Source organism: Ranitomeya variabilis, chromosome 4 (genome assembly GCF_051348905.1).
Source record: "Ranitomeya variabilis isolate aRanVar5 chromosome 4, aRanVar5.hap1, whole genome shotgun sequence".
In the NCBI taxonomy this organism is placed as follows: Eukaryota; Metazoa; Chordata; class Amphibia; order Anura; family Dendrobatidae; genus Ranitomeya; species Ranitomeya variabilis.
The window spans coordinates 515334507-516459000 of record NC_135235.1 but is presented as its reverse complement, the minus strand read 5'-3'; the positions used below and the strand labels follow the sequence as shown (position 1 = coordinate 516459000).

Here is a 1124494-nt window from a genome sequence, read left to right as displayed (position 1 = left end):
ACATTTTACATAGTTGTCACCTTAAAGGGTCATCACAGAAATCATTGTAAGGGCTCTCTCCGTGTGTCATCCATATGTCATCCATATGGTGAGATTTGCTCACACACTTGCAAAATGAGCAAATAATGGCCATTTAATTTGCATCTGACGTCTTTATCATTACAGAAATTTCCCACAAAGAACAGCTAATACTTCTCCACAGCATAGGTGATAGATCATTGGGGGTCCAGTTGTTCATTTATCTCCCATAGACTTATGTTTAATGGCAGCACATGTGTTCAGTCCTCACTCCCACCTCTCATGATTGTGGATGTATTGGTCAGCTGGACCAGGAGACCCTAATACTGTGATCTAACATTTCTCCTATGGATAGGTAAGTAAATGCACCTTAAAGCTTAGTTTATGTCACATCATGGGCCAGTTTTGGAGCAGATGTCAGGGATAGTTGATGGTTATGTTCATTATACCTTGAAAATAAAAATCTGAGTTCAGCTTTGCTATTTTTTTCCAGTAATTTACTATCTCATGGTGCATCTGTACGTCCAAGAAGTAGACTGGTAACAGTCTGTTTATAAGGCATTAAAGAAGAATTGCGGTTGGAACAAGTAACCATCACCTACCCGCCCTGCGGATATTCGACCGCCAATTCATTCATTCTCAACTCTACTGGAGCTCTGTATTCATCTTTCTTCAGCATTCCCATTGGTCATGAATGGAGCAGCGGTTGAGCATGTGCACTTTGTTCGAAAGGGGTATTCCCAGAATTGAATCCCTGTCCACGGGGGTCCAACAGCTGGGACTCTACTCCTGCAATCTCACGCCAATGAATGGAGCAGAGGTTGAGCATGCGCACCTCTACTCCATCTTGATGGGACTCTATGGAACCCCAATCTCAGGATCTAGAGCCTCATTAGAATTGGTGAAGGTCTCAGCTGTCAGATGTCGAGCAATCAGTAAGTTATATCTTTCAATTCTGTTGACCCTTTAAGAGGTTCTACTGCATTAGATGAGGTCTACTGTCCATCTTAAATTATCCTCAATAAAAGTGTCTCCACTTTTGGTTAAGATTTGTTAAGAGTATACTTTACAGAAATCTTTGGATCCTCTTGTGTTCATTAAAATGCTAAATGTTGGACATTGAAAGGAGTAAAAAGCCAATGATCATGCAACCCATTTGTCCTTTCAAGGGAAGGGAGAAGAAACTTGTACAGCACTTTCCTATCAGTTTGGAGTTGTATGAAACAACAAATTTTATTTTAGCTATGGGAGTCTCCTTTATTGACGCCTTTGAGAGCAAATGTCCCTTCAGTGCCATCAATGGTGGCTGTGTCTAATGGCAGATGAGGGATATGTTCAGTAAGATCGCACAATACGATAACTGTGTTAGACAACTGTGGTCAGGAATGCAGTCTGTCTTCTCTAGCCTTACCTGGATTCTTTGTGAATCATTAGTAATAGGGGAACATACTTTTCTGCTCCACCCCATTTTACATGACAGCATTTACATGATGAACACTTTTTTCATTTTTTTTATTATGTTTTTATTATTGTGTAGTACATAGATTTACCCAATTTTCAAAACAAAGAGCGGTCATCAATACAAATATAATACTAATAACAAAATTACAATATTTTCAAGTGCAGTTTCTGCTGCTTAAAGGGAACCTGTCACCCCCAAAATCGAAGGTGAGCTAAGCCCACCAGCATCAGGGGCTTATCTACAGCATTCTGTAATGCTGTAGATAAGCCCCCAATGTAACTTGAAAGATGAGAAAAAGAGGTTAGATTATACTCACCCAGGGGTGGTCCCGGTCCGGTTCTGGCCCGATGGGCGTTGCGGTCCGGTCCGGGGTCTCCCATCTTCTTACCATGACGTCCTCTTCTTGTATTCACGCTGCGGCTCCGGGGCAGGTGTACTTTGTCTGCCCTGTTGAGGGCAGAGCAAAGTACTGCAGTGTGCAAGTGCCGGGAAAGATCAGAGAGGCCCGGCGCCTGCGCACTGCAGCCGGAGCCGCAGCGTGAATACCACAAGAGGACGTTATCGTAAGAAGATGGGAGGCCCACGACACCGATCAGACCAGAACCGGACCGGGACCGCCCCTGGGTGAGTATAATCTAACCTCTTTTTCTCATCTTTCAGGATACATCGGGGGCTTATCTACAGTGCAGCACCCCAGAGTCCTGGTCGTTGCAGTGATGTCATTCTTCCACCAGGGGGAGTGATATTACGTCTGATAGCAATAAAGGAGATCTTCTTACCAGGTATCACAAACCATACACCACACTTCACACTCCAGTCCACCAGGGGAAGCCTTGCTCCTATCTACTAGGGCACTCCTCACAGAAGGGTAAAACTGGTGGTTTGGATAGAAAGTTAGAAAGAAGCTAAAGAAGCTGACTGGGCTTTGCCCAAGCAACACCAGTCAGGCAGACGGGGGAAAGGAGGAACATCGGAGCTGCAGACAGAGGGCCCCTGACAGGGGTGGGATCCTGTCGGAGGCCTAGTGGGACAGAAAGACACGGAGCTGCGCCTTCCCCACGTGCGGCAGCATCCTAAGAAGAGAAACGGAGAAACGAAGAGAATTGTATTGTAGAGGGTGAGAAACAAAGTCATAGCACAAGGAGATAACACCAGAAGGAGTTCTGCCCTGTAATAGGCTGCCTCCTTCTGAGGCGCGTAGCCGGTGGCCGGAACACCGAGGGAGTAATTGACTCTACACATTACTTCAGAGACCGGCAGGACAGTCAATTACAAGTTGGCTGCCCGACCTTAATACCTAGGAGACACGGTGGCAACTTGTGGGGGTCGGGGCGTCTCTAGGGTCCCTGTAAAAAGCCTCAGGCCATCAGTCATAAGGGTTTGTCCTATCCATACCATCTGGGGGACACAACTACAACACACAGGCGCTAGCGGAAGGCTACTGATTTCCACCTGGATAAGGGGACTCTGGATTTGCCTTCAGATCGGCTGGACTCTGCCTACCATGTGGTCGGTACCCTGGACTGTGGGTGCTGAAGTCTTCAGTAAAGGTAAAGAGACTGCAACCTTGTGTCCTCGTTATTCACTGCGCCTCACATCATCCACCATCACCATCTACACTTCTGGGAAGCCCTGGGGACACACTTCACCTGTGGGAAGGTATACCATCTAGCTGCCATTACATCACCCCAGCAGACCCAAAAGCAGCGTCGGTCACCCTGACCGAATACCACAGGTGGCGTCACAAACTACCCCTTTAAAGACCTTTCCCAAAACCATAAAAACTCTTCCCTTTATTGGATGTCCCTCAAAGGGCCACGGACCGGGTCGGGCCACCGTGACATCCCCCCCGAACCGAAGGACCCGGTGCCGAGTACCCCATTGCCCTTACGTGGGGGCGCTCCATACAGCATTACAGAATGCTGTAGATAAGCCCCTGATGCTTGTATGCTTAGCTCACCTTCGATTTTGGGGGTGACAGGTTTCCTTTAAACATTTAGGGCAAATCAAATGGAGTGGGAAAGGTCAGATCACCAATTTGGATCATCCATCCTGATCAAACGTATGCATGTACAAGAAAAGAGTTGAGATGCAGCTCCAAGGTAAAATTCAAAAATGCAGTATTAAATAAATGCTAAATTAATTGCATGGCACTAGGCTTGTATCAAAAAGAAAAGTGAAAGAGCAACGCGTGTCAACCACAATTGCGGTCCTCATCTGAGCTGAGATTTAATAAAGCATTTTTTTATTTAATTTAATCTTGGAGCTGGAACGCAACTTTTTTCTTATTTAGGGCACGTGCTCTTATCTGACAGAAAAGGCAGATTTTTCTAATCACACTCTAATCTATCTGTGATCAGAATGTGATCATGGTGTGATCCGATTCTCTTGGATGAGGAGAAGGATGTTGCCGATCTCGGGGCACGACTCCTTCTGGTTCTATCGCCTTTGTGCTGTGATCTCGTTTCTCACTTCTCCACAATATACTTCGCTTCGTGTCCTTTCTTAAGATGCCGCCGCAATGAAGTGCAGGCGCTGCATCTCCATTCTGTGGGGCCACGGAAATTGGACTACACTCAGCTTGCGCAGTATATCATGGGGTCGCGCTTGCGCAGTGTCGGTCGGGGAGTGGTGCCATGACGAGCGACTCCCCTTGTGTGAGTACTGAAACTGTGTGTATTACCCAGCTTCACTGACTGCGGCCGGAGCCACTCTTCATGGAGCAAGATCGGGGAGTCACTCTTCACGGCGTTTGTGCTGCTCCCCGATCGACATTGCACAAGCGCAGCTCCATGATACACTGCACAAGAGCGGGATTTTCAGATCAGATTTGAGTGAATTTGCCGCAACCCCAGAAACAACATTTAAATTGCGTGGGTGGCGGCAACCGTGACTGAACCCAATGAAACACACAGCTATGACTAAATGAGCAGGTAAAATATAACTATATAAAGTTCTTTTTCCACATGATCAGACTGCCATTTTTAATGAAAAAAATGTGTTAGTGATGCACATTGCAACGGATCCGGTTTTTTTTCATAGAGTTGTATTAGCACCGGATTGCGAAGGATGGCCACATGTTTCATCCGTTTTTTGCCGGATCCATCAAAAATTATTTTCCCAGCTGACGGAGAAAACATACAGAGGAACATTCTGTCCAGCGAAAAAATGCACAGCGACAGTTTTGGCGATAAACGGATGAAACGTGAGGTGAAATGAGTGAATCCAGCTACAGATTCCGGTATTTTTACACTGAGCATGCCCCATAGCTGCATTTTCCATTCTGGAGTCTCTCTCTCTCTTTAAAAAAAAAACGGATCCGGCTCATCAGTTTTTCACAATTTGCGCCGGATCAGACTTTTTTTTTTAATTCGCCGGATTGTGACTGATGTGTGAAAGTAGCCTAAGACCCACATACTTAATACAAAAAAAATAGTGAAAATTATCCTAGGAGGCAAATTTTGTGATTTTTTTAATAGACTTTTTTAATAAACTGGAGTATGTGGAAGGGTAAATTTCCCCCTTAATTTTTGAGTTATCAAACTAAGGCTTTCGTGGTTTTTTTTGACAACAATTGCCATTGTGACCATTAACATTGTAAGTAAGTCTACTCTGGGAAACATTTTACAAGGATACATCTTTAGACGCCAACCCATTATGAAATTCTCATTTATTAAAGGTGGCGTTCTACCCTCCGCTTGCATGCCATCAATATACTGTACATTTCCCAAGAAGGAGTTATGGGGGGGAAGGGAGCTGACGTATTCTTGCTGTGTTTTCTAATTGATCCAGTCTGTTTTCCCAGTCGTGATTTCTAACCTGACAGCATCTGTTGGAAACGCTTGTTTTGATTTAGACAAATTGTGCACAGTCTCCTGAAACAGCAGAATATATGAGACATGCACGCAACTCAAGAGATAACATTGCCATTTAGTTTAGTGGACCTGTTTCTTACAAAGAAAAAAGAAAACAAGATGTGGTGTAGACCCAACACCCAGTGTCCTGGCAGAGAATTATGTAGCAAGAGATTTTCTTAATGGTTCTGCCTTAATTTATTACAGGTTATTTATACAGAGCTGACATTTAATGCAGCACAGAGGATATGCTCAATCAATGTCTGCCAAGAGACTTCACAACCTGATTGCATTTTTTATTACATGAACACCACAGGACCATTTTAAGTTGGAAAAATGATCTGTCACCATCTTGCAAACAAAAATGTATAACTATTACATCGACCCCACTGTTATTTTCCAGAGCAGTGGTCCCCAACCTCAGGAGCCATATGTGGCTTGCAGCTCTACTGTATGAAAGGTTGCATTTGACGGTTTGCAAGCTTTTTGCTTGTGGTCTTTAAATGATCTGCTTGAAATCTCAGCAGTGACCAAGAGATGTGAGGCAAGCGGAGAGCCGGGGAATCACAGACAGTGAGGAGAAGACCCAGTGGACAGTCTGGCCCCTGTGCACCGAAATCTAATTATCAGAAAACTTCTAATAGTGATTAATGAAGAACAACAAAGCGGATTTCTTCATCAAAAGTATCAATTTAATCTGTATTATAGTGCAATTACAGCCATATTTTTACTTTACATTACGAAATAGTGATGACAGGCTCTTTTTAGGGTAAGAAAGGTTGGGGACCACTGTTTAAGACTTCCCTGATTGCTATGAGCTGCCGTTGTCCCTGTTGTGGATGAAAAACTACCAGGTTAGCAAAATATTGAGCGAGCACCAATGCTAAAGGTAGCTAACAATGGGGGTGAGTAGTGGTCAGTATTAAATTGTGCCATCCTAAGGCTGAGATAGGACCACGGAGGAGCAATAACACCCCACACTGACCTGTAGTTGTGTAAGGTTTGTCCTGGGTAGAGAAAACAAGCGAATCTGCAAAATAGCGAATTGCCATAGCTGACGGGAGCAGTGATGTTTATAAACATTTGTGAGGACTGCAGTTGCCGATTAGGCAGAGAAGTTAGCCACTTAGAAGGCTTGAACCTGATGCCTAGAAACCACACATAGCCATACCTCCATTCAGTCTCTATCTAAATGTAAAGGCCTCTTTCCACCTAACCTGTTAATACACAGTTTTGGGAGCTCCCTTTATCCCATTAGGTGGTGGTCCCATGAGTAGGATATGTAGCACATGATCATTTTTCCTGAACAGTGCACTGTCATTAAGCCTTTTAGCCTGTGACTCAATTCCTCGTAGTTGAATCCCCTGATTACCCATTTGATGGAAGAAATACTTCAACAAGTCCTAGTTATTCTAAAAACTGTTGGGCGCTGCCCTTGTAAGGGCCGGAGCTAACTGGGGTCTGTAGGATGATAACAGCTTATATAGGGTTTAAAAGTGATAATAATTGATGCCCGTTTGAATCTAAACTCAGCTACACCGCATTTACCTGAGGTCTCATGGGTCCCTACCCTCTGAAGATGGGTGAGAAGGTTACTTTTTATTTGATTTTCTGGTCATATGCCATTACACAGCTGGTCATAGTGCAGCCACATTATACTGCATGACACACAGGACTGAGTTGTTGCTAGGCCAGGATCATCACTCTGATCATCTGTCGTCTAGTAATATATATGTACAAGGAGTCAGACTGGGGTGCCACATTGTTTTGGGGGCCCACATTGTTTCTGGCGGCCCACTGTTCAGCTCCGTGAAAGATTACCTGACCCTTGTTCACAAATTTGTCTATTTCTATATAATAATAAACTGGGTGCTTTGTTAAAGGAATGATTTGATGCTGCCCTTGTCTACACATGTTGCATAGAGTTTGATTTATCTATGCCACTCTGAGCCAGTCTGAGCCTGTAAATACCATCATTAATGCCTCACCCATCTGTTGCTCATTGGGAAGTCCATCTGTCCTGTGTATACAACCTATGACTGGTTACCTAGGTACTTTCCTCATTGGTGTCTCCATTAATGATTATGGTTTACTTTATTATAATTTCTATTTTTTTTATTGAACTTATTAAAAGTTGTATTTTAATCTGACAATGTGCTTGGCTCATATGTTTTAAATTTTTACGAAGGGAAAGCACTTTAAATACATGCACAGTTTTCTCCATGTAGTTTCAGGTAATTTTTTAGGCCTCTTTGGAAAACCATGCTGGATAACACTGGTCAACGCAATTTTTCTGGCAAAAGGTTTTAAAACATATTTTAAGTCAATTTTGGCTGCTGATTACGAATATGAACTCCGTTTTTGGCTATCACATCAGGATTTCGAGATATTTTCAATTTTTTATGAAAATTACTCCTAATGTTTTATGATAAAAACACATGATTTTCGGTACTACATTTTGTATATTTTTAATCAAAGAACAACAAAGATTACAAAGTCTATGTACAGCATATCAAATATACTTACAGAATTAAACTACAAAATGTAAAAACACATATATATGGCACACAGATGAATGACAAATGGCCGTTATTTGAACTTTCTTTTCTTGGCTGACCTGTGATGTACAGCTTCTGGGTTGTCTCTCATCAAGCTCCAGCAATAGTCAGCCATCATATGTGAGTCCCACCGGCCTTGATACCGTTCTTCCATTGTTTTAATGTCCTGATGAAAACGCTCCCCTTGTTCCTCGCTCACATCCCCAAGGTTCTCTGGAAAAAAGTCCAAATGGCTGTGTAAATAGTGAATCTTGATACTCATTCTACATACAAGATTTCGCAGACTCATTAGTAGCTCTTCCACAATCTTTTGATAGTTATATACCAAATTAGAACAGAGCCACATATATGTCCAAATCTGGACAGAAACAACTCCCATATAGTATATCAACATACGGAAAAAGGAGTCCAACCGCTGTCACTTGTAGTTTTGATAAAAGGTAAATGTTTATTTTGATAACAACAAGTTTTTAGGCTATCAAGCCTGGCTTAAACAAAAAATATAAAATTACAGTATAACAAAGGTACGGGTAACAAACTACCCCACACATCACCAAAATTGTACAGCTGAAGGTTGCAGGTTCACTATTTTAGTAGGAGCATTACTCGTGGTATAGTTAAATAATAGCACTCTCAACCAAGTAAAGGACTCATTCAGAGTAACCATAAACAAACAGTCAATGACTGCACCTTACCCATGTGAGCCGTGGTGTGTGTGTGGAGTATGGCAGCCCCTACACGTGTTTCGCGTAGGCTTCTTCCGGGGGCCGCCGGAAGAAGCCTACGCGAAACACGTGTAGGGGCTGCCATACTCCACACACCACGGCTCACATGGGTAAGGTGCAGTCATTGACTGTTTGTTTATGGTTACTCTGAATGAGTTCTTTACTTGGTTGAGAGTGCTATTATTTAACTATACCACGAGTAATGCTCCTACTAAAATAGTGAACCTGCAACCTTCAGCTGTACAATTTTGGTGATGTGTGGGGTAGTTTGTTACCCGTACCTTTGTTATACTGTAATTTTATATTTTTTGTTTAAGCCAGGCTTGATAGCCTAAAAACTTGTTGTTATCAAAATAAACATTTACCTTTTATCAAAACTACAAGTGACAGCGGTTGGACTCCTTTTTCCGTATGTTAATCTTTTGATAGTTGTTTGCTTTCTTATTCCCTAGAAAATTCTGCACCACATTACAAAATGCATTCCAAGCTCTTTCTTCTGTCTCATTCATTGATATTATAAAATTTGGGTCTCTCATAAGTGTTCTTATTTGAGGTCCATCAAATATTCCAGCCTTTTTCTTCTCTTCACTAAGACCAGGAAAAGTTGAACATATATACCGTATATACTCGAGTATAAGCCGACCCGAGTATAAGCCGACCCCCCTAATTTTGCCACAAAAAACTGGGAAAACTTATTGACTCGAGTATAAGCCTAGGGGGGAAAATGCAGCAGCTACCGGTAAATGTCAAAAGTAATAATAGATACCAATAAAAGTAAAATTAATTGAGACATCAGTAGGATAAGTGTCTTTGAATATCCATATTGAATCAGGAGCCCCATATAATGCTCCATACTGTTCATTATGGCCCCATAAGATGTTCCATGTTAAAATATGCCCCATATAATCCTGCATATAGGTTAATAAAGGCCCCATAAGATGCTCCATAGACACATTTGCCCAATATAATGCTGCACAAATGCTGATTATGGCCCCATAAGATGCTCTATAAAGATATTTGCCCCTTATAGTGCTGCACAAACGTTATGGCCCTATAAGATGCTCCATACAGACACTTGCCCCATATGCCGCAGTGCCCTAGAAACGTTAATTATGGCCCCATACAGACACTTGCCCCATATAGTGCTGCACAAACATTATGCCCCTATATAGTGCTGCAGAAACGTTATGGCCCCATATAGTGCTGCAGAAACGTTATGGCCCCATATAGTGCTGCAGAAACGTTATGGCCCCATATAGTGATGCAGGAATGTTATGGCCCCATATAGTGCTGCAGGAATGTTATGGCCCCATATAGTGCTGCAGGAATGTTATGGCCCCATATAGTGCTGCAGGAATGTTATGGCCCCCATATAGTGCTGCAGGAATGTTATGGCCCCATATAGTGCTGCAGGAACGTTATGGCCCCATATAGTGCTGCAGGAATGTTATGGCCCCATATAGTGCTGCAGGAATGTTATGGCCCCCATATAGTGCTGCAGGAATGTTATGGCCCCATATAGTGCTGCAGGAACGTTATGGCCCCATATAGTGCTGCAGGAACGTTATGGCCCCATATAGTGCTGCAGGAACGTTATGGCCCCATATAGTGCTGCAGGAACGTTATGGCCCCATAGATGCTCCATACAGACACTTGCCCCATTTGTTGCGATAAAAAAAAATAAATCACATACTCACCTCTCCGTCGCTCAGGCCCCCGGCACTTTCAATAGTCACCTGCTCCTCGTTCCGGCGCCGATCTGTCTCCAGCACTGACGTTCAGCAGAGGGCGCGCACTGACCACGTCACCGCGCCCTCTGACCTCAGCGTCACTGCTGGAGACAGATCGGCGCCCGGAACGAGGAGCAGGTGACTATCGCGCAGCGCTGCGCTCCCCTCCCCGTATACTCACCTGGTCCTGCCGCTGTGTAGATCCTGCTTCCCCGACGCCGCAGCGCTTCATCCTGTACTCAGCGGTCACATGGTACCGCTGATTACAGTAATGAATATGCGGCTCCACCCCTATGGGAGGTGGAGCCGAATATTCATTTACTGTAATGAGCGGGACCATGTGACCGCTGAGTACAGGAAGAAGCTGAAGCTGCTGCTGCCGGAGCCGGGGAAGCAGGGACCGCGCCTGGACTAGGTGAGTATTTTTAGACAGCCCCCGCTCCCCCTCCCCTGCCGACCCCCGGTATGACTCGAGTATAAGCCGAGAGGGGCAATTTCAGCCCAAAAAAGTGGGCTGAAAATCTCGGCTTATACTCGAGTACATACGGTAGTTAACGCTTTCTCCACTGTGATTGAGAGCTTTGACGAACTGCTTTATCAATCCAAGTTTTATGTGTAAGGGAGGAAAGACAATGTCCTTCCTATCCACTAGAGGATCATGGATGACATTCTTATCACCAGATGCCAAACTCTGTCACTGAGGCCATTCAGTTTTCACCCAATGCTCTGCTGTAGCTCTACTGTCCCAGTAGCACAGAAAACAAGGGTGTTATCATAACAAATGGGAATTGTGCATGTTCAAAGAAAACAAAGATATTCTCACATTTATTGGGAGACTAAATGAAAACTAAATTTACCTTAGTGAACCGTATAAACCGGCACTTTTCATACACTACTTATATTTATCATGGAATTCATGAAAATCGGCTATATACCTATAGCGCAAAAACGTGATGTGATAGAGAAATTATAAGATCAGATTTGAATTCAGCACCCTCAATTAGTCTAAAACTGTTCTTAAAGTCCATGCCAGAAAAAATATATTTTTTTTGTAGACCAGTGTAATCAACAAAATAAAAACCAATTTTAAAACACAGAGGCATGTCATAATAAATGGACATTTAAACACCACTCGCAAAAATTTTGGAAGCAACCACTAATAACCAGGATGTGTCCAACTCTCCAGACCAGGATAGAGAAACTATTGCTGTCATCTCCTGCAAAGCAAAGCCAGCTTAAATAGGGAAAAAGCAGACATGCCTGGTTCTCCTGCAGCATGTGACCAAAGGCAATTGACAACCTCAGCTCAGCAAAGATTATCTCTTGCTACCCTGCCTAGGAGCTACAGCATGATGTAATACACATGTAATTTAGTAGGCAATGACGGCATGACACCGCACTGCGTAGCTGTTGGCCTCTAATAGGCCTGCAGCTGTATATAAAGTGCAGGGCAGGGAGCCAGTGGTTCTCTGTTCAGCAATAGTTTTTGGATGCACATCCAGTTGAAAAGAGCCGCACCCTCCTCCATGGGCCCGGTCGCTCCCCCTGCTGCCATGATCGTTACGTCTTTGGCAACAGTTATTGGTTCAGCTATCGTGGAACAAACATCGCAGTTGTATGGGGTCCAACAGGCAGTAGGCCCTATCTCCTGGAATAAGGAGAGCAAAAGGAAGCTTTGACAAAATAGATTACACATCTCACGGATCATGAAGAAAACTGAATATGAACAGAGTGGAGCCCAAAATCATAAGCTTTTCATGTCCCACACTCATTTGCTGCTGATGGCAGGGTGGGGCTACATTACACGTTCTGCTTCAGATTGCTCAGAATTTCTTGTGACACCCTTTGCAACAGTGAAATAAAAAGAACAGAATTTATTTCCTTTAACAGTTTTCTATTTTGGAGACTGTAATTTACTGATTACTCTGCAATTGATGAGTCAGAGGCCATTTTATGATTATGTCTGTTTTTTTCTCAGTAATGATGTTGCTTTGCAAGGGCTTTTTGTACAAATGTTTCCAAATGAGTCTCTAAACAGCGTTCTTGCATGGGAGAAATATATAAGCCCTTGTCTTTTTTCTTTTAATGGGGTTGTCCACTTCTGGTACTTACATTTATTGTGAGAAAGTGACCCCATCACACTCTGTGAAATAGAAAGGTGACTGGGAATGTGAAAGAGTACTTGGCAAGTTTCAAGACTTCCATAAGAATCAATAGAGAGCACCGCACAGAGCGGCATTGAGGGCCTGTCTCTATATAGACGCGGATCCGATGAAATCGGACTATTTTAGATATTTTTAGCATGTCCAAAAAATATGCAATAACAGTTTGAGATATAAAAAATCCTCTTATCTATGGCTGGAATCATTCATGTAGTTTTTACCACAGTTTTTTTTTAGATAAGCCCAAAAGTGCATGGAAAAAAGAAGGTTTTGTGTGTTTGGTTGGCTCAACTATGTACATCAAAAAAGTGCCACAAAAATCTCACATGTGATTCCAGCCTATAGCAGTTCTGCATTGGCCATTTACACTGCAAAATTTTGCTAGCAGCAATGAATGATTCAATATGCCTAAAATCATTATGACATTTGTGAATTCAGATTTGATTGACTAGTAATGGAGTTCTATAGAAAAAGATGGACGGCAACAATTTCCTGACAAATAATAGTGAAAACTTTCATATACAATCATGGCCAAAAGTGTTGGCACCATTTAAATTGTTCCAGAAAATGAAGTATTTCTCCTAGAACATTATTGAAATTACACATTCCGTTATACACATGTTTATTTCCTTTGTGTGTATTGGAACAACATAAAAAAAGAGGAAAAAAAAGGCAAATTGAATATAATTTCACACAAAATCGCCCAAAATGGGCCGGACAACATTTTTGGCACCCTCAACTTAATATTTGGTTGCACACCATTTGGAATAAATAACTGCAATCAATTGCTTCTTATAAACATCAACAAGGTTCTTATATCTCTCACCTGGAATTTTGCACCACTCTGCTTAGCGGTTAATTTCATTCAAATCTCGACAGATAGTTCGCACTGATACTGATGCATCCTGAGCCTGCAGGATAGCTTGAATTTCTTTGGAACTCAATTGGGGCTGCTTATCCATCATCCGGACTATCCTGCGTTGGAACCTTTCAGCAATTTTTCTCTGCTGTCCACACCAGGGAGATTAGTTACAGTGACATGGGTTGTAAACTTCTTGATTATGTTGCGCACCGTGGACAAAGGAATATCAAGATCTCTGGAGATGGACTTGTACTCTTGAAATTGTTGACAATTTTCAACAGTTTTGGTTCTCAAATCCTCAGACAGTTATCTTATGTTCTTTCTGTTTTCCATGCTTAGTGTGGCACACACAGACGCATAATGCAATGATTGAGTCATCTTCGCCCCTTTTTATCTGGTTTAAGGTGTTATTTTCATATTGCCCACACTTGTTACTTGCCACAGGTGAGTTTGAATGAGCATCATTCTTGAAACAAAGTTGTTTACCCACAATTTTCAAAAGTTGCCAACAATTTTGTAAGTCCATTTTTGGAGATTTGTGTGAAATTGTGTCCAATTTGACTTTTCTTTTTTTTTTTGTCTTGTTCGAATACACACAAAGGAAATAAACATGTGTATAACAAAACATGTGTAATTGCAATAATTTTCTGGAACAATTTCAAGGGTGCCAACATTTTTTGGCGTTGACTTACATGACCAACTGTTTATCAGCGATAAATTATACTTTTAATTACTGCAAAAAAATATCCATATAATAACAAAGGTCTAGATTTTTTTTTCTTCAGGTGCTAGGGTTTTTTGAATGGATTTAGGGTATTTGAGGGTATTGAATTCAAAAATTCCATTACTTTTGCTGAATTGGTTTTAGTTTTTTTAGATAATTCATCCATGAAAAGTATGCATTCCCCCAATGCGATTTGGGTGTGATTACAAATACAATAGCTTTTGTCTGTCTTTTGACTCTTTAACAGTGTCTTAGATAATGAAATAGCCCATATAATTATTTTGTATTTCAATTTGTAGGCTTACAGTGCTAAAGAAGAGACTTTTTGAAGCCAGAATTCTACTGTAATTAATTAATTACCGTATATACTTGAGTATATGCCGACCCGAGTATAAGCCGACCCCCCTAATTTTGCCACATAAAACTGGGAGACTCGAGTATAAGCCTAGGGTGGGAAATGCAGCAGCTACCGGTAAATGTCAAAAGTAAAAATAGATACCAATAAAAGTAAAATTAATTGAGACATCAGTAGGTTAAGTGTTTTTGAATATCCATATTGAATCAGGAGCCCCATATAATGCTCCATACAGTTTATGATAGCCCCATAAGATGCTCCATATTAAAATATGCCCCATATAATCCAGCATAAAGGTTAATACTGGCCCCATAAGATGCTCCATAGACACATTTGCCCAATATAATGCTGCACAAATGTTGATTATGGCCCCATAAGATGCTCCATAAAGATATTTACCCCATATAGTGCTGCACAAACCTTGATTATGGCCCCATAAGATGCTCCATACAGACACTTGCCCCATATAATGCTCCACAAACGTTAATTATGGCCCCATAAGATGCTCCATAAAGATATTTGCCCCATATAGTGCTGCACAAACGTTATGGCCCCATAAGATACTCCATACAGACATTTGCCCCATATAATGCTGCACAAACGTTAACTATGGCCCCATAAGATGCTCCATACAGACACTTGCCCATATAGTACTGCACAAACGATGATTATGGCCCCATAAGATGCTCCATACAGACACTTGCCCCATATAGTGCTGCACAAATGTTGATTATGTCCCCATACAGACATTGCCCCATATAGTGCTGCACAAACGTTATGGCCCCATAAGATGCTCCATACAGACACTTGCCCCATATAGTGCTGCACAAATATTGATTATGGCCCCATAAGATGCTCCATACAGACACTTGCCCCATAGAGTACTGCACAAACGTTGATTATAGCCCCATAAGATGCTCCATACAGACATTTGCCCCATATAGTGCTGCACAAACGTTGATTATGGCCCCATAAGATACTCCATACAGACATTTGCCCCATATAGTGCTGCACAAACGTTAACTATGGCCCCATAAGATGCTCCATACAGACACTTGCCCATATAGTACTGCACAAACGATGATTATGGCCCCATAAGATGCTCCATACAGACACTTGCCCCATATAGTACTGCACAAACGTTGATTATGGCCCCATACAGACACTTGCCCCATATAGTGCTGCACAAATGTTGATTATGTCCCCATACAGACATTGCCCCATATAGTGCTGCACAAACGTTATGGCCCCATAAGATGCTCCATACAGACACTTGCCCCATATAGTGCTGCACAAATATTGATTATGGCCCCATAAGATGCTCCATACAGACACTTGCCCCATAGAGTACTGCACAAACGTTGATTATAGCCCCATAAGATGCTCCATACAGACATTTGCCCCATATAGTGCTGCACAAACGTTGATTATGGCCCCATAAGATGCTCCATACAGACACTTGCCCCATATAGTGCTGCACAAACGTTGATTATGGCCCCATAAGATGCTCCATACAGACACTTGCCCCATATAGTACTGCACAAACGTTGATTATGATTATAGCCCCATAAGATGCTCCATACAGACACTTGCCCTATATAGTGCTGCACAAACGTTATGACCCCATAAGATGCTCCATACAGACACTTGCCCCATTTGCTGTTGCCGCGATAAAAAAAAAAAAATCACATACTCACCTCTCCGTCGCTCAGGCCCCCGGCACTTTCAATATTCACCGATCCTCCTTCCGGCGCCGCTCCGTCTTCAGCGTCTTCTGCACTGACGTTCAGGCAGAGGGCGCACACTAACCACGTTACTGCGCCCTCTGACCTGAGCGTCATTGCAGAAGACGCTGAAGACGGAGCGGCGCCGGAACGGGGAGCAGGTGAATATCGCGCAGCGCTCCCCTCCCCGTTATACTCACCTGCTCCTGGCGCTGTGCAGTCATTGCTTCCCCGGCACCGGCAGCTTCTTCCTGTACTGAGCGGTCACCGTTACCGCTCATTACAGTAATGAATATGCAACTCCACCCCTATGGGAGGTGGAGCCGCATATTCATTACTGTAATGAGCGGTACCATGTGACCGCTCAGTACAGGAAGAAGCTGCCGGCGCCGGGGAAAAGACGTGCAGGGACCGCACCAGGAGCAGGTGAGTATAATTAGACAGCCCCCCTCCTCCTCCCCTGCCAACCCCTGGGTATGACTCGAGTGTAAGCGGAGAGGGGGACTTTCAGCCCCAAAAAATGGGCTGAAAATCTCGGCTTATACTCGAGTATATCCGGTAATTACTTAATTAACTATTAAATATCTCAGACACTAGAGTCAATCTGGCAAAACCAAAGTCATAGTCTTAATCAGCACCCTGTATTATAAAACTGATCAGACATCGTTGGCACCAAAATCACTGAGAGCAAGGATGAGGTCTCATCACTAGGGTTGAGCGAAACGGATCGTTCATTTTCATAAGTCGCCGACTTTTGGCAAAGTCGGCGTCTCATGAAACCCGACCCGATCCGTGTGTGGGGTCGGCCATGCGGTACGCGATCTTGGCGCCAAAGTCGCGTTTCGTATGACACGTTTAGCGCCATTTTTTCAGCCAATGAAGGAGTGTGGGCAGAGTGATGACATAGGGGTTACGGGCGTGCACGGCTATCATCATTTTATCGCTTGTGCGCAGTAGGGATTTGCAATGTGTAACACGAGATTTTCTGTGCTGGGACGGAGGGGAATATGGGACGGAGGGGAGAAGGGGAGAGAGAGAGAGAGAGAGAGAGAGAGAGAGAGAGGAAAAAAAAAAAAAAATCCCCATTGACGTGCATAGGGTTTCGTGTTCCGGCCGATCCTCGACTTTTCGCAGTAATTGGCCGATTTCGCCCGACTCGACTTTTCAAAAAGTCGGGTTTCGCAAAACATGACTCGACCCTAAAAAGGTCAAGGTCGCTCAACCCTACTCATCACCACATGATTAGAGATAAAGAGAAAAACATTTACAGATGGCCATACATTTCTGTGGTCCAGGGGACAACATAAACAATATGAAAGTTGTCATATTAAAAGGCAACTTTAAAACACAAAAACATCGAAGGGTTTGGGACTGCAAACTTATTACAGTCTTTGATTCCCTCCACACAGGACTAAATCTGTCAGGAGGTTATATGACTCACTACAAAGTCTGAGGAATCTGTTCCAAGGACGGTAAGGGTATGTGCACACGTTGCGGATTTCTTGCAGAAATTTCCTGAAGAAAACCGGAAATTTTCTGCAAGAAATCCGCATTTTTTTTTTGCGTTTTTTTTTCGTTTTTTTAGCATTCTGCAAGCGTAATTAGCTTGCAGAATGCTAAAGTTTTCCAAGCGATCTGTAGCATCGCTTGGAAAACTGACTGACAGGTTGGTCACACTTGTCAAACATACTGTTTGACAAGTGTGACCAACTTTTTACTATAGATGCAGCTTATGCAGCATCTATAGTAAAAGATAGAATGTTTAAAAATAATAAAAAAAATGCTTATACTCACCCAGACATCTCATCAGCGGCGTCCGTTCGTCTTCCTATAGCTGGTCTGTGCGCACAGGACCTTCCGTGACGTCACGGTCACATGACCGCTCACGACCAATCACAGGACAGTGACGTCATCGGCAGGTCTTTCGCCGCACACCAGCTACAGGAACCGAACGGCAGCATGCAGTGGAGGCGGGAAGACATCGAGGGTGAGTATAGGACTGTTTTTTATTTTAATTCTTATTTTTTGACCACTTATATGGTGCCCAGTCCGTGGAGGAGAGTCTCCTCTCCTCCACCCTGGGTACCAACCGCACATAATCTGCTTACTTCCTGCATGGTGTGCACAGCCCCGTGCGGGAAGTAAGCAGATCAATGGACCCCTAGGTGTGCGGAATCCCCTGCAATTCCGCATTTTAATGAACATGTTGCTTTTTTTTCCGCGATGCGATTTTTTCGCGGAAAAAAAGGCTACATTTGCACAAAAAATGCGGAATACACTTAAAATAATGGGAGGCATATGTAAGCGTTTTTTTTCGCGTTTTTATCACGTTTTTATAGCGAAAAAACGCAAAAAAAAACGCGAAAAATACTTAACGTGTGCACATGGCCTAAGGGCACCAGGCCTCTGATCTTACTTGGATATAGGGACGATAAAACTTTCAAAACACTAATCTAATGCAATCATGGATTAATTCTCTGAGCTCAGTTTGTTTGTTTATTTAACCCCTTTCCGACCTCGGCTGGGATAGTACGTCCGGGGTCAGATCCCCTTCTTTGATGTGGGCTCCGGCGGTGAGCCCACATCAAAGCCGCGACATATCAGCTGTTTTGAACAGCTGACATGTGCGCGCAATAGCGGCGAGTGGAATCGCAATCCACGCGCCGCTATTAACTAGTTAAATTAACTACCGCTTCTGGCCGCGTGGCTGGAAATGCGCTCATCGCCGACCCCGTCACATGATCGGGGGTCAGCGATGCATCCGGATAGTAACCATAGAGGTCCTTGAGACCTCTATGGTTACTGATGCCGGCTTGCTGTGAGCGCCACCCTGTGGTCGGCGCTCATAGCAAGCCTGTGATTAAGCTACATAGGAGCGATCTGATGATCGCTGCTATGTAGCAGAGCCGATCAGGCTATGCCAGCTTCTAGCGTCCCATAAAGGCTACTGAAGTATGGCAAAAGTAAAAAAAAAAATGTTTAAAAAAATATGAAATAAATAAAAAAAATATAAAAGTTTAAATCACCCCCTTTCACCCCATTTAAAATAAAACAATGAAAATAAAATCAAATATATACATATTTGGTATCGCCGTGTTCAGAATCGCCCGATCTATCAATACAATAAAAGGATTAACCTGATCGCTAAATGGCGTAGAGAGAAAAAAATTAGAAACGCCAAAATTACGTTTTTTTGGTCACCGCCACATTGCATTAAAATGCAATAACGGGCAATCAAAAGAACGTATCTGCACCAAAATGGTATCAATAAAAACGCCAGCTTGGTACGCAAAAAATAAGCCCTCTCCCAACCCCAGATCATGAAAAATGGAGACGCTACGGGTATCGGAAAACGGCGCATTTTTTTTTTTTTTTTAGCAAAGTTTGGAATTTTTTTTTCACCACTTAGATAAAAAATAACCTAGACATGTTTGGTGTCTATGAATTTGTAATGACCTGGAGAATCATAATGGCAGGTCTGTTTTAGCATTTAGTGAAGCTTGCAAAAAAGCCAAACAAAGAACACGCATGGGATTGCACTTTTTTTGCAATTTCACTGCACTTGGAATTTTTTTCCCATTTTCTAGTACACGACATGGTAAAACCAATAGATGTCATTTTAAAAAACTCGTCCCGCAAAAAATAAGCCCTCACATGGCCATATTGACGGAAAAATAAAAAAGTTATGGCTCTGGGAAGGAGGAGAGCGAAAAACGAACACGGAAAAACGAAAAATCCCAAGGTCATGAAGGGGTTAACCCCTTCCCGACCTTTGACGCCACGTAGGCGTCATGAAAGTCGGTGCCAATCCGACCTGTGATGCCTATGTGGCGTCATGGAATGATCGCGTCCCTGCAGATCAGGTCAAAGGGTTAACTCCAATTTCACCCAATCTGCAGGGACAGAGGGAGTGGTACTTCAGCCCAGGGGGGGTGGCTTCACTTCGCTCTGATTGGCTGTTGAAAGTGAAACAGCCAATCAGAGCGATTTGTAATATTTCACTATGAAAACTGGTGAAATATTACAATCCAGCCATGGTCGATCCTGCAATATCATCGGCCATGGCTGGAAACACTGGTCTGCACCCCCCCCACCGCCACTGATATCCTCCCCAGTCCTCCATCCTGTGCTCCGCACCCCTCCGTCGTCCTGTCCGCTCCCCCGTCCTCCTGTCCGCTCCCCCCGTGCTCCGATCCCACCCCCCCTGCTTCGATCACCCCCCGTGCTCCGATCCCCCCCCTCATACTTACCGAGCTTCCCGGTGTCCGTCCGTCTTCTCCACGGGCGCCGCCATCTTCCAAAATGGCGGGCGCATGCGTAGTGCGCCCGCCGAATCTGCCGGCCGGCAGATCCATTCCAGCTACATTTTGATCACTGTAATAAAACCTATCACAGTGATCAAAATAAAAAAAATAGTAAATGACCCCCCCCTTTATCACCCCCATAGGTAGGGACAATAATAAAATAAAGAAAATATATATATTTTTTCCACTAGGGTTAGAACTAGGGTTAGAACTAGGGGTAGGGTTAGGGGTAGGGTTAGGGGTAGGGTTAGGGGTAGGGTTAGGGTTAGAACTAGGGTTAGCTTTAGAATTAGGCTATGTGCACACGGTGCGGATTTGGCTGCGGATCCGCAGCGGATTGGCCGCTGCAGATTCGTAGCAGTGTTCCATCAGGTTTACAGTACCATCCGCTGTGCCCATGGTGCGGAAAATACAGCGCGGAAATGCTGTGTTGTATTGTCCGCAGCATGTTAATTCTTTGTGCAGATTCCGCAGCGTTTTACACCTATTCCTCAATAGGAATCCGCAGGTGAAATCCGCATAAAAAACACTGGAAATCCGCGGTAAATCCGCAGGTAAAACCGCAGTGCCTTTTACCTGCGGATTTTTCAAAAATGGTGCAGAAAAATCTCACACGAATCCACAACGTGGGCACATAGCCTTAGGGTTGGAATTGTAGTTAGGGTTGGAATTAGGGCTAGGGTTGGAAATAGGGTTAAGAACAGGCTTGTCGTTAGGGTTATGGTTAGGGGTGTGTTGGGGTTAAAGTTATGGTTAGGGTTGAGGTTAGGGTTAGGGTTGGGATTAGGGTTAGGATTAGGGTTAGGGTTGGGATTAGGGTTGTGGTTAGGAGTGTTTTGGGGTTAGGGTTGTGATTAGGGTTATGGCTAGAGTTGGGATTAGGGTTAGGGGTGTGTTGGGGTTAGTGTTGGAGTTAGAATTGAGGGGTTTCCACTGTTTAGGCACATCTGGGGTCTCCAAACACAACATGGCGCCACCATTGATTCCAGCCAATCTTGCGTTCAAAAAGTCAAATGGTGCTCCCTCTCTTCCGAGCCCTGACATGCGCCTAAACAGTGGTTTACCCCCACATATGGGGTACCAGCATACTCAGGACAAACTGGGCAACAACTATTGGGGTCCAATTTCTCCTGTTACCCTTGCGAAAATAAAAAATTGCTTGCTAATACATAATTTTTGAGGAAAGAAAAATGATTTTTTATTTTCACGGCTCTGCGTTATAAACTTCTGTGAAGCACTTGGGTGTTCAAAGTGCTCACCACACATCTAGATAAGTTCCTTTGGGGGTCTAGTTTCCAAAATGAGGTAACTTGTGGGGGGTTTCTACTGTTTAGGCACATCAGGGGCTCTGCAAACGCAATGTGGCGCCCGCAGAGCATTCCATCAAAGTCTGCATTTCAAAACGTCACTACTTCCTTTCCGAGCCCCGACGTGTGCCCAAGCAGTGGTTTACCCCCACATATGGGGTATCAGTGTACTCAGAACAAACTGGGCAACAATTATTGGGGTCCAATTTCTTCTGTTACCCTTGTGAAAATTAAAAATTGTTTGCTAAATCATCATTTTTGAGGAAAGAAAAATAATTTTTTATTTTCACGGCTCTGCGTTGTAAACTTCTGTGAAGCACTTGGGGGTTCAAAGTGCTCACCACATACCTAGATAAGTTCCTTGGGGTTCTAGTTTCCAAAATGGTGTCACTTTTGGGGGGTTTCTACTGTTTAGGCACATCAGGAGCTCCGCAAACGCAGCGTGACGCCCGCAGACCATTCCATCAAAGTCTGCATTTCAAAACGTCACTACTTCCTTTCCGAGCCCCGACGTGTGCCCAAGCAGTGGTTTACCCCTAGATATGGGGTATCAGTGTACTCAGGACAAACTGGGCAACAACTATTGGGGTCCAATTTCTCCTGTTACCCTTGAGAAAATAAAAAATTGTTTGCTAAAACATAATTTTTGAGGAAAGAAAAATGAATTTTTATTTTCACGGCTCTGCGTTGTAAACTTCTGTGAAGCACTTGGGGGTTCAAAGTGCTCACTACACATCTAGATAAGTTCCTTTGGGGGTCTGGTTTCCAAAATGGGGTCACTTGTGGGGGGTATCTACTGTTTAGGCACATCAGGGGCTCTGCAAACGTAACATGATGCCCGCAGACCAATCCATCAAAGTCTGCATTCCAAAACGTCACTACTTCCCTTCCGAGCCCCGGCATGTGTCCAAAGAGTGGTTTACCCCCACATATGGGGAATCATCGTACTCAGGAGAAACTGGACAACAAGTCTTGGGGTCAAATTTCTCCTGTTACCCTTGGGAAAATTAAAAAATTCTGGGGTAAAAAAATATTTTTGAGGAAAGAAAACACATTTATTATTTTCACGGTCTGCGTTATAAACTTCTGTAAAGCACTTGGGGGTTCAAAGTGCTCACCACACATCTAGATAAGTTCCTTTGGGGGTCTAGTTTCCAAAATGGTGTCACTTGTAGGGAGTTTCTACTGTTTAGGCACATCAGGGGCTCTGAAAATGCAATGTGACGCCCGCAGAGCATTCCATCAAAGTCTGCATTTCAAAACGTCACTACTTCTCTCCCGAACCCCGACATGTGCCCTAACAGTGGTTTACCCCCACATATGGGGTATCAGCGTACTCAGGAGAATCTGGACAACAACTTTTGGGGTCCAATTTCTCCTGTTACCCTTGGCAAAATGAAAAATTGTGGGCTAAAAAATCATTTTTGAGAAAATAAAAAATATTTTTTATTTTCATGGCTCTGCGTTATAAACTTCTGTGAAGCACCTGGGGGTTTAAAGTGCTCACTATGCATCTAGATAAGTTCCTTGGGGGGTCTAGTTTCCAAAATGGGGTCACTTGTAGGGGAGCTCCAATGTTTAGGCACACGGGCTCTCCAAATGCGACATGGTGTCCGCTAACGATTGGAGCTAATTTTCCATTCAAAAAGTCAAATGGCGCGCCTTCCCTTCCGAGCCTTGCCGTGCACCCAAACAGTGGTTTACCCCCACATATGAGGTATCGGCGTACTCAAGAGAAATTGCACAACAAATTTTATGATCCATTTTATCCTTTTGCCCATGTGAAAATGAAAAAATTGAAGCTAAAATAATTTTTGTGTAAAAAAAGTACTTTTTCATATTTACGGATCAATTTGTGAAGCACCTGAGGGTTTAACCTTTTCCCGACCCATGATGCCACATAGGCGTCATGAAAGTCGGTGCCAATCCGACCCATGACGCCTATGTGGCGTCATGAAATGATCGCGTCCCTGCAGATCGGGTGAAATGGTTAACTCCAATTTCACCCGATCTGCAGGGACAGGGGGAGTGATACTTCAGCCCAGAGGGGGTGGCTTCACCCCCCCCCCCCCCGTGGCTACGATCGCTCTGATTGGCTGTTGAAAGTGAAACAGCCAATCAGAGCGATTTGTAATATTTCACTATGAAAACTGGTGAAATATTACAATCCAGCCATGGCCGATGCTGTAATATCATCGGCCATGGCTGAAAACCCTGATCTGTCACCCCCCACCGCCACCGATCTCCTCCCCAGTCCTCCATTCTGTGCTCCGCTCCCCTCCGTCGTCCTGTCCGCTCCCCCTGTGCTCCGATCCCACCCCCCGTGCTCCGATCACCCCCCCGTGCTCCGATCCCCCCCCTCATACCTACCGACCCCCCCGGTGTCTATCCGTCTCCTCCACGAGCGCCGCCATCTTCCAAAATGGCGGGCGCATACGCAGTGCGCCCGCCGAATCTGCCAGCCGGCAGATTCGTTCCAGCTTCATTTTGATCACTGTGATAAAACCTATCACAGTGATCAAAATAAAAAATAGTAAATTAAACCCCCCCTTTATCACCCCCATAGGTAGGGACAATAATAAAATAAAGAAAATATATTTTTTTCCACTAGGGTTAGAACTAGGGGTAGGGGTAGGGGTAGGGTTAGGGGTAGGGTTAGGGTTAGGGTTAGGGGTAGGGTTAGAACTAGGGTTAGCGTTAGAATTAGGCTATGTGCACACGGTGCGGATTTGGCTGCGGATCCGCAGCGGATTGGCTGCTGCGGATTCGTAGCAGTGTTCCATCAGGTTTACAGTACCATGTAAACCTATGGAAAACCAAATCCGCTGTGCCCATGGTGCAGAAAATACCGCGCGGAAATGATCCGTTGTATTTTCTGCAGCATGTCAATTCTTTGTGCAGATTTCGCAGCGTTTTACACCTGTTCCTCAATAGGAATCCGCAGGTGAAATACGCATAAAAAACACTGGAAATTTGGGGTAAATCCGCAGGTAAAACGCAGTGCCTTTTACCTGTGCATTTTTCAAAAATGGTGCGGAAAAATCTCACACGAATCCGCAACGTGGGCACATAGCCTTAGGGTTGGAATTAGAGTTAGGGTTGGAATTAGGGATATGGTTGGAAATAGGGTTAAGAATAGGCTTGTGTTTAGGGTTATGGATAGGGTTAGGGGTGTGTTGGGGTTAAAGTTGTGGTTAGGGTTGGGGATAGGGTTGGGATTAGGGTTGGGATTAGGGTTAGGGTTGTGGTTAGGGGTGTGTTGGGGTTAGGGTTGTGATTAGGGTTATGGCTAGAGTTGGGATTAGGGTTTGGGGTGTGTTGGGGTTAGTGTTGGAGTTAGAATTGAGGGGTTTCCACTGTTTAGGCACATCAGGGGTCTCCAAACGCAACATGGCGCCACCATTGATTCCAGTCAATCTTGCGTTCAAAAAGTCAAATGGTGCTCCCTCCCTTCCGAGCCCTGACGTGCGCCCCAAACAGTGGTTTACCCCCAAATATGGGGTACCAGCATACTCAGGACAAACTGGGCAACAATTATTGGGGTCCAATTTCTCCTGTTACCCTTGCGAAAATAAAAAATTGCTTGCTAAAACATAATTTTAGAGGAATGAAAAATTATTTTTTATTTCCACGGCTCTGCGTTATAAACTTCTGTGAAGCACTTGGGGGTTCAAAGTGCTCACCACACATCTAGATAAGTTCCTTGGGGGGGTCTAGTTTCCAAAATGGGGTCACTTGTGGAGGGTTTCTACTGTTTACGCACATCAGGGGCTCTGCAAATGGAATGTGATGCCCACAGACCACTCCATCAAAGTCTGCATTTCAAAATGTCACTACTTCCCTTCCGAGCCCCGACTTGTGCACAGTGGTTTACCCCCACATATGGGGTATTAATGTACTCAGGACAAACTGGGCAACAACTATTGGGGTCCAATTTCTCCTGTTACCCTTGGGAAAATAAAAAATTGCTTGCTAAAACATAATTTTTGAGGAAAGAAAAATGATTTTTTATTTTCACAGCTCTGCGTTGTAAACTTCTGTGAAGCACTTGGGGGTTCAAAGTGCTCACCACATATCTAGATAAGTTCCTTGGGGGGTCTAGTTTCCAAAATGGGGTCACTTTTGGGGGGTGTCTACTCTTTAGGCACATCAGGGGCTCTGCAAACGTAACATGATGCCCGCAGACGATTCCAACAAAGTCTGCATTCCAAAACGTCACTACTTCCCTTCCGAGCCCCGGCATGTGCCCAAACAGTGGTTTTCCCCCACATATGGGGTATCAGCGTACTCAGGAGAAACTGGACAACAACTCTAGGGGTGAAATTTCTCCTGTTACCCTTGGGAAAATTAAAAAATTCTGGGCTAAAAAAATATTTTTGAGGAAAGAAAACACATTTATTATTTTCACGGCTCTGCGTTATAAACTTCTGTGAAGCACTTGGGGGTTCAAAGTGCTCACCACACATCTAGATAAGTTCCCTTGGGGTTCTAGTTTCCAAAATGGGGTCACTTGTGGGGAGTTTCTACTGTTTAGGCACATCAGGGGCTCTGAAAATGCAACGTGACGCCCGCAGAGCATTCCATCAAAGTCTGCATTTCAAAACGTCACTACTTCCCTTCCGAACCCCGACGTGTGCGCAAACAGTGTTTTACCCCCACATATGGGGTATCAGCATACTCAAGAGAAACTGGACAACAACTTTTGGGGTCCAATTTCTCCTGTTACCCTTGGGAAATTAAAAAAAATATATTTTTTATTTTCATGGCTCTGCGTTATAAACTTCTGTGAAGCACTTGGGGGTTCAAAGTGCTCACCACACATCTAGATTAGTTCCTTGGGAGGTCTAGTTTCCAAAATGGGGTCACTTGTGGGGGAGCTCCAATGTTTAGGCACACAGGGGCTCTCCAAACGCGACATGGTGTCCACTAATGATTTGAGCTAATTTTCCATTCAAAAAGCCAAATGGAGTGCCTTAACTTCCGAGCCCTGCCGTGTGCCCAAACAGTGGTTTACCCCAACATGTGGGGTATCATCGTACTCAGGAAAAACTGGACAACAACATTTGGGGTCCAATTTCTCCTGTTACCCTTGGCAAAATAAAAAATTCCGGGCTAAAAATCATTTTTGAGGAAAGAAAAATTATTTTTTATTTTCACGGCTCTGCATTATAAACTTCTATGAAGCACCTGGGGGTTTAAAGTGCTCACTATGCATCTAGATAAGTTCCTTGGGGGGTCTAGTTTCCAAAATGGGGTCACTTGTATAGGAGCTCCAATGTTTAGGCACACAGGGGCTCTCCAAACGCGACATGGTGTCCGCTAACGATTGGAGCTAATTTTCCATTCAAAAAGTCAAATGGCGCACCTTCCCTTCCGAGCCTTGCCGTGCACCCAAACAGTAGTTTACCCCACATATGAGGTATCGGAGTACTCAGGAGAAATTGGCCAACAAATTTTTGGATCCATATTATCCTGTTGCCCATGTGAAAATGAAAAAATTGAGGCTAAAAGAAATTTTGTGTGAAAAAAAGTACTTTTTCATTTTTATGGATCAATTTGTGAAGCACCTGAGGGTTTAAAGTGCTCACTATGCTTCTAGATAAGTTCCTTGGGGGGTCTAGTTTCCAAAATGGGGTAACTTGTGGGGGAGCTCCAATGTTTAGGCACACGGGGGCTCTCCAAACACAACATGGTGTCCGCTAAAGATTGGAGCCAATTTTTCATTCAAAAATCAAATGGCGCTCCTTCCCTTCCAAGCCGTGCCGTGCACCCAAACAGTGGTTTACCCCCACATATGAGGTATCAGCGTACTCAGGACAAATTGGACAACAACGTTCGTGGTCCAGTTTCTCCTTTTACCCTTGGGAAAATAAAAAAATTGTTGCTAAAAATCATTTTTGTGACTAAAAAGTTAAATGTTCATTTTTTCCTTCCATGTTGCTTCTCCTGCTGTGAAACACCTGAAGGGTTAATAAACTTCTTGAATGTGGTTTTGATCACCTTGAGGGGTGCAGTTTTTAGAATGGTGTCACTTTTGGGTATTTTCAGCCATATAGACCCCTCAAACTGACTTCAAATGTGAGGTGGTCCCTAAAAAAAATGGTTTTGTAAATTTTGTTGTAAAAATGAGAAATCACTGGTCAAATTTTAACCCTTATAACTTCCTAGCAAAAAAAATTTTGTTTCCAAAATTGTGCTGATGTAAAGTAGACATGTAGGAAATGTTATTTATTAACTATTTTGTGTCACATAACTCTCTGGTTTAACAGAATAAAAATTAAAAATGTGAAAATTGCGAAATTTTCAAAGTTTTTGCCAAATTTCCATTTTTTTCACAAATAAACTCAGAAATTATGGACCTAAATTTATGACTACCATGAAGCCCAATATGTCACAAAAAAACAATCTCAGAACCGCTAGGATCCGTTGAAGCGTTCCTGAGTTATTACCTCATAAAGGGACACTGGTCAGAATTGCAAAAAAAAGCCAGGTCATTAAGGTCAAAATCGGCTGGGTCATGAAGGGGTTAACTAACCCTTTCCTTTTTGCGTAGGAATCTTTATATTCCATTGTTGCCTCTCAGGCTTCAAATCCATAGCAAAAATTGCTTAAAAATATTCATGATTTGAATAGGAAATCCACATTACTGTTCATACTGCAAAATAAAATAAAAAAAATTAATACAAAAACAGTATATTAATTTGAAAGAATAACACGGCAATAATCGAAACAATATAGTGATATAGTTACCAAATAACAAATATTATCCCCATGCAGTTGGATCACCCGCCAGGGTGGTACTTGGTACCGGGTCTGGTCTTAAGGGGATGTCACGGTGGCTGCGACCCGGCCCATAGCCCTGGGCGCCCAATTAAAGGGAAAGGTCTTTAAAAGGGGATTTGTAATGTCTATTGTTCGTGACGCCATCTGTGGTTTTTCGGTCAGTTGGGACCTCTGGGGTGATGTTGTTGCAGCAAGATGGTAACGCTTCCACACAGGTGAAGCAGGGTCCCCAGAGCTCCCAAGGTGTGTGGCAAAGATGGTGTATGCCGACAAATAAGTGGAGGACACAGAGTTTGCAGTCTTTACCTGGTTTACTAATGGTAGCAGTCCTCAGTTCCAGGGTACCAGGTGTAGGGTTGCTGTAGTCCGGCCGGCTTGGAGGCAATAAGGGATCCCACTTCAGGTGAGGTCCGTAAGCCTTTCCTACTTGCACCAGATGGCAAGGTCCCTGCGGCTTAAAGCGAACCTGTCACCCCCAAAATCGATGGTGAGGTAAGCTCACCGGCATCAGGGGCTTATCTACAGCATTCTGTAATGCTGTAGATAAGCCGCTGATGTTACCTGAAAGAGGAGAAAAAGAGGTTAGATTATACTCACCCAGGGGCAGTCCCGCTCCGATGGGCGTCTCAGCTCTGCTCCGGTGCCTCCTATCTTCATTCCATGACGTCCTCTTCTGGTCTCCGCGCCACTGCTTCGGCGCAGGCATACTTTGTCTGCCCTGTTGAGGGCAGAGTAAAGTACTGCAGTGCGCAGGCGCCGGTAAGGTCAGAGAGGCCCGGCGCCTGCGCACTGCAGTACTTTGCTCTACCCTCACCAGGGCAGACAAAGTACGCCTGCGCCGAAGCCACGGCGCGGAGACCAGAAGAGGACATCATGGAATGAAGATGGGAGGCACCGGAGCAGAGCTGAGACGCCCATTTGACCACGGACCACAGCGGGACCGCCCAGGTGAGTATATTATAACCTCTTTTTCTCCTCTTTCAGGTAACATCGGGGGCTTATCTACAGCATTCCAGAATGCTGTAGATAAGCCCCTGATGCCGGTGAGCTTACCTCACCATCGATTTTGGGGGTGACAGGTTCCCTTTAAAGCTTGCTGACAGGGTCCCCTCTCTCCTGTCCTAAGACAGATGTCTGTACGATAGGCAGTTTGAGCCTGTTTATAGGATCTCTTAGGCTACTTTCACACCTCCGTCTTTTCTCGACCGTCACAATGCGTCGTTTTGTGGTAAAAACGCATCCTGCAAAGTTGCCATCAGGGTGCGTTTTTTTCACATAGACTTGTATTACCGACGCATTGCGACGTATGGACACATGTTCCATGCTTCGTGCACTGTGTTACGCCGAAGGCGACGCGTACAAAGAGTGGACCCAGTGGACCATGGAACCGAACCTCCTCCGGGCGAGCACTCCAGAGTAGACCAACCCCTATACAGGGACCGTTAGGAGGCCAACACAGGGATCTCTAGTACCACGGAAGCCAGGACCAGGGATCGGCTCAAAGAAAACAAAAGGGAGAACTGGGGAGAAAACTAAGAGGGAAGAAATGGAGAGGAGTCAGGCAAGGAAAACGGAAGCCAGAAACTGAAGGTAGCAGCTGATGAGGAGAAGAGAACCGGACTGAAGAAAGATGAAGACTGGAACCGAGGAACACAGGAGCAGGTACTGGAAAAGAGGAAGGACAACAAAGAGTTAACAAACAAACAGGGCTGGCAAAGCACGAGGCGATAAGGCGGCCTAACTATAGCAGGAAAAACACAATAATCAGGCACCTCCACTAAGGGAGGATGGCCTGAAATACCTGATGCCTGTCTCCTATTGGACAGGATACTCTGCCGGGTCAGGTCACGCAGGAGGAGAAGACTGGAGGGAGCACGCGCGGTCAGAACCTACTGCGCCTGCGCAACCCACAGGAGCGCGCGACCGACGGCAGGGAAGCGCGCCGGGACACCAGCACAGAGTCCCGGCGGGAAGTGCCGACAGGAGAACGGAGCGAGGAGGATGCAGCGGGGACAGCAGCAGACCCGGACCCAGCGGCAGCAGGCAGAGAACCCGGAAGAAGAGCCGAGGTAATAGTACCCCCTCTCTTACTCCCCCCTCCTCTACTCTTAGACAAAAACTTCTTAAGAATGTGAGATGTTCTCCCTAGGTTCCCAAGACCTCTCCTCAGGACCAAAGCCCTTCCAATCAACCAAAAAGAATGTTTTGCCCCTGACTCTTTTGGATGCTAAGATATCCTCCACCTCAAAAATGTTATCTGCACAGACTGGTGGAGGAGAAGAACTAGGAACGGGATGAAAACGATTAAGAATGACTGGCTTCAGGAGAGAGACGTGGAAGACATTAGGAATACGGAGCGAGGCAGTCAACCTGAGCTTGTAGGCTACATTGTTGATGCGCCAGAGGACTTCAAAAGGACCGATGTAACGAGGTCCTAACTTGTAAGAAGGAATCTTCAATCTAATATATTTAGAAGACAGCCAAACCCTTTCGCCTGGAAGAAAAGGTGGAGCATCCAGACGCCTCTTGTCTCTTCATGCGTTATCTTGTCTTCTCCAAGGCCTTCTTAAGGTACCTTCACAAGAAACGATATCGCTAGCGATCCGTGATGTTGCAGCGTCCTGGCTAGCGATATTGTTTCGTTTGACACGCAGCAGCGATCAGGATCCTGCTGTGATGTCGCTGGTCGCTGAATAAAGTCCAGAACTTTATTTGGTCGTCCGATCGCCGTGTATCGTTGTGTTTGAAAGCAAAAGCAACGATACCAGCGATATTTCACACTGGTAACCAGGGTAAACATCGGGTTGCTAAGCGCAGGGCCGCGCTTAGTAACCCGATGTTTACCCTGGTTACCAGCGTAAAAGAAAAAAAAACAAACAGTACATACTCACCTGCGTCCCCCAGCGTCTGCTTCCTGACACTTACTGAGCACCGGCCCTAAAGTGAAAGTGAAAGCACAGCGGTGACGTCACCTCTGTGCTGTTAGGGCCGGAGCTCAGTCAGTGTCAGGAAGCAGACGCTGGAGGACACGCAGGTGAGCATGTAATGTTTGTTTTTTTTACTTTTACGCTGGTAACCAGGGTAAACATCGGGTTACTAAGCGCGGCCCTGCGCTTAGCAACCCGATGTTTACCCTGGTTACCCGGGGACCTCGGCATTGTTGGTCGCTGGAGAGCTGTCTGTGTGACAGCTCTCCAGCGATCAAACAGCGACGCTGCAGCGATCGGCATCGTTATCGCTATCGCTGCAGCGTCGCTTCGTGTGAAGGTACCTTTAGTCTCCAGCCAGGCCTTGGAGAATTCCACGGTCACGGAGTCTGCTGCAGGAACCAACTTAACCTCCAGAATTCCGAACAGAACTGTTGTGAACTCTGTTTTCAGGCTCCCTCTTGTGGTCACAGGTGGTATTGTGTGACTTTTGTTTTGGGCTCCCCCTGGTGGCTTTGTTTGTTATCCTGCGGGTCTGTGGCTGATCAGCTGCCTCGTTATTCACTTGGGAGTTTCCTATTTAGCTCTGTTTCACTTCCACTTGTTGCCGGCTGTCAATGTACTCAGTGCTATTCTGATTACTCCTGATTATCTTCGGTTTCAGTCTCTTCAGGAGAAGCTAAGTTCTGTTTAATTATTTTTTGCTCATCAGTCTGCAATATGATTTCTGTGTATGATGAGTTTAGTCCAGCTTGCTAATATGTGATTTCTTCTGCTGGTTTGCTCTGGGGTACAGAGTTGCTTCCCCTGCACCGTTAGTTGGTGCGGGGGCTCGAGCAATCTCTGCGTGGATATTTTGAATAGGGTTTTTAATTGACCGCACAGTTCCCTTTCTATTTTCTGCTTTCTAGTGTTAGCGGGCCTCATTTGCTAAATCTAATTTTATCTCTGTGTTTGTGCTTTCCCCTTAACTCACCGTTAATATTTGTGGGGGGCTATTCTATATCTTTGGGGTCATTTCACTGAGGCAAGTGAGGACTTTCGTTCCCTCTAGGAATAGTCAGTTTCTCAGGCTGTGAAGAGACGTCTAGGATTTTCAGGTAACGTTCCACGGCTGCCTATAGTTGTTTGCGGATAGGATCAGGTTGCGGTCAATTCAGTTACCACTTCCCCAGAGTTTGTAGTCGGTTTAGTTACTTAGCTAGTCCTACTTGCGATCCTTGCCTCTAGGATCATAACAGTACAGCCGGACGGTAAAGTGTTAATTGCATGGCAGAAGCAGGAGAAAAGAAGCCTTGAGAATTTTTTTTTTTTTTTTTTGCCGTGTGTCTAGCTGCTGTGTGTCTAGCTTCTCTCCTCCTCTTAATCTTGGTGTGGCTCTGAACTCAGCTAGTGATATGGATATTCAGAGTTTGGCCTCCAGTGTAGATCATCTTGTTGCAAGGGTACAAAGTATTCCGGATTTTGTTGTTCACAGTCCTATGTCAGAGCCTAGAATACCTATTCCGGAGTTGTTTTCTGGAGATAGATCTAGGTTCCTTAATTTTAAGAACAATTGTAAATTGTTTCTTTCTTTGAAACCTCGTTCCTCTGGTGATTCCGTTCAGCAAGTTAAAATTATAATTTCTTTCTTGCGTGGTGACCCTCAAGATTGGGCCTTCGCATTGGCGCCAGGGGATCCGGCATTGCTTAGTGTTGATGCATTTTTTCTGGCCCTTGGATTGCTCTATGAGGAACCTAATCTTGAGAACCAGGCTGAAAAAGCGTTGTTGGCCCTCTCTCAGGGGCAAGATGAAGCAGAGGTGTACTGCCAGAAATTTCGGAAATGGTCGGTGCTTACTCAGTGGAATGAGTGTGCCCTGGCTGCAAATTTCAGAAAAGGTCTTTCTGAGGCCATTAAGAATGTCATGGTGGGGTTCCCTACGCCTGCAGGTCTGAATGAGTCAATGACTCTGGCCATTCAGATTGATCGGCGTTTGCGGGAGCGTAAACCTGCGCACTATTTGGCGGTGTCTTCTGAACAGACACCTGAGTCTATGCAATGTGATAGAATTCTGACCAGAAGTGAACGGCAAAATTATAGACGGCAAAATGGGTTGTGCTTTTACTGTGGTGACTCAGCTCATGTTATCTCAGCATGCTCTAAGCGCAAAAAAAAGGTTGATAAATCTGTCACCATTGGTACTTTACAGCCTAAGTTCATTTTGTCTGCTACCCTGATTTGTTCCTTGTCATCTTACCCGGTTATGGCTTTTGTAGATTCAGGTGCTGCCCTGAGTCTGATGGACTTGTCATTTGCCAGGTGCTGTGGTTTTGTTTTGGAGCCTTTAAAATTCCCTATTCCACTAAGGGGAATTGATGCTACGCCATTGGCTACGAATAAACCTCAGTACTGGACACAAGTGACCATGTGCATGACTCCTGTTCATCAGGAGGTGATTCGCTTTCTTGTACTGCATAATTTGCATGATGTTGCCGTGTTGGGTCTGCCATGGTTGCAGACTCATAATCCAGTCCTGGATTGGAAAGCAATGTCTGTGTCAAGTTGGGGTTGTCAGGGAATTCATGGCGACGCTCCTGTGGTGTCAATTGCTTCATCCACTCCTTCTGAAGTCCCTGCGTTTTTGTCAGACTACCAGGATGTATTTGATGAGCCCAAACTCAGTTCTCTACCTCCTCATAGGGATTGTGATTGTGCTATAAATTTGATTCCTGGTAGTAAGTTTCCTAAGGGACGACTTTTCAATTTGTCAGTGCCGGAGCATGCTGCTATGCGGAGTTATATAAAGGAGTCTTTGGAGAAAGGACTTATTCGCCCCTCCTCCTCCCCTCTTGGTGCGGGGTTCTTTTTTGTGGCTAAGAAGGATGGTTCTCTGAGACCTTGTATTGATTATCGCCTTCTAAATAAAATCACGGTCAAATTTCAGTATCCTTTGCCATTGTTATCTGATCTGTTTGCTCGCATTAAGGGGTCTAGTTGGTTCACCAAGATAGATCTTCGTGGTGCGTATAACCTTGTGCGTATTAAGCAGGGTGATGATGAATGGAAAACTGCATTTAATACGCCCGAAGGCCATTTTGAGTACTTGGTGATGCCTTTTGGACTTTCTAACGCTCCTTCTGTCTTTCAGTCTTTTATGCACGACATCTTCCGCGAATATCTGGATAAGTTTATGATTGTGTATCTGGATGATATTCTGTTTTTTTCTGATGATTGGGAGTCCCATGTTAAGCAGGTCAGGATGGTGTTTCAGGTCCTGCGTGCCAATGCTTTATTTGTGAAGGGCTCAAAATGTCTTTTTGGAGTCCAGAAGGTTTCTTTTTTGGGTTTCATTTTTTCTCCTTCTACTGTTGAGATGGACCCAGTCAAGGTTCAGGCTATTCATGACTGGACGCAGCCTACATCTGTTAAGAGTCTTCAGAAGTTCTTGGGTTTTGCTAATTTTTACCGTCGCTTCATCGCTAATTTTTCTGGTGTTGTTAAGCCTTTGACGGATTTGACCAAGAAAGGTTCTGATGTTACTAACTGGTCTCCTGCGGCTGTGGAGGCCTTTTGGGAGCTGAAGCGCCGGTTTTCTTCGGCTCCGGTCTTATGTCAGCCAGATGTCTCTCTTCCTTTCCAGGTCGAGGTTGATGCTTCCGAGATTGGAGCGGGGGCTGTTTTGTCGCAGAGAAGCGCCGATGGCTCTGTGATGAAGCCATGTGCTTTCTTTTCAAGAAAGTTTTCGCCTGCCGAGCGGAATTATGATGTCGGTAATCGGGAGTTGTTGGCTATGAAGTGGGCATTTGAGGAGTGGCGACATTGGCTCGAGGGAGCTAAGCATCGTGTGGTGGTCTTGACTGATCACAAGAATCTGATTTATCTCGAGTCGGCCAAGCGGCTGAATCCTAGACAGGCTCGTTGGTCGTTGTTTTTCTCTCGTTTTGATTTCGTGGTCTCGTACCTGCCTGGTTCGAAGAATGTAAAGGCTGATGCTCTTTCTAGGAGTTTTGTGCCTGACTCTCCTGGAGATTGAGAGCCGGCTGGTATTCTCAGAGAAGGGGTGATTTTGTCTGCCATCTCCCCAGATTTGCGACGAGTGCTGCAGGAGTTTCAGGCGGATAGACTTGACCGTTGTCCACCGGAGAGACTGTTTGTCCCGGATAGATGGACCAGCAGAGTTATTTCCGAGGTTCATTCTTCGGTGTTGGCGGGCCATCCTGGAATATTTGGTACCAGAGATTTGGTGGCCAGGTCCTTTTGGTGGCCTTCCTTGTCGCGGGATGTGCGTTCCTTTGTGCAGTCTTGTGGAATTTGTGCTCGGGCTAAGCCTTGCTGTTCTCGTGCCAGTGGTTTGCTGTTACCTTTGCCTGTCCCGAAGAGGCCTTGGACGCACATTTCCATGGATTTTATTTCGGATCTCCCTGTCTCTCAGAGAATGTCTGTCATCTGGGTGGTGTGTGATCGTTTTTCTAAGATGGTCCATTTGGTGCCCTTGCCTAAGTTGCCTTCCTCCTCCGAGTTGGTTCCGCTGTGTTTTCAAAATGTGGTTCGTTTGCATGGGATCCCTGAAAATATTGTTTCCGACAGAGGATCCCAGTTTGTGTCTAGATTTTGGCGGACCTTTTGCGCTAAGATGGGCATTGATTTGTCTTTTTCGTCGGCCTTCCATCCTCAGACGAATGGCCAAACCGAACGAACTAATCAGACCTTGGAAACCTATTTGAGATGTTTTGTTTCTGCTGATCAGGACGACTGGGTGACTTTTTTGCCATTGGCCGAGTTTGCCCTTAATAATCGGGCTAGTTCTGCTACTTTGGTTTCTCCTTTTTTTTGTAATTCGGGGTTTCATCCTCGTTTTTCCTCGGATCAGGTGGAGCCTTCTGACTGTCCTGGAGTGGATGTTGTGGTGGATAGGTTGCATCAGATTTGGAATCATGTTGTGGACAATTTGAAGCTGTCACAAGAGAAGGCTCAGCGCTTTGCCAACCGCCGTCGCTGTGTGGGTCCCCGACTTCGCGTTGGGGACTTGGTGTGGTTGTCTTCTCGCTTTGTTCCTATGAAGGTCTCCTCTCCTAAGTTCAAGCCTCGGTTTATCGGTCCTTATAAGATTTTGGAGGTCCTTAACCCTGTGTCATTTCGTTTGGACCTCCCAGCATCGTTTGCTATTCATAATGTGTTTCATCGGTCGTTGTTGCGGAGGTATGTGGTGCCTGTGGGTCCTCCGGTTGAGCCTCCTGCCCCTGTGCTGGTTGAGGGAGAATTGGAATACGTAATGGAGAAGATCTTGGATTCTCGTATTTCTAGACGGAGGCTTCAGTATTTGGTTAAATGGAAGGGCTATGGTCAGGAGGATAATTCCTGGGTTGTCGCCTCTGATGTTCATGCGGCCGATTTGGTTCGTGCCTTCCATGTGGCTCACCCTGATCACCCTGGGGGTTTAGATGAGGGTTCGGTGACCCCTCCTCAAGGGGGGGGGGGGTACTGTTGTGAACTCTGTTTTTAGGCTCCCTCTTGTGGTCACAGGTGGTATTGTGTGACTTTTGTTTTGGGCTCCCCTTGGTGGCTTTGTTTGTTATCCTGCGGGTCTGTGGCTGATCAGCTGCCTCGTTATTCACTTGGGAGTTTCCTATTTAGCTCTGTTTCACTTCCACTTGTTGCCGGCTGTCAATGTACTCAGTGCTATTCTGATTACTCCTGATTATCTTCGGTTTCAGTCTCTTCAGGAGAAGCTAAGTTCTGTTTAATTATTTTTTGCTCATCAGTCTGCAATATGATTTCTGTGTATGATGAGTTTAGTCCAGCTTGCAAATATGTGATTTCTTCTGCTGGTTTGCTCTGGGGTACAGAGTTGCTTCCCCCGCACCGTTAGTTGGTGCGGGGGCTCGAGCGATCTCTGCGTGGATATTTTGAATAGGGTTTTTAATTGACCGCACAGTTCCCTTTCTATTTTCTGCTTTCTAGTGTTAGCGGGCCTCATTTGCTAAATCTAATTTCATCTCTGTGTTTGTGCTTTCCCCTTAACTCACCGTTAATATTTGTGGGGGGCTATTCTATATCTTTGGGGTCATTTCACTGAGGCAAGTGAGGACTTTCGTTCCCTCTAGGAATAGTCAGTTTCTCAGGCCGTGAAGAGACGTCTAGGATTTTCAGGTAACGTTCCACGGCTGCCTATAGTTGTTTGCGGATAGGATCAGGTTGCGGTCAATTCAGTTACCACTTCCCCAGAGTTTGTAGTCGGTTTAGTTACTTAGCTAGTCCTACTTGCGATCCTTGCCTCTAGGATCATAACACAGAACCCTCCAGAATCGAGAAGTAAACTGCACTCCACGATCTGACACCATATGTAATGGGAATCCATGAAGTCAGAGGACATGCTGGACAAAGACTTTTGTCAATTCAGGAGCAGAAGGCAACCGTTGTAGCGGAACAAAGTGTGCCATCTTGGAGAACCGATCTACTACCACCAGGATGGTAGTGAAACCGGAAGAACGAGGCAGATCCGTGATGAAATCCAAGGTAATGTGTTGCCAAGGAGTAGAAGGAACAGGTAACGGGAGCAGGAGTCCAGAAGGTAATCGTCTGGGAACTTTGACCTTGGCACAGGAGGAGCATGAGGCAGAGAAGTCAACCACATATTGGCGGAGAGAGGGCCACCAGTAAAACTGAAAGATGAGATCCAAAGTCTTTTTAACCCCAACATGGCCAGAGATTTTGGAGGAGTGGCCCCACCGCAACACTTGAATCCTTTTGGTCTCAGGAACAAAGGTCTTGCCAGGCTATGGAGTAATCAACCTCACGGGAGCCACAGAGATGACTTTGACCAGATCAATGATGTGAGAGAAGTCTTCCTTCAAGTCTTAAGGCTGAAGAGACTGAGATAAGGCATCTGCTTTGGCATTCTTCTGACCAGGACAAAAATGTAATTCAAAATAGAAGCAAGCAAAGAATAAGGACCACCTGGCCTGTCGGGGATTGAGCCTCTGGGCTGACTGGATATAGGCCAGATTCTTATGGTCAGTGAAAATGATAAATGGATGAACAGCTCCCTCCAGCAAATGGCGCCACTCCTCAAGGGCCATCTTGATGGCTAGCAACTCTCGATCCCCAATAGAATAGTTGCACTCTGCAGGAGAGAAGGCCTTAGAAAAGAATCCGCAGGAAACCAATCGACCAGAAGAGGACCTCTGGGATAAGACCGCGCCAGCTCCAGTGGAAGAGGCGTCCACTTCCACGATGAACGGCTTATTAGCCTCGGGCCAATGTAATACTGGTGCGGTTGAAAAAGCCTGTTTAAGACTAATAAAAGCCTCTTCGGCCTCTGGAGACCAAGAAATAGGACTAACCCCCTCCAAGTGAGATTGGAGATAGGCTTGATGATGGACTAGACATGCGGGATAAATTGTCGGTAGTAATTAGCAAAACCGAGGAAGCGTTGGATAGCTTTTACCCCTACCGGACGAGGCCACTGGAGGATAGCAGACAACTTCTCCGGATCCATCTCCAGCCAATACTCAGAGACAATATACCCTAAAAACGGCAAAGACGACTGCTCGAAGAGACACTTCTCCATCTTCGCATTAAGACGGTTCTCCCGGAGGCGCTGCAGGACAAGACGGACACTCCTTCTGTGGGATGACAAATATGGTAAGAAGATGAGAATATCGTCAAGGTAGACCACAACGCAGGAGTAAAGCAGATCCCAAAAGATGTCGTTGACAAATTCTTGAAAAACTGCGGGAGCGTTACTCAAACCAAAGGGCATGACAAGGTACTCATAATGTCCATCCTGGGTGTTAAAGGCAGTCTTCCACTCATCCCCTGGGCGAATACGTACGAGGTTGTAGGCTCCACGTAGATCCAACTTAGAAGAAATCCGAGCCCCTCTCAGGCAATAAAAGAGTTCCGGAATTAACGGCAGAGGGTACTTATTTTTTACCATGATGTCATTCAGACCTCTGTAGTCGATGCAAGGCCGTAGAGAACCATCCTTTTTTTTCACAAAGAAAAAACCGGCACCAGCAGGCGAGGAGGATTTTCTTATAAAACCCTTAGCGAGGTTCTCTTGGATGTACTCGGACATGGCGGATGTCTCAGCAGGAGATAATGGATAGATCCGGCCTCTGGGCGGCGTGGTCCCGGGGCGTAATTCGACTGGGCAGTCATAGGGCCGATGAGGTGGAAGAGTCTCAGATTCTTTCTTATCGAAAACGTCTGAAAAAGACCAATAGGAAGGAGGCAAGCCCACATGACCAGAGGAAGATTGAGAAACAGTAACCGGAGGGACTGAAGCTAAACACCTCTCTTGGCATGGATGTCCCCACCAAAGAATCTCACCAGAACGCCAATCCAAGACAGGTTCGTGAGTCCGAAGCCCAGGAAGACTGAGCAGAAGGGGATGTGACAAGTTGGGCAGGACATAGAGAGCAATCTTCTCTTGGTGCAGAGCTCCAACTTGCAGAGTTACCTCTTCAGTAACCATAGAGATGGACTCCTGCAGAGGCTTGCCATCTACGTAAGCAATCATTCGAGGGCATCTCAGGGCGACCACCGGACTCCGACATTTCTTCACCTCCTTGAGCCGAATAAAGTTACCTGCCGCACCCGAATCCAAATAAGCTAGTTCAGAACTACGTCTCTGACCCTGGACAATCAAAACAGAAAGAGTAAGAGGTGGAAAGGGTTCACACACACCTAGGGAGGCCTCTCTTACCTGACCTAGGTGGAGGCGTTTCCCGGCCTCTCAGGACACGAGCGCAGGAAATGTGATGCACCACCGCAGTATAAGCAGAGGCCTTGTGCCAACCTCTCTCTTCTGCGTTGATCCGCCATCTTGACTCGATCTACCTGCATGGGTTCTGGTGCTGCACTGCCGGAAGGAGCCAAAGACCGAGGACTGAGAGGACTATGAACAGAAGAAGAGGAAGGGCGAATAGGCCTCCTCTCTCTGGCAGCCTCTCGAGAGCGCTCTTGGAAGTGCAAATCAATGCGTGTAGCAAGTGAAATAAGCTCCTATAAAGTTGGTTGGAGTATCCTGTCCTGCGAGCTCATCTTTAATCTTTCCCAACAATCCACGCCAAAAAGTCCCTACCAAAGCCTCGTTGTTCCACCCCAGTTCTGAGGACAGGGTACGAAAGCGTATGGCATATTGCCCCACAGAGAGGGTACCCTGATGAAGGTTAAATAGGGCCTCTGTAGTGGAAGCGAGCCTTCCTGGCTCATCAAAAACCCTTCTGAAAGTGTCCATAAAGGTGGCTATACTGGTCACAATAGGGTCGTCTCGTTCCCAGAGAGGATTCACCCAGGAACGAGCTTCCCCCTCTAAATGAGATACGATAAACGCGACCTTAGCCCTGTCGGTAGGGTACTGCTGGGGCAACAACTCAAAGTGTAAGCGGCACTGGTTGAGAAAACCCCGACACAGTTTGGTGTCGCCGCCATAGCGAGGCGGTTTACCGAAACGAGGCAAGGGTACTGGGGTAGAGTCTGAGAGCCGGGAAGATAGTTGCGAAGAAGCCGACAGCAAGGAATGCAAGCAGTCATCCATGGAAGCCATGTAAGACAGGATGTGCGCCTGGGTATCACGCTGCTGAACCAGCTCCTGCTAGAGACTGGCCAACTGGGTAGCATTCCCGGGATCTGCGGCTTGTAAGGCAGACAGCCGGTAATCCATTGTCTTCATAAAAGACATGATACGAGTCTGGTTTTCTCGCAAGAAAACCAACTCCTTCTGGGCAGAGGCCCCGGCGGGCTCCATGGCCTGATTATCCTGTTACGCCGAAGGCGACGGGTACAAAGAGTGGACCCACTGGACCATGGAACTGAACCTTCCCTGGGCGAGCACTCCAGAGTAGACCAACCCCTATACAGGGACCGTTAGGAGGCCAGCACAGGGATCTCTAGTACCATGGAAGCCAGGACCAGGGATCGGCTCAAAGAAAACAAAAGGGAGAACTGGGGAGAAAACTAAGAGGGAAGAAATGGAGAGGAGTCAGGCAAGGAAAACGGAAGCCAGAAACTGAAGGTAGCAGCTGATGAGGAGAAGAGAACCGGACTGAAGAAAGATGAAGACTGGAACCGAGGAACACGGGAGCAGGTACTGGAAGAGAGGAAGGACAACAAAGAGTTAACAAACAAACAGGGCTGGCAAAGCACGAGGCGATAAGGCGGCCTAACTATAGCAGGAAAAACACAATAATCAGGCGCCTCCACTAAGGGAGGATGGCCTGAAATACCTGACGCCTGTCTCCTATTGGACAGGATACTCTGCCGGGTCAGGTCACGCAGGAGGAGAAGACTGGATGGAGCACGCGCGGTCAGAACCTACTGCGCCTGCGCAACCCACAGGAGCGCGTGACCGACGGCAGGGAAGAAGCGCACCGGGACACCAGCACAGAGTCCCGGCGGGAAGTGCCGACAGGAGAACAGAGCGAGGAGGATGCAGCAGGGACAGCAGCAGACCCGGACCCGGCGACAGCAGGCGGAGAACCCGGAAGAGCCAAGGTAACACACTGGATGTGTCGGTATTTGGCGGACCGTCGGAGCGAAAAAACGATCAACGGAGCTTTTTTTCGTACGTCGTGTAATGTGTTGTGAACTCTGTTTTCAGGCTCCCTCTTGTGGTCACAGGTGGTATTGTGTGACTTTTGTTTTGGGCTCCCCCTGGTGGCTTTGTTTGTTATCCTGCGGGTCTGTGGCTGATCAGCTGCCTCGTTATTCACTTGGGAGTTTCCTATTTAGCTCTGTTTCACTTCCACTTGTTGCCAGCTGTCAATGTACTCAGTGCTATTCTGATTACTCCTGATTATCTTCGGTTTCAGTCTCTTCAGGAGAAGCTAAGTTCTGTTTAATTATTTTTTGCTCATCAGTCTGCAATATGATTTCTGTGTATGATGAGTTTAGTCCAGCTTGCTAATATGTGATTTCTTCTGCTGGTTTGCTCTGGGGTACAGAGTTGCTTCCCCCGCACCGTTAGTTGGTGCGGGGGCTCGAGCGATCTCTACGTGGATATTTTGAATAGGGTTTTTAATTGACCGCACAGTTCCCTTTCTATTTTCTGCTTTCTAGGGTTAGCGGGCCTCATTTGCTAAATCTAATTTCATCTCTGCGTTTGTGCTTTCCCCTTAACTCACCGTTAATATTTGTGGGGGGCTATTCTATATCTTTGGGGTCATTTCACTGAGGCAAGTGAGGACTTTCGTTCCCTCTAGGAATAGTCAGTTTCTCAGGCCGTGAAGAGACGTCTAGGATTTTCAGGTAACGTTCCACGGCTGCCTATAGTTGTTTGCGGATAGGATCAGGTTGCGGTCAATTCAGTTACCACTTCCCCAGAGTTTGTAGTCGGTTTAGTTACTTAGCTAGTCCTACTTGCGATCCTTGCCACTAGGATCATAACAGTACAGCCGGCCGGTAAAGTGTTAATTGCATGGCAGAAGCAGGAGAAAAGAAGCCTTGAGAATTTTTTTTTTTTTTGCCGTGTGTCTAGCTGCTGTGTGTCTAGCTTCTCTCCTCCTCTTAATCTTGGTGTGGCTCTGAACTCAGCTGCTGATATGGATATTCAGAGTTTGGCCTCCAGTGTAGATCATCTTGCTGCAAGGGTACAAAGTATTCAGGATTTTGTTGTTCACAGTCCTATGTCAGAGCCTAGAATACCTATTCCGGAGTTGTTTTCTGGAGATAGATCTAAGTTCCTGAATTTTAAGAACAATTGTAAATTGTTTCTTTCTTTGAAACCTCGTTCCTCTGGTGATTCCGTTCAGCAAGTTAAAATTATAATTTCTTTCTTGCGTGGTGACCCTCAAGATTGGGCCTTCGCATTGGCGCCAGGGGATCCGGCATTGCTCAGTGTTGATGCATTTTTTCTGGCCCTTGGATTGCTCTATGAGGAACCTAATCTTGAGAACCAGGCTTAAAAAGCGTTGTTGGCCCTCTCTCAGGGGCAAGATGAAGCAGAGGTGTACTGCCAGAAATTTCGGAAATGGTCGGTGCTTACTCAGTGGAATGAGTGTGCCCTGGCTGCAAATTTCAGAAAAGGGTTTTCTGAGGCCATTAAGAATGTCATGGTGGGGTTCCCTACGCCTGCAGGTCTGAATGAGTCAATGACTCTGGCCATTCAGATTGATCGGCGTTTGCGGGAGCGCAAACCTGCGCACTATTTGGCGGTGTCTTCTGAACAGACACCTGAGTCTATGTAATGTGATAGAATTCTGACCAGAAGTGAACGGCAAAATTATAGACGGCAAAATGGGTTGTGCTTTTACTGTGGTAACTCAGCTCATGTTATCTCAGCATGCTCTAAGCGCAAAAAAAAAGGTTGATAAATCTGTCACCATTGGTACTTTACAGCCTAAGTTCATTTTGTCTGTTACCCTGATTTGTTCCTTGTCATCTTACCCGGTTATGGCTTTTGTAGATTCAGGTGCTGCCCTGAGTCTGATGGACTTGTCATTTGCCAGGCGCTGTGGTTTTGTTTTGGAGCCTTTAAAATTCCCTATTCCACTAAGGGGAATTGATGCTACGCCATTGGCTACGAATAAACCTCAGTACTGGACACAAGTGACCATGTGCATGACTCCTGTTCATCAGGAGGTGATTCGCTTTCTTGTGCTGCATAATTTGCATGATGTTGTCGTGTTGGGTCTGCCATGGTTGCAAGCTCATAATCCAGTCCTGGATTGGAAAGCAATGTCTGTGTCAAGTTGGGGTTGTCAGAGAATTCATGGCGACGCTCCTGTGGTGTCAATTGCTTCATCCACTCCTTCTGAAGTCCCTGCGTTTTTGTCAGACTACCAGGATGTATTTGATGAGCCCAAACTCAGTTCTCTACCTCCTCATAGGGATTGTGATTGTGCTATAAATTTGATTCCTGGTAGTAAGTTTCCTAAGGGACGACTTTTCAATTTGTCAGTGCCGGAGCATGCTGCCATGCGGAGTTATATAAAGGAGTCTTTGGAGAAAGGACTTATTCGCCCCTCCTCCTCCCCTCTTGGTGCGGGGTTCTTTTTTGTGGCTAAGAAGGATGGTTCTCTGAGACGTATTGATTATCGCCTTCTAAATAAAATCACGGTCAAATTTCAGTATCCTTTGCCATTGTTATCTGATCTGTTTGCTCGCATTAAGGGGTCTAGTTGGTTCACCAAGATAGATCTTCGTGGTGCGTATAACCTTGTGCGTATTAAGCAGGGTGATAAATGGAAAACTGCATTTAATACGCCGAAGGCCATTTTGAGTACTTGATGATGCCTTTTGGACTTTCTAACGCTCCTTCTGTCTTTCAGTCTTTTATGCACGACATCTTCCGCGAATATCTGGATAAATTTATGATTGTGTATCTGGATGATATTGTTTTTTTCTGATGATTGGGAGTCCCATGTTAAGCAGGTCAGGATGGTGTTTCAGGTCCTGCGTGCCAATGCTTTATTTGTGAAGGGCTCAAAATGTCTTTTTGGAGTCCAGAAGGTTTCTTTTTTGGGTTTCATTTTTTCTCCTTCTACTGTTGAGATGGACCCAGTCAAGGTTCAGGCTATTCATGACTGGACGCAGCCTACATCTGTTAAGAGTCTTCAGAAGTTCTTGGGTTTTGCTAATTTTTACCGTCGCTTCATCGCTAATTTTTCTGGTGTTGTTAAGCCTTTGACGGATTTGACCAAGAAAGGTTCTGATGTTACTAACTGGTCTCCTGCGGCTGTGGAGGCCTTTCGGGAGCTGAAGCGCCGGTTTTCTTTGGCTCCGGTCTTATGTCAGCCAGATGTCTCTCTTCCTTTCCAGGTCGAGGTTGATGCTTCAGAGATTGGAGCGGGGGCTGTTTTGTCGCAGAGAAGCGCCGATAGCTCTGTGATGAAGCCATGTGCTTTCTTTTCAAGAAAGTTTTCGCCTGCCGAGCGGAATTATGATGTCGGTAATCGGGAGTTGTTGGCTATGAAGTGGGCATTTGAGGAGTGGCGACATTGGCTCGAGGGAGCTAAGCATCGTGTGGTGGTCTTGACTGATCACAAGAATCTGATTTATCTCGAGTCGGCCAAGCGGCTGAATCCTAGACAGGCTTGTTGGTCGTTGTTTTTCTCTCATTTTGATTTCGTGGTCTCGTACCTGCCTGGTTCGAAGAATGTGAAGGCTGATGCTCTTTCTAGGAGTTTTGTGCCTGACTCTCCTGGAGATTCAGAGCCGGCTGGTATTCTCAGAGAAGGGGAGATTTTGTCTGCCATCTCCCCAGATTTGCGACGAGTGCTGCAGGAGTTTCAGGCGGATAGACCTGACCGTTGTCCACCGGAGAGACTGTTTGTCCCGGATAGATGGACCAGCAGAGTTATTTCCGAGGTTCATTCTTCGGTGTTGGCGGGCCATCCTGGAATATTTGGTACCAAAGATTTGGTGGCCAGGTCCTTTTGGTGGCCTTCCTTGTCACGGGATGTGCGTTCCTTTGTGCAGTCTTGTGGAATTTGTGCTCGGGCTAAGCCTTGCTGTTCTCGTGCCAGTGGTTTGCTGTTACCTTTGCCTGTCCCGAAGAGGCCTTGGACGCACATTTCCATGGATTTTATTTCAGATCTCCCTGTCTCTCAGAATGTCTGTCATCTGGGTGGTGTGTGATCGTTTTTCTAAGATGGTCCATTTGGTGCCCTTGCCTAAGTTGCCTTCCTCCTCCGAGTTGGTTCCGCTGTTTTTTCAAAATGTGGTTCGTTTGCATGGGATCCCTGAAAATATTGTTTCCGACAGAGGATCCCAGTTTGTGTCTAGATTTTGGCGGACCTTTTGCGCTAAGATGGGCATTGATTTGTCTTTTTCGTCGGCCTTCCATCCTCAGACGAATGGCCAAACCGAACGAACTAATCAGACCTTGGAAACCTATTTGAGATGTTTTGTTTCTGCTGATCAGGACGACTGGGTGACTTTTTTGCCATTGGCCGAGTTTGCCCTTAATAATCGGGCTAGTTCTGCTACTTTGGTTTCTCCTTTTTTTTTGTAATTCGGGGTTTCATCCTCGTTTTTCCTCGGGTCAGGTGGAGCCTTCTGACTGTCCTGGAGTGGATGTTGTGGTGGATAGGTTGCATCAGATTTGGAATCATGTTGTGGACAATTTGAAGCTGTCACAAGAGAAGGCTCAGCGCTTTGCCAACCGCCGTCGCTGTGTGGGTCCCCGACTTCGCGTTGGGGACTTGGTGTGGTTGTCTTCTCGCTTTGTTCCTATGAAGGTCTCCTCTCCTAAGTTCAAGCCTCGGTTTATCGGTCCTTATAAGATTTTGGAAGTCCTTAACCCTGTGTCATTTCGTTTGGACCTCCCAGCATCGTTTGCTATTCATAATGTGTTTCATCGGTCGTTGTTGCGGAGGTATGTGGTGCCTGTGGGTCCTCCGGTTGAGCCTCCTGCCCCTGTGCTGGTTGAGGGAGAATCGGAATACGTGGTGGAGAAGATCTTGGATTCTCGTATTTCTAGACGGAGGCTTCAGTATTTGGTTAAATGGAAGGGCTATGGTCAGTAGGATAATTCCTGGGTTGTCGCCTCTGATGTTCATGCGGCCGATTTGGTTCGTGCCTTCCATGTGGCTCACCCTGATCGCCCTGGGGGTTTTGATGAGGGTTCGGTGACCCCTCCTCAAGGGGGGGGGGTACTGTTGTGAACTCTGTTTTCAGGCTCCCTCTTGTGGTCACAGGTGGTATTGTGTGACTTTTGTTTTGGGCTCCCCCTGGTGGCTTTGTTTGTTATCCTGCGGGTCTGTGGCTGATCAGCTGCCTCGTTATTCACTTGGGAGTTTCCTATTTAGCTCTGTTTCACTTCCACTTGTTGCCGGCTGTCAATGTACTCAGTGCTATTCTGATTACTCCTGATTATCTTCGGTTTCAGTCTCTTCAGGAGAAGCTAAGTTCTGTTTAATTATTTTTTGCTCATCAGTCTGCAATATGATTTCTGTGTATGATGAGTTTAGTCCAGCTTGCTAATATGTGATTTCTTCTGCTGGTTTGCTCTGGGGTACAAAGTTGCTTCCCCCGCACCGTTAGTTGGTGCGGGGGCTCGAGCGATCTCTGCGTGGATATTTTGAATAGGGTTTTTAATTGACCGCACAGTTCTCTTTCTATTTTCTGCTTTCTAGGGTTAGCGGGCCTCATTTGCTAAATCTAATTTCATCTCTGCGTTTGTGCTTTCCCCTTAACTCACCGTTAATATTTGTGGGGGGCTATTCTATATCTTTGGGGTCATTTCACTGAGGCAAGTGAGGACTTTCGTTCCCTCTAGGAATAGTCAGTTTCTCAGGCCGTGAAGAGACGTCTAGGATTTTCAGGTAGCGTTCCACAGCTGCCTATAGTTGTTTGCGGATAGGATCAGGTTGCGGTCAATTCAGTTACCACTTCCCCAGAGTTTGTAGTCGGTTTAGTTACTTAGCTAGTCCTACTTGCGATCCTTGCCACTAGGATCATAACAGTAATGCATTTTAAAATGCGCATGCCCTGCCGTAACTCCACCCCCTCCTCCCTGGGAGTTTACTATGGGCAGCGGACGCGTTGAAACACTGCGTCCGCTGCCCACGTTGTGCAAAAAATTACCAATGTCCATCGGTACGTCGCGCCGACGCTTAGCGATGGCTGCCTACCAACGGAAATGTGAAAGAAGCCTTAGATGACCCAGCTCTTAGGGTTACTGCTTCACCTCAGACTTGTTACAGACAATTGACATATATTCCTATGCCCTCCGGTTCTGTTGCACGTCCTGGAGAACAACACAACCTCGGGCTCCCAGTACCCGGCTTCTGCGCTCTGGCTCTGAGGGTGTCCTTCTGCTGTTCTCCTCCTGAGCCCTTTCTCCACTGTGCTTCTTCCCTCTAAGCTCCTTCACAATTCAACTCCTCACGAATCACGATATCTCTCTTTCCAGGGATAGCAGCTCCCTCATGGCTGCTCGGCCCCTACGTCTGCTCCTGACGTCCTTCTACTCTCCTCTCTCCAAACTGACTAGCTCCTCCTCCAGACCAGGATACATAAAGTTCAAAGAAGCTCCCCTGAATCTGGGTTCAGGGCTCCCCCTCCTGGCCTAGATTCAGATGTGTGGAATGTAAGTGCCTTACCTGATAGAAAGAATCCCCCATGCCTCCAAGCGTGACATCACCCTCCCAAAAGGGAAGGCAACATCACTGCAGCAACCGGCTGTCTGGGGTGCTGCACTATTACTTAACAAAGACCACTATTGCAAAATGCAACACACAGATGTCTATGACTGATCGCTTCCAGATCAACTTTTCAACTTTTCTACAATTCTACACAGTTGCATAGCTACTGGAGGGCAGAGGGAGCCGCGTGCTCTGGGAGGCCCACCCGCAGATACGCTACTGTTAACTGTATGGACGTTCACAGCGCACCCATACTGTTACACTCTGTGGGAGAGCAGGGACAATCGATCTCCCTGCACTGCCACACAGCCGCCATGGGATCCGTGAGCAGGAGGGAAGGGCCTGAGCACACCATAGCTATCCATGGAGTCACAAGGAGGAGTGTATAAGGCTTCCGTCACACTAGCAGTATTTGGTCAGTATTTTACATCAGTATTTGTAAGCCAAAACCTGGAGTGGAACAAAAAGAGTAAAAGTATAATAGAAACATATACACCACTTCTGCATTTATCACCCACTCCTGGCTTTGGCTTACAAATACTGATGTAAAATACTGACCAAATACTGCTAGTGTGACGGCAGCCTAAAGGTACCTTCACACTGAACGATATCGCTAGCGATCCGTGACGTTGCAGCGTCCTGGCTAGCTATATCGTTGAGTTTGACAGCCAGCAGCGATCAGGATCCTGCTGTGCCATCGTTGGTCGGAGCAGAAAGGCCAGAACTTTATTTCTTCGCTGGATCTCCCGTAGACATCGCTGAATCGGCGTGTGTGACGCCGATTCAGGGATGTCTTCACTGGTAACCAGGGTAAACATTGGGTTACTAAGCGCAGGGCCGCGCTTAGTAACCCGATGTTTACCCTGGTTACCAGCGTAAACGTAAAAAAACCAAACACTACACACTTACATTCCGGTGTCTGTCCCCCGGCGCTGTGCTTCTCTGCACTGTGTAAGCGCCGGCCGGCCGGAAAGCAGAGCGCAGCGGTGACGTCACCGCTGTGCTTTCCGGCTGGCGCTTACACAGTGCAGAGAAGCACAGCGCCGGGGGACAGACACCGGAATGTAAGTATGTAGTGTTTGGGTTTTTTTACGTTTACGCTGGTAACCAGGGTAAACATCGGGTTACTAAGCGCGGCCCTGCGCTTAGTAACCCGATGTTTACCCTGGTTGCCAGGGGACTTCGCATAGTTGGTCGCTGGAGAGCTGTCTGTGTGACAGCTCTCCAGCGACCACACAGCGACGCTGCAGCGATCGGGATCGTTGTCTAGATCGCTGCAGCGTCGCTAAATGTTACGGTACCTAAAGTCTGTGCAATCCACACATCCTGACGACGCCATGACTGTTGGTGATGAATGAGAAAATCTCCTTGTGACAATACCACCCAATGTACTTTTTTTGCAGTTGCCCTCTGTATAGCAAAGCAATGTGTGTTGTATGTTTCCTATTGAGTTGGAAAGAAAGTATACTCATGAATGCAGATTTGTAAGACTCAACAAAGTGAATTGGAGAAACCAGGCTAGATACAATAATAAGTATCCAAAATCCGGAACCTAAACCTCTGTCTACCACTATATTTCCATATGTGTACCTAATGAAGAAAAAATACAAGATAAGGTACCATGCTTACAATGCACAATAGGAGCTGGCTATCACAGCCTTAAAGGGAACCTGTCACCCCCTACCCAGGCATTTTTAACTAAAAGAGCCACTTGTGAAGCACTAATGCTGCATTCTGTCAAGGTGGCTCTTTTAGTTGGGGGTCCCTTTCAACGCTGAAATATTAGTTTTTATAATTTCCCCTCATACCTGTAGTCTGTCCGGGGGGGCGGGGCATGTCTTTTTCCCCCGGACACAAACACCTCCCAGCCATCCCTCAGCCCCTCCATGTGCCAGGCGCCACCTCCTCTGCAGTCATTAAAGGGAACCTGTCACCTGAATTTGGCAGGACCAGTTTTGGGTCATATGGGCGGGGTTTTCGGGTGTTTGATTCACCCTTTCCTTACCCGCTGGCTGCATGCTGGCCGCAATATTGGATTGAAGTTCATTCTCTGTCCTCCGGAGTGCACGCCAGCGCAAGGCAATATTGCCTTGCGCAGGCGTGTACTCCGGAGGACAGAGAATGAACTTCAATCCAATATTGCGGCCAGCATGCAGCCAGCGGGTAAGGAAAGGGTGAATCAAACACCCGAAAACCCCGCCCATATGACCCAAAACTGGTCCCGCCAAATTCAGGTGACAGATTCCCTTTAATGTCCCCGGCGCCTCCACTGTAAGTTCCCATCATGTGATGGGAGTGGAAGGGCAGTGCTAACTGCGCATGCCCAAAAAAACAACTTACAGCGCAGGCGCCGGAGACATAATGACTGCAGAGGAGGCGGCGCCCGGCACACGGAGGGGCTGAGGGATGGCTTGGAGGCGTTTGTGTCCAAGGGGAAAAGACATGAGGATTTTTTGCCACCTATGTATCTTTTACAATTTATGCATGCCCATACTCTGTATTGTTTCTTGTGCTTTGTTGCGTTCTTGCTTATCTTTGTATATTCATACCTTGCTGTTTGTGCATGCATTTATTCTGTACTTGTGACTTCTGCAGTCTTTGTATTTCTCATCTACTTGTACCAATATGTTACAGACATGTGGTATGGGAAAGACACCATATACAGTTATACACTCTCCGTGCAGGACGCTCATGCTCTATACGCCTGCAGGTAATTGATAACAGACATTATTTCTATATAAAATGAATACACCCTCTTTAGCATTACCCCTGGATGGAGTTACAGGAATTGGCGTAATGTGTAGTTTGGGGCCTTTTACCCTGTTATGCAGGCACTTTGCAGTTCTTGTATCCATTTTTGTACACTAAGGGTACTGTCACACAGTGGCACTTTTGTCGCTATGACGGTACGATCCGTGACGTTCCAGCGATATCCATACGATATCGTTGTGTCTGACACGCAGCAGCGATCAGGGACCCTGCTGAGAATCGTACGTCGTAGCAGATCGTTTGGAACTTTCTTTCGTCGCTGGATCTCCCGCTGTCATCGCTGGATCGTTGTGTGACAGCGATCCAGCGATGCGTTCGCTTGTAACCAGGGTAAACATCGGGTTACTAAGCGCAGGGCCGCGCTTAGTAACCCGATGTTTACCGTGGTTACAAGCGTAAAAGTAAAAAAAAACAAACAGTACATACTCACATTCCGGTGTCTGTCCCCCGGCGTTCTGCTTCTCTGCATTGTGAGCGCCTGCCGGCCGGAAAGCGAGCACAGCGGTAACGCGGTGACGTCACCGCTGTGCTTTCCGGCTGGCGCAGACACAGTGGAGAGAAGCAGAACGCCGGGGGACAGACACCGGAATGTAAGTATGTACTGTTTGTTTTTTTTTACTTTTACGCTGGTAACCACGGTAAACATCGGGTTACTAAGCGTGGCCCTGCGCTTAGTAACCCGATGTTTACCCTGGTTACCCGGGGACCTCGGCATCGTTGGTCGCTGGAGAGCTGACTGTGTGACAGCTCTCCAGCGACCACACAACGACTTACCAACGATCACGGCCAGGTCGTATCGCAGGTCGTGATCGTTGGTAAATCGTATAGTGTGACAGTACCCTAGGGTCTCATGTGTTATCTTATTCTTTTGATATGCATTTGTGTTCTTACCTTCATTCTTTCTAAGGCCACATTCACACGTTCAGTATTTTACCTCAGTATGTGTAAGCCAAAACCAGGAGTGGAACAATCAGATGGAAAAGTATAATAGAAACATACAGGGGCGGACTGGGCCGGGTTGCAAAGATGCAAATGCCCCCCGGGCCGCTCCCCCTGCAGCTGATCAGGGCCGGCCGCCTGGTGGTGGCTGTAGAGCTGCACATCAAATTGTGCGCGGCCGTGTGCGCTGCACTGTGAAGCGGCCGGCAGCAGTCACAGTCGGCGCACACGTCCGCGCCGGGTCCAGGAGCCGTGTGCGCGGCTGTCAGCTAGACGGCTGCAAGCTCCTGCTCCCTCCATGATATCTCTCTATGCTTCCGGGTCAGGTGTCGGGCGTGCGCGATGACGTCATCGCGCACGTGCCGACATGTCCCGGCCAGGAGGCTAGCAGAGAGGCGCTGCAGGGGAGCGAGTGATGATGTAAGTATAAGAAAAACTTTCTTTTTTTTTTAAATTAAATGGTGGGTAACTGCAAATGAAGAAGTGGGGAGGGGTGAAAGGAGGCTGCACATGATGGAATTTGGGGGGGTTAAAGGAGGCTGCACATGACGGAATTTGGGGGGGTTAAAGGAGGCTGCACATGATGGAATTTGGGGGGTTAAAGGAGGCTGCACATGATGGAATTTGGGGGGGTTAAAGGAGGCTGCACATGATGGAATTTTGGGGGTTAAAGGAGGCTGCACATGACGGAATTTGGGGGGGTTAAAGGAGGCTGCACATGATGGAATTTGGGGGGTTAAAGGAGGCTGCACATGATGGAATTTGGGGGGGTTAAAGGAGGCTGCACATGATGGAATTTGGGGGGGTTAAAGGAGGCTGCACATGATGGAATTTGGGGGGTTAAAGGAGGCTGCACATGATGGAATTTGGGGGGGTTAAAGGAGGCTGCACATGATGGAATTTGGGGGGGTTAAAGGAGGCTGCACATGATGGAACTTGGGGGGTTAAAGGAGGCTGCACATGATGGAATTTGGAGGGGTTAAAGGAGGCTGCACATGATGGAATTTGGAGGGGTTAAAGGAGGCTGCACATGATGGAATTTTGGGGGGTTAAAGGAGGCTTCACATGATGGAATTTGGGGGGGTTAAAGGAGGCTGCACATGATGGAATTTGGGGGGGTTAAAGGAGGCTGCACATGATGGAATTTGGGGGGTTAAAGGAGGCTGCACATGATGGAATTTGGGGGGGTTAAAGGAGGCTGCACATGATGGAATTTGGGGGGGTTAAAGGAGGCTGCACATGATGGAATTTGGGGGGTTAAAGGAGGCTGCACATGATGGAATTTGGGGGGGTTAAAGGAGGCTGCACATGATGGAATTTGGGGGGGTTAAAGGAGGCTGCACATGATGGAACTTGGGGGGTTAAAGGAGGCTGCACATGATGGAATTTGGAGGGGTTAAAGGAGGCTGCACATGATGGAATTTGGAGGGGTTAAAGGAGGCTGCACATGATGGAATTTGGGGGGTTAAAGGAGGCTGCACATGACGGAATTTTGGGGGGTTAAAGGAGGCTTCACATGATGGAATTTGGGGGGGTTAAAGGAGGCTGCACATGATGGAATTTGGGGGGTTAAAGGAGGCTGCACATGACGGAATTTGGGGGGTTAAAGGAGGCTGCACATGATGGAATTTGGGGGTGTTAAAGGAGGCTGCACATGATGGAATTTGGGGGTTAAAGGAGGCTGTACATGATGGAATTTGGGGGGTAAAGGAGGCTGCACATGATGGAATTTGGGGGGTTAAAGGAGGCTGCACATGACGGAATTTGGGGGGTTAAAGGAGGCTGCACATGATGGAATTTTGGGGGTTAAAGGAGGATGCACATGGTGGAATTTGGGGGGATTAAAGGAGGCTGCACATGATGGAATTTGGGGGGGTTAAAGGAGGCTGCACATGATGGAATTTGGGGGGGTTAAAGGAGGCTTCACATGATGGAATTTGGAGGGGTTAAAGGAGGCTGCACATGATGGAATTTGGGGGGTTAAAGGAGGCTGCACATGATGGAATTTGGGGGGGTTAAAGGAGGCTGTACATGACGGAATTTGGGGGGTTAAAGGAGGCTGCACATGATGGAATTAGGGGGTTAAAGGAGGCTGCACATGATGGAATTTGGGGGTTAAGGAGGACTGCACATGATGAAGGAGGAGTTGGGCTGCACATGATGAAGTGGGGGAGTTGGGCTGAACATGATGAAGTGGGGGTAAGGAGGACTGCACATGAAGTGGGAGGTAAGGGGGACTGCACATGATGGGGGACTCGTAAGCTTGCAATCTATGAGGTTGCATAATAACCAATTATATATTGATTGTGGGTGGACCTCTGTATTCAGATGTGTAGTGTAGAAGAAAGGGAAAAAGTGGGGAATGTGCTCTGAAAGCGGTGCTCTAGATAACTGTGTTTTTTTATGCAGAGGCGAGTCCTGGCTGGAAGAAGCGACGGCGGTCTGTGCTGCATGAATGAGAAAAGCAAAGATGAAGGACTTCAGCTAGAGACGTCACTGGTGAGTCAGTGTATTACCTGTGCACTGACACTATACACTGTATACTATATACAGAGCTCCTGTATATAATGTCACTGGCAGTGGTGATCCCTGTATTACCTGTACACTGACACTATATACAGAGCTCCTGTGTATAATGTCACCAGTGATCACTGTGTTACATGTACACTGACAGTAAATACAGAGTTCATGTAAATAGCACTTAGTATTGTGGTTTTTTTTAAATTAATGCATTTACAATTGTATTTATATATTTATATCCTTCAAAGGCCCATACATGTCGTTGCACAGTAGGGGCATTACTACTTTCTGTGGGATTTTGGGGGGTGGGAGTAATCCTAGCAATGACACAATTGATTAAATATTGGGGTCAGTGGTCCACACTGCAGGTGCACACAGAGTGGGGAGTTTTTGTAGGTAGGGAATAGATGGGGACGGCGCTAGAAATGTGAGAAGTCAAATGTGCCTTTATAGTAATCTGTGCAGACGAGTCCTGGCTGGAGAAGTTGTCATGTCGGTCTGGGCCAGATAGAAAAGTGAACGATCTGAATCAGAAAGAACGTCATGTGTAAGTTACTATATACTGTATATAACTGTACTGTAATCACTTGTTCTGCGGAACTGGTATCTACCAATATAAGGTTACTGTTAGGTTGTAATATTGCTCTTTTTAGGTAACTTTTTTTTTAAATTAGTAGCAGCTAAATGTGATTCAGTCATAGTAAAGGGTGTATGGTGGTATCATTGGTCTTTGTATAGAATGTAGTTTCATATAGAGGTAATGGTGATATTATAATATTATGTATTCGCTGTGTAGTGGTGATAGTAGTAGGTACTGTGTAGCCGTATTGTATGTATGTTTGTAAGTAAGCTCCGTTATGGCACCATATCTAAGCAGTAAACTTGGTTCTAGAACTGTATCAATGTAGTAATCTAGATTATGGTACCGTATGTATGCCATAATCTCGGTTCTGCTCCAGTTTCTATGTAGCAGGCTTGGTTCCATGTAGTAGACTTATTAAACTCGGTTCTGCTCCCTTATTTCTGTAGTAAGCTCGGTTCTGCTCCCATATCTCTGTAGTAAGCTCCGTTCTGCTCCCATATCTCTGCAGTAAGCTCGGTTCTGCTCCATTATCTCTGTAGTAAGCTCAGTTCTGCTCCCATATCTCTGCAGTAAGCTCCACTCTGCTCCCATATCTCTGTAGTAAGCTCGGTTCTGCTCCCATATCTCTGTAGTAAGCTCTGTTTTGCTCCCATATCTCTGTAGTAAGCTCTGTTTTGCTCCCATATCTCTGCAGTAAGCTCTGCTCTGCTCCCATATCTCTGTAGAAAGCTCCGTTCTGCTCCCATATCTCTGTAGTAAGCTCGGTTATGCTCCCATACTGCTGTAGTAAGCTCTGTTTTGCACCCATATCTCTGTAGTAAGCTCGGTTCTGCTCCTATATCTCCGGAATAAGCTCGGTTCTGCTCCCATATCTCTGGAGTAAGCTCGTTTCTGCTCCCACATCTCAGTAGTAAGCTCGGTTCTGCTCCCATATCTCTGGAGTAAGCTCGGTTCTGCTTCCATATCTCTGGAGCAAGCTTGGTTCTGCTACCATATCTATGCAGCAAGCTCCGTTCTGTTCCCATATCTATGAACCAGTCTGTTTTTAAAGCCTGTTATCTCTGCTACTTTTATGCAGTGGCCAAAGATTATTAGGGAAAAGTAGGGCCACCGCAACTGAAGGGCCACTGCCTTGTGATTGCCCCCCAGGCTGAAAAATGCCAGCCAGCCCCTGGAAACATATGCACCACTTCTGCATTTATCACCCACTCCTGGGTTTGGCTTACAAATACTGAGGTAAAATGCTGACCAAATACTGACCTTGTGAACATGGCCTAAAGGCCCCGTCTCACTAAGCGATTTACCAACGATCACGACCAGCGATATGACCTGGCCGTGATCGTTGGTAAGTCGCTGTGTGGTCGCTGGGGAGCTGTCACACAGACAGCTCTCTCCAGCGACCAACGATCAGGGGAACGACTTCGGCATCGTTGAAACTGTCTTCAACGATGCCGAAGTCCCCCTGCAGCACCCGGGTAACCAGGGTAAACATCGGGTTACTAAGCGCAGGGCCGCGCTTAGTAACCCGATGTTTACCCTGGTTACCAAAAAAAACAAACAGTACATACTCGCCTTTCGGTGTCCAGGTCCCTTGCCGTCTGCTTCCTGCTCTGACTGAGATCCGGCCGTACAGTGAGAGCAGAGCGCAGCGGTGACGTCACCGCTGCGCTCTCGCTGTACGGCTGCTCAGTCAGAGCAGGAAGCAGACGGCGAGGGACCTGGACACCGAAAGGCGAGTATGTACTGTTTGTTTTTTTTTACATTTACGCTGGTAACCAGGGTAAACATCGGGTTACTAAGCGCGGCCCTGCGCTTAGTAACCCGATGTTTACCCTGGTTACCAGTGAAGACATCGCTGGATCGGTGTCACACACACCGATTCAGCGATGTCAGCGGGGCCTCAACGACCAAAAAAAGGTCCAGGCCATTCCGACACGACCAGCGATCTCACAGCAGGGGCCTGATCGCTGGTACGTGTCACACATAGCGAGATCGCTATGGAGGTCGCTGTTGCGTCACAAAACTAGTGACTCAGCAGCGATCTCGCTAGCGATCTCGCTATGTGAGACGGGGCCTTAAGGATGTGATATCCAGCTCCTATTGTGCATTGTAAGCATGGTACCTTATCTTGTATTTGCCTTCATTATATACACATATGCTAATGCTGTGGTAGACAGGGGTTTTGGATACTTAGCATGGTAGCCACCCTGATTTACATAGTGCTTTTTGATGTGCTTTAAGTGTTTTTAACTATTTGTGTGTGCTTTTTTCCCCAATAAAAATATATACAGTGTGGGCAGCACGGTGGCTCAGTGGTTAGCTTTGCAGCGCTGGAGTCCTGGGTTCAAATCCCACCAAAGACAACATCTGCAAAGAGGTTTTCTGGGTTTCCTCTCACATTCCAAAGACATACTGATAGGGAATGTAGATTGTGGCCCCATCAGGGACAGTGATGATAATGTGTGCAAACTGTAAAGCGCTGCGGAATATGTTAGCGCTATATAAAGATTATTATCTTTTATATCATAGTCTGAATTGACTGCTTAATATGTCCTCAGCCTTAGGCCTCATTCAGACATTAGTTTTTCATGTATGAGTGCTATCCGTTTTTTTGCACAGATAGCACTCGTACCTATGACAGTCTATGGGGCTCTGCACATGTCTGAGATTTTTTGCGCACTGAGTGGTCTGTGCAAAATCGCAGAGACAGGTCTGATATTGATCAGAGTGTCGGATAAAACTCGGCAGTGATAGTCTAAGGAGCCGTGAAATAATCGTACAGCACTCAGACACCGTCAGTGTGCTGTCCATTTTTCACTGACTGATACATAGGAGAAGGTGGAGATTTTTTTCCCCATTACTGAAAAAAAAATGATGAAACTCTGACCAAACTGATGACACTGATGAAAATCACTGTTGACACTTTATCCGTTTTTCTTGTGCATGAAAAAAACTGATGGCCTTACAGTCTGAGCAGTAATTTTTACCATGTGGTCTGAGGCTACTTTCACACTAGCGTCGTGCACTGCACGTCGCTATGCGACGTTGCAGCGCACCGACGCATAGCGTGGAAGCACCGCACAACGGGGGCAGCGGATGCTGTTTTACATCGCATCCGCTGCCCCATTGTGAGGTGCGGGGAGGCGGGGGCGGAGTTCCGGCCGCGCATGCGCGATCGGAAAAGATGTTCACGATGCACAAAAAAAGTTACATGTAACTTTTTTTGTGCCGACGGTCCGACGCAACACGACGCAACCGTCGCACGACATGTGGCAATGCGTCGCTAATTAAAGTCTATGGAGAAAAAACGCATCCTGCAATTTTGCAGGATGCGTTTTTTTCTGCAAAACGACGCCTAGCGACGTGCAGTGCACGACGCTAGTGTGAAAGTAGCCTTATATGGAGGGCTCATTCACATTACAAACAATGTCTCTTTCTGTTTCTTTCTGTGCATGCAGGCGTCACATGCTGTTATCAGGTGATTAGTGGCCTTAAGATACATGTAACATATACGCCGGAAGCTTTTCCCAGCATATGTGTTACATTTATGGCTTACACAAAGTGTGTGCTGCAACTTACTGACAAGGGAAAGAGAGTAAGGTGGCTTACATTAAGCAGGATCTACTCACATCCTTTTCACTTGCTCAGGTCACAGTAAACTCTAGAAATCATATTTGCTATGTGTACAACACGCCCTTTATTGACACAGAAAGGTGGAATGGAGAAGTCATAAAAATATTCCTCTTCTGCCATGTCCTAGCACATAGAACACAGTGGTATTTCCCCCTCCAAACATTGCACCCCTGTAATAGACAATATGAAAGGTAGGATTCCAACGTGCTACTGTTAAAAGGGTTACGGAAATGTCAACCCACCAAGTTATAGGGTACACTCACACTAGTGTATAACACAGCCGAGTGCTAGACAATATTCTACCGGACAGCACTCGGACCAATGTTGTACTGTGGTGCAGTGCAGATTTGATATTGCTTTTTCATGCTGATTCAGCATGAGAAAACAATCACAGAATGCTGAAAGTGCATAAAAAAAAAATCGGATCACGCGCACCCATACAAATCTATGGATGCGTGTGAAACATTGGAGCGCACTCAGGTGTCAATACAATAGAGAAGATGGAGGAGCTAAGTTCTCCATCTTCTCCGCACCTGTGATATGATTCTCTCATGCGACATCATCATTAACATAATGGGCCCGATTCTCTAATATGAGAGAATATATGCCAGTGTGAGCGAGCTCTTACAGGAAAATGCACTGTTTTCAGCTTCCCTCAACCTGTGAGATACCATTATCACTCTGTTTTGGGGAGGGAGTGCACAGTAATAAGGCTAGCGTCACACTGGCGTTTTAAACGGCAGAGTGCAATGCGATAAAAAATTGCATTGCACTCGGACCAATGTTAAGCTATGGGGCAGCTCCCAGCAGCCGACTTTTTGTCAGCCGTTTTCTTCGGTCCGAGACAATCGCAGCATGCTGCGATTGTCTCGGACCGAGGAATACTCTGGGCTCACTCGCACCCATATAAGCCTATGGGTGCGAGTGAGACAGCGCACACCACTCGGATATCATCCGAGTGATGTGCATTATAAGCGGACCCCAGAAATGGAGGAGATGGAGAAATTCTTTTCTCCGCCTCCTCCGCAGCTGTGCTCTGATCCTCCCTGTGCGAGAGAATCGGAGCACAGACGCATGACACTCAGCTCCTGCTCTGCTGCGAGCAGGAACCAAGGGTCATTAGCATATCGCATCCGATGCAATACGCTAGTGTGACGCCGGCCTAATATTAAAAACCTTGGCTAGTGCTGTATAATTGATAACCTATCCTTAGCATCACTCATCATTGTGTGATTGGTCAGGGACTGACACCCCCTGCCCCCCGCCGATCAGCTGCTTTCGGTGTTGGCGGTGGCCGCAATGTGGAACTGCTCAATTGCAAAGTCTCTATCCATAGGACAGGAAAGAATTTGCTGATCACCTGGGTCTGACTGCTGGGGCCCTTGGTCAGATGGGAGCAGAGACTCGCTTGATTGACCTCCATTTCAATCATTGACTATGAGACTGCCAAACAAAGCCGAGGACAGTGCTCCGCATCTTCAGACAATCCCATAGATGATGAATAAAGTATGAGTATGCGAGCCTCTGCTCCTGGATCACCCCCAGGTTAGGGCAATGGGGTACTCGGTGCCGGGTCCTGCGGTTGAGGAGATGTCACGGTGGCTGACCCGGTCCGTGGCCCTCAGGGGTGTTCAGTAAAAGAGACAGGTTTGCAGTCTTTTACCTTGTTTACTGAAGCCTTCAGATGGTATCCTCAGCCCGGAGCGCCAGATGACAGGGCAGGCAGAGTCCGGTCAGTCCGAAGGCAAATCCAGAGTCCCCTTACCTTAACCAGGTGGAAATCAGTAGCCTTCCTCTAGCGCCTGTGTGTTGTAGTACCTCCCTGCTGAGCTTCTCGGTAAGGTCCTCACAACCCTTGTAGATGTTGTTTCTTCCTCTCTGTCCCCCAGATGGTATGGATAGGATGAACCCGTATGACTGATGGCCTGGGGCTTGTTTATAGGGACCCTAGAGACGCCCCGAACCCCTACAATTTGCCACTGTGTCTTCCTAGGTATTAAGGTCAGGCAGCCAACTTGGAATTGACTGTCCTGCCGGTCTCTGGAGCAAGGCTTAGAGATAGTTGTTCCCTCGGTGTTCCTGGCTACCGGCTTCTGCGCCTCAGAAAGGAGCAGCTTGTTCCTGGCTGATCTCCCTCTGATATTCCTCTCCTGTGCTCTGCTTTCCTGCACACGCTCTGCAATAGGTTCACTGGTTAGTGTCTTTTCCCAGGAGTTGCAGCACTTCGTGCCAGCAGAGCTCCTCTTCTTCTGTCTGCCTGACAGGAACTGAACCCCTTTTCCTCCAGATCAGGATGTTAAATAGGGGAGTTCACCCTACACAAGCTTAGAGCTCCCCCTTCTGGTCTGGAGTGTGAACATGTTGCATGTGTGTGATACCTGAATGTGATTGTCTTTCATTGCCTTCAGACATGACATCACTTCTCCCCTGAAAGGATAATGACATCACTGCGACGACCAGGAAACTTTGTCCAGGAAACTATGTTACCACCTGTAAAATCACTGATGTATAAAAGGGGTGTGGAGACAGATAGTCCATTACTCTCAAGACTCTGGATGGAAGCACAAGACTCTGGACAGAAGCACAAGACTCTGGACAAGACTCTGGATGTACGTATAGAAGCTTTGAAAAATGTCTGTCTCTCTCACTGCTGTCTGTACATTGTACACATTTTTTTTCGTTCCTTTTAGACTGGTTGTCTCCTGGTGCTGGCATATGTCCTGGTGCCGCTGTCTCTGGTGCTGGCGTCTGTCCTGGTGCTGAAGTCCTGGTGAGGACAACACTGGCTATGTAAGTATGAAAACCTTTGAAAATGTCTGTCTCTCTTAATTTTTTTTCTGTTCCTTTAGGGTATGTGTCCACGTTCAGGATTGCATCAGGATTTGGTCAGGATTTTCCATCAGTATTTGTAGCCAAAACCAGGAGTGGGTGATAAATGCAGAAGTGGTGCATATGTTTCTTTTATACTTTTCCTCTAATTGTTCCACTCCTGGTTTTGGCTACAAATACTGATGGAAAATCCTGACCAAATCCTGATGCAATCCTGAACGTGGAAACATACACTTAGACTGGTTGTCTCCTGGTGCTGCCATCTCTCCTGGTGCTGCTGTCTGTCCTGGTGCTGCAGTCTCTGGTGCTGCCATCTGTACTGGTGCTGCCGTCTGACCCTATCCATCACGCTCCTTAGTTCAGCATCCCTGTAGCCAGCAGCATCCACCACTACTTTCCCAAGTTCAGCACCCCTGCAGCCACCAGCATCCACCATGCTGCCCAGTCCAGCACCACACCAGAAGACTGCTAAAGAGGCCACCACTCCCACTCGGCCAAGAAAATAAAGGTCAAAAACTAAAAACATTCCCAAAAGGACGAAGACCCGGAGGCAAAAAAACTGCCAAAATTGGACACTACACCTCCACCCTCACCTACCAATGTGCCTCGTCAAATGTGTCAATACCATCCCTTGTGTCTGTCCCTTCCAGTTTGTCTATCCATTCCCATGATTCCACTGTGTTGTCTACTCCCAATGTGTCCAGTCCCATCCATGATCCAATCCTTCAATTTGTTGCCCCTTCCCCTTTAACCCCTTCCTCATCAACTATCACCCAATCCTCACAGCTTCAAACACCCCCCCAAGGTCCACCACATCTCACCCTCAGATAGACCCCGATCCTAAACCCAGTTAGTTTTTTGTTAAATAAATGTTTATTTTCTTTGCACAATATCTGTGTTTTCTTTGTCTCTTTAAGAGCCGCCGCAAACACACACATGTATAGTGTACTGTTGAGGGAACTTGTAACAGGTGTTTTACTACAGGTATTTTATTATTTAAATCAGAAAACATTACAGGTACATTTTTACGTTACAGGTACATACTTAGCGGCTTAAACAATTCTGTCTTGCCATGCCACACGTCCATTATCAGAAATAAAGTATGCAGCAAACTTATCTCTTATCTGGGAAACTTCCACTGTAGTCCTCAGAGGGTGATCTTGGTAATAATCATGCAATGTAACAGGTTCCTCAGGTTCTAAGTTGGGTCGCTCTTTTGCCAGGATGTAATTGTGCATAACAACACACGCTTTCACAACCTCATCAATTGTCTCAATTTTAAGATTTATGGCTGTTCCCAAAATGCGCCATTTAGATACCAGCAAGCCAAAGGCACACTCCACAGTTCTTCGTGCCCTTGTCAGTCGGTAGTTGAAAATCCGTTTGGTGTGATTCAAGTCCCTACTTGAGTAAGCTTTTAGGAGGTTGGAACACATTTGAAAGGCCTCATCCCCAACCACTACAAACGGCATTGGCGGGCCTTCAGTGTTGGGAAGAGGTTGTGGCTGTGGAAAATTGAAATTATTATGATACAAACGTTGGCCCATGTCAGAGTTTTTGAAAGTCTGAGAGTCATTTCCTCATCCAAATGAGCCAACTTACACAGCGACAAGTCGACATTCAGCATCTGCAATCGCCATGAGAACAATAGAAAAGCATTTTTTGTAATTAAAATACTCAGTTCCACTTCCAGCAGGTTTCATAATCCGAATGTGTTTGCCATCCACAGCCCCCACACAGTTAGGAAAATGTCCTTGAATTTTTCAGTATTTTCAAGCCAGAGTTCAGTTGTGGGTTTGGGGAGGAATTATTGATGCAGAACGTCACAAAAAGCCCTGGGGGTGTCCCCAACAATCGCAGAAAGGCTGGACACTCCAATCCGGAACTGGAAATGGAGAGATGATAAGGTCTCTCCAGCAGCCAGGAATCTGCCGAACAGAAAATGGAAATAAAAAAAATAATACATGGGTTTTCTAACAATAAGGGTATGTGTTCACGTTCAGGAAACGCTGCGTTTTTGACCCAGCGCTGAGCCGCAGCGTCAAAAATGCAGCGTCCAGATGTTACAGCATAGTGGAGGGGATTTAATGAAATCCCGTCTCCACTGTGCATTAAAAAATGCATGCGTTTTTCCCACGAAAACGCACATGCGGTGCGTTTTTTCAGAACGTAGCATGTTGCTACAATGAGCAAAACACGCAGGAACACCGCAGGTGACCTGCCAGTGACCTCAGGTGCATTTTTGGTCAGGATTTTACCTGCATAAAATCCTGGCCAAAGCCTGAAGCATTAAGAAAAGACCTTGCACTCAACTTAAATGCTCTGGTGAGATTTAATGTAGTACCAAAAACGTTTCGGTCCAACAAACAGGACCTTCATCAGTTACGTACTGTGAGGAAAATAGAAGAGACAACCGTGTCTCTGGGCACACTAAACGCAGCGTCTTAGGTTAATGTAGGACCAGGGACCTAATCCCACTGGTAAAAGGAGAGGAGGTACGTGCCGGGAAGCAGACGCGGAACCTCCTCCTTAGGGTATGTGTCCACGGTCAGTTAACGCTGCTTGTTTGACGCTGCGCAGAGCTGCAGCGTCAAACACGCAGCGTCCAGATGTTCCAGCATAGTGGAGGGGATTTTATGAAATCCCGTGTCCACTATGCGTGGAAACACGCATCCGACTTCCCTGCGACTCCGGACATGCTGCGCGTCTTTTCAGATCGCAGCATGTCCGTGCTACCTGCGGCGACGCTGCGTCGCCGCAAGTAATATCACAGGGCGCTATGCGAGGGTGCGATGATCCCGGATGTGTACAGTTAACACATCCGGCATCATCGCGTCCCAGAAAGGGGGCGGGGCTTAGCGCCGAGCGGCTTCGCCGCTCCGGCGATACCGCCGGCCATCCTGACCGTGGACACGTACCCTAAGGGTATGTGTCCACGTTCAGGAAACGCTGCGTTTTTGACGCAGCGCTGAGCTGCAGCGTCAAAAACGCAGCGTCCAGATGTTACAGCATAGTGGAGGGGATTTAATGAAATCCTGTCTCCACTGTGCATTATTTTATTATTATTATTATTATTATTATTTTTTCAGAACGCAGCATGTTGCTACAATGAGCAAAACACGCAGGAACACCGCAGGTGGCCTGCCAGTGACCTCAGGTGCATTTTTGGTCAGGATTTTACCTGCATAAAATCCTGACCAAAGCCTGAAGCAAACCTGAACGTGGACACATACCCTTAGGGTATGCTGTAACATCTGGACGCTGCGTTTTTGACACTGTGGCTCAGCGCTGCGTCAAAAACGCAGCGTTTCCTGAACGTGGACACATACCCTTAGGGTATGTGTCCACGTTCAGGATTGCTTCAGGATTTGGTCAGGATTTTATGCAGGTAAAATCCCGACCAAATCTGCACCTGAGGTCACCTGCGTTTTTTCTGCAATGTAAGGACATGCTGCGTTCTTAAAAGACGCGCCGCATGTGAGTTTTCTCGGGTGTGCCGCATGCGTCTTTTACTGCATAGTGGAGACGGGATTTCATGAAATCCCCTCCACTACGCTGTAACTTCTGGACGCTACGTTTTTTATGCATGCTGCTCAACGCTGCGTCAAAAACGCAGCGTTTCCTGAACGTGGAAACATACCCTAAGGGTATGTGTCCACATTCAGGATTGCATCAGGATTTGGTCAGGATTTTTCATCAGTATTTGTAAGCCAAAACCAGGAGTGGAACAATTAGAGGAAAAGTATAATAGAAACATATGCTCCACTTCTGTATTTATCACCCACTCCTGGTTTTGGCTTACAAATACTGATGAAAAATCCTGACCAAATCCTGATGCAATCCTGAACGTGGAAACATACCCTAAGGGTATGTGTCCACGTTCAGGATTGCTTCAGGCTTTGGTCAGGATTTTATGCAGGTAAAATCCTGACCAAAAATGCACCTGAGGTCACTGGCAGGTCACCTGCGGTGTTCCTGCATGTTTTGCTCATTGTAGCAACATGCTGCGTTCTGAAAAAACGCACCGCATGTGTGTTTTCGTGGGAAAAACGCATGCGTTTTTTAATGCACAGTGGAGACGGGATTTCTTTAAATCCCCTCCACTATGCTGTAACATCTGGACGCTGCGTTTTTGACGCTGCGGCTCAACGCTGCGTCAAAAACGCAGCGTTTCCTGAACGTGGACACATACCCTAATACTATGAACATGTGTTTTTTTTTTTACAATTACATACCTCAGGGTCATCAACAGACGTTCCTCAGCAGGAATTGCTCTACAGAATTGTGTGTCATGCCTGGTAATGGATCCTCGGACATGCTGCAGCAAGTTATCGAAACTCCGTTCAGACATCCTCGTGTAGTCAAAAAACTTCTGAGGGTTTGCACGCAGCTCAGTGCTTAACGAGTGGTAGGCTCCACAGCTCTCTCAGAGTTCAAGGATGGGGTGTTGCCAGTAGCGACGACAACGTCTTCTCAGTCTTTGTCTTCTTTCTTCTTGACAAGCAAAAGCAAAGGCAACAGACAATTTCAATTGTAAATCCAGATTAGCATAGAGGCTCTCCATGTCAAGATTCATCATGCAGCATGATACAGCATCCAAAGACGAGGATTTCCTCAGTGCAGTGTGTCTAAATATATAGAAATCCCATGAGACATGTCGATTGGGTGTCTAATGTCAATGAAAAACTACTGGAAATATCAAACGCATGCACAAAAACAACACAAACGCATGCAAAAACGCATGCAAACGCATGCACAGGCAGTGTTTTTTTGCCGTCATGCGTAAGATGATGCGGATAAAAAACGCTGCGTAAGCATGCGGATGATACGCTGTGGACTCAAACACTAATGTGAACCTAGCCTATAGACATGTTAAAAAGAAACAAACAGGTTCAGGTGCAATCCTTTTTCTTTAGATGGACAAAAAAGTTGTGATTTTTTTTGTTCTGCTAAGATAACTGATTGCTTCTTGATCCATTTCAAATGGCTGAGTACTACTAGATGTGTGAACTCAGCTAAATTATTTGTAATAAGGGAGCCTGCCTCTGATTCCTCCTGCTCATGGTATAGGCAGCATGAATCGCATCTACCTGCACATCCTGTGAAGATACTGGGGAGGTGATCACTTCTCTATAATGAGCACATAATGATGTTTGAACATGAACTTTATACAAGTGTCATTTACAAATATGGTAACGGAGTTCCATTATTAACATGTTAAAAAAATAACGCATTCACAATATTTGTCCCATGATGAAGTGATAGAGAAGACATCATGACTTTTTTTTTTACAGCTGTCCAACTCTAAATTTACTTTGAGGGAAATCATTCCATCAGACAGCGGTGGTGTCAGACATTACTTAATATTTACAGATATATGTCACAAGAGATTTTATCAGTTGGTAAGACTGTGTAACACTGAGTCATCATACTGATGTATTAACCTCTTCCAGATATGGCAATTTATTTTTTTTTTGCACTTTAAGGCCATGTACCCACGCTGCGGATTCCTCTGCGGATTTTTTTGATAAATCCGCAGTGCAAAACCGCTGCGGTTTTTACTGCGGATTTATCGCGGTTTCTAGTGCAGTTTTCTCTGCGGGTTTTCACCTGCAGATTTCTATTGGAGCAGGTGGAAACCCGCAGCGGAATCCGCACAAACAATTGACATGCTGCGGAAAATAAACCGCTGCGTTTCCGCGTGTTTTTTTCCGCAGCATGTGCACTGCGGATTTCGTTTCCTATAGGTTTACATTATACTGTAAACTCATGGGAAACCGCTGCGGATCCGCAGCTGCGGAAACGCTGCGGTTCCGCAGCGAAATCCGCAGCGTGTGCACATACCCTAACTTTTTTCTTCCCCTCTTCCAAGAGCCATACTTTTTCTATCAACATAGCAATATGAAGGCCTTTTTTTGTAGGAAAAGTTGTAGTTATGATTATGAATGATACCATAGATTTCACAATTCAATGTTCTGGAAACAGGTAAAAAAATTCAAGTGTGGTGAAATTGAGAAAAAAAAAATGCAATTCCACAATTGTTTTTTGGGTTTTGCTTTTACAGCATTCATTGTATGGTATAAACGATCTGATGTATAACTTTCTGGCTCAGTATGACTACGGTGATACAAAATTCTATAGTTTGTTTCATTAAAACAAAATTCACTTGAGTCCCTTTTCTTTCAGACTCGTAACTTTTTAATTTTTACATTGATGGAGTTGTGTGAGGGCTCTAAATTTGTGTGCCAAGCTTATTTTTATTGCAATTCTGGTGTTTCAATTTTTTTAACGTCATTTACTGACCCTGTTCATTAATTTAATATTTTTTTCAGACTTTTGCAAATGTGGAGATACCAAATATTTTTAGTTTATTTTTTAATTGGAGAAAAACAGGAGTCAGAGACACTTGGAGCATGGAACAGCACGCTTCCCAGCCTTTAAATGCTGTTGTCAGAGATTGACAACAGCATTTAAGGGGTTAGCAGAAGTGGGTGTAACTCAGCTCTGCTCTCTGCTGTTAGAGGCAGATGATGGCTGTGTAACACATCCTGTGTCTGCTACGAATGATGCAGGCTCAGCTCCTGAGCTTGCATCAAAGACTGGGAGCCGGCATTTCATGAATAAAATGTCATATGCCGGGAAGCGATTAAACTATATTTTCACTTTGGTGAAACAACATTAGGCTACGTGCACACTTTCAGGAATTTTCACATTTTTTCTCTATAAAAACCGCGAAAAAACTGCATACATTAAGCATCCTATTATTAGAATGCATTCTGCATTTTTTGCGCACATGCTGCCTTTTTTTCCGCAGCGGAATCGCATTCCGGAAAAAAACGCAGCATGTTCATTCTTTGTGCGGAATTGCGGGGATTCCGCACACATAGGAATGCATTGATCCGCTTACTTTCCGCATGTGGCTATGCCCAGGGTGGAGGAGAGGAGACTCTCCTCCAGTCCCCTGGGAACCATATAATTGTTTTAAAAAAAAGAATTAAAATAAAAAATTGTGATATTCTCACCTTCCGGCAGCCCCGGCAGTCTTCCCAGTCTTCCCACTCCTTGCGATGCTCGCGTTCCCAGTGATGCTTTGCGGCCATACCTGTGATGACGTGCGGTCTCGCGAGACCGCTACGTCATCTGGGGTCATTGCCGCTAGGCATTACTAGGAACACGAGCATCGTGAGGAGCGGGAACGCTGCGAGGGACGCCGAAAGGTGAGAATATCACGATTTTTTTTATTTTTTTTATTATTTTTAACATTAGATCTTTTTATTATTGATGCTGCATAGGCAGCATCAATAGTAAAAAGTAGGTCACACTTGTCAAACACTATGTTTGACAAGTGTGACCAACCTGTCAATGAGTTTTCCAAGCGATGCTACATATCGCGTGGAAAACGCTAGCATTCTGCAGGCTAATTACGCTTGTAAAACCCTAGTGATTAGTGGGAAAACACATGCCAATTCCGCATGCGTTTTTCTCGCGGCAGGGAGTTCCGGAATTGCCACGGAAATTTCTGCGGCAATTCCAGACGTGTGCACATAGCCTTACAGTACAAAAACAAACTGGGCTTTGTTCACATATCCAGTAGGTGTTTCCGTTTTTGAATCTATTTTGATATCATAACAACAGAAATAAAACACTCCAGAACAGGATATATTATTTGATTGGGAATGGAAGAGTTATAAAATGTCTTATAAAATCAGTTTTTTTTTTAGCTGATCAAAATATATAATCCCCAATTCATCAATATTGTAGATTGTAAGCTCTCACGAGCAGGGTTGTCTTATTTTGCTTTAATTATTGTATTGTTAACATTGTTACTTATGACTGTTGTGTTTGAAACTGTTTAGCTGTAAAGCGCTGCGGAATATGTTGGCGCTATATAAATAAAGATTATTATTATTATTATTATTATAATTATTATCATCAAGGCCAGTGATTTTCTCCCTGTTTTTGATGAGGTGATATAGTGGAGTCAGATGCTCCTGATTGATGAAGAGGTGAACATATCTTCATGAATCTGGAGAGTCTGATGAAAGTCTGGTGAAGTGTGCACTTTCATGCATTACACCAGAAATCTTACTCCAATCAGGGACTGGTGTGAAATTTCTGGAGTACAAAACACCACAGATCGTCATGAATTAGACAAACTGAGGCCCCCACCCCACTCCAGCTCATTTTAGAGAAGTTTGGAGAAACTGGCCTGAAAACACCAAAAATTGCAAAATAACTGAGTTGCATCAAAGATTTGTCCAGTAACAGATGTTGTCAGTGGTCTTTGCATAGAACGGACGGTGTTTGTTCAGCTGAGCTTTCATTCACAATAACACCTAACCCACGTACACGTCGAACACCAAGCCTATTCCCCCTTTCACCACGACCTCGCTTTTCCCCACACATATTGTAAGTAGCCTTCCCCTCTTATATCAGGCTGTGTCACAACCTTAGGCCCACAGCTGTGAGTCACCTGCTCAGAGGTAGGGAAAGCATAGGACATAGTTTAGTGACTTTAGATACAGGCTAGAGTTTAGGATCCAGAGCAGTGCCAAATAGAGCAAGATAGGTAGTGGTGGGCGGCAGGCCTTATTACTTTATATGTGGTAGGAACAGTATATGATATAGTTAAATATTTGGGACCAGCCCATGATTGGAGGGGGTAGGGTCAAGTAAAAAGGGTAAATACTTCTTGGTTGAGTTAGATAGATGTAGTGTGAGGTTCGTGTGAAGATCAAGTTCAAGGTGAAGTGGGCTGGAGGTACATAGAGTACATATCGTTCTGGCAGCATGAGGTCACACCAAATTACCTGAGGACCTTCCTGCAACGTTTGGGACTATGGCTCGAACTAGGCACTCAGGAGTGTGCCTTAATCCATTTCATGCAGAGACAGGGAACCAAGTGAGGTACACATGACGGATCTCGGAAATGCTGTGGTCCTGGATGGAGAGTCACTAGGCTAACAGGAATTGTTAAAGTAGAGACAGTCCAAGCTGAACGGGAGCAAAGGGTTGAAATGTACTGTGTTGATGTGAGTGATCTGCCCAATACTGCGTGTTAAAGACTGATGTACTTGAACTGTCCAGTAAAGTTTAATTTGTTAAAATCATCCGGGTGTCCACTGATGTGTGTGCGGGCGGCTGATCCTGGAACCAAGGACATGGATGCAGCAGAGGCCTTCAGCCTACAAGTGAGTGCAAAGCAAACTTCACAGCACACCACTGTTTGTAAAGTGCAAGGGTGTGGAGAAGCAGCATGGCTACCATTCCAGGCACCTTACAGAGCAGACAAATGGAACAGATAAATAGAGTATTTCTTAACATAAACAACAAACCAAAAGTAGATGGAGTAATCCAAGAATGAAGAAAAAAGCAGCATCACTCCGTTCGTGTCATAAAAACCTAAGTCCTTTATTTACGAATACTTTCCACGGACAAAAAGTGACAATCATTCTTACATATAACATGTCATTTTTTTATTGCATGGTTTTTATAAAAAAAAAAAAAAAAATAGATTTATTTGTATATTAATTATATGCAAATGTCGCCACACGGAGGTGCATAAAAGGAAATGACATACTAATTGTTACATCTGGACTTGTGGAAGAGTGTTATATGCGAAACGGCTGTAGTTCTGTTCTTTTGCCTGCATGCCCGCATTCGTCCTGCCTATACACTTTGTCCATGGAAAGTATTCGTAAATAAAGGACTAAGGTTTTTATGACATGATAAACGGAGTGTTGCTGCTTTTTTTTTCTTTCTTGGATTACTACATGTGTGTTTGTTCAAGCAAGCACCTTCATCACAGTGATCTCACCCAGTAAGGCCAGTCTCACAAGTCCAGATAATTCCGGTACCGGAAAAATCGGTACTGGAGTTATCCGTGTCCGTGTGTCCGTGAGCTCACGTGGCACATCAGTGTGGCACACATGCGGCAGCCATGTGCCACCCGTGTGCTGCCTGAGGACCACACGGACCGTGCAGGAGACAGCGCTAGAGTTAAGCGCTGTCCCCAGCGTGTGGTACTGAAGCCGCCATTCATTCCTTCTCCTCCGCAGCGTTCGCTGGAGAGAAGGAATGAAAAATCATATTTTTTTTTTATTTTTTTTGTTTTTAAAATAAAGTTCCTGGGTACATCCCACCTCCCACCCCCTGTGCGCCCGCCCGCTGGCATTAAAATACTCACCCAGCTCCCACGATGCTTCCTCTCAGCGCCGCAGCTTGTCCTGTATGAGGGGTCACGTGGTGCCGCTCATTACAGGGATGAATATGCGGCTCCACCCCTATGGGAGGTGGAGTTAAATGCTGCGGTCAGATATTGTTAACTTATTATCAGCTGTGGGTTAGCAAGAATAAAAATACATCCATTGTACATTGCAGTGTATTTCTATCAGTATAATCTACCTGTGATGAGAGCTGGCAGTACAGATCAAGTAAACAAAAGTCTCCCCATGGCATCACTAGAGCTTGTAGCTCAGCATCTTAAATCACCTGTGTCTACAATGTTTTAATGTTGTAGGTTTGAGACCTGTCCCCAGGTCTTAAACCCACTTGCAGAAAAAAAAATGCCATTTTCGTTATTATTTTTACTGCGTTTATAGGACAAAAAAATCTTGTTCTTCACCTCAGTATACAGGCATCATAAAAATACATTGTTATATTGTTTTTGTTATCTTATTTCTTTCCTTACAATGTATCTGTATGGACAAGTATAACTTGCTTCTGGATTCATTGCCTACAGTAGAGGTCAAGATAGCCAAATTGTCCTATCTGGGCTGTAGCTTGCAAACAATGACTTGGGAGGAGATGTAAGTCCCTGTCCCGGGGAGACCTGATCACAGGAGAAAGAAGAGGTGTGTAATACAATTTAATTTATGCAATGAACAGAGAGCAACCCTCACCAGAGGCAGCAATGAAGACTGTTGGAGAGATGAATAGTACAAGTGCTTCTCACTAAATTAGAATATCATCAAAAAGTTAATTTATTTCAGTTCTTCAATACAAAAATCGAAGCTCATATATTATATAGAGTCATTACAAACAGAGTGATCTATTTCTGTTAATGTTGATGATTATGGCTTACAGCCAATCCAAACCCAAAAGTCATTATCTCAGTAAATTGGAATCCTTTCTAACACTAGCTTGAAAAATGATTTTAAAATCCAAAATGTTGGCCTACTGAAATGTATGTTCAGTAAATGCACTCAATACTTGATCGGGGCTCCTTTTGCATCAATTAGTGCATCAATGCGGCGTGGCACGGAGGCAATCAGTCTGTGGCACTGCTGAGGTGTTATGGAAGCCCAGGTTGCTTTGACAGCAGTCTTCATCTCGTCTGCATTGTTGGGTCTGGTGTCTCTCATCTTCTTCTTGACAATACCCTATAGTGTAAAGGTCAGGGGAGTTTGCTGGCCAATCAAGCACAGTGATACTGTTGTTTTTAAACCAGGTATTGGTACTTTTGGCAGTGTGGACAGGTGCCAAGTCCTGCTGGAGAATGAAATTTCCAACTCCAAAAAGCTTGTCGGCAGAGGGAAGCATGAAGTGCTCTAAAATTTCCTGGTAGTCGGCTGCGCTTGTCTGTTTGTAATGACTCTATATAATATGAGTTTCACTTTTGTATGAAGAACTGAAATAAATTAACTTTTTGATGATATTCTAATTTAGTGAGAATCACTTGCATTAGAAGCCGGGAAAAAAGCTGTGAGGTGACGGGACGCGGGACAGTCTCGCCGATTTCGGGACGGTTGGAAGCTATGCAATGTACTTCCGAGAACTTTGTTATTTCACAACCAGATAGGTATCAGTAATGTATATTCCCTGTGTGTAGTAAAAATACCAGTGGCCATGTACTGTTTCTGGTGCATCTCCAATCTTCCTCCGCCATCTTGTTACTACAGATCTGAGTAGTCACTGCTAACAGTTAGACTGCCGTCACACTAGCAGTATTTGGTCAGTATTTTACATCAGTATTTGTAAGCCAAAACCAGGAGTGGAACAATTAGGCCGGGGTCACACTAGACCGTAATATGGACGAGTGCTATGCGATAAAAAATCGCATAGCACTCGGCCCAATGTTAATCTATGGTGCAGCTCCCATCATCCGATATTTTCTCCACCGTATTTCGGATCCGAGGGAACTCGCAGCAGGCTGCGATTGTCAGCGTATCTCGGCCGAGACTCGCCAATGAAAGTCTATGGGTGCGAGAAAAAATCGGATTACACACGGACCATGCGTGTGCATTGCGAGAAATACGCAGCGGTGTTCTATAGAAAAGCCGGTAATTCAATTGCCGGCTTTGCATTTCTCCTTCACAAACCCGACAGGATATGAGACATGGTTTACATACAGTAAACCATCTCATATCCCCATTTTTTTTGCATATTCCACACTACTAATGTTAGTAGTGTGTATGTGCAAAATTTGGCCGCTGTAGCTGCTCAAATAAATGGCTAAATGGCGGAAAAAATTGGCGTGGGCTCCCGCGCAATTTTCTCCGCCAGAATGGTAAAGCCAGTGACTGAGGGCAGATATTAATAGCCAGGAGAGGGTCCATGGTTATTGGCCCCCCCGTGGCTAAAAACATCTGCCCCCAGCCACCCCAGAAAAGGCACATCTGGAAGATGCGCCTATTCTGGCACTTGGCCACTCTCTTCCCACTCCCTGTAGCGGTGGGCTATGGGGTAATGAAGGGTTAATGCCACCTTGCTATTGGAAGGTGACATTAAGCCAGATTAATAATGGAGAGGCGTCAATTATGTCACCTATCCATTATTAATCCAATTGTTTGAAAGGGTTAAAAAACACACACACACATGATTAAAAAGTATTTTAATGAAATAAACACAGCGGTTGTTTTAATATTTTATTGCTCTCTCATTCCATTTTCAGACCCTCGCTTGGCAAAACAATAAACACACAAGATACATACCCTCTCTGATGAACTGTCACGTCCCACGAAGTAATCCATCTGAAGGGGTTAACTAATATTACAGGCAGAGCTGCGATAAACCACTTGCTCGTGCCTGTAATCCCCGGGTGCTGAAAGGAAAGCAGTGACCTATACTTACATTCAGTCGCGGTGATGCGCCCCTGCTGGATGTTCTCATGAACTGCAGCCTGGGAACTTTTTCCCACGCTCCAGGTCATATGAGGACATCCACCAGGGGGCGCATCACCGCGACTGAAGGTAACTATAGGTCATTGACATGTAACATATAACATGTGGAATATGCAAAAAAAAGGGGGATATGAGATGGTTTACTGTATGTAAACCATGTCTCATATCCTGTCGGGTTTGTGAAGGAGAAATGCAAAGCCGGCAATTGAATTACCGGCTTTTCACAGATATCGCGCTGAATGAAATATAAATACAGAATATATATATATATATGTGTCTCAATGACATATATATATATATATATATATATATATATATATATATATACTGTATATATGTTTTCCCGAACATTTGAGCACATAAATCCATTAGATGTCGGTTTTGCAAGCTTGCGAGAAAATCTCGGCATACGGATGCCATACGGATGTCACACGGATCATTTGATGCGAGGAAATCACATCCTCGCACTGCACACGGATCACTGTTTTTGAAACATTTGTGCGATTCTCGGCCGTGAAAAACGGACCGTTTTTTTATACGTTAAGTGTGTCCCCGGCCTTAGAGGAAAAGTCTAATGGAAACATATGCACCACTTCTGTATTTATCACCCACTCCTGGATTTGGCTTAAAAAATACTGATGTAAAATACTGACCAAATCCTGATAGCATGACTGCAGCCTTACTATCTCTCGCTATATAAGTATATGAGAACCTCGTAACAAGACCATGTTCACACTTTCAGTATTTGGTCAGTATTTTACCTTAGCATTTACAATTCAAAGCCAGGAGAGATTGAAAAATACAGAAGTGGTGATGCATTTCTATTATACTTCTCCTCTGACTGTTCCACTCCTGGTTTTGACTTACAAATACTGGTTTAAAATACTGACCAAATACTGAACGTCAATGTGGCCTAAGGCCTCTTTGACACGTTCAGTATTTGGTCAGTATTTTACATCTGCATTTTTCTCCCACTCCTGATTTTCGTTTACAAATACAGAAATGGTGACGTGTTTCTGTTGGATGTTTCCTCCGATTGTTCCTCTCCTGGTTTTGTCTTGCAAAATAGTGATGTATAATACTGACAAAATGCTGAATGTGTGAACATGGCGTAGATCAGATCTCTTAGCTTTCCATTGAGAAGTGACCACCAGTCCGCTCAGCAAACGATAGATCCGCAGCATGTCAATTTCTCTTGCGGAGACGCTAGTCTCCACAACAGAAATCTCCATAAGGCCACATTCACACTAGCAGTATTTGGTCAGTATTTTACCTCCGTATCGGTAAGCCAAAACCAGGAGTGGGTGATAAATGCAGAAGTGGTGCATATGTTTCTATTATACTTTTCCTCTGATTATTCCTCTCCTGGTGTTGGCTTACAAATACTGAGGTAAAATACTGACCAAATACTGAATGTGTGAACGTGCCCTAATAGTATGTATTGGATGCAGTAAAGCCGCATGGTTCAGTGAAAACATGCAGATTTACCTGCGTTCAACAGAACGCAGCTCTTTGGACGCAGTGATCATACGCTGCATCCAAAACGCTGCTACTTCTGGATCGTGGGCACGTAGCCTAAGTCTTTTACAATACACAGGGAAGTGTACACAGGGAAAGTATATTATCGACACCTATCCGGTGGTGAAATATTTTTTAAAAAATCACCTGGTGGTACTGGAAAAATAATTTCACCCACTGAATGAGCATTTTGTTGTTTATAGGCTGATTGACAGCCTGTTTACACTACAAGATTATTGTGAAATGAGTGTTCCTAGGGAGGCTTGTGTGTGAAAAACTGCTGAAGTTAACACTGTGTTTTTGCTGCTACATCAGGGGGTGCCATCAGCCTGACCAGAAACAATAGAGTAGTATTGCCTGTACAGCTGATGTAGGGATCTTTTTGGGTGTAGTTTTCCTTTAAGATCAGCTGCAGGCACAGTCCTGTACACACTTCCTGTAGCACAATGTGGGCAGCACTGTGATGTCACCAGACTCCTCCTAGACACAAGGAAGGGTATGACAGTCTTCTCTGCTGCTGTGTGACGGTAATGGAAGCGTTTATATGAGCTTTGCAGAGTGGGTCATGTACTATGATCATTGTTAGTGGGGTGCCATATTGTGAAACGGATGAATCTCAATGCTTTTGAGCCTGCGTATGTTGTAGCTGTGTTACTGCCTGTTTCCTGCAGAACTACATCCATTCTGTATTCCGGAAGCATTCTGTGATTATTGTAACGGGCCATTAGGCTCCATGTACACAGTCCATATAGTTACACTTGGAGCTTATGAACAAGTGTTATTATTATTGTCATTTATTTTTAAAGGGGTTGTCCACTACTTTCAATTAACCCCCCTATGTATCCCCCCGGGGCCCCTGATGAATTGTGTAAATACCTTCTTTAGCCGTTTTCGCCTGTGAGCGGCGCTATGATGGTGGCTGAGTCCGGGTCACGTGACCCCCAGGCTTCAGCCGCCGCTCATTTCCGCCGACGTCACGTCAATTTCCAGACTCTGGAAATTGACGTGACGTCAGTAGCAGGCGTGACCCCAGGCTCCACAGACAGCAGTCACTCATAAAGAGTGACTGGGCTGTGGGCGGGGCTGAGGCTGCCTGCGGGGCCGTGCTGGGGGCGGGCGGGGCTAGGCAGGGATGTGCGGGCGGGCGCCGGTGCTGTGCGGTCCCCGGCGCCTGTGCTGTGCGGTCGCCGATGCTGTGCGGTCCCGGGCGCCAGCGCTGTGCGGAACGGCGCCGGTATGTGCTGGGGGGTGGTCTTTGGGGTGTGTGTTGTGTGTGTGTGTCTGTGTGCAGGCATCGTCCGATGGGACTACAAGTCCCACCGGGCTATGCCTGCTACAGTGGCAGTGAGTGACACATTAGCCAATGATGGGACAGTAGTAGTCCCATCATCCGGCTAATGTGTTGAATGTAAAAAAAAACAAAACACATATACATATACAGTACATACATACATACAACACACACCATGCGACGGCATGCGACATGTACCATGCAATGACATCCGCCATGCGACGACATGCACCATGCGGCGACATGCACCATGCGGCGACATGCGCAATGCAACGACATGTGGTATGCGACGACATGCACCATGCGACTACATGCGACATGCACCATGCGACGACATGCGCCATGCGACGACATGTGGCATGCGACGACATGCACCATGCGACGGCATGCAGCATGCGACATGCACCATGCGACGACATGCGCAATGCGACAACTTGTGGCATGCGACGACATGCATCATGCGACTACATGCGACATGCAGCATGCGACGACATGCGCCATGCGACGACATGCAGCATGCTGCGACATGCGACGACATGCGGCATGCGAGACATGCAGCATGCGACGACATGCAGCATGTGACACCATGCGACATGCAGCATGCGACAACATGCACCATGCGACGACATGCAACATCATGCGACATGCCACATACAGTACATACATACATACAGACATACAGTACATATAACATAGATTACATACTCACCATCACTTGTCACTTTGATCCCCGAAGCCATTGTCATCTGTAAAAAATATTAAAATAATAAACAAACACTATACTCCCTGATCCGCAGAAATCCAATTAAAACGAGTGTCCCTCGACGATCTCCCGTGGAGAGCAGGAGCATCTGCTGATGCAACCACTCTCCAGTGGCCCCAGGAACACAATGAGGGGAGGAAGGTATCCTTCCACAATGTATTTCCCACAATGTATTCCTACGCCCCTGTGAGAAAATAGTCCCTAGTCTAACTTTATGGCATTGCTGTGTGAGGAAGTTCCCACGCAGCTTTTTGCCATAAAGTGAGACCAGTGAACTTTAGTAACCTCAGTGATGCACTGCAGGAGCCATTGTCTCCTGTCAGTGTGTCAGTGAGGGTCCTATAGAGCAGTGACATCACCTGATGTCACTGTTCTATAGGGGAGATAGTCGTGGGACACTCGTTATTAATTGGACTACGGCGGACAGGTAGTATACGGTTTATTATTTTACGTTTTTTGCAGGGGCTGAAGTATGGTAAGTATGGTGAAATGAAGAATATTAAAATACTTTTTCCTAATGTGTGCGTGTTTAACCCTTTTTTAGTATTGGATTAATAACGGATAGGCGTCTTATTGACGCCTCTCCGTTATTAACCCGGCTTAATGTCACCTTACAATAGCAAGGTGACATTAACCCCTTATTACCCCATATCCCACCGCTACACGGGAGTGAGAAGAGAGGGGCTAAGTGCCGGAATTGGCGCATCTTACAGATGCGCCATTTCTGGGGCGGCTGCGGACTGGTATTTGTAGCCGGGGGGGGACCAATATCCATGGCCCCTCTCTAGGCTATGAATATCAGCCCGCAGCTGTCTGCGTAGCCTTTCTGGCTATAAAATATGGGGGGACCCCACGTCATTTTTTTTTGGGGGGGTCCCCCTATTTTAATAGCCAGTAAAGGCTACGCAGACAGCTGCGGGCTGATATTCATAGCAGGCTACAAATATTGGCCCCCGGCCGTCGGCTTTCCCCCTCTGGTGCAGAAAATTGCGCGGGAGCCCACGCCGTGTTTTTTTCCGTTTTTTTATTAAATTAAACGCTCATTAAGGCCTGTTTCACACTTGCGTCGGTACGGGTCCATCGCTATGCGTCGGGCCTACATACTGACGCACGTTGTGGAATTTGTGCACGTCGTGGGCAGCGGAAGCAGTTTTTCAACGCATCCGCTGCCCATTCTGAAGTCTGGGGAGGAGGGGGCGGAGTTTTGGCCGCGCATGCGCGGTAGAAAATGGTGGATGCGACGAACGTGCCAACGGTCCGCCAAAACACGACGCATCCGTTGCACGACGGACGCAACGTGTGGCCATCCGTCGCGATCCGTCACTAATACAAGTCTATGGGTAAAAAACACATCCTGCGAGCACATTTTCAGGATCCGTTTTTTTACCAAAAAGACGGATTGCTAAAAACGCAAGTGTGAAAGTAGCCTTAGGCTGCTTTCACACTAGCATTGGTAAGGGGCCGTTGCGCTGCGTCGCTAATAAAAGTCTATGGAGAAAAAACGCATCCTGCAGACAACTTTGCAGGACGCGTTTTTTCTCCACAACGACGCATTGCGACATGCAGTGCACGACGCTAGTGTGAAAGAGGCCTTAGAAACATCGGCCTTTCAATTATATATCTATGGATATATCTATCCATAGATATATTTATAGATAGATACATAGATGTATCTATCCATATATTTGGCTGCTTTCACACATCAGGTTTTTGCCATGAGGCACAATCCGGTGAGTTTTGAAAAAAACGGATCCATTTTTTTCCGCAGGATACGTTTTTTTCTCATAGAGTTGTATTAGCGCCGGATTGCGCCTGATGGCCACACGTTTCATCCGTTTTTTGCCGGATCCGTCAAAAAAGCTGTTTCCGCCGGATGGAAAACACATACAGAGGAACGTTTTTTCTGTCCGGCGAAAAAACGCACAGCGACGGATCCAGCAAAAAAATGTATGAAACTGAGCTGTGAAATGATGAATCCGGGCTTGGAATCCGTTTTTTCATGCATGTTTCCATTCAAATCATGCACATTTTCCGTTTATTTACTTATTTCCAAAAACGGCATTAAAACCGCGCATAAACCGCACCAAAAAAAGCATCAAAACTGCACCAAAAACTGCATAAAAACTGCATCAAAATCTAGTGCAGTTTTGCTGTTTTGGTGCAGTTTGCAGTTTGGGTGCGGTTTTGATGCAGTTTTTGGTGCGGTTTTGATGCAGTTCTTGGTGTGGTTTTGGTGCGGTTTTGATGGAGTTTTTGGTGCGGTTTTGATGCAGTTTTTGGTGCGGTTTTGATGCAGTTTTTGGTGCGGTTTTTGTGCATTTTTTATGCAGTTTTTGGTGCGGTTTTGGTGCAGTGTTGATGCAATTATAATGAGGTTTTGATGCGTTTTTATGCAGTTTTTTGCACGGTTTTGATGCATTTTTTAAATCGCTTTCTTTGCGGTTTTTAGGCGTTTTGGTGCGTTTTTGAAAGCAAAATAAAGATGTATTATTGAACAAAAAAAAAAAAGATTTGTGATGTCATTATTGTTCAACCTCCTCTTTTACATTTGTCCAACCCACACTCCATTAAACACACAGATAGACAGATAGATGATAGATGAAATGGATAGACAGATCTACATATAGATAGATCTATAGATGCATACATCTATCTATTCATATATCTATCTGTAGATGTGTCTGGATAGATACACTCACCGGCCACTTTATTAGGTACACCATGCTAGTAACGGGTTGGACCCCCTTTTGCCTTCAGAACTGCCTCAATTCTTCGTGGCATAGATTCAACAAGGTGCTGGAAGCATTCCTCAGAGATTTTGGTCCATATTGACATGATGGCATCACACAGTTGCCGCAGATTTGTCGGCTGCACATCCCAAAGATGCTCCATACAAGGCAGCATGGATCCATGCTTTCATGTTGTTTACGCCAAATTCTGACCCTACCATCCAAATGTCGCAGCAGAAATCGAGACTCATCAGACCAAGCAACGTTTTTCCAATCTTCTACTGTCCAATTTCGATGAGCTTGTACAAATTGTAGCCTCAGTTTCCTGTTCTTAGCTGAAAGGAGTGGTACCCGGTGTGGTCTTCTGCTGCTGTAGCCCATCTGTCTCAAAGTTCGACGCACTGTGCGTTCAGAGATGCTCTTAGGCCTACCTTGGTTGTAACGGGTGGCGATTTGAGTCACTGTTGCCTTTCTATCAGCTCGAACCAGTCTGCCCATTCTCCTCTGACCTCTGGCATCAACAAGGCATTTCCGCCCACAGAGCTGCCGCTCACTGGATTTTTTTTCTTTTTCGGACCATTCTCTGTAAACCCTAGAGATGGTTGTGCGTGAAAATCCCAGTAGATCAGCAGTTTCTGAAATACTCAGACCAGCCCTTCTGGCACCAACAACCATGCCACGTTCAAAGGCACTCAAATCACCTTTCTTCCCCATACTGATGCTCGGTTTGAACTGCAGGAGATTGTCTTGACCATGTCTACATGCCTAAATGCACTGAGTTGCCGCCATGTGATTGGCTGATTAGAAATTAAGTGTTAACAAGAAGTTGGACAGGTGTACCTAATAAAGTGGCCGGTGAGTGTATATCTATTGATAGATGTATTGATAGTGCAGCGCCCCAGAGTCCTGGTCGTTGCAGTACTGTGGCTCCGCCACTAAGGGGAGCTACGGTGCGTCCGATGGCACTGAAGGAGTTCATCTGATCAGGTATCACAGACACCAATACATTTCACAGCTGGGCCTCCGGGGGGAGCTAAGGGTTCTATTCATTAGGCCACTCCCCACCATAGTGGGTAAACTGGGGGTCAGGCAGGAAGTTAGATCAGAAAGCTGACTGGATTGGACGAAGCAACACCTAGTGGCAGAGGGTGTTGTGGAGGAAGAGACAGTAGGGTCTCTGTCAGGGGTGGGATCCTGACAGAGGCTTGGCATTGGAAAGAACGTAACGGGTCCGCGCCAGCTCCGGGAAGCGGCGGGGCCCAAAAAAGGACTAGAAGCGAGATAGATTGTGCTGAGTGAGAAACGAGATCAAGCAATAGGAGAATTCCAGTAGGGGTCGTGCTGTAAGACCGGAGCAACACCCTACTGAGGCGCACTACCGGTGGCCGGAACGCCGAGGGAGTATTATAACATTCAGCTTCAAGCAATACTCTAAACAGCGGCAGGACAGTCAGTCTAAGGCGGGCTGTCTAACACATATCACCTATGAAGTCTTGGGAGGCAATTGCGGGAGAGGGGCGTCTCTAGGGTCCCGGAAGAACTCCAGGCCTACCCGACAAACGGGTGCCGTTCTAACTGTAACATCAGGAAGGGACGGACGATTAGAAGAACATCATTTAATCGAGTTGTGAGGGAACTTAAGAAACAGACACAACAGTTGTGGGGTACTTTCTGTAAGCACAGCAGGGAAGGACTACAACACATAGCGCTAAGAAGGAAGGCACCGATTTCCACCTGTGAAGTGAACTCTGGAGGTGCCATTGGACCGGCCGGACTTGCGCAGCCTGGTGAACCGTATTCTGGACTGAGGACTCAGAGATCTCCAGTAAAGAGGTAAAGAGACTGCAACCTGGTGTCCTCGTTATTTACCGCGACCTGCACCCCACAACTGCACCACCAACATCCACACCTATCATTCACTGTGCGCCCCACGGCAGGGTCACGGACCGGGGCCTAGCCGCCGTGACAACCCCCAGAAGCAGAGACTCGTAGGCCCGGTACCGGGTACCCCTCGGCCCTGCGGCGGTGGGGGTGCTACAATAGCGTAGGGTGTGTGTCCACTGTCCGGATTACATCCGAATGAGCTGCAGATTGGATGCTGCGTACTTGTAGTCCCATCGGATGATGCCTGCAGACACACCCCAAAAGACCCCCTGCACAGCCCCGCACACACCTGAACAGTCCCGCACACACACGAACAGTCCCGCACAGGGCTGTACACATCTGAACAGTCCCAAACACATCCGAACAGCCCGCAGACCCCGCACACACCTGAACAGTCCCGCACAGCGCCGCACACATCCGAACAGCCCGCAGACCCCGCACACACCTGAACAGTCCCGCACAGCGCCGCACACATCCGAACAGCCCGCAGACCCCGCCCACGCACACATACACGCACACCGTCACCGCCCACACACTTCCATCCTCCCGAGCTGCAGCGTTTCTCGGACCCACATCCGCAGCAAAACTGCAGATCTTTTTTACATCTGCGGCTTTGCTGCGGATGTGCCCCAACTCAATGAAAGTGTAAAGTTGCAGAAACGATGCAGTTCCGCACAAAAGAAGTGACATGCTGCGAGAAAAAAAAGCTGCGTTTCGGTGCGGCTTTTCCCGCAGCATGTGCACAACAAGTCTACGGCTCCCATAGACTTACATTGGTTGTGCACTACACTGCGGATTTGATGCAATTCAGTGCGGCAAAAAACCCTGCGGATCTGCAATCAAATCCGCAACGTGTGCACAGCCTTAGCATTTAGTGAACCTAGCAAAAAAGCCAAGCAAAAAGCAAGTGTGGGATTGCAGTTTTTTTGCCATTTCATTGCACTTTGAATTTATTTCACATTTTCTGTTACACGACCTGGTAAAACCAATGGTGTCGTTCAAAAGTAGAACTTGTCCCGCCAAAGATAAGCCCCCACATGGCCATATTGACGGAAAAATTATGGCTCTGGAAAGAAGGGGAGCGATAAACGAAAAAAGCTCCAGGGGTGAAGGGGTTTAGAAACATGGATATGGACATATCTATGGAAATAGACATAGATCTATCTATCTATCTATCTATCTATCTATCTATCTATCTATCTATCTATCTATCTATCTATCTATCTATCTATCTATCTATCTATCTATCTATCTATCTTTCCCTCTATCTATCTGTAATGGAGTGTGGGTTGGACAAATGTAAAAGAGGAGGTTGGACAGAAATGACATCACAAATCTTTTTGAAGATAGAGGAGGGAGAGGAGGGAGGGGTTGGGGTGTGTTTTGGAGTGGGTGTGGTAGGTTCGGGCTTAGAGGCCAGTGCAATGCATCATGGAACTTGTAGTATTAGAGCACAATATCTCAGGAGAAAGGAAGTTGTCGATTAACCCCATGAGAGCTGAATCCAGCACTAAAGATGTGCTGCTACAGCATGATAAAAGGTAATATTGCTAAAATAAAAAAAGTAGATGTTTTCAGTGGCACATAATAGCAAGATTTATGGAAAAAAAAAAAAAAGGTTATAGTAGTGGACAACTTCTTTAAAGCTGCATTAATCCCAGGGTGCTGTACATGTGAAAAGGGGTACATACATACATCAAACTGAGGGTCTGATACAGAGGGGAGATGGCCCTGCCCTCGTTTGTCTTACAATCTACACGACTATAGGCAGTATTAGGCCAGGAACACACATACGCGAGATACGGCCGACTCTCGCAGGTGAAAACCCAGCTCTGGCGCCGGCACTCCGGAGCGGAGCGTGCAGCTATATGTATTGCTGTGCAGCTGCACGCTCCGCTCCGGAGTGCCGGCGCCAGAGCTGGGTTTTCACCTGTGAGACTCGGCCGTATCTCGCGTATGTGTGATCCCGGGCTTATACGAGTATTTTCAACTTGTAGAATGCTTTGATGGAAAGTGAAGTATGGGTCCCATAGGCTTGGCAATACAGATGCATTTTAGGGTCTGTGTAAGTCGTCATTCAGATCTCAGTGTTTTTCACATATGCAAAGCAAAAAAATAGTACTGGTGTGCTTTAATCCATGTGTCGCAATCAGTATTTCTCAGTCACTTCAGTAGGGGACCTAGGAACCATGGCTTAATATGCTGCCACCTGGAGGCTGACAGTAAGAATGCATCTTAGACAAAAAGCTGGTGGACAGGTCTGGTCACTGCTCTCCCACCAGTGGCCATTGTATGGACAGAACTGCTGATCTGTGTGTGAGGAAAGCTGACAAGGGAATGTGGCCAACCTCTTTACCGGAGAATCTGACAGTTTCTGGCCAGAGTCACACAAGCATATGGCATCGGATGTGAGAGAATCTGATGTGATATGCTAATGACACTCAGCTCCTGCTCCGCTGCGAGCGTGACTGACTGTCAGTGCTCTGTGCTCCTTCTCCTCTTGCATTAGAGAATCGCAGCACAGGTGCAGAGGAGAAGGAGAATTTAATTTCTCCATTGTTGGCATCCACAGGAATCGCATTGCACTCGGGTGATAACAGAGTGCAGTGCTATGTTTCACACGCACCCATAGAGTTGTATAAGTGCGTGCGATCCAATTCTCGCAGCCATTTACAGCATGCTGCGATTGTTTTCGCATGCCAAATTGTCATGAGAAAAAAAATCGCAGATGTGACTTGCCCTATAGTTTAACATTAGGCCCAGTGCAATCCGATTTCATCGCAAGTGTGAGCGAGCCCTTAGGATAAAAGCCAAACCAGAATCCCAACTTGAAGTCACATGTTTCAGGGTGTTGCCCCTGTTCAGTGCGAAGCATGAGCTCTGATTTGACTGTATGAGAGGCCTCTGACTGGAGTCTTAGGCTGCCGTCACACTATCAGTATTTGGTCAGTATTTTACATCAGTATTTGTAGCCAAAACCAGGAGTGGAACAAATAGAGGAAAAGTATAATAGAAACATATGCTCCACTTCTGCATTTATCACCCACTCCTGGTTTTGGCTTACAAATACTGATGTAAAATACTGACCAAATACTGCTAGTGTGACGGCAGCCTAAGGGGTAGTGTGTCTCCTTGTGGAGAGCATAGCATGGCATAGAAGTCTCCTAACTCTGGTATGTCAGACATGTCACTCTTATCAAGAAGAAACGTTACCGCTTAGGCTGGAGTCACACCAGCTTATGGCATCTGATGCTTATGACCCTTGACTCCTGTTCTGCAGCGAGCAGGAGCCGAGTGTCATGCTACTGTGCTCTGATCCTCACGCACAGAGAGGATTGGAGCACAGCTGCGGAGAAAGTAATTTCTCCATCTCCTCTGCTGCTGGCGTCAGCGTATATCGCAGCGCACTCGGTTAATATCTGAGAGCTGTGCATTGTGTCACTCGCATCCATAGACTTATATGGGTGCGAGGAAGCCGAGACTCAGCCAAGTCTCGGTGTCAATCGCAGCATGCTGCGATTGTTCTCATATGCCAATTCGACATGAAAAAATAAACACATGTGAGCTGCTCCATAGAGTAACACTGGGCCAAGTGCTATGCGATGTTTTGTACTGTACTGTGACTCCGGCGCCCTTAGACACCAGTCAGAGGTCTCTCACCTAACCAAATCAGATCTCACGCTTTGCATTGAGGAGAGGAAACAACCTGAAACACATGTCTGGAAATTGAGATTCTGGTCTGGCTTTTACCCTAAGGCCATGTGCACACGTTCAGGATTTTTCGCGTTTTTTTCGCTATAAAAACGTGATAAAAACGCGAAAAAACGCTTACATATGCCTCCTATTATTTACAGGGTATTCCGCATTTTTTGTGCAAATGTTGCATTTTTTTCTGCGAAAAAATCGCATCGCGGAAAAAAAAGCAACATGTTCATTAAAAATGCGGAATTGCGGGGATTCCGCACACCTAGGAGTCCATTGATCTACTTACTTCCTGCACGGGGCTGTGCCCACCATGCGGGAAGTAAGCAGATTATGTGCGGTTGGTACCCAGGGTGGAGGAGAGGAGACTCTCCTCCACGGACTTGGCACCATATAATTGGTAAAAAAAAAAAGAATTAAAATAAAAAATAGTGATATACTCACCCTCTGATGGCCCCCGAAGTGTTCCCGCCTCTCCGGTGCATGCTCTCTCTTCCGTTCCTATAGATGGTGTGGTTCAGGACCTGTGATGACGTCGCTGTCTTGTGATTGGTCGCGTGACCGCTCATGTGACTCACGCGACCAATCACAAGCCGCGACGTCATCGAAGGTCCTGAACCACACCGGCATCTATAGGAACGGACGCCGCTGAGGAGATTGGTTGTCTGCAGAGGGTGAGTATAACCATTTTTTTTATTATTTTTAAACATTCTATCTTTTACTATAGATGCTGCATAAGCAGCATCTATAGTAAAAAGTTGGTCACACTTGTCAAACACTATGTTTGACAAGTGTGACCAACTTGTCAGTCAGTTTTCCAAGCGATGCTACAGATCGCTTGGAAAACTTTAGCATTCTGCAAGCTAATTACGCTTGCAGAATGCTAAAAAAAACTCGAAAAAAACGGAAAAAAAACGCAAAAAAAAATGTGGATTTCTTGCAGAAAATGTCCGGTTTTCTTCAGGAAATTTCTGCAGGAAATCCGGACATGTGCACATACCCTAAATCATGTGGCAAGGCTCATTAAAGGGTCAATATTAACTTTTAGGATTGCTACTGGCGCTAGAGTTCAAGTCCTTCCTCTTTGAAGACGCAATTAGCATATTTAATTTCCCAGAGGAGCATGCATGGCTTATGAGACTCCTTAGGCTACTTTCACACTTCCGTCGGTATGGGTCCGTCGCTAAGCGTCGGCGCGACGTACCGACGCACGTTGTGAAAATTATGCACGACGTGGGCAGCTGATGCAGTTTTTCAACGCATCCGCCCATTCTAAAGTCCAGGGAGGAGGGGGCGGAGTTCTGGCCGCGCATGCGCGGTAGAAAATGGCAGACGTGATGTACGAAAAAACGTTCTCTTGAATGTTTTTCCGTGCCGACGATCCGCCAAAACACGACACATCCAGTGCACGACCGACGCGACGTATAGCCATATGTCGCGATCCGTCGGCAATACAAGTCTATGGGCAAAAAACGCATCCTGCGGGCACATTTGCAGGATCTGTTTTTTGCCCAAAACGACGGATTGCGCCGGATTAAAAAAAACGCTAGTGTGAAAGTAGCCTTACCCTGGCATGTCACTCTCCACAAGGCGAAACGTTACCCTTCCTGAAATTGTGATGCATCTCTCCATGAGAAACACTGTGCTTGGTGGTTCTAATTATTTCTATATGTGGGTTTTGTACTTGCTTTACAGATAATGGAGAAAGATAAAGATTTTAATCAGACAGGGAACACCAGGTCAACTGATGAGAAAATTAAAGGTGATGCTGCAAAAACAGATGAGACCCAGATCAGTCCTGGAATAGAAGAAAAGGAGAGTGCGCCCCAAGTACAACTAGGAAACAGAAAAGTGGACGACATGAGATTTATGATCAGCTGCACCAACTGGTACTGACTAAGGATTTTTTGTGCAGCAAGTAAGGAATAATCTTCCAGCATTTATTGGTCAAACTCCCCTTTTTTCAATATATATGTTCCCATTATTGCTTTCTGTTCTGTTTAGTTCCATGTGTGTCAGTTGTCCACCCCGCCATCCCCTGCATTCATCTGTGAACACTTCTGTTTCATCAGTGGCGTAATTTGAAGTTCATGGGCCCCAATGCAAAAGCTCCAAGAGGGCCCCCAATTATTGAAAAGTCTTTAATAGTAATGGTCTTTTCATATAGAACAAAGTGACATTTTGGGCCACTTAGGCTCCAGGGCCTGGGTGAGTTGCAATCCCTGTACCTACTATAGTTATGCCCCTGTATTTCATCACTGAAGTGTGTAAAGACATATCGTATATAGGCCTGGAACCCATTCCAAACTGGCTTGGCTTTGGGGCTTGCATTACACAATGTTTTTATGCCAAGACAATCATTTCCAAACAAATTTTAGCTTTTCTCTATAATCCTATTTGGAATATCAAAGGTGAGAGACCTTCACATGACTCGCCAAGGATTACAGAGTCCTCTGGATCACTGGGTATTGCAATGGCACTGGATCACGAGGCATCATAAGGACACTGGACACACGAGACCAAGTCATGTAGTGCACTACTGTAGAAATAATAGCATGTACTGTAATTGCTCATTAAAGGTGATAACCCCCTAATTAAAGCCTCATTTTTCAAACCTTTTCTATACTTTGTCCTGCTGTTGACCATTTTTCCCACATATCACTTCATATGCATGCCCTGAGACCTCCTTGTCTCCAGGTGTTCATGGTGCTCTGTATTGGTGTCTACACTGTCTGTGCAAGTAGTAGCCAAAACATGAGGCCAGAATGAGGCTCCCATAGTCTTACAATGAGGGCTTGTGACCGTTACCTCTGACTTCCAGTCAGACTTGTGATCACAAGATGATGGCGCCGGAAGAGCTGAAGATGGCAGCTGGTGAGTATAATACTAGAGGCAAGTGCAGCGCCCCAGAGTCCTGGTCGTTGCAGTAATGTCATTCTTCTACCAGGGGGAGTGATATTACTTCTGATGGCAATAAAGGAGATCTTCCTACCAGGTATCACAAACCATACACCACACTTCTCACTCCAGACCACAAGGGGGAGCCTTGCTCCTATCTACTAGGGCACTCCTCACAATAGGGTAAAACTGGTGGGCTGGATAGAAAGTTAGTCAGAAGCTGACTGGGCTTTGCCCAGGCAACACCTGTCACGCAGACAGGGGGAAAGGAGGAACATCGGAGCTGCAGACAGAGGGTCACTGACAGGGGTGGGATCCTGTCAGAGGCCTAGATAGAAGGCTACCGAGCTGCGCCTGCCCCACGTGCGGCAGCATCCTAAGGCTTCTTTCACACTTCAGTTGTTTGGCGTCAGTCACTTCCGACATAGTGACGGATCGACGGATCCGTCACAATTGTTGAGAAAACGGTTCCAACGGATCCGGTTTTTTTGACGGATCCGTTACTTGGGGGTTGTCTGGGAAAAGTATCTACTTTTTGGAGCATGCGGAATTGAAAAAGCGGATTGGGGCGACGGATCCGCCGAAATGACGGTCCCGACGGATCCGTCGCCCATAGGCGGCCATTCTATGGAATGACGGACGCGACGGATCCGCCGTGAACCGTCATTTCGGCGTTGACAAAAAACGTTTCAATGTCCGTCTATGTCTAGACAACGTCCGCCAAATTTCGATCCGTCACAATCCGTCGCCAATGCAAGTCTATGGGAAAATAACGGATCCGCCAAAAAAAAATGACGGATCCGTTATTTGAGGAAACTGGCGGTTTTAGACTGACGCCAAACAACTGAAGTGTGAAAGAGGCCTAAGAAAGGACACGAAGAGAATTGTGTTGTAGAGGGTGAGAAACGAAGTCATAGCACAAGGAGATAAAACCAGAAGGAGTTCTGCCCTGTAAAAGGCTGCCTCCTTCTGAGGCGCAGAAGCCGGTGGCCGGACACCGAGGGAGCAACCGTCTCCAAGCCTTGCTCCAGAGACCGGCAGGACATTCAATTCCACGTTGGCTGCCCGACCTTATACCCAGGAGGCATGGTGGCAACTGTGGGGGCCGGGGCGTCTCTAGGGTCCCTGTAAAAAGCCTCAGGCCATCAGTCATACGGGTTTGTCCTATCCATACCATCTGGGGGACAGAGAGGAAGACATAACATCTAGAACATTACAACAGTTGTGAGGACCTTACCGAGAAGCTCAGCAGGGAGGTACTACAACATCCATGCGCTAAAGGAAGGCTACTGATTTCCACCTGGATAAGGGGACTCTGGATTTGCCTTCGGACCAGTTGGACTCTGCCTACCCTGTGGTCTGTACCCTGGACTGTGGATGCTGAAGTCTTCAGTAAAGGTAAAGAGACTGCAACCTTGTGTCCTCGTTATTCACTGCGCCCTACATCATCCGCCATCCATCACCTACACTCTGGGAAGCCCTGGGGCACACTTCACCTGTGGGAAGGTATACCATCTTGCTGCCATAACATCACCCCAGCGGACCCCTAAGCAGGGTCGGCCACCGTGACATCTCCTGAGCTGAAGGACCCGGTACCGAGTACCCCATTGCCCTTACGGGGGGGGGGGGGGGCGCTCCACAGGGAACTTTGATTAGCAGCACCACTCCAATGCTGAATTAAAAGAAAAAACCCACCGGAGTGGTGCTTTATAGGCTAATGACAAAGTGATGCAGTCGACAGATTTTCTTGCCGATCCTTGTAAAGCTAAGCAGAACAGTTAATGGGCTCATAGGGCTGTAATTCATTATTACATATTCACCTTTTTGTTGTCTAGTTTAGTTTTTGCCCTGTTTATTAATTTAGGCCTTATTCCTCTTTTAATTTTCACTTTTTTGTAAGTCTATTTTATGAAGATTTTTTTTTTTTTAAATAATATTCACATTTTGGACAGGGTTTAGTGTTTTCGGCTGATTCATCAATTGTTACTTTTTTAAAAAGTTGTGTAATTTTTGTACAAATGTACTCCAGTCTGCCCCTGGAGTGTTATGTACATTTGAATTTTTATTTTACAAATTTTGTGAATTTTTAATAGAACATGGAAATTTATGCTGTAAAAATGCATGAAAGACAAAAATGAAGAGTAGCTTTGATTTTGTGCAAAATCCATGAATCACGTGCAACATTTTGATGAATTTGGTGCTAAAATCCTCACTGAATTTCACAAGACAAAAAATTAAAGTGAATTAAAAAAAAAAAAAAAAAATCCCAGAAAAAGCAAATAATGAATTGGGTATATAGTCTTTCAGCGCATTTACTGCTACGGCCATGTTAACTTCATTGCAAAGGCCGCACACACCATGTACCCCAGTAAAAGTGCCCAACTGACACACTCAGGCTGCTGTCACACTAGCAGTGTTTGGTCAGTATTTTACATCAGTGTTTGTAAGCCAAAACCAGGAGTGGGTGATAAATGCAGAAGTGGTGCATATGTTTCTATTATACTCTTCCTCTAAGGCCGGAGACACACTGGTGCGAGATACGGCCGAGTCTCGCTGGTTAAAAGCAAGCTGTGGCACCGGCACAGCGGAGCGTGCAGCTCCATGTATTGCTATGCAGCTGCACGCTTCGCTCCGGAGTGCCGGTGCCACAGCTTGCTTTTAACCAGCGAGACTCGGCCGTATCTCGCACCAGTGTGTCTCCGGCCTAATTGTTCCACTCCTGGTTTTGGCTTACAAATACTGATGTAAAATACTGACCAAATACTGCTAGTGTGACGGCAGCCTGACTGTGTACACATTCCATTGGGAATTAAACATAGGTATTCTTTTCCCTCTGTCAAAAATAAAAATCGAGTAGAGTACTAGACTATTCTATTGAACAGTATGTTGTATCACCGGGGCCCTGTGGGTGATGCGTCCTATTGTATCCCTACATAGTGGAATACACTGCATGCCTGTGAAGGATGCCTTCTGAGTGTGGTCCAATTTCCACAGACTGTCAAGCAATGTGCCCACGTTGCAGATTCGTGTGCGGATTTTCCCGCACTGTTATTGAAAAATCCGCAGGTAAAACGCACTGTGTTTTACCTGCGGATTTACCACGGATTTCCTGCGTTTTTTGTGTGCGGATTTCACCTGTGTTTTTACACCTGCGGATTCCTATTGAGGAGCAGGTGTAAAATGCTGCGGAATCCGCACAAAGAATTGACATGCTGCGGAAAATACATTGCAGCGTTTCCGGGTGGTATTTTTCGCACCATGGGCACAGCTGCATTTTTTGCATTTTTTGCACTCTCTCATTGCTTTCCATGGGTTAAAAACACCAAGAGAAATGACATGCAGCAGATAGTGTTGAGCGATACTTTCCGATATCGGAAAGTATCGGTATCGGAAAGTATCGGCCGATACCGTCAAAATATCGGATCCAATCCGATACCGATACCCGATCCCAATGCAAGTCAATGGGACGAAAATATCGGAATTAAAATAAACCCTTTATAAAGTTGTAGGTTCATTCTACATGAAGGAAAACAACTAAGAATAATGTAGGATGTATTGGGGGACGTGGCGGAGACATTAAAGGCACAGAGGTTTAGCCCAATGTAATAGAATAGCAGGATTTTTTTTTTTTTTTTATGACGTTCGGCGTTAGAAAGAATTTGACTATGTTATTTTTTTTTTTTTTATGTCAGATATTGATGTTTCACTACTTCAACGCCCTTCACCTTCTTTTTTACTTCTCCCACGCTTTCTTCTTCATTATCCTCATCATCAGCTTCTTTGACATCAACTTCTTCACCTTATTCATCTTCTTCATCTTCTACCTATTATTTTTTGGGTTACATTGTTCATATTCTTTTTATTTTACTATTATCTTCATCATATTCTACTTCTTCATCATATTCTTATTTGTGACAGGCATTCCCGTAGTTATCATCTATAAAAGTTTGAAGATTACACCTTCCGTTCTGCCTGTCACAAAACAGTTACATTTGTCCGCGTTCAGTTTGGCCTGCAGCATCAGGCTTTATCCAGGGGCACCACGAGGAGGAACGGACTCACCCCCATACACTGCTTAGTCTTCTTCTGCTTATAATTTAGATAATATTTTTTGCTCTGATATTTAGTGTTATGCTTAATGTTCTTCTGCTCTTTGTTCTGCAGCCTCTTGTTCTTCTGCTTCTCGGTCTTCCAGGTCGTCGTCGTCTCCAGGGTCGTCGTCTCCGGGGTCGTCGTCATCGGGGTGGTCTTCAGGGTCGTCGTCTCCGGGGTCGTCGTCATCACGGTGGTCTTCAGGGTCATCGTCTCCAGGGTCGTCGTCATCACGGTGGTTGTCGTCTCTGGTGTCGTCGTCATCTTAGGGGTGTTCTTCCGGGTCATCGTGTTTAGTCTCTTGAACTTGGAAATGTAGCAGAAGGTACAAGAAGGCTGAGAAAATGCCGAGAACCAGCTGATGGAACTGGAACTCGGATGGCTACCCGAAGGTCCAAGAGCCAATGGAACTACCGAGGACCAGCTGACGTTACTGGAACCCGGTTATTAAGCAGGAGGTACCCGTGCCTGAAAGCACTACCAAGGACCACCTGACGTTGGTGGAACTCGGATACCCAGAGGGAGGCACCTAAGCCAAAGGCTCTGCCCGGAACCAGCTGACGGTACTGGAACCAGGATGGGGAGCAGAAGGTACAAGAGCAAAAGACAGTGCCGAGAACCAGCTGACGGTGCTGGAACCCGGATGGGTAGCCGAAGGTCCAAGAGCCAATGGAACTACCGAGGACCAGCTGACGTTACTGGAACCCGGTTATTAAGCAGGAGGTACCCATGCCTGAAAGCACTACCAAGGACCACCTGACGTTGGTGGAACTCGGATACCCAGAGGGAGGCACCTAAGCCAAAGGCTCTGCCCGGAACCAGCTGACGGTACTGGAACCAGGATGGGGAGCAGAAGGTACAAGAGCAAAAGACAGTGCCGAGAACCAGCTGACGGTGCTGGAACCCGGATGGGTAGCCGAAGGTCCAAGAGCCAATGGAACTACCGAGGACCAGCTGACGTTACTGGAACCCGGTTACTAAGCAGGAGGTACCCGTGCCTGAAAGCACTACCAAGGACCACCTGACGTTGGTGGAACTCGGATACCCAGAGGGAGGCACCTAAGCCAAAGGCTCTGCCCGGAACCAGCTGACGGTACTGGAACCAGGATGGGGAGCAGAAGGTACAAGAGCAAGTGTCTGCGTGGCTTTTGCAGGACACGATGCCGGCTGCACAGCAGGGGAACAGCTGGCGGTGCTGAACCCCACTGACACATTGGCTGGTGTTTTTCTCTGTGCAGCTAGCAGTACCGGGCCCCAACTGGCGGTGTTGGAGCCCAGGGCTCTGCAGGGGGAGCAGAGTGTAGGCCGAAGCCTAATTGAACCAATTTCAAAGGTAACCTTTAACCCCCCCTCAGGGGTTACAAAGTAGAAGAGCCACAGCTTATGCAGCAGTAGTGCTGCACAAGTCAAAGGTTGCTCTTTTAATTTCGCTCCTTGCACACGCTGAATGAAACACGTATAACATTTAGCCCTTTATACAGTCAAACTGTGTTGGAGGCGCGAGTTCCCTTTGTAATGAGACGCAGCACAGATGTCAAGAATCCCACCTTGGTGCTGGGTGCAGCCTCCTGAGCGTTGTTATTTGCTGTACAGGAGTCTGCGCTGTCGTGTTATCCCCTGGCCTAGCGCTGTTAGCGCTGCCCATGTTCTGGCATCATTTAATGTCGGCCGGTGCGGTTCGCGATGACCATGAACCCCAGCCCCGCAGTGTCTTAACATTGTTAAAACACTGCGGGGCTGGGATTCAGGGCCTGGCGCAGCACATATGTTCGCCTCTCACACTCGGGTCCTTACACCCGCTTCAGACTGTGCGGCGTCATCTGATCCCTTATCGCATGCCACGGCCATGAAGCCGCACAGTCCGCAGAAGGCGGAAGGAGATGAGGGACAGGCGAACTGATGCACTGATCATGCCCATCAATCACACCCTCGCAGTCCCAATAAATAAGACAACGAGGGGCGTTGTGTGGGTCAGGGCGGCCGCAGAGGCGCAGGCAGCCAAACAATGATGCCAGAAGACGGGCAGCGCTACCAAGGGGGTTGCAGCGTGTCATTACAAAGGAAAGTCACACCACCGGGACGGTTAAATGGTCACACAGAGGACACATTTTAGACGTGTTTTCAGTTCCACATGTGCGAGGAGAATACGTTTATGAGCCACCTTGCACAGATGCAGCATTACCGCTGTACAAGGTGGCCTTTAAAACGTACAAACGCCTGGGGGAGGGGGGACAGGTTCCCTTCAATTTCAGTTCTTGTGTCTGCGTGGCTTTTGCAGGACACGATGCCGGCTGCACAGCAGGGGAACAGCTGGCGGTGCTGAACCCCACTGACACATTGGCTGGTGTTTTTCTCTGTGCAGCTAGCAGTACCGGGCCCCAACTGGCGGTGTTGGAGCCCGGGTTCAGCAGGAGGAGGAGATGGAGCAGAGTGTAGGCCGAAGCCTGCACTGGCGGCAGCTTTTGGGTCTGTTGTGCCTGCGTGGCAGTTGCAGGACACGTTGCCGGCTGCACAGCAGGGGAACAGCTGGCGGTGCTGAACCCCACTGACACATTGGCTGGTGTTTTTCTCTGTGCAGCTAGCAGTACCGGGCCCCAACTGGCGGTGTTGGAGCCCGGGTTCAGCAGGAGGAGGAGATGGAGCAGAGTGTAGGCCGAAGCCTGCACTGGCGGCAGCTTTTGGGTCTGTTGTGCCTGCGTGGCAGTTGCAGGACACGTTGACGGCTGCACAGCAGGGGAACAGCTGGCGGTGCTGAACCCCACTGACACATTGGCTGGTGTTTTTCTCTGTGCAGCTAGCAGTACCGGGCCCCAACTGGCGGTGTTGGAGCCCGGGTTCAGCAGGAGGAGGAGATGGAGCAGAGTGTAGGCCGAAGCCTGCACTGGCGGCAGCTTTTGGGTCTGTTGTGCCTGCGTGGCAGTTGCAGGACACGTTGCCGGCTGCACAGCAGGGGAACAGCTGGCGGTGCTGAACCCCACTGACACATTGGCTGGTGTTTTTCTCTGTGCAGCTAGCAGTACCGGGCCCCAACTGGCGGTGTTGGAGCCCAGGGCTCTGCAGTGGGAGCAGAGTGTAGGCCGAAGCCTAATTGAACCAATTTCAAAGGTAACCTTTAACCCCCCCTCAGGGGTTACAAAGTAGAAGAGCCACAGCTTATGCAGCAGTAGTGCTGCACAAGTCAAAGGTTGCTCTTTTAATTTCGCTCCTTGCACACGCTGAATGAAACACGTATAACATTTAGCCCTTTATACAGTCAAACTGTGTTGGAGGCGCGAGTTCCCTTTGTAATGAGACGCAGCACAGATGTCAAGAATCCCACCTTGGTGCTGGGTGCAGCCTCCTGAGCGTTGTTATTTGCTGTACAGGAGTCTGCGCTGTCGTGTTATCCCCTGGCCTAGCGCTGTTAGCGCTGCCCATGTTCTGGCATCATTTAATGTCGGCCGGTGCGGTTCGCGATGACCATGAACCCCAGCCCCGCAGTGTCTTAACATTGTTAAAACACTGCGGGGCTGGGATTCAGGGCCTGGCGCAGCACATATGTTCGCCTCTCACACTCGGGTCCTTACACCCGCTTCAGACTGTGCGGCGTCATCTGATCCCTTATCGCATGCCACGGCCATGAAGCCGCACAGTTCGCAGAAGGCGGAAGGAGATGAGGGACAGGCGAACTGATGCACTGATCATGCCCATCAATCACACCCTCGCAGTCCCAATAAATAAGACAACGAGGGGCGTTGTGTGGGTCAGGGCGGCCGCAGAGGCGCAGGCAGCCAAACAATGATGCCAGAAGACGGGCAGCGCTACCAAGGGGGTTGCAGCGTGTCATTACAAAGGAAAGTCACACCACCGGGACGGTTAAATGGTCACACAGAGGACACATTTTAGACGTGTTTTCAGTTCCACATGTGCGAGGAGAATACGTTTATGAGCCACCTTGCACAGATGCAGCATTACCGCTGTACAAGGTGGCCTTTAAAACGTACAAACGCCTGGGGGAGGGGGGACAGGTTCCCTTCAATTTCAGTTCTTGTGTCTGCGTGGCTTTTGCAGGACACGATGCCGGCTGCACAGCAGGGGAACAGCTGGCGGTGCTGAACCCCACTGACACATTGGCTGGTGTTTTTCTCTGTGCAGCTAGCAGTACCGGGCCCCAACTGGCGGTGTTGGAGCCCGGGTTCAGCAGGAGGAGGAGATGGAGCAGAGTGTAGGCCGAAGCCTGCACTGGCGGCAGCTTTTGGGTCTGTTGTGCCTGCGTGGCAGTTGCAGGACACGTTGCCGGCTGCACAGCAGGGGAACAGCTGGCGGTGCTGAACCCCACTGACACATTGGCTGGTGTTTTTCTCTGTGCAGCTAGCAGTACCGGGCCCCAACTGGCGGTGTTGGAGCCCAGGGCTCTGCAGGGGGAGCAGAGTGTAGGCCGAAGCCTAATTGAACCAATTTCAAAGGTAACCTTTAACCCCCCCTCAGGGGTTACAAAGTAGAAGAGCCACAGCTTATGCAGCAGTAGTGCTGCACAAGTCAAAGGTTGCTCTTTTAATTTCGCTCCTTGCACACGCTGAATGAAACACGTATAACATTTAGCCCTTTATACAGTCAAACTGTGTTGGAGGCGCGAGTTCCCTTTGTAATGAGACGCAGCACAGATGTCAAGAATCCCACCTTGGTGCTGGGTGCAGCCTCCTGAGCGTTGTTATTTGCTGTACAGGAGTCTGCGCTGTCGTGTTATCCCCTGGCCTAGCGCTGTTAGCGCTGCCCATGTTCTGGCATCATTTAATGTCGGCCGGTGCGGTTCGCGATGACCATGAACCCCAGCCCCGCAGTGTCTTAACATTGTTAAAACACTGCGGGGCTGGGATTCATGGCCTGGCGCAGTACATATGTTCGCCTCTCGCTTGGGTTCTTACACCTGCTTCAGACTATGTGGCGTCAGCTGATCCCTTATCGCATGCCACGGCCATGAAGCCGCACAGTCCGAAGAAGGCGGAAGGAGATGAGGGACAGGCGAACTGATGCACTGATCATGCCCGTCAATCACACCCTCGCAGTCAAAATAAATAAGACACCGAGGGGCGTTGTGTGGGGCAAGGCGGCCGCAGAGGCGCACCCAGCCAAACAATGATGCCAGAAGACAGGCAGCGTTACCAAGGAGCTTGTTGCGTGTCAATACAAAGTAAAATCACACCTGAGGGACGTTTTAATGGTCACAGAGGACACATTTTAGACGTGTTCAGTTCCACGAGTGCAAGGAGAATAAGTTTCTGAGCCACCTTGCACACATGCAGCATTACTGCTGTACAAGGTGGCTGTAAAACATAGAAACACCTGGGGGAGGGGGGACAGGTTCCCTTCAATTTCAGTTCTTGTGTCTGTGTGGCTTTTGCAGGACACGATGCCGGCTGCACAGCAGGGGAACAGCTGGCGGTGCTGGACCCCACTGACACATTGGCTGGTGTTTTTCTCTGTGCAGCTAGCAGTACCGGGCCCCAACTGGCGGTGTTAGAGCCCGGGGTCAGCAGGAGGAGGAGCAGGAGGAGGAGCAAGGGGGAGGGGAGTGTAGGCCGAAGCCTGCAGTGGCGGCAGCTTTGGGTCTGTTGTGCCTGCGTGGCGGTCGCAGGACACGTTGCCGGCTACACAGCAGGGGAACAGCTGGCGGTGCTGAACCCCACTGACACATTGGCGAGTTGTTTTTCTCTGTGCAGCTAGCACATCTGGGCCCCAACTGGCGGTGTTAGAGCCCAGGGTCAGCAGGAGGAGCAGGGGGAGCGGAGTGTAGGCCGAAGCCTGCACTGGAGCAAGTTGAAAGGAAACCTTTAACCCCCACCCAGGCGTTTGTAGCTGGAAGAGCCATCGTGTACAGCACTAATGCTGGAAAAGGTAAACTTAGCTCTTTTAATTATGGTCCTTGCAGATGCTGAACCTAACACTTATGAAATGTGTCCCCTCACAGCGTTCAACCGTCCGGTAGGTGGAACTTTCCTTTGTCATGTGACGCAGCACAGCCGTCATTTTTACCCCCTTGGCGCCGTGCGCCGCCTCCTCAGCGTTGTTTGAATCTGTCCCGGAGCCTGCGCTGTTAGGTTACCCCTTGGCCATGCACACATTTTGCGCTGCCCGTCTTCTGACATCATTTGCTGTCAGGCTGGCTGCGCCTGTGTGGGTGCGCTGTCCGAGATTCAGCCTCGCGGTGTCGTGTAATGTAATCCCACCGCGGGCCTGGGATCCGTGGCCATGCGCAGTGCATATCCTCGCCTCTCACTCCCCTCCCTACGGCTTCTTCAGACTGTGCGGTGTCACGGCCGTGGCATGCTATTAGGGATCAGCTGACACCGAACAGTCTTTAGAAGCCGTAGGGAGGGGAGTGAGAGGCGAGGATATGCACTGCGCATGGCCACGGATCCCAGGCCCGCGGTGGGATTACATTACACGACACCGCGAGGCTGAATCTCGGACAGCGCACCCACACAGGCGCAGCCAGCCTGACAGCAAATGATGTCAGAAGACGGGCAGCGCGAAATGTGTGCATGGCCAAGGGGTAACCTAACAGCGCAGGCTCCGGGACAGATTCAAACAACGCTGAGGAGGCGGCGCACGGCGCCAAGGGGGTAAAAATGACGGCTGTGCTGCGTCACATGACAAAGGAAAGTTCCACCTACCGGACGGTTGAACTGTTGTGAATTTGGATTCTGGGCTCCCCCGGTGGCTACTGGTGGAATTGAACTTGTGACATCATCTTCCCTGTTCACCTGTTCTGATTAGATCTGGGTGTCGCTATATAACCTGGCTTCTCTGTTAGATGCTTGCCGGTCAACAATGTTATCAGAAGCCTCTCTGTGCTTGTTCCTGCTCCCAGACATCTACTAGATAAGTTGGACATTCGTCCATGTTTTGTTTTTGTATTTTGGTTCCAGTTCACAGCTGCAGTTTCGTTACTGTGTCTGGAAAGCTCTTGTTGATCAGGAATTGCCACTCTGGTATTATGAGTTAATGCCAGAGTCCTAAAGTAATTTCTGGATGTGTTTTGTTAGGGTTTTCTACTGACCATGAAAGTATGCTTTCTGTCTTCTGCTATCTAGAAAGCGGACCTCAAATTTGCTAAAACTATTTTCCTGCTGCGTTTGTTGTTTCATCTCATATCACCGCCAATATATGTGGGGGGCCTCTGTCTCCTTTTTTGGGCATTTCTCTAGAGGTGAGTCAGGTCTTATATTTCCCTCTGCTAGCATTATTTAGTTCTCCGGCCGGCGCTGGGCATATAGGGATAAAAAGTAGGACATGCTACCTGGCTACTTCTAGATGATGCGGTAGGTTTAGTTCATGGTCAGTATAGTTACATCTTCCAAGAGCTTGTTCCTATTGAGGCTTATGCTAGTTCTCTGGCCATGGAGATCATGACAGTTTGACCGGCCCACTAAAGGGTTAAAATCCTTGGCTGAGAAAGGAGAGAAATAAGAAGTCTGCTGAAAATTTTTTTTTTTTTTTTTTTTCTAGTAGTTAGTGTGCTCTTAATTGGATCACTTGCCAGTCTGTCTATGCTGCAGTCTTTCTTTTTTTTCTCTCTCCTTCTAATCTTTGAATGGCTCTATGTTCACCTGTCTATAATGGATCTACAGAGTGTAACTGCAGGTTTGAATAATCTCGCCACGAAAGTGCAAAGTTTGCAGGATTTTGTTGTTCATGCTCCGGTATCAGAGCCGAGAATTCCTTTGCCGGAATTCTTCTCAGGGAATAGATCTAGCTTTCAGAATTTTAGAAATAATTGTAAGTTATTTTTGTCCCTGAAATCTCGTTCTACTGGAGACCCTGCACAGCAGGTTGGGATTGTGATTTCCTTGCTCCGCGGCGACCCTCAAGATTGGGCTTTTGCATTGGCACCAGGGGATCCTGCGTTGCGCAATGTGGATGCGTTTTTTCTGGCCTTGGGCTTGCTGTATGAGGAACCTCATTTGGAACTTCAGGCAGAAAAAACTTTGATGTCCCTATCGCAGGGGCAAGATGAAGCTGAAATTTACTGCCAAAAATTCCGTAAATGGTCTGTGCTTACTCAGTGGAATGAGTGTGCCTTGGCGGCTACTTTCAGAGAGGGTCTTTCTGATGCCATTAAGGATGTTATGGTGGGGTTCCCTGTGCCTGCAAGTCTGAATGAGTCCATGACAATGGCCATTCAGATCGATAGGCGTCTGCGGGAGCGCAAACCAGTGCACCATCTGGCGGTGTCCACTGAGAAGACGCCAGAAAACATGCAGTGTGATAGAATTCTGTCCAGAAGCGAGCGGCAGAATTTTAGACGGAAAAATGGGTTGTGTTTCTATTGTGGGGATTCTACTCATGTTATATCAGCATGCTTTAAGCGTACTAAAAAGCTTGATAAATCCGTTCCCATTGGCACTTTACAGTCTAAATTTATTTTGTCTGTGACCCTGATTTGCTCTTTGTCATCTATTACTACGGACGCCTATATCGACTCTGGCGCCGCTTTGAGTCTTATGGATTGGTCCTTTGCCAATCGTTGTGGGTATGATTTAGAGCCTTTGGAGACTCTTATTCCTCTGAAGGGGATTGACTCCACCCCATTGGCTAATAATAAACCACAATACTGGACACAAGTGACTATGTGTATTAATCCGGATCACCAGGAGACTATTCGTTTTCTGGTGCTGTATAATCTACATGATGATTTGGTGCTGGGATTGCCATGGCTGCAGTCTCACAACCCAGTCCTTGACTGGAGAGCTATGTCTGTGTTGAGCTGGGGATGTAAGGGGACTCATGGGGACGTACCTTTGGTGTCCATTTCATCATCTATTCCCTCTGAAATCCCTGAGTTCCTGTCTGATTATCGTGACGTCTTTGAAGAACCCAAGCTGGGTTCACTACCTCCGCACCGTGAGTGCGATTGTGCTATAGATTTAATTCCGGGTAGTAAATACCCAAAGGGTCGTTTATTTAATCTGTCTGTGCCTGAACATACTGCTATGCGAGAATATATAAAGGAGTCCTTGGAAAAGGGACATATTCGTCCATCGTCATCTCCCTTAGGAGCCGGTTTTTTCTTTGTGTCAAAAAAAGACGGCTCTTTGAGACCATGTATTGATTATCGGCTTTTGAATAAAATCACGGTTAAATATCAATACCCATTGCCGTTGCTGACTGATTTGTTTGCTCGCATAAAGGGGGCCAAGTGGTTCTCTAAGATTGATCTCCGTGGGGCGTATAATTTGGTGCGGATCAGGCAGGGGGATGAGTGGAAAACCGCATTTAATACGCCCGAGGGCCACTTTGAGTATTTGGTGATGCCTTTTGGTCTTTCTAATGCCCCTTCAGTCTTCCAGTCCTTTATGCATGATATTTTCCGCGATTTTTTGGATAAATTTATGATAGTGTATCTGGATGATATTCTGATTTTTTCGGATGATTGGGACTCTCATGTCCGGCAAGTTAAGAGGGTTTTTCAGGTTTTGCGGTCTAATTCTCTGTGTGTCAAGGGTTCTAAGTGCGTTTTTGGGGTTCAGAGAATTTCCTTTTTGGGATATATTTTTTCTCCCTCTTCCATTGAGATGGATCCTGTCAAGGTTCAAGCTATTTGTGATTGGACGCAGCCCTCTTCTCTTAAAAGTCTTCAGAAATTTTTGGGCTTTGCCAACTTTTATCGTCGATTTATTTCTGGTTTTTCGGATGTCGTTAAGCCATTGACCGATTTGACTAGACAGGGTGCTGATGTTGCTAATTGGTCCCCTGATGCTGTGGAGGCCTTTCAGGAGCTTAAGCGCCGTTTTTCTTCTGCCCCTGTGTTGCGTCAGCCTGATGTGACTCTTCCTTTTCAGGTTGAGGTCGACGCTTCTGAGATCGGGGCTGGGGCAGTGTTGTCGCAGAAAAGTTCTGACTGCGCCGTGATGAGGCCTTGTGCCTTCTTTTCCCGTAAATTTTCGCCCGCTGAGCGGAATTATGATGTTGGGAATCGGGAGCTTTTGGCCATGAAGTGGGCGTTTGAGGAGTGGCGCCATTGGCTCGAGGGGGCCAGACATCAGGTGGTGGTATTGACTGACCACAAAAATTTGATCTATCTTGAGACCGCCAGGCGCCTGAATCCTAGACAGGCGCGCTGGTCATTATTTTTCTCTCGGTTTAATTTTGTGGTATCGTACCTACCGGGTTCTAAGAATGTTAAGGCGGATGCCCTTTCTAGGAGTTTTGAGCCTGATTCACCCGGCAACTCTGACCCCACAGGTATTCTTAAGGAGGGAGTTATCTTGTCAGCCGTTTCTCCAGACCTGCGGCGGGCCTTGCAGGAGTTTCAGGCGGATAGACCGGATCGTTGTCCGCCTGATAGGTTGTTTGTTCCTGATGATTGGACTAGTAGAGTCATCTCTGAGGTACATTCTTCTGCATTGGCAGGTCATCCTGGAATTTTTGGTACCAGGGATTTGGTGGCAAGATCCTTCTGGTGGCCTTCCCTGTCACGAGATGTGCGAGGCTTTGTGCAGTCTTGTGACGTTTGTGCTCGGGCCAAGCCTTGTTGTTCTCGGGCTAGTGGATTATTGTTGCCCTTGCCTATTCCTAAGAGGCCTTGGACACACATCTCGATGGATTTTATTTCAGATCTGCCTGTTTCTCAGAAGATGTCTGTCATCTGGGTGGTGTGTGACCGTTTTTCTAAGATGGTCCATTTGGTTCCCCTGCCCAAATTGCCTTCTTCTTCCGAGTTGGTGCCCCTGTTTTTTCAAAATGTTGTTCGTTTGCATGGTATTCCTGAGAATATCGTTTCTGACAGAGGAACCCAATTTGTGTCTAGATTTTGGCGGGCATTCTGTGCTAGGATGGGCATAGATTTGTCTTTTTCGTCTGCTTTTCACCCTCAGACTAATGGCCAGACCGAGCGGACTAATCAGACCCTGGAGACATATCTGAGGTGTTTTGTGTCTGCTGACCAGGATGATTGGGTTGCTTTTTTGCCATTGGCGGAGTTCGCCCTCAATAATCGGGCCAGCTCTGCCACTTTGGTGTCCCCGTTTTTCTGTAATTCGGGGTTCCACCCTCGATTTTCCTCCGGTCAGATGGAATCCTCGGATTGTCCTGGAGTGGATGCGGTGGTGGAGAGATTGCATCATATCTGGGGGCAGGTGATGGACAATTTAAAGTTGTCCCAAGAGAAGACTCAGCTTTTTGCCAACCGTCACCGTCGTGTTGGTCCTCGGCTTTGTGTTGGAGATTTGGTGTGGTTGTCTTCTCGTTTTGTCCCTATGAGGGTCTCATCTCCTAAGTTTAAGCCTCGGTTCATCGGTCCGTATAAAATATTGGAGATTCTTAACCCTGTTTCCTTCCGTTTGGACCTCCCTGCATCCTTTTCTATTCATAACGTTTTTCATCGGTCGTTATTGCGCAGGTATGAGGCACCGGTTGTGCCTTCCGTTGAGCCTCCTGCTCCGGTGTTGGTTGAGGGTGAGTTGGAGTACGTTGTGGAAAAAATCCTAGACTCCCGTGTTTCCAGACGGAGACTCCAGTATCTGGTCAAGTGGAAGGGATACGGCCAGGAGGATAATTCTTGGGTCACTGCATCTGATGTTCATGCCTCTGATCTGGTTCGTGCCTTTCATAGGGCCCATCCTGATCGCCCTGGTGGTTCTGGTGAGGGTTCGGTGCCCCCTCCTTGAGGGGGGGGTACTGTTGTGAATTTGGATTCTGGGCTCCCCCGGTGGCTACTGGTGGAATTGAACTTGTGACATCATCTTCCCTGTTCACCTGTTCTGATTAGATCTGGGTGTCGCTATATAACCTGGCTTCTCTGTTAGATGCTTGCCGGTCAACAATGTTATCAGAAGCCTCTCTGTGCTTGTTCCTGCTCCCAGACATCTACTAGATAAGTTGGACATTCGTCCATGTTTTGTTTTTGTATTTTGGTTCCAGTTCACAGCTGCAGTTTCGTTACTGTGTCTGGAAAGCTCTTGTTGATCAGGAATTGCCACTCTGGTATTATGAGTTAATGCCAGAGTCCTAAAGTAATTTCTGGATGTGTTTTGTTAGGGTTTTCTACTGACCATGAAAGTATGCTTTCTGTCTTCTGCTATCTAGAAAGCGGACCTCAAATTTGCTAAAACTATTTTCCTGCTGCGTTTGTTGTTTCATCTCATATCACCGCCAATATATGTGGGGGGCCTCTGTCTCCTTTTTTGGGCATTTCTCTAGAGGTGAGTCAGGTCTTATATTTCCCTCTGCTAGCATTATTTAGTTCTCCGGCCGGCGCTGGGCATATAGGGATAAAAAGTAGGACATGCTACCTGGCTACTTCTAGATGATGCGGTAGGTTTAGTTCATGGTCAGTATAGTTACATCTTCCAAGAGCTTGTTCCTATTGAGGCTTATGCTAGTTCTCTGGCCATGGAGATCATGACATTGAACGCTGTGAGGGGACACATTTCATAAGTGTTAGGTTCAGCATCTGCAAGGAGCACCACGAAAAGAGGCACTTTTTCCCTTTGCATCATTACTGCTGCACAAGGTGGCTCCTTCAGTAACAAACGCCTGGGGGGGGGGGGGGGACAGGTTCCCTTAAATTTAACTTGTTGTGCCTGCGTGGCGGTCGCAGTACACGTTGCCGTATACACAGCAGGGGAACAGCTGGCGGTGCTGAACCCCACTAACACATTGGCGAGGTGTTTGGCTCTGTGCGTACAGCACTTCTGGACGGCAACTGGCGGTGTTGGAGCCCAGGGACAGGTGGAGGAGGAGGAGGTTGGAGGAGGTAGGAGGGATTGCCACACACACAGCAGGGGAACAGCTGACGTTACTGAACCCCAATAACAGAGGAGGGACTGTTGACTGTGCGTACAGCACTTCTGGACGGCAACTGGCGGTGTTGGAGCCCAGGGACAGGTGGAGGAGGAGGAGGTTGGAGGAGGTAGGAGGAGGTAGGAGGGATTGCCACACACACAGCAGGGGAACAGCTGACGTTACTGAACCCCAATAACAGAGGAGGGACTGTTGACTGTGCGTACAGCACTTCTGGACGGCAACTGGCGGTGTTGGAGCCCAGGGACAGGTGGAGGAGGAGGAGGTTGGAGGAGGTAGGAGGAGGTAGGAGGGATTGCCACACACACAGCAGGGGAACAGCTGACGTTACTGAACCCCAATAACAGAGGAGCGACTGTTGACTGTGCGTACAGCACTTCTGGACGGCAACTGGCGGTGTTGGAGCCCAGGGACAGGTGGAGGAGGAGGAGGTTGGAGGAGGTAGGAGGGATTGCCACACACACAGCAGGGGAACAGCTGACGTTACTGAACCCCAATAACAGAGGAGGGACTGTTGACTGTGCGTACAGCACTTCTGGACGGCAACTGGCGGTGTTGGAGCCCAAGGACAGGTGGAGGAGGAGGAGGTTGGAGGAGGTTGGAGGAGGTAGGAGGGATTGCCACACACACAGCAGGGGAACAGCTGACGTTACTGAACCCCAATAACAGAGGAGGGACTGTTGACTGTGCGTACAGCACTTCTGGACGGCAACTGGCGGTGTTGGAGCCCAGGGTCAGGTGGAGGAGGAGGAGGTTGGAGGAGGTAGGAGGGATTGCCACACACACAGCAGGGGAACAGCTGACGTTACTGAACCCCAATAACAGAGGAGGGACTGTTGACTGTGCGTACAGCACTTCTGGACGGCAACTGGCGGTGTTGGAGCCCAGGGACAGGTGAAGGAGGAGGAGGTTGGAGGAGGTAGGAGGGATTGCCACACACACAGCAGGGGAACAGCTGACGTTACTGAACCCCAATAACAGAGGAGGGACTGTTGACTGTGCGTACAGCACTTCTGGACGGCAACTGGCGGTGTTGGAGCCCAGGGACAGGTGGAGGAGGAGGAGGTTGGAGGAGGTAGGAGGAGGTAGGAGGGATTGCCACACACACAGCAGGGGAACAGCTGACGTTACTGAACCCCAATAACAGAGGAGGGACTGTTGACTGTGCGTACAGCACTTCTGGACGGCAACTGGCGGTGTTGGAGCCCAGGGACAGGTGGAGGAGGAGGAGGTTGGAGGAGGTAGGAGGAGGTAGGAGGGATTGCCACACACACAGCAGGGGAACAGCTGACGTTACTGAACCCCAATAACAGAGGAGCGACTGTTGACTGTGCGTACAGCACTTCTGGACGGCAACTGGCGGTGTTGGAGCCCAGGGACAGGTGGAGGAGGAGGAGGTTGGGGGAGGTAGGAGGGATTGCCACACACACAGCAGGGGAACAGCTGACGTTACTGAACCCCAATAACAGAGGAGGGACTGTTGACTGTGCGTACAGCACTTCTGGACGGCAACTGGCGGTGTTGGAGCCCAGGGACAGGTGGAGGAGGAGGAGGTTGGAGGAGGTAGGAGGAGGTAGGAGGGATTGCCACACACACAGCAGGGGAACAGCTGACGTTACTGAACCCCAATAACAGAGGAGCGACTGTTGACTGTGCGTACAGCACTTCTGGACGGCAACTGGCGGTGTTGGAGCCCAGGGACAGGTGGAGGAGGAGGAGGTTGGAGGAGGTAGGAGGGATTGCCACACACACAGCAGGGGAACAGCTGACGTTACTGAACCCCAATAACAGAGGAGGGACTGTTGACTGTGCGTACAGCACTTCTGGACGGCAACTGGCGGTGTTGGAGCCCAAGGACAGGTGGAGGAGGAGGAGGTTGGAGGAGGTAGGAGGGATTGCCACACACACAGCAGGGGAACAGCTGACGTTACTGAACCCCAATAACAGAGGAGGGACTGTTGACTGTGCGTACAGCACTTCTGGACGGCAACTGGCGGTGTTGGAGCCCAGGGACAGGTGGAGGAGGAGGAGGTTGGAGGAGGTAGGAGGGATTGCCACACACACAGCAGGGGAACAGCTGACGTTACTGAACCCCAATAACAGAGGAGGGACTGTTGACTGTGCGTACAGCACTTCTGGACGGCAACTGGCGGTGTTGGAGCCCAGGGACAGGTGAAGGAGGAGGAGGTTGGAGGAGGTAGGAGGGATTGCCACACACACAGCAGGGGAACAGCTGACGTTACTGAACCCCAATAACAGAGGAGGGACTGTTGACTGTGCGTACAGCACTTCTGGACGGCAACTGGCGGTGTTGGAGCCCAGGGACAGGTGGAGGAGGAGGAGGTTGGAGGAGGTAGGAGGAGGTAGGAGGGATTGCCACACACACAGCAGGGGAACAGCTGACGTTACTGAACCCCAATAACAGAGGAGGGACTGTTGACTGTGCGTACAGCACTTCTGGACGGCAACTGGCGGTGTTGGAGCCCAGGGACAGGTGGAGGAGGAGGAGGTTGGAGGAGGTAGGAGGAGGTAGGAGGGATTGCCACACACACAGCAGGGGAACAGCTGACGTTACTGAACCCCAATAACAGAGGAGCGACTGTTGACTGTGCGTACAGCACTTCTGGACGGCAACTGGCGGTGTTGGAGCCCAGGGACAGGTGGAGGAGGAGGAGGTTGGGGGAGGTAGGAGGGATTGCCACACACACAGCAGGGGAACAGCTGACGTTACTGAACCCCAATAACAGAGGAGGGACTGTTGACTGTGCGTACAGCACTTCTGGACGGCAACTGGCGGTGTTGGAGCCCAGGGACAGGTGGAGGAGGAGGAGGTTGGAGGAGGTTGGAGGAGGTAGGAGGGATTGCCACACACACAGCAGGGGAACAGCTGACGTTACTGAACCCCAATAACAGAGGAGGGACTGTTGACTGTGCGTACAGCACTTCTGGACGGCAACTGGGGGTGTTGGAGCCCAGGGACAGGTGGAGGAGGAGGAGGTTGGAGGAGGTAGGAGGGATTGCCACACACACAGCAGGGGAACAGCTGACGTTACTGAACCCCAATAACAGAGGAGGGACTGTTGACTGTGCGTACAGCACTTCTGGACGGCAACTGGCGGTGTTGGAGCCCAGGGACAGGTGGAGGAGGAGGAGGTTGGAGGAGGTAGGAGGAGGTAGGAGGGATTGCCACACACACAGCAGGGGAACAGCTGACGTTACTGAACCCCAATAACAGAGGAGGGACTGTTGACTGTGCGTACAGCACTTCTGGACGGCAACTGGCGGTGTTGGAGCCCAGGGACAGGTGGAGGAGGAGGAGGTTGGAGGAGGTAGGAGGAGGTAGGAGGGATTGCCACACACACAGCAGGGGAACAGCTGACGTTACTGAACCCCAATAACAGAGGAGCGACTGTTGACTGTGCGTACAGCACTTCTGGACGGCAACTGGCGGTGTTGGAGCCCAGGGACAGGTGGAGGAGGTTGGAGGAGGTAGGAGGGATTGCCACACACACAGCAGGGGAACAGCTGACGTTACTGAACCCCAATAACAGAGGAGGGACTGTTGACTGTGCGTACAGCACTTCTGGACGGCAACTGGCGGTGTTGGAGCCCAGGGACAGGTGGAGGAGGAGGAGGTTGGAGGAGGTTGGAGGAGGTAGGAGGGATTGCCACACACACAGCAGGGGAACAGCTGACGTTACTGAACCCCAATAACAGAGGAGGGACTGTTGACTGTGCGTACAGCACTTCTGGACGGCAACTGGCGGTGTTGGAGCCCAGGGACAGGTGGAGGAGGAGGAGGTTGGAGGAGGTTGGAGGAGGTAGGAGGGATTGCCACACACACAGCAGGGGAACAGCTGACGTTACTGAACCCCAATAACAGAGGAGGGACTGTTGACTGTGCGTACAGCACTTCTGGACGGCAACTGGCGGTGTTGGAGCCCAGGGACAGGTGGAGGAGGAGGAGGTTGGAGGAGGTAGGAGGAGGTAGGAGGGATTTCCACACACACAGCAGGGGAACAGCTGACGTTACTGAACCCCAATAACAGAGGAGGGACTGTTGACTGTGCGTACAGCACTTCTGGACGGCAACTGGCGGTGTTGGAGCCCAGGGACAGGTGGAGGAGGAGGAGGTTGGAGGAGGTAGGAGGAGGTAGGAGGGATTGCCACACACACAGCAGGGGAACAGCTGACGTTACTGAACCCCAATAACAGAGGAGCGACTGTTGACTGTGCGTACAGCACTTCTGGACGGCAACTGGCGGTGTTGGAGCCCAGGGACAGGTGGAGGAGGAGGAGGTTGGAGGAGGTAGGAGGGATTGCCACACACACAGCAGGGGAACAGCTGACGTTACTGAACCCCAATAACAGAGGAGGGACTGTTGACTGTGCGTACAGCACTTCTGGACGGCAACTGGCGGTGTTGGAGCCCAAGGACAGGTCGAGGAGGAGGAGGTTGGAGGAGGTTGGAGGAGGTAGGAGGGATTGCCACACACACAGCAGGGGAACAGCTGACGTTACTGAACCCCAATAACAGAGGAGGGACTGTTGACTGTGCGTACAGCACTTCTGGACGGCAACTGGCGGTGTTGGAGCCCAGGGACAGGTGGAGGAGGAGGAGGTTGGAGGAGGTAGGAGGGATTGCCACACACACAGCAGGGGAACAGCTGACGTTACTGAACCCCAATAACAGAGGAGGGACTGTTGACTGTGCGTACAGCACTTCTGGACGGCAACTGGCGGTGTTGGAGCCCAGGGACAGGTGAAGGAGGAGGAGGTTGGAGGAGGTAGGAGGGATTGCCACACACACAGCAGGGGAACAGCTGACGTTACTGAACCCCAATAACAGAGGAGGGACTGTTGACTGTGCGTACAGCACTTCTGGACGGCAACTGGCGGTGTTGGAGCCCAGGGACAGGTGGAGGAGGAGGAGGTTGGAGGAGGTAGGAGGAGGTAGGAGGGATTGCCACACACACAGCAGGGGAACAGCTGACGTTACTGAACCCCAATAACAGAGGAGGGACTGTTGACTGTGCGTACAGCACTTCTGGACGGCAACTGGCGGTGTTGGAGCCCAGGGACAGGTGGAGGAGGAGGAGGTTGGAGGAGGTAGGAGGAGGTAGGAGGGATTGCCACACACACAGCAGGGGAACAGCTGACGTTACTGAACCCCAATAACAGAGGAGCGACTGTTGACTGTGCGTACAGCACTTCTGGACGGCAACTGGCGGTGTTGGAGCCCAGGGACAGGTGGAGGAGGAGGAGGTTGGGGGAGGTAGGAGGGATTGCCACACACACAGCAGGGGAACAGCTGACGTTACTGAACCCCAATAACAGAGGAGGGACTGTTGACTGTGCGTACAGCACTTCTGGACGGCAACTGGCGGTGTTGGAGCCCAGGGACAGGTGGAGGAGGAGGAGGTTGGAGGAGGTAGGAGGAGGTAGGAGGGATTGCCACACACACAGCAGGGGAACAGCTGACGTTACTGAACCCCAATAACAGAGGAGCGACTGTTGACTGTGCGTACAGCACTTCTGGACGGCAACTGGCGGTGTTGGAGCCCAGGGACAGGTGGAGGAGGAGGAGGTTGGAGGAGGTAGGAGGGATTGCCACACACACAGCAGGGGAACAGCTGACGTTACTGAACCCCAATAACAGAGGAGGGACTGTTGACTGTGCGTACAGCACTTCTGGACGGCAACTGGCGGTGTTGGAGCCCAGGGACAGGTGGAGGAGGAGGAGGTTGGAGGAGGTAGGAGGAGGTAGGAGGGATTGCCACACACACAGCAGGGGAACAGCTGACGTTACTGAACCCCAATAACAGAGGAGGGACTGTTGACTGTGCGTACAGCACTTCTGGACGGCAACTGGCGGTGTTGGAGCCCAGGGACAGGTGGAGGAGGAGGAGGTTGGAGGAGGTAGGAGGAGGTAGGAGGGATTGCCACACACACAGCAGGGGAACAGCTGACGTTACTGAACCCCAATAACAGAGGAGCGACTGTTGACTGTGCGTACAGCACTTCTGGACGGCAACTGGCGGTGTTGGAGCCCAGGGACAGGTGGAGGAGGTTGGAGGAGGTAGGAGGGATTGCCACACACACAGCAGGGGAACAGCTGACGTTACTGAACCCCAATAACAGAGGAGGGACTGTTGACTGTGCGTACAGCACTTCTGGACGGCAACTGGCGGTGTTGGAGCCCAGGGACAGGTGGAGGAGGAGGAGGTTGGAGGAGGTAGGAGGGATTGCCACACACACAGCAGGGGAACAGCTGACGTTACTGAACCCCAATAACAGAGGAGGGACTGTTGACTGTGCGTACAGCACTTCTGGACGGCAACTGGCGGTGTTGGAGCCCAGGGACAGGTGGAGGAGGAGGAGGTTGGAGGAGGTTGGAGGAGGTAGGAGGGATTGCCACACACACAGCAGGGGAACAGCTGACGTTACTGAACCCCAATAACAGAGGAGGGACTGTTGACTGTGCGTACAGCACTTCTGGACGGCAACTGGCGGTGTTGGAGCCCAGGGACAGGTGGAGGAGGAGGAGGTTGGAGGAGGTAGGAGGAGGTAGGAGGGATTTCCACACACACAGCAGGGGAACAGCTGACGTTACTGAACCCCAATAACAGAGGAGGGACTGTTGACTGTGCGTACAGCACTTCTGGACGGCAACTGGCGGTGTTGGAGCCCAGGGACAGGTGGAGGAGGAGGAGGTTGGAGGAGGTAGGAGGAGGTAGGAGGGATTGCCACACACACAGCAGGGGAACAGCTGACGTTACTGAACCCCAATAACAGAGGAGCGACTGTTGACTGTGCGTACAGCACTTCTGGACGGCAACTGGCGGTGTTGGAGCCCAGGGACAGGTGGAGGAGGAGGAGGTTGGAGGAGGTAGGAGGGATTGCCACACACACAGCAGGGGAACAGCTGACGTTACTGAACCCCAATAACAGAGGAGCGACTGTTGACTGTGCGTACAGCACTTCTGGACGGCAACTGGCGGTGTTGGAGCCCAGGGACAGGTGGAAAAGCAGAGGAACACAATGTAGGCCGAAGCCTGAGAAAGTCGAAAGGGAACCTTTAACCCCCCCCCAAGGCGTTTGTAGCTGAAAGAGCCAGCTTGTGCAGCACAAAAGATGCAAAAGGAAAAGGTGGCTCTTTTCATCATGCTCCTTGCAAACACAGAACTAAACACTTATAAAATGTGTCCCCTGCAACCGTAAAACCGTCCCGGAGGTGGGACTTTCCTTCGTAATGTGACGCAGCACAGCCGTCATTCCTACCCCCCCCGGCGCCGCGCACCGGCTCCTCAGCGTTGTTTGATTCCGTCCCGGAGCCTGCGCTGTTATGTTATCCCGTGGCCAGGCACACTTAGCGCTGCCCGTCTTCTGGCATCATTTGGTGTCAGGATGGCTGCGCCTGTGCGGCCGCGCTGGCAGAGAGCCCGCCTCGCAGTGTCTTCTGATTTAATCCCACTGGGGGCCTGGGATCCATGGACATGCGCAGTGCATATCCTCGCCTCTCACTCCCCTCCCTACGGCTTCTTAAGACTGTGCGGTGTCACGGCCGTGGCATGCTATTAGGGACCAGTGTTGTGAAATTGGATTCTGGGCTCCCCCGGTGGCCACTTGTGGAATTGAACTTGTGTGCATCATCCCCTCTGTTCACCTGCTCCTATCAGGATGTGGGAGTCGCTATATAACCTTGCTCCTCTGTCAGTTTCTTGCCGGTCAACAATGTAATCAGAAGCCTTCTGTGCTTGTTCCTGCTACTAGACAACTCCCAGCTAAGTTGGACTTTTGTCCTTGTGTGTTTTTGCATTTTGTTCCTGTTCACAGCTGCTGTTTCGTTACTGTGTCTGGAAAGCTCTTGTGATCGGAAATTGCCACTCTGGTGTTATGAGTTAATGCTAGAGTCTTAAAGGAATTTCTGGATGGTGTTTTGATAGGGTTTTCTGCTGACCATGAAAGTGTCCTTTCTGTCTTCCTGCTATCTAGAAAGCGGACCTCGATTTTGCTAAACCTATTTTCATACTACGTTTGTCATTTCATCTAAAATCACCGCCAATATATGTGGGGGCCTCTGTCTGCCTTTTGGGAAAATTTCTCTAGAGGTGAGCCAGGACTGTCTTTTCCTCTGCTAGGATTAGGTAGTTCTCCGGCTGGCGCTGGGCATCTAGGGTTAAAAAACGTAGGCATGCTACCCGGCCACTTCTAGTTGTGCGGCAGGTTTAGTTCATGGTCAGTATAGTTTCCATCTTCCAAGAGCTAGTTCTCATATATGCTGGGCTATGTTCTCTCGCCATTGAGAATCATGACAGTTTGACCGGCCCAAAAAAGGGTTAAATTACTGGCTGAGAAAGGAGAGAAAAAAGAAGTCTGCTACAATTTTTTTTTTTTTCCTCTAGTTCTGAGTGTGCTCTTAATTGAATCACTTGCTAGTCTGCCTATACTGCAGCCTTCCTCTCTTTCTCTCCTTCTAATCCTTGAATGGCTCTGTGTTCACCTGTTTCAAATGGATCTTCAGAGTGTAGCTACAGGTTTGAATAATCTCGCCACAAAGGTACAAAATTTGCAAGATTTTGTTGTTCATGCACCTATGTCTGAGCCTAGAATTCCTTTGCCTGAATTCTTCTCGGGGAATAGATCTCACTTTCAAAATTTTAAAAATAATTGCAAATTGTTTTTGTCCCTGAAGTCTCGCTCTGCCGGAGACCCTGCACAGCAGGTCAGGATTGTAATTTCCTTGCTCCGGGGCGACCCTCAAGACTGGGCTTTTGCATTGGCACCAGGGGATCCTGCGTTGCTCAATGTGGATGCGTTTTTTCTGGCCTTGGGGTTGCTTTATGAGGAACCTCATTTAGAGCTTCAGGCGGAAAAGGCCTTGATGTCCTTGTCTCAGGGGCAAGATGAAGCTGAAATATACTGCCAAAAATTCCGCAAATGGTCTGTGCTTACTCAGTGGAATGAGTGCGCCCTGGCGGCGATTTTCAGAGAAGGTCTCTCTGATGCCATTAAGGATGTTATGGTGGGGTTCCCTGTGCCTGCGAGTCTGAATGAGTCCATGGCGATGGCTATTCAGATCGATAGGCGTCTGCGGGAGCGCAAACCTGTGCACCATTTGGCGGTGTCTACTGAGAAAACGCCAGAAAATATGCAATGTGATAGAATTCTGTCCAGAAGCGAGCGGCAGAATTTTAGACGAAAAAATGGGTTGTGCTTCTATTGTGGTGATTCAACTCATGTTATATCAGCATGCTTTAAGCGTACTAAGAAGCCTGACAAGTCTGTTTCAATTAGCACTTTACAGTCTAAGTTTATTCTATCTGTGACCCTGATTTGTTCTTTGTCATCTATTACCGCGGACGCCTATGTCGACTCTGGCGCTGCTTTGAGTCTTATGGATTGGTCCTTTGCCAAACGCTGTGGGTATGATTTGGAGCCACTGGAGGCTCCGATACCTCTGAAAGGGATTGACTCCACCCCATTGGCTAGTAATAAACCACAATACTGGACACAAGTGACTATGCGTGTTAATCCGGATCACCAGGAGGTTATTCGCTTTCTGGTGCTGTATAATCTACATGATGTTTTGGTGCTGGGATTGCCATGGCTGCAATCTCATAACCCAGTCCTCGACTGGAGAGCTATGTCTGTGTTAAGCTGGGGATGTAAAGGAACTCATGGGGACGTACCTTTGGTTTCCATTTCATCATCTATTCCCTCTGAGATTCCTGAATTCTTGTCTGACTTTCGTGACGTTTTTGAAGAACCCAAGGTTGGTTCACTACCTCCGCACCGGGAGTGCGATTGTGCCATAGACTTGATTCCGGGTAGTAAATACCCTAAGGGTCGTTTATTTAATCTGTCTGTGCCTGAACACGCTGCTATGCGAGAATATATAAAGGAGTCCTTGGAAAAGGGACATATTCGTCCTTCGTCATCTCCCTTAGGAGCCGGTTTTTTCTTTGTGTCTAAGAAAGACGGCTCTTTGAGGCCGTGTATTGATTATCGACTTTTGAATAAAATCACGGTTAAATATCAATATCTGTTACCACTGCTTACTGATTTGTTTGCTCGTATAAAGGGGGCCAAGTGGTTCTCTAAGATTGATCTCCGTGGGGCGTATAATTTGGTGCGAATCAAGCAGGGGGATGAGTGGAAAACCGCATTTAATACGCCCGAGGGCCATTTTGAGTATTTGGTGATGCCTTTTGGTCTTTCAAATGCCCCTTCAGTCTTCCAGTCCTTTATGCATGACATTTTCCGCGATTATTTGGATAAATTTATGATTGTGTATCTGGATGATATTCTGATTTTTTCGGATGACTGGGACTCTCATGTCCAGCAGGTCAGGAGGGTTTTTCAGGTTTTGCGGTCTAATTCCTTGTGTGTGAAGGGTTCTAAGTGTGTTTTTGGGGTTCAAAAGATTTCTTTCTTGGGATACATTTTTTCCCCCTCTTCCATCGAGATGGATCCTGTCAAGGTTCAGGCTATTGGTGATTGGACGCAACCCTCTTCTCTTAAGAGTCTTTAGAAATTTTTGGGCTTTGCTAACTTTTATCGTCGATTTATTGCTGGTTTTTCTGATGTTGTAAAACCATTGACTGATTTGACTAAGAAGGGTGCTGATGTTGCTGATTGGTCCCCTGATGCTGTGGAGGCCTTTCGGGAGCTCAAGCGCCGCTTTTCTTCCGCCCCAGTGTTGCGTCAGCCTGATGTTGCTCTTCCTTTTCAGGTTGAGGTCGACGCTTCTGAAATCGGAGCTGGGGCGGTGTTGTCGCAGAGAAGTTCCGACTGCTCCGTGATGAGACCTTGTGCTTTTTTTTCCCGTAAATTTTCGCCCGCCGAGCGGAATTATGATATTGGGAATCGGGAGCTTTTGGCCATGAAGTGGGCTTTTGAGGAGTGGCGTCACTGGCTTGAGGGGGCCAGACATCAGGTGGTGGTATTGACTGACCACAAAAATTTAATTTACCTTGAGTCTGCCAGGCGCCTGAATCCTAGACAGGCGCGCTGGTCGTTGTTTTTCTCTCGGTTTAATTTTGTGGTGTCGTACCTACCGGGTTCTAAGAATGTTAAGGCGGATGCCCTTTCTAGGAGTTTTGAGCCTGACTCCCCTGGTAATTCTGAGCCCACAGGTATCCTTAAAGATGGAGTGATATTGTCTGCCGTTTCTCCAGACCTGCGGCGGGCCTTGCAGGAGTTTCAGGCGGATAGACCTGATCGTTGCCCACCTGGTAGACTGTTTGTTCCTGATGATTGGACCAGTAGAGTCATCTCTGAGGTTCATTCTTCTGCGTTGGCAGGTCATCCTGGAATCTTTGGTACCAGGGATTTGGTGGCAAGGTCCTTCTGGTGGCCTTTCCTGTCACGAGATGTGCGAGGCTTTGTGCAGTCTTGTGACGTTTGTGCTCGGGCCAAGCCTTGTTGTTCTCGGGCTAGTGGATTGTTGTTGCCCTTGCCTATCCCGAAGAGGCCTTGGACGCACATCTCGATGGAATTTATTTCGGATCTGCCTGTTTCTCAGAAGATGTCTGTCATCTGGGTGGTGTGTGACCGTTTCTCTAAGATGGTCCATCTGGTTCCCTTGCCTAAGTTGCCTTCTTCTTCCGAGTTGGTTCCTCTGTTTTTTCAAAATGTTGTTCGTTTGCATGGTATTCCTGAGAATATCGTTTCTGACAGAGGGACCCAATTCGTGTCTAGATTTTGGCGGGCATTCTGTGCTAGGATGGGCATAGATTTGTCTTTTTCGTCTGCTTTCCATCCTCAGACTAATGGCCAGACCGAGCGGACTAATCAGACCTTGGAGACATATTTGAGGTGTTTTGTGTCTGCGGATCAGGATGATTGGGTTGCTTTTTTGCCTTTGGCGGAGTTCGCCCTCAATAATCGGGCCAGCTCTGCCACCTTGGTGTCCCCGTTTTTCTGTAATTTGGGGTTTCATCCTCGATTTTCCTCCGGTCATGTGGAATCTTCGGATTGTCCTGGAGTGGATGCTGTGGTGGAGAGGTTGCATCAGATTTGGGGGCAGGTGGTGGACAATTTGAAGTTGTCCCAGGAGAAGACTCAGCTTTTTGCCAACCGCCGTCGTCGTGTTGGTCCTCGGCTTTGTGTTGGGGACTTGGTGTGGTTGTCTTCTCGTTTTGTCCCTATGAGGGTTTCTTCTCCTAAGTTTAAGCCTCGGTTCATCGGCCCGTACAAGATATTGGAGATTCTTAACCCTGTGTCCTTCCGTTTGGACCTCCCTGCATCCTTTTCGATTCATAATGTTTTTCATCGGTCATTGTTGCGCAGGTATGAGGTACCGGTTGTGCCTTCCGTTGAGCCTCCTGCTCCGGTGTTGGTTGAGGGTGAGTTGGAGTACGTTGTGGAAAAGATCTTAGACTCTCGTGTTTCCAGACGGAGACTCCAGTATCTGGTCAAATGGAAGGGATACGGTCAGGAGGATAATTCTTGGGTCACTGCCTCTGATGTTCATGCCTCCGATCTTGTCCGTGCCTTTCATAGGGCTCATCCTGATCGCCCTGGTGATTCTGGTGAGGGTTCGGTGCCCCCTCCTTGAGGGGGGGGTACTGTTGTGAAATTGGATTCTGGGCTCCCCCGGTGGCCACTTGTGGAATTGAACTTGTGTGCATCATCCCCTCTGTTCACCTGCTCCTATCAGGATGTGGGAGTCGCTATATAACCTTGCTCCTCTGTCAGTTTCTTGCCGGTCAACAATGTAATCAGAAGCCTTCTGTGCTTGTTCCTGCTACTAGACAACTCCCAGCTAAGTTGGACTTTTGTCCTTGTGTGTTTTTGCATTTTGTTCCTGTTCACAGCTGCTGTTTCGTTACTGTGTCTGGAAAGCTCTTGTGATCGGAAATTGCCACTCTGGTGTTATGAGTTAATGCTAGAGTCTTAAAGGAATTTCTGGATGGTGTTTTGATAGGGTTTTCTGCTGACCATGAAAGTGTCCTTTCTGTCTTCCTGCTATCTAGAAAGCGGACCTCGATTTTGCTAAACCTATTTTCATACTACGTTTGTCATTTCATCTAAAATCACCGCCAATATATGTGGGGGCCTCTGTCTGCCTTTTGGGAAAATTTCTCTAGAGGTGAGCCAGGACTGTCTTTTCCTCTGCTAGGATTAGGTAGTTCTCCGGCTGGCGCTGGGCATCTAGGGTTAAAAAACGTAGGCATGCTACCCGGCCACTTCTAGTTGTGCGGCAGGTTTAGTTCATGGTCAGTATAGTTTCCATCTTCCAAGAGCTAGTTCTCATATATGCTGGGCTATGTTCTCTCGCCATTGAGAATCATGACAGACCAGCTGAAGAAGCCATAGGGAGATGAGTGAGAGGTGGAGGTTCAGATATGCACTGCGCATGTCCATGGATCCCAGGCCCCCAGTGGGATTAAATCAGAAGACACTGCGAGGCGGGCTCTCTGCCAGCGCGGCCGCACAGGCGCAGCCATCCTGACACCAAATGATGCCAGAAGACGGGCAGCGCTAAGTATGCCTGGCCACGGGATAACATAACAGCGCAGGCTCCGGGACGGAATCAAACAACGCTGAGGAGCCGGTGCGCGGCGCCGGGGGGGTAGGAATGACGGCTGTGCTGCGTCACATTACGAAGGAAAGTCCCACCTCCGGGACGGTTTTACAGTATCAGTGGACACATTTTATAAGTGTTAAGTTCTGCGTGTGCAAGGAGCTAAACAAAAATAGCTACCTTTTCCTTGTGCAGCATTACTGCTGCACAAGGTGGCTCTTTCAGCAACAAACGCCTTGGGGGGGGGGACAGATTCCCTTACATTTCAGTTGTTGTGTCAGCGTGGCGGTCGCATGACACATTGCCGGCTACACAGCTGGGGATCAGCTGACGTTACTGAAACCCAATAACACTGGGTCGTATGTTTTGACTGTGCAGACGGCACTTCTGAGCCTCAACTGGCGGTGTTGGAGCCCAGGAATTTAAGTTCAGGTGGTAGAAAGATGAACACAACAGGAGACCTGGATAACGTATACAGTGACCTAATTATTTAATCAGGAGGAGGAGTGGCAAATTCCTGCGAGATCCAGGCCTTGTTTATTTTCAGGAAAGTAAGCCGGTCAACGTTATCGGAGGATAGTCGCATGCGACGGTCAGTTAGTACACCACCTGCAGCACTAAAGACACGTTCCGATAATACACTGGCCGCAGGGCAAGACAGCACCTCCAATGCATACTGGCTTAGCTCTGGCCATGTATCCAGCTTTGAGACCCAAAACTTGAAAGGGGAAGAGCCGTCTGGGAGTACAGCAAGAGGGCAAGACATGTAGTCTGTCACCATCTGACGGAACCGTTGCCTCCTGCTGACTGGAGCCGTCTGTGATGGTGTAGACTTTTGTGGGGGGCACAGAAAACTGTGCCACAGTTGGGCCATACTGGTCTTGCCTTGGGCAGAGGCACTGCTTCTGCTCCCTCTTTGTGCAGAGCCTCCACCACTGCCTGGACGCACTGAGCTGCTTTGGAATGCACTAGCAGCACTTCTCTCAGTTGGAATGGAGAAGATGATGGAATTCACCAGTGTGTCTTGGTACTCCCGCATTTTTCGCTCCCGGTTCAACGGTGTGATGAGGCTTTCTACGTTGTCCCGGTAGCGAGGATCGAGGAGGGTGAACACCCAATAATCAGACATGTTGAGAATGTGGGCGATGCGGCGGTTGTTTCTCAGGCACTGCAGCATGTAATCCACCATGTGCTGCAGACTGCCAACTGCCCAAGAAACGCTGTCCCCTGCTGGAGGCGTGATCTCTGCCTGCTCGTCATCACCCCACCCTCGCTGTACACACTGAGTACTGGACAATTGTGTAACTCCCTCCTCTGGACGGACGTCTTCCTCCTCCATTGACTCCTCCTCATCCTCCTCACAAACTGTCCCCTGCCTACGCGTTTGTGAGGAACCACGTGGCGCTGACTGTCCAGAAGATGATGGAAATGGTGAATCCTCATCCTCCACCTCTTCCACAACATCATCCCTTAGCGCTTGCAGTGATTTTTCAAGCAGGCAGATAAGGGGGACAGTCATGCTGACTAGTGCATCATCTGCACTCGCCATCCGCGTGGAATAATCAAAGGGACGCAAAACCTGGCAGACGTCATTCATAGTGGCCCACTCTGTGGTTGTGAAGTCTGTACGGCGCTGACTGCGACTTCTTTGCGCATGAAGCAGCTGGTACTCCATTACAGCTTGCTGCTGCTCACACAACCGCTCCAACATATGTAACGTGGAATTCCACCTGGTAGGTAGGTCACATATGATGCGATGTTCCGGCAGGCGGTGTCGGCGCTGCAGAGCCGCAATGCGCGCTTTTGCCGTGCTGGAACGCCGCAAGTGAGCACACTCTAGGCGGACCTTGTGCAGCAGTGCATCAAGATCCGGATAGTCCCTCAAAAAGCTCTGCACGACCAAATTGAGCACATGTGCCAGACATGGGATGTGAGTGAGGTTGCCGAGGCCCAGAGCTGCCACCAGATTTCGGCCATTATCACACACTACCATGCCTGGCTGGAGATTCGCTGGCACAAACCACACATCGCTCTCCTGCTTGATGGCATTCCAGAGCTCCTGCGCTGTGTGGCTACGATTCCCCAAAAAAATTAATTTCAAGACGGCCTGTTGACGTTTGGCCACGGCTGTGCTCATGTCGGTCGTAACAGGTACACGTTCATCACGGGTCCATGTGGAGGTGGACTGTGACGGCTCCTGCAGCGATGATTCTGAGGAACTGGTGTAAGAGGAGGAGTCAATGCGTACAGAATGGATTCCTGCAATCCTTGGAGTGGGCAGGACACGTCCTGCGCCACTCGCACGGTCTGTACCCGGCTCAACGACATTAACCCAATGGGCAGTGAGGGAAAGGTATCGCCCCTGTCCATGTTGACTGGTCCACGCATCGGTGGTGAGGTGGACCTTGCTACTGACGGCGTTCAGTAGCGCGTGTTTTATGTGTCCCTCCACATGCTTGTGCAGGGCAGGGACGGCTTGCCTGCTGAAGTAAAAGCGGCTGGGCACATTGTACTGTGGGACTGCCAATGACATCAAGTCACGGAAGCTGTCAGTCTCCACCAGCCTGAATGACAGCATTTCCAGTGACAGAAGTTTGGCAATGCCTGCAGTCAGAGCCTGTGCTCGTGGGTGGTTTGACGAGAAAGGCCGCCTTTTCTCCCATGCCTGTACTACCGATGGCTGTAGACTGGGCTGGGAGTGTGTGGATGACTGGGAAAGTGGTGCTGCGGGTGGAATTACAGCGGGTCTCTGGACAACAGGGCCAGAGGTTCTTCCACGGCGATCCTGGGAGGAAGCCGAACCAGCTGCGTGTGAGCTAGAGGAAGAGGCAACACGAGCTGAAGAGGTGGTAGCTGCCGCTGTTGGTTGGCCTACCTCTTCAGTGTGTTTTTCTAACTCCGCCGGGTGCCTGTTGCGCACATGTTTCCACATGTTGGAGGTATTGAGGTTGCTGACATTTCGACCTCTTTTTACTTTTTGATGACACACCTTGCATCTGACATAGCAAATGTCATCTGCAACTGTGTCAAAAAAGGACCAGGCACTGCAAGTCTTGGGAGCGCCCTTTTTGGCTTTTGGAAGAGACATGCTCCTAACGGGTGCCAAAGCGGAGGCTGCAGGATCCGCAGTCTTCCCCCTCCCTCTCCCTCTTTGGGCCATACGGGGAATCTCTTCCTCAGAGCTGCTCCCACCACCTTCCTGTCCCTCACGCCAAGATGGGTCGAGGACCTCATCATCTACACTACCCTCTGCCCCCAACTGCTCCTCCTGGGTAGTCTCAGCAGCAGAGCACGCACCAGTAAGTGGCACCTGAGTGTCATCATCAGCTGATGCGGCCTGCGATGTGGTGACCGGAGCCACTGGCCCACCCGCCTCTTCAGAGGAAGACAGAAAAAGCTGTTGGGCATCACTGCACCCTGCCTCTTCTTCCATTTCTCCAATGCTGCTTGGCTGGCCCCCTGTTTCCAAGCCAAGAGATTCAGAGAACAGAAGTAGAGACGGCTCCTGTCCTGGGCTCTCTGTCTGCCTGGGCAATTTGGCAGGTGGTGAAGAGACAGATGGCTGCTCTCCAGTGCTCTGTGTCTGAGAGGATGTGGCACTAATGGAAGTTGATGCATTAGCTGCCATCCATCCGACAACAGCTTCAATTTGTTCTTCACGCAGCAGCGGTGTACGGCGCTCTGACACAAAGCTGCGCATGAATGACTGTTGCCTGGTGAAAGTGGGTGCTGATGAGTCACCGGTGCCCGCAGCAGGCACAGAATCCCCACGTCCCCTCCCTGCTCCGCGACGGCTCCCACGCCCACGTGCCTTACTCACTGCCTTCTTCATCTTGGTTGACTGATAAAGATAAGCAGAAAAGTACTAACGGATTTGTGTGCTTATTCCTGAGCAACTCCTCCTAACAGGTATAAGAAACACTAATTTTCTAAAGTGTGGACTAGACTTTAATATGAGCTAATGTGGCCTACACAAATGTAAAGTGGTGTAACTGGTGTGTTTGGTGAACTTTATTATTTATTTCTTTTTTGGGGGCTGAACTGACAACAGATAGAGCTGTGTTGTGAAATTGGATTCTGGGCTCCCCCGGTGGCCACTTGTGGAATTTAACTTGTGTGCATCATCCCCTCTGTTCACCTGCTCCTATCAGGATGTGGGAGTCGCTATATAACCTTGCTCCTCTGTCAGTTTCATGCCGGTCTACAATGTAATCAGTAGCCTTTCTGTGCATGTTCCTGCTACTAGACAACTCCCAGCTAAGTTGGACTTTTGTCCTTGTGTGTTTTTGCATTTTGTTCCTGTTCACAGCTGCTGTTTCGTTACTGTGTCTGGAAAGCTCTTGTGAGCGGAAATTGCCACTCTGGTGTTATGAGTTAATGCTAGAGTCTTAAAGTAATTTCTGGATGGTGTTTTGATAGGGTTTTCTGCTGACCATGAAAGTGCCCTTTCTGTTTTCATGCTATCTAGTAAGCGGACCTCGATTTTGCTAAACCTATTTTCATACTACGTTTGTCATTTCATCTAAAATCACCGCCAATATATGTGGGGGCCTCTGTCTGCCTTTTGGGAAAATTTCTCTAGAGGTGAGCCAGGACTGTCTTTTCCTCTGCTAGGATTAGGTAGTTCTCCGGCTGGCGCTGGGCATCTAGGAATAAAAAAACGTAGGCATGCTACCCGGCCACTTCTAGTTGTGCGGCAGGTTTAGTTCATGGTCAGTATAGTTTCCATCTTCCAAGAGCTAGTTCTCATATATGCTGGGCTATGTTCTCTCGCCATTGAGAATCATGACAGTTTGACCGGCCCAAAAAAGGGTTAAATTACTGGCTGAGAAAGGAGAGAAAAAAGAAGTCTGCTACAATTTTTTTTTTTTTTTTCCCTCTAGTTCTGAGTGTGCTCTTAATTGAATCACTTGCTAGTCTGCCTATACTGCAGCCTTCCTCTCTTCCTCTCCTTCTAATCCTTGAATGGCTCTGTGTTCACCTGTTTCAAATGGATCTTCAGAGTGTAGCTACAGGTTTGAATAATCTCGCCACAAAGGTACAAAATTTGCAAGATTTTGTTGTTCATGCACCTATGTCTGAGCCTAGAATTCCTTTGCCTGAATTCTTCTCGGGGAATAGATCTCACTTTCAAAATTTTAAAAATAATTGCAAATTGTTTTTGTCCCTGAAGTCTCGCTCTGCCGGAGACCCTGCACAGCAGGTCAGGATTGTAATTTCCTTGCTCCGGGGCGACCCTCAAGACTGGGCTTTTGCATTGGCACCAGGGGATCCTGCGTTGCTCAATGTGGATGCGTTTTTTCTGGCCTTGGGGTTGCTTTATGAGGAACCTCATTTAGAGCTTCAGGCGGAAAAGGCCTTGATGTCCTTGTCTCAGGGGCAAGATGAAGCTGAAATATACTGCCAAAAATTCCGCAAATGGTCTGTGCTTACTCAGTGGAATGAGTGCGCCCTGGCGGCGATTTTCAGAGAAGGTCTCTCTGATGCCATTAAGGATGTTATGGTGGGGTTCCCTGTGCCTGCGAGTCTGAATGAGTCCATGACGATGGCTATTCAGATCGATAGGCGTCTGCGGGAGCGCAAACCTGTGCACCATTTGGCGGTGTCTACTGAGAAAACGCCAGAAAATATGCAATGTGATAGAATTCTGTCCAGAAGCGAGCGGCAGAATTTTAGACGAAAAAATGGGTTGTGCTTCTATTGTGGTGATTCAACTCATGTTATATCAGCATGCTTTAAGCGTACTAAGAAGCCTGACAAGTCTGTTTCAATTAGCACTTTACAGTCTAAGTTTATTCTATCTGTGACCCTGATTTGTTCTTTGTCATCTATTACCGCGGACGCCTATGTCGACTCTGGCGCTGCTTTGAGTCTTATGGATTGGTCCTTTGCCAAACGCTGTGGGTATGATTTGGAGCCATTGGAGGCTCCGATACCTCTGAAAGGGATTGACTCCACCCCATTGGCTAGTAATAAACCACAATACTGGACACAAGTGACTATGCGTGTTAATCCGGATCACCAGGAGGTTATTCGCTTTCTGGTGCTGTATAATCTACATGATGTTTTGGTGCTGGGATTGCCATGGCTGCAATCTCATAACCCAGTCCTCGACTGGAGAGCTATGTCTGTGTTAAGCTGGGGATGTAAAGGAACTCATGGGGACGTACCTTTGGTTTCCATTTCATCATCTATTCCCTCTGAGATTCCTGAATTCTTGTCTGACTTTCGTGACGTTTTTGAAGAACCCAAGGTTGGTTCACTACCTCCACACCGGGAGTGCGATTGTGCCATAGACTTGATCCCGGGTAGTAAATACCCTAAGGGTCGTTTATTTAATCTGTCTGTGCCTGAACACGCTGCTATGCGAGAATATATAAAGGAGTCCTTGGAAAAGGGACATATTCGTCCTTCGTCATCTCCCTTAGGAGCCGGTTTTTTCTTTGTGTCTAAGAAAGACGGCTCTTTGAGGCCGTGTATTGATTATCGACTTTTGAATAAAATCACGGTTAAATATCAATATCCGTTACCACTGCTTACTGATTTGTTTGCTCGTATAAAGGGGGCCAAGTGGTTCTCTAAGATTGATCTCCGTGGGGCGTATAATTTGGTGCGAATCAAGCAGGGGGATGAGTGGAAAACCGCATTTAATACGCCCGAGGGCCATTTTGAGTATTTGGTGATGCCTTTTGGTCTTTCAAATGCCCCTTCAGTCTTCCAGTCCTTTATGCATGACATTTTCCGCGATTATTTGGATAAATTTATGATTGTGTATCTGGATGATATTCTGATTTTTTCGGATGACTGGGACTCTCATGTCCAGCAGGTCAGGAGGGTTTTTCAGGTTTTGCGGTCTAATTCCTTGTGTGTGAAGGGTTCTAAGTGTGTTTTTGGGGTTCAGAAGATTTCCTTCTTGGGATACATTTTTTCCCCCTCTTCCATCGAGATGGATCCTGTCAAGGTTCAGGCTATTGGTGATTGGACGCAACCCTCTTCTCTTAAGAGTCTTCAGAAATTTTTGGGCTTTGCTAACTTTTATCGTCGATTTATTGCTGGTTTTTCTGATGTTGTAAAACCATTGACTGATTTGACTAAGAAGGGTGCTGATGTTGCTGATTGGTCCCCTGATGCTGTGGAGGCCTTTCGGGAGCTCAAGCGCCGCTTTTCTTCCGCCCCAGTGTTGCGTCAGCCTGATGTTGCTCTTCCTTTTCAGGTTGAGGTCGACGCTTCTGAAATCGGAGCTGGGGCGGTGTTGTCGCAGAGAAGTTCCGACTGCTCCGTGATGAGACCTTGTGCTTTTTTTTCCCGTAAATTTTCGCCCGCCGAGCGGAATTATGATATTGGGAATCGGGGGCTTTTGGCCATGAAGTGGGCTTTTGAGGAGTGGCGTCACTGGCTTGAGGGGGCCAGACATCAGGTGGTGGTATTGACTGACCACAAAAATTTAATTTACCTTGAGTCTGCCAGGCGCCTGAATCCTAGACAAGCGCGCTGGTCGTTGTTTTTCTCTCGGTTTAATTTTGTGGTGTCTTACCTACCGGGTTCTAAGAATGTTAAAGCGGATGCCCTTTCTAGGAGTTTTGAGCCTGACTCCCCTGGTAATTCTGAGCCCACAGGTATCCTTAAAGATGGAGTGATATTGTCTGCCGTTTCTCCAGACCTGCGGCGGGCCTTGCAGGAGTTTCAGGCGGATAGACCTGATCGTTGCCCACCTGGTAGACTGTTTGTTCCTGATGATTGGACCAGTAGAGTCATCTCTGAGGTTCATTCTTCTGCGTTGGCAGGTCATCCTGGAATCTTTGGTACCAGGGATTTGGTGGCAAGGTCCTTCTGGTGGCCTTCCCTGTCACGAGATGTGCGAGGCTTTGTGCAGTCTTGTGACGTTTGTGCTCGGGCCAAGCCTTGTTGTTCTCGGGCTAGTGGATTGTTGTTACCCTTGCCTATCCCGAAGAGGCCTTGGACGCACATCTCGATGGATTTTATTTCGGATCTGCCTGTTTCTCAGAAGATGTCTGTCATCTGGGTGGTGTGTGACCATTTCTCTAAGATGGTCCATCTGGTTCCCTTGCCTAAGTTGCCTTCTTCTTCCGAGTTGGTTCCTCTGTTTTTTCAAAATGTTGTTCGTTTGCATGGTATTCCGGAGAATATCGTTTCTGACAGAGGGACCCAATTCGTGTCTAGATTTTGGCGGGCATTCTGTGCTAGGATGGGCATAGATTTGTCTTTTTCGTCTGCTTTCCATCCTCAGACTAATGGCCAGACCGAGCGGACTAATCAGACCTTGGAGACATATTTGAGGTGTTTTGTGTCTGCGGATCAGGATGATTGGGTTGCTTTTTTGCCTTTGGCGGAGTTCGCCCTCAATAATCGGGCCAGCTCTGCCACCTTGGTGTCCCCGTTTTTCTGTAATTCGGGGTTTCATCCTCGATTTTCCTCCGGTCAAGTGGAATCTTCGGATTGTCCTGGAGTGGATGCTGTGGTGGAGAGGTTGCATCAGATTTGGGGGCAGGTGGTGGACAATTTGAAGTTGTCCCAGGAGAAGACTCAGCTTTTTGCCAACCGCCGTCGTCGTGTTGGTCCTCGGCTTTGTGTTGGGGACTTGGTGTGGTTGTCTTCTCGTTTTGTCCCTATGAGGGTTTCTTCTCCTAAGTTTAAGCCTCGGTTCATCGGCCCGTACAAGATATTGGAGATTCTTAACCCTGTGTCCTTCCGTTTGGACCTCCCTGCATCCTTTTCGATTCATAATGTTTTTCATCGGTCATTGTTGCGCAGGTATGAGGTACCAGCTGTGCCTTCCGTTGAGCCTCCTGCTCCGGTGTTGGTTGAGGGTGAGTTGGAGTACGTTGTGGAAAAGATCTTGGACTCTCGTGTTTCCAGACGGAAACTCCAGTATCTGGTCAAATGGAAGGGATACGGTCAGGAGGATAATTCTTGGGTCACTGCCTCTGATGTTCATGCCTCCGATCTTGTCCGTGCCTTTCATAGGGCTCATCCTGATCGCCCTGGTGGTTCTGGTGAGGGTTCGGTGCTCCCTCCTTGAGGGGGGGGGTACTGTTGTGAAATTGGATTCTGGGCTCCCCCGGTGGCCACTTGTGGAATTTAACTTGTGTGCATCATCCCCTCTGTTCACCTGCTCCTATCAGGATGTGGGAGTCGCTATATAACCTTGCTCCTCTGTCAGTTTCATGCCGGTCTACAATGTAATCAGTAGCCTTTCTGTGCATGTTCCTGCTACTAGACAACTCCCAGCTAAGTTGGACTTTTGTCCTTGTGTGTTTTTGCATTTTGTTCCTGTTCACAGCTGCTGTTTCGTTACTGTGTCTGGAAAGCTCTTGTGAGCGGAAATTGCCACTCTGGTGTTATGAGTTAATGCTAGAGTCTTAAAGTAATTTCTGGATGGTGTTTTGATAGGGTTTTCTGCTGACCATGAAAGTGCCCTTTCTGTTTTCATGCTATCTAGTAAGCGGACCTCGATTTTGCTAAACCTATTTTCATACTACGTTTGTCATTTCATCTAAAATCACCGCCAATATATGTGGGGGCCTCTGTCTGCCTTTTGGGAAAATTTCTCTAGAGGTGAGCCAGGACTGTCTTTTCCTCTGCTAGGATTAGGTAGTTCTCCGGCTGGCACTGGGCATCTAGGGATAAAAAAACGTAGGCATGCTACCCGGCCACTTCTAGTTGTGCGGCAGGTTTAGTTCATGGTCAGTATAGTTTCCATCTTCCAAGAGCTAGTTCTCATATATGCTGGGCTATGTTCTCTCGCCATTGAGAATCATGACAGAGCTGCAGTCACACGGAGACCGTGCAGACAGACGTAAACGGCGCTGCAAGGCCCAAAAACCCTCCTCTACGTTATCCTATGTAGTGTTTTTCCACAAGTTAGCTGGAGACGGGTGGAAAGACACTAATAGGATTTTTTTAAATAAATTAGCAGCAACCTACACTACTTGAAAAAAAAAGAAAATTGATTTGACGGTATGACGCAGTGAACAACCCTGAGCTGGAGACAACCAGGCTATGGCTGCTCACAGACTACAGAGCGAGCTGCAATCACACGGAGACCGTGCAGACAGCCGTAAACGGCGCTGCAAGGCCCAAAAACCCTCCTCTACTTTATCCTATGTAGTGTTTTTCCACAAATTAGCTGGAGACGGGTGGAAAGACACTAATAGGATTTTTTTAAATAAATTAGCAGCAGACTACACTACTTGAAAAAAAAAGAAAATTGATTTGGCGGTATGACGCAGTGAACAACCCTGAGCTGGAGACAACCAGGCTATGGCTGCTCACAGACTACAGGGCGAGCTGCAATCACACGGAGACCGTGCAGACAGCCGTAAACGGCGCTGCAAGGCCCAAAAACCCTCCTCTACTTTATCCTATGTAGTGTTTTTCCACAAATTAGCTGGAGACGGGTGGAAAGACACTAATAGGATTTTTTAAAATAAATTAGCAGCAGACTACACTACTTGAAAAAAAAAGAAAATTGATTTGGCGGTATGACGCAGTGAACAACCCTGAGCTGGAGACAACCAGGCTATGGCTGCTCACAGACTACAGGGCGAGCTGCAATCACACGGAGACCGTGCAGACAGCCGTAAACGGCGCTGCAAGGCCCAAAAACCCTCCTCTACTTTATCCTATGTAGTGTTTTTCCACAAATTAGCTGGAAACGGGTGGAAAGACACTAATAGGATTTTTTAAAATAAATTAGCAGCAGACTACACTACTTGAAAAAAAAAGAAAATTGATTTGGCGGTATGACGCAGTGAACAACCCTGAGCTGGAGACAACCAGGCTATGGCTGCTCACAGACTACAGGGCGAGCTGCAATCACACGGAGACCGTGCAGACAGCCGTAAACGGCGCTGCAAGGCCCAAAAACCCTCCTCTACTTTATCCTATGTAGTGTTTTTCCACAAATTAGCTGGAGACGGGTGGAAAGACACTAATAGGATTTTTTAAAATAAATTAGCAGCAGACTACACTACTTGAAAAAAAAAGAAAATTGATTTGGCGGTATGACGCAGTGAACAACCCTGAGCTGGAGACAACCAGGCTATGGCTGCTCACAGACTACAGGGCGAGCTGCAATCACACGGAGACCGTGCAGACAGCCGTAAACGGCGCTGCAAGGCCCAAAAACCCTCCTCTACTTTATCCTATGTAGTGTTTTTCCACAAATTAGCTGGAGACGGGTTGGAAGACACTAATAGGATTTTTTTAAATAAATTAGCAGCAGACTACACTACTTGAAAAAAAAAGAAAATTGATTTGGCGGTATGACGCAGTGAACAACCCTGAGCTGGAGACAACCAGGCTATGGCTGCTCACAGACTACAGGGCGAGCTGCAATCACACGGAGACCGTGCAGACAGCCGTAAACGGCGCTGCAAGGCCCAAAAACCCTCCTCTACTTTATCCTATGTAGTGTTTTTCCACAAATTAGCTGGAGACGGGTGGAAAGACACTAATAGGATTTTTTTAAATAAATTAGCAGCAGACTACACTACTTGAAAAAAAATGAAAATTGATTTGGCGGTATGATGCAGTGAACAACCCTGAGCTGGAGACAACCAGGCTATGGCTGCTCACAGACTACAGGGCGAGCTGCAATCACACGGAGACCGTGCAGACAGCCGTAAACGGCGCTGCAAGGCCCAAAAACCCTCCTCTACTTTATCCTATGTAGTGTTTTTCCACAAATTAGCTGGAGACGGGTGGAAAGACACTAATAGGATTTTTTTAAATAAATTAGCAGAAGACTACACTACTTGAAAAAAAATGAAAATTGATTTGGCGGTATGACGCAGTGAACAACCCTGAGCTGGAGACAACCAGGCTATGGCTGCTCACAGACTACAGGGCGAGCTGCAGTCACACGGAGACCGTGCAGACAGCCGTAAACGGCGCTGCAAGGCCCAAAAACCCTCCTCTACTTTATCCTATGTAGTGTTTTTCCACAAATTAGCTGGAGACGGGTGGAAAGACACTAATAGGATTTTTTTGAATAAATTAGCAGCAGACTACACTACTTGAAAAAAAAAAAAAAAAAAAAAAAAGAGAACAGTATGAGGCAATGAACCACCCTCCCTGAACTGAATACAACCAGCTATGGATGGCCTATGTGGCTGCACTCAGACTAGAGAGTGGGCTGCACTCACACACACACACACACACACACAGACCTTGCAGATCGCTGTGAAAACAGCGCTACAAGGCAAAAGCAAGGTGAATAGTAGGTGAACACAGCGGTTGCTAAATTAGCCTTTGGAAAGCACAAAGAAGCAAATCGCTATCTCTAAACTGTCCCTCAGTCAGCAAACAGCGTCCTGTCACTAACTGAATTCACAGCAGAGTGATCGCAAAATGGCGCCAGCGACTTTTAAACTGCAGCATGACATCATTTCAGCAGCCAATCACAGCCTTGCCAGTAGTTTCATGCCCTCCATGCTAAACAGGATGTGCCCACACTTGGAATCATTCTCATTGGCTGAATTTCTGCATTTTGAATCTTGGAACTTCCGATTCCCGTATCCGATACGCGGCAAGTATCGGAATCCCGGTATCGGAATTCCGATACCGCAAGTATCGGCCGATACCCGATACTTGCGGTATCGGAATGCTCAACACTAGCAGCAGATATAAAAAATGCTGCAGTTCTCAAATTCAGTCAGGAAAAAAAAAATCAGGCGTGTACATGAGATTTCTGAAATCACATAGCCTTTGCTAGTACTTTAAAACACAGTTTATTTTCTGCAGAAAAAAAAAGGTAGCGAAAAAAAAAAAATCAGCGTGTGAACAAAGCATAATAGAAAGTGAAAAATTATCATAGAACTTCAATAAAAAGTAAATGAAAATCCTTAGGCCTCAGACGTCTGTTTTACTTACGTTCGAGATTATTTTGATCAGAGTGAGATCCGAGTGTCATCAGTTTTAATCGTACGTGGAGAAAAAAAGTGTTTCACCACCTTCTTCAATGTGAGGCTATGTGCACACGGTGCGGATTTGCTGCTGTGGATTCGCAGCAGTTTTCCATTAGGTTTACAGTAAAATGTAAACCTATGGAAAACCAAAACCGTCGCACGAGTGTGGCAATGCGTCGCTAATGTTAGGCTACTTTCACACTAGCGTCGGGAACAACCTGTCGCTGTGCGTCGGGCCGACGTTCCCGACGCTAGCGTGGTCTCCGCCGCACAACGGGGGCAGCGGATGCATTTTTCCCACGCATCCGCTGCCCCATTGTGAGGTGCGGGGAAGTGCGGGGAGGTGGGGGCGGAGCTCCGGCCGAGCATGCGCGGTCGGAAAAAGCGGACCGTCGGGAGCAAAAAACGTTACATGTAACGTTTTTTGCTCCCGACGGTCCGCCACAGCACGGCGCAACCGTCGCAGGACGGTTGCGACGTGTGTCATTGCGTCGCAAATGCGTCGCTAATGTTAGTCAATGCAGAAAAAACGCATCCTGCAAGCACTTTTGCAGGATGCGTTTTTTCGGCAAAACGACGCATTGCGACGTATTGCAGTTAACGCTAGTGTGAAAGTAGCCTATTGCAAGTGTATGGAGAAAAAACGCATCCTGCAGGCAATTTTGCAGGATGCGTTTTTTCTCCAAAACGACGCATTGCGACGTGCGTCGTACTAGGCTAGTGTGAAAGTACCCTGTGAAACCACCCTGTGGAGGCCCAGTGCAGGTGTGTGCGGCATTTATACGTTCGCTGTGACTGACACTATTGTAACTGTTCGGGTGACGTATGAGACCCAGTGGCTCGCTATAAATGAGGCAAATCGATGTTTAGGGGTCACTGAGGGGGTAGCGCCTTATCCAGTCACCCCTACAGAACAGACTAGGAATCGGCCCATCGGGTGTATATGACGCCAGACTGCTCAGGCACGCGCACGGATGGACCGCGCATGCGCACTGTACACGGTACATCAGCGCTTTAAAAAATGTGGCGTCTTCCGTCTTCACAGACTAGGGAGTACTAACCCCGCCCCTCGTCATGAACAGCCAGTTTCCGATTGGCTACGAGTAATGCATTGCCCATGTGATACGCGTTTCCTTGTTGCTAGGTAACGTGTACGCTGCTAGCAACATGTACAAACAACAGCAGATTTCTGTGCACAGGTCCCGGTGGCATCGGCGGCAGCAGCATGGCGGAGGAGGCGGATGGCGAGCTGGGACCACCGCGCAGCAACTTCACCATCTACATGGCGGAGGGGGAGCAGCTCTACCAGAAAGGGGAGTACGACAAAGCCAAAGAAAGCTTTAGTAATGTAAGAGGGGCATAGGGAAATAAAGGAATTGTAGAGAACTGCACAAATGGTAATCCCATAAGGTTCTGATGGCACAGAATTGGAAGAAACTGGTAGAACTTAGGCACCGTAAACAGCAGCCTGTGCTCTGCAGATATTGTACGTCAGTGGCGGCCTACAGTCTGTGAATGTCGCACATCGGCGGCGGCCTGCACTTTGCGAATTTTGCACAACCGGTGGCCTGCACTCTGTGGATGTCACAGATCAGCGGCGGCCTGCACTCTGCGGATATCGCACATCAGCGGTGGCCTGCACTCTGCGGATATCGCACATCAGTGGTGGCCTGCACTCTGCGGATATCGCACATCATCGGCGGCCTGCACTCTGTGGATATCGCACATCAGTGGTGGCCTGCACTCTGTGGATGTCACAGATCAGCGGCGGCCTGCACTCTGTGGATATCGCACATCAGCGGCGGCCTGCACTCTGTGGATGTCGCACATCAGCGGCGGCCTGCACTCTGTGGATGTCACAGATCAGTGGTGGCCTGCACTCTGTGGATGTCGCACGTCAGAGGCTGCCTGCACTCTGTGGATATCGCACATCAGCGCCGGCCTGCACTCTGTGGATATCGCACATCAGCGGTGGCCTGCACTCTGTGGATATCGCACATCAGCGGTGGCCTGCACTCTGTGGATATCGCACATCAGTGGTAGCCTGCACTCTGTGGATATCGCACATCAGCGGCAGCCTGCACTCTGTGGATGTCGCACATCAGCGGCGGCCTGCACTCTGTGGATATCGCACATCAGCGGTGGCCTGCACTCTGGATATCGCACATCAGCGGTGGCCTGCACTCTGTGGATATCGCACATCAGTGGTAGCCTGCACTCTGTGGATATCGCACATCAGCGGCGGCCTGCACTCTGTGGATGTCGCACATCAGCGGCGGCCTGCACTCTGTGGATATCGCACATCAGTGGCGGCCTGCACTCTGTGGATATCGCACATCAGTGGTGGCCTGCACTCTGCGCATATCGCACATCAGCGGTGGCCTGCACTCTGTGGATATCGCACATCAGCGGTGGCCTGCACTCTGTGGATATCGCACATCAGCGGCGGCCTGCACTCTGCGGATATCGCACATCAGCGGTGGCCTGCACTCTGTGGATATCGCACATCAGCGGCGGCCTGCACTCTGTGGATATCGCACATCAGCGGCGGCCTGCACTCTGTGGATATCGCACATCAGCGGTGGCCTGCACTCTGGATATCGCACATCAGCGGTGGCCTGCACTCTGTGGATATCGCACATCAGTGGTAGCCTGCACTCTGTGGATATCGCACATCAGCGGCGGCCTGCACTCTGTGGATGTCGCACATCAGCGGCGGCCTGCACTCTGTGGATATCGCACATCAGTGGCGGCCTGCACTCTGTGGATATCGCACATCAGTGGTGGCCTGCACTCTGCGCATATCGCACATCAGCGGTGGCCTGCACTCTGTGGATATCGCACATCAGCGGTGGCCTGCACTCTGTGGATATCGCACATCAGCGGCGGCCTGCACTCTGCGGATATCGCACATCAGCGGCGGCCTGCACTCTGTGGATATCGCACATCAGCGGCGGCCTGCACTCTGTGGATATCGCACATCAGCGGCGGCCTGCACTCTGTGGATATCGCACATCAGCGGCGGCCTGCACTCTGTGGATGTCGCACATCAGCGGCGGCCTGCACTCTGTGGATATCGCACATCAGCGGCGGCCTGCACTCTGTGGATATCGCACATCAGAGGTGGCCTGCACTCTGTGGATATCGCACATCAGTGGTAGCCTGCACTCTGTGGATATCGCACATCAGCGGTGGCCTGCACTCTGTGGATATCGCACATCAGCGGCGGCCTGCACTCTGTGGATATCGCACATCAGCGGCGGCCTGCACTCTGCGGATATCGCACATCAGCGGTGGCCTGCACTCTGCGGATATCGCACATCAGCGGTGGCCTGCACTCTGCGGATATCGCACATCAGTGGTGGCCTGCACTCTGCGGATATCGCACATCATCGGCGGCCTGCACGCTGTGGATATCGCACATCAGTGGTGGCCTGCACTCTGCGGATATCGCACATCATCGGCGGCCTGCACTCTGTGGATGTTGCACATCAGCGGTGGCCTGCACTCTGTGGATATCGCACATCAGCGGCAGCCTGCACTCTGTGGATATCGCACATCAGCGGCGGCCTGCACTCTGTGGATGTTGCACATTATACAGGACACTGTACACTTTGAGGTTGTTACCATAACGTGACCCTGGATTGACGGTGGTGATTTCTGCCTTAGGCCATGTACTGTACACGCTGCCTTATAAGGCTCCATTCACAAGTAGCAAAAAATGCTGGAGATCTTTTACTATGTATTGGCTTGCAGAAAATCCATTGCCTTTTATTGTGCTCGTATAATGCATGAGAATTCTGGAAATCTCATGCTCATGATGTGAATAGTATCCGCAGCGTAAATTGATAAGAACTGTGTGTTGAAGGTCCACAGCGTGTCAACGTATACTGCGGAGGAAGGTGCGAGCTTCTTGGTTTGCTATGCGAAGTGCAATGTGTGGCTCCAGCCTTTTTTCAAATACAGTAAATATATTCCTAGGAAATGTAGCCTTAAAGGCAATCTTTGCAGCTGGCTTTGCTATGTAATCTGACAGCAGTATGATGTAGGGACAGAGACCATGATTCCAGTGATGTGTCACTTACTGGACTGCTTGGTGCAGTTTTGTTAAAATTCCTGATTTCTCTATGACTGCTGAGCAGTGTATACCCCCACTCACAGCCATGATTGGCAGCTTCCTGTGTACGCTATACATGGTCAGTAAGGCTTCCAATCAGTGGTGGGGGAGGGGTTTAATGGAGTAGCTGGACTGCTGTGCACATAACATCTAGTCCTGCAATGATAATCTCTTGCTGATAAAACACTGATTGTATTAAAACGGCATGCTGCTGAGCAGGTGACACATCCCTGCAATCAGGATCCCTGACCCTGCATTATGGTGCTTGCCAAATAGCAAGAACCTGCTGACAGATTCCCTTTAAGGTTGCATACTGTTCAGATCTATAATAAGTGCCATAATACCTAGACTTTTTCATTGTGAATACCTGCACATGTGGCAGATTTTATGTGGATTTTCTGCTGTAAAATCTGCGTGCGTCATATGTGGATTTTGTTGCAGATCTGCTGTGGATTTTAGTCTCCGAGTCGCAAATGGCGAAATCCACAATGAAAATCAGCAAGATTTTCGCAATATTTTGATGAGATTTTTTTTAAATACGGTATTTTGTGCATTTACCCTAAAACTGTGATGAAGAAAAATAGAATTCTGTGGTCCCTCTGAAATTCGGGGCTCGGAGAGGTGCAGTCTAGGCCTCCAATATGAGCAGCCCCTTTCCTACCTCACAGATCTCTAATGCCACCATGAGGCTAAAAGTTGCCATATGAGCCAATATTTTGTCCATAAGGAAAGGTTGAGGTGAAATCTGTTGGTTATCAGACGCCATTATTAACTTATTACTTACCTTATTAATCCTTTTTGTAGGCTCTGGACCTACAGCCGGCTGAGAAGCACTGCCTGGTAGCCCGGTCTAAATGTTTCCTAAAGCTTGGGGACCCGGACGCGGCTTTAAGGGATGCAGAGGCCTCTCTACAGGAAGAGAAGGATTTCTTTAGGGTAATTTTATATACCAGCTGCACTGTCATATAAGATTATATTACTGTGCCCTGTATGGGGTGTCTAGGGTGACGGTCACCATGCCCGATCTGTTTGCTCTTGCATGGTAAATTTGTCACCTGAATGGTGGCAGTGTCGTCATTTCTACCTCTGTATTTTTCAGGAAAAGGTGGTAACCAGGCCCCATATGGGGGTCTATTGATTTTAGGTTTACAGAACACATAGGCCTCAGTTCATCAACACCAGCGATGTTGACACTGGTCTTGATAAGGGGTCGGGGTGCAATCAGACGCCTCTTAATGAATCTGGTGCATCTGAAGAGTGGCGTGTGCCTCCGTGGTATGCACCTTAGATATCTTACTCTAGTCATGGACTGGAGTAAGATTTGTGGCGTAGGGAGCATCATAGCTCGTCATATATTAGACGAGATGTTGCGGCACGCCTCTGTCCCATGATACCTCCACCCATTTTAGCAGAGCTGAGAGAAGATGCTAAAAGTCTCAAAATTTGAGATGTGCAAAAATGTGGGGATTTTGCAAAGCTTTTTACTGCAGAATTCTGGTGAAATTGCTCTGATGACTTGTGACCATTCTGTCCGGTTTTCCTAAATGTTATAGGTGATCGCTCGGTCCTAGCACCTGGATGCCTCAGGATCAACTCATTTCTTCTGGAGGTTTCAAAGTAGACAGCTTTTTTAATCATTTTCTTTTAATGTTATGTTATAGGCTGCTTTCTTTCTAGCGGAGCATTATTCCTTTGTTCTCACACCTTCTACAGCAATTTAATTCTTTGGGGGCTGAGATGTCTAAACTGTATGCGCTTGAGGCTATTCAGGTTAATAGGAGCATAGCGCACAGTACACCTCACAGTGGATGTAGACAAAAATATGGTTTCCAAGTGTAAGTGTCAACTGTAGGATTGGCACACTATTACACACTGAAGGTCTGAACAACCACACGGCCGACTAGATCCCACAAGCCTACCTTGCCAGAGCCCTAGGGGATGCCTATTCGTTAGGTGGGGTAAGAACATAGGACTGGGGCACTAAAATCCTGGGATATGATTGGTGCCGGTCACACTTCTGGTATACCCCTCCTTGGAGCCTCCTCTATAGGGCGACGTATTGTGTTTTTGGCAACTCATAGGAGTATTTAATCTGGGCATAGGTTTGTGGGTTATAATTATTTATATGTGATAGTCATTGGCATTTGGGACTCATTTACTTTGATGCATTCTCATTGTAAACCGGCTGTGTAGTGTTGTATGCTCTGTTTTGGTATTTACCAGTAATCTGTATGGACCCGTCACCCCAATTTATACTGTGGGTTTTTAAATGCTTTTAATGGTTTTGTGTGTTGTTCTCTAATAAAGATGTTTTGTATACTTTTCAAATTGATGTGGTGATCCCAATTTTTATGCATACATTTTGTCTTGTTTGGCTCTACTCATATATACGGTAGTATGCAGACGGTGATCCCCTTACTTATTATATATTTAGCTATTGCCCGCTCAGCAGAGTGTTTTTGGCTGATTAAAGGGGTTGTCCACTTTCTTATTACAAATATATTGGGGATAGGATTCTGTATATATCCGTATTTCATATTCTCCTCCATTTGTGTCGTCTTCTCACAGACTGCACAGCTCTGCTGTTCTCATAATGACCGCTGGTGGAGGAGCAGCTAAGCAGATCTGTCCATCCATCTCCTCCAAATTAAAAACCTCACATGGAAAAGCTGCTTGTCCATTAGTGGAGACAATGTCCCGGTTTGGTCACATGCACCGTCTGCCATTCTGAGAACAGCAGAGCTGTGCAGTCTGTGAGGAAGGTCGTCCTAACAGGAGGGAGCAGGACATGTTATACCTATTGTAAAGCTGCAGTAGCATCGTACGCAGTGAAGAAGCAGTGACCCACAAATTCAAACACAAAAGTCTCTTTTAATGTGTTTCTTCACAGCATTAATGTCCATTTCACATAAATGCATATAACTTCAGTGGATATTATCAGTGACCAGTTTACACCAGTTCAAAGCAATACATATCACATGGCTTTAGATTTGCGGTCCCTAAACAGGCCAGACTTCTCTTGTCCAGTTTCCCTTGGCGACCGCACGCCATCTCACAGTCTCTATACATCTCCATACACACAGCCTCATATGTTGCAGACACTACACACGCCAGCCCTCCTCTGACTAGTTCTCGTGGGTGTCCTGCATCGCTGTATCACAGTCTCTTTACAGACTCTTTACTCACACAGTCGTACACAGTTCAGGATATCCTCCGGATAGCAGCCGGGCACCATATCCACCTGTTTGCAATCGTTACACATGCTAGTCCTCTTTCGGGCACAGGACATCCACCTCCGGGCACAGGACTGTCCACATCCGACTCCTTCGGGCACAGGACATCCACCTCCGGGCACAGGACTGTCCACATCCGAAACCAGTACCATGGACGACTTGCATCTCTGTGTACGCTGTGGGTGACAGGCTATTCAGCTGCCCTAGGTGCTGGCTCTGCTGGCCTGTGCTTCCATGCACTCTGCAGACCAGCACACACCAGACTGACACTGACGTGCACCTCGCACACCTGACCTGACACGACCAGACACCTGACACTCTCATACCCCTTACTGCAGGGTTTTTAAACACACGCAAACCTGTGGCCTTCAGCCACCTGGAAAACCCGGACCGGAAATCCGTGACTCTCATGCACACCTATGGACTTCATCCGTCTGCATGCAGATTCAGGGGAGAACAAACAGCACCCCCTAGCTGTATCAGAGGCCACAGCCTCACACTATACAGTATATTAGTAAGTGTCACAAAGTCAGGTCCTCAGCCCATCTGATAAAGTAAGCATTTAGTAGCCAACCTTTTTAAATACAGTTGTTAAATTCCTAACTGCTGCTTCCCATCAAGTTAGGTATAACGAGAGTTGCACTTGGGGTCACACTAGTATTATGTTACTGCTTAGGACCTGTACAGTAATCTCAGCTTTTCTTTTCTTCTCCTTACAGGGTCTTTACCAGAAAGCAGAAGCCCTCTATGCTATGGGTGACTTTGAATTTGCCCTTGTGTTCTATCATAGAGGGTACAAACTACGCCCTGAACTCCAGGAATTTCGTTTAGGAATCCAGAAGGCTCAGGAAGCTATTGAAAACTCTGTGGGAAGTGAGTATCTTGGTTTTAAGTTGTAGGTGTCTACGTGAAGTGGATTATTGTGTTGTAAGTGCCTCCAGGACACCATTAGAGGAGCACAGCTATTTAAAGGGAATCTGTCTGTAGGATCAACACTCCTAAGCCGTCTATACGGGCATGAAGGGCCTAGGAAGCTGAATAAAATGATACCTTGATTTGGATTTCTCTGGAATAAGACATCAGATCGCAGATATCAAGGTATCATTTTATTCAGCTTCCTATGACCTACATGTCCTTATAGACAATTTATCATTGTTGATCCTACTGACCGTCCCTTTAATGTGGTGACACATTTAGGTGGCCTATGGAGTCACTATAAAGCTCTACCTGTCCCCAGACTTCTTCTAAAAATATCTTGTAAATGTCCCTGTGTATTTGTGTCTATGGGATGGTGACTTTTTTTCCTGTCAAGCTATTTTTCACATATACTGTGTATGTGTGTGTGTGTGTGTACATTGATGTAGCAATATGATTAAACATATGGAAGTGATGAAGATTTGGTAGCTAATATAATAAGATCTGGACGTTTCTTATTTTAGCTCCAGCCTCTGTAAAGCTAGAGAACAAAGATGGTATGGCATTTCTTAGCAAGCAAGAAGAGGTGAGTACCTGGGGTATTAACTATATGGCCGGTATGTTGTTCATATGTCCACAAGCAATCTGCTTCTTTTTCCACTTATGAGCCACTTTTTTCCCTGCTGCCCGAACTCACAATCCACTCTGAAAAAAAATCAGCTCTTATCCCTTTTAGTCACAGCAAGCCATACTTCTCTCACTGTAAGGTGTAAGGCTATGTAGCTTATTAAATTCAATACAGGCAGGAAGACACAGGCACATCATGCTGCAGGTTTCAGCAAATATATTTCACCTCCGTGCTGGATTTACAGTCACACAGTTCAGTACTGCTGTATAATGTCTTCCATACTACTGCTTCTGTCTGTGTGCTGCAGAGAAAGAAAATCCCTTGTTTCTGGTACTGTGTATGGAAGACGACATAGCAGCTTGTCCCTTCTCACTAGCTCAGAGAGAACTGAGACTTAGGGTACTGTCACACAGTGGCACTTTGATCGCTCCGACGGCACGATCCGTGACGTTGCAGCGTCGCTTGATTATCGCTCCAGCGTCGTAGACTGCGGTCACACTTTGCAATGCACGGCGCTGGAGCGATAATTTCATGACGTAATTGCGATGTAGAAGTCATACGGGACATTGGGAATATCGTGCACACCTTTGTTAGGCTACGTTCACATTTGCGTTGTGCGCCGCAGCGTCGGCGCCGCAACGCACAACGCAAACAAAAACGCAGCAAAACGCATGCACAACGCTGCGTTTTGCGCCGCATGCGTCCTTTTTTTGATTGATTTTGGACGCAGCAAAAATGCAACTTGCTGCGTCCTCTGCTCCCGGACGCGGGCGCCGCAGGGATGCATGCGGCGCAAAACGCAAGTGCGACGCATGTCCATGCGCCCCGATGTTAAATATAGGGGCGCATGACGCATGCGGCAACGCTGCGGCGCCCGACGCTGCGGCGCAGACCGCAAATGTGAACGTAGACTTACACGCTGCGATCATGCCGCCACAGCGGGACACTTGACGACGAAATAAAGTTTCAAACGATCTGCTACGACGTACGATTCTCAGCGGGGTCCCTGATCGCAGTAGCATGTCAGACACAGCGATATCGTAACTATATCGCTGGAACGTCACGGATCGTGCCGTCGTAGCGACCAAAGTGCCACTGTGAGACAGTACCCTTAGAAATAGTCTGCAGAGGGAACACTGGTGAACAGTGTAGGATACAAATCATATAATGACCAGTCGAAGTGTTATTCCTATGTACACACACAAGACTGCTTATTCTGAATAGTTACCTGAAATGACAGGTACGCTTTAAATCTAAGGTTAAATCTTAGGTTTTACATAGATTATCCTTATTAGGGCAAAATACAGCTAATATCTTCCACCTATTTATTAAAAATTACCTCTTATTTTTAACCCCTTAACCCCCGGGAACTTTTTTCGGTTTTTACATTAATTGCACTGTTTGGGAATAAACATCGTTTGTGTGTCGCCATGTTCTGAAAGTAATACATTTAACAGCTTTATGTCAATGTGTGGTTTTTCTCAAGGCAAGATGTAGTTTTCATTGGTACCATTGTGTGCCATCTGCAATCTGAAATGGGGCTTTTGAAAGCAAACAAGCTCTATATGCTTCATTGCTAGGAGTTTATATCAAGATTTCCTAAAAATGTTTTTTAACCCCTTAACCCCCGAAGCTTTTTTCGTCTTTGCATTTTTGTTTTTTTGCTCCCCTTCTTCCCAGAGCCATAACTTTTTTTGTTTTTTCGTCAATATGGCCATGTGAGGGCTTGTTTTTTGCTGGACGAGTTGTACTTTTGAACGACACCATTGGTTTTACCATGTCGTGTGCTAGAAATTGGAAAAAAATTCCAAGTGCGGTGAAACAGCAAAAAAAATGCAATCCAACGCTTGTTTTTTGTTGGGCTTTTTTTACTAGGTCACTAAATGCTAAAACTGACCTGCCATTATGATTCTCCAGGTCATTACAAGTTCATAAATTTCAAAAAAATTGACTGTCACATCCAAACACAGACTAAGTGTGAACAGGTGCTGAACCTAGAGACACCAACTCATATACGCTCAAACAAAAAAGGCAGCACACTGTAGCACCATAGCATGCAAACATGAAATATGAAAATGGAATTGCATTACTGCATTAGAAATGTGAAAAATTGAGAAAGGTTAGCGCATAAATTGGCCAATTCATGTATACCTGGTAGCCACGATAAGGCATTTATGGTATACCAGGACCTAGCAAAGCTTTTCCTCACTTAGAATAAACTCTTCATCTGTATGGAAGCATGAATCCTCTGTTAGACTAAAATCTATATGTCTGAATGGGTAGTGGTCCTGCTGGGATTAAAAACACCTGTGGCTAGGTCGAAACACGTTGGTCGCATCATGTACTCCTTTATTTGCTGTACCACTATGAAACATTTTAATGGATTTTAATGGATTTGTCTAAATAAATTGATCTTTTATCCAAGTTTCACGCTGGGGATTTACTTCCTTTTTTCACCCATCAGAGATGATATATGTTTCCTGTTTGTCATTTTGGGGGTTTAGCCCCTGCTACAAGAGTGGAAGTAAGCTGTCATATAATTAAGGACAAATGTAGAAATCCAGCAAAGGGGTTAAATGTGGAATAGCATATGCGTTTCTGACACCACGTCCTTCATCATTGCATGATTTGGTATTAGGTATGCAATGATTAAGGACGTTGTGTCAGAAATACATATGCTATTGCATATTGGATCTTCAATGAAGATGTTATTTTAAAGGACCCCTTTGCTGGATTTCTACATTTTTGCTGCGTATCGTACTACAAAGCTTGATCTGTTCATCAGGGAACCTTGTTCTGTGAGTGTGCTGATTTAGTTTTTTCTTTTATTGCTACTGTCATGTAATTAACCCCCAGTGCTGAATCAGAACCCTTATACTATTATGCCATATGTGACATTTATGAACTCCGCAAAATCTCTTTTATGCTCAAAAGTAACGAGTCTCCTTTTGTCCACGAACGTGGATTTGATACCTTTTTTTATTTTACAAAACGTTTCACTTTGGTACAATATAAAGGCGCCAATGAGTGTAAATTGATCGGTGGCATATTCACAATGTGCCAGATGTCTACTTTCTGAAGATATGCAGTTATAGGGAAATAATATGTATTGGGTTTGTTGTTTAGTTTTATTTTATAATTCAGTGTTGGTTAGTGGTCTCTGTATCTTTTCATTTTGCTTTTGTTAATAGAGTAAAAAAGCGAAGCAAAAAGCACCAGCAAAAGTGCCTAAAAAAGATTTGAAGCAGCAGAAGAAGGTAGACCCTCTGAAAAGCCAAAAGACTGCTCGCCAGCTGCTGGGCGAGCTCTACAGTGACATGGAGTATCTGGAGACCCTGCTGAAGGATGAAGGTGCTTAGATAAGAGTTCTTGTTATTTTATTGGCATATTCTGTGCAGATTTGGAATATGTTTGGACTGACCTTTTTAGGTTTATGAGCAATGGTCAATATGACCTTTCTCTTTTAAAATAGTTGGCCACTTTACGACTAATATTAACCCCTTAACGACATGCGCCCTATATGTACAGCGCATGTCGTGTCTCAGTCACTATTCGTGGGGGGCTGCCTATCCTTTGGGGGTCTGCTCTGAGGCAAGATAGCATTCCTATTTCCATCTATAGGGGTATTTAGTCCTCCGGGTGTGTTGAGGTGTCTAGGGTTTGTTAGGCACACCCCACGGCTACTTCTAGTTGCGGTGTTAGTTCAGGATTTGCGGTCAGTACAGGTTCCACCGACTCCAGAGAAAGTTTTCATGCGGCTCCAAGGTCACCAGATCATAACAGACCAGATAAACAGTTCACAGGTCAAAAGCCTACTGAGTCCAAATATCCTTTTGCTCCAGATCTAATGAAGGATTGGCTGCAGTCCCCTCGCATCCAAGACACTCCTATCTTTGTCTGACGGTTATTCTCACTCTGTCTTCGAGGCTTCAGGAGCGGCACTCTTTCCATCCTTCGCTGCGACTTGGGTGGCTAAGGCAATGGTCGCTTGGACAGAGGTCTTAACCGCAACCTTCCACGACAGCAATCTTCCTCCGGAGGCGGCCAACCTCGCTAGCCAGATAGCTCAAGCCGGGGACTTCGTAGTTAACGCTTCGATAGATGCAACCAATTGCGCTGCACAGGCTGCAAATGCAGTCTCCATCAGAAGAGCCCTGTGGCTCCAAGATTGGTGAGCAGATTCTGCTTCCAAAAAATCGTTGACTTCTCTGCCTTACCAAGCTGGTCGCTTATTTGGAGAGAAACTGGACCAAATTATTTCTGAAGCTACCGGAGGAAAGAGTAAATTTCTTCTTCAACAAAGGCCTACCCAGCCGTTTCATAATCAACAACAGCCTCGGTTCCAGCCTTTTCGCAACAACTCCAGTTGATCCTCTACTTCCTTCTCTTCTGGATCAGGACGAGCTCCACGTGGAGACAGAGGTTCCCAGACCTCATACAGACCTAACCGTACCTGGAAATCCAGACCGAGATCGTCTGGCTCTAAGGGAACCAGATCCCTTAGATCTTCTACCCAATGACTCGTCACATCATCCGGCGGACACCGACAAAGTAGGTTCTCGGTTGTGCATGACGAGTGGGTCAGAGAGCTGTGTCCTCCGGATACAAAATAGTTTTCTTCCCCCCGACACGTTTTTTTCCAGTCTTCCCCTCCCAGAACAAAGACAATAGCATTTCTTCAGGCCATACAGGCGCTTTGAAGGGACGGAGTCATTATTCCGGTTCCTCAGGACCAAAGGTTCAAGGGTTTTTACTCGAATCTATTTGTGGTCCCAAAGAAGGACGAATCGCTGCGGCCTATACTAGACCTAAAGCTGTTAAACAAGTTCGTCAAGGTTCGACACTTCAGAAAGGAATTTCTCCGTTCTGTTGTCGCATCCATGGAAAAAGGAGAGTTTCTAGCATCCATAGACATCAAGGATGCTTACCTTCACATCCCATTTTTTCTTTTCCATCAACAGTTCCTACGCTTCGTATTCCACGAGGAACACGTCCAGTTTGTCGCCTTGCCCTTCGGCCTCGCCACCGCCCCCAGAGTCTTCACCAAGGTCATGGCAGCTGTCATGGCCATTCTTCATGCTCGGGGAGTGGTGGTACTTCCGTATCTGGATGACCTACTAATCAAAGGCCCTTCCCATCCAGCCTGCGAGGAGTCTGTCGGTATCACGGTGGATACTCCATCTCGCCTGGGCTGGAAAATAAACTTCGAACAGTCTTCTCCGGTACCGGCTCAGCAAATTTCTTTCTTGGGAACGATCCTGGACACTTCCCGCGGGTTGGTCATTCTCCCTCCAGAAAAGGCCTTGGCCTTACAACAGGGAGCATGGAGTCTTTCCCGACCAGTTCCTCACTCAATTCGTTTCAGCATGGGTATTCTCCGGGAAAATGGTAGCAGCGATGGAAGCAGTTCCGTTCGCACAGTTTCATCTCCGTCCTTTACAACATGCACTGCTGTTGGCCTGGGACAGGAACCCTTTCTTCCTTGACTGTCAATTCCGTCTGTCTCTGTGGGTCAGGCAGACCCTCAAGTGGTGGACGCTGAAGTCTTCCCTAAACCAAGGGAAGTCCTTTCTCCCGGTACGCTGGTTGGTGGTGACCACCGACGCCAGCCTTTTGGGCTGGGGTGCAGTTTTCAACCATCACATGGCACAGAGTCGTTGGTCCACTCAAGAGTCGCGTCTCCCCATCAATATCTTGGAAATTCGAGCTATCAGACTTGCCTTACTCAGGTTTCACCATCTCCTCGCAGGTCACCCCATCAGGAACCAATCCTACAACGCCACAGGGGGTGGCATATATCAACCGTCAAGGGGGAACCCGCAGCAGGACAACCATGCACGAAGTGAGTCACATCTCCGTTGGGCCAATAGCAACCATTCCCCCATATCGGCGATCCACATCCCGGGTGTGGAGAATTGGGCGGTGGACTTCCTCAGTCGCCAGGGCCTCGCCTCGGGAGAGTGGTCTCTTCATCCGGAAGTTTTTCATCAAATTTGTCATCGTTGGGGGACTCCGGATGTGGATCTGATGGCCTCCAGGCTAAACAACAAGGTTCCCCAGTTCATTGCCCGATCACTCGATCCTCGCACTGTCGTGGCATCCATTCCGGCTCCCGTACATTTTTCCCCCTCTCCCCTTGCTCCCAAGGGTTATCAAGAAAATCAGAGCAGAGGGGTACCAGTGATCCTAGTCGCGCCGGATTGTCTGCTTCGGGCATGGTACGCGGAACTAGTTCAACTGGTCGCCGACGTCCCCTGGCGACTACCAGATCGGATGGATCTACTCTCACAGGGCCCGATTTACCACCACACTCTGGGGCCCTGTCTTTGATGGCGTGGCCGTTGAATCCTGGATTTTAGCCCAAGCTGGATTCTCTTCTGAGGTGTCCTCCACCATGATTAGTGCTAGGAAGCCCGTGTCCATGTGCATTTATCATTGGACTTGGAGAATCTTCTTCTCATGGTGCAGCACCCATGGAATATCTCCTCTGATGTTCACAATTCCTTCCATATTGGAATTCCTCCAATCAGGATTAGAGTCCGGTCTCGCACTTAGTTCCCTCAAAGGGCAAGTGTCAGCATTGCCAGGTAAGACATTCATTCAGGGAGTTTCCCATGTGGCGCCTCCCTACAAGATGCCGTTGGATTCATGGGATCTTAATTGGTTCTCGGGGGTTCTTCAGGAAGCTACTTTCGAACCACTGCAGGACGTCTCTCTAACCCTTCTTTCCTGGAAATTAGTATTTCTAGTGGCAATTACGTCAATCAGACGAGTCTCGGAGTTGGCAGCTCTATCCTGCTGACCTCCGTTTCTCATCTTTTATCCAGATTTGGCAGTCCTGAGGACTTCCCCCTCTTTCCTACACAGTTGTTTCCTCTTTTCTCCTCAATGAGGAGATTGTTTTGCCTTCATTCTGTCCGGCACCAGTCCATTGTATCGAGAAAGCTCTGCACACTCTTGATGTGGTTAGGGCTCTTCGACGGTACTTCTCACAGACGGCTGCCTTCCGCAAGTCAGGTGTCCTATTTGTGCTTCCGGAGGGGCATAAGAAGGGTCTAGCTGCTTCTAACGCCACAGTAGCCAAGTGGATTCGCTCAGCTATTCAAGAATCCTACCGTGTCAGGAACACTCCTGTCCCAGCAGGGATTAAGGCGCATTCTACTCGGTCAGTGGGCGCCTCTTGGGCCATTCGGCACAAGGCGTCAGTACAACAGGTCTGCAAGGCTGCGACTTGGTCCAGCTTGCATACTTTTACAAAACACTACCACATTCATTCTCAATCTTCTGCAGAAGCTGCTCTTGGCAGGCGCATTCTGCAATCGGCAGTACCTCAGCTGTAAGCCAATGGTGCATGGGGTATTAGCAGTTGTGTTACTTCCCACCCAGGGACTGCTTTAGGATGTCCCATGGTCCTGTGTCCCCCAATGAGGCGTAGGAGAAATAGGGATTTTTGTGTACTCACCGTAAAATCCTTTTTTCCGAGCCAATCATTGGGGGACACAGCACCCACCCTGTCAGCCTATCGGCTTGTTGTTAGTTCCTTGGTTTTGACATAGTTTATTGTCTTTTCATTAATGCTCCTACTGCTTTCCTACCGAACTGGTTGAATCTCAGCCAGAGAGAGGGTGTATACTGCAGAGGAGGAGTTAATCTTTCTGTGTTCACTTAGTGTCCTCCTAGTGGCAGCAGCATAACACCCATGGTCCTGTGTCCCCCAATGATTGGCTCGGAGAAAAGGATTTTACAGTGAGTACACAAAAATCTCTATTTTTGGGGTTATCTAAAAGCTATGAAACATACAGGTGTGGGGAGCCAAACATGTCACTCAAGCTCCCGCGATACTCTGTACATTCCTGAGCACCCTAGGCAAACTCAAGTAACTTACTCATCACTAATCCTGAATGTCTCCACCAGTCTGTTTCCCCTGCTACTATAATCTCATGCCGTACATCCATGTTATGACCCCAATGGCGAGGGTCTCAGAGGAACGTGGAAGTCTGCAGAATACAAAAATCCAGCTCATAGGGCAGTGGTAACTGGGTTGACCATATATCTACTCCTAACGCCAACACTAGAAGTAGCCGGGGATCATTCCTACGTTGATTCTAGATGACACGCGCCAGCCGGAGAATCTAGCTACCCCTAGTAGAGGAAAACAAAGACCTTTCTTGCCTCCAGAGAAGGGGACCCCAAAGCTGGATAGAAGCCCCCCACAAATAATGACGGTGAGGTAAGAGGAAATGACAAACACAGAAATGAACCAGGTTTAGCACAGAGAGGCCCGCTTACTGATAGCAGAATAAAGAAAGGTAACTTATATGGTCAACAAAAACCCTATCAAAATCCACACTGGAAATTCAAGAACCCCCGAACCGTCTAACGGTCCGGGGGGGAGAACACCAGCCCCCTAGAGCTTCCAGCAAAGGTCAGGATATAGATTTGGAACAAGCTGGACAAAAATACAAAACCAAAACAAATAGCAAAAAGCAAAAGGCAGACTTAGCTGATATAACTGGAACCAGGATCAGTAGACAAGAGCACAGCAGACTAGCTCTGATAACTACGTTGCCAGGCATAGAACTGAAGGTCCAGGGAGCTTATATAGCAACACCCCTAACTAACGACCCAGGTGCGGATAAAAGGAATGACAGAAAAACCAGAGTCAAAAAACTAGTAACCACTAGAGGGAGCAAAAAGCAAATTCACAACAGTACCCCCCCCCTTAGTGAGGGGTCACCGAACCCTCACCACGACCACCAGGGCGATCAGGATGAGCGGCATGAAAGGCACGAACTAAATCGGCCGCATGAACATCAGAGGCGACCACCCAGGAATTATCCTCCTGACCATAGCCCTTCCACTTGACCAGGTACTGAAGCCTCCGCCTGGAGAGGCGAGAATCCAAGATCTTCTCCACCACGTACTCCAACTCGCCCTCAACCAACACCGGAGCAGGAGGCTCAGCAGAAGGAACTACAGGCACAATGTACCGCCGCAACAAGGACCTATGAAATACATTGTGAATAGCAAACGACACAGGAAGATCCAGACGAAAAGATACAGGATTAAGGATTTCCAATATCTTGTAAGGCCCAATAAAACGAGGTTTAAATTTGGGAGAGGAGACCTTCATAGGAACAAAGTGGGAAGAAAGCCACACCAAATCCCCAACGCGTAGTCGGGGACCCACACCGCGGCGGCGGTTGGCAAAGCGCTGAGCCTTCTCCTGTGACAACTTCAAGTTGTCCACCACATGATTCCAGATCCGCTGCAACCTATCCACCACAGAATCCACCCCAGGACAGTCAGAAGGCTCCACATGACCTGAAGAAAAGCGAGGATGGAAACCAGAGTTGCAGAAAAAAGGCGAAACCAAGGTGGCGGAACTAGCCCGATTATTAAGGGCAAACTCAGCCAACGGCAAGAATGTCACCCAATCGTCCTGATCAGCAGAGACAAAACACCTCAAATAAGCCTCCAAAGTCTGATTGGTTCGCTCCGTCTGTCCATTAGTCTGAGGATGGAAAGCAGACGAAAACGACAAATCAATGCCCATCCTACTACAAAAGGATCGCCAGAACCTGGAAACGAACTGGGATCCTCTGTCTGACACAATATTCTCAGGGATGCCGTGCAAACGAACCACGTTCTGGAAAAACACAGGAACCAGATCGGAAGAGGAAGGCAGCTTAGGCAAAGGAACCAAATGGACCATCTTGGAGAAGCGATCACATATCACCCAGATAACGGACATGCCCTGAGATAGCGGAAGATCAGAAATGAAATCCATGGAGATATGTGTCCAAGGTCTCTTCGGGACAGGCAAGGGCAAGAGCAAACCGCTGGCACGAGAACAGCAAGGCTTAGCTCGAGCACAAGTCCCACAGGACTGCACAAATGACCGCACATCCCTTGACAAGGAAGGCCACCAAAAGGACCTGGCCACCAGATCTCTGGTGCCAAAAATTCCCGGGTGACCTGCCAACACCGAGGAATGAACCTCGGAAATGACTCTGCTGGTCCACTTATCCGGGACAAACAGTCTGTCAGGTGGACAAGACTCAGGCCTATCAGCCTGAAATCTCTGCAACACACGTCGCAGATCCGGAGAAATAGCTGACAAGATAACTCCATCTTTAAGAATACCAACAGGATCAGCGACTCCAGGAGCATCAGGCACAAAGCTTCTAGAAAGAGCATCGGCCTTCACATTCTTTGAACCTGGTAAATACGAGACAACAAAATCAAAGCGGGAGAAAAACAATGACCAGCGGGCCTGTCTCGGATTAAGGCGTTTAGCAGACTCGAGATACATCAGATTTTTGTGATCAGTCAAGACCACCACACGATGCTTAGCACCCTCGAGCCAATGACGCCACTCCTCAAATGCCCATTTCATGGCCAACAACTCCCGATTGCCCACATCATAATTTCGCTCGGCAGGCGAAAACTTCCTAGAGAAAAAGGCACAAGGTTTCATAACAGAGCAACCAGGGCCTCTCTGCGACAAAACAGCCCCTGCCCCAATCTCCGAAGCATCCACCTCAACCTGAAAGGGAAGTGAGACGTCAGGCTGGCACAAAACAGGCGCCGAAGTAAACCGGCGTTTCAACTCCTGGAAAGCCTCCACGGCAGCAGGAGCCCAGTTAGCTACATCGGAGCCCTTCTTGGTCATATCCGTCAAAGGTTTCACAATGCTAGAAAAATTAGCGATAAAACGACGGTAGAAGTTAGCGAAGCCCAAGAACTTCTGAAGACTCTTAACTGACGAGGGCTGAGTCCAATCAAGAATAGCTCGGACCTTGACTGGGTCCATCTCCACAGCAGAAGGGGAAAAAATGAACCCCAAAAAGGGAACCTTCTGTACACCAAAGAGACACTTTGAGCCCTTGACAAACAAAGAATTTTCACGCAAAATTTTAAAGACCAACCTGACCTGCTCCACATGCGAATCCCAATTATCAGAAAAAACCAAAATATCATCCAGATAAACAATCAAAAATTTATCCAGATACTTCCGGAAAATGTCATGCATAAAGGACTGAAAAACTGAAGGCGCATTGGAGAGCCCAAAAGGCATCACCAAGTACTCAAAATGACCTTCGGGCGTATTGAATGCGGTTTTCCATTCATCACCTTGCTTAATGCGCACAAGGTTGTACGCACCACGAAGGTCCATCTTGGTGAACCACTTGGCACCCTTAATCCGGGCAAACAAGTCAGACAACAGCGGCAAAGGATACTGAAATTTGACAGTGATCTTATTTAAAAGCCGATAATCAATACAAGGTCTCAAAGATCCGTCCTTTTTTGCCACAAAAAAGAATCCCGCACCAAGAGGGGAAGAAGACGGACGAATATGTCCTTTTTCCAGAGACTCCTTGATATATGAACGCATAGCGGTATGTTCTGGTACCGACAGATTAAACAGTCTTCCCTTAGGAAATTTACTGCCTGGGATCAAATCTATAGCACAGTCACAGTCCCTATGAGGAGGCAGTGCACTGGACTCAGACTCACTGAAGACATCCTGATAATCAGACAAATACTCCGGAACTTCCGAAGGCGTAGAAGAAGCAATAGACACAGGCAGGGAATCCTCATGAATACCACGACAGCCCCAACTTGAGACTGACATAGCCTTCCAGTCCAGGACTGGATTATGGGTCTGTAACCATGGCAGCCCTAAAACGACCAAATCATGCATTTTATGTAAAACCAGGAAACGTATCACCTCGCGGTGTTCAGGAGTCATGCACATGGTAACCTGAGTCCAATACTGCGGTTTATTTGCTGCCAATGGTGTAGCATCAATACCCCTAAGAGGAATAGGATTTTCTAATGGTTCAAGAGTAAATCCACAGCGCTTAGCAAATGAGAGATCCATGAGACTCAGGGCAGCACCTGAATCTACAAACGCCATGACAGGATAAGATGACAGTGAGCAAATCAAAGTTACAGACAGAATAAATTTAGGTTGCAAATTACCAACGGTGACAGGACTAACAACCTTAGCTATACGTTTAGAGCATGCTGAGATAACATGTCTAGAATCACCACAGTAGTAGCACAAGCCATTCCGGCGTCTATGAATTTTCCGCTCATTTCTAGTCAGGATTCTATCACATTGCATTAAATCAGGTGTCTGTTCAGACAACACCATGAGGGAATTTGCGGTTTTTCTATCACATTGCACCGAATTAGGTGTCTGTTCAGACAACACCATGAGGGAATTTGCGGTTTTGCGCTCCCGCAACCGCCGGTCAATTTGAATAGCCAGTGCCATAGTATCATTCAGACCTGTGGGAATGGGAAAACCCACCATAACATTCTTAATGGCTTCAGAAAGGCCATTTCTAAAATTAGCGGCCAGTGCACACTCGTTCCAATGTGTCAGCACGGACCATTTCCGAAATTTTTGGCAATACACTTCAGCCTCGTCCTGCCCCTGAGACATAGACAGCAAGGCCTTTTCTGCCTGAATCTCAAGATTGGGTTCCTCATAAAGTAAACCGAGCGCCAGAAAAAACGCATCAAGATCAGCCAATGCCGGATCTCCTGGCGCCAGCGAAAAAGCCCAATCCTGAGGGTCGCCCCGTAAGAACGAAATAACAATTTTTACTTGCTGAGCAGAATCTCCTGAGGAACAGGGTCTCAGGGACAAAAACAATTTACAATTATTCACGAAATTCCTAAACTTAAACCTGTCTCCGGAAAACAGTTCAGGAATCGGTATTTTAGGTTCTGACCTAGGATTTCTGATAACATAGTCTTGTATGCCCTGCACACGAGTAGCCAGCTGGTCCACACTTGTAATCAAGGTCTGGACATTCATGTCTGCAGCAAGCATAGCCACTCTGAGGTAAAGGGGAAGGAGAAAGAAAAAAAAAAAAAAAAAAAAACTCAGAATCTTCTTTCTTATAATCCCTCTTCTGCAATGCATTAAACATTTAATACTGGCCTGGCAAACTGTTATGACCCCAATGGCGAGGGTCTCAGAGGAACGTGGAAGTCTGCAGAATACAAAAATCCAGCTCATAGGGCAGTGGTAACTGGGTTGACCATATATCTACTCCTAACGCCAACACTAGAAGTAGCCGGGGATCATTCCTACGTTGATTCTAGATGACACGCGCCAGCCGGAGAATCTAGCTACCCCTAGTAGAGGAAAACAAAGACCTTTCTTGCCTCCAGAGAAGGGGACCCCAAAGCTGGATAGAAGCCCCCCACAAATAATGACGGTGAGGTAAGAGGAAATGACAAACACAGAAATGAACCAGGTTTAGCACAGAGAGGCCCGCTTACTGATAGCAGAATAAAGAAAGGTAACTTATATGGTCAACAAAAACCCTATCAAAATCCACACTGGAAATTCAAGAACCCCCGAACCGTCTAACGGTCCGGGGGGAGAACACCAGCCCCCTAGAGCTTCCAGCAAAGGTCAGGATATAGATTTGGAACAAGCTGGACAAAAATACAAAACCAAAACAAATAGCAAAAAGCAAAAGGCAGACTTAGCTGATATAACTGGAACCAGGATCAGTAGACAAGAGCACAGCAGACTAGCTCTGATAACTACGTTGCCAGGCATAGAACTGAAGGTCCAGGGAGCTTATATAGCAACACCCCTAACTAACGACCCAGGTGCGGATAAAAGGAATGACAGAAAAACCAGAGTCAAAAAACTAGTAACCACTAGAGGGAGCAAAAAGCAAATTCACAACACATCCATATCCCACTGCAGCTAAGTGCTTGCCTATGTTTTCTCTTGCTAGACATACAGGCCATCAAAGGGGTTAACTGGAACTTTTATTATTTCCCCATTTACTAAGTTCCAGCATCTACAATTTGTCTTGCAGTTCATATAATGAATATAGATTGGTAATTTGCCTAACTTTACTTTGAAACAGGGTTAGTGAAGGGAAACACTAGAAGTGGTTTAAAGCTGCAGGACCTGATCTTGAATGCAATCACCTATCTGGACACCAGAACAGAGTTCTGGAGGCAGCAGAAACCGATCTATGCCCGGGAAAGGGACCACAGAATCATGCAACAGAAGTGGAACCGGGATCGGAGTAAACCTGATCGGAATCAGTACATCCTCAAGAGCATGGAAGAGATAGATATGTGTATGTAGTCATCTTTTTAATGGCCAAGTTATTTTCAGGATGATGGATGTGTATTGTATCTTCTTTATATTGTTTTTTTTTTTTTAAATACTTTTCATGACCAAAACATTATGGTTTAAGTAAAATAATCATCTATCTACATATAAATTGGCAGGTTAACCACTTTGTCAACTGTGTAGTTTTTTTAAAGACATCTGGTAAATAGTAGTGCCTTTCTTTCTCCTTCCAGGTGCTTTATCCCTAATTTCTGAGCTTCCATTCTTCACACCTACAGCATTCTGTCTACCCGGATTGTCCAGTGCGGTCTAGAAGTCAGTCTGATCTATCCCTCTCTATGCACTCCTCTGTGTCTCAGATACACTGGCAGAACAATATGCAGAAGTTAGGTGGATGAATAAAGGCAGACGGCTATGCTGATATGTAGAGTAATTTACGGAGAGACAGTCCAGCATCCATAAATATATTAGAAAAAAAAAATTATCTTTATTTCAATACTTTTAAAAGGAGTCTGTACATAAAATGACTGTTCAAACCAAGCACAAGAACTTGGTGCACCCTTGGAGTGGATAAACAGTTTAGTGCACCTTTCCATCTTCTTGTTTTTCATCTGTCTCCGACCTCCTATGGTTCCTTTAAAGCCAGAGCTGTCAATCAAGGAAAAGTAGGACAGCGGTAGATGGGAATACAAGTAGGTGGGAAAGTGTGCTAAACTGTTTGTCCACTTCAAGGATGCACCCAGCTCCTGTGCTTGGTTTGAACAGTCATTTTGTGGAGACAAACTCACTTTAAAATCCAAGAAGTTAGTAAAACGAACTTCCGTTCCACACAGAAGATGCTGTGCGACCCGGGTAGTCAGACTGTTGGTCTTGTGGCTGAGGACAGGAATAGCGCCTCAGAATTTAGGAATAACGCACCCAATAAAAGACGCTACTATTTACTGGATATCTGTTGCTATTTGGACAAAATAAGAAACCTTGGAGTTCTTCTTATCATCCCTTTCCCACCAAGTGACATTTTTTTTTTGTTGGTTTTGTTTTGCTTTGCAATTAGGTTTTTCCTTCAATTCCTCAAAGTCACAACAGTTTTATTTTTCCCATAGCCATATGAGGGCTTGTTTTTTTGTGTGTGGAAAGATGTCGTTTTAAATGACAACATTCATTTTACCATGTAACTTATCAAAGAACAGGGGAACAAATTCAAAATGTGGTGAAATAGTGTAAAAATGCAATTACCACATTTTTAGGACTATAAGACGCACCCCAAATTTTCAGGAGGAATATGGGGAAAATAAATTAATGCGTAACATGGGGGTCCGTCTTACATTCCTGAATTCAGCTTGGTGCTGCAGGTTCGTCGGTGGTGCAGGGGAACGGCGACATTTTGTGAAAGCCCGGAGCACCCGCAGCCCGTATCCCAGTCTGGTGCTGCAGGTTAGGCAGTGCTCAGTGTTGTGGGGGCTACGGCGACATTTTGTGAAAGCCCTGTGACCCCTGCATCGAGGCACTTCTATTGCCTTGATGCTGTGGCCTCCAGGAAAATGGCGGCCGGAGGCAGCGCATGCGCAGATTAAGATCTCGGCAATCTCAATCTGTGCATGCGCTGCTTCCGACGGCCATTTTCCCGGAGGCCAGATTGATTCCCAAGGCGCAGATTGAGATCTCAGTAATGACATCTCGTCTCGGGAGATGAGATCTTGGAGCCGACATCTCAGTCTGCGCATGCACCGGCCGCCATTTTCCCGGAGGCCACAGCATCAAGGCAATAGAAATGCAGGGGGGGCTCCGGACTTTCACAAAATGTCGCCGGAGCCCCCCCCGCACCAGGCTGGGATGGGAGCGAGATCATCGCCCTGCAGCGTCGGACCACTGGAAGAATCGCCCGATTCCTGCTGCCACCACGCTAACTGTAAGTACATTCCGACTATAAGACGCACCCCCGTTTTCCCCCAAACTTGGGGGGAAAAAAGTTTGTCTTATAGTCCGCAAAATACGGTACCTAGTAACATTATTCTTCAGATCTATGATTGCATCAATACCAAACTTGTATAATTTTTTTATACTATAATGATAGAAGAAATTTTGATAGTCTTTTTGATTGCATTTTTGTCAGGGAAGTGTGTAAAATGAAAAACTATAAGCCTGTATTTATTTGTTTTACCGTGTGTAAAGTGGAGCTGTCAGAAGTGTCGAATGTTTGCTCTTATTTCATTCCTGCTCATCCGCTGAATATATTGTTTTCGTTTTTTTATTCCCCATACGATTTTGGAGATATAGGCCTTTTTATTTATTGCTAATTTCTGTGGTCTTTACTAAGGGGGTATGGGTCCCAGAATTCTCTGGGGAGCTGTGTCTTTAGACTGATGTGCATTACCAGCCTCTAAGCAATGCCCCTCTATAAAGACTAAAAGTAGCACTAATGCTGGGTTCACATTGCATTAATGGCAATGTGCTGACGGCATCCGTTACATAGCGGCACTAACGCTATGTAACGGATGCGTTAGCGCACCCATTAGCTGCCATTATGTAGCGCATCGCTAACGCATGTCATAATCGGCATGCGTTAGCGATGTGCTGTCATTCTGTGACGGACCCTCGGACGCGGTCTGCAGCGTTTTCGGGTCCGTCACCGCTAGCACAGATGAAGCATCTGCGCTAGCGCGATCGCATAACGCGATCTTTTTCGGCACTTGCGTTAACGCAGTCCGTTTAACGCATGCGTTGAGCGGACTGCACTAACGCAATGTGAACCTAGCCTTACTAAAAAGACCCATCTCTGGAAACATATAATGAATTTAAAAAAAAAAATCATACTCAGGGAAGCAGTGGGAATAAAATAAGTGCAAAAATTGGCCACTTTTGACCTAGTGACAGGTACTCTTTGACATATGGGCTTTGTGTCTGAAAAAGTCAAGTCTATCAAAATATAAAATTGATTATCCCGTATTTTATATATTTATTTATTTAAATTTTTTAACTTTTGAATCCGGAAGAGAGGGATGATCTAATCAAATTTTATAACGTTATTAGTTTTTTGGTTTGTGTTCCTAAGGGGCTTAAACTTGCAATTGTTTGATGCTTCTAAAAAATACTGAAAATTACTGACCATTTTATAATAACACAGACTGGGCTTTATAGGTGTACTAAGGTGGTCCATTAGTAGGCCCTCAGCTGTCATCAGTATCCAAAACAATCCCATTAAGAAAATCCTAGTTTTCATTTATTCCAAATTTCAAGGTAGATTAATTGGAATAAATCTGACCATATAGGATTTTTTAAAAATGTTGTGCAACTTACCACTACTAAGGTATTTTTCAATCATTGTAGTACTCTCCAATGGAAATGCTGAAGAGAGCTACAAGAAAGGCCGCAAAGTGTTGAAGAACATCCATACTTGGAAAGATGACACCCCAAATAAACAGGAATTGATAGGTAACCTGCACAGCTGCATTGGCAATGCCCTTATGGATATGGGGCAGATGGAAGAGGCTCTGCAAAGTCACCAGAAGGACCTCAAAATTGCACATGAAAGGTTTGTCAGCTAACCTCTTATCAGTACTGATCATGTCTACCCCAAAGTATTCTGCTCCTGTACCTTATATTGTATTAGTTACCGTATATTCTCGAGTATAAGCCGAGATTTTCAGCCCATTTTTGGGGGCTGAAAGTCCCCCTCTCGGCTTATACTCGAGTCATACCAAGGGGTCGGCAGGGGAGGGGGAGCAGGGGCTGTGTAATTATACTCACCTGCTCCTGGCGCGGTCCCTGCAGGCCCCTGGCTCCCCGGCGCCCCAGCTTCTTCCTGTACTGAGCGGTCACATGGTACCGCTCATTACAGTAATGAGTATGCGGCTCCACCTCCCATAGGAGTGGAGCCGCATATTCATTACTGTAATGAGCGGTAACGGTGACCGCTCAGTACAGGAAGAAGCTGGGGCACTGGGGAAGCAGGGACTGCACCGCGCCAGGAGCAGGTGAATATTGCACAGCGCTCCCCTCCCCGTTATACTCACCTGCTCCCCGTTCCGGCGCCGCTCTGTCTTCAGCGTCTTCTGCTGTGACGCTCAGGTCAGAGGGCGCGATGACGTGGTTAGTGTGCGCCCTCTGCCTGAACGTCGGTGCAGAAGACGCTGAAGATGGAGCGGCGCCGGAACGAAGTCAGGTGAATTTTGAAAGTGCCGGGGGCCTGAGCGACTGAGAGGTGAACATGTGATTTTTTTTTATTTTTTTTTCATCGCAGCAACAGCAAATGGGGCAAGTGTCTGTATGGAGCATCTTATGGGGCCATAACATTTGTGCAGCACTATAATGGGGCAAGTGTCTGTATGGAGCATCTATGGGGCCATAACGTTTGTGCAGCACTATATGGGGCAAGTGTCTGTATGGGGCCATAATCAACGTTTGTGCAGCACTATATGGGGCAAGTGTCTATATGGAGCATCTTATGGGGCCATAATCAACGTTTGTGCAGCACTATATGGGGCAAATATCTTTATGGAGCATTATATGGGGCAAGTGTCTGTATGGAGCATCTTATGGGGCCATAATCAACATTTGTGCAGCATTATATTGGGCAAATGTGTCTATGGAGCATCTTATGGGGCCATTATTAACCTTTATGTAGCATTATATGGGGCATATTTTAATATGGAGCATCTTATGGGGCCATCATAAACTTTATGGAGCATTATATGGGGCTCCTGATTCAATATGGATATTCAAAAACACTTAACCTACTGATTTCTCAATTAATTTTACTTTTATTGGTATCTACGGTATTTTTATTTTTGACATTTACCGGTAGCTGCTGCATTTCCCACCCTAGGCTTATACTCGAGTCATTAAGTTTTCCAAGTTTTTTGTGGCAAAATTAGGGGGGTCGACTTATACTCGGGTCGGCTTATACTCGAGTATATACGGTAATTTGTATCTTACAACTCTGGTCATAAAGTCATGAAATAAATTCAAAGTTGTTTTTCAGCAATTTACCAGAAGCTAAATCCCGAGCATTGGACAATATAGGAAGGGTTTATGCACGAATTGGGAAGTTTAAAGAAGCTGTAAAAGTGTAAGTGTCTTGTTTATAGGGCTTTAAATGGAAGACTACCGATCCAAGTGTCTCAATAGGTAGCTCCAGATCCAGGACATTTTTTGTAATATTACCCCCCTTTATCTTTTTTAACTAAAGGTGGGAGGAGAAGATTCCTATGGCAGCTTCAAGCTTAGAAAAGACCTGGCTCTTCCATGAAATTGGTAGATGCTATCTGGAGCTGGAATTGTTGGAAGAAGCTAGAGACTATGGTGTGAGATCTCAACATGAAGCAGAGGAGGCTGGGGATGTTGAGTGGCAGCTCAATGCTAGTGTCCTAGTAGCACAAGCCCAAGGTAAACCACCTAATATGTAAGAACACAAAAATTAATCATGTATTTCCTCAAGTGAAACTGTACTATCAGCAAACTTTGCATAAATCAATATTATATGTGAATATAGGTGACTTTGCCATACATCTTATCAGAGAATTTTACTTCTTGAGGCACTTCTTGCCCTCTTCCAACCTCCTGAATCCACTGTGCACTCTAAAACCACAGCTCATCTTCCAAGGCACAGAAAGGTGTTAGGTTATACTTTATGTAGAGGTGCGGATTGTAGAAGAGCAGAGTGAGAAAACAATCTGAATGAGACGCAGAAATATTGTGCTCTGCTTTCTAACAAGCTGTTTACCTCACCCCAGAGCTGGATTCATAGCTACACTGCTCAGTACTGAGGTGTAATTTCCTCCATGTTTCTGTTGTTTTGTCTGTGTGCTAAATAAGGAATAAAGAGCAGGAATCCCTCTCGATGTATTGTGTATGTGAGGCATTATTGACGCCTTCCCCCTCGCATCAGTTCAGAGATAGAGCTTGCAGAGGGGAAAAATAGAAAAAATGAAGGATATAAGACAAATAGTGGCGTGATATAGTGGTATTCCTCATGTCCACTCAGGACAGGATATTCTGAAAGATTATATGAAATTACAGTTATTCCTTTAAAAAGGAATAACTAATAATAAGAATTAGGCACAGGAGGCCTAATGTCCATAGACTGTTTTGCTGGAAACAGCAACTCCTGAGGGTTAGGAATGGATTGATGGGGACAACCCCTTTGTTTTACACTGCCAAATGGCACAATAGCTCTTTGGTTAGCAGTGGTTTTGGGATTCTGTTATTGAAGCTTTAGAAGATATTTGGTTTCCATTGAAACTGAGCCTACAGTAGTGTATGTGAAAAATTAGACTGTGAGCCATATTGGGACAACCTTTGTGTGGTGCTCTGAAGTACACTATAAGGGCAAAATTATTAGCTCACCCCTCTTAATTATTGAATTCAGGTTTTTCATGCCATCCGATTGCCAAAGGTGTATAAAATCCAGCCTCTCGCCATGCCGTCTGCCTTTACTAATACTTGTAAATGAATGGGTTGCTCAAAAGAGCTCACTGACATCAGTGTGGTCCTGAAATAGGTCACCATTGTAACAAGTCAGTTCATGACATTTCTTCCCTAATGAATATTCCATATTGTTAGTGATATTATTGAAAAGTCAACGCATTTAAGAACTACATCAACTCAGATCAGAGAGCGAGGTAACCAAGTGCTGGGGGCACATAGTACATAAAGGTTTACCACTGTTTCCTGACCCAATGACAGTAGAGCTAGAAACTGCCTCTGGCATTACCAAAAGCTGTGCATCGGGGGCATCATGACCTGGGTTTATAAGGGCAAAGCAGCTAGATGTAAGCCTTACATCACCAAGCTCAATGCCAAGTGTCACCTGTAGTGGTATAAAGCTTGGCCATAGACTGTGGAATGATGAGTCGCACTTCGCTATCTAGCAGTCTGATGGACGAGTCTGGATTAGATGAAATCTGGGAGAACCTGTCTGATTGCATTGTGCCAGCAATAACATTTTGTGAAGGACGGATAATAATACTATGGGCTTGATTATTCAGGCCTAGGTCCCTTAGTTTTAGTGAAGGGAAATCCTAATGCTTCAGCATACCAAAACATTTTGGATAATTTTATACTTCCAGCTTTGTGGGTCCAGTTTGGGAAAGGCCCTTTTCTGTTCCAGCATAACTCTGTCGCAGTACACAAAGCAAGGTCATCTTCAAGACATCTTCAAAATTTGACAAGCTGATAAATTCATAAAATATCAGTTTTTTATTTTAAATTCATAAAAAATTCATGATATTAGAGGAAGATGAACGTTGACGCGTTTCGACACACAGGTTTTAACTGTAACGATACGATTAAGACCTGACTGTCGAAACACTGTCTGTAGGTTACTGTCCACAATCCTGCTGACAGGTTCCCTTTAACCCCTTTCTGCCATTAGACGTACTATTCCGTCCATGCACAATTTCTTAAAGAAATTTTACCACTATTATGAAGTACAATATGTCTCGAGAAAACAATGTCAGAATCACCGGGATCCGTTGAAGCGTTCCAGAGTTATAACCTCATAAAGGGACAGTGGTCAGAATTGTAAAAATTGGCCCGGTCATTAATGTGCAAACCACCCTTGGAGGTATAGGGGTTAAGCTGCTGTGATTGCCACAGGTCCAGGTTTTCTAATCCCCACAGACTTTAGGCATTGCGTTGTATCCACATGTCTTCTTACAGCTAAACGATATCCTGGAGGATGGGAGGGAAGGGATGGCTTCCCAGGGGTCCCTTGTATGACCCAAACTATCTGACTCAGCCAGCCTTGTATGGATATTTTTTCATTTATTTGGTGGCAATGCAATGTCACATCACTTTGACTAGGTGCGGCTTTCCCTGATTCGGATAAGTTCACACAGTGCGTTTTTTTTTCTGCAGCAAAACCTGATCATCTTGGCAGGAAAGAAGCTGCGCCAAAAACGCAGGTTTAGGTACGTTTTTGGTGCGTTTTTTTCATGCGTTTTTTTCTCTTTGTGCATGCCAATAAAGTTGAGTGCACACAGAGAAAAGAAAAACAACTTCCTGCAGATAGAATGAATAGATAGAATAGATAGATTGATAGAATAGATAGAATGAACAGATACATTGACAGAATAGATTGAATAGATAGATTGATAGAATAGATAGATAATAGAATAGATACATTACCTGCGATATCCCCTTCCCCGGCATTTTCCCACGGTGTAGAAGCTACCTCAGGTCAGTCTGTGAGTGGTCGCAGGCTCAGTGACGTCACCGCCAGTTACTGAGCCTGCACCCGCTCCATCTCATTCATTCCCCAGTAGTTTACAGCCGGGGAGCGGTCGCATTAGCAGCTCTCCCGGCTGTAAGCTTTATCTCCCCCAGATACTGTGTGGGACACTCATTATATTGGACTACATTGGATCAGGGAGTATACTTCTGCTTTTTTATTTTATTTTTATTTTAGAAGATCGAGGGCTTCTCTTTGGAATGGCAGAACAATAAAAAGATTGCAAAACTGTGTGTTGTTTTATTTCATTAAAATACTTTTTCTTCGTGTGTGTGTGTGTGTAATTAATATAGGATTAAGTAATGGATAGGTGTCTTATTGACACCTCTCCATTACTAAGCCGGCTTAATGTCACCTTACAATAGCAAGGTGACTTTAACCCCATATTACCCCGCTTGCCACTGCTACAGGGCAAGTGGGAAGAGCGGGGCAAAGCGCCAGAATTGGCACATCTAATAGACAGGCCTTTTCTGGGCAGCTGCGGGCTGCTATTTTTAGGCTGGGGGGGCCTATATCCATTGCCCCTTACCAACCTGAGAATACCAGCCCCCGGCTGTGAGCTTTAGCAAGGCTGGTTGTCAAAAATGAGGGGGACCCCACGCCTTTTTTTTTTAAAATTATTTATTTAAATTAAAATAAAACTTGAGGACCACTCTACTCTTGATAACTAGCCTTGCTCTCTGCCAGCCTCTCCCGCGGTACCACCAGCCGAACGCCGTCGCACCACACACACACGTACACACTTAATACGCCGTACGCAGCACACACACACACACACACACACCCTGTATGCACCGTACATACCACACAAACACTGTATTCGCCGTACGCAACACACACACACACTGTATACAGCGTACGCAGCCTCTTGTGCGGTACCAGTAGAGGAACATCGTCGCGAACATGCCGCTGCCGGGATCAGCCAAATGATTCACTGACTGCCACCATCTTTGTACAGGAGGAGCGCAAGCGCAGTTTTAATGTGACCGCCGCTATCTGTCTGCACAAAGATGGCGGCGGTCTGATTTACTGCGCCTGCGTAAATTCCGCGCAGGCAAAGTCAGCACTTGGGGAAAGAGAGAGTGGAGCACATGGGGGGGGGGGGAGAGATTCTCAACGCTGCAGAGCCTGCCCCCATCGTGACATTACTGCCTTCCCGATGCGATGGCATTGGGCCTCCATCTAGTTAATTATAATAATCACCAATGGCATAAAACCAATTCAAGATCATTTGCTCTGTGACACAAATAAGGTAGAGAGAAATACTGATTAACTGTAGAGTCAATAATTAATTGTAACGGAATCACACAACCATAGGAAACATTGATATTACTTTACCGAATGGTTCTGTAACCAGAAAACCCTGAACATTAGTCATGGCTGTGGTTCCTGAGACTGTGGTTCAGAGTTGACATATTGACCTTCTATGATCACAAGTCTTCTTTATTTTCTTTTAGCAAAATTAAAGGATTATGAGTCTGCTGTGATCAACTTCGAGAAAGCCTTAGAGAAAGCGAGAATGGCAGACAATAAGGATGCAGAGCAGGCCATCATTACTGTGAGTATGCTTAACCCCCTATTGCCTAGTGTAGCTCTCATGTTCCTCTTTAAATTGAAGCCAGCCTCATAGGCTAATAAGCCTAAAAGGGTAAGGTCAATCTGAGCATCCAGGGCACGGTCAGTAGCTTGTAGGGCTGTAGTCTGGTAACCCGGTCCTCATCCTTCATGTCTTTTTCAGACTTTGTGATGTAATCTTCAATTGTATTGTCCCATCTGTTTCAACTGGATCAAGTGAGACTAGCAGAGCTTAGGAGTTCAATGAAGACACCACTGCCCTGTGGCCTATTATGCCCTAATTGATGATAAATGTCACCAGGTTTATAATGCTTGGCCTGAGAGCAGCATAAAGTAGGGAGAGAGACCCTGATTCTAATGCAGGGTCACTTACTAGGCTTTTTGCTGTAGTTTTATCTGCTGCTGCTCTTCTTGTTCTAAGTGATGAGCTTCGCTCTGCAATCCTCGATATTCACAAGCTCTGTCTATTCCCCCACCATTGAATGACAGCTTTCTGCCTATGTACAGTGCTAAGCATAATGTGAATCACTGCAGCAATATAATAAACTAGCTGTTTCCAGCCAGATAACGCTCGGTATGCTCATCGCTATCTAATTAACACTGCTAGTGATTAAACTAAAGTAAATAATGACAACATTCAATAGCACTTACGCAGGTGGTAAATTAACTTAAAATGAAGTTAATAACAATAATAATAATAATAATAATACTAATACATTTTATTCACAGTGTAAAATCAAAAGCAAACTGGATTTGTGTGGTAATGTGTGGGGACAGAGCCTTGTGTGGTAATGTGTGGGGACAGAGCCTCGTATAGTAATGTGTGGGGACAGAGCCTCGTGTGGTAATGTGTGAGGACGGAGCCCCATGTGGTAATGTGTGGGGACAGAGCCTCGTATGGTAATGTGTGGGGACAGAGCCTCGTGTGGTAATGTGTGAGGACGGAGCCTCGTGTGGTAATGTGTGAGGACGGAGCCTCGTGTGGTAATGTGTGGGTACGGAGCCTCGTGTGGTAATGTGGGGGGACGGAGCCTTGTGTGGTAATGTGTGGGGACAGAGCCTCGTGTGGTAATGTGTGAGGACGGAGCCTCGTGTGGTAATGTGGGGGGACGGAGCCTCATTTGGTAATGTGTGGGGACAGAGCCTCGTGTGGTAATGTGTGAGGACGGAGCCTCGTGTGGTAATGTGTGGGTACGGAGCCTCGTGTGGTAATGTGTGAGGACGGAGCCTCGTATGGTAATGTGTGGGGACAGAGCCTCTTGTGGTAATGTGTGAGGACGGAGCCTCGTGTGGTAATGTGGGGGGACGGAGCCTCGTGTGGTAATGTGTGGGGATGGAGCCTCATGTGGTAATGTGGGGGGCGGGATTATGTGTGGTAATATGGTGGGGGGGCAGGATTATGTGTGGTAATGTGGTGGGGGCGGGATTATGTGTGGTAATGTGGTGGGGGGGCGGGATTATGTGTGGTAATGTGGGGGGGCGGGATTATGTGTGGTAATGTGGTGGGGGTGCGGGATTGTGTGGTAATGTGGTGGGGGGCGGGATTGTGTGGTAATGTGGGGGGGCGGGATTATGTGTGGTAATGTGGGGGGGCGGGATTGTGTGTGGTAATGTGGTGGGGGGCGGGATTGTGTGTGGTAATGTGGGGGCGGGATTGTGTGGTAATGTGGGGGGGCGGGATTGTGTGTGGTAATGTGGGGGGGGCGGGATTGTGTGTGGTAATGTGGTGGGGGGGGCGGGATTATGTGTGGTAATGTGGTGGGGGGCGGGATTGTGTGTGGTAATGTGGGGGGGCGGGATTGTGTGTGGTAATGTGGTGGGGGGGCGGGATTGTGTGTGGTAATGTGGTGGGGGGGCGGGATTGTGTGTGGTAATGTGGTGGGGGGGCGGGATTGTGTGGTAATGTGGTGGGGGGGCGGGATTGTGTGTGGTAATGTGGGGGGGGCGGGATTGTGTGTGGTAATGTAGTGGGGGGGCGGGATTGTGTGTGGTAATGTGGTGGGGGGGCGGGATTGTGTGTGGTAATGTGGTGGGGGGGCGGGATTGTGTGTGGTAATGTGGTGGGGGGGCGGGATTGTGTGTGGTAATGTGGTGGGGGGGCGGGATTGTGTGTGGTAATGTGGTGGGGGGGCGGGATTGTGTGTGGTAATGTGGTGGGGGGCGGGATTGTGTGTGGTGATGTGTGGGGGCGGAGCTACTGTGCAGGGGGAGGGATTAGCGAGTAATCACGATGCCTCATATATATAGATTCAAGATTTTTGTACTTTTGCCTAAGGCTCTTGAAAATGCAAAAAGTGGAACTACTGGGGAGAATAAATCAGAAGATGGAGAGAGGGAAGATGGTCCACCTGGTAGGTGATCAGAAAAAGAGTGTTATATTTAAGATTCCTAGGCCCGGGCATATTGATCCCTATCCTTCCTTTTCTTCATTGTGTATAAATCCTTTGTCTTTTGTTGATCAATTGTAAGATTGAAGATTTTGTATAGGTCTTATGATTAGAGAATGTCTTATCCTGGCTTCTTGCTCTGCCTTTCTATAAGGGCTAATTAATCCTATAATACTACAATTGGAGCTACTAAGGAGCCTTAAACTCTATACTTAGAATTCAATGCACACTGATGTTATTTTCCATATCATGTGATTGCATTGTGTTTACATTATTTGTTAAACTTAGAAAAACATTAGAGGAGCGCCATGTTTTTCCAAACGCGTGAGACAGAAAATCAAAGAACATAATGAAGCAGATTTATCAATACGCTCAGACAGTGCAGACTGACATGACAGATTTATCATAATCACCGAGGTTTCCGTGTTTCTTATGGGTTATCACTTTACCATAATACACAATAACCGCATTCATTATTTTTTGTTTTCCAGAGGAGGAATGAAGAGGAAGAATCCTGAAACATCCACTAAGAGCAAATTTAATCTGAAATGTACAGACTACAATTAGTTACATTTTACCTGCAGAACATGTTGCTACTTACCGTATATACTCGAGTATGAGCCGACCTGAGTATAAGCAGAGGCACCTAATTTTACCACAAACAAATGGGAAAACGTATTGACTCGAGTATAAGCCGTGTATTCATTGTCCCCGCATTCCTATCCTTGTATGTTTGGCCCCCATCCCCATCCTGGTATGCATGACTCCTCATCCCCACCCTGGTATGAATGGCTCAACATCACTATTCTTGCATGCATGCATGGATCTTCATCCCTATCGTTTTATGCATGTTTCTTCATCCTTATCCTTGTATACATGACCTTCTTATCCCTATTCTGGTATGCATGGCTCCTCATCCCTATCCTGGTATGCATGGCTCCCTCATCCCTATCCTGGTGTGCACTGTTCCCTTATCCCTATCTTTGTATGATTGGCCCCCATCCCCATCTTGGTATGCATGGCTTCTCATTCCTATCCTTGTATGCATGGCTCTTCGTCCCTATCCCGGTCTTCATGGCCCCTTCATCCCTGTCCTTGTATGATTGGCCCCCATCCCCATCTTGGTATGTATGGCCCTTATCAAATAATATTAAAAAAAATGCAACCATTATTCTTACCTTCCTGGGCTCCCTCTCAGCGTCTTCTTCCGGTGCCAGCAGCTGCTTTATGCTTGTAAGCAGCGCATGGCAGGGACGTCACGCGCTGCTTACAAGCAGAGCTCAGCTGCCAGAAAACTTGCAGCTCCCCACGCCGAGACTACGTGCGTGGTGGGCAGTGAGTATTCATTGCTGTTAAGTAGCGCACACAGTGTCAGCGCAGCCGCCGAGTGGTCACGTGTGCCCGCTACTTAAGAGAAACGAATATTCACCTCTCTCCAATGGGAGTGGAGAGAGGTGAATATTCATTTCTCTTAAGTAGCGGGCACACGTGATCGCCCAGCCACTGCAGGAAGCCAGCGGCTGCGGCTGACATTGTGTGCGCTAATACAGAGAAATGAATATTCACTGCCAGCGCAGTGAATATTCATTTCTCTTTAGCAGCGGGCTCAGGAGTTAGCTGCAGCAGCCGGCTCCTGCCTCTGTGACCCTCTGCTCCGTAGCTTCCGCTCCCCCTCCATGTTCTGGACCCTCACTCGAGTATAAGCCGAGGGGGGCATTTTCAGCACAAAAAAATGTGATGAAAAGCTCGGCTTATACTCGAGTATTTACAGTATTTAATTAATGGAAATAAAACAGCAATAAAACATTTCCTTCTGAATTCATATTTTTGCGCATTTGTGTCATTTCCCTTCATTTATAATTCTGTAGGTGGATAATTTATAGGTGGGGTTTACCAAAACTTGTAACTGTTGTATTAAACAGCCACACAAGAAACATAATGGCTGCAACAAAAAAATTAGGAGAGATATATGCAACCACAAAATGTATTTTTAAAAGTGAGCACATGGCAGGATAAGCATTAGGCTACATTCACACATCCGTGTGCTGTCTGTTTTTCTTAGGCCTCTTTCACACTTCAGTTGTTTGGCGTCAGTCTAAAACCGCCAGTTTCCTCAAATAACGGATCTGTCATTTTTTTTTGGCGGATCCGTTATTTTCCCATAGACTTGCATGACGGATTGTGGCGGATGGTCGTCAGTTCCATCCGTCATGCGACGGATCCGTCGAAATTTGGCGGACGTTGTCTAGACATAGACGGACATTGAAACGTTTTTTGTCAACGCCGAAATGACGGTTCGCGGCGGATCCGTCGCGTCCGTCATTCCATAGAATGGCCGCCTATGGGCGACGGATCCGTCGCGACCGTCATTTCGGCGGATCCGTCGCCCCAATCCGTTTTTTCAATTGCGCATGCTCCAAAAAGTAGATACTTTTCCCAGACAACCCCCAAGTAACGGATCCGTCAAAAAAACGGATCCGTTGGAACCGTTTTCTCAACAATTGTGACGGATCTGTCGATCCGTCACTATGTCGGAAGTGACTGACGCCAAACAACTGAAGTGTGAAAGAGGCCTAAGACAGTACACTGACCCTTAGCATTTCATTGAGCTATTCACACATTCGTTTTAAAAATGGATCCATGTGTCCGATCTGTGAGGTTTTGAGCATGTCGTATTCTTATACGTTTTGCAGATCATACTCTGACATCAAAGGTTATGGGAATCAGTTTGACAGACATGAAAACTGGAAGACATACTTTTTAATTCAGTGATTGATCCTTTCTTCACTGATCCATTGTTAAAGGGTTTCTCCAAGAATGTAATAAAATGGCCCCCACCACATAATTTAAACGTCAGCCTCTTCCTGTCACATATCAGGATATGCTGCGGTCTGAAGAAACTCAACTAACAAGACTTGTCTCTACTTATATACAAGGTTTATTGTAAATACACTTATTGGTGACTTGCCAAAGAACGACTATGACAGCAGAAGAAATAAATATTTTCGACTGACTGCAAACATACAAATGAGACTGGCGGAAAAATCCTTTGTGCTCAGTTAGCCAAAGAGAGGATTCATTATACTTCTCCTGTCATACACAGATGCAGCCTTGTCCAGATTCACACATCCATGTTTCACAGTCCAAGGATGGATGGGTCTCATATATATTATACAGTGGTGTGAAAAAGTGTTTGCCCCCTCCTGATTTCCTATGTTTATGACACTTAAATGTTTCAGATCACCAAACACATTTAAATATTATGTGGTTTATCAAATCTTTGGAAAGTGAAGTTCAAATTCCCTAGCTACATCCAGGCCTGATTACTGCCACACCTGTTCTCAATCAAGAAATAGCTTCAATAGGACCTGCCTGACAAAGTGAAGTTGATTCCTCAAAAGGTACACATCATGCCACAATTTAATGAAATTCTAGCACAAATGAGAAAAAGTACCGTATATACTCGAGTATAAGCCGACCTGAGTATAAGCCGACCCCCCTAATTTTGCCACAAAAAACTGGGAAAACTTATTGACTCGAGTATAAGCCTAGGGTGGAAAATGCAGCAGCTACCGGTAAATGTCAAAAATAAAAATAGATACCAATCAAAGTAAAATTAATTGAGACATCAGTAGGTTAAGTGTTTTTGAATATCCATATTGAATCAGGAGCCCCATATAATGCTCCATACAGTTCATGATGGGCCCCATATAATGCTCCATACAAAATACGCCCCATATAATGCTCCATACAGTTTATGATGGGCCCCATAAGATGCTCCATATTAAAATATGCCCCATATAATGCACAAATGTTGATTATGACCCCATAAAATGCTCCATAGAGACATTTGCCCCATACAATGCTGCACAAATGTTGGTTATGGCCCCATAAGATGCTCCATAGAGATATTTGCCCCATATACAGTAATGCTGCACATGGCCCCATAAGATGCTCCATAGAAATATTTGCCTCATATAATGCTGTACATGGCCCCATAAGATGCTCCATAGAAATATTTGCCCTGTATAATGCTGCACAAATGCGGATTATGGCCCCATAAGATTCTCCAGAGAGATATTTGCCTCATATAATGCTGTACATGGCCCCATAAGATGCTCCATAGAAATATTTGCCCCGTATAATACTGCACAAATGCTGATTATGGCCCCATAAGATGCTCCATAGACTATTATGCCCCATATGCTGTTGCTGCGATTAAAAAAAAAAAAAAAAATCACATACCTCTCGTCGCTCAGGCCCCCGGCACTTGCTATAGTCACCTGTCCCCCGTTCCACCACCGGGCGCCGCTGTGTCTTGCGCGTCCTCTGCTCTGACGTTCAGGCAGATGGCGGCGCGCACACTAATTGCGTCATCGCGCCCTCTAACCTGAGCGTCACTGCAGAGGACACGGAAGAGGAAGCGGCGCCGACGGTGGAATGCGGACAGGTGAATATCACGCACTGCCCCCGTCATACTCTCCTGCTCCTGGCGCGGTCCCTGCACATCCCTGGTTCTCCGGGCGCTGACAGCTTCTTCCTGTATTGAGTGGTCACATGGTACCGCTCATTACAGTATTGAATATGCGGCTCCACCCCTATGGGAGTGGAGTCGGGTCCATATTCATTACTGTAATGAGTGGTACCAGGTGACCGCTCACTACAGGAAGAAGCTGTCAGCACCCGGAGAAGCAGGGACCACGCCAGGAGCAGGTGAGTATGATTAGACAGCTGATGCTCCCCCTCCCATGCTAACCCCTGGGAATGACTCGAGTATAAGCCGAGAGGGGCAATTTCAGCCTAAAAAAATGGGCTGAAATGCTCGGCTTATACTTACGGTAATTGCGATCTATCAGTATGGAAAAGATTATAAAGCCATTTCTAAAGCTTAGAGACGCCAGATAACTACAGTAAAAGCCATTATCCACAATTGGCAAAAGCATGGAACAGTGATGAACCTGCCCAGGAGTGGCCGGCCAATCAAAATTACCCCAAGAGCACAGGGACCATTGCCAGTTATTGGAAATGCTTGATTGCAGCTGTTGCTGTTAGGGTGGACCAACCAGTTATTGGGTTTAGGGGGCAATTATTTTCTCACACAGGGCCCTGTAGGTTTCAATTTTATTTTTCTTTAATAATGAAGACTTATTTAAAAACTGTATTTTGTGTTATTTTTGTCTAATATTTACATTTGTTGGTTGATCTGAAGCATTTAAGTGTGACAAACATGCAAAAGAATAAGAAATTGGGACGGAGCAAACACTTTTTGACATCACTGTGTATGTATGTGTGTGTATGTATATATATATATATATATATATATATATATATATAAAGCATTTTATGATGTGAGCTATTAACCCCTGCCTACACCGTCATAAGTATAGCATGCAGGCACAACAACTTGGACGTTTACACAGGAAAAAAGGGCAACTGGCTGCAATGGCGAGATCAGAGAATTTTGAACCTGCCCATTTAACTCTTTTGATAAAGACTGTTAGATTTATAATGTCCTAGCTAACATCCCACAGAGGTGTATGGTGAGGATGCCTGTTGGCATAACAAATGCTGTGCTTTTTGTCTGCACATTCTGTGTATACAGACTACACATGCATAACAGGTATATAATGATGGAAAGTATAAGTTACCTAACTTAAATAGTCTCTTGTCTTCTTCTGGATGCATGCTTATTATGAGCAAAGTGGAACTTCAGTGTATCCCCAAAGTAAGCCTAAAGAGGTTATCCAGGACTATATTAATTTTTTTATGTTGGCTTAAGAACTAACAGGCATATAGTTGGTAACTACCTGTTGCACGTGGCACCGATCTTCACTGGCACAGAGCGATCACTGACTGCTCTTGCCAGCAATTCTGCTGCTTACGCTGATGTCACGTCGACAGAGCCGATGCTGATGTTGATGGGGCGTAATTGCCGAAGTGCTGATTGACCGCCGGCTCCCCTCTGCATAAGTGTCAGCATCATCAATCACCATGACATTGGCAGTGACTTTCCATCAGCAAAGCAGCCCTGAAGAAGGAGAGCTGCTCTGATGGCGTAGAGAAGCTGAATCGCCGGCAGGAGCAGTTACCGCTCTGAGCCAGGTCTGGATAAAACAGGCAGGTAGTTGCTAACTTTTTATTAGAGAGTCTATATTTTCCCCCAAGAGACCCAGTACACATCTTCTGTGCTCTGGCTCTAGTTTCGCCCCAAATACTCTTGCCACAAGACCAATACTCCCTTCCTAGGTCTATTGGATAGGGATTTTTTTAATTCAAGTATATAGAAAATAGTTTAGATTATGGCCCTAAATGATAGAGATTTAGGAGGAAAATTACTTTGGACTTCGGACCACCCCTTTAAGTATGTGTGTCAATAGTAACTTAATTAAGTTATATATTGTCTTCACACCTTTTGTAGTTTATTACCTTAAAGGTGTACTCTCTTAGCTTACTTCTATCACATATCCACAGGATAGTAGATTAGTAGATGCCAACGTGACCTGCCTCTATCTTGACAACAAGGTACCAACGCACACTGCTTTCAATGGAGAGGTGGGCGGAATTCCCATACAAATGAATGACAGAGGGCACATCAAGTCCCTGTTATTGAGATAGATTATGGACACATTGGTAAGTGCCACATATATTATATATTTATGGCGTATCCTGTGAAGTGAATAAAAATACCAAAACTTTGAATTTCTTTCTGGTGATAACACCTTTGTCCACTAGAGGGTGCCATAGTATAAAGAACAGTCCTGCTGAACTAGCTATATGTTGGCCCTTTTTTCTTCATACTATGTGAACGTACCAGAGCTGTCATCTATTCTTCTATTATTCTCAGTGAAAAAGGACTAATGAAAATCGCTGTTTAACCTAGATACGTTTTTTCTCATTTGGCAAAAATACTGACATCTGAATGAGGTGTAAGGTATTTTTCCATAATCAGTTTTTTAATGCAATTTTTGAAGGCAAAAGTTCATAATAAAAAAGGCTCGGTAATTTTGTTACAGGTATCTCACACTTATGATCCTTTTCTGGCTTTGGCTTTAAAACAAAACTTGAACATCGGCTGAAGAAATTTTGTGTGCAAATACCCAAAGGGTAACTGAGTGACAGGAGTGCGGCCAAAAACTGCAGCCCAACGTAATAAGGCTACTTTCGCACTAGCGTCGGTACGGGGCCGTCGCCATGAGTCGGCCCGACGTACCGATGCATGCTGTGAAATAAAAGTACAACGGGGGCAGCGGATGCAGTCTTACGACGCTTCCGCTGCCCCATTGTAATGTCCGGGGAGGAGGGGGCGGAGTTCCAGGCGCATGTGCGGTCGGAAATGGCAGACACGACGCACAAAAAAAAGTTACATGTAACTTTTTTTGTGCCGACGGTCCGCCAAAACACGATGCATCCGTCGCACGACTGATGCGACGTGTGGCCATACGTCGCAATGCGTCGCTAATGTAAGTCTATGGGGAAAAAAACGCATCCTGCCGACAACTTTGCAGGATGTGTTTTTTCTCCTAAATGACGGATTGCGACGTAGGCAAAACAACGCTAGTGTGAAAGTAGCCAAAGCCACATGATTTTGTCGGTGAAACACCTGTTCACCCTACGAAGTAAGAACGCATGCCAGGCCCGGATTAAGGGGGGAGCCCAAGGGGCCCGGGCCCTGGGCCACCCACCAAGCGGGGGCCTCCAACCAATATAGGGATAAATATTTCAAAACATGTAAAATACACGTTTCTAATAATAATAAACATTTAACAAAAGAGAAACTATTGAAAGTGTAGGGACCTGGCTACGGTCCTACATCTCAGTGGCTGGTGCAGAGCGGCAGAATCATGACACCTGACCTGTGTCAGCATCCACTGACCTGGCTAGCCTAGCCAGACTTCTTTAGTACCCTCCCTGTACCTAATGCTTAGCTTATGGCATGTGGCAGCCTTCTCCGATCCCAACAAGCTTCTAGACACTACCTATTCAGCTATATGATCGCTCCCTCGGATTAGATCAGATGAGAGTTTGTTCAGCTACCTTCGAGGAAGGAGCCAACACCAAATAACATGGAGTACAAAAAACACCAAAAAGGTAAAATAAAAACCAAAATAGTTTATTAAATCAAATACACATACAAAAAATGCTAGCCAAATAATAGGGCTGTAAACAGAAGAGGGGAGTAAGTATAGGGAACCTGCTGGCACAGCAGGAGGAGCGACAACTCACCCATAATAGCCAGTAACCTCTGGGATATGTGGGGTTCTTGGGGACTTGCCTTATTAGGCAGTGTCTATGCTATCTATTTACAGCACCTTTACTTTTCACCTATTAGGGTTTCATGACCCCATATTTACCCGTTTGATTACCGTTTGCTATTCTCACCCTTGGTTACTTTACCTGTATTACTCGTCGCTCCTCCTGCTGTGCCAGCAGGTTCCCTATACTTACTCCCCTCTTCTGTTTATAGCCCTATTATTTGGCTAGCATTTTTTGTATGTGTATATGATTTAATAAACTATTTTGGTTTTTATTTTACCTTTTTGGTGTTTTTTGTACTCCATGTTATTTGGTGTTGGTATATTGTAGGAGTATTACATTAGCTCATATACTTTGTTGCATATATGCATTTACGTAGGGAGCAGGGCTTTTGCCTTTCTCGGCCTTGGCATTTTTCTGTGCTTATTCTGATCTTGGCTTCGAGGAAGGAGGCGGAGCCACGATGTCGGCACGAGAAGAGGTTTATCCACTGCGGAGCACGGCAGGGCTTCACTCTGGATCTTCAGTCATTCAAGATCCAGAGGTGAAGTGGTTCAGTCTTCAGTGTCGTGGTGGGTGAGTATGATCTCTGTCTGTGTGTGTCTGTCTATCTGTGTATCTTTCTTGCAGCTCCTGTCCTACACAGTACCATACTGTATATACAGGTCCACACTATATCCTGCATTACAGTGTTTCTGTGTATACTGTATGTACAGTGCCTTGCAAAAGTATTCGGCGCCCTGGAACTTTTCAACCTTTTCTCACATATCATGCATCAAACCTAAAGATAGCAAATGTAAATTTTTGGTGAAGAATCAACAACAAGTGGAACACAATTGTGAAGATGAACGAAATTTATTGGTTGTTTTAAATTTTTGTGGAAATTCAAAAACTGAAAAGTGGGGCGTGCAATATTATTCGTCCCCTTTACTTTCAGTGCAGCAAACTCACTCCAGAAGTTCATTGTGGATCCCTGAATGATCCAATGTTGTCCTAAATGCCTAATGATGATAAATATAATCCACCTGTGTGTAATCAAGTCTCAGTATAAATGCACCTGCTCTGTAATAGTCTCAGGGTTCTGTTTGAAGCACAGAGAGCATCATGAAGACCAAGGAACACAACAGGCAGGTCCGTGATACTGTTGTGGAGTAGTTTAAATCCAGATTTGGATACAAAATGATTTCCAAAACTTTAAACATCTCAAGGAGCACTGTGCAAGCGATCATATTGAAATGGAAGGAGTATCCTACCACTGCAAATCTACCAAGACCCGACCGTCCCTCTAAACTTTCATCTCAAACAAGGAGAACACTGATCAGATATGCAGCCAAGAGGCCCATGAGCACTCTGGATGAACTGCAGAGATCTACAGCTGAGGTGGGACAGTCTGTCCATAGGACAACAATCAGTTGTACAGTGCACAAATCTGGCCTTTATGGAAGAGTGGCAAGAAGAAAGCCATTTCTCAAAGATATCCATAAAAAGCGTAGTTTAAAGATTGCAACAAGCCACCTGGGAGACACACCAAACATGTGAAAGAAGGTGCTCTGGTCAGATGAAACCAAAATCGAACTTTTTGGCAACAGTGTCAAATGATATGTTTGGCGTAAAGGCAACACAGCTCATCACCCTGAACACACCACCCCCACTGTCAAACGTGGTGGCAACATCATGGTTTAGGCCTGCTTTTCTTCAGCAGGGACAGGGAAGATGGTTAAAATTGATGGGAAGATGGATGGAGCCAAATACAGGACCATTCTTGAAGAAAACCTGTTGGAGTCTGCATAAGACCTGAGACTGGGACGGAGATTTGTCTTCCAACAAGACAATGATCCTAAACATAAAGCAAAATCTACAATGGAATGGTTCACAAATAAACATATCCAGGTGTTAGAATGACCAAGTCAAAGTCCAGACCTTAATCCAATCGCGAATCTGTGGAAAGAGCTGAAAACTGCTGTTCACAAACGATCTCCATCAAACCTCCCTGAACTCGAGCTGTTTGCCAAGGAAGAATGGGCAAGAATTTCAGTCTCTCGATGTACAAAACTGATAGAGACGTACCCCAAGCAACTTGCAGCTGTAATCGCAGCAAAAGGTGGCACAACAAAGTATTAAGTTAAAGGACCGGAATAATAATTTGATGGTAACAAACTGCAGTGGTAAGTGTTCCTTCTCAAAACTCAAATTAGTTGAAAACCGATTAAGGACATCCATGAAGCAGGAACGACTTGTACATTTGGTTATCATGAGCATCGAGTCAGATCTACTGCGTGAATTGCACTTTAGTGACATCATTAGTGATTTTGCAGCACGAAAATCAAGGAAAGTGCCTGGATTGTAAAAAATGAATGATTTTACCTGAATTACTCTGTGTAAATGATTTTTGTAAATAAACTTGCGTTAGTTTCATTTTGTGCTTTTGCATTACATATTGCAACACCTTGAAAAATGGGCCTCCCTCCAAAATGGGTCCCGGGCCACCCACCTCTTAAATCCAGCCCTGACGCACTCCTGACCCTATGTTGAGCTATGCTTCACATGTCGCATGAATCGCAGACCATGCTCGCATCGCAACACTTGGGCCGACCGCCGGTTCTACTGGCCTCAGATAACCACCTCATTGGCATACATCTGGCAGCTGCTGAAGTTCAGGTCAGGAGACCTGGCAATAAGCCTGGGCTCTGTGTTGTGAGCATGGCCCGTGTCTGCCAGACATGTGGGACCAGCCTAAGGTCTCATTCAGACATCCGTTTTTATCTCATGCGTGAAAAGTCAGTCCTATTTCATCAGTGTGGTAGATCAGATTTTCATCAGTGTGTCTGTTTTTCCCATCAGTTATTTTCTTGTATGTTAAGCAAAGCAGCAAAGTTTATCCTACTTATTACAATGTTAAAAAGAACAGCACATGGATTGCACACAGATGGCATTCGTGTCGTGTCTGATTTTCATGGACCTGTAGACTGGAATGGGAGAGTTTGATCCTTCTGCTTCAAAAACAGACATTTCTTCACTTGTTCTGCAAAATACTCGTAAACTAAACCATGCACCAGGCTTAGACTGGCCACAGAGCAGCAGGCGATTTTCCCTGTGGGCACTTGTGCAGCAGTTGGCCCCAACCCTAGGTTTTTATTATTACATAGACTCATACCTCCCAACTGTTCCGTGTGTCCCTCTACTTTATCAAAGTTGGGAGGTTTGGGATGACACATGAAATGAGCAGTAGCAGGCCGATCATTATTCACCTTCCCTAGGCCCAATCTTCTCTACAAACGGGCCTCTTCCTCATCAATCATGTTGCAACTTTTTGATATTGCTTAAAAGGGTTGTGCAAGACCTCACAGCAGGTGGGTAAAACCAGCGCAAAACTCAAAGTTTCATCCTGTCCCATTGGTTGGATTTTATTAAGGGTCCAAATTCACTTACATTCATACTGTGAAAGTGTTTTAGTTATGTTGTCCCCATGTATGCCCGTTATGATATGGTCAATACCTCTTACCCATAACTTTGTATGATCACACTAATATTTACTGTCCGTTTATATGGACCTAATTAATCATATAATGTCATGATGCATGGGGGATTGAATGATGTCTGGATGGATTGAGAAATATATACAGTATGTATATATTTTATTATATACTGCTCAAAGAAATAAAGGGAACACTTAAACAACAGAATATAACTCCATGTAAATTAAACTTCTGTGGCATCAAACTGTCCACTTAGGAAGCAACACTGTTTGACAATCAATTTCACATGCTGTTGTGCAAATGGAATAGACAGCAGATGGAAATTATTGGCAATTATCAAGACACACTCAATAAAGGAATGGTTCTGCAGGTGGGGACCACAGACCATATCTCAGTACCAATTCTTTCTGGCTGATGCTTTGGTCACTTTTGAATGTTGGTTGTGCTTTCACACTCATCGTAGCATGAGACGGACTCTACAACCCCCACAAGTGGGTCAGGTAGTGCGGCTCATCCAGGATGGTACATCAATGCGAGCTGTGGCAAGAAGGTTTGCTGTGTCTGTCAGCGTAGTGTCCAGAGGCTGGAGGCATTACCAGGAGACGTGGAGGGGGCCGTAGGAGGGCAACAACCCAGCAGCAGGACCACTACCTCAGCCTTTGTGCAAGGAGGAACAGGAGGAGCACTGCCAGAGTCCTGCAAAATGACCTCCAGCAGGCCACAAATGTGCATGTGTCTGCACAAATGGTTAGAAACTGACTCCATGAGGAAGGTCTGAGTGCCCGACATCCACAGATGGGTGTTGTGCTCACAGCCCAACACCGTGCAGGATGCTTGGCATTTGCCACAGAACACCAGGATTGGCAAATTCGCCACTGGCACCCTGTGCTCTTCACAGATGAAAGACGGTTCACACTGAGCACATATGACAGAGGTGACAGAGTCTGGAGACGCCGTGGAGAGCGATCTGCCTGCAACATCCTTCAACATGACCGGTTTGTCAGTGGGTCAGTAATGATGTGGGGTGGCATTTCTTTGGAGGGCCGCACAGCCCTCCATGTGCACGCCAGAGGTAGCCTGACTGCCATGAGGTACCGAGATGGGATCCTCAGACCCCTTGTGAGAACATATGCTGGTGCGGTTGGCCCTGGTTTCCTCCTAATGCAGGACAATGCCAGACCTCATGTGGCGGGAGTGTGTCAGCAGTTCCCGTAAGATGAAGGCATTGAAGCTATGGACTGGCCTGCCCGTTCCCCATACCTGAATCCGATTCAATACATCTGGGGCATCATGCCTTGCACCATCCACCAACGTCAAATTGCACCACAGACTGTCCTGGAGTTGGCGGATGCTTTAGTCCAGGTCTGGGAGGAGATCCCTCAGGAGACCATCCGCCGCCTCATCAGGAGCATGCCCAGGCGTTGTAGGGTGGTCATACAGGCACGTGGAGGCCACTCACACTACTGAGCATCATTTCCTTGTCTTGAGGCATTTCCACTGAAGTTGGATCAGCCTGTAACTTTATTTTCCACTTTTATTTTGAGCATCATTCCAACTCCAGACCTCCATGGACTATTATCAACACATTCCACTATGTAATGAATAAAGATTTACAACTGGAATATTTCATTCAGTGATATCTAGGATGTGGGATTTTAGTGTTCCCTTTATTTTTTTGAGCAGTGTATATGGTTTCTCACTTGAACCTCCTATCTTTCTATCACATTCACATTTAGTTTTATTCGCTATATTTCTTAATATATGGACAGGTATATAAAATGATTAACCCTTCCCGACCTGTGACACAGCCTATGCATCATGAAAGTCGGTGCCAATCCGACCCGTGACGCATATGTTGTGTCACAGAATGATCGCGTCCCTGCAGGCCAGGTGAAAGGGTTAACTCCAATTTCACCTGACCTACAGGGACAGGGGAGTGGTACTTCAGCCCAGGGGGGCTACGATCGCTCTGATTGGCTGTTGAAAGTGAAACAGCCAATCAGAGTGATTTGTAATATTTCACCCATGAAAACTGGTGAAATATTACAATACAGCCATGGCCGATGCTGTAATATCATCGGCCATGGCTGGAAACCCTGATCTGCCCACCCCCACCACCACCGATCGCCTCCCCAGTCCTCCGTCCTGTGCTTTGCTCCCCTCCGTCCGCCTGTCCGCTCCCCCGTTCTCCTGTCCGCTCCCCCGTGCTCTGATCCCACCCCCCGTGCTCCGATCCCACCCCCCTGTGCTCCGATCCCCCCCCGTGTTCCGATCCCCCCCTCTCATACTTACCGAGCCTCCCGGTGTCCATCTGTCTTCTCCATGGGCGCCGCCATCTTCCAAAATGGCCGGCAGATTCGTTCCAGATACATTTTGATCACTGTGATAAAACCTATCACAGTGATCAAAATAAAAACATTGTAAATTAATTCCCCCTTTATCACCCCCATAGGTAGGGACAATAATAAAATAAAGAAAATATTTTTTTTCTTTTTTCTCCACTAGGGTTAGGGTTAGGGCTAGGGTGAGGGTTAGGGCTAGGGTTAGGGCTACGGTTTGGGCTACGGTTAGAATTAGGGTTAGAACTAGGGTTAGAGTTAGAATTAGGCTATGTGCACACGGTGCGGATTTGGCTGCGGATCCGCAGCGGATTGGCCGCTGCGGATTCGTAGCAGTTTTCCATCAGGTTTGCAGTACCATGTAAACCTATGGAAAACCAAATCCGCTGTGCCCATGGTGCGGAAAATACCGCGCAGAAACGCTGGGTTGTATTTTCCGCAGCATGTCAATTCTTTGTGCGGATTCCGCAGCGTTTTACACCTGTTCTTCAATAGGAATCCGCAGGTGAAATCTGCACAAAAAACACTGGAAATCCGCGGTAAATCCGCAGGTAAAACGCAGTGCCTTTTACCTGCGGATTTTTCAAAAATGGTGCGGAAAAATCTCACACGAATCCGCAATGTGGGCACATAGCCTTAGGGTTAGGGTTGGAATTAGAGTTAGGGTTGGAATTAGGGCTAGCGTTGGAAATAGGGTTAAGATTAGGCTTGTGGTTAGGGTTAGGGTTAGGGGTGTGTTGGGGTTAGGATTGTGGTTAGGGTTGGGATTAGGGTAAGGGGTGTGTTGGGGTTAGGGTTGTGATAACGGTTATGACTAGAGTTGGGATTAGGGTAAGGGGTGTGTTGGGGTTAGTGTTGGAGTTAGAATTGAGGGGTTTCCACTTTTTAGGCACATCAGGGGTCTCCAAACGCAACATGGCGCCACCATTGATTCCAGCCAATCTTGTGTTCAAAAAGTCAAATGGTGCTCCCTCCCTTCCGAGCCCCGACATGCGCCCAAACAGTGGATTACCCCCACATATGGGATACCAGCATACTCATGTCAAACTGGGAAACAATTATTGGGGTCCAATTTCTCCTGTTACCCTTGCGAAAATGAAAAATTGCTTGCTAAAACATAATTTTTGAGGAATGAAAAATTATTTTTTATTTTCATGGCTCTGCGTTATAAACTTCTGTGAAGCACTTGGGGGTTCAAAGTGCTCACCACATGTCTAGATAAGTTCCCTAGGGGGTCTAGTTTCCAAAATAGGTCACTTGTGGGGGGTTTCTACTGTTTAGGCACATCAGGGGCTCTGCAAACGCAACGTGACTCCCGCAGACCATTCCATCAAAGTCTGCATTTCAAAAGTCACTACTTCCCTTCCGAGCCCCGACATGTGCCCAAACAGTGGTTTGTTTACCCCCACATATGGGGTATCAGTGTACTCAGGTAAACTGGGCAACAACTTTTGGGGGTCCAATTTCTCCTGTTACTCTTGTGAAAATAAAAAATTGCGGGCTAAAAAATAATTTTTGAGAAAAGAAAAATGATTTTTTATTTTCACAGCTCTGCGTTATAAACTTCTGTGGAGCACTTAGGGGTTTAAAGTGGTCACTGCACATCTAGATTAGTTCCATGGGATGTCTAGTTTCCAAAATGGGGTCACATGTGGGGGAGCTCCAATGTTTAGGCACACCGGGGCTCTCCAAACGCGACATGGTGTCCGCTAAAGATTGGAGCCAATTTTTCATTGAAAAAGTCAAATGGCGCTCCTTTCCTTCCGAGCCCTGTCGTGCGCCCAAACAGTGGTTCCCCCCCACATATGGGTTATCGGCGTACTCAGGACAAATTGTACAATAACTTTTGGGGTCCAGTTTATCTTTTTACCCTTGGGAAAATAAAAAAATTGTTGCTAAAAAATCATTTTTGTGACTAAAAAGTTAAATGTTCATTTTTTCCTTCCATGTTGCTTCTGCTGCTGTGAAGCACCTGAAGGGTTAATAAACTTGTTGAATGTGGTTTTGAGCACCTTGAGGGGTGCAGTTTTTTTCAAATGTGAGGTGGTCCCTAAAAAAAATGGTTTTGTAAATTTCGTTGTAAAAATTAGAAATCGCTGGTCAAATTTTAACCCTTATAACTTCCTAGCAAAAAAAAATGTTGTTTCCAAAATTGTGCTGATGTAAAGTAGACATGTGGGTAATGTTATTTATTAACTATTTTGTGTCACATAACTCTCTGGTTTAACAGAATAAAAATTCAAATTTTGAAAATTGCTAAATTTTCAAAATTTTTGCCAAATTTCCATTTTATTCACAAATAAACGCAAAAATTATAGACCTAAATATACCACTAACATGAAGCCCAATATGTCACGAAAAAAACATTCTCAGAAGCGCTAGGATCCGTTGAAGCGTTCCTGAGTTATTACCTCATAAAGGGACACTGGTCAGAATTGCAAAAAACGGCCAGGTCATTAAGGTCAAAATAGGCTGGGTCATGAAGAGGTTAATTAACCCCTTCACTCCTGGAACTTTTTTCGTTTTCGTTTTTCGCTCCCCTTATTTCCAGAGCCATAACTTTTTTATTTTTCCATCAATATGGCCATGTGAGGGCTTATTTTTTGCAGGACGAGTTGTACTTTTGAACGATACCATTGGTTTTAACATGTCGTGTAACAGAAAATGGGAAAAAAATTCCAAATGCGATGAAATTGCAAAAAAAGTGCAATCTCACACTTGTTTTTTTGTTTGGCTTTTTTGCTAGGTTCACTAAAATGCTAAAACTACCCTGCCATTATGATTCTCCAGTTCATTACGAGTTCACAGACACCAAACATGTCTAGGTTCTCATTTATCTAAGTGGTAAAAAAAAATTCCAAAGTTTGCAAAAATAAAAAAAATTGCCCCATTTTCCGATTCCCGTAGCGTCTCCATTTTTTGTGATATTGGGTTGGGTGAGGGCTTATTTTTTGTGTGCCAAGCTGACATTTTTAATGATATTATGATACATTTTGGTGCAGATACGTTCTTTTGATCGCCCGTTATTGCATTTTAATGCAATTTCACGGCGACCAAAAAAACGTAATTTGGGCGTTTTGATTTTTTTTCTCGCTGCGCCATTTAGCGATCAGGTTAATCCTTTGTTTTTATTGATAGATCGGGGGATTCTGAATGCGGCGATACCAAATATGTGTAGGTTTTTTTTTTTTTTTAATTGTTTTATTTTGATTGGGGCGAAAGGGAGGTGATTTGAACTTTTATATATTTTTTATTCTTTTTATATTTTTTTATACTTTTTTTTTTTATTTTGGCATGCTTCAATAGCCTCCATAGGAGGCTAGAAGCATGCACTACACGATCGCCTCTGCTACATATAGGTGAAGTACAGATCACCTCTATGTAGCAGAAATGCAGGTGTGCTTTGAACGCCGACCACAGGGTGGCGCTCAAAGCAATCAGCCATCAGCAACCATAGAGGTCTCAAGGAGACCTCTGGTTGTTATGGCAATGCACCGATGACCCTGGATCATGTGACGGGGGTCAGCGGTGCGAGTACTTCCGGCGGGGAGCGCTAGTTAAATGCCGCTGTCAGCGTTTAACAGCGGAATTTAACTAGTTAATAGGCGAAGGCGGATCGCGATTCCGCTTGCGCTCATTGCACGCACATGTCAGCTGTACAAAACAGCTGACATGTCGTGGCTTTGAGGTGGGCTCACCGCCGGAGCCCACCTCAAAGCAGCGGATCTGCCAGCTGACGTACTATTCCGTCAGCTGGCAGAAAGGGGTTAAACATTTAGGCTGTGTTCACACGTTGCGTTTTTGCAGCCTTTTGTTTACAGACAAAATCTGCTCTCTTGACAGTAGAGAAGCTGCTTACAAAAAGCATGTTTTTCCAATTCAGTCAGGGGAAAAAACAATGCATGTCTGAGATTCCTGAAATCTCCTAGCTTTTGCTGGCACTGTAGAACACAGCTTTTAATTTGCATATGACTGTATCACATACTTTCACACATAGTTTAATTTATAAATATACATGCTGTCACGATTCCTCTGCTCAGTGAGTGATTGTTATGCTGTCCTGTGGAAACGAGGTCTTGCTGATTTGTCGATGTTTTGATTGACAGCTCGGTTGTCCAAACCATGGTTTTATAATCGTGTCTGTGATCCTCCACATTAGATCTGCAGCGCGGAAGGATACCTAATAAGAATGTACTGATGAATTGTGCGCATGCGTCCCTCACATTGGTTACTTGTATCTTGCGCCGCGTCTCTGTCTCTGTTTTATCCTGGTCACGTGACCGGTTGCAGGCCATGTGACTTGATCACGTGATCGGGAGTTAGCTCGCGTCACCCTCCCCATCCCTGGGATGACACGGCGTGTTATGTATTCCACTACAGTGGGTGCGCCACAGTTAATCCACAGCTGTTTTTTTAACCCCTTTCTACCATCCGAAGTACTATTCCATCCATGTGACCTGGAACTTAATCCTCATGGATGGAATAGTACATCAATACCGATCGGCCGCGCACACGGGGGGTATACGGCCGATCGGGGCCGGGTGTCAGCTGATTCTCACAGCTGACACCCGGCACTAAGTGCCAGGAGCGGTCACGGACCGCTCCCTGCACTTTAACCCCCAGATATACTGCGATCAAACATGATCGCAGCATTCCAGAGCTGGCACAGGAGCTGACAGCCCCTCTGCCTTTGGATCGGAGACCCCAAGCATGACGCGGGGTAGCGATCGCTGCCATGGAGTCCCGATGTCGTCATGACAACATCCGGGTCTCCAGAGCTTAGAGACTTCCTGTCATGCGCAGTGCATGTCAGGAAGTCTCCAAGGTTAGTGCACAGAAGCTGCAACGCTGACAGCTTCTATAGCATGCAGATCTGCATGCTATAGAAGCGATCAGCCTGCACAAAATGAGTGCCCCATAGTGGTACACAGTGTAAAAATAAAAATGAATTAAAACTTTTTTTAAATAATTGTAAAAATATTTAAAAAATGATAATAAAATAAATATTATATCAATAAATAAATATTTGAGTGAAAAAAAAATCAAAATAATAACAGTACACATATTTGGTATCCCCGTGTCCGTAACGATGCGCCCTATAAAACTGTTCCACTAATTAACCCCTTTAGTGAACGCCATAAAAAAAAAACAAGGCAAAAAACAATACTTTATCATCATACCGCTGAACAAAAAGTGGAATAGCACGCGATCAAAAAGACAGATATAAATAAACATGGTAACGCTGAAAACGTCATCTTGTCCCGCAAAAAACAAGCCGCCATATAGCTCCATCACCACAAAAATAAAAAAGTTATAGCTGTCAGAATAAAGCGATACAAAAATAATTGTATTTTATGTAAAATAGTTTTTATTGTATAAAAGCGCCAAAACATAACAAAAATATAAATGAATAAAACTGCTTTATCAATTTTACCAAACGTGGAACGGTGTAAACGCCCCACCCAAAAAAAAATGAATTGCTGGTTTTTGTTCATTCTGCCTAACAAAAAACAGAAAAAAAAAGCGATCAAAAATAGTCATGTGCCTGAAAATGGTACCAATAAAAACGTCAACTTGTCCCACAAAAAAACAAGAGCTTACATGACTCTGAGGACCAAAATATGGAAAAAATTATAGCTCTCAAAATGTGGTGATGCAAAAACTATTTTTTGCAATAAAAAGCGTCTTTTAGTGTGTGACAGCTGCCAAACATAAAAACCCGCTATATAAAACAGCTATAAATAGTAAATCAAACCCCCCTTTATAACCCACTTAGCTAGGAAAAAATTATAAAATTAAAAAATTATTTATCTCCATTTTCCCGTTAGGGTTAGGGTTGTGGCTAAAGTTAGGATTACGGTTACGGTTGGGATTAGGGTTAGGGTTGGGATTAGGGTTAGGGGTGTGTTAAGGTTAGATTTGTCATTAGGGTTATGGTTAGGGTTGGAATTAGGGTTAGGGGTGTGTTGGGGTTAGGGTTGGAGTAAGAATTGAGGGGCTTCCACTGTTTAGGCACATCAGGGGCTCTCCAAACGCGACATGGCGTCTGATCTCAATTCCATCCAATTTTATGCTGAAAAAGTCAAAGGACGCTCCTTCCCTTCCGAGATCTGACATGCACCCAAACAGTGATTTACCCCCACATATGGGGTATCAGCGTACTCTGGACAAATTGTACAACAACCCTTGGGGTCCAATTTCTCCTATTACCCTTGGGAAAATAAAAAAAAATGGCGACTAAAAGATCATGTTTGTGGTAAAATATGATTTTTTTATTTTCACGCTCGGGCGCTATAAACTTTAGTGAAACACCTGGGGGTTCAAAGTTCTCACCACACATCTAGATAAGTTCCTTGGGGGGTGTAGTTTCCAAAATGGGGTCACTTGTGGGGGATTTCCACTGTTTAGGCACATCAGGGGCTCTCCAAACGCGACATGACGTCCGCAGACCATTCCATCAAAGTCTGCATTCCAAAACGTCACTACTTCCATTCCGATCCCCGACATGTGCCCAAACAATAGTTTTCTCCCACATATGGGGTATCAGCGTACTCAGGACAAACTGGACATCAACGTTTGGGGTCCATTTTCTCCTGTTACCCTTGGGAAAATAAAAAAATTGGGGACTAAAAGATCATGTTTGTGGGAAACATATGATTTTTTTTATTTTCATGCCCAGGCGTTATAAACCTTAATGAAACACCTGGGGGTTTAGAGTTCTCACCACACATCTAGATAAGTTCCTTGGGGGTCTAGTTTCCAAAATGGGGTCACTTGTCGGGGCTTTCCACTGTTTAGACACATCAGGGGCTCTCCAAACGTGACATGGCGTCCGATCTCAATTCCAGCCAATTTTGCGCTGAAAAAGTCAAATGGCGCTCCTTCCTTCCTGAGCTCTTCCGTGCACCCAAACAGTGGTTTACCCCCACATATGGGGTATCAGCGTACTCAGGACAAATTGAACAATAACTTTTGGGGTCCAATTTCTGCTGTTACCCTTGGAAAAATATACAAAATTTGGATCTGAAGCAATTTTTTTGTGAAAAAAAGTTAAATGTTCATTTTTATTTTTTTTTTAAATGTTCATTTTTTTTTAAACATTCCAAAAATTCCTGTGAAGCACCAGAAAGGTTAATAAACTTCTTGAATGTGGTTTTGCATACCTTGAGGGGTGCAGTTTTTAGAATGATGTCACTTTTGGGTATTTTCATATAGACCCCTCAAATGTGATGTGGTCCCTAAGAAAAGAAATGGTGTTATAAAAATGAGAAATCGCTGGTCAACTTTTAACCCTTATAACTCAATAACAAAAAAAAAATTGGTTCAAAAATTGTGCTGATGTAAAGTAGACATGTGGGAAATGTTACTTATTAAGTATTTTGTGTGACATATCTGTGTGATTTAAGGGCATGAAAATTCAAATTCGGAAAATTGCAAAATTTTCAACATTTTCTCCAAATTTCTTTTTTTTCACAAATAAACGCAAGTCATATCAAAGAAATTTTGCCACTGTCATGAAGCATAATATGTCATGAGAAACATTGTCAGAATCACCAGGATCCGTTGAAGTGTTCCAGAGTTATAACCTCATAAAGGGACAGTGGTCAGAATTGTAAAAATTGGCCTGGTCATTAACATGCAAATCATCCTCGGGGTAAAGGGGTTAAAACATAATTCTCTGATTGGTTCGGCGTTATTTAATGTAATGTAATAATAATGTCGAGATGCACGTCGGACTTGGCGCCATTTCAACAGGAGGAGATTAATTCAGGTACTTACCACCATACTATTTCTCTACCTCATTATCATTTAGATATATGTAAATGTATATGTTATTTCAGCATGAACTCTGTTGCTACCTTTATGTACATTTTTTACTCATTGGTGCATATTGAATGAATAGATCTTGATACTAATTTAAGATTATTTAACCCCTTCATGACCCAGCCTATTTTGGCCTTAATGACCTTGCCGTTTTTTGCAATTCTGACCAGTGTCCCTTTATGAGGTAATAACTCAGGAACGCTTCAACGGATCCTAGCGATTCTGAGATTGTTTTTTCGTGACATATTGGGCTTCATGTTAGTGGTAAATTTAGGTCGATAATTTCTGAGTTTATTTGTGAAATAAATGGAAATTTGGCGAAAATTTTGAAAATTTCGCAATTTTCACATTTTGAATTTTTATTCTGTTAAACCAGAGAGTTATGTGACACAAAATAGTTAATAAATAACGTTTCCCACATGTCTACTTTACATCAGCACAATTTTGGAAACAAATTTTTTTTTTGCTAGGAAGTTATAAGGGTTAAAATTTGACCAGTGATTTCTCATTTTTACACCAAAATTTACAAAACCATTTTTTTTAGGGACCACCTCACATTTGAAGTCATTTTGAGGGTTCTATATGGCTGAAAATACCCAAAAGTGACACCATTCTAAAAACTGCACCCCTCAAGGTGCTCAAAACCACATTCAAGAAGTTTATTAACCCTTCAGGTGTTTCACAGCAGCAGAAGCAACATGGAAGTAAAAAATGAACATTTAACTTTTTAGTCACAAAAATGATCTTTTAGCAACAATTTTTTTATTTTCCCAAGGGTAAAAGGATAAACTGGACCACGGACAATGTTGTCCAATTTGTCCTGAGTACGCTGATACCTCATATGTGGGGGTAAACCACTGTTTGGGCGCACGGCAGGGCTCAGAAGGGAAGGAGCGCCATTTGACTTTTTGAATGAAAAATTGGCTCCAATCTTTAGCGGACACCATGTCGCGTTTGGAGAGCCCCCGTGTGCCTAAACATTGGAACTCCCCCACATGTGACCCCATTTTGGAAACTAGACCCCCCAAGGAACTTATCTAGAGGCATAGTAAGCACTTTAAACCCCCAGGTGCTTCACAAATTGATCCGCAAAAATGAAAAAGTACTTTTTTTTTCACACAAAATTTATTTTAGCCTCAATTCTTTCATTTTCACATGGGCAACAGGATAAAATGGATCCTAAAATTTGTTGGGCAATTTCTCCTGAGTACGCCGATACCTCATATGTGGGGGTAAACCACTGTTTGGGTGCACGGCAAGGCTCGGAAGGGGAGGCGTGCCATTTGACTTTTTGAATGGAAAATTAGCTCCAATCGTTAGCGGACACCATGTCGCGTTTGGAGAGCCCCTGTGTGCCTAAACATTGGAGATCCCCTACAAGTGACCCCATTTTGGAAACTAGACCCCCCAAGGAACTTATCTAGATGCATAGTGAGCACTTATAACCCCCAGGTGTTTCACAGAAGTTTATAACGCAGAGCCGTGAAAATAAAAAATAATTGTTCTTTCCTCAAAAATTATGTTTTAGCAAGTAATTTTTTATTTTTGCAAGGGTAACAGGAGAAATTGGACCCCAACAGTTGTTGCCCAGTTTGTCCTGAGTACGCTGGTACCCCAAATGTGGGGGTAAACCACTGTTTGGGCGCACGTCGGGGCTTGGAAGGGAGGGAGCACCATTTGACTTTTTGAACGCAAGATTGGCTGGAATCAATGGTGGCGCCATGTTGCGTTTGGAGACCCCTGATGTGCCTAAACAGTGGAAACCCCTCAATTCTAACTTCAACACTAACCCCAACACACCCCTAATCCTAATCCCAACTGTAGCCATAACCCTAATCACAACCCTAACCCCAACACACCCCTAACCACAACCCTAACCGCAACACACCCGTAACCCTAATTCCAACCCTAATCCTAACCCTAATCCCAACCCTAACCCTAATCCCAACCCTAACCACAACTGTAACCCCAACGCACCCCTAACCCTATCCGTAACCCTAACCACAAGCCTAATCTTAACCCTATTTCCAACCCTAGCCCTAATTCCAACCCTAACTCTAATTCCAACCCTAACCCTAAGGCTATGTGCCCACGTTGCGGATTCGTGTGAGATTTTTCCGCACGATTTTTGAAAAATCTGCAGGTAAAAGGCACTGCGTTTTACCTGCGGATTTACAGCAGATTTCCAGTGTTTTTTTTGTGCGGATTTCACCTGCGGATTCCTATTGAGGAACAGGTGTAAAACGCTGCGGAATCCGCACAAAGAATTGACATGCTGCGGAAAATACAACGCAGTGTTTCTGCACGGAATTTTCCGCACCATGGGCACAGCGGATTTGGTTTTCCATAGGTGTACATGGTACTGTAAACCTGATGGAAAACTGCTACGAATTCGCAGCGGCCAATCCGCTGCGGATCCGCGGCCAATCCGCTGCGGATCCGCGGCCAATCCGCTGCGGATCCGCGGCCAATCCGCTGCGGATCCGCGGCCAATCCGCTGCGGATCCGCAGCCAAATCCGCACTGTGTGCACATGCCATAACCCTAACCCTACCCCTAACCCTAACCCTACCCGTAACCCTAACCCTACCCCTAGTTCTAACCCTAGTTCTAACCCTAACCCTAGTGGAAAAAGAAAAAAAAATATTTTCTTTATTTTATTATTGTCCCTACCTATGGGGGTGATAAAGGGGGGGGTTTATTTATTATTTCTTTTATTTTGATCGCTGTGATAGAACCTACCACAGCGATCAAAATGTACTTTGTAATGAATCTGCCAGCCGGCAGATTCGGCGGGCGCACTGAGCATGCGCCCGCCATTTTGGAAGATGATGGCGCCCATGATGGAGGCGGACGGGCACCGGGAGCCTCGGTAAGTATAAGGGGGGGGAGATCGGGGCATGGGGGGGCGTCGGAGCACGGGGGGGTGACATAGGAGCAGGGGGGGAGCGGGCAGGAGGACGGGGGAGCGGAGCACAGGACGGAGGGGACCGGACCCCATAACGGAGCACTGGGGGGGCGATCGGTGGGGTGGGGGGGGGTCACTTCAGGTTTTCCAGCCATGGCCGATGATATTGCAGCATCGGCCATGGCTGGATTGTAATATTTCACCAGTTTTTTAGGTGAAATATTACAAATCGCTCTGATTGGCAGTTTCACTTTCAACAGCCAATCAGAGCGATCGTAGCCACGGGGGGGTGAAGCCATCCCCCCTGGGCTGAAGTACCACTCCCCCTGTCCCTGCAGAACGGGTGAAATCGGAGTTAACCCTTTCACCCGCTCTGCAGCGACGCGATCATTCCATGACACCACATAGGCGTCATGGGTCGGATTGGCACGGGTTTTCATGACGCCTACGTGGCGTCATGGGTCGGGAAGGGGTTAATATTTATTTATTTATTTGCACTGTGCACTTTATATGGATCAGCCCTATATGGATTTTTTTGTTTTGCAAATGAATATTGGTTCATGTTTACATCCCCTCCTGCTGTATGTCGTCCCCTTTTGATTACACAGTATATTGTTAACCTTATATACAGTAACTTGTAAAACTTTGGACACCCCTGATCAAATTTACTATTATTTTGAACAGTTAAGCAAGTTGAAGATTAAATTATCTCTAAAAGAGCCCACTGACAATGACATGAACAGTCTATTATTTTAAGGATAGGTTAATTTTAAGATTGAGGGATAGAATATCAAAAATAAAATCCAGAAAATCACATTGTATAAATTATATACATTTATTTGCATTTTGCAGTGAGAAATAAGTATTTGATCCCTCTGGCAAATAAGACTTAATACTTTGTGGCTAACAGTCAGACGTTTTTTGTAGTTGATGATGAGGCTTGCGCACATGTCAGGAGGAATTTTGGTCCACTCCTTTTTGCAGATCATAAATCACTAAGATTTTGAGGCTGTCGCTTGGCAACTTAGAGCTTCACCTCCCTCCATAAGTTTTCTGTGGGATTAAGGTCTGGAGACTGGCTAGGCCACTCCATGACCTTAATGTGCTTCTTTTTGAGCCACTCCTTTGTTGCCTTGGCTGTATGTTTTGGGTCATTGCCTTGCTGGAAGACTCAGCCATGACCCATTTTTAATGTCCTGGTGGAGGGAAGGAGGTTGTCACTCAGGATATTACAGTACATGGCTCCATCCATTCTCCCATTGATGCGGTGAAGTAGTCCTGTGCCCTTACCAGAGAAACACTCCAAAAACTAAATGTTTCCACCTCCATGCTTGACAGTGGGGACGGTGTTCTTTGGGTCATAGGCAGCATTTCTCTTCCTACAAACACGACGAGTTGAGTTAATGCCAAAGACCTCAATTTTTCTCTCATCTGACCACAGCACCTTCTCCCAATCACTCACAGAATCATCCATGTGTTCATTGGCGAACTTCAGATGGGCCTGCCCATGTGCTTTCTTGAGCAGGGGGACCTTATGGGCACTCCAGGATTTGTGTACCAATGGTTTTCTTGGTGACTGTGGTCCCAACTGCCTTGAGATCATTACCAAGTTCCCCTCGTGTACTTTTAGACAGATCTCTCACCTTCCTCAAGATCAAGCATACCCCACTAGGTGAGATTTTGCATGGTGCCGCAGATCGATGTAAATTGACTGTCATTTTGTATTTCTTCCATTTTCTTACTATTGCACCAACAGTTGTTTCCTTCTCACCCAACATCTTACTTATGCTTTTGTAGCCCATTCCAGATTTGTGCAGGTCTATGATCTTGTCCCTGACATCCTTATAAAGCTTTTTGGTCTTGCCCATGTTGTAGAGGTTAGAGCTTGACTAGTTAATTGAGTCTGTGGACAGGAGTCTTTTATAAAGGTGACTATGTAAAACGGCTGTCTTTAATGCAGGTAACGATCTGATTAGGAGCGTCTAACTGGTCTGTAGGAGCCAGAACTCTTAATGGTTGGTAGGGATCAAATACTTATTTCTCACTGCAAAACGCAAATAAATGTATATAATTTACACAATGTGAGTTTCTGGATTTTATTTTTGATGTTCTATCTCTCAGTGTTAAAATTAACCTACCCTTAAAATTATAGACTGTTCATGTCTTTGTCAGTGGGCAAACTTACAAAATCAGCAAGGGATCAAATAATCATTTTCTTCACTGTATATATATATTTAAAAATTACAAAAGGAAAATGGACCATTGCAAAAGTGTGGCTAGTACCTAGTAGCACTTCCTTTTGCAAGTATCACAGCTTATAAACGCTTTTTGTAGCCAGACAAGAGTCTTTCAATTGTTGTTTGAGGGATTTTCATTAATTCTTCCTTGGAAAATTCTTCCAGTTCTGTGAGATTCCTGGGTCATTTTACATGCACTGCTATTTTGAGATCTAGCCACAGATTTTCAATGTTGTTCAAATCAGGGGACTGTGAGGGCCATTGTAAAACCTTCAGCTTGCATCTTTTGAGGTAGTCTATTGTGGATTTTGATGTATGTTTAAGATCATTATCCATTTGTAGAAACTATCCTCTTTTCAACTTCAGCTTTTTTACAGATGGTGTTATGTTTGCATCAAGAATTTGTTGAAATTTCATTAAATCCATTCTTTCCTCTACTCCTGAATTTTTTTCTGTGCCTGTGACTGCAACACAACCCCAAAACTTGATTCATCCACCCCCATGCTTACTGGTTGGTGAGATGTTCTTTTCCTGAAATGTTGTGCCCTTTTTTCACCACACATACCTTTGATCATTATAGCCAAATATTTCAATTTTAACCTCATCGGTCCACAGGACTTGTTTCCAAAATGCATCAGGCTTGTTTAGATGTTCTTTTGCATACTTCTGATGCAGAATTTTATGGTGAGGACGCAGGAGTGGTTTTCTCCTGATGACTTTTCCATGAAGGTCATATTTGTGCAGGTGTCTCTGACCAGTAGAACAATGTACCACAACTTCAGAGTCAGCTAAATCTTTCTGAAGGTCTTTTGCAGTCAAGTGGGGGTTCTGATTTGCTCCATAGCAATCCTACGAGCAGCTCTCACTGAAATTTTGTTTGGTCTTCCAGACCTTATTTTGACCTCCACTGTTCCTGTTAACTGTCATTTCTCAATTACATTTTGAACTGAGGGCAACTTGGAAGCACTCTGCTATCTTCTTATAGCCTCTACCAGGGCCAGACTGGCCATTGGGCAGTTCTGGCAAATGCCAGAAGGGCCGGTGCCAGTAGTGGGCCGCTGCGCGCCGACTCACCTTTCCCCCCCAGCGCCGCCGCTGCATTCAACTATACCGGCGTCTATGATGCCGGTACAGTTGAATACAATGATGGAGGAGAGAGCGTCACCTGACGCTCCCTCTCCCATCATTCCCCGCTCTGCCTCTGACACTGCGGGTACTCTCGCACTCACTGTGTGCCAGGCAGTGCAGCGGCAGCCGCCAAGACAGAAGCAGGGAGCAACGTGGGCACGAGGTGAGGAGTCTAAGTCTAAGCTGGACAAAATCACAATGAATTGCACTGAATTGCAAAGCACACTGCATGTGTGCACAGAGACAAAAAAACAGACACTTAGCTGAATTGGCAGCAGGGCATGAGGAACCAGAGAGAGATGCAATCCCTCCAAGAACACTGGACAACTGGCAAGGACTCATGGATCCTGCACACCTAAATACCTAGTAGAGCTGCAATCAGCAGAAACACCTGCCCAAGATTACAACCCCAAGACAACTGCACTACCACCAACAACCACCGGAGGGAGCCCAAGAGCAGAATTCACAACAGAATACATTATACTATATGAAGAACTATGGGGTGCATTATACTATGGGAAGTGAATTGTACTACATGGATGACTATGGTGGTGCATTATACTATATGGAGCACTATGAGGAGTGTATTATGCTATATGGAGGACTGAGCAGTGTGTTTTAATATATGGAGGACTATAGGGAGTGTATTATACTATATGGAAGACTGGTGCACATTATAATATATGGAGGACTATGGGGTGTATTTTACTAAACAAGTAAAATGCTGCATATTCAGATTGTTTTTGCTGGAACAAAAATCATTATTCTCAGCAGCACAACGCCGGTGTAAACTGTAAATGTGCTGCCGATAACATGATACTGTATGGTGATCTGTTAGTGATCTATTAGTGATCGTTCTGTCCCATCATTATTCCTCAGCTGGTGGAAAGAGGCCGGGAAACAAGTGTTGAACAACTTCAGTATTGTCGATCAAACTCATTTAGCGGCCTGAGATCAGCGCATGTAAATACCACCGAAATGCTTCTGTGTGATGTGCAATATGTTAGTATTTGGGGCCCCATTTTAAACTTTGCCTAGGCGTAGAGCCCCACTTTGCCTAAAACCGACCCTGCCTACAAGTGTACAAAGATATTATACAGTCACCATGTGACATGTGGGCCTGTGTAACTTCAAATGCCAGGGCTGAATTTTAGTCCCAGTCCGGCCCTGGCCTCTACATTTTCATTTTCAGAATGCTAGGCAGCTGCTTAGAAGAATCCATGGCTGCTGTTTTTTGGCACAGGCTTAGAGGAAGCTAGGTTTTTATAAAGCTAGGACATTTGCATCACCTGTAGTGATGAGCGAATATACTCGTTACTCGAGATTTTCCGAGCACGCTTAGGTGTCCTCCGAGTACTTTTTAGTGCTCTGAGATTTAGTTTTCATCGCCTCAGGTGAATGATTTACATCAGTTAGCCAACATAAGTACCGTATTTTTCCGACTATAAGACGCACTTTTTTTCCTCCAAATTTGGGAGGAAAGTGTGGGTGCGTCTTATAGTATGGATATAGCATGTGGGGAGGGGAGCAGCAGCGAGTGGGATCGCAATGATATCCCACTTCAGGATGTCCCTGCTGCCGGAATCAGCTGCTGGGGAAACCACATGGCCCCGCTGATTAAGTGCAGTGAATATTCATTAGCGGCTCCCCGCCCACCGATCAGCTGAGCGGTGAGCGGGGAGCAGCAAATGAATACTGCATTTAAGCAGCGACACACAGTTTCCCCAGCACTGATTCCGGGGAGAATCTGTGTGTCTAGGGGAGGAGGCAGCAGCAGCAGGGGCCAGGAGATCGCTGCATACCTGCCTGTGCTGGACGCTGAGCTGTCTGTGGTGCACAAGGAGGACCTGTGTGATGTCAGAAGTGGGCGGGCTGGTGCATCACATGGCAGCTCAGAGCCCTCCCTCTTCTGACATCATCATAGGTCCTTCAGACTCCCACCTAGAATCTGCAGCTTCCTCTTATGTCCTGCGCGTGCGCTGTGGAAAGGCAACAAGAGAGAGGGCTCTGTGTGCAGCCATGGGATGCTCCAGCTTTTACCTCACCACAGGCTGGCTCCCACAATTAAGAGGTTAGTCTTTACAAAACACAATAAAGCACTCTGCCACTCCTTTGGTGAACTATAACTCCCAGCATGTCATAGGATCTGCAGGACATGCTGGGAGTTATAGTTCTCCCATGGGATTTTAAAGCAGCACTCCAGTGTTATTTTGCAGTGCTGGAGTGGTGCTTTCACTATAAGCCCTGTGCCCCCATCCTTATACTCACCCTCCAGTGTCTTCATGTAGTACTGTACAGACACCACACTGGTCCCGCAGCTTCCAACATAATAACATACTATTATCTATAATATAACGCTGGGAGCGTCACTCTGTCCGAAGCCTTTATAGACTGCGCAAGCGCAAGCGCCGGCGCAGTCTGGACCCCACAGAGTGACGCTCCCAGGAGATCGCGGTATGCGTAAGCACTGAACGCACACCGTGATCTCCAACGGAGAAGCGGGGACGAGCCACGGAGCCAGGAGGGTGAGTATATTTACCTGTCCTCCGTTCCACCGCTGCGCGTGAGCCTCCGTCCTCCACATCCTCTGCCTGAGACGTTCAGTTCAGAGGGCACGATGACGCGCTTAATGCGCACCGCCCTCTGACTGAACAGTCACAGCCAGAGGACAGGACCCGGAAGACAGACCGGCGCGCAGCAGGGGGACGGGGGGACAGGTAAATATAGCAAGTGCCGGGGGCCTGAGCTAGCGGCGACTCCGGCGCCTGACCCCCACAGCGAGCCGGTGTCCCCGCCTGCTCAGGCCCCCAGCAGAGCCACGCACAGCCGCCCGCACTCAGCAGAGCCACCCACAGCCGCCCGCACTCAGCAGAGCCACGCACAGCCGCCCGCACTCAGCAGAGCCACGCACAGCTGCCCGCACTCAGCAGAGCCACACACAGCCGCCCGCACTCAGCAGAGCCACGCACAGCCGCCCGCACTCAGAGCCACGCACAGCCGCCCGCACTCAGCAGAGCCACGCACAGCCGCACGCACAGCCGCCCGCACTCAGCAGAGCCACGCACAGCCGCCCGCACTCAGCAGAGCCACGCACAGCCGCCCGCACTCAGCAGAGCCACGCACAGCCGCCCGCACTCAGCAGAGCCACGCACAGCCGCCCGCACTCAGCAGAGCCACGCACAGCCGCCCGCACTCAGCAGAGCCACGCACAGCCGCCCGCACTCAGCAGAGCCACGCACAGCCGCCCGCACTCAGCAGAGCCACGCACAGCCGCCCGCACTCAGCAGAGCCACGCACAGCCGCCCGCACTCAGCAGAGCCACGCACAGCCGCCCGCACTCAGCAGAGCCACGCACAGCCGCCCGCACTCAGCAGAACCACGCACATCCGCCCGCACTCAGCAGAGCCACGCACAGCCGCCCGCACTCAGCAGAGCCACGCACAGCCGCCCGCACTCAGCAGAGCCACGCACAGCCGCCCGCACTCAGCAGAGCCACGCACAGCCGCCCGCACTCAGCAGAGCCACGCACAGCCGCCCGCACTCAGCAGAGCCACGCACAGCCGCCCGCACTCAGCAGAGCCACGCACAGCCGCCCGCACTCAGCAGAGCCACGCACAGCCGCCCGCACTCAGCAGAGCCACGCACAGCCTCCCGCACTCAGCAGAGCCACGCACAGCCTCCCGCACTCAGCAGAGCCACGCACAGCCGCCCGCACTCAGCACAGCCACGCACAGCCGCCCGCACTCAGCACAGCCACGCACAGCCGCCCGCACTCAGCACCGCCACACACAGCCGCCCGCACTCAGCACCGCCACGCACAGCCGCCCGCACTCAGCACCGCCACGCACAGCCGCCCGCACTCAGCACAGCCGCCCACACTCAGCACAGCCGCACTCGGGCAGTAGAGCCGGAGAGAGAAAGATGGGAGCAACATATGGCAGAATGGAAACAGGAACAGGCAGAATGGGGGCGCGGGATGGGAGCAGCACATGACAGAATGATTGCGCACGATGGGAGCAGCACATGACAGGATGGGGGTGCAGGATGGGAGCACATGGCAGGATGGGAGCACATGACAGGATGGGAGCAGCACATGACAGAATGTGGGCACACACATGACAGGATGGGGGTGTAGGATGGAGCAGCATATGACAGGATGGGGGCGCAGGATGGGAGCACATGACAGGATGGGGACGAAGGATTGAGCAGCACATGACAGGATGGGGGTGCAGGATGGAGGAGCACATGACAGGATGGGGGCGCAGGATGGAGCAGCACATGACAGGATGGGGCCGCAGGATGGAGCAGAACATGACAGGATGGGGATGCAGGATGGAGCAGCACATGACAGGATGGGGCTGCAGGATGGAGCAGCACATGACAGGATGGTGACCATATACCAATATAAATGCTCGCCACCCGGGCGTAGAACGGGTTCAATAGCTAGTATATAATAACACCACATATAATAGTATGTTATTTATGTTATTAAATATTTTACCACATTTTTTTTGCTTCAAATATTTTTTTCCCTATTTTCCACCTCTAAAACCTGGGTGCGCCTTATAGTCCGGTGCGTCCTATAGTCCGAAAAATACGGTACATGTGGGGGTTGCCTGGTTGGTAGGGAATCCCCACATGTACTTATGCTGGCTAACAGATGTAAATCATTCAGCTGTGGCAATAAAAACTAAATTTCCAAGCACTAAAAAATACTCGGAGTACCCCCGAACATGCTCGGGAAATCTCGAGTAACGAGTATATTCGCTCATCACTAATCACCTGGCTTTTCCTAATGATGATGGTGAACAAGCCATAACCCTAACAGACTATTAAGGTCTGCTACCATGGTCAAAGTTCTCTGAGCACACATATCTCCAGGGGTGTCCAAACTTTTGCACCAGCTCATTTACCTTTTTGTAAGTTTTAAAATGTATAAAATAACAATATGTATTTTTTGTGACCTAAAATAAGAAGGAAATGTGACATATTTAACTTTAGGCCTTTTAGAGATCATTTCAACAGTAATTTTGAGCAGGGTGCCCAAACTTTTTCATGCCACTGTAAATAAATTAAGATTTACATTTTATTCTATTTAGTGCTTGATAATTTCTAATTTATGTATTAAAAACTAAGGATAACATGAATTGCACTGATATCCCGGGAAGGAACAATTCAAAACCAAAAAAGTAAAAGGCAAAGGGATATCTTATGGATAATTCATAATATATGTTATTGGCACACACATGCTGCACATATGGTATCCCCTGTCTTATCTTGTTTTTGTTTTTAGCCAGTCAATATGTTCACATGGTTAGCTCGATAATTTAAACTTTAGTCTGGACCTGGACTAATAGGTGGGTGGAATAAATGTATTAAATAGTCATTTAGATGACTTAATACAGAAGTAGTAGCAGCAAAGGGAGAATAGGAAGAGAATCTAGTAATGAAATAAACATTACAACATAGTAATATACTGTAGATGCAAATTTAATTAGCAATTCAGAAATTGCACCAGTCATGCAGGATCAGGCCATACTCACATGTCAAAAAACAAGGGAGGCTCCAAAACACAGAACAGGTCTGAAACTTTTATTTAAGCTGCATTGATGTATCCCTGTGACACATCCACGTGCTACTTTTATCTCGGACAGCTCATTGATCTATTCATACATCCAAAAACACTTAACTGCTTGTGAGATCCGTGTGAGGCTCGGAGCAGGTTCTATTCTGATCCGTATTTGCAGATCTATCTATCTATCTATCTATCTATCTATCTATCTATCTATCTATCTATCTATCTATCCTTCTATCTATCATTCTAGCTATCTATATATCTAGAAGATCAGAAAAAAAACAGGCAGCACTCCAAAAATCCAAATGAAAAACCATGGCTTTACTGATCAATTACCAGCAACGTTTTGTCAGATTCAACGTTTCTCAAGCAGTGGACAAACATCAAGTGGACATTTAAATAGTGTTTCCACAGTATACCATCCATCAATTATGTAAAACAGTGTTAATTAATACATCAGGTGCTCATACCAGCACATTCAGTGATACCTGTTAACAAGTCACCCAGTTGATATACATCTCTTTCTAAAGTGCAGCAGTGTAATAAAGTGCCAATGAGCTCATATATAGAAAGATACCATATTCATATGGGAGTACTAAAAACAGTCACATTACAGAAAAAAACTTACTATACATCTATGTTAACCCCTTTCTGACATCTGACGTACTATCCCGTCGAAGTGACCTGGGCCCGTATGACCATCGACAGGATAGTACGTCATATGCGATCAGCCACACTCACGAGAGGAGAGCGGCCGATCGCGGCTGGGTGTCAGCTGATTATCACAGCTGACATCCGGCACTGTGCGCCAGGAGTGGTCACGGACCGCTCCCGGCACTTTAACCCCCCGGAACAATGCGATCAAACATGATCGCAGCATTCCGGTGGCATAGGGAAGCATCGTGTAGGGAGGGGGCTCCCTGCGTGCTTCCCTGAGACCCTCAGAACAACGCAATGTGATCGCGTTGTTCCGAGCGTCTCCTCCTGTCTCCTCCCTGCAGGCCCCCAGATCCAAGATAGCCGCGGGGTCCTTCCGGGTCCTGCAGGGAGGTGGCTTGTCAGTGCCTGCTGATAGCAGGGGCCGGCAAGCTGCCTGTCAGATCGCTGATCTGACACAGTGCTGTGCAAAGTGTCAGATCAGCGATCTGACACTATACAATGATGTCCCACTCTGGGACAATGTAAAAAAGTTTAAAAAAAATAAATTATACTGTGTAAAAAATATTTTTAAAAAAATTCATAAATAAAGAAAAAAAATAAAATAAATATTGTTCTAATAAATACATTTCTCTATGTAAATGAAAAAAACCATAAAAGTACACATATTTAGTATCGCCGCGTTTGTAACGACCTGACCTATAAAACTGTCCCACTAGTTAACCCCTTGTTGTGAATTCCGCTCTTGGGCTCCCTCCGGTGGTTATAAGTGGTAATGTTGTGAGTTCTGATCTTGGGCTCCCTCCGGTGGTTATAAGTGGTACTGCTGCTCCTTTGGATTTCAGCAATTATCAGGTGCGTCCACTTATTACCAGTTCTGATTGGGCTATTTAATCTGGCTAGACCCTTTCCTTAGTGCCAGTTGTCAATTGTTCTTTGGTGGATTCACATCTCTGCTTGGATTCTCCTGCTATTCTGACCAAATCATCAAAGATAAGTCCTGGCTTGGTTTTTTGCAGTCCACATGCTGTGGACTTAATAGTTCAGTGCATTTTATGTTTTCTCTTGTCCAGCTTTGTCAGTATGGATTTATTCAGTTAAGCTGGAAGCTCTGGAGAAGCAGATTTACCCTCCACACCTTTAGTCAGGTGTGGAGATTTTTGTAATCTCTGTGGTGGATTTTTCTAGTATTTTAATACTGACCGCACAGTATTCTGTCCTGTACTTTCTATCTAGCTAGAGTGGCCTCCTTTGCTAAACCCTGGTTTCATTCTGCGTTTGTTATTTTCCTCTCCTCTCACAGTCAATATTTGTGAGGGGCTGTCTATCCTTTGGGGATTTTTTCTGAGGCAAGATAGCTTTCCTGTTTCTATCTTTAGGGGTATTTAGTCCTCAGGCTGTGACGAGGTGTCTAGGCAGTGTTAGGAACATCCCACGGCTACTTCTAGTTGTTGTGTTAAGTTCAGGGTCTGCGGTCAGTACAGGTACCACCTCCTCCAGAGCACATCCCATGTTGCTCCTAAAGCACCAGATCATAACAGTACAACTGGCCAACAATGAGTTAAATGCATCTCAAAAGAAGGAAAGAAAAGTTCTGAGCCATTTTTTTTTCTGCAGTCTGTTATGTCTTTCCTTTCCTCTTAATCTCTGGGTGGTTCAGGACTTTGGCGCTGGCATGGATGTTCAGGGTTTGTCTTCTCGTGTGGATCAACTTGCTGCAAGAGTGCAGGGTATTCTAGATTATGTTGTTCAGACTCCGGCTTTAGAGCCTAGAATTCCTACTCCTGATTTGTTTTTTGGGGACAGGTCCAAGGTTTTGAACTTTAAAAATAACTGCAAACTGTTTTTTGCTCTGAAACCCCGTTCCTCTGGTGATCCCATTCAGCAGGTTAAAATTGTCATCTCTCTGCTGCGTGGTGATCCTCAGGACTGGGCATTCTCCCTTGAATCAGGGAATCCGGCATTGCTTAACGTAGACGCATTTTTTCAAGCGCTAGGATTATTGTATGACGAACCTAATTCAGTGGATCATGCAGAAAAGACCTTGTTAACCCTGTGTCAGGGTCAGGAAGCGGCAGAATTATACTGCCAGAAATTTAGAAAATGGTCTGTGCTCACTAAATGGAATGAGAATGCTTTGGCAGCAATTTTCAGAAAGGGTCTTTTTGAAGCTGTTAAAGATGTTATGGTGGGGTTCCCCACGCCTGCTGGTCTGAGTGATTCTATGTCTCTGGCCATTCTGATTGATCGGCGCTTGCGCGAGCGCAGAGTTGTGCACACTATGGCGTTGTCCTCTGAGCAGAGTCCAGAGCCTATGCAGTGTGATAGGATTTTGACTAGAGCTGAGCGGCAGGAATTCAGACGTCAGAATAGGCTGTGTTTTTACTGTGGCGATTCTGCTCATGTTATTTCTGATTGCCCTAAGTGTACTAAGAGAGTCGGCAGGTCTGTTACCATCAGTACTGTACAGCCTAAATTTCTCTTATCTGTGACCTGGATCTGCTCATTATCGTCATTTTCTGTCATGGCATTTGTGGATTCAGGCGCTGCTCTGAACTTAATGGACTTAGAATTCGCCAAGCGTTGTGGTTTCTCCTTGCAGCCTTTGCAGAACCCTATTCCTTTGAGGGGTATTGATGCTACACCTTTGGCCAAAGATAAACCTCAGTTTTGGACACAGCTGACCATGTGCATGGCGCCAGCACATCAGGAAGATTGCCGTTTTCTGGTGTTGCATAATTTGCATGATGTTGTTGTACTGGGTTTTCCATGGTTACAGGTACATAATCCGGTGCTGGATTGGAAATCTATGTCTGTGACTAGTTGGGGTTGTCAGGGGGTTCATGATGACGTTCCTTTGATGTCAATTTCCTCTTCCCCCTCTTCTGAAGTTCCTGAGTTTTTGTCGGATTTCCAGGATGTATTTGATGAGCCCAAGTCCAGTTCCCTTCCTCCACATAGGGACTGTGATTGTGCTATTAACTTGATTCCTGGCTGTAAGTTCCCTAAGGGACGATTTTTCAATCTGTCTGTGCCAGAGCATGCCGCCATGCGGAGTTATGTTAAGGAGTCTTTGGAGAAAGGGCATATTTGGCCATCTTCGTCACCATTGGGAGCGGGATTCTTTTTTGTTGCCAAGAAGGATGGCTCCTTGAGACCCTGTATTGATTATCGCCTTCTTAATAAGATCACGGTCAAATTTCAATACCCTTTGCCTTTGCTTTCTGATTTGTTTGCTAGGATTAAGGGGGCTAGTTGGTTTACTAAGATTGACCTTCGAGGGGCATATAATCTTGTTCGTATTAAACAGGGTGACGAATGGAAAACTGCATTTAATACGCCCGAAGGCCATTTTGAATACCTTGTGATGCCTTTCGGGCTTTCTAATGCTCCATCTGTATTTCAGTCCTTCATGCATGATATTTTCCGCAATTATCTTGATAAATTCATGATTGTATATTTGGATGATATTTTGATATTTTCCAATGATTGGGAGTCTCATGTGAAACAGGTTAGGATGGTATTTCAGATCCTTCGTGATAATGCTTTATTTGTGAAGGGGTCTAAGTGCCTATTTGGAGTTCAGAAGGTTTCTTTTTTGGGTTTCATTTTTTCTCCTTCGTCTATAGAAATGGATCCTGTTAAGGTCCAGGCCATTCATGATTGGATTCAACCCACATCTGTGAAGAGCCTTCAGAAATTTTTGGGGTTTGCTAATTTTTATCACCGTTTCATTGCCAATTTTTCCAGTGTGGTTAAGCCCCTGACCGATTTGACGAAGAAAGGCGCTGATGTGACGAATTGGTCCTCTGCGGCTGTTGAGGCCTTTCAGGAGCTGAAACGCCGATTTACTTCTGCCCCTGTGTTGCGTCAGCCGGATGTTTCTCTTCCTTTTCAGGTTGAGGTTGACGCTTCTGAGATTGGGGCAGGGGCCGTTTTGTCTCAGAGGAATTCTGATGGTTCTTTGATGAAACCGTGTGCCTTCTTTTCCAGAAAGTTTTCGCCTGCGGAGCGCAATTATGATGTCGGCAATCGTGAGTTGTTGGCTATGAAGTGGGCATTTGAGGAGTGGCGACATTGGCTTGAGGGAGCCAAGCACCGCGTTGTGGTCTTGACCGATCATAAGAATCTGATTTACCTCGAGTCTGCCAAGCGGCTGAATCCTAGACAGGCTCGATGGTCCCTGTTTTTCTCCCGTTTTGATTTTGTGGTCTCGTACCTTCCGGGTTCTAAGAATGTTAAGGTTGATGCCCTCTCTAGGAGTTTTTTGCCTGATTCTCCTGGAGTCCTTGAGCCGGTTGGCATTCTCAAGGAAGGGGTGATTCTTTCTGCCATCTCCCCTGATTTACGGCGGGTTCTTCAGGAATTTCAGGCTGATAAACCTGACCACTGTCCAGTGGGGAAACTGTTTGTTCCTGATAGATGGACTAGTAAGGTAATTTCTGAGGTTCATTGTTCTGTGTTGGCTGGTCATCCTGGGATTTTTGGTACCAGAGATTTGGTTGCTAAGTCCTTTTGGTGGCCTTCCTTGTCGCGGGATGTGCGCTCTTTTGTGCAGTCCTGTGGGACTTGTGCGCGGGCCAAGCCTTGCTGTTCCCACGCTAGTGGGTTGCTTTTGCCTTTGCCGGTCCCTGAGAGGCCTTGGATGCATATTTCCATGGATTTTATTTCAGATCTTCCTGTTTCCCAGAAGATGTCTGTTATCTGGGTGGTTTGTGATCGGTTTTCTAAGATGGTCCATTTGGTACCTTTGCCTAAATTGCCTTCCTCCTCTGATTTGGTTCCGTTGTTTTTTCAGCATGTGGTTCGTTTGCATGGCATTCCAGAGAATATTGTGTCTGACAGAGGTTCCCAGTTTGTTTCTAGGTTTTGGCGGGCCTTTTGTGCTAGGATGGGCATTGATTTGTCTTTTTCTTCAGCATTTCATCCTCAGACAAATGGCCAAACTGAACGAACTAATCAGACCTTGGAAACCTATTTGAGATGCTTTGTGTCTGCTGATCAGGATGATTGGGTGGCTTTCTTGCCGTTGGCCGAGTTTGCCCTTAATAATCGGGCTAGTTCGGCTACTTTGGTTTCGCCCTTCTTTTGTAATTTTGGTTTTCATCCTCGTTTTTCTTCAGGGCAGGTTGAGCCTTCTGATTGTCCTGGTGTGGATTCTGTGGTGGACAGGTTACAGCAGATTTGGACTCATGTGGTAGACAATTTGACGTTGTCTCAGGAGAAGGCTCAACGTTTTGCTAACCGTCGTCGGTGTGTTGGTCCCCGGCTTCGGGTTGGGGATTTAGTCTGGTTATCTTCTCATCATGTTCCTATGAAGGTTTCTTCCCCTAAGTTCAAGCCTCGGTTTATTGGTCCTTATAAGATTTCTGAGATTATCAATCCTGTGTCTTTTCGTTTGGCCCTTCCAGCCACTTTTGCCATCCATAATGTTTTCCATAGATCTTTGTTGCGGAGATATGTGATGCCTGTTGTTCCCTCTGCTGATCCTCCTGCCCCGGTGTTGGTTGAGGGGGAGTTGGAATATGTGGTTGAGAAAATTTTGGATTCTCGTTTTTCGAGGCGGAGGCTTCAGTATCTTGTCAAATGGAAGGGTTATGGCCAGGAGGATAATTCTTGGGTTGTTGCCTCCGATGTTCATGCTGCCGATTTGGTTCGTGCTTTTCACTTGGCTCGTCCTGATCGGCCTGAGGGCTCTGGTGAGGGTTCGGTGACCCCTCCTCAAGGGGGGGGGGGTACTGTTGTGAATTCCGCTCTTGGGCTCCCTCTGGTGGTTATAAGTGGTAATGTTGTGAGTTCTGATCTTGGGCTCCCTCCGGTGGTTATAAGTGGTACTGCTGCTCCTTTGGATTTCAGCAATTATCAGGTGCGTCCACTTATTACCAGTTCTGATTGGGCTATTTAATCTGGCTAGACCCTTTCCTTAGTGCCAGTTGTCAATTGTTCTTTGGTGGATTCACATCTCTGCTTGGATTCTCCTGCTATTCTGACCAAATCATCAAAGATAAGTCCTGGCTTGGTTTTTTGCAGTCCACATGCTGTGGACTTAATAGTTCAGTGCATTTTATGTTTTCTCTTGTCCAGCTTTGTCAGTATGGATTTATTCAGTTAAGCTGGAAGCTCTGGAGAAGCAGATTTACCCTCCACACCTTTAGTCAGGTGTGGAGATTTTTGTAATCTCTGTGGTGGATTTTTCTAGTATTTTAATACTGACCGCACAGTATTCTGTCCTGTACTTTCTATCTAGCTAGAGTGGCCTCCTTTGCTAAATCCTGGTTTCATTCTGCGTTTGTTATTTTCCTCTCCTCTCACAGTCAATATTTGTGGGGGGCTGTCTATCCTTTGGGGATTTTCTCTGAGGCAAGATAGCTTTCCTGTTTCTATCTTTAGGGGTATTTAGTCCTCAGGCTGTGACGAGGTGTCTAGGCAGTGTTAGGAACATCCCACGGCTACTTCTAGTTGTTGTGTTAAGTTCAGGGTCTGTGGTCAGTACAGGTACCACCTCCTCCAGAGCACGTCCCATGTTGCTCCTAAACCACCAGATCATAACACCCCTTTAGTGAACAATGTAAAAAAAAAAAAACGAGGCGAAAAACAATGCTTTATCATGATACTGCTGAACAAAAAGTGGAATAACACGCGATCAAAAAGACAGATATAAATAAACATGGTACCAGTGAAAACGCCATCTTGTCCCGCAAAAAACGAGCCACCATACAGCATCATCAGCGAAAAATTAAAAAAGTTATAGTCCTCAGAATAAAGCGATGCAAAAATGATTATTTTTTATATAAAATACTGTTTATCGTGTAAAAGCGCCAAAACATAAAAAACTTATATAAATGAGGTATCGCTGTAATCATACTGACCCGAAGAATAAAACTGCTTTAACAATTTTACCAAACGTGGAACGGTGTAAACGCCCCACCCCCCAAAAAAATGAATTGCTGGTTTTTGTTCATTCTGCCTAACAAAAAACGGAATAAAAAGCTATCAAAAATAGTCATAAAAACGTCAACTCGTCCCACAAAAAACAAGACCTCACAGGACTCTGAGGACCAAAATATAGAAAAATTATAGCTCTCAAAATGTGGTGATGCAAAAACTATTTTTTGCAATAAAAAGCATCTTTTAGTGTGTGACAGCTGCCAAACATAAAAACCCTCAATAAATAGTAAATCAAACCCCCTTTATCACCGCCTTAGTTAGAGAAAAATAAAAAAATAAAAAAATGTATTTATTTTCCCATTAGGGTTAGGGTTAGGGTTGGGCTAAAGTTAGGGTTAGGGTTAGGGTTCTGATTAAAGTTAGGGTTGGGGCTAAAGTTAAGGTTAGGGTTGGGGCTAGAGTTGGGGTTAGGGTTTAGATTACGTTTACGGTTGGATTAGGGGTGTGTCAAGGTTAGGGGTGTGTTGGGGTTGGGATTAGGGTTAGGGGTGTGTTCAGGTTAGGGGTGTGGTTAGGGTTATGGTTTGGGTTAGAATTAGGGTTAAGGTTGTGTTGGGGTTAGGAGTGTGGTTAGGATTGGGATTAGGGTTAGGGGTATGTTGGGGTTAGGGTTGGAGTTAGAATTGGTTTTTTTTCACTGTTTAGGCACATCAGGGGCTCTGCAAACACAACATGACTTCCGATCTCAATTCCATCCAATTCTGCGTTGAAAAAGTAAAACGGTGCTTCTTCCCTTCCGAGCTCTGCCGTGTGCCCAAACAGTCGTTTACCCCAACATATGCGGTATCGGCATACTCAGGACAAACTGGACAACAACCTTTGCAGTCCAATTTCTCCTGTTACCCTTGGGAAAATAAAAATTTGGGGGCTAAAAATCATTCTTATGGGAAAAAAAATATTTTTTATTTTCACGGCTCTGCGTTATAAACTTTAGTGAAACACTTGGGGGTTCAAAGTTCTCACAACACATCTAGATAAGCTCCTTGAGGGGTCTAGTTTCCAATATGGGGTCACTTGTGGGGGGGTTTCTACTGTTTAGGTACATCAGGGGCTCTGCAAATGCAACGTGACACCCGGAGACCATTCCATCGAAGTCTGCATTCCAAAACGCCACTTCTTCCCTTCCAAGCCCCAACGTGTGCCCAAACAGTAGTTTTCTCCCACATATGGGGTATCAGCGTACTCAGGAGTCAGGACAAATTGGACAACAACTTTTGTTGTCCAATTTCTCCTGTTACCCTTGGGAAAATACAAAACTGGGGGCTAAAATATCATTTTTGTAGAAAAAAAACAAGATTTTTTACTTTCACGGCTCTGCGTTACATACTTTAGTGAAACACTTGGGGGTTCAAAGTTCTCACAACACATCTAGATAAGTTCCTTGGGGGTCTAGTTCCAAAAATGGGGTCACTTGTGGGGGGTTTCCACTGTTTAGGCACATCAGGGGCTTTCCAAATGCAACATGGCATCCTATCTCAATTCCAGCCAATTTTGCATTGAAAAGTCAAATGGCGCTGCTTCCCTTCCGAGCTCTGCCATGCGCCCAAACAGTGGTTTACCCCCACATATGGGGTATCGTCATACTCAGGACAAATTGTACAACAACTTTTGGGGTCCAATTTCTGCTATTACCCTTGGTAGAATAAAACAAATTGATCTGAAGTAATTTTTTTGTGAAAAAAAGTTAAATGTTAATTTTTTTTAAACATTCCAAAAATTCCTGTGAAGCACATGAAGGGTTAATAAACTTCTTACATGTGATTTTGAGCACCTTGAAAGGTGCAGTTTTTAGAATGGTGTCACTTTTTGGTATTTTCTATCAAATAGACCCTTCAAAGAGAATTCAAATGTGATGTGGTCCCTGAAAAAAATGGTGTTGTAAAAATAAGAAATCGTTGGTCAACTTTTAACCCTTATAACTCCCTAACAAAAACATTATTTGTTCGAAAATTGTGCTGATGTAAAGTAGACATGTGGGAAATGTTACTTATTAAGTACTGTATATACTCGAGTATAAGCCGAGATTTTCAGCCCATTTTTTGGGGCTGAAAGTGCCCCTCTTGACTTATACTCGAGTCATTGTCCCAGGGGGTCGGTGGGGGAGGGGGAGTGGCAGCTGTCAAATCATACTTACCTGCTCCCGGCGCGTCTCTGCATGTTCCTGCCTCTCCAGCACGTGGTACCGCTCATTAAAGTAATGAATATGGACGCATATTCATTACTTTAATGAGCGGTACGATGTGACCGCTGAACACAGGAAGAAGCTGCGGGCGCTGAAGATCACCTGTCAGTGAGAAGCTGCCAGGGATGGTGCCGGGAGCAGGTGAGTATAATGGGGACTGGAGGGTGAATATTGCGCGATATTCACCTGTCCTCGTTCCACCGCCGGGCGCCGCTGTGTCTTCTGCATCTTCTGCCTAGTGTGCACGCCACCCTCTGCCTGAACAGTCACTGCGGAAGACACAGCGGTGGAACGCGGACAGGTTAATATTGCAAGTGCCAGGAGCCTGCTCAGGACAAGAGGTCAGTATGTGATTTTTTTTTTATTGCAGCAGCCGGCTATGGGACAAATGTTTCTATGGAGCATCTTATGGGGCCATAATCAACCTATGCAGCATTGTATGGAGCACATTATCTATGGAGCATCTTATGGGGCTATAATCAATCTATGCAGCATTGTATGAAGCACATTATCTATGGAGTATCTTATGGTGCCATAATCAATCTATGCAGCATTATATGGGACACATTGTCTGTGGAGCATCTTATGGTGCCATAATCAATCTATGCAGCATTGTATGGGGCACATTATCTATGGAGCATCTTATGGGCCATAATCAATCAATGCCGCATTGCATGGGGCACATTATCTATGGAGCATCTTTTGGGGCCATAATCAACCTATGCAGCATTGTATGGAGCACATTATCTATGGAGCATCTTATGGGGCTATAATCAATCTATGCAGCATTGTATGAAGCACATTATCTATGGAGTATCTTATGGTGCCATAATCAATCTATGCAGCATTATATGGGACACATTGTCTGTGGAGCATCTTATGGTGCCATAATCAATCTATGCAGCATTGTATGGGGCACATTATCTATGGAGCATCTTATGGGCCATAATCAATCAATGCCGCATTGCATGGGGCACATTATCTATGGAGCATCTTTTGGGGCCATAATCAACCTATGCAGCATTGTATGGGGCATATTTTCTATGAAGCATCTTATGGGGCCCATCATAAACTTTATGGAGCATTTTATGGGGCATATTTTATTATGGAGCATCTTATGGAGCCATCATGAACTGTATGGAGCATTATATGGGGCTCCTGATTCAATATGGATATTCAAATCCCTTATATGTTATTTTTATATTAAAATAAATATATATATATAAATTTGTATTATTGTTTCTGTCACTTTGCACTCGGTCGCACGTGTGTTTCCCTGCACTTGAAGCACTTTTATATTTTTTGTATATCTTTATATTCAGCATTTGCCACTTATTTATTGTATTCGGTATCTATATATTTACCCCCTTCATCATATGTAGTTCGTTTTTGGGTCTCTAAATTAGCACTACTCTTAGAGTCTCTTTTTGGATGCTTACCAGCCGTATGTACTTTCCGCTTGTGCGCATGACCAAAACAGGCTGATCTTTGCATTTTTTATTATGTACTTTCACACGCTGTTTTGCCATAGATATATTCAACTGGTTCTAATGTATTGTTTTTGATGGATTTTGTGAGATAATTTGTCTCTCAGGGTACAGATCTTTAGTCTCGGGGTGGTGACGCAGACCGCGGTTCGTCACTTCCGGTTTGGCGGTGGCGACCCGTGGTTTGCGTTCCACTTTGAGACGCAGGTTAATCGCGCGATAACTTGATGTGAGGTGGTATGCAATCTCCGTTGCCGTGGCGGAGGTTTATGATGTAGATTCACCTCGTGATAACCTATTGTCTATATACTGTGACTCTCATTGCGGTACGTCACTTCCGGTTTTGGCCTGCGTTGTGCAATATATGTGATTTCTTGCTGAATGTATTTTATTATTACCTGTCTTATTTATGAATACGTGATTGATATGAATCAATATAGTGATGGATTCCACACACTTTAGTTATGTAATTGTTATATATTTTTTATATTGGTCACATGATTTATTATATTCCGTTTGATTGGTTGGCATTGTATATAAAAAGTCCCCATTTCCACTTCCTCTTCACTCCTTGAAAGAGCCAAGGTGGTGAAACGTACTTTGGAGTCGGAGTCCCTGTGAGCTACAGATCATCTTTACACTGGTACTAGTATTTTTACAAAGCTCTTAATGTATTTTGTTGTCTTGAAAGACTATTCACCGTATTTGCACAAGCACTTTATTGAGTCCAGATAGACTGCATAGTTTCACTTGTGGGCTTGCCCCCTTTTTGCGTATATTGTGTCTGGTATCTTTTACTATATGATTGGATCTGTATTCTACAATCAGTATTTTTTGTTATATGATAATGTACAGTTTTATTGTCAGTTTTTCTCCGTTTTATACTCTAATTTATAATAAATTGTTTTTAAATATTTGAATGCTTCAGTTTCTGTTCACTCTGAAATAGGTTGTTTGATATTATTTAAGTGGACATTATTCACTAGGGTGAATTTTCTTAGTGTGTTGTATAATATATTAGAGTGTTTCAAGCCCACAATGGCAAACAAATGTATAGGTATATAGGTAATGTTAGAACCCCAATATTAGCTAAGTTAGACCATAGTCCACCTCTAAACATACCTAAATACCCTACATGTTAACTAATAAGCTGATATCAATTACCCCTCTCTGGGACTTCTAGAGTTAAAATATTTATCTTTAACCATGACATCTCTAAATAATCATTAATCATATACACATGATCTACAAAAACAGATTAAAGTCTAATGTGATGCCACGTCTCTTCATTTTCAAACTTGACAGTATTCCACAAATCTTCATAATTATTTTGGATCTTGTACGTTAACAAAGTATAGTCCTTCTGATAGGCGAAGAGGGCCAATAGCCTGGGCAACTTCTTCCTTGGTCACAAACACGATATTATCCGGGCACAGACACAAGCTATATATATGTAATCTAAAACAAAACAATAAAATATATATGAGAAGAATACAAATAAAAACAATAGCAACAGCACCTTACAGAGCCATGGCCACTATAAACAGCATGACGCAGTGATCAGAGGAAGGGAGCATAGCTAATATTCTCATTCAGTCCTATTGGGTGGACCGTATCCAGGGTCCAAATCCATCTTGATTCTATTTGGGCCAATCTTTTAAAGATTGCACCACCCCGAGTCCCAACCTCCAAAGTGTCAATACCCCTAATTCTAAGAAGGCTGGCATCGCAACCGTCAAATTTCTTAAAGTGACGGGGTAATGTCTTTAACATGGATACATCTTCATTGTTGACTGCTGCAGTGATCCCCCTAACATGTTCCCTCACCCGCACTTTAAGCTGCCGTGTCGTCATACCAACGTAGATTTTATTGCACGGACAGAGTGCACAGTAAATAACATTCCTACTAGTACAGGTGATCAACTTTCTTATGGTAAAATGGCGGGATCCACTTGAATTCGTAAATGTATCGCACCGATCTAAATTTGGGCACGCAACGCAATGGCCACAGGGCCTACATCCATGTCTACCCAGCATCCTGTCCAAAAATGTAGTCCTCGGTTCACTAGAATAGTGACTATGGACTAACAAATCACGTAAATTTTTGGATCGTCTAGCTGCAATGCCAGCCCTCTCCGGCAGAAAACGGAAAATTATCGGATCTGCCTTCAGGATATGCCAAGACCTGTCCAGAATTTTTCTCATCATAGGGAACTGAGAGTGAAAATTTGTGACAAACCAGACAACATCCTGGTCCTTCATATCTCTGGACTCATAGAGGAGGGTATGTCTAGACGTGTGTTTCGCCCTATTAAAGGCTTTTTTGATCATGCGGTTGCTATAACCACGTTCGATCAACCTACCTTTCAGTTCACGTGCCTGTAACAAAAAAATCTCTCTGGGTAGAACACAATCTCCGAAGCCGTAGGAACTGCCCAGTGGGGATAGACTGAACCATGTGGCAAGGGTGCGATGAGGAGGCATGCAACAATGAATTTGTGGACGTTGGCTTACGATATATATTTGTCTGCAACTCCCCACTAACATCACGTTTTAAATGAACATCAAGGAATTCAATGCCATCCCTGTCGCTTGAATATGTTAAATAAATATTGCAATCATTCTTATTTAAGGATGACATAAAGTCCTGAAGACATTCCCTTGATCCCTGCCAAATTATCAAGATGTCATCAATGTATCACGTCCATGAGAGGACGCGGCACATTGACGACGACAAATCTGGCAGGGAGAGGTCGCTCTCCCACAGCCCCAGGAACAGATTGGCGTAAGCCGGGGCGAAAGGAGCTCCCATGGCTGTTCCCTGGAGCTGCAGGAAGAAGGACCCCTTAAATAAAAAGAAATTATGAGTGAGTGCAAATTTTAATAGCTCGTACACCAATTCCACTATGTCCGTTGGTAAGTTGGAGGTACTTAGAAAGAATCTCATGGCCCGAAGCCCATCATCATGTCGAATACTGGTATATAAAGATTCAATGTCAGCTGTTACTAACATCATATCATTATCCAAATGTATCCCATCTACTCTTCTCAATAGATCTCCAGTGTCTTTGAGAAAAGACGGCAATGCTTCGACTAAGGGTTGTAGCTTGGAATCGATCCATCGATTCACATTTTCGAGGTAGTTACCCCTCCCCGATATGATAGGACAGCCAGGGGTCTGCATGTCCTTATGAACCTTTGGTAGTAAATAAAAAGTGGGAATTGCTGGTTCCGGAACTATCTAAGCCAATGCCAGTTCTTTAGAGATTGTACCCACCTCATTAGAATTTTTGATAATATCATTAAGTGGTTTCGAAAAGGCAGACAAGGGGTTAAATGTGAGCTTTTTATAACACGTCTGATTATTAAGTTGACAGTAGGCCTCCTTCTCATATAGATTTTTCAGCCATATCACTACATTGCCCCCCTTGTCTGCCAGTTTAAATACCACATCAGATAGATTCCGAAGGACATGCAGACGCTCCCTTTCCCCCACAGTAAGATTATCTTTATAGATGTCATGGGTAATCTGCAAAAATTCCTTTGTCACTATCTGAACAAACAAATCCACATTAGGGCAAGTAGCCAGGGGGGGAAATTTTTTAGATTTAAGCCGAATCGATGGCGGGATCCTACCTCCTTCTGGAGTGTCATTTTCTATGGCAAGTTCCTCCAAAGTGCGCAACGCTATTTGCTCCTCCTCTGTTTGAAATAATGCAGCCAAATTACCGTCAAATAAATGTTTCTTAAACACAAGTGATCTCACAAATAAATGGAGATGCTTTACTGCCAAGAAGGCATCAAAGGGTGCAGCCGGAGAAAAGGATAAACCCTTCTCCAGAAGTGTTAAATCAGTAGGTGTAAACTCATGTGAACTAAGGTTAATTACCTTGTTATTGTGTCACATGTTCAAATGAATAATCCTCCTGACGTCCATATGGGTGGAAGGGGAGTTGCCTCTGATTCCATGTTGCCATACCTAACCTAGTTCTCATAGACGGGCCCCTGATCTTTCAGATACGTCACTGATTGAAGATATGGAAGTTTGTGAGGGTGTACGTCTAATTTGTTCCCCTTGCTGTCTCATTTTTCTCCACAAGTAAACTTTATTGTTATCATAGTCACGTCGATCTCTATTCAATTTTGTTGCCTGCTTTTCCTGGATTTTCTTAACAACACCCTCCAGTGTTTTCTCCAACTGATTGTTAAATATAGACATTTTCTCTGGAGTACCACCCAACCTGAAATCGTCTTCAGCTGTTTTGATGGATATATCAAGTTGTGCAATTATTGCTCTATTATAGTCACTCAACAATTTCATCAGGACATTAGAACAGATATTGCATGCCTCCTCCCAACCCGCCACAAGCCCAGCATCCTCCACTGGGAATGTAGGGATGGCCCGGACTCGTTATCCTCTCAGTATCATTTTTTTAGCAGCATATTTATCCAAAAAGGTACAGTTCCACCATAATTTAGTCCTTTTAACTACCATATTCTGTAGATCCAGTGCTTGATTATCCCATCTGCGATCACTGGTCTGCTGTAAGGTGGAACCTTCACTCCCAAACACTTGGTCTATATGTGATAGCCAAGCAATTTCCTTGGCCTTAAAGTCCATGCCTATAAGAAAATCTGTGCAAAACACAGTTAAAAGTAAATAATAGCTTATAAGGCGTATCCGCATTTTATACACCGTCATAATGTCAAAGCCAAATACAGTACCCGTAAATGCAGAGGACAATGTGACCTATCATCACTGTTGTTCACAACACCACCATAAAAAAAAGATGATACTCCAGGTCCAATTTAATAAAAAAATACAAAATTTTTATTATTTTAAATTTACAGACAAACATGAGAGGGAATGAAAAACTGAACCATAATCCTAAAAAGCATGCTGTGCAAAAAGTAAGGGAGCAAGTCTCCCTGGACATATTTCTGGGCTCAGTCCTTTTAAACTCACAACGTCATTGTATCACATGCCCCCTGACGAAGGTGCTTCACCGAAACGCACGTTGGGGTGGGCGCACGCTCCCTGGACATCTTGACCACATTACTCTAAGGTAATACTAATGAATAATTAAGTTTGGTTATTTTGAGATGTGACTATGGTGGTAATGGGTGATCCTTAGAGGACTGGTTTTCCATCTATGGCGATGAATGTTTATTGGTATTGAGAGAGGCCAGTTACCAGTATTATATATCTAGTGGTGTATGTCCAGGGAGACGTGCTCCCTTACTTTTTGCACAGCATACTTTTTAGGGTTATGGTTCAGTTTTTCATTCCCTCTCACGTTTGTCTGTAAATTTTAAATAATAAAAATTTTGTATTTTTTTTATTAAATTGGGACTGGAGTATCATCTTTTTTTTATGGTGGTGTTGTGAACAACAGTGTTGATAGGTCACATTGTCCTCTGCATTTTTGGGTATTTGGCTTTGACATTATGACTGTGTATAAAATGCGGATCCGCCTTATAAGCTATTATTTTCCTATGTATGGGGTGCAGAGATTCCGGATGTGTGCAATGAACACATCTGGAATCACCGCGCGTACAGAAGGGGGCGGCGCTTTGGGCGGAGCGGGTTTTCCGCTCCTTCTAAAGTGCCGGCAATCCGGACCATGGACACGCACCCTTAGGGGTCTAGTTTCCAAAATAGGGTCACTTGTGGGAGTTTTCACTGTTTAGGCACATCAGGAGCTCTGCAAATGGGACATGACGTCCACTAATTATGCCAGCAAATTTTACATTCAAAAAGTTAAATTGCGCTCCTTCCCTTTCGAGCCCTGCTGTGTGAGCAAACAGTAGACTTCCCCACATATGGGGTATCTGCATACTCAGGAGAAATTGCACAACAAATTGTATGGTCAATTTTCTATTGTTACCCTTGCGAAAGTAAAAAACAAATTAAGTCTAGGAATTTTTTGTGAAAGAAAAGTTAAATGTTCATTTTTTCCTTCCACATTCCAAAAATTCCTGTGAAGCACCTGAAGGGTTAATAAACTTCTTGAGTGTGGTTTTGAGTACCTTGAGGGGTGCAGTTTTTAGAATAGTGTCACTTTTGGGTATTTTATTTTTCATACAGGCCCCTCAAAGTCACTTCAAATGTGATGTGGTCCCTAAAAAAATGGTTTTGCAAATTTTGCTGTAAAAATGAGAAATTTCTGGTCAACTTTTAACCCTTATAGCGATATAGAAGTGCGCATGCGCGGATAGGAATCATGCCACACAGACGCTATGATTGGCTGGCTGTTTGTGACAGATCTATGGCGCGCAGTAAGCTCTCAGGGACGCCGGACAATGCGTTCTCGGTGTCCTCCATGTGGAATATAGCAATGCATATCCGGTGAGATCATATAATAATTTTTTACACAGATGTATCGACTAAACGATTAAGATTAATCAATGTGCTGTAGATAGTACTGTATATGTTCACTCAGCACTTTATAGCATTGGCACTTTGTAGTGATGTATGTTGATTATTACCACTGCACCATGGATACAATTTTGTATTTTATTGCACTTTTTTACAAAGATTGTTATAAATTGATAATTGTTAAATCAATCTTATATGTACCCGTCTGTGTGATGATTTCACTGAGCCGAAACGTCGCCACGACATGTGGGTCCGAATAAAATCCACTTTTTCACCTGCAATACTTATGGAGTGCTGCCTTCCTTCATAGACTTCTGGCAAGTATAGGATGAATTGCTGGGACGCATGAGCACCCGCTAACAGTGTTGTGCTGTTCCATTTTCTTTTAATATATCTATCTACAGGTGCTTCTCACAAAATTAGAATATCATCAAAAAGTTTATTTATTACAGCACTTCAATGCAAAAAGTGAAACTCATGTATTATATAGAATCATTACAAACAGAGTGATCTATTTCTAGTGCTTATTGCTGTTAATTGATGATTATGGCTTACAGCCAATGAAAACCCAAAGGTCATTCAGTACATTTTTTGGATGATATTTAGCTAGAAGCACATCTATCTATCTATCTATCTATCTATCTATCTATCTATCTATCTATCTATCTATCTATCTCTGTCTTTTATGTACCCATCTCGCCTTCTATCCTTTCTTTCTCTCTCTGTACCTGTATGCATGCACAGTATATATTAATGTGTCTCTCCTGCATGTGTTATGTAACACTATGGCCGCTCTTGGTATCACACGCTGCCTCTGCTGTGGTGATGCAGTGTATGAAGATGATAAGCAGCACATTGTGTGCCCAGTACAATGCCCAGTGTGAGTGTATGGGCTGTGGAGGGGGCGTGGATGGTGGCAGGAGAGGAGTGCCCATCCAGGAGGGAGGAGCAGGACAGATATGGCCACCTCCCGGCAGCTCTTCCCTGGCCCGCGCTTGCTATTCCAGTCATTTGGACTTCACAACACCCTGTGGCAGCTGACAGGGGGCACCTGCTGGAAGGTAGGTTGCTCTCTGCCCCGTGTGGTGCCCGGTGCTCGGCCAGTGCTGGCAGCAGCTTTTGTTATATCGATAAGAAAGTGAAAGCTTCGTGTGTGAGGAAGAGTCCGGCAGCGGCGGCTGACGACCAGCAGGGATGAATGGGGTAGCTGGTGCCTGTCTGATGGGAAGGTGGCAGAGGTTGCATTAGTGTATTTGATGACTCGCACATGCCTTGGTGTCTGTGTATTAGGAGAAGACTGGCACATGCCTCGTGTCTGTATTAGGAGAAGACTGGCACATGCCCCGGTGTCTGTGTATTAGGAGAAGACTGGCACATGCCCTGGTGTCTGTGTATTAGGAGAAGACTGGCACATGCCCTGGTGTCTGTGTATTAGGAGAAGACTGGCACATGCCCTGGTATCTGTGTATTAGGAGATGACTGGCACATGCCCCGGTGTCTGTGTATTAGGAGAGGACTCGCATGTGACCGGTATCTGTGTATTAGGAGAAGACTGGCACATGCCCTGGTGTCTGTGTATTAGGAGAAGACTGGCACATGCCCCGGTGTCTGTGTATTAGGAGATGACTGGCACATGCCCCGGTGTCTGTGTATTAGAAGAAGACTGGCACATGCCCTGGTGTCTGTGTATTAGGAGAAGACTGGCACATGCCTCGGTGTCTGTGTATTAGGAGAAGACTAGTACATGCCTCGGTGTTTGTGTATTAGGAGAAGACTGGCACATGCCCTGGTGTCTGTGTATTAGGAGAGGACTGGCACATGCCCTGGTGTCTGTGTATTAGGAGAAGACTGGCACATGCCCTGGTGTCTGTGTATTAGGAGATGACTGGCACATGCCTCGGTGTCTGTGTATTAGGAGAAGACTAGTACATGCCTCGGTGTTTGTGTATTAGGAGAAGACTGGCACATGCCCCGGTGTCTGTGTATTAGGAGATGAATGGCACATGCCCCGGTGTCTGTGTATTAGGAGAAGACTGGCACATGCCCTGGTGTCTGTGTATTAGGAGATGACTGGCACATGCCCCGGTGTCTGTGTATTAGGAGATGAATGGCACATGCCCCGGTGTCTGTGTATTAGGAGATGACTGGCACATGCCCCGGTGTCTGTGTATTAGGAGATGACTGGCACATGCCCCGGTGTCTGTGTATTAGGAGAAGGCTGGCACATGCCCTGGTATCTGTGTATTAGGAGAAGACTGGCTCATGCCCAGATGTCTGTGTATTAGGAGAAGGCTGGCACATGCCCCGATGTCTGTTTATTAGAAGACTGGCACATGCCCCGGTGTCTGTGTATTAGGAGAAGGCTGGCACATGCCCCGATGTCTGTTTATTAGAAGACTGGCACATGCCCCGGTGTCTGTGTATTAGGAGAAGGCTGGCACATGCCACGGTGTCTGTGTATTAGGAGAAGGCTGGCACATGCCCCGATGTCTGTTTATTAGAAGACTGGCACATGCCCCGGTGTCTGTGTATTAGGAGAAGGCTGGCACATGCCCCGATGTCTGTTTATTAGGAGAAGACTGGCACATGCCCCGGTGTCTGTGTATTAGGAGAAGGCTGGCACATGCCCCGGTGTCTGTGTATTAGGAAAAGACTGGCACATGCCCCTGGGTCTGTGTATGCCTGGATGACTATATTTAGAGTTCTGGGGTGGTAAATGCCCTATTTGTGTTGTATTAGAAGACTGCCAGATGGTGTTTCCTCCTGCACCAACTGTGTATTAGCTGCAGACTGGCCAATCTTATGTACAGGAGGCAAATTCTGTATAATCCATTGTTTTATTGCAATGATATAAAGTATTATATGGTGCCATCTGTCCTGGAGCCAGTGGGCCTCACAATCTTATTTCCTTTAATCTTACATATTGGGGTTAGATAGACAATATACATCAAGGTAATCACTTACTTTCCACCCTGGGGAATATTAGGGTTGAGGATTTATTTTATTGTATATCTGCTGCATAATGTGATATGACGAAGGATTTAATTTGGGGGAAAGTCCAGGTTATTGTTGTTTTTTAGTTATAATTTTGGGATGAGTCTGTAGACTTGGGTTCTTTCCCATCTTCTCAACAAGAAGATAAAGTGTTAATTCTCCCGACAATGAGCAGCCTGTTGGTCTATGTGGAGATGTCAGTGGGTAGCAGTGAATGGTATTGACCATTGTGTGCCGGGCTTACATACTACACTCATGTTTTGTTTATAGGGGGAAGCTACCGGTTGGGTTATTGGGCTGAACAATGGCCACTTTACTAAACAGAACTGATAACATTCCTCTGCCTCCCAAAAAGAATACAAGATAATATTCATATAGTAGTCGAGAGCTAAAAATGTGTTTAGTCAGATTAGAAATATGTACTGTACTGTAGACTAATAACACATCTTATATCATTCTCATTAGGTTGGATCCATTTTGAATAGGTTTATACCAGAAACAGCCAAGGTTCTCCACCACAGGATGTCCTCACAAGCCTCTAAAGATCATCCAGACAGCCAGAAGCCCCCACTTCTAGTGGATGACCACACCGTGGCTACAATTAGAGATTCCAAAATATTAGTTCTTTTGAGGGGTCTTCCCGGGAGTGGTAAGACCACCCTAGCAAGAGATATTGAACAAAAATACAAGGACACCTCTCGACTGATCTCTGCTGACCAATATGAAATCAAGCCAGTGTTGAGGAGCTCTGGCGCAGCAGATTACTCTAAACTGGATGATGAGCTGTCAACTTGCTTAGATAAACGTGAAGCTAGTGTGGTCATCCTAGATGACACCCACCATGACCGGGAACGACTTGAAAAGCTCTTTGATATGGCCAACACCTATCATTTCGCCGTAGTTGTCCTGGAACCTAAGACACCATGGAGACTGGACTGTGCTCAGCTAAAAGACCGGAACCATTGGAAGCTATCATTGGAGGAGTTGAAGAACCTGAGGCCCACACTGGAGAAGGAGCTCCTGCCTCTGTACTTTGGTTGGTTCCTTGCAAAGAGGGATGAGGATTTCCTGAGAAAGACCAGCCATGATTTCTTGGAGCAGCTGGGAAACCTTAAGGCCTTCAAGAAGCGTCTGCCAGCATGTATGTGTTACTTTTATACTGTTGCAATGAGGTGGCTGTTGTTGTTTTTTCTTCTGGTGTGTTTGGTTGCAGTAACAAGTCATGATGGGATGTAGTAACTGCTTCATTATCTGGACTATGATTCCAGATATTTCAACATTGCATTTAATATCTGTGAAGAGGCTTGGCCTGGTGACCCAATCTTTCCTGTAAAAGTAGATAGCTGGAAAAATATGGTCTTAGTTGTTTAGACTTATCACCTCAAGTTAACATTTGTGCTATTTGTACTTTTTTTTAGTTGTATTCTATCTGCTTAAGAGTACTTAATTTTGTTTCCAATCTAGAAAACTAAGACCTTTATTCATCAAGCAGTTTTACCAAATTCTTTGGCAACGTGTAGACGCTTACAAAGTTTACAATTTTTGATGATATTAAGCCAGCTTCACCATCTTTTTTGGAAAGTCCTTAGTTGGTAGGGGGCATGGTCAAGCACGACTGACAAATTCATCAAAATGTAAGCCTCCCCCCCCCCAAAAAAAAAATATTGTTAATTATGACAGAAACATACAGTGGAACATGGCAGATGAATGATTTGCCAAAGTTACACATGTCTCTCAATGAATGTGATCTTACTCCTGCGCACCATTTATCAAGGGGACAAAATATCAGTCTTGGTGAATTGTAGCCTAAGTCTGTTTCTGATCCCTAAAGTGAAATTCATGAGTCCAAAAGTTTGTGAAATCGGTCTTCCTTTAGTTAGTTGGAGAGAATGTGTTTCTAGAAAAGACAACCACTAATCTTTTGTAGAAATGTGCTCTGGTTAATTGTTGAGTTCCTTCCTGCCTCCTCAACAGCAGTAATGAAAACTAATCTTTCTGGTTGGGCAGGAGATACAGGAGATGTTTAATGTCAGTGCACGCCGTATAGTGTATATTGTAGCTTCAATAAGAACATAAGACTGTATAACAACCTATAGCACATGGTGATGAGTCCATCTTGCACATTCCATTTTTGCACAACTATAAAACTTGAATGGAACTTTGTACAGTCCAATCAGTGAGGAACTCAAGAACAAGAGGGTCCCATTCTTAGGAGAAACGGCCTTGCCAACAGTATTCTCCATTGCAGAGTGGGAGTTATGGAGACCCTCCTAGTGAACAGTAACATTTTAACCATCTTATCCTAAAGACATAACCTTCGACGGGTTCTACATCTGCCCGCTTCTCATACAGTTTGCAGGCAATAGGGGGTAGCACCAGGAAGTGTAGAAGACATCTAATTTAGTTTTTGTACTTATACTTATTTTTGATACTTTTTTTCTCTTCCAGTTGGCTATGAAGACAAGCAAAAATTGGATCTTCTGAAGCATTTTGCCAAATCTCCCAACATTCTACACTGCACTGCCAAATTCTGTGATTATGGGAAGGCTTTGGGGTCAGAAGAATATGCCCAACAAGAGGTGAGTGGTTATTGGTTGCATCAGAGATATCAGCACTCCTATGCAAAAATTTTCAGTTTCAAGGTAAACGGTGAAATGCTGCTGATTTTCATGAAAAGTCATTAGCTCAAACTTATACAACTATTTTTTTTTAAATATTTTTTTAAATAAAAACTGGTTTTAGAATGCAGGAATCAGGAATATTACTGTTTGACAACTACAGGTGCTTCTCACAAAATTAGAATATCATCAAAAAGTTAATTTGTTTCAGTTCTTCAATACAAAAAGTGAAACTCGTGTATTAGATAGATCACTCTGTCTGCAATGACTTTATGTCAAGTGTTTATTTTTGTTAATGTTGATGATTATGGTTTACAGCAAATGAAAACTCTAAAGTCATTATCTCAGTAAATTAGAATAATTAACAAAAAACACCTGAAAAGGCTTCCTAAGTGTTTAAACAAGTCCATTAAGGTACCGTTACACTAAACGACTTACCAACGATCACGACCAGCGATACGACCTGGCCGTGATCGTTGGTAAGTCGTTGTGTGGTCGCTGGGGAGCTGTCACACAGACAGCTCTCTCCAGCGACCAACGATCAGGGGAACGACTTCGGCATCATTGAAACTGTCTTCAACTATGCCGATGTCCCCCTGCAGCACCCGGGTAACCAGGGTAAACATCGGGTTACTAAGCGCAGGGCCGCGCTTAGTAACCCGATATTTACCCTGGTTACCACTGTAAAAGTAAAAAAAAAAATACTACATACTCACATTCTGATGTCTGTCACGTCCCCCGCCGTCGTCCACAGGGTTAAAACTGCTTTCGGCAGGAGCGCTTGCTAATGCTGCGCTGCTGCCGAGAGCTTCCTGCACTGAATGTGTCAGCGCCGGCAGTAACAGCGGTGACGTCACCGCTGTGCTCTGCTTTACGGCCGGCGCTGACACAGTCCTGTGGGGGACGTGACAGACATCAGAATGTGAGTATGTAGTGTTTTTTTTTTTTTTTTTTACTTTTACAATGGTAACCAGGGTAAATATCGGGTTACTAAGCGCGGCCCTGCACTTAGTAACCCGATGTTTACCCTGGTTAAACACATCGCTGGATCGGCGTCACACACGCCGATCCAGCGGGTGATCAGCGACGAAATAAAGTTCTGGACTTCTAGCTCCGACCAGCGATATCACAGCGGGATCCAGATCGCTGCAGCGTGTCAAACACAACGAGATCGCTATCCAGGACGCTGCAACGTCACGGATCGCTGTCGTTCTCGTTGGAAAGTTGCTCAGTGTGAAGGTACCTTTAGTCTGTTTCAGTAGGCTCCACAATCATGGGGAGACTTCTGACTTGACAGATGTCCAGAAGGCAGTCATTGACACACTCTAGGGAAAGTAAATTTTGCATTTCATTTGGAAATCAAGGTCCCAGAGTCTGGAGGAAGAGTAGAGAGGCCACAATCCAAGCTACATGAGGTCTAATGTGAAATTTCCACAATCAGTGATGGTTTGGGGCGCCATGTCATCTGCTGGTGTAGGTCCACTGTGTTTCATCAAAACCAAAGTCAGCGCAGCCGTCTACCAGGTTTTTTTAGAGCACTTGATGCTTTCCTCTGGCGACAAGCTTTTTGGAGATGGAAATTTCATTCTCCAGCAGGACTTGTCACCTGTCCACACTGCCAAAGTACCAATACCTGGTTTACAAACAACAGTATCACTGTGCTTGATTGGCCAGCAAACTCGCCTGACCTTAACCCCATAGAGAATCTATGGTGTATTGTAAAGAAGAAGATGAGACACCAGACCCAACAACGCAAATGAGCTGAAGGCTGCTATCAAAGCAACCTGGGCTTCCATAACACCTCAGCAGTGCCACAGGCTGATCGCCTCCATGCCACGCCGCACTGATGCAGTAAATGATGCAAAAGGAGCCCGACCAAGTATTCAGGGCATTTACTGAACATACATGTCAGTAGGCCAACATTTCGGATTTTATAATCATTTTTCAATCTGGTATTATAATTTACTGAGATAATGACTTTTGGGTTTTCATTGGTTGTAAGCCATAATCATCAACATTAACAGAAATAACCACTTGAAATAGATCACTCTGTTTGTAATGACTATATAATGAGTTTCACTTTTTGTATTGAAGAACTGAAATAAATTAACTTTTTGATGATATTCTAATTTTATTAGAAGCACCTGTATCTGATGTTTGTTGAAAGTTCTAAAGCGTAATTATTGTTTTAATTTTTTTTCATAACTCAGTAGTACTTGTGAAACTAAGAATCTATTGTAATAATTCTTATTAGGGAAATCTGCTTCTTTCTCCTCTTGGACTGATCTTTTCGTTCTCAAAATTCTTAATTTTCAGATATACGGTAATCCATCTTCAGTGAATACAGACTTTCCCATTACTGTGATTAGAGATGACAATTGGTGCTAATAAAGTTCTCACTGTCCTTTCAGGAGAACTTGCAGTGGATTGTCTGTCTCTAGCATTTCCCCCTCATATATGATGATACTTGGTGCTGTTAACATTCTATCTGTTCTGTGAAAATCTGTCTTTACTGAATACAGATTTTACAAATTCTACCCATGAATTGAACGAATGATCAATCCAGAAGCAGATTTTTCTGATAAGATATATTACAAAGTTGCTTCTTTTTATGTTTTCTGCTGATTTATGAAATGAAGGTTACTCTTTAAAGGGAACTTGACAGCTGATACATGCTGCCTGATCCATGAGCAGCATGTATCAGGCTGTGTGATCTCAGTCAAGTATGTGTGACTCTGAAACTTTGCGACAAATCAGAGAAAAACATACTTAAAAAGCCACAGGAGACCTAGCTGCTTGGGAGGCTAGTCAGGCAGGCGGATCCCTCCCACCAGCTACCCTGGAGTGATAGGTCTCTCCCTATACACTTGCGTAGGGACCCGACTGTCTGACTAGTTTCCTGTGCGGCTCGGCTCCTGACAGCTTCTAAAGTACATTTTTCTTTAAAGCGCCACATCGTTTCAGAGTCAAACATACCTGGCTGAGATCATACAACAAGTGCGTGATACATGCTGCCTGGTTCACTTTATGTTAGTGTTATACACTAGATCAATATTTGCCAAAGCTGGCGATTTTGTTGGAATGACCAAAGATGTAATGTGTTTGGAGGCCTCCAATAGTCTCCTGACGGCAGTTGCTGCTGTATTGGAATCCCGCACATTGGGCTCCAGTTGCCAAAGGCAGTGACTTATTCACCTATAAAATTGACATATGTGCAAAGGGTGTAGCTGCTGGCTGATTACCTTTTTAATCATCGCCTCTGCTCCCATGATTTGGCTTCTGCAGCCATGACCTCGTGGCCTCATGACATGACTGCTGGGCCAGTGATAGGCTGCAGCCGCAATGTGACTTTTGGATGTGATGTCATCACTGCAGTTCCTGTGGTTTGGCAACTTTTTAAACACCTTGGTTACCCATCAGTCCTGGTTGGAGATGCTCAGCCTTTCTCCTATTCAGGAATTGTTTTCTGGTTCATTCAAGAACTTAAAATATTTAATCCTGATATTGTGCCAGTGATACAACTAAGTGTGATGTGTCCTACATTGTCTTTACAGGCCGTGAAGAAGGCTTACTCCAAGGGCTACACTCTGCACATCTCCGCTTTATTCGCCACCCCCAGAACAGTTGGAGCACAAGTAGAACTCACAGCAGACCAGCTGCTGGTATGGCCTCTAGATGCTGAGAAAGAAGTGATGCCCAGGGATAACTTACCTAGGGGAAGCCGTGCCCATATCACCCTGGGCACCGCAGCGGAGGTGCAGGATGTTCAAACTGGTATTGACCTTTTGGAGTTTGTCAAATTGCAGCAATCAGGGAGAGATGGGGAAAATTTGGGGGAGCTGACCGGACTGGTCGCTGGTAAAGTCTCTTACTGTGATAATGCTATGTGGATGCTGAACCTGTCTAGAAAGATTGAAGTGAAATCCATCTACTCAGGTTACTATGGGAAGCCTGGTGTTAACGTCCCTTTACGGGGCAGCAAAAAGGGTATGTTAAATCAATGTCAAATTATGTGAGTGATGACAACAAAATAGTTGGCCCAAACTTTTTTTTTCTTTTTTTCTTTGTAACTTTTTGAAGTAGCACTTATTTTTCTAACCTGTATCTAAATACTCCATCTTGTGAAAATTGAAATGATGGCACAATTCACCGTAAATTGTGTTTTTGGACTTTCTTTCTCATATAGTATGTAAAACCTAACAGCAGTAACTGCTTTACACATAGGTTATGTAGTATTAAGTCCCTTTCAGGGGCGTAACTATAGTAGGTGCAGGGGTTGCAATCACACCTGGACCCTGGAGCCTAGGGGGGTCCGAAAGGTCCCTTTAACCCATATGAAAAGGCTATTGCTATTTATGACCTGTGATAGTTTCGGGCCCTGTTGGAGACTACGCATCGACATCATGAGCTCCAAGTAATGCCTCCGGTCCCTTTAGTGACTAGATTGTCTAGTAGGCACATGGCTTCTTGTCTTCACTTGTAGTACTCAAGTAGTAAGGAAAGTTTTATTTGCTATATAATACACTGCTTCTTCATGCTCCACAGACTTGTTTTAGACCCTCACCTTCAGTCAAGTGGAAACAAAATGATACCACAATGAATCAGGAGGCTTCAGAATGGTAGCAAGTGTGAAATGTGTAATAGGAAAGATCTTGGTAATTTGCCCCCTTTTTTTCTACTATTATTGAGTTTTGGATGGTATATATTTTTGCAAATGAAAATTGGTTTTAAGTATGTAATGTTAGAGTTGTTATAAATGGCCGCATTGAGATCAGTAGTAGTACCAAGTTAAATATCTTGGTTGCTTACAGCATTATATTGTCGTGTTTGGTTTTTTTCTGGTGGACGGTCTTGATCGTTTGGATAGTAAAGGTAGAAATCTGAAGCCAAAATTGTATTAGAAATCTACATCCTAGTATACTAGTGATGGTACGCACATAATATTGATTATTTTTGCTCTCGTGGGCAACTTCTGAGGTGTGTGGCTACCACTTCCGTCTCTACCATGGGCCAAAAACTTGTTTCACAAATTAGAGGTACCGACTTCAGGGTAGAAGTTCTTTTTAGCTCCCTGTTATATCTGGTCATACACATTAGGACAGCCCAAAGTATGGACTTAAATGTTCTATGCGCTCCAGTTCTTTAGAATATTAGTCTGGAGGAGGTGCTATGAGACCAGGGAACTATTCTCCCCCCCACACCTCAAATAATCTTAACAAATTAAGAAGGTTCAGTACACATTCTGGAATTGATGCAAGGGACCAATTGGGTCTCCAGAGTTTTGACCCTCCTGGGTCTTTATTTGGTTGCATGAAAGGAGTGGAGGTTGTTGGAACTGTTGTACATTGTCCCATCTCATTCTATAGGGATGTCGGGTGATGGAAATGACGTTCTTCTACTTGTTACTGAATGTCCTGTGTTCACTGCACAATTGAGTTCTGGAAGCGTTTTCATCACGGCTTAGCCCGATGTACCTATTTTGTATTCTTTAACTTTCATAACTAGACACTGCTTCATGACCAGAAGTAAAATGTTTTTAGAACCTCATAAGTTGTATTAGAGCCTTAAAATTACTCTTAAAATAATAAGGTCTACAGAGGTCACGAAGATAAAAAAAGACCGTTTCAGGAAAATATAAACTCCCTCCCAAAAAGGATCTTTCGTACAGTAGCCTTAGCATAAAAAACCCTTGGTTTTGAACTCCTCAAAAAATCATCCATCTGATTATAGCCTGATGATTATCAGCTCATATATGGTATATAATTTCAGTGGTCATGTTAGTAGTTTCTCACTATTTATAAAGTCTTACAAGCTATTTCTGGCGGTCCGTCCATTATAAAGCCCATGGGGCTGGAAAGTTTTGCATTACTTTTTGTAGGGAAGACTGGTTTCCAAACCAGACAACAAATAATCTTTTGCTATTTTTTTTTAATTCTATTATTACTTTTTTGCTTTGTGTGCTACTGATTTATTACAAACTTATTAATTTACTTCTAAAAATTGCCACCTCTTCATTTTTGTGCCTTAGAAAAAAAACAATGCAAAAAGATATTTCCATCGATCACTGCAATGAAAATGTAAACAATTTTTCAGATAAAACAGTATGATCTAGTTAGCAATCATCTGTGCACAATGTGGAGGAGGGTTGTGGAGCGCCTACATGTTCCTGCCTTCTATTCCAGAATCGGAATGTGAGCAATGTAAATGCCAGGGAGGAAGGTTTCACAGCGTTCAAGTACTTACCCTAAACTTATACATTAACTTGGACATGACTATTTATAATGTGCCCATGTCAGACGCAGTTGGGCAGGCAGCTTATTTTAGGTGTAGTGAAAAGAAAAATGTTATGGGGCAATAGATGCAGTTTATTCACAGGAGACCAGCTTCGCTCACTAATGGATCATTCTTCCTTTTATAAACTAAAAGGGCCCATATACACAAGAACAAGCTTGGCCAACCCCTCCCCCACCATCTAATGTGTATTTGGCCCCCGAAAACTCTCCTGACTACAAATATAAGGGGAAAGAATCATCAGGCAAGGTAAAGGACCACTCCTTTAGTTTTTTGTTAGCAATCAGTAATGTGAGCATAATGAGTGCATTAAAATACTTACTATTTGCTGTCTTCTGCCGTTCCCAGCCCAGCTCCAGTCCTCTCCTTGATCATGTGACCAGCATCTTCTTTGTAGGCTTAAAGCTACTTTCGCAATGTAAGGCCGGGGTCACACTTGTGAGTGTGATGTGAGAAACTCGCATTAATACCCGGCACTGCCACCGGCACTCGGGACCGGAGCGTTCAGCTGCATAGAAATACATGTAGCCGCACACTCTGTTCCCAAGTGTCGGCAGCAGTGCCAGGTACTGATGCGAGAGACTCATGCGAGTTTCTCGCATCACACTCGCAAGTGTGACCCCGGCCTGAGTCTGTGAGACTTAGAATAAGGATCTACTAGGCTCACACTTAGGCCACATTCACACGGTCAGTATTTCACCTCAGTATTTGGAAGACAAAACCAGGAGAGGAACAATCAGAGGAAGAGTATAATCGAAACACGTCACCACTTCAGTATTTGTAAGCCAAATCCAGCAGTGGGTGATAAATACAGAACATGGCCTAAGACATGAACTGATGGTCCATAGTGAGAGCTGCAGGGGAGGAATGGAGCAGCGCTGGAAACGGCAGAAAACAGCGATTGATAAGTATTTAATTACACACACATTCCTGGTTGATAATGGAGGGGGTAATCAAAAATGGCTTAAGCGGTCCTTTAATCTTTTACATACCCGATCCCTTGTTCTGACAGGAGATAGGTAATTGGAGTTGTCTGGCAATGGATTTGGCTACTTTCACACTAGCGTCGTACGACGCAATGCGTTGTGCCGACGTACCGCCGCACCGACGCATGCTGTGGAAAAAAAAAAAGCACAACGGGGGCAGCGGATGCAGTTTTACAACGCATCCGCTGCCCCATTGTAATGTCCGGGGAGGAGGGGGGCTAAGTTCCGGCCACGCATGCGCGGTCGGCAATGGCGGACACGACGCACAAAAAAAAGTTACATGGAACTTTTTTGTGCCGACGGTCCGCCAAAACACGACGCAACCGTCGCACGAGGGATGTGACGTGTGGCAATCCGTCGCTAATACGAGTGTATGGGAAAAAAAACACATCCTGCAAGCACATTTCCAGGATCAGTTAGTGTGAAAGTAGCCTTATTGCGCTCTCCTCTTTAAGGGAACATGTAGGAGAGACTTGGGAAATAATGAGCTTGTTCAGTAGACAGATATTTAATGTCTGACTGACTGCCATTGGTGGCACTCCAAAACTGGTATTATCCCATCGGAGTAAAACACATCTATACATTAAATGAACCTATTTTTCTTAACCACAAACAGATATTGTGGAGATTTTGTAGGACTAATAGATTTGTTTCAATCCTCTATGCTTGTATTGTTTTTGCGTTCTTTTGTCTTAAAGGGTACCTGTGATTGGATTTTCAGAGAGCTATAATGTTATAATGCTTGATCAAACCTGTATTAAAAGAAATTGCAACACATTGTACTTTTTATGTAAACCGCTCATCAAGAATCATCTTGACGGTATTGGTGTGGTGCAGTCACTGTGTCGAAAAAGGCAGAATGGACAATGACAGCAAGGACACCGCCTCCTTCATCACCACAATACCGCCATGATGACTCGAGGAGCTATATATGCAAAGGGCACACTATTGTAGAACTTCTCGCATAGTAAGCTTTTAGATTATAAAATGGCCAGGTTTAGAAAGGAGCAAGCACTAGAACAGTGGGATATTGGTTTGCGCCCAGAAACACTAGTGACAGGTTCCCTTTTAACTTGTTGTTTACTTTCTGACTTACGACTGTTTAACTGTTAATAATAAATGTTTGTCAGAAACAAAAGAAATGTAAATTAAACATGTCTTCTCAATATTACCAAATTGTTTAATAAAAAATAAAAATAAATTGTATTGTGTGTGATGAAATTCTGGGCACCAAAGGGATATAAACAACAATTCATATTGAAATATTGGAGGAAGAGCAACTTCTCAGGCAAAACTCACTAAACTCAAAACTTGCAAGAACGTTAGAAGAAGCAGAAATCAGCCAACATCATTGATGAAACTTTGGACCTCTCTAGATTCTTACAGAATGGTGGACAATGTCAATTTTACAAAAGAAGAACAAAACCTGGCACTTAGAATAGTAAGAAACCTTTTACAATCTTGATATATTGGTGTTTAGCAGAAGTGAAATAATGTGCAGCCATTTGTGAGAAATAAACTAAAAGCTTTTGAGTCGATGGAAAGTACCGCTCTCTATGGAGCTATGGTGGATTGTACAGCTGCCTGTCACCGACACTAAATCAGGCTACATGACATGGAGAGAAACTATTTTCCAGTCTCATATCTATCATACCCCTTCCTCCACCCCACACCAAGGGGAGAGAAACAACGATATGCAGATTACAAGATTGACAGGTACTGAATATTGGGTGGATAAAATGGGCCACTCAACAAAGAAAATGCTTGGTTGTTTTAAGAGAATTGGTCCCCTCCAAAAAAAATACTAACTACCTGCAGATATAGGGGTAATGTGCAGGTAAATGGTGTTTGTATGCTGTTTCCCAGGATTCTCACATGGAAGAAACAATATACTCATCTGAACAGCCCAATTGAATAACATTGATCCTAGTGAGCCCATGCAATGATAGTTGTTTCATGGACAGCACTTGGACCGAAATACAGTCATGTGGACATAGCCTTACATGAGAGAGCTGCACAGGGAGAAATGTGCCCACTCAGGATTATACATGTGTCCCACCCACTGCTTTCTGTGCCAACATGTCAGACTCACCTCTACGAGGAAACGAAACTAAAGCAAAGACAGAAACAGAACAGCAGGTGTGAATACCCGAGAGGAAAGCAATGAGGCATGTCAGCAACAAGCGTTTTCGGCCGATCTAGGAGACAAGCTCTGTAAGGCCGGGATTAGCCTGCGAGATACGCCCGAGTCTCGCAGGCTAAAACCAAGCTCTGGCGCCAGCACTCCAGAGCGGAGCATGCGGCTGCATAGCAATACATGGAGCCGCACGCTCCGCTCCAGAGTGCCAGAGCTTGGTTTTAGCCTGCGAGACTCGGGCGTATCTCGCTGTAGTGTGACTCCAGCCTAAGGAAGACCCTTCAGCGGCAAACCAATTCTCCTGCTCTTGACATACCCCATAAAACTTAAACTTTTGAACTCTAGAACCCCCCCCCCCCAACACAGAAGATGGTCCGCAAAAGTTTTTCCTCCCCCCCCCCCAACTGAACACCACAAAGGCTGCATTACAATTTTGTTGCCAGATGATGCTACTTGTGATCATCAGCCCAAAAATGTCCAACATACCCACTTGGTGTTCTAGCAGTCATTCATCAGTCAGGAATTAGTCACAGCCAATAATCAATAGTTTAACCGAAACATCAGAAAATCGTTCATTAAGGTGGAAATCAGCTATGTAGGACGATTTATAGTTTAGTAACAGATACTGTTATATGTGTCCCCCCCCCCCCATAAAAAACAAATGTGGCTGCAATTTTGTAGGATGAGTTGACGTCCTGACCTGGCACAATATGCCGCAACCTTTTCCAGTTTCTGGCTTCAAAATGACTCCTGTTAAAAGACCCCCACAATTACAAACCATCTTCTTTTTAACCTTTTGAATCAGCATTTTAGGTATAAAATGTATTAAAAAAAAACTAGAATAGTGGGATATTTTATGCACTACATGTAAGGCAAAGCTGTGGTTTAAAATGCTTTTTATTGAAATCCTTCATATTTACAATGGTAACTCTGCAGTGAATGGAGCTTTCAATGGATACACATTATGGCCCACATTGATCAAAAAATGGGGTTATTTGCACCAAATCTTAAGTTCCAACTCTGCCACTCCATATTTATCAAAAGCGGCCCTTTAAAAGATAAATTGGAGCCAATTACGCCAATGCAATTACGCCAATGCAAATGTAAACATGGTGGTATACTTCCCAATGTTACAGTATGTGTTAAACGTCACACTTTATGCCGAAATTGTGAAAATTTCATTTTTTTTTCTTTAAATATGTTAAAATAGTTCAATACCCAATGATAAAATAAAAAAAGCTGGAGACCCATGTGTCAGATGTCGCACGTTAATATATAAAAATCACAAACAAGTCACAAATTGCGATTTTGAATGCATGTTTAAAATAGTTCCAATAAATGTATTTGCTTCACGCCTTTTTAAAGACTGCTATACACGGTCTAGAATGTGCGACTTTTTTGCAACTTTTATATAGAAATGCAACCATAGAAATGTTGCATTTCACACCAAAACTTTTTCAAATCATTTTAAGCTTTGGCACAAGAACTGAAAAATTAATTCATAAATGGCATAAAAATTGATAAATTTAGGGTAGGCATTTATGAAAATGAAAAGTCACAGTTTGCGTAAAATTTTTGTGCAAACGCAATGATAAATGTCCCATTATAAGTTTATTTATTAAAGTAGCACTCCGGGATTTTTCTGCACATATAATGCTTACTCATTAGCGTCCATCACTCCACATCAAGACTGCTAGTCTTGATGAATCAGGCTCTCACTCTTCTCACTATGTTCAGTTTCCCTGCATGTCATTTCATGTAGCTGTCAAAATAATTCCTGCTATATAAAAGGGAAGTGATAAAGTAGGGGAGTTTATACAGTGATTAGCTGCAGCTCCCCTAATACATACACTGACAGTCGATATCGGAATACTGTGTAAAGAATCTTTCCCCTGCCTCCAGATTGTTTGAGCTGACAGAGAAACTTATCACAAGCAGATGACAGGGGTGACATTACTGACCTATGACTTACTGCTCTTAGATAGTACTTCGAGTAGAGCAGCTGCAGCGATGAGATACCACCAGCGTCAAAGCCAGCGGTATCATGCAAAGAGTAGTTTGCATTAGGGGAACCACGTCAGAGGAAAACAATGGATAAATATGGCAGACAAAAATATACTGGAGTGCTGCTTTAAGTAGAACATATTTTCGTAGACATTCTACTACTTCTTGCAGATTTGGGCCTTATCTACTAATTCACTACCCAAGTATTGGCATTTCAAAGTACAAAGAAACGTGCAGTTATTTGTAAAGTGTTTTTTCTTGCAGCCCACATACTTATGTTCAATTTATACATAGAACACAAAAAAACTAAGCCGAAGAAAACATTGAAAGAGTCCAGGTTGGTTTACTTATCACTGTCTTATGCCGCAATGTGTACCAGCTGGATAACATGGCAACTGCATGGGCAAGGGCTAATGGAAACCAGGCTTACGATGTTCTGAACCATTCCAAATGTTTTGTGTCAAAACTCAAGTAGATTTCCAGCGATCCCATTCTGATCTGCCCGGATCAGCAGCAGCAATAAGAGATCCAGTTCTGCTACAGGTAAAACCATATGCAACTTCCAAGTTTGTCTGAACTAGGATCAGAGTAATCCAGAGACGTGTAGGTGGGGATAACAGAGTCTATACACGAGAGGTTCTGATGCATGATAAAGGAATCCAAATATACGTATACAGGCAATTCCGGAGAATTACAGAACCTTCCGCGTAGGAGCTTTGACGTAGGCAAAGGGGGATGAGGAACAAGTGTACTCCCCTACCCAAAGACACCAAACACTCTGCAGGCAGTGCGATGGACGAAGTTAAACTCATTAGGCTCTTACATTTTATTTGAGAATTTCATTCATGCCTTGTTCAGTTTTTCCTTCACACACGAGCACACAAAGAGGTATTTAAACCGAGATGGAGTCAAAATAATATTAATTAAAAAAAAAATACACTTCTCTAATAAACAGAGACATAAGATGCTGCTGATGTTGAGAAGTCTGATTAAATATTGTCCTTATTCCAGGTTAAAACACTTGTACAGAGAAGGAAGGGATTGGAGGGCAGGAGGAAAGGCAGGTGGGATACAAGACTTTTTGAGAGTGGAGGTTCAGGGACACGGGCTCGTTAACCGAACTGGAAAAAGAAGTTTCCGGGTCCAGATGCTGTAAGAGATAAGAGACTTTATTAATAAACAGCTTCTATTGTACACATGTATCAGACAGAAGAAGCATTAAAGAGTATACAATATTCAGAGGGTCACAAGATTTTTAGCTACCCCATCTGAGGGCAGCATGATGTAGAGACCCAGACCCAGAATCCAGTCATTTGTCACTTACTTTACTGCGTGCTGCCGTTTTGATTAAGGCTATGTGCACACGTTGCGGAATTGCAGGGGAAATTTCCGCGGCAATTCTGCAACTCCCTGCCGCGGAAAATATGCATGCAGAATTGGCATGCGTATTCCCGCTAAACACTAGCGTTTTCCAAGCGATCTGTAGCTTGGAATAATGATTGACAGGTTGGTCACACTTTTCAAACATAGTGTTTGAGAAGTTAGACCAACTTTTTACTATTGATGCTGCCTATGCAGCATCAATAGTAAAAAGATATAATGTTAAAAATAATAAAAAAAAATAAATAAATAAAGAATCCTGATAGTCTCACCTTCCGGCGGCCCCCGCAGCCTTCCCGCTCCTCGCGATGCTCCCGTTCCCAGTAATGCCTTGATACAATGACCCCAGATGACGTAGCATCACGTGAGACCGCTACGTCAACACAGGTCATTGTCGCAAAGCATCCTTGGGAACACGAGCATCACGAGGAGCGGGGAAGGCTGCCGGAGACACCGGAAGGTGAGAATCACAATTTTTTATTTTCATTTTTTTTTTTTTTACAGGGATATGGTACCCAGGGTCCGGAGGAGAGTCTCTGCTCCTCCACACATGATCCGCTTACTTTCCGCATGGTGGGCACAGCCACATGCGGAAAATAAGCGGATCAATGCATTCCTATGTGTGCGGAATCCTCGCGATTCAGCACAAAGAATGAACATGCTGCATATTTTTCCACGATGCGATTCCGCCGCGGAAAAATACACAGCATTGCAGAATCCCATTGAATTTAATGGGCTGTGTTGTGTGTGCGATTTTGCGGCGAAAAAACGCGGCAAAAACGCATAGAATCTGCAATGTGTGCACATAGCCTAAAAATGGTTTTATGTGCTGCAGATCTCACAGTTCTCAGATCACTGTATAACACTGCCCACATCACTGATTGGCAGCTTTCGGTCTATGCACAGCAGAGAAAGGAGCAAATCAATGGTGGGGTAAGGGTTGGACTACATGGTAACATGCCAAATAAGTCCTAGAGTGAATCTCCTGCTGATAACTTTATGAAAACTACACCAAGCAGCCCTGTAAGAGATACATCACTGGAATCAGGGTATTTGTCTCTACATCATGCTACTCTGAGATAGGATAGCAAACACCTGGTGATAGATCAATTGAAGCAGTCAGTATTTAAAAGGGGTAGCCTCATGTGGACAGCCACAAACCATGTGTCTTATTAGGGTATACAGCCAGAAGTCACGTATCTGAATGGCCACCACGTAGAACAACAATGGCATTAAGTGACTAACCTCAACTTACTCCAGCTATATTATTTTGTCATAAGGTATGTGAACTTTTGCAACCAATTATCTTTCATTGTTCCAATGCATCAAAGATGGCATCCTGCACAGGGGCTGCATGCAGTTTACGTGCTTTCACCATACTACTTCCAAAATTTGCTTTATTTGTATTTTTAATATGTTTGACCAATAAAATGGTTGCAAAAGTGTGCATTACCTTAAAGAAAAAAAAAAAAACACACAAAAAAACCTAAATGCATACATACACTGTTACCACTTTGGCACGGCAGCATCAGTCCTACCCAGCTCTGCGCATATATGACAGCCGTGTCATTAACAAAGAATACAAGAGGCATAGGACAGGGCGAGCACAGCATGTGTATTGTCCATAGAATGGTGTCAAGAGAAGGGTCTCCCGAGCAGCTGCACATTACATAGATAGATGTACAGTGTCTATTAGTGTACACTGAATCCCCTTCTCCTTACATAATGTGCACAATACGGTCAATTCACATCACATCGTTCTTAGCCATTCATTTGCATCAAGTCTCCATTGATATGAAGTGTAAGAAACGAGAGAACGTGAGACAAAACTTATCAGGGCCTCATAGAAAGTTAAATAGTAGCAGCATTTTAGCTTTTTCACCAGTATAAGAAACCGTGTAGTATTATATTAAATATGCTTCTTTCAGCATCTAATCAACCACTTCTCTGCACTGGTGATTCATGTTAAAAACTGCTCAAATCTGTTTACAGATCTGTCTTCAGTGGGACAATCAAATTATCCATCTGCCTGTAAATCCATAGTGAGGGAAGCTGGTGAGAGACAGGAACAGAGAGACGCAGAGGGGAGAACTGCTTAAAAAAAAATATACAATTCATAAATTGGCCAGAAATAATAGTGCACGTCATGTACTCACTCGACAGGTTATTCTAAAAAGTCATGGGAAAGTGCAATTACACTTTACCTGGCCAGAAAATAACCCTATAATCACATATATAATTTTTTGTTGTGGAGATTCTTTTAGGCAAATTTCAATTATTTAGAACAGGAAATATAAAAGGACGGACAATTTCTACTTTTTCTTACTGCTGGATCAGAAAATGGCCCAAAAACACTGTTTCCAACCTTAAAAGGGAAACTGTCAGTAGGTTCAGCCTGCCTAAACCATCTATATGGGCATGCAGGTCAAAGAAAGGTGAAAATTATACCTTGATATCTGCGATTTGATCCTAAGAAATCTACATTTTTCTTAACAACTGAGACAATGGAACTCTCTGCCGTATGATGTTGTAATGAGTGATTCATTAATTAAATTTAAGAGGGGACTGGATACCTTTCTTGAAAAGTATAATGTTACAGGTTATATCTACTAGATTCCTTGATAGGGCGTTAATCCAGGGAACTAGTCTGATTGCCGTATGTGGAGTCGGGTAGGAATTTTTTTCCCCAATGTGGAGCTTACTCTTTGCACCATGGTGTTTTTTTTCGCCTTCCTCTGGATCAACATGTTAGGGCATGTTAGGTTAGGCTTTGGGTTGAACTAGATGGACTTAAAAGTCTTCCTTCAACCTTAATAACTATGTTACTAACTAAATGAGTTGTTAAGGTTTATGGGCCAGACTTAGCTCTCCCTGAGAATCTGCCTCCAGAGCTTTTTATAGATGTAAGGGAGTGTTACCAGTATAAAGCATGTAGATCAGAAGAGAAAACTGTCAGTCATTAAATGTCTCATACTGGTGTCGCCCTCTTTCATTTTAAAATAAGCTCTGGAGGCAGATTCTCAAAGATTTGTGTCCCGCCCATAGAGCTTAACAGCTCATTTATATATTAAGAAAAGTGTGGATTTCTCTGGAATAAGACATCGGATTGCATATATCATTTTACTGAACTTTCTATGATCTGCATGCCCATACAGACAGTTTAGGAGGATTGATCCTACTGACAAATTCCCTTTAAGGTCTCTATACACACTAGAAAACCGTTGGACAAATCTGCCAATTTTGGCAGATCAGCCTAGCATCTATTGTATAGGGGGGGTGGACTTCCAACTCTCGGATCAGTAAGCCGAATTCCAACAACTAGTCTCAATCTGCCTCCGGAGATATGCCCGTGCCAGACATGTCTGTCAGCAGATTTCTCCACCCTCTACAGAAAAGACAAGTACTCGGCCTCACCAAACATTCATGTGTACAATGGAGTTGGGAGAGACAGATGTCGGCTGAGTGAGTGGTGAGGTGACCTAACATAAGATGAATGAACTTGAAGGTAAAAGGCCATATTAAGACCCTAAGTAATAAGATAGTGCAGCCATTACTGATGGCAATATGGATGCCATGTCCTACAACTGAATGGCTTACAAAATTAAACGCCACAGCTTGCAGATCCCTGCTTAGCATAGGAGGGAATCGGGTTTTTTTTTTTTTTTACCATCAAACCTGTAGATTTTTAAATCGTGGTGGTGCTGGAGAATATCCTAATAAAAAGATGGAGATTCACTTATTAATAGCAGGTTATGTGTAGGGGGTCAACTTCCCGACAAGACCCCGAATGGGGGCTGAGGAAGGTAGCCTGGAATACCAACGTTCCATACACGAATAACTGGTTTGACCATTCTGAAGAGAGTATCTACAGGAAGAGCAGACATCTTCTGCACATATCCTTTCCGTATAGAGAAGACATCACACATGTCCAATTACTGCTCAGGGGTCACTAATGTATTAACCCTTCATGCCCAAATGGCTCTTGTACAAGCTGAATTTGTTTTTCTTTGTTCTCCATAAACTCACCCTCAAAGCTGAAGCCTCCGGGACTACTGAAAAATGCCTTAAATATATTGTTGGCATCAAAATCTGAAAAATAATAATAAAACATATTTTAATTTGATGACGATACATGTGAAGTGATGAGTAGCTCCATAATTACAGTTGCAGATATCAACAGCATACAGAACCACCATGGATTGGGTAATGTTACATAGTTTGGCCACCAGACAATGTCTCACCTCCCATGTTCATTCCATCCTCCTCCAAGTCCTGCCCACTGTCATAACGAGCTTTCTTCTTGGGGTCTGACAATATTGTAAAGGCCTCACCAACTTCTTTAAATTTCTTTTCCTCCTCCTTCTGAACTTCTGTCGTTGCACCACTGTGTCTGTCTGAAAAGAAAAAACAGAAGAAATGTAGGTAAAGATCTTTGAAAAGTCAAGAACAGATCATTAGTGAAGGTGCTTCACTCCGTCCTGGTGGACAATCCCCCATCACCTGGATGATGCATAAGCGCTCGTTTTCTGTACGCTTTCTTGATCTCATCCTCTGACGCGCTCTTGTCTACCCCTAGAATCTTGTAGTAATCTTTCCGCTTGCTCTTCTTTAATTCCAGCTGTGCATTCTTGAGGAATTGCTTGTGTTCTGGTGCGAAAAGGGTGTAAGGAGAAAAATGTCCAATGAAAGCCTCATTGTTTCCCCATACACTATTGTCTGCTCACAAATGTGGAGAACCCAGTGAGGGCTCTTCTTGGTACAGTGGCACGCCATCTGCCATTCCCACCCCCACAACACATAATGACACATAGACACTGGGGTATGTATTCGACAAATGTTGGGCTTCTGCCCAGACCACCAACTTCCCTGAAGTATGCGCTTACTATGGCATTGTCCATGGAAATCTACGCTATGCGAACATGTGTACTGCCTGACTGCTATTGTTTACCATGCATCTCAACTCCTCTGGCATGCAAAAGAAAATTATTTAATTTGTCATCACTTCATCAGGGCTTTGCAGGATATTAATAGGCTCAAAACAACGCAGAATATTATGAACAAAAAAAAAAAAGTCTTGTGCAACTCACTGATCTCACAATGCTCTGGTTCCAACAATTCCTTTTCTCCCCATTACAGCTGAATCTGGCACAGGTATTGTCTAGCCACATGACCGCTGTAGCCAGTGATTGGCTGCAGTAGTCATGTGACTATACGGTACTTGATTAGTGTAGTGAAGCGTGAATACCAGCGGTGAATCGGTAAGGCAAATACGATCTCTTTTGTGAATAAGCACTTTAAAAGATCTTTCACAAGATTTTTGCTACCCCATCTGAAAGCAGCATGATGTAGGGGCCGAGACCCTGATTCCCACAATGTATCACTTACTTGGCTGCTTGCTGCAGTTTTGATAAAATCGTTGCCTAATCTGCAGCAGATTAACAAGTTGTCTGGATGCTGAGCCGTGTATTACCCCACACAAACCACCGATTTGCAGCTTTCTGTGTTCACTGTGCATAGGCAGAAAGCTGCCAATCAGTGGTGTGGACGGGGTTATACAGAGCTCATGTCTATGGAATACTACATGGCAGGACGTTTACTAGTCCTCTACTGATGATCTGCTGCTGATAAAATCACTGTATCAAAACCACAGCAAGCAGCCCCATAACTGACACATCGCTCTAATCAGGGTCTCTGTCTCTACATTATGCTACTCTCAGATGAAATTACAACTGAATTGATAACCAGGTTTTTAACAAACGGATCTTTAAAAAAAATGTGTTCCGGGACTTTCAATTTCTTGGTACAAGCAAAAAGTCCATAATATGCGTCCAGCAACAGAGACAAGCAACGGAGCAAATGTATCATGGTTATTACCAGCTGAGGCGCAGTACCAGCTACATTTCAGTGGATGTCGCTGTTCCAAAACAAAAACAAAAAAAAACAAAACTGTGGACTGCTGCAGATCAATGGGGATCACAAGGTCAGATCAGAGTATCGCTGCCATAATACAAACACTAACATGTGACTACATTGCCGCCATCTGAGTTCTTTCAAAAATTCTGAAGTGGCTATTCTCTGAAGAAAATCGGGGCACCGATGGCGCAGAACTGGACACTGGTGTAAAATATATTCAGGAAGGCTCCCCCATTACAGGCGCCCGCTTCTTTACCCGGTCTTTTCAGGTTTTTGCAGATGCATTCTATGACTACAATTATGAAAGAAGGTAAGAAAAATCCACGGTGGGGAAGGAAAGTAAAAGACGTAGATTCTAAAATTCTGTGTCAGAAATATTTCACACAGCACAGAGTCAGAGAACGTGCACGAGAGCTCCGCTGCACAACGGTGAACCCACCTTTTGTATTTTCTGTCTGGTAAACCTTCTCATAGTCTCGAACGGCTTCTTCATATTGTTCGGTGTCTGTGTAACTGAACACAAATACAAGGTTTGTTATGTCTGACGTTATTGAGGCTTGGGCTAAGAAAGATCATGACAATGATGGATTTACAGGTGCTAACAGCCGGTCTGGTAAAAATGGCAAAGACCATTTGTCCAATCATCTATGGCCTCGTCTTCGCAGAGCTCTCATCCCTTCATTGATCGCATGGTCAGCATACTGCATTAGATCCGGACAGGGGTGGTAGACTAGCACTATCATCCTATCTATGGCATTCTTACTCCGGTCACTTCTAGATTAGATCAGGACAGGTGTGGTAGACTGGCACTATCATCCTATCTATGGCATTCTTACTCCGGTCACTTCTACATTAGATCAAGACAGGGGTGGTAGGCTGGCACTATCATCCTATCTATGGCATTCTTACTCCGGTCACTTCTACATTAGATCCGGACAGGGGTGGTAGGCTGGCACCATCATCCTATCTATGGCATTCTTACTCCGGTCACTTCTACATTAGATCAGGACAGGGGTGGTAGGCTGGCACTATCATCCTATCTATGGCATTCTTACTCCGGTCACGTCTACATTAGATCAGGACAGGAGTGGTAGACTGGCGCTCTCATCCTATCTATGGCATTCTTACTCCGGTCACTTCTACATTAGATCAAGACAGGGGTGGTAGGCTGGCACTATCATCCTATCTATGGCATTCTTACTCCGGTCACTTCTACATTAGATCAGGCCAGGGGTGGTAGACTGGCGCTCTCATCCTATCTATGGCATTCTTACTCCGGTCACTTCTACATTAGATCAGGCCAGGGGTGGTAGACTGGCGCTCTCATCCTATCTATGGCATTCTTACTCCGGTCACTTCTACATTAGATCAGGGCAGGGGTGGTAGGCTGGCACTATCATCCTATCTATGGCATTCTTACTCCGGTCACGTCTACATTAGATCAGGACAGGAGTGGTAGATAGGCGCTCTCATCCTATCTATGGCATTCTTACTCCGGTCACTTCTACATTAGATCAGGCCAGGGGTGGTAGACTTGCGCTCTCATCCTATCTATGGCATTCTTACTCCGGTCACTTCTACATTAGATCAGGACAGGGGTGGTAGGCTGGCACTATCATCCTATCTATGGCATTCTTACTCCGGTCACGTCTACATTAGATCAGGACAGGAGTGGTAGATAGGCGCTCTCATCCTATCTATGGCATTCTTACACCGGTCACTTCTAGATTAGATCAGGACAGGGGTGGTAGACTAGCACTATCATCCTATCTATGGCATTCTTACTCCGGTCACTTCTAGATTAGATCAGGACAGGTGTGGTAGACTGGCACTATCATCCTATCTATGGCATTCTTACTCCGGTCACTTCTACATTAGATCAAGACAGGGGTGGTAGGCTGGCACTATCATCCTATCTATGGCATTCTTACTCCGGTCACTTCTACATTAGATCCGGACAGGGGTGGTAGGCTGGCACTATCATCCTATCTATGGCATTCTTACTCCGGTCACTTCTACATTAGATCAGGACAGGGGTGGTAGGCTGGCACTATCATCCTATCTATGGCATTCTTACTCCGGTCACGTCTACATTAGATCAGGACAGGAGTGGTAGACTGGCGCTCTCATCCTATCTATGGCATTCTTACTCCGGTCACTTCTACATTAGATCAAGACAGGGGTGGTAGGCTGGCACTATCATCCTATCTATGGCATTCTTACTCCGGTCACTTCTACATTAGATCAGGCCAGGGGTGGTAGACTGGCGCTCTCATCCTATCTATGGCATTCTTACTCCGGTCACTTCTACATTAGATCAGGGCAGGGGTGGTAGACTGGCGCTCTCATCCTATCTATGGCATTCTTACTCCGGTCACTTCTACATTAGATCAGGACAGGGATGGTAGACTGGCGCTCTCATCCTATCTATGGCATTCTTACTCCGGTCACTTCTACATTAGATCAGGACAGGGGTGGTAGGCTGGCACTATCATCCTAACTATGGCATTCTTACTCCGGTCACGTCTACATTAGATCAGGACAGGAGTGGTAGACTGGCGCTCTCATCCTATCTATGGCATTCTTACTCCGGTCACTTCTACATTAGATCAGGACAGGGGTGGTAGACTGGCGCTCTCATTTTATCTATGGCATTCTTACTCCGGTCACTTCTACATTAGATCAGGACAGGGGTGGTAGACTGGCGCTCTCATCCTATCTATGGCATTCTTACTCTGGTCACTTCTACATTAGATCAGGCCAGGGGTGGTAGGCTGGCGCTCTCATCCTATTTATAGCATTCTTACTCGGGTCACTTCTGCATCAGATCAGGACAGGTGCCCAATACTTGCCACTCACACACGCGGCCTGGCAGATACCTGTAGGCCTAATGTCACCAACCCCGCTACCCTCAAAGCTAAGGGAGAGAACACAGTTCCCACATCAATACCAGAACCAGTCACATCAATACGTTTACATTGCACATTCTAGTTCCTTACCATTGTGCTCTCCGTAAATACGCCTTGATATACGTTTCGTCCAGTTTTATTGCATTTGTACAATCATCTATGGCCTCGTCCAGTTTCTTGAGCTGCAGAGATCACATCATATAGAATTATATTAGGTGTAATAATTGGATTTAAGATTAAACAATAAACGGGTTTTTCCAACGTTCATTTTAAACAATAAATCTTGGAATAATAATAGTTTCCACAATAGGAAGTGATTAAACAAATGTACCTGTGCTGAGATGATCTTATAAGTGTGCATTTACTGTGTAATGGCTGTCTGATCGTACCACAGCTCCATGGGTGGAAGCAAAGGAGTATATAGACAGGACCGCATGGGATAACAGCTGATTTTTTTTGTGAGGTAAAACATTTCACTACCTGTTTTTAAGCAATGTTTTACCTCACACAATCAGCTGTGATCCTGAGCTGTCCTGCTTTCTGTGTAGTCTCTTTTCCCTCCTTCCCTGCCCAGACCAAGTTACTGTACAGTCAGACACAGCCATTACACAGTACACAGTAGGGGCACATTTATAAGATTATCTCGGCACAGGAACATTTAAAATAAAAAAAAAATAAAAAAAACACATCTAATCAGATTTTTTTCATCCAAAATCTATTGATTCAAATGTATATTATTTTGTGGAACAGCCCCTTTAACTCCATCACTACTACTTAAAGGGGACCCCCTTGAGAAAGCAGTGTTATTCAATACGCCAAACGTGTCAGTTATTCTTCATGCGGTAAAGTCTGCGGTGTATTCTGGCACGATGGGTAGCAATTTATACCTTTGACTATACTTTTTGGGAACAGGCTGTCAAGTTGCTGAGGAACGTGTTTTTACAGATATTAACATATACACCCACCTGTGCATGTTTACCTCACTTTTATAGATGCATACACTGCTGGTTACCCCGTTACATGTCTTTTTTATGTGATGTTTTCTAATTGTTCACTTAAATATAACTAAAAAAAAATATACTCTTTAGCCCTAAAACTCCAGTTTTCCTCCATTTTTATGCCATGCTTTAAGTTTAAGGTATGGCCTCTTCAATATATTTTTTGCATTGTTGAGGCCTAATTCCACAGCTGAACTTCCAATATAAAAAAAACGTACCTGATTAAATGTTTTCTTCCTATTTAAAAGGGGTTGTCCAGATGGGTGGGGGTCCAATATCGGGCACCCCAGTGATCAACTGCTTTAGACTCCTCCTATTGAATGGCTTCATGCTGTTTTCCGGCTCTGTTAACCATTTACATCCAAGCCAGCACTGAAACTAGCTGATGGGTGGGAGTGCTGGGTGTCGGACCCCCACCAATCTGATATTGATATCAGTATCATAATGCCAGACAACTTTATAGGTAGAGGAACAATGGCAGACAGAAGGAACACGGCATTTCCTTGGTTGTTTGCCTATGTGGTGTAGTGACGTACGGTTACACACCGGTGGGATAATTGGGGTCCTTTACCCAGTGCCCATAGCAAGGACAAAGCAGCCAGAAGCAACACATCATTGCAGCAGCAGAGCAAACATACTAGAGGGAATTAGGCAACTTTTCTGCTATTTTAACAGATATTTAGAAGAGATAATACCGAGTATATTCCTAGATATGTGGGCAGTTGTGCATAATGTAACAATATACTGTACAATCCAGCAGACACGGACCACGCTGGCAGCATGCGCCCGGTCTACATCTTACCTTCGCATTGACAGTGCCACGATTACAGTATAATTTGGCATTTGTTTTGATATTATTGGGGTCTATGCTGAGAGCTTCTGAGTACAGTCTGTAGGCCATTTCATAGTTTCCTTCTTTAAACGCCTGGTTGCCTTCTTCTTTCTTGGCTTTTAAGGCCTTGGCATTCTGCAACAAGCAAAGACAGCGCTATGTTACCACATGAAAAGCTTTTTGCTAATGGCCCACAACCCTGCTGGTATGCATTTTTCCCTAAAACAGGCCGGGATCCCAAGAGCGGGCATCCAATGAGCAGTTCTCCTTCTCTACACCAACATCCAATCCACATAGTCATGAACATAGATCATAAGTGCGGCTGTGTAATTCCTGACTCCGAAATGGCTGCAGATGGGCAGTGACATGCATGCAGATTCCGGTGAAGATTTCACCCTTTGCATTGCAGAGGGTGAAATCAATTGTGAAAATCTATTAAACATCCAAAAATGGCAAAGCAAATTAGTGAGCGCCCTCAATTGTTTTTTTACAACATTATAGGTTTGAGGAGTGGATTATTCTATGGAAATCTACAGCATTCTGCAGCACGCGTACCCCCCCCACCCTACAGAATTCTGTGTAGTCACCCCCTCTACGTTGCAAGCAATCTACCTATGTGCTCCAAACGCCAGCTTAAAAAGAAATATACACCGAGATGATATTTTTCTGCTTCTCCAATGTGAAGGCAACATTTGCATTCTGCCCAAGTAGAGAGGATGCAGCTGAAAGCAAAGAATGTAAAGCCTAAAAAAAAAAGTCTACATTATCCCCGCACATACCCTGCAGGCTAGTCGCGCTTTCTGGTGATCCGGGAACATTTTTAAAGCCTGCACAAAAAACTGTACAGCCTTCTCAATACAGTCTTCATAGTATAGACATAGACCCCGCACATACAGCGCATCCGCATTCGTAGAGTCCATCCGTAAGATGTCGCTAAAAAAGAAACAAGTAAACAAATTACTGGCTACCACGGTACCAAGATATATACCTTTCCTGTAATTTTAGAAATAATCATTTTACTTTGTGTTCAACTAATCCTACTGTAATTTGTGACATCACATTCACTTTATTAAAGGGGTTGTCCGGTCCAAATCTGCAGGTCAAGTTTGCAGTCACTGTGTGCAGCAAGGAGTCGCCGGTTTCCGCGCTGAGACTGGAGGTGGCTCAGTGGTTAGCACTGCAGCGCTGGGGGTCCTGGGTTCAAATCCCACCAAGGACAACATCTGTAAGGAGTTTGTATGTTCTCCCCGTGTTTGCCTGGGTTCCCTCTGGTTTCCTCCCACATTCCAAAGACATACTGATAGGGAATTTAGATTGTGAGCCCCATTGGGGACAGTGATGATAATGTGTGCAACCTGTAAAGCGCTGCGGAATATGTTAGAGCCATATAAAAATAAAGATTATTATTATTTAGGAGTTCTACATACTCCTGACCAGTGGGTGTGGCCTCACTTCCATACACTTGTATTAAGTGAGGCCACACCCTCTGGATGGCTGCATTACTAGACGGGGAACGGCCTCACTCAATACAATGGATCAAGGCCATGCCCACGAGATGGGCTCTAGCTGGGAAAATGTATAACTGATGCATAACCTGCGTGCACTGGGGGGGAATTCATAAGTCCCAAGGCACACAGAGGGGCTGCAGACTTATTGATTTGGACCGGACAACCCCTTTAAGGTAAAGATTTTGTAGAGGATTGGTGGTAGTACATGGTAAGTCTGCCCCAGTCACTTCAGTGAAGCCCAGTTTGTCCATGGGTTGTCTGACGAAAACAGCCATTTTGTCTGTCTTTCTGTATAAATCCCTCTAATGTTGTACTTTCACATTACAGGTGGCCAGTGCAGCCTCCATGCATTCTAGTGAAAGGTCTGGTGCTTCCGTTTACTACTGCAGTGCTAAAGTTGTGGTTTTAAAGAGAGTCTGTCAGTAGTGATGTGAACGTGCTCAGATCACGTGTTAGCCGAGTATCTTGGGCGTGCTCGAATAATATGTTCAAGTCTCTGTGGCTGCATGATATGTGGCTGTTAGACAGCCTGAACACATGGGGATTGCCTGCTTGTCTAACAGCCGCAAAACATGCAGCCGCAGGGACTTAAACCTATCTCAGCACGCCGAAGATACTCGGAAACCACGTTATCTGAACGTTTGCTCAGAGCATCGTTGGGCTTTCAGTCAGACGCACGGCTTCAGTCACTGGCCAGGACACAGTGAGCAGCGGCTGTAACTGCGCCATCGCACTGACTGACAGCCACTTCAGCCACAGCCAGCTGTCAGTCAGTGCCGGGGCGCAGCTACACTGCTCACTATGCACCTAGCGGTGACTTAATCCGCTCAGGTCGCACCTCTAAGACAGAAAGCCCGAGGCTGATGTGAGGAAAACAGTTGATTTCCGCCTGGCAGCCAGGTTTTCAGTATGGCAGCCGCACGGTGACAGAACGCTATCCCCATATCTGCAAGTTAATAGGATTTATTGACATGACAAGTTCCCTTTATCTTGCAATGATTGAAAACCAGGCTACACATGTAATTCAAGCTTTAAAAAAAAAAAGAAAAAAAAAAAAAGCAGAACTAAGAAGCATATACACACCTAGCAACGGACTGGGCATCTGGGTAGCGGCCAAGCAGCGCCAGGCACTCTGCTTTTAGGATTTTGAAGCGATGGCAGGCAGGGGCCAGATCTAAGGCTCGATCCATGCAGAACACAACCTAACATAAGACAGAGTGAGCAAATGACTAGAGTACAGCCGAGCTTGGAAAAAATAAAAATTCTGCATTTTATGAGGAGACCCCTGCAGGGAACTTTTCGGGTTCTCCTAGAACATATGTGAGCATTTTAGGGAGATAGATGAGGAATGGGAGGACTAAGAGGGCTCTGAACATCGGCTTTCTATATCACTACAGTCTGGACACTTTCCTTCACTGCCAGATCTGTGCAATGTAAGAAACGAGACATGACAAAACAGTGTATAGATTTAGGGTGCCTTCTAACACAATGTTTTTCAGTAAAACACTGCATTTTTAGTGGGGTTTTTTTTTTTTTACGCAAAAACACTGCAGATCAATATTTGCTAGTTAATAGCGAAATATCAAGGGTAAGTTCACACTGAGCGTTTTTGCTCCTTTTTTTTCTGCAGCAAAACCTGATTTCTTGGCAGGAAAGAAGCTGTGGCAAAAAAGCAGGTTTAGGTACTTTTTTGGTGCGGTTTTGGTGTGTTTTTTGTGTTTCTTTGTCCATGCTAATGTCCATGACTTTTCAGCAGAAAAAATGCTGCAAATAACGATACCTGCGTTTTTGCTTCGTTTTTTTTCAACACCCATTCAAGCCAATGGGTGAAAAACGCTGCAAAAACGCTGAAAGAAGTGACATGCTCTATGTCCAAAAAACGCAGCATAGCACAAAATACTGATGATAGAAAAAACCAATGTGTGTGCATGAGATTTCTGAACTTTCATAGGCTTTGCTGGTATTGTAAAAAGCAGCTGAAAATTAGCATAAAAAAGCAGCAAAAAAACGCAGCAATAGCGCCCAGTGTAAACATACCCTTAAGGAGTTTTTCTGGTATCAGAAAACCCATTTTCCTGTCTACAATTTATTTAAAAAACAAAACAAAACCGGCTTTACTCACTTTTCCCTGGTCCAGTGCCGAGTCTCTGCCGCTGCTCTTAGTGTCAGCTATTGTCGACAGGGCTAATGTCACATTAACAGCGCTGCCGCCAATCAGTGAGCTCAGCGACTCATGCCATCAATGCGAGCAGAGCTGCCCAGTTCAGTGATTGTCTGCAGACCTGTTGATGTGACGTTAGTGCTGTAAACAATAGTTGACAACAAGAATAGGCACAGAAACTCAGCGTCGGACCCACAATAGCCAATATATACACTGGGTAAGAAGAAAAGTGCACTAATATAATAATATTTATTGCTGCAGTAGTCAAAACTTCAACTTTTGAAACTTTTAAGATAAAATTTACTTTATAATTTCATAGTAGTCAGATTAGTGTTTCTGATGCAGAACTTCATATTTAAAAGAATAAGTGAACTTTTGGTTAACTTTTTAGATGCTGTAGGCCCTTTAAATTCTGTGCAGATCAGTGGAGGGTCCGGATTCTGAGACACAACTAATCGCCTAAAGATCTTTTAGACATGTACAGCTCAGAAGTCAGAACTACAGCTCCTACCACTCTCAAATTACTAAACTGATGGGAAAAAAAATTATTTAGAAGAATAGGAGGAAAAGAATTTACAGATTAAAAATGAAAAATTGTCCGATCTGAAGGTATTACGATCCATGTCCATGAAGGAGCTCTGTGTGCTGTGAAGATACACCGCTCAAAAAAATAAAGGGAACACTAAAATACCAAATCCTAGATATCACTGATTGAAATATTCTAGTTGCAAATCTTTATTCATTACATAGTGGAATGCGTTGAGAATATAAAAATGATCTATGCAAGTCCAAATTAAAATCCCATGGAGGTCTGGATTTGGAATGATACTCAAAATCAACGTGGAAAATAATATTACAGGCTAATCCAACGTCAGTGGAAATGCCACAAGACAAGGAAATGATGCTCAGTAGTGTGTGTGGCCTCCAAGTGCCTGTATGACCTCCCTACAACGCCTGGGCATGCTCCTGATGAGGCGGCGGATCTTCTCCTGAGGGATCTCCTCCCAGACCTGGATTAAAGCATGTCAACTCCTGGACAGTCTGTGGTGCAATGTAACATTGGTGGATGGAATGAGACATGATGTCCCAGATGTGCTCAACTGGATTCAGGTCTGGGGAACGGGCGGGCCAGTCCACAGCATCAATGCCTTCATCATGCAGGAACTGCTGACACACTTCAGAAACATGAGGACTAGCACTGTCATTCTTCAGAAGGAGCCCAGGGCCCTGTGCTCCTGTATATAGTCTCACAATGGGTCTGAGGTTCTCATCCAGTACCTAAGGGCAGTCAGGGTCTCTCTGGCTAGCACATGGAGGGCTGTGCGGCCCTCCAGAGAAATGCCTCCCCACACCATTACTGACCCACTGCCAAACTGGCAGTGCTGTAGGATGCTGCAAGCAGAAGAACGTTCTTCACGGCGTCTCCAGACTCTGTCACATGGGCTCAGTGTGAACCTACACTCACCTGTGAAGTGCACAGAGCGCCAATATCGAATCTGCCAATCTTGATGTTCTATGGCAAATACCCTGCACGGTGTCAGGCTGTAAGCAAAACACCCACTTGGGGACATCGGGCCCTCATACCACCCTCATGGAGTCTATTTGACAGTTTGAGCAGACACATGGATGTTAGTGGCCTGATGGAGGTCATTTTCAGGGCTCTGGAAATGCTCCTCCTGTTCCTCCTTGCGAAAAGGAGGAGATAGTGGTTCTGCTGCTGGGTTGATACCCTCCTACAGCCCCCTCCACCTCTCCTGTTATCTGTTCCACGCTCTGGACACTGTTGACATACACAGCTAACCTTCTTGCCACAGATCGCATTGAAGTGCCATCCTGGATGAGATGCACTAACTTACCGCGTCTCCCAGCTACCCCATGTTTATACTTAAATGAACACCCATGTCATGCTGAGCATAACCACACGGGTGTCATCTTTCTACGAGGTTCATACGCTGAGATATGTGTGATGATGTTTTTTCATATACTCAAGAAAGAGAGGAGTGCATTCCATAGCTCTGCCCAAACTATAAGGTCATCCGGGGGGGGGGGGTTGAGAGACCCTTAGTTTTGGGCAAAGGTATAAAACTCAGAGGCCCAGACAAGGGGGGGTCTTTTGCCAGGGGATTCAGCTACGACAGGCTGTGCACTCTGACCTGATGATTTTGGGAAAGTGTCCTCCCCGCCACCACATGGCGTACCATTGAATGATATGAAAGAACTGCAAGTTGATTTTCACCTTTAATCCCTGTTATTTTTGTAATTGTCTGTACATACGATACTTGTCTTTTATAATATCTTTTTACCCTTTTGTAAACACTGCCTACCTTTTGGAGCAAAATATATCAAATTACTAGCTTCGCTTCTCCTTGCTCTATAACGTACTGTCATGTCCTATGAAGTAAAATTACGCTACTAATTGGGTTGGCTCCTGACCCATTATTAAGAGATAGGAGCTGGTGGCAGCGGAATAGTCCTGCGCTTTTGGGGAAACTGGCGTTGATAATTATTGCTCCCGCCTGAGTGGGAGTAGTTATATCGCCCTTCGCTGCAGTGTGCCCATTAGCCAGTACATAGTAAGGCAGCCTTTCTGGAGACTAATTATTTTAGGTGCAGTACCCTGTCTGACCTGAGGGTAAGGGGGCGCCAGAGAGCTGCAAGATCCAAACTGGAACTGGGATATAGATAAAACTCATTAAGAAAAGAATCGGGGCCAACCAAACACCCCCAGTTCATGACTTATTGGTGTCAGTGGTGGGATAACAATATCCCCCGTGACTCGTGACATATTGGTGGCAGAGCGGTGGGATAATAGAGCAGTAGTGATCTGGTTTGAGCAATCATTCCTCTCACTAAAAGCTTGCACGGTTCTTTCGAGGACTCTGTGCAAAAGTTTTGGAGAACTAACTCAGTGTTTACTAGTCCTGACACAATAGTGCGTATAGCAATTACCCCCTAACCTCCTCTTCATTTTTCTGTCCTATCTTTTATTTGGCAACCATGGCTATGCTGGGAGAGGCCTTTTATAAGAAGCAGACCAAGGACACTCTTACTGTCTTGTGCATGTCGAAGCAGATTGACTCTGCGGGCAAAAACAAAAGCCAACTGGTTGCAGATCTGGTGCAATGGGAAGCCGCTCAAGACCGCTCTCAGAGCCCAGTGGACGCAGACGCCAGCACCTGCGCAGGTGGTGCTGCAGCCGAGTTCCAACCACTGAATGCCGGCCCTACTTGCAACCAGGGGGTATTGGACCCCCACCTGCCGATGGCCTTGGAACAACTCCCCGCCGAAGACCGTGATGGACGTCTGTGGCTGATCCAGCAAATACCAAGTGAAAGCAGAGGCCCAGCGGGAGGCGGAGAGAGCGAGCAGCAAGCATGAGCGGAAGTACCAGCTGGAGTTAGCCCGACTTCAGGGGCCGAGGTCGTCCCAGTCCAACGGCGAGCCCAACAGCGCTCAGATCCCTAAACCCCGGCCAGAGCACTTTCCTGTGATGGAAAAGGACGGGACTTGGACACTTTTCTGCTGGCACTTGAGAAAGCCTGCAGACAGTACCAGCTGCCTGGAACCAATGGGCCCGATACCTAACCCCAGGGCTAAAAGGCAAAGCTATGGAGGCGTTTGCTTCTCTCCCTCCAGACCAAGATGAAGACTATGAGGCCATCAAGCAGGCCCTGATAAAGTACCAGCTTACACCTGAGGTTTACCGTAAAAAAGTTCCGGAACCTCCAACGTGGCCCACATGACAGTTACAGCTATGTGGCGCATGGACTCGGGACCTAGTTTGTCCAGTGGACCCAGGGATTGTCAGTGACCACCTTTGCACAGCTGCAAGACCTGATGATCAAAGACTAGTTTCTACATCTTTGCCCAGCTGAGGAGCGACAGTTCGTGATGGACAGAGAGGCCTGTCTGACCTGAGGGTAAGGGGGCGCCAGAGAGCTGCAAGCTCCAAACCGGAACTGGGATATAGATTAATCCTCTTCAGAAAAGAACCGGGGCCAACCAAACACCCCCGATTCATGACATATTGGTGTCAGCGGTGGGATGATAAAAATATCCTCCTTGTGATTCGTGACAAGTGTGCATTAAGGCTGCTTTTACACATCAGTTTTTTGCAGTCAGGCACAATCCGTCAAGATGGTGAAAAAAAGGGATCCGTAGCAGATTGTGAAAAACTGATGCGACGGATCCGGTTTTTTGACGGATCCGACTAGCTGATACAGCTAATTGGATTAAAAAAAAATAAAAAATAAAATATATATATATATATATATATATATATATATATATATATATATATATATATATATATATATATATATATATATATATATATATATATATATATATATAAAAAGAAATCTGTCGCCAGATTCCGGCATTTGACGGATCCGGCGCCATAGGGTTCCATTGTTGCAAACGACAGACAGCGACGGATCATATGAACAGCGCTGCAGCCAATCAATGAGCTCAGCAGCTCATGCTATCTACTTGCCTGGGAGCTAAAGTTTTCTGAAACTTGTAAAACCCTTTTAAAGGGAATCTGTCACTTAATATTGGCCCTATAAACTGCGGCCTCCGCCATCAGGGGCTTATCTACAGCATTCGGTCCGATGGGCATTGCGGGTCCGGCGCCTCCTATCTTTATACGATGTCGTCATCCTTATGGCTGTTGTCGCGGCTCCTGTGCAGGCGTAATTCTGCAGTGCGCAGGCCCCGGAAAAGGTCAGAGGCCCGATGTCTGTGCACTGCAGTACTTTGCTCTGCCCTCAACAGGGCAGAGAATTACGCCTGCGCAGGAGCCGCGACAGAAGCGAGGAGGATGATGACATCGTATGAAGATAGGAGGCACCGGACCCAGACCTGCGACGCCCTTCGGACCGCCCCTGGGGGAGTATAATCTAACTTGTTTGGCTCATCTTTCAGGTTACATGGGGGCCTATCTACAGCATTCCAGAATGCTGTAGATAAGCCCCTGATGGCGTGGCCGCAGTTTATAGAGCCAAAATTAGGTGACAGATTCCCTTTACTTTGAAGCTGCCAAATACTGGACATTAGTAGCATTGCTAAAAATGTTGCAATTGGGCACAGTCATGAGTCATTACATGAGCAAGCCCACCCTTCCTACCCATAGGTAAGTCAGCTAACCTTCCGGAAATCCCGCTTTTCAAAGTCGGCTTCCCCAATCCTTTCATACTCTAATACAGCTGCTGCGTTCTTCAACTAAAAGGAAAAGACAACAAAGGGTGAAGATGTGGAGCAGTAGTTCTCGTCTGTGTGCACACACCTTCCATGAGGACATTACTCTTACCTCCTGCCGGGTCTGCTCGTTATTTGGCTCCAGTTCTAACACCTTCCGAAAACACCGGGTAGCAGCCATAGCATTTCCCAGGGTCAAGTGACACTTCCCCTCTCGTTGATGGCCCTAGAAAAGAATAAATTATGTAATCACTAGCGATGGGCGCAAGTGCTCGTTACTCGAGTTTGCCGCGGGTGCTCGGGTATGCACAGAGTATCGCGGGTGCTCGAGTGAAATGTTTGTGTCCCCATGTTTTGCGGATGTTAGACAGACACAAAAGACGCAGGGATTGACAGTGTCTGTCATATGCAAGCCCCGCATGTTTTGTGGCATGTCACTCGAGCACCCGTGACATTCCGTGCACACCCAAGCACCCTCAGCAAACTTGAGTAACGAGCACTTACACTCATCACTAGTAATCATTAGAGTATACTGCAAAAGGTGAAAAACAGAGGGAACATATCATATCATTCCTCCAATCGACATAGTAAAATTAATGGTGTCATTCACAAAGCTTTAAACTGTATAAAAAAAAAGTAAAGTGAAATAGTGAAAAAAAAAGAAGCAATTCCACTATCTTGGGGTTTTGGAGTTCCAGCGCACATTATGAAGTCAAACAAACTGGCAATAGGACATTGCAGGTCGATACGATTACGGCGATATCAAACTTTCAAAGTCTTTTCTTTAATATTATAATAGTATACAAAAATTGATGACTTTCAAAATGTAAACCAAATTTTGTTTTTTTCTGGAGATACCCACAACTTTTCCTGTTTCTTCCTTTCTTGGGAAGGAGGAAGGGAAGTGATTTAAAAAAAAAATGCTAATTCTGATGGTTTAATTTAATTTTTTTTTTATTACATTTATCAGAATGTTTTTTTTACATTTTAATGTAAAGTCCCATTAAGGGACCTGAACCTGCGATGGCTTGATTGCCTATTTAATTCACTGCACTGGTGAAGTCTATTGTGAATGTGATGATCTCCTATGATGTTCTTTAGCAGGCCAACAGGCTGACGAGACCCCATGACCGCATCATGCAGTGGACCAATGGCTGGCATCCTATCATACTGAAAGCCATTCATATGCCACTGACATGCCTGACAGTTGCACTTACAGTGGTATTCCCATCTCCAAGATCCTATCCCAATATGTAGTAATAATAATAATATTAGTAAATACCTCTAATTAGAAATGTTGTATAGTTTTTCTGATTCGCTAGGTCTTTCCTCATTTGCAGGCATTGCAAGATTTTAGATATCCATGGTCACGGCCACTAATATAGTAACAGTTAGTTAGTTGCTAGTGGTCATAACCATGGATACCTAAGGTCCTGCAATGCCTGCACATGAGGGAAGAGAGATAGAGAATCAGAAAAACTATTTCATTTCTAATTGGAGGCATTTGCTAATTATTATTACTACACCTACTACATATTGGGATGGGACTACCCCTTTAAGAAGTTAAACTGATGCGATCGGAGTCAGTTGCTCTCAAGTGCCTGCAATGTAACGCAGCCGGCACCCAACCTATATGTCACAGGCTCAGTTTTTGAGCCCGTCTTTAAATTAATTATGTATGGCAGCTGTTGCAAAAGGGGTTAAAATCCGCAGGTCATTTTAGGTACAGGTACATTTCTGCAGTGAGTGGATGAGACTTGCATCAGTATTCTCCTGCGGATTCACCAAAAGGAAAGTCTGCTGTTTACCATTACTGGTGAAGGTATTCTAAGCTAGGTTTCTACAGAACACAGTGAAGAGGTGTCCACAAACCCCAAAATATCTCCTCCAGAAAACAGCAGAGCCCGTAGTACCAACCTTCACAAAAGAGTCATCTAGCCGAACAGCTTGCTGGGCGTCTTCCAGAGCCTCCCGAAACTTCCCGAGCATTATCAGTGTAGCCGCTCGATTTCCATAGTAACTAGCGTTTTTGCTTGAGCAATCTGTAAAAAAATAAAAATCTGCATCAATAGAAAATAAAATTGGACTAACAAATTAACTAGAGAAAAGCCTGCAATTCCACTTAGCATCCTTAGATGGCACCATTTCTCCTGTCAGTGGAAGAAACACTTCCATGAAAATGAGCGCAGAATTTACCTTTGGGTAAAAAATATATATATATATATATATATATATATATATATATATATATATATATATATATATATATATATATATATATGCTATTGAACCCGTTCTACGCCCGGGTGGCGAGCATTTATATTGGTATATGGTCTCCATCCTGGTATGTGCTGCCCCCATCCTGTCATGTGCTGCTCCACCGTGTCATGTGCTGCTCCATCCTGCGCCCCCATCCTGTCATGTGCTGCTCCACCGTGTCATGTGCTGCTCCATCCTGCGCCCCCATCCTGTCATGTGCTGCTCCACCGTGTCATGTGCTGCTCCATCCTGCGCCCCCATCCTGTCATGTGCTGCTCCACCGTGTCATGTGCTGCTCCATCCTGCGCCCCCATCCTGTCATGTGCTGCTCCACCGTGTCATGTGCTGCTCCATCCTGCGCCCCCATCCTGTCATGTGCTGCTCCACCGTGTCATGTGCTGCTCCATCCTGCGCCCCCATCCTGTCATGTGCTGCTCCACCGTGCGCCCCCATCCTGTCATGTGCTGCTCCACCGTGCGCCCCCATCCTATCACGTGCTGCTCCCATCCTGCGCCCCCATCCTATCACGTGCTGCTCCATCCTGCGCCCCCATCCTATCACGTGCTGCTCCATCCTGCGCCCCCATCCTATCACGTGCTGCTCCATCCTGCGCCCCCATCCTATCACGTGCTGCTCCATCCTGCGCCCCCATCCTATCACGTGCTGCTCCATCCTGCGCCCCCATCCTATCACGTGCTGCTCCATCCTGCGCCCCCAGGCGGGTGGGCGGCTGTGCTGAGTGCGGGCGGCTGTGCTGAGTGCGGGCGGCTGTGCTGAGTGCGGGCGGCTGTGCTGAGTGCGGGCGGCTGTGCTGAGTGCGGGCGGCTGTGCTGAGTGCGGGCGGCTGTGCTGAGTGCGGGCGGCTGTGCTGAGTGCGGGCGGCTGTGCTGAGTGCGGGCGGCTGTGCTGAGTGCGGGCGGCTGTGCTGAGTGCGGGCGGCTGTGCTGAGTGCGGGCGGCTGTGCTGAGTGCGGGCGGCTGTGCTGAGTGCGGGCGGCTGTGCTGAGTGCGGGCGGCTGTGCTGAGTGCGGGCGGCTGTGCTGAGTGCGGGCGGCTGTGCTGAGTGCGGGCGGCTGTGCTGAGTGCGGGCGGCTGTGCTGAGTGCGGGCGGCTGTGCTGAGTGCGGGCGGCTGTGCTGAGTGCGGGCGGCTGTGCTGAGTGCGGGCGGCTGTGCTGAGTGCGGGCGGCTGTGCTGAGTGCGGGCGGCTGTGCTGAGTGCGGGCGGCTGTGCTGAGTGCGGGCGGCTGTGCTGAGTGCGGGCGGCTGTGCTGAGTGCGGGCGGCTGTGCTGAGTGCGGGCGGCTGTGCTGAGTGCGGGCGGCTGTGCTGAGTGCGGGCGGCTGTGCTGAGTGCGGGCGGCTGTGCTGAGTGCGGGCGGCTGTGCTGAGTGCGGGCGGCTGTGCTGAGTGCGGGCGGCTGTGCTGAGTGCGGGCGGCTGTGCTGAGTGCGGGCGGCTGTGCTGAGTGCGGGCGGCTGTGCTGAGTGCGGGCGGCTGTGCTGAGTGCGGGCGGCTGTGCTGAGTGCGGGCGGCTGTGCTGAGTGCGGGCGGCTGTGCTGAGTGCGGGCGGCTGTGCTGAGTGCGGGCGGCTGTGCTGAGTGCGGGCGGCTGTGCTGAGTGCGGGCGGCTGTGCTGAGTGCGGGCGGCTGTGCTGAGTGCGGGCGGCTGTGCTGAGTGCGGGCGGCTGTGCTGAGTGCGGGCGGCTGTGCTGAGTGCGGGCGGCTGTGCTGAGTGCGGGCGGCTGTGCTGAGTGCGGGCGGCTGTGCTGAGTGCGGGCGGCTGTGCTGAGTGCGGGCGGCTGTGCTGAGTGCGGGCGGCTGTGCTGAGTGCGGGCGGCTGTGCTGAGTGCGGGCGGCTGTGCTGAGTGCGGGCGGCTGTGCTGAGTGCGGGCGGCTGTGCTGAGTGCGGGCGGCTGTGCTGAGTGCGGGCGGCTGTGCTGAGTGCGGGCGGCTGTGCTGAGTGCGGGCGGCTGTGCTGAGTGCGGGCGGCTGTGCTGAGTGCGGGCGGCTGTGCTGAGTGCGGGCGGCTGTGCTGAGTGCGGGCGGCTGTGCTGAGTGCGGGCGGCTGTGCTGAGTGCGGGCGGCTGTGCTGAGTGCGGGCGGCTGTGCTGAGTGCGGGCGGCTGTGCTGAGTGCGGGCGGCTGTGCTGAGTGCGGGCGGCTGTGCTGAGTGCGGGCGGCTGTGCTGAGTGCGGGCGGCTGTGCTGAGTGCGGGCGGCTGTGCTGAGTGCGGGCGGCTGTGCTGAGTGCGGGCGGCTGTGCTGAGTGCGGGCGGCTGTGCTGAGTGCGGGCGGCTGTGCTGAGTGCGGGCGGCTGTGCTGAGTGCGGGCGGCTGTGCTGAGTGCGGGCGGCTGTGCTGAGTGCGGGCGGCTGTGCTGAGTGCGGGCGGCTGTGCTGAGTGCGGGCGGCTGTGCTGAGTGCGGGCGGCTGTGCTGAGTGCGGGCGGCTGTGCTGAGTGCGGGCGGCTGTGCTGAGTGCGGGCGGCTGTGCTGAGTGCGGGCGGCTGTGCTGAGTGCGGGCGGCTGTGCTGAGTGCGGGCGGCTGTGCTGAGTGCGGGCGGCTGTGCTGAGTGCGGGCGGCTGTGCTGAGTGCGGGCGGCTGTGCTGAGTGCGGGCGGCTGTGCTGAGTGCGGGCGGCTGTGCTGAGTGCGGGCGGCTGTGCTGAGTGCGGGCGGCTGTGCTGAGTGCGGGCGGCTGTGCTGAGTGCGGGCGGCTGTGCTGAGTGCGGGCGGCTGTGCTGAGTGCGGGCGGCTGTGCTGAGTGCGGGCAGCTGTGCGTGGCGCTGCTGGGTGCGGGCGGCTGTGGGCGTCTGTGCTGGGTGCGGCAGCTGTGCGCGGCTGTGCTGGGTGCGGCGGCTGTGGGTGGCTGTGCTGGGTGCAGCGGCTGTGCGTGGCTCTAGGCGGCTGTGCGTGGCTGTGGGAGGCTGTGCGTGGCTGTGGGCGGCTGTGCTGAGTGCGGCGGCTGTGCTGAGTGCGGGTGGCTGTATGTGGCGCGGCTGTGCGTGGCTGTGCTGGGTGCGGGCGGCTGTGGGTGGCTGTGCTGGGTGCGGCGGCTGTGGACGGCTGTGCTGGGTGCGGTGGCTGTGCTAGGTGCAGCGGCTGTGCGTGGCTGTGGGTGGCTGTGCTGGGTGCGGCGGCTGTGCTGGGTGCGGCGGCTGTGCGTCGCTGTGCTGGGTGCGGTGGCTGTGGTGGGTGCGGCGGCTGTGCGTGGCTGTGCTGGGTGCGGCGGCTGTGGACGGCTGTGCTGGGTGTGGTGGCTGTGCGTGGCTGTAGGCGGCTGTGCGTGGCTGTGGGCGGCTGTGCTGGGTGCGGCGGCTGTGCTGGGTGCGGCGGCTGTGCTGGGTGCGGTGGCTGTGCGTGGCTGTAGGCGGCTGTGTGGCTGTAAGCGGCTGTGCGTGGCTGTGCTGGGTGCGGCGGCTGTGGACGGCTGTGCTGGGTGCGGTGGCTGTGCTGGGTGCGGCGGCTGTGCTGGGTGCGGCGGCTGTGCGTGGCTGTAGGCGGCTGTGCGTGGCTGTAGGCGGCTGTGCGTGGCTGTAGGCGGCTGTGCGTGGCTGTGGGCGGCTGTGCGTGGCTGTGGGCGGCTGTGCGTGGCTGTGGGCGGCTGTGCGTGGCTGTGCTGGGTGCGGCGGCTGTGCTGGGTGCGGCGGCTGTGCTGGGTGCGGCGGCTGTGCTGGGTGCGGCGGCTGTGCTGGGTGCGGCGGCTGTGCTGGGTGCGGCGGCTGTGCTGGGTGCGGCGGCTGTGCTGGGTGCGGCGGCTGTGCTGGGTGCGGCGGCTGTGCGTGGCTGTGCTGGGTGCGGTGGCTGTGCTGAGTGCGGCGGCTGTGCTGAGTGCAGGCGGCTGTATGTGGCGCGGCTGTGCGTGGCTGTGCTGGGTGCGGGCGGCTGTGGGTGGCTGTGCTGGGTGCGGCGGCTGTGCTGGGTGCGGTGGCTGTGCTAGGTGCAGCGGCTGTGCGTGGCTGTGGGTGGCTGTGCTGGGTGCGGCGGCTGTGCGTCGCTGTGCTGGGTGCGGTGGCTGTGCTGGGTGCAGCGGCTGTGCTGGGTGCGGCGGCTGTGGACGGCTGTGCTGGGTGCAGCGGCTGTGCGTGGCTGTAGGCGGCTGTGCGTGGTGCGGCGGCTGTGCTGGGTGCGGTGGCTGTAGGCGGCTGTGCGTGGCTGTAGGCGGCTGTAGGCGGCTGTGCGTGGCTGTAGGCGGCTGTGCTGGGTGCGGCGGCTGTGGACGGCTGTGCTGGGTGCGGTGGCTGTGCTGGGTGCGGCGGCTGTGCGTGGCTGTGCTGGGTGCGGTGGCTGTGCGTGGCTGTAGGCGGCTGTGCGTGGCTGTGGGCGGCTGTGCGTGGCTGTGCTGGGTGCGGCGGCTGTGGACGGCTGTGCTGAGTGCGGCGGCTGTGCTGGGTGCGGCGGCTGTGCGTGGCTGTGCTGGGTGCGGCGGCTGTGCGTGGCGGCTGTGCTGGGTGCGGTGGCTGTGCTGGGTGCGGTGGCTGTGCTGGGTGCGGCGGCTGTGCTGGGTGCGGCGGCTGTGCTGGGCTGTAGGCGGCTGTGCGTGGCTGTAGGCGGCTGTGCGTGGCTGTAGGCGGCTGTGCGTGGCTGTAGGCGGCTGTGCGTGGCTGTAGGCGGCTGTGCGTGGCTGTAGGCGGCTGTGCGTGGCTGTAGGCGGCTGTGCTGGGTGCGGCGGCTGTGCTGGGTGCGGCGGCTGTGCTGGGTGCGGCGGCTGTGCTGGGTGCGGCGGCTGTGCTGGGTGCGGCGGCTGTGCTGGGTGCGGCGGCTGTGCTGGGTGCGGCGGCTGTGCTGGGTGCGGCGGCTGTGCTGGGTGCGGCGGCTGTGCTGGGTGCGGCGGCTGTGCTGGGTGCGGCGGCTGTGCTGGGTGCGGCGGCTGTGCTGGGTGCGGCGGCTGTGCTGGGTGCGGCGGCTGTGCTGGGTGCGGTGGCTGTGCTGAGTGCGGCGGCTGTGCTGAGTGCAGGCGGCTGTATGTGGCGCGGCTGTGCGTGGCTGTGCTGGGTGCGGGCGGCTGTGGGTGGCTGTGCTGGGTGCGGCGGCTGTGGACGGCTGTGCTGGGTGCGGTGGCTGTGCTAGGTGCAGCGGCTGTGCGTGGCTGTGGGCGGCTGTGCTGGGTGCGGCGGCTGTGCGTCGCTGTGCTGGGTGCGGTGGCTGTGGACGGCTGTGCTAGGTGCGGTGGCTGTGCTGGGTGCAGCGGCTGTGCGTGGCTGTAGGCGGCTGTGCGTGGCTGTGCTGGGTGCGGCGGCTGTGCTGGGTGCGGTGGCTGTGCGTGGCTGTAGGCGGCTGTGCTGGGTGCGGCGGCTGTGGACGGCTGTGCTGGGTGCGGTGGCTGTGCTGGGTGCGGCGGGTGTGCGTGGCTGTGCTGGGTGCGGCGACTGTGCTGGGTGCGGTGGCTGTGCGTGGTTGTAGGCGCCTGTGCGTGGCTGTGGGCGGCTGTGCGTGGCTGTGGGCGGCTGTGCGTGGCTGTGGTGGGTGCAGCGGCTGTGCGTGGCTGTAGGCGGCTGTGCTGGGTGCGGCGGCTGTGCGTGGCTGTGCTGGGTGCGGTGGCTGTACTGGGTGCGGCGGCTGTGGGCGGCTGTGCTGGGTGCGGTGGCTGTACTGGGTGCGGCGGCTGTGGGCGGCTGTGCTGGGTGCGGCGGCTGTGGACGGCTGTGCTGAGTGCGGCGGCTGTGCTGGGTGCGGCGGCTGTGCTGGGTGCGGCGGCTGTGCGTGGCTGTGCTGGGTGCGGCGGCTGTGCTGGGTGCGGCGGCTGTGCGTGGCTGTGCTGGGTGCGGCGGCTGTGCTGGGTGCGGCGGCTGTGCGTGGCTGTGCTGGGTGCGGCGGCTGTGCGTGGCTGTAGGCGGCTGTGCTGGGTGCGGCGGCTGTGCTGGGTGCGGTGGCTGTGGTGGGTGCAGCGGCTGTGGGTGGCTGTGCTGGGTGCGGCGGCTGTACTGGGTGCGGCGGCTGTGGGCGGCTGTGTGTGGCTGTGGGCGGCTGTGCGTTGCTGTGCTGGGTGCGGCGGCTGTGCTGGGTGCGGCGGCTGTGCGTGGCTGTGCTGGGTGCAGTGGCTGTGCTGGGTGCGGCGGCTGTGGGCGGCTGTGCGCGGCTGTGCTGGGTGCGGCGGCTGTGCTGGGTGCGGCGGCTGTGCTGGGTGCGGCGGCTGTGCTGGGTGCGGCGGCTGTGCTGGGTGCGGCGGCTGTGCTGGGTGCGGCGGCTGTGCTGGGTGCGGCGGCTGTGCTGGGTGCGGCGGCTGTGCTGGGTGCGGCGGCTGTGCTGGGTGCGGCGGCTGTGCGTGGCTGTGCTGGGTGCAGTGGCTGTGCTGGGTGCGGCGGCTGTGGGCGGCTGTGCGTGGCTGTGCTGGGTGCGGCGGCTGTGCTGGGTGCGGCGGCTGTGCTGGGTGCGGCGGCTGTGCTGGGTGCGGCGGCTGTGCTGGGTGCGGCGGCTGTGCTGGGTGCGGCGGCTGTGCTGGGTGCGGCGGCTGTGCGTGGCTGTGGGCGGCTGTGCGTGGCTGTGCTGGGTGCGGTGGCTGTGCGTGGCTGTGCTGGGTGCAGCGTCTGTGCTGGGTGCGGCGGCTGTGCGTGGCTGTGGGCGGCTGTGCGTGGCTGTGCTGGGTGCGGTGGCTGTGCGTGGCTGTGCTGGGTGCAGCGGCTGTGCTGGGTGCGGTGGCTGTGCGTGGCTGTAGGCGCCTGTGCGTGGCTGTGCTGGGTGCAGCGGCTGTGGTGGGTGCGGCTGCTGTGGGTGGCTGTGCGTGGCTGTGCTGGGTGCGGCGACTGTGCTGGGTGCGGCGGCTGTACTGGGTGCGGCGGCTGTACTGGGTGCGGCGGCTGTACTGGGTGCGGCGGCTGTACTGGGTGCGGCGGCTGTACTGGGTGCGGCGGCTGTACTGGGTGCGGCGGCTGTACTGGGTGCGGCGGCTGTACTGGGTGCGGCGGCTGTACTGGGTGCGGCGGCTGTACTGGGTGCGGCGGCTGTACTGGGTGCGGCGGCTGTGGGCGGCTGTGCGTGGCTGTGCTGGGTGCGGCGGCTGTGGACGGCTGTGCTGAGTGCGGCGGCTGTGCTGGGTGCGGCGGCTGTGCGTGGCTGTGCTGGGTGCGGCGGCTGTGCTGGGTGCGGCGGCTGTGGGCGGCTGTGCGTGGCTGTGGGCGGCTGTGCTGGGTGCGGCGGCTGTGCTGGGTGCGGCGGCTGTGCGTGGCTGTGCTGGGTGCGGCGGCTGTGCGTGGCTGTGCTGGGTGCGGCGGCTGTTCGTGGCTGTGCCGGGTGCGGCGGCTGTGCGTGGCTGTGCCGGGTGCGGCGGCTGTGCGTGGCTGTGCCGGGTGCGGCGGCTGTGCGTGGCTGTAGGCGCCTGTGCGTGGCTGTGGGCGGCTGTGCGTGACTGTGGGCGGCTGTGCTGGGTGCAGCGGCTGTGCGTGGCTGTAGGCGGCTGTGCTGGGTGCGGCGGCTGTGCGTGGCTGTGCTGGGTGCGGTGGCTGTGGTGGGTGCGGCGGCTGTGGGTGGCTGTGGGCGGCTGTGCGTGGCTTTGCTGGGTGCGGCGGCTGTGCTGGGTGCGGCGGCTGTGCGTGGCTGTGCTGGGTGCGGTGGCTGTGGACGTAAGTGGCGTAAGTAACAAATAGCATGAAGTGCCACAGCCTCATGGCACAACAATTTGTTACTTGCGGAGGGTGAGTATACTTACCTGTCCCGTTCCACCGACGCCATTCCGGGCCATGAATATCCCCCTGCTCCCGGAATCGGCGCCTGCGCAGTCCGCGCTTTCCGGCGCCATTTTCTTGAAGACACATTGCAGTGTGTCTTCAAGAAAATGGCGCCGGAAAGCGCGGACTGCGCAGGCGCCGATTCCGGGAGCAGGGGGATATTCATGGCCCGGAATGGCGTCGGTGGAACGGGACAGGTAAGTATACTCACCCTCCGCCTCCTGGCTCGTCCCTGTTTCTCTGTTGGAGATCGCGGTGTGCGTTCAGCGCTTACGCATACCGCGATCTCCTGGGAGCGTCGCTCTGTGGGGTCCAGACTGCGCCGGCGCTTGCGCAGTCTATAAAGGCTTCGGACAGAGTGACGCTCCCAGCGTTATATTATAGATATGAAAAAAAGAAAGACAGCACAAAAAAAAAATAGAAAAGAGGGCTTTAATGCCTGAACGGCGTGGCGACGTTTCGGATATCTTTATCCTTTTTCAAGCTTGAAAAAGGATAAAGATATCCGAAACGTCACCACGCCGTTCAGGCATTAAAGCCCTCTTTTTTCTATTTCTCTTGTGCGGTCTCTTTTTTCATCTATTACCAAAGACCATTTCAACAGTGGTTGGGAAGACGCTGCACTACAATTTGGTGATATAAGATGCTGTTCCGATTTTGAACTATATATACCGTATTTTCCGGCGTATAAGACGACTGGGCGTATAAGACGACCCCCCAACTTTACCAGTTAAAATATAAAATCTTCTTAAAAGTCGGGGGTCTTCTTATACACCCTATGTCGTCTTATAGGGCCGGTGAATATGTGCCTTTTGGGGGGGGGGGGGAGTGATCCTGATGCCGAGGGGGCGTCTCACAGGAAAGTGAGTATCCCCCATTACCTTATCGTAGCGGTGCAGCGTGGGGGTCTCAGTGCTGGGAGTGGCGGCGGCGGCTGCTGTGCTCTGGTGCGGCGGCTGCTGTGCTCTGGTGCGGCGGCTCCTCTTCTGTGTGGGGCCTCTGTGCTGTGAGGTGGCGGTGGCGGCGGCATATCTTTATCCAGTTGGGGCTCCTCCGGCATCTCCTTAGCCCTGGAGGCCCCGCCGCAACTCCATCGGTGCAATGCAGCGGCCATTTTCCCGGAGGCAGCTCAATAGGTGCGATGCGGTGGCCTCCGGGAAAATGGCCGCTGCTCAGATTCAGATCTCGTCCCGAAATCTCGGGACACGAGATCTGAATCTGAGCAGCGGCCATTTTCCCGGAGGCCACCACATTGCACCGATGGAGTTGCGGCGGGGCCTCCAGGGCTAAGGAGATGCCGGAGGAGCCCCAACTGGATAAAGATACGCCGCTGCCGCCGCCGCCGCCACCTCACAGCACAGAGGCCCCACACAGAAGAGGAGCCGCCGCACCAGAACACAGCAGCCGCCGCCGCTCCCAGCACTGACACCCCCACGCTGCACCGCTAGGATAAGGTAATGGGGATTACTCACTTTCCTGTGAGACGCCCCCTCGTCATCAGGATCACTCCCCCTCCCCACCCACCATATACACCGGCGTACACGACGATTCCCGGCGTATAAGACGACCCCCGACTTTTAAGAAGATTTTCGGGGGTTAAAAAGTCGTCTTATACGCCGGAAAATACGGTATATATATATATATTATTGTAGCATAGCGCCTACTACGTGTCTTGGGGAACACTCGCTTGGCAGCAGAATCAAAGCACTCGGGCACGGTTTTCTATCAAAAACAGTCTTTTCGGTTTATTTCACATAATGTAAACCACATCCACAAGAACTTGGTAACAGTTTGAACACAGTCTGCATATATTCATCTTTACCACAGTTCGTCTCTGACCCCGGTCAGCATTATACACGGTTTTCAGACCGTTACCCGTTGGCAACCTTCACGGGTTCCTGGACACCCCTTGGCCTCCGAGGTGCCCATACACAATGTCTCTCACTCTGACCCCGGTCAGTGTCACACGGTTCCTTCCCGTTACCTGTTGGTGCCGCACAGGTTTCCCGGATCCCTCTTCTCCACAGAGGTATCCATCAGACGTTTCTCACTCACACTGACTTCAGGTCAGTCCCAGGTCCTCAACACAGACCTCCCAGGTCTACGGTCTCCAGGTGCTTCCAGGACGACTCCACTCGCCGGAGCCTCCAACACCAACCGTCCGTGCTATGTCCAGCAAGCAGGCTCTCCAGCCTGGAATGGTCACTGTGTGCTTCCAGGACGTCTGTCCCCACCTGGGACCGTCCAGCACACAGGCCACTTTGCAGTGTCCTGCCAGGACACATGGAAGTGTGTCCACCCTGACGGACACTTACCCACTAACACTCACATTCCACCATGTGCTTCACACACCTCCTTTACATAGGTGTAACCACACCCAGGTACCTGTCACATGGCTAGTCAGGTGAGCGTGACATCACCACAGGTCCTTGCACACCATATACACTCACTGGCCACTTTATTAGGTACACCTGTCCAACTTCTTGTTAACACTTAATTTCTAATCAGCCAATCACATGGCGGCAACTCAGTGCATTTAGGCATGTAGACATGGTCAAGACAATCTCCTGCAGTTCAAACCGAGCATCAGTATGGGGAAGAAAGGTGATTTGAGTGCCTTTGAACGTGGCATGGTTGTTGGTGCCAGAAGGGCTGGTCTGAGTATTTCAGAAACTGCTGATCTACTGGGATTTTCACGCACAACCATCTCTAGGGTTTACAGAGAATGGTCCGAAAAAGAAAAAAAATCCAGTGAGCGGCAGTTCTGTGGGTGGAAATGCCTTGTTGATGCCAGAGGTCAGAGGAGAATGGGCAGACTGGTTCGAGCTGATAGAAAGGCAACAGTGACTCAAATCGCCACCCGTTACAACCAAGGTAGGCCTAAGAGCATCTCTGAACGCACAGTGCGTCGAACTTTGAGGCAGATGGGCTACAGCAGCAGAAGACCACACCGGGTACCACTCCTTTCAGCTAAGAACAGGAAACTGAGGCTACAATTTGTACAAGCTCATCGAAATTGGACAGTAGAAGATTGGAAAAACGTTGCTTGGTCTGATGAGTCTCGATTTCTGCTGCGACATTCGGATGGTAGGGTCAGAATTTGGCGTAAACAACATGAAAGCATGGATCCATCCTGCCTTGTATGGAGCATCTTTGGGATGTGCAGCCGACAAATCTGCGGCAACTGTGTGATGCCATCATGTCAATATGGACCAAAATCTCTGAGGAATGCTTCCAGCACCTTGTTGAATCTATGCCACGAAGAATTGAGGCAGTTCTGAAGGCAAAAGGGGTCCAACCCGTTACTAGCATGGTGTACCTAATAAAGTGGCCGGTGAGTGTATATGCCTCAATGCATATCTCAAGGAGCACACACAGCGCCCCCTAGCTGCCACAGGGGTCGCTATACCACTTATATATATATATATATTCAGTTTTCAACCTTACTAGATTACAAAAAATGTTGTAATGACAGAGAACCGGCCTATTAAGGACCCGATTATACAGATTTTAGACGTTTAAGTAATTTTATATTACAACCCCTGAGGAATCTTCAATTCAATTTTCCTGTTGTAAATGTTTATAAAATGGTTTAATCCGAGAGCACTTAAGAAAGCACTGCAAATTAAAGCTGGAAACAGTCATCATGTACATATACAATACTTATGATAGTAGTAAATGGGCTGTCAGCAGTAGACAATCCTTTCATTAGCAGGTCACGCAATGATGAGCTGATCAGCGCCCCCAGCAGTCACGGAGAGGAATCTGCAGTAAGCGTTCGCTGTCCTATACTGCCTCTGCAGGGGAAACCAAGCATTACACAGCTCCTAATGAAACCGATGGGCTGTCAAACTAATGTAGGGACCCCCGGCGCTTTACAGGCAGTGTCGTGAAAGGGGGATTGTACCATGTACAGCAGAGACACTCATTTTGTCACCTAGACCTTGTAACAGTACTAGGTCCAGGCTAAAAGGCGGCTTCTGCCCATAATGATTGGCATAAAAGGGTCTAATGCGGAAAACATGGAAGTTGGGCGAGTACTGGACTTGTAGAAAGCATGGAAGAAGCCAATGTCACATCGTTTAGGACTAGCCGTTGTAGTAAGCGCAGGTCACCTGCCATCACACTGGGCAGCATACTACTGCGGAGGCCACCTCTCCCCGCGGATCACTACCAGGTAAACAGTATTGCTCCCCGGCTAATATATTCTACATTACACCCCTCTCCAGACCCGGGGCTACAACAAGCAGGCGCGTCAGCTGCTCAGTCATCCCCCCTGTTTGTATAGATCATCCATATGGCTCGGAAGCAGCTGGAAGTTATGACACCTGCTGACGTTACAGACTAGTGTGAGGTCAAAGAAGTGGGACAGGTCCAGGGTGTGTGACAGGGGCCGTGTACTGAAATCCATGCAGCACAGTGCAGGCGATCAAAGGGCACACAGAATGTGCAAGTATCAATCACATAGCACGGAGCTACATTTACAGACTCCCCTTGACACTAACCACTTAGGCACCAGGCCCACTTTGTCATTAAAATGTCAACAACCTGTCTGCAGTACAGTACCGAGTGGCAGTCGGAGACAGGAAGCAGCAGTGTCTCTACGGGAGCGGGGCTGCAGCGTTTATGCAGAGAGAACACTGTCAGCTCTGCTGTGCCGGCTCTGATCTCACTGCAGCTGTGTCATTATTACAGACTGTCAGTCGTTACATGTCTCACACTGGTTACACCCCCTTTCATTTACAATAAGCTCTGGAGGCAGATTATCGGTGAGATCTATGCCCCGCCCACAGATCTTACCAGCTCATTTACATATAAAACGTGGATTTCTCTGGAATAAGACACTGGATCACAGATATCAAGGTATCATTTTATTCAGCCTCCTATGATCTACATGCCCATATAGACGGCTTAGGGTATGTGTCCACGTTCAGGATTGCATCAGGATTTGGTCAGGATTTTTCATCAGTATTTGTAAGCCAAAACCAGGAGTGGGTGATAAATGCAGAAGTGGTGCATATGTTTCTATTATACCTTTCCTCTAATTGTTCCACTCCTGGTTTTGGCTTACAAATACTGATGGAAAATCCTGACCAAGTCCTGATGCAATCCTGAACGTGGACACATACCCTTATTATTTTATTTTTTGATAAGTAGAGATGCACTGAAAACAACAGTTGTGACCTTTTTGGCATTTACCAAGAAGGACAACAACAACAACAAAAAAAAAAATATATAGTTCACAGCGCAGGTCGATGATTAACCCCTTCTCGACCAGCAAATGTTTATCTTTCGACGCTTTTATCATTTCCAGCTCTTCTTTGAAGAACCAATAACTTTTATATCGTTGTAACGACAGTCATATGAGAGCTTCATTTTTGCAATCTAATGGATTTATGTGCTCAAATGTTCGGTAAAACATAGATACAGTATATATATATATATTCTGTATTTATTTTTAATTCAGCGCGATATCTGTGATAAGCCGGTAATTCAATTGCCGGCTTTTCATTTCTCCTTCACAAAAACCCGACAGAATATCAGACATGGTTTACATACAGTAAACCATGTCATATGCCCCTTTTTTTTGCATATTCCACACTACTAATGTTAGTAGTGTGTATGTGCAAAATTTGGGCGCTGTAGCTGCTAAAATAAAGGGTTAAATGGCGGAAAAAATTGGCGTGGGCTCCCGCGCAATTTTCTCCGCCAGAGTGGTAAGGCCAGTGACTGAGGGCAGATATTAATAGCCAGGAGAGGGTCCATGGTTATTGGCCCCCCCTGGCTACAAACATCTGCCCCCAGCCACCCCAGAAAAGGCACATCTGGAAGATGCGCCTATTCTGGCACTTGGCCACTCTCTTCCCACTCCCGTGTAGCGGTGGGATATGGGGTAATGAAGGGTTAATGCCACCTTGCTATTGTAAGGTGACATTAAGCCAGATTAATATTGGAGAGGCGTCAATTATGACACCTATCCATTATTAATCCAATTGTTTGAAAGGGTTAAAAAAAAAAACACACACACACACACACACACACGATTAAAAAGTATTTTAATGAAATAAACACACCGGTTGTTTTAATATTTTATTGCTCTCTCAATCTATTTGAAGACCCTCGCTTGGCAAAATAATAAACCCACAATATACATACCCTCTGATGAACTGTCAGGTCCCACGAGAAAATCCATCTGAAGGAGTTAAAATATTTTACAGGCAGGAGCCCTGCTAATGCAGCTGTGCTCGTGCCTGTAAGCCCCGGCGAATGAAGGAAATGTAGGTCAATGACCTCTAGTTACCTTCAGTCGCGGTGATGCGCCCTCTGCTGGATGTCCTCATATGACCTGGAGCGTGGGAAAAAGTTCCCAGGCTGCAGTTCATGAGGACATCCACCTACATTTCCTTCATTCGCCGGGGCTTACAGGCACGAGCACAGCTGCATTAGCAGGGCTCCTGCCTGTAAAATATTTTAACCCCTTCAGATGGATTACCTCGTGGGACCTGACAGTTCATCAGAGGGTATGTATATTGTGGGTTTATTATTTTGCCAAGCGAGGGTCTTCAAATGGATTGAGAGAGCAATAAAATATTAAAACAACCGCTGTGTTTATTTCATTAAAATACTTTTTAATCATGTGCGTGTGTGTTTTGTAACTCTTTCAAACAATTGGATTAATAATGGATAGGTGTCATAATTGACGCCTCTCCAATATTAAAAACCTACAAAATGGTCACCATAGCTAATTGGGACCATACCCCTGAAGCTATATACATGAAACCAAACAAGTTCCCAATTGGGTCTGGGTAAAATCACCGATGTAAGGATTAATCATATACAGAGATAATCATCAGTTATATATAAATGCCCAGAGATACCAAAAAGGAGAAAGACCGGGGTATGAGTGAGAATATATAATTTATTGCACAAGTATAAATTTACAGACAAAAAGGAAATAAGGTAAAAAGACAGCTAAAGAAGGCGGCAATGTGAAGATGAAAAAATGCCGATCAGAGAAAATTAAAACTGCGTAGCCACCGGTGTAGCAGCACTGGGTGCAAAAAACAATTATGTGCACCCACCACACAGCACTAATCCAAGTCTGCCGTCAGGGGTTAATGGTATCAGAAATAGCCATAATCAATGACTAGCATATTGGTACGAATGACCTATCAATGCAAATAACCTATAAATACAGGTAGCCCACTGAGCGTCAAAGAAGTAAGCAAAAATGACAAAAGAGAAAAGAATGCATATGCAGCAGACCTCAATAGACACCCGATAGGGTAACTAAATAGACCATTTACCTTCAGACATGGTGCAGGTGAAGTGCTGAGACACCGATGGACACACGCAGAAGCCTCGACGCGCGTTTCACCGTCCTCGGCTTCGTCATGAGGCGTGGCTTAAAAACGGAAAAGACAGACTATATATGTAGCTAAGGGCCCTCATTAGCGAATCGAAGCGCCGTGGTGCATGATGTCCCGCCCGGCGAGGACGCCCGCCGGCGCGCCGCACAGACGATGGGGAAGAGGACGTGCGTCATCATTCCCCATCACCATAGCGACGCGCCCGGCCAGCGACGCCACCGGAAGAGTACAGCGCATACAGGAGGTGCTTCTGCGCATGTCAAGACTCAGCTAGAAAGAACTGCAGCTGCTACGTAAGTATCTGGCAAGGAGGTAAAGCGTAAATATAACCAAAAATCTAATCATAACTAGCCCGAAAATCCTAACAGCAGTGAAAATACCCTGCCAGATATATATTAGCCATCATCTACCAAAATATCGGGGTAGTGCAAATATAGATAAATATGATAGAAAACAATAAGGGCAGTTAGAAGTATAGAAGTATAAATAGTCCAAAAGGCAGCGAAGATACACTGCCAAATAAATACTAACCGACTTCTACCAAAATATCGGGGTAATGCAATTACATATAAATATGATGGCCTCTCCAATATTAATCTGGCTTAATGTCACCTTACAATAGCAAGGTGGCATTAACCCTTCATTACCCCATATCCCACCGCTACAGGGAGTGGGAAGAGAGTGGCCAAGTGCCAGAATAGGCGCATCTTCCAGATGTGCCTCTTCTGGGGTGGCTGGGGGCAGATGTTTGTAGCCAGGGGGGCCCAATAACCATGGACCCTCTCTAGGCTATTAATATCTGCCCTCAGTCACTGGCTTTACCACTCTGGCGGAGAAAATTGCGCGGGAGCACACGCCAATTTTTTCCGCCATTTAACCCTTTATTTTAGCAGCTACAGCGCCCAAATTTTGCACACACACACTACTAACATTAGTAGTGTGGAATATGCAAAAAAAAAGGGGGATATGACATGGTTTACTGGGTGTAAACCATGTCTCATATCCTGTCGGGTTTTTGTGAAGGAGAAATGAAAAGCCGGCAATTGAATTACCGACTTTTCACTAACACCGGTGCGTATTTCTCACAAGTCACACTGCTGGTCCGTGTGGAATCCGTATTTTTCTCGCCCCCATAGACTTTCATTGGCGTATTATTTGCGCAATACGCTGACAAACGCAGCATGCTGCGATTTACTACGGCCGTAGAAAGCCGTATAATACTGAACCGTAATATACGGCTGATAGGACCAGACCCATTGAGAATAATTGTGCCGTTTGTTTGGCGAGTTTTACGGACGTATTTTCTGCGCTCATACGTCCGTAAAACTCGCTAGTGTGACTCCAGCCTTTGGAGTCACACAATTCATTTTAATATACTAAGAAATGGGGGAAAATATTTAAGTGCGAAGTGAAGTTGTGAGGGAAAAAAAAATAGTTTTTTGGGGTTTTAATTAGTGATGAGCGAACGTGCTCAGATAATGGTGTTTTGATTATACAGCGTCTTTTCATGGTAAAAAGGAGCTCGGTATATGGTTTTCCGAGTCAGTTCAATTACAGCAATGTTAAAGTTATGTATATACGGTAGTTTAAGCGGTGAAAAAAAAAATTGAACATTTGGAAAAAGAAAGAAAAAAAAAAAAAAAAAAAACAGAAAAACAACAAAAGTAAAATTTGGTTGGTGTAGCCGTTCTCTACAACTTGTGCTGTTTATTATACAGAGCTAATGAATATGTAGGACTATGTGGCAGTAGGTTTACTAGTCTTCTACTGATGAAACAAAAATCAAACCTACACATATTTGGTATCGCCGTGTTCAGAATCGCCCGATCAATAAAAAAAGAGCGTAGCGAGAAAAAAAAAATTGAAACGCCAGAATTGCATTTTTTTGGTCGCCGCGACATTGCATTAAAATGCAATAACGGGCGATCAAAAGAACGTATCTGCACCGTAATGGTATCAAAAACGCCAGCTCGGCATGCAAAAAATAAGCCCTCAACCGACCCCAGATCATGAAAAATGGAGACGCTACGGGTATCGGAAAATGGCGCAATTTTTTTTTTTTTTTAGCAAAGTTTGGAATTTTTTTTCACCACTTAGATAAAAAAAATAACCTAGTCATGTTAGGTGTCTATGAACTCGTAATGACCTGGAGAATCAAAATGGCAGGTCAGTTTTAGCATTTCGTGAACCTAGCAAAAAAGACAAACAAAAAACAAGTGTGGGACTGCACTTTTTTTGCAATTTCAACGCACTTGGAATTTTTTTCCCGTTTTCTAGTACACGGCATGCTAAAACCAATGATGTCGTTCAAAAGTAAAACTCGTCCCGCAAAAAATAAGCCCTCACATGGCCATATTGACGGAAAAATAAAAAAGTTATGGCCCTGGGAAGGAAGGGAGCGAAAAAGGAACACGGAAAAACGGAAAATCCCAAGGTCGTGAAGGGGTTAATTAAAAAAAATGTGGTGGGCTCCCATGCAATTTTCTGCGCCAGAGGGCGAAAGCTGACGGCCGGGGGCCAATATTTGTAGCCTGGGAAGGGGGTTAATACCCATGGATCTTCCCAGGCTATGAATATAAGCCCGCAGCTGTCAGCCTAGCCTTTACTGGCTATTAAAACAGGGGGAACCCCCCCCCCCCCCCCCAAAAAAAAAAGAAGTGGGGTCCCCCTATATTTTATAGCCAGAAAGGCTGATATTCATAGCCCAGAGAGGGGCCATGACATTTGGGTGCAGAGTTTTCTGCACAAAATCTGCATCTCCTGGCAGAAAATGCAGCTGCGTTTTCGATGCGTTTTTTTTAATGTGGTTTTGGATGCTTTTTTGAGCGTTTTTTATGCGTTTTTGTAAGCTAAATAAAGATGCATTATTGAACAAAAAAACAAACAAACATTTGTGATGTCATTTATTGTCCAACCTTCTCTTTTACATTTGTCCAACCCACACTCCATTACAGATAGATAGATAGATAGATAGATAGATAGATAGATAGATAGATAGATAGATAGATAGATAGATAGATAGATAGATAGATAGATAGATAGATAGATAGATAGATAGAAAAAGAAAACAAAAAGCAGCACCAAAAGAAAACAAAGGGTGCAAAAAATCCTTCCAGGTATATAAACCTCATGCTATTATCCAGAAAAATGGAGTGCTGCCTTCATTTTTCTGGATAATAGACAGAAAGATAGATATGGGATAGATCTATAGATAAATAGAAGGAATGATATAGATAGATACATAGATCGATAAATATTATCCATCTTTAGATCTATCATCTATCTCATTCCTTCTATCTATCTAGTCTATCATCTAATTTCTTTTATCCCATTCCTTCTATCTATCGATAGATAGATCTACATATAAATAGATAGATCTATAGATACATCTATTCATATATCTATTTACAGATATATCTATGGATAGATGTAAATAGATATATGGATAGTTATATATCATACATACACGCACACTGCGTGCAGAATTATTAGGCAAGTTGTATTTTGATCACATGATACTTTTTATACATGTTGTCCTACTCCAAGCTGTTCAGGCTTGAGAGCCAACTACCAATTAAGTAAATCAGGTAATGTGCATCTCTGTAATGAGGAGGGGTGTTGTCAAATGACATAAAAACCCTATATAAGGTGTGCTTAATTATTAGGCAACTTCCTTTCCTTTGGCAAAATGGGTCAGAAGAGAGATTTGACGGGCTCTGAAAAGTCCAAAATTGTGAGATGTCTTGCAGAGGGATGCAGCAGTCTTGAAATTGCCAAACTTTTGAAGCGTGATCACCGAACAATCAAGCGTTTCATGGCAAATAGCCAACAGTGTAGCAAGAAGCGTGTTGGGCAAAAAAGGTGCAAAATAACTGCTCATGAATTGAGGAAAATCAAGCGTGAAGATGCCAGGATGCCATTTTCCACCAGTTTTACCATATTTCAGAGCTGCAACGTTACTAGAGTAACAAAAAGGACAAGGTGTGTGATACTCAGGGACATGGCGAAGGCAAGGAAGGCTGAAAAACGACCACCTTTGAACCAGAAACATAAGATAAAACGTCAAGACTGGTCCAAGAAATATCTTAAGACTGACTTTTCAAAGGTTTCCTGGACTGATGAAATGAGAGTGACTCTTGATGGGCCAGATGGATGGGCCAGAGGCTGGATCAGTAAAGGGCAGAGAGCTCCACTCCGACTCAGACGCCAGCAAGGTGGAGGTGGGGTACTGGTATGGGCTGGTATCATCAAAGATGAACTTGTGGGACCTTTTCGGGTTGGGGATGGAGTGAAGCTCAACTCCCAGACCTACTGCCAGTTTCTGGAAGACAACTTCTTCAAGCAGTGGTACAGTAAAAAGTCGGTATCGTTCAAGAAAAACATGATTTTCATGCAGGACAATGCTCCATCACATGCCTCCAACTACTCCACAGCGTGGCTGGCCAGTAAAGGTCTCAAAGAAGAAAAAATAATGACATGGCCCCCTTGTTCACCTGATCTGAACCCCATAGAGAACCTGTGGTGCCTCATAAAATGTGAGATCTACAGGGAGGGAAAACAGTACACCTCTCGGAACAGTGTCTGGGAGGCTGTGGTGGCTGCTGCTCGCAATATTGATCGTAACCAGATCAAGCAACTGACAGAATCTATGGATGGAAGGCTGTGGAGTGTCATCATAAAGAAAGGTGGCTATATTGGTCACTCATTTTTTGGGGTTTTGTTTTTTGCATGTCAGAAAGGTTTATTTCTAAATTTTGTGCAGTTATTATGGTTTACCTGGTGAAAAACAACTGAGATGGGAATATATTTGGTTTTTATTAAGTTGCCTAATAATTCTGCGCAGTAATAGTTACCTGCACAAACAGATATGCTCCTAAGATAGCCAAATCTAAAAAAAACCCACTCCAACTTCCAAAAATACTAAGCTTTGATATGTATGAGTCTTTCGGGTTGATTGAGAACATAGTTGCTGATCAATAATAAAAAAATATATATATATATATATATATATATATATATATATATATATATATATATATATAGTTAGATAGATATATCCATAGATCTATAATAGCAAGGCCGATGTTTATTAATGAACATGTTGAATTAAAAAAAAACAAAAAAAAACAACAATGTAACCAACCCTTCAATGACCGGTGCGTAGCAGGAAGTAAGGAAGTGTAGCGCAACTGAAATCAGTGGCTGAAATTCACAGCCGTAAAGGGTTTATTGAATACAGATGTGGAATGATTAACGCCTTGTGATAAATCTGACTTTGAACTTTATGGCTGAGTGCCGCAACTTTCTTCTGGATGTAATATACAGTATGTGATCTAGCAGGACAGGAAAAGACATGTATAAACAAACTGGTACCTTCCATGCTTCTCAGTGCCACGGCTATCCTACACGAGCGGGCAAGCTGGGCGATGGAAAGGCACAAATCCTAAGCACGCCAGCAGTACTCACCGATGGCCTTCGTATAGTAGTTGCAAGCTTCAATGTACTCCTTCTGCACATAGAACGCATTGCCCTTCTCTTTGTAAGCTTCGGCCTCCCTGTAACAGAGAAAGAACAAAAAAAAAAATCAGGCTATCATCTTGTAATAATCCCTGCACATACTCATGGGAGAAATGGGTAACCAAAGTTATTTGCCCTAATCATGAACAACCCCTTTAAAAAGCTCTACGTAAACATGGAACAGTTTGAACATGGTCCTCTAAAGCTCGACTGTTTCTCTCAAAGGGTGTCCGGCCGTAGGCTATTCCCAACATCTCCCCTTTTACAACTGTTTTGTATGGGGAGAATAAAGACCCCAACATACATTAGATGGCTGTCGGCTGAATGAAGGCTAGACGATAGTTCAGCAGGCAGCATCTCTCCAGATTCTTCCATACACAGGACAGCACCTTCTGCCGAGCGCTCCTAGGTACTCTACGGAAGAGACGCTGCCAGACATCTCTGGCAGCGGCTTATCTCAGGGAGAACAAAAGGATTGATGGTTCGAAATTGGACATGCTGCATCTTTAACCATCTCGACAATTATGTGTCCAGAGGCCTCATACACAGACTGTCTGCCAAACCCAACAATAATGGAAGGTTCGACCAACGTTAATCTATTGTCTACGGGGGGTTTAAAAGGCCAGACCCTCTGACAGTGGTTTATTTCCTCTGCTAGGAGGATTGAACACTAAAACGTAACATGTTCGGTCCTGCTTTCAAATTGTTGGATCTGGTTGGCCCAAGTCTAAATGTATATGGGCATCATAAAGTTAAAGGGAAGGTGCCACCAGTATTCTTGTAGTTAGTTTTTGTGTGAAATTAAGCTTAAAATAGTAATTAAAATGTATTAATGCAATGTTTTCAAACATTTCTAGATGAAAAATATATATTTTCTTACAAATATATATTTACCACTAGGGGGAGCATTTTCCGTTTTAGACCTCAAGCAGCTATAGTGAGACTTACCAGCTTTACTGTTAGCTGGAAAATTGGGGCAGTAACTGCTGACATCAACATTTCCCTCCCCTTTTGGGTGGTCTAGTATCCCTGGGGCAGAATGAAGAGTAGCATCACAGGGCAGTGCCATTTTGTGGGTGACTGCCCTGTGATCTGCTATCACCAGCAGTTACGGTCTCTCTCTCTCCCATCAGTCTCTCTCGCCCAGATGACATGATTCTCTCTCCTCCCTCCACAATGTCTGGCCATTCACTGCAGCTCCTTATCTTACTGAGGGATAAATCACATCTCCTGTGGAGCAGCTGACAGCTCCTGCTCAGATAATGCTAATGGTACACTGTTCCTCCTTGATGTCTCTGCTATTCTGCCAGTGCTTTTCTCCTGCATTTTACTCCCATCAGCCTTCAATCTAGGATCTGTTCTGCTTGAAGTTGTACTGCTTATGTTAGCAGATCTGAGGGCTCCATGAATATGGCAGAACACTCCCACTACTGTGAGTTGTGCAACCCACAGAGGCGTGCGCAGTTCACAGCAGTGACAGGTCTATTACAATAGATAGGGTCGGCCTCCGTCTGTTATCTCCTATGACCATGAGGTGCCGTATTATGACACTGAAAGTGTCGTGTTGCTACTGTGAAACCAAGATGTCAGCCCCCAGTGCCTTTTTAAAACTCCTACAACACAAAATATGTTTCAAATGCAATCAAAGCTTGGTTATAACAGCATGTTATGCTACATTACATTGATTTATTAATGATTTACAAACGTGGTACCTTCCCTTTAAAAACCAAGTCAATTCCAAAAGTGTAAACCACAGGGACTTATGTACCCCATGCTCTTTACGGCCATTTTTCCTTTCATATATTATAACTTGGAAAGGTTTTGCTTTGTCACACTGTTGATCTTACTCATGCTCCCGGAGAAAAAAAAATAAAGAAACGTATGAGTTTTGGACCAGAGTTTAAGTACATTATAGATGTCTGAGGCTCTGATTTTTTTATTCTTTCTTTGGTTACTTACATAACTTTCTAATATATTATTGGAAATTACTCCTTTAATCACACGAGTAACAGGTTCCAAAGAACAACTATTGGGAATCAAAAACTGCTCAGTTTATCATGAAAAAGGTCCCACTGCAATCGAAGAACATCCGAAAACTAAAGTGAATAATTAAAATAACGCCAAGGATCATAAAGCAGACATCAATACAGAACAAAAAGATGGGCCCCAGCAGCATATTGTGTGCTCCGGCTACCTGGGACTTGTCTTGCGCTGTAAGGGGAATCCTTTATAATGTAACTGAGCAGTAAACAGTCGCCCCCCCACCCCTGGTTTTTAAGCAGGAGACTTGTACCATGAGGAGGGTGGGGGCTGAAATCATACTAACAGGACATGGGTGGGGGACGTCTTCACCCACAAATACCTGCAGTATGAGCTCATACATACAAGCTGCTTCCACGCTCCACTAGAACAGGGGCTTACGGACCCCACTGGGCCTCAATGTCATGAACGCTTGATATGAAATTGACACACAGACGGAGATGCTGCCCTCATGCTATAGAAAGGTCCATGGAGAAAGGGTTCAGCATGCATTGTTGACATGAACTTCTACATATCCTAGTAGACCCTTCACTGCTCAGTGTAGGGGGCACACGTAATGGGGCAGGACACACAACACTTAATATGAACATTTGCAATCTGACAAACAGCACTTCATCAAGGAGTCAGCTCCTAGTTCTCTAGGGCCACCATGTGATGGGCTTAGCTTAGTAAGGTGATGGGGCTCTATCTTGGGAAACAGACTTCAATGGGCTTAAGAGAGCAAATATTTGATTACTGAACAATGGAAGATAATTGCTGGGTCAGCTGAATCCAGATTCCTGTTGCAGCATCCTGATTTGAATCAATGAACAATTCATATTGGGTGTCAGCAGATCAGGATGATGGAGGTGGACAATGTTTTCTTGGCAAACCCTGGGTTCTCTGATGGGCAGTAGGACTTAAACATTGGCTGACCGAGCCTATCCCTTGATAACAGTGACTTCCCCAATGACAGAAGGTCACTTTCAGCCAGGGCTGTGGAGTCAGTAAGCCAAACCTCTGACTCCTTAATTTCCATGACACCGACTCCACGACTGACTCCACAGCCCCGCTTCCAGCAGGACAATGTTACTTGCTACAAGGGTGGTGGAGTCATAAATTGGTTCCAGAAACAAGACAGCTGGCTTTCCTTCTTTCCACAGTCCTGATCATAAAGATCATCTCTGGGACAAGGTAGACCAGGTTGTCCAGAATAAGTCAGTACCTCCATCTAATTTGAGGCAACTATGAGACGCTACCCTGTCTGCATGGGCCAATATTCCATTCAACACCTACAGGAGTCGATGCCACAATGAATAGCTGCATTTCTGAGGGCCTAAAGGTCTAAAAAGGTATTAGATGGGCGTTTCTAATAAAGTAGTCGACCAATGTATACGGCCATGATTGTCCCATAAATATATTATTACCGACTCCTAAATCTACAGTCCTTTGTTCACCTCTGGTCTTTATTACCCAACTGCAGACTTGGCAATGTCTGTGTCATGCAGTGACCTTGGAATATTTTCTGTCCTGCTGGCACCGGGCACCCTGCTAACAGGCTGAGCTGGGACTTGTAATGCACATGCTATGCACAGACACTGCTCCAAGCAGGGGTGCAAGGACAAATTCATGGAGCAGGGACTGAATGCAGCTCATCATCATCACAACTGTCAGGCTGGAATTAATCTATTTTATCTGCAGATGTAAACTGGGAGTGTGGGTGACATTTATTCAGCGGTGACAAGACTCTGCTGCAATCACCCTCGTGTGCCGGGCATCCGCTCCAGCAATCACTGCGCAGTGCAGGGGTGAATGAGCTGGAAATCCACAGCAAACCTGGGCTCTGCAGCGGGAAACGTGATGCCATCAGCGTGCAGAACGCCGGCCCTGCCATCTGAAGCCCGGGCTATAAATAAGAGCTGGTTACGTCGGAAGGAAAACTTTGCTGCGCTCCACACAGACGCACACGGCGGAGGAATCAGAGCTTTACTCAATCACATAACATCGTCCTACACATCCGAGAACGCTGTCAGAAAAACGGAGCGTGGGAAGATGCTACTTATAACGTTCCTGTCATTTCCATCACAACACCCTGATAAAAGGGGACGGAGCGGCAGGAGAAACGCTAGGAAAATGCACTCAATGTAGGTAGGATGGCGGGAACATGGAAGCCGTAGTGCTCTCTTAAAGGGAAGGTTCATGCTCAGCTCCAGTGGACTGGAGACGTAACATGCTACCAGTTCCTCGCAGAGAGAAGAGCCACTTTCTTTCTCTCTTTACTATAGTGTATGGATCTCTATGTATACCGCTCATCCGGAGTGAGGCATACATGGCAGAAAAGAACCGTAGCCCCCTATGCTCAGCCGAGGTCACCGAGACCCGCACTGCGGGACACGATCACGTCTAGGAGAAAGGTTTAACCCTTCATGGCTCTATTCTGATTTGACCTCTGTGTTAAAAGGGTTTTCGCACACGATAAATGGTTAAAATAGCAAAGGTTACTGATCAAAAATCCTCTCTATTCTGAAGACCAGGGGGATTTTTAATGATGGCGTTTACTGCTCATTGCCAAGGTTACTGGCCATCTGTGCGGTCTATCAGCAGTGACCGGTCTCCCAAGTAAGAAGAATAAACTTACAAAAGCTAGGGATGGCAAGTGCTGCTCTGAGCGCCCAGGGACTGGATCAGTCCCTGCGCTACTCTGATGATGCTGAGGTAACGTTACCTCTGCCAGTAGCCTGCCAGCGTGCACAGCTCGAGCCAGCGGCCCAAATAAGGGTACTGTCACACTCTGCAACTTTCCAACGATCACGACCAGCGATACGACCTGGCCGTGATCGTTGGAAAGTCGTTGTGTGGTCGCTGGAGAGCTGTCACACAGACCGCTCTCCAGCGACCAACGATGCCGAAGGCCCCGAGTAACCAGGGTAAACATCGGGTTACTAAGCACAGGGCCGCGCTTAGTAACCCGATGTTAACCCTGGTTACCATCGTAAAAGTAAAAAAAAACAAACAGTACATACTCACATTCCGGTGTCCGTCAGGTCCCTCGCAGTCTGCTTCCCGCACTGACTGACTGCCGGCCGTAAAGTGAAAGCACAGCACAGAGGTGACGTCACCGCTGTGCTCTGCTCTTACATTCCGGCTGGCAGACTGCAAGGGACCTGATGGACACCGGAATGTGAGTATGTACGTTTTTTTTTTTTTTACTTTTACGATGGTAACCAGGGTAAACATCGGGTTACTAAGCGCAGCCCTGCGCTTAGTAACCCGATGTTTACCCTGGTTACAAGCGAACGCATCGTTGGATCGGTGTCACACACACCGATCCAGCGATGACAGCGGGAGATCCAGCGACGAAAGAAAGTTTCAAACGATCTGCTACGACGTACGATTCTCAGCAGGGTCCCTGATCGCCGCTGCGTGTCAGACACAGCGATATCGTATGGATATCGCTGGAACGTCACGGATCGTACCGTCGTAGCGACAAAAGTGCCACTGTGTGACAGTACCCTAAGTCACGAAGGCCTGACCCTTCAGCACAAGAGGAAGGCTGAGGAGCAGTACACTCCTGAAGATTGAGCTTACGGAAACTCAGTTACAGCTACGCTATGGGTCCCGTAGAAGCGCACACCTGTGCGAAACGGCCGCCGTCCTGACGTTCTGTCCACATCGCTCCCTCCGGCCTCTGCTGTTTTACGTAACTCCAGAATAAGGCCATGTGCCTACGTTGCAGAATCTAAGCAGAATTTTCCTCATCAAACCAGGACACCCTTGCCAGGAAATCCGCTCACGTTTTTCGTTGCTTTTTTCGCGTTTTTCATGCGTTTTTTCATGCGTCCCAATACAATTCTATAGTGGCGAAATCGCCACGATTCTGCAAAATTAATGAACATGCTGCGTATTTTTCCGTGATGCATTTCCACTGCGGAAAAAAACGCAGCATGGGCACAACAATTGCGGACTGCTATTAAAAATAATGGGATGCGTTTTGTAAGCGTTTCCACAGAGGAAAAATGTGGCAAAAACGCTTAAAAAAACGCAATGTGGGCACATAGCCTAAATGATTGCTTTTAAAGGGACGGTGAGTGAAGCCACGTTTCTGACTATATATTATGAATCTTAGGGCTTACTCTCATAGGCGTGTAACTCGGATGAGTACGATCGGATGTTTTATCGGACGGCACCCGGACCAATGTTATACTTATGGGGCAGTGCAGCATGCACGCAAATCGCAGCATGAACACCCATTCAAGTTTAGAGGTGCGTGGAAAAGATAGGACTGCATTCGGATGTCATACAAGTGCAGTGTAATTTAAGTGGACCTGGACAATGGAGAAATTACTTTCTCCGTCTCCTCCACTGCGATTCTCTCATGCGAGAGCAGACCACTGTAAACTCACACTCGGCCCTCTGACAGAGTCTGAGCAGAACGTCATTAGCAAAATCGGCTCCATTCTCTGGGAAGAGAAAATCATGGCTGGTGTGACCCCGGCCGTCAGTCACTATTTTACAGGAAGTGCACATCGGTCTGCAGACATGGTGCTGGTGGCAGACTGCACTCACTACAGGACCGGAAGCAGAATATAACTGACAACCTATTGCTCTGTCATTAGTCTAATATTGGGGTATGTGCCCTCAGGTGACCTCATGGGGGCACATAATGCCCTGTATACAATGTATGTCCATCTACATCAGTCCTGATGCTGAATAGTGCCATCTGCCATGCTGAAGCCCCCAATGGGATATCCAGATGTGAGGACAAAAGGCGCAGACTGAATCCACACTTACAGGCCATTCACGGACCACCCGCGGGTCTCCTGAGGAAACAGCCTCACACATGCCGATAATGCTGCTAGTTCGGGTCAGCAGACCCCCGGTTGCTCCGAGCATTGTGGTCCGTATACAATCCATTGAATGTGGATGTGAATTCAGACTAAAGTGAATCGGTGATCCCCAACCTGTGGCTTTCCAGCTGGTGCAAAACTACAGCTCCCAGCAAGTCTGCAGCCTATGGACATATCTTAGGAGCTGTCATTTCAACTGAAGAGCACAGCCTTGATTCGTAGAGGTATGTAATGCCACGTACCCATCCGCCCAAATAATGATCCATATTATTACAGAAGGACCATCCACTTCTATGGGCTCCATCCACAACTCAGATACTGTATGATGGAAATTACATAGTGTATCTGTCACCATAAATACAGTGTGTCCAGACAAGAGGTGCAGTCTGCTGAAACTAATGGGGTGACAGGCGCCTCAGTCCCCGGGATCTGCCCCAACAATCAGACAATCCCTCCAAACTGCTAGGAATGTGCACATTAACCTGTGAGACATGCAAATTGTCTCTCCAGAGAGGAAGAGGACTAGAACTCTAGTGCCACCTATAGGAAGTAACAATAATAACAGTCATCAGCGAGCCTTGTCACATGACTCAGGGTACAATCTCAATTTGCAGACACTGTTTCGGGTACTGCCCCTCATCAGTGCAAAGTGTGAGATCTGGTTTAGCTAGTCTTCTTCCTCTCTGAAGAGCAATTTCATTTCCCAGAGGAGTGTGCCTGGCTCATAAGTCTCCTCACTTTCCATAGTGAGAAAGATTACCCCTTAGAAACCCGTCAGACACAAACTACAACCCATGCATCTGCTCTGTGCGGTGACCAGGCCGCGCGCCCTTATAGTAACATAAGGGGCACTGTTGCCATAGAAACCAGGATATGACTTATTTACTATACTTTAGCAGATCGATTGCTCCGTCTCATTGCCCCGAACACACGACCTCACACCAGCGCTCTATCATCAATACGGGGTGGTCTAGTGTGTACGGGGTCCGGTCCGGGAGGTCCTGCTGGATGAAGCCCACATAGGCTCAGCTGTGTGTACAGACAGGAAGCAGTCCCCGGCAATTCTCCCCATGCAGGGCTGTTGGGATGTCACCGCCCTAGTGGCCATTCTATACCATTGCACATCCCATTGTGGATCGATGACACGAATGAGTCCAGGACTGAGCCACCATACACAGCGCCATCAGCTTCCTATACCCATGGGAGGAGCAGGTGTCATTCCCAGTAATGGGGGCTGCATGTGGCAGGGCACAGCCCGGGTACACAGATGCCCCCACTGACTGGTGAGGACCCCAGTGAGGCCTCCGGCTGCACGTCACCCCTCCCCCCATCACCACAGCCGACACTATCAGCCCCATCCAAGAAGCAGACACATTCATCGCACATACCTATCCCGCTCCTCCGCACTCCTCTCCGGCTCTGCAGGCGCCATCATCACATCGCAGTCCGCGGTTGCCGCCATCTTACCGCCGGCTTAGAAGGGAAGGAGAAAGGGAAGCGACTTCCGGGTCCTCCACACCGACATGAGTGCCGATGAGACCCAGCAACTACCATAGAGATGCAACAAGAAGTCAGGCAACCGCACCGGAAGTTTGTGAGCGTCCATCTTAGAAGAGGGCACCGGCAAAGAGGAAGTCATGTTGTCATGGAGACTGAGACGCCTTCAGTGCACAAGCCCCGATTACACGGCTGCATTCATCATGTAACTCCCGCCTCATCAGGAGAGGAGTGTCAGGCTGCGGTCACACTAACCGTATTTGGTCAGTATTTCCCTAAGTATTTGTCAGCCTAAACCAGCACTCCATACACAGAATCCCCCCTCAAGTGACCCCATTTTGGAAACTATACCCCTTGGGGAATTTATCTATAGGTGTAGTGATGATTTTGACTCCTTGGGTGTTTTCCAGAAACAGCAGCAATGAATGTTGCCGAGTAAAAATTGCAAACTTCCGTTGTAGTAGTGACCAGTACATTATGCCCAGCCCGTGCTTCTGGAGGCATGCACCCGCTCTCATCACTACAGAAATGCCAAATGTGGGCACTATATGTGGTTTAGGTACACTGTGGGGCTCAGATGGGGGAGGGGGCATTTGGTATGGGAGCAGAGAATTTGCTGAATTTCTTTTGGCGGGTGAGGGATCATTTCGCTTTTCCAGAGCCTTTGTACTACCAGTAACATGGAAGCCCCTTATATTTCCTTTAACAGATGATGGACCTGAATGGGGACTTGCTTTTTTTTTGTGGATTGAGTTGAAGCTTTTATTCGGGACATTTTACATAACGTTTGGGATCACAGTTATCCAGCACGCTACGCTGAGCACTTACTTTGGGGTTTCCAGCTAAATCTCTGCGTGACGTGATTCAGATGAAACCCACGAGGGATATAATCACTATCATGAGGCAGCTGAGTTACTCTGGACTCTGTCTGGCCTCTTCAGCAGTGTTCTTCTTTTCAGAAGTGCACAAAACTGTGGCCGACGGCACTTTTATGCAATCCTAAAAGACGGACACCACTGGATCACAGGTCCTAGGGCGTCCACAGTGCCTCCATCTGCCTCATTATAGGGAATCTTCCGCTGGGGGTTCTGTCTGTATCACGTATTTCAGAGATTTACACGGAAACCCAGATGTAAGCGCTCAGTCAGGATAAATGTGCGCCGAGCCTTACTGCGATCTTTGGGAAGCAGAATGAAAAAATCAACAGCAGGTGAAGAATTGGTTTAAGTACGGTATAAGTGATTAGGAGACTTTATGTTTTTATGTTAGTTTTTGCATCATCACATTTTGAGAGCTGTATTTTTTCAATATTTTGGCCAACAGAGTCATGTGAGGGCTTGTTTTTTACGGGACAAGTTCTAATGTTTATTGGTTCCAAATGACATTTTTTGATCGCTTTCTGTTCCGATCTCTGGGAGGCAGAATTAACAAAAACCAGCTATTCAGGAATTTCTTTTGGGGGGTGGAGGGGTTTATGCCGTTATGTGTGTGATAAAATTGATAAGGCAGTTTTATTCTTCGGGTCAGTACGATCACAGCGATACCTCATTTATATCTTATTTTATGTTTTGGCACTTTTATACAATAAAAACTATTTTATCGAAAAATAATTTATTGTTGCATTACTCTGAGAGCTATAACTTTTATTTTTCCGCTGATGGATCTGTATGGCGGCTTGTTTTTTGCAGGACAAGATGACGTTTTCAGCGGTACTATGCTTATTTATATCCGTCTTTTTTATCGCATTTTATTCCACTTTTTGTTCAGCAGTATAAAGCATTGTTTTTTGCCTTGTTTTTTTTTTTTTTTTTTTTTTTTTAAATTTATGGTGTTCACTAAAGGGGTTAACTAGTGGGACAGTTTTATAGGTCCTGTCATTGCGGACCCGGAAATACTAAATATGTGTACTTACATGGTTTATATATTTTTTTCATACAAATGTTTATATATATATATATCTACTATATAATTGTCTAAGGGTCACTTCCATCCTTCTGTCCTTCTGTCTGTCGGCAACTTCCGTCACGGATATTCATTCGCTGATTGGTCTTGCCAGCTGCCTGTCATGGCTGCCGCGACCAATCAGCGACGGCCACAGTCTTATTAGTCCCTCCCTACTCCCCTGCAGTCAGTGCCCGGCGCCCGCTCCATACTCCCCGCAGTCACCGCTCACACAGGGTTAATGCCAGCGGTAACGGACCGCGTTATGCCGCGGGTAACTCACTCCGTTACCGCCGCTATTAACCCTGTGTGACCAAGTTTTTACTATTGACGCTGCCTATGCAGCGTCAATAGTAAATGGATCTAATGTTAAAAATAATTTAAAAAAAAAAAAAATCATTATATACTCACCTTTTGCTGCCTTTCCTGCTCCTCGCGACCCTCTGGTAACCGCTCCGTGCAAGCGGCAGGTTCCGGTAGCAAGGATCGTATGGGAGAAGGACCTGCCATGACGTCACGGTCATGTGACCGCGACGTCATCACACCCTGGGACCGGAAGCTGCCGCCTGTACCGCGCACAGGAGACAGAACTACAAGTATGGTGAGTATGTTAGAACTACACTGGGCCCTCGGATCGGAAGGTGAGTATGTTTATTTGTTATTTTTTAACCTGTGACATACGTGGATGGGCAATATACTACGTGGCTCTGTGCTGTATACTGCGTCGCTGTGCAATATACTATGTGGCTGGGCAATATACTACTAATAATAATAATAATCTTTATTTTTATATAGCGCTAACATATTCCACAGCGCTTTACAATTTTGCACACATTATCATCGCTGTCCCCGATGGGGCTCACAATCTAAATTCCATATCAGTATGTCTTTTTGAATGTGGGAGGAAACCGGAGTACCCAGAGGAAACCCACACAAACACGGAGAGAACATACAAACTCTTTGCAGATGTTGTCCTGAGTGGGATTAGAACCCAGAACTCCAGTGCTGCAAGGCTGCAGTGCTAACCACTGCGCCACCGTGCTGCCCACGTGACTGGGCAATATACTACGTAGCTAGGCAATATATTACGTGGCTCGTGGCTCTGTGCTGTATACTACGTCGCTGTGCAATATACTACGTCGCTGTGCAATATACTATGTGGCTGGGCAATATACTACGTGGCTGAGCAATATACTACGTGGCTGGGCAATATACTATGTAGCTAGGCAATATACTACCTGGCTCTGTGCAATATACTACGTGGCTCTGTGCTGTATACTACATCGCTGTGCAATATACTACGTGGCTGGGCAATATACGTGACTGGGCAATATACTACGTAGCTAGGCAATATACTACGTGGCTCTGTGCAATATACTACGTGGCTCTGTGCTGTATACTACGTCGCTGTGCAATATACTACGTGGCTGTGCAATATACTACGTCACTGGGCAATATACTACGTGGCTGGGCAATATACTATGTGGCTGGGCAATATACTATGTGGCTGGGCAATATACTATGTGGCTGGGCAATATACTACGTGACTGGGCAATATACTACGTAGCTAGGCAATATACTACGTGGCTCTGTGCTGTATACTAAGTCGCTGTGCAATATACTACGTGGCTGGGCAATATACTACGTGGCTGGGCAATATACTACGTAGCTAGGCAATATACTACGTGGCTCTGTGCAATATACTACGTGGCTCTGTGCTGTATACTAAGTCGCTGTGCAATATACTACGTGGCTGGGCAATATACTACGTGGCTGGGCAATATACTACGTAGCTAGGCAATATACTACGTGGCTCTGTGCAATATACTACGTGGCTCTGTGCTGTATACTAAGTCGCTGTGCAATATACTACGTGGCTGGGCAATATACTACGTAGCTGGGCAATATACTACGTAGCTAGGCAATATACTACGTGGCTCTGTGCAATATACTACGTGGCTCTGTGCTGTATACTACGTCGCTGTGCAATATACTACGTCACTGGGCAATATACTACGTGGCTGGGCAATATACTACGTGGCTGGGCAATATACTACGTAGCTAGGCAATATACTACGTGGCTCTGTGCAATATACTACGTGGCTCTGTGCTATATACTACGTGGCTCTGTGCTGTATACTAAGTCACTGTGCAATATACTACGTGGCTGGGCAATATACTGCGTGACTGGGCAATATACTACGTGGCTGGGCAATATACTACGTAGCTAGGCAATATACTACGTGGCTCTGTGCAATATACTACGTGGCTCTGTGCTGTATACTAAGTCGCTGTGCAATATACTACGTGGCTGGGCAATATACTACGTGACTGGGCAATATACTACGTGGCTGGGCAATATACTACGTAGCTAGGCAATATACTACGTGGCTCTGTGCTGTATACTACGTCGCTGTGCAATATACTACGTGGCTGTGCAATATACTACGTCGCTGTGCAATATACTACGTGGCTGGGCAATATACTACGTGGGCTGTGCAATATCCTACGTGGACATGCATATTCTAGAATACCCGATGCGTTAGAATCGGGCCACCATCTAGTATATATATATATATATATATATAAATATATATAATTATGGTAAAAAATGTTACTTTTTAAATTTTTTACTTTGTCTCACTATGGGACTATCATTTTATGCAGACTGATCGCTTGTAAAGCATGGGGATGCAGCAGTGATTGCGGCATTTCGGGGGTTCAAGTGCCGGGTGTCAGCTGTCAAAATCAGCTGATACCCGGTGGCGATCGTGATAATGTAAAAATTCATCACTAATCAATTAGACCCAGGGCACATGGACGGATTATTACGTCAGATGCCAGAAAGGGGTTAATTCATAATCACATCCTCATCTTCTAACACTCTTACATTCATCTTCCATACCCCACACCCATACACACGGTCATCAGTCGCACTAAACACCTCTCAAACTCTCATGAACTGAAAAAGGTACAACATTTTGTTCAAAATTCATACAGAACATATTTTTGGAAAATAACATTGAATCTATTCTGGATACAATACCACCCCTATCAGCATGGTATGTCGGCGGTGGTGGGATGCCAAGATCAAGAACAACAGCAGCATCTATAAGGGAGAAATCAGAAATAAGATCAATAGTGACTTGTGGGTTTGTTGTTTCCAACAAGAGGCTCTATAGAGTTCAAGTCTTCTTCTTCTCTGAAGAGGCAATTTGCATATTTAATTTCCCAGAGGGGCATTGCACGGCAAATAAGCCTCCTTACCTTGGCATGCCAGAGCTGGTATGTCACTCTCCACAAGGCGAAACGTTACTCCTTAGACCAGGGGTGGGGAACCTCAGGGCCGTAACCTCGATGACCTTTTATCAGGCCCCCGAGCATATTCTCAGGGACCGCATTCTTGGGCAGGAAGGTGTATTTTGATTACAACCAGCTCATTAATTTCTTCTTGCTCTGTTAGCACACACAGTGTTCACTACTGAACACTGAAGGGCATGCAATGAAAGATTACGTCCTGACACCAGTGCCAGAGTCAGGATGCACTTTGTGGGTGGAGTTTGTACGGCCCCCGCAGGATGGTATAAATATCCAAATGGCCAAAGATTCCCGACCCCGGCCTTAGACCATAGAGGATGACATTCAAAATGTGTCTGGGATGAAAGCTATCCACTTTTAACGTTGTATTGCCAGCACAAGGTTTTCCATAAATGGTGTCATGAATTTTATACTATATAGTAGGCCCCCCAATAAAAAAAAACAACTCCTTTTTTCTATTAGTTTGCCTTAATAAATATAAACAAGATCATTCCGATAATTAAGACAGAAAGGTGACCTAGAGTTTCATTTCGTTATCAATGATGACTACATTTTTATTTCATTATTTTTTGTTTGTTATTTCAAACATTGTTTAAATTTTGGAATATTGTGTATGTTTTGATATTTAAATATATTTATCCAATTTATTTATTTTACAATTCTGACCACTGTCACTTTATGTGGTTACAACTCTGGAACGCTTCAACGGATCCCACTGATTCTGAGTTTGTTTTTTCGTGACATATTGTACTTCATGTTAGTGGTAAAATTTCTTCGATATGACTTATGTTTATTTATGAAAAAAAACGGAAATATGGTGAAAATTTGGAAAATTTAGCAATTTTCAAACTTTGAATTTTTATGCCCTTAAATGAGAGGTATGTCACACAAAATACTTAATAAATAACATTTCCCACATGTCTACTTTACATCAGAACAATTTTTGAAACATAATTTTTTTTTTTTGTTAGGACGGTATAAGGGTTAAAAGTTGACCAGCGATTTCTAATTTTTCCAACAAAATTTACGAAACCATTTTCTTTAGGGACCACCTCGCATTTGAAGTGAGTTTGGGGGGTCAGTATAACAGAAAATACCCAAAGTGACGCCATTCTAAAAACTGCACCCCTCAAGGCGTGCAAAACCACATTCAAGAAGTTTATTAACCCTTCAGGTGCTTCACAAGAACTAAAGCAATGTGGAAGGAAAAAATGAACATTTTACTTTTTTTCACAAAAAAATTACTTTGGAACTTAATTTTTGTTATTTTCACAAGGGTATCAGGAGAAAATGGACCATGAAATTTGTTGTGCAATTTCTCATGAGTACGCCGATACCCCATATGTGGGGGAAAGCCACTGTTTGGGTGCATGTTAGGGCTCAGAAGGGAGGGTGCACCATTTGACTTTTTGAACGCAAAATTGGCTGGAATCAATGATGGTGCCATGTCGCATTTGGAGACCCACTGATGTACCTAAACAGTGGAAACCCCACAATTCTAACTCCAATCCTAACCCCAACACACCCCTAACCATAACCACAACCCTAACCCCAACACACCCCTAATCCCAACCCTAACCACAACACATCCCTAATCCCAATCCTAACCCTAACACTAACCCTAGCCCTAACCCTAACTTTAGCCCAACTCGCTTTAGCCCAACTCTAACCCTAATGGAAAAATGGAAATACATTTTTTTTTTAATGTAGTTATTTTTCCCTATCTAAGGGGGTGATAAAAGGGGATTTTATTTACTATTTTTTGTTTTGATCACTGTGATAGTGTCTATCACAGTGATCAAAATGGACCAATAGGAAAATTTTCCTATTGTTGCCGGGGGCCAGTCGGCAGATTGGGCAGCACGGTGGCTTAGTGGTTAGCACTGCAGCCTTGCAGCGCTGGAGTCCTGGGTTCAAATCCCACCAAGGACAACATCTGCAAAGAGTTTGTATGTTCTCTCCTTGTTTGCGTGGGTTTCCTCTGGGCACTCTGGTTTCCTCCCACATTCCAAAGACATACTGATAGGGAATTTAGATTGTGAGCTCCATTGGGGACAGCAATGATAATGTCTGTAAAGCGCTGCGGAATATGTTAGCGCTATATAAAGATTATTATATTATTATTATTATGTCGGCGGGCGCACTACGCATGCGCCCGCCATTTTCACCTGGAAGAAGATGCTGGGGGACATCATGGGGGGATTCCTGGACTCCAGAGGTACTGGGGGAAGGGACTGGGGGAGCCTATTTCTCTCTCCTCTGACCCCGGAGAAATTCTGACTCTGGGGGGCACTATACACTTTTTCCACAGCGCTGTTAATAAACGGTGCTGTGGTTTAAGTACTCTTAATTGCCAACGTGAAAAGGCGTATCGACGGTCATTAAGGTAAGCGGTTAATTCTAGTGATGTCACTGTGGAGGGAGTATGTTAATGTTATTAAATAAAGAAAGCAATATACAAGGGATATGTTATGATTAAGACTGATCAAGTGGAAATCCGTCAACACCAGAACACTGTACTGTTTGTGACCTGATTTTATAAAATTTTATAAAATTTATAAGGCTGCCAAGATTTTATCGGAGACGCCAGCTTTTTTGTTGTTGTTATATTGGACCACTTTAACCCCTTCACCCTGAAGCCTGTTTTCACCTTCCTGACCAGGCCAATTTTTACAATTCCGACCACTGTCACTTTATGAGATCATAACTCTGGAAGGCTTCAATGGATCCTGATGATTCTGGGAATGTTTTCTCATGACATGTTGTACTTTAAGATAGTGGTAACATTTCTTTGATATGACTTGCGTTTATTTGTTAAAAAAATGGAAATTTGATGCAAATTTGGAAAATTTCGCAATTTTCACATTTTTAATTTTTATGCCCTTAAATCAGAGAGTCATATCGCACAAAATAGTTAATAACATTTCCCACATGTCTACTTTACATCAGCACAATTATGGAACCAACATTTTTTTTGTTAAGAAAAGTTATAAGGGTTAAAAGTTGACTAGCAATTTCTCATTACAGCAAAATTTGCAAAACCATTTTTTTTGGGACCACCTCGCATTTGAGGTAACTTTGAGGGGCCTATATGACAGAAAATACCCCAAAATGACACCATTCTAAAAACTGTACCCCTCAAGGTACTCAAAACCACATTCAAGAAGTTTATTAACCCTTCAGGTGCTTCACAGGAATTTTTGAAATGTGGAAAAAAAAACCATTTACTTTACTTTGACCAAAATTTTCTTTTAGACCTAATTTCTCTAGTCACCTTCCACGACAGCAGTATCGGAGGATGTCTCCCCGCCCTAATGGGGGACAGGAAACAAAGAGGTTAAATACCCCTCCCCTTCCTACAACCAGCAGTGTTTTCCTGTCCCCTATGGTTCATGAAGAGGTCTCCTGATGGTGCTGCCGTGGCCGTTGATCTAGAGCACCCAGAACTACTTACTGCTGGGCAAGTGAGGTCGGGGCTCTGCTCTCCTCCTCCATGTGCTGCTCCCGTCTCCATGTGTAATAATTATAGGGGATAACTCAGGAGACTCTTTGCGTGGAACAAGACAACTACAGGACACAGTTTTATAAGTGGTAAAGTCTATATTATCACACGGTGATTCAAACAGGTGCAGAGAGAAACTCAGAGTAGCAGGATCACCACACAGGTTCACAGGAGCAGGTATACAGCCAGGGAGTAATCAGAGGTCAGGAGCTGGATGCAAGGCAGAATACTCTAGCACAGACTGAAGGCTGGGGTGGAGCTTTATAGCAGGAAGACACAGTGCACATGAGACCAAAGACGCCATCTTGGAAAAGGGCAATAATGCACAAAAGGTAAAAAATGTTCAGAGTCCTGACATTACTCCCTCCTTAGAAGCAGCCTCAGGACGATCCTGGACGTGGTTTATCTGGGAATCTCTGATGAAAACGAGAAATCTTGTTGGGCATTGATGTTTTCCACAGGTTCCCAAGAGTCTTCCTCAGGGGGATATCCCTGCCATCTTATCAGATATTGGAGCCGATTCCTGCGAATCCTGGAATCAATAATTTCCTCCTCCACAAATTGTTCTTGCCCATCAATCACCACAGGCTGCGGAGGTGGCACATCACGTCCCTGGAAGGTATTAGGAGATACAGGCTTTAGTAAAGATACATGAAAAACTGGGTGTACCTTCATAGTCCTAGGCAGCTTCAGCCGGCAGGCCACAGAGCTCACAATACCGTTGATCTTGAAAGGGCCAATGAATTTCTGTCCAAGTTTTTGTGAAGGAACGTTTAACTTCAGATTCTTAGTTGCTAACCACATGGAATCTCCTACCTTGAACATGGGTGCAGGTTTATGGAATCTATCAGCCGATCTCTTATAACGTTCTTGAGCTGTGGTCAGGGATTCCTTCAGAACCTCCAGATTTTGTCTCATCGCAGTCAGCCTTTCCTCCACTGCCGGAACCGGAGAATTAATTGGAGACCTAGGTAAAATACACGGATGATAACCCAGATTGGCAAAGAAAGGTGTAAATTTAGTGGAGGCGCTCTGAGAATTATTATATGAAAATTCGGCTAACGGCAGCAACTCCAACCAATCATCCTGGAGATGACTGACATAGCATCTTAGATATTGTTCCAGCGTCTGGTTGGTACGCTCAGTCTGACCATTTGTCTGGGGATGGTAAGCGGAAGAGAGACAGACATTAATATTGAGTGCAGAGCAAAACCCCTTTCAGAATCTTGAAGTGATCTGTACTCCACGGTGTAATAATTATAGGGGATAATTCAGGAGACTCTTTGCGTGGAACAAGACAACAGGACACAGTTTTATAAGTGGTAAAGTTTATATTATCACACGGTGATTCAAGCAGGTGCTGAGAGAAACTCAAGTCCACAACACTTGGTGCAAATAATAAACGCAGCTTAGCAGTCAATAGGAAACTTCAGAGGTAGATGTAAACAAACCGAAAGTCTATGAAGCACAGTTATTCTTGAGGAAACTTGACACGAATAGATCCTTGACTAAGTCCAGTGTTATGACCTGGTGGGTACGGAGCGGTACTGAGATGACCTGGTGGGTAAAACCAATCATGGACTCGCTTAGAGGAGGTAGCAGCTCCACAGACAGTAATCACTGATATGACCTAGTGAATACGGAGCAGCACTGAAATGACCTAGTGGGCAAAACAAAAGTAGTACTAGCTCTGAGGAGGTGGTAACTTTACTGACCGCAATCCCTACTCCTAACACCAACACTAGAAATAGCCGTGGAGCGTACCTAACTCTGCCTAGACACCTCTGCACAGCCTAAGAACTAGCTACCCCTGAAGATGGAAAGCTATCTCGCCTCAGAGAAACCCCCAAAGGAAGATAGCCCTCCACAAATATTGACGGTGAGTGGAGAGGGAAATGACAAACTCAGAAATGAAACTAGTTTTTTTAGCAAAGGAGGCCAGTACTATCTAAATAGACAGAGATAGAAAAGGTTACTGTGCGGTCAGTATAAAAACTAAAAATCCACGCAGAGTTTACAAAAATAACCACCACACCGACTCACGGTGTGGAGGGGCAAATCTGTGACCCCAGAGCTTCCAACTAGCCGGAATATTTCATAATGACAAGCTGGACAAAGAGACATAAATTGAACTGAACAAAAGGTCATAAGCAGGGAAACACCCAAAAACTAGCAGACTTATCTTAAGCTGGAAATGGACTGGCCAACAGAGAACTTCCAAGAAAGGACAGAATCCACAGGAAATACATTGACAGCTGGCATCCACTACAGCCAAAAGCCCAGTTAAATAACAAGGCCAGGAAACCGATTAGTGAACGCAGCTGCTAAGTTCCACTTGAAACCACCAGAGGGAGCCCAAGAGCAGAACTCCCAAAAATACCATTAGCAACCACAGGATGGAGCCCAAGAACGGAATTCACAACAGTCCAGACACAGATAGATATGCTATTAGGCAGTTCAAATCATATCTTAGCTCAACCAGGGAGGCCTGGTTAATAGTCTCAGGTTTTGCAGAGCAGAAACAGCTTACATGTCCAGCAAATGCAGATGGAAGTAACACGAGCAGCAGATGAAGGAGGATTACTGAACACTGGTGTATGCAGCAGGAACTCAGAGCAGAGTGGCAGGATCTCCAACACAGGAGCAGGTGCAGGTGCAAGGCCAGGGAGTAATCAGGAGCTGAATGCAAAGCAGAATAATCTAGCACAGACTGAAGGCTGGGGTGGAGTTTTATAGCAGGAAGAGAAGTGCACATGAGACCAAAGATGCCATGTTGGAAAAGGGCAGTAATGCACAAAAGGTATAAAATGTTCAGAGTCCTGACACACGGTCAGAGATTATCTCATCCGGAACCCCATGCAACCGAAAGACATTCTGTATAACCAAGTTCACTGTATCTTTAGCTGAGGGGAGGCCGGTGCATGGAACAAAATGAGCAGCTTTAGTCAGGCGATCAACTACCACATGATTGTATTCATGCCCCCTGATGTAGGCAGCTCCACAATAAAGTCCATTGATATAGACCCCCAAGGGCGGGACGGAACAGGTAATGGTTGTAGAAGACCCGTAGGTGCCACATGAGGAGTCTTGTAACAGGCACATACCTCGCAAGAGAGAACATAGTCCTTGGTATCCTTCAGGCAAGTTGGCCACCAGAAGAATCAGCTCAGGAACTCTTGTGTCTTCTGTACCCCCCTGTGACCAGCCAACTTGGAGTCATGTACCAACTTGAGGATCTGCAGACGGACGACCTCAGGGACGTAGATACATCGATCTCTGAACCACATGCCACCCTTAAAGACAAGATTAATATCCACAGGTGGGTTGACCAGAAATATATCACCGTCATAGGCCTCCCTGCACTCCTTCCACAAGTCCTGATCGTGGATAACTCCGATGAAATTGGCATCAGATAGAATGGTCTTGGACGGGGCTCCAGGTACGGAATCCGCAGCATGGATTCGGGATAAAGCATCAGCCTTCCCATTACGAGAACCTGGACGGTACAAGATAACAAAGTTAAATTGATTTAAAAATAAGTTCCAACGAGCCTGACGAGGAGAAAGATATCTAGCGGATCTAAGGAACTCTAAATTGCGATGGTCAGTTAGCCCTATGATCTGTTGTGCAGCTCCTTGCAGATGATGCCTCCATTCTTTGAAAGCCGCAATAATAGCCAGCAATTCCTTGTCTCCCACGTCGTAATTCTTCTCTGCTGAGGTTAGTCTGCAGGAAAAGAAAGCACAAGGATGTAGCAGACCCTTCTCTCCAGTTCTTTGGGAGAGAATAGCCCCCAAAGCATTATCAGAAGTGTCCACTTCCACAATGAATGAAAGTGTTGGATCTGGGTGTATCAACAGCGATGCTGATGTGAAACAGATCTTAAGCCGATCAAAAGCTTCTTGAGCCTGTGATGACCACTTAAAGGGCTTTTCGTTCTTTGTCAAGGAAGTAATGGGACGGACAATATCAGAAAAGTTTTGAATGAAGCGTCTGTAGAAATTTGCAAAACCAATAAAACGTTGGACCTCCTTAACGTTCTTGGGTACCGGCCAGTCAAGGATAGCCTGAATCTTACCAGATTCCATGTTCAGCCCCTGGGGAGAGATGATATAACCTAAGAACTGTATCTCAGAACGATGGAACTCGCATTTCTCCGGCTTGATATACAGATGGTTCTCTTTCAGACGTCTTAAAACAGCTTTGACATGTTCTTCATGTTCCTGTAGAGAGTCAGAAAAGATTAGAATATTGTCCAAATAGATCACCACAAACTGGTCCAACAAATCTCTGAAAATGTCATTAGCAAGGTGTTGAAACATTGCAGGGGCATTACAAAGCCCGAAGGGCATCACGAGATATTCAAAGTGTCCATACCGGCATCAGAATGCTGTCTTCCACTCATCCCCTGGACGAATACGCACCAAATTATATGCCCCACGAAGATCCAGTTTAGAGAACACCTTAGCATGGCGGACTCTTTCTAGTAATTCGGGAATCAGAGGCAAAGGGTAACAGTTTCGTACGGTTACCTTATTGAGTTCCCGATAGTGAACACAGGGTCTCAGGGTCCCATCCTTCTTTTTTACAAAAAGTATAGGTGACCCTGCTGGTGAGGAAGAAGGACGTATGAAGCCTTTGGCCAGATTTTCATCAATATACTCCTTTAAGGCTTGAAGCTCAGGTGCCGCCAAAGGTTATACATTACCAAAAGGAATAGCTGCCCCAGGAAGCAGCTCAATGGGACAGTCATAATGCCTGTGTGGAGGAAGCTGATCTGCATTCTTCTTGTCACAGATGTCAGAGAACTCTTTATATGCTGGAGGTAAAGAAAATACCTGTACATGTGGTTCCGTAGCCGTGGACTCAGGGACAGCTTCTGTTAACGCTGAGTTGCTCCTTGTTGGAAAGATAATCTCCTTGGTCTCCCAGTTGATAATGGGTTCTGAGAACACAACCAAGGAATGCCTAAAATCACAGGAAAATGAGGAGAAGAAATTAGCAAGAAATAAAGTTGCTCCTGATGATTAGGCTCCAACAAAATTTCAAGGGGTACGGTCTCCTGATCCACAGGCCCAGAGATTAAAGGTGACCCATCCACTGTTTCCATGGTAATTAGAGAGGCTCTTTGCTGAATTTTAATACCATGTTCCTTGGCAAATGCGATATCCATGAAATTGCCACCTGCACCTGAGTCAATCATAGCTGCACTGGAAATCCACTGTCCTGAACACAGGATCTTAATAGGGAGAGAACAGTGAGAGTTCTTTTCCTTCAGCTCCTTGGGGGGTGAAGTCATAGAAAGTGAATGGAATACAGCGTTCAAAGGCAGGCTACATTCAGAGATGTCAGATTCATCATCACAGTGGTCATACTCCCCTACTGCTGCTAGCACCTTGTTAGGCCGTCTAGGACACTTAGGACAATTGATCAAGAAGTGGTCAGACTGGCCGCAGTAGAAAAATAGACTTTAACGAAGGCTATGCTCCCGGCGCTCATTGATCTCGCGCCTCTGAACGGAATCAATTTGCATGGGCACCTTCTCCACCTCCCGAGAGGTTTTACCTGCAGGCTCTTTGGAAGGAAGGGAAAAGTTAGAAATACGGTTATATGCAGCAAATTTCTCCTGCCTACGCTCAGTAAGGCGAATGTCTATGCGCACACAATGCTGTATAAATGTCTCTAGCTCTTGTGGTGACTCAGAGCGAGCTAGTTCATCTTTTATAATACTAGACAGACCCCTTTTAAAAATAGGCAATTGTGCATAACTGTCCCAATTGGTATCTACCGCTAATCTCCTGAATTCAGTGGTATACTCAATAACAGAACATTTAGCCTGGCGTAAAGACAACAAAGCAGATTCAGCGGTTGCACGGCGATTAGGGTCATCAAACATTAATGCCATAGAGGCCAAGAAATCATCCAAGTTATTTAACTGTGGGTCACGAGACTCAATCATCGGATTCGCCCAGGCGAGCGCTCGTGAGGTCAGTAGCATTATTACACACAATACTTTGGATCTATCAGTAGGAAAACGGTCAGCATGCACATCAAAATATAGCATACATTGATTCACAAAGCCACAAAATTTGTCGCGATCACCATTAACTCTGAATGGGGGCAACTTAGCTGGGCTAGCTGGTGGCGGTTGCCCAGAGGGTAAAGTCACTTGTGCAGCTATTTGCGTGCTTATGTCCTGAAAAGCCCATCCATACTGGGACTCTATGCCAGCAAGTTTGTTTTCCTGGGCTGCCATGCGGTTGCTTAAGTCCTGCAAAGTTTGTCCAAACACTTGTTGATTGTGTTCAAAGCTTCCAAACTTCTTTTGCAGACCTTCCACATCTTTCTGCAGTGATCTAATTATGGAAAACACCTGCTCTAGTCTGCTTTCTGCAGTCATTGTTCCAGCAGTCTCCTTTTTCTTTTTTTTTGGCTAGAGTATCCTGTAATAATTATAGGGGATAACTCAGGAGACTCTTTGCGTGGAACAAGACAATTACAGGACACAGTTTTATAAGTGGTAAAGTCTATATTATCACACGTTAATTCAAACAGGTGCAGAGAGAAACTCAAGTCCCAACACTTGGTGTAAATATTAAACGCAGCTTAGCAGTCTATAGGAAACTTCAGAGGAAAATCAAATCAAGCAGAAAGTCTATGAAGCACAGTTATTCTTGAGGATACTGTCATGTCGGACGCTGTTCAGACCAGGTCGTTCGACAGACAGCGGTAATTCTGCTTTTGACCACTATTTGCTCATTGGCGTCGGCTAGATTTTATCTAGCTGTTCCGGGGTTAATTTACCTATCCTCGGATTGGAAGCTGGGCCATGCCCATTGCCTTTAAATAGTTCTCCTGATCATTGGGCGTCTCCGATTATAGCTTCTGTCTTGTGCGTTGTTATCTCGGTCCGGAGTGGAGAGCTGGTTGTTGGAGATTCGTTGCTGGTGGTGTATTTTCCTTAGTCTTATTTACTCCTTCCTATATTTGTATTTATTTTGCCCTGCACATTTATAGTGTATTTTTGAGTGACTGCGGCGTGGTGTATATTTTCCTTTATCCTTGTCTGTGCTAACTGTGGGTATTGGTGTATTACCTCTTCACTGGGTGGTGGGCGGTTGGTTTCAGCCTAGGGTTGAAACAGGAGACAGGGCGAGGGTCGAGGCCTGGACATGCACACCATCAGTGTAAACTCCAGGTAGAGGGTCAGTCAGGATTTCCCTAGTCTGAGGGAAATTGCAGGGGCCCGGGTTATTAGCTCTCGCTCACCTAGTCTCCCCGTGACATTATAATCGGCCCAACAACAACAAAAAAAATGGTTTTTTGTTTTTTTTTCTCTTTCTTGTCATGGATCCCATGACTTCCATAACCCGCCAGTTGGAGGCGCTGTCCCCACAGGTCACTGAGTTGAGGGGGGCAGTTCAGCAACAGGGACTAGCAGTATCTAATGTGCAAGCTGGAGCGACAGGAAGAGTTGCTGAGCCTAAATTCCCTTTGCCTGAAAAATTTGCTGGGGAACGCAGTAAATTTGTTTCTTTTCATGAAGCTTGCAAACTATATTTCCGTATGCGCCCGATCTCCTCGGGTAATGAGGCTCAGCGTGTGGGCCTGGTGTGGTCATTGTTAAGCGGGGATCCCCAAGCATGGGCGTTTTCTTTGCCATCTGATTCTGCTGCATTAAACTCTGTGGAGAGTTTTTTTTTTCTTCTCTTGGGAAAATCTACGATGAACCTGACAGAATGGCTCTAGCAGAATCTAAGATACGCACTATTCGCCAGGGGGAGCGAGTTGCAGAGGAATACTGTTCTGAATTTCGTCGCTGGGCGATCGATACACAATGGAATGATCCAGCATTGCGGAGTCAGTTTATTCATGGGGTTTCTGGAAGGGTTAAAAAAGCCCTTCTGATGTACGAGACTCCTGCTTCTCTAGATTCCGCTATGAGTCTGGTTGTTCGCATTGATCGCCGTTTGCGTCAGGGGGAGCATGAGACACCACCTATGGGAGAGGGTTTAGGTTCACGTGAGGTTGCTGCAGGTGAGCCCACAGAACCTATGCAAATCGCAGGGGTATCACATGTTAAGAATCAAGCCCCTGAGCTCAGGAAGCAGGGAGCCTGTTTTTACTGTGGTAAAACTGGTCATTTTATTAACATCTGTCCTCTGCTGTCTAAGAAAAACGCAACGGCGGAAAACTTCTAAGCTCAGAGGGTGTGGAGGAGACCAATCTGAGCTTATGTACTGTATATCCTCCATGGTGGTTTCTCAATGCATGCTCCCTGCTAAGGTTTTTATCGCTAGCAGTGAGCTGCCATTTACTGTTTTTGTGGATAGTGGTTCAGCCACAAATCTCATTGATGAGGAGTTTGCACGCACAGCAGGTTTTAGGATTTAAAGACTGTCTCATCCTATCCGTGTGGTCACCATCAATGCTGCTCCTCTCTCTCAGGGGGAGATTACTGAATTTGTGGCTGAGGTGAAACTCCACATTGGGGTTCTACATTCCGAGCGGGTTACATGTAAGGTGCTCAGGAATCTTCCTGCTCAGGTGGTTTTGGGTTTTCCTTGGTTGTCCATGCACAACCCGGTAATTGACTGGAAAACTCAGGACATAATTCAGTGGAGCGAGTTCTGCCAGGAGAATTGCCTGGCCACATGTGTGGCTGCGGTGACTTCAAGCGTTCCGGAGTCACTTCTGGATTTTGTGGATGTGTTCTCTGAAAAGGGTTGTTCAGAGTTGCCGCCACATCATCCCTATGACTGTTCTATCAGGTTTAAACCAGGGGCCAAGTTGCCTAAAGCAAGGATGTTTAACATCTCCGGTCCGGAGAGACAAGCGTTAAAAGATTATATTGCTGAAATCTTGGGCAAAGGGCACATCAGGCCGTCATCCTCGCCGGTGGCTGCAGGGTTCTTCTTCGTGAAGAAGAAAGATGGCGGATTACGCCCGTGTTTGTATTTCAGGGAGTTGAACCAGATTACGGTTCGTGATCCATACCCGATGCCACTGATACCAGATTTGTTCAACCAGGTGGCGGGTGCTAAGTGGTTTACCAAGCTTGACCTCAGGGGGGCGTACAACCTCATAAGAGTCCGTCAAGGTGATGAGTGGAAGACGGCTTTTAATACCCCTGAGGGTCATTTTGATAATTTGGTGATGCCGTTTGGGTTGACTAACACACCTGCAGTGTTCCAACATTTCATCAATGATGTGTTCTCGCATGTTTTGGGGAAATTCGTTATCGTGTACCTAGATGACATTCTCATATATTCTTGCGACCGTGATACTCATTTAGGTCATGTCAGGCAGGTGTTACAGCTTCTCAGAGAGAATAAGCTGTATGCTAAACTTGAGAAATGTGTATTTTCTGTTCAAGAGTTGCCTTTCTTGGGTTATTTTGTGTCTGCTTCTGGTTTTAAAATGGACGCCGCTAAGGTGCAAGCGGTGCTGCATTGGGAACGTCCTGATAACCTGAAAGCACTTCAGCGGTTGCTTGGGTTTTCTAACTACTATAGGAAATTTATCAAGGATTTTTCCATCATTGCTAAACCGCTAACTGACATGACTAAAAAGGGTACCAATTTCTCCGTTTGGCCTGAGGCTGCTGTACGCGCATTTGAATTTCTTAAGAACAGTTTTGTTTCAGCCCCCATTCTTGTGCAGCCAGATGTATCAAAACCATTTGTTGTGGAAGTCGATGCGTCTGAAGTTGGTGTGGGGGCGGTACTATCTCAAGGCTCATCTCTGAGCTGTTTGCGTCCGTGCGCCTATTTCTCCAAGAAACTGTCGTCCGCCGAACGTAACTACGATATCGGCAACAGGGAGTTGTTGGCAATCAAGTTGGCCTTTGAGGAATGGCGACACTTCTTGGAGGGGTCGGTACATCAGGTTACTGTTATTACCGATCATAGGAATCTGCTGTATTTGGAGTCAGCCAAGCATCTGTCCCCCAGGCAGGCTCGCTGGGCATTGTTTTTCACGCGGTTCAATTTTGTTGTCACTTACAGACTGGGGTCTAAAAACACTAAGGCGGATGCTCTGTCCAGGTGTTTTCCGGGGGGTGAACCTCGGGAAGATCCAGTACCCATCCTCCAAAAGGGTGTTGTGGTTTCGGCTCTCACTACCGAGGTTGAGGCTGAGATTGCCGAGGCTCAGGAGGAGGTACCATCTGAGCTTCCCATCAATCTTTTGTACCGCTTCATCTCCGCTTAAAGGTTTTGGCGGAGCATCATGATGCTGTCCTGGCTGGCCATCCAGGGGTTAGAGGTACCTTGGAGTTGGTGTCACGTCGGTTTTGGTGGCCCAAGATCCAACAGGACGTGGTCTCATGCGTGTCAGCTTGTACCATGTGCGCTAGGGCTAAGACGCCCCGCTCCCGTCCTGTTGGCACACTACTTCCTCTTGAAGTACCTAGTAAGCCATGGACGGAAATCTCCATGGATTTCATCACTGATTTGCCCTCATCAGCTGGGAACACGGTCATCTTGGTGATTGTTGATCGGTTTTCTAAAATGTCGCACTTTGTGTCTTTGCCTTCGTTGCCTAACACTAAGACTCTGTCTCAGGTATTTGTGCAGGAGGTGGTCAGACTTCATGGGGTTCCATCTGACATCGTGTCTGATAGGGGGTCTCAGTTTGTGGCAAAATTTTGGAAAGCATTTTGCTCACGGCTGGGATCAAGTTGTCTCATTCTTCGGCATTCCATCCTCAGTCAAATGGTCAAACTGAGCGTATGAACCAAAATTTGGAACAGTACTTACGCTGCTTTGTCTCTGATAACCAGGAGGAGTGGTCTACCTTTCTTCCTTTGGCTGAGTTTGCCATCAATAATCACCGCCAGGAGTCGTCTGGGGAGTCTCCTTTTTTGTGTTTACGGGCTACATCCTCAATTTTGTACCTTGAGTCAGAGGGGCTCTTCCGGCGTTCCGGAGGAGGATCAGTTAGGAGCACAATTGTCATCAGTCTGGAGGAGAGTTAAACAGCGCCTATTGAGTGTGGGTGCTAGGTACAAACGTGTGGCTCACAGTAGGCGTGTGCCAGGTCCGGACCTGAGTCTGGATGACTGGGTGTGATTATCCACAAAAAACATAAGACTCAAAATACCATCCCTTAAATTGGGTCCACGGTTTATTGGTCCATTTAGGGTCACCGCCGTCATTAACCCAGTAGCGTACCGATTGGAGCTCCCTACGGTGTATAAGATACACAACGTGTTCCACAGGTCTCTTCTAAAGAAAGTGGTGGGTTCTGTGGATGCGACGCCTATGCCACCTCCAGTCTTGGTGGATGGTAATTTGGAGTTTGAAGTCTCCAAGGTGGTTGACTCTCGTGTAGTGCGTCGCACTTTACAGTACTTGGTACACTGGCGTGGTTATGGGCCTGAGGAGAGGTCCTGGGTACCAGCCTCGGATATTCATGCGGATCGGCTAGTCAGGTTTTTTCATCGTCGCCATCCAGACAAGCCGGGTCCTATAAGCCGTGAGGGCCCTGGGGTCCCTTGTAGAAGGCGGGGTACTGTCATGTCGGACGCTGTTCAGACCAGGTCGTTCGTCAGACAGCGGTAATTCCGCTTTTGACCACTATTTGCTCATTGGCGTCGGCTAGATTTTATCTAGCTGTTCCGGGGTTAATTTACCTATCCTCGGATTGGAAGCTGGGCCATGCCCATTGCCTTTAAATAGTTCTCCTGATCATTGGGCATCGCCAATTATAGCTTCTGTGTTGTGCGTTGTTATCTCGGTCCGGAGTGGAGAGCTGGTTGTTGGAGATTCGTTGCTGGTGGTGTATTTTCCTTAGTATTTCCTATATTTGTATTTATTTTGCCCTGCACATTTATAGTGTATTCCTGAGTGACTGCGGCATGGTGTATATTTTCCTTTATCCTTGTCTGTGCTAACTGTGGGTATTGGTGTATTACCTCTTCACTGGGTGGTGGGCAGTTGGTTTCAGCCTAGGGTTGAAACAGGAGACAGGGCGAGGGTCGAGGCCTGGACATGCACACCATCAGTGTAAACTCCAGGTAGAGGGTCAGTCAGGATTTCCCTAGTCTGAGGGAAATTGCAGGGGCCCGGGTTATTAGCTCTCGCTCACCTAGTCTCCCCGTGACAGATACTTGACACAAATAAATCCTTGTCTTAGTCCAAACACAGATAAGCTTATAAGGCAGTTCAAATCATATCTTAGCTCAACCAGGGAGGCCTGGTTAATAATCTCAGGTTTTTGCAGAGCAGAAACAGCTTACATGTCCAGCAAATGTGTTGTGAATTCTGCTCTTGGGCTCCCTCCGGTGGTTGTAAGTGGTAGCGCTGCTGTCTCTGAATCGCAGCATTTATCAGGTGTGTTCACTTTTTGCAATTTTGACTGGGCTATTTGGTCTTGCTTCACCCTTTAGTCAGTGCCAGTTGTCCATTGTTCCTGGATGATTCACATCCCTGCCTGGTCTCTTCTGCTTTGCAGTTCATTTCAACAAAGATAAGTTCTGGCCTTGATTTTTGCTGTCCACATGCTGTGGACTTATTGTTCAGTTCTTTTCCATGTTTTTGTCTTGTCCAGCTTGGTCTTTATAAGGATTTGTTTATTATTTACCCAAAATACATAAGGACATTACCAATCCTCCCGGTAGACCAATTGTGTCGGGTATCCAGTGCTTAATGGCAAATATGTCAAAGTTGGTAGATTCTCACTTACAAACTATTGTTCCATCTTTACCATCCCATTTGAAAGATAGCACACACGTTTTGCAACTTCTACAGGAGGTAGAATGGCGTAACGGGTACATTATTGGTACCCTTGACATAACCTCGCTATATACGGTTATTGACCATAAGAGAGGCTGTAAAACTGCTAAACATTTTTTAAACAAATTTTCTAATATACCTCCAGAACAAATTGAGTTTTTAGGTGAACTCATGTGGTTCATTTTAACCCACAATTATTTTTTATTTAAGGAGGACTACTACTCCCAGCAGTGGGGTACCGCTATGGGGACAAGGTTCGCGCCCAGTTACGCCAACCTGTATGTAGGGGGTTGGGAGGAACAATTCATCCACCCGGGGGGGCGGCTACGTGCGAACCTGGTCCTCTGGCGGCGTTTTATAGACGATGTCATTTTTATTTGGTCTGGTGGTATGGACTCTTTGAATCAGTTTTTAATAGATATTAATAAAAATCAGTATTTTTTAAATTTTACTTCTACCACCAGTTCCACCCAAATTCACTTTTTAGACTTAAATATTTTTATTGAGGATTTAAAAATCCAAACAAGCACTTTCACGAAACCTACCGATATAAATAGTTATATCCCACTACACAGCTGTCACCTCCCCAGTTGGTTGCTGAATATCCCAAAGGGTCAGTTCATTAGGATCCATCGGAACTGCTCCAGGCCCCAGGATTTTGAAATAGAAGCTAATAAATTAACAAAAACATTTTTGGAGAAAGGGTATGATGAAGCAACCTTAGAGATATCAAAAAAGTTAGCCTTATTAAAACCAAGAAAAGACCTCATTAATCCAATATCCAAAGAAAAAGAAAAAGAAAATATGAACTCTATTCCCATCATTACTAAATTTAACACTAATTCAAATATTTTTCGTAAAATTGTCAGAAAACACTGGCATATTTTAAAAAATGATAAAATCTTGGGTGAGAAAATAACCAATCAACCTCGTTTTGTATATACAAGATCTCAAAATTTGGGAAATATGATTGCCCCCACAGTTCAAGACAAACCCCACCCAGTTCAATCCACTCTTTTTCGCACTAAACTAAAAGGTTTTTTTCCTTGCGGAAAGTGCAATGTATGTAAACAGGTGCTCACTCAAAAGGGCACATGCATCATAAGAGGGGAAAAGTCAATATTGATTCAGGATTTCATTACATGTTCAACCACAGGGGTAATCTATACTATAGAGTGCCCCTGTGGAAAATTATATGTGGGGAGGACGAAACGATCATTAAAAACCAGGATTAGTGAACATATTTGTAATATCAAAAAGAAGTTTGTGGGACACCCACTTTCCCAGCATTTTATAGAGTACCATAGCGGACAAACGGGGCAGATGAAAATACAAGGCATAGCTACGGTACAACAACATTGGAGAGGTGGGGACTATATCAAAGCTATGTCCAGACTGGAAACTAAATGGATTTTCACTCTTGATACCATTACACCAAGAGGACTTAACGCTGGAGTGGAACTGTTCGGTTTCCAGTAATGAGTTAACAAGGGGTCAGGCTATATAAGGATCGCCAGTACGGGGCATGGATTAACCCTGAGGAAGGAGGAAGTTTTCTCCGAAACGCGTTGGTTTTGATCCTTTTCGCACCCCGTACTCACCCTCGGCTTCTGTGAGCGGTCACGTGACTGCTTACGTCACACAGGTCCTGCGCACTATCCGGATCACCGCTTACACTATACGCGGCGCCGGTAACGCTGGACCCCCGCTCTTCTCAGAGGGTTAGTTCCAGGTGGCTGCTACCGGCCGGGGCAGCCACTAGCTTGGATATACGTACTATTACCTGGACTTAGCAGGAGAAGAACACACGCATTACTCCAGCCTTCTCATCTGGTGAACACGTATTACTTCAGTCTTCTCATCTATGTGAATAGCTACCAGCAAAGGTAGGGAAAACAAACTCCAATGTATCTTAATGACGGCCTTCCTGGGCTATACTGATAGCATTATACATGGTCTCTTGTCCATATTTGTGGGAGTTTTTGTTTGTTGCTCCTCTCACTCTTGCCACTACCCAGCGCGTACCAGTATATACATAAGTATATACACTATTCTTTTATACAGTATTTTCTTACAGGCTGTTTGTGGAAGCCTGTTGGTGTCGCTGCGGGTAGCTGTTAAGTTTTGTGGCACTTTTTTGTGCCACCATATTTTGTATTTTATTTTCAAGTTTTATCATTTTTGTAGCTGTTTTTAAGGATATTTCACATCAGGGTACCTCGTTGCATTGTATTTTATTTTTATTTATTTTTTGTTGTTAAACCTGTAAAAAGCAGAAAAAGAAGAAATTGCGGAATAAGAAACCGACTTCAGTCATATGGCAATGCAGAAAGTGACAGTTCTCTGTGCCTAGAGGGAGACCTAATAGGATATGGTGGTGGACAGGAATGAATGAGGGCAGCCAGCCACAGCCGCACATGCACACCCCGAGCCTCGAATCTCTGCTCTTCCCCACTATGGTCACTAGGTGGCGCTGTGTCCGCCCCGCTCTCCTGTTTCCTCTGTTTGGCAGGAAGCAGGAAATGTCCGCTGCTTCCTCCTGATTATTACCGAGCGCAGGTACGTGACGCCTGGGGTGATGGCGATGTCCTCCGGTACTCCTGGCACCGAGCCGCCGTGTGGTGACCTGTATCATCATGTGGAGGGGCAGATCTCAGGCTGCGGTTGTTCTCCCTGTTATATGAGGGAGTGGGGTAGTGCTGTTAAGAAAGTGTGTTGTCGTACAGGCGGATATTATTTAAGCCCCCATTAATTTGGTTGAGCCCCATGAGTGTACAGTGCCCGCAGGGCGCCTGTAGTACCTAATTTAGGGCACTGGTAAGTTCTGCCTCCACTGGGCCCCATAGATGTGATCCCAGCTGGGCCCCCATACTGCCTCAGATGCATTATGCAAAGTTCCACCTTCGCCAGTCACCACAGGTGCTGCCCCCGCCGGTCACCACAGGTGCTGCCCCCGCCGGTCCCCACAGGTGCTGCGCCCCCCAGTCCCCACAGGTGCTGCGCCCGCCGGTCCCCACAGGTGCTGCGCCCCCCAGTCCCCACAGGTGCTGCGCCCGCCGGTCCCCACAGGTGCGGCGCTCGCCGGTCCCCACAGGTGCTGCGCCCCCCAGTCCCCACAGGTGCTGCGCCCGCCGGTCCCCACAGGTGCTGCGCCCCCCAGTCCCCACAGGTGCTGCGCCCGCCGGTCCCCACAGGTGCTGCGCCCCCCGGTCCCCACAGGTGCTGCGCCCGCCGGTCCCCACAGGTGCGGCGCTCGCCGGTCCCCACAGGTGCTACGCCCGCCGTTCCCCACAGGTGCTACGCCCGCCGTTCCCCACAGGTGCTGCGCCCGCCGTTCCCCACAGGTGCTGCGCCCGCCGTTCCCCACAGGTGCTGCGCCCGCCGGTCCCCACAGGTGCGGTGCCCGCTGTGCTCCAGTAGTGCCTCATATACATCACAGAGGTGGTAGCTATATGCCCCCATTATGCACCCCACATCACCCATCATCCTGCTTTGCCCAAAGCAGGAAGTTACTGTAACCGCCGCACACAGGTAACGTCCTCCTCCTGGGGCAGGGAGGGCAGCAGCCGCCACAGACTGCACTCCAGGAGTGTAATGTGGCATCCCGGACCCTTGGTCACTATGTAGGGCCGCCGCTGGTGGAGATGTTAGGACCCTCACTTGATCTCATGTATGATACAGTGGTGTGGATATGTTACCAATAGCAACCAATCTAATAACTTGCAAGCAGACCACGCATTCACGATGAACACGCTATTTTTTTTGCAAAAGAAATGTGTTCTTATGATTGTTTCTTTGCAAGTTAACGTATTTGCATATTTTAAAGAGTTTGTCAAGTTTCAGGAATTTTTGGTCCTTGGCTGCAATTTGTTATAAAAAACAAACCGCACTTTATTCATCATCGCCGAGTCTCCACCGCTGAGTCTGGTAAAAGGGGGGTGATTTGAACTTTTATACTTTTAAACCCTTTTTACTTGCTTCAATAGTGTCCTTAGGAGACTTGAAGCTGCGATCCTCTGATCGCCTGTGGTACACATAAGGGCTTCAGCCTTGCTGTGTGTAGCAGAAATGATCATCTGCTGTAAACTCCGGCCACGGGCGGCGCTCATAGCAGATAAGCAATGACAACAGCAAGGGTCTCCTGCAGACCCCTATTTGCGCTTTCTTTCTCCTAGAAACAGTTTGTGCAGACCCCGGGTTGTAATGCCAACTCATAGGCGCCCCTTGATCATGTGACCAACACTGATGGGCGTGGTTTGTGACACGCTTCTGGCGCACTCATTTTAAATGCCGCTGTCAAAGATTGACAGTGGCATTTAACATGTTAACATGATCCCACCAGCGACTGTTAAAGGCACATGAAAGCCAATCAGACCAGCTGTCATGTGCCTGAAAAGGTGCGGGCTCAGCACCGGAGCCTACATCAAAAAGAGGTAACCTATGACATACCTATATGTCATGGGTCATAAAGGGGAATAAAACTTCAAACAAAGACTACACAAGAAACTCAAAATGGATTTCTCCACCGCAGGTATCATTTTAATCAGTGCAACAGCGCGAACATGATAATGTCTGTAGTTTCCTTGACAACATCCTGCCTTCAGGTACTCTTTAAAGGGGATGTTCGGTCCGAATCGAGAAGTCCGTAGTCACTCTGTGTAACTGCAGACTTACTGTATGAATCCCCCCCAGCGCACGCGCTGTGTGCTGCGAGGTTTCGTGGCTTCTGAGCTGGGACCAGAGGGTATATATGCATTCACACAGAGTGACTGCAGGCTTATCAATTTGGACCGGACAACCCCTTTACGTGGTGGAAAAGGGGAGGACCTCGGAATGGTTGGCTGGTGTGTTCATAATTTTAGACCAATAGCAACCAGTCAGATGATTTTGATTTTCTAACCTGCACTCATAAATGTCACCTGGTTGCTTTGGTAAGAGCTCTATGGCTTTTATGGCTGGTTTCACTTGAGCATAATACGAGTGCATTTCTGTGCCCGAACTGCAGGTCTGATGACCGTGACTGACAATATTGTGTGATGTTATTAGTCCAGGTTAGGAGTAAAGGAGTTGGCCATTATAGAAATAAGAGCTGCTATGATGCAGCAAGATTCGAAAACTTACAGCCGATAACAGCTGATCGGCGGGGGTGCCCCATGTCGTACCCCAACAATCAGATATTGATGGCCTTTACTAAGGCTAGGTCATGATTAAAAAGAAAGAGTAGTGCCTAATTCCTTTAAATATTCCCATATTATGCTTATGTGAAAATGGTCTTTACTTTCAGTAAACCTTTATCTACATCAGTTGTCAATCTGCTACTGTGTGTCCTATTAACTTCCCAACCTGATGTTCTCCTTCATCTGCCTATTACCCCTCACAAGTGTTCCTGTGTCAGTGACTGTGCCCTGGACAGTGCACGTGGTCAATACAGAAGCAAAACATGGCCCTGGAGCACACTATCAGGTCCGGGCATAATGCGGCCATGTGACGTAGGGTTCTAGTACTGTGCTTTGACCCTTTATGTTTTCTACTTTCTCATTTAGAATAATGGGGAAAAGCTGCAAGGTCGTATTGTGTGGACAACAATCAGTAGGGAAAACCTCCATCTTGGAGCAGCTGCTCTACGGCAATCATGTGGTTGGTAAGTTCAGTTTGGCATAGCTACTTCTGAAGTATGAGAGATGGCATTGATGCGGGCATAGTCACCGTTTGAGAGTGGAGCTTCATGCTCTCCTTGTGACAATCTCTGGTACATTCCCTTCCTTCCAGCCTTCAAAGCTGGTAGAATAGTTGGCATTTTTGCACACCTGGCATTAGATACCTATAGACAGTAAGTTAGCTGCCATACACAGTGGGATCTACTGGTGGTCTAGTGTCCGTAGTGGAGGATGAACATATAATTACAAAAGCGGGTTTCTGCAGAGTTAGAAAAACATGGCTGCTTTCTTCCAGATGCCCCTGCTGTCCACAGCGCCATGTGTATGTAATATTTCACTTCAGCTCCATTGAAGTAAATGTGGGTGACTTCCGGACAGCTTTCTGGAAGGAAGGCAGCCATTATTTTCCACTGTTGTCTTTTACATATGTTATTGTTTGTTTCAGGTAATGTATGTCTTATTGTCTTACAGGATCAGACATGATGGAGACGCAGGAGGATATATACATTGGATCCATCGAGACGGACCGGGGTGTGCGGGAGCAGGTTCGCTTCTATGATACACGAGGCCTAAGGGAAGGAGCTGAGCTCCCCAAACATTGCTTCTCCGGCACTGATGGATACGTTCTGGTGTACAGTGTGGATAACAAGGACTCCTTCAAAAGGGTAGAGGCTCTGAAGAAGGAGATTGATAGATCCAAGGATAAGAAGGAGGTAAAGTGATTTCAGTCTGAGAAGATTCTTCTCGATGAAGCAGAAAATAAAGTCTCTGAATGTTCTTTACTTTTATCAAAGGTGCTACCAACCTTTAGCACTGATCACCAGCATAGATAAGTGTTTGATTATTGGGGGTTTAAAGGGGTTGACCAGGTTTGGGTTGGAAGTCCGCAGTTACTCAATGTGACTGCAGACTAATGAATCCATAAAGTCCATGAATGGCACACTGTCGGGATTCTCTGGTGTTGGCGGTCACACAACTGCAAGTATGTTATATGCATACATGAAGTCATGTGACGATTATATATGCGTGGCCTTGCTCAATTCACTTGTATTGAGCGAATCCGTGTCGTCTAGTTGTAATGTGGCAGGAAGCATACAAATTGTATACTTGCGGTCATGTGACTGCCCACTCTTATCGCCAGCACTTGAGATTCACAACGGCGTGCGGTGCGCACTGTAAGGATTCATTAGTCTGTAATCACATAGTGACTGCAGACTTTCATTAGAAGACGGGGCAAATCCTTTAACCACTGAGAATGCCATCGATCATGGCACTTTTCCATTTCTTCTCACTAGAATTTCACCTCCTGAACTATTTATTTGTGCATGTAGCTCTTTCTAAGATAAGTCCAGCAATATCTTTACATGGCCTGTCCATTCCCCAGGTACTGAGAAATCGTTTGAATTGATATGTAAATGAGACTGTCGTTTTGAAGTCTGTCACTCCAGCTCTATTCTGCGCCTAGCACCGTGTCCTTTGCTATACTGACAGCTTCAGTGGTGTGTGATTTCAGACAAATGAGCCGTCGGTCAAGCAGGAGGCAGTGGTGCTTGGCGAAGAATAGAGCTGGAGTGACACAGGCTTCCTATTTACAAAGAGTTATTCAGTTCATTTGCATATCAATTCAGATGCTGACTTCTCAGTAACTGAGGAACAAACTGGCATGTAAAAATACTGCTGGACTCTTTGAAAGCGCTTCATCTGCATATAAATAGTTTTGGGGTGTGAAATCTTGCAGACAGTTTCACTTTAATTGAAGCCAGAGTTGAGCCTGTGTTCACATTCTTTTCTGCTGCCTTACAGGTGATGTAAATGGCTGGCTGACATGGAAATACCTGTCTGTTTAGCAGTGGTGGCTACGAAAACAGATTAACACAGCGTCCATGTTGTTTCCATAACTCCCATTCACTTGTATGGCAGATCCAGAAGCAGCATTTTACAGCCCAGGCAGCTATTTCTGTAGTCCTGACAATTTCTGGTCGATGAATAAACATAGATGGTTCCATCCAAATCATAAATGGCTTAGATTACCACTTTAATACAGCAGCTTGTCAATGCCAGCAGACAGTCACATAACATTTTATGGAAAGGCCAACTGAGACTGATCTGTCAGTATGGGATCTTACAGACGGTGCTGAGACTGATCTGTCAGTGTGGGATCTTCCATACGGTGCTGAGACTGATCTATCAGTATTGGATCTTACAGACGGTGCTGAGACTGATCTGTCAGTATGGGATCTTCCATACGGTGCTGAGACTGATCTGTCAGTGTGGGATCTTCCATACGGTGCTGAGACTGATCTATCAGTATTGGATCTTACAGACGGTGCTGAGACTGATCTATCAGTATTGGATCTTACAGACGGTGCTGAGACTGATCTATCAGTATTGGATCTTACAGACGGTGCTGAGACTGATCTGTTAGTATGGGATCTTACAGACGGTGCTGAGACTGATCTATCAGTATTGGATCTTACAGACGGTGCTGAGACTGATCTGTCAGTATGGGATCTTCCATACGGTGCTGAGACTGATCTGTCAGTGTGGGATCTTCCATACGGTGCTGAGACTGATCTATCAGTATTGGATCTTACAGACGTTGCTGAGACTGATCTGTCAGTATTGGATCTTCCATACAGTGCTGAGGCTGATCTGTCAGTATGGGATCTTCCATACAGTGCTGAGGCTGATCTGTCAGTATGGGATCTTACAGACGTTGCTGAGACTGATCTGTCAGTATGGGATCTTACAGACGGTGCTGAGACTGATCTGTCAGTATGGGATCTTACAGACGGTGCTGAGGCTGATCTGTCAGTATGGGATCTTACAGACGGTGTTTCTCATGTACAGTTAGTGTGGTTACTGATAGTGATCTCTTCGGGAGGATGAACAGCATACAGGATATATAATATTGTGGTGCCATCAACATATCCTCTCTATATCCCACTTTTCATTTTACAGCGTGTTCACATATTTTCTTTTCTCTTGTTAGGTCACGATTGTAGTCTTGGGGAACAAATGTGACCTCCAGGAGCAGAGGGGCGTGGAGCATGATGCCGCTCAGCAATGGGCCAAGGGCGAAAAGGTGAAACTGTGGGAAGTGTCAGTGGGCGAGAGGCGTACCCTGATTGAGCCTTTTGTGTTCCTGGCTAGTAAAATGACACAGCCCCAGAACAAATCTGCCTTCCCTCTAAGCCGGAGGAACAAAGGCAGCGGCTCTTTGGACAACTAGCTGTGAATGACCTCTTGGAGAGAAGGTTACACTGGAGACCCAGCATCACTGCATGCAGCACCGTCACACATTCACCTCCAGCCTCGATCTATTGTTGGGTGCAACATTGAGGATTTGCCCCAGTTGGTTATCTCATTAGAGCACGTATGGCACGACTACTGATGGCGCCTGTTAATTTCTGGGAAGAATCCTTTAAGACTTGTGTGTATCATTTACTGACACGTGCTCTACCTTTGTGAACCTCGCTGTGTCCGTGCTTAGGATCTAGAACAGAGCCAATCATTTATGAATTGTGGCTAAAAGATCGATGTGAATGATCTCGAAAACTTGTGGTTTTAGCTATTCAGTATAAAATGATTATAAAGAAGATATGCAGAAGTGGGCAACAGCAATGATTCAATGCTATTTCTTATATTTCTTTACATTCTGTAATGCTTTTCAATATCTTTTACTTCACGTATTGCTTACATGGCAAAGTCACTTTTATATCTTCAATGACACTACGATGGATAAGACTTACAGGGGTCATTAGTTAGTTTTAAATAGTACACCCTTTAAATGGAATCTGTCACTGGATTTTTTGCTATGTAGTCTGAGAGCCCCATTATGTAGGAGTGGAGAGCCTGATTACAGTGATACGTCACTTACCGGACTCCCATTTTTCTGTTTCCATACAATAAGTGTTTTATCAACAGGAGATTATCACTACAGGACAAATGGTCTTGTGCCTACTAATCCAACCCAATCCCCAGCACTGACTAGCTGCTGTTAAACAGTGGTGGGGTAATACAGCGCTCAACAACTGAGCTCTGCTAGAGCTGCAGCATAGAAAACTCTGATTCTTTCATAACTGCTGCACCAACTGTTTCAGGAAAATCCGGAATATATATATATATATATTTTAAACCTGAATATTTTTATTTTTATTTAATATTTTGTTAATATTATTCCCTTTTTTTATGGGGTTTATTTTTTAGCCTCTTCTAATTTTTTTTTCTTGGTGAGTTTTCAGATGCTTTGACATCCGTTAGGCAATGAATATAACTCTAGCTTTTTTTTTTAAGTGAAAACCTTTACAAAACGCTAAAAAAAATGCCCAGGCGTTACTGTGGGGGGAATCCTCCGCTACAAAAGGATGTAGAGGGTATTGCGACGTCTGTAGTCTTTGTTCATGGGCAGACCATAACCCTCAATAGTTTGTGGGTGCAATTTTTCTGGTTATAATGCAAGTCCCTAATGTATTTGCTTGTGCACATCGCAGCCCGAAAATACATTTATTACTTGTCCACATTCCAGTATATACATTAGTTATTCCATGTCTTTTTTTTTTTTTTTAATTCTACAGAAAGGACAAAAGGAAGTAGATTTTGAAAGTATATTATCCAGGTTTTTAGAACTGCTGGCCTCTAATTAGATGGTGTAGGTCTGATTCTTGTCATCGCTGCTCATCCGCTGTTTAAAGAGGCTTTGTCGCTCCTGCGAGTGCTGTGGACTATTATTGATGACCTATTACAAGGATAGGTAATACGTTTAAAAAAAAGCCTGGACACCTGAAACCACCTATGTATGAAAGTATCAAGTATCATTCCCTGCTAACGCTCAGAAATGTGTATGAAAAGAGACTGTTTAGTTGGCGCTCTGCTTTTTCACTCTGTGCCTTACATGTGGTTTATTTTGTGATGTTCAGGACTTCTGGTCTATACTGCATGACGGATACTTGCAAAATGATTCAAATAATATAAATAGTACTTACCTTTATATGGAGTCTGTCACCACGATTGACCAATATGAGATACGGCCACCACCTTTCAGGGCTTATATACAATATTGTAAAATGCTGTATATCTGCCCCCAACCCGACCTGCAAGACAAGAAAAAGAGCTTTTATTATACTCACCTGCAGGATGGTCCAGCACCTCCCATCTTCATTCAATGCCATCCTCCTCCTTGCTTCGTGTGGATGACACCTCACATGTCATCCACATAGTCTCCCCGGCATCTTGCTCCTGTGCAGGCGTACTTCTTTGACCTGTTGAGAGCAGAGAAAAGTACTGCAGTGCTCAGGCGCTGCGACAGGTGAAAGAGCCCCAGCGCATGTGCACTGCAGTACTATACTCTTCCCAGGGCAGAGACTACGCCTGCACAGGAGCGTGATGCCGGGAGAGAATGTGGATGACGTAGACCGCGTCATCCACACGAAGCAAGCGGGAGGACGGCATCGAAAGAAGGGAGGCACCGCACCAGCGCCATCCCTAGGACCGGACCGCCCCGTCCCGCAGGTGAGCATAATAAAAGCTCTTTTTCTTCTCTTGCAAGTCGGGTGCTTATATACAGCCTTATAGAATGGTGTATATCAGCCCTGAAAGGTGGAGGCCATATTTCATATCGGCCAAACCAGGTGACAGGTTCGCTATAAAGAAAACAGCAATTCTTTCCTGAGCAGCTGTAGATTTAGATGTTGTTCCTAACCTGCATATTTTAATGATGCTGGTTTTCTTCTTTCTATGCTTGCCATATTTATTAAAGTGTTTCATGCTTTTTGATAAATCTGTCTTACATCACATTATTAGTTGGCTTACTTTGTGCCAAAAATGTATAAAATAATTTTGGCTCGTTTTTTGTAACATTGTGTCGCACCATAAGCCACTTCACTTTGCTGGTAAGACCATCTTTTATCAGCGAGGCCATGTCTTCTAGTCAGACAAGTCATAAGTGTCTAAAACACATCACAAATATGATTCAAGTCATGAAAGACAGGCTATGCCAAAATTCAAACTCATTTAGCTTGATAAAAATGCCCCGATGTGAGAGACTGCAGCTACATCTCCCTCCTCTCTCATCTTTTCCTTTATTTACTGTTTTACACTAAATTGTTTTTTGGGTCTTTGAGCAGGATTCTAAATATTACAGGGGTGCTAGAGGCCGCTGCAAGGTAAGAAAGATATATTACAAAGCTTGATGAATTCATATGTATTCCTGATTTATGCAAAGTTAACATTCAACAGCAGGTTCTCTGGCGAGTTGGGCATGTTATGAAGACCATCAATTAAATAACTAATGTTAGTCAGTTGTGAGCACTCACTACTGATAATCGGTTTGTCTGTGATAATATGGAGAAATACACAAGACAGTGCTCTGCTGATTTTTGTCCATTTTAACTTTTTTTGTGTATAAATTTTACTGATGTTTATTTTGAAACATTTGTTATAGAAGATATATTGATAAAATCCATTCCACATACTGATTTTATTGTTCTGTTTTATTTTAACCCTACCCTGAACCGTGTGTATGACAATCATATCCTGAGGAATTGAGTCCACTCCATACTGTGAGAGTTCCAACTGTATTACACACCTGGCATCTGTCTTTAACAGCAGCGACCGGAGCTGGGCCTGATTGCTGCAATTTAACCATTTTGAGGACACATTTAGATTGTGGGCCCCATTGGGGGGGACAATGTCTGTAAAACGATGCGGAATTAAAGGCACTATATAAGTGAGTAAAATAAATACCGTATATACTCGTGTATAAGCCGAGTTTTTCAGCACCGTTTTTTTTCTGAAAAAGACCCGCCTCGGCTTATGCACGAGTCACGGTCCCAATTATCTGTTCTCTGATGCAGTGCAGAGGTCCCCGGTGTCTCCGGATCGTTTGCACGCTCCCCTGCAGCCTCAGTAAGTATTCCGGTGGCTGCTGACAGGGCCGGCGGTCGGCACCGGGACAAGTGCCAGGGTCCTGAGCAGGTGAGGACACCAGCTTGCTATGGGGGCCAGGTGCCTGTGACGCTGCTAGCTTAGGCCCCCGGTACTTGCGATATTCACCTATCCCCGTTCCACCGCTGCACTGTCTCTTCCATGACCTCTGGCTGTGACGTTCAGGTCAGAGGGCGTGATGACATGATTAGTGTGCGCCCTCTGCCTGAACAGTCACTACAGAGAGCCAGCGACACTGAGGAGCACTGGCAGCGATGAGAGGTGAGTTCGGTGTGTTTTTTTTTTTTTATTGCATTGCAGCAGCAATATAGGGTATATGATCAGTATAAACTGCATTATACGAGCATCTTATGAGGCCCATCATCAACTTTAAAGGGAATCTGTCACCTCATTTTGGCCCTATAAACTTTGGCCACCGCCATCAGGGACTTATCTACAGCATTCTGTAATGCTGTAGATAAGCCCCCAATGTATCCTGAAAGATAAGAAAAACAAGTTATACTCACCCAGGGGCGGTCCCGGTGCGGTCCGGTCCGATGGGCGTCACGGTCCGGGTCCAGCGCCTCCCATCTTCATGCGATGACGTCCTCTTATTTGCTTTCTGTCGCGGCTCCTGCGCAAGGCGTACTTTATCTGCCGTGTTGAAGTCAGAGCGAAGTACTGCTGTGCGCAGGCACTGCTGCTGGGACTCTCTGACCTTTCCTGGTGCCTGCTCACTGCAGTACTTTGCTCTGCCCTCAACAGGGCAGATAAAGTACGCCTGCGCAGGAGCCGCAACATGAAGCAAAGAAGAGGACGTCATCGCATGAAGATGGGAGGCGCCGGACCGAACTGCGACGCCCATCGGACCAGACCGCCCCTGGGTGAGTATAATCTAACTTGTTTTTCTTATCTTTCAGGTTACCCTGATGGCGGTGGCCATAGGTTATAGGGCCAAAATGAGGTGACAAATTCCCTTTAAGGAGCATTATAGGGGGCCTATTTTTTTATGGGGCTATCATCAACTTTATGGAGCATTATATTTGGCATATTTTTGTATGGAGCATCTTATGGGCCCATAGCATAGTACATTGCCAGTAGGTATAAAAAACAATAGATATTGAAAGATTTAAACATATATATTACTAAGGCATGTATCAAAGCTGATAGATCACAACTAGTGCCGTCTGGATCTATTGTCTAAGAATATATAATCAAAGCATTAAGAGTATATAATCTAAGCATTATGGAAAGACTCTTAAAATAAAATTTATAGTAAATAGTATAAAGTAGGTATTTTCCCAGGGAAAGAAACACACAGAAAAGTACATAAACTACTACTGCAAGTGGATAAGGAACCTGTATTGGTAAGTAACATGTTGAGAAAAAAATCAGGTCAATGTAATATATAAAGTGCCATAGTGCATAAGAAGATGGTTTAGATCTCACCCATTTCAAATGTGGATATGTAGAAGTCCTTGGAGTTCCACGGGTAGCAGAGGTCGGGTGTAACACTTGTCTACCCTGTCATGCCCCATGCATTATCTCCCACCCTGACAAGGGCGGGACCCTAGTGTAGTACTGATTACAGTACCACCAAATAAATAATTCCCTCCTGACTGCGTTTCTTTCTCAATAATGAGGTGACATCAGGAGAGAGTACATTTAGGAGAAGAAAAAAAAATAAGGCATATATTGCCTAAGATATACTGATTGTGAATCAATGTCTCCTGTTGTTGTGCAAATGGAACAGACAATAGGTAGAAATTATAGACAATTAGTAAGACTTTTTGGCTGTTTTTCTGGTCACTTTTGCATTTTGTCATTGCTCTCACCCCTAGAGGTAGTGTAGCATGAGGAGGTATCTACTGTACCATCCACAGAAGTTGCTCATGTGGTGCAGCTCATCCAGGATGGCACATTAATGCAAGCTATGGCAAAAAGGGTAGCTGTGTCTATCAGCACAGTGTCCAGAGCATGGAGCAAATACCACGAGACAGGCCAGTACACCAGATGTGGAGGGGGTCGTAGGAGGGCAACAACCCAGCAGCAGGACCACTACCTCCTCATTTGTGCAAGGAGGAGCAGTGCCAAAACCCTGCAAAAGTGGCCCGCTAGAGGTCATAAGATCCATGTGTCTGGCTCACTGTCAGAAACAGACTCCATGAGGGCCCCATATCCACAAGCAGGTGTTATGCTTACAGCACAGCACCATGCAGGGTGGTTGGCATCTGTCAGACAACACCAAGATTGGCACATTCGACATTGGTGCCCTGTGTCCTTCACGGTGAGAGCAGGTTTACACTGAGCACATGTGACAGTCTGGAAACATTGTGGAGAACGTTCTGCCTGCAACATCCTCCAGCATGACCAGTTTTTATTATTTATTTATATAGCACCATTAGTTCCAGGGTGCTGTACATGAGAAAGGGGTTACATACAGAGTTATAGATATTGTTTACAGTAAACGAATTTACAATGACAGACTGGTACAGAGGGTCAGTAATGGTGTGGCGAGGCATTTGTTTGGAGGGCCACAGGGCCCTCCATGTGCTAGCCAGAGGTACCCTGACTGCCATTAGGCATCGGGATGAGATCCTCAGACCCATTGTGAGACCATATGTAGTTGCACTTTGCCATGGGGTCCTTTTGATGCTTGACAGTGCTAGGCCCCATGTGGCTGAATTGTGTCAGCGGTTCCTATGATGAAGACATTGATGCTATGGACTGGCCTGCCCATTCCACAGACCTGAATCCAATCGAGCAAATCTGGGACATCGTGTCTCATTCCATCCAACACCATGTTGCACCACAGACTGCCTAGGAGTTGACTGATGCTTTAATCCAGGTCTGGGAAGAGATCCCTCAAACATCCGCTGCCTTATCAGGACCATGCCCAGTCATTGTTGGGAGGTCATACAGGCAGGTGGAGGCCACACACACTACTGAGCATCATTTCCTTGCTTTGAAGTTGGATCAGCCTGTAATTTGATTTTCCACTTGAGTTTTCAGTATCTTTCCAAATTCAGACCTCCATGGGATATTAATTTTGATTTACATTGATCATTTTTATGTTTTATTGTTCTCAACACATTCCACTATGTAATGAATAAATTTTCTCCTATGCCTCATTGGGGGACACGGGACCATGGGTGTTATGCTGCTGCCACTAGGAGGACACTAAGTTAACACAGAAAGATTAACTCCTCCTCTGCAGTATACACCCCTTCACTGGCCAGGATTCAAACAGTTCTTGCTTAGTGTCTGTAGGAGGCACTTGGGTCTGTTTTCAGACCCCAACTTTCTTATTTTAATTTTTCTGTAAATTTTTATTTAACGGAGTGAAGAGGGCGACGGATTTCTTTTTATAGGGTCCGCTCTCCCCCCGAACCATCAACAGGCGAGTATACCTCCCCGTCCATCTCCTGCGACGTCTGGGGCACGCCAAATTTTACTGGGGCGACGGTTCCTCCTTGGTCCCGATCTCCCCCCTGCAAGACGGCGAGCACATAGAGCCCGGCTCTAATGTCCCTCTCCGGGACCCGACACCTGAGACAAGGCCCACATCTGATGGCGTCACACAGCCCCAAGACAAAGCCCTCTTGGGAGATAGAGGAAGACGTATCGGGCCTCTCCATCCCCCGTCCAGGGTGCATGGATTGAGCGCGCACCCTCACAGCGACAGGAGGACCTGCGACACTGTGAGTAGATACCCTCCCTGTGCTCCCTTCTGCGGTAGAGGTGCGGTCCGGGTCCCTGGGGAGAGGCGCCGGGGGTCAGCAGCGCTCTGTCGCGGCCGCCGTCGCGCATCAGAAATTTAGTCACCGGCATTTCAGCCGGACTAGGCTGCAGTGTGCAGATCCGCCCACGACCGTAACCCCGCCCCCTATATCGGCGCTTCTCGTCTGGGACGAGAGGCGCCCTGCAGATCTTGGGGGCCATATTGCCACTCATCTCCTGCGGGGACAACAAGACCCCGAAGGTGGCTCACGCTGACTGGCACCACAGGACCGCTGTGGCTACATTCCTCCCTGGGGACACAGGCACAGGACTGTGGGTAAGCTGCTTCAAGAAAGCTTAACCCCTTCTCTGCATCACAGTGCATATCCTGCCCCTGTCTCTAAAGACAATATGTCTCAATCTAAGGAGACCAAAAAGGGGAGCAAGAAGCACACTGTTTTTTACTTCATGTGCCACTTGCAATGCGGCCCTGCCCCGAGCTCACAATACCCCGTTATGTGCGGATTGTGACCCGGCCTCTGTGCAGCCGCCTCCCGCCGCCCTGCAGAGCCTAGTCCCCCTGAGTGGGCCACTTTCCTGTCACAATCTATGGCTTCCCTAGCCAAGGCAATTGACTCCCTCCGGGGTCCCTCTTTAAGTCAGACCGCGGAGGACTCTGGCGACGGTACAGATCCGTCCACCAGCAGGGGGCGTACTCTGTCACTAAGGGCTCGGGGTTCCAGAAAACTTACCCATGTCCATCCTCTGACCACGGGCGCGTTTGCTTTTCAGCATCTGCGAGTTCAGTCTCCCGTTCCCCTTCTCCAGAGAACCTAAATGACTCTGAATATGAGTCCGATGATTACGTCCAGGATTCCTCGACTTCCCAAGAGACACTCGATTCTCTCATTGAAGCGGTCAACAAGACCCTGAAGGTGGACGAGGAATCTGTATCTACTCCAGAACACGTGGTGTCTTTTAAAAAGACTAAACGGGTCCAAAAAGTATTTGTCACTCATCCTGAGTTTAAGGAAATCGTACAAAAACACAGGAACCGTCCTGACAAACGTTTCATGGGTCAAAAGCCCATCGAGGCCAAATAACCTTTTGCTCAGGAACTAATCAAGGACTGGCTGCAGTCTCCCTCAGTGGATCCTGCATTATCACATCTCGCTTCCAAAACTATCCTATCTCTGTCAGACGGTTCCTCAGTCAAGAATCCCTCTGACCGTCAAATCGACTACCTGGCTCGCTCCATCTTCGAGGCCACAGGAGCCTCTCCCCATCCTTTGCCGCTTCTTGGGTGGCTAAGGCTATGGTCGCTTGGGCTGAGGTGCTTACCACGACCATCCAAGACACTAATCTCCCTCCAGAGGCGATCAACTTGGCTAACCAGATAGCCTAAGCCGGGGACTTCGTATTTAACACCTCAATAGACGCAGCCAATTGTGCTGCACAGGCAGCCGCAAATGCAATCTCCATCAGAAGAGCCCTGTGGCTCAGAGATTGGCGAGCAGATTCTGCTTCCAAGTGTTCTTTGACATCTCTACCCTACAAAGCTGGTCGCTTATTTGGAGAAAAATTAGACCAAATAATCTCGGATGCTACCGTGGGGGAAAAGTAAATTTCTCCCCCAACAAAAGCCTACCCGGCCGTTTCGGTATCAACGACAATCTCGATTCCGGCCTTTTCGCAACAATCCCAACTAGTCATCTACATCCTTCTCCCCGGCATCAGGACGAGGTTCGCGAGCTGACCGAGGCCCCCAGGTCTCATACAGACCTAACCGTAACTGGAAACCCAGACCGAGATCATCTGGGTCTAAGGGATCCAGATCCCTTAGATCCTCCACTCAATGACTCGTTGCAACATCCGGAGGACATCAACAAAGTAGGAGGTCACCTACTTTCATTCCGCCAAGCATGGCTCTCGGTCATCCACGACGAGTGGGTCAGGGAACTGGTGTCCTCCGGATACAAAATAGGATTTTCCTCCCCCCGACACGTTTCTTCCAGTCGTGTCCTCCCAAACCAAAGACAACAGCTTTTCTTCAGGCCATACGGGCACTACAAAGGGATGGAGTCATCATTCCGGTCCCCCAAGACCAAAGGTTCAAAGGGTTCTACTCAAACCTATTCGTGGTCCCAAAAAAGGATGGATCGCTGCGTCCGATTCTAGACCTAAAACTGCTGAACAAATTTGTCAAAATTCGGCGCTTCAGAATGGAATCCCTCCGTTCTGTCGTCACGTCCATGGAAAAAGGAGAGTTCCTAGCATCTATAGACATCAAAGATGCTTACCTCCACATCCCAATTTTTCCTCCTCATCAACAGTTCCTTCGCTTTGCATTTCACGAGGAACACTTCCAGTTTGTGGCCTTACCTTTCGGCCTCGCCACCGCTCCCAGAGTTTTCACAAAGGTCATGGCGGCTGCCATGGCCATTCTTCATTCCAGGGGTGTGGTGGTACTTCCGTACCTGGACGACCTACTGATAAAAGGCCCATCATACCCAGCCTGCGAAGAGTCCGTCGATCTCACGGTGGATACTCTTTCTCGCCTGGGTTGGAAGACAAAACTTCGAAAAATCCTCTCCGATCCCGACTCAACGGATCTCCTTTCTTGAAATGACACTGGACACTTCCCGCGGTCTGGTCATTCTCCCTCCAGACAAGACCTTGACCCTGCAGCGCGGAGCACGGAGTCTTTCCCGTCCAGTCTCCCACTCTATTCGTTTTCAGCATGCGCATTCTCGGGCAGATGGTAGCAGCCATGGAAGTGGTTCTGTTTGCGCAATTTCACCTCCGTCCCCTACAACATGCGCTGCTGTCGGCGTGGAACGGGAACCCGTCCTCTCTCAACCGCCGTTTCATTCTGTCCCCACAGCTCAGAAAGACCCTCAGGTGGTGGACGCTGAAGTCCTCCCTGAACCAGGGAAGGTCCTTTCTCCCAGTGCGGTGGCTGGTGGTGACCACCGATGCCAGCCTCATGGGCTGGGGGGCGGTTTTCAACCACCAGACAGCACAATGGCGGTGGTCCACTCGAGAGTCGTCTCCCCATCAATATCCTGGAAATAAGAGCGATCAGGCTAGCGTTGTTCAGGTTTCACCATCTTCTGGCGGGTCACCCCGTCAGAATCCAGTCTGACAATGCCACAGCTGTGGCGTACATCAACCATCAAGGGGGAACCCGCAGCAAGACGGCCATGCTCGAGGTGTCCCACATTCTCCTTTGGGCCAACTCCAACCATTCGCCCATCTCGGCGATCCACATACCAGGTGTGGAGAATTAGCGGCGGACTTCCTCAGCCGCCAGGGTCTCGCCTCGGGTGAGTGGTCCCTCCACCCGGAAGTTTTCCAGCAGATTTGTCATCACTGGGGGACCCCGGACGTGGACCTCATGGCCTCCAGGTTAAACAACAAGGTCCCACAGTTCATTGCACGATCTCTCAATCCACGTGCCGTTGGAGCAGACGCCCTGGTCCTGCCATGGTGTCGATTCCGCCTCCCGTACATTTTTCCCCCTCTTCCCCTGCTATCGAGGGTCATCAAGAAGATCAGGGCGGAAGGGGTATCAGTGATCCTCGTGGCGCCGGACTGGCATGGTACGCAGAACTGGTTCAGCTGGTCACCGACGTCCCCTGGCGCCTTCTAGATCGTGTGGATCTTCTCTCACAGGGCCCGATTTACCACCAGAACTCAAGGGCCCTGTCTTTGACGGCCTGGCCATTGAATCCTGGATTCTAGGCCAAGCGGGTTTCACTTACAAGGTGTCCACCATGATCAGGGCTAGGAAACCCGTGTCCATGCGCAGTTACCACCGTACCTGGCGAATCTTCTTCGCATGGTGCGACGCACAAGGACGATCTCTGGTATTTTCCATTCCTGCCATATTGGAATTTCTCCAATGAGGACTAGAGTCGGGTCTCGCACTTAGCTCTCTCAAAGAACAGGTGTCAGCATCGTCAGTCCTGTTCCAACGAAGAATTGCCAATACATTACCGGTGAAGACGTTCTTTCAGGGAGTTTCCCATGTGGCACCTCCCTACAAAATGCCTTTGGATCCGTGGGATCGTAATCTGGTCCTTGGAGCTCTTCAGAAGACCCACTTCGAACCGCTGCAGGACGTCTCTCTGACCTTCCTTTCCTGGAAGGTAGTTTTTCTAGTGGTTATTACGTCCATCAGGCGTGTCTCGGAGTTGGCGGCACTTTCCTGCCGACCCTCGTTTCTGATTTTTCACCCGGATAAGGCAGTCTTGAGGACCTCTCCTTCTTTTCTGCCCAAGGTCGTTTCCTCTTTTCACCTCAATGAAGAGATTATTCTGCCTTCATTCTGTCCGGCACCAGTCCATCGCATTGAGAAAGCTCTGCACACTCTCTATGTGGTGAGGGCCCTTCAACGGTACATCTCACGGACAGCTCCCTTCCGCAAGTCGAATGTCCTATTCGTACTTCCAGAGGGGCCAAGGAAGGGTTCTCCCACTTCCAAGGCTACTCTAGCCAAATGGATTCGATCGGCTATTCAGGAATCCTATCTCGTCAAGGGTGTTCCTATCCCAGCAGGGATTAAGGCCCATTCTACTCGGTCGGTGGGCGCCTCTTGGGCCATTCGGCACCAGGCGTTTGCACAACAGGTCTGCAAAGCTGCGACAAGGTCCAGCTTGCATACTTTTACAAAACATTACCACATTCATTCTCTATCTTCTGCAGACGCCGCTCTTGGCAGGTGCATTCTGCAATCGGCGGTACCTTAGCTGTAAGCCAGTGGTACATGGGGTATTATCAGCTATGTTGCTATCCACCCAGGTACTGCTTTAGGACGTCCCATGGTTCTGTGTCCCCAATGAGGCATAGGAGAAAAGGAGATTTTTGTGTACTTACCGTAAAATCTTTTTCGCCGAGCCAATCATTGGGGGACACAGCACCTACCCTGTTAGCCTTTTGGCTTGTTGTTACTTCTTTGGTTTTGACATAGTTTTATTGTCTTTCGTTTAATACTCCTACTGCTTTACTACCGAACTGGTTGAATCCTGGCCAGTGAAGGGGTGTATACTGCAGAGGAGGAGTTAATCTTTCTGTGTTATGCTGCTGCCACTAGGAGGACACTAAGTTAGCACCCATGGTCCTGTGTCCCCCAATGATTGGCTCAGAGAAAAAGATTTTACGGTGAGTACACAAAAATCTTCTCTTATCAACTGGAATATGTAATTCAGTGATCTCTAAGATGTGGGAATTTAGTGTCCTCAGACCCATTGTTAGACCATATGTAGTTGCACTGGGCCATGGGTTCCTTTTGATGCATGACAGTGCTAGGCCCCACGTGGCTGAAATGTGTCAGCGGTTTCTGCATGATGAAGACATTGATACTATGGACTGGCCTTCCCGTTCCCCAGACCTGAATCCAATCGAGCAAATCTGGGATATCGTGTCTCATTCCATCCAACACCATGTTGCACCACAGACTGCCTAGGAGTTGACTGATGCTTTAATCCAGGTCTGGGAAGAGATCGCTCAAACATCCGCTGCCTTATCAGGACCATGTCCAGTCATTGTTGGAAGATCATACAGGCGCGCGGAGGCCACACATACTACTGAGCATCATTTCCTTGCCTTGAAGTTGGATCAGCCTGTAATTTTATTTTCCACTTTGATTTTCAGTATCATTCCAAATCCAGACCTTCGAGGGATATTAGTTGTAATTTACATTGATCATTTTTATGTTTTATTGTTCTCAACACATTCCACTATATAATGAATAAATAGTTTTAACCGGAATATTTAATTCAGTGATATCTAGGATGTGGTATTTTAGTGTTCCCTTTATTTTTTTGAGCAGTGTATAAAGAATTGTATATCATCAGACTACGGCCCCTTCCCATTAAGAGTGATTTACCTAATTTCCAGGGTTGGGGCTATGATCCCAGTCCCCACGTATGTTTTAGCCACTGTAATGTAAGTTGTCACCCAATACAGTGCAAAAAACCAAGACAATTAAAATATATGTTAGTAAGGCAAATGTATACCTCATGAAATCTATATTATACATAGAGCCTGGTGCAATGATACTGTTAGAAGTGCAAGTAGAGGGAACATGTCAAAATCTAAAGGAGGGGGGTGTATTTTTCTTGGTTGAAAGTGAGGAGGTTGAGATAGGTCCATCTATGTGGCTCTATGTATATATAATACAGATTACATGAACTATACATATGCCTTCCTCGAGTATATTTTACATTTCTTGGTTCCTTACACAATATTGGGTTCACTTTTTAGATTACTGCCCACAAATCTGGCTTCTCTATGACACGCCTGAGTGGCGGTAAGTTTATATCTGTTGATTCATCACTGGGAGTCTACCACTTTGACGAAGATCATTGCATGCATTGAGGTGGATGCCACGCAGGAGTCGGAGTCTCCAGCTACCTTATTGTATTGTATTGTATTGCAGTATTATAAGTTCAGCCTTTACAGTTTCCAACTTGACTTTTGCACAGGCACTTTTTATATGGCACTCTGCATTTTGACACGTGATACATGAAGGGTTGACACCAGGGGGCCCCATACTGGCAAAATATTCAAGCCCCCTTGAGACTCCACCTAGGCTCCACTAGAGCTCTGCCTCCACACCTGGAACCTTCCACTACAGTCCCACCGCCCACTCTTGAAAAAACTCCACTTCTGCAGTTTCCATCGAAGACCATATCATGTACATAGTCATCATCTTTTTTTTCGCAAAAAGATTTTGTAGCCTGCCATCCCCACGAGGTAGACGTTTTTGGTAATGCCCTATTCTACTAAAACCTATTAAACATTTAATAAACTACCCAATTGTCTTTTTACGTATATCTTTCTTTAAGGGAATGTGTCACACATATTTTTTAAAATGACCAATAATACCACATACAAGGGACAGATACCGTCACACCATGACTAGATCACATATTACCACCACATAGTAACCGAATACTACAACACTGATCATTTATATAAAAAAAAACAATACTATTATTACCTTAAGAGCCATTATATACGTTAGCTCTTTCCTGATTTACCTGTATAGCAGCTGTGGCAAACCTATGGCACGCGTGCTATCGCTGTTCTGCATCAGTGAACCGGAGTCAGTGGGTGAGGAGCCCCTTGACGCCAGGGCTTACTTCATATCCAGCTGACGTATATTGCAGCACACAAACTTACTAGGTCTGTGCACAGCAATACATACTGCTGGCCAATCAGAGGCCAGCAGCTGACGATGTACATGTGACTGGGCGCATAGCACTGACATTATGCGCCTCCCGTCGCTTGGACACTGAAATCAGCTGCTAGCTTCAGATACAAGGATGGGGAGAGCATTTTCCTTTATATTTGCAGTCTGGTACCCCTGCTCCTGTCTGTGGCTGCTCTCTTTTGCCCTCGCCTGTTCCCTGCTGCCCTCGCCTGCTCTCTGCATGAGTTGTTTTTCTAAGCAAAAACCTCAGTATTCAGGTTAAATTGCTGGCTACTTGAGATACATAAGTGGATTTGGGGTTGCAAATAAGTGGATTTTGGGTTGCAGTTTGGGCACTCGGTCTCTAAAAGGTTCGTCATCACTGGTGTATAGTGCAAGTATACAAGTTAATACAGTGACTCACCAGTGATTTTATACACAGGAGCTTTGTATATAGTATATAGTGTCAGTGTACAGGTAACACACTGACTCATCAGTGTCATCTCTAGTTGAAGATATTCATGTTTGCATTTCTTCTTCATCCAACGCAGACCGCCATCACTTCTTCCTCCCAGGACTCCTCTCTGCAGAAAATAATACAGTTATTTAGAGCATCGCTTCCAGAACACATTCCCCAATTTTTTCCCATCTTCTACACTACGCCAGATGAAGAAAAAAAAGTGACTTAGTGTCACTCTGCACAGTAACAGGATCCACTCCCCTCCACTGAAAAGTGTCCTCAAAAATAAAATGCATCAATGCAGTAATATCTCTTAATTTGCCCCCTACAGTAATAGTGTCCCACGTCCTGGCCCCTTCCTGCAATAACGTCACCCATCTTGGCCCCATGTACAGTATCTCATTCTTGGCCCATATGTCTCCATCCTGTATCCCCCATCTCCCCCTATATATACTGAATTCATGTCCTCACATCCTGGCCCCATTTATTTCTCCCATTCTGGCTCCATGTGTATCCATCTTGCCCCCATAAGTTCTCCCATCCTGCCCCCATATTGCAGCTTTCAGTAAAAAAAAAAAAAAGTTTCCTTACATGACCGTGATTCAGTGGCGCCCTCTTCCCCATCCATTTGACAGTGACATCATACTTCGGCGACGTGCGTGCCGACGTCAGTTGCCTCTGATTGGCTAGCGGCTGTTAACCTCATTTGTCCATGTAATGCATGGAGGTCTGAATTAAGCTTTACTGCACAGAGCTGGGCTACATAACATGGTGCCCGGCTCCACCTACAGCAGGGGGCATGTATTGCTCACAGCTGAGGCAGACACAGTGTAGGAGATTCTGTTGGACACCGACTGTAGTCTCTTATGACCAGTGGCTGCTGTATTTGTGATGTGTAAGTGTTATGCTCTGACACATTAAACACCAGCAAATAAAATTGGTAGCCCCCAGTGGCTGAAGAAAAAAATGTTAATATAGTACATTTTATGTATCTAATAAAATTATAATTATTAATTTTAAAAAATCTGATACATTCCCTCTAAGTTAGCCATTTCTTTTTCCTGGGCAGAAAGAGCCTTGGCTTCTCTTCAATACGTTCATAAAGCCGCAACATGGAAGTGAGTACACGTTTTACAAGATATAACATCAGATGGGCTTTGAAAATATGGCTCTTAGTAAAAAAGGGCCTAATGCTATTGTCCCTAAATAATTATTTTTGTCTGGTAACTGTCATGTAGGCGACTGGGGAAATGAGAAATTAAACTCACCAATAATCTGGTTACTTAAAGTATTCTCTCCCATTTAAAGAGGTTTTCCAGTTTTGGAAAATTCTTGTCCCCAAACTGCAGGGTTAAAAAAAACTGTTCTCTATTCACCCTCCCTGGGTTCAGCACTGAGTCTTTGCCGCTGCTCCCGGTGTCTATTATTGTCTGCAGTGCTGATGACGCATCTGCAGTCACTAATTGACTGCAGCGCTGTCGTCATGATGTCAATGCTCCAGACAAGAACAGGCACTGGGAGCAGCAATGGAAATTCAGGTTTTTTTATTAGTAGAAACTAGCTGGATGGTAGGGGTTTTCCTTAAAGGGAATTTGTCAGCAGGATTGTGCACAGTAACCTACAGACAGCATTAGGTTGGCACCATTATACTGATTAAAATATGGTTGATGAAATCTGTCTTGTGGTTAGATCCATTGACAATTCTTTTGCTTTCCCCATGGCTCACAATCCAGAAACTTCAGTGGCTGGATGAAAGATGCAAGAGTCTGTGTTCCTGCTACATGCCCAGCACCTGCTCTCTGACAACATTTTTCGCCTGGTGCAAGTTCACGGGCAGCGCGTACCGCACATGCCCGGGAATTGTTGGCAGAGCGCAGGCACCGGGCATGTAACAGGAACACAGGAGGCGGCGCACAGACGCAAGAGGGAGATGATTGACGTCTCGGAGGTGGTTGACTCTGGGGGAGAAGACATACCTCCGGGACACAATAGAGGTATTGCGGGCAATTTATAAAAGTGATTAATTCAGCATTCCTAGGGATACTAAGCATAAGAGCCACCTTCACAGAATGCAGCCCTAGTGCTGCTTAAAGTGGCTCTTTTATTTAAAAATGCCCCGGGGGGGAGGGGGGGTTGGGGGGGTGACAGGTTCCCTTTAAATCACACGACATAGAGGCTGTCAGACAATCAGAGGAGGTGGCTCTGGGGGGGAATAGAGCTGGAGTGACAGAGTCTTTAGATCTTCAAATAGATCCATCAGCCTCATTTACATATAAATTCAAACCCTTATTTCTCAGTAACGGGGGAAGTAACTTGTCATGTAATGGTGTTACTGGACTTGTCTTTGATAGATTTACATGCACACATAAATAGCATGGGGTGAAATCCTGCTGACGGATTTCCTTTAAATAACCCAAAATGATGGAGACATTTTTTGTGGTTTAGTTTTTTCCTCCAATTTTCTCCAAAATCATCACTTTTTAACTTTGTCATAGGAGAGCTTGATTTTTTTAATTGTGAATGACATAACTTCTTTTTAAAACATCAAAATGATTTTCAATAACAATTCAAAAAATATTCTACAGTTTTCCTGACCTTTGTAGTAGGATCATATATGGGCATGTGCTGGGATTTGCAGTTATATAATAGCTCAAGAGCAGAACGCTTAAAGCTGATGACCAATGCTATATGGTATGAAGGTGTCTGGGCAGGATGTGTGCAAGAGAAACGAGGCAGTTTATTTCAGTATTTATGTGACCACCATATAGACTTTAATCTAAGAGCAGGAAGACAGAATGTAGGGGGAGAGGCACCTGACGGAGCAAATAAAGGATTCTCCAGCTTTCATCTAAGGAAATATTTTGCTTAGAACATTATGGTGGAAAAAAATCAAGAAGTAAAAGAGAAATAAAAACAGACTACAAGTTACTAATAAAGAGAGCAATTCTTCACATAGATGCTCAAGAAAAGCGCTGATATTCCATCACCACTGGAAGAAAATATTGGGGGTGGAAGACTATATCATAATAAAGGGAATCTGTGAGCAGGTTTTTGCTATGTAATCTGAGGACATGGGGTAGTGGTTAAAGCACAGAATTGAACCAAGTGTCACATGCCAAGCTGTGTGCGGTTGTTTACTAACACTGAAGGTTTTATCACCTGGTGATTACCATTGCTGTGACTAGCTGTTGAGCGGGCACTGGTCTGACTCCGCCCCCCTCTGATAAGCAGCTCACTGTCTGTAGACTACGTACATACAGATTAAGACCAACACAGCTGAGCATATTAGTGTACAGAGTATTTCAACGTGAGACACACCTTATTACAATAATTACCAACAAAGAAAAAAAAAATATATATGGTGCAATGCAGTCTCATAAAACATAGCTTATATTTAAATAATGAATTTAAAAATACTGAAGATAAATAAGCAGAGTATCACAATGGAGGAGCACATGTATTGAAATAGATGTACACTAAAGAATATATATTGCTTGGGAACATAATATGCGTTCCAGTGCCTATACAATTGTATATGGAACATATTTACCAATGACTATGTGTTATACTGTTACACCCTGGTGAGGAGATAGGAATAAACAATAGTGAAGTAGTGAAGTACTACTTACATGTTATAGTAGGAAAGATGGTAGTGACATGTGGTCCTGATGCATCGTTGGATTCAACTTCTCTTTGTCTTCATTATACTGCTCTCAGATGAGGTAAAAGAAACCTGCTGATGGATTTCATTTAACCCCTTCAAGACTTTAGATGTATCCATATGTCCAGGTTTAACCCCCTACATGCTGCAATCAATATCGATTGCAGAATTCAGAAGTCATAGCGGTCACCGGGGCTAGCAAGCTTGTATCCCTGAAAACATCATCTTGTCCCACAAAAAAAATAAGCCGCCATATATCTCCATGAGTGGAAAAATAAAAAAATTATACTTCTCAAAATATAAAAATTATGTAAATGTGGTATAGCTGTAATCATACTGACCTGAAGAATAAAGCTGCCTTATCAATTTTACATGTGGAATGACATAAAATTGCTGGGTTTTGTTCACTCTGCCTCCCAATAATTGAAATAGAAAGCGATCACAAATGTCATGTGCCCGAAAATGCTACCAATAAAAATGTCAACTCTTCTTGCAAAAAAACAAGTCCTCACATGACTCTGTCGGCAGAAATATGGATAAATTATAGCTCTCAAAATATCATGATGCAAAAACTAGTTTTTGGAGAAAAAAAAGCATCTTTTGTTGTGTGACAGCAGCAAAACATAAAAAACTATATAAATCTGGTATCACTGTAATCACATCAACCCAAAAAAATAAAGTCACCTAATCACTTATACCGCACGAGGAACAAGGTAAAAAAATAAATAAAACCAACTGTTCACCTGCTGTTGATTTGTTCATTCTGCCTCCCAAAGATTGCTGTAAGGCTCTGTTCACATTTTTCCTGAGCTCTGTTCTGAGCGCTTACCCCAAGGTTTCCATGTAAATCTCTGAACTATGTGCTTCAGATGGAACCCCAAATGTCAGATTCCCTATTATTAGACAGATGGAGGCACTGTGGATGTCATAGAACCTGTGATCCGGTGGTATCTATCTTTTTAGGCATGCATAAAAGTGTGGTCGGCCACAGTTTTGTGCAATTCCGTAAAGAAAGACTCCGCTAAACAGAGGCTAGATGGAGTCCACAGTAACTCTCCTGCCTCATTTTAGTGAATTAATTCCTTGGGGTTTACATCTGAATCACGTCATTTGGAGATTTAGATGTAAACTACTATGTAAATGCTCAGGGTAGAGCGCCGGATAAATGTAATCCCAAACGTTATGTAAAACGTTCCCAATTAAAGCTTCAACTCAATCCACAAAAAAATGCATGTCCCCACTCAGGTCCATCATCTGTTAATGGAAATATAGGGGGCTTCCACGTTACTGGTAGTACAAAGGCCCTTGAAAATATGCGCATATTCCTCACTGTAATGAGTGGTCCCACGTGACCGCTCACACAGGACAGGCTGCCGGCGCTGAGAGGAGAGAGGAGACATCGCGGGAGCTGGGTGAGTATTTCTTCTGCAAGGGGCCGGCGGCGCACTGGGGATGGGAGGCAGGAGGTCCCAGCAACTTTATTTTTAACAAAAAATAAAAAAAAACTTGATCTTTCATCTCTTCTCTCCTGCGGGGGAGAAGAGATGAATGCCGCCTTCAGCACCACACAGGGGGGACAGCGCTTACTGCAGCGCTGTCTCTCCTGCACGGTCCATGTGGTCCTCAGGCGGCACACGGGCGGCACACGAATGCCGCACGTGTGCCACACTGATGTGCCACGTGAGCACACGGACACGGATAACTCCGGTACCGATTTTTCTGGTACCGGAATTATCTGGACTAGGGTTGAGCGAAACGGGTCGACCATTTTCAGAAGTCGCCGACTTTTGGCAAAGTCGGGTTTCATGAAACCCGACCCGACCCCTGTGTGGGGTCGGCCATGAGGTCGGCGATCTTCTGAATCTGGTATCGGGATTCCGATACCGAGTTCCGATATGTTTGCGATATCGGAAATCGGTATCAGAATCCACATTTAAGGGTAAAATAAAGAATTAAAATAAAAAATATTGATATGCTCACCTCTCCGACGCAGTCTGGACATCGCCACTGGTAACCGGCATCTTCCGTTCCTAAAAACGGCGCTTGAAAGACCTTTCGAATGCTTCACGGCTTGTGATTGGTCGCGGCGGCCCACGTGACCGCTGAGCGACCAATCACAAGCCGGTGACGTTATTCTCAGGTCCTGTTCTGGTTTTCAGGTACATGAGAATTACGTCACGGCTTGTGATTGGTCGCTGAGCGGTCACGTGGGCCGCCGCGACCAATCACAAAGCCGTGACGTCATCGGAAGGTCCTTCACGCGTTCATTCTTAAGAAGGAAGGCTGCCGGAAAGAAGCCAAGGGTGAGTATATTCCTATTAGGTATATACTCACCCTCGTACGTGCCCTGCTTCTTTCCGGCAGCCTTCCTTCTTAAGAATGAATGTGTGAAGAACCTTCCGATGACGTCACGGCTTTGTGGTTGGTCGCGGCGGCCCACGTGACCGCTCAGCGACCAATCACAAGCCGTGACGTAATTCTCATATACCTAAGAACCAGAACAGGACCTGAGAATAACGTCACCAGCTTGTGATTGGTCGCTCAGCGGTCACGTGGGCCGCCGCGACCAATCACAAGCCGTGAAGCATTCGAAAGGTCTTTCAAGCGCCATTTTTAGGAACGGAAGATGCCGGTTACTACCAGGGCACGTCAGAGTGTGAGTATATCAATTTTTTTATTTTAATTCTTTATTTTACACGTAAATATGGATCCCAGGGCCTGAAGGAGAGTTTCCTCTCCTTCAGACCCTGGGAACCATAGTATCCCATTGCACTGCATTGGGTTTCGCGTTTCGGCCGACCCCGACCCCGACTTTTTTATAGGATCGGCCGATTTCACTCGACCCGACTTTTGAGAAAGTCGGGTTTCGTGAAACCCGACCCGATCCTATAAAAATAAAAGTCGCTCAACCCTAATCTGGACGTGTGAAAGAGGCCTAACTGTTATGATCCGGTGACCCTGGAGCCGCATGAGACTATCTCTGGAGTAGGTGGTACCTGTACTGACCGCAATCCTAATACTGACACCGCAACTAGAAGTAGCCGTGGGATGTACCTGACCAGGCCTAGACACCTCGACACAGCCGGAGAACTAAATACCCCTAAAGATGGAAATGGGAAATCCTATCGTGCCTCAGAGCAGAGCCCCAAAGGATAGGCAGCCCCCCACAAATATTGACTGTGAGTTTAAGAGGAAATACGTACACAGGCAGAAAAGACAGAGTTTAGCAAAAGAGGCACTTCTAGCTAAATAGAAAAGATAGGACAGAGTTCTAAGCGGTCAGTATTAAAACACTAGAAAAATCCACAGCAGAAGACACAATATGCTACATCTAACTAAAGACTGCAATAGATTGCATAGATTTACATTCACTTAGCCGGGCTGCCAGCGTTTGGTGGATAGCCTTAAGTGCATTCTGTTGACAGCACATTTATTGCATGTTTACAAATCAATGATTGCATTGTCCCGTACTGGTGTTCTCAGCTCACTATTGTAACCACGGATTTAGTCACTTCATTACTTTGGTGTTAATTGGTAATGTTTTACCTATGGCAGTGATGTGCCTTTAATAAACTTTTGTATTTTTCGTTATAACTGTTTTTGGCTATTCTTTGACTCATGGTTCTCCAATTTGTGCAATATTTATGGTCGAGTCGCCATTTTTCTCTGAAATACACGGCTGATGTTCCTTTATGTGCATCTAACTAAAGACATAGGATGTATATCTGCATCTCCAGAGAAACCAGCATGACTGAAAAATCCAAACAAGTCAAAGCTGGACAAAAACACAATAGATTGCACTGCACATAAAAGCACACTGCATGCGTGCTACAGAGAAAAAAAAACAGGACACTTATCTTAGCCGAAATGACTGCAGGGCAAGTGGAGCCAGACAGAGATGCAATCCCTCCAAGATACAATGGACAACTGGCAGGGATAGATGGATCCTACAAACCTAAATACCTAATAGAGCTGCAATAAGCAGAAACACCTGCCCGGCCTATAATCCAGAGACCACAGCACTACCACTAACAACCACCGGAGGGAGCCCAAAGAGCAGAATTCACAACAGTACCCCCACCTTGAAGAGGGGTCACCGAACCCTCACCAGAGCCCCCAGGCCGATCAGGACGAGCCAGATGTAAGGCCCGAACCAAATCAGCAGCATGGACATCAGAGGCAAAAACCCAAGAATTATCCTCCTGACCGTAACCTTTCCATTTGACAAGGTACTGAAGCTTTCGTCTCGAAAAACGAGAATCAAAAATCTTCTCAACAACATACTCCATCTCCCCATCAACCAACACAGGAGCTGGAAGATCAACAGAGGGAAGAACGGGCACCACATATTTCCGCAATAAAGATCTATGGAAAACATTATGGATAGCAAAAGATGCCGGAAGGGCCAAACGAAACGACACCGGATTGATAATCTCAGAAATCCTATAAGGACCGATAAACCGAGGCTTAAACTTAGGAGAAGAAACCTTCATAGGAACATGACGGGAAGACAACCAGACCAAATCCCCAACCCGAAGCTGGGAACCAACACACCGACGACGATTAGCAAAGCACTGCGCCTCCTCCTGAGACAACACCAAATTGTCCACCACATGAGCCCAAATTTGCTGCAACCTGTCAACCACAGAATCCACACCAGGACAATCAGAAGGCTCAACCTGCCCTGTTGTGATTCGGTTCGTGGGCTCCCCCGGTGGTCTCTTGTGGTACTGGTGTCCTGCAAGCTTTGCCTTCTCAGTTCACCTGTTCCTATCAGGATGTGGGAGTATCCTATTTAACCTTGCTCCTCAGTCATTCTAATGCTGGCCATCAATGTATCCAGAGTGATTCTGTTGCATGTTCCTGCTCCCAGATTTCTGCTCAGCTAAGTTGGACACTTTAGTCCTTAAGTCTATTTTTGTATGTTTTGTCCAGTTTGCACTTATGTGAATCTCTGCAGCTGGAAGCTCTTGTTGGGCTGAAATTACCACTCCAGTGGCATGAGTTGTCACATGAGTTAAGGTAATTTCAGGATGGTGTTTTGAAGGGTTTTGCAGCTGACCGCGAAGTCCTCTGTTGTATCTTTCTGCTATTTAGTTAGCGGGCCTCTCTGTGCTAAATCTGCTTTCATACTACGTGTGTCTTTTCATCTGCTCTCACCGTTATTATATGTGGGGGGCTGCTATCTCCTGTGGGGACATTCTCTGGAGGCAAGCCAGGACTGTGTTTTCTTCTACCAGGGGTAGTTAGTTCTCCGGCTGGCGCGCGGCATCTAGAGACAACGCAGGAATGCCCCCTGGCTACTTCTAGTGTGGTGTGTAGGTTTAGCATCGCGGTCAGCTCTAGTTTCCATCACCTGAGAGCTTGTCCGTTTATTCTATGCTTCTGATGTTTCCTTGCCATTGGAAACCATAACAGTTAAGGGGGGGGGTACTGTTGTTCTCGGGCTAGTGGGTTGTTGTTGCCCTTGCCTGTTCCTAAGAGGCCTTGGACACACATCTCTATGGATTTTATTTCTGATCTCCCTGTTTCTCAGAAGATGTCCGTCATTTGGGTGGTGTGTGACCGCTTTTCTAAGATGGTTCATTTGGTGCCCTTGCCCAAGCTGCCTTCCTCATCTGAGTTGGTGCCCCTGTTTTTTCAGAATGTGGTTCGGCTGCATGGTATTCCGGAGAATATCATTTCCGACAGGGGATCCCAGTTTGTGTCCAGATTTTGGCGGGCGTTTTGTGCCAGGATGGGCATTGATTTGTCTTTTTCGTCTGCATTTCATCCCCAGACAAATGGCCAGACGGAACGTACTAATCAGACCTTGGAGACTTATTTGAGGTGTTTCGTGTCTGCTGATCAGGATGACTGGGTCTCCTTTTTGCCGTTGGCTGAGTTTGCCCTTAATAATCGGGCCAGTTCTGCCACTTTGGTCTCCCCTTTCTTTTGCAATTCAGGGTTCCATCCTCGTTTTTCATCTGGTCAGGTGGAGTCTTCGGATTGTCCTGGAGTGGATACCATGGTGGATAGGTTGCATCGTATTTGGGGGCAGGTGGTGGACAATTTGGAGTTGTCCCAGGAGAGGACTCAACGTTTTGCTAATCGCCATCGTCGTGTTGGTACTCGTCTTCGTGTTGGGGACTTGGTGTGGTTGTCCTCCCGTTTTGTCCCTATGAGGGTCTCTTCTCCTAAGTTTAAGCCTCGGTTCATCGGTCCTTATAAGATTTTGGAAATTCTTAACCCTGTGTCTTTTCGTTTGGACCTCCCAGCATCCTTTGCTATCCATAATGTCTTCCATCGGTCATTATTGCGGAGGTATGAGGTACCACTTGTGCCTTCTGTTGAGCCTCCTGCTCCTGTGCTGGTTGAGGGTGAATTGGAGTACGTGGTGGAGAAAATCTTGGACTCCCGTGTTTCCAGACGGAGACTTCAGTATCTGGTGAAATGGAAGGGCTACGGTCAAGAGGATAATTCTTGGGTTACAGCTTCTGATGTTCATGCTTCTGATTTGGTCCGTGCCTTTCATAGGGCTCATCCAGATCGCCCTGGTGGTTCTTGTGAGGGTTCGGTGCCCCCTCCTTAAGGGGGGGGTACTGTTGTGATTCGGTTCATGGGCTCCCCCGGTGGTCTCTTGTGGTACTGGTGTCCTGCAAGCTTTGCCTTCTCAGTTCACCTGTTCCTATCAGGATGTGGGAGTATCCTATTTAACCTTGCTCCTCAGTCATTCTAATGCTGGCCATCAATGTATCCAGAGTGATTCTGTTGCATGTTCCTGCTCCCAGATTTCTGCTCAGCTAAGTTGGACACTTTAGTCCTTAAGTCTATTTTTGTATGTTTTGTCCAGTTTGCACCTATGTGAATCTCTGCAGCTGGAAGCTCTTGTTGGGCTGAAATTACCACTCCAGTGGCATGAGTTGTCACATGAGTTAAGGTAATTTCAGGATGGTGTTTTGAAGGGTTTTGCAGCTGACCGCGAAGTCCTCTGTTGTATCTTTCTGCTATTTAGTTAGCGGGCCTCTCTGTGCTAAATCTGCTTTCATACTACGTGTGTCTTTTCATCTGCTCTCACCGTTATTATATGTGGGGGGCTGCTATCTCCTGTGGGGACATTCTCTGGAGGCAAGCCAGGACTGTGTTTTCTTCTACCAGGGGTAGTTAGTTCTCCGGCTGGCGCGCGGCATCTAGAGACAACGCAGGAATGCCCCCTGGCTACTTCTAGTGTGGTGTGTAGGTTTAGCATCGCGGTCAGCTCTAGTTTCCATCACCCGAGAGCTTGTCCGTTTATTCTATGCTTCTGATGTTTCCTTGCCATTGGAAACCATAACACTGCCCCGAAGAAAAACGAGGATGAAAACCAAAATTACAAAAGAAAGGCGAAACCAAGGTAGCCGAACTAGCCCGATTATTAAGGGCAAATCGGCCAATGGCAAGAAAGCCACCCAATCATCATGATCAGCAGACACAAAGCATCTCAAATAAGTTTCCAAAGTCTGATTAGTTCGCTCGGTTTTGCCATTTGTCTGAGGATGAAATGCGGAAGAAAAAGACAAATCAATGCCCAGTTTAGCACAAAAGGCTCGCCGAAACCTAGAAACAAACTGGGAACCTCTGTCGGACACAATATTCTCCGGAATACCATGCAAACGAACCACATGCTGAAAAAACAATGGAACCAAATCAGAAGAGGAAGGCAACTTAGGCAAAGGCACCAAATGAACCATCTTAGAAAACCGGTCACAAACCACCCAGATAACCGACATCCTCTGGGAAACAGGAAGGTCTGAAATAAAATCCATAGAAATATGCGTCCAAGGCCTCTCAGGGACCGGCAAAAGCAACCCACTAGCGCGGGAACAACAAGGCTTAGCCCGCGCACAAGTCCCACAGGACTGCACAAAAGAACGCACATCCCGCGACAAAGAAGGCCACCAAAAAGACCTACCAACCAAATCTCTGGTTCCAAAAATACCAGGATGACCAGCCAACACAGAACAATGAACCTCCGAAATCACCCTACTAGTCCATTTATCAGGAACGAACAGTTTCCCCACTGGACAGCGGTCAGGTTTGTCAGCCTGAAATTCCTGAAGAACCCGTCGCAGATCAGGAAAGATGGCAGAAAGAACCCCCCCTTCCTTTAGAATGCCGACCGGTTCAAGGACCTCCGGAGAATCAGGCAAAAAGCTCCTAGAGAGGGCATCAGCTTTAATATTCTTAGAACCCGGAAGATACGAGACCACGAAATCAAAACGGGAGAAAAACAAAGACCATCGAGCCTGTCTAGGATTCAGCCGCTTGGCAGACTCGAGGTAAATCAGATTTTTATGATCGGTCAAGACCACAATACGATGCTTGGCTCCCTCAAGCCAATGTCGCCATTCCTCGAACGCCCACTTCATAGCCAACAATTCCCGATTGCCGACATCATAATTACGTTCAGCAGGCGAAAACTTTCGGGAAAAGAAGGCACATGGTTTCATCAAGGAACCATTAGAATTCCTCTGAGATAAAACGGCCCCTGCCCCAATCTCAGACGCGTCAACCTCCACCTGAAACGGAAGAGAAACATCTGGCTGACGCAACACCGGAGCAGAAACAATCCGACGCTTAAACTCCTGAAAGGCAGAGACAGCCGCAGAGGACCAATTCGTCACATCAGCGCCCTTTTTCGTCAAATCAGTCAGGGGTTTAACCACACTGGAGAAGTTAGCAATGAAACGGTGATAAAAATTAGCAAAGCCCAAAAATTTCTGAAGACTCTTCATGGACGTGGGCTGAATCCAATCGTGAATGGCCTGAACCTTAACCGGATCCATCTCTATAGATGAGGGAGAAAAAATAAAGCCCAAAAAAGAAACCTTCTGTACTCCAAAAAGACACTTAGACCCCTTCACAAACAAAGCATTGTCACGAAGGATCTGAAAAACCATCCTGACCTGTTTCACATGAGACTCCCAATCATCGGAAAAAATCAAAATGTCATCCAAATATACAATCATGAATTTATCAAGATAATTCCGGAAGATATCATGCATGAAGGACTGAAAAACAGATGGAGCATTAGAGAGCCCGAAGGGCATCACAAGGTATTCAAAATGACCCTCGGGCGTATTAAACGCAGTTTTCCATTCGTCACCCTGCTTAATACGAATAAGATTATATGCCCCCCGAAGGTCAATCTTAGTAAACCAACTAGCCCCCTTAATCCTAGCAAACAAATCGGAAAGCAAAGGCAAAGGGTATTGAAATTTGACCGTGATCTTATTCAAGAGGCGATAATCAATACAAGGTCTCAAGGAGCCATCCTTCTTGGCAACAAAAAAAAACCCCGCTCCCAATGGTGAAGACGATGGCCAAATATGCCCTTTCTCCAAGGACTCCTTAATATAAGTCCGCATAGCGGTATGTTCAGGCACAGACAGGTTGAAAAGTCGGCCCTTAGGAAACTTACAACCTGGAATCAAGTCAATAGCACAATCACAGTCCCTATGCGGTGGAAGGGAACTGGACTTGGGCTCATTGAACACATCCTGAAAATCAGACAAGAACTCTGGAATTTCAGAAGGGGGAGAAGAGGAAATTGACATCAAAGGAACGTCACCATGGACTCCCTGACAACCCCAACTAGTCACGGACATAGATTTCCAATCCAACACTGGATTATGTACCTGCAACCATGGAAAACCCAGCACGATAACATCATGCAAATTATGCAACACCAAAAAGCGACAATCCTCCCGATGGGCTGGCGCCATGCACATGGTCACCTGCGCCCAAAACTGGGGTTTATTTTTAGCCAAAGGTGTAGCATCAATGCCCCTTAAAGGAATAGGGTTCTCCAAAGACTGCAACGTCTAGCGAATTCAAAGTCCATTAAATTCAAAGCAGCGCCAGAATCTACAAACGCCATGACAGAGAATGACGACAATGAGAAGATCAATGTCACAGATAACAGAAATTTAGGTTGTACGGTACCAATGGTAACTGAACTAGCGATTTTCTTAATACGCTTAGGGCAGACCGAAATGACATGGGAAGCATCACCACAGTAAAAACACAACCCATTCTGACGTCTGAATCCCCGTTGTTCAGCTACAGACAGAATCCTATCGCACTGCATAGGCTCAGGCATCTGCTCTGAGGACAACGCCACAGCGCGCACAGCTCTGCGCTCACGCAGGCGCCGATCAATCTGAATGGCCAGAGACATAGAATCGCTCAGACCAATAGGCGTGGGAAACCCCACCATAACATCTTTAACAGATTCAGAAAGACCCTTTCTGAAAATTGCCGCCAAAGCATCCTCATTCCATTTAGTCAGCACAGACCATTTTCTAAGTTTCTGACAATATAATTCTGCCGCTTCTTGACCCTGAAACAGGGTCAACAAGATCTTCTCAGCATGATCCACAGAATTTGGTTAATCATATAATAACCCTAGAGCTTGAAAAAAGGCTTCTACATTAAGCAAGGCAGGATTCCCAGATTCCAGGGAAAATGCCCAATCCTGAGGATCGCCACGCAGCAGGGAGATAATAATTTTAACCTGCTGAATGGGATCACCAGAAGAACGAGGTTTCAGAGCAAAAAACAGTTTACAGTTATTTTTAAAACTCAAAAATTTAGACCTGTCCCCAAAAAATAACTCCGGAGTAGGAATCCTAGGCTCTAAAACCGGAGTCTGAACAAGATAATCGGAAATACTCTGAATCCTAGCAGCTAGTTGGTCCACACGAGAAGCTAATCCCTGAACATCCATGCTAGCACACAGCTCCTCAGTCACCCAGAGAAAAAGAGGAAAGGAAAGACAAAACAGACTGCAGAAAAAAAAATGGCTCAGGACTTTTCTTCCCTTCTTCTGAGATGCATTTAACTCATTGTTGGCCAGTTGTACTGTTATGATCCGGTGACCCTGGAGCCGCATGAGACTTTCTCTGGAGTAGGTGGTACCTGTACTGACCGCAATCCTAATACTGACACCGCAACTAGAAGTAGCCGTGGGATGTACCTGACCAGGCCTAGACACCTCGACACAGCCAGAGAACTAAATACCCCTAAAGATGGAAATGGGAAATCCTATCTTGCCTCAGAGCAGAGCCCCAAAGGATAGGCAGCCCCCCACAAATATTGACTGTGAGTTTAAGAGGAAATACGTACACAGGCAGAAAAGACAGAGTTTAGCAAAAGAGGCACTTCTAGCTAGATAGAAAAGATAGGACAGAGTTCTAAGCGGTCAGTATTAAAACACTAGAAAAATCCACAGCAGAAGATACAATATGCTACATCTAACTAAAGACATAGGATGTATATCTGCATCTCCAGAGAAACCAGCATGACTGAAAAATCCAAACAAGTCAAAGCTGGACAAAAACACAATAGATTGCACTGCACATAAAAGCACACTGCATGCGTGCTACAGAGAAAAAAAAACAGGACACTTATCTTAGCCGAAATGACTGCAGGGCAAGTGGAGCCAGACAGAGATGCAATCCCTCCAAGATACAATGGACAACTGGCAGGGATAGATGGATCCTATAAACCTAAATTGTTGTGGATTCTGTTTTTGGGCTCCCTCTGGTGGTTACAACTGGTACTGGGTGACTTTGGTGGGTTGCGGTCTCTGGTTTCCACCTGTCCATCTGAGGCTGGGTGTTTCCTATTTAACCTGGCTTTCCTGTCATTCCCTTGCCGGCTATCAATGTATTCAGATGTGCTCAGTTTGGTTCTGACTACCTGCTTCCAGATCTCTCAGGATAAGCTAAGTTATGCTTTTCAGTTGTTTTGTTTTTTGTCCAGCTTGCTAAATATTACTCTATGCTAGTTGGAAGCTCTAGTGGGCTGAGGTGCTCCCCATGTGCCATGAGTTGGCACATGGGTGCTTGTAATCTCAGGATGGTTTTTGATTAGGGTTTTTTGCTGACCGCTCAGACCCCTTTTGTATCCTTCTGCTTTCTAGTTATAGCGGGCCTCGTTTTGCTAACTCTATTTTCATATCTATGTGCGTGCCTTCCTCTCATTTTCACCGTCAATACATGTGGGGGGCAACTATACCTTTGGGGTTTATTTCTCTGGAGGCAAGTTAGGTCTTTATTTTCTCTGCAGTGCTAGTTAGCTCTTAGGCTGGCGCGAGGCGTCTAGAATCAACGTAGGCACGCTCCCTGGCTATTTCTAGTTGTGTTTGTCAGGAGTAGGGCAGCGGTCAGCCCAGGTTCCATCACCCTAGAGCTCGTCCGTTATTTGAGTTATTTTTTGCTTGTCCAGTGCGATCCCCTAGCCATTGGGATCCATAACAGTATAGCCGGCCCACAAAGTGTTAATTGTTTGGGCTGAAGCAGGAGAAAAAGAAGTGTTGAAGGGAAATTTATTTTTTTTTTTCTTTTCCCTCAGAGTTTTGCTGCCTAGCCTTTAATTGCTGTCTAGCTGCTTCTTACCTCCTCTTAACCCTTGAATGGCTCTGACCTTAGCTGTTTAATATGGATGTCCAGAGTTTGGCTTCCAGCCTGAATAATCTCGCTGCAAAAGTTCAAAACATACAGGATTTTGTTGTTCACACTCCTATGTCTGAACCTAGAATTCCTATTCCAGAGTTTTTTTCTGGAGATAGATCTACCTTCCTGAATTTCAGGAACAATTGCAAATTGTTTCTTTCTTTGAAATCTCGCTCCACTGGAGACCCTGCTCAGCAGATCAAGATTGTAATATCTTTCCTGCGGGGCGACCCTCAGAATTGGGCATTTGCATTGGCACCAGGGGATCCTGCATTGCTCAGTGTGGATGCGTTTTTTCTGGCACTGGGATTGCTCTATGAGGAACCTAACCTGGAGATTCAGGCTGAAAAGGCTTTATTAGCCCTCTCTCAGGGGCATGATGAAGCGGAAGTATATTGTCAAAAATTTCGGAAATGGTCGGTACTTACTAAGTGGAATGAGTGCGCCCTGGCTGCAAACTTCAGAGATGGTCTTTCTGAGGCCATTAAGGATATTATGGTGGGGTTCCCTGCGCCTACAGGTCTGAATGAGTCTATGACTATGGCCATTCAGATTGATCGGGAGCGCAAACCTGTGCACCAGTTGGCGGTGTCTTCTGAACAGGCACCTGAGACTATGCAATGTGATAGAATTCAGTCCAGAAGTGAACGGCAAAATTATAGGCGGAAAAACGGATTGTGTTTTTATTGTGGTGATTCAGCTCATGTTATATCAGCATGCTCTAAACGCACAAAAAAGGTTGATAAATCTTTTGCCATTAGTACTCTGCAGTCTAAGTTCATTTTGTCTGTAACTCTGATTTGTTCACTGTCATCCATTTCCGTCGATGCTTATGTGGATTCGGGCGCTGCCCTGAGTCTTATGGATTGGTCATTTGCCAAACGCTGCGGTTTTAGTCTGGAGCCTCTGGAAGTTCCTATTCCTTTGAAGGGAATTGACTCTACACCACTGGCTATGAATAAACCGCAGTACTGGACACAAGTGACCATGCGCATGACTCCCGTTCATCAGGATGTGATTCGCTTCCTTGTACTGTATAATTTACATGATGTACTAGTGCTTGGTCTGCCATGGTTACAAACTCATAATCCAGTCCTGGATTGGAAAACAATGTCTGTGTTAAGCTGAGGATGTCAGGGGGTTCATGATTATGCACCTCTGATTTCAATCGCTTCATCTACTCCTTCTGAGGTCCCTGCGTTTTTGTCTGACTATCGGGATGTTTTTGAGGAGCCTAAGCTCAATTCGCTCCCTCCTCATAGGGATTGTGACTGTGCTATAGAATTAATTTCTGGCAGTAAGTTCCCTAAGGGTCGTTTATTTAATCTGTCAGTGCCAGAGCATACTGCTATGCGGAATTATATTAAGGAGTCCTTGGAAAAGGGACATATTCGTCCATCTTTGTCCCCTCTGGGAGCAGGTTTTTTTTTCGTGGCTAAAAAAGATGGTTCCCTGAGGCCTTGTATAGATTATCGCCTTCTGAATAAGATTACAGTCAAATATCAGTATCCATTGCCATTATTGACTGATTTGTTTGCTCGCATTAAGGGGGCCAGGTGGTTCACTAAGATAGATCTTCGCGGTGCGTATAATCTTGTGCGGATAAAGCAGGGTGATGAGTGGAAAACCGCATTTAATACGCCTGAGGGCCATTTTGAGTATTTGGTAATGCCTTTTGGACTTTCTAATGCTCCTTCAGTCTTTCAGTCCTTTATGCACAATATTTTCCGTGAATATCTGGATAAGTTTATGATTGTGTATTTGGATGATATTTTGGTGTTTTCTGATGACTGGGAGTCTCATGTTCTACAGGTCAGGAAGGTGTTTCAAGTCCTGCGGGCCAATTCTCTGTTTGTGAAGGGCTCGAAATGTCTCTTCGGAGTCCAGAAGATTTCTTTTTTGGGGTACATTTTTTCTCCTTCTACTATTGAGATGGATCCCGTCAAGGTTCAGGCGATTTGTGACTGGACACAACCTACATCTGTTAAGAGTCTTCAGAGGTTCTTGGGTTTTGCTAATTTTTATCGTCGGTTCATTGCTAATTTTTCCAGTGTTGTTAAACCTTTGACTGATTTGACTAAAAAGGGTGCTGATGTTGCTAATTGGTCTCCTATGGCTGTGGAGGCCTTTCAGGAACTTAAGCGCCGGTTTTCTTCTGCTCCTGTGTTATGTCAACCAGATGTTTCACTTTCTTTTCAGGTTGAGGTTGATGCTTCCGAGATTGGAGCGGGGGCGGTTTTGTCACAGAGAAGTTCCGATGGCTCGGTGATGAAGCCATGTGCGTTCTTTTCTAGAAAATTCTCGCCCGCCGAGCGCAATTATGATGTGGGTAATCGGGAGCTTTTGGCCATGAAGTGGGCATTTGAGGAGTGGCGTCATTGGCTTGAGGGTGCTAGACATCGTGTGGTGGTCTTGACTGATCACAAAAATCTGATTTACCTTGAGTCTGCCAGGCGTCTGAATCCTAGACAGGCTCGTTGGTCGTTGTTTTTTTCTCGTTTCAATTTTGTGGTTTCATACCTGCCAGGTTCAAAGAATGTGAAGGCAGATGCTCTTTCCAGGAGTTTTGTGCCTGACCCTCCTGGAGACTCTGGGCCTACTGGTATCCTTAGGGATGGGGTAATATTGTTCGCCGTCTCCCCAGACTTGCGTCGTGCATTGCAGGAGTTTCAGGCGGATAAACCTGATCGTTGTCCACCAGAAAGACTGTTTGTTCCGGATGATTGGACCAGTAGAGTCATCTCCGAGGTCCATTCTTCTGTGTTGGCTGGTCATCCGGGAATATTTGGTACTAGAGACTTGGTGGCCAGGTCTTTTTGGTGGCCTTCCTTGTCAAGGGATGTGCGCACCTTCGTGCAGTCTTGTGAAGTGTGTGCTCGGGCTAAGCCTTGCTGTTCTCGGGCCAGTGGGTTGTTGTTATCCTTGCCTATCCCGAAGAGGCCTTGGACGCACATTTCCATGGATTTTATTTCAGATCTCCCTGTCTCACAGAAAATGTCCGTTATCTGGGTTGTGTGTGACCGCTGTTATGGTTCTCAATGGCAAGAGAACATAGCCCAGCAAACATAAGTACTAGCTCTTGGAAGGATGGAAACTAAACTGACCATGAACTAAACCTGCCGCACAACTAACAGTAGCCGGGTAGCGTTGCCTACGTTTTTTATCCCTAGACGCCCAGCGCCGGCCGGAGGACTAACTAATCCTGGCAGAGGAAAATATAGTCCTGGCTCACCTCTAGAGAAGTTTCCCCGATAGGCAGACAGAGGCCCCCACATATATTGGCGGTGATTTTAGATGAAATGACAAACGTAGTATGAAAATAGGTTTAGCAAAATTGAGGTCCGCTTACTAGATAGCAGGAAGACAGAAAGGGCACTTTCATGGTCAGCTGAAAACCCTATCAAAATACCATCCTGAAATTACTTTAAGACTCTAGTATTAACTCATAACATCAGAGTGGCAATTTCAGATCACAAGAGCTTTCCAGACACAGAAACGAAACTACAGCAGTGAACTGGAACAAAATGCAAAAACAAACGAGGACTAAAGTCCAACTTAGCTGGGAGTTGTCTAGCAGCAGGAACATGCACAGAAAGGCTTCTGATTACAATGTTGACCGGCATGGAAGTGACAGAGGAGCAAGGTTAAATAGCGACTCCCACATCCTGATGGAAACAGGTGAACAGAGGGGATGATGCACACCAGTTCAATTCCACCAGTGGCCACCGGGGGAGCCCAAAATCCAATTTCACAACAGTACCCCCCCCTCAAGGAGGGGGCACCGAACCCTCACCAGAACCACCAGGGCGATCAGGATGAGCCCTATGAAAGGCACGGACCAGATCGGAGGCATGAACATCAGAGGCAGTCACCCAAGAATTATCCTCCTGACCGTATCCCTTCCATTTGACCAGATACTGGAGTTTCCGTCTGGAAACACGGGAGTCCAAGATTTTTTCCACAACGTACTCCAACTCGCCCTCAACCAACACCGGAGCAGGAGGCTCAACGGAAGGCACAACCGGTACCTCATACCTGCGCAACAATGACCGATGAAAAACATTATGAATAGAAAAAGATGCAGGGAGGTCCAAACGGAAGGACACAGGGTTAAGAATCTCCAATATCTTGTACGGGCCGATGAACCGAGGCTTAAACTTAGGAGAAGAAACCCTCATAGGGACAAAACGAGAAGACAACCACACCAAGTCCCCAACACAAAGCCGAGGACCAACCCGACGCCGGCGGTTGGCAAAAAGCTGAGTCTTCTCCTGGGACAACTTCAAATTGTCCACTACCTGCCCCCAAATCTGATGCAACCTCTCCACCACAGCATCCACTCCAGGACAATCCGAAGATTCCACCTGACCAGAAGAAAATCGAGGATGAAACCCCGAATTACAGAAAAAAGGAGACACCAAGGTGGCAGAGCTGGCCCGATTATTGAGGGCAAACTCCGCTAAAGGCAAAAAAGCAACCCAATCATCCTGATCTGCAGACACAAAACACCTCAAATATGTCTCCAAGGTCTGATTCGTCCGCTCGGTCTGGCCATTAGTCTGAGGATGGAAAGCAGACGAGAAAGACAAATCTATGCCCATCCTAGCACAGAATGCTCGCCAAAATCTAGACACGAATTGGGTTCCTCTGTCAGAAACGATATTCTCCGGAATACCATGCAAACGGACCACATTTAGAAAAAACAGAGGAACCAACTCGGAAGAAGAAGGCAACTTAGGCAGGGGAACCAAATGGACCATCTTAGAGAAACGGTCACACACCACCCAGATGACAGACATCTTCTGAGAAACAGGAAGATCCGAAATAAAATCCATCGAGATGTGCGTCCAGGGCCTCTTCGGGATAGGCAAGGGCAACAACAATCCACTAGCCCGAGAACAACAAGGCTTGGCCCGAGCACAAACGTCACAAGACTGCACAAAGCCTCGCACATCTCGAGACAGAGAAGGCCACCAGAAGGACCTTGCCACCAAATCCCTGGTACCAAAGATTCCAGGATGACCTGTCAACGCAGAAGAATGAACCTCAGAAATGACTTTACTGGTCCAATCATCAGGAACAAACAGTCTACCAGGTGGGCAACGATCAGGTCTATCCGCCTGAAACTCCTGCAAGGCCCGCCGCAGGTCTGGAGAAACGGCAGACAATATCACTCCATCCTTAAGGATACCTGTAGGTTCAGAGTTACCAGGGGAGTCAGGCTCAAAACTCCTAGAAAGGGCATCCGCCTTAACATTCTTAGAACCCGGCAGGTAGGACACCACAAAATTAAACCGAGAGAAAAACAACGACCAGCGCGCCTGTCTAGGATTCCGGCGTCTGGCGGACTCAAGATAAATTAGATTTTTGTGGTCAGTCAATACCACCACCTGATGTCTAGCCCCCTCAAGCCAATGACGCCACTCCTCAAAAGCCCACTTCATGGCCAAAAGCTCCCGATTCCCAACATCATAATTCCGCTCGGCGGGCGAAAATTTACGCGAGAAAAAGGCACAAGGTCTCATCACGGAACAATCGGAACTTCTCTGCGACAAAACTGCCCCAGCTCCGATTTCAGAAGCGTCGACCTCAACCTGAAAAGGAAGAGCAACATCAGGCTGACGCAACACAGGGGCGGAAGAAAAGCGGCGCTTAAGCTCCCGAAAGGCCTCCACAGCAGCAGGGGACCAATCAGCAACATCAGCACCCTTCTTAGTCAAATCAGTCAATGGTTTAACAACATCAGAAAAACCAGCAATAAATCGACGATAAAAGTTAGCAAAGCCCAAAAATTTCTGAAGACTCTTAAGAGAAGAGGGTTGCGTCCAATCACAAATAGCCTGAACCTTGACAGGATCCATCTCGATGGAAGAGGGGGAAAAAATATATCCCAAAAAGGAAATCTTTTGAACCCCAAAAACGCACTTAGAACCCTTCACACACAAGGAATTAGACCGCAAAACCTGAAAAACCCTCCTGACCTGCTGGACATGAGAGTCCCAGTCATCCGAAAAAATCAAAATATCATCCAGATACACAATCATAAATTTATCCAAATAATCACGGAAAATGTCATGCATAAAGGACTGAAAGACTGAAGGGGCATTTGAAAGACCAAAAGGCATCACCAAATACTCAAAGTGGCCCTCGGGCGTATTAAATGCGGTCTTCCACTCATCCCCCTGCTTAATTCGCACCAAATTATACGCCCCACGGAGATCTATCTTAGAGAACCACTTGGCCCCCTTTATGCGAGCAAACAAATCAGTCAGCAGTGGCAACGGATATTGATATTTAACCGTGATTTTATTCAAAAGCCGATAATCAATACACGGTCTCAAAGAGCCATCTTTCTTAGCCACAAAGAAAAAACCGGCTCCTAAGGGAGATGACGAAGGACGAATATGTCCCTTTTCCAAGGACTCCTTTATATATTCTCGCATAGCAGCATGTTCAGGCACAGACAGATTAAATAAACGACCCTTAGGGTATTTACTACCCGGAATCAAATCTATGGCACAATCGCACTCCCGGTGCGGAGGTAATGAACCAAGCTTAGGTTCTTCAAAAACGTCACGATATTCAGTCAAGAATTCAGGAATCTCAGAGGGAATAGATGATGAAATGGAAACCACAGGTACGTCCCCATGCTTCCCCTTACATCCCCAGCTTAACACAGACATAGCTTTCCAGTCAAGGACTGGGTTATGAGATTGCAGCCATGGCAATCCAAGCACCAACACATCATGTAGGTTATACAGCACAAGAAAGCGAATAATCTCCTGATGATCCGGATTAATCCGCATAGTTACTTGTGTCCAGTATTGTGGTTTATTACTAGCCAATGGGGTGGAGTCAATCCCCTTCAGGGGTATAGGAGTTTCAAGAGGCTCCAAATCATACCCACAGCGTTTGGCAAAGGACCAATCCATAAGACTCAAAGCGGCGCCAGAGTCGACATAGGCATCCGCGGTAATAGATGATAAAGAACAAATCAGGGTCACAGATAGAATAAACTTAGCTTGTAAAGTGCCAATTGAAACAGACTTATCAAGCTTCTTAGTACGCTTAGAGCATGCTGATATAACATGAGTTGAATCACCGCAATAGAAGCACAACCCATTTTTTCGTCTTAAATTCTGCCGTTCACTTCTGGACAGAATTCTATCACATTGCATATTCTCTGGCGTCTTCTCAGTAGACACCGCCAAATGGTGCACAGGTTTGCGCTCCCGCAGACGCCTATCGATCTGGATAGCCATTGTCATGGACTCATTCAGACCCGCAGGCACAGGGAACCCCACCATAACATCCTTAATGGCATCAGAGAGACCCTCTCTGAAATTCGCCGCCAGGGCGCACTCATTCCACTGAGTAAGCACAGCCCATTTACGGAATTTCTGGCAGTATATTTCAGCTTCGTCTTGCCCCTGAGATAGGGACATCAAGGCCTTTTCCGCCTGAAGCTCTAACTGAGGTTCCTCATAAAGCAACCCCAAGGCCAGAAAAAACGCATCCACATTGAGCAACGCAGGATCCCCTGGAGCCAATGCAAAAGCCCAATCCTGAGGGTCGCCCCGGAGCAAGGAAATCACAATCCTGACCTGCTGAGCAGGATCTCCAGCAGAGCGAGATTTCAGGGACAAAAACAACTTGCAATTATTTTTGAAATTTTGAAAGCAAGATCTATTCCCCGAGAAAAATTCAGGCAAAGGAATTCTAGGTTCAGATATAGGAACATGAACAACAAAATCTTGTAAATTTTGAACTTTCGTGGTGAGATTATTCAAACCTGCAGCTAAACTCTGAATATCCATTTTAAACAGGTGAACACAGAGCCATTCCAGGATTAGAAGGAGAGAGAGAGAGAGAAAGGCTGCAATATAGGCAGACTTGCAAGAGATTCAATTACAAGCACACTCAGAACTGAAGGAAAAAAAAAAAAAAATCTTCAGCAGACTTCTCTTTTCTCTCCTTTCTCTGTCAATTAATTTAACCCTTTTTTGGCCGGTCAAACTGTTATGGTTCTCAATGGCAAGAGAACATAGCCCAGCAAACATAAGTACTAGCTCTTGGAAGGATGGAAACTAAACTGACCATGAACTAAACCTGCCGCACAACTAACAGTAGCCGGGTAGCGTTGCCTACGTTTTTTATCCCTAGACGCCCAGCGCCGGCCGGAGGACTAACTAATCCTGGCAGAGGAAAATATAGTCCTGGCTCACCTCTAGAGAAGTTTCCCCGATAGGCAGACAGAGGCCCCCACATATATTGGCGGTGATTTTAGATGAAATGACAAACGTAGTATGAAAATAGGTTTAGCAAAATTGAGGTCCGCTTACTAGATAGCAGGAAGACAGAAAGGGCACTTTCATGGTCAGCTGAAAACCCTATCAAAATACCATCCTGAAATTACTTTAAGACTCTAGTATTAACTCATAACATCAGAGTGGCAATTTCAGATCACAAGAGCTTTCCAGACACAGAAACGAAACTACAGCAGTGAACTGGAACAAAATGCAAAAACAAACGAGGACTAAAGTCCAACTTAGCTGGGAGTTGTCTAGCAGCAGGAACATGCACAGAAAGGCTTCTGATTACAATGTTGACCGGCATGGAAGTGACAGAGGAGCAAGGTTAAATAGCGACTCCCACATCCTGATGGAAACAGGTGAACAGAGGGGATGATGCACACCAGTTCAATTCCACCAGTGGCCACCGGGGGAGCCCAAAATCCAATTTCACAACAGACCGCTTTTCTAAGATGGTTCATTTGGTACCCTTGCCTAAGTTGCCTTCCTCCTCTGAGTTGGTCCCATTATTTTTTCAGAACGTGGTTCGTTTGCATGGGATTCCGGAGAATATCGTTTCTGACAGGGGATCCCAGTTTGTGTCTAGATTTTGGCGGACGTTTTGTGCTAAGATGGGCATTAATTTGTCTTTCTCGTCTGCATTCCATCCTCAGACGAATGGCCAGACGGAGCAAACTAATCAGACCTTGGAAACTTATTTAAGGTGTTTTGTTTCTGCTGATCAAGATGACTGGGTTGCCTTTTTGCCACTGGCCGAATTTGCCCTTAATAATCGGGCTAGTTCTGCTACTTTGGTTTCTCCTTTCTTTTGTCATTCGGGGTTTCATCCTCGTTTTTCCTCTGGTCAGGTGGAGCCTTCGGATTGTCCTGGAGTGGACGTGGTGGTGGACAGGCTACATCAGATTTGGAATCAGGTGGTGGACAATTTGAAGTTGTCTCAGGAGAAGGCTCAGCAGTTTGCTAATCGCCGTCGCCGCGTGGGTCCCCGACTTCGTGTTGGGGACTTGGTGTGGTTGTCTTCTCGTTTTGTTCCTATGAAGGTCTCTTCTCCCAAGTTCAAGCCTCGGTTCATCGGTCCTTATAAGATCTTGGAGATTCTTAACCCTGTATCTTTTCGTTTGGATCTCCCAGCATCGTTTGCTATTCATAACGTGTTCCATCGGTCGTTATTGCGGAGGTATGAGGTGCCCGTTGTTCCTTCGGTTGAGCCTCCTGCTCCGGTGCTGGTGGAGGGAGAATTGGAGTATGTTGTTGAGAAGATCTTGGATTCTCGTGTTTCCAGACGTAAACTCCAGTATTTGGTTAAGTGGAAGGGTTATGGTCAGGAGGATAATTCCTGGGTGGTCGCCTCTGATGTTCATGCGACTGATTTGGTCCGCGCCTTCCATAGAGCTCACCCTGATCGCCCTGGGGGTTCACGTGAGGGTTCGGTGACCCCTCCTCAAGGGGGGGGTACTGTTGTGGATTCTGTTTTTGGGCTCCCTCTGGTGGTTACAACTGGTACTGGGTGACTTTGGTGGGTTGCGGTCTCTGGTTTCCACCTGTCCATCTGAGGCTGGGTGTTTCCTATTTAACCTGGCTTTCCTGTCATTCCCTTGCCGGCTATCAATGTATTCAGATGTGCTCAGTTTGGTTCTGACTACCTGCTTCCAGATCTCTAAGGATAAGCTAAGTTATGCTTTTCAGTTGTTTTGTTTTTTGTCCAGCTTGCTAAATATTACTCTATGCTAGTTGGAAGCTCTAGCGGGCTGAGGTGCTCCCCATGTGCCATGAGTTGGCACATGGGTGCTTGTAATCTCAGGATGGTTTTTGATTAGGGTTTTTTGCTGACCGCTCAGACCCCTTTTGTATCCTTCTGCTTTCTAGTTATAGCGGGCCTCGTTTTGCTAACTCTATTTTCATATCTATGTGCGTGCCTTCCTCTCATTTTCACCGTCAATACATGTGGGGGGCAACTATACCTTTGGGGTTTATTTCTCTGGAGGCAAGTTAGGTCTTTATTTTCTCTGCAGTGCTAGTTAGCTCTTAGGCTGGCGCGAGGCGTCTAGAATCAACGTAGGCACGCTCCCTGGCTATTTCTAGTTGTGTTTGTCAGGAGTAGGGCAGCGGTCAGCCCAGGTTCCATCACCCTAGAGCTCGTCTGTTATTTGAGTTATTTTTTGCTTGTCCAGTGCGATCCCCTAGCCATTGGGATCCATAACACTAAATACCTAATAGAGCTGCAATAAGCAGAAACACCTGCCCGGCCTATAATCCAGAGACCACAGCACTACCACTAACAACCACCGGAGGGAGCCCAAGAGCAGAATTCACAACACCTAACATCCACTGCTGCTTGTTTCTAGAAAGCGCCCATGGAGTCAAATCATCACTACACCCGTAGATAAATTCCTAAATAGGTATAATTTCCAAAATGGGGTCACTTGAAGGGGGGATTCTGCTCCTCTAGCATTTAGGAGCTCTGTATATGGAGTCTGCAAACTATTCTAGGAAAATCTGCGTTCCATGAGGCGCTCCGACCCTCCCGCGTCTCGCCATACGACTAAGTAGTACTGTACAGCCACATATGGATTTTTTATACGTCCAGCAGAAATTGTGTGACAAATTTTGGTGCCATTTGTACCCATTTCCTCTCGCAAAAATGTAAAATCTGGGGCTAAAACAACATTTTTGTGGTAAAAGTGTAATTATTTTTTCTTCATTGCTCAATTAAAATTGTGGTGTCAATATGATCACTGCACCCTCAGATTAATTCATTGAGATGTGTAGTTTGTAAATGGGATCACTTATGGGGAGTTCTGCTATTCTGGCACCTCAGGGGCTCTCCCAGTGGGTCATGGCACCTGCAAACCATATGTCACGTAGTGACTGGGGATGATAGGTGCCTACCTGATCCCTGAAACTAAGGGGCACCCTAGTCTATCCCTGTCCCCCGATAACCTTGGAAGGTGGAGATGCCGGGGGTCACATACCTTGCTTTGCTCTTATCTTAAACTTCTCCAAACGCGACATGGTGTCCGTTCTTGATTCCAGCCATTTTTGCGTTCAAAAAGTTAAATGGTGCCCCTTCCCTTCCGAGCCCTGCCATGTATCCAAACAGTAATTTCCCCCACATATGGGGTATAGGCATACTCAGGAGAAATTGCACAAGAAACTTTGGGGTCAGTTTTCTCCTGTTACCGTTGGGAAAATACAAAATTGGGGCTAAAGTAAAATTTTTGTAAAAAAAGTAAAATGTTTTTTTTTCTTTCCACATTGCATTAACTCCTGTGAAGCACCTGAAGGGTGTTAGGGCTAGCGGAACGCACCGAGTAAATATCAATGTTTTATTGAAACAGATGCGTTCGCAGCCCGGGGTCCACCGTGCAGGAGAACCTGCTGCTAGGAAACCGCGGCACTATATGGCGGTATGAACCAGCTCTGTTAGCTTCACAGAGCAGCCGAGAAAGCAAAGCTCTGTGCCCTGTTAACTTTCACAGAGGCACAGGCTAACTACCCAAATTAGAGCAGTCAGTGGTCATGCATGCATACAAAACTCCTCGCCGGAGGTGCCAGCATTCTAGGGGCTTATTTCAGCCGGGTCCCTGAACACATACAACCACATGACCACACTGGCGCAAAGCACATAACTTGAAAAGACACTAGCGCATGGCCGTGCGGCCATGCGAGCCTTAAATAGTTGCAGCACGTACAGGACCTTCCTAGAAGGACCAATGAGAGGCTGCTACAGAGCCTGCGCACCTACAGGACCTTCCTAGAAGGACCAATAGAATTGACAGCAGTATCTGAACATGTGACCCTCGATCTCCACTGAGAGATCTTACTCTGGGCACGCTCAGAACGAGGAAAGCAGGACTTAGTCCCAGCAGCGTCTGCTCGCCGCTGCCCAACACTGGCCTCAATGGCAGAAGCAGGAAAGGCAGCAGCAACTCTTTGCACAGAGTCAGCAAGAGCAAGACGCTGGGACCGACGTCTCCGCTGAGCAGGCTCCACTGCGGCAGGAGAAAAATGGGAGACCGCAGTGGAGATGGCCCGAGATTCCCCCTGTGCAGAGGCGGGAACTCGACCCCTAACATTGGGCTAATAAACTTCTTGAATGTGGTTTTGAGAACTTCAAGGGGTGCAGTTTTTAGAATGGTGTAATTTTGGGGTATTTTCTGTCATATAGCCCTCCAAAGTCACTTTAAATAAGATGTGGTCACTAAAAAAATGGTCCAACTTTTGCTATCTTATAACTTCCTAAAAATATATTATGTTTCAAAAATTATGCTGATGTAAAGTAGACATGTGGATAATGTTATTTATTACCTATTTTATGTGACATAATTCTTTGGTTTAAGGGCATAGAAATTAAAAGTTTGAAAATTGCAAAATTTTCAAACTTTTTGCCAAATGTTCGTTTTTTTCACAAATAAATGCAAGTCATATCAAACAAATTTTTATCACTATCATGAAGTACAATATGTCACAAAAAATAATCTCAGACTTAGTGGGATCCGTTGAAGTGTTACAGTTTTACCACATAAATTGACGCTGGTCAGAATTGTAAAATTTGGCCTGGTCATGAAGGTGAAAACAGGCTTTGGGGTTGATGGGGTTAGGCCGGAGACACACTGGTGCGATATACGGCCGAGTCTCGCTGGTTAAAAGCAAGCTGTGGCACCGGCACTCCGGAGCGGAGCGTGCGGCTCCATGTATTGCTATGCAGCTGCACGCTCCGCTCCGGAGTGCCGGTGCCACAGCTTGCTTTTAACCAGCGAGACTCGGCCGTATCTCGCACCAGTGTGTCTCCGGCCTTAAAGAAATACTATAATTCTGAGCTATGCCCAGAGTTTCACTTTAATGGTCCTTGTAATTTGCAGTGTTACCCCTATGTCATGAATGTTTTTTGCATATAGGAAAAATGTAATAAAAAACATAACACAGACTTTTTATACACTCCATTAATATATCAACTTCAATAGGCATTTATTTATTTATTTTACTCACTTCATACCGCCATTAGCTCCACAGAACTTTACCCCATCTGTCTAGCCTCAAAGTTCTATAAATGGTCAAATGAATTCCTAATTATCACATTTAAACTTCATGTCAAGTTCAGGCGGTCCAGAACTGCAGTGGTCAAAATAAAACTGAGACTTAAAAGGATGCCTTGGTGTTGGTGAAGCTGCATCCGGACCGACGTATTATATTCTGTATATCAAGCAGTTTGAGTTGCAGATTTGCTTGTGCAAAATAATCTGCATGGAAGCATAGCCATTGCAGCTGCTAAATACAACATCCCACTGTGACTCAGCAGTAATTCGTTGCCTACACTGTAGGATGACTTGATGACGTAGACAAAAGCCATCATTATCATGAATTCTGTCATTCCCACTGCAGGACACAGATGAAAGGGACAGCTGTTTCTTGTGGCTGCTCATTCTTCCTTAAAGCCAAACTGAGTCATTCCGATAAAGTAGCAATCAAAAGTAAGAAGCTCACTTTCCAATATGAAAGCTGGCTGATTGACCAGCTGTGAAGGAACATCTCAAGCATCATGTTGACAGATTGTATCTTCTAGGAAATGATACTCTAACACAGATTTCTTATCAAATATTTATTTTATTTATATCTTCATTTGTCTGGGTACATCCAAAAATATTCAATAAACAGTCGCCTAAGTCTGGAAGGAAAAGGAGGAAAAATGGGTCTCTCATACAGCAATGCTGTATGATATAGACAGCAGAGCTAGGTAACCTTTCCATTGGGAACAACTGCTATGGATAGCCACCTGAAGCAAGACATGATGATATCATGACTCCCACTGACCTGGTGATGACCAAAGCCCAAACCACCAGGAAGCCAATACTGGACTTACTGAAGCTCTACATTGCGATAGGTTTGTTTGATGAACATGACCCACACATCTTGGAAGCATTATTTACCCTACTGATAGTAGGTGTTACAGTTCAGGGACTCATTGTGCTTACATAGAACAATCTAGACCACAGACAAAACTACACAAAACCAAAAAATGCCCAGCGAGGCGTAGGGACGACCACTTGGCTCATGGAAAGGCTCTGAGGTGTGACATAAGCACAAGGGAAGGTCTACTTTCACATTTTAGTCCACAACTTGACTTTCAAAGTTGATTGCATATAAACAAACCCTATTTGGTATCAGTGAACTAGTGATTTCACTGCTGGGCCATTTCAGGCGAAAACTCAACCAGTCAACTACAATACAGAACTTTTCCACATGTCAGAATATGTTTACATATATTCAATCTGTGAGACACCACGCTATGAATAAACAGGACTGGACAATCTCCTGGATGAGAATGTCATGCTATAAAGTGCTCCACTTGGATCAACGACTTGCCTTATCCCATTTAGTATTAAAGCTAATAAAATGGCAATTAAATTGAAAATGGATTTTTATACTGTTGTGTGGCATGAAACCTAAGAATAAATTGAAAACTATTTACCTTGGTCTGAAACAGTTTTTTTTGCCAATCTTAGTTTATATTCACATGGAGTTTTTAAGAGTGAATTCGCTACAAAATCCTCCTTAAAAACTGGTTTAAAAAAGTACTTCATTTCTTTTGGGAAATTCATTTTCCTGTTCATATGAGAATTTTTTTTTCCAACCTGGTTTTGAAAAACACATGGTGGAAAAAAACAGACCAAAAAGAAGGAAATAGGTGGTATTCACCATTCCATAAAAGTCCTTTTATTTAATTAAGCATAAAAACATGGATGGAGAGAATGTGAGCAACGTTGTGGATGACAGCCATTTTGCATAATACCATGCTGAGGGTCGTAGTACTAGGAGTGCCACCCATTTCCTTCTTTTCTGATGTTACCTCTCGGCAAGTTGAGCACCACGATGTTCCTCTGACCTTGTGGTGCTCGTGTCTACCTTCAGAGCTTTTTTCCTGGGAAGGTCTTTTGATGCTTCCGAGTTGACTTTTTCTTTGTGTTTTCATTGGGAAAAAAAGGGAATGCATAACATTTGTTTGAAATTAATCCTTAACTCTTCATGTAGCAGCCAATTTAATTTTTTTTAGTTTTTTCCTCCACTTCTTCCAAGAGCCATAGCTTTTTTATTTTTCCATCCACATAGCCGTATGAGGGGTTGTTTTCCGTTCCACCTATGGCTGTTAGAGGAACATGATGGCTGATTAAATCATCCATCATCTACTGGGAAATATGCAGGCTCAGTTTGCGAGCCCGCATCAAAGGCAGGGACACAGTATACAGTATGACGTAACTAAATGTCATATGTTATGAAGGGTTTAAGGAAACCTCTCCAAACGATGCACTGCCTAATCAAAAGGCTATAAAAACTGCTTCATGAAAAGAGACTCCGCCTAAACACTTTAAAACCTTTTCAAAAGCACTTTGTGAAAATAGATACTTTCCCAAAAATGAAGCAGTTTGTCATTGAAAAACTCTTAGATTTGAACACCTCAAAAAACTCAGTATGAATAAAGCCTAAGACTCTTGGATTGCTAAAATTTTAGTGTCTATTTAAAGTATAATTAAAGAGTAACCGTCATTTTATATTTTTTATACGTCAATAGTACAAGTGAAATAAGAAAATTTGTAATATATCTTATCAGAGAAATCTGCTTATTTCTCTTCCTAGACTGATCTTTCATTTCCAAAATTCTCAATTCATAGGTAAGATCTAACTTTTGTGAATACAGACTTTCCCATTAATGAGCTAGTAGATGACAGCTGGTATACATAAAGTTATATGGAAAATTGTAACTTGTTTCTTGAGAATTTTCAGAAAAATTACTGCATTTAGCTCCTCCCTTCTCCTCCTCCCTCCCCTTTCCATAGAACCTTATAAGCACCAACTGCCATCTCCTATCTCAGTTATGGTACGATCGGTCTTCACTAAGTACAGATTTTGCCCATGAATTTGGAGTAAAAGATCAGCCCAGGGAGGAAAAAGAAGCAGATTTCTCTGATAAGATTTACTACAAAGTTGATTATTTTTATGGATACTATAGATTTATAAAATAAAAATTTAAATGAAGGTTACTTTTTAACACCTCCAGTCAAAATGCTAAGTTTGTGGATTGAATCAATTAAAAACTCACTAACATTTCATGATAACTTATATTTGTATATATATATAGGCCCCAAGTGAAGTCAATACATATTAGAATTCATAGGCTGTGTTCTAATGAATACCAGCCTATATCACAAAGTAAATGCTCATATGAATGTGACATTTGTGCATAGCAGTAAACTTTTATTATGAGGCTTGCCTTATCTTTATCACAATAAAATGCACATAAAAACTGCAAAATATGTAAAAACAAAAAGCAAGTCTTCGGGTGTGTATAGGTCTTTGACAACTGGCCTCTTGTCAGCAAATGTACCCAGACTACATAGTGTCCTCTAAGTCAAAATGAGGTCTGGCATCTCTCCAAGCTGCCCTGGTGCTAGCTTAGAGATAGGTTTGTACTGGACAATGAAGCAGCACAATAAAATGACACATAAAATAAAGACTGTGCCATAGTTTCTCTAGCTAGAATTAAAAAAAATTAATGACATTATATAAAACAATCTGAAAACTAGATGAAAAAAAGAGCTCAAAAACTAACACTTCAATCTTTATATCATCATTTGCTGCCAGAGCTTAAAGGGAACCTGTCACCCCAAAAATCGAAGATGAGCTGCGGCCACAGGCATCAGGGCTTATCTACATCATTCTGTAATGCTGTAGATAAGCCCCCGATGTATCCTGAAAGATTAGAAAAAGAGGTTATATTATACTCACCCAGGGGCGGTCCCGCTGCGGTCCGGTCCTATGGGCGTCACGGTTCGGTCCGGCGCCTCCTATCTTCTTACGATGATGTCCTCCTCTTATCTTCACGCCGCAGCTCTGGCGCAGGGGTACTTTGTCTGCCCTGTTGAGGGCAGAGCAAAGTACTGCAGTGCACAGGCGCTGGGACTCTCTGACCTTTCTCGGCGCCTGCACACTGCAGTACTTTGCTCTGCCCTCAACAGGGCAGACAAAGTACCCCTGCGCCAGAGCTGCGGCATGAAGACAAGAAGAGGACGACATCGTATGAAGATAGGAGGCGCTGGACCACGACGCCCATCGGACCAGACCGCAGCGGGACCGCCCCTGGGTGAGTATAATATAACCACTTTTTCTCATCTTTCAGAATACATTGGGGGCTTATCTACAGCACTACAGAATGCTGTAGATAAGCCCCTGATGCCGGTGGCCACAGCTCATCTTCGATTTTTGGGTTGACAGGTTCCCTTTAAAGAATCTCCATCACTATGGTGTGAAACAGATGGGTAACTTTTGGAATTTTGGATCAACATATTTTGCAGTTTTTGTCAATAAACCAATGGATTTTAAAAGCTTTGAATTCACCAGGACAAGAAAATATATAAATTTATAAATTTAAAGGGGTTTCATCAAGATATCAACTTTCACGTATCAACAGTTTAGGACATAAGTATGTGATTGCTGGGGTCTGATTATTGGGACCTCAACCGATCACTAGTACAGGGTGATGCGGTGGTTGAGCTTTCCGCAATGCCACTTAATTCATTATCTTTAAGACTGACTGAGACCTACTTGGGACCTCCTTGTAGTCAATTTGGCTCCCAGCTGTAGGAGCCCCAGTCAGACATTATTAACCTATTCAGTGGAGAGGTTATGAGTTGCGATCTTGGTACAATTCCTTTAATGTAAAATGGTGTTTTATGGTGTGTGGTACTACAAGGTTCTCCAAGGAGGTCCCCATGCCTACACATATAATATACTTTATGATTCTTCTTAAATATTTGGAAATCCTCTATTTTATTACAGCATAAATATAACTCAGAATATTGTATTGCACGCGTTTTCTGCTCCGGCCCTGAAACATTTGCAGAATTGTTGGGCCACCTAAAGAGATTAATTTGTCTTCGTTTAGATGTATAATTACTATAATCTGTACAGCAGCAAACCCAACAAAAGGTAAAATGATTGATCCCCATGGCTTGTGTTATAAAATCTTCACCCTCCCCCCAACCTCTACACGCGGAGGGAGCCAAATGGCTTTCAGTAAAGCAGCTTATATTGTTCTACACAAAAGCACTTCGGACTTAAAATATGCAAAATTCTAAAACTAAGTGAGACTCCTGTTGAGAATCAATGTGCGGTACACAAGACTAGTTTCTTCTTAGAGTTAGAGGGCAGCAGAATCAATGGCACAAGAGAACAAGAATGAACTTCCCAATTCTGGACTTTTCCCCTATACAGGGAAAGGTTTTAGGGATCTACCACCCATTTTGTACTGTTGGTAGATTGGACCTTTTTTTTAATATAATTTATGTCAGAATGTACTTTTTTGCTTCCACCAGGCCTAGGCTGGTAATAGTTTTGGATGGTTCTATATTATTATCTAAGTTCGGTTCAGTAGAAGCAAGGAAGGTCCGGTTGCTGCCGCTGTAATACGAGTTAAATTAGCCTTTTAGATACTTTTATCCTTGTGCTTACTTTAGACACGAAAAGCTTGGATTTTATGATTTACACCCTGTGTTTTCCACCAAAGCCTTTATATCATATCTTAGATCATTGCACAAATATGGAGGCACCATGATGGAACATAAGAAATGAAGAGTAGGTTTTCCTTCTTTCTTAGTTCCATGGCTTTGAATGGTATGTGTTGTTAAATGACTCTATGAGACGAAATTAGTACTATTTTTAATACAATGAGCTTCGTCTTGTAATGACCTACATTGTGATAAACCATTTTTTATATCACACCATATGATGAATGAGCAAATACTGATATTTATTCAGGGTTTATCCTTATATTGATGACTTAGCTCATTTGGATCACAGTTTGGTATCAATTCAGGACATAGTATTTGACTATATATAGAGCCTTTGAAGCTAGTGCAAACGTGTTTACTATAAACTAAAATGAAAACCTTTCAAACCATTAATATTGGGCCTTTCTGATGACATTTTGTACCTTTGACTTCTCTTAAATATGTAGTATTTAGTACAGAGTTATTTGATTTACCAAACTTATGGACTACTTTGAATGTGAAGGCAGTTCTGTTTATCTGCTATCTATATCTGGATGTAAGGATGGTATGAGGCGCCCAACTTGGGAATACGTGAAAAAAATCACAGTGTGGGCCTTCTGGAACTGTGACATCTTCACCTTGGTTATACTCCTATAAGTTTGTTCTAGGCCTTACTGGCAGATTAAATGTTGACATCATTAACCAAACCAATGTTATTGCTATTAGTTCCTAATGTGATCACTCTTCTGACCCACCAGAGAGATTCAGGACGATTTCTCCCAAACAACTGCCTATTGGCCCCAGTGCAATGGAAGGTAGACCACTTCCTCAAACACCATCAACAGAAACAGTCTGACATGGGCAACTATGGCTGTCCGTCCTAGTCTGTTAGCGGTATGGCTTGGATAGCTGACTCCAATGTCCAAGATGGTGGATGTGCTTTGGATTATGAGCGAAGCAACAATTATATATATTTTGATGCCTCTTGGGAGACGCCGACTTGCGGTCATTACGGCTTCACCTTTGTAATGTTCTCTTTGTAGTCCTGCAAGTTTATGGCAGGTTAATAAGGAGCAAACATAATAGGTGCTGGAGAAGGCCGCAAAGCAGGTGGAGGGCTTCGGAAAAAAGCTGGTCCCAGAAAGGGGGTTTGGAAAAGAGCAGCAGCTGTGGCAGGACGAAGAGTAAGAGGGCTTGGAAGCGTGCAAACAGCTGTCGGTGTAAGGGGGCTTGGAAGAAATCGAGCAGCCAACGTCTTGGTCAACTGTTTATGTAGAGCAAGTCTGGTCTGTAAAAACATAAAACAATATTCTTAATTGAGGCACAACTGCAAGACTAAAGGTTACTTCTTATTTTACATTGTGACATGCCTAATATTGACATATTGATATTTAAATTTGATTATTGAGGTGAATGCTGCCCCCTTGCTGCCCAAAAGCCAATTTGTCAAATGCAAGGGGCTCTTCATAGAAATCCTCCGTTTTGTTTTTCTAGTAAACCCTTCTACAGTTATATGAAAAAGTTTGGGCACCCCTATTAATCTTAAGCTTAATGTTTTATAAAAATTGCACATTTTCTGTTAGTACAATAAACCTCATTTCAAGGCAGAAACATTACTGTGTCCAACAGTTAAGGTACCGTCACACTAAACGATATCGCTAGCGATCTGTGACGTTGTGTTTGACACGCAGCAGCGATCAGGATCCTGCTGTGATATCGCTGGTCGTTGATTAAAGTTCAGAACTTTATTTGGTCGTCAGATCGCCGTGTATCGTTGTGTTTGACAGCAAAAGCAACGATACCAGCGATGTTTTACAATGGTAACCAGGGTAAATATCGGGTTACTAATCGCAGGGCCGCGCTTAGTAACCCGATGTTTACCCTGGTTACCAGTGTAAAATGTAAAAAAACAAACAGTACATACTCACCTTCGCGTCCCCCGCCGTCCGCTTCCTGCACTGACTGAGCGCCGGCCGTAAAGTGAAAGCACAGCACAGCGGTGACGTCATCGCTCTGCTGTTAGGGCCGGCACTCAGTCAGTGCAGGAAGCGGACGCCGGGGGACGCGAAGGTGAGTATGTAGCAACCCGATGTTTACCCTGGTTACCCAGGGACCTCGGCATCGTTGGTCGCTGGAGAGCGGTCTGTGTGACAGCTCTCCAGCGACCAAACAGCGACGCTGCAGCGATCGGCATCGTTGTCTGTATCGCTGCAGGGTCGCTTAGTGTGACGGTACCTTTATTAGATATATGAAACTGAAATAGCTGTTGCAAAAAAAAATTTTTTTATAAAACATTAAGCTTAAGATTAATAGGGGTGCCCAAACTTTTTCATATAACTGTATGTGCCAATATCTCTGAAGGGTTGCAGCTCACCGGAAGAGCCATTGGAGCCACTAACATGTTTTTCATATTGTTTGAAAAGGAAGTATTAGGCATTTTAATTTCTTTCTAAGGTAGTGTTCTGTTCTCTCATCTTGAAGACCCCTGTGCAGCCTCATTGGGTGCGCATACAATATATTCTCATTATTCTATAATCTAGATTAATTTTAGCCATACTCACCACCAATGCAGCATTCTTCTGCAACTTGCTAAATGGGCTATATTTAGGTTTTGGAGGTTTTCCAGCTAGTCTGTCTTTATGTCGTCTGCTGCTCATGTGCTGATAAGACACAAGAAAGGGCTTGTATGACACAAACTTCAAGAGATTACAACAATTGACGACTGTCCTTAAGGCCCCGTCTCACACAGCGACGCTGCAGCGATACAGACAACGATGCTGATCGCTGCAGCGTCGCTGTTTTGTCGCTGTGTGGTCGCTGGGGAGCTGTCACACAGACAGCTCTCTCCAGCGACCAACGATCAGGGGAACGACTTCGGCATAGTTGAAACTGTCTTCAACGATGCCGAAGTCCCCCTGCAGCACCCGGGTAACCAGGGTAAACATCGGGTTACTAAGCGCAGGGCCGCGCTTAGTAACCCGATGTTTACCCTGGTTACCAAAAAAAACAAACACTACATACTCACCATCTGTTGCCCGTCAGGTCCCTTGCCGTCCGCTTCCCGCTCTGACTGTGTGCCGCCGTACAGTGAGAGCAGAGCGCAGCGGTGACGTCACTGCTGTGCTCTCACTTTACGGCGGCAGTCAGAGCAGGAAGCAGACGCCAAGGGACCTGACGGGCATCAGATGGTGAGTATGTACTGTTTGTTTTTTTTTACATTTACGCTGGTAACCAGGGTAAACATCGGGTTACTAAGCGCGGCCCTGCGCTTAGTAACCCGATGTTTACCCTGGTTACCAGTGAAGACATCGCTGGATCGGTGTCACACACACCGATTCAGCGATGTCAGCGGGACCTCAACGACCAAAAAAAGGTCCAGGCCATTCCGACACGACCAGCGATCTCGCAGCAGGGGCCTGATCGCTGGTACATGTCACACATAGCGAGATCGCTACTGAGGTCGCTGTTGCGTCACAAAACTTGTGACTCAGCAGCGATCTCGCTAGCGATCTCGCTATGTGAGACGGGGCCTTTAGACTCATAGCTGCAATTTAGCTTAAATGAATTGTCTGGTTTAGAAAATCCAATTTAATATATTTTTAAGGATTTCTACAATAATAAACAGTTACTAGTGATTCTCCACTTATCAGGTTGTAGTCACACAATCAGGTAGAAAATGCAAACAAGACGAAGTAGAAAAAGCAAAGACAATACAATTGGTCAGTCACCATATCTTCTACTGTATGTCCCAATTGTGCAGACACCAAAGCAATAGATGTAAGGGTGCTTTCACACTGCGTTTTGTCACACATTCATTGGTTCTTACATCTGAATCCCCCAGCAGAATGGGATTTAGGCGTATGCGCCGACGGGGCCATAGACTATAATAGTAGAAAAAGATCATTAGCATAACTGAAAAAAGGTGCACAAGTAGGTTCCCAAACCTTAATCTTGTATAGACAACTTGGCACACTAGTGTGCCAAGTTGTGTATACAATAGACTGTAATGGAGCTCCAGTAGGCATATATGTCAGAGAGCACTTTCACGCTGTCAGCCTGTACGCACGAATCCCGCTTTGCGTTTTTGAGAGGGGGTTTCGGACGAAAGCCCAGGCGGGACCAACAAAGAGTGTGTGACAAAGGGTGCATTCACATTGGCCAATTGTCATGAATGAGCATTCCATATAAGGATTTCCTGATAATCAAGACAGTTTAAGAAAACAGACGATGATCTGACAAACTAGCGTCCGACACACTTGCTCGTTTGGTGAGTTTGTAGAGGGATGGGCATGTTGCTCATGCCCCTTGAGAAGCCTTTAGGTAATGTTGTACAGTGTAAAGTGTACTGTGTGATTCTCAATGTTCAGTGATGTTAAGGATAATGGCCACAAGATGGCAATAACGTTGTTATAGTCTGCCCAGCACCAGACAGTGAGTAGGGTAAAATAGAGTTAAGTCCAGAATTTTGCCCAGAGAGGAAGAGGCTTTGCAGCAGGATCAGAAAGGACTATCTGGTAGTTATTCAGAAAGAGCCCAAAGTGTGCAGAATAAAGACCTCAGGTCTAGTGTGAGCAGTGCTGCATGCAGTAGGTGTCCCTATGGCAAGAGAGGAACTAACAGAGCAGACAGTAAGAGCCTGAGAGAAGAGACAGCAGAGAAGAGAAGCTAGTAGCAGTCCGTAATCAGGACAGAGAGGGAGAGAAAGAATATTGGGGCCTGGGGCAAGAAGTCCAGCAGGACGGTACGGAATCTTCATCAGAGAGGTACGTACATCATTGTAGCTACTAAGCGTCTACAGCAGGGGTCTCAAACTGCATTCCTCGAGGGCCACAAACTGTGCATGTTTTCAAGATTTCCTTAGCATTGCACAAGGTGCTGGAATCATTTATGTGTGTAGGTGATTAAATTATCACCTGTGCAGTACAAGGAAATATGGAAAACATGACCTGTTCACGGCCCTTGAGGAATGCAGTTTGACACCTCTGGTCTACAGCAAAGAAAGTCAAGTATCACCATATTGGGACACATCTTCTTCTACGGAGAAATCACAGGATGAGTTGCTACAGGATGGAGTCTATGACTCTTGTGTACTGCAGCTGTGAGGGGTAGTAGCATAACACCTCGACCAGTGCAGTCCCCACAGAGGAAAAGGAGCTATAGCGTTACACCTCGACGGGACCTCCCACACACCCAGCCAGGACCCCCACTTTTGTTGAAAAGTGCCGGGGCGCAGGAGAAGAGTGCCTCGCCCATGGCTAACGTCCACCGCTCCATTACTGGTTAAATAACTTTCATGCTTTCTTAAAAATCAACTTTCTTTACAGCACATCATCCAGTGTAATCAGGATGTGCAGCCAAGAAGATTAACTGTCTATGTGCACAGAACAATCTATTAATGATCGTTCTGTGCGGATCAGAAGTGTGGTCGGCTAGTGAATCTGCTGAATTGAATCTTGGCTATTTATCGTTTTTAAAAATTACATGTACAGTATGTGATTTAGTCTCCAGAAGAAATACTGCGGACCTTACCTGTTTGAGCTGAGTTTCAGAATTGACATGGATCTCACACACAGGACAGTGAAATGCTTTATTCTGGATGCCAATGCTGGTCTTGTTGCCAATCCGTTTAGGCTTTCGGGTAGCACGGCTCAGTGTTTTTCCTCTTCCTCTTCTTGGGTGAGTGCTCTGTCCTTCCAGGATGGATTTGTGCTTGGCACCTTCAAAGAGACATGTTATTTTATACGTGTAGGTGTGTGTGTGTATATATATATATATATATATATATATATATATATACATACAGTATACACACTGTGTGCTGTATATATAAAAAGGCGAGAGACAGAGAGAGACATATATATTATGTATGCATATACAGTTCTCAGTATGAGTACACCCCTTTTGAAACGTAAGATTTTAATCACTATCTCACTGAACATAAGAGCAATTTCCAAAATTTTGACAATATTCAGTTTCATAGAACAATTTTTTTAACCGATAAAATGAAAGCAAGGTTAATAATATGACTTTCATTATAGAATGTTTCATTTTATTTAAATGAACTGATGGAAAAACAGTAAAGTTTGGCGCCCGTACAGAACACCTTTTATTCAGGCATGGACACCAAACACGTACATCATCAGGAAGTCTGTGTTACTGTTAGAGTTCTGCCCCCCTGAACAACGGGTGTTTGCTGCGCTGTCGTGCGCATGATAGACCATGCTCATGTCAACGCCCATTCCATTGAAGCCATTGTCTCCTGTAATAAAATAAAAATAAAAAACAACTATAGGCCTCACCTGTCTGTCAATATATCCCACGCCGTAATCCATATTTGGGAGATTAACAGTTTTCAACCTGAACGGTGCCAAGACTCGACTGTCCAGGCTGAGAACCACCGATGAATGAGCAGCATCAGTGAGCACCGGTGACGTTATTGAGGTTACCTCCGGTCACTGAGGCTGCATTTCCAGCTGGGCCCATGAACTGGGGGGACCTCAGTGAGATCACTGCTCATACAGTGAGAAACAGTGTATGTTTGGGCCCCCCATTCAAGTGAATGGGTTCCGGTTTCAGGTCCGGGTACTGTTCTGGTACCCAAACCCAAACTTTTTTGTAAACTCTTCGGCTGAACCCGCAAGACCTAAACATCCAGGGGTGTGCCCATCTCGAATTACGACATGTCAGATCAAAAACTACTACATCTAGTACACTATAGGAGCTCCAAGATTTTTAAGAACAGCACCAAGTCTTCTAGGCATGGAATAAACATGTTGGCGACAAATTGCAAAATCTTTTTCCACTCTTCAAGAACAACCTTTTAGAGCCTTTTGGACCATTATGTTGAAAAAGTGCACGCCTACCAAGGGAACGAAAGGGATGGTAGCATCTTTTCATTGAATATAAAGTAGTACACGTGAATTCGTGATACCATCAATGAAATGTGGCGGACCAACACCAGGAGCACTCATGGTCTTTTCTTTAATTTTTCTCATCAGAAAACGCTCTTGTTTAGGTGTTAACTTTCCTGGTCAACCTGGACGCCTCTGTGAGATGGTTGCAGTTCCATCTTTGAGTTCTGGCTAATAAGTACGGCCTTGCTTTTTGTAGCCTTCACCTTTCTTGTGTAAAGAAATTATTGTCTAGGTCTGGTGATATTTCTCTTCCACATGGTGCCATTGCTAATACAATGAATGGGAAGGGGATTTCTTTTTTTAAGTAACGCTTTTTATAGTAAACGGTCTGATGAACACCTTTTATTGAACAATTAACTGCGGTTGAATTCTTGTTAATTAGAACTTTGAAGTCTAAACTTTAGCTTTGCTCAAGGCTATACTCACACGTTGCATTTTTGCTGCATTTTCTTGATTTTTTTTATGCAAACTAAGACTTGCTTTTTACAGTATTAGCATAAGCTATGAGTTTTCAGAAATATCATGTATACACGTTTTTTTTCCTGATTGAATTAAAAAACTGCTGCATTTTGAAAATTGCAGCATGTCAATCCTTTCAGCATTTTTGTTCCAATAGAAAGCAATTAGTAACTGTAAAAAGCAGCAAAAAAGCTGTCAGTTTTTGCGGAGTCTTTGGTGAAAACACTTGTACAGCAGTACTGGGCAAAAGTTTTAGGTAGTTGTAGAAAAAATGCTTCAAGGTAAGAATGCATACAAACATAGAAGTGTTAATAGCTTATTTTTATCAATTAAAATGCAAATTTAATGAACAAATGATAAATCTAAATCAAAACAATTTGGTTTGAAGACCATTTGCCTTCAGAACAGCATCTGTTCTTATCGGTACACTTATACACAGCTTTTGAAGGAACTTGGCATAGAGGTTGTTCTATCCAGACATCTTGGGAGAGCTAATCACAGATCTGTGGATTTAGTAATTTGCAAATTCTTCTGTCTCTTCATGTAATTCCAGACAGACTCATGAGGTTGATATCCAAGCTTTTTGGGGGCCATATTATCACTTCAAGATTCTTTACGCTAAAGACCTCTCTTAATAACATTGCTGCATGTTCACGGTGACCGTAATTGGGACAGTGCTAACTCTAATATTAAAAACCTTACCTTTTGTCAAGTGACATGCATGTGTATAAGGGCTGAGATGGACTGGACCCAACTAGTGGACACACAGACATGGGACGCCACATCAATATAATGCCCATCTCAAAGGAAAGGCAGTCCACACACTATGCACATGATGCAAACAGACAGAAAAAAACCCACAGGTATGAACTGGGATATAAAATGGTGTGCATGCAGCGTGTAAGAGCACGTTCACAGTTGGCCGCTGAACAGAAAAAAAAAGATAGAAACATAATGATTAAATACTCTGCGGTAAATAACTAAATAGAATTGTGCATGAAAATAATATACGGTATTTGGTTAGTATGTTTTTTGATTAAAATAAAATGTGAAAGCCATCCCACCTCTTCACGATGACCGTAATTGAGACAGTCCTAACTCTGATATTAAAAACCTTACTGTTTGTAAGGTGGGCGAAATGTGCGCATCGGGGCAGAGGGACGGTACTTTACCACCGCCACTACTTGCTGATAACTTGGGTAATAACTTCATTTATATCACCTTCTTTTCATCTTACAATTCTGAATGCTTCTTTTCTACCAATATCTTTATAATGGGTTTGTGATTAGGTCGGTTATGATCTGTACCTACAGCAACATCAGATACTAAATTTCCCCTGTCACTACCATATGTACCCCAACAGCACTCTATGCATCCAGCTATACACCTTAAGGCTGGGATCACACTTGCTAGAAACGCACACGATTTTCGCATCTCAATACCTGGCACTGCCGCCGGCACTTGGGACTGCATGTATTTGTATGCAGCTGAGTGCTCCGGTCCGAGTGCCGACGGTAGTGCCAGGTATTGAGATGCGAAACTCGTGCGAGTTTCTCGCAAGTGTGATCCCGGCCTAGTAGGTCAGATTTTCTTTCTGGATGATAAAAAATGGTGAAAAAAAGACAGACAATATAATGCATATAATCACTTTATAGTGATATATTTATCTATTACAATAAGGTCTTGTGTAACATGTACAATTGATTATAAGTACTTCAATTTGTATTATACTTTTTTGGCACTATCTATGCACTTTAAACTTTGGACCTTTCTTTATAATATTATATATTCTTGATGAGATACTATGCTATTTTGTCTTAAAAATATGCCACTTCCACAGTTATTGAAGTCTATACTAATTACCATATTTTGCAAACTTCACTTTTAAGTCTCAGTCCCTCCTTTTTATTCTGCACCTTACTTATTTTAAAACATCTCTTTTTTTATCAATAATTTTCAATAAAAAAATATATATATTTTTTTAAAAATACACATTTGCAACACTCCGTTCCTACCCAAGGCTATCACATGCCTGGGTTGTTGAATGATATGGTTTACTTTTGGGAAGTGTTTTACCCATTGAAATGGGTTCATTGAATCATTAGGACATTATGCTATATAAATAGGGTATTTAATGATTATGTTCCTGTCTTTGTTTTTTTCTTTTTAGTGGAAAAATGTGAACGTGCGCTTACATGCTGCATGCACACCAGTTTATATCCCAGTTCATACCTTTAGGGTTATTCTCTGTCTGTTTGTATCATGTGCATGTAAAGATGTGGCCTGCCTTTCTTTGAGCTGAGCATTATATTGATCTCCCTCATCTGTGTTTCCACTAGTTGGGCCCACCCAGTCCATCTCAGCCCTTATACGCATGCATGTCACTTGACAAATAGTAAGGTTTTTAATTTTCTAGTTAGGCCTGTCCCAATTACGGTCACCGTGAACAGATGGGATGGCTTTCCCATTTTGTTGATCAAAAACATGTTAACTAAGTATCATAAATTATTTTCATGCACTATGCTACTATGCTATTTATTTACTGCAGGGTATTTAATCACTATGTTCCCGTCTCTTTTTTTTTATTCAGTGGCCAAGTGTGAACGTGCGCTTCCACGCTGCATGCACATCGAAAACCTGTAGCCTTCCCTGGTCTCAAGTCACATCATCCATAAACACTAGTGACCCAGTGCCATCGGAAGCCATGCATTCCCATGCCATCACACAGCCTCCCCCATGTTTTAGGAAGGATGTGGTATGTATTGGCTCATGAACCGAGCAAAGCCTTCTCCGTACTGTATTATTCAAATTATTTTGGTACAGGTTGATCTTCGCTTCATCGGTCTAAAGAATGCTTTTCAGGAACTGGGTTGGCTTCTTCACATGTTTTTGGCACAGTCTAATCTGGCCTATTTTTAAGGCTGAGTAATGTTTGCACCTTGTGGTGAACACTCTGCATTTCATCTCATGAAGTTTTCTCTTTAGGGTAGACTTAGAAACTGAAGCACCTACTTCCTGGAGAGTGTTCTTCACTTAGGTGGATGTTATGAAGGGGTTTTTCTTCATCATGGAAAAGATTTTGCAATCATCCACCACTATTGTCTCCGAAGAACGTCCGAAGGACGTCTCCGAAGAACGTCCAGGCCTTTAAGTTCCCAAGCTCACAAGTGCACTCTTTTTTCCAAAATGTACAAAACTGCTGTTGTGGCCACTCCTAACCTTTCTGCCATCTCTCTGATTGATTTCTTATTTTTTTAATCAGCATAATGATGGTCTGTTTCTATGCCATTGAGAACTCCGTTTACTACGTGTCATGGGTTCACAGCAACAGCTTCCAAATGCAAATGCCACATCTGGAATCAGCTCCAGACCTTTTACTTGCTTAACTGATGATGGATTAATGAGGGAAAAGCCAGTGCAGCCCATTAAAGAGCTTTTGATATAATTGTCCAATTACTTTTGGTATCTTTAAAAGGAGGTGGCTACATATTAAAGAACTCTTAATTCCTAAACCTGTTCTCCAATTAGCACGTGAATACCGTCAAATTAAATCTGAGCTTCTGGGCTTTAAACCCATATTGATTATATAACTGTAACTTGAATATGTTTTCATAAACAGCTAAAATTGCCAAAGCTTGTGTCTCTGTGTAAATATCTCTGGACCTAACTGTATATATACTTTTTTGTAAGAATAGCCAACTCTATCTTTATTTTGTGGCTAAAGTTGGGACTTAGGCTGTTAGAAACGTCTTTGACTTCAAAAGCCTAACACAGTGCCTTAAAGACATACGCCATTTTAGTCATGGACTGTAGGATGAAAGTCATGCTACTAAGGCAGTTCCCATTAGTGTGGGATATCTGTAAACCTCTATAATAGAGCATATCACAATGTTATGAACCCACTCACCAGCATTATGAGCCTCGAGTTGAGATGCTGAGTTCACAGTAACTTTGCATGTGGCGCAGTACAAATGTTCCCGAGTCTTACGACCTTTCTCATTGTCTTGTGCCAAAGCACAGCTATCCTCTGAACCCTTCTCAGAACTGTCTGGCACATCAGGGACCAAGGACCCAGCATCCAATAGTTCAGTAGAGCTGTCCGAATTCTCGGGAGAGTCACATTCCTCCTCATGGTCTGCGCTGGTCGGCTCTGGGGTTGGTGTGTGTGGACGGTCTTCTGCTACAACTTCCCTGAGCCTGCCAATTTCACTCTGTGATTCTACATCTACAAAAACAAAGCAATAATTATGTAACTAATAATATAATATTATAATTAAAATTCAAATTGTATCTAAGATCTGATTGTTACTGTATCACACTATTGGTGATTAAAGTTAAGGACCTCTGGTGATAAATGAACCTCCTCTCTCCACCTTCGCGCTTCCTCCTCTGTTCACAATTTAGTATCATACAAATCCACATTAGCAATACTTTGATGAGTACAAGAAGTTGGATGTGGACATTGATTTGGATAGAGTTTTGGATCCAATTAGTCTCTGTGAGTTCTAAAATTGCAAAAGCACTGGAATAGAAGTGTTGTAAAGGGAACATACTGTAGATACAAAATCCCTTCTACTTATTACACATGTTCTGTACCTTAAATCATGCTGAAAAGGAAGTTCACATGGTGTCTAATCTGAAAGCAGCATCTTATAGAGAGGGAGGAATTAAGTAGTTTGTAGTTCATAAACATGGTTTGTGGAGAAATATTCACTATAACTTGTATTTTATTCATATAATTTAATTCCTGCTTTCTCTATGCTAAGGAATCACATGGGCAATCCTTTCCAGTTACTGACATCCTTCTCTGTATGACTGTGCAATACAATAGATGTCAATTACTAAGTCTGATCACTGGATTCTTTAGAATAGGAAGAGTAGGAAAAAAAACTAAAAGTCATACAAAATAATTTTCCCACAAATGTACGCTGCTCAATGTTGAAATTGCAAATTTGTAAAGTCACGGCATTATGGAAATCACAGGATGCACAGACATGTTAATGATATGCAAATGTTGAAAAGATGGAACAAAAATGTTCAAAGCATCTCAATTTATTTAGTATCGATTATGAGGTCCATGGGCAGGAACACACGAACGTACACGTCTTTGCTAATAAAGTTGTCTAAGAGGTTAAAGAAGCACTCATCCAATCAAACAAAGTTTTTATCCTCTTAATATATTGCAATTATCATACTATATAGCACTGTGTACTTACAATTTCTCATTTTGCCTTTCTACGCAGCTAATTCTTCTCTTTTCTCTGTTTTATGTAGAAACGGGAAGTCTCTTTACACTGCATAAACACTAGTGTCCTAATCTATAGAACATGTCTACAACTGTGAAGATATGGTTTTATTTTTTATTGGGAAGCAAACAACAAAAAGGACAAAATAACTGAAAACTTCAGTGTGCATAACTATGCGTCCCCCTAAAGTCAGTACTTTGTAGAGCCTTCTTTTGCAGCAATTACAGCTGCAAGTTACTTTGGATAAGTCTCTATGTGCTTTCCTAATCTTGCCACTGAGATTTTTGCCCATTTCTCAAGGTAAAACTGCTCCAGCTCCTTCAAGTTAGATAGTTTCCTCTGGTGAACAGTAATCTTCAAGTCTGACCATAGATTCTCAATTGGATTAAGGTCTGGACTTTGAATAGGCCACTTCAAAACATTTACACGTTTCCAGTTAAACCACTGTTGCTTTAGCTGACAGACTGAAACAGGTTTTGCTCAATAATATCCCTGTATTTTGCACCATCCATCTTCCCCTCGATTCAGACCATTTTCCCTGACGCTACTGCTACTGAAAAACATCCCAACATGATGCTGCCACCACCATGTTTCACTGGTGGGGATGATGTTCTTGGGGTGATGAGCTGTGTTCAATTGGTGCCAGACACTGCGTTTTCCTTGGTGGCCAAAAAGTAGAATTTTGGTCTCATGGGACCGCAGTACCTTCTTCCTTACTATGAGATAGCGCTTACTGAGTGTGTTGGGGGACACTCACTTGACCACAATATTCAGGAACACAGGAACGGGTTTCTCACACAAACAGTCCATGCGGTTTATTTTTATGCAGCATAAACCGGGTCATGGACAGTTCATTATATACATTTTAACTCCGATACTTCATATATGGCTTTAACTCACAGTTCAGACACTACACCCGCCAGTCCTTCTCTGACTAGTTCCTGGGGGTGTCTGTGCGCCGTATCAATGTCTACTCACATAGCATCACGACATGAGATTGTAGTCTCTAAACACACTGGTCCTCCTCTGACCAGTTACTGTGGGTGACTGCACAGTTCATAGAAAATCCCTTTATCTGGAGTTACCTTTCTGGAGCTCCTGCTCCACACGCTTACTCTTTGTCAGTCCACACTCCTGGGAAGCAGCCTAACGGGAATCACTGTCCTTGTGACCAGGGCACTCATGACAGTCCAGACCTTCTGAAGGTCAGTAGCTCCCCAACGCAGTGCCATGCTGACCCTGCACATTCAGCCTTTCCATGTGCTATTCAGGATGTCCGTCCCCACCTGGGACCGTCCAACACACCATCCACGGCCTCTCCGTGTGCTATTCAGGATGTCCGTCCCCACTTGAGACCATCCAACACACAGGCCACCAGGCCCTAAAGCCTCACCACATGCTCTTCAGGGAGGTAGCACTCCCAACACATAGGCTTTTCTAGGACCTTGCACACGGATCATAGAGATCCAAACACTCTCCACCATGTGACCACACCATGGTCACATTATGTACCTGTTACCCCTCCCCTGGGGGGTGTGGTTAGTCAGACCCACCCAGCTCTACAACTAACCCTGTAAGCCTCCCTTTACAACTATACAAACACTGGAGGGACTACAGGTCCCAGAACAACAACATTACTCTGGCTTACAGCGCACACTCCCTGTGCAACACATACTGGCCATTTAAAATCATGCCAGACACTGCTTCATTATCACCATTACAGTTACGCCTCCATGCGTATCCTGAGGAGCACATGCAGCACCCCCTAGCTGTAACAGGGGTCACTGCATCACATTACATTTGGGGAATCTCCCACATGTCTTTTGGAAAACTGAAAACGAGCCTTACAATTTTTGCGTGTAAAGTAAAGGCTTTTTTTCTGCCCACTCTTCCAGGGTCACCTCTATGGAATGTATGGCTTATTGAGGTTGAATGGACAGATACTCCAGTCTCTGTTTGGGAACTCAGCAGTTCCTTCAGGGTTACCTTTGGTATCTGTGCTGCCTCTTTGATTAATGTCCACCTTTCCAGGGCTGAGAGTTTTGGTGGGCGGCCCTCTCTTTGCAGGTTTGTTGCGGTACTATATTCTTTCCATTTGATGATAATTGATTTGATGGTGCTCTGGAGGATCATCAGAGATTGGGATATTTGGAGATCTCCTTGGTCTTCATGGTGTTTGCTTAGTGGTGCCTCTTGCTTAACCCCTATCTGACATTAGACGTACTATCCCGTCGAGGTGGGGTGGGCCCATATGCCCACCGACGTGATAGTACGTTATAGCGCGGCCGATCGCGGCCGGGTGTCAGCAGACTATCGCAGCTGACATCCGGCACTATGTGCCAGAAGCAGTCATGGACCGCCCCCGGCACATTAACTCCCAGCACACTGCGATCAAACATGATTGCAGTGTTCCGGCGGTATAGGGAAGCATTGCGCAGGGAGGGGGCTCCCTGCGTGCTTCCCTGAGACCCCCGGAGCAACGCGAGGGTCTCCTACCTCCTCCTTCCTGCAGGCCCCGGACCCAAAATGGCCGCAGGGCTGCATCCGGGTCCTGCAGGGAGGTGGCTTACCAGAAGCTGTGGAGAGCTTTGTGGGTGAGAACAAGTACTTTGAATTGTATCCTGTAATGAATGGGCAGCCAGTGTAACGACTGGCGAAGAGCGGATGAGTCCGAATAACGATTAGCCAGATGAATGACCCTGGCTGCTGCATTAAGGATAGACTGGAGAGGGGACCGTTGAGTGAAGGGGAGGCCAATTAATAGAGCATTGCAGTAGTCCAGGCGGGAGTGGATCAGGGCGACAGTGAGGGTTTTTGTTGTTTCCATGGTGAGAAAAGGGCGGATTCTAGAGATGTTCTTTAGGTGTAAGCGGCACGAGCGGGCAAGAGATTGTATATGGGAGGTGAAGGAGAGATCGGAGTCAAACATAACACCCAGACAGTGCACCTGCTGCCGGGGTGTTATTATGGTGCCACCCACGGAGAGGGAAATGTCAGATTTAGGGAGGTTAGTAGATGGCGGGAGCAGAAGAAGTTCAGTTTTGGAGAGGTTGAGTTTCAGATAGAGAGCGGACATGATGTTGGAGACTGCAGACAGACAGTCAGTGGCGTTCTGTAGTACAGCGGGGGTAAGGTCAGGGGATGACGTGTATAGTTGTGTGTCATCGGCAAAAAGATGGTACTGAAAGCCAAATCTGCTGATGGTCTGTCCAATTGGGGCTGTGTATAGGGAGAAAAGGGGGCCAAGGACTGAGGCCTGAGGTACCCCGGCAGTGAGAGGAAGAGAAGATGAAGTGGAGCCAGAGAACAAAACACTGAAGGAGCGGTCAGAAAGATAGGAAGAGAACCAGGAGAGAGCAGTGTCCTTAATGCCTAGTGACTGGAGCCTAGAGAGTAGGAGAGGGTGGTCAACAGTGTCGAAAGCTGCAGAAAGGTCGAGAAGAATGGGCAAAGAGTGGTCACCGTTACGTTTTCCTGTCAGAAGGTCATTGGTCACTTTGATGAGTGCAGTTTCTGTCGAATGTAGGGGGCGGAAACCGGACTGTGAAGGGTCTAGGAGGGAGTGGAGACGTAACGTGTAAGGCGGGAGAAGATCAGGCGCTCCAAGAGTTTAGAGATGAAGGGGAGATTGGAGACTTGTCTGTAGTTGTTTGTGCAGGATGGGTCGAGGGAGGGTTTCTTTAGTAATGGAGTAATGATAAGAGTGTTTGAAGGAGGAGGGGAAAATGCCAGAGGAGAGGGTGTTATGGTTTCCAATGGCAAGGAAACATCAGAAGCATAGAATAAACGGACGAGCTCTCGGGTGATGGAAACTAGAGCTGACCGCAATGCTAAACCTACACACCACACTAGAAGTAGCCAGGGGGCATTCCTGCGTTGTCTCTAGATGCCGCGCGCCAGCCGGAGAACTAACTACCCCTGGTAGAAGAAAACACAGTCCTGGCTTGCCTCCAGAGAATGTCCCCACAGGAGATAGCAGCCCCCCACATATAATAACGGTGAGAGCAGATGAAAAGACACACGTAGTATGAAAGCAGATTTAGCACAGAGAGGCCCGCTAACTAAATAGCAGAAAGATACAACAGAGGACTTCGCGGTCAGCTGCAAAACCCTTCAAAACACCATCCTGAAATTACCTTAACTCATGTGACAACTCATGCCACTGGAGTGGTAATTTCAGCCCAACAAGAGCTTCCAGCTGCAGAGATTCACATAAGTGCAAACTGGACAAAACATACAAAAATAGACTTAAGGACTAAAGTGTCCAACTTAGCTGAGCAGAAAACTGGGAGCAGGAACATGCAACAGAATCACTCTGGATACATTGATGGCCAGCATAAAAATGACTGAAGAGCAAGGTTAAATAGGATACTCCCACATCCTGATAGGAACAGGTGAACTGAGAAGGCAAAGCTTGCAGGACACCAGTACCACAAGAGACCACCGGGGGAGCCCACGAACCGAATCACAACAGTACCCCCCCCTTAAGGAGGGGGCACCGAACCCTCACAAGAACCACCAGGGCGATCTGGATGAGCCCTATGAAAGGCACGGACCAAATCAGAAGCATGAACATCAGAAGCTGTAACCCAAGAATTATCCTCTTGACCGTAGCCCTTCCATTTCACCAGATATTGAAGTCTCCGTCTGGAAACACGGGAGTCCAAGATTTTCTCCACCACGTACTCCAATTCACCCTCAACCAGCACAGGAGCAGGAGGCTCAACAGAAGGCACAAGTGGTACCTCATACCTCCGCAATAATGACCGATGGAAGACATTATGGATAGCAAAGGATGCTGGGAGGTCCAAACGAAAAGACACAGGGTTAAGAATTTCCAAAATCTTATAAGGACCGATGAACCGAGGCTTAAACTTAGGAGAAGAGACCCTCATAGGGACAAAACGGGAGGACAACCACACCAAGTCCCCAACACGAAGACGAGGACCAACACGACGATGGCGATTAGCAAAACGTTGAGTCCTCTCCTGGGACAACTCCAAATTGTCCACCACCTGCCCCCAAATACGATGCAACCTATCCACCATGGTATCCACTCCAGGACAATCCGAAGACTCCACCTGACCAGATGAAAAACGAGGATGGAACCCTGAATTGCAAAAGAAAGGGGAGACCAAAGTGGCAGAACTGGCCCGATTATTAAGGGCAAACTCAGCCAACGGCAAAAAGGAGACCCAGTCATCCTGATCAGCAGACACGAAACACCTCAAATAAGTCTCCAAGGTCTGATTAGTACGTTCCGTCTGGCCATTTGTCTGGGGATGAAATGCAGACGAAAAAGACAAATCAATGCCCATCCTGGCACAAAACGCCCGCCAAAATCTGGACACAAACTGGGATCCCCTGTTTAATTCGCACCAAATTATACGCACCGCGAAGATCAATCTTAGAGAACCACTTTGCCCCCTCAATGCGAGCAAATAAATCTGTCAGCAATGGCAAAGGATACTGATACTTGACTGTGATCTTATTCAAGAGTCTATAATCAATACAAGGTCTCAAAGAACCATCGCTTTTAGCTACGAAAAAGAACCCCGCTCCAAGAGGAGACGAAGAAGGACGAATATGTCCCTTTTCCAAGGACTCCCTAATATACTCTCGCATGGCAGCATGTTCAGGTACAGACAGATTGAATAGACGACCCTTAGGAAATTTACTGCCAGGGATCAAATCTATGGCGCAATCGCAATCTCTGTGAGGAGGAAGAGAATTAAGAGTAGATTCCTCAAAAACCTCACGATAATCAGACAAAAACTCAGGAATTTCAGAGGGAATAGATGAAGCAATGGAGACCAAAGATGTGTCCCCATGATTTCCCTGACATCCCCAGCTTAGTACAGACATTGTTTTCCAGTCAAGGACTGGGTTATGAGTTTGCAACAATGGCAATCCCAGCACCAACACATCATGTAGATTATACAGTACAAGGAAGCGAATCACCTCTTGATGGTCTGGAGTCATACGCATAGTCACTTGTGTCCAGTATTGTGGTTTATTACTAGCCAATGGTGTAGAATCAATACCCTTTAAAGGTATAGGAACTTCCAGAGGCTCTAGATCAAACCCACAGCGCCTGGCAAAGGACCAATCCATAAGACTCAAAGCGGCGCCAGAATCCACATACGCATCCGCAACAATAGAAGATAACGAACAAATTAGAGTTACAGACAAAATAAACTTGGACTGCAAAGTGCCAATAGCAGAGGATTTATCAACTTTCTTTGTTCGTTTAGAGCATGCTGATATAACATGAGTAGAATTTCCACAATAGAAGCACAAATGATTTTTGCGCCTATAAATCTGTCGTTCGCTTCTGGACAGAAAGCTATCACATTGCATACTCTGTGGTGCCTCTTCAGAAGACACCGCCAACTGGTGCACAGGTTTGCGTTCCCGTAAACGCCGATCAATCTGAATTGCCATTGTCATGGACTCATTCAGACCAGTAGGCGCAGGAAACCCCACCATGACGTCTTTTACAGCATCAGAGAGACCTTCTCTGAAAATTGCCGCCAGAGCGCACTCATTCCACTGAGTAAGCACAGACCATTTTCGAAATTTTTGGCAATATATTTCGGCTTCATCTTGCCCCTGAGAGAGGGCTATTAGGGCTTTCTCAGCCTGAATCTCCAAATTTGGTTCCTCATAAAGCAACCCCAAAGCCAGAAAAAACGCATCCACATTGAGCAACGCAGAATCCCCTGGTGCCAATGAAAATGCCCAATTTTGGGGGTCACCCCGCAGTAAAGAAATAACAATTTTTACTTGCTGGGCAGGATCTCCACCACGTACTCCAATTCACCCTCAACCAGCACAGGAGCAGGAGGCTCAACAGAAGGCACAAGTGGTACCTCATACCTCCGCAATAATGACCGATGGAAGACATTATGGATAGCAAAGGATGCTGGGAGGTCCAAACGAAAAGACACAGGGTTAAGAATTTCCAAAATCTTATAAGGACCGATGAACCGAGGCTTAAACTTAGGAGAAGAGACCCTCATAGGGACAAAACGGGAGGACAACCACACCAAGTCCCCAACACGAAGACGAGGACCAACACGACGATGGCGATTAGCAAAACGTTGAGTCCTCTCCTGGGACAACTCCAAATTGTCCACCACCTGCCCCCAAATACGATGCAACCTATCCACCATGGTATCCACTCCAGGACAATCCGAAGACTCCACCTGACCAGATGAAAAACGAGGATGGAACCCTGAATTGCAAAAGAAAGGGGAGACCAAAGTGGCAGAACTGGCCCGATTATTAAGGGCAAACTCAGCCAACGGCAAAAAGGAGACCCAGTCATCCTGATCAGCAGACACGAAACACCTCAAATAAGTCTCCAAGGTCTGATTAGTACGTTCCGTCTGGCCATTTGTCTGGGGATGAAATGCAGACGAAAAAGACAAATCAATGCCCATCCTGGCACAAAACGCCCGCCAAAATCTGGACACAAACTGGGATCCCCTGTTTAATTCGCACCAAATTATACGCACCGCGAAGATCAATCTTAGAGAACCACTTTGCCCCCTCAATGCGAGCAAATAAATCTGTCAGCAATGGCAAAGGATACTGATACTTGACTGTGATCTTATTCAAGAGTCTATAATCAATACAAGGTCTCAAAGAACCATCGCTTTTAGCTACGAAAAAGAACCCCGCTCCAAGAGGAGACGAAGAAGGACGAATATGTCCCTTTTCCAAGGACTCCCTAATATACTCTCGCATGGCAGCATGTTCAGGTACAGACAGATTGAATAGACGACCCTTAGGAAATTTACTGCCAGGGATCAAATCTATGGCGCAATCGCAATCTCTGTGAGGAGGAAGAGAATTAAGAGTAGATTCCTCAAAAACCTCACGATAATCAGACAAAAACTCAGGAATTTCAGAGGGAATAGATGAAGCAATGGAGACCAAAGATGTGTCCCCATGATTTCCCTGACATCCCCAGCTTAGTACAGACATTGTTTTCCAGTCAAGGACTGGGTTATGAGTTTGCAACCATGGCAATCCCAGCACCAACACATCATGTAGATTATACAGTACAAGGAAGCGAATCACCTCTTGATGGTCTGGAGTCATACGCATAGTCACTTGTGTCCAGTATTGTGGTTTATTACTAGCCAATGGTGTAGAATCAATACCCTTTAAAGGTATAGGAACTTCCAGAGGCTCTAGATCAAACCCACAGCGCCTGGCAAAGGACCAATCCATAAGACTCAAAGCGGCGCCAGAATCCACATACGCATCCGCAACAATAGAAGATAACGAACAAATTAGAGTTACAGACAAAATAAACTTGGACTGCAAAGTGCCAATAGCAGAGGATTTATCAACTTTCTTTGTTCGTTTAGAGCATGCTGATATAACATGAGTAGAATTTCCACAATAGAAGCACAAATGATTTTTGCGCCTATAAATCTGTCGTTCGCTTCTGGACAGAAAGCTATCACATTGCATACTCTGTGGTGCCTCTTCAGAAGACACCGCCAACTGGTGCACAGGTTTGCGTTCCCGTAAACGCCGATCAATCTGAATTGCCATTGTCATGGACTCATTCAGACCAGTAGGCGCAGGAAACCCCACCATGACGTCTTTTACAGCATCAGAGAGACCTTCTCTGAAAATTGCCGCCAGAGCGCACTCATTCCACTGAGTAAGCACAGACCATTTTCGAAATTTTTGGCAATATATTTCGGCTTCATCTTGCCCCTGAGAGAGGGCTATTAGGGCTTTCTCAGCCTGAATCTCCAAATTTGGTTCCTCATAAAGCAACCCCAAAGCCAGAAAAAACGCATCCACATTGAGCAACGCAGAATCCCCTGGTGCCAATGAAAATGCCCAATTTTGGGGGTCACCCCGCAGTAAAGAAATAACAATTTTTACTTGCTGGGCAGGATCTCCAGCAGAATGAGATCTCAACGAAAGAAACAATTTACAATTGTATTTAAAATTTAGAAAACAAGATCGATCTCCAGAAAAAAACTCCGGTATAGGAATTTTAGGTTCAGACCGAGGAGCATGTAACAAAAAATCTTGTATATTCTGAACTTTAGAGGCAAGATTATTCAAATTGGTAGCCAGACTCTGGGGATCCATATTTCAACAGATAAAGTCTGAGCCATTCAGGGGTTAAGAGGAGAGGAAAACAGGAGACTGCAATTAGAGCTGGAGTGCAACTTCAGAGGAAGGGAAAAAAAAAAAAAAAAAGATTTCACACAGTTCCTTTTCTCTCCTGCTTCAGCCTATAGTTTAAACATTTGGGCTGGCCATACTGTTATGGTTTCCAATGGCAAGGAAACATCAGAAGCATAGAATAAACGGACGAGCTCTCGGGTGATGGAAACTAGAGCTGACCGCGATGCTAAACCTACACACCACACTAGAAGTAGCCAGGGGGCATTCCTGCGTTGTCTCTAGATGCCGCGCGCCAGCCGGAGAACTAACTACCCCTGGTAGAAGAAAACACAGTCCTGGCTTGCCTCCAGAGAATGTCCCCACAGGAGATAGCAGCCCCCCACATATAATAACGGTGAGAGCAGATGAAAAGACACACGTAGTATGAAAGCAGATTTAGCACAGAGAGGCCCGCTAACTAAATAGCAGAAAGATACAACAGAGGACTTCGCGGTCAGCTGCAAAACCCTTCAAAACACCATCCTGAAATTACCTTAACTCATGTGACAACTCATGCCACTGGAGTGGTAATTTCAGCCCAACAAGAGCTTCCAGCTGCAGAGATTCACATAAGTGCAAACTGGACAAAACATACAAAAATAGACTTAAGGACTAAAGTGTCCAACTTAGCTGAGCAGAAAACTGGGAGCAGGAACATGCAACAGAATCACTCTGGATACATTGATGGCCAGCATAAAAATGACTGAGGAGCAAGGTTAAATAGGATACTCCCACATCCTGATAGGAACAGGTGAACTGAGAAGGCAAAGCTTGCAGGACACCAGTACCACAAGAGACCACCGGGGGAGCCCACGAACCGAATCACAACAGAGGGAGAGATTAAAGATTGTAGTTAGGTGAGTTGTGACGACTGGAAAGAGAGAATGGAGGAGGTGTGAGGGAATGGGGTCTGTGGGGCATGTAGTCGGACGAGGAGAGGAGCCTGGAGACTTCTTATTCTGTGATGGGATCGAATGTGGAGAGTGAGCCAGGGGAGATGCAGGGAGGGATGGGAGTCACAGCACTTGGTGTCTGGGAGTGGATTTCCTGACGGATATTGTCTATTTTCTCTATAAAGTGGGAGGCCAGGTCATCAGCACAAATGTCTGTGATAGGGGCTTGTGCTTTTGGCCTGAGGAGGGAGTAAAAGGTGTCAAAAAGTTTCTTGGGGTTGTTGGATAGTGAGGAGATCAGGGTGGTGAAGTAGGTCTCTTTGGCAAGGTGAAGGGCAGAGTTATAGGTCCTAAACATAAATTTGAAGTGTATGAAGTCTTCTGGTGTGCGTGTTTTCCTCCATAAGCGTTCAGCACACCTAGAGCATCGCTGGAGAAATCGGGTTTGCGATGTGAGCCAGGGCTGTTTCACTCTGTGTTTGGAGGTTCTGAGGGTGAGGGGAGCTACATGGTCAAGGGTGCTTCTAAGAGTGTCATTGAAGTGATGTACAGCCAGATCAGGACAGGAAAAAGAAGAGATTGGGGACAATGATGAGTGTAGGGAGCATGTAGATTTCTGAATGTATGGTAGATAGGAGTGTGCTGGGGTGGGCGAGGATTTGTGAGTGTAAAGGAGAGAATGTTGTGGTCAGAGAAGGGAAGCGGTAAGTTATCTAGGTAGGAGATTGAGCAGAGCCGGGCGAAGACCAGGGTGTTACCGCCTTTGTGTGTTTCAGAGGTTGAGAGCTGTGAGAGGCCGAGCGAAGTGGTTAGTGATAGAAGATGGGACGCTGATGTGGAAGTGGGGCTGTTAATGGGGATGTTGAAGTCTCCCAGGATAAGGGTTGGGAGTTCTGAGGACATGAAGTGCGGCAGCCAGGCAGAGAAATAGTCCAGGAGTGGGTGGGTGAGCCTGGGGGCTGGTATATGACCACTACTCTGAGGGAGAGGGGACGGAAGAGCCTGATGGTGTGGACCTCAAAAGAAGGGAATGAGAGTGATGGAACTGGGGGGATGACCTGAAAGGTGCATTGAGGGGAGAGACGTATGCCGACTCCGCCACCATGTCTGTTTGTGGGTCTCGGGGAATGTGAGAATTGTAAGCCACGATGGGAAATGGCAGCAGGAGAGACAGTGTCAGAATCCTGAATCCAGGTTTCCGTGAGGGTCAACAGATTCAGAGATGTGACATATAAAGGTAAATATTTGCACCAGAATTTTTTAGGGGCTTCATAGCAAAAGGGGTAAATACATATGCACATGCCAATTTTAAAAATTTTTATCCCATAAATTTAATTTTTGCCTATATTTTTCTCACATACTGCCACCAGCTTAGACTATTTAGTGCTGATGCATCACACACAAATCGAATTACAAAAATATTTAAACACAGGTTGTAATGTTACAAAATAGGTAAAAAGCCAAAAGGATAAATACTTTGCAGGCCACTGTACATACTAATTATTGTCTTGTCAGCTGACTTATACCCATATAGGGTCTCCACGTAGAATGTAAGTCCGCAAGGACAGGGTCCTCTCCCCTCTGTACCAGTCTGTAATTGTAAATTTGTTTACTGTAAATGATATCTATAACCCTGTATGTAACCCTATCTCATGTACAGCACCATGGAATTAATAGTGCTATATAAATTAATAATAATAATAATAATAATAATAATGACAACAATGTACCTGACTTGAATAGTATATTGAATTAGAGGGGTTTTTTTTGTAGTGTAAGTCCAAGTAATTTTATATCTGAGCACACAAGATATTTTTAATTTTGTTCTAGCACTCACTTAACTCAGTATTCATTTTACATGTTTTCTGGCCAAAATCTCTATTATAGTGAACTTGTGGATGAGAGGGGGGTCACCATTAAATGGTTACATTTGCTCTCCTTTTACCCTTCGTCTGCAGCGACATTTACCAGTTCCGTTAGTAAAAGCCGAAGCTAGGGAAGAGAATTTGTGACATTTTCTGAAAGCTTCCTTCAAGTACGTGGAAACAACAGGGACTGGATCCCTGCTGGGACAATCAAGCAATTATCTCCACCACCAAGTTCAAAAGCAATTAACAAATACTTCTCTGGGCTTATCTCCATCCTCCGACATGGGGTATGTTAACTTCCATGACGGACATCAAAGAGGATTCTCTCCCTTGTATTACCGTAAAGCTTGATATTTTTTATATTAGACTCAGTGAATGAGCGAGAGGGAGAATTCAAGTTATGTAAGAAAGATTTGGAGATTGGAATTAATGTAACTGTTAAATATTCAGCAATTCTTTATTAAAACCTCGTACAGCCAGCTATGGCTGATTCTTCAGTGGTTTCCGCGCTGGAGGCTCTTTTTGTTTATTGTGTTTTGCTGACCATTTTTAGGGAATCTTTATATAAACTTCTAGCAATGAAGCACATAGAGCTTGTTTGCTTTCAAAAGCCCCATTTCAGATTGCAGATGGCACGCAATGGTACCAATGAAAACTACATCTTACCTTGAAAAAAAACCACACATTGACATAAAGCTGTTAAACGTATTACTTTCAGAACATGGCGACACATAAATGATTTTATTTTTCCAACAGTGTATTTAATGTAAAAAATGAATGAAACACAAATAAAACAATATAAATTTGGTATCACCATAACTGTACTTACCCACCGAATGGAGATAATACGTTGCGTGTGCCACAATGTGTACAGTGTCAAATTTAATCTAGAAAAAATGGTGTGGCTGCTTTTTTCTATGGCTTCCCATACAGAATAAAAGTTGAGTAATAAGTTATATTTACCCCAAAATAACATCACTGATAAATACAGCTTATTCCACACAAAAAACCCTGATATAGTTACATAAAAAAAAATTAAGTGTGTTCTTTGAATATATCACAGCAAAAAAAAAAAAGTTTCATCCTGAAGATCCAGTGATGGTCAGTCCTGAAGAGGTGAATGTGCCTTGTGCTGTATGGTGATTACAGTCCGGCATTGCTATTCTAAATAGTCACGCAGGCCGGTCTTCAGACCCTTGCTGCTTATGTGACTTCCCCTTTCCTCCTCTAGGTCTCAGATACGCTGATGCTTTGTTTTCCCCACCCGTTTAGTGCATGCTCTGCTCGCCTCCATTGCTGTATCTGTTTACATGTTATTTCTGTATGTTTTTGCTTATATTATAATTATTTATTTATATAGCACCATTGATTCCATGGTGCTGTACATGAGACGGGGTTACATACAAATTACAGATATCACTTACAGTAAGCAAACTAACAATGACAGACTGGTACAGAGGGGCGAGGACCCTGCCCTTGCGGGCTTACATTCTACAGGATGGTGGGGAAGGAGACAGTAGGTCGGGGGTTGCAGGAGCTCCGGTGGTGGTGAGGAGGTAGCGGGGTCAGTGCAGGTTGTCACTTAAAAATCTACACTTTATGAAGCTGAACCAGAGACCATATTGTTGTATCTTAGTATGGATACATTAAAGGGAACCTGTCACCCCCAAATTTGAAGGTGAGCTAAGCCCACTGGCATCAGGGGCTTATCTACAGCATTCTGTAATGCTGTAGATAATCCCCCGATGTATCCTGAAAGATGAGAAAAAGAGGTTAGATAATACTCACCCAGGGGAGGTCCCGCTGCCCTGCTGATGGGTGTCGCGGTCCGGTCCGGTGCCTCCCATCTTCTTACGATGAAGTCCTCTGCTTGTCTTCACGCTGCAGCTCCGGCGCAGGTGTACTTTGTCTGCCCTGTTGAGGGCAAAGTACTGCAGTGCGCAGGCACCGGGAAAGGTCAGAGAGGCCCGGCGCCGGCGCACTGCAGTACTTTGCTCTGCCCTCAACAGGGCAGACAAAGTATGCCTGCATCGGAGCTGCAGCGTGAAGACAAGAAGAGGACGTCATCGTAAGAAGATGGGAGGCCCCTGGACCGGACCGCAACGCCCATTGGATCGGACCGCCCACCCAGGTGAGTATAATCTAACCTCTTTTTCTCATCTTTCAGGTTACATTGGGGGCTTATTTACAGCATTCCAGAATGCTGTAGATAAGCCTCTGATGTCGGTGGGCTTAGCTCACCTTCGATTTTGGGGGTGACAGGTTCCCTTTAATTCCATGTATTACTAGTATTAGCAGCCATTTTGTTTTCTTTTTTTTTCATTCTTGTCTTCAGTGAGCCATCCCTTTTTTTAATTTTTCCATCGACATGGGCAGTATGAGTTATCGTTTTTGCTGGAGCAGTTGTAGGTTTGGAGACCACAATTTAAAGGAATCTGGTGGTAGAATTTACTCCTAGAAGGGGTTAGGATTGCCTTAAAGTGACTTTGTTGGAACAGTCATTTTGTGCTGATGAAGTACAGGCGCTCGGTGCTTCACGATGGGGCTAATTATTTAAATACACCTTCCAACCTGCGACCCTACGTAGCCAGAGCTGTCAATCACAGATGAGGGGGGAGCAGATAAATGGAAAACAAGCAGGTGTGAATGTGCACTTAATGTGCCTGTCAGCAGATTTTGCCGCTATAAGATGCGGCCACTGCCTTTCGGGGCTTATATACAGCATTCTGTAATGCTGTAGATAAACCCCCGATCCGACCTGTAAGTGAAGAAAAATTTGTTTTATTATGCTCACCCGGGGGGTGGCCCGGTCCGATGGGTGTTGCAGGTCGGGGTCTGGCACTTCCCATCTTCTTGTGATGCTGCCCTCCTGTTGCTTCATGGCTCCCCAGCATCACGCTCCTGCGCAGGCGCAATTATCTTCCCTGTTGAGGGCAGAGCAAAGTACTGCAGTGCGCAGGTGCTGGGCCTCTCTGACCTTTCCCGGCGCCTGCGCACTGCAGTACTTTACTCTGCCCTCAACAGGGCAGAGAAGTACGCCTGTGCCGGATTGCCGATGCCGGGGAGCGATGAAGAAGCCAGACAGCACCGGACCACCCCCCCGGATGAGTATAATCTAACTTATTTTTCTTCACTTGCAGGTCGGACCGGGGGCTTATCTACAGCATTATAGAATGCTGTAGATAAGCCCTGAAAGGCAGTGGCCACTACTTATAGCGGCAAAATCTGCTGACAGGTTCCCTTTAAACGATTGGCCTGAAGCACTGAGCAGCGGAACTTAGTTTGAATAGTCATTCTGTGCTGACTGAGTCCCTTTAATCCCCCAATAAAGAACTCTTAATACCTTATAGGGGTATATCCTGCTGTCAGGGTCCCTTTAATTTTCCATATAATGTACTGAAAATAAATTCTTTGCTTGGTGGAATGGTGAAACAAATTACAATTTTGCCACTGTAGCAAGGATTTTATTTTTCCAGCTTTCACTGTGCAGTAATAATGACATGGCAATTTTATTCTGCAGGTCAGTAATATTATATAGTGTTCTAATACATACATTTTTTTAATATAAAACGTAAAAAAGGTCAGAATCTAATGTTTATTTTTGTTAGTATTTAGGAAATATATAGAGTGTAAATAGATGGTTAGATGGTGATGGTAAATGTTTCTAAACAATTTTTTTTGACTGAAGGGCTTGGGTCTGCAATCATTTAATTACTGATACAGTATTAAGCAATCCTTCTTTTATATATATATATATATATATATATATATATATATATATATATATATATATATATATATATATATATCCTTCTTGTTAGCGCTATATAAAAATAAATATTATTATTATTATATAGAGTGAGAGAGGGACTTTCCTATGAGTGATCACTTAGATGCTGCAGTCACTTAAAGGGAACCTGTCACCTGAATTTGGCGGGACAGGTTTGCAGTCATATGGGCGGGGTTTTCGGGTCTTTAATGGGAGTTTCCACTTTCTGAACAGTGCATCCCAAACACTTGCAGTCATGCAAAATAACACGACCAGATAGTAGTCGCCCTCCTGTGCTCCAGTGCCAGCTCTCCATCGCTCCTCCCATCTATACAGAGACTGGAGAGATGGCGCCGAACCTGGAAAAGGTGAGGATCTGCTCTTTTTTATATTTCACAAGTATAAAATCATTTGATGACCATTTTTCTTACATTATTAGACCCCTTTAACTCAGTAACCCCGGAGTTTTTTCATTTTAGTTTTTCACTCCCCTTCTTTCCAGAGCCATCAATATGGCCATGTGAGGGCTTATTTTTTGCGGGACGAGTTGTACTTTTGAACGCTACCATTAGTCTTACCATGTCGTGTAACAGAAAACAGGAAAAAAATTCCGAGTGCAATGAAACTGCAAAAAAAGTGCAATCCCACACTGGTTTTTTGTTTGGCTTTTTTTGCTAGGTTCACTAAATGCTAAAACGGACCTGCCATTATGATCAGGTCCAGGTCATTACAAGTTCATAGACACCAAACATGTATAGGTTCTCTTTTATCTAAGTAGTAAAAAAAATTCCAAACTTTGGTAAAAAAAAATAATAATTCCGCAATTTTCCGATACCGGTAGCGTCTCCATTTTTCATGATCTGGGGTTGGGTGTGGGCTTATTTTTTGCGTGTTGTGCTGGCATTTCTAATGATACCACTTTTGTGCAGATATGTTCTCTTGATTGCCTATTATTGCATTTAATGCAATGTCGCGGCGACCAAAAAAACGTATTTTTGGCGTTTTGATTTTTTCCTTGCTATGCCGTTTAGCGATCAGGTTAATCCTTTTTTTATTGATAGATCGGGCGATTCTGAATGCAGCGATACCAAATATATGTAGGTTTGATTTTTTTTTTGTTTTATTTTGATTGGGGAGAAAGAAGGATGATTTGAGCTTTTATTTTTTTAATTTTTTTAATATTTTTAAACACATTTTTTTTACATTTTGGCATGCTTCAATAGCCTCCATGGGAGGCTAGAAGCATCCACTACTCGATTGCCTCTGCTACATAGAGGTGATGCACAGATCCATCATCAACAACCATAGAGGTCTTAAGGAAACCTCTGGTTGTGATGGCCGGGGTCAGCGGTGCGCGTACATCCGGCCATGTGGCTGGAAGCGCTTGTTAAATGCCTCTGTCAGAGTTTGACAGCGGCATTTAACTAGTTAATGGGCGTGGGCGGATCGCGATTCTGCTCACGCCCATTGTGTGCAAATGTCAGCTATTGAAAACAGGTCACTAGGTCACTGATCTGTACTATGAAATGCTACATGTGAAAAAAAAGACCTCAGATCTCCACTCTGCTGGAGTGCCTGGCACATAAAAGCCCTGGAGGAGGAGTTCTCTACGTGGCGTGGTGTGACTTATACTTGTCTGTTTCCCCAAAAATGATTTGTGATGTTGCTAAACGTCAGAAGACTTGAGAATTCGGTTAGCACTGCTCTTCTTTAGTGATGAGCGAATATACTCGTTACTCGAGACTCGAGCATGCTGGGGGGTCCTCCGAGTATTTTTTAGGGCTCGGAGATTTAGTTTTCATCGCCGCAGCTGAATGATTTACATCTGTTAGCCAGCATAAGTACATGTGGGGATTCCCTAGCAACCAGGCAATCCCCACATGTACTTATGCTGGCTAACAGATGTAAATCATTCAGCTGCGGCAAGAAAAACTAAATCTCCGAGCACTAAAAAATACTCGGAGGATCCTCGAGCGTGCTTGGGAAATCTCGAGTAATGAGTATATTCACTCATCACTACTCTTCTTTAATTTTAAAGATTTGCTGACAGATGATTTATTTCAATAAAGGATCAGCGTAGAGGAAGTACAGTGGGGCAAAAAAGTATTTAGTCAGTCAGCAATAGTGCAAGTTCCACCACTTAAAAAGATGAGAGGCGTCTGTAATTTACATCATAGGTAGACCTCAACTATGGGAGACAAACTGAGAAATAAAAATCCAGAAAATCACATTGTCTGTTTTTTTATCATTTTATTTGCATATTATGGTGGAAAATAAGTATTTGGTCAGAAACAAAATTTCAAGATTTCTGGCTCTCACAGACCTGTAACTTCTTCTTTAAGAGTCTCCTCTTTCCTCCACTCATTACCTGTAGTAATGGCACCTGTTTAAACTTGTTATCAGTATAAAAAGACACCTGTGCACACCCTCAAACAGTCTGACTCCAAACTCCACTATGGTGAAGACCAAAGAGCTGTCAAAGGACACCAGAAACAAAATTGTAGCCCTGCACCAGGCTGGGAAGACTGAATCTGCAATAGCCAACCAGCTTGGAGTGAAGAAATCAACAGTGGGAGCAATAATTAGAAAATGGAAGACATACAAGACCACTGATAATCTCCCTCGATCTGGGGCTCCACGCAAAATCCCACCCCGTGGGGTCAGAATGATCACAAGAACGGTGAGCAAAAATCCCAGAACCACGCGGGGGGACCTAGTGAATGAACTGCAGAGAGCTGGGACCAATGTAACAAGGCCTACCATAAGTAACACACTACGCCACCATGGACTCAGATCCTGCAGTGCCAGACGTGTCCCACTGCTTAAGCCAGTACATGTCCGGGCCCGTCTGAAGTTTGCTAGAGAGCATTTGGATGCTCCAGAGGAGTTTTGGGAGAATGTCCTATGGTCTGATGAAACCAAACTGGAACTGTTTGGTAGAAACACAACTTGTCATGTTTGGAGGAAAAAGAATACTGAGTTGCATCCATCAAACACCATACCTACTGTAAAGCATGGTGGTGGAAACATCATGCTTTGGGGCTGTTTCTCTGCAAAGGGGCCAGGACGACTGATCCGGGTACATGAAAGAATGAATGGGGCCATGTATCGTGAGATTTTGAGTGCAAACCTCCTTCCATCAGCAAGGGCATTGAAGATGAAACGTGGCTGGGTCTTTCAACATGACAATGATCCAAAGCACACCGCCAGGGCAACGAAGGAGTGGCTTCGTAAGAAGCATTTCAAGGTCCTGGAGTGGCCTAGCCAGTCTCCAGATCTCAACCCTATAGAAAACCTTTGGAGGGAGTTGAAAGTCCGTGTTGCCAAGCGAAAAGCCAAAAACATCACTGCTCTAGAGGAGATCTGCATGGAGGAATGGGCCAACATACCAACATCAGTGTGTGGCAACCTTGTGAAGACTTACAGAAAACCTTTGACCTCTGTCATTGCCAACAAAGGATATATTACAAAGTATTGAGATGAAATTTTGTTTCTGACCAAATACTTATTTTCCACCATAATATGCAAATAAAATGATAAAAAAACAGACAATGTGATTTTCTGGATTTTTTTTTTCTCAGTTTGTCTCCCATAGTTGAGGTCTACCTATGATGTAAATTACAGACGCCTCTCATCTTTTTAAGTGGTGGAACTTGCACTATTGCTGACTGACAAAATACTTTTTTGCCCCACTGTAAGTAATGTTTGCTTGTTTTAAAGATTTTGCTACAGGAATTAGTAGTATGGCTGTATAGGTCCCAGTACTACAATAAAATAGATCCATTTTTGCAGTACTCTTATAGGCCAATGCTGAGAAATCAAGTCTTGAAGCCCAATAAAAATTAGGCTACAAGTGCACTGGGGCATATCCATACACGCTATATACATAAGTACGCCTCCAATGCACTTCCAGACTAAAATGCATGTGACGTAAAATCTTGATTTCTCAGTACTGGCACATTGGAGAACATCAAAAAATATTTTGTTTTTTATTGTTGTCTTCGGTCCTATAAAGCCATACAACTAGTTTCAGCAGTAAAATAATCATGACAGATTCCCTGTAAGGAAAACCTAACAGCACATTTTATGCCTATAAATCACCATCATAGTTTTATATCTGACAGCAATAGGCTTCTAAATATGCCCCTTTCTAAACTATTCCATTTTAGCATAAAGTTTAAAATGATTGTTTTAAACCAAAGTTATAAAGTAGTGCGTGTGTATGTTATTGAGTCCGATGGGTGGTTGTAGTCTCATGGGGAGTCATTCATGAATTGTTTGGAAACCCACAGAATGGATCAGGTCAACAAAGCCAGTGCTAGCAGAATCTAGCACACGTAAATCCAGGTATACCTGGCTCTGCTTCATCTGACTGTGCCTGATGCCATTGGAGCTCGCTGGTAATCTTGTATCCTGTCCTGTGGAGCATTAAGCATGAAGGATGCTTGACTCTTTACCAGACTGGTTGAAAATTGTTGAAATTGTATGCTAATGAGCTACAAGTGCAGCACGTGGGACATTGCAGCTCTCCTGACTCTAATAATAATAATTTTATTTATATAGCGCCAACATATTCCACAGCACTTTACATTATAGCTATCTACCTATTTACCAACCACCAAGTGCCTCCGTTCTCTCACTTACAGGTACGTCATATATTTCAGTGACCTTCTTTCCCTACTAAGATCTCTTGCCAGTTCTCTCAGTTCCCTGGGAGGAGCATGCGCTGTAAGATCCTCATGACATCAGAAAACCTAATGTATCAATCTGCTTCTCCAAGCACTGGTGAGGGTTCTCAGTAAGAAAAGCAGGTCACCAAGTCAAGAGTATATCTGAACACATGTTTCATGCCACCTAATTTTTTGAATGTAGATTTATATACAATGCCTTGAAAAATAATTCATACCCCCATAAACTTTTCCACATTTTACACCTACAAATGTAAATGTATTTTATCTGATTTATCAACACAAAGTAGAAAGTATTTCTGAAGTGTAAAGGAAATGATACATGGTTTTCTGAAAATTGTATTTTGCATTTGGTTTCAGCCCTCTGTAGTCTGATACCACTAAATAAAATCCTGAGTGACCAATTGCCTGCAGAAGTCACATAATTGATCAATTGAATCCACCTGTGTGTAATCTATTCTCAGCATGGCACAACAGCAAACCTACCAAGACATGGCCATCTAGCTAAATTGACATCCGAAGCAAGGAGAACACTAATTGGAGAAGCAGTCAAGTGGCCCATGGTCATTCTGGAGGACCTGCAGGGATCCACAGCTCAAGTGTGAGAATCTGTCCACAGGACAACTATCGTACACTCCCAAATCTAGCCTTTATGGAAGAGTGGCAAAAAGAAAGCCATTTTTGAAAGCAAGTTGTAAGAAATTCCTGTTTCTAGTTTGCAAAAAGCCATGTAGGAGATAAAGCTTGCATGCATGTACAGTAAACTAATAGATCACAGACTGCACATGAGTCAACAGTGTGATGCAGCAGCAAAAAAAGCAAACACAGTTCTAGGATGTATAAAGAGAAGCGTAGAGTCTAGATCACGTGAAGTAATTATTCCCCTCTACTCTTTCTTGGCAGGCGTCATCTGGAATACTGTGTCCAGTTCTGGGCACCACATTTTAAAAAAGACATTGAAAAACTGGAGCAAGTTCAGAGAAGATCTACCAGGATGGAGAGCGGACTGCAACGTACATCCTACAAGGAAAGGTTAAAGGATCTGCGAATGGTTAGCTTGCAAAAAAGAAGGCTAAGAGGAGACTTAATAGCTGTCTACAAATATCTGAAGGGATGTCACAGTGTAGAGGGATCATTCTTATTCTCATTTGCACATGGAAACACGAGAAGCAATGGAATGAAACTGAAAAGGAGAAGACACCGATTAGATATTAGAAAAAAAACTGACAGTGAGGGTGATCAATGAGTAGAACAGGCTGCCACGAGAAGTGGTGAGCTCTCTGTCAATGGAAGTCTTCAAACAGAGGCTGGACAGATATCTTTCTGAGATGTTTTAGTGAATCCTGCATTGAGCAGGGGGATGGACACAATGACCCATGACATTCTTTCCATTTCTAACATTCTATGATTTATGTGGAAAGTGTTCTGGTCAGATGAGACTAAATGAGAACTTTTTGGGCTGAATGCAAAACACCATGTGTGGCGGAAAACAAACACTGCACATCACCCAAAAAAACACCAACACCACTGTCAAATATAGTGGTCACAGCATGATGTTGTGGGGATGCTTTTCTTCAGCAGGGACAGGGAAGCTGGTCAAAGTTGATGGGAAAATGGATGCAGCTAAATATATGGAAATGCAGGAGGATAGCCTGTTGTTGGCTGTAAAAACTTGAGACTGTGACGAAGGTTAATCTTCCAGCAGGACAATAACCCTAAATTTCCTTCCAGAGTTACAATGGATGGTTTAGATCTAAGCATATTCATGTGTGTGAATGGCCCACTAAAGTTCCAGACCTAAATCCCATTGATAATCTGTGGCAAGACTTGAAAATTACTGTTCACAGACACCTCCATCCAATGTCACTGAGCTAGAGCTAGATTGCAAAGAAAAATATACAAAAATATCAGACTACAGATGTGCAATGGTGGTAGAGACATAGGACTTGGAGCACTAACTGCAACGAAATGTGGTCATACAAAGTATTGATTTCGTGGGCTGAATACAAATAAATGTCATCATTTTCAGATTTCTATTTTTCAAATATTTAGAAAACCATGTATCATTTCCTTTACGCTTCACAAATACTTTAAACTTTTGTGTTGGTATATCACATAAAATCAAATAAAATACATTTAAGTTTGCTGGTGTAACATGAAAAAAATGTGGACAGGTTCACGGAGTATGAATATTTTTTCAAGGCACTGTAAATGACAGCAATCAGAAAGCACATTCAAAGTGGGGTAAGGAGAATTAGAGGGGGTAACTCATTTATTCATCTGCAGTCTGCACTGATGGCAATCATATTTTAGAATTATTCATCATCAAAAAACATAAATGCAAAAGAAGGGATGTGGATGAGCAAAAAAGAAAATCTTACTTTCATTGAGATGATCTGTGTTTCTTTTGCTGTCCACCGGAGGCAGTGCCGTCCTTTCTCGGCTACCGTGCTGCTTCTGCTTGTGCCTTGCATTCTCTAAGGCTCTGAGCTTCCTTGCATGTTTGTGACCCTTGTAATGAGCTTCAGCTTGGTTCTGCGAGGCAGAAGATCAGAGAGACATGGTGATTACTGACTGCCGCTTGAATTATCCTCTTCAGAACTTCTGCTTAGTAGGAACATTTCACAGTGTTCTCTTTGATACAGTAAAGTATTTTTAGAAATAATAAACCTAGCTTCAGAGGAATCGCCATTTCAATATTAGGTAACCAGTGTGTGAACCTCTAATAAATTCATTAAATTACAACATGTGAACAGATGATATTGATGACATCTTCCATTTATGGAAAGAAAGGTCTGAGGAATCTTTTTACCTATGTTCAAGTTGTTAATTTATGTGTTCATATGATTACATAGATTTATTATTCAGGAGAAAAGTGGTTTCTCATTATCTTTGGTAGTAGGTTCTAGACTCAGGGATCATCAAAGCCTAACTGGTCTACTAGAGAACCAGATAATCCTCTGGTGGGCCCAAGGGTGAAATAGTAGTAAAGCCAGTTGCACAAATTAGATGGTGGTTGGTCAAACGATAGTTTGGCCGATTATTCAGCCGGCAGCCTTCTCAGTCATCTCTCCCATATACAGATGTGCTAGTTTGCCTGAGAGTTCCAGACCTGTGGTCATGATGATTGACCCATCTGCAAACATGTCTGGTGGCAGCTCATCTCCAGGAGACAGTAAGATTGGCAGTAAAAAATCACATATGCCGGATATTTTCCCCAACAATCAATTGTCTAGAGCTCCTGTACATAAGACTGTTGGCCGAACCTGTCAATATTGGCTGGTTCGGCTGACATAAGTCTAATGAGTGTGCATGTTAGATGGGTAAGGCATAAGACTGATGTGTAGCAGAGTAGCTCTCCTTCAAAAGTAAAACACGATTTACACTGAGAGATTAATCGGATCACGCTCGATTTCCTAGGAACGCTAGTCTCACGATAATCTTCCGGTGTAGACATACTGCCCAATGAACGATCAAAATACTCATTCATAGGGTAAAAAGTTTTTTAAGCTTGCTTAACAATCATCATTCATGGCAGCGCATTGTCCTGTGTAAACAGGGCTTGCGATTTCTATAAAAATGGCTGCCGATGCACACTGAAAGATCTATTAAAGATCGTTCAGTCCACATTGCTAAGTATGGTCTGCCTGTGTAAACAGGATATCAAGCAACTGTCAACTGATTCTTGTAAACAGAGCCTTACATAGATGTCTCTCTAGTGCCCCCTATTGGAGGCATGTTACATGGCTCATTCATGGGTCAAGCACTTACTCACAGGATAGGTACCTCCAATGGGTGGCACTAGATAGACAACTTTAAGAGTTTAATTGCATATGTTTTTGTTCCCAGGGAACATTGCCTAGCCTTAAAGAAGAACGCAATTGCAATTTTTTTTAGCTAAAATACTAGACATAGCCTATGGATCGAAGTGGTGCTCCCATAAGCCTTTAATAAGAAAGGAGTTGAAGGTCAGGGATTCTATAATCTGATCACTACCTCTAGCAAGAAGCGCGATGAAAAGCACAAAAAGCTATACTAAAAGTCTCGTCATATTGGACACATTCCTTAAATAGAGAGCACAATAAAAAAATGACATCTTTGAAGAAAGCTTGTGAAGCTTGTAAGGAAGCTATGAAAAGTCTATTTTTCTCCGATAATGACACAAATGGTTTGGCCAACACCATTGTGGAGTGGTATAATACATCCACAGAAAACAATAAACCTAAACGTGGTGTTTCTCAGTACAGGCAGCAGCTTCGCGAGAAACCAGTCACGGTTGTGTCCATACAGCTAACCAAGGAGATGAGTATGTCATTCATGTTGGCGCCGGCTTTATCGTAGCTACTGGTGATGAATATATATTACAATGTGACAGATATTCTTATCTGAACTGTAAGGATCCGACAGTATACGACAACCCAAAAAACAAGCAGGTGCTTCAACAAAATCCTGTTTCCTAAACCAAGATAGAGGAACCCCATGAAAATCACACACAGATGATGTACATGATCCACTACAGCAAGAACTAACTACAGGGAGGTGGGGGAATTAGAGAGAGCTGAGCATCAGGAAAATTTGTACATCCAGTCAACTGCATGGGGGGCTCCATGCCGGCTGCCGATCTATTTTGCATTCAGAGGACATTATTGTAGGGATAATGAGGTGCATACTGATGGCAAGCCTGTGAGATGCTGATAAGACTCAGCCACAATGAGAGACGGGGAGGGGGAAATTCTCAGCCTGGGCAAAGACTGACAATGCAGTAGAGAAAAGCCAGTCTGGCAGTCCTGGGCGCTGCAGCATGCCTTCTGTAACCCCTGCTTTTAACCCATGACAAGCAAAAGTTATTTTGAATACAAAAATGGAGTATGACCTTCAAATATGAACAAAGGACAAATATGTTTTACCAAATTACATATTTTAAACGATCATAAAAATTATAAAATACAATACAACTGTCTAGATGACATTTAGAAAGGTGACATCTGTCTTCTATACACAGATCTGAAAACGTTACAAGGTCCCACCATCACATCACATGACATTTGTCATCAGATCCTCTCAGTAGAGCAGCCTTAAGCTCTGAGACTCAATTACTGTATTTTTTAGCATAAAGAAAAAGATAAGGAGGTGCATTTACGAATATAATTCGTATTTGTGCCATTTTTTTCCCCCACAATTTGTGCCATAGTTTGTCCATTTTGTTTAGTTTAAATAGGCCTGGCTAAACATGACCTTCAAGAACTGCAATTTTTTATATAAAAAGAAGCAACTTTTTGCGTAATCAACTTTGGAACAAAAAATATCAATAAGTGCAAAAATAGTTTTACAGAATAAAATAATTATTGATAAATTTTGGCAACCGTTTTTAATGTACAATGTACAGTTTTAATGATTTTTTTAATATAATTTGCAAGAATGCTAAATTTTCTCCAGTACCTTGTGTACTACTAGCAACATTAATACAGAGTTGCTGATGTGACACTTGTTCAGATCATAAGGTCGAGGCAATAACTTTTTCAGCCTCGAGGTGTTGCTGAAACTAATGTTTTATCACAATATTTCAGTCATTGCTTACATCTTCATAGCTTTGCTATGGTAAGGGTCAGATGTAATAGCCAAAAGTTAGGGAGGGCAGAAGAACTGCAAAGAGGAGCAAACACGCAGTGGAAACACTTGACAATGGGTGTGAAGTTATGGGTCACATGACCGTATTTCCTCTTATCCAGGAGAATCAAGCTGATTTAGCTAATGACACTCTGCAGAGGCGTATCTACAAGGGGACAGTTGGGCCATCTACCATGGGCGCAGCTGGCGGGGGGAAGAGTTTAGGCGGGGTCATACATTATACAGGGAATATAGTAAGGGACAATTATTTATTTAGGGGCTCAGAGTAGGGCAAATATTTTAATCAGAAGCATTATAATGACACTGCCAGCTTTAAGGGCATCGTGTGGGGATGTGATGTAGAAGACCGGAGAAGATGGAAGTCTGCAGAGACAAGATGTGGATGGGAAAAGTCATCATGGAGTCTGAACAAGATGAAGACAAAAAGAAAGAGAATGACTACAGAGACAGCGTCATCTATCAGGTACCTGGATGTAAATGTTTTTTTGTGATACTGACTAATGCTCATGTTTTAATTAATGTTAGGAATATTAAAGTGGTAGTCCAAGTCAGTGATGAGTTTAGAGTCATTCTATGTAACTGCAGACTTCTGAATTCTCACAGCACGCACTGCCCGCTGTCAGGATTCTCTCGTGGTGGCGATTTGCATACATGCGGTCATGTTCCGATTAGACATGAGTGGCCTACTCAATGAAAAGAAACTGAGTGAATCTGGACACGTCAAGTCAGAATGTGACCAGAAGTATGCTTACTTGACCGTCCATTCTTGCCACTGGCAAGGTAGATGTCATGTCGGACGCTGTTCATACTAGGGCGTTCGACAGACAGCGGTAATTCCGCTTTTGTCCACTATGCGCTCAGTGGCGTCGGCTAGATTTTATCTAGCTGGTCCGGGGTTAATTTAGCTGGTGCTCGGATTGGAAGCTGGGTCACGCCCACTGCCTTTAAATTGTTCTTCTGAACATTGGGCGTCACCGATTATAGCTTCTGTCTTGTGCTTGGTTATCTCGGTCTGGAGTGGTGGTCTAGGAGAAGGAGTATAGTATCTGGTGGTGTATATTTCCCTTTGTCATATTTTCCTCCTTCCTATATTTGAATTTGTTTTGCCCTGTGCACTTATTGTGTATTCCTGTGTGACTGCATAAACTTTGCCATTCAACAAATACCCACAATAGGGTTAATAGCCCACACTATAGTAACCAAATAGATGTATACATATATATAGTAGTTATCTTAATACATCCTAAACTGCATAGACAGCATATCCTTGTTTTGCAGATAGCCAATTGTACTGCAAAATATCTGCAAACCCCATAAACGAATGTGCAGAAATAGGGGTAGATAAAGTGCTTAGTACATACACCCCAAAAGCAACATGGCTAAGAGACAAGTAGCAAGTATAAACAATAAAGAAGCCAAAAAGGGCTACTCAATTCACTAGTCTGCCAAGCAGTTTAGCATACCTAAACGAAGATAAAGCCAAATGGCAACCAAATAGCATAACCACTAGGTGGTAAACTAATATACAATTACCAAAGTGTCCAGCAGCCCCTAATACACGGTTAAATCCTGCAGCTGGACTGGCTCTAAGTGTGGGCTACACAAATACCCAACGCGTGTCGCCACCTGCTGGTGGCTTCATCAGGGGTAATGTGAACGTATACAGTCTGTTGTTTAAATATAAAAGACATAGAGGTTATTACCTAAATCAGCTGTGTCGCTGGGAGTTCCACCGCGTGGAGCTACAGGCAGCAGCCATTACAAACAGGAGCGCATGCTCCGATGTGTCGTGGGTGTCAACATGATGAGGCAGAGTTGCCAAGGTTACATGACGCTACAGGCAAGGACGCCCATTCAGGCGTGTTATGGGCGTCGGCATACTAAGGCAAAGTTGCCTAGAATACATACATAACGCTGCATCGTAAGTGTCAGCATATTCAACATAAAGTTGCCAAGGTTACAAAATGCTACTACTCAGGCGCCTGTGCACATGAAACGGTACGCAATCTCGTCTCATTTTTACTGATATAAGGGAGCTTAATGCTGACTCTCATCCATTACAAACAGGAGCGCATGCTCCAACGTGTCGTGGGCGTCAACATGATGAGGCAGAGTTGCCAAGGATACATGACGCTACAGGCAGGGGCGCCTATTCAGGCGTGTTATGGGCGTCGGCATATTGGGGCAGAGTTGCCAAGAATACATACATAACGCTGCATAGTAGATGTCAGCATATTCAACATAAAGTTGCCAAGGTTACAAGACGCTACTACTCAGGCGCCTGCGCACATGAAACGGTACGCAATCCCGTCTCATTTTTACTGGTATAAGAGAGCTTAATGCTGACTCTCATCCATTACAAACAGGAGCGCATGCTCCGACGTGTCGTGGGCGTCAACATGATGAAGCAGAGTTGCCAAGGTTACATGACGCTACAAGAAAGAACGCCTATTCAGGCGTGTTATACATGTCGGTATACATAAATAACGCTGCAAACTAGAGCGCATGCTCCAGCGTATCGTAGATGTCAGCATATTCAACATAAAGTTGCCAAGGTTACATGACGCTACTACTCAGGCGCCTACACACATGGAACGGTACACAGTCCCGTCTCATTTTTACTGATGATATATAAGAGAGCTTAGTACTGACTCTCCAAGCTTAGAGGCTGTTCACACACAGCCTGCACTGGCAAACAACAACCTAAACCATGCAGTGCTCCAATAGAGCGCCGGTAGCAGAGCAAGGTTTATTAAATTAGTAACTCCCACACCAATAGCTGACTTAGCAACAAAAAACAATCTATATTATGCGCATGCGCAGTGCTATAATAAACGCTGGTAGCCAAACATGATTTCTGACGTTTTAATGACCCAGATCAAGAAATGCTCAGCAAGGACAATGCCTAGCTAGGCAAAACGTGCAAAGATCATGAACAATATGAGCCATATAATAGCACACTATAGCCATGTTCCCTAAAGCGTCATTTTAGTACAGGAAAAGGGGTGGACTAAAGCCTATAACAGACACGTCTTATACCTGAATAAACAAGATTATACCAGTACCTCCCAAATATAAGGCGGCGAGCACCCAAAACTGCAGCAGTGATGTAAAACCAAACCAATAAGACAAAGTATAGAAAAAACCTAGGCATGTATATAATTATTTGTATTGTTTTTTTGTGTAAAGAATAGGTATTAATTAAAGAAATACAATTGGCCAAATGGACCAGACCCACAAATTATCAGAATAGCCAGTTGGCACTCTACAGCCATACAAAAAGGTAAAGTATTTGTTAGTAAGGCAGCCCCTAACAAGAAAACCATTATATAGTAACCAGGATCCTAATAGAAGGTTATGCTGTCTATACAGGAACAAGAGCACTAATCATACACACATACAATAAACTATCATTATATAAAATACAATAATATTTATGCATACATATAAGACCCAAAGTCCAAATAACAAATCAAACAGGTAAGAATAAGTTCCAAACAAGACAAAATTTACCAAACAATAAAGGAGTTAGATGACAAGCCAATATAGGCTAGAGAGTGGAGTAGTCTATTTGTAAAAACCGGTAAATAAAAGGTCCTCGTTGAGGCCAAAAGGGGTGAGACAATTCAAATTGAAGATCCATCTAGACTCTCGTCTCAGGAGCTCCGAAGAGATGTCCCCACCCCTGATATTAGATAAAACTTCCTCAAGTCCCAATATCCTGGTACCCTTCCACTGGGAGTTGTGTTCGGCCAGATAGTGTGAAGCCACTGATGTAATATTCTTCCCCTTTGTCTTGTCTTTTTTGGCTGTTGTAATATTTGAAAAGTGCTGCTGAATGCATTTTCTTAGTTCCTGAGTTGTTTGGCCCACGTAGATTTTGAGACAAGGGCAAATCAAAGCGTAGATCAAATTGCGTGATTTGCAATTAAAGTAGGACTTAGTAGGAATCTGTAAAGATAAAGAGGACAAAATAGATACATCGCCAAGGACAAACGGACAGATGTTACAAGTCCCACATGGGAATGTGCCATTGAGTCTAGTTCCCCTATTAAGTCTTCTAGTAGGGCGCTGGAAGTGACTATGGCTCAGGCGGTCTCTAAGATTCCTAGCCCTTCTAGCTATCAAACTGGGCTGGGTGGCAATGTGGGGATTCAGCCTAGATTCGCTTAATAGAATGCCCCAATACTTAGACAAAATCTGTCTCACGTCTTGCCACTGATTGTTATAGGATGTAATAATCCCAAGCGGCTTTTCAGTAGCTTTAGTCCTAGGCTGTAAAAGGCCCATCCTGCTACTATCTCTGGCTGCCCCAAAGGCCCGTGATATTACCTTATGCGGGTAGCCTCTCTCACGGAATCGCGAGGTAAGATCCCGGGAATGCTCCAGAAAGTCCCCCTGCCGAGTGCAGTTCCTTCTCACTCTATAAAACTGGCCTTTAGGGATTCCTCTCTTTAGATGGTTGGGATGGAAACTGGTGAAATGTAAAAGGCTATTGGACGCCGTAGGTTTTCTAAACAGCGAAGTCACAATCCTGTTGCCATTTACAGATAGTTCCAGGTCCAAGAATTCAATCTTTGTTTGTGAGTATTGCGAGGTCAATCTGATGTTCCATGGATTGTCATTTAATGCCTCGACAAATCCTTGACATTCCTCCAGGGTGCCTGTCCAGAGAAATACAACATCATCAATGTAGCGTTGCCATTTGATAACATGTTTCAAGTAGCCCTCTAGACAGTACACCCTGGTGGCCTCCCACCACCCCAAAAACAGGTTGGCGTACGCAGGGGCACACCTAGCCCCCATGGCTGTACCTCTCACCTGTTTATAGAAGACACGATCGAAGATGAAAAAGTTCTTGTCCAATATGAACAATAATAGGTCCAACAAAAACGAATCGTGTCCTCTATCCCCGGTGGTGTTCTGGTCCAAAAAGAAAGATACAGCTTGAATACCCAATTCATGGCTTATGCAAGTGTAGAGTGACTCCACATCCAGAGTCACGAGCCAAGTGTCCGGGGGAACTTCAAAGTCTTGAAGCTGAGAAATAAGACAAGTAGAGTCTCTCACATATGACTTTAGGGTTAGCACGAGCGGCTGAAGAAAAAAATCGACATATATGCATGGCCGCTCCAATAGTCCCCCTATCCCCGACACAATTGGCCTACCTGGGGGAACATCCAGTGACTTGTGCACTTTTGGGAGCATATAGAAGGTCGGGGTCTTTGGATGGCGATTATACAGAAATTCTCTCTCGCGTTTGGTAATGATATTATGTGCAAATGCAGTGTCCAACAAATGATTCAGTTTTCTTTGAAACACTCCTGTAGGATCGGAAGGAAGAACCTGGTAACAATCAGTATTGTGTAATTGACGACTAGCCTCCTGTATATAGAGATCCACTGGCCAAATAACCAGGTTACCCCCCTTATCCGCCTCCCGAATTACAAAATCCCTATTGGACCCAAGTCTGGTTATGATGAGGTGTTCCTCCTTACCCAAGTTATTACCTCTGTTAGGGTCAAGTTTAAGTTGATGAATTTCCCTGCAGACAGCATCAAAAAAACACTGTACTGCAGGGCAGAGCGAGAATGGAGGGGTAGCCTGTGAGGGAAGTCTTCCCGTAAATTGAGGGATCTATTGGATTTACTTGATGAAGGGGAAGATGGTCGCCCTAGACGAAAATTTACGGGAAGACTTCCCTCACAGGCTACCCCTCCATTCTCGCTCTGCCCTGCAGTACAGTGTTTTTTTGATGCTGTCTGCAGGGAAATTCATCAACTTAAACTTGACCCTAACAGAGGTAATAACTTGGGTAAGGAGGAACACCTCATCATAACCAGACTTGGGTCCAATAGGGATTTTGTAATTCGGGAGGCGGATAAGGGGGGTAACCTGGTTATTTGGCCAGTGGATCTCTATATACAGGAGGCTAGTCGTCAATTACACAATACTGATTGTTACCAGGTTCTTCCTTCTGATCCTACAGGAGTGTTTCAAAGAAAACTGAATCATTTGTTGGACACTGCATTTGCACATAATATCATTACCAAACGCGAGAGAGAATTTCTGTATAATCGCCATCCAAAGACCCCGACCTTCTATATGCTCCCAAAAGTGCACAAGTCACTGGATGTTCCCCCAGGTAGGCCAATTGTGTCGGGGATAGGGGGACTATTGGAGCGGCCATGCATATATGTTGATTTTTTTCTTCAGCCGCTCGTGCTAACCCTAAAGTCATATGTGAGAGACTCTACTTGTCTTATTTCTCAGCTTCAAGACTTTGATGTTCCCCCGGACACTTGGCTCGTGACTCTGGATGTGGAGTCACTCTACACTTGCATAAGCCATGAATTGGGTATTCAAGCTGTATCTTTCTTTTTGGACCAGAACACCACCGGGGATAGAGGACATGATTCGTTTTTGTTGGACCTATTATTGTTCATATTGGACAAGAACTTTTTCATCTTCGATCGTGTCTTCTATAAACAGGTGAGAGGTACAGCCATGGGGGCTAGGTGTGCCCCTGCGTACGCCAACCTGTTTTTGGGGTGGTGGGAGGCCACCAGGGTGTACTGTCTAGAGGGCTACTTGAAACATGTTATCAAATGGCAACGCTACATTGATGATGTTGTATTTCTCTGGACAGGCACCCTGGAGGAATGTCAAGGATTTGTCGAGGCATTAAATGACAATCCATGGAACATCAGATTGACCTCGCAATACTCACAAACAAAGATTGAATTCTTGGACCTGGAACTATCTGTAAATGGCAACAGGATTGTGACTTCGCTGTTTAGAAAACCTACGGCGTCCAATAGCCTTTTACATTTCACCAGTTTCCATCCCAACCATCTAAAGAGAGGAATCCCTAAAGGCCAGTTTTATAGAGTGAGAAGGAACTGCACTCGGCAGGGGGACTTTCTGGAGCATTCCCGGGATCTTACCTCGCGATTCCGTGAGAGAGGCTACCCGCATAAGGTAATATCACGGGCCTTTGGGGCAGCCAGAGATAGTAGCAGGATGGGCCTTTTACAGCCTAGGACTAAAGCTACTGAAAAGCCGCTTGGGATTATTACATCCTATAACAATCAGTGGCAAGACGTGAGACAGATTTTGTCTAAGTATTGGGGCATTCTATTAAGCGAATCTAGGCTGAATCCCCACATTGCCACCCAGCCCAGTTTGATAGCTAGAAGGGCTAGGAATCTTAGAGACCGCCTGAGCCATAGTCACTTCCAGCGCCCTACTAGAAGACTTAATAGGGGAACTAGACTCAATGGCACATTCCCATGTGGGACTTGTAACATCTGTCCGTTTGTCCTTGGCGATGTATCTATTTTGTCCTCTTTATCTTTACAGATTCCTACTAAGTCCTACTTTAATTGCAAATCACGCAATTTGATCTACGCTTTGATTTGCCCTTGTCTCAAAATCTACGTGGGCCAAACAACTCAGGAACTAAGAAAATGCATTCAGCAGCACTTTTCAAATATTACAACAGCCAAAAAAGACAAGACAAAGGGGAAGAATATTACATCAGTGGCTTCACACTATCTGGCCGAACACAACTCCCAGTGGAAGGGTACCAGGATATTGGGACTTGAGGAAGTTTTATCTAATATCAGGGGTGGGGACATCTCTTCGGAGCTCCTGAGACGAGAGTCTAGATGGATCTTCAATTTGAATTGTCTCACCCCTTTTGGCCTCAACGAGGACCTTTTATTTACCGGTTTTTACAAATAGACTACTCCACTCTCTAGCCTATATTGGCTTGTCATCTAACTCCTTTATTGTTTGGTAAATTTTGTCTTGTTTGGAACTTATTCTTACCTGTTTGATTTGTTATTTGGACTTTGGGTCTTATATGTATGCATAAATATTATTGTATTTTATATAATGATAATTTATTGTATGTGTGTATGATTAGTGCTCTTGTTCCTGTATAGACAGCATAACCTTCTATTAGGATCCTGGTTACTATATAATGGTTTTCTTGTTAGGGGCTGCCTTACTAACAAATACTTTACCTTTTTGTATGGCTGTAGAGTGCCAACTGGCTATTCTGATAATTTGTGGGTCTGGTCCATTTGGCCAATTGTATTTCTTTAATTAATACCTATTCTTTACACAAAAAAACAATACAAATAATTATATACATGCCTAGGTTTTTTCTATACTTTGTCTTATTGGTTTGGTTTTACATCACTGCTGCAGTTTTGGGTGCTCGCCGCCTTATATTTGGGAGGTACTGGTATAATCTTGTTTATTCAGGTATAAGACGTGTCTGTTATAGGCTTTAGTCCACCCCTTTTCCTGTACTAAAATGACGCTTTAGGGAACATGGCTATAGTGTGCTATTATATGGCTCATATTGTTCATGATCTTTGCACGTTTTGCCTAGCTAGGCATTGTCCTTGCTGAGCATTTCTTGATCTGGGTCATTAAAACGTCAGAAATCATGTTTGGCTACCAGCGTTTATTATAGCACTGCGCATGCGCATAATATAGATTGTTTTTTGTTGCTAAGTCAGCTATTGGTGTGGGAGTTACTAATTTAATAAACCTTGCTCTGCTACCGGCGCTCTATTGGAGCACTGCATGGTTTAGGTTGTTGTTTGCCAGTGCAGGCTGTGTGTGAACAGCCTCTAAGCTTGGAGAGTCAGTACTAAGCTCTCTTATATATCATCAGTAAAAATGAGACGGGACTGTGTACCGTTCCATGTGTGTAGGTGCCTGAGTAGTAGCGTCATGTAACCTTGGCAACTTTATGTTGAATATGCTGACATCTACGATACGCTGGAGCATGCGCTCTAGTTTGCAGCGTTATTTATGTATACCGACGCCCATAACACGCCTGAATAGGCGTTCTTTCTTGTAGCGTCATGTAACCTTGGCAACTCTGCTTCATCATGTTGACGCCCACGACACGTCGGAGCATGCGCTCCTGTTTGTAATGGATGAGAGTCAGCATTAAGCTCTCTTATACCAGTAAAAATGAGACGGGATTGCGTACCGTTTCATGTGCGCAGGCGCCTGAGTAGTAGCGTCTTGTAACCTTGGCAACTTTATGTTGAATATGCTGACATCTACTATGCAGCGTTATGTATGTATTCTTGGCAACTCTGCCCCAATATGCCGACGCCCATAACACGCCTGAATAGGCGCCCCTGCCTGTAGCGTCATGTATCCTTGGCAACTCTGCCTCATCATGTTGACGCCCACGACACGTTGGAGCATGCGCTCCTGTTTGTAATGGATGAGAGTCAGCATTAAGCTCCCTTATATCAGTAAAAATGAGACGAGATTGCGTACCGTTTCATGTGCGCAGGCGCCTGAGTAGTAGCATTTTGTAACCTTGGCAACTTTATGTTGAATATGCTGACACTTACGATGCAGCGTTATGTATGTATTCTAGGCAACTTTGCCTTAGTATGCCGACGCCCATAACACGCCTGAATGGGCGTCCTTGCCTGTAGCGTCATGTAACCTTGGCAACTCTGCCTCATCATGTTGACACCCACGACACATCGGAGCATGCGCTCCTGTTTGTAATGGCTGCTGCCTGTAGCTCCACGCGGTGGAACTCCCAGCGACACAGCTGATTTAGGTAATAACCTCTATGTCTTTTATATTTAAACAGCAGACTGTATACGTTCACATTACCCCTGATGAAGCCACCAGCAGGTGGCGACACGCGTTGGGTATTTGTGTAGCCCACACTTAGAGCCAGTCCAGCTGCAGGATTTAACCGTGTATTAGGGGCTGCTGGACACTTTGGTAATTGTATATTAGTTTACCACCTAGTGGTTATGCTATTTGGTTGCCATTTGGCTTTATCTTCGTTTAGGTATGCTAAACTGCTTGGCAGACTAGTGAATTGAGTAGCCCTTTTTGGCTTCTTTATTGTTTATACTTGCTACTTGTCTCTTAGCCATGTTGCTTTTGGGGTGTATGTACTAAGCACTTTATCTACCCCTATTTCTGCACATTCGTTTATGGGGTTTGCAGATATTTTGCAGTACAATTGGCTATCTGCAAAACAAGGATATGCTGTCTATGCAGTTTAGGATGTATTAAGATAACTACTATATATATGTATACATCTATTTGGTTACTATAGTGTGGGCTATTAACCCTATTGTGGGTATTTGTTGAATGGCAAAGTTTATGCCTTTTTAATTGTTTTTAACATATGTATGTGGTTTGCTGTATATTTATTGGTGTTTGAATAAAGTTGTGTCTTTACTATCACAGTTATATTATTGTGTGGTGATCCTTTATATTATAGACCTAGTCTGTTTCTTCCTTTTTGCTTTACTAGTTTATGTTAGGTCTATATGTGATCCCACGAACCGTGGTGCCCCCTTTACTTTATTTATGTGTTTCCTGTGTGACTGCGGCGTGGTGTATATTTTCCGTTATCCTTGTCTGTGCTAACTGTGGGTATTGGTTAGTGGTCTCTTCACTGGGTGGTGGGCGGTAGTTTCAGCCAGTGGTTGTAACAGGAGACAGGGTGAGGATGGAGGCCCAGACATGCACACCATCAGTGTAAACTCTGGGAGAGGGTCAGTCAGGGTTTCCCAGAGTTGAGGGAAATCGCAGGGGCCCGGGTTATTAGCTCTTGCCTACCTAAGTTTCCTGTGACACCTAAGTTTCCCATGACAGTAGAATCCTAAGGCTATGTGCACACGTTGCAGATTTTGATGCATTTCCGCAGCGTTTTTGGACGTGCAAAATTGCATCAAATCCGCAGTGTAGTGCACCACCAATGTTAGTCAATGGGAAATTGAGAATTGGTGTGCACATGCTGCGGACAGCCTGAAACTCCTAAACCCTTCATCCAATTTTAATGTGGATACCCTCAAATGAAAGCTGAAACTCTGAACTTCAACTGTATCTGAATTGTTTTGTTTAAAATTCATTGTGGTAATGTCTATAACCAAAATTAGAAAAATGTCTCTGTCCAAATATATATGGATGTAACTGTAGATATATCTATAGATAGATAGATAGATAGATAGATAGATAGATAGATAGATAGATAGATAGATAGATGGATAGATCGATAGATAGATATATCTATAGATAGATCTATAGATTTATCTATAGATCTATCTATCTATCTATATATCTATCTATCTACAGTGCCTTGCAAAAGTATTCGGCCCCCTGGAACTTTTCAACCTTTTCCCACATATCATGCTTCAAACATAACGATACCAAATGTAAATGGTGAAGAATCAACAACAAGTGGAACACAATTGTGAAGTTGCTTGGTCTTCATGATGCTCTCTGTGCTTCAAACAGAACCCTGAGACTATTACAGAGCAGGTGCATTTATACGGAGGCTTGATAACACACAGGTGGATTATATTTATCATCATTAGGCATTTAGGACAACATTGGATCATTCAGAGATCCACAATGAACTTCTGGAGTGAGTTTGCTGCACTGAAAGTAAAGGGGCCGAATAATATTGCACGCCCCTCTTTTAAGTTTTTGAATTTCCACAAAAATGTAAAATAACCAATAAATTTCGTTCAACTTCACAATTGTGTTCCACTTGTTGATTTTTCATCAAAAATTTACACTTGGTATCTTTATGTTTGAAGCATGATATGTGGGAAAAGGTTGAAAAGTTCCAGGGGCCGAATACTTTCGCAAGGCACTGTATCTATCTATAGATCTATCTATCTATCTATAGATCTGTCTGTCTATAGATATATCTATCTATCTATCTATCTATCTATCTATCTATCTATTGGACAAGGAAATGACACCACAATTCTTTGAAAATCTGTATCAAAAATGCATCAAAAACGTGCAGATTTGTAACTGAGTTTTCTGCCAAGAGACGCAGAATCTGCGCAGAAAATTCCACAGGCAAATCCACAAAGTGTGCACATACCCTAAAAGTGTGCAGTGCATGCGCTGTGAGAATTCAGAAGCTTGGAGTCACACAGAGTGATTGCAGACTTTGATCTCAAACTTGGACCAGCCCTTTAATTTTAAAATGAAGCCCTGTAGCATGCCACTCCTAATAGCGTATAATATAAACACTGTCAGGATTCAGCTCTGCAGGTTCCAGCAGTCATCATCACATGGCAGCTTCTCTCAGGTGGGACTTTCATACTTACGGTCACGTGACAATGAACGTCTCTTCCTGCTTCTCTCAGTTTTTCACTGAACATTTACAGAATTAGGGAGAGCAGCTCGTTGGCACATGACTAAGTGTAGAAATAACATATGTGCTTGGAGGTGGAGGGCGCCAAGCTGAATTCTTGCCCCGGGTGCCACAAAACCTAGATACACCTCTGCACTCTAATCAAACTCTGATCAGAGTTAGATCAAAGTGAGAGCATAGTGTGATCCAATTCTCTCATGTGAAGAGAAAATGGAAAAGAAAGTCTCCATCTTCTCCATTCTGTCAGTCCATTAAAATCGGACTGTACTCAGTTGTCATCCAATGGCAGCTGGATGGTTTCCACGGACTCTTCGATTTGCATAATCAAGTGCAATCCGAGTATCTGATGTAAATCATGCATGCTGCAAGTTTTTACCTTGGATAGACTGTTGGAGGAAAAAAATTGGACATATGCAAGACCCCACAAAATAACATTGGTCCGTGTGCGATCCAAAGTTTTGTCAGAACGCACTCGGACTGAAAATATGGTCATCTGCTCAAGCACTTTCATACAGTGGCTTGCAAAAGTATTTGGCTTTTTAAATATTTTGTTACATTACAACCTGTGTTTAAATATTTTTGTAATACGATTTCTCTGTGATACATCAGCACTAAATAGTCTAAGTTAGTGAAGTGAGAAAAATATAGGCATAAATTACACTACCGTTCAAAAGTTTAGGGTCACTTAGAAATTTCCTTATTTTTGAAAGAAAAGCACAGTTTTTTTTCCAATTAAGCTAACATTAAATGATTCAGAAATACACTCTATACATTGTTAATGTGGTAAATGACTAGTCTAGCTGCAAACGTCTGGTTTGTAATGCAATATCTTCATAGGTGTATAGAGGCCCATTTCCAACAACCATCACTCCAGTGTTCTTATGGTACTTTGTGTTTGCTGACTGTGTAAGAAGGCTAATGGATGGTTAGAATACCCTTGAAAACCCTTGTGCAAGTATGTTAGCACAGCTGAAAACAGTTTGGCTGATTAGAGAACCTATAAACCTGAACTTCCTTTGAGCTACTTGAGAATCTGGAGCATTACATTTGATGGTTCCATTAAACTCTCAAAATGGCCAGAAAAAAAGAACTTTCATGTGAAACTCGACAGTCTATTCTTGTTCTTAGAAATGAGGGCTATCCCATGTGAGAAATTGCCAAGAAACTGAAGATTTCCTACAACGGTGTGTACTACTCCCTTCAGAGGAGAGCACAAACAGGCTCAAACCAGAATAGAAAGAGAAGTAGGAGGCCCCGCTGCAAAACTGAGCAACAAGACAAGTACATTAGAGTCTGTAGTTTGAGAAATCAACGCCTCACAGGTCCTCCACTGGCAGCTTCATTAATTAGTACACACAAAACACCAGTGTCAACGTCTACAGTGAAGAGGCGACTCCAGGATGCTGGCCTTCAGGGCAAAGAAAAAGCCATATCTGAGATTGTCTAATAAAAGGAATAGATTAATATGGGCAAAAGAACACAGACATTGGACAGAGGAAGATCGGAAAAAAGTGTTATGGACAGACGGATCCAAGTTTGAGGTGTTTGGATCACACAGAAGAACATTTGTAAGACGCAGAACAAGTGAAAAGATGCTGGAAGAGTGCCTGACGCCATCTGTCAAGCATGGTGGAGGGAATGTGATGGTTTGGGTTTGCTTTGGTGCTGGTAAAGTGGGAGATTTGTAAAAGATAAAAGGGATTTTGAATAAGGAAGGCTATCATTCCATTTTGCAACGCCATGCCATACCCTGTAGACAGCGCTTGATTGGAACCAATTTCATCCTATAACAGCACAATGACCCAAAGCACACCTCCAAATTACGCAAGAACTATTTAGGGGAGAAGCAGGCAGCTGGTATTCTGTCTGTAATGGAGTGGCCAGCGCAGTCACCAGATCTCAACCCCATTGAGCTGTTATGGGAGCAGCTTGACTATAAAGTACGCAAAAAGTGCCCATCAAGCCAAACCAACTTGTGTAAGGTGCTTCTGAAAGCATGGGGTGAAATTTCTCCAGATTACCTCAGCAAATTAACTGCTTGAATGCCAAAGGTCTGCAATGCTGTGATTGCTGCAAAGGGAGCATTCTTTGACGAAAGCAACGTTTGAAGGAAAAAATTATTATTTCAAATAAAAAAATTTTTTTGCAAAACCTTGTCAATGTCTGGAATAGATTTTCAATTCATTTGGCAACTCATTTGATTAATAAAAGTATGAGTTTTCATGGAAAACACAAAATTGTCTGGGTGACCCTAAACTTTTGAATAGTAGTGTACATTTATGGGATCAAATTAGTAAAAATTGTCATGTGCATATGTATTCACCTCTTTTACTATGAAACCCCTAAACATTTCTGGTGCAAGCAATTACAGTGGGGAAAAAAGTATATAGTCAGCCACCAATTGGGCAAGTTCTCTCACTGAGAGAGGCCTCTAACTGACATCATAGGTAGACCACAACTATGAGAGTCAAAATGAGAAAACAAATCCAAACAATCACCTTGTCTGATTTGGCAAGATTTATTTTGAAAATTATGGTGGAAAATCAGTATTTGGTCATTAACAAAAGTTCATCTCAATATTTTGTTATATATCCTTTGTTGGCAATGACAGAGGTCAAACGTTTTCTATAAATCTTCACAAGGTTGGCACACACTGTTGGTGGTATGTTGGCCCATTCCTCCATGCAGATCTCCTCTAGAGCAGTGATGTTTTGGGCCTATCGCTTGGCAACACGGACTTTCAACTCCCTCCAGGGCCGTATTTGCCACTAGGCACTCGAGGGCACGTGCCTAGGGCGGCGACATTGCGGGGGGCGGCACCTGAGCAAGGGTTTTTTTTTTAAGTCCCAGGTCACAAACGCGACCGACCGCCCCGGCCCCCCGCCTCCCGCCCCCCGCCTCCGAGTCCCACCCTCCTTGAAGATGATACTCACCCTGCTCCAGCGATGCCTGGTCTCAGCGTCTGTAGCGTGTCCTGAGTGAGCGGTCACGTGGTGCCGCTGAATAAGGTCATGAATATGCGCATATTCATGACCTTTAATTAGCGATACCACCTGACCCCTCACTCAGGAAGATGGCGCTGCGGCGGGACAGAGCCAGAGGGATGTCGGCGTGGCCGCGCGGTGTGTGGGAGAGCTGACAGGTGAGTATGGGCCCCCCCTTCTAATACTCACCTCTCCTGGTTCTTGCAGCAGCTGCAGCGTCTTCACCGCTCTCTGACTCTGCGACGTCTCAGGGCAGAGGGTGCGATGACGTCATCACTGCGCGCTCAGCCTCTCTGTCCTGAGCGTTGCAGAGCCGGAGAGACACTGAGTGCACCGGACCTGCGCTGGGAACGGGAGAGGTGAGGATTTTACTTTTTTTTTTTTCTTTATGTCTGACAGACCCTGGGGCAATGCTGGACACTAGGGCAGATTGCTGGACACACTGGGGCAATGCTGGACACTGGGGCAGATTGCTGGACACACTGGGGCAATGCTGCACACTGGGGAAGATTGCTGGACACACTGGGGCAATGCTGCACACTGGGGCAGATTGCTGGACACAGTGGGGGCAATGCTGCACACTGGGGCAGATTGCTGGACACACTGGGGGCAATGCTGGACACACTGGGGCAGATTGCTGGACACACTGGGGGCAATATGCTGGACACACTGGGGCAGAATGCTGGACACACTGGGGGCAATATGCTGGACACACTGGGGCAGATTGCTGGACACACTGGGGCAGATTGCTGGACACACTGGGGGCAATGCTGCACACTGGGGCAGATTGCTGGACATACTGGGGCAGATTGCTGGACACACTGGGGGCAATATGCCGGACACACTGGGGCAGATCACTGGACACACTGGGGTAATATGCTAGACACACTGGGGCAGATTGCTGGACACACTGGGGGCAATATGCTGGACACACTGGGGCAGATTGCTGGACACACTGGGGGCAATGCTGCACACTGGGGCAGATTGCTGGACATACTGGGGCAGATTGCTGGACACACTGGGGGCAATATGCTGGACACACTGGGGCAGATTGCTGGACACACTGGGGGTAATATGCTGGACACACTGGGGCAGATTGCTGGACACACTGGGGGCAGTGCTGGACACACTGGGGCAGATTGCTGGACACACTGGGGGCAATATGCTGGACACACTGGGGCAATATGCTTGACATACTGGGGCAGATTGCTGGACACACTGTCTGGGGGCAATGCTGGACATACTGGGGCAGATTGCTGGACACACTGGGGGTAATATGCCGGACACACTGGGGCAGATTGCTGGACACACTGTCCGGGGGCAATACTGGACACACTGGGGCAATATGCTGGACACACTGGGGCAGATTGCTGGACACACTGGGGCAGATTGCTGGACACACTGGGGATAATATGTGTTATGACCCCAGTGGACAGGGTCTCAGAGGAACGTGTAAGTCTGCAAGATACAAAAATCCAGCTCATAGGGCTGTGGTAACTGGGTTGACCAAATAGCTACTCCTAACACCAACACTAGAAGTAGCCGGGGATCATGCCTACGGTGATCGCTAGATGACTCGCGCCAGCCGGAGAATCTAACTACCCCAAGGAGAAGAAAACAAAGACCTCTCTTGCCTCCAGAGAAAGGGACCCCAAAGCAAGATACAAGCCCCCCACAAATAATAACGGTGAGGTAAGAGGAAATGACAAACACAGAAATGAACCAGGTTCAGCAAAGAGAGGCCAGCTTACTAATAGCAGAATATAGCAAGATAACTTATCTGGTCAACAAAAACCCTATAAAAATCCACGCTGGAGATTCAAGAACCCCCGAACCGTCTAACGGTCCGGGGGGAGAACACCAGCCCCCTAGAGCTTCCAGCAAAGGTCAGGATACAGATAGGAACAAGCTGGACAAAAATACCAAACAAAACAAAAGCAAAAAGCAAAGAAGCAGACTTAGCTTGAAAAACAGGAACCAGGATCAGAGGACAAGAGCACAACAGATTAGCTCTGATATCAACGATGCCAGGCATTGAACTGAAGGTCCAGGGAGCTTATATAGCAACGCCCCTGAACTAACGGCCCAGGTGAGGATATAGGAAAAGACAGACGCTCCAGAGTCAAATCACTAATGACCACTAGAGGGAGCAAAAAGCAAAATCACAACAGTACCCCCCCTAAGTGAGGGGTCACCGAACCCTCACCACGACCACCAGGGCGATCAGGATGAGCGGCATGAAAGGCACGAACTAAATCGGCCGCATGAACATCAGAGGCGACCACCCAGGAATTATCTTCCTGACCATAGCCCTTCCACTTGACCAGGTACTGAAGCCTCCGCCTGGAGAGACGAGAATCCAAGATCTTCTCCACCACGTACTCCAACTCGCCCTCAACCAACACCGGAGCAGGAGGCTCAGCAGAAGGAACCACAGGCACAACGTACCGCCGCAACAAGGACCTATGAAACACGTTGTGGATAGCAAACGACACAGGTAGATCCAGGCGAAAGGATACAGGATTAAGAATTTCCAATATCTTGTAAGGACCAATAAAACGAGGTTTAAATTTGGGAGAGGAAACCTTCATAGGAACAAAGCGGGAAGAAAGCCACACCAAATCCCCAACACGTAGTCGGGGACCCACACCGCGGCGGCGGTTGGCAAAGCGCTGAGCCCTCTCCTGTGACAACTTCAAGTTGTCCACCACAAGATTCCAGATCCGCTGCAACCTATCCACCACAGAATCCACCCCAGGGCAGTCAGAAGGTTCCACATGACCCGAAGAAAAACGAGGGTGGAAACCAGAGTTGCAGAAAAACGGCGAAACCAAGGTGGCGGAACTAGCCCGATTATTAAGGGCAAACTCAGCTAACGGCAAGAAGGTCACCCAATCGTCCTGATCAGCAGAGACAAAACACCTCAAATAAGCCTCCAAAGTCTGATTAGTTCGCTCCGTCTGTCCATTAGTCTGAGGATGGAAAGCAGACGAAAACGACAAGTCAATGCCCATCCTACTACAAAAGGATCGCCAGAATCTGGAAACGAACTGGGATCCTCTGTCTGACACAATATTCTCAGGGATGCCGTGCAAACGAACCACGTTCTGGAAAAACACAGGAACCAGATCGGAAGAGGAAGGCAGTTTAGGCAAAGGAACCAAATGGACCATCTTGGAGAAGCGATCACATATCATCCAGATAACAGACATGCCCTGAGACACCGGAAGATCAGAAATGAAATCCATGGAGATATGTGTCCAAGGTCTCTTAGGGACAGGCAAGGGCAAGAGCAACCCGCTGGCACGAGAACAGCAAGGCTTAGCTCGAGCACAAGTCCCACAGGACTGTACAAATGACCGCACATCCCTAGACAAGGAAGGCCACCAAAAGGATCTGGCCACCAGATCTCTGGTGCCAAAAATTCCTGGGTGACCTGCCAACACCGAGGAATGAACCTCGGAAATGACTCTGCTGGTCCACTTATCAGGCACAAACAGTCTGTCAGGTGGACAAGAATCAGGCCTATCAGCCTGAAATCTCTGCAACACACATCGCAGATCAGGAGAAATAGCTGACAAGATAATACCATCCTTAAGAATACCAACAGGTTCAGCGACTCCAGGAGCATCAGGCACAAAGCTCCTGGAAAGAGCATCGGCCTTCACATTCTTTGAACCTGGTAAATACGAGACAACAAAGTCAAAACGGGAGAAAAACAATGACCAGCGGGCCTGTCTAGGATTCAGGCGTTTAGCAGACTCGAGATACATCAGATTTTTGTGATCAGTCAAGACCACCACACGATGCTTAGCACCCTCGAGCCAATGACGCCACTCCTCAAATGCCCATTTCATGGCCAACAACTCCCGATTGCCCACATCATAATTTCGCTCCGCAGGCGAAAACTTCCTAGAGAAAAAGGCGCAAGGTCTCATAACAGAGCAACCAGGGCCTCTCTGCGACAAAACGGCCCCTGCTCCAATCTCTGAAGCATCCACCTCAACTTGAAAGGGAAGCGAGACATCAGGCTGGCACAAAACAGGCGCCGAAGTAAACCGACGTTTCAACTCCTGGAAAGCCTCCACGGCAGCAGGAGCCCAATTAACCACATCGGAGCCCTTCTTGGTCATATCCGTCAAAGGTTTCACAATGCTAGAAAAGTTAGCGATAAAACGACGGTAGAAGTTAGCGAAACCCAAGAACTTCTGAAGACTCTTAACTGACGAGGGCTGAGTCCACTCTAGAATAGCTCGGACCTTGACTGGGTCCATCTCCACAGCAGAAGGGGAAAAAATGAACCCCAAAAAGGGAACCTTCTGTACACCAAAAAGACACTTTGAGCCCTTGACAAACAAAGAATTTTCACGCAAAATTTTAAAGACCATCCTGACCTGCTCCACATGCGAGTCCCAATTATCAGAAAAAACCAGAATATCATCCAGATAAACGATCAGAAATTTATCCAGATAGTTCCGGAAAATGTCATGCATAAAGGACTGAAAAACTGAAGGGGCATTAGAGAGCCCAAAAGGCATCACCAAGTACTCAAAATGACCTTCGGGCGTATTGAATGCGGTTTTCCATTCATCCCCTTGCTTAATGCGCACAAGGTTGTACGCACCACGAAGGTCTATCTTGGTAAACCACTTGGCACCTTTAATCCGGGCAAACAAGTCAGACAACAGCGGCAAAGGATACTGAAATTTGACAGTGATCTTATTTAAAAGCTGATAGTCAATACAAGGCCTCAAAGATCTGTCCTTTTTAGCCACAAAAAAGAATCCCGCACCAAGAAGGGAAGAAGACGGACGGATGTGTCCTTTCTCCAGAGACTCCTTGATATGTGAACGCATAGCGGTATGTTCAGGTATCGACAGATTAAACAGTCTTCCCTTAGGAAATTTACTGCCTGGAATCAAATCTATTGCACAGTCACATCCCCTATGAGGAGGCAATGCACTGGACCTGGACTCGCTAAAGACATTCTGATAATCAGACAAGTACTCCGGAACTTCCGAAGGCGTAGAAGAAGCAATAGACACAGGCAGGGAATCCTCATGAATACCACGACAGCCCCAACTAGACACTGACATAGCCTTCCAGTCAAGGACTGGATTATGGGTCTGTAACCATGGCAGCCCCAAAACAACCAAATCATGCATTTTATGTAGAACGAGAAAACGTATCACCTCGCGGTGTTCAGGAGTCATGCACATGGTAACCTGTGTCCAATACTGCGGCTTATTTTCTGCCAATGGCGTAGCATCAATACCCCTAAGAGGGATAGGATTTTCTAATGGTTCAAGAATAAAACCACAGCGCTTAGCAAATGAGAGATCCATAAGACTCAGGGCAGCACCTGAATCTACAAACGCCATGACAGGATAAGATGACAGTGAGCAAATCAAAGTTACAGACAGAATAAACTTAGGATGCAAATTACCAACGGTGACAGGACTAACAACCTTAGATATACGTTTAGAGCATGCTGAGATAACATGTGTAGAATCACCACAGTAGTAGCACAAGCCATTCCGGCGTCTATGAATTTTCCTCTCATTTCTAGTCAGGATTCTATCACATTGCATCAAATCAGGTGTCCGTTCAGACAACACCATGAGGGAATTTGCGGTTTTTCTATCACATTGCATCACATCAGGTGTCTGTTCAGACAACAACATGAGGAAATTTGCGGTTTTGCGCTCCCGCAACCGCCGGTCAATTTGAATAGCCAGGGACATGGTATCATTCAGACCTGTGGGAATGGGAAAACCCACCATAACATTCTTAATGGCCTCAGAAAGGCCATTTCTAAAATTAGCGGCCAGTGCACACTCGTTCCAATGTGTCAGCACGGACCATTTCCAAAATTTTTGGCAATACACCTCAGCCTCGTCCTGGCCCTGAGACATAGCCAGCAAGGCTTTCTCTGCCTGAATCTCAAGATTGGGTTCCTCATAAAGTAAACCGAGCGCCAGAAAAAACGCATCAATATCAGCCAATGCCGGATCTCCTGGCGCCAACGAAAAAGCCCAATCCTGAGGGTCACCCCGTAAGAATGAAATAACAATTTTTACTTGTTGAGCAGAGTCTCCAGACGAACAAGGTTTCAGGGACAAAAATAATTTACAATTATTCCTGAAATTCCTAAACTTAAATCGGTCTCCTGAAAACAGTTCAGGAATCGGAATCTTGGGTTCAGACCTAGGATTTCTGGTAACATAATCTTGTATACCCTGCACAAGAGCGGCAAGCTGGTCCACACTTGTAATCAAGGTCTGGACATTCATGTCTGCAGCAAGCTTAAGCCACTCTGAGGTAAAGGGGAAAAGAAAAAAAAAAAATGAGAGAGGGAAAAAAAAAAACTCAAAATTTTCTTTCTTATAATCCCACTTCTGCAATGCATTAAACATTTAATACTGGCCTGGCATACTGTTATGACCCCAGTGGACAGGGTCTCAGAGGAACGTGTAAGTCTGCAAGATACAAAAATCCAGCTCATAGGGCTGTGGTAACTGGGTTGACCAAATAGCTACTCCTAACACCAACACTAGAAGTAGCCGGGGATCATGCCTACGGTGATCGCTAGATGACTCGCGCCAGCCGGAGAATCTAACTACCCCTAGGAGAAGAAAACAAAGACCTCTCTTGCCTCCAGAGAAAGGGACCCCAAAGCAAGATACAAGCCCCCCACAAATAATAACGGTGAGGTAAGAGGAAATGACAAACACAGAAATGAACCAGGTTCAGCAAAGAGAGGCCAGCTTACTAATAGCAGAATATAGCAAGATAACTTATCTGGTCAACAAAAACCCTATAAAAATCCACGCTGGAGATTCAAGAACCCCCGAACCGTCTAACGGTCCGGGGGGAGAACACCAGCCCCCTAGAGCTTCCAGCAAAGGTCAGGATACAGATAGGAACAAGCTGGACAAAAATACCAAACAAAACAAAAGCAAAAAGCAAAGAAGCAGACTTAGCTTGAAAAACAGGAACCAGGATCAGAGGACAAGAGCACAACAGATTAGCTCTGATATCAACAATGCCAGGCATTGAACTGAAGGTCCAGGGAGCTTATATAGCAACGCCCCTGAACTAACGGCCCAGGTGAGGATATAGGAAAAGACAGACGCTCCAGAGTCAAATCACTAATAACCACTAGAGGGAGCAAAAAGCAAAATCACAACAAATATGCTTGACATACTGGGGCAGGTTGCTGGACACACTGGGGGCAGGACTGGAGGCATGGACAGAATGTAGATACGGGGCATGATTGGAGACATGGGGCAGAATGAAAGACATGGGGCAGGATGGATATGATAGAGACAGATGGGGCAGGATGGGGAGATCATATGGGGTAGAATGGATACTCATGAGGGCAGGATGCGAGAACATATGGCTGGAGCCAGGAATGAAATAAACGGGGCCAGGATGGGGAATATTATTACCATAGGGGCTAAATAAGGGATATTATTACTGCAGTGATGTATTTATTTTATTTTTTGAGTATACTGTTTTAAATGGGGGGGGGGGCGGTCCTGTTACTGTGTAGAGTGACACTATGTCGCCTTTTTTTCTTCATGTGGTGTAATGTAGAAGTTGTGAAAAATTAAGTAATGTGTTCTGCAAGCAGAGCTTGAGATAACTGTGTTATTTCCTGCAGAAATGAGTCCTGGCTGGAAGAAATGATGGCGGTCTGTGCTGGATGAAAGATGAAGGACTTCACCTAGAGACGTCACTCGTGAGTATGGAGTATCATGTGTGGCCAATGGCCATTATACAGTATTGAGCATCATGTGTGGCCCTTATACAGTATGGAGCATCATTTGTGGCCATTATACAGTATGGAGCATCATGTGTGGCCATTATACAGTATGGAGCACTGTGTGGCCATTATACAGTATGGAACATCATGTAGGGCCATTATACAGTATGTGGAGCCCTGCGTAGCCATTATACAGTATGGAGCACTGCGTAGCCATATTTTTTGGGGGGTTTAATTATTGTATATGAAACAGTGTGATCAGAAGTGCTAAATGGCTGTGGTTGGGACTTGGATATGGGTGTGATTAGTTGTGAAATGGGTGTGGTCAGAGGCGTGGCCTAAAATTTGCCGCGGCGCACTACGCGCGCCGCAACCTTTAGACCTTTTTCCCTTCTTCAAAAGTTGGGAGGTATGGTACCGCATTTCCCAGATCACAGCAAGTGCTGCAAATCCCATAGGGAATGAACGAAACCAAACGCAGTCTTGCCGTAAGTGATCCATTACACAGCAGATGCAGAAAAACTGCCCGATCTGCTGCAAAAGGCGACTTTCACAACAGCGATTCTTGCCAAAAGTCTATGCAGATAGTGTCGTACTCACCAATGGGGGAGGCAGCACTAAAAGTGCCTAGGGCAGCAGAAACTCTAAATACGGCCCTGACTCCCTCCAAAGGTTTTCTATGGGGTTGAGATCTGGAGACTGGCTAGGCCACTCCAGAGCCTTAATATGCTTCTTATGAAGCCACTCCTTCCTTGCTTGGCGGTTTGCTTGGGATCATTATTATGCTGAAAGACCCATCCACGTTTCATCTTCAATGCCCTTGCTGATGGAAGGAGGTTTGCACTCAAAATCTCACGATACATGGCCCCATTCATTCTTTCATGTACATGGATCAGTCGTCCTGGTCCCTTTGGAGAGAAACAGCCTCAAAGCATGATGCTGCCACCCCCATGCTTCACAGTAGGTATGGTGTTCTTTGGATGCAACTCAGAATTCTGTCTCTTCCAAACACGACGAGTTTTGTTTCTACCAAACAGTTCTACTTTGGTTTCAGCAGACCATATGATATTCTCCCAATACTCTTCTGGATAATCCAAATACTCTCTGGCAAACTTCATACAGGCCCGGACATGTACTGGCTTAAGCAGGGGGACACGTCTGGCACTGCAGGACCTGATTCCCTGGCGGCGTACTGTGTTACTGATGGTATCCTTTGTTACGGTGGTCCCAGCTCTATGCAGGTCATTCACTAGGTCCCCCCGAGTGGTTCTGAGATATTTTCTCACCGTTCTTGTGATTATTTTGACCCCACGGGGTGAGATCTTGCATGGAGCCTCAGATCGATGGAGATTATCAGTGGTCTTGTACGTCTTCCATTTTCTTATTATTGCTCCCACAGTTGATTTCATCACACCAAGCTGCTTGCCTATTGCAGATTCAGTCTTCCCAGCCTGGTGCAGGGCTACAATTTTGTTTCTGGTGTCCTTTTCTGGTGTCCTTCAACAGCTCTTTGGTCTTCACCATAGTGGAGTTTGGAGTGTGACTGTTTGAGGTTGTTGACAGGTGTCTTTTATACTGATAACAAGTTCAAACAGGTGCCATTACTACAAGTAATGAGTGGAGGACAGAGGAGCCTCTTAAAGAAGAAGGCTTGTAAGTCTGTGAGAGCCAGAGAGGACCCTGCCCGCGAGGACTCACAATCTATAAGGTACCTATGATGTCAATTACAGGCCTCTCTCATCTTTTTTAGTGGGAGAACTTGCACAATTGGTGGCTGACTAATATTTTTTTCCCCACTCTACCTTTATAAAGGCCCCGTCACACACAGCGACGCTGCAGCGATACAGACAACGATGCTGATCGCTGCAGCGTCGCTGTTTTGTCGCTGTGTGGTCGCTGGGGAGCTGTCACACAGACAGCTCTCTCCAGCGACCAACGATCAGGGGAACGACTTCGGCATCGTTGAAACTGTCTTCAACGATGCCGAAGTCCCCCTGCAGCACCCGGGTAACCAGGGTAAACATCGGGTTACTAAGCGCAGGGTTGCGCTTAGTAACCCGATGTTTACCCTGGTTACCAAAAAAAACAAACAGTACATACTCACCATCTGATGTCCGTCAGGTCCCTTGCCGTCTGCTTCCTGCTCTGACTGAGTGCCGCCGTACAGTGAGAGCAGAGCGCAGCGGTGACGTCACCGCTGTGCTGTACTTTCACTTTCACTTTGCGGCCCTCAGTCAGTGTGGGAAGCAGACGGCAACAGACCTGACGGACATCAGATGGTGAGTATGTACTGTTTTTTTTTTTTTACATTTACGCTGGTAACCAGGGTAAACATCGGGTTACTAAGCGCGGCCCTGCGCTTAGTAACCCGATGTTTACCCTGGTTACCAGTGAAGACATCGCTGGATCGGTGTCACACACACCGATTCAGTGATGTCAGCGGGACCTCAGCGATCAAAAAACGGCCCAGGCCATTCCGACACGACCAGTGATCTCGCAGCAGGGGCCTGATCGCCGGTACATGTCACACATAGCGAGATCGCTACTGAGGTCGCTGTTGCGTCACAAAACTTGTGACTTAGCAGCGATCTCGCTAGCGATCTCGCTATGTGAGACGGGGCCTTAAGTCTCAAGTCTAGTTAAAGGAAGTCCACCTGTGTGCAATCTAAGTGTCACATGGTCAGTATATTCACACCTTTTTTGAAAGGCCACAGAGGCTGCATCACAATTAAGCAAGCAGTACCAATAACCAAACAACATCATGAAGACCAAGAAGATCTCTAAACCAGTCAGGGACAAAGTTGTTGAGAAATACAAGTCAGGGTTGGGTTATAAAAAATATCCCAATCTCTGATGATCCTCCAGAGCACCATCAAATCCATTATCATCAAATGGAAACCACAACAAATCTTTTAAAGAGAGGGCCGCCCACCAAAACTGTCAGCCTGGGCAAGGAGGGCATTAATCAGAGACTCAGCACAGAGACCAAAGGTAACCCTGAAGGAGCTGCAGAGGTCCAAAACAGAGACTGGAGTATCTGTTCATGCAACTACAATAAGCCATACATTCTATAGAGGTAGCCTTTTTGGAAGAGTGAGCAGAAAAAAGTCTTTACTTGCACACAGTAATTGTAAGGCTCATTTTGAGTTTGCTAAGAGACATACGGAGACTCCTCAAATGTATGAATGAACGTGCTGTGGTAAGATGAGACCAAAATGTAACTTTTTGTCTACCAAGATACATGCTATGTCTTCTGTATATAAAATGAGATTGTCAGCTCACCTCCTCCTCTGGTAAATATGTCCTCCAGGCTGCACGAATCCACTGGGTGAAGGTTGATATGCATCAAATGGTTAACATCCAGCGCATCTTTGGATGAATGATCCCAGGAAATCCAAGATTTCTTAAAACATCTATTTATTTCTTCATATTAAAAGTCGAAACATGTTGGTCTCTATGCCTTTTTTTTAACCCCTTCACCCCCAAGGGTGGTTTGCACGTTAATGACCGGGCCAATTTTTACAATTCTGACCACTGTCCCTTTATGAGGCTATAACTCTGGAACGCTTTGACGGATCTTGGCGATTCTGACATTGTTTTCTCGTGACATATTGTACTTCATGTTAGTGGTAAAATTTATTCGATATAACTTGCGTTTATTTGTGAAAAAAATGGAAATTTGGCGAAAATGTTGAAAATTTTGCAATTTTCCAACTTTGAATTTTTATGCCCTTAAATCACAGACATATGTCACGCAAAATACTTAATAAGTAACATTTCCCACATGTCTACTTTACATCAGTACAATTTTGGAACCAAAATTTTTTTTTGTGACGGAGTTATAAGGGTTAAAAGTTGACCAGCAATTTCTCATTTTTACAACACCATTTTTTTTTAGGGACCACATCTCATTTGAAGTCATTTTGAGGGGTCTATATGATAGAAAATACTCAAGTGTGACACCATTCTAAAAACTGCACCCCTCAAGGTGCTCAAAACCACATTCAAGAAGTTTATTAACCCTTCAGGTATTTCACAGAAATTTTTGGAATGTTTAAATAAAAATGAACATTTAACTTTTTTTCACACAAAATTTATTTCAGCTCCAATTTGTTTTATTTTACCAAGGGTAACAGGAGAAAATGGACCCCGAAAGTTGTTGTACAATTTGTCCTGAGTACGCTGATACCCCATATGTGGGGGTAAACCACTGTTTGGGCGTATGGCAGAGCTCGGAAGGAAAGGAGCGCCATTTGACTTTTCAATGCAAAATTGACTGGAATTGAGATGGGACGCCATGTTGCGTTTGGAGAGCCCCTGATGTGCCTAAACACTGAAACCCCCTACAAGTGACACCATTTTGGAAAGTAGACCCCCTAAGGAACTTATCTTGATGTGTGGTGAGCACTTTGACCCACCAAGTGCTTCACAGAAGTTTATAATGCAGAGCCGTAAAAATAAAAAATCATATTTTTTCACAAAAATGATCTTTTCGCCCCCAATTTTTTATTTTCCCAAGGGTAAGAGAAGAAATTGGACCCCAAAAAATGTTGTGCAATTTGTCCTGAGTACGATGATACCCCATATGTGGGTGTAAACCATTGTTTGGGCGCATGGCAGAGCTTGGAAGGGAAGGAGCGCCATTTGACTTTTCAATGCAAAATTGACTGGAATTGAGATGGGACGCCATGTTGCGTTTGGAGAGCCCCTGATGTGCCTAAACTCTGAAACCCCCTACAAGTGACACCATTTTGGAAAGTAGACCCCCTAAGGAACTTATCTTGATGTGTGGTGAGCACTTTGACCCACCAAGTGCTTCACAGAAGTTTATAATGCAGAGCCGTAAAAATAAAAAATCATATTTTTTCACAAAAATGATCTTTTCGCCCCCAATTTTTTATTTTCCCAAGGGTAAGAGAAGAAATTGGACCCCAAAAAATGTTGTGCAATTTGTCCTGAGTACGATGATACCCCATATGTGGGTGTAAACCATTGTTTGGGCGCATGGCAGAGCTTGGAAGGGAAGGAGCGCCATTTGACTTTTCAATGCAAAATTGACTGGAATTGAGATGGGACGCCATGTTGCGTTTGGAGAGCCCCTGATGTGCCTAAACACTGAAACCCCCTACAAGTGACACCATTTTGGAAAGTAGACCCCCTAAGGAACTTATCTTGATGTGTGGTGAGCACTTTGACCCACCAAGTGCTTCACAGAAGTTTATAATGCAGAGACGTAAAAATAAAAAATCATATTTTTTCACAAAAATGATCTTTTCGCCCCCAATTTTTTATTTTCCCAAGGGTAAGAGAAGAAATTGGACCCCAAAAAATGTTGGCCAATTTGTCCTGAGTACGCTGATACCCCATATGTGGGTGTAAACCATTGTTTGGGCGCATGGCAGAGCTTGGAAGGGAAGGAGCGCCATTTGACTTTTCAATGCAAAATTGACTGGAATTGAGATGGGACGCCATGTTGCGTTTGGAGAGCCCCTGATGTGCCTAAACATTGAAACTCCCTACAAGTGACACCATTTTGGAAAGTAGACCCCCTAAGGAACTTATCTAGATGTGTGGTGAGCACTTTGACCCACCAAGTGCTTCACAGAAGTTTATAATGCAGAGCCGTAAAAATAAAAAACCATATTTTTTCACAAAAATGATCTTTTCGCCCCCAATTTTTTATTTTCCCAAGGGTAAGAGAAGAAATTGGACCCCAAAAAATGTTGGCCAATTTGTCCTGAGTACGCTGATACCCCATATGTGGGTGTAAACCATTGTTTGGGCGCATGGCAGAGCTTGGAAGGGAAGGAGCGCCATTTGACTTTTCAATGCAAAATTGACTGGAATTGAGATGGGACGCCATGTTGCGTTTGGAGAGCCCCTGATGTGCCTAAACATTGAAACTCCCTACAAGTGACACCATTTTGGAAAGTAGACCCCCTAAGGATCTTATCTAGATGTGTTTTGAGAGCTTTGAACCCCCAAGTGTTTCACTACAGATTATAACGCAGAGCTGTGAAAATAATTTTTATTTTTTTTCTCAAGAATGATTTTTTAGCACCCAGCTTTGTATTTTTACAAGGGTAACAGAATAAATTGGACCCCAAAATTTGTTTTCCAATTTGTCCTGAGTACGCTGATACCCCATATGTGGGGGGGAACCACTGTTTGGGCGCATGACAGAGCTCGGAAGGGAAGGAGCGCCATTTGGAATGCAGACTTAAATGGATTGGTCAGCAGCCGTCACGTTGCATTTGCAGAGCCCCTGATGTACCCAAACAGTACAAACCCCCCACAAGTGACCCCATATTGGAAACTAGACCTCCCAAGGAAATTATCTAGATGTGTTTTGAGAACTTTGAACCCCCAAGTGTTTCACTAAAGTTTATAGCGCAAAGCCGTGAAAATAAAAATTCTTTTTTTTTTTCACAAAAATGATTTTTTTAGCCCCCAGTTTTGTGTTTTCACAAGGGTAACAGGATAAATTAGACCCCAAAAGTTGTTGTCCCATTTGTCCTGAGTACGCTGATACCCCATATGTGGGGGGGAACCACTGTTTGGGTGCATGACAGAGCTCGGAAGGGAAGGAGCGCCATTTGGAATGCAGCCTTAAATGGATTGGTCTGCAGGCGTCACGTTGCATTTGCAGAGCCCCTGATGTACCCAAACAGTACAAACCCCCCACAAGTGACCCCATATTGGAAACTAGACCTCCCAAGGAACTTATCTAGATGTGTTGTGAGAACTTTGAACCCCCAAGTGTTTCACTACAGTTTATAACGCAGAGCCGTGAAAATAAAACATCTTTTTTTTCCCACAAAAATGATTTTTAGCCCCCCAAATTTTTATTTTCCTAAGGATAACAAGAGAACTTGGACCCCAGAAGTTGTTGTTCAATTTGTCCCGAGTACGCTGATAACACATATGTTGGGGTAAACCCCTTTTTGGGCGCACGGGAGAGCTCGGAAGGGAAGGAGCACTGTTTTACTTTTTCAACGCAGAATTGGCTGGAATTGAGATTGGACGCCATGTCGCGCTTGGAGAGCCCCTGATGTGCCTGGACAGTGGAAACTCCCCAATTCTACCTGAAACCCTAACCCAAACGCACCCCTAACCCTAATCCCAACGGTAACCCTAACCACACCCCTAGCCCTGACACACCCATAATTCTAATCCCAACCCTAATCCAAACGTAAATGTAATCCAAACCCTAACCCTAACTTTACCTCCAACCCTAGCCCTAACCCTAACCCTACCCCTAACCCTAAACGTGACTGAAATACGTGGCACTGAAATACGTGGCACTGAAATACGTGGCACTGAAATACGTGGCACTGAAATACGTGATACGTGGCACTTAAATACGTGGCACTGAAACACGTGGCACTGAAATACGTGATACGTGGCACTGAAATACGTGGCACTGAAATACGTGGCACTGAAATACGTGGCACTGAAATACGTGGCACTGAAATACGTGGCACTGAAATACGTGGCACTGAAATATGTGATACGTGGCACTGAAATACGTGGCACTGAAATACGTGGCACTGAAATACGTGGCACTGAAATACGTGGCACTGAAATATGTGATACGTGGCACTGAAATACGTGGCACTGAAATACGTGGCACTGAAATACGTGGCACTGAAATACGTGGCACTGAAATACGTGGCACTGAAATACGTGGCACTGAAATATGTGATACGTGGCACTTAAATACGTGGCACTTAAATACGTGGCACTGAAATACGTGGCACTTAAATACGTGGCACTTAAATACGTGGCACTGAAATATGTGATACGTGGCACTTAAATACGTGGCACTGAAACACGTGGCACTGAAATACGTGGCACTGAAATACGTGGCACTGAAATACGTGGCACTGAAATACGTGGCACTGAAATATGTGATACGTGGCACTGAAATACGTGGCACTGAAATACGTGGCACTGAAATACGTGGCACTGAAATACGTGGCACTGAAATACGTGGCACTGAAATATGTGATACGTGGCACTGAAATACGTGGCACTGAAATACGTGGCACTGAAATACGTGGCACTGAAATACGTGGCACTGAAATATGTGATACGTGGCACTGAAATACGTGGCACTGAAATACGTGGCACTGAAATACGTGGCACTGAAATACGTGGCACTGAAATATGTGATACGTGGCACTGAAATACGTGGCACTGAAATACGTGGCACTTAAATACGTGGCACTTAAATACGTGGCACTGAAATATGTGATACGTGGCACTTAAATACGTGGCACTGAAACACGTGGCACTGAAATACGTGGCACTGAAATACGTGGCACTGAAATACGTGGCACTGAAATACGTGGCACTGAAATACGTGGTACTAAAATATGTGGCACTAAAATACGTGATACGTGGCACTGAAATACGTGAAAATACGTGAAATACGTGAAATACGTGGCACTGAAACACGTGGCACTGAAATACGTGATACGTGGCACTGAAATACGTGGCACTGAAATACGTGGCACTATGACTGTCAGAAAATGTTCATTAAACGGTTAGGGGTGAGGTTAGGGGTAGAGTTAGGGTTAGGGTTTGGATCCCTTTATCACCTTGATGGTGGTGGGTGGCTTTTCAGTGTGTTTTCTTTTTTTTTTCGATAAAAATGCATGCGTTTTTAACGCAAACAAACGCATGTGCTTAAAAACGCAAGAAAATACTGCAGGTTGTATTTCTGAAAATGAACGCATGCAGAAAAAAACCGCATGCGTTTGAAAACGCGACCAAACGCGTACAAAAAAAACGCATGCGTTTTCAATGTTAAATATAGGGAAAAAACGCATGCGTTTTTTTGTGCAAAAAACGCTGCAGACAAAAACGCAAGTGTGAAACCAGCGACGCTTTTTATAGCAAAAAAGTTTTTGCGTCTCCACATTTTGAGACCTATAATTTTTCCACATTTTGCTCCACAGAGTCATGTGAGGTCTTGTTTTTTGCGGGACGAGTTGACGTTTTTATTGGTAACATTTTCGGACACGTGACCATTTTTGATTGCTTTTTATTCCGATTTTTGTGAGGCAGAATGACCAAAAACCTGCTATTCATGAATTTCTTTTGGGAGAGGCGTTTATACCGTTCCGCGTTTGGTAAAATTGATAAAGCAGTTTTATTCGTCGGGTCAGTACGATTACAGCGATATCTCATTTATATCATTTTTTTATGTTTTGGCGCTTTTATACGATAAAAACTAAAATATAGAAAAAATAATTATTTTGGTATCGCTTTATTCTCAGGACTATAACTTTTTTATTTTTTTGCTGATGATGCTGTATGGCGGCTTGTTTTTTGCGGGACAAGATGACATTTTCAGCGGTACCATGGATATTTATATCAGTCTTTTTGATCGTGTGTTATTCCACTTTTTGTTCGGCGGTATGGTAATAAAGCGTTGTTTTTTGCCTCGTTTTTTTTTTTTTTTTCTTACGGTGTTTACTGAAGGGGTTAACTAGTGGGGCAGTTTTATAGGTTGGGTCGTTACGGACGCGGCGATACTAAATATGTGTACTTTTATTGTTTTGTTTTTTTTATTTAGATAAAGAAATGTATTTATGGGAATAATATATTTTTTTTTATTATTATTTATTTAGGATTTTTTTTTTTTACACATGTGGAAAAAATTTTTTTTTACTTTTTTACTTTGTCCCAGGGGGGGACATCACAGATCATTGATCTGGCAGTGTGCACAGCACTCTGCCAGATCGACGATCTGCTGTGCAGGGCTGCAGGCTTACGAAGTGTCTGCTCTGAGCAGACACTCGGTAAGCCACCTCCCTCCCTGCAGGACCCGGATGCCGCGGCCATCTTGGATCCGGGACCTGCGGCGAGGAGGGAGGTAGGAGACCCTCAGAGCAACGCGATCACATCGCGTTGCTCCGGGGGTCTCAGGGAAGCCCGCAGGGAGCCCCCTCCCTGCGCGATGCTTCCCTATACCGCCGGTACACTGCGATCATGTTTGATCGCGGTGTGCCGGGGGTTAATGTGCCGGGGGCGGTCCGTGACCGCTCCTGGCACATAGTGCCAGATGTCAGCTGCGATATGCAGCTGACACCCGGCCGCGATCGGCTGCGCTCCCCCCGTGAGCGCCGCTGATCGATGATGACGTACTATCCCGTCGGCGGTCATACGGGCCCACCCCACCTCGACGGGATAGTACGTCAGATGTCAGAAAGGGGTTAATCATAAGTGTATCCAAACTGCCTGACCTTTTTTGTTACCTTTTTTTTTAATATGAAGAAATAAATAGATGTTTTAAGAACTCTTGGATTTCCTGGGATCATTTGTCCAAAGAGGCGCTGGATGTTAACCATTAAATGCTATGTCTGACGCCAAACCAACACGGCTCATCACCCCAAGAATACCATTCTCACACTGAAAGATGGTGGTGGCAGCATCATGCTGTGGGGATGTTTTTAGGCAGCAGGGACAAGGAAATTGATCCAAGGCAAGGGGAAAATGGATGGCGCGAAATACAGGGATATTCTTGAGCAAAACCTGTTTTAGTCCGTCAGTGATTTGTGAACTGGGACGGAGGTTCACCTTACAACTAGACAATGACCCAAAGCATACTGCTAAAGCAGCACTCTAGTGGCTTAAGGGGAAATGTGTAAATGATTTGGAGTGGCCTAGTCAAAGCCCAGATCTTAATCCAATTGAGAATCTGTGGTCAGACTTGAAGATTGCTGTATTCCAGAGGAAACCATCTAACTTGAAGGAGCTGGAGCAGTTCATAGAGACTTATCCAAAGCAACTTGCTGCTGTAATTGCCACAAAAGGAGGCTCTAAAAAGTACTGGCTTTAGGGTGGTGAATAGTTATGCACACTGAAGTTTTCAGTTATTTTGTCCTATTTGTTATTTGCTTCACAATAAAAAGAAAACCGAATGTTCACAGTTGTAGACATGTTCTTTACATGAACTGATGCAAACCCTAAACATATAAAAAAAACTGTGAAATTCCAGGTTGTGAGGAAACAAAACACGAAAAATGCCAAGGTAGTGAATACTTTGGTAAGCCACTGTATATTTGTCCCAGTGTGACATTTATTTAACCGATTCTTTATGAAAACATATTATAGCTTGACCGCCAGTTCCGACATAGAATTAGACCTGGATTACCAATAATTATTCTTGGACAGGCCCAACACATTTTGCTCTGACCATATTCATCTAAATCTCATAGGCAGGATGGCAGCAACGTTGTTGTACACTGAACTAAACAAGATGGCCAGCACACTGACGCTTTGCAGATCAGTCGTCTGTTTTTAACCCTTAAAAATAGACCGTGTTTCTACAAGGCTACAAAGAACAGGAGTAAATGCCGCAGGGAAGAAAAGACACAGCTCTTCTCTGCGGGAGAGGTAGCCTGCGGGTAGACATCAAATCAGCATGTTGATTGGAGACCACGGGGAGTCGGGGTTCACACTGGGACAGAAGGAAAATGCCACCAACCATGGCTCTGAACACAACACCGAACACAGATAATCTGAGGCTGGAGAAGCATCTTCACTGCAGGGAAATCTATGAAGGGATCAGCCAGGAATCATGTATAGATGATGGGAAAGAAACGGAAAAGTGAAGACATTTTTGTGTGTACTACTCTTCCCATCATATTAATAGTATATATTTATGGCATCATCCAATTGCCGCCATTAGTACATTGTTACATGTCTGGCGAAATGAAAAATTATGTAGTTGCAGAACTGCCTATAACAACTTTGTCACTGTGGCACCATCCTGTAGGTTTGATGGCAATGTCTTTTCTTTACAGACCTATTAGGGCAAACAGAGGAAGGTCAGCCAACAATGCTGAGATGCTCAATGTAACAGTCAGCATCAGCAAGGGCAACAAGGCAGGGAAGATTCTGCTTCTCTTACTGCAAACCAATGATCTGCCAATATTGGAAAAGGATTAGCAAAGAAAAAGGTTGACCATCCATATACCTTGTTAGTCCGCTAAAATCTATTAAAGAGTTGGTACTGGCCAGCATGGCCAAGCTCTTAATATTTCTCATCCTTTTCATAATTTACAGATCTAAGGGTACCGTCACACATTGAAATTTTCATCGCTGCGACGGCACGATTCGTGACGTCGCAGCGTCGTATAATCATCGCTCCAGCGTCGTAGACTGCGGTCACACGTTGCAATCACGACGCTGGAGCGATGCCGAAGTCCCCAGGTAACCAGGGTAAACATCGGGTAACTAAGTGCAGGGCCGCGCTTAGTAACCTGATGTTTACCCTGGTTACCAGCGTAAACGTAAAAAAACAAACAGTACATACTCACCCGTCGGTGTCCTTCAGGTCCCTTGCCGTCTGCTTCCTGCTCTGAGTGCAGCCGTACAGTGAGAGCAGAGCGCAGCACCGCTGTGATCTGCTCTCACTTTCCGGCCGGCACTCAGAGCAGGAAGCAGACGGCAAGGGACCTGAAGGACACCGACGGGTGAGTATGTACGGTTTGTTTTTTTACGTTTACGCTTGTAACCAGGGTAAACATCGGGTTACTAAGCGCGGCCCTGCGCTTAGTTACCCGATGTTTACCCTGGTTACAAGCGAAGACATCGCTGGATCGCTGTCACACACAACGATCCAGCGATGTCAGCGGGTGATCAAGCGACGAAAGAAAGTTCCAAACGATCTGCTACGACGTACGATTCTCAGCAGGGTGTCTGATCGCAGTAGCGTGTCAGACACAGCGATATCGTAACGATATCGCTAGAACGTCACGAATCGTAACGTCGTAGCGATGGAAATTTCAATGTGTGACGGTACCCTAATGCTAAGTAGACAAATAACAGACCCTGCTTGTATCCAAATGTCTCCACAGGAGTCTAATGACTTCTGCTTAAGAGCTTTTAACTGGCACAGTTAGTAATCTCAGACCAAATAAGAATTAGCCTGGAAAGTAAATGCCTATAGGTCCAGCATCTCTCAGATGTCCACATGATCACTGACCCATTGCCATCACAACAGGATGGTTAACTGCTACGAGAAAATTGCAGCCTAATACTATTAGTTTCATTTGCAGCTTTAGGCTTGATTTATGCAAATGCAACATAAAGAAAAACTGGAATATAGTGTCTGGATGTGCTTCTTATGGTGTCCTTAAAGTGTACCTGTCATTTCAGGTAAAATTCAGAATAACCAGTTGAGTTAAACAATACTATTTGTTGACAATCATAAGACTTGTATTCTACATTTTTTATATCAGTTTTACCCTCTGCAGGTTCCTTCTTTATTTCTCAGTTCTCTCTGAACTAGTGGGTTGAAACTAGCTTTTATAATACCTCCCATATGCAGCGCCCCAGAGTCCTGGTCGTTGCAATAATGTCGCTCTTCCACCAGGGGGAGTGATGATGTTACGTCTGATGGTACTAAAGGAGTTCACCTGACCAGGTATCACAGTCACACACTACACTTCACACTCCAGTCCACCAGGGGGAGCAAATGTTCTATTTACTAGGCCACTCCTCACACACGGGTAAAACTGGTGGGTTGGATAGGAAGTGAGTCAGAAGCTGCCTGGGTTAGACCCAGAGAGGACCTGTCAGGCAGACAGGGGGGGAAGGAGGAACATCTGAGCTGCAGACAGAGGGTCCCTGTCAGGGGTGGGATCCTGACAGAGGCCAAGCACGAGATAGAAAGATAGAACGTTACGGAGCTACGCCTGCACTTCATTGTGGCAGCATCCTAAGAAAGGACACGAAGCGAAGTATATTGTGGAGAGTGAGAAACGAAGTCACAGCACAAGGAGATAATACCGGGAGGAGTTCTGCCTCAAGATCGGCAGCCTCCTTCTGAGGCGCGTAGCCGGTGGCCGGAACACCGAGGGAGTAATAGGCTCTACGCATTACTTCAGAGACCGGCAGGACAGTTGATTCCAAATTGGCTGCCCGACCTTAATACCTATGAAGACACGGAGGCAAATTGTGGGAGACTGGCGTCTCTAGGGTCCCTATAAAAGAGCTCCAGGCCTACCCCGTCATACGGGTTGTCCTATCCATATCATCTGGGGGACAGAGAGAGAGAGAATATCAGAAACATCCACGAAAGTTGTGAGGACTATCCCGTGGTGCTCAGCAGGGAGGTACTACAACACACAGGCGCTAGTAGGAAGGCTACTGATTTCCACCTGGATAAGAGAACTCTGGATGTGCCTTCAGACTGGCCAAACTCAGCCTGGCCTGTGAACAGTACTCTGGACTGTGGACTCTGAAGTCTTCAGTAAAAGGTAAAGAGACTGCAACCTTTGTGTCCTCGTTATTCATTGCGCCTTACGACATCCACCATCACCACCTACATATCTGGGAAGCCCTGGGGACATACTACACCTGTGGGAAGGTACACCATCTAGCTGCCATTCCATCACCCCAGCGGACCCCTAGCAGCGTCGGTCACCCTGACCGAATACCACAGGTGGCGTCACGAACACCGTACAAACAACTACCCCTTTAAGTGGACGCCCCTCAGAAGGGCCACGGACCGGGTCGGGCCACTGTGACATCCCCAGAACCGAGAGAGATAGACCCGGTACCGAGTACCCCGTTGCCCTTACACGTGGGGGCGCTCCATCTTTCTGGCGTCACGAACAGGATCTACTTAAGCCTGAATATCAGGTCAAGTGTGCCTAAGAACTGTGTCAGAACTGAATTGGAACTGTGATTTATTGCTGAAACACTGTGTATTGCCATTTGCCGCCAAAATTGCCACCATTACTGCGCCACGAGGAGCGCAGGAGAAGAAGAAGGGCGTGGAGTTGTGGGCGTGAACGAACTGAGAAGCGCGAAAAATAATGGCCGCCCAGTCTAAATATTTGTGTACCTTGAGGACGTGCAGCTGCTGAGATCTGCCTACTGATCCTCAATGGCGGGCGGAAACAAAGAAAAGAAAACCACCCACGAAGGAGAGAGCGGGAAAAAGACCAGGAGGAAGCGAGCCACGTGGAGGATGCCATGGCCAACTGCCCAGGACCAGTGAGTGGGGTTGAAGCAGAGGACTCCCCCAGCTACCCGGAAGGGCACCACAGTCCAGTCTCCACTGCTGATGCTGATTCCCTGTAGATCGGGATGGAAGAGCTGATAGACCAACTCCTGCAGCTGCGGGTGAAGACCAAGGCCCCGTACCAGGTGGCGCCTGCGGAGGATCTCCCGGCACCGTTTCCTGCACCGCTGCCGGAGCCGCTGCCAACACCATAACGGATGCCGCCGCCAGCAGAGCCGGCTGACATGGAGGATATCGCTACGGCCGGTAAGCACGCCGACCCTGCCCCGGCGACGGAAGACTTACTGATAGGCCCCGTTGCGGCGCCGCCTCCCGTGGGACCCATCGACTCCAACGCCTTGAACCCTGGGATCAGGCCAGGGGTATGGAGCGGTTCTTGAAGGCCCCGATTTCGCCAACCACCTTGCCAGGTGAAGTCTACGCAGAGCGGACTGTATACCGCTGGGTGAACCCCGGTCCAGACTTCATGGGGTTTCCTGGGGCGGAACCGAATGAAGGGGAGACGGTGGAAGTCCTTAGCTGGGAAGACTACCAGGCCCAGCTTGCTCGACAGTGGGAGGAGAAAGAGGAGGAGTACCAGGCCCAACGTGAGGCCCATGACCGACGTGACTTAGCAGTGAAAGCCAAGGCCCATAAGGACCGCACCACTCACCAGGCCCCGTGCAGGCAGGGCACAATTGTAGCCTTTAAGCTCCGGGGAGGATGGGGTTTTATAAAGGAGCAGGGGTTGTACGCCGAGGTCTTCGTGAACCGGAGGGACGTGGAATCTTACCTGTGGGAAGGCCATCCTGACCGAGACCTTTACCCGGGAGACGTAGTCACCTACATCAGACACTTTTGGGAAAAAGGCTGGTTCACCTTGAATGTGCATAAAAAGAGGGATGCTATAGCACATTCCAGGAAGAGCTTGGCTAAATTGTCTCCAGTGGCAGCGACGCCCCCTTGTGTTCAGGCTACAGCCGTTACCAAAACCACGACTGTTACTCCAACCTGTACCATCTTCCGGACTACGACATGTACTGTCGCCACTACTGCCACAGTTGTGGCCAGAGAACTGACTCCACTGATGGCCGGCATTCCAGCTGCCACAAGACAGAAAACAGTGGGAACCCAGACTCCCAAATGGGATGAGAAACCTCCTTATGTAGTACCAGGTGGTAGCCAATACCCAAAGGGACTACCCCCGCTGGTACTACCCCCAGAGTGGTTTCAATAAACCTCGGAGAACCGAAAAATGTACATAGCTTTGTTTAAAACGGTTTGTTTTCTTGTTTTCTGCTGCTAAAACCCATTTAGGGTTATTCTTCTTAAAGGGATCCCTTAGTTGACCCGGGATCCCTATTGTTTCCAGTTCAGTTTTTCTACTTTTTCTAAAAGACTGCCGAATCATGGATGGTGAATGGTTCACAAACTGTTGTTGTACAATTTAGCACCTTCTTAAAGGTGCTCTCTACTGGTTTTACAAAGAAGAGCTTTTTGAAGAGACTGTTACTGATTACGGCGTGAAAGTTCTTGCTTTAAAGTTAATAACTGACTTGTTGATTGTTTGCACTACCTCAGAAGAGACTTAAGATTTCTTATTAAAGGGAATGTTTACTTGTTGCACTTAAGGTACCTTCACACGAAACGATATCGCTAGCGATCCGTGACGTTGCAGCGTCCTGGCTAGCGATATCGTTTCGTTTGACACGCAGCAGCGATCAGGATCCTGCTGTGATGTCGCTGGTCGCTGAATAAAGTCCAGAACTTTATTTGGTCGTCCGATCGCCGTGTATCGTTGCGTTTGAAAGCAAAAGCAACGATACCAGCGATATTTTACACTGGTAACCAGGGTAAACATCGGATTGCTAAGCGCAGGGCCGCGCTTAGTAACCCGATGTTTACCCTGGTTACCAGCGTAAAAGTAAAAAAAACAAACAGTACATACTCACCTGCGCGTCCCCCAGCGTCTGCTTTCTGACACTGACTGAGCTCCGGCCCTAAAGTGAAAGTGAAAGCACAACGGTGACGTCACCGCTCTGCTGTTAGGGCCGGAGCTCAGTCAGTGTCAGGAAGCAGACGCTGGGGGACGCGCAGGTGAGCATGTACTGTTTGTTTTTTTTACTTTTACGCTGGTAACCAGGGTAAACATCGGGTTACTAAGCGCAGCCCTGCGCTTAGCAACCCGATGTTTACCCGGGGACCTCGGCATCGTTGGTCGCTGGAGAGCTGTTTGTGTGACAGCTCTCGAGCGATCAAACAGCGACGCTGCAGCGATCGGCATCGTTGTCGCTATCGCTGCAGCGTCGCTTCGTGTGAAGGTACCTTTAGTCAAAACGTGCCTTAAATAGATAGATAGTGATAATGTTTTACATAGTGATAGTATGTAGCTAAAAGGTTAGAAAGTGATAATGTTGAGAATATAATGCTGAGCTCTTGAGAAGAGAAATGCAGTAGGCCCGTAGGGGTAGACAGATAGTCCTGCATATGTGAAAGTAAAAGACGTTTTATAATACACCCTCAGAGGGTCCTTGCACTTAGTACTTAATAGATAGAATACCTGTATGGGTAATTGGTTTCATAGATAGATAGTAACTGTTTCCAATTTGCTTTTGCACAATGTAAATATGTTTTCTTTTGTTTGCAATGTTCCAGTGTTCTCACCTCCCATAAAGGGAAGCCTTGTTATATTTACTTGTTTGCAGCATTCCAAAAATTTTGTATGTCTTTTGCTAACATGTATTGTTGTTCTTCCTTTCCCAGTCCGGCAGAACTGGAATAAATTGGGGGGGGGGGGGGGGGGGGGGGATAGTGCAGCGCCCCAGAGTCCTGGTCGTTGCAGTAATGTCGCTCTTCCACCAGGGTGAGTGATGTTACGTCTGATGGTACTAAAGGAGTTCACCTGACCAGGTATCGTTGTCACACACTACACTTCACACTCCAGTCCACCAGGGGGAGCAAAGGTTCTATTACTAGGCCACTCCTCACACATGGGTAAAACTGGTGGGTTGGATAGGAAGTGAGTCAGAAGCTGCCTGGGTTAGACCCAGAGAGGACCTGTCAGGCAGACAGGGGGAGAAGGAGGAACATCTGAGCTGCAGACAGAGGGTCCCTGTCAGGGGTGGGATCCTGACAGAGGCCAAGCACGAGATAGAACGTTACGGAGCTGCACCTGCACTTCATTGCAGCAGCATCCTAAGAAAGGACACGAAGCGAAGTATATTGTGGAGAGTGAGAAACGAAGTCACAGCACAAGGAGATAATACCGGGAGGAGTTCTGCCTCAAGATCGGCAGCCTCCTTCTGAGGTGCGTAGCCGGTGGCCGGAACACCGAGGGAGTAATAGCATTACTTCAGAGACTGGCAGGACAGTTGATTCCAAGTTGGCTGCCCGACCTTAATACCTATGAAGACACGGAGGCAAATTGTGGGAGAGGGGCGTCTCTAGGGTCCCTATAAAATAGCTCAAGGCCTACCCCATCATACGGGTTGTCCTATCCATATCATCTGGGGGACAGAGAGTGAGAGAACATCAGAAACATCCACGAAAGTTGTGAGGACTATCCCGTGGTGCTCAGCAGGGAGGTACTACAACACACAGGCGCTAGTAGGAAGGCTACTGATTTCCACCTGGATAAGGGAACTCTGGATGTGCCTTTGGACCGGCCAGACTCAGCCTGGCCTGTGAACAGTACTCTGGACTGTGGACTCTGAAGTCTTCAGTGAAAGGTAAAGAGACTGCAACCTTTGTGTCCTCGTTATTCATTGCGCCTTACGACATCCACCATCACCACCTACATATCTGGGAAGCCCTGGGGACATACTTCACCTGTGGGAAGGTACACCATTTAGCTGCCATTCCATCACCCCAGCGGACCCCTAGCAGCGTCGGTCACCCTGACCGTATACCACAGGTGGCGTCACGAACACCGTACAAACAACTACCCCTTTAAGTGGACGCCCCTCAGAAGGGCCACGGACCGGGTCGGGCCACCGTGACATCCCCAGAACCGAGATAGACCCGGTACCGACTACCCCATTGCCCTTACACGTGGGGGCGCTCCACATACACAATACATAGAGAACGATGCAAAACACAGTCAGAAGCAGCGGCAGCATGGAAGACATTATACAGAAGTACTGAGCTGTTTGGCTGTGAATCTAGCACTGAAGTGAGATACATTTGTGAAAGCTGCAGAATGATCTGTCTGTATACTGTACCTTCCAACTTTGAAAAATAAGAGAGAAACGTACTGCGGCATTTATAGTGCAGTGCAGCACTTTTTATTCTATGCTAAACCACTTCCCTAAGCTCGCGCAGTTCAAAATGTGTACACAGAAATAGTATTCCTAGTTGAAGCCCCCACACAATATGCTGCCCCTACATTATGACACCCCCGCAACAGCATTTTCCTACAGACAGTAAGGTTGCTCCTTTTAGCCACCAAAACAGTATGATGTCCTACCAGGCACCCACACACAGTCTGACACCCACAATCCAACCCCACAAGATATGATGTCCCCACAGCTTCACACACAGTATGATGCCCACATTCCTCCCCACATAGTATAATACCTTCAGTCTTCCCACACATGTTGATGCTCCCAATTAGAGATGGACAAACCTGAACAGTAAAGTTCGGCGTCTGTACCAAACACCTACTGTTCGGGCACAGACACCGAACACGGATTTCATCAGGAAGTTCGGGTTCGGCTGCCTGAGCACCGTGTGTTTGTCACGCTGTAATGTGTATGACAGCGCGGCAAACACCGCTTCTGATCAGCAGTGAAATCATCCCTGCCGGTCAGAGAGCCGTGATTTCCATGCTTTCAAAAGACAGCGTGAGCGCTCAACTGTGATCGGAGGTATAAAGTTTCAATGAACATGTGAATAAAGAGAAAAATAATCGGTACTGCTGCACACCTCTAGTCCATTATATGAAATTATACCAGGGGAGTTTTTTAATCTATGAATATACCTTCTCTGGGGTCCTGAGTGCCAACCCGTGCAGAAAATCACAGTAACAAAGTCTATATCCAGAAAATAGAAATGAGGGTGGCACTCACTGTCCCATTAAAACGTCCTTTATTTGGAATCACATTAAAAAACAGAGGCAGGAGAATCTTGTGTGGAAACACATTGGACAATGGCCGTTTCGCGCTGGTGTGCGCTTCTACGGGTCCAGAAAAACAGACTTATCAATCTTATCATTGAATCCTGTCGCACCCTGTACTCGTGTGCACAGGATCCACTTAGCCTCTCTCCTGAGCAACCTATGTAGATCCCCACCCTGGACAGGTACCTTAACCCTTTCAACCCCTCCAAAGCCCAGGTCCAGACAGCTCCAGAGTACCCCTTACACGCGTTTCAATAATCTCTTCCTCAAGAAAAAAAAAAAAGATGCACCCCTTCAGAGGTAGAGATTATTGAAATGCGCGCATAAAGGGACCCATTACTTTGAGCTATGGTGTGCAAAGAAACCTTTTTTGTTTCTGGATTCTCCGATGAATTGAACTTTTTCACTTAGCTTCTTATATCTTTTGTATAATTTTTTAAAGGAGTTTCAAGAAACAAAACCCAGCAATGTCCAGCTTATTTATTTATGTCCTTGTTTACATCTAGCTATTTGCACCTTTCACTTTATTCCTCTTTATTTAAGCATACCTGTCTTTCTACACTAATTCAGGGTTTATTATTGCAAGCTGCTGTTTTTTTTATACATAATTTTGGACATACTTTACCTATTTGCTCAGTGTTGGCTTGTTTTCCATTCCTGTTCTGTGTGTTTGCATTTTCATTTTTTAAACCTTTTAATCATGTGTTTCAATAAAATATTTTACTTTTCATATAAAATTTGATTGGAGGACTATTTCTTTATATAGGTTGTCTCTTGTGTCACGGTCCCCCGTGTTTATTTTGTAGGGCACTTTTGTGTTCTAGATTTCAGGGAATTAAATCAGATTACTATCCGAGATCCATGCCCTCTTCCTCTGATTCCTGATCTGTTCAGCCAGGTTGTGGGAGCCAAGGTGTTCTCCAAGTTGGAATTAAAGGGAACCTACAACTTCGTTATATTCAGAGAACCCTGATTCTGAGAGACAACCGTGATACCCAAGGGTCATTTCGAGAGTCTGGTCATGTCTTTCGGCCTGACCAATACACCTTCGGTATTCCAACATTTCATTAATGATATTTTCCATGATTTGGTGGGCAGGTTTGTGGTGGTCTATCGGGACGATATTTTGGTTTACTCACCTGATTTTGAGACACACTGGGTGCATGTTAAACAGGTGCTGCAAATATTAAGGGATAACAAACTGTATGCCAAACTAGAAAAATGTGTTTTTGCCAACCAGGAGGTGCAGTTTTTGGGGTATCTGTTGTCATCTTCGAGTTTTCGGATGGATCCTGAGAAGGTCCGTGATGTCCTTGTTTGGGACCGTCCCGAGAACCTACAACGTTTTCTGGGCTTTACTAATTTTTACCGGAAATTTATCCAAAATTATTCAGTAATTGTGAAATCCCTTACTGACATGACAAGGAAGGGGTCTGTTTTTTTCCAATTGGTCAGATGAAGCCCTGCAGGCTTTTTCCTCCCTAGATAGCTTTTTTGCCATGTCCCCTATACTTAGTCAACCCGATGGTTCCCATCCCTTTGTTGTGGTGGTTGATTTGTCGGAGGTAGGGGTTTTGTCTGTGTTGTCTTAGAGTCCGTTACCTGGTAAATGGCATACATGCACTTTCTTTCCTAAAAAAATTGTCTTCAGCTGAGAGAAATTATTACGTTGGTAATAGGGAGCTTTGCCGATTAGATTGGCATTTGATAAATGGTGACACTGGTTGGAGGGGGCTGTCCATCCTGATACTATTATCACTGACCATAAGACCATCTCATGTGTTCATTCGGCTAAACATCTCAACACTAGGCAAGCTAGATGGGCCCTGTTTTTTACTAGGATCGATTTTGTTGTTACTTTCTGTCCAGGGGTCAAAATGTCAAGGCTGATGCTTTGTCCCAGAGCTTCCCTTGTGGTGGTGACCATGAGATGCCCCAAGATTGCAGAAGGGGGTAGTCATTTCAGAATTGTACCCTGAGCTAGAGGGTGAGGTGTTGGAGGCCCAGGGGGGACACCCCTGCCTCCTGCCCTTCAGGAAGGCTATTTGTACCATCTAATCTGTGCCGCAAAGTAATTAAGGAACATCACAACTCTGTGCTTGCTTGTCATCCAGGTGGTAAGACAACTGCGGACCTCATTTCTCATCATTTCTGGTGGAATGGGTTGCATCAGGATGCGGATGAACACATACTCACTTGTAGTGTCTACATCTGTATTGCATACCCATCCGTATGGTACTCTTCTTTCGCTACCTATTCCTAGCAGGCCATAGACACACTTGTCCATGGATTTTATTATTCACCTACTGGTATCTGCAGGCAGGACTGTGGTTTTGGTGGTTGTAGATGTGAACAATTTATCTGAATCTTTTGTCGCATTACTGGCACTTCTGAATGCCAAGGCTCTTGCTCAGGTGTTTATAAATGAGATTGTGAAGCTTCATGGGGTTCCCTCCGATGTGGTGTCAGATCAGGGGACTCAGTTTTTTTCCAAAACCAGAAAAGACTTGGAACTCTGAAGGAAATTTTGGCGTGCAATGAAAATGTTTATTGATGTGCATCCATAAAGGCAAGTTAAAGGTTTTCGGTCCACATCCGGACATTCATCAGAACAAATATACTGGCTGACAGAAAGCGCTTCCAGGTCTGGACCTGAATGTGAATGACTTTGTGTGGTTGTCTACCAGGAATATCAGATTGAAGGTTCCTTCCTGGAAGTTGGGACCTTGATTTATTGGTCCCTATAAAACCGCTATCATTAGCCCCGCAGTGTTTTGTCCTGAGCTACCTCAGGCCCTTAAGATCCACAATGTCTTTCACAGGACTCTGCTCAAGAAATATGTGGAACCTCTTGAGTCCCCACCCATACCGCCACACCCAATAATGATTGATGGTAATCTGGAGTTTCAGATTTTGAGGATTGTAGATTCTCGTCTCCAACATCGTTCCCTACAGTACTTGGTGTACTGGAAGGGTTATGGTTCAGAGGAGAGGATGTAGGTTTCAGCATCAGAGGTGAATGCACCCAGGCTGGTTCGCTCACTCCACACCTCTTATCCAGAGAAACCTGGTCCCGAGTGTCAGGAGGCCACTCATAGAAGGGGGTATTGTCACGGGTGTGTCAGAGGCAACAGACTGTCGCTCTGCATCTTGCTACAGAAGGTCTCTTCGTTTAGCATCACAGATGCTTCCTTAATCCTTCTGAACCAGCAACAACCTCCCTCCTGTTCCAGTTGACACATCTGGACCTGGGTGTTTATAAATCCCCAGTCTGCTGCAGAGAGCTGCCGGTGATAATACTTCTGAGGTGTAAGAAGGAAAAATATAGGAAATCGTTTGTGCCAACTGCTATGGGAATGTACAACAATAACATTAGGGTTAAATCATCAAGGTGAATGTCTACTTTATTTCTCTACATTTCAGTTCACTCATTGTGTATGTCCTATTCTAATGTATAATGTATAATGTTCTTCTGTCAACTCCACTGTCATGTCAATTAAGTAATTCATTTTATGATTTTTATGATTTAAGTTGTGCTGCTGTGATACCATAATTTCCCACGGGATCAATAAAGTGTATCGTATCGTATATTCACATATTTCCCTTATAGCAGTCGGCTAACTTCCTCTCTGGAGCGGTTTGAGGACGTTTTATCTCTCTGAGTCTGCTAAAGCTAAGTTCATTCCTCTTGTCTGTTTACCATTTTGTCTTTAGTTTACAGTGGGGATTGACCAGTGCTTATCCCCTCCCTCTCCCTATCTGGGGCCTAGCTCTAGGGAGATACAGGGCTTAGGTTCTTGCTCGGAACCAATTGTAGGGCAGGTAGGGTGTTATCAGATCTGCCTAAGGGTCTCCACTCACCCTTTCCCTAGTGTCTGGACCTCCTTCCCTTCATCCCTTCGTGTTACACTTAGGGTACTGTCACACAGTGGCACTTTGATCGCTACGACGGTACGATCCGTGACGTTCCAGCGATATCCATATGATATCGCAGTGTCTGACACGCTACTGCGATCATGGACCCCGCTGAGAATCGTACGTCGTAGCAGATCGTTTGAAACTTTATTTCGTCGCTGGATCTCCCGCTGTCATCGCTGGATCGTTGTGTGTGACAGCGATCCAGCGATGCGTTCGCTTGTAACCAGGGTAAACATCGGGTTACTAAGCGCAGGGCCGTGCTTAGTAACCCGATGTTTACCGTGGTTACCAGCGTAAAAGTAAAAAAAAAAAAACGTACATACTCACATTCCGGTGTCCTTCAGGTCCCTTGCCGTCTGCTTCCCGCTCTGACTGACTGCCGGCCGGAAAGTAAGAGCAGATCACAGCGGTGACGTCACCGCTGTGATCTGCTTTCACTTTACGGCGGCACTCAGTCAGAGCGGGAAGTGTCATGAATCCCCAATGGCTAGGGATAGCACAGGATAAGCAAAGATAATAAATATCGGACGAGCTCTAGGGTGATGGAACCTGGGCTGACCGCTGCCCTACGCCTGACAAACGCAACTAGAGATAGCCAGGGAGCGTGCCTACGTTGGTTCTAGACGCCACGCACCAGCCTAAGAGCTAACTAGTACTGCAGAGAAAACAAAGACCTCACTTGCCTCCAGAGGAATTAACCCCAAAGATATAGTTGCCCCCCACATGTATTGACGGTGAAATGAGAGGAAGGCACACACATAGAGATGATGTATATAGCTTTAGCAAATAGAGGCCCGCTGAAACCTAGAAAGCAGAATGACACAAAAGGGGACTGAGCGGTCAGCAAAAAACCCTAATCAAAAAAAAAACATCCTGAGATTACAAGAACCCATGTGCCAACTCATGGCACATGGGGAGAACCTCAGTCCACTAGAGCAACCAGCTAACAAAGAGACATTCTAAGCAAGCTGGACAAAAAAAACCAAACAACTGAAAATCAGCACTTAGCTTATCCTGAAAGATCTGGGAGCAGGTAGGCAGGAACCAAACAGAGCACATCTGAACACATTGATAGCCGGCAAGGGAAATGACAGAAAGGCCAGGTAAAATAGGAAACACCCAGCCTCTGATGGACAGATGGAAACCAAAGGCCGCAACCCACCAAAGTCACCCAGTACCAGCAGTAACCACCAGAGGGAGCCCGCAAACAGAATCCACAACAGGGAAGCAGACGGCAAGGGACCTGAAGGACACCGGAATGTGAGTATGTACGGTTTTTTTTTTTTTACTTTTACGCTGGTAACCAGGGTAAACATCGGGTTACTAAGCGCGGCCCTGCGCTTAGTAACCCGATGTTTACCCTGGTTACCCGGGACCTCGGCATCGTTGGTCGCTGGAGAGCAGTCTGTGTGACAGCTCTCCAGCGACCACACAACGACTTTCCAACGATCACGGCCAGGTCGTATCGCTGGTCGTGATCGTTGGAAAGTTGCAGAGTGTGACAGTACCCTTAGTCTTCCCACACTGTGTGGCACTGCATTAAAAACAAGCATGACTCAGTTGTGCAAATCACTGCAAGGCCTCATGAATACTTCCAGAAACCATCGTCTATGAACACAGTTCACCGTGCAATCCACATATGCAAGAGAAAGCTCTTATTATGGAAAGAAGAAGCCGTATATCAACACAATCCATCTTCTCTGGGCTAAAGCTCATTTAAAATGGACTGAGGCAAAATAGAAAACAATTCTGTGGTCAGATGAGTCAAAACGTGAAATTCTTTATGGAAACTACGTCAGCTGGCAGATCCCCTGCTTTAAGGTGGGCTCCGGCGGCGAGCCCACCTTAAAGCCGCGACATGTCAGCTGTTCTGTACAGCTGACATGTGCGCTCAATGAGCGCGAGCGGAATCGCGATCCGCCCACGCCCATTAACTAGTTAAATGCCGTCGTCAAGCGCTGACAGCGGCATTTAACTAGCGCTCCCGGCCGCGCGGCCGGAAGTGCTCGCACCGCTGACCCCCGTCACATGATCGGGGGTCAGCAGTGCATCGCCATAACAACCAGAGGTCTCCTTGAGACCTCTATGGTTGTTGATGGCCGATTGCTTTGAGCGCCACCCAGTGGTCGGCGCTCAAAGTACACCTGCCTTTCTGCTACATAGAGTTGATCTGTATGTCACCTCTATGTAGCAGAGCCGATCGAGTTGTGCATGCTTCTAGCCTCCTATGGAGGCTATTGAAGCATGCCAAAATTAAAAAAAAAAAGTGGTTAAAAATATTAAAAAAATAAAAAATATATAAAAGTTCAAATCACCCCCCTTTCGCCCCAATCAAAATAAAACTATTAAAAAAAAATCAAACCTACACATATTTGGTATCGCCGCGTTCAGAATCGCCCAGTCTATCAAAAAACCAAAGGATTAACCTGACCGCTAAATGGCGTAGCGAGAAAAAAAATCAAAACGCCAAAATTACGTTTTTTTGGTCGCCATGACATTGCATTAAAATGCAATAACGGGCGATCAAAAGAACGTATCTACACCAAAATGGTATCATTAAAAACGCCAGCTTGGCACGCAAAAAACAAGCCCTCACCCGACCCCAGATCATGAAAATTGGAGACGCTACGGGTATCAGAAAATCGCGCATTTTTTTTTTTTTTTAGCAAACTTTGGAATTTTTTTTCACCACTTAGATAAAAAATAACCTAGACATGTTAGGTGTCTAAGAACTCGAAATGACCTGGAGAATCATAATGGCAGGTCAGTTTTAGCATTTGGTGAACCTAGCAAAAAAGCCAAACAAAAAACAAGTGTGAGATTGCACTTTTTTTGCAATTTCATCACACTTGGAATTTTTTTCCCGTTTTCTGTTACACGGCATGGTAAAACCAATGGTATTGTTCAAAAGTACATCTTGTCCCGCAAAAAATAAGCCCTCACATGGCCATATGGACGGAAAAATAAAAAAGTTATGGCTCTGGGAAGGAGGGGAGCGAAAAACGAAAACGAAAAAACGGAAAAAGCTCCGGGGGTGAAGGGGTTAAGAAGAGAGGGACCATCCAGCTTGTTGTCAGCTCACAGTTCAAAAGCCAGCATCTCTGATGAAATAGGGCTGCATTAGTACCTATGGTATTGGCAGCTTACACATCTAGAAAGACACTATCAATGCAGAGCATTATATACAGGTTTTCGAACAACATATGGTCACATTCAGACAATGTCTATTTCAGGAGAGGTCTTGCATATTTAAGCAAGACAATGCTAAACCACATCCTGCATCCATCATAACACCATGGCTTTGCAGAAGAGGTTGACTGATGAATCGGCTGCCTGCAGTCCAGACCTTTCCCCAATAGAAAACATTTGGCACATTATGAAAGGAAAACTATGCCAAAGGCGACCCAGGACTGTGGAGCAATTAGCATTCTACATCAGAAAAGAATGTGACAATATTGTTCTCCCGAACCTCAATAGTAGACATGGACCTGTCTAAACTTTTTGAGATGTGTTGACGCTATACATTTCTAAATTAGTTCTTTTTTTCAAATGAAATGGAAAAATGTCTAACTTTCAACTGCTGATCTGTGTTCTGTTGTGAATAATATCTGGCTATAAGAGATTTACAATCTCTGAATTCTTGTTTTCTTTACATTCTACAGTGTCCCAACTTTTTTTTAGGAATAAGGTTGTGTATATACAGTATATATAAAACTACCCCTCACATGACCCTGATTTCAGGGTATGAAATGGGTTCAGTCAAAGGGTTTCCATGGTAGACTGGGGCCTCCTGAAGGAGATTAGTAGATTGACAATATTCTGCAATACTAAAGTATAACAGGTTTAACCCCTTCCCGACATGCGCCATACATATACTGTTCTGGAGGTGAGTTCCCGCAAAGAGAAGTATATGAATGGCGCTGCAATCGCGTTTCACGCTGAGCACCGTGGCGATTGCGTGTGGGTGTCAGCTCTGTATGAGAGCCGACACCCTGCAGCAACACCCATGATCGGTGCTAGCACCGATCACGGGCATTTAACCCCTCTGATGCTGCTGTCATCCCCTGGCACCAAGATGGCCGCGGGGTCCTTACAAGGTCCTGCTGGGAAGGTGGCTTGTGAGCGCCTGATGAGAGCAGGAGCTGGCATGCCTCCTTCCCTGCCTGTCAGACGCTGCTCTGATACTCTGCTCTTTTTTTTTCTTTATTTAGGGTTGTTTTGTTTTTAAAAAAAGAAATAACTATTTTACCAATAAATACATTTATTTATGGAAATAAAAAAACAATAAAAGTAAATATCTTTGGTCCATAACGACCCGCTCTATAAAACTGTCCGACTAGTTAACCCCTTCAATGATCGGGGCAAAAAACAATGCTTTAACATCATACCGCCGAACAAAAAGTGCAATAAAATGCGATCAAGAAGACGGACGTAAATAAAAATGGTACAGCTGAAAACATCATCTTGTCCCGCAAAAATAAGCCGCCATACAGCTCCATCAGCAGAAAAAAAAAAAAGTTATAGCTCTCAGAATAAAGCGATGCAAAAATAATTATTTTTTCTATAAAATAGGTAGTTTTTATTGTGTAAAAGCGCCAAAAAATAAAAAAAGATATAAAAGAGGTATCACTGTAATCGTACTGACCCGAAGAATAAAATGTTCTTACGAAATTTACCACAAGTGGAATGGTATCAAAAAACAAAAAAACAAAAAGCAATTCCTGAATTGCTGGTTTTTGTTCATTCAGTCTCCCAAAAATCAGAATAGAAAGGGATGAAAAAAGGTCATGTGCCAAAAAATGGTACCAATAAAAACGTCAGCTCGTCCCGCAAGAAACAAGCCCTCACATGACTCTGTCAGCCAAAATATAAAAAAATTATAGCTCTCAAATTATGGTGATGCAAAAACTAATTTTCGCAATAAAAAGCGTCCTTAGTGTGTGATTGCAGCCAAACATAAAAACCCGATATAAATCTGGTATCACTGTAATCGCATGGACTTGAAGAATAAAGTTGCCTAATCACTTATACCATATGAGGAATGGCATAAAAAACAAATAAAATCAATTCTTCACATGCTGTTGATTTTTTCATTTTGCCTCCCAAAGATTGCAGTAAGGCTCAGCGTACATTTATCCTACACTGAGCGCTTAGAGCAGGGTTTCAGTGTAAATCTCCGAAATACGTGATTCAGATGGAACCTCTGGTGGAAGATTCCCTATAATGAGGCAGATAGAGGCACTGTGGACGCCTTCTGACCTGTGATCCGGCCATGTCTGTCCTTTTAGGATTGCATAAAAGGGCCGTCGGCCAGTTTTGTGCGCTTCTGAAAAGGACACTGCTGAACAGAGGCTAGACGGAGTCCAGAGTAAATCTGCTGGCTCATTATAGTGAATGGATCCCTCCGGGGTTTCATGTGAATCATGTCACTCAGAGAATTAGATGGAAGCCCCAAAGTAAGTGGTCAGCGTAGAGCGCCAAATCTGACCCCAAATGTTATGTAAAATGTTCCCAATAAAAGCTTCAACTCAATCCAGAAAAAAAGCAAACCCTCACTAAGGTGCATCATCTATTTATAGAAATATAGGGGACTTCCACGTTACTGGTAGTACAAAGGATCTGGAAAAGCAAAATGGCTTCTCACCCGCAAAAAGAAATTTAGCAACTTCTGTGCTCCCAAATCCAAATGCCCCCTTCCCTTCTGAGCCCCAGTGTTCCTAAACCACATTTAGCACCCACATGTATTTCTATAGTGATGAGAGCCCGCCTAATTTACAGGTGTGTGAATCCAGAAGCACTGGTTGGGCATAATGTACTGGTGAGTGCAATGTACTGGTCACTACAGCGTACTGGTCACTACAACGGCAGTTTGCAGTTTTCACTCAGCAACATCCACTGCTGCCTGTTTCTGGAAAACACCCATGGAATCAAAATTATCACTACATTTGTAGATAAAAAGGGTTATAATTTCCAAAATGTGGTCACTTGAGGGGGGATTCTGCTTTTCTAGCACTTAGGGGCTCTTTATATGGAATCCGCAAACTAGTCTAGGAAAATCTGCGCTCCAGGAGGCAAATAGCGCTCCGTCCCTCCCGACTCTCTCCATATGGCAAAGTAGTACTGTACAGCCACATATGGGATGTTTCCACATTCAGCAGAAATTGTGGGACAAATTTTGGTGCCATTTTTACCCATTTCCCAGTGTGAAAATATAAAACTTGGGGATAACACACAATCTTGGTGGTAAAAATGTAAATGACTTTTTCTTCACTGACACTATGGTGTCAATATAATCACTACACCCCTAGATGAATTCATTGAGAGCTTTAATTGGTAAAATGGGGTCACTTATGGGGTTTCTGCAGTTCTTCTGGCACCTCAGGGGCTCTGCCAATGTAACATGACATCCTGAAACAAATGCAGCAAATCTGCACTGTAATATGGAGCTACTTCTCTTCTGAGCTTTGCACTGTGCCTCAAAAGTAGTTTTCGACCACATGTGGGGTATCAGTGAACTCAAGAGAAATTGCACAACAAACTTTGGGGTCCATTTTCTCCTTTTGCAATTGTGAAAATACAAAATTTGTAGCTATAAACGTTATAAACTTCTGGGGGTTCAAAGTGCTCAATACACATCTAAATAAAGTCCCAAAGGGGTCTAGTTTCCAAAATGGTGTAATTTATGGTAGGTTTCCACTGTTTAGGCACATCAGGGGCTCTCCAAACGCGACATGTCATCAGCTAATTATTCCGTCAAATTTGCATTCAAAAAGTCAACTGCGCTCCTTCCCTTCCAAGCCCTGCCGTGCGCCCAAACAGTAACATTTCTCCACATATGGGGTATCGGCATACTCAGAAGAAATTGCACAACAAATTGTATGGAGCAATTTCTCCTGTTACCCTTATGAAAATGCAAAATATGGAGCTAAAAAAAATTATTTGTGAAAATGTGATTTTTTTATTTCCACTGCTCTACGTTATAAACTTCTGTGAAGCACCTGTGGGTTCAAGGTGCTCAATACAAATCTAGATAAGTTCCTTAAGGGGTCTAGTTTCCAAAATGGGGTCACTTGTTGGGGGTTTCCACTGTTTAGGCACATCAGCGGCTCTCCAAACGTGACACGGCAACCGCTAATTATTCCCGCAAATTTTACATTCAAAAAGTCAAATGATGCTCCTTTCCTTCCAAGCTCTGCTGTGCGCCCAAACAGATTTCCCCCACATTTGTGGTTATCGGCATGCTCAGGAGAAATTTCAGAACAAATTGTATAATCCGTTTTCTCCTTTTAGCCTTGGAAAAGTAAAAAAAAATGATGACTAAACGAAAATTTTTGTGAAAGAAGTATATGTTTAATTTTTCCATCAACATTCCAAAAATTCCTCTGAAGCAACTGAAGGGTTAATAAGCTTCTTGAATGTGGTTTTGAGTACCTTGAGGGGTGCAGTTTTAGAATGGTGTCACTCTTGGTATTTCTGTCATATAGGCCCTTCAAATGTGAGGTGGTCCCTAAAAAAATGGTTTTACAATTTTTTTTGTAAAAATTAGAAATTGCTGGTCAACTTTTAACCCTTATAACTTCCTAACAAAAGAAAAATATGTTTCAAAAATTGTGCTGGTGTAAAGTAGACATGTGGGACATGTTGTTTATTAACTATTTTGTGCGATATGACTCTCTGAATTAAGGGCATAAAAATTAAACCTTTGAAAATTGAGACATTTTTAAAATTTTCGCCAAATTTCCATTTTTTTCACAAATAAACGCAAGCTATATCAAAGAAATGTTAACACTAGCATACCGTACAATATGTCAAGAGAAAATAGTCTCAGAATCAGTGGGATCCATTGAAGCATTCCAGAGTTATGACCTCATAAAGTGACACTGGTCAGAATAGTAAAAATTGGCTTGGTCAGGAACGTGACAACAGGCTTCGGGGTTGAAGGGGTTAAAGGGGTTTTTCCACAACTAAAGTTAATTTTAATCAACATTTTAATCAATAGATCTTGGAATAATAATAAGTTCCACAATTGGAAGTGTTTAAATAAAATGTTCCTATGCTTACTACATCAATGCATTGTGGGATGGAGGCGATCAGCCTGTGGCACTGCTGAGGTGTTATGGAAGCCCAGGTTGCTCTGATAGCAGCCTTCAACTCATCTGCATTGTTGGCTCTGGTCTTCCTCTTTACAATACCCCAGAAAACCAGGTATTGGTACTTTTGGCAGTGTGGACAGGTGCCAAGTCCTGCTGGAGAATTAAATTTCCATCTCCAAAAAGCTTGTCGGCAGAGGGAAGCATGAAGTGCTCTAAAATTTCCTGGTAGATGGCTGCGCTGACTTTGGTCTTGATATAACACAGTGTACCTACACCAGCAGATGACATGGCGCCCCAAACCATCACTGATTGTGGAAACTTCACACTAGACCTCAAGCAGCTTTGATTGTGTGCCTCTTTACTTTCATCTGAAAACAACACCTTGGAACACTGAGCAACAATTCAGTTAGTTCTTTTTCTCCTTGGCCCAAATAACACGCTTCTGGTGTTGTCTATTGGTCATCAGTGGCTTGACACAAGGAATGCAACACTTGTAGCCCATGTCCACCATGTGTGGTGGCTCTTGAAGCAAAGACTCCATCAGCAGGCCACTCCTTGTGAATATCCCCCAAATTTGTGAATGTCCTTTTCCTAACAATCATTTCAAGGCTGCGGTTGTCCCGGTTGTTTGTGCACCTTGTGCACCTTTTCCTACCACACTTTTTCCTTACACTCAACTTTCCATTTATATGCTTGGACACAGCACTCTGTGAACAGCCAGCTTCTTTAGCAATGACCTTTTGTGGCTTACCCATAGGATCAAAACACCAGAATTATGTTTTGGCCACCACAACATTGCAATTAAATGCAACAAAAGGAGATATAAACATAGTGCAGCGCCCCAGAGTCCTGGTCGTTGCAGTACTGTTGCTCCGCCACTAAGGGGAGTGATAGTATGTCTGATGGCACCTAAGGAGTTCACATGACCAGGTATCACAGTCACACTTTACACTTCACATTCTGGCCACCAGGGGGAGCAAAGGGTTCTATGTATTAGGCGACTCCTCACAATCTGGTAAAACTGGGGGCTGGATAGGAAGTTAGTCAGAAGCTGACTGGGTTGGAACCAGGCAACATCCTGTGGCAGAGGGTGTTGCGGGGGAAGATTCAGGGGGGTCTCTCTCAGGGGTGGGATCCTGACAGTGGCCTAGCGAACAGAACAGAACGTTACGGAGCCGCGCCTGCACTCGAATGAGAAGTGAGAAACGAGATCGCAGCAAAAAGGAGATAAAGCCAGTAGGAGTCGTGCCGTAAGATCGAGGCAACATCCTACTGAGGCACGTAGCCGGTGGCCGGAACACCGAGGAAGTATTGGGCTCCAAGCATTACTTCAAACAGCGGCAGGACAGTTAATTTTAGGTTGGCTGTCTCACCTAAATCACCTAAGCAGACATAGGGGGCAATTGTGGGAGAGGGGTGACTCTAGGGTCCCGGAAGAACTCCAGGCCTACCCGTCATACGGGTGCGTCCTATCCATATCATCTGGGGGACGGAGAAGAACATCAGAATAGATACGAGTTGTGAGAGAAGAACATCAGAAACAGACACAACAGTTGTGAGGACTATCCCGTGGTGCTCAGCAGGGAGGTACTACAACACACAGGCGCTAGAAGGTAGGCACTGATTTCCACCTGCAAAGGGAACTCTGGATGTGCCTTCGGACCGGCCGGTCTCAGCCAGACCTGATAGCAGTACTCTGGATTGAGGATTCTGAAGCCTTCAGTAAAGAGGTAAAGAGACTGCAACCCTGTGTCCTCGTTATTCATCGCGACCTGCACCACGCACCATTATCTCATCTTTCATTGGACGCCCCTTAGCAGGGTCACGGACCGGGTCTAGCCACCGTGACAACCCCAGAACTGAGACCGAGAGGCCCGGTACCGAGTACCCCGCGGCCCTGCGTCTGGGGGCGCTCCAACTGTATCTACCTCAAAATGGTATCATTAAAAATGTCAGCTCAAGGCACAAAAAAATAACTCCTCACACAGCCACAGATCCCGAAAAATGAAAACGCTATGAGTCTCAAAATATGGCAACTAAAGCAACAATTTTTTTTCTTTTTTACAAATTTCAACATTTTTTCTTGTTATTAAGGGGAAACTATCCGTAATTAACCATGCTAAGCCGTCTTTAGGGGCATGTGAACCATAGGAAGCTAAATAAAATATCATAATATCTGATATCTTATCTTATTCCAGAGAATTCTATGTTTTTCTTAATATGTAAAAAAGCTGTTAGGATCTAGGGGCAGGATATAGATTCTCTCTAGAATCTGCCTCCAGAGCTTATTTTAAATGAATAGGTGCTTTACTAGTGTGAGACATGTACTGTAGATCAGGTGAGCAGACTGTCAGTCATTACATATCACTCTGGTAAGGCCCCCTGTAATTTAAAATAAGCCCTGGAGGCATATTTTCTAGGAGATCTATGCCCCGCCCATAGATCTTAACAGCTAATTTACATATTAAGAAAAAAGTTAATATCTCTGGAATAAGACATCAGATCGCAGATATCAAACAATACATTTATTGAGCTTCCTATGACCTGCATGCTTACATAGATGGTTTAGGAGGGTTGATCCTACTGACAGATTCCCTTTAAAATATATAACACACTATGTTGTTAGTGACTGAGTGCTAGTATCGATAACTGGACTATGTGCATATGATAAAAATCCCAAATACTTTGCATTGAAGAAAATTGCAGTATGTTCTTACCAGAGAGTTGAACCTGAGATGGCAAATATTGCAGGATATGAAAGGTTTTCTCCTTGGAGGAGAAGGCCCACCAAAGGTATGATTAATGACTGCTTTTTGCACTGGGTCCATCTGAAAAAATAAAGTTTTACATTTAATCATTACTGTAAACCTTTTGTAGAATTCAGAGAACTTACTGATGAGACATGTATCTACACTGAACAAAAATATAAATGTAACACTTTTGTTCTTGCTCCCATTTTTCATGAGCTGAACTCAAAGATCTAAGACTTTTTCTATGTATGCAAAAGACCTTTTCCTCTCAACTATTGTTCATAAATTTGTCTAAATCTATGTTAATGAGCACTTCTCCTTTGCCAAGATAATTCATCCACCTCACAGGTGCGGCATATCAAGATGCTTATGAGATACCTCCAGCTGGCCACAATAAAAGGCTACTCGAAAATGTGCAGCTTTACAGTATTGGTGGACAGGGGGTGGAGGGTGGGGACAGAAAACAAAACCAGTCAGCATCTGTGGTGACCACCATTTGCCTCCTGCATTGCAACACATCTCCTTCGTGTAGAGTTGATCAGGTTGTTGATTGTGGCCTCTGGAATGATGGTCCACTCCTCTTCAATAGCTGCGAAGTTTCTGGTTATTGGCAGGAACTTGAACGCACTGTTATATATGCTGATCCAAAGCATCCTAAACATGCTTAATGGGTGACATGTCCGGTGAGTATGCTGCCATGCAAGACCTGGAATGTTTTGAGCTTCCAGGAATTGTGTACAGATCCTTGCAGCATGGGGCCTTGCATTATCATGCTGCAACATGAGGCAATGGTCGCTGATGAATGGCACTACCTGGGCCTGACTAATAATTGTGCACACAGTGTCTAGTATACATTTTTTTTACATATAAATCCATCTGCATTGTACATTAAATTAACCTATATATTGTGCCAGTTGATACTCCTTCCATTGCATTCTGATATAAACCGCTATCAAGTGCAGTATTACTTGTTGTATGCCTTTTGTGCACAAACATGGAATCACTCATTTTGTGATGCATTGGTTGATGTGATGGTGGAAAAGTTGGAATTGTAGGCAGCCCATTAATCATCACATATTGTCATGTGGCTCACATCTCTGAATGGAATTTGGGACCCTGATAACACCTCTCAGCCTCCCAGCTTTGTGCCTCGAAGACAGATGCACCTGTCTCCTTGGCTAAATAGTTTTGCAAAGAAATACGATCAGCCTTAAAATGCAGCCTCTTGCCTGACAGTCATACTAGAGATAAGATAATCTTGCTAAGCCTCAGGCCAGGAGCGAGGACAATGCTGGCATTATAGATTGGGAAAAGTCATCCAACAAAGACTTGATTCTCCGTCTATTTTTCTTCTCTTAACAGAACTCTATCTCCAGAAATTGTTTCTGTCCACGGGGCTTATAGATATACACTGTTTGGGGACTCTCAAAAAGTAGATTTACTTTTCTTCTTTCTAGACCAAAAACAACGAGCTTCAAGATCATTGTTAAATATGGCGAAGAAGATGACCATACACCTAGCAATACTTATTGTTTATTTGGTCCCTTGCAAGCACTGGTTGAAGAAGAAGGGGTAAAAAGTAGAACTGATTGCTACCTAAGGAAGATCTTAAACTGTTCCGCCAGTGAAAATTCATGTACGTTACCGTTGTGAAACCCTTTCCTTCAAAGCTCACCAGTTTAAAGAGGTTGTCCAGGACTTTAACATTGATGGCCTATCCTTATCATTGTTTGATTGCTTGGGGTACGACACCTGGTACCCCTGCCAATCAGCTGTTCCCGCTGTTGGCTTACTGAGCTGCACAGCTTCTTTAAAAGAATAGTGACCATGGCCAGGTACTGTTCCTCCGCCCCCTATTAATTTGAAAGGTGGATGTGCAGTACCTGTCTGGGCCACTGATCAGTTCCGCAAGCCACTTACACTGGGAACAACTGATCGGCGGGTGTGTCGCACCCCCACCAATCAAACATTGAAAACCTATCCTAAGGATATGCCGCTAGTGTCAAAGTCCCAAACAATGTCTTTAAGCCATAGATCTCTCTTTACTTCAAAAGGTGCCCATGCATATAAGATGGGGTTAAGCTGAATCCGTCAACCATCTAATGTGTATGGGGATATGACTGTCTGTTTGCACAAAGTGACTGCAGACTTTTGTCCCAAGCCTGGACAAGTCCTTTTCTGCTAGATTGTCTGTGTATCCTGTAGTGCCAGATAGGCAGAGACCACAGAAAGTTCAACATAAAAGTGTTTTTATTTTCACACTCACATAAACAGAAATGATATCCTCCGGATAGCAGCCGGTTTTCCACAAATAGTACTTGTTCCAACCTGTTGCTGTGGGCAATGGCCTTGATGTAATTCCTGGATGCGTCAGCCGCTGGGAAGTCCCTGGCTCTGTGTTGGATTTACACAGGCGTGGGTTGCACAGAGCCTCCTGATCTGCAGCTTGCAAGACTCCAAACTGATACAGCCAAAGCCAAACTGTGAGATTAAATGGAATTGTAGCCATAGGGCCACTTCCAAAACCCGGAGTGGAGAGAGGGATTCGCCCCACTACCAAACCTGCAAACCCCTCTAAAAATAAAAGCCCTTGTCAGGTTTTCCTAAACATCTGACTGGGTCAACTACTTGGACCCAATCCACATTTCCTTTTATTTTGCCTTGTGATTCACAGGCATTCTGCTGTCAGCACAAGTCGCTCCAGCTGGTTTAATATGACTCCGTCCCCATCCTGGGAGTCACATATCGACCCTCGTATATGATCCCCCTCACTACCTCTCAGTCCTAAAAGGTCTTTAAGTAACTACTAGCTGGTATAATCTCTGGTGGGGCTGGTATAAACTCTGGGTCTAGAAAGACCTCCTATTTATCTCCTTTGCATCCACCATACTTTGCGATTTGCTACCCCAACATATAAGACTTTCTTCCACCATCAAACGCTTTAAATACAATCTGAAAACCTTCCTAAGATAGATAACGTTGCTGCCATTACACTACCATGTGACCAGCTTCTTTCCTCACCTACTGCATACATAGGGCCATCCCTTGTACTGTAAAGGGGATTCTAAACATAGTCAGTGATCTAGAATATCAAACAAAAAAGAGAAAAAAAGCCAGCTCACCGATAGATGCAAGAGGCACGGAACTTCGTCCTGACACGATGTAGTAGAATCCCAACAACAAAGAAAAATTGTTCCAGCTTCTTCATAAAATTTGATACTTTAATCCAACATATTAAAATAGAAAAGGACACACTCCTGGGACAATGCCATAGCACATGTGAAGAGAGCTACGCGTTTCGACCTTGCGGTCTTTGTCACAGCCGTGACAAAGCTGTGACAAAGACCGCAAGGTCGAAACGCGTAGCTCTCTTCACATGTGCTATGGCATTGTCCCAGGAGTGTGTCCTTTTCTATTTTAATATGTTGGATTAAAGTATCAAATTTTATGAAGAAGCTGGAACAATTTTTCTTTGTTGTAGTGAACTAGAATCCTCAGTGTTAGGACACCAAGCGAACAAGATAACCCCATTGTGAATGGAACAGAGGATGAGCATGTACAGTACACTTCTGCTTTATTCATTGTATATGGGAATGCCAGAAAACAGTCATTGTACTTGATCTCCAACAATGAATAGAGCATAGGCACGCATGCTTTAACCACACTTCATTCAGGTAAGGCTCTGTTTAGCCCTCTTCTTGAGATCACTGGGGTTAGGATATGATTGACTATCTTGCGAATACCTCTTAAAGAGCATGTGTTTTGTACTTGTTTTTATTGGTTAGCACTGCAGCCTTGCCTGGAGTCCTGGGTTCAAATCCCACCAAGGACAACATCTGCAAGGGGTTTGTATGTTCTCCCCGTGTTTGCGTGGGTTTCCTCTGGGCACTCCGGTTTCCTCCCACATTCCAAAGACATACAGATAAGGAATTTAGATTGTGAGCCCCATTGGGGACAGTGATGATAATGTCTGTAATGCGCTGCGGAATATGTTAGCGCTATATAAAAATAAACATTATTATTATTGTCTCTGGTTAGCAACCTGAACCCATTTTCATGTGTACAGCACCCTAGAGTTTATATTGCTTTTACATAAAAAAACAAAAGCTGTCCAATTGGAAGGTAACAAGGGATATAATACCTATCGAGAATACATGTTATACTAAAGAGATCTGTAAAATTGGCAAATTAAAGAGTCCAAATGTACAAATCTTAGGTATGTTTTATTCTCAGAGGGAAAAACAAATATCTTACTACGTACTACATTACTTGTCATGCACATTGCTTTTTGCTCAGTCTCTTGTCTAAATCTACATAAACAGCATGACCAGCACGAGTGCAGATATTCTTCATCTCAAAAACATGGTGTTGGTAAATATGTAATGAGGATTTCCAGGGGAAAAAATATTCATGGAATTTGGTTCAAGGAGGAATAAATGCTACATTTTTGTATCATTAATGTGTTCATGTGTAACCTTTCAGGGCATCTCACGTTGTATAAACTGTGGCTATGTAGACAATTATATTATGGATCGGTGATTATAAGGATATGTAATATGATACTCAGGCTTAGGCTGCCATCACACTGTCAGTATTTGGTCAGTATTTTACATCAGTATGTGTAAGCCAAAACCAGGAGTGGAACAATTAGAGGAAAAGTATAATAGAAACATATGCACCACTTCTGTATTTATCACCCACTCCTGGTTTTGGCTTACAGATACTGATGTAAAATACTGACCAAATCCTGCTAGTGTGACGGCAGCCTTAGATAAACCAATCCTGATCCTCCATATATCTCCATTTATACAGTATTGCCAGACTTCAGATGTACCGCTGCCTCCCCTTGTGCACAGACCTGAGGGTGAAGACATTTTAGGGGAAAATCATGTATATCTCTGACAATGAGAAGGATAGGTTTTAGGAAAAATACCTGAGAGACTTAAAGTCAGCAGAAAATGAGCTGTTGTTTTAAATCAGGTGTTTATTTTTACTGTCTTTTATTTTAAAGTTTTTTATCTTTTTTTTCATGTTATTATCTGTATAAAAAAAATCAGAAATATTTAAAATTTCACACTGGCCACAATGCATCAAACTTCCTGTTCTAAACAGATGACTCTTCAGCAGTCTCGTTATCATCACAGACAAGATTAGCATGAAAAGTCACACTATTTTAATCCACCATTCACAATAGGTAATGGCACAGCTACCATCTCCCCCTTCCGTTCACAATGGCCTTTGCCCAGATTAAAGCATGCTTCTTTACAACCATAAAAATATATTTAACATAAAAACATGATTTAAACGATAGGTCATTTTCTGATGACACGTTCCCTTTAAGAGGAACTTTTTTGGTGACAGAGATAGTAGCTTTGGGCTTCCATATATTTCAGAATGGAAAAAGAGAAGTGAAGAATATACCTACAGCATTAAAGTTTGGGAAGAGGCTGAGTGGAGAGACACCATTGATCCTGAATGTTAGAAGATGCTTGATGTCCAAATGTGTTTGGATTGGTCGGCTGGGTATCCCGAGAGATGCCAACAATGGACCACCAGGAGTATGGGTACCTAGAAAAGAAGAAGCTTATCACAAATTTGACTGCAAAAAACTCTACTTACAGTCTCATAATGGTTATGAGGTTTCTAAAGATGCAAGACATAACCAGGGAATATATGTATAAACATGTAACATCTCTAGGACACCTCTTGTGGTTCCTCACAGCAGTAAAAACATGTGAGAGGACAGTACTGAATAAGGCTGCTTTGATGGTATAGCCGTATAGAGTGTTTTGACCCTGAACATGTGTCTTCGACCTGATGAAGTCCCTTGTTTGGGGGTGAAACGTGATATACTTCAATACCAATGAAACATCTTGCACTGCCATAGTCTTGGATGGGTGTCCTGTTCTCTGGGCCCAGAAGTTATGACCACCAACACATTTCTGAAACAAACTTCTACAAGACAATTCATGAAATGTTTGAATGGATGTTGGTAACCGGGTACAAGGCTAGACACTCGTACATCCTCACCTGACTGTGCTGAAAGGATTCATGAGATTTCCTTTAATTTACACTGAATTCACAGATATTTACGTGTTTAGCAAGCCACATACAACTAATGAGAAAGTCGGACAACCAGTTTGCTGGACAGATACTGGTGGGTATAAATTAAGTGGATTGTCCACTACTTAGACAATGACTATGTTCATAAGTGACATCCGGAGCGACATCCGGAGCAAGTGAGAACTGCAGCTGCTCTCTCGTTTCCTCTGGATTTTTGGCTTTCTCCGAAGTAGGGGAGAGTGAAGCGCAGGGAACATGCGACATAACAATGTCACGAGAGCCCTGGAGAGCCAGTGTCCATACTGCTGTAATTATATTTTATTTATTGCTGTTATTTTATAAGGGGGGATACAGTGGTTGTCAGAGCAGTGGACACGTGCTTTCAAGGGAATCTGTCATCAGGTTTTTTTTTCTATGTAATCTGAGAGCAACATGATATAGGGGCTGAGAGCCTGATTCCAATGATGTGTCACTTACCTGGCTGTTGCCGTTTCAATAACATCAGTGTTTTATCAGCAGGAGATTAACATTACAGGACTAGTTGTCTTGTGCTTCCTAGTCCTTGTACTCAGAGTAACCCCACCCTCACTACTGATTAGTACCTTTCTGTCAATGTACAGTGTACAGAGAAAGATTCCCATCAATGTTGTGGGCATGGTTATACTGAGCTCAACATTAAGAGAACTGCTAGATCTGCATCAGAAAAAGCAAGGATTGTATCTTAATGACAGCATGCAGACCAGTAAGGGACACTTTACTGGAATCAAGGTCTCATCCCCTACACCCATCTATCCATACCCTGGTTCTAATAATTCTTGGGGGACCCTAACAGCTTTCAGTGATTTAACATTTATAACCATTGCTCCAATGTCTGAGTCAACAAACAAATCCTTCAAGTTTAACAACGCCTAGACTGCCTATTTCATATATAACATAATATACTTGATAATACTGCTGATAGGAGAATCGATACGCAGGGCTAAGGTTTTTCGACCAGGTCAGTAATCTGTGACTACAAAATGAGAGGCCTGGGAATCTCCCAGCAGTCCCAACTCTTCTTTTGATTAGCCGGGCTGGTGAAACATTATCATTGCAGCGTGATGCAGACACGATATAGTGCCCGGCTAACCAAAAGAACAGCCAGTAATGCCAGGGGGTAAGTCGATTCGCAAGTCTCATAACCACAAGTCACTGTTCAAAAGACCAGATTCCTGTTAATTCTCCCATCTCTAAAAAATACTGGTTTTAAAAATCAATATTCAGGTTGTCACATAATATTACTTAAAAAAAAATATCAAAGATTTTAGTAGTTTCCAACTCATCCTTGTAATGTATTTGCATCTGACACTGACAGAAGACAACCTTTCTATTGGGGTATAAAGCCTGTGTGTTTGAAGAAAGGAAAGATCTTAAAAAACAACTTTGTCAGCAGCAGGTCTATCACCCAGATTCAATTACACTGATGTCCTATCCTCAGGGCAGTTCTGTACTTGGGTTTATACATTTCCATGAAATTTCATCTTCTGGGTATATAACGGAGGTGGTAGAGGAAAATTGACTATGTTGCCTTTTTATTAGGTAAAGCCATAAATGCGACTTGCACCCATTATTTCACCCATTTCTTCCCCTTTTGTTGGTGCTGGTAAAATGGATGCGCTGTCAGTAGACTCTTCAGTTATCACACAATGAAATACATCACCTTATCAAATATCTAACCCATCTCTCAGGCTTTTATGCTTTTCTTTTCTGGATCCTAGCCTTACACTAGTCAGTGTCATGTCTTCTCCTGATATTTTTCTATTGTCTTAAGTGTTCTGGAGAACATAAAATAATGATTCAACATCAAGATGAGGGAAAAGGCATCTTTTCTGTCATAAAAACACAGAGTGCTGTATCCTGGCAAAGATAAAATGACCTCTTTCTGGGAAAACGGCCCTATTGAAATCCTTATCAGTGTCCCCAAACTGCTTCTAACTACAGGCAGAGAAAATGCAGCAAGCCCTCTCAAGCGTGGCATTGTTCAAATTAATTCACAAATCCCCCCTGAGGGGAAATCAGGGAATCGTTTATAGAAAGAAAGACTAAATTAAATCTATATTTATAGAAAGAATAAAAAGGAAAAAAAAACAGGAAGAAAATCAAATGGAGAACAATACAGATCAAGATTGGTGTATTCCTCTGGGGTATAGAGGTTCAGGGGGCAAAGATGGCCGGACACAGCCTGCTGAGTTGTGTTAATAGCTAATTAGGTGACATTCGATGGCTTACGCTCCATATCAAGATCATCCCTTAAACTTATAGAGAGAAGATGAACAAAGGAATTTTCAATAAAAACTACAAAAGTAATCATGTAAAGCTAAGAAATAAAAACAAATACACTGCTCAAAAAAATAAAGGGAACACTAAAATCCCACATCCTACTGTAGATATCACTGAATTAAATATTCTAATTGCAAATCTTTATTCATTAAATAGTGGAATGTGTTGAGAAGAATAAAACCTAAAAATGATCAACGTAAATCACAACTAATATCCCACGGAGGTCTGAATTTGGAATGATACTCAAAATCAAAGTGGAAAATCAAATTACAGGCTGATCCAACTTCAGTGGAAATGCCTCAAGACAAAGAAATGATGCTCAGTAGTGTGTGTGCCCTCCACGTGCCTGTATGACCTCCCTACAATGCCTGAGCATGCTCCTGATGAGGCAGAGGATGGTCTCCTGAGGGATCTCCTCCCAGACCTGGACTAAAGCATCCGTCAACTCCTGGACAGTCTGTGGTGCAACATGACGTTGGTGGATGGTGCGAGACATGATGTCCCAGATATGTTCAATCGGATTCAGGTCTGGGGAACGGGCGGGCCAATCCATAGCTTCAATGCCTTCATCTTGGAGGAACTGCTGACACACTCCAGCCACATGAGGTCTGGCATTGTCCTGCATTAGGAGGAACCCAGGGCCAACCGCACCAGCATATGGTCTCACAAGGGGTCTGAGGATCTCATCTTGGTATCTAATGGCAGCCAGACTACCTCTAGCGAGCACATGGAGGGCTGTGCGGCCCTCCAAAGAAATGCTACCCCACACCATTACTGACCCACTGCCAAACTGGTCATGATGAAGGATGTTGCAGGCAGCAGATCGCTCTCCACAGCATCTCCAGACTCTGTCACGTCTGTCACATGTGCTCAGTGTGAACCTGCTTTCATCTGTGAAGAGCACAGAGCGCCAGTGGTGAATTTGCCAATCCTGGTGTTCTGTGGCAAATGCCATGCGTCCTGCACGGTGTTGGGCTGGAGCACAACCCCCGTCTTTGGACGTCGGGCACTCAGACCATCCTCATGGAGTCAGTTTCTAACCATTTGTGTAGACACATGCACATTTGTGGCCTGCTGGAGGTTGTTTTGCAGGGCTCTGGCAGTGCTCCTCTTGTTCCTCCTTGCACAAAGGCTGAGGTAGCGGTCCTGCTGTTGGGTTGTTGCCCTCCTACGGCCCCCTCCACATCTCCTATTGTACTGGCCTTTCTCCTGGTAGTGCCTCCAGCCTCTGGACACCACGCTGACAGACACAGCAAACCTTCTTGCCACAGCTCGCATTGATGTGCCATCCTGGATGAGCTGCACTACCTGAGCCACTTTTGTGGGTTGTAGAGTATGTCTCATGCTACCACAAGTGTGAAAGTACAACCAACATTCAAGAGTGACCAAAACATCAGCCAGAAAGCATTGGTACTGAAATGTGGTCTGTGGTCCCCACCTGCAGAACCACTCCTTTATTGAGTGTGTCTTGATAATTTCCAGTAATTTCCATCTGTTATCTATTCCATTTGCACAACAGCATGTGAAATTGATTGTCAAACAGTATTGCTTCCTAAGCGGACAGTTTGATTTCACAGAAGTTTGATTTACTTGGAGTTATATTCTGTTGTTTAAGTGTTCCCTTTATTTTTTTCAGCAGTATATATTACATACAGACAGCGAAAGAGAGAGAGTGAAAGAGTCATTTTTTTACATCTTTTAAACTCCAAAAAAGCAAAATGGGCAGATGCAAAAGTTTAAGTACCCTTGGAGACGTGTGTTCAGATAACTTTTACCAAGGTTTCAGACCTTTATTACCCTGTTTGGGCTATTGCTTGTTCACTAGGCCAGGTGATGCAAATTTTCTGAATTTATAAAAACCCAGTCTCCTCTAACCTTGTGCCAAAAAACAGCAGCCATCGGTTCTTCTAAGCAGCTGCCTACTACTCTGAAAATGAAAAATGTGGAGGCCCACAACACAGGAGAAGGCTATAAGATGATAGCAAAGCGGTTTCAAGTTGCCCTTTCCTCAGTTTGAAATGCAATCAAGAAATGGCAGTTAACAGGAACAATGTCAGTCAAGATAAGCTCTGGAAGAGCAAGCAAAATTTTAGTGAGAGCTGCTTGTAGGATTGCTAGAGAAGCAAATCAGATCCCTTGCTTGACTGCAAAAGACCTTCAGAAACATTTAGCAGACTCTAGAGTTGTGGTACATTGCTCTATTAGGCTGGGGTCACACTGCGTTATGGCAGTCCGTTAGACGGACTGCGTTACACTGCAGCATAACGCGGTGTAATGCAGTCCTTTAACGCTGCCATTAACCCCTATTATCGGGCGCATTCGCCATCATTCTGTGATGGACCCTCGGACGCGGTCTGCAGCGTTTCGGGGGTCCGTCGCCGCTAGCGCAGATAGGGCATCTGCGCTAGCACGATCGCATAACGCAATCTTTTTCGGCACTTGCGTTTACGCAGTCTGTTTAACACATGCGTTGAACGGACTGCACTAACGCAATGTGAACCTAGCCTTATTCAGGGACACCTGCACAAATATTGCCTTCAACAAGTCTTGTGGACCGATGAGGTTAAAATAGAACTCTTTAGCCACAATGATCAAAGTATGTGTGGAGAAAAAAGGGCACAGAATTTCAGGAAAAGAACATCTCATCAACAATTAGGCATCGGGGTGGATCAATCATGCTTTTAGCTTGTGTTGTAGCCAATGGTAAGGGCATCATTTCACGAGAAGAGAGAAGAATAGATTAAATGAAATTTTAACAAAATCTTGATGCAAACATAACACTATCTGTAAAAAAGCTGAAGTTGAAAAGAGGATGGCTTCTACAAATGGATAATGATGATCCTAAACACATATCAAAATCCATAATAGACTATCTCAAAAGGCACAAGGTTTTACAATGGTCCTCACAGTTCCCTGATCTTAACATCAATGAAAATCTGTGGCTAGACCTCAAAATAACAATGCATGCAAGACGACCCAGGAATCTCACATAACTGGAAGAATTTTCCAAGGAGGAATGAATGAAAATCCCTCCAACAAGAATTGAAAGACTCTTGGCTAGCTCCAAAAAGCGTTAAACTGTGAGACTTGCAAAATAGGGTGCTACTAGGTACTCATCATGCAGGGTGCCAAACCTTTTGCATCGACCCACTTTCTTTTTTCTAATTTTTAAAATGTAAAAAATTATTATTTTTTTTTTTACTAAAATACAAAGTAAATGTGTCATCTTTAATATTAGGCCTTTTATAAATCATTTAATCTTCAACTTTCACAATAACAGTATTTGACCAGGGGTGTCCAAACGTTTACAAGCCACTGTATGTGTATACAACTTTTTTTTTCAGGTGTATTCTGCCTGAAAAAGCATTACAAAAAACGTCAAAAAGAATGAACATATGCACTGTAATTTCAAAACTGTAATCACTTCTTTTAGAGGAAATCTGTCAATAGAATTTCACACCCAAAATTATTCATATGAGTATGATGTTCTTTCAAAGACAAGTTTAGCAATACCCTTACAGTGCCAGATTGTTTCTCCATTACTGAGAAAGCATTTTAATTGATATGCAAATTAGACTGTACATCTGAAGCCCTGTCACTCCAGGTCTCTTTCTCGCCCAGTGCAGCCTCCTCTCGTTTGAATGACATCGCACAAGGAGAAGGAAGCAGAGTTGGAGTGACTGAGTCTTCAGATCTACCATAGTTCTACAGCCTCGTGTGCATTTCCCTTCAAATGATAATTTCTCAGTAATGAATGCATGGAATGGCCATGTAAAGGTATTGCTGGACTTGCATTTGAAAGAGCTACATCTATATATAATCGTCTAAGGGGCACTTCCAACTGTTTGTCTGTCTGTCTGTCACGGAAATCCCGCGTCGCTGATTGGGCACAGTCCGGCCGCGAATTCGCCCCTTCCTACTCTCTGTCAGTGCCCCCTCCAGTCAGCGCTCACACAGAGTTAATGGCTGCGTTACACCGCGTTATACCACGGTGTAATGCAGTCCATTAACGCTGCTATTAACCCTGTGTGACCAACTTTTTACTATTGATGCTGCCTATGCAGCATCAATAGTAAAAAGATCTAATGTTAAAAATAATAATATAAAATATAAAATCATTATATACTCACCTTCCGGCGCCTTTCCGGCGCTTTTCCTCGCGACACTCCGGGCCATGCATTGCGGTCTTGTGAGATGATGACTTAGCGGTCTCGCGAGACCACTACGTCATCATCTCGTAAGACCGCAATGCATTCTTGGGACCGGAGCATCGCGAGGAGCATCGCTAAACGCCTCGCCTGGATCCGGGGGCCGCCGGAAGGTGAGTATATAACTATTTTTTATTTTAATTCTTTTACCAGGGATATGGTGCCCACATTGCTATATACTATGTGGGCTGTGTTATATACTATGTGGGCTGTGCTATATACTGCGTGGGCTGTGTTATATACTGCGTGGACTGGGTTATATACTACGTCTCTGTGCTATAAACTACATGGGCTGTGCTATATACTACATCGCTGTGCTATATACTATGTGGGCTGTGTTATATACTGCGTGAGCTATGTTATATACTGCGTCTCTGTGCTATATACTACGTGGGCTGTGCAATATATTACGTGGCTGGGCAATATACTACGTGGCTGTGTTATATACTGCATGAGCTGTGCTATATACTACGTGAGCTGTGCTATATACTACATAGCTGTGCAATATATTACATGGCTGGGCAATATACTACGTAGCTGTGTTATATACTGCATGAGCTGTGCTATATACTACGCGGCTGTGTTATATACTGCGTCTCTGTGCTATATACTGCGTGGGCTGTGCTATATACTATGTAGCTGTGCAATATATTATGTGGCTGGGCAATATACTATGTGGCTGTTATATACTTCGGGAGCTGTGCTATATACTACATGGGCTGTGCTATATACTACGTGGCTGTGTTATATACTACGTGGCTGTGTTATATACTACGTGGGCTGTGCTATATACTACGTAGCTGTGCAATATACTACGTGGCTGTGTTATATACTACGTGGGCTGTGCTATATACTATGTAGCTGTGCAATATACATGGCTGGGCAATATGCTATGTAAGCTGTGCTATATACTATGTGGCTGTGTTATGTACTGCGTGGGCTGTGCTATATGCAAAGTAGCTGTGCAATATACATGGCTGGGCAATATACTACGTGGCTGTGCTATATACTAAGTGGGCTGTGTTATACACTGCGTGGGTTGTGCTTTATACTGCGTGGGCTGTGCTATATACTACGTGTCTGTGTTATATACTGCATGAGCTGTGCTATATACTACGTGGCTGTGTTATATACTATGTGGGCTGTGCTATATACTATGTAGCTGTGCAATATACATGGTTGGGCAATATACAACGTGGCTGTGTTATATACTACATGGGCTGTGTTATATACTATGTGGGCTGTGTTATATACTACGTGGGCTGTGCTATATACTGCGTGGGCTGTGTTATACACTTCGTGGGCTGTGCTATATGCTATGTGGGCTGTTATACACTGCGTGGGCTGTGTTATGTACTACGTGGGCTGTGCTATATACTATGTGTGCTAGGGGTCGAGTTCCCGCCTCTGCACAGGGGGAATCTCGGGCCACCTCCGCTGCGGTCTCCCATTCTTCTCCTGCCGCAGTGGAGCCTGCTCAGCGGAGACGTCGGTCCCAGCGTCTCACTCAGTCTGACTCTGTGCAAAGGGTTACTGCTGCTTTTCCAGCATCTGCCATTGAAGCCAGTGCTGGGCAGCGGCGAGCAGATGCTTTTGGGACTAAGTCCTGCTTTTCTCCTTCTGAGCATGCCCAGGGTAAGATCTCTCATTGGAGATCGAGGGTCACATGCTTGGATACTGCAGCAAAGCCCAATGGTTCTCCAGGAAGGTCCTGAAGGTGCTCAGGCTCTGTGGCAGCCTCTCATTGGTCCTTCTAGGAAGGTCTTGTACTTGCTGCAGCTATATAAGGTTTGCATGGCCACATGGCCATGCGCTAGTATCAATGCAAGTTATGTGTTTTGCGCCAATGTGGTCACGCTTGTGTGGATTCAGGGACCCGGCTGAAATAAGCCACTTAGAATACCGGCACCTCCGGTGAGGAGCTTGTGTGTATGGTTTCAGGGCCCCGGCTGAAATAAGCCACCTAGAATACCGGCTCCTCCGGTGAGGAGATTGTATGTTTGCCTCCTTGACTGCGTGACCACAAGCTGCTTTCCGCTCAGCAGTTACGGTGTATTCCTGTGGAGTTTAACAGGACACAGCTCTTTCTTTGTAGCGACTCTGTGAAGCAACAGAGATTGCTTCTACCACCATATAGTGCCGCCGTTTGCCAGCAGCAGGTTCTTTTCCCGGGCTGCGAACGCACCAAATAACATCTCTATATTTACTCGGTGCGTTCCGCCAGCCCTAACAACTTGGGCTGTGTCATACACTGCGTGGGCTGTGCTATATACTACGTGGGCTGTGTTATATACTACGTGGCTATGCTATGTGCTACGTGGCTGTGCTATATGCTACGTGGCTGTGTTATATGCTACGTGGCTGTGCTATATGCTACATGGGCTGTGCTATATGCTATGTGGGCTGTGTTATATACTACGTGGCCTGTGCTATATACTACGTGGCCTGTGCTATATGCTACGTGGCTGTGCTATATGCTACGTGGGCTGTGTTATATGCTACGTGGGCTATATTATATGCTACTTGGCTGTGGTATATTTCTCTGCTGTATCTGTACATCATGAATCGTGGTATGTGTTAAAGAGGGGGGCCAACTGAGATTCTGTCGCCCGGGCCCTGAAAAACCTGGACCCAGCCCTGGCTTCACTAATTGGTCATGCCCGGCTGTGAACAATTAGCGACCGGCGCAGTCCGGCCGCAAATTGGTGCAGAATTTGAACCACGCTTCGCTAATTGGTGCTGCCCGGCCGGCCGAATCCTGTGTATAAATTGCATTATTCTGAAAACTTCATAAAAAAACTACATACATATTCTAGAATACCCGATGCGTTAGAATCGGGCCACCATCTAGTGAGCATATAAATAGTTTTTGGGTAAAAATCCTGCTGATCGATTCCCTTGAACTCCTTCAAAACATTTGATGCAATTTTACTTTATAGTCGGGAAGGGGTTCCTGCAAAATGGCGTAAATTTACGTCATGGGGCTCATGCAAGCACAGAAGCAGTGCTCTCACGATTGTAGCTGCAGAGCTTGACTTAAAGGGTTTTCCCACAAATAAAGTTGAATTTAACCCCTTTACCCCAAGGGTGGTTTGCACGTTAATGACCGGGCCAATTTTTACAATTCTGACCACTGTCCCTTTATGAGGTTATAACTCTGGAACACTTCAATGGATCCCAGTGATTCTGACAATGTTTTCTCGAGACATATTGTGCTTCATGATAGTGGTAACATTTCTTTGATATTACCTGCGTTTATTTGTGAAAAAAACGGAAATTTGGCGAAAATTTTGAAAATTTCGTAATTTTCCAAATTTGAATTTTTATACAATTTAATCACAGAGATATGTCACACAAAATACTTAATAAGTAACATTTCCCTCATGTCTACTTTACATCAGCACAATTTTGGAACCAAATTTTTTTTTTGTTAGGGAGTTATAAGGGTTAAAATTTGACCAGCAATTTCTCATTTTTACAACACCATTTTTTTAGGGACCACATCTCATTTGAAGTCATTTTGAGGGGTCTATATGATAGAAAATACCCAAGTGTGACACCATTCTAAAAACTGCACCCATCAAGGTGCTGAAAACCACATTCAAGAAGTTTATTAACTCTTCAGGTGTTTTACAGGAATTTTTGGAATGTTTAAATAAAAATGAACATTTAACTTTTTTACACCAAAAATTTACTTCAGCTCCAATTTGTTTTATTTTACCAAGGGTAACTGGAGAAAATGGACCCCAAAAGTTGTTGTACAATTTGTCCTGAGTACGCTGATACCTCATATGTGGGGGTAAACCACTGTTTGGGCGCATGGCAGAGCTCGGAAGGGAAGGAGCGCCATTAGACTTTTCAATGCAAAATTGACTGGAATTGAGATGGGACGCCATGTTGCGTTTGGAGAGCCACTGATGTGCCTAAACATTGAAACCCCCACAAGTGACACCATTTTGCAAAGTAGACCCCCTAAGGAACTTATCTAGATGTGTTGTGAGAGCTTTGAACCCCCAATTGTTTCACTACAGTTTATAACGCAGAGCCGTGAAAATAAAAATTCTTTTTTTTCCCACAAAAATTATTTTTTAGCCCCCAGTTTTGTATTTTTCCAAGGGTAACAGGAGAAATTGGACCCCAAAAGTTGCTGTCCAATTTGTCCTGAGTACGCTGATACCCCATATGTGGGGGGAACCACCGTTTGGGCGTATGGGAGAGCTCGGAAGGGAAGGAGCGCCATTTGGAATGCAGACTTAGATGGAATGGTCTGCAGGCGTCACATTGCGTTTGCAGAGCCCCTAATGTACCTAAACCGTAGAAACCCCCCACAAGTGACCCCATATTGGAAACTAGACACCTCAAGGAACTTATCTAGATGTGTTGTGAGAACTTTGAACCCCCAGTTTATAACGCAGAGCCGTGAAAACAAAAAAAATCCTTTTTTTTTTTTTTTACACAAAAATTATTTTTTAGCCATCAGTTTTGTATTTTCCCAAGGGTAACAGGAGAAATTGGACACCAAAAGTTGTTGTCCAATGTGTCCTGAGTACGCTGATACCCCATATGTTGGGGTAAACCCCTGTTTGACAGCTCGCAAGGGAAGGAGCACTGTTTTACTTTTTCAACGCAGAATTGGCTGGAATTGAGATCGGACGCCATGTCGCGTTTGGAGAGCCCCTGATGTGCCTAAACAGTGGAAACCCTCCAATTCTAACTGAAACCCTAATCCAAACACACCCCTAACCCTAATCTCAACTGTAACCCTAACCACACCCCTAACCCTGACTCACCCCTAACCCTAATCCCAACCCTATTTCCAACCGTAAATGTAATCCAAACCCTAACCTTAAATTTAGCCCCAACCCTAACTTTAGCCCCAACCCTAACTTTAGCCCCAACCCTAACCCTAACCGTAGCCCTAACCCTAGCCCCAACCCTAACCCTAGCCCTAACCCTAGCCCTAACCCCAACCCTAACCCTAGCCCTAACGCTAGCCCTAACCCTAACCCTAGCCCTAACCCTAGCCCTAGCCCTAACCTAGTCTTAACCCTAATGGAAAAATGGAAATAAATTCTTTTTTTTAATTTTTTAATTTTTCGTAACTAAGGGGGTGATGAATGGGGGTTTGATTTACTATTTATGGCGCGTTTTCTAGCGGATTTTTGATTGGCAGCCGTCACACACTAAAAGACGCTTTTTATTGCAAAAAATGTTTTTGTGTTACCACATTTTGAGAGCTATAATTTTTCCATATTTTGGTCCACAGAGTCATGTGAGGTCTTGTTTTTTGCGGGACGAGTTGATGTTTTTATTGGTAACATTTTCGGGCACGTGACATTTTTTGATCGCTTTTTATTCCGATTTTTGTGAGGCAGAATGACCAAAAACCAGCTATTCATGAATTTCTTTTTGGGGGGGCGTTTATACCGTTCCGCGTTTGGTAAAATGGATAAAGCAATTTTATTCTTCGGGTCAGTGCGATTACAGCGATACCTCATTTATATCATTTTTTTATGTTTTGGCGCTTTTATATGATAAAAACTATTTTATAGAAAAAATAATTATTTTTGCATCGCTTTATTCTGAGGGCTATAACTTTTTTATTTTTTCGCTGATGATGCTGTATGGTGGCTCGTTTTTTTGCGGGATAAGATTACGTTTTCAGCGGTACCATCGTTATTGATTTCCGTCTTTTTGATCGAGTGTTATTCCACTTTTTGTTTGGCGGTATGATAATAAAGCGTTGTTTTTTGCCTCTTTTTTTTGTTACGGTGTTCACTAAAGGGGTTAACTAGTGGGAAAGCTTTATAGGTAGGGTCGTTACGGACGCGGCGATACTAAATATGTGTACTTTTATTGTTTGTTTTTTTTATTTAGTAAAAGGAATGTATTTATTGGAACAATATTTTTTTTTAATTATTATTTATTTAGGAATTATTTTTTTTTTACACATGTACATTTTTTTTTTTTACACTTTTACTTAGCCCCAGGGGGGCAATGTCGCTGATTTGACATTTTCCTGTGCACTGTGTCAGATCAGCGATCTGATGTGCACAGCTCCAGGCTTCCGCCTGCTCTGAGCAGGCACTGTGAAGCCACCTCCCTGCAGGACCCGGATGCAGCTCCGCGGCCATTTTGGATCTGGGGCCTGCAAGGAGGAGATGCTCGGTACAAGGTGAGCACATCGCCTTGTACCGACCGTCTCAGGGAAGCACGCAGGGAGCCCCCTCCCTGCGCGATGCTTCCCTGTACCGCCGGAACACTGCGATCATGTTTGATCGCAGTGTGCCGGGGGTTAATGTGCCAGGGGCGGTCCGTGACCGCTCCTGGCACATAGTGCCGGATGTCAGCTGCGATAGTCAGCTGACACTCTGCCGCGATCGGCCGCGCTCCCCCCGTGAGCGCGGCTTATTGCGCTGGACGTACTATTCCATCATTGGGAAGTAGGGCCCACCCCACCTCGACAGGATAGTACGTCCAATGGCAGAAAGTGGTTAATCAATAGATCTTGGAATAATTTCCACAATTGGATGTATTTAAATAAATTGTTCCTGTGCAGAGATAATCTTATAAATGTGCTCCTGCTGTGTACTGTATAATGGCTGTGTCTGACCGTGCAGGAACATGGTCTGATCAAACCATCATATCATACCACCGCTCCTGGGTAAGGAAGGGGGGAATATACAGATGTTACAGCACGGGATCGCAAATGATTCTGCTTTTGAAGTAAAACGTTGTTTAAAAATAGGCAGGGAAATGTTTTACCAGAAAAAAATAATCAGTTGTGATGTCCTGCTGTAATGTCTGTATACACTTTTGCTTCTCCCTGCCCAGGAGATGTGGTATGATCAGACCATATTTCTGCACGATCAGACACAGACATTACACAGTACAGAGCAGGGGCACATTTATAAGATTATCTCAGCACAGGAACATTTTATTTAATCACATCTAATTGTGGAAGTTATTATCATTCCAAGATCTATTGATTAAAATCAACTTTTATACATGGGAAAACCACTTCAAGTGAAAGCTGAGCCTCGGCTGTCACTGCCAGGAGCGGTGCCTGCCCTGAGCCATTCCAAACCCTAAATGCTACGATTCATAGTGTTTACAGCACTTAGAAGGCAGGGAGAGGGAGCTGGCTCCCTCTCCCATCAGATTGGCGCCCCCGCAATGTCCCAGTTGTGGCCATAGTAACCCGAGGTCGTCATGATGACATCCGGGTCAATCAGCTACGGCAAGCCTGTTAGACCATGTTCAGAGCATGGTCTAAGAGGCTTCTGTCAGTGCAGCACTGACATGTATATGTATTGTAATGCTGGTGCATTGTAATGCACTGTAATGTAATGTAATGCATTATACCAGCGATCAGATTAATAAAAGTTAAAGTCCCATAGAGGGACTAAGAAACAAAGTTAAAATAAAGTAAACAAAATTGTAAAAATAAAAAACATAAAGTAAATTAATAAAAATTGAAAAAAAATATTAAACTAATAAATAGTCATAGTTACAGTATGTAAAAAAATAAACAAAAAAATTACACATATTTTGACCCAACACATAAAACTGTCACACTATTTAACCCCATCAGTGAACTCCGCAAAAAAAAGTGGCAAAAAAACTATGATTTTTGATCGTACCGTCAAAAAAAGTGTGATCAAAAAGAAAAAGTAAATAAAAAAACAAGCCACCATACAGCTCTGACAGCGAAGAAATTTAAAAGTTATAGCTCTCAGAATAGAGTGATGCAAAAACAATTATTTTTTATATAAAATAGTTTTTATTGTGTAAAAGCGGCAAAATATAAAAAAAATTATATAAATGTTGTATCTCTGTAATCGTACAGACCCGAAAAATAAAGAGGTCTTATCACTTTTACCATACGATGTACAGCATAAGAAAAAAACAAAAAAACAATGAATTGCTGTTTTTTGTTAATTCTGCCACCCAAAAATCAGAATAGAAATCGATCAAAAAATGTTATGTGCCCGAAAATGGTAAGAATAAAAACGTCAACTAGTCCTGCAAAGAACAAGCCCTCACATGATTCAGGAGGCAGAAATAGAGAAAATTATAGCTCTCAAAATATGGTGATGCAAAAAAAAGCCATTTTTAATGTGTGATAGAAGCCACATATAAATAACCTATATACATTTAGTATTGCTGTAATCATACCAACTCAAAGAATAAAGTCGTCTAATCACTTGTACCTCACGAGAAATGGTGTAAAATAATAAATACAACCAATTATTGACTTTCTATCTCCAAAGATCGCAGTAAGGCTGGTCTAACATTTATCCTGCACTCTACACTGAGCGCTTACACTGGGCTTTCTGTATAAATGTCTGAAATATGTCATTCAAAAGGAACCCCCAGTGGAAGATTCCTTATAATCAGGTAAATGGAGACTCTGTGTATGGACGTGGTCTGGCCTACGAACAAGCGGATACCATCTTTTTAAGCGTGCAAAAAAATGTCGGCCACAGTTTTGTGCACCTCTGAAAATAAGGACACCACTGAACAAAGGCTAGATGGAGGTGAGAGAAACTCTGCTGCCTCATTATAGTGGCTGGATCCCTTGGGGGATTCGTGTGAATCACGACATTCGAAGATTTAGATAGAAACCCGATGTAAGTGCTTAGCATTGAGCATAGGAGAAATGTGATCCAAAATTTTATATAAAATGAACCCAATAAAAGGTTCAACTCAATCCACAAAAAAAGCAAGTCCACATTCAGGTCTGTCATCTGTCAATAGAAATATTGGGGGCTTCCACGTTACTGGTAGCCCAAAGGCTCTGGAAAAGTGCTATGGCTCCTTGCCCCCCAAAAGAAATCCAGGTAATTCTGCTCTTCCAAATTCAAATGCCCTTCTCCCTTCTTAGCCCCTGTGTACCTAAACCACATATAGCATCCACATGTTTGGCATGTCTATAGCGATGAGAGCCTGCTAAATGTATGGGTGAATGTCTCCAGAAGCATGAGCTGGGCATAATGTATGGGTACTACAATGTAATTGAGCACTAATAATACACTAGGCACTACACTGGCAGATTTTCAATTTTCACTCGGCAATATCCACTGCTGCTTGTTTCTGGAAAACACCCATGGAGTCAAAATCGTCACGACACCTGTAGATAAATTCCTAGTGAGGTGTAATCTCCAAAATGGAGTCATTTGAGAGGGCATTCCTCTCTTCTGGCATTTAAGAGGCTCTGAATATGGAGTCCGCAAAGTTTTGTATGATAATTTGTTCTCCAAGAGTCAAATCGTGCTCCTTCCCGCCCTATTCTCGCCGTGTAGATAAGCAGTACAGCCACAAATGGGGTATTGCCACATTCAGCAGTGACAACTTTTGGTGCCATTTTCACTCATTTCCCCTTGTGAAAATGGAAAAGTTGGGCCTAAAGCAACATTTTTGTGGTACAAACATGATTATTGTTTTTTTACTGCTCAATGTTCTAAAACTTTGTGACATACTAGTGGTGTCAATATGATCACTGCACCCCTAGATGAATTAATTGAGAAGTTTAGTTTGTAAAATGTAACTTATGCCCAAAAAACTGTTAGCAGGGGCGGATTATCAGAGGTTCAATATGGGCAGTAGCCCAGGGCCCAGTGGTGTGGGGGGGCCCTGGGCTACCGCACAGATTGACCCTCTGATAATCCGCCCGAGTACTGTGAATGCCCGCCGGCGCCGGCATTTATGTGCCTCCGGACCCGGTGGGCAGAGAGAGGGGGCCCGCATCGGGCCCTTTCTCATCTGCTCACCGGGCCCCTTCCGGCGCTGCAGCGGTTTCCTATTGATGTGCGGGCGCGCGCCCACACGTCAATAGTTAACAACAGCAGCCAGCCAATTGGAGGCTGGCAGCTGAAGTCAGCCGCAGCGCACACGTCGCCGGCGTCTGACGTCATTGTCAGTCGCCGGCGAGTGTGCGCTGGTGGAGGGAGCTCGCCGCTGGAGCGCACAGGTCAGGTGAGGAGAACTCGTTTTGTTTTTTTTGCGAATGGCAATCCGGGGGGCCTGGGGCAATGCTGGACACACTGGGGGCAATGCTGGAGGACACACTGGGGGCAATGCTGGAGACACTGGGGGCAATGCTGGAGACACTGGGGGCAATGCTGGAGACACTGGGGGCAATGCTGGACACACTGGGGGCAATGCTGGACACACTGGGGGCAATGCTGGACACACTGGGGGCAATGCTGAATGCTGGACACACTGGGGGGAATGCTGGGCACACTTGGGGCAATGCTGGACACACTGGGGGCAATGCTGGACACACTGGGGGCAATGCTGGAGACACTGGGGCAGATTGCTGGACACACTGGGGGCAGGACTGGAGGCATGGGCAGAATGTAGACACGGGGCATGATTGGAGACCCGGGGCAGAATGAAAGACATGGGGCAGGATTGGATCGTGGGGCAGGATGGATACGATGGAGACAGATGGGGCAGGATGGGGAGATCACATGGGGTAGAATGGATACTCATGAGTGCAGGATGGGAGAACATATGGCTGAAGCCAGGAATGAGACACACGGGGCCAGGGTGTGGGAATATTATTACCATAGGGGCTAATTAAGGGATATTATTACTGCAGTGATGTATTTATTTTATTTTTTGAGTATACTGTTGTAAATGGGGGGGCGGTCCTGTTACTGTGCAGAGTGACACTATATCGCCTTTTTTTCTCCATGTGGTGTAATGTAGACGTTGTGAAAAATTAAGTAATGTGTTCTGCAAGCAGAGCTCGAGATAACTGTGTTATTTCCTGCAGAAATGAGTCCTGGCTGGATGAAGTGATGGCGGTCTGTGCTGGATGAAAGATGAAGGACTTCACCTAGAGACGTCACTGGTGAGTCAGTGTTACCTATACACTGACACTATACACTGTATGCTATATACAGAAGTCCTGTGTACAATGTCACCAGTGATCACTGTATTACCTATACATTATATACAGAGCTCCTGTGTATAATGTCACCAGTGATCTCTGTATTACCTCTACACAGACACTGCATACTAAGTACAGATCTCCTGTGTATAATGGCACTGATGGTGATAGTATTGTGGGGTTTTTTTTATTATTGATCAGTATTGTAGTATTCAGTCACTATGTGGTGGTAATATGTGGTCTGGAAATGGTGTTGTGGTATTTGTCCCTTGAATGTGCTATTTGGTCACCAAGTGGTGGTAATATGTGGTCTTGACATGGTGCAGTGGTATTTGTTCCTTGTATGTGATATTATTCGATCACTGTGGTTGTAATTTGTGGTCTGGTCATGGCGCGGTGGTATTTGTTCCTTGTATGTGATATTATTGGTCAAAATATACCTAAATTGTATTGCAGATTTTAACAAATATTTAATAGGTTACAGTAGAGTAGGGCCCGGCCATTTTTCTGGAATAATCTGGTTTGGGTATAACATGACACCCGTCACATTACCGAAGGGGGCCCACAGTGTCTGAACAGCCTGGGGCCCTGGCTACCCTTAATCCACCCCTGACTGTTAGGTGCATTTTTTCCCATTAGCCCATATAAAAATTAAAAACTTGGGGCTAAAACAAAATGTTAGTGGTAAAAATGTAATTATTCTTTCTTCACCACCCAATGGAATAAAATCCTGTAAGGCACATGTGGTATTATATGATCACTGCACCCCTAGATGTAGTTTGTAAAATTGGGTCTCTTATGGGAATTTCTGCTTTTCTGGTACTCAAACCATTTCAGAAACATCTGAACATCAATATGGCGCTTCTTCCCTTCTGAGCGTTGCACTGTGCCTCAAAAGTAGTTTGTCGACCACATATGGTGTATTGGTGAGTATTCAGGATTAATTGTCTAACAAATTTATCATTTGTTTTCTCAAAATATCCTTTTTGAAAATAAAAATTTGGGGACAAAGCATCATTCTAGTGCAAAAAAATGACAATTTTCCATTTACTCAGCCTAATATTAAATAATTCTGTGAATAACCTGAAAGTTAAAAATGCTCACTACATCTCTAGATGAATTCAAGAGGTGTAGTTTCCAAAATTGGGTCACTTGTGGGGGGTTCTGCTGTTTGGCATGTTAGCGGCTCTTCAAATGTGACATGGCATCCGCAATCTATTTCAGCCAAAATTGAGCTCCAGAATTAAATTGATGCTCCTTCTCTTCCGAGCTCTACTGTGTGCTCAAACAGTAATTTTCCACCACTTATGGTGTATCGGTGTACTCAGGAGAAATTACACATCAAATTGTGATCCATTTTCTCCTGTTACCTTTGTGAACATGAAAAATTTGGGGCAAAAGCAACATGTTTGTGGCAAAAAGTTATTTTTTTATTTTCACGGCTCAACTTGTATGTTCAAGGTGCTCAACACACCTCTAGATAAGCTCCTTGAGTATTGTAGTTTCCAAAATGGGGTTACTTTCCACTGTTTAGGCACATCAGGGACTTTGCAAATGCGACATGATGTCCATTATCCATTTAAGCCAATTTTGTGCTCCAAAAGTCAATTGTCACTCCTCCCCTTCCGTGCATCCAAACAGTATTTTTCCGCCACAAATGGGGTATCGGCATACTCAGAAGAAATTGCTCAACAAATTATATAGTCCATTTTCTCCTTATACCCTTGAAAAAATGAAACAAGTTTGTAGAAAAGCAACATTTTTGGGGGGAAAATGTATTTATTAATTTTCACAACTCAATGTTACAAAATTCTGTGAAGCATTTGCAGGTTCAATCTGCTCACTACACGTCTATATAAGTTCCTTGAGGAGTGTAATTTCAAAATGGGGTCAATTGTGGGGGTTTCCCCTGTTTAAGCACATCAGGGGCTCTGCAAATGCTATCTATTCTAGCCAATTTTGAGCTACAAATGTCAAATGGCACTCCTTCCATTCCGAGCCCTACCGTGTGCCTAAACAATAGTTTTCCATAACATATATGATATAGGTGTACTCAGAAGAACTTGTACAGTCCATTTCTCCTGTTAGCCTTGTGAAAATGCATAACCAAAACTTGGGGCTAAATCGACATTTTTGAGGGAAAAAGTCAAATTTTCATGTTTTCCTTCCACATTTCTTTAATTCCTGTGAAGAACATGAAGGGTTGATAAACTTCTTGAATGTGGTGTTGAGAACTTTGAGAGGTTCAGTTTTTAAAATTGTGTCACGTTTGGGTATTTTCTGCAATATAGGCCCCTCAAAGTCTCTTCAAATGTGATGTGGTCCCTACCAAAATTGATTTTGTACATTTTTGGGAAAAATTGAGAAATTGCTGATCAAATTTTTACCCTTCTAAAGTCCGAACTAAAAACAATAATGTTTCAAAAATGATGCAGATATAAAGTAGACATGTGCTAAATGTTATTTATTAACTATTTTGTGTGGTATAACTATCTGGTTTAAGGGCATAAATTTTCAAACATTTTGCCAAAATTCCGATATTTTCTCAAATAAACACAGAAAATATCGGCCTAAATTTACCACCATCATGAAGTACAATATGTCACAAAAAAAACTCAGAATCTCTGGGGTACATTAAAGCTTTCCAGAGTTATTACCACATAAACTGACACTGGTCAAGATTGTAACATTTGGCCTGGTCAGGAAGGTGAAAACAGGCTTGGGGTGAAGAAGTTAAAGGAAGTAACGCGTGACAAATGTAGGTGATTCCAGATGTAACAAGAATAACTGAATAAAAATGGTAAGAGAACAGTCAAGAGGTCAAAAAGTAACTCAGTAATTTCTCAATATGACTTATAAGATCACATCATGAATATAGAGAACAGTTATGGACACCAATGCAACAATATTTTAGGGTGCAAAATGCAAATAAAAATAGACTGAAAAGGGGACGGGGTGTTATTACAAAGTGAGGCTGAGAAAACTGTTCAATTTGATATATATAAGTATAAAATGTAATATAAACCCTTGTCCATTTGGACAATTGGGGCATATGGATGTTAAGGTACCTTCACACGAAGCGACGCTGCAGCGATAGCGACAACGATGCCGATCGCTGCAGCGTCGCTGTTTGATCGCTGGAGAGCTGTCACACAGACCGCTCTCCAGCGACCAACGATGCCGAGGTCCCCGGGTAACCAGGGTAAACATCGGGTTGCTAAGCGCAGGGCCGCGCTTAGTAACCCGATGTTTACCCTGGTTACCAGCTTAAAAGTAAAAAAAACAAACAGTACATGCTCACCTGCACGTCCCCCAGCGTCTGCTTCCTGACACTGACTGAGCTCCGGCCCTAACAGCACAGCGGTGACGTCACCGCTGTGCTTTCACTTTCACTTTAGGGCCGGCGTTCAGTAATGTCAGGAAGCAGACGGCAGGGGACGCGCAGGTGAGCATGTACTGTTTGTTTTTTTTACTTTTACGCTGGTAACCAGGGTAAACATCGGGTTACTAAGCGCGGCCCTGCGCTTGGTAACCCGATGTTTACCCTGGTTACCAGTGTAAAACATCGCTGGTATCGTTGCTTTTGCTTTCAAACACAACGATACACAGCGATCGGACGACCAAATAAAGTTCTGGACTTTATTCAGCGACCAGCGACATCACAGCAGGATCCTGATCGCTGCTGCGTGTCAAACGAAACGATATCGCTAGCCAGGACGCTGCAACGTCACGGATCGCTAGCGATGTCGTTTCGTGTGAAGGTACCTTTATGGAACAGGACCCTAATCAAGACTTAGACAAAGACTGACTCCTACTATAAGGCTACTTTCCGATGATGAGCTTTTGGCGAGTTTTTGATGTTGTAGATTTTCTGCAGCATTTCTGCACCCATTAAGTAAAATAGGTTACTTGCATTTTTTTTGGAAAATATGCAGCGTAAAAAACTCACCAAAAGCTCATTGTGGGACCATAGCCTAAGGGTCTCAAACCAACCAGAAATTACATGTTTCAATTAAATCATTCCCAATGGATTCCTATTCATTTACCTTTTGAAATTACATGTTTTGAGGGTGAATTTATTTTTAAACTAATTGAACACTTTATTCAAATTGTAGTAAAATTATTCTTATTAAATGAGTTGTCCCAAATTTAATAGCCAACCTAATACTTAGACTCTGATTCATCAAAGCAACTATGCCAGAATTCTAGTGTAAAATGCTTTTTAAATTTGCAAAATTTTTGAGTAAGGCTGAGTTCCGCAACAACCTTGTGACTTTTAGCATTTTCCTCCTCAGTTTCTCTTAACACCACCAAAATGGGCGAAGCTGGGGCAAAACACCATAGCTTATTTAATTCATGATGAGCTGTGGCGTTTCTTAAGCTAGAAATCTTACGACTCGAGTGAGCTTCATGGCAAGGTACACAGAGGAGCCACTTTTCAGACACTCCTATGCTCCTCTTAATTAATCAGGAGGGTTTCACTCCAACACGCCTGCTTCACGCCAGTCTTGATGAATTGGGGCCTTTTTGCCTATTTCTAAAAAATAGGTACTTTTACAATTAGCAAGAATTACAAATTTACGGCTATTCCCTCTCTACTTCCAATTACTTTTCAGTTGAGTCATGGAATCCTTCTGATCTCTTTTGTTAATAGATGATACTTAGAAAAATCACTAATCTGGGGCTGCCCACTCTTATCAAATACAAAGGAAGCCCCAGATTGATTATAGGTAATTTCTAAAGTCCCTGTAAACATGAGACTAAAGTAGGCCAAATCTGCTGCTATTGGAGGGGTCTATAAGTATAAGCAGTCTAATATATAGGGGCCTCCTGACAGATGCTGTAGGAAGTGAGAATCCAGGCTCGGGGATTCTAACAGCTGATCTTCTTGTTCTGACAGAAGAGTGTGGCAGTAGGTTTCTCGTAGTAAACATAGGAGTGATCAGCAATGCTGAGAGTAACTTCAGCGGGGAAAATAAGTATTTGATAAACTGCCGATTCAGCAAGTTTTCCAACCTACAAAGAATGGAGAGATCTGTATCATAGATACACATCAAATCAACAGAAAATCACATTATATGATTTTTAAATAATTAAATTGCATTTTATTGAAAGAAATAAGTCTTTGATTAGCAGGATGATTCTGAGAAAGATCAGGAATCAGCCCATAATTACATGGGAGAACTTGGTCAATGACCTGAAGAGAGCTGAGACCACAGTCTCAAGCATTACCATTAGTAATACACTATGCCAGTGTTCCTCAACTCCGGTCCTCAAGAGCCACCAACAGGTCATGTTTTCAGGATTTCCTTAGTATTGCACAGGTGATTGAATGCTTGCCTGTCCAGGTGATGCAATTATCACCTGTGCAATACTAAGGAAATCCTGAAAACATGACCTGTTGGTGGCTCTTGAGGACCGGAGTTGGGGAACACTGCACTATGCCATCATGGATTAAAATCCTGCAGGGCATGCAAGGTCCCTCTTCTCACGCCAGCACATGTCCAGGCCTGTTTGAAGTTCAGCCAAAACCAGGAGTGGAACAAATAGAGGAAAAGTATAATAGAAACATATGCACCACTTCTGCATTTATCACCCACTCCAGGTTTTGGCTTACAAATACTGATGTAAAATACTGACCAAATACTGCTAGTGTGATGGCAGCCTTACTCTTAGACTGTGTGCACACGTTGCATTTTTTCCGCGTGGATTTGTTAAAAAAACCTGAAGCAAAACCTGATGCCAGCCAAGTGAATGAGAAATCTGAAGCAGACGTTGAGTATTTTTGACCTGCAGATTTGGGCAGAAAATAATCTGCAGCATGTCAATTCTCTGTGCAGTTTTCACAATGGACTGCACTGAAATCATTCAAAAATGCACAGCAAATACGCAGGTAAAAAAAGGCCTCCAAAGTGCGCATTTTTGCAGCTGCATTTTTCCTGCCAAGGGCTGTAGAAATGGTGCAGAAATGTTACTCAACATGTGTACTTAGCCTTAACGTATAAATTATTTATTTATAAATGTTGGAGATATTATGTGGTATTCTATTAATAATTGTTTTTACTGCAATTCAATAGAATCATTTTGGTAGACACAACTATTGTTAAGGAGTGTTTTATAATGTTACTAATCAATATTACTGTTTTATAGACATAAGTAGTCATACTTACTTACATATCCATATGCTATACATCATTTATGATTCATTTTTCTAATGCCACAAATTATTCATATGTCTCACAGTTTGCGGCTATATTGGCATATGTATGGTTTTATTATTCCACTGTGAGTCGCCTTGGTAGTACGCATGTGTGTCTTAGACCTGTGATCTCCTCCGTGACTTGTGTCTCTATATTCTCCAGACGTCGGATCACATTCCCCCCCTCTCATGATGTTGTTGTCACTGATCACATGACTCAGGTCTCAGCGGACTTTCCTTCTTCCTTGGTTATGCATGCGTTGTCACATACTCAGTTACCTCTCATTGGTGGTTGTCCTCTTTTTAAACACCTGCTCCATTGATGATGTTACCTCCTGACGAAGGCAATAGCAGAAACACGCATCGGGGTGGATGCCACTCTGTTTGGGACCTCCTATACACAATTTAAATATATACAGTACAGACCAAAAGTTTGGACACACCTTCTCATTTAAAGATTTTTCTGTATTTTCATGACTATGAAAATTGTACATTCACACTGAAGGCATCAAAACTATAAATTAACACATGTGGAATTATATACTTAACAAAAAAGGTAGCTACTTTGAAGAACCTAGAATATAAGACATAATTTCAGTTGTTTCACACTTTTTTGTTAAGTATATAATTCCACATGTGTTAACTCATAGTTTTTTTTGATGCCTTCAGTGTGAATGTACAATTTTCATAGTCATGAAAATACAGGAAAATCTTTAAATGAGAAGGTGTGTCCAAACTTTTGGTCTGTACTGTATATATATATATATATATATATATATATATATATATATATATATATATATATATATATAGCTCTTCCACTGAATCCCTCACCTCCTGTAATAAAGCAGCAATAAAAAAACAACAATATCCCTCGCCTGTCAGTCATTCTATCCCACGCCTTAATCTATGTCTGGGGGATAGTTTAAAGCCTGGACAGTGCCAAGATGCGACCATCCAGGCTGAGGATCACTGGTGCATGAGCTGCTGTGAGCGCAGCATCATTGACCAGCGGTAACATCACTGAGGTTAACGACAGTCAGTTAGGCTGCGTTCCCAGTCGAGCTGAACTTGGTGACCTCAGCACTGTGAGAAAGTCAGTGATGAGGTCACGGCACTTCAAGCTCAGTGACTTCACCACAGATCACGGTGAGAAATTCTCACGGTGATCTGATGTCAGATTTTGTCTGGCTGGTTATAGAAAATACAGGGAAACCCACGCTGTTTTTTTAAATTTATTTATAGCACAGGTGACTGTTGAATAGTCCCATCAGCTGCCACCTTCTGTCTCTGATATCAGTTGAATATAACTCATCATTTTTCCCTGCTCGTGCTGATCGCCAGCCGAACAAGGGAGAATGATCAGAGCCGTCTTCAGCATCCAGTGCTGGGGAACAGTGCTAACTGTACTGCTGCTTCTGAGGCGCCGCCAATGCGTGTGGTACTGATGCGGCACACGGTTGCCACATGGGTACCACAAGTATTACACTCATGGACATATGCACACTGACTTCTCCGGTATCTTGTTTTCCACTACATGAAATATCAGGACGTATGAAACTGGCCTTATACTGTATCTATTATACAATTTGTGATAAAGTCACTGTCAGGGTGTTGGAGGCTTTGCTGAGGCTAATGGCTTCAGTGATGCAAAACTCAGAAGCTTTTCCTCCAGTACATTAAGTGGTGTGAGGGGTTAAGTAGCCATATTGTAAAGGGCTACGTTTTTGTGGCCAACCCTAGAGCGGGTGGGAGGTTGTCCACCTTGACTCCACCCCAGGGTGTAGTTTGGAGCTTAAATAGTTGGCCTCCAGAAGAATTCAGTGTGACTGGAGAGGCCAACTCCAGAGAAGTGTTTGTGCTGGGACTAACCTGAACCATGTGTGTTTTGCTAACTGTGAGTGGGATGATCCCTGCTACCATAAGGACTGTGCTTTGTACTACCATTTTATTTTGTTTTCCTGTTTTACCCAGAGTGCCGCATTTGTTTTTACTTCACATTGGTTTGAGCCACACATAATAAGCCAAAGGAAGTTCTTAAAGAGACAGTGTTCCCATGTGTGGAGACACAGCATTTTAACATTATTAGCCAGATGGTTATTTTTAGCAAAACAAGAAGAATAGACTGTTATCTGTATGCTGACTTTTGAATTTATGTGTTGGACAAGAACACAGACCTTTGCTTGTGTAAGTCTGTAATATTGACATTTCATATAACATATTGTGCTCTTATCCTTGATGACTAGTGATGTTTACTGAAATGCTATTTCAGCATTGTGCAGGCCAGAAAGTTTGGTGACTTCGAAAACAGAGGAAAAACTATGCAAATAGATTAAATAATCAAGTAATGCTAATCTCCATTCTTACCCTTTATGTAAATACTTAATGACGGACACCTTAAGTATAAAATAGGTTACATGCCCCTGTATAGAGAGACAGAGAGAGAAAGCCAGAGATTCTGCCAAGACATCCAAACATCCAGGGAACCCTACAGGACTGCTGTCAATACGTCAATGCTCCATCACTAGGGAAACAGATATATCATTCTACAGGAAACAACCTAGGGGACCTTCGCCCTTGTTGGAAAAATACAGATCTGTTCCATTGACCATCGCTGAACTATGGATACGTTTGGAGAAAGCCAGGATTGAGACCCGCCAGTCGCCTGGTTCCATGGACATGTTTGAAGAAGCCAGGTTGTGACCCACGGGTCAACTGGCCTTGTAACTCAATGGACGGTCATCCTCCTAAGCTTGTCGTTACCTCCTCTCTGTGTGTGTGCCACAAGTGGAGTAGTTGACCCTGGAAGATGAAGCCAGGTTGTGACCCTCTGGTCAACTGGCATTGTACCTCAATGGACGGTCATCTTCCTACACTTGTCGTTACATCCTCTCTGTGTGTGCGCCACAGGTGTGGTAGTTGACCCTGGGAGATCTGAAGTAACAGCTGCCATTATACTGGCTAGACAGCTGAAGGGTGAGACTCTGTAATTGTGCACCATCTTGGGATATTTTGCTGGGACTGTTTGTGTTATCTGCCTGCTTTGTGGTTCAATAAAGCATTGCCATATGGTTCTACCCTCACCCTGTTGTCTGAGTAGCGTTATGCCCATGTTAAAAGGAGAGCGGCGGTTCGGCAGGATGATCCCTGGTCCATGCGGTTCCGGCTAGCAGACTGGGCACCCGCCACCCCCCCCCCCCCCCCCCGTGTCTCCACACCATGTCTACCTCTGTGTACCACTGAGTGAGCCGATCTGCCTCAAATTACACTGGTCAACAGCATTTTTGGTGCCAAAGATATGTCATCGAATTTAGGGTATTTTTGGGGTGCTGATTCTGAATATGTCATCAGTTTTGCCAGATTGGCTCAAGTTTTTGAGATTTTTGGTATCTTATTTATAGCACTTGTTGGTAAATGCGACGCATCATCTCATTAATTTCTTTGGATTAGTACTTGAACTGAGCAGTTCTCAATATAGTTTTGTGTTAATTAGTGTTCTAAAAGTTTGTTCATAGCTTGATTTTTGCACTAACTTTATGTTGTTGTCTGTTTTCCAGTGAAAAGCATGAACTCATCAAGAAGAAGTTGTCTTAACGATCCAGACTCATTCTGTTACATTTGTGGTGAATACACACTGCCAAAACATAGAAGAAACATAACAGACTTCGTAAAAAAAGTGTATTTTGCCTATTTTGGGGTTATGCTTGGGGACCAAGACAAGTTTTGGGCACCACACATAGTGTGCAAAGCATGTATCGAATTATTCCGAAAATGGAGCAAAGGACAAAGAAAAAGCTTCAAATTTGGTGTTCCAATGGTGTGGAGAGAGCCAAAAAATCATCATGATGACTGTTATTTATGGTAAACACAGGTACAGGCACATCTTCACAATGAGGGACAGGCCTTCTTGCAGATTCCATGTTACTCCCATTTTCGTTTCTTATGCTTATTGAATCCTTGCACTTGCACTGCACAGAAATAACAGTCATCATGATGATTTTTTGGCTCTCTCCACACCATTGGAACACCAAATTTGAAGCTTTTTCTTTGTCCTTTGCTCCATTTTCGGAATAATTCGATACATGCTTTGCACACTATGTGTGGTGCCCAAAACTTGTCTTGGTCCCCAAGCATAACCCCAAAATAGGCAAAATACACTTTTTTTACGAAGTCTGTTATGTTTCTTCTATGTTTTGGCAGTGTGTATTCACCACAAATGTAACAGAATGAGTCTGGATCGTTAAGACAACTTCTTCTTGATGAGTTCATGCTTTTCACTGGAAAACAGACAACAACATAAAGTTAGTGCAAAAATCAAGCTATGAACAAACTTTTAGAACACTAATTAACACAAAACTATATTGAGAACTGCTCAGTTCAAGTACTAATCCAAAGAAATTAATGAGATGATGCGTCGCATTTACCAACAAGTGCTATAAATAAGATACCAAAAATGTCAAAAACTTGAGCCAATCTGGCAAAACTGATAGCATATTCAGAATCAGCACCCCAAAAATACCCCAAATTCATTAAAATATTTTGGACACCAGAAAAAAAATTTTTTTTTGTTGACCTGTGTTATATATAGGAATTTTGGTCAATTTATGATTTACTTATTCACTGCTGGTGTCACTATGATACTACTACAGGTGCTTCTCACAAGATTAGAATATCATCAAAAAGTTAATTTTTTTCAGTTCTTCAATACAAAAAGTGAAACTTGTGTATTATATAGAATCATTAGAAAGAGAGTGATCTATTTCAAGTGTTTATTTCTGTTAATGTTGTGTTGATGATTATGGCTTACAGCCAATGAAAGCTCAAAAGTCATTATCTCAGTAAATTAGAATAATTAACAAAAATGTCTGCAAAGGCAACCTATGCATATAAAAACATCCCTTAGTCTGTTTCAGTAGGTTCCACAATCATAGACAAGACTGCTGACTTGACAGATGTCAAGAAGGCAGTCATTGACATCCTCCGCAAGGAAAGTAAATTTTGCATTTCATTTTGAAATAAATGTCCCAGAGTCTGGAGGAAGAGTAGAGAGGCACACAATCCAAGCTACATGAGGTCTAGTGTGAAGTTTCCACAATCAGTGATGTTTGGGGAGCCATGTCATCAGCTGGTGTAGGTCCACTGTGTTTTATCAAGACCAAAGTCAGCGCAGCCATCTTACAGTATATTTTTTGGAGCACTTCACGCTTCCTCTGCCGACAAGCTTTTTGGAGACAGGAATTTCATTCTTCAGCAGGACTTGGCACCTGTCCACACTGGCAAAAGTACCAATACCTGGTTTAAAAACAACAGTATCACTGTGCTTGATTGGCCAACAAACTCGCCTGACCTTAACCCCATAGAGAATCTATAGGGTATTGTCAAGAGGAAGATGAGAGACACCAGACCCAACAATGCAGATGAGCTGAAGGCTGCTACCAAAGCAACCTGGGCTTCCATAACACCTCACCAGTGCCACAGGCTGATCGCCTCCATGCCATGCTGCATTTATGTAGTAATTGATGCAAAAGGAGACTCGACCAAGTATTGAGTTCATTTACTGAACATACATTTCAGTAGACCAACATTTCGGATTTTAAAATTATTTTTCAAGCTGGTGTTATAAAGTATTCTAATTTACTGAGATACTGACTTTTGAGTTTTCATTGGCTGTAAGCCATAATCATCAACATTGACAGAAATAAACACTTAAAATAGATCACTCTGTTTGTAATGACTCTATATAATATATGAGTTTTACGTTTTGTATTTAAGAACTGAAACAAATTAACTTTTTGATGATATTCTAATTTTGTGTGAAGCACCTGTATGTCTATATATTTTATATAAAGTCACACTATATCCTACATAAGTGACCAGTATGTGTGCTTATCTGTAAACAGTCTTATATGTACGTGCAGGTATCTATTTTTTGTGGTCCCAGTGTCTCAATACAATAATTGTGATTCAAATAATGATATGAGTTTTATCTTGGGTGGCCCTCTTTTTTCTTTTATATACCCATCACATTTTGGTTGTTTTTTTCTTTCTTCTTTTACAACATATAATCACAAATGTTCCTAATGTACCAAATTATCAATGATCACTAATTGCTGTAGAGGCAATAATCCTTCTATACGAAAAAGTCTGAAGAATAAAGGACAATTATAGGAACTTTATCTTTATTGTAAAAGACTTTTCAGATCAGCAGCATTTTGGCGATATCTGTAAATCCCCTCTCACATATAACAGTCTCCAGGCGCTGTTGCAGCAGAGCTGAGTAAGTGCTTGATGTTCAGTTAGACCCTAGTACCCTGTAAACTCTGCACTTTGGTAGGTTTTGGAATAAACATGTTGCATCTTCACTTTTTCTACAATCCATCTTGTTTTAAGCTAATACCTAACAGTTAACAACCATGTGTGTAAGAAACCTCCTTTCATTGCATATATTCATGTCTTAAAAAGTGGAAGTTGTATGTGTTCTGTTGGTGCATCGCTTTATAAGACACAGGGCACCTATTGTACCAGTATGTCTATCGGACAGGTTAATTTTCTCAAACTGGTGGCATTTACTTTGACATTGTAGTAAATCAATTTACTGATATGAATGGGTCAAAATTTGATAAACCCAATTCCTATGAATATTGATCTCCCAAAGAAATCATTTGTAGTTTACACAGACAGAATCATGTTATGAAAAGCCTTTTATTTTAATGTTTTAATGTTTCCACTCTTCTAGAGTATATGGACACAGGCTAAGATTGTCAAAGTCGGAATTGAATACTGTGAAATGATATCATGAATTCTATTCTAATCTGTATGGCGACAAAGCGGATTTAAAAACTGTAATAAAAAGTGGAAAGACGTTTAGTGGAGGAAGGATACTTTGGTGCTTTATGCCCAACCAGGATATGGTTATGACAAGAACTAGGAACTAACTGACTTAAGTCATACACACTTTGGTAAGAACATCAACTTATTAGTGAATTATATGTAAAGAAGAACATGTCCATGTGAATATAAAAAAAGTTCACGTGATTGGAAATATACAACATACTCAGGTTTTCTTTTCACTTTCTCAGTTTTCTAAAAAATTAAGTTGGTCACATCTCACACCACAACATAATAACATGGAAATGGACATTATATTACAATGTTAAAGATAATTTCCATAAAGCAAATTTGGAATATAATGTCAGATCCTTATCAGGATAAGAGTCTTGCTTTTTGGAATGTTGAATAAAAATACTGAAACCAATATAGAATTGTTTCCTATTTTTAAAGGGAACCTGTCAGCAAATTTTTACTAGTCAAACTAGTGGTATGGATGTACATGTCCTAGCAGAACAAAGGGGATCCCTGCTTTGTAATAATACAATATGCCAGCATGGAGAAACCAGGCTTTGAAACCAAATGCAAATTAGCCTGCAATTTGCATGTGGTATCATAGCTTGAATTTTCATTGTCTTACTACAAAACGGGTATCGTTTTTATCCCTGTGCTAGGTCATATAGAGCCATCTTGGTACAATCATCCTTCAAGTTCTCTCAACCTCTAGGATAAAAATCAAATAAAAGTTATAACCCGTTTTTTTCTAGAAACTTGTGTAATCACATTGTGACTACTACTTCATACACTTTGGGCTCCCCACCTTCCATCTGAGACAAAGGACTCTGATTCCCTTCTTTTTTCAAAGTAATGAATTGCTTTAGAAAAGTCTAGCTCATTAAGTACTGGTCCATCAATAGCAATTTTAAGAACATTGTTAAGGTCACCGGCCATTATTTCCCAATCACTTCTTTGCTTCTGTAGCTCTTTCACCTGACTTATTTTATCGAAGAGTACAGTCCCAAGAGGCATGACTAGAACAACAGCAGCTAAGACAGTAAAGTCAGGAAAAAGTTCATGCATCTCAGAGCTGGAATATACCAGCTTCACACAAAGATCTCGAAAACTCAAGTGGTTAAGGCTGAACACAATACGCTTGAAGAGGGCAAAGTCATTTGATGCTCTTTCAGGAACCAAAACATGGGAGAAATACTGTAGAAGGAGCCGTAATTCCATTTCACCATAAGAACCAATGTCATCCAGGGAGGATGGGTAACTCTTTGGGTTAAAGACAACTGAAAAAGAGCTGATAACCTTCAGTACACTACTAGGAAATCGGTCCTGTAGGTTCTTGCACACGTTTTCAAGACAAGATTCTTTTATAAGTTCAAAGTCTTTCAATTGGGCTTGGGAGCAGTCAATCAATTCTACTCCTTTGTAGTAAAACCTGCTCTCACTGTCTTCATCAGGATGCTCATTCAGCTCATTAAGGAACTCTTGAAAGTTCTGTCCATTTGCAGATTTTTGAGCTTGCAGGGTTGCATGTGATGCTGTTACTATTGGATTTATCATGGAGATATCAAAATCCTCAATCTGGAATAGCTGGTTCAGTTTTTGGAAGATGGGAAGTATATCAAGTAAAACCTTGGTAAAAGCCACAAACCAGAACTTTCTTAGCTCAAAACACAGTCCACTGGCTATGGGAGACTTGGCAGATTCACTTTCAAGTAAAAGAACAAGAGTTGGCCAAGAAGAGTCAATGGCTTCGATAGCAGGCAATATGGACATCCATTGAACCATTCTTGCACAATTTAAGTCTATGCCACAGATGTTGAGAATATTATGCAATTCATTAAAGTTTTGATTTTCCCCATTTTTATTTCTATACAGTCTGTATACTGCATCTATAACACTTTCATATTTTCTTGCATATTCTACACAGGTAAAACTCTCACTCGGAAGCAAAGACCTTGTGTGTGAAATATTGTGAAACTCTGATACAAGTGGACAAAAAGATTTCAGCTGTTCACCAACACCATTTTGGCTATCTGCCATTAGTGATGTACCATCAGTACTAAACCATGATACTTTCTTAGGTGGGATCTGAAAATCATTCAATATGTCTTTCACTTTGTCTAATATAGAAATGGCATTCCCTGAACACAGCTCAAACTTGCCCAGGAATGAGATATATAGTTTTCCATCACATGGCGAGATGGATGTAGTGAGCACTACAAGACTTCGATGTTCTGTGATATCCATGGTCTCATCAAACACAAGCCCAATGAATGGAGAGTCTTTCAATCTCTTTCGATCTTCACTGTGCAGAACTTTAACAATGGCTGCCTGAATTGATCAAACACAAGAGTACGTCAATCTTAACCACTCAAACATCTACATGATAAAAGTTAGAAACTTCACCAATTACAACACACATCTATGTAATTACTATGTTAGGTACACATCCCTTTCTATATGGTCATATAGGGCATCAAAAAGAATATGTACGGTACTTGTTGCGTTCTTTCTGGTTACACCCAAGTCACTAAGTAATATATCTCCCATTTATAGTCTTTATATAACTGATCATCCGATTTCATTTTAGTAAGGTTTATTTTCATGAAACTTTAACCCCTTACTGACCAGGCCAAATTTTTTCAATCTGACCAGTGTCACTTTATGTGGTAATAACTCTGGAACGCTTCAACAAATCTCAGTGATTCTGAGATTGTTATTTCGTGGCATATTATAATTTATGATAATGGTAAATTTAGGTCGATATGTTTTGTGTTTATTTATGAAAAATGTCAGAAGTTTGACAAAAATGTAAAAAAATTTGACATTTTCAAACTTTGAATGATTATCCGTTTACACCAGATAGTCATACCACACAAAAACATTATTAATGAATAACATTTCCTACATGTCTGCTTTACATCAGCACCATTTGTAAAATGTTATTTTATTTTGTTAGCATTTTAAGAGGTTTAAAAATGTAGCAGTAATATTTCATTTTTTCAAGGAAATTTAAAAAATTTATTTTTTTAGGGACCTATCCAGGTTTGAAGTGTCTTTATATATTAGAAACCCTCCAAAAGTGATGCCATTTTAAAAACAGCACCCCCTAACATATTGAAAACTGCTGTCAGGTAGATAATTAACACTTCAGGTGATTTTCAAGAATTAATGCAAAGTGACATGACAGGAATGAAAAAGTGTATTTTTACCTTCTAAATGTTGCTAACTTATGAACAGGTCGACATGATTAGCGACAGACTCTAAGGCCGCTATTTGGTTGTGAATTGCAAGGGCAAACATCAGGACCACACTTTCATGATTTAAGGGTACTGATGGAGATAAAGAAGCCCCCACACTCTTAACCATGTATATGATGCAGTCACTATAGACAGCAGCATCTAAGGGGTTAAACAGATATGGACGTTGCCATGGCTGATGCAGCAAGTTGTTAGCTATATTGGACAGCTGACAGATGCTGGATTGTCACCTGTATGGGGAGGCTAGTCTCTTATATCTCAGATCAGTAAAAAGATGTATTGGTGGTCATTAATTAATGGACCAGACCCAACCCGATCATATTCAATACTGTGCAAAAGTTTTAAGCAAGTGTGGAAAAGTGCTGCAAAGAAAAAATGGTTTAAAAATAAAATTGTTAATTGTTTATTTTTATTAATTAGCAAAATGTTATGTGAATGAACAAAACAGACATTTAAATCACACATTTTGGCATAACCATTCTTCGCTTTCAAAACAGTATCAATTCTTCTATTTACACTTGTACAATGTCAGAGATTTTGTAGAATTTTAATACATAATAAATTTGTAGCCAATCAGATGCCTCCATGATGGTATTGCATGAAGGGTAAGTATCTGCCTTTATTTCTCAGCATTGAGGGCACCATTAATCCTGAACAAATCCCCAAGTCAATTGGCTTAAATACAGCATCAAATGGGCTAGAGCTTCACTGCTGCCTGTAGACACTTATATAACTGTAAAACTCTCCAGACATTCGGGTGAACCAACTTGAATTCGTTTATAGCCAATTATTTCAAATTATGAACCTATCAGTCCAGAGCACCAGCTGCCATGTTTTTTTCTTCCATGAAGACCATATTTGGCCAGACTTTTCTGAAAAGTATAGTAATAGAAAGTGGCGCCAAGTGTCACAGTTAAAATTATCCTGCAGCGAAGCCAACAATTCCCCACAAAATGAAATTGTGCGATAAACTATATGAAATAAATATATATACACCTAACCGTGTATATAGGTTCGCGCTGGAAAAAACAACCAAATGGCTACTTCACAGACTTGGGGAAACCAATAGGCAAAAGGCACATGAACCTATATGGTTCATATATAGGACAAAAACATAAGACACAATAATGTAAAAACAGCGGTGAAAGAAATAAGTGACAAGCTCACCCGCCGTGTAGAAGTAGCAGTGAACTCCTGGTGTTGTTATCATGCAGTAAAGAATGTCTGTCCAAGGAAGTCTTCCGTTAAGGTAAGTCCAGTAATGGTTTAAAGTTGGTGGCTGCCCCGGCCGGTAGCAGCCACTATTCACCACAAGCTCGTGTAAGTGGGGTCCTACCTGTGCCGACGCCGCATGTGATCAGAGCGGTGCGTACCAGAAATTTCCATATCTTCCACTCGTCCTCCATGATGGTTTATAAAATGTTTCGAGAGTGGGTGGCCCATAAATTTGGTTTTAATTAAGGATTTTATAATTAAGGATTTTATTACATGTTCCACCACAGGGGTCATATATACTATCAAATGCCCCTGTGGTAAAAGGTATGTAGGTAGGACAAAACGTACAATGAAAACCAGAATCAGTGAACATATTCGGAACATTAAAACCAAATTTATGGGCCACCCACTCTCGAAACATTTTATAAACCATCATGGAGGACGAGTGGAAGATATGGAAATGTCTGGTATTGCGGTGGTGCAAAAACACTGGAGAGGTGGTAATTACATTAAAGCTATGTCCAGAGTGGAGACGAAATGGATATTTCTATTAGACACGATTGCACCAAGAGGACTTAATGTCGGAGCTGAACTATTTGGGTTCCAGTAATTGAGCTAATTGTGGGAGGCGGTATAAATAGATCCCTCTGTGGGGTAAGGACCATCCCTGAAGAAGGAGACAGACGTCTCTGAAACGCGTAGGATAGAGGTCCTTACCGCACTCCGTACACAGCACCGGGCTCTAGCGGCGGTCACGTGAGCGATACGTCACACAGGTCCTGCAGCTCAGCCGTACGCACCGCTCTGATCACATGCGGCGTCGGCACAGGTAGGACCCCGCTTACACAAGCTTGTGGTGAATAGTGGCTGCTACCGGCCAGGGCAGCCACCAACTTTAAACCATTACTGGACTTACCTTAATGGAAGACTTCCTTGGACGGACATTCTTTACTGCATGATAACAACACCAGGAGTTCACTGCTACTTCTACACGGCGGGTGAGCTTGTCACTTATTTCTTTCACCGCTGTTTTTACATTATTGTGTCTTATGTTTTTGTCCTATATATGAACCATATAGGTTCATGTGCCTTTTGCCTATTGGTTTCCCCAAGTCTGTGAAGTAGCCATTTGGTTGTTTTTTCCAGCGCGAATCTATATACACGGTTAGGTGTATATATATTTATTTCATATTTTCTGAAAAGTAGATGGGTATAATTAAGTCCCACTGGTTGTGACAGTTCTAAGGTGATGGCACTGCTGGACATCTTGTGATTTCAAAGGGAAGTAAGCATGTTTCCATGGTTGACCACTGTATCTACGGTCCTCAACGTTGCCCATTTCAAAAGAGCTTGAACAACGCATCTTGAACGCCCCAGTCTGCTTTGAAATCTTTGCTTGGGACTTTGATGATACAGTATAGCTAGTTTGCCTCTTGTTGCTGTGCTCAGTCTTCATATGGTGTACGAACTGTGACATGAAACTGTCTTCCAAAATCTCCCCGTTATAGAAGAGTTTGGCTGTTACTCACCCAGCTTTAAACCTCTTACATAGTGGTTTTTATTTCAGTTAATGACTATGGCGATCATTATCAACTATTTGGTACAATTAGTTAATTATACACCTAACTATAATCCTGACTTTGTACAAGTGTACCAAGATGAATTGATGCTGCTATGAAGAGAAACGGCGATCACACCAAATATTGATTTAATTATGATTTCTCTTTTGCTCATTCACTTTGCACTTTATTCTTTGATAAAAATAAACTACCAAAACTCCTATTTTTCAAAGCAATCTTATTTACTGTGGCGCATTTTTCTACACCTCCCTAAAACTTTTGCACATTGCTGTACATTTCTTATAGATAACAACAGCCATACATACTACACTGCAGAATGAATTCTAGCAACCCTGACTATAATCACTAAGATAAGAAGAGCATTTCAAATAGATTTTTAGTTAAATGAGACTTCATTCCTTTATCTCTGCTCTTGCAAAAAATGTGTTTTTTTTTCTTTTTCACTATTGACAACAAATCAACACTGTACTTGACCTATTTAAAGTCGTACAGACAGCAGAGACGAGAGGAGTCTCAGATCTTTGCCTTGTTCTCTTTCCTATTACTGGGCATGCAAATCTCCAGCTGGCTGCCAGATTTAACTGGGCTCAGACAATGCCTCATGGCATCAGTACAGTTCTATTTCATTTTGGTGCATGTGCTTTTCCTACAGAAAAAAAACCTGTAGGCAATGATGTGTGCTATGGCTTGAGGTGGCTTAGTGAGCTGGGCAGTGATTAATTAAAGGCTATGGCCATTCCAAGAGAGTTTTCTTTTCTTTTATATAAAGGGCAAATATCCAAAACCCAATGACCTTTGAATTCGCCCTTCATTTTTATTGCATTACTGTGTCTTTCAAATATGTCCTGCAGAAAATTTATCTGAGCAGATGAGAGCTAGGCTACTGTACAAAATATAACCTTCCCAATGAATCCAATAATGACTTAGATAACCGGACCAATACATCAAAATCTCTGAAAATGGAAGCCAATCGGGTTCAGATTGAATGTGAACAGCCTAAAACGATTATATAGCTATACGCTCAACCCAGTGCTTAATGATTCCATATCTGGGGAAGACTTGGAAGAATGATCAAATATCCAAAGCGTTTTTGTATGTTTTCTTAAATATAGGATAGCCCAATATTTATACAGGTTGTCCGGTCTTAAGCTACAAGTCTGCAGTCACTTACTGTGCACTGTTAGGATTCTCCTGTGCTAGAAGCGGGTGGTAATGTGACTGCAAGTATGTGATATGCATACTCTCGGCCACATTCCAACTAGCCTGTTCCCAGCCTCACTTAATACACATGCATTGAGCGAGGCCGAGCCTATCTAGTCGGAATGTGGTCGGGGGTATGCATATTGTATACTTCCAGTCACATGATGACCCGCTCCCGACACCAGCGAATCCCCACAGCGTGCAATATGCATGATGTGAGGATTCACAAAGTCTGCAGTCACTTGTAGTTTAAGACCGGACGGCCCATTTAAGAATCTCATCAATAAGTCAAAGCAGGGAGGAGTTACAAAAAGCATCTCCCACTCTAGAAGAACTTGAATATCCATCTGCATTATGGACACAGGCCATTGATTTCAATAGAAACTCTTCTGCTAAGGTGATGCTTGACAGAAACTGCCTGATTTGTCTACAGATGCTTGATGGGGCCGGGAGTGCTCTGGTAGTGGCCCCTCCACCCGCCCGCCCTGTGTTTAGCTCAATGTTGGCAGACCCCTCAGGCCAGTCTCACACGTCCAGATAATTCCGGTACCGGAAAAATCGGTACCGGAGTTATCCGTGTCCGTGTGTCCGTGAGCTCACGTGGCACATCAGTGTGGCACACGTGCGGCAGCCGTGTGCCGCCCGTGTGCCGACTGGGTACCACACGGACCATGCAGGAGACAGCGCTACAGTAAGCACTGTCCCCTGCTTTGGGTGCTGAAGCCTCCATTCATTTCTTCTCTCTAGCAGCGTTCGCTGGAGAGAAGGAATGAAAAATCATTTTTTTATATATTTTTTGCGGTTGAAATAAAGTACCCTGTAACCAACCCCCTCCCACCCCCTGTGCGCCCGCCCGCTGGAAATAAAATACTCACCCAGCTCCCTCGATGCGTCCTCTCAGCGCCGCAGCTTGTCCTGTATGAGCGGTCACGAGGTGCCACTCATTACAGTGATGAATATGCAGCTCCACCCCTATGGGTTAGTTACAGGGTACTTTATTTCAACCGCAAAAAAAATAAAAAAACAATGATTTTTCATTCCTTCTCTCCAGCGAACGCTGCTGGAGAGAAGAAATGAATGGCGGCTTCAGCACCACAAGCTGGGGGGACAGCGCTTACTGTAGCGCTGTCTCCTGCACAGCACACGGACGGCACACGGACAGCATCCGTGTGCGGGACGTGTTTTACACGGACCCATTGACTTTAATGGGTCCGTGTGATCCGTGCGCTCCCACGAACACTGACATGTCTCCGTGTTTTTCAAACGGACACACGGTCCGTGAAAACACGCTGACATGTGCAGAGACACATTGATTTTAATGTGTCTACGTGAGTCAGTGTCTCCGGTACGTGAGAAAACTGTCACCACACGTACCGGAGCCACTGACGTGTGAAACAGGCCTCAAACAAAACAGGATTTTATCAAGTTGCAAACCGTTTAAATTTGACACTTGGAAAAGATGGAGTACATTTTAATAGGTGTTGCATGGGCATCAAGCAATGAAGTGGAAGTTTGCATAAAAGTATAATTTCCATAATAAGGGCTGGAGAATACATATTTAAAGGACCTATTACTTGCCATAAATATGTCATTTTTTACCATGTGTAAATGCCGCTGTTCTCCTGAATCTGACATTGTTTTTCTTTTTTTCCGGCGCCTCTCCCTTCCAGAGTTACAGAGAATGCTGAGATTTGTATGATCTCACCCACACCACGGATTGGCAGCTTTCCCTGTATAAACTCACCAACATCACTGATTGGCAAATTTCTCTACATAAACCAGTTTACACCCATCTGCCAATGTATAGTGTACACAAAAAGTGACCAATCAGTGGTGGGGGCGGGGTTATGAATATACTTGACTACCTGGCAGCAGTTTACTACTCCTCTCATGATAATCTCCTGCTGATAAAACTGTGATTTTATGAAAACTACATCAAGCAGCACAGTAAGTGATATATCGCTGGGATCAGGGTCTCTGCCCCCACATTGTGCTGTTATTGGTGACATAGCACAAACCTGTTGACATATTAACCCTATATAACGTTTAGCTGTTCTAGGAGGATGGCAAAAGCCATGGTCTGAAAACAGCTTACAACACAGCAAAGATATCTCATTGTTGAAAATTTAATCAGGGGAAGGGTAAAAAAAAATTCTAAGGTGTTAGATATATCATGGAGAACTGTGAAGACAGACATCAAAAAGTGGCTTAAATTTGACACAACAGTGATATTACCTAGAATTGGGCATCCCTCAAAAATTGGAAAAAATGAAAAGACAAGAAGGAAATTGGTATTGGAGGCTATAAAAAGCCCATAGCAACATTAAATGAGTTGCAGGAATTTCTGGCAAGTATTCGTTTCGTACTGCTTGGGACAACAATCTCCATTAAATGAGTTGCAGGAATTTCTGGCAAGTATGTATTGCTTGGGACAACAATCTCCAGTATTCTTCATAAAAGTCTGGCCTGTGGAGTAGGGTGGAAGACAGAAGGCTTAACTTAAAAAGATAAACATCCAAGGCCTGCTATGTTTTGCCAAAACCTACATAAAGTCTGTCAAGTGCATGTGGAAAAACGTGTTATGTTCTGATGAGAGCAAGATTTTTAGGGTATAATTCCAAAAGGTATGTTTGGAGTGAAAAAGAACAAGAAAAACCCAAAAGAACACTATACCCATAGTGAAGCATGCTGGACATGCAGCATTATGCTTTGGGGATGTTTTTCAACAGCTGGAACTGGGACTTTAGTCAAGCTGGAGGGATTTATGAACGGTTCCAAATATCAGTCAATTTTGCAACAAAACCTTCAGGCCTCTGCTAAAAAGCGGAAGATGAATACAAATGTCACCTTTCAGTGTTACAACGACCCTAAGAATGCCTCCAAATCAGCAAAAGAATGGCTTCACCAGAAGAGGATCAAAGTTGTGGAATGGTCAAGCCAGAGCCCAGATCGATATCCAATAGAAAATCTATGGTTGACCTGAATAGGGCGCTGTACACAAGGGTTTCCCTTGTCATCTGACAGATTTAGACAGCTACTGCAAGGAAGAATCGGCCAAGATTGCCAATTCTAGATGTGCCATGCTAATGAACTTCTACCCAAGAAGACTGAGTGCAGTAATAAATTCAAAGGGCACTTCAAGAAAGTATTAGTTTATGGGTGTGCATATTTTCCCATAGAATGTAAGTCCGCAAGGACAGGGTCCTCTCCCCTCTGTACCAGTCCGTCACTGTAAACCTGTTTACTGTAAATGATATCTATAACCCTGTATGTAACCCCTTTCTCATGTACAGCACCATGGAATTAATGGTGCTATATAAATAAATAAATAATTATAATAATAATAACCACATTATTTTAGTTCTTTATTTTTCTTTTTCCACTCAAAAAGATTTCAGTTTATTTTTCAATGGATTTGTACAGGTTATGGGTGACATTAAAGGTGGAAAAAGTTCTGAAATGATTCCCTTGGTATGATTTTCTTTACATGAGAAAAAGCTGGTGTTTTAACAGAGGTGTGTAGGATTTTTATATCCACTGTATACACAGGACAGTGGGGCCATAAATCAAGAATGGCTCAGGAACCCCTAAAAAATTGATAAAATCAGGATAACAGAAGGATTTACATCAGATATGAAAACCTACATGTTTATGGCAAGTGACATCACTGGTCTTTCTGGGAGGCCTTACACTTTAAGGCCAGTCTCACACGTCCAGATAATTCTGGTACCGGAAAAATCCGTGTCCGTGAGCTCACGTGGCACACAGTGTGGCACACATGCGGCAGCCGTGTGCCACCCGTGTGCCAACTGGGTACCACACGGATCGTGCAGGAGACAGCGCTACAGTTAAGCGCTGTCCCCTGCTTTGGGTGCTGAAGCCGCCATTCATTTCTTCTCTCCAGCAGCGTTCGCTGGAGAGAAGGAATGAAAAATCATTGTTTTGGGGTTTTTTTGCGGTTGAAATAAAGTACCCTGTAACCAACCCCCTCCCACCCTCTGTGCGCCCGCCCGTGGTGCCGCTCATTACAGGGATGAATATGCGGCTCCACCTCCCATAGGGGTGGAGCCGCATATTCATCACTGTAATGAGCGGCACCACTTGACTGCTCATACAGGACAAGCTCCGGTGCTGAGAAGACGCATCGAGGGAGCTGGGTGAGTATTTTATTCCCAGCGGGTGGGCGCACAGGGGGTGGGAGGGGGTTGGTTACAGGGTACTTTATTTCAACCGCAAAAAAAACAAAAAAAAACAATGATTTTTCATTCCTTCTCTCCAGCGAACGCTGCTGGAGAGAAGAAATGAATGGCGGCTTCAGCACCACAAGCTGGGGGGACAGCGCTTACTGTAGCGCTGTCTCCTGCACGGCACACGGACGGCACACGGACAGAATCCGTGTGCGGGACGTGTTTTACAAGGACCCATTGACTTTAATGGGTCCGTGTGATCCATGCGATCCCACGAACACTGACATGTCTCCGTGTTTTTCAAACGGACACACGGTCCGTGAAAACTCTCTGACATGCGCAGAGACACATTGATTTTAATGTGTCTACGTGAGTCAGTGTCTCCGGTACGTGAGAAAACTGTCACAACACGTACTGGAGCCACTGACATGTGAAACAGGCCTAAGGCTGTGTGTACCCACTGCAGATTCGGGGCAGATTTGGTGTGTTTTTTCCTTGCAGATTTTCTAGATAAACCTGAGGCAATCCTGACGCCAGCAAAGTGAAGGAGAAACCTGAAGTGTCAAGCACACATTGTTGATTTTGACTTGCAGATTTGGTGCAGAAAATAATCTGCAGCATGTCAATTCTCTGTGTGTTTTTGCCCTGTTTTTTCACCCTTGACTTCACTCAACAAATCAGGCAAAAAAGCAGAGCAAAAAGTAACAAAAACGTTTTTCCTCCCAAGAGCTGCACAAATGCAGCTTAATGTGTGCACATAGCCTAATGGAGTGAAAAAAGGATCTGACACTATCTCCACTAGAGCTACACCTCAGCGTAATAATCACATTAATTGCTTTTTTCACCAAGTAAACTTAGCTTGAAAAGAGATTTCTTTTAGGCTGGAGTCACACTAGAGAGGAATATGGACAACTGCTATGCGAGAAAAAATCGCATAGCACTCGGACCAATGTTAATCTATGGGGCAGCTCCCATCATCCGTTTTTTTCTCGGCCGTATTATACGTGCGAGTGAAATCGCAGCATGCTGGGATTTGCAGCGTATATCGGACGAGACTCGCCTATCACACACCACACGGACCACCAGTGTGACTTGCGATAAATACGCACCAGTGTCCTTTGAAAAGCCGGCAATTGTGGTGTACAGTAAAATCACACTGACAGCTTACAATAGAATAGATAGAATAGATATACACACATAGAATAGGTGTATATGACACCCATATATATATATAAATCTTTATATTTCATAGAGAGATAGATAGCAGAATAGCCGGTAATTCATTTGTTGGCTTCTGTAAAATCAATGCAGGAGCCGACAGGATAGAAGCCCGCATCTTTCCAAACAGGGGGATTCCGACATGCACGTACTATTACGCCACGTGTCGGAAAGGGGTTAAAGAGAAGCTGTCATCAGTTTTTTGCTACCCCATTTGAGAGCAACATGAAGTATGGACAGATTCCATACCGTTTCAAGTGATGTATACCTTACTGGGCTTCTTGCTGTAGTTTTGATAAAATCACTGTTTTATCTGCTGTAGATCTAATGAACTCTGTATAACCCCGCCCACATCACTGACAGCTTTCTGTGAACACTGTGCATAGGCAGAAATCTTACAATCAGTCGTGTGGTTGCACAAAGCTCATGAACATGAAGGACTACATGACAGCAGGTTTACTAGTCCTCTTCTGATAATCTCCTGCTAATAAAACAGTGATTTTATCAAAAGTACAGCAAGCAGACCAGTAAGTGACACATCACAGAAATCAGGGACTCTGTTTCTACATTATCCTGCTCTTAGATTATGTGACAAAAGCTTAGTGACAGATTCACTTTAAAACAAAAAATGCCCTTCGTCTACTAGGTCTCACCGTAATTTTTCCTTTAGAGACGTCCTTTGAAGGTAATAAATTCTGCAGACTACCTTTTTATGGAGATTTACTTTATGACTCTCCATGGGGAGCTAATTTATATCCCACAAGCTGTGATAAATATCAAATCAAGATAGCATTTCATTTCTCTCAACACTTAAGGTAAGAATCTTATAATACCATCTTAACTCTTCAAGTATTTTCAGGAGACTCCTTAAAATTTAAAGCCTTATTCCTCCAGGTGGCTTGAATAGTAGAAATGCACATTAACCAACAAAGCCCGAGTGGAAATGAGCTTTATTACTATTACAGAGGCTAAAACTCAGATTGTATGATTGGAAAGCGCAGAAAATTTGTGCTAACACTGTTTTTGTGTTTCCGTTTTTCCTCCCCTTATTCCCAGAGCCATAACGCTTTCATTTTTCTGTTCATATAGACATATGAGGGCTTGTTTTTTGCACGACGAGTTGTACTTTTGAATGACACCATTCATTTTACCACATAGCATAGTGGAAAATGAGGAAAATAAATCTAAGTGCAGTAAAATTGTGAAAAAAAATGCAATTCTGACATTGTTTTTTTTGGAATAGTTTTTATGATGTACATTTTGTGGGAAAAATGACCTTGCAGTATGATTCTCCTCATCTCTACAATTAGGGTGATACCCAACATTTCCAATTTTTGTATTATTTTAGTGGTGAAAAAATATCAGAATTCGCCTTCAAATTTTTTTTTGTTGTTTCGCCATTTCAGAGACCCCTAACTTTTTTATTTTTCAGCCAAAGGAGCTGTGTGTGGCTTATTTTTTATGGAGCGAGACAGTGTTTTTATTAATACCATTTTGGGTAGATGTCACATTTTGATCGCTTGCCACAGGCTTTTTTGTGGAATTGCGGAGACCAAAAAAAGGTAACTATGGCGCTTTAATTTTGTTTTATAGTTTACGGTGGTTACAGATCGGGTTTATTGTTTTTATATTTTTATAGGTTGGACATTTCTGAACACAGAGATACCACACATAATTGTATTATTTTTATAATATCAGTATTTTCAATGGGGGAAAAAGGGGGTGATTTGAACTTTCAGGTTTATTTTTTTCATATTTCTTAAAACTTTTTTTACTAAATACTAAATGATGCGATTGTCCGATCGCATGTGCATTACTGCATAAAGCAGAAATCATGGTCTACTTTGAAGCCTGGCCACAGGTAGGATTTCAAAAGAAATGGAAATGTTAGCAGCAGGTCCTGGCTGTAATACACAGCCCGCTCCATACACCTGCTTCCAACATGCGCTTTACATGTACGGAAGATGAAGTGAAGGGGTTTTCATCTTTAAACTTTTACTTTTTTTTCTGCCTTTGATTTGAAATATAACCTTGGTGGACACACTGCTGCAGTTTCTTAAAGCACCGCTCCAGGGTTTCTTTTTATTTCAGATCTGGAGTGGTGCCCCTATTATACTTACCAGCTGCTACTATAGGTTATCAGCGCCGCTCCGATTCCGTGCCGCCATCTTGTGACTGTAACTTCTGGCTGACAGCAAGTCAAAGGTAACAGTCACAAGCTCTCAATGTCAGTTTATGGGAACCTCATTCTGTCCTTTTTCTGGCTCTCATAGACTTACAGTAGGTATGGAAAGTATTCGGACTCCATTAAATTTTTCACTCTGTTTCATTGAGCCATTTGGTAAATTCAAAAAAGTTCATTTTTTTCACATTAATGTACACTCTGCACCCCATCTTGACTGAAAAAAAAACAGAAATGTAGAAATTTGTGCAAATTTAATAAAAGAGAAAAACTGAAATACCACAGGGTCATAAGTATTCAGACCCTTTGCTCAGACACTCATATTTAAGTCACATGCTGTCTATTTCCTTGTGATCCTCCATGAGATGGTTTGATTCCTTCATTGGAGTCCAGCTGTGTTTAAATAAACAGATAGGACTTAATTTGGAAAGGCACACACCTGTTTATACACTGTATTCCAAATTATTATGCAAATTGGATTTAAGTGTCATAAAGATTTAATTGTTTTGCTTTTTGTTTGTCAAATACTGTAAAGTCATGGATGGTCTTGTGTCTCAGGGCTCAACGGATCACTGAAATCAATCCTAAACACATGTGATAATTAGTTTTCCAGGTGATTCTAATTAAAGGAAAACTACTTAAAAATGATGATCCACATTACTAAAGCAGGCCACAGTTTTCAAGTAACATGGGAAAGAAAAAGGATCTCTCTGCTGCCAAAAAGCATGAAATAGTGCAATGCCTTGGTCAAGGGATGAAAACATTAGATATTTCCCAATAACGTAAGCGTGATCATCATACTGTTAAGAGATTTGTGGCTGAATCTGAGCACAGATGTGTTCGTGCTGATAAAGGCATAATGAGGAAGGTTTCTGCGAGGCAAGTTGATCGGATTAAGAGAGCAGCTGCTAAAAAGCCATTACAAATCAGCAAACAGATATTTGACGCTGCTGGTGCCTCTGGAGTCCCTCGAACCTCAAGGTGTAGGATCATTCAAAGGCTTGCTTTGGTTCATAAACCTACTATTCGGCCACCCCTAAACAGTGTTCACAAGCAGAAATGGTTGCAGTGGGCCCAGACATACATGAAGACTAATTTTCAAATAGTCTTGTTTACTGATGAGTGTCGAGTAACCCTGGATGGTCCAGATGGATGGAGTAGTGGATGGTTGGTGGATGGCCACCATGTCCCAACAAGGCTGCGACATCAGCAAGGAGGTGGAGGAGTCAGGTTTTGGGCTGGAATCATGGGGAAACAGCTGGCAGGGCCCTTTAAGGTTCCTGAAGGTGTGAAAATGACCTCTGCAAAGTATATAGATTTTCTGACTGGCAACTTTCTTCCATGGTATAAAAAACAGAAACGTGCCTTCAGGAGCAACATCATCTCATGCTGCAAAGAATACCTCTGAGTCATTGGCTGCTATGGGCATAAAAGGAGATAAACTCATGATGTGGCCACCATCTTCCCCTGACCTCAACCCTATAGAGAACCTATGGTGTATCATCAAGCAAAAGATCTATGAGGGTGGGAGGCAGTTCACATCAAAACAGCAGCTCTGGGAGGCTATTCTGACTTCATGCAAAGAAATACAAGCAGAAACTCTCCAAAAACTCACAAGTTCAATGGATGCAAGAATTGTGAAGGTGATATCAAAGAAGGGTTCCTATATTAACATGTAACTTGGCCTGTTAGGATGTTTTGGAGTTAAATCGTTTTTTTGTTCAGTGAATGTGACCTCCTAAGGCTTCTTTCACATTCCCGTCTTTCTGCTACCGTCGCAATACGTCAATTTTTGAAAATGCAGGATCCTGCATTTTCCCATAGACTTCTATTGCCGACGGATCGCGATGTATGGCCACACATTGCGTCCATCGTGCACTGGTTGCGTCGGGTTTTGGCAGACCGTCATCACAGAAAAACATTCAAGAGAACGTTTTTCTGTACGTCACATCCAGTGTTTCCGACTGCGCATGCCCAGCAGGAAATATCGCTCTCACGAACTTTCCTCACCCTGCAGTCTGACGGAAATGTGAAAGCACACAGTTCTGCTGGTACGTCACGCCGACGCTTCGTGGTGGCCCCGTACCGACGGAAATGTGAAAGAAGCCTAATGCTGCAAATTCCACAAATTAGCATTTTCAGTTCTTTAAAACATATCAAATGTTTAGAAATTCTACTGTGCCTAATAATTTGGAACAGTGCATTTTGAGTTTTTATTCATTTTGGAGATTATACTGTTATCATTGGGAGGTTTCTTCAATAAAATTCGATGTATACTCTAACGGATGATGACTTTTATTAGACTGACTGTCATTTGCACCGACCATTTAGGAAAATCCGAGAAAATGTCATTTGCATAATAATTTGAGACATGGTGTATAAGACCTCTCAGCTCAAAGTGCATATCAGACCAAACGAGGATCATGAAGTCAAAGGAACTGGCCAAGGAGCTCAGAGACAAATGCGGCAAGGCACAGATCTGGCCAAGGTTGCAACAGAATTTCAGCAGTACTTAACTTATACATGTATACTAATGCCAGAAGCCTCGCCAACAAAATGGATGAATTAGAACTAATGTTGTTGGAACATAATTATGATATGGTGGGGATATCTGAAACATGGCTGGATGAGAGCCATGACTGGGCTGTTAACTTGAAGGGCTATAGCCTTTTCAGAAATGACCGTACAGATAAGCGAGGGGGTGGGGTGTGTCTGTATGTAAAATCGACCTTAAAACCCATCCTGCGTGATAATATAGGTGAATCTAATGAAAATGTAGAGTCCCTGTGGGTGGAGATAAGGGGAGGGGGAAAAATAATAAAATAATAAAATACTGATAGGGGTTTGTTATAAATCTCCAAAAATAATGGAAGCAATGGAGAATATCCTCGTAAAGCAAATAGATGAAGCTGCGACTCAAGGAGAAGTCATTATTATGGGGGACTTCAACTACCCTGAAATAGATTGGGGAACAGAAACCTGCAGTTCCAGTAAAGGTAATCGGTTTTTGACAACTATGAGAGACAATTACCTTTCACAACTGGTTCAGGACCCAACAAGAAGGGGGGCACTGCTAGACCTAATATTAACCAACAGGCCAGACCGCATATCAAATATAAGGGTTGGGGTCACTTGGGGAATAGTGATCACAAAATAATAAGTTTTCATGTCTCCTTTAATAAGATGTGTAGTAGAGGGGTGACAAGGACACTAAACTTCAGGAGGGCAAATTTCCAACGGATGAGAGAGGATCTTGGTGCAATTAACTGGGACGATATCCTGAGACATAAAAGTACACAAAGAAAATGGGAGACGTTTATTAGCATCCTGGATAGGACCTGTGCACAGTATATACTGTATGGGAATAAACATACTAGAAATAGGAGGAAACCAATATGGCTAAATAAAGCTGTAAGGGGTGCAATAAGTGACAAAAAGAAAGCATTTAGAGAATTAAAGGAAGTAGGTAGTGAGGAGGCATTAAATAAATACAAAAAATTAAATACATTCTGTAAAAAGCAAATTAAGGCAGCAAAGATTGAGACAGAGAGACTCATTGCCAGAGAGCGTAAAAATAATCCCAAAATATTCTTTAACTACATAAATAGTAAGAAACTAAAAAATGACAGTGTTAGCCCCCTTAAAAATAGTCTGGGTGAAATGGTGGATGAGGATGAGGAAAAAGCCAATATGCGAAATGACTTTTTTTCATCAGTATTTACAAAAGAAAATCCCATGGCAGCCAATATGACTAGTGATAAAAATTCCCAATTAAATGTTACCTGCTTAACCCAGCAGGAAGTACGGAGGCGTCTAAAAATCACAAAAATTGACAAATCTCCGGGCCCGGATGGGATACACCCCCGAGTACTGCAGGAATTAAGTACAGTCATTGATAGACCATTATTTTTAATCTTTAAAGAGTCCATAATAACAGGGTCTGTACCACAGGACTGGCGTATAGCAAATGTGGTGCCAATATTCAAAAAGGGGACAAAAACTGAACTCGGAAATTATAGGCCAGTAAGCTTAACCTCTACTGTGGGTAAAATCCTGGAGGGCATTCTAAGGGATGCTATACTGGAGTATCTGAAGAGGAATAACCTCATGACCCAGTATCAGCATGGGTTTACTAGGGACCGATCATGTCAGACTAATTTGATCAGCTTCTATGAAGAGGTAAGTTCCGGACTGGACCAAGGGAGCCCAGTGGATGTAGTGTATATGGACTTTTCAAAAGCTTTTGATACGGTGCCACACAAAAGGTTGATACATAAAATGAGAATAATGGGGATAGGGAAAAATATGTGCAAGTGGGTTGAGAGCTGGCTCAGGGATAGGAAACAAAGGGTGGTTATTAATGGAGCACACTCGGACTGGGTCGCAGTTAAGGCCCCGTCTCACATAGCGAGATCGCTAGCGAGATCGCTGCTGAGTCACAAGTTTTGTGACGCAACAGCGACCTCAGTAGCGATCTCGCTATGTGTGACACGTACCAGCGATCAGGCCCCTGCTGCGAGATCGCTGGTCGTGTCAGAATGGCCTGGACCTTTTTTTGGTCGTTGAGGTCCCGCTGACATCGCTGAATCGGTGTGTGTGACACCGATCCAGCGATGTCTTCACTGGTAACCAGGGTAAACATCGGGTTACTAAGCGCAGGGCCGCGCTTAGTAACCCGATGTTTACCCTGGTTACCAGCGTAAATGTAAAAAAAAACAAACAGTACATACGCACCATCTGTTGCCCGTCAGGTCCCTTGCGTCTGCTTCCTGCTCTGACTGAGCCGCCGTACAGTGAGAGCAGAGCGCAGCGGTGACGTCACTGCTGCACTCTCACTTTCCGGCCGGATCAGTCAGAGCAGGAAGCAGACGCCAAGGGACCTGACGGGCAACAGATGGTGAGTATGTACTGTTTTTTTTTTTTTTACATTTACGCTGGTAACCAGGGTAAACATCGGGTTACTAAGCGCGGCCCTGCGCTTAGTAACCCGATGTTTACCCTGGTTACCCGGGTGCTGCAGGGGGACTTCGGCATCGTTGAAGACAGTTTCAACGATGCCGAAGTCGTTCCCCTGATCGTTGGTCGCTGGAGAGAGCTGTCTGTGTGACAGCTCCCCAGCGACCACACAGCGACCACACAGCGACGCTGCAGCGATCAGCATCGTTGTCTGTATCGCTGCAGCGTCGCTGTGTGAGACGGGGCCTTTAGTAGTGGGGTACCACAGGGGTCAGTATTGGGCCCTCTTCTTTTTAACATATTTATTAATGACCTTGTAGGGGGCATTCAGAGTAGAATTTCAATATTTGCAAATGACACTAAACTCTGCAGGGTAATCAATACAGAGGAGGACAATTTTATATTACAGGATGATTTATGTAAACTAGAAGCTTGGGCTGATAAATGGCAAATGAGCTTCAATGGGGATAAATGTAAGGTCATGCACTTGGGTAGAAGTAATAAGATGTACAACTATGTGCCGAATTCTAAAACTCTGGGCAAAACCGTCAATGAAAAAGACCTGGGTGTATGGGTGGACGACAAACTCACATTTAGTGGCCAGTGTCAGGCAGCTGCTACAAAGGCAAATAAAATAATGGGATGCATTAAAAGAGGCATAGATGCTCATGAGCAGAACATAATTTTACCTCTATACAAGTCACTAGTTCGACCACACTTAGAATACTGTGCACAGTTCTGGTCTCCGGTGTATAAGAAAGACATAGCTGAACTAGAGCAGGTGCAGAGAAGAGCGACCAAGGTTATTAGAGGACTGGGGGGTCTGCAATACCAAGATAGGTTATTACACTTGGGGCTATTTAGTTTGGAAAAACGAAGGCTAAGGGGTGATCTTATGTTAATGTATAAATATATGAGGGGACAGTACAAAGACCTTTCTGATGATCTTTTTAATCATAGACCGGTGACAGGGACAAGGGGGCATCCTCTACGTCTGGAGGAAAAAAGGTTTAAGCATAATAACAGACGCGGATTCTTTACTGTAAGAGCAGTGAGACTATGGAACTCTCTGCCGTATGATGTTGTAATGAGTGATTCATTACTTAAATTTAAGAGGGGACTGGATACCTTTCTGGAAAAGTATAATGTTACAGGGTATATATAATAGATTCCTTTATAAGGCGTTGATCCAGGGAACTAGTCTGATTGCCGTATGTGGGGTCGGGAAGGAATTTTTTTCCCCATGGTGGAGCTGACTCTTACCACATGGGTTTTTTTTGCCTTCCCCTGGATCAACATGTTAGGGCTTGTTAGGCTATGGGTTGAACTAGATGGACTTAAAGTCTTCCTTCAACCTTAATAACTATATGTATATATACTATATGTAATGTTCCTAAGAGCACAGTGGCTTCCATAATCCTTAAATAGAAGAAGTTTGGGACCACCAGAGGTCTTCCTAGACCGGACCGTCCAGTCAAACTGAGCAATCATGGGAGAAGAGCCTTGGTGAGAAAGGTAAAGAAGAACCCCAAGATCACTGTGGCTGAGCTCCAGAGATGAAGTAGGGAGATGGGAGAAAGTTCCACAAAGTCAACTATCACTGAAGCCCTCCACCAGTCAGACATTTATGCAGAGTGAAAACACAAAAATTGAGCTTGACTTAAGTTGGTACACATGCAGCACATAAACGCATGTTCACATTGGCCACAAAACATATAAAACCAACAAGAGAAAAAATGAGCAAAAACCCTGCTGTAAATAAGTAAAAAGCAAAAAGTGCATCTAAATAACACAGAGTTCTAAAAAAAGCAGTGTTTTTGCTCATTTTGTCTCTTGTAGGTCTTTATGGCAGAGTGGCCCGACAGAAGCCTCTCCTCATTGCAAGACATATGATAGCCTGCATAGAGTTTGCTAGAAAATACTTGAAGGACTCTCAGACTGTGAGAAATAAGATTCACTGGTCTGGTGAGATGAAGTTAGACCTTTTTAGGTGATAATTCTAAGTGGTATGTGTGGAGAAAACCAGGCACTGCTCATCACCTGTCCAATACAATCCCAACAGTGAAACATGGTGGTGGCAGCATCATGCTATGGGGGTGTTTTTCAGCTGCAGGAACAGGATGACTGGTTTTTATTGAAGGAAACATGAATGAGGCTAAGTACAGAGATATCCTGGATGAAAACCTCTTCTAGAGTGCTCTGGACCTCAGACTTGGCCACAATGACCCTAAGCACACAGCTAAAATAACAAAGGAGTGGCTTCAGAACAACTCTATGACCATTCTTGACTGGCCCAGCAAGAGCCCTGACCTAAACCCAATTGAGCATCTCTGGAGAGACCTGAAAATGGCTGTCCACCAATGTTCACCATCCAACCTGACGGAACTGGAGAGGATCTGCAAGGAAGAATGTCAGAGGATCCCCAAATCCAGGTGTGAAAAACTTGTTGCATCATTCCCAAGAAGACTCATGGCTGTACTAGCTCAAAAAGGTGCTTCTACTCAACACTGCACAAAGGGTCTGAATACTTATGACCATGTGATATTTCAGTTTTTCTTTTTTAATAAATTTGCAAAAATTTCTACATTTCTGTTTTATTCAGTCAAGATGAGGTGCAGAGTGTACATTAATGAGAAAAAAAATGAACTTTTTTATATTTACCAAATGGCTACAATGAAATAAAGAGTGAAAAATGTAAAGGGGTCTGAATACTTTTCGTACCCACTGTACATTGAATAGTAATCTCCGGCTCACCCAGCAAACACTGGAGGGATCCAGCAGGTCACAACCTGCAGAAGACGACCGGAGTAGCGCTGATAAAAAAAATCAAGATGGTGGCTTGTAAATATATTACTAGGGGCAGGGAACTTACATTTGTGACACTACTCCACCATAAAAAAATACATATATAAAAAGCTGGAGTGGTGCTTTGAAGTGTACATCTTTGCAACCAACTGTTAAAGACATTGTCCAGGACTGAAGTATGGATGACCTACCTACGAGCTCACTGCCAAGAACTGCGCTTTAACTTGCATTCAACTGAATGGGAGATAAAGAGTAAGGCCTCATTCACATTTCCGTTTTTTACTATCAGTCACAATCCGTCAAAATGTTGAAAAGACGGATCCTGTGCAGATTGGAAAAAACTGATGCACTGGATCTGTTTTTTTGACGGATCCGTAGCGTTTTCAAAGCGATCTGTAGCATAGCTTGAAAAACTGATTGACAGGTTGGTCACACTTGTCAAACATAGTGTTTGACAAGTGTGACCAACTTTTTACTATTGATGCTGCCTATGCAGCATCAATAGTAAAAAGATATAATGTTAAAAATAATAAAAAATCTTGATATTCTCACCTTCTGGCGGCCCCCGCAGCGTTTCCGATGCTCGCAATGCTCCCGTTCCCAGTAATGCCTTGCGAGAATGACCCGATGACGTAGCGGTATCGCAGCATCAATAGTAAAAAGAGAGAGCGAGAGAGAATTTCCCTGACTGGAAATTCTTCCACGCATGCTCAGTTTCAAAAGACGGAACCCGTCGCTGGATTCCTGCTTTTGACACACAGCGAGGGATCCGTTGCTGCGCGATTTTCTGACGTGCACAAAAAAGTTTCTATGTGCGTTGTCTCCGCCAATTGCGGACAGCAATTTTACGACGGATCCAGTGCACGTCAGATGAAACGTGTGGCCATCCGTCACAATCCGTCGCTAATACAAGTCTATGAGAATAAAAAGGATCTAGCAGAAACATTTGCTGAATCCGTTTTTTTTCACAAAATGATGCATTGTGACGGAAAAAGAAAGACGAAAATGTGAAAGAGGCCTAATACTTAGCAGTAGCCATTAAGCAATGTAAGGAGCGACTATGATCCTCCATGTACATTGCTCAGTTCCAGCTGCTATTGCTGCACTTTTCAGCTGATCGGTGGGGGCGCTGAGTGGTGAACCCCCATCGATCTTATATAAGTGACCTATGCATTGGAATGGAGAGATCATCAGTACTTCAGTCCTGGACAACCCCTTTAATATTCCAGAGCATTCTGCTAGATTGTGTCTGGTTACAGGCTACAAACACATGTAGTCTCATCCTGCAATCATAAGCTCTTTTCCATCATCTACATTCTCCAGGTTAGAAAAATAGTGGTTAGAGTGAGTGATTCATTTTTTAAAATGAAAATTATTTACCATGTTGATTTTTTGTTTTATTTTAGATGGTTGCAAAAGTATACACCTTTTTACTAGAGCAAAAATGTCCTCTGGTCATTGAACGAAGGCCTAAAAGGTAGAACAACCACTTATCTGGGAAGATCCAAACAAACGTTTCTTGCAAGACAATGAACAATCAGATTGCATATACATTATTTGCACAATTTGGCTGTCCATTGAAGGGAACCTGTCAGCACATTTTAGTACCCCACACTGATCTAATCTGTGTCAGGTCGCTTAAACGCAGATCATTTCCGTACCTTTGTTGTTTTCAATCTTTGACTCCATTCCCGTGTATTCACTTTTCCAATTTTTGTGTAAATAAGCTGCAAGTGCAGATGACATTGCCATGCACCTACAATTCTTCAGCCTCTCTCTTTCCCCACCCACCACCGTCCTCTGGTCATTGAATGATAGGTCACTCTTATCTGGGTGACCTGCCACCTCCGCTGACAAACTTGCGCAGCCACTGTCATGCCATGAGGTGACGTATGCAAGGGTCAAATCCTGGTTTTCAAGTCCAGATAATGCATTATTCAGACAAGAGTGACTTGACATTCAGTGAAAGGAGACTGGTGGTGGATGAGGAAAGAGGGAGAGGCCGGTGACCTATAAGTGCAGGGCCAACCCACCCGCACCTGTAGCTCATATACATAAATATTAGAAAAGTTATTATTCAGCAATGGAACGAAGGACTGAAGAAACAAAGGTATGGAAATAATCTGCATTGTAGTGTCCTAACACATAATTGATCAGTTGGGGTACTAAAACATGCGGACAGGTTCCGTTTATGTTATAGTTGCAACGCTACGCAATGAGTACCATGGTATGTAATCAACCTTGGTTTAGCACAACTAAGGGTACCGTCTCACATTGGCACTTTGGTCGCTACGATGGCACGATCTGTGACGTTCCAGCGATATCCATACGATATCGCTGTGTCTGACACGCAGCAGCGATCAGGGACCCCGCTGAGAATCGTACGTCGTAGCAGATCGTTTGGAACTTTATTTCGTCGCTGGATCTCCCGCTGTCATCGCTGGATCGGTGTGTGTGACACCGATCCAACGATGCGTTCGCTTGTAACCAGGGTAAACATTGGGTTACTAAGCGCAGGGCCGCGCTTAGTAACCCGATGTTTACCCTGGTTACCATCGTAAATGTAAAAAAACCCAAACAGTACATACTTACATTCCGGTGTCCGTAAGGTCCCTGGCCGTCTGCTTCCCTGCACTGACTGTGAGCGCCGGCCGTAAAGTGAAAGCAGGGCACAGCGGTGACGTCACCGCTCTGCTTTGGCCGGCGCTTACACAGGATGCAGGAGGAGTGCAGGGAAGCGGACGCAGGCACCGGAATGTGAGTATGTGTTTTTTTTATTTTACGTTTACGCTGGTAACCAGGGTAAACATCGGGTTACTAAGCGTGGCCCTGCGCTTAGGAACCCGATGTTTACCCTGGTTACCCGGGGACTTCGGCATCGTTGGTTGCTGGAGAGCTGTCTGTGTGACAGCTCTCCAGCGACCACACAACGACTTACCAACGATCACGGCCAGGTCGTATCGCTGGTCGTGATCGTTGGTAAATTGTTTTGTGTAACGGTACCCTTACATTAATGTGGTGCTTATTACATCTGTATAAGCTGTCATGTTATGCGTCTGTAGAGATGATCACTCCTCTTATCCTAGATAAGGAGTCAATTGTAGTAAGAGAGAGCCTGGCCTTTTCCAATGCCAGTTGTTTAAAACTGATATCTTGCCAAACTAATGCTACTTCCCTGGTGAGGGATCGTTATTCAAAGGGTGATTACTCGAAAAATAGTTATCAAGAGTGTGGAAAAGCTTTACACCTTAAGGCCTCTTTCAGAGGTCAATGTGTCAGATGTGTGTGTTGACAGTTTTCATACGTAGTGGAAACATTTACACATACAATTGAATGGGTCTGTGCACATGTCAGTGTGTTTCCACGGACCGTGTGTCCGTGGGCAAAATACAATGACATGTCAGTTTTTTTTTAACAGCGGCACAGGCCGCAAAATGTCACACACATGTATGACACACAGGGATGTCATCAGTGACACATATCGGTGCCTGGGAAAGAGTTATATTCAACTAATAACAGTAAGAGCAGGCGGCGGCTGAAGGGACTACTTCTCTCATCAGCCTAGATCTGCTGCCGCTAATAACAGTGAGAGCAGGCGGCGGCTGATGGGAGTATTCATCAGACACCGCTTGTGCTATAAGTAAATAAAAAAACAGGTTGGGTTCCCCTGTATTTTTGATAACCAGCCAGGCAAAACTGAAAGCTGCGGGCTGTAACCCTCAACTGTCAGCTTCAGAAAAAAACTGTTAATCAAGAATAGATGGGTCCCTTACGCTGTTCTTTTAAAATTATTTAAATAGATAATTTAAAAGAACTGCATGGGCCCCCCCCACTCACCTTTGTATTGTCTGGTGACATCAACCCCATGGCTTAGTAATGGAGAGACTGCGGTGAACTCACTGAGCTGAAATGTGGTGAACTCAAGTGACTTTTTCTCACGGTGCTGAGGTTACCATAGTTCAGCTCGGCTGGGAACGCAGCCTCAGTGACCCGCGGTAACCTCGATGAGGTCACCGCTGTTCACTGATACTACTTGCAGCAGTTCATTCATCAGTGGTTCTAAGCCTGGAGGGTCGCATCTTGGCACTGTCCAGGTTGAAAACTATTTATCCCCAGACATGGGTTACGACGTGGGGCAGAACGTCGAACAGTTGAGGGATATTGTTGTTTTTATTTTTGTTTTATTACAGGAGACGTTGGCTTCAATGGAATGGGTGTTAGGTGAGTTTAACTGTGTTTGTTATTTTTAAATAAAAATGGAAAAGTGTGTTTTGTTTTGATTTTAAATAAAAAACTTTATTTTGGCTGTGTCTTTATTTACTATGTAACGATAGGATTAGTAATGGATAGGTGTCTTATAGACGCCTCTTCATTACTAAGCCATGGGCTTGATGTCACCAGACAATACAAAGGTGACATCAACCCACAAATATTACCCCACTTGCCACCGCTATATGGCAAGTGGGAAGAGTCGGGTAAAGCGCCAGAATTGGCACATCTAATAAATGTGCCTTTTCTGGACAGATGCGGGCTGTTCCTTTTTTTAGGCTGAGGGGGGCAATATCCATGGCCCCTCGCCAGCCTGAGGATACCAGCCCCCAGTTGTCTGCTCTTGCAAGGCTAGTTGTCAAAAATGGAGACCCCAAGCCATTTATTTAAATTATTTAATTAAAAAAACAGCGTGGGGACCCGTCTCTTCTTGATAAGCAACATTCCTGAAGCTGACTGCTGAGAGTTGCAGCATGCAGCTGTGAGTTTTGCCTGTTATCCAAAATACAGGGGAACTCATGCCATTTTTTAAATTTATTAATAGAGCAGGCGGCAGCTGATGAATACTTCCACCAACCACTGCCTGCTGTCACTGTTATTAGCGACAGCAAGTGTAGGCTGATGGGTGTAGAAGTCCTATCAGCCGCCACCTGCTATCACTGTTATCAGTTGAATATAACTAACATTCTCCCCTGCTAGTTTTGATCGCAGCGGGTGCAGGGGAGAATGATGAGAGCCATCTTCAGCACCCGGTGCCAGGGAACAGCGCTAAGTGTACTGCTGCTTCCCAGGCGTGTACATGTGCCTCAAGTATTACACACACGTACACACAGACACATATCTCCGGTACTGGAAATATCAGGATGTGTGAAACCGGCCTAAAGCAGTGTTCCCCAATTCAAGTCCTCAAGAGCCACCCACAAATCATGTTTTCAGGATTTCCTTAGAATTGCAGGTGGTGGAATGATCACTTGGGCAATAATAAGGAAATTCTGAAAACATGATCTTTTGGTGGCTCTTGAGGACTGGAGTTGGAGAATACTGTCTTAAAGAGAACCTTGTCACCAGGTTTTCCTACCCCATCTGAGAGCTGCATAATGTTGGGGTAGAGACCTCAATTCCAGCAATGTATTACTTACTGGACTGCTTAATGTCATTTTTATAAAATCCCTGTTATGTGAATGTTGAGCTCTGTATAACCCCAACCCTATCACTGTTTGGCAGATTTCTATGCAATATACACAATGCCGCCAATCAGTGGTGGGGTGGGGTTATACAGAGCTCATAAAAAATAATGCTTGTCTACCTGGCATCAGGTTTACTAGTCCTCTAGTGATAATCTCCTGCTGATAAAGCAGTGAGTTTGTCAAAACTACCACAAGCAGATAATGGATATCTATTTTTCAAATTATTTGGGTAAGTTCACATGAGACGTAAGTGCAGCACAATTACTGCAGCAGAGTATCCGGGAAAAAATTGGTGGATCTTTCAGTGGATCATGCTATGGAAATGATGTGACTTTCTGCTGATTTCTCCCTTTGCATTGGGTCAAAAAATTGAACTTGAGCATAACGCGTTCATATACCCTAAAATGGATGTTCTAGTTTAATTGCCACTGTAAGAGCTCAAGCACTGGCAGACACAGATAGGAGAGGGCCCCTGTGTGTAAGAACAATGAGTGGGCCCTTTGCAGTCCAATAGCCCATCATAATGCACATTTCCCCCTGCTTTGGAGGTGGAAATGGGCCCCCTTTTCTCTTTGGCCCCTGTACGGTTGCACAGGTTGCACCAATGATTTGCTCGCCCCTGAATTCAAGCCTTCTATGCAATTATGTGTGGATACATCATTTTTAAAAGCCCAACTAGTCCTGTAGACTTCTACTATGCTGACATGTTGTGGATCTAACTGTACACACCTGCATTTCTCTTACACTGCTTGGATGGTAATATTCATTTTGCTCAGAAGACAACAGAGCCTCACAAAGATTAAATTTCTGCAGCTCCAGCAGGGATGGAAGCTTATCACTCGAGATACCTTCCTTTGCCATGGTGTAGACAGTGGTCAGAATAGATATCTTAGATGGATCCATCTCAGCTTTGATGACGGACTTTAATTCTTGGTGGTACTGCATTTCCATGGCTAGCTGCTCACTGTTCACAGCGAGCGCCTGTCTATGGGCACCGGACGTCACATGACGTAGAAGTGCATGTCTCTGGAAATTGTCCGTTCCTACAGTGAAGGCATTCTCTGCTTTGCCATGCTTGTTCTTTACAAGAGCCTGTCGACACTCCATACAAAACATTAACTTTCGTTCATAATCAAATTCCAGCCATGTGAACTCTTCCTTCCAGTGCTCGTTGAAATACCTTTTACATTTCTTATTGGAGTTTGAAGTCTCCCCTGCTGGCTTTTTTCCAGGGGTCACCATGCTCCCGCCGCTGCCCATGGTGAAATCAAACATTAAGGGAGGGTTGAGGTTGTCCATTCTGCATTACACTTAGCAAGTAGCTCAAGACTGGTGGATGAAAGAGATAAGGGGAAAGATATTAGGGATCGAGTATAAAGGTCTCCTACAGCAAGTGTTGATGGACATTTTGCTGTACATTATTTTGACCTGCTTTGGAAAGGTCAACATTCACCTCCAGAAATGCCGATAATCCTGATTCTACCACTAATGCACTCAAGTAGACGTTCTCATTAATTCCTTAGAATATTGAGGCAACTCTTAGCGCTAACGAACTTGATCTATGAGGAGCTACAAAATGGTTCCTCACTTGTTCTCAAATTACATTATTATCATAGTCTAGCACATACCCTTGCCTAGTACAAACCATTTCTATAAGTGTCATATACAGTAGACAAATGACCGTAGAACATATAAGTATGGAAGTGTTCTGACTCTCCCCCGACAGTAGATATCATGGCACAGAAGAGTTGGGCATGTTGGATTTTAACATGCCCAATCCTTTTCTTCCCAAAGGAAAGATGCTGCTGTCAGGTGTGTAGCAGCAGCTTGCAAATGAGAACACATGCACACTCAGACAATTCCAGCATGCTTGTGTATCAGGGAATGTTAGGAGGAACAGCTATTGGCTGAATGGCTGCTTGACCAAAAGCTATGTACGGGTTTGTGCACATGACGTCTTTTATATGTGGGTGAACCCGTTGTGTTTTCCAAAAGGGAGGCGCATCAGGAAACATTCACTTTTTTTCCCCTAAAGTGCCTTATTTTTCATTGTTGTTGTTTCTTGAGTGCTTTTTCTTATTTTTTTCCTTTAGGCTTTTTTTAGCTATTCTATTGCTTTGTATTAAAAATAGGGTTGAGCGGACACATGGAAGTTCGGGTTCTGGAAAGCACTGGACCCGAACTTTATTCCAAAGTTTGAATCAGGTACCAGAGCTGTACCCAAAGTTTTGATCTGTCTAGTTCATGTTCGGCGATTAGCACCGGACAGAACCCCTAACGTTTAAGTTTGGGTTCGCTCATCTCTAAGTGTAAATTATAGAGTGTCCACAGTCTAAAAAACGCCTGACGAATTGCTAGCCCACAACATTTAATCAATTGACATCTTTGGAAATGTTAAGTGGTTAAAAGATGTTCAAAAGACTGAACATATAAACAGCAACTCTTTACATATAATATGCATTTGTTCATTCTTTTGAGTGTTTTTTCAGGTGGGTTTTGGAGCAGTCTCACCAGAAAAAGACGTTGTCTGCACATATCCAAATGTGTTTGCGCATCTTAACATCTGACTAAACTATTATATTAAACATTACAAATTATCAGCACATTATATGCACAATCCAATTAAGTAAGTGCCTACAATTCCAGTCTGCACTTCTAGCGAGTACCAACTTATTACAGGACTAATTTACTCTTCTCAATGTCACTTACGGTAATTCTATACAGAGACGACACAATCACTGTATATGGTCAATAGTAGAATGGGATATACGGAGAAATGTGCTGAACTGCTGGCCAAGGAGATAGTCATTGGATAGTGTTTTCTTCCTGATGTAGTTTGTTCAACTCTGCAAAGTGTAGATGAATAAAACTACTCTTTGCTCAACACCATCATCGCCATTGGATATCTTCTCGACCAGCAGATTTATCCCTATATCCCTTTCTACTATTTCATTTACTGCTAGTTTTATTCCAGCATAGGGCACAGCAGCAGCCGGTATCTATATCTACATAGGATTTGTGCCAGGTGGGCAATACCATACTAACTATGCTTCTTGCCCAGGTCATGCCCTATTGTGCGCTTTCTGTTACTTTTTAGCTATACAAGTACATATGGTCGGCATTGTAAGCTTCTACGCGGAAATGTGAAGTATTTAGGTTTCCTAGCGCCAAGACTAATGCTGCAGACATTATCAAAAACTCCAGACCCTTAAAAGCTATACAATATGAACCTAAATAATAAAAACCCATCCCTTTTCTCCATTGTCTCAAGAATCGGGTTGATGTCTTGAATAATTTTGATGATTTGTGCCACCTAATGCCCGACATCAAAGGTCGATATTTGGTGGCACCGAGAATGACCGTTGATAGACAAGATCAGGTTGTACAGTGAGTGGCACCAATTGGGGCATATTTACAATGCAATTGTGTTAATTTCTACAAAATGCGGGCTCAGTGGCTCATTTATCACTTGTGAACGGTCAGGGATAGGGAGTGTAGCATGCAACTGCATCAAACTCAGTAGCCGCAGCACCCAGACAGGTGCTGCTGTTGGGATATTTAGTCGCCTGGCATCTCCTATTTGCCCCGTTATGCGTTCTCATGAGATGGAACAGCTGTGCTACAGACATCATGCAAAAGACGCATTAATCTAGTAATGTCAGAAGCCATTCATCCTGCAGAGTGTAGACAAGTGAGGGATGCTGCCATATTCCTGCTGCACATACGTACCCTGCTGACAGAGCTGATGCTGGAGGAACTTTGCAGGCGGCAGCAGATTACTGAGCACACTCTCCGCTACTCCAGCTCACACACAAAGAGGTCATGTCTCTGCCAGCCACAGCTGCTCCTCTTCCCTCACAGCCCCAGAGCCACTGTTCAGCAAGCACAGACGCTTTACCACTACACACAGCAGCCAGCATTGGGGAAACAATGCTCTACAGGCGCTGCAGGGAGACCCAGAGACATGGGAGCAGCCATGATGCCTGTGTCTCTTCTGTGTCCGTCTGTGCCCACTACTACTATGCGTCATTGTCAGTGCTGCCACCTACTGTCTGGAGATGTGCGCAGTTCTGCTCGCCATCCCTCACCACTGACTGGAGATGAATGTAATAATTTGTGATGGACTCTATGATACCGTAATTGGTTCCCAACTAAGGCCACGTTCACACGTTCAGTATTTGGTCAGTATTTTACCTCAGTATTGGTAAGCCAAAACCAGGAATGAGACAATCGGAGGGAAAGTGGCGAGGCTGTACACAGCTCAGGTTTCTTACACAGAGAAAACAGGGATTCTATCCAAACTGCACCAAGCAGGCCAGGAAGCGATACATTGCTGGAATCAGGGTCCCTGCCCCTACTTCATGCAGCTCTCAGAATAAGTAGCAAAAACCTGCTGGCAGATTCCATTAAGTGGTACCTTTGAAAACGGTCATATCTGTATCGCACAAGTCCTGGTGAGGGTGATTTCATGTAAAACTGGGTGAGCTGCCTAACAGATGTATTATTCTGTTTATTTCCTACTTTTCATTCTTGCTGACGGCTGTTGCGCCAAATCTAACTTTAGACAATGAAAGTCAAGAGCGAGAGAGATGAGGCATAACTAAGGAAATATTCAAGTGAAATAAGAGATAGCAGCCAATTTGATTTTTTTTTTCTGGAAGAAATACATTATTCAAAACTCCTGAACAGCCAGCACTTTTTATTGAAAAATTGGAAATAGTGTTTGGCTTCCACTTTTTTAATGATGGCCCATCCTTAGGAGTTCTGCCGGAACACAGCACCTCGGACATTTCTATGGTGTGCCATCATTTCTATGAATAAGGGGTGGATCTGCAGTACCTAGAGGTGGCTACTATAGTTTTGACAGGACTGTTGTGTTCCGGTAGCATCCGAGAACTTCCGGCCAACACTGGCACCTGTAACAGATAATCGGCATCGCACACCCACTGATCAGATATTAATAGCCAACGCTAACTGAAGGCCAACCTCTTTAATGACAAAGATTATAAATTATACCAATAGCTCAATGTACTAATATAACCATTAACAATACTTTCTGTAAGTTATAAAATGAAGAAATTATTATCATAATGCCCTAAACTATCGCACCCAATTTTGTCTTCATGAAAAATGGAAAGAAATGTCAACTATTTTATGGATGTTAACAACCCTAGTATAGGTAACCAGGCTACACATACACTATATGGACAAATGTAGTTTGACCCCTCGAGTTCATTGAAATCAGGTTCTTCATTTAGTCCCATTGTGTATAAAATCTAGCCCCTCACAATCAGTCTGTGATACCAGTGTGGTACTGTAATGGGACGGTACCAAGTCAGTTCATGAAATTTTTTGACACTTAAATTTTCCACCTTTAAACTGTGAGTGTTATTATTGAAAAATAGAAATGTTTAGGAACCACAGTTTCTCAGCTACAAAGTGGAGTCTATGTAAAGTTACAGAACCGGGTCGGAGAAGTCACCCATACAGTGCTAAGCATCAGTGCTACCTGTGGCACAGAGCTGCATAAGCGTCCCTCGCTCCAGCCAGCAGCAGCACCAGAGATGCCCAACCTCCATTGTCATTAGCCTCCCTCATTGCCCTTGGGTTAATGAATACAATAAAAAGAGGGAGTTTCTGAAGAAAAACCCGCTGCAGTCTGACGGGAAATGTTAACCTCCTGATATATCTTCTAGCGACTCCATATTTCATTGTGGACGCAGAATCTCGGAAAACCCAGTTATTGTTATTTATGCATTTCAATATTTTGCTTCTAAGGATTATAATTAATAAAATTCACCTTGTCAATACTGTGAAGGGGAATTTTAACAATTAGCATATCTTACCCATTCACAGGATAGGTGATAAATATCTGGTCACCTGAAGGGCCCCACTCTTTGGCCCCCACAATCACTAGATCCTAGTGCATCCTGAGCCCCCTATTTCAATGGATCAGTGTTTGAACATGCACCCTGATGTTCAGGTACGGACTAGGACTTAAATTCAGCGCTGGCATTTGAAATCACACAAGGCCCATGCTGTCCCTGTCCCCAAGCACCAGATGGGATATATTATTAATATTACCCTGGATGGAGGAAAGGAAGATTTACTACAGGACCAATATTTCTAATGATACTGGAGTCAGCGACTGTGTTTCATCACAACTCTTAAAAGTCTTGAGAACGCCAATTTTGTTAACAACGTAGCAGACAAAGCAGCCCACAATCAGACAGGCCCTTCTGGCATTTGCCAGAATTGCCAGATGGCCAGTCCAGCCCTGCTGATGTTCCATTTCATATCTAGAGGAGGGAAGAAGATAGCGGAGCAGTGTCTTAATCTCTTTCCATCAACCCTCATAGCCGCTGATTACCATGGCAGGGGGCATGTTTGAATGTCACTGTCTTTAAGGTTACTTTCACACTAGCGTCGTGCACTGCACGTCGCAATGCGACGTTGCAGCGCACCGACGCATACTGTGCAAGCGCCGCACAACGGGGGCAGCGGATGCTGTTTTTCACCGTATCCGCTGCCCCATTGTGAGGTGCGGGGAGGCGGGGGTGGAGTTGTGAGGAAACCAAGTCTCTACAGGGGAGATAAAGCATGGCACTATTCCTATTCAAATAAGTGAATACATAAATGCATAGGGGGTCCTCCACCATGAAAGACAATCTTTGTAGCTGCTTTCTAGTCTGAAAAATAATGAAACAAGGGGCATTCCTCAAGTAAGTGAGGATACCCTAAACGGAATAAAAAGAAAAAACACAGATTGTCTATTAATATTGTTTAAAGAAGCACTCCAATCAAAATGTTGATCCTCTTAAAATATCGCAGTCATCATATTATATGTTGCTGAGTACTTACAATTACACATTTTGCCTTTCTACCCAGCCCTTCTATATTTTCCATTATGTATATGGCATCATGTGGTTAGAGACAGACTAGCTGAATCCTTCTAAGCTCTATTTAGAAATAGCAGGCCTTTTTTCTCTGCATGGGTCATCACTGCAAAGGTCCCTGACAGGGAGGAGGAGGATGACTCATGCAGGAAATAGAGACTTTCTGATCCTACATAGAGCAGAGAAAAGAGAAGAATTAACTCGGTAGAAGGAGAAAATGAGCAATTGTAAGCACATAGTGCTGTATAATATGATGATTGCGCTATAATAAGAGGACAAAAACATAGGTGGGAGGACTTCTTTAAGTTGCCTCAAAAAAACAGACAGACATTCTCAAGTTTAAGTGAGTTATAAAAAAAGAAACAGTGCCAATCCTGATTTTCAATTTTAATTAAAAGAGTAGCATTTCTAACCATTCAGGGGTTGTGCAAAGCAAGACAAAATAATTACAAAATGTTTGGATATACAGTATTTATGCTATACAAAAATCTTATGATTTTTTCCTAAATGCTTTAGCAGCATTGAATGACAGTAGGTTATGAAGTGAAAGGACATGCAGGAATACACTATGAATAAAGCTGAGGTATCAGACACAGTAGATGAGGAGCATTGAATTAAAGCTTTAAGATGTTAGAACACATCTATAGGTATTTTGTAACTAACTCACATAATCTATACAACCACCCAATCTATACAACCATTATCCACCACCCTCGGATCCTTCAGACGGAACCGGAAAACCCATCTCTTCAGGAAAGCGTACAGCCTGAAATAACCGTTCTGCCACCTCACCACCACCCGAGGTGCCGCTTCACCACCACCCTAGGTGCCGCCTCACCACCACCAGAGCTGCCGCATCACCACCACCAGAGCTTCCGCCTCACCACCACCAGAGCTGCCGCCTCACTACCACCCGAGCTGCCTCACCACCACCAGAGCTGCCGCGTCACCACCACCAGCGCTGCCGCCTCACTACCACCCGAGCTGCCTCACCACCACCAGAGCTGCCGCGTCACCACCACCAGAGCTGCCGCGTCACCACCACCAGAGCTGCCGCGTCCCCACCACCAGAGCTGCCGCATCACCATCACCAGAGCTGCTGCCTCACTACCACCCGAGCTGCCGTGTCACCGCCACCAGAGCTGCCACGTCACCACCACCAGAGCTGCCGCCTCACCACCACCAGAGCTGCCGCACCCCCGACCTTCTGTCTCTTCTCCATTACCCCATAGAATGTAAGTCCGCAAGGACAGGGTCCTCTCCCCTCTATACCAGCCTGTCATTGTAAATTTGTTTACTGTAAACGATATCTATAACTCTGTATGTAACCCCTTCTCATGTACAGCACCATGGAATTAATAGTGCTGTATAAATAAATAATAATAATAACCATCATAATAAAAGATTACTTGCTCCAACATTACTTTGACATTCGGAATAATCCTTAACAAATGCACTTATGTAATGCAGCCCCGTTAATAAGCTACATCCCCGCAATGCGCACATCCCAAACAAGGTGACATGAGGTAGAAGCTAACTATTTTGCTCCAAGGCTTTGATTAAACTGGAAGCTGACCTCAATATGGCGAGAAAGATTTGTCTCCAACAGCCTCGGGACTAGAGATGACATTTGGAATAACCTACTGCTGAGTGTTATCAAAGCAAGAATAGTCAATAGGAAATTAGCTTAAAAAATCCTCAAGTCACAACATTTGAGTCTGAAGAGAAAACCGCTAAACCTTAGAGAAAGGAAGTTGTACGCGTGGCCATAACACAAAGACCTTTCTGGCTTGGAAAGGGTGAACAGAAGCACAAGGCTCAGGGCCATGTACTTTCTTCGTCCTGTGATAGGTCAACAAGAAAGCTTTAACACAAGGTGACAGAGCCGGAGAAAGTGGAGAAGGGGGGCTGCGTGAAGGAGTTTGGGTAACATTGCGCACTCATGATGGATTATCAGATGATCGCTGACATACTGCATCAGCTTTGACATTTGCTAGAGGAAACTACAGAAATGTCAGGTCTCGATGAAAGAGCCTCACTCATCTATTTCAACCGAATCCCAATAATTAAAGTCTATCCTACAAACATTGCAAACATTGTCCATTGTTCATGGACGTCCCCACTACCCATATGAACAGCTTATTAATTTAATGAGACCTAGTGATGTTACTATGAAATGGAGTAACTGTGGCTTACACATGGGTGATTGGCTCATAATGAGAAGAAGCTAAATGTTTCCTACATGAACAAATCCATTGGTACATTGTACTTACAAGTCAAGTTAATGGTGGAGAAGTTGGGATACTATGAATGGTTCCTTGATTAAATCAAGCCTAACTTACTAGTTAGCAAAATAATGAATTGCTGTGATGTGGTCCCCAATTTATAGACTTTAAAAATATGTGCGGCTAATGGCGCTGTAGAACATTTGTAAGAACAGCATAGGGCCTGTCACATAAATATGTCGTAGCATGTAGGGAAGAGCGAATAGCTTCGGATAACTCCTTATACGAGTAGCAATAGCGCTTACCGAATAGCTGCATCTGGAACCCGGAGCGCTCTCGATAATCAGGTGTCCGGCACTGCAGCTGCATGTGTCACGGCTGTGTGAGTCCCAACACATACATGGAGAGCCTGTTTGTAGTGACTGTCACACAGCCGCGACACATGCAGCTACAGCACCGGACACCTGATTATCGGGAGCGCTCCAGGTACCCGGGTTCCTGATGCAGCTATTCGGTAAGCGCTATAGCTATCCATTTAAGGAGTTATCCAAAGCTATTCGCTCATCCCTAGTAGCATGCACATGTCTAAATGTGTGAAGGGATTTGAAAAATATGCATTGTAAATGCAAACATCCTACAGAGTTGACCTTCAAGAATCTTGATTGTAGAGATGGTGATTACAGGTACATTTGGAAAATCCGGCCTCAGGTTACGAAAGAGCTTTCCCCAAACCTAAGTCTAATCTTCTACTTACAAGTGACTCAGTCCCCAACTATATCTTGCCTTGGACACATTTGGAGACATCCAGTTGAAAAGACAGTATACTGAGCAGAGTTTTTGAAACAGATGAGTGGTTATAATTCTTACCACATCAGCAAGGAGCCTGGAGAGAATATTATGTTCAGAATAGAAACCCTTTGCATATGGTTGACAAAAACAAATCTGATCAGTTGAACATTGCTGCTACTACTACCACTACTACTAATAGTTGTACATGTAAAAGAGGTGGTGCAATATAAAAGGGAAACTGTCACCAAGTTTTTCCCAAATAAAGTAGGACCAGCATCTGTAAGTGCATAACACACAAATTAACTTTTATTATACTCACCTACGGCGTGGTCCGGTCTGATGAGCGCTGCTGGTCTTGATCCCCTCTTCTTGCAATCGCAGTTCTCCTTCTTGCTTTGTGCAGATGATGTGTCCTACGTCATCCACACAGTGTTCTCCATCATGCTCCTTTGCAGGCGTACTTTTCTCTGCCTCTGTACTCCTCTCTGCCCTGTACTTTAATGCGCATGTACCGACCTTTCTTCACACGTGCATTACAGTACTTTGCTCTGCCCTATAAGGGAGGAGCACAGTACGCCTGCACAGGAGAATGATGGAGGACGCTGTGTGGATGGCGTAGGATGAGTCATCCACACTAAGCAAGGAGGACAGTGTTCGCAAGAATAGAGTTGGCACTGGATTAAGACCTACGACTGCCGGATAGTGCAGTATATGAGTATGATAAAAGTTCTTTTTTTCTGTTATGCAGAGTGCATTGGGGACATATATACAGTATTTTACAATGCTGTATATGAGGGCTTACAGGTGCTGGCCCTATTTTATATGGGAAAAAGCCAGTGATAGATTCCCTTTAAGTTGACCCCCCCCCCCCACCTAATTATGGTGCTGGGTTTTACCACTAAGGACAAAAGGAACATTCGTCTCCCCAATTCTGAACATCTTCTTGGTTGTTGAGGTTCTAATCTGCCCTTTGCAAACAATGTGGTTCCTCTGGAGAAGGAAGTCCTATTCAAGTGGCAAAAGGGATATAACCAACCAGGGCTAGACACCCTCTCTATGACATGGTCTGCCTCTATGATGTGAACATAATAAGATATAATATACAGTAAAACCTCTTTGAGACCAACAGAAATTGCATTAAAATTTGTCTTCTAAGAGGGTGGTCCTCTCAAGAAACATACAATATATATGGAAGAACTAAAAATCTGTCACAGGATATCCAGTCTGCATAAAGTGATGGTCTGTTGGGGAGATTTTACTGTATAATATGATCTATTCAACATATTACACATACATAACAAAAAAGGATAATACCATCATCACTATCATCAGAGTCTATGGCTATACTATAGATTTTACTCAATTTATTTTCTCAATTGCATAGATTTATTGACCTGTCAAAAGCGAGATTAAGGCCGATCTACAGCACTACACACTACTTGACTACACAATTGTTTTTACATTCAGAAATATATATATTTTTCATTTTGGCTAATTATTTCTAATTTTACATACTCCACTGTACTCGTCGCCATTTACATTTGGTTCATAAGATCACAGCTTAACAAAGTCTTACGCTTTCACTCTACATTTTAGAAAATTTCCAAGAAAAAACGTTAATAATGGAAATTAGGAAAATGTGACAACAATGATTTCAATCTAATTACTATTAGGACCTGGGGAAATCTTCTGGAGAAATGACTGAATTAATGGGTCTGCCTTCTCGGCTGAGAATAGAAACCCATCAGAGCACGAAAACAGTAATAATGGCACAGTGGTTCACACATAAACATGGCTGTATATTACAGTGGACATGTAGATGTAGTAAAGGAATCCATTGTATATGCTGAAAAACAATACACTCTCTTTATATGGCTTTACTGTATATAGGATCGCCACCTTCATGATAGCAGATATTTACTGATCTGATAAGATGCAAACTCATATTGTCTGTATGTAGCTGGTAAGTGTGGAAAATGTGGAAAAATGTACCTTTGTTGCCTACTGAAAGAACATCGGGAAGAACTGGTGCACGGAGAAAAAGGAGCAATTGCCTGTAGCAACCAAGCCAATTGGTAGCTATGGACAACTGCTCTACTTTTCTCACTGACCCTCATTTAAAAACTAATGTAAATAAAAGTGAAGTGGTTGAATGTTACAGACCCCACCAACCAGAGTCAATTTTATTTTATTTTAGGAGCTGTAATCTGGTTATGGGTACCTGTTCTGCTTTTTGAGGACTATTACAATTTCTTGAAAAGTTATACTCAATAGCGCACTAGGAGGATGACTGTCTGATTGTTGGGCACTCCTGACTGACCAACAACATTGCTGACCAATGCTGCTATATGAGATAGCTTTGTCTCAGCAGCACTGGAAGCACAGTGGCACTGTAAAGAGCTTGTAAGCACTGTTCGGAAGCATGTTTGGACACTGTGGATAGACTGCAGCGGTGACCAGTCACCTAGGTAACAAGCTGTAAACGCTAAAAAAGAAAATGTACAAAATCAGGGAATGGAGCAAATTTTAGCACATTTTAACCCCTTCCCGACATGTGACGGAATAGTACGTCACATGTCGGGACCCCCGCTTTGATGTGCGCTCCGGCGGTGAGCGCACATCAAAGTCGCGACATGTCAGCTGTTTTTTACAGCTGACATGTGCGCGCAATAGCGGCGGGTGAAATCGCGATCACCCGCCGCTATTAACTAGTTAAATGCCGCTGTCAAACGCAGACAGCGGCATTTAACTACCGCATCCGGCCGTGCGGCCGGATATGAGCGCATCGCCGACCCCCGTCACATGATCGGGGGTCGGCGATGCTCCTCCATTGTAACCATAGAGGTCCTTGAGACCTCTATGGTTACTGATTGCCGGTGGCTGTGAGCGCCCCCCTGTGGTCGGCGCTCACAGCACACCTGCATTTTAGCTACATAACAGCGATCTGATGATCGCTGTTATGTAGCAGAGCCGATCGGGCTGTGCCTGCTTCTAGCCTCCCATGGAGGCTATAGAAGCATGGCAAAAGTTAAAAAAAAAAGTTTTTAAAAATGTGAAAAAAATAAAAAATATATAAAAGTTTAAATTACCCCCCTTTCGCCCCAATCAAAATAAATCAATAAAAAAAAACCCCAACCTACACATATTTGGTATCGCCGCGTTCAGAATCGCCCGATCTATCAATAAAAAAAAAAGCATTAACCTGATCGCTAAATGGCGTAATGAGAAAAAAATTCGAAACGCCAGATTTACGTTTTTTTGGTCGCCACGACATTGCATTAAAATGCAATAACGGGCGATCAAAAGAACGTATCTACACCAAAATGCTATCATTAAAAACGCCAGCTCGGCACGCAAAAAATAAGCCCTCACCTGACCCCAGATCACGAAAAATGGAGACGCTACGAGTATCGGAAAATGGCGCAATTTTGTTTTGTTTTGTTTTTTGCAAAGTTTGGAATTTTTTTTCACCACTTAGGTGAAAAATAACCTAGTCATGTTAGGTGTCTATGAACTCGTAGTGACCTGGAGAATCATAATGGCAGGTCAGTTTTAGCATTTAGTGAACCTAGCAAAATAGGCAAGCAAAAAACAAGTGTGGGATTGCACTTTTTTTGCAATTTCACTGCACTTGGAATTTTTTTCCCGTTTTCTAGTACACGACATGCTAAAACCAATGATGTCGTTCAAAAGTACAACTCGTCCCGCAAAAAATAAGCCCTCACATGGCCAAATTGACGGAAAAATAAAAAAGTTATGGCTCTGGGAAGGAGGGGAGCGAAAAACGAAAACAGAAAAACGGAAAAAGCTCCGGGGGTGAAGGGGTTAAATTACAAAAGTGCTCATATTCAAAAGACCTATCCAAAAATATCTATCAATTAAGACACTGGCAGATGTAGACTTTAGAAAAGGACCCCTCTGCATGAACAACATATGAGCCCTTTGCAGCCCAACAGCTCCGAAAAATGCAAAATTTCACATCCTTTGAGGTATAAATGGGCCCACTTACCTCTTGGGCCCCGGTGTGGCCACTGAGGTTGCATCAATGATATATTCGCCCCTGAATTAAGATGGTTAAAACCCTTTAAAGAATCATTTTGACAAATCTACTGTGTATTACTATGCAGAACATGAATAAGGAAATGTTGGATGATAATACTTCATATTAAATCTAACAGAGGAAGCATTCGACTATAGTTTATACTGCATTAACTTAAATAGATGGAGTTTTCTGATATTTGGGCATATGGAATGTACAGTGGGTACGGAAAATATTCAGACCCCTTTAAATTTTCACACTTTGTTTCATTGTAGCCACTTGGTAAATTCAAAAAAGTTCATTTTTCACCTTAATGTACACTCTGCACCCCATCTTGACTGCAAAAAATCAGAAATGTAGAAATTTTTGCAAATTTATTTAAAAAAGAAAAACTGAAATATCACATGGCCATAAGTATTCAGACCCTTTGCTCAGACACTCATATTTAAGTCACATGCTGTCCATTTCCTTGTGTTCCTCCTTGAGATGGTTCTACTCCTTTATTGGAGTCTAGCTGTGTTTAATTAAACTGATAGGACTTGATTTGGAAAGGCACATACCTGTCTATATAAGACCTCACAGCTCACAGTGCATGTCAGACCAACTGAGAATCATGAGGTCAAAGGAACTAGCCAAGGAGCTCAGAGACAGAATTATGGCAAGGCACAGATCTGGCCAAGGTTACAACGGAATTTCTGCAGTACTCAAGGTTCCTAAGAGCACAGTGGCCTCCATAATCCTTAAATGGAAGAAGTTTGGGACCACCAGAAGTCTTCCTAGACCTGGCCGTCCAGCCAAACTGAGCAATCGTGGGAAAAGAGCCTTGGTGACAGAGGTAAATAATGTTTTATGTTACAATTCAGTGCCCAAAAACTACATAAAGACTAAAGTCCCCCCCAAAGTCCTCCAAGTATTTGTTAGTATTCGGAGATTTAGTTTTCATCGCCGCAGCTGAATGATTTACATCTATTACCCAGGCTGAGTACATGTAGGGGTTGCCCGGTTGCTAGGGAATCCCCACATGTAATCAAGCAGGCTAGTAGCTGTAAATCATTCAGCTACCCCGATGAAAACTTAATCTCCAAACACTAACAAATACTCGGAGATCACCCGAGCGTGCTCAGGAAAACCCGAGCAACGAGTATACTCGCTCATCACTACTGCCGACTTCTCCATACACGGGAATGCTTAGCAGAAGGCTACTGTGGTGGAGTCATCACTAGTCTCTATTTGCTATGGCTAATTTTCCAGAAAACAATAAGATTCTAAGTGAGAAATTTAACAGGCCCGATCCTTCTCTCCCCCAATATTATCTTTTGGGGTAGAGTTGGGAGACCCCCAAACGTGTGTATGGGAGTCTTAGAAACCCAGTATTATCTTGTGTATTGGGGTCTTTTGACTCTTTCCTCATAGATGATGTTGAAGAAAAGAAGGATCAATCATGTTAAATTTTAATGTCAGTACTTATGGAAGTTAGGCCATCACCAGTGGTGTCTCAAAGAAACAGTATGAGCGAGTCAGGAGGAGTAGATTTTGGCCAACCACTGGTTGAAGGTGTATGGGTGTCTTAAATTTTGCCACTATTAGCAAGATAACAACATGACCCCCACAGCTGTTGGCAGAATGTTGGTTGAAGATATATGGGCACCTTAAGTCTTTCCTCTATGGACAGGAATACAATATAAACCTCTATTAAGACATTTTACTTCCATAAAAAGATGTAAAATAGCAAGTATAGACTATTAAATGTTCTACTATTACATCAAAGCAAGACATACAGGGAATAATAATTGAGATTCAACTTTGTTCTGTCCCCTGTATAATCCATCATACTAATATTTTTGAAAAAGGGAATACAATGGAGAAATTTACTATGATAAATGTGCAAGGCCAGGGGTATAACCTAATCTGCAATACCATGTGCCAATAATATATGTGTGTAAATTTCCACACAAAGTATGCCAACTAATAGGTAGTGTAACCGTAGACAAAACAATCTAAAGATGCACCACATTTAGCAACCAGCACAATGTGACGAATCTACAAATTCTAAAACTGACGGTGTTAATAGCTATATCCACTAATGGTCTAATTTTTTTTTTTCAATAAAAGAAAATAATTTACTGGTGTTTTTACTCATTTACTCCAGATAGGTGGCGCTATGCAATCAATGAACAAGCCATTATATTCACTGATTGATGATATGTAAAAGCCATTTCTGTTCTTTCAGTAGACTACAGACATTTGTAGATAACAATGGTTGAAAAATAAACCACGTGAATGGGATACAGTTTATATCTGACCAGCAAGGTTCTTCATGGCCTTGTACTGCTAAACACCTGTCCCTCCTATTCCTTCCATATAAAAACCTACAGCATATTAATGACTTCTTTATGATGTGAAACGATTGAGATGACAATGTGGATAGAGCTTCTGTGAATGGCTTATGCTATAAACCAAGTACCACCTCTATTGCTCGGCTATTACACAGACAGGCACTATGCGGAAAATGGGCTCTGCAACCTCTAATTATGTACAATTTATTTAAATAGTGTCTAATAACAAAGTATCAACATCTGCCAGAATCAAAAGAACGAGACACTGTGTTGTTTCATGTATGCAAACATGAGGCTGCCCAAATACAGATTTATTTCATCCATTTTATTATTGTATCTATAGATTTCAATTATTGCACAATGTCACATTCAAAGTCAAATCAGTCATCATTCAAAATCCAATTCACATGTACAATAAGAAGTAAGCGGTTCATATAACTATTGGGTATGATGGGAAATCAGAAAGTATGACCCGTGTACACATTTTATTTCTGTATGTCGATAGATAAAAGATAGATAGATATGAGATAGATAATAGATAGATAGATAGATAGATAGATAGATAGATAGATAGATAGATAGATAGATAACAGATAGATATGGGATAGATAAACGGATAATAGATATGAGATAGATAGATAGATAGATAGATAGATAGATAGATAGATAGATAGATAACAGATAGATAGATAGATAGATAGATAGATAGATAGATAATAGATAGATAGATAGATAATAGATAGATAGATAATAGATAGATATGAGATAGATAGATAGATAGATAGATAGATAGATAGATAGATAGATAGATAGATAGATAGATAGATATGAGATAGATAGATAGATAGATAGATAGATAGATAGATAGATAGATATGAGATAGATAGATAGATAGATATGGGATAGATAGATCGATAAAGTAAATTAACAAGGAACATTGAAGAAAAAGGATAAATTAAAAGATATAGATTTCAGAAAGAAATCAGAAAGATATACATTTGAACCTGTAGAGATAAATACATGTACCGGTATGTATATTTCAACTCTATGGAGGAAGAGAAAACATATATTTTGCTGGCAGAAGACGAGAGGGCAGTGGAGTTAGCAGCACAGTATGTGAGTACATGCCATAAGCTGCGAGAAAGACAACTATGATATGTTATGTCTACCTTAGCCCCTCCTTGGATGTGCCCCCATCCATCGTTCCTACAGTCCCTACTCATCATCCCCAAAGTCCCTATCTCTATTCCCTACTGTGCACGTGCTTTGGAAAAACTAATGTTTATTTGGTCCTACCAATAAAGATTATTTTAATATATATATACACATATATATATATAGTGAGTAGATACATGGATAGCTCAGAGAGAAAAGGAAATAGAATGAAGAAAGATACAAATATGATAGACAGATATGAGACAGTGAGACAGCTAGATAGATAGAGATACAAACAGATATGAGATAGATAGATGATAGATATGAGAGATGAAAAAGAATAAGGAAAAAAGTGAAGAAAAATGATACATTAAAAGATATATAGATTTCAGAAATAAATCAGAAATATATACACTTGAAGTTGTATAGATAAATACACATATATATATATATATATATATATATATATATATATATATATACATGGATAGTTCTGAGAGAAAAAAAAGAGAATGAATAAATAAATACAACAGATAGATATGAGATATATTTCAACTAGATAGATCATTAAGAATCAATCAAGACGTAGTGTAATTTGTAGAAATTGCCAGTGCTCAGCAGTCAGCACCACTCACATTGCTCTCTCTGTTCATGTCAAATAAGTTAATCTGCTATTTTGTAAGCCCTTTAAAGAAACACAGGTTACACCTCTGTTACACGATCACTTGTTTAGTAACAGAAGAGAAGAACAATGTTTGATCTGTGGTATTTATTACATTTTGAATTGCCTGAGGTATATTTCTTAATTAAATTTGCAATAATCACATAACTCTATAATCTGTCCTACCTATATCTATCTATGCCTGTCTATAGCTATATATACACATATACATATATACATACACACAGTAAGGCTCCTTTATTCACCATCACCAGCTACGGTTCAGAATTTCAGCTCTCTTTATGGAGCCTTTCTCAAGCTTGAGAAAGGCTTCATAGAGAGAGCAGAAATATAGCAGTGCTGGTGAATAAAGGAGACTTACTGTTTCACTATTCTGGATATGCTGCCTCTCTTTTTTTGTATAAATATAAATAAATATATATATATATATATATATATATATATATATATATATATATATATATATATATATATATATATATATATACACTGCTCAAAAAAACAAAGGGAACACTAAAATCCCACATCCTAGATATCACTGAATCAAATATTCCAGTTGTAAATCTTTATTCATTACATAGTGGAATGTGTTGAGAACAATAAAACCTAAAAATGATCAACATAAATCACAACTAATATCCCACGGAGGTCTGGAGTTGGAATGATGCTCAAAATCAAAGTGGAAAATGAAGTTACAGGCTGATCCAACTTCAGTGGAAATGCCTCAAGACAAGGAAATGATGCTCAGTAGTGTGTGGCCTCCACGTGCCTGTATGATCTCCCTACAATGTCTGGGCATGCTCCTAATGAGGCGGTGGATGTTATCCTGAGAGATCTCCTCTGAGACCTGGAATAAAGCATCAGTCAACTCCTGGACAGTCTGTGGTGCAATGTGGCGTTGGTGGATGGTGCGAGACATGATGTCCCAGATGTGTTCAATCGTATTCAGGTCTGGGGAACAGGAGGGACAGTCCATAGCTTCAATACCTTCATCTTGCAGGAACTGCTGATGTACTCCAGCCACATGAGGTCTAGCATTGTCATGCATCAGAAGGAACTCAGGGCCTACTGCACCTGCATATGGTCTCACAAGGGGTCTGAAGATCTCATCTCGGTACCTAATGGCAGTCAGGCTACCTCTGGCGAGCACATGGAGGGCTGTGCGGCCCTCCAAAGAAATGCCACCCCACACCATTACTGACCCACTGCCAAACCGGTCATGCTGAAGGATGTTGCAGGCAGCAGATCGCTCTCCACGGCGTCTCCAGACTCTGTCACATCTGTCACATGTGCTCAGTGTGAACCTGCTTTCATCTGTGAAGCGCACAGGCCGCCAGTGGTGAATTTGCCAATCCTGCGGCAAATGCCAAGCATCCTGCACGATGTTGGACTGTGAGCACAACCCCCATCTGTGGACGTCGAGCACTCAGACCATCCTCATGGAGTCGGTTTCTAACCGTTTGTGCAGACACATGCACATTTGTGGCCTGCTGGAGGTCATTTTGCAGGGCTCTGGCAGTGCTCCTCCTGTTCTTTCTTGCACAAAGGCGGAGGTAGCGGTCCTGCTGCTGGGTTGTTGCCCTCCTACGGCCCCCTCCACATCTCCTGGTGTACTGGCCTGTCTCCTTGTAGCGCCTCCAGCCTCTGGACACTACGCTGACAGACACAGCAAACCTTCTTGCCACAGCTCACATTGATGTGCCATCATGGATGAGCTGCACTACCTGAGCCACTTGTGTGGGTTATAGAGTCCGTGTCATGCTACCATGAGTGTGAAAGCACAACCAACATTCAAAAGTGACCAAAACATCAGCCAGAAAGCATTGGTACTGAGATGTGGTCTGTGGTCCCCACCTGCAGAACCACTCCTTTATTGAGGGTGTCTTGATAATTGCCAATAATTTCCATCTGTTGTCTATTCCATTTGTACAACAGCATGTGAAATTGATTGTCAAACAGTGTTGCTTCCTAAGTGGACAGTTTCCCTTTACTTTTCTGAACAGTGTATGTATATATATATATATATATATATATATATATATATATATATATATATATATATATATATATATACACACACATATAATATGTCTGTTTATCTATCTATCCATCTACTTAGTATCTTAGAAAATTTACCGTAATTTATTGTTAGTCTTCTTAAAACCTGACCGTCCAACTCCACCCATGTCACTATGTTGTTCTAGGAAGATAATCTCTGCTGCCCACCTTCGCTCCAATGTTACGGCTCTGCCATGCAGCTCCTTATCCCTTGCTTCCTAGACCATCATGAATGTTTTATGGCTGATACTGGAGTTTACTGAAATCGTACCTGAACTGTTTAGTTTTGAGAAGAGTTATACAGTCATGGTTTATTAACAAATATTTTCATAATTAAACAATGTTATACCTATATATTATATCTATATATCCTATTTATCTATCTGCCCAATATATAGAGAATATTTATCAATATATCTACCTTGCTATCCATCTACTATTTATTCATCTATCCATCTATCTATTTTGATATCCATTTAATATTTATTAATCTATCCATCCATCTATTTATCTATCTATCCTGTTGGATCAGTAACTGGGGATGACATAAAACCTATAAGTATGTTTTTGATAAGGTGGAGTGTATTGTAATTGAGGGGTGTCACCAATAAAGCAACTACATACTGGTATAGGTACAGGATAATGACCTTCTATTAAGCTGCTCCTGATGACCTTGTCACTCATTCCAAATTCAGCTGATTACCCATATGAACCGATATCAGATCTTACATCTTAAAATAAAAGGTTGCAAGCTTACAACATTATATATCTGTATTTGAGTTTTTTCCTCCTTGTCCTTCACCAACTGTAACCTTCATTCCCAAGAAACCAGTGAGACTGCAAGCTCTTGAGCACTAGAAAATCTATTGAAGGTGATTTGGTCCTAACACAGCATCTTTCAACCTATGTTGTATGTTCAATGTATATCCAAGATATCTGAAATAGAAGTGCCCTCAGTGGCTAATCCCATTGCCCAAGCCACCCGTTACTAGTCTTTAACAGTCTTCAGATTTTTTTGGCAATGGAAATATATGTTCTATTGAAAAGACACAAGGACAGAATAGAGGATTCTCTGAATCATAGCATGAGAGCGTACAGCCCCCGGTATGCCATCACAGTGATCATCATTTATCATGCACTTTGTCCGTTGTTGGATTTCTAATGAAGAATATTTCATGCATTTTACCTTTCACCTCATCAGCATTCTGTCATGTGATATACGAGGCACTCCTTATTCCAACGCCAAGTCACCTTGGAACCATATGTAAACATCTGAGACACTAATGTGGCATTATTATCTCCCACTTGTATACATAACACATAAACATATATGACCATCAAGTCCAACTAACGTTTCCAAGGAAAAACATATACAGGTCTTGTTAATTGACATACCAAGGGTACACATTGATAAGGCGCTATAACCATGGTGATATAAACCTCTTTCCTCTTTTGAAGACCTTCCAACCGAGCATCTTCCTTCAACCATTTTGGATATATACCTCTCATTTCCTTTCTTCTGCAAAAACATAGACCCTATACATTATCCAAAAACGTACCAAGGTCACACGTCCGATCTACCACCAGCCTCACATATCAACAGTCATTGTCGAGCTGAGCACCAACCTTCAAAATGATAGGTGACCACCAGAAGAAATGAAAGCCAATAATAATTAAAAAGGACTATAAGATTGTCCAAGCGTTCAGGCTCAGCGATTTTTTTTCAGCGTCCTAACCTTCTTGTCATCCATTTCCCCAGCATTCCTGTCCTCCACACTGGCATTATGCGCTTAGCCAGAAACCTCATCTTGGCAGCAGAAACCAAGGATTTCGCGAACATTTAGACACGCAGAGAGGGTGACTACGATGGCATTACACCAAAGTTGCGTTCACTTACCTAGCAGCATTCTTGATTACGTCTTATTGTTCCGTCTTCCCTTCCGAAATCGCTATCAGATTTTGCAGAGCGGCTGCATTCGCACGCAGATCTTTCTGGCTGCCCCTGATAGAGAGGCGACTGGCCTCCAATTTGTTCACCTTCCCAAATGATACACTTATACCTCAATTAAAAGCTTAATGCTCCACTGATCTCTGCCTGTAGGAGGTAAACAAGCGGCACTCTCTCCGCAGCCACTGGCCCTCGCTTTAACCCAATCACCAAGCACAGATGCAGAAATTACCTAGTGTAGCCTCTCCCAGCTGAGAGCTCTGCAAACCAAAAGATACTGTATTAACATACAAATCGGATGGGAGGTCGAAGGAGTTGGTAAGGAGGGGTGGGTAGAGGGAGAGAAGTCAGAATGTACTTCTCCTCTCCTCTCACATTGAGGACATGCCAGTCTCCTTCACACACATTTCCTTGGCACACTTTAGAAGATGGGTTACCACCGCATCATGCGCCATTCTGTGTCCTAGGAGCTAGGGATGCAAAGGTGAGAGAACTTCAACCCATCCATAGACTGTCAGCTCCGCCGATCGCTGGTAGACTTCTGCTATTGACTTTTTGTATATTTATCTGTATGAAACATATCCATCTTTTGCAAACTGTTATGCAAACACAGAGTTAAAAGAAAGGAACAGAGTGTGTTTCAGGCAAATGCTGTTTGAAGTCTGATAAGATCCAATTATCCCGTCAGTCGAGCTTTTCGCTATCAATAGAGAAAGCTCAGGTTTTATCTGATCATCATCCTCTGGGATAATAAAGTGTGCAGATTAGCTTTGAAATATTTTACATATTATAGCCTTTACCACTTTTGCTGGGGGATCTGTCCTGTAATCCACTACTCACTCTGTCAAATGTGATCAAACAAATCCCTCTGCAAACTGTGACGCTCGCCTCTTAGATTACAAGGTCCTCCTAAAATAGTTTGCTGTCATTAATATATGTAAAAATCCATTTTCTATGCTGGATGTTGTATATATGGAATGGAAAAGGTTTAGAAATGTCTGCCACAGGGCGTAAATGTAAATTGAGTGCAGACATATATTTGTATGGTCCCAGGAGCAGCAGAAGTAGTGATAAAGGGTTAGAAGTTAAGGGTCAGACGAAAGTATAGACTGAAAAATAACTGGGTATATTATAGATAACATTCTACTGGGAATATTTGTCTATGGTGGTAAAAATGACCTATTTTCATCTCTTACTCTACGTAGCTCATAATTCGTCTTAGATAGCGGAAAATGCTTTATTCACCTTATACGTGCGGTACCTTAGAAGGTTATGATATTTCCTGTACTATGTTTTAAAAAAAATCAATACATCTATCCGTTTCATTGAAAAAAAAATCTTAATGCTCACTTTCTTAGTTTCTCATAGTTTCCAAGATCTCTGCTTGCTGTCATTCAAAAGAAACACTTATTCGGTATGATATTTTCTATGTTTGGAAAAAAATCTTTATTTTTATTTAGAAAGAAATAGTAAAATCTTTATGCTTTCATTTTTCTAAAATTCCCTTAGTTTTTAACGTCTCTGCTTTCTGTCATTTAAATGAAATCCTCATTGTTCACTTCCTGGTGATGTACTGGACGTAGATTGGTTTCCATTCATTTATCTGAGCTGTTTCTTGCTATGAGCCGGGGCATCAGTATGATTATTACATAGCACGAACAGTTTTTATTTGCAGAAAAATAAAATAAAAGTAAAGGTCCGTACTGAATGACAGCAAGCAGAGATCTTGAAAACACAAGAAAATGAATTAGAAGATTCTATGACTCTTCAGTAAACAATAGATGGGCTTTATTTGCAGAAAGGGTTAGCATCTAGGGATTCCCATAATTTGCAATACACTCTACGATTAACTAAAAAACATAATAAGCATATGTCATTGTTAATTTACTAGCATTGCACCACTAGAAACTGTGATAAAATGCAAAAAAATAAAATAAAATAAAAACACCCCCCTGTGTATCCCTTGCCAAACAGACAAATACATGTTTAACAGGTAAAACTTTACATTGGTTTAACATAATAACATAAATTGGTTTAACATAATAATTTTTAATATAATAATTTATTCTTTATAAAGATAAAAGCTGCTGAACACTTTCCTAGGACTTTCCTTCTTCTCTATCTGAAGCTCTGTGTCCAATGAGATACTACTTTTCTTTATTCTAGTAAAACTTGGCACCTGTATGAGACGTGCCCACTGATTTGCTGGTTGTGAGCCTATCACTGTGAATATTCATGCGCGCGATTTATAAAAAAAATCAAATCTACTTTTTTTTTGTTTTTTTTTAGATGAAAACCAATTTCCCCAATGGAATATGATACACTGTAAATAATACTTTTTAATTCTTAAGAAAAAAAATATGAATAAAATACATTACAGAATGTGTAATAAATAATATGTAAGAGAAAAATATGATTTATATTCTATATATTATTGCACAATTTATAATGAATCCAATTTTCAATCCACATTTTGTACATTTTAGGAAAACATTTGGTTTGAAAATCGTTAATATCTAAAATATTTAGTATAATATATAGAATATTTGAATGTACAAAAATAGGATTAGAGGAAAAACCAGGAAAAAAATACATATAGAATTTTTGTTTTGCCCTTTTTTAATAAACACAAGAAAGATCTACCTGATTTTTTTTCCTTTCTCCCTTTTAAGAAAAAAATACAAAACGAACCGTACATCTGTCCCAATCTTTCTAGCAATAATTAATTGTAATAACCCCTCATCATCGCCACGACTGGGAGGCAATTCAGTCTATTCAGTCTCCTGTCTGTGTTCTCCAGCCTTCCTTCATCCCGTATTATCTCCCCCCCCCCCCCAAAGTGCCTGATTGATATCATTTTCTAAAATGACGGTCATTAATAACATGTGACAAAACTTACGGAAAAAAAAGGGGAAATAAACATCAGATTTGTGAGATTTTTCTTAATGAAAAAAAGTAATCTCTTACATTGTAATGTATTGTGTGTAGGCAACGAAAGCCATGATTGTCATAAGGGGATATGAAATGTAATGTGAATCATACATTTTAGTAATCATTTATATTACCAGGATCTGGAGAGAATAGGAATATTTTTGTTGTTGTTTGCATATATATATATATATGTATATATATATATATATATATATATATATATATATATATATATATATATATATATATGTGTGTGTGTGTGTGTAGGAGCTTATTTTATTACCATTGTCACAATATGCTATCTTGATTTTATTTTGCAGATTAATATCATGATACTATATATTTCATGTAAATTACTAATGTATATCTATCTGGACTCTATCGCATCACTTTAGACCATTCTGATGACATAAGATCGGATGTAGGCATCGCTTGCAGCCCTCATCTACTGTGAGATGCACCCAGGTGCCAAGTGCATCCAGCATGTAGTAAACCCTTTAAATTGAGTCCATCCCATGCATGTTACCCTCATTTCCATAAGAATGACCCCATTCACATGGCCCTGTCCCAGCAGACTACTGCGGGGTCACCTTGCAAAGCGTCATGATCATCCTATTATATGCACCACTTGTTTTCACAGGATCCTATTCACTATGGGACAATGGACATTATAGATCATTAAATACTATTAAAATGAATTATTGGACTATAATGGATTTCGCAGCTTGATGAGTAAACCCATAAGATGAAGGAGAAGTCGAATCTACCCGTTCGTACAGATAAAGCCACATCAGCCCGTTTTGGCACCTAGCTGCTGTTCATTTTGCTTTTACATACACAATGGAAGCAATTATTTTCACGTTGTGGGTTTTTGGTCACAAATTCTGTTTTAGTTGTAATACTTCCATCTAGTTAGAGGTTCCCCCCAGCCTGTAATGGCAGATAACAGGGAACAATAGAATGGAATCAGCTGGAGACAAATTAGCAATAGATGTAGCATTTTCTCCAGTATTTTGTTTGTCACTGCAGGATTGTTACAAATCATCCAAGCATGCTGAAAACTGAAAGATTAAATGAAACAATGCAAAATGTTTTGTGATGCTCCATCGTGGATTTCAGCTCCATAGTCTTGGTCTCCATATATGTGCTACCAAATACATGTCATAATAATTACACAATTAAATGGATTATCCAAGTTCTAAACAAAATATAAAAAACGTTACAAATGTTATAAAAACTAAAAAAGAAACAAAACTCTACTTCTCCTTAATCTTTCCCCCAGCAATCCAGCATGATTTGGTAGTCCCCCAGTTTGTTGTTTAAAGGGAACCCGTCACCATGAAAATGCAGTCCAATCTGTAGGTGCCATGTTACAGAGCAGGTGAGCTAAGCATATATATATATAATATAGTTTTGTGAGACAAGATTCAATATTACCTGTGTTGTTACCATTTAAGCCTTTGCTTCTGAGTTTCTGGTCCAGTGGGCGGTCCCATCAGTGATTGTAACTACCTCTGTATGCGGTCAGTCACTGCTAGGACCGCCCACTGAACCGGAAACCCAGAAGCAAAGGCTTAAATGATTAAAAACACAGATTATATTGAATCTTGTCTCACAAAATGTTATATAATTCTACTCAACCCCCCCTGCTCTGTAACACAATGCCTGAAGATTGAACTGCATTTTCATTTTGATTGGCTCCCTTTAAGCGACAAGTATGTGACTGCTGCAGCCAATCACTGCCCACGGCAGTCACATGCCATACTGTTTCCTTTTCAACTTGAAGCTTTTTTTTCTAAATAAGTTGGATAACCATAAAAGTTAACCTGTGATGTTCTGAAATACAATTTACCTAAAGATATATGATTAATCTGAAGGTTAATAGCATTAAAATAATGTCTATCTGACTTACTGGATTTCCTCTCTGTAGGCTCTATCTGTGATTTTCAGTTGACTCAGAGCTAGTGGGTGTAGACTAGGTACTATGAGGTCTGCCATACACAGTACACAGTTTGGTGAGGGATTGCTACTCTCCTGTCTCTATGTAGCACATGTTCAAAAGAAGTAGCAGCATAGAGAATCTTATACAGCAGTACTGAGCAGTGTAGCTGTTAATCTAGCACTTTTCAGAAGCTGCAGCACTGTGTGTCTGTATCTCACTCTGCTTTTCATCTCACTTGATAAACTCCAATAAGCATCTGTAATCTGATTTCCCAGTGTAATGACAGTCTGTCTTGTCTTGAACAATTTGTACTTTCGTTGTATTTCTAGCTATTTTCTAACTTCAGGCATTTAAAGCAATAAGAATAATGTTACGCAAACCAAATATTTGTTTTCATTACAACTATATAAAAAAGCATGCCAGTGGGTATTTATTATATTTATACATATGAGTCCAGTAGGTGGTCTTAGTAGTGACTGACAGCTATGTCTGCATGCAGTCATACAGGGAAGGTTGTCAATCGATGTATAGGACCGCCCACTGGACTCATGTGCAAACAAACACCAAGGATTTCAATGAATAAAATGCAAGGTTTACTGAAACAACTTCCACAAAAATATATATCAATCTGATCAGCTACTCCTGCTCTATAACAGCCTGCTTGTAGATCAGTTACCATTTTCATCATGACAGGTTTCCTTTAGGCAACGTTCACCCTAGCAGTATTTGGTCAGCATTTTACATCAGTATTTGTAAGCCAAAACCAGGAGTGGGGTGAAAAATACAGAAGTGGTGACGTATTTCTATTATACTGATCCTCTGATTGTTCCCCTTCTGGTTTTGGCTTACACATACTGATGTAAAATACTGACCAAATACTGAACGTGTGACATTGGCCTTACGGTACTGTTAAATCTATACTGTGATGTACACTGAGGACTGCATTTGGGCTTTCCCTATAAATCCCAGAAACACAAGCTTTAGGTGGAGCAGGACGGAACTATTCAGTATTATGAGGCCTATGGAATTTAAAACTTTAGACGCTGTCTGGGCTCTGTTCTTAAAGTCAAAATCTATTTAGACAGTCTACTACACTTTTGTGTCTCCCCAAAAAAGAGGGACACATGAGACCAGTTCCCTATCATGAAACTTCTGCTGGTTGTCCTTCCTCTCCAAACTTCCACTCCCACTGTCAAACATGTGACCTAACAGAAAAGATCTCAACAGATCTCAAAAACCAGAAGGATTCTGAACTTGGTCAAAAGTTTGAATGGAGTAGTATAAATGATGTGAACACAAATTATGATAGTATATGTACTCCAGCTTTGCTCACTTCCGCATTTGGAGGTGATTGTTCCTGCAAATTCACATAATAACAATATACCTGTTCCTGTTGCAATGCCCAAGATCTGGGAAAACTATGATCCCAGGGATAAGAGCTTAGATAGAGGGAGGGAGCTTCCTTTGTTAACCTACTGCTAGGCAATTGAAGCAATGATATAGTGCTTATGGGCTGTAAAAATGGCTCCTAGGCAGGGGTGTAACTACAACAGGTGCAGGGGTTGCAATCACACACGGGCCCTGGAGCCTAGGGGGCCCTAAAAGTCCCTTTGGCCTATAGAAAAACACTATTGCTATTAAAGATTTAAAATATTTGGGGGCCCCGTTGGAGCTTTCGCATTGGGGCCCATGAGTTTCAAGTTTTGCCACTGCTCCTAGGTCTGCCATCTGGTTAGATCTGTTAAGTACTGTCAAGGGCTGGGCCAAAAAAAGTGCTCGGCATTGACTGCAATGCAAAAATAACTTTAGCATTTTATAGGAGCAGATTCATACATGTTCACATAAATAAAAAAAAAAAGAAAGTTAATTAACTGTGTAAAAATCATTTTCATAATATTAAAAATGGCAAAATATAAAAAGTACACTTTATTTGTATAGTGCTGGGTCTGTAAGGCTCTACAAAAATATACAAAGAAGAGTGGCACTATTTTTGTTCACCCCTACTTCCAAAACACGACAGCCAAAAAATCTTATATATCCCAAAATGCTATAAAAGAAAATGTCAAGTTATCCCACAAAAGCAAACCCTCACATGTTTTAAATACATTATATGTAATCCAAAATGATGTCAAAAGCAATCTATACTTTAAAAAAAAGGGATTTATCAAGGCAAAATTCTTAATATGTTCATACTTGCTAAATACAGAATTTTCTCCCCACGTTGGAGGAGTGAGGACTTCAGTATTACAATAGGAATGTTTTAATGGTTAATAAAGAAAATGAAAAGCTGGTATGGTTAGATCTGGCCACAGAAAGTCGGATGTGGCAGCAGATGGATGAGCAGTTATCTCTGAAAGGCATCCATGTGCTTAGCACTATGATGTTGATGGAGCTGTCCTGTGTGATTGTCCACAGGGGAGCTATCTACACTCATTTACCCGAGAGAGATCTATTGACTGCTCCCTGTGCTTTCTCAGATTTCATTTTCAATTAGCCACAAGGCAATCTCACCGTGAAACAATGCTAATATTGTTTAAGCCACCCTGGCTGAAAAATCAATGCAACTTTCAAAGATGCTGCCATGATGAGGTCCCTCAAAAAGAAATCTGATGGGAGCGATTTCTTCAGTACCTTATGCTTATCACAGAAACAAATATATAAATGTCTGTGATTTGATTTTTTATGGCACCCTGACTATGGGTATAAAAAGTTAAGGGGGACCAAAACCGTACATGTACATGTCTTAAACCCTAATATTTGATTGCAAAATCAGTGAGTTCACCATTCTTTCCTCTGTTCTGTCCACCAGAACTCAAAACATGTGTAATCTGCAGCTAGCTGGTAGACATTTCTAAGAGACCAACCTTCCAAGATGTAAAACCAAAGGAAAGTAATGGAAGCAGTATCCATGTACACGGTCCATTAATGCACACATTGTAACGTTTCAGCTATAATAAGAGAGCTGGAACGTTACCATGAATTCATAAATGGATTGTTTACACCGAGTGCAGCTTTCGTTAACCATTCAGCCTTGTCTCTGGAAAAAGTTGAAGGATTAATATTATTTATTAGTTACAATTTAATGAGCAATCCATTTTTATTTTATGCCGATGATTGATTTACATGGTTTATTATTGTTATTAGAGACAAGAGATAATCCCATCTAACATTTAGCTAATGGGGACATTTTGTATTATGCAGTCATAGAAATTTGATGCATATAAAACAGAAGAGACAGTTACACAGATTCATATTTTAATGATTTTGAGGGTTTAGGAGAGATTGTTAGTGTATGACATGTGCTCAATGGAACATACACACATGGCACACAAACCAATTTTAGTCTATGTGCAAATGCACATGGGTGATTTTCTACACAGATCTCAGGTTCACGTTGAAAAAATCTCAGCATATGCTAATCAAGGTCTGGTTTACAGACCAAACCAGTGCATATAAATAGTAGCCAGCTCTTGGACAAATGCATGCAGCTGCAGTCATGTGTGCAATTTGCAGACGTGATTGGTCTGTGACATTCAGTGTTTGTGTAAGAGGAAGCAGTGATACCCCTGAAGAGCCCTTGCGGGATGTGACCATAGTGAGGAAAGATAGCCATCTGCTGGCCGGATGCAATGAGATGGAACCAATTTGCACTGGAAGAATTGCAGGAGGATCAGCTCCGTGTGCTGGACCTGGTCAAGTGACTCACAGGACAAAGTCAGGGGATATAAAAGCCAAGCGTGCCAAACCGCAGTAAGATTTGGCGCAGAGAGAGAGATCAAATGCGGACCACACTATGTCTGGGAAGACTGCGCCGGTCAAGACCAGGACCTGTGCACTATGCCGGCCAAGACCTAGAGACCAGACATTGTTAGTCAAGAGCCAAGCCCCAGTCCTTGCCACTCCAGGCCCAGCAGACTTTCGCCGATGGTCAAGCAGCAAAGATCCATGAGGAGACGACAACTACACATTGCAGAGGGACACCGTGAGTGAGCAAGGCCGCCGCTTCCAGTTTTACCGGAGTTGGTCGGGATCAGGATAACAGGTTGGGAGGGGGCCGGTTGGCTCCATGGAAGGCTCAACATGCTTTAATAGACTTCGTCAGAAAGACTTGTTGCCCAGCGGGAAAGCCCGGTGACCCCCCGCTAGGGTCAGAGTTAAAGAGAGAGCCTACATGTAACTCCCGCCAGTCGACGAACCACTGTCGTGAAGAGGACATTAGTATTGTAAAATGAAGAACTTTTGTTGCTATTTTACTCATATTGTTATTTGGTTATTGTTTGATTTGCCTTGTTATTATCAACAACTGTTTAGGATTACTGTAAATTACTATTGCATTTAAACAGAATTATATTGTTAATTGACTGTTCTTGCCTTGTGTTATCTGTTCGCTGCATCCAGTCAGCTGCATTACACTTGTCTGAATTCAACATTAGTTTGGAGCGTTAAATGCATGATGCTGAAACAGTCAGTCTTGTAGAGGTCCTGCAGAAAACAAAGGTGTTATTCTGCTGCTGAAGAGTTCCATCTTCAGCGCCTGACATGCAGAAGCTGCCTCTAACTCACCACCCACTAAGTAAAGGAGGCAGATCTTAGCAAACGTTTGTCCTATTGCAGACACAGTAGAGTAGTCTTCAGCTGTAGCCAGTCGTATTACAGCCGCACGTATAGAGTGAGGTGGAAGAGGGGGCATGATTGAGTTCTTGAGACACAGACAAGATGTCTTAAGACAAATCATCATCAAATAAGATGAAGGAGGGATGTCTGGGAGGTTTTTATACTTTTCTTCTGTTTGGAATGCTTTAACATGGTCACAGTTGTTTTAAAAACCTATGCCCAAATTAATAGTACAGGTGAATATATAAAACAGAGAAATATGCTTCTTTCTCCACTTACGGGCTGCTTCATCCCCTCCCTCCTTTACTTCCAAACTCATCATCAGTTCTTAAAAATTGCTCAAATCTGTCTTGGTGAAAGCAAGACTTCCAGTACAGTGAGATGTCAATTTAAACTCAATTAAACTCTATGGAGGAATAACGAATAGTGATGAGCGAATATATTCTTTATTCGAGAATTCCGGAGCACGCTCGGGTGTCCTCAGAGTATATTTTAGTGCTCGGAAATTTAGTTTTTATTGCCGCAGCTGAATGATTTACATCTGATAGCCAGCATAAGTACATGTGGGGGTTGCCTGGTTGCTAGGGAATCCCCACATGTACTTATGCTGGATAACAGATGTAAATCATTCAGCTGCGGCAATAAAAACGAAATCTCCGAGCACTAAAAAATACTCGGAGGACACCCGAGCGTGCTCGAGATACCTTGAGTAAAGAGTATATTCGCTCATCACTAATAACGAACATTCAGGTCAGTGAGAGGCCAAGCAGACACAAGCAGATTGTGCTGCAGCTTTTAGCACATCTATTTCAGTTCAGCGCTGGATTTACAGTTGCATAGCTCAGTATTGCTGTATAATGTCCTCCATGCTGCTGCTGGTTTTATCTATGTGTTACTGGAGAAAGAAAAGCAGTATGGAAGACATAGCATCTAGTCTTCACATACTAATAGTGATGAGCGAATATACTCATTACTCGAGGTTTCCCGAGCACGCTTGGGTGTCCTCCGAGTATTTTTTAGTGCTCGAAGATTTAGTTTTCATCGCCTCAGCTGAATGATTTACAGCTATTAGCCAGACTAAGTATATGTGGGGGTTGCCTGGTTTTTAGGGAATCCCCACATGTACTCAAGCAGGCTAGTATGTTATGATCCGGTGACCTTGAAGCCACATGAGAGACTTTCTCAGGAGTAGGTGGTACCTGTACTGACCGCAAACCTAAACTAACACAGCAACTAGAAGTAGCCGTGGGATGTACCTAACACGTCCTAGACACCTCGACACAGCCGGAGGACTAAATACCCCTAGAGATGGAAATGGGAATTCTATCTTGCCTCAGAGCAGAACCCCAAAGGATAGGCAGCCCCCCACAAATATTGACTGTGAGTATAAGAGGAAAGACAAACGCAGGCAGATAATACAGGATTTAGCAAACGAGGCACTTCTAGCTAAATAGAAAGGATAGGACAGAATTCTAAGCGGTCAGTATTAAAATCCTAAAAATATCCACAGCAGATGATACAAATATTCTACATCTAACTAAAGACATAGAAGGTATATCTGCATCTCCTGAGAATCCAGCATGACTGAAAAATCCAAACAAAGTCTAAGCTGGACAAAAACACAATGAATTGCACAGAACTGCAAAAGCACACAGCATGTGTGCACAGAGACAAAAAACAGACACTTATCTTAGATGAATCGGCAGCAGGGCATAAGGATCCAGAGAGAGATGCAATCCCTCCAAGAACAATGGACAACTGGCCAGGAGCAAAGAATCCTGCACACCCAAATACCTAGCAGAGCTGCAATCAGCAGAAACACCTGCCCGGATTACAACCCCAAGACAACTGCGCTACCACCAACAACCACCGGAGGGAGCCCAAGAGCAGAATTCACAACAGTACCCCCCCCTTGAAGAGGGGTCACCGAACCCTCACCAGAGCCCCCAGGCCGATCAGGACGAGCCAGATGAAAGGCACGGACCAAATCAGCAGCATGGACATCAGAGGCAAAAACCCAAGAATTATCCTCCTGGCCATAACCCTTCCATTTGACAAGGTACTGAAGCCTCCGCCTTGAAAGGCGAGAATCCAAAATCTTCTCAACCACATACTCCAACTCCCCATCAACCAACACAGGAGCAGGAGGATCAACAGAGGGAACAACGGGCACCACATATATCCGCAATAAAGATCTATGGAAAACATTATGGATGGCAAAAGAGGCCGGAAGGGCCAAACGAAAAGACACCGGATTGATAATCTCAGAAATCCTATAAGGACCAATAAACCGAGGCTTAAACTTAGGGGAAGAAACCTTCATAGGAACATGACGGGAAGACAACCAGACCAAATCCCCAACCCGAAGCCGGGAACCAACACACCGACGACGGTTAGCAAAACGCTGAGCCTCCTCCTGAGACAACACCAAATTGTCCACCACATGAGCCCAAATCTGCTGCAACCTGTCAACCACAGAATCCACACCAGGACAATCAGAAGGTTCCACCTGCCCCGAAGAAAAACGGGGATGAAAACCAAAATTACAAAAGAAGGGCAAAACCAAGGTAGCCGAACTAGCCCGATTATTAAGGGCGAACTCGGCCAATGGCAAGAAAGCCACCCAATCATCCTGATCAGCAGACACAAAGCATCTCAAATAAGTTTCCAAAGTCTGATTAGTTCGCTCGGTCTGGCCATTTGTCTGCGGATGAAATGCGGAAGAAAAAGACAAATCAATGCCCAGCCTAGCACAAAAGGCCCGCCAAAACCTAGAAACAAACTGGGAACCTCTGTCGGACACAATATTCTCCGGAATACCATGCAAACGAACCACATGCTGAAAAAACAATGGAACCAAATCAGAAGAGGAAGGCAATTTAGGCAAAGGCACCAAATGAACCATCTTAGAGAACCGGTCACAAACCACCCAGATAACCGACATTCTCTGGGAAACCGGAAGATCTGAAATAAAATCCATATAAATATGCGTCCAGGGCCTCTCAGGGACTGGCAAAGGCAAAAGCAACCCGCTAGCACGGGAACAACAAGGCTTGGCCAGCGCACAAGTCCCACAGGACTGCACAAAAGAACGCACATCACGCGACAAAGAAGGCCACCAAAAGGACCTACCGACCAAATCTCTGGTACCAAAAATACCAGGATGGCCTGCGAACACAGAACAATGCACCTCCGAAATCACTCTATTAGTCCATCTGTCAGGAACAAACAGTTTGCCCACTGGACAGCGGTCAGGTTTGTCAGCCTGAAATTCCTGCAGAGCCTGTCGCAAATCAGGGGAAATGGCCGAAAGGACCACCCCTTCCTTCAGAATGCCGACCGGTTCCAGTACCTCAGGAGAATCAGGCAAAAAAGTCCTAGAGAGGGCATCAGCCTTAATATTCTTAGAACCCGGAAGATACGAGACCACGAAATCAAAACGGGAGAAAAACAAGGACCATCGAGCCTGTCTAGGATTCAGCCGTTTGGCAGACTCGAGGTAAATCAGATTTTTATGATCGGTCAAGACCACAATACGATGTTTGGCTCCCTCAAGCCAATGTCGCCATTCCTCAAACGCCCACTTCATAGCCAACAACTCCCGATTGCCGACATCATAATTGCGTTCAGCAGGCGAAAACTTACGGGAAAAGAAGGCACACGGTTTCATCAAGGAACCATCAGAATTCCTCTGAGACAAAACGGCCCCTGCCCCAATCTCAGAAGCGTCAACCTCAACCTGAAACGGAAGAGAAACATCTGGCTGACGCAACACCGGGGCAAAAGTAAATCGGCGTTTAAGCTCCTGAAAGGCAGAGACAGCTGCAGAGGACCAATTCGTTACATCAGCGCCTTTCTTAGTCAAATCGGTCAGGGGTTTAACCACACTGGAGACGTTAGCAATGAAACGGTGATAAAAATTAGCAAAGCCCAAAAATTTCTGAAGGCTCTTCACGGATGTGGGCTGAATCCAATCATGAATGGCCTGAACCTTAACCGGATCCATCTCTATAGATGAGGGAGAAAAAATGAAGCCCAAAAAAGAAACCTTCTGCACTCCAAAGAGACACTTAGCCTCTAGTCAGCTTGCGTCCCAGTACCGAGCGCATGCGTGGTTTTCGCCAGTCTAGGGTATGCCCCTGGCGCGTGCGCACTTTGTAGATCTAACAGTAAATATGGCGCCTTCCATTGTATACCATGTGTGTGCGCGATGGAGCAGATTATATACACTCGGTACGGTTATGTATTATGTACACTTACTGATGATCCTTTTCTGGGCTGTGGGGGAAGGGAACCACATGCCGCTATGGACATGCATGCATTAATCGGTCCTGATCTCTGGACTTTGTTTATTGGTATACCCGGTGTTTCCGGAAATCATGGGGGTGGCTCTTCCACTGGCGGGTTTCTACTGGCCGGTGGATTTTACTTTTGAGTATAAAGACTCCCCCCATTTGGATCTAATCAGGTCTGCCCAGGCATCAGGGCACCTGCATCCATGCATGACTGGTTCTCATATTTTTGCCTCCTGAGGAACCGTACTTCGGGGAAACGCGTCGGGGCGATGACTTGGAAGCTAAGTGTTGTTGTTTGGGGGTAATACCCTTTCTTTGCTGTCCTTGGAACCTTATATGGGTATTTTTTAGACTGTATATTGCCGATATTGGTTATTGTCAGGTATCTATATTTTAGCTACTAACCTTCAGTTGTGTGCCTTTTGGCTATTACCCTGTCATTACTATTAGTGTGATATCAAAAATATCGGACACCATTGTAGGTCCATGAATGTAATCTATCTATCTATGTAGTTTGGTACCCTGCCTAAAGCCTGTTTAGGCTGCTCTATACAGTCTAGGATTGTTTTTGAACCAGGTTTTAATAACTAGGTAATCTTTACCTCCCCGTGTTATTATTGTCCTTTATGTATTTATCTTCAATCCTAACTAAGGTATATGACATCTACACATTTGGTCATCAGCAGATAGTACGCTTTGAGCTAATTAGTTAGAGGTTTATATCAGTGCTCATTTGCAGGATACACAACCACTGTTTGGTATAGGATAATACATGGGGGTTATATTTGTGCACCTTAGTCTGCTCTCTCTATGCTTTATTTTCATTTCTTTTATTAGCTTATTGTTTTACCACCTGTAGTTTATTAGCTATTTAACAGGGCTAGCTGGGGTCAGCCGCCGTTGAGTGGGGGCGCCAAAATCGTCTCTATCAGGGTGCCAACCTCCACTGCTAGAAAGGGACAGTAGGTAAGCATAGGGACATATGATAGGGTAGGTGCACAATTAGATCTTTTGTTTTTCTGTTTTTCACTGGGAATTGGTATTTTTAGAGTATCTATTTAATAAAAGTCAATCTTTTACGGGGATTACATGTTACACAGTTTATTATTTTTCCCTATTTTTGCATCTAATTCTTTTAGGCTGTGAGTATAAGAGGAAAGACAAACGCAGGCAGATAATACAGGATTTAGCAAAAGAGGCACTTCTAGCTAAATAGAAAGGATAGGACAGAATTCTAAGCGGTCAGTATTAAAATCCTAAAAATATCCACAGCAGATGATACAAATATTCTACATCTAACTAATGACATAGAAGGTATATCTGCATCTCCTGAGAATCCAGCATGACTGAAAAATCCAAACAAAGTCTAAGCTGGACAAAAACACAATGAATTGCACAGAACTGCAAAAGCACACAGCATGTGTGCACAGAGACAAAAAACAGACACTTATCTTAGATGAATCAGCAGCAGGGCATAAGGATCCAGAGAGAGATGCAATCCCTCCAAGAACAATGGACAACCGGCCAGGAGCAAAGGATCCTGCACACCCAAATATCTAGCAGAGCTGCAATCAGCAGAAACACCTGCCCGGATTACAACCCCAAGACAACTGCACTACCACCAACAACCACCGGAGGGAGCCCAAGAGCAGAATTCACAACACTAGTAGCTGTAAATCATCCAGCAGGGGTGAAGAAAACGAAATCTCCAAGCACTAAAAAATAATCGGAGGACACCCGAGCGTGCTCGGGAAATCTCGAGTAATGAGTATATTCGCTCATCACTACATACTAACGAACTAAAAATTAAAAATAAAGGGAACACTTAAACAACACAATGTAACTCCAAGTCAATCACACTTCTGTGAAATTAATCTATCCAGTTATGAAGCATCACCGATTGTGAATCAATTTCTCTTGCTGTTGTGCAAGACAACCGCTATAAAGAAGTGGTTCTGCAGGAGGTGACCACAGACCATTTCTCTGTTCTCATTCTTTTTTGCTCTCACCCCTAGAGGTACTGTACAATAGCATAAGGCGGTGACTACAACCCACAGAAGTTGCTCAGGTAGTGCAGCTCATCCAGGATGGTACATCAATGCAAACAGTGGCAAGAAAGGTAGCTCTGTCTGTTGGTAGAGTGTCCAGAGAATGGAGAAGATGCCAGGGGACACACCAGTGCACCAGGAGAGTTGGAGGGGGCCGTAGAAGGGCCACAACCCAGCAGAAGGACCGCTACCTCCTCCTTTGTGCAAGAAGGAACAGGAGGAGCAGAGTCAGACCCCTGCAAAATGACCACCAGCAGGCCATTAATATCCATGGGTCTGCTCAAACTGTCAGACAAAGACTCCATGAGGGTGGTATGAGGGCCCGACATCCACAACAGCCCAACACCATGCAGGGTAATTGTCATGATTCTCAATGGCGAGAGAACATAGCCCAGCATATATGAGAACTAGCTCTTGGAAGATGGAAACTATACTGACCATGAACTAAACCTGCCGCACAACTAGAAGTGGCCGGGTAGCATGCCTACGTTTTTTAACCCTAGATGCCCAGCGCCAGCCGGAGAACTACCTAATCCTAGCAGAGGAAAAGACAGTCCTGGCTCACCTCTAGAGAAATTTTCCCAAAAGGCAGACAGAGGCCCCCACATATATTGGCGGTGATTTTAGATGAAATGACAAACGTAGTATGAAAATAGGTTTAGCAAAATCGAGGTCCGCTTTCTAGATAGCAGGAAGACAGAAAGGACACTTTCATGGTCAGCAGAAAACCCTATCAAAACACCATCCAGAAATTCCTTTAAGACTCTAGCATTAACTCATAACACCAGAGTGGCAATTTCCGATCACAAGAGCTTTCCAGACACAGTAACGAAACAGCAGCTGTGAACAGGAACAAAATGCAAAAACACACAAGGACAAAAGTCCAACTTAGCTGGGAGTTGTCTAGTAGCAGGAACAAGCACAGAAGGCTTCTGATTACATTGTTGACCGGCAAGAAACTGACAGAGGAGCAAGGTTATATAGCGACTCCCACATCCTGATAGGAGCAGGTGAACAGAGGGGATGATGCACACAAGTTCAATTCCACAAGTGGCCACCGGGGGAGCCCAGAATCCAATTTCACAACAGTAATTGGCATTTGCAGGGAGCACTAAGATTGACAGATTGAACATTTGTGCCCTGTGTTCTTCACAGCTGAGAGCAGATTCACACTGAGAACATGTGACAGACGTGATAGAGTTTGTAGTCACCGTGGAGAACGTTCTGCTGCAGGCAACATACTCCAGCATGACCAGTTTGCCAGTGGGTCAGTAATAGTGTGGAGAGGCATTTCTTTAGAGGGCCACAGAGCCCTCCATGTGCTAGCCTGAGGTACCCTGACTGCCATTAGGTACAGGGATGAGATCCTCAGATCCATTGTGAGACAATATGAAGGTGCACTGTGCCCTTCGTTCCTTCTGATGCATGACAATGCAAGGCCTCATGTGGCTGAAGTGTCAGCAGTTCCTGCATGATGAAGGCAATGATGCTATGACCTCTTTCTGCCCATTTCCCAGGTTCTGCAGAAAACAAAGGTGTTATTCTTCTGCTCAAGAGTTCCATCTTCAGCTCCTGACATGCAGAAGCTGCCTCCTACTCACCACCCACTAAGTAAAGGAGGAAAAGTAAAGGAGGCAGATCTTAGCAAACTGAATCCAACTGAGCACATCTGGGACATCATGTCTTGTTCCATCCACCAATGCAACATTTCACCACAGGCTGTCCAGAAGTTGATTGATCTTTTAATCCAGATCTGGGAGGAAATCCCTCAGGAAAGCATCAGCCACCTCATCAGGATCATACCCAGACATTGTAGGGAGGTCATACAGGCACGTGGAGGCCACACACACTATTGAGCATCATTTCTTTGTCTTGAGGCATTTCCACTGAAGTTGGATCAGCCTGTAATTTGATTTTTCACTTTGATTTCGAGTATCATTCCAAATCCAGACCTCCATGGGATATTTGATTTACACTGATCATTTTCATGTTTTATTGTTCTCAATGCATTCCTCTATGTAATGAATAAAGATTTGCAACTGGAATATTTCATTCAGTGATATCTAGGAAGTGGTATTTTATCGTTCTCTTTATTTTTTGAGCAGTATAGAACCTACCAAAGCGAAAAATGATTAAAAAAAGTATGATATGTTTTATCTTAAACAGAAATTGTGTTATTCCCCAAGTACACACACAATGGCTTATTTGAGTTACTTAAAATAATATGTACACTTTAGATTCAAACTGATGAAATGATAGATGTCTTTAGTGTTGTGGCTTTAATGTGGTCACTAAAATGTGTTATATTTCCAACAGACCAAAATGGGTCTTCATTTAGTAAAAATAGAAAGATTCAAGCTTCCTTTTTTTTACGGAACCCAGCTATGAATGCAAAATAAGGAGCAAATTTGCAGTGTCACAGCAGACTAGGCATGTAAAGGTACCTTCACATTAAGCGACGCTGCAGCGATAGCGACAACGATGCCGATCACTGCAGCGTCGCTGTTTGATCGCTGGAGAGCTGTCACACAAACAGCTCTCCAGCGACCAACGATGCCGAGGTCCCCGGGTAACCAGGGTAAACATCGGGTTACTAAGCGCAGGGCCGCGCTTAGTAACCCGATGTTTACCCTGGTTACCAGCGTAAAATGTAAAAAAAACAGTACATACTCACATTCGCGTCCCCCGCGTCCGCTTCCTGCACTGACTGAGCGCCGGCCCTAACAGCAGAGCGGTGACGTCACCGCTGTGCTGTACTTTCACTTTCACTTTACGGCGCTCAGTCAGTGTGGGAAGCGGACGCCGGGGGATGCGAAAGTGAGTATATAGTGTTTGTTTTTTTACATTTTACACTGGTAACCAGGGTAAACATCGGGTTACTAAGCGCGGCCCTGCGCTTAGTAACCCGATGTTTACCCTGGTTACCAGTGTAAAACATCGCTGGTATCGTTGCTTTTGGTGTCAAACACGACGATACCCGGCGATCTGACGACCAAATAAAGTTCTGAACTTTGTTCAACGACCAGCGATATCACAGCAGGATCCTGATCGCTGCTGCGTGTCAAACTAAACGATATCGCTAGCCAGGACGCTGCAACGTCACGGATCGCTAGCGATATCGTTTAGTGTGAAGGTACCTTAAGTGAATCCCACTCAGTTTCCACACCTTTAACAAACACTGTGGCTAATCCAATCAATAACACCCTCTTCGTATAGAAAATGAATTACCAAGAGCCTCTCTATTTGTCTTCTAGAGAACAGTAACATCATTTAGATAATAGTGAACCACTTTGACAGCGGACTCCTGCAGAAGTTATGCATGCGAACTATGGAAAGATATGGCTTTTACAGACCATCAGGAAACAAGCACTGGATCTTACAACCCACAAATTCACCAGAAGAAAATGATTCCCCATTTCATGACACAATAAATAGCACAGATCAGCTTCTTACAAGACATGCTTATATTGCTTATGATTTACTGTCTTTGTGCATAAGATAGCTTAGCTGAGCAAGAGCAAATCAAGATGACAGGTCTCTGCCAGACGAACAGATATATCCACCCAATCCAAACTACCTAATTCACTGTCTGTAGATGATATTTATAAAACACCTTTACCTTTCTGCCTATCTATTCAAAGGAATATATCATACAGATAATAGCATGGAGTCCGGGGAGCATAGGAACTGACGTGTAAATGTGTCATTATGGCATGTACTAGAAGGTAAAGATAGATATGTGCAGCAATTACGTAAATGAATGGAAAGCATTTTAATTACATCTTCTGATGTTTATTATATTAAGGGCTCATGCTCATTTGTGCGAGAAACGGACGAGTGCAATCTGATAAAAAAATCGGATTGCACTCAGACCAATGTTATTCTATAAGTGACATATAATTTGCAAGTTTTTTCTGTGCTGAAATCGGACTGAGAAAAAAATCACAGCATGCTGCGTATTGCTGTGATTCTCGGACGAGACTCGCCAATATAAGTCAATGGGTGCGAGAAAAAAATTGCACAGCACTCGCACCGGTGTCCCCATATGCCACCACTACAGGGCAGTGGGAAGAAAGAGGCTAAGTGCCGGAATAGGCTCATCTTACAGATGCACCTCTTCTGGGGTGGCTGGGGGCAGATGTTTTTAGCCAGGGGGGGCCAATAACTATGGTGGCTCTCTAGTCTATTATCTGCCCTCAGTCACTGGCTTTCCCTTTCTGGTGGAGAAAATTGCGCGGGGCCCACGCCAGTTTTTTCCGTGAATTAATCCTTTAATTTAACAGCTACAGCTCCCAAATTTTACAGACAGACACACACACACTGCTAACATTATTAGTGAGGGGCATATAAAAATCTAATAGATATGCTATGGGTTACTGTATGTAAACCATGTCTCATATCCTGTCGGCTTCTGCAATGATTATATTACCGTATTTTTCCGACCATAAGATGCACTTTTTTTCCTCCACATTTGGGAGGAAAGTGTGGGTGCGTCTTATGGTACGGATGTAGCATGTGGGGAGGGGGGCAGCAGCGAATGGGATCGCACTGTTATCCCACTTCAGGATGTCCCCGCTGCCAGGAATCAGCACTGGGGAAACCACGTGGTCCCGATGATTAAGTGCAGTGAATATTCATTAGCTGCTTCCCGCCCACCGATCAGCTGAGCGGTGAGCAGGGAGCAGCAAATGAATACTGCACTTAAGCAGCAACACACATGGTTTCCCAGCGCTGATTCCTGCAGCAGCTGGGTAGATCTGTGTGTCCGGGGGAGGAGGAGGCAGCAGCAGCAGGGGCCAGGAGATCGCTGCATACCTGCCTGGGCTGTGCTGGACGCTGAGCTGTGGTGCACAAGGAGGACCTGTGTGATGTCAGAAGTGGGCGGGCTGGAGCATCACATGGCAGCTCAGAACCCTCCCTCTTCTTGATATCATCACAGGTCCTTCAGACTCCCCACTAGAATCTGCAGGCTTCCTCTTATAACCTGTGCTGTGGAAAGGCAACAAGAGGGAGGGCTCTGTGTGCAGTCATGGGATGCTTTTACCCCACCACAGTGTGGCTGGCTGCCATAATTAAGAGGTTAGTCTTTACAAAACACAATAAAGCACTCTGCCACTCCTTTGGTGAACTATAACTCCCAGCATGTCATAGGATCTGCAGGACATGCTGTGAGTTATAGTTCTCCCATGGGATTTTAAAGCAGCACTCCAGTGTTATTTTGCAGTGCCGGAGTGGTGCTTTCAATATAAGCCCTGTGCCCCCATTCTTATACTCACCCTCCAGCATCTTCATATAGTACTTCACAGACACCACACTGGTCCCGCAGCTTCCAACAGAATAACATACTATTATACATAATAACACCACATATAATAGTATGTTATTTATGCTATTAAATATTTTACCACATTTTTTTGCTTCAAATATTTTTTGCCCTATTTTCCACCTCTAAAACCTAGGTGTGCCTTATAGTCCGGTGTGTCTTATAGTCCGAAAAATACGGGTATATTAAGATATTTACAGTGCCTTGCGAAAGTATTCGGCCCCCTGGAACTTTTCAACCTTTTCCCACATATCATGCTTCAAACATAAAGATACCAAATGTAAATTTTTGGTGACCAATCAACAAGTGGAACACAATTATGAAGTTGAACGAAATGTATTGGTTATTTTACATTTTTGTGGAAATTCAAAAACTGAAAAGTGGGGCGTGCAATATTATTCAGCCCCTTTCACTTAATATTTTGTTGCGCCACCTTTTGCTGCAATTACAGCTGCAAGTCGCTTGGGGTATGTCTCTATCAGTTTTGTACATCGAGAGACTGAAATTCTTGCCCATTCTTCCTTGGCAAACAGCTCGAGCTTAGTGAGGTTTGATGGAGATCGTTTGTGAACAGCAATTTTCAGCTCTTTCCACAGATTCTCGATTGGATTGAGGTCTGGACTTTGACCATTCCATTGTAGATTTTGCTTTATGTTTGGGATCATTGTCTTGTTGGAAGACAAATCTCCGTCCCAGTCTCAGGTCTTTTGCAGACTCCAACAGGTTTTCTTCAAGAATGGTCCTGTATATGGCTCCATCCATCTTCCCATCAATTTTAACCATCTTCCCTGTCCCTGCTGAAGAAAAGCAGGCCCAAACCATGATGCTGCCACCACCATGTTTGACAGTGGGGATGGTGTGTTCAGGGTGATGAGCTGCGTTGCCTTTACGCCAAACATCATTTGGCATTGTTGCCAAAAAGTTCAATTTTGGTTTCATCTGACCAGAGCACCTTCTTCCACATGTTTGGTGTGTCTCCCAGGTGGCTTGTTTCAAACTTTAAACAACACTTTTTATGGATATCTTTGAGAAATGGCTTTCTTCTTGCCACTCTTCCATAAAGGCCAGATTTGTGCAGTGTACAACTGATTGTTGTCCTACGGACAGACTGTCCCACCTCTGCTGTAGATCTCTGCAGTTCATCCAGAGTGATCATGGGCCTCTTGGCTGCATCTCTGATCAGTCTTCTTTGAGATGAAGGTTTAGAGGGACAGCCGGGTCTTGGTAGATTTGCAGTGGTATGATACTCCTTCCATTTCAATATCATCGCTTGCTCAGTGCTCCTTGGGATGTTTAATGTTTTGGAAATCATTTTGTATGAAGTTCCGGCTTTAAACTTCTCCACAACAGTGCCTGTTGTGTTCCTTGGTCTTCATGATGCTCTCTGTGCTTCAAACAGAACCCTGAGACTATCACAGAGCAGGTGCATTTATACGGAGACTTGATTACACACAGGTGGATTATATTTATCATCATTAGGCATTTAGGACAACATTGGATCATTCAGAGATCCACAAAGAACTTCTGGAGTGAGTTTTCTGCACTAAAAGTAAAGTGGCCGAATAATATTGCACGCCCCACTTTTCAGTTTTTGAATTTCCACAAAAATGTAAAATAACCAATACATTTCGTTCAACTTCACAATTGTGTTCCACTTGTTGTTGATTCTTCACCAAAAATTTACATTTGTTATCTTTATGTTTTGAAGCATGATATGTGGGAAAAGGTTGAAAAGTTCCAGGGGCCGAACACTTTCGCAAGGCACTGTATATGTGTGTCACTAACATATATATATATATATATATATATATATATATATATACATACACTAGATGGTGGCCCGATTCTATCACATTGGGCATTCTAGAATATGTATGTATGTATGTATGTACGTCGCGCTTAGCACAGCCACGTAGTATATAACACAGCTATGTAGTATATAACACAGACAGCCACGTAGTATATAGCACAGCCACGTAGTATATAGCACAGCCATGTAGTATATAGCACAGCCACGTAGTTTATAGCAGCCACATAGTATATAGCACAGCCCACGTAACAGACAGCCACGTAGTATATAGCACAGGCACGTAGTATATAGCAGCCACGTAGTATATAGCAGCCACGTAGTATATAACACAGCCCACGTAATATATAGCACAGCCCACGTAATATATAGCACAGCCCACGCAGTATATAACACAGCCCATGTAGTATATAGCACAGTCCACATAGTATATAACACAGCCCACATAGTATATAACACAGTCCACACAGTATATAACACAGCCCACGTAGTATATAGCAGCCAGGCAGTATATAACACAGCCCACGTAATATATAACACAGCCCACGCAGTATATAGCAGTGTGGGCACCATATCCCTGTTAAAAAAAAATTTAAATAAAAAATAGTTATATACTCACCCTACGGCGTCCAGTGAAGCAGTCCCTATGCGGGCGATGCTGCCGCCAGCTTCCGTTCCCAGTGATGCATTGTGAAATTACCCAGATGACTTAGCGGGATCTGTGGAAGCGCTGTGTGCGCAAAACAGCTGTCATCCTGTGGTCAACATGATCTCCCTGTCCATATCGCACATGTCCTAATAAAGACTAATCTTTTTTTCTGGATTTGATGCACTTTTTTGGTTATGCACCCGAAGCGCCCATATGTGGAGTAGTTGGTATTGGTACTGGTATAGCAGCATAGGGCACACTGATAGGTGATCACAATAGGCAGCAGTGCGGGTATCTATTTATTTATTTATTTATTTTCTTTTTTTTATTTTTCCTGGACACAGTCCCTACCATGGCTTTCTCATTCCACACAGACCTGGTGGGACCATGTCTTTCTCTTTTCTATTGTCCAGGTAGGTGTCCACCATGTCACGATCCTAGCACACTGATTGCAGGGTTACTTTACTTCAGGGAGTCCTATTCCACCAGTACTATTATCTTTGTGGCTGTGACTATTATCGTTGTGGCTCTAGAACACCTGGTACTTCAGTGCTTCTTCTAGCTTTTTCACTTTCTACTCCTGTGCCTACCTTCTCTCCACTGTTACCTATCTGGGGACCTGATTCTTACCCTGAGGCTACAAACCACACTATCAGTATTTGGTCAGTATTTTACATCAGTATTTATAAGCCAAAACCAGGAGTTTGTATACATACACACACTGCATACTGTACGTGTGTAAATGTCACCATATACTTGGCAACACAGCAGTTGTGGACAATGAGAAGAAAAATAAATGATGGGAAGAGGAAAAAAGGAAAAAAAAATAGCTTGGAAGCCATGATCTAAAATCAATACCTTTTATTTAAACACAGAACAGCCGCTACCAGTTAATTTGAGACCAGAACAAGCAGCTTAAATGGGAATTCGTGAAATTAATCCAAAGAAGAATGAGACACAAAGCAAGTTGGACTTCACAGGTTATATGTCATACAGACAGGGAGAGAATCACACAAATCAAGATTAACACTGAGCAGGTAACATCTCCTTGCAGATACATAAGCAACTATCCCTGGATAAATTAAAATGAAACAGGGATTAAAGATTTAATTAAAGATTTACTTTACGGAAAACATCCGAAAATTACAATTACTCAGCCGTTCTCTAATATATTGTTAAAAACAAAGTATCTCCTGTTACTTGTGGAAATAATGTGAAATCATAGCAAGACAGTCTTAAGTATTAAAGTGTGACAGAAATCATTACAGAAGATTTACTAAACTAAATGTACCAGAATTCTGGTGCAATCACTGCCAAACAACTGCCTAATGTTCCTTGTACTACATTTATTACATGTTAGGCTACCTTCCAAATTAGCGTTAATGCAGCGGATTTTTCACATGAGGAAAATCCTCGGAATTTTACAGTACTATCAATACTTATAGTATTATCAAAGTTTGTGGGATTTAAAAAAAAATCTCATACACATGGTACGAAAAGTACATGCAGCGTAAATTGACAAGAGCTGCGGGCATAGGATCTGCAGAATTTCAGTTTATGCTGCAGATGTTAGGGTTTATTCCCACTTGCGATGAAATCGGACTAATGCAATCTGATAAAAAAATCGGATTGCATTCGGACCAATGGTATTCTATCATCATATGTTCATCTGCATTTTTTTTCCAGCTTGGATCGGATCACGATTGGAGGGGAAAAAAGTCACAGCATGCTGCGATTGTAATCGGAAATCAGATCCCGCGATAGAAGTCAATGGGTGCGAGAAAAAAAATCACACAGCACTCGGACCATGCGAGTGCTGTCCGATTTTTACGCACTGATCGCATTTGACACACATATATATACAGTCATATGAAAAAGTTTGGGCACCCCTATTAATCTTAAGCTTAATGTTTTATAAAAATTGTTTTTTTTGCAACAGCTATTTGTTTCATATATCTAATAACTGTTGGACACAGTAATGTTTCTGCCTTGAAATGAGGTTTATTGTACTAACAGAAAATGTGCAATCTGCATTCAAACAAAATTTGACAGGTGCATAAGTATGGGCACCCTTATCATTTTCTTGTTTTAAATGCTCCTACCTACTTTTTACTGACTTACTAAAGCACTTTTTTTGGTTTTGTAACCTCATTGAGCTTTGAACTTCATAGCTAGGTGTATGCAATCATGAGAAAAGCTACTTAAAGTGGCCACTTGCAAATTGTTCTCCTGTTTGAATCTCCTCCGAAGAGTGGCATCATGGGCTCCTCAAAACAACTGTCAAATGATCTGAAAACAAAGATTATTCAACATAGTTGTTCAGGGGAAGGATACAAAAAGCTGTCTCAGAGGTTTAACCTGTCAATTTCCACTGTGAGGAACATAGTAAGGAAATGGAAGAACACAGGTACAGTTCTTGTTAAGGCCAGAAGTGGCAGGCCAAGAAAAACATCAGAAAGGCAGAGAAGAAGAATGGTGAGATCAGTCAAGGACAATCCTCAGACCACCTCCAGAGAGCTGCAGCATCAACTTGCTGCAGATGGTGTCACTGTGCATCGGTCAACTATACAACACACTTTGTACAAGGAGAAGCTGTATGGGTGAGTGATGCGAAAGAAGCCGTTTCTGCAAGCACGCCACAAACAGAGTCAGCTGAGGTATGCAAAAGCACATTTGGAGAAGCCAATTTCTTTTTGGAAGAAGGTCCTGTGGACTCATGAAACTAATATTGAGTTGTTTGGTAATACAAAAAGGTGTTATGCATGGCGGCAAAAAAACGCAGTGCGTTGTATAGTTGACCGATGCACAATGACACCATCTGCAGCAAGTTGATGCTGCAGCTCTCTGGAGGTGGTCTGAGGATTGTCCTTGACTGATCTCACCATTCTTCTTCTCTGCCTTTCTGATGTTTTTCTTGGCCTGCCACTTCTGGCCTTAACAAGAACTGTACCTGTGTTCTTCCATTTCCTTACTATGTTCCTCACAGTGGAAATTGACAGGTTAAACCTCTGAGACAGATTTTTGTATCCTTCCCCTGAACAACTATGTTGAATAATCTTTATTTTCAGATCATTTGACAGTTGTTTTGAGGAGCCCATGATTCCACTCTTCAGAGGAGATTCAAACAGGAGAACAACTTGCAAGTGGCCACTTTAAGTAGCTTTTCTCATGATTGCGTACACCTGGCTATGAAGTTCAAAGCTCAATGAGGTTACAAAACCAAAAAAAGTGCTTTAGTAAGTCAGTAAAAAGTAGGTAGGAGTATTTAAAACAAGAAAATGATAAGGGTGCCCATACTTATGCACCTGTCAAATTTTGTTTGAATGCAGATTGCACATTTTCTGTTAGTACAATAAACCTCATTTCAAGGCAGAAACATTACTGTGTCCAACAGTTATTAGATATATGAAACTGAAATAGCTGTTGCAAGAAAAACAATTTTTATAAAACATTAAGCTTAAGATTAATAGGGGTGCCCAAACTTTTTCATATGACTGTATATGTATTTATATTACATAGATAGATAGAAAAAAAGCCGGCAATTCATCTGCCATGTACTGTAAAATCACTGCAAGAGCCGACAGGATAGAAGAGATGGATTACATATATGTCATTATCATTTAAAAAGAGAAAACACAGTAGTTTGACAATAAATGGCTTCACCCAACCACTAACCATGAGTGGAGAAAAATTTTGGTGTTATCATTCATATTCTCTGAAAAAAGGCCAAGAAAGCAAAAATTCTGCCGGGGTATGTAAACTTTTGAGCACAACCGTAAAATAGATAAATATATAGATGTCAGTGACATATACAATTAGTATAGTGTGTTCAGCTTACTGTACATGTATTTAATAAAAGATTTTTCTGAAAAAATGGCATGGGCTCCCACGCAATTTTCTTAACCAGCTGCGGGAAAGCCGATGGCTGGAGGCAGATGTTTATAGCCTGGGAAAGGGGGTAGTACCCATTGAGCTTCCCAGGCTATTAATATCAGCTCACAACTGTATACTTAGCCTTTACTGGCTATTTAAATGGGGTACCCTAAAAAAAATGACGTAGGGTCTCCCTATAATTAATAACCAGCAAAGGCTATGCAGACAGCTGCGGGCTGATATTAATAGCCTAGGAAGGGGCCTAATCATCAACTACAAAAAACATCTGACTGCTGTGCTTGCCAACAACAGTTTTGTCACCAAGTATTAAGTCTTGCTTGCCAGAGGAATCAAATACTTACTTCTCACTGCAAAATGCAAATAAATTTATATAATTTAACAATGTGATTTTCTGGATTTTATTTTTGATATTCTATCTCTCAATGTTAAAATTAACCAACCCTTAAAATTATAGACTGTTCATGTATCTGTCAGTGGGAACACTTACAAAATCAGCAAGGTATCAAATAATTATTTTCTTCACTGTATATATATGTTTTGAAGAATATTTCATTTGAAAATAATGTGTAAATGACTTAGAGAATTTCTTTATGTAAAAGCTCATGGTAAAATCGCATTGCAGTCGGATAGCATTCACACTGCATTTGGATGTAAATCAGATGCTTGGTGTGTACTCGCATGAAAAACACATGTATCATGTGGTTACTGCAAGGAGTGGAGCCAGAAGACCGCAGCATCTGGTTCCTCCTACTACACTGAGAAGAAGTGTATCAAACGTGTTTATTTCTTCCAGCAGAATAGGGGTTAATCTGTTGTGAATTTGCTTTTTGCTCCCTCTAGTGGTTACTAGTTTTTTGACTCTGGTTTTTCTGTCATTCCTTTTATCCGCACCTGGGTCGTTAGTTAGGGGTGTTGCTATATAAGCTCCCTGGACCTTCAGTTCAATGCCTGGCAACGTAGTTATCAGAGCTAGTCTGCTGTGCTCTTGTCTACTGATCCTGGTTCCAGTTATATCAGCTAAGTCTGCCTTTTGCTTTTTGCTATTTGTTTTGGTTTTGTATTTTTGTCCAGCTTGTTCCAAAACTATATCCTGACCTTTGCTGGAAGCTCTAGGGGGGCTGGTGTTCTCCCCCCGGACCGTTAGACGGTTCGGGGGTTCTTGAATTTCCAGTGTGGATTTTGATAGGGTTTTTGTTGACCATATAAGTTACCTTTCTTTATTCTGCTATCAGTAAGCGGGCCTCTCTGTGCTAAACCTGGTTCATTTCTGTGTTTGTCATTTCCTCTTACCTCACCGTCATTATTTGTGGGGGGCTTCTATCCAGCTTTGGGGTCCCCTTCTCTGGAGGCAAGAAAGGTCTTTGTTTTCCTCTACTAGGGGTAGCTAGATTCTCCGGCTGGCGCGTGTCATCTAGAATCAACGTAGGAATGATCCCCGGCTACTTCTAGTGTTGGCGTTAGGAGTAGATATATGGTCAACCCAGTTACCACTGCCCTATGAGCTGGATTTTTGTATTCTGCAGACTTCCACGTTCCTCTGAGACCCTCGCCATTGGGGTCATAACAGTTTGCCAGGCCAGTATTAAATGTTTAATGCATTGCAGAAGAGGGATTATAAGAAAGAAGATTCTGAGTTTTTTTTTTTTTCTTCTTCCCCTTTACCTCAGAGTGGCTATGCTTGCTGCAGACATGAATGTCCAGACCTTGATTACAAGTGTGGACCAGCTGGCTACTCGTGTGCAGGGCATACAAGACTATGTTATCAGAAATCCTAGGTCAGAACCTAAAATACCGATTCCTGAACTGTTTTCCGGAGACAGGTTTAAGTTTAGGAATTTCGTGAATAATTGTAAATTGTTTTTGTCCCTGAGACCCTGTTCATCTGGAGATTCTGCTCAGCAAGTAAAAATTGTTATTTCGTTCTTACGGGGCGACCCTCAGGATTGGGCTTTTTCGCTGGCGCCAGGAGATCCGGCATTGGCTGATCTTGATGCGTTTTTTCTGGCGCTCGGTTTACTTTATGAGGAACCCAATCTTGAGATTCAGGCAGAGAAAGCCTTGCTGGCTATGTCTCAGGGGCAGGACGAGGCTGAAGTGTATTGCCAAAAATTTCGGAAATGGTCCGTGCTGACACATTGGAACGAGTGTGCACTGGCCGCTAATTTTAGAAATGGCCTTTCTGAAGCCATTAAGAATGTTATGGTGGGTTTTCCCATTCCCACAGGTCTGAATGATACTATGGCACTGGCTATTCAAATTGACCGGCGGTTGCGGGAGCGCAAAACCGCAAATTCCCTCATGGTGTTGTCTGAACAGACACCTAATTCGGTGCAATGTGATAGAAAAACCGCAAATTCCCTCATGGTGTTGTCTGAACAGACACCTGATTTAATGCAATGTGATAGAATCCTGACTAGAAATGAGCGGAAAATTCATAGACGCCGGAATGGCTTGTGCTACTACTGTGGTGATTCTACACATGTTATCTCAGCATGCTCTAAACGTATAGCTAAGGTTGTTAGTCCTGTCACCGTTGGTAATTTGCAACCTAAATTTATTCTGTCTGTAACTTTGATTTGCTCACTGTCATCTTATCCTGTCATGGCGTTTGTAGATTCAGGTGCTGCCCTGAGTCTCATGGATCTCTCATTTGCTAAGCGCTGTGGTTTTACTCTTGAACCATTAGAAAATCCTATTCCTCTTAGGGGTATTGATGCTACACCATTGGCTGCAAATAAACCGCAGTATTGGACACAGGTTACCATGTGCATGACTCCTGAACACCGCGAGGTGATACGTTTCCTGGTTTTACATAAAATGCATGATTTGGTTGTTTTAGGGCTGCCATGGTTACAGGCCCATAATCCAGTCCTGGACTGGAAGGCTATGTCAGTCTCAAGTTGGGGCTGTCGTGGTATTCATGGGGATTCCCTGCCTGTGTCTATTGCTTCTTCTACGCCTTCGGAAGTTCCGGAGTATTTGTCTGATTATCAGGACGTCTTCAGTGAGTCTGAGTCCAGTGCACTGCCTCCTCATAGGGACTGTGACTGTGCTATAGATTTGATCCCAGGCAGTAAATTTCCTAAGGGAAGACTGTTTAATCTGTCGGTACCTGAACATACCGCTATGCGTTCATATATCAAGGAGTCTCTGGAGAAAGGACATATTCGTCCGTCTTCTTCCCCTCTTGGTGCGGGATTCTTTTTTGTGGCAAAAAAGGACGGATCTTTGAGACCTTGTATTGATTATCGGCTTTTAAATAAGATCACTGTCAAATTTCAGTATCCTTTACCGCTGTTGTCTGACTTGTTTGCCCGGATTAAGGGTGCCAAGTGGTTCACCAAGATAGACCTTCGTGGTGCGTACAACCTTGTGCGCATTAAGCAAGGTGATGAATGGAAAACCGCATTCAATACGCCCGAAGGTCATTTTGAGTACTTGGTGATGCCTTTTGGTCTCTCCAATGCGCCTTCAGTTTTTCAGTCCTTTATGCATGACATTTTCCGGAAGTATCTGGATAAATTTTTGATTGTTTATCTGGATGATATTTTGGTTTTTTCTGATAATTGGGATTCGCATGTGGAGCAGGTCAGGTTGGTCTTTAAAATTTTGCGTGAAAATTCTTTGTTTGTCAAGGGCTCAAAGTGTCTCTTTGGTGTACAGAAGGTTCCCTTTTTGGGGTTCATTTTTCCCCTTCTGCTGTGGAGATGGACCCAGTCAAGGTCCGAGCTATTCTTGATTGGACTCAGCCCTCGTCAGTTAAGAGTCTTCAGAAGTTCTTGGGCTTCGCTAACTTCTACCGTCGTTTTATCGCTAATTTTTCTAGCATTGTGAAACCTTTGACGGATATGACCAAGAAGGGCTCCGATGTAGCTAACTGGGCTCCTGCTGCCGTGGAGGCTTTCCAGGAGTTGAAACGCCGGTTTACTTCGGCGCCTGTTTTGTGCCAGCCTGACGTCTCACTTCCCTTTCAGGTTGAGGTGGATGCTTCGGAGATTGGGGCAGGGGCCGTTTTGTCGCAGAGAGGCCCTGGTTGCTCTGTTATGAAACCTTGTGCCTTTTTCTCTAGGAAGTTTTCGCCTGCCGAGCGAAATTATGATGTGGGCAATCGGGAGTTGTTGGCCATGAAATGGGCATTTGAGGAGTGGCGTCATTGGCTCGAGGGTGCTAAGCATCGTGTGGTGGTCTTGACTGATCACAAAAATCTGATGTATCTCGAGTCTGCTAAACGCCTTAATCCGAGACAGGCCCGCTGGTCATTGTTTTTCTCCCGCTTTGATTTTGTTGTCTCGTATTTACCTGGTTCAAAGAATGTGAAGGCCGATGCTCTTTCTAGGAGCTTTGTGCCTGATGCTCCTGGAGTCGCTGATCCTGTTGGTATTCTTAAAGATGGAGTTATCTTGTCAGCTATTTCTCCGGATCTGCGACGTGTGTTGCAGAGATTTCAGGCTGATAGGCCTGAGTCTTGTCCACCTGACAGACTGTTTGTCCCGGATAAGTGGACCAGCAGAGTCATTTCCGAGGTTCATTCCTCGGTGTTGGCAGGTCACCCGGGAATTTTTGGCACCAGAGATCTGGTGGCCAGGTCCTTTTGGTGGCCTTCCTTGTCAAGGGATGTGCGGTCATTTGTGCAGTCCTGTGGGACTTGTGCTCGAGCTAAGCCTTGCTGTTCTCGTGCCAGCGGTTTGCTCTTGCCCTTGCCTGTCCCGAAGAGACCTTGGACACATATCTCCATGGATTTCATTTCTGATCTTCCGCTATCTCAGGGCATGTCCGTTATCTGGGTGATATGTGATCACTTCTCCAAGATGGTCCATTTGGTTCCTTTGCCTAAGCTGCCTTCCTCTTCTGATCTGGTTCCTGTGTTTTTCCAGAACGTGGTTCGTTTGCACGGCATCCCTGAGAATATTGTGTCTGACAGAGGATCCCAGTTCGTTTCCAGGTTCTGGCGATCCTTTTGTAGTAGGATGGGCATTGATTTGTCGTTTTCGTCTGCTTTCCATCCTCAGACTAATGGACAGACGGAGCGAACCAATCAGACTTTGGAGGCTTATTTGAGGTGTTTTGTCTCTGCTGATCAGGACGATTGGGTGACATTCTTGCCGTTGGCTGAGTTTGCCCTTAATAATCGGGCTAGTTCCGCCACCTTGGTTTCACCTTTTTTCTGCAACTCTGGTTTCCATCCTCGCTTTTCTTCGGGTCATGTGGAGCCTTCTGACTGTCCTGGGGTGGATTCTGTGGTGGATAGGTTGCAGCAGATCTGGAATCATGTGGTGGACAACTTGAAGTTGTCACAGGAGAAGGCTCAGCGCTTTGCCAACCGCCGCCGCGGTGTGGGTCCCCGACTACGCGTTGGGGATTTGGTATGGCTTTCTTCCCGCTTTGTTCCTATGAAGGTCTCCTCTCCCAAATTTAAACCTCATTTTATTGGGCCTTACAAGATATTGGAAATCCTTAATCCTGTATCTTTTCGTCTGGATCTTCCTGTGTCGTTTGCTATTCACAATGTATTTCATAGGTCCTTGTTGCGGCGGTACATTGTGCCTGTAGTTCCTTCTGCTAAGCCTCCTGCTCCGGTGTTGGTTGAGGGCGAGTTGGAGTACGTGGTGGAGAAGATCTTGGATTCTCGCCTCTCCAGGCGGAGGCTTCAGTACCTGGTCAAGTGGAAGGGCTATGGTCAGGAGGATAATTCCTGGGTGGTCGCCTCTGATGTTCATGCGGCCGATTTAGTTCGTGCCTTTCATGCCGCTCATCCTGATCGCCCTGGTGGTCGTGGTGAGGGTTCGGTGACCCCTCACTAAGGGGGGGGTACTGTTGTGAATTTGCTTTTTGCTCCCTCTAGTGGTTACTAGTTTTTTGACTCTGGTTTTTCTGTCATTCCTTTTATCCGCACCTGGGTCGTTAGTTAGGGGTGTTGCTATATAAGCTCCCTGGACCTTCAGTTCAATGCCTGGCAACGTAGTTATCAGAGCTAGTCTGCTGTGCTCTTGTCTACTGATCCTGGTTCCAGTTATATCAGCTAAGTCTGCCTTTTGCTTTTTGCTATTTGTTTTGGTTTTGTATTTTTGTCCAGCTTGTTCCAAAACTATATCCTGACCTTTGCTGGAAGCTCTAGGGGGGCTGGTGTTCTCCCCCCGGACCGTTAGACGGTTCGGGGGTTCTTGAATTTCCAGTGTGGATTTTGATAGGGTTTTTGTTGACTATATAAGTTACCTTTCTTTATTCTGCTATCAGTAAGCGGGCCTCTCTGTGCTAAACCTGGTTCATTTCTGTGTTTGTCATTTCCTCTTACCTCACCGTCATTATTTGTGGGGGGCTTCTATCCAGCTTTGGGGTCCCCTTCTCTGGAGGCAAGAAAGGTCTTTGTTTTCCTCTACTAGGGGTAGCTAGATTCTCCGGCTGGCGCGTGTCATCTAGAATCAACGTAGGAATGATCCCCGGCTACTTCTAGTGTTGGCGTTAGGAGTAGATATATGGTCAACCCAGTTACCACTGCCCTATGAGCTGGATTTTTGTATTCTGCAGACTTCCACGTTCCTCTGAGACCCTCGCCATTGGGGTCATAACATTAATCTGCCATATTGGAAAACTTCTACATTCAGCCGTGCTTGGTTACCCATTCCTTTTCCCTATAAAATCTGGGCTCGATTACCAAGTCATCGTCAGTGTTAGCAATTTGCTGCATGATCTTGGAGTGGGAAAATCAGTTTACCTGTGTCTTGTTACCCTGTCTGTTGGGTTGGTGTACTGCGGTGCACGGTAGAGCCCCTTCTTCCCCGGGTGGGGGAAGGGGACAGACGTAGGACTGATCCAGGAGATAAAGCTAGGGTGGAGGCCCCAGTATCTTCGCCATCTGAAGTATCCCGGGGAACAAGGCGAGCTATGGCGCCCCCTGGTCCCAGGTCACTCATCAGTCGAATCATGACAGCATGACACTTGCATTACACTCATCTAACTTTGCAGGAACAAAATCGGACTGATTTTAAAATTGCTAGTGTGACTCCAAATTTAGTGTGAATTTCACCGTTTGCAGCACAAAGGGTGAAGTGTGTGGCTTCCTTGCATCATCATCACTGTGATATGCAGGTATCATTGTGGGACCTCCAGCTGCAGGAGGTCTAGAGTACATACATTTCATGGGAACATAGTCTTAGTATAGGTCCAAGTTTTATAAAATGTGTTGCAAAGTTAGACATCTGAATGCCGGCTATTTGGGAAATCATTTTTTTTAAACTGCTTAAATAAAGGCACAATTTCGGCACAAAGACAATAATTAATTTGTCCCATTATATGTAACGTCAAGAAATACCTTTCTGGGAAGGAATAATATTTATACTCTAAACTGTAAATGTCATCAGCTGACCTAAAGATCACTATCTAGTTTGACTCAAGAAGGTAAGGTAAAGAGCACCTATCACTTCCTGAAAAAAAATGCATTATATACCTAGTAAAAATCTCCAAGTCCTCTTTTGTCACTTTAGTTTTTTTAGTTGCATGGCTCTATTGCATCACATTTGTTTCATCTGGAGCGCACTGTGAGATCTTTGCTTATAGTGTAAATGGGCATTTCTTCAGAGCCTTTTCTGTTGTAAGCGTATGCTTTCACCCCTCCCTCCGAGACACTACCAGTCACAAGTCAGCAGTTTGTCAACCAGTCTTAGATGCCGTGATTGGTAGCATTAGGGAGGAAGGGATGAAAGTGAACAATCCCATAAAAGACTGAACAAATACCAGTTGCATTACAAGCAGAGATTTCACATACTGCTCCAGAAGAAACAAATGTGAACACCTCTGCAATTAAAAAATGCAGTGCAAAAAGGAGAAAAGTGGCAGGATCAGGGGGACTAAGGGATTTTATAAATCATTAAACTCGATTTTTTGGAGCAAGTGACAGGTTCTCTTTATGGGTTTGTTCTCTTCATTGATCTTCAGGAGCGCACTGCTTCACTGCCTCTAATCTTCCTGCTTATTTCAGAGTAGTGCACGACCGAATGATTAACAGTTCAGAGCAGTGGCTGGCTACACCATTGCCCGAACTGGGTATGCTCCAATGCCGCAAGAGGTAGCTTTTGCCTTCTGTGGAAGCGCAGGAGAACTCAAGCTTGCGGATGTCAATTTCTGACTGAAGCATTTAAATTACATAATTACGTGTGCACACTGGCTCCCATCAGCTACACGTGGCGCGATCAAGGGTAACCGATGGATGCAGCCATTGGCCATAACCGCCATGCTAGCCCTCTTGTGAAACTCAGCCACAGGCTAGGCTTCATAGAACCGTGATTTTACTATATACTACAATTTTGTGTTATTGCAATATATTGTATTAGCGAACAAGCAATCACTGGTTCAAGAATAAAAAATAAAGTAAAGATAACAAAAGTTTAAAAAAAATAAAAAAAATGTATATAAACATTTAAATTATCCCACCTTTTTCTCCTTTAAACATAAATTAAGAAATAAACATATTTGGTATCGTTGTGTCCAAAAAGCCTGAGCTAAGAAAATATAAATTTATTCAATTTGCACTTTAAATGGCAAAAAGAAAAAAAAATTGGAATTCCAGAAATGAAAAAAATCCAAAATAAATGCTGTAAGAAACAATCAAAATGTGATATGCAACCCAAAATAATATCAATAAAAATGTCAGATTAGGGCCTAAGAAACAAGTTCTCACACAAAAATATCAAGGGTTCGCTCACAGGCCTATATTCTCTAATGCGAGAGAATCGGGGCCGATTATGCTAATGACCCTCGGCTCAAACTCTGTTAGAATTTGATCCGACATCTTAGGGGATTATGCGAGAGAATCGTATCACAGGTGCAGAGAAGATGGAAAACTTAATTTCTCCATCTTCTCCATAGACTCTGTGCAAGAACATTGGACTGCACTCAGATGTACCCATAGTCTTGTACGGGTGCGTGTGAGCCTAGTCTCGCAGCCACTTGCAGCATGCTGTGATTGCTTTCTCCTGTTGAATCGGCATGAGAAAATCGCAGATCTGCACTGCCCCACACTGAACTGAGTGCTCTCCAATAAAACATCTGATAGCATTCTGCTGTGTTATACAGCAGTGTGAGCGAGCCCTAAAAGTTACAGGTCCCAGAAAATTGCAACATAAACTATTTTTTTTTCAGGCTTCAGAATATGTTGCACCCCTTTATGTGTCTGTGACAGGAGCGGTTTCCTGCTTTGGAGGTGGAGGTGGATCCCCTTACCGCTTTTGCCCCTGTGGCTACACAGATTGCACCGATGGTTTGTCTGCCCCTGTTGTAAGGTAATACTAAAGGTTGTCATTGAAATCAACAACTAACTAATCTATGGCTATGTCAATGTAAAAGTAAAGTTATTGCTCTTGGAATAAGAGGAGGAAAAAAATAAAAACCCAAAAATAATAAATTCACTTGTCATTAAAAGGTTAATGTGTGCCATGAATTATTAAAAAACATATATCTGAACATAGCTTTCCAAAAGGGAACACTCTCCATTCGCAACTATTAGTCTTCTTGTTTTGATGCTTAGCAGGACTAAACATGGATGGTCTGTTGAAAAGCACTTTGTACGCGTGGTATACCTCAGGCAAAACGCAAGCGTGAAGAGATGGTGACAGCAAGATTGTTCACTGCCATGTGCAGCCTTATAGATGTATCCGCCATGTACAAGGATAATGTGCTGCTGTTCTGATAAATTATTGATATCATACATACATATGATTAGAGATGGTCAGGACACGCAGCATCTCAATGATTGCACCATCTGGTTTAGGTGTTGTCTTGTGTAAGAGCTGCTCATATGATCTTTCTAATAAATCCATGACCTTCTTCACTTGTATGATCTACTACCCATGCCAAGCATTCACATGGCCACTCTGGGTAGTTTAGTAGAGAAAAAGTGTCTTTTTAAAATCTCAGAAAACAGAAAGTAATACCAATGAGAATTTAATAAAACAGAATTCCAACCTACAGAAATTATTTTGCTTATGGGCTGGATAGCTGATATTAAGTTGGTGTGAGACTCTTACTGATGACCAGAATGCGGACTTATGTCCACTGTTCTCTGGTCTTCGATAGCTGTACGTCTGCAGCCTGAACTTGTTGTATGGAGTGACCATTTGCACATGCTCCCTGACTCTACACACAGTACATTGCCTATGGGAATGACAATGATAGTTAAGGGCAATATGATGTAACCACTGAGAATCTAAAAATGACCACCTCACCATTGCATGGGTGATCATTTTGCAATCCTGGAGTACCACTCCATTGCTCTTCATAAACTAAAAACACTGCACCTTTACCTCTTCGACTCTTGTCATTCATCTGATCACAGCACTATGTACCTCTGCAGTCAAGTGAGATTGGTATGCAATGAAGACCAATGTGATGTAATAGTAAAGGTTGCAGCTGATCAAAGGCCGCTGATTGGTCATGTGACACAGTGCTGTGATGGGAGAAATGCTGCCGAAATGAGAGATGAGTATGAAGTGTTTTTGTTATACGCTTTGTTATACGTCCAGTAGTGGACAACCCCTTTAATGTTATCAAAGCCTAGGAATCTCTAGCTTTTGGAATATTACAATTCTCATCATCGCTATGTGAAGAATATCTGAGCATTTAATGGCAGCTTACAATTCTCCTTCAGCATGTGTAGCTGCAACAGGACACCTGACTCAGCAGGTGGTCCAACCACACCAGCTAGTATCCAAGTTCATACAGGATAACCACCTGTGGAGTCCACGCTGTATGGCTGCTTCATTAAAACTTCCTCCAGTCAGAGGGGAATTTTACAAGGCGATCTAAGGAGAATATGGAGTTATCATACATCCTAGCCACACACTAGTTACATTTTCGAGATCTCCGGAACAGGCTGAATGCCTTCCAGTGTCTCAATCCATTCTAGCACCCCAGGGTGGGGAGATACGCACAATGGCTAGTAGAAGCCAGGTAGCGAAGCCTTGTTTGGTCTCCAAGTGTTCTGTTTCACTAGTGCTAGTGAAGAGCACCTCTTAGCCTGTTAGGGTTGTGAGCGAGTGTGGTGCCACGTCAGCGACTGTGTGGGCCACATCCTCTCAATCCCGGTGCCTCTCTATGTCTGTGTGGACAGGGGGTTGTCTGTATAAAACTGTGCCAAGCTGACCTTATGTGCCCCTGGGTAGATGCGGAACATTGCGTTGGTGTAAGTGAGGAGACTGTACCACGTGATCCCTACGATGTAATAGTGACATCAGGTGGAGTGGCGAGGTGCAGGTTAATCACACCCTATACTTTTAGATTACATTTTCCCACTTGCATCCTGATCCAAGAATTTATATTTTGTATTTGTATTATTGAACTACTGTATTATATTTACACCAAAGCATGAAATATATGATTTCCCTCATACTTGATATTCCACTTTACATATATTAAATGTCAATATGGATTTTACATAAATTGTCAATATGGATTGTAATTTTATTTGTCTTATCCTGAGGTTTCCTGATGTGATTACGTTTGTGACTAGAGGCAGATGACATCTGCATTCACTTACAACACAATTCATCACCCAGGGTCACATTCAATGTGTTTGCTACAAGGCAGCAGCCAAAAGAGACTGCAAGTTGTGTGTTATCTGACACTGACATGATAACAGCTGCACCTTATAGGAGTATGTACGACTACTATAATCATGCAAGTATGCTAGGAGCAGAAAAAGAATAATTTTGTCATAGGAAAAGCTATATCCAAGTAGCCTGAATAATACACATTAATAATATGAAACCATAAGGAGTTTGTGCATCTGTATATGATCCCTCCTTACTGCATCATGTTAGAGAGCTATTCTCAGGGATAATACCTCCATCAAATGGCATCCCATGGACAATGCCATGGCATACAAATGTATATAAAGATACTGATGGCTCTAGACCAGGGATGTACATAGTAATCATGGGGCCCTAAAGTTCTAGATGACCAACCTTAAAAAATATATAGATATATTTGTCAAAGTAGGCAGGATCATGGAATAACTTCCACTTTTTATAGGCTTAAAAACTTAATTCTAGCTCACCCAGTTGCTCTATGCTCATCCACCGGCCTCGCCCTGGCTTCATATAAAGGATAATAGAAAAAATTGGAGTCTGGCTCAAGAGGACTGGATTTTCCTTTTCTTTTTATTTTTCAAAAGAAATTATAGCGCATACAAAAGAAAAATGTACATGGTCGACCTTACCTAGTCGACGCATTTCGACTGCACTAAGCAGTCTTACTCATGACTACTACATTCTTTTGTATGCAATATCATTTCTTTTGAAAAATAAAAAGAAAAGGAAAATCCAGTCCTGTTGAGCCGGACTCCAATTTTTTCAAATAACCACTCAAGTAGCCGCTTTCCTCTGATGCACTGTTCTGCTATGTTCAGTACATGACCTTAGGCTTTGGCAGGAGGCACAAGTTAATGACAGTCTTAGACACACAGGCTGAATTGTGGAGGAGGGAGCTATAGGCCCTCTCCTACACCATTGTATTCCACTGTATCTGCATCCATTCGGCATTAGACACCGAGACTCATGGGGATCCATAGTGGCTGCACAGTCTGCCACTATAGATGTTACACCCCCACTCTAGACAAATATACTAGTGCTGCATTGTGTCTCAGTACAAAGTGGGAATACATTCATGTGATGCCATAGTTTTGCAATTGTATTATACTTTTGTTATTTCCAATTCATAAATAGAAACTGTGAAAACAATTAATAAAAACAACAATATCCTACATATTATATGTTTAATTGTAGACGTTTAATCCTCAAGACAACTTTTTGTTTATCCGGTTTAGCTGTAAAAAAAAAAAAAGGCATTATTGATTATTGTCCCACTGAGTTGACTAAGTATTACGTTAATTCAGCTCCTGTCAATCTTACATCTACTGATTAGTTTTATTTGGTGACCTTTAATGCGATTAAACTCTGCTCATCTTCCTCTCCAACAGTTTCTATTAATTAGCGGCCTGGTACATGCATGTCACTGTAAACCCGACTGTTCATCCGATCTGGGAATTAGCACCTTCATTTTTAGATGGGCCCATATTAGATGTTTCAGTGAGCACCTTACAAGAAATAAATATTTGCCACCTTGTCGACTATCCTATAGAACAAAATACTGGAGATGACCGGTTAACCCTTCCAATAAACCTATAGAGTGCTTTTTACATCATCGCAATTCAAGAGCCATCATTTTTCTTTATTTTTCTGTTAATATAGCCGTATGAAGCTTGACTATGTGAAGGAAGAGTAAAAACATTTTGAGATACATGTAAATTATGTTTATTATTTTTGGAAATGATGGGAACAAAAGCAAATCTGCTATTATTTTTCCAAATTCAGTTTATATAACACATTGAATGGCTATCATATTTATGGCAATAGCTCATACATGTATTTTTATTAACACTTATACCAATGAAAAAAGTTTTTGTCTTTTGTATTTTCCTGTGAACAATGTCATTTAAATACAGATGGCTAAAATGTAATTAATTTTTTAGTCCTAGTAGAAAATATCACACTGCAAATGTTCTGAAGACTTGGCAAGCATTATTACCTGTCAGTAACAAACTGACAGGCAATATATGAGAACTTGCCATTTGTATATCATATATACAGGGCAGCCATCTGGGCCTTGGTTAGCTTTGACTGCCATAATAAACCATCAACTAAACATAGTTGCTTTGTTGGGGTGCCGGTAAGGTTACAAGTAGAACCTACCCATGTTAAACTTCTAAGATGTTGTGTGACTCCTGAACAAAGCATTTAAGGGGTTCAAAATCCGGAATTAGAGTTATCTCCAATTTCTTTCATTGCATGTTGGCTGTATATTATAGCCAGCACCCATTGCTGGAGGTGTGCCATTAATTTATTAATACTAATAATTATAATAAATCAAGAGCTGAAAATGAATATCATAATGGCACTTTTATGTTCTAATTTGCACTTCAGTCTTTGGTTATTGTAATGAAAGCCATATATATTTATGGTAATTGTTTTGATCCAAAACAATTATCCAAAAATGACTTGACACAAGGGAAAATTATGTTTGTTATTGAGGGATAAATACATATTATTTTCATACAAATTATCCTACTGTGCTTTGGAGAAAGAAGAGTCAATACATTGGTATAAGTAAAGTGGCTTCATGTGTCTTCTCCTCAGATACAATACATGGATGAGGATAATGAACCACATCCTGGATATATCTAGATCTACACAACCTGCTGAATAAAAGCTGGAGAACCCATAATAAATATGGCATCCCAAGGTCTGATTATGTTGTGTCTAAATCCAAGACACTTAAGCTTTAGTAAATACCCACATACATGTCTGAATGGAGGGAGCACTATATTTGTTTGTACTATATTATCTAGTACATGCTGTTTCTCTAGTCGTCATGGTCTTTGCTTGTCCTCCCCTCCATTGCATCTCCTTGGGTAAAGAATCTATCTATAACCCTGTCTATGAACGTCAGCCTCATAAAGTCACTCGACCATGCCAGGTAAATGAAGCCTACAAGTTCTGTCTCGAAGGCCAGCTGTGCCCTGTGGTGAGAGCTGCCAGGATTTGGCCTTAAGAGATTGACAGCAGAATAGCCCTGGGTTTAACTCATTACTAAAATGCCAAAAGGAGCCAACAAAAGATGCTAGCTCTATTTGGTACTCCTCTTGACCACATATAAATGTTCTAAAATGCAGCATAGTATACAATATTGGAAAGTTAAGCACAATGTATAAAGCTGCCTTGTGTGGTTTTATACAGCTACCAAAATCTTCAATAGGATGACAAATGTTTCCAAAATTGGAAAAAAATGCAATACTAATCAGCAGCCACATAGAGACACAAAGAACTAAAATCATCTGGTAACTATTACGCCAACATCATAGGGTTACATGTTTTGGTTTTGAAAGAGATCTACTGTCCCATTTAAATATGGCTTGGTCTACATAGTGACCATAGCCACATGACAATAAGATTGCAATGTTGCACTGCTTATTCACTCCTAATGATAGTGAATGTGGTCGTAACACAACCGCAACATTGTAGTCGCCGAGAATCCGAATCTGCTAGATTTCAACTCAAGCACATTCACTGCAAGGTTTTGTGCAGTTTTAGCCAACACATTGTTGTTTCACCCTTGTCTGGAGTAGAGACTAACCTAAATGGCCCACTGCCACCATAGTCAATTTTGACTTGCTTTAAGGAGATTGACTTGGTCAATGTACTGCCATTATCAGTTATAGAAGAGTAAAAAAAAAAGAGTACAGAAATGTGAAAGGAGGTGGAGAAATTAGATGTTAGGCCTGTTTTGGTTATTCTAGTTTCTCTGTAAACAACTTGTCAGCAATTATACCTATGACTGAGGCATGGACCCAAGTACCCTAGTTATTCTTACTGTGTTCAAAAGTATTAAACTACCTGATCCAGCAATTCGGTGCAAACTTCTCCAACTTTTATTCCTTTGGCATTAAAAACATATCAGTTTAGACATACTAACACTTAGGAGTGTGGGTCACAGGGGCCTACTTGTTGGAATCGGGTCTTCTTGATGACCAGATGTGAACACAGTTTATCTCTTGTAAGCCAGCAGCACTTGGATAAATGAAGAAAGGTCATCGTGAGCAACAAGAAGGCAAATTGTAAGCCTAGCTTAATTTTTTTTTTGTTCCCAGCTATTCTTACAACTGTTTCCTTATAAACGCAACTCCAGTCATCTATAGGATTACCGTGTCCCTTCAAAGTACTATGTATATCAGATTACACACAATATAACAGTCACAGCTGGGCATTCAGCCTCCTATGCATTAAGTTAGACTTATTATTATTATTATTATTATACATTTTTATAGCGCCATTTATTCCATGGCGCTTTACATGTGAAAAAGGGGGCAGATATAGACAAATACATTAAACATGAGCAAAAAACAAGGCACCCCGGTTACATAAGGAAAGAGGACCCTGCCCGCGAGGGCTCACAGTCTGCAGGGGAAGGGTGAGGATACACTAGGAGAGGGTAGAGCTGGTTGTGCGGCGGTTCAGTAGGTTGAGGATCACTGCAGGCTTGTCGGAAGAGGTGAGTCTTCAGGTTCTATAAACCTTTCACTTGTGACAGACTTTGGAATAAGATCTTTATCTTTCCAGATCAGTTGTTGTTCTTCTATCCTAATACACAGTAAGATTTAGCCATTCCACAAGCCATCACGTCAGGTGTAATCTGTGATTTCTAAGGTGTAGTACTAATGAACTGTCCGTCCATGACAAGACTGGGTAGCAGAGTTATGACTTTATATCATATTTCCTATTGTAAAGCCTAGGATAAACCACAGGAAAATAAATACACCAAAAGTGTGCAAAAAAATGCCTTAAAATGCTACTCTATTTAGTGCACTTAAATATGGTAAAATGCAGTTTCATGTAATGCTTCCTCGAAAGGGCAGTGCTAGGTAATCATAGCAGGAAACATTGATGATTTCAAAAAAGGCTTTTTAGAAAAAAATAACAGATGCATATATGAATGCATAAAATGCTTGCTCTTAATGTTGATCAACACTTGGGATCTGTTATATTAGTTCAGACTGGATCATGTATTATGGAGGTACCCATGTCCATTGCCTATATACACTCACCGGCCACTTTATTAGGTACACCATGCTAGTAACGGGTTGGACCCCCTTTTGCCTTCAGAACTGCCTCAATTCTTCGTGGCATAGATTCAACAAGGTGCTGGAAGCATTCCTCAGAGATTTTGGTCCATATTGACATGATGGCATCACACAGTTGCCGCAGATTTGTCGGCTGCACATCCCAAAGATGCTCCATACAAGGCAGGATGGATCCATGCTTTCATGTTGTTTACGACAAATTCTGACCCTACCATCCGAATGTCGCAGCAGAAATCGAGACTCATCAGACCAAGCAACGTTTTTCCAATCTTCTACTGTCCAATTTCGATGAGCTTGTACAAATTGTAGCCTCAGTTTCCTGTTCTTAGCTGAAAGGAGTGGTACCCGGTGTGGTCTTCTGCTGCTGTAGCCCATCTGCCTCAAAGTTCGACGCACTGTGCGTTCAGAGATGCTCTTAGGCCTACCTTGGTTGTAACGGGTGGCGATTTGAGTCACTGTTGCCTTTCTATCAGCTCGAACCAGTCTGCCCATTCTCCTCTGACCTCTGGCATCAACAAGGCATTTCCGCCCACAGAACTGCCGCTCACTGGATTTTTTTTCTTTTTCGGACCATTCTCTGTAAACTCTAGAGATGGTTGTGCGTGAAAATCCCAGTAGATCAGCAGTTTCTGAAATACTCAGACCAGCCCTTCTGGCACCAACAACCATGCCACGTTCAAAGGCACTCAAATCACCTTTCTTCCCCATACTGATGCTCGGTTTGAACTGCAGGAGATTGTCTTGACCATGTCTACATGCCTAAGTGCACTGAGTTGCCGCCATGTGATTGGCTGATTAGAAATTAAGTGTTAACAAGAAGTTGGACAGGTGTACCTAATAAAGTGGCCGGTGAGTGTATCTTCTCCAATCCCACAACTAAACTTGATGCCCTTTTTTTTTTCAACCAAACTATTTAACTGTGTAATATTTTAGAATTCACTTACAACTAACCCCAGTATTTTTTGACTCCAGAAAAATCCTAGTCCAGGTGATTCAAAGATGCTCTATGTCCATACCCTAGGTTCACCTTTGGATGCATATCTCACTATACACAGTATGCGTTTTGGCTAATTGTCGATTCCCTTCTTTCCCATTATACAGTAGAGGTGATGTTCATGACTTGAATATTTGCAGAATAGATTTATTACAGCGAACTCCTGACATATGAATGTAATTTTTGTAGATGCATTCTTTAGGATATCTAACTCCAAGGTTCAGTTCTGTACATCTACAGCAAGTTCAATAGTATGCTTCATCTTTACAACATCACATTATATCCCAGTCTCCGCAGTCCCACAAGCTCGCTGCCTCGGTGTAATCCTTGACTCTGATCTCTCCTTCAAAACCACATATCCAGGCCTTTACCACCTCCTGACGACTTCAACTCAAAAACATCTCCTGGATCCGTACATTCCTCAAACTAGAATCTGCAAAAACTTTAGTGCATGCCCTCATCATCTCCCGTCTTGACTACTGCAACCTCCTGCTGTGTGGCCTCCCCTCTAACACTCTCGCGCCCCTACAATCTATTCTAAACTCTGCTGCCCGACTAATCCACCTGTCCCCCAGCTATTCCCCGGCCTCTCCCCTTTGTCAATCCCTTCACTGGCTCCCCATTACCCAGAGACTCCAGTTCAAAACCCTAACCATGGCATACAAAGCCATCCACATGTCTCCTCCATACATCTGTGACCTGGTCTCCTGGTACATACCAGCACGCAACCTCTGATCCTCACAAGATCTCCTTCTCTACTCCCCTCTTATCTCTTCTTCTCACAATCGCACACAATATTTCTCCCGCGCATCCACCCTCCTCTGGAACTCTCTACCACAACATATCAGACTCTCACCTACCATCGAAACCTTCAAAAGGAACCTGAAGACCTACAGCCTGCCGTAACCACTGATCCACCAAACCACTACACGACCAGCTCTGCCCTCACCTCTTGTATCCTCACCCATCCCTTGTAGATTGTGAGCCCTCGTGGGCAGGGTCCCCTCTTCTCCTGTACCAGTTGTTACTTGCATTGATTAAGATTATTGTACTTGTTTTTTTATTATGTATACCCCTCCTCACATGTAAAGCGCCATGGAATAAATTGCGCTATATTAATAAATAATTAATAATAATTATATTGTCTGATGGAAAACAATTTGGTTATATTAATAGAAAAACTGGTAATAACCCATTCCCATGCTTCAGTAAAGTAAAAATGGATGGTATATGCATCTAGTCCAGAGAAGAAAATATAATGTTAAAAAAGCAATTATATTCTTTCAAGCCTTTGTACTTTTCATAATGAGGGCCGTCAGGGCGAACACACTGCAATCAATGATGGCGTTCCCTTTAGTTAAAGAATGTCTTATCTAATCTCAGGCTAACTCCCCAGCTGCCGGTCTAGTAAATCTACTTCAAAGATTTAATAAGTTAATGGTACCAAGTACTTTAAATCTGTCCTCCTCATTTTTTTGGAATATTGCTTATCAGTGGAATGGAGAATCAGTATAGAATCAGCAAAAGGCTAAACCAATATACAAAAGAGTGCCCTGTCAAATAATCAACATACTGTATGTTTCACTTCTAGAAATGGTTTCCATAATTTTCCAACCTGATGTTGAATGTCCTACAAACAACACAATAGGAAACTCCATATGACTGAATGTTAAAGCATTGTCTGCACTTATGATATTGATGACATCTTCAGGATAGGTCATCAATATTAGATGGGTGGGGGTCAAACTCCCATCACCCTCATTGATCTAGATTTTAACAGTAAATGAAGCTGAACAGCACTACTTTGTTCATTATGTGGTCATAGCTACGGAAAACTACAGCTCAGCTCCTATTCAAGAGAATACTAATCCTCTGCCCAGAGCCACCATGGATGCCTACATTAATTCCTATACTGCTCTGACCACAAGGGCTTTTGGCATTGACCAGTTAATTCACCAGTTCAATGGACTAGACAACCCACAAGGGATTCTGGCATTAACTTCTTCAGTATACTACAACCCTGTCAATGGTGCCATTGATCTCTTCAGTGCCTAGGCGGCCACAGTAAAGCTGGCATTAACTCTTGTAGAAAAGACCATTAGGACAGGGTTAAAACCTAGCACTGGGGGTCCTGACTATGTGCACCTGGCTAGCTATGTCTAGAGCCAGACCCTGTGTTCATTGCTTGTCAGTCAGCTGGAGAAGCTGAGCTGTGTGTTGGAGCTGGTGAGTGACCAGCAAATATGAGCTGTCTGGGAGGTGAACACTTCTCTGTAGTAGTGAAGCTAAAGAGAAGCCAGTGTTGATTTACAGAGACTTTACCTGTGACAACTAATGTGTCTACTGCTGAGTGTCAATCCTTAAGGCCCCGTCTCACATAGCGAGATCGCTAGCGAGATCACTGCTGAGTCACAAGTTTTGTGACGCAACAGTGACCTCAGTAGCGATCTCGCTATGTGTGACACGTACCAGCGATCAGGCCCCTGCTGCGAGATCGCTGGTCGTGTCAGAATGGCCTGGACCTTTTTTTGGTCGTTGAGGTCCCGCTGACATCGCTGAATCGGTGTGTGTGACACCGATCCAGCGATGTCTTCACTGGTAACCAGGGTAAACATCGGGTTACTAAGCGCAGGGCCGCGCTTAGTAACCCGATGTTTACCCTGGTTACCAGCGTAAATGTAAAAAAAACAAACACTACATACTCACCATCTGTTGCCCGTCAGGTCCCTTGGCGTCTGCTTCCTGCTCTGACTGACTGCCGTAAAGTGAGAGCACAGCAGTGACGTCACCGCTGCGCTCTGCTCTCACTGTACGGCGGCACACAGTCAGAGCAGGAAGCAGACGGCAAGGGACCTGACGGGCAACAGATGGTGAGTATGTAGTGTTTGTTTTTTTTACATTTACGCTGGTAACCAGGGTAAACATCGGGTTACTAAGCGCGGCCCTGCGCTTAGTAACCCGATGTTTACCCTGGTTACCCGGGTGTTGCAGGGGGACTTCGGCATCGTTGAAGACAGTTTCAACGATGCCGAAGTCGTTCCCCTGATCGTTGGTCGCTGGAGAGAGCTGTCTGTGTGACAGCTCCCCAGCGACCACACAGCGACCACACAGCGACGCTGCAGCGATCAGCATCGTTGTCTGTATCGCTGCAGCGTCGCTGTGTGAGACGGGGCCTTTACACCCTTCAATAGCATTAAACCAGAGAGAGATTGGATAGTAAAAGGGAAGTATTGGGAAACCTAATAGGTCACCAAAAACAGTCCATATAAAAACAATTCCATTGTAATCGTGGGTGCCAGTTCCATTGCAGACCAGCAACATTTAACAATTGGAGAAAAAGGAAATGACGGCACAACCACACAACATAGAAAAGCTTTGCGTCTTCTTTATTATGCATTAAAAAGGGTATAAAAATGTAAGCACTATTGGATAGAGACTCATGCGTTTCTGGTGAACACGGAGCCCTTATAAAGGCTGAGTCACACATAACGATATCGTTAACGATATCGTTGCAACGTCACGCTTTTGGTGACGTAGCAACGATCCCACTAACGATCTCGTTATGTGTGACAGCGACCAACGATCAGGCCCCTGCTGGGAGATCGTTGGTCGATGGGAATGATCAGGACCTTTTTTTGGTCGCTGATCACCCGCTGTCATCGCTGGATCGGCGTGTGTGACGCCGATCCAGCGATGTGTTCACTTGTAACCAGGGTAAATATCGGGTTACTAAGCGCAGGGCCGCCCTTAGTAACCCGATATTTACCCTGGTTACCATTGTAAAAGTTAAAAAAAAACCAGTACATACTCACATTCTGATGTCTGTCACGTCCCCCGGCGTCCACAGGGTTAAAACTGCTTTCGGCAAGAGCGCTGCTAATATGCACGCGCTGCTGCCGAGAGCTTCCCTGCACTGAATGTGTCAGCGCCGGCGGTAAAGCAGAGCACAGTGGTGACGTCACCGCTGTTACTGCCGGCGCTGACACATTCAGTGCAGGGAACCCTGCGGACGCCGGAGGGGGACGTGACAGACATCAGAATGTGAGTATGTAGTGTTTTTCTTTTTTACTTTTACAATGGTAACCAGGGTAAATATCGGGTTACTAAGCGCGGCCCTGCACTTAGTAACCCGATGTTTACCCTGGTTACCCGGGTGCTGCAGGGGGACTTCGGCATCGTTGAAGACAGTTTCAATGATGCCGAAGTCGTTCCCCTGATCGTTGGTCACTGGAGAGAGCTGTCTGTGTGACAGCTCCCCAGCGACCACACAACGACTTACCAACGATCACGGCCAGGTCGTATCGCTGGTCGTGATCGTTGGTAAGTCGTTTAGTGTAACGGTACCTTAACACACTGAACACACAGATTAACCTTTAAATAAGTAACAAAATATAATATATACAAAATAGTTACAGAATTAGTTACACAAATATGGATACATATAAAAAGTGGAAAACAAAGTGTAGAAAAGCAACGTGAAATTCAATAAATAAAGGATAAATTATTCTTGTAATTCATGCCATTCAGTGTAGAATTTATTTAAATGTAACATCCATGACGCCTCCCTAATTAGTGTCCAATCTGACTGGACAGTCCACTTTCTCAATTCCAAAAAATCTTACGTTCGTGCATCTGTAAAAAATGTTTAACACAGTTAAAGTTAAAGTTCTCTATGCCAAAAGTTGTCATGATATACACATGGATTTCTAATATAGAAGCAGTAAAGTTTTCATATTTTCAGTGGTTCTGCCGTTAATTCCTTTTTCTTCAATTGTTAAATGTAGATACTAAGAGGTCTTTGCATAAAGCGCTCAAAATAAATATGCCTGCGCAAAGGATGTTGTGCGGCCCAAGGAGCTGTTTGGGACGTGCCTGCTCTTTCTTCCCATATTCAAATGTATTTGCATCTTTCAGACACAAATACATTTGAACACTGTGGTGCCGGGACAGAGGCAGAGGAGCGTCCATCAGCCCCTGCTCCGATGAGCAGCGACGTGATGAGGTCAGCAGGCTGCTGATGTCATCACAGTGCTGCCGGTGTCGCACAGGCAGAGAAGACGTCGGGCACTGGTAAGTATTCCATGGTGGAGCTGAAAGTTAAATGCCATGTTATTTTAGATGAGAGGGCCAAGGGAGTGGAGGGTTGTGTTACTACAAGGGCACATATTGTGGCAATTTGGGACATTATTGAGAAATTTGGGACATTATGGGGGACATTAAGGGGCAACTAGGGGGGACTGTGAAAGGGGGTCTAGTATACCAAGGGGCATTGAGGTTAGGGGGAACTTGTAAAAGGGCAGTTTGAGAGAGATATGGAAAGGGGCTGTGTGTGTGATATGTGGGGGATATTATAAAGAGGGGCAGTGTGGGAGTATGTTTTGGAGAAGGGCAATATCAGGGGGTATTTAGAGAGGGGCAGTCTGGGGCATATTATACAAGGGGAAGTGTGTGGGGAATATGTTGGAGAAGAGCAGTGATGGGGGTATTTTGGAGAGGGGTAGTGTGGGGGAATATTATACAGAGGGATAGCATGGGGTGATATTTTGGAGAAGGGCAGTGTGGTGGGGTATTTTGGAAAGGGGCAGTGTGTGGGTGGGATATTTTGTGGCAGTGGCGAGGTATTTTGTGCAGGAAGCACAGTGAGTGGAAATTATTCAAGGGCAGAACATAGGAAATATTTTTATTTATGGGACAGTATAATTATGCTTTTATTTTTAAGGGCATCATGTCGGGAAGTGCTGCTGAAGATGGAGAAAAGGGAAGTCTGGAGAGATAGAGATGAGCTTTGGGCATAAATTCTCATCATGGCATCTATGCTACATGGAGACAAAAGGGAATGGAGTGACTCCAATCAGAGAAGATGTCACCTATAAGGTACCTGGTTGCAAATGTTGGTTCACATTGCGTTAGGGCAATCTGTTTAGCGCTAGCGCTAGCGGATTGCGCTAACGCAATGTTTATTTAGGGGCCGCGCTAGGGGTCGCGTTAACGTCCCCGCTCTCGCAGATCCCCGATCTGCGAGAGCGGGGAACGGACCTCGGGCGCGCCGCGGACACTGCAAGCAGCGTCCGAAGCGCGCCACAGAAGAACGGCACATCGCTAGCGCGAGCCGAAAAAGGCACGCGCTTGCGATGCGCTAGAGGGAAACTTCACATTGCTGTCAATGGGTGCACTAACGGACCCGTTGCACGGCGTTAATTGCGACATTTTCGCCGTGCAACGCTGTCCGTTAGCGTGCACACATTAAGGCAATGTGAACCTAGCCTTATACTCATGAGACATCAGTGCTATGGTTTGTGCATGGTCTGCAGTCGGATGATGGCTGGTAACAACAATGCCCAGCATCTCTTTACCATTGTTAAGGACATTGGAGGTTCATGCAATACAAATGTATATGGAGCTGACCAGATATTACAATTGATCGCTGTACTAAGCTAGGTGCTGTATACATGTACTGATTTTTGTTCACTGCATTGATGTACTGATGGTATTTTTGGTGCTGCATTCATGTACTGATGGTATTTCTGGTGCTACACTCATGTACTGTTCGTATTTCTGGCACTGCATTCGTGTACTCACGGTGGTTCTGGTGCTGCATTCATGCACTGATGGTGGCTCTGGCACTGCATTCGTGTTCGGATGCTGTTTTTATGCACTGGCGCTGACTCATGCTGCATTCATGCACTGACATTGTTTCTGGTGCTCCATTCATGCACTGACATTGTTTCTGGCACTGAATTGATGTACTGAGTGAAGAAATTCCAGAAAATTTAGAGACACTTCGGTCAATACCTGACCTTCAACAGTCATCTGAATAGAGGAGATCTGTGTGGCAGTACACTGTGTGAGGGTCTGCAGTGTCCACTGCTAAGACAGGAAGCGCTTCCTATTTTATCAGTGGACACTGCAGACCCTCACACAGTGCGCTGCCACACAGATCTCCTCTATCCAGATGACTGAGGAGCATCAGGTATTGGCCGAAACGTCTCTAAATTTTCTGGAATTTCTTCACTCAATAAATAAGTTATTGAATACACCTATACGAGTGCCAGTAGCGTAGCTACTGGGGGGGCAGAGGGGGCCATCGCCCCGGGCCCAGTCACATGGAGGGGCCCACTCAGAGCCGCGGCCGCTTAAGGCTACGTTCACATTTGCGTTGTGCGCCGCAACGCACAACGCAAACAAAAACGCAGCATTAAGTCATTAAGCAATAAGCGGCCGCGGCTCTCTGATGTTTCAGAGTACAGGAGGAGGCAGGCAGGAGCGCAGGCTGCAGCATCGCCCCGGGCCTTGTAACATGATTGCAGGAGGGGCTGGGGCCCACCCATCCATCCAGAGCCGCGGCTGCTTCAGTGTTAAGCAATAAGCGGCCGCGGCTCTCTGCAGTCCAGACATGGCGACGCACTGCTGCCTGGTTTCCGCTCAGCTGGAGACTCTGCACAGTAGTGATGGGTAGTTCGTGAGTGAGTAGTTCAAAATGAACTAATCTTCAGAGTGAACTAGTTCATCTAGTTCACCATCCTGACAGAGATTAGTTCATTATGAACTAAACAGCAAGTGGGAGGAGACAGAGTGATCCCTCATACAGCTCCTCACACTGAAGATCCCTGGTCTCACACTTGCTCTTTATAGCTCCTGATGCTGGAAAAGAAGTAGTAAAACACTATACCACACATCAAATACAAATATAATAGTAATAATAAAAACTGAAATTGTACAGTAGACAGACACAGCTCATGTGTGTATGAGAGAGTGTTTCTGTGGTGTGGTTCATGCCCCTCACCAGTCTTTATGATAAGATCAGCCTCCTGTAGAGGATCAGCCTTGCTACAATCTTTACCACTGGCTCCTGTTCTGTTCTCAGGATGCTGAACGGCTTCTCAGCTCCCTCATACACAATCATTATGAGTCAGTACTCTACACTAATACAGGGGGAACTGCTGCTGGGCTCAGTGAGATGCATCACGTTGAATGAGGCTGTCCTGAGTCATTCTCAACAGAACATCTAGTTCAGCAGTTCATCTAGTTCACAGGTTACATGACATGATGCATTTCCTATCAGCTCCTCACAGGATAGGGTGGAGAATTATCAGGCTGTCTAATAGGAAGATTTTCTTTGCCCCATAGCAACCACTCACAGGTCAGCTTTCTGATACTGCAGTAGTGCAGTGCTCTGGCAAGTGAAATCTGAGCTGTGATTGGTTGCTATGGGCAGCAAAAGATCCATTGACTGTAAGGCAGCTTGGTAAATCTGTAGTTCTGTGTAGTTTCACCACATCTCTTCCTTTTGCAACCTATTGCAGTGGTGTGAAATGAATACTGTCTGCTCAGTGCTCAATACCAGAGACATTGCAAGTGACCATAGTGTGTGCAGATAATACACTGCGCACTGGGAGGCTTGAATATTTCACAAAGAAAAAAAAAGAAATTACTAACTTGAATAAATAACTTTTGAATTTTTTTTCTCCAGACTGAGTACCCCTTTAACAAGAGTTTGTTATGTAATGATCAGATGTATTAACTATTTCTGATCATTTTAACAAAACTATAACTCATCCTAGGAGCCACAGCTTCTGTGTAACGAACTAGAACTGATGCATCTCTTCTCAGCAGAATCCAGAGCAATACTGAACTAAATGAATTACATGAACTAATCTTTTGAACTAATCTTTTCAGTGAACTAGTTCATGGTGAACTAATCACCAAAATGAACTTGATTTCCCATCACTACTGCACAGCAGCCAATAGCAGAGTCTCACTGCGAGCGCACGGTGCGGGCTGGAGCTGGAGCCTGCTAACCTGATAATATCTGACAGGCTGGCAGCGCTGCAGATAGCTCCGCCTCCACCCCAGGTCTGCTGCTCCTATTGGTCCGCTGTTCTCAGGTCCTAGTCAGCACTCAGCAGCATCTCTTATTGTGCCAGGAGCCCAAGATAGTGCCTGGCCGGCTACCTGGACAGTGGACAAACTGACTGGCGGGAGAGAGAAGCAGGAGTCAGGAGGACGGACATTTTCATAAATGTAAGGGCTGCTGACTGTGAAACAGAGCAATGTTCGACTTCTTTTAAATAATTGAAAGCACAAACGACACTGCACATGATGTTAGTAATGCTACTGTGGGAGTGAGGTAAATGTTAGGGGGGAGGGGGAGTTGAGTTAGGGTAGTAGGGGTGGGTGGTGCTGTAGGGGCCTGCCTGCTGTATTTCTTTTCATGGAGTATTATTATCTAATAGTTGTCTGGGTGGAGGCAGGGGGCTTATTATATTTACAGCTGTTAGGCTATGTCTCCACATTCAGGATTCCCTGCGCTTTGGATGCAGCCAATACCCCGCTCCACCAAAAGCGCTGCCCCCTGTTGTATGCACGGTGATTCTGCCTGTGTTCATTGAACACAGGCGGAATCACCGCATCGTATTCATAGACTGGGTTATTAATCTTGTGGAGATGAAGTATCTTCACAAGATAAATAGACATGCTGCAGTCTATAAAAACGCGCTGCATGTACGGTTACGCAGGTCTGCCACCTGCATGTTTGTACGCATAGTAGAGACGGGATTTCATAAAATCCCATCCACTACGCTGTAACATCTGGACGCTGTGGATTGGATGCTGCAGCTGTACGCAACGTCCAATCCGCAGCAAATCCGGAAGGTTTCATGACCATGGAAACACAGCCTTGGTATAGCACGCCCTCATACAATAACCATGGCTCTAGCTGCACTTTATTTAAAGGGATTGTCTGATCTCATGCTGCAAGTTAGCAGGTACTCCTATGCGGCTGCAAAATTGTGACCCTTCACAACTCACATACTAAGGATTCGCCATTATCCATATTGACAAGTATACGATTTGCTTACTCCTGGCCATGTTCTAACTGTGCAGCCTCAATAAGGCCTCTTTCACATGTCCGTTTATTTCCAATACCAGAAAAAACAGTACCAGACATATCCATGTCCGTGTGTGTAATACGTGCAGCACACATGTAACTGAGATGCCCACAAGAGTGTTTAAAACCACCATAAGGCTGTGTGCACACGTTGCAGATTTTCTCACGTTTTTTCCACCTTTTTTGCGCTATAAAAACGCTATAAAAACGTGAAAAAAATGCATACATTATGCATCCCATCATTTAGAATGCATTCCGCAATTTTTGTGCACATGATGCGGTTTTTTTCCGCAAAAAAACGCATCGCAGTAAAAAACGCAGCATGTTCATTAATCTTGTGGATTTTTTGCGGATTTCCCACTATATTTTTGCATTGGAACCTCCAGAAAAATCTGCAAAAAAACCGCACCAAAAACGCGGTAAAAACGCGCAAAAAAACACATGCAGATATCTTGCAGAAAATGTCCTGTTTTGCTCAGGAAATTTCTGCAAGAAATCCTGAACATGTGCACATAGCCTAATTATGTAAACAAACGTTACTCAGGTTAAGGCCAGGATCACACACAGCGAGATACGGCCAAGTCTCGCAGGTTAAAACCAAGCTCTGGCACCGGCACTGTGCCAGCGTAGCGTGCGGTCGCATAGCAATACATGGAGCTACACGCTCCGCTCCGGAGTACCGGTGCCAGAGCTTGTTTTTAACCTGCGAGACTCGGCTGTATCTCGCGTATGTGTGACTCCGGCCTAAGGGGCCCACTCAGATGTGTTTCGCCCCCCCTAGCCTGAACCCTTAGCTACGCCTCTGACGAGTGCCAAGTATTTCTACATCGCAGCAGACAGATTTGGTTATCCTACCTGTGCACCACCAGAGTTCCAGAAGTGCCGCGTTTTCCTAATTACCTGAATTGATGTACTGACTGTGTTTTTGGTGCTCTATTCATGTAGAAAAAATATACAAAAAAGTCAGCTCACCCATCTATTGGTCCCAGTATCCAAGCACGGAAGCTGCAGTGTAGCAGGAGAAGTAAATCATGAAGGTATGATCCAGCTAAGAAAGGTCCGTTAAAATTTTTTTTAAATTCTTTATTACAAAAATATCTTTCATAAAAAAAGTTACATATCTTAAAAAGTCACAACCTCCATATGGGAATGTAATGTGGGCAGACGTATTTCAAACAACAGTTCTTAGTCTTTGAATAAGAATGCGGCGATTTTTTTCTCACGTACAGTTGGACTGAGAGAAAAATTGTACTTCTGAACAGCACTATTAAATAACATGGGTCAGTGTGTAAAAACCAGACTGCACATGTCCAATCTATACACTTGTTTGCATGAGCCCATAAACCCAGACCTGTCTACGTTTTTTTCTGGACAATTGATAAGAAAAAAAATACAGACATGTGAACATGCCCCTAGACTATAATGAGTACATGTTCTATCTGTGAAAAACACGGAAGGAACACATATGTGAAAAATGGACTTCTGAATGAGCCCAAAAATACTTGGTTTGTAGGTTATACAGTAATAAACGCTATGGCTTCACAGGGAAGTGTGTGAGTTCAATTCCCAAACATGGCAGGGTCTGACTGCAATCCCTTAGTCCTACTCATGTTTTTCTTTTCTTTCTTATACACTCCAAAAATCTACTGGTACATTTACAATGTGGCACTATAGATTGTATTAAAATATTGCAAAAAGTAGTAAAAAATTATCAGTAAGCTCAAAACATCCTTCTTCTGAAAGACAAAGATCCCATTTTTGGTTTTCAATCGTAATGCTAACAAATAAGAGATATTAATAAATATTTAGAATAAAAGCTCATTTGGTTCCTGCACAACCCACAGGCAGAGCAGAGGACAAATTAGCATAATTAGCATAATTACATTTACATAATACCTCATCCAGAGAAATGAACTGCTCTCATGCTCAGCTGCACAGAAGAAGTGGGGTAACTGTCTGTGTAAGCTGCCATATGGGAACTCGCTGCCTAGAGAGGACTTTTTCCCAAGTGCCTCATTCACTGAACAGTACGTCTCTGCAGATTTGGGAAAGGGCTGACTTCATCTCACACACCTACAGTGGAATGGATTTTCTCCCCCTCTATATATACTGTACATGTCATAGGGTTAATTAAGCTAGTGTTGTAAAACTAAACTCAGCAAGTTCTGAAGTTGACACCTCCGGGCAATTTATATTGATTCTAAGAAACATATTCATCAAAAATATGCACAATGACACAAAGTAAAAAAAATGTAATCGTATTTCGGTAGCATGGTGTACTTTTATGGCACATTGGTTTCCAAATAACACAATAAAAACAATGCAATGAGTAAAAATGTTGTCTGAAACCCATTGGATTTGAATGGATTTACAACAAATGTCAATTTTTAAGGATCCTTTTTGCAAGTTTTTTTGTACAGGATGTAGGTGAGCTGATGGATTATATTTGATCAGTGTAGGTTCCAGAAGCTGAACCCCCAGTATTTGGTTCATATGATATACATAGTATTATGGCTATACACTATATATGCGGCAGAACTAGCCTCAAATAGACCATGAGACTACAATGAAAAGCAATATCATTAGTTTGGTCATAGCTCATGAGGAAACATGATGCCACCTGTGGCACACTTACCATAGATGGTTGGGTTCTTGCCCTTGTTCATCTGTTTTAGCCTTTTTTGATGAGATTTGCCATTATAATGTATTTGGGCTTGGGCAGCAGAGTTGAGCTGGATGTTGCAGACGTCACATAGAGTATAGGATGGTAGTCTCTTCTGCTTGGATTGCAGGTCCATTGTTAGGCCGTTCGGCTGGCCATCCGCACATAAGGGAATGGACAGCAAGGAGTCCGTGGAGTAAGCAGGACTCACAGGGCGCTTCATGACTGCATAGAAAAAAAGAGGAGAAAAGCTATGCTTTAATCAAATGTGCCCATGACATAATGACACAATGACATGACATAAATGAGATGACATAAATCTGTTGACCAATAGTGCCAGAATATGGCTCCTCAAGTGAGTAGTCCATGGGTTAGTCTACAATAACACTGCTGGATATTTTAGGATTAATTTGTTAACACAGCAGGATATAAATGTATAAGGCCGGCGTCACACTTGGCGTAAGACAATACGGTCCGTATTTTACGGCCGTAATACGGCCGTAATACGGAGAAATGTTCCCAAAATATTGATCCGTAGTCAGGGTGTGTCAGTGTATTTTGCGCATGGCATCCTCCGTATGTAATCCGTATGGCATCCGTACTGCGAGATTTTCTCGCAGGCTTGCAAAACCAACATCTAATGGATTTATGTGCTCAAATGTTCAGGAAAACATATATACAGTATATATATATATATATGTCATTGAGACACATATATATATAGTCTGTATTTATATTTACTTCAGCGCGATATCTGTGAACAGCCGGTAATTCAATTGCCGGCTTTTCATTTCTCCTTCCCATACCCGACAGGATATGAGACATGGTTTACATACAGTAAAACATCTCATATCCCCTTTTTTTTGCATATTCCACACTACTAATGTTAGTAGTGTGTATGTGCAAAATTTGGGCGCTGTAGCTGCTAAAATAAAGGGTTAAATGGCGGAAAAAATTGGTGTGGGCTCCCGCGCAATTTTCTCTGCCAGAGTGGTAAAGCCAGTGACTGACGGCAGATATTAATAGCCAGGAGAGGGTCCATGGTTATTGGCCCCCCGTGGCTAAAAACATCTGCCCCCAGCCACCCCAGAAAAGGCACATCTGGAAGATGCGCCTATTCTGGCACTTGGCCACTCTCTTCCCACTCCCTGTAGCGGTGGGATATGGGGTAATGAAGGGTTAATGCCATCTTGCTATTGTAAGGTGACATTAAGCCAGATTAATAATGGAGAGGTGTCAATTATGACACCTATCCATTATTAATCCAATCGTATGAAAGGGTTAAAAAACAAACACACACATGATTTAAAAGTATTTTAATGAAATAAACACAGCGGTTGTTTTAATATTTTATTGCTCTCTCAATCCATTTGCTGACCCTCGCTTGGCAAAACAATAAATGCACAAGATACATACCCTCTGTTGAACCGTCACGTCCCACGAGGTAATCCATCTGAAGGGGTTAAAATAATTTAGAAGCAGGAGCCCTGCAAATGCAGCTGTGCTCGTGCTTGTAATTCCCCGGCGAATGAAGGAAATGTAGGTCATTGACCTACATTTCCTTCAGTCGCGGTGATGCGCCCCCTGGTGGATGTCCTCATATGACCCGGAGCGTGGGAAAAAGTTCCCAGGCTGCAGTTCATGAGAACATCCAGCAGGGGCGCATCACCGCGACTGAATGTAAGTATAGATCACTCTGCTTTCCTTTCAGCACCCGGGGATTACAGGCACGAGCGAGTGGTTTAGCGCAGCTCATGCCTGTAATATTAGTTAACCCCTTCAGATGGATTACCTCGTGGGACGTGATAGGACATCAGAAGGTATGTATATTGTGTGTTTATTATTTTGCCAAGCGAGGGTGTTGCTGATGGATTGAGAGAGCAATAAATTATTAAAACAACCTGTTTGTTTCTTTCATTAAAATACTTTTTAATAACGTGTGTGTGTGTTTTTTAACCCTTTCAGACAAATGGATTAATAATGGATAGGTGTCATAATTGACGCCTCTCCATTAGTAATCTGGCTTAATGTCACCTTACAATAGCAAGGTGGCATTAACCCTTCATTACCCCATATCCCACCGCTACAGGGAGTGGGAAGAGAGTGGCCAAGTTCCAGAATAGGCGCATCTTCCAGATGTGCCTTTTCTGGGGTGGCTGGGGGCAGATGTTTTTAGCCACGGGGGGGCCAATGACCATGGACCCTCTCCTGGCTATTAATATCTGCCGTCAGTCACTGGCTTTACCGCTTTGGCGGAGAAAATTGCGCGGGAGCCCACGCCAATTTTTTCCGCCATTTAACCCTTTATTTTAGCAGCTACAGCGCTGAAATTTTGCATACACACACTACTAACATTAGTAGTGTGGAATATGCAAAAAAAAAGGGGATATGAGATGGTTTACTGTATGTAAACCATGTCTCATATCCTGTCGGGTTTAGGCAGGAGAAATGAAAAGCCGGCAATTGAATTACCGACTTTTCACTAACACCGCTGCGTATTTCTCGCAAGTCACACTGCTGGTCCGTGTGGAATCCGTATTTTTCTCGCCCCCATAGACTTTCATTGGTGATTTTTTTGCGCAATACGCTGACAAACGCAGCATGCTGCGATTTTGTACGGCCGTAGAACGCCGTATATTACGGATCCGTAATATACGGCTGATAGGACTAGACCCATTGAGAATCATTGTGCCGTATGTTATGCGAGTTTTACGCACGTAGTTTCTGCGCTCTTACGTCCGTAAAACTCGCATGTGTGACGGCGGCCTAAGGGTTTCATTATATTCTTAATTGTGGATGTAAAAAGATGGTAATGTAAAATACAACTATCCACATACCAGAGGCAAGATACGTATTGTTTTTCCACTGAGCTTAGATTTCCTTCAAATCAAAATGAATAATAAAATTTCTGTTACCAAGCTCTTGCTACTCCATCTGAGAGTAGCATGATATAGGGTCAGATACCCTGATTCCAGCAGTGTTTCACTTACTGGGCAGTTTTGATAAAATCAGTGCCCTATCTGCAGCAGATCTACCAGTTCTCTGAATGCTGAGCTCTGTATAATTCCCCCCACTCCACTGATTGGCTGATTTCTGTGTACACTGTGCATAGGCAGAAAGCTGACAATCAGTGGTGGGGCCAGGATTATACAAAGCTAACAAATGTGATGGACTACATGACAGCATGTTTACTAGTCCTCTAGTGATAAGCTCCTGCTGATAACAGTTTTTGTATAAAAACTAAAGCAAGCAGCCCAGTAAAGATATATTGCTGGGTCTCGGTCTCCACGTTACGCAGATCTCAGATTAGGTGGCAAAAACCTGGTGACATTCCCTCTAAAGGGTTTTCTGGAAAGTATAATTTTTGACAAAATGTTCTGACTGGTTTAAAGAAAAAAGATGCAATACTTACCTCGCTAAACTCACGGCTGTTCTGATTCAGATTTTGCCTGATCCCCCCATCGATCTCTACTAACGCCTGCAGCGTTGGTGTCACTGTTGTAGGGAAATGTGACGAATCTGTCCAATCACAGACCGCTGTAGTGATCTACCATAGCCAGTGAGCAGCTGCAGTGGTCACATGTCCCTATGATGGGACATCATCACCTGCAGTAGGAAGTGGCTTTAAAATGTCCTTGTGGCACCGAGTTTGCAAAATGGGACGTTTAGCTTAAATAAAACCTTTTCTTATAGATCTTTAGGTACTTCTGGGGAAATAGAGCATGGGAGGTCCTTGATATGTATTCTGTCCCAGTGTAGACACTTTGCCTGGGTGTGGACACACAAAAAGGTTCATCTACAGTGCCATGTAAAAGTTTGGGCACCCCTGGTTAAAGATGACACATTTCCTTTGTACTTTAGGCAAAAAAAAATTATGTTCATCTTTTACATTTTAAAAATTACAAAAAGGAAAATGGGACAATGCATAGTTAGTACCTAGTAGCACCCCCTTTTGAAAGTATCACAGCTTGTAAACATACAAACATATACAGCTCTGGCAAAAATTAAGAGACCACTGCAAAATCTTCATTTGATTCACTTGATTTTTCTCTTTATAGGTATATTTTTGAGTAAAATGTAAATTGTTCTTTTATTCTATAAACTTCTGACAACATGTCACCGAATTTCCAAGCAATACATTTTGTATTTTTTTTTCTGAAAAGGAGAAATGGTCAAAATAAAAAAAACCCAGACCTCAAATAATGCAAATAAAACAAGTTCATAATCATGTAGAAACAGCAATACTAAAGTTTTTACTCAGGAAGAGTCCAGAAATCAATATTTTGTGGAATAACCATGATTTTTAATCACAGCTTTCATGCGTCTTGGCATGCTTTCCACCAGTCTTTCACACTGCTTCTGGGGCAAAAATGTAAGCAGTTCTTCTTTGTTTGATGGCTTGTGACTATCCATCATCCTGTTGATTACATTCCAGAGGTTTTCAATGGTGTTCAGGTCTGGAGATTGGGCTGCCCATGATAGGGATTTGATGTGGTGGTCTCTTAATTTTTTGCCAGAGCTTTATATGGGAGGCTCTTGAATAATACCAGTGATGGTGGAGCATTCCTGTCTTGGCTGCTATATCCCCTGAGGAGTCCTATAAGGATGAAATGCGTAGGGAGGTGGCCCACACCTGGACTGACACATTGAACTCTATTTTCGGGCACTGATATTTGCTCTTATGGGTTCCTGTCCACTACTTCATGGGAGGTCCTTTCTATGATATTGGAGAATTTATCACCTACGGATGTGATGAGAGTGTTCCAAACTTTTCTATATGGATCTCCTTTGGTTGTTCTGAGACACAGAGGGGTAAAGGCATCAGTTGCACTGATGAATTCACTAGTTCCCCGGTGTCTGAATCTAAGCACGCTGTTTTTGGTATTATATTGCCAGTTGTACTGGTAGCTCTTTTTGGATTATATTCAGCCCCCAGACCCCAAACTTTGACAGAATTATATCTGGTTGTTTCTTGTTTTGGGATTCTGACTTTTATGTGTGTTGTGTCGTGACATTTTAATGGTAAACGTTAAGTTTTAAGTGCTTAATTTTTTGCTTTTTTTTCTATGACTGTGAGGGATCCATTAGTATTGATTTATTTTAAAACTGCTTAACTAGAATTTTTAAAACAAATAAAATATACTTTTTGTGGCCTAAAATGCAAAGGAAATGTGTCATCTTTAACTTTAGGACATTTATAGATCATTTCACAATAGCAGTAATTTTGACCAGGGGTGCACAAAGTTTTATATGCCACTGTACATGTACCTTGGCATAGTGTCAGGTATTTAAGACACTTCAACCAGATGTAGGATGGGGGGCTCTCTGTGTGTCTCATATACCTATACTTTATATTAGTATAGCATGTAATACTTGAAAGATGTTATCATTATTATTACTTAATCTAGAATAAACGTTGTCTTTTAATTCTCAGAAATCATGCAATACCTTAAATAAGTCACAAGATGGCATGACTGCCTTATAACTAACCACTGTACCACACCTTTCACGGTTCGCGCACTATACCCAAAGTGGTAACTAGAAACAATTGGTAATTATATTAGGCATAGTTTTAAAAAAACAGAATGTCCTGGACCGAGGAATGAGGGCAGCTGTTTGTCCTCCGTACTATCTATCAGTAGTGTGCATAGTACATTCATGATTTTCAGTCTGACAAAATGGAGAAAATGGGGTATTTTTTTCCCATCTTCTCCTTCATCTGGGAGAATCTGTTCACGCTCTGATCAGAGAGCATGTGGCATAATCTGACCAACTTTCTCAAATGTGATAAAATACGGTGGTGTGATCCAAGCCTTAGGAAGATATGTTATTCTTTTGACACCTGGTTTGCATCTAGGTGAGAGCAGTAATGGTGCCCGTAATGGCTGCCACCCAGCTTTTCTACATATAGCTGAGGAACAAGAGGAAAGAAAGAAGCCATAAAGAGAGAACTCAAAAGAGGTTCTGCAGCAAGTTTGTCCTTCCACTACCCTGGACAACAAGGATGTTAAAATGAATCATTTCACTAACCTAGATCTCCATAGATGTTGCTATTAAATCCTTTATTACCCAAGTTGACCATGGATGTAAGCATTAGCCCATACACAACCCTAGACCACCAGGATTGTTAGCATTAAGGATTTCCCTGTTCTAGACCCCTAGTGGGTATTAACAGTTAACAGGAGCCCCTTCACAACCCTAGACCTTCAGGGATGTTAGCGTTCATACTGAAATGTTGGCATCAACACTTTATTTTTCCAACAACATTAACCCCTTCTTTAGTTTATTCCAACAGGAAAGTTGGCATTAGGCACTTTAATTCCAGAATGAACCATAGTCAGCTATTTGTGTTATTTTAGTTGAGAGGGAGGGGAGAAGCCAACGGTGTCTGCATCTTGGACCATTCACAATGCCCCTGGTCGCACTTTCAACAGTGTTTTTTTCAGAAAAGCTGCACTTTGAAATGCAGAAGATGGTCTGTGATACATGACGCCCCTGGTTTGGGCAACATAAATCAGCTGACAGGTTCCCTTAATTGTAGGTAACTGGGATATTAGAGTCGTTTGCTGTAAGCTGCATTCACACATTGCACAATTTTTGTAAAATAGCATCCTTTTTTACATTGATTTTCCAATGTTATGGCAAAAACACTGTGGTTTAAAAGTAATTTTTGGAAATTATAGTGAACAAAAAACAGTTTTATTGCATTTACATAGAGTGTGAATGCAGCTTTAGATATCCCTTTAGCATACCTGTGACAGGGTCACTGGTGCCATACGTGAGGGGAGATATGTGTCGCAAAGGTTGCTTTCCTGCATGATGTGAAAGCCATAAGTGTTTTCTCCAGCATGATGAGAGCAATTCAGTCACTATATGGGCCTGGCCTTTCATGGTGGGTAGGTCAGAGATAGGCAGGACACATACCCACTATATCTCCACCTCACCTCCAGGGTGTGGCTGGAGGGAGTTAAATATCCAGCTAGTTTGTTTTCTCTGTCTGTGTGTGGAGGAAAGGAAGCCTCCTGACTGCTAGCTCCTGCGAGAGCTCCCACAGATGTTGCCCCAGAGGAACTGGCAGGACTGTATATGAACTTTTTATTTTCATTTGAGTCGGACAGGCTGTTTTTCTGTTACCAGTTTGGGTTTTTGGTTTATGATGCAATAAACCACCCACAGACTTTAACCACACATATGCCTGGCTGTGTCTAACTGGAGGAGCAGCTAAGTGAGCCGACCTTTCACATACCCCTTTAGGGAACATGAGTGGGTTTGCCTGCATTATATGTTATATCTATCAGCATCAGTTCATCTCAGCTCCCACACAACCCCTTAAAAATACCAAATTGTAAATTAATGAGTGATGTTTGTGTGTCTTTGCAGGCATGCCAAGAGATGGAGGGACCATACACTGTTTTTACACAGGGAACGTCAGCTTTCACTGTCTTCTGGTAACATCTATATGTCAATGTATCCATTTACTTCCAGAAGGAATGCTCCAGAAGATGATCCAGAATTGTTATTTCATGGAGATGTAAGTATAGAAGAATATACTGAAGCAGCCATAAAACACTGGAGTTGCAGTGCCATAGCTATACTAATTGGGGTATAATGTGATATGATGTCATTGTACCTTATTTTCTACATAAGTTTCCTCTATTTCCTCCTGAATTTGCTCAAACATTGCCTGGTTTACATGATCTGTTCCCACTGTGTTATAGTCTGTGACATAATAATGCAGTTACAGAAACCACCGGAGACTAGACAGAGGTGGACATGACTAAAGGTACCTTCACACGAAACGACTTTGTAACGATATCGCTAGCGATCCGTGACGTTGCAGCGTCCTCGCTAGCGATATCGTTTAGTTTGACACGCAGCAGCGATCAGGATCCTGCTGTGATGTCGCTGGTCGCTGAATAAAGTCCAGAACTTTATTTGGTCGTCCGATCGCCGTGTATCATTGTGTTTGAAAGCAAAAGCAACGATACCAGCGATGTTTTACACTGGTAACCAGGGTAAACATCGGGTTACCAAGCGCAGGGCCGCGCTTAGTAACCCGATGTTTACCCTGGTTACCAGCGTAAAAGTAAAAAAAACAAACAGTACATACTCACCTGCGCGTCCCCCAGCATCTGCTTCCTGACACTTACTGAGCGCCGGCCCTAAAGTGAAAGCACAGCGGTGACGTCACCGCTCTGCTGTTAGGGCCGGAGCTCAGTCAGTGTCAGGAAGCAGACGCTGGGGGACGCGCAGGTGAGCATGTACTGTTTGTTTTTTTTACTTTTACGCTGGTAACCAGGGTAAACATCGGTTACTAAGCGCGGCCCTGCGCTTAGTAACCCGATGTTTACCCTGGTTACCCGGGGACCTCGGCATCGTTGGTCGCTGGAGAGCGGTCTGTGTGACAGCTCTCCAGCGATCAAACAGCGACGCTGCAGCGATCGGCATCGTTGTCGCTATCGCTGCAGCGTCGCTTCGTGTGAAGGTACCTTTAGGGATGGGTGGACTGAGAACTCCTGCAGCTTTTGTTTGTATTGTGGTGTAGATTTTAAGCAAGAGTATTGTTGCTTTCAGAGGAAGGAGTTTAGATGTTTGTGCCTGGTGTATTACTATGAGGAGGGTGGGGCTTATATAGGGGAGGCAATTCTGGTTCTCCCTTTTTCTCTCACAGGATGGACAGGAGGAAACATTACCCGCCCTCCCGCCCTGTTTATAATCGCTGTCCTAAAACTTTCTAATTATTGCTTGTATAATGATAAATGCTTTATTGTATTTTCGAATTTGTCATTGTATATCTTGTACCAGGTTCAATTGTATATTGGCTATAAAGAGTTATTATTTGCGGTAACTTTCTAAGCCCAAGGGAAGGGCAATCCTTCAGCCATGGTTCCCTAGAGGTTTCCTCCACAGGGGTTTTTTCCTCTCCTGAGCGCTGTAGGATGACTCTTTGTGAGTCGGAGGTTTGCCAAGTTTAGTCCCATTAATGCTTTTGCAGGGACTTCTAGTTTTTAAGTTTACAAAAATGATTTAATTATAAAAAAAAAGTGTCAAATGAGACTTGGAATTTATAACCCGTCATGGCTTTGCAGTTTAGGAGTCAGGTGGAAGTTGCAGACAAGTTAAGGTGGACTCATTTTAACTAATAGAGGATGTAAAACTTCATGGTGGTGAGCAGGCTCGGCTTTGGTGGCCAGCCTCAAGGACGTTGTAATGATAACACCAATCAGGGGCGGGCACAGTGGTTAAGCACAGGAGTGAGGATAATAGGGATAATAGAGTCATTGGTGCCCTGAAAGTTTACTGGCTCTGCTTGAATGGCAAGCCAGTGCGTGCCGCCCCTTTATGGCTGTCTGTCCTGGTGCTGTATGTCAGACAGCTGGGGATATCGCAGTACTTGTGAATCCCAATGTACTAGCACTCCACCTGACTCCTACTGTGATTTGAATAAAAGCTGTGGCCATTTTGACAACCAAAATAATGTGTTTTGTGTATTTATTTTAGTACCTAGGTTTACAGTAGTTATGGTTTTAAGATGGAGTGGGGTCCATCCCATATCCAAAAGTCAAGTGGTCCCATGCAGCCAACATATACCTAATGAGAAGGCCATATGGATGTCAGGGGGATAAGTCTGTTACTAATCACAAAGACAACAAAAAAAAACTATAAAACTTGACTTTTACTGATATGCAATAAAGGTATTCATAATATCATACATCTTAAAAGTAAATAAATATCAAGTAATCCACCTCTTATTCATAGAAAGCATTCAAAATGTGTAAACCAGGGCATATCACTAGCTCAAAAAACTTTACTTAAATATTTATTAAAAAATTTGAGCTCTCAAATCTGCTTTTTTTCTGTTTTTCACTGAATGGCTCCATTGCAGATATATTCATTTATGTTGCTTTTGGAGTGCAGTATGGGAAATCTTTGCTTGCAGTTAAACTGTGCATTACGTCAGTTTTCCTTGAGGGCATGCACGTTCACCCGTCCCTCCGAGATGCTGCCATTTGTAGCTTAGCAGTCTAGCAGTCTCAGAGGTTTTTTGGGAGGTGTGTGTTTTAACCCCTCCAAGATGCTGCTAATCACAGCATCTGAGAGAGAAGAAGTGGTACAAGCTCACACTCCCCAGAGAAGACTCTGAAGAAATGTCAATTTGCACTACAATCAGAGATTTCACATACTGCGCTCCAAAAACATATAATTAGAATATCTCAGTCTCGACTATATTTACTTCATACATTGAGCCTTATTTGCTATAAGGATTTATAGATACTATGAATACTTTTAATGCACATCAGTAAAAATTAAAGGTGTTGCCACTACAGGACAGCCCCAGGTTAATGGCTTCAGTACCCCATTTAAAATAAAAAGAATGTATTCTCACAATGGCACCATTACAGGGATGTTGGCACTGCTATTCCCAGTGGGAATATTGTGGTGCATTGGGTCTGCTGCATGTCCTCTCTGACCAAATACTCATTAGCTACAGTTGATCAGTGGCAGCTGATTGGCTGCAGCAACCTGTGACACAAGGTAAGTATGGTAGGCACTCAACGCTAGATTTTTCCAATTACAGCAAAATCCCACCCAAGTGTATGGTGTAACGACATATCTCAACATTGAACAAGTGTCTGCTTGGCTGCTTTCCTTCTATGCCTACCCTAAGCCAGGGATATAGTAACAAAACAACAGACAAGTTCTGTACTTTGGGTGGAATGCCTTTTACGAGCCATTCTAGTACATTACACAAACTGTAGGCAGGATCATGGGGAATGCATCATTGATAAGTGGCATGTGGTGATGTGGTTGGAGGAATGGGTCATTCATGGGTTACACTATTTTATGGGGTGTCAATCATCCTGTAACTGAACTACAGCCAGACAAATGGATCACGGAGATCGCACTATATTGCATAGTTGGTGACAGCTTCATCCTTCAACAAGATGCGCTGGACACAAATAGTCTTTTAAATGCTAGTTAGATCCTGAATCGCAGCCAAACAATGAAAAGCAACGACAAGACCTTTCATTTTCCAAAGCGGACAACTCTTTGGTAGTCAGATTTTTACAGATTTTGTTTCCCACCAGAAGGTAAGTGTCACACAAATCGCAGAAGAGGCTTGATACCATTTTATTATGGTAAATAGTGAAGAACCATGTCATGGGAAAGATGGGGAGAAGATATTGTAATATCGCTCCAACACTGGTAGTGCCGTAAGAAGGATTTGCTTAGTGTCTGCCTCAGTTGTTCTTGTACATAGCTACTGGCTTAAAAAGTTTTTGCATCATCATAAACAGTTAAAATTGCAAACTACTTGTAAAAACCAGAAACTTTGCATTTTACTTGTTATTAAAAATGCTCTTTAGTCTCAGTACCGGAGGGATTTTTAATTCTATTGTTTACTGCTGACTGCCAAGATTACCAGCCGCCTCTACAGGTTATCAGCCATGGCTGGTTTCCTAGGCATGGAGCGCAGCTCTTTCCAATAGAGTTTGCAATTACTTCAGTGCCACTATGCTACTCCAGTGTTGAAAAGGCAAAAATGCCTTTACTTGCAGCATGGGAGAATGCACGGTTTGGGTCAACCGCATGATCATCACATCTCTGGTCAGCACTGTCAATCAAGTAGGAGTGCACTGGTCCTGTCAAGCAGGAAGAATAGATGAGAAGACCCTTTTGAGGCCTATTTAGATTGGTTGATTTTTGCCCAAAGACGATCAGGGCTCATGTACACAGACCAGCAAACTTGTATGAGAACAGAACTATAATTAATATGATCGTTCTGTCCCCATACAGTGTGCATGTTGCCGGCAACACTTTACCTGTTTTCATGGGGTGGCGATAAATGAATGGCATGCATAAATTATCCAGTCAATCAATGAACAAGTGTTTTTCTCATTGAATGGTGGCATGTTTGCCGATTATATACCTGGTAAATGAGCCTTAAGTCAACAGATGGCTATAACAATGATATTCCATTCACTAACCAACTGAGATTTTCCATCCATTAGTAGCACAGCAGAAACTTCTTACTGCCCAAATATAAAAGAAAGTGCTCTATCCAAATTAAGGATGTGGCCAATAGTAACCTAATAACCTAAGTAGCTATGTATGCATGGTTAAATGGGCTGTACATGATTAACCCCCTACAACTCCAACACTCAGCGATGTAGCAGCAGAGGTCAGGAACAAGGTGCAGTGGTCATGTTTCTCCATGGGTTGTTATCGCTGCAGCCCAATAAACAAAGATTGACAGTGAGCTCTGAAGTGATGGTGCTAAACAGGACCTGCTCTACCGAGAAAAATTGCAACCTATGTGCACTGAATTATTTATTCAGTACCCATTGCTTAAGCGTGGTCTGCCAGTGAAAACAGGTTATTGAATGACATCCAATCTGGAAATATTTACCAGTTTGCAGTTGTTTAATGCCGATGGTCACTTTGTGTAAACTTTATTGCACTCCCACCAACAACCCATAATTCCTGATCAAAGACAATACTTTCAAGGTGACACCATACCATGGATGACAAAAAGAGCAAACAAATCGATCTGAAATTTCAAATGTAGCAAGGATCATCAAACTACGACTTGCCTGCTTTGGACACATCATACAAAGAGAGCAATCACTGGAGAAGGACATCATGGTCAGAAGAATAGAAGGAACAAGGTGAAGAGGAAGACCAGCAACCCGATGGCTTGATACAACTAAAATAACAGTGGAGTAGACCCCGGTTGACCTATCTAGGCATGTACAAGATCGATCTTCCTACAAATCGTTCATTCATCAAGTCTCCATGGCTTGAGATTGAATTGAAGGCTGTGATATAATAATGAATAACTAGCCAGATTTGAAATATAGGTATCACTACCACAAAGGCCATTTCAATGGAGACCGTGCTTCTTGTCACCCAATATTCAACAAAACAGATACCATGTATTACAAAAATGTCTAAAATGAATATTTTTGAAGGTTTTAGGTAATAATATTCAACTAAACAAAGATACTTTCACCCAATCCTCAGCCTCACCAAGTGCTGTTTTTTCCCGTGTAACTGTAGAACGTAGCCTGTTCATTGACTGTATCTTCTCAGGTTAGCCAAATTATACTTACAGGTTACTGGAATACAGGATGAGCACTCAGATCATCACCAGCTATCATGGGTATGTAAAGGTCTAACCTACTGTCACAAGGTTACGTTCATCACTGCCAACATCTTTAACTTCTGCCCACTTTTTTGGAAAGATTTTCTTTTAATCCATATCTGCTTTAGCAGCCATCCCCACATACATACCTCACATGTGATGAACAGTACTTATTGATGTTTCTCACCAGTCTCAGCATTGCCATCAATTTAATGAAAATATTAGGCACCTATGGCATTATTAGGCACTATGAAATTATTCTAGAGCTACACTTTTCTAAGAATCCAATATTCAAAAATATAGTATATAGTACTGCCCACGTAGTATATAGCAACCATGTAGTATATAGTACTGCCCACGTAGTATATAGCAGCCATGTAGTATATAGTACTGCCCACGTAGTATATAGCAACCATGTAGTATATAGTACTGTCCACGTAGTATATAGCAGCCATGTAGTATATAGCACTGCCCACGTAGTATATAGCAGCCATGTAGTATATAACGCAGCCCACACAGTATTTAGCAGTGTGGGCACGATATCCCTGTTAAAAAAAAAAAGAATTAAAATAAAAAATAGTTACATACTCACCCCCTGGGATCCAACGGCACTCTGGCGATGGGCGCGCGGCTGCTGCCATCTTCCATTCCAGGATGCATTGCGAAATTACCCAGATGACTTAGCGGTCTCGCGAGACTGCTATGTCTTCTGCGTAATTTCTCAATGCATCACCGGGAAAGGAAGATGATGGCCGGCGCGAGCTACGGAGGGTGAGTATAGCAGGTTTTTTTATTATTGTTATTTTTAACATTACATTTTTTACTATTGATGCCGCATAGGCAGCGTCAATAGTAAAAAGTTGGGGACACACAGGGTTAATAGCAGCGGTAACGGAGTGCGTTACCCGCGGCATAACGCGGTCCGTTACCGCTGGCATTAACCCTGTGTTAGCGGTGACTGGAGGGGAGTATGCGGGCGCCGGGCACTGACTGCGGGGAGTAAGGCGCGGCCATTTTCTTCCGACTGTGCCCGTCGCTGATTGGTCGTGGCTGTTTTGCCGTGAACAATCAGCCACTTGGATTTCCATGACAGACAGAGGCTGCGACCAATGAATATCCGTGACAGACAGGAGGACAGACAGACGGAAGTGACCCTTAGACAATTATATAGTAGATACACGATCCAGCACCTTTGTTTAAAATATGAAACTTCTTTATTGTAAATCCATAAAAAGCATAGTGTACAGAGCAGCAGATATTTCAGCGCTAGGGTGATGTAAACTTTCAAACCATTGGTTTCTTGTCTTGGTATGAGTACCGTGACTGAAACCTAAGGTTTGAAATGCGTAGGTTACATCACTATAATTCTTAAATATGTGCCTGACTGTAAGTTATGCTTTTTACTGAAGAAGTCTTGTATTTATTAGGTCGGCGTCACACTTAGCATAGGGAAATACGGTCCGTTTTTTACAGGCGTAATACACAGAAAAGTTCCCTAATCAGTGATCCGTATGCAGGGTGTGACTGCGTATTTTACGCATGTCATCCTCCGTATGTCATCCGTATGGCATCCATACTGCGTTTTTTTCTCGCAACCTTGCAAAATGGACATATAATGGATCCATGGGCTCAAATATTTGTGAAAACATATATGCTGTCTATATATAAATATGTCAGTGAGACACATACAGTATATATATATTTATTTATATGTCATACAGCGCTAAATAGCTTAAAAGCCGGTAATTCAATTGCTGGCTTTTGCTATCTCCTTATCAAACCCGACAGGATATGAGACATGGTTTACATACAGTAAACCATTTCATATCCGTTATATTTTTATATATCCCTCACTAATAATGTTAGAAGTGTCTGTGTGCAAAATTCGTGAGCTCTAGGTGTTAAAATAAAGGGTTAAGTCACGAAAAAAAATGTTGTGGGCTCCCGCGCAATTTTCTCCGCCAGAGTGGGAAAGCCAGTGACTGAGGGTAGATATTAATAGCCTAGAGAGGGACCATGGTTATTGGCCCCACCTGGATAAAAACATCTGCCCCCAGCCACCCCAGAAAAGGCACATCTGTAAGATGCACCTATTCTGGCACTTAGCCTCTCTCTTCCCACTCCCGAGTGTCATGATCTCCATGGCCAGAGAACTAGCATAAGCCTCAATAGGAACAAGCTCTTGGAAGATGTAACTGTACTGACCATGAACTAAACCTACCGCATCATCTAGAAGTAGCCAGGTAGCATGTCCTACTTTTTATCCCTATATGCCCAGCGCCGGCCGGAGAACTAAATAATGCTAGCAGAGGGAAATATAAGACCTGACTCACCTCTAGAGAAATGCCCAAAAAGGAGACAGAAGCCCCCCACATATATTGGCGGTGATATGAGATGAAACAACAAACGCAGCAGGAAAATAGTTTTAGCAAATTTGAGGTCCGCTTTCTAGATAGCAGAAGACAGAAAGCATACTTTCATGGTCAGTAGAAAACCCTAACAAAACACATCCAGAAATTACTTTAGGACTCTGGCATTAACTCATAATACCAGAGTGGCAATTCCTGATCAACAAGAGCTTTCCAGACACAGTAACGAAACTGCAGCTGTGAACTGGAACCAAAATACAAAAACAAAACATGGACGAATGTCCAACTTATCTAGTAGATGTCTGGGAGCAGGAACAAGCACAGAGAGGCTTCTGATAACATTGTTGACCGGCAAGCATCTAACAGAGAAGCCAGGTTATATAGCGACACCCAGATCTAATCAGAACAGGTGAACAGGGAAGATGATGTCACAAGTTCAATTCCACCAGTAGCCACCGGGGGAGCCCAGAATCCAAATTCACAACAGTACCCCCCCCTCAAGGAGGGGGCACCGAACCCTCACCAGAACCACCAGGGCGATCAGGATGGGCCCTATGAAAGGCACGAACCAGATCAGAGGCATGAACATCAGATGCAGTGACCCAAGAATTATCCTCCTGGCCGTATCCCTTCCACTTGACCAGATACTGGAGTCTCCGTCTGGAAACACGGGAGTCTAGGATTTTTTCCACAACGTACTCCAACTCACCCTCAACCAACACCGGAGCAGGAGGCTCAACGGAAGGCACAACCGGTGCCTCATACCTGCGCAATAACGACCGATGAAAAACGTTATGAATAGAAAAGGATGCAGGGAGGTCCAAACGGAAGGAAACAGGGTTAAGAATCTCCAATATTTTATACGGACCGATGAACCGAGGCTTAAACTTAGGAGATGAGACCCTCATAGGGACAAAACGAGAAGACAACCACACCAAATCTCCAACACAAAGCCGAGGACCAACACGACGGTGACGGTTGGCAAAAAGCTGAGTCTTCTCCTGGGACAACTTTAAATTGTCCATCACCTGCCCCCAGATATGATGCAATCTCTCCACCACCGCATCCACTCCAGGACAATCCGAGGATTCCATCTGACCGGAGGAAAATCGAGGGTGGAACCCCGAATTACAGAAAAACGGGGACACCAAAGTGGCAGAGCTGGCCCGATTATTGAGGGCGAACTCCGCCAATGGCAAAAAAGCAACCCAATCATCCTGGTCAGCAGACACAAAACACCTCAGATATGTCTCCAGGGTCTGATTAGTCCGCTCGGTCTGGCCATTAGTCTGAGGGTGAAAAGCAGACGAAAAAGACAAATCTATGCCCATCCTAGCACAGAATGCCCGCCAAAATCTAGACACAAATTGGGTTCCTCTGTCAGAAACGATATTCTCAGGAATACCATGCAAACGAACAACATTTTGAAAAAACAGGGGCACCAACTCGGAAGAAGAAGGCAATTTGGGCAGGGGAACCAAATGGACCATCTTAGAAAAACGGTCACACACCACCCAGATGACAGACATCTTCTGAGAAACAGGCAGATCTGAAATAAAATCCATCGAGATGTGTGTCCAAGGCCTCTTAGGAATAGGCAAGGGCAACAATAATCCACTAGCCCGAGAACAACAAGGCTTGGCCCGAGCACAAACGTCACAAGACTGCACAAAGCCTCGCACATCTCGTGACAGGGAAGGCCACCAGAAGGATCTTGCCACCAAATCCCTGGTACCAAAAATTCCAGGATGACCTGCCAATGCAGAAGAATGTACCTCAGAGATGACTCTACTGGTCCAATCATCAGGAACAAACAACCTATCAGGCGGACAACGATCCGGTCTATCCGCCTGAAACTCCTGCAAGGCCCGCCGCAGGTCTGGAGAAACGGCTGACAAGATAACTCCCTCCTTAAGAATACCTGTGGGGTCAGAGTTGCCGGGTGAATCAGGCTCAAAACTCCTAGAAAGGGCATCCGCCTTAACATTCTTAGAACCCGGTAGGTACGATACCACAAAATTAAACCGAGAGAAAAATAATGACCAGCGCGCCTGTCTAGGATTCAGGCGCCTGGCGGTCTCAAGATAGATCAAATTTTTGTGGTCAGTCAATACCACCACCTGATGTCTGGCCCCCTCGAGCCAATGGCGCCACTCCTCAAACGCCCACTTCATGGCCAAAAGCTCCCGATTCCCAACATCATAATTCCGCTCAGCGGGCGAAAATTTACGGGAAAAGAAGGCACAAGGCCTCATCACGGCGCAGTCAGAACTTTTCTGCGACAACACTGCCCCAGCCCCGATCTCAGAAGCGTCGACCTCAACCTGAAAAGGAAGAGTCACATCAGGCTGACGCAACACAGGGGCAGAAGAAAAACGGCGCTTAAGCTCCTGAAAGGCCTCCACAGCATCAGGGGACCAATTAGCAACATCAGCACCCTGTCTAGTCAAATCGGTCAATGGCTTAACGACATCCGAAAAACCAGAAATAAATCGACGATAAAAGTTGGCAAAGCCCAAAAATTTCTGAAGACTTTTAAGAGAAGAGGGCTGCGTCCAATCACAAATAGCTTGAACCTTGACAGGATCCATCTCAATGGAAGAGGGAGAAAAAATATATCCCAAAAAGGAAATTCTCTGAACCCCAAAAACGCACTTAGAACCCTTGACACACAGAGAATTAGACCGCAAAACCTGAAAAACCCTCTTAACTTGCCGGACATGAGAGTCCCAATCATCCGAAAAAATCAGAATATCATCCAGATACACCATCATAAATTTATCCAAAAAATCGCGGAAAATATCATGCATAAAGGACTGGAAGACTGAAGGGGCATTAGAAAGACCAAAAGGCATCACCAAATACTCAAAGTGGCCCTCGGGCGTATTAAATGCGGTTTTCCACTCATCCCCCTGCCTGATCCGCACCAAATTATACGCCCCACGGAGATCAATCTTAGAGAACCACTTGGCCCCCTTTATGCGAGCAAACAAATCAGTCAGCAACGGCAATGGGTATTGATATTTAACCGTGATTTTATTCAAAAGCCGATAATCAATACATGGTCTCAAAGAGCCGTCTTTTTTTGACACAAAGAAAAAACCGGCTCCTAAGGGAGATGACGATGGACGAATATGTCCCTTTTCCAAGGACTCCTTTATATATTCTCGCATAGCAGTATGTTCAGGCACAGACAGATTAAATAAACGACCCTTTGGGTATTTACTACCCGGAATTAAATCTATAGCACAATCGCACTCACGGTGCGGAGGTAGCGAACCCAGCTTGGGTTCTTCAAAGACGTCACGATAATCAGACAGGAACTCAGGGATTTCAGAGGGAATAGATGATGAAATGGACACCAAAGGTACGTCCCCATGAGTCCCCTTACATCCCCAGCTCAACACAGACATAGCTCTCCAGTCAAGGACTGGGTTGTGAGACTGCAGCCATGGCAATCCTAGCACCAAATCATCATGTAGATTATACAGCACCAGAAAACGAATAGTCTCCTGGTGATCCGGATTAATACACATAGTCACTTGTGTCCAGTATTGTGGTTTATTATTAGCCAATGGGGTGGAGTCAATCCCCTTCAGAGGAATAAGAGTCTCCAAAGGCTCTAAATCATACCCACAACGATTGGCAAAGGACCAATCCATAAGACTCAAAGCGGCGCCAGAGTCGATATAGGCGTCCGTAGTAATAGATGACAAAGAGCAAATCAGGGTCACAGACAAAATAAATTTAGACTGTAAAGTGCCAATGGGAACGGATTTATCAAGCTTTTTAGTACGCTTAGAGCATGCTGATATAACATGAGTAGAATCCCCACAATAGAAACACAACCCATTTTTCCGTCTAAAATTCTGCCGCTCGCTTCTGGACAGAATTCTATCACACTGCATGTTTTCTGGCGTCTTCTCAGTGGACACCGCCAGATGGTGCACTGGTTTGCGCTCCCGCAGACGCCTATCGATCTGAATGGCCATTGTCATGGACTCATTCAGACTTGCAGGCACAGGGAACCCCACCATAACATCCTTAATGGCATCAGAAAGACCCTCTCTGAAAGTAGCCGCCAAGGCACACTCATTCCACTGAGTAAGCACAGACCATTTACGGAATCTTTGGCAGTAAATTTCAGCTTCATCTTGCCCCTGCGATAGGGACATCAAAGTTTTTTCTGCCTGAAGTTCCAAATGAGGTTCCTCATAAAGCAAGCCCAAGGCCAGAAAAAACGCATCCACATTGCGCAACGCAGGATCCCCTGGTGCCAATGCAAAAGCCCAATCTTGAGGGTCGCCGCGGAGCAAGGAAATCACAATCCCAACCTGCTGTGCAGGGTCTCCAGCAGAACGAGATTTCAGGGACAAAAATAACTTACAATTATTTCTAAAATTCTGAAAGCTAGATCTATTCCCTGAGAAGAATTCCGGCAAAGGAATTCTCGGCTCTGATACCGGAGCATGAACAACAAAATCTTGCAAACTTTGTACTTTCGTGGCGAGATTATTCAAACCTGCAGTTACACTCTGTAGATCCATTATAGACAGGTGAACATAGAGCCATTCAAAGATTAGAAGGAGAGAGAAAAAAAAGAAAGACTGCAGCATAGACAGACTGGCAAGTGATCCAATTAAGAGCACACTAACTACTAGAGAAAAAAAAAAAAAAAAAAAAACAATTTTCAGCAGACTTCTTATTTCTCTCCTTTCTCAGCCAAGGATTTTAACCCTTTAGTGGGCCGGTCAAACTATCATGATCTCCATGGCCAGAGAACTAGCATAAGCCTCAATAGGAACAAGCTCTTGGAAGATGTAACTGTACTGACCATGAACTAAACCTACCGCATCATCTAGAAGTAGCCAGGTAGCATGTCCTACTTTTTATCCCTATATGCCCAGCGCCGGCCGGAGAACTAAATAATGCTAGCAGAGGGAAATATAAGACCTGACTCACCTCTAGAGAAATGCCCAAAAAGGAGACAGAAGCCCCCCACATATATTGGCGGTGATATGAGATGAAACAACAAACGCAGCAGGAAAATAGTTTTAGCAAATTTGAGGTCCGCTTTCTAGATAGCAGAAGACAGAAAGCATACTTTCATGGTCAGTAGAAAACCCTAACAAAACACATCCAGAAATTACTTTAGGACTCTGGCATTAACTCATAATACCAGAGTGGCAATTCCTGATCAACAAGAGCTTTCCAGACACAGTAACGAAACTGCAGCTGTGAACTGGAACCAAAATACAAAAACAAAACATGGACGAATGTCCAACTTATCTAGTAGATGTCTGGGAGCAGGAACAAGCACAGAGAGGCTTCTGATAACATTGTTGACCGGCAAGCATCTAACAGAGAAGCCAGGTTATATAGCGACACCCAGATCTAATCAGAACAGGTGAACAGGGAAGATGATGTCACAAGTTCAATTCCACCAGTAGCCACCGGGGGAGCCCAGAATCCAAATTCACAACACCCGAGTAGCGGTGGGATATGGGGTAATAAAGGGTTAATGTCACCTTGCTAATGTAAGGTGACATTAAGCCTGGTTAATAATGGAGAGATATCAATAAGACACCTATCCATTATTAATCCAATAGTAGTAAAGGGTTAATAATACACACACACATTATGAATAAAGTATTTTAATGAAATAAATATACATGGTGTTTTAAAATCTTTATTGTACGCTTAATCCACCTGAAGACCCTTGTTCTGTGAAAAAAATAAAGTAAAAAAGAAATAATATCCTATACCTTTCCGGCGACCAGTCATGTCCCACAATGTAAATCCATCTGAAGGGGTTAAATAAATTTACAACCAGGAGCAGTGCTAATGCAGCTGTTGCTCCTGGTTGTAAAAACTGGGAAATGAATGGAATGCAGGGGAATGTAGCATCGTAGACTTGCGGTGATGCGCCCCCTGCTGGCATTAACTCATATGAACTCTAGCATGGGAATTTTTCTGAGGGCTGATGTTCTTAGTCTGGAAAGGGGCCAATATCCATGTCCCCGTCCAAGCCTATTAATATCAGCCCACAGCTGTATGTTTAGCCTTTGCTAGTTAGTAAATAAAGGGGGGACCGCGTATCATTTCTTTGGGGGGTCCCCCTATAATAACCAGTAAATGCTAAGCAAACAGCTGTGGGCTTATATTAATACGCTTAGAACCTTTATGGCAATTGACCCCTTCCCAGAATATTAACACCAGCCCCCAGCTGTAGGCATATCCTCAGATGGTTAGGAAAATGATGAGGGGCCCCACACCGTTTTTTAGTTTAATTATTTATTAAAGACGTGTGATACATAGACGGTGGTGCTGACTACAAGTCTCATCAGAATCGCCTGGTCTCACTGATCGCAGGGAGACCAGGCGACAATGGTGAGAGCTGCTTTTAGCCCACAGCGCCTGGGAACAGTGCTAAATGTACTGATTTTCCTAGGTGCCGGTAAGTGTCACACCAATGTGGCACCCGGACAGCGCAGGGATACCACATGGATTATACACATGGACATGGATAGCACCAGTACTGTTTTTGCCAGTACCGGTAATATCAAGGTGTGTAAATTGGACCTTAGACTGTGTGATCTTGAACACAGACTTTCAATTTCACTTTAATTTGAGCCACATTATTTTTCTCAACTAAAGTCAAACTTTAAAAGACTTAAATCCAAAAGTAACACAACAGTGTGGTCAGTGTCGGACTGGGGTGCCAAGGGCTCACCAGAAACCACCTCCAGGCCCTCATTTTTCACCTGCATGCAAATGTGACATTATCCTCAATCACAAATTTATATAACAATTATCTGGCTATATTGTTAGATGAATAAGATGCCTGAGTGTAGTAACTACCTTGTTCTTTATTTCTGGAGCGTCAGCTTCTCATCTTAATGTGTCAAATGCAACTTTAGCCTCGTTTAGTAACAACGAGTCACCAAAAATATTAAACTTAAGTGCAGTTACCACATGGCTTCAAAGTAGCACCACACTGCATACCAAACATGTTTGTCCAAACCAGGTCCTATTTTACAGTTCTACATAATATATTGCTATGCTAACTAAATAAGTTTAAAAAATGAGCAAAATAAGTAAAAAAAATATTTTTAAACAATTGATTCTCTATTCACAATACAGGTGCCTATGGGAAGATGATGTTGACTATGTCTAGAAGGATCCTGAGATGATGGCTCCTACCTTTGGGACTCCAGAAGGTCTGGTCCCATCCATTTCTTGCTCCTGAGCTCCCCCTTGGCTTGGCTCTTGGCTCCTCTCCGTGACAGATAAGAGTGATGACTGAAGTGTGAGCTATGCAGCACAAGTTCTGCAATAAGGAGGAATTAAATCAGTTGTTCTGATGCTGGACCAATATTTCATTATCATTGTCGTCTGTTTTTTTTTCTCTGCTGTCACAGCTCTGTGTGCGAGGACGGCTGTAGGTGCGACTGCTATAGCAGAAGGGTGACAAGTGCCAATTGGCACTGTTTATAGTGTACGTGCCTGCCAAGTCATGCCACCGAGTAAGGGACATCAGGCAGCAAAGGGGTTTAAGGTTTCTAAAGTACTTCAGCACAGATATCGCTCTTAACCCCTTCTAGGCTGTAGGGGGAGTACATTTTTTTCCTTTGATACACCTGATCCTGAAATGATCTGAAGCTTAATCTATTTCCTTCTATCCCCACTGAGGGGAGACAAAATTCAGCTGCTTGCTCTGTAATTTTTCCTGCTCTGAGTACTGGCAGTAAGTAGGAAATGAAGGCAATTTATTATATTGTGATGAGTAGTGATTATTGAAAGTGAATGATAACAGATGTATTTAGTAATTACCCCTTTCTTCTATAGCAACATATTCTGCAGTGTTGTACTGAAAATGGGGGTTTCTAGCATTTTAACCCCTTCATGACCCAGCCTATTTTGACCTTAATGACCTGGCCATTTTTAGCAATTCTGACCAGTGTCCCTTTAAGAGATAATAACTCAGGAACGCTTCAATGGATCCTTGCGGTTCGGAGATTGTTTTTTCGTGACATATTGGGCTTCATGTTAGTGGTAAATTTAGGTCGATAATTTTTGCGTTTATTTGTGAAAAAAATGGAAATTTTAAAACTAAGCAATTTTCAAATTTTAAATTTTTATTCTGGTAAACGAGAGAGTTATGTGACACAAAATAGTTAATAAATAACATTACCCACATGTCTACTTTACATCAGCACAATTTTGGAAACAACTTTTTTTTTGCTAGGAAGTTATAAGGGTTAAAATTTGACCAGCGATTTCTCATTTTTACAACGAAATTTACAAAACCATTTTTTTTAGGGACCACCTCACATTTGAAGTCAGTTTGAGGGGTCTATATGGCTGAAAATACCCAAAAGTGACACCATTCTAAAAACTGCACCCCTCAAGGTACTCAAAACCACATTCAAAAAGTTTATTAACCCTTCAGGTGCTTCACAGCAGCAGAAGCAACAACAGCAAAAATTAACATTTAACTTTTTAGTCACAAAAATGATATTTTATCAACAATTTTTTTATTTTCCCAAGGGTAAAAAGAGAAACTGGACCCCAAAAGTTATTGTACAATTTGTCCTGAGTACGTTGATACCCCATACGTGGGGGGGAACCACTGTTTGGGCGCACAACAGGGCTCGGAAGGGAAGGAGCGCCATTTGACTATTTCAATGAAAAATTGGTTCCAATCTTTAGCGCACACCATGTCGCGTTTGGAGATCCCCGGTGTGCCTAAACATTGGAGCACCCCCACATGTGACCCCATTTTGGAAACTAGACCCCCAGGGAACTTATCTAGATGCATAGTGAGCACTTTAAACCCCCAGGTGCTTCACAAATTGATCCGTAAAAATGAAAAAGTACTTTTTTTTTCACAAACAAATTCTTTTAGCTTCAAATGTTTTCATTTTCACATGGGCAACAGGATTAAATGGATCCTAAAATGTGTTGGGCAATTTCTCCTGAGTACACTGATACCTCATATGTGGTCACAAACCACTGTTTGTGCACACGGCAAGGCTCGGAAGGGAAAGAGCACCATTTGACTTTTGAATGAAAAATTGGCTCCAATCGTTAGCGGACACCATGTCGCGTTTGGAGAGCCTCTGTGTGCCTAAACATTTGAGCTCCCCTACATGTGACCCCATTTTGGAAACTAGACCCCCCCCAAGGAACTTATCTAGATGCATAGTGAGCACTTTGAACCCCCAGGTGCTTCACAAATTGATCCGTAAAAATGAAAAAGTACTTTTTTTTTCACAAAAAATTTCTTTTAGCCTCAATTTGTTCATTTCCACATGGGCAACAGGATAAAATGGATCCTAAAATTTATTGGGCAATTTCTCCTGAGTACAACGATACCTCACATGTGGGGGTAAACCACTGTTTGGGCACACGGCAGGGCTCAGAAGGGAAGGAGCGCCATTTGAGTTTTTGAATGGAAAATTAGCTCCAATCGTTAGCGGACACCATGTCGCGTTTGGAGAGCCCCTGTGTGCCTAAACATTGGAGCTCTCCCACATGTGACCCCATTTTGGAAACTAGACCTCCCATGGAACTAATCTAGATGTGCAGTGACCACTTTAAACCCCGGACTGCTTCACAGAAGTTTATAACGCAGAGCCGTGAAAATAAAAAATCATTTTTCTTTCCTCAAAAATTATTTTTTAGCCCGCAATTTTTTATTTTCACAAGAGTAACAGGAGAAATTGGACCCCAATAGTTGTTGCCCAGTTTTTCCTAAGTACGCTGATACCCCATATGTGGGGGGGAACCACTGTTTGGGCACACGTCGGGGCTCGGCAGGGCAGTAGTGACGTTTTGGAATGCAGACTTTGATGGAATGGTCTGCGGGCATTATGTTACGTTTGCAGAGCCCCTGATGTGCCTAAACAGTAGAAACCCCCCACAAGTGACCCCATTGTGAAAACTAGACCTCCCAAGGAACTTACCTAGATATGTGGTGAGCACTTTGAACCCCCAAGTGCTTCACAGAAGTTTACAACGCAGAGCCGTGAAAATAAAAAATAAATTTTTCTTTCCTCAAAAATGATGTTTTAGCAAGCAATTTTTTATTTTCACAAGGGTAACAGGAGAAATTGGACCCCAATAGTTGTTGCCCAGTTTTTTCTAAGTACGCTGATACCCCATATGTGGGGGGGAACCACTGTTTGGGCACACGTCGGGGCTCGGCAGGGCAGTAGTGACGTTTTGGAATGCAGACTTTGATGGAGTGGTCTGCGGGCATCATGTTGCGTTTGCAGAGCCCCTGATGTGCCTAAACAGTAGAAACCCCCCACAAGTGACCCCATTTTGGAAATTAGACCCCCCAAGGAACTTATCTAGATGTGTGGTGAGCACTTTTAACCCCCAAGTGCTTCACAGTTTATAACACAGAGCCGTGAAAATAAAAAATAATTTTTCATTTCTCAAAAATTATGTTTTAGCAAACAATTTTTTATTTTTGCAAGGGCAACAGGAGAAATTGGACCCCAATAGTTGTTGTCCAGTTTGTCCTGAATACGCTGGTACTCCATATGTGGGGGTAAACCACTGTTTGGGCACACGTCAGGGCTCGGAAGGGAAGCAGTGACGTTTTGAAATGCAGACTTTGATGGAATGGTCTGCGGGCGTCACATTGCATTTGCAGAGCCCCTGATGTGCCTAAACAGTAGAAACCCCCCACAAGTGACCCCATTTTGGAAACTAGACCCCCCAAGGAACTTATTTAGATGTGTGGTGAGCACTTTTTCATTTTCACAAGGGTAACAGGAGAAATTGGACCCCAATAATTGTTGCCCAGTTTGTCCTGAGTATGTTGGTACCTGATATGTGGGGGTAAACCACTGTTTGGGCATACGTCGGGGCTCGGAAGGGAGGGAGCACCATTTGACTTTTTGAACGCAAGATTGGCTGGAATCAATGGTGGCGCCATGTTGCGTTTGGAGACCCCTGATGTGCCTAAACAGTGGAAACCCCTCAATTCTAACTCCAACACTAACCCCAACACACCCCAAACCCTAATCCCAACTCTAGATATAACCCTAATCACAACCCTAACCCCAACACACCCCTAACCACAACCCTAACCCCAGCACACCCCTAACCCTAATCCCAACCCTAATCCTAACCCTAATCCCAACCCTAACCACAACCCTAACCCCAACAGACCCCTAACCCTAACCACAAGCCTAATCTTAACCCTATTTCCAACCCTAGCCCTAATTCCAACCCTAACTTTAATTCCAACCCTAACCCTAAGGCTATGTGCCCACATTGCGGAGTCGTGTGAGATTTTTCTGCACCATTTTTGAAACAGGTAAAAGGAACTGCGTTTTACCTGCGGATTTACCACGGATTTCCAGTGTTTTTTGTGCGGATTTCACCTGCGGATTCCTATTGAGGAACAGGTGTAAAACAGAATCCGCACAAAGAATTGACATGCTGCGGAAAATACAACACAGCGTTTCCGCGTAGTATTTTCCGCACCATGGGCACAGCGGATTTGGTTTTCCATAGGTTTACATGCTACTGTAAACCTGATGGAAAACTGCTACGAATCCGCAGCGGCCAATCCGCTGTGGATCCGCAGCCAAATCCGCAGCCAAATCCGCACCGTGTGCACATAGCCTAATTCTAACCCTAACTCTAGTTCTAACCCTAATTCTAACCCTAGCCCTAACCCTAGCCCTAACTCTAGCCCTAACCCTAGCCCTAACCCTAACCCTAGTGGGGGGAAGACAAAAATATATATTTTCTTTATTTTATTATTGTCCCTACCTATGGGGGTGATAAAGAGGGGGGTTCATATACTATTTTTTTTATTTTGATCACTAAAAACAGAAAAAGAAGGAAAGATATGCACACTAGTGGGCAGGGGCGTAACAACAGTCCTGCGGGCCCCGGTGCGAACTTTTGAATGGGGCCCCCCCCCCCCCAAAAAAAAAAAAAATGATATACAGACACACGCATACAATGTTAAACTAAGAAGTAAATATCTATTGCAAAAAAAACATTTCCGAAAGATAAGAAAAAAGTGTTGTAAACAACAGCTTACCCTCAAAAGATGAACTTTCATGTTGCATCCCCTAAAAAGAAAAGATTGTAAGGAAAATTAGCTGACAGTATGATCTCCCCATCCTGCCCCATCGTATCCATCCTGGCCCATGATCCAATCCTGCCCCATGTCTTTCATTCTGCCCCGTGTCTCCAATCATGCCCTGTATCTACATTCTGCCCATGCCTCCAGTCCTGCCCCCAGTGTGTCCAGCAATCTGCCCCAGTGTGTCCAGCATTGCCTCCAGACAGTGTATCCAGCAATCTGCCCCAGTATGTCTGGCAATCTGCCCCAGTGTGTCCAGCAATCTGCCCCAGTGTGTCCAGCATATTACCCCCGTGTGTCCAACAATCTGCCCCCAGTCTGTCTAGCGTTCTGCCCCCAGTCTGTCCAGCGTTCTGCCCCCAGTCTGTCCAGCGTTCTGCCCCAGTGTGTGTCTCCAGCATTCTGCCCCAGTGTGTGTCTCCAGCATTCTGCCCCAGTGTGTGTCTCCAGCATTCTGCCCCAGTGTGTGTCGCCAGCATTCTGCCCCAGTGTGTGTCTCCAGCATTCTGCCCCAGTGTGTGTCTCCAGCATTCTGCCCCAGTGTGTGTCTCCAGCATTCTGCCCCAGTGTGTGTCTCCAGCATTCTGCCCCAGTGTGTGTCTCCAGCATTCTGCCCCAGTGTGTGTCTCCAGCATTCTGCCCCAGTGTGTGTCGCCAGCATTCTGCCCCAGTGTGTGTCTCCAGCATTCTGCCCCAGTGTGTGTCGCCAGCATTCTGCCCCAGTGTGTGTCTCCAGCATTCTGCCCCAGTGTGTGTCTCCAGCATTCTGCCCCAGTGTGTGTCTCCAGCATTCTGCCCCAGTGTGTGTCTCCAGCATTCTGCCCCAGTGTGTGTCTCCAGCATTCTGCCCCAGTGTGTGTCGCCAGCATTCTGCCCCAGTGTGTGTCTCCAGCATTCTGCCCCAGTGTGTGTCTCCAGCATTCTGCCCCAGTGTGTGTCTCCAGCATTCTGCCCCAGTGTGTGTCTCCAGCATTCTGCCCCAGTGTGTGTCTCCAGCATTCTGCCCCAGTGTGTGTCTCCAGCATTCTGCCCCAGTGTGTGTCTCCAGCATTCTGCCCCAGTGTGTGTCTCCAGCATTCTGCCCCCCCCCCCCAGTGTCCCCCACTGCTCCAGGGGCACCCGCCGCTCTGGGGGCCCCCCGGCCGCCACCCTCCTTGAAGACGATACTCACCCTGCTGCCTGCTCCAGCGATGGTCTCGGCATCTGCTCTGCACTGCATCTTCTTCCTGCTTGTGCTGGTGCGGTCATGTGATACTGATTAAAGTCATGAATATGCGCATATTCATGGCCTTAATGAAGCGGTACCACGTGACCGCACAAGCAGGAAGAAGATGCAGTGCAGAGCAGACGCCGAGACCATCGCTGGAGCAGGCAGCAGGGTGAGTATCGTCTTCAAGGAGGGTGGGTGGGGGCCCTCCCCGGTGGGCCAGTCCGAGCCTGCCGGGGCCCCTGACCTGCGGGGCCCGGTCGCAATGGCGACCGCTGCGACCGCGGTAGTTACGCCCCTGCTAGTGGGATCAACCAATCATAATAATAATCTTTATTTTAAATAGCATTACAAAAGGGACAAAGAAAAGGACACGCAATTTAAAAACATTTAAAAGACCAAAGGGCCAAATGGACCAGCTATGATCCCCCAGGAGAAAATACAAATCACCAAAAGATATTTTCTTATATACATATGGGCAAATCCGGCAATAAATGGGAAAGTATATAAGGGCGCATAGCAGTATGTGTAATTAAGTATGAAACAAGTTTAGCACACACAGAGAAAAACAGATTTACATTACAAACACCAATAACCTGTGCTGCCAGCTGACCTCAAATGAATGCCATAAGCCCATGTATAAGTAGGTAACCCATAGTTTACATGCAGGAATAAATAAAGTGTCACAATACCACCTATTTAAATAGTGCACAATTGCCTGCCACAGCCTATAACCATACAATATAAAACAAGCAACCAAATAGATTAAACCTAACCTACAATGCTGGGGCGTTTTGGTCGAATAGAGGGAAAGAAGTAAACAATTCTCTAAGTTGTCCCTCAGACAACCGGTGCACATAGACCTGTATTCAAAATACTAAGATGCATGCCAGGGTTACCAAAGTCCTGGGGGAATCAGGGCCCCACGCGTATCGACGCTGCTAGAGCGTCTTCATCATGGGAAGAGACTCTTCATGGTTAGCTGGCAGCACAGGTTATTGGTGTTTGTAATGTAAATCTGTTTTTCTCTGTGTGTGCTAAACTTGTTTCATACTTAATTACACATACTGCTATGCGCCCTTATATACTGTTCCATTTATTGCCGGATTTGCCCATATGTATATAAGAAAATATCTTTTGGTGATTTGTATTTTCTCCTGGGGGATCATAGCTGGTCCATTTGGCCCTTTGGTCTTTTAAATGTTTTTAAATTGCGTGTCCTTTTCTTTGTCCATTTTGTAATGCTATTTAAAATAAAGATTATTATTATGATTGGTTGATCCCACTAGTGTGCATATCTTTCCTTCTTTTTCTGTTTTTTTGTGTTTCTCTATATGCACGTGGTTGATCCCTGTGGAATAAATTTGTTGCGGTGCCCGCCCTCTCTCTGCTTTCTTATTTTGATCACTGTGATAGGTTTTATCACAGTGATCAAAATGTACCTGGAATGAATCTGCCGGCCGGCAGATTCGGCGGGGGCACTGCGCATGCGCCTGCCATTTTGGAAGATGGCAGCGCCCATGAAGAAGACGGACGGACACCGGGAGGCTCGGTAAATATGATGGGGGAGATCGGAGCACGGGGGGTGGTGGATTGGAGCACGGGGGAGCGGACAGGAGGACGGGGGAGTGGACAGGAGGACGGAGGGGAGCGGACCACAGTACGGGCCAGAAAGGAGGACTGGGGAGGAGATCGGTGGCGGGGGGCAGATCAGGGTTTCCAGCCATGGCCGATGATATTGCAGCATCGGCCATGGCTGGATTGCAATATTTCACCACTTTTCAGAGGTGAAATATTACAAATTGCTCTGATTGGCTGTTTCACTTTCAACAGCCAATCAGAGCGATCGTAGCCACGGGGGGGCGAAGCCACCCCCCCGGGCTAAAGTACCACTGCCCCTGTCCCTGCAGATTGGGTGAAATTGGAGTTAACTCTTTCACCCGATCTGCAGGGACGCGATCCCTCCATGACGCCACATAGGCGTCACAGGTCGGATTGTCACCGACTTTTATGACGCCTACGTGGCGTCACAGGTCGGGAAGGGGTTAAAAACACAGTATATCTGGTATATGGCTAAGAATATTAGTTGAATTGCTTATCAATGGCTAAGACTTAATTGTATTGTGACAAGGTAGAAGGCTTTTTATCAGGTCAGAGTAGACTACATGATACCATTAGTTCTGACGGCTGTATGAAAAATCATGGCCAAACACATCTGCAAATTGTGGATGCAACTGGCTCCATGGGCAGCCTGCAGGCTCATTCACCAGGAGCTGCCATCTATCACATACACTAAATCGGACCAGAATAGTCCTTGCAGCCATTATTCCCAAGCGGTACTCTGGTGTGTGTCAATAAAACCCCCTGGCACACAAGCACCCTGGCTACACTCGCTCCATGTGCGCTTGGTAGAGCACAGGGGTAGAACAATTACTGAAAACACTCGATCGAATGAGTCCTAAAAGGTGAGAAAAAAAGAGAAGAGCAGCATGGGACAAAGAAAAAGGGCAGTGGACATTGGATAATAGTCCAAATTTGAGATTTTTGATTACAATTGTTGTATCTTTGGGGAATGCAGAGAAGGTCAGTAAATATCTAGGTGTGCAATGTTGTATTTATACTGGCCGATCACAGCTATTAAGTCACCACCAATTGACGGTAAGTAAGTTCAATAGTCGGTTTAAATAGTAAATACGATCATTCTGTGTGCATAGAATATCATTGCTCTCGGAAGCATATGTCCTGTTTACACAGGAGTATGTGCTGTCGAGTATGATGTGCATTTTCCTAATTTATCAGGTAATTGGTGGCCTGTTTACACAGTCCTATAATCAGAAATGCTTGTTTCCCAATTATCGGCTAGAGAAAAGGCACCTTAGGCCTGTCCCACACGTCCAGATAATTCCGGTACCGGAGTTATCCGTGTCCGTGTGCTCACATGGCACATCAGTGTGGCACACGTGCGGCAGCCGTGTGCCGCCCGTGTGCCTACTGGGTACCACATGGACCGTGCACGAGACAGCGCTAGAGATAAGCGCTGTCCCCTGCATCTGGTGCTGAAGCCGGAATTCATTCCTTCCCCCAGCAGCGTTCGCTGGAGAGAAGGAATGAAAAATCATTGTTTTTTTATTTTTTGTGTGTTTAAAATAAAGATCCCGGTCACAGCCCGCCTCCCACCCCCTGTGCGCCCGCCCGCTGGAAATCAAATACTCTCCCGGCTCCCTCGATGCTTCCTCTCAGCGCCGCAGCTTCTTCCTGTATGAGCGGTCACGTGGTACCGCTCATTACAGTGAAGAATATGCAGCTCCACCCCTATGGGGAGGCGGGCGGTGACCGGGATCTTTATTTTAAACACACAAAAAATAAAAAAACAATGATTTTTCATTCCTTCTCTCCAGCGAACGCTGCTGGGGGGAAGGAATGAATTCCGGCTTTAGCACCACACGCTAGGGGGACAGCGCTTACTGTATCGCTGTCTCCTGCACGGCACACGGACAGCACACGGACAGCATGCGTGTGCAGTACGTGTTTTACAGGGACCCATTGACTTTAATGGGTCCGTGTGATCCGTGCGCTCCCACGAACACTGACATATCTCCATGTTTTTCAAACGGACACACGGTCCGTGAAAACATGAAAACACGCTGACGTGCAGAGACACATTGATTTTAATGTGTCTACGTGAGTCAGTGTCTCTGGTACGTGAGAAAACTGTCACCACACGTACCGGAGCCACTGATGTGTGAAACCGGCCTTAAGGGTAGGTGCACACGTTGTGGACTTGCCTGAGGATCCGCAGCGGATTGGACGCTGCGGATTCGCAGCAGTTTTCCATCCGGTTTACAGTACCATGTAAAATATGGAAAACAAAATCCGCAGTGCACATGCTGCGGAAAATACTGTGCGGAAACGCTGCGGTTTATTTTCCGCAGCATGTCAATTCTTTGTGTGGATTCCTCAGCGTTTTACACCTGCTCCTCAATAGGAATCCGCAAGTGTTAAAACACAGGTGAAATCCTCATAAAAAAAAACCTGGAAATCTGCGGTAAATCGCACTGCGTTTTACCTGTGGATGTTTCAAAAACTGAGCGAAAAAATCTGCCCAGAAATCTGCAACGTGGGCACGTACCCTAAGGCTACTTTCACACTAGCGTTAACTGCAATACGTCGCAAATGCGTCGTTTTTGCGAAACGCCGCATCCAGCAAAAGTTTTTGCTGGATACGTTGTTTCGTCATAGAGTAACATTAGCGACGCATTTGCGACGCATTTGCGACGCATTTCCAAACGGTGAATGCGTTTGGCGGCGTTTGGGCGTATGGTAGCGGTCCGTCGGGAGAAAAAAACGTTACATGTAACGTTTTTTGCTCCCGACGGTCCGCTTTTTCCGACCGCGCATGCGCAGTCGGAACTCCGCCCCCACCTCCCCGCACTTCCCCGCACATCACAATGGGGCAGCGGATGCGTGGGAAATATGCATCCGCTGCCCCCGTTGTGCGGCGGAGACCACACTAGCGTCGGGAACGTCGGCCCGACGCGCAGCGACGGGTTGTTCCCGACGCTAGTGTGAAACTAGCCTAAGACTTACTGTAAGGGTTCAAGCGAACAACCAAAATAATCGTGCAAGTGCTAACCATCATTTTGTCCATGGCACTCCTACCCATGTTTTTCTATGGGGCTATACACATGCCCAATTTTTTCTACAAACCGAGTAGTCTGGGGAAAAAAAAATGCAATATGCATGATTTTAAACTGAGATGGGTCTGTGAAAAAAATCAAACCGCACTCGGAAGACATCCAGGTCTGGTGTGATTTTCATGGACTGACATAATGGAGAAGATGGATGAACTTTTTTTCTCCACCTCTGAGAAAATCGCATCCCACTATGATCAGAGTGTAATTAGCATAATCGGATATTCTCAGATAGGCCGGCGTCCCACACAACTTAGAAAAAAATCGGTCATTTTTACATGGACAAGAATCACACAAATGTTTCATGAACAGTGATCCGTGTGCAGTGCGAGGATGCGATTTTTTTCTCCAAAAAATATCCGTATGACATCCGTATGGTGAGATTTTCTCGCTGTCTTGCAAAATGCACATATAATGGATCCATGGGCTCAAATATTCTTAAAAACATATATATATAGTCTATCTATATATATACATATACACTCACCGGCCACTTTATTAGGTACACCTGTCCAACTTCTTGTTAACACTTAATTTCTAATCAGCCAATCACATGGCGGCAACTCAGTGCATTTAGGCATGTAGACATGGTCAAGACAATCTCCTGCAGTTCAAACCGAGCATCAGTATGGGGAAGAAAGGTGATTTGAGTGCCTTTGAACGTGGCATGGTTGTTGGTGCCAGAAGGGCTGGTCTGAGTATTTCAGAAACTGCTGATCTACTGGGATTTTCACGCACAACCATCTCTAGGGTTTACAGAGAATGGTCCGAAAAAGAAAAAAAATCCAGTGAGCGGCAGTTCTGTGGGCGGAAATGCCTTGTTGATGCCAGAGGTCAGATGAGAATGGGCAGACTGGTTCGAGCTGATAGAAAGGCAACAGTGACTCAAATCGCCACCCGTTACAACCAAGGTAGGCCTAAGAGCATCTCTGAACGCACAGTGCGTCGAACTTTGAGGCAGATGGGCTACAGCAGCAGAAGACCACACCGGGTACCACTCCTTTCAGCTAAGAACAGGAAACAGAGGCTACAATTTGTACAAGCTCATCGAAATTGGACAGTAGAAGATTGGAAAAACGTTGCTTGGTCTGATGAGTCTCGATTTCTGCTGCGACATTCGGATGGTAGGGTCAGAATTTGGTGTAAACAACATGAAAGCATGGATCCATCCTGCCTTGTATGGAGCATCTTTGGGATGTGCAGCCGACAAATCTGCGGCAACTGTGTGATGCCATCATGTCAATATGGACCAAAATCTCTGAGGAATGCTTCCAGCACCTTGTTGAATCTATGCCACGAAGAATTGAGGCAGTTCTGAAGGCAAAAGGGGGTCCAACCCGTTACTAGCATGGTGTACCTAATAAAGTGGCCGGTGAGTGTATATATATATATATATCAGTGAGACATATATATACATATATATACACACAGTATATATATATATATATATAAATTTTTATATATATATATATATATATATATATATATATATATATATATATATATATATATATATATATATATACAGTACAGACCAAGAGTTTGGACACACCTCATTTAAAGATTTTTCTGTATTTTCATGACAGTGAAAATCGTACATTCACACTGAAGGCATCAAAACTATGAATTAACACATGTGGAATTATATACAGTACTTAACAAAAAAGTGTGAAACAACTGAAATTATGTCTTATATTCTAGGTACTTCAAAGTAGCCACCTTTTGCTTTGATGACTGCTTTGCACACTCTTGGCATTCTCTTGAAGAGCTTCAAGAGGTAGTCATCGGGAATGGTCTTCCAACAATCTTGAAGGAGTTCCCAGAGATGCTTAGCACTTGTTGGCCCTTTTGCCTTCACTCTGCGGTCCAGCTCACCCCAAACCATCTCTATTGGGTTCAGGTCTGGTGATTGTGGAGGCCAGGTCATCTGGCGTAGCACCCCATCACTCCCCTTCTTGGTCAAATAGCCCTTACACAGCCTGGAGTTATGTTTGGGGTCATTGTCCGGTTGAAAAATAAATGATGGTCCAACTCGGATGGAATAGCATGCCGCTGCAAGATGCTGTGGTAGCCATGCTGGTTCAGTATGCCTTCAATTTTGAATAAATCCCCAACAGTGTCTCCAGCAAAGCACCCCAACCCCATCACACCTCCTCCTCCATGCTTTACCGTGGGAACCAGGCATGTAGAGTCCATCCGTTCACCTTTTCTGCATCGCACAAAAACATGGTGGTTGGAACCAAAGATCTCAAATTTGGACTCATCAGACCAAAGCACAGATTTCCACTGGTCTATTGTCCATTCCTTGTGTTCTTTAGCCCAAACAAGTCTCTTCTGCTTGTTGCCTGTCCTTAGCAGTGGTTTCCTAGCAGCTATTTTACCATGAAGGCCTGCTGCACAAAGTCTCCTCTTAACAGTTGTTGTAGAGATGTGTCTGCTGCTAGAACTCTGTGTGGCATTGACCTGGTCTCTAATCTGAGCTGCTGTTAACCTGCAATTTCTGAGGCTGGTGACTCGGATAAACTTATCCTCAGAAGCAGAGGTGACTCTTGGTCTTCCTTTCCTGGGGCGGTCCTCATGTGAGCCAGTTTCTTTGTAGCGCTTGATGGTTTTTGCCACTGCACTTGGGGACACTTTCAAAGTTTTCCCAATTTTTCGGACTGACTGACCTTCATTTCTTAAAGTAATGATGGCCACTCGTTTTTCTCTACTTAGCTGCTTTTTTCTTGCCATAATACGAATTCTAACAGTTTATTCAGTAGGACTATCAGCTGTGTATCCACCAGACTTCTGCTCAACACAACTGATGGTCCCAACACCATTTATAAGGCTAGAAATCCCACTTATTAAACCTGACAGGCAGGGCCGGACTGGCAATTCTGGCAAATGCCAGAAGGGCCTGTCTGGTCATGGGCTGCCTATGCAGCATCAATAGTAAAAAAAATGTAATGTTAGTCATCTAAGTCATCTGGGTAATTTCGCAATGCATCTCTGGGAACGAAAGCTGGCGGCTGCCGCGCACGCATCGGGCCAGCTACGCTGGACGCCGGAGGGTGAGTATATAACAATTTTTTATTTTAATTATTTTTTTAACAGGGATATGGTACCCACACTGCTATATACTACGTGGGCTGTGTTATATACTGCGTGGCTGCTATATACTATGTGGGCAGTGTTATATACTGCTTGGGCTGTGTTATATACTGTGTGGTCTGTGCTATATATTACGTGGGCTGTGTTATATACTGCGTGGCTGCTATATACTACGTGTGCAGTGTTATATACTACGTGGCCACTGTTATATACTGCGTGGCCACTGTTATATACTGCGTGGCCACTCCTATATACTACGTGGCTCCTATATACTACGTGGCTCCTATATACTACGTGGCCTGTGCTATATACTATGTGGCTGCTATATACATACATACATACATACATACATATTCTAGAATACCCGATGCGTTAGAATCGGGCCACCATCTAGTTAGACATATTTGTCTTGTAGAAAATCTTCCTTTCCTCCATCCAGGGTGATATTAGTAATATATCCCATCTGGTTCATGGGGACGGGGACAACATGGGCCTGTGTAATTTCAAATGACAGGGTTGAATTTCAGCCCCAGTCCGTACCTGCTGAGAGGGCACACCTGTGAAATGAAAACCATTCCCAGTGACAACCTCTTGAAGCTCATCAAGAGAATGCCAAGAGAGATTGTGCAAAGCAGTCATAAAAGCAAAAGGTGGCTACTTTGGAGAACCTAGAATATAAGACCTAATTTCAGTTGTTTCACACTTTTTTGTTAAGTATATAATTCCACATGTGTTAATTTATAGTTTTGATGCCTTCAGTGTGAATTTACAATTTTCATTGTCATGAAAATAAAGAAAATCTTTAAATGAGAAGGTGTGTCCAAACTTTTGGTCTGTACTGTATATATGTGTCTCAATGACATTTACATATATATCTACCTATTCTATGTGTAGACATTTATTCTATATATTCTATTCTAACCTGTCAGTGTGATTTTACTGTACACCGCACTGAATTATCGGCTTTTCTATAGGACACAAGTGCGTATTTCTCTTAAGTCACACTGATGGTCCGTGTGGTGTGCGAGCTTCTCTCGCACCCATAGACTTTCATTGGCGATTCTCGGCCGATATACAGTAAAAATCGCAGCATGCTGACATTTTTCTAGCACGTATAATACGGCCAAGAAAACAACGGATGATAGGAGCTGCCCCATAGATTAACATTGGTCCGAGTGCTCTTTTTTATCGCATAGCAGTCGTCCGTATTACGGTCTAGTGTGACTCCAGCCATACACAGAAAATGGTTGTCTGCATCTAACCTAAAAGAAAGTGAAAACTCAGATGAAAATCTCGCATTGCACTCTGACCAGTGTTATTTAATGACGCAGAGCAGATCTGCCAGTTAAAAAAAAAAAAATGCAGCATGCTGCAATGGGCAGCGTGTCTCGCGTACCTATTCAAGTCAATTGGTGCATGCCAAACATTGGAATGCACTCGAATGTCATCCGAGTGCAGTCCAATATATAAGCCGAGGCAGGCAATGGAGAAGATGGACAGATTAATCTCTCCTTCTCTTTACCTGTGATCCAATTCTCGCATGCAAGAGAATTGGAGCACAGTAGCATGACATTCCTTCTAATTGGATGAAAGAATACTGCTTATATATGGAGCTATTATCAAGTTAATGTGTATCTATGTAAATTTATGAAAATTGTAATATAAAATAATTTTTAAAGAGTTATTCCTAAAATTAGAAATTAAAATTTCACAGTGCTTTAAAAAAATAAGCAAATTTGCAATTCACTTATTACAGATCATTCCCTTTCCAGAGGGATATTTTTTTTGTACTTTTCATCTGCCAAATTTGGAGTACATCAACGATGGCCAATCTCCTAGAAAATGAGCCCAGCACCAATATAAAACTCCAAAAAATATATCAAATGAAACCTGCAGTCTACACAACACCAGAACTTTGAACAATGAGCTTCCATTCTTATCACATGCGGGATGGGTGGGACAGTTTAGTTCAGTGCATTTTTACTGGCCTCACACTCAGCGTATCAAAATACGGTCCGTATTTTCCGGCCGTAATACGCAGAAAAGTCCCCAAAATAGTGATCCGTATGTCATCCGTAGGCAGGGTGTGTCAGCGTATTTTGCGCATGGCATCCTCCGTATGTAATCCGTATGGCATCCGTACTGCGATATTTTCTCGCAGGCTTGCAAAACCGACATCTAATGGATTTATGTGCTCAAATGTTCGTTAAAACATATATACAGTATATATATATATATGTCATTGAGACACATATATATATTCTGTATTTATATTTAATTCAGCGCGATATCTGTGAAAAGCCGGTAATTCAATTGCCGGCTTCTCATTTCTCCTTCCCAAACCCGACAGGATATGAGACATGGTTTACATACAGTAAACCATCTCATATCCCCTTTTTTTTTGCATATTCCACACTACTAATGTTAGTCGTGTATATGTGCAAAATTTGGGCACTGTAGCTGCTAAAATAAAGGGTTAAATGGCGGAAAAAATTGGTGTGGGCTCCCGCACAATTTTCTCCGCCAGAGTGGTAAAGCCAAGGCTCCAATAGCTCTAGGCTATTAATATCTGCCCTCAGTCACTGGCTTTACCACTCTGGCGGAGAAAATTGCGCGGGAGCCCACGCCAATTTTTTCCGCAATTTAACCCTTTATTTTAGCAGCTACAGCGCCCAAATTTTGCACATACACACTACTAACAGTAGTGTGGAATATGCAAAAAAAAAGGGGATATGAGATGGTTTACTGTATGTAAACCATGTCTCATATCATGTCGGGTTTGGGAAGGAGAAATGAAAAGCCGGCAATTGAATTACCGGCTTTTCACTAACACCGCTGCGTATTTCTCGCAAGTCACACTGCTGGTCCGTGTGGAATCCGTATTTTTCTCGCCCCCATAGACTTTCATTGGCGATTTTTTTGCGCAATACGGTGACAAACGCAGCATGCTGCGATTTTCTACGGCCGTACAAGACCGTATATTACGGATGCGTAATATACAGCAGATAGGAGCTGGGCCATAGAGAATCATTGGGCCGTGTGTTATGCGTATTTTACGGACGTAGTTTATGCGCTCATACGTCCGTAAAACTCGCTAGTGTGAGGCCGGCCTTAAGAGTTACAGCGCTTTTGTCTTGCCTGATTATTATTCCATAGGTGACATCCTCTTTATTATAAAATATGATTCTTATTTGACTTTGCTTGAAAATCTCTACTTTGTTTTAGAGCAACGGGATACTGAACAGCTCTTGGAGCTTTGGGGGCATGGAAGTGGGCAGCCATGGCTATCGGATGAGTGGAAAAATGATATTAGAATAAGCTCTTGGAAAGTACCTTAAGCCCATAGGATATAATGACTGTTGTAATAAGACATTTAAATAAAGCACATTTCCCCATGTGTGGCAGAGAGTCAGCATGGAGTAATGTCTGAATGAAGAGCTCCAGCCGTGCATGTGTTAAAGCTTGCTATCTGCCTCCATAGACCTTAATGTCCTGCTCCAGGACTATTTACAAGCTTGCCTCAGTATTTATAGCTGTGATCATATTTATGAAGCATTTATTTCTCTTTAAGCTTACCTAATAAGCTGTAAATAATGAATGAGCTACTACTTAACGAATGAGATTAAGCTCAGAGTCTCTGCAAATGCAGGTTCACTCAGTCATAAATAGCCCCACGTGTCTAAAGTACAGGGAGGATGGGCAAAAGATGGCACCAAAATACTATATAGAGGAAGGATTGTATACAAAATTATACTGCCTTCACAATTTATGCACTAGCTCAGGAATGTATGGTGGGCGCAAACGCGGTCCCTTTGACCCATATGAGAAGACTAATGGTAATGAACACATGTGATAGTTGGAAACATTGTTGGGAATTTTGCCTTGTAACCCACAAACTTCAAGTTACGTTATCGGCATTACTGTAACATTTTAGAGAAATTTGCTCGACATGGATACACAGGTAAGTCGGTCAGTACAAGTGATAAGTGTTGTATTCTGATTTACATATTACTATCACATAATGAGCGAATAATACTCAATACAAAGAGCAAATACCAGCACACCATGACCAGACCACATATCACCACCACATAGTGACCGAATAATACCACATACAAAGAGCAAATACCACCACCCCAAGACCATATCACATACTACCACCATAGTGACCACCACATAGTGACCAAATACACCAATACTGATCATTAATAAAAAAAAGCACAACATTATTATTACCATAAGGGCCATTATACACAGGAGCTCTGTACACGGTATGCAGTGTATAGTATTATTGCACAGGTAACTGTCACGCACAGTGTAGGAAAGACTAAGTGCAACATGAAGGGATGAGGGTAAGGGAGCCCAACACAAGGGAAGGGGGAAGTGGGGACCCCTAGGTAGAACTAAAGTCACCCTGTCTGCCCTAAACATCTCTATATAGGTCCTGCACCTATCACTGAGCAGGAACCTAATCCCTGCCTGGCCCTGGCAATAAGCCCTGCTAAGGGAAGGATGGTATCAGCACTAGTCAATCCCCACTACAACTGAAAACAGCTGTGATAGGCAAACAAGGGGAACACTTATCTTGAGTCAGAGTGGTAACACAGATGTCCCCTAGCAGAACCAAAGAGCAAGACAGCCAACTGCTATAGCTCCAAGCCTCAACAGGGGAAAATGGAAATATCACCAGCGATTCCCAGACGCAAATAGGAAGTCTATAAACACCCAGTCCAGGTGTGTTAATTAAAGCCAATGGAGGTTGCCACTGGGTCCAAGAGTCAGAAGGACTAGAAAGGCGTCTGCAAAGCCAACAACAGAGACCTCCGACCTTCTACATCCAGATGTGGTGCGACTATCTGCAGCCTCTGACACCTCTATTTGAAGTCCTTCGTCTTTGCTTTCTTTCTTCAACCAGAGCAGATGGCCATCACTTGTAGCCAGGACTTGTCTTTGCAGAAAATAACACACAGTTATCTAGAGCACCACTTCCAGAGCACATTCCCCACTTTCTCCCCAAGCTATTCCCCACACTCAATACAGCATAATTTTCTCTCCCCAGCCTCACTTTATCATTATTTGCTGCCCCCCACCCTCAATTCACCATCATTTGTTGTCCCCCAGTCTCAATACATAATTTATTACCCCCACCCTCAATTCATGATTATTTCCTCTCCCCATACTCTATTCCTTATCAACTGCTCTCCCCCACTCTCAATTCATCATCATTTGGTCTCCCTCACACTCAATACAGCATGATTTGCTCTCCCCAACCCTCAATTAATTCTAATTTGCTGTCCTTCACCCTCAATTCATCATTTGCCCTCCCCACCCCCACCTTCAATTCATAGTTTGCTCTCCCCACCTCCCCTTCAATCCATTATTTACTCTGCCCACTGTCCACTTTCGATTCATCATTTGTTGTCCCCACTCCTAATTCATTATTATATGCGCTCCCCCACGTCAATACATCATCATTCACTGTCCCCCACCCTCAATTCATCATAATTTGCTCCCCCTATGCCCATTTAATTCATTTTATTAACTTAAAAATATATGTTTTTCATACTCATACTTCATTCCTCTTACATGATCCCCTGCATGTGCAGCTCCTCTTCTGGTATCCTGGCGAGTGGCGCATGTACATGCTGGCTCACATGTGATGACGTCATCATGTATGTGTTGTCACTAGTGCATCAAAGAAGAGGCAGAGGGAGCCCTGATGCTGTGCTGGTGTTCTGCTTTGACAACTGTGCAGCACCAGGAAAGATCCCTGTGCCGGCACACTATACATTGTTATACCCTGGGGCCCTGTGAGCAGAAGGAAAAGAAGGGGTCCCGGACTCGTTCTGGGCCCCCCTCTTTGTCTCTGCTCACCAAGCCCTATACGCCATGGGCAAATATGGATAAGTAGGGAGCCTGTGTGCCACTCTGCAGCCTCCATACATAAGACTATTTGAAAAATACCCCCAAATAAGTTAGATCAACACTTCAGGGCTTCAGAGTGCAGCTTTAAATTGTTACTAATTCAAATTCCCTGACCCTAGTAATTTACTTACCAGCCACCGTTTTTGCTGTTCCCGGTTTGCTCCAATTTCGCACCACCATCTTTTGACAGCAACTTCTGACAGACCGGAAGTAAGAGGTAACGGTCACAAGCTCTCAATGTAAGACTATGAGAACCTCTTTCTGGCTCTAATAGATTTACATTGAGTGGCAGGTCACAGGGAAGAAGGTACCTCAACAAATCTGCCAAGTGAGGGCCGCCCACAAAAACTCTCAGCCCGGGCAAGGTGGGCATTAATCAGAGAGGCAGCACAGCGACCATAGGTAACTGAAGGAGCTGCAGAGTTCCCAAGCAGAGACTGGATTAACTGTTTATATGACCACAATAAGCCGTACACTCCATAGAGGTGGCCTTTATGGAAGAGTGGGCAGAAAAAAGTGTCTACTTACACATCCAATTTATAAGGATCATTTTGAGTTTGCAGAACTCCATGTCTATGGATTAATAGTTTTCAACCTGGATGGTGCCAAGATGTGACCGTCCAGTCTGAGAACCACTGATGAATGAGCTGCTGCAAGTGCAGCACCACTGAGCAGTGGTGATGTCATTGAGGCTACCGCTGGTCATTGAAGCTACATTGCCAGCCGGGCTGAATTGCTGTGATCTCAGCACCATGAGAAAAAGTCACTGAGTTCACCGCAGTTCTGCAGTTCAGCTCAGTGAGTTCACTGCAGCAAACTCACTGAGCTGAACTTCGGTGAACTCAGTGACTTTTTCTCCAGGTGCTAAGGTCACCACAGTTAAGCCCGGCTGGGAACACAGCCTCTGTAACCCACGGTAACCTCAGTGAGGTCACCGCTGCTCAGTGATGCTGTGCTTGCAGCAGCTCATTCATCCTTATCTATCTGTCTCCGATACATGTGAAAACTGTCACAACACATACTGGACACACTAAAGTGTAAAAAAGCCCAACAGTGTTTTTCCTTGTTCTGTAATACAATTGAGGACTTGACTTCTTCACTTTTCCACTCCAGAGCACAATGAGTTTGCCTTTTAATATATGCAAGTATCTGAGCTAAAGCCCAAAGCTCAGAAACCAATTAAATTAATGAAACACTTTTACTGTATTTCCTTTAAAAAAAATATTGAATGAAATGTTTGATTAATACCAATTTAACCGCTGTTACATTAATGAGAATTTGGTAAGATTTAATTCCTTGTCTATTACTTTCCCTCATGGACTATTCAGTTGCATATTATTAATAAAATGTAGGAGACGTTTTTAGAGGACAGTTATTTAAATTGTGCTTCATACATATATACACACACACACGTGTATATACTGTATAAATATATTATATATACTGTATATATACAGTCATGGCCAAAAGTGTTGGTACCTTTTAAATTGTTCCAGAAAATTATTGCAATTACACGTTTTCTTATACACACGTTTATTTCCTTTGTGTGTAAAAAAAAGTCAAATTTCACATAATTTCACACAAAACCACAAAAATTAGCCATACAAAATTGTTGGCACCTTTTCACATTTAGTGTAAACAACTTTGTTTCAAGCATGCGATGCTTGTACAAACTCACTTGTGGCAAGTAACAGGCATGGGCAATACAAAAGTCACACTTGAAACCAGACAAAAACAGAAAGGGGAGAAGAGAACTGTTTGCGGACTTGAGAACCAAAATTGTTCAAAAATATTAGCAACCTCAAGATTAGAAACCCATCTCCAGAGATCTTGATGTTTTTTTGTCTACGGTGAGCAACATAATCAAGAAGTTCACAACCCATGGCACGGTAGCCAATCTCCATAGACATGGATAGCAGACAAAAAATGATGAAAGATTGTAACGCAGTATAGTACGGATGGTGGATAAGCATTCCAGAGTACCTGGAAGAAAACCACTCACACACACAGAGAACATACAACCTTCTTGCAGATGCTATCCTTTGTTGGATTTGAACCCAGGACCCCACTGGGCCCCCATGCTGAGCATAATTCTATTGTTTACAGAAAACAGAATGAGGGCTACAAAGAAAAGAACACAGCGCCGGCAGTCAAATATGATGTAGGTTCAAAAATGTTTGGGGTTGTTTTGCTACCTATAGCACTGGGTGCCATGACTGTGTGCAAGGCATCATGAAATCTGAAGATTACCAAAGGATTTTGGGTCGCAATGTAGTGCCCAGTGTCAGAAAGCCGGGGTTGTGTGCTAAGTCATGGGTTTTCCAGCAGGACAAGGACTCCAAACATGCATCAAGAAGCACAAAGAAATGGATGGAAACAAAGCATGGAGGGAAGGCACCCTTCAAATATGAGAGACCTGGAGCAGTTTACAAAAGATAAGTGGTCCAAGACTCCAGTTGAGAGGTGTAAGAAGCTTGTTGTTGGTTACAGGAAGTGATTGATTGTAGTTATTTATTCCAAAGTGTGTGCAATCAAATATAAGTTAATGGTGCCAATAATTTTGTCCGAACTAATTTTGGGGTTTTGTGCAAAATGATGTCCAATTTGACTTTTTTTTTTTGTTTTTTTTGTTGTCCCAATACACACAAAGAAAATAAACATGTGTATAACAAAACATGTGCAATGGTAATAATTTTCTGGGAGAAATACTTCATTTTCTTTACCAATTACAAGGTTGCCAACACTTTCTGCCATGACTGTGTACATATTTATGCATTTGATTATATATAATGTGAGGTAGTGAGGGAATCATATATGATGGTCATTACATGTCCCCCAATGGAATTGTAATTACAGCCATAGCTGTGGTTAAAATGCAAAATGAAAGAAACTGTGGACTTGGTCAAACTATTTGACCAAGTCAGATGTAGGAAAACTTGGCGTGGGCTTTTATTTTTGGAGAGATCTGTAGGAAGGTAATGGAATGGGTCTCTCTCTCCACTCTGGATCTTGGGAGTGGCCCATGTCCACGATTCCCATTTAAATTTTCAATTAAGGGTTGGGTGTGTCAGTATTGGGTTTTGCAAATACTGTGTGTCAGGTCTGTGTGAGACTGAGTGCTGAACTCTTAGGCTACTTTCACACTAGCGTTAACTGCAATACGTCGCAAATGCGTCGTTTTTGCGAAACGCCGCATCCAGCAAAAGTTTTTGCTGGATACGTTGTTTCGTCATAGAGTAACATTAGCGACGCATTTGCGACGCATTTGCGACGCATTTCCAAACGGTGAATGCGTTTGGCGGCGTTTGGGCGTATGGTAGCGGTCCGTCGGGAGAAAAAAACGTTACATGTAACGTTTTTTGCTCCCGACGGTCCGCTTTTTCCGACCGCGCATGCGCAGTCGGAACTCCGCCCCCACCTCCCCGCACTTCCCCGCACATCACAATGGGGCAGCGGATGCGTGGGAAATATGCATCCGCTGCCCCCGTTGTGCGGCGGAGACCACACTAGCGTCGGGAACGTCGGCCCGACGCGCAGCGACGGGTTGTTCCCGACGCTAGTGTGAAAGTAGCCTTAGGCCGGGATCACACATGCGAGAAATATGGCCGAGTCTCGCATGTTAATACCTGGCATTACTGCTGTCACTCAAGAGGGGAGTGTGCGGCTGCATGTATTGCTATGCGGCCGGACGCTCCGCTCCTGAGTGCTGGTGGCAATGCCGGGTATTAACATGCGAGACTCAGCCGTGTTTCTCGCATGTGTGATGATGGCCTTACTACAAAACAGGTAAGAGTGTTCTTTGGCATCATTGAGTATTACTGACGATTTATATCTAATTTTGCCAGGAGATCGGCACCTTTGACCAATCTCATAAAGGGAGAGATATTGGTCATGCTTGTTAAATATACTTATTTTGTGTATTTATTTATACAGGACTTCTTGCTAGATGCGATACTACAAATTAATTCTTATAATCATAATAATTCTTATAAAAAATTTAGTGGTTTATGGGATTATGGGATTATCCACCAAAAAGCATCATTGCAGTAAAACATAAAATAGGTGATGTAGTTACAATGAGATTGTCAATTTGTCCATAATTAGCTCATTAGATTAACGGTTGTTCCCCCTCTTTCCCGAGATCCTGAATGGTAGTTTGCATCTGTCTGTGTCATACCAAGAACAGCACGTGTCAGCTGTTACAAGTAGCCTCTTCCAATAAATGAAGTGAGAAAAAATTAGACAACCACAAGACAGATTTAATCAACCCAGGTATCATTTTACTCAGTAAAACGACGCCGACCTGACACTGCGTGTAGTTAACTGTCCACAATTCTGATGAGAGGTTCTATTTAAGCACATTGTTGCCCTTTTTGCATTGATAAAGCTTTTGTATTGGCCAGTCCAATGATGCCATAAATTTAGTGGCTTGGGCTTAGCGTCCAAAAAAACTCTTTATTCCCTGGCCTACCTCTCCATATAATGGCTGACCAAATGTGACAGAATTCTCCTATTTGGATTGTATGGAGCCTGTCAGGGCATAGGTAAAATAACTGCTGTTGCCAAAGCTGTTGGAATACAACATCAGATAGCATTCTCCACCTGTGCCTATTACCATCTCAGCTTTTCAGAACAATATATTATTGAGTTTGTTTTCTGTCTACTATATGGTCATCTAAAAGCCATAAATTCTGCAATGTAGGACAGGTTCACACATCCCCTTGAGAAAGCGGCGCTCAGTACCCATGAAACACGCATAGGGGCTCTGTCATCCGGTCCCCGGTCACCCTCCTGTTGTGAATTAGACTTTTTGGCTCCCTCTTGTGGTTACTTGTGATATGACTCTGGGATTGTCTTTCCTCAGTTTGGCACCCACCTGGGTCGTTAGTCCAGGGGTGTTGCTATATAAGCTTCCTGGATCCTTAGTCCAGTGCCTGGCATCGTTGTAATCAGATCCTTTCTGTTTGCTCCTGTCTGCTGGTCTTGGTTCGTGCTATATTAAGCTAAGTCCTGCTTCTTTGTTTTTTGGTTATTTGCTTTGCTCTTTTTTTTTGTCCAGCTTGTACTAAATGTGATTCCTGACTTTGCTGGAAGCTCTAGGGGGCTGGTGTTCTCCCCCCGGGCCGTTAGACGGTTCGGGGGTTCTTGAATATCCAGCGTGGATATTTTGATAGGGTTTTTGCTGACCATATAAGTCATCTTACTTATTCTGCTATTAGCTAGTGGGCCTCTCTTTGCTAAATACCTAGCTCATTCTTACGTTTGTCTTTTCCTCTTACCTCACCGTTATTATTTGTTGGGGGCTTGTATCCAACTTTTGGGGTCTTTTCTCTGGAGGCAAGAAAGGTCTTTCTTTTCCCTTCTAGGGTTAGTTAGTTCTCCGGCTGGCGCGAGACGTCTAGAACCAACGTAGGCACGTTCCCCGGCTGCTGCTATTTGTGGTGCTAGGATTAGATATATGGTCAGCTCAGTTACCACTGCCCTATGAGCTGGTTTTTTGTGTTTGCAGACTTAGTATTTATTTCTGAGACCCTCTGCCATTGGGGTCATAACAGTATGCCAGGCCCAACATTGAATGTTTAATGCATTGCAGAAGTGGGATAATAAGAAAGGAAATTGTGAGTTTTTTTTTTTTTTTTTCCCTCTCTTCCTCCCCTTTACCTCTGAGTGGCTTGTGCTTGCTGCAGACATGAATGTCCAGACCTTGATTACAAGTGTAGACCAGCTTGCTGCTCGTGTGCAGGGCATACAAGATTTTGTTACCAGTAGTCCAATGTCTGAACCTAAAATACCTATTCCTGAACTGTTTTCTGGAGACCGATTTAAGTTTAGGAATTTTAGGAATAATTGTAAATTGTTTCTATCTCTGAGACCCCGTTCATCTGGAGATTCAGCTCAGCAAGTTAAAATTGTTATCTCTTTTTTACGGGGCGACCCTCAGGATTGGGCTTTCTCGCTAGCGCCAGGAGATCCGGCATTGGCAAATATTGATGCGTTTTTTCTGGCGCTCGGATTGCTTGACGAGGAACCCAATCTTGAAGTTCAGGCAGAAAAAGCCTTGCTGGCTATTTCTCAGGGCCAGGATGAAGCTGAAGTGTATTGCCAAAAATTTCGGAAATGGTCCGTGCTTACTCAGTGGAATGAGTGTGCTCTGGCCGCAAATTTCAGAAATGGCCTTTCGGAAGCCATTAAGAATGTGATGGTGGGTTTCTCCATTCCTACAAGTCTGAATGATTCCATGGCGCTGGCTATTCAAATTGACCGGCGTTTGCGGGAGCGCAAAACCGCTAATCCTCTGGTGGTGTTGTCTGAACAAACACCTGATTTAATGCAATGTGATAGAATTCAGACTAGAAATGAGCGGAAAAATCATAGACGTCAGAATGGGTTGTGTTTTTACTGTGGTGATTCTACACATGTTATATCAGCATGCTCTAAACGCCTAACAAGGGTTGTTAGTCCTGTCGCCATTGGTAATTTGCAACCTAAATTTATTTTGTCTGTGACTTTAATTTGCTCATTGTCCTCTTACCCTGTTATGGCGTTTGTGGATTCAGGTGCTGCCCTGAGTCTTATGGATCTGTCATTTGCCAAGCGCTGTGGTTTTGTTCTTGAACCGTTGGTAAATCCTATTCCTCTTAGAGGTATTGATGCTACACCATTGGCGGAAAATAAACCGCAGTTTTGGACGCAGGTAACCATGTGCATGACTCCTGAACATCGGGAGGTGATTCGTTTTCTTGTTCTGCATAAAATGCATGATTTGGTCGTTTTGGGTCTGCCATGGTTACAGACCCACAATCCAGTCTTGGATTGGAAGGCAATGTCTGTGTCAAGTTGGGGCTGTCAGGGAATTCATGCTGATTCCCCGCCGGTGTCTATTGCTTCCTCTACTCCTTCGGAAGTTCCTGAGTATTTGTCTGATTATCAGGATGTATTCAGCGAGTCCAGGTCCAGTGCTCTGCCTCCTCATAGGGACTGTGACTGCGCCATAGATTTGATTCCAGGTAGTAAATTTCCTAAGGGAAGACTGTTTCATTTGTCTGTACCTGAGCATGCCGCAATGCGTTCGTATATCAAGGAGTCTCTGGAGAAGGGGCATATCCGTCCATCCTCTTCCCCTCTTGGTGCGGGATTCTTTTTTGTGGCCAAGAAGGACGGATCTTTGAGACCTTGTATTGACTATCGGCTTCTGAATAAAATCACTGTTAAATTTCAGTATCCTTTGCCTCTGTTGTCGGACTTGTTTGCCCGGATTAAAGGTGCCAAGTGGTTCACCAAGATAGATCTTCGTGGTGCGTACAACCTTGTGCGCATTAAGCAAGGAGATGAATGGAAGACAGCATTTAATACGCCCGAAGGTCATTTTGAGTACTTGGTGATGCCTTTTGGGCTCTCTAATGCTCCCTCAGTGTTTCAGTCCTTTATGCATGATATTTTCCGGAAGTATCTGGATAAATTTATGATTGTTTATCTGGATGATATTCTGGTTTTCTCTGAAGATTGGGACTCACATGTGGAGCAGGTCAGGATGGTGTTTCAGGTTTTGCGTGAGAATGCTTTGTTTGTTAAGGGCTCAAAGTGTCTCTTTGGAGTACAGAAGGTTCCCTTTTTGGGGTTTATTTTTTCCCCTTCTGCTGTGGAGATGGACCCAGTCAAGGTCCGAGCTATTCATGATTGGACTCAACCCACGTCAGTTAAGAGTCTTCAGATGTTCTTGGGTTTTGCTAACTTCTACCGTCGTTTTATCGCTAATTTTTCTAGCGTTGTTAAACCTTTGACGGATATGACCAAGAAAGGTTCTGATGTTGCTAACTGGGCTCCTGCAGCCGTGGAGGCATTCCAAGAGTTGAAGCGCCGGTTTACTTCGGCGCCTGTTTTGTGCCAGCCTGATGTCTCACTTCCCTTTCAGGTCGAAGTGGATGCTTCTGAGATTGGGGCAGGGGCCGTTTTGTCGCAGAGAGGCCCTGGTTGCTCGGTAATGAGACCATGTGCTTTCTTCTCTAGGAAGTTTTCGCCTGATGAGCGGAATTATGATGTTGGCAATTGGGAGTTGCTGGCCATGAAGTGGGCATTTGAGGAGTGGCGTCATTGGCTCGAGGGTGCTAAGCATCGTGTGGTGGTCTTGACTGATCACAAAAATTTGATGTATCTCGAGTCTGCTAAACGCCTGAATCCTAGACAGGCCCGCTGGTCATTGTTTTTCTCCCGTTTTGACTTTGTGGTCTCGTATTTACCAGGTTCAAAGAATGTGAAGGCTGATGCTCTTTCAAGGAGCTTTGTGCCTGACTCTCCTGGAGTCGCAGAACCAGTTGGTATTCTTAAAGAGGGAGTTATCTTGTCGGCCATTTCTCCTGATTTGCGACGTGTTTTGCAGAGATTTCAGGCTGGTAGACCTGACTCTTGTCCACCTGACAGACTGTTTGTTCCTGATAAGTGGACCAGCAGAGTCATTTCCGAGGTTCATTCCTCGGTGTTGGCAGGGCATCCGGGAATTTTTGGCACCAGAGATCTGGTAGCTAGGTCCTTTTGGTGGCCTTCCTTGTCACGGGATGTGCGGTCATTTGTGCAGTCCTGTGGGACTTGTGCTCGAGCTAAGCCTTGCTGTTCTCGTGCCAGCGGGTTGCTCTTGCCCTTGCCTGTCCCGAAGAGGCCTTGGACACACATTTCCATGGATTTCATTTCAGATCTCCCGGTGTCTCAGGGCATGTCTGTCATCTGGGTGGTATGTGATCGCTTTTCTAAAATGGTCCATTTGGTGCCTTTGCCTAAGCTGCCTTCCTCTTCCGATCTGGTTCCTGTGTTCTTTCAGAATGTGGTTCGTTTACACGGCATTCCTGAGAATATTGTGTCTGACAGAGGATCCCAGTTTGTTTCCAGGTTCTGGCGATCCTTTTGTGCTAGGATGGGCATTGATTTGTCGTTTTCGTCTGCCTTTCATCCTCAGACTAATGGACAAACGGAGCGAACTAATCAGACTCTGGAGGCTTATTTGAGGTGTTTTGTTTCGGCAGATCAGGATGATTGGGTGACCTTCTAGCCGTTGGCTGAGTTTGCCCTTAATAATCGGGCTAGTTCAGCTACTTTGGTTTCGCCATTTTTCTGCAACTCTGGTTTCCATCCTCGTTTTTCCTCGGGACATGTGGAGCCTTCTGACTGTCCTGGGGTAGATTCTGTGGTGGATAGGTTGCAGCAGATCTGGAATCATGTGGTGGACAACTTAAAGTTGTCACAGGAGAAGGCTCAGCGTTTTGCCAACCGCCGCCGCGGTGTGGGTCCCCGACTTCGTGTTGGGGATTTAGTATGGCTGTCTTCTCGATTTGTTCCTATGAAGGTCTCCTCTCCTAAATTTAAGCCTCGCTTCATTGGTCCTTACAAGATATTGGAAATCCTTAATCCTGTGTCCTTTCGCTTGGATCTTCCAGTGTCGTTTGCCATTCACAACGTGTTCCATAGGTCTTTGTTGCGGCGGTACGTTGTACCTGTGGTTCCTTCTGTTGAGCCTCCTGCTCCGGTGTTGGTTGAGGGCGAGTTGGAGTACGTGGTGGAGAAGATCTTGGATTCTCGTCTCTCCAGACGGAGGCTTCAGTATCTGGTCAAGTGGAAGGGCAATGGTCAGGAGGATAATTCCTGGGTGGTTGCTTCTGATGTGCATGCGGCCGATTTAGTTCGTGCCTTTCACGCTGCTCATCCTGATCGCCCTGGTGGTCTTGGTGAGGGTTCGGTGACCCCTCCTTAAGGGGGGGGGGTACTGTTGTGAATTAGACTTTTTGGCTCCCTCTTGTGGTTACTTGTGATATGACTCTGGGATTGTCTTTCCTCAGTTTGGCACCCACCTGGGTCGTTAGTCCAGGGGTGTTGCTATATAAGCTTCCTGGATCCTTAGTCCAGTGCCTGGCATCGTTGTAATCAGATCCTTTCTGTTTGCTCCTGTCTGCTGGTCTTGGTTCGTGCTATATTAAGCTAAGTCCTGCTTCTTTGTTTTTTGGTTATTTGCTTTGCTCTTTTTTTTGTCCAGCTTGTACTAAATGTGATTCCTGACTTTGCTGGAAGCTCTAGGGGGATGGTGTTCTCCCCCCGGGCCGTTAGACGGTTCAGGGGTTCTTGAATATCCAGCGTGGATATTTTGATAGGGTTTTTGCTGACCATATAAGTCATCTTACTTATTCTGCTATTAGCTAGTGGGCCTCTCTTTGCTAAATACCTAGCTCATTCTTACGTTTGTCTTTTCCTCTTACCTCACCGTTATTATTTGTTGGGGGCTTGTATCCAACTTTTGGGGTCTTTTCTCTGGAGGCAAGAAAGGTCTTTCTTTTCCCTTCTAGGGTTAGTTAGTTCTCCGGCTGGCGCGAGACGTCTAGAACCAACGTAGGCACGTTCCCCGGCTGCTGCTATTTGTGGTGCTAGGATTAGATATATGGTCAGCTCAGTTACCACTGCCCTATGAGCTGGTTTTTTGTGTTTGCAGACTTAGTAATTATTTCTGAGACCCTCTGCCATTGGGGTCATAACACCCTCCAATACCACTGGTAAGCTTCTGGTATTATTTATTGCTGTGTCACTGGCTGTTATATGCCTCTTTCGGAAGGCTCTTGTCTGAGCTTACCTTGTGGTTTATGGTTTTCTATACCTGATTATTTCATATACTTAGAAACATTTGACCTTTTTACCCTTTTTGGGTGACCTTGGCTTATTTGTGTTGTCTTGGTGTTTTGTTACTTTATTATTTGTAGTTTTCCTTTTCAATTTTATATGGGGTTCAATAAAGTTTATACTTAATTTGACCTTATTTCATCTGTTACTCCTATTCTTCCTTTTCGTTCTCATGACTTTTGGAGTTGTGTTGCTTTTTTCAGGGTGGGCCATGATTTATGTCACCACTCTGGCATATAGTATACAGAAGGGATCTTTGCTATTACTAATGTAGGACAGGTTGCCCACTATATGCTAGGAATATCTGGACACATATTTTCCAACTTATATGCATGCAGTCCACCGAAACAAACAATTCTGGGAGGAAGGGGAGCACAAATATTCTACCTAGAAAAAGCACATCTACACTTAATTATATTAAGTAACACTGGGCACCCATGAAAAGATGTCTCAGAAGCAACATTGGTCTATGAGAAATTCTCAAGCCACTGGCAGCATGGCTAGTATTTGATCTGGTAGTGTCACTATGACCCAAGATGTTGGAAAATGTAGAAATATCAGGCAGAAAATACAATTTAGGATATTTGCGCTACCCAGTATTCTATGATTCGTGTAATACCTTGGCGTACATTATGACAAATTGTTCATGGCAAAACATATGACACCATAAGGGTGGTCTACTTTATAAAATATCATAGTTGCATAGGAGGGGGAAGAAAATCCTGCCGTAACAAGATAACCAAGTCTTAAGATGCAGACAGCTTATCTGCTACTCATTACAACTCATCCGATATTACAGATCCCCCTTGAAACAGAACCCTGCTATTAACGGTTATACAGGGGTCATAAAGATACTTTGAGCCTCCTCCTCTGCTTATCTGATATTTATATGTGTCCTTCAATCTGACTTTTACATAATTAACTCTTTCATACTAAAGTTAATTGGCCACTGACTCAATATTGAACACCACTGTTGAAACACTTTCTATTACAAATTATAGCACATTTCTGAATCCAGCATGGTTGGATTTCTATTTGATGTATCGTCTCGTGTTCTCTGTGATTGACCTTCTTTTAGCAGCTGAGCCTGACAACCCGTGCCTAAAAGAATACTATTATTCTGGGTAACATGCAAAATTTCCTGTTAATGGCTGTATGACTACCATAATGGTGCATCCCCAGAATAGGACCTACTGAACATCTGGTGTATAGTTTTGTGATGAAATATTTAGCATAATATGGAATGTGGTGATCTAAATCATGGCCCTTTTTGACTAGGAGTCCATGAGGCAGTCTTAATAACTGACAGAAAGCTTCTATAGAGAGAAGGCTGTAAAATATTGAGCAGCACCTCCTACTGGACTACTCAGCCGAGAATGAGCAAGTGTTTAGATCAATCAGTTATGAATCCTTTCTAACAAACCTCTACTTCAATCTAAATTACTCTAAATTGAAACTGGTCAGGCTTTTAGCCCTAAAATTAAAGCTTGACCAAGACACAACATTGTTTCTGCTATTGCAAAATCACAAAAACATGTTCACAATTAGCCAACCTCTTTAATATAATAGTTGTGGGCAGGGCTGAACCCATGAATTGAGAATTTTGAAAATGAATGATCAATCTTGTTGCAGAAAGAAGTAGATTTCTTTGAGAAGATATATTACAAAGGTTTTTTTTTAATTTTCTTATGTAGTATTGATTTATGAAATAAAAATTAAAAAGACTTTTAATCTTTAAGAGGGGGGCACTAATAGAATATGGAGGTACTAATACTATATGGAAGAACAGAGGGGGCACTATTACTATATGGAGACAGAGAGGGAGTACCATTACTATATGGGGGCAATATTACTATATGTGGTGCAGCGCCCCAGAGTCCTGGTCGCTGCAGTACTGTGGCTCCGCCGCTAAGGGGAGCTGTGGTACGTCTGATGGCACTAAAGGAGTTCATCTGACCAGGTATCACAGACACCAATACATTTCACAGCCGGGCCTCCAGGGGGAGCTAAGGGTTCTATTCATTAGGTCACTCCTCACATACTGGTAAAACTGGGGGTCAGGCAGGAAGTTAGAGAGAAAGCTGACTGGGTTGGAACCAGGCAACACCTTGTGGCAGAGGGTGTTGTGGGGGAAGATTCGGTAGGGTCCCTGTCAGGGGTGGGATCCTGACAGAGGCCTGGCAACTAGAGAGAACGTAACGGGACCGTGCCTGCTCAGCATAGCGGCGGTGCCCAAGGAAGGATTGGAAGCGAGATAGATTGTGCTGAGTGAGAAACGAGATCAAAGCAACAAGGAGAAATACCAGTAGGAGTCGTGCTGTAAGACCGAGGCAACATCCTACTGAGGCGCACAACCGGCGGCCGGAACGCCGAGGAAGTATTTATATATCTAGCTCCAAGCAATACTTCAAACCAACGGCAGGACAGTCAGTCTCAGGCAGGCTGTCTCACATATATCACCTATGAAGACATGGGGGGCGAACTAGGAGAGGGGCGACGCTAGGGTCCCGGAAGAGCTCCGAGCCTACTCGTCATACAGGTGCCGTCCTAACCAGAACATCAGGGAGGGACGGAGGAGAAGAACATCATGCGAACGAGTTGTGAGGGAACTTAAGAAACAGACACAACAGTTGTGGGGACTTTCCGTAAGCACAGCAGGGAAGGACCACAACAGATAGCGCTAGCAGGAAGGCACAGATTTCCACCTGCAAAGAGAACTCTGGAGGTGCCATTGGACCGGCCGGACTTGCGCAGCCTGGTTAACCGTATTCCGGATTGAGGACCCAGAGATCTTCAGTAAAGAGGTAAAGAGACTGCAACCTGGTGTCCTCGTTATTTACCCGCGTCCGGCACTACACCGCATCACCATCCTTATCTATCATTCACTGCACGTCGCCTCCCCACCAGCAGGGTCACGGACCGGGCCCAGCCACCGTGACAACCCCAGAGCAGAGACTTGAAGGCCCGGTACCGGGTACCCCTTGGCCCTGCGGCGGTGGGGGCGCTGCAACTTGGCGTCACGAACAGGATCTACTTAAGCCTGAAGAATCAGGTCATGTGTGCCTTGGAACTGTGAGTTATCGTGCTTGGACTGTGCTTTATTACAAAGACTGTGTGTTGCCACTTGCCGCCAGAAGTTCCCGCCAAAACCGCCGCCATTACAGCGCTAAGGAGAGCGCAGGAGAAGAAGAAGGGCGTGGAGTGGGCGTAGACAAGCTGGAGAGCGCGAAAGACAATGGCCGCCCAGTCTAAGTATTACTGTGCTGTGAGGACGTGTCCGTCAGCAGCCGAGATCCGCCTCCTGATCCTCAATGGGGGGCGGAGACAACGAAAGCGAAACCGCCCACGAAGGAGAGAGCGGGAAAAGGACCAGGAAGAAGAAGTCAACGACATGGAGGACGCCATGGCCAGCTGCCTGGAGCCGGAGCGTGGGGTCGGAGCCGAGGACTCCCCCAGCTACCCGGAGAGGCACCGCAGCCAGACCTCCGCAGCTGACGCTGACCTCCTGCAGATCGGAGCGGACGAGCTGACCCACCAACTCCTGCGGACGCAGCTGAGCACTGAGGCCGGGTGGAAGAAGACCATCATCGGGAGCCTCACCAGACATCTGTCGGCAGCCTCGTCTGGTCCGGAGCAGGAAAGAAGTTCCAGCGCTCCGAAGCCAGAAAGCAAGGCCCTGCCAGAAAGCGAGATGCTGCAAACGGAGATGACAACGCCGCAGCGCAAGGCCCTGCAACCAGCGCTACAGACCCCAGTGGAGACGGAGCAGATCGGCACCGGAGGAACCGCATCTGAAGCAGGTATGAAGAATGACCCTGCCCTGACGACCGACACCACTCCAGTGACTGCTAGTGCCACAGCTGCTGACTCCGTTCCAGTGACTGATCTTGCAGCAGCCGCTACCTCTGCTGCAGCAAATGCCCATACTCAAGCTGCGCAGACATCCATCGCTGCGCATGATTTAACCGTACATGAAAGACGGGTTAACGGCGTTTGTCCAGCACTGGGTGTAACCCTGGACCTCACTCTTCCCAGGCCAAGAAGGGTTAAGTGCCAGGTACAGCCCTGGAAGCCGTCCAACTAAACCTCGGAAACCTGAACATGTAAATAGTTAACTGTTTGTTTCCCTGCTTTTTGCTGCTTTAAAACCCGTCTAGGGTTATTCTTAAAGGGATCCCTTTGTTGACCCGGGATCCCTATTGCTCTTTGTTTGTTTTTTATTTTTGTACCAGTTATTAAGAACTGCTGAGTCATGAACAATGCATGATACAAACTGCTTGTAAATAGTTTGCACCTTCTTAAAGGTGCTTCCTACTGGTTTTACTTAAAGAAGGACTCTTTGCGAAGATACCGCACCGGAGCCTTTGCTGAGTATGGACTGGTAGCTTGAGAAGATGCGCTACCTCATAAAGACTTGGTCCCCTCTTAAAGGGGATGTTCACCTGTGTACTTACGAGTAATACTGCCTTAAAACAGTAAAGTGATAATGATGCCTTGAAAGAAAGTAATAATGTTGACATGTGAAAGTTATGTGTACCTAACTAGTTGACTGTAAGAAATGTTTGATAACGTTGATAGAAAATGAGGACAGAAAGTGAACCCGTACGGGTTAGTTGGTGAGTCCTCTTAGGAGCCATATAGAGATGGCTCAGTGACCTTAAATTGAAAGAAAATATATGTTCTATACTGTGTATAGTAGTTGAAAAGGCAGTAGGCCCGGGCTGAAAGGGGCGGTCCTGTAAAGAAAGGAGAGGCAGTAGGTCTGGAGCCGTTAGGACAGGCGGTCCTGCAGATTTAAAGAAGGAGAATGAAGTTAATTGCCTTATAATGTGTTATAAGAAGGTCTTTAGTGGATTCAGAGTGTACATCCTTAAGGGCAACGTTGAATTAATGTCTAAAAATTTTGCACTTAGTAGAATACCCGGTTGGGTAAAGAGAGTTATTTATAGAAAAGTTATTTAAAAGTATTTAACCGTGTTTGTAACGTTCAAGTGTCCTCACCTCCCATAAAGGGAAGCTCTGTTCAAGTATACTTATTGTTATTACACTCAACAAAATTGTATGTCTTTTTGCTAACCTGTATTGTCGTTTTCTTCCCAGTCCAGGAGTACTGGATTTAACCGGGGGGGGAGTGCAGCGCCCCAGAGTCCTGGTCGCTGCAGTACTGTGGCTCCGCCGCTAAGGGGAGCTGTGGTACGTCTGATGGCACTGAAGGAGTTCATCTGACCAGGTATCACAGACACCAATACATTTCACAGCCGGGCCTCCAAGGGGAGCTAAGGGTTCTATTCATTAGGCCACTCCTCACATACTGGTAAAACTGGGGGTCAGGCAGGAAGTTAGAGAGAAAGCTGACTGGGTTGGAACCAGGCAACACCTTGTGGCAGAGGGTGTTGTGGGGGAAGACTCGGTAGGGTCCCTGTCAGGGGTGGGATCCTGACAGAGGCCTGGCAACTAGAGAGAACGTAACGGGACCGTGCCTGCTCAGCATAGCGGCGGTGCCCAAGGAAGGATTGGAAGCGAGATAGATTGTGCTGAGTGAGAAACGAGATCAAAGCAACAAGGAGAAATACCAGTAGGAGTCGTGCTGTAAGACCAAGGCAACATCCTACTGAGGCGCACAACCGGCGGCCGGAACGCCGAGGAAGTATTTATATATCTAGCTCCAAGCAATACTTCAAACCAATGGCAGGACAGTCAGTCTCAGGCGGGCTGTCTCACATATATCACCTATGAAGACATGGGGGGCGCACTAGGAGAGGGGCGACGCTAGGGTCCCGGAAGAGCTCCGAGCCTACTCGTCATACGGGTGCCGTCCTAACCAGAACATCAGGGAGGGACGGAGAAGAACATCATCCGAACGAGTTGTGAGGGAACTTAACCACAACACATAGCGCTAGCAGGAAGGCACAGATTTCCACCTGCAAAGAGAACTCTGGAGGTGCCATTGGACCGGCCGGACTTGCGCAGCCTGGTTAACCGTATTCCGGATTGAGGACCCAGAGATCTTCAGTAAAGAGGTAAAGAGACTGCAACCTGGTGTCCTCGTTATTTACCCGCGTCCGGCACTACACCGCATCACCATCCTTATCTATCATTCACTGCACGTCGCCTCCCCACCAGCAGGGTCACGGACCGGGCCCAGCCACCGTGACAACCCCAGAGCAGAGACTTGGAGGCGCGGTACCGGGTACCCCTTGGCCCTGCGGCGGTGGGGGCGCTGCATGTGGCACAGAGGGGGGCAAAATTATTATATAGAGGCACAGTGGGAGTAGTAGCACTATATGGAGACATAGAGGGGTAATGTTATGACTGCCAAAGCACATTCACATAGGTAACATGCAAACCAGGAAAACAAAAATCTGAACCTGACAGGTTCCTGTTCAGACTAGGAAAAGCTCTTTTCTGACCCTGTTCTGTCCCTGCCTGTCCACAGAGGTTGGCACCCTAAACTAATGTAATGGCGCCCCACTAGATGGCGGCTTACACTGAATGTCCTTAGCAGCTCCACGGATCGCTATATTAGCAGTTCCCTAAGGAGAAAAGGAATCACAGACAAAGCAACTGCAACTGCAACCAACACAAACTGCAGCACAATGAATAAATTCAACAAAGTCCATCACCAGCAGGAAACTCCTCGGTGTACGTCATGTGAGGCGTCTGGAGCGCTATTGCGTTCCAGTGACGCACTTCCATATGCGGCTACACGCAGGCGCAGAGGTATCCTTTGAGGGTGATTCCCTCGGTATGCGTTCCTGTTTGGAACGTCATATGAGGCGTCTGGTGGCGCTTGTGCGTTCCAATGACACACTTCCGGGTGCGCGAGGAAAGGGCGTGGTTTATCCCCACGTGGAGGAAGCCGACCGGTATATAACATGGCAACGGTATGGAATACGCTCCTGCATTTCTATCTTTTTTTGTGGCATTGTTCCATGTCCCCTGATGAACCCCCAGGATTTCCACGGGGGGGAAACGCGTCGGGCAATCTAGGGAGAATATCCCAGCAGGAGACCAGCGGAGCTGGATGATTACAGGACCCACAACGCTTCTGGGATGCAGATGAGTAGAAGCATACACTACAGTATTACACTGTGGGGTGTTATTATATTTTTTTGACTGTTCAATCTGCTCTGGTGGTCCCCTGCGGGGATGTTTCTGTTTTTGTGGGCTGTAGTCCTATTAAGGACATCATATCTTTTTGGGTGTCTTGATTATTTGAAAACCCGTGACATACATGATTATATAGAGTAGTGCGAGATGAAGTGGCCCGCTTATATATTTGTTGGATAAACGAGACACTGATATTTTTCATTTAGACAAGATATTGGCATTGTTATCCAATGATCGTGTTTTGTTACGCCCTACTAGGGACCTTTTTGTCTAATATGATAAAAATAATTTTGTTTTTTTGCTGAGTTTAATTTTTTGCTTTTTTTCTAGTTTATTTGTGCATTTTTTTTATTTTTTATATTTGTTTCATTTTTTCTGGGAACTAGTAGGTCTCAATTAGGGAGTATAGGGTGTAAGGAGGGCTATTAGGGCCAGCCGTCGAGGAGTGGGGGCGCCTACCGCAGAAACTTAGGGTGTCAACCTCCGCTGTCAGGTAGGGAACAGAAATTAGGACACCTGACAGGGCAAGTTAGATTTTTAAATTTTTTGAGTATTTTTCTCGTAATATTATTGTCTCATAAGCTGGAGCAAACTGATTTTAGCTTTTATAATCAATAAAGGTTACATTTTAGGGATCCTTGTTGTTTTTTGGTTTTTTGGCTGTCTCTAGGATTCCACTAATATTCGTTTTGAGTGGTTTTTTTGATAGAAATAAAATACCCAAAGAAAAGGTGCATCAGTTGTGAATTAGCAGAAACAGATGCCGACCACAGAACACAGAATCAAGGTCTCGAATCCAGAAGCATGACATGTAACAATTACTCTATGGAGGAACAGAGGGAAACACTAAAACAGTATGGAGGCATATTGGGGGCATTAACGCTGTAAGATGGCAGATAAAGGTCACTATATGACTCAGAGAGGGACACTATTATTGTGTGAGGCACCAAAGGAGATACTATTATTGTGTGGGAAATTGGCGGGGCATTATAACTGACTATGGCATTGTGGATGGTTATAGCAGTATGGAGATTGTGAAAAGGTGGGAAAAGTAGGCAGGGCATTAAAAAAAGTTATGAACCAAGGCTGTCTGTGTATTACATTTTGCAGGAATGAGTTGTGGATGGAAAAAGTTGTCTTGGCAGTTTGAGCCAAATAGATAAATAAAAAATAAAAAAACTGCACAGTGAATGTCACATGTAATTCACTGGATTTATCTGTATAGAATACACATAATGGCTCAGACTGACCCACAGAGGAACAGGTGAATCGCAGGTGAGCCCATGTGCAGGAGTGAGATTCCCACCCACTATATGAGCAGTATTTAGTACAATACATGTGATTCACTACATACATACAGAAGAAGGATATCATCATTCAATTAGGAAACTACCCTGTTTATTATTGCATAGAAACATACCGTAGGTAAATTTGCGAATCAGGATAATATAATTATATAATGTAACTTCCTCCATAGCCAATGCTACTGGTTGGTCCTTGGCACCCCAATCTGACACACTACACATATACTATCTACAGAACACTAGTATAGAACTGGTATCAATGACTATATGGTCATTATATGGTGGGGATATTTGTTTTAGTACAGTGTTTTATGTTAATGAGCAGTATGATGGTATTATCACTACCATATATGCTGGTTTTCACGAAGCAGTGATGAAAACAGAAGTCAATAGAAGAACAGTTATGGGAAAATCAACAATGATGTCACTGGACAAGGTCTTCAACTAGAGGAACATGTCACTGGCCACGAAGATACTCATACATACTATGGTCTTTTCTGTGGTAACATGCAGATGCGAAACCTGGACATAAAGAAGTAAGGCAAAAAAAGAATAGATAGAAGACACCTTCGAAATGTGGTACTGGAGAAGGATGTGATCAATACCATAAATGGCAAGAAGAACAAATAAATCAATTTTGGAACAAATCAAGCCAGACATGTCACTTGAAGCAAGGATCACCAAGTTATGTCTTGCCTACTTAGGACACATCATACGAAGAAAGCAATAATTGGAGAAGGACATCATGGTCGGAAGAATAGAAGGAACAAGATGAAGAGAAAGACCAGCAACCTTACGGCTTGATACCATAAAGAAAACAGCGGAGAAGACCCTGGTGGACCAACAGTGTATATGGTTGCACAAGATCAATCTTCTTACAGATTGTTCATCCATCAAGTTGCCAGGGCCTGAAAATGAGCTGAGGGAGGTTAAAGAATATAATTGTGCTGGTCATGTATCGTTATGGTCCGGCAGCATTATTTATTTCTTATATTGTAATATTCATGATCATATTGGTTTGGCATAGTTTTTGGTTGCTGATGTCATTATTGATGGTTAATGGTGGTATTTTTGCTCAATATGTGGTGATTATACTTGTAACATGATATAATTTAGTGACTGTAAAATTATTTAGTGACTGACTGTTGGTAGTTTGTAAATGTCATGTACACCATGCTCAGTCACATTCCACAAGAGCACAAATATATTTCTCATTCACTTCACAGCAAGTGGTCATGTGTGTCTCCAAATGCCAGGGATGAATTTCAGTCCCAGTGCAGCGGTGGCTGTTGATACATGTTCAGTTTTACTGCCAAACCTGCAATAAGGTAATAATCAAATAAATTAGCTGCTATATCCGTGTCCCTTTCAACATCCTACAATGAAACTCGAGATTCTTTCAGCACACGGATTCTAATAAAGACGTTGATTAGAAAACACAAAGCCCTGCTAATTAGATGTGCTTGGTCGGAAAAAGTGACACAATTCGGGAAGAGACTATAAGCACATTTCGATACTCGGTGTCACTTTTCTTGCAGCTTATTATTAAAACAGGCGGATTCCCACCTCACTTGCTCTGATATGACAAGAAACATCACACTGAGCATCTCGTTCACACTGCTACCGAGTTTCTGCCACCTGTGAGATGCTCTCATAAAGTAAGCATAACGGAGAGTGTGACAAGTTGTGTTTATGAGCCAAGAGTCATCGCCTTGCCAAATCCTAAGCAGCTGCCTCTCTGTCTTTTGTAACTCAATCAGCAGTAATTGCCATGTGCCAGTCTAGCCCAATGTATATAGAGACAGGCAATTCTGCCATCTGGATCATTAACTAGTTGCGGAACAATCTTAGCACTATATTGGCTTTTAATAAACAGTTTAGGCTATCATTAGCTCACTATGAATAGAGATGACGTAAGAAATGAATTTCGGCAGTCGTGAAGTTCACAAAACTGCTTTAAAGAATTCAATGAAGCAACCTCCACATGAAGGACGGCTACCATACAGCTTTAAGTGTTTTCTGGTCCATGTCCGAGAAGATGAAAAAAGCGAAATATCAGGGCTTTGCTTGACGGAACAATGCAAGTCGATAATATAGATTACTGTTCTTAACAGCAAAAAAGAATATTCCGAATTTGAATATCCACGTGGTTGGCTACATAGAAAATACTGGACTTAATGGAAAACTAGAAGCCTGTCTGTTGAGATTGTCCGAGTATCAGGATTAAAGCACTGATTAGTTTTCTGGATTTACAGTTAAGCCTGAAAGATTTGATTAGACATTTTGCTTGCTTACAGTAATACTAATGCAATGCTATGATCACTGCTGAATGTGTGGCTACTAACTTGATGGCTCATTCAGTCGTGAGTGCAATAAAAGTAAATCCGCCATCACAAAACAAAGAATTTCTAGTCAATTTTGTGCAAACTTGCAAATCTCCAAGAAGCAAAGAAAAAATGTGTGGGGTAACGTGTGCAAAGAGAGTGTTGAATAAGCACTGCCTACCTAGAACGCGTCTGAATGAGAAGAAGCCAGATCTTGGACAAGGGTTTTTAGGGTCAATGGTCAATGTGGTGTAAGGGGGTTATGGTATGTGATCCAATCCATTCTCTTTACGAAAGTATGACCAATACTGTAAATAACATTTTTCACATGACCTCCAAAAGGTTCTTTGGAGATAGTAATCTAGAACTTAGGCTATCAACTCTAGAGGGTAACATGTCATGTCCCTAGGGAGCTCTCACACGCACGCATACTAGGTTTTTAGTAAGAGCTGCATAGTATACGGTCCTGTCTTGGGGTGTTTTGATCAGCTTTTTTTGAGTCATAAATACTTGGCTTAGAAACTATATAGAAAAATATTAGTCTAGAACAGGGTTTCTCACTCTGATTCTCAAGCACCCTCAGCAGTAGACACATGGCCAGGCTCTTAGTAGTGCCTCACAGTCACTAATGATGCCTCCTTAATGCCCCCTAGCGTTTTCTTCTCAGTAGTGTTACCTTCTTAATACCCACACTCACTAATAATGACCCTTTGTGCCCCCCACTCTGTAATGGTGTAATTTCAGTCTTCAGCTTAGTAATGCTGGCCTAATAATTAGCAAAACTCATACTCCACTAGCCCAATTCCCATGAAAAATGGAGCAGCGCAGCTTGTTGGTCACTTTAGGATTTCTGCCTACGAGATACCAGAACTGCAAAATTGGTGCAATACAATTATTTCATTGTATCTCACTATTTAATGGATCGTTGCTATCCTGGGGTCTTATAGGGTGAAGGTACAAAGTGGCAAGAAAGCAACCAGAACAAATGGTAAACAACCCACTGCCCCACCATAGTATTCATCTGTATCTGTGTCCTAAGACTGCACGCACAGTTTCACATACAGTTGCCAACACACCTATAGATGATTGATTTGCACATATTCTATCCCTCCTGGCACACTTATAATTTTGTGATTTGTAACTGTAGTGACTGGTAGCTGATTCAATGTGATAAAAGAGTATGGTACCACGAAAGTTGGGCACTGAATGCACTGTAGCTCCGTCTTTCTTCCTCTCTCCTCTACAGTGCTGGTATCAGCATGTCTCTTAAAAAAAAAATGCCTCAGTGAAGGTCCGCCCACTACAACTGGCCACCCTAGGCACTGGACCTCAGGTGCCTGGTGGCAAATATAGCCCTTTTTGCATCACCTGACGTGCCAGTAAAGCCAGGCTAGTGCACGCCGTGACTTTAATCTGTATTTTGCCAGGGAACCTTGCCTTGTCTTGTAGACCCCCTAACTACAGCCTTGCTCAGCAAGTCATGTTTTAAGGATTTAATTAGCCATGGTCATACTATTTTCAGGGTAATAGGAATGGTCACAGTTGTTCTCAATGGGATACACAGTATATTTACATAATGACATCTTGGATGTGCTTCATAAAGGTCTGACTTAGCAATCCTTCTTTTTGTGACTCAGTTGTAAACCACTGTGATAAGTGTTGACATAACAGACTACATCTCTATGTACTTCAAGATTAGTTTCTACAATAGTCCCACAGAAAGTGAATTTATAGTTCTGAATATAAAGCAACAAAGTATATTCATGCATATGCTGCCACTAAATAATTCAGAAATATTAACAACTAGCAGGCAAATGCTTAATAATTACACCAATCATGTAAACAACTATAAAACACTTACGGTTTTATTAACTGAAATTACATTAGTAAGCCACAGAAAACATTAATACTAATATTGAAAATGCTGACAAAATACTCCACAAATAATCTATTTAACAACTCAATTAGCACGTTTAGCAGTGTGAGAAAATCATCTGTATAAGGATAATGGCTCTCGTACACATTACAAAAATGCTGGCTGAACCTGTCGATATCGTCAGGTTCGGACAGTGGTCTAAAGTGTATGGGGGTGTAGGGTACATGTATAATTTAAGAGAAATGTATAACTGCAGTAAAGTCACATTGATATAAGTCTGACATCCACAGAATCGTGTCTACACAAAAGGAATAACTTCTAAGTATTTTGATTATAGGAATTCACAATAAAGGCGGCTTTTGCTCAGATTACAGGTGTCAACCATCACACCTCAGCTTGGTTAGTTTGAGCTCCAAAAAGTAAGCAGATGGTCACTGTAGTTATCTATATTCCACAAAGAAAGGGGTTCACATGTGATGGTTAGCTGATGCTAGTTGTGATTCATAATTCACTTCTCCTCTCCTCAAGGAAACAGAATAACAAATAGGTATTTCTGTTATTTCTCCCTTTATATTTCATAACGGTTTAAATATTTTTGTGTCATTTTATTTATCTTTTTATACCCTTTTTTTGTAAGCAGAGTATTGTTTACATTAAAACTTAAAACTTGAATAAGTTTGTTCCTTGTGTGCTCTACAGAATCCATAGCCTTTCAGAGAGTGTGTGACCTTTTTTGATTGTCTGACAGCATATCTTTTGGAGACTCATCATCCTATCTGTGGTGTGTAGTCTGTGTCGGGGTGTGAATTATGCTCATGTTATAACCTTTTAACAGAGGTTGAGTGTTGGATTGAGTGAGAGGAGGTAAATTAACCCTTGCAGGCGCACCCCATGTCACGTGCTGAGAAGTGTCAGGAGGTCCAGCTGACTGATGCTCAGGGGAGATGCCAATCGCGTATGTCCTGTTGAGGGCAGAGCAAAGTACTGCAGTACTTTGCGACGCCCATCGGAGCGGAACGCAGCGGGAACGCCCCTGGGTGAGTATAATCTAACCTCTTTTTCCCCATCTTTCAGGATACATCGGGGGCTTATCTACAGCATTCCAGAATGCTGTAGATAAGCCCCTGATGTTGGTGGGCTTAGCTCAACTCCCGTTTTGGGGGTGACAGGTTCCCTTTAAGACTGCAGATCTATAACCAATTGTAGCCATTTTACCTGAAGCTAATACAAGCTTTAAAACAACCATTGACAGCTACAGAATCTGACTTTGATGGGAAAGTTTTCTAGTCATGCTCTGTGATCTGTAATCACTAAACAGGCAAGAAGGGGGAGGAGGTGAGCTATGTCCAGCACCTATCGTGACTGTGGATTCTGTGTTGCCTATTTGTAAGGGCTCATGCAGATGTCCATGCAACATGGTCCGAGTACGGACTACAATGCACGGACTCCCGAGCTGTGCGTGAGATATAATTCTATGAGGCTGTCCCGCTTAGGTCAGGAGACCCGTGTCCAGTCTGTGCATTGCAGTCCATGCTCGGATCGTGTTGCATGGATGTCTGAATGAGCCCTAAGGATTATATTTGATTGTAATCCTGCCTTTTATGATCATGAGATGGCTTCTAAGAAGTGATCTTTACAGAATAGGAAGTATTAGCTAATATTAGGCTTTCTCGTTAGAGCGAAAGATGCAAGTAAAAAAAAGTTTAAAAGGAGTCTGTCTCCCCCAAAACTGAAATGAAACCATATATACATAAAAATAGTACTGTGCTGGTGCACAACTGGTTGACAAGTCATTATATTTATACATTGACTTCAGGTGGCCACAATAGGAAGAGCAATCCATTCTTTTATGAAACTTGTTTCTGTACTAACGGGTCTGTAATCTGTCATCAGAAAATTACCAATTGTGTAAATCAAGTTTTTTTGTAAAACAGAGTTTGTGACCACCCAAAATTAAATTAAACAATGTTTATATTCATATAAGGGAGTTTCAGTGTACTCTTGGTGTGATCAAGTGCACGGTGCACCATTCCATGCCATCAATTTCCACATTCCCCTTTAGGTTGATTGACAGTGCTCCAAGGAGTGCTGTCTATATTGAATCCTCAAAACTGCACACACTGACATTGCAAGAGCCAATAGCTCTGTCAGTGTGTGAGGGAACCCTCTGGTCCCCCTGTCCTGTTTGCAGTGGCCGCTCACTGCACACAGGATTGCTCAGCCCCAGGTGTCTGATGCTGACAGGACAGTATATGAGAGTATGCAGACTGACACTTCAAGAGCCGAGTAGGCACAATGTCAGAATGAGTTCCCATCCCTATGTCCTATCAGCATTAGCTATCCTCTGCTCTGTGATCTTGTGTGTAATGAGCGGCCGGTGCAGATAGGGCAGGGGTTTTACATGGCTCCCGCAAACACTAACAGAGCTCCTGTAATGCCAAAGTGTGCATGGCTGAGATACAGGCAGCGCTGTCAATCATCATAAGGGGAGGGTGCAAGAAGGTAATTGAGGAGGTAATGCACATCACAAAAAAACTAAATAATTAAGTATATCACAAGTATGATTTTTATAGGGGGCTATATGAATGTAAAATATTTAAATTTCAGTTTTGGGGTGACAGACTCCCTATAACATAAAAACTTAACAACAGATAATCTACTAATAACAGAATACAGTCCCCATAGTACAATAACAAGCAGTGTCGGACTGGGTTACCAACGGCCCACCAGTAACCAACTCCAGGGCCCCATTTTTCAGTTACATGCAAATGAGACTGTCACGATTCATTTTTGAATTCGTCGCAGCTCTGGTTCCGCTATAATTTAAATGTAGCTTTTTTCCTTTCAGGCCAGCAAGGGTTAATGTCAGTTTCCCTTGCTGGCAGCTGCTTTGTTGCTAGACAGCTAATGTGGGTGGTGACCACTTCCACCATCCTTTAAAAAAATCACATGACCCATCAGCTGACTGTTGGTTAGAGCAATCTATAGAGTAATCTATGTTGACCAAGCCTGGAATAAAGAGCTCTCTGGTTCCAGTAGTGAGTCCGCTGTTTTAGTGGAGTTCATGGTCCTGGTGCCTTACCCTCTGCTGTATGGTGCTTTGCAGCAGAGACAGTTGTTAAGTATAAGTTCCGCTCTGTCTGTCTTGTGTTTTGTCACTATCCCTGTGTTGTTCATCATCTGCAGTGGTGAGGCTAGCATCCTGGCCGGCCACTGCACTAGCAAGGGATTAGTGAGGTGACAATCAGGGACTAGGCATGTGACGGCGGTGGGGGGAAAGACTCGCTTAGGGTGTTAGGGGAGTTTAGGAACAGGCTCAGGTTAGAGTTCAGGAGGTGCTCCCATCCCTCGTATCCTACGTTTAGGGCCTTCCTATCTCGTTGTAGGTATAAGTTGGTTTATCCGCTGGACTTTACCTTGTCGGTCATGACAGTGACATTATCCTCAATCACAAATTTATCTAACCATGAACTGGGCAGATTGTTAAATGAATAAGATGCTGCCTTTTTCTGTACATAGTGACTCATGTATATATCTCCTGTGGGTCAGTCCAAGCCTGATAACAAGAATCAAAGAGGGATGGATTGCTCTTCCAACTGCTGCCACGTGAAGGCAATGTATAAACATAATAACTGACATCAGTGGTGCACTACCTACACAGAGGCGCAGATAGTGCCTGCTGTATACATTACACCATCACAAAAGTGCAACTTAAACAAGAACATCGTAATATACAGTAGTATATTACCGGTAATAGCTATGAGGTGAACAAACTCCAGTAATGTACTTTTTATTACTTTCTATTTGAAGTATTTGCAAACATGCAGTATATAGACCTGCGAAACCACACAGTGACCCAGAACAAAATGCAAACACCAAGTTAATTGTCCTTACATCCGGCATAGCCTGTTAATAGGGCTACAATACTGTCAATATTTCAGTGCACTGCTTAACCCTGAAGCTTTTATCAACCACAGTGTGGAAGTGTTTAGTCATTTAGAAGGATGATGATGGGCACTTATGGGAGCAGGTGTGAGACAAGGGGAGCTGGACACTATCACGCTGATTGTATACATCAACGCCGTTAATGTATGGTTATGTACTAGAGGCTCCCTGGAGTGGGATTAGTTTACGACAGCCAGTTATATGTGTTCTGGAAATTGATGAATCCATTCTTTCGTGAACTACCGTTAAGAGTAAATGCTTTTTATACTGAGGAAAATATACTGCTGTTATAGAATAGTCAGGAGAAAACCCACGCAAACACAGAAAGAACATATAAACGCCTTGCAGATGTTGTGTTTGGGGGATTTGAACCCAGGACCACAGCACCGCGAAGCAATAGTACTAACTACTGAGCCACCATGCTACCTTACCATCTTGAGAATGAAGTGTGGAAATTACACCTGGAATCCAGCCTCCACTTCAGAACTGCCATTCTGGACCAGAAGAGAAGGCATCATGACCACCAGTGACCTGGCTATTGAGGCCACTGATTAGCTGCAGGGTCAGATGTGTCTCGTGGTTGGGACTTACTTTCTTCTGGACCAGCAGTGGCAGAGAAAGTGGCAACAGTGAAGCATTGTAGAGGTAAGTAAGGTTTCTCTTTTTCTTTCATAAGAAGGACTAACCATGGATAGGTTTTAAACCCATGTAAAAGAAGATGATGACTCAAACATTTATTAAAGGGATTGCCCACTACTTGGTCAACCCCTTAACTCAAATAGTAGCCCATGTAAAATAAAAACAGTATATGGTATATTCTTGGCGCTCGCATAACATTGCTATGTCACTTGAACACTGCAGCCAATCAAGGCCAAAGATGGACTGCAGCGCTTACACTTCCCTCGTCTGACACTGTTTTGTCCAATCAGCAGCCGCTGATGGGTTGCAGCGCTCATGTGAAAGTACAATGTCAAGCAAGCGCCCGATGACACAACAATGACATTGCTGGAAGGACAGAGGTGAGTATATGCTGTTTTAACTTTACATGGGGCAGTGTTATATTTAAAAAGGGGTTGTCCATGTAGTGGACAACCCCTTTAACACATACCTTAGTTACTCTTTCCAGATCTCATACCTATCTGGTTACTATCAGGAACAGTAAGCATATATGAACAGTGACAATAATATTCCCATGAAATCTGTGACCCTCAATCATTAGATAAAATTGATAGGGAAAACACGTGTTTTATTACCAACCAGTGTAAAATCTTATCAACGTCATGAACAAATATCAGCTGAAGACAAATCTAAAAGGCAGCATTTGTAACAAGATGTCCACTGTACCCTGCGCTCTGATCTACTTCATAAAAACCTTTCTTTCACACAGTCAGGGCCAGAGCCAAGAGGCGTATAAGAGAGCTTGTCTTATACTGGGAGAGAGCCATAAAGGCGTATTTATACAGCAAACTCATTTCAGGGATGGTAAACTCAGCTCCTTATAGGTTTCCTCATAATAAAGCCCTTTTATTTTTTCTTTGCCAGCATTTACCTCTATTCCGTGTTTATTTTCCTTCAATTAGGCCATTGGCTTCCCAGGGGAGGTTACTTTTTCCATCCTGTTTTGAACAGGCCTAGAGTTAGGCCTCCCGTAATTACTTGTCCTAGTAAATTAGGCAAGACTAGTGAAAATAATAACAAGGACATTACTTCCAGCACCCAGAAGGTACATTCATCATCGCCACTAAGAGCAGAAAAAACTTTTTTTTAAATGCCTTATTTTGCAGATATACAGTATAACCTGAGGAAAGTAATTTTGAAAGTGGAAAAATCTGATTACAGAGAAGTATGAATCTTCAAAACGCTCAGAATTTTAGTCAGCACTTTTTTTGGGAAGATACCCATAAACCTTCTATTAAATGTAAGTCTCTCACAGAAATCAAATGAATGGAGAACTTGTGACCAAACACTCTTACAAATGAGACTCAAATAAACATGGCATCATCTGTTAAAGGGGTTTTTCCACAAACAAAGTACACAAATGGTCAAAATTGTTGGTACCCCTCATTTAATGACAGAAAAACCCACAATGGTCACATAAATAACTTGAACCTGACAAAAGCAATAATAAATAAAAGATATATGAAAATGAACAAATTAAAGTCAGACATTGCTTTCCAACCATGCTTCCACAGAATTAAAAAAAAAAACAACTCATGAAATAGGCCTGGACAGAAATGATGGTACCCTTAACTTAATATTTTGTTGAACAACCTTTTGAGACAATCACTGCAATCAAATGATTCCTGCACCTCTCTACAGGTATTTTGGCCCACTCCTCAAGAACAAACTGCTCCAGTTGTCTCGTGTTTGAAGGTTGCCTTTCCCAGACGGCATGTTTCAGCTGTTTCCAAAGATGCTCAATAGGATTTAAGTCAGGGCCCATAGAAGGCCGCTTCAGAAAAGTCCAATGTTTTCTTCTTAGCCATTCTTGGGTGTTTTTAGCTGTGTGTTTTGGGTAATTATTACTAGATACTAAATACTAGACACCCAGTGCCAGATGCAGAAAAGCAGCCCCAGAACATAACAGAGCCTCCTCCATGTTTCACAGCAGGGACAGTGTTCTTTTCTTGATATACTTCATTTTTCCATCTGTGAACATAGACCCGATGTGCCTTGCCAAAAAGTTCAATTTTTGTCTCATCTGTTGATAGGAGATTCTCCCAGAAGCTTTGTGGCTTGTCAACATGTATTTTGGCAAATTCCAGTCTGGCTTTTTTATTATTTTTTTTCAACAATGGTATCCTCCTTGGTCGTCCCCATGAAGTCCACTTTGGTGCATACAATGACAGATGGTGCAATCTGACACTGATGTTCCTTGAGATGAAGTTCACCTTTAATCTGTTTAGAAGTTTTTCTGGGCTCTTTTGTTACCATTCGTACTATCCGTCTCTTTGATTTGTCATAAATTTTCCTCCTGCGGCCACATCCAGGGAGGTTAGCTACAGTCCCATGGATCTTAAATTTCTGAGTAATATTGCAACTGTAGTCACTGGAATATCAAGCTGCTTGGAGATGGTCTTATAACTTTTACCTTTAACATGTTTGTTAAAACATTTCCAGTCTCCCGAGACAACTCTTTCCTTTGCTTCCTCTGGTCCATGTTGTGTGTGATACACACCATGTCACCAAACAGCACAGTGAGTATCTGTAGCCCTATATACAGGCCCACTCACTGATTCCAAGATTGTAGACACCTGTGATGCTAGTCAGTGGACACACCTTGATTTCACATGTCCCTTTTGTCACATTATTTTCAGAGGTACAATCATTTCCGTCCAGGCCTATTTCATTTTTTTTTTTTTTTATTCTGAGGAAGCATGGTTGAAAAGCAATGTCTGATTTTCCTTTGTTCATTTTCATAGATTTTTTATTTTGTATTACTTTTGTCAGATTCAAGTTATTTCTGTAATCATTGTGGAGTTTTCTGTCATTAAATGAGGGTACCAACAATTTTGACCATGTATGTACATTTTAATCAATAGATCTTGAAATAATAATAAGTTTCTCAACTGGATGTGTTAATTTTTTTCCCTGTGCTGAGAAAATCTTATAAATGTGTCCCTGTGTATGACTGTGCAGGAACAAGGTCTGATAATACCACATCTCCTGGGGAGGAAGCAAAAAGTGAATATCCAGCCTTCCAACAATATACGTCAGGAAAGTTAATGGCCAGAACATTTGAATTTTTGAATTTGCTTGACCCTATTGTTAATCAGGACGTAAGCTGTTATCAGAGCTGTCCGGCAGCAAATTTCTTCCCTCACCTGATGAAAACAGATATATATGTACATACTGTGACTTGCCGCAATCTTTCTGAACTAAATTCAACAGCCTCATATGTGCCTATAAGGCTGTTGAGCTGGGGTCAGGATACCCGTAGCTGGTCTGGAAATCATGGTTTGTTTTCAGACCGTGAAACATGGGATGAGTGAATCTGGCATGGTTGCACAACTATTACAAAATCTGCTCATTATCTGATCATTGATCCATCCAAAATCAAAATTGCTCTGTCTTTGGCCAACCATAAACTACCAAAATAGTGTAGATTTGCAGATATTATCTCTATTCTCTACAACTACTAGGATTGTGACTGGCTGTGTACAAATCCCATTGCTCATATGAGATTATGAAGCTTTCTTTTGATCTTAATAGGGTATAAAATATATTTTCTATTGAATAAACTCAGCAGCAAGTAGAAATAAAAATAAAGCAGGTGTGCCTAGGGAAAGATGATGATATGGTTTCAAAACAGCTTCTCATCGGAAAATCCCTGCCTCCTTATGAACTGCAGGGGGCATACTCGGTTTCACTGTAATTAAAACTCAAGAAACCGATACCCAAGAGATGTTCCACTTAACTGCTGCTATGTCACAAAGCCAGAAAGAACATTTAACTGCTTGCTGCACACCGGAGTGTCAAACCCTCTGTGTGTGTCTTTATTTAGTTTTCACAATGGGGTTAGTAATGGGGATGTCTTATAGAGATCTCTCCATTACTAACCCCTGGGTTTGATGTCGGCTGATATTACAAAGCTGACAACAACTCCACAAATATAACCCCACTTGCCACAACACCAGGGCAGATGTGCCTTTTCTGGGATGGCTGTGGACTGCTATTTTTAGGTTAGGGAGGACCAATCTCCATGGCCCCTTCCCAGTTTGAGAATATCAGCCCCTAGCAGTCTGCTTTAGCTTGGCTGGTTGTCAAAAATAGGGGTGACCCCATGCCATTATTTTTAATTATTTATTTAAATAATAAAAAAAAAACGCAGTGGGGCCAATCTATTTTTGATAACCAGCCAATATAAAGCTGATAGCTGGGAGCTGCAGACAGCAGCTATCAGCTTTATGTGCGCTGGTCAGCAAAATAGAGGGGTCTCCACACCATTTTTTTGTTTTATTTATTTATTGCTCTGGCGCCGGCTGTTGAATACTCTCATCATTGTACACCTGCTCTCGCTGCTATCAGCAAGACCAGGCATACGAAGATGAGTGTAGTACTCTCATCAGCCAATGCCTGTGACCGACAGTAACCTTTTTACCACCTGTCAGAGGTGCTGGCTCACACGCTGTCATCTGTGTGTGTTCTGCAAATCTATGAGCAGCAAAGATAATATTCATAGCGTAGTACCAGTTACAACCCTTAGAGGTCATTAGTTACCCATTTATCTTGTTTCTGTAGACATGAGTATTTCCCCTTTTAGAAGCAGTGTTTTCTGGTTAGAACCGCCCCCTCAGCTCCCCAAGGAGAAGGAGACATGCAGACATTTTTCCCCATCTTTCTTAGTGATACACACGTGTTCCGGGCTCTCACTCCCTACTCCTCCTGTCCAGCGGATCCTGGTGAGAGTTATAATGCAGTCATGTGTGTGTTAGAATCTGTGTATGTGAGCCTTATATAGTTACATAGTTACATAGTTATTAAGGTTGAAGGAAGACTTTAAGTCCATCTAGTTCAACCCATAGCCTAGCATGCCCTAACATGTTGATCCAGGGGAAGGCAAAAAAACCCCATGTGGTAAGAGTAAGCTCCATCATGGGGAAAAAAATTCCTTCCCGACCCCACATACGGCAATCAGACTAGTTCCCTGGATCAACGCCTTATCAAGGAATCTAATATATATACCCTGTAATATTATACTTTTCCAGGAAGGTATCCAGTCCCCTCTTAAATTGAAGCAATGAGTCACTCATTACAACATCATACGGCAGAGAGTTCCATAGTCTCACTGCTCTTACAGTAAAGAATCCGCGTCTGTTATTATGCTTAAACCTTTTTTCCTCCAGACGTAGAGGATGCCCCCTTGTCCCTGTCAGCGGTCTATGATTAAAAAGATCAGCAGAAAGGTCTTTGTACTGTCCCCTCATATATTTATACATTAACATAAGATCACCCCTTAGTCTTCGTTTTTCCAAACTAAATAGCCCCAAGTGTAATAACCTATCTTGGTATTGCAGACCCCCCAGTCCTCTAATAACCTTGGTTGCTCTTCTCTGCACCCGCTCCAGTTCAGCTATGTCTTTCTTATACACCGGAGACCAGAACTGTGCACAGTATTCTAAGTGTGGTCGCACTAGTGACTTGTATAGAGGTAAAATTATGTTCTCCTCATGAGCATCTATGCCTCTTTTAATGCATCCCATTATTTTATTTGCCTTTGTAGCAGCTGCCTGACACTGGCCACTGAATATGAGTTTGTCATCCACCCATACACCCAGGTCTTTTTCATTGACGGTTTTGCCCAGAGTTTTAGAATTAAGCACATAGTTATACATCTTATTACTTCTACCCAAGTGCATGACCTTACATTTATCCCCATTAAAGCTCATTTGCCATTTATCAGCCCAAGCTTCTAGTTTACATAAATCAGCCTGTAATATAAAATTGTCCTCCCCTGTATTGATTACCCTGCAGAGTTTAGTGTCATCTGCAAATATTGAAATTCTACTCTGAATGCCCCCTACAAGGTCATTAATAAATATGTTAAAAAGAAGAGGGCCCAATACTGACCCCTGTGGTACCCCACTACTAACCGTGACCCAGTCCGAGTGTGCTCCATTAATAACCACCCTTTGTTTCCTATCCCTGAGCCAACTCTCAACCCACTTGCACATATTTTCCCCTATCCCCATTATTCTCATTTTATGTATCAACCTTTTGTGTGGCACTGTATCAAAAGCTTTTGAAAAGTCCATATACACTACATCTACTGGGTTCCCTTGGTCCAGACCGGAACTTACCTCTTCATAGAAGCTGATCAAATTAGTCTGACATGATCGGTCCCTAGTAAACCCGTGCTGATACTGGGTCATGAGGTTATTCCTCTTCAGATACTCCAGTATAGCATCCCTTAGAATGCTCTCCAGGATTTTACCCACAGTAGAGGTTAAACTTACTGGCCTATAATTTCCGAGTTCAGTTTTTGTCCCCTTTTTGAATATTGGCACCACATTTGCTATACGCCAGTCCTGTGGTACAGACCCTGTTATTATGGACTCTGTAAAGATTAAAAATAATGGTCTATCAATGACTGTACTTAATTCCTGCAGTACTCGGGGGTGTATCCCATCCGGGCCCGGAGATTTGTCAATTTTTGTGATTTTTAGACGCCGCCGTACTTCCTGCTGGGTTAAGCAGGTAACATTAAATTGGGGATTATTATCACTAGTCATATTGGCTGCCATGGGATTTTCTTTTGTAAATACTGATGAAAAAAAGTCATTTAGCATATTGGCTTTTTCCTCATCCTCATCCACCATTTCACCCAGACTATTTTTAAGGGGGCCAACACTATCATTTTTTAGTTTCTTACTATTTATGTAGTTAAAGAATATTTTGGGGTTATTTTTGCTCTCTCTAGCAATGAGTCTTAAGCAGCCTCCGTATTGTATATTGTGAAGTGAGGCTTATTGTGCTTGGTATCCTCCAGTTTAGTGATAATGCTCTTTGCTCTGCATATAGATAGGTGCATTTCTGTATGCAGCAGGACACTGCTAGTAGCATTCCTGTATCATGCATTCCTGTATTATGCATTTCTGTATTATGCACCCTGTATCATTCTGTTGTTCTGTGACATGCCAATACTGTTTATTCTTTGTATTTTTTACCACTATCATCCATTATCAGCCACCATTATCGTCCACCGTTATCAAGTTCACATCATCATCTCAATAAATATAGACTTAAGAATCCATAGTCTGTTTACTGGGAAGTGGATGAGGGTTAAGCTGTATGCTGAAATCCACACAGTATCATACGTGGAGGAAGGCAGAACAGTGTGACAATGTGGGAACCGCAGTGCTCTGAGCACCAGTAACAAAATTACCGCCGATCATAGCCGATGTTTCTCGCGCTGTCACACATGACAGCATGGGAAACACAGGATGTTGGGGCCCCCAATTCATTTGAATGGGTTCCGGGTTTGGGTACCGTTCTGGTACCCAAACCAAACTTTTTAAAAAATGTTCAGATGAACCCGACAGACCCGAACATCCACGGGTCTGCCCATCACTATTTGCTACCAATCCCAAAATAAAATACTGTTCGATAAATGTGTGATCCTAAAAACAAGGGGCCCAAAGTCACCTGTGTGCATGGAGCACTAATCACCATGTGTGAACACCACTTCAATAAACAGTAAATTGAACTTTGGTCACACATGCTCACCAATATTTAGGAAAAAGCTGAGCAGCAAAAAGCGCAAGAGGGTTTTATCTGATGCTATAGAACAATAAGGGCAGGGAATTGCTCACCTGGTAAAATTGTGTATCACCCAACAAGAACAAGCTTAAATTTGTCATCTGCTGCAGTCCCACTGGTTAAGAAAACGTTGAAATGCCAGAGGAATAACAATAGGTGGGTCATCTACGCTGATGAAGGAAACCAAAAGAAAGGTCCAGCATACAAGGTAGATTTGTTGTGGCTTTATTATCGTGCGTTTCGAAATTTTCAGATTTCTTCACCAGCATATGTGCAGACTACCCACCTATTGTTTCTATTCTGACATGCTTACTAATATAAAATGCACACACGGGACTTTTGGGCTTCTGTTCATGTTATTGGTGGGGGTCTCTGCAGTCCGATCTCCCGACATGGATATGTGATCAAAAATCAGTTCCATTTAACTATATGGCACTGTTTTGGCAGCAAACACATGGATTTTTGCAAGACCAATTCAGCTGAATGGGACAGTTGCATAAACCTCTACAACCAATCTGTCTAAATGCACCTGCTACACACCAATCCTGAGTATCTTGGGATTGGTGTGCCTGTAAGTATATTGGGACTGTGATAATGCACTTACAGCTTCTCAGCCTTTTCTGCATTCCTGAACCTGGAGGATTGACATGTTTATTGATATGATACACTGCAATTACCTGTCAGTTAGGGGAGGCTGCTGCTGCTACAGGAAAACAGCCCATGATGAGAAGCTGTAAGTGCATCATCACAGCCCCCATGCACTTCCAGACATTTCACATGATTTCTCACTGCTGAAACAGCACTTTAGGGTCAGAAAGGGATTGCCTGGCTTATTTTATATAAAGATAGTCATTTGTTTCTGTATGGAGGAGTTTCCAACAGGTTCCCTTTAAAATAATGATAAAGTGAATAACCCCTTTAATTAAAAAAAAATGTTGATTGTACTCTATGCTGTTAAAAAGACTGAAAAATAATTGAAATCAACAAAAACATTGAGGGAAAAATTTCTGCTTACGCTACTGTTTATTTCTAAGTATTACATTATTTTTCCAAAACACAAGTCTTATTTTCTCAGAGGTCTCATACATCATGGAGCAAAACTATCTAACACAATAATTAGAAGAATATTTCACCTTGTACCCCACAAAAAATAGAGTACATTTTAAACCCAGTAATATCTACTCGGCGTGCCTTGGCAGGTGTACAACATACATTTATTGCCTGTGCCAAATCCTGCCTCAGTGTAGGACTAGTTTTAGTGTCACGCGGATGATTGATTATTGCATTGCAAGTGGCTTGGAAAAGGCTTATAGGGAAAAATATCTTCAGCTGGACTCATAATAGGATCATTTTAATAACATTTCATATTAAGGTGGCACAAATTTAGCAATTGGGCCTAGGAGTTTAATGCTATAGATATCTTGTACAACATAGGACCCTTCGTTTTACGCGACCTTAACAGCACAACATGGCGTCTCAAGGTCACGGCATCCCAAGCGGTAGCGCATATTTATGAAGTGTTAGATCTATAGTCTCTGACATCCATCTTGATATGTTTATGTCACATACTTTATATGTTGGTGGGTAAGTGTATAGATCAGACAGGCTTCAGGAAATTTTCACTTGAGTGAGAGGAATATACATAATTATTGGTTGCCAGCTATAATATATTTATAGCTAATAATGTAAAAAGATAGATCTTAATGAGATCTATTAGGGGCTAAATAGACTATTTCTTCCTATGTAACTTTAAATTGGCCAGAGACAAGTCTGACATGTTGTATCTAGCCATGCGGTTGTGAATCAATGTTTCAGGAGTGGGGGGATAGTCAGGAATGCCTACTGCAGCCAGATACATACTGTAAATGTCATCTGTCTGATATTTCTAGGGGCAGTCCCTGGTTTTCCATTTGTCCCACATGAATGTGTCCCTGTTTAACACATAAATAACCTTTTTTGATACATTAGATGCAATCATTCCTAATTCTTTATACATAAGGCTCAGACACAACAGTAAGGCTATGTTCACACGAAGCGTTTTTTCTGCATTTTTATCTGCAGCCAAAACCTGCTCTCTTAGCAATAAAAACCTGAGTTCAAATTACACATTTTCTGGTGTTTTTGACACTTTTTTGCTGTGGTTTTTGTATGCGGATCACATCTGTGCTTTGTCTACGACACATGTTTAATAAAGTTGGCTTCATTTGCCAAAAATGCTGCAAAAAAGTTTGTTGCATTTTTTGCAGCTTTTTCCTCTTTCTTGTTGCAGCTTTTTCCTCTTTCTTGTTGCTTTCTATGGGTGAAAAAACACTGAAAAATGCAGAAAGAATTGACATGCTGCAGTTTTCAAAAACGTTGCAATTCCCAAATTCAGTTAGGAAAAAAACAGACATGCATGAGATTTCTAAAAATTTGTAGCTTTTGCTGGTACTGTAAAAAGAAAAAACTAATGCTGCATGTGAACATGGCCTAAAATGAGTCTGTCACCTCCAAAACGCTAACTAAATCACTTATACAGGTTTGTAGGTGACTTAGCCCAAATAAAGAGGCCTATCTTTTATAGTTTTAGTGGCAAAAAATTCCCCAAACTATTAATTTTGTATGTAAATGAGGGGCTTCAGTGCGTCCTTTACATGATCGAGGGCTCAGTAGACTTCTACTGCCCCTCAATATGCATACTACCACTTCTTTAGCTTGATTGACAGTGAACTCTGCAGCAACACTTGCAGTGTTATTGTCATCTCTCATCGCTGGCTCCTGTCTACAGCACAGTACCCAAGCGATAGCAGTAAACAGGAGCCAGTGATGAGATCCGCCAATGACACTTTGTGCAGTGTCCGTGTGGAGGCACACAGCTGCTGATTGAGTACAGTGCTGTCAATCAAAATATCATAATCATTACATTTCCACTTCTGTACGGGCATTGCAGGTGTGCTCACATAATGCTGACTGTCATCAATGGCTCCTGTCTGCGACCGCCACTCGGTACTGCACTGCAGGCGGTAACCAGCATTGAGATCCGGCAATATTAACGTAACTTGAATCAGCACTCAATCATAATATGTCAGTGCGGAGTATGCAAATTGAGGGGGCGTAACGTTACACTGAACCCTTGGCCATAGCAGGGGTGCATCTAAACCCCCCATTTACATATGAAATAAATTGCTCTTTTTGCCACTAAACCAGTAAAAGCTATATTCTAACAGGCATGATTTTATAGGCGCTAAGTCCCTGGCACATGCTTAAATTAATTTTTGTGGCAGTATACAGTGCAATATACAGTGGTACATGAAATGCCTATAGCTAAATAATAAGTCATTTCCATGGACCCTTTAAGGGGTTATTAAGGCTGAAATGAAAAGTCTGCAGTCACACTATATGACTGCAGACTGTTGAATCATGACCACTGCGACATACACACTTTCACATTTACTATGTATTACCCGTGCATGTGGAGGGCCACATGACTGCATGTATGTGATTTTGCATGATTGTGGTCATGTGCCGACCAGTCTCATTCAGCTTCTCACAATAGAAGAGAACTCAGAGAAGCCAGGTGAGTCTAGTGCATGTGACCACAAGCATGCAAATTGCACCACCGGCATGGGAAATATAGGGGAACCGAGGCAGTGTGCACATTCTACATTGTCACGATTCAGCAGTCTGCAGTCATATAAGGTGCACTTTTCATTTCAGCCTTAACCGCGTATATAAAAGACTAAAGTTGGCCAAATTCGCCAATTTCATTGGGATCATACTGACTCTCCCCAATAGATAATTTTGTGGAGATAAGTTAAACTTAATTCAGCACTGCAATCTGCATACTTCCAGGTTGGCAGGGAAGTAGCGGGCAGGCACTCCTCCTTGAGTGACAGTTCTGGTCACTAACTTCTCCTGCTACTGTGACACATTAATAGTCTGTCATTGTTCTAAGGTATACACTTTTATTACTATATTTACATAAAGAGATAACAAGGCATTTGAACAAGCACATGACTGGGAAAGTGAGAGCAGTAATATGCAAATCTGCTTTGAAAACCACCAATCATGGGGGCCGGAGGCTAGTGGCTATGCAGGATTGATAACAGATCAGGTACTGAAAGGGAGGTGAGCAGAAAGCTGTTATTTAGAAATCATTGGGCTGGATAGAGGTGGCTGGTATATCAGGAGTTAACTCCATAACCTGCTCGGAATATAGCTATTGCGCATACTTTGCCAGGTATTGGTGGTCAATTTCTTTGGAAAGTAGCTGTACACTATGCAAGATGAAAGCTTTCACAGGAGATTGACAGCAGATAGAAAAATCAAGTCAATTGCAAACTTGCCTATTTTCATGCTGTCTAACTAAAACAATTAAATAACATAAAAATATCACTTTAAGAGAAATCTCTAGGAATTTAATATTTCTACTTCCAGATTTTTCCCTGACTCAGTTTCTACATTTCTCCTGAAGATTACATTCAGTTAAAGATTCTGTTGTAAAGGTAAGAAAAAGTTGGTAATAACAGCTTAAAACACTAATTTACTTATATACTTAAATGTTAGATTTCTGGGATATAGAAATCCAGGTTTCTATGTTATAGATGTTCACCTAACATTTGCTGTGAATTTTTTCGAAAATAGAAGCTTGTTATATATGGTTCTATATTATTAATATATTATATATATAATATAATATATATATAATATTAATTTACAAGCAATTCTGAATACTGGACTGAGTTTTAATTTACCATTAGGCACCATAGAGTGTATAGAATACTGAAAGTGTAAATTGAATGGAGCCTTATACTGTACAGTATATATGCTGACACTGCTGCTCTGTGTACACACAATGGGTGTTGAGGACCCGGCCAGTCTTCATATCCTGCTCTCCAAACACTCAACGGACTAGTGATGGAAAAGCCTTTCAGATCAGTCTCAACCACAGAAAGTGCGGCCCTTGCTGCATATTTTATGGCCTTGTATATGAATAAGTAAAGAATGAGGAGAGTAGAAGGGGCCAGACACAGAGAGCTAACTGTTATGTGAAGTTTTATTACTTACAAGCTGGCACAATTTCACCTAAAAGGCTTTGTAAGTGAGGTGATAGATTCTCCCATCTTTGTTTAACTCTGTGTCTGCTAGGTTGCTAAGCCATACATATAATGGACTCTGAGTCCTATTTCTATATCTGTTGTATGGTCTTCATCTAACATATACCATTTATAATACTGAAGCTTACGTGGCACTGCTACTTCTGTACACCCCAGTAGCGTAGCTACCGGGGGGCAGAGAGGGTGGTGGCACAGGGCCCCGCGCTGTGAGGGGGCCCACCCGGAGCTAAGCTACTGTATCGGCGTGCACAGCGCGCCGATACAGTTACATTCTGGGGAAGAGCAGGGAGACACGATCACCCTGCTCTGCCGCCCGGCCGCTGTGTGGCCCGAGGAGGCAGTAGGGGGCCCCCCGCCTGTCATCGCAGGGTCAGCTTGATGAGAAAGGGAACGTTACGCTCCTTCTCCCATTATCCCCGTCAGCGTCTGACGTCACCAATACCGATGGGGTAACGATGACGTCAGTACCAGGCGCCCGGTGTCAGGAGATGAGTGGGTGCTCAGAGCACCACGGGAACAAGGAGGAAGAAAGGTGAGTATTGTTTTTGTTTTTATCAGGTGCATTATACTATAAAGGCTGCCTAATGGGGGTGCATTATACTATACAGGCTGCCTAATGGGGGTGCATTATATTGTACTGGCTGCCTAATGGGGGTGCATTATACTATACAGGCTGCCTAATGGGGGTGCATTATACTATACAGGCTGCCTAATGGGGGTGCATTATATTGTACTGGCTGCCTAATGGGGGTGCATTATACTATGCAGACTGCCTAATAGGGGTGCATTATATTGTACTGGCTTCCTAATGGGGGTGCATTATACTGTACAGGCTGCCTAATTGTGGTGCATTATATTATACAGGCTGCCTAATGGGGTGCATTATACTGTACAGGCTGCCTAATTGGGGTGCATTATACTATACAGGCTGCCTAATTGGGATGCATTATACTATACAGGTTGCCTAATGGGGGTGAATTATACTATACAGGCTGCCTAATGGGGGTGCATTATACTATACAGGCTGCCTAATGGGGGTGCATTATACTATATAGACTGCCTAATGGGGTGCATTATACTATACAGGCTGCCTAATGTGGGTGCATTATATTGTACTGGTTGCCTAATGGGGGTGCAATATACTATACAGACTGCCTAACGGGGGTGCATTATACTATGCAGACTGCCTAATGGGGGTGCATTATATTGTACTGGCTTCCTAATGGGGTTGCATTATACTATACAGACTGCCTAATGGGGGTGCATTATACTATACAGGCTGCCTAATGGGGGTGCATTATACTATACAGACTGCCTAATGGGGGTGCATTATACTATACAGGTTCCTAATCGGGGTGCATTATACTATACAGGCTTATGGGGAGTGCATTATACTATACAGGCCTATGGGGAGTGCAGTATACTATGCCGACCTATGGGGAATGCATTATACTATACAGGCCTATGGGGAATATATTATACTATATTGAGGACTATTTGGCACATTATACTATATGGAGGCTATCTAGGGGGCCATCATACAGTGTGGGGATTACAGTGAAGGGGCCATCACACAATGTTGGAGTCATCAAGCAGTTTGGAGGCTACTAAGGGATCAGTATACTCTGTGAGGGTACATTACAGTGAGGAGGCATCATGTTATGTATAAGAGAGCATCATACTGTGTATAGGGGAGTTGTACAGGGGGGAGACTCGAGACATTGGTAAAGGTAAAGTTTATACAAGAAAGGTCAGAAAACTATATTTTTCTATACGAGCTTGATCGAAAGCCAATTATTAAAATTCAGAAACTAGAGTGTACAACTTTTTTTTATCAAGTATCAAGTATCCCTCCAACCTTCCTGAATTTGGCTGGATTTCCCTTTAGATTTATTACATTACACAAATCCCACTTTCTTAGAGCACTTTCATTGGTTTGGTATTCTAGATATATCTATGAGATTAGACTCAGGCATTTGGTTCAAAAAGATCTCAAATTTCATGATCCTGATGAGGAAAATCAAGGCCGTTCGTGACTGTATAGTAATTGTAATACCTGAACAGATCAGTTTACCGCTAAACGAGTGAGAGACAAGTCCTTTTCATTGTATGTAAAGTTAGAAAAGTGAAAGTAATATTAATATCTATGCTGATACAAATCATAAAGTCCCACAAAAAGAGGTTTTTCGAATCTTTACAAAGCCAACCACCTATCAACAACCATTAATGAAATCTGATAGAAAGGAAATCACCCTGACGATAAATTTCAAAGGAATATCTTTATGTAAGTCATTGCAGTAAACAGCTTGTGAAATGTGTGTCGTTGTCACCGCAGCCGTCTGACACCACAAAGATCTGGCAGGAGGAAGAGAGCAACATTAGTATCTCACCAGGCGTTCACCCTGCTACTGAATTCTGTGGTTCGGGAAATTGGCCACTCCATTCCTCAGCTAGATGCTACTACACATAATTTCCAGTTAGTGTCAGAAACATATCTGCACAGGATCAACTAAAACAATGCGTATTTTGCACTGTTACCTGATTGTAACCAAGACCACCTCTCAATTTGTGAGCATAGCCCTAAAGGATTCATCAATATGTGAACATAGGAGAACCAAGTCAAGAATCAGATATTCCACAAAGTTTGTGCTTACACCCTACGCGGCAAAAATGAGAACAAGAACTGGGAAGTTCTTAGGTACTCATTCAGTATGGTCCACTCTCTTTTTGACAGTTGTTTAGTCTTATCTATTCTGCATGGTGGTAAATCTCGAATTCTTCCCAGTCAGCTGCTTCTGCATCCTTCCCATAGATTACTTCCACCATAGATTACTTCCTCTTCTACTGTGTGTTGTAAATGACAAAAGAATGGCCGCTCCTAGGGAAGTATTGATTCAATAAAGGAATTTACAGCCTACCTCAACCTTGGAATCGTTAACGGGATTCGGTCAGCACAGCAGAATGCCTGTTCAAACCGGTGCTTCATGTCGGAGCCAATCATTTATATACACCTTCCCACCTTCTAGCTTTCCCTCTATCTCAGCCCTTCTCTGTCTCTGTGAAGCCAGAGGTGTCAATCAAATTAGTGAATAAATGAAACACATACTTTTTTAATAGATGAAAACAAACAGACCTAGGGTATGTGCAACAATGTCCTTTTCAAGTGTGTGAACCGCTGAGTTTTTCAAGAGGAGGACACTTCCGGAAAAATGCTGGCGTCTTTTTAAGCACTTCTTTGGTAATCGCCTGAGCACTTATCCAGTGTCTTTGACCATGAACGTTATTTTGAGCATTTGTGTGGCATCTTTTACACTAGTGTTTTAGTTTTTTAACTCATTTCAAAAATTAACAAACCGCTAGAGGTTTGTCAAGCAAAAACACCAACAATACGCTGAAAGAGACGTCTGGGCGCCTTTCTGGTGTCTTCTAAGCCTTCCCATTAACTTGCATAGTAAAGTATACAGTGTCTTCAAAGAGTAAAACGCCTGAAGAATGGTCAGCTCACTTCTTTTAACCACTTGGCTTCCTTGGAAACCTGAAGCAGTTAACAGTCACTCAAAAGACGGACATATGAACCACAACTAATTTTAGCAATGTATATGTTCATTGCTTTGAACGTTTAGCATTTTTTCAGGTGGGTTTCGGAGCAGAATCCTCCTGGAAAAGACATTGTGTGCACTTGCCCTTACTGTGCTATCGCAACTAGTCTTCGCAGCTTGGAGCCACTATTAGGAATATAAATGCATGGAATCCTGTCGGCCAGCATAAAATGAATGATATTTGCCAATTGATTCCTATACAGTGCCACATAAACACCGCAGAAAACTTGAATCATGACGGAACTAGATGTGAATAGAGTTTTATGTGTGTTGAATAATAAACAATGCCTGTATTCAGAATATTACAGAATAAAAACTTAATTTCCATGATATTTTTACATGCAAATAACCATTTATAAGATAAGGAAAGCAGAACTCACCTTTGATCCTAAGGAAGGGGACCCATTTGTCTGAATGGGTTGTTGAAATATTTAAGTAAAGTATTACGGACATGAAAATTCACTGTATTTATCTTTCATTGACTTTCAGACAAAAAATCCATTTGGCGGTGGAGAAATCTTTCCCCATAGAGTCCAATATCGATTTTTAACAGTGCTCTCACCATGCCAAACTTTTATTTTACGTTAAGTCATCTATTAAGTAGTCATCTACAGCTTTAAAATTAACACCTAGCTTTAGGATAGGCAGTGAATGACACGTCACTGGGGATCTGAATTTCTGCACCCCCTCTCTGATTAATTTTTTAGTGGTTTGTGGTTCTTGGACTGTGGCCTGTTTATTATTTTCCCCAGGTTTTACATCCATTCATATTTGCACACCCCACACTTTATGTACAGGCTACACAGGATTGTTTGATTGAAAAGAATCAGAGCCTTACTGATCTAATACATAACGTTATATAAAGGCCTGAGGAGCCTCTTGAAAATCTAGCAATTAAAGAGAATGAATAATCAGAAAATGCCATATTGTTTAAATTAGGTGCTGAATTACATTACTAGGAAACACCTCTATAAACAGCTGATAACACAGAACCCCCCATTCACAAACAATAGGTGATGTTGCGGCTGACCCTGCTCCTCTGTCATTCATAATGACCTTTGCACATGCTGATTAGATGCTCCAATGGAAAAAACAGGGTCTGAAATTCTATTGTCGCTAATCTACATGTCAATTTCCTGGGGAAAAAAAACAGCAAATATGAGTATAGAATTCTAAAAAAAAAAATCTGTATATAATACGAAAGAAGAAATATCGCCAAAAAAATTAACACAAAAATCTGATTCGAAAAGTAGGTCATTTTCTTATGACACCTTCCCTTTAAGAGATATTCTGACCAATCGTGCATGTGCATTCAGCGTAGGGTGGGAAGAAAGCAATTCTGAAACGCCTGAACTAATATTTCATACACAACAAATGGCCCTGCCAAATAGAGTCAAATTAGTATGGCCACCTACCTAAGACCCATATTATCCAATAGCAGCGGTCACATCTGATAACTGGTATACAGAACCTCAGGTTTGGTAAAGTATATGTTATTATAAATAAAATGATAAAAAGAGCAAAACAAAAGAAAACACTTTTTTTACGCTCTTCTATTAGCTTATTTTATGTTATTGAATAATCTGCATAGCTAAATACCTGAACGGCAGCCACATTGGTAGTGCCACCCTAAGCTTGCATTGCCCTCATTATCACCTCACACCTCATAGAGTTCTGCAGTGACGAAGGATAAAAAATGTACAGGAAACTGAAATCGGCGATTACTGGTAATTCAGGCCCATCGGCTGTCGGAATTATGGGAAAACAAACACTGTCAGTGAAGTATTTCCCTCATCCTGTATTACATGGAGATGTCATTACATTTTCCATGTCCATTATGCATGTGAGGTATTTTAGACAGAAATAAAATGGAGGAAAGCAAGTCTGGGGAAGAGGGTGCCTTAAAACATATGGTTGAAACCAGAAGTTTACATACACTATATAAAAAGACACATATGCATGTTTTTCTCAATATTTGACATGAAATCAGAATAAACATTTGCCGTTTTAGGTCAATTAGGATTACCGTAACTATGAATATTTGCCAAATGCCAGAATAATGAAAGAGAGAGAGAATGTTTTAAGGCACTATTACTTACTGCAAAGTCAAAAGTTTACATACACTAAAATGACAACGCCTTTAAACAATTCTGGACTGCCCATATGAGGATGTAATGTGTTTGGAAGCTTCTAATAGCTTTTTTTTTTTGCAACATCTGCGTTAATTAAAGACACACCTGTGGATGTATTTTAATGCACACCTGAAACACACTGCTTGTTTAATAGAGCCTCCTGAGGAAGCCAACGTGAAACGTGTGTTGGGGCTCTGCGTCGTGGCACCTTAAAGCACCAGACAATGGGTAAGAACCTGGAGGGCATGGGATGTGTATATGTTTTGGGGAGTATGCACTTTGCACTTTATTTACATTCTATAATAATGGTTACCGTCCTACTACCCCAGGAGTCCCCCCAGATATAAAAATTGCACTATGCACTTTACCACATAATTGTCTGATGTTTTGAGCACACATGTCGCCACCCACTTGATCTCAATCCGTGAGTGTCTCTTGTATTTTTTTTCTAAATCTGATGACATGTAAATTTAATTTGCTGATATTAATATAATTTTCTGTAATAAACTTATACAATTTTTATGATTGTTTTGGACATTGTGCTCTAATTTTTTCCCTATTATACTGTGTCACGGAGCGTCCCCTATCTCATGTTCTGCATAAGGTACCACCACAGTAGGTGCAACCCTTGGTGCAAACCAATATTTATGGTTCATTGTATGGTGTTGGTACATTCTTTGTGTAGCATCATGGGTAAGTCTAAAGAAATCAGCCAAGATATCAGGAAGAGAATTGTGGACTTGCACAAGTGTGGCTCATCCTTGAGTACAATTTCAAGATACCTGAAGGTGCCTCATTCATCTGTACAAACAATTATATGCAAGTACAAACAAGATGGGAATGTCCAGCCATTATAGTGCTCAGAAAAGTAGATGGGTTCTGTGTCCCAGAGATGAACGTGATTTGGTCCGACATGTGCATAGCAACCCACGGACAAAAGCAAAAGACCTTGTGAAGGTGATGGCGGAAGCTGGTAATGTGTCAATATCCACAATGAAACCAGTACTGTATGAACATGGGCTGAAAGGCCACTCTGCTCGGAAGAAGCCATTACTCCAAAAAGAAACATAAAAAAGCTAGATTAATGTTTGCAAATGCACATAGGAACAAAGTCCTTAATTTTTGGAGACATGTCGTGTGGTCTGATGAAACTAAAATTGAACTTTTTGGGCATAATGATCATTGTTACGATTGGAGGAAAAAGGGAGAAGCTTGGAAGCCTAAGAACACCATCCCAACTGTGAAATATGGGGGTGGCAGCATCATATTTTGGGGTTGTTTTGCTGCAGGTGGTGCTGGTGCACTTCACAAAATAGATGGCTTCATGATAAAAGGAGATTATGTGGCAATACTGAAGCAACATTTCAAGACATCAGCCAGGATGTTAAAGCTTGGACGGAAATGGGTCTTCTAAATGGACAATGACCTGAAGCATACTGCCAAAATGTTAACAAAGTGGCTTAAGGATAACAAAGTCAATGTTTTGGTGTGGCCATCACAAAGCCCTGATCTCAATCTTATTAAAAATGTGTGGGCAAAGCTGAAAAGGCCGTGCGAGCAAGGCGACCTACAAACCTGGATCAGTTACACCAGTTTTGTCAGGAGGAATGGGCCCAAATTCCGACCAACTATTGTGAGAAGCTTATGGAAGGAGATCCCAAAAGTTTGACCCAAGTCATTCAGTTTAATGGTAATGGTACCAAATACTAATGAAATGTATGTAAACTTTTGACTTTGCAGTAAGTAATAAAAAAGCCTTAAAACATTCTCTCTCTCTCTGTCATTATTCTGGCATTTGGCAAATATTAATAATTATGGTAATCCTAATTGACCTAAAGTGGGAAAGGTTTATTCTGATTTCATGTCAGATATTGAGAAAAACATGCACATGTGTCTGTTTATATAGTATATGTAAACTTCTGGTTTCAACTATATTCATGGTTAAAATGTTACAGGGTTTGACCCAAATAAAAAAAAAAAGTCTGTGTCTGATTCATCAAGTGTATTCACCAATTTTCTGGTTAACAGCACCGGGAAATGTCACAAAATGTTTATGACTTGACACTTTTATGCCAGTACAGGACAGCTTCGCCAAAGTGGGTTGACCTGGGTGGGACAAAACGTTGCAAAGTGCATCAAAATGTAAGCCACTTTAGTGATGTAAATTACACCAGAAGTGTACTCCAGTTCCAGACTGGAGTAACATTTCTGGCAATGGTGCATGGCAGTTGTAAGATGTGCCTAATTCATAAAGAAGCAAGCAACTCTTAATCAATAAGGCGACTCTTAATCATTAAAGGGAACATGTATATATGGGTTCATTCTGCAGGTTAATAGGGTTCTAAAGCTATGCAGCTACCGGACTGAAAGCCTGGCTACCTGGAGATAGTTACCTTTATTTCTCCCAGTAGCACCCCCCTCAGTTTTCAGATATTGAGGCGTGGCCAGCGTGGCTTTAGTCACCGCTCAGTACATAGTAAGCAGCGGCTGTAACCGAGCCCCCGGCGCTGACTGACAGTCAGCTCTACCGGCTTTCAGTTAGTGCCGGGGCGTGGTTATAGCTGCAGCTTACTATGTACTGAGCGGTGACTGAGGCTGCGCCGGCCCACCCCTATGACTGCGCGAGAGGCTGCCAAGAGAAATTAAGTTAGTTTCCTCCCATTGGCCGGGCTTTCAGTGAAATGTCTGTAAAATGTGCCCCCAGTGTTTCTGAAGCCTCGAGAACTCCCCCCATGTGATATGAGGATGGGATACCACAGTTGAGACACAGCTCATGTTCACTTTTGGGCAGCTTGTCCATGTACCCCTTTTCTGCGCTGTGCAAGTAATTCAGGGCAACCTGTTCTCTGGGAACATAAATTGAAAACAAAAAGAAGTACCTAGGGGGCAAAAAAATACAATAGGTCTTGTGTATATATTTTATAATATTAAAGAATTTCTTTCGCTATAATGAAAAATGTATTTTCTTCTGTTCAGCTACTTTTTATTTGGGCCAGGTCCGTTTATCATCCAGAAAAATTAACTCTTTTTTATCCTTATAGTTTTTTATGTCAGATTATCATGTTCGTCTATCACCAAGTTTTGACACCTGTCACATATCTGTTAGACCTCGATTTTCCACAGTTAAATTAAATACTAAAATCCCAAATACTGTTTCAGTAATCAATGAAATTAATGTGAAAAAAAATACATGCCACACAGTTATTGTCCATATTGTATCCATTTTTAACACGCCTACTGAATTTAATGGGCAACTCTGATCCAAAAAATAGATCGGAATAGTGCTATTTCTTTTTTCATGAGGAACATTGGTGCAAAAACTTTTGTGGGAACTTGCTCATTCACTTGCATGGCTCTGTATGCTGACCCTGTGCGGTCAGTTTGGTCAGACCGAAAAATTGTATAAATGTGCTCTAACATCTGTTTTCGGGGAAGCTGGGGTTGTTACATGAAGTCAACCTCTGTCCATATGTCCCTTTATGAGTCAGAATAAAACGTTACAGGGATGGCCATCCATCTGAGTGTCTGTATTGCCAGAGGCTGCTTCCCCAGTGATAACAGCTGATCTCCAGAGGTGACGGAAGAGCCAATCGACGGGCAAACTTCCATTTAAAAAGAGGTTGTCATCAGGAGACAGCAATGCTAGGGAGAGAAAAGCTCTATAATACAGTGTCTGATAGAACATGTCATATTTCTGAATGAATTGGACAGGAAAAACCTCAGTGTCTCCCTATGAAATTGAAGGCATACAAAGGTATAGTGGAGCAAATAGATTTCCATGGTCACCGTATCACATCACAATCCAAAGGATGTAAAAAGTCAGAATAGGCTGGTGAGCTGGAGAATATATGGAGCTGGAGGTCATGCCAATGTAGAACTTGGCATATCTGTCACTTTGAAGGCTAAAAAGCTATGTAAATGAGAGAGTGATAACGATAGCCCTTTTGGTAGTCACTCACCTTTTCAAGTGGCAGAGATAACTAAGAAATGTCTGAATATAGTTTTTAAAGGGAATCTGTCACCAGGTTTTTGATACCCCATCTGATAATGTAAATAAGAACACCCAGAATAAAAATTAATAAAAATCATCTCTGTTAAAAACAGGCATAAACCATACTCCAAAATATGATTATAAACAAAAGGAGTACCAGACTACCCATATAAAATATATCAAATATTTATTAGTAATCAATATAAAAAGAATAACATTAAATACACAATTAGAATTAAAAGATTATATGGACAAGCAAATTATATAGTAAAGGACACAGACTAAAGACCGACACAGTTGCACATATGTGAATAGGACCGGGAGTTTCAACAACCGTAATATATATACTGCAACACTGTCACGATATACTGGGTATTTTTTGAGTTAATCAAAACCACATCATCACCATAGCCATGGCCCTATATAGAAATACCCAGATCTTTAAACAGTATGTATCAAATACAGAACGTAATATCTCACCCAAATATGTCCGTGCACTGGTCAGACTGCGCAGCCCCAACGCGCGTTTCACGTGGGCTTCCTCAGGGGGTCGTTTGATAATCTGATAATGGCATGATGTAGGTAAAGAGACCCTGATTCCAGTGATGTATCACTTACTGGGCCGCATGTTGCAGTTTTGATAATCACTGTTTTATCGGCTGCAGGTTTACCAGTTTTCTGAATGCTGATCTCTGTACAACCCTACCCTCACCACTGATTGATTGGCTGCTTTCTGAGTACAGTGTTCATATATAGATAACTGACGATCATAGGCAGGGGTGGAGTTATACAGAGCTCATGAACATGGAGGACTACATGGCAGCAGATTTACGTGTCCTCTAGTGATTTTATCAAAACTACAGCAAACAGCCCAGAAAGTAATACATCACTGGAATCACGGTCAATGTCCCCACAATAAGCTGCTCTCAGATTTGGTGGCAAAAACATGGCAATTCCCTTAAAATATAGGACAGAACAGAACCAAATGGATGCTCTTCACAATGACGCTAAAATGACAATAAAGATAGTAAAAAACAAGAGGGACATAGGTTGCAGGATCCCTTTAAATCTGTTTTTGCATATCTGCCTTTAAATTCTAAAGAATGTGTTCCAGTTCATTGGAAGTTGAACAACGCAGGCAAGTTATCAGTGCACAGCTTAGAGAGTAATCTCGAGAGAACAGCCCATGTGCTCGCAGGCTTAAATGCCAAGTACTTATTCTCCAGAGCGGCAGAACCTGGATGGGTCTGTAACAGTGACAAGACACCAGCCTGCCGAAATCCTGGGATATGTGTACAGCAGTAAAACCATACACAAGTGCTGTTTGGCTTTCATTAGCCGAGTCCCAGGAGGGGCAATGATGGCCAGGAAGGGCTGAATTAAGTATGTAAAATGAGAACCTGTAAACATACTCTGTTGTAGGAAAAGGTGCAACTGACATTGGGGCCACGGCGGTCTTGACTTTTCTTAAGTACAACCATCAAAGGGCTTCCAGAGGGAGGGATGCGGGAAGATGACAAAGATCCCCTGTGTGCTGCTGTTTTCTGGGCAGGGGCAGTGATTACTAGCCTGCCTAGAATGCCTGACTCCTGGGTATAAAAGATGCTCTGTGCTGCGGAGAGCTGGGCTCCGAGGATAAACAATTTGCTCACACAAGGCCTCTGTGCTGATCCGCTCCTTGCCTGATCGCCGGCATCAGGGAATGTGGCACGAGCCAGGGTCTATTTTAAAACTAACTTAACCCTTCATGAACTCAAAAATATCACGGAAGGGTCCCAACCCAAGAAACTTCAAGCACGCATATATTCTCTATATGTGTATAGGGAGTTGCAAACATTCAAGACCAATAAAGGTTGTTGGGTTTTACGTTTGCAGTTTTCTCTGTAGTATTTTGTGTTATGGCGAGTGCATAACGAGAGCTCATGCCCAAGCAGAGTCCTGTGCATGGAGCTTGTATGGCTGCGGATGGAGGCTTTCCCACACTGCTGTACAGGAGCTCTGCAGTGAGCACAAGGCATGATGATAATCTGCCTGGAAAGCTTTACTTTTAAGGGGGGATACCTTAGTACAAATGGAGTCCCACCGTGTATAGCCAAAGGCATCTATGGGTACAGAAGAGGAACTTGGTACCTAGGAACGCCCTGGTATAGCTTTGTACAAAACAATTCTGCGCCCGTAAAGAGTAAGCTAAAATTCTTGGCGGTCTTTTGAGCAGTTGATGGAGCTCTCTGGCCTGCAAGTAGTTAACGGGTCTAAAAAAAATAAATAAAAAAAAAATGGTCAAAAGTTTTAAATGTAACCTGCCACATTGAACATGCAGTGCTATCTGTGGGCATGTTACAGATCAGGAGGGAATGAGCAGACTGATAAACAGTTATAGTGGGAGAAGATTCAGTATCACTCATGTACACTCATCGTGGGCTTAGGAGTCCAGGGGACGGCCCTACTCAACGACTGACAGGTCTGTATGTACACGTATACAAAACAGTCAATGACTGCTTAGAATTGGACTTAAAGTCAACAAATATTGAAATGAAAACAAAAAAGTTTAAATTGTAAAGTTATAGTGACGCTTTTCCAACAAAAAAAGGTAGAATTTTGCTCCACTTCTCCTGTACTATAACATTCTGCCCACAGTCTACATGTTCAATTTGACAGATAACCTTTAATCTTTCAATGAATACTTCTACCTGGGTTACAATGCACTACGATGTGTCCTAAATGTTTAAAGGGGTTATCCAGGACTCTTAAATCCCCTATCGGGCTAAGAACTTACCAGCAGGTAGTTGCTATCTGCCTTGTGACAATTTGTCCTTGATCAGGCGATTCTCCTCCGGTTCCCCGCTGTCTATGAGCATAACATTGGCAGTGATGCCCCTTTGACACAGCAGAATAGAAGAGAAGGAACTTCTCTATCGATGTGCCCAGAGTAGCAATCTGTGACGATTAGCCGAGTAGGATTGTCGCAAGGTAGAATAGATAGTTGGCTACCTGCCGATAAGTTCTATTCATATAGTCCCGGATAACTCCTTTAATACTCTGTACTCACTGCTAAAAATTAAAGTGATGTTTATACAATCTTTTACTGGTGTGGGGCGTAACATTTGTACCACTGCCCTTTTCCTACTCGATTCATATTGAGTCTCACTCTTACTAAGGATCTTTGTTTGATGTCTTCTGTAATGAACAGTGGTATAAAGGATAGCCAAGACACAAGTGGAGGCTTTATACAGCAGCCACTGTTCAATTCCTTCTCTTACGTAAGATCCGTGACCTCTTCCAGTACATAAATATATTTTTTAAGGCCTTTATATGCTATAATCATGATTGCCAAGTGACGACACTAGTCAACTTTAGAGTGGAGTAAAAGCTTTACGTATATTTCTTGTGTAGCCAAGGTGCCACTGTTATAAGTAGTGTTTGATAAGACAGACAGACTTAAGGTACCTTTACACTAAACGATTTACCAACGATCACGACCAGCGATACGACCTGGCCGTGATCGTTGGTAAGTCGTTGTGTGGTCGCTGGAGAGCTGTCACACAGACAGCTCTCCAGCGACCAACGATGCCGAACCCGATGTTTACCCTGGTTACCATTGTAAATGTAAAAAAAAAAAAACACTACATACTTACATTCTGGTGTCTGTCACGTCCCTCGCCGTCAGCTTCCCACACTGACTGTGTCAGTGCCAGCCGTAAAGCACAGCACAGCGGTGACGTCTGCTTTTACTTTACGGCCGGCGCTCACAGTCAGTGCGGGAAGCTGACGGCGAGGGACGTGACAGACACCGGAATGTATATGTACTGTTATTTTTTTTTACATTTACAATGGTAACCAGGGTAAACATCGGGTTACTAAGCGCGGCCCTGTGCTTAGTAACCCGATGTTTACCCTGGTTACAAGCGAACACATCGCTGGATCGGCGTCACACACGCCGATCCAGCGATGACAGCGGGTGATCCAGCGACGAAATAAAGTTCTGGACTTCTAGCTCCGACCAGCGATGTCACAGCAGGATCCTGATCGCTGCTGCGTGTCAAACACAACGAGATCGCTATCCAGGACGCTGCAACGTCACAGATCGCTGTCGTTCTCATTCAAAAGTTGCTCAGTGTGACGGTACCCTTAATCTAACAGGTGTTAAGAGTTCATTGCTGAGTGGTCAGGGACAATTTACAACAAAGAAAAAATAGAAAAAATGTAGCAAGGAATGTCTCCAGCTTCAGTGTAAAACCGATGCACAGATCTTCGGGAGCGGTCTCCATAAGTAGACAAAAGTGAAAAAAATGGAGATGCAAAATTTGGCATCGGAAGTTTAAAAATCCTTAAAAGTTTATTTAAGCCACATAAAAAATAGAGAAGTAAAAAAAAAATCACACATGTAGCACCTTACACGTTTTGGACAATAATGTCCTTACTCATAGGTCCAAGGATTTATGAGTAAGGACATTAATGTACAAAACGCATAAGGTGATACATGTCCTGACCTTGTGGCTTTTTACGTCTCTATTATTAATGCAGTTTAAGCAAACTTTGGATTCTTACAGTTCTGGTGCCGGATTACACATCATCATCCTTTTCTTTTTTGTCTACTCGTGAGAAGAATTTACAGACAAAGATCTCCTTACAATGCTCCTCACAAGTGTCCGTTTCAGGTGGATGCCAGACATAATATACTGAACAATCCCTAAACTCTTGTTTGGGGATGTATATAGTAAGATATATTTGCAATCACAAGTTTATCCTTATATAAACAAATCAATAGAAAATGTAGGGCAGCATGGCGTTACTTAAAAAAACAAAACACAGAAATACATGACAAATATAATCTACTGTGCTACTGGCTGATCACTATTAGGATTAGTTCACACTAGAGCATAAAAAAATCTGTCCCATTCTCATCCAGGAGAGTGGAATGACTTTTTCTCACTTGTCATCCGTGTGCTGTCTGTATACAATCCATTTTTTTTTTTTTAACTCTGCAGCTATTAATCATTTATAAAACCATTTGCAGTCTCCCTTGCTACAGAATTGTAATGTATCCATAAAAATCGGATGCCATACTGATGGTCCTTATAGCATTTTTTTCTCGCACTGGACCGATTTCAGAGTAAAATCACACCATACCTAGATTTTTTTCTCATGCAGAATACAACTAAGAAAAAAAAATACGCAGATCTGCACTGCCTCATTGAATAACATTGGCCTGATGCAATCCGTTTTTCGATCAGATTGCAATAATCCTTTTTATACACTTGTGCGAGCAAACCCTAAGGTTCAGTAAGTGTCAGAACAAAATGACAGTTCAGCGCACCTTTCCATTGACCTTTTTCCATCTACGGTATTTCCACCTTTCATTGACTTCTGCTGAAGTAGAACTTGAAGAAAGTGCAGAGATAGATGCAAAACAGGTAGGTGGGAAGATGCACTGAACTGCTCAGCCACACCAAAGGGGCATTGAGTGCTTGTGCTTGGTTTGGTTGAACAGTCATTTTACAGCAATCATACCCATTAACGAGGAACTGCTACTTGCTAAAAAAATTGAGTCAAATACCTTGAAAAAATCCTGAGCTCTCCTTCTTCTGCCGCTATTTTCCACTTTTCACTGCATCACTCCATTGCAGAGATATTCACATTTGTTGGTATTGGATCACAACATGTGAAATCTCTACTTGCAATCCAACTGGGTGTTTCTTCAGAGTTTTCTCTAGGGGTTTGCTCTTTTACTACTCCCTCCCAGATACTGCCAATCATAGTTCGGCAGTGTCTGAGACTACTAGACCGCTGGATCAGCTTACGAGCTGTAATTGTCAGCATCTGGGAAGGAGAGGTGAAAGTGCACAACAACAGAAAAGACTCTGATGAAACACCCAGTTGGACTGCAAGGAGAAATTTCACATAGTGACCTCCAAATGCAACAAATGTGAATATCTCTGCAATGGAACAATGCAGCACAAATCAGAAAATAGCAGAAGAGTCAAAGGATCTCAGGGATTTGAAAGAATGGGACCTATTTACGTAACCACATTTGTCCTATCCTGAGCATGAAATGGATTACATAAAGAGCAGGTACAATTAGGTTTAGTGTTTCTTTAAATGTTAGGAGGATCTTTGCCACTCTCTACAAATATAGGACATCGTCCATCTGCCACCTGCTTGAAACTGTACTAAGGAAAAGAAGACGATGTTCCCTTTTACACCAAGTAATTGGCCAACAAAAGCAGTAAGAGGGCTTGTATACTTATTTTACTTCTATTTTCGGAACACGTGTTAAAGAAATCGGTCTGACGGAAAGTATCACACAATTTGTTTGCTTCTCTGAAATGTCAGGACCGCTGAAAGGAGAAACAGACATATTTCACGCACAAAATGAAACGTCTGTTAAGTAACAGTACAGTTGTCTTACTTCATACCTGCCAGCTTCCATTCTCAGAACGTCGTTTCATCTTTTGGAATTTAGCCTCTCACACCGCGTTGACATTGAATGTCACCTGGCTTGAATTTTATGGAGTTTGTTTTATATTGTGCTATTTCAATTTCATTTTTTCAGACGTGTAACTTGAAGACCCTGTTGCAAAACTCGTACCAGGACCCTCCACCTTTCATTTGCCATTTACAGTACATTTTACATAACTCTTTCCAGTGCTTGATAAAGTGACTTTTTAATAAAGACATCGATTGAACAGATTAGATACTTTGGATTACAGGATATTCTCAAAAAGCTATACAATGTAGTGATGTAAGGCCTTATTCATTGTGGTGGATCCGATTTTCGTCAGTGTATCTGCTTTTACCATCAGAAAATCAGTTTTTCTCATATGAAAAAAAAAATTAATAGACCTTTCCCAAGTTTCTCCTATCAAACAACAAGTGAAAAACGGACATAATTAGGATGCAACTAGGAGGCCATCAGTTTGCTGTGCCATTTCTCATGGGCCTAAGGAACTGAATGTGCAATTTTGATCCTTGACTAGGATCAAAATTTGAAGTCTCCATTTTTTTTTCACCAACACTTGGTTCCCCAAAACACACGAATATGTGAACAACCCCATAAACTACGATAAATACGTCCTCTATTGGTGAAAAACATGGAGAAACATGTACATGAAATGCAGATGTCTGAATAGGGCCTAACTATGTTAACTAGCTATGTTCACATGGCGCTTTAAAAAAATGAGGCGTACAGGCAAAACAATTTCAGGAAATGCTTCTTTCTTTGGGACTTTTTTTGAGGAGTTTTCTTTTCCTGCATTTCTTCAAGAGGTTTTGGAAGAGTTTTTTTTTCTCCTGAAGAAGGCCTTTAGTGTGTCAGTGCCTAGTTTGGAGCGGATTCCACTCTTTCAGATGTTTAAACAGCCCAGTAAAGTTATCATTAGAATGCCAGCATGTACAGTATAAAGCAAGGATTTTTGGCAATTCGGAGTTGATTTTATGGAGCAACGGGTTTAATTGAGGGTATAGTCATATGTGGGGCAGATATGCTGTGGGTTTTCCATCTGACAAATACCGGTAAGCAAGGTGACCCTGATTGGGACGGCCCTACACTGTCTAAAATAAAAACCTTAGAATGTGTCGTCAGAGTTGACCTCAGTATGTGAATAAGGGCAGACAAAAGGACCTGATCAGAGTCACCTTGTCGACAGTGGGATGACTTTTATGCCATTTTTGTTTTTATCAAAAACAGTATTACTAAGAACTCTGGATTATTTAGATACACTTTTGCTTTTTATTTATTTAGTTACAGCAGGGTTTTTGCTCATTTTGCTTCTTGTAGGTTTTGTATAGTTTTTTTTCAGTAAGGAACAGCTGTCAGCTGCACACTATAGCTGACAACTTGCTGCATCAGCCATGATCAGTGCTGGCATTGACCATGGCCGTTTAACCCCATAAATACTGCTGTAAATAGTGACTACAGCATCTAGATGGTTAACAGAGTGTGGGGTCTTCCTCTTTAACCACTTTGGCACCCTGAGATCTTGATCATCTGGTCCTGATGTTTGCGATGGCAATTCATGGTCAAATAACGGCCTTAGAGTCTGACGGCTATAGTGGCCTGTTCAGAAGTTAGCGACATTTCGGTGGTAAAAATACAATTTTCCATTTCTGTCATGCCACTTTGTATTAATTCCAGAAAAGCACCTAAAGGGTTAATAAACTACCTGAAAGCAGTTTTGAATACGTTGAGGGGCGCGGTTTCTAAAATGGTATCACTTTTGCAGATTTCCAATATATAGGACCGCCAAAGTCACTTCAAAACTGAATTGGTCCATAAAAAAATAAGTTTTGTATATTTCCTTGAAAAAAAAAAAGAAAAATTACTGCTACATTTTCAAACCTTTTAAAATGTTCAAAAAAAAATAAAGCATGTAAGGTGCTGATGTAAGGCAGACATGAGGGAAATGTCATTTATTAATTTATTTTTGTGGGTTATGATTATGGCTGCTTTCACACTAGCGTCAGTACGGGGCCGTCGCGCTGACGCATACTGTAAAAAAAATGCCCGACGTGGGCAGCGGAAGCAGTCTTACGACACTTCCGCTGCCCCATTGCAAGGTCCGGGGAGGAGGGGGCGGAGTTTCGGCCGTGCTTGCGCGGTCGAAAATGGCGGTCTCGATGCACAAAAAAACGTTACATGTAACTTTTTTTGTGGCGGCGGTCCACCAAAACAGGACGCAACCGTCGCACGACGGTTGCGACGTGTGGCACTGCGTTGCAATGCGTCGCTAATACAAGTCTATGGAGAAAAAACGCATCCTGCGGGCAACTTTGCAGGATGTGTTTTTTCTCCACAATGATGCATTGCGACGTGCAGTGCCCGACGCTAGTGTGAAAGTAGCCTATCTGGATTAAAAGAATGATCATTCAAAGTTTGAAAAATGCTATTTTTAAAAAAATTGTCAAATTGCTGATATTTTTATAAATAAGCACAAAAAAACATATCAACTTAAGTTTACCATTATCATAAAATATAAAGTTTCATGAAAAAACAATATCTAAATCAATAGGATTTGTTGAAGCATTCCAGAGTTATTGCTACATAAACTGACAATGGTTAGATTTAAAAAAATTGGCCTGGTCATTAAGGGGTTAATACTTTGTAGAGAATCAGTTGCAGGCAATGAGTTTTTGCAGTCATGACAGCTCTGGTTCTGCTTTGATTTAAACATGATTTTTACATTTGGCCAGCAAGGATTAATGTCAGTTTCTTTGCCTTAAAAAACTCCTAGCTTGCTTTCGCTGTATGTTTGGGGTTATTGTCCATCTGTACTGTAAAGCGTCGTACAATCAACCTTGCTGCATTAGGTTGAATCTGAGCGGAAAGTGTAACCCAGTACACTTCAGAATTCATCTGGCTGCTTCTGTCTTCAGTCACATCATCAATAAACACTAGTGACTCAGTGCTATTAGAAGCCATGCATGCCTATGCCATCACACAGCCTCCACCATGTTTTACAGAGGATGTAGTTTGCATTGGATCAGGAGCTGTTTCTTGCCTTTTCCGTACTTTCTTCTTCCCATCATTCTGGTATAGGTTGATTTTCTTTTCATATGTTCAAAAAATGTTTTTCCAGAACTGGGCTTGCTTCTTTAGATGTATTTTTTATTTAGCAAAGTCTAATCTGACCCTCTTTTTTAAGGCTTATTAGTGGTTTGCACCTTGTGTGAACCCTCTGTATTTGCTGTCAAGGAATCTTCTCATTATAGTAGACTGAACTGATTTATAGATATTGAAACAGCTACTTTCTGGAGAGTGTTCTTCAAATTATAAAATCTGTTCAAGGCAATATGGTTATATTCAGACATGGCAGAACTTTAAGTGACTGAAACTCTGCATATCTAACTACACCCTGAAGAAAACTATACCTTTTTTTTTAAAGGACACTTTGAAGGCAAACAGATGCTTAAAAGAGCTATATGATGTCAAATACAGCACTTGTAAAACGTTGTACATAAGAATAATATAATGAACAGGATTGACATTTAGAAAATATGTTAAGAACCATAGATTTCACATGGATATTTTCCACCACCTTATTATAGAGTTACTATGCTAAGTGACAGTAGGAATGATACCAACTGAAACATGCAGAATCAGTGGTCACGCACAGCATGGCCATTGAATTCACGTAATGTCTACTGTTAAAAGGCCATTGTGAAGCACAAGATGTTAACTCCTTAAAAGTATTTTTTACAAGTATTTAACTCCCATAAAGTATTTTTTAAGGCAATATTCATTAGGAATGTTCAATATTAGTAAAAAGGTGTTTTGAAATGAGGGGGGTTGCTTTAAAATATAATGATAGAGTTAAGGTGTTCACCCCGTTGAGCACCTATCATCACAGTAAAAAAAAAACTAAGCCTGGTATATTGGGATAAATGCACACCTCCACAAATCTATTTGGGTGCAACGTAGTTCATGGGATTTTCTGAACACAAAAAATTATTTGGAAAGGTTGTCCTTTCTCTTATGTCAAGTTCTTTTAATCATTATGGGGCTTCTGCCGAAAATAAGAGAGGTATAACATTAAATGGGTATTCCCAATGTGTATATTTAGGACAAGGGTGGGGAAACTTTTTTCTGCCAAGGGCCATTTAGATATTTGTACCATCCTGCGGGGGCCGTACAAACTACGCCCACGATGTACAGCATGACTCTGGCACTGGTGTCAGGACGTAATCTTTCATTGCATGCCCTTCAGTGTTCAGTAATGAACACTGTGTGTGTGTGCTAACAGAGCAAGAAGAAATTAATGAGCTGGTTGTAATCAAAATACAGCTCCCTGCCCAAGAATGCGGTCCCTGAGAATCTGCTCGGGAGCCTGATAAAAGGTCATCAAGGGCCATAAATGGCCCTGGGGCCTGAGGTTCCCCACCTCTGATTTAGGATAGGATATGGCAAATGCATTGTAGATGTGGGTCCCAATAATGGCATATGCATCTATCTAAAAAGTGAGGTCCCATCACACAAGGCCTTCAGTAGAGAGGTGGTCGGAATTCCTAAACAAATGAATGGGGATTCTGATCACCTCTCCAGTGATAGCCGCATTTTTCAGAACTCCATTCTCAATAAAAGATGGTTTTAGTAGTGTCTGCATTTACTATACAATTGGTCATAGACTAAAAGTAAAAACTGTTAAAGAATTAATGGATCAGCGTCCATTGGTACTCAGCTTAAATTAAAGACTATTATGAAAGATTTTCTTTAACCCCTTCATGACCAGAGGTATTTTCATTTTTGCGCTTTCGTTTTTTGCTCCCCTTCTTCCCAGAGCCATAATTTTTTTATTTTTAGGTCAATATGGCCATGTGAGGGCTTGTTTTTTTGGGACAAGTTGTACTTTTGAAAGACATCATTGGTTTTAACATACCGTGTACTGGAAAATAGGAAATAAATTCCAAGCACGGTGAAATTGCAAAAAAATGCAATTCCACAGTTTTTGTTTTTTTTCCCATGTTGCTAAAACTGACCTGCCATTATAATTCTCCAGGTCATTACAAGTTCATAGACACCAAACATGTCTCCATTCTTTTTTTTCAAGTGGGGAAAAAAAATCAAAAGTTTGGTAAAAAAAAAATTAAAATAGTGCCATTTTCCGAGACCTGTAGCGTCACCATTTTTCATGATCTGGGGCTGGGTGAGGGCTTACTTTTTTCGCGCTGAGTTGACATTTGTATTAATACAATTGTGGTGTAGTTACAAACTTTATCACCCGTTATTGCATTTTATTGCACTGTAGCAGCGACCAAAAAAACGTAATTCTGATGTTTTTAATTTTTTTCTCATTATGCCGTTTAGTGATTGGGTTAATTTTTTTATATATTGATAGATTGGGCGATTCTGAATACGGTGATACCAAATATGTGTATATTTGATTTTTTTTCTAGTGTTTATTTTGAATGGGGCAAAAGCAGGGTGATTTGAACTTTTATTTTTTTTAAACATTTATTTTTATCTTTTTTTAACTTTTTGCATGTTTCAATAGTCTCCATGGGAGACTAGAAGCTGCACTACTGCTACACACAGGCGATGATCAGGTCACCTCACTGCAGCAGAAATGTTCACTTGCTATTGGAGCGCCCCCACGCAAGGGCAATGGGGTACTCGGTACCGGGTCCTTCAGTACTCGATGGGGAATGTCACGGTGACCCGACCCGGCCCGTGGCCCTATGAGGGGCATCCAATTAAAGGGGTGACAGTTTATATGAAGAATGTTCGTGACGCCACCTGTGGTACTCGGTCAGGGTGACCGACGCTGCTTAGGGGTCCGCTGGGGTGATGGAATGGCAACTAGATGGTATACCTTCCCACAGGTGAAGTGTATCCCCAGGGCTTCCCAGTGGTGTAGATGGTGATGGTGTAAGGCGCAGTGAATAACGAGGACACAAATGGTGCAGTCTCTTTACCTTTTACTGAAGACTTCAGCATCCACAGTCCAGAGTACAGATCACAGGGCAGGCAGAGTCCGGCCGGTCCGAAGGCAAAATCCAGAGTTCTCTTATCCAGGTGGAAATCAGTAGCCTTCCTACTAGCGCCTGTGTGTTGTAGTACCTCTCTGCTGAGCACCACGGGATAGTCCTCACAACCTTTGTAGATGTTCTAGATGTTATTTCTTCCTCTCTGTCCCCCAGATGGTATGGATAGGACATACCCGTATGACTGATGGCCTGAGGCTTGTTTATAGGGACCCTAAAGACGCCCCGACCCCCAAAATTTGCCACTGTGTCTTCTTAGGTTTTAAGGTCGGGCAGCCAACTTGGAATTGACTGTCCTGCCGGTCTTTGAAGTAATTCGTAGAGTCAATTACTCCCTCGGTGTTCCGGCCACCGGCTACGCGCCTCAGAAGGAGGCAGTCTCTTACAGGACAGAACTCCTTCTGGTGTTGTCTCCTTGTGCTGTGACTTCATTTCTCACTCCCTGCAACACAATTCCTTTCTTGTCCTTCCTTAGGATGCTGCCGCACGTGGGGCAGGCGCAGCTCCGTATCTTTCTGTCTCGTGCTAGGCCTCTGTCAGGATCCCACCCCTGACAAGGGCCCTCTGTCTGCAGCTCAGATGTTCCTCCTTTCCCCCTGTCTGCCTGACAGGTCCTCTCTGGGTCAAACCCAGGCAGCTTCTCACTAGACAAGGCTCCCCCTGATGGACTGGAGTGTGAAGTGTGGTGTCTGTTTTGTGATACCTGGAAAGATGAACTCCTTTAGTACCATCAGATGTAATATCACTCTCCCTGGTGGAAGAGCAACATTACTGCAACGACCAGGACTCTGGGGTGCTGCACTATGAGCGCCGACCAAGTGGCGGCGCTCATAGCAATCCGGCAATGACAACCATATGTTATGCCGACCCATCGGTGACCCGTGATCATATGACGGGTCACCGATGGGAGTGATGGGAGAATTTTTGCTTTCTTGGTCTTTTCTCAGAGAATATGAATAATAACACCCAAACTTTTTCTCCACTCATGGTTATTGTCAAACTACTGTGTTTTCTCTTTTTAAATCATAATGACAACCCAAAATATCCAAATGAACCTGATCAAAAGTTCACATACCCCATTTCTTAATACCGTGTATTGCCTGTCATGCTGCTGCAATGCAGGTAGGTGCAGGCTTCACTAGATGGCAGTAGAGAGGAAGAAGGTTTGCACCTAAACAAAGCTAACCTGCAGTGCAACAGAGAGGCTACCGCATGTGGCAGCAGAATAGTCAAAACAAATCGGGTCAAATCCTAGACTATAGCGCAGTACCAAAGGAATAAGCAAACTCATGGTCAGAGACAAGCCAGGGGATCAGTAACTGTAAAGAGCGGATAAGACAAAGGACAGAAAACGGTCAGGGTACAAGCCAAGTCAAACGAGGGAGTCTGCACACTAAAGGGAAACACTGAGTAAAGAAGGGAACAGGGAAAAACAGAGACACGGGTTCAGACAGCAAACGCAGCAGGACAAATCGGAGCAATCAGAGCCAGCTACAGCAGCACTAGGCAGAAACTATAACTGACATGATCTGCAGGACACAGCAGGGCGAAATAGCAAACCTGAGACCAGACTGAGGCTGAGAAAAGTTAACCCCAGACATGATCAGACAGGGAAAAGGGGAGTCTGGGCTCAAAACTCAGTTTGGATCAGGACATTGCCCCCTCTAACATCAATGACAGCTTGAAGTCTTTTGTGGTAGCTGTGGATGAGGTTCTTTATTTTCTCAAATGGTAAAGCTGCCCACATTTTTGGCAAAAAGCCTCAGTTCCTGTGAATTACTGTGCTGTCTAGCATGAACTGCATGCTTGAGATCTCCCCAGAGTGGCTCAATGATATTGAGGTCAGGAGACTGAGATGGCCATGGCTGATGATTGCAAACTTGCCTTCAGTATTTGCCGATAGCGTGCTGCATTCATCTTTTCTTCAACTTTGACCAAGTTTCCTGTGCCTTTGTAGCTCACACATCCCCAAAACATCACCGATCCACTTCCGTGCCTTTTCAGTAGGAATGGTGTTCCTTTCATCATAGGCCTTGATGACCTTTCTCCAAATGTGACATTTATGGTTGTGGACAAAAAGTTCAATTTTGGTCTCATCACTAGTGTTGAGCGATACCGTCCGATACTTGAAAGTATCGGTATAGGAAAGTATCGGCCGATACCGGCAAAGTATCGGATCTAATCCGATACCGATACCCGATACCAATACAAGTCAATGGGACTCAAGTATCGGACGGTATCCCTGATGGTTCCCAGGGTCTGAAGGAGAGGAAACTCTCCTTCAGGCCCTGGGATCCATATTAATGTGTAAAAGAAAGAATTAAAATAAAAAATATTGCTATACTCACCTCTCCGACGCAGCCTGGACCTCACCGAGGGAACCGGCAGCGTTCTTTGCATAAAATGCGCGCGTTTACTTCCTTCTGTGACGTCACGGCTTGTGATTGGTCGCGTGCCGCCCATGTGGCTGCGACGCGACCAATCACAGCAAGCCGTGATGTAATTTTCAGGTCCTCAATGCCTAATTCTAGGCATTCAGGATTTTAAAATTACGTTCCGGCTTGTGATTGGTCGCGTCGCGGTCACATGGGCGACGCGACCAATCACAAGCCGTGACGTCACGGGAGGCAGGAAACGCGCGCATTTTAAAATTACATCACGGCTTGTGATTGGTTGCGTGCCGCCCATGTGACCGCGACGCGACCAATCACAGCAAGCCGTGACGTAATTTCAGGTCCTGTATGCCTAATTCTGCATTCAGGACCTGAAATTACGTCACGGCTTGCTGTGATTGGTCGCGTCGCGGTCACATGGGCGGCACGCAACCAATCACAAGCCGTGACGTAATTTTAAAATGCGCGCGTTTCCTGCCTCCCGTGACGTCACGGCTTGTGATTGGTCGCGTCGCCCATGTGACCGTGACGCGACCAATCACAAGCTGGAACGTAATTTTAAAATCCTGAATGCCTAGAATTAGGCATTGAGGACCTGAAAATTACGTCACGGCTTGCTGTGATTGGTCGCGTCGCGGCCACATGGGCGGCACGCGACCAATCACAAGCCGTGACGTCACGGAAGGAAGTAAACACGCGCATTTTAAGCAAAGAACGCTGCCGGTTCCCTCGGTGAGGTCCAGGCTGCGTCGGAGAGGTGAGTATAGCAATATTTTTTATTTTAATTCTTTATTTTTCACATTAATGTTGTTTCGATACCGATACCCGATACCACAAAAGTATCAGATCTCGGTATCGGAATTCCGATACCCGCAAGTATCGGCCGATACCCGATACTTGCGGTATCGGAATGCTCAACACTACTCATCACTCCAAATTACATTGTTCCTGAAGTTTTGAGGCTTGTCTCTGTGCTGTTTTGCGTATTGTAGGCAAGATACTTTGTGGCATTTGAGTAGTAATGACTTTCTTCTGGCGACTCGACCATGCAGCCCTTTTTTCTTACGCATCTTGAAACAGCCACACCACTAGTTTTCAGAGAGTCCTGTATTTCAGCTGATGTTATTTGTGGGTTTTCTTTGCATCCTGAACAATTTTCCTGGATGACATTTTTGTTGGTCTATCTGACCATGTTTTTTTTTTATAGAGCCCCTGATTTACCATTTGTTAATCACAGTTTGAATGCTGCTGACTGGCATTATCAATTCCTAGGATATCTTTTTGTATCCCTTTCCTGTTTTATACAGTTCAACTACCTTTTCCCATAGATCCGTTGACAATTATTTTGCTTTCCCCATGGCTCACAATCCAGAAACGTCTGTGGCTGGATGAAAGATGCAAGAGTCTTTCTGGATCGCAGAAACTCACCCAGCTTTTATGCACACACACTGATTACAAGAAAAAATAGAGCTGGAGTGACAGAGGCTTCAGATCTACCATAGCCATTTGCATATCAAATCGAATGCTGATTTCTCAGTAGAGGAGGAATTAATTGGGACTGGCCAGGTATTGTTGGACTTATCTATGAAAGAGCTATATGAACATATAAATATTTTGGGGTGTGAAAGCTGACAGATTCCCTTTAATACTTCAAAGACATGTACAAGTACAGTCAAAGAATGGGGCAATAGTCCTGATGCTGAAAATTCTTCAACTCAGGCATCAATGACTGCTTGTGGCATGTTTGGTGAGAATTTCTGGATTATAGCACATAACCTTTACGTATACTTGGGGTATTAAATGTTCTTTACATTTTCTGATAATCCAGAGAGACCAACATTTCCAAGTGATAATAATATCCTTGATGTTATTGCTTCAATGAGCCAATACCCAAAGGCTGAATGTTTCCATCATTCTAAATATTTGCTTCCAACCTCAGGTTCATCCTGTCTGACTAGCTGTTTACAAAACTACTATGTGGCTCATAGTAAAGAAGCAGTCATTTTGATGGACAGTGAAAAAGAAAAAGAAAAAAGCCTCTCGCCTTTCCATAATCAAACAGAGAAGTGTTTTGCTCCAGGAAACTGTCCAAGGGATTCTGGCCTTCCTGTTTACACTGGACTTTCTGTGCGTGAAGCATCTATCAGATCCCGCAAAGGAAAACTGGTAAAATCCCTGGCTCGAAATGAAACAACATCTTTAGACCTGTACACTGTACTTTAAAATCAATGTGGTTTGTGGTACTATGGGTTGCTTTTTAGTTTTTTGCTTACTTAAAACATTAGACAGCAAATAAATACCCAGATCTGTACATATATAGTGGAAGAAAACCTCTGACGGCAAAGGCCTCAAACCGTACATCCAAAGCTTTGGGGTCCAATACTCATGGATAAGAATTGACAGACTATAAATCTCCAAAATTTTACCTTCTGCCCTACTGATGGTTTCTTTTTATGTTTTTGACAAATATAATTAGGGTCCTGATTTTGCTTTAAGAAAAAGGCTTACTGTATAACATAATGGTATAATGTGATAGCCTGTGGCATGCTCTAGAACTGGGGTCCATAACCTGTGACTCAGGAGCCACATGTGACTTGTGGCCCCTCTTGTGTGGCTCACGAATGTCTGCTTTGGTGTTTGCCACTCCAAACTTTATAGGCCTATACCAAGGGTATTATTACTTGTTATGAGACTACTTGGGCATAGTTAATATACTATTTAAGGAGGCAATGTATGAAGGGGCATGGTTACTTTATAAGAGGGCATAATTAATTTTAAAGAAGGTACATCTGACATTATTACTTTTTAAGCATGTACCCATGGAATTACTAGTTGTTACAGTATTAACAGTGCACTCGTTATGTTATATGGGTATGCATGGGGCATTATCGTTGATTAAAAGGGCACTCAGGGCACAAGCACTTTATAAAGGAGCTTGGGCCATTATTACTATATAAGAGGCGACTATGGGGCATTTTTACTTTGGAAGGGGGCATTTGATGTACTATTACTTTACAAGGGGATAAACGGGGGATTATAACCTTCAAGGAGGCTTCAACTTCTCTGTACGCACTGCTACTGTGACTCTAAGGGCCCCTTCACACTGTGCAATCAAAGTCTGAACGAGCGTTCGATTTGTGACGTTTATCCGTCCTCGTTCCGAGGTTGCAAAGTGTGACATGGCGTTACGATCTGCGACGCAGCCCAGCATCGTACGATGTGAAAGAAAGAGCAGAACTTTCTTTCGTCGTAAATGTCTCGCTGTGGCGGTCGAAATCGTAGTATGTGACGGCGGTCATACGAGCTCGTAATGCGACTACGTGGGTTGGGCTTCCGCATACCTGTCTCCTGATTGGGCGTGACGTTTTAGCACGCCCATGCTGGTAATACGTCACGCTCGGAGTCGTAGGACTATGGCGGTGTGAAGGGTAGCGTACGATTGCGACGCGTGACGTTCACATCGCAACTACGTCAGAAAAAGCGTTAACATCGTAGAGTGTGACCGCTGGCTACGAGCTCGTACTGCGATGTCGAATATGACGCAAATGCGTCGTAATCGTAGCAGAATCGACCAGTGTGAAGGGGCCCTAATGGTAATAAAGGTTGGGGACCCTTGTCTAACACATTGCAAGGCATCATGTGCCAATTTGAGTACATGGCAGAATTTCTTGGCACATATAACTGTGCTGCGTTATATGATGATTACAATGCATTGTCAGTCACTAAAACTACAGCACCCTATTTTTTGTGCTTGCTGAAGTCATGATGATTACTGAGGCACCATCTGTCATTTTCTCTAAGGCTATGTGAGCACGTTGAGTATTTGCTTGCAAAAAATTATGCAAGGTTTCTGCATCTCTTGGCAGAAAAACACGTTTTTTGGTGCGTTTTTGCTGCGGTTTTGTATGTGTTTTTTGCATGTGTTTTTTACACCAATGAAGGCTTTTTTGAGCTAAAAAAAAAAAAAAAAAAGTTGTGATGTATTATTTCTTGGTTTAACACCACCTTTTTCATGCTGATGCAGTGGCCTCAGGGTAATGAGATTAGGGCGTGGGGTCAACAGCTGTCATTGACCTCAAGCCCTAGGCTTACTGTAGTAATGAAAAGGTGTCAGCCTGCCACACTCATTACTAAGCTGGTAAGTAAACACAAACACACACAAAAACACACACACATTGTCACCAGCCTATGTAGGAGAATTAACAGAATGAACCTACATAGGTTGAAACCAAACAGCAACTCTTAAAGAAAAAAAATGACAAAAAAAAAATTGCGCTTGCTCCCACGTACTTTTCATAAACAGCAGAGGAAAATCCAATGGCTGATATTAATATCCTGTGAAGGAGCCAATAGTCATAAAGGTTCCAAATAATATCAGCTCACAGCTGTTTGCTTAGCCTTTATTGGCTAGTTTATAAGGGGACCCCAGAAAAAAATGGATATTACCCCCCAGGCTAAAAACATGAGCTCTCAGCCAACCCAGAAAAGGCGCATCTATAAGATGCGCCAAATCTGGCACTTAGCCTCGCTCTTCCCACTTGTCCTGTAGCGGTGGCAAGTGGGGTGATGGTTGGGGGTGTTGATGTCACCTTTGTATTGTCCGGTGACATCAAGGCCACAGGTTAGTAATGGAGAAGCGTCTATAAGACACCCCCATTACTAACCCCATAGTGATGTTATACAAACACAGAAACCCAGAATAAAGTCCTTTATTTGAAATAATGACACAGGCTCCTTTATTGAATCTAAATTAAACCATACTCACTGAAAGCCTAATCCACTGATGCCAACATCTCCTGCAACAAAAATAAAACAATAAACCACAATATTCCTCACCTGTCCGCAGAGAAGATAATCCATAATGTCCCACAACGATCCTGATGACTTTGAGAGCAGTCACTGGGATACCTGCTCTCAAAGACAGCCGGCTATACACTCATGGGCGGACATACCGCCGGTTCAACCGATGCAACTGCACCGGGGCCCGGAGGCTCTGGGGGGCCCCTGCAGGCAGGGCCGGCATTAGGGGCAAGGAAGCTGACTAGGGACCCTGCTCCCCCAGGGGCCCCCGGCTAGCGGTACATCACGCAGCCACTATGGGGCCCCTGTGAGGCAGGGGGCCCGCCTGCCACCAGCACCGACGCCCTCGCCGCATTGAACTATACTGGAGTCTGCCGGTACAGTTCAAAGAAATGATGGAGGAGAGAGCGTCAACTGCGGGTGCGCGATGAGTTATCGCGCACTTACAGTGTGCCAGGCAGTGCAACCACTGAGACAGGAGCAGGGAGCAGCACGGGCACGAGGAGAGGTGAGGAGTGTTTTTTTTTTACTACACCAGTGAGTACTGGACTGTGGGGGCCATTTTCGGGGGGAGATGCAGGCTGTGTTGCATACTACGTGGGCTGTGTTATATACTACATGGCTGTGTTACATATTACGTGGGCTGTGTTATGTACTACATGGGCTGTGTTATATACTATGTGGCTGTGCTATATACTACGTGGCTGTGCTATATACTGCGTGGGCTGTTATATACTACGTGGGCTGTGCTATATACTACATGGGCTGTGTTATATACTACGTGGCTGTGCTATATACTGCGTGGGCTGTTATATACTACATGGGCTGTGCTATATACTACATGGGCTGTGTTATATACTACGTGGCTGTGCTACATACTGCGTAGCTGTGCTATATACTGCGTGGCTGTGTTATGTACTACGTGGCTGTGCTATATACTACGTGGCTGTGCTATATACTACGTGGGCTGTGTTATGTACTACGTGGCTGTTATATACTATGCGGGCTGTGCTATATTCTACATGGGCTGCACTGTCATGATCTCTGCAGGCAGAGATCATAGCAAGCCTATAGAGGGACAAGCTCTCGGAAGATGGAACTATACTGACCATGAACTAAGCCTGCCGCGCAACTAGAAATAGCCAGGTAGCATTTCCTATTTATCGCTAGATGCCCAGCTCTGGCCTAAGACCTAAATAGCTAGCAGAGGGAAATATAAGACCTGGCTCACCTCTAGAGAAATATTCCAAAGAAGACAGTAACCCCCCACATATAATGACGGTGAGTTCAGATGAAACAACAAACGCAGCAGGAAAATAGTCTTAGCAAATTTGAGGTCCGCTTACTAGATAGCAGAAGACAGATAGTATACTTTCATGGTCAGCAGAAAAACACTAACAAAACACCATCCAGAGATTACCTTAAACTCTGGCATTAACTCATAACGCCAGAGTAGCAATCCCTGATCAACGAGAGCTTTCCAGACACAGTAACAAAACTTCAGCTGTGAACTGGAACAAATAGGCAAAACAAAACATGGACAAAAGTCCAACTTATCTAGTAGTAGTCTAGAAGCAGGAACAAGCACTGAGAGGCATCAGATAACATTGTTGACCGGCAAGAAACCACCAGAGAAATGAGCTTAAATAGCGACACCCACTACTGATGGAACCAGGTGAAACAGGAAAGAGGATGACAAGTCCAATTCCACAAGCGGCCACCGGGGGAGCCCAGAATCCAAATTCACAACAGTACCCCCCCCTCAAGGAGGGGGCACCGAACCCTCACCAGATCCACCAGGGCGACCAGGATGAGCCCTATGGAAGGCACGAACAAGATCAGAAGCATGAACATCAGATGCATTGACCCAAGAATTATCCTCCTGGCCGTAACCCTTCCAGTTGACCAGATACTGGAGTCTCCGTCTGGAAACACGAGAGTCCAAAATTTTCTCCACAACGTACTCCAACTCACCCTCAACCAACACCGGAGCAGGAGGCTCAACTGAAGGTACCACAGGTACCTCATACCTGCGCAATAACGACCGATGAAAAACGTTATGAATGGAAAAGGACGCAGGGAGGTCCAAACGGAAAGAAACAGGATTAAGAATCTCCAATATTCTATAAGGGCCGATGAACCGAGGTTTAAACTTAGGAGAAGAGACCCTCATAGGGACAAAACGAGAAGACAACCACACCAAATCTCCAACACAAAGCCGAGAACCAACACGACGATGACGGTTGGCAAAACGCTGAGTCTTCTCCTGGGACAACTTCAAATTGTCCATAACCTGCCCCCAGATGTGATGCAATCTCTCCACCACCGCATCCACTCCAGGACAATCCGAGGATTCCACCTGACCGGAGGAAAATCGAGGGTGAAACCCCGAATTACAGAAAAACGGGGACACCAAGGTGGAAGAGCTGGCCCGATTATTGAGGGCGAACTCTGCCAATGGCAAAAAAGCAACCCAATCATCCTGGTCAGCAGAGACAAAACACCTCAGATATGTCTCCAGGGTCTGATTAGTCCGCTCGGTCTGGCCATTAGTCTGAGGGTGAAAAGCAGATGAAAAAGACAAATCTATGCCCATCCTAGCACAGAATGCCCGCCAAAATCTAGACACAAATTGGGTACCTCTGTCAGAAACAATATTCTCAGGAATACCGTGCAATCGGACAACATTCTGAAAAAACAGAGGAACCAACTCAGAAGAAGAAGGCAACTTGGGCAGAGGAACCAAATGGACCATTTTAGAGAAACGGTCACAGACCACCCAGATGACAGACATCTTCTGGGAAACAGGCAGATCTGAAATAAAATCCATCGAGATGTGTGTCCAAGGCCTCTTAGGAATAGGCAAGGGCAACAGCAGTCCGCTAGCCCGAGAACTACAAGACTTGGCCCGAGCACAAACGTCACATGACTGCACAAAGACTCGCACATCTCGTGACAGGGAAGGCCACCAGAAGGATCTTGCCACCAAATCCCTGGTACCAAAAATTCCGGGATGACCTGCCAATGCAGAAGAATGTACCTCAGAGATGACTCTGCTGGTCCAATCATCCGGAACAAACAGTCTATCAGGCGGACAACGATCCGGTCTATCCGCCTGAAACTCTTGCAAGGACCGCCGCAGATCAGGAGAAACGGCCGACAAAATTACTCCCTCCCTAAGGATACCTGTGGGTTCAGAATTACCAGGAGAGTCCGGGTCAAAACTCCTAGAAAGGGCATCTGCCTTAACATTCTTAGAACCCGGTAGGTATGACACCACAAAATTAAAGCGAGAAAAAAATAAAGACCAGCGCGCCTGTCTAGGATTCAGGCGTCTGGCAGTCTCAAGATAAATCAAATTTTTGTGGTCAGTCAATACCACCACCTGATGCCTAGCCCCCTCGAGCCAATGGCGCCACTCCTCAAACGCCCACTTCATGGCCAAAAGCTCCCGATTCCCAACATCATAATTCCGCTCTGCGGGCGAAAATTTGCGAGAAAAGAAGGCACAAGGCCTAATGACGGAGCAGTCGGAACCTTTCTGCGACAACACTGCCCCAGCTCCGATCTCCGAAGCGTCAACCTCAACCTGAAAAGGCAGATTCACATCAGGCTGACGCAACACAGGGGCAGAGGCAAAACGGCGCTTAAGCTCCTGAAAGGCCTCTACAGCATGAGGGGACCAATTAGCAACATCAGCGCCTTGTCTGGTCAAATCAGTCAGTGGTTTAACGACATCCGAAAAACCAGCAATAAATCGGCGGTAAAAGTTGGCAAAGCCCAAAAATCTCTGAAGACCCTTAAGAGAGGAGGGCTGAGTCCAGTCACAAATAGCTTGCACCTTGACGGGATCCATCTCAATGGAAGAGGGAGAAAAAATATACCCCAAAAAGGAAATTTTCTGGACCCCAAAAACGCACTTAGACCCCTTCACACATAAAGAATTAGACCGCAGAACCTGAAAAACTCTCCTGACCTGCTGGACATGAGAGTCCCAGTCATCAGAAAAAATCAGAATATCATCCAGATATATTATCATAAATCTATCCAGAAAATCGCGGAAAATATCATGCATAAAAGACTGGAAAACTGAAGGGGCATTAGAAAGACCAAAAGGCATGACCAAATACTCAAAGTGGCCCTCGGGCGTATTAAATGCGGTCTTCCACTCATCCCCCTGCCTGATCCGCACCAAATTATACGCCCCACGAAGATCAATTTTAGAGAACCACTTAGCACCCTCTATACGAGCAAACAAATCAGTAAGCAATGGCAATGGGTATTGATACTTAACAGTGATCTTATTCAGAAGCCGATAATCAATACATGGTCTCAAAGAGCCGTCTTTTTTTGAGACAAAGAAAAACCCAGCTCCCAAGGGAGAAGAAGATGGACGAATATGTCCCTTTTCCAAAGACTCCTTTATATATTCCCGCATAGCAGCATGTTCCGGCACAGACAGATTAAACAAACGACCCTTGGGATATTTACAACCCGGTATCAAATCTATGGCACAATCGCACTCACGGTGCGGAGGTAACGACCCAAGCTTGGGTTCGTCAAAGACATCTTGATAATCAGAGAGGAACTCAGGGACTTCAGAGGGAATGGACGACGAAATAGAAACCAAAGGTAAGTCCCCATGAATACCCTTACATCCCCAGCTCAACACAGACATAGCTCTCCAGTCCAAGACTGGGTTGTGAGACTGCAACCATGGCAATCCCAGTACCAAATCGTCATGTAAATTATACAGCACCAGGAAACGAATAATCTCCTGGTGATCCGGATTGATACGCATGGTTACTTGTGTCCAGTATTGTGGTTTATTATTAGCCAATGGGGTGGAGTCAATCCCCTTCAGAGGAATAAGAGTCTCCAAAGGCTCTAAATCAAAACCACAACGATTGGCAAAGGACCAATCCATTAGACTCAGAGCGGCGCCAGAGTCAACATAGGCGTCCGTGGCAATGGATGACAAAGAGCAAATCAGGGTTACAGACAAAATAAACTTAGACTGAATGGTGCCAATGGAAACAGACTTATCAAGCTTCTTTGTACGCCTAGAGCATGCTGATATAACATGAGTAGAATCCCCACAATAGAAACACAATCCATTCTTCCGTCTAAAATTCTGTCGCTCGCTCCTGGACAGAATTCTATCACACTGCATACTTTCTGGCGTCTTTTCCATAGACACCGCCAGATGGTGCACCGGTTTGCGCTCCCGCAGACGCCTATCAATCTGAATAGCCATTGTCATGGACTCATTCAGACCTGCAGGCACAGGGAACCCCACCATAACATCCTTAACGGCATCAGAGAGACCTTCTCTGAAAGTTGCCGCCAAGGCGCACTCATTCCACTGAGTAAGCACAGACCATTTACGGAATTTTTGGCAGAAAACTTCAGCTTCGTCTTGCCCCTGAGATAGTGCCATCAAAGTTTTTTCTGCCTGAAGTTCCAAATGAGGTTCCTCATAAAGCAAGCCCAAGGCCAGAAAAAACGCATCCACATCGCGTAACGCAGGATCCCCTGCTGGCAATGAGAAGGCCCAATCTTGAGGGTCACCCCTGAGCAAGGAAATCACAATCCTAACCTGCTGAGCAGGGTCTCCAGCTGAACGAGACTTCAGGGACAAATAAAGCTTACAATTATTTCGGAAATTCTGGAAGCTAGCTCTATTCCCTGTGAAGAACTCCGGCAAAGGAATTCTCGGCTCAGATACCGGAGCATGTACCACAAAATCTTGTAAATTTTGTACTTTCGTGATGAGATTATTCAAACCCGCAGTTACACTCTGGAGATCCATTATTGTCAGGTGCACACAGAGCCATACAGAGATTAGGAGGAGAGAGAGAAAAAAGACTGCAGCAAGGCAGACTGGAGGAAAAAAAAAAAAAAAAAAAAAATTCCAGCAGACTTCTTATAACTCTCCTTTCTCAACCTGGGTCTTTAACACTTTATGGGCCGGTCAAACTGTCATGATCTCTGCAGGCAGAGATCATAGCAAGCCTATAGAGGGACAAGCTCTCGGAAGATGGAACTATACTGACCATGAACTAAGCCTGCCGCGCAACTAGAAATAGCCAGGTAGCATTTCCTATTTATCGCTAGATGCCCAGCTCTGGCCTAAGACCTAAATAGCTAGCAGAGGGAAATATAAGACCTGGCTCACCTCTAGAGAAATATTCCAAAGAAGACAGTAACCCCCCACATATAATGACGGTGAGTTCAGATGAAACAACAAACGCAGCAGGAAAATAGTCTTAGCAAATTTGAGGTCCGCTTACTAGATAGCAGAAGACAGATAGTATACTTTCATGGTCAGCAGAAAAACACTAACAAAACACCATCCAGAGATTACCTTAAACTCTGGCATTAACTCATAACGCCAGAGTAGCAATCCCTGATCAACGAGAGCTTTCCAGACACAGTAACAAAACTTCAGCTGTGAACTGGAACAAATAGGCAAAACAAAACATGGACAAAAGTCCAACTTATCTAGTAGTAGTCTAGAAGCAGGAACAAGCACTGAGAGGCATCAGATAACATTGTTGACCGGCAAGAAACCACCAGAGAAATGAGCTTAAATAGCGACACCCACTACTGATGGAACCAGGTGAAACAGGAAAGAGGATGACAAGTCCAATTCCACAAGCGGCCACCGGGGGAGCCCAGAATCCAAATTCACAACACTGCACTAAATACTATACGGGCTGTGCTATATACTACGTGGCTGTGTTATATACTATGTGGCTGTGCTATATACTACATGGGCTACTTTACATACTACGAGGGCTGTGTTCTATACTATGTGGGCTGTGCTATAAACTACGTGGGCTGTGCTATATACTACGTGGGCTGTGCTATATACTACGTGGGCTGTGTTATATACTACATGGCTGTGCTATATACTACGTGGCTGTGCTATATACTACATGGGCTGTGCTATATACTACGTGGTTGTGCTATATACTACGTGGCTGTGCTATATACTATGTAGCTGTACTATATACTACGTGGGCTGTGGTATATACTACATGGGCTGGGTTCTATACTATATGGGCTGTGTTCTATACTACATGGCTGTGCTATATACTACGCAGGCTGTGCTATATACTATGCGGGCTGCGCTATATACTACATGGTTGTGCTATATACTACGTGGCTGTGCTATATACTACATGGCTGTGCTATATACTACATGGGCTGTTATATACTACAAGGGCTGTGTTCTATACTATGTGGGCTGTGTTCTATACTACGTGGCTGTGCTATATACTACGCGGGCTGCGCTATATACTAGGCAGGCTGCACTGTATACTACATGGCTGCGCTATATACTATGTGGCTGTGCTATATACTATGTGTCTGTGCTATATACTACGTGGCTGTGCTATATACTACATGGTCTGTTATATACTACGTGGTTGTGCTATATACTGCGTGGGCTGTGCTATATACTACACAGCTGTTCTATATACTATGTGGTTGTGCTATATACTACGTAGCTGTGCTATATACTACGTGGCTGTGCTATATACTACGCGGGGTGTGCTATATACTATGCGGGCTGTGCTATATACTATTGGGGGTATATTATATTCTATGGGGGAGGCTGTGTTATATACTATGTGGCTGTGTTATATAGTATGGGGGTACATTATATTCCATGGGGGAGGCTGTGTTATATACTATGGAGGGCTGCATTATATTCTATGGGGGGCTACATTATATACTATGGGGAGGTCGGCTGTATTATATTCTATGGGGGCTACATTATATACTATGGGGAGGTGGGCTGTATTATATTCTATGGGGGGCTACATTATATTTTATTGGGGGCTGTATTAGATTTTATGAGGGAAGATTGCATCATACTCTTTGATGGGGCTACATTATATTCTATGGGGAGCTGGGCTGGATTCTATTCTATTCGGGTCTACATCTTATTCTATGGGGGGCTGTATTATATTTAGACTCTATGAGGGGTGATTGCATCATACTCTATGAGGGGGGATGAATTATATTTTATGGGGGTTACATTATACTCTGTGGGGTGGTTGCATTATGCTCTATGGGGTGGCTGCATTATACTATATGTGGGCTGCATTATACTATATGTGAGCTGCATTATACTGTATCGAGCACTATGGGGAATATATTATACTATATGAAGAACTATGTGGTGCATTATACTATGGGAAGTGAATTGTACTACATTAATGACTATGGCGGTGCATTATACTATATGGAGTACTATGAGGAGTGTATTATACTATCTGGAGGGCTGAGCAGTGTATTTTAATAAATGGAGGACTATGAGGAGTGTATTATAGTATGTGGAGGACTATGGGAAATGTATAATACTATATGGAGGACTGAGGAGTGCATTATACTATATGGAGGACTATGGTGCATATTATATTATACTAGATGGTGGCCCGATTATAACGCATCGGGTATTCTAGAATATGTATGTATGTATGTATGTATGTATGTATGTCGCGCTTAGCACAGCCACGTAGTATATAGCACAGCCACGTAGTATATAACACAGCCACGTAGTATATAGCACAGCCATGTAGTATATAGCACAGCCACATAGTATATAGCAGCCACATAGTATATAGCACAGCCATGTAACACAGACAGCCACGTAGTATATAGCACAGCCACGTAGTATATAGCAGCCACATAGTATATAGCACAGCCCACGTAATATATAGCACAGCCCATGCAGTATATAACACAGGCCACGTAGTATATAACACTGCCCACGCAGTATATAACACAGCCCATGTAGTATATAACACAGCCCACGTAGTATATAGCACAGCCCACGTAACACAGACAGCCATGTAGTATATAGCACAGCCGCATAGTATATAGCAGCCACGTTGTATATAGCAGCCATGTAGTATATAGCAGCCACATAGTATATAGCACAGCCCACGTAACACAGACAGCCACGTAGTATATAGCACAGCCACGTAGTATATAGCAGCCATGTAGTATATAGCACAGCCCATGTAATATATAGCACAGCCCATGCAGTATATAACACAGGCCACATAGTATATAACACAGCCCACGTAGTATATAACACAGCCCACACAGTATATAACAGCCCACGCAGTATATAACACTGCCCACGCAGTATATAACACAGCCCACGTAGTATATAGCACAGCCCACGTAACACAGACAGCCACGAAGTATATAGCACAGCCACGCAGTATGTAGCAGCCACGTAGTATATAGCAGCCACATAGTATATAACACAGCCCACGTAATATATAACACAGCCCACGTAATATATAGCACAGCCCATGCAGTATATAACACAGACCTCGAAGTATATAACACAGCCCACATAGTATATAGCAGCCACCTGGTATATAACACAGCCCACATAATATATAGCACAACCCACGTAATATATAGCACAGCCCACGCAGTATATAACACAGGCCATGTAGTATATAACACAGCCCATGCAGTATATAACACAGCCCACGTAGTATATAACACAGGTCACGTAGTATATAACACAGCCCACGTAATATATAGCACAGCCCATGCAGTATATAACACAGACCGCGAAGTATATAACACAGCCCACGTAGTATATAGCAGCCACCTGGTATATAACACAGCCCACATAATATATAGCACAACCCACGTAATATATAGCACAGCCCACGCAGTATATAACACAGGCCATGTAGTATATAACACAGCCCATGCAGTATATAACACAGCCCACGTAGTATATAACACAGGTCACGTAGTATATAACACAGCCCATGCAGTATATAACACAGCCCACGCAGCATATAACACAGCCCACGCAGCATATAACACAGCCCACGCAGTATATAACACAGCCCACGTAGTATATAGCAGTGTGGGCACCATATCCCTGTTAAAAAAAATAAAAATAAAAAATAGTTATATACTCACCCACCGGCATCCAGCGAAGCTGTGCCGATGTGCGCGATGCTGCAGCCAGCTTCGGTTTGCAATGATGTATTGCGAAATTACCCAGATGACTTAGCGGTCTCGTGAGACCGCTAAGTTATCTGGGTAATTTTGCAATGCATCACTGGGAATGGAAGCTGGCGGCAGTATCGCGCGCATCGGTGGATGGCGGAAGGTGAGAATAGCACAATTTTTTATTTTTTTTAATTATTTTTAACATTATATCTTTTTACTTTTGATACTGCATAGGCAGCATCAATAGTAAAAAGTTGGTCCGGAATAGGGCGATACACTGGCACTGACTGGAGGGGAGTAGGGAGGGGGCACTGACTGGAGGAGAGTAGGGAGGGGCCAATTCACGGCTGGACTAAGCCTTTCGCTGATTGGTCGCGGTCTGCCGGACGCGACCAATCAGCGACGCGGGATTTCCGTTACAGAAGTTACAGACAGACGGAAGTATCCCTTAGACAATTATATATATAGATGGAGGACTATGGGGTGTGCATTTTACAATATGGAGGACTGTGGTGCACATTATAATATGTGGAGGACTATGGGGTGTATTATACTAAACAAGCAAAATGCTGCATATTCATCGAGTGATTGGATTGCTTATGCCGGAACAAAAATCATTGTTCTCAGCAGCACATCGCCAGTGTAAACTGTAGATATGCTGCTGATAACATGATACTGTATGGTGATCTGTTAGTGATCTATTAGTGATCATTCTGTCCCCATCATTCTTACTCAGTTGGTGTAGAGAGGCCGGTAAACAAGCGTTGAACGACTTCAGTATTGTCGATCACACTCATTTAGCGGCCTGAACTCAGCGCATGTAAATACAACTGAAATGCTTCTCTGTGATATGCAAAATGTTAGCATTTGGGGCCCCATTTTAAACTTTGCCTAGGGCCCCACTTTGCCTAAAACCGGCCCTGCCGGCAGGGCTGCTAATATTGACGGCAATCTGGCGAGTTTATCTGGCCCTGAGGCTTCGGGGGGCCCCTGGCCAGATTGCCATCATGTGCGGCGGGCAGGGAGCAATCCCTGCAGCTCTGCTGCCTGCAGGAGAAAATGGCAGTGGAGCGGAGCTGCAGGGAATGGATCCATCCTGCTTCCTGCCTGCGCTTCCTGTCTCACACAGCAGCGGCTGAATGATATCATCATTCAGCGCCTCGGCTGTGCGAGATGTAGCGCCCCCACTGCCGCAGGGCCGAGGGGTACCCGGTACCGGGCCTCTGAGTCTCTACTTCTGGGGTTGTCACGGCGGCTAGGCCCCGGTGTTGTGAAATTGGATTCTGGGCTCCCCCGGTGGCCACTGGTGGAATTGAACTTGTGTGCATCATCCTCTCTGTTCACCTGTTCCCATCAGGATGTGGGAGTCTCTATATAACCTTGCTCCTCTGTCAGTTTCATGCCGGTCAACAATGTAATCAGAAGCCTTTCTTTGCATGTTCCTGCTACTAGACAACTCCCAGCTAAGTTGGACTTTCGTCCTTGTTTGTTTTTGCATTTTGTTCCAGTTCACAGCTGCTGTTTCGTTACTGTGTCTGGAAAGCTCTTGTGATCTCAAATTGCCACTCTGGTGTTATGAGTTAATACTAGAGTCTTAAAGTAATTTCTGGATGGTGTTTTGATAGGGTTTTCAGCTGACCATGAAAGTGCCCTTTCTGTCTTCCTGCTATCTAGTAAGCGGACCTCGATTTTGCTAAACCTATTTTCATACTACGTTTGTCATTTCATCTAAAATCACCGCCAATATATGTGGGGGCCTCTGTCTGCCTTTTGGGGAAATTTCTCTAGAGGTGAGCCAGGACTGTATTTTCCTCTGCTAGGATTAGTTAGTCCTCCGGCCGGCGCTGGGCGTCTAGGGATAAAACGTAGGCACGCTACCCGGCCACTGTTAATTGTGCGGCAGGTTTAGTTCATGGTCAGTTTAGATTCCATCTTCCAAGAGCTAGTTCTTATATATGCTGGGCTATGTTCTCTCGCCATTGAGAATCATGACAGTTTGACCGGCCCAAAAGGGTTAAATTATTGGCTGAGAAAGGAGAGAAAAAAGAAGTCTGCTGAAATTTTTTTTTTTTTTTTTTCTCTAGTTCTGAGTGTGCTCATAATTGAATCACTTGCTAGTCTGCCTATACTGCAGCCTTCCTCTCTTTCTCTCCTTCTAATCCTTGAATGGCTCTGTGTTCACCTGTTTGAAATGGATCTTCAGAGTGTAGCTACAGGTTTGAATAATCTCGCCACGAAGGTACAAAATTTGCAAGATTTTGTTGTTCATGCACCTATGTCTGAACCTAGAATTCCTTTGCCTGAATTTTTTTCAGGGAATAGATCTTGCTTTCAAAATTTTAAAAATAATTGCAAATTGTTTTTGTCCCTGAAGTCTCGCTCTGCCGGAGATCCTGCACAGCAGGTCAGGATTGTAATTTCCTTGCTCCGGGGCGACCCTCAAGATTGGGCTTTTGCATTGACACCAGGGGATCCTGCGTTGCTCAATGTGGATGCGTTTTTTCTGGCCTTGGGGTTGCTTTATGAGGAACCTCATTTAGAGCTTCAGGCGGAAAAAGCTTTGATGTCCCTATCTCAGGGGCAAGATGAAGCTGAAATATACTGCCAAAAATTCCGTAAATGGTCTGTGCTTACTCAGTGGAATGAGTGCGCCCTGGCGGCGATTTTCAGAGAAGGTCTCTCTGATGCCATTAGGGATGTTATGGTGGGGTTCCCTGTGCCTGCGGGTCTGAATGAGTCCATGACAATGGCTATTCAGATCGATAGGCATCTGCGGGAGCGCAAACCTGTGCACCATTTGGCGGTGTCTACTGAGAAGACGCCAGAAAATATGCAATGTGATAGAATTCTGTCCAGAAGCGAGCGGCAGAATTTTAGACGAAAAAATGGGTTGTGCTTCTATTGTGGTGATTCAACTCATGTTATATCAGCATGCTCTAAGCGTACTAAGAAGCTTGACAAGTCTGTTTCAATTGGCACTTTGCAGTCTAAGTTTATTCTATCTGTGACCCTGATTTGTTCTTTATCATCTATTACCGCGGACGCCTATGTCGACTCTGGCGCCGCTTTGAGTCTTATGGATTGGTCCTTTGCCAAACGCTGTGGGTATGATTTGGAGCCTTTGGAAGCTCCTATACCTCTGAAGGGGATTGACTCCACCCCATTGGCTAGTAATAAACCACAATACTGGACACAAGTAACTATGCGTATTAATCCGGATCACCAGGAGATTATTCGCTTTCTGGTGCTGTATAATCTACATGATGTTTTGGTGCTAGGATTGCCATGGCTGCAATCTCATAACCCAGTCCTCGACTGGAAAGCTATGTCTGTGTTAAGCTGGGGATGTAAAGGGACTCATGGGGACGTACCTTTGGTTTCCATTTCATCATCTATTCCCTCTGAGATTCCTGAATTCTTGTCTGACTATCGTGACGTTTTTGAAGAACCCAAGCTTGGTTCACTACCTCCGCACCGGGAGTGCGATTGTGCCATAGATTTGATCCCGGGTAGTAAATACCCTAAGGGTCGTTTATTTAATCTGTCTGTGCCTGAACACGCTGCTATGCGAGAATATATAAAGGCGTCCTTGGAAAAGGGACATATTCGTCCTTCGTCATCTCCCTTAGGAGCCGTTTTTTTCTTTGTGTCTAAGAAAGATGGCTCTTTGAGGCCGTGTGTTGATTATCGGCTTTTGAATAAAATCACGGTTAAATATCAATATCCGTTACCACTGCTGACTGATTTGTTTGCTCGTATAAAGGGGGCCAAGTGGTTCTCTAAGATTGATCTCCGTGGGGCGTATAATTTGGTGCGAATCAAGCAGGGGGATGAGTGGAAAACCGCATTTAATACGCCCGAGGGCCACTTTGAGTATTTGGTGATGCCTTTTGGTCTTTCAAATGCCCCTTCAGTCTTCCAGTCCTTTATGCATGACATTTTCCGCGATTATTTGGATAAATTTATGATTGTGTATCTGGATGATATTCTGATTTTTTCGGATGACTGGGACTCTCATGTCCAGCAGGTCAGGAGGGTTTTTCAGGTTTTGCGGTCTAATTCCTTGTGTGTGAAGGGTTCTAAGTGCGTTTTTGGGGTTCAAAAGATTTCCTTCTTGGGATACATTTTTTCCCCCTCTTCCATCGAGATGGATCCTGTCAAGGTTCAGGCTATTTGTGATTGGACGCAACCCTCTTCTCTTAAGAGTCTTCAGAAGTTTTTGGGCTTTGCTAACTTTTATCGTCGATTTATTGCTGGTTTTTCTGATGTTGTTAAACCATTGAGTGGTTTGACTAAGAAGGGTGCTGATGTTGCTGATTGGTCCCCTGATGCTGTGGAGGCCTTTCGGGAGCTTAAGCGCCGCTTTTCTTCCGCCCCTGTGTTGCGTCAGCCTGATGTTGCTCTTCCTTTTCAGGTTGAGGTCGACGCTTCTGAAATCGGAGCTGGGGCGGTGTTGTCGCAGAGAAGTTCCGACTGCCCCGTGATGAGACCTTGTGCTTTTTTTTCCCGTAAATTTTCGCCCGCCGAGCGGAATTATGATATTGGGAATCGGGAGCTTTCGGCCATGAAGTGGGCTTTTGAGGAGTGGCGTCACTGGCTTGAGGGGGCCAGACATCAGGTGGTGGTATTGACTGACCACAAAAATTTAATTTACCTTGAGTCTGCCAGGCGCCTGAATCCTAGACAGGCGCGCTGGTCGTTGTTTTTCTCTCGGTTTAATTTTGTGGTGTCATACCTACCGGGTTCTAAGAATGTTAAGGCGGATGCCCTTTCTAGGAGTTTTGAGCCTGACTCCCCTGGTAATTCTGAGCCCACAGGTATCCTTAAGGATGGAGTGATATTGTCTGCCGTTTCTCCAGACCTGCGGCGGGCCTTGCAGGAGTTTCAGGCGGATAGACCGGATCGTTGCCCACCTGGTAGACTGTTTGTTCCTGATGATTGGACCAGTAGAGTCATCTCTGAGGTTCATTCTTCTGCGTTGGCAGGTCATCCTGGAATCTTTGGTACCAGGGATTTGGTGGCAAGGTCCTTCTGGTGGCCTTCCCTGTCACGAGATGTGCGAGGCTTTGTGCAGTCTTGTGACGTTTGTGCTCGGGCCAAGCCTTGTTGTTCTCGGGCTAGTGGATTGTTGTTGCCCTTGCCTATTCCGAAGAGGCCTTGGACGCACATCTCGATGGATTTTATTTCGGATCTGCCAGTTTCTCAGAAGATGTCTGTCATCTGGGTGGTGTGTGACCGTTTCTCTAAGATGGTCCATTTGGTTCCCTTGCCTAAGTTGCCTTCTTCTTCCGAGTTGGTTCCTCTGTTTTTTCAAAATGTTGTTCGTTTGCATGGTATTCCGGAGAATATCGTTTCTGACAGAGGGACCCAATTCGTGTCTAGATTTTGGCGGGCATTCTGTGCTAGGATGGGCATAGATTTGTCTTTTTCGTCTGCTTTCCATCCTCAGACTAATGGCCAGACCGAGCGGACTAATCAGACCTTGGAGACATATTTGAGGTGTTTTGTGTCTGCGGATCAGGATGATTGGGTTGCTTTTTTGCCATTGGCGGAGTTCGCCCTCAATAATCGGGCCAGCTCTGCCACCTTGGTGTCCCCGTTTTTCTGTAATTCGGGGTTTCATCCTCGATTTTCCTCCGGTCAGGTGGAATCTTCGGATTGTCCTGGAGTGGATGCTGTGGTGGAGAGGTTGCATCAGATTTGGGGGCAGGTAGTGGACAATTTGAAGTTGTCCCAGGAGAAGACTCAGCTTTTTGCCAACCGCCGTCGTCGTGTTGGTCCTCGGCTTTGTGTTGGGGACTTGGTGTGGTTGTCTTCTCGTTTTGTCCCTATGAGGGTTTCTTCTCCTAAGTTTAAGCCTCGGTTCATCGGCCCGTACAAGATATTGGAGATTCTTAACCCTGTGTCCTTCCGTTTGGACCTCCCTGCATCTTTTTCTATTCATAATGTTTTTCATCGGTCATTATTGCGCAGGTATGAGGTACCGGTTGTGCCTTCCGTTGAGCCTCCTGCTCCGGTGTTGGTTGAGGGTGAGTTGGAGTACGTTGTGGAAAAGATCTTAGACTCCCGTGTTTCCAGACGGAAACTCCAGTATCTGGTCAAATGGAAGGGATACGGTCAGGAGGATAATTCTTGGGTGACTGCCTCTGATGTTCATGCCTCCGATCTTGTCCGTGCCTTTCATAGGGCTCATCCTGATCGCCCTGGTGGTTCTGGTGAGGGTTCGGTGCCCCCTCCTTGAGGGGGGGGTACTGTTGTGAAATTGGATTCTGGGCTCCCCCGGTGGCCACTGGTGGAATTGAACTTGTGTGCATCATCCTCTCTGTTCACCTGTTCCCATCAGGATGTGGGAGTCTCTATATAACCTTGCTCCTCTGTCAGTTTCATGCCGGTCAACAATGTAATCAGAAGCCTTTCTTTGCATGTTCCTGCTACTAGACAACTCCCAGCTAAGTTGGACTTTCGTCCTTGTTTGTTTTTGCATTTTGTTCCAGTTCACAGCTGCTGTTTCGTTACTGTGTCTGGAAAGCTCTTGTGATCTCAAATTGCCACTCTGGTGTTATGAGTTAATACTAGAGTCTTAAAGTAATTTCTGGATGGTGTTTTGATAGGGTTTTCAGCTGACCATGAAAGTGCCCTTTCTGTCTGCCTGCTATCTAGTAAGCGGACCTCGATTTTGCTAAACCTATTTTCATACTACGTTTGTCATTTCATCTAAAATCACCGCCAATATATGTGGGGGCCTCTGTCTGCCTTTTGGGGAAATTTCTCTAGAGGTGAGCCAGGACTGTATTTTCCTCTGCTAGGATTAGTTAGTCCTCCGGCCGGCGCTGGGCGTCTAGGGATAAAACGTAGGCACGCTACCCGGCCACTGTTAATTGTGCGGCAGGTTTAGTTCATGGTCAGTTTAGATTCCATCTTCCAAGAGCTAGTTCTTATATATGCTGGGCTATGTTCTCTCGCCATTGAGAATCATGACACCCCGGCCCGTGACCCTGCCGTGGGGCGCACAGTGAATGATAGGTGTGGATGTTGGTGGTGCAGTTGTGGGGTGCAGGTCGCGGTAAATAACGAGGACACCAGGTTGCAGTCTCTTTACCTCTTTACTGGAGATCTCTGAGTCCTCAGTCCAGAATACGGTTCACCAGGCTGCGCAAGTCCGGCCGGTCCAATGGCACCTCCAGAGTTCACTTCACAGGTGGAAATCGGTGCCTTCCTTCTTAGCGCTATGTGTTGTAGTCCTTCCCTGCTATGCTTACGGAAAGTACCCCACAACCGTTGTGTCTGTTTCTTAAGTTCCCTCACAACTCGATTAAATGATGTTCTTCTAATCTTCCGTCCCTTCCTGATGTTACAGTTAGAACGGCACCCGTTTGTCGGGTAGGCCTGGAGTTCTTCCGGGACCCTAGAGACGCCCCTCTCCCGCAATTGCCTCCCAAGACTTCATAGGTGATATGTGTTAGACAGCCCGCCTTAAACTGACTGTCCTGCCGCTGTTTAGAGTATTGCTTGAAGCTGGTTATTGTAATACTCCCTCGGCGTTCCGGCCACCGGTAGTGCGCCTCAGTAGGATGTTGCTCCGGTCTTACAGCACGACCCCTACTGGTATTCTCCTATTGCTTGATCTCGTTTCTCACTCAGCACAATCTATCTCGCTTCTAGTCCTTTCTTGGGTCCCGCCGCTTCCCAGAGCTGGCGCGGACCCGTTACGTTCTTTTCAATGCCAAGCCTCTGTCAGGATCCCACCCCTGACAGAGACCCTACTGTCTCTTCCTCCACAACACCCTCTGCTACTAGGTGTTGCTTCGTCCAATCCAGTCAGCTTTCTGATCTAACTTCCTGCCAGACCCCGTTTACCCACTATGGTGGGGAGTGGCCTAATGAATAGCACCCTTAGCTCCCCCCGGAGGCCCAGCTGTGAAATGTATTGGTGTCTGTGATACCTGATCAGATGAACTCCTTCAGTGCCATCGGACGCACCGTAGCTCCCCATAGTGGCGGAGCCACAGTACTGCAACGACCAGGACTCTGGGGCGCTGCACTCCCCCCTGGTTAAACACAGTACTCCGGGACTGGGAAGAAAACAACAATACAAGTTAGCAAAAAGACATACAATTTTGTTGAGTGCAATAACAATAAGCATATTTGAACAGAGCTTCCCTTTATGGGAGGTGAGGACACTTGAACGTTACAAACATGGTTAACATTATAAATTACAGGTTATAAATAACTCCTGTTACCCAACCGGGTATTCTACTAAGTGCAAAATTGTTGAACAATAATTTAACTTTGCCTTTAAGGACATACACTCTTTATCCACTAAAGACCTTCCTATAATCACATTATAAGGCATTTTAACTTTCTCATTCTCCTTCTTTAAATCTGCAGGACCGCCTGTCCTATCGGCACCAGACCTACTGCCTCTCCTTTCTGTTACAGGACCGCCCCGTTCAGCCAGGGCCTACTGCCTTTTCAACTACTATACACAGTATAGAACATAACATTACTTTCAGTTTAAGAGCACTGAGCCATCTCTACATGACTCCTATGAGGACTCAGGGTTTACCTTCTATCCTAACTTTCTATCAGCATTATCAAAACATTTTCTATCGAACATTAAGCCTTCTCATTATCTTTCTTCCTTTCTTGCATGCTGGACACCCCATCTATCTCTACGGGCCCACTGCATCCTTCTTCTATCTTTCACCTTTTACTTCTCAGAGCACATCATCAGTATTCCTTCACATTTAACTAATTAAACACATATAACTTTTCTCATATAAACATTATCATCATTTCCTTTGATCAGGACATTATTGCTTCCTGTCTTAAAGCAATATCACAGTTTAAGCGTAACAAATGAACATCCCCTTTAAGAGGGGACCGAGTCTCTATGAGGCAGCGTATCTCCTCAAGCTACCAGTCCATACTTAGTAAAGGTTCCAGTGCGGTATCTTCGCAAAGAGTCTTTCTTTAAGTAAAACCAGTAGGGAGCGCCTTTAATAAGGTTCAAACTATATACAAAAAGTTCGGATCATGCACTGCTCATGATTTCACAGTTTTTGAAGTAACGTAGAAAAAAATAGAAAATAACCAAAAACAATAGGGATCCCAGGTCCATGGAAGGATCCCCTTAAAAGTTTACCCTGAACGGGTTTTAGCAGCAATCATAAAAGGCAATAAAACAGTAACTATTTTACAAATAAGAAAGTACAGTAGAATCTTACTGTGGTGGTCTCCGGTCTGGCATCACCAGGCCAACGGATCGCACTGGTGAGCCAGGAAGCGGTTCCGGTCCCAGCAGCGATAAAATCCCTCGCCGGGAGGCCCTTCTCGTTGGCAGGCGTACACGTTCCTCCGGGGCAAGGCGAGGTCAGGCTTCTCGAGGTTCCGCGGGGCCGGGCTCTGCTGCTTTCCCCATGGGATCACCTTCTGCCGGTGTTTCGGCAGCAGCCTGGAGGGCGATGCACCGCTGGACGCCTCGGGCGACCCAGCCCGTCTCGCCAGCGTCCCTCCTCCACCTCGTGTAGGTTACGGCATCACCGGGCTCCAGATCACGAGCGAACCTATGTGTTAGACAGCCCGCCTTAAACTGACTGTCCTGCCGCTGTTTAGAGTATTGCTTGAAGCTGGTTATTGTAATACTCCCTCGGCGTTCCGGCCACCGGTAGTGCGCCTCAGTAGGATGTTGCTCCGGTCTTACAGCACGACCCCTACTGGTATTCTCCTATTGCTTGATCTCGTTTCTCACTCAGCACAATCTATCTCGCTTCTAGTCCTTTCTTGGGTCCCGCCGCTTCCCGGAGCTGGCGCGGACCCGTTACGTTCTTTTCAATGCCAAGCCTCTGTCAGGATCCCACCCCTGACAGAGACCCTACTGTCTCTTCCTCCACAACACCCTCTGCCACTAGGTGTTGCTTCGTCCAATCCAGTCAGCTTTCTGATTTAACTTCCTGCCAGACCCCGTTTACCCACTATGGTGGGGAGTGGCCTAATGAATAGCACCCTTAGCTCCCCCCGGAGGCCCAGCTGTGAAATGTATTGGTGTCTGTGATACCTGATCAGATGAACTCCTTCAGTGCCATCGGACGCACCGTAGCTCCCCATAGTGGCGGAGCCACAGTACTGCAACGACCAGGACTCTGGGGCGCTGCAGAGACATGTTGGGGCTTCAGGATACCGTGCACAGAGGTGAGTTGAGTGTGTGTATACAGAGAGGTGAATGTGCTATGTGTGTCTGTGTGTGTGTAGGTGGAGGATAGGGCAATGATGGGGGTGATGGGGCAGAAGGCAATGATTGGGTTGACAGAGAGGGCAATGATGGGGGTGATGGGGCGGAAGGCAATGATTTGGGTGACGGAGAGGGCAATGATAGGGGTGGTGGGGGATGAGGAAATGATGGAGGTGGTGAATGGGCAATAATGGGGTGGTGGGGAGAAAGCAATAATGGAGGTGGTGAAGAGGGCAATCATGGGGGTGGGGGGAGGGCAATAATGGTATGGGGGTGTGGAGGATTGGGATGAGAGGAAAGGGGATTTATAATGGATTTAGGAACAGGGAGGTGGAGGAAGACGTTATAGATTATTACGTCTAACACAGTCCCTTAGTATATAGTGTACTCACTTATGTATACCACAGTCCCTTAGTATTATATATATACAGTGGGGCAAAAAAGTATTTAGTCAGTCAGCAATAGTGCAAGTTCCACCACTTAAAAAGATGAGAGGCGTCTGTAATTTACATCATAGGTAGACCTCAACTATGGGAGACAAACTGAGAAAAAAAAATCCAGAAAATCACATTGTCTGTTTTTTTATAATTTTATTTGCATTTTATGGTGGAAAATAAGTATTTGGTCAGAAACAAACAATCAAGATTTCTGGCTCTCACAGACCTGTAACTTCTTCTTTAAGAGTCTCCTCTTTCCTCCACTCATTACCTGTAGTAATGGCACCGGTTTAAACTTGTTATCAGTATAAAAAGACACCTGTGCACACCCTCAAACAGTCTGACTCCAAACTCCACTATGGTGAAGACCAAAGAGCTGTCAAAGGACACCAGAAACAAAATTGTAGCCCTGCACCAGGCTGGGAAGACTGAATCTGCAATAGCCAACCAGCTTGGAGTGAAGAAATCAACAGTGGGAGCAATAATTAGAAAATGGAAGACATACAAGACCACTGATAATCTCCCTCGATCTGGGGCTCCACGCAAAATCCCACCCCGTGGGGTCAGAATGATCACAAGAACGGTGAGCAAAAATCCCAGAACCACGCGGGGGGACCTAGTGAATGAACTGCAGAGAGCTGGGACCAATGTAACAAGGCCTACCATAAGTAACACACTACGCCACCATGGACTCAGATCCTGCAGTGCCAGACGTGTCCCACTGCTTAAGCCAGTACATGTCCGGGCCCGTCTGAAGTTTGCTAGAGAGCATTTGGATGATCCAGAGGAGTTTTCGGAGAATGTCCTATGGTCTGATGAAACCAAACTGGAACTGTTTGGTAGAAACACAACTTGTCGTGTTTGGAGGAAAAAGAATACTGAGTTGCATCCATCAAACACCATACCTACTGTAAAGCATGGTGGTGGAAACATCATGCTTTGGGGCTGTTTCTCTGCAAAGGGGCCAGGACGACTGATCCGGGTACATGAAAGAATGAATGGGGCCATGTATCGTGAGATTTTGAGTGCAAACCTCCTTCCATCAGCAAGGGCATTGAAGATGAAACGTGGCTGGGTCTTTCAACATGACAATGATCCAAAGCACACCGCCAGGGCAACGAAGGAGTGGCTTCGTAAGAAGCATTTCAAGGTCCTGGAGTGGCCTAGCCAGTCTCCAGATCTCAACCCTATAGAAGACCTTTGGAGGGAGTTGAAAGTCCGTGTTGCCAAGCGAAAAGCCAAAAAACATCACTGCTCTAGAGGAGATCTGCATGGAGGAATGGGCCAACATACCAACAACAGTGTGTGGCAACCTTGTGAAGACTTACAGAAAACGTTTGACCTCTGTCATTGCCAACAAAGGATATATTACAAAGTATTGAGATGATATTTTGTTTCTGACCAAATACTTATTTTCCACCATAAAATGCAAATAAAATGATAAAAAAACAGACAATGTGATTTTCTGGATTTTTTTTTCTCAGTTTGTCTCCCATAGTTGAGGTCTACCTATGATGTAAATTACAGATGCCTCTCATCTTTTTAAGTGGTGGAACTTGCACTATTGCTGACTGACTAAATACTTTTTTGCCCCACTGTATATATATATACATACATATATATATATATATTATATATATAGCTTTGTCACCTTAAAAGGAGGGGGCCCAGATGCATTTCCTGCACAGGGGCCCCAAGCTGTCTGTGTCTGCCCCTGTATACACTTACAGGAGGTAGTCGGTCTTGCATTGTATCACTGAGCTGCCATGAGAGAGTACACCGGAATTCATCAGCTATCAGCTCCGGTGATCTCTCTTACGGCACCGCTGCTGCTTGAGAAAGTTCTCACACAGAGGTGGTGCCATAAGTGAGAGCTGATCAACTGATGAATTCCGGTGTACTCTATCACGGCAGCTCAGTGAAATACTGCAGGAGAGATTACCTCCTGTCAGTGTATCATCGGCGGCCGGTTAGAGCAGTAACACCTCCGATGTGACTGTTCTACAAGTGAGATTGCAGTGGGACACTCGGGATTACATGACTACGGCAGACAGGTAAGTATATGGTGGTTTATTATTTTTTATTGGAGACATGGGCATCGGGGATTGGGCGTTAAGGTGAGTATAATGGGTTTTTTATTTTTAGTTGAACTTGTATGTAACTATTTTACATGCTGTGCTTTTAAGTGTCATCCCAGGCGCCGACTGACGAGAGACTACGTCTCCCATCAGCGGCTCCTGCCATCACTGTTCTCAGTGACAGCAGAGGTAGGCTGATGGAAGCACTTATTAACTTTTCTAAAGACACCATTGGAGTGTTTTGGTTCTATGCTATACAAGTCTCCATACCTGGTTATTATTTTCCCTGATCTATTTACTTTTTTGGCCAGTTATTTTTCATTTCCTTGTTTGCACATCTATGTATGTTCATCTTTTCACTCTTGGCATTTTATGCAGTTCTAAACCTTTATATTTATTTCCCTATTTAGGTCATTATTCACCTTTGATCACCCCTCCCCCTTTTCTGGTCACATATTTGTCTTTATCACCGGTCTTTCACTGCGTTCCAGCATATTAAGGTAGGTGCACTCTCACCTATATTATATTGTATTAAGTCCTTCATGTCCGTTACCTCTATCTCCCTTCCTCTCTGCCTCTGCTTCTCCTTCCTTTTCTTGTCTCACCTTCACCTGGCTCCTGCATCGCTTCATACCTCCTACAGTATGCGCTTCCTCTGGCCGTCGGGGCTCCGTTGCCATGGACACGCATCCCTCTGACATCATACTACACGCCCACCATACTGATGTATCAGTAGTTCGCGTGGACTTGTGACTTCGGACCCCGAACCCCCGGCATCCAGTCCTCGCCGTGCCGCTGTAAACGCCAGACTAGCCACAGACTCTGGCAGCATGCTCCCTCACATATAAAAACTTGCCAGTCATCCTCTGACACCACGCCCCACGAAGAAGCACATCGCGAAACGCGCGTTGAGGTCTCGTTTCCCATGTTCATTGCAGGTTGGTCTTCTGTGTCATTTTATGCCTTTTTGTCATACCAGGGTTAATGTGATATATCTCACATGAGTTGTACTCTGAATGATTCTATCTCTGTATGTATACTATGAATTTGTATCCTGAGATTTCAACCCTGACTAATGCATTATATGGTTGCCTATCCTTGTTATTGCACTATGCACTTTATGTAACACTAGTTACAATCACCCCCTTTAGCACATTTTCAGCTGCTCTACTATAGGATTACATACTATAGAGCCATTACCCTTGTATCCCTCCTGACTTGCTCTAGGCGCATATATAGACTATTATACATTACCAACCGGCTTATGTGTGGGACCTAGGTGTCACGACCCTTTTGTATTGCATTTTATTATCATTGTCTGTATTCAACTATCTTTATCCCTATGATTTTAATTTTGTATGTAGTAAAAAAACATATTATGTAATAAAGTTATATATACAGCTTTGGCAAAAATTAAGAGACCACCACATCAAAACCCTGTCATGGGCAGCCCAATCTCCAGGCCTGAACCCCATTGAAAACCTCTGGAATGTAATCAAGAGGATGATGAATAATCACAAGCCATCAAACAAAGAAGAACTACTTAAATTTTTATGCCAGTAGCAGTGTGAAAGAATGGTGGATAGCATGTCAAGACACATGAAAGCTGTGATTAAAAATCATGGTTATTCCACAAAATATTGATTTCTGGACTCTTCCTGAGTTAAAACATTAGTATTGTTGTTTCTAAATGATTATGAACTTGCTTTCTTTGCATTATTTGAGGTCTGAAAGCACTGCTTTTTTTTTTTTATTTTGACCTTTTTTCTTTGTCAGAAAAAATAAAAAATTTATTGCGTGGAAATTCGGAGACATGTCAGACGTTTATAGAATAAAAGAATAATTTACATTCTACTCAAAAATATAAAATCAGTAGTGCTGAGCGATACCGTCCGATACTTGAAAGTATCGGTATCGGAAAGTATCGGCCGATACCGGCAAAGTATCGGATCTAATCCGATACCGATACCCGATACCAATACAAGTCAATGGGACACCAAGTATCGGACGGTATCCTGTATGGTTCCCAGGGTCTGAAGGAGAGGAAACTCTCCTTCAGGCCCTGGGATCCATATCAATGTGTAAAAGAAAGAATTAAAATAAAAAATAGGGATATACTCACCTCTCCGACGCAGCCTGGACTTTACCGCTGTAACCGGGAGCCGTTGTACCTAAGAATGCGCGCTTGAAGGGCCTTAGATGACGTCACGGTGCTCTGATTGGTCCGTAGCGGTCGCGTGACCGCTACGCGACCAATCACAAAGCAGTGACGTCACCTAAGGTCTTTCAAGCGCTTGAAAGACCTTAGGTGACGTCACTGCTTTGTGATTGGTCGCGTAGCGGTCACGCGACCGCTACGGACCAATCAGAGCGCCGTGACGTCATCTAAGGCCCTTCAAGCGCGCATTTTTAGGTACAACGGCTCCCGGTTACGGCGGTAAAGTCCAGGCTGCGTCGAAGAGGTGAGTATATCCCTATTTTTTATTTTAATTCTTTCTTTTACACATTGATATTAATCCCGATACCGATTCCCGATACCACAAAAGTATCGGATCTCGGTATCGGAATTCCGATACCCGCAAGTATCGGCCGATACCCGATACTTGCGGTATCAGAATGCTCAACACTAAAAATCAGACAAACTGAACATTTTACAGTGGTCTCTTATTTTTAGCCAGAGCTGTACCTTGCAAGTACAGCTCTGGTGTCCATTTCGTTTTGACTATTGATGGGAGGAGTAGTCTCATCAGCCCACGCCTGCTGACCTGCGGTAAGCGTTTTACCGTGGGTGACCGCTAAGGGTCACAGTATCTCTGTGGGGGTCACGCCCATACTCAAAGGAAATTTACTGATCATGTGCACAGCACTTCTGGATTGTCAGTGAATTAGTTTGCATAAGGTTTCTATTGTGTTTTTGGCCCATATCCGGGCGGAAACAAAGGTGCAAAAATGCATAAAAAATGCACCATGTGCACATAGCCTGTTAGTACTATATATGGATTATGCGTACAGTATATGTTATTACTAGTTATCATTGTTATTGGGGGTCCTGTGTATGTCAGCAGTGGTCATACCATGTGTACAACCTATGCAGCTGGACATGGGTCCTGCAAGCAATGAGATTCACTGATACCACTGTGTTTCAGTCAGGTAAGGCTACTTTCACACTAGCGTCGGGCACTGCAAGTCGCAATGCGTCGTTGTGGATAAAAAAACGCATCCTGCAAAGTTGCCCGCAGGATGCGTTTTTTCTCCATAGACTTATTAGCGACGCAGTGCCACACGTCGCAACCGTCGTGCGACGGTTGCGTCCTGTTTTGGTGGACCACCGCCACAAAAAAAGTTACATGTAACTTTTTTTGTGCGTCGAGACCGCCATTTTCGACCGCGTATGCGCGGCCGAAACTCCACCCCTTCCTCTCCGGACCTTGCAATGGGGCAGCGGAATCGTCGTAAGACTGCTTCCGCTGCCCACGTCGGGCATTTTTTTCACAGTATGCGTCGGTACGACGCAGCGCGACAGCCCCATACCGACGCTAGTGTGAAAGCAGCCTAAGCAATTATGACAACACAGATGTTTCAGAAAGTCAGTGTGCATCACGGCTGTTTCAGTAACATAAAATACTGTGACATCACAATTCTTTGTGCCAGGTAAGTTGAAATGACTTCACAAATGAGTTTCAGCCAGGTAAGTTGCTGTAACATATAACTGTTTTCAAAATTAAGCTTTTATAACAAAATTAATGCTTCCATTAGATATGCTGTTCTGACATTCCATTAAGCATAATGCACCCCCATAGTCATCCATAAACTATAATGCACATGCCATAGTCATCTATAAAGTATAATGTACCCCCCATAGACATAAAGTATAATGCACCCCATAGTCATCCATAAAGTATAATACACCCCATAGTCATCCATAAAGTATAATGCACCCTATAGTCATCCATAAAGTATAATGCACAGCTCATAGTCATCCATAAAGTATAATGCACCTCCATAGTCATCCATAAAGTATAATGCACCCCATAGTCATCCATAAAGTGTAATGCACCTCCATAGTCATCCATAAAGTATAATGCACAGCCCATAGTCATCCGTAAAGTATAATCCATGGGGTATGGGGCATCTAGATAGAGGTAGCACCTCTGGTGGAGGGCTTGCCGTGTCCTTTTTGGACAGCTCTTCCATCTTTGGTCCTCATCTGATGTTCAACTCTCAACTGTACCTCCAAGTAGCTGCTAGCATGCGGCAGCGGGTACACCCCGGAACACCGCTTCGGCAGGCGGGCCAAACCAGGTGAGGGTAGCTTTTGGGTTTCTTTGAGACCTACGGTGATTTTCAAGGGTTTGCCTACCCTTGCACTGTGCGGAAGAAACCAAGATTCAACAGACAGACAAGCGATTCCCAGCACAGCGTTGTGGAGTGCTGAGAGGGCGCAGCGAGGCACATATAGGACACTGCTGGCCATCTACTGCACGTTGACCTATCTCCAGTTTTCAGTTCTTGCCACTGGGGCTTCATAGGTACGGGTGAGAGAGTGAGGTTGACGACTGCACAACTCTTCATCACTTTAATTCAAGTCAAACGCAAGTCATGACTTCAACCACTGCGTATCTAAAGTCCTGTGGGGATGGGAGAGTGGTAAAGCAGCAGGTGTGGAGTCACTGGAAGTTGTAGTCACGAACCTGCATGCAGGCGGCCCAGGCCATATGGTCGATCCCCACTAGATCGAAGCAGCAGTGGAGTTCGGCAGCCTCCTGGGTGTTTGAGCGGTCCTGTTAAGGATCACTCTGCTCACCTCAATCGAGGACGGGGCTAGAAAAGGTGCCTCAAACATAACATAGTCTGCTTCATTTCACCTGGCCAGCCTACCTCAGGTGGCGGGTTTCCCATACAGCGGTCGACACACAATAAAGAAAAAGAAAAATGATGGTACTCAACCTTGGCACATGGAATGTGAGAATTCTACTGGATAATACTAAGACCAAAAGAAAGCAGTGAAAAAGTCCCAATTTCTACAACAATACAAAAGCTTTATTTAAAGATACAAAATATAAAACAGGCTTCCAGCATGGCAGGAAAAAGAATCCCCTCTGTCAAGCCCCACATATCAAAACGGACCGGATATGGTACACGTGACTACTCATAATATACATAATGCCTGTTTAGCAATATGCAGAGCAACCATCATAGGTATATGTGACCACAGTCATGTATATAAGGTCAGTACATACCGCAGTACAGGAGTCACAGCACACCTGCACACCACTTCAGTCCACCCCGACGCGCGTTTCGGCGACTTCCTTCCCCTGAGGAGTGGCTCGTCTCTTGCTCAACCGCCTTTTACATCACCTTGAGCAAGGCCTATTACCCGAAAGTCAGTGTGGTTTCCGTGTTAAATGTGGAACAGTGGATATGGTCTTTTCAGCACATCAACTTCAGGAAAAGTGCCAGGAGCAACACCGTTACCTTTATGTAACTTTTGTTGATTTGACCAAGGCTTTTGACACAGTCAGTAGAGACGGCCTGTGGAAGATCATGTCAAAATTCGGCTGCCCGAGCAAGTTCATCTCAATCGTCCGCAAGCTCCATGATGGCATGATGGGGAAGGTTCTGAACGATGGAGACGAATCTGAGGCTTTCCCAGTAACAAACGGCGTAAAACAAGGCTGTGTGCTTGCTCCAACCCTGTTCAGTATGCTATTCTCTGCGATGTTAGGAGATGCCTTTAACAACTGTGAAGATGGAATCCAGGTTCGGTACAGGACTGATGGCAAGTAGTGATGAGCGAATATACTCGTTACTCGAGATTTCCCGAGCACGCTCGGGTGTCCTCCGAGTATTTTTTAGTGCCCGGAGATTTAGTTTTCATCGCCGCAGCTGAATGATATACATCTGTTAGCCACCATAAGTACATGTGGGGGTTGCCTGGTTGCTAGGGAATCCCCACATGTAATCAAGCTGGCTAACAGATGTAAATCATTCAGCTGAGGTGATGAAAACTAAATCTCTGAGCACTAAAAAATACTCGGAGGACACCCGAGCGTGCTTGGGAAATCTCGAGTAACGAGTATATTCGCTCATCACTAATGGCAAGCTATTCAACCCAAAACGTCTGAAGGCGGTTACGAAAGTGCATGAGATTGTTATCTGTGAATTATTATTTGCTGATGACTGTGCACTTAACGCTAGCATGGAACAGCAGATGCAGCATGAAATGGACTGTTTTTCGCCAGCTTGCGACAGTTTTGGTCTCGAGATCAACATTAGAAAAACCGAAGTCATGTATCAACCTGTTCCAGGAAAACTATACAAGGAGCCACGTGTTATGACCCCAATGGCAGAGGGTCTCAGGAATAAATACCAAGTCTGCAAACACAAAAAACCAGCTCATAGGGCAGTGGTAACTGGGCTGACCATATATCTAATCCTAGCACCACAAATAGCAGTAGCCGGGGAACGTGCCTACGTTGGTTCTAGACGTCTCGCGCCAGCCGGAGAACTAACTAACCCTAGAAGGGAAAAGAAAGACCTTTCTTGCCTCCAGAGAAAAGACCCCAAAAGTTGGATACAAGCCCCCAACAAATAATAACGGTGAGGTAAGAGGAAAAGACAAACATAAGAATGAGCTAGGTATTTAGCAAAGAGAGGCCCACTAGCTAATAGCAGAATATAGTAAGATGACTTATATGGTCAGCAAAAACCCTATTAAAATATCCACGCTGGATATTCAAGAACCCCCGAACCGACTAACGGCCGGGGGGAGAACACCAGCCCCCTAGAGCTTCCAGCAAGGTCAGAACTCACATTTAGTACAAGCTGGACAAAAATAGAAGCAAAGCAAATAACCCAAAAAACAAAGAAGCAAGACTTAGCATAATTTTGCAAGAACCAGGACCAGCAGACAGGAGCAACAGAAGGATCTGATTACAACGATGCCAGGCACTGGACTAAGGATCCAGGAAGTTTATATAGCGACACCCCTGGACTAACGACCCAGGTGAGTGCCAAACTGAAGAAAGACAATCCCAGAGTCATATCACTAGTGACCACAAAAGGGAGCCAAAAAGTCTAATTCACAACAGTACCCCCCCCTTAAGGAGGGGTCACCGAACCCTCACCAAGACCACCAGGACGATCAGGATGAGCAGCGTGAAAGGCACGAACTAAATCGGCCGCATGCACATCAGAGGCAACCACCCAGGAATTATCCTCCTGACCATAGCCCTTCCACTTGACCAGATACTGAAGCCTCCGCCTGGAGAGACGAGAATCCAAGATCTTCTCCACCACGTACTCCAACTCGCCCTCAACCAACACCGGAGCAGGAGGCTCAACAGAAGGAACCACAGGTACAACGTACCGCCGCAACAAAGACCTATGGAACACGTTGTGAATGGCAAACGACACCGGAAGATCCAAGCAAAAGGACACAGGATTAAGGATTTCCAATATCTTGTAAGGACCGATGAAGCGAGGCTTAAATTTAGGAGAGGAGACCTTCATAGGAACAAATCGAGAAGACAGCCATACCAAATCCCCAACACGAAGTCGGGGACCCACACCGCGGCGGCGGTTGGCAAAACGCTGAGCCTTCTCTTGTGACAACTTTAAGTTGTCCACCACATGATTCCAGATCTGCTGCAACCTATCCACCACAGAATCTACCCCAGGACAGTCAGAAGGCTCCACATGTCCCGAGGAAAAACGAGGATGGAAACCAGAGTTGCAGAAAAATGGCGAAACCAATGTAGCGGAACTAGCCCGATTATTAAGGGCAAACTCAGCCAACGGCAAGAAGGTCACCCAATCATCCTGATCCGCAGAAACAAAACACCTCAAATAAGCCTCCAGAGTCTGATTAGTTCGCTCCGTTTGTCCATTAGTCTGAGGATGAAAGGCAGACGAAAACGACAACTCAATGCCCATCCTAGCACAAAAGGATCGCCAGAACCTGGAAACAAACTGGGATCCTCTGTCAGACACAATATTCTCAGGAATGCCGTGTAAACGAACCACATTCTGAAAGAACACAGGAACCAGATCGGAAGAGGAAGGCAGCTTAGGCAAAGGCACCAAATGGACCATCTTAGAAAAGCGATCACATACCACCCAGATGACAGACATGCCCTGAGACACCGGGAGATCTGAAATGAAATCCATGGAAATGTGTGTCCAAGGCCTCTTCGGGACAGGCAAGGGCAAGAGCAACCCGCTGGCACGAGAACAGCAAGGCTTAGCTCGAGCACAAGTCCCACAGGACTGCACAAACGACCGCACATCCCGTGACAAGGAAGGCCACCAAAAGGACCTAGCCACCAGATCTCTGGTGCCAAAAATTCCCGGATGCCCTGCCAACACCGAGGAATGAACCTCGGAAATGACTCTGCTGGTCCACTTATCAGGAACAAACAGTCTGTCAGGTGGACAAGAGTCAGGTCTACCAGCCTGAAATCTCTGCAACACACGTCGCAAATCCGGAGAAATGGCTGACAAGATAACTCCCTCTTTAAGAATACCAACCGGTTCTGCGACTCCCAGAGAGTCAGGCACAAAGCTCCTTGAAAGAGCATCAGCCTTCACATTCTTTGAACCTGGTAAATACGAGACCACAAAGTCAAAACGGGAGAAAAACAATGACCAGCGGGCCTGTCTAGGATTCAGGCGTTTAGCAGACTCGAGATACATCAAATTTTTGTGATCAGTCAAGACCACCACACGATGCTTAGCACCCTCGAGCCAATGACGCCACTCCTCAAATGCCCACTTCATGGCCAACAACTCCCGATTGCCAACATCATAATTCCGCTCAGCAGGCGAAAACTTCCTCGAGAAAAAGGCACAAGGTCTCATCACAGAGCAACCAGGGCCTCTCTGCGACAAAACGGCCCCTGCCCCAATCTCAGAAGCATCCACTTCAACCTGAAAGGGAAGTGAGACATCAGGCTGGCACAAAACAGGCGCCGAAGTAAACCGGCGCTTCAACTGCTGGAAAGCCTCCACGGCTGCAGGAGCCCAGTTAGCAACATCAGAACCTTTCTTGGTCATATCCGTCAAAGGTTTAACAATGCTAGAAAAATTAGCAATAAAACGACGGTAGAAGTTAGCAAAACCCAAGAACTTCTGAAGACTCTTAACTGAGTCCAATCATGAATAGCTCGGACCTTGACTGGGTCCATCTCCACCGCAGAAGAGGAAAAAATAAACCCCAAAAAGGGAACCTTCTGTACTCCAAAGAGACACTTTGAGCCCTTAACAAATAAAGCATTCTCACGCAAAACCTGAAACATCATCCTGACCTGCTCTACATGCGAGTCCCAGTCATCAGAAAAAACCAGAATATCATCCAGATAAACGATCATAAATTTATCCAGATACTTCCGGAAAATATCATGCATAAAGGACTGAAACACTGAAGGAGCATTAGAGAGCCCAAAAGGCATCACCAAGTACTCAAAATGACCTTCGGGCGTATTAAATGCGGTTTTCCATTCATCTCCTCGCTTAATGCGCACAAGGTTGTACGCACCACGAAGATCTATCTTGGTGAACCACTTGGCACCTTTAATTCGGGCAAACAAGTCTGACAACAGAGGCAAAGGATACTGAAATTTAACAGTGATTTTATTCAAAAGCCGATAGTCAATACAAGGTCTCAAAGATCCGTCCTTCTTGGCCACAAAAAAGAATCCCGCACCAAGAGGGGAAGAGGAAGGACGGATATGCCCCTTCTCCAGAGATTCCTTGATATACGAACGCATTGCGGCATGCTCAGGTACAGACAAATGAAACAGTCTTCCCTTAGGAAATTTGCTACCTGGAATCAAATCTATGGCACAGTCACAGTCCCTATGAGGAGGCAGATCACTGGACCTGGACTCGCTGAACACATCCTGATAATCAGACAAATACTCAGGAACTTCCGAAGGAGTAGAGGAAGCAATAGACACCGGCGGGGAATCACCATGAATACCCTGACAGCCCCAACTTGACACAGACATTGCCTTCCAATCCAAGACTGGATTATGAGTCTGTAACCATGGCAAACCCAAAACGACCAAATCATGCATTTTATGCAGAACAAGAAAACGAATCACCTCCCGATGTTCAGGAGTCATGCACATGGTTACCTGTGTCCAAAACTGCGGTTTATTTTCCGCCAATGGCGTAGCATCAATACCCCTCAGAGGGATAGGATTAACCAACGGCTCAAGAACAAAACCACAGCGCTTGGCAAATGACAGATCCATAAGACTCAGGGCAGCACCTGAATCCACAAACGCCATAACAGGGTAAGAGGACAATGAGCAAATTAAAGTCACAGACAAAATAAATTTAGGTTGCAAATTACCAATGGCGACAGGACTAACAACCCTTATTAGGCGTTTAGAGCATGCTGATATAACATGTGTAGAATCTCCACAGTAAAAACACAACCCATTCTGACGTCTATGATTTTTCCGCTCATTTCTGGTCTGAATTCTATCACATTGCATCAAATCAGGTGCTTGTTTAGACAACACTACCAGTGGATTAGCGGTTTTGCGCTCCCGCAAACGCCGGTCAATTTGAATAGCCAGCGCCATGGAATCATTCAGACTTGTAGGAATGGAGAAACCCACCATCACATTCTTAATGGCTTCAGAAAGGCCATTTCTGAAATTTGCGGCCAGAGCACACTCATTCCACTGAGTAAGCACGGACCATTTCCGAAATTTTTGGCAATACACTTCAACTTCATCCTGGCCCTGAGAAATAGCCAGCAAGGCTTTTTCTGCCTGAACCTCAAGATTGGGTTCCTCGTAAAGCAATCCGAGCGCCAGAAAAAACGCATCAATATTTGCCAATGCCGGATCTCCTGGCGCTAGCGAGAAAGCCCAATCCTGAGGGTCGCCCCGTAAAAAAGAGATAACAATTTTAACTTGCTGAGCTGAGTCTCCAGATGAACGGGGTCTCAGAGATAGAAACAATTTACAATTATCCCTGAAATTCCTAAACTTAAATCGGTCTCCAGAAAACAGTTCAGGAATAGGTATTTTAGGTTCAGACATAGAACTACTGGTAACAAAATCTTGTATGCTTTGCACACGAGCAGCAAGCTGGTCCACACTTGTAATCAAGGTCTGGACATTCATGTCTGCAGCAAGCTCAAGCCACTCAGAGGTAAAGGGGAGGAAGAGAGGAAAAAAAAACAAAAACTCAGAATTTCCTTTCTTATTATCCCACTTCTGCAATGCATTAAACATTCAATGTCGGCCTGGCATACTGTTATGACCCCAATGGCAGAGGGTCTCAGGAATAAATACCAAGTCTGCAAACACAAAAAACCAGCTCATAGGGCAGTGGTAACTGGGCTGACCATATATCTAATCCTAGCACCACAAATAGCAGTAGCCGGGGAACGTGCCTACGTTGGTTCTAGACGTCTCGCGCCAGCCGGAGAACTAACTAACCCTAGAAGGGAAAAGAAAGACCTTTCTTGCCTCTAGAGAAAAGACCCCAAAAGTTGGATACAAGCCCCCAACAAATAATAACGGTGAGGTAAGAGGAAAAGACAAACATAAGAATGAGCTAGGTATTTAGCAAAGAGAGGCCCACTAGCTAATAGCAGAATATAGTAAGATGACTTATATGGTCAGCAAAAACCCTATTAAAATATCCACGCTGGATATTCAAGAACCCCCGAACCGACTAACGGCCGGGGGGAGAACACCAGCCCCCTAGAGCTTCCAGCAAGGTCAGAACTCACATTTAGTACAAGCTGGACAAAAATAGAAGCAAAGCAAATAACCCAAAAAACAAAGAAGCAAGACTTAGCTTAATTTTGCAAGAACCAGGACCAGCAGACAGGAGCAACAGAAGGATCTGATTACAACGATGCCAGGCACTGGACTAAGGATCCAGGAAGTTTATATAGCGACACCCCTGGACTAACGACCCAGGTGAGTGCCAAACTGAAGAAAGACAATCCCAGAGTCATATCACTAGTGACCACAAGAGGGAGCCAAAAAGTCTAATTCACAACAGCCACGTATCACGGTGAAGGAGCAAAACCTCAAAGCAGTCGATAACTTCACCTACTTAGGCAGCACACTTTCCCGTGAAGTAACCATAAACGCTGAGGTTAATAACAGAATTGCCAAAGCCAGTGCCGCCTTCGGGAGACTGCGTAAGAACATCTGGGAATGAAGGGGAATCAGCCTTACCACCAAGCTGAGGGTCTATTGCGTAGTGGTCCTCACCTCACTTCTCTATGCTAGCGAGACCTGGACAGTCTACAGCCGACATGCTAAACAGCTTAATCATTTTCACATGAGTTGCCTCTGCAGACTCCTCCACATCAGGTGGTAAGACAATGTCCCGGACACGGCAATTCTGGAACAAACTGGGTTCTGCAGCGTTTACACTCTCCTACTAAAAGTCCAAGCCAGATTGGCTGGACACATGGTCAGAATGCCTGACAGCAGACTACCGAAACAACTGCTGTACGGAGAACAGTGCCAAGGAAAGCAAGCAGTAGAGGGGGCAGAAGAAACGCTTTAAAGGCTGCCCTAAGGTGTCTCTCAAAAACTGAAGTCAACACCAATGAATGGGAAGAGCTTGCCCTGGATTGTCCAGGTTGGCGGGGCAGAATCACCTCAGGAGCACGTGCAGCTTAAGATAGGAAAATCTTTGATGCAAAAAGCACGCTGTCCGCAAGGCACAAGTAGAATCTGGTGTATTGACCACATCGGCTTCCTTATGTCAAGTATGTGGGCGAACCTTCAGGGCCCGGATTGGACTCATCAGCCACCTCCGGACCCATAACTACTAATTCTCTTCTAACTCTGAAGTCAAAGTCATCTTCGACTACAAAGGACGAACATCATAATCCACCTCCATTGTCATCCATAAAGTATAATGCACCCCATAGTCATCCATAAAGTATAATGCACCTCCAAAGTCATCCATAAACTATAATGCACCCCCATAGTCCTCCATAAAGTATAATGCACTCCATAGTCATCCATAAAGTATAATGCACCCCCATAGTCATGCATAAAGTATAATTCACAGCCCATAATCATCCATAAAGTATAATGCACCCAATAGTCCTCCATAAAGTATAATGCAGCCCATAGTCATACTATAGAGTATAATGCATCCCCATGGTCTCCATAAAGTACCATATAATGCACCCAATAGTCATCCACATACTAATATGGCCACTGATTTAAAAAATAATAAATACTCCTCCCATCGCGCCCCCACCACGTGCATCCTCTTGTGAAGCCAGCAGTTGACTTCGGTGTGCACACTGACGTCAGCTACTGGCCGCTGATTGACCATTGTGGTGCACGGACCCAATGTGTCTATGCGTTCAATGACGCACATCCAGTTGAAGTTTCTGCTGGCGTCGGCGGGTCCATGACCGGGTCTGGTGTCAACGGCAACCGCTTCAACCGCATCCTTATGACCCTGGTCTGTAGCAACCAGTGATATTAGCCATGATGTCTCTTTCATCACCAGTTCCACCAACAGAGTGAATATAGTGCCACTTGGTAACAGAAGTAGACATCGCGGAAGCAGGTCCAGGTGAGGGTGTTAACAAGTAAGCACTGCTTCTATTGTAGAGTATGATGCTTTACAGATGAACCCCCTTAAATAAAGTTTAAGATTATATAACAAGGGTCTTAGGGTACCGTCACACATTGAAATTTCCATCGCTACGACGTTACGATTCGTGACGTTCTAGCGATATCGTTACGATATCGCTGTGTCTGACACGCTACTGCGATCAGACACCCTGCTGAGAATCGTACGTCGTAGCAGATCGTTTGGAACTTTCTTTCGTCGCTTGATCACCCGCTGACATCGCTGGATCGTTGTGTGTGACAGCGATCCAGCGATGTCTTCGCTTGTAACCAGGGTAAACATCGGGTAACTAAGCGCAGGGCCGCGCTTAGTAACCCGATGTTTACCCTGGTTACAAGCGTAAACGTAAAAAAACAAACCGTACATACTCACCCGTCGGTGTCCTTCAGGTCCCTTGCCGTCTGCTTCCTGCTCTGAGTGCCGGCCGGAAAGTGAGAGCAGATCACAGCGGTGCTGCGATCTGCTCTCACTGTACGGCTGCACTCAGAGCAGGAAGCAGACGGCAAGGGACCTGAAGGACACCGACGGGTGAGTATGTACGGTTTGTTTTTTTACGTTTACGCTGGTAACCAGGGTAAACATCGGGTTACTAAGCGCGGCCCTGCGCTTAGTTACCCGATGTTTACCCTGGTTACCCGGGGACTTCGGCATCGCTCCAGCGCCGTGATTGCAACGTGTGACCGCAGTCTACGACGCTGGAGCGATGATTATACGACGCTGCGACGTCACGAATCGTGCCGTCGCAGCGATGAAAATTTCAATGTGTGACGGTACCCTTAGTCCAATATGTGCACAAAGAATTGTCATTTGCATTACAAGGCCTAATGATGTTTGTTGCCTTAACCTGTCCTAATTTATTCTTGTATTAAGTTATCTAAAGCCTTTAGTTGTCTGTAGTAAATGCTAAAACCATTTCAACTCTCATTAAGGGGAGAAGAAAAGCAATTCTGCCAGCTAAATAGGAAAGAGTTCTTTACAGTTAGAGCTACTAGAGGTAGTAATGGCAGACACTATAACAGCTTTTAAAAAAGGGCTGGATGATTTCCTCAGTACAGATAATATTATGGGTTATAGTTAAATTAGAGACAAAATGTACAATTGGTGGACAAAGGTTCAACTTGATGGACCTATTCAACCTATGTAACTATGCTTTTACTAACACCATGCAAGGTTCTAATGAATGCATTCTTTATATATGACTTATCATCACAATTAGAATAACAATAATGAAAATCCATTAACAAATCAAATATCCTAATCCATCAATAATCAATTTTCTGCACGTCAGCAGTTCAGTCTTTGATTTACGATATTTTTGCCTGGCGCTCTGCAGACCGGAGAGTTGTCTGAGGCAGACTGATTTTAATCATAGTTCTGCCAAGCCAAGGAAAAAACAATTCAGTAATCTGCATGTTTTATTGATAAGTGAGCACTGTTTGATAAACTTTCAGAGTGCATAATAAGCTGCACACATAACAGACGCTGATCTGAAAGGCTGGAAATCAGATGATAAATGGCGTGAGTAAAAGAAGAAAATATCTGTACACTCAGTGAATGGTAAAGAGCATAGTAGGTAAAGCTGAAAGCATTAAGATTTTTCCGTTACTGTCAGAATCCCAGAAGTTCTTAATCAATTCTCCTAACTCTTGAAATCAGCAATGCTGGAGAAACTCATAGATAAATGCATTGATGAAGGGTTGACATTTTTTTCTTCACCGTCTCACAAAAATAAAATCCATTTTGTTAATGGCATCCAAATAGCTTCACCTGTTATACCCCACTTTCTCTTGTACATGGAAACACTTGTGGTTGTAGAAAATATAAACAATACTTCAACTGTCTAAACACTATTTTAAATGATGTTATTTTCAATATCTCTGTTTGCTCTCCTTGAATTGAGCATTTGCTTACATTTTGAGACTGGAAACTAGAAACGAACAAAAAAATCAAAGAATTGTAAACGCTAACGGTGCTAAGGTGTCATGCATATGATTTCGAACACTTAAGCCTGTGCTTTGTGGTCGGCCATTCTGTCCGCTGAGCCACAGCAGATACGCCTTCTCTCCAAGTGTTTAATTTCTGCTATCCATTCCTTTCTTCAGTCTTTTTAGGATAACAGCTGTTTTCATTTACTCATTTACCTGCTCTATCACATTTTGGGTGCAGCTGTATACACTTTCCCTTGCTGGTATTTCCTGCTGGTGATAGTTTCATTTGGATGTCCAGCCATACTGCTGTAATTTAAGCAAGTCAGTGAAACACCAGCTAGGTTTTATCTTTCTCCTGTTTATGTGCTTTACCTTGTACCTATATTATTTTGAGGAAGTAGGATGCATATTCTCTAACAATACATACTTGATCCTTAATTTTCGATTTTGTGGTTTGCTTTACTCACTTTGGGATCTTTTTCTATTTCAGCACACTTTCACTTCAGTAGGTAATTCGCACTCTGCTTTGCCCTCCGGTTCTTTAGGAGGAACGTGAAGCGCTCGACGTTCTTTCAGGCAGCATAGGTCAGAGTTGTCATTATTTAGTCAAGCCTGTGGTTAGGGATACCTCAGCTCAGGAACCACTAGGGACTGCGGGGTCAAGATCTGTAGTCTGTACAGGAACCAGAAGGGTCAGTTGCAGTTTTTAATGTGTTGCCTATTTTCCAGAGTGAGTTGCTACACTATCATAACACAAGGATACCGCTGTGTGTGTGCCCAAATAGGGAGATCGCAGGACCCCGGTCCCACTGCAAATGGATTACTGTCATGGACACTGGACAAGAGACTTGTGAACTTCCTTGGTGGTCACTCAAATAATGGTATCTTTGGCACCATTGAAGTTTAAAAGCCTTCTGCGATGTTCTATGAAGTGTTCCCTGGACTCAAGCAACAACATGACATTGCGTGGACCTTGTAAATGCCAGGGGTGCCCAACATGCTGGCATTTGAGTGCTCACAGAGTCAGTTTGCAGAACTCAGGTGTGATTGCCACAAAATACCAATGTGGATACTGGATCAGGTCCTGCAAAAGTTTTTGATCAATTGTACTGAAAGCCTGTGCAGATCTAAAACTTAGCACTTATCAGCCGTACATCTACACTCTGAAACAGGGTAATGCAACACTCATTCGCCTTAAACTCAGTATAGGGTAGATGATCTGGAAGAGAAACAGGAATTCCAACAGTATTTTTCTTACTTTTGTTTTACCAATTGCTTCTCTCTTTTTATCCTTCATCCTCAAGGAGCGCTCACAAAAATATAAGGAGCCGTAACTAACAGCTTACAAAAAATGAATCCTCTAAAATCTAAAATTTATTAATCGATTAAAAATTGGATTGAGTTTCTAGGCTTCTTTATTATCCTCCTTGAATAGTATCAATTACTGTTAGCAAGTAATAGGACCTGATAGGGTCAGCCGTCGCTGAGCGGGGGCGCCATTTGCGTTGATTGTAGGGTGTCAACCTTCGCGGATAGGTAGGGCTGTACTCTAGGGCTATCTAGGGAGAGATATAGTACGTACATTTATATATTAGGGCATAATTTTGTTATTTGCTTTTCTGTGGTAATACTTTTGTAGTGTTTATCTAAGACATATCACACGATCTAGTAATTTCTAATTTGGTTTATATTTTTAAACAATTAAAGGTTTTATTATTAATTTTAGAGGGTCATTTTTTTTAAAGCTATCCTTCATCCTCCAAGTAATAGTCATAGTAAGTATAGGTATTATTAGAACATAAAGAACTAAGAGTGCTACACATGTCAAAAACACGTGAGTCTATATCTCCTAGAAAATACTTTTATTTATCTTTTGATGGATTTTTTAATGAAGAAAAACATCATGTGGTCATTCAGTTTGCCTCCTAAATTGTATAATGCATGTTTTATTACAGTTTCTGTGAACAGAAGCAGACGTTTGTGCCTTTATGGACTCTTGTTTTTACAGATTTTAAGTATTGCCTCAGTCTAATTGGTTATATGTTTGCCAACTATCTGGGACTGCCCTGATTTTTCTAGAACAAATTCTCAGGTCAATAAGATGTGGAGTTTTTACAAATGGGTAATTCTGGGTAGGACTAAAGCATCCATTTATTGCCAACACTAAGGGCAGATGCACATGACCGTTGAGTCTTTCATTCAAGAGAATCAAGTCGATTATGACACTCTGATCTGAGTTTGATCACAGTATTAGCACAGTGCAATCTGATTCTTTCAAATTAGGAGAAGATGGAGAAAACATTTTCTCCATCTTCTCCATTGTGTGAAAGTAGCCTAGGTGGCAGAATAGGTGCTGATCAGGAGCATGATATACATTAATAAAAGTCTAGCTTAGTTTCTGTTAACTGGTCAGTGTAAATAAATAAAAAGATCAGTAATAAATAAAAAAATAAATAACTTATCCTGAATCTTCATCAGTTTTGCTGTTGAAAAATTATCATTATTAATGGCACAACTGAAAAATATAAGCGTCATAGAAACATTTATGCCAGACATTGCAATTAAGAATATCTCTTGCAGCCACAGGCAACAGGCATCAATGACACTTCCCATTAGTCATGGCGCAGTTTCCTTCCCAATCAATAGAGAGGACCATTCCTTGGAAAAGGATCATCAGATCTAATAAACAACTTTTCAAACCAGTCTGCAGTATTATTAACCTTAGATTGCCATCCATTCAGTATGGACTTGCTTTATGTATAATATCTCAGATTTATGACCAAGCAATTCCCAAATAAAATGTTAATATGATGCTAATTTAAGAAGGGATTTGGCTTGCAAAGGGGACAATGATAATATTACAAAATGCCCAAAATGCACTCCCCTAATTTTAGTGGCCCTAAAGTGAAGGTTGGCATTAAATGTACATTTTATTTTTCCAGCTGAATGGCATTATGCAGGCACACAATGGTTCCCTCTGTGTTTTACCCCAGAGATCTAACACCAAATTCGTCTACAACATCATAAAGATGTGCTTGAGTAAAGTACAGTTATTGAAAGTAAGTATATTTGAAGAAGAAATGGAAATATATGTGTGAGTAAGGATTTATTTTAGCCAACTTGGCACAGCCAAAGGTCTCCATAACATAAAACTTTACGCAACAAGTTAAGTCTTCCATTTTCTGCTAACTTACCATAAATTCAATTAAAAGGTTTTCATATGTCAAAGTGTTAAATATGCATTGACCTCCTCTGTTTTGTGTCTGCAATGTAGGTCTGAGTCTGTAATACTAATAAAAAATGCACCCTTACGGACGACAGCTGTTTTATAGAAACACTGTATACTGAGTGCATAAGCGCATGTAAGGGAACAAGAGCATATTCTGCCTTCTAACTATATAGGGGTGTATAAACTCCATTTATGCTTCATAGAAAAGAAGTCATAAAATTACATTAGTCTTTGTTTAGATATCCATTTGCTTTTACCAGTAAAAAGAACTACTGGACACCTGCATGCTACTATCCACACTGCTATTTAGCCAGGAAGATAGTAAATTTTAGGCCGCTTTCTAAAGGCCATATAGGTGTCAGGAATGGTAGCTTCGTACCTGAGCGGGCCCCTCGCGCTTCTGGGAGGGCTCCGGCTTTCTGGCCAGTCACCTGCCACCCTTCACTGGCCATGAGGGGAGAAGTGTCATCTCCAGGGGGCGGAGCTTGCAGGGGAACTTGCTCAGTCCGGATGTCACATTCTAAGAGATAGACTCCTAGCATCGCTGGGAGGTGGGATGCCGCTGCTCCGAGCGATTATGCTATGCTGGGACTCCGGGACGCGGAGTTACCTGCTGCTAGCCGGTGTGGGATGCCATACCTGCTAGGGCAGTCAGATGGTGGGATGTTCCCTCCAGTTTTCTTTCCCCTCCTCCAGTGTCTCTGTGGTCTGGGGGTGGGGATTGAGCGTTGTCCCAGCGTGGTCAGGTGACTGCTGGGAGGCAGATTTAAACCTGCCATTTCTTCCTTTTGTTGCTGATCATTCTCAGTTCTGGTGGGTGGTTAAGGTCAGTGTTGCTGTGCTTCTGAGGAGGTCCATGCTTTGGTGCCTGTGGTTGGTTTATCATTGTTCACCTTAGTTCATGCTTTGCAATGCGGTTTACTGGTTCTGGTGTGTTTGCCCTGTCTGCTGTTTGTGTCCGGTCACCTGCCTCCATGCTCCCTGCCGCCTGGGAAGGGTTCTGCTAAAGTTTCCCCCCCTGCGAAGACCGGGAGGCATGTGAAGAGTATACCCAGCCCTCAAAGGTGCATGGCTGTGCGATGGCTAGTGTGACCGACACACTGCTCTTGTTGGCTAGCGGTTGATCATTTAACCATTACAAAGTATAACAATAGTAAACCGGGTCAGCCATGTCTGCAAATAATGAACATGACTAGCTTTGTGTGATGCTCTGTGTACAGCTCAGTGCAATTGTCTGCATTGTCGATGGGTGCCTGAGCTGCCTTTACATTGTATGTATTATTCTGGTGCATGAAACAGACCAAAGTAGAGCATGCTCCGATTTTTTCCATCAGTTCAATTGGAAACTTGGTTACATGCACTGGCTATGATGGGGCCATGTGCTCTGTGTGCCGACTGTTGCGCACACGGACAGCACATGTATAACGAGGCGTGGGATGGTAACCGTTGGCGAGGTACTGGACTTCCACATCCTGGCATGCTACATGAAAACAGGAGTCATGACTGGGTGTGTGTGGTTGTATTAATGCCGTGGCAACCTTTAGGTTCAGCTCTGCCACAATTTCTGTGGCGCCGGACCCCTTTAAACCCATGATGATGAAACCAGACAAGTTTGTAAAAATAAAGACCTTTTTACTGACGATAAAAGTAATGTACATAGGGTAGCAGGAAATAAGCTTCCTGTTTTCTTCGGCAAAATATACAGAGGCACATTCTTATTGGTTCTGGACTGCTGCACAATACTTGTGGTGAACATTATAGATGAACAGCAGGAGAACCTGGATAACTCCATCTTCTGGGCATATGGCCACACGGGTCAAAATGTTTCGCTGTGACCACTGCACCCAAACTGCATTCTAGGGCCCCAGGGGCTAATGTATTTCGTTGTGGCCGATGCAATCTTGTGAAACAGTGTAAGGTAGCTCTCACTAGCCGCCAACTTACTGCCCCAGCCTGCCTGACCCTTGTCTTCCTTCACAGCTGGTCTGCTAACATACTGCTTCCTTTACATGGACCAATTTATATGTTTATCTCAACAAGCCCTTATGCTGAGGTACTGATCAAGACACTATACATGGTACATGTTATTGTCTGACAGACTCTATACTGTGGTATCGTTCCCAGCCAAAACTAAAATCATTGTTTCATGCCATTATTAACCAGGTAAATCCATCCCTATTTTTAGAACACATAGGTAGTCTCCTTTTGGAGTCAATTATCGCACTCATGTTGCCACCAGAAAAAGGAAAGCAGACATTTAACATGCCGACCCTTTTTGTGGTGGTGATGTCTTTGGATGTCAAGAATTTGGATATTCTGTCATCATTACGAAATCTCAAATATTCTGACAAATAAACTTGTGAACTCTGTTGACAGATTGCATTTAAGGTCTTGGATTGGTTGGACTGGATAGTGTGTGAGCTGATGTCATTTAGGGCATCTCCACAATGGCTGAAATAGGGTGTTTCTGAGTAAGAGACCTCTTTCTATGATGTTGATATGCCTTAGAAGGGTATATCTACAGACATTATCTTTAATAGACAACCCCAAAAATAGAAAAAGAAAGAAAGATAATCTCATTATGAATACATTCCCAAATAACTTATTAGCAAATCAAGTTTCTTTGGGCTAGGTTGGTACATTGAAATGGCCATTACCTTGTAGCACTGCCAGACATCTGTCAGAGAACAGGACAGGAGCCTGTGAGCATGTGCAGTAGGAAGCTCCGCTGCTGTGACTGTGACAGTAGGTGGTATAGGTTATCTCCAGGTCACAGCACTGGCGCTTCCTTCTGCACATGCTCACTTGTACATGTCCTATTATCATTCTAGGAAGGGTTTTTGTCAGTCTAACAAAATGACAGCTACTCATGTAACTATAGTGATTATCACCTTAAACAAAACTCAACTGTGAGTTGCTAATTAAAAGGTATTTAGGAGTTTATTTATAATGACATTTACACTCTTTATTTTGTATATTGCCAGAGAGCTCCTTTAATCATTCTTTACATACCTTACCATACAAATGTAAGAATGTATTAAAGCATAGACTATCAGTCTATTCATTTATAAACTGTGAGTGCTGCTCTGTAATTCTGGCTGTGAGGATCACTGAACGAGGCTTGCATTCTGTACATTTCATAACTTTTTCAACAGTCACACACCAAAGCTAAATTCACAGCATGGCCAATCCTCGGTATCCTGAGATCCTGTAAAGTTATTATTACATTATCAGAAAGTTATTGACAGTAGCCACATATGGGGCTGGTGTTTAGGTGGTCATCCTATTGATATGCCAATTACTTCATTTTAATTTTCACATTATTAATGGAGATGACAATAGTGTCTCCTTTTGGGCCCTTCATGAAGGGGAAATCTACCTACTAAACTATTTGATAAGCAGTTGACAGTAGAAAGTGACAAGGAGCAATTTCCTCACAGTCCTGCTTCTTGTTCCTGGCTAGTAGTCTTTGTACAGTGTGTACTAATATTTACTGACTCTCCTGGACTCGCTGCATTAATTGGCACTGGATGTACAGTACAGACCAAAAGTTTGGACATACCTTCTCATTTAAAGATTTTTCTGTATTTTCATGACTATGAAAATTGTACATTCACACTGAAGGCATCAAAAGTATGAATTAACACATGTGGAATTATATACTTGACAAAAAAGTGTTAAACAACTGAAATTATGTCTTATATTCTAGGTTCTTCAAAGTAGCCACCTTTTGCTTTGATGACTGCTTTGCACACTCTTGCCAATCTCTTGATGAGCTTCAAGAGGTAGTCACTGTTGCAGAATCTCCTGGGGCTAGGGGCTCCTTTCCTATCCTTAAATCTAGGGACACCCTAGCTATCCCTATTCTCCAGATTATTTCTGATGGTGAAGTCGCCGGGGCCACATGCCTTTCTGAGCTCCTACATCTTCCCTTATCTGTCCCCTCCCCTACCCAGGGAATTGGGGAGTTGTAGTGTATAACAATACACAAACCAGACTAACAAGGGAAGACGTATAGGGATAAATGAAAATACCAATCATACAAATATGCACTCACAAGCAACAGAAGAATTAAAGGAAGGAAAAACCAAATAGGTGAGGATAAGGATATGCACACAGACACATCACCAAGCAACAGTCTTCTGAACAACACTCAAAAAGCCTCCTCAAACCACCAACACCTTCAACTCCAGAACGAAAAAGTATGAAACTAACACTGGTAATACTGTATTGCCAGAGAGGAGTATATACAGCAGACAGATGAGTCCAACACTGAACAGCTGAGACCATCAAAGTAGGAAAGCTCCAGGAGCTCTCAACTGAACATATTAACATCTGCATTGCTAGCAGAAACCTGCACTGTTTAATATGATGGTGAAGTGCTTCTAATTAGTTCAGGACCATGTGATATCTCTCTATTGCAGTAAAACCATGACCCTAACACTGTAATGAGACAAAATTCACTTCTGTTTTACTAACACATTTGTATTGCAGGAGTCATCTCTTATTGCTTCATCCTCCATCTCACAGGTAGTCATTGTGGTGGGGGGAAAGCAATACAACAGAGCTGACATCACTGCAAATGTGTTTACAATGGGAAAAGGTTCACTTCTGCTGTACTGTGTTAGTTATAATCAGGCACAGCTCTGCAGCAGAGCTGACAGCACTATGAGAGGACAAGTGTTGCTTCAAATGTTTGTAATGAGAAACAATTCACTTCTGCTGTGCTATGTTAGCTTGATCTCACTGCAAAGCTGTGTGTGAGTATGAAAGCAAAGTGTCAGTCATTACTTGAGTCCTACAGGTAAGACCCCTTTCATGCAAAATAAGATCTGGAGGCAAATTCTCATGCTCATCAGTGTGCGGCATATTCCAGATACATGAAACAGATCCTTAATATGCTCATGTACATGAGCATATACTAATATGGCATAAGGGTTTGGTTAAATTATAGTTTGACCATATATTCTGGGATATATGTGTAGGATCTCAAAACATTCAACTTTAATGTGGTTTGTGGCCATAAATCAGCTGAGGGGAGCTCAGACAAAGACATAAAAGAGTTACAAACTTTACTGTTAGGGTACCGTCACACATTGAAATTTCCATCGCTACGACGTTACGATTCGTGACGTTCTAGCGATATCGTTACGATATCGCTGTGTCTGACACGCTACTGCGATCAGACACCCTGCTGAGAATCGTACGTCGTAGCAGATCGTTTGGAACTTTCTTTCGTCGCTTGATCACCCGCTGACATCGCTGGATCGTTGTGTGTGACAGCGATCCAGCGATGTCTTCGCTTGTAACCAGGGTAAACATCGGGTAACTAAGCGCAGGGCCGCGCTTAGTAACCCGATGTTTACCCTGGTTACCAGCGTAAACGTAAAAAAACAAACCGTACATACTCACCCGTCGGTGTCCTTCAGGTCCCTTGCCGTCTGCTTCCTGCTCTGAGTGCCGGCCGGAAAGTGAGAGCAGAGCGCAGCGGTACGGCTGCACTCAGAGCAGGAAGCAGACGGCAAGGGACCTGAAGGACACCGACGGGTGAGTATGTACGGTTTGTTTTTTTACGTTTACGCTGGTAACCAGGGTAAACATCGGGTTACTAAGCGCGGCCCTGCGCTTAGTTACCCGATGTTTACCCTGGTTACCCGGGGACTTCGGCATCGCTCCAGCGCTGTGATTGCAACGTGTGACCGCAGTCTACGACGCTGGAGCGATGATTATACGACGCTGCGACGTCACAAATCGTGCCGTCGCAGCGATGAAAATTTCAATGTGTGACGGTACCCTTAGACCGTCAGCCTGAGCTCACAGACAGATTCTTGGTTAGATATTGGCCACTCTCTCTTGTTAGTGCCGCATTCCTTATACACAGATACTTCTGTCCATACAATGACCGCTGGTGGAGGGGCATGTGACCAGACCTGTCGATCAAAACAAGGGGAAACTTAGCTTGAGTAGACTCATAGGGAAACACTGTCGTCCTTCAAACTCCAAAGAGCACGCTAGCCGACTGCTGCAGCTCCAAGCCTCAACAGGGAAGTGCAAATAGAAAATAACACCGGCAATTCCCAACAGAAAGTTGTAAAATTATAAACACCCAGATCCAGGTGACACCATGAAGGCCAGGGGAGGTGGTCAGTAGTCTGCAAGGCCAACCACTGAGACCTTCTGCAGCCAGTTGCAGTGCGACTGTCTGCAGCCTCTGACACACCAGTGACATAGCGTCACCTTGACATGGTGGGATGGCATTTACGTACGTGTCCTTAATCAAAACAATGTTATTTAAGTACATTATGTTATTTTCATGTACTATTGCTATTTTTTACTTACTGCAGGGTATTTGCTCATTTTGTTTTTATCTTAGTTTTTTGTTTAGTGGATAATGTGAACAAGCACCTACAAGTTGCATGCATACCAAGTTATATTCCAGTTCATCTCTTTTGGTTTTGCTTTAGGTTTAGGTTTGTGCAAATAAGGATGTGGCCTCCCTTTTCTTTTAGCTGGACATTACATTTATATAGCTCCCCATGGCTGGGTGTCCAATACTCGTGGTCTCGGTCCTGCTCATCCATTATTCACATTTAAGTCATTTGACATACAGTAAGATTTTAATACTAGAGGTTAGGACCGTCCCGAATAGGGTCACCTTGATGTGGTGGGATGGCTTTTAAGTTGTTTTGATCAAAATAATGTTAACTAAGTACCCTATGCTAGTTTCATACACTATTGCTATTTATTTTCCTACTGCAAGGTATGTGCTCATTTTGTTTGAATTTTAGATTTTTACATATTAAGAAAAACATGCATTTCTCTGGAAAAGGACAACTGATCACAGATATCAAGGTATCATTATATTCAACATTCTATGACCTACATGTCCATATAGACGACTAAGAAGGGTTGATCCCACTGACAGATTTCCTTTAAATGTGCAGTGAAATAAAAAAAACTTTTTAAAGTAAAACTATGCAAAATTTGTAAGGTAACCCAATAGCAATAATTATTTTTAATCCAAAATACATGTATTTAAGTTAAAAAAAAAGTCCCCAAATGAAACCAAACCCTTTAACTTATTTTTAACACTCTAACATAATGTGTTGTAAGTAGAGTACTGTGGGTGATGACCAGGTACACCCTATTGAGCCGTGACACTTTCACCTTACTACAAGCGGATTTGATTAAAAAGCCACTTTTTCCTTCACTTCTGAGAAATCATCACTTCAAGGATTTGGCTGGGCACAGAGACTCTTCACACTGTGGCCTGTGTATGTCTGTACACAACCCCTAGTTTGTAGAATGCTCAAAACATTCTCCGGCATGTCCAGGCCAACAATCATCCTCTTTGATAAATGTCCAGATTGCTATTTTAATTTGGGCCTGAACCCAGGAACTCGTTAGCTTTGGCCTTCTAGTTTTGGCACGGCCATGCAGTTGTCATAGCTGAAAAACTTTGCATTCCTTCTCAGGAAAAGGAGGGAGAGATGTTTGTGTGTCTGGGAGATACTGACAGTGGCAATGCTGGCAGATTTTAAAAGGTTATTAGTGCTAATCACTGAAACTTGGGAATAAATTGTAGACCTGAGTTTCCAAACACGTGGACATGAAAAAAATTCAATTACATCACATGGGGTCTTATATCTTTTCTTAATGAAGTCACAAACGCCAAACAGATGTAAGTGAGAAACCTTCAAAAGGAACCTGAAGACATACCTCTTGCAACAAGCCTACAACCTGCAGTAACCACCGATCAACCAGCTCTACCCTCACCTACTGTATCCTCACCCATCCCTTGTAGATTGTGAGCCCTCGTGGGCAGGGTCCTCTCTCCTCATGTGCCAGTCGGCAACTTGCTTTGTTAATGATTATTGTACTTGTTTTTTACTATGTATACTCCTTTCCACATGTAAAGCGCCATGGAATAAATGGCGCTATAATAATAAATTATAATAAGAGAGGACATGACATGTTTCACCTTTATCATTTTTTATGTTTTAACAGTATACAGATGCATTTGGAGCAAAGCTTTAGAAAGTTTTCCAGAATACGTCTCATGCATCTGATCATATTTAGGATCCACATCGCACAGATTCCTAATTTGGTGTAATTGCATTATAATGGAGTATAGTGGGGTTATGGATATCTACACAGCACCAAAAAGTTTGTTATACAGATTCTCCATAAAAGAGAATCCCAGCAGCTCCACCAGATGCCCTCTATCGGACTAATACAGAACTCCATAAAGAACTGTACAAGCCACAGTTACATGCCAATATATACAACATAAAAAGGTAGGTGCATTAGGACATGCAGATCTAAATTCCCCTTATAGGATTTTACTTACATTTACATATTTATTTTGTTAGAATCCAATCAAGTGTAAAAAACAAAAAAACAAAACCAGTTGCATGACTATTGTCCCTAACATATTTATTTGGTCTTTTAGATTGGCGGGTTGTATTAAGAAGGCAGACCATGACCGGTTATAATGGTATGGCATGACATACACTGGGTACGGAAAGTATTCAGACTCTTACATTTTTCACTCTTTGTCTCATTGCAGCCATTTGGTAATTTCAAAAAAGTTCATTTTTTTTCTCTTTAATGCACACTCTCACCCCATCTTGACTGAAAAAACCAGACATGTAGAAATTTTTGCAAATTTAATAAAAGAGAAAAACTAAAATATCACATGGTCATAAGCATTCAGACCCTTTGCTCGGACACTCATATTTAAGTCACATGCTGTCCATTTCTTTGTGATCCTCCTTGAGATGGTTCTACTCCTTCATTGGAGTCCAGCTGTGTTTAATTAAACTGATAGGACTTGATTTGGAAAGGCACACACCTGTCTATATAAGACCTCACAGTGCATGTCAGACCAAATGAGAATCATGAGGTCAAAGGAACTGGCCAAGGAGCTCAGAGACAGAATGTTGGCAAGGCACAAATCTGGCCAAGGTTACTACAGAATTTCTGCAGTACTCAAGGTTCCTAAGAGCACAGTGACCTCCATGATCCTTAAATGGAAGAAGTTTGGGACTACCAGAAGTCTTCCTAGACCTGGCCGTCCAGCCAAACTGAGCAATCGTGGGAGAAGAGCCTTGGTGGGAGAGGTAAAGAAGAACCCCAAGATCACTGTGGCTCAGCTCCAGAGATGCAGTAGGGAGATAGGAGAAAGTTCCACAAAGTCAACTATCACTGCAGCCCTCCACCAGTCGGGCCTTTATGGCAGAGTGGCCAAATGGAAGCCTCTCCTCAGTGCAAGACATATGAAAGCCTGCATACAGTTTGCTAAAAAACACATGAAGGACTCCCAGACTATGAGGAATAAGATTCTGTGGTCTGATGAGACGAAGATAGACCTTTTTGGTGATAATTCTAAGTGGTATGTATGGAGAAAACCAGAACATGGTGGTGGCAGCATCATGCTATGGGGGTGTTTTTCAGTTGCAGGTACAGGACGACTGGTTGTCATTGAAGGAAACATGAATGTGGAAAAGTACAGAGATATCCTGGATGGAAACCTCTTCCAGAGTGCTCTGGACCTCAGACTTGGCCGAAGGTTCACCTTCCAACAAGACAATGACCCTAAGCACACAGCTAAAATAACAAAGGAGTGGCTTCAGAACAACTCTGTGACTATTCTTGACTGGTCCAGCCAGAGCCCTGACCTAAACCCAATAGAGCATCTCTGGAGAGACCAGAAAATGGCTGTCCACCAACGTTCACCATCCAACCTTATGGAACTGGAGAGGATCTGCAAGGAAGAATGGCAGAGGATCCCCAAATCCAGGTGTGAAAAACTTGTAGCATCATTCCCAAGAACACTCATGGCTGTACTAGCTCAAAAGGGTGCTTCTACTCAATACTTAGCAAATGGTCTGAATACCTATGACCACGTTATATTTTAGTTTTTCGTTTTTTATAAATTTGCAAAAATTACTACCGTACTTTCTTTTTTTTTTCCAGCCAAGATAGGGTGCAGAGCGTACATTAAAGAGAAAAAAATGAACTTTTTAGAATTTACCAAATGGCTGCAATGAAACAAAGAGTGAAAAATTTAAAGAGGTCTGAATATTTTCCATACCCACTGTATGCTTGTCATATGCCATAACTTTATAAAATGGGAATATCACTTTAACTTTAGCTATTGTAATAAAAACATGATAAGAAGAATAGTACATTTGTCGAATACTAACGTTAGCATTGAAAGCATGTTTTTAGAGCACTTAGTTATTGTGTATTTGACATTAAGCCTTACTGATTCAGAGACATCTTTCCTGATTTACAGAATATATTTTTCCGATGCTCACTATTCCCTACTTAAAGCCTGGATTTTTCCATTAAGATGTCAATTACTGTAAGTTTGTTCATTAACGCAGCATACATTCATCTTTCTATAGATGTGCTCTCATAGGACTTTATTCGATATACTGGAATGACATCAATCCTATGTATTTACGGCAACAGGCCTCTCAGGGATTTAGATATACACATGTATCTTCCTCTGGAGCTACGGTAAATATCTCAACTGTTATGGAGGTCCATCAACTTTTAACATGCTGAAAGTCATACCTCTTAGCCGATCCCATGTAATGTTCTGTTTTACTACTTTTCACCCTTATACAGCCAACTGGCCTTTGCTACAGATGTTCTTAGGTTAAATACAGGGGCTGCACATGATGTGAGATAACAGTAGAATGGTCAGCAAGTTGGGTCAGTACAAAAGAGATGGGGGGCAGGGACAGAATCAATAGGCAGTAAAGATGAGCTATTCAATTTGCAAGACCCTAGCCCAGCGGCCATGTCAGCAATCTGTGGATACCAGTTGGGAGCCCTATGAACCACTTCTTTCTCATTTGGGCGCCTCTGCTGATTTGGAAGTCTGGTGCGACAACATCATTACAGCATGTATGATGTCATGTTGGTTCTACTAATCAGAAGAGACGTCGGAAACTCCAGCAGGTAGGAGATGGTTAACAGATGTGAGGCAGTGATGGGGATCATATATGAGGGTCGTTATGTGTCCCCCAGGATGTGCATAGAAACATACTAAACCTGCTGGAGAGCATTGTAATTACAGCCACAGCTGGTTACAATACAAAATTGTCATGGGTGTGTCAGAGGCTGCAGACAGCCGCACTGCATCTGGCTGCAGAAGGTCTCTGTGGTTGGCATTGCAGACGCCTTCCTAATCCTTCTGACTGTTGGACTCAGTGGCAACGTTCCCCGAGCTCTAATTGACACACCTGGACCTGGGTGTTTATAGACTTCCTGGCTGCTTCGCAAAGTCGGCATTGATATTTTCATTTTCCCCTGTTGAGGCTTGGAGCTATAGCAGTTGGCTATCTACCTCTTTGGTATTTGGATGATGTTTGTGTTACCTCTCTGAGTCTACTCAAGAAGAGTATTCCCTTGTTTGTCTATCCCAGCTGTCTTTAGTTGTAGTGGGGATCGACTAGTGCAATCCCATCCTTCCCTAAGCAGGGCTCATTGCTAGGGTCAGGAGATAGGTTCAGAGCCTATATAGGGACCTTTAGGGCAGACAGGGAGACTTTAGATCTGCCTAGTGGACTCCACTCCCCCCTTCCCTAGTGTTGGGCTCCCTTACCCTCATCCCTTTGTGTTGCACTTAGTCTGTGCGTGACAAAAGTAAAAGAGATTGTGGATTTTGTCAAACTATTTGACCAAGCCAGATTTAAGAAAACCTGACATGGGCTTTTAGTTTGGAGAGATCCTTAGGATGGTAGTGGGACGATCTCTCCCTCCTCTCCAGGTCTTGGGAGTGGCCCATATCCACAATTCCCATTTAAACTTTCAGTTAAGGTTATGGTTAGCCAAGTATTGGGGTTTGCAAGTAAGAGCACAGGAGCTCTGTGCAGGCCTCTCTGTGTGAACCTGAACACAGACCAGAGACTTGAGCAAGCCATTACTGCACCCACAGATTATACAGTAGTGCAGTCGTCCATGGCAATGGCCTGATAGGGACTGACACAAACATTCCGGCTGCGAACCCTAGAATAAAGTTTTGGATTTGTTTGTAAGTTAGAAATTAAAGTCATTTAAGCTGAACTTTCTTGGATCACTGCCTCATTGCCGCATGGACACAAAAGCCGATGCCTTACATAGGGTTGCGATCCAGAGGGCACAGAATGCTGATGTTGTGGCTGGACCAGTGTCCTGCAAATTAATTCACTCATTTCTAATAGGCAAGGATGGCATAAGGAGGATAGCCAGATCCAAGTCCATAGCCAGGCAGTGACTTAAGGCAAAAGGGTTGTCAAAAAGTCTTACGTCAAATAAATAAGGCATCGAAGGAGTTAATCAGAAGAGTAGTGGGTTTAAGAGCCAGGTCAGCATATATAAAATCGATCCAATAAATGCACCTAGAGACAGAGTAAACAATTCAATAACTGACACCAGACATGTCTCATATGAGATTTTATTTAGACCACCTTACTCCCCCAATCCTGTCCTGTCAGCCATTGGCCAGTCAGCAAAAATTAATTTATATACATAATAAACAAATACTTAAGTAAATAGCTGAGCAGTTGTAAGGGAGCGCCAGGGCCGTAGTCATGGCCTCCGCTTACATGAAAACAGTATTCTCCTGTCAGCATGCCTGTGTATTCTCTCAGCACACCATCAGGGACTCCTCTGCGGTGCTGGGGACTTTCTGTCATCGACATTTGTTGTCAGAACCAGCATAAACATCAGGCGCCATACAGTACACATCCTGCATCTTCCCTGTACTCAGTCCCACGTCCTTCAGTACATTACAGGGTAATAACGCATTAGGTGGTACTGCAGCATTCTCCTCGTCCAGACTCACTGTTTCTGGCGATTCTTCAGTCCGTTTCACCTCGGATGTGAGAGCATCTGCTCATGCAATGATCTGCCACATCTTGAACCATCTGCGCCCTGTACTTTCCCTTACCGCTTCCTCTCCTCCACTCCACGCTGCTGTAATTCTGTTGCTGTACACTGTCCTTCTGTCCCTATATGACTCTGAATGGCTGGGATCTCTTTTCAAATGTTACGTGACTGCTGTGGTTTCCTGGGCCTAGAGCCCATCTGGACTATTCAGGCGCCCATGCCCTACTGACTACCTAACGGAATGTTCCTAGCTTACCGCACAGCAGCCCCTCCTACAATTAACCATCTACTTACACTAAGTTCCTGTATACACTATGAATACTATAGTGCCCCCCATCTAGTAGCCATAATATACATAGCAACAACACAACAGTATAACATACATATATATATATATATATATATATATATATATATATATTTAACAAGTCACGGTAATCCACCTAACAGTGTAGCAGTACCATTGTATGATAGTGGTAATACACTAAATCGTGTAGCAGTACCAACATACGTTAACAAATAGACCAACACTGATAATACACGGTGCCGGGATGAGAGAGAAGGGCAAAGGTATAACCACAATATATCATACCCCCTACATTCCCTTTTCCCTTTAAAAGGGTCATCCCCGACCAAGTACCGCGTAAACCTTTATATTATTATAATTTTTTAACAACTTATACTCCACGCAGGGAGGCAACACGAGGTAGTCTCAATATTATTAAGGGTGACTCACGATGAGTCAAGTCCACAAAAATGGTGCAGCACAGTCTGTGTAGCCAGAACATAATTCCTGGTTCGCAGTCCTCCTGGTGCAGTTCACCAATATGCAGTCTCATTCAGTGAGTTAACACAGAAACGTACAGCATGACCTGTGCATGGGGTCTGTAGTCCTTAGGGATAAACTCCTCCTTCCCTTGAAGAAAGTACGGTTCACAAAGAGAAGACCTACGCATCAGGTCAACAGTCCTTAAGGGAGAAGGCATCCCCCTCCCTTTACATTGAGCATTGCCCTTTAATGCCGGGTGCACTGCCTGCCCTGGAAACAGTCCGTTGCTGCAGTCACACATAAGTCAGGGCTCAGTCCCAGGGCAAGTTCCTGCTTTCCAGCATCCTCAAAATCTTCATCACTGTTCTCTCTTGTCGCAACAATGGCACTCAAATCATCATCATCATCTTCTTCTTTCTTCGCGGTTCCTCCACATTCCGAGGTAGTCGCATCCTGCCAACTATGCCAAATGTAAGATTCAGCCAGGACCGCAGTCATGGCCGAGGACACCAGGGCCTTTGTGTCATGGCCTCTCCTCACAGAAAAATAACATTCTCCTGTCAGCATACCTGTGTCTTCTCTCACCACACCGTCAGGGACTCCTCTGCGATGCTGGGGACTTTCTGTAATCGACTTTACAAGAATTGAGACACAGTTTGAGCACATGGCAGAGCTCGGAAGGGAAGGAGCGCCGTTTGACTTTTTCAACGCAAAATTGGCTGGAATTGAGATCGGACGCCATGTCATATTTGGAGAGCCCTTGATGTGCCTAAGCAATGGAAACTCCCCACAGGTGACCCCATTTTGGAAACTAGACCCCCCAAGGAACTTATCCAGATGTGTGGTGAGAACTTTGAACCCTCAGGTGTTTCACTAAAGTTTATAATGCCAGGTGTGAAAACAAAAAAAATCATATCTTTTCCACAAACTTGATCTTTTAGTCCCCAATTTTTTTATTTTCCCAAGGGTAACAGGAGAAATTGGACCCCAAATGTTGCTGTCCAATTTATCCTGAGTACGCTGATACCCCATATATGGGAGAAAACTACTGTATGGGCACACATCGGGGCTCAGAATGGAAGTAGTGACGTTTTGGAATAAAGACTTTGATGGAATGGTCTGCGGGCGTCATGTTGCATTTGGAGAGCCCTTGATGTGCTTAAACAGTGGAAACCCCCACAAGTGACCCTATTTTGGAAACTAGACCCCCCAAGTACCTTATCTAGATGTGTCGTGAGCACTTTGAATGTCCAAGTGCTTCACAGAAGTTTATAATGTAGAACCGTAAAAACAAAAAATCATATTTTTTCCACAAAAATTATCTTTTCGCCCCCAATGTTTTATTTTCCCAAGGGTAATAGAAGAAATTGGACCTCAAGAGTTATTGTGCAATTTGTCCTGAGTGCGCTGATACCCCATATGTGATGGTAAACTTTGAGCACATGGCAGAGATCAGAAGGGAAGGAGCGCCAGATTTTACTGTTATGGTCTGCAGGTGCCATGACCCACTGGGAGAGTCTATTATGTGCCAAAACAGCAGAACCCTCCATAAGTGACCCCATTTTACGAATTAAACCTCTCAACGAATTCATCTAGGGGTGCAGTGATGATATTGACACCATATCACAGAATTTTATACCATTGGGCAGCCATGCAGAGAGACTCGGGAGGAACGGAGCACTATTTGCTTATTTAAGTGAATGGGTCTGTGCACATGTCAGTGTGATTCCACGGACCGTGTGTCCATGGGCAAAACACGCTGACATGTCTGTTTTTTAATGTCAGGATGGGCCACAAAACATCCAGCACACGTGCATACACATAACACACATTTATGTCATCCATGTGACACGCATCGGCCCCAGGGAAGAAGCATTACAGTAAGCGCTGTTCCCTGGCACCGGGTGCTGAACTCGGCTCTCATCATTCTCGCCTGCTCTGATGACGATCGGCACAAGCAGGGGAGAATGATTCTGTAACGCTTCTTCCCTGGCACCCATCCTTGTGGTACTGATGCAGCACACGCATGCCACAAGTGTGCCACAAGTATTACACACACAGACACTTACATCTTCGATACCATTTCTTCTGGTATCGGAAATATCAGGACGTGTGTGCCGGCTCCAGAATGCTGCGATCATGTTTGAGGCATCAGACACCCCTATTACTAACCCAGTAAGTAAAAATAAAGACACACACAGAAAAAGTCCTTTAATTGAATAAAACACTCCCCGACAATTACCCTCCTTTTCTTATTTATTAAAATAAAAAATAAAAGTTATACTAAGTTACCTGACTGCCAGTAATCCATAATGCTGATGTCTTATGACGATCCCCAACTGTGCTAAATCTAGTTGCATTGCTAACCAATGCTACCGCTCAGCCTGGCAACCAGCTCACTCTGAGATGAGCATGAGAACGTGGCTGCGTTTGACCGGTGGTAACCTTAATGACGTCACCGCAAGTCACACGCACTTACGTTAATAAATGGAAAAAGGTAATTGTTGGGGAGTGCTTTGTTCAATTAAAGGACTTTTTTTCTCTGTGTGTATTTATTTTAACTACGGGGGTTAGTAATGGGGGCATCTGATAGATGCCTCTCCATTACTAACCAAAGGGCTTGGTAATCTCAGCTGACATCAACCCCAATACCATTACCCCACTTGCCAACGCACCACGGCAAGCAGGAAGAGTCGGAAAAGCACCAGAATTGGCGCATCTAGTGGATGAACCTTTTTTGGGGGCATTTGCGGGTTGCTATTCTTAGGCTGGGTAGGGCCATTATACATGACCTCATCCCAGCCTGAAAATACCAGCCTCCAGCTGTCTGCTTTAGCTTGGCTGATTATCTGATTATCAAAAATGTGGGGGACCCCACGCCATTTCTTCAAATTATTTATTTAAATAGTTTAAAAAAAAAATTATATGAGGACCCCTTTATTTTTGATAAACAACCAAGATAAAGCTGAGAGCTGAGAGTTGCAGCCAATACTTGACATGGCTGTGATGGGGCCGAAAGTGCCTATGTAGCGCCCCCACTGCCGCAGGGCCGAGGGGTACCCAGTACCGGGCCTCTGAGTCTCTGTTCTGGGGTTGTCACGGTGGCTAGACCCGGCCCGTGACCCTGCTGAGGGGCGTACAATGAAGGTGGAGGTATGGTGATGATGTTATGATGTGGTGCAGGTCGCAGTAAATAACGAGGACACCAGGTTGCAGTCTCTTTACCTCTTTACTGAAGGCTTCAGGATCCTCAGTCCGGAATACGGTTAACCAGGCTGCGCAAGTCCGGCCGGTCCGATGGCACCTCCAGAGTTCCCTTTGCAGGTGGAAATCTGTGCCTACCTTCTAGCGCTTGTGTTGTGGTCCTCCCCTGCTGTGCTTACGGGATAGTCCCCACAACTGTTGTGTCTGTTTCTGAAGTTCCCTCACAACTCGATTATGATGTTCTGCTTCGTCCCCCAGATGATATGGCTAGGACGCACCCGTTTGAAGGGTAGGCTCGAAGATCTTCCGGGACTCTAGAGTCGCCCCTCTCCAAATGTTGCCCCCTATGTCTTCTTAGGTGATTTGAGTGAGACAGCCCGCCTATAACTGACTGTCCTGCCGTAGGTTTGAAGTAAGGCCTGGAGCTTAATACTTCCTCGGCGTTCTGGCCACCGGCTACGCGCCTCAGTAGGATGTTGCCTCGTCTTACAGCACGACTCCTACTGGTGTTTCTCCTTGTTGCGTTGATCTCGTTTCTCACTCAGCCCAATAAACCTCGCTTCTTGTCCTTTCTTGGGGTACCGCCGCGATGAAGTGCAGGCGCGGTCCCGTAACGTTCTCTCTGTTCGCTAGGCCTCTGTCAGGATCCCACCCCTGACAGGGACCCCCCTGAATCTTCCCCTGCAACACCCTCTGCCACAGGATGTTGCCTGGTTCCAACCCAGTCAGCTTCTCACTAACTTCCTACCTAACCCCCAGTTTTACCAGATTGTGAGGAGTGGCCTAATGAATAGAACCCTTAGCTCCCCCTGGAGGCCAGACTGTGAAGTGTATTGGTGTCTGTGATACCTGGTCAGGTGAACTCCTTCAGTGCCATCAGACGTACCATAGCCCCCCTTAGCGGCGGAGCATCAGTACTGCAACGACCAGGACTCTGGGGCGCTGCACCTACACAGGAAAAACATGCTGATTGGCTGCACTGCAGTCTTCCAACAGGCTTTGCTTGGGCTGCCGAACCCGAACAGAAACACGGACTTCAGGGAGAGGTTTGTATTTGGGGTCCAGTACGGACGCCAAACTGTACCGCTCTGGTTCACCCATCTCTACGCTCTAGCCATCCAATGAGCAGCTCTCACTGAAATTTTGCTTGGTCGTTCCAAACATTATCTTGACCATCATTATTCCTGTTAACTGCCATTTCTTAATTACATTTCGAACTGAGGAAAGGGCAACTTGAAAACGCTTTGCTATCTTCTTATAGCCTTCTCTTGCTTTGTGGGCCTCCACCGTTTTCATTTCCAGAGTGCTAGGCAGCTGCTTAGCAGGACCCATGGCTGCTGTTTTTTGGCACAAGGTTAGAGGAGGCTGTTTTTTTATTTTATAAAGCTGGGAAATTTTCATCACCTTGCCTTTCCTAAGGATGATATGGTTATGGCTTGTTCACTAACAGGCAAGATAAGGTCTGAAACCTTGGTCAAAGTTATCTGAGCACACAAATCTCCAAGGGTGCCCAAACTTTTGCTTCAGCCCATTTCCCTTTTAGTAATTTTTAAAATAAAAAAAAATTACTTTTGTTTGCCTGAAATACAAAGTCATTCTGTCATCTTTAACTTGTGGGCTTTTAGAGATCATTTCATCTTCAACTTGCTTAACTATTCGCAATAACAGTAATTTTGACCTGGGGTGCCCAAACCTTTAGATGCCACTGTTCGGTTCTTTGGGGCCATCATTGGTTATGAAATACTGTAGTAGTTTGCGTGTGCATAACAATGCTGAGTTTTGGCCATGCCCATGTATTGGTACAACCCTTGATTACATGGACATTGTTGCCGGCCAATCATTCTTAGGCCCTGTTCACACATCCGTATAAAATCGGTACCGAAAAAAACAGTATGTTTCCTGATTGTTTTGGATCACTGTGTCATCAATGTGATATCAGTGTGTCACCAGTGTGGCATTAGTGTTTTTCTGGTATGGCAAAAGAAATGACATCGCTTCTCCAATACTTGTTAAACACATACAGCACATGGATGTCACATGTACCTATTTTACATGGACCCACAGACTTGTATTGGCCCTTGTAATTCGTGCTGCAGGTGAAAAAAATGACATTTTTCTGTATGGGTTATACAGATACACAGGGCAGCATGGTGGCTCAGTGGTTAGCCTTGCAGCGCTGGGGTCCTGGGTTCAAATCTCACCAAGGACAACATCTGCAAAGAGTTTGTATGTTCTCCCAATGTTTGTGTGGATTTCCTCCAGGTTCTCCAGTTTCCTTCCACACTCCAAAGACATACTGATAGGGAAATTAGATGGTGAGCCCCATCGGGGACAGTGATGATAATGTATGTAAAGCTCTGCGGAATATGATAGTGCTATATGAGCATTGCACAATAAATAATAAATAAAACACGACATATGGACAACAGCATAAATATTATTGGGTACATGTGTCATCCGTGAAAAAACACATGCCACCTGCAAAAATGGACATTTGAAGGAGGCCTTACTGTACTTTGATTTGCCTTTTTTTTCAAGTGATGTGTCTAAAGACTGCAATATGGATTTGCGCCATCCAACTAGATTTTCATTTGTCATCTAAAATACAGATTTTAACCACTTATTGATAGGCCTTCATTTTCAAGACAAATATTGTGATAGGGAATGACCAGATATATATCTGAACTAGGTACAGTCATTGACAATATCTGAGCTAAATTACATATGGCAAGAAGCTCAGCCCAGGTCTAAGGGTACTGTCACACAGTGCAATTTTGATCGCTACGACGGCACGATTCGTGACGTCGCAGCGTCGTATGATTATCGCTCCAGCGTCGTAGGCTGCGGTCACACGGTGCAATCACGGCGCTGGAGCGATGCCGAAGTCCCCGGGTAACCAGGGTAAACATCGGGTTACTAAGCGCAGGGCCGCGCTTAGTAACCCGATGTTTACCCTGGTTACCAGCGTAAACGTAAAAAAAACAAACAGTACATACTTACATTCCGTCTGTCCCCCGGCGTTCTGCTTCTCTCCACTGTGTAAGCACCATAGCCGGAAAGCAGAGCGGTGACGTCACCGCTGTGCTCGCTTTCCGGCCGGCAGGCGCTCACAGTGCAGAGAAGCTGAGACGCCGGAGGACAGACACCGGAATGTGAGTATGTACTGTTTGTTTTTTTTACGTTTACGCTGGTAACCAGGGTAAACTTCGGGTTACTAAGCGCGGCCCTGCGCTTAGTTACCCGATGTTTACCCTGGTTACAAGCGAACACATCGCTGGATCGCTGTCACACACAACGATCCAGCGATGTCAGCGGGCGATCAAGCGACGAAAGAAAGTTCCAAACGATCTGCTACGACGTACGATTCTCAGCAGGATCCCTGATCGCTGCTGCGTGTCAGACACTGCGATATCGTAACGATATAGCTAGAACGTCACGAATCGTACCGTCGTAGCGATCAAAATTGCACTGTGTGACAGTACCCTAAGATCAAGTCCATTTATTTGATTTCTCTCTAAAATTATAACTTTCACAAATTAACCATTTACAAGAAGCTATTCAGACACCATTCTTCTGTCATCTCTAGTGTATGCCTAGCTTAACTGTCCCCAAAAAAGTCATAGCGTAAAGCCTGAGTTGACAACTTTTTAAATTTGACTAATTAAACTGATGGGCCAGGACTAAAGTATTAATGACCTATCCATAGGTCCTCAATATTAGAAAGTTGGTCTGATACCTGGCAACCCCACCGATCAGCAGTTATCCACTCCAGCAGCGATGAGGTGTAAACAATGTATTGGAACTGAAGCGGCCCAGTCCTGTATAATGTTCACAGCCCCCTTCTGGTTGTTGAACCTTATCTCCTGTTCATTTGATAAAGGGCAGTACCCATTAGTGGCCTCCAAACAATGGATGACACCACACCGTTCTGTATAATGACTTTACACATTGTGTATATCTGGCCACCACCGGAGCAGATAACAGTTGATTGGTGGGGGTGTAGCGCTGCGCGGTAGCCACTGGACTTATTTTGTGACGTCCTGGCGCTACATGAAAGAATGGGTCCTGGTTGGGTATTGGTGCTGGTGCTGTGAAGGCCTTGTGCCCATGCAGGCCGTCGGTAGCCGGTGGTGTTGGCTGGCCAGGATCGTAGGTTTCAAAGTTCAATAAAGGAGACTCCCGTTATAAAACACGGTTTTACTGAACAGTAACTGGGTAAGGGTTATATACAAGTGATAGTGGGTACAAAGTCTTATGGATGTTTCCTTCAAACTGTAAAGCATTTTCACCCACACAGTTTCCTTCCACTGTAGTCTACTCCAAGGCCATTGAAGCACACAGTCCTGATCAGCAGGCCTTTCTACCTGCTCAGCGGTTTCACATCCTATTTCTTCCACTACTGGCAACCTGAATCTACCGCTCGGGACCACTCACTAGTCCCATGAATTCAGTCCTGATACCTTTGGTGTTCACAAAGCTCAGGGCTTCTCATGAAAAGCCGTCATAACCAAGGACCCATTTAATGTGGAAAGCCACTCTGCCTTTTGAGTCATTTCACAGTCGCGATACCACTTATCCCTTATTCTCCTTTGCAGTACTTCACCCTCACGGGCACTAATGCTCACAGACAATTCCTACTTTCACTTGAAGTTGTCCACATCTGCCTAACTAACAGGAAGTGGTCTCTTTCCCTAACACTAATCCCCTCCCAATATAGGCTAGTCCTAAAACATTAACACTATCTTCCCTTAACGTCACTACCTAACTACAGTAACTATCTATGCTACCTATTACGCCCCAAGTCCTAAACTATGTCTTACCCTATGCTACCCTATGTTATCACACCCTATACATTATACATTGCTATACATTATACCACAGTTCACATGGCACAATATATACAAAAACGCAACACATAATACACATTACATGATTGGTGTCTTCAGGGGTAAGAATGCGACAGTTCAGTCCACACAAGTGTCGGACCGCTCTGATATTGACGACTTATCCTATGCATTAGCTTATAGTCCTGGGCAACCCATTTAACAATATAATCATCATTATTTAACCAAAACAGTTATCTCAAAAATAGGGATAAAAATAAATGTTCATATTTTCTAGTTTTTAATATTTCCAATACAATAAACTACCGCAAGAAGGATTACTTCCAATCTATCAAATTATTATTCGTGGAGCTTTTGCTACTGATTTCCATTTTATTAGTAACAGCATTAAAAATGTAGAAATATGAATAAAACATGTGGCGATTGTTCAGAGTGATTGAAAAAGAAAAAGTTTCTAGAGAAAAATCAACTGTCGGAATAACTTCTGCCTCATTTTGTCTCCTTAAGAGAAAAGGCCAAAAAGACATACCGGAGCCGTTGTTCTAGGCCCCCGTGGCTTTAGTGGGTACATTTGTCTTCCATTGTGTCTCTTTTCAAAATCTGCCTTGGCTTTTTTTAAGCTATATTATGCAAATAACCCCTCCGTTACCTGTCCCTTGTCATCATTTCTTTTTCTTCTTTAAACTCTTGCATAGTTATGAGTATAAAGTCTGCAACGTTCCTTCAAAATACTATGCAATGCATCATCTCTGAACAGAACCCTTGGAGTACGTTTACACACAGCGTTTTTAATGCTTTTTTTTGTTCATGGGGTCTAAGGGGTATCGTTTCTCCTTATGGAGAGTGACATACCATCTCTGGCTTGTCAAGGTAAGGAGGCTTATTTGCCGTACAATGCTCCTCTAGGAATTTAAATATGCAAATTGCCTCTTCTGAGAAAAAGAGGACTTAAACTCTACAGCGCCACCTATTGGAAGTAGCGCTACTTCCAATAGGTGGCGCTGTAGAGTTTAAGTCCTCTTTTTCTCAGAAGAGGCAATTTGCATATTTTTTTGTTCATGAAACTCACAGTCTATACCCAGAAACACACAAATTACATGTGTTTATGTTTTTTAGCTCAAACTGGATTTGCACTGAAAGAAAAACTGCAGTAAAAACGCTGAAACAAATTGACATGATGCGTGTTTTTTAAAAATGAACCACAGGTCAAAAAATGCACCATGTGAATGAGATTTTGGAAATTCATTCATTTTGCAGTTACTGTTAAATAATGCAATTTTTTTCACATGTAAAAAAATGCATGTAAAAGCCCATTAAAATGCCAAGTGTGAAAAAATCCTTTAGTAGATTATTTTTCGGCTCATAGTAAAATAATAACAGGCAGGTGTTTGCTAACTGCTTGTTCTATCCAGCACCGACTCAGAGCGGTCACCGACCACTCCTGCTGGGTAGTCAGCTGCTCCATGTCAACAGAGTAGCTCTTCTTCCAGGCTTCTCTGTCAGCAGAGCATGACTGCTGTCATCATGCTAATTGACATTTGGCTTCCCACAATTAGGCAGCAGGGAGCTGGTTGTCAATCTTCATAACATGGGCTGGGCAGCCACAGGCCACTAACAGGACAGAAGAGAAGACGCTGCTCTGTCGACGTGACATCAGAAAAGCCACAGAATTGATGGCAGAAGCAGCTCTGTGCCAGCAGAGTTCTGCGCTGGGCAGGATAGACAGGTAGGTAGCAGCAGATTGCCTGTTCGGTCTTAGGGCCATGATAAAAAAAAATGAGTATAGTACTGGATAACTTCTTCAACCAGGACAAAATGAGTAGAAATAAATAATGGATACCTCGGCCATATTGTGTATCAGTCTTCAGGATTTTTTGCTTATTTCTGAAGCGAACAGCGTTAAAGAAATCCTGTTGGGGACATTTGTGTTGTCTTCCATTCTCAATTAAAAGGCACATGAGGGGTAGATCCTGAAGAAAAGGTGGGAATTCCCAGTGGGGGAGGCTCCTGCTGCAGCCAGCTGTCCAACAAAGAGTACGAGAAGGAGTAGGGAAAGCAGACAGAAAGGAGGAAGTTCTGGGATTTGTTGTAAAAAATATTATTGCGTTTTTTTTTCCCTATGATAGGTGATCCTTTTGCAAATAGACACACTGTTGAAATCCACAAGTGATCCAAATTATCCTCATATCTGCCATATACTGTAAATTAAGATTGTGGGATTCCCTATGTCTTAAGCTGGAAATGTCAGCTCCACATATCTACATATATAAATGAATACATTGACCACTGGGTACTACCAATCCCCCTTGTTATTTGGGTTGTACCTATATGGAATTATACTGTCATTTTTTTTATTGTAGAAACATCAACAAGAGAAATGGAAATTCCTAGTTGGCAACTTAGGCTACTTTCACACATCAGTTTTTTGCCGTCAGGCTGAATCCGGTGAATTTTTTAAAAAACGGATCTGTTGCAAATTGTGAAAAACTGATGTGACGGATCTGTTTTTTTTTTGCCGGATCCGACTAGCTATTCCAGACCAGGAGAGAGAGAGAACCAGAATGGAAAACACATAGTTTAAAAAAATGGAATCCGTCTTCGGATTCCATCATTGGACGGATCCGACGCCATAGGCTTCCATTCTAGCAAACGCCGGATCCGTCACTGTCCGTTTTTTCAACAGACACAAAAACGTTACTATGTCCATTTTCTCCGGCCGACAGAAAAACTATTTTCGACGGATCCGGCGAAAAACGGATGAAACGTGAGGCCATCCATCGCAATGGATCCGTCGCTAATACAAGTCTATGAGGAAAAAAAAGGATCCGGCAGCAACTTTTGCCGGATCCGTTTTTTTCAAAATTCGCCGGATTGTGCCTGACGGCAAAAAACTGATGTGTGAAAGTAGCCTTAGTCGTACATTTTCAGTAGGAACAAAGGAACAATAAGGCAACACAAACTTCTAAAAAAAGATGCTCCAGATGTGTTATTTTATGTAGAATCCAAATATTTAGTAAAATAGATACATAAGGACACCAGACAGGTCCTATAAAGAGGTTGCATGAGATTGGAAAGAAAACGTCTTCTCTTTCTTTAGAAACATTGCCACTCTTGTTATTTGAAGTTCACTTTTTGCAATAGTTCTACAAAATAAAAGATCCAGTTATATCCTAACCAAAGAAAAACTGGTTAGAGGCTGTTCTATTTATGTATATAAGCTTTTCATATGTGACGGGACAAAGAGGAGGAGTATGATTACACTTTTCCTTGCTTTACTTAAAGGGAACCCGTCACTAGATTCATGCTGCCCGAACCACGAGCATAATGCATAGTAAAAATAATGAATGACCTACTTTTTAATATTTCTGTCATTTTTTATCCAGTTATATTCCCCTTGTCATTTCTGAAAAATGGACATTTTTTCATACTACTCTATTCACGCTGTAATTTTGTAGTCTGAGATATTCCATTAGACTTGGATAAACCTTCCATCCTCGATGTGGCAGCCAGGTTCGTATATCTGTCTGCACTTAGATACTGGTTGAGGACCGGTTTATGCAGCTTTGCCTGAAAACTGGCTGGACCATACATGACAAGGACTCTTTACCTATTGTGCCCCCCCATGTCCTTATAGATCCTAAGCTTGCGAGCAGGACCCTCACTCCTACTGTAACTGTTGAATTATATGTTATGCTGTAATATCTTTATTGTTTATACTAGTTGGCCCGTGCAAAATTTTTGCACATTGGTTGTCGGGGGTGCAGGCAATCTCAGGAAAATTAAGCTGGTCAAATGTAAATGTATTTAATGAGATGATAAACACAGAGAGGTATGTGTATCACTGACATACAGTATATATATGTTTTCACGAATATTTGAGCCCATGGATCCATTATATGTCCATTTTGCAAGCTGGTGAGAAAATCTCGCCATCGGTAAACAATGTACGGTTTGAGTTATGTCAACGCTGCAGTTTTTTACTTGGAACTAGAGATGACTCCAGGTCACCAATAAGCTGCAACCTTAGAAGGAAGATAGGCTTTTCAATGACTGTCCAATAATACGGAAAATCTAAGGGTTCAGAACCTGTCCGGTCCCTTTTAGGCCGCATTCATATATATTTTCTGTTTTAAAGCTGAAGTCTTAAACAGGTAAAGTTTTACTTTTATTCTACTTCCACATATGTAGCAAATATTTTATATGTACTTGCCTGAAATCGGCTGGGCAAGGAGTTCGGCAAGCTGGAAAGCCCCCAAAGCAAATGTTAGGATTTGTTTCAGCTTTGTATTTGTATGCTTTGGGGTAGTGTGGTGCCACCTGCAGGTCATTTTTCCTTACTGCAGTTTTATGAAAATTAATGTTTAAAGTGTATTTTGTGATCACATCGTGGATGTGTGGTTTGTTTGGCTATTTTCTTGCTGAAGGGGCAAGTTTACCTTTCAAATGGTGTATTATTTGGGTGTGTGGGTGCAGTATGAACGGAGATACAAAGTAATCACCGAAAAAGAGTGTTTTGAAATAATATAGAAGGATGATGTCCATACTTAATTGTAAAGTGCTGCAGATTATATTGGTGCTGTATAAATAAAATTATTATAATTAACCAGCAGAGAACAAGGAATTTCCCAGACTACTAAAGCGTTGTGTGTAGAGCAGTCTTAAAAGTTGGCAGTAATTTTACAGAAATTAAGAGGGGACTGGGATTCAGACTAACTGCACTAAAAAAAGAGGATGGCATCAGATATTTTAACTATGTATTATGCATTTATTGTGACATCCTTGTGAATCTGATGGACATTTTAATGAGGTTAGCTGCTTCAAATGATCAAACAAGATATAAAAATATATATATTTTGTATAAAGGCATATGTATCTTATTGAGGAAATATGCCTACATAGAGTGACTGCAGACTTGTGCCCCAAGCCTGGACAACCCTTTTAACTTTTATAGGCAAAAGTATAATTTGATACATCACTGCAGGCAGGTTTGTAGACAGATTTGTGCAGTTTTTGAGATTGATCAGTGCAGGAGACAAGAAGTTACTGATAAGTAAGATATACAAAGTAGTCACACAGAATGACTGCAGACTTGTTCCCAAAGACTGGACAACCCCTTTAATAGAGACAGGAGGGTGGAGAATCCATTGGGAGAAGTGGAGCACTAAGAAAAATCTGCTGGAGCTTCAAGATCCCGCAGAAGGGTAAACAGCAGGGAAAACAAGTCATATAATTGCCAGAAATAATGTACCGATAATTCTTAATTCTGAGGTCACCTGAAAGGTCAGTTACACTTTGAGTCAATTGGGTCATAAGAAGAGTAAAAATCCAGTTTTATGTCATTTTTTAGCATTTTGCACTAGCACAAGGTAACAAATTATGCCCAGAGTTGAACATTCTAGATTACTAAATAAAGGTATGAGGTCCAAAAAAAACAAAAAATAAAAAGTATTTTTTTTATTTGATAAAAGTACCCAAGCTTAATAAACATACAGATATTTGCAATCCTCTTGCTAATAAGTAAAACACTATTTAAAGTAAACTGTAAGTGACATAAGAAAATCCTAAAATTAATTTTATTTTTAAGAATAGAGTTTATACAGAGAGGAAGAGATCAGAACTTTAGTGCCAACTATTGGAAGTAGGCATCCTTAAAGCCAACATTAACCTTTTAACAAACTTAGCCACGTGACTTAGGATGAAAAGCCAAACCAGACAAGACAATTGTAGACACGAGTTTTGGGGTGTTTCATCAGTGCTTCTTATTGAGCTGTAATAAGAAGACTTATAGGCCATGCAATGCTCCTCTGGCAATTTAAATATGCAAATAGTGTATTATCCCAGCTCATATGGCCAAGCTTGTTAAAGCGTTGATACTGACTTTTAGTATTGTTACCCTCAATAAGTGGCACTAGAGTTCAATATCTCTTTCTCTCAGAAGAGACTATTCGTATATTATTTTTTATGTATTTCACTATTTAAAAAAAATTCACATATATTTAACTACCAGACAACCAATACGCCTTTTAATCACTTTAATCACAGAGCCGCTTTTTAACGGCGCTGAGGTTTAAGTGTATAGCGCCCCCCAGAGTCGGAATTTCTCTGGGGTCTCGGCTACCATGATTCGGGTCGGTTTTTACCAACCCCGGTATTGCGATCGCTGTTATTAATGAGCGAGAGAGAGTTCAGCCAGGCTGGGAACAGAGCCTCAGTGACCGGAGGTAACCTCAATGTCGTCACCTCCAGTCACTGAGGCTGCGCTCGCAGCAGTTCATTCCCCAGTGGTTCTCAGCCTGGATGGTCGCATCTTTACACAGTCCAGGTTGAAAACGGTTTATCTCCCAGACATGGATTACAGTGTGGGACAGAATGACAGACAGGTATGGTATATTGTTGTTTTTTTTATTTTTGGTTTATTACAGGAGATCGAGGGCTAGGTGTCTTATAGATGCCTCTAAATTACTAAGCCGTGGGCTTGATATCACCTGACAATACAAAGGTGACATCAACCCCACAAATATTAACCCCATTTTCCACCACTACAGGGCAAGTGGGAAGAGATGTGCCTTTTCTGGGCAGCTGCGGGCTGGCCCCTTACCAGACTAAGAATACCAGCCCCCAGCTGTCTGCTTTAACAAGGTTGGTTGTCAAAAATGGGGGGGACCCCGCACCGTTTTTTTAAATGATTTAAATAATTAAAAAATACAGACCCCTCTATTCTTGATAACTAGCCTTGCTAAAGCTGACAGCTGAGAGTTGCAGCCCCCAGCTGTGAGTTTTGCCTCGCTGGTTAACAAAAATACAGGGGAACCCAAGCCAGGTTCTTTGTTTTTAATTATTTTACAGCGCAGAAGCGGCAGATGAATACTCCCATCCGCTACTCCTGCTCTCGCTGTTATTTGCGGAAGACAGGATCAGAGGATGGGAGCAGAATACCTCTGATCACAGCTGGGCCCTCATGCTGTCTTTTGACAGTTTGGGAACCGTGGCTCTCTGACCGGCGTGGATGATTTCACTGACGATCTGAAGCCCATGACAGCGCAGCAAATACTAGATGTTCAGGCTCCCAATTCAAGTGAATGGGGTCCGGGTTTGGGTACTGTTCTGGTACCCGAACCCAAACTTTTTGAAACTGTTCGGCCGAACCCGAACATCCAGGTGTTCGCCCATCTCTATTGATTTGCTTTCCAGCAAGGACAGAATGAATGATGCAATATAAGGGATTCCTGGTAGAAAAAAAATCTGCTTATGAAGGAGCTGTGGGACTCTACAGGGCAATGCATTTCCTTTGAATAGTGAATTAGTGGTGGTATAAATTAATGGAACCTCCTCCCCTTCATGGTCATTTTTGGACATCTCTAAATTATATGTCAGTATTTTAATGACAGTCCCCTTTACTAATGTATACATCACATATATTACATTTAATTCAAAAATAATATTTATGCTGTAACCGTTCATAAATATTTTATAACTTAACAAAAACTCTATTTTTCAGGTGCAGCCATTGAAACACATGCTCCCTGCGAGAGTTTGAAGATTTATGGACCTAGAGCACCTCTACTGGGAAGTTATTTCTACCAGTGAGTAAAGTCTCCAAACCCGCCACGCTCCAGCACAGGGGCAATGCATCTTCTCCTTCTGCTCTGCTCTCCCTGATATACATATTCCCAGTGTAATTACTAGTCTGCAATGCAAGAACTACCTGAAGCTGGCATTAAAGTGGCACAACTAAATGCATCAGAAAAAATAAATGCAAATCAGTGCAATGATCTTATTCCTGAGTGACTGCCAGGATGCATTACTCACATGAGCGGAGTCTTCAGACAGAGGACGGGCTGTATTCTGACTGCTTACCTAAATGACGGGTAATTCATTCTATCACGAAGAAAGAGCCTGGAGCTGTAATTTGTCCAAGTGTGTAATGGATCGCCTGCATTAAGGGTACACATTTTGTATGGGTGTAAAATATGACCTAACAACTGCGCTAACAAAACGGGAATCAGAAATGTTTGGTCTTGAGGGACCATAAGAAAACATGAGCTTCCATCAAGGGTGGTGGTGCCCTGCCTGCGTCAGGCACATTCGCTTTTTGAAGTGACAAAGGCTAATTCATGAATGAATGTCAAAAGGACTTGTTGTAGTTTAGAAAGCTTTCTCCGTTCATGAATTTCCTATGAGTCTGAGACACGGTCACATGCACCATTAGGCGTACACTAAGGGCACTTATACAAACATAAAGGGGCGCATTTACTAAACCAACTGTGCCACATTTGCAAAATAGGTGTGCCACTTTTATCCTTGTTCTATTATATGGGCAACAGATTTTTTAAGGAAAAAAAATATAATAATAAAAAAAATTATATATATATATATATATATATATATATCTACTATATAATTGTCTAAGGCTCACTTCTGTCTGTCTGTCCTTCTTTCTGTCACGGATATTCAATGGTCGTGGCCTCTGTCTGTCATGGAATCCAAGTCGCTGATTGGTCGTGGCAAAACGCCCACGACCATTGCCACGACCAATCAACGACAGCCACAGTCCGGCGGCAATATGGCCGCTCTTTCCTCCCTGCAGTCAGTGCCCGCTCCATACTCCCCTCCAGTCATCCAGTCATCCCTCACACAGGGTTAATGCCAGCGTTACCGGAGCGCGGTGTAACGCACTCCGGTTACGCCGCTATTAACCCTGTGTGACAACGTTTTTACTATTGATGCTGCGTATGCTGCATCAATAGTAAAACGATCTAATGTTACAAATAATAATAATTAAAATAAACGTTATTCTCACCCTCTGACATCGCGTCCTGTCCGCCGGCAGGTTCCGGTGCTAAGGATGCTACGGGAGAAGGACCTGGCATGACGTCACGGTCATGTGACCGCGACGTCATCACAGGGCCTACGTGCCTGCACCAGAAGGACATGCCATGATGTCGATGTGACCGCGACTTCATTACATGTCCTGCGCGCCTGCGCGAGAAGGACCTGCCATTGCGTCATGGTCATGTGACCACGACGGCATCACAGGTCCTGCGCTGATAGTGATACCAACCCTGGGACCGGAAGCTGCCGCGTGCACCGTACACAGGAGCCAGGACTAAGGTGAGTATATGTTTACTTTTTATTTTATGTCACTGGCCAATATACTATATTACTGGGCAATATACTACGTGGCTGACCAATATACTACATACTATGTGGCTGTGCAATATACTACGTGGCTGGGCAATATACTATGTTGCTGGGCAATATACTACGTGGCTGGGCAATAAACTACGTAGCTGGGCAATATACTACGTGACTGGCCAATATACTACATCGCTGGGCAATATACTACGTTACTGGGCAATATACTACGTGGCTGGGCAATATACTACGTTACTGGGCAATATACTACGTGGCTGGGCAATATACTACGTGACTGGGCAATATACTACGTGGCTGGGCAATATACTACGTGACTGGGCAATATACTACATGGCTGGGCAATATACTACGTGACTGGGCAATATACTACGTGGCTTGCCAATATACTACGTGGCTGGGCAATATACTACGTGGCTGAGCAATATACTACGTGGCTGGGCAATATACTACATGGCTGGGCAATATACTATGTCGCTGGCCAATATACTACGTGGCTGGCCAATATACTACGTAACTGGGCAATATACTACGTAACTGCGCAATATACTACGTGGCTGGGCAATATACTATGTGGTTGGGCAATATACTACGTAACTGGGCAATATACTACGTGGCTGGGCAATATACTACGTGGTTGGGCAATATACTATGTTACTGGGCAATATACTACATGGCTGGGCAATATACTACGTGGCTGGGCAATATACTACGTGACTGGGCAATATACTACGTGACTGGGCAATATACTACGTATATATATATAGTATATATATAATACTAGAATACCCGATGCGTTAGAATCGGGCCACCATCTAGTATATATATATATATCGGACCTAACTGACTCACAATGATCATTACAGACTAAAGCCTTCACAGTTTTAAACTTTTAATTTATTATTTTTGTTTCAGAAACTTTTCTGGCAACCTATAAAGAAGCATATGAAAAAAAAAAAAAAAGGAAAACATACAAAAAGCCAAATCACTAGTTCACTACTTTGCAACTCCTTTCTTAACAGCTACACTCTGCTGCACAAATTCAAAATAATTTTTACTTATTTCCCAGGCCGGCGTAGTTCCTCCAATCTCTGTGCTGTGTTACTTGGTGGTCACGTAAAATAAACAATGTCAAGTGACCACTTCAGCCGATCAGAGGCTGCTGATTAGTTGCAGTGGTCTTGTGACATCGTTTATGTCACGTGACGGCTGAGAGACAAAATGGAGGTTGGAGGAATGATGCCAGACTAGGAGGTAAGTATACGCTGCTTTTACTTTGTGCTGCAAAGTGGAGAAATTAAGAAGGTGTGTTGACCAGTAGTGGACAACCCCTTTAAGACGACATCTATACACAGCGTTTTTGAGCTTGGTAAAAAACCCAGGATAAAACACTTAGTCAACTTCTGTGTGTGCTCCCCACATGCTAAGAAATACGTGCCTCCTCTCCTCGCCCTGTTCATACCGCCAGAAATCAACTTTGGTGGCACCCAAATGCACATTGAGGGGCACGGAAGAGGCATGTAGGGGGTATGAAAGGTATATGAAGCAGATTGTTGTGGCATTGTTCTGATGCTATTCTTAAATGTACTGGTAAGCAAGAATTGCATAGACTTAAAGGCACGCAAGAGTTGATGCGCAAGATTACATTATAAGCACTGCCATCATCTTTATAAATGGCTGACATCGGCTGGAATGTCTATCATTTTTTCCTTCCTCCATTTTATATAACACCTACATACATCACAGCGCAGTACAGAAGATTCAGAAAATAGATTTTATATAAAAGATGGATAAGATGAAAGATTCAGCACTTTGAAATAAACAAAACATTGTATAATATTCGGGGCCTCATTTATCACAACCAGCAAGAAACGGCTCCTTGTTTCTTACAGCAACCAAACAGAGCCCAGCTTTCATTTCTTAAACCTTCCTGGAAACATGAAAGCTGCATTGTGATTGGTTACTATGTGAAACTAACCATTTCTGATAAACGAGGCCTAAATAAACATAAATCGGATCAATCAAAACTACTGTCTAGTTGCCCATAGCAACCAATCACAGGGTAGCTTTCATTTTTCCAACGGAGTTTAAGAAATGAATGCTGAGATCTGATTGGTTGCTATGGGCAACAGGCCAGTTTTGATAAACGAGGCTTGAAAGAGGTTGAAAACATATTTACTGATGAATTTGACAATTTTCTTTAAGTTATTTGTCGATAATAACCACTTTTTATTATCAGATAGTAGTTTGAGCTAGGATTGCCATGTCAATAAAATGGCAGTCAAAGATGACTGACTAAACCAGTTATCGACACATGTCACACACAGATACAATAAGAATCGCTCATCCTACTTTATGAATGTCACATGGAGGAACACGTGCAATAGTGACAGTAGACCAATGACTCCAAGTGATAATGATGTGATAACCCCTTACGCTGCATTATATGGTTATATACAACATAGAAAACATATACTATATAGTTACAGTCATGGTCCAAAGTGTTGGCACCTTTTAATTTTTTTCAGAAAAAGTAGTATTTCTCCCACAAAATTATTGCAATTACATGTTTTGTTATACACGTTTATTTTCTTTGTGTGTATTGGAACAGAAACATTTTTTTTTAAAAAAAAGGCAAATTGGACTTCATTTCACACAAAACCCCCAAAATTGGCCAGACAAAATTGTTGCCACCTTTCCAAAATTGTAGGTAAATAACTTTGTTTCAAGGATGTGATGCTCGTTCGAACTCACCTATGGCAAGTAACGGGTGTGGGCAATATGAAAATCACATTTGAATCCAGATAAAAAGGGTTGATGTTGATTCAATCATTGCATTGTGTTTCTGTGTGTGTCACACAAAGGGCTCAAACTCACATGCGAGAAACTCGGATGAGTCTTGCACGTCAATACCCGGCACTGCTGCCGACACTCAGGAGCGGAGCGTGCGGCTGCATGTATTGCTATGCGGCCGCACGCTCCGATCTGAGTGCCGGGTATTGACGTGCGAGACTCATCTGAGTTTCTGGCAAGTGAGTATGAGCCCTAAGCATGGAGAACAGAAAGAGTAGAAGAGAACTGTCTGTGGACTTGAGAACAAAAATGGTTGAACAATATCAACAATCTTAAGGTTACAAGTCCATCTCCAGAGATCTTGATGTTCCTTTGTCCATGGTGCACAATGTAATCATGAAGTTTACAACCCATGGCACCGTAACTAATCTCCTTAGATGTGGACAGCAGAGAAAATTTGATGAAAAGTTGCAACGCAGGATAGTCCAAATGGTGGATAAGCAGCCCCAATCAAGTTCCAAAGAAATTCAACCTGTCCTGCAGGTTCAGGATGCATCAGGGTCAGTGTGAACTATCTGTCGACATTTGAATTAAATGAAACGCTTTGACAGGAGATGCAATGGGACCCCACTGCTGACACAGAGACATAAAAAAGCTAGACTGTAGTTTACCAAAATAAACCTGAAGAAGCCAAAATCCTTCTAGGAAAGTGTCTTGGGGACAGATAAGACCAAGACAGAGCTTTTTAGTAAAGCACGTCATTCTACTGTTTACCGGAAATGGAATGAGAAAAGAACACAGTACCTATGGTCAAATATGGTGGAGGTTCAAAGATGTTTTGGGATTGTTTTCCTGCATCTGGTACTGGGTGCCTTGACTGTGTGCAAGGCATCGTAAAATCTGAAGATTAGCAAAGGATTTTGGGTCACAATGTAGTGCCCAAGGTCAGAAAGACGGGTTTTGCATCCTAGGTCATGGGTCTTACATCAGGACAATGACCCCAATCATATATCAAGAAGCACCCAGAAATGGATGTAAACTAAGCCCTGGACAGTTCTGAAGTGGCCATCAATGAGTCCAGATCTAAATCCCAGTAAACAGATCTTAAAATTGCTGTTGGGAGAAGACGTCTTCAAATTAGAGAGACCTGGAGCAGTTTGCAGAAGAAGAGAGGTCCAAAACTCCAGTTGAGAGGTGTAAGAAGCTTGTTGATGATTATAGGAAGCGATTCATTGTAGTTATTTATTCCAAAGGGTATGCAACCAAATATTAAATTGAGGGTGTCAACAATTTTGTCCGGCCCCTTTTGGGGGGTTTTGTGTGAAATTATGTTCAATTTGCCTCTTTTCCTCTGTTTTCGTGTTGTTCCAATACACATAAAGGAAACAAACATGTGTATAACAAAACGTGTAATTGCAATAATTTTATGGGAGAAATACTTCATTTCTTGAAACAATTTCAAATGTGCCAACACTTTTGGAGAAGACTGTATGTATTATATAGAGAACAAACACTATATTATACAGTTATATGCTACATAGAAAAACATACTATATAGTTATATACTATATGGAAAACACTCCATAGTTTCAGTATAGTATAGAAGTACCGGTATATAGTATGTTTTCTATGCGTACATAACTGTATAATATAATGTATGTTCTTTATATAGTATATGATTTCTATATAGTATATTTTCTACATAGCATATATGTATATCTCTTGCCTCACCATAGGAGGTAAGGTAGGTAGTGGTGCTTAGATACCTACTTAGATAAATAAATCCCCATTATCTTGTACATGTCACCTCTGACATCTCTCATGGGATGACTGTTATATAAAGCATATTATCACTGTGTCCATTTTATAAACATAGGTGCTTAGATGCATCCTTAGATACATGTCATCCTTTCGCATTATATAGTACCCAACCATACATGATATAATAGGTGTATAACACAAGGCAAACAATGATTCTATGCTTTGCTATACACACTTAGATACATACTTAGGTACCTACATCACTGACTAGTTAATCTCACTTCTAACCTTCTTCATTTATACTGTGTGTAACATAATTCTTATAGTGAATGCATTCATTCATTGCCGTGGCAAAGTGCTATAAATATTGGCGCTTAGATACTTGCTTAGATACACTGTATGCACCTTCTAATGTAATATACTTACCAACAATATGAGAGCTGTGGAAATCCTGAATCATAAGATGACTCCATTCATTCATTTGATCCCAGCAAGTCGGTAATATTAACTTAATATTTATATTTACTGCTTGTAATTATCTACCCATATTCTATAAGATATAGATATAGCCTTAGATACACAGAGTGTAATGTGCTCACAAACTGGATATTATATGTGTATATTATGAAGCTTATAATAACTCCATTCATTCATTGATTGTACTCCTACAGCAGATTAGCTTAGATACCTGCACTTATTTAGTGTAGTTTATGCCACTGTGTATCACATTTAATGATGTTCACTTGCTGATAATGATCTGACAATATGCCATAACTGGAAGGGTTTGGATACACCTTTAGATACACGCACCCTGTTCTGTAAGATCCTCACTGAACAGTAGGACATAATGACATATTGGTACCAAGATATAATGACTTCATTCTCTGATCTGACTCTTTGCTCAGATACCTGCACAGTTCTGTAATGACAACACGAAGCATATAATGACAGCAGTCACTTTTCTGAATCTCCCTATACATACTTTTCCTTCCTTAGATACCTGCTTAGATACGTGCACCCTGTTATTTAGTGTATCACCCCTGCTGGGTGGGTTATGTTTGCTTGTGTATCACATGAAGCATATAATCACTGCATTCACTGATCTGAGTCTACACATACATTTCCATTCTTAGATACCTGATTAGATACCTGCACCCTGTTAAGGAGCGTATCCTTTCTTAAGAATAGACTGTGGGCTGTGTAGCACAAGAAGCATGTAATGACAGAATTCACTGGTATCTGAAGCTCTCCATGCATATACTAGCATTCTTAGCTACCTGCTTGGATACATACATGCACCCTGTCATGTGTATTTTCCCTGCTGAATGGGTGATGTATCCTGGATACCGCATGAAGCGTGTGACTTCATTCACGGACCTGAAGCTCTAGCCTATACATACCTTTAGATACCTGCTTAGATACCTGCACTCTGCTAAGTAGTGTATCCACTCTGATGAATGGGAAGTGCACTGAGTATAACAAGACGCACATCTGAGCTGAGTCTCTACATCTAGATAGTACACAGAACGCTAGGTATGTGGGCTATAATGTGTGCACTGGCCTGTGAGAGGACCTGACACTGGCGCCACTCACCTGCAGCCTCCGCTGTCTCCCTGCAGCCTCCGCTGTCTCCCCGCAGCCTCCGCCGTCTCCCCGCAGCCTCCGCTGTCTCCCCGCCGTCCTCTGCTCCGCGGTCTGTACACCCAAGTTGCCGTCCACCTGGCAAGTGACAGCTTTCCGCGAGTCCGCCCGCACTCTCCGCTCTCAGCACTGACTCCTCACACACGGCCGGTGCAGCACAGCTGGACAGGGGGCTGGCCCGGAGGGAGGAGACCTGTAAGGGGCGCTACTGTATCCACTACCTGGGACACGCCAGCCCCAGACAGTCTCAAGTCGTCCGTCCTGCTGCTGGGATTCCTGTAAAGTGCAGCGTGTGTGAATGTGGCACATTTACCAGTGACGATGCTGCCTAGTGAGGGTCTCACCTAGCCCATCCTATGCCTCAGTGTGCAGCTATACAGGAGTAGATGTATTTCTGTACTGCAGCCCATTGGTAGTCAGGGAAAGTTGCAGAACAAATGAGGGAACTGACAGCCATACCGGTGTTACCCAGCTTTCCAGATACAACAGGTGCTTCTCACTAAGTTAGAATCTAATGAAGAAGTTCATTTATTTCAGTTCTTCAATACAAAAAGTGAAACTGGTATATTACATAGAGTCATTACAAACAGAGTGATCTATTGCAAATGTTTATTTCTGTAATGTTGATGATTATGGCTTACAGCCAATGAAAACCCAACAAAAGTCATTATCTCAGTAAATTAAAATACTTTATAAAATCCGAACTGTTGGCCTACTGAAATTTAAATTCCGTAAATGCACTCAATACTTGGTCGGGGCTCCTTTTGCATCAATTACTACATCAATGCGGCGTGGCACGGAGGTGATCAGCCTGTGGCACTGCTGAGGTGTTATGGAAGCCCAAGTTGCTTTGTTAGCAGCCTTCAGTTCGTCTACATTGTTGGGGCTGGTGGTGTCTCTCATCTTCCTCTTGCCAATACCCCATAGATTATGGGGTTAAGGTCAAGCGAGTTTGCTGGCCAATCAAGCACAGTGATACTGTTGTTTTTAAACCAGGTATTGGTACTTTTGGCAGTGTGGACAGGTGCCAACTCCTGCTGGACAATGAAATTTCCATCTCCAGAAAACCCTTTAACGAGATGTACAGGAGGGCCACCTGAAAGCATTGTTCCCATTATTAGCAATTTGGTACTCCCATACTGTTTGCCTATGCATTGAATGCAAGGCCTGCCCAGCCCCAAAGTTACACGTACCCCAATAATCCTTTGAACAGACATACTGAATGGCCACCTGAAAGCATTGTTCCCATTATTAGGAAGTTGGTACACCCATACTGTTTGCTTATGCATTGCATGCAAGGCCTGCCCTGCATCAAATTTAGACGCACCCCAATACCCCTTTGAAGCCAAGTACAGGATGGCCACATGAAACCAAAGTTCCCATTATTAGGAAGTTGGTACTCCCATACTATTTGCCTATGTAGTGAATTGCAGTGTTGAGCCTTAAGAACTTGCATTGGAGAATTGCAGTGTTGAGGATGAAGACCCGGCAGTGGAGAATGTCAGTGTTGAGGCTAAAAAACCTGCAGTGGAGAATTTCATTGTTGAGGTTGAAGATACTGCAGTGGAGAATTGCAAGTGTTGAGGATGAAGACCAGCCGTGGAGCATTTCAGCATTGAGCCTGAAGAAGCTGCATTGGAGAATTGCAATGTTGAGGATGAAGACCAGGCATTGGAGCATTGCAGTGTTGAGGCTGAAGAACTTGCATTGGAGAATGTCAGTGTTGAGGCTGAAGACCCAGCAGTGGAGAATGTCAGTGTTGAGGCTGAACACCCGACAGTGGAGCATTGCAGTGTTTAGCCTGAAGAACCTGCATTGGAGAATGTCAGTGTTGAGGCTGAAGACCCAGCATTAGAGCATTGCAGTGTTGAGGCTGAACACTCGGCAGTAGTGTTGAGCGATACCTTCCGATATTCAAAAGTATAGGTATCGGATTGGATCGGCCGATATCCAAAAAATATCGGATATCGCCGATACCGATACCAATACAAGTCAATGGGACACAAATATCGGAAGCTATCCTGGATGGTTCCCAGGGTAGAAGAAGAGGAAACTCTCCTTCAGGCCCTGGGATCCATATTCATGTAAAAACTAAAGAATAAAAATAAAAAATATGGATATACTCAATCTCTTCGACGGACCCTGGCTCTCACCGGTGCAAGCGTCTGCCTCCGTTCCTAAGAATGCAGTGAGTGAAGGACCTTCAATGACGTCGCAGTCACATGAGTGGTCACGCGACCAGTCACAAGACCGCAACGTCATCGCAGGTCCTACACTAACTGCATTCTTAGGAACGGAGGCTGCCGGTTGCACCGCTGAGGGACCCCAGGGCCCTCACGACTTATAGGACCCGGCTTGTCCGGATGGCGGCGGTGAAACATACTGACCAGCCGGTCCGCATGTATGTCCGAGACTGGTACCCAGGACCTCTCTTCCGGCCCATAACCACGCCAGTGTATCAGGTACTGTAATGTGCGGCGCACTACTTGAGAGTCAACCACCTTGGAGACTTCAAACTCCAAATTGCCATCCACCAAAACTGGAGGTGGCATAGGCGCCGTGTCCACAGAACCCACCACCTTTTTTAATAAAGATCTGTGGAACACGTTGTGTATTTTATATACCGTAGGGAGCGCCAAACGGTAGGCTACCGGGTTAAATGATGGCGGCAACCCTAAATGGACCAATAGACCTTGGACCCAATTTCAAGGATGGAATCTTGAGTTTTATGTTTTTTGTGGACAACCACACCCAGTCACTCACACTCAGGTCCGGACCTGTCACACGTTTACTGTCAGCCACTCGTTTGTACCTTGCACCTACGTTTAGCAAGCGCTGTTTCACTCTCCTCCACACGGATGCCAGTTGTGCTCCTAACTGGTCCTCCTCTGGGACACCAGTAGAGCCCCCCTGACGCAGAGTACAAAGCTGAGGATGGAGCCCGTAAACACAAAAGAACGGGGACTCCCCAGACGATTCCTGACAGTGATTATTTATAGCAAACTCAGCCAAAGGAAGGAACGTCGACCACTCCTCCTGATTGTCAGAAACAAAGCAGCGTAAGTACTGCTCCAAATTCTGGTTCATATGCTCGGTCTGACCATTTGACTGAGGATGAAACGCAGAAGAATGCGACAACTTGATCCCCAGCCGTGAGCAAAAAACTTTCCAAAATTTTGCCACAAACTGAGTACCCCTATCAGACACGATGTCAGACGGGACCCAGTGAAGTCTGACCACCTCCTGCACAAATACCTGAGCCAGAGTCTTAGCGTTAGGCAACGAAGGCAAGGACACAAAGTGCGACATCTTTGAGAACCGATCAACAACCACCAGAATGACCGTGTTCCCAGCAGAAGAGGGCAAATCTGTGATAAAATCCATGGAAATCTCTGTCCATGGCCTACTGGGTACCCTGAGAGGATGTAGTGTGCCAGCAGGACGGGAGCGGGACGTCTTAGCCCTAGCGCACGTGGTACATGCTGATACGTACGAGACCACGTCCTGTCGGATTTTGGGCCACCAAAACCTTCGCGACACCAACTCCAAGGTACCCCTAACCCCTGGATGGCCAGCCAGGACAGCATCATGATGCTCACCCAGCACCTTTAGGCGAAGATGGAGTGGTACAAACGATTTATTAATGGGAAGCTCTGGTGGTACCTCCTCCTGAGCCTCGGCAATCTCAGCCTCAACTTCGGTCGTGAGAGCCGAGACCACTACACCCTTTTGGAGGATGGGTACCGGATCTTCCCAAGGTTCTCCCCCCGGAAAACACCTGGACAAAGTGTAGCGCCCCCACCGCCGCAGGGGCTACCCGGTACCGGGCCTCTGAGTCTCTGCTCTGGGGTTGTCACGGTGGCTAGGCCCCGGTCCGTGACCCTGCCGAGGGGCGTACAGTGATAGGTATGATGTGGAGATGTGGCTAGATGGTGGAGGCTGTAATGGTGCAGTGCAGTAAATAACGAGGACACCAGGTTGCAGTCTCTTTACCTCTTTACTGAAGATCTCTGAGTCCTCAGTCCGGAATACGGTTCACCAGGCTGCGCAAGTCCGGCCGGTCCAATGGCACCTCCAGAGTTCTCTTCACAGGTGGAAATCGGTGCCTTCCTTCTAGCGCTATGTGTTGTGGTCCTTCCCTGCTGTGCTTACGGAAAGTCCCCCACAACTGTTGTGTCTGTTTCTTAAGTTCCCTCACAACTCGATTAGATGATGTTCTGCTAATCCTCCGTCCCTCCCTGATGTTCTGGTTGGGACGGCACCCGTTTGACGGGTAGGCTCGGAGCTCTTCCGGGACCCTAGAGTCGCCCCTCTCCACAAGTTGCCCCCCAAGACTGCATAGGTGATTTAGGTTAGACAGCCCGCCTTAAACTGACTGTCCTGCCGCTGTTTGGAGTATTGCTTGAAGCTGAATGTTATGATACTCCCTCGGCGTTCCGGCCACCGGTAGTGCGCCTCAGTAGGATGTTGCTTCGGTCTTACAGCACGACTCCTACTGGTATTTCTCCTTTTGCGTGATCTCGTTTCTCACTCAGCACAATCTATCTCTCTTCTAGTCCTTCCTTGGGCACCGCCGCTACCCGGAGCAGGCACAGTCCCGTTACGTTCGTTCAAGTTGCCAAGCCTCTGTCAGGATCCCACCCCTGACAGAGACCCTACTGTATCTTCCCCTACAACACCCTCTGCCACAAGGTGTTGCCTGGTTCCAACCCAGTCAGCTTTCTGATCTAACTTCCTGCCTGACCCCCAGTTTACCCACTATGGTGGGGAGTGGCCTAATGAATAGCACCCTTAGCTCCCCCCGGAGGCCCGACTGTGAAATGTATTGGTGTCTGTGATACCTGATCAGATGAACTCCTTCAGTGCCATCAGATGCACCATAGCTCCCCATAGTGGCGGAGCCACAGTACTGCAACGACCAGGACTCTGGGGCGCTGCACTCCCCCCTGGTTAAACACAGTACTCCGGGACTGGGAAGAAAACAACAATACAAGTTAGCAAAAAGACATACAGTTTTGTTGAGTGCAATAACAATAAGTATACTTGAACAGAGCTTCCCTTTATGGGAGGTGAGGACACTTGAACGTTACAAACATGGTTAGATATCATAGCAACATGCTATAAATAACTTTTCTTACCCAACCGGGTATTCTACTAAGTGCAAAATTGTTGAACAATAATTTAACATTGCCTTTAAGGACATACACTCTGTATCCACTAAAGACCTTCTTATAATCACATTATAAGGCAATTTAACTTTTTCATTCTCCTTCTTTAAATCTGCAGGACCGCCTGTCCTAACGGCACCAGACCTACTGCCTCTCCTTTCTATGCAGGACCGCCCCGTTCAGCCCGGGCCTACTGCCTTTTCCACTACTATACACAGTATAGAGCATAACATTACTTTCAGTTTAAGAGCACTGAGCCATCTCTACATGACTCCTATGAGGACTCAGGGTTTACCTTCTATCCTAATTATCTATCAACATTATCAAAAACATTTTCTATTGAACATTAAGCCTTCTCACTATCATGCATGCTGGACACCACGTCTACCCCTACGGGCCCACTGCATCCTTCTTCTCGCCTTCACTTTCTTTCAGGAACATCATCAGCATTTCTTCACAATTAACTAGTTAAATACATATAACTTTCTCATGTAAACATTATCATCACTTTCTTTGGTCAAGACATTATTGCTTCCAGTCTTAAAGCAATATCACGGTTTAAGCGCAACAAATGAACATCCCCTTTAAGAGGGGACCAAGTCTCTATGAGGTAGCACGCCTTCTCAAGCTACCAGTCCATACTCAGCAAAGGTTCCAGTGTGGTATCTTCACAAAGAGTCCTTCTTTAAGTAAAACCAGTAGGGAGCGCCTTTAATAAGGTGCAAACTATGTACAAGAAGTTCGGATCATGCACTGTTCATGATTTCAGCAGTTCTTTTCAACTAGAAACTTGTGCAAAAACTTTGGAAAAGCAAACAAAAGCAAACAATAGGGATCCCAAGTCAACAGAAGGATCCCCTTAAGAGTTAACCCTGGACGGGTTCAGCAGCAAAAATCAGGAAACAAACAAACAGTTAAGAAACTATGTACATCTTCAAAGCAGTCATGCTTACTCGTTCTTCGGGGAAGAAGGTGGTTTCTTCCCGGGCCTCACCAGACCAACGGGTCGTCCTGCTGGTTCAAGGATCGGGTCCCGCCCCAACAACGACAGGATCCCTCGCCGGGATGTTCTTTTTACCGAGGCTCCGGCACGCCCCCAAGGTACATGGTGGGTCCGGGTTCTCCGCTGTTCTTCAGGGTCAGGTTCTGCGGCTTTTCCAGCAGGAGATTTATCCTCTGATGCCCCAGCAGTGGCTTGGAGGGCGACGCACCGCTGGACGCCCCGCGCCATCCAGCCGGCCTCTCCCGTAGCCCTCCTCCATCTGGTGTAAGTTACCGCATCACCTGGCTCCAGGTCACGAGGGAATCTTCCTCCGCAGGGCTCCACCTCCTCCCGGTCTACGTGGACTTGTAGCGGCTCCCCGATCTCTTGTATAACCCCGCGTCCATGTCGGGGGTTGAAGGAGTCCACTACACCCCAGTGGGACAAGGGGACCTCTGCAACGGTGGTCAGATCAACCTGGGTTGCCGGTTGTGGTCGGTCTCGCCATGCAGCCACCAAGCGCCGCAGGTGTTCAGCCTCTGGCATGAGCTTCAGGCCCTGCGTCTGCAGCGCACTTTCAGCCACGGCCGGGTTGGGAGGAGCAGGGGACATTGGAGACAAGCAGACCTCCGTGGGCTGGCCCAGCCTAGCGATCACGTGGGCATCGGCTTCCAAGCGGGCAGCGATCCGCCGGGCCTCGGCCGCGGCCATGCACTCCTCTGACGGCGGCCGGGGAGGTCGGCCCATCATTGGCTCTGCAAGGGTCAGCTCCCGCAGTGACGGCGTACCCTGGGCCACATCGGGCTGTTCAGCCTCTCTCCGAGTCCGATCATTCCCATGCGGTGCTTCCGGCGTCGCCATCTTTATCTCCTCTCCAGTGTCTTCTTCCCGCGGTCTCTTTCGTGGGCGGCCCCGTCTCCATGGTCTCCACCCTCCAAACAGGATCAGGAGGCGGACCTCAGCTGTTGACGGACACGTCCGCAGGACACAGAAATATTTAGACTGGGCGGCCATTGCGGTTCGCGCTCTCCAGCTTGCCCACGCCTACTCCACGCCCCTCCTCTTCTCCTGCGCTCTCCTCAGCGTTGCAATGGCGGCGGATTTTGGCGGTAAATGGCGCAGCACACAGTCTCTCAATAAAGCACAATGAATCACAGTTCCAAGGCACACATGACCTGATTCTTCAGGCTTAAGTACATCCTGTTCGTGACGCCAAGTTTTGTAGCGCCCCCACCGCCGCAGGGGCTACCCGGTACCGGGCCTCTGAGTCTCTGCTCTGGGGTTGTCACGGTGGCTAGGCCCCGGTCCGTGACCCTGCCGAGGGGCGTACAGTGATAGGTATGATGTGGAGATGTGGCTAGATGGTGGAGGCTGTAATGGTGCAGTGCAGTAAATAACGAGGACACCAGGTTGCAGTCTCTTTACCTCTTTACTGAAGATCTCTGAGTCCTCAGTCCGGAATACGGTTCACCAGGCTGCGCAAGTCCGGCCGGTCCAATGGCACCTCCAGAGTTCTCTTCACAGGTGGAAATCGGTGCCTTCCTTCTAGCGCTATGTGTTGTGGTCCTTCCCTGCTGTGCTTACGGAAAGTCCCCCACAACTGTTGTGTCTGTTTCTTAAGTTCCCTCACAACTCGATTAGATGATGTTCTGCTAATCCTCCGTCCCTCCCTGATGTTCTGGTTGGGACGGCACCCGTTTGACGGGTAGGCTCGGAGCTCTTCCGGGACCCTAGAGTCGCCCCTCTCCACAAGTTGCCCCCCAAGACTGCATAGGTGATTTAGGTTAGACAGCCCGCCTTAAACTGACTGTCCTGCCGCTGTTTGGAGTATTGCTTGAAGCTGAATGTTATGATACTCCCTCGGCGTTCCGGCCACCGGTAGTGCGCCTCAGTAGGATGTTGCTTCGGTCTTACAGCACGACTCCTACTGGTATTTCTCCTTTTGCGTGATCTCGTTTCTCACTCAGCACAATCTATCTCTCTTCTAGTCCTTCCTTGGGCACCGCCGCTACCCGGAGCAGGCACGGTCCCGTTACGTTTGTTCAAGTTGCCAAGCCTCTGTCAGGATCCCACCCCTGACAGAGACCCTACTGTATCTTCCCCTACAACACCCTCTGCCACAAGGTGTTGCCTGGTTCCAACCCAGTCAGCTTTCTGATCTAACTTCCTGCCTGACCCCCAGTTTACCCACTATGGTGGGGAGTGGCCTAATGAATAGCACCCTTAGCTCCCCCCGGAGGCCCGACTGTGAAATGTATTGGTGTCTGTGATACCTGATCAGATGAACTCCTTCAGTGCCATCAGACGCACCATAGCTCCCCATAGTGGCGGAGCCACAGTACTGCAACGACCAGGACTCTGGGGCTCTGCAAAAGCATCCGCCTTAGTGTTCTTAGACCCAGGTCGGTACGTAACAAAAAAGTTGAACCGCGTGAAAAACAATGCCCAGCGAGCCTGCCTGGGGGACAGACGCTTGGCTGACTCCAAATACAGCAGATTTTTATGGTCGGTGATAACTGTAACCTGATGGACCGACCCCTCCAAAAAGTGTCACCATTCCTCAAAAGCCAACTTGATAGCCAACAACTCCCTGTTGCCGATATCGTAATTACGTTCGGCGGGCGACAGCTTCTTGCAAAAGTAGGCGCATGGACGCAACTCGCCCAAGGATGAGCCTTGTGACAGCACCGCCCCCACTCCAACCTCAGACGCATCGACTTCCATGGTAAATGGTTTTGATACGTCCGGTTGCACCAGAATGGGGGCCGAAGCAAAACTGTTCTTCAGAAATTCAAATGCGCGCACAGCAGCCTGAGGCCGGCGGAGAAATTGGTACCCTTTTTTGTCATGTCAGTAAGCGGTTTAGCAATGGTAGAAAAATCCTTGATAAACTTTCTATAATAGTTGGAAAACCCGAGGAGCCGCTGGAGTGCTTTTAGGTTATCAGGCTGTTCCCAATGCAGCACCACTTGCACCTTAGTGGCGTCCATTTTATACCCTGAAGCAGACACAATATAACCCAAGAAAGGCAACTCCTGAACCGAAAATACACATTTCTCAAGTTTAGCATAGAGCTTATTTTCACTGAGTAGCTGTAACACCTGCCTCACATGCTCTAAATGAGTATCACGGTCACATGAATAAATGAGAATGTCATCTAGGTACACAATAACGAATTTCCCCAGAACATGCGAGAATACATCATTTATGAAATGTTGAAAAACTGCAGGCGCGTTTGTCAACCCAAATGGCATTACCAAATTTTCAAAATGACCTTCAGGAGTATTAAAAGCCATCTTCCACTCATCACCTTGACGGACTCTTATGAGGTTGTATGCCCCCCTGAGGTCAAGCTTAGAAAACCACTTAGCACCTGCCACCTGGTTGAACAAATCAGGTATCAGTGGCCAAGGGTATGTATCACGAACCGTAATCTGGTTTAACTCCCTGAAATCCAGACACGGGCGTAGTCCGCCATCTATGCTGTAAAGTCTATTGTCTGTACAAGTCCCCTCTATAAGTTGTAAAGCGCTGCGGAATATGTTGGCGCTATATAAATAAAAATTATTATTATTATTATTATTATTGTATAAATAAAAATTATTATTATCTTTCTTTTTAATGAAGAAGAACCCCGCTGCCACCGGTGAGGACGAAGGCCTGACAGTGGCGTATCTAGGGGGGGGGCAGCCGGGGCATGTGCCCCGGGCGCAGCCGGCAGGGGGGCGCAGTCGGGCCGCCTAAAGCGGCGGTCCGCAGTGTCTCCCCCGGTGGCTGCATTCTGCCGCCCCCCGCACTGGGAGTCAGCTGTTCTCTGTGCCGACTGTCAAGCTGACATCCAGCACAGAGAAGCTGCGGCGCCCCGGCTCCCAGTGTTCAATTGTACTCGTATCTGTGATGCGAGTACAATTGAAGCTCTGACTGCCGGGTCAGAGCGACGCCAGCAGCGTGATCAGGTCATGTGATCACGCTGCTGACGTCACTCACCTGCGCGGCAGAGCAGGAGATGCAGATCGAGCAGGAGATGCAGATCGAGCAGGAGATGCAGATCGAGCAGGAGATGTGAGCGGTGGTAAGTGCTCCAGTGGTGCTGAAGACACCGAAGGTGCAGGGGGGGGATTTACTGTGAGTGGGGATGGGGGGCATATATTGTGGGGGGGATTTACTGTGGGTGGGGATGGGGGGGATATACTGTGGGTGGGGATGGGGGGGATATATTGTGGGGGGGATTTACTGTGAGTGGGGATGGGGGGCATATATTGTGGGGGGGATTTAATGTGAGTGGGAATGGGGGGATATATTGTGGGGGGGATTTACTGTGAGTGGGGATGGGGGGATATATTGTGGGGGGATTTACTGTGAGTGGGAATGGGGGGGATATATTGTGGGGGGATTTACTGTGAGTGGGAATGGGGGGGATATATTGTGGGGGGATTTACTGTGAGTGGGGATGGGGGGCATATAATGTGGGGGGGATTTAACCCCTTTCTGTCATTGGACGTACTATTCCGTCCATGTGGGGTGGGCCCTACTTCCCAAGGATGGAATAGTACGTCCAGCGCGATCGGCCGCGCTCACGGGGGGAGCGCGGCCGATCGCGGCCGGGTGTCAGCTGCCTATCGCAGCTGACATCCGGCGCTATGTGCCAGGAGCTGTCACGGACCGCCCCCGGCACATTAACTCCCGGCACACCGGGATCAAACATGATCGCGGTGTGCCGTCGGTAAAGGGAAGCATCGCGCAGGGAGGGGGCTCCCTGCGGGCTTCCCTGAGACCCCCGGAGCAACGCGATGTGATCGCATTGCTCCGAGGGTCTCCTACCTCCTTCCTCGCTGCAGGTCCCGGATCCAAGATGGCCGCGGCATCCGGGTCCTGCAGGGAGGGAGGTGGCTTACCGAGTGCCTGCTCAGAGCAGGCGCTTGGTAAGCCTGCAGTGCTCTAAGTCAGATCGGTGATCTGACAGAGTGCTGTGCAAACTGTCAGATCACCGATCTGTGATGTCCCCCCCTGGGACAAAGTAAAAAAGTAAAAAAAAAAAATGTCCACATGTGTAAAAAAAAAATAAAATAAAAAAATCCTACATAAAGAAAAAAAAAATATTATTCCCATAAATACATTTCTTTATCTAAATAAAAAAACAAACAAACAATAAAAGTACACATATTTAGTATCGCCGCGTCCATAACGACCCAACCTATAAAACTGTCCCACTAGTTAACCCCTTCAGTAAACACCGTAAGGAAAAAAAACAAAAAATGAGGCAAAAAACAACGCTTTATTATCATACCGCCGAATGAAAAAAGTGGAATGAAACGCGATCAAAAAGACAGATATAAATAACCATGGTACCGCTGAAAGCATCATTTTGTCCCGCAAAAAAAGAGCCGCCATACAGCATCATCAGCAAAAAATAAAAAAGTTATAGTCCTCAGAATAAAGCGATGCCAAAATAATTAATTTTTCTATAAAATAGTTTTTATCGTATAAAAGCGCCAAAACATAAAAAAATGATATAAATGAGATATCGCTGTAATCGTACTGACCCGAAGAATAAAACTGCTTTATCAATTTTACCAAACGCGGAACGGTATAAACGCCTCCCCCAAAAGAAATTCATGAATAGCTGGTTTTTGGTCATTCTGCCTCACAAAAATCGGAATAAAAAGTGATCAAAAAATGTCACGTGCCCGAAAATGTTACCAATAAAAATGTCAACTCGTCCCGCAAAAAACAAGACCTCACATGACTTTATGTACCAAAATATGGAAAAATTATAGCTCTCAAAATGTGGTAATGCAAAAAATATTTTTTGCAATAAAAAGCGTCTTTCAGTGTGTGACGGCTGCCAATCATAAAAATCCGCTAAAAAACCCTCTATAAAAGTAAATCAAACCCCCCTTCATCACCCCCTTAGTTAGGGAAAAATTAAAAAATTAAAAAAAGTATTTATTTCCATTTTCCCATTAGGGCTAGGGTTAGGGCTAGGGTTAGGATTAGGGTTAGGGTTAGGGCTGAGGTTAGGGCTAGGGTTAGGGCTAGGGTTAGGGCTAGGGTTAGGGCTAGGGTTAGGTTTAGGGTTAGGGCTAGGGTTAGGGTTGGGGCTAGGGTTAGGATTAGGGTTAGGGCTAGGGCTAGGGTTAGGGTTAGGGCTAGGGTTAGGGCTAGGGTTAGGGTTAGGGCTAGGGTTAAGGCTACAGTTAGGGTTGGGGCTAATGTTAGGGTTGGGGCTTAAGTTAGGGTTAGGGTTTGGATTACATTTACGGTTGGGATTAGGGTTAGGGGTGTGTCTGGGTTAGAGGTGTGGTTAGGGTTACTGTTGGGATTAGGGTTAGGGGTGTGTTTGCATTAAGGTTTCAGTTATAATTGGGGGGTTTCCACTGTTTAGGCACATCAGGGGCTCTCCAAACACGACATGGCGTCCGATCTCAATTCCAGCCAATTCTGCGTTGAAAAAGTAAAACAGTGCTCCTTCCCTTCCGAGCTCTCCCGTGTGCCCACACAGGGGTTTACCCCAACATATGGGGTATCAGCGTACTCAGGACAAATTGGACAACAACTTTTGGGGTCCAAGTTCTCCTGTTACCTTTGGGAAAATACAAAACTGGGGGCTAAAAAATAATTTTTGTGGGAAAAAAAAAGATTTTTTATTTTCACGGCTCTGCGTTATAAACTGTAGTGAAACACTTGGGGGCTCAAAGTTCTCACAACACATCTAGATAAGTTCCTTGGGGGGACTAGTTTCCAATATGGGGTCACTTGTGGGGGGTTTCTACTGTTTAGGTACATTAGGGGCTCTGCAAACGCAATGTGACGCCTGCAGACCAATCCATCTAAGTCTGCATTCCAAATGATGCTCCTTCCCTTCCGAGCTCTGCCATGCGCTCAAACGGTGGTTCCCCCCCCACATATCAGGTATCAGCGTACTCAGGACAAATTGGACAACAATATTTAGGGTCCAATTTCTCCTGTTACCCTTGGAAAAATACAAAACTGGGGGCTAAAAAATAATTTTTGTGTTATAAACTGTAGTGAAACACTTGGGGGTTCAAAGCTCTCACAACACATCTAGATGAGTTCCTTAGGGGGTCTACTTTCCAAAATGGTGTCACTTGAGGGGGGTTTCTACTGTTTAGGTACATTAGGGGCTCTGCAAACGCAATGTGACGCCTGCAGACCATTCCATCTAAGTCTGCATTCCAAATGGCGCTCCTTCCCTTCCGAGCCCTCCCATGCGCCCAAACGGTAGTTTCCCCCCACATATGGGGTATCAGCGCACTCAGGACAAATTGTACAACAACTTTGGGGGTCCAATTTATCCTGTTACCCTCGGAAAAATACAAAACTGGGGGCTAAAAATAAAAAAATTTTGAGGGAAAACATTTTTGTTTTATTTTTACGGCTCTGCATTATAAACTTCTGTGAAGCCCTTGGTGGGTCAAAGTGCTCACCACACATCTAGATAAGTTCCTTAGGGGGTCTACTTTCCAAAATGGTGTCACTTGTGGGGGGTTTCAATGTTTAGGCACATCAGTGGCTCTCCAAACGCAACATGGCGTCCCATCTCAATTCCTGTCAATTTTGCATTGAAAAGTCAAACGGCGCTCCTTCCCTTCCGAGCTCTCCCATGCACCCAAACAGTGGTTTACCCCCACATTTGGGGTATCAGCGTACTCAGGACAAATTGTACAACAACTTTTGGGGTCCAATTTCTTCTCTTACCCTTGGGAAAATAAAAAATTGGGGGCGAAAAGATAATTTTTGTGAAAAAAAATGATTTTTTTATTTTTACGGTTCTGCATTATAAACTTCTGTGAAGCACTTGGTGGGTCAAAGTGCTCACCACACCTCTTGATAAGTTCCTTAGGGGGTCTACTTTCCAAAATGGTGTCACTTGTGGGGCGTTTCAATGTTTAGGCACATCAGTGGCTCTCCAAACGCAACATGGCATCCCATCTCAATTCCTGTCAATTTTGCATTGAAAAGTCAAACGGCGCTCCTTCCCTTCCGAGCTCTGCCATGCGCCCAAACAGTGGTTTACCCCCACATATGGGGTATCGGTGTACTCAGGACCAATTGTACAACAACGTTTGGGGTCCATTTTCTCCAGTTACCCTTGGTAAAATAAAACAAATTGGAGCTGAAGTAAATTTTTTGTGAAAAAAAGTTAAATGTTCATTTTTATTTAAACATTCCAAAAATTCCTGTGAAACACCTGAAGGGTTAATAAACTTCTTGAATGTGGTTTTGAGCACCTTGAGGGGTGCAGTTTTTAGAATGGTGTCACACTTGGGTATTTTCTATCATATAGACCCCTCAAAATGACTTCAAATGAGATGTGGTCCCTAAAAAAAAAAGGTGTTGTAAAAATGAGAAATTGCTGGTCAACTTTTAACCCTTATAACTCCCTAACAAAAAAAAATTTTGGTTCCAAAATTGTGCTGATGTAAAGTAGACATGTGGGAAATGTTACTTATTAAGTATTTTGTGTGACATATCTCTGTGATTTAATTGCATAAAAATTTAAAGTTGGAAAATTTGCTAAATTTTCAAAATTTTCGCCAAATTTCCATTTTTTTCACAAATAAACGCAGGTAATATCAAAGAAATTTTACTACTATCATGAAGTACAATATGTCACGAGAAAACTATGTCAGAATCACTGGGATCCGTTGAAGCGTTCCAGAGTTATAACCTCATAAAGGGACAGTGGTCAGAATTGTAAAAATTGGCCCGGTCCATAACGTGCAAACCAGGGGTTAATGTGAGTGGGAATGGGGGGATATATTGTGGGGGGGGATTTACTGTGAGTGGGGATGGGGGGATATATTGTGGGGGGGATTTAATGTGAGTGGGAATGGGGGGATATATTGGGGGGGATTTAATGTGAGTGGGGATGGGGGGCATATATTGTGGGGGGATTTAATGTGAGTCGGAATGGGGGGGATTTACTGTGAGTGGGAATGGGGGGGATATATTGTGGGGGGGATTTACTGTGAGTGGGGATGGGGGGCATATATTGTGGGGGGATTTAATGTGAGTGGGAGTGGGGGGCATATATTGTGGGGGGGATTTAATGTGAGTGGGGATGGGGGGGATATATTGTGGGGGGATTTAATGTGAGTGGGGATGGGGATATATTGTGGGTGGATTTAATGTGAGTGGGGGTGGGGGGGATTTAATGTGAGTGGGGGGGTATTTAATGTGAGTGGGGATGGTGGGATATATTATTGGATGGGGGATATTTAATATGAGTGGAGATGGGGGTATTTATTGTGGGGGGGAGATTTAATGTGAGTAGGGAGGGGGGATTTATTGTGGGGGGGAGATTTAATGTGAGTAGGGAGGGGGGATTTATTGTGGGGGGGGAGATTTAATATGAGTGGAGATGGGGGGATTTATTGTGGGGAAGGGATTTAATGTGAGTGGAGATGGGGGTATTTATTGTGTGTGGGGAGAATTGGAGTGGAGATGGGGGATTGAATGTGTGTGGGGGGAGATTTGTCATGGGGATGGGGGGATTTAATGTGTGGGGGAGATCTTGGGGGAGATCTAAGGACACAAAATGAAGAGCAAAGGGGGAGATGGGGCGGCATATATGAGTAAACAGTATGGGGGATGGGTGCAGACAGTTTGGGGTCAAACGGGGGAATGTATGCGGACACAGTATGAGTAGCGATGTGAAAAACGTATGTGGACAGAGTACGGGGAGTGAGGGTGTTGCGATGTGTGCATGCGTAGCATGGGGGACAGTGTAAGGGCACATCCAGGAGGGGATAGTATACAAAGGAGGGTGAGTGTGATGAGAGAGTACAGTATGAATACTGGGCCCTATAGGGGGGACACAGTGTGAGAGGACAGTATGAAGAGGGTGCCGGTATGGAAAGGGGAGGTCCATGTAAAGAGGGTGTACCATAAGAGGGACAGTGTGGGGGTCATATTTTATGCAGACAATATAGTGAGGGGCAATTTTTTATTCAGGAGCATTTTAATGACACTTGTATCTTTAAGGGCGTCATGTGGAGATCTTCTGCAAAAGAGCGGAGAAGATGGAAGTCTGCAGAGACAGCTGTTAATGAGAAAACTCATCATGGGGTCTGGACAAGATGAAGAAATGAAGGAGAACAACTCCAGAGATGACTTCATCTATAAGGTACCTGGATGTAAATGTTATTTGTGATACTGACTAACTCTCATGTTTTTATTTATGTTAGGAGCATTAAAGGGGATGTCCAGGTTTGTGATGAGTCTGCAGTCATTCTTTGTGACTGCAGACTTCTGAATTCTCACAGTGCGCCCTGCACACTGTCAGGATTCTCTCGTGCTGGCGATTTACATACATGCGGTCATATGCTGACTAGACATGTGTGGCCTCACTCAATGATAATGAAATGAGCTAGGCCAGGCACGTCTAGTCGGAATGTGGTCAGAAGTATACAAATCTCATGCTTGTGCTGACATGACTGTCCACCGGCAAGGGAGAATCCTAAAAGTGTGCAGTACATTCGTTATGAGAATTCAGAAGCTGCGATGTCAGGATTCAGCTCTGCAGGTTCCAGTCCTCGTCACATGGACACTTCACTCATATGTGACTTTCATACTCATGGTCCTGTAACAACAAGCTTCTCTTCTGCTTCTCTCAGTTTTTCACTGAACATAGAGAGCATTAGGGAGAGGAGCTTGTTGGTACATGACTAAGTGTGAAAATCGCATACGTTCTGGGGAGGGGCGCCAAACTGAATTCTTGCCCCGGGTGCCAGAAACCCTAGATACACCTCTGAGGCCTGATGTGCCCTTTGCTCAGACTCTCAGCAATGTACTCTTTTAACGCTTGCCTCTTAGGACCAGAGATGTTGAACATCCTATCTTTCGGCAATTTGGCCCCTGGTTTAAACCTAATAGTACAGTCATAGGGTCCATGTGGTGGCAATTCTGAGCAACCCTTCTCTGAGAACACATCCGCGAAATCCAGCAGTGACTCAGGAATGCTTGGAGTTACAGCGGACACACATGTGGCCAGGCAATTCTCCTGGCAAAATCCGCTCCACTGAATTATGTCCTGAGTTTTCCAGTCAATAACCGGGTTGTGCATAGATAACCATGGAAAACCCAGAACCATTTGTGCAGGAAGATTACTGAGCACCCTACATGTAACCTGCTAAGAATGTAGGACCCCAATGTGGAGTTTCACTTCAGCCACAAACTCAGTAATCTCCCCCTGTGGGAGAGGGGTAGCATTGATGGTGACCACCCGGATAGGATGAGGCAATTTTTCGACCGTGAACCCGGCCGTGCGCGCAAACTCCTCATCAATGAGATTAGTGGCCGAACTGTTATGATCTGGTAACCTTGGAGCCGCATGAGAGACTTTCTTAGGAGAGGTGGTACCTGTACTGACCGCAAACCCTAAACTAACACCGCAACTAGAAGTAGCCGTGGGATGTACCTAACACGTCCTAGACATCTCGACACAGCCGGAGGACTAAATACCCCTATAGATGGAATTGGGAATTCTATCTTGCCTCAGAGCAGAACCCCAAAGGATAGGCAGCCCCCCACAAATATTGACTGTGAGTATAAGAGGAAAGACACACGCAGGCAGAAAAACAGGATTTAGCAAAAGAGGCACTTCTAGCTAAATAGAAAAGGATAGGACAGAATTCTAAGCGGTCAGTATTAAAATCCTAAAAATATCCACAGCAGATAATACAAATATTCCACATCTAACTAAAGACATAGAAAGTATATCTGCATCTCCTGAGAATCCAGCATGACTGAAAAATCCAAACAAAGTCTAAGCTGGACAAAAACACAATAAATTGCACTGAATTGCAAAGCACACTGCATGTGTGCACAGAGACAAAAAAACCAGACACTTATCTTAGCTGAATTTGGCAGCAAGGCATGAGGAGCCAGAGAGAGATGCAATCCCTCCAAGTACAATGGACAACTGGCACTGACTCATGGAGCCTGCACACCTAAATACCTAATAGAGCTGCAATCAGCAGAAACACCTGCCCGGATTACAACCCCAAGACAACTGCACTACCACCAACAACCACCGGAGGGAGCCCAAGAGCAGAATTCACAACACCGAACCACTATCCACAAAAACAGTGATTGGCAGCTCTCTGCCAGTGACCATAACTCTGGCAGGGAGCATACATTGAGAGACCACCATGGAGGATATGCATAAGCTCAGATTGGCCTCCTCCACACCCTCTGAGCTTAGTAGTTTTCCGCCGTTGTGCTTTTCTTAGAAAACAGGACAAGCATTTACATAATGCCCCTTTTCACCACAGCAAAAACAGGCTCCCTGCTTCCTGAACGAGGGGGCTTGATGATGCGACACCCCTGCGATTTGCATAGGCTCCGTGGGCTCACCTGCAGCAACCTCACGTGCACCTACGACCTCCCCCATAGGCGGCGTCTCTAGCGCCCCTGACGCAAACGGCGATCAATGTGGACAACAAGACTCATGGCAGACTTTAGAGAAGCAGGAGTCTCATACATCAGGAGGGCTTGTTTAACCCTTCTCGAAACCCCTTATACAAACTGACTCCGCAGCGCCGGGTCATTCCATTGTGTATCCACCGCCCAGCGGCGAAATTCAGAACAGTAATCCTCCGCCATTGGCTCCCCCTGGCGGAGAGCGCGTATTTTAGATTCTGCTAGAGCCAATCTGTCAGGATCATCATATATGAGTCCAAGAGCAGAAAAAAAACTCTCCACTGAGTTAAATGCAGCTGAATCAGAAGGTAATGAAAACGCCCATACTTGGGGATCTCCATTCAGTAATGACAAAACCAAGCCCACACCACACCTGAGCCTCATTACCTGAGGAAAGCGGGCGCATACGAAAATATAATTTGCAAGCTTCACAGAAAACAACAAATTTACTGCGTTCCCCAGCAAACCTCTCAGGTAAAGGGATTTTTGGCTCTGCAACTCTACCTGCAGTTTCTACTTGCACATTAGATACTACTAGACCCTGTTGCTGAACCGCCCCCTTCAATTCAGTTACCTGTAAGGACAGCACCTCCAATTGGCGGGTTATGGAAGTCATGGGATCCATGACATAAAAAAAAAAAACTTTCCTTTTTTTTTGGGGGGGGGGGCCCATTATAATGTCACGGGAGTACTGGGTAGACTAAGGGACTAAGGCTGGTTACCCGGGCCCCTGCGATTTCCCTCAGGCTAGGGAAACCCTGCCTATCCCTTTCCCAGAAATTACACTAAAGGTGTACATGTCTGGGCCGCCAGGCCTGACCCTGTCTCCTGTTTCAGCCCTAAGCTGAAACTACCACCCACCACCCAGTGAAGAGACCACACACCAATCCCCACAGAAAGCACAGACAGGGAAAACTGAAAAACGCACCACGTCGCAGACACACAGGAATACACTATAATGTGCACTGGGCAAAACAAATACAAATATAGGAAGGAGGAATATGACAAAGGATAATACACCACCAGATACGATATTCCTACAACAAGACCACCACTCCAGACCGGAATCGCTAGGCACAAAGCACAAGCTATAATCGGCGACGCCCAAAGTCCAGCACAACTATTTAAAGGCCGTGGGCGTGACCCAGCCTCCAACCAAATTACCAGCTAGATTAACCCCGAGCAAGCTGGATAAAGTCTAGCCGACGCCACTGAGCGTGTAGTGGACGTATGTGGAATTACCGCTGTCTGTCGGACGCCCTAGTGTGAAAAGCGTCCGACATGACACATAACAGGCAAAATTACAATGACAGGTAACATCTCTATACACAACTGATAACACGGAATCTAATCAATCATACTAGGTGATGTCATAGGTGACTCTGCACCCCATCTCTGTATAATGACCTCTGTGCAGGAGTTGTGGGGTGTGCCAACCATGTTCGTGTACGGTCAGACACAGCCATTACACAGTACATGGTATGGATACATTTATAAGATTATCTCAGTACAGGAACATTTTTTTAACACATCTAATTATTACAAGATCTGTTGATTAAAATATACTTTGTACACTGGATAACCCATTCAAAGTGGAATTGAGCCTGTAAATAACACATCAGGGCAGCTGCTGGGCTAAACTGGCTTTATTAAGAGTTTTAGCTGGCTGCTGCAGTTAGTGACATCTTCCTTAAACGATGTGTCATCCATTCTAATGCATATGTGTCATGCTAGTGTAAGGAGGAAGACCGGGCTGCGCGTACCTGTTTTGAGCCGGGTCCGGAACTGTCAAGGCTGCGTTCCATGTTGCCTGGGGGAAGGAATAGGGGACCGGACAGGCCCCATGACCTGGGAAGAGGGGGTGTGTTTAGACAGGAAACAGGGCAGAAAGCACGCAAAGGGGCAGACAGTTGCCCGCTGTCAGGGAGAGTGCAGGAGGGTGAGCAGCGTGCTCTGCACCCAGAGCAACAACGCCACGACGCATTTCTGCCGAGACCTCCTGGACACTCCAGCGGAGTAGTGAGGGCAGGAAATGCCGTGCGCCTGGACGAGGGTAAGACCATGCTTGTGCAGGTTACAGGATATTAAGTTGCGGTCCCCTCTGCTGGACAACACACATCAGCCCACGTTTGATACCGGGATTTCTGCAGCTCTCTTTACTTTAGCTGCGCAGGCTTATGGACTAGGCCGGAGGCCGCCAGAAGCTGGACCGTTAGTTTTGGGACCCCATCTTAGGACACTACGTCGGCCGTTGCCGATGCTACAACCCCCAACGGATCATCTGCAGCTGAGGAACATAAGGACATGATAAGTTTGATAACCTGACTGTTGTTACATTATAACTTTCTTTTACAATTGAACTGTTATCTCCCTGTGAGGAGCCTCTTCATTGTTCCAAATTAAATTGTTAATCTGTTAATGAGTCACCCAGCCAGGGCAGTGGGGTACTCTGTACCGGGTCCGGTCTCAAGGGGGGATGTCACAGTGGCTGCGACACGGTCCGTGGCCCTGGGGCTCAACGTTAAAGGGGAACGGTCTTTAAACTGGAAAATGTTCAAAGTCTGTCGTGACACCACCTGTGGTGTTCGGTCAGTAGTGGGACCAACGCTGCGTTGAAGGGGTCCCCTGTGGGATGTTGTGGAAGCACAGGTGTTACACTTCCTACAGGTGAAGCGGGGTCCCCGGGAGTCCTGTGGTGTAAGGCGTGAATGGTATGTGCCAATGAATAAATGGAGGAGACAAGTTATAAGTCTTTACCTGGTTTACTGTAGTTGGCAGGACACAGTCCAAGGTACCAGGCACGGTTGATGGTGGTCCAGCCAGCTCAGAGGCAATGGAGGGTTCCATTGTTCCAGTAGAGGTCTGTGAGCCTTTCCATCTAGCGCTTGCTGTATGTGAGGTCCCTGCTGCCTGAAGCTTTCTGCAGAGTCCTCTATTCCCCCTGTCCTGAGACAGTTACCTGCATGACAGGCAGCTTTTGTCTTTTTACAGGGATTCTATCGTGCCCCGGCTCCTCAGATGCTGCTGCGTCTCAGGTGTGGTGTGGGCCAATCACAAAGTTCTTAGTCCTCTGGTTCTGCCAAGTGTCGTACAGTTCCACTAAGGCCTCGGTCTCCCGGTACCTGGCTTCTGCACTATGGCTCTGAGGGTGCCCGGTCACAGTTCCCCTCTGAGCCCTGTTCCTCTCCTGTGCTCCTTCCCTTCCGGCTACTCCACATTCAACCCCTCAGGTCTTCCTCCTTCCAGAGGCTGCAGCTCCCTCGTGGCTGCTCAGGCCTCTCTGTCTGCTCTATGTTTCTCCTAGACGTCTGCTCTGCTTGGTCTCCCTGGACCAACTCACTAGCTTCTCCTCCAGGTCAGGATACATATAGCTTAGGGAAGCTCCCCTGAATCTGGGTCTTGAGCTCCCCCTCCTGGCCTGGATTCAGAATGTGTTGCATGTGTGTGCCTTACCTGGTGAAGAGAACTCCATTGCCTCTGAGCTTGACATTACCTTCCCCGAAGGAAAAGCAACATCACTGCAGCAACCGATCACCTGGGGTGCTGCATTAACCCTTGCTCTGCCTCCATTGCTTCACTGCATCCTGCAACCTGCTTACACTATCTCCCTTAAGTAAGGGAGAGGGTACTCAAACTGTCCCTGGAACTGGGACCCTAACTATCCATGTCCCTGGGGTACTCTTGAAAGCAGAGAGGTCTTGGTCTCCAACCTTACTATGTTACAGTTAAACCCTAATCTTTCCACTCCCCCACCCCTTGTGGCATGGTTCAGAAATGTAAGTTAAACAAGACACAAAGACAAAACAGGGATAACAGAAACCACTATCGTACAAAAGAACTCACCAAAAATAAGTTAAAGGATAGGGGCAGGGAGGAATTAACTAACTAGCAATAGGAACCAGAAGATTACTACAACTACAAATCCCACACCAGCTACTCAGCTTAGGACTTAGCAAAGGAAGACAAAAAATTCACTGGCAAAGACTAAACGGCCAGAGTCAGTATATATAGAGGGAGTAAATGTTAAGCAGTTGCAGCTGAGAACAACTAGGCTGTATGGTCTCAGCCAGCATAGAAAGAGTCCTTAACCCTCTCAACACTGAAGAAAAGAAAATCCATTTAAATTGGACATGAATCGCAACATCTCTAAAGAGAACCTGTGATTCATTACCGGCGTGACTTTCGAACTCCAAGTCTTCCAGGGGGATGTGACACCATAATGACAGTACCTCACCTTCTATGAGGGGCCACTGGATGCTCGGGACCGGTTTTATCTGGACTGGCTGCATGGAAGGACTGAGTTATTTTAAGATGCTGGCACCCACATCCTCTTCTCAGGACCATACCCCTTCCAGTACACCAAGTATTGTAAAGTGCGGTGAATCACATGGGAATCTACAGTTCTTGCCATCTGGAACTCCAAAATACCATCAATAATAACTGGTGGCGGCGGCGGCAAGGGTTCTGGTTCCACAGATGCTTCATATTTTTAAGCAATGACCTGTGCAAAACATTGTGGATATTGAGAGTTAGAGGAGCTCAAGACAAAAAGCCATAGGGTTCATTATGGTGACCACCATGAAAGGATTGATAACACTTGAACCTAATTTCCTGCAGTGAATTTTCAGTTTAATATTTCTGGTAGACAGCCATACCAAATCATTTACACCCAGGTCCAAACCTGACAGCCGTTTCTTATCCGTCATGCATTTGTATCTGTCCCCCATGATTTTCAAGTTGTTCTGAACACCTTGCCATACGGATGAGCGTAATGAAGAAAATTGTTTCTCCCAAGGAACCCCTGAAGACCCTTCTTTACTGAAGGTATAGAACTGCGAATGGAAGCCATATACACCCCAAAAAATAGCGACTTACCAGTGGAATCACTTCGACGATTGATCAAAGCAAATTTCGCTAATGGTGAAAAAAAGGATGACCAATCCTCCTGATTATCTGACACAAAACACCTGAGGTATGTCTCCAAACTCTGGTTTAATAGTTCAGTCTGATCATTAGTTTGAGTTTGGAATGCCAAAGAAAAGGAAAGATGCACTCCCAGACGAGAACAAAATACCCTCCAGAATTTAGATACAAATTGGGTCCCCTGATCTGACACCAAGGGAACCCCGTGATGCTTCCCGATCTCGGTGACAAACACCTAAGGGTATTACCGTTAGGGACAGCAGGTAAAGCAATGAAGTGTACCATTTTACTAAACCTATCCACCACAACTAAGATAACAGTCTTACCAGAGGAGGAAGACAGATCTGTAATAAAATACATAGATAAATGTGTCCATGGTAGGTCAGGTATGGTTAATGGTAGAAGAGACTCAGACGGACGAGTATGTGGAGTCTTTGAACGCGCACAGACATTACAGGAAGACACAAAGTTGACTACATTCTGATGCAACCTTGGCCACAAAAACAACATGAAAGGAGGTCCAAGATTGCTTCACTACTTGAATGGCCAGCCAGAGCTGAGCTATGGTGTGCCCCTAAAATTTTTGAGGCGCAGATGCAATGGTACAATTTCCCTGAAGGGCAAGCAGGAGACAGCACAGACCCGACCCCTACCTTAAACAATAAATGGTTGGGAAACATTGGGTTCAATGAGTACAGGAGCATTGGAAAAGCATTTCTTCAAAGAAGAGAATACCTGACGGCCCACCACCTCGAGAAGTCTAAACTGTACCTTTCTTTGTCATGTCAGTAAGAGGTTTGACAATTGAAGAGAAGTTTTTAATAAAAGTCTGATGATAGTTAGCAAATGTCTATGAACTTATAATGACCTGGAGAATCATAATGGCAGGTCAGTTTTCGCATTTAGTGAACACGGTAAAAAAAAACAACTGTGGAATTGCACTTTTTTTTGCAATTTCACCACACTTGGAATTTTTTTCCTATTTTCCAGGTACAACTTGTCCCGCAAAAAACAAGCCCTCATGAGGCCATTTTGACCAGAACATAAAAAGTTATGGCTCTGGGAAGAAGTGGAGCAAAAAACGAAAACTAAAATACCACCGGTCATGAAGGGGTTAAATGAATGTAATGAATGGGAGGGGATACAGGTCTCAGATAGTAATCCGGTTTAACGCACACAAAAAAATCTAAACTTGGATGCAGGCCTCCATCTTTCTTCTTAACAATGAAGAACCCTGCCACTATGGGCAAAGAGGAGAGTTTAATATGTCCCTTAGCAAGACTCTAAAAGGTGTAATCTTTCATGGCCTGCCTTTCATGGTCAGACAGATTGTATAATCTGGTCTTGGGTAATTTCGCTCCAGAGAGCAAGTTTACGGGCAATCATACACACAGTTGGGAGGCAGTTCCTGGCACCCCTTTTCTGAGAACACATCCATAAAATCAGACAGAACAGAGGGTATAGTTTTAGTAGAAATTGTACACAAGTAATTACTTTTACAAAAATCACTCCATTTTCTTATTTCTCTGGGCCAGTCAATAACTGGTGTAGTGCACCGGTAGCAGTGAATAGGCAGTGACCCACAAAGTTCAAACATAAAAGTTTCTTTAATCTGTTATCTTCACACAAAAAAGGTTCCAATTCACAAAAATGCATATAACTTCATTGCATATAACTTCAGTGTTCAATTCACACCAGTTCATAACAGCATCCCTTAGATTGCAGTCACTACAAACGCTAGTCCTCCTTTGACTAGTTCTGTGGGTGTCCTGCACTGCTGTATCACAGTCTCTACTCACAGCCATACACAGACCTTGACATCCTCCTATCTGCAGCTGTGACACATGCCAGTCCTTCCTTCGGGCACAGGACAGTCTACCTCCAGTTCACCTCCGGGCACAAGACCTGTCCACATCCGTGACCAGTCATCATGGACAGCAGCACCACTGTGTATGCTGTGGATTGTCAGGCCTCACTCTGGCCCTGACACACCTGAGACTCCTCAGCCTCAACTCTCTATACTACAGGGCTTTTAACAATTGTAATCACAGCTACACCTGCGACTACAACGCCCCCTCATGGCCTCACTACGCCTCTGTGCACATCCTGGGGAGAACAAACAGCCCCCCTCCCCCCCCTAGCTGTAACAGGGGTCACTGCCTCACACTGGATAATGCACAGTTAGCCAGGGAAGGCCTAACACAATATGACTAGGGAGACCTTCCAAAATATAAAAGAAAGGAGCTTCCTGTGAAGAGCCTCTATGCGCAGGTTCACATTATGCACTATCTGCGTAAAATTTCCTTGACCAAGAGGTACAGAGTTAGTTGCAAATATGAGGATGGACTGGACTTCGCCAGCGTAATACAGGGAAGACCAAGGTGCCATGCAAATCAAGCATCCACCATATTGGCTCCCGCCCTACTATCCAAGAGGATGAATATCTTCTCAGTTTTTGTACCTATAACCACTTCTGCAGATATTCAAGAAAAGCACATCCAGCCCATGAATGGCAGCGCTTCCCAGGACTCGCATCCAAAGATGATATTTTATATTTTTTTATGTCATAACTTAAAATAGAAGAGATACAACGCGTTTCGGATACAGTATATATCCTTCTTCAGGTATCATAAAAACACAGTACAAATCCTACTAGTATAAAATTCAATTACACTTATATATAGTATCAAACCTTTTATCCCAGCCTCAGAAACTTGATTTGGGGTGTGGACCAAGTTCAGGAAAACACCCACTGATTGATACAGCCTTGTTAACATTGATGCAAGAAAGAAAGAAAAGAGAAAAAAAAAAAAAAACAACCAAAAAACAAAAAAAAACAACCTTTACACTCTCTCAATGATATCATTCAATCCATTTGGAAATAATGTTCCCAAACGATATATCCAAAACGTTTCTTTCCTATTTAAAAGAGCATTCCTGTTTGCAGCTCCAGAGGGTATCTGCTCCACTGGAGTTACTTTTATGTTAAAAATTGTATTATGTTTAAGTAGCAGATGCCTTGAGAGACTATGTTTTAAAAAGCCGTTTTTTGCTCTATTTCTGTGGCCATTAATGCGGGAGCGCAGTGTCTGTACAGTGCGTCCCACATATTGCAAACCACAACTGCATGTGATGACATATACAACATGATCACTACTACAGGTGAGTCTTTGTGAGATTTCAAAGACATCACCAGTATTATTGCATTTGATAGTTTTAGCCCCATGATCTAGGATCCCAGAGGTACAACATTTTTTGGAGTTACATTTAAAAACTCCGGTGCCTTGAAGAACTCCACATAAAGTTTGATCCTTATTTTTATAAATGTTTTTTCTTTTTGAATCCAACTGTTTTTTTTAAATTACTGGGGGCCACCACATTTTTCAAAGTTTTCCCCCTTCTATATGTAATCCCTGGTTTATCAGGGAGATGTTTTCCCAAGACAGGGTCACGCTTCAGGATATACCAATATTTAGAAAGCACAGTTCTTATGACTTTATTTCCCCTATTGAATGTTGTCACAAAATTCAATTTCCAGCGATCATCACTTTTTTCCTTACCAGTAGTCAAAGTATCCCCCTTCCTGGTTTTTCCTTTTAAACATTCATCCTGTGTTTTTATTTTGTTGTCCCTATATGCACCATTTATCAAATTTTTCGGGTATCTTTTTTCCTTAAATTTTCTTTTTAAAATTTTAGACTGAGCTACATAATCAGATTCTCTCGTACAATTCTTTCTGATGCGATAAAATTGGCTGTGGGGTATATTAACCTTCCACTTCTTGTAAGGCCGGTTTCACACGTCAGTGGCTCCGGTACGTGAGGTGACAGTTTCCTCACGTACCGGAGACACTGACACACGTAGACCCATAAAAATCAATGCATCTGTTCAGATGTCATTGATTTTTTGCGGACCGTGTCTCCGTGTGCCAAACACGGAGACATGTCAGTGTTCGTGGGAGCGCACGTATTACACGGACCCAATAGAGTCAATGGGTCCGCGTAAAACACGGACCTCACACGGACATTCTCCGTCTGGGGTCCGTGTGCGTGCAGGAGACAGCGCTACAGTAAGCGCTGTCCCCCCCACATGGTGCTGAAGCTGCGATTCATATCTTCCCTGCAGCAACGTTTGCTGTAGAGAAAATATGAATAGTGTTTAAAATAAAGATCCATGTGTCCGCCGCCCCCCCACCCCCCCACCCCCTGTGCGCCCCCCCGCTGGTCAGAAAATACTTACCCGCCTCCCTCGCTCCTTCCTGGTCTGGCCGCGCCTCCTACTGTATGCGGTCACGTGGGGCCGATCATTTACAATCATGAATAGTCGGCTCCGCCCCTATGGGAGGTGGAGCCACATATTCATGACTGTAAATGATCGGCCCCACGTGACCGCATGCAGGAGAAGCCGCGGCCAGACCAGGAAGAAGCGATGGAGCGGGTAAGTATTTTCTGACCAGCGGGGGGGCGCACAGGGGGTGGGGGGGGCGGCGGACACATGGATCTTTATTTTAAACACTATTCTTCATATTTTCTCTGCAGCAAACGCTGCTGCAGGGAAGATATGAATCGCAGCTTCAGCACCATGCAGAGTGGGTACCACACGCTCCGTGTGGTACCCACACGCTCCGTGTGGTACCCACTCGCCATACGGGCGGCACACGTGTGCCGCACGTATGGCCTCCGTGAGTTCCCAGGCACACGGACACGGATAACTCCGGTACCGATTTATTCCGGTACCGGAATTATCTGGACGTGTGGGACAGCCCTAATGTGCACTATTGAAATCTAAAAAGCCATTTGAATCCACTTTTTTGAAGTGGGATTTCGTGATGATTTTTTTCCCACTATAGCTGATCTCTAAATCAAGAAATACCATTTTTTCTTTATTAATTTGTGATGTAAACGTAATCCCCCAGGTGTTATTATTGAGCTCCTTTATTAATTGTGCCGCTTCCTCCTCTGTCCCCTTCCATATAATAATCAGATCGTCTATGAAGCGCTTATAAAGCTTTATTTTGTCATAGAAAACAGGCTTAGAAAGTGACGATGAGGACTCGAATTGCCCCATGAATAAGTTTGCGAAACTTGGCGCGACCCGAGTCCCCACCGCGGTGCCGAGCAACTGTAAGTACAGTACGCCTTCAAAAATGAACACATTGTGTTCAAGAATGAATTTCAGACCCTTTAGCAGAAAATCTCTTTGTTCGGGGAGCATCTCTGTCTTTGCTAGATAAAAGCCCACTGCATTTACCCCCATTTCATGATCTATGTTGGAATATAATGAATTTACATCCAATGAGATAAAGGAATGCAGATAGGAAAAACTGAGATACTCCTGCAAAGGAGATATACACCCAGGCTGTTATCCTCCTGCAAGCCGACGGCTCCCGGAGAAATACACTTTCAGTACAGCGGCCGGACACTATGAAGGTCATGCGATTAACCCTATAGCGTTGTCGGAACCGACTGTTTCTTTTGATGTTTTCTTTACCATGATGCAGAGTTCCATCGCCACATGCCCGTTTAGCTGGCTGGAATATGGTTGTTGATGGAGCATGAACTGCCAGAAAAGAAGCATGGTTATGCAAGTAGAATTTTGGCTGCAGAGTGTGGAAAACTACCAACGTGAATATAGCATAGAACTGACATCTAAAGTGTCTTTGTCCTGAAAACTTAGGGCCTGATTCATCAAGACAGGCGTTATTCATGCAGATCTTGATGAAGGGGCATGTTGTAGTTAGACACTTCTTATTTATGAAGGAGGGCACACCTCTTGATGAATCTGGAGTGTCTGACTAGTGCTTTGTGCCTCCATTTGCTACATCAGAAAGCTTACTCCAGTCAGGGGCTGGAGTGAGATATCCGTCATAGGAAACAACACAGCTCATCATGAATTAGACAAGCTGTGGTATCACGCTGACACTGCTTCCTATCCTGTTCCAGCTCCAAAATTTTTTTATCAGAGATGGGAGAAACTGGTGTGAAAATGCCAAGTTGCAAAATTTTTGGCGCAACATCTAAATTTTGCAATTTTTCAAAGCTTTTATGCAAAAATTCTGGTGTGAAAGATTTGATGAATTGGGCCTAAGATTCCATGTGCCATTGTTCTGGAGCCATATGTGCCTTTTTAAACTTAAAGGGGCATTCCTATCTCCAAGATCCTATCCTAATATGCAGTAGGTGAAATAATAATAATATTAACAAATACCTCCAATTAGAATTGTGCTATAGTTCTTCTGATAAGCTATGTCGCATACCCCGTGCATGACATTACAGTAGCTTAGATTCTGAACATTAGCAACTATCTGTCATTATATGAGTGGTCGTATCAATGGATACCTAACCTACTGCAATGCTCTGCATATGGTAAGCGACATAGTGAATCAGAAGAACTATACTACATTTCTATTTGGAGGTATTCGCAAACATTATTATGTCACGATAATCTAAAAAATGTCATAATGTGAGATTAGTTCTAGAAAGTACCATGTCACAGACACACTGCAGTTTCAACCCCCCTTTCTCCTCCTCTGCATTTGCTCAAACAACAAACAAAACCCTATGGCAGATACTGTGCAACTTGATACCAATGTGTGAGCAGTGTAAACTGCAGACGACCAATCCCGTAAAGCCCCTCATTCCCCCTCCACTTGCCCAAGGAATGCCTTTGTCTGGGGCTAAAAAAACGTAAATAGTTGGAAAAAGAGTGCATGTCATTACTCAGCCCTCTCAGTGATGTCACGACAAGAGGACATATCTTTACCCCTGCTGAATTGGGGACATAGTTGGTCCAGTAAGCGAACTAACAACAGCTCGGCAAAGCTGTGCTCATGCATCTGGATACATGGAAGCCCTCTCTCCTCCACAGCATACGGCCAGTCACAAGCTGAAATGATCTGAACGCCATGTAAATGTTCTCTTTTCAATGTTAATCCTATTTTATTTGAAATCTGTAATATACACATGATTTTGTCTTCTTTATAATATCTTTTTATACTTTGTAAACACTGCCTATCTTTTTTATGGAGTAAAATATATCATTTACTAGCTTGTCCGTTCATGCTCTATAAACGAACTGTCTCTTCCTCTGAAGTGAATTGTGCTACTGATTTGGGTTGGCTCCGGTCTGGGTCCCGTTAATCCTTGTGGAATCGGAGCTGGTGGCAGCATACTTTGTTCTGTGCTATTGGGAATCTTTGTATTATTGTTCCTGTGTGGGAGTAGTTATATTGCCCTCGCTGCAGCGTGCCCAATAGCCAGTACATAGCAGGCTGACTTTCGGGTGACTAATTACCCTAGGTGCAATACCTAATCTGACCTGAGGGTAAGGGGGGCGCCAGAGAGCTGCAAGTTCCAAACTGGAACTGGGAAGTGGGATATAGATAAATCCCCTTCAGAAGGAACCAGGGGCAACTCAAACAACCTCGGTTTGTGACAAATTGGTGTGAGTAGTGGGGACGATACAGGTATCCTCCCCGGGATCCCTGACACATGTGTGAACCGTGACATATTATTATATTTTATATTATTGTTACACGTACTACATATTGGGATAGGATCTTGGAGATGGGAATACCCCTTCAATGATAAAAAGATAAAATGATAAATGAGACATACAAAAGAAAACAAAAACTATAAGTATACTGAATGTACCGGAGTCCTGAAAAAGAAACATTTGTTGTGGCTATGAAGCCCCAATTAGACATGGTCTTAAAGGGGATAATTGGATTTCCCCTTCAAATTGTACAGATAAGTATTTATAACGTTTTGGCCTTAGCACCAGTCTTTGTATTATGGGAATCACTGTATCCTCCACAAGTCACATGGGAGAGAAATCTGGCGGCTTGTATTTTTAGACTATTGGCTAGTAGTAACATTTATAAAAATAAATGTAATGAATGAGTAAATAAAAAATAAAAAATAAAATAAAACTGCAAATCCGAGTAAGGTTGTCATTGCCACTTTAGCATCTGCTCGCTACTTTGAAGCCAAATAGAAGTCGATGTCGATGCGGTTTATCAGTGCAATTCAAGGACAAATTTCTCCTGGACATCTCGCTGACGGTGTAGGTCTGGGTGCTACTGATAACCTATAAGTGTGTCCTTAGTTATTTAAATACTACAAGCTGGCGAATTCCATCTTCATACAGAGAGAGGAGAGATAAGACCTGCTAGGTACTCGGCCGCTCACCATCGCTGAGAATGTACATGTCCCAGGCCTGATAACACACGCTATATATCAAATCTCTTCTTCACAGTCACACTCTGGAAAGGCCCAAGATTGGGATTTATTTTATTGGCACTTTTAAACATTGATTTTTTTTTTCTATTAACCCTTTTGCTTCAAGAGAATTAAGACTGTGCAGTGAAAAATAGGGAACCAATGACAGAAACAAAAAGGAAAAAAAAGGCCCAATCCTGTTACCATGTAAAGCCTAGTCATGATGTTTGGCAAACTGTCAATTATTAAAGGAATTTTCCAACAGTATTAAAAATAATACATTTTGTACACTTCCATTTGAGATTCTGCGATGGTCCCCCAGACTCGGGATGTTCCTAGCAGTAGAGACTTCCCATATTTGGTCTTCTGTCACTTCTCCAAATAATGGATGAAGCCTACTACTGATGCCAAAATACAAACTTGAAGACAATATGTATGTCGAGATCCTTTATTTGTTACACCTATAGAAGAATGCCATAGTTTCGGCTCGGGGCCATAACAGTAGCAGAGTCCTTTTCAATCACAGTCTGATAAAGGGTTCTGCTACTGCTATGGGCTAATTATTTGCTATTATTCTACATAAAGCTTGTCATCTATTATATGACCAATTACTGGCAATGGCAATTTTCTTATTATCCTTGGCCCCTACAGTCACATTAAATGATGTCAGTATGGAAGACATCTCATTGCATCAAAACCAGAATTTTACACGTAAGTATGCTCCAAAGTTTATTATTTGTTCATATTGGAGAGACTCAAGAGGATTTCCTATTCTTTCTTGTCCATATTCCCCTATTGTTCAATATGCTTGGAGCGATTGTAGGCGTTTCCATAAAATTAGATTTCACAGTGTAATAAAGCTATGAAAAACCCATAGCCCTATACTCATTACCCTGGGTCTCAGTCCTTCTCAGCCCATGTTCACATTACATCACTTGACATATGGTAATGTTTTAATACTAGATAGGACCGTCCCGAATAGGGTCACCTTGACATGGTGGGATAGCTGTTAACTTTGATAAAAAAAGGTATGTTAACTAAGTACCGTATCCTTATTTTCATGCACAATTGCTATATATTTATTTACTGTAGGGCAGGAGTGGGTAATTAATTTTCCCAAGGGGCCACATGAGAGACCATGACTCTTGTGGAGGGCCGAACAAATAGCTTGAAATTAATTATACATTCAGAGTGACCGATCATCTATGCTTATTTTCACTAGGGAGAAATAAACTGCTGCCAGACAGTGTTGAGGGAATAACGGATAGGACATCCAATGTGTTGAGAACTAACATGCTTGATCCTTGTCTACCTAGATTGCCGATCTTGTGGGATAGCCTAGAGATTTACATACACTTTTTAGCCTATTCTGTAGTTCTTACACTTATCCAATATACATGGCCAGCTTGAATGAAGCAGTATATGTTCAAATATGACCATTGCCTTAATGAAATTGGTGATAATTTGCGAGTAGTCCCTTGAAAGTACAGAAGCCTTTGATTCAAAGCCAAGGGCAAGACTCATTTACCAGGTACCAATAGACTGTTACTTAGGTCACTGCTGTGAGTTTTATCATGTGGGCTCTACCAAGAGATGTCATTTTATGACAAGATTCAGAAACTGGAGAATCCCTTGAACTGTCACCATCCAATTTGCAAAAACCATATTTGAGTATTAGCAATTTGAAATATGTGAAATTATTTCTGTATTACCATAGCATAGCTTATACGATGACACATGGAGCCTCTGCGATGTCGCTGCCGTTAATAGATGAATGTTTTCTTTAAAAGCTGATTTACATTGTAATTTTTACTATTAATAATAATATGTTTCTTATGTAGTAGAAAGTAATTTAATTCGTAAGCACGTGAGCCTAATGTTCTTCATCATGTACATGGTCTGTGACATATGGGGGATGCTATCTTCCTACTAAGGGTTAATAGCTGTAGGGTGTAATGTATAAAATCGTTTGACAATCCATCGCTCTATTTGACATTAGTACGAAAATGACTCAAGTGCAAATCACTGCAATTTATAAAGCAAACATCAGCATAAAATATGCCTGCGTGAGGCAAAACAATGTCATATGCACAAAAACGTCCAGATATAGACTCATTACGGAATTATTAAAGGTTTCTGTGTATATTTAGACCGCACAGAAATAGCGTGTCATCATAATGTTATGGTTTATAATAGTGTTGTTACGCAAAACTCCCCAAAATCGATTTGCAATGGGTCAAAGTAGCCGCCCCAGGGGGGATTTAAACCAAGGGAAGAGGTATCTTCATGAAGGGGCAGCCATTAGTGATGAGCGAATATACTTGAGATTTCCCGAGCACGCTCTTAGTCCATGAGCCAAGAACCAAATTTGACGATATCGGTACCAAGCGGAGTGACTAATTCTCTTTGGTATTTTTAGGTAGATGCATGTCTGTAGTTTATTTTTTGATATGATAGCCCTTACATATACGTAGCTTATTAACCCCTTCAGCCCTAGGCCTATTTGTACCCAAGTGCCTAAGCCAATCTGACCTGTGCCACTTCATGGGCTAATAACTTTGGAACGCTTTCACCTATCCAAGCCATTCTGAGATTGTTTTCTCGTGACATATTGTACTTCACGTCAGTGCTAAATGGGAGTCAATATATTTTACCTTTCTATATAAAAAAATGCTAAATATTCGGAAATTTTGGAAAAATCGGCAATTTTTTAACTTTGAAATTCTCTGCTTTTTACAAAAATACTGATACCCCCCATAATAGTTATTAATTTACACTCCCCACATGTTTACTTCATATTGGCATCATTTTGAAAATGAAACCTTATTGTTTTACGACGTAATAGGGCTTATAGTTTTATGCGCAATTTTTCACATTTACAGCAAAACCCACTTTTCAAAGGACCAAGTCACTTCTGAAGTCACTTTAAGGGGCTTACATAACAGAAACCACCCATAAATTACCCCATTTTGCAAACTACACCCCTCAAGCTGTTCAAAACTCATTTTTAAAAACTGTTAACCCTTTAGGTGTTCCACAGGAATTTTAGCAGAATGAAGGCGAAATTTCAAAATTTCATTTTTTTTCCAGATATTACATTGTAATCCAATTTTACCTGCAACCTAGCAAGGGTTAACGGCAAACCCAAACTTGGTTACCCTAATTCTGCAGTTTATAGAAACACCCCACATGTACTCGTAAACTAAAGTATGGGCACACAGCACAGCTCAACACGGAAGGAGCGCTATGTGGTTTTTGGGTGGCGGATTCACTGGAAGAAATCTAGGGGGCCATGTCACATTTGAAGGCTGCCTGAGGTACCCCCACAGTGGAAACCCCAAAAAGTGACCCTATTTTGGAAACTACACCCCCAAGGAATCTTTTAGGGGGTATAGTGACCACTTTGACCCAACCAGTGTTTCACAGTAGTTGGAAACACTTGGTTGAGAAAATGGAAAAAGTGCATTTTTTACATGAAGGCCTGTAGGTCTAGTGCAGCTGAAAATCAGGTCGAAAGCGAGGAAGTACGCTACGAAGAGGCAGAGAAAGAGGCCCTTGAAGAACTCTTCTTGTATATAAGGACTAAATTGTTCCCAAACCCAGAAGTACTGCCTATGATAAACCTCACATCTAGGCTTGAGAGATTAATGATATCCCGTGGTATCATCCAACTGAAACCATCGACAAAGAAACATGTTCGACGAAAACTTGAAACAGAGATTGGGGAATCACTCCGCTTTCTCTCAGATGAGAAAGGTAAGCTTCTAGTCTATCCATGTAGCCTATCAATGGACGACCTTGTCCGGCAAGTACACAGCATGACAAAAGATCTGCAAGAAGCAAGAGCTGCTAACTCTGGAGATATCGTAACCAAAGCAGCAATGCAGCTAAGGAATGAGATCAAGAAGCAAGATGTGAGTCAGCCATGGCCTCCCAATACAGATCAGAATGTCGTTCCTGCATTAGTCACTCAATTCCTGCAAACCCTGCTTACAGGAGATTGTGAGTGCCAAACTACCTGTGAAAGAGCTCAACGTCTTGCCACATCCTTCGGCAGTGACTTGGTTTTTGCTGTTACCAATGGAAAGACAAAGCCACCAAAGCACGTACTGCTATCCTTTGCAGTTAAGTCTTTGACCGGCAATACAGAACTGATTCGAACTCTGAATCGTCTTGGCCACTGTGTGTCATATTCAATGGCTGAGGAGATCGATACAGCCCTTTGTATCCAGAAGTTGGAATGTTCAAAGGATGACATCCCAATGCCAGCAAGTATCTACCCAGGTGTGTTCACAACCCTGGCCTGGGATAACATTGACAGACTTGAGGAGACACTAAGTGGAGCAGGTACATCTCATAGAGTCAATGGCATTGCTGTTCAGTCCAATGTTGCATGCTCTGTGACAAAGAAAGTCCTGCCAGATGTAACCAAGTCGAAGAAAAGAAGCATAACTCTGACAGAATTAATGCTACCGATATACAATGTTGGGCAGCGGGGAGAGCCACCCAGGATTGAGACTTCGAATGTTAACACTACCAAGGAGGTCCAGGATTCAAAAACCAAAAACCATATCTGGCTTCTGGCTAGAATGTCAGACCATGAGGATCAGACCACCAGCAGTTGGACTGGGTTCAACATAAAAATCCGCAGCGACATTGTAGTGGCCCAGGACACTGTAAGCTACCTGCCCACTATCAATGCTCCTGCAACAGCCATGTCCACTGTGAATGAAGTCTTGGAGCAAACACATGCCATCATGCAGACCCTGAAGCTTAACAGAATTGTGTGTGTGTTTGATCAAGCACTCTATGCCAAAGCTGCCGAGGTTATCTGGAAACAGGAGAAGTTCAAGAACATTATAATTAGAATGGGTGTCCCATTTTGACATCCATCAAAGATACAGAAAGAGTCAACAGATATGAAGGCACAGGGATCCATTTCAAGAACATTCAACATGGGCACAACATCCAGCAGTGGAAAAAGCTTCTAAGTAGTTCCTCCAACAAGGCAAGTCTCATAAAGTTTCTGGTAGAAGAATGGAAGGCGAAACACCACAGGGAGAAGCTTGAGGAGAAGGAGCTGTATGTCACATGTGAGCAGCTCTGCTTTAAGATCACCAAAGAACAGTGGGAAGAGGCTGCTGACCTTAAGTCAAATCAAGAAGAAGCAGACACACGCCTCCTTCTCCATGCTCTTCATGCAGCAGAATCTGGTTACAAGTCGGTCATCATCACTTCGGAGGATACTGATGTCATGGTCCTGTGTCTGGGCATGTGCCACAAAATCCCATCCCACCTGTTCCAGAAATGCGGTACACAGAACCGGACAAGATTCCTGGATATCACCACTCTGAGCCGAACATTGGGAGGCAGCGTATGTGATTCATTGATTGGTATGCATGCATTTACAGGCTGTGACACCGTCAGTGCATTCGCTGGCCGTGGGAAGATGACGACACTCAAGCAGTTGAAGATGAACAAGACATACCAGGATGCCTTTCAGGAAGTTGGTCGTTCATGGGAAGTGTCTACCGAACTTTTTGAGAAGTTACAGGAAATCACCTGCCACATGTACCTGCCAACTACCCAAACAACTGAGGTAAACAGGCTCCGTTATCAGCTGTTCTGTGCCAGACGTGGAGTGGTAGAGTCAAGTCAACTCCCTCCTTGCCAGGACTGCCTTTTCATGCATGCACTGCGTGCAAACTACCAGGCTGCGATCTGGAGGAGAAGTCTGCAGAGCCAGCCATGGGTTGCAAACCCAACAGACTGCGGTTGGATGATAGATAACGACGGAAAGCTTGTTGTCAAGTGGATGCAAGGGGCACCAGCACCAGAAGCTATTATACAGCTACTGTCCTGCAAGTGTGTGCGGTCATGTGAACTTCCTCAGTGTACTTGCCTCAGCAATGGCCTGAAGTGCACAGACATGTGCAGATTACAGACATGCCAGAACAAGGGTACTGAAGACGAGCCAGTAGAACAACAGTCAGATTCAGAGTCCGATGTTGAAGATATTATGGAGTAACATATATATATATATATATATATATATATATATATATATATATATATATATATATATATATATATATATATATATATGCACATGACATGTTCAGTGTGTATTTACATAACTTGGATTAAATTTTGTTACAAATACTACATCTAGTCACTCCGGGTGGTACCGATATCGTCATATTTGGTTCTTGGCTCATGCTAAAATTCCTGTGGAACACCTAAAGGGTTAACAGTTTTTAAAAATGAGTTTTGAACAGCTTGAGGGGTGTAGTTTGCAAAATGGGGTAATTTATGGGTGGTTTCTGTTATGTAAGCCCCTTAAAGTGACTTCAGAAGTGACTTGGTCCTTTGAAAAGTGGGTTTTGCTGTAAATGTGAAAAATTGCGCATAAAACTATAAGCCCTATTACGTCGTAAAACAATAAGGTTTCATTTTCAAAATGATGCCAATATGAAGTAAACATGTGGGGAGTGTAAATTAATAACTATTATGGGGGGTATCAGTATTTTTGTAAAAAGCAGAGAATTTCAAAGTTAAAAAATTGCTGATTTTTCCAAAATTTCCGAATATTTAGCATTTTTTTATATAGAAAGGTAAAATATATTGACTCCCATTTAGCACTGACGTGAAGTACAATATGTCACGAGAAAACAATCTCAGAATGGCTTGGATAGGTGAAAGCGTTCCAAAGTTATTAGCCCATGAAGTGGCACAGGTCAGATTGGCTTAGGCACTTGGGTACAAATAGGCCTAGGGCTGAAGGGGTTAATAAGCTACGTATATGTAAGGGCTATCATATCAAAAAATAAACTACAGACATGCATCTACCTAAAAATACCAAAGAGAATTAGTCACTCCGGGTGGTACCGATATCTGGCCCGGCTCATGGACTATCTGGTGTCCTCCGAGTATTTTTTAGTGCTCGGAGATTTAGTTTTTCTTGCCGCAGCTGAATGATTTACATCTGTTGTTAGCCAGCATAAGTACATGTGGGGGTTGCCTGGTTGCTAGGGAACCCCCACATGTACTTATGCTGCTAACAGATGTAAATCATTCCGCTTCGGCAAGAAAAACTAAATTTCCGAGCACTAAAAAATACTCGGAGGACCCCCGAGCATGCTCGGGAAATCTGGAGTAACAAGTATATTTGCTCATCACTAGCAGCCATATATTCCTTGGAAGAAATCCCCTTTCCATAGATTTGAGGGTCACACTAATCTTCTCTTGACTATTTGGATATCATAGCCATTTATTGAGAATTTATCCAACTGGGCAGGCTTGATCAATTACAATAACACCTTCTAACATGCCTCAAAAACAACATGTATGATAATATTATAAGTGTGCTCTTAGTATAGGACATAGATTATACAATCAGTTTTTATTACCAGATATGTCTATTACCGGTATCTTCTCTTTGCATGTAAAATTAGGGTTGAGCGAAATGGATCGGACATTTTCAAAAATCGCCGACTTTCGGCAAAGTCGGATTTCGTGAAACCCGACCCGATCCCAGCGTGGGATCGGCCATGCGGTCGGCGATCTTCGCGCCAAAGTCGCGTTTCGTATGACGCTTTAAGCGCCATTTCTCAGCCAATGAAGGTGGACGCAGAGTGTGGGCAGCGTGATGACATAGGTCTCGGTCCCCACCATCTTGGAGAAGGGCATGACAGTGATTGGCTTGCTTTCTGCGCGTCACAGGGGCTATAAAGGGGCATGCACGCCGACCGCCATCTTACTTCTGCCGATCTGAGCATAGGGAGAGGTTGCTGCAGCTTCGTCAGAAGCAGGGATATAGTTAGAGAGGGAAGATTAACCCCCAAACTGCTTGTGCTGTAGCGATTTCCACTGTCCAACACCACCTTTTCTTTGCAGGGACAGTGGAGGCTAGATTTCTGTGCATCAGCTCTGTAGCTTATAAGGCTCCCTGATAGCTGAATTGCTGTTTGTACGCCGCTGTGCAAACCAACTGCTTTTTTAAAAGCAAAAGTCCTGTTGCTCCTTTCTGCACAGTTCTATTGTTTATTTGTCCACACTTTTGTGTGCAGCAGTCCTTTTTATTGCTGGCTGCCATACTTGTCCTGAGAGCATTGTAGGGAGATTGTTATTGTAGTACAGTCCCTTTTTTTATATATATTTCCAGCCACTTTCTGCCACTTATACTGTGTAGTGTAATACAGTGGGCCTGAATTTTGCAGCAGTGTCCCACACATAAAAAGGGAGATTTATATTGCCACTTAGCGGATCTACGTGAGTTCTGTTTGGCGTATATCTGCCACCCCCGTTCTGCCTTGTACATTGTGTGGTGTAATACACAGGGCCTGTTCTTTTTTGCTGCAGTGTCCCACACATAAAAAGGGAGATTTATATTGCCACTAAGTGCATCTGCGTCCGTTCTGTTTGGCGTATATCTGCCAGCCACTTTCTGCCACTTATACTGTGTAGTGTAATACAGTGGGCCTGAATTTTGCAGCAGTGTCCCACACATAAAAAGGGAGATTTATATTGCCACTTAGCGGATCTACGTGAGTTCTGTTTGGCGTATATCTGCCACCCCCGTTCTGCCTTGTACATTGTGTGGTGTGTTGTGAAATTGGATTCTGGGCTCCCCCGGTGGCCACTTGTGGAATTGTACTTGTGTGCATCATCCCCTCTGTTCACCTGCTCCTATCAGGATGTGGGAGTCGCTATATAACCTTGCTCCTCTGTCAGTTTCATGCCGGTCAACAATGTAATCAGAAGCCTTCTGTGCATGTTCCTGCTACTAGACAACTCCTAGCTAAGTTGGACTTTTGTCCTTGTGTGTTTTTGCATTTTGTTCCTGTTCACAGCTGCTGTTTCGTTACTGTGTCTGGAAAGCTCTTGTGAGCGGAAATTGCCACTCTGGTGTTATGAGTTAATGCTAGAGTCTTAAAGTAATTTCTGGATGGTGTTTTGATAGGGTTTTCTGCTGACCATGAAAGTGCCCTTTCTGTCTTCATGCTATCTAGTAAGCGGACCTCGATTTTGCTAAACCTATTTTCATACTACGTTTGTCATTTCATCTAAAATCACCGCCAATATATGTGGGGGCCTCTGTCTGCCTTTTGGGAAAATTTCTCTAGAGGTGAGCCAGGACTGTCTTTTCCTCTGCTAGGATTAGGTAGTTCTCCGGCTGGCGCTGGGCATCTAGGGATAAAAAACGTAGGCATGCTACCCGGCCACTTCTAGTTGTGCGGCAGGTTTAGTTCATGGTCAGTATAGTTTCCATCTTCCAAGAGCTAGTTCTCATATATGCTGGGCTATGTTCTCTCGCCATTGAGAATCATGACAGTTTGACCGGCCCGAAAAAGGGTTAAATTACTGGCTGAGAAAGGAGAGAAAAAAGAAGTCTGCTACAATTTTTTTTTTTTTTTTTTTTTCCTCTAGTTCTGAGTGTGCTCTTAATTGAATCACTTGCTAGTCTGCCTATACTGCAGCCTTCCTCTCTTTCTCTCCTTCTAATCCTTGAATGGCTCTGTGTTCACCTGTTTCAAATGGATCTTCAGAGTGTAGCTACAGGTTTGAATAATCTCGCCACAAAGGTACAAAATTTGCAAGATTTTGTTGTTCATGCACCTATGTCTGAGCCTAGAATTCCTTTGCCTGAATTCTTCTCGGGGAATAGATCTCACTTTCAAAATTTTAAAAATAATTGCAAATTGTTTTTGTCCCTGAAGTCTCGCTCTGCCGGAGACCCTGCACAGCAGGTCAGGATTGTAATTTCCTTGCTCCGGGGCGACCCTCAGGACTGGGCTTTTGCATTGGCACCAGGGGATCCTGCGTTGCTCAATGTGGATGCGTTTTTTCTGGCCTTGGGGTTGCTTTATGAGGAACCTCATTTAGAGCTTCAGGCGGAAAAGGCCTTGATGTCCTTGTCTCAGGGGCAAGATGAAGCTGAAATATACTGCCAAAAATTCCGCAAATGGTCTGTGCTTACTCAGTGGAATGAGTGCGCCCTGGCGGCGATTTTCAGAGAAGGTCTCTCTGATGCCATTAAGGATGTTATGGTGGGGTTCCCTGTGCCTGCGAGTCTGAATGAGTCCATGACGATGGCTATTCAGATCGATAGGCGTCTGCGGGAGCGCAAACCTGTGCACCATTTGGCGGTGTCTACTGAGAAAACGCCAGAAAATATGCAATGTGATAGAATTCTGTCCAGAAGCGAGCGGCAGAATTTTAGACGAAAAAATGGGTTGTGCTTCTATTGTGGTGATTCAACTCATGTTATATCAGCATGCTTTAAGCGTACTAAGAAGCCTGACAAGTCTGTTTCAATTAGCACTTTACAGTCTAAGTTTATTCTATCTGTGACCCTGATTTGTTCTTTGTCATCTATTACCGCGAACGCCTATGTCGACTCTGGCGCTGCTTTGAGTCTTATGGATTGGTCCTTTGCCAAACGCTGTGGGTATGATTTGGAGCCATTGGAGGCTCCGATACCTCTGAAAGGGATTGACTCCACCCCATTGGCTAGTAATAAACCACAATACTGGACACAAGTGACTATGCGTGTTAATCCGGATCACCAGGAGGTTATTCGCTTTCTGGTGCTGTATAATCTACATGATGTTTTGGTGCTGGGATTGCCATGGCTGCAATCTCATAACCCAGTCCTCGACTGGAGAGCTATGTCTGTGTTAAGCTGGGGATGTAAAGGAACTCATGGGGACGTACCTTTGGTTTCCATTTCATCATCTATTCCCTCTGAGATTCCTGAATTCTTGTCTGACTTTCGTGACGTTTTTGAAGAACCCAAGGTTGGTTCATTACCTCCGCACCGGGAGTGCGATTGTGCCATAGACTTGATCCCGGGTAGTAAATACCCTAAGGGTCGTTTATTTAATCTGTCTGTGCCTGAACACGCGGCTATGCGAGAATATATAAAGGAGTCCTTGGAAAAGGGACATATTCGTCCTTCGTCATCTCCCTTAGGAGCCGGTTTTTTCTTTGTGTCTAAGAAAGACGGCTCTTTGAGGCCGTGTATTGATTATCGACTTTTGAATAAAATCACGGTTAAATATCAATATCCGTTACCACTGCTTTCTGATTTGTTTGCTCGTATAAAGGGGGCCAAGTGGTTCTCTAAGATTGATCTCCGTGGGGCGTATAATTTGGTGCGAATCAAGCAGGGGGATGAGTGGAAAACCGCATTTAATACGCCCGAGGGCCATTTTGAGTATTTGGTGATGCCTTTTGGTCTTTCAAATGCCCCTTCAGTCTTCCAGTCCTTTATGCATGACATTTTCCGGGATTATTTGGATAAATTTATGATTGTGTATCTGGATGATATTCTGATTTTTTCGGATGACTGGGACTCTCATGTCCAGCAGGTCAGGAGGGTTTTTCAGGTTTTGCGGTCTAATTCCTTGTGTGTGAAGGGTTCTAAGTGTGTTTTTGGGGTTCAAAAGATTTCCTTCTTGGGATACATTTTTTCCCCCTCTTCCATCGAGATGGATCCTGTCAAGGTTCAGGCTATTGGTGATTGGACGCAACCCTCTTCTCTTAAGAGTCTTCAGAAATTTTTGGGCTTTGCTAACTTTTATCGTCGATTTATTGCTGGTTTTTCTGATGTTGTAAAACCATTGACTGATTTGACTAAGAAGGGTGCTGATGTTGCTGATTGGTCCCCTGATGCTGTGGAGGCCTTTCGGGAGCTCAAGCGCCGCTTTTCTTCCGCCCCAGTGTTGCGTCAGCCTGATGTTGCTCTTCCTTTTCAGGTTGAGGTCGACGCTTCTGAAATCGGAGCTGGGGCGGTGTTGTCGCAGAGAAGTTCCGACTGCTCCGTGATGAGACCTTGTGCCTTTTTTTCCCGTAAATTTTCGCCCGCCGAGCGGAATTATGATATTGGGAATCGGGAGCTTTTGGCCATGAAGTGGGCTTTTGAGGAGTGGCGTCACTGGCTTGAGGGGGCCAGACATCAGGTGGTGGTATTGACTGACCACAAAAATTTAATTTACCTTGAGTCTGCCAGGCGCCTGAATCCTAGACAGGCGCGCTGGTCGTTGTTTTTCTCTCGGTTTAATTTTGTGGTGTCTTACCTACCGGGTTCTAAGAATGTTAAGGCGGATGCCCTTTCTAGGAGTTTTGAGCCTGACTCCCCTGGTAATTCTGAGCCCACAGGTATCCTTAAAGATGGAGTGATATTGTCGGCCGTTTCTCCAGACCTGCGGCGGGCCTTGCAGGAGTTTCAGGCGGATAGACCTGATCGTTGCCCACCTGGTAGACTGTTTGTTCCTGATGATTGGACCAGTAGAGTCATCTCTGAGGTTCATTCTTCTGCGTTGGCAGGTCATCCTGGAATCTTTGGTACCAGGGATTTGGTGGCAAGGTCCTTCTGGTGGCCTTCCCTGTCACGAGATGTGCGAGGCTTTGTGCAGTCTTGTGACGTTTGTGCTCGGGCCAAGCCTTGTTGTTCTCGGGCTAGTGGATTGTTGTTACCCTTGCCTATCCCGAAGAGGCCTTGGACGCACATCTCGATGGATTTTATTTCGGATCTGCCTGTTTCTCAGAAGATGTCTGTCATCTGGGTGGTGTGTGACCGTTTCTCTAAGATGGTCCATCTGGTTCCCTTGCCTAAGTTGCCTTCTTCTTCCGAGTTGGTTCCTCTGTTTTTTCAAAATGTTGTTCGTTTGCATGGTATTCCGGAGAATATCGTTTCTGACAGAGGGACCCAATTCGTGTCTAGATTTTGGCGGGCATTCTGTGCTAGGATGGGCATAGATTTGTCTTTTTCGTCTGCTTTCCATCCTCAGACTAATGGCCAGACCGAGCGGACTAATCAGACCTTGGAGACATATTTGAGGTGTTTTGTGTCTGCGGATCAGGATGATTGGGTTGCTTTTTTGCCTTTGGCGGAGTTCGCCCTCAATAATCGGGCCAGCTCTGCCACCTTGGTGTCCCCGTTTTTCTGTAATTCGGGGTTTCATCCTCGATTTTCCTCCGGTCAAGTGGAATCTTCGGATTGTCCTGGAGTGGATGCTGTGGTGGAGAGGTTGCATCAGATTTGGGGGCAGGTGGTGGACAATTTGAAGTTGTCCCAGGAGAAGACTCAGCTTTTTGCCAACCGCCGTCGTCGTGTTGGTCCTCGGCTTTGTGTTGGGGACTTGGTGTGGTTGTCTTCTCGTTTTGTCCCTATGAGGGTTTCTTCTCCTAAGTTTAAGCCTCGGTTCATCGGCCCGTACAAGATATTGGAGATTCTTAACCCTGTGTCCTTCCGTTTGGACCTCCCTGCATCCTTTTCGATTCATAATGTTTTTCATCGGTCATTGTTGCGCAGGTATGAGGTACCGGCTGTGCCTTCCGTTGAGCCTCCTGCTCCGGTGTTGGTTGAGGGTGAGTTGGAGTACGTTGTGGAAAAGATCTTAGACTCTCGTGTTTCCAGACGGAAACTCCAGTATCTGGTCAAATGGAAGGGATACGGTCAGGAGGATAATTCTTGGGTCACTGCCTCTGATGTTCATGCCTCCGATCTTGTCCGTGCCTTTCATAGGGCTCATCCTGATCGCCCTGGTGGTTCTGGTGAGGGTTCGGTGCCCCCTCCTTGAGGGGGGGGTACTGTTGTGAAATTGGATTCTGGGCTCCCCCGGTGGCCACTTGTGGAATTGTACTTGTGTGCATCATCCCCTCTGTTCACCTGCTCCTATCAGGATGTGGGAGTCGCTATATAACCTTGCTCCTCTGTCAGTTTCATGCCGGTCAACAATGTAATCAGAAGCCTTCTGTGCATGTTCCTGCTACTAGACAACTCCTAGCTAAGTTGGACTTTTGTCCTTGTGTGTTTTTGCATTTTGTTCCTGTTCACAGCTGCTGTTTCGTTACTGTGTCTGGAAAGCTCTTGTGAGCGGAAATTGCCACTCTGGTGTTATGAGTTAATGCTAGAGTCTTAAAGTAATTTCTGGATGGTGTTTTGATAGGGTTTTCTGCTGACCATGAAAGTGCCCTTTCTGTCTTCATGCTATCTAGTAAGCGGACCTCGATTTTGCTAAACCTATTTTCATACTACGTTTGTCATTTCATCTAAAATCACCGCCAATATATGTGGGGGCCTCTGTCTGCCTTTTGGGAAAATTTCTCTAGAGGTGAGCCAGGACTGTCTTTTCCTCTGCTAGGATTAGGTAGTTCTCCGGCTGGCGCTGGGCATCTAGGGATAAAAAACGTAGGCATGCTACCCGGCCACTTCTAGTTGTGCGGCAGGTTTAGTTCATGGTCAGTATAGTTTCCATCTTCCAAGAGCTAGTTCTCATATATGCTGGGCTATGTTCTCTCGCCATTGAGAATCATGACAGTGGTGTAATACACAGGGCCTGTTTTCCCCTGCAGTCTCCCCCCACAAAAAAAAAGGGAGCTTTAAATTGCTACTTAGTAGATCTACGTGAGTTCTGTTTGGCGTATATCTGCCAACCACGTTCTGCCTTGTACATTGTGTGGTGTAATACACAGGGCCTGTTTTCCCCTGCAGTCTCCCCCCACAAAAAAAAAGGGAGCTTTAAATTGCTACTTAGTAGATCTACGTGAGTTCTGTTTGGCGTATATCTGCCAACCACGTTCTGCCTTGTACATTGTGTGGTGTAATACACAGGGCCTGTTTTTCCCTGCAGTCTCCCCCCCCCAAAAGAAAGGGAGCTGTTGTGAATTAGACTTTTTTGGCTCCCTCTTGTGGTCACTAGTGATATGACTCTGGGATTGTCTTTCCCTAGTCTGGCACCCACCTGGGTCGTTAGTCCAGGGGTGTTGCTATATAAACTTCCTGAATTCTCAGTCTGGTGCCTGGCATCGTTGTAATCAGTTCCTTTCTGTTTGCTCCTGTCTGCTGGTCCTGGTTCTTGCAAAATTAAGCTAAGTCCTGCTTCCTTGTTTTTTGGTTATTTGCATTGCTCTTATTTTTTTGTCCAGCTTGTACTAAATGTGATTCCTGATTTTGCTGGAAGCTCTAGGGGGCTGGTGTTCTCCCCCCGGGCCGTTAGACGGTTCGGGGGTTCTTGAATATCCAGCGTGGAAATTTTGATAGGGTTTTTGCTGACCGTATAAGTCATCTTACTATATTCTGCTATTAGTCAGTGGGCCTCTCTTTGCTAAATATCTAGTTCATTCTTACGTTTGTCTTTTCTTCTTACCTCACCGTTATTATTTGTTGGGGGCTTGTATCCCAACTTTTGGGGTCTTTTCTCTGGAGGCAAGAAAGGTCTATCTTTTCCCTTCTAGGGTTAGTTAGTTCTCCGGCTGGCGCGAGACGTCTAGAACCAACGTAGGCACGTTCCCCGGCTGCTGCTATTTGTGGTGCTAGGATTAGATATACGGTCAGCCCAGTTACCACTCTCCTATGAGCTGGTTTTTTGTGTTTGCAGACTTGGTAATTACTTCTGAGACCCTCTGCCATTGGGGTCATAACTCATAACAGTATGCCAGGCCAAAGTTGAATGTTTAATGCATTGCAGAAGTGGGATAATAAGAAAGGAAATTCTGAGTTTTTTTTTTTTTTTCCTCTCTTTCTTCCTCCCCTTTACCTCTGAGTGGCTTGAGCTTGCTGCAGACATGAATGTCCAGACCTTGATTACAAGTGTAGACCAGCTTGCTGCTCGTGTGCAGGGCATACAAGATTTTGTTACCAGTAGTCCTATGTCTGAACCTAAAATACCTATTCCTGAACTGTTCTCTGGAGACCGATTTAACTTTAGGAATTTCAGGAATAATTGTAAATTGTTTCTATCTCTGAGACCCCGTTCATCTGGAGACTCAGCTCAGCAAGATAAAATTGTTATCTCTTTTTTGCGGAGCGACCCTCAGGATTGGGCCTTCTTGCTAGCGCCAGGAGATCCAGCATTGGCAAATATTGATGCGTTTTTTCTGGCGCTCGGATTGCTTTACGAGGAACCCAATCTTGAAATTCAGGCAGAAAAAGCCTTGCTGGCTATTTCTCAGGGCCAGGATGAAGCTGAAGTGTATTGCCAAAAATTTCGGAAATGGTCCGTGCTTACTCAGTGGAATGAGTGTGCTCTGGCCTCAAATTTCAGAAATGGCCTTTCTGAAGCCATTAAGAATGTGATGGTGGGTTTCTCCATTCCTACAAGTCTGAATGATTCCATGGCGCTGGCTATTCAAATTGACCGGCGTTTGCGGGAGCGCAAAGCCGCTAATCCTCTGGTGGTGTTGTCTGAACAAACACCTGATTTAATGCAATGTGGTAGAATTCAGACTAGAAATGAACGGAAAAATCATAGACGTCAGAATGGGTTGTGTTTTTACTGTGGTGATTCTACACATGTTATATCAGCATGCTCTAAACGCCTAACAAGGGTTGTTAGTCCTGTCGCCATTGGTAATTTGCAACCTAAATTTATTTTGTCTGTGACTTTAATTTGCTCATTGTCCTCCTACCCTGTTATGGCGTTTGTGGATTCAGGTGCTGCCCTGAGTCTTATGGATCTGTCATTCGCCAAGCGCTGTGGTTTTGTTCTTGAGCCGTTGGTAAATCCTATCCCTCTTAGAGGTATTGATGCTACGCCATTAGCGGAAAATAAACCGCAGTTTTGGACACAGGTAACCATGTGCATGACTCCTGAACATCGGGAGGTGATTCGTTTTCTTGTGCTGCATAAAATGCATGATTTGGTCGTTTTGGGTCTGCCATGGTTACAGACCCATAATCCAGTCTTGGACTGGAAGGCAGTGTCTGTGTCAAGTTGGGGCTGTCAGGGAATTCATGGTGATTCCCCCCCCCCCCCCCCCCCCGGTGTCTATTGCTTCCTCTACTCCTTCGGAAGTTCCTGAGTATTTGTCTGATTATCAGGATGTATTCAGCGAGTCCAGGTCCAGTGCTCTTCCTCCTCATAGGGACTGTGACTGCGCTATAGATTTGATTCCAGGTAGTAAATTTCCTAAGGGAAGATTATTTAATCTGTCTGTACCTGAGCATACCGCAATGCGTTCGTATATCAAGGAATCTCTGGAGAAGGGGCATATCCGTCCATCCTCTTCCCCTCTTGGTGCGGGATTCTTTTTTGTGGCTAAGAAGGACAGATCTTTGAGACCTTGTATTGACTATCGGCTTCTGAATAAAATCACTGTTAAATTTCAGTATCCTTTGCCTCTGTTGTCGGACTTGTTTGCCCGGATTAAAGGTGCCAAGTGGTTCACCAAGATAGATCTTCGTGGTGCGTACAACCTTGTGCGCATTAAGCAAGGAGATGAATGGAAAACTGCATTTAATACGCCCGAAGGTCATTTTGAGTACTTGGTGATGCCTTTTGGGATCTCTAATGCTCCTTCAGTGTTTCAGTCCTTTATGCATGATATTTTCCGGAAGTATCTGGATAAATTTATGATTGTTTATCTGGATGATATTCTGTTTTTTTCTGATGATTGGGACTCGCATGTAGAGCAGGTCAGGATGGTGTTTCAGGTTTTGCGTGAGAATGCTTTGTTTGTTAAAGGCTCAAAGTGTCTCTTTGGAGTACAGAAGGTTCCCTTTTTGGGTTTTATTTTTTCCCCTTCTGCGGTGGAGATGTGTTATGACCCCAGTGGACAGGGTCTCAGAGGAACGTGTAAGTCTGCAAGATACAAAAATCCAGCTCATAGGGCTGTGGTAACTGGGTTGACCAAATAGCTACTCCTAACGCCAACACTAGAAGTAGCCGGGGATCATGCCTACGGTGATCGCTAGATGACTCGCGCCAGCCGGAGAATCTAACTACCCCTAGGAGAAGAAAACAAAGACCTCTCTTGCCTCCAGAGAAAGGGACCCCAAAGCAAGATACAAGCCCCCCACAAATAATAACGGTGAGGTAAGAGGAAATGACAAACACAGAAATGAACCAGGTTCAGCAAAGAGAGGCCAGCTTACTAATAGCAGAATATAGCAAGATAACTTATCTGGTCAACAAAAACCCTATAAAAATCCACGCTGGAGATTCAAGAACCCCCGAACCGTCTAACGGTCCGGGGGGAGAACACCAGCCCCCTAGAGCTTCCAGCAAAGGTCAGGATACAGATTGGAACAAGCTGGACAAAAATACCAAACTAAACAAAAGCAAAAAGCAAGGAAGCAGACTTAGCTTGAAAAACAGGAACCAGGATCAGAGGACAAGAGCACAACAGATTAGCTCTGATTTCAACGATGCCAGGCATTGAACTGAAGGTCCAGGGAGCTTATATAGCAACGCCCCTGAACTAACGGCCCAGGTGAGGATATAGGAAAAGACAGACGCTCCAGAGTCAAATCACTAATGACCACTAGAGGGAGCAAAAAGCAAAATCACAACAGTACCCCCCCCTTAGTGAGGGGTCACCGAACCCTCACCACGACCACCAGGGCGATCAGGATGAGCGGCATGAAAGGCACGAACTAAATCGGCCGCATGAACATCAGAGGCGACCACCCAGGAATTATCTTCCTGACCATAGCCCTTCCACTTGACCAGGTACTGAAGCCTCCGCCTGGAGAGACGAGAATCCAAGATCTTCTCCACCACGTACTCCAACTCGCCCTCAACCAACACCGGAGCAGGAGGCTCAGCAGAAGGAACCACAGGCACAACGTACCGCCGCAACAAGGACCTATGAAACACGTTGTGGATAGCAAACGACACAGGTAGATCCAGGCGAAAGGATACAGGATTAAGAATTTCCAATATCTTGTAAGGACCAATAAAACGATGTTTAAATTTGGGAGAGGAAACCTTCATAGGAACAAAGCGGGAAGAAAGCCACACCAAATCCCCAACACGTAGTCGGGGACCCACACCGCGGCGGCGGTTGGCAAAGCGCTGAGCCCTCTCCTGTGACAACTTCAAGTTGTCCACCACAAGATTCCAGATCCGCTGCAACCTATCCACCACAGAATCCACCCCAGGGCAGTCAGAAGGTTCCACATGACCCGAAGAAAAACGAGGGTGGAAACCAGAGTTGCAGAAAAACGGCGAAACCAAGGTGGCGGAACTAGCCCGATTATTAAGGGCAAACTCAGCTAACGGCAAGAAGGTCACCCAATCGTCCTGATCAGCAGAGACAAAACACCTCAAATAAGCCTCCAAAGTCTGATTAGTTCGCTCCGTCTGTCCATTAGTCTGAGGATGGAAAGCAGACGAAAACGACAAGTCAATGCCCATCCTACTACAAAAGGATCGCCAGAATCTGGAAACGAACTGGGATCCTCTGTCTGACACAATATTCTCAGGGATGCCGTGCAAACGAACCACGTTCTGGAAAAACACAGGAACCAGATCGGAAGAGGAAGGCAGTTTAGGCAAAGGAACCAAATGGACCATCTTGGAGAAGCGATCACATATCACCCAGATAACAGACATGCCCTGAGACACCGGAAGATCAGAAATGAAATCCATGGAGATATGTGTCCAAGGTCTCTTAGGGACAGGCAAGGGCAAGAGCAACCCGCTGGCACGAGAACAGCAAGGCTTAGCTCGAGCACAAGTCCCACAGGACTGTACAAATGACCGCACATCCCTAGACAAGGAAGGCCACCAAAAGGATCTGGCCACCAGATCTCTGGTGCCAAAAATTCCTGGGTGACCTGCCAACACCGAGGAATGAACCTCGGAAATGACTCTGCTGGTCCACTTATCAGGCACAAACAGTCTGTCAGGTGGACAAGAATCAGGCCTATCAGCCTGAAATCTCTGCAACACACGTCGCAGATCAGGAGAAATAGCTGACAAGATAATACCATCCTTAAGAATACCAACAGGTTCAGCGACTCCAGGAGCATCAGGCACAAAGCTCCTGGAAAGAGCATCGGCCTTCACATTCTTTGAACCTGGTAAATACGAGACAACAAAGTCAAAACGGGAGAAAAACAATGACCAGCGGGCCTGTCTAGGATTCAGGCGTTTAGCAGACTCGAGATACATCAGATTTTTGTGATCAGTCAAGACCACCACACGATGCTTAGCACCCTCGAGCCAATGACGCCACTCCTCAAATGCCCATTTCATGGCCAACAACTCCCGATTGCCCACATCATAATTTCGCTCCGCAGGCGAAAACTTCCTAGAGAAAAAGGCGCAAGGTCTCATAACAGAGCAACCAGGGCCTCTCTGCGACAAAACGGCCCCTGCTCCAATCTCTGAAGCATCCACCTCAACTTGAAAGGGAAGCGAGACATCAGGCTGGCACAAAACAGGCGCCGAAGTAAACCGACGTTTCAACTCCTGGAAAGCCTCCACGGCAGCAGGAGCCCAATTAACCACATCGGAGCCCTTCTTGGTCATATCCGTCAAAGGTTTCACAATGCTAGAAAAGTTAGCGATAAAACGACGGTAGAAGTTAGCGAAACCCAAGAACTTCTGAAGACTCTTAACTGACGAGGGCTGAGTCCAATCAAGAATAGCTCGGACCTTGACTGGGTCCATCTCCACAGCAGAAGGGGAAAAAATGAACCCCAAAAAGGGAACCTTCTGTACACCAAAAAGACACTTTGAGCCCTTGACAAACAAAGAATTTTCACGCAAAATTTTAAAGACCATCCTGACCTGCTCCACATGCGAGTCCCAATTATCAGAAAAAAACAGAATATCATCCAGATAAACGATCAGAAATTTATCCAGATAGTTCCGGAAAATGTCATGCATAAAGGACTGAAAAACTGAAGGGGCATTAGAGAGCCCAAAAGGCATCACCAAGTACTCAAAATGACCTTCGGGCGTATTGAATGCGGTTTTCCATTCATCCCCTTGCTTAATGCGCACAAGGTTGTACGCACCACGAAGGTCTATCTTGGTAAACCACTTGGCACCTTTAATCCGGGCAAACAAGTCAGACAACAGCGGCAAAGGATACTGAAATTTGACAGTGATCTTATTTAAAAGCCGATAGTCAATACAAGGCCTCAAAGATCCGTCCTTTTTAGCCACAAAAAAGAATCCCGCACCAAGAGGGGAAGAAGACGGACGGATGTGTCCTTTCTCCAGAGACTCCTTGATATATGAACGCATAGCGGTATGTTCAGGTATCGACAGATTAAACAGTCTTCCCTTAGGAAATTTACTGCCTGGAATCAAATCTATTGCACAGTCACATTCCCTATGAGGAGGCAATGCACTGGACCTGGACTCGCTAAAGACATCCTGATAATCAGACAAGTACTCCGGAACTTCCGAAGGCGTAGAAGAAGCAATAGACACAGGCAGGGAATCCTCATGAATACCACGACAGCCCCAACTAGACACTGACATAGCCTTCCAGTCAAGGACTGGATTATGGGTCTGTAACCATGGCAGCCCCAAAACAACCAAATCATGCATTTTATGTAGAACGAGAAAACGTATCACCTCGCGGTGTTCAGGAGTCATGCACATGGTAACCTGTGTCCAATACTGCGGCTTATTTTCTGCCAATGGCGTAGCATCAATACCCCTAAGAGGGATAGGATTTTCTAATGGTTCAAGAATAAAACCACAGCGCTTAGCAAATGAGAGATCCATAAGACTCAGGGCAGCACCTGAATCTACAAACGCCATGACAGGATAAGATGACAGTGAGCAAATCAAAGTTACAGACAGAATAAACTTAGGATGCAAATTACCAACGGTGACAGGACTAACAACCTTAGATATACGTTTAGAGCATGCTGAGATAACATGTGTAGAATCACCACAGTAGTAGCACAAGCCATTCCGGCGTCTATGAATTTTCCTCTCATTTCTAGTCAGGATTCTATCACATTGCATCAAATCAGGTGTCCGTTCAGACAACACCATGAGGGAATTTGCGGTTTTTCTATCACATTGCATCACATCAGGTGTCTGTTCAGACAACAACATGAAGGAATTTGCGGTTTTGCGCTCCCGCAACCACCGGTCAATTTGAATAGCCAGGGACATGGTATCATTCAGACCTGTGGGAATGGGAAAACCCACCATAACATTCTTAATGGCCTCAGAAAGGCCATTTCTAAAATTAGCGGCCAGTGCACACTCGTTCCAATGTGTCAGCACGGACCATTTCCGAAATTTTTGGCAATACACCTCAGCCTCGTCCTGGCCCTGAGACATAGCCAGCAAGGCTTTCTCTGCCTGAATCTCAAGATTGGGTTCCTCATAAAGTAAACCGAGCGCCAGAAAAAACGCATCAATATCAGCCAATGCCGGATCTCCTGGCGCCAACGAAAAAGCCCAATCCTGAGGGTCACCCAGTAAGAATGAAATAACAATTTTTACTTGTTGAGCAGAGTCTCCAGACGAGCAAGGTTTCAGGGACAAAAATAATTTACAATTATTCCTGAAATTCCTAAACTTAAATCGGTCTCCTGAAAACAGTTCAGGAATCGGAATCTTGGGTTCAGACCTAGGATTTCTGGTAACATAATCTTGTATACCCTGCACACGAGCGGCAAGCTGGTCCACACTTGTAATCAAGGTCTGGACATTCATGTCTGCAGCAAGCTTAAGCCACTCTGAGGTAAAGGGGAAAAGAAAAAAAAAAAATGAGAGAGGAAAAAAAAAAAAAAAAACTCAAAATTTTCTTTCTTATAATCCCACTTCTGCAATGCATTAAACATTTAATACTGGCCTGGCATACTGTTATGACCCCAGTGGACAGGGTCTCAGAGGAACGTGTAAGTCTGCAAGATACAAAAATCCAGCTCATAGGGCTGTGGTAACTGGGTTGACCAAATAGCTACTCCTAACGCCAACACTAGAAGTAGCCGGGGATCATGCCTACGGTGATCGCTAGATGACTCGCGCCAGCCGGAGAATCTAACTACCCCTAGGAGAAGAAAACAAAGACCTCTCTTGCCTCCAGAGAAAGGGACCCCAAAGCAAGATACAAGCCCCCCACAAATAATAACGGTGAGGTAAGAGGAAATGACAAACACAGAAATGAACCAGGTTCAGCAAAGAGAGGCCAGCTTACTAATAGCAGAATATAGCAAGATAACTTATCTGGTCAACAAAAACCCTATAAAAATCCACGCTGGAGATTCAAGAACCCCCGAACCGTCTAACGGTCCGGGGGGAGAACACCAGCCCCCTAGAGCTTCCAGCAAAGGTCAGGATACAGATAGGAACAAGCTGGACAAAAATACCAAACAAAACAAAAGCAAAAAGCAAAGAAGCAGACTTAGCTTGAAAAACAGGAACCAGGATCAGAGGACAAGAGCACAACAGATTAGCTCTGATTTCAACGATGCCAGGCATTGAACTGAAGGTCCAGGGAGCTTATATAGCAACGCCCCTGAACTAACGGCCCAGGTGAGGATATAGGAAAAGACAGACGCTCCAGAGTCAAATCACTAATGACCACTAGAGGGAGCAAAAAGCAAAATCACAACAGAGATGGACCCAGTCAAGGTCCGAGCTATTCATGATTGGACTCAACCCACGTCAGTTAAGAGTCTTCAGAAGTTCTTGGGTTTTGCTAACTTCTACCGTCGCTTTATCGCTAATTTTTCTAGCGTTGTTAAACCTTTGACGGATATGACCAAGAAAGGTTCTGATGTTGCTAACTGGGCTCCTGCAGCCGTGGAAGCTTTCCAAGAGTTGAAGCGCCGGTTTACTTCGGCGCCTGTTTTGTGCCAACCTGATGTCTCACTTCCCTTTCAGGTTGAAGTGGATGCTTCTGAGATTGGGGCAGGGGCCGTTTTGTCACAGAGAGGCCCTGGTTGCTCTGTAATGAGACCATGTGCTTTTTTCTCTAGGAAGTTTTCGCCCGCTGAGCGGAATTATGATGTTGGCAATCGGGAGTTGTTGGCCATGAAGTGGGCATTTGAGGAGTGGCGTCATTGGCTCGAGGGTGCTAAGCATCGTGTGGTGGTCTTGACTGATCACAAAAATCTGATGTATCTCGAGTCTGCTAAACGCCTGAATCCTAGACAGGCCCGTTGGTCATTGTTTTTCTCCCGTTTTGACTTTGTGGTCTCGTATTTACCAGGTTCAAAGAATGTGAAGGCTGATGCTCTTTCAAGGAGCTTTGTGCCTGACTCTCCTGGAGTCACAGAACCTGTTGGTATTCTTAAAGAGGGAGTAATCTTGTCAGCCATTTCTCCGGATTTGCGACGTGTGTTGCAGAGATTTCAGGCTGGTAGACCTGACTCTTGTCCACCTGACCGACTGTTTGTTCCTGATAAGTGGACCAGCAGAGTCATTTCCGAGGTTCATTCCTCGGTGTTGGCAGGGAATTTTTGGCACCAGAGATTTGGTGGCTAGGTCATTTTGGTGGCCTTCCTTGTCACGGGATGTGCGGTCATTTGTGTAGTCCTGTGGGACTTGTGCTCGAGCTAAGCCTTGCTGTTCTCGTGCCAGCGGGTTGCTCTTGCCCTTGCCTGTCCCGAAGAGGCCTTGGACACACATTTCCATGGATTTCATTTCAGATCTTCCGGTGTCTCAGGGCATGTCTGTCATCTGGGTGGTATGTGATCGCTTTTCCAAGATGGTCCATTTGGTATCTTTGCCTAAGCTGCCTTCCTCTTCCGATCTGGTTCCTTTGTTCTTTCAGAATGTGGTTCGTTTACACGGCATTCCTGAGAATATCGTGTCTGACAGAGGATCCCAGTTTGTTTCCAGGTTCTGGCGATCCTTTTGTGCTAAGATGGGCATTGATTTGTCGTTTTCGTCTGCCTTTCATCCTCAGACTAATGGACAAACGGAGCGAACTAATCAGACTCTGGAGGCTTATTTGAGGTGTTTTGTTTCTGCAGATCAGGATGATTGGGTGACCTTCTTGCCGTTGGCTGAGTTTGCCCTTAATAATCGGGCTAGTTCCGCTACTTTGGTTTCGCCATTTTTCTGCAACTCTGGTTTCCATCCTCGTTTTTCCTCGGGACATGTGGAGTCTTCTGACTGTCCTGGGGTAGATTCTGTGGTGGATAGGTTGCAGCAGATTTGGAATCATGTGAACAACTTAAAGTTGTCACAGGAGAAGGCTCAGCGTTTTGCCAACCGCCGCCGCGGTGTGGGTCCCCGACTTCGTGTTGGGGATTTGGTATGGCTGTCTTCTCGATTTGTTCCTATGAAGGTCTCCTCTCCTAAATTTAAGCCTCGCTTCATCGGTCCTTACAAGATATTGGAAATCCTTAATCCCGTGTCCTTTCGCTTGGATCTTCCTGTGTCGTTTGCCATTCACAACGTGTTCCATAGGTCTTTGTTGCGGCGATACGTTGTACCTGTGGTTCCTTCTGTTGAGCCTCCTGCTCCGGTGTTGGTTGAGGGCGAGTTGGAGTACGTGGTGGAGAAGATCTTGGATTCTCGTCTCTCCAGGCGGAGGCTTCAGTATCTGGTCAAGTGGAAGGGCTATGGTCAGGAGGATAATTCCTGGGTGGTTGCCTCTGATGTGCATGCGGCCGATTTAGTTCGTGCCTTTCACGCTGCTCATCCTGATCGCCCTGGTGGTCTTGGTGAGGGTTCGGTGACCCCTCCTTAAAGGGGGGGTACTGTTGTGAATTAGACTTTTTTGGCTCCCTCTTGTGGTCACTAGTGATATGACTCTGGGATTGTCTTTCCCTAGTCTGGCACCCACCTGGGTCGTTAGTCCAGGGGTGTTGCTATATAAACTTCCTGAATTCTCAGTCTGGTGCCTGGCATCGTTGTAATCAGTTCCTTTCTGTTTGCTCCTGTCTGCTGGTCCTGGTTCTTGCAAAATTAAGCTAAGTCCTGCTTCCTTGTTTTTTGGTTATTTGCATTGCTCTTATTTTTTTGTCCAGCTTGTACTAAATGTGATTCCTGATTTTGCTGGAAGCTCTAGGGGGCTGGTGTTCTCCCCCTGGGCCGTTAGACGGTTCGGGGGTTCTTGAATATCCAGCGTGGAAATTTTGATAGGGTTTTTGCTGACCGTATAAGTCATCTTACTATATTCTGCTATTAGTCAGTGGGCCTCTCTTTGCTAAATATCTAGTTCATTCTTACGTTTGTCTTTTCTTCTTACCTCACCGTTATTATTTGTTGGGGGCTTGTATCCCAACTTTTGGGGTCTTTTCTCTGGAGGCAAGAAAGGTCTATCTTTTCCCTTCTAGGGTTAGTTAGTTCTCCGGCTGGCGCGAGACGTCTAGAACCAACGTAGGCACGTTCCCCGGCTGCTGCTATTTGTGGTGCTAGGATTAGATATACGGTCAGCCCAGTTACCACTCTCCTATGAGCTGTTTTTTTGTGTTTGCAGTCTTGGTAATTACTTCTGAGACCCTCTGCCATTGGGGTCATAACAGGGAGCTTTAAATTGCCACTTAGTGGATCTACGTGAGTTCTGTTTGGCGTATATCTGCCAGCCACGTTCTGCCTTGTACATTGTGTGGTGTAATACACAGGGCCTATTTTCCCCTGCAGTCTCCCCCCCCCACAAAAAAAGGGAGCTTTAAATTGCCACTTAGTGGATCTACGTGAGTTCTGTTTGGCGTATATCTACCAGCCACGTTCTGCCTTGTACATTGTGTGGTGTAATACACAGGGCCTGTTTTTCCCTGCAGTCTCCCCCCCCCAAAAAAAAAAGGGAGCTTTAAATTGCCACTTAGTGGATCTACGTGAGTTCTGTTTGGCGTATATCTGCCAGCCACGTTCTGCCTTGTACATTGTGTGGTGTAATACACAGGGCCTGTTTTTTCCTGCAGTCTTCCAGCCAAAAAAAGGGAGATATAAATTCTCCAAAAGTTAATATACATCTTCTACCTTGTTTAACAGTAGCATATAACGGTTTGTATATTGTCAACATTTCCGCAAAAATGAGGAAGTCTGGTGGAAGAGGCCGTGGGCGGTTGTTGCCAGCTGGTACTGATGGTGGTGGTGGTTGTAGAGCATCTAGTGGTACTGGGAAAAGCAAGATAGCACCAAAGGCTCGAGGTGTTGAGGCTGAGTCATCGTCTGGCTACACAAGGCCTTGAAGGCTCCCTTATCTGGGAGTTGGAAAACAGCTTTTAAAGCCGGAGCAGCAGGAACAAGTTTTGGCTTTCCTTGCTGACTCAGCCTCTAGCTCTTTCACCTCCTCTTCAGAAGCTTCGAAATCTAAAACAAGCGAGTCGTCAGTGGCTGCTGCAGGTCCGGAAAAAGTTGCTTCCTTGTGTCCTTCACCCAAAACAAAAGTGAAGGATGCGGCAGGCAACACTACACTTTACTCCATGGAGCTCTTTACACATACCGTGCCTGGGTTAGAGAGGGAAATTGTTAAGACAAAAAGGGAAATGATCCAGCTGGAGGTGGAGGCAGTTCAGACTTTGTGAGACTTTATTAGACAACTAAAGCGATAAATAGTTCTTCAACAAGAAAAATCTTTACATAGCAATGTAAAGATTTTTCTTGTTCAAGAACTATTTATCACTTTAGTTGTCTAATAAAGTCTCACAAAGTCTGAACTGCCTCCACCTCCAGCTGGATCATTTCCCTTTTTGTCTTCATTTGCTGTGGGCACTCACCCCGAACCGTGCTGGGCGTTGGCAAGTCTGGGGATTTCGTCTAAGACCGGTAAGCTGACTACATTCCTTTTTTCTTTTGGAAATTGTTAAAAGCCCATTACAGGATGAATCGGACATGGAGTGCACAGATGCACAGCCACAGCTTGATTATTATGCTGTTCCATTGACTCGGATCACTACTTTGCCCTCGCAGTGTACTGAGCCCGAATCTGACCCTGATGAGACTATGGTGCCCAGTCCCAAACGCTATAGCACCTTACACGTTGACACAGAGGACAGTGCACATGACATTGAAGAGGAGGTGGTAGATGAACCAGTTGTTGACCCTGATTGGCAGCCATTGGGGGAAGAGGGTGCCGCTGCCTGTAGCTCAGAAGCGGAGGAGGATGATCTGCTGCATCCATCTACATCGCAAAAGCTGTCATCTGGCAGGCCCGCATAAGGCCCAAAACGTGTGTCAAAAAACACAAAAGGTGTAGGACAGCGTTGCAATCCGGTGACAGTAGCACGGCGTGCAAAGCCTGAAAAGGTATTCCATAGTAGGATGAGTGCAGTGTGGCAATTTTTTAACCAAGATCCGAATGATGAGTCCAAAGTTATATGTAAGAAATGCTCCAAGACCTTTAGCAGAGGGAAGAATCTACAAAGTTTAAATACAACGTGCATGCGTAGACATCTAACCAGCAGGCACTTGGAAGCATCGACTAACTACCAAATTTCCCGTACCGTTGATGCACCTGCTCATATTGAAGTTAGTCAGCAACGCAACTTTGCTTCCCTCACTGGAAGCCCACCGGTTATGGCACCTCCAGTAACAAATGTGGAGGTATTGTCGCAAGGCCAATGCAGTCAGGGAATCACAAGGTTCTTGGTTGGAAACACTGTAGGTAGGCCCACATCAAGAATACCATCACCAATAGTGTTGAGCATTCCGATACCGCAAGTATCGGGTATCGGCCGATACTTGCGGGTATCGGAATTCCGATACCGAGATCCGATACTTTTGTGGTATTGGGTATCGGTATCGAAACAACATTAATGTGTAAAAGAAAGAATTAAAATAAAAAATATTGCTATACTCACCTCTCCGACGCAGCCTGGACCTCACCGAGGGAACCAGCAGCGTTCTTTGCTTAAAATGCGCGCGTTTACTTCCTTCCGTGACGTCATGGCTTGTGATTGGTCGCGTGCCGCCCATGTGGCCGCGACGCGACCAATCACAGCAAGCCGTGATGTAATTTTCAGGTCCTCAATGCCTAATTCTAGGCATTCAGGATTTTAAAATTACGTTCCGGCTTGTGATTGGTTGCGTCGCGGTCACATGGGCGACGCGACCAATCACAAGCCGTGATGTCACGGGAGGCAGGAAACGCGCGCATTTTAAAATTACGTCACGGCTTGTGATTGGTTGCGTGCCGCCCATGTGACCGCGACGCGACCAATCACAGCAAGCCGTGACGTAATTTCAGGTCCTGTATGTCTAATTCTGCATTCAGGACCTGAAATTACGTCACGGCTTGCTGTGATTGGTCGCGTCGCGGTCACATGGGCGGCACACAACCAATCACAAGCCGTGACGTAATTTTAAAATGCGCGCGTTTCCTGCCTCCCGTGACGTCACGGCTTGTGATTGGTCGCGTCGCCCATGTGACCGCGACGCAACCAATCACAAGCCGGAACGTAATTTTAAAATCCTGAATGCCTAGAATTAGGCATTGAGGACCTGAAAATTACGTCACGGCTTGCTGTGATTGGTCGCGTCGCGGCCACATGGGCGGCACGCGACCAATCACAAGCTGTGACGTCACGGAAGGAAGTAAACGCGCGCATTTTAAGCAAAGAACGCTGCCGGTTCCCTCGGTGAGGTCCAGGCTGCGTCGGAGAGGTCAGTATAGCAATATTTTTTATTTTAATTCTTTCTTTTACACATTAATGTTGTTTCGATACCGATACCCAATACCACAAAAGTATCGGATCTCGGTATCGGAATTCCGATACCCGCAAGTATCGGCCGATACCCGATACTTGCGGTATCGGAATGCTCAACACTATTGGTGATGGTATTCTTGATGTGGGCCTACCTACAGTGTTTCCAACCAAGAACCTTGGTATAGCAATATTTTTTATTTTAATTCTTTATTTTACACATTAATATGGATCCCAGGGCCTGAAGGAGAGTTTCCTCTCCTTCAGACCCTGGGAACCATCAGGGATACCGTCCGATACTTGAGTCCCATTGACTTGTATTGGTATCGGGTATCGGATTAGATCCGATACTTTGCCGGTATCGGCCGATACTTTCCAATACCGATACTTTCAAGTATCGGACGGTATCGCTCAACACTAATCACCAAGCCTCTCTCAATCTGCCATGTCCACCACCACCCCCGCTAGTTCCACCATATGCAGCTCTCCAGTCCAGCTCAGCCTACAAGAGACTCTAGATAGGAAAAGAAAGTACTCTTCCCCTCATCCGCGTACACAGGGTTTGAATGGCTACATTGCTCGACTAATCTCGTTAGAGATGATGCCCTACCGGTTGGTTGAAAGCGAAGCTTTCAAAGTCCTGATGGCCTACGCAGTACCACGCTATGACCTACCCAGTCGACACTTCTTTGAGAGAAAAGCCATCCCAGCACTCCACCAACATGTCAAAGAATGCATTGTCCATGCACTGAGGCAATCGGTCAGTAGAAAGGCGCACCCAACAACTGATGCATGGACCAGTAGGCATGGCCAGGGACGTTACGTGTCCATCACGGCACACTGGGTTAATGTGGTGGATGCAGGGTCCACAGGGGACAGCTATAGTGGCACAGTTATGCCTAGCCCACGGTATAGGAAACAGTTGGCTGTAGGCGTTTGCACCTCCTCCTCCTCCTCCTCTTCCACAAGCGAAAGCTCGTCCACAGAGCTCAGTCGCACGAACACTCCATCCGCAGCTGCCAGTGTTGCACCCGTGGTGTCCCATTATGGAACAGCTAGTGGTAAGCGTCAGCAGGCTGTGCTGCAAATGAAGTGTTTGGGTGACAACAGACACACCGCGGAAGTACTGGCCGAGTACTTGCAGCAAGAAACTCAGTCATGGCTGGGCAGTGTACATCTTGAGGCAGGCAAGGTAGTCAGTGATAACGGAAGGAATTTTATGGCTTCCATAGCCCTTTCCGAAATGAAACACATACCTTGCCTGGCTCACACCTTGAAACTTGTGGTGCAGTGCTTCCTCAAGAATTACCCTGATTTACCAGCCCTGCCCCTGAAGGTGCGCAGACTTTGCTCGCACATCCGCCTGTCGCCCGTATACTCCGGCCGTATGCAGAACCATCAGCGATCGCTGAATCTTCCCCAGCACCGCCTAATAATAGACGTTGCAACAAGGTGGAACTCTACACTGCACATGCTTCAGAGGCTGTGCGAACAGAGGCATGCTGTAATTTATTTGTGGGAGGATACACATACACGGGCAGGCAGTTGGATGGCAGACATGGAGTTGTCAGGTGTGCAGTGGTCGAAGCTCCAAGACCTCTGTCAAGTCCTTCAGTGTTTTGAGGAGTGTACACGGCTGGTCAGTGCGGACGACGCCATCATAAGCATGAGCATCCCACTAATGCGTTTGCTGATGCAAAGTTTGACGCACATCAAGGAGCAGGCGTCTGCGGCCGAGGAGGAGGGAAGCCTTGATGACAGTCAGCCATTGTCTGGGCAGGAAAGTCTCCGGGACGAGGTGGCGGATGAAGAGAAGGAGGAGGAGGAGGATGGGGCTGAATATTTATGGGAGGAGGATGCTTCTCAGGGGGCAATAGAAACTGGTGGCATTGCAAGGTCAGGTACAGGGTTTTTGCGGGCCACAAGTGATTTAGTTTTTCAAGAAAGTGCTCCTCAACCCAGCACAAGCAGTGAATTGACACCTGGAACTTTGGCCCACATGGCAGAGTATGCCTTGCGTATCCTAAAACAGGACCCCGGCATTATCAAAATGATGACCGATGACGATTACTGGTTGGCCTGCCTCCTGGATCCACGATACAAAGGCAAATTACAAAATATCATGCCACATGAGAACCTTGAGCAAATATTGGCTACCAAACAAGCAACTCTTGTAGACCGTTTGGTTCAGGCATTCCCAGCACACAGCGGCGTTGATGGTTCTCACGCGAGCTGTAGGGGGCAACATAGCAGAGGTGCTAGAGGTGCACAAAGCCGAAGTGGCATTGGACAGAGGGGATTTCTCACCAGGTTGTGGAGTGATTTCGCAATGACCGCAGACACGACAGGTACTGCTGCATCGATTCAAAGTGACAGGAGACAGCATTTGTCCAGTATGGTTACCAACTATTTTTCCGTCATTATCGATGTTCTCCCTCACATGTCATTCCCTTTGATTACTGGGCATCTAAACTAGACACCTGGCCCGAATTGGCAGAATATGCATTACAGGAGCTCGCTTGCCCAGCTGCTAGTGTGCTCTCAGAAAGAGTCTTCAGTGCTGCTGGTTCAATACTGACCAAAAAAAGGACACGAAATGTTGATGATCTAACCTTCTTTAAAATGAACCAATCATGGATTTCGAATTATTTTGCCCCACCTTCCCCTGCTGACACGTAGCTTGCCAGAAAAATTTCTTGTTTTTGGCCTCCTCTTACTGACTGCTCCAATTCCGCCATTTGCAGGTGCCGAATGTCCACCATAGGCCATCTGTATACCTCCCTAAATGGGCTGACTCCCCCCACAGGGCCGTGGTCACAACGTTGCGCAATCACCCGTGCGAGTGCCGTGGCCCAAGAGTGGGCACACCCACCTGTCCAGGCAAACGGCACTCGCACAGGCACAGGGTCCCTCATAGTACAATGAAGTGTCTCTGACGGTGGTGGTGCACAACCAACGTCAGACACACCGTCGTAATATGAGGGGCCCGGGGCCAGTACTGCCGCCCACGAGAGAGTGTTCCTCCCCAGCTCGAACTGTGCTCTACCACTTGAAAAACTTACCTCTCCCTGCCCCACCACTGTGTAGTCTGTTCTGTTAAATCCTTAAATGGCACTGCCATTACAAATTTGTTGCAATGATAGATGATAGTAAAAATATACAGGGGCCCTGGCCTCCATTTAGACCCCTTAATACTTTGCGCCAACTACCCCTGTCTGCAACTCTGCAGAGGAGCCCACCCCTGTACCTCGCTATGCCACCAGTTTATTTATGACCAATTCCTTGGCTGACATATAGCCCACTTTAGTATTTTGGCCTACTAACTGTGTCAGCCACTTCTAACAGTTGACCTCCGCTGAACAAAGTTATGCCACCTCTGTACTCCTGTTACCAATTGTGAACTGCATGTAGCCTACTTACTTATTTGTGCCTAGTAACTGTTAGCCTCTCATAACAGTTGTCCTCCCACGCTGAAACAAGCTAGGCCGCCTGCTTAGTCCTGCTAGCAGTTTTGAACTGCATTTAGCCACCTTTTTTTAGGTTAGGCCTCTGTCTGTCTGTCTGTTGGCGCCACACATTACAACTGTCCCCCCCCTGAAACAAGCTAGGCCGCCTGTGTACTCCTCTTACCAATGTAGAACAGCATTTAGTCTACTTATTTATTTTGTCCTAGTAACTGTGTCAGACTCTCACAACAGTTGTCCTCCACCGCTGAACCCAGCAAGGCCGCCTGTGTACTCCTCTTACCAATTGTGAACTGCATGTATCGTTCCCTTTTATTTTACGCCTACTCAGTGTGTCAGAGCCACTAATTACACTTGTCCTCCTCAGCTGAACCACGCTATGCCGACTGTGTACTCCTATTACAAATTTTGAACTGCAATTAGCCACCTTTTTAATTGTAGGCCTACTCTGTCTGTCTGAGCCACTTACTACAGTTGTCCTCCGCTGAACAAAGCTATGCCGCCTGTATACTCCACTAACCAATTTTGAACTGCATTTTGCCTACTTTCTTATTTATGCCTATGCCTACTAACTGTGTCTGCCTCCCATTACAGTTGTCCTCCACTCAACAAAGCTGAGCCTCAGTTTTCATCCGATGTCAGATATTAAACTGCATTTGGCCTAGTTGTTTGGTTGGGCCTACTAACGGTGTCTGCCGCTGCTTGGTGTTCTCCTCCACTGAACAAAGCTGAGCTTCAATCTTCAGGCTTTCGGCCCATATCAGATATTAAACGGCATTTGGCCTACTAGTTTGGATGGGCCCTACTAACAGTGTCTGCCGCTCCCTGCTTGTCTCCTCCACTGAACAAAGCTGAGCTTCAATCTTCAGGTTTTCGGCCTATAGGAAATTTTAAACTGCATTTGGCCTACTTGCTTGGTTCGGCCCTAGTAACGGTGTCTGCCGCTCCTTGCTTTTCTCCTCCACCGAACAAAGCTGAGCTTCAATCTTCAGGCTTTCGGCCTATAGGAAATTTTAAACTGCATTTGGCCTACTTGTTTGGTTGGGCCCTAGTAACGGTGTCTGCCGCTCCTTGCTTGTCTCCTCCACTGAATATAGCTGAGCTTCAATTTTCAGGCTTTCGGCCTACATCAGATATTAAACTGCATTTGGTCTACTAGTTTGGTTGGGCCCTAGTAACGGTGTCTGCCGCTCCTTGCTTGTCTCCTCCACTGAACAAAGCTGAGCTTCAATCTTCAGGCTTTTGGCCTATAGGAAATTTTAAACTGCATTTGGCCTACTTGTTTGGTTGGGCCCTAGTAACGGTGTCTGCCGCTCCTTTCTTGTCTCCTCCACTGAATATAGCTGAGCTTCAATTTTCAGGCTTTCGGCCTACATCAGATATTAACCTGCATTTGGCCTACTTGTTTGGTTGGGCCTACTAATGGTGTCTGCCGCTGCTTGGTGTTCTCCTCCAATGAACAAAGCAGTGCTGCCTGTTTACTCCTGTTACCAATTTTGGCCAGGCGGATGCGCTTCCACACAACTCCACCAGAGCTGCCCTATGGGAACTCGGCTCTTTCTCCTTTCCTCTACCTCTTCGGCATAAGTGAGGTTTTGATAAAGACCCGCTGGGGTCGAAACGTTACCCGAATTGAATAGTCCGCCACCCAGTTACCTCCTAAAAAAGCACCTGGTGATGTTTATTGTATATCTTATTAAAGAAACTACACAGTTTGTTGAACTTTCAACCATTTGAGTGCGGCTGATTCTTTCCTATACTTGGACTATTTTGTTCATGCCTGCACCAACCCAGTGACAGTGTGCACATCTTGTTCCTGGAGTTACCCAATCAGTGTCGGACTGTGGTGCCAAAGGCCCACCAGTAACCAACTCCAGAGCCCCACTTTTCGGCTACATGCTAATGTGACAATTTCCTCAATCACAAATGTATATAACAATGAACTGGGTAGCTTGGTAAATGACTAAGATGCTGCCTTTGTCTGTACATAGTGATTCTAGTATATTGTGCCAAGTACTGCTCATATAAGAGGGTGGTTGCCTACTCCTGCACAGGGGCCCTCCAGAGTATTCTCCTGTTCTCCTGTGGGCCAGTCCAAGCCTGTACCCAATCACAAAGCAGCAAGATGTAGGAGCAGAAACACTGATCCCAGCGATGTATCACTTACTGGGCTTCTTGCTGTAGTTTTGTAAAATCACTGTTTAACCTTTTACCCCCAAAGGTGGTTTGCACGTTAATGGCCAGGCCAATTTTTACAATTCTAACCACTATCACTTTTTGAGGTTATGAGGTTACAACTCTGGAATGCTTCAACAGATCCTGGTGATCCTGAGATTGTTTTTTCGCGACATATTGTACTTCATGACGGTGGTAAAATGTATTATGACTTGCGTTTATTTGTGAAAAAAATGGAAATTTGGCAAAAAAGATTGAAAATTTCACAATTTTCAAACTTTGAATTTTCATGCCCTTAAATCACAGAGATATGTCACACAAAATAGTTAATAAGTAACATTTCCCACATGTCTACTTTACATCAGCACAATTTTGGAACCAACATTTTTTTATTAGGAAGTTATAAGGGTTAAAAATTGCCCAGCTATTTTTCATTTTTCCAAAAAAATTTGCAAAACCATTTTTTAGAGACCACATCACATGTGAAGTCACTTTGAGGGGTCTATATAACAGAAAATGCCCAAAAGTGACACCATTTTAAAAACTGCACTCCTCAAGGTGCTCAAAACCACATTCAATAAGTTTATTAACCCTTCAGGTGCTTCACATGAATTTTTGGAATGTGGAAAAATAAACACTTTTTTTCACAAAAAATTTACTTCAGATCCAAATTTTTTTATTTTGACAAGGGTAACAGGAAAAAGTGTACCCCAAAATGTGTTGTGTAATTTTTCCTGACCATGCCAATACCCCACATAAGAGAAAAAAACTGTTTGGGTGTATGGCAGAGCTCGGCAGGGAAGGAACGCCGTTTGACTTTTTGAATGTAAAATTTGCTGGAACAACTGGCGAACACCATGTCATGTTTGGAGATCCTCTGATGTGCCTAAACTGTGAAAATCCCCCACAAATTGCACCATTTTAGAAAATAGACACCACAGGAAACTGATCTAAATGTGTAGTGAGCACATTGAATCATCAGGTGCTTCACAGAAGTTTATAACATTGAGCCGTGAAAAAAAAAAAATCACATTTTCCCCACAAATATGTTTTCTGGCCCCAAATATTGCATTTTCGTAAGGGTTACAGGAGAAGTTGCACCATACACTTTGTTGTGCAATGTCCCCTGAATACGCTGATACCCCATATGAGGGAGAACACTACTGTTTGGGCACACGGCAGGGCTCAGGAGGTAAGGAACGTCATTTGACTTTTTGAATGTAAAATTTCCTGGAATCAGCGGACATCATGTCCCATTTGGAGAGCCCCTGATGTGCCTAAATAGTGGAAACTCCCTACAAGTGGCCCCATTTTGGAAACTAGACCCCTCAAGGAATGTATTTAGATGTGTGGTGAGCACTTTAATCCCCCAGGTGCTTCACAGAAGTTTATAACATTGAGCTGCAAATTTTGCATTTTAATAAGGGTAACAGGAGAAATTACATCATGCAATTTCGTCTGAGTACGCCGATATTCCATATGTGGGGAATACTACTTTTGAGGCACAGTGCAAAGCTCAGAAGGGAAAAGGCGCCATATTGGACCTGGAATGGTTTGAGGGTGCCATGTCACACTGGCAGAGCCCCTGAGGTGCCAGAACAACAGAAACCCCCTATACGTGAACTCATTTTACAAACTACACTCCCAAATGACTTCATCTAGTGGTGCAGTGATCATATTGACACCACATGTGCCTCACAGAATTTTATACCACTGAGTGATGAAGTAAGAATAAGTTACATTTTTACCACTAAAATGTTGTTTTAGCCCCAAGTTTTAATTTTTCTAAGGGCAAATATGAATTTTTTTTTTACAACAAACTGAGGTCCATTTTTTCCTGAGTGTGCAAATACCCTAAATGTGATTGGGAAATATTTTTCAGACACAATTCAAAGCTCAGAAGGCAAGGAGCGCCAGATTTTACTGTCTTTGTTTGTAGGTGCCATGACCCCCTGGGAGAGCTGCTGAGGTGCCACAACAGCAGAAACCCCCATAAGTGACCCCATTTTACAAGCTACACATCTCAATGAATTCATCTTGGGGTGCAGTGATCATATTGACACCATGGGTGTGTCACCGAATTTTATACAATTGGGCATTGAAGAAAAAATAACTAAATTTTTACCAACAAAATTTAGTTTTAGCCCCAGATTTTATATTTTCACACAAGAAGTGGGTAAAAATGGCACCAAAACTTGTCCCACAATTTCTACTGAATGTGGCAATACCCCATATGTGGAGACGGTGAGACTCGGGAGGAACGGAGCGCTATTTTCTCCTGAAGCGCAGATTTTCCTAGAACAGTTTGTGGACTCCATATACAGAGCGCCTAATTGCTAGAAGAGCAGAGTCCCCCCTTAAGTAACCCCATTTTGGAAACTATACCCCTTGGGGAATTTATCTACAGGTGTGATGACGATTTTGACTCCATGAGTATTTTCCAGAAACAACAGCAATGAATGTTGCCGACTAAAAATAGCAAAGTGCCTTTGAGGTGACCAGTACGCTGTAGTGTTGCAGTCACCGGTACGTTGCAGTCACCAGTACGTAATGCCCAGCCAGTGCTTCTGGAGGCATGCACCTGTAAGTTAGGCGGGCTCTTATCACTTCAGAAATGCCAAATGTGGATGCAATATGTGTTTAGGTACACTGTGGGGCTCAGAAGGGAAGGGGCATTTGATTTGGGAGCAGAGAATTAGCTGAATTTCTTTTGGCGGGTGAGGAGCCATTTCGCTTTTCCAGAGCCTTTGTACTGCCAGTAACATGGAAGCCCTTTATATTTCCATTAACAGATGATGGACCTGAGTGGGGACTTGTTTTTTTGTGAATTGAGTTGAAGCTTTTATTGGGAACAATTTTCATAACATTTGGGATCACATTTATCCAGCGCTCTACGCTGAGCACTTACTTTGGGGTTTCCATCTAAATCTCTGAGTGACGTAATTCAGATGAAACCCCCAAGGGATATAATCACTATAATAAGTCAGCAGAGTTACTCTGGACTCTGTCTGGCCTCTGCTTAGCGGTGTCCTTTTTTTTTAGCAGTGCACAAAACTGTGGCCTACGGCACATTTAAGTAATCCTAAAAAGATGGACACCACCGGATCACAGGTCCCATGGCATCCAGAGTGCCTCCATCTGCCCCATTATAGGGAATCTTCCATCAAGGGTTCTGTCTGAATTGCATATTTCAGAGATTTACACGGACATCCCGGTGTAAGCACTCAGGGCAGAGCGCAGGAAAAATGTCCGCCAAGCCTTAATGTGATCTTTGGGAGGCAGATTGAAAAAAATCAACCGCAGGTGAAGAATTGGTTTTATTTATTTTTTACACCATTCCTCTTGCGGTATAAGTGATTAGGCGACTTTATTCTTCAGGTTAGTCCGATTACTGCGATACCCAATTCATATTTTTTTATGTTTTGGCACTTTTACACAATAAAAACTATTTTAGAATTTTAGAACTTTTCTATTTTTCTGCTGATGGAGCTGTATGACAGCTTGTTTTTGCGAGACAAGATGACGTTTTCAACATTATATCCTTTTTGATCGCGGTTTATTCCACTTTTTGTTCAGCGGTATGATAATAAAGCATTGTTTTTTGCCTTGTTTATTTATTTTTTTATGGTGTTCACTAAAGGGGTTAACTAGTGGGACAGTTTTATAGGTCGGGTTGTTGCGGACGTGGTAATACCAATTATGTATACTTTTACTGTTTTGGTTTTTTTTCATTCAAATATTTATTTATAGATACAATATCTTTTAATTTTAAAAAAAAATATTTTTACAATTATTTAAAAAAAAATTAACTTTTTTTTTACTTTTTTTACTTTGTCCCACTATGGGACTATCATTTTTTGCAGGCTGATCGCTTGTATAGCATGGTGATCCAGCAGCATCCCTATTCTATGTAAACTCTCAGCTCTGCTCTGACAGATAAAGTTGCTGATCATGCTCTGAACATGATCTAGGAACTTTACTAGCTCTGGTGACCATTTTGTTATCATGATGACATCGGGTCACCATGGCAACCATCAGAACCAAGGGGTCCGCTGGAGTGATGCTATGGCAGCTAGATGGTATATCTTCCCACAGGTGAAGTATATCCCCAGGGCTCCCGATGTGTATGCAGCGCCCCAGAGTCCTGGTCGTTGCAGTACTGTTGCTCCGCCGCTAAGGGGGGCTATGGTACGTCTGATGGCACTGAAGGAGTTCATCTGACCAGGTATCACAGACACCGATACATTTCACAGTCTGGCCCCCAGGGGGAGCTAAGGGTTCTATTTATTAAGCCACTCCTCACAATCTGGTAAAACTGGGGGTTAGGCAGGAAGTTAGAGAGAAAGCTGACTGGGTTGGAACCAGGCAACACCTTGTGGCAGAGGGTGTTGTAGGGGAAGATTCGGAGGGGTCCCTGTCAGGGGTGGGATTCTGACAGAGGCCTAGCAAACAGAGAGAACGTTACGGGACCGCGCCTGCACGATATAGCGGCGGTACCCCAAGAAAGGACAAGAAGCGAGGTTTATTGTGCTGAGTGAGAAATGAGATCAACGCAACAAGGAGAATACCAGTAGGAGTCGTGCTGTAAGACGAGGCAACATCCTATTGAGGCGCATAACCGGTGGCCGGAACGCCGAGGAAGTATAGAGCTCCAAGCCAAACTTCAAACCTACGGCAGGACAGTCAGTTATAGGCGGGCTGTCTCACCCAATTGACCTAGGAAGACACAGGGGGGTAACAACAGGAGTGGGGCGACGCTAGAGTCCCGGAAGAGCTCCGAGCCTCCCCGTCATACGGGTGCGTCCTAACCATAAGATCTGGGGGACGTGGAAGAACATCAGAATCGAGTTGTGAGGGAACACGAGAAACAGACACAACAGTTGTGAGGACTATCCCGTGGCGCTTAGCAGGGAAGGACTACAACACACAAGCGCTAGAAGGTAGGCACAGATTTCCACCTGCAAAGGGAGCTCTGGATGTGCCATCGGACCGGCCAGGCTTGCGCAGCCCGGTTAACCATATTCCGGATTGAGGATCTTGAAGCCTTCAGTAAAGAGGTAAAGAGACTGCAACCTGGTGTCCTCGTTATTTACTGCAACCTGCACCGCACCACTACAACATCACCACCATCTCGCACACCTATCATTGTACGCCCCTCAGCAGGGTCACGGACCGGGTCTAGCCACCGTGACAACCCCAGAACAGAGACTCAGAGGCCCGGTACCGGGTACCCCTCGGCCCTGCGGTAGTGGGGGCGCTACATGTAGATGGTGGTATGGTGAGAGGTGCAGAGAACAATGAGGACACAGGATTGCAGTCTCTTTACCTTGTTTACTGTTGGTTTCAGCAGCCACAGTCCAGGGCACCAGACCACAAGGCAGGCAGAGAAGTCCAGGCAGTCCAGAGACAAGCAAGTTCCCCTGGGTAAGTCAGGTGGGAGCCTACGGGTATGTGTCCACGTTCAGGATTGCATCAGGATTTGGTCAGGATTTTTCATCAGTATTTGTAAGCCAAAACCAGGAGTGGGTGATAAATGCAGAAGTGGTGCATATGTTTCTGTTATACTTTTCCTCTAATTGTTCCACTCCTGGTTTTGGCTTACAAATACTGATGAAAAATCCTGACCAAATCCTGATGCAATCCTGAACGTGGACACATACCCTACCACTCTGCGCGTTCTCTAAATCCCTGCTGCCACTAAGTGTCTCTGTAAGGTAGTTGTTCGTTCTCCTGTTCTGGGACAGGTACCTGTATGGCAGGCAGCTTGAGCGGTGATTGTTGGTGTCCTCTAGCTGCGACTCCAGGTTTCTGAGTGCTGCTATGTCACAGGTAATTATGGGCACCATCACTGTAGTACAATGCCCTCCGGTTTTGCTCCGTGTGTTGTAATCCACATAAGCCTCGGGCTACCGGTACCCGGATACTTGCTCTATCGCTCTTCAGAGGCCTGCTCGTGGCCTCCTGGAGCTCTCTCTTTTCTCTGTGCTCTACTCCTGTCTGTCCTCGCACACAGACTCCTACTCCAGACTGAGCTCACTCCGCCTCCAAACCAGGATCTTTATTCAGGGAAGCTGCCCTAAAACAGGGCTTGGAGCGCCCCCTCCTGGCCTGGAAGTGGAAGGTGTTGTGTGTGTGTAAACCTACCAAATGAAATCTCACTTGTCTCTAGACATAGCACTATCCTCCCCGTGAGGAAGACAGCACTACTGTGGTACCGGACTCCTGGGGTGCCACATTAAAACCCTTTCTCATGTACAGCACCATGGAATTAATGGTGCTATATAAATAAATCATAATAATAAAAATGATGACATTGGGTTGGGTCAGCATGGCAACGATTGGGACCACGTGTCACGCCGCGGGGTCTCCAACCCAAGGGCAGAGGGGCTGTCATCTCTCTGCCAGTTCCTGGAATGCTTCGATCGTGTTCGACTGCAGCATTGTGTGCACGCATGATCGTAATGCAGTAATAATACGTCCTGCGTCAATAAGGCCCAGGGCGCGTGGACATATTTTTAAAGCAAATGTCGGAAAGGGGTTACAGATCTACCAGTTCTCTGAACGCTGAGCTCTGTATAATCCTGCTCATACTACTGATTGGCTGCTTTCTGTGCTCACTGTGCATAGACAGAAAACTGGCAAACAGTGGTGGTGGGGAGTTACGCAGAGTTCATAAGTATGGAGGACTACATGGAATCAGGCTTACTACTCCTCTAGTAAAGATAATATCCTGATGATAAAACAGTGATTTTACCAGAACTACAGCAATCAGAAAAGTAAGAAACACAACACTAGAATCAGGGACTCTATCTCTACATTATGCTGCTCTTAGATTAGGAAGCAAAAACCTGGTGACAGATTCCACTTAAGGATAGAAACTCATATTTTAGCTGCAATATAAAATTTTGTCACATACATTAAAGTGGATTTGTCATGAGTTTTCACTTAGGGCTGTCCCACACGTCCAGATAATTCCGGTACCGGAATAAATCGGTACCGGAGTTATCCGTGTCCGTGTGCCTGGGAACTCACGTAGGCCATACGTGCGGCACACGTGTGCTGCCCGTATGGCGAGTGGGTACCACACGGAGCGTGTGGTACCCACGCGTCTGGTCCCCTGCATCTGGTGCTGAAGCTGCGATTCATATGTTCCCTGCAGCAGCGTTTGCTGCAGAGAAAATATGAAGAATAGTGTTTAAAATAAAGATCTATCTGTCCGCAGGCCTCCCACCCCCTGTGCGCCCCCCCCCCCCGCTGTTCAGAAAATACTTATCCGCTCCCTCGCTCCTTCCTGGTCTGGCCGCGGCTTCTAGTGTATGCGGTCACGTGGGGCCGATCATTTACAGTCATGAATATGTGGCTCCACCTCCCATAGGGGCGGAGCCGACTATTCATGATTGTAAATGATCGGCCCCACGTGACCGCATACAGTAGGAGGCGCGGGGCAGAGAGGAAGAAGTGACAGCCAACGTGGGAGCGGGTGAGTATTTCCTGAACAGCGGGGGGGCGCACAGGGGTGGGGGGGCGCACAGGGGGTGGGGGGCCTGCGGACAGATAGATCTTTATTTTAAACACTATTATTCATATTTTCTCTGCAGCAAACGCTGCTACAGGGAACATATGAATGGCGGCTTCAGCACCATGTGGGGGGGACAGCGCTTACTGTAGCACTGTCTCCTGCACGCACACGGACCCCAGACGGAGAACGTCCGTGTGAGGTGCGTGTTTTACACGGACCCATTGACTCTATTGGGTCCGTGTAATACGTGCGCTCCCACGAACACTGACATGTCTCCGTGTTTTGCACACGGAGACACGGTCCGCAAAAAATCAATGACATCTGAACAGATGCATTGATTTTTATGGGTCTACGTGTGTCAGTGTCTCCGGTACGTGAGGAAACTGTCACCTCACGTACCGGAGCCACTGACGTGTGAAACCGGCCTTAAGCTGCACGTAGCAGTAAATATAGCTATCTCTTAGACCTGATAAGGCTGGTCTGCCTACTTAAAAATCCATATAAAATGGCTATATACCGTATATACTCAAGCATAAGCCGAGATTTTCAGCCCATTTTTTGGGCTGAAAGTGCCCCTCTCGGCTTATACTCGAGTCATGGTCGGTGGGGGGGTCAGCGGGTGAGGGGGAGCGATGACCATCACATACTCACCTGCTCCTGGCGCGGTTCCTGCATGTCCCATTGTCTCCGGCGCCGGCAGCTTCTTCCCCTGTTCAGCGGTCATGTGGTACCGCTAATTAAAGTAATGAACATGGACTCCACTCCCATAGGGGTGGAGCCACATATTCATTACTGTAATGAGCACTGAGCGATACCAGTGACCGCTAAACAGAGGAAGACGCTGCTGCGCCCGGAGACCATCTGTCCGGGAGAAGCTGCCTGGGACCGCGCCAGGAGCAGGTGAGTATTTTATATTCACCTTTCCCTGTTCCACCGCCACTCCATCTTCCCTGTCCTCTGCAGTGACTGTTCAGGTCAGAGGGCGCAATGATGTACTAGTGTGCGCGCCGCCCTCTGCCTGAACAGTCACTGTGGAGAGACAGGACGCTGAGGAGCAGTGGGCAGCAACGAGAGGTGAGTATGTCACTTTTTTTTATTGCAGCAGCATTACATGTGGCACATTTTTATATGGAGCATCTTATGGGGCCATAATGAACTGTATGGACATTATATGTGGCATATTTCTATATAGAGCATCTTATGGGGCCATAAAGAACTGTATGGAGCATTATATGTGGCACATTGTTATATGGAGCATCTTATGGGGCCATAATGAACTGTATGGAGCATTATATGTGGCACATTTTATATGGAGCATCTTATGGGGCCATAATCAGCATTTGTGCAGCATTATATGCGGCATAATAGTCTATGGAGCATCTTATGGGGCCATAATCAGCATTTGTGCAGCATTATATGGGGCATATTTTAATATGGAGCATCTTATGGGGCCCATCATAAATTTTATGGAGCATTATATGGGGCGTATTTTGTATGGAGCATCTTATGGGGCCCATCATGAACTGTATAGAGCATTATATGGGGCTCCTGATTCATTATGGATATTCAAAAACACTTAACCTACTGATATCTCAATTAATTTTACTTTTATTGGTACCTATTTTTATTTTTGACATTTACCGGTAGCTGCTGCATTTTCCTCCCTAGGCTTGTACTCGAGTCATTAAGTTTTCCCAGTTTTTTGTTGCAAAATTAGGGGTCTCGGCTTATACTCGGGTCGGCTTATACTCGAGTATATACGGTAATCTTTTATGAAAGTTTTCCTGCCTGATATTAAAATGAGTATTTTAATTTTAGGTTTATAGACCCATTTTTTTCATGCAAGTACAGGTCTGGGAGATCTGGCACTGTAGGCAGTTTAGATTGTGACATCTGGTGACAACCCCACTTAAAAAAAATTCTGAAATTTACATAACTGACCTGTCCTTAGCATGAGCTTCCAATGTAAAATTGGTGGAGACGATTCCACTGTCTCTCTGCTATGTTGATATGCAGAGGTAGTGACGATTGCATCCAACCGGACCGGTCTTAATTTCATAGCCTTTCCAAAAGATTAACCCTCAGTGTAAAATGACAAAAAAACAGATGACCTACCTCATGTACAAAAATACAAATGACCGGACCCCTTCCCGACCCATGACGCCACGTAGGCGTCATGAAAACCCGTGCCAATCCGACCCATGACGCCTATGTGGCGTCATGGAATGATCGCGTCCCTGCAGATCGGGTGAAAGGGTTAACTCCTATTTTACCCGATCTGCAGGGAGAGGGGGAGTGGTGCTTCAGCCCAGGGGGGGTGGCTTCACCCCCCCCGTGGCTACGATCGCTCTGATTGGCTGTTGAAAGTGAAACTGCCAATCAGAGCGATTTGTAATATTTCACCTAAAAAACTGGTGAAATATTACAATCCAGCCATGGCCGATGCTGCAATATCATCGGCCATGGCTGGAAATACTCAAGTGACCCCCCCCACACCCACCGATCGCCCCCCCAGTACTCCGTTATGGGGTCCGGTCCCCTCCGTCCGCCTGCCGGCTCCCCCGTCCTCCTGTCCGCTTCCTCCTTGTTTGTATTCACCCCCCCTGTGCTCCGATTACCCCCCCTGTGCTCCGATCCACCCCCCCACCACCCCTTCATACTTACCGATCCTCCCGGTGTCCGTACGTCTCCTCGCTGGGCGCCGCCATCTTCCAAAATGGCAGGCGCATGCTCAGTGCGCCCGCCGAATCTGCCAGCCTTCCTTACAGGTACATTTTGATCGCTGTGGTGGGTTCTATCACAGCGATCAAAATAAAAAAAATAATAAATAAACCCCCCCCCCTTTATCACCCCCATAGGGACAATAATAAAATAAAGACATTTTTTTTTTTTTTTTCCGTTTTCCACTAGGGTTAGGGTTAGAACTAGGGTTAGAACTAGGGGTAGGGTTAGGGTTACGGGTAGGGTTAGGGTTAGGGGTAGGGTTAGGGTTATGGCATGTGCACACAGTGCGGATTTGGCTGCGGATCCGCAGCGGATTGCCACGGATCCGCAGCGGATTGGCCGCGGATCCGCAGCGGATTGGCCGCTGTGAATTCGCCGCTGCGAATTCGTAGCAGTTTTCCATCAGGTTTACAGTACCATGCACACCTATGGAAAACCAAATCCACTGTGCCCATGGTGCGGAAAATTCCGTGCAGAAACGCTGCGTTGTATTTTCCGCAGCATGTCAATTCTTTGTGCGGATTCCGCAGCGTTTTACACCTGTTCCTCAATAGGAATCCGCAGGTGAAATCCGCACAAAAAAACACTGGAAATCTGCTGTAAATCTGCAGGTAAAACGCAGTGCCTTTTACCTGCAGATTTTTCAAAAATCGTGCGGAAAAATCTCACACGAATCCGCAACGTGGGCACATAGCCTTAGGGTTAGGGTTGGAATTAGAGTTAGGGTTGGAAATAGGGCTAGGGTTGGAAATAGGGTTAAGATTAGGCTTGTGGTTAGGGTTACGGATAGGGTTAGGGGTGTGTTGGGGTTACAGTTGTGGTTAGGGTTGGGATTAGGGTTGGAATTAGGGTTACGGGTGTGTTGCGGTTAGGGTTGTGGTTAGGGGTGTGTTGGGGATAGGGTTGTGATTAGGGTTATGGCTACAGTTGGGATTAGGATTAGGGGTGTGTTGGGGTTAGTGTTGAAGTTAGTATTGAGGGGTTTCAACTGTTTAGGCACATCAGGGGTCTCCAAACGCAACATGGCGCCACCACTGATTCCAGCCAATCTTGCGTTCAAAAAGTCAAATGGTGCTCCCTCCCTTCCAAGCCCCAACGTGCGCCCAAACAGTGGTTTACCCCCACATTTGGGGTACCAGCGTACTCAGGGCAAACTGGGCAACAACTGTTGGGGTCCAATTTCTCCTGTTACCCTTGCAAAAATAAAAAATTACTTGCTAAAACATAATTTTTGAGGAAAGAACAATTATTTTTTATTTTCACGGCTCTGCGTTATAAACTTCTGTGAAGCACTTGGGGGTTGAAAGTGCTGACCACACAACTAGATAAGTTCCTTGGGGGGTCTAGTTTCCAAAATGGGGTCACTTGTGGGGTGTTTCTACTGTTTAGGCATATCAGGGGCTCTGCAAATGCAACGTGACGCCCGCAGACCATTCCATCAAAGTCTGCATTTCAAATGCCACTACTTCCCTTCCGAGCCCCGGCATATGCCCAAACAGTGGTCTACCCCCACATATGGGGTATCAGCGTACTCACAACAAACTGGGCAACAAATATTGGGGTCCAATTTCTCCTGTTACCCTTGTGAAAATAAAAAATTGCTTGCTAAAACATCTTTTTTGAGGAAAGAAAAATGATTTTTTATTTTCACGGCTCTGCGTTGTAAACTTCTGTGAAGCACTTGGGGGTTGAACGTGCTCACCACACATCTAGATAAGTTCCTTGGGGGGTCTAGTTTCCAAAATGGGGTCAATTGTGGGGGGTTTCTACTGTTTAGGCATATCAGGGGCTCTGCACACGTAACATGATGCCCGCAGACCATTCCATCAAAGTCTGCATTCCAAAACGTCACTACTTCCATTCTGAGCCCCGGCATATGCCCAAACAGTGGTTTACCCCCACATATGGGGTATCAGCGTACTCAGGAGAAACTGGACAACAACTTTTGGGGTCCAATTTCTCCTGTTATTCTTGCAAAAATAAAAAATTCTGGGCTAAAAAATATTTTTGAGGAAAGGAAACACATTTATTATTTTCACGGCTCTGCGTTATAAACTTCTGTGAAGCACTTGGGGGTTCAAAGTGCTCACCACACATCTAGATAAGTTCCCTTGGGGGTCTAGTTTCCAAAGTGGAGTCACTTGTGGGGAGTTCCTACTGTTTAGGCATATCAGGGGCTCTGCAAATGCAACCTGACGCCCGCAGAGCATTCCATCAAAGTCTGCATTTCAAAACGTCACTACTTCCCTTCCGAACCCCGACGTGTGCCAAAACAGTGGTTTACCCCCACATATGGGGTATCAGCATACTCAGGAGAAACTGGACAACAACTTTTGGGGTCCAATTTCTCCTGTTACCCTTGGGAAAATAAAAAATTGTGGGCTAAAAAATCATTTTTGAGAAAAGAAAAATTATTTTTTATTTTCATGGCTCTGCGTTATAAACTTCTGTGAAGCACTTGGGGGTTCAAAGTGCTCACCACACATCTAGATTAGTTCCTTGGGAGGGCTAGTTTCCAAAATGGGGTCACTTGTGCAGGAGCTCCAATGTTTAGGCACACAGGGGCTCTCCAAACGCGACATGGTGTCCGCTAATGATTGGAGCTAATTTTCCATTCAAAAAGCCAAATGGCGTGCCTTCCCTTCCGAGCCCTGCCTTGCGCCCAAACAGTGGTTTACCCCCACATATGGGGTATCATCGTACTCAGAACAAACTGGACAACAACATTTGGGGTCCAATTTCTCCTATTACCCTTGGGAAAATAAAAAATTCTGGGCTAAAAATCATTTTTGAGGAAAGAAAAATTATTTTTTATTTTCACGGCTCTGCGTTATAAACTTCTGTGAAGCATCTGGGGGTTATAAGTGCTCACTATGCATCTAGATAAGTTCCTTGGGGGGTCTAGTTTCCAAAATGGGGTCACTTGTAGGGGAGCTCCAATGTTTAGGCACACAGGGGCTCTCCAAACGCGACATGGTGTCCGCTAACGATGGAGATAATTTTTCATTCAAAAAGTCAAATGGCGCTCCTTCCCTTCCGAGCCTTACCATGTGCCCAAACAGTGGTTTACCCCCACATGTGAGGTATTGGTGTACTCAGGAGAAATTGTCCAACAAATTTTAGGATCCATTTTATCCTGTTGCCCATGTGAAAATGAAAAAATTGAGGCTAAAATAATTTTTTTGTGAAAAAAAAGTACTTTTTCATTTTTACGGAACAATTTGTGAAGCACCTGGGGGTTTAAAGTGCTCACTATGCTTCTAGATAAGTTCCTTGGGGGGTCTAGTTTCCAAAATGGGGTCACTTGTGGGGGAGCTCCAATGTTTAGGCACACGGGGGCTCTCCAAACGCGACATGGTGTCCGCTAAAGATTGGAGACAATTTTTCATTCAAAAAGTCAAATGGCGCTCCTTCCCTTCCGAGCCCTGCCGTGCGCCCAAACAGTGGTTTACCCCCACATATGAGGTATCAGCGTACTCAGGACAAATTGTACAACAACGTCCATGGTCCAGTTTCTCCTTTTACCCTTGGGAAAATAAAACAATTGTTGCTAAAAGATCATTTTTGTGACTAAAAAGTTAAATGTTCATTTTTTACTTCCATGTTGCTTCTGCTGCTGTGAAACACCTGAAGGGTTAATAAACTTCTTGAATGTGGTTTTGAGCACCTTGAGGGGTGCAGTTTTTAGAATGGTGTCACTTTTGGGTATTTTCAGCCATATAGAACCCTCAAACTGACTTCAAATGTGAGGTGGTCCCTAAAAAAAATGGTTTTGTAAATTTTGTTGTAAAAATGAGAAATCACTGGTCAAATTTTAACCCTTATAACTTCCTAGCAAAAAAAAAATTTGTCTCCAAAATTGTGCTGATGTAAAGTAGACATGTGGGAAATGTTATTTATTAACTATTTTGTGTCACATAACTCTCTGGTTTAACAGAATAAAAATTAAAAATGTGAAAATTGCGAAATTTTCTAAATTTTCGCCAAATTTCCGTTTTTTTCACAAATAAACTCAGAAATTATCAACCTAAATTTACCACTAACATGAAGCCCAATATGTCACGAAAAAACAATCTCAGAATCGCTAGGATCCGTTGAAGCGTTCCGGAGTTATTACCTCATAAAGGGACACTGGTCAGAATTGCAAAAAACGGCAAGGTCATTAAGGCCAAAATAGGCTGGGTCATGAAGAGTAGCAACCACAGTAAATTACTAAAAATTCTAGTCTGTGTTACAGTCTACGAAAATTAAGGTAACTGAAATCCAAGCAGTCCGAGACATTTTTTCATAAGTTTCTTTTTTTGTTTGAAATGAAGGAACACTTATAGCTCTGCAAACTTCACTCACTAAAACTGTTAAAATAGTTTGCAACAACCATTTTTCATTCATTGCCCATGGTTATTTTCAGGCCACGTTGACCATAGTGTGGTAAGAGAGCCAACAATTTTGTTTTATGCCCCTCATCATGCTTTCATGGCTCTAATACTAATGCAAGGCGCAAAACAATCAGGGCCCTATCACGTGGCTGGTGCTTGGCACTTTTCTACATGCAGTTTGGACCCATTTTATTCAGAGGTGCCTCAGTCCCTTCATGAGAATATTGAGTTATTTAGAATTTTACCACCCGAGTCTTTTGGGGATAATCATAGCTGATTTTAGCTTTTCTGCTGACTGAAGCATAGATTGAAATCCTGGTAAACTTCACACTTCAAGAAAAGCAAAGAATTGACTTTTTATGAATGTATCTATAGAGCGCAGACAGATGCTTAGGTCGTTAGGACATGGAAGAGCAGAAACTGAATGATTACAGGAGCTCTCTTAAGACTGGGGCCCCTTTCCCTATATGTCAATGGAGATGGCCTGCATGTAGTGTATATACTGTGTTTAAAATATGATGATTAGACATTTAGCTTAAATTAAAAAACCTCTGGTCCTTGCAAAAGGGGAATAGGATGAGCCCTCTATCTCCTTCCAATTCTTGACAGATAAATCAGGTATGTCATTGAACCACTTAGAATGATGACTACAAGAGCTCCTAGGCATTAGTAAGTTCCTTAAACAAATCTGTGATCCCCAAAAGTTCCTCCACTGTGGAGAAGTTGACAGGACCAAGCTGCCCATTTAAGCAGTCATGGCATGCAAATGTATTTATAAAAAAATTGGCATTGTCAGGAAACCTCACTCCTACTAAAAAACATCTCAAATGAAAGCAGTGTAGAAGATTCAAAAAAAATGTGTATTACAAATTTAACACCCTGTTTTGCCCAAAAGACTGCTCTAGGTAGAAAAACAGATGGATTAAATGAGGATTAGACCACAGAGGTGCCTTAGATGAAAATAGATTGTCAGATTTACCTACTAATCTGCTTCACCTCCCATGCGCTAAGTGAAAGATTTTAGAGGAAACAGCTGTAGAAGATGAGAGATACTTTTATCTGTGTAATAGATTGGTTATGCTCCATAAGAGCCCCAGCAAATGAGCATTTTCTAACTGGAAAGCAAAAAAATTATAATAAAAGTTAGAAACCGACATACTGTACTTATTTGCCTGCAGTGTAGCTAAAATAAATCTGGATACTTGTCCCTGCCATTAGAATGAGCGTACTAAATATTCAAGTAGATGAAGTGTCTTTTTACAGACTATACATGGTGTGGAATGAAATGGGTCCAAAAATTTAGGTAAATGCAACATCAATGTTGAGGGGTGTAACACAAAGAAGGAAAAGTTGTAGAATTATGGAAATCACAAAATTGCTAGGCATGTTTATGATATGCAAATTATACATACAAGTGCTTCTCAGAAAATTAGAATATCAAAAAGTTTATTTATTTCAGTTCTTCAATACAAAAAATGAAACTCATATCATATAGAGTCATTACAAACAGAGTGATCTATTTCAAGTGTTTATTTCTGAAAATGTTGATGATTATGGCTTACAGCCAATGAAAACCCAAAAGTCATTATCTTAGTAAATTAGAATACCTTATAACACCAGCTTGAAAAATTATTTTAAAATCCAAAATGTTGGCCTACTGAAATGTATGTTCAGTAAATGCACTATATACTTGGTCGGGGCTCATTTTGCATCAATTACTGCATCAATGCGACGTGGCATGGAGGCGATCAGCCTGTGGCACTGCTGAGGTGTTATGGAAATCCAGGTTGCTTTTTGATAGCAGCCTTCAGATTGTCTGCATTGTTGGGTCTGGTGTCTCTCATCTTCCTCCTGACAATACCTTATAGATTCTCTATTGGGTTAAGGTCACGCGAGTTTGCTGGCCAATTAGGCACAGTGATACTCTTGTTTTTAAACCAGGTATTGGTACTTTTGGCAGTGTGGACAGTTGCCAAATCCTGCTGGAGAATTAAGTCTCCATCTCCAAAAAGCTTGTCGGCAGAGGGAAGCTTGAAGTGCTCTATAATTTTTCCAGGTAGACGGCTGCGCTGACTTTGGTCTTCATAAAACACTGTGGACCTACCAGCAGATGACATGGCTCCCCAAGCTATCATTAATTGTGGAAACTTCACACTATACCTCAAGCAGCTTGGATTGTGTGCCTCTCCACTCTTCCTCAAGACTCTGGGACCTAGATTTCCAAATGAAATGCAAAATTTACTTTCATCTGAAAACAACACCTTGGACCAAAGAGCAACAGTCCAGTTCTTTTTCTCCTTGGCCCAGGTAAGACGCTCCTGGCATTGTCTATTGGTCATGATTGGCTTGACACAAGGAATGTGACACTTGTAGCCCATATCCTGGATATGTCTGTGTGTGGTGTCTCTTGAAGCAATGACTCCAGCAGCAGTCCACTTCTTGTGAATCTCCCTCAAAGTTTTGAATGGCCTTTTCTTAACAGTCCTTTCAAGGCTGCAGTCATACCGGTTGCTTGTGCACCTTTTTCTACCACACTTTTTCCTTCCACTCAACTTTCCATTAATATGCTTGAATACAGCACTCTGTAAGCAGCCAGCTTCTTTAGCAATGACCTTTTGTGGCTTACCGTCCTTGTGGAGTGTGTCAACGACTGCCTTCTCTGTTATGATCCTTAGTGGTTGAGGATCACAAATTACTCCAGCTAAGTAACAAACATAGGACAAGCTCTAGGGAGGTGGCAAACTGGACTGACCGCAAATCTGAACCTATCCAAACACACTAGAAGTAGCCGGTGAACGTGCCTAAAAATCCTAGACGTCTCGAGCCAGCCTGAGGAACTAACTACCCCTAGAGAGAAAGAAAAGACCTCTCTTGCCTCCAGAGAAATAATCCCCAAAGATATAGAAGCCCCCAACAGATAATAACGGTGAGGTAAGAGGAAAGCACATACACAGGGGTGAAAGCAGATTCAGCAAATGAGGCCCACTAATACTAGATAGCAGAAAATAGAAAAGGGAATCTATGCGGTCAGTAAAAAACCCTTACAAAATATCCACTCTGAGATTTCAAGAACCCCCACACCAACTAACGGTGTGGGGGGAGAAACTCAGTCCCCTAGAGCAACCAGCAAGCGAGGAAATCACATTTTAGCGAGCTGGACTAAAAACATAATGAACACTGATAATCAAAAAATGATCAAACAAAAACTTAGCTTGTCTTGGAGAGACTGGGAGCAAGGTAGACACAAGGAATCTGAAGAGCACTGAATACATTGCTAGCAGGCAAGGAACTGAGTCTCCAGGTGAGCTAAATAGGAAACCAACCAAGGATAACGAACCAGCTGATGCAGCCAACCTGCAGAAAGACAACACTACACAGTACCGCTTGTGACCACTAGAGGGAGCCCAAAAATAGAATTCACAACAGTACCCCCCCCTTGAGGAGGGGTCACCGAACCCTCATCAAGACCCCCAGGGCGATCAGGATGAGCCGCGTGGAAGGCACGAACCAAATCGGCCGCATGAACATCAGAGGCGACAACCCAGGAATTATCCTCCTGACCATAGCCCTTCCACTTAACCAAATACTGAAGCCTCCGTCTAGAGATACGAGAATCCAAAATCTTCTCCACCATGTACTCCAATTCGCCCTCGACCAGCACCGGAGCAGGAGGCTCAACAGAAGGAACCACAGGTACCACATACCTCCGCAACAAAGACCTATGGAACACATTATGAATGGCAAACGATGCTGGGAGATCCAAACGAAAAGACACCGGGTTAAGGATTTCCAAGATCTTATAAGGACCGATGAAGCGAGGCTTGAATTTAGGAGAGGAGACTTTCATAGGAACATACCGAGAAGACAGCCACACCAAATCCCCAACACGAAGTGGGGGACCCACACCGCGGCGGCGGTTGGCAAAGCGCTGAGCCTTCTCCTGTGACAACCTCAAATTGTCCACCACATGGTTCCAAATCTGCTGCAACCTATCCACCACAGAATCCACCCCAGGACAGTCAGAAGGCTCAACCTGACCCGAGGAAAAACGAGGATGGAAACCAGAATTGCAGAAAAAAGGCGAAACCAAAGTAGCAGAACTAGCCCGATTATTAAGGGCAAACTCGGCCAATGGCAAAAAAGTCACCCAATCATCCTGATCAGCAGAAACAAAACATCTCAAATAAGTTTCCAACGTCTGATTAGTTCGCTCGGTTTGGCCATTAGTCTGAGGATGGAAGGCCGACGAAAAAGACAAATCAATGCCCATCTTAGCACAAAAAGTCCGCCAAAACCTGGACACAAATTGGGATCCTCTATCAGACACAATATTCTCAGGAATGCCGTGCAAGCGAACCACACGCGAAAAAATAGAGGAACCAAATCGGAGGAAGAAGGCAACTTAGGCAAGGGCACCAAATGGACCATCTTGGAAAAATGATCACACACCACCCAGATGACCGACATTCTCTGAGAGACTGGAAGATCCGAAATAAAATCCATGGAAATGTGCGTCCAAGGCCTTTTCGGAACAGGCAAAGGCAAAAGCAAACCACTGGCACGAGAACAGCAAGGCTTAGCCCGAGCACAAATCCCACAAGACTGCACAAAGGAACACACATCCCGCGACAAGGAAGGCCACCAGAAGGACCTAGCCACCAAATCTCTGGTACCAAAAATCCCAGGATGACCCGCCAACACCGAAGAATGAACCTCGGAAATAACTCTGCTGGTCCATCTATCCGGGACAAACAGTCTCTCTGGTGGACAACGGTCAGGTCTATCCACCTGAAATTTCTGCAGCACTCGTCGCAAATCTGGGGAAATGGCAGACAAAATCACTCCCTCTCTGAGAATACCAGCCGGCTCAGAAACTCCCGGAGAGTCAGGCACAAAACTCCTAGAAAGTGCATCAGCTTTCACGTTCTTCGAATCAGGCAGGTATAAGACCACAAAGTTGAAACGGGAGAAAAACAACGACCAACGAGCCTGTCTAGGATTCAGGCGCTTGGCAGATTCAAGGTAAATCAGATTTTTGTGATCAGTCAAGACCACCACACGATGTTTAGCTCCTTCGAGCCAATGTCGCCACTCCTCAAATGCCCACTTCATAGCCAACAACTCCCGATTACCAACATCATAATTCCGCTCGGCAGGTGAAAACTTTCTTGAAAAGAAAGCACATGGCTTCATCACAGAGCCATCAGAGCTTCTCTGCGACAAAACAGCCCCTGCTCCAATCTCAGATGCATCAACCTCGACCTGGAAGGGAGAGAGACATCTGGCTGACATAAGACTGGAGCTGAAGAAAACCGGTGCTTCAGCTCCCGAAAGGCCTCCACGGCCGCAGGAGACCAATTAGTCACATCAGAACCCTTCTTGGTCAAATCCGTCAAAGGTTTAACCACGCTAGAAAAATTAGCCATGAAACGACGGTAAAAATTAGCAAAACCCAAGAACTTCTGAAGACCCTTAACAGACGTGGGCTGAGTCCAGTCATGAATAGCCTGGACCTTGACTGGGTCCATCTCCACAGTAGAAGGAGAAAAAATAAAACCCAAAAAGGAGACCTTCTGTACTCCGAAGAGGCATTTTGAGCCCTTCACAAATAAAGCATTAGCACGCAGGACCTGAAACACCATCCTGACCTGCTTCACATGGGACTTCCAATCATCAGAAAAGACCAAAATGTCATCCAGATAAACAATCATAAATTTATCCAGATATTCTCGGAAGATGTCATGCATGAAGGACTGAAACACAGAAGGAGCATTAGAGAGTCCAAAAGGCATCACTAAGTACTCAAAATGGCCTTCGGGCGTATTAAATGCTGTTTTCCATTCATCTCCCTGCTTAATGCGCACAAGGTTATACGCACCACGGAGATCTATCTTGGTGAACCAACTGGCACCCTTAATCCGAGCAAACAAATCAGACAATAGTGGCAAAGGATACTGAAATTTGACTGTGATTTTATTCAGAAGACGATAATCTATACAAGGTCTCAAAGAACCGACCTTCTTGGCCACAAAAAAAAAACCTGCACCAAGAGGGGAAGAGGATGGGCGAATATGTCCCTTCTCCAGAGACTCCTTTATATAACTCCGCATCGCGGCATGCTCTGGTATAGACAAATTAAAAAGTCGTCCCTTAGGGAATTTACTACCAGGAATTAAATTTATAGCACAGTCACAATCCCTATGAGGAGGCAGGGCACAGGACCTGGGCTCATCAAATACATCCTGGTAGTCAGACAAAAACTCAGGGACCTCAGAAGGAGTGGAAGAAGCAATAGACACCAATGGAGTATCGCCATGAATTCCCTGACAACCCCAACTTGACACAGACATAGCTTTCCAATCTAAAACTGGATTATGAGCTTGCAGCCATGGCACACCCAAAACGACAACATCATGCAAATTATGCAGAACAAGAAAGCGAATCACCTCCTGATGTACGGGAGTCATGCACATGGTCATTTGCGTCCAATACTGAGGCTTATTCTCAGCCAATGGCGTAGCATCAATTCCCCTCAGAGGAATATGAAATTCCAAAGGCTCCAGGACAAAACCACAGCGCCTGGCAAACGACAAATCCATCAGATTCAGGGCAGCACCCGAATCCACAAAAGCCATAACCGGGTAGGACGACAAAGAACAAATCAAAGTAACAGACAAAATAAATTTAGGCTGTATAGTACCAATGGTGACAGGTTTAGATTTCTTTTTTAAGCGTTTAGAGCATGCTGAGATAACATGAGTAGAATCACCACAGTAAAAGCACAACCCATCTTGACGTCTATGACTTTGTCGCTCAATTCTGGTCAGAGTTCGGTAACATTGCATAGACTCAGGTCTCTGTTCGGAAAATACCGCCAAAGGATGAGCAGATTTGCGCTCCCGCAAACGCCGATCAACCTGAATGGCTAAAGCCATAGAATCACTCAGACTTGCAGGGGTGGGAAACCCCACCATAACATTCTTAACGGCCTCAGAAAGACCTTCTCTGAAATTTGCAGCCAGGGCACACTCATTCCATTGAGTAAGCACCGACCATTTCCGAAATTTTTGACAATACACCTCTGCTTCATCCTGACCCTGAGAGATAGCCAGCAACGCTTTTTCTGCCTGATTCTCAAGATTAGGCTCCTCATAAAGCAGTCCAAGAGCCAGAAAAAATGCATCCACATTAAGCACTGCAGGATCTCCTGGCGCCAGAGAGAAAGCCCAATCTTGAGGGTCGCAGCGCAACAAGGAGATAACAATTTTAACTTGCTGAGCGGAATCACCAGAGGAACGAGGTCTCAGAGATAGAAATAACTTACAATTATTCTTAAAATTTAGAAACCTAGATCTATCTCCAGAAAACAACTCAGGAATGGGTATCTTTGGTTCTGACATAGGGCTATGAATAACAAAATCCTGAATACTTTGCACCCGTGCAGTAAGATGATCCACACTAGAAGTCAGAGTCTGAACATTCATGTCTGCAGCTGAGCTCAAAACCACCCAGAGTTCAAGGGGATGAAAGAAGCTAAACAGACTGCAGCAAAGGAAAAGTGGGAGGAAAAAAAAAAAAAAAAAAAGTACTCCGGTCTTCTTTTTATCCCACTTCTGCGATGCATTAAACACTTTTTGGCCTGCTATACTGTTATGATCCTTAGTGGTTGAGGATCACAAATTACTCCAGCTAAGTAACAAACATAGGACAAGCTCTAGGGAGGTGGCAAACTGGACTGACCGCAAATCTGAACCTATCCAAACACACTAGAAGTAGCCGGTGAACGTGCCTAAAAATCCTAGACGTCTCGAGCCAGCCTGAGGAACTAACTACCCCTAGAGAGAAAGAAAAGACCTCTCTTGCCTCCAGAGAAATAATCCCCAAAGATATAGAAGCCCCCAACAGATAATAACGGTGAGGTAAGAGGAAAGCACATACACAGGGGTGAAAGCAGATTCAGCAAATGAGGCCCACTAATACTAGATAGCAGAAAATAGAAAAGGGAATCTATGCGGTCAGTAAAAAACCCTTACAAAATATCCACTCTGAGATTTCAAGAACCCCCACACCAACTAACGGTGTGGGGGGAGAAACTCAGTCCCCTAGAGCAACCAGCAAGCGAGGAAATCACATTTTAGCGAGCTGGACTAAAAACATAATGAACACTGATAATCAAAAAATGATCAAACAAAAACTTAGCTTGTCTTGGAGAGACTGGGAGCAAGGTAGACACAAGGAATCTGAAGAGCACTGAATACATTGCTAGCAGGCAAGGAACTGAGTCTCCAGGTGAGCTAAATAGGAAACCAACCAAGGATAACGGACCAGCTGATGCAGCCAACCTGCAGAAAGACAACACTACACAGTACCGCTTGTGACCACTAGAGGGAGCCCAAAAATAGAATTCACAACACTTCTTGACATATGTCAAGTCAGCAGTCTTCCCCATGATTGTGGAGTATACTGAAACATACTAAGGGACCTTTTTAAACAATAAGGAAGCCTTTCCAGGTGTTTTTGTTAATTATTCTAATTTACTGAGATAATGACTTCTGGGTTTTCAGTGGCTGTAAGCCATAATCATCAACATTAACAGAAATAAACACTTGAAATAAATCACTCTGTTTGTAATGACTCTGTAATATATGAGTTTGAATTTTTGTATTGAAGAACTTAAATAAAATTAACTTTTTGATGATATTCTAATTTTGTGAGAAGCACTTGTAAATGAAGACATTTTGAAAACATCTCAATTTATTCAGTATCACATATGAAAGTAACGTGCAAAAATCCCCGCATTTAAACAACTTGACTACTATCAATGAGGTTATTAATGTTTGTCTGAGGAATGTCCCTTTGTTCTGAATCCACCTGGGCACATAAATCATCCAGATCCACTGCTGGCAGCTTCCTTTGCAATTGATCAATGTCTCCCCAGATGTGATCGATGGAAGATGGAAGATAAATCCGGAGATGCTGAAGGCCATGGTGGCACGTTTAGACCATGCAGGCTGCTCACGAGCAACATGAGGCTTTGCGTTGTCGTCTTTAAAAACTGCTCCTGTGACACTTTATAGAAATGGTTCTACCATTGGTTCTACCACCAATTCAATGCCTTTATGTTTATATATTATTACATTTAATGGCTAAACCATGACTGCACAAATTTAAGGGGATGTCTAATCATTGTAAATAGGTAAAATTGCAAAGCGCCTATAAAGACAAGCAAATTTGCAATTTATTGTTATTAAAAATCCTCTATGCTCTCTAGAACAGAGATTTTTATTTATATTGTTTACTGTTCATTACTAACATTACCAGCTACCTGTACAGTCTATCAGTGGTGGCTGGTCTGCTTGGTAAGGACAGCAGCGTGTACAAGCTCTTTCCAATAGATCTTGTAATCACAGCTCTGAAGCTTGCCAGTTCGCTGGAGCCGAACCGCTTCAGTGCCAATTTTCCCCTCCGATGCCGCAGAGTTTGGGTCAGCTTGCTACTTTACTCAAACAGCAGCAGGTGTAACAGCAGTTGATGGTACAATATCTTAAAGGCAACTTCGAATGACCACAACAACAGCAGCAGAAACAGGCAATCTAGGCATACATGAGGAGCGCAACACAGTACATTCATCCAGAGCGTTTTCATCAGATGAATCTGAGGTTTTGATGCATTGTTTTGGCAGCTGAGGGCCTATTAAAGTCTCTCATGGCTGCCAACTTTGAAGCACAGCCTGAGACTGGGCTTCATAGGAGAATGTTATTTTGTCTACATACCGCAATACAGTTATATTGCAGTATGTAGAACAAACTATCGAACAATTGCAGGTTCAAATAAGGGGACTAAAAATAGAGTAACAAATTAAAACAATTTTAAAACAAAAAAAAGGAACATTTAAAATAGTAAAATAAAAAATTATACCATTTTCCAAATTTGTGTTGCCAGAATTTTTACTGTGCAATGAACACTGTACAAAAAAAGAAAACAATTGTGAAATAATTTTTCTTTTGACCATTTTGCTGCGCTTTAATTTTTTCCCCAATTGTCAAATAAATTGGATGATGATTTGAATAGTAATATTCCGTCATGCAGTTATGTCAACCAAGCTATGGTTTTTGGGAGAAGGGGAGGAAAAAACTAGAGCACAAAAATTAAAATTGGCCTTGGAAGGAAGAGATTAACTGATATTGGTTCTAATGATGGTCACTCATTTGTCTATCTCTCTCAAATGAAATGATATCACTGGGCAATTTTGGTGGAATCACTAGTTTTAGTCGGGGGGGGCTTAGAACAGATTCAAGGATTTACAAATGTCTTCACGTTGTAGTTTATGTATATGTATTTTAATTTATTTTACCATTGTCTGCAGAGCATCATTTATCTGCTGCCTCCAAAGTGATTTAAATAACCATGGAGAGGACCACATATAAACTGATCAACGTACTTCTGCAAGAACTCGAAGTGTTTATGTACAAGAGGGTTACTAATTAGGTCACTCGGCTCCTCGACAAGTGGCACCCGAGCACCTGCAAGATGCTGGCGTGGTCCCATTGCCAGGCTCATTAGGCAGTGATTGCAATCAGTACTGTCTCTGTGCTATGATTGACCCTTTCAGATGCTAATCTCCATCCCTATTGCTGACAGGAAGTCCTATTTCACAGACATTAAAGTAAGAGGTGATATAAAGAGAATACTGGTTTGTGAGGGCAATACACATGGTAGAATATTCTGCCATCTGCTCCCAAAAATGTATCCTATAATTGAGTTGGACACATGCATATAAACACTCATGATAACAGCGAGTACTGTGAGATCTAGAAATAGGGGCTTTTCTGTTACATTGGAAAGTTGAAAGTTTACAAACAATTATAGGATTTTATGACTTCTGGAACCATGAACATCCAGGATGTCGGTGCCATACTATTAAAGCAGATTATATCAATGCTATGGGCACAAGAGAGTAAAGAGACACTCATATGGATTAGATAGCTAAAAATCCAATTTCATTGCACAACTAAAATCATCTCCATTGTGAGTAGACAATTAAATTAGTCAGTAGCCAACAGTCTTGAGAAGAGCAAACTTCCCGTGCCTAATTTAGTATTAACTATTTCTCACTTACGGTAATTCAAGAGTCATCTGTGTAATACACACACGTTTGTGGCTGTCTAGGGGATGTGAAATGTTTGTTGTTCCCTCTTCTCCCCAACCCCTTTAAGTGTGTATAATGTATGTTATGGATGTGCTAATACGCGGTGGTAATGCTACACAAAAAGTGTATTACCACCGTGTACAAGAGTATTGCTACACCTTATGCGTGCTACTCTGCATATTTATATATTGTTATTGTTTGCCAAGTATTGCACACTGTTGATAGGTAAAGTTTGTCCCGGGCCCAGTTTCGTGTCAGGGGCGTAGATTTCCAAGCTGGTCACTAGAGGGGGCACTATAGTGTGTAATTAGAATAGGAGGGGCACGGTGGGGATAAGTATAGTCAGAGCGTCCTGGTCTGGTCTGTCGGGGCCTGGGAGCCCAGGCAGCTCATTGGGCTGCTTGGACAGGTGTCACTGTGCCTCGTAACGTTAAAGAAAGGGGCCCAGCATAGAACAGCTACACTAAAGGTTCCTCTGGGAAGAAGAAGCATGGAAATGCTGCGGAGGCGGCTGATAGAAGTCTATCCCTACAAAGAGAGAAGTCTGTTCAGCACGGGCAGTACACACGAGATGTGGCAGATTTTTGACTGGGCGGCAGTTCTTAGAACCGGGGCAAAAAGGTGTAGGACTACCCCATGTGAGGCAACAATTCCGGATGGAACAGATTCTGTGGGACCGGAAGATACGATCCAACCGGGGGCTGAACATAGAGAAGGAAAGGACAGAGCAGGGACAGAAAGGAAGAAACCAACTGTGATACTTGAAGTGCCTGTATTTGAACAAGCTGTGCAGAGTAAAAGAGTTAACATTGACGTTAAGCCGGAGTGTGCCTCCTTTATTGCGGAACCATCTGTGAGGAATATTTCCCCGTACTGGGCGAGTCCAAATGATGCAGAAAGCCAGCTACAAGGTACTGCAGCAGAGAGATGTGGTCCTATGCGGGAAGGGGTCCAGGGAGTGATACAGGGATTGCTGTCAGCCTTGGCTACCCCTTCCTACACTTGGCATAGTCGGCAGGATGCAAAGGTCTGTACTGTCCAGGCACGTGAAGGAGAGTCTGGTGGAACTCCACCCTGGGTCCGAAAGTCCCAACTGCAAGTCTCGACCCAAAGGAGAGGAAGGGATGTCTGCTCGAGGGGCCCAACAGAGTAAGAATTTTAGCGACCTGTACTTCAGAGATAATCTAACATAGTAACATAGTAGCATAGTTAGTAAGGCCGAAAAAAGACATTTGTCCATCCAGTCCATCCAATCTGAACCTCAGCACCTTCCCAAATTCATTTCAGCCATAGCAGCAGGGTAGGTAATTATCATTATTATTTATTTATAAAGCACCATTAATTCCATAGTGCTGTACATGAGAAAAGGGGTTGCATTCAGGGTTATAGATATCGTTAACAGTAAACAAATACACAATGACAGACTGGTACAGAGGGGAGAGGACCCTGTCCTTGCGGACTTACATTTTTCGGGATAATGGGGAAGAGACAGGAGGTCGGGGTGCTGCAGCACTGGTGGTGGTGAGGCGGCAGCTCTGGTGGTGGTGAGGCGGCAGCTCGGGTGGTTGGTGAGGCGGCAGCAGCTCGGGTGGTTGGTGAGACGGCAGCAGCTCAGGTGGTTGGTGAGGCGGCAGCAGCTCGGGTGGTTGGTGAAGCGGCAGCAGCTTGGGCGGTTGGTGAGGCGGCAGCAGCTCGGGTGGTTAGTGACGCAGCAGAATGGTTATTGCAGGCTGCAGGCTTTCCTGAAGAGATGGGTCTTCAGGTTCCGTCAGATCTCCATAATTTTCGCCTAACCAGGGTGCCGGCGGGACACGCCGGATTTCTGATTATGCACTTGCCACTCCAAGAATACTTCTAGAGACATTTTGCTCTCAGAAAATACGCCCTGATGAATCCACCACACAGAGGGAGAAACGCTTTGGGGTGATATAATAACCCTACGTGCATTTATTAGCTTTACACTAGGGGACCGTCCTTGTGAGGATGGCAGTTATGCAGGGGCACAACAATGAGTGGTACTAGTAGATTATACCCCCCCTGCATTGCCTGCATTGCATGATTTGTTCTTTTCCTCCTTCCTATTACTGGACTATTTGGGAGAAATGGATCATTTGGTCCTGTGGGAAGTCATCTAACGAGGATCGAGAAAGGACGAATTTGGTGAGATCACACCAGTTTTCTATTTTTGAGCACTGTTTGTTTGGAGCACTTGCACTTTATTATTATTTTTGTCTATGCATTATGGCTGTGGCCCTTTTAGATATTATATATTAAAGGTTGTATTTTACTTACCTACCCTGCTGCTATGACCCAACAGAGTAAATCGTTACCTTGCCCACCACAAGCTCCTGACAGAAGGGAAGACAGAGCGCACCACTCACTGCTCTGCACGCTGCTCTTCCCTGGTGCCAAACTGCTCTGCTTCGCACTTTCTCGTTTTATCTCTCTGGTGCTGCGCGCCCTTTTCTGGCTCTCCCCGCCTCTCTGGGTCTGCAGGAAGGTCCCACTCAGGCTTCCCTCAGGCTGCAGGGGCAGGTCCGCCTCCTCAAAGCTGTCCCACGGGAAAAGAGGATGTAGCCTTTCTAGTTCCGGACCCGGCATGCAGGTACCTGAGGTCCGGTCTCTCTCTTTACAGCTACACAATATTGAATCATTGGGATTCATGTCTATTAAATCAGAATTTATTTCCTTGCCTATTTGATAAAGGCCCTGTAATCCAGACAGCCCCTCGTTTCCACCTCTTAAATTGTACCTCTGGTGCCGATTAATGGCATTGCTGAGATGGGCAGTGTCGCTGCATTATCTCAAGAATGGTTGTAGAAGAAGCGGGAACACAATCTGCATGCCGGCCCGATTAAGATTGATTTGAACCTCTTAAATTATTTCTTGCAATCAAATCTCTTTTTCATTTCAGTTGCTCTGAGACATATTAACATTCTGATCTGTCTCAGCCCAAAAACTAAGCTGCCGGCTTCTTCAAGAGCCTGAACCTCGATGACATGAGAAAATGTGAAAACAAATTATGAATCTATGAAAATAAAGTACTGACCATAGGTAAAGCCTGATCTACAGTATTGATGGGGTGTTCACCCCTGTGAGGAGGGCAATGATGTGATCAGTGTGATATAAAGGAAAGGTATTGACAGCGGGGCTTCCCAGTGACAGTCACACACTTGTCCATAGACTGTCAGCTAGTGAATGTATTACACAGCCTATAGACAAAGTAGTGTTTCTTGAAATAAAGCAGACACTTTTTCTTATTCCAGACAAATCCTTTTTCAACTTAAAAAAATGATCAAATGCCGACATTTATTTTATGGTAATGTGCAGACACAGAACAAATATGATGCAGATTTTTCCATCCAGAAAATACACTGTGCATTACACTAGCAATATTGTGGATGAGACTTTACAAAATCTTGTCCATTTGCTGAGGAGAAAATCTGCAGCGGAGATTTTTATTTACTGCTGCAACAAATTTCACATGTGAAGTATTTATGTAGTGGATTAACACCACAGAGTAAGGCTGCTTTCACATTTCCGTCTTTTCTCTGCCGTCGCAATATGTCGATTTTTGAAAATGCAGGATCCTGCAAAAATATTTACATTTTCCCATAGACTTGCATTAGCGACGTATGTACTCACATTTTGTCCACCAGGCACTGGATCCTGCAAAATGTGATGGCCCGTCTTTTGCAAAAAAAACGTTCAAGGGAACGTTTTTCTGTACGTTATATCCAGTGTTTCTGACTGCGCATGCCCGGCGGGAAATCTCTCTCTCTCTCTCTTTCCTCCCCGGGACTACAGACGGAAATGTGAAAGGACAAACTTCCATCGGTACGTCGCGCCGACCCTTTGTGACGGGCGAGTACCGACGCAAATGTGAAGGTAGCCTTACACTTTGGATTGCAAAAAAGAAAACTGCTGCAAACCTGCCATAGTTCCAAATCACAGATTTTACCACTGCCAACGTACGCTCGGATTTCCTGCTGAGAAAATGCTATAATGGATAAGTTCTGTGTATATATGCCCTTAGTCCGCCGTCAGACAGCCGTATAACATGGACGACGATCACAGCGCAGTGCACGAACTGCATAGAAATCCATGTCAGTCAGTAAAGTTCCCGACCAGTCCAAGCATTGCGATGCAATCGTCGTTATACGGCTATCTGACTGCGCTCTTACAGTGTGTTGACATTGAGTCTTCTTGCTGTGTTTTTGGAGTGGAAACTGAGCAAATCATTTAATTTTTTTAGTTTTTAGTCTCACATATATATTGTGATCTAATGCATATGAGGCCAATAGAAATAATTCTGAGCGTTATTAGCAGAAGTTGAGTGAATTTGTTCGGGTCCCCTCTTATTCGGCAAGCTATAGCGCTTACCGAATAAGCTGCAGAAGGAACCCGGATACATGGAGCGTGCCGGCAGATCAGCTGTTCGGTGCCGCAGCTGCATGTGTCGCGGCTGTGTCACAGTCACAGCACATGCATGGAGAGCCTGTTTGCTGGGGTCTCCATGACTGTGACACAACCGCTATAGCTTGCCGAATAAGAGGGAGCCTGAACATAGTCGCTGAACTCTAGTTATTAGCAAAGGCAAATATACCCATGATGAGCTCCACTATACTTACATGCAGTATGTAGAATTGGGATATATATAGTCTTTAAAAAAAGTATTTTACAATGGGTGGCCATATAAATGAGTTATATTTATTCAGGGGTCTAAGGGGTATCGTTTCTCCTTATGGAGAGTGACATACCATCTCTGGCTTGTCAAGGTAAGGAGGCTTATTCGCCGTGCAATGCTCCTCTGGGAAATATAATATGCAAATTGCCTCTTCTGAGAAAAAGAGGACTTAACTCTATAGCGCCACCTGTTGGAAGTAGCGATCCTACAAGTCACAAAAAGCCAAATCAGTATCTCAATTCGCAGACAAGGTGTTTCGGGCTGTTGGCCCTCATCAGTGCGAAGCATGAGAACTGATTTGGCTAGGTGAGAGGCTCTGGACTGGGGTCTAAGGGGTAACGTTTCTCCTTATGGAGAGTGACATACCAACTCTGGCTTGTCAAAGTAAGGAGGCTTATTCGCCGTGCAATGCTCACCGTGTCTGCAAATTGAGATACTGATTTGGCTTTTATCCTAAGTCATATTGCACGACTCATTAAAGGGTTGATTGTGACATGTAGGATCACTACTTCCAACAGGTGGCGCTATAGAGTTTAAGTCCTCTTTTTCTCAGAAGAGGCAATTTGCATATTATATTTATTCATTCATTCTAGGATTTTCTCTTTGCTAGCATGCATTAATGCTAAAAAGTAAATTTTACAATGGTTTCACACACCCCTACCTCTTTTTCTTTATATGGCTTACTCACACAAGTGTATACATCGGACAAATGCCATCTGATGCTGTATCGGATAGCACTCAGACCAATCTTATACTATGGGGCAGCGCAGATCTGCATATTTTTTCTCATGTCGTTTCGGCATGTCAAAAAAATTGATGCAGATATATCAGCTCGCACTCACCCATTCAAGTCTATGGGTGCATGTAAAACATCTGACTGCACTTGGATGTCATACGAGTGTAGTCTGATTTACGTGGACTCACAGAATGGAGAATGGAATATGGAGAATATGCTCCGATTCTCTCATGTGAGACAATTGGATCAAGTCTGATCAGAGTTTGAGCTGAGTGTTATTGGCATAACCGGCCTGATTCTCTTGGAAGAAAGAACCACGTGTGCATAGCCTTAGTGATTTCATAACTGAGTTCAAGAGGAGGTGTATGCAGAAGACTCCTTGGCTCCATCTATTGGTTGTTTTGTCTATGAAAATAAATTAAAAGCACCATACTCTATAAATCAATGAATTCAGATTTTTCATTCAATCCCATTGCCACAATTGTGCGAAATCCAGCCCCTAGCCAGGCAGTCTTCCCATGCAAACATTTTTTTAAAGAATGGGTCATTCTAGAGAACTCACTGAATTTCAGCGTGGTCCTATAGTGGAATGCTGCAATTTGTAACAAGACAGTTTGGGAAATATCTTGCCTCCTAAATATTCCACAATCAGCTGTGAGCTGTATTATTGAAAAGTGGAAGCATTTAGGACCACAGTACCAGGGCCGCCATCAGGGCATTATTGACCATACTGGCGTATGGGGCCCGATGATCAGAAGGGGACTGCATCGGGCCCCCTCTCTTCCGCTCAGCGGGCCCCAGCATAGGCTTCTGCCATCTCAGTATCTGCCCGTGCATCTGCGGACACACGAGCAGTTAAACTTTGTTGTCGTGCGGGAGATTCAGGCAGGCAGCTGATGTCAGTGGGCACGTCACCGGCTTAAGACATCACTGTCCTATTCTGGAACGATGCTGTGCCTCAGATGTATCGAGCGGAGGACATCACTGGATCTCAGCCAGGGAAGGAGAACCTTTTTTATTTTATTGTAAAGCCGAGGGTGCATTATACACCTATGGGGGAGCATTATACCCCTATGGGGGAGCATTATATTATGGGAGTTCATTATATTATGGGAGAGCATTATACCCCTATGGGGAAGCATTATATTATGGGGCCGCATTATTCCCCTATGGGGCTGAATTATACCCCTATGGGGGAGCATTATATTATGTTGGTGCATTATACTCCTATGGGGGTGCATTATATTTTGGGGGTGCATTATACTCCCATGAGGGAGCATTATATTATAGGGCCGCATTATTCCCCTATGGGGCTGCATTATACCCCTATGGGGGATCATTATATTATGTTGGTGCATTATTCCCCTATGGGAGAGTATTATATGACTATGGGGGCAACATGGAGAGACATGAGGCAGAATGGGAGGACTTGTGGGCTCCAGAATGTGGGATATTATTACTGTATGGGCTAATTAAAAATATTATTTTTGAGCATACTCTTTTCAGTGTGGGGGAGGAGAGGTCCTGTTACTGTGCAGGGTGACATGGTTGCTTTTTTTTTTCATCTGGCGTATAGAGGTTGGGGAATGTGCTCTAGATAACTGTTTTATTTTCTGCAGAGATGAGTCCAGGAGGAAGAAGTGATGGTGGTCTGAACTAGATGAAGAAGAAACGCGAAGATGAAGGACTTCAACTAGAGACGTCATCGGTGAGTCAGTGTGTTACCTGTACACTTACACTATATACTGTATACTATATACAGAGCTCCTATGTACAATGTCACTAGTGATCACGGTATTACCTGTACACTGACACTATATACAGATCTCCTGTGTATAATGTCACTGGTGATCACTGTATTACCTGTACATGGACACTATATACTAAGTACAGATCTCCTGTGTATAATGGCATTAGTACTGTGTTTTTTTTATTAATGATCAGTATTGTAGTATTCGGTCGCTATGGGTGGTAATATGTGGTCCGGTCATGGTGTGGCAGTATTTGTTCCTTGTATGTGGTATTATTCGGTTGCTATGTGGTGGTAATATGTGGTCCGGTCATGATGTGACAATATTTATTCCTTTTATGTGGTATTATTGGTCTCCATATGGTTGTAATATGTTGTCTGTTCATGGTGTGGCGGTATTTATTTCCTGTATGTGATATTATTCGGTCACTGTAGTGGTAATATGTGATCTGGTCATGGTGTTGTGGTATTTGTTCCTTGTATGTGGTAGTATAGGTCACTGTCATGATCTCTGCAGGCAGAGATCATAGCAAGCCTATAGAGGGACAAGCTCTCGGAAGATGGAACTATACTGACCATGAACTAAGCCTGCCGCGCAACTAGAAATAGCCAGGTAGCATTTCCTATTTATCGCTAGATGCCCAGCTCTGGCCTAAGACCTAAATAGCTAGCAGAGGGAAATATAAGACCTGGCTCACCTCTAGAGAAATATTCCAAAGAAGACAGTAGCCCCCCACATATAATGACGGTGAGTTCAGATGAAACTACAAACGCAGCAGGAAAATAGTCTTAGCAAATTTGAGGTCCGCTTACTAGATAGCAGAAGACAGATAGTATACTTTCATGGTCAGCAGAAAAACACTAACAAAACACCATCCAGAGATTACCTTAAACTCTGGCATTAACTCATAACGCCAGAGTAGCAATCCCTGATCAACGAGAGCTTTCCAGACACAGTAACAAAACTTCAGCTGTGAACTGGAACAAATAGGCAAAACAAAACATGGACAAAAGTCCAACTTATCTAGTAGTTGTCTAGAAGCAGGAACAAGCACTGAGAGGCATCAGATAACATTGTTGACCGGCAAGAAACCACCAGAGAAATGAGCTTAAATAGCGACACCCACTACTGATGGAACCAGGTGAAACAGGAAAGAGGATGACAAGTCCAATTCCACAAGCGGCCACCGGGGGAGCCCAGAATCCAAATTCACAACAGTACCCCCCCCTCAAGGAGGGGGCACCGAACCCTCACCAGATCCACCAGGGCGACCAGGATGAGCCCTATGGAAGGCACGAACAAGATCAGAAGCATGAACATCAGATGCATTGACCCAAGAATTATCCTCCTGGCCGTAACCCTTCCAGTTGACCAGATACTGGAGTTTCCGTCTGGAAACACGAGAGTCCAAAATTTTCTCCACAACGTCCTCCAACTCACCCTCAACCAACACCGGAGCAGGAGGCTCAACTGAAGGTACAACAGGTACCTCATACCTGCGCAATAACGACCGATGAAAAACGTTATGAATGGAAAAGGACGCAGGGAGGTCCAAACGGAAAGAAACAGGATTAAGAATCTCCAATATTCTATAAGGGCCGATGAACCGAGGTTTAAACTTAGGAGAAGAGACCCTCATAGGGACAAAACGAGAAGACAACCACACTAAATCTCCAACACAAAGCCGAGAACCAACCCGACGATGACGGTTGGCAAAACGCTGAGTCTTCTCCTGGGACAACTTCAAATTGTCCATAACCTGCCCCCAGATGTGATGCAATCTCTCCACCACCGCATCCACTCCAGGACAATCCGAGGATTCCACCTGACCGGAGGAAAATCGAGGGTGAAACCCCGAATTACAGAAAAACGGGGACACCAAGGTGGAAGAACTGGCCCGATTATTGAGGGCGAACTCTGCCAATGGCAAAAAAGCAACCCAATCATCCTGGTCAGCAGAGACAAAACACCTCAGATATGTCTCAAGGGTCTGATTAGTCCGCTCGGTCTGGCCATTAGTCTGAGGGTGAAAAGCAGATGAAAAAGACAAATCTATGCCCATCCTAGCACAGAATGCCCGCCAAAATCTAGACACAAATTGGGTACCTCTGTCAGAAACAATATTCTCAGGAATACCGTGCAATCGGACAACATTCTGAAAAAACAGAGGAACCAACTCAGAAGAAGAAGGCAACTTGGGCAGAGGAACCAAATGGACCATTTTAGAGAAACGGTCACAGACCACCCAGATGACAGACATCTTCTGGGAAACAGGCAGATCTGAAATAAAATCCATCGAGATGTGTGTCCAAGGCCTCTTAGGAATAGGCAAGGGCAACAGCAGTCCGCTAGCCCGAGAACTACAAGACTTGGCCCGAGCACAAACGTCACATGACTGCACAAAGACTCGCACATCTCGTGACAGGGAAGGCCACCAGAAGGATCTTGCCACCAAATCCCTGGTACCAAAAATTCCGGGATGACCTGCCAATGCAGAAGAATGTACCTCAGAGATGACTCTGCTGGTCCAATCATCCGGAACAAACAGTCTATCAGGCGGACAACGATCCGGTCTATCCGCCTGAAACTCTTGCAAGGACCGCCGCAGATCAGGAGAAACGGCCGACAAAATTACTCCCTCCCTAAGGATACCTGTGGGTTCAGAATTACCAGGAGAGTCCGGGTCAAAACTCCTAGAAAGGGCATCTGCCTTAACATTCTTAGAACCCGGTAGGTATGACACCACAAAATTAAAGCGAGAAAAAAATAAAGACCAGCGCGCCTGTCTAGGATTCAGGCGTCTGGCAGTCTCAAGATAAATCAAATTTTTGTGGTCAGTCAATACCACCACCTGATGCCTAGCCCCCTCGAGCCAATGGCGCCACTCCTCAAACGCCCACTTCATGGCCAAAAGCTCCCGATTCCCAACATCATAATTCCGCTCTGCGGGCGAAAATTTGCGAGAAAAGAAGGCACAAGGCCTAATGACGGAGCAGTCGGAACCTTTCTGCGACAACACTGCCCCAGCTCCGATCTCCGAAGCGTCAACCTCAACCTGAAAAGGCAGATTCACATCAGGCTGACGCAACACAGGGGCAGAGGCAAAACGGCGCTTAAGCTCCTGAAAGGCCTCTACAGCATGAGGGGACCAATTAGCAACATCAGCGCCTTGTCTGGTCAAATCAGTCAGTGGTTTAACGACATCCGAAAAACCAGCAATAAATCGGCGGTAAAAGTTGGCAAAGCCCAAAAATCTCTGAAGACCCTTAAGAGAGGAGGGCTGAGTCCAGTCACAAATAGCTTGCACCTTGACGGGATCCATCTCAATGGAAGAGGGAGAAAAAATATACCCCAAAAAGGAAATTTTCTGGACCCCAAAAACGCACTTAGACCCCTTCACACATAAAGAATTAGACCGCAGAACCTGAAAAACTCTCCTGACCTGCTGGACATGAGAGTCCCAGTCATCAGAAAAAATCAGAATATCATCCAGATATATTATCATAAATCTATCCAGAAAATCGCGGAAAATATCATGCATAAAAGACTGGAAAACTGAAGGGGCATTAGAAAGACCAAAAGGCATGACCAAATACTCAAAGTGGCCCTCGGGCGTATTAAATGCGGTCTTCCACTCGTCCCCCTGCCTGATCCGCACCAAATTATACGCCCCACGAAGATCAATTTTAGAGAACCACTTAGCACCCTCTATACGAGCAAACAAATCAGTAAGCAATGGCAATGGGTATTGATACTTAACAGTGATCTTATTCAGAAGCCGATAATCAATACATGGTCTCAAAGAGCCGTCTTTTTTTGAGACAAAGAAAAACCCAGCTCCCAAGGGAGAAGAAGATGGACGAATATGTCCCTTTTCCAAAGACTCCTTTATATATTCCCGCATAGCAGCATGTTCCGGCACAGACAAATTAAACAAACGACCCTTTGGATATTTACAACCCGGTATCAAATCTATGGCACAATCGCACTCACGGTGCGGAGGTAACGACCCAAGCTTGGGTTCGTCAAAGACGTCTTGATAATCAGAGAGGAACTCAGGGACTTCAGAGGGAATGGACGACGAAATAGAAACCAAAGGTACGTCCCCATGAATACCCTTACATCCCCAGCTCAACACAGACATTGCTCTCCAGTCCAAGACTGGGTTGTGAGACTGCAACCATGGCAATCCCAGTACCAAATCGTCATGTAAATTATACAGCACCAGGAAACGAATAATCTCCTGGTGATCCGGATTGATACGCATGGTTACTTGTGTCCAGTATTGTGGTTTATTATTAGCCAATGGGGTGGAGTCAATCCCCTTCAGAGGAATAAGAGTCTCCAAAGGCTCTAAATTAAAACCACAACGATTGGCAAAGGACCAATCCATAAGACTCAGAGCGGCGCCAGAGTCAACATAGGCGTCCGTGGCAATGGATGACAAAGAGCAAATCAGGGTCACAGACAAAATAAACTTAGACTGAATGGTGCCAATGGAAACAGACTTATCAAGCTTCTTTGTACGCCTAGAGCATGCTGATATAACATGAGTAGAATCCCCACAATAGAAACACAATCCATTCTTCCGTCTAAAATTCTGTCGCTCGCTCCTGGACAGAATTCTATCACACTGCATACTTTCTGGCGTCTTTTCCATAGACACCGCCAGATGGTGCACCGGTTTGCGCTCCCGCAGACGCCTATCAATCTGAATAGCCATTGTCATGGACTCATTCAGACCTGCAGGCAAAGGGAACCCCACCATAACATCCTTAACGGCATCAGAGAGACCTTCTCTGAAAGTTGCCGCCAAAGCGCACTCATTCCACTGAGTAAGCACAGACCATTTACGGAATTTTTGGCAGAAAACTTCAGCTTCGTCTTGCCCCTGAGATAGTGCCATCAAAGTTTTTTCTGCCTGAAGTTCCAAATGAGGTTCCTCATAAAGCAAGCCCAAGGCCAGAAAAAACGCATCCACATCGCGTAACGCAGGATCCCCTGCTGGCAATGAGAAGGCCCAATCTTGAGGGTCACCCCTGAGCAAGGAAATCACAATCCTAACCTGCTGAGCAGGGTCTCCAGCTGAACGAGACTTCAGGGACAAATAAAGCTTACAATTATTTCGGAAATTCTGGAAGCTAGCTCTATTCCCTGTGAAGAACTCCGGCAAAGGAATTCTCGGCTCAGATACCGGAGCATGTACCACAAAATCTTGTAAATTTTGTACTTTCGTGATGAGATTATTCAAACCCGCAGTTACACTCTGGAGATCCATTATTGTCAGGTGCACACAGAGCATACAGAGATTAGGAGGAGAGAGAGAAAAAAGACTGCAGCAAGGCAGACTGGAGGAAAAAAAAAAAAAAAAAATTCCAGCAGACTTCTTATAACTCTCCTTTCTCAACCTGGGTCTTTAACACTTTACTGGCCGGTCAAACTGTCATGATCTCTGCAGGCAGAGATCATAGCAAGCCTATAGAGGGACAAGCTCTCGGAAGATGGAACTATACTGACCATGAACTAAGCCTGCCGCGCAACTAGAAATAGCCAGGTAGCATTTCCTATTTATCGCTAGATGCCCAGCTCTGGCCTAAGACCTAAATAGCTAGCAGAGGGAAATATAAGACCTGGCTCACCTCTAGAGAAATATTCCAAAGAAGACAGTAGCCCCCCACATATAATGACGGTGAGTTCAGATGAAACTACAAACGCAGCAGGAAAATAGTCTTAGCAAATTTGAGGTCCGCTTACTAGATAGCAGAAGACAGATAGTATACTTTCATGGTCAGCAGAAAAACACTAACAAAACACCATCCAGAGATTACCTTAAACTCTGGCATTAACTCATAACGCCAGAGTAGCAATCCCTGATCAACGAGAGCTTTCCAGACACAGTAACAAAACTTCAGCTGTGAACTGGAACAAATAGGCAAAACAAAACATGGACAAAAGTCCAACTTATCTAGTAGTTGTCTAGAAGCAGGAACAAGCACTGAGAGGCATCAGATAACATTGTTGACCGGCAAGAAACCACCAGAGAAATGAGCTTAAATAGCGACACCCACTACTGATGGAACCAGGTGAAACAGGAAAGAGGATGACAAGTCCAATTCCACAAGCGGCCACCGGGGGAGCCCAGAATCCAAATTCACAACAGGTCACTAAATGGTGGCAATGGTAATATATGATCTGGTCATGGTGCGGTGGTATTTGTCCCTTGTATGTGGTATTATTGGTCATTTTACAAATTGAAAAATAAATAAAAATATACCTAAAATTGTATTGGATATTTTAACAAATGTTTAATAAGTGACAGTAGAGTAGAGCCCGGCCAGAAGAGTCTACATTGTCGTTGTGACGGATTTCAAAATCTTTTGGCCAAAACAAAAGCTGCTGGCTATATGTGTGATCTGGTGATGAGAGCTGTTAATGTGTGATGAACATGGTGCAGAAGTGGAGTTTCTACAAGAGAGGGTGGTGGGACTGTGGAAGGTTTGAGAGATGGAGGACTAGGGTGGAGAATGGGTGGAGTTTCAAGGGGGCCCCGAAAATTTTGCCAGAATGGGGCCCTGAAATTCCTAGTGGCAGCCTTGCACAGAACCACAGTTAACAGCTTCTGATTGGCGGAAACTTTTACTATTCTGTCATGCTGAATGTCCGCCCTGAAGGACTACTAATGGCTGTAGCGAATCAGCCATGCTGGAACAGCAGTAGCACAGGAGGTGAGTATAGGTGTTTTTATTTTATCGGGGCCAAACATGGGGAATGAGAAATAGTGGACAACCCCTTTAAGCAGGGTTTGTCCATATTGTATCATTAGAACACAAACTGTGTCTTGGAAACTTCATGGCATGGTTTTCCATGGCCAAGCAGATGACTATGGATTTAAATTGAGGTGACATAAATGCTTTTGTAGGTGCAATGTGTAAAGACAAATGCGGTGAATTGCAGGAAGTGTAGAGGACATTGGCCCATATACTAAGCCGACACACCACCAATCGTCTAATACTTCAACTACACAGAGTTGACAGACACTTATCAGGAACACTTTAATTTGTTATTCATTCAGACTGGAGAGTCCTATTACAGCCGTGTGAATAGATTATGATTGCAAATCAAGAAGATGATACAGTGTCTACATGGAAGTCAGTCTGTACCTTGCTAAATGGTGATGAGCTGAAAGTGTATGCTGGGTTAAGTAAAATAAAATAGAAAGTGTCAGTGTATTGAGAGAATTATACACAGATATTGTGACAGTAAAATATATAGTGCTGTGCAAAAGTTATACCAGGTATGGAAAGAGTGTAAGAATGCTTTAAAAAATGGAAGTGTTAACTTATTTTTATAAATGATCAAAATTAAAAGTGAATGAACAAAGGAAAAATCACATCAATATTTGGTGTGACCGCCCTTTGCCTTTAGGACAGCATCAATTCTTCTAGGTACTCTGCTATCCAGTTTTTGGAGGAACTCGACAGTGAGGTTGTTCCAAACATCTTGGAGAACTAACTACATACAGTATCTGTGGATGTAGGCTCACACAGATCCTTCTGTCTCTTCCTGTAATCCCAGATACTGTAGATTTGATGATGTTGAGATTAGAGCTCTGTGGGTGACATATCATTACTTCTAGGTGACAATGTTCTTCTTCATTCAGAAGATAGTTCTTAATGACATTGGTTCTACATTTGAGGTCATTGTCCTGCTGTAGAATAAATTTGGATCCTATCATATGCTTCCCTGATGGCATCACATGATGGAAAAGTAGCTGCGTTTATTTCTCAACATTGAGGACACCATTAACCCCCCTTGTAATTTTACAATTCTGACCACTGTCACTTTATGAGATCACAACTCTGGAACACTTCGGTGGATCCCACTGATTCTGAGATTCATTTTTGTGACATATTGTACTTCATGATAGTGGTAAAATGTGTTCTATATGACTTGCATTTATATATGAAAAATGGATGTGAATACTTTTCTGCCCAATGATGACAATATGAAAAATGGAAATTTGGCAAAAATTTGGAAAATTTTCAATTTTCTAATTATAATTTTTATACCCTTAAATGAGACAGTTATGTCACACAAAATAGTTAATGAATAACATTTCCCACATGTCTACTTTATATCAGCACAATTTTTTAAACATTTCTTTTTTGTTAGGAAGTTATAAGGGTTAAAAGTTGACCAGCGATTTCTCATTTTTCCAACAAAATTTACAAAACCATTTTTTTAGGGACCATATCACATTTGAAGTCACTTTGAGGGGCCTATATGGCAGAAAATACCCAAAAGTGACACCATTCTAAAAACTGCACCCTTCAAGGTGCTCAAAACCACATTTGAGAAGTTTATTAACCCTTCAGTTGCTTCACAGGAATTGAAGCAATGTGGAAGCAATCGGGTGCTTGGGTATGCACCGAATATCGCGGGTGCTTTAGTGACATGCTCGAGTCCCTGACCCTCCATGATTCGTGGCTGTTAGACCCCCCCAAAAAAATTATTTGGTGAATAACAGCGATTACGTGTTCTCTAGGGTCTCAGCTACCCCAAGTGGCAGAGACCCCGGAGATTTTTCAACGCTAGGGGGCACTATACCCTTATATCTCAGCGCCGCTGAGGAATAAGTACCCTTAACTGCTGCCATTAAAAGGCGTATCAGCGGTCATTAAGGGGTAAATCCTGAGAAAATTAGTTTATATCTTCTTTGTAGCTGATTGCTTTCAGTCATATGGGAGTGCACAACAAGGCTGCAGTCACCACTTACTACAGTGTGGTAATGATAACCTCTCTGTGCACTCCCACATGACTGAAAGTTCATTCATGAGACTGAAAGTTCTCGCGAATATATAAAAAAAATCATCAAAGTTTCATCCAGAAAACTTGTACAATTTTTTTTTCTCACTTGTCATCCGTGAACAGTCCGTATACAATCCATTTTTTTTACAGCAGCAGCTATTATTCGTTTACAAGACCATTCACAGTTTTCTGTGTTAAAGAACTGCAATATATCTGTAAAAATTGAATGTGATACTGTGTCTCTATATGGCATTTCAATTTTTTTTTTGCGCATCCATAGACTTGAATGGGAGAATCTCATCTGGTTTACTGAAGAAACTACAGCAAGCTGCAATTCTTTTCACACACAGATTCGGTCAGTGAAAAGGAACGCTCCTCTGCACTGCCCCATTGAATAAAATTGGTCCGTGTGCTGCCCATTTTTTTGACTGACCAAAAATATGCTTGTGTGAACCTATCCTTACAGTGTTGACAATTGATTTGTCAACACTTATGATGATCACAGTGAAGTGCACCATGATGTGCGTCCCAAGGGTAAAACTAAACTACTGGGCCATTTCCTATACATCATCTCAACCTGCCGTACAGTTGCCTAGCCAAATGCTTCTCCATCCTCTCACATGTCTCTTTTACAACCCTTTCCCTATTAGGTGAAAATGCATTTTCCCTATTATGGGCAGGCTGTAAAGCTTTACAGTGGTCATAAATAATTGAGTAATAATATATTTTACAGTCATTCCTTTGGGTGAAGTGGACTTGTTATTCTCACATAAGACCACAATTGTGTCAGAAAAGATGAGGTGTCAGTTTAGTTAATAAAAGCAGGCAGCAATCCATAGCAAGTAGTGTGCGGTGAGTATACAAAGCACTTTGGTGACAAGGCTGGATCTATAAGATCTCGTGAAGGTCTGGAATTGTCATCTGCAGTTAGTAGACGTGCTGGGAGTGTTTCCTATAGAAGAAAAAGCGCAAGGCAAACAATTTTATGCTTCTTTTATAAATCTAGTTTTTAGCTTAAAAAATTTAAATAATTCAAAACCTGTGCTGTGAGAACAAGGCCCAAAGGACTGTTGCATAGTCATACATCTATGACGTAATTCAGATCAATAGAGGTCGGACACACAGCTTCCATCCCTCCTTTTTGATAGATAGCTGGAGTTGGAAAGCAGCAAGTTGGAATTGAAGCTTTGGCCCAGTATGGCTGTCAAGAAGGCTGATTCAAATGTCCGTTTTTCACATGTAGGTTTATGGGTCTATGAAAAATCACTGACAGCACATTGCCATCCACGCAGGGCTGCCACTGATAGCTTGGGGCGACTGTGCAAGAAATGTGTCTGGGGCCTCCCTTCTCTTATGACTACAAAGTAACAGCTTGTATAAATATATACAGTATATATATATACAGCTCTGGCAAAAATTAAGAGACCACTGCAAAATCTTCAGTTTGTGTTATTTTACTCTTCATAGGTATATTTTTGAGTAAAATGTAAATTGTTCTTTTATTCTATAAACTACTAACAACATATCTCCAAAGTTCCAAGCAATACATTTTGTACTTATTTTCTGAAAATGAGAAATGGTCCAAATAACAAATAAATGCAGTGCTTGCAGACGTCAAATAATGCAAACAAAAACAAGTTCATAATCATTTAGAAACAACAATACTAATGTTTTAACTCGGGAAGAGTTCAGAAATCAATATTTTGTGGAATAACCATGATTTTTATTCACAGCTTTCATGCGTCTTGGCAAGATTTCCACCAGTCTTTCACACTGCTTCTGGGTGACCTTATGCCACTCCTGGTACAATAATGTCAGCAGTTCTTCCTTGTTTGATGACTTGTGACTATCTTCCTCTTGATTATATTCCAGAGGTTTTCAATGGGGTTCAGGTCTGGAGATTGGGCTGGCCATGACAGGGATTTGATGCGGTGGACCTTCATCCACACCTTGATTGACCTAGCTGTGTGGCATGGCGCATTGTCCTGCTGGAAAAAACAGTCCTCAGAGTTGGGGAACATTGCCTGAGCAGAAGGAATCAACTGTTTCCTCTAAAATTTCCTGGTAGATGGCTGCGCTGACTTTGGTCTTGATAAAACACAGTGTACATATACCATCAGATGACATGGACCTCAAGCAGCTTGGATTGTCTGTATCTCCACTCTTCCTCCAGACTCTGGGACCTTGATTTCCAAGGATTAGTGTGAAGTATCCACAATCAATTATGGTTTCGGGAGCCATGTCATCTGCTGGTGTAGGTCCACTGTGTTTTATCAAGACCAAAGTCAGTGCAGCCGTCTATCAGGAAATTTTAGAGCACTTAATGATTCCCTTTGCCGACAAGCTTTTTGGAGATGGAAATTTAATTCTCCAGCATGACTTGGCACCTGTCCACACTGCCAAAAGTACCAATACCTGGTATAAAAACAAGAGTATCACTGTGCTTGATTGGCCAGCAAACTCGCCTGACCTTAATCCCATAATCTATGGGGTATTGTCAAAAGGAAGATGAGAGACACCGACCCAACAATGCAGACGAGCTGAAGGCTGCTATCATAGCAACCTGGGCTTCCATAATACCTCAGCAGTGCTACAGACTGATAGCCTCCATGCCACTCCGCATTGATGCAGTAAATGATCCAAGTATTGAGTGCATTTACTTAACATACATTTCAGTAGGCCACTATTTCGGATGTTAAAATCATTTTTTCTGGCTGGTGTTATAAAGTATTCTAATTTACTGAGATAATGACTTTTGAGTTTTCATTGGCTGTAAGCCATAATCATCAACATTAACAGAAATAAACACTTGAAATAGATCACTCTGTTTGTAATGATTCTATATAATATATGAGTTTCACTTTTTGTATTAAAGAACTGAAATAAATTAACTTTTTGATGACATTCTAATTTTGTGTGATGGACCTGTTTGTCCTAAATCCTAACCTATGTTCATCCTACACTTTACACTAAACATTTCTACACATTACTTATGCCTTACACATTATCACAATAACGTATGCACCTAAAACCACAATGTACAGTTCACAATCCACATGACACAATATATGTATAAAACGCATGACATTATTCACATAGCATAATTGTTGTCTTCAGGGGCAGGGATTTGACAGTGCAGTCCACCACTCTTACATGTACAGCGCATACTGGTGATCACATGACCACCTGCACACGGTAATGAAGAATCTTAGCAGGACACGCTGTGAGGATTCACAACTCTGCGTAAAGTCAAAATGACAGAATTAGGCCGGTTTCACATTTGCGGTTGTGTCCGCAATCCGCAGCGTTTCTTCCGCAAATATCCGCATGCATTGTGTATTCCTATATTTAACATTAGGGACGCAAGCGTCTGTGATTGGTTGCTTTTTGCTGCGTTTGACGACGCATGCGTTGTTTCGTCGTCTGCGGTTTGGCGCGGAAATGCTACATGTAGTAATTTTTAGAGGCGTCAATTTGCCGCCTAGAAACGTATGTGGTCGATTGCGTAAGGAATGCGACAAAAAAACGCATTGCTGTCTATGTGAACGCATGCGTTCACAAGCACGTGTTTTCTTGCGTTCATGAACGCATGCGTTGCACCAGAGAAAAACATGTCTAGACACTGATAAGCCACCCCCAACATACAAGGTGATAAAGGGAGGGAGTGGACATTTGCAGGTCACTACTCAGCAGACAGCCAAGCAGAGCGGACAGACCACAGCACCTTGGAGCAAACAAGCCTCTGAACAATGTGAGTATATCCTAGCCAATGCCTTTATTTTCTATTTTCTGTCTCTACATGTCCTAATTTCTGCCATATCTTTCTTTCTGCATGCATCAGAATGTCTTCTTCTTCTGATGAGGAGCAAGGTCCTGGGCCTTCTGAAGCCGAACATGTCAGTGAAGTGAGTACTCACCTCCTCAGATTGGTAAGTATTCACTGTCACATCTACACATATGACAATTTTTGTTTTTCATTTTTTTAGAGCACTTCTTCTACTGTGGCAGAGACTGGGCAGGAGCAGCGGAGTCACGGTCGGGTGGCAAGGCGGCAGCGTGTACGTATACAAGGCTGACTGTTTACTGTATCCTCACTTTAGTATTCTTGAATCTTCCTTTCTTTACATTCCTATTTCTTTACATTTTTCTTCTGGAATCCTTTTGTGTCTTGACTTTCCTTATTCATGCCATTTCTCAGCCTGTTTTCTTTCTTTTCCTAATGTTAATGTATCCAACATTAATGTCTTTATTTAATTTTTAGGTTCCAGAACGGGATGAAGACCTCATAGAAAATGACCTCCTCATCTCCCTGGTCCAGGAGCGAGTCCCGTTGTGGGACACCCGGAATCCACTGCACTCGGACAACGTGACGATCCGGCGCCTATGGAATGAGGTGGCCAAAGAGATGTGGGATGGCTGGGACAATGCCCCGACTCGGGTCCGAAATGCATTTGGTAAGTATTGCAATGCAGTGTGAAGCAGCAGAGACCTTGGCCGTGCTCACACAACTGTGTGTGATGAAATACTCTCAGGAGTTTCTCTCATCACACACAGTTGTGTGAGCATGGCCAAAAGTCCATTGTCTGACCATTATGTTTTTTTTTTCAACAGTGGCAAGTCAAAACACATTGCCGTTCGATGAAGGACCACTTCAACAAGGACCTGCGTCAAGAGAGCCGTGTTCCCAGTGGCTCAGGAGCAAGGATCAGAAAGTATAAATACCATCGCGTTCTGGCATTTTTAAGACCAGTCCTTGCCCAGAGAACGTAAGTATTTCTCCGGTGCATTAGGTTGTGTTGTATTGCCATAATCTGTATGTTTCTATTCCACAGGAGTTGGCGTCTGGTTAATTTGTGGTATTAATTTTTTTTCCCTTTTTTCACAGCACATGGAGCAGCACTGTTGGCCAAGGTTCTGGAGCGGTCCTTCATCAGACAGCCACGGACCCGTCCCAGCCATCCAGCAGTGCTGCAGCAAGTGGGCCTGCCACACAAACTGGAGACCACGAAGCTGGTCCATCAGGTCTTCCCCTTTCCCAGTCCTCTGCCACTGCCCCTTTTTTTGGGGCTCCTCCCGGCAGCGGCAGAGGGCATCGGACAGGTCCCTCATGCCCGAGTTTTTGCACTTGAGCTCGGTTTTTTACGATGGACTCAAGGCTTTGGGTGACCGAATGGATATTTTCCTTAGCCACATGAATACAGGTATCCAGGAGGTCACCAAAAGCCTTGACCAAGTAAAAGCCGACCTCCAGAGGCCAGCACATCGTTTTTTTAACCAAATTGAGCAGGGCATGTCGGAACACCTTACTCCTGATCTCCAGCTTAGTGTCATGCAGGCTTGCAATGCTGCTTACGTGCAGGCTATGCAGCAGAGTTGGTATTTTCAGCAGACAGTGGTGGCATATCCACCTGTGCCTTCACTGTCACGATTAACCTCAATGCTGACCTCTGCTGCATCCCACTGCACGGCCACCTCTATTCCTAGCACTGCCGGACACCAGTACAGCACCACCACCATGCCGAGTGCTGTTGGACAGCCCACCGCCACCACCATGACAACCGCTGCTCCTGCTTGGACCTCCTCCACTGACACCACGATGCAGCAGGACCCAGGCATGGCCTTCCGTACCACCACCACCACGATGCAGCAGGACCCAGGCATGGCCTTCCATACCGCCACCACCACGATGCAGCAGGACCCTGGCATGGCCTTCTGCTCTACAAGCGCTATGGACTCTGGCATGGCCTTCCGCTCTACGAACACTATGGACTCTGGCATGGCTGCATGCTCTACGAGCACTATGGACTCTGGCATGGCTGCACACTCTATGAGCACTACGGACTCTGGCATGGCTGCACGCTCTACGAGCACTATGGACTCTGGCACAGTGCAGCCGGACCCTGACAGGTCACCCACCACGACCATGCCACGACATATGAGCCCACCGAGGCTTCCCAGAACCCGGCAATCCCAGAAAGAAAAAAACAAAAAAACAGCGGACTCTTAGTATTCCTCCCCCTTCACCTCCCAGTGTGTCTGTAATGTCAGGTTTGTCTCACCCATCCAGTGCGTCTCAAGCCTCTCATGTGTCAAGCCCTATCCCCGAACTACCAGACCCCACAAGTTTCATTGCCCCTTCTCCTGCCACCTCTGTGTCGTCCACAGTTAGCCAGGCCTCACAGCTTCACACCCCCCGTTTACATCACTCTACCCCAAGCAGGTGCTGTAAATAAAAATTTTGTGTATAACAAAATAAATAATATTGTTTTTTGCCCCCAATTATGTGTGGTTTACTTGTGTATTTCGCCACCGTCAACTCACACCGTGCGCCGAACACTTAATTTTTTGGCCACATCATAGCTACAGTAGTTAGCAAATAAAAGACTGCAGCTTTGTGTGTCTTTAATATAGAGATATGAGGTGGGCCAAAAAATTAATACTTGTATTATCTCCATAATCTCTTCTTTCTGCTTAGTCTGTGACTAGTGTTGCAGAGTGAAGAGAAAATAGCAGAAATAAAATGCAGAACTATACTCAACAGGTCAGGTGTCTACAAACTCTTTAGTTAGGACACCTGACCTAGTGAGTAGAGAACTGCCTTGTATAACCTCCATTTTCTCTTCTGTGTACGTAATCTATTTCACACAAAGTGAAGGGACGATGGCGATCATACACGGCATATCTATGCTCACCTGTACATGTGTCAGAAATAGTGAATTCATGAGGCTGTTATATGTGCATCATGAATTCATTATTTCTGACACCTGACTTGATGAGTATAGATCTGTTTTGTATGATAGTCATTGTCTCTTCAGTCTGTGTCCAATGGATACTGCAGAACAGAATCCGGACGCAATGACGTCAACAACCTTTAAAACAACATGGCTGCCGTCACATTAACATTATGTGGTCAGTATTTTATATCAGTATGTGTAAGTCAAAACAAGAATTGGAACAATTAGAGGAAAATTATAATAATAACATATCTAGCACCTTAGCTATTATCACCCACTCCTGGTTTTAGATTACAAATACTGATATGAAATACAGACCAAATACAGCTAGTATGAGGACAGCCTTGGTTTGTAGAGGACATAGGAGACACGGTCAAGACACCAAAAAATAAAGTTTATTAACGAGAAATATTAGTAACATTTTAGAAAATAACTGGTACAGATAAAATCCCAACAGGACATTTACACAACATTGTCCTGCCATGACACAAGCCCAATATCCGAATCAAAAAAGGCAGCAAATTGGTCCCGCATGTGGCCAACTTCAGCTGTTGACCGCAGCGGGTGATGTTGGTAATCGGGCAGTGGGTGTGCAACTGGTTCATCCAGTTCAATGTTGGGCTGCTCCTTAGCCATTATGTAATTGTGCAGAACCACACAGGCTTTGACCACCTCGTCGACTGTCTCCATTTTTAGATTAATGGCTGATGCAAGAATGTGCCATTTTGAGACTAGAATCCCAAAGGTACACTCTACTGTCCTTCGTGCCCTGGTCAGTCTGTAGTTAAAAATCCTTTTAGTGTGGTTCAAGTCCCAACTGGAATATGGCTTCAGTAGGTTTTCACACATCTGAAAGGCCTCATCACCAACCATAACAAATGGCATTGGTGGACCTTGAGTGTTGGGGAGTGGTCGTGGACGTGGAAAATTTAAATTTTTGCCATACACACGGCGGCCCATATCAGAGTTCTTAAAAGTCTGGGAATCATTTCCACGGCCAAAAGCTCCAATGTCCACGGCGATGAAGCGACAGTCCGCATCAGCTATTGCCATGAGCACAACAGAAAAATATTTTTTATAATTGAAGTACTCCAATCCTGTTCTGGCTGGTTTGATAATGTGGATGTGATTTCCATACACCACTTCCAAACAGTTGGGGAAATCACACACACTCCAGAATTTTTCTGCAATTTCAATCCACATGTCCAAGGTGGGTAGGGGTATAAACTCATCCCGGAGTACATTCCACAAAGCCCGGCAGGTGTCCGCAACTATTCCGGACAGGGTGGATATTCCAAGCCAGTATTGGAAGTGGAGGGATGATAAACTCTCTCCGGTTGCCAGAAATCTGGAAGATAATAATAAAAAAAAAAAATTACAATCTATTCTAATTATGGTGTTGTTATGCTAAAGACAGAAAGGAAAATACCAAAAAAATACATGTCAGAACACCCAAAATTTGCACTGCCATTGGTTTAGATTTGTTACGTACCTTAATGTAACCAGCAGACGTTCCTCTGGTGGAATCGCTCTACGGAGCTGGGTATCCTGTCTCCGTATGGCTCCTTGGACACGAGCAAGCAAATCCCGGAACGAGTCTTGCGACATCCTTGTATATTCAGAGAATTTGTCCGGGTTCGCATTAAGCTCACCATACAGCGTGTGATAGGCTCCACGGCTCTCACGTAGTTCAATAATGGGGTGTCTCCAAAAACGCCTACGCTGTATACTTCTCATTCTTTCGCGATTTCTGTCTTGCTCCCAAGCAAATGCACAGGCAAGAAACAGCTTGATGCTTAAATCCAGGTTGAAATAAAACCTCTCCATGCGAAGATCCATTATGACACAGGATACAGGAGCAAAATCTGAAGATTTCAGCTGTTCAAGGGTCTATATAAAGATATCCCATAATACACGCCCTCTGTAGTCCCATTGGCGGTGTCTGGTTATCTAGATTTTTCTCCTGGAAAATTTATCACAATGCGCACCAAAAAAGCAAACGCAGGAAAAAACGCATTGAGAAGCGTGCAAACGCGGCGTTTTTTTAACCACATGCGTTCCCGCATGCGTCTAAAAAACGCCGCGTTTGGACGTGTTTCTATGCGTTTTTTTCTGCACTTGCGGATGCGGATTAAACGCTGTGGATTCTAACGCAAATGTGAAACTAGCCTTAGATTTTTTTGGTCACCACGACATTTCATTAAAATGCAATAATGGGTGATCAAAAGGTCGTATCTGCACCAAAATGGTATCATTAAAACATCAGCTCGGCACAAAAAAATAAGCCCCCACCCAACCCGAGATCACAAAAAATGGAGACTCTATGGGTATCGGAAATGGCGCAATCTTTTTTTTGTTAACAAAGTTGGGAATTTTTTTTCACCACTTAGATAAAAAAGAACCTAGTCATGTTTGGTGTCTATGACTTGAAATTACCTGGACAATCATAATGGCAGGTCAGTTTTAGTATTTAGTGAACCTAGTAAAAAAGCCAAACAAAAAACAAATGTGGGATTGCACTTTTTTTTAAAATTTCACCGCACTTGGAATTTTTTTCCCCATTTTCGAGCACACGACATGCTAAAACCAATGGTGTTTTCTGGCTTGGTTTTAAAGTGGATCTGCCTCAAAAATCTCCTAAAAAATGTCAATGTGCACATATCCTCAAGGTATGTTCACAGTGTATTTTTTGAAGAGTGTTTTGAACCAAGCCCTCCCCACTGAAAAGGTGCTTAGAGGGTGCTTTGAGTGGAAGAAACAAGCTGGTAAAAACTACGCTGCTGTTTCTGTATTCACAATAAAAATTCCATACGCGGTTTCAATCTCAATGCATTTTCCAACTTTGAATTTTTATGCTCTTAAATAACAGAGATATGTCACACAAAATACTTAATAAGTAACATTTCCCACATGTCTACTTTACATCAGCACAATTTCGGAACCAAAATTTTTTTTTGTTAGGGAGTTATAAGGGTTAAAAGTTGACCAGCAATTTCTCATTTTTACAACACCATTTTTTTTAGGGACCACATCTCATTTGAAGTCATTTTGAGGGGTCTATAGGATAGAAAATAACCAAGTGTGACACCATTCTAAAAACTGCACCCCTCAAGGTGCTCAAAACCACATTCAAGAAGTTTATTAACCCTTCAGGTGTTTCACAGGAATTTTTGGAATGTTTAAATAAAAATGAACATTTAACTTTTTTCACACAAAATTTACTTCAGCTCCAATTTGATTTATTTTACCAAGGGTAACAGGAGAAAATGGACCCCAAAAGTAGTTGGACAATTTGTCCTGAGTACACCGATACCCCATATGTGGGGGTAAACAACTGTTTGGGCGCATGGCAGAGCTTGGAAGGGAAGGAGCGCTATTTGACTTTTCAATGCAAAATTGACTGGAATTGAGATGGGACGCCATGTTGCGTTTGGAAAGCCCCTGATGTGCCTAAACATTGAAACCCCCCACAAATGACACCATTTTGGAAAGTAGACCCCATAAGGAACTTATCTAGATCTGTGGTGAGCACTTTGACCCACCAAGTGCGTCACAGAAATTTATAATGCAGAGCCGTAAAAATAAAAAATAATATTTTTTCATAAAAATGAACTTTTCCCCCCAATGTTTTATTTTCCCAAGGGTAAGAGAAGAAATTGGACCCCAAAAGTTGTTGTGCAATTTGTCCTGAGTACGCTGATACCCCATATGAGGGGGTAAACCACTGTTTGGGTGCATGGCAGAGCTCGGAAGGGAAGGAGTGCCATTTGACTTTTCAATGCAAAATTGACTGGAATTGAGATGGGACGCCATGTTGCGTTTGGAGAGCCACTGATGTGCCTAAACATTGAAACCCCCCAAAAGTGACACCATTTTGGAAAGTAGACCCCCTAAGGAACTTATCTAGATGTGTTGTGAGAGCTTTGAACCCCCAAGTGTTTCACTACAGTTTATAACGCAGAGACGTGAAAATAAAAATAATTTTTTTTCCCACAAAAATTATTTTTTAGCCCCCAGTTTTGTATTTTCCCAAGGGTAACAGGAGAAATTGGACCCCAAAAGTTGTTGTCCAATTTGTTCTGAGTACGCTGATACCCCATATGTGGGGGGGAACCACCGTTTGGGCGCATGGCAGAGCTCGGAAGGGAAGGAGCGCCATTTGGAATGCAGACTTAGATGGAATGGTCTGCAGGCATCACATTGCGTTTGCAGAGCCCCTAATGTACCTGAACAGTAGAAACCCCCACAAATTACCCCATATTGGAAACTAGACCCCCCAAGCAACTTATCTAGATGTGTTGTGAGAACTTTGAACCCCCAAGTGTTTCACTACAGTTTATAACGCAGAGCCGTGAAAATAAAAAATCATTTTTTTCCCACAAAAATGTTTTTTTAGCCCCCCAAATTTTTATTTTCCCAAGGGTAACAAGAGAAATTGGACCCCAAAAGTTGTTGTCCAATTTGTCCTGAGTATGCTGATACCCCATATGTTGGGGTAAACCCCTGTTTGGGCGCACAGGAGAGCTCGGAAGGGAAGGAGCACTGTTTTACTTTTTCAACACAGAATTGGCTGGAATTGAGATCGGACACCATGTCGCGTTTGGAGAGCCCCTGATGTGCCTAAACAGTGGAAACCCCCAATTCTAACTGAAACCCTAACCCTAGCCCCAACCCCAACCCTAGCCCCATCCCTAGCCCTAACCCTAACCTTACCCCTAGCCCTAACCCTAGTCCTAACCCTACCCCTAGCCCTAACCCTAGTCCTAACCCTAGCCCTAACACTAGCCCTAACCCTAATGGGAAAATGGAAATAAATACATTTTTTTAATTTTATTATTTTTCCCTAACTAAGGGGTTGATGAAGGGGGGTTTGATTTACTTTTATAGTGTTTTGCAGAAAATCCGCACAAAATCTGCAACAAAAACGCACAAAATCCGCATAAAAAACGCGTCAAAACTACACCTGCATTTTCTGCCAGGAGATGCAGGTTTTGTGCAGAAAATTCTGCACCCCAATCTGCAACATGTGCACATAGCCTTAGGCCACCAGTGTAAGATGTATGTGAAACCATAAAACATTTGGGGGAAAAAAGAGCAAGTTGATCAAATTATTTAGGGGATAAAGTTTTTTATGTCTGGAAAAATAGTGACTATTCTGAACAAAAAAGCAGAATTCATGGATGAAGCACAGCTGTGAACTAAGGTTATGAGTTCATGAAAAAAAATACACCATTGCAATCGTAAAAACAGCGGGGGATGTTGAGTTGGTAGGGCATTGTTTACTTAACACATTGGTAAGGCATTGTTTACTTTAAAACATATCACAAATTTAACTAATCTATACTGTACTGGAGTCAGGAAAAAAAAAATGCAAAAATACATGGGTTTGTCTTCCTGCTGTACCTCAATTTTCTTCACCAAAAAATGCTGGAAAAACTGATTTTTGCACGTACTCGTTGCTTTCAATGGGTGAAAAAAGGCTGAAAGAAGTGACGTGCTGCTGTATGAGGAGCTGATTTGCTGCTTTCTCAGAAGCAGATGAAACTAGCAAAGAGCTACGAAACAAAACATATTCTCCACTGATTAGCTAATTGCCATGGGACTGTCTACTGCAACCTGCAGTGATCTACTGTAATTTCTGTAGGGCAAATACTGTTTTTCATGGGTACTATTCCAATGAATGAGCCACCATGTAACACATGGCAGAGCTAAATTGATTTTCCATATTTTATTTGCTGCAGTAATCCTATAAAGTGATTGACTAGGACTTTCCACCAAATTTAGATTTACTGCCCTGATATCAGGGCCGCCATCAGGGCATTACTGCCCTGACTGGTGTATGGGGCCCGGTGGCCAGAGGGGGCCTGCATCGGGCCCCGTCTCATCTGCTCACTGGCCCCCCCCTACGCTATTGACGTGCGGGCCCACGCTGGGGCAGAGATGCTGGACACACTGGGACATTTTATATACGCACTTGTAAAATTCAGCATTTTATGCAGTCATTCTTTTCTTGACCCTCTCTGGAACTGTCAGTAACTTTGATATAGGCCTCTGGAGAATGTGATATTTCACAATGCATGAATAGGTGTAATTAACCTGTGCAATGCCTTGTTGGTTGGGTTTTGCACTCAGCTTGTTGCTTTCCCTCCTCAAACCTCATCTGCTTGCATCAGAGTGTAGATCAGTGCACGTTTCCGAACGTAAGTCCCAAATCGTAAAGGTGACCCGGGATTAGCCGTCAGCTCAATTTTGCTGTTCTTGGCAGAGGAGCCTCATAAGCATCTGAAAATAGACTGTGGTAATCTGAAATCGAATGGCACAAAAATCAGCGGTAAAGCTGTGAATTTTTGCTTGGGCCGGAGACAGCTCCTTGATTGCCTTCTCAGCTAAGCTGTCAGTGGGGAAGCCTGGGGGGAGTAGATTTTGTTAGGAGAAGAGAATAACCCTCTCGCTACGAAATGCTGCTTATTGCAAACTGCGTATATTTCCAACACACTCCTTCAATACGTTATCCAAAAACAGAATGACAAGGCAAATATCCCAAAGGGCCAGACGGCAGCGGTCAAACTCACAATGGAGTTCACACTGATAAAATATATCGCCCTAGCATTACTTGGGAGGGGTGGCATGTTCCAAGGAGGGGGTATTTGGGTCAAGGCTTATACATCCCCAGAAATATTGGCAACTATGTCTAAACCCACCATAATGGAGCAATTCAGCTTTTTCCTAGTAAACAGCGTCTAACTGGTCTGTAGGAGCCAGAACTCTTAATGGTTGGTAGGTGATCAAATACTTATTTCTCACTGCAAAATCCAAATAAATGTATATAATTTATACAATGTGATTTTCTGGATGTTATTTTTGATATTCTATCTCTCAATGTCACTGTTCATGTCTTTGTCAGTGGGCAAACTTACAAAATCAACAAGGTTTCAAATACTTATTGCCCCCACTGTATACATGCTTTTAGAATGATCCTTTGCTGCCCCCTACTGAAATATTTTGTGGCATTGCAATGACGTTTCTAATAACCTCTATAACGGGTGCACAAGTTTTTTTTTTAGTCCGAGGGTCACATATATGGCAATGGTATTCAAGCGGTGGCTAAATAATGAAGTTATATATACTCACATTTAGAATTGCTCATTATTACCTGGCTGCCGCTGTTCAGGTCCTATTCTACTTAGTGCTATGCACACACAGTGTCAGAATGGAGCACGTTGGGCCCCCCCGAGAAAATCATTCTTGGGGCCCTCTATGTAGCTACATAGAAATAAATACAAGACCACCAATTGTGCAGTAAAACACACTAAAATAAGGGTATAATATAAGGTAGTACACATCTTATTGATATAGCAAGGGTTGCGGTAGCCTCCCTCATAGAATATAATGTAGCCCCCTCATAGAATATAATGTAGCCCCCTCATAGAATATAATGTAGTTCCTTCATAGAGTATAATGCAGCCCCCTCATAGGGTGTAATGCAGCCCCCCTAATATAGTATCATGCAGCCTCCCATAGAATATAATGTATATCCTCAGAGTATAATGCAGCCCCCCGCTGTAGAATATAATATAGTCCCCTCATAGGGTATAATGCAGCCCCCATAGAATAAAATGTAGCCCCTCAAATAGTATAATGCAGCCTCCTCATAGAATATAATGCAACCCCTCATAGGCTATAATGCAGCCCCCTCAAAGAATATAATGCAGCCCCCTCATAGAATATAATGTAGCCTCCTCATATAGTATAATGCAGTTCCCCCATAGAATATAATGTAGCCCCCCATATAATATAATGTAGCCCCCTCAAATACTATAATGCAGCCCCTCATAGAATATAATGCAACCCCCTAATAGGGTATAATGCAGCCCCCCATGGAATATAATGTAGCCCTGTCATATAGTATAATGCAGTCCCCCATAGCATATAATGTAGCCCCCTCATAGGGTATAATGCAGCCCCCATGGAATATAATGTAGACCCGCAGAGTATAATGCAGCCTCCAGAGAATAAAATGTATAATGCAGCCCCCTCAAATAGTATAATGCAGCCCCCTCATAGAATATAATGCAACCCCCTAATAGGGTATAATGCAGCCCCCGATGGAATATAATGTGCCCCCTCATATAGTATAATGCAGTCCCCCCATAGCATATAATGTAGCTCCCTCATAGGGATAATGCAGCCCCCATAGAATATAATGTAGACCCGCAGAGTATAATGCAGCCCCTCCATAGAATATAATGTAGCCCCCTCATAAGGTATAATGCAGCCCCCTCATAGGGTATAATGCAGCTCCCATAGATTATAATGTAGCCCCCTCAAATAGTATAATGCAGCCCCCTCATAGAATATAATACAGCCCTCTCATAGGGTAAAATGCAGCCCCCCATAGAATATATGTAGACCCTCATAGGGTATAATGCAGCGCCCCAAATAGTACAATGTAGACCCTCAAATAGTATAATGCAGCCCCCCTGCATAGAATATAATAAAGCCCCCTCATAGGATACAATGCAGCCCCCCATAGAATATAATGTAGCCCCCTCAGGGTATAATACAGCCCCCTCATAGGGTATAATGCAGCCCCCTCATAGAATATAATGTAGCCCCCTCATAGGGTATAATGCAGCCTGTTGTGTATCCGCTTTTTGGGCTCCCCTGGTGGTTGCTGGTGGTACTGGTGACTTGTTTGCACTTTGCTTCTTCTGTTCACCTGCTTCCATCAGTGTTTGGGAGTTTCCTATTTAGCCTTGCTCTCCAGTCATTTCCTTGCCGGTCATCATTGTAACCAGAGCCTTCGGTTGCATGTTCCTGCTACTAGTCTGCTGATCAGCTAAGTGGACTTTGTCCTTTTGTTTTGTACCTTTTGTCCAGTTTGCAGTTTTTGTAATTCTCTGTAGCTGGAAGCTCTTGCGGGCTGAAATTGCCACTCCTGTGTCATGAGTTGACACAGGAGTCTTAAAGTAATTTCAGGATGGTTTTTGAAAGGGTTTTCAGTTGACCGTGAAGTCCTCTTTTGTATCCTTCTGCTATCTAGTAAGTGGACCTCTCTTTGCTAAATCTACTTTCATACTGTGTATGTCTTTTCCTCTTAATTCACCGTTATTACATGTGGGGGGCTGCTATCATCTTTTGGGGTATTTCCCTAGAGGTAAGCCAGGTCTGTTTCTTCCTCTACCAGGCGTAGTTAGTCCTCCGGCTGGCGCGTGGCATATAGGAAGCCGTAGGTATGCTCCCTGGCTACTGTTAGTTGTGTGGTAGATTTAGCTCACGGTCAACTCGAGTTTCCATCACCCGAGAGCTCGTTCGTTACTTATGTGTTTTTTACGTTCCCTTGCCATTGGGAACCATGACAGTATGACCGGCCTACAAAGTGTTAATTGTTTGGGCTGAAGCAGGAGAAAAAGAAGTGTTGAAGGGAAATTTTTTTTTTTTTTCTTTCCCTCAGAGTTTTGCTGCCTAGCCCTTAATTGCTGTCTAGCTGCTTCTTACCTCCTCTTAACCCTTGAATGGCTCTGACCTTAGCTGTTTAACATGGATGTCCAGAGTTTGGCTGCAGGTTTAAATAATCTTGCTACGAAGGTTCAAAATTTACAAGATTTTGTTATACATGCTCCTATTTCTGAACCTAAAATCCCTACACCAGAGGTGTTTTCCGGAGATAGATCTCGGTTTTTGAATTTCAAATATAATTGTAAATTGTTCCTTTCTCTCAGACCTCACTCCTCTGGAGATCCTGTCCAGCAGGTTAAGATTGTAATCTCTTTGCTGCGAGGTGACCCTCAAAATTGGGCATTTTCATTGGCACCAGGGGATCCTGCGTTGCTCAATGTGGATGCGTTTTTCCTGGCTTTAGGGTTGCTTTATGAGGAACCTAATTTGGAGATTCAAGCTGAAAAAGCTTTGATAGCCCTATCTCAAGGGCAAGATGAAGCGGAGATATACTGCCAAAAATTTCGTAGGTGGTCTGTGCTTACTCAGTGGAATGAGTGCGCCTTAGCGGCAAATTTCAGAGAGGGCCTTTCTGATGCCGTTAAAGATGTTATGGTCGGGTTCCCTGCGCCTACAGGTCTGAATGAGTCCATGACAATGGCAATTCAGATTGATCGGCGTTTGCGGGAGCGCAAACCCGTGCACCATTTGGCGGTATCTTCTGAAGAGACGCCAGAGAAAATGCAATGTGACAGAGTTATGTCCAGAAGCGAGCGGCAGAATTATAGGCGTAAAAATGGGTTATGCTTCTATTGTGGTGATTCTGCTCATGTTATATCGGCATGCTCTAAGCGTTCTAGGAAGGTTGACAAGTCCATTTCAATTGGCACTTTACAGTCCAAATTTATTTTGTCTGTAACCTTGATTTGTTCATTATCAGTTATTACCGTGGATGCCTATGTGGACTCTGGCGCCGCTCTGAGTCTTATGGACTGGTCCTTTGCCAGGCGCTGTGGGTTTGATTTAGAGCCTCTGGAAGTCCCTATACCTCTGAAGGGTATTGATTCTACACCTTTGGCTTGTAATAAACCACAGTTCTGGACGCAAGTGACTATGCGTATGACTCCAGACCATCAGGAGGTGATTCGCTTCCTTGTGTTGTACAATTTACATGATGTTTTGGTGCTTGGATTACCATGGTTACAGTCTCATAACCCAGTCCTTGACTGGAAGGCTATGTCTGTGTTAAGCTGGGGATGTCGGGGGGCTCATGGGGACACTCCTATGGTGTCCATTTCGTCATCTATTCCATCTGAGATTCCGGCATTTTTGTCTGATTATCGTGATATTTTTGAAGAGCCTAAGATTGGTTCACTCCCTCCTCACAGGGATTGTGATTGCGCCATAGATCTGATTCCTGACAGTAAATTTCCAAAGGGTCGTTTGTTTAACCTATCTGTACCTGAACATGCTGCTATGCGCGAGTATATTAAGGAGTCCCTGGAAAAGGGATATATTCGTCCTTCTTCATCACCTTTAGGAGCCGGTTTTTTCTTTGTCTCTAAAAAGGATGGCTCTCTGAGGCCTTGTATTGATTATCGTCTCCTGAATAAAATTACAGTCAAATATCAGTATCCGTTGCCTTTGCTGACTGATTTGTTTGCTCGCATAAGGGGGGCTAAGTGGTTCTCTAAGATTGATCTTCGTGGGGCGTATAATTTGGTGCGAATTAAGCAGGGGGATGAGTGGAAGACCGCATTTAATACGCCTGAGGGCCATTTTGAGTATTTGGTAATGCCTTTCGGCCTTTCTAATGCACCTTCTGTCTTTCAGTCCTTAATGCATGATATTTTCCGGGAATATTTGGATAAATTTATGATTGTGTACTTGGATGATATTTTGATTTTTTCTGATGACTGGGAGTCTCATGTTCAGCAGGTCAGGAGGGTTTTTCAGGTTTTGCGGGAGAATTCTTTGTGTGTAAAGGGTTCAAAGTGTGTTTTTGGGGTTCAAAAAATTTCATTTTTGGGGTATATTTTTTCCCCTTCTTCTATTGAGATGGACCCTGTCAAGGTTCGGGCTATTTACGACTGGACGCAGCCTACTTCTCTGAAGAGTCTCCAGAAATTCTTGGGCTTTGCTAATTTTTATCGTCGATTTATAGCTGGTTTTTCTGGCGTTGCTAAACCTCTGACGGATTTGACTAAAAGGGGTGCTGATGTTGCCAATTGGTCCCCTGCTGCCGTGGAGGCCTTTCGGGAGCTTAAGCGCCGCTTTTTGTCTGCCCCTGTGTTGCGCCAGCCTGATGTTTCTCTTCTCTTTCAGGTTGAGGTCGATGCTTCCGAGATCGGAGCGGGGGCGGTTTTGTCGCAGAAAAGTTCCGACTGCTCAGTGATGAGACCTTGTGCGTTCTTTTCGCGAAAATTTTCGGCCGCCGAGCGAAACTATGATGTTGGTAATCGGGAGCTTTTGGCCATGAAGTGGGCATTTGAGGAGTGGCGTCATTGGCTTGAGGGTGCCAGACATCAGGTGGTAGTTTTGACTGATCACAAGAATTTAATTTATTTGGAGTCTGCCAGGCGCCTGAATCCTAGACAGGCACGTTGGTCGTTGTTCTTTTCCCGGTTTAATTTTGTGGTCTCGTACTTACCGGGTTCTAGGAATGTGAAAGCAGATGCTCTTTCTAGGAGTTTTGAGCCTGACTCTCCTGGGAATTCTGAACCTGCTGGTGTCCTTAAGGATGGAGTGGTTTTGTCTGCTGTCTCTCCAGATTTGCGACGTGCTTTGCAAGAATTTCAGGCGGATAGACCTGATCGTTGTCCGTCTGGTAGACTGTTTGTTCCTGACGAGTGGACCACTAGAGTCATCTCGGAAGTTCATTCTTCTACTCTGGCAGGTCATCCGGGAATTTTTGGCACCAGAGATTTGGTGGCTAGATCCTTCTGGTGGCCTTCCCTGTCTCGAGATGTGCGTGTTTTTGTGCAGTCTTGCGATGTGTGTGCTCGGGCCAAGCCTTGTTGTTCTAGGGCTAGTGGGTTGTTGTTGCCCTTGCCTATTCCGAAGAGGCCTTGGATGCACATCTCTATGGACTTTATCTCGGATCTCCCTGTTTCTCAGAAGATGTCTGTCATCTGGGTGGTGTGTGACCGTTTTTCTAAAATGGTTCATTTGGTGCCATTGCCTAAGTTGCCTTCCTCATCTGAGTTGGTCCCTCTGTTTTTTCAAAATGTGGTTCGCTTGCATGGTATTCCGGAAAACATCGTTTCTGACAGGGGTACCCAGTTCGTGTCTAGATTTTGGCGGGCAGTCTGTGCCAGGTTGGGCATTGATTTGTCCTTTTCGTCTGCATTCCATCCTCAGACCAATGGCCAGACGGAGGAAACTAATCAAACTTTGGAGACTTATTTGAGGTGTTTTGTGTCTGCGGATCAGGATGATTGGGTTGCCTTTCTGCCGTTGGCGGAGTTTGCTCTTAATAATCGGGCTAGTTCTGCCACTTTGGTTTCTCCTTTCTTTTGCAATTCAGGGTTTCATCCGCGTTTTTCATCTGGTCAGGTTGAATCTTCGGATTGTCCTGGAGTGGATGCGGTGGTGGATCGGTTGCATCGGATTTGGGGACAAGTGGTGGATAATTTGGAATTGTCCCAGGAGAGGACTCAGCAGTTTGCTAACCGTCGTCGTCGTGTTGGTCCCCACCTTCGCGTTGGGGACTTGGTGTGGTTGTCTTCCCGTTTTGTCCCTATGAGGGTTTCTTCTCCCAAATTTAAGCCTCGGTTCATCGGTCCTTATAGGATTTTGGAGATTCTTAACCCTGTTTCCTTTCGTTTGGACCTCCCGGCATCTTTCGCTATCCATAATGTGTTCCATCGGTCGTTGTTGCGGAGATATGAGGTACCGGTGGTTCCTTCTACTGAACCTCCTGCTCCTGTGCTGGTGGAGGGTGAATTGGAGTACGTCGTGGAGAAGATCTTGGACTCCCGTATTTCCAGACGGAGACTTCAATATCTGGTTAAATGGAAAGGCTATGGTCAGGAAGATAATTCTTGGGTAACTGCCTCTGATGTTCATGCCTCGGATTTGGTTCGTGCCTTTCATAGGGCTCATCCAGATCGCCCTGGCGGTTCTTGTGAGGGTTCGGTGCCCCCTCCTTAAGGGGAGGGTACTGTTGTGTATCCGCTTTTTGGGCTCCCCTGGTGGTTGCTGGTGGTACTGGTGACTTGTTTGCACTTTGCTTCTTCTGTTCACCTGCTTCCATCAGTGTTTGGGAGTTTCCTATTTAGCCTTGCTCTCCAGTCATTTCCTTGCCGGTCATCATTGTAACCAGAGCCTTCGGTTGCATGTTCCTGCTACTAGTCTGCTGATCAGCTAAGTGGACTTTGTCCTTTTGTTTTGTACCTTTTGTCCAGTTTGCAGTTTTTGTAATTCTCTGTAGCTGGAAGCTCTTGCGGGCTGAAATTGCCACTCCTGTGTCATGAGTTGACACAGGAGTCTTAAAGTAATTTCAGGATGGTTTTTGAAAGGGTTTTCAGTTGACCGTGAAGTCCTCTTTTGTATCCTTCTGCTATCTAGTAAGTGGACCTCTCTTTGCTAAATCTACTTTCATACTGTGTATGTCTTTTCCTCTTTTCCTCACCGTTATTACATGTGGGGGGCTGCTATCATCTTTTGGGGTATTTTCCTACAGGTAAGCCAGGTCTGTTTCTTCCTCTACCAGGCGTAGTTAGTCCTCCGGCTGGCGCGTGGCATATAGGAAGCCGTAGGTATGCTCCCTGGCTACTGTTAGTTGTGTGGTAGATTTAGCTCACGGTCAACTCGAGTTTCCATCACCCGAGAGCTCGTTCGTTACTTATGTGTTTTTTACGTTCCCTTGCCATTGGGAACCATGACAGCAGCCCCTTCATATAGTATTATGCAGCTACCTCATAGGGTATAATGTGTTGAGTCCTTATCAGTCCCCGGCTTACTAATATAGGAATCCAAGTAATGACACGCAGCACAAGAGTTGTGTGATCATATGCAGGGATCGCCCAGGAGCGCATCTGGCCCCCCTGGTCTCTCACCCCTCTTTTTATATGGCAAAGAGATAAGCATTACAGACATGCGTACAAGCGCTCATATTCTCTAACAAAAGAGTATCTATTCTACTGATAACGTTCAACTTCTGGAATGTAGGTTAAAGGTCACAATAACAAGAAGGAATGCGTCCATAAAAGGAAATGTCTACCTTGCTCAAGTTTGCTCATATGAGCCAGACGTTTCTGAATAGGAAAAATGGATTCTTCAATCTGATCTCTACAATTCCCCCCTTTGACATATTCCTTTTATGATCTATCACAAATCCCCTTTAACATATCCATATTTTAGATTACCACAGGGCCAAAGACAAAGCCTTTATTTTTGGTATTACACATGTACACGCTTATATCATTAATAAGAGAATCAAATCTAGTATCAATTCTTCCGTTTAACTCTCACAACCTTTTCTTTGTTTTGCAATAAGTATACTAAAATATAAAAACAAAAATTAGTACGGTAATATTAATTAGAATCACTAGAGGATAACATAAGAATAAAGAAGAAAATTTATACTCTTGCATCTATTACACAAAATTTATCTGTGCATACTGAGATACTCTTGAGCACAATCTGGAATAGTACGTATATGACTACAATAATCATAACTATATGTATTATGCTCTGCATGATCCCAGCAACCCACCCACCAATCCCTCTGAACCAGTTGGCTGGGTTGAGAAAAGAGAAAGTATCAGACCACCAGCTATCCTTATTCTGGTCATTGTCTTTATCATACTGATCTCTGAGTCGTTGTACGTCCTTTAATTTAAATGTCATACTCATAGTACTATTCGGGTCTATATAATGACAGCAGGTGGGTCCGATGATTTGACACATACCCCCTTGTGAGGCAGTTAGGTAATCCAATACCAGAGTATGTTGGTTGATGACTATTATAAGCTGATTCTGTACAGCTATACTAGTGTTTAGTATATCCAATATATCCCAGATCTGATCATCTAGATAATCCGTGGCTCTAACTAATTTATCCCACATTTGTGTTAACATAGGGTAAATAAAAATAGAACTGACAATTTTATTGGCTATACCCATTTGCACTATGTGTGGTCTCCCTGAGGGACGTGGTGAGTTATCTGCAGCTCTTTTATACAGTGTGTGCTTGGGCACGGCTTGCATATTCACTTGTTTATTTGAAATTATGAAAGTAGCCGGGGTTAGGCGTCCTAATGTACAAGTACCCTTTATACCTACGGGAAGCCATTTATATGCTCCTTCTCCGCATATCCAAAATGTACCTTCAGGCAGATCCCATAGTGCTGAGTGCTGCAATACCAATCTGTGAGCCAAATCCACAAATCTAGATACATTCTGAAGCATACACCAAGAGGGTTTTTGTCCCAAGGGGCTACAGTACCCGGCTGCGGGATTCCCACATAAAGGCATTCCTCTGATATACTCATCGGATTCATTACAAACCAGGTTCCCCGGTTTGCTTGTACAACTGTTTGCATCACCTTGGGGGAACAACGCAGAATGTTCCCATTTTCTATTATGTATGTACCTTTCCAACATTGTAGGTTTGAAAGCATAAGAAGAGTCGGTGGTTGTACTGAAACTGAGCTGTAGATTTTCAGTGGGGACCTGTCCTAAATCAGTTAATCCAGTCTTATTTCTAGGTACCTATTTTCCTCCCCTGAATGCAAAATATTGTAAGTTGCCTATTCTTCCTGTAAGATTACCCTGCCACCAAGGAAATTCTACCCATCCCACAATTGGTATGGCGATTGTAGTATTCCACAGCCTAGTATTACCAATTTGGTTGTTGGCCAGGTTGTCTGAACAATTAGGCCAAGCGAATATTTCTTCAACTGACACGGGAACTGCTAGAAAAGGTATACTTGTGGCTGATACTGGTGAATGGGTACAGATCCAACAATCTGCTAGGGGTTGTGTATTATTTAACAAGTCATGTACTAATTTTCTATGATGTTGTACGAATCTATTGTTCAAAGGGGTTAGAGAATTCAGTTTATCCCATGCCTCCGTTGAGGTTAATACTATTAACATCAATGTTATGAGTTTTATACTGCTCTTTTGCAATGGCTTGCATGTATCCATGATGCCTTTCCTTCGAGCTTGACTGATGTAGGTGTTGTCAACAGGACTTGGAAGGGTCCGTCAAATCTTGGTTCAAGAGCCTTTCTGGTGTGTCTTTTTACATAGACTTGATCACCTGGTTCCAACTTGTGACTTCCTTCAATGTTGTCAGGATCTGGAAGGGAAGCAAAAACTTGTGCATGCACCTTAGTTAATTGTTTCTGAAGATTTTGCACATAAGAAGTCAATGACTCAATATTTAACACAAGTTGCTGTGGAAAATAACATCCTAAATTGGCAGTCCTGCCAAACAAAATTTCATATGGAGACAGTTTAGTCTTACCCCTTGGGGTATTGCGTATTGAGTAAAGGGCCAGTGGAAGGCATTCTGTCCAAGGCTTTCCTGTTTCAGCCATGGCTTTCTGTATTTTTAATTTTAAAGTTCCATTCATGCGTTCCACCTTACCAGAACTTTGAGGATGGTACGGAGTGTGTAACTGACTTTCAACACCCAACATTTTCAGTACATTTTGAAATATTTCTCCAGTGAAATGAGTACCCCTATCTGACTCGATCACTTCAGGGAGACCGTAACGGGGTATCAGTTCGGCAACTAGCTTTACAGCAGTGTTTTTAGCTGAAGCCTTCCGAACTGGATAGGCCTCTGGCCACCCCGAGAACATGTCCACACATACCAACACATACTCATACCCATTACTTTTCGGCAGCTGGATAAAGTCTATTTGTAATCGCTGAAACGGATAGAGAGGTCGGACGTGATGCTTCATAGGGGTCTTTGTTGTCTGTCCGGGATTATGTGCCAGGCATATAGCGCATGTTGCACAATAGTCTCTTGCGTAGTTGCCAAAACCTGGAGCCAACCAGACTTGCTTTGCCAGTAGTGTCATTGCATTTGCAGACACATGAGTAGGGTGGTGCAGTCCACCAACTACAATCGGGTACCAGGCTCTAGGTAGACATATTAGTCCATCTTTCTTCCAAATTCCTGCTTGTTCTTCTGCCCCTTCCTTTTTCCACCTGTCCCTCTCCTCTTCTCCTGCATCTTCCTGTGCTTGTCTCAGTCTATCTTCAGTATTTTCTGTGGGGTTTACAGTATGAACCTGCTGTAAGGGTTTGACCGCTGCTGCCTTGGCTGCTTTATCAGCCCTATCATTTCCCCTAGATTCCCTAGTGTCGAGTCTCACATGTGCAGCTACCTTAATTACTGCTACTTCTTTTGTTTCTTGTGCAGCCTCTAAGATCTGTTTGATCAGAGAAGCATGTTTTACAGGTTGGCCTGACGCTGTCATGTAACCTCTAGCTCTCCAGATTACTCCAAAGTCAAACACAATACCATGTGCATACCTAGAATCAGTGTATATATTAGCTGTCTGATTCTCAGCTATTTTTAGCGCTTCAATCAATGCTGTTAGTTCTGCTTCTTGTGCAGACTGTTTCGGTGGAAGAGGTTCTGCTTTGAGAGTTTCAGATTCTGACACAACTGCATACCCTGTATGGAAATTACCTGTGTCATCTGCAAACCTACTACCATCTATAAACAGCTCTAAATCTGGATTTTGAAGTGGTGTTTCGGATACATTGGATAAGCCTACCGTTTCTTGTAAAATGAGCTCTGTACAATCATGTGTGTCTGTAGGGAAAAAATTTGCGTGTGGATCAGTGTCCTTATTCCCCCCTTCAGACTCGAGAGGTAGCAGTGTAGCTAAATTGAGAGTCTGAAGCCTTGCAAATGTGATAGTAGAGGGGAGCAGCAAAGAACACTGTAGCCGCAAATGTCTGGCCATGGAAATGTGTTTTGGCTGGACCTGGTTTAATATCCCATAAACATCATGCGTAGTTTGAACTGTGAGTGGATGCTCTAGGACAATTTCTGATGCTTTGTCCAACAATAGTGAGACAGCAACAACTACACGTACACAGGTTGGCGCTGCCCTGGCTACTGGATCTAACCTTGCTGAAAGATATGCAATTGGTCTTTGTTTCCCTGCATGCTTCTGGGTAAGAACTCCTGTAGCATGGGAATCAACTTCTGCAGCCATAAGCTGAAATGGTTTGGTGTAGTCTGGTAGCCCTAACGCTGGAGCTGAAACAAGGGCATCTTTTAATTGTTGGAACGAAATCTGACCTTCTTTTGTCAACAAATAAGGTTCACTTTTTACACAGTCATACAGTGGTTGCATTAGTTGACTGGCATGTATAATCCATTGTCTACAATGAGACACTATTCCTAAAAATGCTCGTAGCTGTTTATGATTTCTAGGCTCATTCATCTGTCTTATTGCTTCAGTTCTTTGAGGTGTAAGATGCTTTTTACCTTGAGAAATGCAATGACCTAGAAAGACCACTTTGATCTGACAAACTTGTAGCTTTTGTCTATTCACTTTACACCCTTCTTTTTCTAGAAAACATAGTAAACTCACAGTGGACCTTTCTGCAGTTTCTAGATCTGGGCAGCAAAGTAGTAGGTCATCCACATACTGCAAAATTACTACCTGTGGTTCGGGTTCAAACCTCTGGAGGACTGTTTGTAGGGCATTTGAATAAAGAGTAGGGGAGTGTATCATTCCCTGTGGAAGGCGTGTCCACGCCAACTGTTTGCCCTTAAATGTAAATGCAAACAAATGCCAACTGTCTTGGTGTAAAGGAACCGAGAAAAATGCATTTGAAAGATCTATTACAGTAAACACTTGAGAACTGGCTGGTATCTGTGATAGTAACGTATGAGGATTGGGTACAACTGGGGTGATTGGATCTAGAACTTTGTTTATTTCTCTTAGATCATGTACCATACGATATTTGGGCATAGAACTCTTATCAAGAGTTCTCTTTTTGACTGGATACAGAGGGGTGTTAGCAGGTGATTGTATCTCTACCAGAACTCCTTTCTCTCTATATCCCTCTATCTGTTTTGTAATCGCTAATTCCTGCTGGGCACTCACAGGGTATTGTCTGAGCTGTGGGAGAACAGCTCCTGGTTGCACAGATAATTTTACAGGAGAGATATGCAATAATCCCACATCAGTGTCACCCTGTGCCCACAGTGTTTCTGGGACCATTGAGAGGTCTAGATCTGTGGTGTACTCTTTTTCTTCAGTATAATCCTCAAAAGCCTGAATTCTGACATATTGTTCTAATGATTCTGCATCATCAGGGATAGTCAGCATAACTGTGCCATCGTCCCTAAAATTGATGTTAGCTTCTAATTTCTTTAGGACATCAGTTCCTAACAGACATGTTGGGGCACCTCTGGCATACAAAAATCTGGATGCAAAACATTTAGGTCCTAATGAGACCTCTAGGGGCACAGTATATGGCAGTGTTCGAATTACCCCATCATAACCCTCAGCAAAAGTTGTTTGTTCTGAAATATCTTCCGGATTCGGAAGAAAATCTTGATTCAAAATTGAGGAAGTTGCACCTGTATCTATCAAAAATGGAATCTCTCTCCCCCCCACATTCACCTGTATCATAGGTCTCCTAGCTGGTAGGGAAGTTTGTAACACATTGAGTCAATCTGAATCTGGTATGGAACCATCTATGATGGTAGATTTCTGCTGGTTGTCCGTTTGGGGAGGGTTATTTCTGGGAACAAATTTGCCTGACTTTATATCTGCCAACTTCTTCCTGCACTCTCTTTGGAAATGACCTGGCTTTTTACAGTAGTGGCAAGAAAAATTATGTCTCGCTCGTCCTCCTGTATTAGCTTGTGCTATTCTAACAGGCTTACGATTCTCTCTCATATCCATGACTATTCCTAAACATCGTTGTTTCACAATATTTGGTTGTTCAATTGTTCTCCAATCTGGAGTAGAGGATTTAAATTTTTCTCTGATTTTCGGATCTAGCCCCTCTATTAATTGTTTTGTAAAAAGTCTCCTTACTGAAGCATCAGTCATATCCAATCCTTCATCCCTAAAGCTATTTTCTAGTTCCTGACTATATTCTTCAATATTTTGCCCAAATTTCTGCATAATCACACCTGTAGACCCCCTTTCCCTCTGTTTTCCTCTCATGAAAATTATTAATGCCTCTGTGAACTGGGTACCTGATGCTTCTGTCTGTAAGGCACCCCCTTCTGCCACTGGTCTATTGGGCTGTAAGTGTGTCAATAATTCCTGAAAAAGTCCGGGGGACATTTTCATTCTACATAATTCTTCCCCGTCCGCCCAGACCCCAGCATGAGTCTGCATGATTTGTTGTATATACTGTGCAAATCTAACTGGAAACTGGATAGGATCTGGTGCGTTATGTAAGAGGGACATACCCTCAGCAGGGGACCAAGGGAAGTATTGTCTGGTCTGATGATATCTGGTGTTCATTACCCCGTCAGCACCAGCTTCTCTAAAAGGTCTTGGTACTACCCTAACAGGGGCAAGTACAGCGCCATATCTAGGTGTACCACAGGCTAGGCAATCATTTCTCCAATCTGGATTTTGTTGTCCACAGTGTGAACATTCCCATCCTCCTACCCCACCAAGATTGGGATACAAGGCTGGAAATTGTTTTCCTCCTTCTGCTCTTCCAGATGGTACAAATGATTGGGCTTTTGGATCTAGGTAAGGTGGTGGGATTATGTCACAACTTTTTCCCTTTCCCATGATCCATTTGGAAGTGTCTGGATCGTACTTCCAATTCTCCTCTTTAGCTGTTTTTGAGACCTCTATCATACAATGTATGATTTCTTCCCACCCATTGTCTTTGATAATTCCACCTCGTTCTTTACTCAGTCTTTCCCATTCTGTACTGAACATAAGTGCTTCTGAAATTCCCAATTTTCCTCTTACTCTTCTAATCTGTCTTCTGACTATCTTTCCACATCTTTCCTGTATGATATCTGCTGCTTCCACTTGTCCTAAGACAGTTTTGGTCTGTTTATTTCCCATTTTTCTTTTCAATATTAGCTATGACTACCCTAGGTGACGTTTGGACAATCACTTACTCTATGGTGATGTCTCGTTGCCTTCTCTCCTAGGGAGCTAAAATATCCTTTCAATATTTGCTATTTCTACCCCAGGTGACGTTTGGACAACCACTTCCTCTGTTGGTGGCGTCTCGTTGCCTTCTCTCCTAGGGAGCTAAAATATTGAAGGGCTCGTCTGCTCTGTTTCTTCTAATATGCAGGACGTACTTAAGTGCTATTATGCACACAGACCCAGCAACACCATACAGATCACAAAACTTTCTGTGTCAGTTAGCATACTTGTCCCAGGCTCATGAAAACCGCGTCCTGGGCTCATTCTATCACACCTTATCCAGGGAATGTAGAAACAAGTTCTATAGGAGAGTCAAGCATGGGCGGAGGTCTCCCAGAAGGACGCTACCTCATAACCCAGTTAGGCTGACTTCACCAATAACCTTGTTCTAACAATCGTGGCTTATTGTTCTACGTACTTCTATTCTTCTTTCACAACATGTCACAACCTTCACACTGTTCACACACTGTTCACACACTGTTCACACACTGTTCACACACTGTCAGGGACTAGACTCATAAATCTATACAATATGGTAACCCGAGTTCTATAGGTATCTACTCACTACTAGACTAACCCAGCATGACACGGCTCATAGAGATCTTTCGGATAATACAGGGCAGATAAAAGAGAACTAATAATGTCTCTTACCTGGCCAGGTTTTTTTTTTTTTTCATTTGCCGTCCATTATCCCAGATCTCCGTTGTCCGTATCCGCAGGTAAATCTTGAGTAAATACTCTCGCCTCGGGTCCCTGTTCGTGCGCCAGAGAAATGTTGAGTCCTTATCAGTCCCCGGCTTACTAATATAGGAATCCAAGTAATGACACGCAGCACAAGAGTTGTGTGATCATATGCAGGGATCGCCCAGGAGCGCATCTGGCCCCCCTGGTCTCTCACCCCTCTTTTTATATGGCAAAGAGATAAGCATTACAGACATGCGTACAAGCGCTCATATTCTCTAACAAAAGAGTATCTATTCTACTGATAACGTTCAACTTCTGGAATGTAGGTTAAAGGTCACAATAACAAGAAGGAATGCGTCCATAAAAGGAAATGTCTACCTTGCTCAAGTTTGCTCATATAAGCCAGACGTTTCTGAATAGGAAAAATGGATTCTTCAATCTGATCTCTACAAATGCAGCCCCCCATATAATATAATGCAGTCCCCTCATAGGGTACAATGAAGCCCTCCATAGGCTATAACGTAACCATCTCATAGGGTATAATGCAGCCCCCTCATAGATTATAATGCAGCCCCCCATAGAATATAACGTAGCCCCCTCATATAGTATAATGCAGCGCCCCATAGAATATAATGTAGACCCTCAGAGTATAATGCATCCCCCTCCATAGAGTATAATGTAGCCCCCTCCATAGAATATAATGTAGCCCCCTCATAGGGTATAATGCAGCCCCCTCATAGGGTATAATGCAGCCCCATAGAATATAATGTAGCCCCTCATAGGGTATAATGCAGCCCGACTCATTATAGTATCATGCAGCCCCTCATAGGGTATAATGCATCCCCCATAGAATATAATGTAGCCCTCTCATAGGGTATAATGCAGCCCACCATAGAATATAATGTAGCCCTCTCATAAGGTATAATGCAGCCCCCTCATAGGGTATAGTTCAGCCACCCATAGAATATCATGTAGCCCCCTCATAGGGTATAATGCAGACCCCTCATAGAGTATAATGCAGCCCCCATAGAATATAATGTAGACCCTCATAGAGTATAATGCAGCCCCCCACCATAGAATATAATGTAGTCCCCTCCACAGTATTATGTCCATCGGTACTCACTCACTGATATATACTGTATATAAAAACTCTCACAGGCGGGGGGTACAGAGTACACACAGCTGCTTAAAGGACAGTACTCCAACAGGCGGGTGGTGCAAAGTACACGCAGCCGCTTAAAGGACAGTACTCTCACAGGCAGGGAGGTGCAGAGTCAGTGCTGACTCCAGGTTTTTCAGGGCCGCGGGTGAAAGAGTCTCAGTGGGCCCTTTTAACATATACCACAATTCAAGATGTACAGATACGGCAGAGAAATATAGGTATAATACAATTTCAAAGATTTCACTTACTTCTTACATTACATGAGTGATATCTATTGTAAATTCTACAATAGCTCAGAAAGCGGATAGTATAGTCCTCCATACTGTATTATTGGCACCACATAGTGCTCCATACAGAATAATGAACCCCATTTATTGCTCCATACAATAGTATGGGCACCACATAGTTCTCCACACAGAATAATTAGCCCCATATATTGCTCCATATAGAATAATGGACCCCATATAATGCGCCATACAATATAGTGAGCCACATATATTGCTAAATAGAGTATGATGAGCCCCATATATTGCTCCATACAGAATAATGAGCCCCATACGGTATATAATAGGCCCGATAAATTGCTCCATACAGTATAATGAGCCCCAAATATTGCTCCGTGCAGTATGAGCGGCCCCATATAATGCTCTGTACTGTATAATAAGCCCCATATATTGCTCCATACATAATGGGCGACATAAAATGTTCCATACAGTACATGATGGGCCCCATATAATGCTCCGGTATCTAATGGGCTTCATATATTGCTCCAAACAGAATGGGCCCTGTATAATGCTGCACATATATTGAGCCCCATATATGATGCTCCAGTGTATGATGTGCCCCATATAATGCTCCATATATAATGGTCCCCATTTATGATGCTCCAGTGTATGATGGGCTCCATATATTGCTACAAACATAAAAAAAATAAAAAATTAAATACTCACCTCTCCTCGCTGGCCACTGCTCTGCTCCAGACTCCTCAGCGTTGGTGTCTTCCGGCTCTCTGCACTGTGACTGTTCAGGCAGAGGGCACACATTAGTGACGTCATTACGTCCTCTGACCTGAAATGTCAAAGCCAGGAGATGCGAAAGACGCCACAGCGGTGGAACGGGGAGAGGTAATTATTGAAAGTACTGGGGCCCTGAGCAAGTGGGGGAGGGGACCAATCACGGCACGAGCGCTGACACCGGGCCCCCATAGTGCGCAGGTGTCCCCAACGGCGAGTGCATCCCCGCCTGCTCAGCTCAATGGCACTTGCCCTGGTGCGCCGGGTTCTGACGGCAGCCCTGTGCAGAGTGCACACAGAGGCTTAAAGGACAGTAATCCGACAGGCCGGGGGGTGCAGAGTATACACAGCATCTTATAGGATGTCTGACAGCTGAGACTGGATTGGAGCCGTACCCGCGGTGTTCATAGAAGACCAAGATGTTTGTTATTCAAAGCAATACTGGGGTGTTGATGTGTATAGTTCAAACGATCAGCCAATGGCTGGTTCAAATCCCCCAAGAGGACTACAATATATAGTGAAAAATAAAAATAAGATGGTTTTAAAAATTCAAATCACCCTTTTTCTTACCCATTAAAAATAAAGAATTTTAAAAATACACACTTAATACCTCCATACCTCTGTAAAAGTCAGGTCTATCAAAATATATAATTAGTTAACCCTATTTGTAAGCGCTGTAATGAAAATAACAAATCAAAATGCCACAATTTGATTTTTTATTTTTCTTTCAGCGACAGTAAGGCTGCGGTCACACTAGTAGTATTTGGTCAGTATTTTACATCAGTATTTGTAAGCCAAAACCAGGAGTGGGTGATAAATGCAGAAGTGGGGCTTGTGTTTCTATTAGACTTTTCCTCTAATTGTTCCACTCCTGGTTTTGGCTCACAAATTCTGATGTAAAATACTGACCAAATACTGACAGTGTGATGGCAGCCTAACACTGCAAAAAAATGCAAAATGAAGCGGTCAAAACGTCTTCATCTATCCCAAAATCATATCAATAAAAATGTCAACACAGAATGCAAAAAACAAGCCCTCACACAGTCCCTCAACAAAAAATGAAACCATTATCCAGAGGCGCATCTAGGGGGGACAGCCCAGGAATGTGCCCCAGGGGCAGCTGGTAGGGTGCGCAGTCGGGCCGCCTAATGCGGCAGTCTGAAGTGTCTCCCCAGTTGGCTGCATTTTGACGCCCCCAGGACTGGGAGTCGGCAGTGCTCTGAGTCGGCTGTTAAGCTGCACCACACCGGTTCCCAGTGATCAATTGTATTTGCATCTGAAAGCTCTTAAAGCTCTGACTGCCAGGACAGAGCGATGTCAGGAGCGTGATCAGGTCATGTGATCACGCTGCTGATGTCACTCACTGGCGCTACAGAGGCACACATTGGTGGTAAGTGCTCCAGAGAAGCTGAAGACACTGAAGATTAAATGTAACGGGAGGGAGGTGATTTAGTGTGGGGGTATTTACTGTGTGTGTGGGGGGGTAGATTTAGTGCAATGGGGTTGGGGCAGATTTACTGTGTATGGGTCTATTTACAGTGTGTGGGAGTATTTACTGTGTGTGTGGGAGTTTACTTTGTACAGTGGTGTTTATTGTGTTGGGAAATTTACTGTGTGGAGAAGATTTAGTGTAATGGAGCTGGGGGAGCTTTACTGTGTTTGGAGAGACATTTACTGTGTGTGGGGTATTTACTATGTGGTGGAGATTTAGTGTAATGGGCTGGGGAAAATTTACTGTGTGTGGTGGGGGAGATTTAGTATAGCGGGGGGATGTTTTCGGGACACAAGTTTGGGGAGCAAGGAAGGAACAGGTGCAGACACAAAATGTGACTCTAGACTTCTGAATTCTCACAGTGCGCACTGTATGCTGTCAGGATTCTCTTGTGCCTGCGGTTTGCAAACATGTGGCCATGTGCCCACTAGACATGTGTGGTTCACTCAATGAAAATGAATTGGGCGAGGCCGGACAAGTCTAGTTGGAATGTGGCCAGAACTATACAACTCACATAACTTGTGCAAGGGAGAATCCTAAAAGTGTGCACTACATGCCCTGTGAGAATTCAGAAGCCTGCAGTCACACAGAGTGACTGCAGATTTTCATCTCAAACCTGGACTCGTCCTTTAATTATAGAATGAAGCCTGCAGCATGCCAATCCTAACAGCTTGTAATATACTCACTGTCAGAATTCAGCTCTGCTTGTAGGTTCCAGCAGTTATCATACGACCACTTCACTCATATGCGATTTTCAATCTTATGGTCACTTCATAACTAGCTTCTCTTCCTGCTTCTTGTACATTGAGAGAATTCGGAAGAGCAGCTCGTCGGCATGTGAATAAGTGGGCAAACCGCACATGTGCTTGGGGGTGGAGAGGACTTTTTACCAGTTTGAGAATGCTAAACCACATCATAGAATAGTGGATGCAGAGCTGAGTAAAATTTAATTTGTATTATTTAATTTCTCCCCTCTGTTGCAGAGCTATTAGCTTGTACATTTTAGATTCTATGATAAGCCCAGTTGGGAATTACCAGAGACTCTACTCTGGGGGGGTGTACCTTGTCCCCTGCCTGAGGTTGACAACTCCTAAGCAGCAGGTGTCATGCAGGGGATAAAAGAACACACACTCCGAAGGTCAGAAGAACATGCTTTCTTCGTTGTGAAGTAGAAAGACAGTCTTGCAGCTAATGTAAAGTATACTGTATAGCACATCTGAGTGTGACTACAAACACTTCCAAATCTCCTCTTATATCCGAATAAATGTGGGGAGAGGAGCAGTGAGACGAGAGTTGCAGTTGCAGACATGTTTATAATCACACATAAGTCAGCTATGCAGTACTGCCGCTTCCCCCACACTGACTGCCATGAAAAGAGATCTGGAATTGTTTGTAATCACACACACGTCTGCTGTACTCTACACAGTAGTTGCAAAGAACCGGGCTGGGAACCGGGCTGCTTGTAATTACATCTTATGATTGATCAACGTCTGCAAGGGACAAAGTACACATCCCCATAGAAACATTTCTGGTAATTCCCAGTTGGGGTTTATCATAAATTATAACTTAAATTTTACAAAACTAATATTTGTGCAACAGAGAGGAGAAATTGAGATACTATAAATGTTCTACTCAGATCTGCAGCCATTATTTTATGTTGCGGCCAGTTTAGCATGCTCAAACTGGTAAAAGGTCCCCTGTGAAAGGCATCTCAGACTTTGACAAGTATGTAGAGACTGAAAGAAGAGCAGCACAATAAGGACAAAAATATCCATTTGAAATGGAAATTTTTATTAAGGCAAAATATATACAACAAGAAATACAAAAAATTATGATGTGTTCTACAAGTTATCATAACTATCATAACTAGAGAACCCCATAGAGGGTTGTACTGAGCTGATTACGGAAAGCCTTTTATACAGTTATATTAAAGGTGTTGTCCGTGCTATAATTCACTTACATTGAGCGAGAATGAGCACGTCTAGCCGGAATGTGGCTAAAAGTGAGTAAATTGCAAACCTGCAGTCAGGCGAGAAATATGCTCGCAGGGAATACCAGAGGATCCTAACAGCATGCACTGGGCACTCTAAGGATTCAGAATTCTGCAGTCACATAAAGTGACTGCAGACTTTCATCTGATACCTGGACAACCCCTTTAAAGGGATTCTTTCACCACATATAACCCCTTTCATATAGGAGTCTGGCGACTTTGCTGGGAAACACAGCCAGTAAACATCGACATCGAAGTAGAAACCTAGTATTACATCGTAGCAATTCAGAAAATGCCTTCCTTAATCAAAATGAAACCCATTTATTAATAAGCAGCTTTTTCTATGTGCTGAACAAGTAAAAAGTGCAGTCATTACAGAGCAGGTATTATAAAATAATTTACTTTCAAGACATAAAGTGCTTGGAATTTTTCACTTGTAACATTCACGAGTAAATTGCCAAAGTTTACAATTTAGACCTTATCCAGAAGTCTGTTTTTTTCTGTATGTGAGCTATCAATTTAAGGGATATTACATCTGCACATTACAGTTTATGAACAAGTTCATGTGCCCATTTTTTTATTTTTCAGGGAACGGCTGTCTGCCGAAAGAAAAAAATGGAGGGAAGAATTATGTCAATCCAATTAGGGGATCAAACTCACCCATTCAAGTCAATGAAAAAAGAAGCACAGTGATAGCATCCGAGTCACTCATAGTGCTGTCCATTAGTTTTTATTGCGAAGAAGAAAAACTGATGAAACACTAATAGTAAAAACTGACACACTGGCCAAGCACTGATGGAAATCTGATCCAGAGCACTGATGGATACAGGTCTGTTTATTCACATACAATAAATATTACAATAAAAAAAAAATCTGAATGAGACCTAACAGTAAATTTGTGCCAGGCTACAAAATGCACTACTGCTGAAAAAAAACTTGCTCTATTAAGAGCTCATTGAGATATCATGTTTAGCATTGGATAAATGTCAGTTAGTGTGAAAAAGCTATGTCAGTAATAGCATAAAAAGTGCAACAGGTGGAATGACTAAAAGGAGGATCAACCACCCTCCATCTAGTAGGTCACCAGCAAACTACATACATGAGGGCATATGTGTTTTAAGACAAAGCGTTCACTGCGGCGTGCTTGTAATAGGGCTTCCACGGACAGGCTTTGCACAAGCTACTTCTGTTACCAGATCCCAGGGTAACACTGGCCTTCATTCTTTAACAGTTACACAGAGATATTGACTTGTGCAGGATCCCCTGGGTTACATCCACGCAGTGGCTGCTGGCCGGTAGAGCGAGCTGGCAGAAAATTATTTTGAATCTGAATCTAAACCAGGAGGTCAAGATCAGGGAAAAAAATCCATGAGCCAAAGTCAAGAGTTAATAATCAGGATATTCAGGGTATAGGGATAAACAAAGCAACATACCAAAGTAAGTACCATAATAACTTATAACTGGCAACTTGAAGCAAGTGTATATATGTACATATATATATGTTTGTGCAGAGAACAAACCCTTCCCAAGGTTCACTGCAGTGAATTGGTTGCAAATGACTCTGCATTCAAGCATGGATTCCCTGCCTGGGCAGAACTACAACTCCCAGGGACACTAATGTTAAACAGGACAGAGCCTACTTTTCCACAGTGCTGCTTAACGGCAGAGGTCGTAAGAGAGGGTTCAGACACAACACAAAACCAGAGCTTTTGTCAACACCTGATTTTATCTTGCCCGACTAAAAGCCTTAAGGTACCGTCACATTTAGGCTACATTCACATTTGCGTTGTGCGCCGCAGCGTCTTCGACGCAACGCACAACGCAAATGTAAACGCATGCACAACGCAGCGTTTTGTGACGCATGCGTCCATTTTTGCATGGTTTTGGGCGCAGAAAAAACTGCAACTTGCTGCGTCCTCTGCGCCCTGACGCATGCACCACAGTGACGCATGCGTCACAAAACGCAAGTGCAACGCATATCCATGCGCCCCCATGTTAAATATAGGGGCGCATGACGCATGCGGCGACGCTGCAGCGCCCGACACTGCGGCGCCGAACGCTAATGTGAACGTAGCCTAAGCGACGCTGCAGCGATATCGACAACGATGCCGATCGCTGCAGCGTCGCTGTGTGGTCGCTGGAGAGCTGTCACACAGACAGCTCTCCAGCGACCAACGATGCCGAAGTCCCCGGGTAACCAGGGTAAACATCGGGTTACTAAGCGCAGGGCTGCGCTTAGTAACCCGATGTTTACCCTGGTTACCAGTGTAAATGTAAAAAACCCCAAACCCTACATACTTACATTGCCGTGTCTGTCGCGTCCCTCGCCTTCAGCTTCCCTGCACTGTGTAAGCGCCGGCCCTAAAGCACAGCGGTGACGTCACCGCTGTGCTTTGCTTTACGGCCGGCACTGACACATTCAGTGCAGGAAGCTCTGAGCAGCAGCGCGGACGCCGGGGGACGTGACAGACATCAGAGGGTGAGTATGTAGTGTTTTTTTTTTACTTTTACAATGGTAACCAGGGTAAATATCGGGTTACTAAGCGCGGCCCTGCGCTTAGTAACCCGATATTTTCCCTGGTTACCATTGTAAAACATTGCTGGCATCGTTGCTTTTGCTGTCAAACACGACGATACACGCCGATCTGACGACCAAATAAAGTTCTGGACTTTCAGCAACGACCAGCGATATCACAGCGGGATCCAGATCGCTGCTGCGTGTCAAACACAACGATATCGCTATCCAGGACGCTGCAACGTCACGGATCATTGTCATTCTCGTTGCAAAGTCGTTTAGTGTGAAGGTACCTTTACAGAGTGGTCACAGGATGGCTGCAAAACATTTTGTAGACCGTAATGCTTTGCAGAAGCAATTAAAGCCTTTTTTTCACCGGAAGAGTGCTTTTGATACTAGCAACCTATACAGTATACAAATATGGCAGCAATGGCTCTGTTAACGTTTTAATGGCCTATAAAAGAAAAACAGAACAAACTCGGGTGTAGATAACTCCTCAAAAACATTAGTTTGGTCCGGCTGCCAGGAAATAAAAAAATCTTAATTCATAAGCCTTTGGAATTTAAGTTTTCAGCTAGGAATATATATTTTTTACATTAACTCCAGTCATCATTTGCCTTAAGCTGCCGTCACACTAGCAGTATTTGGTCAGTATTTTACATCAGTATTTGTAGCCAAAACCAGGAGTGGAACAATTAGAGGAAAAGTATAATAGAAACATATGCACCACTTCGGCATTTATCACCCATTCCTGGTTTTGGCTTACAAATACTGATGTAAAATACTGACCAAATACTGCTAGTGTGACGGCAGCCTTAGCCTGAGGAAGTAATCATTTTCATTCCTTTTTAGTTATCAATAACGAGAAACTTCAAGTAGACGTTCCTCAGATTTCATAAGACAGATATTATAAGACAATTCAACCTACAAACATATGGAACATATACTATGGGCCATTAATATCCAGAGTAAAGTATCATGACCCCAGTATTACAAGAGGCAAAACTAAGGGCCAAATTCATACCTTTAGAATTTTCAGATTAAAGAAAGATTTAGTATTGCAATTTAAAATTGTTGGAATATCGATAAACCCATTTTACTGTCATCCTCTCCAGTATCAGGAAGTTCTGAGCAGCAACTTGTCATTTTAATAATTGTGAGCGTTCACTCATCTTCTTCTGTATCAGAATGGTTGTCCGCATAGTACTCAGTATAATTAAACTGTTCCAAAGGGAACGGGACATTTTTCCATTGTTTGCAAGTTTTGCTGCCCTCAGGAGTTTTTAGCACAAAGTTCTTGATGCTTAAGATGGGAAGATTTGTAAGTCCTCTGTAGATCATTATCAAGCCCCATGGTGCCTGCGGGAGGGAATTATTGGACAATAACAAGTTAAATTCTTCTGCCAATAGAAAAAAAAACCTTCCATGATCATGAACCAGACATCAGAAGAGAGTGTTTTTAAAGTATCGCTACCACCTTTATTCAGACACCATCATTGAGATTGGACTTCAGACATGTCAATGTCCACTACTATCAGACTGAGGAAAGAGTAGGTCACTCTGGCCATCAGCTATCTCTCTGAATCTCCCGATTTACACCTTATTCAGCCAAGAATTTGGGTGTTTCTAATGAAGTGAGGAGAGTAAAGGCCCCGTCACACACAGCGACGCTGCAGCGATACAGACAACGATGCTGATCGCTGCAGCGTCGCTGTTGTGTCGCTGTGTGGTCGCTGGGGAGCTGTCACACAGACAGCTCTCTCCAGCGACCAACGATCAGGGGAACGACTTCGGCATCGTTGAAACTGTCTTCAACGATGCCGAAGTCCCCCTGCAGCACCCGGGTAACCAGGGTAAACATCGGGTTACTAAGCGCAGGGCCGCGCTTAGTAACCCGATGTTTACCCTGGTTACCAAAAAAAACAAACACTACATACTCACCATCTGTTGCCCGTCAGGTCCCTTGCCGTCTGCTTCCTGCTCTGACTGAGCCGCCGTACAGTGAGAGCAGAGCGCAGCGGTGACGTCACTGCTGTGCTCTCACTTTACGGCGGCAGTCAGAGCAGGAAGCAGACGCCAAGGGACCTGACGGGCAACAGATGGTGAGTATGTAGTGTTTTTTTTTTTTTACATTTACGCTGGTAACCAGGGTAAACATCGGGTTACTAAGTGCGGCCCTGCGCTTAGTAACCCGATGTTTACCCTGGTTACCAGTGAAGACATCGCTGGATCGGTGTCACACACACCGATTCAGCGATGTCAGCGGGACCTCAACGACCAAAAAAAGGTCCAGGCCATACTGACACGACCAGCGATCTCACAGCAGGGGCCTGATCGCTGGTACGTGTCACACATAGCGAGATCGCTACTGAGGTCGCTGTTGCGTCACAAAACTTGTGACTCAGCAGCGATCTCGCTAGCGATCTCGCTATGTGAGACGGGGCCTTAAGCCACTACATGACAACCGGTGGTGGATTCATTCCTGGTAGAACAAAAGGATCAGTTGTTGAAATTCAACATGCCTGATCCTTTATGCCAACATCAACTATCAGGGGAAAATCCAAAAAGCATTAGATGGTAAACCAGTCCCACCAAAAACAGCAGCTTTGGCTAACATTCTATGTATGGGAGGCCTTTACTAAGTTAATCAGCCAATAAATTAATTAATGACTTACCAGTAGAGATGGGCAGATGGATTAACGGGATTCTGGTCCATTGGCCAGGTCAGTAGTCTATGGCTGCTGGACAGGAGGCTCATAAATCTCTTACACGACTTCATCATTGCAGTATGATGCACTGATAACATCGCACCAGCCTGTCTAATGAAAAGCTGCTGCTCTGGAGATCCCAGAAGAAAAGAGATTTGCAAGCCTCCCGTCTAATGGCTAGAAACTACTGATCTGGCCGATGCACTGGAGTCCTCCAAATCAATCTGTCCACCTCTGCTGACCGGCATACACTGTGTGCACAATTATTAAGCAAGTGAGTATTTTGACCATTTCATCATTGTTATGCAGATTTTCCAACTCTGAGCTACATAAACTTGAATGCTTATTAGATGAAGCAGATCATGATAATGATCATGATGTGTATTTGTGTAATGTGGAGGGTGCGGCCTAAGGATACAACACCCTTTATCAAGGTGTGTAGAATTATTAGACAGCTTGTTTTCCTAAGGAAAAATGGGCCAAAAAAGAGATTTACCAAATCTGAAAAGTAAAAAAAAATTGTTACAAGTCTTACAGAGGGATGCAGTAGTCTTGAAATTGCTAAGATATTGTTGTGCGACCACAGAACCATCAAAAGTTTTGTTGCAAATATGCAACAGGGTCACAAAAAATGTGCTGAAAAACTAAGACAAACAAACGTTAACTGCCAAAGAATAGTGAAGAATCAAACGTAAAGCTATCAGGAAATCATTATCCACCAGTGCTGTCATATTCCAGATCTACAACGTCCCCGGAGGCCCAGTAGTACCAGGTGTTCAGTTCTCAGAGACATGGCCGAGGTAAGGGAGGCTGAAACCCGAACACCACTGAACAAGACACAGAAGTAGATACCTCAAGACTTGGCCAAGAAATATCAGATTTTTCAAAGGTTTTATAGACTGAAGAGATTGAAGTGACTCTTGATGGACCATATGGATAGTCCGTGGCTGGATCAGTAATGGGCACAAATCTCCATGTCGACTCAGATGCCAGCACGGTGTAGGTGAGGTACTGCTCTCGACTAGTATTATTAAAGATGAGCTAGTTGGACCTTTTGAGCATGAAGATGGACTCAAAATCAACTCACAAACTTACTGCCAGTTTTTATAAGACATTTTCTTTAAGCAATGGTACAGGAAAAAGTCTGCATCTTCCAAGAAAACCATGACAAATATGCAGGACAATACTCCATCAAATGTATCAAAGTCTCCACTGCTTGACCTTAAAGATGAAAGAATAATGACACGGCTCCTTCCTCACCTGACCTAAACCCTATTGACAACTTATGGGCCCTTCTTAAATGGGAGATTTCCAGTGAAGGAAAACAGTCCACCTCTCTGAACAGTGTCTGGGGGGCTGTGGTTGGTAGTGACCGAGAAGTGGATCGTCAACAGATTAAGAAACTCACAGAATACATGGATTCAAGGCTTATGGCTGTTATTCAAAAGAAGAGGGGCTATATTGGGCACTGATTCTTTTTAAATGTATTTTTGTTCATTTTGAGTTGATTAGTTATTGTTTTCACTTTAACAGATGAAAATAAACAATTGTGATGGGAAAATGGATGCTTTTCATTTAGATGCTCAATAATTCTGCACATATAAATATTCTTCTAAGATAAAACCTCAGTTTTACTTTCCTAAATATACAGATTTCAGATTTATTCACCTATTGTATTGACTGACAGCAGTGTAGTTGTTCCACAGTAAAATTAATCAACAAAAATATAAATTGCTGAATAATTGTGCACGCAGTATAGTTTGAAGTGCATTTAAAAGTGGACTTTTTTTTTATATAAAAATGAATGATGGATCCTTAGAATCATTTACTACAGTAGATTCAAGGTACCACATTCAACAATGATTGTGACCAATGGCTACCAATTCAAGATGCAGTAAGTGCAGGAACTAACTACACCATATGTGCCAGAATACACTCACAAATCTGCACATCATTCTGTATGCTTATGTCATAGACCTTGCTTTCTGCTTTTCACTGCTCCAAATTTCTGTCATGCTGATTTCTTACCATGCAAAAGCGGCATCTGATTGCACTTCCGGGAACCCAATTCTCCATCTTCTTTCCTAAATCAACAGGCGCTGTATATTCTTCGTAATATAGCCTGTTATATAATTATAAGATTAACATCAGGTTAAATTCCCTTTGTCAATAGCTGATAGAATTAGTTTAATTATGATCATTCTGTTGTCCAAAATCTTGTAGGTTTTGATTAAAAGTCAATTATAGCGGGAGGGAGAAAAATCTTTAAAATTCCCTAAGGACCCCTTCACATGTCTGTTTTTAATGTCCATTTTTTAAGGACTGCAAATATGGACAAACGCACATCCATTGTATTTTGTATATACAAAACAATTGTATCTTTCTATCTATCTATCTATCTATCTATCTATCTATCTATCTATCTATCTATCTATGTTCCTCATCACTATCTTCGAACATCTTTAATGCTTAAAACTCTTTAATTTCTATGCTGCATTTCATTCCATACGTGTCACACTGACAGCACATGGACACACGGATGTCACATACGTACATATGGATGGCACACGGACACGAACCGCGGATCTCACCAGTACTGGTTTTTCCAGTATGAAAATCACCAGGACGTATGACGGAGGCCTAAGTGATTATGACATAATTGGTTTAGTGGGGAAAAAGGGCCAGAATCAAAATTAGTTTGCCCCATGTGAAAAGGAGGGTAAGGAAAGGATGGAATAATCAAGTACTTATCTGAACAAATACAAATAGTTATGATATTACGAAATATTGGAAACAGATAATTTAGGACTTGGAAATAAAAACTGTTAATTTTCCTACAGGACATTTATTGTAAAGTGTCTGGAGAGAAATAAAAAAAATAGCTGGGGTAAATAAATAAAGCTTTCAAATTCACAGCTATTTAGAATAACAGAAATTTAAAGGGAACGTGTGACACAAAAAAATGCTATTAATTTGCAGATATGGGGTTAGTCTGCAGGTTAATAGCATTATTAACCTGCCCGCACGTAGCCGGACACTGCTGGGAGAAAATGAAGCATTCCGGTTTCAGTAACCTGGGCCCTGCTGCGCGGGTTCAGACGCTGTGGCTGCAACCGCGCTCCCAGCCCTGACTGACACATGCTCTGCACTGGCCAGGGATGTGGTTACAATTGGAAAGCTGCCAGGGAGAATAAAGTTCATTTTCTCCCAGCAGCGTTCAGCTAAGTGCGGGCGCCGGGCAGGTTACTAACGCTATTAACTTGCAAATTTATCCCATATCTGCAGGATAATAGCGTTTTTTCTGGTGACAGGTTTCCTTTAAGGGAATTTAATAGAAAAAACAAATAGGTGGAGAAAATATGAAAGGACGTAGCAGTTTTATGATCAAAGTAAATTGAAAGTATTTTAGTGATTCACAAGGTTTGGGGTTCAGGAAAAAATGTTTTAGCTCTAATCAACCCTAACATACTGAGGGATAATTAAAAGTTAGTTGTGTGCTGTAGGTAGTAGATTGACAAGTTGAAAAATGAATACAAAAATGTACTAAAAAAGTGAAATATAGCTAAAATATAAGAGGGTTTACAAGAAAATTAAAGGGAAAATTCATACAAAATAGTAAAGGAGTTACACAGCTGTCCCAGTTCCGTGCTTTGATTTCCTCACCTTGGTCAACTAGACGTACTTGTGCTCCACATCAGGCTTTGCAAGTATCCAAACATGCTCCCAGGTGTTGAACTTCCTAGGCCTATATAAGGCCTTTCAAGATACACATCTGTGTCTTGGTATTAATACTTTCAGTAACAATTTTAGTTTGTCTGTGTACAGTTCCTATCCACAGTTTTCAGGATGTTTCTTGACTAGCTGTGGTTTCCAGTCCCTCGGCTACCTGTCTGCTGCTTTCGGTTAAATTGCTAACTAGCTAGATTCTCCAGAACATCTTCTATCTGCCTGCAGCTTACATGGTTTTCAAAGTTTCTAGTTATTCTGGAGTTCTGTCTGCTACCTGTTCCCAGTCTTCTAGCACCCCTGCTGCATGTCCAGCGATTTCCAGGGTGTCTTCTAGTCACCTACGGCTTTCCATGGTATTTAGACAGACTTTTTTGTTACTTGGGAGTTTTGTCCGCTACCTGTCTGTGGTCTCCATTACACCTCCTGTCTGCGGCTTCCAGTTTTTGAGTCCCCAGTCTGTCTATGGACTTCAGTAATTCAGCAATCTGCCTGCAATGGCCAAAAATTCCAGTGGAAAGATGTGGAAAGCTCAGAGACTTATCCAAAACAACTTGCAGCTGTAAATGCCGCAAAAGAGGATCTACAAAGTACTGACTTTAGAGGATGAATAGTTATGCACACTGAAGTTTTCAGTTATTTTGTCATATTTGTGGTTTGCTTCACAATCAAAAGAAAACCAAATGTTCAGTTGTAGGCATGTTCTTTACATGAACTGATGCAAACCCTCAAAAAAAACAGTGAAATTGCAGGTTGTGAGGTAGCAAAACATGAAACTGCCAAGAGCGGGTGAAAACGTTTGTAACCCTCTGTATATCAAAATAAAAGTGTTTTGAAATATATTGATATGGTGGATATGAATGCAGCTAGAGAGACAGAAAATCCTTGAGATTAGGAACAATTTTTTTTTCACACTTTCCGAGAGGGCAGGGATAGGGATTAAGTGAGAAGGAAAGGTAGGAGAAGAAAGGTTTGTTGAAAAAGATATAGAGAATTTTTGTATGACACTAAATTTGCTGGGGACAATCAGGAGATCTGACAGTTGCCCTTCAAAGTAATCATGACATATGTTGGCACAAGAGATGAATAAATTGAAGCTACTGTTCACTTATATATCCCAGGTTTATTAGACTACATAATATAGTTCCATAGTATAAACTTACTTAAAGTTCGGGTTAATATTCACATGATGAGTCTCTTCTACCACGCGTAAATCATGCCCATAGGCAACGGCCGCAGAGCAGTTTCGACAATCCAACCGGACATCGGAGGCTGAGAACTTCTTTTTGCTCTCTATTTTGTCTTGTTTCACCAAGCGCTCAGTGAGAGAATCTCTCTGCAGCTCTTTAATCTGCATCAAATGAGAAAACCAGAACATTAATACTCAGACAGTATAATATTGTAAAATAGCAGAATGTGAGCGTTACCTACCCTTTCTTCATATTCTCTTTCGGGCATGTCCTGTACATATTTAATGGCTTGATTCATAAGAGCCTCCAAAGACTCATTGGTCCTTTCTCTTTTACTCTCTTTCCCTCCAGATTTGGCCAAAAAAGAGTAACAGCTTTCCTGAGCCCTGGCTCTACCTCTTGCCTAAGAGGATTTCACCATGAAAAGTGTTATCAGCGCTATTATGAAGGCTGTGCATGAAAACAATTAGCCACATGTGTAGATAGGCAAACAGACCTATAACAAAAGTCTTACCTGCATCATGGAAATCTCATTTGTCATCAGGCCATACCGAACAACAATATTGCATTCTGGAATATCCAAGCCCTCCTCAGCAACGCTGGTTGAAATAAGCAGATTCAGCACACTTTTCCGAAAGTTCTGAATTACATCTTTCTGCTCATTCTGGGAATGTAAGAAGGAAATGACCAAATCTGAAGCACAATTATAAGTTAAACTTATCCAATAAGTGTTCTTCGAAAACATTGTAAATAAGTCAGCAGACTTGCTTAAATTATGTAATCTTGGAAAACATTCTAAAATTGAATAAACTACTCTAATTGTACGCTGTCTATTAAAGCTATAAAATGGTTATTTAGTAAGATAGTCATCATGAAGGTTAATGTAGTTGTAGCTGACTCCTAACTAGAGATGAGCAAATTTGCTCGGGTTCCGTCTTATTCGGCAAGCTATAGCACTTGCCGAATAAGCTGCAGAGGAAACCCGGCATCCGGGATCACGCCGACCGATCAGCTGATCGGCGCCGCAGCTGCATGTGTCGCGGCTGTGTGACAGTCAGGACACATGCATGGAGAGCCCAACAGACAGGCTCTGCGACACATGCAGCTGTGGAGCCGATCAGCTGGCGTGATCCAGGAGCAAATTCGCTCATCTCTACTCCCAACCCAATACCATATTTGTTTTTAGAAAACTTAGGCTATGCAACATGCCTAATAAAACAGTATGAATTGTCACCTCTGCCTTATCATATTCTCCAAGAATGTAATAAAATGCTCCCCGTCACATAAATGAAAGAGCAGCCCATCTGTCTCAACTGACAGAAGAGCTGTATCACAAGCACACATATTGGAGGTGTCGGAGAAGGACTATAACAGGAGAAAAAAGTAATCTTCTCCTTTTCTGATTGAGCAAAGAGGACAAGAGCTAGAGAGAAACATCGTTTGTTCTCAGTCAGCTGAAGAACCATTCTCCTTGGTTCATGGAGGTATGTGTGTTACGATACAGCTCCTCTGTTACTTGAGATACAGGTCTTTGGAGCTGTGCTTTTTCAGACTGCAGCCCATCCTGTGATTAGGACATTCTGCCATTTGAATTACGTGACGTGAGCCATTTAATTAAATTTTTATAGAACCATTTTAAAGGTAGGGTCACAATGGACATTTTCATTGTGGCAAAATTTGAGCAAAATTGTGTACATTCTGTTGCAGATTTTGCTGCAAAAAATGCTACAGATGTATCATTACATAGGAAAGAAAGAAATCTGTGATGATCTGCAGCGTCAGTTGACATACTATGGATTTCAAATTAGCAGTACTAGTCAATTAACGCAGACAATTTATAATAGATTTTATCAAATTTGTCCAGAATGCTGCTATTGTAACATGAAAATATAGACACACAATATGTTATATGAATAACCCTAATTTACCCTAACTTCTGTGGGGAGAAGGCCTCTGACATCAGGACTCCTATCTTGCATAATGAGATAGCAGTAGTCATTTGCGGGCATCTGTGAGAGAAGGCTCCCAAGTTGTCCAGTGCACAGTGTTCAATATATGGTAGACGTATTGGATACTCTCCATAGAGGTCAATAATCACCAGTTTCTCACCTGTGTCATGTGTTTGCTGTGATTACTGAACCCCACTCCTGTCAAAGTTGAAGCCTTAATGTTGAGGCCTTGAAGAGAAGCATTGCTCTTGATCCACTCAAATAGTGAGTGAGTACTTTGTCGTGTACGGGTGAAAATGATCCCTTGGGCATTGGAGGAGTCGTGGAAATGTTCCTTCAAGATCTCTTCCAGTCTCTTCAATTTTGGGTTTTCATACTTGATGTTTCTAGATAATTCTAAAAGTTGACCACAGTTATCTGTATGGGAAAAATATATGGTTGTATCGATGAAGAGCAATTATTATGTAGAAGCTAATGCATAAAGTTCTGTAGTATAAAGTAAGCCAAAGCAAACAGTGTGGCTGGACTATTGGAGTCCTACTCAAATCAAGTAATAATCTTGATGGCTTTCAAAGGGTATTTCTACTCTTAATAATAATACTAATAATAATAATAAAGGATTGTTTAGGGTGAAGACTTTTCACAGCTGATCAGAAATGGACTTTACATACTATAGCTTCTTGCCATTCGTTTTATAAACACAGGCTAGGTTCACATCTTGGAGCATGCGTTTGGAGTCTTCACTGTAGATTCTGTCATCTAGAACAAATAGCTTAGCATGCTGCATTATTTTTTTTAATGAAATGACGCAGTTCATCTGGAGCCACTGGTATTCACTACCTTATTGGATCTGTACCTGCCAATTTTTCTGTTATTTTGTTCCATAAAGGGAACAGTTAATGGAAATCGGAACCCAGCCTAAGTGTCACTTGCCAATAGGAGATAAGATGGGGCAAGCAGAGTGTGAACCCTACTTTTTCACTATTATTCCTTTCCTCCCCTGCTCCTCAGTACACAATAACTTTACCAGTGATGTTTTTTGGTCACACAGCACTCATAAATCTCTTAAAACTCATATAGTGTGATATGTTGAGGGACCCAGCAGCCCAATGACTCCCTTGCCAGCAAGCTAAGCCTTTGGCCTTAGACTACACCTCAGGCACAATACCACAGCAACAATGTCCGTCCTACAGTACCGTACCATGTGAACCTTCTTTTCATATGATCTCACACAGAAGAAAATGACAAGTAGGTCCAGTGGCGGACATATCAAAGGTGCAACCTGTGCAGACTCACGGCGGCCAAAGAGGTAAGGAGGTCCATTTCCACCTCCAAAACAGGTGATATTGTGCATTACAATGAGCTATTGGGCTGCAAAGGACTCATTTACTGTTTTTACACAGGTGAAGGTATAAAATAAGGGTAAGCATTTTTTTCCTACAGTTTTGGTGAATTCTAATATTTAGGTGTCTAACAATTGAAAAGGTACGATCATAATGCAGACCGTACCATTGAATAACCTGTAGAGGTAGACGTCGGTTTCATCTCCAGAATTTTTTATGAATCTCTCTGTTATGTAGAATTCATCCAGCAAATCATAGGCATCCTTCATTCTTACTGTGTCATGGAGAAAGAGGGCATCATTGTACTTGCGGAGGTGCAATGCACAAGTTCTTCTCCTCCTGTTGGCATTCTCAGCCGCTGAAATAGACCAACATAAGGTTTATGAACAATAAGTCACCTAGCGCAGGATCATACTGGACATCACGTTTTATGCCACTGCTCAATTTATACGGGTTCTCTAGGCCAGAGACTAATCTCACCAGTTTAGGCTACAATGCTAGGTTCTACTCCAATGCCCACAACAGCTTGAGAGGGTCACAACTGGCTGCTGATAAATTTTAATATTTTTTTTTCACATGAGGGCACACACTATTCATTAGGCTATCGTATCTGTCTGGTGACAAATGTTCTCTTATATTTTGCATTGTAGAATGGCACCACCTACAGTGAAACATCTGTCATGAGCGGGATGAAGGGGTCAGGGACAATGCATTGGTAAGCCCTACTGTCCAGTCGTCCAGCCATCACATATGAGAGGACCCATGTAATTTCTCCACCTCCACCACACTGAACTGTTGACATCTAGTAGGAAAAAGTAATCAATTTATGCTGCTTGTGCTTTTTTTTATTGCGTCGGCACTCAAAGCTGTCATTCATTGTTACATCCCATCCATACTTAGGACAAGTTGTGCATTCAGACTTATTAGCTGACGTATCAGATGCAATTTGCTTGACTGTGCTCCACCTGTTCATCGCATCGATTCTAGACAAGTTCCTGTAACCACTTTTATCGACAAATTGTTTACATCCACAAATACTCTCAACACCATTGTACAAAAAACCCACAAGGTTGGAAGATTTTGAAATACTGACACCGGCTAGTCTCTCCCCAATGACCATATCTTGTTCAAAGTTGCTTAAATTTTCCCATTCCATTGTCGATTTACACTTAACGTGATCAACAAAAAACTCACTCCCTTGACTTTCGTGGCACTTTGGGGTCACATGTCTAAATTCCATGCTGGAAAGCTCCTTTATTTAAATAGAAGGATTCTCTAATAAAGTGGCCAGTGTATATTACAGTAATGGGCCCAATACAATAAAACTCACCTTCTTTTTCCATCAGCACTATGTTCTGTTCATACATCTGGGTGCCAAATTCTGTTGTGTACTCAAAGTCATCAAGGTACTGATGAATGGCACCCATGAGCTCCTTCACTTTGTCTCCAAATGGATCCTAGAGCAATGGAAAACAGTAATCACTTATTAGAATTGTACAGCAGACATGTAGCTTACAGCACTACACAGAACTTAGGAGGTTCCTATTTATGCACTAGCCCACGACAGAATTAGGAAAGATAGCAACTTTGCAAATAGGTCTCAATTTCAAATATATTCCACCAATTTATGTGTTCAGCAAAAAAATCCTCAGTTTGATCTTACAGTTAGGTCTCAATCAGATGTCAGTACTATTCACATATACAAAAAATGGTACCGGTGTCATCAGTGTTTTGGGTCAGTGAGTCATTGGTGTTTCATCAATGTTTTGGGTCAGTGTGTCATCAGTGTTTTGAGACAGTGTGTCATCAGCATCTCATCAGTGTATAGGGTCAGTGTGTCATCAGTGTTTCAACAGTGTTTCGGGTCAGTGTGTCATCAGTGTCTTGGGTCAGTGTGTCATCGGTGTTTTGGGTCAGTGTTTCATCAGTGTTTTGGGTCAGTGTGTCATCGGTGTTTTGGGTCAGTGCTTCATCAGTGTTTTGGGTCAGTATGTCATCTGTGTCATCAGTGTTTTGGGTCAGTGTGTCATCAGTGTTTTGGGTCAGTATGTCATCTGTGTCATCAGTGTTTTGGGTCAGTGTGTCATCAGTGTTTTGGGTCAGTGTGTCATCAATGTTTTTCATATATGGACAAATAAATTACAAATCTTTTCCTATTGTTTGCAATGTTAAATACGTACAACACACAAACAGTACACTGATGTCGTCTGTGTGCTGTGTGTGTGTTTTTCACGGACCCATAGACTTGTATTGGCCTTTTTCCTCCATGATACTTGAGAAAAATGGCCATTTTTTCCATGAGTTTTGCACTGATACTTGGTACGTGAAAAAATACGAACATGTGACCAGCCTCATAGACTTTAATGGGTAAACATTCTATCTGTGAAAAACACGGATAGAACATGTAAGTGCAACATGGACGTCTGAATGAAGCCTTATGCTCGTCTTTTCTCTGTCCTCTACATTTTGTAAAAAAAACACATTTTAGGTAGATCACTCTAAGGTCACAGATGACTCTGGTAGAATAAATGCTGGTACACATGATCAGTATTTGGTCAGTATTTTACATGAGTACGGTATTTGAAAGCCAAAACCAGGAGTGAGTGATAAATACAGAAGTGATTACGTGTTTCTATTATACTTTTCCTCTGATTGTTCCACTCTTAGTTTTGGTTTACAAATACTCAGGTAAAAAAAACTCACCAAATACTGAGGTAACATACTGACCTAATACTGATGGTGTGACCATGGCTTAAAAAGCAGAAATCATATGTCTATGGAAAATACGTGGACCCTTTTTTTTTTATTTTGAGGAAGGGGTGCCGTATAGGAATAGTTTATAGTATAACACTAATATTCATTTATCACCTCATCTCTTTGTGGTACCAGGTCATATTGTTTTTTGGGTTGCTTAGAATTGGCTACAAGGCTCTCGATGGATGTCTTTGGTGACATTATCTTCCATGTGTCAAGATTTGCACAGATCTGGAAAACAGAGAGACCTTTTAGATACAGAATCAAGTTGTAAGGCAAAACATCAGCACAGACAGGTACATCTAGTCTTACCGTTAAAATGTGGTCTACGGCATTCTCAAATGTGCTCGCCCGATCTGTCCCTGGAGAAGCCGTCAGTCCCAGAATTTGTGGCAGCTTTCTCTCTCCATTTAGCTTTTTCTCCATGTATGCCCCCATCAGCTTGTTATAAACTGTATCTTTCTGAGTGTGGTGACACTCGTCTATGATTAATAGACTGAAATCTATTGAAGAAGAGAACAAAATATGGATGTAAAGATTACAAATCATCAAATAGATTGGAACTGCTCCATCTGTTTAAAATAGAAAGATACTAATTCTTTAAAAAGGAGTTGGCACGAGGTCAAAACTGGCCAGCTTTTGCCTTTACTTTATTCCTGCTGTTCCCCTGATTATTCCTTTTTTTAATCTGCCATACTGCTCCAGAGATATGGACCTCTTTATTTCTTGCTCTTTAAAGTCAAAACTAGTCTTTTTAAGGAAATTGTTTTATGAAAATGTCTTGTTTTCTTTCTATTTACCTGAGCCATTGATGATGGACCATGGTCAAAGTATTAGGCTGTGTGCCCACAATGAGTTTTTGACCCTATGTGTTTTTGCTGTGTCAAAAATATACTTAATACAGTTATGGCCTAAACTGTTAACACTAGTGATGAGCGAATATACTCATTACTCGAGATTTCCCGAGCACGCTCGGGGGTCCTCCGAGTATTTATTAGGGCTCAGAGATTTAGTTTTTCTTGCCGCAGCTGAATGATTTACATCTCTTAGCCAGCATAAGTACATGTAGGGGTTGCCTGGTTGCTAGGGAATCTCCACATGTACTTATGCTGGCTAACAGATGTAAATCATTCAGCTGCGGCAAGAAAAACTAAATCTCCGAGCACTAAAAAATACTCGGAGGACCCCCGAGCGTGCTCGAGAAATCTCGAGTAACGAGTATATTCGCTCATCACTAGTTAACACCCTTGTAATAGTTCCAGAAGATGAAGTATTTTTCCCAGAAAATTATTGCAATTCCACATATTTTGTTATACACACACGTTTATTTCCTTTGTGTGTATTGGAACAGCACAAAAAAAAAAAACAGAAGAAAAGGCGAATTGGACATAATTTCACACAAAACCCTCCAAATTGTTGGCACCTTCAACTTAATATTTGGTTGTACACCCTTTGGAATAAATAACTGCAATGAATCGCTTCCTATAACCATCAACAAGCTTCTTACACCTCTCAACTGAAATTTTTGACCACTATCCTTTTGCAAACTGCTCCTAGTCTCTTACATTTGAACAGCAATTTTAAGATCACTCCACAAGTGTATAATGGGATTTAGATCTGGACTCATTGCTGGCCACTTCAAAACTCTCCAGCGCTTAGTTTCCATCCATTTCAGGGTGCTTCTTGAAGTATATTTGGGGTCATTGTTGCTGGAAGACCCATGACCTAGGATGCAAACCCTCCTTTTTAACACTGGGCAGTATATTGCGACCCAAAATCTGTTGGTAATCTTCAGATTTCATGATGCCTTCCACACAGGCAAGGCACCCAGTGCTAGAGGCAGCAAAACCACCCCCAAACATCTTTCAACCTACAAAAAATTTGACTGTAGGTACTGTGTTTTCTTTGGTAGCCTCATTCCGTTTTCGGCAAACAGTACAATGATGTACTTTACCAAAAAGCTCTACCTTTGTCTTACCTATCCACAAGATTTTTTTCCCAGAAGGCTTTTGGCTCACACACATACAGTTTGCAAACTGCAGTCTAGCTTTTTTATGTCTCTGTGTCAGCAGTGGGGTCCTCCTGGGTCTCTAGCCATTGCGTTTCATTCCATTCAAATCGATGGATACTTCTCGCTGACACTGATGCACGCTGAGCCTGCAGGACAGCTTTAATTTTTTTGGAACTTGATTTGGGCTGCTTATCAACCATCCGTATTATCCTGCGTTGCAACCTTTCAGCAACTTTTCTCTGACATCCACATCCAGGGAGATTAGCTACAGTGTCATGGGTTGTAAACCTCTTGATTATGTTGCACAGCATGGACAAAGGAGCATTAAGATCTCTGGAGATGGACTTCTAACCTTGAGATTGTTGACTTTTTTTTTTACAATTTTAGTTCTCAAGTCCTTAGACAGTCCTCTTCTCCTCTTTGTTCTCCAAACTTACTATGGCACACACAGACACACAATGCAAAGATTGAGTGAAATTCTCCCCTTTTTATCTGGTTTCAGGTGTAATTTTCATATTGCCCACGTTACTTGCCAAGGGTGAGTTTGAACTAGCATCACATGCTTAAAACAAAGTTGTTTACCCACAATTTTGGAATGGTGCCAACAATTTCGTCACCCTTTTCTTTGAAGTTTTGTGTGAAATTATGTCCAATTTGCCTTATTTTCTGTGATTTTTGTGTTGTTCCAATACACACAAAGAAAATAAACATGTTAATAACAAAACATAATTGCAATCATTCTGGGAGAAATACTTCATTTTCTGGAACAACTTCAATGGTGCCAACATTTTTGACCATGACTGTAGATATATAAATGGTGGAGGAAATCTGCAACATCAAAAATTCACCAACAGCCTTAAACATTGCTCTCCATACAAAATGCATCACAGGAGAGGAATATAAAGGTCATGGTATGGTGGCTGTTCAGAGGATCAATCACCTTAGGATGGTGTGTCCCTGAGATAATGTTGGCTTGATAATATGGCTACACAGCTGATATGTAACAGTGGTTATTCTCCAGAAGTCCTCACCCGTCAACTCCACATGCTTTTCTTCGCTGTCACTCTTGAGTGCATTGTGCAGGATTTGCGCAGTGCAGATAACTATGTCAGATTTCTTCACGAAATTAGCAAAAAAGCTCTTTTCTTCCGTGTCTCCACTTACGGCAATGATATTAAATCTGTCTTTGAGATGTGGTTGAAACTCCTTCCTGTAGTGCTGATCGACCAGATGTACCTGACAGATGGAAGAAGAAACCTTACACATTTGGTACCGTCTCTGGCTAAAGACATATTAGGTATATATTGGCTTATGCCATCAAGTCTTCGAATTTATGTAAAAGCAGGAGGTGGGGAAAATATTTCATTAACATTGAAAACTGACTAATAAATCCTAAAGACTGGCAGATTATATTAATGTCTCTTCTTACATATATCTTCGGTTGCCGTACAGTCCACCTGAGTAAAAAACCTTGGACACGTGCTTGATTCGCATCCTGGCTGCACGATGGAAGCCAGGTATATTATTCTCTGAAATGCTCCGGTGTTTCCAAGAAGTAATACTTTGAAGATCCAGCCGGAGAGCATAGCCAGAGACCAAACTAGCCCGGCCAGTACTGCTACAGGTGATTGATAGGTCTATCCCTATGACACCATGGAAATTCCTGTCAATCACCTAGAATGGTGCTGGGAAGAGCCATTTCAGAGAATAATAGACCTGGCAGCCATCGGGCTTCCAGGCTGTGATTTATGCTGCCTGAAATTTGGGCAACTTGAATGATAGATTTCCTTTAGAAAGATCTAAAACCTGTCCAATTATTAATTCCAACATTTAACAACAATATTCCAGGAGAGGCAGCCATACCTTGTTCACAATCATGGCAACCTTGGCATTAGACTTCATCTCTAGGTGCTTCATTGCCACATACAAAGCTGCCTTGGTTTTACCAGACCCGGTTGGAAGCCAGATAATGATGTTTTTGCCTTCCAGTGCTGGGCCAATGACTTCCCACTGATAGTCCCGCAGCTCCATCTGGAAAACATGAGGCAGACTTCAGAACCATGGGAATATGGTTGATGATATGCTGGGCTTCACACATTAAATTAGGCAAATATAGTAATACTGGCCAGACACAACCCCTCCCCCCATAGACATGTACACTCAGCCGAGCATCCATGTGTTCTCTATAAGAAGAGAGGAGTAAACCTCTGTCAGATATCTCTGATTGTCTGCAGTGGTCACGTGATGCTCTCCTGCAGTTCTTGAGCATCCTTTTTTGCTTTGAAAGTGGTGGACAACCCATAAGGTGTAGCTATTGACATCTGGCATCTAAGCGGTTAAACTGCCATTGCTGTCCACTTTCTCTTGTTAGTCCCCTGCCTCTGCTGCCTCACTCCGGGCTGCCCATCCCGTCATCATAGGACCGTACGCTCCTCCATGGTTGCGGCCTCATCACTACACACAGGACTGTGCGGCCACATCTCGCACTGCTGTTCCATCGTCTGCTATTAAATGTATTGTTTTTTTACTAAGGTGTCTGTGCATCGGGTGGGAGGCAGGTGGTCTGTGGGAGTCTTCCTTACATCAGCACAGAACAGGGGAACTCTGCAGGCAGGGTAATGTTAGAAGTAAGGAGCATTCAAGGGAACGTTCCACCTGTGAGCCAACTGCAGAAATAGAAGTGTATTGATCACATATATCCATGCACAGAGCGCCGCCTCCTCCTCCCTGGTAGGAAGGTTCTTCAGTGATAGTCTTCTCTGATGGACAGGAAGCTGCAGGGACTCTGATGGCAGAGGTACAATTTATTCTATTATATAAGGAATACCTTCCCTCACGTAATCTCCGATCCTCCCAAGACCTCCTACTCTCCACCACCCTTATTCGGTCCTCACACAACCGCCTCCAAGATTTCTCCCGAATATCCCCCATCCTCTGGAATTCCATGCCTCAACACGTCCGATTATCCACCACCCTCGGATCCTTCAGACAGAACCTGAAAACCCATCTCTTCAAGAAAGCCTACAGCCTGCAATAACCATTCTGCTGCCTCGCCATCGCCAGAGCAGCCGCCTCACCACCACCAGAGCTGCTGCACCTCCGACCTTCTGTCTCTTCCCCACTATCCCATAGAATGTAAGTCTGCAAGGACAGGGTCTTCTCCCCTCTGTACCAGTCTGTCACTGTAAACTTGATTACTGTAAACAATATTTATAACCTTGTATGTAACCCCTTTCTCATGTACAGCACCATGGAATTAATGGTGCTATATAAATAAATAATAATAATAAATAATAATAAATAGTGCCGCTTTCCTCACACACAGACCAGCACTTCTGTCCATACAATGGCCGCTGGTGGAGGAGCGTGTGACCAGACCTGTCCATCAGACCCCTCCAATAAAAAAGCAGCTTTCCAATGTGAGTTTTCCAATTGGGGGAGCTCCAATCCCAGCAGCTTGTACTGCATTATACTGTGGATTTTCTGCATGGAGATCTGCACTTTGTGAACGTAGCCTTACAGATGTCATTTGTTGCCGACATCACGGGCACAGTGCCCACATAATCAGAGCGCTGTTGTAGTAGTAGTAGGATGCTCAGCCTCTGAGGACTCCAACCAGGCTGATTATAAAGGGATATAAAGGGGTTGGCAACCTTTGGGGACACTTTTTATTTTAACTTAAAGAGTCTCTGTCAGCACAGAATGACTGTTCAAATCAAGCACAGGCACTCGGTGCATCAAGGCGGGTCTAATCATTTACTGTACACCTTCCCACTTGCTCTATGAAGCCAGAGTTGTCAATCAAACAAGAGATGGGGGAATACAGAGGAAATAAAGCAGGTGGGAAGGTGTATATAAATGATTAGCCCCACCATGAAATGCACAGCAGCGAGACTTAGTTTGAACGGTCATTTAAATGCAGTCCCTTAAAATGCATATATTTGGGGATAAGAAAAAAATCTTTTTTTTTTCAATTGGGTTTAATTGTAAATTTTGGCCTTTATAGGCTCTTTGTTTCCTTGCACATTCAACTTTGATGTGCCCTGTGGTCATAAATCAGCAGATAGAAACTCAGAAAGAGACAGATTTACATGTAAAGAGCCATGGAATAAATGGCACTATAGTAATAAACTAGCTGTTTCCAGCCAGCTAACGCTCGGCACGCTCATTGCTATCTAATTAACGCTGCTGGTGATTAAACTAAAGTAAATAATGACAACATTCAATAGCGCTTAGGGTACCGTCACACAGTGCAATTTTGATCGCTACGACGGCACGATTCGTGACGTTCCAGCGATGCATTTACGATATCGCTGTGTATGACACGCTACTGCGATCCGGATCCCCGCTGAGAATCGTACGTCGTAGCAGATCGTTTGAAACTTTCTTTCGTCGTCTAGTGTCCCGCTGTGGCGGCATGATTGCATTGTGTGACACAGGTTGTATACGATGTGCGCACAGTAACCAACGGCTTCTACATCGCAAATACGTCATGAAATTATCGCTCCAGCGCCGTGTATTGCAACGTGTGACCGCAGTATACGACGCTGGAGCGATACTTATAACGACGCTGCAACGTCACGAATCGTGCCGTCGTAGCGATGAAAGTGCCACTGTGTGACGGTACCCTTACGCAGGTGGTAAATTAACTTAAAATGAAGTTAATAACAATAGTGTGGTGATGTGTTGGGGGCGGTATTATGTGTGGTGATGTGTTGGGGCAGGATTATGTGTGGTGATGTGGTGGGGGGGCGGGATTATGTGTGGTGATGTGGTGGGGGGGCGGGATTATGTGTGGTGATGGGGTGGGGGGGAGGGATTATGTGTGGTGATGTGTTGGGGCAGGATTATGTGGGGTGATGTGGTGGGGGGGCGGGATTATGTGTGGTGATGTGGTGGGGGGGCGGGATTATGTGTGGTGATGGGGTGGAAGGGAGGGATTATGTGGTGGGGGGCGGGATTATGTGTGGTGATGGGGTGGGGGGGAGGGATTATGTGGTGGGGGGCGGGATTATGTGTGGTGATGTGGTGGGGGCAGGGGGCGGGATTAGCAAGTAATCACGATGCCTCTTATATACACTCACCGGCCACTTTATTAGGTACACCTGTCCAACTTCTTGTTAACACTTAATTTCTAATCAGCCAATCACATGGCGGCAACTCAGTGCATTTAGGCATGTAGACATGGTCAAGACAATCTCCTGCAGTTCAAACCGAGCATCAGTATGGGGAAGAAAGGTGATTTGAGTGCCTTTGAACGTGGCATGGTTGTTGGTGCCAGAAGGGCTGGTCTGAGTATTTCAGAAACTGCTGATCTACTGGGATTTTCACGCACAACCATCTCTAGGGTTTACAGAGAATGGTCCGAAAAAGAAAAAAAATCCAGTGAGCGGCAGTTCTGTGGGCGGAAATGCCTTGTTGATGCCAGAGGTCAGAGGAGAATGGGCAGACTGGTTCGAGCTGATAGAAAGGCAACAGTGACTCAAATCGCCACCCGTTACAACCAAGGTAGGCCTAAGAGCATCTCTGAATACACAGTGCGTCGAACTTTGAGGCAGATGGGCTACAGCAGCAGAAGACCACACCGGGTACCACTCCTTTCAGCTAAGAACAGGAAACTGAGGCTACAATTTGTACAAGCTCATCGAAATTGGACAGTAGAAGATTGGAAAAACGTTGCTTGGTCTGATGAGTCTCGATTTCTGCTGCGACATTCGGATGGTAGGGTCAGAATTTGGCGTAAACAACATGAAAGCATGGATCCATCCTGCCTTGTATGGAGCATCTTTGGGATGTGCAGCCGACAAATCTGCGGCAACTGTGTGATGCCATCATGTCAATATGGACCAAAATCTCTGAGGAATGCTTCCAGCACCTTGTTGAATCTATGCCATGAAGAATTGAGGCAGTTCTGAAGGCAAAAGGGGGTCCAACCCGTTACTAGCATGGTGTACCTAATAAAGTGGCCGGTGAGTGTATATAGATAATAATAGAGTGACAAACTTTCCTGTTAGACCATCAGGAGCTCACGGACAGATTCTCAAGTAAAGGGAACCTGTCACATGAAAGAACACGATTAGTGTAAGTTCACACTAGGTGTTTTTTTTCAGAGTTTATTTTCTGCAGCAAAACCTGATCTCTTGGCAGGAAAGAAGCTGCAGCAAAAAAGTAGGTTTTCCTTAGTTTTTCTTGCGGTTTTAGCATGCTATATTTGTCTCTTGTGCATGCTGATAAAGTTTAGTGTTGAAAAAAAAAAAAGTCATATTCCATAGAATCAGGTTTTGGCAGAAAAAAAAGTTTTTTCACCACCCATTCATTTCAATGCGTGAAAATGCTGAATTAACGCTGAAAGAAGTGACATGCTCCATTGTGCAAAAAAACACACAAAGCACAAAATACTGAAGACAAAATAACCAACGTGTGTGCATGAGATTTCTGAAATCTGATAAACTTTGCTGGAACTTTAAAACGCAGCAGAAAATTTGCATTTTAAAAAGCATTAAAAAAAACACTGCAAAAACGCCTACTGTGAACTTAGCCTAAACCTGCAGATATGGGGTTAATCTGCAGGTTAATAGCATTATTAACCTCCCCACACTTAAAAGCCCTGCTGATGGGAGAAAATAAAGTCCCCCTCCCACCCCTGGCAGTGTTCGGGTTTTAGTCACGGGGGTGGCCTCAATGCAGATTCAGTCACCAATCAGTATATAGAGAGCAGCAGCTGTAATCGGTCCCCCCTGCTCTGACTGACAGCCAGCTCTTATGCTGAGGCGGCTGTCAGTCAGTGCTGGGGGCGTGGTTACAGCTGCCAATTTCTATGCCCTGAGCGGTGACCGGAACTGTGGTGGCGCCGTCTCTATGACTGAAATCTGAATACTCAAACAAGTTGTTTGAGAGTATACGAGTTGGTGACTCTAGGTTCAGCACCTGTTCACACTTAGTTTATGTTTGGACGTGACGGGTCAGTTTTTTGAGATTTGAAATCTGAATACTGACGGGAGGAATAAAGTGAATTTCCTCCGGGCAGCGGAGCTCTCAGTGTGGGCACTGGGCAGTATCAGAACGCTATTAACCTGCAGATTAACCCCATATCTGCAGGTGAGTAGCATTTTTCACATGACAGGTTCCCATTAACTCATTCTGCATCCATGAATAGACAGTGCAACATACAGGAAATAGAAGACAAACAATGCCAAATTGTTAATAAAACCCAATTGCAAAAATGATTTTTACCCACAAATACATGTATTTAAAGCAGTTTAGTAGGAACCAGTCTCCAAAGAAAACCAAACCTAATATAAAGGCTTTACATTTTGGTGAAAAGGTTGAATTTCTTCCTGGCATTTCCCTGCCGTTCGCCATCATACACTATGTACTAATGTCACCTAGGAATCCTAAGCTCGCCTCCGCAGGTGACTATGCCAGCCAGTACCAAGATGAAAGTGACCTCTGGGATCGGCACCTTTCCCCTACACAGCCTTTTACATGGCTAACAGCTCAGACTACCAGGCTGACTTCATTGCCCCCTTCTGCACATATATGGCTGCTGCTCCCTCTTCCTATATATCCCAGCCCTTTGCGGTTTATAGCACTCACCTTTAATTCTTGCAGGTGGTCTTTGCTTAGTCCTGGCTTGGTCTGCTGAGCCCCCTGCCACAGTCTCTGCCTATATACCAGGGTTTGGTTTCGTTTCCCTTCCACTAAACAGAAAGCCAAGCAGAGGGCGGCCTTAGGGGATCTGTGAGGCCCAACATCTGATGGCTATACAATACACATTAGCTTAGGTATCGATGCTGTAAATCCAGAACAAAGAAATCCACCAGTGCGCCCCAACCTTGGCGTCACAGAGGAAAACCAAAACTGAAACAATCATTTTCCTACATTTAGATTCTGTTATTAAGAATGACGTAAAGAGGAACAAGTCCAGTAGGGGCGAAGCCTTCTACAGCCAAGAAAACGGCAACTTTTGACATGACATAAGGGTATGTGTCCACGTTCAGGATTGCATCAGGATTTGGTCAGGATTTTTCATCAGTATTTGTAAGCCAAAACCAGGAGTGGAACAATTAGGGAATGTGTCCACGTTCAGGAAACGCTGCGTTTTTGATGCAGCGCTGAGCCGCAGTGTCAAAAACGCAGCGTCCAGATGTTACAGCTTAGTGGAGGGGATTTAATGAAATTCCGTCTCCACTGTGCATTAAAAACGCATGCGTTTTTCCCGCAAAAACGCACATGCGTTGCGTTTTTTGAGAACGCAGCATGTTGCTACAATGAGCAAAACACGCAGGAACACCGCAGGTGACCTGCCAGTGACCTCAGGTGCATTTTTGGTCAGGATTTTACCTGCATAAAAGCCTGACCAAAGCCTGAAGCAAAACTGACCGTGGACACATACCCTTAGAGGAAAAGTATAAGGCCGGGGTCACACATGCGTGTTTTACGTACGTAAGAGCACAAAAACTACGTACGTAAAACCCGCATTACATACGGCACAATGCTTCTCAATGGGGCTGCTCCTATTAGCCGTATATTACGGTTCAGTATTATACGGCTTTCTACGGCTGTACAAAATCGCAGCATGCTGCATTTGTCAGCGTATTGCGCAAATAATACGCCAATGAAAGTCTATGGGGGCGAGAAAAATACGGATTCCACACGGACCAGCAGTGTGACTTGCGAGAAATACGCAGCGGTGTTAGTGAAAAGTCGGTAATTCAATTACCGGCTTTTCATTTCTCCTTCCCCAACCCGACATGATATGAGACATGGTTTACATACAGTAAACCATCTCATATCCCCATTTTTTTTGCATATTCCACACTACTAATGTTAGTAGTGTGTATGTGCAAAATTTGTGCACTGTAGCTGCTAAAATAAAGGGTTAAATGGCGGAAAAAATTGGCGTGGGCTCCCGCGCAATTTTCTCCGCCAGAATGGTAAAGCCAGTGACTGAGGGCAGATATTAATAGCCAGGAGAGGGTCCATGGTTATTGGCCCCCCCGTGGCTAAAAACATCTGCCCCCAGCCACCCCAGAAAAGGCACATCTGGAAGATGCGCCTATTCTGGCACTTGGCCACTCTCTTCCCACTCCCTGTAGCGGTGGGATATGGGGTAATGAAGGGTTAATGCCACCTTGCTATTGTAAGGTGACATTAAGCCAGATTAATAATGGAGAGGCGTCAATTATGACACCTATCCATTATTAATCCAATTGTTGGAAAGGGTTAAAAAACACACACACACATGATTAAAAAGGATTTTAATGAAATAAACACAGCGGTTGTTGTAATAATTTATTGTTCTCGCAATCCATTTGCAAACCCTCGCTTGGCAAAATAATAAACGCACAATATACATACCCTCCGATAAACTGTCAGGTCCCACGAGGTAATCCATCTGAAGGGGTTAACTAATATTACAGGCAGGAGCCCTGCTAAATGCAGCGGTGCTCCGTGCCTATAATCCCCGGCGAATGAATGAAATGTAGGTCATTGACCTACATTTCCTTCAGTCGCGGTGAGGCGCCCCCTGGTGGATGTCCTCATATGACCTGGAGCGTGGGAAAAAGTTCCCAGGCTGCAGTTCATGAGAACATCCACCAGAGGGCGCCTCACCGCGACTCAATGTAAGTGTAGATCACTGCTTTCCTTTCAGCACCCGGGGATTACAGGCACGAGCGAGTGGTTTATCGCAGCTCGTGCCTGTAATATTAGTTAACCCCTTCAGATGGATTACTTCGTGGGACGAGACGGTTCACCAGAAGGTATGTATCTTGTGCGTTTATTATTTTGCCAAGCGAGGGCCTGGAAATGGATTGAGAGAACAATAAATTATTACAACAACCGCTGTGTTTATTTCATTAAAATCCTTTTTAATAATGTGTGTGTGTGTTTTTTAACCCTTTCCAACAATTGGATTAATAATGGATAGGTGTCATAATTGACGCCTCTCCATTATTAATCTGGCTTAATGTCACCTTACAATAGCAAGGTGGCATTAACCCTTCATTACCCCATATCCCACCGCTACACGGGAGTGGGAAGAGAGTGGCCAAGTGCCAGAATAGGCGCATCTTCCAGATGTGCCTTTTCTGGGGTGGCTGGGGGCAGATGTTTTTAGCCACGGGGGGGGGGGCAATAACCATGGACCCTCTCTAGGCTATTAATATCTGCCGTCAGTCACTGGCTTTACCATTCTGGCGGAGAAAATTGTGCGGGAGCCCACGCCAATTTTTTCCGCCATTTAACCCTTTATTTCAGCAGCTACAGCGCTGAAATTTTGCACATACACACTACTAACATTAGTAGTGTGGAATATGCAAAAAAAAGGGGATATGAGATGGTTTACTGTATGTAAACCATGTCTCATATCCTGTCGGGTTTGTGCAGGAGAAATGAAAAGCCGGCAATTGAATTACCGGCTGTTCACAGATATCGCGCTGAATGAAATCTAAATACAGAATATATATATATGTGTCTCAATGACATATATATATATATATATATATATATATATATATATATATACTGTATATATGTTTTAATGAACATTTGAGCACATAAATCCATTAGATGTCGGTTTTGCAAGCCTGCGAGAAAATCTCGCAGTACGGATGCCATACGGATTACATACGGAGGATGCCATGCGCAAAATACGCTGACACACCCTGACTACGGATCACTATTTTGGGAACATTTCTCCGTATTACGGCCGTAGTACGGACGTATAATACGTGGCGTATTGTCTTACGCCAAGTGTGACTCCAGCCTAACAGAAACATATGCACCACTTTTGCATTTATCACCCACTCCTGGTTTTGGCTTACAAATACTGATGAGAAATCCTGACCAAATCCTGATGCAATCCTGAACGTGGACACATACCCTAAGGCCTTGTTCACACTATCCTTTTTTTGCTGCAGATTTTTCAGCTGCGGATTTGGAAAAACCGCAGTGCAAAACCGCGGTGGTTTTCACTGCGGTTTCTACTGCGGATTCCACTGCGGGTTTCCAACTGCACTTTCCTATTGGTGCAGGTGGAAAACCGCTGCGGAATCCGCAGAAAGAATTGACATGCTTCTTTTTTTCCGCAGAAAATCCGCGCTGATTTTCAAGCGGAAAAACGCAAAGTGGGCACAGCGGTTTTTGTTTTCCATAGGGTAACATTGTACTGTACCCTGCATGGAAAACGGCTGCGGATCCGCAGCTGCAAATCCGCTGCGGATCCGCAGCAAAAACCGCAAAGTGTGAACATAGCCTAAGACTTCTACATTGCCATCTTCAGTTGGTGGCCCTGGAGCTCCTGGAGCAGAGCGAAGCTGCAGCCCAACAACCCCACACTATAGGCCGCCGCGTGCTTTTCACCTGAAATCAGTAGGAAAATATCAATATCAAGTTGGAACCCATCATTTTGATAACCGTATCTGGTCTACAGGCCGGATGTTACAGAGCAGGAGATGATCACATTTTTGTTGGAAAAATTACAGTAAATATTAGGCTACTTTCACACTGGCGTTAACTGCATTACATTCCAATGCGTTGTTTTGCCGAAAAAACGCATCCTGCAAAAGTGCTTGCAGGATGTGTTTTTTCTGCATTGACTAACATTAGCGACGCATTTGCGACGCAATGACACACGTCGCAACCGTCGTGCGACGGTTGCGCCGTGCTGTGGCGGACCATCGGGAGCAAAAAACGTTACATGTAACGTTTTTTGCTCCCGACGGACCGCTTTTTCTGACTGCGCATGCGCGGCTGGAACTCCGCCCCCACCTCCCCGCACCTCACAATGGGGCAGCGGATGCGCTGGAAAAATGCATCCGCTGCCCCAGTTGTGCGGCGGAGACAACGCTAGCGTCGGGAACCTCGGCCCGACGCTAGTGTGAAAGTAGCCTTAGTCATTGATATCCCTGCTGTTTGTATCCATGTGAGTCCAGTAGGCGGCTCTGGTAGTGATGACTAAATACTGAGAGCTGTCAGTCACTACTAGGACCGCCCACTGGACTCATGTAGAAACTGGGATTTCAACAAATAAAAGTTAGCCTTCATTCACACCTGCATATTAAAAAAAAAAAAAAAAATCACTGGACGAGTATCACAAGTATGTCATTCCATACGTCATGCGAGTCTATGCCAGTGTGCAATTTTTTTTTCTCGTCTAGTGTCCAAATGACATCTATATGCAATGCAGTTTTATCATTTTTTACATAATAGAAGCGCTGGTCTATGGACATTTTTTATATTAATAAATTCGTGAACAAGGAACAGTGTCTTATTTTTCTATTTAGTGTTTTTCAGGTTTCTCGAATTGTGGATTACATCAGACTTGCATGGTTTATGGGTATTTTCTAATAAAACTGTGGACCAGGGAAAGTGTTGGGGAGTGTTGTTTTAAATAAGTTTTTTTGTGTGTGTTTCTGACTTATTACTTGGTTAGTAATGGGGGGGTGTCTGAAAAGACTCCTCTCAACCTCTCCATTACTAACACAAAAGTTTGATGTCAGCTGTGTTCCTGGACACTTCGCAGCCGACATCAGCTTCAAGCCCCATTGTCCCCGTTTGCCAATGCATCAGGGCAATCGGGAAGGCGAAATCTCATTGGATGCACCACTTCTGGGGTGGCTGCGGTCTTGTATTTTTAGGCTGGGAAGGGCCCAATAACCATGGATCTTCCCAGCCCGGTATCAGCTCTCTGCTTTACCTTTGCTGGTTTCATAAAATAGGGGGCACCATAAGTCATTTATCTGGATAAACAAATCTAAAGAATAAACTCCACAGAAAATGCACTAAAATGTTAAAGTTTATAATGTGTGCCTGGAGGGGGGGGGGGTAGTGTAATTACATATCTGCAGGATATCCACGTATTATCTCTGTATATCTTGTCGGGTTCTGGCTGTGAAGTTACTGTACTTGGCTGATGCCATTTCTTGGTTCCTTTGAGAGGTGTGCGTGAAATTCGGATGGCATACAGATGGCATGTGATGTTTTTCTCTGACCCACTATCTTGCATTGGCAAGTTTCGTCCGATATACACAGCCAATGGCAGCATGCTGCGATTTTTCCCTCAGCCCAATTACAGCCGATGAAAAACTGGCCGATCAGCACTGACTCATTGATTAACATCGGTGCGAATGCAATGCAATTTTTTTTTATTGCATTTCATTTACAGTATTTGCAGATAGAAAATCCTTATAATTATTCCTTTCCAACAAACCTATATAATCATTCTGCTCAGATTGTCCTTTCTCCATACCATGCTGATCATAGATCAGACTGCATGTACAACATGACCGATTCCGTTTAAAGGCGTTTTCTTAAGAGCCATCTTCATTAGCGCATCACTCGCCTGTCTTCTGGATTCCTCCATGCCTGAAAGCAATGTTATTTGGCCGTTCCCATAAAGCATATAGACTTCAACGGAGAGCGCAATGGACATGTGCAACCAACTCTCATTCAGCCTCGCCCTACACCCACCTAAGGCCTTCTGTGCATATAGAACAAGGTTAGAGGATTTATTTGTCCAAATATGTGGCAAGGAGGAATGACCACCAACTAGACAATTCTGGTAAATCCTGTGGGTGCGATGCATCAAAGCTTTTACACAATTCCAGGGTAAAAGCTTTGAAAAGTCACAAAATTTAGGTGTACCCAAGAGCTGCGCCGACATTTTGAGACCTCTGGCATATTCACGAGTTTCCCTTAGCTTCGCTGAAATGGAAAGTGTTGGGGCACGGGCATGGCGACAACCGGTCTTCATATTCAAGATGAGCAGCAGCGTTCACTATACCACAAATCTTATTCCAGCAGCGATCGGAATAGGAGATGTGGTGAGCGGCCACGCCACTTGTGTCACGCTAGAAATTCACGAAGAGGTATATGCCTCTTTATGAATCAGGAATGTCTTGAGTCCAGCACAACGCCTCAACATAGGCATGAATGCCAGGCTTCCTGCATCGGGCCCCAAGTGTCCATATAACTGCTGTAAATAAAAAAAAAAGTGACATGTACAACAGAATACTTTTTTGTGTAACAGGTTTTACACCAATCTTTATTGAACAGTATGGACAGCATGACATTCATGTACGCACAGTATATAGACCAAGGATACAAAGACACTGATGCCAAGGTAAAATACTGAACAGGCAGCCAATGCACGGATTATGCAAGTGGTGCAGTCCGACCAAGTGTACAAAAGTGCAAATAGCAGAAGTGAGAAAACCACTCTGGGCAGAGTCAGTACAACTGATAAAGGTAGAGCACATAATAACAATTTAATCGGTTCTTATGAGGACGGGTTCACACAGCCACATTAGATGCTGCTTTCGTCCAGCAGGAAGGTATCCCAGAGAAAGTACAAGTGTAAGACTTTACAATAGAAATATATCCATGTCCCCTCTGGGACCTGGTCCCATTGTTTTTTATAGAAAGATAAGAAAGCCCATTGACCTACATCATAAACCTTCATACCGTGCACAGTCACAACATTAATGGATAATGACAATCACACACATTTACAATGAACATTAAAATGTTCCTGCTTCCACTGCCGCCAGAGGACCAAGCCTGAAACGCGACTGCAGTGCTGCCAGGCGGCCATCACCATGACCCAACCATAATCCTGGAATCGCCTCTGGTGATACTTCCCAACACTGGACTTATGGCATTTTTATCAATGGGCGGTTTAAAGGTTATTATTTTTAAGAAACAGCGTCACTCTCGACCACTGGCTGTGTCGGTATTACATATCAACCGTATTCAAGTCAGGATGAAATTACACATCGGCGTTTCCAGCATGGACCAGCGGTGGGTCTCCTGAGCGGACCTGGACAACCTCGTATTTGGGTAGCATTGGTATCAGGAGACCCACAGCAGGTCCGCGAATCACAGGACCGTGGAATAGGTGCATCCGGCCTTAAAATTGTGGCTACAGTATCGCCCAAACACAAAAAAAAGAAAGCACTTTCTGCTTCTGTGGAGTGACATGTTCACTTTCAGGCAGTTATCACAATACTGCACCCCTGACTGGCACTTTGCGAGGGATGGGTCTGATTAATGATCGTTATTTATCTCAATTGGGCCATCTAGATTCTATTAGTTTGGATCTGTAATACCGTAAGATATAAAGTTCAATAATACTGTCATTCTCATGTTACTGCAATAGTAGACAACAGTTGAGGGGAAGATGAGGGTCCTGAAGAACATGGCACGGCTTACAGAATCTGTACTGTCTTGTGAGGGTACACGGGGCTCTGACATGACTCCGATCTAGTCACCTTCAGGTACTTCAGGGCTTAGCTGCCCATGTGGTGCCTGCATTATACTGCCATGGTGTTGTCTAAGAATCATTCTCTTCGCGGTATGTGACCCTCTTTCGGCCCATACATGCGTTAATGATGGGCTGACATGAGCAGCTCTAGTACATGTGCAGTACTGTGCAACCTAGCTGTTCCCCACAATATCGGCAGCTATTAAATTGTAAAGTTTTCCTTTCGAGGACAAGTCCAACTAATTACTTCAACTCAGAGGTGAAGGTAAAACAACCATGGCTGCAAACCGGTAAGTCTGGTATGGTCGCGGTTATGTAGGGAAACAGCAACGCATAAGTAACACATATCTACACGGATCGAATTCCAGAAAATGTACAGACCTGAAAGTCAGTGTAGGGTATGGCCAGAGTCAAGTCTAATTGGTTAACCTTTAAGATCTCTAAAAAAAGGGATAAACTAAACATTTGTTGATATGTTACAGCCCCTGTTCAGCATTACACAAACCCATAGGGCACGATTCATTATTGCACCTACGCCTTTATCTAGTTTTTTGGTGTTAGCATCATGACGCAGGGGGCGAGACTCTGATTCCAACTGTGTCTCTTGCTGGTCTGCATAAGTTTTCTCTACTGCAGATCTAGCAGTGCTCAGAATGTTGAGCCCTGTATATAACCCACCCAAAGCCCTGGTTGCCAGCTTTCTGTGTTCACTGTGCATAGGCAGAAAGCTGCTAATTACTTGTCGGGGTAAGGGGGTAGCCCTGAAGTAATCTCCTGCTAATAAAACACTGATTTTATTGAAACAACACACAGCCTAGTGACATATCAATGGAATCAAGGTCTCGGCCCTCACAAAGCAAAAACATGCTGTCAAGATTCTCATTTTTTTTTTTTTAAGTCTGTTTTATGCGTTTGCCTGTTTTTTTTTTTCATGTTCACTGTTATGGGCAGAGTTTGGCAGACGTTATTTTGCCGATTCATCAATTGTGACTTTAAAAAGGTTGCAAAATTTGATGCAAATTTGCTCCACTGCCTCTGGAGTGATTTAATATATGCCAATTTTGCACTAATTTGATAAAGCGTGCTTTTTTTTTTTGCACTGAAAGGTAAAAAAAATGTCAAGATCAAAAAAAAAAATAAAAAAATCCTTTTTCCTTTTTTGTAATATTCATGAACCAGGTGAACCATGATTGATTTTTTTATTTTTTTTTTGCGTCAAATTCTATGAATACCACAAGATAAAGTAAATTGAGAAATCTCCAGGAAATTGTGAATCAGGCTCATAGACTTTCTATTAATCCCATACATCGTTCCGCACTCAAAAGGAAAGCAGAGTGTTTCTGAACCTTGGATTAAGCGATTAATAAAGATGACGGGACTAGTGATGAGCAAACGTCCTCAGATAACGTCTTATCCGAGCATGCTCGGGTATTATCAGAGTATCTTGTTCAAGCTTGTTTATTACGTTCGAGTCCCCGCGGCTGCATTATTTGTGGCTGCTAGAAAGCCTCAACATATGCCGAGATTGACTGTATGATAGGGAATCCCCCATATGTGTTGAGGCTGTTAACAGCCGCAAATGATGCAGCCGCGGGGACACGAACGTATAATGTACGAGCACGAACAAGATACTCTGATAACACGTTATCCAAGTACGTTCGCTCATCACTAGTCAGGACCCATACCGTGACCACTCAACACTACTAACCAGGGACTTCAACATATAAAAGATATTTAAGAAAACCCCCCCAAAACGTAGCTACCCTTTAATCCTGAAACAATTAGACGTGTTAGGCCAGGTTCACATTGCGTTCTGCGCGTCCGTTAAACGGACTACGTTACACCATAGCATGACGCGGTGTAACGTAGTCCGCTAACGCCGCTATTGAATGTAATGTCGGACGCATCGCTAGCGCACGCCCACAATGGGCGTGCGTTAGGGATGTGCCGTCATTGAGTGACGGACCCCGAGACGTGGGTTGCAGCGTTTCCGGGTCCGTCACCGCTAGCGCAGATAGAGCTAGCAGATGCTCTATCTGCGCTAGCGGGCAGCCATACCGGCACTTGCGTTAACAGCAGCCCGTTAACGTAAGTGTTGAACGAGCTGCTGTTAACGCAATGTGAACCTAGCCTTACAGAAAGATTTCTTGTTAAAGCAAAGTTCCTCACTGCAGCTACAGGAAAAAATAGAACCACAAAGTTACATATCCTGAACGACATGGCGCACTGCAGAGTTGCACTGTAGTATGTATACCGGTAGATCGTGAGGGTCCTACTGCTGGAGGAGCAGTAGTGGGAAAAGGGGGAAAAAAAGTGGATTTCTAGAAGGACCCCAACCAGTTCAATATCACAGTTAATTTCAAATTTTGGCCTCATCAGTCACTTTTACGATTCTCAGGTATTTGAGGGCAGTCTACTCCTGGCGCATTGTAAACCCTCCAGATTTACTGTTACTCTAAACCTTCAGTAGGTTCCGAGGATCACAATGTAAATCAATCATTTGAAAAAAAAAAAAAAAAAAAAAAAAAAAACACCCCTCAGACATGACCTGCATTATTTGTATGCACGCTTCCTAATAAATTATACTTCAAGATTTCACGTTCTTAATGATCCCGTGGAATGAATGGACGCTCCGTTAGTCCTGTAAACAGTTGCGGTTTTGCCGCTCTGTGGCAAAAAAAAAAAAAAAAAAAAAAGAGATAAAATAAAGTGCCGCAGCCCCCAAAAGTGCAGAGGACTTCAAGAAATAAGTCTGATAAATCATCCTTGTGGGGGACGACTGCCACACACTATGGTGTCAGTGGCGATTTCCCTTCTTGGTGAAGGAGCTCTCACCATTTGTCCAGGGTGGTAAACTTACACGAACACAGACAGTTTTGCAGAATTCATAAGGCAATCTTGCCATTGAGGCTTTCGGCGAGACAAAGTTCATGAAGTTGGAATGGAATAGTTGATGCAGAGTTGGAATGAGCAGAACAAGCTATTTTTCTATCAGGCCGCCTTCCTTCAGCTTGAAGTAGAAGAACTTCTCCAATGTGTTGGCACACTTGCAATAATCGCTGTCTGGGGGGTTGTACTCTCGGCAATTGGTGATTATTCTCTGCAGGTCAGCAATGAAGATCTTCTTGGTCACATAGTATCGGTTTTTCAGCCGTTCCGTCATCGTCTTCAGATCTATAATGAGGCATGACACACAGATGAGGCACATACAAATACTTACAGGACACACAACTACACATCCTGCAATAGACAGCAAAGCTTAAAATGGACTTAACTCGTCTCGAACAGTCATTCTGAGCTGACAAAGCACAGGCACTCGGTGCATTATGGCGGGACAAGTCATTTATATACACACACACACCTTCCCACCGACTTGTTTTCCCTCAATCTCCACCATTCTCTGGCTCTATGAAGACAGGGTTGTCAATCACAGAAGGGGGTGGGTGAGAGTAAAGGAAAAACAAACAGGTGGGAAGCTGTGGATAAATGTTTGGCCACACCAATGGTGCACCGAGTGGCGGTACGTAGTTTGAACAGTCATTCTGTGCTGACAGAGTCCCATTAACCTCCTCCTCAACTAATCAATTATGTTTTGAATTTTACTTTTTTCCTTCCCTTCTTCCAGGTGTCATAACTTTTTGGATTTTTCGGTTGATATAGCTGTATGAGGGGAGGGGGGCCTTATAATCCGAATGCAGCTTACCAGTCAATGGTGGAGCAGGGTTCCAGAGTTGCTGCTGCAAGAAGCTGGCGAAGGTTGAAGTGGGGCGATGCTGCAAGCCCCAGGCTGGTAGGAGGGGGTGTTTGTAGATCTGGGGGCTCCGTTGACATTTTGTAAGCCTGGAGCTCCCCACACTTTTCATGGTTTTCAATGTGGCTGACTTTGGGAAAATGATCGCTGGAGGCAGCATATGCACAGATTGAGCTCTCGTTGCTGCCCCACTCCTACCTCTGCCGCCAGGTTCCTGCAGCAGTGACCCTGCCTCCTGGGACCCCACTCCACTGTCCCCTAGGTAAGCTACCATAGAAGTGGACTATAAGATGAACCACCATTTTATTAAAATATTTTCTTTTTATTCCTATTTTCCTCCCCAAAATTTGGGGTGAGTCTTATAAACCGCAAAATACGGTATATTTAACATCTTTATATTTTTTACCATCTTTTTTTTTTTTTTTAATAATAAAAATGATAGGGATGGGGGTAGGGGGTGTCAGATCCAAAGTTATGTTTTTGTAATAATCGCTCAAGTTTATTTATTTTTTTTTTTCTTTAGTTCCCTTAGGGGACAGATTGAACCTGTGGTTGTCCAATAGCTTATATTACATACTACAGCAGACCCCTGGCTGCCTCCACCACATTAGCACAGTGCGATCATGTCGCAGTAGGTGCCTAAGGGCCGCTCCCAACTTGTGCTGTACTTCTATGGCTGATGTCAGGAAGGGGTTAATATACATGGCCCCCATAGTGATTATCTGAGCTCTCCTAATCCCAAACCCAGATGTGGCTGTTGGTGAATGATGGGAGTTGTAGTTTGCAGCAACTAGACAACCAAATGTTGGAGACTAGTAACCTAGATACTGTTCATTTTATCTGGAGTAAAGGGACCTTACCAATTGGAAACCGGATAACTTCATAGTAATCTGGAGCCTCAGATTTCTTCACAGGTTCCATGAAAGGCCAAGCACTTGGGTGTGTCTGAAGATAAATGGAAATCCAAATTAATCGGTTTAGGCTTCAAATATAAAATTATTCCTGACCGCTCTTCCTGCTACAGTTATTAGAGATGTTCAGCGAAAACCAGGGAAGTAAACTGCGATGTGTTAGAAAACCAAGTCTTTACCAGTAACATGAAAAAAAATATATAAATAAAAATCAGTAGAAACTAACTGGAAGCTACATACATTGCACATCAACTGCTCCTGCGTCTAGTATGGCTTAAAGGTGATTTATCTGCAATTACGGTACATGGCCAGCAACAAAACTGTATGGGAAGACTGGTGCCATGGCAGCACAGTATGCAGATCTCATTAGACATCTTACAAACGAGTCCTGCCTGCGAGAGCGCAGTCATTAATAGTGCTCTAACTGTGTGATTTGTGAGGAGCCCTCTCGGAGGAGCGCAGAACAGGAGACGAGATAATGAAGGCAAGAGCAGATTTACTGCTCAAAGTGCTATATCCCTGCCTGCAAATGGTGCCTGAAAAGGAGATGTAGTTAAATAATACACAAGTTCTTAGCTCTGCCAAGCTATTACCTTAATCTGAGCTAGCAAGTTCTTCAGGACATTATACAACTGGTCTGGGTCTTTAATTTCCTTCCTGGGGATAAAAAAAAAAACCGATATACTGTATACAGATGTTATCATCCTTGTGGATTTACATTGTGATGAATGGAACCTGCTGGAGGTTAAAGGGGTCATCCACTAGTAGGACAACCCCTTCTCAACATGAATGTTTGCCCCCGTTAAAATAAAAACACCTATACTCCCCTCCGGCGTTGGCTTTCACGTTCCCAGGTCTCACATGAGGTGGTTTTGCCACAAGAGCCCTGCGCCCGATTAGCGTTGGCATCTCTGTTCCCACCTTCAGACGAATAAGTAATCAAGAGGTGGGAAGCTCACTTGCTCTTGATTACTTATAAGTCCGAAGGCGGGGGACAGTGATGCAAACGCTGATTGGGAGCAGGGCTCACATGATAACCTCACGTGAGTCCCAGGAACGAGAGTTCCGACACTGCTGAAACGGTGCAGCCAGTGTTTTTATGTTAACGGGGCAAATATTCAGATTGAGAAGTTGTTGCTCTAGTAGTGGATGACCCCCGTAAGTAATATATATATATATATATATATATATATATATATATATATATATATATATATATATATATATATACATACATACATACACACACACACACACACACACAATATATGCTTTGTAAACTTATTACTTTGGATTTAGGAGTCCAGTGAGCAGTCTCATAGACTGTATGACTGGACATGGAGGAATAGCTGTCAATCACTAAGAACCACCACCCACTGGACCCCTAAGCCTATCAGGAGCAGAGCTTGGAATCAGCAAGTGTCAAGTTATAGTGAACCTTGTCCCAAGACCCTGATAAGTTACAGGTTCACGAACAGAAGCTCTCCTCAGTGGCTAGTGAAGGCGATTCACATCAGGGTGTCCCCCGCCTTTCTATATACCCGTATGCAATAACGAAGCACATACATTTGGCTTGTATAAAGCAGATGAAGGATGATTGGGGTAAAACAGGAGTATGTGCTGCTTCAGTCTTATGTTAGTGCATACTTTTATTGGCATGGTGGTTGGTAAGGATATGACAATTAACTGTAGCACAGTTTAGCACTCACTCACCCTTTTTCTTTGCAAGATGGCTTCCATCCAGTTTCTCCTGAAACAAGAAGAAATGTCAGTTCTGCATATTTATTAGTTCTCTGATAGAGACCAACAAACTGCACTTGAACTTACGTATGCCAGGTATGCATTCTACTGGAATCTGTCGCACCCCTTCTTTGAAACAAGTGAGCCCGGGGTACACTTTGCGGATCTGCGCTTGTCGGCGCTCAATCAGTTTCTTAATTATCTGAAATCAATTGAAAACATTATCACTTACGGAGAATGACAAGCTTAGCGAATCAGATTCCTAGTACTCTAAGAATGTGTTCACATGTTGCAGTAGATGTGCCCAATTGATGTAAAGCAAAAGCGTATCTTATGTCATGGAGGAGGAAAAGGGCGCTGCATGTCGTAGGAGCAAGGACAGGTGAGAATTTTTTTTTTTTTTTGCAGAAGGATGGGGACCAAGGTGGTGGCATTATTACTGGATAGGGCCAAGACAAAGGAGATTAGTACAAATTGAGTGCTACATTTATGGGGCAAGTGGTGGTCATAAATACTCTAGGGGGCTAATTGCTGTATATTTCTGAATGGGGCAATACAGTAAAAAAAAAAACAAACAAATAAAACCCACACATACCTCTTTTTGTTTTTTAATAATATGGGAGAGCTCAGTGTAGGGAATTCGAGGATTAAGTTCACACTCCATCAAAGTGGCTCCCTCATAATCCTTGATGTAACCCAGGTAACGACTTTTTGGAACTTTAATATCTTTTGAAAACCCCTAAATGTGAACAGAAATATTATAAAAATCTGAAGCAGCTAAAGAAGAAAAATAAAATAAATGGATTGTGCAGCTCATGGCAAAACCATCAATTTAGGACTTTAAAAAGGTTAAAAATAAAGAGAATTAACATCCGCTGTATCTACATTCAGCTACAGCAACCACTGTGAGAATCCTATTAATTTCCTCTTGATGTAACATTACAGCAGTATTTTATATGGGGATTTATTTAAAAAACAAAACAAAAAAAAAACCACGTCCAGAACAGATAACTTCCTTATTTACTCCCTTAGGCTCAGGCTCAGAAGATGATTAAAATACAAGGTTTCCAAAAAAAGGATATCACAAGAATATAGGTTATAACTCCAAAAGCATTATATCAGAAGATGATGAGCCTACTTCATACACAGCAGGTGCCTATTGTGTTATACTGGGACATGCACCTGCCTGTGAAGTGACTGACCCAAGCTTCAGAGACTGGGCGTAATAGGAGATCGCTGAGAGAACCACACAGTATTGCAGGGTTTATTACTCTTGATCAAGAGCTTGTAGGTTTGTGTCCATTTGGTGGTTACTGCATAGAATCCCTCAATGTCTGTCCACTATTTCATCCTTCTTCTCCGCTAGATTTCTAAAACTTAACATGGACAAAACAGAATTCATTGTCTTCCCCCCCCCCCCCCCCCATCTCACGCGACCGCCCCAACGAACCTATCCATTACAGTAAACGGCTGCCCACTCTCCCCAGTGCCACAAGCTCACTGCCTCGGGGTAATCCTTGACACTGATCTCTCCTTCAAATAGCATATCCTAGCCCTTTCCACTTCCTGCCGCCTTCAACTCAAAAATATTTCACGGATCCGTACATTCCTAAGCCAAGAATCTGCAAAAACCCTAGTCCATGCCCTCATCATCTCCCGCCTCGACTACTGTAACCTCCTGCTCTGTGGCCTCCCCTCGAACACTCTGCACCCCTCCAATCTATTCTAAACTCAGCTGCCCGACTAATCCACCTGTCCCCCCGCTATTCCCCGGCCTCTTCCCTCTGTCAATCCCTTCACTGGCTCCCCATTACCCAGAGACTCCAGTACAAAAGCCTAACCATGACATACAAAGCCATCCACAACCTGTCTCCTCCATACATCTGTGACCTCGTCTCCCGGTACTTTCCTGCACGCAACCTCCGATCCTCACAAGATCTCCTTCTCTACTCCCCTCTTATCTCCTCTTCCCACAATCGCATACAAGATTTCTCTCGCGTATCACCCCTACTCTGGAACTCTCTACCACAACATATCAGACTCTCACCTACCATCGAAACCTTCAAAAAGAACCTGAAGACCCACCTCTTCCGGCAAGCCTACAACCTGCAGTAATCACCGATCAACCAAACCACTGTACGACCAGCTCTATCCTTACCTACTGTATCCTCACCGATCCCTTGTAGATTGTGAGCCCTCACGGGCAGGGTCCTCTCTCCTCCTGTACTAGTTGTGACTTGTATTGTTTAAGATTATTGTACTTGTTTTTATTATGTATACCCCTCCTCACATGTAAAGCGCCATGGAATAAATGGCGCTATAATAATAAATAATAATAATAATAATAATAGTGAATGCCATAAAAGCGGAACCTGTTATGACCTGGTGGTTACGGAGCGGTACTGAGATGACCTGGTGGGTAAAACCAATCATGGACAAACTTAGAGGAGGTAGCAGCTCCACAGACAGTAATCACTGATATGACCTAGTGAATACGGAGCAGCACTGAAATGACCTGGTGGGTAAAACAAATAATGTACTAGCTCTGAGGAGGTGGTAACTTTACTGACCGCAATCCCTACTCCTAACACCAACACTAGAAATAGCCGTGGAGCGTACCTAACTATGCCTAGATGCCTCAGCACAGCCTAAGAACTAGCTACCCCTGAAGATGGAAACGGAAAACTATCTCGCCTCAGAGAAACCCCCAAAGGAAGATAGCCCGCCACAAATATTGACGGTGAGTGGAGAGGGAAATGACAAACTTAGAAATGAAACTAGATTTTTTAGCAAAGGAGGCCAATACTATTTAAATAGACAGAGATAGAAAAGGCTACTGTGCGGTCAGTATAAAAACTAAAAAGTCCACGCAGAGTTTACAAAAAATAACCACCACACCGACTCACGGTGTGGAGGGGCAAATCTGCGACCCCAGAGCTTCCAACTAGCCGGAATATTTCATCACGACAAGCTGGACAAAAGAGACATAAATTAACTGAACAGAAGGTCATAAGCAGGGAAACACCCAAAAGCTAGCAGACTTATCTTAATCTGAAAATGGACTGGCCAACAGAGAACTTCCAGGAAAGGACTGAATCCACAGGAAATACATTGACAGCTGGCATCCACTACAGCCAAAAGCCCAGTTAAATAACAAAGGCCAGGGAACCGATTAGTGAACGCAGCTGCTAAGTTCCACTTGAAACCACCAGAGGGAGCCCAAGAGCAGAACTCCCAAAAATACCATTCGCAACCACAGGATGGAGCCCAAGAACGGAATTCACAACAGTACCCCCCCCCTTGAGGAGGGGTCACCGAACCCTCACCAGAGCCCCCAGGCCGATCGGGACGAGCCAAATGAAAAGCACGTACCAAATCGGCAGCATGGACATCGGAGGCAAAAACCCAAGAGTTATCCTCCTGGCCATAACCCTTCCACTTGACCAGATACTGAAGTTTCCACCTTGAAAGACGAGAATCCAAAATCTTCTCCACCACATATTCCAGCTCCCCCTCAACCAACACCGGAGCAGGAGGGTCAACGGAGGGAACCATGGGCACCACATATCTCCGCAACAAAGATCTATGGAACACATTATGAATGGAAAACGAAGCTGGAAGGGCCAAACGAAAAGACACCGGATTGATAATTTCCGAAATACTATAAGGACCAATAAAACGAGGTTTAAACTTAGGGGAAGAGACCTTCATAGGAACATGACGAGAAGACAACCAGACCAAATCCCCAACCCGAAGCCGGGGACCAACGCACCGACGGCGGTTAGCAAAACGTTGAGCCTTTTCCTGAGACAATGTTAAATTGTCCACCACATGAGTCCAAATCTGCTGCAACCTGTCCACCACAGAATCTACCCCAGGACAGTCCGAAGGCTCAACCTGCCCTGAAGAAAAACGAGGATGAAAACTGAAATTACAAAAAAAAGGCGAAACCAAAGTAGCCGAACTAGCCTGATTATTAAGGGCAAACTCGGCCAACGGCAAGAAGGTAACCCAATCATCCTGATCAGCAGACACAAAGCATCTCAAATAGGTTTCCAAGGTCTGATTGGTTCGCTCCGTCTGTCCATTTGTCTGAGGGTGAAACGCCGAAGAAAAAGACAAATTAATGCCCATTCTACCACAAAAGGACCGCCAAAACCTAGAAACAAACTGGGTACGTCTGTCAGACACAATATTCTCCGGAATACCATGCAAACGAACCACATGCTGGAAAAACAAAGGAACCAAATCAGAGGAGGAAGGCAACTTAGGCAAAGGTACCAAATGGACCATTTTAGAAAACCGGTCACAAACCACCCAGATGACAGACATCTTCTGAGAAACAGGAAGACCAGAAATAAAATCCATGGAAATATGCGTCCAGGGCCTCTCAGGGATAGGCAAAGGCAAAAGCAACCCACTAGAACGAGAACAGCAGGGCTTAGCCCGGGCACAAATCCCACAGGACTGCACGAAGGAACGCACATCCCGTGACAAAGAAGGCCACCAAAAGGACCTGGCAACCAAATCTCTGGTTCCAAAGATCCCAGGATGACCAGCCAACACCGAACAGTGAATCTCAGAAATCACCTTACTAGTCCATCTATCAGGAACAAACAATTTACCCACAGGACAGCGGTCGGGTCTATCAGCCTGAAACTCCTGAAGCACCCGCCGCAAATCAGGGGAGATAGCAGAAAGAATCACCCCCTCCTTGAGAATACCAGCCGGCTCACGGACACCAGGAGAATCAGGCAAGAAACTCCTAGACAAGGCATCAGCCTTTACATTCTTAGATCCCGGAAGATAGGAGACCACAAAATCAAAACGGGAGAAAAACAAAGACCACCGAGCCTGTCTAGGATTCAACCGCTTGGCCGACTCAAGGTAAATCAGATTCTTATGGTCGGTCAAGACCACAACACGATGCTTGGCTCCCTCAAGCCAATGTCGCCACTCCTCGAATGCCCACTTCATAGCCAACAGGGTGGATAAAAATCAATGTTTTTTAAAAAAAATCAAAAAAATCGGATTTTTTTGATTTAAATCGGATTTTTTTCAATAAACTGCTTTTTGAGGAAAATATTTTACCATCCAAAGGTTCTTCCATCATGAGATAAAGCGGAGTTGTTTAACTCAGTAGAATAAAGGCTGTATATGTGTAACATTCACAATGCCATGCTCTTCCAGAGGTTTCTGTAGGATGCTGACTATCCAACAAGTTTGGGCATGTCAACTGAATGGAAAAAGAAACTAAACCAAAAGTGAAACCAAGCTAGAAGTGTGGAATTAAAGGGGCAGTATGAACAAAATGTGGAGGCTATTAATAGTTTATACAATTAAGACATGCTGCTTTTAAACACCTACCTATTGCCATATAGTAAAACAAAAAAGATTTTTACTTACTTTGGGGTCCCCCCCTCACCCTGGCGTTAGATCGTTGCCCCTAGTTTCGTCCGTGTAACTATGGGCGCACATGCGCACTGCTCTCACTTCTCATTTTAATCGTGATTTATATTAAAAAAACCTTTTGATTTAAATCAGTGATTTAAATCATGATTAAAATCGGCGTGATTTAAATCAATCCACCCTGATAGCCAACAACTCCCGATTGCCGACATCATAATTACGCTCAGCAGGCGAAAACTTTCTGGAGAAGAAAGCACACGGCTTCAACACAGAGCCATCAGAACCTCTCTGAGACAGAACAGCTCCTGCCCCAATCTCAGAAGCGTCAACCTCAACCTGAAAAGGGAGAGAAACATCTGGCTGACGCAACACAGGGGCAGAAGTAAAACGACGCTTAAGCTCCTGAAAGGCCTCCACAGCCGCAGAGGACCAATTCACCACATCTGCACCTTTCTTGGTCAAATCGGTCAGAGGTTTAACCACAGTAGAAAAATTAGCAATGAAGCGGCGATAAAAATTAGCAAAGCCCAAAAATTTCTGAAGGCTCTTCACAGATGTGGGCTGAGTCCAATCATAAATAGCCTGGACCTTAACAGGGTCCATTTCAATAGCCGAGGGAGAAAAACTTCTGAACTCCAAAAAGGCACTTAGACCCCTTCACAAACAGTGTATTAGCACGAAGAATCTGAAATACCATCCTGACCTGCTTCACATGAGACTCCCAATCATCGGAAAAAAACAAAATATCATCCAAATATACAATCATAAATTTATCCAAATACTCCCGGAAAATATCATGCATAAAGGACTGAAACACAGATGGAGCATTAGAGAGCCCGAAAGGCATCACAGGATATTCAAAATGGCCTTCGGGCGTATTAAATGCTGTTTTCCAGTCATCACCCTGTTTGATGCGGACCAGATTATACGCCCCTCGAAGGTCAATCTTGGTAAACCAGCTAGCCCCTTTAATCCGAGCAAATAAATCAGAGAGCAAAGGCAAAGGGTACTGGAATTTGACCGTGATCTTATTGAGAAGGCGATAATCTATACAGGGCCTCAAGGAGCCATCCTTCTTGGCAACAAAAAAGAACCCCGCTCCCAACGGTGACGAAGACGGGCGAATATGCCCCTTCTCCAAGGACTCCTTTACATAAGTCCGCATAGCGGCATGCTCTGGCACAGACAGATTGAAAAGTCGACCCTTAGGGAACTTACAGCCAGGAATCAAATTAATAGCGCAATCACAGTCCCTATGAGGAGGCAGAGGACTGGATTTAGGCTCCTCAAATGTATCCTGGAAATCCGACAAAAACTCAGGAACTTCAGAAGAAGGGGACGAGGAAATTGACATCAGAGGAATGTCACTATGTATCCCCTGACAACCCCAACTAGTCACGGACATAGATTTCCAATCCAGCACTGGATTATGTACCTGTAACCATGGAAACCCCAGCACAACCACATCATGCAAATTATGCAACACCAAAAAGCGAATATTTTCCTGATGTGCTGGAGCCATGTTCATGGCTAACTGTGTCCAGTACTGAGGTTTATTCTTGGCCAATGGCGTAGCGTCAATCCCCCTCAAGGGAATAGGACTCTGCAAAGGCTCCAAGGAAAAACCACAGCGCTTGGCAAATTCTAGGTCCATTAAGTTCAGGGCAGCGCCAGAATCCACAAATGCCATTACAGAAAAGGACGACAATGAGCAAATCAGGGTAATAGACAAGAGAAATTTAGGCTGTACAGTACTGATGGTAACCGACCTAGCAACCCTCTTAGTTCGCTTCGGGCAGTCGGAGATAGCATGAGTAGCGTCACCACAGTAAAAACACAGCCCATTCTGACGTCTGAACTCCTGCCGTTCTGCTCTCGTCAAAACTCTATCACATTGCATAGGCTCAGGACTCTGCCCAGAGGACACCGCCATATGGTGCACCACCTTACGTTCACGTAGGCGCCGATCAATCTGAAGAATGGCCAGAGACATTGACTCGCTCAAACCAGCAGGCGTGGGAAACCCCACCATAACATCTTTAAGAGCTTCAGAAAGACCCTTTCTGAAAATAGCCACCAGGGCATCCTCATTCCATTTTGTAAGCACAGACCACTTTCTAAATTTCTGACAATATATCTCTGCCGCTTCCTGACCCTGACACAGAGCCAGCAAAATTTTTTCTGCCTGATCCACAGAATTGGGTTCGTCATAAAGCAGTCCAAGTGCTTGAAAAAAATGAATCTACATTGAGCAATGCAGGATTCCCTGGCTCAAGGGAGAATGCCCAGTCCTGCGGGTCGCCACGCAGCAGAGAAATAACAATCTTCACCTGCTGAATGGGGTCACCAGAGGAACGGGGTCTCAGAGCAAAAAATAATCTGCAATTATTTTTGAAGTTCAAAAACCTAGATCTATCCCCAGAAAACAAATCAGGAATAGGAATTCTAGGCTCAGAAACAGGAGTTTGGACAACATAGTCTTGGATACTCTGTACCCTAGCAGCGAGATGATCAACACGCGCAGATAGACCCTGAACCTCCATATCAGTACCAAGCTCCTGCACCATCCAAAAATCAAGGGGAAAAGAAAGGACGAAACAAGCAACAAGAAAAAAAAAACAATGACTCAGAACTTTCTCTTCCCTCTTTTGAGATGCATTTAACACATTGTGGGCCAGCTGTACTGTTATGACCTGGTGGTTACGGAGCGGTACTGAGATGACCTGGTGGGTAAAACCAATCATGGACAAACTTAGAGGAGGTAGCAGCTCCACAGACAGTAATCACTGATATGACCTAGTGAATACGGAGCAGCACTGAAATGACCTGGTGGGTAAAACAAATAATGTACTAGCTCTGAGGAGGTGGTAACTTTACTGACCGCAATCCCTACTCCTAACACCAACACTAGAAATAGCCGTGGAGCGTACCTAACTCTGCCTAGATGCCTCAGCACAGCCTAAGAACTAGCTACCCCTGAAGATGGAAACGGAAAACTATCTCGCCTCAGAGAAACCCCCAAAGGAAGATAGCCCGCCACAAATATTGACGGTGAGTGGAGAGGGAAATGACAAACTCAGAAATGAAACTAGATTTTTTAGCAAAGGAGGCCAATACTATTTAAATAGACAGAGATAGAAAAGGCTACTGTGCGGTCAGTATAAAAACTAAAAAGTCCACGCAGAGTTTACAAAAAATAACCACCACACCGACTCACGGTGTGGAGGGGCAAATCTGCGACCCCAGAGCTTCCAACTAGCCGGAATATTTCATCATGACAAGCTGGACAAAAGAGACATAAATTAACTGAACAGAAGGTCATAAGCAGGGAAACACCCAAAAGCTAGCAGACTTATCTTAAGCTGAAAATGGACTGGCCAACAGAGAACTTCCAGGAAAGGACTGAATCCACAGGAAATACATTGACAGCTGGCATCCACTACAGCCAAAAGCCCAGTTAAATAACAAAGGCCAGGGAACCGATTAGTGAACGCAGCTGCTAAGTTCCACTTGAAACCACCAGAGGGAGCCCAAGAGCAGAACTCCCAAAAATACCATTCGCAACCACAGGATGGAGCCCAAGAACGGAATTCACAACAGGAACCCAAAGAACAATGACAGACTTGCGGTGCTTCTTTTTTAACTAAAAATTCACAATTATTAATTATATTTTATGGTAAATTAAACTGAAAGCATCACATGATTGATGCTGCCCGAACGACAGGTAGCCCCAGAGAATGGCCCCTTCAATAAAAACTACAGACTTTCCGAGAAACACAGATTTAAAAATGGGATTAGGAGCAAGGTTACAAGTCCACAATGTGCCTCCATCGGCTCAGCTAGATTGTGAGGTCTCTCCTTATAAGTCTAGCTAACCAGACGAGGACAGGAGGGTTCAATAAGATGGCAGGGACCATTCCACTATGGCTTGGCCCCATACCATGTTTTTCTTTGAAACATCACAGTTGGACAGCTGGATTATACCAAAAGAAAGGGTACATCTTTGAGGGGGAAAGAGAGAGAAAGAAAGGGAAGGAAGGAAGGAAGGAAGGAAGGAAGGAAGGAAGGAAGGGCAAACTGGACAAATTAATAAAACATTGGTGGTTAACAGACTGCAGTTTTCGGATGTGATCATGATAGATAGAATGCAATGTTGTAACTTCCCTGCTTTACCAAGTCTTTATTTATTGCTTTAGAGCATATATGCAATAATCTTCTATTTCTCTTTAGTAGTCCAAAATCATTTGATCACCGCCATTATGGAAATGTGATCTCTTGTGCTGGCTTGTGGGTGATGTTGGGCAGCAGAATGGCGTCAATACCAATTGTTACAATTTGGGGGTACAGCTCAAGAGAATATAAAGGGAAAGGAACAACCTCAACAGGTCATCTCACAAACAAGACTGTAGCCTAAGACGTTGAATCAATCACGCTACATTGAAACTTTTACCTTAGCAGGCTATTTTTTTAAAAAAAACAAAAAAACAAAAACAAAACACCTTTCACACCCGATTGCCCTTAGCTGGGGATATATTCAGATCCAGGAGTCTGATCCAGACTTTAGTCTGATCCATGTATCTTTCAAATTCCATCTTTCAAATTACAGATTTCTAATTACTATACTTTGAATTAGACTTGAATTTGACTGGAATTTGACTGTAAGGTAACGGACTATCAAACCACTACCATGTATCGGTTTCTTTTCTCTTTCACACCTATACTACTCTATTTTTCCCTACCTCCAGTAATCCCCCCACCTAGTAAGGAATTAGTAATTTCACCCTCCATCCTCCCCCAGCCATCTCACCTCCTCACAGCGGTTCCACATACAATCCTTTCTCCACATACACACGGCCCCATCATGTCCTATCCAGCTCCCACCTTCTAACGCTCTGTCTGCTACTCCTCATCGCTGGTGACGTATCCCCAAATCCTGGCCCTCCTCAACACATCCTCACACTCATTTCTAACCCCCTGCCACGATCCTCTACACATTTTCCTAACCATTCATCCAGCCCCCACTCCCCTTACCTGGAGCTCCGTCTGCAACAAACTGCCATTTATCCATGACCTTTTCATCACTAAGAAACTATCCTTCCTCGGCATCACTGAAACCTGGCTCACCCCCTCTGACTCAGCCTCTCTAGCTACACTTTCCTATGGCGGATTCCACCTCTCTCACACCCCTCGCCCCAACAACAAACGTGGTGCAGGAGTTGGCTTGCTCCTGTCCACCACCTGCTCCTTTACTCCAATCCCACTACCACCCTCCGCTACTCTTCCCTCGTTTGAGGTGCACTCCGTCCGCATCTATTCCCCCTCCAACCTCCAGCTGGTTGTCATCTACCGCCCCCCAGAACTAGCCATCTCCACCTTTCTCGACCACTTCACCACCTGGGTACTTCATTTCCACTCTGCTGACATCCCCACTATCATCATGGGTGACTTCAATATCCCTATTGACACTGCCACCTCAGCTTCCTCAACTTTTATCGCTTACTGCCTCCTTCGGCCTCACTCAATAGTCTTCTGGGGCCACTCACAAAGATGGTCACACACTAGACCTTATCTTTACCTGATTCTGTTCCCTTACTAATCTCACTAACTCACCCCTCCCCCTCTCTGACCACAACCTACTGACTTCTCTTCCCTCTCCTCTCCTAGTGCGCAACCCCCACTCCACAAACTCACTCACCCTCGCAGAAATCTCAAACACCTCAATTTACAATCACTCTCTGAGTCCCTTCTCCCTCTTACAGCTTCCCTTCATGACACAGATGCTGCTGCCACTTTTTATAACACCACAATAACAGCTACACACAATTCGGCCGCCCCCACACGCATAGCAAAACAATCAACAGACAGCCCTGGCTGACCAGCCTGATCAAAGAACTGAGACGGGCTTCCAGGGTCGCTGAGCGGAGATGGAAAGATCCCACTCTGCTGAGCACTTCATCGCATACAAGCAGTTCCTCGCCAGCTTCAAGTCCACGCTCACTGCCGCAAAACAAACTTATTTCTCATCTCTCATATCCTCCCTGTCTCACAACCCTAAACAGCTTTTCAACACTTTCCATTATCTACTCCGTCCCCCAGCAACTCCTCCCTCCCCCCTCATTTCTGCTGAAGAAATTGCCTCTTTCTTTAAACAGAAGATCGATACAATCAGAGGAAGCTTTGGCCCGCAGCGCCCAATGCCCCTCTTAGCTGCTCAACCCTGTTCCTCCAAAAAACAGCTTCTCCACCATGACAGATCAGCTCTCCACCCTCCTGTCTAGATCACATCTCACCACTTGCACGCTTGACCTGCTCCTCTCCCAACTCATCCCTAACCTCACCACAGTCTTCATCCCAACCCTAACACACCTCTTCAACCTCTCACTCACAGCTGGTGTCTTCCCCTCATCCTTCAAACATGCCAAAATCACACCCATCTTCAAATAGCCCTCCCTCGACCCATCCTCTGTGTCTAGCTATCGCCCGATATCTCTTCTCCCTTATGCCTCAAAACTACTGGAACAGCATGTCCATCTTGAACTGTTCTCCTACCTCTCCTCCTGCTCCCTCTTTGACCAGTTACAATCTGGCTTCCGACCCCATCACTCAACTGAAACTGCCCTAACTAAAGTCACCAATGACCTACTAACCGCCAAGAGCAAGCGACACTACTCTGTCCTCCTTCTCCTGGACCAGTCTTCTGCCTTTGACACTGTGGACCATTCCCTCCTGCTACAGATTCTATCATCTCTTGGCATCACAGACTTGGCCCTATCCTGGATCTCGTCATATCTAACAGACCGAACTTTCAGTCTCTCTCTCTCCCACACCACCTCCTCACCTCTTGTCTGTCGGTGTCCCTCAAGGCTCAGTTCTGGGACCCCTACTCTTCTCCATCTACACCTTCAGCCTGGGACAGGTCATAGAATCACACGGTTTGTGGTATCGTCTCTACGCCGATGACATGCAGATCTACCTTTCCGGACCTGACCTCACCTCCTTACTCACCAAAATCCCACACTGTGTCTGCTATCTCGGCCTTCTTTTCTGCTTGCTTTCTAAAACTGAACATGGACAAAACAGAATTCATCATCTTTTCCCCCATCTCACTCTACCCCTCCACCAGACCTATCCATCAATGTCAATGGCTGCTCACTTTCCCCAGTCCCGCATGCTCGGTGCCTTGGGGTGAACTTTGACTCTGCCCTCTCTTTCAAGCTACATATCCAAGCCCATGCCTCCTTCTGCAGTCTCAAACTCAAAAATATATCCTGGATCTGAGCATTCCTCGACAGCAAAACCACAAAAACACTAGAGCATGCGCTTATCTCCCGCCTTGACTACTGCAACCTCCTACTCTCTGGCACCAATCCAATCCATCCTACACTCTGCTGCTCGACTAATCTACCTGTCTCCCCGCTATTCCCCAGCCTCTCCCCTATGCCAAGCCCTTCACTAGCTTCCTATCGTCCAGAGACTCCAGTTCAAAACCCTTACTATAACATACAAAGCCATCCACAGCCAGTCTCCTCCATACATCTGCGACATGGTCTCCCGATACTTACCTGCACGCAATCGTCAATCCTCACAAGATCCCCTTCTCTACTCCCCTCTTATCTCTTCTTCCCACAACCGCATTCAAGACTTCTCCCGTGCTTCCCCCATACCCTAACTCTCTACCCCAACACATCAGACTCTTGCCTACCATAGACACCTTCAAAAAGAACCTGAAGACTCACCTCTTCCAACAAGTCTACAGCCTGCAGTGATCCTCAACCTGAACCGCCGCATGACCAGCTCTACCCTCTCCTAGTGTATCCTCACCCATCCCCTGCAGACTGAGTCCTTGCGGGCTGTTATTGCCTTGTTGTTTGCTCATGTTTATTGTATTTGACTATATTTGCCCCCTTTCCACATGTAAAGCACCATGGAATACATGGCGCTATAAAAATGTATAAATAATAAACCGTAACACCTAACATGTATTTTTGAAAGAAGTTTACACTTTTTCTTTTCTTCCCCATTCCTTTCCAATGAGTTATACTAAAATCAGATTCCTTTATTATCACAGGATGGCTACATTCACACATTTGTGTGAAATGTCCGGGTGACATCCAATTTTTTTTTCTTCACTGGACATTGCTCCTCTCCTTGAATATCTCTTGAGCTTTACCCTTCAAATGAACTGGCTGTCATGACAGATATATCTATGTATTATAGCAAGCACAGCAGCACCCTGTAAGAGCTAAAATATACTCAAACATTGAATATATGAGATCTGAAATGCACTGTTGCTAAACAAAATGTAGTTACAAAAATAAAAGGTTCTTAGCGCATAAATTGGCCAATTGATGTGTGCTCATCAACCATGGCAAGGTGACAATTCTCTAATGGGTATCAACTGGAATACTTATCAAACATGCCCCTCAGGCTTATAAGGCTATATTTTAAATGGGAAGATAGGAACCAATTAAAAGCACCCTCTGATTGATGGGAGGAATGCAGACACAACCTCCGCTAGTAAACTACATAAAAACAAAACAGAAAAAAGCACCACCATATAATGCGTTTACCCCTTGAAATGTATTAACTGGCTGTCATGAGATAAATTAGATCACACACACACCTAAAATATTCTCAGATAACTGAACCAGAGCCTGTAAATTGCACCACATGGCTGATGAAAATAATGTATTTATTTAGTTAAAGCATTTATTTATACACCGCTCAAAAAAATAAATAAAAGGAACACTAAAATCCCACATCCTAGATATCACTGAATAAAATATTCCAGTTGTAAATCTTTTTTCATTACGTAGTGGAATGTGTTGAGAATAATAAAACAAAAATTATCAATGTAAATCAAAATGAATATCCCATGGAGGTCAGGAGTTGGAAAGATACTCAAAATCAAAAAAGTGTAAAATCCAATTACAGACCGATCCACCTTCAGTGGAAATGCCTCTTGACAAGGAAATGTTGCTCAGTAGTGTGCGAGACCTCCACATGACTGTATGACCTCCTTACAATGCGTGGGCATGCTCCTGATGATGGGACAGATGTTCTCCTGAGGGATCTCTCCCCAGACCTGGGATTAAAGCATCAGTCAACTCCTGGACAGTCTGTGGTGCAACATGATGTCGGTGGATGGAACGAAACATGATGTTTTAGATGTGATCGATTGGATTCAGGTCTGGGAAACTGGAAGGCCAGTCCATTGCATCAATGCCATCATCATGCAGGAACTGCTGACACTCTTCAGCCACATGAGGACTAGCATTGTCATGCATCAGAATGAGCCCAGGGCCCAGTGCACCTGAATATTGGTCTGAGGATCTCATCCTGGTACCTAATGGCAGTCAGGGCAGCTAGGGTTAGCAGATGGAGGGCTGGGTGGCCCTCCAAAAAATGCCTCCCCACACCATTATTGACCTACTGCCAAACCGGTCATGCTGGAGGATGTTGCAGGCAGCAGAAAGTTCTCCATGGCATCTCTAGACTGTCACTTCTGTCTAAAGTGATCCTTGTGAACATGCTCTCATGCGTGAAAAGAACAGGGCGCCAATCTTTGTGCTCTCTGGGAAATGCCAATCTCCTTGAACAGTGTTGGGCTGCAAGCGCAACACCTACGAGTGGATGTTGGGCCCTGATATCACCCTCATGGAGTCTGATTCTGACCATGTCAGAAGACAAATGGGTGCTAGTGGCCTTCTAGAGGTCATTTTTCAGAGCTCTGGCACTGCTCTTCCTTGCACAGAGGTAGCGGTCCTGCTGCTGGGTTGTTGCTCTCATACGGTCCTCCACATCCCCAGGTGTACTGGCCTGTCTCCTGGTAGCTGCTCCATGCTCTGGACACTGTTTTGAGACACTGCTACCCTTCTTGCCACAGCTCGTATTGATGTGCCATCATGGATGAACTACACTACCTGAGCAACTTCTGTAGGTTATAGACACCACCTCATGCTACCTCTAGGGGCGAGAGCAATAACAAAAGAGAACAGAGAAATGGTCTGTGATCACTCCCTGCAGAACTACTCCATTATAGGGTGTGTCTTGCTAATTGCCTATAATTTCTACCTGTTGTCTGTTCCATTCGCACAACAGGAGAAATTGATTCACAATCAGTGATGCTTCATATCTAGACAGGTTAATTTCAGAGAAGTGTGATTGACTTGGAGTTACATTATGCTTAAGTGCTCCCAATATTTTTTTGAGCAGTGTATATCACCATTTGGTTTATTAGTAAACAATATAAGCTATTTATTAGCTGCAAGGAACAAAGACCGTCACCTGCTTTTTAAAATAGCCAATAGCGTATTCATCTGCATACGTAAGGAAGTACAGGATGTTGTGCTTAATGTGGTACTCCTTCAAATGGTTCATTAAATGCGTTCCATATCCCTGAAAAATATATAGGACAAAATTAAATTACATCGAGTCCCTTTTTCCCTAATCCATCCTTGGCATAACTTGCTTCAAAATTTTAGAAATGGATGAAAAATCCCTTGCCCTTTCGGCCACAACAGACAGATGTACATATTCCACATCCCTCTTTTTACAGAGCTGGACTCAGATTAGAAGTCATTATGTTCTTTGTAGCAGAACTTCATGTGCTGTTGGTGCTGAACAAGGGATATGCAGGGAGGGGAGGGGGGTCCAAGAAGCAGAAACATGGGTGGATGCTTGATTAGTGTTCCTAGGTCAATGACCTGCAGGATATCATATAGTCACTAATGTTAAGACCCCAGTAAGTAACTCCTCATATTGCAGCTTCTGAACATTGGATATAAAGGGGTTCCCAGAAGAGAACTTTGAGGGAGACATCCAATAAGAATAAAAGGCAATACAGACCTTGACTTGTTCATTAGACGTCACTGCACAGAACACGATTTCTGTAAAGCCTTGAGTGGGGAACATTCGGAAGCAGATGCCTCCAATAACACGTCCATCTTTAATAAGAGCCAGAGTTTTGTGCTTTCTGCAAAGAAAAACAAGCCTATAACATATAATCTTAGACAAATGCTGACATCTTGCTCCTCAACAGAACGTTTATTTGGAACATCCAAAAACGAAACTTACGGGTCAAACACCAACCGGGTAATGTACTCCTTGGGCATTCGGGGAAGCTGATGGGAGAAGACGTTCTGCAACCCAACAAGCCACATGAGAATCTTCTTATTTGACTTCTGAGACAGAGAGTTTCCAATAACATGAAACTCTATGATCCCTCTCCGTTCCTCTAAGCGAGCAGTCTCATCGCGGGCAGCATTAGCGGACAGTAGGCTTGTCTGTCATAGGGTAAAGAAATGCTGAACAGTAAACACTCAAAGAATGAAACGTATTACCAGTTCATTATTGAAGAGGATCAGTCGGCCCAGCAGATATGTACTAGGAAAAACTGCTAAATCTTTCCATTTTTTGGAGAACAAACTACCGTATTTTCCGGCGTATAAGACGACTTTTTAACCGCTGAAAATCTTCTCAAAAGTCGGGGGTCGTCTTATACGCTGGGTACGGCATGTGCGGAGCTCTGAGGTCGCCGCATATGGTGCATGGAGCGGTCCCAGGCTCTGGAGGAGAGGAGACTCTTTCAGGCCCTGGGATCCATATTCGTGTAAAGAAAAAAAAAAAAAAAAAGAATAAAAATAAAAAAATATTGATATACTTACCTTCCCTGGGAACCATCCAGGACTGCTCCCTGCACACTCCGTATAAGATGACCCCCGAGAAGTTGGGGGTCGCCTTACACGCCCAGTCATCGTATACGCCGAAAAATATGGTACTCATTTCATCTTTTTTTTGTGGTGAGGAGGTGACTAAAGCATAATAGCTATGCCTTATTTATATTGTTCAAATCCATGTGTGATAACATACTATTTCGAAAGTTTTGGTTTTCATTGGCTGTAAGCCATAATCCTCAACATTAACCAAAATAAACACTAGAAATAGATCACTCTGTAAAGACTCTATATGAGTTTCACTTTCTGTACTGAAGAACTGAAACTAACTTTTTGATGATATGCTAATTTTGTGAGCTGCACCTGTATATACCTTATGTCCCACTGCACTTCTAATTTCAATCATTTCTCAAGCTCATATCTTTTTAGAATACAAAGAAAAATTATACTAGGACTTATCAGATACACAATAACACACAGCTTACATCTGGGCCCAGCATGGCAGCTGGATCGGTGATAGTCAGCATCACTTCATTCACCAACTCCATGGGAATATCGCCCATAACGCGGATTCTTTTAGCATCCTCCAGAGTCAGGCTGTCTGAAAGTTTCCTTTTTTCCCCTGCAGTACATAATGACTGTTAATTAGCAGGAAAGTAACTTGAGGGATTTGAGGTTATTAAAAATGTATACAATCTATTAGAACAGCTAAACAATTAATACTTTGCCAATCTCCTCATCGATTACTACTTGAAAAGTTATTTCACCCATGTGTAGTCACAGTTGTAAGATAAGATCAAGCTATCAACTGGCCTCCACCATTACTAATGACAACTTTTCTGAACCAATGAGCCCTTAAAGGGGTTTTCCCCAACTACAAAATAATCTTTAGTTCTTTTGGCCATATTAGTATATACAACCTAGCAACATTTTTTATTTGTAAAGTGGCTTAGATTGTAAGATATTAGCAGTGGTCCAGGCTTAGTTTCCAAGAGTTTTCTGTTTGTAAGAGCGGTATCAATGATGTGTGTGAAGTGAGCTGTCAGACTGGCTCATTTTAATATTTAAGCTACGCTCCTTGTCTTATGGCCGAAGCTTAGATACAGAAGGGGGCTGGCTTCGCTACTTAAATGAGCGAGTTAGACAGCACCTTACAAAAAGCATGAGTCGCGTGCACGACACAGCAAGTTGGAAGAATAAAGAGAACCTGTCAGCAGGATTTAGCCCTACAAAACTAAAGGCATGGCCATAATGGCACTATGATGCTTATTAACATGATACGTGATGTGAAGGGATCCGCTCAGTGGCTGATGAATACTCACCTTATGAAGTTTTCAGAAAATGATGTCTTGTGTGCTTCGGGGCGGGGTCTTCTTCTCGCTCTCTGTTCCCCCACCAGCCTTCTCTGTTTATTGTGCAGGTAACTGATTATTCAGTCACCTGCCTCCGTTTTAAAATTCTGCGCCGCCGCCATCATTGTATGGGGGTGCGTGCTCAGTGGGAGCCAGCGTCCTGTGTACAGGACTTCAATAAAATGTCGGCAGAGGCAGCAAATGCACAGATCAAGATTTTGACTCAATTCAAAGCCGAAATCTCGATCTGCGCATGAGCTGACATTTTATTGGAAGTCCTGCATACAGGACGCTGGCTCCCACTGAGTACGATTCGCCCACACAATGATGGCAGTGGCATGGAACTTTAAAAAGGAGGCAGACCACTAAATAATCACTGATCTGAACAATAAACAGATGAGTGGAGGAGATGGAGAACGAGAAGAAGACCCTGCACCTATGTCCCACCCTGAAGGACACAAGATGTAATTTTCTGAAAACTTCGCAAGTTGAGTATTCTTCAGCCATGGAGCGGATCAGATATCATATTAATGAGCTTCACATATAGCCAGGCCTTCAGTTTATAGGGCTAAATCCTCCTGACAGGTTCTCTTTAATATCTGAAACACAGGATAGCTTTGTAGTTTGGAGGGAAAAAAAGGGAAGAATCATATATTTGAGAAACAATTTTTTTTCTAAACTACAGCAGCCGGGCACATTTCTAACCTACATATTAACCCTATATCTGCAGGTTAATTGCATTAACTGACGTGACAGATTTCCTAAAACAGCTATGGACTGTATATAGTGTGAGTGACATAGCTAGATTACCTGGCATGGGCTCGGAGTTTCCAGCATCTCCATTGGATGTCAGGGAGGAGCTGTTGCTTAAAAGTGGAGTACTGGGAGCAGTGGTGGTATTCACAGCAGCTAGGAATACATGGCAACAAAGTCAGCTGGGAGCGTCATACAGAAAGATTGTATTGAGAAGATTCCAAACTTCATACTTACCAATACTAGAGAGTGAAATTAAACTGAAAAACACGTATACATAAGTAAAATAATTGTATATATTGTGATATGATTAAAAGTATATAGTGTCTTGTGTAATGTATGGGGCGCCAGGGAGAGTTTCATATGCAGAGAGTCCAAGGTTAGCACTGATGCCTTGCATCACCGACACCCCAGGGTGTTATCAGGAAGTTCTCCTGGAAACTGTGGGGTTCAGTGTCATTCCTGTGCAAATATTAACATAAGTTGAGGTTTACCAATTACTTTAATGACCACTTGATTAGCAGCTCTGTTGGGGATAGATATAAAGGTTTATTTTCTCCAAGACTTAGCTAATCAGTATCAATTAGTTGAGTTCTGACACCTGCAATAGCCACTGATCAGCAATTAAAGGGAAATGTATCTGAGCTGCAGTAGCAGAAAACAACCACTATACGGTGTATGGAGCTGCATAGTTCTGGCTTTTTATGCTGGGTAGATCTGACACTGGGGGAACTGCAAACAGCTCATCGGTGGGGTGATGGGGGTTAGACCATTAATATCAAAGTCCTAGAAAACCACTAAGTGAATACATCCGTGTACAATGGAAATAAAAGCCAACAAAATCTTCTAATATGGCTCCACAACAGGGAAACCTTGCTTATTGACTCCCCCTCTAAGAGCCAGGTAACTCACTGTGAGACTCAGGCTATCCAGAACCACACTGATCCATGGTTCCTATGAGGCATTGTTCATGATTTAACAAGCAAAGTTGTGATGCAATAGGTCTACTTCTTCATATTGCTTTGATCAGTGTAATCTCTGACATGTAGCCTGCATACTAATGGTTTAACCTTTACCTGGTCGAGACACTAGCTGATGACCTTCAGTGTTAGAGACTGTAAAATCAGCTTCCCAGATTGGAGAATTTTCACCATATATCTCTTCTTCTAACATAGAAAGAAATCTGCAAAGGAAAAGAATGCATGGAATGAATACATCTGTAATTTCATCTCTGCTCTTCCATAGTAAGGGCATGGCAAGGAAAAGGCCACATGCACATGGACACTTGTGCAGCAACACACAAGGCCATGATTCATCATTGCCTGCCTTTGTGCCCGCTTTTGTTTTTACCCAATTCATTATTTTATATGTGCTTAGACGTTTTGTCTTCCGCTTCTTAGGTAGAGCTTAGCAATTGACGTTTTTGTCTGATTAATTGTAACTTTTATTTATTGTGCAAAATATGGCACAACTCCACTTCAGTCCCCTCAGTGTATTTCTGAGTATGTCAGTATTCTGGCGCAATTTTTGCAGGATTTTTACAAAACATGCGACTTTGTTCTAAAAAGTCGCAAAAGCAGTTTAAGAAAGAAAAAAAAAAAAAGGAACCCTTTTCAATTTACACCAAATTCACGAATCCTGCACGCCTTTTTGAAGAGTTTGGCATAAAAAAAACCTGCAACTAATAACACAAGACAAAAAAGGAAAGGGACTTACAAAAAACCCTCAAATGATGAATCAGAGCCCAAGTCTCCATGGATTTGTGTTACAGAGCAGTATGCAATTTATGGGCCTGTGTTGGTACCACCAAAATATAGCATATAATATTGCAACCCAAAAAGTAGAATTGGATGTAAAGTTGGAGATACAGTACGGACCAGTTGCCGTTTATAGGGGAGATATTACATGCACTGCTTAGGAGTGCTACCTGAAAGGTTTTGTCAACAGCAGTATAATGACAATTTATTGGAAATGGCCCAGGCTATGACCACAATTCATGCATACCCCCTGACGTAGGCTTGTTCCGAAACGCATGTCAGGGTTTAGCGCCACATCAGCAGCTTATCTACAAGGGATATGTCTTGCTCATTTATTCTGTTAGTGGATTTGAAGGTCATGGTTATTGCCTAATCTACGCCTCTGCAGTATGTGGTTTTATTGATTTTCAATACCCTTTCCTGATTTAAAGGGAAGGTGCCGCAATTTTGTTTTTGTATTAAAAATGATTGTTTATATAAACAATTATTTTAATACAAAATTAATTTTTTTTACTTTAATATCTTTTTTATTATTAATTATTTGTGCAGCCACTGGGCGCCGCCATTTTGCTTTGCAGGAGTGTAAGTGTAGCTGCACGACACTTACACTCTGCAAATACGGCAGCCCTGCGCATAGGAGGCTGCGGTCGGCGTCCGACTCCATACCCATCATTGAGCTGCTCCCTGCTGTAATCTGGCCACGCCCCCTGGGCTGTCTCCACATCACAGCAGAGGCAGGAGGTCGGCACCATCTTTCTTCAGCCCACAGTGTACCTGTGAGCTCCACTGTGACTTGAGAGCCGTGCTGTTATAGGAGGGACAGCTCCATCTGTCTCCCTTTCACACTGTCAGCGGCCGTTCCCTGTCCTCTGCTGCCTGTAATCTCTAGAATCCCTAGAGAGGCTGAAGTGCTGCGGTCTGATGTCCTTTTATCACAAGCTGCAGAGGTAACACTGGGGAGGGGAAGAATCTCTGTGCTGCTCCCGCTCTGCCTCTCACTGTAGCCACTGATCAAGGACATCAGACCATGGTGTATCTATTACTATGCTGTGATACTGACTGCTGAACCATGCATCTAATCCTCTGCTGTGTGATACTGACTGCTGTACAATATATGTAATCCTCTGCTGTGTGATACTGTCTGCTGAGCTGTGTATCTAATCCTGTCCTGTGTGATACTGTCTGCTGAACTGTGTATCTAATCCTATCCCGTGTGATACTGATTGCTGGCCCGTGTATCTAATCCTCTCCTGTGTGATACTGTCTGCTGAGCTGTGTATCTAATCCTATACTGTGTGATACTGACTGCTGAACCATGTATGTAATCCTCTGCTGTGTGATACTGTCTGCTGAGCTGTGTATCTAATCCTGTCCCGTGTGATACTGACTGCTGGCCCATGTATCTAATCCTCTCCTGTGTGATACTGTCTGCTGAGCTGTGTATCTAATCCTATACTGTGTGATACTGACTGCTGAACCATGTATGTAATCCTCTGCTGTGTGATACTGTCTGCCGGCCGTGTATCTAATTCTCTCACCTGTGTGATACTGTCTGCTGAGCTGTGTATCTAATCCTATACTGTGTGATACTGACTGCTGAACCATGTATGTAATCCTCTGCTGTGTGATACTGTCTGCCGGCCGTGTATCTAATTCTCTCACCTGTGTGATACTGTCTGCTGAGCTGTGTATCTAATCCTACACTGTGTGATACTGACTGCTGAACCATGTATGTAATTCTCTCTTATGTGATACTGTCTGCTGAGCTGTGTATCTAATCCTATACTGTGTGATACTGTGCTAAGCTGTGTATCTAATCCTATCCCGTGTGATACTGACTGCTGGCCCGTGTATCTAATCCTATACTGTGTGATACTGTCTGCTGAGCTGTGTATCTAATCCTATACTGTGTGATACTGTGCTAAGCTGTGTATCTAATCCTATACTGTGTGATACTGACTGCTGGCCCGTGTATCTAATCCTCTCCTGTGTGATACTGTCTGCTGAGCTGTGTATCTAATCCTATACTGTGTGATACTGTGCTGAGCTGTGTATCTAACCCTATCCCATGTGATACTGACTGCTGGCCCGTGTATCTAATCCTATACTGTGTGATACTGTGCTGAGCTGTGTATCTAATCCTAACTGTGTGATACTGTCTGCTGAGCTGTGTATCTAATCCTATCCTGTGTGATACTGTCTGCTGCCCGTGTATCTAATCCTATCCTGTGTGATACTGTGCTGAGCCGTGTATCTAATCCTAACTGTGTGATACTGTCTGCTGGCCCGTGTATCTAATCCTATACTGTGTGATACTGTGCTGAGCCGTGTATCTAATCCTATCCTGTGTGATACGGACTGCTGAGCCGAGTATCTAATCCTATCCTGTGTGATACGGACTGCTGAGCCATGTATCTAATCCTATACTGTGTGATACTGTGCTGAGCTGTGTATCTAATCCTATCCTGTGTGATACTGTGCTGAGCTGTGTATCTAATCCTATCCTGTGTGATACTGTCTGCTGAGCGATGTATCTAATCCTATCCTGTGTGATACTGTCTGCTGGCCCGTGTATCTAATCCTATACTGTGTGATACTGTCTGCTGGCCCGTGTATCTAATCCTATACTGTGTGATACTGTGCTGAGCCGTGTATCTAATCCTATCCTGTGTGATACGGACTGCTGAGCCGTGTATCTAATCCTATACTGTGTGATACTGTGCTGAGCTGTGTATCTAATCCTATCCTGTGTGATACTGTGCTGAGCTGTGTATCTAATCCTATCCTGTGTGATACTGTCTGCTGAGCGATGTATCTAATCCCATCCTGTGTGATACTGTCTGCTGGCCCGTGTATCTAATCCTATCCTGTGTGATACTGTCTGCTGGCCCGTGTATCTAATCCTATACTGTGTGATACTGTGCTGAGCCGTGTATCTAATCCTATCCTGTGTGATACGGACTGCTGAGCCGTGTATCTAATCCTATACTGTGTGATACTGTGCTGAGCTGTGTATCTAATCCTATCCTGTGTGATAGACTGCTGAGCCGTGTATCTAATCCTCTCCTATGCAGTCCTCTCTCCCCTGCATGTCTTTCCCCATTGCACACACAGCTCAGTGCGTGCGATAACAGGAGCTGCTGCGGTCATGCTGTATTATGGCATTATGTGTGATCTATGACTGTATTATATGTGATCTATATGGCGGTATTATTTTGATCAGCATTGTGGAATGATGTAAAAGCTATAAGAAGGTATATGAGAACTAGATTGTGGGATTATGTGTGATATATGTGGTGGTATTATGTGAAAATTATATGGTGGTATTGTGTGTGATCTATGTGGCGGTATTATGTGAGACGTATGTGGTGGTATTATGTGAGACGTATGTGGTGGTATTATGTGTGATCTATATGGCGGTATTATGTGGCGGTATTATCTGAGACATATGTGGTGGTATTATGTGTGATCTATATGGCGGTATTATGTGAGATGTATGAGGCGGCATTATGTGTGATCTATATGGCGGTATTATGTGAGAACACTATGGCGGTATTATGTGTGATCTATATGGCGGTATTATGTGAGAACACTATGGCGGTACTATGTGTGATCTATATGGTGGCACTGTGTGATCTATATGGCGGCATTATGTGTGATCTATATGGTGGCATTATGTGAGAACACTATGGCAGTATTATCTTCACAAAGGGGACCCATTCTATGGTGGTTCTGGTTGAGCACCTGCACACGGGTCTGGGGTAATAGAGAGGGGGCAGCATGACCTCCAGTTAGGTGCAGTCAGGGGAAGGCTGGTGAGGCAGCTGAAGAGAGGGGTCCCATTTTTATCATTACTATGTGACTACATTCTCCCCCCCCCCCCCCCCCCGACTGCGCCTGTCGCTCGCTTTCACACATCGCCAGGACAGGATCTGAGGAGGGGAATGGGGTCTTTGCATGCAATGTCTGGATCAGAACAGGCCATCAATCGGCAGAAATGTTTCCTGGATTTCTGAGGAGATGGTCCATCCATGTGTATAAGTGACAGCGCTCTATGTACATACAATCCCTGGCTGCTCCGCGCATGGAACAGGGTGCCCCCCATACACCAGCACACTGCTCTCCTGAAATACTCTGTGCTGCTGTCACCCTGCTCCCTCCACCGTATATCTCTCAGAATCCTTGCTGCCTGCCATCCTCGGTGACTGTCTACTTTCAGTATAACTCTGCAGTCACCAACAAAATGGCTGCTCACTGGGTTCCTGAATATCACCCTCTCTTATCCCTTATCCAAACACCCAGAAGGGGAGGAGAGGAGTGACATCACACCCATGTCAGCAGACTCCGCCCATAATTACTGCAGTGCTGTAATGTGAGCTAGTTGTACACTAGGTTTTTGTCAAATTTCAGCAGCTGCTCCCCCTAGTGTTTAAAAGTGGAAATGCCAAACCTTTTCAAATTATTTTTCAGATTTTACTAAATTATAAACAAATGATAATGTTTTTTAAGAAAATGTGAACATTAACCCCTTCACCCCCAAGGGTGGTTTGCACGTTAATGACCGGGCCAATTTTTACAATTCTGACCACTGTCCCTTTATGAGGCTATAACTCTGGAACGCTTTGACGGATCTTGGCGATTCTGACATTGTTTTCTCGTGACATATTGTACTTCATGTTAGTGGTAAAATTTATTCGATATAACTTGCGTTTATTTGTGAAAAAAATGGAAATTTGGCGAAAATTTTGAAAATTTTGCAATTTTCCAACTTTGAATTTTTATGCCCTTAAATCACAGACATATGTCACGCAAAATACTTAATAAGTAACATTTCCCACATGTCTACTTTACATCAGTACAATTTTGGAACCAAAATCTTTTTTTGTGACGGAGTTATAAGGGTTAAAAGTTGACCAGCAATTTCTCATTTTTACAACACCATTTTTTTTTAGGGACCACATCTCATTTGAAGTCATTTTGAGGGGTCTATATGATAGAAAATACTCAAGTGTGACACCATTCTAAAAACTGCACCCCTCAAGGTGCTCAAAACCACATTCAAGAAGTTTATTAACCCTTCAGGTGTTTCACAGGAATTTTTGGAATGTTTAAATAAAAATGAACATTTAACTTTTTTTCACACAAAATTTATTTCAGCTCCAATTTGTTTTATTTTACCAAGGGTAACAGGAGAAAATGGACCCCCACAGTTGTTGTACAATTTGTCCTGAGTACGCTGATACCCCATATGTGGGGGTAAACCACTGTTTGGGCGTATGGCAGAGCTCGGAAGGAAAGGAGCGCCATTTGACTTTTCAATGCAAAATTGACTGGAATTGAGATGGGACGCCATGTTGCGTTTGGAGAGCCCCTGATGTGCCTAAACACTGAAACCCCCTACAAGTGACACCATTTTGGAAAGTAGACCCCCTAAGGAACTTATCTTGATGTGTGGTGAGCACTTTGACCCACCAAGTGCTTCACAGAAGTTTATAATGCAGAGCCGTAAAAATAAAAAATCATATTTTTTCACAAAAATGATCTTTTCGCCCCCAATTTTTTATTTTCCCAAGGGTAAGAGAAGAAATTGGACCCCAAAAAATGTTGTGCAATTTGTCCTGAGTACGATGATACCCCATATGTGGGTGTAAACCATTGTTTGGGCGCATGGCAGAGCTTGGAAGGGAAGGAGCGCCATTTGACTTTTCAATGCAAAATTGACTGGAATTGAGATGGGACGCCATGTTGCGTTTGGAGAGCCCCTGATGTGCCTAAACATTGAAACTCCCTACAAGTGACACCATTTTGGAAAGTAGACCCCCTAAGGAACTTATCTAGATGTGTGGTGAGCACTTTGACCCACCAAGTGCTTCACAGAAGTTTATAATGCAGAGCCGTAAAAATAAAAAATCATATTTTTTCACAAAAATGATCTTTTTGCCCCCAATTTTTTATTTTCCCAAGGGTAAGAGAAGAAATTGGACCCCAAAAAATGTTGGCCAATTTGTCCTGAGTACGCTGATACCCCATATGTGGGTGTAAACCATTGTTTGGGCGCATGGCAGAGCTTGGAAGGGAAGGAGCGCCATTTGACTTTTCAATGCAAAATTGACTGGAATTGAGATGGGACGCCATGTTGCGTTTGGAGAGCCCCTGATGTGCCTAAACATTGAAACTCCCTACAAGTGACACCATTTTGGAAAGTAGACCCCCTAAGGATCTTATCTAGATGTGTTTTGAGAGCTTTGAACCCCCAAGTGTTTCACTACAGATTATAACGCAGAGCCGTGAAAATAATTTTTATTTTTTTTCTCAAAAATGATTTTTTAGCACCCAGCTTTGTATTTTTACAAGGGTAACAGAATAAATTGGACCCCAAAATTTGTTTTCCAATTTGTCCTGAGTACGCTGATACCCCATATGTGGGGGGGAACCACTGTTTGGGCGCATGACAGAGCTCGGAAGGGAAGGAGCGCCATTTGGAATGCAGACTTAAATGGATTGGTCAGCAGCCGTCACGTTGCATTTGCAGAGCCCCTGATGTACCCAAACAGTACAAACCCCCCACAAGTGACCCCATATTGGAAACTAGACCTCCCAAGGAACTTATCTAGATGTGTTGTGAGAACTTTGAACCCCCAAGTGTTTCACTACAGTTTATAACGCAGAGCCGTGAAAATAAAACATCTTTTTTTTTCCCACAAAAATGATTTTTAGCCCCCCAAATTTTTATTTTCCTAAGGATAACAAGAGAACTTGGACCCCAGAAGTTGTTGTTCAATTTGTCCCGAGTACGCTGATAATACATATGTTGGGGTAAACCCCTTTTTGGGCGCACGGGAGAGCTCGGAAGGGAAGGAGCACTGTTTTACTTTTTCAACGCAGAATTGGCTGGAATTGAGATTGGACGCCATGTCGCGCTTGGAGAGCCCCTGATGTGCCTGGACAGTGGAAACTCCCCAATTCTACCTGAAACCCTAACCCAAACACACCCCTAACCCTAATCCCAACGGTAACCCTAACCACACCCCTAACCCTGACACACCCCTAACCCTAATCCCAACGGTAACCCTAACCACACCCCTAGCCCTGACACACCCATAATTCTAATCCCAACCCTAATCCAAACGTAAATGTAATCCAAACCCTAACCCTAACTTTACCTCCAACCCTAGCCCTAACCCTAACCCTACCCCTAACCCTAAACGTGACTGAAATACGTGGCACTGAAATACGTGGCACTGAAATACGTGGCACTGAAATACGTGGCACTGAAATACGTGATACGTGGCACTTAAATACGTGGCACTGAAACACGTGGCACTGAAATATGTGATACGTGGCACTGAAATACGTGGCACTGAAATACGTGGCACTGAAATACGTGGCACTGAAATACGTGGCACTGAAATACGTGATACGTGGCACTTAAATACGTGGCACTGAAACACGTGGCACTGAAATACGTGATACGTGGCACTGAAATATGTGGCACTGAAATACGTGGCACTGAAATACGTGGCACTGAAATATGTGATACGTGGCACTGAAATACGTGGCACTGAAATACGTGGCACTGAAATACGTGGCACTGAAATACGTGGCACTGAAATATGTGATACGTGGCACTTAAATACGTGGCACTGAAATACGTGGCACTGAAATACGTGGCACTTAAATACGTGGCACTGAAATACGTGGTACTAAAATATGTGGCACTGAAATACGTGATATGTGGCACTGAAATATGTGGCACTGAAACACGTGGCACTGAAATACGTGATACGTGGCACTGAAATACGTGGCACTGAAATACGTGGCACTGAAATACGTGGCACTATGACTGTCAGAAAATATTCATTAAACGGTTAGGGGTGAGGTTAGGGGTAGAGTTAGGGTTAGGGTTTGGATCCCTTTATCACCTTGATGGTGGTGGGTGGCTTTTCAGTGTGTTTTCTGTTTTTTTTCGATAAAAATGCATGCGTTTTTAACGCAAACAAACACATGTGCTTAAAAACGCAAGAAAATACTGCAGGTTGTATTTCTGAAAATGAACGCATGCAGAAAAAAACCGCATGCGTTTGAAAACGCGACCAAACGCGTACAAAAAAACCGCATGCGTTTTCAATGTTAAATATAGGGACAAAACGCATGCGTTTTTTTGTGCAAAAAACGCTGCAGACAAAAACGCAAGTGTGAAACCAGCGACGCTTTTTATAGCAAAAAAGTTTTTGCGTCTCCACATTTTGAGACCTATAATTTTTCCACATTTTGCTCCACAGAGTCATGTGAGGTCTTGTTTTTTGCGGGACGAGTTGACGTTTTTATTGGTAACATTTTCGGACACGTGACCGTTTTTGATCGCTTTTTATTCCGATTTTTGTGAGGCAGAATGACCAAAAACCTGCTATTCATGAATTTCTTTTGGGAGAGGCGTTTATACCGTTCCGCGTTTGGTAAAATTGATAAAGCAGTTTTATTCGTCGGGTCAGTACGATTACAGCGATATCTCATTTATATCATTTTTTTATGTTTTGGCGCTTTTATACGATAAAAATTAAAATATAGAAAAAATAATTATTTTGGTATCGCTTTATTCTCAGGACTATAACTTTTTTATTTTTTTGCTGATGATGCTGTATGGCGGCTTGTTTTTTGCGGGACAAGATGACGTTTTCAGCGGTACCATGGATATTTATATCAGTCTTTTTGATCGTGTGTTATTCCACTTTTTGTTCGGCGGTATGGTAATAAAGCGTTGTTTTTTGCCTCGTTTTTTTTTTTTTTTTTTCTTACGGTGTTTACTGAAGGGGTTAACTAGTGGGGCAGTTTTATAGGTTGGGTCGTTACGGACGCGGCGATACTAAATATGTGTACTTTTATTGTTTTGTTTTTTTTATTTAGATAAAGAAATGTATTTATGGGAATAATATATATTTTTTTCTTATTATTTATTTAGGAATTTTTTTTTTTTTTTTTTTTTTACACATGTGGAAAAATTTTTTTTTTACTTTTTTACTTTGTCCCAGGGGGGGACATCACAGATCATTGATCTGGCAGTGTGCACAGCACTCTGCCAGATCGACGATCTGCTGTGCAGGGCTGCAGGCTTACCAAGTGTCTGCCCTGAGCAGACACTCGGTAAGCCACCTCCCTCCCTGCAGGACCCGGATGCCGCGGCCATCTTGGATCTGGGACCTGCGGCGAGGAGGGAGGTAGGAGACCCTCAGAGCAACGCGATCACATCGCGTTGCTACGGGGGTCTCAGGGAAGCCCGCAGGGAGCCCCCTCCCTGCGCGATGCTTCCCTATACCGCCGGTACACTGCGATCATGTTTGATCGCGGTGTGCCGGGGGTTAATGTGCCGGGGGCGGTCCGTGACCGCTCCTGGCACATAGTGCCGGATGTCAGCTGCGATATGCAGCTGACACCCGGCCGCGATCGGCCGCGCTCCCCCCGTGAGCGCCGCTGATCGGTGATGACGTACTATCCCGTCGGCGGTCATACGGGCCCACCCCACCTCGACGGGATAGTACGTCTGATGTCAGGAAGGGGTTAATTCTTTACAAAAAATTTTTGATGGCACCTTCCCTTTAAGTGTTCACTCTGCATAATGATATGCCTAGTATGTATGCAGTCAATTTAATCATAGTACATGATGAACTATGGGGCCTGCATTATAGGCTAGTCATGTAGCTTATACTGTACATACGTCTGCATCCTTTTTGCACACCAGCACTTTGGATTAAGCACTATTTCTCTATCGCTTGATTGGGGGACACAGGAAAGCATTCAGTTTTAGCTTAGTGTGAGTTGTGGCCTCGTAGGGTAACGGTGGTCAGGGTTGTAGGAATTGGCCTAGTCTATTAAGCTGGAAATTGGCTCTCACTAAGGGGTTAAGTAAAAATGTTTGAAATGAAAAATACTAAGTTATGGTATTGTTAACAATGAATTACTCTCTGTTATGATCGAAAAATAGTATACGCAAAGCTTTTGGCAGTCAGTTTTCTTTAATTAAATGACCATACCTACAGGTGCTTCTCACAAAATTAGAATACCATCAAAAATTTAATTTATTTCAGATCTTCTATACAAAAAGTGAAACTCATATATTATATAAAGTCATTGCAAACTGAGTGATCTATTTCAAGTGTTTATTTCTGTTAATGTTGATTATTATGGCTAGCAGGCAATTAAAACTCAAAAGTCATTATCTCAATAAATTAGAATACCTTATAACACCAGCTTGAAAAATTATTTTAAAATCCGAAATGTTGGCCTACTGAAATGTATGTTCAGTTAATGCACTCAATACTTGGTCAGGGCTCATTTTGTATCAATTACTGCATCAATGTGGCATGTTTAATAAAAAAAACGGCCAAAAGCGTATATTGCTCTATCACAACAACTATACAATATTGCCCCGGGGCGAACAGAGTGAGTCGCAGAGCGAAATTTCATCAAGGATGATGACTTGGATAATAAATAGTTCTGAGAAACATGATCCTTGAAATGTATACAAAGAATAGTAGGGTTGTGTAACACGATTGTGGCTCCTCATATTATACTGTATCAGTCTGATCATTTTTGTAGTTATATTTCTGTCTGCACTTGCATATATGTGTGAACCACTTTTCAGCCTTAAAAATCATATTATTGTCTGATACAGCCCTGCTAACCTTCCTCTATGTACTTTATTTACATAATTGAATGGACATTTTATGTCACTTTATTTTTGTAATTTGTATTTTAACCCTGCCAGGCGTGACACTTAGGTGTCACCACCCGTGTTACTACTATTCTTTGTATGCATTTTGGGGATCATGTTTCTCAGAGCTTTATTGCTGGAGTTGTCATTTTTGGTGAGATTTTGCTCTGTGGTTCGCTCTGTTCGTTTTGGGGTAATATCAATGTGGCATGGCATGGAGGCGATCAGCCTGTGACACTGCTGAGGTGTTATGGAAGCCCTGGTTGCTTTGATAGCAGCCTTCAGCTCGTTTGTATTGTTCGGTCTAGTGTCCCTCTTCTTCCTCTTGACAATACCTGTGAATTCTCCATGGGGATAAGGTCAGGCGAGTTTGCTGGCCAATCAAGCACAGCGATACTGTTGCTTTTAAACCACGTATTGGTACTTTCGGCAGTGTGGACAGGTGCCAAGTCCTACAGGAGAATGAAATTTCCATCTCCAAAAAGCTTGTCGGCAGAGGAAAGCATGAAATGCTCTAAACTTCCAGGTAGATGGATGCTCTGACTTTGGTCTTGATAAAACACAGTAGACCTAGATCAGCAGATGACATGGCTCCCCAAATCACTGCTTGTGGAAACTTCACACTAGACCTTGGAAATTAAGGTCCCAAAGTCTTGAGGAAGAGTGGAGAAGCACACAATCCAAGCGGCTTAAGGTCTAGTGAATAAATAAGAGAAAAAATGCTCTTCCACACCTTGGTCTAAGTTAACACAAAGTGTTTTTTCTGCATTTTTGCATGTTTGCATTCCTTTCAGTGGTGAAAAAGCATTCCCCAGGATATGTAATTTTAACATGTTGGTACCCTATCTGGCCATGTGGTGTGTGAAACATGATCAGACACATCCTGTTTAATTTATGAAGGAACATAGTTCTCATAGTCCTCATAGTTTGTAAGCTTGCGAGCAGGGCCCTCATTCCTCCTGGTATCTATTTTGAACTGTGATTTTTGTTATGCTGTAATGTCTATTGTCTGTACAAGTCCCCTCTATAAGTTGTAAAGCGCTGCGGAATATGTTGGCGCTATATAAATAAAAATTATTATTATTATTATTATTAGGAGGTGGACACGGGTCTTTCATTAGACCCATATCTACCTCAGTGTGCGCCGTTTCTTTTCAGGTACCACAGAGGGATACAGTGTGAACAGTCACTGCTGTACTCCCACAGAGGCTATGAGTACAGCGTGTATTGCCACCCCGTATCCTCATATGTCTACTCCGCAGGACCCAGCCCCTAATACGGAAGAGTGTGTAGGTGATCCCATAGTCGGTCACCCACCAGAGCCTGTCGGTTCGAGGAGATGCGGATGTCCCACAACGCTGGATTATCGGACATCCGACTGTTCACGCTGTATCCCTTTGTGGCACCTGAAAGGAAATGGCGCACACTGAGGTAGATATGGGTCTAATAAAAAACCCGTGTCCACCTCCTACTGACACTAAGCTAAAACTGAATGGTTTCCTGTGTCCCCCAATGAAGGCCCCGAGAAAGATTTTACATTAAGCAATCAAAAATCCTGTTATCTTGATATCACTACATCCATTCATCTCTTTATATTGCATACTAGCATTTTGAATTAAGCACTTTATCCTACTACCATTACATCCATGGATATTTCTGACCCAGCATTTGCTGTTATCTAGCACTATTGCACCTTACATTATATTACATTCCACAGTTTGACATAAATGCTGCTTTTTATGATCATTTTTATTTATATTGTATGTTTTGTCATTCATTTGAGCGCCTTCTGTGCCACCACATGCCCAATTTTAATTCCTAAATGCATTTATTGCAGTTTTATATTCAGTCAAAATTCACTTCTAATTTTGTTTTACCATATCTTGGTTGCTTCTCCTTCGATTTTCTAATTAATTTCAGAATTATCTCCACTATAGTCTGCTGGTATATAATAACTGATTTAATTTGTTGCACAATTATTGGTTATATTTATATGATTATCTGTCCTATATAAATTCACACATATGCATGGAGCATCGAAAATAAGCGTCATGTATACTGACTTGGGAAAGTGTGTAAGAATTAGTGTCCTCTTCTCTGGAACCAATTTGTCCTTTTCCACCCTAAACTTTTCTAGTAGTTGCCGGCGTGTAACTGTGAAGATGGAGCGAAGCAAGCTTCTTCCAAACACATGTGTAGTTTCGTATTTTGGCAAGCTGTCACAGCTCTGCGGGACATGACAGTAACACAGCCACCTGAAAAAGAAGAAATAGATACTCATCTGTATAGGAGCAGGTCCCCACAAATATCACATGGATATACAAGAAATCAATACTTGTCAGAATTGTGATGGTTTACAACTGAATGGCAAATCTGCTCAGTTATGCAACAGTACACTGTATTATTGCAAAACTAGCTGGTATGCCAGGGAATATGGAATATTAAATCCCATTTACCTTGTGTAATTAACCTTATACGTTGCCGCATCCTCGCTTTGTGACCTCTGGCGAAACTGTGAAGGAGTCTCCAGCTTCCAATAATTTAAACAGAGAAGAAACATTTTGGAGAGTTCGTACATCGTCTGCCGTTCTTTTGGTTGTAGGTGGCTGAACTTGTACTGCACAAAATTTAACACCCCCTGTGGAAGAATAAAATAAGTGTACAATATGGATGATTTCCCACTTGTATTAAACAGATTGTGCTGGGAAAAGACTCCAGGCTGTCTATTTTTGCCCTGTGCAACCAGATGTTGAAGTCTCCATTTCTACATGATAAAAATGGCGCCAGTCACAGGACCTCATTGGCTGTCCCAATACTGCGCAGGCACTGAACATGTCCAGAGTTGCAGAGATTCTGCTGCCCATATCTCCATTCCATACCTGGGCAGCAGTGGGTACACTATACCTAAGGCGACGTCACAGGTACAATCAAGTGGCTGCCGGCATCTTTGTTGTGTGGATGCTGAAACTGTGGCATCTATGGCTAACCCAGGGCAAAGATGGCAGCTGCAGGTCTATATAGGAATAGGAGTGGTGCAATACGCAGATATTTTTGCTATTCTAACCAAAACCTCAGTTGAATGTATTTTTCCCCCCAATTTTTGGCCCTAAAGTACACCCCTCCATGTAAAGGGAACCTTTTACCAGATTTTAATCAAAGTGTGGCCACCACCATTAAACCTTCTGTTACAGCATACGGGAATGCTGTTAAGAAACCCAAAATCTCCTCAGCAGATCCCAAAAAAAGACGACCATCCCTGCTTCATGTGGATGACGCATCCTACGTCATGCACAGTGTCCCCCCCATCACACTCCTACACATCCTACTCCATCACACGCAGATGCATTTCTCTGTCCTGCCAAGGGCAGATCAAAGTACTGTAATGAGCATGTGCCGGGAACAGCCAAAGAGCGAAGATGACCCGTAGGTAAAGCTGGCGCATGCGCACTACACTACTTTGTTTTACCCTCGACAGGGTACAGAAGTGCGCCTGTGCAAGAGCGCGATGGGGGGGACACTGTGTGGATGACGTAGGATGCGTTATCCACATGAAGAAGGAAAGGAGGACAGTGATTGTAGGAAAAGAGGAGACGCCGGATCACGACAAAAGGCGCCTACTGGACCGGACCGCGTTGTCTGCGAGCATAAGGAAAGGTCTTTTCTTTATCGCTTCATTGGGGGACACAGGACAACCATGGGCGTATGCTGCTGCTGCTGCTAGGAGGCTGACACTATGCAAAAAAGGAAAAAGGCGTAGCTCCTCCCCGGCAGTATACACCCACCGACAGGCACCAAGCACCTCAGTTTGTGCTTGGTGTCTGTAGGAGGCGGACCTGGATCTTCAGATCCGCTGCTAATCTTGATTCCTTTACAGGTTTTGTTGTTTTTATTAACATTTCTTTTTCAGATACAGCATTCAGGGTGCAATCTTTCACCCTGCCTCCCCAGGAGGGCGGCTGAGCGAGCAGTGTGGTGTCGTCCCCATCGCAGCTCTCAAACCGCCGGCAGGACATTATCCCCTGTCACCCTCCCAGGTGCTCCAGGGTCTTTATGGTGGCGGTCCTTGCCAAACAGTCCCCCTCACCCCTCTCCTCGGAGAGGGCTGAGAGGAAGACGGTGGTCACCAGCGGTGACCCTCCCCCTTGTTTTGGGGTTGAGGCCGTCTTCTGGACGAAGGATTCTGTTCCAGCGACCCCTCTCTCATCGGGCCCCTGGTCGATCCTCTCTCCCTCTACCTGTGGAACCGGAACATGCAGGTACCAGCGCTTCAGCAGCCGCTCCCCCGCAGCAGTATTTCCCTGTCTAAATGTACAGTGCTTTCACACAGAATCACGGCCGTTTTTCACTTTCACGCTGTGGCCAGCCACGCCCCCTCCGATAGGCCACGCCCCCTCCTTTTTCGGCGCTCTTTTCCTCCTCCACTCAGAGGGGTTTTTACATCCCGGGCACACCCTTCCCTTTCGGTGTGGCCCTATCAGGAGCCTTGGCTTATTTCTCTCAGTACAGCACCGCCCCTTCTTCTCTGCTGGCACTTCCTGCTTCAGCAGCTCCGTGCACAGGAGACATCGTGTGTTGGGGGACACAGACAACTCTGCTCTGCGGTAGGATTGCGACGCTATATTGGCCCCTCCTTCGGTATTATCCATACCACTGCAGGCCCTTTAGCCTTTTCTGTAGTATAGTGCTGCAGAATATCCTTATGTCCAACTCTTCTGTAGCCTCCCTTACCAAACCTACCATAACTCACTACGCATGTGCTCGTTGTAAGATAAAGTGGTCTGTAGGCCAATCGTCACCTCTCTGCCAGTCCTGCAGTCCTCCTGCCATGTGTGCCCCGCAGGAAGCTTCCGAATCTCGGGATGGGGGCGCTCCCCCTCCCCCTGAGTGGGCCGTTGCTATCTCGCAGTCGGTCTCTGATTTGACTAAGGTATCTCAGTCCCTGGTCCAGGCGCTTGAACGTCTTCCACAGCCTTCAGCCACCAGCGCTCCGACCGTCTTCCATGGCGAGTCGGCCGCACCTGACCCTGAACCACAGGGAGACAAATCAGCCAGCCGCTCTAGAAAGAGGACTCTGTCTGGCTCTTCGTCTGGTTCTCCATGTCCATCCGCAGCGCTCAAGCTGCTCTCCTCTTCCCAATTCCCCTCTTCGGAGGAGGACATTGGGTCTGATGTGGATTCCCTTTCCGGTTCTGACTCCGATTCAGACCAGACTTCTAGCATGCAGGCTGTCGTAAATAGTCTTATTTCGGTTATATCGCTAACCCTCAAACTAAAACAAGACGAGGTTTCCCCCCAGGATTCCTCTGTCTCCTTTAAGCGGGTGAAGCGTCCCTCTCGCTCCTTTCCTACCCATGAGGAGTTTGAGTCTACCCTGTCTAAACACTGGGAACATCCTGAAAAACGTTTTTTGGGTAGAAAACATCTGGACGTGCTCTATCCCTTTAGCGCCGATCTTCTCTCCAAGTGGGCTGAATCTCCCAAGGTCGATCCACCGATCTCCCGTCTTTCCTCCAAGACTGTTCTCTCCTTACCGGATGGTGCGTCGCTTAAGGACGCATCGGACAGACAATTTGAGGCGCTGGCCAAATCAGCTTTTGAGGCAACGGGTGCTTCCCTCTGCCCCAGCTTTGCTTCCACATGGGTGGCTAAGGCCATATCTGCCTGGGCCAAGATTCTCCGCCGAGGCATTTTGGCTTCGGCCTCCCCTACCGAGCTGGCTGACCTCGCCGACCAGATTAACCACGCAGGGAAATACCTTCTCACTGCCTCCTTAGATGCAGCCTGTTCAGCCAGGGCAAGCAGCAACATTGTCGCTATGCGCCGCATTCTTTGGCTCAAAGCATGGAATGCAGATGCTACTTCCAAAAAGTCTCTCACCAACTTGGCGTTTCAAGGTTCCAAGCTTTTTGGCGCTCGTCTGGATCAAATTATCTCAGACGCGACTGCGGGCAAGAGTACCTCCCTCCCCCAGTCCAAGTCAAAACGCTTCTTTAACCCAAAGGCTTCTCGAACATTTCGCCCCTTTCGTCCGTTTGCAGCCTCAGATTCCTCTTCGCAACAAGAGCGACCCGCTACCACGGGTGAATGTAGAAAACCCTCTTACAAGCCAGCTCCCATGTGGAGATCCAGGGCTCCACCTCCCAGGTCTTCCGGACCTCGTTCCAACAGATACCGTTCCAAGTGACGGGTCACCCCCACCTGGGAGTCTTTCCAGGGTGGAAGGCAGGCTTCTTCTCTTCAAAGACACCTGGCTGTCAGTGATCAGCGACGCCTGGGTCAGAGAGATTATCACCTCCGAATTTTGTCGAATTTTCTATCCTCCCGGAAAATCGCTTCTTTCTCTCTCGCCCCCCAAAGCAACCGTCCCATTTACCCGGCTTGCTTAAAGCCGTAACGTCTCTGGTCGCCGCCGGAGTCGTAATTCCCGTTCCTGCCGAAGACCGTTTTTGCGGGTTCTACTCTAACCTTTTTGTAGTCCCAAAGAAGGACGGGTCTCTTCGCCCTATCCTGGATTTGAAGCTTCTGAACCGCCACGTCCGACCTCGCCACTTCAGAATGGAATCCCTGCGGTCAGTGATCGCCGCCATGGAACCCGGAGAGTTCCTCTGCTCGGTCGACATCCAAGATGCGTACCTTCATGTCCCCATCTGCGTACGGCATCAGAGATTCCTTCGGTTTGCTGTCGGGGACAATCACTACCAGTTCACGGCTCTCCCCTTCGGTTTAGCGTCTGCCCCCAGGGTCTTCAACCAAAATCATGGCGGCGGTCATGGCCCTCCTTCGTTCCAGCGGGATCCTCGTTATCCCCTACCTGGACGATCTGTTGATCAAGGGGTCCTCTCGTCTAGACTGTGCCCACAGTCTCCAGGTCTCCCTGGACACCCTGACCCGTCTCGGCTGTATTATCAACCGGACCAAATCCTCTCTGATTCCATCCCAACGACTGTCCTTCCTGGGCATGGTGTTCGACACGAACTTAGCTCGGGTCTTCCTCCCAGAGGACAAGTTCTCAGTACTCCTCAAGGCGGTCCGCCTTCTCAAACGCCCAGCCCCTCAGTCACTTCGTTTCTGCATGGGAGTCCTTGGAAAGATGGTGGCCTCCATGGAGGCTGTTCCTTTCGCCCAGTTCCACACCCGCCCCACCAACTATTCCTCCTATCCACCTGGAACAGGTCCTTGGACTCCCTGGACCGTCCCGTCCACCTTCCTCTCCAGGTCCATCAGTCCCTAACCTGGTGGACGTTGTCCTCCTCTCTCCTGAGAGGAAGATCATTTCTTCCCCTTCAGTGGCAGGTCATCACCACCGATGCCAGCCTTCTCGGGTGGGGAGCAGTCTTCCGACAACACACGGCTCAGGGCCGTTGGACCACCCAGGAAGCTCTCCTTCCCATCAACCTTCTGGAGATCAGGGCAATCTTCCTTGCGTTAATCCGCTGGCAGTCTCTTCTGTCGAATCTTCCCGTCCGCATCCAGTCGGACAACGCCACGGCCGTGGCGTACTTAAACCACCAGGGCGGGACTCGCAGCAGCCAAGTAATGGCAGAAGTGGCAAAGATTCTTTGGTGGGCGGAACGCCACGTTCCGGCCATATCAGCCGTTCATATCCCCAGGGTCGAAAACTGGGCAGCCGACTTTCTCAGTCGCCAGGGCCTAGCAGCGGGCGAGTGGTCTCTCCACCCCGCAGTCTTCAATCAAATTTGCCTCCGCTGGGGTATGCCAGACGTCGATCTTATGGCGTCCCGGATGAACCACAAGGTCCCTCAGTTTGTCTCCAGGTCCCGGGATCCCCTTGCCGTCGGCCACGACGCTCTGGTAATTCCATGGTCCCAGTTTCAGTTTCCCTACCTGTTCCCACCCCTCCCCTTGATTCCAAGGGTGGTATAGAAGATCAGGTTGGGAGGGATTCCAGTCATACTGATAGCGCCGGACTGGCCAAGGCGGCCGTGGTATGCCGAGCTCGTAAACATGCTCGCGGACACTCCTTGGAGACTCCCGGATCGGCCAGATCTCCTCTCGCAGGGACCTCTCTACCACCAGAGTTCTCAGTCGCTGAGTTTAATGGCATGGCCGTTGAGGCCGCAGTCTTGAAAAACTCTGGTCTCTCTTCCCAGGTCATACAGACCATGATCAGAGCCAGAAAACCGGCTTCTTCCCGTATCTACCATAGGTACTGGAAAGCGTTCTTTCGCTGGTGCGAAACCAATGAAGTTTTTCCAATGTCCTTTTCTCTTCCGGATCTTCTCGGTTTCCTCCAGTCTGGTCTCGATTCGGGCTTATCCCTCAGCACACTCAAGGGACAAGTGTACGCTCTGTCAATTCTCTTCCAGAGTGACCTTTCCTCCATTCACAGGTTCGGACTTTTCTACAGGGAGTTGCGCATATCGCCCCTCCTTTCCGTCCTCCCTTGGAACCTTAACCTGGTCCTTGGCGCTCTTCAGGCTGCTCCCTTTGAGCCTCTTCATGACGTTCCCTTTTCCCTTCTCTCTTGGAAGGTAGCCTTCCTCATTGCCATTACATCCATGAGGAGGGTCTCCGAGTTGGCAGCCCTGTCATGTCGTTCCCCTTTCCTGATTCTTCATCACGATAAGGTCGTTCTTCGACCGGTTCCTGAATTCCTTCCCAAGGTGGTCTCGGCTTTCCACATCAACGAAGACATTGTCCTTCCATCATTTTGCCCTTCTCCAGCTCATCCTTTGGAGAAGTCTCTTCACAAGCTTGACATGGTCAGGGCCATTCGGGTATATCTTTCTAGAACCGCTCCCTTCCGTCAATCCGATTCTCTCCTTGTCGTTTCTGAAGGTCGTCGGAAGGGCTTTCAAGCGTCTAAATCCACCATTTCGCGCTGGATTCGCTCGGCAATTTCAGAATTGTACCGTGTTCATGAGGCACGTCCTCCCCCGGGGGTGAGAGCTCACTCCACCAGAGCTGTCGGAGCTTCTTGGGCTGTTCGCCACCAGGCCTCCGCCTTATAAGTTTGCAAGGCCGCAACCTGGTCGTCTTTGCACACGTTTACGAGGTTCTATTGGGTTCATACTCAAGCCTCGTCTGATGCAGGTCTTGGTAGGAAGGTACTGCAGGCGGCGGTCGCACACCGGCCGACCTGAGACCTTTTCTCTTTTCCTTTCTACCCACCCTTTTCCGGGACTGCTTTTGGACGTCCCATGGTTGTCCTGTGTCCCCCAATGAAGCGATAAAGAAAGAGGGATTTTTGGTACTTAACGTAAAATCTCTTTCTTGGAGCCTTCATTGGGGGACACAGCACCCTCCCTACTGGTTTGTTCTGGTACCGTGTTTGGGGCCTGGAGACCCTAGTTGAGTTGGTACTTTTACTGTTATGAGTTCTGTCGCTTCTCCTACTGCTTTTTGCACTAACTGAGGTGCTTGGTGCCTGTCGGTGGGTGTATACTGCCGGGGAGGAGCTACGCCTTTTTCCTTTTTTGCATAGTGTCAGCCTCCTAGCAGCAGCAGCATACACCCCATGGTTGTCCTGTGTCCCCCAATGAAGGCTCCAAGAAAGAGATTTTACGGTAAGTACCAAAAATCCCTCTTTTTGGGATATGGAGAGGGTGTTGGGGACGGTTTTCTTTTTTTTTTTTAAACAGAATTCTAGTATGCTGTATATATAAAAAAATAAAAAAAAAAAGCTGTACTTAATATGTAAAAAACCTGGTGGTAGATCACACCTGGTGATATTTTCCAACTGAATTCGAAAACCGCAGAATGTAAATTCTTTCAGCGTTTGTTTGCAGCCTTTTTTTTTTACCCATAGAAAGCATTGAGCGCAAAAACGCTGAATTTCTGATGAAAAAAAAATGAAGGTATAGTAGGATGTGAAACCCACTTATTTTTGTAAACAACAAAAAAGAAAGACAGGGGGGCGGCACCACTGCCAACATGAAGCTGCAGACCACTGATAACCACAGGTACGGCTTCAAAGCCGGTATGATAGGACGCTATGTTCCAAGATCTCGGGTGCTATATCCAGAAAAAACTAATCCGTCCACTTGTACTATAGAAAAAAGAAAAGCACTCACCGATCTGAAAAATCCTTACGGTGGACCTCTAGAAGTGCTGGCATAGCGCGAAACGGCCGTCGTTCTGACCTGCTCGCACTAACTCCTTTCCTCACTCTCCCAGCCATGGACTCTTTTTAATGAAGACTCAATAAAGCTAAGGATTTTTCAGATCGGTGAGTGCTTTTCTTTTTTCTATTGTACAGGTCCACTTATTTTTGTGATTTTGTTTGTGATGACACCAAGTACAATTTACTTTTAACACATATCATTAATTTAAATTAAACAATGTGTTGCATCAACAATACCTTATGGATTCACCTCCACCCTGTTTTTACATTTGTAATTGTGTATTTTTTTCATGAACTGATGCAGCTGTTTTGTCCAGAATATCAGAGTAGCAGACAGGGGGGCTGGGGACTGGAGTACTTTCATTGAAAAATCTAACACATTTAAAAAGAAAAAAACACAAGCAAGAGTAGGGTAGTTTCTTAGAGCTTGAAGCCAGGGTTGTGGAGTTGGTAAGCGAAACCTCTGACTCCTCAATTTCCATGAGACCGACTCCACCAAAATGGGCTCCGACTCCACAGCCCTGCTTGTAGCCACGACAACAGCTTAGAATTCCGTACATACCCCGACACCTAAACTCCATGGTAAAAATCACCTGTTCAATATGTGGCTTTTCGAATGGTGGACTTCCTAGAGAACCTTCAACCACTGGTCGGTTCATCTGCAGGATGCATTTTCTAAGAAGCTGAAGGTAGAAAATGACAAATCATTAACAGTTTCATAATTTGTTAAAAATCCTGCATCTATATAGAACTGGATAATATGCAAAACCAATGAGAGAACAGAAATGTGAGCAATACAGGTGTAACAAACAGAGGTACAGATAAGTGGGACCCCAACTCCAGGAAATTTGGCAGTCACAAATAAGGGAATGTGCACACAACATCTTTTGTCCCAAAGAGTCTTTCTGATCAGTTTTTTAGGCTTTTTTTTTCCTTTGATGTCTAAAATAGTGAGCAGTTAAAGAATGGACATTCACTAATTTTAACCTCTTTGCAGCTGAAGTGGTTAAAAGAAGCTCACAAAAGACTAAATATTGCAGTGCATATGTTCATTCTCTTTAGCGCTTTGTCAGGCAGGTTACCCACCTGAAGAAGACATTGTGTACACATACCCTTAGATAAAAGGTAAGGCACACATGCTCTGTCTCCTCATGGATGCTGCTATATTGACTTCTATAAATAGGAGTCAGGGTGGTCACAGATGGGAGTCACAGAGGTGAGACCCCCAACACATCAGGTAAAGGAGATGCCATACATGAAAGTGGGAATTCGCCTTATTCACATGTTTTCAGTCTTTTCTAGTGAAACACAATAGGAGCTAGAATGTTATATCTCACCTTGAACAGGTAGAAGTACACTTGTTTGGTGTCAGTGTCTTCTTCCTTATGTACTGACATGAAGAGGTTCTCCACATCCACCACCATACCCAGCAGGCGGTTGATTTCATCTTCAGACACATTTTCTAAATGTGACACGTGGTCGGCTACATGTAAAGAGAAAAACCATTCACTGTTAAACCATTTCTGATTTTCACAGCTAAAGAACAGGCTCAATCCTGACTACAAAAGATATCAAGTGCTAAGGCTAGAACTTGGGCCAGGAATGTTAACGTGACAATGGAGAAGTCCTTCCATCTGTAAGCTGCCTAGTGGTGATCGGTCACCGGGATCCAAGGGGGAGAAACGTTACCTCTTGGATCCCTATTCCTGAAAATACACGGACAAACTGACAAATGTACACTATCAATCTGCATTTCAATAGGACATCTTCCTTTCCAATTTCACACTGGGAGCAGGGATTAGAAATATATTATCATTTTGCAGCAGATTCCACTGACTCATAACAGGACCTCATGATTTTTTTTTTGTCAGGATCATATCATACCCAGTGAGTGGCCACAGCTTCGGCAGGGCTCGCTCAGGCTGGCTGCAGGTTGCTGAAGGTCCATACGAGGTGCGGTTTGTGGATTGGGGTTCTTCCATCCATTGCATTTACAGACATCATTTGCCTGACATAAGAAAAGAAAAAAGGAAGATGCATGAGAAGGAGAGAGAAAAACACAACCCAGCAGAGCTATGGAGGACAATGACTGCCCTAGAATTTACAGGCAGCAGTGCTATGGAGGACAATGACTGCCCTAGAATTTACAGGCAGCAGTGCTATTGAGGACAATGACCGCCCTAGAATTTAGAGGCAGCAGTGCTGTGGAGGATAATGACTACCCTAGAATTTACAGGCAGTAGTGCTGTGGAGGACAATGACCGCCCTAGAATTTACAGGCAGTAGTGCTGTGGAGGACAATGACCGCCCTAGAATTTACAGGCAGTAGTGCTGTGGAGGACAATGACCGCCCTAGAATTTACAGGCAGTAGTGCTGTGGAGGACAATGACCGCCCTAGAATTTACAGGCAGTAGTGCTGTGGAGGACAATGACCGCCCTAGAATTTACAGGCAGTAGTGCTGTGGAGGACAATGACCGTCCTAGAATTTAGAGGCAGTAGTGCTGTGGAGGACAATGACCGCCCTAGAATTTAGAGGCAGTAGTGCTGTGGAGGACAATGACCGCCCTAGAATTTAGAGGCAGTAGTGCTGTGGAGGACAATGACCGCCCTAGAATTTAGAGGCAGTAGTGCTGTGGAGGACAATGACCGCCCTAGAATTTAGAGGCAGTAGTGCTGTGGAGGACAATGACCGCCCTAGAATTTAGAGGCAGTAGTGCTGTGGAGGACAATGACCGCCCTAGAATTTAGAGGCAGCAGTGCTATGGAGGACAATGACCGCCCTAGAATTTAGAGGCAGTAGTGCTATGGAGGACAATGACTTCCCAAGAATGTTTTCTATTTTGTGAGATGCTAACTTGAGCTCAGGATTTAACATCTTGAATGTATAGGTACCTTCACACTAAACGATATCGCTAGCGATCCGTGACGTTGCAGCGTCCTGGCTAGCGATATCGTTTAGTTTGACACGCAGCAGCGATCAGGATCCTGCTGTGATATCGTTGGTCTTTGAACAAAGTTCAGAACTTTATTTGGTCGTCAGACCGGCGTGTATCGTCGTGTTTGACACCAAAAGCAACGATGCTAGCGATGTTTTACACTGGTAACCAGGGTAAACATCGGGTTACTAAGCGCAGGGCCGCGCTTAGTAACCCGATGTTTACCCTGGTTACCAGCGTAAAATGTAAAAAAAACAAACAGTACATACTCACCTTCGCATCCCCCGGCGTCCGCTTCCCACACTGACTGAGCGCCGTAAAGTGAAAGTGAAAGTACAGTACAGCGGTGACGTCACCGCTCTGCTGTTAGGGCCGGCGCTCAGTCAGTGCAGGAAGCGGACGCCGGGGGACGCGAATGTAAGGATGTACTGTTTGTTTTTTTACATTTTACGCTGGTAACCAGGGTAAACATCGGGTTACTAAGCGCGGCCCTGCGCTTAGCAATCCGATGTTTACCCTGGTTACCCGGGGGCCTCGGCATCGTTGGTCGCTGGAGAGCGGTCTGTGTGACAGCTCTCCAGCGATCAAACAGCGACGCTGCAGCGATCGGCATCGTTGTCGCTATCGCTGCAGCGTCGCTTAATGTGAAGGTACCTTATGGCTTCTAGAGCGGTTATCTGATGTCCTTGTCCATGACTCTTCTCAAATACAAAGGGTGCGATTCAACAAAACTAGAGTTGCTCACCCTGGTCTTGATGAAGAGATATGCAGAAGTCAGATGCCTCTTCATGGATCAGGAGAGTCAGAAGTCAAATCCTACTCCAGTCCATGCTGGGGTACGATTTGTGGTACAGACATGATGAGCAGTGGTCACCACGGCCTCATCCCAGCTCCAGCCACTTTTTCAGAACTGGGCAAAAATGGCATTAATAGCAAAAGTTGCCTAATTTTAGTTCAGACTTGGAGTTGCACAAAAAATATGAAACTTTTCTAAGCTTTTTACAACAGAATTCTGGCATATCGGCTTTGATCAATCGGGCACAACAATTTTAATATAAGGCTAGGTTCACATTGCGTTAGGGCAATCCGTTTAGCGCATATGCTAGCGGATTGCGCTAACGCAATGTCACTTTAGGGCTCGCATTTGCCGATCCCGCTATCGCAGATGCCCGATCTGCGCTAGCGAAGAACGGACCTCGGACGCTGCAAGCAGCGTTCGAGGTCCGTCCGAAAATAACGGGACATCGCTAGCGCGTGCCGAAAATGGCATGCGCTAGCGACGCGTTGGCGACCCGTTAGCACATTGCTGTCAATGGGTGTGTTAACGGACCCGTTACATGGCGTTAATTGTGACAATTTCGCCATGTAACGGAGTCTGCTAGCGCACACCCATTAACGCAATGTGAACCTAGCCTAATGCACATTGTGAACTGTAATCAGCGACAATGCTCCGCGAATATTGAGGGTAGCTGCTCCATCAGTAATCCCGATGGCTGCGTCTAGACTATTACAGAACATATAATGCCCGGTAGCTTGCCATCTAATTTATCAAGATGCTTCACCGCTAGGAAAGATACTACGTCGCCTCAATTGATCAGTCACCAAGAATCAGGAAAATCATGCAATGTTGTCCATGAACTGGCGTAGCCCCGCAGATTAAAAAAACGGAAAAAAAAAAACTGTGCGGGGCAAGAAACCACACATGAACTAGAGAGCATGGGCTGGTACTGTGTGATTGAAGATAAGCCGCAATACTAGTCTCAGAGGCACGGCGCGGCTGAAGGGTACATAGGGTAGTCACTGAGGCATAGATTATAGCTATGTTAGCAAACAGCGGCTGTGTGTGTAAGATGTACTGCAGAGTTGAGCCCCCCCAAACCCCCACAGACTATATACAGCACAGTGCACCGACACCGCACTGGTCAAAGATGCCATAGGAGTTTTACAGGATGAAAAGAGTGAAGTGGTAAAAAATTATGCTCAGAAGGACTAACTTTTAAATTCCTATTTGCATCTATGTTCTCTAAGAAGGCAAATGTAACATCAACTGATCTTCATGATGTCATCAAAAGAATAAAAGAATCCACACTATCCAAAAACAAAGATGGTGAGGGAACACTTAACTAATTTAAATTATTTTAACCCCTTTCTGACATCTGACGTACTATCCCGTCGAGGTGGGGTGGGCCCGTATGACCACCGACGGGATAGTACGTCATACGCAATCGGCCGCGCTCACGGGGGGAGAGCGGCCGATCGCGGCCGGGTGTCAGCTGCATATCGCAGCTGACATCCGGCACTATGTGCCAGGAGCGGTCACGGACCGCCCCCGGCACATTAACCCCCGGCACACCGCGATCAAACATGATCGCGGTGTACCGGCGGTATAGGGAAGCATCGCGCAGGGAGGGGGCTCCCTGCGGGCTTCCCTCAGACCCCCGCAGCAACGCGATGTGATCGCGTTGCTCCGAGGGTCTCCTACCTCCCTCCTCGCCGCAGGTCCCGGATCCAAGATGGCCGCGGCATCCGGGTCCTGCAGGGAGGGAGGTGGCTTACCGAGTGCCTGCTCAGAGCAGGCGCTGGTAAGCCTGCAGCCCTGCACAGCAGATCGCCGATCTGACAGAGTGCTGTGCACACTGTCAGATCACCGATCTGTAATGTCCCCCCCTGGGACAAAGTAAAAAAAGTTTTCTTTATCTAAATAAAAAAACCCAAAACAATAAAAGTACACATATTTAGTATCGCCGCGTCCGTAACGACCCAACCTATAAAACTGTCCCACTATTAACCCCTTCAGTAAACACCGTGAGGAAAAAAAAAAAACGAGGCAGAAAACGCTTTATTACCATACCGCCGAACAAAAAGTGGAATAACACGCGATCAAAAAGACAGATATAAATAACCATGGTACCGCTGAAAACGTCATCTTGTCCCGCAAAAAACGAGCCGCCATACAGCATCATCAGCAAAACAATAAAAAAGTTATAGTCCTGAGAATAAAGCGATACCAAAATAATTATTTTTTCTATAAAATAGCTTTTATCGTATAAAAGCGCCAAAACATAAAAAAATGATATAAATGAGGTATCGCTGTAATCGTACTGACCCGAAGAATAAAACTGCTTTATCAATTTTACCAAACGCGGAGCGGTATAAACGCCTCCCCCAAAAGAAATTCATGAATTGCTGGTTTTTGATCATTCTGCCTCACAAAAATCGGAATAAAAAGCGATCAAAAAATGTCATGTGCCCGAAAATGTTACCAATAAAAACGTCAACTCGTCCCGCAAAAAACAAGACCTCACATGACTCTGTGGACTCAAAATATGGAAAAATTATAGCTTTCAAAATGTGGTAACGCAAAAAATATTTTTTGCAATAAAAAGCGTCTTTCAGTGTGTGACGGCTGCCAATCATAAAAATCCGCTAAATAACCCGCTATAAAAGTAAATCAAACCCCCCTTCATCACCCCCTTAGTTAGGGAAAAATATTTTTTTTTTATTTATTTCCATTTTCCCGTTAGGGCTAGGGTTAGGGTTAGGGCTAGGTTTAGGGCTAGGGTTATTGCTAGGGTTAGGGCTAGGGTTAAGGCTACAGTTAGGGTTGGGGCTAAAGTTAGGGTTAGGGTTTGGATTACATTTACGGTTGGGAATAGGGTTGGGATTAGGGTTAGGGGGGTGTGTCAGGGTTAGGGGTGTGGTTAGGGTTAACGTTTGGATTAGGGTAAGGGGTGTGTTTGGATTAGGGTTTCAGTTATAATTGGGGTGTTTCCACTGTTTAGGCACATCAGGGGCTCTCCAAACGGGACATGGCATCCGATCTCAATTCCAGACAATTCTGCGTTGAAAAAGTAAAACAGTGCTCCTTCCCTTCAGAGCTCTCCCGTGTACCCAAACAGGGGTTTACCCCAACATATGGGGTATCGGCGTACTCAGGACAAATTGGACAACATCTTTTGGGGTCCAATTTCTCCTGTTACCCTTGGGAAAATACAAAACTGGGGGCTAAAAAATAAGTTGTGGGAAAAAAAAGATTTTTTATTTTCACGGCTCTGCGTTATAAACTGTAGTGAAACACTTGGGGGTTCAATGTGCTCACAACACATCTAGATAAGTTCCTTGGGAGGTCTAGTTTCCAATTTAGGGTCACTTGTGGGGGGTTTCTACTGTTTGGGTACATCAGGGGCTCTGCAAATGCAACGTCACGCCTGCAAACCAATCCATTTAAGTCTGCATTCCAAATGGCGCTCCTTCCCTTCCGAGCTCTGTCATGCGCCCAAACAGTGGTTCCCCCCCACATATGGGGTATCAGCGTACTCAGGACAAATTGGACAACAACTTTTGGGGTCCAATTTATTATGTTACCCTTGTAAAAATACAAAGCTGGGGGCAAAAAAATCATTTCTGTGAAAAAAAAAGAGGAATTTTTATTTTCACGGCTCTGCGTTATAAACTGTAGTGAAACACTTGGGGGTTCAAAGCTCTCAAAACACATCTAGATAAGTTCCTTAGGGGGTCTACTTTCCAAAATGGTGTCACTTGTGGGGGGTTTTAATGTTTAGGCACATCAGGGGCTCTCCAAACGCAACATGGCGTCCCATCTTAATTCCAGTCAATTTTGCATTGAAAAGTCAAATGGCGCTCCTTCCCTTCCGAGCTCTGCCCTGCGCACAAACAATGGTTTACACCCACATATGGGGTATCGTTGTACTCAGGACAAATTGCACAACAACTTTTGTGGTCTAATTTCTTCTCTTACCCTTGGGAAAATAAAAAAATGGGGGCGAAAAGATAATTTTTGTGAAAAAAATATGATTTTTTATTTTTACGGCTCTGCATTATAAACTTCTGTGAAGCACTTGTTGGGTCAAAGTGCTCACCACACATCTAGATAAGTTCCTTAGGGGGTCTACTTTCCAAAATGGTGTCAGTTGTGGGGGGTTTCAATGTTTAGGCACATCAGGGGCTCTCCAAACGCAACATGGCGTCCCATGTCAATTCCAGTCAATTTTGCATTGAAAAGTCAAATGGCGCTCCTTTCCTTCCGAGCTCTGCCATGCACCCAAACAGTGGTTTACCCCCACATATGGGGTATTAGCGTACTCAGGACAAATTGTACAACTTTTGGGGTCCATTTTCTCCTGTTACCCTTGGTAAAATAAAACAAATTGGAGCTGAAATAAATTTTGTGTAAATAAAAATGAACAATTAACTTTTTTCAAACATTCCAAAAATTCCTGTGAAACACCTGAAGGGTTAATAAATTTCTTGAATGTGGTTTTGAGCACCTTGAGGGGTGCAGTTTTTAGAATGGTGTCACACTTGGGTATTTTCTGTCATATAGACCCCTCAAAATGACTTCAAATGAGATGTGGTCCCTGAAAAAAAATGGTGTTGTAAAAATGAGAAATTGCTGGTCAATTTTTAACCCTTATAACTCAATAACAAAAAAAAAATGTGGTTCCAAAATTGTGCTGATGTAAAGTAGACATGTGGGAAATGTTACTTATTAAGTATTTTGCGTGACATATGTCTGTGATTTAAGGGCTTAAAAATTCAAAGTTTGAAAATTGCGAAATTTTCAAAATTTTCGCCAAATATCCGTTTTTTTAACAAATAAACGCAAGTTATATCAAAGAAATTTTACCACTATCATGAAGTACAATATGTCACGAGAAAACAATGTCAGAATCGCCAAGATCCGTTGAAGCGTTCCAGAGTTATAACCTCATAAAGGGACAGTGGTCAGAATTGTAAAAATTGGCCTGGTCATTAACGTGCAAGCCACCCTTGGGGGTGAAGGGGTTAAATCTCCTGGTTCAGATGAATTACATCTTAGGTTACTGAAAGAGTTAGCAGAGGAAATTGCACAACCACTAGCCAGAGGTTGAAAAATCCTAGAAAACCGGAGAAGTCCCATAAGATTGGAGAAGGGAAAATGTTGTCCCCATTTTCAAAAAAGGAAATAAGATGGAGCCAAAAAAAATTACAGGTCAGTGAGCCTTACTTCTATACCAGGAAAGATCTTTGAATAAATTATTAAATAGCATGTATGTAAGTACTTGGATAAGAATACAGTAATTAACCAGAGCTAGCATGGGTTTGTGGCAAACAAATAATACAAGACTTATCTAATTTCCTTTATGATGGAATCACTGACTGTGTGGATCAGGGAAATGCGGTAGAGATAGTATAGCTCGACTTTATCAAATGCTTTGCTGAAGTATCGCATACTATCTTTATTGAAAAAATGACTATGGGATTGACAATGCTATGAGTAGGTGGATTCATAACTAGCTCAGTGACCATGCTCAAAGAGAGGTGACAGATGGTTGCACATTCAATTGGAAGAGTGTTTCAATTGGGGTACCACAAGGCTCTGTCCTGGCCCCAGTGTTCAACATTTTTATAAATGATCTACATAAGGGAAATGAAGGTAAACTAATCAAATTTTCAGATGATGCAAAGCTAGGAGGGATAACTAACACTAGAGAAGACACAAAGGATTCAGAAAGATCTAGATAAGCTTGAACAATGGTCAGCTACTAATAGAATGGTATTTAACAGAGAGAAATGCAAAATTCTATATCTGGGCAAGAAAAGCGAAAATTACATCTGGAGAATCGGAGGAATAGAAGGAAGCAACAGCATATGTGAAAAAGACTTGGGTATACTAATACATCACAGACTGCACATGAGTCAACAGTGTGATGCAGCAGCAAAAAGGTTAATACAGTTCTAGGATGTATTAAGAGAAGCATAGAATCTACATCACGTGAAGTCATTATTGCCCTTTACTCCTCCTTGGTCAGACCTCATCTAGAACAATGTGTCCAGTCAGTGCACTGCAAAGTATGTCCTACGAAGAACGTAAAAGAAGGCTAAGGAGACTTAATAGCTTTCTACAAAAATCTGATGGGATGTCCGTGTAGAGGGAACATCCTAAGGGTATGTGCACATGGTCAGGAATCGGCAGCGCTTTGGACTCAGGACATGTCCGCTGCATCTAAAGAGCTGCCAGCTTTTGAACACAGGTGAATCCGCATGTGATCATTTAACCGTGCGGAATCACCCCGTCCAACACATTGTACGGGTGATGTTTATCTTGAGTTTAATACTGAGGTCTGGAAAGACGTGCCGCATGTCTGTCTTTGCAGGTGAGCCGCGGGCGTTGGTGCATGAATAGTAGGCCTGGAAGGTCTTGAAATCCCATCCATGATGCTGTAACATCTGCACGCTGCGGGTTGGATGCTGCACAAGTACAGAGAGTCCAACCTGCAGCGTTTACCGACCGTGGGAACATATCCTTATTTTCATTTGTACATGGCAACATGAGAAGCAATGGAGTGAAACTGAAAGGGAGAAGATACAGAATAGAAAATACTTTTTGACAGTGAAGGTGATCAATGAGTGGGACAGGCTACCACGAGAAGTGGTGAGTTCTCCTTCAATGGAAGTCTTCAAACACAGGCTGGACAGACATCTGTGTGGGATGATTTAGTGAATCCTCCTTTGAGCAGGGGGTTGGACCAGATGACCCAGGAGGTCTCTTCCAACTCTACCATTCTATGACCCTGCAGGATGCCTCTTCCAACTCTACCATTCTATGACCCTGCAGGATGCATGGACCCTGTAAGATGCACGGACCCTGTAAGGCCGGTTTCACATGTCAGTGGCTCCGGTACGTGTAGTGACAGCTTTCTCACGTACCGGAGACACTGACACACGTAGACCCATTCAAATGAATGGGTCTATGCACATGCCTGCGTGTTTTCACAGACTGTGTGTCCGTGTGCAAAACACGGAGACGTGTCTGCTTTTCTCCGGCAGCACGGTCCGCAAAGCGTCCCGCACACGTGCACACGGAGAACAGTGTGCACTCTCCTCCGTGTGCACGTCCCGCCGCAGGAGAAACAGCGCTACAGTTAAGCACTGTCCCCTGCGTGTGGTGCTGAAGCCGGCATTCATCCCTTCTGTCCTGCTCGGCTGAAAGCAGCGCTTGCAGGAGAGAAGGGATGAAAGATCAAGTTTTTTTTTTGTAAAAATAAAGTTTGGGGTCAGAACCCGCCTCCCACCCCCCGTGCACCCGCCCGCTTGCAGAGAAATACTCACCCAGCTCCTGCGATGCCTCCTCTCAGCGCCGGCAGCTTGTCCTGTGTGAGCGGTCACGTGGTACCACTCATTGCAGTGATGAAAATGCGGCTCCACCTCCCATAGGGAGGTGGGAGGTGACCCCCAAACTTTATTTTTAACAAATAAAAAAAAGATTTTTCATCTCTTCTCTCTTGAGAGCGCTGCAGGGGACAAGAGATGAATGCCGCCTTCAGCACCACACGCTGGGGACAGCGCTTACTGTAGCGCTGTCTCTCCTGCACAGTCCGTGTGGTCCTCAGGCGGCACACGGCTGCCGCACGTGTGCCACATGAGCACACGGACACGGATAACTCCGGTACCGGAATTATCTGGACGTGTGAGACTGGCCTAAGATGCACGGACCCTGCAAGATGCACAGACCCTGCGTGATGCACGGACCCCGCGTGATGCACGGACCCCGCGTGATGCACGGGGACCCCGCCTGATGCACGGGGACCCCGCCTGATGCACGGGGACCCCGCATGATGCACGGGGACCCCGCATGATGCACGGGGACCCCGCATGATGCACGGGGACCCCGTATGATGCACGAGGACCCCGTATGATGCACGGACCCCGTATGATGCACGGACCCCGTATGATGCACGGACCCCGTATGATGCACGGACCCCGTATGATGCACGGACCCCGCAAGATGCACGGACCCCGCAAGATGCACGGACCCCGCAAGATGCACGGACCCCGTATGATGCACGGACCCCGTATGATGCACGGACCCCGCATGATGCACGGACCCCGCATGATGCACGGACCCCGTATGATGCACGAGGACCCCGTATGATGCACGGACCCCGTATGATGCACGGACCCCGTATGATGCACGGACCCCGTATGATGCACGGACCCCGTATGATGCACGGACCCCGCAAGATGCACGGACCCCGCAAGATGCACGGACCCCGCAAGATGCACGGACCCCGTATGATGCACGGACCCCGTATGATGCACGGACCCCGCATGATGCACGGACCCCGCATGATGCACGGACCCCGCATGATGCACGGACCCCGCATGATGCACGGACCCTGTATGATGCACGGACCCTGCACCCACCGCCATTATTTACCTTACACGCCGAGAACACCCCGAGCTTCTCCAGCTTCTTGGCCCGGGGAAGGGCCCTGACCTGAGCTTTCCTCTGGCTGGCTCTCTGCTGCTGGCTCAGGCCAGGCCTGGCCGGGTCACTGCTCCCGGCGCTGCTTCCCGCTGCTGCGGCCACTGCAGACGTCCCGCTCTGCCCGGTTACAGGAGGAGGCTGCACACTGCTCCGGGACTGCGAGGCCTGCACCAGCTCCGCCATAGCAACGACGTACACCGCGTGCTGGAACAATAAAGTTCTGACGTTCAAAGTGGCCGCTGGGAGTGTTCTGAGCATGCGCGTCGTGCAAGGCATGTCGGGAGTTGTAGGCTTTGTGTTAATGTTCTAATCCAGAGGTCCCCAACCGCCGCTGACAGAGGAAGAGGCTGCGGCACCGAAGACCAGCTGTCCGGGGGAAGGAGCGGGACGCCGGGAGCAGGTAAGTATCGCATATTCACCTATCCTCGTTCCACACGCCGGGCGCTGTCTCCATCTTCCCGGCGTCTCTCTCTCCGCACTGACTGTTCAGGCAGAGGGCGCGATGACGCATATAGTGTGCGCGCCGCCCTCTGCCTGATCAGTCAGTGCAGAGAGACGCCGGGAAGATGGCGCCGAGGAGCTGCAAGCAAGAGAGGTGAGTATGTGTTTTATTATTTTTATTGCAGCAGCAGCAGCTATGGGGCAATAATGGACGGTGCAGAGCACTATATGGCACAGCTATGGGGCAATAATGGACGGTGCAGAGCACTGTATGGCACAGCTATGGGGCAATAATGGTGCAGAGCACTGTATGGCACAGCTATGGGGCAATAATGGTGCAGAGCACTGTATGGCACAGCTATGGGGCAATAATGGTGCAGAGCACTATATGGCACAGCTATGGGGCAATAATGGTGCAGAGCACTGTATGGCACAGCTATGGGGCAATAATGGTGCAGAGCACTATATGGCACAGCTATGGGGCAATAATGGTGCAGAGCACTGTATGGCACAGCTATGGGGCAATAATGGTGCAGAGCACTATATGGCACAGCTATGGGGCAATAATGGTGCAGAGCACTGTATGGCACAGCTATGGGGCAATAATGGTGCAGAGCACTATATGGCACAGCTATGGGGCAATAATGTTGCAGAGCACTATGGCACAGCTATGGGGCAATTATGAACGGTGCAGAGCACTATATGGCACAGCTATGGGGCAATTATGAACGGTGCAGAGCACTATATGGCACAGCTATGGGGCAATAATGGTGCAGAGCACTATGGCACAGCTATGGGGCAATTATGAACGGTGCAGAGCACTATATGGCACAGCTATGGGGCAATTATGAACGGTGCAGAGCACTATATGGCACAGCTATGGGGCAATAATGAACGGTGCAGAGCACTGTATGGCACAGCTATGGGGCAATAATGAACGGTGCAGAGCACTATATGGCACAGCTATGGGGCAATAATGAACGGTGCAGAGCACTGTATGGCACAGCTATGGGGCAATAATAAACGGTGCAGAGCACTATATGGCACAGCTATGGGGCAATAATGGTGCAGAGCACCAGGGAAACAAGCATGGTGCTCCCACTCATTCTGAACCTATGGTAAGTTGAATCACATTCTCATTATAAATGTCATAATTATATGATAAGTATGCACTAAGCTCAATCCCTCCATAACCCCACCCCCATATGACCAAAGCCCCGCCCCTGCCCCACCCCCACCGGGCCATGGAAAACTGGTCTTGCTTAAAGCCGGTCCCTGGTGCAAAAAAGGTTGGGGACCTCTGTAAATCTATTGCAGAGTCAGGAGCGCTAGCCTTACCATTCACACTTGTGGGATTTCCTATCCGTTTTTTAACGCCCCGTGTTTCTTTTGTAATCACTTTTTATGCTGTATAGGAAGGTTTCAGCTTGTAGCTAGTGTTATCTGCAGGATTTTTAAAAAGAGGCTGATTCCTCATTGCTTTTGCGCCTTTTTGGCGAGTTTTTATTAGTTTACACCTGGTTTTTGCTTACTCCACACTCATCTTTTCATTTGTGCCTTTTTCTAGTTCCTCTTTTTTTTAGTTCCTCGTTATGGGCAGGATTTAGGGCCTCCAGATGTTTTTGCCTCAGTCATCATTTGCAACGTTTCTAAAAGTTGTCATTTTTTTGCACAAATGTACATGAAGTGATTTTATGGTCTTGATTGAATATTTGCGTTATTTTATTTATTTTCTTTCACCTTTCTTTTTCGTCTTGTGGTATTCATTGCTGTTTTCTGCTTCAACTTCTTCAAAATGGTTCAAGCAGTTCATGGATTTTGTGCAAAGCGAAAAATTATCTTCATTTTTGTGTTTGACTATTTGTGTAACTTTCAAGTGCATAAAGAAGCACGCTTCATAAAATGGCGCAAAAATTGAATCAAAGTAACTGGTGTGCATAAGATATCTCCAGAGGGGATGGAAGTACATTTTTTGACAAATATTGTGACTTTTCAAAAACTTGTAAACTAATCTGATAAAACAGATGAACGCACATAAGACTTTTACGGCTGTGCACTGATCTTGGTAAATCTGCAGGAAAACCGCACTGCGGATTTACTGCCGAATTACCGCGGTTTTTGTGCAGATTTCACATGCGGTTTTACACCTGCGGATTCCTATTATAGAGCAGGTGTAAACCGCTGCGTTTCCACATAGTATTTTCCTCAGCATGTGCACTGCGGATTTTGTTTTCCATAGGTTTACATGGTACTGTACAACGCATGGAAAACAGCTGCAGATCCGCAGCGTCAAAACCGCTGCGGATCCGCAGCAAAATCCGCAACGTGTGCACATACCCTAAAAAGACACAAATAATAAGCAAGAGAGAACGCCAAAAACTTGAGAAAAAAGGTGCAAATGCAACAATGAATCTTGCCTCATGTTTTTTGATTTTTAGCTAAATTTATGACACGTGTTATTTGGGGAAATTTCCCATTGACTTTCCCTGACGAAGCCGCCCAGGAGCGGCGATACGCGTGGGACTCACCCACACCCCCTGGTCTCTCCTCCACTCCCTCTCAGCCCTGACCTGGAACGGTAATCCTTTTGGCCTCACCCTGCATACCAGCAGCTTTATTCTATAGTGGACGGCTGTGTGTCATGTGCTCTGACATGCTGGTGGGCACATTATACTATTAGCCCTCTTATCATCCTTAGGGGCTGTCTATTTGTATTTTCCCAGACCCCACAGGGGTGGCTATCTCTGGGGTACAGCCATACATTCATTTTTGATTCCAGCAGGGACTTTATTTCATTATATATTTCCCCTCATTCACATGGATTGTGATCATTTGTGAGCAAGTTTGGGGACGCCCTTATTCAGCTCACTGAGACAGGACCAGGGATCTGGTTATTGGTACAATATGGTACATTTACCTTGTGATATTATATAAATGAAATTTCCTTGGGGACACATAATATGGAACTGTTGATTGTTAACTAACTTGGATTATCCTCCTGTTTGTTGCAGTTTCATATATGTAAATATATAGAGGGCTTTTGTATATTATATATCTTCATGTGGACCAGGGTACATGGGGGTGGCTGTGTTGTTTTAATTGGTTTTAGATTTTTTGCTGTTTGGTGTTTACATTAATAAAAATCATATATATTTATATTTTTCCATGACTTTGTAGCAGGTGTGCACTCATTTATGCATGGGCTTTCTTCCTTGGCTTGATTTGGGGAAATTTGGTGCAAAAAACACAGCAAATACTGAAAGGTAAAAAAAAAAGTTACTTTTAAAAAAGGGCACATCATTACCAGGTTTAAATGCGTTGTCCACTACTTTTACAACCCCTATGTTTCTCTCTTGTAAAATAGTAACAGGTATACTCACCTCCAGGGATCGCGTGAAATTGTTAGCTTCACTCTCCCTGCATTCAGACCTAGACATACATCCAGAGGAAATGGGAGAGCAGCAGGAAGGGAGAGTGAAGCCAGCACTGATTGGCCACAGAGATCACGTGACATAACGATGTCACGCAATCCCCGGGCGTGTCGACACCGCTGGTGAGTATAAATGTTATTTTACAAGGAGGAAACATAGGGATTAAAGGGAATCTATCACCTCTCTGGGATGTATATGACCTATTAATATGGGCATACAGGTAATAGAAATGTTACACTAAGGCTACTTTCACACATCAGATTTTTGCCGTCAGGCAAAATCTGGCGAATTTTGAAAAAAACGGATCAGTTTTTTTTTCCACCGGATCCGTTTTTTCTCATAGAGTTGTATTAGCGCCTAATGGCCACACGTTTCATCCTTTTTTTTGCCAGATCCGTCAAAAACGATTTTTCCGGCAGACAGAGAAAACGTACTGAGGAACGTTTTTTTCAGTCCGGCGAAAAAACGCACAGCTTTTCTCCCTTTGCACAGGATCCGTTTTTTTTTTTTAAATCGCCGGATTATACCTGAAGGCAAAAAAATGATGTGTGAAAGTAGCCTTAGTGACCTCCGGTGTGCACGCCGATAAGGTGCCCTCCCCACTTCCTTCCTGCATAGTCATTGTAATGTACACATGGTTCCTAGTGATAATAAGCAGGGAGGAAGCTGGGAAAGCACCTTATCGGCGCACATACCGAAGGTCACAGTGACTCTGCCACCTCCGCAGAGGAGGCGGAGCCTGGCGCACAGAGTATTGAGTGACGGCTAGGAGGCGTTTGTGTCCCGGGTAAAAGACATGCCCCTCGAACAAATTTGAGGTATCAGGGACAAATTCTAAAAACGATTATTTTAGCGTTGAAAGGGACCACAACTAAAAGAGCCACCTTGACAGAATGCAGCATTAGTGCTGCACAAGTGGCTCTTTTAGTTAAAAACACCTGGGGGGGTGACAGGTTCCCTTTAAAGAGTTATTCCCAAAATATTGAGTTATCCCCTATCCATAGAATAGGTGATGACTTACTGATCACCAGGGTCCAATCACCGAAGCTCCCCCTTTCTGAGAATGGGACCCCGGGAGCAGAGGCTGCATATTTGAAGTCCGGCAGTCTGATAGATGCTGAACAGAAAATATCTTCATATTTTGGGAATAACCCTTTAACTAATGGCACTGTGATACATTATCCTTTATAAGATGCGATTAACCCTTATATTTCCATGTCGTGGTCTTGCTTTCAGCTTTTCCAGCAGATAACACCTGATCTGACTGGAGGGGTTCAGCAGCCATATGATCAGTTTGTTTTTACAGGGGACCTGTCTCTTAGGGATTGTACAAAGTAGATTATTCCCATAAGACCGTGTTCACATGTCATCCAGAAAACTCAGACAATTTATCTTCTCTCTTTTCATCCATGTTCAGTCCGTACACATGTGACGCCCCATGGGTCATGGCTGTCACAGTGGCATTGCTTTCCCCACGGGGAGAGTGGTGTCACGCTTGGAAGCGATGAAGGATATCTTTCACCAGGTAAACACTACATACAACATGTTCATACTCCAGGCCAGAAGGGGGAGCTCTGAACCCGGATTAAGGGGAGCTGCCCATATACTGTATATTCTGGCTGGAGGGGAAGTTAGTGAGTAGTGATGAGCGAATATACTCGTTACTCGAGATTTCCCAAGCACGCTCGGGGGTCCTCCGAGTATTTTTTAGTGCTCGGAGATTTAGTTTTTCTTACCGCAGCTGAATGATTTACATCTGTTAGCCAGCATAAGTACATGTGGGGGTTGCCTGGTTGCTAGAGAATCGCCAAATGTACTTATGCTGGCTAACATGTAAATCATTCAGCTGCAGCGCTAAAAACTAAAACTCCGAGCACTAAAAAATACTTGGAAGACCCCCGAGCGTGCTCGGGAAATCTCGAGTAACGAGTATATTCGCTCATCGCTATTAGTGAGCAGTGAGTGCCTGACAACTGGAGCAGTCTGAGGCAGAGAGACAGGTTTGGAGCCGTGCAGCCTGAGGTGCTGCAGCTCTAGGATTGAGAGAACTAGAAAGACAAACAGCTTCTAAGAAGAGATTGCAGGAGGGAGAAAGCGCAGGAGAATAACACCAGGGAGCAAAGCTGAGAAGTGGCTACCTTCCTGGCTAGTGCAGATTCCGGTAGCCGGAAGACCGTGGCCGTGCTGAACTATATAGTGGCATAGCTGAAACCGGCAAGACAGCTGGATTGTACATCAACTGTCCGCATTGACACCCAGGAGACACAGTGATATCTATAGGGCCTGGGTCATGATAGAGACCCTGTAAAAAGGCCCAGTTCACCTGTCATACGGGTTGTGTCCTAACCTTTATGGGGTGACAGAGAGGAACAGTGAGGACCGTATTGGAAGCCTTAGGCAGTAAGGGACTACAACACCACCACACTTGGAGGAAGGCTTTGATCTCCACCTGGTAAGGGAGACTCTGGATTCGCTTCCAAGCCGGCCGGACCATGCCTGTACCTGTTGTCTAGTGTCCTGGACTACGGTTGCCTGAAGCCTACAGTAAACCAGGTAAAGACACTGGAAACCTGTGTCCTCGTACTTCATCGCACCACCCACCATCTTCACCATACACTGGGAGCCCTGGGGACCTACTTCACCTGTAGGAAGTTATACCATCTAGCTGCCATACCATCACCCCAGAGGACCCCTTTAAGCAGCGTCGGTCCCTACTGACCAAATACCACAGGTGGCATCACGAACTTTATTCATAAAACCCCCAAAAGACTTTTCCTTTAATTTGGCGCCCAGGGCCACGGACCGTGTATCAGCCACCGTCACATCCCCTTTAAGACTGGACCCGGTACCGAGTACATCACGGCCCAGGCGGGCGACTCACACAATCCATATATCTTTACAGACAGCACTAGGACTGAAAATACGGATGTGTGAATGACCCTAACAATGAAGAGTAACTACACATGGCATGCCACCTCTGCAGTGGGCATTCGGGGTGGTGGGAGGGGGCAGCACCCTTGGTATAAAGATTGATTAGGATTCATATATCTGTGTTACATCCTACATGGTATAAATGTCTCCGGTGAAGAGCCATATTTGTATGTTAATTATTAGGCTCTGTTCACATGTCCGTTCGGACAATCCATTTGTCTGTTACATTTTAGCAATAGATAGAACAAATGATGTTACAGCACAGATATCCCAGCAGAGAGCTTTCCTGGAGCTCCACTGCCGAGGATTCAGAATAGCAGTGCAGCTTCTGGGGAGCTCCCGTCACCTCTGCTGTGACGTGACGGCGCAATGACGTCATCAGCTGGCGCGTGCCAGCATGTACATGCCAAAAGTACAAGTGGAGCCTTGCGACAGAGGAACGGGAGCAGGGTGAGTGGTGTTTTTTTTTTAAATTAATATGTGTCTGGGATGTATGGGCTATGTGAAGACTTGTATTCTATATAAGTTGCTATGTGGGGGCTCATACTGTATTGGTGACTACATGCGGATTATACTGTATTTTGGCAGCTATGTGGGGGCTCATACTGTATAGAGGCATTATGGGGTCTCATACTGTCTATAGGCAGCTATGTGGGGTCTCATACTGTATATAGGCTATATGGGGTCTCATACTGTCTATAGGTAGCTATGTGTGGGCTCATACTATATAGCAGGCTATATGGGGGCACATACTGTATCTAGGGGGCTATGTGGGACTCATACTGTATATTGGAGGCTATGTGAGGATTCATACTGTGTAGGAGCTCTGTGTGGACTCATACTTTATGTAGGGGTCTGTGTGTATATAGGAGGCTATATGGTGAATCATATTGTATATAAGGGGTTATGTGGGGGCTCATATTGTATGTAGAGGCTGTATGTGGGCTTATACTATATGTACAGAGCTATGTGGGGGCTCATACTGTATATAGGGGTGTCAGGAAATAGGAAAAATTTCTTATTACTTCAATTACACATACAGGCTCTCAGATGCAGTTTCCTCTGCCTGCATGTGCCTGTGTGCAATTTCACCTTTCCCCCTGCTATATAGCTGTAATGTGAGACCAGTGCGCCAGCAACCTTCACTGAGCAGTTTATGGCTTTAAGCTGGGAAAGGCAGCCATAGTACCATGTGCTCTTTTGTTCCTGTAGAAACTTAATAGTAAGGCATAACTTGACCCCTATTAGTGACAGAGATATGAAAGTTATATATTTGGTATGTGCGACAATAGGGCTACATGCCGGTCCGTTTTCTGAGCGCAGCACCTCGCAGGGACCGAGAGATGGATTGCAGTTTAAGCGGGTCATATATCTACCTTGTGTTTACACTTAAAGGAACCCCCATGAAGTGGGGAGCATCATGATTATTGTGTCGTCTTTCTACGAGGTTCATACGCCAAGATATGCGGGACGATGGTTTTTCATAGCCTCAAAAAAGAGGAGTGCATTCCATAGCTCTGCCCACCCCATGAGGTCATCCAGGGGGAGAGACCCTTAGTTTTCGGCAAAGGTATAAAACTCAGAGGCCCAGACAAAGGTTTTTTTTTGCCGAGGGATTCAGCTATGACAGGCTGTGCAATCTAACCTGAAGATAAGTGAGGAAGGTCCCCTCCCCCGCCACCGCATGGCATACCATTGAATGATAAGAAAGAACCGTAAGTCGATTTTCACCATTAATCCTTTTTTACTTGTAATTGTTTGTACATACGATACTTGAGTTCTTTTATAATATCCTTTCACCCTTTTGTAAACACTGCCTACCTTTTTGGAGTAAAATATATAAAATTACTAGCTTTGTTTCTCCTTGCTCTATAACATACTGTCACATCCTCTGAAGTGAATTACGCTACTAATTTGGGTTGGCTCCGGACCCATTATTAAGAAATCGGAGTTGGTGGCAGCTGATTTGTCCTGCGCGCTTGGGACACTTGGTAGCGACCAACGGCGATAATAATTATTGTTCCTGCCTGAGTGGGAGTAGTTATACCGCCCTCGCTGCAGTGTGCCCATTTGCCAGTACAAAGTAAGGCAGCTTTTCTGGCGACTAATTATCCTAGGTGCAGTACCCTGACTGACCTGAGGGTAAGGGGGGGGGGCGCCAGAGAGCTGCAAGTTCCAAACCGGAACTGGGAAGTGGGATATAGATGAATCCCTTTCAGAAAGAACTGGGCAACCAAACAACCCCGGTTCATGACATATTGGTGTGAGCGGTGGGGATGATAAAGTTATCCTCCCTGGGATCTGTGACGGGGGCTATGTAGGGGCTCATATTGTATGTAAGGGGCTATGTGAGGGCATATTGCCTGGGCCTGTGAGCTGTTATCCCCATTGTAGTATGGCTTATGGTCTCCTTTTCTTATCCCTATTGAAGGAGTTCCCTGATGAACCCTTGAATGACTAAAAGAGGGGGGAGATGTGTCAGAAAAAGATGCCTTTAAGTTAAGTATGAGGGCTTATACTGTATAAAGGGGATGTCAGCATATGTCAGCATACTTAATTTGCCTCAATATTAAGTCATACAATTAATATAAAAAAAATTATAATGAATGTTAATATTAATATTGAACAGAATTAATTTCAGCCGATTGGTTCAGCCTCTACAATAGTTACAGTCTCTGATGTGGCCTCTTGGGAAAATTAATCTTGCACCACTGCTCCATTATGTATAGAGCTATGTCATGTATAGTGCTGTACAGAAGGGAAAAATATGCACGTCGCTATCTCTGTAATTTTCCATCTGCAGATGTGCACCACAGCACCTGTGTGTCACTCATATGACCTACCACATGATCTATCAAAGGGGATCATGTGACATGTCACGTGATACATCAGGTACCTGGTGGGGGCCACACCTTCTAAAGTGCCCGGGGCCCTGGCTACTCCTAATCCGCCACTGTGCCTCAGTTATGTAAACAGAAGCAGAGGGGCCTCATATATAATTAGGGGGGATTTTTGGTTTCAGGGTTTTTATAGAGCAGAAGAAAATATCCTGCATGCATGCAAGTCCCCTTTGCTTCTGTGTGCATAACTGATGCCTCAGATCACTTTTTCCATTTGTTCATACCGGAACAGAAAGCGGGAATGTCCAAATGGATGTGACCAGAACCTCAGCTTGCCCTTCCTCTGACATATGCCCCTGAGAGAATACATCCATCCCCCTCACTGATATATGATTATGAGACAGCAATTGAATTGATGGTCACCATATATAATGGACGGGGTATTTTGTGCACTGTACTCCAAACTATATCTTTTTCTACAATCACAACAAAGCCCTTCTTAAAAACAAGCATTTTTATTGTGTAAGATACATACACATTTATTTCAATTATAGGACATGAGCAATGCAGACGCAAGTATACAAGTTGTAGTTAGGCTCTGGAGTCTTTTGTACTGCTGGCGACCCGTGGCTTGGCCTGCAGTGCCGAATGCTGTATTGGCACAATCCTTTCCTGAGAAGGGGTCTGGGAAACTTCTATCTGCAGTTGGCCCCCATTGGTCACTGTACAGCTCAGGTTTTCTGCTCGCACATCCTGGGGAAGATCCACTTCCTTCCTGAAGATGTGACATTTGTAGGAAAAGGAACCTTTCCCGTCTTCACTCTTATATTCCTTGGCTCCGGTCACCAGTAGTTTTTTGCCTACTAGTTTGACTGTCAGCTCTTGGGGAGAAAAATCTTGAACTCCCAGGGAGACCACAAAACCAGCCTCAGCAGACTTCTTATTGCTGATAGTTGGAGCTGACCCAGCCTTGTTCTCCATAGACTGTGCATTGAGGGTGGTCAGTGGAGTCTCAGCCTTGTGCTTGATGGACTTTGTATCACTGGAGGTCATCACAGCAAGATTCTTACTCTCAGCAGTTTCTTGAAGCAGCTGCTTGTGAAACTGGTCCATGAGCTTCATGCTGGCCTTAATTTCTCCATGAGTGCGTATCATGTTTTGCTCAAGGCTAGAGAAGATGTCTATGGATATTGGCCAGAGAGGTCGAAGAAAAGGCCGGAAAGGGCTTGGGGTGGATGTCTTAGCTAGCTGAAGGCTCAACATAATGCTATTTGGTTCTTCTTAGCAGAGGAGATTCTAGTCCTGCTGTCTGCTGTGGAGGGGTTATACACGGGGCTGGTTTTATACTTGACTCCATTACTTCTAGATTATTCTTACATTCCAAGGTCCTGGCCTTCATGTCCCAATATTAGTAAAGGGGACTTTACTCAGCTCAAAGATGACTCAGAGGTGAAGTTTCCAGTCACCAGTCACACTAAACATGGCTGACTGCCAGCTTCTGAGCTCAAAATATCACAGCGACTTCACACAGCAACCACATTCATTGTCAACTTGAAGCTTCTATGACACCAATGTCAAACAGGTTTTACAGTAAATGAGCAAATATGCCATTATGTATGGCTTTTCTTTTGTGGTGGGGTAGTTAAAGGGAACCTGTGAGGCCATCAACCCACGGCCAGCATGAATCGCAGACTGGCTGGCTGGATAATTGCAGCCAAGAATATTATTCCAGCGTTTCAGAGAAAATATACTATGAAAAGATCTGGCTGTGGAATATAGACAGAAAGCAGGGAAATGGAGAAAAGGCCTTTCCTCTTCTCCTCTTTACACACTGCTGTGGGCGTGCTCCCACCGAGGAAGTGGCATTTATTCACAGTAGTCCTGGACTAGTCCAGTGACCGCAGGCAACGATAATTAACCTTTGTTTTTTTGAACAGTAAGGTTTTAGGGCTAATAAAACATTATTAAAGAGGCTGACAAAGTACTCCTAACGTCTTCTAGGTGTAAATCAGGCTCTCGATAAATCAGTGCAGAAAAATTAAAGGGAATGTCCAGTCCAAATCCCAATGGCCGGAAGTATGTATAACTCAGTCATTCTCCCACTCCCGGGTCGTAAACTGGCGAATCCCTGCAGCATGCTGTTCGTGAGCTGGGGGGATTCATAAGTCTGAAGTCACACAGAGTAACTGCAGACATATTGATTTGAACCCAGACAACCCCTTTAACGTATACGGTTCTATAGTACCCATCAGAGAGCAAATTTTATGATGCATGTTTTATTTTTCCAGAAAGTTCAGTAATTGGGTTAAAAGCTGGGGGTGCTCACGGGAAAGGTTACGATTACCCTCCTGCTCACTAATCAGAGCTATAATCAGCCTGTGCGAGCTGCTTCTACATTAGTCACTGCAGTTAAACATAGGCTTTATACACTCTAATGAGTGACACATCGTTCTTTCATCTCCACTGGTTCTGAGCAATCTGTCACAACTCGGTGAGGTGCAAATTACAGAGAAGGGTGATTACCGCCCCCTTTTTTACTTCTTCAACATAAGTCCAGATCAGTCTTTGAAAGTGAATTATCCTGGTTGTTAATGCATTGTATTGCCTATGAGCATATCAAATGGAAAAAAATCCATGGACCAGAAACCAGAACTCTTTAAGGGGAACCTGGCATCAGTAGATGTCATTTAACGTAAGAGCATTTCTTAAGAGTTTGTTCTCCAAAAACACACTTTGTGTGTATTTTCATAAAGTGGGTTTTATTTTACATGGATTTTGGAATGATTTCTGCTCTAACATCCACATCAAAAACACTATAGCAGCTTTAGGAGTAAGGTTTCTATTGCTTTCAACAGGACAACTCACATTATTGTTTAAGGTGCATTCATGCTGATTTTTTTTTTTGCTGAGTTTTTGGAGTAGAAACTCGCCAAAAATCACAGAGTTCAAAAACTACAAGTTTTATTTGACAGTTGGGGTATGTGCACATGGCTTCTATTTCAGGTGGATTCAGCCTGAAAGCAGCACAAACGGGTCCCATAAAATAAAGAATGTGCAGCAAGGCCAAAACAGCGTTGCTGTGCACGTTCCGGCATATGTCATGTCAACTTCATGGTTCAGAAATTGGGAAGCAGTTAAAAGTAGTAACATGTTCATTTTTCAGGCAGCTTCTGCTAGGAATCCACCCACTCTCTATACTATACTTGAAAGTATAGGGTAAAAGACGCCGGCAGGGGGAGCTGAGAAAAAAAAGCCAGAAAAGACAACGGCAAAGCCGCTTAAGTAAAACAACGCTGGCATTTTCCTGAAGCGAAAAAGTAACAGTTTTTCAAGAAGAAGAGGTTTCGGTAAACTCTTCTTTTCTCTGGAGTTTTGTAATCATGAAGCATCATTTGCTAACATCTCTATTGTTTCCTGAGTATTAACCCCTTAAGCCCCGAGGGTGGTTTGCACGTTAATGACAGGGCCAATTTTTACAATTCTGACCACTGTCCCTTTATGAGGCTATAACTCTGGAACGCTTTGACGGATCTTGGCGATTCTGACATTGTTTTCTCGTGACATATTGTACTTCATGTTAGTCGTAAAATTTATTCGATATAACTTGCGTTTATTTGTGAAAAAAATGGAAATTTGGCGAAAATTTTGAAAATTTTGCAATTTTCCAACTTTGAATTTTTATGCCCTTAAATCACAGACATATGTCACGCAAAATACTTAATAAGTAACATTTCCCACATGTCTACTTTACATCAGTACAATTTTGGAACCAAAATTTTTTTTTGTGACGGAGTTATAAGGGTTAAAAGTTGACCAGCAATTTCTCATTTTTACAACACCATTTTTTTTTAGGGACCACATCTCATTTGAAGTCATTTTGAGGGGTCTATATGATAGAAAATAGCCAAGTGTGACACCATTCTAAAAACTGCACCCCTCAAGGTGCTCAAAACCACATTCAAGAAGTTTATTAACCCTTCAGGTGTTTCACAGGAATTTTTGGAATGTTTAAATAAAAATGAACATTTAACTTTTTTTCACAGAAAATTTATTTCAGCTCCAATTTGTTTTATTTTAACAAGGGTAACAGGAGAAAATGGACCCCCAAAGTTGTTGTACAATTTGTCCTGAGTACGCTGATACCCCATATGTGGGGGTAAACCACTGTTTGGGCGTATGGCAGAGCTCGGAAGGAAAGGAGCGCCATTTGACTTTTCAATGCAAAATTGACTGGAATTGAGATGGGACGCCATGTTGCGTTTGGAGAGCCCCTGATGTGCCTAAACACTGAAACCCCCTACAAGTGACACCATTTTGGAAAGTAGACCCCCTAAGGAACTTATCTTGATGTGTGGTGAGCACTTTGACCCACCAAGTGCTTCACAGAAGTTTATAATGCAGAGCCGTAAAAATAAAAAATCATATTTTTTCACAAAAATGATCTTTTCGCCCCCAATTTTTTATTTTCCCAAGGGTAAGAGAAGAAATTGGACCCCAAAAAATGTTGTGCAATTTGTCCTGAGTACGCTGATACCCCATATGTGGGGGTAAACCACTGTTTAGGCGTATGGCAGAGCTCGGAAGGAAAGGAGCGCCATTTGACTTTTCAATGCAAAATTGACTGGAATTGAGATGGGACGCCATGTTGCGTTTGGAGAGCCCCTGATGTGCCTAAACACTGAAACCCCCTACAAGTGACACCATTTTGGAAAGTAGACCCCCTAAGGAACTTATCTTGATGTGTGGTGAGCACTTTGACCCACCAAGTGCTTCACAGAAGTTTATAATGCAGAGCCGTAAAAATAAAAAATCATATTTTTTCACAAAAATGATCTTTTCGCCCCCAATTTTTTATTTTCCCAAGGGTAAGAGAAGAAATTGGACCCCAAAAAATGTTGTGCAATTTGTCCTGAGTACGCTGATACCCCATATATGGGTGTAAACCATTGTTTGGGCGCATGGCAGAGCTTGGAAGGGAAGGAGCGCCATTTGACTTTTCAATGCAAAATTGACTGGAATTGAGATGGGATGCCATGTTGCGTTTGGAGAGCCCCTGATGTGCCTAAACATTGAAACTCCCTACAAGTGACACCATTTTGGAAAGTAGACCCTCTAAGGAACTTATCTAGATGTGTGGTGAGCACTTTGATCCACCAAGTGCTTCACAGAAGTTTATAATGCAGAGCCGTAAAAATAAAAAATCATATTTTTTCACAAAAATGATCTTTTTGCCCCCAATTTTTTATTTTCCCAAGGGTAAGAGAAGAAATTGGACCACAAAAAATGTTGTGCAATTTGTCCTGAGTACGCTGATACCCCATATGTGGGTGTAAACCATTGTTTGGGTGCATGGCAGAGCTTGGAAGGGAAGGAGCGCCATTTGACTTTTCAATGCAAAATTGACTGGAATTGAGATGGGACGCCATGTTGCGTTTGGAGAGCCCCTGATGTGCCTAAACATTGAAACTCCCTACAAGTGACACCATTTTGGAAAGTAGACCCCCTAAGGAACTTATCTAGATGTGTGGTGAGCACTTTGACCCACCAAGTGCTTCACAGAAGTTTATAATGCAGAGCCGTAAAAATAAAAAATCATATTTTTTCACAAAAATGATTTTTTTGCCCCCAATTTTTTATTTTCCCAAGGGTAAGAGAAGAAATTGGACCCCAAAAAATGTTGTGCAATTTGTCCTGAGTACGCTGATACCCCATATGTGGGTGTAAACCATTGTTTGGGCGCATGGCAGAGCTTGGAAGGGAAGGAGCGCCATTTGACTTTTCAATGCAAAATTGACTGGAATTGAGATGGGACGCCATGTTGCGTTTGGAGAGCCCCTGATGTGCCTAAACATTGAAACCCCCCACAATTGACACCATTTTGGAAAGTAGACCCCCTAAGGAACTTATCTAGATGTGTTTTGAGAGCTTTGAACCCCCAAGTGTTTCACTACAGATTATAATGCAGAGCCGTGAAAATATATATATTTTTTTTCTCAAAAATGATTTTTTAGCCCCCAGCTTTGTATTTTTACAAGGGTAACAGAATAAATTGGACCCCAAAATTTGTTTTCCAATTTGTCCTGAGTACGCTGATACCCCATATGTGGGGGGGAACCACTGTTTGGGCGCATGACAGAGCTCGGAAGGGAAGGAGCGCCATTTGGAATGCAGACTTAAATGGATTGGTCAGCAGCCGTCACGTTGCATTTGCAGAGCCCCTGATGTACCCAAACAGTACAAACCCCCCACAAGTGACCCCATATTGGAAACTAGACCTCCCAAGGAACTTATCTAGATGTGTTTTGAGAACTTTGAACCCCCAAGTGTTTCACTAAAGTTTATAGCGCAAAGCCGTGAAAATAAAAATTCCTTTTTTTTTTCACAAAAATGATTTTTTAGCCCCCAGTTTTGTATTTTCACAACGGTAACAGGATAAATTAGACCCCAAAAGTTGTTGTCCAATTTGTCCTGAGTACGCTGATACCCCATATGTGGGGGGGAACCACTGTTTGGGTGCATGACAGAGCTCGGAAGGGAAGGAGCGCCATTTGGAATGCAGCCTTAAATGGATTGGTCTGCAGGCGTCACGTTGCATTTGCAGAGCCCCTGATGTACCCAAACAGTACAAACCCCCCACAAGTGACCCCATATTGGAAACTAGACCTCCCAAGGAACTTATCTAGATGTGTTGTGAGAACTTTGAACCCCCAAGTGTTTCACTACAGTTTATAACGCAGAGCCGTGAAAATAAAACATCTTTTTTTTCCCACAAAAATGATTTTTAGCCCCCCAAATTTTTATTTTCCTAAGGATAACAAGAGAACTTGGACCCCAGAAGTTGTTGTTCAATTTGTCCCGAGTACGCTGATAACACATATGTTGGGGTAAACCCCTTTTTGGGCGCATGGGAGAGCTCGGAAGGGAAGGAGCACTGTTTTACTTTTTCAACGCAGAATTGGCTGGAATTGAGATTGGACGCCATGTCGCGCTTGGAGAGCCCCTGATGTGCCTGGACAGTGGAAACTCCCCAATTCTACCTGAAACCCTAACCCAAACACACCCCTAACCCTAATCCCAACGGTAACCCTAACCACACCCCTAGCCCTGACACACCGATAATTCTAGTCCCAACCCTAATCCAAACCGTAAATGTAATCCAAACCCTAACCCTAACTTTAGCCCCAACCCTAACTTTACCTCCAACCCTAGCCCTAACCCTACCCCTAACCCTAACCCTAAACGTGACTGAAATACGTGGCACTGAAATACGTGGCACTGAAATACGTGGCACTGAAATACGTGGCACTGAAATACGTGGCACTGAAATATGTGGCACGTGGCACTGAAACACGTGGCACTGAAATACGTGGTACTAAAATATGTGGCACTGAAATACGTGATACGTGGCACTTAAATACGTGGCACTGAAATACGTAATACGTGGCACTGAAATACGTGGCACTGAAATACGTGATACGTGGCACTGAAATACGTGGCACTGAAATACGTGGCACTGAAATACGTGGCACTGAAATACGTGGCACTGAAATACGTGATACGTGGCACTTAAATACGTGGCACTGAAACACGTGGCACTGAAATACGTGATACGTGGCACTGAAATACGTGGCACTGAAATACGTGGTACTAAAATATGTGACACTGAAATACGTGATACGTGGCACTGAAATACGTGATACGTGGCACTTAAATACGCGGCACTGAAATACGTAATACGTGGCACTGAAATACGTGGCACTGAAATACGTGGCACTGAAATACGTGGCACTGAAATACGTGGCACTGAAATACGTGGCACTTAAATACGTGGCACTATGACTGTCAGAAAATGTTCATTAAACGGTTAGGGGTAGAGTTAGGGTTAGGGTTTGGATCCCTTTATCACCTTGATGGTGGTGGGTGGCTTTTCAGTGTGTTTTCTGTTTTTTTCCAATAAAAACGCATGCGTTTTTAACGCAAACAAACGCATGTGCTTAAAAACGCAAGAAAATACTGCAGGTTGTATTTCTGAAAATGAACGCATGCAGAAAAAAAACGCATGCGTTTGAAAACGCGACCAAACGCGTACAAAAAAACGCATGCGTTTTCAATGTTAAATATAGGGAAAAAACGCATGCGTTTTTTTGTGCAAAAAACGCTGCAGACAAAAACGCAAGTGTGAAACCAGCGACGCTTTTTATAGCAAAAAAGTTTTTGCGTCTCCACATTTTGAGACCTATAATTTTTCCACATTTTGCTCCACAGAGTCATGTGAGGTCTTGTTTTTTGCGGGACGAGTTGACGTTTTTATTGGTAACATTTTCGGACACGTGACCGTTTTTGATCGCTTTTTATTCCGATTTTTGTGAGGCAGAATGACCAAAAACCTGCTATTCATGAATTTCTTTTGGGAGAGGCGTTTATACCGTTCCGCGTTTGGTAAAATTGATAAAGCGCTTTTATTCGACGGGTCAGTACGATTACAGCGATACCTCATTTATATCATTTTTTTATGTTTTGGCGCTTTTATACGATAAAAACTATTTTATAGAAAAAATAATTATTTTGGTATCGCTTTATTCTCAGGACTATAACTTTTTTATTTTTTTGCTGATGATGCTGTATAGCGGCTTGTTTTTTGCGGGACAAGATGACGTTTTCAGCGGTACCATGGATATTTATATCAGTCTTTTTGATCGCGTGTTATTCCACTTTTTGTTCGCCGGTATGGTAATAAAGCGTTGTTTTTTGCCTCGTTTTTTTTCTTTTTTTCTTACTGTGTTTACTGAAGGGGTTAACTAGTGGGGCAGTTTTATAGGTTGGGTCGTTACGGACGCGGCGATACTAAATATGTGTACTTTTATTGTTTTGTTTTTTTTATTTAGATAAAGAAATGTATTTATGGGAATAATATATATTTTTTTTTTTATTATTTATTTAGGATTTTTTTTCTTTTTTTTTTACACATGTGGAAAAAAATTTTTTTTACTTTTTTACTTTGTCCCAGGGGGGGACATCACAGATCATTGATCTGGCAGTGTGCACAGCACTCTGCCAGATCTGCGATCTGCTGTGCAGGGCTGCAGGCTTACCAAGTGTCTGCTCTGAGCAGGCACTCGGTAAGCCACCTCCTTCCCTGCAGGACCCGGATGCCGCGGCCATCTTGGATCCGGGACCTGCAGCCAGGAAGGAGGTAGGAGACCCTCGCAGCAACGCGATCACATCGCGTTGCTCCGGGGGTCTCAGGGAAGCCCGCAGGGAGCCCCCTCCCTGCGCGATGCTTCCCTATACCGCCGGTACACCGCGATCATGTTTGATCGCGGTGTGCCGGGGGTTAATGTGCCGGGGGCGGTCCGTGACCGCTCCTGGCACATAGTGCCGGATGTCAGCTGCGATATGCAGCTGACACCCGGCCGCGATCGGCCGCGCTCCCCCCGTGAGCGCGGCCGATCGCGTATGACGTACTATCCCGTCACCGGGAATTAAGTCCCAGGTCACCTTGACGGGATAGTACGTCAAACGGGATTAAGGGGTTAATTTCTGGCATATCTTTGACGCCGACTTTTTTTTTACACTTTTTTTTAATCTAGCGTTTTTTAATCTCCATAAAGAAATTAAGAAAATTCTAGCAAAAGCACATCTTAGCGTTTTCCGGGGATCTTTTCAGCCTTCCCATTGTTTTGTTTTGTAAGTGGAAAACACCTGAATAATGTTTTGTTACTACCGTTAATTGCTTGACACCTGAGCATTTAACACTTTCACTCCAAAGCCTGTTTTCACCTTCCAGACCGAGCCAATTTTTTCAATTCTGACCAGTGTCACATTATGTAGTAATAACTCTGGACCGCTTCAACTGATCCCGCTGATTCTGAGATTGTTTTTTAATGACATATTGTACTTCATGATAGTGGTAACAATTCTTTGATATGCCTTCCGTTTATTTGTGAAAAAATTGGAAATTTGGTGAAAATTTTTTGCCTTTAGGGTGAAGTCACACTAAAGCTGTGTGCCCACGTTGCGCTTTTTATGCGTTTCTGCCGCAGCTGAAACACATAAAAACGCTTATAAAAACGCATTCCCATGCAATCCTATGGAATTTCGCAGTTGCTGTGCCAATACTGCGGATTTTCCCACTGCGGAATCACATAGCAGTAAAATCCACAGCATGTTCATTATTTCTGCAGAATTGCAGTGATTCCGCAGCCATAGGATTGCATTGAAACACTCACTTTACGTATGTGGCTATGCCCACCATGCGTAAAGTGAGCGCTTCATGTGCGGTGGTACCCGGGTCTGGAGGAGAGGAGACTCCTCCAGGCCCTTGGGAACCATATTTTTGTAAAAAAAGAGAATTAAAATAAAAATATTGATATACTTACCTTCCGATGGCCCCCAGAGTCCTCCCACCTCTCAGCGGTGCACGCGGCGGCTTCCGTTCCCAGGGATACATTGCGCGAAGAACCTGGGATGACGTCGCGGTCACGAGACCGTGACGTCTCAAAGGTCCTTTGCGCAAAGCATCCCTGGGAACGGAAAGTACCGGGAGCGCCGCTGAGGAGATCAGGGGCCATCGGAAGGTGAGAATAACCATATTTTTTATTTTTTTATTATTTTTAACATTCTATCTTTTACTATTGATGCTGCATAGGCAGCATCAATAGTAAAAAATTGGTCACACTTGTCAAGCACTAGCATAGTGCATAGCATAAGCATTAACAAGTGTGACCAACCTGTCAATCACTTTTCCCCAGCGATGCTACAGATCGCTTGTAAAACGCAAGCATTCTGCAAGCTAAAAACACTTGTGCTATGCGGAAAAATGCATGCAAATTCCGCATGTGTTTTACCCGCGGCATGGAGTTGCGGAAATGCTGCGGACATTTCTGCAGCATTTCTGCAACATAGCCTACACGTATAAAAAAAAAAACGGTCCGATTCTCACTGCTGAGGGTCGCACTAGTATCATGCGAGTACAATCCGATTTTTCACACCTTACATCCTATTTACATCCGAGTGCACTGCAGTTGCTATCTGAATGCAATGCGATTTTAACATGAGCTTTTACATAGAGCAATTCTCTAAGTCATTTACACTTCATTTTCAAAGGAAATATTCTTCAAAACATATATATATATATATATATATAATTGTCTAAGGGTTTTTCCGTCTGTCTGTCTGTCTTTCTGTCTGTCTGTCTGTCCTGGAAATCCCGCGTCTCTGATTGGTCGAGGCCGCCAGGCCTCGACCAATCAGAGACGGGCACAGCATGGCGACGATGATGTCATAATGGTTGCCATGGCGACGATGATGTCATAAAGGTTGCCTTGACCAATCAACGACGGGCACAGTCTGCCGCGAATTCTGGAATCATCATTGTCCATATACTACGGGGACATGCATATTCTAGAATGCCCGATGCGTTAGAATCGGGCCACAATCTAGTATATATATATATATATATATATATATATATATATATATATATATATATATATAGTAAGATGGCCGCCGGATGAGACCTTGAGGGGAAATATGTGTCCTGTTAGCTGCGGTGATGTGAGCTCAGAAGCATGCTCCAGCACACAGGGTCGGACTGGGGTGTCTGGGGCCCACAGGGGAATTGACCCTAGGTGCCCACCTTACAGCTATATGCAAATAACTTAGCCGTCACCGCTGTGATCTGCTTTCACTTTACGGCCGGGAGTCAGTCAGTGCGGGAAGCAGACGGCAAGGGACCTGACGGACACCGGAATGTGAGTATGTACTGTTTGTTTTTTTTTACATTTACGACGGTAACCAGGGTAAACATCGGTTTACTAAGCACGGCCCTGCGCTTAGTATCCCGATGTTTACCCTGGTTACCAGGGGACCTCGGCATCGTTGGTCGCTGGAGAGCTGTCTGTGTGACAGCTCCCCAGCGATCACACAACGACTTACCAACGATCACGGCCAGGTCGTATCACTGGTCGTGATCGTTGGTAAATCGTTTTGTGAGACGGTACCCTAAGTTTGCAGCGAGCATCAGACAGTGAATTCCATCAGATTTCAAAATTATATCAATTAGATATAATTTTCCCATATCTCACACTGATCATTAATAAAAACCACAATACTAATAACACTAATATTACCACTGGTGACATTATACACAGGAGCTCTGTATATAGTGTCAGTGTACAGGTAATACAGTGATCACCAGTGACATTATATACAGGAGCTCTGTATATAGTGTCAGTGTACAGTAATACAGTGATCATCAGTGACAATATACACAGGAGCTCTGTACACAGTATATAGTGTCAGTGTACAGGTAATACAGTGCCTTACCAGTGACATTATACACAGGAGCTCTGTATATAGTGTCAATGTAGAGGTAATACAGTGATCACTAGTGACATTATACACATGAGCTCTCTATATAGTGTCAATGTACAGGTAATACAGTGATCACCAGTGACATTATACACAGGAGCTCTGTATATAGTGTCAATGTACAGGTAATACAGTGATCACCAGTGACATTATACACAGGAGCTCTGTATATATAGTGTCAGTGTACAGATAATACAGTGATTACCAGTGACATTATACAGAGGAGCTCTGTACACAGTATACAGTATATAGTGAAAGCGTACAAGTTACACACTGACTCACGGGTGACGTCTGTAGTTGAAGTCTTTCATCTTCATCAAGTGAAAGCCACAGCTTCATGAGAAGCATGCCCATATAACAATTAAAGATGAAAAACATAAAATGCAATTATATTGGAAGGGCCATAACGGACATGTCTATGTGATAATTGCTAACTAAAGATAAATTACCATAGAAAAAATACGATCAAAAACACCCAACAAAGTTTGTAGTAGAAAATAGTATAAATACTTTATTAAATATGAATACAAACGATATTCAATAAGGCCAGGGAGGGAAGTAGGAAAAGCTCAGGTCACAATGTGCACCAGGAAGCGGCCAGGGGTACAGGCATGTGGACCATGTAAATAGAAACAATTAATGTCTAAGATCCAAAGAGGACTCCTAAGTAAGGCCATGGCAGGAAAAGATACCCTAATAGGAAATATATCTAAACAATGCACAACAACAATGGCTGTTATTAAGATAAACCATAATTACCTGCGCAGGCACGAAATAACCCACGGTCCACAGCGTGTACCCACCCCAACGCGCATTTTGGCGTAATGAGCCTTTCTCAAGGGGATCTTAGACATTAATTGTTTCTATTTACATGGTCCACATGCCTGTACCCCTGGCCGCTTCCTGGTGCACATTGTGACCTGAGCTTTTCCTACTTCCCTCCCTGGCCTTATTGAATATCGTTTGTATTCATATTTAATAAAGTATTTATACTATTTTCTACTACAAACTTTGTTGGGTGTTTTTGATCGTATTTTTTCTATGGTAATTTATCTTCATCAAGTGTAGACTGTCATTACTTCTTCCAGCAAGGACTCATCTCTGTAGAAAATAACAGTTATCTATAGCTGATAGCTTCCAGAGCACATTCCCCACTATTTTCCCTGACTTCTACACTATGTCAGATGAAGAAAAAAATACATAGTGCCGCCCTGCACATTAGCAGGACCCCCTTTTGTTCTTCTCCACTTTAACCTCAAAAGTAAATTACAGCAGGAAAAATGTCCTCTGGCCCCTATAGTAATCATGTCCTTACTTGCCACCATAAACCAATAATGTATGTTCCTCATCCTGACCTCCATACAGTAATTATGTCACCCCTTTATTTAATAAGGTGCCAGATCCTGGGCCCCTTTATTTAATGTCCCCATTCTGGACCCCAATGTCCACTTTAATAAGGTCGCTATCCTCGGCCCCTTCCAGTAATAATGTCCTCATCCTGGGCCCCTATGTCCACTTTAATAACTTCCCCTCCCTGGGCCCCTCATCCTGGGCCCCTATGTCCACCACCTTGCCAATCACAGAGGGGAGATTCTTCTGACCTTCTTGTGCTCCCCGGCGTCCTCTTGTGGCTTCATATTTGGCATGCTCTGTGACAGGCCGTGCGCTGACATCACATAGCAGTAACATTGAAAGGCCGCCGGCCTATCAAAGGCTGCTGGAGTCATTTAACAAAACTGCTATGTGACGTTGACGCATGCCTGTCACAGAGCAGAGTGCCCTGTCAGAGCTGCAGCCGGCATTCTTCTTGATGTGCGTTGTCGCCAGGGTGGGCTCCAGGTTTTCGTGGGCCTCAGGCGAAGGAGTATCAGTGGGCCCCTTTAACACATGAAAAAAAAAACTAAAGAAAATTGTTTCAAATAAGGTAAAAAAAATCAAGAAAAACAAAAATAACCTTATATCTATATATATGAGGCATCGTGATTACTCTCTAATCCCGCCCCCTGCACAGTAGCTCCGCACCCACCAAATCACCACACATAATCCTGCCCCCCATTACCACACACAATCCGCACCACATCACCACACATAATCCCGCCCCCCACAAATCCCACCCCCACCACATCACCACACATAATCCCGCCCCCCACAAATCCCACATCACCACACATAATCCCGCCCCCCACAAATCCCACCACATCACCACACATAATCCCGCCCCCCACATCACCACACATAATCCCGCCCCTTCAACACATCACCACACAATCCCGACCCCCAACACATCACCACACATAATCCCTCCCCCCACTCCATTACCACATAATCCCGCCCCCCCACCACATCACCACACATAATCCCGCCCCCCCACCACATCACCACACATAATCCCGCCACCCCACCACATCACCACACATAATCCCGCCCCCCACAAATCCCCCACCACCACATCACCACACATAATCCCGCCCCCCACAAATCCCACCCCCACATCACACATAATCCCGCCCCCCACATCACCACACATAATCCCGCCCCTTCAACACATCACCACACAATCCCGACCCCCAACACATCACCACACATAATCCCTCCCCCCACTCCATTACCACATAATCCCGCCCCCCCACCACATCACCACACATAATCCCGCCACCCCACCACATTACTACACAATCCCGCCCCCCACCACATTACCACACATAATCCCGCCCCCACCACATTACCACACATAATCCCGCCCCCACCACATTACTACAGATAATCCTGCCCCCCACCACATTACTACACATAATCCCGACCCCCACACCATTACCACATAATCCCGCCCCCCACCACATCACCACACATAATCCTGCCCCCCCACACCACATCACCACACATAATCCCGCCCCCCACCACATCACCACACATAATCCCGCCCCCACCACATTACCACACATAACCCCGCCCACCACCACATTACCACACATAATCCCGCCCCCCACATTACCACACATAATCCCGCCCCTAATACATCACCACACATAATCCCGCCCCCCCACATCACCACACATAATCCCGCCCCCCACCACATCACCACACATAATCCCGCCCCCACCACATCACCACACATAATCCCGCCCCCCCACCACATCACCACACATAATCCCGCCCCCCACCACATCACCACACATAATCCCGCCCCCACCACATCACCACACATAATCCCGCCCCCCCACCCCATCACCACACATAATCCCGCCCCCCCACCCCATCACCACACATAATCCCGCCCCCCCACCCCATCACCACACATAATCCCGCCCCCCCACCCCATCACCACACATAATCCCGCCCCCCACCACATCACCACACATAATCCTGCCCCCCCACCACATCACCACACATAATCCCGCCCCCCACCACATCACCACACATAATCCCGCCCCCACCACATTACCACACATAATCCCGCCCCCACCACATTACCACACATAATCCCGCCCCCCACCACATTACCACACATAATCCCGCCCCCACCACATTACCACACATAATCCCGCCCCCCACCACATCACCACACATAATCCCGCCCCCAACACATCACCACACACAATCCCGCTCCCCCACCACATTACCACACATAATCCCGCCCCCCCACCACACATAATCCCGCCCCCCACCACATTACCACACATAATCCCGCCCCCCCACCACACATAATCCCGCCCTCCCACCACATTACCACACATAATCCCACCCCCCACCACATTACCACACATAATCCTGCCCCCCACCACATTACCACACATAATCCCGCCCCCACCACATTACTACAGATAATCCCACCCCCTCACCACATTACCACACATAATCCCGCCCCCCACCACATTACTACAGATAATCTCGCCCCCCAACACATTACCACACATAATCCCGCCCCCCACCACATTACCACACATAATCCCGCCCCCACATTACCACAAAATCTCGCCCCCAACACATCACCACACATAATCCCGCCACCCACTCCGTCACCACACATAATCCCGTCCCCCCACCCCATCACCACACATAATCCTGCCCCCACCACATTACCACACATAATCCTGCCCCCACCACATCACCACATATAATCCCGCCCCCCACTACATTACCACACATAATCCCGCCCCCCACCACATTACCACACATAATCCCGCCCCCCACCACATCACCACACATAATCCCGCCCCCCCACCACATCACCACACATAATCCCGACCCCCACACCATTACCACATAATCCCGCCCCCCACCACATCACCACACATAATCCTGCCCCCCCCCACCACATCACCACACATAATCCCGCCCCCCACCACATCACCACACATAATCCCGCCCCCACCACATTACCACACATAACCCCGCCCACCACCACATTACCACACATAATCCCGCCCCCCACATTACCACACATAATCCCGCCCCTAATACATCACCACACATAATCCCGCCCCCCCACATCACCACACATAATCCCGCCCCCCACCACATCACCACACATAATCCCGCCCCCACCACATCACCACACATAATCCCGCCCCCCCACCACATCACCACACATAATCCCGCCCCCCACCACATCACCACACATAATCCCGCCCCCACCACATCACCACACATAATCCCGCCCCCCCACCCCATCACCACACATAATCCCGCCCCCCCACCCCATCACCACACATAATCCCGCCCCCCCACCCCATCACCACACATAATCCCGCCCCCCCACCCCATCACCACACATAATCCCGCCCCCCCACCCCATCACCACACATAATCCCGCCCCCCACCACATCACCACACATAATCCTGCCCCCCCACCACACATAATCCCGCCCCCCACCACATCACCACACATAATCCCGCCCCCACCACATTACCACACATAATCCCGCCCCCACCACATTACCACACATAATCCCGCCCCCCACCACATTACCACACATAATCCCGCCCCCACCACATTACCACACATAATCCCGCCCCCCACCACATCACCACACATAATCCCGCCCCCAACACATCACCACACACAATCCCGCTCCCCCACCACATTACCACACATAATCCCGCCCCCCCACCACACATAATCCCGCCCCCCACCACATTACCACACATAATCCCGCCCCCCCACCACACATAATCCCGCCCTCCCACCACATTACCACACATAATCCCACCCCCCACCACATTACCACACATAATCCTGCCCCCCACCACATTACCACACATAATCCCGCCCCCCCACCACATTACTACAGATAATCCCACCCCCTCACCACATTACCACACATAATCCCGCCCCCCACCACATTACTACAGATAATCTCGCCCCCCAACACATTACCACACATAATCCCGCCCCCCACCACATTACCACACATAATCCCGCCCCCACATTACCACAAAATCTCGCCCCCAACACATCACCACACATAATCCCGCCACCCACTCCGTCACCACACATAATCCCGTCCCCCCACCCCATCACCACACATAATCCTGCCCCCACCACATTACCACACATAATCCTGCCCCCACCACATCACCACATATAATCCCGCCCCCCACTACATTACCACACATAATCCCGCCCCCCACCACATTACCACACATAATCCCGCCCCCCACCACATCACCACACATAATCCCGCCCCCCCACCACATCACCACACATAATCCCGACCCCCACACCATTACCACATAATCCCGCCCCCCACCACATCACCACACATAATCCTGCCCCCCCACCACATCACCACACATAATCCCGCCCCCCACCACATCACCACACATAATCCCGCCCCCACCACATTACCACACATAACCCCGCCCACCACCACATTACCACACATAATCCCGCCCCCCACATTACCACACATAATCCCGCCCCTAATACATCACCACACATAATCCCGCCCCCCCACATCACCACACATAATCCCGCCCCCCACCACATCACCACACATAATCCCGCCCCCACCACATCACCACACATAATCCCGCCCCCCCACCACATCACCACACATAATCCCGCCCCCCACCACATCACCACACATAATCCCGCCCCCACCACATCACCACACATAATCCCGCCCCCCCACCCCATCACCACACATAATCCCGCCCCCCCACCCCATCACCACACATAATCCCGCCCCCCCACCCCATCACCACACATAATCCCGCCCCCCCACCCCATCACCACACATAATCCCGCCCCCCCACCCCATCACCACACATAATCCCGCCCCCCCACCCCATCACCACACATAATCCCGCCCCCCACCACATTACCACACATTTCTAAGCAAAAATGCTCACAACACACTCCATGATGCCCAGGATTCCCGGTGTCTTTTTGGCTTTTCCCATTCACTTGTATCGTATGTATGGAGAATTTCCCAATCAGAAAATGCCTGCAGAATGGTCAGGTTACTTTTTAGATATAGTTAAGGCTACTTTCACACATCAGGTTTTTTGCATCAGGCACAATCCGGCGAATGTTTGAAAAAACGGATCCAGCGCAGATTGTGAAAAACTGATGCGACGGATCCGTTTTTTCGACGGATCCGCCTAGCATATCCAGATAATTGGATAAAAAAAAATTGGAGCATGCTCAGTTTAAAAAAACGGAATCAGGCGCCGGAATCCGTCATTTTCCAGATCCGGCACCTTCCAGCTCCCATAGGCTTCCATTCTAGCAAACAGCTGGAAGCGCCACTTCTGGCTTTTTTCGCCGGAGACAAAAAACTTTGCTATGGACGTTTTTTCCAGAAACCGAAAACAGCAGATTTGCCGGATTCGGCAAAAACCAGACAAAACGCAAGGTCATCTGGCGCAATCCGGCACTAATACAAGTCTATGGGGGAAAAAAAGGATCCGGCGGCAACACTCGCCGGATCCGTTTTTTTTAAAATTTAGCCGGATTGAGCCTGACAGCGAAAACCTGATGTGTGAAAGTAGCCTTAGAGACACTAAAATGACTGAATATGTGATGTTGCTTTTGCATAGAAATGCATATGTTCATTCTTTTGTGAGAATTCAGGCTGCATTTGCAGGTGGTTGTGATAACATAATTTGCACCAGCCAGCCTCATTGACACTTTTGCAAATCTAGCCCATGTGCAATGCTCATTTGGCAGCGTCACTGCGTCTCTGAAGCCAGGTGTACGTTTCCCAGCTGCAGAGGCGTGCACTGCGCATGACCGGAAGCCATCTTCTAAACTTCTGGACATGCGCAGAGGACATCTTAGAAGCCGGGAAGCTTACGCCTAGCTTCAGAGTCGCAGTGACACTGCCGGAATGAGCATTGCGCATGCGCTAGATTTGCAAAAGTGTCAATGATGCCGGCTTGTGCAAATTATGTTATCACGCCCACAGGGGCATGATAACATGAAAAGAGGGCTGACTAGTCTGTAGCAACTAAAGCCCCATGGACTAGTCAAAGGCCTCATTAGCATAGAAAAAGTGGAGGTTAGTTATAAAGGCTTTTTTAAAGCATTTATTTAACTGAATTACGTTATACAGGGCTGGTTAGGGAGAGAGATAACTCATACATAGGTGAATGCTGCTGGGCTGGAGGGCATGGGGGACCTGACAGGTTCCCTTTAAGCGCCTTGGTTTCCAAAGAAGCCAAACTGGTAAAAGGAGTGACCTGACATACAAGTCAATAAGAAGGCTCAAAAGAGCATTTTGTGAACGTTTTTGCTACAAAAACCTTTAAGCCAGGGTCACATTAGCTTATTGGATCGGATGCGATATGCTAATGACCCTCGGCTCCTGCTCTGCTGCGAGCGGGAGGCGAGTGTCATGCGTCTGTGCTCCGAGCCTCTCGCAGAGCGCGGATCGGAGCACAGCTGCGGAGGAGGCGGAGAAACTAATTTCTCCATCTCCTCCATTGCCGGGGTCAGAGTTTAACGCACAACACTCGGATGATATCTGAGTGATGTGCGTTGTCTCACTCGCCCCCATAGGCTCATATGGGTGCGAGTGAGCCGACAGTCGGCCGAGTGTTGGTGACAATCACGCATGCTGCGATTGTCTCAGACCGAGGAAAACGGCCGACAAAAAATCGGCTGCTGGGAGCTGCCCCATAGATTAACATTGGTCCATTTTAGTCACCAGTGAGACCCCGGCCTTAGGCTGGCGTCACACTAGCGAGTTTTATGGACGTATGAGAGGTGCAGAAAATATGGATTGCATACGGTACAATGATTCTCTATGGCCCAGCTCCTATCTGCCGTATTTTACTGATCCGTATTATACGGTCTTGTACGGCCATAGAAAATCGCAGCATGCTGCGTTTGTCACCGTATTGCGCAAAAAAAATCGCCAATGAAAGTCTATGGAGGTGAGAAAAATACGGATTACACACGGACCATGCGGGTGACTTGCGAGAAAAACGCACCGGTGTTCTCTATAAAAGCCGGCAATTCAGTGCGGTGTACAGTAAAATCACACTGACAGAACAGAATAGAATAGGTAGAATAAATGTCTACACATAGAATAGGTATATATATATATATATATATATATATATATATATATATATATATATATATATATATATATATATGTGTCAGTGAGACACACATATATATATATATATATATATATATATATATATATATATATTTATATTTCATACAGCGCTAGATATCATAAAAGCCGGTAATTCAATTGCCGGCTTTTGCTATCTCCTTCCCAAACCCGACAGGATATGAGACATGGTTTACATACAGTAAACCATGTCATATCCCTTTTTTTGTTTGCATATTCCACACTACTAATGTTAGTAGTGTGAATGTGCAAAATTTGTGCGCTCTAGCTATTAAATTAAAGGGTTAAATCGCGGAAAAAATTGGCGTGGGCTCCCGTGCAATTTTCTCCGCCAGAGTGGTAAAGCCAGTGACTGAGGGCAGATATTAATAGCCTAGAGAGGGTCCATGGTTATTGCCCCCCCCTGGCTAAAAATATCTGCACCCAGCTACCCCAGAAAAGGCACATCTGGAAGATGCGCCTATTCTGGCACTTGGCCACTCTCTTCCCACTCCTGTGTAGAGGTGGGATATGGGGTAATGAAGGGTTAATGTCACCTTGCTATTGTAAGGTGACATTAAGCCAGATTAATAATGGAGAGGCGTCAATTATGACACCTATCCATTATTAATCCAATAGTACGAAATGGTTAATAAAACACACAGGGTGTTGTAATATTTTATTATTCTCTTAATCCACCTGAAGACCCTCGTTCTGTAAAAAAGGAAAAATAAAAAAATCAACAATATCCCATACCTTCCGTCGTTCTGGCCCGTCCAACGATGTAAATCCATCTGAAGGGGTTAAATCATTTTACACCCAGGAGCTCTGCTAATGCAGTTGTGCTCGTGGATGTAAAACTCTGGTGACTGAATGGAAAGCAGGGGAATGTCCTGTAGTTACCTTGAGTCGTGGTGATGCGTCCTCTGCTGGATGTCCTCATATGAACTCGAGCCTGGGAACTTTTCCCACGCTCGAGTTCATATCAGGAAATTACCCCCCCCCCCCCCCTCAAAAAAAAAAAACTGCTAAAAAAGACACTTCAGAAAAAAAAAAAAAAAACACTGACATTCCATGAGGCCTGTTTCACATGTCAGTGGCTCCGGTACGTGTGGTGACCGTTTCCTCACGTACCGGAGACACTGACACACGTAGACACATTAAAATCAATGTGTCTCTGCAGATGTCAGTGATTTTTCGCGGATCGTGTGTCCGTGTGCAAAACACGGAGACATGTCCACGTTTCTCCGGCAGCACGGTCCGCAAAACGTCCCGCACACGTGCACACGGAGAACAGTGTGCACTCTCCTCCGTGTGCACGTACCGCCGCAGGAGAAACAGCGCTAGAGTTAAGCGCTGTCCCCTGCTTTTGGTGCTGAAGCCGGCATTCATTCCTTCTCCCCAGCAGCGTTCGCTGGAGAGAAGGAATGAAAAATCAAGTTTTTTTTACTTTTTTTTGTTAAGAATAAAGTTCGGGGTCACCTCCCGCCCCGTGCGCCCGCCCGTTTGCATTAAAATACTGACCCAGCTCCCGCGATGTCTCCTCTCAGCGCCGGCAGCTTGTCCTGTGTGAGCGGTCACGTGGTACCGCTCATTACAGGGATGAATATGCGGCTCCACCTCCCTAGCGCTGTCTCCTGCACGGTCTGTGTGGTCCTCAGTCGGCACACGGCTGCCGCACGTGTGCCACACTGATGTGCCACGTGAGCACACGGACACGGATAACTCCGGTACCGATTTCTCTGGTACCGGAGTTATCTGGACATATGAGACTGGCCTGAAGCATATTCTTGAAAAACTCAGCGTGTTTTCACCCGCCTGAAAAGCAGGTTGTGTGCACATATCCTTAGTGCCAAACAGGAAGGTAAAACCCAGTGAAACAGGAAGGTAAAGCCCTTTTTCCATTTTGGAGGCTATGTGGAGCTGTCGATGGGCAAGCAATTTCTAAAATACACTATTACTTCTTCCTGCTCTCTGAACCCCATAACATTTTGCCTTGAGGGTATGTTTCCAATACCAATTTATATGCAACAAATTTTATGGACACTGGTTCACAAAATCTCAACCACCTGCTAGCACAAATTGTCTATCTGTGTATTTTACATCTATAGTACAAATGATCCTGCTGTTTTCACCCTTTGTCCATATATTTCGGCAACAAAATCTGCAGTGGTTTTAGCAGCTACAGGTTTTCCACTTTGGATTTGTCCTATGGAAACACATCCTAAGGACTTATTATGATGTATTTTTTTTTTTCAATTGCAAGGAAAAAAAAACTTACTGCTATTCAGCAGTATTTTGTCAGTGTTTTAGTTTTTACCATTAAAGGGAACCTGTCACCAGAAATAACACTGATTAAGGCCGGTTTCACATGTCAGTGCCTCCGGTACGTGTAGTAATAATAATGGAACCAGGCGCACTATTATGCAAAGATAATCAAGGGAGGTGCAAAAGCCAGTAGTAAAAACAAATAATCATGCCAAAAAGAGAAACGGTACGTGCAGTGAGTTTTCTCACGTACCGGAGACACTGACACACGGAAAACAGTGTACACTGTCCTCCCTGCGCATGGATGGCCGCGGGGAAGCAGCGCTACTGTAAGCCCCTGTTCCCCTGTGTGTGGTGCTGAACCTGGCTCTCATCCATTGGTCTCTGCTCGGCCGGCAGCTGTGGAATCAGGGGACAATGAATGAAAGAAAAAAACGACATGGGGTCCCCCCTATATTTTACAACCAACCTGGCAAAACTCACAGGTGCGGGCTGCTATTCTCAGGCTGGTAAGGGGCCATGGATATGAGCCCCCCCCCCCCCCCAGCCTTAAAAAAAAAAGCTACCTGCAGCTGCCCGGAAAAGGCGCATTTATTAGATGCACCAATTCTGGAGCTTTGCCCGGTTCTTCTCACTTGCCCTGTAGCGGTGGCAAGTGGGGTAATGAGGGGTTAATGTCAACTTCCTATTGTAAGGGGACATTAAGCCAGTAAGACACCTCTCCATTACTAATCCTAGAGTAGTTAAAGGGTTAATCAAACACACCAGTTAGAAAAAAAAGTCTTTTAATGAAATAAAACTATACACATTTTTTCCATCTTTATTACTCTGCTATTTCAAGCGAAGCCCTCGATCTCCTGGAAAAGATGTCAAAAAAATAAACCAACAATATACCATACCTGTTCGGCATAGTCAGTCCCACGCAGTAATAGCGGTGACGTCCCTGCTAGTCACCGAAGCTCCGCTCCCAGCATTTCATTCATTCACCAGTAGTTTACAGCTGGGAGCGGTCGCATTAGCAACGCTCCCGGTTGTAAACTGTACATTCCCCAGACATGGATTATGGCGTGGGACTGACTGTACGCCGGACACTCGCTCTACATTGAGGCCGTCTGTCAGTCAGAGCCAGGAGCGCGGTTACAGCGGCTGCTCTGTACATTCAGAGAGTGACTAAACCAGAGCCAGCACCACCCTCCATGACTGAATACCAAATGCTAGGGGGAGAATAAATGTAAGGCGGCCAAGGTGGTAGTTGTGGCAACTGGCTGTTCTGTTCTCACACCTTGGCGCTCCACAGATAAAATACAGTGTCCCTTCGGCTGCATGACATTCACTGTCAGAGTCCTTTCAAGTTCTGTCATCCCGGCTCTGCGTTCCTCAGCTCCACAGAACATCCCAGATACACAGTTATTTTCCAACAGTTGAACTTTACTATTCAGTAGGGCACTCATCACATTTGCAGCACAGACTTCACAAAGTGACATCTTTTGATCTTTCCCTGCCTTCTGGGCAGCCTCAATCATTTCTGTCAGCTCTGTCTCTCTTCTGGTAATCCCTGCCTTATCTCTAGACAATCTGCCCCATCCTTGCCTTCAGTATTACCAGCTCCTTGCCATCCCCTCTTCCGGTTCCAGTAGGGAAAGGTGCCAGGAATGCCAACTCAGCTGCCCTGGTCGTAGACCCCGGATCCTTCTTGTGACGGACCTTCCTATGTTGGTAACCGCCTGCACGATTCTCAGCCTGGGGCCTCTTCCTGCCGTAGCAGCTCTATCCCCATGGCTGGCAGACTGTCTTCTTCACTGCTCCTTACACGTCGCCCTGGGCAAGGCTGCCTGGGGTTCTGCTGCCTAACCAGGAAGTGTCTCTCTCATCTTCCCTTGCTTCTGCACTGCCCTATGGCTCCTCCCAACCACTACACCCCTATGCTGCCTGTACCTTAGGGTACCTTCACACTGGTCGATTCTGCTACGATTACGACGCATTTGCGTCATATTCGACATCGCAGTACGAGCTCGTAGCCAGCGGTCACACTCTACGATGTTAACGCTTTTTCTGACGTAGTTGCGATGTGAACGTCACGCGTCGCAATCGTACGCTACCCTTCACACCGCCATAGTCCTACGACTCCGAGCGTGACGTATTACCAGCATGGGCGTGCTAAAATGTCACGCCCAATCAGGAGACAGGTATGCGGAAGCCCAACCCACGTAGTCGCATTACGAGCTCGTATGACCGCCGTCACATACTACGATTTCGACCGCCACAGCGGGACATTTACGACGAAAGAAAGTTCTGCTCTTTCTTTCACATCGTACGATGCTGGGCTGCGTCGCAAATCGTAACGCCATGTCACACTTTGCAACCTCGGAACGAGGACGGATAAACGTCACAAATCGAACGCTCGTTCAGACTTTGATTGCACAGTGTGAAGGGGCCCTTACTAACACTTCTATCTATTCTATTCCCTATCTCTTTGATGCCCCTGCCCTTTATTCTAATCCCCTAGACTATCGTTAAGCCTAAACAGTACATGTCAAATACATCACATTACAGTACATAACGAGTATAATGACATTAGTGAATAATAAGGTGCCGCACGTAATCATGTGAACAGTGCCCAAGGGAGAGGAGACACCTGAGGGACCCCGCCACCTCCTTACATATAGAGCATTTTCTCCCAATTGCACTCGACTGCATGCAGGCATCGGGCAGCAGCATAACGTTATTAACCTTGAACGACTCAAGTTTTGTCCTAATACGCCAACTATGTACAAATAAACATTGTCAGACTCAAATGCAACATATGGCAATACATCTAAGGTCCCCTTCACATGTCCAAATTTCTGGTACGTCTGGCGTCCATTTTCACACGTACACCCATTATAATTTATAGGGATGTGCACATGACTGTGTTTTCACATGGACCATTTGTTCTTGTGAACCAAACGTAGACATGTCTGTTTTTACCGGCAGCACGTATCACATGGACCCATACAAGTCTATGGGTCGGTGTAAAACAAGTACCGCACACGGATGACATCCATGTGTGACATGTACCAGAATTGCGGAATAGAAAGGATAGATTTTTAAGTGATGTGCAAAGATAATAGACAGATACTAGATAGATAGCTTGTAGTGCTTTCCAGTAACCCACATAAATAAACAATGAAATTTAAAAAAACGACGTGGGGTCAACCCTATTTTTTTTTTTTTTAACTAGCATAGGTAAAGCAGACAGCCGATATTAGCAGGCTGGGAAGGTCCATGGTTATTGGGCCCTTCCCAGCCTTCAGCCGCCCCAGAAGTCATCATATTAGATGCACCAATGCTGGCGCTTTGCCTTGGTTCTTCATGAATACCCTGGAAAGTTGACAGTCGGGGTATTGGGGCTTGGGGTTGCTGTCAACTGTGAATTGTTCAAAAACACAGCTGACATCAATCATAAACACACACTCAAAAATACTTTATTTGAATAAACACTCCCCACACTTTTGCTGATTCACCACTTTATTCAAAAACAGCAGTGATGTCAGTTATTACCGTTCTTCACAGTCGCCACGTCACGCAGAGGGCAGCGGGAAACCCGGAATGTCTGAAGAGCGGTAATGTTACTAATGTCACCGCTGTCCAGAGTCTCCGTGTCTCACACTGCACGGCAGAATCCAAATGTGGCTGTAGGCAAAGACTATGGAGCATCAGAACGAGGTTCAATAGCTTTTGTTCGTCAGAATTGCTGGACTACGGCGAACCTGTGTGATTTTTTTTCCTTTTTGAATAAGGTGGTGAACCAGGGAAAGAAAGTGTGTGAGAGTCTTTATTTCATTAAAGTATGTTTTTTTTTATTACTGGATTAGTAATGGGAATAGTATTTTTAGGCTGTGAAGGGCCAAATAGCCATGGACCTTCCCAGCTTGATAATATCCGCTGTCTGCTTTACTTTTGCGGGTGTCATAAAATAGGGGGGACCTCATCATTTTTTTCATTTACTTATGTGGCTTAATAGCTTCTAGTGGTTTCTATCATCTTCACATATCACTTAAAAATCTGTAATTTCTATTCTGCATTCTATTCTGGAACGTGTCACCCGGACACTACACAGATGACTTACATGTACACATGGGGAGAACACAGATGACGCACAAATAAAAATAACGTACGCATGGATGTTGGGGAAAAAAAAAAAGCACAAGAACTGTAAAAAAAGAACGTCCCACACAGATGTTTTTATGCGCACGTGTTAAAGGGGCCTAATATAGTAAAATATTCACATCCATTAAAATCCTATTTGTGCACATTAGTATGAAGTATAAGAAACAGTGAGTGAATGCTGGAAGAATCCTTCCTACTGCTGGTCAGTATTGGCCTGAAACCTAAGACTCAGTATTACGTCAGAAGTGTTATTTCAGTGCATGAGACAAGGAGACCGAGTCATGAAGTTATGCAGAGCAATATTCACCAATAATCTAATGTGACCCATCGGCTAGGAATTCTAGACACGTATGGAAGCTTAACAGCAAGTATAAAAAGAGTCCAAAGAAATCTAAGACCCATAGCTATCTGGGAGCGAACGCCATACGCAAATCTGTCTCAGAAGAACAATGTTGTGCCTCTATGTTCAAAGGAACCATGATCCATGGAAGTCCTTCATACAGCCTCTATGGCCAGCCTCCTCAGACCTCTTTACCAAGATGGAAGAGGACATGATAAGAACCATTGAGGAGATAAAAGGCAACATGAGACGTATGGAGCTGTTCCACCAGCAGTTGATGGAGGAGATGGTCATCGACGATAATAAGCCTCAACCACTGATGCCTTCTGGTGACATAATGTCCAGTGATGGTGGTTTTACGCTTTCCTTAGGCGTTCAGGACTTTTGTCCCCATGAGCTCACAGTTAAACTGTTTGGAAGAAAACTACTGGTTACTGGAGCCAAGGAAACGAAAACAGATGATGGGAAAGGTTCCTTTTCCTACAAATGTCAGATCTTTAGGAAGGAGTCAGATCTTCCCCAGGATGTACGAGCAGAAGATATGAGCTGCCTTTTAACCTCTGATGGGCAACTGAAAATAGAGGCCCCATGGCAGACTGTTCCAGCTCTGAAGGAAAGGAATGTGCCTATCCAACTTACAACTGTAGAAGCAAAAGAACAAAAAACAGAGGATGCCAAAGACACAAGGCGTAACCAAGACTTAATGCCTTAACCATTGCCTTTTGTATTCTCCTAGATGTAATTTTCTCATTTTACAAACTATTGTCTGTCACTAAATGGATTGCTGATAAGTATACCATACTGATTGATATATGGAATATTTTTTATTGTTTTTAAATGTGAGATTGTTTATGACTTTGTTCATTTTATGCAATTTCTTTTGAGTCCTGGTTTCTAGGGAGTTAGATCCATTTGACCATTATTGCATGTTAATTCTATAAAAAAATATATATATCTGTTTACATTGTAAAATAAATTGGCCAGGATATAAGATTATATGGTGTAGAATGAAAACTAATTTATTGGGGGCTGGAGTGGGGCATTGGGTTAATTTCTGGGATCACATTAAGGTTTCAAGATGTAAATATGTTAAAGGAATTGTCCCGTCATATGGTATCTGTGACCTATCCTTAGTATATCAGATTGGGAGGGGTGACACCTAGAACCCCCCCATTGACTGTTATTAGCTCTGGCTGGATATAAACATTGAATGGAAATGTTGTGTAGTGGCTGCTGCAGATTTTCTAGTCTCTTGAACCGTAGCTGACCTGCAGTAAGTGTCAGCGACCCGCTACGCAGTGAACAGAACTGTGAAGTGCAGCTCTGTTCAAAAGTTTACATCTGGCAGCTACTGGAGCCAATAACAGCTGATAAATGGAGGAGCCAAGTGTCGTATATCCACCAGTTGGATGGATGACCTAGTCCTTGGATAGGTCTTTACTATCAAATGACTGAAGAACCCCTTTAGGTTTGGTAATAAAAACGAACTAGAAAAGGCAAGGACTTAGGCTACTTTCACACTAGCATCGGGAACAACCCGTCGCTGTGCGTCGGGCCGACGTTCCCGACGCTAGCGTGGTCTCCACCGCACAACGGGGGCAGCGGATGCATTTTTCCCACGCATCCGCTGCCCCATTGTGAGGTGCGGGGAGGTGGGGGCGGAGTTCTGGCCGCGCATGCGCGGTCGGAAAAAGCGGACCGTCGGGAGCAAAAAACGTTACATGTAACGTTTTTTTTCTCCCGACGGTCCGCTAACACACGCCCAAGCGTCGCAAAACGGACGCGCCGTTTTGCAATGCGTCGCTAATGCGTCGCTAATATTAGTCTATGACGAAAAAACGTATCCAGCAAGAACTTTTGCTGGATGCGTATTTTCGGCAAAACGACGCATTTGCGACGTATTGCAGTTAACGCTAGTGTGAAAGTAGCCTTAAGCAGTTTTAGAAAATAAAGAACCACTCTGCCATTTTTTTCATATTTATTTCAGCACAGGAGTGGTATCACTAATCTCTATTCCCTTCCCCTAGTAAAGTACCAGCTGCCGTCTTCAGCTTACTGGTGACGCTCCGGTCCCATTCCGCCATCTTGTCACCACCACGCCTGCCTGACCAGAAGTCAGAGCAAAAGGTCACAAGTTCTTAATGTAAGGCTATGAGAGTTTTGTTCTGGCTATCATAGACTTGCATTGAGAAGTGACTTTCGGTCCACCCAGCAAACACTGGAGTGATCTGGCAGGTGACAACTAGCAGAACAGGACCGAAGAGGTGCCGACAACTGCAGAACATGGCGACAGTGAATATACATTTAGTGATAAGCTGGTGAAAAAACAACAACACAGGACTGGCACTTTATCAGTTTAAATAGTCATAACTTTAAAAAAAATAAATTGTTGTACAAAATCTGGATAGTCTTTCACGTTAACGTCCATAACACTAAGTAATTGGTACTCTGTCACACAATGCACTGTATCATGGAGGCATTAGCATATAAAAGTATGCGGACATTGAAATACAGTAAGGTCTCTATGGGCACTGTACTGCCAAACATCAGCAGTGCCACAACACAGGAGAGCTATGCCCATGGCTACAAACAGGTGCATGCAACCTTCCAAAAAATCAAGACACTTTAACCCCAAGATGCAGCCAATTTTTGTGCCTTCATTTTTCCTTTCCTTTTCAAATAACCATAACATTTTAATTTTTGCCCCGACTGACATATGAGGACTGAGATAGTGAATTATGTCATTCAAAACTACAACTATTTTTCCATACACAGTAAAGGAAAATGTCAAATAAAATTTTCCAAGTGCAGTAAAAATGGTGGTGGTGGGGGAATCAATTACCCCCATTTTTATTGGGGGACTTTATTTTTATACTTTTAATTGTGCAGTCTAAGTGCCCTGACAAAATTATTCTCTAGGTCAGTACGAATATTGTGTATAGGTTTTTTTGGTTTTTATTATTTTTGGGAATGTGCACACCAAGTATTTGCTGCTTTTTTCCATGCAATTGTCACAAAAATTGAAAGATTTCTAGTTCCAGCAAAGTTAATGAGGATCCTGCAGTCTCAGCACATAGTACTTACAGTATTTCTTTCTTGCAGAAGTGAGAGGAGTTTCAAACCTGCAGCGCCAATTCTTTCAGTGTTTTCAATCTATTCTATTTTACAGTGCATTTTTCCTCCCAACACTACAGTATTTCCAGAAATGTTTGCATCAAATACTTAACATACCCTTACTGGTAAAAAAAAAAAAAAAAAAAGTTGGTTTGGGCTGCCATATTCCAAGACCCGTCATTATTTTCCCCCATCAAAGGAGCTATGTGAAAAGTTGTTAGTTTGTTTTTTTGTTTAGGTGGCAAGCTGAGGTTTCCATTTATAATATTAGAGACATACTAAGTTTTGATTGATTTATTTTTAATATCCAACTTTTTTCACATTTCAGTCTTCATAGTGGACTGAAACGTGTGATCGCTTGTACTATATCGAGCAGTACTCCTATAGTCATTGGGGTAGCACTGATCGCTGCTAGTAAAGGTAAATGCCAGATAACATAGCCGACATCTGCAAGCTGTTTATAGTCTATGGTTTTGGAAATCTGCATTCTGAATGTATGATCTTATTGTTACATTACTTATGTAGCGTCACCATATTCCGCAGTGCTTCATATATCTATCATCACTGTCCCCATTGGGGCTCACAATCTAGATTCCCTATCACCGTGTCTTTGGAATGTGGGAGGAAACCCACACAAACACGGGGAGAAGATACAAACTTCTAGCAGATGTTGTCCTTAGTGGGAATAGAATCCAGGACCCCATCGGTGCAGGGCTGCTGTGCTAACCACTGAGCCACCATGCTGTCCCCTGCCATTCACTGCAGATTTCCTCTACAAAAATCGTGTGATCCCCATTACTCCAGATCTGAAAACAAAGCCCAGTTGTTACGGTGTGGGGAAAGGAAACACCTCTGGAACCTTCGATCTTGGAGACAACCTTTCGTATTGACCGGTGTCTCTTCCCTGGGATGGCTCTGAGAATCAGCAGAAGAACCTCATCTACGTGCAGCTTTTCCTTTGTCATGTCTGCACTTGGAAAACTTCAAATAAAAAGCCTTTTGCTCATTAATGGGTTAATAAACTATATTGACTACAGAAGAGCCTCTCTACAAGCAGCAGAGAGCATGAGGCTGAATTGATCGCAGCGCTGCACACTTTCTGCAGAACAAGCTTTCTGTAATGAGGCTCGAGCTCTGAAGTGTGAATGATTTTCATGGCTGGGAAGTAGCAGCGCTCAGAGCCCCCCGTCTCTTCTCTATTAATAACACACCAGCTGCCCTTCTGCCATTGCACAGATCAGAAATTTTCTCGGAAGCCAAAAGCTACGGGTTTGATTACATAAAATGCCCAGTAGCCATCACAATGAAGCCATTTCTGCTGTGGAGAGCAGTGCTACAGGCTAGATCAATAATTAATAAAGAGAGTGCGGCATTGGAAGCTGGCACCAGCTGGGGACATCCGACCACAGATAACCCTTATGTTTGACTGGAGCGTAGTGGTTGTCATCACCACAAACGCAATCTGTGCAGCCAGGGGCGGCCCCTATACTAAGAAAGCCTAAAGGGGTGTACCAGTCTGCAAAAGGAAGCCCCTAGCCACATAGTCATTTATAGATCAGTGTGGGTTCCAGAGCCAAGATCCCCCACCATAAGCTGATCCTACACTTTAGATACGGTAATTGTGGAATTTCTCGTGGCATTTCCTTTGCTACAAATACCGCAGCCAAATGTTACTTTAGCATTTTTTACACAATGCCTTTTCATTTATGGCAGGGACTGGATGTCACTCACTTTTGTCAATGTGTGATGGGTAACATGAGAACTGGAAGGTGGCTTTGTTCATTTTACATCGATATGGTCACTAAGATTATTCACATCATAAAGCGGACGGCAAAAATTCAATTTTTGGAGCACTTCTCTGAGCCAAAGCTCGAAGTGGATTCAAGTGGATGGGAAATATGTTCAAAAAGAAAAACTTTAGGCCAGGGCAGATGGGGGACTAAGGCCACGAAGCAGCTGAGGATCATGAAGGCACTGATACAACAAAGTGTTGGTGAATGGAGTCAGATTGAAAAAACGCAGGGTGCACAGACTGTGAACCAAAGTCACAAAACTTGAATTTTTTTTTTTATTACTTTTTTTGTCAAAGTCATGGTACCCTACAGGTCACAATACGAACCCATACACCAACACTACAACTTAGAGGCATAGTGAGATCTTTGGCCACACTACCTGTACTGAAAATATAGTAGCCATATAGCAACAGTTTTGTTTTTTTCTTTTTGGAGCAGCTCTGCTCCCTGTGTGCACACACTCTCCTGTTTGACAAGTTAAAGGGAATCAGTCACCCCAAAATTGGCTTATAAACTAAGGCCACTGGCATCAGGGGCTCATCTACAGCATTCTGTAATGCTGTAGATAAATCCCCAATATATTCTGAAAAACAGGTTAGATTATACTCACCCAGGGGCGGTCCAGCGCCTCCTATCTTCATACGATGACGTCCTCTTCTTGTCTTCCTGTCGTGGCTCCGGCGCAGGCGTACTTTATCGGACCTGTTGAGGGCAGCGTAAAGTACTGCAGTGCGCAGGTGCTGGGCCTCTCTGACCTTTCCTGGTGCCTGCTCACTACGGTACTTTGCGCTGCCCTCAACAGGTCAGATAAAGCACACCTGCGCAGGAGCCGCGGCAGGAAGCAAAGAAGAGGACATCGTATGAAGATGGGAGGCCCCGGACCGCAGCGGGACCGCCCCTGAGTGAGTATAATATAACCTATTTTTCTTATCTTTCAGGTTACATCCGGGGCTTATCTACAGCATTACAGAATGCTGTAGATAAGCCCCTGATGCCGCTGGCCTAAGTTTATAGGCCAATTTTGGGGAGACAGATTCCTTTTAAGGCTCTCAATAAGTGAACACCCCTTTAAACAGATATACAGTGGATTGTAAAAGTATGGACACCCCTGGTCCAAATTACTGTTTCTGTGAATAGTTAAGCAAGCGGAGGATGAAATTATCTCTAAAAAGGCCTAAAGATGATATTTCCTTTGTATTTTAGGCAAAAAAAATTAAAAAAAAATTCCCCATTTTAAAAATTAAAAATAAAATACCCAATGCAAAAGTTTTGGCACTCTTGGACTCTTGCTCAGATAACTTCAACCAGGATTTCAGACCTTAGCCTGTTCATGAACAAAACATAACCCTATCATTGTAAGGAAAGGCCAGGCGATACAAATTTCCCAGCTTTATAAAAAAAAAAAGCTAGCCTCCTCTAATATTTGGCAAAAATACAGCAGCCATGGGTTCTTCTATGCAGCTGCCTAAGATTCTGAAAATGGAGGAAGCCCACAAAGCAGGAGAAGGATATAAGAAGATAGAGCAACTTGAAAACACTTTGCTTTCCTCAGTTGGAAATGTAGTTAAGAAATGGCAGTTACCAGGAACAGTGAAGGTCAAGATAAGGTCTGGAAGACCAAGTCAAATTTCAGTGATATCTGTTCATATGATTACTAGAGAGACAAAATAGAAACCCTGCTTGACTACAAAGAACCTTAAAAAATTTAACAGACTCTGAAGTTGTGGTACATTTTTCTACTGTTCACAGACACCTGCACAAATATGGCTTTCATGGAAGAATCATTAGAAGACAACCTCTCCTGCAGCCTCACCATAAAATTCAGTGTCAGAAGTATTCAAAAGAAAATCTAAACAAGCCTGATGCATTTGGAGAAAAACCAAGTCCACTGGTCCGATGAGGTTAAAACTCTTAGGCCACAATGATCAAAGGCATGTGTAGAGGAAAAAAAAAAAAAGAAAAAGATGTAGAATTGCAGGAAAAGATCAACCATTTATCATGGGGGTGGATCAATCGTGCTTTGGGGTTGTGTTGCAGCCACTGGCACAGGGAACATTTCATGGGTAGAGGGAAGAAGAATGGATACAATTAAATTTCAACAAATTCTTGATGCAAGCATCTGTATAAAAAAAAAAAAAAAAAAAAAGCTGAAGCGAGGACGGCCTCTACAAATGGACAATGATCCTAAACACGTCAAAATCCACAATAGACTACATCAAAAGGCGCAAACTAAAGGTTTTACAATGGCCCTCACAGTCCCCTGATCAGATCATGGTTAAAAATCTGTGGCTAGACCTCAAAATAGCTGTTCATGCAAGATGACCCAGGAATCTCACAGAACTGGAAGAATTTTCTAAGGAAGAATGGATGAAAATCTCTCAAACAAGAACTGAAAGACTCTTGGGCTGGCTACAAAAAGCATTTACCAGCTGTAATACTTGCAAAAGGGATGCTAATAGGTACTAACCATGCAGGGTGCCCATACTTTTGCAGCGGTCCATTTTCTTTTTGGTAATTTTTAAAATGTAAAAGATGAATGTACTGTATGTTTTTGCCTAAAATACAAAATAAATGTGTCATCTTTCTAGGCCTTTTAGAGATCATTTCATCTTCAACATGCTTAACTGTTCACAATAACAGTAGTTTTGACTAGGGGGTGTCCAAACTTACATGCCACTGCACATACCCTAAATATTAATAACAGTGACGTAAGACAAATGTATGACTGGTACATTACAAGCTTGATGCACTCATGACAGTCCAAATTCTTAGTCTCAATAAGAATTCATGTAGCAAATAATTAACCTTTTACATACAGAAAAGAAACAAAGTATATGTTGGGTACGTACTGTATTATCAAGATATACTGATTGAGTACATATTTCAGAGAACATACAATACAAAATACAGGAAAGGAAACAAAAAATAGAAATTCCCATCCCTTTAATACTCATAACTTATTTGGTCAAGTGATTGGGCTGAAAGAAATAAAGAACACCCCCCAACCCCCCCTCAGGTCACCTTACTGCTTCACAAATCTGTTTCACCGCTTCCCCCTTAAAAAAGTTAAATTACATTACAAGTTGAGTGGATGACCCTAAATCGGACATTGGTGGGCCATGCCGGATTCCTTGCCTTACTGATCAGTGCAGGGCAACATCATGCTAATTCTCTAGAGTGCGTTAAATATATTAAGACTAGTGATGAGCGAGTGTACTCGTTGCTTGGGATTTACTGAGCACGCTCGGGTGGTCTCCGAGTATTTGTGACTGCACGGAGATTTAGTTTTTGTTGAAAAAGCTGCATGATTTACAGCTGATAGCTTGAATACATGTGGGGATTTCCTAGCAACCAGGCAACCCCCACATGTACTCAGACTGGCTAGCAGCCGTAAATCATGCAGCTGCGTCCACAAAAACTAGATCTCCGAGCAGTCACAAGTACTCGGAGACGACCCGAGCAACGAGTATACTCGCTCATCACTAATTAAGACTTGTCTGACCCAAGCGGGACATCTCCCTGCATTTGTGCAAATTGTACCCACATGAATTACACCACATGGGCTTATGGGCAGAGAAATAAGCAATTTTCTGATATGCAGTCACATTTTTTTTTTTTTTTTTATAGGATTCACAAAAGTCATTTAAAAAGAGAAATCCCTATTAAGTGGAGCCAGATGGAATGAACCCTTAACAGTGCTGTGCGACACGCATCACAAACCACAGCTATATAAATGACCCACGTCATGTACAGCTCACCTTCGCTCCCTAAAAATCCGTCTGCGGGAATGGAGAACATGGTAGCACATGTGAATTACTACGCAAGGCGCTCCGGCCATACAGTCTTACACCTTTTAAAATGTATTTGACAGGGATAATATTACAAGAAGGAAACATGGCAAAATTTCTTTTTTCTTTAAAAGACGTCTTTACATTTTGATAATCTGGAAGAACATGATATGGTGGAAAAATACAAATACACTCACTTTAGATTGTAAAAACTCCCAAACAGTGAGAATAGTCTTCCAGTGAGTATTTTAGGAAATCGGCCATTTAACAGAGTATCCAAAAAAAGGATTCCCCACCCTTTATACAAAAATGGTCACATATTAGTAAAAGGGAAAATGGACAGCCAACCTTCATTGGTATTTGTCTTTGCTGTACAAAACATTTCAATCTCTTTCTTAAGTAGTTACATGAACTTCATCAATAACTGAAAAACACACACAAAAAAAAAGCCAGAGGATAATTTTGCAAAAAAAAAAAAAAAGGCTGCCACAACAGCTTAGATAAATGACAAGCACCACTAGACTAAGGCTGGGTTCAGACAGGCATATTTCACAGGACAATGCCAGAGAACCCAAGTCTTTTGACTACATGGTGGCCCATGTATATGGATACATCTAAATAAAATGGGAATGGTTGGTGATATCAACTTCCTGTTTGTGGCACATTAGTATATGGGAGGGGGAAAAGTTTTCAAGATGGGTGGTGACCATGGCGGCCATTTTGAATCCAACTTTTTAAATGGCCCACCCTGTAGAATGTACAGCCTCATATTGGTCTGAGACCAAGTTCAGGTTGGGAGACCCACGGTCAGTCCGAGCACTCCTTACAGACCCTGACATACACCCGCCTCAGCCTTTACAGTGAGAACGCCCTCATTCCAGTTTACTAATATGTGGTCATTTTAGGTTTCATCTGATTCTATTTAGCTGCATAAGAAATGAATATGAGAAAGCCGCAATTATAAAAAGTAAAGGAAGGGGCTAAAGTAACTCTCCCTCTGTCATCCCATTCCAGTAGGAGCCATCCCACTTTATTTTACAAAGGCCTTTAGATTAACATAATTTAAAGAAAGGCATACAGTATTAAGGGGATTAAACATTTTAAGAAAGAAAAATATATATATATTCATATACACTCCATACATATATGCATGTCAATGTACACAGCGTTCTGTCCTTACAATATACGGCTTAAGAATGATTCATGATCAAGGCGCTCATCAAAAGTGGATTAGAAGCGTCACACATTTCCCAGAGCTTCCCCTTCTCACAGCCGCCCGGAGGAGGGGTAAGAGGAGGGAAATCGGAGTAGGTTAATCAGATCATACTACAGTTTTATTTATAATATATATATATTAAAAGTGACTTAAGACTTAAAAATTGAATTAGTATTTATACAAGGAAAAAAAAAAGTGCAGGTGGAATGAGATATCAGTCAGGACGCTGATCAATCGGAAGCTGGAGTGGTGGTACAGGTGATGAAATACAAGTCACAGCGCCCATCCTTGCCCCTCCAGAACCAGGGTGGACATATCAATTCTGCAGGGGCCTAAGAACTGATTAGGCTTAAAGTGGATTTCCAGTCTCATCTCTGTTGGTTTTATTGATGGTCATTTTTTAATTTATTTATTTTGACATTTTTTTTATTTTTTTTTTTAAATTGTAAATCTCTATGTTTTTGGTTCCTCTCTGCCCACCACCAGGTGATGAGCGATAAGGAAGTACACGGTGGTGGAAACTGATACACAACTCAATTGCTGCAGCACTGGCTCCTTGCAGGTGGGCTATTTTCTTGAAGGTCCACTCCTCTATTTCTTCCAGGGGCGCCTTGTGCACTTTGTGGCTCATTCTTCGGCAGTTTCTTGGCTGCAAATAATTAAAGGAGTAAAAAGTTTATAACATGAAATGAGAGTTGTATTGACAAGACAAAACAATGCAGTGTAGGGGTCATTCCATGTCAAGTGAACTAATGATTACCACTATATTTTTAATTCTTTTGAGATTTTGTTATTTGGTAATAGTGTGTCAGAGAATGCAAAATGTGAAGAAAAAAATTCTAGATTTTTTTTTAAATTTTTTATTGATTTTCAAAGTTCAGAAAAAGTGCGAATTTCGGTGTTGCCTGCCTTTACATTTCTCCCCATAACTCAGGCTAGAAAAGAGATAGAGAAACAAAATAAACACCATTCTACTCAGAACAGTACAGGCTTTCACCAGATATGTCACAAGAGTATCTTTGATAATATTTTACCTATGTGAACGCAAGCGCAAAACTTTAAAACGCATTTCCGAAAAAAACGTTTAATTTAAAAATTTCAAAAACTGCACATGTGCCTGCTATGCTCCTATTCACATCTGTACCAAAATACAAGTTGGGATCATGATGGGATCATATTTTAAAAAATAAAACTATTACAGTGTCATTTCAAAAATCTTGATTTCAGATCTGCTCAGCCTGTGGTCTAACAGTGTGGGGTCCATAGATACCAAATAATCCATGATTGCTAGATATTACTGTATTATTTTATTATGTTACCACCTAGAAGCAGGAGAGGACAGAGGAGAAGCTTTGTTAGGGCTGAGAATGACCAGGAGTAGACGATGACTGCAGAGCAGATGACCGGCCGTCAGCTCCAGAGGCCATATTCCCACCAAATCTTATCACCCAGGCAACTCCTCAAATGGAGGGAGAAAAATATTCTTAACATCCAGTTCATGTATTGTACAAACCAGGACTACGAAGAGGAGGAGAGTTTGTTATAACATCGGTTACAGGAAGCAGAACCCATCACAGGGACTCGGCAATACCGGACTGTCATCCCATGTAGTGGAAATAAAGACAGTGACGTCCATGACGTGGTAGAAGGCGGCACAAGATCGGCAATGGATGACAACTGGTTATGTGACCTGTGAATATAATTAGCGCTGGTGGCTACTGGACTCTCCAAAGATTGTGAAAATGAAGACGTAGAAAGGACTTTTCTGTACTTTCTGGTCCAGCGCCGTCCTTTGTGTATCCAAGAAAATCAGACATTGTAAAAGTGAACAAAAATATGACTCAGTTGGAGCCGAGCACCATGACAGGCCGCACATACTCTGACACAGAAGGAAACGGCCATTGCTAGTGAGCGCTTATGGGCAAGATGACATTTCATCCTCTAGAAGGGACACATTGATGATAGAAGGCCAGTGTAAAAACCTACTATTAATTGTTTGATTAGTTCATATTTTATAGTACGAGGATTTAACTACTGGACTATTCTTCGTAAACACTTCAGAAATGACATGTTTAGTGATATAGTAGAAAAAAAATTGTTCCATGTATAAATAGGTGGTAAAAATATTGGTTCTTTTAATCTTGTTTTTAACATAATTAGGACGAGACTGTATTTAGAAAATCACACTGGAGGATATGATCACCTTTTATCTTTTGGCTTGTTCAAAGAATTCAGGTTAAAAATGCTGAGCAAGTTGTTATGATGATTAAGATGTATTTATTCTGGCACTTCAGTAGTTGTTTTTTGCGTTTCTTTATTGTTACATATAAATGTTGAATGCAATAAGTTGTAATTTGAAAAGAAAAAAGGAAGAAACTCACACAAACAAAATCAGATGATTCAAGGCTTAAAAAAAAATACAAATGTGATAGATCCCAAGTTGAATCCCTGTACAAATATAAACAAGGACACAAGTAACACACATGCATGTTTTCACAATTTTAAAAAATACGTTTTTTTCAGAATTGCGCATCAAAGTTTTTAATTTGATTTCTCCAAAACAAAATATAAAGAAACATAGTCTTGTGACATATCAAATGAAAGCCGGTACCGTTCTGAGAAAAATGATGCCTCTCCCAACTCTTTATCTTAATTCTAGCCCGAGATATGATAACAAATGTAAAGCCATACCAGGCCAAAATCCATGCTTTTTCAAAACTTTAAAAATCTGTAAAAAATTAACTGATGAAGAAAAAAATTCTAAACTTTTAATTTGTATTTAACTAAAGTTGTACTTCATAAAAACAAAAAAAAACAAAAATCTAAAGACGTAAGGTAAAAAAAATATTCATATTTGGATCACTTGATATGGAATGACCCGTAGGTCCAAATTTATGGTCAATTGGCACTTTCATCAGGTCTTTATTTAGTTCCCAATAATGAAGTGTATGTTCTGATCCAGGTTTAGTAGACCCTACAATAGGGTCCCCTGAGACACAGCATAAAGTACAAAAAGCAGGTCTCACTAATTTATGTATTTCAAGGATAATTCACTTGGATGACAATGTGCAATACTACATTTCACCTGTAGAGGTCTCTCCACTTCCTAGAACACAAAAAAAAAACAAAAAAAAAAAAAAAACAACCTCCTTTGTTAAAGATTCTGTCACTTTGTTTTCTGTTAAATTGTAATTGGGTTTCATTAACAATTTTGCCCTCTATAACCTCTGTGTTGCACCAACTATTGCTGATTTCAGAATGTGTTAACTGAAAATCCATCGAGTTCCTTCTAGCAGTCAAATCAAAGCTTCTATGGCTTTTATCAAGCTCCCCCAGCTGAGTTATGACCACATGCCACAAACTATGAATCCGTCCGTATCACACAACGCTAACCCATAGCCGTGAAACAGAAAAAGCACAGATAACTTACTTTCTCAAATAAAATCATTTTTTATTTTAAATAATTTTAAAAGATACACATTAAACAATAATAATAAAGTAACCTTAAACCTCAAATGTAAGGGACTGCTTTGGTACTCATCTCATTATGCACTCAATGTATTTTATAGCCAGATAACATTATCAGAAGCAGAACCCTAGAATGTGCACAACCATTAAAGCATACACGTGGTGTCAAGATCCACACCATATAACAATCAAGCCAGGTTAGCAACTACCCAAGTCTGCTACAGCAAAGCTCCCATCCCGCAACCTGAATGCTTTTGGGCTTGAAAAATCATAGCCTACCATCCAAAGCACCCCATCTCGTGTTGCTCAAATAGGGACAATGAAATAGGCATTATACACAGAGTGTGAGATGAGTCCACCAGTCCATCTACCACGACGCGCGTTTCGTCGCCGAACTTCCTCAGGGGGCGTGTCGGGGAAGAGGGAAAGCCAGTCTCTTATGCTGCCCCTCAGCCAATCGTCAGCCAGGATTACTGATCATGTGAGCCTTGTTTACCAAGAGTGCGTTCGGCGCGCCGCATCGTTCCCCTGCCATCCGGAAGTGACTCATTACCCTCGGTCTGCGTACAGGTAAACAGACGCAGCCATAGTAACGGCTCACGTGCTCGTCAGCTGTTCTAGACGACCGAGGAGATCCGAGTCTATGGCTAGGGAAGCCCGAAGCAGCGCGCGCTATCAAGGCAAAGGCTCTACAGATCTGCTACAAAATACTTTATTAATAAATTAAAAGAAAATAGAATATAGAATGACAGTATCTAGTGCTTAGTTGCTGGTGAGAACGCATTTACACAATATTCTCACAAGCGACCTATTCAAAATTTATAGTGCTCCCTCCATTAGTGTATTGCTAGATAAACAAAAGTGGCTTTCCCTCTTCCCCGACACACCCCCTGAGGAAGTTCGGCGACGAAACGCGCATCTGGGTAGAGGGACTGGTGGACTCATCTCACACTCTGTAAGTATAATGCCTATTTCATTGTCCCTATTTGAGCAACACGAGATGGGGTGCTTTGGATGGTAGGCTATGATTTTTCAAGCCCAAAAGCATTCAGGTTGCGGGATGGGAGCTTTGCTGTAGCAGACTTGGGTAGTTGCTAACCTGGCTTGATTGTTATATGGTGTGGATCTTGACACCACGTGTATGCTTTAATGGTTGTGCACATTCTAGGGTTCTGCTTCTGGTAATGTTATCTGGCTATAAAATACATTGAGTGCATAATGAGATGAGTACCAAAGCAGTCCCTTACATTTGAGGTTTAAGGTTACTTTATTATTATTGTTTAATGTGTATCTTTTAACCCCTTCATGACCCAGCCTATTTTGGCCTTAATGACCTTGCCGTTTTTTGCAATTCTGACCAGTGTCCCTTTATGAGGTAATAACTCGGGAACGCTTCAACGGATCGTAGCGATTCTGAGACTGTTTTTTCGTGACATATTGGGCTTCATGTTAGTGGTAAATTTAGGTCGATAATTTCTGCGTTTTTTTGTGAAAAAAATGGAAATTTGGCGAAAATTTTGAAAATTTTGCAATTTTCACATTTTGAATTTTTATTCTGTTAAACCAGAGAGTTATGTGACACAAAATAGTTAATAAATAACATTTCCCACATGTCTACTTTACATCAGCACAATTTTGGAAACAACATTTTTTTTTTGCTAGGAAGTTATAAGGGTTAAAATTTGACCAGTGATTTCTCATTTTTACAACAAAATTTACAAAACCATTTTTTTTTAGGGACCACCTCACATTTGAAGTCAATTTGAGGGTTCTATATGGCTGAAAATACCCAAAAGTGACACCATTCTAAAAACTGCACCCCTCAAGGTGCTCAAAACCACATTCAAGAAGTTTATTAACCCTTCAGGTGTTTCACAGCAGCAGAAGCAACATGGAAGGAAAAAATGAACATTTAACTTTTTAGTCACAAAAATGATCTTTTAGCAACAATTTTTTTATTTTCCCAAGGGTAAAAGGAGAAACTGGACCACGAAAGTTGTTGTCCAATTTGTTCTGAGTACGCTGATTCCTCATATGTGGGGGTAAACCACTGTTTGGGCGTACGGCAGAACTCGGAAGGGAAGGAGCGCCATTTGACTTTTTGAATGAAAAATTGGCTCCAATCTTTAGCGGACACCATGTCGCGTTTGGAGAGCCCCCGTGTGCCTAAACATTGGAGCTCCCCCACAAGTGACCCCATTTTGGAAACTAGATGCCCCAAGGAACTTATCTAGATGCATAGTGAGCACTTTAAACCCCCAGGTGCTTCACAAATTGATCCGTAAAAATGAAAAAGTACTTTTTTTTCACAAAAAAATTATTTTAGCCTCAATTTTTTAATTTTCACATGGGCAACAGGATAAAATGGATCCTAAAATTTGTTGGGCAATTTCTCCTGAGTACACTGATACCTCACATGTGGGGGTAAACCACTGTTTGGGCGCATGGCAAGGCTTGGAAGGGAAGGCGCGCCATTTGACTTTTTGAATGGAAAATTAGCTCCAATCGTTAGCGGACACCATGTCGCGTTTGGAGAGCCCCTGTGTGCCTAAACATTGGAGCTCCCCCACAAGTGACCCCATTTTGGAAACTAGACCCCCCAAGGAACTTATCTAGATGCATAGTGAGCACTTTAAACCAACAAGTTCTTCACAGAAGTTTATAACGCAGAGCCGTGAAAATAATAAATCATTTTTCTTTCCTCAAAAATAATTTTTTAGCACGCAATTTTTTTATTTTCCCAAGGGTTACAGGAGAAATTGGACCCCAAAAGTTGTTGATCAGTTTCTCCTGAGTACGCTGGTACCCCATATGTGAGGGTAAACCACTGTTTGGGCACACGTCGGGGCTCGGAAGGGAGAGAGCACCATTTTACTTTTTCAACGCAAGATTGGCTGGAATCAATGGTGGCGCCGTGTCGCGTTTGGAGACCCCCTGATGTGCCTAAAAAGTGGAAACCCCTCAATTCTAACTCCAACACTAACCCCAACACACCCCTAACTCTAATCCCAACCCTAACCCCAACACACCCCTAACCCTAGTCTTACCCCTAATTCCAACCCTAACCCTAAGGCTATGTGCTCACGTTGCGGATTTGTGTGGATTTTTCCTCAGTTTTTGAAAAATCTGCAGGTAAAACGCACTGCGCTTTACCTGCGGATTTACCGCGGATTTCCAGTGTTTTTTGTGTGGATTTCACTTGCGGATTCCTATTATGGAGCAGGTGTAAAACGCTGCGGAATTGCACAAAGAATTGACATGCTGCGGAAAATACAACGCAGCGTTTCCGCGCTGTATTTTCCGCACCATGGGCACAGCGGATTTGGTTTTCCATAGGTTTACGTGGTACTGTAAACGTGATGGAAAACTGATACGAATCCGCACCGACCAATCCGCTGCGGATCCGCAGCCAAATCCGCACCGTGTGCACATAGCCTAATTCTAACCCTAATTCTAACCCTAAGTGCAACCCTAACCCTAAGTGCAACCCTAGCCCTAAGTGCAACCCTAGCCCTAAGTGCAACCCTAGCCCTAAGTGCAACCCTAGCCCTAAGTGCAACCCTAGCCCTAAGTGCAACCCTAGCCCTAAGTGCAACCCTAGCCCTAAGTGCAACCCTAGCCCTAAGTGCAACCCTAGCCCTAAGTGCAACCCTAGCCCTAAGTGCAACCCTAGCCCTAAGTGCAACCCTAGCCCTAAGTGCAACCCTAGCCCTAAGTGCAACCCTAGCCCTAAGTACTGCGCATGCGCCCGCCATTTTCCAAGATGGCGGCGCCCACGAAGAAGACGGCCAGACACCGGGAGGGACATCGGAGCTAGGTAAGTATGGGGGGGTGGGACCGGAACACGGGGGGGGGGGGGAAATCGGAGGACCTGGGGAGCGGACAGGAGGACCGGGGGAGCCGACAGGAGGGAGGAGGGGAGCAGAACGGAGATCGGGGCAAAAAGGACGACTGGGGAGGCGATCGGTGGGGTGGGGTGGGGTGGGGGCAGATCGGGGTCTCCAGCCATGGCACATGCTGCAATAGCATCGGCCATGGCTGGATTGTAATATTTCACCATTTTCATAGGTGAAATATTACAAATCGCTCTGATTGGCAGTTTCACTTTCAACAGCCAATCAGAGCGATCGTAGCCACGGGGGGGGGGGTGAAGCCACCCCCCCCTGGGCTGAAGTACCACTCCCCCTGTCCTGCAGATCGGGTAAAATGGGAGTTAACCCTTTCACCCGATCTGCAGGGACGCGATCATTCTGTGACAGCATATGCGTCACAGGTCGGATTGGCACCGACTTTCATGACGCATACGCTGTGTCACAGGTCGGGAAGGGGTTAAAATTATTTAAAATAAAAAATGATTTTATTTGAGAAAGTAAGTTATCTGTGCTTTTTCTGTTTCACGGCTATGGGTTAGCGTTGTGTGATACGGACTGATTCATAGTATTGGGCAAGCACATAGTAATATTGGATCATTGGGTTGATGAAATCCACATGCCACAAAGTTGAATGTACAGGAAAACAAAAGAAGCGGTAAAAGCCAAACAGTGCAAATTTTTAAATGAAACCAAATTGGCAAAAAATATTTTTTTTCTTATCCCCAAATACATGCATTTAAGAAAATAAATATAAAAAATAAATTTGGCCCCACAGGTTGACACATCTTTAATGTTGCAAACTGTTCTCAGCATGAATAAAGCTCTAAAAATGATGGCTTTGCACACGACATGATTTAAGGAGATCCCCTTTAATCTACAGGGTGAACCATTTAACCCATGTGTATAGTTAATTTCAGGCACTTGCTGCTTTGAACAAATCTACAGGGCAAAGGAGGAAGCTAAACACGAGCCATATGGGCAATGAAGGCCGAGTAATGAGAAGTAGCGGATGGCAGAACCGTACCTATAGCCATAAAGATTTCATTCACATTCATTGCGGTTTTAGCGGAGGTCTCCATGAAGAGCAAACTGTTGTCATCGGCATACGCTTGTGCTTCCTGCAGATGAACAGTAAGAGTTAATACGGGCGGGCCGATTTCGGTTGGTTACCCTCAAGTGATGTTACTCTTGTGCAACATGCTCACCTGGAAGTCGACGGCTCTTTTACTGGAAAGGTCGGCCTTATTTCCAGACAAGGCGATAACAATATTTGGGCTTGCCTGTCTCTGAAGTTCCTTCACCCAATTTTTTGCTCTGGTGAATGTTTCCTAAGTGAGGAGAAATCGGATTAGCTTCATTGCACGAACAACAACGCGCAGTAACTAGACATGAGGTGCACATTTCTCTGCAAATCCACTGTTTTGTGGCTCATACAATACACTATGTTACTCTTCTTAGGCTTCTTTCACACTAGCGTCGTACGACGCACGACGAATTGCGTCGTTGCGACGTACTGACGCAAGCAGTGAAAGCGCCGCACAACAGGGGCAGCGGATGCCGTTTTTCAACGCATCCGCTGCCCCATTGTGATGTGCGGGGAGGCGGGGCAGAGTTCCGGCTGCGCATGCGCGGTCGGAATAGACGGTCTCTACGCACCAAAAAAACGTTACATGCAAAATTTTTTGGTGGCGACGGACCGACGCACGACGGTTGCAACGTGTGGCAATGCGTCGCTAATGCAAGTCAATGGAGAAAAAAACGCATCCTGCAAGCACTTTTGCAGGATGCGTTTTTTCTACAAAACGACGCATAGCGACGTGCAGTGCACGACGCTAGTGTGAAAGTAGCCTAAGTCTACAAAGACCTACCGATGTTCTCCCCTAGAAGCTGCCGGTAGATAATGGCACAGTAACGAACAGTGGCATCAGACAGCAGCAATCTTCATTTTCTATCCAACATGCCTCCTTATTCAAAAAGGACTGTCTGGCCGCTTTACATTTTTGACTAAAAGTTTAGAAAAGCGTAAAATATCAAACTGCTGAACGTTCCTTAATGATCCCCGGCCATTACCAGAGTCCCTTATTAATGTTATTTTTTCTCATCTGCTCTGTTGGAAAGCAGGAGGTAAAGTCCTGGATGCGAGATGTGTGTCACTGAGGTGGTTAGCCTTGGTGATGCAAGTCCTGGAGGTGAAGGATCCAGCAATAAAAGGTTGCTGAAAGGTTTTATTGAGCCTGGATTTTGTGTCTGGGTTTTAGGAGCGACCAGAACTTGGGTAGGAATGGTCTCTCCGATACTTCCAGTCTGGGTTTTGTAGATCCTACTTTTAAAAGCAGTTGATCTGTCTCAGTCAGCTGGGGAAGCTGAGCAGAGTGGGTTGTGTTAGAGCGAGATAAACCAGAATCTCTAAGAAAAGACTGCACAGGTTGAGTGCACCAAACTGCAAATATCAGTGGCTGCTATGGATGATTACTGTTTTGTGTGACCGAACTGAGGCTAGCTCAGTCATCTATGAATAGTCAGGGCATGTACTGTTTAGTTAACGCCTTGACAAGGATAGCGATATTGTTTTTATGGTTATGTTTTCGGTACGGTGCAATCAGTGGAAATAAACAATATTCCATTTCTGAGATAAAAACCCTGTCACTTAGTGTTTCAACAGCGCAAATCCCTACAGCCCATTTTGACCTCCTTTTTCAACCACCAGGTTATACTGCTTACCGTATATGTTTTCTGCCAGGAAAGAACAGTAGCAAGCGGGTGTACCAGACCAGGATCCCATACATGTCAGACAAATGGGCAGCCGAGTCTAGGATTTACAAAGCCTATCCATACCTTGGATCTCTGGCTCTAATCAATGGGTTCAGTGCTTTATTCTCATTTAACAGAAACCAAACACGGTTCACATCTCAACTACAGGGGTGGACAAGTTACTTTTGAAGGCTAAAGTACTGATCACAAGGAATTTTTACATCCCTGTTTTACTCCAATATATTACCAGATTATCAAGGCAGGTATATGCCTTGGGCAGCACGGTGGCGCAGTGGATAGCACTGCAGCCTTGCAGCACTGAAGTCCTGGGTTCAAACCCCACTAAGGACAACATCTGCAAGGAGTTTGTATGTTCTCTCCGTGTTTGCGTGGGTTTCCTCCGGGTATTCCGGTTTCCTCACACTTTCCAAAGACATACTGATAGGGAATTTAGATTGTGAGCCCCATCGGGGACAGCGATGATAATGTGTGCAACCTGTAAAGCGCTGCGGAATATGTTAGCGCTATATAAAAAAAATAAAGAAAGAAGAAAGGTATATAGACAATGTAATACATACTGTGTTGGTGATATCGTAGACCACAATGGCCGCCTGGGCTCCTCTATAGTACATGGGGGCCAAGCTGTGGTACCTCTCCTGCCCTGCTGTGTCCCAAATCTCAAATTTCACCGTTGTGTCATCAAGGCATACTGTCTGTGTAAGGAAAGCAGCTGTAGACATAAAAGCACACAGTTACTTCAGGGGACAAGACTTAAGCACACAAGGTTGTACACAGTATAACTTTATAGAGAAGACATTCAGCTCCTAACACCATAATGATTACAAAAAAAACACGGTCAGCAATGATACCAATAGTTATCCCAGCACCTTCCCTACAGGCCGATATCCCTAGGACAATGGTCAGAGGACATGGAAGGAGGAATGAAGTCCGGTACATGGTGAGCACAGTGAGCCTAGAGATGGACACACTTTACATTTCCTGGAACTGTATAACTGTGCTCCAAGCTTAAGGTTTTAAAATTAGGAGTGCCTTAACAAGAAGCTCTGAGATCCTTGAAGATCCAGCACAGCAGGGGTTAAAGTGCGGTGACCTGGCACTGAGATGTACTACTAAACTAATCAGCTGACACAACAAGATTGCCTGAAAACCTGCTGACTCTCCCTTCCTGTACTACTCAGCAAGGAGCGTTTCCTGCCGCCAAGTCCATAGGAATGGAGGAACTCTGTAAAATGCAAGCGGGAGGGGGCCTGCGAGGATCCCCCCCATCATACATATTTAATAAGATCACAAGGCAGCCTTGACACTGCCGAATACAGAATTATTCTCCAACGCTGCTAAAAGCTAATTGTTCATGTGTAAATTTAATGAGCTTATAACTGCGGCCCTTGCTGTATTATCTGGGGAGGAGAGATCTAAGTGATGTGTATCCCAAAGTAGATCTGAAAATGGGGAACAGACGTTTAACTCACTAAATTCATAGTCCGTGAGGCTGGATGCTACAAGAAAGCACCAATCTGAATGTGCAATAAGATGAGGGGCCTAAGGGCACCCATATATGAGGCTCACGGCGACTGAATCTGGAGATAGCCACAGGCTCAGCCAACAGTTTAATGGGGGCACCGGCCGACTGATAGCTGGGAGGGATGCTGATCACACGTCTGATTTCAGACATCTGATCGCATTCTTCTCTCCGAGATATCTCCACAGCTTTCTCACAGAGAACACAGGTGTGCTTGGTCGAACAAGTGCTCCGATGTACGAGTCAGCCGAAGCATTGTTCAGCAGACAGCCATGCAGTATGTCCGGCAAGCCTAAATGGGCTTCTACTGGTATAGTCCATACATCTTATCACAAGTCTCCATTCATTTCCTTTCCTTTAACAATGGGCTCAAAGTACCTGGCCCGCATGAGTTCCTGGTGCAAAGCTCTAAACATGGGCCAAAATGGCTTGTGTAGAGAGAAGTCCTTGTCCAAATATTCATTACTACTAAAGCGAATGTGATTCTCATACCACTGTGCCTGGTTATTTAGCCAGATAGCCAAGCTGTCACCAACTGACCTACCTTGTGTTAAAGGGGCTATCCAGTGAAAAGTAGCTACCACCTACACAAAGGCATGAGCCAACAGCTGCTCCATTCCTCAGTGGACTGCCCAGCGCTACGCTCGGCTTTTTGGCAGCCCTAAATGGAATGAATGTAGTAGCAATCAGGCATGCGCAATGGGCTCCATTATAACAGTAATAGAAGTGCCCTGTTCTGCCCATTGGTGGGAGTCTCAGTGGTTGGACACCCATTGACGTAAGTTATCAACCGTCTTATGGATGGGTGCAAACTTTTTCACTGAACAATCTCTTTAATGGAAATAAATACTTAATCTGAACATGAATTGACTGGCTACTTAGAGTAACTACAAAGAGCATCTCGTTTGCAGGATGACCTGCTTTGTCTGAATACCTGCCAGATCATTGAGGTCAATCAGATTTGCATAGCGCTTCATTTACCTTGTGAAGGTGCTGCAGGGAATCTAACGGGGTTGTCCATCGGACACCACCTTATTAATATCCCCAAGGCACAGGTAAATAAACAGTGCCATGTGGACACAAACAGTTGCAGCATACAGCGTTTCTTCTGCTTGGACGGTAATGTGAAGGCTGCAGCCAATCAGCAGTCACAGATTGGCTGCAGTTATTCCAAAGACCTGCAAGAGACATGGCAGAGGAGCAGTGCCAGTCCAGGTGGTATTTTTTTTTTTTACTTTTTTTTCAATTAATACAGCACCCTCAAACCATTAAAAAGAGATTGTTCACTATTGGAACACACCTTTAAACATTTGCCATCAGGTTTACCTGAAGACCATATCTGATCAATGCAGTAAGACACCATTAAGGGGAAGTCACACGGCGGTATAACTCTGGCAAGCATCGAAGCGCAATGCTCAGACTGGCCGGTGGCTCTCCAGACCCACGCCTGACAGCAGGTATTTCTATGCAGCTGTCACGCTCGGGTCAGGACAGCCGACTGCCAGTCCAAGTATTGTGTTGTGATTCTCATGAGTTATATGGCATGGGGACTCTCCCGTGGGATTTATTTTTGTGGGACACTCCTTAGAATTCATGAGTATTTTGATATTCGAGTATGCACATGCCCCCTTCAAGACATAACTGTGCAGGCAGCGTGGACAGCTCTCCATTGACTTCTACAGCAAACGCAGGAGCAATGTGAAGTGGGAAAAGGGTCACAAGACCCTCTTTATGACAAAGTAAAGCATTTAAAGCAGACTTAGTAGCATTAACAAGTAGCAGTAGAATGTGATAAAAGTCCACTTGCTGTACTTAATTATTAATACACCGTTAAGACACATCAGGATTACAGATTAACCAACCTCCGATAGTGCTCTCTTGGTATTCATGGAACTGGCCCTTGACAAAACGCAGGACAAGACTAGACTTCCCCACCGCAGACTCCCCTAATAAAACCAGTTTGAACTGGCAGATTTTATTGCCGGCAGCCGGCCCATTTGGTCGAGCGCTTCCGCCTCGACCGGCCATTTCCCTGGGTTTTCACAAAACAGAAGCGAGGAGCCAGCGATCAAGGCACAGGAGGTGAGGGTGCCTCTCAGACGGATGACAGTCTTGGTAAAGGCACGTAGGGCCCTAAAAGAAAGAAAAAAAAGGTAATGCAAAAATGTTAGTTACAAATATAACTAAAACAAACAGCATCAACATGCTCGCAATAACAGGTTCACCATGTTGTGATCGAAACATCACTTATCTGAAGGGTTCCTTGGGGACCTGCATTCACTTTCAGAAAACCAATGTTCATAATGTGGAAAAAAAGGCTTCCCCAAGTTCCAACAGCGTAAAGGTCATAACTTTGGTCAAACATTATACATAAAGTGAAACATTTATCAGCTGAAGTCAGAACAATTTTCTACTTTCCTCCAATAGGATCCGAACCTGACATGATGTAGATCTCCCAAACACAGGCTGCACTGGGCTAGATACACAACTGTATAGCAGCGCAGCACCCATCCCAACCGTGGGTCCCCAGCCTGGATAAAGTCATATAAGCCTAAGCTTGGCTTAGAACAATAAGAGTATGTGCACACGTGTTTAACCCCTTGACTGCCGATACCCCTTTTAACTGCGGTAGTTAAGGGTACTTAAACCACAGCGCCGTTAATTAACGGCACTGTGGGAAAAGTATATAGCGCCCTCCAGAGCTGGATTTTCTCTGGGGGTCTCGGCTGCCGGGGGTAGCCGAGACCCCAGAAAATAGGGAATTTTGTGTACTCACTGTAAAATCCTTCTCTCCGAGCCACTCATTGGGGGACACAGGACCATGGATGTTATGCTGCTGTCACTAGGAGGCTGACACTAAGTTGAGACAAAAAAAGTTAGCTCCTCCCCTGCAGTATACACCCTCATGCTGGCTTCCAGAGACCCAGTTCAGTGCAAAAGCAGGAGATTGATAACAATATATAACATAACAGTATAACATGTCAGAGAAAGTCAAGAACCAAGCGTAACGAGCCGTAAGGCTAAAAGGGTGGGTGCTGTGTCCTCCAATGAGTGGCTCGGAGAAAAGGATTTTACGGTGAGTACACAAAAATCCCTATTTCTCCATCGCCACATTGGGGGACACAGGACCATGGGACGTCCCAAAGCAGTCCCTGGGTGGGGAACAATACAACCAAATAACTCTGCGTACCATCTGACTATAAATAAACGACTGCTGCCTGCAGAATACGTCTGCCAAGGGCCGCGTCCGCGGAAGATTGAGTGTGGACATTGTAGTGCTTTGTGAAAGTATGCAGGCTAGACCATGTTGCGGCCCTGCAAACCTGCTCCGCGATTGCCTGGTGCCGAATGGCCCAGGAAGCACCCATCGACCGAGTAGAGTGTGCCCTAATCCCCGCCGGGATAGGTCTGCCCCTGACCCGATAAGATTCTTGGATAGCTGATCGGATCCATCTGGCTATCGTGGCCAAACCCTTTCTGCGACCCTCCGGGATGACAAAGAGGGAGTCCGATTTGCGGAAGGGAGCAGTCCTGGAAATGTACCTCCTGAGGGCCCGTACCACGTCCAAGGTGTGAAGGGCCTTTTCGACCCTATGTCTCGGCTGTGGGCAAAAGGAGGGAAGAATGATATCTTCATTAAGGTGGAAGGATGAAACCACCTTAGGGAGAAAAGCCGGAGATGGTCAAAGGACTACTATGTCCTGGTGGAAGGAAAGGAAAAGCGCCCGGCAGGATAGTGCGGCCAACTCTGAGACACGCCTGATAGATGTAACTGCCACAAGGAAAGCAACCTTCCAGGAGAGGATGGTCAGCGAGACATCCTGCGGAGGTTCAAACGGAGATTCCTGAAGGACACTCCGGACCAAATTGAGATCCCAGGTCTCTAACGGCATTCTGTAGGGGGGTACCACGTGGGAAACCCCTTGATTAAAGGTCCTGACTTGCAAGATAGCAGCAATCCTACGTTGGAACAACACCGATAACGCTGAGATCTGACCCTTGAGGGAACTGAGCGCCAGGCCGGAATCCAAGCCGGACTGGAGAAATTCCAGAATGGAGGAAGTGAGAGAACGAGGGGAGGACGACCGCGGCGCCTGCACCATGAGAAGGTGGCTTTTCCAGGTCCGGTGATAGATGCGAGTGGAAGACGCCTTGCGAGCACTGATCATGGTGGCGATGACCTGCTGGGAGAAACCTGCTTGAGTTAGGATCCAGGTTTCAACAGCCAAGCCTTTAAACGTAGGGCCCCTGAGCTCTGGTGGTAGATCGGTCCTTGGAGCAGATCTGGGCGGTCTGGTAACCGCCAGGGGACGTTGGATACGAGATGAACGAGCTCCGCATACCATGCGCGACGTGGCCAATCCGGGACGATAAGGATCACCGGAACCCCCTCCATTTTGATTTTCCGGATTACTTTCGGCAGCAAAGGAAGTGGAGGAAACACGTACGGGAATTGGTACTGGTGCCATCGGGATATCATTGCATCCACCCCGACGGCCCGGGGATCCCGAGAACGTGCTATGAAGTTGGGAACATTGGCGTTCAAGTCTGGACGCCATCAGGTCCACGTCCGGAGTTCCTCAACGAAGGCAGATTTGTTGAAAAACCTCTGGATGGAGTTCCCACTCCCCCGAGGCGAGACCCTGACGGCTAAGAAAGTCCGCCGCCCAGTTCTCGACGCCTGGAATGTGCACTGCAGAAATGGTGGAGTGGTTGATGTCGGCCCAACAGAGAATGTGGGAGACTTCCTGCATCGCCGCCCTGCTGCGGGTACCCCCCTGATGGTTTATGTACGCCACCGCTGTGACGTTGTCCGATTGAATTCGGATTGGGTGACCCGCGAGCAGGAAATAAAAGCGTCTCAGGGCAAATCTGATAGCTCGGATCTCCAAGATGTTTATGTGAAGTTTCGACTCCCGAATCGTCCAATGCCCCTGGGCAGTGTGGTGGCGAAACACCGCTCCCCAACCGAGGAGATTGTCGTCGGTAGTCAACACCAGCCAATGGATCGGGAGAAAAGACCTCCCCTGGTTGAGAGATGATTCCAAAGACCACCATTTGAGCGCTTGCCTGATCCGCGGGGGCAGAGGACATGGCCGGTCGAGAGTTAAGAGACTCCTGTTCCAATTGTCTAGCAGGGCCTGTTGTAAGGGACAGAGATACAGTTGAGCGAAGGGAACCGCTTCCATTGCGGCCACCATCTTCCCCAGGATCTTCATGGCAAACCGAATGGACTGCGGACAAGGGCGACAGAGCCTCCGGGCTCCCTGCTGAAGCACATGGGCCTTGGACCGAGGAAGTAAAACCAGCCCCTTGGACGTGTCCAGGATCATGCCTAGGAAAGAGATCCGTCGGGCTGGAACGGGGGAGGACTTGTCCAAGTTGATTAACCAGCCCAGGCGCGAAAGGGAATCCAAGGTTTGATCAGAAGGTCGTCTAAGTATGGCAACACGACCACTTCCCGGGAGTGTAGAATGGCTATTACAGCCGCCATGACCTCTGTGAATACCCTGGGCGCAGTGGCAAGACCGAAGGGTAAGGCCGTGAATTGAAAGTGGTCCTCTAGGATGGTGAAACAGAGGAACCTTTGATGTGGTGGGAAGATTGGGATATGAAGATAAGCATCTTTGATGTCTATTAATGCTAGGAACTCCCCTCTCTCCATTGAGATGACCGACCAGAGGGATTCCATCCTGAAGTGCCGTACTTTTACGTACTTGTTTAGGAGCTTCAGGTCCAAAATGGGGTGCACCGTCCCGGCCTTTTTTGGCACGACGAAGAGTTTTGAGTAAAAACCTCTGAATCTCTCGTGTTCCGGAACCACGACCCCGTTTTGGTGGAGGGATTCGATGGCGCAGTGAAGAGCGCGAGACTGAGCTCCCGAACTTCGGAGACGAGAGGGAAAAAACCATGCTGGAGGGGAGGTGGAGAATTCTATTTTGTAACCAGAAGACACCAGGTCTCTGGCCCATTCGTCGTGGATGACGGAAAGCCAGACGTGTTGAAAAAGAAGCAGGCGTCCGCCACCTACTTTGGTGGTGTCGACTGGAATACACCCCCCCCCCCCCCCCCCCCGAGTCATTGTGAAAGAAATCTGGAAGGCCTGGAGGCTCTGGTTCTGGGTTGTCTAGGTTTACCTCGCCAGGACTGATTCGGCCTGTAAGAAGGCCGAGAGTCTGTCTGTGCGTGTAGATCGTTCTGATCTGGACGATGCTGTGGAGTTGGACCAGAAAGGGCTACTGCGAAAGGGGCGAAAACGAAAAAGTTGTTGGCGCTGAAAGGCAGCTTTAGGCCTGTGTTGAGGGAGGAACTTGCTTTTCCCTCCTGTAGCATCGGAAATAAGCTGGTCCAATTTTTCTCCAAACAGACGTCCGCTCTGTAAGGGAAGGGAAATCAGAGACTTTTTTGAGGAGGAATCCGCACGCCACTCTCTAAGCCAAATAGCTCTCCTGATGGTGATGGCGTTTGAAGCCGCAGTTGCCGCACAGTCCGCTGCGTCTAATGACGCATACATCACAATCTCCAGCCATAGCAATTTGTTTGGAGAGATCCGCCGCCTCGGAAGGAAGAGCCTGGTCCTGAATGGATTTTGCAACGGCATCTGCCAAGAAAACCATTGCTTTGGCAACCCATGCCGCAGCAAAGGAAGGAGATAGGGAGGAACCTGAGGCTTCATACACTGAGCGCGCCAGAGAATCTAACTGGTGTTCTGTGGGATTTTTAATTGAAGCCATCAGGTACTGACAAAAGCGTTTTGGTAGCCAAACGCGATACCGGAGGATCTACCAGTGGTGGTTCCGTCCAATCTTTGACCAGATCTGCGGAAAAGGGATACTTTGATTCCAGGGCCTTTTTACCCGTAAAGCGTTTATCCGGTCACTCCCTGTGCCACCGAACTCTCTCTAGGAAGTCTGGATGGCAGGCGAACACCTTATGGGATTGCTTGGTTCTCGTAAAGGAAACTGCGTGATCCGGAGCTGAATTAGGGTCGTCTTCAACCTTTAGCGCATGATTGACAGCCTCAATGAGGGAGTCAACAGTTGATCGAAACTCCGGAGAATCCGGGTCAAGGGACACCTCACTCATACTCAAGAGTCGTGATCGCTTCGAGCCCCTGGAGAGGGTGAGCGAGAAGTGGAGCTACCAGAGGCTGAATGGCGTGGTGAATGCTCAGGAGAGGTAGTGCGGATCCGTTTTTTGGCTATCCGTACCACCTTCAGGTGAGAGCGGCCCCTGAACTCAAGCCTGGGAAAATTTCCCACGCTCGAGTTCACATGAGGACATCCAGCAGGGGGCGCATCACCGCGACTCAAAGTAACTACAGGACATTCCCCTGCACTCCATTCATTCCCCGGGGTTTTACAGACAGGAGCGACTGCTTTAGCAGAGCTCCTGGGTGTAAAATGATTTAACCCCTTCAGATGGATTTACATCGTAGGACTGATGGAACGACCGAAGGTATGGGATATTGTTGATTTTTTATTTCACCTTTTTTACAGGACGAGGGTCTTCAGGTGGATTACGAGTATAATAAAATATTAAAACACCCTGTGTCTTTATTTCATTAAAATACTTTTAAATAATGTGTGTGTTTTATTAACCATTTCGTACTATTGGATTAATAATGGATAGGTCTGATAATTGACGTCTCTCCATTATTAACCTGGCTTAATGTCACCTTACAATAGCAAGGTGACATTAACCCTTCATTACCCCATATCCCACCACTACACGGGAGTGGGAAGAGAGAGGCCAAGTGCCAGAATAGGCGCATCTTCCAGATGTGCCTTTTCTGGGGTGGCTGGGGGCAGATGTTTGTAGCCGGGGGGGGGGGGGGGCGCCCCAATAACCATGGACCCTCTCTAGGCTATTAAAGGAAAGGTGCTGCATTTTATTTTTTGTATTAAAAATGATTGTTTATATAAACAATTAATTTTTTAACTAACTTTTTTTTTTTATTACAAATTTTTTTTTTCAGCCACTGGGCGCCGCCATTTTGCTTTGCAGGAGTGTAAGTGTAGTTGCACGACACTTACACTCTGCAAATAAGGCAGCCCTGGGCATAGAGATCTGCGGTCGGCGCCCGACCGCATACCTAGCATTATAAGCTGCTCCCTGCTGTGATGTGGCCACGCCCCGAGCCGTCCACACCACAGCAGAGGCAGGAGATCAGCACCATCTTCCTGGAGCTCACAGTGCATCTGTGAGCTCCAGCTTCCCAGGATAATCGCAGGAGCCCTGCAGTTATAGGAGGAGGAGGAGGAGGAGGAGACCAAGGACTGGAGGGAGAAAGGACTCAGCAGGGAGCCGTGAAGTAAGTATCAGTGGGGAGGGGGAGAGGTAATCTAATCCTATCCTTTGTGATGCTGACTGAGCAGTTATCTCCTCCCATGTGTGTTACTGTGCTGACTGTATCTAATCCTCTCCTGTGTGATACTGTCTGCTGAGCCATGCATCTAATCCTATCCTGTGTGATACTAAGCTGTGTATCTACTCCTCTCCTGTGATACTGTCTGCTGAGCCATGCATCTAATACTATCCTGTGTGTTACTGTGCTGACTGTATCTAATCCTCTGTGTGATACTTTGCCAAGCTGTGTATCTAATCCTCTCGTGTGATACTTTGCTGAGCTGTGTATCTACTCTTCTCCTGTGTGATACAGTCTGCTGAGCCGTGTATCTAATCCTAGCCTGTGTGTCACTGTGCTGACCGTGTATCTAATCATCTCATGTGTGATGCTGTCTGCTGAGCCATGTATCTAATCCTACTGTGTGTGATACTGTGCTGAGATGTGTATCTAATCCTCCCCTGTGTGATACTGACTGCTGAGCTGTGTATCTAATCCTCTCCTATGCACTCCTTTCCCCCGTTATGTGTGATCTATACGGCGGTATTATGTGAGAACACTGGCGGTATTAGGTGTGCTCTATATGGCGGTATTAGGTGTGCTCTATATGGCGGTATTAGGTGTGCTCTATATGGCGGTATTAGGTGTGCTCTATATGGCGGTATTAGGTGTGCTCTATATGGCGGTATTATGCGTGCTCTATATATTGGTTTTATGCGAGAACACTATGGCGTTGTTATTTGCGATCTATATGATGGTATTATGTGAGAACTATAGGACAGTATGTGTGGTCTATATGGCGGTATTATGTGTGCTCTATATGGCGGTATTATGTGTGCTCTATATGGCGGTATTATGCGTGCTCTATATAATGGTTTTATGCGAGAACACTATGGCGACGTTATTTGCAATCTATATGATGGTATTATGTGAGAACTATAGGACAGTATTATGTTTGATATATATGGCGGTATTATGTGAGAACACTATGGCAGTATTATCTTCATAAGTGGACCCATTCTATGGTGGTTCTGGCTGAGCACCTGCATGCGGGTCTGGGGTAATAGAGGGGGCCGCATGACCTTCAGTTAGGTGCAGTCAGGGGAAGGCTGGTGAGGCAGCTGAAGAGAGCGGTCTCATTTTTATCGTTACTATATGGCTACATTTCCTTCCCAGCGTCACCCCGTACTTCGCCTGTCGCCTCGCTTTCACACATCGCCAGGACAGGATAGAGAAGACAGGAGCTGAGGAGGGGAATGGGGTCTTTGCATGCAAAGTCTGGATCAGAACAGGCTATCAATCCACAGAAATGTTTCCTGGATTTCAGAGGAGACGGTCCATCCATGTGTATAAAAGACAGCGCTCTATGTAAATCCCTGGCTGCTCCGAACACTGAACATGGTGCCTCCATACACCAGCACACTGCTCTCCTGAAATACTCTGTGCTGCTGTCACTCTGCTCCCTCCACCACATATCTCCCAGAATCCTTTCTGCCTGCCATCCTCGGTGACTGTCTACTTGTCAGTATAACTCTGCATTCGCCAATAAAATGGCTGCTCACTGGGTTCCTGTATATCATCCTCTCTTATCCCTTATCCAAACACCCAGAAGAGGAGGAGGAGTGACACACACGTCAGCAGACTCCGCCCATAATTACTGCAGTGCAGTAATGTGAGCTAGTTGTACAATAAGTTTGTCAAATTTCATTAGCTGCTCCCCCTAGTGTTTAAATGTGGAAATGCCAAACCTTTTCAAATTATTTTTCATATTTTACTAAATTATAAACAAATGATAAATATTTAAGGAAATTTAAACATTAATTCTTTACATTTTTTCAATCGCTGGAAAGAAAAAAATTTTGATGGCACCTTCCCTTTAATATCTGCCCTCAGTCACTGGCTTTACCACTCTGGCGGAGAAAATTGCGCGGGAGCCCACGCCAATTTTTTCCGCTATTTAACCCTTTATTTTAGCAGCTACAGCGCCCAAATTTTGCACATACACACTACTAACAGTAGTGTGGAACATGCAAAAAAAAAAAAGGGATGAGATGGTTTACTGTATGTAAACCATGTCTCATATCCTGTCGGGTTTGTGAAGGAGAAAGAAAGAGCCAGCAATTGAATTACCGGCTTTTATGAAAAAAAAAAATATATATATATACTCACTGACATATATATATCTATTCTATGTGTAGACATTTATTCTACCTATTCTATTCTGTCAGTGTGATTTTACTGTACACTGCACTGAATTACCGGCTTTTCTAGAGAACACCGGTGCGTATTTCTCGCAAGTCACACTGCTGGTCCGTGTGTAATCCGTATTTTTCTCGCCCCCATAGACTTTCATTGGTGATTTTTTTTTCGCAATACGGTGACAAACGCAGCATGCTGCGATTTTCTACGGCCGTACAAGACCGTATAATACGGATCAGTAAAATACGGCAGATAGGAGCTGGGCCATAGAGAATCATTGTACCGTATGCAATCCGTATTTTCTGCACCTCTCATACGTCCGTAAAACTCGCTAGTGTGACGCCGGTGTAAATGTGAGATGGTCCCTGAAAAAATGGTTTTGTAAATTTTGATGTAAAAACGAGAAATCGCTGGTCAGCTTTTAACCCTTATAACTTCCTAACAAAAAAAAAATTGTTTCAAAAATTGTGCTAATGACAAGTAGACATGTGGGAAATGTTATTTATCGCATATACTCGAGTATAAGCCGAGAACTTCAGCCCATTTTTTTAGGCTGAAATTGCCCCTCTTGGAGTCATTCCCAGGGGTCGGCAGCTGTCTAATCATACTCGCCTGTCCCAGTCCCTGCACATCCCTGGTTCTCCGGGCGCCAGCAGCTTCTTCCTGTGTTGAGCGGTCACATCGTAGCGCTCATTACAGTAATGAATATGGACCCGACTCCACTCCCATAGGGGTCGAGCCGCATATTCATTACTGTAATGAGCGGTACCTTGTGACCGCTCAACACAGGAAGAAGCTGCCGCGCCCAGAGAACCAAGAATGTGCAGGGACCGCGCCAGGAGCAGGGTAGTATAACGGGGGCATTGCGCGATATTCACCTGTCCAGCATATGGGGCAAATGTCTGTATGGAGCATCTTATGGGGCCATAATCAGCATTTGTGCAGCATTATATGGGGCAAATGTCTGTATGGAGCATCTTATGGGGCCATAATCAGCATTTGTGCAGCATTTTATGGGGCATATTTTATTATGGAGCATCTTATGGGGCCATCATGAACTGTATTGGACATTATATGGGGCTCCTGGTTCAACATGGATATTCAAAAACACAACCTACTGATATCTCAATTTTACTTTTATTGGTATCTATTTTTATTTTTGACATTTAGTGGTGGCCGCTGCATTTTCCACCCTAGGCTTATACTCGAGTCAGTTTTCCCAGTTTTTTGTGGCAAAATTAGGGGTCTCGGCTTATACTCGAGTATATACGGTAACTATTTTGTGTGACATATCTCTGATTTAAGGGCATAAAAATTCAAAGTTTGAAAATTGCTAAATTTTAAATTTTTTTGCCATATTTCCATTTTTTAAAAAAACAAAAGTAATACAGAAGAAATTTTACCACTAACACGGAGTACAACAAGTCACAAAAAAAATCTCATAATCAGTGGGATCCGTTAAAGCTTTAACCTCAAAGTGACAGTGGTCAGAATTGTAAAAATTGGCCTGTTCATTAAGCTGCAAATTGTCTCCATAAAGCACTGCAGCCTTCCAGCGCTGGAGTCCTGGGTTCAAATCCCACCAAGGATAACATCTGCAAGGAGTTTGTATGTTCTCTCCATGTTTGCGTGGGTTTCCTCCGGTTTCCTCCCACATTCCAAAAACATACTGATTAGGGATTCTAGATTGTGAGCCCCATTGGGGCCAGCGATGATAATGTGTGCAAACTGTAAAGCGCTGCGGAATATGTTAGTGCTATATAAAAATAAAAATTAATACTAAGGAGTTAAGATGTTTTGCAAGCAAAAGATGCTTTGAGAAAACGCTGGTGGTTTTTCCTAAAGCTTTTTCTTTTTACTCCTCTTCTGCCATATGTATTAGCAACTTTTTTCCTTTTATACTTGTATGTATAAAGCCAAGCAGTTCCAAACCAAAGAAGAATGGTCTGCTCATGACTTAACAAGTTGACATCTTTGTATACCTGAAATGGTTAAAAGAAATCAGAAGCCTGAACCTATGAACAGCAGATTGTCTGAACATTTGCACTGCAATGCAAATTATTTGAAACATTTATTAAAGGCTTTTTCAGGCGGGTAACAGCACAGATCCATCGGAAAAATATGTGTGCTCATACCCTTAGGTCGGGAGTGGTGACCGTAAGATACCATAGGGTGTTGTGAACCCAGCATACATTTGTGTGACATCCATTATTACCTTCTTCTCCGTGAGTCCTGCTCACTCCACAAAGCTAATCTGTGTACTAATACACATTCTCCTTTTTGTCTTGTATATGTACAGTACAGACCAAAAGTTTGGACACACCTTATCATTTAAAGATTTTTCTTTATGTTCATGACTATGAAAATTGTACATTCACATTCAGATGCTATTCCATCCGGTTTACCTTTAGTTGGACCATCATTTATTTTTTCAACAGGACAATGACCCCAAACACAACTCCAGGCTGTGTAAGGGCTATTTGACCAAGAAGGAGAGTGATTGGGTGCTACGCCAGATAACCTGGCCTCCACAGTCACCAGACCTGAACCCAATCGAGATGGTTTGGGGTGAGCTGGACCGCAGAGTGAAGGCAAAAGGGCCAACAAGTGCTAAGCATCTCTGGGAACTCCTTCAAGATTGTTGGAAGACCATTCCCGGTGACTTCTTCTTGAAGCTCATCAAGAGAATGCCAAGAGTGTGCAAAGCAGTCAAAGCAAAAGGTGGCTACTTTGAAGAACCTAGACTATAAGACATAACAATAAAGTGTGAAACAACTGAAATTAAGTATATAATTCCACATGTGTCAATTCATAGTGTTGATGCCTTCAGTGAGAGTACAATTTTCATAGTCATGAAAATACAGAAAAATCTTTAAATGAGAAGGTGTGTCCAAACTTTTGGTCTGTACTGTATATTCTGAAGCTCGTGATTTCTGCTGCCCAACTCAGAGGGACAGTAAAAGAAGCCTGTGCCACATGGGGGAAAGGGGCCACCTGAATAATAAATTATAGCCCAATGTAAGGTGAGGACATCTTCACATAGATGAAGGACCATGGCGATTGGATTATTGCTGGGGCCTAGTTTCTCTAGCCCATAGCAAGCAGCTGGTTGAGGAGAGTAGTCAGGTATTTGATTGCCTAACACACAGTGCAGTTGTTAGTCCTGGATTAGAGATGGGGTCCTGAGCCAGGGCGTAATGGGCTGTAAGCACAGCGATGGTTTTTGTAAAAGGAAGTAGTAATGGTCACTATGTTTTAATGCATTTTACATAATTATTAAATACTAGCTGTTTCCAGCCAGCTAACGCTCGGCATGCTCATTGCTATCTAATTAACGCTGCTGGTGATTATGCAATTAAATGTACGTTTACCTTGACTGAAGTGGTTGAATTACATAGAAAGGAAGTGCTGCGTGTGGCAATAATGTGTGGGGACGCAGCCTCGTGTGGCAATAATGTGTGGGGACGCAGCCTCGTGTGGCAATAATGTGTGGGGACGCAGCCTCGTGTGGCAATAATGTGTGGGGACGCAGCCTCGTGTGGCAATAATGTGTGGGGACGCAGCCTCGTGTGGCAATAATGTGTGGGGACGCAGCCTCGTGTGGCAATAATGTGTGGGGACGCAGCCTCGTGTGGTATGTGTGGTAATGTGGTTGGGGCGGGACTGTGGTAATGGGGTGGGAGGTGGGATTCTGTGTGGTGATGAGGTGGGAGGGTGGAGCTACTGTGCAGGGGGCGGGATTAGCGAGTAATCACGATGATTATACACATATACACACATTACATACACACACACACACACACACACACACACACACACACACACACACACACACACACACACACATTTTGTTTTCAGCGCTTCACAGTGGTGAATAAAACTGGGATTTTATGGTTGCCAAAATCCGGCAACTGCGCTGCTGGAAACCGCAAACATGACATAGAAGCTGATGAAACGATCCTGCTAACATCAGAAAAGCTGCCAAAAGCAGAGACGTGAAGGAAGCCTGGCACAGAAATGGTGCATTCCTCATTTCACCGAACAAGAATGCTTTTATAGCATTGTAGGTCACAGAACTGAGGATGTGAGAAACTGGAACCATGGGATGGACGTGATCAGAGCCGACAACTTTTCTATGCGGAGATCATCAACAAAGGAAGGTCATTCCTACAATCCCGAAAAATGCGCCAATGTCCTATGGGACAATAATAGTCAGCTGTCTGGTACATCACCTTAGATGAGCTCATCGTGTTCACCAAAAATCAGTGTGAAAATGGAAGTGCAGCGCTTGGGTTTTACTTTCATTTCTCCAATACAGAATAATTACCAGAGAATATGTAATTCTATAGCGGTCGCATTAAGGTTCAGCTGCAGACACATTTTAGGATGACACTAAGGCTGCACAACACAGAGCAATTTAGGGGCATTGTATCCATGAAAAACCAGGGTGTTTTGTGGTTGACTGGTGGAACCTTGACAATGCCGTCACATTAGAGGTATTGTCCAGGACTTCTATATTTATTACCATCATTGGGAAAGGTCAAAGTCATATCAGCAGAGGTCCGGTACCTAGAGCTCCCACTAATCAGCTGTTTGCAGTGTAAAGAGCCAGAAAGGCACGGCTATGTAAACTGTAGTGGCCACTATCAGATACTGCAGCTCAGCTCCTATTCACTTGAAAGTAGTTTGGCGTCAGCACCTAACGACGGTCGATCACCTGATTTGTACGAGTCCTGAGTGTAAGACCCCTACTGACCTGACACTTATGAACATCCGACCTAAAGGATGGATGATGGCCACACAAGCCCTGCCAAGCTACACAGCATTGGCTTCTTCTCATGCTCAGAATGTCAAAGCAAATTTTAGCCTTTTGCAATGTTAAGGTACCTTCACACTAAGCGACGCTGCAGCGATATCGACAACGATGCCGATCGCTGCAGCGTCGCTGTTTGGTCGCTGGAGAGCTGTCACACAGACAGCTCTCCAGCGACCAACGATGCCGAAGTCCCCGGGTAACCAGGGTAAACATCGGGTTGCTAAGCGCAGGGCCGCGCTTAGTAACCCGATGTTTACCCTGGTTACCAGTGTAAATGTAAAAAAACAAACACTACATACTTACATTCGCGTCCCCCGGCGTCCGCTTCCCTGCACTGTGTAAGCACCGGTAGTAGCAGGGCACAGCGGTGATGTCACTGCTGTGCTTTGCTTTCCGGCCGGCACTGACACATTCAGTGCAGGAAGCTCTGAGCAGCAGCGCGGCCCTGCGCTTAGTAACCCGATATTTACCCTGGTTACCATTGTAAAACATCGCTGGCATCGTTGCTTTTGCTGTCAAACACACAAAGACCTTTTGCTCTACAAAGACCTTTAGGAAATGTTTATGAGAAGAAAACCAATATTGTTTTCAGTTCAGATGAGGTTTTTTTATGCATTTTCCTACATATTTTTATTTTTGGTTTTGCAGACTTCAATTTAAGATTTCATACAGGTTCCACAATGAGTTTGAATAAAAGAAATGGCAAGTTTAGTTAGTTTAAAGAAGCTGTATGGATAGCTAGGCGAGTTTCCCATCAGTCAAATCAGGGTAGTGAAATATTATTTGCAGCAATTTTATGTGGCTTTAGGAGCAGGATCCGCTCCAAAATCAGTTGTGTTAAAAGAAAGCCAAACACCTCCATGTGCTTACACACTAAGGCCACGTTCACACATTTAGTATTTTACCTCGATATTTGTAAGCCAAAACCAGGAGTGGGTGATAAATACAGAAGTGGTGACGTGTTTCTATTATACTGTTCCTCGGATTGTTCCACTCCGATTTTGTTTGTCGTCAATTATTCACCAAATTCTGAACGTGATCTAAAGCATTTTCTGTCGCGGGAGAATGTCCTTCACTTTCCCCCAGCCGACTTGTTGTGGATTATCAAGCTAACAATGGGCTATTGTCAAGGCCACAATCGAACCATTGTCCTTGTGCCATGGACTCATCCACCTGATGACCGTCTATCCGCCCAGGACCCATCTCCAAGTGCCACAACCAAGCATTGCAGAGGGCTATGCTTAGACCGCTCTGAATACCAAATTATGCTATGCACCCACGTTCAGGAAAGTGTGCAGAATTTTCCTGAGCAAATCCGGACTTTTTCCGCAGCAAATCCGCATGTGGTTTTTTTTGCCTTTTTTGGTGGATTTTTCGCATTTTTGTCCCGGAGCTTCCCAATGCAATAATATAGCGGCAAAAATGCGTAAAATCCACAAAATTAATGAACCTGCTAAGTTTTTTTCGCAGAAAAAAAGCAGCATATGCACAAAAATTGCGGAATGCATTAAAAATTATAGGATGCTTATGTATGCGGGTTTTTTTTAGCATTTTTTCTGCGGAAAACAGCCGAAAAACGTGAAAAATCCTGAACGTGTGCATATAGCCTTACACACATACATACACACACTTCATGTGAGTGCTTCTTTAAGGGGTTAAAATAGTCTAGAAATAAGCTTTTTATTGATTTTAATAGAAAGTTTATAGCACAGTTTACTGTTTTTCCATATTTGTGTTCAGCATTGGTGGAAAAAAAAGCTAATTAATTTCAACCTAGAAAGTGATCCAAATTTGCCTACCAAATTATTTAGAAATGCCACACAACAGCATAAACAAAGACAAATGCAAAAAACATGACCTAAATTTTACCATCCCAACATGCATCACACTGATCAAGGTGCCAAATAGTATGAGCGAGTATGCTCGTTACTCGATTTGTCTGAGTATGCTCGGGTGATCTCGGAGTATCTTGGGCGTGCTTGTAGATTATCTTTGTGTCCCCGCAGCTGCATGATTTGCGACTGCTAGACAGCCTGAATACATCTGAGGATTCCCTAACAAACAGGCAATCCCTGTATGTGTTCAGGTTGTCTAGCAACTTAACCCACAGAAAAAGATCAAGTCCACACGGAAGGGACCACAACCATATGTAAAAAATACAAAATCTTTTATTAGTAAGCTTTTACAAAAAAATAATGCAACACAAAAAGATACATCACACAGAAAAACGGATAAAAACATTAAAAGTGCAGCAACAGCACAAGTCTTGTACACAAGTCATATCCTAATATGATAATGTAGGAAAAGAGTGACAACCCACATCCCCAACTACTCCAACATGGTCATACAATACAATATAATGGCCTGTGGTATAACCATATACAATGTGCTTAGTATACAGAAACAATTAGTTATATGTACATGGTTCACAGATTAAAACACAATATGAGCACATAAGTGTAGACCTGCTAGTATCACAGTACCATATAGCCCTATAGGTATCAATGGAAAACAATGGACTCCACAGGCAAATAAAGATCAATGCCTAAACGGCCTTTACCCAATGCAGCCATGCTAAATGAAAAGACCACAAAGTATGATAAAGGTCCTGCATGTCAAAAAAAGAATCAAATACATACACCATGTGGGATCCAAATGTTGAGATCAGGCTAGGGTCATGTGTGTACCGATGGAAAAGAGGAGGGAAGGAGATGTGGAAAAAGAAACCCACGCGTATCGCCGCAAAAGTTGCGGCTTCCTCAGGGAGAGGTAGCAGCCACAAATCATGCAACTGCGGGGACACAAAATCTCAGAGCACGCCCAAAACACTTGGAGAACACCCGAGCATGCTCAGAAAATTCGAGTAACGAGCACACTCGCTTAACACTGGTGCCAAACTAAACTTTCAATGTGTCCAGTTTAGGGGTGGGGAGGCATAGTTACCTGCTGGGCCTCCATACTAAGCGCTGTGTTCCCCTGTCTCGTTTAGGACGTGAGCACTGCAGACTATCAGCAGCCACTGATCAGCTGCAGCCTACACATTCCATATGGACAGCAGGAGAGACATCCAGGATGACATTACTAACACATTATAGCCACTAGTTGCTATATTACTACTTTTTTTGTAACACTACTCAGTTTTGACTTTTTATTGTTTTTCCCTGTGTCCTGTTAACCATTACTTTACTAAATTGACTACTCTGATTTGATAAAACAAAATCCTGTTAATGGAGAAGTATAGTTCCACCATGACCACACCGTGCCTCACCCTGTGTCTTCTATATGCCATACCAAACCATCAGGTGGACAACCGTAAGTGTTGGCACAAGTAAAAGGTGGACACTATCCAGAGAAGGTGCAGGTACCACAGAGCTTACTAGTCCAAGTGTAGTGAAAGGAAGCCAACTTTTACCACCCACTGCCAACATCGGTTACAGATCTCAATTATCAGTGTCAGACTCTTATTCAGCCATATTACATTTAACATCTTCCCAGAGTCTCTACTTGAAATGTCTCTCAGCCAGACATTATGTGGATCCTATCTACAGCCTGTAAGCGGCCCACCCCAAACCGTCTTGTGCAGAAGGACAGAACTGATACTGTGTGACATACAGCCTGAGTTTTAAAAATGCCATTTTAATCCATCTATACGTCAGACGCTGCAAAAAGCCTATAGGCATAAAGCGAGCCGGCTCAAGGTTTGTTGTGGTGCCTGGGCGATAAGAGTTCCCGCAGGCTCTCTTTGCATTTGCTTCTTCCTCTTTACCTTTCAAAAGCTGTAACGCTCTTGCAGTACCAGCTGAAGTTTTATCAATGTGGTTTTGGGGTCCATACGACTTTCTGATGAATATTTTTTTTTGGGGGGGGGGTGAGGTGGCAAATTGCAAGTAAAAAAATAAAAAATCTTGCCCCCATTTTTAGCACAAGGGATATATATTTTATTAGTTCACAATGATATGGGCAGCACGGTGGCTCAGTGGTTAGCACTGCAGCCTTGCAGTGCTGGGGTCCTGGGTTCCAGATTATATATTTTGTTTCCCTTTGGAAATTGAACCTGGTCACTTGATTGTATTGTACAATACAGTTACAACATGCAGGGCTTCATAGGCGTACAGACACGGGCCTAGAGTAGGCTCCCCGACTACTATGGCAATGCCATTGGCACCTTGCAATCATACCGAGCAGGTCTGATGGATACTTCCCCCTCCACCCCATTTCCATCCTCTTAAATGTCACAATCATGATTGACAGCGGCATCAAATAAATTACTGCTGCAATTGGAGCTTGCTCCACTACGGAGCCTGCAACACCCATGCAGTGCACATCTGCCGCACATAACCTACAGTGGTCACAACTTGTAGAGTGGTCCCTCAGGTGCAGGGGCTCCTGGAACTTGTTTGGGTTCACCCGATGCTGGAGCCGGCACTGGGCATGAAGAAATACCAATATCAAATATGCACGAGCAGCAGCGCTTTGGTTCAAAATGGCGCTTGTCAAATGCTCATCTCCAAGCTGTGCAATTGGGATGCCCGACGTAAAAAGTGCAATGACACCTGCACTAACATAGGAAAAATGCTTGGATGGTCACATATCTGCCCCCCTTTTCGTCGCTTAGGGGGTCTGCGTCACGAATAATCCCCTCATTGCTAGTGCACCCCTAACTTTAAAGGCTGGCTTTATGTGTAGTGAACCTTACATCAAAATGAACATGTCCCATAGATAGGTCAGTGTCACACGACCGAGGAAACACTTTACCCCAAACTACAACAATGTTGACAAAGTCCAGAGCTCAAGACAATAAAGACAGAAGGTCCGGGTCAGGTGGAAGACAAGTACACAAAGCACGTCTTGGGACTGTAGCTCCGTCACTAAGTCATTGAGTGCAGCCATTGATCTATTTGCTCTGTAAGTCCTTTTTGGTTATGCACCAGTTCAGACTAGATTGCTGTTCAGTCAGTTTTCCTATATTTACTATGTACTAATTTTTCTGACTTGAATGCCCCGCCCTTCACCATGCTGTGATTTTAATTACATCCAAACACAGTTGGTTCTGACCTTCCTATAAATGCAGGCTTTACCATGTTATTAGCCAGAGGTAAGTGTTCACACTAGGCAGACAGGTCAGGTACCCATCCGATCTGAGATTACCTTGACGTTTGGTGGATGGGCTCACAATTTTTGGCCAAATCTTGAGCTAAGCATCTCATGTGTTTTTTTTCATAGATTTCACAAGCCATTATGCTATTCACATTTCATGTATTGCATATTTCCTTGCTTTAGTACAGTAAAAAGTGCAGCCATTGATCTATTTGCTAAGTCACAGATGAACATAGCTTCACTGTTGGAGCCCAGATTGTGAGCAGTTTTCTTCCTGGGACTGTGGACAGTAAGCAGTCACTACTTCCTCTACCCATAAGGAAGTGAAGTTAAGCGAAATTACTCAAGTCACTTTGGCTAAAATAAAAAAAATATAATAGACATTGTACTACCTAAGCCTATAATTAAGAGGGGTTTTCCATGATACTGGTGGCCTTTCCCCAGGAGATTCAGCTGCAGGGGATATCACCTTCACCAGGACATTTTGTACTGTTTGTGCCTGGGACAGCAACTAACTCCTGTTTACTTGGCTCCCCAACTGGTAAGCAAGTCCCTTCATAGAGCTGACCGCTGGGTGTGCAGGGGTCAGACACCCACCAATCTTATATGGACGGCCTAGTCTAATGACTTAATACGGACAGTTTCACACAAGAGTAATTCAGGAAAGAAATATATCTTGGTACCGTGTTAGCCAGTAGATAGAAAAATATTTAGAATTGAGAGTCCTCACATACCTTTTAATGGCTAACTGAAAATTTTTCAGTTAGCCATTAAAAGGTATCAACCACTGAGGACTCTCAATTCTAAATATTTTTCTATCTACTGGCTAACACGGTACCAAGATATATTTCTTTCCTGTATCAAAATGGAGGATACCAGAATGTACCGCATCTTTATGGAACTAAAACCACTTCTTTTTCAGTTAGCCATTAAAAGGTATCAACCACTGAGGACTCAATTCTAAAGAGTAATTCAGGAACATTTATGCACAAATATTAAGGCTGAAGGTCCCAGCCTGACCAGGATCCATGAAAAGTGTCCATTCAGGTCATTAAACCCACCATAGCCCAGAATTGTGTCCGTATTACTAAGGTAAGCGGGACGGAATCTGTAGCAAAGATGTCCCACTCACCGCCCATTGTGGAAGTGAGAGGGGCCGCTTACCCTTATATGCTAGAGTGAAACTGGCGTTACATTTTTCATCTGTCCAAGTGATCTGAATGGGGTCTGTGGAAATCCAAGCATTTGAGTGCTGAAAATACCTCGCTCAGACAACTGGAAGGAATGAGTTTTCAGTCACAGAAGGTTCTGCAATTAAATCTATGGATTCGCCCTTAATTTGCTAAATTATATTGATAAATTGGCCAAAGGGTGCAGTCATACACACTGAAAGCAAATCTTCAGCATGGTACTTGGCTGCACAGCACAAAGGTGGTGCTATCTGTCACACGTGGAAAACACTTTTGCCTTAATAGATAGGGAACTACGCCCTGAAGCTCATCCACTTGGCAAAAAAAATCTCATTACATAAGTCTACAAAACGGAATATCAAATGATGATACAGAGAAATGAAGGGGGAAGTCATCGAAACAACTGCTACCCTTATTAAAACACATGCCTCCCGTGCGCCAAGAGAGGACTACAGCACATCTCTATGATCTACTGGGGCACATCACAGGAGTCCTCCTCCGGAGATGTACAATAATTCAAGCAACATCCTATAATCACTGCTATTCTGGGGAAACTTGTAGCCGCGGAACAATAGTCTCTAGGGGAGTGATAAGTGACCAAAACAACGCTTAAATTTCTGATAACACTGTACTCTGGCGGTGTATTATACTGAAGAAAAGTTACTACAAAAGCATTAAAAAAACCCCGAGTGCTGTATCAAATTCTCCATTATTGAATCATATGGACATCACAGGTGGTTTCTTCACTGGCATCCCTCCCTTTATTAGCCAATGCAGAAACCCCCGATTATGTCTGCTATATGTTGGAGATTTTAGGATAGGATTGCCAAGGCCTTTGAGACCTTCTTTATAATGGAAAGGCCAACATGAAGTTCTTGAACCTAATGACTAGGCAGGGACCTAGCACACTTTCCAGAAGACATAACCGTCTGCAGGCTTGATTTCTTAGAAAACAACAGAAGAGCAGAAAGATATGCATTCCTGGTAGGCATTAAAGTGTAGCTGGTATCACATACCACTACAGCAGACTAGGACACCAACTCCCCCTCCACAGCCGGAGTCACAACCCTCCACAGGGGTGCTGGCATTAGGTCCCACCACAGAGTTGAGGACTCCCCAGAACAGCTGGTGTCACACCCCACCACAGGAGTCCAGGACCCCCCAGCACTTCCGCCATCCCTTCCCACCACGGCAGTCCAGCATGGCGGCAGTCACGTTCCAAGACACTGGTCCAGGACCCCAGAACAGCTGCCGTCACATCCAACTACAGCATCCTGGACCTTCCCTGCACATCTGGAGTCACGCTCATCTACTTTATCCCAGTAACCATGACAGACCGGTGTCATATCCCACTACAGTGGACTTAGACTCCTGAGTAAAGGACACCCCCCACCACGTCCTACCACCAGAGAGCTCTGTACTTCAGGCCTTACAACAAAGCTGATAATCAGGTTTCTGAAGAAAAAAAAAAAGACCCACTCATTTTGATTTCACAAGTAATCAGCAAAAGGAAATGTGTAGCTGTCATTCTGTTCAGTCATCAGTCTGTATGGGGTTAGTAGTCTAAATCTGGAGGTTAGGCTTGCCACCAGGTTCTGAGTCATCCATTAAAGTCTCCTTCTTAGTAAAGTCTTACGTCACCAGATAGGAAGGACTTGGCCAACAACTAACACATGCAACAATGTTCAAAGGTTCTCCTGACAGCAGGCCGGTATAGCATTACAGCAACAAGGAAGCAGGTAAAATATCAACAATCTTACTCTGGAAACCAGAAATCACCTACAATACCGAGCCCAGGACTACAAACAGGAGAAAGGTCAGGTTTATCCAAGGGTCTTTAATATGAGGCCAAGGTAAATTAGTTCAGGCCTGGTGAGATGTACTACAAATCTCAGCACTATGAGGATGCAGGAGAGAAGAGACTCTACACCTTGTATTCTTGCTTTCAAGGTATTATTGGTTAAGTTATTGGGAGATTCAATTAGCTGGAGTGCACCCCAAGCTCTGAAGACCATTGGGCTATGGTTACACATCAATGATTTGCTAATAGCAGAAATCAGAGGCCAACAGTCTGCTTACTCCTGTGGACCCCTATTTGATGGGTCTAACCCACAGGCTTATTATGCAGAATAGTTATGTATAATGAACATGAAATTAATCTTGCAGATTATTTTTCGCATGGCAAAGACGTTTTTTCTGGAATAACATTTCTAAGTAGTAGAGGGAAAATGTTAGCGTCTGAATCCTAAATACGAACAGGCCGATAGTGTCCTGCAGGTTACAGCCGATCTATGGAAGCTCCCGCAGCAGGACTTCCAATGGTAGTTTTAAAAAAACAAAACAAGAAAACGCAGAACTCAAAGCGCCCATCACATGGCCCCAGTTATTAGAGAACCCGATATAACCGGGTACAGAGTCTCTTTTCAGGGAAAACCTGCATCTTCCAGAATGATCAGGTATAAAAGGCACTAAACCTGTGCTGCTGTGTATACACTCATGGTATGTGACTCTCACAGACAATATCTCTGTAGTCATGGGATTGCTGACAGAGGAAAGTCCTGCAGGAAATATAAGGAAAAGATTGGCAAAGCTAACTCACAACATTATGCTTCATGCAGTGGGGGGGGGGGGGGGGGGGACAGATCACCGGTGAGGAGAATCCATGTGGCATGCCATATCCTCTCACCCTACAATTAACAAAGCAAAGTGTCCAATTTCTGCATGATACGGTCCTGTACACGGCCCCTGCACCGCCAGGCAGCGTGATCGCATTTCATAGTGAGCCAAGTTAGAAAGTCTGCAAATCACAAGTCATTTTATTCCCCATAACGTCATCTTACCACCGTAAAAAGTCACTCCAACTTCCCGGCCACCATGAGTCTCGCTGGCTGCGTTATGCAATCAGTCTCTAGCATCCCAGATGCCAAGATGGATAGTAGGAGATGGTGGCGGGGACTTCTGCTGCACACAGGTCTAACAGAGAGGCAGGCAAGACAGGGGTAGGTGCAATGAAAACTGGGAAGAGCTGAAGGATGGTCATGCTCCTATGGTGCTGGCAGAATGTCAATAGAAGAAAAACTGCCCAGCCCAAAAGAGCATGAAAATGGAGTCTGTCCTGGGAGAGTCCTGCCCCCCGCAGCCGTGGGATCAGCACTAGTGGGGCCTCTTCTGCAGGCTATCAGTCACGGTCACCAGTACAGCGTGCACTGACCACATGGAAGGAACGTCTGCAGATCAGAACATAGCACTTCTGCTGCTGCAGTCACCACACACCACCTGAGAGAATGCAGTGTAGGCTGGGACTTGTAGTGCACACCAGCTATGGCGCCGGATAATAAGGTCTATGGGACGGCGCCGGATAATAAGGTCTATGGGACGGCTCCCACCCACAACCCCGGTAACGCCGGTCACTCCTATCCCGCTGCCCAGGGCACACTCCTATGGCGTCAGCTGGCCGGACCTGCAGTCCGCCACACCCCGGTGCCCCCTGTGCACGTAGCAGGCCTCAGCTACCACCCCGGACTCACCTGTCTGCTAGTATCCGCCTCCTCACTCCCGCCGGGAGACCCTTCTCTTCTTCCTTCTCCTCCGGCCTCAACTTCCGCCTTTCCTGTGCCACTTCCGGGTACACCCCACTGTCATCCGTTCTGATTAGTGAGTTCTGTAAACTGACAGCGGCGACAGCCAATCACAACTTCAACTTGTCAAAGTCACGCCACTTTTTCCAGAAGTGATGTAACAGACGTGCTGGAATGCGGAAATGGTGTCGGAATGGATGATGGGAGTTGTAGTTTCTCTTAGAGGAAGTCTAGTGATTGTGCTTGAATTTGTATAACGAGGCGCGCAGTGGGCGGGGCTAACACTGGCTGGCAATATAGGAGGCGGGGCTAACACTGGCCGACTATGCAGGAGGCGGGGCTAACACTGGCTGGCTATATAGGAGGCGGTGCTAACACAAGCCGGTGTTCTGAAAATTGTCGGCATGTCGTAGATAGTAGGGATGGGCGAGGCTACGGAGTCACGTGCCGCAAACTGACCAATCACGGCCAAGCAACAGCTGAAGATGCAGGGTGGAGAGAAGAGGAGCTCTGGGCGGGGCTCTGGGCGGCAACATGCCTGAAAATTTCAGGGACGGGCGTGATTATGGCACCTGGGGGCCTGGTTAAAACCACAATAGTGAGGGAGGGGGCGTGACAAAGTGAGGGGGGCGTTACTATGCTCAGAAATTTCAGGGCGTCTTCATTTCTGCAAAGGGGGGTGATTAAAGCAGCGGGGAGTGACTACATGCCGAGAAGGGGAGTGTATCCATGCCCAGAAATTTCACCAGAGGGACGATGCTGAAGTTGGTTTCTTATTCGTTCAGTTTCTTATTCGGCTATTTTTTATTTTCTGTTTTTTTTCAGGTTTTTCAATAAAAATAAACCATTGTAAGTATATAATATTATGCGGTCATGTGCCCTCTTGTGAATACACTTAAAAACAGATAAAAATATTAGAAGGCTGGCACAAAAATGGGCATCAAAGTGGGCACTGAGGTATGGTATTAAAGGTGTTAAATGGCTTTGTGCCACTGATCTGACACCTGACTTGCATACCTTGTGATGCCACACATCAAGTTCCTGTCAATCCAGCCTGGCACAAATGGGTTCTGGGCATCAAAACTGGCATCAAAGTGGGCAGAGAACCAATTTTCACACATGCGAATAAGTAACAGCTATTTTTAAGGGGTTAAATGCCTTTGTGCTACTTATTAAACACCTGATTTACATACCTACTGATGCCCCACATGAAATCCATGTCACTCCAGCCTGGCACAAATGTGTTCTGGGCATCAAAACTGGCATCAAATGGGGCAAATCGCCCATTTTCACTGATTTGAATAAGTAACAGCTATTTTTAAGGGGTTAAATGCCTTTGTGCCACTGATCTAACACCTGATTTACATACCTACTGATGCCCCACATGAAATCCATGTCACTCCAGCCTGGCACAAATGGGTTCTGGGCATCAAAACTGGCATCAAATGGGGCAAATCGCCCATTTTCACAGATTTGAATAAGTAACAGCTATTTTTAAGGGGTTAAATAGCTTTGTGCCACTGATCTAACACCTGATTTACATACCTACTGATGCCCCACATGAAATACATGTCACTCCAGCCTGGCACAAATGGGTTCTGGGCATCAGAACTGGCATCAAAATGGTCAAATCGCCCATTTTCACAGATTTGAATAAGTAACAGCTATTTTTGAGAGGTTAAATGCCTTTGTGCCACTGATTTAACACCTGATTAACATACCTAATGATGCCCCACATGAAATCCATGTCACTCCAGCCTGGCACAAATGGGTTCTGGGCATCAGAACTGGCATCAAATGGGGCAAACAGCCCATTTTCACAGATTTGAATAAGTAACTGATGTTTTTAAGGGGTTAAATGCCTTTGGGCCACTGATCTGACACTTAAAATACACAGACAGTGATGCCCTGCATCAAACCCAGGTCCCTTCAGCCTGGCCCAAATGGGTTCTGGGCACCAGAACTGGCATCAAAGTGGGCAAACAGCCAATTTTCGCAGATTTGAATAAGTAACTGATGTTTTTAAGGGGTTAAATGCCTTTGGGCCACTGATCTGACACTTAAAATACACAGACAGTGATGCCCTGCATCAAACCCAGGTCTCTCCAGCCTGGCCCAAATGGGTTCTGGGCACCAGAACTGGCATCAAAGTGGGCAAACAGCCCATTTTCACAGATTTGAATAAGTAAGTGGTGTTTTTAAGG

The 1124494-nt window shown here is 44.5% G+C and overlaps 10 protein-coding genes and 2 long non-coding RNA genes across 27 annotated transcripts; 6 read left to right on the top strand and 6 right to left on the bottom strand.

Annotated features, from left to right (window-relative positions):
* The first annotated feature begins 76900 nt into the window (after positions 1-76900).
* Positions 76901-89466, top strand: LOC143765468 (uncharacterized). The gene is made up of 2 exons (XR_013213398.1): positions 76901-77010; positions 88548-89466. It is a non-coding gene; the product is annotated as an uncharacterized LOC143765468 (long non-coding RNA).
* A 44795-nt stretch (positions 89467-134261) lies between these two features.
* On the top strand, positions 134262-170357 carry ODAD4 (outer dynein arm docking complex subunit 4). 3 transcript variants are annotated; one of them, XR_013213396.1, is made up of 13 exons: positions 134262-134433; positions 138007-138138; positions 141155-141308; positions 141875-141936; positions 145170-145329; positions 155889-156107; positions 159431-159635; positions 161085-161171; positions 161292-161488; positions 165791-165891; positions 168184-168259; positions 168787-170056; positions 170092-170357. XR_013213396.1 is itself a non-coding variant. In XM_077252158.1 (12 exons), exons 1-12 carry the CDS (start codon positions 134311-134313, stop codon positions 168795-168797), a joined length of 1527 nt encoding a protein of 508 aa, XP_077108273.1. In that variant the 5' UTR covers positions 134262-134310; the 3' UTR covers positions 168798-170116. The 3 variants fall into 3 exon arrangements, 1 of the variants encoding a protein (XP_077108273.1); XR_013213397.1 differs by having other exon boundaries at positions 168787-169651; positions 169775-170116; XM_077252158.1 differs by having other exon boundaries at positions 168787-170116.
* Positions 170358-220626: 50269 nt separating this feature from the next.
* CNP (2'',3''-cyclic nucleotide 3'' phosphodiesterase) lies at positions 220627-233777 on the top strand. The gene is made up of 4 exons (XM_077252157.1): positions 220627-220748; positions 223147-223822; positions 225130-225260; positions 228854-233777. Exons 1-4 carry the CDS (start codon positions 220647-220649, stop codon positions 229313-229315), a joined length of 1371 nt encoding a protein of 456 aa, XP_077108272.1. The 5' UTR covers positions 220627-220646; the 3' UTR covers positions 229316-233777.
* A 1815-nt stretch (positions 233778-235592) lies between these two features.
* DNAJC7 (DnaJ heat shock protein family (Hsp40) member C7) lies at positions 235593-288882 on the bottom strand. Its single transcript, XM_077252154.1, has 14 exons — positions 288671-288882; positions 280366-280454; positions 259535-259659; positions 257730-257843; positions 257567-257641; positions 251341-251459; positions 249529-249682; positions 248720-248884; positions 247010-247101; positions 244450-244523; positions 242598-242744; positions 242339-242491; positions 242124-242186; positions 235593-237867 (listed from the first exon to the last, which is right to left on the bottom strand). The coding sequence occupies exons 1-14, from the start codon at positions 288742-288744 to the stop codon at positions 237830-237832; spliced, it is 1482 nt and encodes a 493-aa protein (XP_077108269.1). The 5' UTR covers positions 288745-288882; the 3' UTR covers positions 235593-237829.
* Positions 288883-288908: 26 nt separating this feature from the next.
* Positions 288909-322410, top strand: NKIRAS2 (NFKB inhibitor interacting Ras like 2). Of its 2 annotated transcripts, none has more exons than XM_077252156.1 (4): positions 288909-289042; positions 315821-315918; positions 316406-316647; positions 318927-319302. In XM_077252156.1, exons 2-4 carry the CDS (start codon positions 315825-315827, stop codon positions 319164-319166), a joined length of 576 nt encoding a protein of 191 aa, XP_077108271.1. In that variant the 5' UTR covers positions 288909-289042; positions 315821-315824; the 3' UTR covers positions 319167-319302. The 2 variants fall into 2 exon arrangements, with proteins under 2 accessions (XP_077108271.1, XP_077108270.1); XM_077252155.1 differs by lacking the exon at positions 288909-289042 and adding an exon at positions 312671-312836 and having other exon boundaries at positions 318927-322410.
* A 45509-nt stretch (positions 322411-367919) lies between these two features.
* Positions 367920-896173, bottom strand: LOC143765461 (zinc finger protein 385C-like). 10 transcript variants are annotated; one of them, XM_077252145.1, is made up of 11 exons: positions 638987-639046; positions 637771-637801; positions 632901-633027; positions 610155-610406; positions 471162-471304; positions 465704-465814; positions 404649-404802; positions 380507-380824; positions 374756-374943; positions 371788-371886; positions 367920-370514 (listed from the first exon to the last, which is right to left on the bottom strand). In XM_077252145.1, the coding sequence occupies exons 1-11, from the start codon at positions 639016-639018 to the stop codon at positions 370290-370292; spliced, it is 1680 nt and encodes a 559-aa protein (XP_077108260.1). In that variant the 5' UTR covers positions 639019-639046; the 3' UTR covers positions 367920-370289. The 10 variants fall into 10 exon arrangements, with proteins under 10 accessions (XP_077108260.1, XP_077108264.1, XP_077108262.1 ...); XM_077252149.1 differs by lacking the exons at positions 637771-637801; positions 638987-639046 and adding an exon at positions 896039-896169; XM_077252147.1 differs by lacking the exon at positions 632901-633027 and having other exon boundaries at positions 638987-639030.
* On the top strand, positions 552408-633231 carry LOC143765462 (uncharacterized). Of its 3 annotated transcripts, none has more exons than XR_013213393.1 (4): positions 552408-552936; positions 617562-617712; positions 623299-623346; positions 632841-633231. It is a non-coding gene; the product is annotated as an uncharacterized LOC143765462 (long non-coding RNA). The 3 variants fall into 3 exon arrangements; XR_013213394.1 differs by lacking the exons at positions 552408-552936; positions 623299-623346 and adding exons at positions 606528-606654; positions 608465-608556; XR_013213395.1 differs by lacking the exons at positions 552408-552936; positions 623299-623346 and adding an exon at positions 606561-606654.
* A 51142-nt stretch (positions 896174-947315) lies between the features above and the next one.
* DHX58 (DExH-box helicase 58) lies at positions 947316-970254 on the bottom strand. The gene is made up of 13 exons (XM_077252141.1): positions 970162-970254; positions 964429-964596; positions 963597-963801; positions 960867-961057; positions 960669-960785; positions 959131-959257; positions 957967-958158; positions 956618-956874; positions 955023-955172; positions 954750-954911; positions 954482-954669; positions 951621-951714; positions 947316-948243 (listed from the first exon to the last, which is right to left on the bottom strand). The coding sequence occupies exons 2-13, from the start codon at positions 964594-964596 to the stop codon at positions 948049-948051; spliced, it is 2046 nt and encodes a 681-aa protein (XP_077108256.1). The 5' UTR covers positions 970162-970254; the 3' UTR covers positions 947316-948048.
* Positions 970255-976587: 6333 nt separating this feature from the next.
* Positions 976588-1038667, bottom strand: KAT2A (lysine acetyltransferase 2A). 2 transcript variants are annotated; one of them, XM_077252140.1, is made up of 19 exons: positions 1038599-1038667; positions 1038129-1038383; positions 1027855-1027978; positions 1027308-1027453; positions 1026564-1026653; positions 1018343-1018524; positions 1017950-1018141; positions 1004498-1004604; positions 1003479-1003577; positions 1001802-1001938; positions 1000718-1000926; positions 1000490-1000616; positions 999929-1000039; positions 984828-984971; positions 984320-984434; positions 984206-984242; positions 983086-983149; positions 982442-982526; positions 976588-981004 (listed from the first exon to the last, which is right to left on the bottom strand). In XM_077252140.1, exons 2-19 carry the CDS (start codon positions 1038360-1038362, stop codon positions 980811-980813), a joined length of 2397 nt encoding a protein of 798 aa, XP_077108255.1. In that variant the 5' UTR covers positions 1038363-1038383; positions 1038599-1038667; the 3' UTR covers positions 976588-980810. The 2 variants fall into 2 exon arrangements, with proteins under 2 accessions (XP_077108255.1, XP_077108254.1); XM_077252139.1 differs by lacking the exon at positions 1038599-1038667 and having other exon boundaries at positions 1038129-1038469.
* Positions 1038668-1048384: 9717 nt separating this feature from the next.
* On the bottom strand, positions 1048385-1049702 carry LOC143769087 (heat shock protein beta-11-like). The gene has a single exon (XM_077257666.1). The coding sequence runs from the start codon at positions 1049083-1049085 to the stop codon at positions 1048414-1048416; it is 672 nt and encodes a 223-aa protein (XP_077113781.1). The 5' UTR covers positions 1049086-1049702; the 3' UTR covers positions 1048385-1048413.
* Positions 1049703-1075025: 25323 nt separating this feature from the next.
* LOC143765456 (heat shock protein beta-11-like) lies at positions 1075026-1076507 on the top strand. The gene has a single exon (XM_077252137.1). The coding sequence runs from the start codon at positions 1075631-1075633 to the stop codon at positions 1076231-1076233; it is 603 nt and encodes a 200-aa protein (XP_077108252.1). The 5' UTR covers positions 1075026-1075630; the 3' UTR covers positions 1076234-1076507.
* Positions 1076508-1083261: 6754 nt separating this feature from the next.
* Positions 1083262-1122511, bottom strand: RAB5C (RAB5C, member RAS oncogene family). Its single transcript, XM_077252138.1, has 6 exons — positions 1122240-1122511; positions 1098926-1099196; positions 1096102-1096253; positions 1093978-1094100; positions 1093797-1093890; positions 1083262-1086081 (listed from the first exon to the last, which is right to left on the bottom strand). The coding sequence occupies exons 2-6, from the start codon at positions 1099089-1099091 to the stop codon at positions 1085966-1085968; spliced, it is 651 nt and encodes a 216-aa protein (XP_077108253.1). The 5' UTR covers positions 1099092-1099196; positions 1122240-1122511; the 3' UTR covers positions 1083262-1085965.
* Between the last annotated feature and the right edge of the window lie 1983 nt (positions 1122512-1124494).

Bases quoted from the DNA above. Each gene is read 5' to 3' on its own strand.
- ODAD4 (XM_077252158.1), top strand. From the start codon at position 134,311: ATGGCGGAGGAGGCGGATGGCGAGCTGGGACCACCGCGCAGCAACTTC. The intron at 161,489-165,790 runs GTAAACCACCTA...ATTTTCTTTTAG, and splicing joins CCTAGTAGCACAAGCCCAAG to CAAAATTAAAGGATTATGAG. The intron at 165,892-168,183 runs GTGAGTATGCTT...CTTTTGCCTAAG, and splicing joins CAGAGCAGGCCATCATTACT to GCTCTTGAAAATGCAAAAAG.
- CNP (XM_077252157.1), top strand. From the start codon at position 220,647: ATGGCCACCTCCCGGCAGCTCTTCCCTGGCCCGCGCTTGCTATTCCAG. The intron at 223,823-225,129 runs GTATGTGTTACT...TTTCTCTTCCAG, and splicing joins CAAGAAGCGTCTGCCAGCAT to TTGGCTATGAAGACAAGCAA. The intron at 225,261-228,853 runs GTGAGTGGTTAT...TTGTCTTTACAG, and splicing joins AAGAATATGCCCAACAAGAG to GCCGTGAAGAAGGCTTACTC.
- DNAJC7 (XM_077252154.1), bottom strand. From the start codon at position 288,744: ATGGCGGCAACCGCGGACTGCGATGTGATGATGGCGCCTGCAGAGCCG. The intron at 251,460-257,566 runs GTTAGCTGACTT...GTCTTATGTTAG, and splicing joins AAAAGCGGGATTTCCGGAAG to GTTGTGTTCTGCATGGATCG. The intron at 247,102-248,719 runs GTAAGATGTAGA...TGATCTCTGCAG, and splicing joins GTGGCACTGTCAATGCGAAG to CTCAAGAAACTGGACGAGGC.
- NKIRAS2 (XM_077252155.1), top strand. From the start codon at position 315,825: ATGGGGAAAAGCTGCAAGGTCGTATTGTGTGGACAACAATCAGTAGGG. The intron at 315,919-316,405 runs GTAAGTTCAGTT...ATTGTCTTACAG, and splicing joins CTACGGCAATCATGTGGTTG to GATCAGACATGATGGAGACG. The intron at 316,648-318,926 runs GTAAAGTGATTT...TTCTCTTGTTAG, and splicing joins GATCCAAGGATAAGAAGGAG to GTCACGATTGTAGTCTTGGG.
- LOC143765461 (XM_077252144.1), bottom strand. From the start codon at position 531,623: ATGGACAACCTCAACCCTCCCTTAATGTTTGATTTCACCATGGGCAGC. The intron at 504,597-531,053 runs GTGTGTACAGTT...TGATCAATTCAG, and splicing joins GCAGTGTAAGAGAAATGCAG to GCAGCCATTGTTAAAGTTCT.
- DHX58 (XM_077252141.1), bottom strand. From the start codon at position 964,596: ATGGAGCTGCGGGACTATCAGTGGGAAGTCATTGGCCCAGCACTGGAA. The intron at 963,802-964,428 runs GTATGGCTGCCT...TCCATCTGTCAG, and splicing joins TTGCCATGATTGTGAACAAG to GTACATCTGGTCGATCAGCA. The intron at 959,258-960,668 runs GTGATAAATGAA...CCATTGCTCTAG, and splicing joins TGGTACCACAAAGAGATGAG to GATCCATTTGGAGACAAAGT.
- KAT2A (XM_077252139.1), bottom strand. From the start codon at position 1,038,455: ATGCCTTGCACGACGCGCATGCTCAGAACACTCCCAGCGGCCACTTTG. The intron at 1,026,654-1,027,307 runs GTGAGATATAAC...TTCTACCTTCAG, and splicing joins TGTACTTCTACCTGTTCAAG to CTTCTTAGAAAATGCATCCT. The intron at 984,435-984,827 runs GTATGTGTGGGT...AATTGATTTCAG, and splicing joins TTATTAAAAAACAAAAAGAG to ATAATTAAGAAACTGATTGA.
- LOC143769087 (XM_077257666.1), bottom strand. From the start codon at position 1,049,085: ATGTTGAGCCTTCAGCTAGCTAAGACATCCACCCCAAGCCCTTTCCGG.
- LOC143765456 (XM_077252137.1), top strand. From the start codon at position 1,075,631: ATGTTGTGCCTCTATGTTCAAAGGAACCATGATCCATGGAAGTCCTTC.
- RAB5C (XM_077252138.1), bottom strand. From the start codon at position 1,099,091: ATGGCCGGTCGAGGCGGAAGCGCTCGACCAAATGGGCCGGCTGCCGGC. The intron at 1,096,254-1,098,925 runs GTTGGTTAATCT...TTATGTCTACAG, and splicing joins CCAAGAGAGCACTATCGGAG to CTGCTTTCCTTACACAGACA. The intron at 1,093,891-1,093,977 runs GTGAGCATGTTG...GTTCATCTGCAG, and splicing joins AAAGAGCCGTCGACTTCCAG to GAAGCACAAGCGTATGCCGA.